Here is a 1,153,433-nt window from a genome sequence, read left to right as displayed (position 1 = left end):
TGCTTGTGACCACTTCAGCTGATAACAGTTTTTTCTCGACAAATTCACACCTTCTGCAACCTTATGGTACTCTTTAGGTTCAGATAAGATAAATAGGTAAATAGATAACATGGCGGGATCACTATAAGAAGAGAATTGGGTACTCGTATGGACCACTTTCCCATGTAAATGTGCCGAGGCTAAAATATGGTCTTTAGTAGACTTGTGGGTACTCCTTCTAAAAGTGGACCCTTGCCCTCCCTCTTCTGATACATTTATTAAGGACAAGTACCACCCTATAACTAATTATTCAAAACCTCACCATACTCATTGTGTGTGAAGTGTGAAAAGAGGTTGTTGTAGGAGTCCTGTCCTCCACATGCCCTAGTGCCATTAAACTTATAAAGATGAACATTAAAATCTTCCACCCATACAAGATTTGCAATACCCCCATTTTTCCCATGGTACAATTTCTCAATCTCTAATGCTAGTGCATCTGCCACTTGCCTCGAGTTCCTCCCAAACTCATTATTGTAAAAATTTACAATTGTCCAGATGCCCTGTTTCCTACTACCCAACTCAAACATCTGAAAGTGAGTATGCTAAGGGCAAACTTCTTTGATTTGAAGGGGTATAGTATTTGAGAATAGAGTAAGTAAACCCCCCTTTGCCCTTCCAGAGACTGACGGACCAGCTGTGGAATGGAAGGTGCAAAAACCAGAGAAAAAAATTGATCTATAGCCCAGGTCTCTTGAAAAAATGCTACCTCCATGGATTTCCACCTATTTATCCATTCGGGATTGGCTATTTTGGAAGCTAAACCTGCCATGTTCCAAGATATCATATTAGGTCTGGTTCCCTTAATATAAGTCATACAGGTTGGCAAGGGGTGCTCATGTTCCTGAACCCAGGGTGCTAGATTTGCAGCTCTAGTGGCTTCCTCAGAGGATCGTGTAATCAGTGGCAGCCCCAATGGTGTAACCTCTACAAGGGCAGCAGTAGTTGCCCTACTCAGTCATTTGGGCGGTGATGTAGGTATTCAATCGCATTCCTCCAAGTTCGACAGGGGTACAAATCTATTATATACAGTAATCCCAGGATTTAAAAGGGGTTCCTCATTCGTACCAGAGGGCATTTTTAGTTATCTACCCCTCTATACCCCTCCCATGGTTACACCCTGGGCATTATAAAAGAATTCCAGGGGTAAAGGTATTATCTGGGAGTTCCTTTGGGAAAAGCTATGGGAGTTATCTAAAGAGAGGCACCGGGGGGCCGTGGCCAACCAACAAGGCCGATCGAACCTGAATCCGATCGGCTCCTTCCTAGGCCATGCTGTACGTGTGAAATAGGGCACCTTACAAGGTCATACTAATACCGACCAGTGCAGCCGAGGATGCAGTGAAGACCGGGCGCTATCTTGGCAATACGGGGACCCCCGGAGTGGAGGTGGAGAGGCACTGATGAGCAGTGAGATGCGCCTGTGGTGGGGGAAATGGCGGACACCCAGGCGCCGAGCACCACGCTGCTAAGCGGTTGAGAACTTGAGCCCCTTCCTCTGAGTTGTCCTGAAGAATCCAGCGATTCTGCTTGCTGCTGTGTTTCCCTCAAATAAGCGGCTCCCTTTCTGCCCCCTGGGAAGATTCGGATGACAGCATGGGGCTGTGCTGGTCCGAGATCAGCGCCATACAAAATGGAGGACTGCCGACGGGGAGCAGTTGTGACCCGCCCGAGGGAGAGGCCTTGAGTCTGGCGGCCTCCATTCTACAAAGAGAGCTGCCCCATCTGCCTCGTGGAAGCCCCAACAGCGGACAGTCGGTTGGAGACTGTAATCTGCCTCTGGTCCCTCTCCGGCAGGTTCGATATGAGCTTGGTTAGCGCACGAGCCTCTTGTGACTCGGGGGGGGGGCCTGACCCGAATATGGCCGCCATGGTGAATTCCCTATGAGTATACAGCCAACACGAGGCGATTCCCCAGAGGGATTTGGCACTGCTCAGAAGGCCCAACAGAGAGCTTAGTTGTCCAGCAGTAATTATTCACTGGCACCATTTGGGCTACTGGCTTTTCACTCTGCTCTTCGTGCAACGGAAGGCTGGGTGCCTGGAGCGAACTGGCCTGCCTAGGCGCTTGGAGGATAGAGTGGCCCCTGGAACGGCAGAGTGCAGAAGGTGGGTCCCTGCACACTGGTACGGGGTGCGCACTGGTTCTATATGAGAAAGGGAGTGGCCGGGCACTGACCAGGTAGCGCGTCCCCCTATGCCACCCAAATAGACCCCCAACAATAAGGTCTCCAACTATTTTGCATCTGCTGGAGCAGGGTCGATAGAGGAAGAGGCGACGCCGTGACCAGTAGCCACGGCGCTGACTAGGGAAGACCTCTTGTCTTCCTCCCAAGAGGTCAAACAGGAGCGACGAGCAGACATTAAAGCAGACATGGAGGCCTCCTTCTAAACATTCCGCACTGAGACAAGAGAGAAACTGGTATATGTACAGGCGGATGTGGATTCGGTGGGTACGCGTACCCTAGATCTCGATGCGAAGCAGCAGGAGGTGACCGATAAGATTAAGTCCCTGGAAGACGGCGCTGCTGAACTGCGTGGCCAGATGTGGGCTAGTGCGAGGACTTGGAAAATGGCTCCCGCCATGACAACATAAGAGTCCGAGGTCTGGCGGAGGACTGTGAAGGTCCGGTCCTGGATGCGTTCATGGTTGGCCTCTTCTTCTCTGCTCTAGGGGAGGTCAGTCCAGAGGTCCAGTTGGAGAGAGTACACAGAGACGGACTGCGACTGCCGGGGGAGAACCGACGCTCACGAGGCATCCTGGCGATGTTCAGCTCATTTAAGATCAGCTATTTGATAAACATAGCTATTATAAGGGTTTCAATCCAATTGTTAATGGTTATTGGTTGTAAATTTCACGCAACATAGGCCTTAATTTCTGCTAAAATAAGGGCTGGGGGAAAGGAAATTGTGAAGTTCCTCGAAGGTATCTTGGTACTGGGATTCCCTTCTAGGAGGGGGATTTTACAGACTTGTTTTAAGTATTTATTCGGGTTTATTAATTTAGTTTGATGTCATGGTGCCTTTTTCTCTATTGTTTATGGGCTCAGAGGGCTGGGGGTGGTGGGGGGGTCCAAAGTGGTTTTTAGGCAGAGCCCTTCGCCGGGGGAGCAACACTCACTTTTAGATGACAATGGCGGTTAGAACTATCACTTGGAATGCTCAAGTTTTGAATTCTCCTAACAAGCGCCAGCGCTTTTGGAAATACCTGTTAGATCACAATGTCCAAGTGGCGGCTCTTCAAGAGACGCACCTCAGAAAGTCTGAGGAACACCAGCTGTGCCATAAAGCCTATCCCCTCATATTTAGATCTTCACCTTCCTCAAAACAAAATGGGGTGGCGCTGTTGTTCCATTTAGGGGTCCCCTTCCAAGCTCAGGTTACTAAAACAGATAAAAGCGGGAGGTTCCTCATTCTTCGGGGGGGACCTTAGAGGCCGCCAATGCACGTTCGCAGTCCTTTATGCACCTAACACTGGCCAACATGATTTCATTCTCTTCTTCCTTATGACTTTGGAAAATTTTGCACAGGGGGACATTCTGTTCTTGGTAGACACTAACCTTGTCTGGGATCAGGGTATGGACACAACACAATCACAGAGAGCAACGGCAGGGACTTTTGGCAAGGCGCTTTGGTCACACCTTCCGCTCATGAGGTTAAAGGATGTATGGAGGGATGCTAATCCCACGCTACGTGATTACTCGTTCTTCTCTCATTCCCACAGATATTACCCCAGTATTGATCACATCTTTATCAGCCAATCCCTGCTCCCCTCGATGCGAGAAACGCAGTTTCACCCAAATTTCCTGTCGGATCATGCCCCCCTAGAGATAACGATTACTTGGCCAAACCCACACCCAAAACATGCACGTTGGTACTTCCCCAATTTCCTCTGCAGGGATAGACTTCTCGTGACAACCTCAGAAAGACCATTAGGGGATTCCTTGAGCTCAATGACCCTGAAAATACGTCCCATGCATCTACCTGGGAATCAGTGGTCCGCAGTAAGTGCATTGAGATGGCCACTACATTTAGAACTCAGCAACAAGAGGAGCTTTTAAAGCTAGAACAAGAGTTAGTGACTGCAGAACAGGCCCATAAGGCCAGCCTCTCGGCTCAGGCACTGCAGAGGGGAAATGACAGGTTATTTATGCTAACAGAGCAGAAAAAAACATCTTGTGCTTACAAACAAGGGGGTACAAGAACGGGAACAAGGCCGGGTCCTTGCTGGCACGTCAACTACGAGCTAAGCCAGAAAGAGAGTATATCACACGTATTAGTGACTAGGAGGGTGTTTCGTACAAGACAGAAGAGAGGAAGGTGCAGGCCTTTGAGAAATTCTACAGAACGCTTTACACTAGAATACCAGAGGGTGCAGGTCCAATCGGGGCATCTGGACTCCAAGGACCTCACCCAAGTAGGGGCTAAATCTAACGAGGACTTGGCGCAACCCATAACCGCTGAGGAAGTCCAGAAGGCGATCGATTCCCTTAAACTGCAGAAAGCTCCAGGACGGCATGGCTTCTCTGCCCACTTCTATCGTACCATCACTCCTGAACTCGTGCCCTTTTTAGTTATTATATTTAATGTAAGTGCCTCTACACAATGAGTCACTCTCTCCAAAGGTGAAGCGATAGTGGCAGCTATCCCTAAGCCTGGTAAGGATCCCACAGCTTGCTCTTCTTACCGCCCGATTGCTCTCCTAAAGCTAGATCCTAAATTTACTCTAAAATCCTGGCTACTCGTCTCCAATCAATACTTCCCGGTCTTATAGATCCAGACCAATCCAGATTTATTAAGGGGTGACCGACCCTTGAAAACCTGCGAGGCAACATCCATATCATTGAAAAGGCATGCAAGAAAAATATTCCAGCAGATGCAGAGAAAGCATTTGATCGCGTGGAATGGACTTTTTTGTTTAGGGTGCTTCAACGCTTCGGCTTCAACAAGACGTTTATAGGGATGATTCAAGCTAACTATCACTCTCCCAGCTCTCGGGTCCTTGTTAATGGAGTAGCTTCTTCCGCCTTTGGCCTGGCTCATGGGACAAAGCAGGGTTGCCCTTTATCCCTTCTCCTTTTCGCCTTGAGCATAGAACCCCTAGCCCACAGGGTTAGAGGAAACCGAGAAATTCAGGGGATACGTTTCGGCACAGACGACCATAAGATTTCACTATTTGCTGATGATGTGCTTCGCCTGGTCTCAGATCCTTCTATCTATCTACCAGCTATCCATGACAAGTTAGTGGCATTTGAACGGGTGGCAGGATTTAAGGTTAATTTGGCCAAGTCCTTCTTACTGAATCTAACAATATCAAAAGAAGAGTGGCGGCGGGTAGAAGGAGCGTCACCTTTTCACTGCACTACAAAAGAGATCACCTACCTAGGCGTTAAGCTCACCCCGCGTGTATGTGATCTATATAAGGCTAACTTCCCACCCCTTCTTCGACAATTGAAGATTGATCTGGGCAAATGGAGTGTGGATTACATTACCTGGTTGGGCAGGATTAATGCCATCAAGATGATTATTCTACCCCACTTCCTTTACCCTTTTCAAGGGTTGCCTATTCCAGTGGAGGGAGGGCTTTTTAGGGAGCTGCGGCACATGATTACCAAATTTATTTGGCTGGGGAAGAGGACACGACTTCCCTATAATTTACTCACAAAACTGCACAAAGAGGGCGGCTTACAATTACCGGACTTTCACTCCTATTATCGAGCGGCACAACTGCGGGTAATCACAGAATGGCCAATGCTGGCTTCAGAGAAGCATTGGCTTCATATAGACAGACAGACAACAGGGAGCACAATTTGGGATCTCCTATGGAAACCAAACCAGGACAGACCACTCAAAGCTTACTTTAGCACCTAAAGGTCTGGAATATACTTTCTAAGAGACTGCACCTCATGACCTTCCCCTCTTCCTATACACCTATACATTTTAATGCTGCGTTCAACCCGGCACTACAAGAGGGCCCCTTTGAGGCCTGGAGGGTGGAAGGCTGTCTCATGATCTCTCACCTGTTCAACATAGGAGAGATCTTCACTTTTCAGGAATGCAAGAAGCAATTCGCAGTTACAGCTAAGGAAGAATACCACTAAATACAGCTGAAACATTAGGTGCAGCAGCCCCTGGTGTGGCTGGCCGCCACCAGGGAGTTGCTCCTTATCGAGAGGTTTTCTCAGTCCGGGTCCACTTTCAAAGGCTGTATTTCCTTCTTGTATGCTCTTCTACAAGTACTGAGCCCCAGATCGACCCCGCGTTTTAAACATTTTTGCAATACTATTTTAGCTACCCCTTAGAAGATAAACATTGGGAACATTTAGGTAGAGATATAGTGAAATACAACCGCTCCATGTACCTCAGGGAGGCACACTATAACATTATGCAAGATTGGTACTTATACCCCCAGAAACTTCACAAGATTTTTCCCAACTCGTCAGACAGGTGCTGGCGGGGTTGTGGTATAGTAGGCGACGTCCGACATATATGGTGGGACTGCCCCTCCATACAGCCTTTCTGAAAGGAAATCTTATCCCAAATTAAGCTTATACTGGGCTATCCTATCCTCAGCTTGCTGGAACATGTTCTGTTGGGGGTAAGGGACCCAAATTTTAAACGGCAAAATAGAGTGACAAATCTGTTCTGTGGCTTTGTTTAGGGGCAGCCAAGATGGCAGTTGCTGCTGCGTAGAAAAAACAAGAAGCTCCATCATTAACTCACTGGCATGCGAGATCGTGGAGGGCTGTGGCGCTGGAGCACATGGCTGACATAGTGGAGGATACCAGGAAAAGCTTCGACTACATTTGATCTCCGCTGATAAGGTAACTATCGGAGGGACTCCCTTTGGCTTAGGGCTCTCAAATTATTCCACATCTAATCACACTACTGCCGCTGGGGCGCTGAGCAGCACGTCAGCCACCAGAGCGGAAGCCCCAGTTATCCAATCCTCATGCTCACTTTATTCTAATTTGCACCATGACATCAAAGGGTATGTTTAAGTTTCCTTTCTTGGTTACTCTCTTGGGAGGGTAGACTGATGCTCAGACTCATTGGACTGAAAACAACATGTATTGATGTATTGATGATACTATTTTATTCGCCACGGACCTTGTGGATAAGCTGTTACCTTCATGTAAGAAATGTAACTCTGGGCTGAATTTTCTTATGACTGATGTTGCCTTTGTAATACTTTATGACTCACTCTGAGAGAAAAACTTCAATAAACAGATTTTGAAATAAAAGAGAGGCGCCTGTGTACGCATTGTTAAAATTAATTACCACACAATCGCCACCAAACGATTTTCTTGAACCCCCCCACCCAGCCCACTCTCCTGGCCATAACTTCATTAGCCACTTGCCTCCTTCCCCCCTCGGTCATATGGACATTACTTATTAACCAATGAGGACATTTGTACATTAATTGTCTTGTGGTTTCGCTTCGATCTTCTCGAAGGGGAGGGACATTTGCCAAAACTAGGGCCAGTGGTACAGCGGCAGGGGGGGATGGAGAGTTTGTTGTGGCTGGTGCTTAAGTGTTCCAGTGAGGTTCTCAGATAGCCCTGCCTGATGCTTAACTCCTTTAGCTTCCGTCCTAGGTAGTAGTGGCTGGCTAGCTAGGTCCCCTTCATTTAGCCCTTGGCCAGGCTGAGTAACCCTTGTTACATTCGTATTAGGAAGTGGGTTTAAGGTCTGTGCTACAGGATTGGAGGTGCCTCCAGGGAGCATAGGCGATGTCAATGTCATTATTGAAGATGGTGGCGCCCCTCGTACTTCTATCGATGGTGCTGATTCAGTATTCCTGGGTGCTATCGTAGAAGCAACATTCAACAGGGGCTTACAAGCAAGTATTGATCAGTTCTGTGATTTCAATTCCCCCAGCTGAGTTTCAATTAGAGACAATTTGGTTTGGATGGGAGCCATTATATTGTTCAGCCTTGTAGAGACTTCTGTCCAGATAAAGTCTGGTTGCAGTGCCTGAAGTGATGGTGGGTTGAGGGGCACTGGAGTACCGGTGTTTTGGAATTCGTAATCTGCACTTTTGTTTGGACAGTTCTGGGCACAGGAGTGGTTTTGCTTTTATTCCACTAACAACTCCCTCTGCTCTGGTCCACTTAGCCAGTGGAATAGGTGGAGAATCCAATAATGAGCCATTCAATGGTGAGTGCTCTGTACCTCTACTTGATGTGCTCTCAGTATTCAAGTTAGAGAGCAAAGGCCCATGTTGGTTTTGTGTAAAGGCTGGAGTATTTAGGGGCAATGGTGTTTCTATCAATTGCATGTCTGGAAAAATATCACTTACAAGGGCTGAGGGCGCGCCCTGTGTTAAAGGGAACAGCTCCATAGAGAGAAGCCTTTTGGTCAGCTCGATCTCATGTGAGAGGATGCTGGCTGCTCTTACTAGAAAAGAGTCCAAAGTGACTCCGACCCCTCCTCCCAACTTCTCTTTCGTTCCCTTTACTTTCGCCATCTGGGCCTAGCGGTGGGCCTTCCTTGGCTTCTGCCCCGCTACCCCTCTCCTCTGCGGTCTCCGTCCCCTCTTTTGGTTCCCCTCTCCTTGGCTGTCTGGGGGTTGCACGGTTGTCTATTGGGGTACTTGGTCTGCCCGGCCACATCATTTCTGTGATGCAGGCCTCTCGTAGGCCGGCTACTTTGTCTTCCTACTCAGAGCACTAGTCTTCTTTCTCGAGGTGGTGTTCCTCTTCTGGTTTGTCTCCTACCTCTTGCCCTGTGTCTTCTGTCCTTCAGTTTTTTCTGGTTGGCTTTCAGAAGCGCTTTGCTGTATCTACCTGTGGGGCCAGTGGGTGGCTATCCGGGCCTTCCGGGACCCGGATTCTTTTCCGTTCCTCTCGGGAGCTGGTTCTTCCTTCTTTGTGTCCTTCTCCTCCTTCTCCTTCTGTGCTGTTGCTTCCTTCTTTGGACCTGAGGCATGCCTTGTCCATTTATGTGGCTCGTTCTGGGGAGTTTCGCTCTTCGGACTCTCTCTTTGTCACCTTTGGTTTGGCTGGTATGGGTGAGGCTGCTTCTGGGCTCACCTTGGGTCACTGGATTGAGGCTGTCTTCACTCTTGCCTATCGTGGTGCTGGTTTGCCTTTTCCGGCGGGTGTTCAGGCGCGTTCCACTCGGGGTGTGTCTGTCTCCTGGGCTGCTTTCCGTGGTGTGTCTCTTGATGAGATTTGTCAGGCTGGGACCTGGGCCTCTGAGTCCACGTTTGTGCGGCACTACAGGTTCTATGTGCCCTGTCTGACCGGACCATTTTTGGTCGTGGGGTGTTGCGAGCTGTGGGGGTTCCCCCTCCACTCTGAGTTCTGTTTTGTATATTTAACCTTTTCGCTTGCTGCACTCCTTTGTGTCTGGTCTGTGTTTTGCTGTGTTTGGGTTGCCAAAGGCCTGTTTGGGCGTTGCTTTGGTATGCCTCATGAGTAATGACTGGGTCGAGGACAAGGGACGTAGAGGTAATGCTATGATTACCTATGGTAATCCCCATTACTCTTAGTCCTACTCGTCCTCGACCCAGTCATACTTCCCACCCTCCCTCCCTGTCCAGGCCTTTGTTGCTTGGTGTGTCAGGATGTGCTTCTAGTGGTTTGGTCTGATATAGCACCTGGCAGGAGGTGGGGGTGGAGCCTAAAAGCGTTTCCTGTCTGTGGAATACCTCATGAGTGATGACTGGGTCGAGGACGAGTAGGACTAAGAGTAATGGGGATTACCATACGTAATCATAGCATTCATAACCAAGCTACGTAGATTGCAAAGTTTCAGGCAGGAACATATTTACTTGAAGCTAAACGAAAGCCCACGCTTTTCCATGCTATCACATTTATGAAACTGTGGCAGACACCTTTACTGTCTTGTGTAATTAATGAAGTCCCTTAACTAAAAAAAACATGTGATAATTGTATTATAATGGTTGTTGATATACTTTGTATTGAAGTAATACTCCAACAATTTTCAAAATTACCACACGGAGGCTAGAGTTTAAAATTGGAATTCTTAATGCTGTGGAATGACAGTTGGGTCTTCTTGTTTTCGAGTGTCCCTGTTGAGGGTGTTGACGTGTGCTTTTGCGTGTGTCAGCGGGTGTCATGTGTGCACACGCCTGTATGTGTTATAGATATTTTCCATCAAAATAAATGCAAAGCCTGGAAAGGTGTTTTTTTTCCACCTAAACGAAATATCAGCATCATCATGCAAATTTAAATAATAACAAACAAGATAGCCAGAGACGATGACTTAATAATCTAGATCCCTCCAAAAATGCAAACCGCGAGAAGGAGCGCTGTGTGTCCTGCTAAAGACAGCCGGGCCCATTTTAAATCAAAAGTGTAAAAAATCAGTAATCTTAGCTGACGTGTATAACCCACAAACGGCACCTTTGATTTACATACTGTGCCCCCCCCAAACCCCTCCCATGTTTATCCACCTCAAGGAGACTGGTGATCGCTTACCTCACCTGCACCCATGTCATCACCCCTCCCCGCCCCACACACACACACCACATCTTTACTCCAATTCCCCTGCTTTTCTTACCCACAAACTCGTGATATCAGGAGGAGCCAGAAACTCCCGATATGCCAAAGACCTATTGCTGCAACCAGCCACCTTCTGGGAGAAAAAAATTACAATCGGGCCTTCTCTGGGGCCGCTCCAAGAATCTGGAAATCCCTCCCACCCTCCATCAGAAGACTTCCGTCCTTGGAACATTTCAAAAAGGAGACCAACACCTTCTTAATGGGCAAATTCCTCGTCTTATGATTAGATCTCAATCACCTTTCCACCCTCACTGCACTCCTGGGCGCCCCACCCAAGAGTTGAGACTGCGTGCCTTTTTTATAAGTGTCTACCTATTTTTAACGTTTTATCCCTCTTGTAGCCGGGACCTTAGACAGTGTGCTTTTTCTTGTATAATGTATAATGTATCCCCCATCTTCCCCAATTGTTCCCTCCCTTCCTAACACTTTGTATACCACCCTTGAACCTGTAAAGGCGCTATGATACCCTCACGGGTCTGGTTCATGCTCTATAAAACTTTAAAATTAACACCTTCGCTGCTAAGGCAATTCCCCTCCTGTGCTGGAGATTGTTCTATTTCATTGTTTTATGACGAGCTGGGCTCGTCATCAGCACACGACCACTGTGCACCATGACGAGCCCAGCTCGTCATCAGCATCGAAAGGGTTAAATAAAAATAATAACATGTGTCAACGCGTGTTCACATACCTTCTCTCCCGGGATGCTTGTACGCCATGGAGGCTGTGATGTCTCCCCCATGGATGGGGACGTGATGAGCCAGCGGGCTGCTTGGGGACTGCAAAAGGTGCCCCAGGGGCACGTAACCCCAGCCCAGATCCCCGTACACCCTGCACTGGTTGGCGGATGTGTAGGCGCAGGCTGGGGCGAAGCCACTGATGGCGGACAGGCCGGAGGCGGGCTGTGGAGAAAAATAGAGAGAGATTTCACACCGCGTAAATGCACATTTTATTTTTTTAAACCTTTATTTGGAATCATAAAATTACATTTGCGAGCCTACAACCACGCGGGCCGGCCGTCGCCAAAGCAGACAGTAGCATGGTATTATACAGTTACACAGCACTTCAGCCGGCAACCCGGGGGTCCGGCGGTGGATGAACGCAGGCATCATGAAACTTTACGTTAAAACGCAGGATAAATGAAGGTTTTTTCCTTTTTTTAATGTATAAGCAAAAATGAAAAGAAAACTGAAAACCATAAGAAGAGGCAAAACAGGAAATTTTTGTGAGGTGCCCCATCCGGGAGGGGGAGAGCCGCATCTGGCAAATTGTATGCAAATCAATTAATGAAGGAATGAAAAGGAGGGGGTGAGGGGGGAAGAGAGTAAGCAAGCATGGTAGCAACAAAACTCAACATGGCAGAAGGAATGTCAGGCTATGGGGATTGCAGCGTCTCCGGGATATCTACAAGAGGTGGAGTACAGATCTCTCCACGATATTGGTTCCACTGGTGCTATATTCTGCCCCACTTCCTGGGCCTACCACGTTCAACATACACGTTTTTTTCCCGAAATATGCACCAGTCCATGTTCTCTGTCCAGGATGAGACCCTAGGCGCCCTCTGGGACCCCCATAGCTGCGCAATATCCCTTTTGGCCACCATATTACCCAGAGTGACCCATTTTGTCTGCTCCATATTGTAATCATTAGGTTCCCACATATTCAGCAAACACCGTCTAGCCTCAGGCAACAACGCAACTCCCGTAACTTCATTCATGACTGCATGCACACGGTTCCAAAACATTACGACTTCGGGACACTCCCATAGCATATGGAGAAAGGTACCAATCATACCACACCCTCGCTTACACAACCCATCCACCGAAAAACCTAAACGCAACAGTCTGGGGCCTGTCATGTAGATGCAGTGTAAGATCTTTAATTGCACCAGTCGAAGACGGGCCGGGATCGCAACCTCCTTGGGAGAGGATATCGCAGCCTGCCAATCCTCATCATCCAGCTCCAATCCATCGCCGGTCCAAGCCTCTCGTAGTTGCAGAAGGAGATCCGTTCGATCATTAACGAGTTTTTTATATATCAGGGAAATGGTGCTATCCGGGGCATGCTCATCAAGCACTCTATCTTCAAGAGGGGAAGATTCCGGGATTAAGGTTCCGGTCGGGAAGACCGAACCAATAGCGTGCCGGATCTGCATGTATCGGAAATACTCCCTATCGTTTAGCGCATATTCAATTTTCAGTTCTTCGAAAGTCTTTATCCTGTTCTTGGCCCAGAGATCCCCAACCTTACTGATACCAATGAGGTCCCACTTATCGAAGCCCTTGGTGGTCCATAGACTGCCTAGTTTCTCGGCGACATAGAGCGGGGTCGCTCGGGTTAATTTGTCCGACCAACCCATAGCTGCATTTGCACTATGCCAGATCCGCACCGCAACTCTGGTGGGCCCCGTTAATGTCCGATCAATCAATTTGGAGTTTAGTGCCATGTTGTAATCCCCTCCCGGGAGCTGCCATTTGTCCATCTCAAATGCTGGGTTGGACGCAGGGCCATACATGGCATGATTGATCGCACTCAATTGGGAAGCCCAATAATAACGTTTGATGTCCGGCAACGCAATGCCCCCGTCATACCAGGGCAGTGTTAACTTTGCTAAAGCAATGTGGGGGCGCCCGCCCCATAGTAGCCGCCTCTGAAGGCATTCAATCTCACGAAAATAACTGGTAGGCACGAGGTCGAGTGTGTTTTGAAGGGCGTATAGGAATCTAGGTAGGGACATCATCTTGAATAGGGCAGCCCTTCCGACCAGAGATAAAGGCAATCCACACCAGGCCGCTACGTCAGATTTTAGCCGAAGAAGCGGAGGGAGCAAATTGTTCTGATACCGAACCGCTGGGTCAAGCGAGACATATATCCCTAAGTATTTAAAGCTGGTATGCGATATTTGTATCGGGCAGTTACGCGGCACGAGAGGTACCTCGCCCTTAAGCGAGTAAACACAGGATTTAGCCCAGTTGATCACCAGGCCGGAATTCTTCCCGAAGGAGCAAAAAACATCGAACAGGACCCCCAACGACTTCCGGGGGGAAGTGAGATACAAGAGGATATCGTCCGCATATAAAGATATGCGGTCCTCGAAGTCAGGGGTCCATCTAATGCCCTTAAGCGATGATTCCCACCGCAGCCATGCCGCAAGGGGTTCCAAGGCGAGCGCAAACAGTAGCGGAGACAGGGGGCATCCCTGCCGCGTGCCTCTCCCGAGAGGAAAGGACTCCGATACCCTACCATTGACCACCACCTGGGCCAGCGGATTCTCATAGAGGAGTTTAACCCAACCGATAAACCCTGGGCCGAATCCGAACTTCGCAAGGGCCGCCCATAGATACAGCCATTCCACGGTGTCGAAGGCCATAGTGGCATCTAAGGATACCAAAATGGCCGGTTCACGCGACGTTTCCGCCCTCGCGAGGACACCATGAAGACGACGTAAATTCTGTGCAGTGTTACGAGTAGGAATGAATCCAGACTGATCCGGGTGTATCAGGTCCCCAATCACTTTAATTAATCTATTTGCTAAGAGTTTTGCCAGGATCTTAGGTTCGGCATTCAAGAGTGATATAGGTCTATAAGATGCACACAGATCTCGGGGTTTCCCCTCTTTATGGATCACAACAATGGAGGCCAGTCTCTGGTCTCGGTGGAGTGACCCAACCTCGCGCGACTCCAGAAACATCGCACGGAGATACGGCGCCATTTTGTCGGGACATAGCTTGTATAGTTCGATGGGGATGCCGTTAGGGCCTGTGGCTTTTCCCGAGCGGATGGAGCAAATAGCAAGCGCTATTTCATCATTGGAAAATTCCGCCTCCATAAGCTCTCTATCAGAATCAGACAAGCTAGGCAATGCGATGTCTCTGAGCAATAGATGCGAGTCCTCCTCAGGCCTGTCTGAGACCGGCACGTGCACCGTTTGAAAGTGACATGCAAAGCCCTCCACTATCTCAATCGGATCAACCACTCGCACACCATCCGCTCTTTCAACAACTGGCACAACTCGACTCAATCTTTCCTTTTTGTCCAGCCATGCGATCAACTTCCCCACTTTATCACCCACATCATACAGTCGTCCCTGTTGCTCGCGACTCATGGCCTTGGCAGTGTCTGTCACCAAGGCTCTGTAGTCGAACTGCTTGAGGTGCAAGACATGTAACTTATCCTGCGTAACCTCGGATACCAGTTCCACCTCCAGGGTAGTGATTTCAGACTCCAGATGCGCAACCTCCTCATTCTTACGCCTTTTAGCACAAGCAATCAACAACAGTGTCTGGCCTCGAATCACAGTCTTAAAAGCCTCCCACAGCGAAATAGATGAGGACTCTGACCCCACATTTTCAACAAAGTCTTGACAACACCCGCCCAGGTTTCAGGGTTTCGGAGATGCCAGGGATTGATCGGGGCGACCCGACCCCCGGCTCCCAGCTGGATATCAATGAGAAGCCATAGTGGGGAGTGGTCCGAAATGCATCTGGCCAAGTGTCGGAGCTCTCTCACCGATGCGGCCTGTGCCGCTGGCATGAGGACGTAATCGAGCCTCGCGAGGCTCCCATGTGCACCCGAGTAGAAGGTATATTGCGCCTTTCCGGGATGCAACATTCTCCAACAGTCAACAAGACCCAGCGTCTCCAGGAAACTGCCAAGCCAGGTTTGCGCTCTTGTAAGATCCCTGGGGGGGTAACGATCTTCTCTACCACAAACAACAGAGTTGAAGTCTCCACCCACAATTAAGATCCCTTCGGGGAGCCCCAAGACCATCCTTCCCAAGTCAGCGAATGCCGTGGTTTGTAGACCGGGTGGAACATACACAGATAGCAGTGAAATTGTTTTCCCCTCCCATCTACCAGTAGTAGCGCCATACCGTCCCCTATCGTCTAGGATGGTATCGTCAACTTCCAAGGGGAGGGAGTTCCTGACAAGAACACCAGTCCCTCTCGATCCGGAGGTGAACTCCGAGTGTGCGATCAGCCGATAACCACGCCTATTCATTGGGTGACATGTGTTCCCCACTAGGTGCGTTTCCTGTAATAACACAACATCGGGGGAAAGGCGTTTCAAGTACTGCAGTACTATACCCTGCTTTATCCTGTCTCCCAAGCCATTGACATTCCAACTTAATACTCTCAACCCCCTACCCCCCATCCCCAGAACGCTGGCAGAATCCCCCAAACAGTGAGAAGGACTCAAAAGTCAAATTGTACAATGATATGTCGCCTCTGTAGCAAAACAAAAAAAGAAAGAAGAACCCCCCACCCCCCAAAAACCCCCCAGAGCCCACATCCCTCCTCCCTGCACCCCTGCGTTAATCCAAAAAAACACCCCAACTGCAGTGTGCCTGTCGCCCTACCCCAAATCTAATCTACAAGAAGAAAGAGGAACACCCCGGGAGGAGAAAGAGTCCCAGTCACCCTGTCGCCTCTGGGTGTATAATCATTATATTTACATTAACCCAAAATTTCAATGAACCACTGCTGCAATGTCCATGAATTATACACGCCGATCCCGCTCACTCCTCCTGTTCCATCGGGCCACCTTCCGCACCACCGGATTGTTCCGTGCGATCTCGATGCTTCAATAAAGTGTCTAGCCAGTCACTAATTACCTCAGGCCGATCAAAAAAGAGCACATGTTCGTTGTGTTCAACCCGTAGCCGGGCAGGGAAGAGCATGGCGTTCTTCAAGCCCAAGTCTCTCAGTCTCCGTTTCACTCCGGTGAATCCCATTCTCTGCTTCTATACTGTTTGGGTGACGTCCGGGTAAAAACTGATAGACGCGTTCTCAAATTTTGTGGGGCCGTTAGTTCTCGAGGCCTGCAGGATGGCATCCCTGTCTCTGAAATGAAAGATTCTGGCAACTATGGGCCTCAGTGGGGCGCCTGGTTTGTGTCTTCCGCCCGGAACCCTGTGGGCACGCTCCACTGCAAAGAAGTTGCTGAGGCCCTTGGGGGCGAGATGATTTAATATCAGATCTTCCACAAGAAGATCTGTCGTTTGTTCAGCAGGCTTCTCCGGAACTCCGATAATGCGTACGTTGTTGCGCCTCGCACGGCTTTCGAAGTCATCAAGTCGGCGGGCGAATTGATTGTTCCAGGTTCTCAAGTTCCGGACCTCAGTCTGGAGATCAGACACGTCGGTTGTAAGACTGGCAGTCTTGATGTCCAACGACTTGACCCGTTCATTGATTTTAGCCAAGTCCGTCCTGATCAAATTGACATCAATTGCCACTGTGTCGATCTTGGAGGCCAGTGTCTCATATTGCTGGCTCATGGAAGTTTTCATGCTCGCAATGGCGCCCATGATGTCACGCAGTGTCAACTCTTCCGCTTCAGGGGTGCCACCTCCAAGGTCCTCCGGTGTTTTGCCAGTACCGCTGGGGGAACCTTTAGGGCGAGTGTATCGGTCCATATTGTTGGATTGGGTGTCGCCTCCTCGGGACGTGATCTTGACTGTCCGTCCTTCGCTGTCAGGCTTGCTCGCCATGTTGAGTTGTGCGCCCCAAAGGGACTTTTGGGACCCGGTATGAATGGCTCCTCGTGGACAAAGCATTAAAAAGTCAAAAATACAGGGTGCCCTGTAGGAGCGGGCAATCAGGTTGGACCATGGGCTGACAAGAACCAAGGGCAGCCGTCTTTCGGTAGACAAGAGCAGAGAAAACGAAACCGAAAGTACACCAGGGGTACCAGTCGCCTTCCACAAGCCGTTGCTGTTCAACTGCCCCCTGGGTATATCGGAGGCTCGAGTCCCGGGCTCTTTCTCGATGTAGGCCTTCAGGCTTCTGAAAACAGAGTAATTCTGGTTCTCGGCATCCAATTCGATTTTTGAAAAGAGCATTTGAACCTGTCGTTCATATCAGGATCCGTGACAGGATATATGTAGGAGGCGGCGAGGGTCTCGGGAGCTCTTTGCTCACGCGACCATCTTGGATGCGTGCTAAGCTCCTCCCAGGTGTGCTTGTTTAACGTGAGGTGGGAACGGCCTGGGCAGTGGCGTGCTCGTTTAAAGTGAGGTGGGATCGGCCTGGGCAGTGACAGCTCTGCACCCCTGCACTCTGAGGAGAGGACTGGAAGGCCCTGGACAGCTAATGGATGCCGGCTGTTAACATGTCATTGTCCCGCAGAGCTGCAGGAGCGGATTACAAAGTGTGGCATCTGAGCATCACTGGCAGAAGGGTGGCTTCTGCTGGTGAGGAGGCCAAAATGAATAGGTCAAACTCATTTGCCAAAGAAAGGACTTGGGGCACCAAGAAGTTACAGTGTGTATGTATATATATAAAAACAGCATTGCCCCCGGGACTTGGCCCACGCCGGGGCTTTCAAAAACGAAGCACGGGAGGCCGCGCTTTGTTTTTTTTGTTTTTCTCGGCTGGATTTGTGCACCCTTGCGGGACCCCCTGGGCAGGCCTTGGGGGTCAGGGTGTTTCTACCCTGTCCCCTTTTCTTCATTTTTCACTTTTTCCCCCTTTTTCTTGTAACTTAGTTACAGAGTCACAAGATGGCTGCCAACAGATTCTGCTTTGGAGTGTTGGCGGCCAATCAGAATTGAGCTATTGCTCCCTTGGTGCTCAGATATCAATATTTTTATTCATTGAATTTCTCAGCAACTACTGAACAGATTTACACCATTTAAAAAGGGCACTTTCTGAACCAAGAGCTACCTTTCTGCCAAATTTGGTTTAATTCCGTTCAGCAGTTCAGGCTGTAGCCTGCTCCAATTTTTTCAATGGAAATCATCATGGGGAAAACGTGTTTTGGAACCACTCTTTTATCTCGGCCCCCTCTTGGTGAATCACCCCGAAACATTAAAGACATGAGCTGACCGGAGCGGGCCATTAGTTAAAAATTTTTTTTTAAGATTCGTCAAACGACGCCAAAGATATTGGCAAAAGAAAAAAGCTTTTTGAATAGAAACAAGATCATAACTACCTACTGGCGACATATATATATATGTGTGTGTGTGTATGTACGTAAATATCTTTATTTCGGCTACCAAGCCATGAAGGTTTTGCAGTCACATAAAATCAGATATAATCAATGTTATAAACGCTTTTCCTATTCACACAAGTTAAAACTATACATACAATTAGGAAGACAATTGATCTAATATCAGTGCATATCAACCTATAATATAGCTTTAACTTGAGATAAATTTCACAACAAGTGCAAGTATCGATAAATAAAATCCTTTGTAAAGTTTGATTAATTAAATAATAGACCAATCATTAATGCACTAAGATCCTTATGACGGTAGTAATACCATCCAAATATTATTAAAATGGGTCCTTTCTAGAATGTTAATAATCAAAGCTTGGGGTTAATTAAAGCCTTGTTTCTTTTATTCCATGCACAATAGAGGTACCCAAATACCGCAAAAACTATTTATTCTCTTAAGTCACTTTTCAATAGCCTTGCAGCTTCCTTATAGTGCCTAACTCCATAAGGTCTGCAGATGGCAGTTATCCATTTCTTGAGTGCTATCTTGTAGTTAGGGCAAAAAACAAATGGTGCACTTCCGTCTCAACAGTTTGTCAGCAGCTTGGGCAGAATTTTGAGTTGGGAGATATAATACACCACTTTGAAGTATGAACTTTCAGCTGGAGAAGACCACATTTGTATTGCACATATAGGCATTTGGCCTGGAAAGGATGAATCATATCCATGTTGGGCCCCAACCTTGGTAAACATTTGTGATTCAGGAACTGACCGGATATGCTACCCCCATTGTGGACTCTCCATGTTTGCTGCAGCACTTCCTCCCAATACAGGTACTTTGCTTTCTGTGCATCTGCTTTAGCAATGCTGGTGACATCCACAATTTACCCATTCCCATTCTATTTGATATTTTCCTTATTACATTCAGCCAAGGGGTGCTCACATCCTTATCAAGAGCTAGCAATTCCTTTACAGAATTCCTATAAATTGCTAACTCTTGGGTAGACCAAAGTCTAATCCAATACATGATGGGATTAAGCAAAATGGCTAGGTGTAATGGGTTTATAGCTAGATCTTGTTTCAATCGTGTAATGGGTGAGCTTGGGGGGAGTTTACAGAGAGACCTAATAAACTTGTTCTCAACTTTAGTTAAGGTTTCTGATTTGGCATATCCCCATATCTCTGCTCCATAGACTGCCACTGTTAAAGCTCAAGCTCTATATACAGTAATAGCAGGAAACACTGCACCCCCACCGGCTGCCTTATATTTACTCACTATTTCAGAGGCCTTCGGGTGCAGAATCACTTTACTTTGTCAAGCTGAGCTCCCCAAGTTAAGTTGTCTGTTAGTCAGACACCCAAATAATCGAAATGTGAAACCCTCTCGAGGGGCACCCCGTCTATTGTCACATTCCCTCTGTTTCGATTAATGGGATTTATAGTCATGAATTTAGATTTAGTTGCGCTCAGTTCTAAGCCCTTTTCCTCACAAAAAGCAACAAAGACATTTAGCTATGATTGGAGCCATATTGGTGTTCTTGATATTAGCAGAGTGACATTCGCAAACATTAAGATCGGGATATGCACTCCTGCTAATTTATTGGTGTCATGCCTACATTCAACCAGCTTTTTTACAGCTCCATTGATATATAAGCTAAAAAGTGGGGGGTGGAAACGCAACCTTGTCTCACCCCTCGCTTAATATCGATTCTTTCTGTCAAATCTCCTGTCCTATTCCATCTCCTGATTTTGCATGGAGTGCCGTCGGTATCCATAGTAAGTCTCTAGGGATTCCATAACTGCCTTCCCATTTGATTTCCCTCAGTACCAGGTCAAAAGCCTCTCTCAGGTTAATGAAAGTGACATAAAGATGGTCTTGCCTCAAGGTGACATATTTCCAAGATACCACCTTGAAGTGAAGGACCTGGTCCAAGGTACTGATCTTATTTCTAAAACCTGCTTGTGCATTTTCGAGAATATTATTCTCTTCTACCCAGTCGTGGAGCCTACATACCACCTGCCTGCAAAAAATCTGTGGTGTCTTAGCCAACAGGCTTACAGGCCTGTAGTTTGAGGGGTTATCTTTCTCCCTTTTCATATATGGGGATAATGACAGCTCCATGCCATGTGGATTAACTAAAATACTGTAACATACTGCATTTAAGTATGGGGAGTAAAGTGTAACTGAGCTACAGTGGGAATGGGTACTCTGTTTTCTCCATGGGTGAGATTCTCCTCAGTCCCATCCATTTTTCCTGCTGAAGACCTATTAGAGGTTTTCACATGATCCAGTCCCTTGAACAAGCTTCCAAAATGGGTTACCCATATGTCTGGTGTTATTACTGGTTCTTGGTGATTGACAGTTTGTGAGTTAACTGCTATTCATTTCCAAAGGGCTTTTGATCCCCCTTTGTAGAGCTTCTTTAATTACCATCCATTGTTCCGCTTCCAATTCCCCTTTAGCTCTAGATATAGAAATCCTGCACCTATTCCTTGCCTTGGCAATGTCTAATCTGTTGCCCTTTTTTATGGATCTTGAAAGATTGAGTTTCTCTAAGCGGTAGGTTTTTGTACACCAAGAAGGCTTTGTTTTTTTCCGACAAGCAACTCTCCTCTGCTCCTTCATAAAACATGGTCTTAATAAGTCCATTAATTTACAGTGGATACTAGGAAAATGAGCATTCTGGATGTTTATGAGATCAACCTGAGAGCATTTTTGCACAAATAGATCATATAGATGTGTCAAGTCCTCAGTGTTTGTTGCAAACGCTGCCGATTTTATGTTTCTTAGGGTATTGGTCGTTTCTAGAGAATCCTTTATTATGACAGGAGCCACGTTTGCATCTCTAAATGGGCCCCTAAAAAGTAGTCACATTTAATACCTGATGGTTGCTATCAGATCTTAAAATTACCTTCATGTCATATAGATCAGGCCATATATTGTTATCCACCAATATGTAATCTATTCTCGAGAGGTAAATAAACTTCTTTTAAAAGTTGGACAATGTGGACCATCAGGTTGTGTATTGCCATTTACAATTTTCAGGCCATGATCTATAATTAGGTCTACAATCTGAATTTCTACCATTGATGTTTTCTTATTACCAGATGGAGCTGCCCTAGATGTTTTTGTTACTACCAGGGCAGTAACGAAGCACTCAACCTGATCTCATTTATCGTCAGAGTACAAGAAGAACTATCCACCATCCTTTACAGTCAGTCAGTCAAAAATACTTTTATTGATTCTTTAAAAATCGTAAAAGGATTGCAAACCATCATAAAAAACAGAAAATTAAATGAACATATATATAATATATATATATATTTTTTTTTTAAACCTAAGAATGGAGGAAAAAAGCCTTGGAGTCAATACCACAGTTAAACGGCTAACAAGAAGTGCAGTATATTTATGAAAAGTCAGCAGGCAGGTTGTTTATTGGCTGCTTAGCTTAGTTCAAGGTTTCCAGTTCCTTTGATGCTATTTTCCAGAATTTAATGGCTTTACAGGAGAAGGAAATATGTAGCCCTCCAAGACATCTGGGGCCATATGTAGGTAAATGGCATTTACCGAATCGTAAATACCGAATTTTACCGATTCGGTATTTACAATTCGGTAAATGCCATGTAGGTAATAATTCTTTAAATATTACCGAATCGGTAATATTCGTAATTACCGAATCGGTATTTACCGATTTGGTAATTGCCATTGTTTCCTATGGGCCTTGAGGCCCATAGGAATCAATGGCAATTACCGAATCGGTAAATACCGATTCGGTAATTTTACCGATTTGTGAAGGGGGACAGGGTGCCACTTTGACACCCTGTTGCACCCCTGATTCTGGCTTGTGTGCCACATGGCATAGGTGTACATGCAGAGATGTGCATGTACACAGAAATTCGTTATTTACCATGCCATTGTATTTCATGGTAAATAACGAATTTCTAAGGGCCTGTGGCACTGTTCCCAGTGCCACCTACATCCCAAATTACCGATTCTGTACATTTACCGATTCGGTAATTTACCGATTCGGTAAAATTACCGATTCGGTAAATATACAGAATCGGTAATTTTCCGGCCCCCTACATCTGGAATTACAAATACCGGTCGGTAACGACCAAAATCGGCGTTACTGACCGGTATTTTGCCACCTACATATGGCCCCTGATGACTGCACTTCTACATGATCTTATCTGTTCATTCCTTAAAATCTCCCGAAGAATGGATTTACTGGTTTTCAGTAAAAAGGGACATATACACAGTAGATGTAGTAGTGACTCCTCACCTTGGCAACAGAGCCGGCATTCCTTAGAAGGCCATATAAAGGCCATATAAATTTCCATTTTGGGGTCAATTCCTTTGAGGGGAATGATCCCATTCGTAGCAACATAAGGTAATGCTTTTTGTGGTAGGAAAAGTGATCATTCAAATACTGTTGCGGTTTTAGCCTCTGGTAGGCCTGTATCACAGCCCAGGCATGATGTTTTTTTGCAAAAATCATTTTATCAGTTGACAAAGAGATCCGCTTGGTTGTGGCGTTCACCACGCTTTTGAATCCAGAATACGTTACTGGTGTAGACCAGGCCACCTCTAGCTGTAATGCCGGCAGAGATTCCTTCAGGATTGTCGTGGTCGAGTTAGCTTGTCTTCCTTGATTTTCAATCTCAACCCAACAGCGGTGAGCTAAAGTGTGATCTTCTGCCTCCCTCATCCTCCAATAGAACTTTACTAAGGCGCCTTGTCTGGCCATAATCTGTTTTTTAGTCCAAATTCTAAACAAATTTGTTCTTGTGAGGTGTGTAACGGTAATAAAAACAGCCTTTTGAAGAATATCGATTGTGCTGTATTTAGTATTGTGGCATCTTTGATATTCAGGATTTCGGAGCCATACGAGATAGAAGGTAGAAATTTTGCGGCGATCACTTTTAACAGATGACCGGTAGAGCAGCCTATGAGCTTTTTCTTCAAAGTTTTGAAGGCGAATAACACTTGCTTTGCTTTTATGCGTCCTTGCTTCATCTGTTCCTTAAAGTTAAGTTTGCAATCTAGCAGAAAGCTAGATATTTATAGGCATCTACACAGGCCAGTGGTTGTTCACCCAATTTCCAGGAAAAGGTGCGCTTATTCAATGTTTTCTTGTGCTTGGAAAAACGCATGACTTTAGTCTTTTGGTGCGTGATCGTGAGTTGGTTAGAAGTGATATAGGTTCCTAATCCCGTAATCTATTTCTGCAGACAAACTGGTGTTTGTGCTAACAGCACAATATCATCTGCATATTGTAGGCACGGAGTCGATATTTTACCCAATTTATCCTTGGCAGGTTTGCGGAACTGTTCAAAGGCATCGGATGCCTCAAAAGTAAAGAAGTAAAACTACACATTGATCTCTCCATTCAGCCAATAGCTCAGTGACATTGGCAAATTGCTTTCCATCTGCGCCAAAGGTGGAAAAAGAACTGTAAAAGTTGGAACGTGCAGGCATAATCGAGAAGATAACAGGCCCAACTCCGTGGGTCTCACCCATCGTCATCACGAAGAAGCAGAAACAGCCGGGCAAGGTCTGCCTCTGTGTGGATATGCACCCCCAGTATTTCGCCATCAAAAGAGAACGCCATCCAACTCCCACAGTAGATGACATCCTAGGGAAACTTAATGTAGTGAAGTGGTTCTATAAGACTGACTTCCTCTCCGGGGACTATCAGCTGCCACTCCACCCAGAGTCAAGGTATATCACTACATTTTCTACTCATTTCAGTGTACGAAGATATCACCACCTCAACTTCCGCATATCGAGTACCGCTAAAGTTTTCCAGAACACTTTCAAGAAGTGTTCAGGGGCCTACCTGGAGTCATCAATGTCAGTGATGACATTCTCATACATGCCAAGCCAGTGGCAAAACACCACTGACACCTCCGCGGGGTCCTCCAAAGATCAAAGATTCCAGCCTCACTCTCCAGCAATAGAAGTATGAGTTTCTGAAACAACTTATCATCTTTTTCGAATACATGTTCTCAACAGAAGATGTGACACCAAACTCAGAGTAAGTCTGAGTTGAAAAAGAGGCCCTGCACCCACCAACATCTCAGAAGTACGAAGCTTCCTTTATATGGCAAAATACTGTGGGAGGTTCATTCAAGACCACACATGCCTCACCCAATCTTCCGCCGGACAAAAGCAGCCTGTCCATGGAGACCAACTTGTCCTACTTTGGACTCGGGGCTGTAATAGCCCAACAACAACTGGACCAAAGTTGGACTTAAGTTGCGTATGCAAGCCAATTACTCACAGAGACAGAACACCAATGCTCCCAAATAGAGAGAGAATCCATTGCCATCCACTGGGCATGCAAACACTTCCACATCTATGTGTTTGGGCACCCATTTGTGGTCACAACAGACCATAAAACCCTGGTGCCCCCGTTCCAAGGATCTGTTTCAAAGCTGCCACCTTGCATCAAAAAGTGAATGCTACAGTAATATGAGTGTAGAGCTGAGTACCAACCAGGTATCACCAATCTGACTGATTATCTCTCACTCCACCCTTGTGTTGCAACCCCCAAAGAGGCCGAAGAGACAGAGGAGTATGTCCGCTACTTTGCAGAATGGTCCCGGCCACTTCCTCTGCCACTGGACACCATCAAGCAAGTCACCCAAGAAGATTAGTGTCTCTAACTGGCTCTCACTGCAGTCTGACGCAGAGATTGGAAACCCTCAAGACACTCCTGACACAAACAACTCCAGCAGCCAAGAGGGTCCTCAACCCTCCATTTAATGTTCATCAGGAACTCTCTACAGATGCAAGCAGGTGCCAACTCAGAGAACCGCATTTGGTGATACCAAGCAGGCTTACGGGACAAATAGTACAACTCGCCCAACAAGGTCACCAAGGAATTGTTAAGATCAAAAATAGACTTCGCACCAAAGTATGGTTCACAGGTATTGACGAAATGGTGATAGAAGCAGTAAGATCCTGCTTGTGGGGCCAAGTCTCTAGATCTCCAGTAGCTCCCACACCAGTAATCACAGAGGAAGGTCCTCAGCAACTTTGGGAGTGTACCAGCTTGGATTTTGGTCATCTACTGAATGGAAGACATGCTCTCGTCATGATTGATGACGTTACCAAATACCCTAAACTCAAGCTCATCAGGTCACAGACTGCCTATGAAGTCACAGTGAAAATAGAAAATATAATTGCCAGTCATGGTCTCATGCAAGAGATGCTGACTGATAATGGTCCTCCTTTCCAAAACCTGGAATTTGCAGAATAACTTTGCTCCTGCGGCATCAAACATCACAAGATTACACTGAGATGGTCACAAGCCAACAGAGAAGTGGAGAGGCCCATGCAGGCTTTAAATAATGTAATCTGCATTGCCAATGCTGACCACCAACCCCCGGAGAGAGCGATTTATGTGTTCCTACTAGAATGTATGTAAATGCTACACTCCACCACTGGGCAGGCTCCAGGGCATGCATGCATGGGGCGTGTCCACAGGTACACTATCTCTGATCACCCAGCATTGACCCAGAACCCAACAATGAAAAGAGTCCTCAGCGGAAACGTTGTGACCAATCAGCAAGCCAGTGACAAGCAGACAGCTCAGTGCTCAGACATTCAGCCCCGAGATTCGGTGTTAGTCAAGGATAGGGACCAGGGAGCAAATTCGTGTTACCATTTGAGTGCCAATGACGGTCAGTAATGAGGTGCCATAGTACCATGAAATCTTCTCAAAGAGGTGATGAAAAAAATCACCTGCCATGTTTCATTCTTTAAGAAAGTCAACACAACTCCTCCAGAAACTACAGAGGCCTCCTCAGACACTGAACATGGGGTGGAGCCACAGGACAGGTTACCTTCCCTGTTGGCAGTCCCGTTCCCAGGAGGAACTCCTCCAGCTTTGGATGTTACTCACTCGGACGCCTCCCAGAGAGGTTCAGAGGTGCCAGGTTCAGAGAAGAGCAGCTAACACGGAGCTCTTCAACACGCGTTTTAATACTTTGATACTTTTAACTATTGCACTTTGTTTGCCTACTATTGAGGAGATTGTGAGAGGCTGCCTGTTACAGTGCTACAGTTTTGGGGCATTTAAACTGTTGTCCGCATATATCGAGTCTGCTTGCATAGCCGTTCGCCGCATTCCGGTCACTTCTCCCCAGTCCACCGCAGCTTGAAATGCTGTTTGTGTAGAGGGAGTGTAGGGTGATGGTTGCGGATGCGTTCCAACTTCCAGTGGCACAGGCCACGCCGCCATCTTGGTTAGCGCTCTAGTTTCTGCTGCGGCTGCCATAAAAACAGATGATGGAGCCGACGCGCAGCTTAGAGAAGAGCAGCTAACACGGAGCTCTTCAACACAGGTTTTAATACTTTGATACTTTTAACTATTGCACTTTGTTTGCCTACTATTGAGGGGATTGTGAGAGGCTGCCTGTCACACTGCTACAGTTTTGGAGCATTTAAACTGTTGTCCGCATATATCGAGTCTGCTTACCTAGCCCTTTGCCGCATTCCGGTCACTTCTTACCGGTCCACCGCAGCTTGAAGTGCTGTTAGTGTGGAGGGAGTGTAGGGTGAAGGTTGCGTTCCAACTTCCCGTGGCACAGGCCACACCACCATCTTGGTTAGCGCTCTAGTTTCTGCCGCGGCTGCCATAAAAACAGCTGATAGAGCTTACACGCAGCGGACAAAGGCAAGCCCGTCTGCGCCCGTCCGCGCCTGGCTGGGACCAAGGGCCAGAACCCCTACCCGGGCACTTATGTATGCGCCTGAGACATTATGGGCACTTAAATCGGATAACTGTGTGCTAGAGGACAGTGTGCACGCAAAGTTGCAAGTGGAATCCCTACTGGAGACCAACAACACTGAGGGGGAGGGGGCCCGGAGGACTCTGAGGCAGCCCGAGTCCCTATAGGAAATGGTCTGAAAGTAGCGGTCCTTAATACTCGCTCCTTGCAGAAACATCACCTCGAAGTATTTACCCTATTACAAGAGGGTAACATTGATGTCTTGGCACTCGCAGAAACGTGGCTGTGGGATACCTCTACCCCAGACATGGTGGCAGCCTTGCCAATGGACTTTGACGCAGTCTGGCACAATAGGCCAGGAGATTTCAGGGGAGGGGGAGTAGCGGTCCTGTTCAAAAAGAGCCTTATGGTCACTAAAATACTTGCAGAAAATTGTGATAGTGCTGATATTTTGGTGATAAAAATCTTCTTGAAATCCTCCTGCTTTATATTGATGGTAGCATATCGCCCCCCCTAGATCCACCCCTGACTTCAATGAGGGTTTTTTGGAACTTATGTCTGACCTATGTTCCAGAAACACCTCTTAGAAGTGGAGGATTTCAACTATCACTGGGACAAGACACAAAGAGAACCTGCAGAATCTCTATTTGAGTCAAACATGAGCTCTATGGAAATGGTGCAACTGGTAAATGGCCCTACCCACAACAAAGGGTATACATTAGACCTTATTTGGTCTTCTAAACTGCAGGCACAGATCACCGATATCAGTCCCTGTGCCAGGTCGGACCAAGTGCTGTTGAGATGCTGGGTCCCCATGGATTGCCAACTCCTGCGGCCTCCACCTTTGTGGAGGAAGGTTAGACTGTGGAAAAATGTCGAGGCAGACTCCTTAGTCACTCTACTCCACTCTATCCCTGTCTCTGTGGGAAGCTGAGGATAACCTGGACCACAAATGCGTAGCCCTTTTTTCCCGATTACAACAGGCCATTGACTCACTGGCACCTGAACAGAAAGAAAGGGTGAGAGACAAAGGGAAAGGAGCCCCTTGGTACGACGAGACTCTAAGGGAAAAAAAAGCAACTTCTCCGACAAGCCGAGAGGAGATGGAGACTTAAGTATGACCCAATAGATTAAAAAACCTATAAAGCCCTCCTTGGCACGTATAAATCAGCTATCCTAGGTAAGAAGGCGGCATTCTATGAAGCTAGGATTAGCTCGGTGGAAAACAAACAAAAAGAGATCTTTTCAATACTGAAGGAACTGAGCCAAAAGGGGACAAAAACACCATGGGAGCCCTGCCGACCTGTGATAGTTTTTAGGGGTTTTTCCTCCAAAAGGTTCTGGACATTGTCTCAGAAATTACTACAAACCCCGTTGATCCCAGTCTCCTGGAGCAGATCACCCATCCCTGCCCTAGTAGCCAGCTGGTTAGTTTCCCAAAGCTTGACCCTGCCACCCTGGCTGCAGTAGCTAAACAGATTAAATCAGGCTCTCGAATGAACCCTTGCCCGCCGGGCCTTTTTCAAATGGCCCTGCCGGGTTTTGAAAGGCAGCCCTGGGATTACTCAACGAGTCTTTAGATCTGGGCTATCTACCAGCGAAGCTGAAGGAAGCAAGGGTTAGTCCCCTATTGAAAAAAACAGGGGCAGATACGACAGCCTTAAAAAACTATAGTCCCATCTCACAGCTCCCCTTTCTCGCTAAATTATTGGAACAACACGTCTTGAAATCCCTTGCAAAATACTTAGATGACCACATCTGCTCCATTCTAGACAGGCGGGTTTTAGGGCCCATCATAGCACAGAGCTGGTGATGGTGTCAGTACTGGACGAGCTTAGAATTAGAGCCGATAATAAACATCCGAGTGCTCTGATTTTATTAAATCTGTCAGCGGCATTCGACACGGTCAGCCACAACATCCTCCTGAGCCGTTTGTTGAATCTGGGCATAAAGGGGCAAGCACTTCAGTGGCTAAGATCTCTCCTGACTGACTGCACCCAGAGAGTCCAAATGTGGGAGCAGGTGTCGACCTTGAGCCCCCTGTCCTGTGGAGTCCCCCATGGTTCTGCTTTGTCTCCACTTCTCTTTAATATCTATTTGCAGCCCTTGGTGGAGGCGCTCACAGGCCAGGTATTTAACTACGCTGATGACACCCAACTCCTGGTTCGATTTAACAATACCAGCCAGGCACAAGAATCAGTGAAAAATCTACTCAGGTTTACTGTTAACTAGATGGCAGCCAATTCACTGGAAATCAACCCGGATAAAACCGAGGTGCTGATTATTCCAGCTCAAAATAGCCCTTGGTGTGAACTTTTCTGGCCGTTAGAATTAGGTGTGGCGCCAATCCCAATGCCAGTAGTAAAGAGCCTAGGCTTGAAAATCGATTTGGATCTGTCTGTCTGGCCATGTGTCTTCGGTGGTAGGCATCTGTACGGCTTCCTTAAGCAATTACGGAGACTTGTCCCTCTCCTCTCCACCTCTGTCTTACAATCAAGTGTCTCAGCCACGGTCATTTCGCGGCTGGACTATGGGAATGCCCTTTATCTGGGCATCCCACAGAAGCTTCTGAGGAGACTGCAGGTTGTAAAAAATGATGTGGCCAGGTTAATTTTTAGTCTCCCTAGATGCACGCAAGCAACCCCCCCTACTTCACAAATTGCACTGGCTGCCTATTGAACAGCGTGTGCAATTTAAGAGCCTGTGTATAGCCCACAAGGCTATGTATGGGGATGCACCAAAATATATAAAAGACAGAGTTCAAAAGTACGTGCCTGGACGGGTTCTACGTTCTTCTGAGGCCTGTAGGCTAGCCTCTTCCAGGTACAACCTTAAGACTAAAGGGGGCAGAGCGTTCTCGGTACTCCTTCCATGGATCTGGAATGATTTACCAGAGAGCCTGCACAAGGAATCGGCCCTGCTCCCCTTTAGAAAGCTGTTAAAAACTCACCTGTTCAGAGAGACATTGACATTTGTCTAATGCTCCGTACTTGCAGACATGCAGTGACCTGCTCCTTCTCTAAAACGCTTAGAGACCAGTGGTGATTTGCGCTATATAAAAATAAAATAACATAACATAACAAGTTCCAACACTCCAAGATCCTCACAACAAGGTGACTACAGGAGGTGCCACCAGTGAGCATCCCAAAGGCCATCCACCTGCCTGAGAGAGTTCCTGGTCTGATGACCTGGTTGCGCCTCAAGATGCACCTGACGTAGATGATAATAAAAGATGTTGGATTTGGCTTGTGTTAGTTACAGGCCAGCCAGTAATAAATAGCAGCTGGTCTCCGAGCCTTATTGCATTCACGACTAGGCCCCTCCAGTCACTATACTGTGCAAACAGTACACCCACCACTCCACTACGCATTCACAGAACCACTGATTTCACACAAAGGCCAAAGACTGTTTGCACCTACCTTCAAACACCTACAGAGAAAGTACTGTCTCAGCCACATAAACACAAAGTCATGGAAATGCTTTCCTCTCTCTCACACAAGCAAAGACCCTTGGGCGGACCCACTAACGATCTTCCCAAGCCAAAACAGACTAGTAGGGTCCTTCTCCTCTCCTATATTAACAGACTGAGAGATCTAACCTCTCCCTCCACTACACAAAACACACTTTCTGTCACCTTGTATATTAAAAGATAGACACTTATGTCTTACTCATTGCTCCTCCACACAAGCAATACAATAATGCAATTTTGGAACGCTCTTCCCTACAGCAAAAGAGAAGTATGACAGCTGAGTTTGCGGCAAGTGCAGTTTCTACAAGCTTATCATCAACCAGTGGTAATGCACATGTGAGGGATCCTAAATGGTGTTTATCTGTGTGTAAGAAAGGATGTGGTAAATAGGTTTACTCTGAGTCCAGAATTATTTACTTTGCTGCAGAACTGCTTGGGCATTTGCTAGTAGAGGAAGGTTTTAAGGGATCTCTGTGGAAGATTTGTATGGAGCCTTTCTTCATTAGAGACAGGGTATGAAGTTTGCAGACAAGCTGGCAGTGAATGAACCTGCAGGGCCCAACATGTGCCTGGACATGATGAAGGCCTTAGCTTAGTAAATCCTCCAAGAGTGCCAACTAGACCCTTTTGACCCTAAGGGAAAGACTGATTAGCATAAGCTTAGGTCCATTTCTCAGGGGGATAGATTCCACAGGGGCATCCCAGTCACAAAGTTATTCTTTAACAGGTGAAGAGCAGGAGAAGGAAAGGTGATGCACTGTAGGTCACCACCGATAAACCTATGAACCCCAATGGGTGTGATAAGATAGGTAAAATTACATTATTGCAGAGTAGGTGATGGCCTGTACTCAAGCATGAGCCCTCAACCAGGTATGTGCTAATTTCCCAGAATGATCTTTAAAGCACAACCCAACCCTAGATGGGCCCATATCTGACTTAGGAGAATTGGACACTGAGCTTAGTCCAACCCCTTGAGTACACCTCTTCACTTCTGATACTCCTGGCATTTTGGTGAACTGATGTCCCTTAATTAGACCTAAGGTTGATAGTACTATGTGAGAGAGGCATTATTGTCTCTAGGACCAAATATTTTGACCACATAACTTGTGTCCTCATCTCACTGTGTTGGTGCCTGAGAAATCCTCAAAATGGCCCGCATTGTATATAAAATCCTCTTCTCGTACATTCCTGAAGTACATAACTGAAAGACTTGTGATGTATGCAAGCCTCAGACTATTTGTGCTTAGATACTCCTCCGTAAAGAAAAAAACCAACGTTTGACCAGTACATTTTTTAATGTACCACAAAGATCTGGAACCATTCCTCTTGAGCTTCGTCAAACCATATCTTACACGTTCTTCAAAAAGAACCTGAACTGACTTGTGTTTAACTGATGCATTTCTACCTATATCATATCTTGTCTCCATATTGTCATATTCTCTCTCCCTGTGTACATAGGTTCTGGAACTAGTGGTGTTGGAGGTGCTGCAGCACACAAAACGTACAAATGAAGAAATAAATGAGCAATAAAAATGCCTTTAAATGTTGTTTTCATTGTGACATTGGAGGTGAGGTGAAAGACAGAGTTCAAATGTCAGGCTATGCCTTCTGATAAATTGTTTCTTATTCTTCAACTTGGAGACTGGTCTTCAGTTCTCTTTCCCTAACTGCAAAGATAACATTTTTATAAAAGTAAACTATCTGACAATATCCCTGGGGTACTGAGAGTGAAAAGAAAGGCTGTAGGATGTCGGATTTATTTTACCCAGAACAGCATTAAAATATCTATAAATGGACTGTGGAACTGTTTCAAAATACATCAGCAGTTAGGAAAGCACACGTTTTGTCATTTTAAAGTGTGATGCAAAGAAAGATTTTAATAGGATCAAAGCAAATCAAGACTTTTTACTTGGAGATGTACAAATTGCAAATATTTGCTGATTCCTGATTTCCACACACTATTATTTGTGCTTTAAATAGTTTTATCAAAAACAACAAGTGATGGACCGAATGTGGATCAATGTCACACATTCCCCCAGTCAAAAGATCTGGGCCCAAATCCATCGTTCTGGGAAGGACATGGCTTTTGTAGTTCGGACTGGACTGTTCCCATGGGTCACAGGGTCAGAGCTGATTTGCATATCGCCATTGTCTAACCCAGGGTGGTGTGGAGTGCAAAAAAACGATGGATTTGGGCCCAGATCTTTGGACTGGGGTGAATGTGTGACATTGATCCACATTCTGTCCATCACCTGTTTTGTTTGCAATTGCCGCCATAAGTGCGCTGGGGATGCTCAGACGTGGGTCCCAGGCACTCCACACCACTGGAGTCAAGCTAGCCGGGCTGATGAGAGGTGTTACCTCGAATCCGGTCCGGTCCTCGGATGCTTGATTCCGTTCTGGGAAGGACATGGCTTTTGTAGTTCGGACTGGACTGTTCCCATGGGGCACAGGGTCAGAGCTGATTTGCATATCACCATTGTCTAACCCAGGGTGGTGTGGAGTGCAAAAAAACGATGGATTTGGGCCCAGATCTTTGGACTGGGGTGAATGTGTGACATTGATCCACATTCTGTCCATCACCTGTTTTGTTTGCAATTGCCGCCATAAGTGCGCTGGGGATGCTCAGACGTGGGTCCCAGGCACTCCACACCACTGGAGTCAAGCTAGCCGGGCTGATGAGAGGTGTTACCTCGAAACCGGTCCGGTCCTCGGATGCTTGATTCCGTTCTGGGAAGGACATGGCTTTTGTAGTTCGGACTGGACTGTTCCCATGGGGCACAGGGTCAGAGCTGATTTGCATATCGCCATTGTCTAACCCAGGGTGGTGTGGAGTGCAAAAAAACGATGGATTTGGGCCCAGATCTTTGGACTGGGGTGAATGTGTGACATTGATCCACATTCTGTCCATCACCTGTTTTGTTTGCAATTGCCGCCATAAGTGCGCTGGGGATGCTCAGACGTGGGTCCCAGGCACTCCACACCACTGGAGTCAAGCTAGCCGGGCTGATGAGAGGTGTTACCTCGAAACCGGTCCGGTCCTCGGATGCTTGATTCCGTTCTGGGAAGGACATGTCTTTTGTAGTTCGGACTGGACTGTTCCCATGGGGCAAAGGGTCAGAGCTGATTTGCATATCGCCATTGTCTAACCCAGGGTGGTGTGGAGTGCAAAAAAACGATGGATTTGGGCCCAGATCTTTGGACTGGGGTGAATGTGTGACATTGATCCACATTCTGTCCATCACCTGTTTTGTTTTAAATAGTTTTATCAGCAAAACTTTTTGATTTGGGTGGCCATTTCAATGGAAAATTTGCTGTCTATAAACAACAGTGTGCTATCACTTGATGCTTTAGTAATATGTTTGTTACTTCAAAATGCACTACTGGACATATATCATACCTCTACTATGCTCCTGCTGGTCTGTCTCATTTGTTATACTTGTTCTTTATGTGACGCTTGGATTTTTCACCCTCTCCCCAGGACTTCAGCAACGTAACATTGATAGCAGCACGCCCACTCTGAATATTGTTCTAGCACTCTTCCCTTGTATACTGATTCCCTCTACTGTTTAACTCCAATCCATTTCACCTCTCTATCATCAAAGCACCACTCACAGTCATTTCTAGTTTGCTGTAATGATGAATCTTGCTACTGACCTCATGGCTTATTTAACCCAATGTTTGTTGTAATTTTGCATTCATCTTAGACCTCTTGTATTCTAACTGTGGCACTGTGTGCCTTTCTTTATGTCTCTTTCTCTTTACTTTGTTGTATGTTTTTATATTCATTGCACCTGTCTTCACTGTTGGTATTACCCATTGAATTATTTACCGATATTTCTAGTACAGTACACAATGCCTGTTGGGTCTGATTCACACTATGTGAAAACCTGAATAAATAAATTGTCAAATATCATAAAGTTTAGGAGGAAACTCGGTCTATTTTTGTGGCAGTAAAGTTAATGAAACATTTACTCACCCCAAAAAAACATTTCTTAAAGAAACATGCACAATACCAATAAAAATATGTAAACAGAAAATTGGTGTGGGAGCACACTGCTTCCCCTCCCAGCAGGGTCTCCCCTAAGCATCATGGTAGATGCAGTCCGACAAGCGAGTACACTTGCAAAGTCTTTAGAGTATTTCACCAGGTGGGTGCATATTAGTGCTGGCCATCTCTGGACACGTGTTTCTAGATTATTATCTGTCATCAGCAGAGATTAGGCATTATTTGGGGTTGCTGAGCAGGCTGCCGTATCCTTGGAACGTAGTATCTCTCCAGGCGCGCAGGTGCCTCTCCACGAGCTCGTCAGCCCACAGCAGCTCGAGGGAGCCTTGAATTGAAAATTGGAGTGGGAGCACACTGCTTCACCTCCCAGCAGGGTCGCCCCTAAGCATCATGGTAGATGCAGTCCGACAAGCGAGTACACTTGCAAAGTCTTTAGAGTATTTCACCAAGTGGGTGCAGATTAGTGCTGGCGATCTCTGGACACGTGTTTCTAGATTATTATCTGTCATCAGCAGAGATTAGGCATTATTTGGGGTTGCTGAGCAAGCTGCATTATCCTTGGAATGTAGTATCTCTCCCGGCGCGCAGGTGCCTCTCCACAAGTTTGTCAGCCCACAGCGGCTCGAGGGAGCCTTCAAGTAGAAAATTGGTGTGGGAGCACACTGCTTCACCTCCCAGCAGGGTCGCCCCTAAGCATCATGGTGGATGCAGTCCGACAAGCGCGTACACTTGCAAAGTCTTTGGAGTATTTCACTAGGTGGGTGCAGATTAGTGCTGGCCATCTCTGGACACGTGTTTCTAGATTATAATCTGTCATCAGCAGAGATTAGGCATTATTTGGGGTTGCTGAGCAGGCTGCCGTATCCTTGGAACGTAGTATCTCTCCAGGCGCGCAGGTGCCTCTCCACGAGCTCGTCAGCCCACAGCGGCTCGAGGGAGCCTTCAAGTAGAAAATTGGTGTGGGAGCACACTGCTTCACCTCCCAGCAGGGTCGCCCCTAAGCATCATGGTAGATGCAGTCCGACAAGCGAGTACACTTGCAAAGTCTTTAGAGTATTTCACCAGGTGGGTGCAGATTAGTGCTGGCCATCTCTGGACACGTGTTCCTAGATTATTATCTGTCATCAGCAGAGATTGGGCATTATTTGGGGTTGCTGAGCAGGCTGCCGTATCCTTGAAACGTAGTATCTCTCCAGGCGCGCAGGTGCCTCTCCACGAGCTCGTCAGCCCACAGCGACTCGAGGGAGCCTTCAAGTAGAAAATTGGTGTGGGAGCACACTGCTTCACCTCCCAGCAGTGTCGCCCCTAAGCATCATGGTAGATGCAGTCCGACAAGCGAGTACACTTGCAAAGTCTTTAGAGTATTTCACCAGGTGGGTGCAGATTAGTGCTGGCCATCTCTGGACACGTGTTCCTAGATTATTATCTGTCAGCAGCAGAGATTGGGCATTATTTGTGGTTGCTGAGCAGGCTGCCGTATCCTTGAAACGTAGTATCTCTCCAGGCGCGCAGGTGCCTCTCCACGAGCTCGTCAGCCCACAGCGACTCGAGGGAGCCTTCAAGTAGAAAATTGGTGTGGGAGCACACTGCTTCACCTTCCAGCAGGGTCGCCCCCTAAGCATCATGGTAGATGCAGTCCGAAAAGCGAGTACACTTGCAAAGTCTTTAGAGTATTTCACGAGATGGGTGCAGATTAGTGCTGGCCATCTCTGGACACGTGTTTCTTTATTATTATCTGTCATCAGCAGAGATTAGGCATTATTTGGGGTTGCTGAGCAGGCTGCTGTATCCTTGGAATGTAGTATCTCTCCAGGCGCGCAGGTGCCTCTGCACGAGCTCGTCAGCCCACAGCTGCTCGAGGGAGCCTTCAAGTAGAAAACTGGTGTGGGAGCACACTGCTTCACCTTCCAGCAGGGTCGCCCCCTAAGCATCATGGTAGATGCAGTCCGACAAGCGAGTACACTTGCAAAGTCTTTAGAGTATTTCACCAGGTGAGTGCAGATTAGTGCTGGCCATCTCTGGACACGTGTTCCTAGATTATTATCTGTCAGCAGCAGAGATTGGGCATTATTTGTGGTTGCTGAGCAGGCTGCCGTATCCTTGAAACGTAGTATCTCTCCAGGCGCGCAGGTGCCTCTCCACGAGCTCGTCAGCCCACAGCGACTCGAGGGAGCCTTCAAGTAGAAAATTGGTGTGGGAGCACACTGCTTCACCTTCCAGCAGGGTCGCCCCCTAAGCATCATGGTAGATGCAGTCCGAAAAGCGAGTACACTTGCAAAGTCTTTAGAGTATTTCACGAGATGGGTGCAGATTAGTGCTGGCCATCTCTGGACACGTGTTTCTTTATTATTATCTGTCATCAGCAGAGATTAGGCATTATTTGGGGTTGCTGAGCAGGCTGCTGTATCCTTGGAACGTAGTATCTCTCCAGGCGCGCAGGTGCCTCTGCACGAGCTCGTCAGCCCACAGCTGCTCGAGGGAGCCTTCAAGTAGAAAATTGGTGTGGGAGCACACTGCTTCACCTTCCAGCAGGGTCGCCCCCTAAGCATCATGGTAGATGCAGTCCGACAAGCGAGTACACTTGCAAAGTCTTTAGAGTATTTCACCAGGTGAGTGCAGATTAGTGCTGGCCATCTCTGGACACGTGTTTCTAGATTATTATCTGTCATCAGCAGAGATTAGGCATTATTTGGGGTTGCTGAGCAGGCTGCCGTATCCTTGGAACGTAGTATCTCCCCAGGCACGCAGGTGCCTCTCCACGAGCTTGTCATCCCAGAGCGACTCGAGGGAGCCTTCACGTAGAAAATTGGTGTGGGAACACACTGCTTCACCTCCCAGCAGGGTCGCCCCTAAGCATCATGGCAGATGCAGTCCGACAAGCGAGTACACTTGCAAAGTCTTTAGAGTATTTCACCAGGTGGGTGCAGATTAGTGCTGGCCATCTCTGGAAACGTGTTTCTGGATTATTATCTTTCATCAGCAGAGATTAGGCATTATTTGGGGTTGCTGAGCAGGCTGCCGTATCCTTGGAACATAGTATCTCTCCAGGCACACAGGTGCCTCTCCACGAGCTCGTCAGCCCACAGCGGCTCGAGGGAGCCTTCAAGTAGAAAATTGGTGTGGGAGCACACTGCTTCACCTCCCAGCAGGGTCGCCCCTAAGCATCGTCTTAGATGCAGTCCGACAAGCAAATACACTTGCAATGTCTTTAGAGTATTTCACCAGGTGGGTGCAGATTAGTGCTGGCCATCTCTGGACACGTGTTTCTAGATTAATATCTGTCATCAGCAGAGATTAGGCATTATTTGGGGTTGCTGAGCAGGCTGCCGTATCCTTGGAACGTAGTATCTCTCTAGGTGCGCAGGTGCCTCTCCACGAGCTCGTCAGCCCACAGCGGCTCGTGGGAGCCTTCAAGTAGAAAATTGGTGTGGGAGCACACTGCTTCACCTCCCAGCAGGGTTGCCCCTAAGCATCATGGTAGATGCAGTCTGACAAGCGAGTACACTTGCAAAGTCTTTAGAGTATTTCACCAGGTGGGTGCAGATTAGTGCTGGCCATCTCTGGACATGTGTTTCTAGATTATTATCTGTCATCAGCGGAGATTAGGCATTATTTGGGGTTGCTGAGCAGGCTGCGGTATCCTTGGAACGTAGTATCTCTCCAGGCGCGCAGGTGCCTCTCCACGAGCTCGTCAGCCCACAGCGGCTCGAGGGAGCCTTCAAGTAGAAAATTGGTGTGGGAGCACACTGCTTCACCTCCCAGCAGGGCCGCCCCTAAGCATAATGGTAGATGCAGTCCGTCAAGCGAGTACACTTGCAAAGTCTTTAGAGTATTTGACCAGGTGGGTGCAGATTAGTGCTGGCCATCTCTGGAGACATGTTTCTAGATTATTATCTTTCATCAGCAGAGATTAGGCATTATTTGGGGTTGCTGAGCAGGCTGCCGTATCCTTGGAACATAGTATCTCTCCAGGCACACAGGTGCCTCTCCACGAGCTCGTCAGCCCACAGCGGCTCGAGGGAGCCTTCAAGTACAAAATTGGTGTGGGAGCACACTGCTTCACCTCCCAGCAGGGTCGCCCCTAAGCATCATGGTAGATGCAGTCCGACAAGCAAATACACTTGCAAAGTCTTTAGAGTATTTCACCAGGTGGGTGCAGATTAGTGCTGGCCATCTCTGGACATGTGTTTCTAGATTAATATCTGTCATCAGCAGAGATTAGGCATTATTTGGGGTTGCTGAGCAGGCTGCCGTATCCTTGGAACGTAGTATCTCTCTAGGCGCGCAGGTGCCTCTCCACGAGCTCGTCAGCCCACAGCGGCTCGAGGGAGCCTTCAAGTAGAAAATTGGTGTGGGAGCACACTGCTTCACCTCCCAGCAGGGTTGCCCCTAAGCATCATGGTAGATGCAGTCCGACAAGCGAGTACACTTGCAAAGTCTTTAGAGTATTTCACCAGGTGGGTGCAGATTAGTGCTGGCCATCTCTGGACATGTGTTTCTAGATTATTATCTGTCATCAGCGGAGATTAGGCATTATTTGGGGTTGCTGAGCAGGCTGCGGTATCCTTGGAACGTAGTATCTCTCCAGGCGCGCAGGTGCCTCTCCACGAGCTCGTCAGCCCACAGCGGCTCGAGGGAGCCTTCAAGTAGAAAATTGGTGTGGGAGCACACTGCTTCACCTCCCAGCAGGGCCGCCCCTAAGCATAATGGTAGATGCAGTCCGACAAGCGAGTACACTTGCAAAGTCTTTAGAGTATTTCACCAGGTGGGTGCAGATTAGTGCTGGCCATCTCTGAACACTTGTTTCTAGAATATTATCTGTCATTAGCAGAGATAAGGCATTATTTGGGGTTGCTGAGCAGGCTGCCCTATCTTTGGAACGTAATATCTCTCCAGGCGCGCAGGTGCCTCTCCACGAGCTCGTCAGTCCACAGCGGCTCGAGAGAGCCTTCAAGTAGAAAATTGGTGTGGGAGCACACTGCTTCACCTCCCAGCAGGGTCGCCCATAAGCATCATGGTAGATGCAGTCGGACAAGCGAGTACACTTGCAAAGTCTTTAGAGTATTTCACCAGGTGAGTGCAGATTAGTGCTGGCCATCTCTGGACACGTGTTTCTAGATTATTATCTGTCATCAGCAGAGATTAGGCATTATTTGGGGTTGCTGAGCAGGCTGCCGTATCCTTGGAACCTAGTATCTCTCCACGCACGCAGGTGCCTCTCCACGAGCTCGTCAGCCCACAGCGGCTCGAGGGAGCCTTCAAGTAGAAAATTGGTGTGGGAGCACACTGCTTCACCTCCCAGCAGGGTCGCCCCTAAGCATCATGGTAGATGCAGTCCGACAAGCACATACACTTGCAAAGTCTTTAGAGTATTTCACGAGATGGGTGCAGATTAGTGCTGGCCATCTCTGGAAACGTGTTTCTAGATTATTATCTGTCATCAGCAGAGATTAGGCATTATTTGGGGTTGCTGAGCAGGCTGCCGTATCCTTGGAACGTAGTATCTCTCCAGGCACACAGGTGCCTCTCCACGAGCTCGTCAGCCCACAGCGGCTCGAGGGAGCCTTCAAGTAGAAAATTGGTGTGGGAGCACACTGCTTCACCTACCAGCAGGGTCGCCCCTAAGCATCATGGTAGATGCAGTCTGGCAAGCAAATACACTTGCAAAGTCTTTAGAGTATTTCACCAGGTGGGTGCAGATTAGTGCTGGCCATCTCTGGACACATGTTTCTAGATTATTATCTGTCATCAGCAGAGATTAGGCATTATTTGGGGTTGCTGAGCAGGCTGCCCTATCTTTGGAACGTAGTATCTCTCCAGGCGCGCAGGTGCCTCTCCATGAGCTCGTCAGCCCACAGCGGCTTGAGAGAGCCTTCAAGTAAAAAATTGGTGTGGGAGCACCCTGGTTCACCTCCTAGCAGGGTCGCCCCTAAGCATCATGGTAGATGCAGTCCGACAAGCGAGTACACTTGCAAAGTCTTTGGAGTATTTCACCAGGTGGGTGCAGATTAGTGCTGGCCATCTCTGGACACGTGTTTCTAAATTATTATCTGTTATTAGCAGAGATTAGGCATTATTTGGGGTTGCTGAGCAGGCTGCTGTATCCTTGGAACGTAGTATCTCTCCAGGCGCGCAGGTGCCTCTCCACAAGCTCGTCAGCCCACAGCGGCTCGAGGGATCCTTGAAGTAGAAAATTGGTGTGGGAGCACACTGCTTCACCTCCCAGCAGGGTCGCCCCTAAGCATCATGGTAGATGCAGTCCGACAAGCGAGTACACTTGCAAAGTCTTTAGAGTATTTCACCAGGTGGGTGCAGATTAGTGCTGGCCATCTCTGGACATGTGTTTCTAGATTATTATCTGTCATCAGCGGAGATTAGGCATTATTTGGGGTTGCTGAGCAGGCTGCGGTATCCTTGGAACGTAGTATCTCTCCAGGCCCGCAGGTGCCTCTCCACGAGCTCGTCAGCCCACAGCGGTTTGAGGGAGCCTTCAATAGAAAATTGGTGTGGGAGCACACTGCTTCACCTCCCAGCAGGGTCGCCCCTAAGCATCATGATAGATGCAGTCCGACAAGCGAGTACACTTGCAAAGTCTTTAGAGTATTTCACCAGGTGGGTGCAGATTAGTGCTGGCCATCTCTGGACATGTGTTTCTAGATTATTATCTGTCATCAGCGGAGATTAGGCATTATTTGGGGTTGCTGAGCAGGCTGCGGTATCCTTGGGACGTAGTATCTCTCCAGGCGCGCAGGTGCCTCTCCACGAGCTCGTCAGCCCACAGCGGCTCGAGGGAGCCTTCCAGTAGAAAATTGGTGTGAGAGCACACTGCTTCACCTCCCAGCAGGGCCGCCCCTAAGCATAATGGTAGATGCAGTCCGACAAGCGAGTACACTTGCAAAGTCTTTAGAGTATTTCACCAGGTGGGTGCAGATTAGTGCTGGCCATCTCTGGACACGTGTTTCTAGAATATTATCTGTCATTAGCAGAGATAAGGCATTATTTGGGGTTGCTGAGCAGGCTGCCCTATCTTTGGAACGTAGTATCTCTCCAGGCGCGCAGGTGCCTCTCCATGAGCTCGTCAGCCCACAGCGGCTTGAGAGAGCCTTCAAGTAAAAAATTGGTGTGGGAGCACCCTGGTTAAACCTCCTAGCAGGGTCGCCCCTAAGCATCATGGTAGATGCAGTCCGACAAGCGAGTACACTTGCAAAGTCTTTGGAGTATTTCACCAGGTGGGTGCAGATTAGTGCTGGCCATCTCTGGACACGTGTTTCTAAATTATTATCTGTTATTAGCAGAGATTAGGCATTATTTGGGGTTGCTGAGCAGGCTGCTGTATCCTTGGAACATAGTATCTCTCCAGGCGCGCAGGTGCCTCTCCACGAGCTCGTCAGCCCACAGCGGCTCGAGGTAGCCTTCAAGTAGAAAATTGGTGTGGGAGCACACTGCTTCACCTCCCAGCAGGGTCGCCCCTAAGCATCATGGTAGATGCAGTCCGACAATCAAATACACTTGCAAAGTCTTTAGAGTATTTCACGAGATGGGTGCAGATTAGTGCTGGCCATCTCTGGACACGTGTTTCTAGATGATTATCTGTCATCAGCAGAGATTAGGCATTATTTGGGGTTGCTGAGCAGGCTGCCGTATCCTTGGAACGTAGTATCTCTCCACACACGCAGGTGCCTCTCCACAAGCTCGTCAGCCCACAGCGACTCGAGGGAGACTTCAAGTAGAAAATTGGTGTGGGAGCACACTGCTTCACCTCCCAGCAGGGTCCCCCCTAAGCATCATGGTAGATGCAGTCCGACAAGCAAAAACACTTGCAAAGTCTTTAGAGTATTTCACGAGATGGGTGCAGATTAGTGCTGGCCATCTCTGGACACGTGTTTCTTTATTATTATCTGTCATCAGCAGAGATTAGGCATTATTTGGGGTTGCTGAACAGGCTGCTGTATCCTTGGAACGTAGTATCTCTCCAGGCGCGCAGGTGCCTCTCCACGAGCTCGTCAGCCCACAGCTGCTCGAGGGAGCCTTCATGTAGAAAATTGGTGTGGGAGCACACTGCTTCACCTTCCAGCAGGGTCGCCCCCTAAGCATCATGGTAGATGCAGTCTGACAAGCAAATACACTTGCAAAGTCTTTGGAGTATTTCACCAGGTGAGTGCAGATTAGTGCTGGCCATCTCTGGACACGTGTTTCTAGATTATTATCTGTCATCAGCTGAGATTAGGCATTATTTGGGGTTGCCGGGCAGGCTGCCGTATCCTTGGAACGTAGTATCTCTCCAGGCGCGCAGGTGCCTCTCCACGAGCTCGTCATCCCACAGCGACTCGAGGGAGCCTTCAAGTAGAAAATTGGTGTGGGAGCACACTGCTTCACCTCCTAGCAGGGTCGCCCCTAAGCATCATGGTAGATACAGTCCGACAAGCGAGTACACTTGCAAAGTCTTTGGAGTATTTCACCAGGTGGGTGCAGATTAGTGATGGCCATCTCTGGAAACGTGTTTCTACATTATTATCTGTCATCAGCAGTGATTAGGCATTATTTGGGGTTGCTGAGCAGGCTGCCGTATCCTTGGAACGTAGTATCTCTCCAGGTACTCAGGTGCCTCTCCACGAGCTCGTCAGCCCGCAGCTGCTCGAGGGAGCCTTCAAGTAAAAAACTTGGTGTGGGAGCACACTGCTTCACCTCCCAGCAGGGTCGCCCCTAAGCATCATGGTAGATGCAGTCCGACAAGCAAATACACTTGCAAAGTCTTTAGAGTATTTCACCAGGTGGGTGCAGATTAGTGCTGGCCATCTCTGGACACGTGTTTCTAAATTATTATCTGTTATCAGCAGAGATTAGGCATTATTTGGGGTTGCTGAGCTGGCCGCTGTATCCTTGGAACGTAGTATCTCTCCAGGCGCGCAGGTGCCTCTCCACGAGCTCGTCAGCCCACAGCGGCTCGAGGGAGCCTTCAAGTAGAAAATTGGTGTGGGAGCACACTGCTTCACCTCCCAGCAGGGCCGCCCCTAAGCATAATGGTAGATGCAGTCCGACAAGCGAGTACACTTGCAAAGTCTTTAGAGTATTTCACCAGGTGGGTGCAGATTAGTGCTGGCTATCTCTGGACACGTGTTTCTAGATTATTATCTGTCATCAGCAGAGATAAGGCATTATTTGGGGTTGCTGAGCAGGCTGCCGTATATTTGGAACGTAGTATCTCTCCAGGCGCGCAGGTGCCTCTCCACGAGCTCGTCAGCCCACAGCGGCTCGAGGGAGCCTTCAAGTAGAAAATTGGTGTGGGAGCACACTGCTTCATCTCCCAGCAGGGTCTCCCCTAACCATCATGGTAGATGCAGTCCGACAAGCGAGTACACTTGCAAAGTCTTTAGAGTATTTCACCAGGTGAGTGCAGATTAGTGCTGGCCATCTCTGGACATGTGTTTCTAGATTATTATCTGTCATCAGCAGAGATTAGGCATTATTTGGGGTTGCCGAGCAGGCTGCCGTATCCTTGGAAGGTAGTATCTCTCCAGGCGCGCAGGTGCCTCTCCACGAGCTCGTCATCCCACAGCGACTCGAGGGAGCCTTCAAGTAGAAAATTGGTGTGAGAGCACCCTGGTTCACCTCCGAGCAGGGTCGCCCCTAAGCATCATGGTAGATGCAGTCCGACAAGCGAGTACACTTGCAAAGTCTTTGGAGTATTTCACCAGGTGGGTGCAGATTAGTGCTGGCCATCTCTGGACACGTGTTTCTAAATTATTATCTGTTATTAGCAGAGATTAGGCATTATTTGGGGTTGCTGAGCAGGCTGCTGTATCCTTGGAACGTAGTATCTCTCCAGGCGCGCAGGTGCCTCTCCACAAGCTCGTCAGCCCACAGCGGCTCGAGGGATCCTTGAAGTAGAAAATTGGTGTGGGAGCACACTGCTTCACCTCCCAGCAGGGTCGCCCCTAAGCATCATGGTAGATGCAGTCCGACAAGCGAGTACACTTGCAAAGTCTTTAGAGTATTTCACCAGGTGGGTGCAGATTAGTGCTGGCCATCTCTGGACATGTGTTTCTAGATTATTATCAGTCATCAGCGGAGATTAGGCATTATTTGGGGTTGCTGAGCAGGCTGCGGTATCCTTGGAACGTAGTATCTCTCCAGGCCCGCAGGTGCCTCTCCACGAGCTCGTCAGCCCACAGCGGTTTGAGGGAGCCTTCAATAGAAAATTGGTGTGGGAGCACACTGCTTCACCTCCCAGCAGGGTCGCCCCTAAGCATCATGATAGATGCAGTCCGACAAGCGAGTACACTTGCAAAGTCTTTAGAGTATTTCACCAGGTGGGTGCAGATTAGTGCTGGCCATCTCTGGATACGTGTTTCTAGATTATTATCTGTCATCAGCAGAGATTAGGCATTATTTGGGGTTGCTCAGCAGGCTGCCGTCTCCTTGAAACGTAGTATCTCTCCAGGCGAGCAGGTGCCTCTCCACGAGCTCGTCAGCCCACAGCAGCTCGAGGAAACCTTCAAGTAGAAAATTGGTGTGGGAGCACACTGCTTCACCTCCCAGCAGGGTCACCCCTAAGCATCATGGTAGATGCAGTCCGACAAGCAAAAACACTTGCAAAGTCTTTAGAGTATTTCACGAGATGGGTGCAGATTAGTGCTGGCCATCTCTGGACACGTGTTTCTTTATTATTATCTGTCATCAGCAGAGATTAGGCATTATTTGGGGTTGCTGAACAGGCTGCTGTATCCTTGGAACGTAGTATCTCTCCAGGCGCGCAGGTGCCTCTCCACGAGCTCGTCAGCCCACAGCGGCTCGAGGGAGCCTTCAAGTAGAAAATTGGTGTGGGAGCACACTGCTTCACCTCCCAGCAGGGTTGCCTCTTAGCATCATGGTAGATGCAGTCCGACAATCAAATACACTTGCAAAGTCTTTAGAGTATTTCACGAGATGGGTGCAGATTAGTGCTGGCCATCTCTGGACACGTGTTTCTTTATTATTATCTGTCATCAGCAGAGATTAGGCATTATTTGGGGTTGCTGAACAGGCTGCTGTATCCTTGGAACGTAGTATCTCTCCAGGCGCGCAGGTGCCTCTCCACCGGCTCGTCAGCCCACAGCGGCTCGAGGGAGCCTTCAAGTAAAAAATTGGTGTGGGAGCACACTGCTTCACCTCCCAGCAGGGTCGCCCCTAACCATCATGGTAGATGCAGTCCGACAAGCGAGTACACTTGCAAAGTCTTTAGAGTATTTCACCAGGTGAGTGCAGATTAGTGCTGGCCATCTCTGGACACGTGTTTCTAGATTATTATCTGTCATCAGCAGAGATTAGGCATTATTTGGGGTTGCTGAGCAGGCTGCCGTCTCCTTGGAACATAGTATCTCTCCAGGCGCGCAGGTGCCTCTCCACGAGCTCGTCAGCCCACAGCGGCTCGAGGGAGCCTTCAAGTAGAAAATTGGTGTGGGAGCACACTGCTTCACCTCCCAGCAGGGTCGCCCCTAAGCATCATGGTAGATGCAGTCCGACAAGCGAGTACACTTGCAAAGTCTTTAGAGTATTTCACCAGGTGGGTGCAGATTAGTGCTGGCCATCTCTGGACACGTGTTTATAGATTATCATATGTCATCTGCAGAGATTATTCATTATTTGGGGTTGCTGAGCAGGCTGCCGTATCCTTGGAACGTAGTATCTCTCTAGGCGCGCAGGTGCCTCTCCACGAGCTCGTCAGCCCACAGCGGCTCGAGGGAGCCTTCAAGTAGAAAATTGGTGTGGGAGCACACTGCTTCACCTCCCAGCAGGGTTGCCTCTTAGCATCATGGTAGATGCAGTCCGACAATCAAATACACTTGCAAAGTCTTTAGAGTATTTCACGAGATGGGTGCAGATTAGTGCTGGCCATCTCTGGACACGTGTTTCTAGATGATTATCTGTCATCAGCAGAGATTAGGCATTATTTGGGGTTGCTGAGCAGGCTGCCGTATCCTTGGAACGTAGTATCTCTCCACACACGCAGGTGCCTCTCCACAAGCTCGTCAGCCCACAGCGACTCGAGGGAGACTTCAAGTAGAAAATTGGTGTGGGAGCACACTGCTTCACCTCCCAGCAGGGTCCCCCCTAAGCATCATGGTAGATGCAGTCCGACAAGCAAAAACACTTGCAAAGTCTTTAGAGTATTTCACGAGATGGGTGCAGATTAGTGCTGGCCATCTCTGGACACGTGTTTCTTTATTATTATCTGTCATCAGCAGAGATTAGGCATTATTTGGGGTTGCTGAACAGGCTGCTGTATCCTTGGAACGTAGTATCTCTCCAGGCGCGCAGGTGCCTCTCCACGAGCTCGTCAGCCCACAGCTGCTGGAGGGAGCCTTCATGTAGAAAATTGGTGTGGGAGCACACTGCTTCACCTTCCAGCAGGGTCGCCCCCTAAGCATCATGGTAGATGCAGTCTGACAAGCAAATACACTTGCAAAGTCTTTGGAGTATTTCACCAGGTGAGTGCAGATTAGTGCTGGCCATCTCTGGACACGTGTTTCTAGATTATTATCTGTCATCAGCTGAGATTAGGCATTATTTGGGGTTGCCGGGCAGGCTGCCGTATCCTTGGAACGTAGTATCTCTCCAGGCGCGCAGGTGCCTCTCCACGAGCTCGTCATCCCACAGCGACTCGAGGGAGCCTTCAAGTAGAAAATTGGTGTGGGAGCACACTGCTTCACCTCCTAGCAGGGTCGCCCCTAAGCATCATGGTAGATACCGTCCGACAAGCGAGTACACTTGCAAAGTCTTTGGAGTATTTCACCAGGTGGGTGCAGATTAGTGATGGCCATCTCTGGAAACGTGTTTCTACATTATTATCTGTCATCAGCAGTGATTAGGCATTATTTGGGGTTGCTGAGCAGGCTGCCGTATCCTTGGAACGTAGTATCTCTCCAGGTACTCAGGTGCCTCTCCACGAGCTCGTCAGCCCACAGCGGCTCGAGGGAGCCTTCAAGTAAAAAACTTGGTGTGGGAGCACACTGCTTCACCTCCCAGCAGGGTCGCCCCTAAGCATCATGGTAGATGCAGTCCGACAAGCAAATACACTTGCAAAGTCTTCAGAGTATTTCACCAGGTGGGTGCAGATTAGTGCTGGCCATCTCTGGACACGTGTTTCTAAATTATTATCTGTTATCAGCAGAGATTAGGCATTATTTGGGGTTGCTGAGCTGGCCGCTGTATCCTTGGAACGTAGTATCTCTCCAGGCGCGCAGGTGCCTCTCCACGAGCTCGTCAGCCCACAGCGGCTCGAGGGAGCCTTCAAGTAGAAAATTGGTGTGGGAGCACACTGCTTCACCTCCCAGCAGGGCCGCCCCTAAGCATAATGGTAGATGCAGTCCGACAAGCGAGTACACTTGCAAAGTCTTTAGAGTATTTCACCAGGTGGGTGCAGATTAGTGCTGGCTATCTCTGGACACGTGTTTCTAGATTATTATCTGTCATCAGCAGAGATAAGGCATTATTTGGGGTTGCTGAGCAGGCTGCCGTATATTTGGAACGTAGTATCTCTCCAGGCGCGCAGGTGCCTCTCCACGAGCTCGTCAGCCCACAGCGGCTCGAGGGAGCCTTCAAGTAGAAAATTGGTGTGGGAGCACACTGCTTCATCTCCCAGCAGGGTCTCCCCTAACCATCATGGTAGATGCAGTCCGACAAGCGAGTACACTTGCAAAGTCTTTAGAGTATTTCACCAGGTGAGTGCAGATTAGTGCTGGCCATCTCTGGACATGTGTTTCTAGATTATTATCTGTCATCAGCAGAGATTAGGCATTATTTGGGGTTGCCGAGCAGGCTGCCGTATCCTTGGAACGTAGTATCTCTCCAGGCGCGCAGGTGCCTCTCCACGAGCTCGTCATCCCACAGCGACTCGAGGGAGCCTTCAAGTAGAAAATTGGTGTGGGAGCACCCTGGTTCACCTCCGAGCAGGGTCGCCCCTAAGCATCATGGTAGATGCAGTCCGACAAGCGAGTACACTTGCAAAGTCTTTGGAGTATTTCACCAGGTGGGTGCAGATTAGTGCTGGCCATCTCTGGACACGTGTTTCTAAATTATTATCTGTTATTAGCAGAGATTAGGCATTATTTGGGGTTGCTGAGCAGGCTGCTGTATCCTTGGAACGTAGTATCTCTCCAGGCGCGCAGGTGCCTCTCCACAAGCTCGTCAGCCCACAGCGGCTCGAGGGATCCTTGAAGTAGAAAATTGGTGTGGGAGCACACTGCTTCACCTCCCAGCAGGGTCGCCCCTAAGCATCATGGTAGATGCAGTCCGACAAGCGAGTACACTTGCAAAGTCTTTAGAGTATTTCACCAGGTGGGTGCAGATTAGTGCTGGCCATCTCTGGACATGTGTTTCTAGATTATTATCTGTCATCAGCGGAGATTAGGCATTATTTGGGGTTGCTGAGCAGGCTGCGGTATCCTTGGAACGTAGTATCTCTCCAGGCCCGCAGGTGCCTCTCCACGAGCTCGTCAGCCCACAGCGGTTTGAGGGAGCCTTCAATAGAAAATTGGTGTGGGAGCACACTGCTTCACCTCCCAGCAGGGTCGCCCCTAAGCATCATGATAGATGCAGTCCGACAAGCGAGTACACTTGCAAAGTCTTTAGAGTATTTCACCAGGTGGGTGCAGATTAGTGCTGGCCATCTCTGGATACGTGTTTCTAGATTATTATCTGTCATCAGCAGAGATTAGGCATTATTTGGGGTTGCTCAGCAGGCTGCCGTCTCCTTGAAACGTAGTATCTCTCCAGGCGAGCAGGTGCCTCTCCACGAGCTCGTCAGCCCACAGCAGCTCGAGGAAACCTTCAAGTAGAAAATTGGTGTGGGAGCACACTGCTTCACCTCCCAGCAGGGTCACCCCTAAGCATCATGGTAGATGCAGTCCGACAAGCGAGTACACTTGCAAAGTCTTTAGAGTATTTCACCAGGTGGGTGCAGTTTAGTGCTGGCCATCTCTGGACACGTGTTTATAGATTATCATATGTCATCCGCAGAGATTAGGCATTATTTGGGGTGGCTGAGCAGGCTGCCGTATCCTTGGAACGTAGTATCTCTCCAGGCGCGCAGGTGCCTCTCCACGAGCTCGTCATCCGACAGCGACTCGAGGGAGCCTTCAAGTAGAAAATTGGTGTGGGAGCACACTACTTCACCTCCCAGCAGGGTCGCCTCTAGGCACCATGGTAGATGCAGTCCGACAAGCAAATACACTTGCAAAGTCTTTAGAGTATTTCACCAGGTGGGTGCAGATTAGTGCTGGCCATCTCTGGACACGTGTTTCTAGATTATTATCTGTCATCAGCAGAGATTAGGCATTATTTGGGGTTGCTGAGCAGGCTACCGTATCCTTGGAACGAAGTATCTCTCCAGGAGCGCAGGTGCCTCTCCACAAGCTCGTCAGCCCACAGTGGCTCGAGGGAGCCTTCAAGTAGAAAATTGGTGTGGGAGCACACTGCTTCACCTCCCAGCAGGGCCGCCCCTAAGCATAATGGTAGATGCAGTCCGACAAGCGAGTACACTTGCAAAGTCTTTAGAGTATTTCACCAGGTGGGTGCAGATTAGTGCTGGCCATCTCTGGACACGTGTTTCTAGATTATTATCTGTCATCAGCAGAGATAAGGCATTATTTTGGGTTGCTGAGCAGGCTGCCGTATCTTTGGAACGTAGTATCTCTCCAGGCGTGAAGGTGCCTCTCCACAAGCTCGTCAGCCCACAGCGGCTCGAGGGAGCCTTCAAATAGAAAATTGGTGTGGGAGCACACTGCTTCACCTTCCAGCAGGGTCGCCCCCTAAGCATCATGGTAGATGCAGTCTGACAAGCGAGTACACTTGCAAAGTCTTTAGAGTATTTCACCAGGTGAGTGCAGATTAGTGCTGGCCATCTCTGGACACGTGTTTCTAGATCATTATCTGTCATCAGCAGAGATTAGGCATTATTTGGGCTTGCTGAGCAGGCTGCCGTATCTTTGGAATGTAGTATCTCTCCAGGCACGTAGGTGCCTCTCCACGAGCTCGTCAGCCCACAGCGGCTCGAGGGAGCCTTCAAGTAGAAAATTGGTGTGGGAGCACACTGCTTCACCTCCCAGCAGGGTCTCCCCTAAGCATCATGGTAGATGCAGTCCGACAAGCGAGTACACTTGCAAAGTCTTTAAAGTATTTCACCAGGTGGGTGCAGATTAGTGCTGGCCATCTCTGGACACGTGTTTATAGATTATCATATGTCATCCGCAGAGATTAGGCATTATTTGGGGGTGCTGAGCAGGCTGCTGTATCCTTGGAACGTAGTATCTCTCCAGGCGTGAAGGTGCCTCTCCACGAGCTCGTCAGCCCACAGCTGCTCAAGGGAGCCTTCAAGTAGAAAATTGGTGTGGGAGCACACTGCTTCACCTTCCAGCAGGGTCGCCCCCTAAGCATCCTGGTAGATGCAGTCCGACAAGCGAGTACACTTGCAAAATCTTTAGAGTATTTCACCAGGTGAGTGCAGATTAGTGCTGGCCATCTCTGGACATGTGTTTCTAGATTATTATCTGTCATCAGCAGAGATAAGGCATTATTTTGGGTTGCTGAGCAGGCTGCCGTATCTTTGGAACGTAGTATCTCTCCAGGCACGCAGGTGCCTCTCCACGAGCTCGTCAGCCCACAGCGGCTCGAGGGAGCCTTCAAGTAGAAAATTGGTGTGGGAGCACACTGCTTCACCTCCCAGCAGGGTCTCCCCTAAGCATCATGGTAGATGCAGTCCGACAAGCGAGTACACTTGCAAAGTCTTTAGAGTATTTCACCAGGTGGGTGCAGATTAGTGCTGGCCATCTCTGGACAGGTGTTTATAGATTATCATATGTCATCCGCAGAGATTAGGCATTATTTGGGGTTGCTGAGCAGGCTGCTGTATCCTTGGAACGTAGTATCTCTCCAGGCGTGAAGGTGCCTCTCCACGAGCTCGTCAGCCCACAGCTGCTCAAGGGAGCCTTCAAGTAGAAAATTGGTGTGGGAGCACACTGCTTCACCTTCCAGCAGGGTCGCCCCCTAAGCATCATGGTAGATGCAGTCTGACAAGCGAGTACACTTGCAAAGTCTTTAGAGTATTTCACCAGGTGAGTGCAGATTAGTGCTGGCCATCTCTGGACACGTGTTTCTAGATTATTATCTGTCATCAGCAGAGATTAGGCATTATTTGGATTTGCTGAGCAGGCTGCCGTATCTTTGGAACGTAGTATCTCTCCAGGCACGCAGGTGCCTCTCCACGAGCTCGTCAGCCCACAGCGGCTCGGGGGAGCCTTCAAGTAGAAAATTGGTGTGGGAGCACACTGCTTCACCTCCCAGCAGGGTCTCCCCTAAGCATCATGGTAGATGCAGTCCGACAAGCGAGTGCACTTGCAAAGTCTTTAAAGTATTTCACCAGGTGGTTGCAGATTAGTGCTGGCCATCTCTGGACACGTGTTTATAGATTATCATATGTCATCCGCAGAGATTAGGCATTATTTGGGGGTGCTGAGCAGGCTGCTGTATCCTTGGAACGTAGTATCTCTCCAGGCGTGAAGGTGCCTCTCCACGAGCTCGTCAGCCCACAGCTGCTCAAGGGAGCCTTCAAGTAGAAAATTGGTGTGGGAGCACACTGCTTCACCTTCCAGCAGGGTCGCCCCCTAAGCATCCTGGTAGATGCAGTCCGACAAGCGAGTACACTTGCAAAGTCTTTAGAGTATTTCACCAGGTGAGTGCAGATTAGTGCTGGCCATCTCTGGACACGTGTTTCTAGATTATTATCTGTCATCAGCAGAGATTAGGCATTATTTGGGCTTGCTTAGCAGGCTTCCGTATCCTTGGAACGTAGTATCTCTCCAGGCGCGCAGGTGCCTCTCCACGAGCTCGTCATCCCACAGCGACTCGAGGGAGCCTTCAAGTAGAAATTTGGGGTGGGAGCACACTGCTTCACCTCCCAGCAGGGTCGCCCCTAAGCATCATGGTAGATGCAGTCCGACAAGCAAATACACTTGCAAAGTCTTTAGAGTATTTCACGAGATGGGTGCAGATTAGTGCTGGCCATCTCTGGACATGTGTTTCTTTATTATTATCTGTCATCAGCAGAGATTAGGAATTATTTGGGGTTGCTGAGCAGGCTGCCGTATACTTGGAACGTAGTATCTCTCCAGGCGTGCAGGTGCCTCTCCACGAGCTTGTCAGCCCACAGCGGCTCGAGGGAGCCTTCAAGTAGAAAATTGGTGTGGGAGCACACTGCTTCACCTCCCAGCAGGGTCACCCCTAAGCATCATGGTAGATGCAGTCCAACAAGCGAGTACACTTGCAAAGTCTTTAGAGTAATTCACCAGGTGAGTGCAGATTAGTGCTGGCTATCTCTGGACATGTGTTTCTAGATTATTATCAGTCATCAGCGGAGATTAGGCATTATTTGGGGTTTCTGAGCAGGCTGCGGTATCCTTGGAATGTAGTATCTCTCCAGGCGCGCAAGTGCCTCTCCACGAGCTCGTCAGCCCACAGCGGCTCGAGGGAGCGTTCAATAGAAAATTGGTTTGGGAGCACACTGCTTCTCCTCCCAGCAGGGCCGACCCTAAGCATAATGGTAGATGCAGTCCGACAAGCGAGTACAATTGCAAAGTCTCTAGAGTATTTCACCAGGTGGGTGCAGATAAGTGCTGGCCATCTCTGGACACGTGTTTCTAGATTATTATTTGTCATCAGCAGAGATAAGGCATTATTTGGGGTTGCTGAGCAGGCTTCCGTATCTTGGGAATGTAGTATCTCTCCAGGCGCGCAGGTGCCTCTCCACAAGCTCGTCAGCCCACAGCGGCTCGAGGGAGTCTTCAAGTAGAAAAATTGGTGTGGGAGCACACTGCTTCACCTCCCAGCAGGGTCGCCCCTAAGCATCATGGTAGATGTAGTCCGACAAGCGAGTACACTTGCAAAGTCTTTAGAGTATTTCACCAGGAGAGTGCAGATTAGTGCTGGCCATCTCTGGACACATGTTTCTAGATTATTATCTGTCATCAGCAGAGATTAGGCATTATTTGGGGTTGCTGAGCAGGCTGCCGTCTCCTTGAAGCATAGTATCTCTCCAGGCGCGCAGGTGCCACTCCACGAGCTCGTCAGCCCACAGCGGCTCAAGGGAGCCTTCAAGTAGAAAATTGGTGTGGGAGCACACTGCTTCACCTCCCAGCAGGTTCACCCCTAAGCATCATGGTAGATGCAGTCCGACAAGCGAGTACACTTGCAAAGTCTTTCAAGTATTTCACCAGGTGGGTGCAGATTAGTGCTGGCCATCTCTGGACACATGTTTATAGATTATCATATGTCATCCGCAGAGATTAGGCATTATTTGTGGTTGCTGAGCAGGCTGCCGTTTCCTTGGAACGTAGTATCTCTCTAGGCGCGCAGTTGCCTCTCCACGAGCTTGTCAGCCCACAGCGGCTCGAGGGAGCCTTCAAGTAGAAAATTGGTGTGGGAGCACACTGCTTCACCTCCCAGCAGGGTCACCCCTAAGCATCATGGTAGATGCAGTCCGACAAGCAAATACACTAGCAAAGTCTTTAGAGTATTTCACGAGATGGGTGCAGATTAGTGCTGGCCATCTCTGGACACGTGTTTCTTTATTATTATCTGTCATCAGCAGAGATTAGGCATTATTTGGGGTTGCTGAGCAGGCTGCTGTATCCTTGGAACGTAGTATCTCTCCAGGCGCGAAGGTGCCTCTCCACGAGCTCGTCAGCCCACAGCTGCTCGAGGGAGCCTTCAAGTAGAAAATTGGTGTGGGAGCACACTGCTTCACCTTCCAGCAGGGTCGCCCCCTAAGCATCATGGTAGATGCAGTCCGACAAGCGAGTACACTTGCAAAGTCTTTAGAGTATTTCACCAGGTGAGTTCAGATTAGTGCTGGCCATCTCTGGACACGTGTTTCTAGATTATTATCTGTCATCAGCAGAGATTAGGCATTATTTGGGCTTGCTGAGCAGGCTGCCATATCCTTGGAATGTAGTATCTCTCCAGGCGCGCAAGTGCCTCTCCACAAGCTCGTCATCCCACAGCGACTCGAGGGAGCCTTCAAGTAGAAAATTGGTGTGGGAGCACACTGCTTCACCTCCCAGCAGGGTCGCCCCTAAGCATCATGGTAGATGCAGTCCGACAAGCAAATACACTTGCAAAGTCTTTAGAGTATTTCACGAGATGGGTGCAGATTAGTGCTGGCCATCTCTGGACATGTGTTTCTTTATTATTATCTGTCATCAGCAGAGATTAGGAATTATTTGGGGTTGCTGAGCAGGCTGCCGTATCCTTGGAACGTAGTATCTCTCCAGGCGTGCAGGTGCCTCTCCACGAGCTTGTCAGCCCACAGCGGCTCGAGGCAGCCTTCAAGTAGAAAATTGGTGTGGGAGCACACTGCTTCACCTCCCAGCAGGGTCACCCCTAAGCATCATGGTAGATGCAGTCCAACAAGCGAGTACACTTGCAAAGTCTTTAGAGTAATTCACCAGGTGAGTGCAGATTAGTGCTGGCTATCTCTGGACATGTGTTTCTAGATTATTATCAGTCATCAGCGGAGATTAGGCATTATTTGGGGTTTCTGAGCAGGCTGCGGTATCCTTGGAATGTAGTATCTCTCCAGGCGCGCAAGTGCCTCTCCACGAGCTCGTCAGCCCACAGCGGCTCGAGGGAGCGTTCAATAGAAAATTGGTTTGGGAGCACACTGCTTCTCCTCCCAGCAGGGCCGACCCTAAGCATAATGGTAGATGCAGTCCGACAAGCGAGTACAATTGCAAAGTCTCTAGAGTATTTCACCAGGTGGGTGCAGATAAGTGCTGGCCATCTCTGGACACGTGTTTCTAGATTATTATTTGTCATCAGCAGAGATAAGGCATTATTTGGGGTTGCTGAGCAGGCTTCCGTATCTTGGGAATGTAGTATCTCTCCAGGCGCGCAGGTGCCTCTCCACAAGCTCGTCAGCCCACAGCGGCTCGAGGGAGTCTTCAAGTAGAAAAATTGGTGTGGGAGCACACTGCTTCACCTCCCAGCAGGGTCGCCCCTAAGCATCATGGTAGATGTAGTCCGACAAGCGAGTACACTTGCAAAGTCTTTAGAGTATTTCACCAGGAGAGTGCAGATTAGTGCTGGCCATCTCTGGACACATGTTTCTAGATTATTATCTGTCATCAGCAGAGATTAGGCATTATTTGGGGTTGCTGAGCAGGCTGCCGTCTCCTTGAAGCATAGTATCTCTCCAGGCGCGCAGGTGCCACTCCACGAGCTCGTCAGCCCACAGCGGCTCGAGGGAGCCTTCAAGTAGAAAATTGGTGTGGGAGCACACTGCTTCACCTCCCAGCAGGTTCACCCCTAAGCATCATGGTAGATGCAGTCCGACAAGCGAGTACACTTGCAAAGTCTTTCAAGTATTTCACCAGGTGGGTGCAGATTAGTGCTGGCCATCTCTGGACACATGTTTATAGATTATCATATGTCATCCGCAGAGATTAGGCATTATTTGTGGTTGCTGAGCAGGCTGCCGTTTCCTTGGAACGTAGTATCTCTCTAGGCGCGCAGTTGCCTCTCCACGAGCTTGTCAGCCCACAGCGGCTCGAGGGAGCCTTCAAGTAGAAAATTGGTGTGGGAGCACACTGCTTCACCTCCCAGCAGGGTCACCCCTAAGCATCATGGTAGATGCAGTCCGACAAGCAAATACACTAGCAAAGTCTTTAGAGTATTTCACGAGATGGGTGCAGATTAGTGCTGGCCATCTCTGGACACGTGTTTCTTTATTATTATCTGTCATCAGCAGAGATTAGGCATTATTTGGGGTTGCTGAGCAGGCTGCTGTATCCTTGGAACGTAGTATCTCTCCAGGCGCGAAGGTGCCTCTCCACGAGCTCGTCAGCCCACAGCTGCTCGAGGGAGCCTTCAAGTAGAAAATTGGTGTGGGAGCACACTGCTTCACCTTCCAGCAGGGTCGCCCCCTAAGCATCATGGTAGATGCAGTCCGACAAGCGAGTACACTTGCAAAGTCTTTAGAGTATTTCACCAGGTGAGTTCAGATTAGTGCTGGCCATCTCTGGACACGTGTTTCTAGATTATTATCTGTCATCAGCAGAGATTAGGCATTATTTGGGCTTGCTGAGCAGGCTGCCATATCCTTGGAATGTAGTATCTCTCCAGGCGCGCAAGTGCCTCTCCACAAGCTCGTCATCCCACAGCGACTCGAGGGAGCCTTCAAGTAGAAAATTGGTGTGGGAGCACACTGCTTCACCTCCCAGCAGGGTCGCCCCTAAGCATCATGGTAGATGCAGTCCGACAAGCAAATGCACTTGCAAAGTCTTTAGAGTATTTCACCAGGTGGGTGCAGATTAGTGCTGGACATCTCTGGACACGTGTTTCTAGATTATTATCTGTCATCAGCAGAGATTAGGCATTATTTGGGGTTGCTGAGCAGGCTGCCGTATCCTTGGAACGTAGTATCTCTCCAGGCGTGCAGGTGCCTCTCCATGAGCTCGTCAGCCCACAGCGGCTCGAGGGAGCCTTCAAGTAGAAAATTGGTGTGGGAGCACACTGCTTCACCTCCCAGCAGGGCCGCCCCTAAGCATAATGGTAGATGCAGTCCGACAAGCGAGTACACTTGCAAAGTCTTTAGAGTATTTCACCAGGTGGGTGCAGATTAGGGCTGGCCATCTCTAGACACGTGTTTCTAGATTATTATCTGTCATCAGCAGAGATAAGGCATTATTTGGGGTTGCTGAGCAGGCTGCGGTATCTTTGGAACGCAGTATCTCTCCAGGCGCGCAGGTGCCTCTCCACAAGCTCGTCAGCCCACAGCGGCTCGAGGGAGCCTTCAAGTAGAAAAATTGGTGTGGGAGCACACTGCTTCACCTCCCAGCAGGGTCGCCCCTAAGCATCATGGTAGATGTAGTCCGACAAGCGAGTACACTTGCAAAGTCTTTAGAGTATTTCTCCAGGTGAGTGCAGATTAGTGCTGGCCATCTCTAGACACGTGTTTCTAGATTATTTTCTGTCATCAGCAGAGACTAGGCATTATTTGGGGTTGCTGAGCAGGCGGCCGTCTCCTTGAAACTTAGTATCTCTCCAGGCGCGCAGGTGCCTCTCCACAAGCTCGTCAGCCAACAGCGGCTCAAGGGAGCCTTCAAGTAGAAAATTGGTGTGGGAGCACACTGCTTCACCTCCAAGCAGGGTCGCCCCTAAGCATCATGGTAGATGCAGTCCGACAAGCAAATACACCTGCAAAGTCTTTAGAGTATTTCACCAGGTGGGTGCAGATTAGTGCTGGCCATCTCTGGACACGTGTTTCTAGATTATTATCTGTCACCAGCAGAGATTAGGCATTATTTGGGGTTGCTGAGCAGGCTGCCGTATCCTTGGAACGTAGTATCTCTCCAGGCGTGCAGGTGCCTCTCCACGAGCTCGTCAGCCCACAGCGGCTTGAGGGAGCCTTCAAGTAGAAAATTGGTGTGCGAGCACACTGCTTCACCTCCCAGCAGGGTCGCCCCTAAGCATCATGGCAGATGCAGTCCGACAAGCGAGTACACTTGCAAAGTCTTTAGAGTATTTCATCAGGTGGGTGCAGATTAGTGCTGGCCATCTCTGGACACTTGTTTCTAGATTATTATCTGTCATCAGCAGAGATTAGGCATTATTTGGGGATGCTGAGCAGGCTGCCGTATCCTTGGAACGTGGTATCTCTCCAGGCGCGCAGGTGTCTCCACAAGCTCGTCAGCCCACAGCGGCTCGAGGGAGCCTTCAATAGAAAATTGGTGTGGGAGCACACTGCTTCACCTCCCAGCAGGGTCCCCCCTAAGCATCATGGTAGATGCAGTCCGACAAGCGAGTACACTTGCAAAGTCTTTAGATTATTTCACCAGGTGGGTGCAGATTAGTGCTGGCCATCTCTGGAAACGTGTTTCTAGATTATTATCTGTGATCAGCAGAGATTAGGCATTATTTGGGGTTGCTGAGCAGGCTGCCGTATCCTTGAAACTTAGTATCTCTCCAGGCGCGCAGGTGCCTCTCCACAAGCTCGTCAGCCAACAGCGGCTCAAGGGAGCCTTCAAGTAGAAAATTGGTGTGGGAGCACACTGCTTCACCTCCAAGCAGGGTCGCCCCTAAGCATCATGGTAGATGCAGTCCGACAAGCAAATACACCTGCAAAGTCTTTAGAGTATTTCATCAGGTGGGTGCAGATTAGTGCTGGCCATCTCTGGACACGTGTTTCTAGATTATTATCTGTCATCAGCAGAGATTAGGCATTATTTGGGGTTGCTGAGCAGGCTGCCGTATCCTTGGAACGTAGTATCTCTCCAGGCATGCAGGTGCCTCTCCACGAGCTCGTCAGCCCACAGCGGCTTGAGGGAGCCTTCAAGTAGAAAATTGGTGTGGGAGCACACTGCTTCACCTCCCAGCAGGGTCGCCCCTAAGCATCATGGCAGATGCAGTCCGACAAGCGAGTACACTTGCAAAGTCTTTAGAGTATTTCATCAGGTGGGTGCAGATTAGTGCTGGCCATCTCTGGACACTTGTTTCTAGATTATTATCTGTCATCAGCAGAGATTAGGCATTATTTGGGGATGCTGAGCAGGCTGCCGTATCCTTGGAACGTGGTATGTCTCCAGGCGCGCAGGTGCCTCTCCACAAGCTCGTCAGCCCACAGCGGCTCAAGGGAGCCTTCAATAGAAAATTGGTGTGGGAGCACACTGCTTCACCTCCCAGCAGGGTCCCCCCTAAGCATCATGGTAGATGCAGTCCGACAAGCGAGTACACTTGCAAAGTCTTTAGATTATTTCACCAGGTGGGTGCAGATTAGTGCTGGCCATCTCTGGAAACGTGTTTCTAGATTATTATCTGTCATCAGCAGAGATTAGGCATTATTTGGGGTTGCTGAGCAGGCTGCCGTATCCTTGGAACTTAGTATCTCTCCAGGCGCGCAGGTACCTCTCCACGAGCTCGTCAGCCCACAGCGGCTCGAGGGAGGCTTTACGTAGAAAATTGGTGTGGGAGCACACTGCTTCACCTCCCAGCAGGGAAGCACGTAAGCACCATGGTAGATGAGGTCCGACAAGCGAGTATACTTGCAAAGTCTTTAGAGTATTTCACCAGGTGGGTGCAGATTAGTGCTGGCCATCTCTGGACATGTGTTTCTAGATTATTATCTGTCATCAGCGGAGATTAGGCATTATTTGGGGTTGCTGAGCAGGCTGCGGTATCCTTGGAACGTAGTATCTCTCCAGGCCCGCAGGTGCCTCTCCACGAGCTCGTCAGCCCACAGCGGTTTGAGGGAGCCTTCAATAGAAAATTGGTGTGGGAGCACACTGCTTCACCTCCCAGCAGGGTCGCCCCTAAGCATCATGATAGATGCAGTCCAACAAGCGAGTACACTTGCAAAGTCTTTAGAGTATTTCACCAGGTGGGTGCAGATTAGTGCTGGCCATCTCTGGATACGTGTTTCTAGATTATTATCTGTCATCAGCAGAGATTAGGCATTATTTGGGGTTGCTCAGCAGGCTGCCGTCTCCTTGAAACGTAGTATCTCTCCAGGCGAGCAGGTGCCTCTCCACGAGCTCGTCAGCCCACAGCAGCTCGAGGAAACCTTCAAGTAGAAAATTGGTGTGGGAGCACACTGCTTCACCTCCCAGCAGGGTCACCCCTAAGCATCATGGTAGATGCAGTCCGACAAGCGAGTACACTTGCAAAGTCTTTAGAGTATTTCACCAGGTGGGTGCAGTTTAGTGCTGGCCATCTCTGGACACGTGTTTATAGATTATCATATGTCATCCGCAGAGATTAGGCATTATTTGGGGTGGCTGAGCAGGCTGCCGTATCCTTGGAACGTAGTATCTCTCCAGGCGCGCAGGTGCCTCTCCACGATCTCGTCATCCGACAGCGACTCGAGGGAGCCTTCAAGTAGAAAATTGGTGTGGGAGCACACTACTTCACCTCCCAGCAGGGTCGCCCCTAGGCACCATGGTAGATGCAGTCGGACAAGCAAATACACTTGCAAAGTCTTTAGAGTATTTCACCAGGTGGGTGCAGATTAGTGCAGGCCATCTCTGGACACGTGTTTCTAGATTATTATCTGTCATCAGCAGAGATTAGGCATTATTTGGGGTTGCTGAGCAGGCTACCGTATCCTTGGAACGTAGTATCTCTCCAGGAGCGCAGGTGCCTCTCCACAAGCTCGTCAGCCCACAGCGGCTCGAGGGAGCCTTCAAGTAGAAAATTGGTGTGGGAGCACACTGCTTCACCTCCCAGCAGGGCCGCCCCTAAGCATAATGGTAGATGCAGTCCGACAAGCGAGTACACTTGCAAAGTCTTTAGAGTATTTCACCAGGTGGGTGCAGATTAGTGCTGGCCATCTCTGGACACGTGTTTCTAGATTATTATCTGTCATCAGCAGAGATAAGGCATTATTTTGGGTTGCTGAGCAGGCTGCCGTATCTTTGGAACGTAGTATCTCTCCAGGCGCGCAGGTGCCTCTCCACAAGCTCGTCAGCCCACAGCGGCTCGAGGGAGCCTTCAAGTAGAAAATTGGTGTGGGAGCACACTGCTTCACCTCCCAGCAGGGTCTTCCCTAAGCATCATGGTAGATGCAGTCCGACAAGCGAGTACACTTGCAAAGTCTTTAGAGTATTTCACCAGGTGAGTGCAGATTAGTGCTGGCCATCTCTGGACACGTGTTTCTAGATTATTATCTGTCATCAGCAGAGATTAGGCATTATTTGGGGTTGCTGAGCAGGCTGCCGTCTCCTTAAAACGTAGTATCTCTCCAGGCGCGCAGGTGCCTCTCCACGAGCTCGTCAGCCCACAGCGGCTCGAGGGAGTCTTCAAGTAGAAAATTGGTGTGGGAGCACACTGCTTCACCTCCCAGCAGGGTCACCCCTAAGCATCATGGTAGATGCAGTCCGACAAGCGAGTACACTTGCAAAGTCTTCAGAGTATTTCACCAGGTGAGTGCAGATTAGTGCTGGCCATCTCTAGACATGTGTTTATAGATTATCATATGTCATCCGCAGAGATTAGGCATTATTTGGGGTTGCTGAGCAGGCTGCTGTATCCTTGGAACGTAGTATCTCTCCAGGCGTGAAGGTGCCTCTCCACGAGCTCGTCAGCCCACAGCTGCTCAAGGGAGCCTTCAAGTAGAAAATTGGTGTGGGAGCACACTGCTTCACCTTCCAGCAGGGTCGCCCCCTAAGCATCATGGTAGATGCAGTCTGACAAGCGAGTACACTTGCAAAGTCTTTAGAGTATTTCACCAGGTGAGTGCAGATTAGTGCTGGCCATCTCTGGACACGTGTTTCTAGATTATTATCTGTCATCAGCAGAGATTAGGCATTATTTGGGCTTGCTGAGCAGGCTGCTGTATCTTTGGAACGTAGTATCTCTCCAGGCACGTAGGTGCCTCTCCACGAGCTCGTCAGCCCACAGCGGCTCGAGGGAGCCTTCAAGTAGAAAATTGGTGTGGGAGCACACTGCTTCACCTCCCAGCAGGGTCTCCCCTAAGCATCATGGTAGATGCAGTCCGACAAGCGAGTACACTTGCAAAGTCTTTAAAGTATTTCACCAGGTGGGTGCAGATTAGTGCTGGCCATCTCTGGACACGTGTTTATAGATTATCATATGTCATCCGCAGAGATTAGGCATTATTTGGGGGTGCTGAGCAGGCTGCTGTATCCTTGGAACGTAGTATCTCTCCAGGCGTGAAGGTGCCTCTCCACGAGCTCGTCAGCCCACAGCTGCTCAAGGGAGCCTTCAAGTAGAAAATTGGTGTGGGAGCACACTGCTTCACCTTCCAGCAGGGTCGCCCCCTAAGCATCCTGGTAGATGCAGTCCGACAAGCGAGTACACTTGCAAAATCTTTAGAGTATTTCACCAGGTGAGTGCAGATTAGTGCTGGCCATCTCTGGACATGTGTTTCTAGATTATTATCTGTCATCAGCAGAGATAAGGCATTATTTTGGGTTGCTGAGCAGGCTGCCGTATCTTTGCAACGTAGTATCTCTCCAGGCACGCAGGTGCCTCTCCACGAGCTCGTCTGCCCACAGCGGCTCGAGGGAGCCTTCAAGTAGAAAATTGGTGTGGGAGCACACTGCTTCACCTCCCAGCAGGGTCTCCCCTAAGCATCATGGTAGATGCAGTCCGACAAGCAAGTACACTTGCAAAGTCTTTAGAGTATTTCACCAGGTGGGTGCAGATTAGTGCTGGCCGTCTCTGGACACGTGTTTATAGATTATCATATGTCATCCGCAGAGATTAGGCATTATTTGGGGTTGCTGAGCAGGCTGCTGTATCCTTGGAACGTAGTATCTCTCCAGGCGTGAAGGTGCCTCTCCACGAGCTCGTCAGCCCACAGCTGCTCAAGGGAGCCTTCAAGTAGAAAATTGGTGTGGGAGCACACTGCTTCACCTTCCAGCAGGGTCGCCCCCTAAGCATCATGGTAGATGCAGTCTGACAAGCGAGTACACTTGCAAAGTCTTTAGAGTATTTCACCAGGTGAGTGCAGATTAGTGCTGGCCATCTCTGGACACGTGTTTCTAGATTATTATCTGTCATCAGCAGAGATTAGGCATTATTTGGGCTTGCTGAGCAGGCTGCCGTATCTTTGGAACGTAGTATCTCTCCAGGCACGCAGGTGCCTCTCCACGAGCTCGTCAGCCCACAGCGGCTCGAGGGAGCCTTCAAGTAGAAAATTGGTGTGGGAGCACACTGCTTCACCTCCCAGCAGGGTCTCCCCTAAGCATCATGGTAGATGCAGTCCGACAAGCGAGTACACTTGCAAAGTCTTTAAAGTATTTCACCAGGTGAGTGCAGATTAGTGCTGGCCATCTCTGGACACGTGTTTCTAGATTATTATCTGTCATCAGCAGAGATTAGGCATTATTTGGGGTTGCTGAGCAGGCTGCCGTCTCCTTAAAACGTAGTATCTCTCCAGGCGCGCAGGTGCCTCTCCACGAGCTCGTCAGCCCACAGCGGCTCGAGGGAGTCTTCAAGTAGAAAATTGGTGTGGGAGCACACTGCTTCACCTCCCAGCAGGGTCACCCCTAAGCATCATGGTAGATGCAGTCCGACAAGCGAGTACACTTGCAAAGTCTTCAGAGTATTTCACCAGGTGAGTGCAGATTAGTGCTGGCCATCTCTGGACATGTGTTTATAGATTATCATATGTCATCCGCAGAGATTAGGCATTATTTGGGGTTGCTGAGCAGGCTGCTGTATCCTTGGAACGTAGTATCTCTCCAGGCGTGAAGGTGCCTCTCCACGAGCTCGTCAGCCCACAGCTGCTCAAGGGAGCCTTCAAGTAGAAAATTGGTGTGGGAGCACACTGCTTCACCTTCCAGCAGGGTCGCCCCCTAAGCATCATGGTAGATGCAGTCTGACAAGCGAGTACACTTGCAAAGTCTTTAGAGTATTTCACCAGGTGAGTGCAGATTAGTGCTGGCCATCTCTGGACACGTGTTTCTAGATTATTATCTGTCATCAGCAGAGATTAGGCATTATTTGGGCTTGCTGAGCAGGCTGCCGTATCTTTGGAACGTAGTATCTCTCCAGGCACGTAGGTGCCTCTCCACGAGCTCGTCAGCCCACAGCGGCTCGAGGGAGCCTTCAAGTAGAAAACTGGTGTGGGAGCACACTGCTTCACCTCCCAGCAGGGTCTCCCCTAAGCATCATGGTAGATGCAGTCCGTCAAGCGAGTACACTTGCAAAGTCTTTAAAGTATTTCACCAGGTGGGTGCAGATTAGTGCTAGCCATCTCTGGACACGTGTTTATAGATTATCATATGTCATCCGCAGAGATTAGGCATTATTTGGGGGTGCTGAGCAGGCTGCTGTATCCTTGGAACGTAGTATCTCTCCAGGCGTGAAGGTGCCTCTCCACGAGCTCGTCAGCCCACAGCTGCTCAAGGGAGCCTTCAAGTAGAAAATTGGTGTGGGAGCACACTGCTTCACCTTCCAGCAGGGTCGCCCCCTAAGCATCCTGGTAGATGCAGTCCGACAAGCGAGTACACTTGCAAAATCTTTAGAGTATTTCACCAGGTGAGTGCAGATTAGTGCTGGCCATCTCTGGACATGTGTTTCTAGATTATTATCTGTCATCAGCAGAGATAAGGCATTATTTTGGGTTGCTGAGCAGGCTGCCGTATCTTTGCAACGTAGTATCTCTCCAGGCACGCAGGTGCCTCTCCACGAGCTCGTCTGCCCACAGCGGCTCGAGGGAGCCTTCAAGTAGAAAATTGGTGTGGGAGCACACTGCTTCACCTCCCAGCAGGGTCTCCCCTAAGCATCATGGTAGATGCAGTCCGACAAGCGAGTACACTTGCAAAGTCTTTAGAGTATTTCACCAGGTGGGTGCAGATTAGTGCTGGCCATCTCTGGACACGTGTTTATAGATTATCATATGTCATCCGCAGAGATTAGGCATTATTTGGGGTTGCTGAGCAGGCTGCTGTATCCTTGGAACGTAGTATCTCTCCAGGCGTGAAGGTGCCTCTCCACGAGCTCGTCAGCCCACAGCTGCTCAAGGGAGCCTTCAAGTAGAAAATTGGTGTGGGAGCACACTGCTTCACCTTCCAGCAGGGTCGCCCCCTAAGCATCATGGTAGATGCAGTCTGACAAGCGAGTACACTTGCAAAGTCTTTAGAGTATTTCACCAGGTGAGTGCAGATTAGTGCTGGCCATCTCTGGACACGTGTTTCTAGATTATTATCTGTCATCAGCAGAGATTAGGCATTATTTGGGCTTGCTGAGCAGGCTGCCGTATCTTTGGAACGTAGTATCTCTCCAGGCACGCAGGTGCCTCTCCACGAGCTCGTCAGCCCACAGCGGCTCGAGGGAGCCTTCAAGTAGAAAATTGGTGTGGGAGCACACTGCTTCACCTCCCAGCAGGGTCTCCCCTAAGCATCATGGTAGATGCAGTCCGACAAGCGAGTACACTTGCAAAGTCTTTAAAGTATTTCACCAGGTGGGTGCAGATTAGTGCTGGCCATCTCTGGACACGTGTTTATAGATTATCATATGTCATCCGCAGAGATTAGGCATTATTTGGGGGTGCTGAGCAGGCTGCTGTATCCTTGGAACGTAGTATCTCTCCAGGCGTGAAGGTGCCTCTCCACGAGCTCGTCAGCCCACAGCTGCTCAAGGGAGCCTTCAAGTAGAAAATTGGTGTGGGAGCACACTGCTTCACCTTCCAGCAGGGTCGCCCCCTAAGCATCCTGGTAGATGCAGTCCGACAAGCGAGTACACTTGCAAAATCTTTAGAGTATTTCACCAGGTGAGTGCAGATTAGTGCTGGCCATCTCTGGACATGTGTTTCTAGATTATTATCTGTCATCAGCAGAGATAAGGCATTATTTTGGGTTGCTGAGCAGGCTGCCGTATCTTTGCAACGTAGTATCTCTCCAGGCACGCAGGTGCCTCTCCACGAGCTCGTCTGCCCACAGCGGCTCGAGGGAGCCTTCAAGTAGAAAATTGGTGTGGGAGCACACTGCTTCACCTCCCAGCAGGGTCTCCCCTAAGCATCATGGTAGATGCAGTCCGACAAGCGAGTACACTTGCAAAGTCTTTAGAGTATTTCACCAGGTGGGTGCAGATTAGTGCTGGCCATCTCTGGACACGTGTTTATAGATTATCATATGTCATCCGCAGAGATTAGGCATTATTTGGGGTTGCTGAGCAGGCTGCTGTATCCTTGGAACGTAGTATCTCTCCAGGCGTGAAGGTGCCTCTCCACGAGCTCGTCAGCCCACAGCTGCTCAAGGGAGCCTTCAAGTAGAAAATTGGTGTGGGAGCACACTGCTTCACCTTCCAGCAGGGTCGCCCCCTAAGCATCATGGTAGATGCAGTCTGACAAGCGAGTACACTTGCAAAGTCTTTGGAGTATTTCACCAGGTGAGTGCAGATTAGTGCTGGCCATCTCTGGACACGTGTTTCTAGATTATTATCTGTCATCAGCAGAGATTAGGCATTATTTGGGCTTGCTTAGCAGGCTTCCGTATCCTTGGAACGTAGTATCTCTCCAGGCGCGCAGGTGCCTCTCCACGAGCTCGTCATCCCACAGCGACTCGAGGGAGCCTTCAAGTAGAAATTTGGGGTGGGAGCACACTGCTTCACCTCCCAGCAGGGTCGCCCCTAAGCATCACGGTAGATGCAGTCCGACAAGCAAATACACTTGCAAAGTCTTTAGAGTATTTCACGAGATGGGTGCAGATTAGTGCTGGCCATCTCTGGACATGTGTTTCTTTATTATTATCTGTCATCAGCAGAGATTAGGAATTATTTGGGGTTGCTGAGCAGGCTGCCGTATCCTTGGAACGTAGTATCTCTCCAGGCGTGCAGGTGCCTCTCCACGAGCTTGTCAGCCCACAGCGGCTCGAGGGAGCCTTCAAGTAGAAAATTGGTGTGGGAGCACACTGCTTCACCTCCCAGCAGGGTCACCCCTAAGCATCATGGTAGATGCAGTCCAACAAGCGAGTACACTTGCAAAGTCTTTAGAGTAATTCACCAGGTGAGTGCAGATTAGTGCTGGCCATATCTGGACATGTGTTTCTAGATTATTATCAGTCATCAGCGGAGATTAGGCATTATTTGGGGTTTCTGAGCAGGCTGCGGTATCCTTGGAACGTAGTATCTCTCCAGGCGCGCAAGTGCCTCTCCACGAGCTCGTCAGCCCACAGCGGCTCGAGGGAGCGTTCAATAGAAAATTGGTTTGGGAGCACACTGCTTCTCCTCCCAGCAGGGCCGACCCTAAGCATAATGGTAGATGCAGTCCGACAAGCGAGTACAATTGCAAAGTCTCTAGAGTATTTCACCAGGTGGGTGCAGATAAGTGCTGGCCATCTCTGGACACGTGTTTCTAGATTATTATTTGTCATCAGCAGAGATAAGGCATTATTTGGGGTTGCTGAGCAGGCTTCCGTATCTTGGGAATGTAGTATCTCTCCAGGCGCGCAGGTGCCTCTCCACAAGCTCGTCAGCCCACAGCGGCTCGAGGGAGTCTTCAAGTAGAAAAATTGGTGTGGGAGCACACTGCTTCACCTCCCAGCAGGGTCGCCCCTAAGCATCATGGTAGATGTAGTCCGACAAGCGAGTACACTTGCAAAGTCTTTAGAGTATTTCACCAGGAGAGTGCAGATTAGTGCTGGCCATCTCTGGACACATGTTTCTAGATTATTATCTGTCATCAGCAGAGATTAGGCATTATTTGGGGTTGCTGAGCAGGCTGCCGTCTCCTTGAAGCATAGTATCTCTCCAGGCGCGCAGGTGCCACTCCACGAGCTCGTCAGCCCACAGCGGCTCGAGGGAGCCTTCAAGTAGAAAATTGGTGTGGGAGCACACTGCTTCACCTCCCAGCAGGTTCACCCCTAAGCATCATGGTAGATGCAGTCCGACAAGCGAGTACACTTGCAAAGTCTTTAAAGTATTTCACCAGGTGGGTGCAGATTAGTGCTGGCCATCTCTGGACACATGTTTATAGATTATCATATGTCATCCGCAGAGATTAGGCATTATTTGTGGTTGCTGAGCAGGCTGCCGTTTCCTTGGAACGTAGTATCTCTCTAGGCGCGCAGTTGCCTCTCCACGAGCTCGTCAGCCCACAGCGGCTCGAGGGAGCCTTCAAGTAGAAAATTGGTGTGGGAGCACACTGCTTCACCTCCCAGCAGGGTCACCCCTAAGCATCATGGTAGATGCAGTCTGACAAGCAAATACACTAGCAAAGTCTTTAGAGTATTTCACGAGATGGGTGCAGATTAGTGCTGGCCATCTCTGGACACGTGTTTCTTTATTATTATCTGTCATCAGCAGAGATTAGGCATTATTTGGGGTTGCTGAGCAGGCTGCTGTATCCTTGGAACGTAGTATCTCTCCAGGCGCGAAGGTGCCTCTCCACGAGCTCGTCAGCCCACAGCTGCTCGAGGGAGCCTTCAAGTAGAAAATTGGTGTGGGAGCACACTGCTTCACCTTCCAGCAGGGTCGCCCCCTAAGCATCATGGTAGATGCAGTCCGACAAGCGAGTACACTTGCAAATTCTTTAGAGTATTTCACCAGGTGAGTTCAGATTAGTGCTGGCCATCTCTGGACACGTGTTTCTAGATTATTATCTGTCATCAGCAGAGATTAGGCATTATTTGGGCTTGCTGAGCAGGCTGCCGTATCCTTGGAATGTAGTATCTCTCCAGGCGCGCAAGTGCCTCTCCACAAGCTCGTCATCCCACAGCGACTCGAGGGAGCCTTCAAGTAGAAAATTGGTGTGGGAGCACACTGCTTCACCTCCCAGCAGGGTCGCCCCTAAGCATCATGGTAGATGCAGTCCGACAAGCAAATGCACTTGCAAAGTCTTTAGAGTATTTCACCAGGTGGGTGCAGATTAGTGCTGGACATCTCTGGACACGTGTTTCTAGATTATTATCTGTCATCAGCAGAGATTAGGCATTATTTGGGGTTGCTGAGCAGGCTGCCGTATCCTTGGAACGTAGTATCTCTCCAGGCGTGCAGGTGCCTCTCCATGAGCTCGTCAGCCCACAGCGGCTCGAGGGAGCCTTCAAGTAGAAAATTGGTGTGGGAGCACACTGCTTCACCTCCCAGCAGGGCCACCCCTAAGCATAATGGTAGATGCAGTCCGACAAGCGAGTACACTTGCAAAGTCTTTAGAGTATTTCACCAGGTGGGTGCAGATTAGTGCTGGCCATCTCTAGACACGTGTTTCTAGATTATTATCTGTCATCAGCAGAGATAAGGCATTATTTGGGGTTGCTGAGCAGGCTGCGGTATCTTTGGAACGCAGTATCTCTCCAGGCGCGCAGGTGCCTCTCCACAAGCTCGTCAGCCCACAGCGGCTCGAGGGAGCCTTCAAGTAGAAAAATTGGTGTGGGAGCACACTGCTTCACCTCCCAGCAGGGTCGCCCCTAAGCATCATGGTAGATGTAGTCCGACAAGCGAGTACACTTGCAAAGTCTTTAGAGTATTTCTCCAGGTGAGTGCAGATTAGTGCTGGCCATCTCTAGACACGTGTTTCTAGATTATTTTCTGTCATCAGCAGAGACTAGGCATTATTTGGGGTTGCTGAGCAGGCGGCCGTCTCCTTAAAACTTAGTATCTCTCCAGGCGCGCAGGTGCCTCTCCACAAGCTCGTCAGCCAACAGCGGCTCAAGGGAGCCTTCAAGTAGAAAATTGGTGTGGGAGCACACTGCTTCACCTCCAAGCAGGGTCGCCCCTAAGCATCATGGTAGATGCAGTCCGACAAGCAAATACACCTGCAAAGTCTTTAGAGTATTTCACCAGGTGGGTGCAGATTAGTGCTGGCCATCTCTGGACACGTGTTTCTAGATTATTATCTGTCACCAGCAGAGATTAGGCATTATTTGGGGTTGCTGAGCAGGCTGCCGTATCCTTGGAACGTAGTATCTCTCCAGGCGTGCAGGTGCCTCTCCACGAGCTCGTCAGCCCACAGCGGCTTGAGGGAGCCTTCAAGTAGAAAATTGGTGTGGGAGCACACTGCTTCACCTCCCAGCAGGGTCGCCCCTAAGCATCATGGCAGATGCAGTCCGACAAGCGAGTACACTTGCAAAGTCTTTAGAGTATTTCATCAGGTGAGTGCAGATTAGTGCTGGCCATCTCTGGACATGTGTTTCTAGATTATTATCAGTCATCAGCGGAGATTAGGCATTATTTGGGGTTTCTGAGCAGGCTGCGGTATCCTTGGAACGTAGTATCTCTCCAGGCGCGCAAGTGCCTCTCCACGAGCTCGTCAGCCCACAGCGGCTCGAGGGAGCGTTCAATAGAAAATTGGTTTGGGAGCACACTGCTTCTCCTCCCAGCAGGGCCGACCCTAAGCATAATGGTAGATGCAGTCCGACAAGCGAGTACAATTGCAAAGTCTCTAGAGTATTTCACCAGGTGGGTGCAGATAAGTGCTGGCCATCTCTGGACACGTGTTTCTAGATTATTATTTGTCATCAGCAGAGATAAGGCATTATTTGGGGTTGCTGAGCAGGCTTCCGTATCTTGGGAATGTAGTATCTCTCCAGGCGCGCAGGTGCCTCTCCACAAGCTCGTCAGCCCACAGCGGCTCGAGGGAGTCTTCAAGTAGAAAAATTGGTGTGGGAGCACACTGCTTCACCTCCCAGCAGGGTCGCCCCTAAGCATCATGGTAGATGTAGTCCGACAAGCGAGTACACTTGCAAAGTCTTTAGAGTATTTCACCAGGAGAGTGCAGATTAGTGCTGGCCATCTCTGGACACATGTTTCTAGATTATTATCTGTCATCAGCAGCGGCTCGAGGGAGCCTTCAAGTAGAAAATTGGTGTGGGAGCACACTGCTTCACCTCCCAGCAGGGCCACCCCTAAGCATAATGGTAGATGCAGTCCGACAAGCGAGTACACTTGCAAAGTCTTTAGAGTATTTCACCAGGTGGGTGCAGATTAGTGCTGGCCATCTCTAGACACGTGTTTCTAGATTATTATCTGTCATCAGCAGAGATAAGGCATTATTTGGGGTTGCTGAGCAGGCTGCGGTATCTTTGGAACGCAGTATCTCTCCAGGCGCGCAGGTGCCTCTCCACAAGCTCGTCAGCCCACAGCGGCTCGAGGGAGCCTTCAAGTAGAAAAATTGGTGTGGGAGCACACTGCTTCACCTCCCAGCAGGGTCGCCCCTAAGCATCATGGTAGATGTAGTCCGACAAGCGAGTACACTTGCAAAGTCTTTAGAGTATTTCTCCAGGTGAGTGCAGATTAGTGCTGGCCATCTCTAGACACGTGTTTCTAGATTATTTTCTGTCATCAGCAGAGACTAGGCATTATTTGGGGTTGCTGAGCAGGCGGCCGTCTCCTTAAAACTTAGTATCTCTCCAGGCGCGCAGGTGCCTCTCCACAAGCTCGTCAGCCAACAGCGGCTCAAGGGAGCCTTCAAGTAGAAAATTGGTGTGGGAGCACACTGCTTCACCTCCCAGCAGGTTCACCCCTAAGCATCATGGTAGATGCAGTCCGACAAGCGAGTACACTTGCAAAGTCTTTAAAGTATTTCACCAGGTGGGTGCAGATTAGTGCTGGCCATCTCTGGACACATGTTTATAGATTATCATATGTCATCCGCAGAGATTAGGCATTATTTGTGGTTGCTGAGCAGGCTGCCGTTTCCTTGGAACGTAGTATCTCTCTAGGCGCGCAGTTGCCTCTCCACGAGCTCGTCAGCCCACAGCGGCTCGAGGGAGCCTTCAAGTAGAAAATTGGTGTGGGAGCACACTGCTTCACCTCCCAGCAGGGTCACCCCTAAGCATCATGGTAGATGCAGTCTGACAAGCAAATACACTAGCAAAGTCTTTAGAGTATTTCACGAGATGGGTGCAGATTAGTGCTGGCCATCTCTGGACACGTGTTTCTTTATTATTATCTGTCATCAGCAGAGATTAGGCATTATTTGGGGTTGCTGAGCAGGCTGCTGTATCCTTGGAACGTAGTATCTCTCCAGGCGCGAAGGTGCCTCTCCACGAGCTCGTCAGCCCACAGCTGCTCGAGGGAGCCTTCAAGTAGAAAATTGGTGTGGGAGCACACTGCTTCACCTTCCAGCAGGGTCGCCCCCTAAGCATCATGGTAGATGCAGTCCGACAAGCGAGTACACTTGCAAAGTCTTTAGAGTATTTCACCAGGTGAGTTCAGATTAGTGCTGGCCATCTCTGGACACGTGTTTCTAGATTATTATCTGTCATCAGCAGAGATTAGGCATTATTTGGGCTTGCTGAGCAGGCTGCCGTATCCTTGGAATGTAGTATCTCTCCAGGCGCGCAAGTGCCTCTCCACAAGCTCGTCATCCCACAGCGACTCGAGGGAGCCTTCAAGTAGAAAATTGGTGTGGGAGCACACTGCTTCACCTCCCAGCAGGGTCGCCCCTAAGCATCATGGTAGATGCAGTCCGACAAGCAAATGCACTTGCAAAGTCTTTAGAGTATTTCACCAGGTGGGTGCAGATTAGTGCTGGACATCTCTGGACACGTGTTTCTAGATTATTATCTGTCATCAGCAGAGATTAGGCATTATTTGGGGTTGCTGAGCAGGCTGCCGTATCCTTGGAACGTAGTATCTCTCCAGGCGTGCAGGTGCCTCTCCATGAGCTCGTCAGCCCACAGCGGCTCGAGGGAGCCTTCAAGTAGAAAATTGGTGTGGGAGCACACTGCTTCACCTCCCAGCAGGGCCACCCCTAAGCATAATGGTAGATGCAGTCCGACAAGCGAGTACACTTGCAAAGTCTTTAGAGTATTTCACCAGGTGGGTGCAGATTAGTGCTGGCCATCTCTAGACACGTGTTTCTAGATTATTATCTGTCATCAGCAGAGATAAGGCATTATTTGGGGTTGCTGAGCAGGCTGCGGTATCTTTGGAACGCAGTATCTCTCCAGGCGCGCAGGTGCCTCTCCACAAGCTCGTCAGCCCACAGCGGCTCGAGGGAGCCTTCAAGTAGAAAAATTGGTGTGGGAGCACACTGCTTCACCTCCCAGCAGGGTCGCCCCTAAGCATCATGGTAGATGTAGTCCGACAAGCGAGTACACTTGCAAAGTCTTTAGAGTATTTCTCCAGGTGAGTGCAGATTAGTGCTGGCCATCTCTAGACACGTGTTTCTAGATTATTTTCTGTCATCAGCAGAGACTAGGCATTATTTGGGGTTGCTGAGCAGGCGGCCGTCTCCTTAAAACTTAGTATCTCTCCAGGCGCGCAGGTGCCTCTCCACAAGCTCGTCAGCCAACAGCGGCTCAAGGGAGCCTTCAAGTAGAAAATTGGTGTGGGAGCACACTGCTTCACCTCCCAGCAGGTTCACCCCTAAGCATCATGGTAGATGCAGTCCGACAAGCGAGTACACTTGCAAAGTCTTTAAAGTATTTCACCAGGTGGGTGCAGATTAGTGCTGGCCATCTCTGGACACATGTTTATAGATTATCATATGTCATCCGCAGAGATTAGGCATTATTTGTGGTTGCTGAGCAGGCTGCCGTTTCCTTGGAACGTAGTATCTCTCTAGGCGCGCAGTTGCCTCTCCACGAGCTCGTCAGCCCACAGCGGCTCGAGGGAGCCTTCAAGTAGAAAATTGGTGTGGGAGCACACTGCTTCACCTCCCAGCAGGGTCACCCCTAAGCATCATGGTAGATGCAGTCTGACAAGCAAATACACTAGCAAAGTCTTTAGAGTATTTCACGAGATGGGTGCAGATTAGTGCTGGCCATCTCTGGACACGTGTTTCTTTATTATTATCTGTCATCAGCAGAGATTAGGCATTATTTGGGGTTGCTGAGCAGGCTGCTGTATCCTTGGAACGTAGTATCTCTCCAGGCGCGAAGGTGCCTCTCCACGAGCTCGTCAGCCCACAGCTGCTCGAGGGAGCCTTCAAGTAGAAAATTGGTGTGGGAGCACACTGCTTCACCTTCCAGCAGGGTCGCCCCCTAAGCATCATGGTAGATGCAGTCCGACAAGCGAGTACACTTGCAAAGTCTTTAGAGTATTTCACCAGGTGAGTTCAGATTAGTGCTGGCCATCTCTGGACACGTGTTTCTAGATTATTATCTGTCATCAGCAGAGATTAGGCATTATTTGGGCTTGCTGAGCAGGCTGCCGTATCCTTGGAATGTAGTATCTCTCCAGGCGCGCAAGTGCCTCTCCACAAGCTCGTCATCCCACAGCGACTCGAGGGAGCCTTCAAGTAGAAAATTGGTGTGGGAGCACACTGCTTCACCTCCCAGCAGGGTCGCCCCTAAGCATCATGGTAGATGCAGTCCGACAAGCAAATGCACTTGCAAAGTCTTTAGAGTATTTCACCAGGTGGGTGCAGATTAGTGCTGGACATCTCTGGACACGTGTTTCTAGATTATTATCTGTCATCAGCAGAGATTAGGCATTATTTGGGGTTGCTGAGCAGGCTGCCGTATCCTTGGAACGTAGTATCTCTCCAGGCGTGCAGGTGCCTCTCCATGAGCTCGTCAGCCCACAGCGGCTCGAGGGAGCCTTCAAGTAGAAAATTGGTGTGGGAGCACACTGCTTCACCTCCCAGCAGGGCCACCCCTAAGCATAATGGTAGATGCAGTCCGACAAGCGAGTACACTTGCAAAGTCTTTAGAGTATTTCACCAGGTGGGTGCAGATTAGTGCTGGCCATCTCTAGACACGTGTTTCTAGATTATTATCTGTCATCAGCAGAGATAAGGCATTATTTGGGGTTGCTGAGCAGGCTGCGGTATCTTTGGAACGCAGTATCTCTCCAGGCGCGCAGGTGCCTCTCCACAAGCTCGTCAGCCCACAGCGGCTCGAGGGAGCCTTCAAGTAGAAAAATTGGTGTGGGAGCACACTGCTTCACCTCCCAGCAGGGTCGCCCCTAAGCATCATGGTAGATGTAGTCCGACAAGCGAGTACACTTGCAAAGTCTTTAGAGTATTTCTCCAGGTGAGTGCAGATTAGTGCTGGCCATCTCTAGACACGTGTTTCTAGATTATTTTCTGTCATCAGCAGAGACTAGGCATTATTTGGGGTTGCTGAGCAGGCTGCCGTCTCCTTGAAGCATAGTATCTCTCCAGGCGCGCAGGTGCCTCTCCACAAGCTCGTCAGCCAACAGCGGCTCAAGGGAGCCTTCAAGTAGAAAATTGGTGTGGGAGCACACTGCTTCACCTCCCAGCAGGTTCACCCCTAAGCATCATGGTAGATGCAGTCCGACAAGCGAGTACACTTGCAAAGTCTTTAAAGTATTTCACCAGGTGGGTGCAGATTAGTGCTGGCCATCTCTGGACACATGTTTATAGATTATCATATGTCATCCGCAGAGATTAGGCATTATTTGTGGTTGCTGAGCAGGCTGCCGTTTCCTTGGAACGTAGTATCTCTCTAGGCGCGCAGTTGCCTCTCCACGAGCTCGTCAGCCCACAGCGGCTCGAGGGAGCCTTCAAGTAGAAAATTGGTGTGGGAGCACACTGCTTCACCTCCCAGCAGGGTCACCCCTAAGCATCATGGTAGATGCAGTCTGACAAGCAAATACACTAGCAAAGTCTTTAGAGTATTTCACGAGATGGGTGCAGATTAGTGCTGGCCATCTCTGGACACGTGTTTCTTTATTATTATCTGTCATCAGCAGAGATTAGGCATTATTTGGGGTTGCTGAGCAGGCTGCTGTATCCTTGGAACGTAGTATCTCTCCAGGCGCGAAGGTGCCTCTCCACGAGCTCGTCAGCCCACAGCTGCTCGAGGGAGCCTTCAAGTAGAAAATTGGTGTGGGAGCACACTGCTTCACCTTCCAGCAGGGTCGCCCCCTAAGCATCATGGTAGATGCAGTCCGACAAGCGAGTACACTTGCAAAGTCTTTAGAGTATTTCACCAGGTGAGTTCAGATTAGTGCTGGCCATCTCTGGACACGTGTTTCTAGATTATTATCTGTCATCAGCAGAGATTAGGCATTATTTGGGCTTGCTGAGCAGGCTGCCGTATCCTTGGAATGTAGTATCTCTCCAGGCGCGCAAGTGCCTCTCCACAAGCTCGTCATCCCACAGCGACTCGAGGGAGCCTTCAAGTAGAAAATTGGTGTGGGAGCACACTGCTTCACCTCCCAGCAGGGTCGCCCCTAAGCATCATGGTAGATGCAGTCCGACAAGCAAATGCACTTGCAAAGTCTTTAGAGTATTTCACCAGGTGGGTGCAGATTAGTGCTGGACATCTCTGGACACGTGTTTCTAGATTATTATCTGTCATCAGCAGAGATTAGGCATTATTTGGGGTTGCTGAGCAGGCTGCCGTATCCTTGGAACGTAGTATCTCTCCAGGCGTGCAGGTGCCTCTCCATGAGCTCGTCAGCCCACAGCGGCTCGAGGGAGCCTTCAAGTAGAAAATTGGTGTGGGAGCACACTGCTTCACCTCCCAGCAGGGCCACCCCTAAGCATAATGGTAGATGCAGTCCGACAAGCGAGTACACTTGCAAAGTCTTTAGAGTATTTCACCAGGTGGGTGCAGATTAGTGCTGGCCATCTCTAGACACGTGTTTCTAGATTATTATCTGTCATCAGCAGAGATTAGGCATTATTTGGGGTTGCTGAGCAGGCTGCCGTATCCTTGGAACGTAGTATCTCTCCAGGCGTGCAGGTGCCTCTCCATGAGCTCGTCAGCCCACAGCGGCTCGAGGGAGCCTTCAAGTAGAAAAATTGGTGTGGGAGCACACTGCTTCACCTCCCAGCAGGGTCGCCCCTAAGCATCATGGTAGATGTAGTCCGACAAGCGAGTACACTTGCAAAGTCTTTAGAGTATTTCTCCAGGTGAGTGCAGATTAGTGCTGGCCATCTCTAGACACGTGTTTCTAGATTATTTTCTGTCATCAGCAGAGACTAGGCATTATTTGGGGTTGCTGAGCAGGCGGCCGTCTCCTTAAAACTTAGTATCTCTCCAGGCGCGCAGGTGCCTCTCCACAAGCTCGTCAGCCAACAGCGGCTCAAGGGAGCCTTCAAGTAGAAAATTGGTGTGGGAGCACACTGCTTCACCTCCAAGCAGGGTCGCCCCTAAGCATCATGGTAGATGCAGTCCGACAAGCAAATACACCTGCAAAGTCTTTAGAGTATTTCACCAGGTGGGTGCAGATTAGTGCTGGCCATCTCTGGACACGTGTTTCTAGATTATTATCTGTCACCAGCAGAGATTAGGCATTATTTGGGGTTGCTGAGCAGGCTGCCGTATCCTTGGAACGTAGTATCTCTCCAGGCGTGCAGGTGCCTCTCCACGAGCTCGTCAGCCCACAGCGGCTTGAGGGAGCCTTCAAGTAGAAAATTGGTGTGGGAGCACACTGCTTCACCTCCCAGCAGGGTCGCCCCTAAGCATCATGGCAGATGCAGTCCGACAAGCGAGTACACTTGCAAAGTCTTTAGAGTATTTCATCAGGTGAGTGCAGATTAGTGCTGGCCATCTCTGGACATGTGTTTCTAGATTATTATCAGTCATCAGCGGAGATTAGGCATTATTTGGGGTTTCTGAGCAGGCTGCGGTATCCTTGGAACGTAGTATCTCTCCAGGCGCGCAAGTGCCTCTCCACGAGCTCGTCAGCCCACAGCGGCTCGAGGGAGCGTTCAATAGAAAATTGGTTTGGGAGCACACTGCTTCTCCTCCCAGCAGGGCCGACCCTAAGCATAATGGTAGATGCAGTCCGACAAGCGAGTACAATTGCAAAGTCTCTAGAGTATTTCACCAGGTGGGTGCAGATAAGTGCTGGCCATCTCTGGACACGTGTTTCTAGATTATTATTTGTCATCAGCAGAGATAAGGCATTATTTGGGGTTGCTGAGCAGGCTTCCGTATCTTGGGAATGTAGTATCTCTCCAGGCGCGCAGGTGCCTCTCCACAAGCTCGTCAGCCCACAGCGGCTCGAGGGAGTCTTCAAGTAGAAAAATTGGTGTGGGAGCACACTGCTTCACCTCCCAGCAGGGTCGCCCCTAAGCATCATGGTAGATGTAGTCCGACAAGCGAGTACACTTGCAAAGTCTTTAGAGTATTTCACCAGGAGAGTGCAGATTAGTGCTGGCCATCTCTGGACACATGTTTCTAGATTATTATCTGTCATCAGCAGAGATTAGGCATTATTTGGGGTTGCTGAGCAGGCTGCCGTCTCCTTGAAGCATAGTATCTCTCCAGGCGCGCAGGTGCCACTCCACGAGCTCGTCAGCCCACAGCGGCTCGAGGGAGCCTTCAAGTAGAAAATTGGTGTGGGAGCACACTGCTTCACCTCCCAGCAGGTTCACCCCTAAGCATCATGGTAGATGCAGTCCGACAAGCGAGTACACTTGCAAAGTCTTTAAAGTATTTCACCAGGTGGGTGCAGATTAGTGCTGGCCATCTCTGGACACATGTTTATAGATTATCATATGTCATCCGCAGAGATTAGGCATTATTTGTGGTTGCTGAGCAGGCTGCCGTTTCCTTGGAACGTAGTATCTCTCTAGGCGCGCAGTTGCCTCTCCACGAGCTCGTCAGCCCACAGCGGCTCGAGGGAGCCTTCAAGTAGAAAATTGGTGTGGGAGCACACTGCTTCACCTCCCAGCAGGGTCACCCCTAAGCATCATGGTAGATGCAGTCTGACAAGCAAATACACTAGCAAAGTCTTTAGAGTATTTCACGAGATGGGTGCAGATTAGTGCTGGCCATCTCTGGACACGTGTTTCTTTATTATTATCTGTCATCAGCAGAGATTAGGCATTATTTGGGGTTGCTGAGCAGGCTGCTGTATCCTTGGAACGTAGTATCTCTCCAGGCGCGAAGGTGCCTCTCCACGAGCTCGTCAGCCCACAGCTGCTCGAGGGAGCCTTCAAGTAGAAAATTGGTGTGGGAGCACACTGCTTCACCTTCCAGCAGGGTCGCCCCCTAAGCATCATGGTAGATGCAGTCCGACAAGCGAGTACACTTGCAAAGTCTTTAGAGTATTTCACCAGGTGAGTTCAGATTAGTGCTGGCCATCTCTGGACACGTGTTTCTAGATTATTATCTGTCATCAGCAGAGATTAGGCATTATTTGGGCTTGCTGAGCAGGCTGCCGTATCCTTGGAATGTAGTATCTCTCCAGGCGCGCAAGTGCCTCTCCACAAGCTCGTCATCCCACAGCGACTCGAGGGAGCCTTCAAGTAGAAAATTGGTGTGGGAGCACACTGCTTCACCTCCCAGCAGGGTCGCCCCTAAGCATCATGGTAGATGCAGTCCGACAAGCAAATGCACTTGCAAAGTCTTTAGAGTATTTCACCAGGTGGGTGCAGATTAGTGCTGGACATCTCTGGACACGTGTTTCTAGATTATTATCTGTCATCAGCAGAGATTAGGCATTATTTGGGGTTGCTGAGCAGGCTGCCGTATCCTTGGAACGTAGTATCTCTCCAGGCGTGCAGGTGCCTCTCCATGAGCTCGTCAGCCCACAGCGGCTCGAGGGAGCCTTCAAGTAGAAAATTGGTGTGGGAGCACACTGCTTCACCTCCCAGCAGGGCCACCCCTAAGCATAATGGTAGATGCAGTCCGACAAGCGAGTACACTTGCAAAGTCTTTAGAGTATTTCACCAGGTGGGTGCAGATTAGTGCTGGCCATCTCTAGACACGTGTTTCTAGATTATTATCTGTCATCAGCAGAGATTAGGCATTATTTGGGGTTGCTGAGCAGGCTGCCGTATCCTTGGAACGTAGTATCTCTCCAGGCGTGCAGGTGCCTCTCCATGAGCTCGTCAGCCCACAGCGGCTCGAGGGAGCCTTCAAGTAGAAAAATTGGTGTGGGAGCACACTGCTTCACCTCCCAGCAGGGTCGCCCCTAAGCATCATGGTAGATGTAGTCCGACAAGCGAGTACACTTGCAAAGTCTTTAGAGTATTTCTCCAGGTGAGTGCAGATTAGTGCTGGCCATCTCTAGACACGTGTTTCTAGATTATTTTCTGTCATCAGCAGAGACTAGGCATTATTTGGGGTTGCTGAGCAGGCGGCCGTCTCCTTAAAACTTAGTATCTCTCCAGGCGCGCAGGTGCCTCTCCACAAGCTCGTCAGCCAACAGCGGCTCAAGGGAGCCTTCAAGTAGAAAATTGGTGTGGGAGCACACTGCTTCACCTCCAAGCAGGGTCGCCCCTAAGCATCATGGTAGATGCAGTCCGACAAGCAAATACACCTGCAAAGTCTTTAGAGTATTTCACCAGGTGGGTGCAGATTAGTGCTGGCCATCTCTGGACACGTGTTTCTAGATTATTATCTGTCACCAGCAGAGATTAGGCATTATTTGGGGTTGCTGAGCAGGCTGCCGTATCCTTGGAACGTAGTATCTCTCCAGGCGTGCAGGTGCCTCTCCACGAGCTCGTCAGCCCACAGCGGCTTGAGGGAGCCTTCAAGTAGAAAATTGGTGTGGGAGCACACTGCTTCACCTCCCAGCAGGGTCGCCCCTAAGCATCATGGCAGATGCAGTCCGACAAGCGAGTACACTTGCAAAGTCTTTAGAGTATTTCATCAGGTGAGTGCAGATTAGTGCTGGCCATCTCTGGACATGTGTTTCTAGATTATTATCAGTCATCAGCGGAGATTAGGCATTATTTGGGGTTTCTGAGCAGGCTGCGGTATCCTTGGAACGTAGTATCTCTCCAGGCGCGCAAGTGCCTCTCCACGAGCTCGTCAGCCCACAGCGGCTCGAGGGAGCGTTCAATAGAAAATTGGTTTGGGAGCACACTGCTTCTCCTCCCAGCAGGGCCGACCCTAAGCATAATGGTAGATGCAGTCCGACAAGCGAGTACAATTGCAAAGTCTCTAGAGTATTTCACCAGGTGGGTGCAGATAAGTGCTGGCCATCTCTGGACACGTGTTTCTAGATTATTATTTGTCATCAGCAGAGATAAGGCATTATTTGGGGTTGCTGAGCAGGCTTCCGTATCTTGGGAATGTAGTATCTCTCCAGGCGCGCAGGTGCCTCTCCACAAGCTCGTCAGCCCACAGCGGCTCGAGGGAGTCTTCAAGTAGAAAAATTGGTGTGGGAGCACACTGCTTCACCTCCCAGCAGGGTCGCCCCTAAGCATCATGGTAGATGTAGTCCGACAAGCGAGTACACTTGCAAAGTCTTTAGAGTATTTCACCAGGAGAGTGCAGATTAGTGCTGGCCATCTCTGGACACATGTTTCTAGATTATTATCTGTCATCAGCAGAGATTAGGCATTATTTGGGGTTGCTGAGCAGGCTGCCGTCTCCTTGAAGCATAGTATCTCTCCAGGCGCGCAGGTGCCACTCCACGAGCTCGTCAGCCCACAGCGGCTCGAGGGAGCCTTCAAGTAGAAAATTGGTGTGGGAGCACACTGCTTCACCTCCCAGCAGGTTCACCCCTAAGCATCATGGTAGATGCAGTCCGACAAGCGAGTACACTTGCAAAGTCTTTAAAGTATTTCACCAGGTGGGTGCAGATTAGTGCTGGCCATCTCTGGACACATGTTTATAGATTATCATATGTCATCCGCAGAGATTAGGCATTATTTGTGGTTGCTGAGCAGGCTGCCGTTTCCTTGGAACGTAGTATCTCTCTAGGCGCGCAGTTGCCTCTCCACGAGCTCGTCAGCCCACAGCGGCTCGAGGGAGCCTTCAAGTAGAAAATTGGTGTGGGAGCACACTGCTTCACCTCCCAGCAGGGTCACCCCTAAGCATCATGGTAGATGCAGTCTGACAAGCAAATACACTAGCAAAGTCTTTAGAGTATTTCACGAGATGGGTGCAGATTAGTGCTGGCCATCTCTGGACACGTGTTTCTTTATTATTATCTGTCATCAGCAGAGATTAGGCATTATTTGGGGTTGCTGAGCAGGCTGCTGTATCCTTGGAACGTAGTATCTCTCCAGGCGCGAAGGTGCCTCTCCACGAGCTCGTCAGCCCACAGCTGCTCGAGGGAGCCTTCAAGTAGAAAATTGGTGTGGGAGCACACTGCTTCACCTTCCAGCAGGGTCGCCCCCTAAGCATCATGGTAGATGCAGTCCGACAAGCGAGTACACTTGCAAAGTCTTTAGAGTATTTCACCAGGTGAGTTCAGATTAGTGCTGGCCATCTCTGGACACGTGTTTCTAGATTATTATCTGTCATCAGCAGAGATTAGGCATTATTTGGGCTTGCTGAGCAGGCTGCCGTATCCTTGGAATGTAGTATCTCTCCAGGCGCGCAAGTGCCTCTCCACAAGCTCGTCATCCCACAGCGACTCGAGGGAGCCTTCAAGTAGAAAATTGGTGTGGGAGCACACTGCTTCACCTCCCAGCAGGGTCGCCCCTAAGCATCATGGTAGATGCAGTCCGACAAGCAAATGCACTTGCAAAGTCTTTAGAGTATTTCACCAGGTGGGTGCAGATTAGTGCTGGACATCTCTGGACACATGTTTCTAGATTATTATCTGTCATCAGCAGAGATTAGGCATTATTTGGGGTTGCTGAGCAGGCTGCCGTATCCTTGGAACGTAGTATCTCTCCAGGCGTGCAGGTGCCTCTCCATGAGCTCGTCAGCCCACAGCGGCTCGAGGGAGCCTTCAAGTAGAAAATTGGTGTGGGAGCACACTGCTTCACCTCCCAGCAGGGCCTCCCCTAAGCATAATGGTAGATGCAGTCCGACAAGCGAGTACACTTGCAAAGTCTTTAGAGTATTTCACCAGGTGGGTGCAGATTAGTGCTGGCCATCTCTAGACACGTGTTTCTAGATTATTATCTGTCATCAGCAGAGATAAGGCATTATTTGGGGTTGCTGAGCAGGCTGCGGTATCTTTGTAACACAGTATCTCTCCAGGCGCGCAGGTGCCTCTCCACAAGCTCGTCAGCCCACAGCGGCTCGAGGGAGCCTTCAAGTAGAAAAATTGGTGTGGGAGCACACTGCTTCACCTCCCAGCAGGGTCGCCCCTAAGCATCATGGTAGATGTAGTCCGACAAGCGAGTACACTTGCAAAGTCTTTAGAGTATTTCTCCAGGTGAGTGCAGATTAGTGCTGGCCATCTCTAGACACGTGTTTCTAGATTATTTTCTGTCATCAGCAGAGACTAGGCATTATTTGGGGTTGCTGAGCAGGCGGCCGTCTCCTTAAAACTTAGTATCTCTCCAGGCGCGCAGGTGCCTCTCCACAAGCTCGTCAGCCAACAGCGGCTCAAGGGAGCCTTCAAGTAGAAAATTGGTGTGGGAGCACACTGCTTCACCTCCCAGCAGGGTCGCCCCTAAGCATCATGGTAGATGCAGTCCGACAAGCGAGTACACTTGACTTGCAAAGTCTTTAGAGTATTTCACCAGGTGGGTGCAGATTAGTGCTGGCCATCTCTGGACACGTGTTTCTAGATTATTATCTGTCACCAGCAGAGATTAGGCATTATTTGGGGTTGCTGAGCAGGCTGCCGTATCTCCCATACAGAGATCTCCAGCACTTATCTGCACCCTCCTGGTGAAACACTCAAGAGACTATCCAAGTGTTCTCGCTTGGCGAACTGAACTGCATCTACCATGATGCCTAGGGCTACTCTGCTGGGAGGTGAAGCACTGTGCTCCCACACCAGTTTCCAAAATATGTAAACACACAGGAGTCCGAAAACACATATGTATATATATTCACTGAAAAAACCATGGGTTTCAGGCCTGATATAGTTAGGAATTAGCATTTAAAAACCTTGGAAATTCACTGAAAAAAATGTAGGTTTTAGGGGTGTTATAGTTAGCTGGACATTTCACTCGTACAAAACCATTGAAATTCCTCCAATATAGTTGGTTATACTAACGACATCACTGATGACATCTCAAATGACATCACTGATGACATCATCCAGTGAATGTGGTTTGCTTTGTTATTTAAATATGTATTATATATATAGCAATTTGCATTGAAGAATGAGCAAATATATACATATCTGGATGGAGGATTTAGTAGCAGTGTGATTGACTGTTTACTTGACTAATATAAAGTGTCTCACTAAATATATTGGATAGTGACTAAACTATGTGAACATCTGTATCACTTTGTCAGTTGTTGTGTAAACTGCTTCTCCAATTGGTTACTAGCTATTTGAAAGTCTATATTAGTTATTGATTAGTTAACTGAGCATTTGTATGGTAAGTGAATGAGTGTGTGGTTCGGTGAGGGGTGTGTGACTGCCAAAAGATGTGTGAATAGTTGTTTCAGTAGGTATATGAAGTTAAAACTACATGTAATAACAGTTGTTTGGGTGAGTGAATATCTTTATGGGTGTGGTGATGAGCAAATATCTCTCTCAATGGTACATGTCCAACAAAGTAGAAAAATAAAAGGCAGTATATGTGTCAGTAGTTGTTTATAAATAAGTATACATAAGACTCAGTGATTGTATGCTTGACTGTACGGATAACTGTATACTTGTAATAGTGACCCTTCACCTCAGAGGATTAATATTCCGGCTCTGTCTAAAGCACTGTCATCAGTTCCCCCCGGGAGAAGCCCATGATCTTGACGGAGCAGCGGAGAGCTTTTCCGCCTGGATTAGCCAGGGGGTTAACTCTTTACCTAAGCCCTCCCCCAGATGTCAACCGTGTGGCTCTCCCTCTAAACCTTGGTTCACAGATTCCCTAAAAAAACTTAAGCTAGGGTGTAAAAATGATCTTGACAAGTGCTGGCGACGCGGTTTTTGCAGAAAGAATTTCCAGAGCTAATAACAACAGCAAAGAAATTTTCTCCATTGTCCGTAGCTTTCTGTCACCGCTTGCAGAACAAACTACCCTCCCTGTCTCCTCTCAATGGTGTGAAGATCTTTCTACTTTTTTTTACTGCTAAGATCCAAAGTATCCAAGATAGTTTAGTTACCGTCTCCCATGAACAGAGTTCTCTGTTTTTGCCCTCTCCCCCTAGCTCTATAGCACCTAGCCAGCTCTTTTCGCAGTTTAGGCCGGCGGAGGGGAGGGATGTCTTAGCCATCCTTAAATCTCTGAAATCAGGTTCCCCTTCGGACCCTTGCCCGGACAGAGTTCTGGGCGGGGTGGCTGAGTCAGTTTTTCTTGAGACGGCAGCTCTTGTTAACGGCTCACTTCAATCAGGCATATTCCCCCAGCAATGGAAGCATGCTAAACTCCTTCCTCTCCTCAAGAAGCCTTCTGCTGATCCCTCCATCCTCTCCAATTATCGCCCCATCTCCCTTTTACCGGCCTTGGCTAAGGTCTGTGAAAAGGTGGCTTTTGGGAAACTGGAGGACTTTGTGGAGGGTTCTGGGGTTCTCCACCCGGCTCAATCAGGGTTTAGGACATCCTACAGCACTGAGACAGCGCTGGTGGAGATAACTGAGGCTATTAGGGAGTGCCTGGATGCAGGCGGCAGGGCGGCTCTGATTGTATTGGACCTCTCTGCCACCTTCGACACGGTACCCCACCACCAACTCCTTTCCCAATTGTCTGCCATCGGCATTACGGGCTTGACCTGGGATTGGGTCAAATCCTTTCTTGATAACCGCACCCAACAGGTGTGGATGCCGCTGTTTTTATCTTCAGTTAGTAAACTGTCTACGGGGGTCCCTCAGGAGTCTACTCTAAACCCTTTACTTTTTAATATTTATCTGACACCCCTGATCTATTTGGCAGAGTAGCTGGGTGCCAAAATAATGGCTATTGCCGACGACACTCAGCTCCTATTCACTTTGGAAGGGCTCTGATCTTCAAACTGACACTGCCCATCAGTGCTTGTCTTCAGTATTCTCCTGGCTGGCTCTGGCCAGCCTCAAATGTAATGAAGACAAGCCTGAGGTGCTCCTCTATGGCCAGTTTCCCCCCACTTTTAGAAAATCTCTCTGGCCACCTGATTATCCGTTCCCTAAGTCTGAAGGTGGCCCTGCTAAGAACCTAGGAATATGGTTTGGGGAAGATCTGGGTTTCCACAAGCAAATCAATAAACTCACAGGGGTCTCTTTTGGCTCGCCCAAAGCCTTGAGGATATTTTTTCCTCTGTTGCCCCGCACCGCTAGGGAAACGGTTACCTGGGCGCTCATTCTTTCCCGCCTCAACTCTGCTAATGCTCTCTACATTGGCATACCTGGGTACCTTCTAGGAAAACCTCAGGTTATACAAAATGCAACAGCCAGGCTCCTTTCAATATCCAGAGGAGATCGAGTGTCCGACAGCAGCTGAGGCACCTTCATTGGCTTCCCGTTGCCCAGCGAGTACGTTTTAAAGCGTTGACCATGATTCATAAGGCACTACACAACTCTGGCCCTGTTTACATTAGAACGCGGTTCGCATTCTATCTACCCAGGCGCCCTCTACGTTCCGCTCTCCAACGTCGGCTGGTGGTCCCTAGGTTCGGCCGGTCGTGGATTGGGGGTCAGTCCTTTGCGCTATAAGCAGCCACGCTGTGGAATGCTCTTCCAGCTGACCTCCAGCATACCCAGGAGCTTCCTATCTTTAAAAAACTTCTCAAAACTTTCCTGTTCAAACAGTTGATTTAATTTTACTGTACACGTATGCCACTGTTCACCTACGCGCTAGGACACTCCAGAGTATTAGTGCGCGGTATAAATCTTTTATAACATAACATAACATTTTATAACATAATATAACACACTAAGTATAAGTTACTATCTATATGAATAGATAACGTGGTGTTTGTATAAGTGTATAGCTAAGTAAATGTAAGTATGATCCATTGTTTGCATAAGTGAATAGGATGACTTCATAAGTGAATAGGATGTGTGCTGGTATGTAATGTCGATATAGGTGTATAAGTATATTTGATAGTGTTCTATTGATCATTGACTGCATGTATGAGTGAATCTGTAGGTAAGTGATTAGATGTGTGTATAGATCTAGGAATCACTGAGTGGGTTTTTAGAAACTTGTATTGGTGTGTCAATGGATTCAAATATGGTACTCTGTATTTTACAGTGAGTGATGAAAGGTTATACTAGTGCATGGTGAGGTGTATCTGATTGTCACGTGGATGATGTCATCAGTGATGTCATTTGAGATGTCATCAATGATGTGACTGACCATGTCATGAATGATGTAATATGTGACATCATCAGCAGTGGATTGCGGGCGCGCGAGATATAGTTAGTACAACTAACTATATCGAGGAATTTCAATGGTTTTGCACTAGTGAAATGTCCAGCTAACTATAACACCCCTAAAAAGTACGTTTTTTTCAGTGAATTTCTAAGGTTTTTTAAATGCTAATTCCTAACTATATCAGGCCTGAAACCAATTGGAGAAGCAGTTTACACAACAACTGACAAAGTGATACATATGTTCACATAGTTTAGTCACTATCCAATATATTTAGTGAGATACTTTAAATAAGTCAAGTAAACAGTCAATCACACTGCTACTAAATCCTCCATCCAGATATGTATATATTCGCTCATTCTTCAATGCATGTTGCTATATATATAATACATATTTAAATACCAAAGCAAACCACATTCACTGGATGATGTCATCAGTGATGTCATTTGAGATGTCATCAGTGATGTCACTGACCATCTCATGAATGATGTAATATATGACATCATCAGCAGTGGATTGCGGGCGCGCGAGATATAGTTAGTACAACTAACTATATTGAGGAATTTCAATGGTTTTGTACGAGTGAAATGTACAGCTAACTATAACACCCCTAAAAGTACGTTTTTTTCAGTGAATTTCTAAGGTTTTTTAAATGCTAATTCCTAACTATATCAGGCCTGAAACCTATGGTTTTTTTCAGTGAATTTCAAAGGTTTTTTAAATGCTAATTCCTAACTATATCAGGCATGAAACCTATGGTTTTTCCAGTGAATTTCGAAGGTTTTGTAAATGACAATTTTTAAATGTGTTAATTGTTATATTGTTTTATACTGATTTACTACATTTTTTAAACTATTTATTTTTAGATATTTTATTTTTTAAATTACATTATAATTACATTATACATTATATTAGAAATATACTTTCTCAGAATGGATTACTTTAGTTTAAATACTTTGCAAATAGGCAATAAGCTTTTAAGTACAGTAGTTACAGTTGTTGCAATGGGCAACACAATTTCAAACACAATGCAACATTGACCTCAATGTGAATTTCTAGTTAAATGCAATTAGTTACTTTATTAATTACTTTTCTAACCACAGGACTGAATCCTAGATTCATTCATTGGACATCTCCTGTAAACTGTTGAGTAAAAGTGTTTTAGTTACAGTAGTGATTTTTAAGGAATTTTATTGTATTTTAAAAGTTGACAGAATTTCTTTCACATAGAATCACCAATGTTATCCTATAGCAGGAAATTCCTTTAGCAGGTAAGTAGTGCTATCGTCACTTTTTCTTACTCAGTGGTGGATCCTGGATCCAGCACTGGTGCATCTTTTGTAAACAGTTGAAAGAATGCGTTTAAGTCATACAGACGATTTTTTAGGAATATTTTTAGTTTGTGAAAATAGACATTTAGAAACTTTTCTGGTGAAAACCAGACAATGGATTCCTATGGAAGGAAATACAAGTTACTGGTAAGTATGGTTAGAATTACTTTTTAGGGTCAGTGCTGGGCTAAAAGATGCAGCACTGGGTTCTCTCCTGATAACAGGTGAGTAAATCGGAATTCGTTGTTCGGATGATTTTAGGTGAATATTTAAAAGTTCCAAAACTCTACACTTGAAAGAATTTCCAAGTGAAACCAGTCAATGTTAGCCTAGGGAAGGAAATTCAAGTTACTGGTAAGTATGGTTAGAATTACTTTTGAGGATCAGTACTGGGCTCAAAGAAGCAACACTGAGGTCTCTCCTGATAACAGGTGAGTAAATCGGAATTCATAGTTCTACTAATTTTATAAGAATATTTTAACACCTTGGCTGCTAGGTGTTTTCCCGTCCTGTGCTGCAGGCTACTGTTTCCCATTGTTCATGACGAGCTCAGCTCGTCATCAGCACAGCTCAACCGTGCATCATGACGAGCTGAGCTCGTCATCAGCATCGAAAGGGTTAAAGTTCCAAAACTCCACACTTAGAAGAATTTCCAAGTAAAACCACTCAATGTTACCCTATAAAAAGGAAATTCACTTAGCAGGTAAGTAGTGTTATCATTACTTTTTCTTACTCAGTGGTGGATCCTGGATCCAGCACTGGTGCATCTCCTGTAAACAGTTGAAAGAATGTGTTTAAGTCATATAGGCGATTCGATGGCCTATCATGCTCACTGGCCTCTTTCTTGGCGGGTCCTGTGATTCTGGGAGGGGATTTTAACTCGATCACTGATGTGGCATTGGATAGGTCGCACCCACCACTGGCTGATTCCCCAGTACGTAGACTAGCTGCACACAGGAAGGATTGGCAGGAAAGGTGGGGACTGCTGGATGTATGGCGGGAGCAACATCAGGATAGTAGGGATTATTCCTTTTTCTCGGCCCTCCATGCTCTACACGTCAGGATCGATTCGGTCCTGTGCAGTGGTTGTCTGGCTGCAATGGTCACCCATACGGAGTAACTGACCAGGACCATCTCGGATCATAATCCTTTGTTGGTGCACGTACAATGGCAACGTGCGAGATCCGCGATTCCAACATGGCGGCTTCGGCCCGACACCTTGGAAGATTCGGTGTTTAGTGACGCGGTCCAACAAGGCATTGACCAATACTTTGGGGAAAATGAGGGTACAGCTAATAGTAGATCCACTGAATGGGATGCGATGAAAGTGGTGGTGAGAGGAGTGTGTATGGGTAGGTTCTCGAATGCCCGAACTTCGGTGTTGAATGCGCTTGCCAAAGCGGAAGAGAAGTTGAGGGGTCTGGAACAGCGTAGACCATACCGACCGGACTTACAAGCCCGGTTATTGGAAGCCAAGGAGGTAGTGGCGACTGAAACGGAACGGCTACGGAGCTACAATTATAGGCAATATGCCATCAAAGCACATGCTGAAAGGGATAAGGTAGGCACGCTCCTGGCCAGGCTTGCTAATCCTGAAATCAGAGGCTGCCCAATCTTGAGCATAAAAACTGCATCGGGGAGATGGTTTATTCGCAGACAGCGGTGATGGAGTGTTTTCGGACCTATTATGCGGAGTTAGATGAGTGCCAACTGGGGGTGGAGGCCCGGGAGATCAGTGATTACTTGGAATCGATGCAGCTTCCGGTGCTGGATGACGACGATGCGAAGGACTTGGGAGGGCCTATCACGGTCGCCGAGATCAGGGCGGCCATTAAACATATGGCGAGGAACAAAACGCCCGGGGTGGATGGCTTGCCGATTGAATTTTATCAGAAGTATGTAGATAGTTTGGCGCCTAGATTACTGGTGGTGTACGGGGAAGCTAGCAGGTTGGGGTGTCTGCCCAGATCGATGAGGGAAGCGTTGATAGTACCATTGCTTAAGAGCTGGCAGAGAGGCATCAGATGTAAGGTCATATAGGCCGTTGTCCATGTTGACGGTGGACTACAAGATATTGAGCCGTATTCTAGCCACCAGGTTGGCTCCACATATGACCAGATTGGTGCACAGGGACCAAGCAGGGTTTATCCCTACGAGGAACACGACGCTTAATATTCGTCGTCTAATTGGGATATTGGACGGCACGGCGGACGCAGACGGTGACCCGGTAGTGTTATCTGTGGATATTGAGAAAGCCTTTGATAGCCTGGAATGGGTCTACTTAGAAGAAGTCCTGGTGAAGTTTGGCCTTGGCGAGGGGTTTCGTAGATGGACGAAGGTGTTGTATTCTTCGGCCACAGCGAGGGTACGCCTGGGCACTCTTGTATCCGCGGATTATCCAGTTAGTAGAGGGACGAGACAGGGGTGTTCGCTATCCCCATTGCTGTTTGCACTAGCGATGGAACCATTAGCAGCACGAGCCAGGTCAGGAGTCATGTACGCGGGGATCGAAAGAGGTGAGCAATCGCACTATATATCTTTATATGCAGATGACTTGCTGCTGTATATGGCGGATGCAGAGCAGGCTCTGGAGGGGGCGATGGATATGTTATCCGTGTTTGGTCGGTTGTCGGGCCTCATGGTTAATTGGACGAAGGCTTGCATCTTTCCGCTTAGAGCGGACACACCGTGCCCACCTCTTGCTATAGGGGTGGTCTGGGAGCCATCTTGCTTCACTTATTTAGGAGTCCGCATCTACCATGAGGTCGCGAATCTGTTGGAGGGTAATGTTGGGCGATGTATAAGAGCACTGAGAGGCTGTATATCCTTTTGGGCCTCCCTCCCCTTGTCGGTATTGGGTAGAGTAGCTCTATTGAAGATGGTGGCGCTCCCAAGATTACTTTATTATTTCAGCACGCTACCCATTTGGATTCCTCAGAGGATCTTTAAGGACCTGCGGACGATGATAATTGACTTCCTCTGGGGGCACGGACGACGTAGAGTAGCATTGAACACCTTGCTTTGACCCAAGCTTGAGGAGGGGATGGCAGTCCCCGATTTTGAGTTGTACTATTTGGCTGCGCAGCTTCAGGTTCTCACGCAGCACGTAGCTAGGGTATTCAGAGGGCCGGAAAACGAACGAGGGAATGGTATACAACGTCATGTCCTGGCTTACATTATCATGCAGCAGAAACTAGAGTTACGAGGCCTCACTATGGAGGAAAAGACGCTCAGGTTGTGTTGGCATAGGAGTTTGAGGAGAGCGAAGGCGTCCCGACCTTATGCACCGGAGATACCGTTGGGAATGTTGACCGCGCTGCCGCATGGTGGCGATTGGTCTCCGCTGCTGGAATGGGAGGAGCTGGGATTGCAGATGGTGGGTGATCTGTATATCGATGGAACGTTGATCCCCTTCCAGACGCTGCAGGAACAGTTTGGGCTGCCGGAGGGGAGCTTCCTCTTGCATGCGGCTGTGGTGGCGGCAATGCAGAAACACTGGAAAGGGGGGCTCCTTGAACCGGAAACGACTATGGCTTGTCAGTATGTCGTGATGGCCGCAGGTACATTTGAGCGGTGACCTGCCTCCATAATAGGATGTTGCATGAGGGGTTGGATCCGCTCCTAGGCCTGAAATTGAAATGGGAACTTAGCATAGGTAGGCCCATTCCGGATACGGTGTGGGGACATATCCTGAAGCGCACATGGAGGGGAACAAGGAATGCACGCTTTCAACAGGTACACTTTTACGTCCTGCATAGGTCTTACCTGACCCTGGAGAAGATTAAACGGTATTTCGGGGTGCAGGAGGCACGATGCCCGAGGTGCCTGGCACTGGAGGTTGATATAGATCACTTGTTGTGGGGCTGTCCAAAGCTGGGGACTTACTGGGTAGAGGTTGGGGAACTCCTAAATGCAGTGACTGATCGGGAGGTGGATTTTGACATGGCGGCATGTTTGTTGCTCTGGTTCCCACACACGAAGAATACAAAGGTGACGAGTAAATTCATTGATCTGGGGCTTATACTGGCGCAGAGGGAAATCACTTGGCTTCGGAAGTCCAGGGAGGGACCGTCAGTGAGGAGATGGGTGAATGAACTGTTGAGATGGTCTGAATGTGAGAGTGTGCTCCGTATGAGACAGGCAGTCAAGATTGACAATGAAAAGAGCCTAGAAATGGCGAGAGCGTGGGAGATGATAGTCCAGGCGATGCGTGATTCCATGGTGGAGGACGAAGACTGAGCTATTTGTGCATACGGACTCCATGAAGCTTATGAGTATAACGGTATCAATCGATCTGTAGCGAGACCCATTGTAGAGATAGGAACATGGCCCACATCGTTAGCGGTTGCAGGGGGGGGGAAGGGGGGTGTTTTGGGGGTTGTTGGGGGTGGGGTTAGGCACCGAGGCCCAGGTCGAGAGGCAGCAGTTATTTCCGGGGTTGGACGTGTCCCCAGCGGGTCAGGAGGGCCCAGATAGGCAGTGGGGAAGGGACAGGGACACATGAGACTGACATGATAGGGGCTCACCATTGGATGGGCTGGGGTCCAGGATTACGAGTATCGCTTGCATAACTGGAATGCTAGTGACTGCTGGATGGTGTTGGGGGAGGGTTAGGAGTTTAGGGGGGTAAAACGCAGACACACAAAGCTGTTATTGACCAATTATCCCTCAGGGATGCTCACTATGATGTTCTTGCTGGAAGTATGGATTACCACGCCGCCCGGCCTCCGGGATACGGGCTGAATGGCTGTGTACGATCTATGGTTTATTTTATCCATGCGTGGGGACACCATGAGTGTGCTGGTTGATTTATTATATGCAATGGTTTCTAACTCTGCAATAAAAACAAATTAAAAAAAAAAAGTCATACAGGCGATTTTTATGGAATATTTTTAGTTTGTGAAAATAGACACTTAGAAACTTTTCTGGCGAAAACCAGACAATGGATTCCTATGGAAGGAAATACAAGTTACTGGTAAGTACGGTTAGTATTACTTTCCAGGGTCAGTGCTGGGCTAAAAGATGGAGCACTGAGTTCTCTCCTGATAACACGTGAGTAAATCGGAATTTGTTGTTCGGATGATTTTAGGTGAATATTTTAAAGTTACAAAACTCCACATTTAGAAGAATTTCTAAGGGAAACCTGTCAATGTTAGCCTATGGAAGACATTTCAAGTTACTAGTAAGTATGGTTAGAATTACTTTTGAGGGATCAGTACTTGGCTAAAAGATGCAGCACTGAGGTCTCTCCTGATAATAGGTGAGTAAATTGGAATTCGTAGTACATCCAGTAAGCGCCACAGAGCTGCGTAGCAGAGAGATGTAAAAAGGGGCACGGCATGCACCACCTCCCTGCAACACAGCGCAGTGGTGCTTCCTGGAAGCACCTGGTGGACTACTTGGTCCCCATGGTCCCTCAGGTTTGAAGTAGAATTTTTTCCCCAACTTAAAAAGCGCCACAGGGTGTGTTTGCACACATCACGTCAGGCCACGTCCCCTCCCTTCACCACTGTGTAAACGCGCCCTGTCACCGTTCTAAGTTGGGAGATTAAGTCCCCTTCAATCCTAAGGATACCTAGGGTCAAACTAGCCCACTAGGTACCTCCAGTAAGCACCCCAGAGCTGCGTTGCAGAGAGTTGTAAAAAGGAACATGGTCTCTAAACACCTGTCTGCAACGCTGCTCCCTGGCCATACTGGAGATACCTGTTGGGCTATTTGGCTCTCCGAGACCCACAGTATTGAAAGAGAATTAATTCCCCAACTTAAAACGCACCACGGGACGCGTTTTCACACTGATGAAGGAAGGGGGCGTGGCCTGAGGTGACATGTCTGCAAACACACCCTGTGGCGCGTTTTAAGTTAGAGAATTAATTCCTCCTCAATCCTGTGTGTCCTTGGGGGCCAAGTAGCCCACCAGATACCTCCAGTATGCATCCGGGGGCTGCGTTGCAGAGAGGTGTTCAGAGGCCACACTCCTTTTTACAAGACTCTGCAACGCAGCTCCATGGCGCTTACTCAAGGTACCTGGTGAGCTAGTTGGCCCCCAGGGACCCTCAGGATTAACAAGGAATTAATTCCCCAACTTAAACCGTGCCACAGGGCGTGTTTGCATACAGGTGAACTCAGGCCCCGCCCCCTACCTTCACCACTGTGCAAACGCGCCTGTGGCGCGTTTTAAGTTGGGGATTAACTCCCCTTGAATCCTGAGGGGGCTTCGGGTGCAACTAGCCCACCAGCTACCTCTAGTAAGTGCCACAGAGCTGTGTTGCAGAGAGGTGTTTTAGTTCCCCTGCTTGACGAATCACCCCGAAACTTTCAGGATAGGAGCGGAGCGCCCCATCTTCTTGGAGAATTTCGCAAAGATTCGTCAACCGGCGCCAAAGTTATTCCAAATAGAATGTTGAGGATTTCCTATGGGAACTATGCCCTAACTATATCTACCTACTGGCGACCGCCAGTAGGTAATATATATATATAAAAATGTGCAACATGTAGGGCTTGCAAATTTGGCTGCAATATGACGCACTATTCAACCCCGTTTAGTGAAACACCAATTCCTATCCAAGGCAATTACAACTGCAAGACCGAATATGCTGTGTATGTTTTGACGTGCACTTGCGGCCTTCACTACATTGGTAGTACGAAGTTGCAGGTGCACGGCAGAATTTTTCAGCATTAAGGGCCATTCTCCACAGTGACCCGGCAAATCCTGTGGCACGACATTTTAAACAAACTCATGGTAATGATATTAATTGCCTCTCTTACTATGTCATCAATGCCGTCCCTAAAAGTAGAAGAGGAGGAAACAGGGAACGCAAATTGAGGCAATTGGATACCAAAATTATTCTAGAGTTCGATAGTAAATGGCCAAATGGATTAAACAATACAAAAGACATGCACAACTTTTTATGATTATGAGGAAGTAGGTCGTATTATTTTGCATACTTGTCTCCGTAGTATCTTGAATGCATCAAATCCTGTGAATGTTTTTCCTTTTCCCTTTCTTTGTAGATGTGATTTTAGTATAATGAAGAAACCTTTTTTTTATGCAAACAAATGCTTTTTATATGTTTTTTAAACAGTGTTTTTTCCCTTGTTGAAAATTGTACTGTTATTAATATAGCTTTTAGATAATTGCATTGGTGGTATACCATAATAGATCTATTTATACATATTTTATATTGCAATTTTGCACCCATTTTGCACAAGGATTAATTTATGAACTTAGGGTAATTTATTGTACAGGTATAGTTTATCACACGGCATGATATTGGATTTATCCCATGAAATATTGTAGGATGAGAGGATGCATTCAGTGGATTTATCCAGTTATATGTTTACATCTCTGAAGAAAAATATACATCCAAAGTGATTGGCTCCCACCACAATGACAGCGGCGGCAGCAAAGAAGGAGGCACAAACCCCACAGGACGTCAGACAAGTTGTTTTTTATTTTTCAACCGCACACACAACGCGTTTCGAGCAGAATGACCTTGTTCACGTGTAGTCCTAGTCTTACGCCATTGCATTTTTTATATCTATAGTGACCACTCCCTTCACCATCACGTATCACATGGTCATGGTCAAAGAAAGCAGACTACCATTGTGTGGAGAATTCATTTAAAAAAACTCGGGGTACATACATAAATACATGTTTAAAAAAGGAAGCATGCTTAAAACACATAAATATATTATGAATATGTGCAAAATATAACTAGCTTTCTTTAAAAAAACTGAAATGAAGAATATATTTTTCTTCAGAGATGTAAACATATAACTGGATAAATCCACTGAATGCATCCTATGGTAGTCATATATCATCCTACAATAATTTCATGGGATAAATCCAATATCATGCCGTGTGATAAACTATACCTGTGCAATAAATTACCCCAAGTTCATAAATTAATCCTTGTGCAAAATAGGTGAAAAAGTGCAATATAAAATATGTATATATTCTTCATTTCAGTTTTTTTAAAGAAAGCTAGTTATATTTTGCACATATTCATAATATATTTCTGTGTTTTAAGCATGCTTCTTTTTTTAAACATGTATTTATGTTATATTATATATTTTTTTTATTTACAATGGAAAAATGTTGGTGTTCGCGGACGTACAATCACGAGTTGCATGTTGATTGGCTGTCAACGCTTCAAAGTAGGACGTGTTAGCAGGCATGTTTTATTAAGTTTGGCCGAGGGGGCGTAAATGCCCAGGGGTCGGCCACCTTCCTGGGGCAGTAATCTTTAAAATAGGGTGACCGTGAGGGGACGGACCTCCTAGCTCCGGGAGTTACCACTTTTTGGGGCTTTTTAATGTTGGGAGGGGGTAGTGCTGATTCCGTCCTGGAGCTCTTGATTGTTCTGGGGATGACCATGTCTCAGGGCCGACTCCTGCAGTGTCCCAGGGTGTGTACCCCCGGGACACTGCTGTTTGGTATGGTAGGGCGGGAGCCTCGCCGCTTCCAATTTAGCACAGCAAACCGGTTTCCTATTTGAAAGGGAGAGCAAGTTGAGCTGCTGTGTCATTCAAGTAGGAATTACATTGCATTTCATTAGAGAGCAGCATATAATCTGCGCTCTCCGAGAAAGCAATGCCGGCTCTGGAAGGATGCGGGAGACGGCTGGGGCAGTGTGGGCATTGGTGTTCCCCACACGGTTCCTAATTATATTTTTTTAATCCCAGGGAATGGGTTCATTTGCAGCTCCTTAAACATTTGTTCATATAGTTTTTGCTAAATTCTTTTTTGTGTTGGGGAACAGAGTATTAGTCCAGTGACTTTGTCATGCATGTATGTTCTTTTCTTTTTCTTTACTTGTATTACGTTTCATTTAGAGTATGTTTCTACGTCTCTTCAGAATGAGTTCCACAGCGTAGCATCTGTGGCAGTGTTGTTTTTGTTTGCCTCCCTCCACCCTAATTGACAATGTAATGGGGGCACTGATGTTGTCTCTGTTTTTATTTTGCAAAAAGTAGGTGGGATAAATAAAGCACTTGACACAATGTTGAGTGACAGTATTTATTGTATTTAATTTCTCAATGTTTTTCAAATAGAATATACTCACGTACAACATATTGTTTTATTTGAAAAATAAATATTTAATATAATTTTTTTTAATCACCACATGAGCTGATATTATAGTGAAGATAAAAAGAAGTGTTTATGTGCAAGGAGCTACAACAGAAGAAATTTAGTATGGAAAATCAACAACAGAATTTGAACACATTTTCAAAATTAATAACAGTGTCATAGAGGAGCTGAACATACTTTTAACAAGTAGCAAGAATGAAGAGGAAGATATAAATGCTGGAGATATTAGCTGTGATTTCCTAGATTAAAGGTTAGATGTTGATTTTCTGGAAGAATTACATGACATCGAGTATGATCATATGAGTTTTGAAATTGATAATGAAGTATATGAAATACATGATGAATTTATTTTAGGTCTACTAAGTTATGAGATGTTATACGAATACATTTATTAAAATGGCTGCAAGTGTGCAAATTACCCAGTGCCTTTAGCCGGGGAAGTAGTTTCAACAAAAAGGCTTGATGCAGGGCCTTGACGTTCAATCAGAATGTGATATTGAAGAATAATTGATAATACCAGTCAAGAAAGGCAGAAAGTGTGCAATTTAAGCACTGCTTTCGGCTGAGGTAGTTCATACTAATTAGAAGATAATGTGAAGAAAGTAATGTTGAGCATAGTGATGCTCCTGATTCATGCATTTTATTAGGTTGATAGACTGTTCCTCGTGAGAGTAAACGTATTCACAATAAATGCATAGAATGTTAATTTTACCGACATGGGGATTCATTTGTGGGTGTGGATTGCTTGCTGAATATGCTAGTGCAGCAATTGGTGTGCTTGGTGCAGCAGTAGGTGGGTTCTCTTTGTAAATGGAAAGGAGGACATTTTTCTGTGTTAGGCTCCATACGAATAATAGCCTGAAATGGATGGACACATTTAATGAGAATAGACTCATAGGTATTTAAATCCATCAGTTCAGAAGGAATTATTACGAAGTCTACATTATTATGCACAGCACTAGGAGACATTTTGTTCTTATCTAATTTGTTATAAAAATATTTAGAAATATGCTGATTAGAATGCAATTCAAAACAATTCTGTGACAAATACGTTGCGAAATGTTTTGTCATTATTTTCCTTTTTAAATACAGATGAACAGTACTGGTTTGATTTTTATAACGAGTTTGTTGAAAACAAATGGAAGAATAATTTGGTGTTTTGGTGTTAGTGAAATCACCTACAACTTTGTAGTATGTTGCTCACAATTATCTACAGCACAACATTGTACATTCTCTTCCACATTTTCTTCTATTAATATCTCAGTTTCTGCACGGTTTTCCTGAGGACCAAAGTAACTAAGCTGAATTTCTTTAGAGACATTTGTTACATCTGATACAGATGCATGGAAAAGAGTACTGTTCAATTTTTTTAACATTAGTGCTGGAATTTTTGCGTAATACAATGTTCTGATTAATTTTCTGATTTGAGTATGATGAACTGGTAACATTCTGAATTGGTGAAAAACCCTTTGGCATACTTTTTTAGAAAGACAAGGTAGGGAATGACTTTGTAAACCAGTATTTTCTCTCACTCTGCAAGAGTCTAGTGCATGCCACATCTTAATCTTTTGTTTAACATTTCTGTTATTATATTTAGGTAAAAAGTTGCATTAAAAAAATTAATAGATTCTTAACTTACAGTATAAATACTACTACAATTGAAAGTGTTCACAGGAGTTTTAGAACGTTTCCCTAAAAGTTCCTCAGGTAACACTTATTTTGCATTTCTAGGAACAATTTTGTGTTTTACAATAGCACCACCATTTCTAACCTCATAGGTACGAATACTAGTGTAATCTGTATGCAAATCATTACTCTGAAGATAACTTGTCATTAAAAAAGGCTTAGAACTTGATCTATTGTTCCATTCTGCTAAGAAAAATGTCTGAAAAATGTGTTAGTTTCTCTTTTCAATTTACTTTTGGCCTTCATTAAAGGGATCGATGAATTAAATTTTGTCACAGTTAAGAGAATGTGTGGACACAGTACAATTGTCTGTCTTAAATAAAGCAAAGCTACATTCAATGTTGTCCTTAGTGTAGATGGAAAGGTGAATTGAAGTTGTTAATCCTCTTGTCCGTTGTGTAGGTCCAAGGCAGTAGTTGACACAGAAATGGAGGAATGCTTTTTGTCTCTTTTTTAATACAAAATCTGAAGACATAAAGTAGAAACATCTATAATTTTAAGAAATGAAGGCTGAATTTCCTAAAGTACAAACTGTAAGGAGATGTGATGACATTGCGAAATTATCTGTTTTAAATAAATCAAGATTGTATTGAATGTTTTCTGTACTACTGGCGGTATTGGTATCTAGTTGTGAACTCTAGTGAGTGCAGAATTTATTGAAGGCTCTTCTTTGTAGACATAAGAGAAATTTACATGCAAAAGTGAATTGAAATTGCGTGCCCTGCTGTTCGTAATGTACATCGAAGGTACTAATTGATAAAAATATTGATGAATGCTATTTTGTACAGTTAACAGAATGTAAGGACATAGTACAATTCTCTCTGCCTTAAGGAAAGCAAGGCTGAATACAATGCTGTCCTTAATGTAGAAGGAAAGTTGAATGAAAGTTGTGTACCCTGTTGTCTGCAGGTTAGATTGAAGGTAGTTGTTGATACAAAGATTGAAGAATGCTATTCAGTTGCAGATAACAGAATTTGAGGTCACAGCAGAATTGTGTTTGGGTTAAGGAAAGCAAGGTTGAATACAATGCTGTCCTTAATGTAGAAGGAAAGCTCAATTGAAGTTGTGAACTGAGCTGTCCGTAGTGTAGATTGAAGGTAGTTGTTGACACAAGGGTCGATGAATGTCATTTAGTCACAGATAATAGAATCTAAGGATATAGTATAATTGTGTGTGCCTTAAGGAAAGCAAGGCTAAATGCATTGCTGTTCTTAATGTAGAAGGAAAGTTGAATTGAAGTTGTGAACCCTGCTGTCTTAAGTGTAGATTGAAGGCAGTTGTTGACACAAAGATTGAAGAATGCTATTTAGTTACAGATAACAGAATGTGAGGACTGAGTAGAATTGTATCTGTGATAAGAAAAACAATGTTAAATGTCATGTGGTCCTTAATGTAGAAGGAAAGCTCAATTGAAGTTGCGAACCCTGCTGTCTGCAGTGTAGATTGAAGGCAGTTGTTGAGACAAATATTGAAGAATGCTATTTAGTTACAGATAACAGAATCTGAGTACATAGAATTGTATTTGTGATAAGGAAAACAGTGTTGAATGTAATGTGGTCCTTAATGTAGAAGGAAAGCTCAATTGAAGTTGTGAACTCTGCTGTCTGCAGTGTAGATTGAAGGCAGTTATTGAGACAAAGATTAAAGAATGCTATTTAGTTAGTGATAACAGAATCCAAGGAGAGTAGAATTGTATGTGTGATAAGGAAAACAGTGTTGAATGTAATGCAGTCCTTAATGTAGAAGGAAAGCTCAATTGAAGTTGCGAACTCTGTTGTCTGCAGTGTAGATTGAAGGCAGTTGTTGAGACAAAGATTGAAGAATGATATTTAGTTACTGATAACTGAATCTGAGGAGAGTAGAATTGTATGTGTGATAAGGGAAACAGTGTTGAATGTAATGCGGTCCTTAATGTAGAAGGAAAGGTGAATTGAAGTTGTGAACCCTGCTGTCTGCAGTGTAGATCGAAGGTAGTTGTTGACAGAAAGATAAGTCAATGCAAGTTGTCAACCCAGTTGTCCGCAGTGTAGATTGAAGGTAGTTGTTGACAGAAAGATTAAAAAATGCTATTTAGTTACAGATAACAGAATCTGACTACATAGAATTGTATTTGTGATAAGGAAAACTATGATAATGTAATACGGTCCTTAATGTAGAAGGAAAGCTCAATTGAAGTTGTGAACTCTGCTGTCTGCAGTGTATATTGAAGGCAGTTGTTGAGACAAAGATTGAAGATTGCTATTTAGTTACTGATAACAGAATCTGAGGAGAGTAGAATTGTATGTGTGATAATGAAAACAGTGTTGAATGTAATGCGGTCCTTAATGTAGAAGGAAAGGTGAATTGAAGTTGTGAACCCTGCTGTCTGCAGTGTAGATCGAAGGTAGTTTTTGACCGAAAGATCGGTCAATGCAAGTTGTCAACCCAGTTGTCCGCAGTGTAGATTGAAGGTAGTTGTTGACAGAAAGATTGAAGAATGCTATTTAGTTACAGATAACAGAATCTGACGACATAGAATTGTATTTGTGATAAGGAAAACAGTGTTGAATATAATGCAGTCCTTAATGTAGAAGGAAAGCTCAATTTTAAGTTGTGAACTCTGCTGTCTGCAGTGTAGATTGAAGGCAGTTGTTGACAGTTTCTGATTTAATTTGTACAAAAATGTCAACATAATTTAAAATTTCCATCAAAGCTTTCGTCTTCAAAATCACAATTCATGTGTGCAGCAGTAATTTCTCCTTCTTCACTCTCATTGCCTGTGACAGATACGATTAGTTCTTCAAATATATTCAAAGTAATATCCAAAATCTCATGAGTATGAGGTTCATTAGAGGGCCTGTAGTTTGAATTTCAATAAGAAACAGAAGATTTGATAACTATAGACTATACTGGCTCTTTTTTAATATTGTTAGAATTTTAAGCTGAACGTCGGGAAGTGCGCAAATTACCCACTGCCATTCACGAGTAATAGTTACCAAGAAGGCTCAATAAAGGGCCTGCACTTTGAAGAAGGACAATTGACAACCCCAGCCAAGAAAGGCAGCAAGTGTGCAAATTTCTCACTACCTTTGGATGGGATAGTTCTTCGAATAAAAAAGCTTGATAAATGGGTAGTGAGTGATGTTGAGGAGAGTGATGTTTTATTTTTTATTTTTGATGAGGTTGATAGAGTATTTGACGTAACAGAAAAGTTCATTGCAATAAATGCATAGAAATTTAAGTTTACCAAAATCAAGATCAATATGTGAGTATGGACTGCTTGCCGAAGATGCTGTTGCAGCAGTTAATGTGGTTGGTGCAGCAGCAAGTGGGTTGTAATGCAATCTCTGTGTTGCAGCTCAAGTGAAGTTGTTTGGGCGCAAGTTTTTACATGTTGCACCATAGTTGGTGTGCCATAGGAGTATTTTTTGGATGGATCATCCCTTGAAAGAGTTGATTGCTAAATTTTACAGATTAGTTTAGGAGTATTAACCTTCTTCTGGGGTAGTAGAAATTAGAAAAAGGTTCGATAAAGGGTCTCGACGTTCAATTAGAATATGAAACTGGGGAATAATTGATAATCCCAGCCAAGAAAGGAAGCAAGTGTGCATCTAAAGCAAGAAAGTTGTGTGGAGTGTGTGATGATGTGTGGTGCAAGCAGCACGGATTGGTAGAAAAATCTTTAAAATCAAGTTTTCTAATAAATATTGGTTGTCCATTCACAGAAGTAAGTTGAAGTATATTTTAAAAAAGTATGATGTATTTTTTTCTAAATAAGTAATCTCATTCAATACGGTGACATGGTGATGATTTGTGGTGCACTGACTTATTAATACCTTTGGCGCTGAGCTTGAATTTCCCCTGTGATGATGTGTGGTCGGGTGAGGTACAGTAATTGAAGTAATGTCTTTTGTTGCTTGAATTCTGCATCAATTCCATGTAAAAGGGACAGTATGTCTCACTGTGACATAAAAGTGTTCAGTCTTGTTTGTGATTATTCATGGTGTGCTGAGTAAGTAGTTTCTTTGGCGGTGAGCTTGTATGTTCCTTGTGCAGTGTGGATTGAAGGCAGTTGTTAACAGACATAGATTAATGTTTTTGTCACTTATTTAAACAAAATGTGAAACACATATAGTAGAATTTTGTATGCATTAAATTAATGAAGGCTGAATTTCCTAGTGTTTAAAGTTTAAGAAAATGTGAGGATATTGTGCAATGGTCTGTGTTTTAAGTAAATCAAGATTGTATTTAATGTTTTCTGTAGTGATGGCGCTCTTGGTATCTAGTTGTGAAGTCTACTGAGCACAGAATTGATTGAAGGCAGCTCTCAGCACACACAGTGAAGAGAAATTTACATGGAAAACTGAATTGAAGTTGTGAACCCTGCTGTTTGTAATGTAGATTGAAGGTACTAATCTATAGAAACATTGATGAATGGTATTTTGTACAGTTAACAGAATCTTAGGACAGAGTAGAATTGTAACTGCGTTAAGGAAAACAATATTGAATGTAATGCTGTCCTTAATGTAGAAGGAAAGCTACATTAAAGGTCTGAACGCAGCTGTCCGCAGTGTAGATTGAAGGCAGTTGTTGACACAAAGATCGATGAAAGCTATTTTGTCACTGTTTGCATAACCTGAGGACACAGGATAATTGTCTCTACCTTAAGGAAAGCAAGGCTGAATACAATGCTGTCCTTAATGTAGAAGGAAAGCTGAATTGAAGTTGTGAACCCAGCTGTCCGCAGTGTAGATTGAAGGTAGTTGTTGACAGAAAGATCTCCAATGCAAGTTCTACAAGTTAACAGTATCTGTGGACACAGTATAATTGTGTCTGTCTTAAGGAAAGTGAAGCTCAATGCAATGGTGTCCTTAATGTAGAAGGAAAGCTGAATTCAAGTTGTGAACCCAGCTGTCTGTAGTGTTGATTGAAGGCAGTTGTTGACACTAAGATTGATGAATGTCATTTAATCACAGATAATAGAATCTCAGGATACAGTATAATTGTCTCTGCCTTAAGGAAAGGAAGGAAGAATACAATGCTGTCCTCAATGTAGTTGGTAAGCTGAATTGAAGTTGTGAACCCAGCTGTCCGCAGTGTAGATTGAAGGTAGTTGTTGAAGGAAAGATCTGTCAAGGCAAGTTGTGAAAGTAAACAATATCTGTGGATGCAGTATAATTGTGTCTGTCTTAAGAAAAGTAAACCTCAATACAATGGTGTTTAATGTAGAAGGAAAGCTGAATTGAAGTTGTGAACTGAGCTGTCCTTAGTGTAGATTGAAAGTTTTTGTGAGCAGTTATAGATGAATATTATGGTGACATTGTTTTACAAAAACGGAAGACATAAAATCCATTAGTCTCTACCTTAAATAAAGAGAGGCTGAATTCAATGTTTTCTGTAGTAGTGGAGCTCTTTATATGAAGTTTTAATTTTTACTGACAGCAGAATATATTGAAAGTTGTTGTAAGGACAGATATTGAAGATAATTTTAGTTTTAAAGCGGAGTTGAAGTTGTGAACTCTTTTGTCCGCAGTGTAGATTGAAGGCAGTTGTTGACACAAAGGTCGAAGAATGCCATTTCATCAGAGATAATAGAATCTCAGGATACAGTATAATTGTGTCTGCCTTAAGGAAAGCAAGCAAGAATACAATGCTGTCCTCAATGTAGAAGGAAAGCTGACTTCAAGTTGTTAACTCAGCTGTCCGCAGTGTAGATTGAAGGCAGTTGTTGAGACAAAGATCGAAGAATGCTATTTAGTCACAGATAAAAGAAACTGAGGACACAGTATAATAGTCTCTGCCTTAAGGAAAGCAAGGAAGAATACAATCCTGACCTTAATTTAGAAGGAAAGCTGAATTGAAGTTGTGAACGCAGCTGCCCGCAGTGTAGATTGACAGCAGTTGTTGACACAAAGATCGATGAATGCTATTTAGTCACAGATAACAGAATCTGAAGAGGCAGTATAATTGTCTCCGTCTTAAGTAAAGCAAGGCTGGATTCAATGATATCATTAATGTAGAAGGAAAGCTGAAGTGAAGTTGTGAACCCTGATTTCTGCAATGTATATTGAAGGAGCTACCCGACACAAACATTGATGAATGTTATTTTGTACAGTTAACAGAATCTGAGGACATAGTACAATTGTCTGTGTCTTAAAAAAATTGAGACTAATATGTTATACTCTGTTTTAAGAGTTTGCAGCATTCTTAAATGCACAAAGGCAAGCATTAAGGTTGATAGCATGTGTATGTGATCAATAATGAGAAGTTTCATTTTCTTCAAGAGTCTTCCCAACAAGCTTGTCCAGATATCTTGTGGTATTGTAATGTGTTGTTATACTCCATATGTAGTATAAGTAAATGATGTAATGTAGCATTAGTAATGTTAACATTTGGTTATATTTTTAATATAAGGGAGTTATTACAAACATGCAATAAGGAAATGATGCTGAATATGGAAATATTCTATAAGAAATAAGAATTGGAGAAATGACTGAACATGTCAAACAAGTTTTACAGAGACGATTATTTTGAAATTTGTTTCCAAAAGAAAATATTGTTGCTAAGTTTGTAGGTTTTTTAAAAATAATTGAGAACCCCGGTGAAGAAAAGCAGCAAGTGTGAAAATATCCTACTTTGTTCGGCCGGTGTATTAGCTACAATAAAAAGATTCGATAAAGGTCCTTGACTTTGAATCAGAAAATGAAATTGAACAATAATTGATATCCCCTAGCCAAGAAAGGTAGTTAGTGTGTACATTTTTACTGCCTTCGGTCGTAGTCGTAGGTACAACAAAAAGCCTCAATAAAGGGCCATGAGTTTGTATAAGAATATGAAATTGATGAACACTTCATAACTGCAGCCAAGACAGGCAGCAAGTGTGCAATTTTTTACTGCCTTTGGCTGGGGTACTTGTTACCACAAAAAGGCTCGATAAAGGGCCTGTAGTTTGAATACGGATATGAAATAGAAGGATCACTGAAATAATATCGAGGGACAAAATATCGACTTGCCAAAATATTGTGGACAAAATATCGACAGTCAAAATATCGAGTTTGTATCTACAAACAGGTAAGTACAAAAATATCGAGTACAAAATATCGTTAACAATAATATAGATGTAAAAAATATCGACTTTATTAAAAACAGTGTTAAATTAAATTAATATTAAATTTTAATTACTAAAATATACTTAAAATTACTTAAATTAAATTATAATAATTAAATAATAAATGAAAATAATAAAAATAATTTTTTACAATCTTATTTGTTGACCCTGAACCCTAAAATATACCCCTTTACCCAAAAACCCAAAACTGACCCTGAACCCTAAAAATACCCCTTTACCCAAAAACTAAAAACTGACCCTGAACCCTAAAAATGCCCCTTTACCCAAAAACTGAAAACTGACCCTGAACCCTAAAAATGCCCCTTTACCCAAAAACTGAAAACTGACTTTGAACCCTAAAAATGCCCCTTTACCCAAAAACTGAAAACTGACCCTGAACCCTAAAAATGCCCCTTTACCCAAAAACTAAAAACTGACCCTGAACCCTAAAAATGCCCCTTTACCCAAAAACTGAAAACTGACCCTGAACCCTAAAAATGCCCCTTTACCCAAAAACTAAAAACTGACCCTGAACCCTAAAAATACTCCTTTACCCAAAATGTATCAATATTATTTAATTACCAAATAATTATTAATTAACAATAACAATAAAGTAAATATATTAGCACATTAGCTGTAATTATTTTAATAATTGATATTATTTTGTTCCCAATTAATTACTTAACAATAACACAAAATTATATATATTAAAATGTACTCTAATTAATGTAATTAACTAATTACAATTAATTAATTACCAATTAATTACTAATACAAAATATGTACAAAATTATATTAATTAATTAACTAATTATTATTAATTAATTATCAATTAATTATTAATTATAAATATTTACAAACATATATTAATTAATTAATTATTATTAAATTACTTCCCACCCTATTCCCCTATAAACCCACAACCCGCTACAGAATTACATTACGCAATTATTAAAAAAACTAAATTCATTTAATAAAATATTTTATAACATTAATACACACTTTTCACACATATTATTACATAAAAATACACTATAAAATATTATATATTATTAAAAATTCGATATTTTTGCTATCTATATTTTATACAGTCGATATTACTTCACTTACCTGAAAAACGATATTTTTGTAGTCGATATTATGTCCAGTCGATATTTTGTCCAGTCTATATTTAAAACTCGATATTATGTCCAGTCGATATTTTGGAGTCGATATTTTGTCTGTGCACCGAAATAGAATAGTTGATAACCATAGTCAAGAAAGGCAGCAAGTAGGTGTGTGTGCGTGTAGATAATGTGTTGATTGAGTGGAACTTGAATCATTTAAAAACTAAGAAAGGCTGTAAGTGTGCAAATTAGCCACTGCTATTCACGGGTAGTAGTTTGCAAGAAGGCTCAGTAAAGGGCCTGCACTTTGAACTAGAATAAAAAAGAGCAGATTTGATAACCATAGACTAAACTGGCTCTTTTTTAATATTAGTAGACTTTTGTTAAGCTTTTTTTCATACATGAATGGCAGGAAGAGCGCAAATTACCCACTGCCATTTACAAGTAATAGTTACAAAGAAGGCTCAATAAAGGGCCTGCACTTTGAATTTGTATTAGAAGAAGGATAATTGATAACCTTGGCCAAGGAAGGCAGCAAGTGTTCAAATTTCCCACTTCCTTCGGCCGTGGTAGTTGATTGAAGAAAAAGGGCTCGATAAGGGGCCTGCAATTTGAATAGGAATATGAAATTGAACAATAGTTCATAACCCTTGTGATGAAATGCAGTAAGTGTGCAAATTTCCCAGTTCCTCTGGCAGTGCAGTATCTATATGAAAAAGGCTCGATAAAGGGCTCGCACTTTGAATACAGATATGAAATAGAAGAATGGTTGATAACCATAGCCAAGAAAGGCAGCAAGTAGGTGTGTGTACGTGTAGGTCATGTATTCGTTGAGTGGTAGATGAATAATGTAAAAAATATGAAAGGCTGAAAGTGTCCAAATTACCCACTGCCATTCACGAGTAGTAGTTAGCAAGAGGGCTCAATAAAGGGCCTGTACTTCGAATTACAATAACAAACAGAAGATTTGATAACCATTGACTATACTGGCTCTTTTTTAATATAGACTTTTAAGCTTTTGTTTATACATGAATGGCAGGAAGTGCGCACATTACCCACTGCCATTCACGAGTAATAGTTACCAAGAAGGCTCAATAAAGGGCTTGCACTTTGAATTTGTATTACAAGAAGGATAATTGATAACCGCAGCTAAGAAAGGCAGCAGGAGCTCATATTTCCTACTGCCTTCTGCCGGGGTAGTTGATTGAATAAAAAGGGCTTGATAAAGGGACAGCAGTTTGAATAGGAATATGAAATTGAACAATAGTTCATAACCCCTGCGAGGAAATGCAGCAAGTGTACAAACTTCCCACTGCCTTCTGCGAGTGCAGTATCTATATGAAAAGGCTTGATAAAGGGCCTTGACTTTGAATCAGAATATGAAATTGAACAATAATTGATAATCCCAGTCAAGAAAGGCTGTAAGTGTCTAAATTTGCCACTGCCTTGGACTGGGGTATTAGCTACAACAAAAAGGCTGAATAAAGGGCCACGAGTTTGAATCAGAATATGAAATTGAAAAAGAATTGATAACTGCAGCCAAAAAAGGTAGCAAGTTGGTGTGTGTTATGTGTAGATGATGTGTTGATTGAGTGGAAAATAAAAAAGGTGAAAAATTAGAAAGACTGCAGACGTGCAAACTATCCACTGCGTTGTTAGGGAAGTGGATCTTTGGATTTCTAAGTCATTATATGGATAGGGCATCGAATTTTGCAGTGGGAAAATAAGAAAGGGCTACGATATCGAAGGAAGCAATGTAAGTGCATTAAGTTACCATTGTGCAGGGTAGGGCTGAAAAATTACAACACCGGGCCCATTTCAGGGACTCTATTTTGAATTAGAATAATATTTGGGAAAGGCTGAAAGAAAGTTAGGAGATATTTGTGTTTTAGGTAGTGGATGCAGAATAAGGTGAAAAGGAAGAAAGGTAGCAGATGTGGAAACAATCCCCTGCCTTGTAAAGGAAATGGGTGTTTGGTTTTCCAGTCCATTACAGACTGTGAGTTGGATTCCGCAGTGGGAGCCTGAGAAATGGGTATCTCATCTAATGAGTTATGCAAGTGCACAAAGTACACACAATGTGCTGTAGAAAGGACGCAAGTGTGCAAATTACCCACTGCCAATATTGAGTAATAGTTACCAAGAAGGCTGAATAAAGGGCCTGCACTTTGAATTTGTATTAGAAGAAGGATAATTGATAAGCACAGCCAAGAAAGGCAGAAAGTAGGTGTGTGTACGTGTAGATGATGTGTTGATTGAGTGGTCAATGAATTATGTGAAAATTGAGAAAGGCTGCAAGTGTGCAAATTATCTACTGCCATTCACGGGTAGTAGTTACCAAAAAGGCTCAATAAAGGGTCTGTACTTTGAATTACGATAACAGAAGATTTGATAACCAAAGACTATACTGGCTCTTTTTTATTACTGGTCGACTTTTGTTAAACTTTTTTTTTAGATAAGAATGGGAGAAAGTGCGCAAATTACCCACTGCCATTCACGAGTAATAATTACCAAAAAGGCTCAATAAAGGGCCTGCACTTTGAATTTGTATTAGAAGAAGGATAATTGATAACCCTGGCCAGGGAAGGCAGCAAGTGTTCAAATGTCCCACTGCCTTCGGCCGTGGTAGTATATATCAAGTGGCTACTTCCATCGAGGGCTCAACCTATGCGTTGGGATATTTTGCGGCATGAGCCCAGCCGCGGGGAGCAAGCAAGCCGCTTCAGTGCGGACCCATGATGGCGCCAACCGGTGCTATCTCTACACCGGAGGTGGGTATCCAAAAGCAGTTGAATTACGACATCAGGACACCCAGCATAACAGCACATCAGCCCACTGGGGTTTTAAGGAATATATTTTAATTTGCTGCCACATTGAAAAACTCACTTGAGGAAATTTTTTGAAGTCATGCACCACAAGATCCACAATGCCATTTTTTGCGGACATGCCCACTGGGGCAGGCTCTTAATAATGGAGTGCATGAAGAAACTTTCACTGTGTGCAGAAGCCATTGAGGAAGGCACAAGTATCCCGAAACTGGTCTGGCATGAGAAACAAGATGACTGTTCCCCCTGCGTCTCCTGTTGCAACTGCTCTGAAAATGAAATGGATGCAAATTTTCCGATCAAGTGGCTACTTCCATCGAGGGCTCAACCTCTGCGTTGGGATAAATATATATATATATATATATAGGCTGTGGGGTTTTAGGTTTAAACCTATAATAACTGATAAAACCCCACTGAAAGAAAAATAGCCCTCACCGGTGAAAACATATAAACACTGAAAAAACACCTGGACAACCACAAACTAAATGCCATTATAAATAAGGAAAAAGAGTGAAAGAGTCATTTTGTTCTTCCTGAAGGGGTCAATAAAATGTAACTTTGTTATACAAGCTAGCAGAAAGAAAGACTGGTAAACGTTATTCTGCTTGAGTTTTGTTCTTTAGGGATGCCACTAAAATATAGTTTCTTCTTCCTTTTACTTTTTTCAGTTTTGTGTCCTTTGGTCTAAAGATGCAGGGTTTAGTTTCATGTTTTAAGTCTAGTGTAATTATTTTATAAACTATAAAGAATCAGGAAATATCAAACTCATATTTGATATTTTGGCTGCATTTGATTCTTTCACTGATAGGCAAAATGGCTGATTTCATATAAATCTTTCCTAATATGTGATGTGTCAACACATTTACTTACAGAGAATGGGTAAAAACCCTTAACATCATCTTACCATAGTTTCTAGTGGGTCAGTATTTATAGTATGTGAATTGCCAACACCTCAGGCTTTAAACATTCAATGCAAGGTATAATGACAAGTGTATATATCACTAAGCATCTGGGATAGTGGTGAAAACATGACACCAGACTTTTAGAAAACATGGAACACAGTGTCACTTGTAATGCTCTGCAAAAAAGGTTCTTCACAAGTTCAACAAAGATTGGAGTGATATTGTGGAAAAGTGTGGCTCAATGGTTAGAGCGGCAGACCCTGATGCAGAAATCTAGCCCGGGACCAGGGTTCAATTCCCCGCCTTGGCGGGTCTTGGGCTCCAAATTTCCACGGACCTGATAATTCTTACCTCAGTGCATATTCCAATCATGGAGTCCCACTCTGCAACTCTGGGCAATAGCTTGCTTAATCTCCACAACGGCCCCCACAACGCTAAGGATGCCTGGCCTCCACCTTGGGGGTGCCCAGGAGTGGACGCCTCACAGGGAAAGCCAGTATGGGTTCCACAGCGGTATTCGTACAAGCGCCTTGAGACCCTTGCGGGCGAGTAGTGCGCTATACAAGTATCAATTTACATTACATTTACATATTGTTTGTACTTGCAGTGATTCAGCTACGTATATAAAAAAGTTGTGTGATGTCCTGTCAAATTGGATACCCGAGCTGAAGGGAGTCCCTGTAGGCGATCCTTGCCACTTGTTAGATGGTATGCTGAACGCATCTTTACAATCTTCAGAGTTAATGAGGGATGCTATTGACTTTTTAGTCCATTCTGGTGCACTGTTTTCCTATGCACAGGAACTAAAACACAAATAGTTATCATTTTGTGCTTTATGTGGCATCAAAGAAAGAGTCCTCCCAACTGTCTCCCTTAGCTGATGGTTCTCAGCCCATGAGCTATGAATGCTGAGAGGGCCTTTTCACAGAAGTTTACATGGGAAGGAAAGAGTAAGCACACATGACCCAAAGACTCACTGAAGAAGTATTGTATGGTGTACTACAATAAGATTAATTTGCAAAAATCTATTTGGACCTCATATACACTATAAGTACACTGTCTAAATACTAAGTTCTTTCAGTGCAGAAAAAAAGCAATAATAAAAGCTAAATGTTCCATAAACACTGGAAAAACGCCTTTTCTGTTATTTTTAGTGGCGCGAAAATGTGTAACCACTGATAACAACTGTTTTTTAAGATATTGAAAACACTGAAAAAACCCCACCAGAATTTAGCAAAAATAGAAACTGAAAACAGGAAAGCCTATTTATATATATATATATATATATATATATATATATATATATATATATATATATATATATATATATATATATATATATATATATATATATATATATATATATATATATATATGTATATGTATATATGTGTATATATATATATATATAAATATATGAAAAAAAGGGGTTCGCAGACACCGCCTCCACGCCAGCAAAGATGAGGACCGGACCAACAAAGTCAGCAATAATGATGTTTTTATTCTACAGAACCAGCGACGCATTTCGAGCGAAAAGCCCTTGTTCACGCTACAACATGTTTGGAATAATTATGCTTTTTTATATACTTGCAGTGATATTGACACCGCCCCCTGGTGGTGTCCACCATAATCAGGTGATTTACAATAAACAGTGAAGAAACACTATCGCTGGTGTCCTATTGCGTTTGCTGACAAAATATGGCATATGATTTATATATATATATATATATATATATTCACTGAAAAAAACATAGCTTTTAGGGGTGTTATACTTAGCTGGACATTTCACTCATACAAAACCATTGAAATTCCTCCGTTATAGTTAGTTGTACTAACTGTAACTCTTGCGCTCGCAATCCACTGGTGATGATGTGATGATGTCACATATTACATCATTCATGACATGGTCAGTGACATTACTGATGACAATCCAAATGACATCACTGATGACATCAGCCACTTGACAATCAGATACACCTCATCACACACTACTATAATCTTTCATACTCACTGAAAAATACAGAGTACCATATTGGAATGCATTGACACACCAATACAAGTATCTAAATACCCACTCAGTCGTTCCTAGATCTACACAAACATAATCAATTACCTATAGATTCACTCATACATGCTGTCAATGATCAATAGAACACTATCAAATATACTTATACACCTCTATTGACATTACACACCAGCACACATTCTTTTTACTTATGCAGTCATCCTACTCACTTATGCAAACAATGGATCATACTTATATTTACTCAGCTACACACTTATACAAACACCCCTTCTTTTATTCATATAGATAGTACCTCATACTTAGTGTGTTATAAAATCACTATTGCAAGTATACAGATATCCATACAGTCACTCATGCAATCACTGAGTCTTATGTATACTTATTTATATAGAACAAATGTCACATACACTGCCTTTTATCATTCTAGCTTGTTAGACATGTACCATTGAGAGATATATTTGCTCATCAGCACATCTATATACATATTCATTCACCCAAACAATTATTATAACATGTAGTCTTAATGTCATATAGCTACTGAATCAACTATTGACATATCTTTGGGCAGTCACACACCTGCCACCGAACCATACACACATTCACTCTCCCATACAAATAATCAGTTAACTAATCAATAACTAATATACACTTTCACATAGCTAGTAACTTAATGGTGCAGCAGTTTAAACACCAACTATGAAAATAATATAGATATTCACACAGTTTATTCACTATCCAATATATTTAGGGAGACACTATAAATTAGTCAAGTAAACAGTTAATCACACTGCTACTAAATCCTCCATCCAGACACTTATACATCCGCTCATTCTTTGATTGGTATATATATAATACACATTGACATATGGAACAAAACCACATTCACTGGATGATGTCATCAGTGATGTCATCAGTGATGTCATTTAAGATGTCATCAGTGAATTCACTGACCATGTAAATGTAAATGTATAGGCATTTATATAGCGCACTACTTACCCGGAGGGTCCCAAGGCGCTTCGACCGCTGCAAAACCCTTCCTGGCTTCCCTGAGAGATGGTCCCTTAATGGGTATCTCCAGGGTGAGACCAGGCATCCCCGGCGGTCTGGTGGGGCCGTTAGTGAAGATGAGGCAAGCTAATGCCCAGAGTTGCCGAGTGTGATCACTGATCAGAGTGGGCACCGAGGCGAGAGAATTATCGAGTCTGCTGACCCTGGTCCAGAAACCTGCCGCGCCGGGAATCGAACCCTGGTCCCGGGCAGTCCTCTGCTCTCGGGTCTGCCGCCTCTAACCAGTGAGCCACACTACTTCACCATGTCATGAATGATGTAATATGTGACATCATTACCAGTGGATTGCGGGCTGGAGAGTTACAGTTAGTACAACTAACTATAACGAAGGAATTTCAATGGTTTTGTATGAGTGAAATGTCCAGTGAATTTCAAAGGTTTTTTAAATGCTAATTCCTAACTATAACCTGCCTGAAACCTATGGTTTTTTCAGTGAATTTTGAAGGTTTTTTAAATGACAATTCCTACTTATAATGTTGACCACTTCCCCATATTTTCAACAAGTAACCAAATCTGCAATGCTACCTAGAAAATCAGACAATAGTTCCACTTACCATTAACAAATTAACATCAACATTTAAGTACTGTAAGAACGTCGAATATGTACTGTGTGAATTACATTCAACGCACACCCATGTTTAAAGAGCAATATGTGATAGAGTTTCTAATTATACACTTCCCACACCCAACAAAATCACAATACCCAGCGCCACGATCACCACAATCTTCCCCGTGGACCCTTCCCCCCTACTACCTCAGAGGCAGCGCAAAACAGGACAACGGACCCTTCCAAAATAATATATCCCATCAACAGTACGCTAGCTCAATCTACAGCTATGTGGCAACCAAGTATGTATAAGGGAAAGAACTCGAACATCAACAATAATGTACACAATGCTAAGACTACCGGTGAAATACTATACACAATTCACTATAGACATCAAAAACTTTTCAGTGTGTACATATACCATTGATACATGTACTGTACTGAATAGTGGACGCAACCATATTGTCTGAGACACTGGGGAATATTTTGGTCATGTAGCTGTGTTCACCCCTCCTTTCAAACAGAAACAAAGTGGGCTAGTCCAACGTAAACAACGTCAACGTAAGACTATAAATAATTAGTCTACACCTTGGGCGTGGTTCACTTCTGCAAAGAGAACAGACTGCGCCACAGCAAAGGTCCACACCCTTCCATGTGGCTTCCGCCAGGATCGCGTGCCTCCTCGATACAGGCCCATTCCAAACTCAGCGCCACAGCACCGCAGACTTATGTCTGTATCGACTAGTGGTTTAATCGACACTGCGGACAACAGGGTTCACAGCTTGAATTCAACTTTGGATCTAAATTTGTCATTGGTATCTGTGCTGAGAACTGCCTTCAATCTATTCTGCGGTCAGTAGAGTTGGCAACTTGATACCAGTTGCGCATCAGCACTACAGAAAACATTGAATTCAGTCTTGATTTATTTAAAACAGAGACAATTGCACTATGTCCTCAGATTTTGTTAAAGTTTGAACAGTAGGAAATTCAGCCTTCATTGATTTAATACATAGACAATTACGGACAGCATGCAAGTTAGCCTTGATTTATGAGAGGCAGAGTCAATTTTGTTAATCAATGCCACAAACAATGTTCATCTATGTCTGTACTAAGTACTGCCTTCAAGTGTACACTGCGATCAACAGAGTTTACCACTTGATACCAGAAGCGGTGAAGCACTACAGTCAACATTGAATTTATTCTCGATTTAATGAAGGCAGAGACAATGCTACTGTGTCGTCAGATTTTGTTAACGTATTTGACAAAAAAGCATTCGTCGATGTTTCTGTGGACTACGGACAAAATTTACTCTGCCGATAGCAGGGTTCACAACTTGAATTCAACTTTCCATCTACGCTACGAACAGTAGGAAATTCAGCCTTGATTTATGTAATGTGGAGACAATTCTACTGTATGTGTTCAGATTTATTTTACATAAGTCACAAAAATCATTTGTTGATATCTGTGCTGACAACTGCCTTAGATCTACATTATGAGGGCTCACGATTCAGGTGGAATGGCGATTGCACATGACGCATTCCAATAACCAAGAGACATTGTACCAGTGCGACCCGCCCGAACCACGAATCATCGCAGGATGAGCACACGCTGAGTTCTTCAGGTACCACTAACTCACTGCACCACAAATGAGCTCCCTGTAGCCTTATTAAGACAGAATTCACTAGGCAAAAACATTAGTCCCAGTGCGGCCTGCCCGGACTACGCATCATGGCAGGTTACGTACACGCTCAGTGCCAAAGGTACCAGTAACTCACTGCACCCTAATTCATCGCCACATGGCTGTATTCAAGCAGGATTCAATAGAGAAAAGACATTGGTCAGAATGCGGCCCCCCCTTTACCACTCATTATCGCAGGGTACGTACAAGCTCAGCGCCAAAGGTACTACTAATTCAGTGCACCAAAAATCATTGCCACATGACCGTATTGAGTGAGATGTCTTATTTAGAAGAAAATATATCATAGTTTTTGGAGATATACTTTAACTTACTTCTGTGAATGGACAACCAATATTTATTAGAAAACTTTATTTTGCTACCAGTGCCTCCTGCTCGGAGCACGCATCATCGCAGGCTCCACAGAACTTTGTTGCTTCAGGTGCCACTAACTCTTTGCACCACTTATCATCGCTGCCTAGAAACACACAAAATTACCAGTACTGTGCAGCACTAATCAATGTCACGTAGTCGTGGGCTCTTGCTAACCGCTGCCTCCTGTCTACACTGCGGTCATCAGAGCTCACAATTAATTACACTGTTGATTTATTATTTGCAGACTACAATACCAAACTAAGTATAACATTCATCAAAACCTATACAATATCCCTTTATTATGCTTCCTTTAACTTTTTTTATATCACATATAGATTTTCTTTAATAATATATTTCACGCTGCAAGTGCAAAGGTACACTTAATGATAGTCTACACTGTGCATTGCATAGATCACAATTTGAACCTCACTTTTTCTTCATTGGAAACCTGAATTTATTTTTTGGAGACAAAAATGGCTACACCACTGGAAGAATCATCTCATTCTGATAATTTTGTTGCTGAAGAATTTGTAACCATCAATACCACTTTTTCCCCCCTCAAAGTACATACAATCCAGCATGCAACATTCAATTCTTTATATAATCACCACGAAAATTTATTAAGGCAAAATTCTGTAGTCAAAAAAATGTATCCCCAGTACGGCCTATCCGCACCACGCATCATCGCAGGTTACGTATACGCTCAGTCCCAAAGGTACTACTAACTCAGTGCACAATAATTCATCACCACATGGCTGTATTCAGGCAGAATTTAACTGATTCTTCATCATTATGTATACAGTGCAGTACCAAATAAAGTAACCTCCCTCAAACCTACACAAAATCGCAACTTGCTCTTACTAAGCCAGAATTCACAAGACAAAAGACATTACTATCAGTACGTCCTGCCCAGTCCACACATCATCGCAGACTCCACAGAACCTTGTTATTTCGGGTACCACTAATTCAGTGGAAACTAAAATAAGTATAACAACTATCACACCCTACACAATAACCCTTTAGTATGCTTCCTGCAAATATTTTTTATATCACTTATAGATTTAGTTGAATAATGAAATGCACGCTGCATACATGTTCAATCTTCCACTTCCACTATGATTGCTGATGATGCACTCCACCCTAAGATGTACACTGCGGACAGCAGGGTTTACAACTTCAATTCACCTTTGCATCTACACTATAGACAGTACGAATTTCAACCTTTATTTATTTAATGCATAAACACATATACTGTATGTATTCAGATTTTGTTAAAAAAAAGTTAAAAAAAAGCATTGTTCTATAACTGTTCTGACTACAGGCTTCCATATACACTGTGCACAGTAGGGTTCACAACTTGAATTTACCTTTTCATCGACACTACAGACAGCATTAAATTCATCCTCGATTAATTTAAAGCAGAGAAAAAAATAGTGTTGTTGCACTGCAAGTATGCGCAAGAACCTTCAATCATTGCATTCTGTGAACTATGATAACAAAGAATGTAGACAATTGCGACAAAATGTACCTCCACCACCGGCAATACCAAGTACCTCTGGGACATCACCTTCAACATCACCACCAGACATACGTCCCCATTATGAGAAAGTTACAATGCACTGCGTGAAGAGGAATCATTTAATTTGATATGGGGAGCAATCAGTACACTTAGTTTGCACAGCAATTGATAACCATTGATGCTAGTTTTTTTTCCCCCCCTCAAAGTTCATTTAGACCAGTATGCAACAGTGAATTATTTCAGTACAGCCCGCTCAGACCACGCCTCATCACAGGGTGAGCATATGATAAAGACCACACGTACCACTAACTCAGTACACCGTAAATAATCGCCACATGCCCTTGTTAAGGCAAAATTCAATAGTCAAAACACATTTTTACCAGCGCGCTCTGCCTGAACCACGCATCATCGCAGGCTCCACACAAACCGCACCTACTTCAGTGCACCACAACACATGAACTCTTTATGAGAGAATCTTTTATGTATTATTTCACATACAATGCTCCTACCTTTGTACAGAAGAAGTCATAAACCGTTATGATTAAATATCTGTATATTATATCATGTTTTCTATTCTACTTGTTACCAACAACAACGTAATAAAATGGAGTCGAGCACACATGCCCGTACCCACTTCAACTATCTATCTGTGTCTGTGTATTTATTGTGTTTGTAAAATGCTGCTCTTCCGCCCTACCACATTATATTATGCTGTAAATAGCGTATGCAACCAACTTACCTGTGACAGTCAGTGTGGGCTATTCCTCTTTTTTCTTTTTTGAACGTATATTTATATAGCGGAAAATCAACCCAAAACTATACCAGCTATTTACATGAGCATCGTATTTACAATACATTTTCAGGCACACGTACATTACATCATTACTCTACAATAACAGAATGTGCCACAACTCCGAGACTCAAACACTGATTTCCAGCATCAGGTTGTACAGTGTACCTGAATGACCACATACATATATATATTAGCTGCCCTTCATGTGCCAAAAACTACAACTTAAACCTTTCACAGCCCTGTATTACTACAGCTACAACACTCCACTGAATGTATAATAAACATTCATAATCGCAGAAATACGTCATGTCTACCATAACAGTGAACGAATATAGAGTCAGTGATACTCTGTACCTTCCATGTTGGCCAAGTTGTGGAACTTTACAGATATAATTACACATTTGCTTTTAAGACCCGGGTGACGTCAGCACTACAAAACGGACACCCGAATAACTTAATTTCTCATATAGCTCACAACGGGACCACGCCCATAGCTCCGGAATCATGCTTCAGAGCCTCGCGCAGCACTAGCATACATCAGCCCAGCCCACTCCACTTACGCTACCAGGAAAACACAAAAACGAAACATGGCCCAGATTTCCATTGTAGTGATTTCTTAGTTCCAGGTTTAGTTGTCAGACCTTACAAAACACTAGAACAGGGGTATCGGGCCAAGAAAGCTGCACTTTATCCAATGTATTGTGGTATGGTGAATTTGTTGTGGGTGCTAAGAACCTGAAGTCATATACCCCTAGACTCCCAACATAATTCAAAAACAGCACAGTGGTTCAGCACCCCACACAATGTACAGTTGACAATGATAGTCAAAACAGTAATCCGGAAGAAAACAATTCAGTAGGACTTAAAGTTTTCTTTCTTGCTTTTATTGAAAGTCTTCAAGTAAAAAACGTAACCAACGCGTTTCGTCCGTAGGGCTTCTTCAGGGCGAAAGGTATTCATACGTTTTTTCAAAGGTTTTCTCTCAGGACTTTTTATGTTATATATTTTCAAAGTTTCAGCTGTAAATGGCATTAACGGCCTTATTGTGTAGAGCTGTAATCAAATCCTTTTTTTCAAAACTTTGTGGTCTGAACTTCAGATGTGCAAGGCATAAATGGCCTTTTTATGAAGGATAGCAGTCAATTCCTTCTATGCATCATGATCAAAGGGCCATCAGAAACGTTTTTTTCATTGTTCACAACCCATCTGTTTTCGATCACGAGCAGCGTGTGCTTTCTCCCTCGGTTCCAGTCTCGAGTTTGTAGTTCGAGTTGTCAGACCGGCACACACACTCCCTCATGGCTGGTATACACCCACACCACACCCATCCAACACATCCATCACTACACACGTGACCGTACCTATAAAAAAAGACGGGGCGCACGTGCTGTACGCCATTTTAGAGTTGCTCCCATCGCAAGCGCTGTGATGGCCCGTGCTGGTGGTTCAGATGCCTCATCTAGGCACGAACCACTGAACAGTGGGCCCACCCCCAAGTGCGTGGACTCTTTGGTCAATGAGTTAGTGATACCGGAAGGACTGAGCGGTGAAGAACCTGCGATGATGAAGATGGGAGCACGAGTATGTCTTTAGCCATAGAGATATCAAGACTCAGCAACATATGTGAGACTTCTTAGTGGCAGATCGGGACTACATGATGTAGAAGGTGTCCTGTCCACGAAAAGGTGAGCAGTGAGGCCTGCATGCGCATCCGAGGGAGTCGAAGGGCTGTACAAGACTGAATACAAAAAAACAACGCAGCGATTTAGACGAACGCAGTCCTATATAGTGTATCAAATTGCATGTTTTTTTTTTACAATAGCAGGAACGTTTTTATAATCAGTTAAACGTCCAGAATATAAACTGTACAAATAGTTCTTTTAAATGTGAGAGGGAACATGTGTGAAAGGGTGATGTTATTCAACTCCACATTAAGATAGTAACAATTACCAATCATAACATCTTTCTTTTACTATCTTTTAGATGTAGAGCTTCAGGTTGCATTATGTCCCGGCACGTGGTGAAAATCACACTGGTGACAGAAAGGTGAGCTGCGAATATTCTTTGCAGTCACTCTCTGACTTCCTCTCTCCTTTGATAAAAAAAATTACACACAATGTTAACTTCCCTTTTATCTTACAGGTTGTGTTTCACAAATTGGCGTCCCCTCCAAAACCTCTCAAACTCAACGTTCGAGGATTCTGCGATGATGCGTGGCCATCGTAACAACTTCTGAGAAGGCTGCTTCGACACGTAGTGCACCCTCTTTGAATCAGGCCAATGGCACAAGGTGAGCAAAGAAGCTTGTTTCCGAAACAATGACAAGTCATCTGTGAATGGAGAGAGTGGGTAGTGCGCAGCAGCTTGACTGCGTAGGAATGTACAATTACCTCCAGCCAGTGAGAATAGATAGTTTACAACAGTTTGAAGGGCAGATGCATGAGCCCCTAGCGCCAATTATGTGTCACTTTTAACATGGGAAAAGTGGCACAAGGAGCTTCTAAATCTGCCTCTGACTTCCCAAGAAAAACACTCACCTCTGGACTCTGCGAGTCAATGGGGTGCAACAGTCTGGATACCCAATATTGAGAACTCACCACTATGCAGTGGGAAAGCATGGGATATTGTACCTTGGGAAAAAACAGCGCACAGACACCTCCTTACAGTGGAATATAGTATCCTGAGTGTACAAATAAATAAACCAAAAACAAATGTGTGCATTTGTATGTACTATGCTTTCACTAACTCTATATACTATCTTTCAGAACACTAAACTGGAGGGTGCAGTATGAAGCAGCTCGTCCTTGGACACACAACGGCAAAGACAAAAGGTGAGCTACGAGTATTTTCTCCAGTATTAACTGCTCCATCTATAACTTTCTCTCTCTCACACTTATAATGTTTTTTCTCTCTTTCTCTCGCTCACTTTCTCTCACATCGTTTCTCTTTCTCTTTTAAAGTTATGGCTGCTGCTGTCCACTCTGACGTGTAGAACCAAAGCTGAGTTCAAGTTGTGAACTATGTTGGTCACAGTGTTTACACAAGGTAAGCAGAGTGGCCTAGATATACAATCCCTTTGATTAAATGCATTAGAATTTAAAAGACCTTATTTACAAGCACCTTGTGCCACTTTTGCGTCACTTTCAACATGGGAAAAGTAACACAAAAGTGGCGCAAGAGTCTTGTAAATAAGCCCTAAAGAATATTGTCCTGCATAATGACTTGATCTCTCACCTAATTCTGTCTCATCTCTGAATCATCTTAAAGACCTGTTGATCTGTAATGTAAATCTGACTCAGTAGGCACTTCCATACAGACACCGCTTGAACGCAGGCCTATAAGACAAGTGAAATGTATCAGGCACACTGCACACGTAGAAATAGGGAAATATCGTCAAGTGCCACCTTGACTTGTAATGTTTGACCTCATTTAGTCACATTGATCTAACTTTAAACACTAATTTTCTCTTTTGTTTTGCAGATTACCTACCGTACTTCTTTTGGAGTCCATATCAAATTTTGTTTATTATATTGTTTTGTTAAAGTTATGTTTCTAGTTATTTATTGTATTGTTATCTTTAAGTTATGTTTCAAGTTATTTATTGTTGTTTTAATAAAAGTTAATAACAAAAAGTATATACGTCTTTTTTTGGGGGGGATGCGGTCCCCAATAGAAATTATATTTATAATTTAAAGTATAATTCTGAGGCTAACTCTTTACCAGATCTTTACCAGAGTCTATAGCTACGACTAACGGTTCCTATGGAAACGTTTTAAAACTCCAGCACAGTAACTTTTTCCATTAGCAACATAGTGTGGTGAACTTCTAACTTCTGTGCTCAGGTAAGTGTTCCATGAACTGTTACTATGGTAACAGGCAGAAAGCCGTTTGGAGGTAGCGTTGAAAGGTACTGGCTGTACATAAAACGTTATATTTACCCTGGATCCTCTATAAGACAGAAAGGAAAGCAAAGTAAAACAAAACACTGTTTACCAGATTTACAAGCCCCTTGCACCACTTTCGCGTCCAAGCTCCCCCCTACAAAATTAGAAGTGTGTGGGCCTCAACGACGCCCCTCAAGCCCCGGGAACCACCACCCCCGGGGATTTGTGTATTGTGGGAGGCAGGCTGCGTGGCCCTCCGCCTGGTGACCTCGTGGGCACTAGGGACCGCCACGCCCAGGGCCGGTTCCTACAGTGCCTACCCCCGGGACACTGCTGTTTGCTATGAAAGGGTGAGAGTCTTGCGCCTTCCACCCTCCCATAGCAAACTTAGTTTGCATTTTTGAAAGACAGAGCAGTGAAACCGGTTCTCACTTTCAAAATCCAAAGCAGATTGCATTTCCACATACAAGTTAGCATCTCCCCTTTGTTGAAAAGCGATGCCAGCTCCCGAAGGACGCAGGAAGCCGGCGAGACCATGAGGGCATTGTGGCTCCCCTCACGGTCCCCAACATTTTTTATATGACCCGGGGATACGATCCCCAGGAATATTAGAAAGTACTGATAGGGGCTATTTTTTAATGGAAAAAGTAAAAGTTGCGCACCCAGCGCTGCGCTCAGTGCGGCCCCCCTGGTGTGCACGCGCTGGATGCACGACTCATAATCTGTAGGCTGCGCAGCTCCAGCTCCTTTGCTGCAAAACTTCTACACGTTTGGGAGCTGGCATTACTTTTCCACATCAGGAGCTACTAACATGCAGCTCCCCATGTGGAAAAGCAATCTGATTTAGATTTTGAAATAGAGAACAGGTTTCCCGATGCCCGGTTCAGTCAATGTCCTTGCCAAGAACCTAGGGGTCTGGTTCGGGGAAGACCTCCGATTTTGAGGGGCATATCAAGAAGCTGGCAGGAGGCTGTTTCGGGACCCTTAAGGCGTTGCGGATGCTTTTTCCCTATTTGCCTGCCTCAGCAAGAGAGTCAGTTGCTAGAGCTTTAATTCTCTCGCGACTTGACTATGCCAATGGCCTGCTGAGTGGATCCCCGGCTTATATGGTGAGACGTCTCCAGGTGATCCAAAACGCAACCGTCAGACTGTTGGGTAATATCCCCAGTCGGGTCAGCGCTAGGAATCACCTGCAGAGCCTGCACTGGCTGCCAGTCTCCCAGAGGATTACTTTTAAAATTTTGACCCTGGCCCACAAAGCTATCTATGGACAAGGCCCCGCCTACCTGATGAAACGATTTAGGCGCTACTCTCCTAAGCGACCTTTGCGTTCTGCCGCTCAACATCTGCTTCAGGTCCCGCTCTTCCGGCTTTCTCGGCTGGGAGGGCAATCAGTGGCGGTGAAGGCCGCCTTGGCTTGGAATGAGCTCCCTCTATCCTTGCGAGCTACGGTGAACTTTATTTCTTTTAAAAAAGGGCTGAAAACCCATTTGGTTCGGCTAGCTTTTTAGTTTTTGTGCTGTGTAGGGTAGGCTGCATATTCTGTCTTTTCTTCTTCGCGCCAGGATACTCCGGCAGTAATGGAGCGCGTTATAAAACAGCATAATAATAATAATAATAATTTCCAATGGGAGGCCGGGATGGGCACCCCGGGACACTGCAAGAGCCGGCCCTCCCATAATACATAAAGCCCCGGAGAGTGGTAGTCCCCGGGGCTTTGGAGACCTTACAGCCCCCCTCCCCAGCCATGATTTTTTTTTTTAGCCCGGGGGGTAACAGGGCCCTCAAGTGCTCCAGGAGGGGACCACGTACTCCCCCTCCCACAATGCATAAAGCCCCAAGGGGTGATGGTCCCCATGGGTTTGAGGACCTTTGACCCCTCCCCCCACCATTTTTTTCTTTTTAGCCCCGGGGAGTGGTGGTCCCCGAGACTGGGGGGCCCTCTGGGCTCCACATAAAATGTAAAAATTTTGCCCCGGTATTTGATCCCCTCAGATTTATTTTATTTATTTTATTTATTTTACATCACAGTCCACGCACCCGAAACGCACCTGCTAGTTTTTTTTTTTTAATGTGGGCCCTGGGGGTCCTTCTGGGACCCCCTAAGCAGGTATAGATGGTAAAATTATTTCTACCCTGCCCCCTTTCTCCGTTTTGCACACATATTCCACTGTCTCCCTCAGCCTCGCTTCTACCGACGCACAAAAGGGCTGTCAAAAGTTCCTGGTTTCAAATGTTTACAACCACTTGACAGCCAATAAGCATTCAGCGTGTGATCGGGATGGTGCGCTTATGGTACGATGACAATCCTCGCATCCTCCGTGGATCCACCGCGCCTATAGATATATAAATGACTTTAACTATAATTTTCTCAGGAACTACTGAACAGATTGACACCATATAAGCAAAAGGCACAAGTCTGAACTGTGGACTACCTCTTTGCCAGATTTGGCGTATTCCGTTCAACCGTTCAAGCTGTAGGTGTGGCTAGAAGTCATATGGTAAAACACGTTTTGGGACCCCTCCTTTTTTCTCAGCCCCCACTTGACGAATCACCCCCAAACTTTCAGGGAAGGAGCGGAACTGAGCTTGCCAAAAGTTTGGAACATTTTGAAAAGATTCATCAATCGGCGAATAGAATGTTGTGGATTTCCTATGCATAATAGGTCCTAACTATAACTACCTACTGGCGACCGCCAGTAGGTTTTATATATATATATATATATATGGAAAAGCAAATTGCGCAAGCGCTTTGGAGAAGGCTCACCGCAGCCTCCAACCATCCGGCTTGCATGTGGCTCCCAAGCAAATACTGCAGGCTCTCTCTTAGGTTGCTTGAATGTCCGACGCGTTTCGGGGCCAAAAACCCGCCCCTTATTCATGGACTGCCAAAGAAACACCATGCTCGGTTTGTGCTTTCTGAATCCATTTTATTCAAAAAGAGGGTGTCGTCCGCCATAAGTGGGTGGAGTTTCGGCACCAGGACTCCTGGAGCTTGTAGTTCCTGGAGTTTTGTAGTCCTGCAAATCGAGTGGGTTATGCAATCTTGAGTAGACTGGTGTTGCTTGGCATGTAGTAATGTCATTAGAGTCCTTTAGTAGGACGCGAGGGAGGCTTCAGTCTTTGCTTCATTCTTCTCTGGAGACTGTGCTGAATGACGATGATCGTTTGCATCGTCTCAGGCTCCAATACGTGGATATTTGTTCCTGTATTGAGGCGGAGCTCCTCTCCGCGACCAAGGCAGGCCGCTGGACAATGGAAAAGCAAATTGCGCAAGCGCTTTGGAGAAGGCTCACCGCAGCCTCCAACCATCCGGCTTGCATGTGGCTCCCAAGCAAATACTGCAGGCTCTCTCTTAGGTTGCTTGAATGTCCGACGCGTTTCGGGGCCAAAAACCCGCCCCTTATTCATGGACTGCCAAAGAAACACCATGCTCGGTTTGTGCTTTCTGAATCCATTTTATTCAAAAAGAGGGTGTCGTCCGCCATAAGTGGGTGGAGTTTCGGCACCAGGACTCCTGGAGCTTGTAGTTCCTGGAGTTTTGTAGTCCTGCAAATCGAGTGGGTTATGCAATCTTGAGTAGACTGGTGTTGCTTGGCATGTAGTAATGTCATTAGAGTCCTTTAGTAGGACGCGAGGGAGGCTTCAGTCTTTGCTTCATTCTTCTCTGGAGACTGTGCTGAATGACGATGATCGTTTGCATCGTCTCAGGCTCCAATACGTGGATAATTGTTCCTGTATTGAGGCGGAGCTCCTCTCCGCGACCAAGGCAGGCCGCTGGACAATGGAAAAGCAAATTGCGCAAGCGCTTTGGAGAAGGCTCACCACAGCCTCCAACCATCCGGCTTGCATGTGGCTCCCAAGCAAATACTGCAGGCTCTCTCTTAGGTTGCTTGAATGTCCGACGCGTTTCGGGGCCAAAAACCCGCCCCTTATTCATGGACTGCCAAAGAAACACCATGCTCGGTTTGTGCTTTCTGAATCCATTTTATTCAAAAAGAGGGTGTCGTCCGCCATAAGTGGGTGGAGTTTCGGCACCAGGACTCCTGGAGCTTGTAGTTCCTGGAGTTTTGTAGTCCTGCAAATCGAGTGGGTTATGCAATCTTGAGTAGACTGGTGTTGCTTGGCATGTAGTAATGTCATTAGAGTCCTTTAGTAGGACGCGAGGGAGGCTTCAGTCTTTGCTTCATTCTTCTCTGGAGACTGTGCTGAATGACGATGATCGTTTGCATCGTCTCAGGCTCCAATACGTGGATAATTGTTCCTGTATTGAGGCGGAGCTCCTCTCCGCGACCAAGGCAGGCCGCTGGACAATGGAAAAGCAAATTGCGCAAGCGCTTTGGAGAAGGCTCACCGCAGCCTCCAACCATCCGGCTGGCATGTGGCTCCCAAGCAAATACTGCAGGCTCTCTCTTAGGTTGCTTGAATGTCCGACGCGTTTCGGGGCCAAAAACCCGCCCCTTATTCATGGACTGCCAAAGAAACACCATGCTCGGTTTGTGCTTTCTGAATCCATTTTATTCAAAAAGAGGGTGTCGTCCGCCATAAGTGGGTGGAGTTTCGGCACCAGGACTCCTGGAGCTTGTAGTTCCTGGAGTTTTGTAGTCCTGCAAATCGAGTGGGTTATGCAATCTTGAGTAGACTGGTGTTGCTTGGCATGTAGTAATGTCATTAGAGTCCTTTAGTAGGACGCGAGGGAGGCTTCAGTCTTTGCTTCATTCTTCTCTGGAGACTGTGCTGAATGACGATGATCGTTTGCATCGTCTCAGGCTCCAATACGTGGATAATTGTTCCTGTATTGAGGCGGAGCTCCTCTCCGCGACCAAGGCAGGCCGCTGGACAATGGAAAAGCAAATTGCGCAAGCGCTTTGGAGAAGGCTCACCGCAGCCTCCAACCATCCGGCTTGCATGTGGCTCCCAAGCAAATACTGCAGGCTCTCTCTTAGGTTGCTTGAATGTCCGACGCGTTTCGGGGCCAAAAACCCGCCCCTTATTCATGGACTGCCAAAGAAACACCATGCTCGGTTTGTCCTTTCTGAATCCATTTTATTCAAAAAGAGGGTGTCGTCCGCCATAAGTGGGTGGTGTTTCTTTGGCAGTCCATGAATAAGGGGCGGGTTTTTGGCCCCGAAACGCGTCGGACATTCAAGCAACCTAAGGGAGAGCCTGCAGTATTTGCTTGGGAGCCACATGCAAGCCGGATGGTTGGAGGCTGCGGTGAGCCTTCTCCAAAGCGCTTGCGCAATTTGCTTTTCCATTGTCCAGCGGCCTGCCTTGGTCGCGGAGAGGAGCTCCGCCTCAATACAGGAACAATTATCCACGTATTGGAGCCTGAGACGATGCAAACGATCATCGTCATTCAGCACAGTCTCCAGAGAAGAATGAAGCAAAGACTGAAGCCTCCCTCGCGTCCTACTAAAGGACTCTAATGACATTACTACATGCCAAGCAACACCAGTCTACTCAAGATTGCATAACCCACTCGATTTGCAGGACTACAAAACTCCAGGAACTACAAGCTCCAGGAGTCCTGGTGCCGAAACTCCACCCACTTATGGCGGACGACACCCTCTTTTTGAATAAAATGGATTCAGAAAGCACAAACCGAGCATGGTGTTTCTTTGGCAGTCCATGAATAAGGGGCGGGTTTTTGGCCCCGAAACGCGTCGGACATTCAAGCAACCTAAGAGAGAGCCTGCAGTATTTGCTTGGGAGCCACATGCAAGCCGGATGGTTGGAGGCTGCGGTGAGCCTTCTCCAAAGCGCTTGCGCAATTTGCTTTTCCATTGTCCAGCGGCCTGCCTTGGTCGCGGAGAGGAGCTCCGCCTCAATACAGGAACAATTATCCACGTATTGGAGCCTGAGACGATGCAAACGATCATCGTCATTCAGCACAGTCTCCAGAGAAGAATGAAGCAAAGACTGAAGCCTCCCTCGCGTCCTACTAAAGGACTCTAATGACATTACTACATGCCAAGCAACACCAGTCTACTCAAGATTGCATAACCCACTCGATTTGCAGGACTACAAAACTCCAGGAACTACAAGCTCCAGGAGTCCTGGTGCCGAAACTCCACCCACTTATGGCGGACGACACCCTCTTTTTGAATAAAATGGATTCAGAAAGCACAAACCGAGCATGGTGTTTCTTTGGCAGTCCATGAATAAGGGGCGGGTTTTTGGCCCCGAAACGCGTCGGACATTCAAGCAACCTAAGAGAGAGCCTGCAGTATTTGCTTGGGAGCCACATGCAAGCCGGATGGTTGGAGGCTGCGGTGAGCCTTCTCCAAAGCGCTTGCGCAATTTGCTTTTCCATTGTCCAGCGGCCTGCCTTGGTCGCAGAGAGGAGCTCCGCCTCAATACAGGAACAATTATCCACGTATTGGAGCCTGAGACGATGCAAACGATCATCGTCATTCAGCACAGTCTCCAGAGAAGAATGAAGCAAAGACTGAAGCCTCCCTCGCGTCCTACTAAAGGACTCTAATGACATTACTACATGCCAAGCAACACCAGTCTACTCAAGATTGCATAACCCACTCGATTTGCAGGACTACAAAACTCCAGGAACTACAAGCTCCAGGAGTCCTGGTGCCGAAACTCCACCCACTTATGGCGGACGACACCCTCTTTTTGAATAAAATGGATTCAGAAAGCACAAACCGAGCATGGTGTTTCTTTGGCAGTCCATGAATAAGGGGCGGGTTTTTGGCCCCGAAACGCGTCGGACATTCAAGCAACCTAAGAGAGAGCCTGCAGTATTTGCTTGGGAGCCACATGCAAGCCGGATGGTTGGAGGCTGCGGTGAGCCTTCTCCAAAGCGCTTGCGCAATTTGCTTTTCCATATATATATATATATATATATTTTTTTTTCACTGAAAAAACCATAGGTTATAGACCATATATAATTAGGAATTAGCATTTACAAAACCTTATTTTACTCACACAAAACCATTGAAATTCGCATATATAGTTAGCTGCACTAACTATTTATCGCGCACCCGCAATCCACTGCTGATGATGTCACATATTACATCATTCATGACATGGTCAGTGACATCACTGATGACATCATCCAGTAATTGTATGTTTCTCTAAAGTTAAAATATGTCTTACATATTGAAGAATGAGTGGATGTATAAGTGTCTGGATGAAGGATTTAGTAGGTGCATGACTGACTGTATGAGAGAGTGATTAAATGTGTCTCACTGAGTGCATTGGTTAGTGACTAAACTGTCTTAATTTGTGCATCATTATAACTGTTGTCCTGTAAACTGCTGCATGTGTTGATCAGTAGCTATATGAGTAACTATATGGGTTATTGATTGGTTGCCCAAGTATTTGTATGGGAGAGTGAGTGTGTGTGTGTGGGTGGCTAGGAGGTGTGTGACTCTGTGCATAGATGTGTGAACAGTTGATTCACTAGATGTATGGGTTCAAAACTGCATGTGGAAACAGATGTATGGGTGGTTGACTGTGTGCATGAGTGTATTGGTGAGTGAATGGATATCTCAGTGCTACATGTCAAAGTAAGTACATTTGTAAAACACAGTACATGTGAGAGTTGACATATATAAATTACTGTGTATAAAAGCCAGTGAATGTGTGAGTGGCTGCATGGATCATTAAAAACTTGTATCAGTGATTGTATAAGAGAGTTAATATGTGTTAGAATATGTTTGAATAAGTAAGGTGTGTATAACTGTATAGTTGAGGAAATGGAGGTGTGATTGATTCTTTGCATGACTGACTAGGTGTATGAGTAACTCCATGGATGAGTGACAGTCTGTGAGTGTCTGTTTACACTGAGTGTATCTAAGGTTATATTAGAGTCTGAAGAGGTTCATCGTATTATCACACGAATGATGTCATCAGTGATGTTAGCAGTGATGTCATTTGAGTTGTCATCAGTCATATCATCAGTGATGTCACTGACCATGTCATGAATGATGTAATATGTGACATCATCAGCAGTGGATTGCGGGTGCGCGATATATAGTTAGTGCAACTAACTATATAAGCGAATTTCAATGGTTTTGTGTGAGTAAAATAAGGTTTTGTAAATGCTAATTCCTAACTATATATGGTCTATAACCTATGATTTTTTCAGTGAATTTTCAAGGTTTTGTAAATGCTAATTCCTAACTATATATGGTCTGTAACCTATGGTTTTTTCAGTGAATTTCAATGGTTTTTTAATAGCAAATATCAAAAGCTGTAAAATGTATTCTTCTTTTAAAGGAAAAATATATTTTATATGTATTTAATATAATTTTTTTATGCATTGCCAAACCCTGACCTCTTAATAGTGCACTGTGGTGGAAATGATTTGTGCACTATGACTGGGGTTGGTCTGGAAATGCTTTTAAAGGACACCTTTCATCAATTGATGACACTTTTTCATCAAACTGCCTTGGTATATTCCAATATATGCCAAAGACAGAAATGGAACTGGTCCAACCAATTTTGTCCACAATTTGAGAAAGCACGGAAACATGTGAATAAATCTGTTTCTGCTTACATGAGAGACTTTAGAATGGGTTCAATATACAACAACAACTTGCGTTACAACATGCAAGACATCTACAGAGGAGATAGTGTGCACTTCTCAGATGAGGGGAATAGAATATTCCTCCTGAATTTAAGACTGTGCATTGAAACCTACTTGTAGGTAAATAAATCAGCAAAAGAACCCAAAGGCTCTTTTCAGAGCTACCCTACCTCTGATCATTCAAAACGTTTATCTTTTTCTAACTTTTTTCACTATCTTTCACCAAAGTACGCTCCCCGGTATGCTTACCGGTGCGCATACCGGGCGCTCCCCAAGTGATTTTATTTATTTATTTATTTTTTATTTTTTTGCCTATGTGAGCGTCCTAAGCCCTCCTCAGAAAACCTAGAGGGTCAGGAAGTGTCTACCGTGCCCCCTTCTACCCATTCTTCTACCCATTCCGAACATTGTTTGCCCTCCATCTTGTGTCTCAATTCTACCAAAACACAAAATGGAGGACTCTCGTAACGCTGCCGATACGCGTACCGGGGCGCGCACCGGTAAGCGCTCGCTAAAAAAAGGTGGGAAAGTAATTTACAGAAAAACCACTGGAGACACTTTCATCAAATATAGAATAGGCCCTACTACATAGCAGTCACTACCAATTACCCAAATTTGGTGGTATTCCATTGAGCCATTTGGGCTGTAGCCCTGTCTAAATATCCTGAGGTAAATTACATGACAAAAACACATATGAAAGTGTTAGAATTTTTAACCAATTAAAATGTTACTTACATATTGTACTTTTATGTGCTGACATTTGATTGGTTAAGTACATGAATATATATAAAAAATGAGAGGGAAACACAGCCATTTTGACTAACACTACCTAAGGTACATTTGGAAAAGAATTTGACAGAAAACTTCAACTAATTTTGTAAAACGTTTTCAGATAGTTATATACTGTCCCTCTACAAGAGTTAGACATTGAGAAAGGCTTATTTATTTAAATTATTGATTGAGTTAGGCTTCTGTGGTATAATTATGAATTTACTTAGACTTCATCACAGGCACTTTTTAATAGTTCTACTTCCTGCCTGAAACCATACACTGCCCAAAGATAACTTCACTGTTAAAAACTCACAAGTACCTGTCTGAACTTAAACCCAACAGTGCCCTATATCTAATGATATATTTATTTTTTATGCAATTTACAGCAAGAAAATGGAAGCACAACACAATGAAAATAATATTTCATTTCAAATTAATATGGAAAACAATCCTAAGGAAGACAAAGAAGAAATAGACTTTTTGGATGACACTGTAGACCAAGACTTAATTAAATGTGTTGAAGAAATTGAATCATGGAATGAAAAGGAGGACATACCAGATAAATTAATGTTGCAAATTCTTTTAGATTTTGAAAAATCAGAACAATAAATTTAAATTTTAAAAGTTAAAATTGTTTGAGACATTATTCTTTTTTATATGAAAATTATGAAATAGTACCCAAAAAGATATATTATAAAGTGAGACTTAAAATATACTGTGCAACTTTTTTGTGTTACATAGTAAGTTTGCTAATAGTTACTTCCTTTCTCCAACTATATTATCTCCAATATTTAGTTAACATCTCTTTATCATCTCCTACCTCCATATTGTTTCAGCTTTCCTGACAGACTATGGTATGAATTCAATATACCACAATAACTTCTGAAACAACATGCAAGATATCTACAAAGGAGACGGTGTATATTAAATTTTCGACTCAGCATTGGTACCTACATGTTGCTACTTAAATAAAAAATAAAAAAATAAAAAATAAAAGAACAATCAATAAATATACAATATTTGAAAAGTCTATCATTCTTTTTTCCCCATACTACGCTTCCCGGACCGCTTCCCGGTGCCCGTACCGCGCGCTCCCCCGCAAAAAAAACGAAATTTTTTTTGCCCCGCAGGGCCCTTTTAAAGCCCCCACATCAAACCTAGGGGATCAGGGGGGTCTACCCTGCCCCCTTATGGTCATTTCCCCCTCTGTTTTGGCCACCTCTTGTGTCTCAATCCTACAGAGACACAAGATGGCGGCCGCTCCGGACTGTTTAGAATGTTTACAGACACCCGAGAGCCAATCAGCCTTCCGCGCGCAAGTCGCGTAGCGTGCCCGGAGCGCTCCCCGGTGTGCGTACCGGGGCGCGCTTACAGATATGTATATTTTTTTTAACCTAAATTACTCAAAATCCACTAGAGCACATATCTTGAGACCTAGCAAAGGCACATCGGACTACCAGTCCCTACAATTTTGCCAAGTTTCATAGAAATCCATTCAGCCGTTCGAGCTAAAAGTGAGTCCAACCGCCCTATGGAAAACTCAATGTTAAAAACACGTTTTGGGACCCCCCTTTTTTCTCGGACCCCACTTCACGAAACCCCCCCACCCTTTCAGGGGACGCTCAGAAACAAAATGTGCCATTTTCCTGAAAATTTCAACCAATACCGTCCATCAACGCCAAAGTTATTCAACATAGAATTTGCAAAAATCCCTATTCAAAAAAATCCTAACTATATATACCTACTGACGACCGCCAGTAGGTAATATGTATATATATATATATATATATATATATATATATATATATATATATATATATATATATATATATATATATACAGCTCCAAGATGTGTCCATCAGTTGAGTATCACTCAGCCAACAGCAGCTCTCTTTTCATGGTATGGACGGATACCGCTACAGTCATTCACAGCCTCTGTGAAGGTATGCCTGTCGCGTTTCAAAAGCTCCCCAGCTTTCTCTTCAGAGGCTTCCACGGAGAGGATGCGTGTATATGACGTACCCATTTAAATACTGCACTCCCTCCAATGGGACTCTGTGCATTTTGGGAACTGTGGTTTGAAATCTTCATCCCCCAAATAGATACACGCATTATATTCTGTGTGAGCGGACCCTTCCTAAATCCTCTGCTGTTGACCAACATTGTCGATTTGGTAAACACCTTGTCGAGTGGCCCCCTGTTTTCGGGGGGTTGGTGCAGACTCCGCGGCAGGACGGCCGCGAATACATACAGCTCCAAGATGTGTCCATCAGTTTAGTCTCACTCGGCCAACAGCAGCTCTCTTTTCATGGTATGGACGGATACCGCTACAGTCATTCACAGCCTCCGTCTAGGTATGCCTGACGCGTTTTGAAAGCTCCTCAGCTTTCCCTTCAGAGGCTTCCACGGAGAGGATGCGTGTATATGACGTACCCATTTAAATACTGCGCTCCCTCTAATGGGACTCTGTGCATTGTGGGAACTGTGGCTCGAAATCTTCATCCCCCAAATAGATACATGCATTATATTCTGTGTGAGCGGACCCGTTTCTAAATCCTCTGCTGTTGACCAACATTGTTGATTTGATAAATACCCTGTCGAGTGGCCCCCTGTTTTCGCGGGGTTGGTGCAGACTCCGCGGCAGGACGGCCGCGGGTACATACAGCTCCAAGATGTGTCCATCAGTTGAGTCTCACTCGGCCAACAGCAGCTCTCTTTTCATGGTATGGACGGATACCGCTACAGTCATTCACAGCCTCCGCGTACGTATGCCTGACGCGTTTCGAAAGCTCACCAGCTTTCTCTTCAGAGGCTTCCACGGAGAGGATGCATGTATATGACGTACCCATTTAAATACTGCACTCCCTCCAATGGGACTCTGTGCATTGTGGGAACTGTAGTTCGTAATCTTCATCCCCCAAATGTATGCATGCATTATATTCTGTGTGAGCGGACCCGTCCTAAATCCTCTGCTGTTGACCCACATTGTCGATTTGGTAAATACCTTGTCGAGGGGCCCCCTGTTTTCACGGGGTTGGTGCAGACTCCGCGGCAGAACGGCCGCGAATACATACAGCTCCAAGATGTGTCCATCAGTTGAGTCTCACTCGGCCAACAGCAGCTCCCTTTTCATGGTATGGACTGATTCCGCTACAGTCATTCACAGCCTCCGTGTAGGTATGCCTGACGCGTTTCGAAAGCTCATCAGCTTTCTCTTCAGAGGCTTCCACGGAGAGGATGCGTGTATATGACGTACCCATTTAAATACTGCACTCCCTCCAATTGGACTCTGTGCATTGTGTACTGTGGTTTGAAATATTCATCCCCCAAATAGATACACGCATTATATTCTATGTGAGCGGACCCTTCCTTAATCCTCTGCTGTTGACCAACATTGTCGATTTGGTAAATACCTTGTCGAGTGGCCCCCTGTTTTCGCGGGGTTGGTGCAGACTCCGCGGCAGGACAGCCGCGAGTACATACAGCTCCAAGATGTGTCCATCAGTTGAGTCTCACTCGGCCAACAGCAGCTCTCTTTTCATGGTATGGACGGATACCGCTACAGTCATTCACAGCCTCCGTGTAGGTATGCCTGACGCGTTTCGAAAGCTCCTCAGCTTTCCCTTCAGAGGCTTCCATGGAGAGGATGCGTGTATGTGACGTACCCATTTAAATACTGCACTCCCTCCTATGGGACTCTGTGCATTGTGGGATCTGTGGCTCGAAATCTTCATCCCCCAAATAGATACACGCATTATATTCTGTGTGAGCGGACCCGTCCTAAATCCTCTGCTGTTGACCAACATTGTCCATTCGGTAAATACCTTGTCGAGTGGCCCCCTGTTTTCGCCGCGTTGGTGCAGACTCCACGGCAGGACAGCCGCGGGTACATACAGCTCCAAGATGTGTCCATCAGTTGAGTCTCACTCGGCCAACAGCAGCTCTCTTTTCATGGTATGGACTGATACCGCTACAGTCATTCACAGCCTCCGTGTAGGTATGCCTGATGCGTTTCGAAAGCTCCTCAGCTTTCTCTTCAGAGGCTTCCACGGAGAGGATGCATGTATATGACGTACCCATTTAAATACTGCACTCCCTCCAATGGGACTCTGTGCATTGTGGGAACTGTGGTTCGTAATCTTCATCCCCCAAATGGATACATGCATTATATTCTGTGTGAGCGGACCCGTCCTAAATCCTCTGCTGTTGACCCACATTGTCGATTTGGTAAATACCTTGTCGAGTGGCCCCCTGTTTTCACGGGGTTGGTGCAGACTCCGCGGCAGAACGGCCGCGAATACATACAGCCCCAAGATGTGTCCATCAGTTGAGTCTCATGCGGCCAACAGCAGCTCCCTTTTCATGGTATGGGCGGATACCGCTACAGTCATTCACAGCCTCCGTGTAGGTATGCCTGACGCGTTTCGAAAGCTCATCAGCTTTCTCTTCAGAGGCTTCCACGGAGAGGATGCGTGCATATGACGTACCCATTTAAATACTGCACTCCCTCCAATGGGACTCTGTGCATTGTGGGAACTGTGGTTCGTAATCTTCATCCCCCAAAAGGATACACACATTATATTCTATATATATTTCAATGTGTATTGAAGAATGAGGGGATGTATGAGTGTCTGTATGGATGATTTAGTGGGTGCGTGACTGACTGTATAAGTTAGTGATTATACATGTCTCATTTTGTCCCGGTGGTTTAGCCTATACTTGAAGCACTATCCATAAGGCCAAAGTATGGATCCTAGAGCATTTACATGCAATAAAAAACTTGGACAAAGCCTACCCCATAGCCCGCCATTTTCAAAGTCACCAAGAACAGAACACCAATTTATTGAGTTTTGCAGTATTGGATTTTGTTACGGCAGATATACGGGGAGGCAACAGATTAAAAGAACTCCGCAGATTAGAGTCTAAGCTCATCATACAATATAGGACTCTTACCCCTTCAGGCTACAACTGTGATGAGGAGTTAGCCGTTCATTTAGGGTAATCAGTCTATTTGTGACAAATGTTAATTCAGCTGTATGTAAGTACCTTCCAGAGAATGCCCAGAACTTTTAAATGCCGCAGAGCAAACTGTGATTTTAACTGCTTTGATCGTACTGTGCTTTATTATTTAGGTTACTTTTTTTGTATATGGGTGACACATTGTTATTATGATTTTTTGTTCATTTTCAGATCTGACTTGCATAAGTTGAAGAAATTAAATGTAGTAATGAGCTGTGTGCATCATGCCGCAAAATGGAAAGTTGATGCTTAGGCCACTGAGGTTGGTCTGGATTATTTATTAGCCCACTGGGGCTCAATCAACAGGCAACACACGGAGACTTTTGTATCCGTGCAACAAAGAAATGCGATGTGCTGCCTACATGGGCACTGACTGTAATGTGGTTGATTTGTTGTTCACATTTACTGAGAATTGATACTCATGTGATTTGGCAATCTAAAGAAGAGATCAGTCCTATGTAATTGGTTACTTTATGCAACACTGTTTCTTTAAGCTACAGCTTTATTGTGTGCAATGAGCACGAACAAACACTGTTCAATTACTAGCGGCAGCACAAGGTAGATTTATGCTTTCACTTATGCTTGCATTTAGGTTTTCTTTTATTTACGTTTAAGAATCAGGCATTTTCACATTTATGCTTACTTTGGCTTTGTATGTAAGACGTACTCTGACAGGAAACAAACGGCATGATGCATTTCGGCATAGCGTGCCTTCTTCAGATGCCTAATGTTTGTAGAATTCACCTGCACACAACGGGTTCCACTGAGGGGAAGATGAATTTCAACCCGCAGCTACGAGTTGATTGGCTGCAGACACACTAGCGGAAGTCCTTGCCCCAGTGGGCGGTGTCCGCAGCTCTCCCAGGATTGTGGTCATTGTAGTGTGAGGGGGTCATCTGTCTTTATCTACACCCTACCAACAATACTAACAGCGCACCAGTGTCACTTCCCTTAGTAGGCAGCGGTGACGCGATGCAGTCATCTCCCAATGTTAATGGCCTGTCGATGCGCTGTCAGCTGCGGTGGCTCGGCGTCTTCCCAAGAGCATTGAGACTTTCAATGTGTATTGAAGAATGAGTGGATGTATGAGTGTCTGTATGGATGATTTAGTGGGTGTGCGACTGACTGTATAAGTTAGTGATTATACATGTCTCCGTGAATGTATGGGTGAGTGACTAATCTGTGTTAATGTATGTATCAGTCTGTCAGTGGTGTGTAAGTGGCTGCATGGGTTGGTAAGTAGTTACATGAGAGTCTATATGGGCTATTGATTGGTTGTATGAGTACCTGTATGGGGTTCATCCCCACTTTTTATTTGATCCCTAAAATTCATAAGGACTCCACAAATCCCCCGGGGAGACCTATTATTTCGGCCATAAATAGTTCATTGGAAAATGTATCCACATATATTGACTTTTTCCTTCAGGATTTGGTTAGAGGACTGCAATCTTATGTTCAGGACACCTCAGATTTTATTCGGAAGATTGACTTTGTAAAATGGGGCCCTGAAATGCTTTTAATGACTTTGGATGTGTCGGACCTTTACATTTCTATCGGACATTATGATGGACTGAAGGCCATAGAACATTTTCTTGACAAACGTCCAATGCATTTAGCAGCCCACAATAAGATGTTACTGTCCATGATAAGAATGTGCTTGGAGCAAAACTATTTTTTATTTAACAACCAGATTTTCCAACAGACCAGGGGTGTTGCGATGGGGACCTGTTTCTCCCCCAGTTACGCATGTTTACACATGGGACTGTGGGAGGAACAGGTCCTATTGCAGCAACTCAGAGGCACTATGGAGCAGAACATCATTGTGTACCTCCGCTATATGGATGATTTGTTCTTTGTCTGGCGGGGGACAGAAACAGCAGCTAAGGAATTTGTCAGGGAACTCAACAACAACAGTCTGAATCTAGAATTTACATCTCACCTTCATGCAACCTCCATCTGTTTCCTAGACATGCAATTTTATGTGGACAATAACATCTTAGCCACTAAACTTTACAGGAAACCCACGGCTGGTAACACGATCCTGCATGCCACAAGTAACCTCCGCACCACCTTATCCGCAGCGTCCCCTAAGGGACGCTGCGGATAAGATGCAGGTTGAGTGTGAAAAGACTCGACCTAATCTCACACATCAACTCCATGGCCAAGAGCGCATGTTATCAACTGCGCCTTTTATGGGAGATTTGTTGGTTCTTCCCGGAGAATGACCTAAAACCTTGGTCCAATCGCTAGTTCTCTCTAGACTGGATTATTGTAATTCTTTTATGACTGGCCTTCCCAAATCTCACCTCTCCCCCCTCAAATCCATCCTCCATTCAGCAGCTCGCTTCATTACAGGGTCCAAACGTAATGACCACATCACTCCTATCCTGTCTTCTCTCCGATGGCTTCCCATCGAGGCTAGAGCTATCTACAAAACAGTGTGCATCACCCACAAAGCTTTGCACTCTTCCTCCGCTTGCTATCTGGTGAATAAACTCAAACTGTCTGGAGGCTGAAGACCTTCTCGGAATGCGGAAAAGTTCCTTCTTGAACCCCCCTCCTTCAAAAGGGAAAAATTGTTGGCCCAATCGTTCTTAGGTAATGCGGTGAGATTCTGGAACTCGCTTCCTCCTTCTCTCCGTGCCATCACCTCCATCCAGATCTTCAAAGCGGACCTCAAATCTCTTTTATTCCAAAGACACTTTCAGAACTAATTCCCTCCTTCTCAGACCCCACCAGGCAGGAAGTTCTTATGTCATTGTAAATATGTCACAAATATTTGTATTTTTGTTTGTACATCCTGTGCTTGCTGCATTTGATATTGGGTTCCTTTTGCCTGCGTTGTTTTGATTCTATGGCCTGCTATTGTTCGCCAGGAAGTTCTTTAGTCATTGTATAATTTGTCATATTTATTCTTATTTTTGCTTGTACAGTCTGTTCATGCTGTGATTGAGATTGTGTGCCTTTTGCCTGCGTCGCTCCAATTCTATGGCCTGCTATTTTTGTATGTTTTATTCCTGCAACAGTTCTCTCATGTAACGTAACTGGTTCTATTGCACAGTGCTCTGACACTTTCGGGTAAAGTCTGCGCTTTATAAAAATGCATTAAATAAAATATTACGCGGACTTAACAGATGCCCCGTGATGTAGCCTTAACACCTAAGTCTCAGGATACACTCATTGCCACACAGGATGGAGGTATTCATTCTCGCATGATTTTGTCATTTAGTAGTCAACACTCTGACATTGGGAGGATTTTCTATCGTAATTGGAATCTTATTAAGGGGGATCCAATCATAGGTCAGAGGGTTCCTGATAAACCATTGCTTACTTTTAGGAAATGTCCTTCTATGGCCAAAGCTTTAGTAAAAAATACTTTGGAACCTCAGATGTCCGGTACTTGGCTGGCCCTCAGCAAGGGTTTTAAAAAGTGTACTCAGTGCAAGGCCTGCCGGTATGGATGTAACAAAAATAGTTACATCAGCCCTTTCAAACAAAATCCGCTGGAAATCACTAAAAGACTCACATGTAAAACGGATTTCGCGGTTTATGTGCTGGAGTGTCCGTGTGGGCTGAGGTACGTGGGAAGTACCAGGCTACCGGCCCACAAACGGATACTTCAGCATATAAGGGCAATTTTAGGAAAAGATCAAGCCTACCCGGTGGCTAGACACTTTGAGGAAGCTCTCGAAGCAAATCCAGTCCATCTCCAGTATTGCGTAATCGACACTGTCTGGCCTCTTAAACGAGGCGGTGACAGAGAGGCGAGGCTTCGTCTACTCGAAACAAGGTATTTACTGGAACTAGATAGTAAAAACCCTAATGGGCTGAATGCGAATGAGGACTTGTACACTTGTTTATGAGGGGTCTTTGCTTTGTGGTCATTTCCATAAGTCTGTCTTTTTAACGTCTAATGTGGGGGTCCAGTAAACAACTGGGTGGTCAATTAATTTACTGTATCAAACAATGTGAATTGCGGATGATATTAGACAATATGGTTTTTAGAGTCTTGCGTTTAACTCAGGTTATTTTAATGGTGGGGTTTTTTTAGTATTTACTTGATAATGTATAGGTTTGCACTTGCACATGCACTTTACAAATTTATTTGCACATATTGACTCCCGGTGACCAGTAAGATAGAAATTGGATTTATTGTCAGAGCTGTGTATTTGTTAGTTTGATTTAAGCCCACTTGGGCAGTATTATCAAACAGGATGGACACGTTGTTGAAAATCCTAATTTAAGTAGCTATTTTTGAATAAGTTTGTGCAGTGATTTTGTACTGTTTAGGGCTGTAGCATTGGACTGAATTTTGCACTTGCGAATTTTGTATCCTTGCTGGTTCTTTTAAAAATCTCAGATGTGATTTTTATGTAATTGAAACATTATTATGAATTTTGAATGATTTTATTATATTTATTCATTATTTATCAGCCCGTTTGACCTTAGACATTATGAAGGTCACTTATAGCTACAAAGAAGTATTTCTTCTATGTTGTCGACTGTTTAGCTCTGTTTAAAATTTGCACTAGCACTTCAAATACTGGTCCTTGCTAAACACAACTTTCCATGTGATCAAGCTTCAGTGGAAGCGAAACGTGTATTGGCGGCTGGCTGGCTGAAAATAAAACACTTTGATTAATGCACAGATTTTTGGGTCTGCCCTTCGTCATTTACAAAAGGCAGGAGCCTTGTCCTGGTGATGACCTACTTACGTATATATATATATATATATATATATATATATATATATATATATATATATATATATATATATATATATTGCTTTACAAAGGTCTCCGGTTCGGCAGTGCACACAATAGCAGTGCATTGTGAGCTCGTCAGCTTCCTGGTTTCGCTAATTTTTCAAGCCTTACGCGTTTCAGTGCTTCCTTGCACCTTGATCACAGGCAATTGATTCTCTCTGCAGGTAAGAAAAAGACACGAGTGAGCCAGCATGTTTTTGTAAGAGTACTTCCCCTCAGTGGGCGTTACCATTCGTTTTAATTAGCATTGCATGTTGAGCTTTGTAGTCTCTTCATTATTTATTAAGATACCTTCAGTAGGTCCCGCAGCAGAAAATGATTGTCAATATTGTCACAGCCCCCAGTGGGCCCTTAAAACACAGTTCGCTGACCATTGCAGGCTTTCACTTCGCTATTCCTTTACAGCGTTCGCTTACTGCGTGCTGACGTTCCCTCCTTTACCAGGGATGGTGCTGCTCCCACGGCTCGACAGCCGTTAAGTAATTTTGCTTTACAAAGGTCTCCGGTTCGGCAACGCACACAATAGCAGTGCATTGTGAGCTGGTCAGCTTCCTGGTTTCTCGAATTTTTCAAGCCTTACGCGTTTCAGTGCTTCCTTGCACCTTGATCACAGGCAATTGATTCTCTCTGCAGGTAAGAAAAAGACATGAGTGAGCCAGCATGTTTTTGTAAGAGTACTTCCCCTCAGTGGGCGTTACCATTCGTTTTAATTAGCATTGCATGTTGAGCTTTGTAGTCTCTTCATTATTTATTAAGATACCTTCAGTAGGTCCCGCAGCAGAAAATGATTGTCAATATTGTCACAGCCCCCAGTGGGCCCTTAAAACACAGTTCGCTGACCATTGCAGGCTTTCACTTCGCTATTCCTTTACAGCGTTCGCTTACTGCGTGCTGACGTTCCCTCCTTAACCAGGGATGGTGCTGCTCCCACGGCTCGACAGCCGTTAAGTAATTTTGCTTTACAAAGGTCTCCGGTTCGGCAACGCACACAATAGCAGTGCATTGTGAGCTGGTCAGCTTCCAGGTTTCTCGAATTTGTCAAGCCTTACGTGTTTCAGTGCTTCCTTGCACCTTGATCACAGGCAATTGATTCTCTATGCAGGTAAGAAAAAGACATGAGTGAGCCAGCATGTTTTTGTAAGAGTACTTCCCCTCAGTTGGCGTTACCATTCGTTTTAATTAGCATTGCATGTTGGGCTTTGTAGTCTCTTCATTATTTATTAAGATACCTTCAGTAGGTCCCGCAGCAGAAAATGATTGTCAATATTGCCACAGCCCCCAGTGGGCCCTTAAAACACAGTTTGCTGACCATATATATATTCCAATGTGAATTGAAGAATGAGTGGATGTATGAGTGTCTGTATGGATGATTTAGTGGGTGCATGACTGACTGTATAAGTGAGTGATTAAACATGTCTCAGTGAATGTATGGGTGAGTGACTAATCTGTGTGAATGTATGTATCAGTCTGTCAGTTGGTGTGTAAGTGGCTGCATGGGTTGGTGAGTAGCTACATGAGAATCTATATGGGCTATTGATTGTTGTATGAGTACCTGTATGGGTGCTTGAGTGTCTGTGTGGGTGTGTGGGGATGTGTGGACTCCCCGCATAGAGGTGAGAATGAGTCATTCACTGGGTGCAAGGGTTCATGAGTGCATCTAGGAGAGGCTGTATGGGTGAGTGAGTGTATGTTTAGCCGTGTCAGTAAGTGAATGGATGTCTCAGTGGTATATGGATGAGTAACTGCACATGTGAAAGGCAGTATATAGGTGACTGTATGTGAGAGGGAGTGATGGTGAGACTGGCTGTATAGATTAGTGTGTGTTTGTATTAGAGATTGTATAAGAGAGTAAGTATATGTTATTGGGAGTATGGATAAGTGAGGTGATGTGTGTATAACTGTATAGGTGAGTAAATGGCAGTGTGATTGACTCTTTGGTGATGGATTAGGAGTGTGAGTAACTCTATGGGTGAGTGGCAGCGTGTGAGTGTCTGTATGAGTGTGTAAGTGGATATCTCAGTGGCTGTATTGGTGAGTGACTGGGAGTATGAGTAGCTGCATGGGTGAGTGGACAGATGTGTGTGTAGACTTATAAATCAGTGAGTGGGCATGTACTTACTGCTATTGGTGTGTATATGGTTTTGAGAAAGGTAGTCTGAAATTTGGAGTGGGTGTATGAAAGATAACATTTGGGTGTGAGTAGGCGCATCAGAGATCATGAGTATGATGTCATCAGCGGTGTCACTTGCCCATGTTATGAGTGATGTAATATGTGACATCATCAGCAGTCCATTGCAAGGGTGCGAGTTATAGTTAGCTCAGCTGAATTTCCCAGGCTTTTGTACGAGTGAAATGTCAGCCTAACTATAACGTTCCTGTAACCTGTGTTTTTTCTGTGAATTTCTAAGGTTTTTTGAATGCTAATTCCTAACTATAATGTCCTTGAAACCTGTGGGTTTTTTCAATAAATTTCTATGGTTTTTTAAATGCTAATTCTTAACTATAACGTCACTGAAACCTGTGTTTTTTTTCATTGAATTTCTAGGGTTTTTTCAATGCTAATTCCTGACTATTGCGTCCCTGTAACCTTTGCTTTTTTCTGTGAATTTTGAAGTTTTGTGTAAGTATTAGTCGCATTTGCAGAGTGGTGGAGAAAGGGGGCTGGGCATCCGACCAGCTGTCAGGAATTCCGTTACGTAGGACGTACAGGAGATACCAGGAGGGCTTCTTGGACCTTATCCCCCAACCAGTAGTTCACCAGGAGGCACGTTTACAGAGTGGTGGAGAAAGGGGGCATGACCTCCAACATCCTCTTAGCAATCCACTGTGTGGGACTTACTGGAGGTAACAAGAGGGTTAGTGGCACCATGGATGTCCTTGTGGCCAACTACTTCTCCTGTTACCTCCAGTAATTCCCACACAGCAGGATTGCTGAGTTCTGATAGCAGACCATGCCCCCTTCCTCTACCAGTTTGCAAACACGCCTCCTGGCGTACTCTTGGTTGGGTGATGAAGTCCCCTTTCACTGCTGGGGGTCATTAGAGCCCAACCAGCCTACCTGTTACCTCCAGTAAGCCCCACACAGTGAGATTGCTGAGAGGAGGTCCCAGACCACACCCCCTTCTCCACCACTCTGCAATCGCACCTCCTGATGCACTCTTGGTTGGGTTATGAAGTTCATAACAAGAGGAGCTTAGAGGGAAAGTTTACGGGTATTAATGGGAAAGGCCCTCCACTCATAGAATACAATCCAAAAGAATTCCCAAAACCCGGGACTATAGTTAGTAATTATCTAGCAGGCATGCGACTCTAATCCGCCTAGATTCTCAGAAAGTAGAATCTCGGAGAACACCCGATATTATTTCTGTATTAAGGTGTTCGTTGTCTCTAATGCCCTACTATCCTAGAACAGACAATCTAGTCTGTCATTATTACTGATTGTGGGGGGTTCCATATATTTTCAACTCGGCGCAACCAAAAAAAAAAAAAAAAAAAATGTCAGCCCTGCATAGGGCCATACACAGACCCACACATACACCAAAGTAATAAAGGAAAAAATGTGTGGCGGAGAGGAAGGCACCTCACGGGCGAACACCCTCGGGGCAATCTGGTCAGATGTTTACCAGAGACTTGGCCCCTTTCTCATCATAGGTGGCCATTCCTATTCCAGAATTTGGTGAATAAGTGAGAAAAAAGGGTAAAGAAAAGGTGCAAAGCAAGGAGTTTTAGAGCGTGACTCCTTAAACAAACAGAACAGAGTGAAAGATAAAATCAACAGCCACACCACTTGAACTACTTTTATTTATGAATAGGGTGTGCGAAGTTGAAATAAAAAGGCTGGTAGCTTAAAGTTGAATACCACTACCTGTGACCGACATGTTTCACTGCCCAGAAACCTTTATGGCAGATTCATCAGGGTCAATACTCTGTTACTGCACCCACTTCCAACATCTTTTGAACAGGAAGCTGCCGAGTTGAAAAATAAAATAAAATAAAATAAAATCACAACCAGTTCATAATCTAGACAACCCAAATGTTTGTACTTTTCGTAGCAAAAATTATTCAATGTTAGTTTACCCTTATTCAGCTATGCTCCCTCGTACCAGCTGAACAAAGGGTACTCCGCCAAGCAGTCGGTTGTCGCATCAACCTGTGGGGTATCATATGTAATCAGTATCATATGTATACGTTAGCCTGCTCTTTGAATTGCCCTTGCATGCGTGGGCTGCCACCCCATTCATGCAAATGCGTCAACCCAATACACATATACCCCAAAAGAGCATCAACAGAGAATAGTGGAACCCTCTCTATTGTGCCATGTCAATGCATATAGTCTGACCCAATGGTGCCATTCATTGGTATCTATGCTAAAGGTAACTAGCTCACTGTGTTTTAAAAAAAATATACATATGGCTAAAGTCAAAGTGGAGCGCTCGCATAACATACGTGTTTCCTCTGGCCCCATATTAAACAATATATGCAGGACAACCTGATTGCTGTTGCTAGAAAGACCATTCGGAACCAACCATTTGCATGAATGGGGTGGCAGCCCACGCATGCAAGGGCAATTCAAAGAGCAGGCTAACGTATACATATGATACTGATTACATATAATACCCCACAGGTTAATGCGACAACCGACTGCTTGGCGGAGTACCCTTTGTTCAGCAGGTACGAGGGAGCATAGCTGAATAAGGGTAAACTAACATTGAATAATTTTTGCTACGAAAAGTACAAACATTTGGGTTGTCTAGATTATGAAATAGTCGTGATTTTTATTTATTTGTTTTTTATTTTTCAACTCGGCAGCTTCCTGTTCAAAAGATGTTGGAAGTGGGTGCAGTAACAGAGTATTGACCCTGATGAATCTGCCATAGAGGTTTCTGGGCAGTGAAACATGTCGGTCACAGGTAGTGGTATGCAACTTTAAGCTACCAGCCTTTTTATTTCAACTTCGCACACCCTATTCATAAATAAAAGTAGTTCAAGTGGTGTGGCTGTTGATTTTATCTTTCACTCTGTTCTGTTTGTTTAAGGAGTCACACTCTAAAACTCCTTGCTTTGCACCTTTTCTTTACCCTTTTTTCTCACTTATTCACCAAATTCTGGAATAGGAATGGCCACCTATGATGAGAAAGGGGCCAAGTCTCTAGTAAACATCTGACCAGATTGCCCCGAGGGTGTTCGCCCGTGAGGTGCCTTCCTCTCCGCCACACATTTTTTCCTTTATTACTTTGGTGTATGTGTGGGTCTGTGTATGGTCCTATGCAGGGCTGACATTTTTTTGGTTGCGCCGAGTTGAAAATATATGGAACCCCCCACAATCAGTAATAATGACAGACTAGATTGTCTGTTCTAGGATAGTAGGGTATTAGAGACAACGAACGCCTTAATACAGAAATAATATCGGGTGTTCTCCGAGATTCTACTTTCTGAGAATCTAGGCGGATTAGAGTCGCATGCCTGTTAGATAATTACTAACTATAGTCCCGGGTTTTGGGAATTCTTTTGGATTGTATTCAATGAGTGGAGGGCCTTTCCCATTAATACCCGTAAACTTTCCCTCTAAGCTCCTCTTGTTATTGAATGTCGTGTACGGCAGCTCAGCCGTGAGAGTTTTTTTAAATGGTAATGTAGGGTTCATTTTAATGAGTTTGTCTTTTTTCACGACTAAGTCTAGACACCACCCTTCTGAATAGTGGTTTCTTGTATAGTGACAGCAAGATTACCGTTACATCTTTGGTACTCTGAACATTTTATTAAAATTTGGGGTAGGACATTCCCCTTGTATAGACTCCCGGAAAGGAGATTTTTTCTAGATGGATAAGAATTGTCTTGCCTTCACCAACGACCAGATAGCCGCAATTTTATCAGGGCCATCATTACACTCGGGTGCCCCACTCAGGGGCAATACATCTGCCCGAGAAGAATGGGAGAAATTATCCAATCTTAAGAAAAAACAAGTAAGGATTACACTGCATGGTGCGCTGATGACTGAATTCTACACAGCAGGTGCAGCACCCCCCAGCCTATTAGTTAAAATCGAGCCAAGGATTTTCTTAGACGACGATAAATTCCGCAAGGATTGGAGTTTCATCGCTAACAAATGTACTAGGGACTGGCTCATTTTAATAATCAGTACCGCCCAACGTTTGAGCGAGGAACTTCTGAAAGAAATTATTGAGTTGGAGGAAACCATATCCAAGGACACGACCCTCTTGAATAGCAAAGAGCATCTACAGAGAATTCAGGACGATTTGGCAGACTATAAAAATTATATGGTCAATCAAAAAATTAAAGGGCTAACCAAAAACTTAGAAAGGTACTCACATGAGTGGGCTTTTCCATATGTAAAGGAAGAGTACTACCAACAGACAACAGATCAGCAAAGTGCAGGTACACGGCAGAGAGGCAGAGGTGGTAGACAGCAGTTCAGACGAACTCCTAACAACTGGACGTTTGACAACACCTCTGGTGAAGAGGAAGAGGAACCCCAACAGGGCAATAGGGTTAGGTTTAACCAACAGAACCGCCAGGACGAAGATTTGGGGGCCCTACTACGCTCTTTTTTAGGGCAAGGTCAGGGAACCAATCACAACAGGGGGAGGGGGAACCCAGGAAGAGGCAGAGGGAGAGGCAACTCAGTACCCCAATGGCAGACCCACTCACCCAGGGTGACTCGCAGCAGAGGTCGCACACAGAACTAGAAGAAAGCATTGTTGTGAACTTGTCAGACTACACTCTAACACCTGATGAAGAGAGTCTTGAACAAAGGTTTAGGATTCGTCCCAACACCCAGACATGATGCCTTTAAATGTCGTACAGAATTCCATGAAACAATGAGGAGGATCAAACTAAAAAAGTTTTTTGCTAATAAAGAAAAAGATACTGACTCGTTTCGAGGGACTAACCTAAAAAAACCTTCTATCTTTTGTCCTCCTATGGCGACTATGGGTCCGGAGGTGGCTGTTTTCGAGGAAAGAGTCTTACAAGACATAGAAAATTTTGAAAAATCCCAGGAACATCTTAGACACTCAAACATGACTAAAGATGATTGGAACACAGTAAGATCACTTGAAGAGAATAGTCTGCAGATAAGGGAGGTGCGGTTGTTGTACTAAATACGAAATATTACGATGCAGAGGTACAACGTCTACTGAGTGTACGTACGAACTACCGCCCTCTCAACAAGGACCCTGTCGAGGAGCTATCCGAAATGATCAATGAAATGGTAAGCAGGTGTCGCGATCTCCCTCGCCATCACAGCGAGGAAAGGAAAGAAAGGCATAATACCGCGATCTCTCCAAACGGACTACATGTCCCAGAAGGCCAAGCGGCTCTGGAGATCCGGAAAGAAGGCTGAGCCTATATAAGCTCCTCCTCGGCAACAGGACGGCGCTTGACAATTGTTATGGTGGTTAAGGTATTGGCGGATGGTGTTTTCCCCGCCGGATGTATACCGAGAAGAAACCCAGCGCAGACGAAGAACCTGCGTGTTCAGAGTCAAGACAAGCCTACGCCGAAGAAGAGCCTGCGTGTTCAGATTCAAGACAAGCCTACGCCGAAGAAGAGCCTGCGTGTTCAGAGTGAAACCAAGTCTACGCCGAAGAAGAGCCTGCGTGGTCAGAGGAGTGGAGTCAACTTCCGACATATCGCAAGTATCACTAAAGAAGAACGAGATCGTTCTTCTTCCCCTGTATGTTTTCTTTCTTCCTAAGTTCCCGCATTCTAAGTATTTTGAGTTCGCTTACTTTCCCCCAGAAGAGATTACGTTCAGAGTCACAAGAGTAATTCCTCTTTAATGATTCAGGATAATCGTATCTTGCAACAGATTTACTGTTCTCAAGAAGTATTGAGAACAAGTCTAGAGAGAAACTATCTCTACACGGTCCAAGAGAAGCCAAGCCCCTTCGGATTCCTAGCCGTTAAGAAAGTGACGATAACTTTCTTGGCAAGTATCCGGGATCTCGGATTGAGGAACTGCTTGTTAGCATATAAAGACGAGAGAGTTGTGTCTCTGGTAAGTGTCATCCTTTGGGACCAGGGGAGGGAAGAGGCATTGAAGAGACCAGGCGCTTATACCTGTTCTTTGTCTCTCCACGCTGCAGCCCGCCCCTCAACCGAGTACTGCGGATTACCCCGACCCGAAGGCAACCGCCCAAGCGCTTCTATCAAAACCTCCTTACCTCCCGGCTTCTCGCAATACTCCCTCAGAAGGTGATTCCAACGTCACCTCTGGGGGTTGTGTTTAGACAAGTCGAGGGGACTTTCAGCTCATCGTTCCTGCTGGCCAGATTCCTCAGGTTAGTGGCGCGCGACTGTATTTGCGCCGCTTGCAATCCCGACAGATTGTCAAGCCCACGAATACTCACCAGCCCGAACGATGGACGTCGATGCTACTCTCGCTTCCCTAATGGAAAGCTTCACAGAACTCCGTCAGGAGGTCCTTACGTCCTGAGCCGAGAACCAAACCTTATACCAAGAAGTTACACAGATGCGCAAAGAGTTTTCGGACTTAGCAATTAGAGACCAGGTGGTCAAACCCCTCCTCAAACCTGCCACATTACCCCCTCCTGCTTCCACCCGGACCGGGGGTTATTTTTTGCCTTTATCTACTCCTACCCCGACCACCGATGCCTTACCAACGGTTCAGATCATTCAGAATACGGGGATACCTCTCGCCCCACCGGAGAGGTTTTACGGGGATTCTCGTAAATTCGAGACTTTTCTAAATCAGTGCCGTCTTCATTTTTTGTGTAAACCCGCTGTCTTCCAGGAGGAAGCGACAAAAACGGCATTATTGATGTCCTACATGGGAGGGAATGCATCTAGTTGGACCATCCCCTTGTTGGAACGTAACGACCCTGTGTTACACAACTTTTCTGATTTCTGTCTCGAGTTACGGAAATTATTCGATAGAAAATCCCACATGTTAACTCTCGATAGGGAAATCATGACATTGCGACAGGGGTCGCAGGATCTGCTATCGTACATTACCACCTTCAATCGCCTGCTAGTAGAAACAGATTGGCCGGTGGAAAAAAGAATTTCCCTCTTTTATCAGGGATTAAGAGGGGAATTAAAAGATGTGTTGGCCCAAGTGGTGCAATTACCCACGACGGTATCAGAATTTATTGACCTCACGGTCCAGTTAGATCACCGTCTGCTAGAAAGAAAGGGAGAAAGACCCCGAGGAGACAATCGCTTCTATTATCCGGTTTCCCGACCACGAACAGGAGGCGAGGAGAGAACTAAGGTGTCTGATGAGTCTGAGCCCATGCAGATCGGAGGCATCCGAGGCCCTCTTACTTCTGAAGAAAAAGATAAACGCAGACGTCTGAAACTTTGCCTTTATTGCGGCAAAGGTGGACATTTTATTAAGGAATGTCGAGCCCGGAATTACGTTCCCGGACGCTCTGCCTTTCCCCGAGTACAAGCTACTATGAAGAACGCGGAGCCGTCGGAAAACTGAAGATCTCAAATCAGACGGAGGTCTCTGACTTGAGATGCCCACTTCCCATGATCTCCCCCGTTCTTGCTAACACCCTTCATCCTGCCGTGGCCCACATGAATATCAGTGTGTCTCTCTGGATATCCTCTCATCAGAAGCTACAAATTGATGCACTCCTTGACTCCGGTGCTACCGGTAATTACATCGACCAGGAATTCGCCTTAAGGATGGGCATCCCGTGCGAAAAGAAGCCAAGACCCGAAATGGTAAAAGCAGTGGACGGCACCATTCTTTCCTCTGGGCCAGTGGTGTTTAACACTCTTTCCCTCTTGATGGAGTTTGGGGAAGACCATCAAGAACACATACAATTTGACCTGATCGATGCCCCGCAATTCCGACTCATCCTGGGCATGCCTTGGCTCACGTTGCACGATCCTTTTGTGAGTTGGTCATCCCGTTCCGTTAATATGACCTCTTCCTATTGTAAAGAACATTGTAGGAAGCATGAACTACAGTCCGCATTCACCGAACCCTCACCTGCCACCTTTTTGGCGAACGCCTGCACGATTGAGAAGTTCTGTTTTGCCACTGTACTTCCCGTAGAATACCAGGAATTCAAGGCCTTGTTCGACAAACAACAAGCAGCTCAGTTACCACCCCATAGGGTCTATGACTGTCGAGTTGACTTGGTACCGGGGGCGGATATCCCTTGCAGTCGGGTGTATGCCTTGACGGAAAAAGAGACCCAATACCTCAAGAATTATATTGAGGATAATTTGGCTACTGGATTTATCCGACACTCAACCTCCCCTGCATCTTCACCGATGTTTTTCATTGCCAAAAAGGACTGCGACGAGCTAAGACCTTGTATTGATTACAGAGCGATCAACAAGGTAACGATAAAAAACCGCTATCCTCTCCCCTTGATTCCAGTCCTGATGGATCAGCTGAAGGGAGCCCGATATTTCACAAAGCTCGATCTTCGAGGGGCCTACCATCTGGTGCGGGTGAAAAAAGGCGATGAGTGGAAGACAGCCTTCAGGACCAAATTCGGGCTGTTCGAATACCAGGTAATGCCCTTTGGTCTCTGCAACGCCCCCGCAGCCTTCCAATTCTTCATGGATGAGGTGCTGAGAGGATGTCTGGAATCATACTGTGTAGTCTACATTGACGATATATTGATTTATTCAACCACAATGTCCGATCACGTCGTCCATGTCAAAACAGTCCTGCGGAAGCTACAACAGAATTCGTTGTATGCTAAGTTGGAGAAATGTCTTTTCCATGTACAAGAGGTAGCCTTCTTAGGGTACATTATCGACGCCCAAGGTTTCCGAATGGATCTAAGCAAAGTTGAGGTGATCCTCAACTGGAAAACTCCACATAATGTGAAGGCAGTGCAGAGTTTTCTTGGCTTTGCCAACTATTATCGACGCTTTATTCAGGACTTCTCTAAGACTATCCACCCCATCACATCCCTCCTCCGAAAGAACGTGCCGTTTGTATGGGGAACAGAAGCAGAACAGTCTTTTCAACACCTCAAAGACAGGTTCACCCAGGCACCGATTCTCAGGCATCCGGATCCGCATCGGCCGTATATCCTCGAAACCGACGCCTCCCAATACGCCCTCGGAGGAATCTTGTCGCAAAGACATCCGGACACGGGGCAGTTACATCCAGTGGCGTACTACTCAAGAAAACTTACACCCTGTGAGATAAATTACTCTATCACAGATAAGGAACTCCTTGCCATCAAAAGGGCGTGCGAGGAGTGGAGACATTACCTCCTTGGTGCTCTACACACTGTGGAGATCATCACGGATCACCGAAACTTGTTGTTCCTCAAAACGGCTAAGGCCCTGACCCCGAGGCAGCTACGCTGGACATTGTTTTTCTCCGATTATGATTTCGTAATCAAGTACAGGCCGGGGTCACGCAATGGCAAAGCAGATGCATTATCCCGCCTGGGCGAGGAGGAACCTGTGACACCTGAGGAGTCTCCATATATCCTGCAAGAAGCAGAAGGCTCCAGTCACTTGTTGGCCCTGGTCACGTCCGAGGACTTCTTGGACGACCTGAAAGTGGCCCTCGCTGATTATGACATCGCCACATGGATACAAGAAGAGCCAGAGCATAGACACATGGAAAACGATCTGGCATACCATTTCCATGCGTTGTACATACCCCAGACAGCGTTGCAACAACAAGTGTTAAAGTGGGCTCATGATTCGGTACTCAGTGGACACATGGGTATCTACAAAACCTCAGCTAATGTGGAGCGGTCCTTTTGGTGGAAGAATGTTCGAGGGGATGTGAAAGAATACGTTAAGTCATGTGCGATTTGTGCTCAAGGCAAATCCATCCATACTAAACCGTCGGGCTTCCTCCGTCCTTTGCCAATTCCACCTAAACCTTGGCATACCGTATCCATGGACTTTATAGTCGAGATGCCTCCTTGCAGTAATCAAACTGTTATCCTGGTGGTGGTAGACCATCTCACAAAAATGGGACACTTCATTTCCTTACCGGGCTTACCCACATCTGTCGAGTTGGCAAAAGTGTTCCTCCAGCACGTAGTGAGGGCACATGGATTGCCCAGTGTGCTGATCACTGATCGCGGCACACAATTCACGTCGCATTTTTGGAAAGCCCTCTGTGCCATTTTGCAAATTGATGCCAGACTATCCTCTAGTTACCATCCCCAGACGGATGGCAAAACTGAACGCCTCAATCAGACGCTAGAGCAATACCTCCGCTGCTTTACAATGCAGAATGCCACGGATTGGACCACACTTTTGTGGTTGGCGGAGTTCGCATATAACAATGCTGCCCATACCACCTTGGGGTGTTCTCCTTTCTTTTGCCTGTACGGTTTTCATCCGAACATGCTCCCGTTCGATTGGCCTGCGGAATCTTTGGTTCCTTCCATACATGAGCATCATGCTCATCTCAGGGCCATCCTCATAGATGCTCGTAACTGTTTAGAGACGGCGCAAACGGCCTTGAAAGTGTTTGCGGACAGGAGAAGATCCGAGGAGCCGGCTTACAAGGTGGGGGACAAAGTGTGGCTTTCCACACGTAACCTTCATCTGAAAGGGGTTAATAAACTGAAGCCTAAGTATGTCGGACCATACAGCATCTGTGAGGTTGTGAATCCAGTGGCCATGAAACTGTCTCTACCTCTTTCCTGGGCGATCCATCCTGTGTTCCATGTATCGCTCCTCCAGCCGTGTCCCTTGAATATGCGGGTGCCTGAGCGCCCCCCTGCTCTGGAGGTGGAAGGCCAGGAGGAGTATGAAGTGTTACGGGTACTGGATTCTCGTATGGTGCGTGGCCGGATCCAGTATCTGGTCGACTGGAAAGGGTATGGACCAGAAGACCGCACATGGGAACCGGTGGACCATCTGCATTGCCCGGATCTGGTTGCTGAATTTCACGATCGATTCCCTGGGAAGCCGGGCCGACCGCCGGGACGGCAGTCCTCGAGAGGGGGTTCTGTCGCGATCTCCCTCGCCATCACAGCGGGGAAAGGAAAGAAAGGCATAATACCGCGATCTCTCCAAACGGACTACATGTCCCAGAAGGCCAAGCGGCTCTGGAGATCCGGAAAGAAGGCTGAGCCTATATAAGCTCCTCCTCGGCAACAGGACGGCGCTTGACAATTGTTATGGTGGTTAAGGTATTGGCGGATGGTGTTTTCCCCGCCGGATGTATACCGAGAAGAAACCCAGCGCAGACGAAGAGCCTGCGTGTTCAGAGTCAAGACAAGCCTACGCCGAAGAAGAGCCTGCGTGTTCAGATTCAAGACAAGCCTACGCCGAAGAAGAGCCTGCGTGTTCAGAGTGAAACCAAGTCTACGCCGAAGAAGAGCCTGCGTGGTCAGAGGAGTGGAGTCAACTTCCGACATATCGCAAGTATCACTAAAGAAGAACGGGATCGTTCTTCTTCCCCTGTATGTTTTCTTTCTTCCTAAATTCCCGCATTCTAAGTATTTTGAGTTCGCTTACTTTCCCCCAGAAGAGATTACGTTCAGAGTCACAAGAGTAATTCCTCTTTAATGATTCAGGATAATCGTATCTTGCAACAGATTTACTGTTCTCAAGAAGTATTGAGAACAAGTCTAGAGAGAAACTATCTCTACACGGTCCAAGAGAAGCCAAGCCCCTTCGGATTCCTAGCCGTTAAGAAAGTGACGATAACTTTCTTGGCAAGTATCCGGGATCTCGGATTGAGGAACTGCTTGTTAGCATATAAAGACGAGAGAGTTGTGTCTCTGGTAAGTGTCATCCTTTGGGACCAGGGGAGGGAAGAGGCATTGAAGAGACCAGGCGCTTATACCTGTTCTTTGTCTCTCCACGCTGCAGCCCGCCCCTCAACCGAGTACTGCGGATTACCCCGACCCGAAGGCAACCGCCCAAGCGCTTCTATCAAAACCTCCTTACCTCCCGGCTTCTCGCAATACTCCCTCAGAAGGTGATTCCAACGTCACCTCTGGGGGTTGTGTTTAGACAAGTCGAGGGGACTTTCAGCTCATCGTTCCTGCTGGCCAGATTCCTCAGGTTAGTGGTGCGCGACTGTATTTGCGCCGCTTGCAATCCCGACAGCAGGGCTAAGACTAACAAATGGATCTCGGTAAAAGAAGCAGAGTTTCTGGTTAATGACACCCCCAGGACTCCAGCTCTATATATCTTACCGAAGATACACAAGCCTACTCGCCCACCCCCCGGCAGGCCTATCGTGTCGGGGATATAATCAATCCTTGAGCCTCTTTCGCAATATGCGGATTCTTTTTTGCGCCAGGCAGTGGTGAATCAACCATCCTTCATAAAGGACACCACTGACATTCTGAACATCTTGGAGAGTGTTCCCTTCGATTCGGATGTACAATGGTTGGTAACCATTGATGTTGAATCTCTGTACACGAGCATCCCTCAGGACGCTACGCTGGTGGCAGCAGCACACGCCCTGAGGGACCTCGAGTGGTTCTATGATGTTCCACAATCATTCGTCATGGAATGCGTTGAAGTGGCTCTGACTCGTAACTACTTCATGTACAAGAACCAACTGTACTTACAGACCTCTGGGACCTCCATGGGGGCCACAATGGCCCCCAGCCTGACATGTATATACGTTGGCCAGTTTGAGGAGCACATCGTCTATCCAGATACCAACCCCTTCCAGAGGCAGATTTGCCTCTGGAAGAGATATATAGACGATGTGCTCTGCATCTGGTCCGGCTCAGAGGAGTCGCTACTTGAATTCTGCACTTGGTTAAACTCACAGGACCAGAGTCTTAAATTCACTTGGTCATACAGTCACACTAAGGCCACCTACCTAGATCTGGATATTGAGGCCAATGATGTCGGTACTTTGAGTACTCGGGTCCACCAAAAACTCACTGACAGAAATTCCCTCCTACTGTACAATTCACACCACCCGAGGGCCCTGCGTGACAATCTTCCAGTGGGCCAATTTCTTCGATATCGGAGAAATTGTTCTGAGACCAAAACTTTTGTTGAACAGTCCATTGACCTTACAAAAAAACTAGAACAGCGTAACTATCCACGCAAGGTTGTGAAGAATGCAAGAAAGAGGGCGCTCAACACTCCTCGTGATACTTTACTTGAGCATAACACCAGGGTTAAAAAAGACTGCTTACCAGTGGTTATGACTTTTGAGCCTATGGCCACGAAGATTAAGCAGTCAATCAGAAAACACTGGGGTTTATTTAGTAATAAAGATTTCTTGATGCCCCCCCCCAAGATTTGCCTTCAAAAGGTCAGGGAATCTAAAGGACAGACTTGTCCACACTCAGGACCGAGTACCGCTGAGAAGTGATACCACGACGATACCTAAGGGACATTACCCATGTGGCACATGTTCAGTGTGTCCACTAACCAGCAAATGCAGTAGTGTAATGTTATCTATTGGAAGAGAATGGTTCTTAAACCAATTTAGCAACTGTAATACCACCAATGTGGTTTATAGGCTACTGTGCAGCTGTGGTCTACAATACATTGGACTCACCACGAGGAGAGTAAAGGTTCGCATACAGGAACACCTAAGTACCATCAGGGCTGGGAAATTGACAACCAAATTGGTCCAACACTGTTATAAAGAGAAACACAGCTTCACATGGACAGTGTTGGAAACAGTTAAGGGAAACCCCACCAATGTGGAGTCAATCCTGATCACAAAGGAAGCGAAATGGATTTTCAGAGAGAGCAGTGATAAGCAGGGCCTTAATGAGATTATAGAGTGGAACAAGGTAAAATAACTTGTCAACCGCCTTTAATGTTCTGCCTTTTGAGTTGGCGCTTCATAGCCAGTTAAGAAATTATTATTATTAATTTCTTTGGGGCTATACATCCTGCCACTAGTATTGGACATCAACAGTATCCATCATTTTGATTCCACTAAGGTGGCTACTCTTTTACTACCTGTGCAACACTCTATAGACATAACATGCTTTAGTCCTATTGGTTTACTCTAAGTGATCGTCATATGTACAACACCGTTTATTTTGTTTTCAGGTTTACTCAGACACAATCCTAAAATGTCCTCACCACTCCATAATGGTGCCCACATTGGTTGTCGATTTCCCTTTACTCCTATGAGTGTGCACACATATTGGAGGTATCGATGTATGAGGGTGAGGAGACTGATAAACATGAGGAGGGCTCTTTATTTTAGTCCTTAATCAAGTTCTCCAAGAATTGATATTTTCCTAACTCTTTAAACAATCCACTTGATTTCACCCATGTCGGTGTTTTAGTAATTCCACAATGGCGCCCGTTTTGCTGAGTGAAGTCTTGCACTCTCTTTCAGGCCTCATCACGTGACAGGGGTTTCCTCCGATCACGTGGTTTTGGTGCGCGATGCTTGATTACCTGGCCCGGGAGGTTTAAATGGTGCACTTCTGCTCCCGCTTGCTGTTCCTGGGATGATACAACGCCCCAGAACCTCGTGCGTACGGTAAGGAGAGGGCTCCGGGTTTCGGGCGCCGCCGGCAGCCCGATTTTGCATATCTGCTCCGTGGACTGAGCAGACAACCGAAACCGGCATAAACAGTGTGCACTATCGTACAGAACTCGTCTACGGGTTGTGATGATGCCACTAAACACGCTGATAGCAAGCTTGGTAGGCGTTTTGCCAGTTGTTTTTTTACATCCCTACTCGCAGGGTAAGAATGCACAGTCCCCTAGTTATGTGAGTTGGTTCCGAATGGTCTTTCTATCAACAGCAATCATGTTGCCCTGCATATATTGTTTAATATGGGGCCAGAGGAAACACGTATGTTATGCGAGCGCTCCACTTTGACTTTAGCCATATGTATATTTTTATAAAAACACAGTGAGCTAGTTACCTTTAGCATAGATACCAATGAATGGCACCATTGGGTCAGACTATATGCATTGACATGGCACAATAGAGAGGGTTCCACTATTCTCTGTTGATGCTCTTTTGGGGTATATGTGTATTGGGTTGACGCATTTGCATGAATGGGGTGGCAGCCCACGCATGCAAGGGCAATTCAAAGAGCAGGCTAACGTATACATATGATACTGATTACATATAATACCCCACAGGTTGATGCGACAAACGACTGCTTGGCGGAGTACCCTTTGTTCAGCTGGTACGAGGGAGCATAGCTGAATAAGGGTAAGCTAACATTGAATAATTTTTGCTACGGAAAGTACAAACATTTGGGTTGTCTAGATTATGAACTGGTCGTGATTTTATTTTATTTTTCAACTCGGCAGCTTCCTGTTCAAAAGATGTTGGAAGTGGGTGCAGTAACAGAGTATTGACCCTGATGAATCTGCCATAAAGGTTTCTGGGCAGTGAAACATGTCGGTCACAGGTAGTGGTATGCAACTTTAAGCTACCAGCCTTTTTATTTCAACTTCGCACACCCTATTCATAAATAAAAGTAGTTCAAGTGGTGTGGCTGTTGATTTTATCTTTCACTCTGTTCTGTTTGTTTAAGGAGTCACGCTCTAAAACTCCTTGCTTTGCACCTTTTCTTTACCCTTTTTTCTCACTTATTCACCAAATTCTGGAATAGGAATGGCCACCTATGATGAGAAAGGGGCCAAGTCTCTGGTAAACATCTGACCAGATTGCCCCGAGGGTGTTCGCCCGTGAGGTGCCTTCCTCTCCGCCACACATTTTTTCCTTTATTACTTTGGTGTATGTGTGGGTCTGTGTATGGTCCTATGCAGGGCTGACATTTTTTTTTTTTTTGTTTTGTTTTTTTTGGTTGCGCCGAGTTGAAAATATATGGAACCCCCCACAATCAGTAATAATGACAGACTAGATTGTCTGTTCTAGGATAGTAGGGCATTAGAGACAACGAACACCTTAATACAGAAATAATATCGGGTGTTCTCCGAGATTCTACTTTCTGAGAATCTAGGCGGATTAGAGTCGCATGCCTGTTAGATAATTACTAACTATAGTCCCGGGTTTTGGGAATTCTTTTGGGTTATGAAGTCCCCTTGTCTGGGGGTCATCTATCCCTACTTTTACCTCTAGTAAACCCCACACAGCTGGATTGCTGGAAGGTGATAATAGTCCACACCTATTTTCTCCACCACTCTTCAAATGCACCTCCTGGTGCACTGCTGCTTCGGGGATGAAGTCTACTTTACTCCTGATGCCCTCAGGAGGCAAGGAGATCTCCTCACCCACCAACATTGCGCCGAGTGACGCGTTTGCAGAGTGCTGAAAAAAGGGGCATGTCCTTCGATCAATTCTTTGCAATCCTACTGTGTGGGGCTTACTGGAGGTAACAGGTAGGCTAGTTGGCCCCTAAGGACGCTCAGCATTGAAGGAGACTTCATCCACCAACCTAGAGCATGCCAGGAGGTGCTTTTGCGGAGTAGTGGGAAAAGGTGGCAGGCCTCTGGTGAGTTTCCGGCTTCTGTTTTTTTTATTTTAGGAAGGGGGTGTTGTGTAGCCCCCTTTCCTTTACCCTTTTGGTCATGCACCCTCCATCCGAGGCTGATTTCTACCCCGGGACCCCATATCCCGGGGCTGGGCCTTTGCTATTTTTTTTTCAAGCCGTCCCCTGGGGACTGGCCATTTAATTTTTTTTTAAAGAAGGTGGGCATGTGGCCCCCCTTTTCTGGGCCAATTTTGGCCCGGGGACCTCATCCCCTGGGGTCAGCCCTGTATTTTATTTTTACATTTTTGGAAGGGGCCGTGTGGCTTTTCTGAGGTAAATTTTTCCCCTGGGGAGCCCATCCCCTGGGGCTAGGCCTTATGCTTTAAAAAAAATGGGTAGGGGTCTACGCGGCCCCCCTAACCAGGCTGATATTGCCCCAGGGGCCACAGTCTTGGCTCCTGGGTCAGTATACATTAGTTTGATCTAGGCTATATGGGGTAGGCCAATTCCCACCTTAAATAGCTGCGAGGGTCATTGTACCTCGCCCATGCTTTCACGCAATCCAGCCCTGGAGGACCACAACACCCGGGAGGCTTGGCGCACGGAGGCGCTATTAAAGGAGATCGCCGGCCCGCGGCGTCTATATCTGCTCTTAACTTCGGGGGTCGTTGTACCTCACCCACGCTTTCCCGCAATCCGGCCCTGGAGTACCATAACGCACAGGAGGCTTAGCGCATGGAAGCGCTATAAAAGGAGTTCGCCAGCCCGCTGCGCCTGTAGCTGCTCCTCACTGTAGGGTAGTTGTACCTGGCCCTCGCTTTCCCGCAATACGGCCCTGGAGGACCACAACACCAAGGAGGCTTAGTGCACGGATGCGCTATTAAAGGAGGTCACCCGCCCATGGCGCCTGTAGCTGCTCTTCACTGCGGGTTTTGTTATACCTCACTCAAGCTTTCCCACAATTTGGCCCTGGAGGACCACTGCACCGAGGAGACTTAGAGCACGGAAGCACTATTAAAAGAGGTTCCTGGACTGTGGCGCGGGACGCTCCAGGGCTAAGCCTGCACTGGGGTTGGGCCCGTCTGAGCTCAGAAGAGACTGGGCTCAGCCCCCCTCCAACGTCTTGTCTCATACCTAAGGTACTTTACTTTCTTTCAGTATTTTTGTATTGGTAATTTGACATCATGGGGAGACGGAAGGTCCCGGTGGAGAAAACAGGGGGCGAGAAGGTAGCCACACTTGATCCTTTCCTGTCAAGAGCAGTGAGCGTTCTCTCACACAAAATCGAACTGACAGCGCTTATCCATGAAACCACTTTTTCTTTCCAATAGGTCACCCTTAAGGAGCACCTCAGTAACTGCCCCACATACTTCATTAACACAAGTGGCCTCATCTGATGACCTTCCAGCTGGCTAATGGGAGCCTGCACCTACCAATCAAACGTCTCCAATTTCAATAGGAGAATCGCTGTTTTACCATCCCTCACCAACTTTGCAGTTGACCCCACAGCAAAGCGATGCAGGGGCCGTGGGGTTGACAAGTTAAAACCACTTAAGCAACTAAAGCCCGGCTCCTCGCGCTAAGACAGTCACTTCAAATATTCCTGCATAATCGATGCCTTTAACCTCTAATGCCTCACCTCGTGAACCAGTTTTCGATAAAGCTTTCTGGGCTGAAGTAACTAAATTTATGTCCACCTTATTCAATCCCATCATGCTGAAGATAAATAAAATTGAAGAGAGACTAGCTGGCTTAGAGGCCCAAAAAACATCCGTCCCTCTTTTAATCGCGACCCACTCTGTGGACCTCCCATCTGCAGCTATGGAGAAGCCTGAATCTGATGCGTTCGCCGGTCAGGGCATTAATCCCTCACTGTCCATGGGCACTTTAACACGGTCATCTATGCGGGGACTGGGTGAACCAAGATTGGGACCCTACCCAGCAGGAATTCAAGACCCCTGTGGCAATGGGGGCAAACCACCTACTGCAAGTTTTCCTTCTTCCACCGGCTTCTTCCCCCCTTGTGTTGGTCCTGGCAAATGTTCCTCCTCTGAGGGACCAGCAGTACAAATCCACCACACAGTCTTATGGACTGGGGCATGGCGAGTCATCAGCTAGCTAATAAGAATATCATGGCGAGGAGAGTGGGATGGGTTGGTAGCTCTACTAAATCCCTCACAGGAGACTGCTTGGTAATTTTTAATAAATCTTTTTATTTAACAGTCATTGACATAGAACAAGTCATACGATACAATCAAGGTCACTGCAGGCTAGACGGACTTATACAGTCATCATTTACAGTATACATCATTGGGATAAATCACAGGGAAGGTAGATCATCCAATCCACTATTGAGAGGAGGAGGGCATTTATCCTCACAATAGGAATTCCACCTCCCAAATCCGTGACCATTTTTTGAGGCAACCACAGGCCGCGTAGACTGTCTTCTCCCGGAACATGCACCAGTCTAGGTTTGTTTCCCATGTTCCCACTATGGGTGGTGTTGTTGCTCCCCAGGCCTGAGCGATATTTCTTTTAGCTATCATCGACCCCAATGTAGCCCATTCTGTCTGGTGTGCATTCAAATCGGTAGGTTCCCAACTGTTTAGGAGACATCGGCAAGTCTCCGGGTGTAGAACCGTTTCCAACACAGTACTTATAACTCTGTGCACTTCCCTCCAATATGTCTGAATGTGTGTGCAGTCCCATACAATGTGCATGAAGGTACCCGGCTGTCCACATCCTTTCCGACAATCTCCTTTGGATGCTCTACCCATCTGCATCAAACGGGGTCCCGTGATATATGTTCTATGTAGGATTTTGAGCTGCAATAGCGTGAGCCTTGCCAGGATAGCTACCATTTTAAGGGATGACACTGTGTCTTGCCACTTCTCATCATCCATTTCTATACCCTCTGCCACCCATCTATTTCTGAGACCTAAAAGGGGCTCTTCCATAGTGTATATTAATTTTTTTTTATATATAAGGAGATGGTTTTCTCATGGAGGTGGCTGTCCAGTAATCTATCTTCTAGTGGAGAGGCCTCTTGAGGGGAGGAACTCCTTGGAAGGAGAGAGTGCAACTCGTGACAAACTTGGGTGTAGCGAAAAAATTCAGTGGCAGCTAGTTCGTGTTGACTCTGGAGGGCTGCGAAAGTTTTAACATCCCCCTTTTCCCACAGGTCTGTAATCCGGGAAATTCCAATCAAGTCCTAATTACTAAATCTCTTTGATTTCCACAATTCACCCAGTTGCTCCGAGTCCCACAGGGGGGTTGCATGCGTCAGTTTGTTCTCCCACCCGAGGGATTTAGTAGCTGTATCCCACACCTTTACGGAATGGTCAGTGAGTTTTCCGGATTACCGTATGTGCCTAGGTTAATAGCTGCCAAGTGTGCAGCCCAATAAATTTCTTTATATCAGGGAGACTGATGCCTCTGTCATACCAGTTTAAGGTGAGTTTGTTGAGGGCAATACGGGGTGTTCCATGCCGTAGCAATTCCCTCTGGAGACTTTCAATATCTTTAAAATATTTCGTCGGGACTGGGTCAAGTGTGTTTTGTAAAATATAGAGGAAACAGGGCAGGGACATCATTTTGAAAAGGGCAGCTTTGCGCAAGGAGGGAGAGGGGAAGTGTCTTCCAGCTGGCTATATCTCGTTTCAGCATCAGTAATGGAGGGAGCCGATTTCTGCTGTATCGGAGTGTAGGATCTAAGGAGAGAAATATACCCAAATATTTGAATCCCATAGTACTGATTTGAATCTGAGAGTTTTGGGGCAGGGCAGTAGTGTCTCCCTGAAGGACATAAAGATGAGACTTTGTCCAATCGATCTTGAATCCAGAATACCTGCCAAATATCGCTAAGATGTCTAAGACTGCGATTAGGGATTTCTAGGGGAGGTCAGGTAAAACAAAACCTTGTCCGCATAAAGTGATATACGGTCCTCCCATTCGAGGGACCATCGTAGACCCCATATAACCGGGTCCCTACGGATCCATGCCGCAAGCAGTTCCAATGCTAGGGCAAACAAGAGAGAAGAGAGCGGGCATCCCTGACGTGGTTTATGACTAAGGTTAAAAGTGCCCGATTTTTTTATGTTAACCACCAACTGAGCTAATGCCATAGTATACAGCAGACGTACCCGTTTAATAAAGTTTTGACCAAACCCCCTTTTTTGGAGCACAGCCATTAGATACGGCCACTCGATAGTTTCAAATGCCATGGTAGCGTCCGAGGATACCAGAACAGCTGGCTCCAGTATTGTTGCTGCTCTATTCAAAACACCATGAACTCTGCGCAGGTTCAACACCGTGTTACAGTGGGGTATAAAGCCGGATTGGTCCAGATGTATGAGGCTGGATATGATTTTAGTCCGAAGTCTATTCAAAATAGTGTTCCTTAATGTATGGACACTACATATCTCAAGTGCTCGAAAAATAGAGTACAAAAGACAAACAGAAAGGGTTTAAATAGAAACCAGAGTCAAGATGCAGAATGAAAGGCCATCACTTGGATGACCTAGAAGAAAACAGAAAAACTCCATAAGGGATCATTGGTGTTCCATCATTACACATTACGTGCCTAGTGTCCTCATCTGGGATACCAAACAACTATCCTTCGCCCTACCTCTATCCAGGAGGGGGATAGAAGTAAATAGTTGTATCCTCTTGTAGAGTTCTATACAGGAGAATAGTGTAAGAGGGAAAGACTCTCTTATGTGAATAGTGCAGTGCAAGAAACCAAAAGCAAAATGTGAATTAAAAAAGGATACACAACGGAGATTCAGAGTGTCAATGACTCTCTTAGATCTGATCTCGCAGATGTATTCCTATCTAAAAACAGTGAGAAAAATAAACCAAGAGCAGTTGAAGTACAGCACTGCTCTTCTGGTCGACATGTTTCAGCTTACAGGGAAAAACGCCCTAGCTTTCTTCAGGACCTTTATGCTTCTAACAAAAAGAAGCTTTGTCACTGCCAACAAATAATGTCCATACATTAAGGAACACTCTTTTGAATAGACTTCGGACTACTTTGTGATTGATATATTGAATTAGGGGGATTTGGTCAGAGAGTCTTTAATTGATACCTTTGGGCCTTCCTTTCATTTTTTGGATATGATTTTAACCAGTCGATTGGCCAAAACCTTATTGAAAATCTTGGCGTTAAGAGGCGAAATCGGCCTATATGAGGAACAGGCCGTTTTGGGTTTACCTTCCTTATTGATAGTCACAATAGTAGCCACCCGTTGGTCAGTCGGTAGTTCCCTCCTCTCCATGCTCTCCTCAAACATAGCTTTCATATAGGTGGCCAAATTTGTTCGGCTTAAGTTTATATAGTTCGATAGGGATGCCGTTAGGACCCAAGGCCTTCGCCGAATTCAATTATCGGATTGCCTGCGCTATTTCGTCTGCTGTCAAAGCGCTATCTAGAAGTTGTTGATCTACAGTGGACAGGGCGGGAAGCGCTATGTCTCGCAGCATCTCGGAAGATTCTTCCTCTGTGTATGACGCCACTGCAGTATATACCTCTGCAAAGTGCAGAGCAAAACAATTAGCAATTTCCTGGGGATCCACTATACATGCGCCTTAGGTGTCCCGCAACATTGGAACCAGTCTGTTTGCCCATTCTTTTTTATCAAGCCAGGCTTTTAATTTCCCTGCCTTGTCACCCAGGTCATATAATGTACCAAGTTTTTCCTACCCAGAGCCTTAGCTCTATCAGTCACCAGCGCCCTATATTCATCCTCTTTAAGCTGCAGCAAGTGGAGTGATTCCAGAGTGGTCCTCCTCTCTAGTTCCCCCTCCAGGCGATACATCCCGTCCTTGACATCTAAAACCTCTTGTTGTTGGTCTTTCTTTTGTCCTGAAATTAATGAGAGAGCCTCACCCCTTTAAAGGCTTCCCAAAGTGTCTGGGAGGATTCCACTGAGCCCCCATTCTCAGAAAAATAGTTATCTATCACTTTGACGAGGATCTTCCGAATTTTGAGGTTACGAAAATACCAGGGATTAATGGGGACGGTCCTACCCATTCTTATCTGGTCTAGGCATATGTGGACCCATACCGGTGAATGATCAGAAAAGCCCCTAGCTAAATGTTTGACTTCGTGGATCTGTGTGATTTGGGCGCAGGGTACTAAAACGTAGTCCAACCTGGACAAGCTGTGGTGTGCCCCGGAGAGAATGGTGTGTTGTATTGTCTCAGAGTGATAAGTACGCTAGGTATCTACCAAACCCAGGGCCTCAAGGAAGTCTGGCAGCTGTCTCATGGAAGGTCTCATATCTCGCAGGGGATGGCGGTCATACGTACCCGAGACCACTGAATTGAAATCTCCCCCGTACCAACAATCCATCTGGCGCTGACAACAGAACTGTGCGTAAGTCTTCGAATGTAGCACATTGTAGGCCAGGGAGTACATAGATAAAAACAAAGTTATGATACGCCCCTCCCACGTCCCCATTACACCAACATAGAGACCCTTATCATCAGTCCAGGTGGAACTCACACTAATAGGAAACGTCTTTTTCACCATAATCCCCACTCCTCTTGAGCTCGTGGTAAACCCTGCATGAGCTATTCATTTATATCCCCACCTACACATAGCTTTACATGAGTGCCCCATTAGGTGCGTCTCCTAGAGAAGGACGTCAGGGGGCTGTTTCTTAATATATTGGAGTACTATACTACGCTTGACTTTGTTGCCGAGCCCGTTGACATTCCAACTCAGAATTCTGGCACTCTTATCCTACTTTGTATGCATTAAAACAAAGTAAAAGCTTCATGGTCTTAGTTACGTCACTTTCATTGGTTGTCGATGAAAAAACTACAATGAAAAACAATCAAATCAAATTCCTGGTCCAGCAACCCCCCTTCCTGCTTCCCTGCTATCCGGGCCTCAAACTGCCCATGAATAACTAGCAGAGTGCCTGTCACCCTAACTGTTACTAAAAGAAAAACCTTGAGGGGGTAGCACGCCCCGCCTCCCCAACCCCATCAATAGCAGTAAAATGGACCCCCAGATAACAACCCGCCCTATTGTGAATACGACAGCAACAAGAGTGTATCTCCCCCCGATAGTCCCAGTGGGAGTGTCCAAAACCATACTTTCAACGTTACCAAAGGGGCATCCAGCCCACCAGGGTGACCTCACGCTGCTAGTACAGTCACTGTCTGTTCTGAGGGGAGAAGTTCCTGCCAGCATCCCCGTCCTGAACATGTTGACGCAATCGGTGCTCCAGCCAGTCTGATGCCAACTCTGGTTGCTCGAAAACCCAGGCTCTTCCATCAGCCTCCACGTGAAGTTTCGCCGGGAAAAGCATTGTGTATTTGTATCTACCTTTTAGCAGTTTCCTCTTAACTTTTAAGAACGTCCATCTCCTCTTCTGCACTCCTTGCGTGAAATCTGGGAAAATGGTTATTTCATCGTTGTCATAGCGAAGTGGAGGACCTCGTCGTGCATTTTGAAGGATAACATCCTGATCTCGGAAGTTGAGGACTTTCGAAGCATCGCTCGTGGGGGGGGGCCCAGGCTTCGGGCGACCACCCAGTACTCAATGCGCCCGTTCTGCTACAAAGAATTTACTAAGACCTTTAGGCTGCAGGTGTTCCAGGATAAGGTCTTCCACAAAAAAGTCTGGGGTAAGTCCTTCCGCTTTCTCCGGTACTCCTAGGATGCGTACGTTATTGCGTCGAAGACATCCTTCATAATCGTCCAGCTTTAGTTCCATCAACTTGGGGGAGGATTGTAGTACACCCACATCCCGTTGCAGCTGAGTGACATCCCCCAGAAGGGTAGAGGTTGTGAATTCTACTTGTTTGACCTACCCGTTGATCTTGGAAAGATCTGCGCAAATGAGATTCATATCAATTGAGAGAGAGTCCATTTTGTGTTCCATCATTGTTTTGATACCAGATATGGCGTTCATTACGTCTTTTGAGGTCAGTTCAGGGCTCTCTTCATCAGGATAAACTGTGGTCTTGGTTTAAGACTGTAGGTCCTGCAGGGCGTCTTTAGAGATGGTGTAGCGGTCCAATCTATTAGACTAGATTGTCTTGGGTCCTCTGGCACTGGTAGATTTAGGTTTATCCATAGTGAACCCTGGAGAGTACAGTTCGCCGCAGCTCAGGTCTTCTCAATATTTAGGGGGCGGCTGTGGCACACACACATGGGGCGTACTCTCGGCGGGTCAATAATATGCAGAGGCAACAGAGGGGAGGGCTCTCCACCCCACAGCTGCAGATGACGCACTCCTCGCTGCAAGGACCAGCTGGCAGCATCTACGGTGCCTCCCAACTCATAGACTGCCAGTCTCCATCGTGCCCGCACCCACAACGCAGGGGTGGCGTTCAACCCCCAGTGTGATCCTGGCTTGGCTGCGGGGGACCTGGCCGCAGAGAACTGGGGCACTCAGTCCAGGCACAATGACTACTGTCTACTGCCACCCAGCAGGGTTAACCACGGGCACCAGGATGCCGGGGGATGGGAACAGAGAAGCAGCTGTAAAGTCCTCAGTGTGGGCATATAGGGTGGGAAAACAGCTGTCTCTGCCCCTGCTCCTTAAGGCACTCCACTGCTGGGCAGCCAAATCGCCGTTTCAGTCTCTTTCTATGCTCCTTTCCGATGCCAGCCCTGTGCCTTCAATGCTCCCCCCGCTGCTCACTCACATTCGGCGGCAGAAGCAGCTCCTTTCAGGTCCCAGCGCCACTCGTTCATCTCCCGCGGGCAAAACCAGGACTCGGGTCAGTCGCCGCTGCACTCTCCAGGAGCCCACAACGTCCATTTTGCGCAGTCCGGAGCTCCGGGTGTAACAGGATCAGAGCTGCTCATCTTCTACAGCATTACACTTAATTAGGGTTCGGATCAATGAGGCGGATATATGAGTTAGGGGGAAAGGGGTGGCAGAGCTGAAAACTTAGGTGGCCATTGGTCCTTTTAGCGCGTCTGACTGTAGCGCTACGCTGTGCCCCCCCCTCCGCCTCCATTTTGTTTGTTGTTGTCCTCGTGTGCCCGCCCCGCCTCCCAGCTGTGACGCCCTCCCACAGAATAGAAAGAGTGCTCCTCTCCTTACATTCGCCGTGACTCACTCCTCGCCTACAAGCTGAGTGGTCGCTCCCAGTGTCTCTTGCAGGCATCTGGTTTTACCGCGCTGCATTGCCACCACATTGATTTAAAAGCGCCCCTCATTTGGTTCATATCGCCTGCTGCATTAACCTGTTGTTAGCGCTGCCTTGTTTAAATTGTTTAAATTGTTTAAATTGATCTGTTACATTCCGCCTACTGCATTTATAGCGCTGCCTTGCCTGAACTGCTTATTTGTATTATCCTCATCCGCTGTGTTGATTATTGCCGCTTTGCCTCACGAGCGCATTAATAGTAGTTTTTCACACCGCCTTCAGTCCTTTTAGCGCGTCTGACTGTAGCGCTACGCTGTGCCCCCCCCTCCGCCTCCATTTTGTTTGTTGTTGTCCTCGTGTGCCCGCCCCGCCTCCCAGCTGTGACGCCCTCGCCCCTCCCCCCCCACCATCCATATATGACAGTAGTTCCCGCGCGCAGCGTCTACGCGCAGCGTCCGCGCCCAATCCGCGCCGAAGGTGCGCCAAAGGTAAGCCCGTCTACGCTCGTCCGCGCCTGGACCGCGCCCAGCGCCAAACCCCCTGCCCCTCGCGCTGCCCTTCCCTCCCGCATTACTTACGATGCTGCCACCCTCCTAGCCCTTAACCCCGGTCGCGCCCCCAGCTGCGTCCAAGCCGCTCCTGGACGCACCCATGGCCCGTTCTCCTGCCTCTCCTGCAGATTCATCGGCACCAACAACATCTCCGCTGCGACCACAACACCGACTCCCGACCCCAACCACCTAGAATGCATCCTTCTCAACACCCGCTCGGTCCACAGGCACGCCATTGACCTTTGGAACCTACTAGACACCATCTCCCCTGACGTCGCCTTCCTAACGGAAACATGGATGAACGCTTCCTCCGCCCCTGACATCGCCATTGCCATACCTGATGGATATAAGATCACACACAAGGACCGCACTGACCATACAGGAGGTGGAATCGCTATCGTCCATAAGAAATCAATCCGCATCTCAACTAGCTCTGACGCCAACCTCGCCAACTCCGAACACCTTCACTTCCAGATCCACATCGACCCCAAGACCACACTCAGAGGCACCCTCCTCTACAGACCACCAGGACCCCGCGCAAAATTCAGTGAAGACATCACGGACTTCATCACCCCACACGCGCTCCCCTCCAAAGACTACATCCTTCTGGGAGACCTCAACTTCCACCTTGAAAAGAGCAACGACCACAACACCGCCACCCTCCTGGACAACCTAGCCAACCTCGGACTTAAACAATTGGTCACTTCCCCCACCCACATCGCAGGTCACACACTCGACCCCATCTTCACCTCCAGCAATCATGTCTCCTTCAGCCACACTACGGATCTCCTCTGGACCGACCACAGCTGCGTGCACTTCAGCTACAACAAACCGAAACCCATCGTCCACCTCCAACCAACTCTACAAAGAAACTGGAACAAAATCACCACGGAGCAGATCTCCACATCACTCCTTCAAACCTCCCCAGCCCTCTCTTCTAACGCCAACGAAGCCGCATCTAACCTCACCCTCTGGCTATCCAATACCGCCGACACCTTAGCACCAATGAAAAAACGTCAACACACACTTGGCATCAAGAAGGCCTCATGGTTCAACGATGACCTCAAGAAGTCCAAGAAACTGTGCCGCTCACTTGAAAAGGCCTGGAAAAAAGACCCATCCACCATCAACAAGGACGCCTTCAAAAGCGCCATCCGTACTCACCACCAACTGATCCGAAAAGCCAAGAAAACAGCATTCAAAGATCGACTTGACAACAACGCCCACAACAGCAAGGAACTTTTCAACATCGTCAAGGAATTTTCCAACCCCTCGGCCAACGCCAACGACATCTCCCCCTCTCAAACCCTCTGCGATTCCCTAGCCTCTTTCTTCCACAACAAGATTGCTGACATCCACAACAGCTTTGACAACCAACCCGGAAGCCAACCCACCCTACCTTCAGCTGACCATCTTCCCCCCGTTAACACCCTTAACGCCTGGAACCCTATCTCCACTGAGGACACCATCCGCCTAATGAATTTCATCCACTCTGGATCCCCCACAGACCCATGCCCTCACCACATCTTCAACAAAGCAGACTCCGTCATAGCTCCTCACCTCCGAGACGTCATCAATTGCTCCTTCAACTCCGCTACCTTCCCAGAAGACTGGAAACACGCTGAACTCACCGCCCTTCTGAAAAAACCAACAGCAGACCCCACCGAACTCAAAAACTACCGCCCCATCTCGCTTCTTCCATTCCCGGCCAAAGTCATCGAGAAAGCTGTCAACAACCAACTCGCCGCCTTCCTCGAAGCCAACAATTCACTCGACCCCTCACAATCGGGCTTCCGAGCCAAACACAGTACTGAGACCGCCCTCATCGCAGCAACAGACGACATCCGAACTTTACTGGACAATGGAGACACAGTCGCCCTCATCCTCCTCGACCTTTCTGCAGCCTTCGACACAGTCTGCCACAGCACCCTTTTACACCGCCTCAGAAACATCGGAATCCAAGGAAAGGCACTGGAATGGATCACCTCGTTCCTCACCGGAAGAACCCAGAGAGTCCGCCTCCCACCATTCAAGTCCGAGGCCTCTGAAATCATCTGCGGCGTACCACAAGGATCCTCACTCAGTCCCACCCTCTTCAACGTATACATGAGCCCCCTCGCGGCCATTGCCCGCCAACACAACCTCAACATCATCTCTTACGCGGATGAAACTGATCCTATCTCTCACCAAAGACCCCAGCACCGCCAAAACTAACCTTCACGAAGGAATGAAAGAAGTCGCCGAATGGATGAAACAAAGCCGACTGAAACTGAATTCAGACAAAACAGAAGTCCTCATCTTAGGTAAATCCCCCTCTGCATGGGACAACTCCTGGTGGCCGGAAGCCCTCGGAAATGCACCCATCCCGACAGACCACGCACGGAACCTTGGCGTCATCCTGGATTCCTCACTATCAAGTCAGCGCCGTATCCTCTTCCTGCTTTAACATTCTTCGCATGCTCAGAAAAACATTTCGCTGGATCCCCACCGAAACAAGGAAAACAGTCACCCATGCTCTGGTCACGAGCCGACTGGACTACGGAAACACCCTCTACGCAGGTACCACCGCTAAACTCCAGAAGAAACTTCAACGAATCCAAAACGCCTCAGCCAGGCTCATATTAGACATCCCACGCAACGAACACATCTCTGGTCACCTTAAAGACCTCCACTGGCTACCCGTCAATAAGAGGATCACTTTCCGACTGCTCACCCACGCACACAAATCACTCTACGACATCGGACCAGATTGCCTCAACTCTCGTCTGTCCTTCTACTCCCCCTCCCGCCAACTCCGCTCTTCCAGCCAAGCCCTCGCCACTGTACCTCGCATCAACAAGACTACCATGGGAGGCAGATCCTTCTCTTACCTGGCTGCCAAAACATGGAACTCACTCCCCGCCTACCTTCGCCTAACCCAGAATCACCTAGCGTTCAGAAAGCAGCTTAAAACGTGGATATTTGACAAATAATCCACCTCCCCTTCCTAAGCGCCTTGAAACCCTCTGGGTATGTAGTGCGCTATATAAATTTCTTGACTTGACTTGACTTGACAGCTTGGCCACGCCCCCTATATATTTTAATAAACCCCACTTTGGCACTGCTCTTTTTAAAAATCTCCACAGAACACCCCTTAGCAGTACGCAGATTATTCCCTTAGAACTCGAGTTCTTTTATAAGCAGGGTCCCCAACCAGGAATTGACCAGGGGGTGGGCTAAGGCCAGCCACACACATGCCACAACACTTGGATTGCACAAGCACTACCTCGGGGTTGGGTTATCTAATAGATTTACTCCCCTCTCAGACCTGAAAGCTTGTTATTGACCTCCAATATCCACCTCCTCTCCAGTTAATTTACCAGCCAACTTAGCCCCCAGCTCGCAGGTGTCCCCCATGTCCCCCCAAACCCAGGGATTAGCAGTCAGAAACAAGATCAGTCTGGCATCATGGAATGTGGCAGGGATTGCCTCCAAGGCAGGATATGCTGAGTGGCAGAACTACTGGCTAAGGTTGGATATTATCTGCCTCCAAGAAACATGGGCTAAGGACCCAGTGTTTTTGCAGGGTACCGTACATTTCATACACCAGCGATACCCTCAGTGTAAGGTAGAGCCAAAGGGGGACTATTAACCCTAATCTCTAATACCTTACCTTTTCAAGTAAAGCAGGTAGGTGTCCAGAATTACTACTTCCAAATTCTTCAATTCAAGCCATAAATGACATAAATGACAGCCTCTGGATTTTAATTAATTTTTATAATAATGAATTTGGGGGGGAAATTAAACGAGTAGCCGATGACTTACACAATGAGTTAGGTTTGCTTAATTCACATTCACACTAGGGCCAATAGGCCTAATCTGGATATGGGACTTTAATACACACTTGTGTAAGTATGATGAGGCAAGGGTGTGTGGGCTGGACTATCCCCAGGGCAACCCCCTCCTCCATTTAACACACAATGAATATGGTGATATCCTCAACAGATTACTTTATTTGAGGTTTCTGAGTGTAATTATTGGTTCGAACACTGACCAGATAGAGAGAACCACTCAGTGGACCACTCAGCCAATCTGTTCACATGCTACAGAAATCATGCAATCCTATATATCCATCTAAGTCTCCCTCATAAAAATGGAAAGATCCCAACAGGTAGTGGATGATATTGTATTATCCAGGAACAACGGATACTAATTAAAGTGGGCACAGGTCGTGAAGCAGAACTTTGCTACCGCAATAATATCCCGGCCCAGAGACTCAGCTTTGGTAAGATCACTGAGAAATGCATACAAGCAGGCCAGAAACAAACGAGTTAAGGATATAAGGGAGAAGGCCTGGGATGACCTCGAACAAACCGGCAGTTCAGGAAATAGTAGGGAGTTTTGGAAAGTTAGAAATGCCCCTTATTTTAAAGACACAAAAGACCCATCCCTGGACATGCACGTAGGGGAAGAGGCATGGGTGGAGCACTTTGAAGGTATTTTCGGTCGACAATCCATCCTGGAGCCTCCACAATCTGTTTCATCACCCCCTCTTCATAGAACCCTGACATTCATGCTACATGAAGTCAGAATAGGGTTGGAAGCATGTATCGCGGGAAAGGCCCCAGGAACCTATGTGATTCCAATTGACCTTTCTCAGGCCAATTGTAATATGTGTGTTCCCATATTAACAAATATCTTCAACAGCATAGCAGTAGAGGCCTCCCCCGCCCCCTATCCTGGAAACACAATGTCATAGTCCCAATCTTCAAGAAGGGAGACAGGGGCAGTCCGAAGAACTATAGACCCATCTCCCTTCTGGACACAACTGCCAAATTGATGGGCTGACTGGTATTTGCCAGGCTGAAGGACTGGGGACTGGAACGAAACATCTTAATGCAGGCGTAATATGGCTTTCAGAAAGGGAAGGGGACAGTGGACCAATGTCTCAACCTCTCACTCTGCATACATAAATACATGACGGCTAAAGATGCGAAGTTATACATGGCCTTTTTGGACTTGTTAGCCACCTTCCATTGTGTGTCCCACCAGAAGTTATGGCTCATGATGGAGGAAATGGAGATTGATCCCCTGGTCATTCACTTCATCCGTCAGCTGTATGCTAATGCTACTGCCTGTGTGAGGCACGGCTTAAATAGGGGATGCACACGCTCGTTTAAAATCGAGAAAGGGGTCAGGGATGTGTCCTCGCCCGGTTCTTTTTTCCATCTACACTAACGGGGTGGAGGCAGACCTGGCTCGACCCCGGACATGCCTATATTTGACAACACCCCCCTTCTAATACTGGCTTACGCTGATGATGCAGTGTTAATTACCAGGACAGGGGTAGCTCTCCAGAGACTCATAACAGCAAATACTCATTCATGGCTTCCTTAGACCTTCGAGTTAATAAAACCTAATCTTTTATCATCATAGCTGGAGCTCCCAGACAAGCAAAATCCCCTTACTTCCATCTGGCCTCAAAGAAAATTGAAGTGGTTGACTCTTTCGCATACCTTGGAGTTCTGTTCGACAGTAAACAAACTTGGTGGCAGCAAGAGACCTGGGCATGGAAAGAAGCCTACAAGCTATAAAAGGTTTCACTAAGAAGCTGGGAGCCAGTCCTTTAGAAACGATTTAAAACATTTACCAAGCTAAAACCAAGGTGGCGGCAACCTAGGGGCGGGTTTCTGGGGCATGGCCCACATTGAACAACTGCAGAGAATGGAAGACTCCTTTTTCAAGTCCAGGGTTTCATTACCACCCTTATCCTCCAATTATATTTTACATCTTGAACTAGGGCTTCCCTATTCGTCTGACTCTATTAGACTGGCGCCGATCCTGCTGTGGCTCTCTATTTGGCGAAGGTTAATGGTTAGTTTAACTCAAAGTATAATTGGTGACTGCCTGAAGTTGGAGGGCCGTAGCAGGATTGGATTGCTCAGATACGTTGAAGCAGAACTAACTGCTACTGGGCAGGAAGATTTGTTCAGGGACCCTGCCTTTTGGTCCCTAAACAGAAAATCATTGAGCTATATATGCAGAGGGCCAGCTTTGCTTGCAGGGAAAAGAATCATCAGCAAAAAGTGCATACTGCTTATGCCCTCATTTCGCCAAGATCTGGGGAAGATTATTCTTACCTCTCACGCATTACTATAGTCCAGCATAGATTTATTTTGTTACGTTTCCGCTTGACCTTCATTCCTTCACAGATGGATATACAAATGTCGTTCTATCCTCATCCATGGGGCGACATGGCAATCTTCATATCCACAACATTGCTAATCTATACTCACATTGAAGGATGCCTTTTATTATAAATATTCAGCATCTCATCAGATTAAGAGAGGAGGCACTTCAGCTGACACCGAGGGATCTCTGATTGCTGATACTTCACCATGCAGTGGTCTGACATCTCCGTTAGGGGGGTCCTGTTTGTGATCAAGACGGGGTCCTACATTCTCTCCCACCAGGTAATATTACTTGCAGCACAGACAAATAGAACATACAGATAAGAGCATGAAGGACCATAGTTAAGCAGAACTGAATGGATTTTATAGTTTGAATTGTTAGACAATGTACCTAAGGCCACAGATTAAACACTTTTACCCCAGATTATCAAACAATTGCCCCCAACTGTCAGTTTACTCAGAGCCTGGTGCGGGGACAAAGGCCACTCTGCACTAAGGCTGGGAAGGCTCTTTGGGTGCACCCACAGTTCAGAAGAGCCTTGCTTTCTACTGGTAAAGCAAACAAAGCAACCGGGCATATCTTGAGCAGACAATTAGTTTGTGGGACCACAGGATAAAAATGACATGCTCAGCCAGAAAGTTGGAAATGGCAGAAGGAAGTGAACACTCCCATTTGGTTATCTTTTTCAGTCTAATTCTTTTTTTTACATGTTTTTTTAGGGGAAAGTCCAGGCATTGTCTGCATTGTCTTTTTCTTTTACTACCTTGCATGGGTGGACAGCCAAAAGTAGTGCGTTGCTCTGTTTAACTTTGTTCATATTCTCTCTTTGCATACAAGGTGATCATGCACTAACAAGTTCAAGAGGGCAGACCCTTGTATGATTTTGTCAATCAACCCTGTGGTGGATGGTAGGTGTTATAATCTGATATTTCTTAATATATTTATACATTCATTGGTATGTTTTATCTTTGAACAGTGGTGGCTGGTGACCTTCAAAAGTGGTGAGGTGTGTGGTGACTGCCCACATGCTGGATAAATGATGGTACAGACACATCGTGTAAGGTACTGTAACTGGCCCAGGGCACGTGCGCCCGCCCCCTTTTATTAACAGGGTCACCTGACTGGTGACTAGGCCTGGGCAGTAAATTCTGTTTCACTCGCGAAATTCGGGTAATTTTGAGTTCCGTGGAGAACGCAGAATTGCAAAAAATTCTGCGATCCGCGGCTTTGCAGAATTTTTGGCTTGTTTGCAATTTCAAAATGCGTGTCAACAAGATATTTCCCCCCGAGCATGCAAACAGCGTTTGTGAACAGGAAAAAAGCACGTTCGAAGAATTTCTGCTAGCTCGCGGATATTTTTTACCGTTTCGCGGAGCATTGCGCAGTGCGACTACGCAAATTCTGCCTGCCCCTAGACTGGTGACGCCTGTATTGGGGGGGTGTTAGTGTGTGTTTAACAGGGTGAAACACTAGAACGTGCCCAGCTGGACACTACATCCCTCCCAAACTTTAATTTAAAAAAAAACCAAAAGTCCAACCAGTAGGAAAACAAATACACAACGCATAGCACCAAATGAGTCTCTTCAGGCCGTCAGCCAGGATGCGCTTGAGCTTCTGACCACATGGTCAGGATGCTTTAGTCCACCTTGGTGATGTATTTCAGACCGGCCTGGTCTCGCGTTGTTGTAATCTTTTTACAAAGTTCAAGTATCAGTGCCTCTGGAGCGGTTATGGAGTCCACTTTGGAGATCTTGCAGGCGCTCAGGTTATGTTATGTTATGTTATGTTATGTTATTTTTATTTGTACCGCGCACAGCTGCCCCAGCAAAGGGGCGTCCTGGCGCTTTGAGAAGGTAAACACAACACAGCATTAAAAGGGGGCAGAAAGGAGAAGAGACACAACAGATGAGCTAAACAAATAAAAAGGTCTTGACCGGTGGATGACAAACCTACAGCTGTTGGGGAGGATCTCGGTGTATGAGGCCTTCCCGTGGAGGTGACGTGCTTGATGGTCTTTCCAGCTCCTGACAGCCGAGCAACTTCAGACTTGCCTCTCTTGCCTGGACTCTTCTCTCACTGAAGCCTCCTGGAGGGTCTTCCTGCCGGGCTGCGATGGGACTGTGTGGACGGTGCGGGCTTCATGTGGACAGTGCTAAAGCATCCCTGAGGAACTTCCAACCGGACCACCGCCAAGTCGCTCATGTAGCCGCAGAGGGTGGTGTCTCAGTTTGGGTGTTCTCTCCGTCAGGACTCAGGTTCTTTGCCTTCCTCTGATGGTCTTTGGGTGACCAGTCTTCGACTGTGACCTCCATGCTTTCTTTGCCTGCGTGGAGCTGCTACCGACGATTCTCACCTATTCGGATTCCCCTCTCACAGGAACTCTGTCAAGGCCCTTGCCCCTGGATTGCCACATGACCACATGGGCTGTGCCGGCCTTTCATAGGCCACGCTGGGGGGTCGCTGCAGAACTCCCAACAGGGCCACGACCAAGCCTCGTGTAACACCAAGGGTGGATTTTCCAATGGTCGGGTATGCTCTACTTCGGCAGGCTTCAGGTTGACAGGGGTACACAGAAGGTTCCTGGGTGGCTAGCCTCATTAAACTCTGGTTAGCTAGAGTGTTGGGATCCACTCTGGTGTTGCGATGACGTCCTAGCTGATAATGCACCAAGATGACGATAACAAACAGTGATTTTCCTTCAGTTGGGCAACAGGTGGCAATCTCTTGCCTTGGGCGACCTTGTGAAATGAGGAGGGTTACAGGGGCTTCTTGGTCACTTGCAGTTGTCTTCCAGCAGGTGCACTTGCTAGACGTGGTGCTATCGATACCAAGCAGCTGTTGGCAGGTGAGAGGACGGTCTTACTGTGAAGCGCGGGGCCTGGACGCAGATCGCGCTTGCTACCGGCTTACGATTGGTCCTCCCAAGAAGCTGTCTCCAGTGACATCTCCGCACCTCGGTGGCTGGCTTGAGCTGATAAACACCCTCCCCAGTGCTGGAATGAGTCCTCTGTCTTGTCGCTCTTCTCCGTTCCTCCTTGCATGTCTGTGTTGGTTGTCTGCCCTGTGGCGTTGTGCCACTGTTCTTTTTTTTTTGAGGAGTGGCTTCCTGCCACTCTTTTCCCTCCTTCCGACCAGGTCCTCACCTGGATGTGGCATCCTGCCCCATGTCTCATGTTTACACCACATGGACATCTCGCTGGTCACGTCCATTTCTTAGGGATGGTCTTCACTTCTCTGCGGACCTGTCACAGGTCTGTACTATCAGTAGGACTTGTTTCTTCCTATTGGGGACCTTTCACGGGCACCATACTCTCCTCAGGGATTTTGCGGTGCTCCTCTTCACTTCACTCAAGGGCATTGTGCTTGTGCCTTGAGGCTGCGCCGTTGTGGCGTTTGATCCTGCCTCCCTTCGGGCATTCTTGGTGGAGTTGGTCACTGCGAGTGACGTGCTCCTGCTTGCTGTGCTACAGTGGCATCGGGCCACGTTTCGCATAATGTCAGAATGTCTGTTCTGGTGGCAGCCTGCCAACTTGGGTATGCGATTCTCTTCTTGCCTGTCTTGGGTCATCGGCAACTCCGTCATGAGGCATTGTGAGGGAGGACACTCTGCTATCTTCAGTCCGCTGCGGGGATTTGCTGGTGCAGTAGCGATTTAGATGCTCTCCGTGCTGCGTTCAGCATTACCTCTCTGTGGAGAGGTCTCTATCCCTCCTGGGCATTTGCCCGTGCTAAACGATTCTGTGTGCATGCGCCACTCACCTCGAAGTTCGGGCGCTTGATCCTTCTTCAAAGTGCTCTTTCCTGGCACTTGGAGTGCTTGTTTTCTTGCTGTGGGATCCGTTTACCACTGAGGGTAGGTGGCGCAGTCTTCTTGCTTAGGCGCTAACCGGTCACTGGGGGTTTGTGCATGCTGTGCCCAGTGGTCCTTGTGGCTTACTCGCTGTGTAGGCGGACTAGAGCTCTTTAGCTGTGCTGCTTGGGTGTAGCTGGACTCATGGCAGCTTTGCTGTTGGGGCAGCTTCCCGTGGCTGTCTGAAGGGTTCCTGGTTCTTTTCCCCTTTTGGGCAAATAAACAGACACCAGAGGGTGGGTGGATCTCCATTGGCCAGTATCTGTGGAAGTGGAACTTGCTGGCTTTAACAGTCGCTGCTGAAGTGTTATTCCCTTCTGGGGGACGAGTCAACAGTCTTGACGTTGTGGGCTATGCACTACTGATGTGGGAGCTGACGGATGATGTTGACTCAAACAACTGGTGTGTTGGGTGCATTACTGGCTCACTCCCGATGCAAGACTGCTTTAATTTATGAGTACATGTTCACTTTGATGGGTCTCTATTGTTGGAGCCATTTACTTGTTTTCCAGGCCAGGGCTGACATACACTAGAACATATTTCAGAGAACAGGGGTCCTAAGGGTTTACAATAAGACAGGAGAATAATAATATAGACTACAATCAGTGCTATATTTTTTGAACGCCCAGCCGGCCGTGAGTTTATTTAAAGGATAATGTAGAATCGTGTTGACCCAGAGAGGGGCCAAGATAAACAACAAGATAGGGTACAGTCCTGTACCTATCCCAGAAAGGTTTAGAGAAAACAAATCAAAGTCAGAGAGATGGAAGAAAGGAAGAAGTTTTTCAGGCAAAAGACAAATTATTGAGCCAAAGGGTGACTTGTACTTTCAATGAATAACTACACCAAATTCACCCTGCAGTGTAAACAATTACAATTATACATATTAAATCATATGTTACACTGCATAGTGCGTCGACGTTTCGATCCCTAAGGGCTCATAATACACTGGGATCATCATCAGGACAATTTTAAAATTAATGCCTGCAAAGCCTGTAAAGAAAGAAGGGGGGAAAAATAAACACAGTTTTTAGTCATCCGACTAGACCCAGAAAGTTTTTTTTTTTTTAAATGGAAAGTCAATACTCGACATGGCACAAGTACAAATTTAAGGGCCATTCTACCATTCGTACTCGCAGGTGTTTGACTAATGTGACCGTGATTTTGGTATTTAAAGACCGGTATTTACTCTGGATCCGGAGTGAAGGAAAGACTCTGAAGTGGAAATAACGGCGCAGTGACATAACAAAACAGTGTCATACATTGACAATTGTGCCAAAATACTTAGTTTGTCCGTGAGGGTTAGGGAAAGCCTTTGTTGCGTGGTGCGTGCTCAGTGATGAGGTGATACGGCGAGTGCAGTGGTTCCGTATTTTATTGTGATGAGTGAGCGTGACCCTATCTAGGGGCAGTCAACAGTCAGTTAAAAACAAGGGGGCATATTATCAAGCCTGTGCGCTAAAATTATCGCCGCTTTATCGGCCGAAAACGGCCGATAAAGCGGCGATAATGGGCTTGTTAATATGCTTTATGGAATTCCAATCGAAGCACATGTTAGATGTGAAGACATCTAACATGGGCTTCGATTGGAATTCCACAGAGCATATTATCAAGCCCATTATCGCCGCTTTATCGGCCGTTTTCGGCCGAAAAAGCGGCGATAATTTTAGCGCACAGGCTTGATAATATGCCCCAAGGTTTTACATATCAGGGCTCAGGCTCAGGATTATTTCCACCCATTAACTGGAGCTTGAGGTTGTTAGGTAAAATGGAAATGCCATTTAGCAAACCTGCCGCTAGTGTGCAGAATCAGGCTGGGGGGTGCATTAGGTGGTCGGGGCTTACCTGGCGCTAAAGCGTGTAGTCGCCTGGAGTAAGCACTGCTTCCTATGACCGGCGGAGGGGAAATTCTTGCCGGTTCAGTAAACAGGAGGCTGTTTAATATATGATTATTGCCATTAGACTGAGGCTCAGAGTGAGTGGCTAGTAATGATGCACGGGCGGAGAAGGGCTTACCTGGCTACGTTTAATGTAGCCGTTTGGAGGGTGTATTATTCCTTCGTTTTGGCGAAATTATCCGTGTTGTAGGAGCAGGGTGTCTCCTTTCAGTTCTGACACTCGAGGTTGCTGGGGATCACAAAATTAATCATGAAGATGAGGACTCCATGAATAACGGACTACTCGAGTTTTAGCAGCGTTTTTAAAAAAGGGGGCTTACCTTGCTTCTTAATGAAAGCGGCAGCGGGGCGGGTTTTGGTAGAAATGTCCGTGACCAAGGAGAAGGATGTCTCCTTTCAGTTAATTACACACAAGGTTGCTAAGGATCAAAAAATATGGAAATAAGTGGAAATAAGTGGACTCAATAATGGACGGGGTACTCGAGTTTTGGCAGCGTGTCTAGGGAGGGCTTAGACACGCTGCCAAAACTCGAGTACCCCGTCCATTATTGAGTCCACTTATTTCCACTTATTTCCATATTTTTTGATCCTTAGCCCCCTTTTTTTAAAAACGCCGCTAAAACTCGAGTAGTCCGTTATTCATGGAGTCCTCATCTTCATGATTAATTTTGTGATCCCCAGCAACCTCGAGTGTCAGAACTGAAAGGAGACACCCCACTCCTACAACACGGATAATTTCGCCAAAACGAAGGAATAATACACCCTCCAAACGGCTACATTAAACGTAGCCAGGTAAGCCCTTCTCCGCCCGTGCATCATTACTAGCCACTCACTCTGAGCCTCAGTCTAATGGCAATAATCATATATTAAACAGCCTCCTGTTTACTGAACCGGCAAGAATTTCCCCTCCGCCGGTCATAGGAAGCAGTGCTTACTCCAGGCGACTACACGCTTTAGCGCCAGGTAAGCCCCGACCCCCTAATGCACCCCCCAGCCTGATTCTGCACACTAGCGGCAGGTTTGCTAAATGGCATTTCCATTTTACCTAACAACCTCAAGCTCCAGTTAACGGGTGGAAATAATCCTGAGCCTGAGCCCTGATATGTAAAACCTTGTTTTTAACTGACTGTTGACTGCCCCTAGATAGGGTCACGCTCACTCATCACAATAAAATACGGAACCACTGCACTCGCCGTATCACCTCATTACTGAGCACGCACCACGCAACAAAGGCTTTCCCTAACCCTCACGGACAAACTAAGTATTTTGGCACAATTGTCAATGTATGACACTGTTTTGTTATGTCACTGCGCCGTTATTTCCACTTCAGAGTCTTTCCTTCACTCCGGATCCAGAGTAAATACCGGTCTTTAAATACCAAAATCACGGTCACATTAGTCAAACACCTGCGAGTACGAATGGTAGAATGGCCCTTAAATTTGTACTTGTGCCATGTCGAGTATTGACTTTCCATTTAAAAAAAAAAAACTTTCTGGGTCTAGTCGGATGACTAAAAACTGTGTTTATTTTTCCCCCCTTCTTTCTTTACAGGCTTTGCAGGCATTAATTTTAAAATTGTCCTGATGATGATCCCAGTGTATTATGAACCCTTAGGGATCGAAATGTCGACGCACTATGCAGTGTAACATATGATTTAATATGTATAATTGTAATTGTTTACACTGCAGGGTGAATTTGGTGTAATTATTTATTGAAAGTACAAGTCACCCTTTGGCTCAATAATTTGTCTTTTGCCTGAAAAACTTCTTCCTTTCTTCCATCTCTCTGACTTTGATTTGTTTTCTCTAAACCTTTCTGGGATAGGTACAGGACTGTACCCTATCTTGTTGTTTATCTTGGCCCCTCTCTGGGTCAACACAATTCTACATTATCCTTTAAATAAACTCACGTCCGGCTGGGCGTTCAAAAAATATAGCACTGATTGTAGTCTATATTATTATTCTCCTGTCTTATTGTAAACCCTTAGGACCCCTGTTCTCTGAAATAAGTTAAACTAACCCATGGTCCGAAGGCCTTATATTGGGTTCCCTTGTGTTCCAAAATGATACACTAGAACATGTCACCAACAGGTGGTGCTGCAGTCTCTTGTCCTTGGACTTCTTTCTCGTATCGGTACTGGGGCTCTGGAGGGGGTGAAAATTTGTTGGTGCAGCGCCTCATTTCAGGTGAGTTGCAGGGCCTTGGCTTCCCCATGCTTTGTGAGGGACATTTGGGTACTTTTGTTTGTGGCGGAGGCTTCTTGGGCCTAAAAGTGGCAGCAGGCTCTTCCAGGCTAATAGAGGCTTTACTGGGTTGCTGACTTGCCGTCAACTCCTCTCCTCTCTTACCCTGCTGTACGAAGTCACGGGCCGTACTGTGGTGGCATATCAGGTGGGACCAGATGTTTCTTGGCAGTCAGAGGGTTGCACGCCCATCTCCAGACCATGTTAAGCGCATGCTGAAGGTAGTGGGGGCAGTGGGTGATATGCAGGTGGGTGGCTGTCCATCGAAGGAAGTCAGTGCCGGCCGACACATCACATAGTTAAGAAGCCGTGCTGCCACTTCACCTATAGACCACAGCAGCCTTCCCAGCACAGCAGGCCATGCTTACTGTCGTAGGCGCTGTCATCATCGCTGCCTGGGAGTCTTACTTCTACTCTTGGGCTGACCATGCACCTCTCGTGGTTAGGATCAGGGCACTATATACATGGCACAATTGCCGCTTGTCTTTATTGTCCGCAGCAGCTTCCTGTGGATACTGGAAATGTCGGAGCGGGGGAGAGGGTACGTCTTGGTGCGCTCACATTACTTCTATGCATGGCACCCTGTCTCGAGACGGATCACTGTGCTCTGCTACCCTCCCTGCTTCACGCTACCAGACGTTTTCCCTGGCACAATTTCTGGCAGGTTTCTGATATGTAGGAGCTGCTCTGGCATGCAGGGTGCCGTCCGTCCGCATCGTTGGGGAGGGTGCTTGTTGTGAGGTTATTGCACGCTCTTCTTCTTCCTTTGCTCCTTCCTCCTGTTCAGCCTAGTTGCCTATAGAATGTGATGACTGCATAGAATGTTGGGTGCAGGGGGTTAGGCAGTTGGTGTCAGCAGGCTGAGCAGTAAGGATATACTGCTCCTGGTGGGGCGTACTTTGTAGTCTATTTACCATCTTGGCTCACCTTAAGCTTCCTGTAACTTCCTACAAATAAAGTTACTACTTGGAATCAACTACCTGACTTCCTGAAGATTCTTACTTTGTAACATTGGTATATCCTTACTGCTCAGCCTGCTGACACCAACTGCCTAACCCCCTGCACCCAACATTCTCTGCAGTCATCACATTCTATAGGCAACTAGGCTGAACAGGAGGAAAGAGCAAAGGAAGAAGAAGAGCGTGAAATAACCTCACAACAGTGCTCCTCCTTTGTTTCTTCACTGGGTTCTGCTTACTATTGCAACATTATGTGGAGGACATAGCAGTTTGTGGGCGCGTCGTACTTCTATTGGTAGTGGTGTGCCTACTTCATCAGCGTCCCGCTGACAGCACTTTACGGGTTAATTCGAACTCCTCACCAGCTCGCTCAGCTTTGCAGCAGGTGGATGGCAGCTGGGCATCTGACTGCAGGGGCCGAACAGTCTCTTCTCTTCCACTACAGGGTCAGTAAGAACGGCGGGCGGCTGCAGGACACCAACAACAAATGATGCCACCAGATTTGCTGTCTGGACCCTCATGCCCTGTCCTGCCTCGTGTTGGTGCGTTCTGGCAGCAGGTATGGAGGTGTTGCATACTCTGGCTCGTCTTCCCACGATGAACATGAGAGCGGCTGCCAGCAAACACACAGGGTCAGAACCCTTGTGGCCAATGTGGTGACTGATGCCCTAGGCCCACATGCTGGATAAATAATGGTACAGACACATCGTGCAGGGTACTGTAACTGGCCCAGGGCACGTGCGCCCGGTCCCTTTTATTAACAGGGTCACCTGACTGGTGACGCCTGTGATGGGTGGGTGTTAGTGTGTGTTTAGCAGTGTGAAACACCAGAACATGTCCAGCCGGACACTACAGGGTGTAATCCTTGGCTCGAATTCCACTGAGCGAGATGGACTTCTTCTTGGTGGTTTTAGGGTAGCATTTGCTTACTCTTACTCACTATCATTCAATCTCATTCATATACTCTGATTTGCATTTTTACTCACTTTTACTCTTTCAGACTCACTCAGTCTCAGTCTGTGTCAATGACGTGTGCAGTCTTTCTCATTCTCACTCTGACCCACTCATTCCCACTGAACCCCATTCAGTCTCACTGAATTACGCAGTCTCACTCACTCCTGTCATGACCCACTGAGCTCCAGTTTGACTCACTCAGTCCGACTCTGACCCACTCAGTTTCACTGACTGACCCGGTCTCACTCATGCCCACTCTGACCCACTCAGTCCCACCCTGACCCCCTCAGTCTCAATGATTTACACAATCTCACTCTTTCTCACTCTGACCATTCAATTCCACTCTAAACCACTGAGTCTCAGTGCCTTACACAGTCTCACTCATTCCCACTCTGACCCACTCAGTCCCACTCTGACCCCCTCAGTCTCAATGATTTACGCAATCTCACTCTTTCTCACTCTGGCCATTCAATTCCACTCTAAACCACTGAGTCTCAGTGCCTTACACAGTCTCACTCATTCCCACTCTGACCCACTCAGTCCCACTCTGACCCCCTCAGTCTCAATGATTTACGCAATCTCACTCTTTCTCACTCTGACCATTCAATTTCACTCTAAACCACTGAGTCTCAGTGACTTACACAGTCTCACTCATTCTCACTCTGACCCACTCAGTCCCACTCTCACCTATTCAGTCCAACTCGTTTACTGTAAACAGCACAGTGTGTTCAAAGAATGTGTCTGTCCAATGAGAACATATGCTTCTTACCACATGGGGAATGTGTGTCGGCAGAGTTGGAAAACAGCCATGCCAAGTGTCAAGCATCTTGTGTTAGAAAAACAAATTTGCAGTAAATTTCCCTCATAAACGCAATGCCTTAAATTGTCACGCAAAATAAAGGTGTCCTGTAGTGGGATACAACTGTGTAGTTCCAGTTTCACTCTTTGCTGGGAGAGACACATAAAAGCAATTTTTCAAAGGCCACAAGATGGCACTAGTGTACACTGGGAGGAATAGAAATCTCAATATATTATGACATGGAAATATCCTGCTATCACAGAAACTCATATGCAAGCCAAATAACCTTCAGAGATTTGAAGACCAAAATACAAACCCACACACCTACATAATTAATGTAAATAAAAAAGCACCCCCTGCTCAAACCATAATATCAAACAGATGAGGTTGTCCAGCCGCAAAATGAAGCTTCTGCATACATGCCAAAAACTGGTCGGTCTAAACTGCAGTAAAAGATGGGCCTAATTGGAGAACTGTACAGGGAAAAGATCCCCACTGGGGGCCCTTTCACATCCCGTAGTCGACAGAGAGCCTGGACAGACGCTGTCAATTGATCATGATCTGATCTTGCCATTAATGTGATTGGTTACTAGCCAGCGAGGCACAACCTAGCTAAGGCAAGGAATCTCTGTTTAATTTATTGTTTCTCTGCTGCTCCACCTGGCAACAGGTGTCCTACCTTGGCTGTGGGCTGTGCCATGGTACTACTAAGTGGGGGTGACATTATACTGTTAGCGAGAAAGTGTCACTCATAGGGCCATATGTATCTTAGTTCCGTTTTCCGATTCCTAAATAGCGATTTTTAAGGAATCGCTATTTAGGAATCGCAAAATGGTATGTATGAAGAAAATCGTTTTTTTTAGCGATTCCTTAAGCTTCCTTAATTGCAAATTAAATTACATGTGTGTGCATATGGCGCACATACATGCCCAATGGGCATGTATGTGCGTCATATGCCACCCTCACAAATGCACAATTGTGCATATTTACAAGAAATCGCAAATTACCACCAACTACAAGTTGGTGGTAATTTGCGATTTCTAAACCTGAAATCGCAATTCTAAAAAGCTTCATACATAGCATTTAAGGAATCGCAAAATTGCGATTCCTTAAATGCTATGGCAAATTAAGGAATCGCAAGTATTTGCAATTCCTTAAGATGCGATTGTTTCATACATATCAATTCATGCAAAATAGCTTTTTGCGATTCGCAAAGACCGAAATTCGGCGAATTTCGGCCTTTGCAACTCACAAAAGGCTTGATACATATGGCCCATAGTCATTGAATGTCACTCATAATTAGACTGAAATTATGAAAATGTCCTACATAAGCAATCTGAAACCTTAGCAGTTTTGGGTAAGTGATTGCATCTGAATTTTAAGACGAACTTCAACATGAAGAGGTTAGCTGCTGTCTGCCTTGTTCTTGCAATGCAGGGTTGATTGTCTGGGCTGCAGATATCTCTCTGAGACAACACAGAGACAGTGAGTTATTTTGCCTTAATCTGTAAACCAAGCCTTGCAGTAGGCGAGGATCAGCAGTCCCCAAACAAGGGTAAATATGAGTGCTTTATCTTAACCACCCGGAGGTTCTTTGAGATGTACAGTTGATTCAAGAAATCCTCCATCAGATTTAAACGCAAAATATTCAGCAACTTCGACTGATGAATGAAGCAGCATGCTAGGTAAACAGCTTTTCCTTAGTTTGCAAATTGTGTGACTGCCACTCAGAAAAGACAAGCATAATTCCCTAAGTAGATAATGTTTGGGTGCACTTTAGCTTATTTAAACATTGGTTGATGCAAAGACACACTAATGAAAATATTCTTCTTGGAAAAGCTGATTAAGACGTCTTTTTCTCTGAGTAGTGCATAGTAAAGTTGTGTTTTGCATAGTTCTATTTTGTCAGTATATCCGTATTTAATTAAAATGTATTGCTGGTGCATTATGTCAACCTTGTAAATCATTTTTTTATCAATGGAGTTTTTCAGGCAATTGCTACTCATGCTTTCTGACAAAAATGGTGTAGGTTAAGTTTGTTTAATAAAACGTGATTTGTTTTGCAACGCTTATGTTGAAGCAACTTCACCTACACGATTATTGTCCTGAAACTTGCGAATGGTAAAGTTATTAAAAATGGAATTGATAGCAAGCTGTATTGTTCTCTTGACACTCTTCAGATAAACAGTTTAGTTTAATGTAGAAGTGATTTAAAGATCACTTAGTGAGTTATAAAACTTACGAGAATAGTGTTGAACAGAACCTCTCTTTGGCTTGTGTTTTTAAAACTGTCTTAGGGCATAAATATCCTCAAACCCACTAATGGAAATTGGGCTTGATCTCTATGCTCACTGTCTGATGTTGTGGAGGGATTTGTAGGCGTGGGTGAGTACTTTAAAAGTTACTCTCTTCTCGACAGGAAGCCAGTGGAGGTCTCGCAGGTGTTGGGTCATGTGCTTAAGTCGTAGGGTGGTGAGGAGGAGTTTGGCTACGGTGTTCTGGATGGTCTGGAGTTTGTATAGCAGGGATTTGTTGATTCCTGCATAGAGGGCGTTTCTGTAGTCCAGTCTGCTGGTAATGAGTGCATGGGTGACAGTATTTCTGGCTTGGGGGGGGGGGTCGACTTGACAGTCTTGCAGAGGATGCAGAGGGAGTTGAAACAGGTGGAGGCGACAGTGTTGATCTGGTGAGTCATGGTGAGGATGGAGTTGAGAATGATGTTGAGGTTTTGGGCATGGTCCGTCAGGGTGGGTGGGTTTCCGAGGACAAAGGGCCACCAGCAGGCCACCAAGGGGTGGAGGAGGGTCCAAGGTAGAGGGCCTCCGTCTTCTCCAAGTTCAGTTTTAGGCAGCTGTTGCTCATCCAGGCTGCAACGTCTTTCATTCCTTCCTGGAAGCTGAGTCTGGTGTAATCAGGGTTCTTTATGAGAGAGAGGATGAGCTGGGTGTCATCTGTGTAAGATACTAAGCTGAGCTCATGCTGTCTGATGATGGGAGCGAGGGGGACCATGTAGATGTTGAAGAGCGTGGGGCTGAGCAATGACCCTTGGGGTACTCTGCAGTTGATCTCTGTGGGTTCGGAGATGAAGGGTGGAAGTCTGATTCTATTGGTTCTGCTGGCGAGAAAGGAGCAGATCTAGTCGAGGGCTGATCTCTGCATGCCAGCGTCATGGAGTCTGGATGCAAGAGTATGGTGGGAGGCGGTGTCGAAGGCTGCAGAGAGGTCTAGCCGGATAAGGGCCACTGTGTGCCTGGTCGAGTAGTACGCATATGTCGTCGGTGGCAGCGAGGAGGGTGGTCTTGGTGCTGTGGTAGTTGTGGAATCTGGTCTTGGAGGCATTGAGAAAGGCGTTCTCTTCGATGAAGGCGGTCAGTTGTGGGTTGACGAATTTCTCAGTGACTTTGGCTGTGAAGGGAAGGACAGAGATGGGCTTGTAGTTTTTCAGGTCTGTCTGGTCAGCCGAAGCTTTCTTGAGGAGGGGCTTGACCTCAGCCCACTTCCAGTTGTCGGGGAAGATGCCGGATTCGAAGGTGGTATTGATGGTGTGGCGTAGTTTGGATGCATTGGTGGATCTGTGGAAGATGTGAGGCGGGCAGGGGTCCATGGGGGCTTTTCATGGTTGTGCTGCTGTCTTCGGTGATGACCAGTGTTCAGCTGGTGATGGTGGGGTGGCTGTCATTGCTGGAAGGGGGCGGTTTCTGGGGTCTGTTTGCTGAAGTTTTTGTAGAGGGCCTTGATTTTCACTTGGGGATCCAGACCTTTTCCTAAGACCCTGGGACTCTTACTGTGCCAAAGTATACTCCTAACATCATGAAACCTAGGACGCGTCTCGAACCTACGATGCTTTGCGATCCCTGTGCCCGACTTCAGGTGCCGCATTTATGTTTGTAATTGGCCGCTGCACATATTGGAAGTGCTACTTTAAGAACGGCCCCAATTTACCTAATTTGGAATCTCGCCCAATTCGTAGCGAGGTACTCACACTGTGGAGGAAATATAACTCCCTATTTTTCCCTAGGTGTGAATCTACACCTTTTTGGTCACTATTTCGACCATTTCAAGTACTTTCCATCAGATTAGCGAGAAATCTTGGCGCTTATCTGCACCAAATTGGATTGTACAACGAACCTCTGACGGTTGATCTCGTGAGGAACTCTAACTCAGTACCCTCAGGATCTTTTTAAAGCACTATTCTATTGGGACATCTATTACCAGGACGGATCCTTTTCCTGTAATCTTGACGATCGATTTTGCAACACATATTTTTGCCCTGACGAAGTTTCTGTGGCACAAGGGGAACGAAACGCGTTGGCTGTGCCTTTGCTGATTGAAAATTATGATTTCCGAATAAAGAAGATACATTTTTAAAATCAGCTTTTCGCTCTATTGACTTCATTGGAGTGCACCTTCCTTTTGTTTTTGTATACTAGTTCTTTTTAAACATCCTTAAACAGCGGATGTTGGAAGTGGTTGCACCACCTGATTTTGTGAACACACGGAACTAATGTGCTTGACCTTGGTCTGCTGTTTGTGCTCTTTAGTGTTGAATCGTTTGTGGGGATTTTAATATTAATGGGCTGGGGGTGCATTGGGGCATCCCAGGAAGTAGATATCCTGGTAGGAAAAGAAAGGTCGTTGTAGCTTTAACAAATTGAATTATTAATAGCAGTTTAATGGACGCATGGGCATATATGAAACCTACAGACCTTGGCAGCACTTTTTTTTCTGCACCACAGAAAGCTATTTCCCGACTAGATAATTTTTTTATATCTCATCAGTTTGCTTCTGACTCTAGAATCGAGAAGTATCCTCAGATACTCTGGGTTCATAATACATTAGTTCTTACAGTTAGCCTCTCTGGGGGTTTCAAGCAAATTCAGGGTTGGACTTCTGAACGGAGGCTTTTACATGATCCAGATTATGTGTCTCATATGAAGGGGTGGATCAAGGATTTTAATCGGGGGAGCACAAATGTAGGGATAGTTTGGGACACTTTCAAAGTGGGGGTCAGAGGGGAAACCACTAGCTATAGCTTGTACCGTCAAAAGAAGGAGGCACAGCATGAGGAGGTGTTCAGAGATTAGCTAATTAAGCTAGAAGAGGCGCTGGCCTCGGCTGTTCATATGGGTAGGCCAACCGAAGATATAATGCTTCAGCTGGCCATAAACAAGGCTGAAGCTGGAGAACGTATAGCCATCAAAGCTGCAGAAACTTATTTGGCAAAAAGAGAGCACTGCCACGAGTATAGTGAGAGGGTGGGGCATACTCTGGCTGTGAGATTAATACAAAAAAACTGCTGCAGGAGAGATATCGGAAATCTTTGATGCTAATAGGAGTGTAATAGCTGACTCCCCAGGGATTCGAGAGACGTTCCGGCAATTCTATCAACAGCTCTATAGCAAAGAATCTTTAGGGACGCCAATGGCAACACAAGAGTATTTAGATAAGATACCCCTGCAGCAGGTAGATCTATGAGACAGGGCAGCACTCAAGATGGTTTTAACACAAGAAGAAATAATGAGTGTTCTACAGGACTTACCATCTAGCAAGGCTGCTGGCCCTGATCAGATCCCTTTAGAGTTCTATAAAACTTTTGTAGATACAATAGGACCTGATTTGATTGAGGTTATTCAGCAAGCTCAAGAGGGGGACAAGCACCGGTGTCTTGGGCCTGGGCGGATATAGTGGTCTTCTTTAAAAAGGATAAAACACTGAGGGAGCCAGGCTCTTACCAGCCTATAACCTTGTTAAACAGCGATTTTAAAATCTTTTCAAAGACTATGGCCACAAGGCTAAATAATATCATGTGGAAAACAATCCACCCCTGCCAACATGGGTTTATAATCGGCCGGGGAACAACGCAGCATGTGCGCCGAGTGATAACACTCTTCGATGCAACAGAGATCTCAGGAGACCCTATGTCTGCTTTGCTATTGGATGCTGAGAAAGCATTTGATAGGGACTCCTGGGATTTCCTGTGGGAAACAATGAAATGGTTTGGTCTGGGGGAGGGTTTTATCAAAGCCATTCAGGTACTATATAAGGCACCCACAGCTCGTTTAAGGTTGAATGGTGGCTATACATCTCCTTTTATTATTCAGTGGGGGACATGGCAGGGGTGTCCATGTTCACCTCTGCTATTTGCTATATACATTGACCATCTAATAAGTTTATTCAAGGTTAACAATGGAATTCTCCCTATCATCTGTCAGGGCTTGGAATCCAAAGTTTTTGCCTACGCGGACGATGTTGCTATTGTTACGTCAAATCCTTCTTCCGCAGTGACGGTGGTGGAGTCAGTAGCCCAAGATTTTGGCAGATTTTCAGAGTACGCTCTAAATAGAGCTAAAACACAAGTTATAAAGAACAGGCATGCTATTATTGTTGATCCTCGAGTCACAGAATCAGCAGTGTATTTGGGAATAATGATTAAGCCAGATCTGGGGAATCTGGTAGCGAGGAACATCGAGCCAGTAATAAGGAGGGTGAGACCTGATTTTGATAGAATCAATAATTTACATCTATCATTAGTGGGCCGCTGTAATGTGGTGAAGTTGATGTTTTTACCAAAAATTATTTATTTGTTCAGGGCAAAAGCAATGGCATTTGAGAAACATTGGTTTGTAACTTTGGAGGGTATAGTAAACCGATTTATCTGGGTGCATGGAAAAACTAGGTGGGCCCTCAGGTTTATGTCATTACCATAGGAGCGAGGTGGGTTTACTGTTCCTGATTTCAGAATTTATTATTGGGCTAAAGAACTCCAATATATGAGCATATTATTTGGTTCACCTTCTGGAGACGTGGAATGGGAAATAGGGCTTTCCGATGTATATCAGTTGTTGTTGGGGGATCATGCTGAGAATTGTTTTATGAAATTTACGGAGCCCAGTTATTATAAAAGGACAAAATGTAAGACTCGCGTGGCTGCCTTTAAAATCTGGGCGGCACTGAAACAAAAGACCAGTCTGGGGAGGCTTAACCATTACACCCAGCTTTATAAAAACCCCACACTTCCTGAATTTTTTTCAGATGAGATTATGGCAGCTTGGTCAGAGAAGGGGGTCCGGAAGGCTGGGGATCTAATACAGATTGAAGGCTTCCACCAGTTTGGGGATATTCAGTCTGAGTTCGGACTGGATAGAGGTAATTTTTTTTAATGTTTACAGTTGCACAGTTTTTTTTGTAAGAAGGTGGGGGGGGGTTTAACGGGTTTAGCATAATTAAAGCTATAGATAATATCAGGGGCAGCATGAAGAGCGTTATCAGGCTATTGTATGCCAAACTGGTAGCATTAAAGCAAGATGATCTGGCTAAGCATGTGGGAAAATGGATGGAACGAGTGGGTGTCGTACCAGAGAGGTTTTCTGAGTCTCTAGAATTAGGTTAGAAGGTTCTGTGCTCGTCCGGGCTCCAAGCACAGCACTTTAAGACTGTCTTTGCGTTTTACCATACCGCTGCGAGAATAGCACAGTGGAGCAGGTCAGCAGTGACTACCTGCCCACGGTGTGGTGCACCGGCTGCTGACCTTGTACACATGTTCGCATCTTGCCCATGCCTTGAAAATCTGCTAGATTCCATCAAGACATTCCTAGATTTGTCTCTCGGGTTGAAGGTTACACTAACTCCTGCTTTGATCCTGCTTGGAGTTAGAAGCAGTGTATTGCAAGATCCGGCTTATCGATTTCTCTTTTTTGCCATGGCTGTATCGCTGATGAGTATCGCTTCCGCCTGGCTGGATTTGCTACCCCCTATTTTTCAACAGTGGCTCTCGAGGTTACTTTCATTGTTTACAATGGAAAGACCTATCTACCAGAGGAAGGGGAAAAAGGCGAGACTGTTAGACGGCGCATCTGGGCTCCTCTAGCAAGGTGGAAGGATCTGTAGGAAGTTAAATAACTTTGGTTTATAAGCTAAGTTGGACTGGAGAAAATATCCAGTGGGAATTTTAGGTCAAATGTTTCTAAACCTTGGTGGTCTCTTTTTGCAGGATAGATGGGATTGCATTGTCTAAATTCAACTTCTGGATTATAATTGGGGTGGAACTGTCATAGGTTATGATTGTATTTGTGTATATTTGATTGGTAAGGGGATCTGGAGGATGAATCGCTCATTCCTTTAAAGATGTTATGCTCATTAAGAAATTTGGTTTTAACCTCTTTGTATAAATTTCCTTTTGTATTTGTGCTGATCTTTGGAATAATGTAAAAAAACTGAATAAAAAGTTAAAAAATAAAAGAAATAAAGTCTTTGAACTGAATTGATAGGGAAACAACTTTATTCGATTTTCACAACTGTTAGTTCTACTCTCATGTACAATAACATGGGGTAGCCGTATTACCTTTAATATGTGCTAACGTTTGATTGGGAACAGGTAAAGATTTCATGTTTGGTGTCTGAGAAATTGCAATAAAAATCATCTTTGATGGTGAAGTCAGGTTTTAAGTTACAATTTTGAAAATGTCACTTTTAGAAAGTTCTAACACCACACAAATGCCAATACTGGCTGTGCTTTTGCACACCTTTGGTTTCCTTCCTGACCACTGTATTCAATAGCAGTGATCACCATTTATTCTTTCAATTAATTAATCATAGCGTTTTTTTTAATAGAAATTTTCATAGCCTAAGAAGGCTGGAGTCCTTCGCCGCTCCATGCGTGAGGCACAGATTGTCATGCTCCCCAGGCCTGACAGAGACCCTGAGGACCCTGCAGCATACAGGCCCTTGTCCATGCTGGGAGTGGACGCCAACTTGCTGGCCATAGTTCTGGCTCTTAGACTGCGGAGAGTGGTGAGCTCATTGGTGCATGAGAACCAATACAGGTTCATACCTGGGAGAGGAACACACATGAACCTACGAAGAATGTCTCATGTCTAGAGATGTGGACAACATTCCCTTTTGAACCTGGAGAGTCTTGCATGTTGGTAACGTTGCTAGACGAGGGCTCTAGTCAAGGGCTCATTTCCCACATATATAAGACATTAAAGGAGGACCGGGGGTCAAATCTAGATAGGATTAGGACTTTGCAGAATGGGAGCAGGGAATACATGGCCTGCTTCAGGTCAACAGATGCCTTTTGACAGCTAACTGTCCACTGAACTTTTTTTGGCATTCTCTTGGAAGTTGTCATTCAGGGGAGTCACTATCGATCCATACCCCTTGACAAATCTTCTTAGCAGCCAGTCAGGCCCAAGAGAGCTCTGACCTGAGTCTGGGTGGTTGGAGCAACCCAGTGCATGATGGTATGGATTTTGCTCTGCAATAGTTGAACCTGGCCTCCACCCACAAGGTGGCTCAGGTACACAACCTGACTCTGCCCTATCTGGCACTTAGTAGCCTTGATAGTTAGGCCTGCTTTCTGCAGGGCCTCCAAAACATTTCTCAGATGGACCAGGTGATCCTCCCAGGTGGAGCTAAAGGCAGCAATATCGTCTAGATATAATGCACTATAGTCTTCAAGGCCTGTTAGGACTTTATTCACCAACCTTTGAAAATGGCAGGTGCATTCTTCAAACCAAAGGGCATCACCACAAATTGGTAATGCTCACTTGGGGTAGTAAATGCTGTATTTGACTTTGCATCATCAGCTAGTCTGATCTGCCAGTAGCCAGCTGTCAAGTCAAATTTGCTCCGAAACTTGGCTGAACTCATCTGCCCTTGGTATTGGATGGGAATCAGTCCTAGTGACTGCATTGAGACCCCTGTAGTCTACACAAAAAACCCCATCTATTTCTTACCACCCTGGGTGTAAGGTTTGGGCACCAAGACTACTGGACTAGCCCAAGGGCTATCTGAGGGTTCAATAACTCCCAAATCCAACATCTTCTGGATTTCAGTCCTGATACAGTCCCTGGCATGGTCAGGTTGGCTGTAAATATTATTTTTAACACGCAGACTGTCCCCAGTGGTCACTTCATGAATGCACCAGGTAGTCTGACTTGGAGTCAGAGAGAACATATGTCTATATTGATTGATCACCTGTCTGCAATCAGCTTGCTGCTGGTCAGTGAGGCTGCCTGCCAAGGCTACACCATTCACTGACCCATTATAAGGGTTCTGTGAGAGCAGGTCAGGGAGTGGATCACTCTCTTCCTCCAGTCCCTCATTAGTAGCCATGAGCAAGCCCATGTCTGCCTTGTCAACATATGGTTTCAGTCTGTTGACATGGAGTACCCTATGGGGGCCCCTGGGAGTTCAAAGGTCTATCAAGTATGTAACCTCTCCCTTCTGTTCAACAATTGTATGGGGGCCATTCCACTTGTCCTGGAGGGTTGCTGGGGCCACAGGCTCCAACACCCACACGTTCTGTCCTGGCTGGTAAACAGTCAACACAGCCTTTTGGTCATGCCAATCCTTTTTCAATTCCTGGCTAGCCTCAAGGTTTTTGGTGGCCTTCTTCAAATACTCTGCCATCCTAGAGTGGAGACCAAGTACATAGTCCACAATGTCCTGTTATGGAGGTTTGAGAGGTTAATTCCATCCCTCCTTCACTAGACACAATGGACTCCTTACAGGATTGTTAAAGATTGCAGGGATGTGTTAGCATGAGCTGAAAGCCAATATGTATTGGGCAGCCATTTTAGGTAGCCATGTGCTCGCCATGTGCTGTTTCCCTCTTCGGAGCCTTGCAAATGCTCAGAGAGGCCTAGCTAGTAGACTGCACCTGCTCCGCTTACAGAACTGTCAGGCTATTCTTGCTGATATATGGAGAATTAACTCTCCTCCCACTTTGATGAGCAAGCAGATCTTGGATACCCATATTAGTCATTTTGCATGCTTACATGAGCCCGGACCACCCCTTCGTTTTATGCTAACAATGTAACCCTAAGCATATATAAGGCCCCTGTTTTCTGTACTCCTTAGACTGCCTCATACAGTTTCTAAGGGTACTGTCTGACGTAGTCTCCCTCATCTGAGGTTATTAAAGATGTTACTTTTGTATTACAGCTTCTGTGCCAATCTCTTCTTTGTTGGTTTAAAGGGACCAGGTTTATCAGTGAGACCCATGAAAATGTTTCTATTTTTTACAGGATGTTCAAGCAGAAGATCAAAAGGGCTGTAACCAACCCCCTTCTAAGGAACCTCCCTGTAGGCAAATAGAAGGCAGGGCAAAAGGATGTCCCATCTGCGCGTAAGCTTTTCTCGGAGACTTTTAATCATGCCCTTTAAGGTTTTGTTGACTCTTTCAACTAAACCATTGCATTGTGGGTGATAGGGTGCGGTGAATATGTAATTCACTCCACACTCCTTCCACATAGCAGTCAAGTAACTAGACATGAAGTTTGCATCCCTTAGGGAAACCCACTCTGGAAAATACTCCCAGAAGGGATCTTACCACCACAGGAGCTGTAGTGGTCCTAAGTGGAATGGCTTCTGGGTACCTAGTGGCATGGTCCACCACCACTAGGATACATCTGCCCAAAGGCTGTCTGAGGATCCATGGAACCAACTATATCAATTCCCACCCTCTCAAAGGGAACCCCCACCACAGGTAGTGGTATCAGGGGGGCCTTTTTGGTACCACCTGCCTTTCCACTGGCTTGACATGTGACACAGGAGCGACAAAACTCCTTGGTGTCTTCAGACAGATGGGGCCAATGAAAGTGAGGGACAATCCTGTCCCAAGTCTTGTTTTGGCCCAGTGACCTGCTAAGGGAATATCATGGGCTAGTGTTAATAGTAAGCCCCTAAACTTTGGAGGTATAACCAACCTCCTCGCTGCACCAGGCTTGGGGTCTCTACTCTCTGAGTATAGGAGTCCATCATCCCAATATATCCTATGGGTTCCACTAGCATTCACAGCAGCCTCAGCAGAAGCGTGCTGCCTGAGGGGTTCAAGAGAGGGGCAGCTCAGCTGCTCCTGGCTCAGATCTGCCCTGGAAGACCCCCCTGTCCCCAAGAACTCAACCTGATCAGGCTCAAGCTCATCTGGGACAGTTCATTCTTCAGGACTAAGATCATCTCCCTCAAGAGACTGATCTGTACTCTGAGTCAGGAGGAAGGCACTGCCTTAACCTTACTGCTCCTCCTCTTGGAAGGCACCTGGTCCATTCTTCCAGAATTCAGGCCTGTTCAGTTTCAGACATTTTGGCCTGTGACCTGGTCACAGCAAACACATGTGCAGGGATTCCTAGCATTTCTGAATGGGTCCTGAGCTGCACTTCAGCCCAAGCTGAAGTTTCAAAATCATTGCCAAGCAAGCATTCAACAGGGAGGTCTGCACTTACCACAACCTTCTTGAGGCCAGTTACCCCTCCCCAGGAGAAAATAACAACTGCCAAGGAATGGTCAGCAGTGTTCACTTGGTAGATTTCACCAAGAATGATCTGTTCAGGAGCCACAAGATCTTGTATCACCATGGTGGCACTTGCTCCTGTGTCCCTGAATGCCAAAGCCTCTTTTCCAATAATCAACGGATGCTGTCTGTATTTGCCCAGATTACGGGGACTGACGAAGTGGGACATATCCATGCCCCCATCACAGATCAATACAGCCTGAGTTGGAACTCTGACTAGGCCAGAGTCCATCTCAGAACCGAGGGTTAACCCTACTATCCCCTTATTCTGAGTACCACCACTTGGAGCTGAACTAGGGGGAACCGTTGCCTTAGGGGCAATGGTGGCTGGAGTGGAGTCTTTGGACTTGGTACAATCACTAATCCAATGGGTTTTCTGATTACAGATTTTACACCATGGTTTCTTTTGTCCCTTTCCTTTGTTAGATTGGGACTCCCCACCGGATGCAGATTTTGGGGGGCATTGAGAAGACTTCTGGTCTTTACAATTTTCCCCACCCTTGTCAGAGTTCTTAGAGTCTTGCTTCTTAGGGTCACCTTGGTTCTGAACCTTCTGCCTCACCCTGGTTCGGACCCATTTGTCTGCCTTCTGACCTTGGGGAGAGGTCAGATCAGAGTCCAACAGGTACTAATGCAACAGCTGATTTTGACAATTGTTAAGGATCTGCTCCCTCATAATTAGGTTGTGCAATCCTTTAAAATCACATACCTACTGCCAAGTAACCAGCCCTCCAGAGCCTTAGTAGCACAATCTGTGTCTTTTGGGTGTCTCTGAACTTATTCCTGTATTGTTCAGTGGTTAAGCCAAACCCATGAATCAGAGCACTCTTCAAGACTTTGTAATTATCAGCATCATCTTCTCCTACAGTGAGGAGCTTGTCTCTACCTTTGTCTGCAAAGGAGAGTCACAGGATTACTGCCCCCTGCTCCTGAGGGACCCTCTGTAATTTACAGGTCCTCTCAAGTGCAGTTACCCACTTGTGGATGCCATCCCCACTCTGGTAGGGAGGGACAATCTTGTTCAGGTTCCTATGGTCATGAGTATGTTCTCGACCTCTAGGAACACTGATGCTGCCACCATGTGACTCTAGTCCCAACTTTTTAGAAGCTCTTTGGAGCTCCAGGGATTCCCTGTCTAAATCCAACTGCTCTTTCCTGATTCTGAGTTTTTCTTCCTCAAATACAAGCAGTCTGCAATTTCTTTCATGGGAGGACTCTCTCCTGTAGAAGGCTGAGATCCTTTGAGAGACAGAGGTACCTACCGATGTATCAGAGTGATCAGACTCCTGAGAAGGAGATCTAGACCTTCTAGGTACACTGTTAACTTCATCTGGAGGGTTGAAGAGGGGACCACTGGGGTTCCTTTCTTCATCCACAGGAGGAATTTGGTTATTCAGGTTAGAATCATTCTGATCCTCCTGGTCAGCATCAAGGTCCAGGTCTTTGATGTTTTCACCTCCTTGCGTGTCCTCTTCTGCTGTCCCACCCACTCTGCCTGCCTCATCAGCCCTGGGGTCTTTCTGAGATAATCTAAAAGCAAGGCCTCTATGAGGCGTTGAGTGTCTGGGTGTCTCCCTGCCTTCAATTTCCTAGATGTACACATGGTCCTCAATTCTGGAAATGGGACATGGTAATACTTAGTTATTCTGGAGCCACTGGCTTCAGCCCTTGAAGACATACTAGTGTGGTGTGGTGTCTGCACCTACCTACTCTAGTGGGACTACTAAACTTTCTCTCGAGTTGTAAAAAGGGTGTGCTAGACCCTTGACACACAACTCTAGGTTCAGTTGAACCCACCTTATTCTAAACTTGATTTATATGTACCTATAGTGGTTTTCAGTTAGTCACTCAAAGAGATTATCTGGTAAAGCAATAGCAAGCTTGAATCCCACCGCTGCCACCAATGTGAGAAATTGGCCTGTTATATGCTGTCCACTAGTTATAGTGGGCACCTTGCACCAGTCCAAACAATCCTTATTGATGATAGGTTTAAACACAACCTTTATTGAAAGCTACCCTAGTGGGAGCTAAGGAGAGCAGCATTCAGGCTAAGTCTTGAAGGAGTGTAAAGCAGCTTGGTTTACCAGATTATAACCTCATGAATGTCTAAATGAAAGGAGAATCACACAAGGTATATATATAAAATATATGTATTTATTACTAAACACTCTCTAGTAATCTCTTTTTGAGATTACAGAGCAAGGTACACAATTTAAATGCAATAGCACTTCAGTAAATAGCACAATATATACCCGGGGGGACCAAACCATATATTAAGAAAGCGGTATAGGAACCACATCTTGACTAGACACAAGCCTAGAGCCTGTAGAATCGCTGGGACCCCAAGGAACCACACAAGGTAGTGACACAGGGGACCCACAGGGAACGCGTGCAGTGTGAGAACACAGCTGCAAGCGCTGTTAGCTTCTATGGGGAAAGTTGCGGTTGGAATTTTACAGATAAAGGACACTTAGGAGAGGACTTTGAGCAAACCCCTTTAGACTTAAGGGGTTCTTGGGCCAACACCCACGGGAGCACCGGAGTTCTTGAGTTACCTCACCCAGGGAAGCTGGGTGCATAGGTGTCAAATTGTGTTGAGAATCGTCGTTGATTTAAATGGCGATCTACTGCAAAGTGCTGCTTCCCTGAAGAAGAACATTTTAATAGAGCTCTTTTTTCCTTTTCCACAACTTTTTCATGCACTGCTTTCAGTTACTAACACTAGTTCCTTTTGCCCCTTATCCTATAGAACTAGCCATTCCCATCCAGTACTAAGTGAGGTGGCAACAACAAAGATTCTTCACTTTGGGAAGTGGTTCAAATGATGAAAGGGCGGCATAGGAAGAGTAACTGATGGATATCTTCCCACACAGTGTGATATCCTGTTGTGTGCTCTACTAACACACTTAGAGCACACATCAAGTCATCTTGACACACATAGACTCATTGTAGACCCACAGTTATTCTTTTTGTAGTGCAAGTCTGGAAATCTACCTCCTGTGTTGCAAATTCTTCGGAGTCCAGTGGGAGCTTCAGAGATGCAAACCGGTCTGTTTCGTCTTTGGTGCCTGCCACGCAGTGGAGTAACTCCTTTACTCCAAGTGAGATTCTTCAGTCATCCAGCGTCGTGCAGATCATCAAAGTTCCAGGATTCAGCATCAGCATTTCCTCCAGGTAAATCTAGAGTCCTGTTGCCAGGGGTTCCTATCTTATACCGAAGGAAGGGGTGGAACAAACTCTGGGGACCCAACTATGGGAGGGTTTGGAAAGAGGGGTGGCTACACCCATTTCCTTTGTCCAGTTTCGCACCAGAGCAAAGGCTGGTAGTCTTGCAACTGGTTTGAACTGGGCTATGCACAGGGACACCAAATGTGCCTCAGTGTAGACTTCAAAGCACTCTTGGAGTGTACCCACCCAGCCCCAATACACTAAAGCCTGTCTGGGAGGTGGTGACACCTCCCTGTGACAGGAAAACTATTGTCCAGGCCTTCCCTGGCAGAGTTTTGTCCAGCAGCAGGAGGCGAGACTCGTGTCTGTGGCATCCATTTTGTGATGCCAGGGTTCTTTTCAGCTGGTACCGGGTGTACCAGTGTGGTTGTGTTTCTTCCTCTAGAAGGGTGGAAACATACCCCTGCTGCCAGGACTGGCGGGGGGGGGTATGATTCAAAAGTGTTTGACTGACACCAAACACAACATGTTTCCTTGCAGCCATTCCAAAGTTAGCATTTACTGCGAGGTTATAATGCACTTAAGAGTATATGCTCTGGCTGCATCACAGAACAACCCCAGAGAATAGATTCTGAAGGCTGCAGAGGGGCCGTGCTCATGCATGGGCACCCTCTCACACAAAACCCAGCACCCTGCCTTCAGGATTGATAAGGCCTGCCATAGGGGTGACTGATAGGTTTATATGTTCAGTGATTTAAGGAAGATATAGGGAACCTATATCTAAGTAAGGGGTGCATACACCACCTTACACAGGCTGCTGTAGCGTCATTTTGGAAGACTGCCCATGGGTGGCATAATACATGCTTCAGCCCCTGGTTGGCCTCTGGGGTACCTATGCCCTTGGTTCCTAGTGTACCATTTACTAGGGACTCATAAGGGTACCCCAGTAACCAAACTAGAGTGTACCTCAAGTACATTGAATCATTTTAGAGAGGAAGTAGCTAGGTCAGGGGTCCTGGATAGCAGGGCCCAAGCCAGACTAATGTTGAAAAACAGTGGAATATCAGCAAGAAGTGGGGGTAACTATAAGAAGCAGATCCTACTCTCCTACATTAGGCATTTATAATCCGCATTTACGGTCCGTTATCATAGCAGCACAATTAAACAGTAAAGATTACTTTTTGAAAAGGACCAAGAATTCATCATGAAAATACTTTAAAATTAGCCTAAAAATCAGTGAATAGTATCAAAAGACAGTAGTCCACACAAAATCGTTCAAATTACACAATACAGTTAAGTGAGACCCTTTAATGAGGTAACAGCCTAAGTACTATCAAGGGAACACTTGGCACATCTGATCCACATTGCCATTAGAAATTTGGCTGTTCAGAAAACAGTTTTACGAGATGTGTCAGACTGGATTATTCTGTACGCCTCCTTGTACCATCTCACTCCCAAGTTTCTACAAAGTGGGGCTATCCATTTTATTTGTGACTGACTATACAAGGGGCAAAAAAATAAAACCTGCTCGATTGACTCTGATTGCTCTTGGCAGCAGGTACAGTTTTCAATACCCTGTTTCCTACTTTACACCACTTCCTTTTAAAGGATTTACCAGGTAGGCAGCCATACCTAAACTGTAGGTACAGTTTCCTTGCTACAGAAGTTACAATTTCCTCTACAGTATCCTCAAAAGACGGTGTCAGTTTAAAATCAGCCGAGAGCGATCCTTTACAATTTATTATGAGTTCAGTCTCAGCAAAACCCCAGTAAACCGCTTTAAGGCTTGTTTGCTAATCTGACACAGAGTTTCTGGTTGGTCCCAATATGCACCTAGACTTAACCTCTGTAACATATTCTTGATGGTAATCGGCCACAGGTTCTTACTCACACATGTTGGTGTAATCAGTTCGCGGAGGCCCACTCTATAAGACTCAGGTGCTGCAGTCGTCCATAACCGATGCCAGAACGTAAGCTCAATTTTGTGAGTAATTATTTTCTGGGCCAGATCTAAAGAGAGTCAGGACATTTAAAATTTTGAAGAACATGTCCCACCTTTTAATTAGAAGGCACCTTGCCCTATGGGCTATCCAGGGCCAACCTTTGGGGCACTTCTACGTGATGAAAGTAGAGTTTAAGGCTTGGTTACAGGGTTATTTTGCAAAGTCAAATTTGCAGGTTAAAACTGTACCTATGTTGCAATCGCAGACCTTGGATATGTTTTATGGGGCTATTCAAGTGAGTGGCACAATATATGCTATAAGCCCCCTAGTTGCACTTAATTTACAAGTCCTGGGTAAATGGTATACAACTTTACAATGGATTGATAAGTAAATTACCTATGCCAATCATGTATGCTTTTTACCACATTTTAGTGAGTGAGCACAAGCACTTTAGCACTGGTTAGCGGTTAGAAAGAGCACAGAGTGCTAAGGCCAATAAAAATGAATTCAGAAAAAAGGAAAGGAGAAGGCAACATTTTGGGGACAACCTATCAGAGAGGGCCAACTCTAAGACCCGATAAGTGGGTCAGGCTCTGGAGTTGTTCAAAAACAACTTCTGGCCCTGGGCAGGCCAAATAGTGCCATTGAAGTAACCATTTTAGAGGCACTCGCTTGCTAGCAGTTAAGGGCCAGAGGGTGACACAGGAGGTTTAACTGCCTGGCCTCTGTGCATGTCTAGACACCACAGGCTTGATGCTTTTATGCACGTGGGCTGGAACATGTCAGATCTAAATCAAAAGGGTAAAGAATGCTTTGTATAATTTTCAGCAGCAAATGTTTCAAACTGGAACTGTTGAGAACTGTGAGATGTTAGATGAATGAATAAAGGGTATTGGCCAATCAAATTTGTTGCTCCAATCAAGAGCTCACATAATTTATTTTTGTGTGTTTTAATAAAATGCTTCCATGCCACCTTGTGCGCTTTTGAGTGCTCGTGACAACAGATATATAGGAACGTATACAAGTAATTAGGGTCTAACTTGGTGTGGGTATCATTAATCGATCAGTCAGTCACTGTCATGTTCGCAGAAAGTTGTATGTGCCAAGTCCTGCATGTAGGCCTGACCTTTGCACCAGTTAAATTGTTTGCACACAAACACTTGAACCTATTCGTGATTTTGCTGGAAGTAATTTGAGTTAATCTAAATTAGGGTTCACAAGGACTCTCCTTCCTTGTTTAAGGCTTTGCTTGCCTTTAGGATTCTCTACTCTATGCAATCAGTCTTTAGGTGTCTTGAGTATACTTGTGTAACATATGTTACAGTAGTCAAGGCAGTCTATTGATTTGAGTGGCCGACTCAGTGGTGTGTTTAAAGAAGAGGGAATATTTACTGAAGTGTTGCTAGTTGACACCATTAACCACTGTATTTATTTTTACGGCACAGTATTTATTTTATGGACTGTGGTTGGAGGTTGCTCAACCCACATGTTCATGAAATGGGATAGATTAAGGTGTGTTGCCACACACTCAGAAAAATGTTTTGCACTCAGTTTGCAGAATAATCACTCTTTCGGCATTGCTAGACGCTTTTATGGCACCAGAGCATATTTGATTGATTACCAGAATCATTTTCTAAACTGTTGAAAATATGTGAGCTGTATAATTTCAAAATACAACTGATACTTCCCCAAGAGTCAACGTGAGCATTTGAATATTAAACAGTGGTGGTAAAGGGAAGAGACATGCGATGTACTTTGAGTCACCTTATGACTGGATGATACAAGAGGTCCAATGTATGTGTTAACTTTGATCAGTGAAGAAGAGTGAGTTGTGTCCTAGCCCACAGCATTGTGTCCCACAAAAGAACAAGGATTTTTAGGGTAGCTAGTTTGCCATCATCCAGGGGGGTATGGTGTTCATTTTAAATGTTTCTCACGGTGGTATTAGAAGTCCACCTGACACTTGACAATTCAACATTGAGAATGGCATTTGAATTGTTCTAGCAGGTTTCTGGTCTCTTCTTTTAAAAATATTTCTGTCACATCAAGGGCAACTCACCCAAATTCCCACGACTTCTGCGGATGCAAAGATCTTCCAGCACTAAGGCCAATCCTTAGTATCAGAGGAGATGACTGACACAAATGACTGACCCTTGGAGAATGGGTGGTTGAGAGAGGGAGAGAGAGAGAACTGTGGTTCTGATGTACCTGGAGCTCCTGTGTAAAGAATGATGGGTGTGTGTTGATACTTTTGAACAGGACCCTTCAAGTTTTAGTGGGATGGCACACTCCTTCTAACAGCAGAGGTACATTTTTCAAAAGAACACAATAACTTTAGGCAATTGTAAGAAAATGGGTCTCTGGTTGGCAGAGGTATGCATCCTAGTCAAGGTAAGCTAGAGATACACAGATAACCAGTGCTCACCCTTTGCTAGCTTCACACATATCAGTCAGGTTTATTTAAAGAGTATTTGTGCAACAAACACACACAGTTACACAATCAAAACACCACAATAATACTCCACACGGATTTAGAAAAATAGAGAATAATTTTATAAGTAAAACAAGGCCAAAATGACAAACATCTAATAAGTTGAACCAGATTTATGAATTTTTAAAGAATAAACCAAAAATAGTGCTTAAAGTCAATAGTGCTAAGGGATTACTTGAGGTTGCGCTAGACTCGAGAAAATCCAAATGTTCAGGACAACCACGATGGAGGGCAGATCTGCTACAGGGCCTATGTAGGGCTTGCTGAACAAGTACCTTGAATGGAGCAAGTGTCAGCCTCGAAGACTCAATGCATTGGTTCCGATGCACGTAGTCAGGTCGACCAGTCAGCGTCGGGTCTTGCACTCGGGACCAGCATTGGCATCAAACCTCTTACGATGTAGGTGCAGCATTGTCGTCGAACCTCGCAGTAGGATCCTGAGTCCTTGTCGAGCCAAGCAGGGATGTTCTTGGATTGGTACTGTGCCGGAGCGCACTGCATCGGTTTCAATCAGAGCAAAGTCATCATTTCTCTGAATATAAAGCAAAATAGCTGCAGAACTCGCTTCCAGGGCCCAGGACTGGATTTTCACCTGAGGCAGGGTAGGACTCACCAGTGGCAGATCCAGCAGTAGAGTTGCAGGAAGTCTTTGATGGTCCTGAGACATACGAAACAGGGGTCAAGCACTTGGAGTCACTCTGGATTCAAGAGAGATGGGTCCAGTTCTTGTCCTCAACAGGGCGGGATCAGCAGGCAGCAGGGCAGCTCAGCAAAGCAGAAAGCAGTTCCTTCAGAGCAGCTCTAAGGCAACATGATAATCCTTGCAGCACAGCAGGCTTCATTCCTGGCAGAGTTCTTCACAGGTCCAGTAGTGTACTGTCTTGGTAGGATCAGATTACCAGTACTAATACCCAAATGTGCCTTTGAAGTGGGGGTGACTTCAAAGCAGTACTTTGAAGTGCATAGGTCCACTTTCATCCCAGCCCTGTTTGCCAGGATATTTGTGTGGGCGGTGGGGTAATCAGTCCTTTGTGTGGACACACGGACACTACGTATTCAGATGTAAGTGTCAGTTCTCCCTCCCTCTTCCTGCCCAGGAAGAGCTAACAGAATGAAGATGAATGCAGATAAGTTCTCTGTCATATCCACACTTCCTCTGTTTGTGGCTGTCTAGCAGGAATGCACAAAGTGTAGCTGTCACACACCCTAGATGGGTATTGGAGACAGGCAGCAAGGTACACGGAGCAGTCAGAGCTGATAAATGTCCACTTTCTAAAAGTCTTCTTGTAAATATGACTTACAACTAGTATTTACAAATGATTTGATTTAAGTACAGTCTGTGGGCTGTCCTTTGTTTCTGTCCAAAGTGTTGATCTGTGGCTTAAATGTGTGTTTAAATGTCTATGTGGTTTGTGGTTTTCACTTTAGTGATACTTCTGTAAGTAAATAGCGATTGCATTTTTTGTGTAAGGATTGCTAGCCTTAAGCGTGCTGTATTGTGTGTCCTGAGTGTTTTACCCCTTTCTGTATATGTCTGGAAGGAGCTCAATGTGTGTGTTTGTGTTTTCTTGCTGTCATCAGCAGTGTTCCCTCTAACCCGCGCGGCTGGGTGCCCGCGCAGCTTTAAGGCACCGAGCGCGCAGTGCCTCTTGTGAAGCGCGCACACGTTCTGGCCGCCGCCCGCTTTCAGAACGCGAGCGGCGAAAAACGGCAATTTACTGGTTGCCTGAGGCCTTACAAATGCCCTCATTCAGTCCACAGCCTCTCTCTATTCAGAAAAGCCACGCATCAATTCCAAAAGCATTACGTGTGCTTTACACGTCATGCTTTTGGACTTGCTGCATTTCTTTTTTAAATAGAGCGCAGCTGGGTGCTGATTGCGGGCCGTTGTGAAAGTATTGCTGTTAAATGCAGCACATGAGAGTGCTGCATTTAACAGCAATACTTTCACAACGGCCCGCAATCAGCACCCAGCTGCGCTCTATTTAAAAAAGAAATGCAGCAAGTCCAAAAGCATGACGTGTAAAGCACACGTAATGCTTTTGGAATTGATGCGTGGCTTTTCTGAATAGAGAGAGGCTGTGGACTGAATGAGGGCATTTGTAAAGTAGGGGGGCACTTGAGGGCAGCAAGGCCCGGTTCACCGGCCTGGAGCATCGGGGAGAGAGGGGCTGAGGACCCCCGGTACCGCAGCTGTGTTGACAGTGGCGGTTGGTGGGGTTTGTGAGAGGGGGGGCAGGCATGCAGGAAAATAGGAGACATGGATCTCATGCAGGGAAATTAAGGGATGCAAAGTAGCAAGAACAGAGCTAGTGCTCTAGCTTGTACACCTGTCTCATCCAGCCATGCTTCTCTTTTTCCGTGTATCTCACTGTCCCTGCCGCTTTCTTTTGTACCTATTGCTGCTTAGTACCTCTCTGCTGTAACTGGCACCGGTCCCTACCTCTCATTACCCCGTGCCTGTGGCCGTTTACCTCTCCTTTTCTGCTGAAAATCTGAGCAATATACACACTATGCACGGATTGTTCTCGTCCCGAATTTGAATTCAGCGCTGAAAACGAAGTAGCAGGCACGGCCACTTGGCGCTGTGTAATATCTCTGGCTACTTCATTTTCAACACAGTGCCAGGTGTTGCCACGCAGTTGAATGCCCTTTGCAAAAGTTGACAGGCCCGCTTTAAGTTGTTCATTGCTGCATTTGCGTGTTCAACTGGTCCAAACGAAGTGAGACCTTTGCCCAGCCTGGCTGAGAAACAGAAAGGTGAAAGGGGGAACAAAACCCTTTGAGCCGTATGGGTGTTGCGCGCCTGCTCCTAATTTTCTCATTATCCCTCCTCTATACCCCCAGTGCACCTTCTCTGGGCCAAACGCGCTGCTCGAAAATAATAAAATTATATTTTGAATTTAAACCATGTTTATTGGCTTTTCCGTTTCGGTTCTTGTGCTGCTTTCGGACAGAGTAGGAAACCCCGGGAACCACTCTGACCTAGGCAAGGAGATGGTTCCATTGACCCAGCAGGGGAGAGAGACAGGGGTAAGACTGACTGCACCGCCTCACTGGTTTCAGTCCACGCCCGGGCTCAGCACCACTCAGCACACTACAATGGACCACATCGAGGACACGACTCTGATTGGGAAACGGTAACCGCAGGCAGTGGGACGCATAATCACACACACATACACAACATACAAAATTCAGTGAATAAGAAATGTATTCAATTTCACACACGCATACACACAAACACATCCATTCACGACAACACTCTCCACCAAACATTCATGCATACACGCACGCACGCACGCACAAAACACTTTAAAAGAAAAGAAAAACACACACACACTCTTACCTTGCTGCCGGCTCCGGTCCGCGCCACCTCTGGGATCTGCTCTGCTCCCCTCACGTCACGTCACAGGCTCACAGCCCCTCTAGGCCAATCCTGGTGCCAGTTGGGGCACAGGCCTTCTCGCCCGCAGCACGCCCATTAGGAGGCCGAAGGGCTCCTAATGGGCATGCGCAACCAAGCAAAAACACAAATGCGCATGAGTGGACACGGTGCGAAAATTCGCCCTCCGTCCCCACTCATGCGCACTTGTGGTGCTGCATGTCCCCTGGCCTGGTGACGTCTGACAAAGGACGGCAGACCGCCCACCCCCTTCATGGCAGTCTGGCGTCATGCAGACAGTTGAGTCCTTCTTCTCCGAGCCCTCAGCGTCTTTGAACTGATTCACTTCAAAGACAGGCTGAGCGGGGAGGGGGGCAACGCCCCAACGCCCATAATGGACGGACCGCCACTGTGTGTTGAGGAGATGCATGGAGCAGTAACGCTACAGCCCCCACACACATAAACACACCCTACGGCTGGACGGGCTCCAGCTGCAGCCCAAACCCCCTTCTGACCACCCACACCCTTCCAAACTCGGGGACACAGGAGCAGCCTCGTCACACCAACTGGAACACGCAGGAACAACCCCGCCCTACGGTGCCACCCGTCGTCACACCTGGGAACTGTTTGGATTGACACGCAAAACAAAGTGAAACAAGGCATGATGTGTAGGAATCTGCAGCCTGCCATCAGACGTCGGCGAGCATCCAGTACGGTTACAACAAGCGTATAAATATGAAAGCCCACACATGAGACTTCGAGGAGTTTGCAGAGAAGGACAACCATTGCACAAGATCTAGGATGACTCCTGTCTAAATCTCCAAACAGGTCCAGCAATACATCGAACAACATGTGTACAGGACAGGTGATGCCAGGCCTTTCCTCGCACTTTGGAACGTGGCGCTTCAGCAACCATGAAGAAGTTAAAGAGACTTCTAGGCAGTACCAATTTACAAACCTAGCGTACACAGACAGGAGTGCAACATTTTAATCTATGCTAGATGAACACTTCTGAGTTCCCATGCTACCATTTTGTTTGCTGGAGGCTTTTCTCCAAAAGGGGATTGGGCATTGGGGAAGGCAAAATAACTCAGTTTTCTGCTGCAGCACACAAGCACCAAGCACGTTTTCACATCATGACCAGCCCAAAGCGGTCCCAGACTGATAGAGCAGTTGCAAGTGTTGCACAGGCTATTGGTGCAGATGTATCTTCCAAAGCCCGCTCCGATGATTTTTATGAGACGTTTCAGGTCACAGAATGGCACTTTTAGAGTCTTCAGCAATGTCTCCTTTTGGGCCGCCATGTAGTGAAAGTTCCCATCATATTTTTGCCACTCCCGGTGTTCCTAAGAAGGGAGTTCGGGCCAGGATTGCTGACTGGCCACCTCGAAATAAGTAAATGCAAGCCGTAAGGCAGTCATTTGCAGAAATTTCTTTGTCATCCCCATGAAGGCTAAGAATCGTTCTGCCGTTAGACATGTTACCAAATTACATTGGCAGAGAAGCTGTCCTTTCAAATTGAATTACTATCGGCAGTTTCCCTTTATGTGAAACATTTTATTTGTACTGTATTGTTTTCTCTTGAAAAGTATTTCATCTCTTGGTATCAGAGTACTTAAGAAACATGTTTTATATTTATTTGTAAAAGACAGTATATCCCATTAACAAATTCTAGAGGCAAAGCTCATCATACTCAAAGATAGCGGTATTTGTCATACTCCAAGTAATTCTAGTAATTATTTTGAAAGAAGATGCAGCAGTTATTATCAAAAATGTAACAAAAGTAGTCCAGGGTGAAACTTTATTGAGACCAGCCAAAATGTCTGAAGTTTTTTCATCCAACATTGTGCAACATTTACTAAGGTTTTCAAAATGTTATATTATTCAAGTTTAGGTAAGTTATGCATGCAGGGAGAAATCACTTGCGCTGTGCTCGCTGGTCTCTCACATAATTTTTTTATGCTAGTAAGCCCTCGAGTGAAAAAGTAATGAGAGATACTTAGGAGTATATTTATGAAGGGGTTTGGGGTCTTGTTTGCACCACTCAACATGGAGAAAAGAAATGCAGCAAGTTTTTATATAGTGCGAACTCAACCGAAAAAGTATTGCAGCGCTTTACATGATTTATTATTATATATTTTTTTGTCTGCATGGGGAGATTAATTTATTTGCCCAGAATCACAGGATTTTAGGCTGACCTGAGACTAAAAACCCATCTCCAAAATCGACAGCTCAAGCATTAAGCCACAACCCCAACCACAAGAGCGGAAGCATTTTCATTAATATATACAACTTGATTAAAAAAACAACTATTGATAAAGCCAATTGTCTTGGCCAGGGCTCGAGACGGGGTACCACGCGGGTGGACGGCATCCCCCCACTTATTTTGCCGGGAGCTCGATAACTGGAGCAAATGGAGCCACACATTCACTCTTTGGCCTCTCTGGGGTGAGATCGGAGCCCATTCAGAACGCTGCTCACGCGCTGGCTTCTCTGATGCAATTGCATCCAAGGGGTGAGTGAGCGGAGGCAATGACAGAAGCAGCAAAATATCAGTAGGGTGGCACACTATATGATGCACTCACTTTTAGCTTAATTGCTTTGAAGCCACACCCTTAATTGCATTGGTTACGCCCCTTTGAAAGAACCCCGAGTATTTTCATCCCACTCAAAGCCCTGGTCTACAAGCGCGGTCAGGTTCTTGGCGCACATAGCCTTGGCTGCAGCGCACAGAGACCTTACTCTGCCGCACACAGAGGAAAATAATTAGAGGGAACATTGGTCATCAGTCTGTTATGCAAAATGTCATTTAATTGATATAAAATAAAAATGAAATAAAAATCCAGAAATTAACCGTATGGTATGCTAAATAACTGTATGTTGTTATTAACCCCTTCAGTGCTAATGACAAGGTCAACTCGTCATGGGTTTTGCCTGGGCTGTGCTTATGACGAGTTGACCTTGTCATGAATAATGGAGATTTGCCATATTCAGCACCCAGCGGGAATTGCCTGTAGCATCCAAGGTGTTAAATTGATAAGAGTAAGCAACCATGCGCATGTACAAATTGCCAATGCTTAAAAGATAAAATTAGAATTCATATTGAATAGGAATAAAATAGGCCTAAAAATAAAAAAATGTGGGTTTTTCAATATATAAACAATAAGATGTTAAACCATTTTCCTTAGATACATTGTATTAGATTTTAACAGGCAAACACATCATCTGAGTAAATTGGATTTTGTTGAACTAAACACATATTATAGACCATGCATTGAAATGCCTCCGTTTTAAATAGACTGCCACCGTGCTTCCATTTCAACACTAAAAAAAGCTTTACAACATCTGTGTTTTAACTGCCGCTTAGCAGCAGCTGTTGTTTTGATTGTAAGCCACGGAGATACAGGAATGTTGACTCAGCCAGGATTTTGTCAGTTAAACACGGGGCACAATCCTGCATTTCAGACTGCTGTTTTAAAAAGTTACAAAAATCAGGTTCAACATTTTAGATACCAGAAAAACATTTAAAGTAGGGATTTCCTTTCTTAAAGCTTTTTTTATAAGCATATTTATGGTTCTGATGTTAAATAATAACTGTCCTTTCAAAAAAGTGGCGCAAAAATTTGTCATGTTTCAAGTTAGGCTTCTGTGCTTAGGTTTGTGAATGAATGTGTCTAAACATGATAGGCAAGAAATGAAGCTTGCTTTTCCTATGTGGAATTATCAAAATGATTGGTTTTATTAAATAAATAAAATATTATAATAATTATGATTTTTTTAAAATTTATAAAGCTTAATACTCATACTGTGACCTCCTAGCATCAAAATTTAATTTAAGTTGTGTTGTATCACATAATGGGGAAATTTGCATATGAAATATCACTCTGCGCAGGTGTAGTAAACTCATTTTTATAAGGGTATATATGATTATTTTTGATTTCTTACTCCTGAGCTATCCAGAGAACATTCTGAGGATGACTATTATGAAAAAAAATTATAGGATATTCATTTTTAAGTGCCCCAAATATCAAAGTCGAAATTGAGTAAAATTCACTATTTAAACAGCATTTTTTCAATTCTGAGCAGATTTTAAAGTGCCTTAGGCTTCAGTAAATGCATACATTTAGGTATACTAGAAATAGCTGACTTCTATATTGTTAGACAAGTATATTACACACTGCTTACAATTGAAAATATGCATAAAAAACCAGCAGAAGTTATTAAACTGACAAAGAGGGGAATGGGTCTGATTTCTGTTTTCAGGGTGATTTTAAATAGGGTAAGATGCATGGAAAATTTGCACACAGAATAGGACAGCTGGGAAGAGTTAAAAGTCAGTTCTATATTTAAAAGCCTGGCAGGGCTACCAGAGCAAGGTCTGCTTTGACATTTTGATATCTGAAACTTTTTGAAAGACAAGATGGCAGCGCGGGGAAAGAAGGAGGAGTTGTGCTTATTTTTTGTTGTTTTTATGCACTCATATGAATATACCACAATACAATTGTATATGTGCTCTTTGCCATATACACAGCACTAATGCTTTTAGTTTGGTGCTTACTAGGGCTGAGCCAATATGATTTAGTTTGAATTAATTCGCCCTTATGCTAAAAGGTTTGGGGTTTAGGTATTCATGTTTTTTTTTTAGTTCTCCTCAAAAGTGCTATGTACCTCCTATAACTTTGTTTATGCCCAGTTGCTACAAATAGGGGTTGATAGTGTTGACAGAAGTGAAACCTGTTTCAGGTTTATAACTGTCAAAATGGGGGAAGGAAGCTAGCTCCTCTACAAATTAAGGCTAGGAAATATGTATGTTGCTCTCTCCTTTTCTCAATTTTTTTTAGCCTGTCTAAGCTGTCTGTGAAATAGCAATGAGACACTTAATTGGCTATTTAGTAATACTCAAAATTGTTAGCATTAATAAAATAAATAAAAATATATGTTATGTTACTGCCCTTCCTGTTTGATGAAATGATGACAGAATCAGTAGTCTAGATTGTGGTTCCCTTATTTGACCATTAAGGGGAGCTAGTTGTGGGTAGTTTTTGTTCTAAAATTCTTAGGTGATAACACCGTTATTGTATGTTATTCCATGCTACATAGTTTTGCAAGGGCATTGCTAGTTTTGTATTAGCTAGTCCATGTAAATAAACTGACAGTCCTTAATAGAGCTGATGTTGCATCGTCTGGATCATGAAAAGTAGAACGCAGGGAAGATGGCCATGTGATTCTTAGCAAAAAAAAATGTTTTGAAGAAAATGTTTTATTGATAAGAAACCCTGTTAAATTAGCAGTTTTAGATTTTCATGCTGCTCCTATAACATGGGAGCATGGTCCTAAGCCTACAATGTAGGTATGTAGGTGCTTTTATTAAGAAGAATCATTCTAGAAGTGTCTGCAGTCCTGTACAAGTAATGTAAAATCTATGGGCAAAAGTGTAGAACATTTCCTTTTTTTTAGGGTTTTCAGATTAATACACAGGAATACACCAATGTAAGGATTTAGGGTATGTCTGTGTTGTTTTTCTCTTTTCCTCTGAGTTTAGAAAATTAATAGACTTCCTTGGCTGCTTGGAATTGGGTGATGTTCCTTTTATACTTGCCAATAGGTCCAGGCTGTTAGTCAGTCAAGTTTCTTTATTTGATTAATCAAAATCAAAAAAGGTGGACACATAATACATTTCATCATTACAAGCACAGTACATTGTTCTATTAGTTACAAGTTTTTAAAAAAGTAGGAAATTCATACAGTCATATTTCAGAAAATTAATACATATGGGTGGTATCTAAAAGCTATAAAAAGTAATAAAAAGTAATAAAAACATCATATGTACAAAAAATGATCAAGTGTTAGTTGGTATAGACTTTGAGTTTAGACGATTCTTGGTAATGCGAACACCTGCAACTAAAAAATTTGCTAAGGATTATATGATTTAATGATATCTCCTTATTGAGCCAGGTTTTTAGCCAGAAAGTAACTGGGGCTAACTTTAATGCATCTGTTACATATCCCAAGCCCAATTCCGCGTGTAGTGAATATATAGGGGTGGAATTAGGAACAGAAAGCAACGATCTCAGAAATTTATTTTCCACCTTTTGAATCTTGTCGTGGTTCACATGACCCCAGATGGCGGAGCCATAATAGGCTATAGACAAGCATTTTGCTTTATATACTTTTATAATAGCCTCCATGGGGCGTGCTCCCAGCTTTTTCTTCGTAAATCCAAGCAAAGCTGCAGCCGCTCTAGCTACAGTGTTACTTTTTGAAAGTTGCTAAGGGCCCCAGGTTCCTCTATCATCAAATAGGACCCCTAAGTATGGAAAGGATGGGACTCTCTTTAACTCCTGCCCAGTACAGAAAAAAGTTTTAGTTTTCCTTTTTCTACCTGCAACTCCAGTGATCATGATCTGCGATTTCTGAGTTTTAATTTTCAGGTCTAGGGAGGCCATAAAATTACCAAAAGAGTCCAATAGACGGCTAAGGGCCACCCCAGAGCGTGCCAAAAGGACGGCGTCATCCGCGTACAGGAGGACCGGGATCTTTGTCTCTCCTGCACGCGGGATGTCCAAGGATGCGTCCGCCAAAGCTGGCTCAAGGGCGTTAATATAAAGTGTGATTTAAAATGACAGGTGCACCTGCCCTCCTTGGTGATTCTCATTTATAAGGAGTTCAAGGTTAAGACACTGATCCAGTGTGCTCCTGTTTGCCCTGAAGCCATATTGTGCATTTGACATGATCTCTTTCCCATCAAGCCAAGTGGTCAGTCACCTCAGTAACACTCTACCCAGGATTTTTACACTATTAGCGAGATCGGCCTATAACATACTGGAAATCCCCTCAGAACTTTTTAAAAAATTGGGATAATTATAGATTTTGCCCAAGACTCAGGAAAGTTATGGTCTCTTGTAGCGTTAAAAATTTTACTAAGAATTTTGGCCCAAAAAGTCGGTGCGCACTTGAAGAGGCCAGCAGGTACCCCATCTGGGCCCGGTGCTTTATTCTTTAGTGTGTCATTTATGGCTTTCTCCACTTCCTCAGCCCTGAAGGCCGGCACCATTACTACATTTCCCGGGTGCGTTATCTCATGTGCAGTGGTGTAGGCTGGATGACTATATATGTTTCCAAAATGGGCCACCCACTGTTCATCCGGGATAATACATCCCACACCATGATTTTCTATACCCGAGAAGTAGGGATGGTTTATAATTGACCAAAATTTGGAGCTATCCCGCTGTGCTTCAACCAATAATAAATCATTCCAGGCCTTGTCTTTGATCTTTAGTTTACGGGCCTGGATGGCTTGTTTATATTGTTTTCTAAGGGTTGCAATAAGTGCTCTGTCCCTTGGTTTTTCCTTTAACGCTGTAAGGAGGACTAAGTGAGCTTTTGTACAATTGGAGTCAAACCATTTTGGCCCCGAACTCAAACCTGGTTTTATTTTAACCGTTACCTCAGAATTAACTTGATGGCATGTCACGTTAAAAGCCTCAATTAGTGTTGCATTCGGGTCGATATTATCCAGGCAAATGCTCACCTCTACCTCAACCTTAGCCAGGGTGTCTTGTAGGAAGGTCATAGGGATTACTTTGTCCCATTTTAGCCTCCGATTCTGGTCTTTAGGGACCAGCTCAGTGGCACAAGGAACCTGCGTCTCAATGCATCCCAATGGACCCCATCTGGCAACCTCCAGGATTATGGGATTATGGTCGCTAAAAACAGAGTGTTCTACCCTATAGTTTATGGCCTGCGATAAAACATAAGTGGATATGAAAATAAAGTCAATGACCGTGCCTGTGTTATTTCCTACATTTCAACCTATACCCAGTTTCGCAGCACCCGGATTCATTGAGGTTCATTGATGCCAGGAGATGCTCCAGGGCCTCCCCCTGTTTTGTATGTTCAAAGTACGTCGGGAGTGAGTGGGGAGGGCCCTCGCTACCTTCCAGTAAGCACTCAGAACTACATGGGTGAATATTAAAGTCTCTCATAAGTATGACCTCAAATACTGGACTCCCTATACTTGTTCAAAAACTCTCCTAGGGAGTCTAGGAGCTCAATTGGGGTATGACTGACTGGAGAATTATAAAAGTTTATCAGTAATAGGGTGGGGGAGTTAATTATCTTTAGTTCTACAACTAAGCAATTTCTAGAGCCAGAATCAATCTGTTTAGCTCTACCTTTAATGTTTAATGAGATGAGTGTGGCTAATCCTCCCTTCGCTCTGCCAGCCGAACTAGGTTCAGCTGGGATACTAAAGTGGGTATAGCCATCCACAGCCAGGCTATTTCTCGTGTCCCATGTTTCTTGCAATGCTATAATTTCATGGGCTCTAATCATGCCTAGCCAACTTTCATCCTTGCTTTTGGATCTGGAACCGGCTATGTGCCAGCTCAGAATACTACATATGTTTTTTGGGAGTGATGTAGCAGCGATCACATCTTTTTTGCCACATTGGTTTAGTTGTCAATCAATGTCATCCATCCCAACAAGTGGCAGAAAACGGTTTGAAAGAGGTATACCCCCACATGATGTGTTGACCTTATTCTTGGGGTCCTTTGATGATGTGATATTTTGCAGAGGTGAGATACAGCATGCCCTCGGTCTGGAAGGTCCATCGTGAGCAAGTGTTCCCGATTGGGGTTGACTGTGGGATAATGATGCAAACCGCCTACTGTTCTGGGCATTTAAAGGTGGATAAAAAAACCCAAAGGAAAAGGTCTGACCCCCGTTTGTGGTGATCTCGGAACCGTCCCAAAACAATCTATCAGCGGCACTTTTTCTCACCAAAATTCACGACGATGCAGTCCCCTGGTATTGACTTAGGGCCTTTGCCTACCCACCCCACTCTCCTAAACATGCTGATGGATGCAGGTAAGTCATGATCCCAGCTAGAGTAGTGTCTACACCACTCTCTAGTTTTGCTTAGAAGTTCCACTGTAGATTCAGTGACCTCATGTGCTAGGGGTGGAATCCCAGTTAATACTGCTACAAAAGGAGTGGCATCGGGGGGGAGATGCAGCCTAAAATTACTAACTTTATGAGTATTTGTAGTAATATTTGACTGGGATGTGGTATGTTTCTGGGTGATGGAATTACTAGCAAATGTACCGGTGAGGGTGTTTTCTTTACTATGGGTCAGGTTTATAGGATCACCACTGTGTTTAACATTCGTTTTTGCTCGTGTGTCGGGTGTGATTGTACTTGAACCTGAACATTCCATTGCCTCCAAAACTAGGGGGGGTGCAAGCTTAGGGATGATGTTCCCCTTCCGAGAGTGCGATAGATAGTCTTTTATAAAAACGTCTATGTTTTCGCACCTTTTTAATAAGCCGGCTACACAGGTGTTTAGTGAATCCACAATATCTTTAGCAATGCTCACGAGTAGTGGTTCTATTCGTGAGTTAATCAATTCCTCCAGTTTGTCCCCCAAAAATGCGTTCATGATTTGTCCTTGATCTTGATCCACTTGCAAATGTTTCGTTTTGCGGGCGCATTTTTTGGGTTTTAACTGTTCCGGATTTGGAGGCTTCCTGCGGCTGAACTCCTCCTCCGTTAATGGTGTACTTGTATTAGTGACAATGTCTTGTGGTATATCAGAAACAGGGATTGTGTGCTCACGTGGGGATTCTGACAGAATAGGAGGGGTAGAGGACTTTTTGGTAGTTCCCTTTGTCCTTTCTAGTTCCAAAACCTTTTCGGCGTTTGCATTTTTTTCGTTTATAGCCCCCACTGCAGAGGTTAGATAGGAGATGATGGTGTCAGCCTTACGTGGGACTTTAGCGTTTTTAGTACCAGCTCCCTCCGCACCCATCAGTTTTTGCTTACCCATGCTAGCAGGTTAGAGGGGTGGCCCGGCCAGGCCTCCTCTGGCCCCGGACGGCCACAGACGCCCGCCCTCTGCCAGGGCTCCGCCAGTCGCCGCCCTCGCGCGTCCCCGACGTGGAGGGAGCGTCCGTTGTTTAAGCGCCTCTGGGCGCATTGCAGGGCGGAAGTGGGCAGTGCAATGTTGATGCCTGGGAGCTGTAGTCTCTCCCTGCAGCGGCCGATCTGCGGTGTTCGAGATGGTGGCAGGGAGACCAACAGCGTGTGCAGCCCAGGAAATGGAACCAGCAGGTAAGGAGTGCTCCGCTAGCTGCCCCGTGAAGATATGGCCTTGTTTTTTTTACTCTCACATAGATAGATGGAAGTGGTTCTTGGGTGCCTTGCTAATATATGGGGCGTCCCAATGTCGTAAATTGACGGTGATCGGGTTAGCGTTAAGCTTTGCTACACGTACTTCTCCCTTATCTTGACTATAGTTGTCGGACGCCTTATTGTATGTATCGGTGGCCATTTTATAGAATGCGTTGCCTCGTGGTCGGCATGCCCTTTGTCCTTCCTCTGTACCACTGACCACTCGAGTTTGCCCAGCAACAGGCTATTTTTAGTAATGGTCAAGCTCACACATGCGCAGTTTAGATTGACCAGTCATCACTTAGGAATGTTTCGCCAAACTGACCAGTGGTATTGTAGCTCCTCCCACGAGTTGGCTGTGTTCCAAAAATGACCATATATGTACCTAAAACTCTGTAACTGTGTACCGCCTATGTTTTTATTACTGTAAAACTGTATAAAAGAAAGCATTTGCACCGATGTTCGGTGTGATACTTCTTGCATTACCGAAGGGTGCTGTAGGAATGTACCACCACCCCATGGGGTCTTAATAAACTAGTCTTTTGCATTTTCTAGTTTCCGTGCCAACAGTTCTTATGGAGTAGAGGGTATTCTGTGGGATATGTAGGCCTGGAGAACCCAATACCACAAATTGGCGACCACGAAGGGACTCATTGGCGACTCGGATGCCCGAAGGAGAGGTTGTGACGAAGGATTGGAAACTCGCCATGGACGCGTACGCTGCCTCTGAGTGACCCGAGTCTCGGCACCCACTGTGTTTTCTTCCTTTCCTTCTGATCTGACCTTCCAGGTGGCGCCGGTCCCCGACTGAGATCCTGCTCGTTCGAGTTGTCGTACAGTGCCGATTTGGCTGATTTGATCACAGACCTTGGCAGTTGGAATTTGGATATCTGAGATTTTGGTAAGCTTGTGATTGGTAAGGTAGTCTGCGGACGCTTTCTGTGGTTCTATGAATATGTTTTGAGTTAGCTAACATTTGATCCTATGATTTGAACTATATGTGCAGTGCACTTCACATAGGCAGGCATGTAGAGATATTTCTCTGAATTTGTTTGTGTTTGAACGGCACATTTGTGTGAAGTATAGTAAGTGCCATATTTGTGGTATCGCGTTTCCGTGATACTTTTTGAACATGCCTGTTTTAAGCACACTCCGAGGAATGTGCTGTCTTGGAAATGGTACCACTTATCGATTAAATGAATCTCAGCCGGCTCCCCCAGAGGGGACTCCCAATCGAGAGATGTACATAAAATTAGGCCTTCCCCCTATATTATACAGTAAATTATGGAATAAGTACACCAGATCTGATCCCGAATTGCAATGGCCACTACATGGGTCGTTTGATTTACGAAAGGTTCAGTTTGTGGAGGAATGTTTGTTTCAGCGCAGGTCTAGACAAGATATGTTTGATTGTGTACGAATGTGGGAGAAAGCAGTGCGGGAACGAATGAAGCGTGAGATAGCCTTGGCGGAGAAAGAGCAGTGTAAGGCTGCTCGGGACAAGGCTTTACAGCTGGAGGAGAAGGAGTTGCAGGAAAAGAAAGAGAAGGAGCCACGGCAACGTAATTTGCAAACGAGCGGTCAATTTCCTATTTGGCGTCCGCTTTATCCTGTCCTTACTAATGAAGTTGATGATTTTTCATTACTAGATCGGTGCCCGCCTCTGTACGTTTCGCCTAGGGCCCCGGACGAGGACTCGGATAATGAGGAGTACGGGAGTAAGAGTATGAGGTTAACTGCTGGTGAAGCTGCGGAGTTGCGCAGTTTTGCTCGCAAACTTAATTTGAATAAAATAACTATGTCAGAGATTAAAAATGAAATGAATAAGTGGTCAGAGCGAGAACAGTTGTATTTTTTAAGTGCTCTCGGAGATGAAGTTGTAGAACGATTTAGGAAAAATTCAACTGATTTAGAGCCTAAGGATATATCAGTTCATCGTGAGAATATGAGTAAAGGCTTATTTGTTATTGCAGATGCGGATGAATTTTTCCGACGGTTGGTCCACCTACGGGATGAGGCGTCCAGATTGCGTGAAGCACGAAAAGCAGCAGACGTGCCTGCGCCGGGGTCGACGGAGTCATCCAAACAGTGTTCTATGTTTGGAGCAGATAAGCGTTCTAAAGTTCATGTTATGCCCATGCGTGAAGCTGCACCTTTGTATGTTCCCCCCAAAGGGCAAGGTACCAGTGATGATAAATTGTCCGGGGATGCAAAAGGGTATTTCATATATAATTGGGTCTATACGCCTTGGAATAGGGCAGATGTTATGGCATTGAAAAATGCTTTACCCGATCCCCGTAAAAATCCGGCAGCTTTCTATGAAGGAGTGGAGGGGGCTATTTCTTCATGTGTTATGACGTTAGTTGATATTGACCTTTTCTTTGGGTTAATACTACCCCCTGATATGTGGAGAGCGATTCGTAAGTTTGATGACCAAGCGATTTTGGGAGCAGATTGGAAAGCTATAGCCCAAGCTGATTTAGATAGGGAGCCTGCATGCAAGCCCTGCCAATTAATTCTAGACCTCCCAACAGCTAATTTGAATAAATTAAAAACGCTTGTTCCCCCTAAAAAGATTGATTGGACTATGTTAGCCTCTTGCAAACAGAAACAGGACGAATCAGTATCTGACTTCTTTTCACGTTTCGAAGAAGCGTTTCATGATTACAGTGGGCAATTATTAATGGATGATACGGGTAGGCATTTGTTCGTTGACAAGTATGTGGCTAATCTCCTGCCGGAGATTGCAAAACGTTTGAAAACTAATGAAAGTTCCTGGACCACGGCGACCCCTGCGTCCTTGTTAACCATGGCTCAGTATTATGAGCGACAGGAATTAGAGGCTAAAGAAAGTACGGATAAGAAAGCGAAGGAGTTAAAGACGAAGGTGATGTTGGCTCAGGTTCGTGCTACGCAGCCGAGAGGGAACGATAGAGGCAGGCGAGGAGGGTATGGTACGTCTTATGGTCGTACCGATATTGCTGAGGATCAATGTGCATACTGTAAAGAGTTTGGGCATTGGGCTGAAGATTGTCCGGTGCTTCGTGAGCAACGTAATCAGCGTGGTCGAGGAGGTGGAAGGACACGGAATAGTTATTCGGGGGTGAGAGGTGGAGCAAGTGATCGTGGTAGGTTTGAGGCGAGGGGTCGTGGTCAGGATGATCGTAATACTTTTGATAGACAGAATCAGTACCAGATATCGAAGGGTGAGGATGTGGAGTCTCAGGATTATGTGCACACATAGGATTGCGTAGGATGGGGTGTGGAATCGGTTGAAGTGCCAGTAGATCAAAGAGGTCCATATGTATCAGCGGGCGTTTTGGGTTCTACTGATCAGTTTTTGGTTGATACAGGAGCTACTCGCAGTGCTCTGTCTAAAAACTTGGTTCCAAGGGCTCCCCTGTCTGGCGAAACGATTACATGCATAGGGTTCGATGGAACACCCTCTCCAAGCCCACTGTCACAACCTCTTACGTTTTACATTGACAGATTCTTTGGCCTGTGCCCATTCTTATTGTCGCCGCATACCCCAGACAATATTATGGGCATAGATTTGCTTAAATATTTTCGAGCAACAATACGCTGCGCTCCTGAAGGAGTGCAGGTTATTTTGAATGACAATTATCCGGATGTAGAAAGACTATGTACTATGCAAGAAATTGAAGCATTAGCCTCTCTCCCACACACGTTATGGTCTACATCAGACACGGATGTGGGACAGATGCTCATTCCGCCTATTCGAATAACTGTTAAGGAGGGAGTGTCTTTGCCACGTGTACCCCAGTATAAAATATCTAGGGAAGGTGAAATTGCCCTGCCGCACATCGTTCAGGATTTGATTATTGCAGGAGTCGTGGAAGAAGTTCCCTACAATGTTTGTAACAGTCCGATTCTTCCGATCCTAAAGAAAGACACTGATGACAAAGTCTATCGATTTATTATTGATTTGAGGGAAATCAACAAAATTGCCTGATATCACCACCTTACTTACTTTGGTCCCCCCCACTGCTACCACGTTTTCTGTAATTGACCTTAAAAATGCCTTCTTTTCCATTCCCATCCATCCCGATAGCAGATATCTATTTGGCTTCACGTTAAATAATAAATCGTATAGATTTTGTCGAGTTCCTCAAGGCTATACAGAAAGTCCTAGCATCTATAGCCAGGCTTTAAAAAGACAGCTCGATTCCTTTGATTTGCAGTCTGGAGTAGCACTCATCCAGTATATTGATGATATTTTACTAGCTGCAGACACATATGCACAGTGTGAGGAGAATACTCTTGCTTTGCTCTCTTTTCTTGCTCAGAATAATCACAAAGTGTCTAGGAAAAAGTTACAATATTGTAGACCAAAGGTGACCTACCTCGGTCATCTTTTGTCTAAAGAGGGACGTGCATTAACATCTGATCGAATTCAAGCAATTTTAGATACACTGGTTCCCCGTACTCAGAGAGATGTGCGTGCCTTTATAGGTTTAACGTCCTTTTGTAGACAGTGGATAATGGGGTTTTCACACATTATAAAACCTTTGTTAGCATTATTGTCCAAAACTACACCAATGCCTCTTGAATGGACGGATGAATGTCAGATTGCTTCCGAACAATTGAGACAAGCCCTCTGTTCTGCACCAGTGTTAGGTACACCAGATTACACCAGATTACACAAAGATTTTCACGTTGTACGTACACGAGAAAGAGGGTTGCATTGTCGGTGCTAGTGCAGACACACAGGGATAAGCAGAGGCCCTGTGCATACTTTTCGGCAATACTTGATCCTGTGGCACGAGGATTACCTGGGTGTTTCCGAGCAGTTGCAGCAACGGCAGTGGCTATACGGCAGAGTGAGGGAATAGTTTTGTCACACAAATTGTTGGTGTTAGTTCCCCATGCGGTAGATGCTTTGTTAAATCAAACGAAGACCCAGTATCTCACGAGTGCACGTTTAACAGGATATGAGCTCACACTGTTGGCGCCACACATCACACTAAAGAGATGTGCCACTCTGAACCCTGCCACTTTATTGCCGTATCCGGTTGCTGAGGGCCAAGAGGAAGAGCACCATGATTGTGTTTTCCTGACCGAAGAACAAACAAAGGGTCGTGTCGACTTACAGGATACGCCACTTCCAGATGTGGATGGGGAACTGTGGGTTGATGGATCGTGTTTAAGGCTGCCAGATGGCACAACTTCTGCAGCATATGCGATCACGACACTTAAGACAGTGGTAGAAACAGCGCGAATGCCACAGAAATCGGCTCAAGCAGCGGAGCTAATAGCCTTGACAAGAGCCTGAGAATTGAGTGCTGGCTTATGTGTGAACATCTACACAGACAGCCGGAGTAGCGCATGACTTTGGCCTACTCTGGAGAGAGCGTGGGTTTTTGACTTCGCATGGAGTACACATCATGCACGGAGAACTAGTGCGTGATCTTTTGAATGCGTTACTTTGTCCAAAGAAAGTGGCTATAATCAAATGCAGTGCACATAAAAAGGTCACTAACAAAGTGGGACAAGGTAACGCTTTTGCAGACAGTATAGCAAGACAAACGGCTATGTTACGAAACGACTCACCGATGTATGTAGTGAAATCACAGGCTGAGCGATGGCACGATGCTAGAGAGGAGATACTAGATATCCAGAAATCAGCGTCTGAAGCAGAACTCACAACCTGGGCAGTTTAGGGAGTGCTGGATGATGAGGGTTGCTGGCGAGGCAAAGATATGGAAAGATGAAAATTGCCTGCAGCTTACTTGCAAGCGATGGTTCAAATGACACATGGATTGGCACATGTTGGAGCTCTTGCAATTACTCGATTGCTAACGCGAGTTTGGGAGCATCCTGAGATTGCCAATACGGCCAAGAGAGTAGTGCAGACCTGTCTGATATGTTTACAGCACAATCCTGCAAAAGGGACGCACACTCCGAAAGGAGGGTTTGTTCCACCTACTGCACCGTTTGAAGTGCTGTAAATGGATTACATCCAGCTTGAACGTTGTAATAACCTTAAGTATGTCTTAGTGGTGGTGTGTGCTTTCAGAAAATGGATTGAGGCCTTCCCCACGAAGGATAATACAGCATTGACAACAGCTAAGGTTTTGCTCAAAGAGTACTTCCCTCGATACGGCGTTTGTAAATTTTTGTGGAGCGATAACGGTCCTCATTTTGTTGGGAAAATTGTGGAATACGTGATGAAGGGATTGGGAATTCAGCAGAAATTTCATGCTGGGTTCCATCCTCAGTCAGCAGGTTTTGTTGAACGGTATAACGCTACTCTGAAATTAAAGCTAGCAAAGATTGTGGCATCCACGTCTTTGAAATGGCCGGATGCCCTGCCATTGGCATTACTATCTATCAGATCAGTGCCCCATTCCCGAACTGGTCTTACACCTTATGAAGTGGTGTTTGGAAGGCCTATGAATATATGGGGAGTTCCTAAGCCTCGATTGTTACATGATGTGCCTTGTATAATGATGAACGATTATTTGGCACGATTAACAAATGATTTACTTTCCATTCATCAACAGGTTCGAGAAGCGCTCCCCGACAATTCTATTGGAGAGGCTCATAATCTTCGTCCTGGGGATCATGTCATGATCCGTTCCTTCGAGAGAACAAGCAGCCTGGAACTGAGGTGGCGTGGCTCCGAGCAGGTATTGCTTGCAACTCGTACGGCTGTACGAGTCACCAACAGGAAGCGGTGGGTGCACTCTACTCACTGCTGTCGTGTCTCTCCGGATCTGGTGAGCCCAACTGTGCTGTCTGATTATTGAGACATCTTGGACGAGGAGAAGAGCCCAGCTGTAACGCCTGCCGAATCGGAGGGAGCCTTCCCGGACCACACTGTTTCTGAAAGAGAGAGATACAACTTACGACCACGATAAGCAGTTTTTTTGTGCGAGACTGGTTGAGTTAGCGCTCTGGGGTTTGTGAAACGGAAGCCGGGAATATCAAGGGGGGGGATCTGTTCTGCCAAGTGTAGCGACACCCGTCTTGAATCTCGGAGAAGAAACCAACAGCTACCTCGGAGCTCAGCACTCATATTTTTATTTTTTAGTTGTTTTTGAGACATTTTTGAACTTTGAACAATGGCATCTTCTGCAGCACGAGACAAGAGAATTCTTGGCGCAGTACTATTTGTTCTGACAATTGTTGTGATAGCTGTGATAGCCTGGGTAGTAGAACTTGTGGTGCCGGTATGAGAACATTTGTTGCCAACTACCCCGATTCCATCAGAACATTTCCATTTTACTCTGCCTTATCATGAGGAGCGACACCGACAAACTTATTTGAACAACAGTTTTATTCAGATTCTGCATCACACCCACAATATGACTAACACTTCGAACTGCTGGGTATGTGGGATGTTGCCTGGACATCAAAAGAAAGAGGGCACACCACTTATCCCACTCCCGTTTTGCCATAATGGCTCTTGCAATGCCTGGTATACACTCTTATTTACTTTGCGATGGCCAACGAAAGGGGGGCTGCTTTTTCGACTCAACAAAATATGCTACAATGATCGAGATGGTTATCCGCAGGCTGAAGGAACTAAGTTTGAATGGGAGGAGTACCGCCCTGACAACGTGTCAGCACCACGAGTTTACAATAACCAAAGGAGTATTAATATGTCTAGTTCACATGTAATTACTGTTATTGATACCAAAGCTGATCTTTGTGTTCGTAATAAAGGTACAATCCCAGTTGGCAGAAGTGAACGTAACACCACTCTTACTTTCGATACTCCAAATGGCATTTCATTTGTGGCCTCCCGAAATACGTATTTTATATGTGGAAATAAAGGCTATCATCGTCTCCCTATAGGATGGTTAGGAACATGTTATATATCCTTAGTATTGCCCCCAGTGTTTATTGCCCCACCTATGTATCATAATAACTATATTCTCTATCACGAGTTCATATTGAATAGGGTGAAGAGAGCGTTAGTCCTTGAAGACATTGACCAAACTGACACTGCGTTGCAACAATATGTCGATTTTAATTTGGGTCTCTTTTCATTTATTGGAGCTGCTTTGAATAGTCGAAAAATAAGACGGCTAGCTCGTGTTGTAGAAGCTGTTGCTAATGATACTGCTTTTGCTCTAGGAAACCTAACTGAGGAACTTCAAATTACTAGAATTGTAATGCTCCAGAACAGAATGGTATTAGATGTAGTATTAGCTGATCGTGGAGGAGCTTGCTGCATTATCGGAAGTAGTTGTTGTGTATATGTGCCAGATAATTCACCCTCTGTGTATGATGCCATATCCAAATTGCATAAAATTGCTGCTGAGATACATCCTGATAATGGTACATGGACATTTTCGGGGTGGTTTTGGTCAATACTTAGTACCTGGGGTTGGAAGTTGTTGACAATTCTATGTGGAATAATTGGGATATTATTCTTTTTATGCCTTTGTATCCAGTATGGCCCTGTTTTATGCTCCATGTGCCTTTCTGCTTGTATTCCATCCAAATGAGCCTTTGCTAAACATGAACAAATGATTCATAAAGAAGTAGCACAAATCATGTCCATTGATATTGAAGATGAGTACCCCGATTACGTTCACTATGAGGTAGCTTCAGCTAAACGCTAAAAGGGTCGTCTGTCGTAATTTGGCGGTGATCGGGTTAGCGTTAAGCTTTGCTACACGTACTTCTCCCTTATCTTGACTATAGTTGTCGGACGCCTTTTTGTATGTATCGGCTGCCATTTTATAGAATGCGTTGCCTCGTGGTCAGCATGCCCTTTGTCCTTCCTCTGTACCACTGACCACTCGAGTTTGCCCAGCAACAGGCTATTTTTAGTAATGGTCAAGCTCACACATGCGCAGTTTAGATTGACCAGTCATCACTTAGGAATGTTTCGCCAAACTGACCAGTGGTGTTGTAGCTCCTCCCACGAGTTGGCTGTGTTCCAAAAATGACCATATATGTACCTAAAACTCTGTAACTGTGTACCGCCTATGTTTTTATTACTGTAAAACTGTATAAAAGAAGGCATTTGCACCGATGTTCGGTGTGATACTTCTTGCATTACCGAAGGGTGCTGTAGGAATGTACCACCACCCCATGGGGTCTTAATAAACTTGTCTTTTGCATTTTCTAGTTTCCGTGCCAACAGTTCTTATGGAGTAGAGGGTATTCTGCGGGATATGTAGGCCTGGAGAACCCAATACCACACCAAGACTAGGTAATATTTTGAGACTATCCTCTATGCTGATAGACTGTTTCTGTGCCTTGTCTAAATACCTTTTGTTCTGTTCACCAATAGATATTTGCTGCCTTACAACCATTGCCAGAGGGGCCCAGACATCAGATTCAGCCTGGAGAGTCAGCGTCCGCACCAGTCCAGCTTGAAGCCAAAGTGAAGGTAACCAGCACAGGCATTGCTGGCAACTAGGACCTCAGTGAAGGCAGAAGCCCTGAAATGAATTGTGTACTCCTGTCACTGTCTTGGGCGAAAGTCGGGGTCACAAATCAGAAAGGAGAAATATTTGATGCCCAGCTGAGAGTCACAGATCGACCAGAATTGAGAGGAGGCTTTGCTTGAGGTGACCCCTTTTGAAACAAGGGTTGCTTCAGAGATCCTAGCATCAGGCCTCTGAATCTTGGTCCTAAAGTGAATGCAAGTTTGCTCCTTTGTTTGTTGGTCAAGAGATACCTGGGTACACTGGATGTAATGTGTGGCCCCAACGAATGAGCAGTGCGCCAGCAGAGCAATACAGGAGTTAGGGAAGGACTTGAGATTAGGGTACAGGTGCTGTGTCTCTGGTGCCTGTTACATTGAAGTGAAGAAAACTGGTGCACTGCCTGAGACACTGGACAGGATAACTAAGAGCATATGCCTGGAGGGTGACTGCTCTATCCTGAAAGAAGAGACTTTTTTTCCTTGAAACTGGGCTGTGATTCTTGAGTTGCGAGTTGTGCAGCTCCACCGTGGAAACAACAAGAGCCTCCCTGTGAGGCTCAAACGGACACAGCGAGAAGACTCCCCTCTGGCTTGGTTGTACAGCAGCTTCAATTTCCCCAGTAACTTCTTCTTTTTGTCAATAATGTACCCCTTTAGTCGTCCAATTTTTGAGGAGGAGCAGCCCTTTGCAGCTCTTCGTCCTAATTCATATGGCCCTGTGTGGTCCTCCTGGTTCCATATATGATTGATGTTCTAGCCCTCATAAAAGGAAAATGTAACAGTCAATTGGAAAATGATGTCATTAGATATGTGCTGTTGGCTATTCTGAAATTTAAAATGAATAGCCAGTGAAATGCATAGGAGTCCTGAAAATGTTTTCTAGATGGTTTTAGGATTTGTTTTTGCTTAGGACTAACAAATGATAATTCTGTTTGTGATAGTGGTCATTACTCTCTCCTACTGTCTGTTTGTTAATTATGACCTAATGCTTTGTTCCCTTTGTATTCCTGCTTATGCTTATATATAACCGCTTAATGAAATGTTGAAAATGGAAAATGCCCACCTAGCAATGAATTAGGATATTGATAAATGTATGAAAATTAATGTGCACATATTTTCTATGTTCCTACTGGATCATAGGAATGTCTTTAGCTCATGCTAAAAGGACCATCTGTTAAATATTGGACGGATTTGTTAGCATGAGCTGAGAGCTATTTTGTATTTCTTGCAGCCTTTTAGTTGGCTATGTGCTGCCACGTGCTCGCCATGTGCTCTGTCCTCCCTCAGTGTTGACAGCTCTTGTAATCTGCCTAGCAACAAACTATATTCAGCATCTTCCACCTTCGCACATGCTCATTTGAGCTTGTAGCTGTCCTTGCAACTGTTCCTAGTCTTTAAATGTCAGGATGTGTTCACCAGAATTAGCAACTGGTAGCTCCTCCCACTTTGTTGAGCAAGCAGATCTTGCATGTCCATATTAGTCATTTTGCATGCTTACATGAGCCAGGACTACCCCTTGGTCTTATGCTGACTATGTAACCCTAAGCATATATAAGGCCCCTGTTTTCTGTACCCTTAGACTGCCTCATTCAGTTGCTAAGGCTTCTGTGTGACGTAGTCTCACTCATTGAGGTTAATAAAGATGTTACTTTTATATTTCAGCTTCTGTGCCAATTTCTTCTTTGTTGGTTTAAAAGGATCAAGTATCAGTGGGACCCCTGAAAAGGTTTCTATTTTCTACAGTACCCGTCGCCCCATGGCCCCCTACCCACCGTCCCCGAGCCTGCAGCCTTTGTTCCCTTTTCAAGATCCTCATTGGATAACATTGAGCGCCCGGTGGCTCAAAAGCACCCTGCAGCCAGCTGCCCGAGTTCCCCTGGCAGAGCAACCTGTACCCTATTCTACTTCCCCATTTGCCCTGAGCAAGTGACCAGGAGCCCAGCTTCCACAGCCGCGTGGCCTGCTAGCCAGCAGTGTGAGAAGTTGGCCTGGTATATGATGATCACTATTCTAGTGAGCACCTTGCACCAGTCCAAATGACCCTTATGGTGATTGGTTGTCGGTCAACCTTATAGACCAGCTATCCTAGTGGTAGCATGGACGAAAGCAGTCTTAGGCTAAACTCAAGAGGGCATGTGAAGCCAGCTGTTTTACCATATGCAATCCTTTAAATACCAAATGAAAGGACACCACACAAGTTATATATTACAAAATATATGTATTTATTTCTAGAATAATCCCCTATACTCTTTATGAGCACAGAAGCACAAGCGTTAAACAAAGAACTCCATATAACATACAATAAACTGCACAATTATGGATAGGCCAGGTGGCCACTCAAACCATCTATTAAAAAAGTGGTATAAGTACCACGTCACGAAAAATGGTACGGCCTACGGCCTTGGGAATCGCTGGGCCTACACTGGACTAATGAAGGTTAGGACATCGGAGGCCCACAGGATGTGGGTGCAGTGTCTATAGGCAACCGTGTTTACCATACAAGTCAATAGTGCGTAAAAATCAGAAAGTTATAGATTTAGGAGACTTCCGACTGGACTAGAACTTAGCCACTTGAAACTAGGACACTAGGGATCTAAATCACTACAGGGGCACCGGAGTACCCTCGTTACCTCAACCACAGGAAGCGGGTGCATAGGTGCCAAAGTCCATCGGGTTTCTTCGTGAAGTTCTATCGAGTCTGGAGGAAAAGATGCTGCAGGCGGCCAGGAGAGAAGAGTCTGGTTGGATCCAACGGTGGGTCGAAGATGTAGAGTGCCTGAAAGCAGAGGGGACAGAGTCTAGGTCACTAGCCAGTGACCAGGATGGAACCAGGACAGAACCAGGCAATGTTGGGTTGCAATCAGGTGCTGTCTAATAGTTTGTCTCCAATGCCACGTGGACCAGGAAGGATCGAGGATGACCAGCTGGTGAACACAAGCTGTCCCACGAAGGGTGTTGCTGTCGGCGGTGTTGGTTCTCGAATCGGAGTCACCAAGCCTTGGCAAATGCAACCCATGCAGGACTCAAAGATGCCTTCTGGATCGGACCGGGAAGGTCAGATCGGTGGCTCCTTTTCAGAGGAGCTAGGGCCAGTCTGGAGTAACTAGACCAGCAGTTCAAAATTGTAAGTTCGTTGTCTCAAAGGCCACTAGCCAATGGGCAAGTTACCGGACAATGCGTTGAGCAGGAAAAGTGCAAAAAGGCCCCACGCAGCACTCGTTGAGTGTGGAGAGGTGATCTTCAGTGCACAGGCTGCTCGGGGCTGGGGCTTCTCAAACCTCAAAGTACAGCATCGAGGGTGCCTCGGGAGCTGCACGGAAAGCACTTCGTTGACTTTTCAAGATGGACAGTCAAACGTCTCGTGTCGCATCCACGGGTCTCAGCTTTGCTGGGGCTGTGGATCGGGCTGTCAGATGTCTGGGAGTCTGGGTCTTGTCGATCTTTGTCGCTCGAGCTCCAGTGGGAGCAACGACAAAAAAAGTCTTGGTGCGCTGATGGTGCCTGCTTACACAGAGTGGCCACTCCTTGACCACAAGGGAGATTCTTCAGTTTTCTACGTTCAGTAGGATGTCGAAGGGCCCTGAGTTTAATTTCAAAGTTTCAGTCAGGATGATCTGATGTGCATTGGCACAGCTCCCACCTTTATTCCAAATCAAGGGGCTGGATCACCTGCTAGGTCCCTCCTATGGGTGGGACCCAGGAAGGGGGTGGTACACCCCTTTCCCTTTGTCCAGTTTCACGCCAGAGCTGGGGCTGGAGTGCCCCAGCACCGGTTTGAACAGGACTTTGCATGGGACACCTTGTGTGCCCCAGGCAGTGTCTAGTTTCTTTCAGCCCTCCCTGCCCCAATCCACTATCTCCTGTCTGGGGAGGTGTAACACCTCCCTGTGACAGGAAACCTATTGTCCAGGCCTCCCCTGCAGGAGTTTCGGTCAGCAGCAGGAGGCCAGACTTGTGTCTGTGGCAGCAGCATCCATTTTGTGATGCTGACGCTCTGGTTAGATTTAACCGCGTTTAAGGAAAGTAACATGTCTTCTCCCTCTAGAAGGGTGGAATGCTACCCCCATCACCAGGACTGGCGAGGGAGTAGTATTCCAAAGCGTATGACACCTTACACGACATGTTTTGATAAAACCAAACCAAAGATAGCATTTAACCGCGAGGTTCATAATGCACTTAACAGTATATGGTATGGCAATATCCCAGAACAGCTAAGGGACATGGTTCCGAAAGCTGCAGACAGGCTCAGCTCATGCTAGAGCACCATCTCACATAAAACCAAGCACTCTGCCTCCAGGATTGTTAAGGCCTGCCATAGGAGTGACTTATAGGTGTATATGTGTCCAGATATAGGTTTAGACATAGGTATACCATATCTAAGCAAGGGGTGATTACACCACCTTGCCCCAGCTGAGTGATCAGCCAGTTGTGTCAGATTCGATGGCCAGCCAGGGGTGGCAAAAGATATGCTGCAACCCCTGGTAGGCCTTGGATGCACCTATGCCCTCGGTACCTACAGTACACTGTACAGGGGCTGATAAGGTGACCCAATATCCAATTGAGGATGTACCTAGGGTACCTGGAGTCCATTTTAGAGAGAGAGCAGATAGCCTGGGGCTCTGATTAGTAGGATCCCAGGCCAACTAAGTCGAAAACCAGCTAAACACTAGGCAAAAAATCTGGGGTAACCATAGTCAGGTATCCACCTTCCTACAAGCAGCCACCAACCGAAGGCCCCCTGCCTCTCATTGTATAACATAGAGCCTAACTACCTCTGCACCCGGCCGCCCCTGTGCCGCTGAGGGTGTACTAACTGTACCTACCTGACCCTGGGTCTATGCCCAGAACCTTAACTTCATGAGTCGAGTACTCACCTGAAAACCAATGACTCACTTTCCTGCCATAGGATAACATTGACTGGTTTGACTCGAAAAATCTTTTAAGTGTGAAGTTTTGAAACTTTAAAATATTCATTTAAAATCAGCCGAATAACAAATTTCTAATTACTCACATGTGATCAGGAGAGAAGCCAGTACTGTACCTTGTAGCCCAGTACTGAACCGCAAAAGTAATCACAACCGTGTTTGCTAGTAATCAAAACTTCTGCCATAGGAAACCGTTGACTGCTTTTGTGTGAACTTTCTTCCAAGTGTGAAGTTTTGGAATGTTAAAATATTCACCTAAAATCAGCCGAATATCGAAATCCGAAGTACCCACCTGTAATCAGCAGAGAAGCCAGTACTGTACCTTGCAGCCCAGTACTGGACCTCAAAAGTAATCACAACCGTGTGTGCTAGTAATCTAAATTTCTGCCATAGGAAACCATTGATTGTTTTTCTATGAAATTTCTTCTAAGTGTGAAGTTTTTGAAAACTGAAAATCTTCATATAAAATCAGCCGAATTCCGAATTCCGAAATACTCATCAGTGATCAGGGGGAAGTCAATATTGTACCTTTCAGCCAAGTACTGAACCATAAAAGTAATCCATACCAGGTTTACTAGTAATCTGTATTTTCTCCATAGGAACCCATTGTCTGCTTTTCTATGAAATTTCTTCTGTCTACTTTTGAAAACTTGAAATATTCTTTAAAAATCATACGAAATACTGAAACGCAGTTACCTACCTGTTTTAAGTTAAGACCCCAGTGCTGACCCTAGGAGACCAGTGCTGGATTACAAAAGTAACACCATCGTACTTTACCTGCAACCTGAATTTTCTCCGATTGAATAACATTGTCAGATTTACATTGAAACGTTTCTAAGTGTGAACTTTTGAAACAGCTTTATACCCATGAAAATTCACTACAGTAACTAAAACGTTTTTGCTAATCTGGTTTCAGCTTAGACTCCAGGACTGAATCTATGATCTGGTCCTGAGTCTACTAAAGTAATCTGTATAGTAATCAACTGTACTTACATGTGGAAAACTCATTGAGCTCAATGCTATAGTGTGTTTTAGGATTGTGTTGCTTACTGTCAATACTGTTTTAATTGTGTGCACAAACGTTATTGCTCCTTTGCAAAGTAATTACATGAGAGTACTCATAACGAGAAAAGTATATTTTTATAACTGTTGGTTCTAAAAATAAAACAACTATATCTGTGGATATAAAAACAATTGGCCTGGAGTTCAGTCCTTGAGTGTGTGAAACCTTTTGCTGACTGAGTGTGTACAACAAATGCTTTACACGGTCCTCTGGTACTGCCTTACTGCTCTACCAAGCTACCACTTTGGAGAGTAAGGTCAGTTCTGACTTTTGCCTCTGTTATACCTCTGGGGTTGGTGGACTCTATACACACTGTACTAGTCCAGTATATATAGAGCCACTTTCTCACAACCCGCTGTTGCTTTGGAGACGGCTTTGGTCAACCCCAGAGTTAACTCATTACTACTGCACTCCAGGATGTAATTAAGTCAGACCATTTTCAAATGATTCATTGGCTTAATCATATTAAGCAGTCATTTGCTTCCTTAGGACTGACTGAGCTATGGGAGAACCTTCAGGAGTGCCTTATTCTTTCTAAAGAAACTATGAAGATGCTTCACTAGGAAAAAACGCTGTCTGATGAGGGTCACAAAGCTGGCATTTATACCTTGATTAGTGAATTTCTTGATTTTAAATCTTCCTGGGTTTACGAGCAGGTTTGGGACATTATCACAGGCCATCAGATGGAAAATTGTATTCTCAATTCAGAGCGGGCACCCTACCACTAAAACAGGGCACTTGCAAATGGGCAGTTGCAGAAACTTCGACTTGCCCTGGATGTAACTTCTGTAAGGAATCTATAGAACATGTTTTTTTTCTGTGTCCTGCGTATACACACGCACATGCTAATTGGCTCTTGCGCATTTGTAAAGAGCTAGGGACTAGAAGCCACCGCACTGCCCTTAATATTCTTAAACGGACTCTCAGCCATCATTTGCTTGTGCTGTTGCTAAATTTGTGGATGCCATATGGCTTGTGGGTAGGAGGGCTCATTGTCCGCATATATGATTGCTCCTTACCACATTTTTTTAACTATCTCCCCTCTACTGATAGTTTTGTGTTTCATGTATTTTAAAAGGTTTTTAAATGAATTGTGTTTTAACCTTTTATATTACTTAATGTGTTTTATGTATTTAAATTTGGTTTATTCTGTGTTTTGCAAATATGTTTATAGCTTTTGATAGCCAAAATAAAGTTCTTTTGAAATTGATCTAAGTGTAAAAAAAGGGGAGTTTAAGGCTTGACAAGTGGTGTTATATGCCAAGTCGAAGTGGCAGTAAACTGCAAACAGAGGCCTTGCAAATATAGGCCTGAGGCAGGTTTGAATGGCTACTTGTGTTGGCGACAAAACCAGTGCTGCAGGCCCACTAGTAACATTTAGATCACAGACCATGGGTGTATAGTACACCACTTTACAAGTGACTTACAAGTAAACTAAATATGTCAATTGTGTGTTTATTAATGTTGCTATTTTGAGGGAAAAGAGCACATGCACGTTTGCACTTGTTTGCAGTGGGAAGGTGATCAGAGTCCTATGGCCAATGAAAAGAATTCAGCAAAAGGAGGAGGAGGAAGGCAAAAAGTTTGGGTTGAGCTTTTAGAGAGGGGCATTTTCCAACAGCAACCATACATGAATGCTTTACAATCAGCTTGAGTATGATTTTCTTGCTCCCCTTCCATTTTTTTGTAGCTTACCTCCATAATCCCTAAACCCACTTGCGGAGACCACCATCGAGTTTGCCATTCTCCTCTCAGCAACGTAAAATTAGACTTAGGTGAATAATTGCTCTTTTTCAAAAAAGGTTAATTTAGAGAGTTTCCTGGGAGCAAGTACTTGTAAATATATCAAATAGGAATAACTGAAAGAAATATTTTTCCTTTTGTTAAAATGTTGTCATTTAAACTCAAACTGTAAGAGTGTCCTGGAAGAGAGGAGAAACCAAAAGTGAAAGGTGCCTGCTAGTGCCCTAATCTGAAGTCCATGTATTGGGCTGAAGTAGCTGTAGTGTTGAGCTGCAGTGAGAGCATGATGGCTTTAGTCAAGGTGTGGAAGGATTGACCGTTTCACCTGTATGATCAGGTTCCAGGGTTCAAGGTTGTATGAAGACATCTTGAAGAGATGGGATTCTGAGAGGTTGCAAGCCCCAACTTACAGGTGACAGTGTCCTTGTTGCTTTTGTCGCAGGCATCTGGGCACTGAGCCCATGGGGAGTACTGGTGGGATACAGAGCTCACTAAACAGGCAGATTATCAAAGTCAAGCAGATGGCCACAATTTGAATATGGCATTTGTAGCCTGACATGCATGTGGAATGTGCTGCCTGCAAATCAAATAGAGTCTCCAACAGGAAACAGGGGCAGGGGCAGGAAACAGAGACCCTTGATTAGTCAGCAGTTATTTTACAAATGAAAACAAAATGTCAGACACCCTTGCTGGAAATGGAGGTGTTTAACTGCTCAGCAGTGTATAATTAATCAGATGCCCAGGACAAACAAAAACCACACACTCTGGTGGGAAACAAGGGCAGCAGGAAATGATGATCTTTAATAGATTGCTCAGCAGTGCATGTTTTTTCAACAAAAATACCAGGCACTGGTACTTAACCCCTCCCATGCTGGTGACGGAACCGCTCCATCACCAGCCTCTGTCGCGCTGTGCTGGTGACGGAGCGGTTCCGTAAGAGCCCGCTCGGCGCGCCTGCGCGGTGCTGATTTCGCGCCTACACTGGATGTTCCATTGAGCAGGTGGGGCTGTGACGGAACCGCTCCATCACAAGCACAGCACGCCCGAGGCTCATGACGGAGCATGGGAGCGACGCGCGGCCCCCTCCCCCCTAGTGATGCAGCGGAATTGCCGCTGCAGCGAAGGGGTTAATTCAACAGACCTCTACAGTACATAAACACTAAATTGCATATCATGCCTTTTAAATTAATCAGTCATGCAGAGCATGTAAAATAGCAGAGCACGTGGCAACTGTCTAATTAGAAAGAAACTGAAAACTTGTGGTGTGAAGGATCACCTTCACACAAAGGCACGCGCACATTTTTCCTTTTGAAACTCACGAGTGTCTTCACTTTTTTGAATCCTGAATGTTCAAATCAACTTTTCACAAATGTTTTCAAACAAATCCGTCCTTTGTGAAATGATATTTTATTCAATCATATTTTCAGTTTATAATCACTGACTTCTTATGAATTCATTCTCAATAACGTTATTCTTGAACTTTCAATACCCAATGCATTTCGGGTCATATGTCTTGACCCTTCGTCAGGGGTCTGTGAAAGAAAAGTATAATACAGGACCAATTAAAACACCCATACGTTGAATTGCTGCATATTTACAGTCATAAACAATGAAATTGTCAGAAACGAGTAAACATACTATCATGCAAAACTAATAAAGAACGTGACATCTTTCAATAGTTGTGCTGCATGTAAAAAATATTCGAAGCGTGAACATATTACCCAAAATCTGTAAATTAACTGTTGCAGTGCACTGTTTCAATCAGAGGTAACGATAAGAAGAGATAACATGATCGAGTTTTGCTTCCAAGGCTCGCAGTGTAAAATACACGCATATCCTAATGATCACTCCAATCTTTAGTATGTATAATTAACGAAAAAGTATGTCAGTGGGGGTTAGTCAGCGAGATTAAAATAGTATCTTCACTGTCGGGGGTTGGTAACCAAACATTTAGACACGTAGCTCTAACATCGATTACAAGATCCTGATTAAACAATTGGTGACTATAATGCTTGATGGATATACAGATGGGTTGTGTGCAGATCTTAAACACATTCTGCTGAAAAGCAGTAATGACTTCTATAAAGAAATTTCACAGACTTACGATGAGTGAAAGTTCATAGTGACTCGAACGGCGGTCAGGTAGTCTCGCGTCTAGTATGAATGTGGATTTAGCCAATGTTAACCATGGTGCCTCGTCACGTGACGTGTGTGTATTGGCTTCAAGGAAGTGTAAGTGTGAGCCTTGATCATGTGATCTGAGTACGTGTGTTTCACGGAAACGGGAGCTGCGTGTGTTATCTCAAGATGATGTGTCAATAAAGATATCGACACTAACATGGCTGAAAAAGTAACTGTAGTGCCAAAAATATGTCGAAATGGTATAATATAAATATGCTACTGACGTGACTGAATGTGTATCTCAATATGCTACTGCAGAGTAGTCTCTGGAATGGATGTAAGTAGTGGAGATGGTGTGCGTGTGTACAGAATGTTCGATGACGTCAAATTGATAATCAATGTTAGCAAACAAACATAAATAGTTCATCGCAATAAAAAAATTAAATAAATTAATACAAATTGTTTTAAGGCCTCTGTCGATCCAGGCAGATTAGAAGAGTCCGTAAGCCAATGTTCACAAGTTAAATACATTAATAAATGGACATTTATAGGAAACAGGAATATTCGATTCTGTCATTCATCCCTACGGGCTGTAGGGAATTGAGTTTCTTGATCTGGTAAAATTCCGCTTTCAATCTTTGTTTTGTGGGGTCCATGTCGCAGCGCTGTTTTACTACCTCCAAAATGATGAATTTGAGTTGGGATATTTGGTGTTGAGCGTGTTTCCAATGGCTGGCTACAGTTGATTTCATATTCTGTACACGGATATTCCTTTTGTGTTCTGTTATTCGAACTTTGATTTTTCGCTCAGTTTGTCCAACATAAAGTTTTCCACATGGGCATTTTATTGCGCAAATGGTGTTCTTAGTATCACATGTACTTGAATGTTGTAACTTAATTGAATAACCTTTGGTTGGATGTGTTATTACATCACTTACCATGACATTATTGCAATGAACGCAGTTTTGACATTTGGACATGCCTTTGTGAAGTGTTTTTTTGGTAGAAGTTAAAATTTCTTTCAAATTTTTTGATCTCCTAAATGCGAAGGTGATGTGATCGCTGTATAATCCTTGTAAATCAGGTTCCATCTTTATGAGTGACCAATGGTTATTGATTATTCTTTAGATTTTCAATGCTTCCGTTGAATATTTCAATACACATACTGTTTTTTTCTCACTTTCCTTATGTTTTGGTGTTAATAATGTTTCTCTGGATATGCCAGTGACTTTTTTCTTGATTCGTCAAGAATCTCTTGTGGATATCCTCTTAGGCGATATTTATTCATTTGATCAGTGAAAGCTCCTTGTAAATCCGTAGTGTCAGAAGTAATCCTTTTTAATCTAATGAATTGAGAGGTAGGTAAATGTTTCTTTAGAGTATCTGGGTGAAAACTTTGAAACAATAAGCTTGAGTTTCTGTCTGTTGTTTTTATGTGAACTTTGGTGCTCAATTTGTAGTCTGTTATCCTGACCTTAACATCCAGAAATGCTATAGATTGGTTGTCTATGTTATGGGTGAATTGTATTATCTCATTGTAAGTATTCATGGTTTGGATGCTGCTTTCTAATTGATTTTTTTCACCCTTCCAGATGAGAAATATATCGTCAATATATTTAATTGGGCAATTAAAGCAAGGGAAGGCGGCCGGCCTGGATGGTATACACCTGTTACAACGCAACTTTTACAACTACCTACTATTACAACGCAACTTTTACAACGCATACCATTACAACGCATTGCGCTGGGGGGCGCTCTAGGATAGGGAATAAGTATAATTTACTATCCAACACCTTCCCTAGTGTCCACGGGGACTGGAGTTAGAATAGTAAATTATACTTACCACTATCCAGCACCTCAAAGCGCTATGCGTTGTAATGGTATGCGTTGTAATGGTCGCGTTGTAATAGTAGGTAGTTGTAATGGTATGCGTTGTAACATGGTACATCCGGCCTGGATTGCCTGCCAGGAGAGTTATACCGAGTCCTAGGCGCCGCAGTAGTTCCTATATTGCGACCCTCTTCAATGGAATATTAAGGAAGGGGGAAGCCCCCCCAAAATCATGGGGGAGGCGACTAATATTTTAATTCCCAAGTCAGGGAAGGATTTAACGGACTGCGGATCTTATAGACCAATCTCGCTTTTAAATAGTGACTACAAGATGTTTGCGTCCATCATGTCTGCGAGATTGGGGGCCATTATTGGAGAAATTGTACAACAAGATCAAAAGGGGTTTATCAAAGGGAGTCAGCTTTCTGACCTAACATATGACTTGGTAGGGTCAATTGACATTGCCTCGACCTTTTCTCTCCCTTTGGCCACTCTCTCCTTAGACGCGACAAAGGCCTTTGACAGGGTCAATTGGCTTTATTTGGAGGCGGTGTTGAAAAAGTTTGACTTTGGCGAGGGTTTTTGTCGTGTCATCTCTCTGATGATTAGCGCTCCATCGGCAGGGCTTATGATAAATGGAGTCCTGACAGAACCTTTTAAAATCTCGAGGGGAACGAGGCAGGGATGCCCGCTTTCTCCCCTTCTCTTCGATTTGTACATCGAGCCATTTGCTCAGACTTTGCGGGTGTGAAAATATCCCACTGGTTAAATTTGGAGAGTGGGAGGGGCGGGTCGCACTGTATGCGGACGACATTTTCGTTTTTACGTCAGACCCAGTTAAAGCATTTCCCGTGATAATCAAGCTGGCGGAGGAGTTTGGGCATATATCGGGGTACGCATACGAGATCAACGTCAGCAAAACTGAGATCATGGCATGGAATATCCCCAACTTACATCTCGGGGTGAAAACATCTATGAGATACCTCGGTATATGGGTGGTTCAAGAAATAGGGGACATTGCCCAAGTCAATTTGGAGCGGATACACAATGAGTGTAAGAAGCTAATGAAATCATGGACTCACCTCCCATGAACAATCTTGGGCAGGGTTAACCTAATCAAGATGTCTATCCTGCCTAAATTTACTTTCATTTCCACTGGCCTTTGATGTTAAATTACTGGATAATAGTCAGCGAGAAATCAACTCCTTTGTATGGAATTATAGGTCCACCCGGCTAGCTTGAAAAAAGTTGAGGAGGAGGAGGCAGAAAGGGGGGATTGCCTTGCCGGACCTGCAGTACTATGCAGGGGCTTTTCAGCTGTCCCACACAAGAATGCTCTTAAAAACACCAGTGTGTACATCTTCTGGGACGATGCTTAAAGCCATGCTGATTGGAGCGGACCTGTCAATGGACGGGTTCTTATTTAAATTTGGGGACCAGAAATTTTTTGAAAAGATCAAACTAAAAATATTAGCATCCCTGGGGACAGTCTGGTCTCAGATTAGGAAGAGAATAGGGCTGACCTATTATTCTAACTATGCACCGGTATGGGACTCCCCTGGGTTACCATTATGCTTACAAGATAGATTATCTATTCCGGTGAGAGACGCCGGGGTGGTAAGATGGGGGGAGCTTGTGGCTGAAGGGGGGTTGAGGGCCTGGGAGGATTTACGGGAGTTGGTAGGCCCGGGCTTTTCTAGATTTAAATATCTACAGTTAGAAAGTTGGGCCAAGGTGTTGACCAGGAAGGGGTTTCCTTTGGGAAAGATATCCAGCTTGGAACAGCAGCTGGTAGAGCTGTCAGGGGGGGGGGGCAAGGAGGTAGCCCTATGGTATTGGAGTATGTTGGAGGAGGCTGATGGGGACCTAGCTCTCCCTGATGAATTGTGGAAGGAAGAGATGGGGTTCCCTTGTGAGGAGATATGGTTAAAATCTTTTACCCTCCTTTATAAAATCGTGAAACCAGCCTGGCTCAGGCGAAATCATCTGTTCACGCTGCATCGGGCCTATCTTTCGCCCCTGAGATTGTCAAAATTCCTCCCAGGAAAGAAATGTAATAAATGTAACTACAGCGAAGCATCCGCTGTCCATATGTTCATGGACTGTCCCCACATCGCCAGATTCTGGGATGAAGTAATAAGGTCTCTAAACTCTATCTTAAACATCTCGCTGTCTCTCACACTGCCTCTAATCATCTTTGGCTTTGAGGCAGGCATAACTGGCCTGGCTAGGTCTTTTTTGTTCTCTGTGATTCTCCAGGCCAGGAGGCAAATTTGTAAAGTTTGGATGGAGAATACGGCTCCTTTACACTCTGGTTGGTTAACATCGTTATACGAAACATCTAAAGTGGATCTCGACAGACCTGGCAATAAAAGAAATTTGGCCTTTTGGGACTCGTTGGTTCAGTGGAGATGATGGCACCGGGTTTTTTTTTCCCCCCCCGGTCCAATGATTATGCCTAGTTTGACTCCATGGACCTAGGACAAGGGCCCCCTTCAAAATACTGTTGGTCCAGCAGGTTGAAAAACACTGAGATGGAGTTGGAGTCATAGCATGCTTGTACTCTATCCTCCTCCCTTCATACTTTTGGGATGCTCCTTCTGGCAGTAATATTAATTTGTGTCTTGAAACAGGAGAAGGCAAAGATCCAAAGTCTTCTGGCAGGTGATATGCAAGGTGTTTGGCGATTCTGAAGGGAAGGCAAGGCAAATGGGGACAAAAAAACCCCAAAAAACAATCTGACTTACACAGATGGGGCAGTATAGCATGCAGTGCTCCTGGGGCACAAAGGGTGAGTGAACCATTTTCTCTACCCGTGGGGAACTGTAGTTTTATAGAAGGGATCTCAGATGCTTTTGTGGCCACATCTGTAATGCGTATAGCGCATGCAAACATATAGCATTGGTGATATATTATGATGACGTTTCTTCATTTCCTTGGGGGAGGTAGACTCAAGCAAATGAGGGAAACACTTTGCCTTTGCACCCACACTGTATTATGGATGTGGGAGCAAAGAGGCTGCCAGAAGGTCCATAAAGTATGTGCCATAAAGAAGTGGTGCTCAGTCATTGGCCTTACCCCACACTTCCCATGAAGGCATCCTGTGAAATGAGGTCACAAAAACATCCCTCTGCAGGCGGGTTCAGTCACTGACTCTTTTTCCCTGTTTTGTAGTTCACGTCTGGTGCCGAATGCACAGATTGAGTGATCTTATTCACCTTCCACAAATGCACTGTCCACAGGTCAGGCACACATTTGTAGATGTCCTAGGGCACCCAGTCCCTGTATGCAGCCGGTGCACCCTGTTAAAGGTGTGCCATGGCACAAACAGGGACTTTGCTCCTTTAGTATAATTTGGCCCCTGGTCTTACATTCCATTTGAGGGGTTCTGGTGAGATCATAAATCACAAGGGGAGCCGCAGCGCTTGATTTGGGAAGATACAGACTCGGACACTGTTGCCTAAGAGACTCCAGGTCCCAGAGGCTTGAGGACACGCCCGCACCAGAGCACAATTACTGCCTGCCTGCCTATTTAGCGCCTCGCCGCTCCCGTTTCGCGGGAGCCGCATTGCTTGATTTGAAAAGATATGAACACGGACGCTGTTGCCTAAGAGACTCCAAGTCGTAGAGGGCTTGAGGACACGCCCGCACCTGAGCACAATCATTGCCTGCCTGCCTGCCTATTTAGAGCCTCGCCGCTCCCGGTTTGCGGGAGCCGCAGCGCTTGATTTGGGAAGATACGGACACGGACACTGTTGCCTAAGAGACTCCAAGTTCCAGGGGGCTTAAGGACACGCCCACACCTTAGCACAATCACTGCCTGCCTGCCTGCCTATTTAGCGTGTTGCCGCTCCTGCTTCGCGGGAGCCGCAGCGCTAGATTTGGGAAGATACGGACACAGACGCTGTTGCCTAAGAGGCTCCAAGTCCCAGAGGCTTGAGGACACGCCCCCACCAGAGCACAATTACTGCCTGCCTGCCTATTTAGTGCCTCGCCACTTCCGCTTTGCAGAACGCGCGCGGGCCAAAGGCGGGCCCGTTTGAGCCCGTTCAAGACTGGAAGAGGCTGGGCTGGGCCACCTCTCTTAGCTGCCCGGGCTTTGAAGGTTAGTTTCCATTACGTTATATGATAGTTGGGCTGGTGCAACACGCGCAATTAGCTGCTGAACTTTACTAACGATGAACTCGCGGGAGGGGATGAGGCGGACTGCCGTCACGGTGGAAGTGTTGTTGGGACTTTGGACCAATTTATTGTAAGAGCTACCTCGGTACTAGCTCATGAAATTGCCATGACTGAACGGCGGCTATTGCTTGATCCCCAGCAAAATAAACGGTCATCCATGGGTGGCCTAATGCTTGTTCGCTTGCCTGAAGGCTGCATGACCATAGGCTCAGACGCATTGTACTCTGTAGGGGGTTGCAGCCAAACTCCTTCACTACCGCTGGATCGTCCAACAACAGCGGACCCATCGACTAGTTCCACCCCATGTGACCAGGCACTATTGAGTTCAACAATCCCCACTATGCAAGGAGTGATGACGGGGTCTGTCCCACAACCTAAAGCCCAAGTACTGGGAATTCTACCAGACCCAGACTCAAAGAGGAAGCGGAGAGGTGGGCCCAAAAGGCAAAAGAATGCCAAAATGCCAAAGGTGTCTAAAACTGGTGAGCTGGCGCCATTACCATCTCCAACTCCTCCTGAGCTTCAGCCTATCAAGCGTACAGCAGGCACCCAGAACGTGACCATGACTGGAAACCTGCTGGTTGAAAACGATGAGAGACTATGGGCCAGAATGGGGGCCCTAATATCGGCATCTTTCTCTCCAATCCTTGATATGTTGACTGTAATAGAGGAGAAAGTAACTAATCTTGAACTTTTAGTTGTGTCCAATCATGCATCAGCCATGGTACTATTGGGGAGGGGGTGGGGAATTGGATCTATTGAGATGGTGTCTAAAGCAACAAGTAACCCCACAATTCCAAATTTGCTATCTGACATCCCACAAATCTCTAATTCACTACCTACTGCACAAACTAGAAATAGGGGGGAGGCAATCACTTCTAATGAGGGTATTGTGGTCCAGGAAGGTGGAGGAAGTGAGGTAGGTAACACATCTGGGGAATCTGCCCAGCTCATTCTGAGCACGCAGAGGGAGGAGGGAGACGGGCCCAATGGTAGGACCGTTAGGAGCATGGTAGGCATGCACGGCATGCTAGGTTTAGACAATCAACCAATCCATGCCCCTGGGGCTATTAGTCATAACTTTACTGCAACACATCATGGGCAGGGAAATAGCAAATCTTGAAATGATCCCAGGGTATTAAATCTTCCTCCTGCTGCAGCATCACTGATCGCAGTCCTGAGGGATGTACCTATTTTATAAGAAGGCCAAGTAGAATCCACCAAACAGTTAATGGCTAAAATAATGCATTGGCTGAACACACACCTGAAAGAAGTGGGGGTTTGGGGCTGGGACATTTGTAACCACCTTATAATGGCCAGACGCTGTTCTTGGGTAGGTTATTCTGTGGAGAATGGAGGGGGTGATTATGTGGTGGCGAACTTCAATAATGTGTGTATAGTCAGGCTCTTACTTGAATGCCTAGGAAATAGGCATCAAGGGATCTGTGCTTCCCCTAGGGTTTTTTATAGCCCCCACTATAATTCTCTACCAGGAGCGAGGCCCAAAAGTGATTACCGCAGTAACAACTATGGGGTTATAGCGCACCTTTTGAATCAAATCTCTTAAACCGATATGCCATATTGTCTGACTGTCACCGGCTGATACGTCCGAGATGGAAGAGACAACTAAGGTTTTTTGGCACTCCCCAACGGGCGGATTTAAATTTAAATTTTCAACTAACAGATCCAAATGGGACTCAGGGCACTGAGGACTTGGCTATCCTAGGACAAAAGATCGGTTTAGCCGAGAAGTCATATAAAATATTTTCCTGGAACATTGCTGGGGTGCTTACTAAGACAAGATCAGAGGACTGGTCAAGTTTCATTGAGTTGGGTGACATGGCTGCGTTCCAAGAAACTTGGGCTCTGAGTACGATTTTTTGGCCAGGTTTTCTGACATTTGGTAAGCCTGCAACTTCTGGTAGTAAAGGGTGTCCTTCTGGTGGCTTATTAATATGGATGAGACAACAGGCTGGTTTTCAGGTAAAAGAGATAGCGATTGATAATCCAGATATTCAGGTCATTAGGATAACCCCCGAGCATGCGTCTTGGTGTTTATTTATAAATGTCTGTGCCAGAGGGCAGGTAGGCGGAAAGGCTTCACCGACCATCTCCAGTCTGGTTTCCTTTCTGAAAACGCTAAATGGGTCTTGTAACAAGGTCATTGCAGGGGTCATTGCAGTGTGAACCAATTGGGCTAGAAGACGGGAACCTCACTAGTGATGAAAATGCTGTTTGGGGTGTACCGTCACTAATGCTCGCCCCAGTCAACAAATGGTCTGAAGCTGTGCTCCAGCTTAAAAGTCTAACAATGGAGTGTGGGCTCCGTGCAGTCAATGGAAGATCTAGTAATGGGATAGGGAAAAGTAGGATTGATTATTTCCTCATCAATCTAGAACTCTGGCAAAGGATGAGGGATATGGAGGTCGAGAATAGACCAGAGACCGACCATGACCCTCTTCTCCTAACATAAGATGTGCTTCAAAGCACCATCAGATGAGATTGTGTCCAACAAATCCTGCAGGCTAAAATGGGTCAGGTTGCCGTGGATGAGCCACGGTATCTCAGATCAAGAACACCCCCTTGCAGCCCTTTCACAACTAGATCCTAATGAGGATACCTTATTAGCCCTTATAGTTCACCACGAGGCCCTGTTTACTAAGCTTAGAACTTACTTGTTAAACCTGGAGTGCGAAGCATTAGGGGCACAGGGCACAAGGCAGCAAAATGGTACGATGGGGCATTTAGGAACGCCTACAGGGCTTTGTCCAGTGCAATAAGGGCAGGCTCTGCTCAAGAGGTAAGGAGTAGGAGATCTGAATACAAGGTTATCCAACAACGAGCAAAAAAGGCCCACGACGAAGATAGATGGAAGGAGTTGCTAGCTGCATGTAATGGAAAAAACTGGTGCAGATTTTGGCATTTAATCGAGTGGGGAAGTGACCAACCCAGTCCACAATCTGCCAATAACGTTCCACCAGAAGCTTGGAACACGTATTTTCCAGACACAATTTTCCTCTAGCACATACGACCCAGGACAGTTCCAGCGTGTAGATTCAGAGGCAATAATAACTTTTACCCCTTTAGAAATAGAATGTGCACTTGACGGGGTGGCTACAGGTAGAGCCCCGGGGCCGGATGGCAGCCCAGCAGATATATTTAAATCTGATCCGGAGAATTAGCTGAAAAATATCCTTATTCTTGCCAGTGGCTTAGCTAGAGGCGCCCCCATCCCAGAATCGTGGCACGGGCGAAGATAATCCCAATATATAAAAAAGGGGACCGAGCCTCCCCATCCAACTACCGGCCAATCAGTCCTATTGACACTATGCAGAAGTTGGTGGCCAGATTAGTGTTAAGCAGGGTAAATGGGTGGATTGATGATAATGAGATATTATCCACCTATCAAGCAGGATTCCGCTCCCATGTCAGTACTACTGACCAAGTCTTTAGATTTATGATGTTGTATTTGAACACCGTGGTTTTAGCTGGGGGTACATGCAGCCTTCATAGATCTTAAGTCTGCATTTGATTTATTGCCCAGCAACAAACTTTGGAACACTCTCAATAAAGCATGGGATGCCTGCAGAGATCCTTTCATTTATCATCAAACTATATAAGTCTACCTATGCCCAAGTTAGGTGGGGACAACAGGGGAGACAACAGAACTTTTTTTGGTAAACAAGGGAGTACGACAGGGGTGTGTCCTAGCCCCTACCCTTTTCTCCCTTTTCATCAATAAAGTGGTCTCTGATTACTCTGGCTATCCTACGGATGCTCCTAATCTCGCTGGTTCGAGGGTGCCTTTAATAATGTTTACAGACGATACTTTAATCTTGTCCAAAACAAAAGTGGGTCTGCAAAGAGCCCTCAACCAATTTACTCTTTTCTGTGACGCTCATGAGCTTGCAGTCAATGTTGATAAGACCAAGTTATTTATCTATTATTATTTAAGAGTTTTAAACAGCGCTAGCTAGACCCGAGGATCACACTTGAGGCTTTTGGTTAAGTAACAATTCGGCTAGGTGCCAGGTTACCGGGGATAAAGCCAGATTGGTCAGGGAGGGCAATGGTGGGCATCAATAAAAGAAGACGGGAAGCGATCAGTTTGGCAAAAATGTTATTGTCTATGTTAATGAGGGAGAGGGGGCGGTAGGAATCACACCGGTCAGCAGGTTTGTATGGTTTAAGAAGCAGGGTCAAGGAGGCTTTGCAAAGAGATGGTGGGAGCACGCCTGTGTTGAATGATTCGTTAAACATGGCCGCCAGATGTGGAACAAGGGTGGAGGCGAAAGTTTTATAAAAGGAGGCAGGGAGATCGTCAAGGTCCGGCGCTTTATCACTCGGTAGGCTGCTTATTGACGCTAATATTTCCTCCTTCGAAAATGGTTCGTCAAGAAATTTGTGGTGGTAGTCGGCAAGCCAGACGAGAGCAATGGAATCGAAATACTGGTCGAAATCCTCCTGAAAAAGAGGTGGGCCAGCGTAGTAGAGTTGAGAGTAGAAAGCAAAGAAGCGGGAAGTGATCTCGTCCGAAGATGTGGTGCGGTCAGGCCCACCATAACTGAGGGCTATAATATAAGAAGTGGCGCGTGGTGGGCGCAGGAGGTTGGCAAGGGTACGCCCGGGGTGGTCCCCTTCCCCAAAACTGTGGGCCCGGCCCTCCCTCCCCAAGAAGTACAGCTCGCGACCGGCCTCTTCCGAGAAATCCGAGTGTTTCTGCCGCAGACGCGCCAACGCGTCAGGACCGGCGCTGCTTGCAAGGGCGGCGTCCAGGTCTCGGATCGCCCCCTCCAACTTAGCCAGTGTGGACCGAATAGAACGCAAAACACCGGCTTGCTTAGAGATGCATTCGCCCCGAATAAATACTTTAAACCCTTCCCAGAGGGTAGAGGCAGAGTCAACAGATCCTGCGTTGAGTTCGAAATAGTTAGTGATGGCGGTCTGGATTTCAGCACAGAAGACGGAATCCCAAAGGGCATTAAGAGATAGGCGCCAGGTGAAGGCACGACGCTGAGAATTGGGAGGACGAATGAGAAGACGGACCGGTGCGTGATCAGAGAGAGTGAGGGCCATATGGGTAGCATCAATAGTCCAGGACAAGATGTCTGGCGAGGTGATCCATAGGTCAATCCTTGACCAGCAACCCCTCGCACCAGTGACGCAAGTTCCCTCCCGGGCACCAGGGCAGAGGTGCCGCCAAACATCAAAAAGCAAATTGTCCAATAGAATAGAGGAGAGCGCAGTTGCGGCACGTGGGTGGGAACGGTAAGAACCCAAGCGGTCCAAATCTGCGGAAAGGGTAACATCAAAACCCCCACCCCAGATCACGGACGCAGGGCCCCAGGAGGAGATCAGGTGCCAGACGTGGTGGAAGAACCCCGGGTCATCAGAGTTCGGGCCGTAAATGGCTGCAATGGTGACAGACTGGGCAAGCAATAAACCATGCAGGATGACATACCTACCATCCGGGTCGATAAGGGTGCGAAAGGTCTGCCAAGGGAGGCCGCGACGCAGCAAAATGGAGACTCCTCTGGCATTGGATGAGTAAGTGGATGAGTAGGCCTCCCCCCAGTAGCGCGCGCTGAGCCTAGACGTTGAGCTGGGGAGCAAATTAATCTCCTGTAAAAGACAAATATCTACGGAGTGGCGCTGAAGATGTGCATGTGTCAAACGAGCTTTGCGCTGGTCATTCAGACCGCAGATATTCCATGTCCAGCAGGTCAAATTAGCCCTTGGAAAGGAGGGAGCGGACAGCGCGACCTAGAACGCACAGCAGGGGAATGCAATCAGTGCCAGAACCTTCTGACAAAAGAGGAGACAAAATACCTAAGGAGGAGCGCTGGTATGGGGACAGCCCCGGTAAGAATGACCCACCCAGAGGGGACGCCAGTGTGCGAAGGAGATGGAGAGGACTGAAGGAGCCACATGTAGGTCGGAGTGACGCAAATGGTAACCTTTAAAATGAAAAACGCCCCTGCAGTGGGCCAAGAACTAGACATGGAACATGGCACCTTACATCAAGTACAGAAATACATAATCGCAAGCAGAGCACAGTATTTGCAATGGAACGGGCAGTGTCAAAAGATAGCAACAGAAATACAGCACAACAAAACCACAACCTCGCTAGAGGAACAGAACCACCCACTCACCCCCCACAAATCGCAGACCAGGGACTGCGCAAAACATGCCAATCAAAATGTCCTCCGATGTTCAACCACCCCCACCCACTCCAACCCCCCAATCAGGCTGAGAGGACACCCCACCCCACCCCAGGGACCCAGAACTTGGACTGGGGAACCAAGCAATAGAAGCGGGAATCATCCCAGGTGGGGCATGGCAGGACTCGGCGGACACCCCTGCGGCAAGGCAGGGTGGCCAAGCTCGAACAGATGGCAGCATTGTTAAAAAAAGGGGAATAACTAAAACAGTATGTCCAGACTGCATGAAAGCCATGGAAATGAGCGATGACAGAGACCAGCTATGGAGAGGAGAGAAAATTACAAAAGGAGCCTAGAGAGGATCAGGAAAAGATCACAGTCACTTGTGTACAATACCCAGTGATTGGGGCCCCCGCAGATGGTAGAAAGGGGAATAAACCAAGCGTGCACAGAGTTCGTGGCCAGCATCCAAGAACAAGGGCATCACAACAGTGTATAAACAGACAAATCAATCATTGTCACTTAGGTGATTGGCGGCTTTAATGCGTAGAGCTGGAGGGGGAATTTCTGGATTCCTTGTCTAGGCACTTGGCAAAAGCAAGTGCCTCCCTCGGATCGGGAGAGGCCAGTGTCTTGGAGCCCTGGTGGACCCTCGGCTTCGCCGGATAGGCCAGGGAGTAGGATACCTCATGCTTCTGAAGGATTCGCTTGGCAGGTAGAAACTCCCTCCTGGCAGCCTGAACAGTCATGGTGTAATCTGGATAAAATGAGAGGGTATTGCCCTGATGTGTGATGGTGCCCATGTCCCGCGCGGCCCGGAGGATGGCGTCACGGTCGCGGAAGTTCAATATCTTTGCAACTATGGGACGTGGAGGCAAACCAGGGCGGGGCCGCGGGCCAAGAGAACAATTAGCTCGCTCCACGACGAAGAAAGGAGAGAGTACGTCTCCAAACAGCTCCCGGATGAGGTTTTCAATGAAGTCTTCAATTTTAGATATGTTGGTGGATTCAGGAAGGCCCGTAAGGCGGAGGTTGCTCCGATGGGAGCGAGCCTCAAAGTCCTCATTTTTCTCGGCGATGATGGCAAGGATTTTATCCCTTTGGAGCAGTTTCTGTCTGTCCTGGGTAGCCGCATCCTCTGCATCAGAAACCCTAGTTTCGACATGGAGGAGCCTATTGTCATGGGAGTCCAACCGGGCCTTCACGGAGTCAAGACATGCGGAAAGTTGTTCCGGTTGAGAGGCCAGTTACTGTCGATTTCACCTCCAACATGATCGCCTTAAGGTCATCTCGACCTGGAAGAGGTATGCACCTGTTACAACGCATTTTTTACAACGCACTACTGTTACAACGCATCTATTACAACGCAGATACTGTTACAACTCATGTTTTTACAACGCATTTTTTTACAACGCAGGTACCTTTACAATGCATACCATTACAACATAAGTATTGGTAAGTATATAATTATATTTTAAATGTTATATGTTTGGGGTAAAGGGGTATTTTTAGGGGTTAGGGTCAGTTTTGGGTTTTAGTGTAAAGGGGTATTTTTAGGGTTCAGGGTCAGTTTTCAGTTTTTGGGTAAAGGGGTATTTTTAGGGTTCAGGGTCAGTTTTGGGTTTTGGGGTAAAGGGGTATTTTTAGGGTTCAGGGTCAGTTTTCAGTTTTTGGGTAAAGGGGTATTTTTAGGGTTCAGGGTCAGTTTTCAGTTTTTGGGTAAAGGGGTATTTTTAGGGTTCAGGGTCAGTTTTCAGTTTTTGGGTAAAGGGGTATTTTTAGGGTTCAGGGTCAGTTTTCAGTTTTTGGGTAAAGGGGTATTTTTAGGGTTCAGGGTCAGTTTTCAGTTTTTGTGTAAAGGGGTATTTTTAGGGTTCAGGGTCAGTTTTTAGTTTTTGGGGTACAGGGGTATTTTTAGGGTTCAGGGTCAGTTTTTAGTTTTTGGGTAAAGGGGTATTTTTAGGGTCCAGGGTCAGTTTTCAGTTTTTGGGTAAAGGGGTATTTTTAGGGTTCAGGGTCAGTTTTTAGTTTTTGGGGTACAGGGGTATTTTTAGGGTTCAGGGTCAGTTATTAGTTTTTGGGTAAAGGGGTATTTTTAGGGTTCAGGGTCAGTTTTTAGTTTTTGGGGTTCAGGGGTACAGGGTAAAAATAAATTAAAATTAATTTTAAATTAAATTAATTAATTGAAAATAAATTAAATTAAATTACATTAATTTATTTTTGGGGTTGAGGGTCAGTTTTGAGTTTCTGGGGTACAGGGGTACAGGGTAAAAATAAAGTAAAATTAATTTTAAATTAATTTATTTAATGGAAATTAAATTAAATTAAATTACATTAAATTATATTTTTGTAAATTAATTTACGATTATAATATTAATATTAATATATACTTACCAATACTTACGTTGTAATGGTATGCGTTGTGAAGGTACCTGCGTTGTAAAAAAATGCGTTGTAAAAACATGAGTTGTAACAGTATTCGCGTTGTAAAAGATGCGTTGTAACGGTATGCGTTGTTACAGTCCGCGTTGTAACATCATATATCCCCTGGAAGAGTGTCCGGCAGCGGCAGATTTCGTCCCCTCCGAGCCCGCACCGTCTTGACGTGAAGACCTGCGTAGTTCAAACACGATCTTGGGCTGTTTAGGGTCCGACTTCCCCATAGTGGAGCCAGGCGCCACAGGACCACCAGGCACCGAGGGGAGGACAAGGCCCCAGATGAAAGGCAGATCATGGGAGGCAGCTGCCGGAGATGTAAAGGTAAGGGCGTTGAGAGCACCAGCGGAGTCATAACCCTCGCAGTGTGGAACGGCAATGCAGGTAAGTGGGAGGTGCACTAGCTCAGCGGAGTTGCCCACATCCAGCCATCAGCTTCAGGGGAGCACTCACAGTGCCGAGACCCCCGGGTCAGGCCAGCAGGTAAGGATAGAGGGCCCAGTGCCCGTCCGTCTGTGAGTGGAAAGATGACCCAGGCTAAAGGCACCGCCGGCCTCATGTGGCTCCAGCATTCAGGGCGCCGCCCCCCTGACCCGGCCAGGCCTCAGCAGGAGAGCACCAGAGTCGATGGCCGGAGGAGGAAATGTAAAGGGAGAGCTCCCAAAGGCGATTCGGCCACCAGCCTCAAGAGGAGCAAACACGAAGGAGAGTCAGAGGCATAGGGTGCCGGAGGAGCCGTCCACACCCGACCACCATCAACAGATGAAAATAGCCACAGCAGCAAGGCCCCCGGTAACGGGCTGAGGTAGGAGCTGCACTGAAGAGGGAGAACCAGGCAGCAAGAGATGTCACATTTTTCAACGGGGTAGGGAGTCGCAGCACACAGTCCAGGCCGCAGCAGGAAATCACCGGGTCGAGCCAGACTGCGGGCAGCCTACATCAGAGGTGCCAGGCCTAGTCCCGGCCCGTAGCCAGCCCAAGACGTCCAATGCCCGTCCCCCCAAGGCAGGAGCAACAGGAGGGAGGGCGAAGGTAGGAGCGGCCCAGCGCCGCGCACCGCAGCCAGAATGAAGATTCTCAGCAAGATGGAGGTCCACCACAGCAAGGCTGGGAACCCCTCCAGACCGGGCAGTACAGCGGCAGGAATCGCAACACGGCCTCAGCCAACACCACGCCGGAGGCCCCCACCGCGGTTTCAGCCCGATGGGGGGCACCCCAGCGCAACCTGGCAGAGGCTTAAGGGATGAGAGAGCAGCACCCACAGAGGGGGAACTCAATCAGGGGAGGGCAAAAGGAAACCGCCACACCGCCACCCCAATCACAGCGGACCCGGGGCCTCAGCGGGACCCAGCCAGAACCCAAGGCCTTGGCAGAGGTGGGCACCTAGCCGCAACTCCGTAGGACCGGGCCAGGGAGCAAGCGGCCCCCGACTCCCTCGGCGAACCCCCCCGCAGGGCGCGACTCACCGTGATTCAGTTGGCGATCCGCTGCAGCCGGCCCCACAGCACCTTGGTCCCCCACCGGCAGCTCCAAGAGGCTAATGCAGGCAGGCCTGGGGCGTGAGGCCCAGCACCAGCCTCGGGGATCGTATCACCACGCCAGCTGTGTCCAGAGCCGCCGGAAAGATCACAGGTGGATCCCCGCTCTCCAGCCAGTCGAAGGAAGGTAATTTAGTGATGTAAGGAAGGCGATTGCTGCAGGATTATCCCGGATAGAGAGCTTGGCCGGCAAAGCCCACTCAGAGTGAGGTCATCTTGCAGCCGGTCAAGCCACGCCCCCCTTCTTTCGGATTTAATGTATGTGTTGAACCCTGATCTTGATGGTATGTTCCTGACTCTTTCTAGTTTCAGGGGGGCTATTTGGTCCATAATGGAGGACATGGTAGAGTTATAGTGGGAGGCGAGTTCTGTTGTTGAGAGCTCACCTTTGTGGTTGGGGAGAGGGGAGTTTAATCTTTCCTCCAGGTCTTCAAGGGGAATCTGACTTAGATTTCTTTCCCATCGGGGGGGGTCTTGCGTGCAGGACTGACACTGGGTCTTTTGGTTGACGTGGAAGTGAGTGATATGGTGATCAGACCAGTCGACGGGCAAGGTGTGGTCAATTGAAACTAAATCAGGTTGTGCGATAATGGCATCCAGGATTGAGCTCTATTGTGAGTTTTCTCAGTGCAGTGTTGGGTGAGGTTGTAGGTGATAAGGAGATCGTTTAGGGTTTTGATTAGCGTGTTGTTTTGTTCATTCCAGTGTATATTGAGGTCGCCAAGAAATAAGTTGTTGGAGTCACGGAGTGAGCAGTGAGTTATCAGGTCAGAGAGGTGTTCTCCGAATGAGACAGTGTTTCCTGGCGAATGGTAGAGGACATGGCAGAGTAATGGACTGTTGTTGCTTGTCTTGATGGAGGCAGTGAGACATTCGAAGGAGTTGTATTCTGGGGCATCGGTTTCCGTCACAGGGATGTCTTTCTTGTGTATGATTGCTTTACCTCCTCCACGTTGGTTAATTCTGTCTTTGTGGATGATTGTGAAACCAGGGGCGACAAGCATGTCCATGGTTGGGGGAGAGATCTCATTTAGCCATGTTTCAGTGATGAACGTGATGTCTATGTCGTGGGTGAGGATGGTCTCAGCTAGTTCTGTGGCATGTTTGATGGCTGGTCTGCAGTTAACGAGCATGCAGTTTGTGGAGGTTCCCTCTGTTACAGGGTTTCCCTTAGAGGGGGCTCTGGGGATATTGGTGAGGAAGACTGGTGGTCTTGGGGGTCTGGGTGGGAGCGGTCTCTTCTGAATCCAGTGATGACCTGGATCTTGGAGTTGGAGTTGGCAGTGGTGGATGTGTTATATGACGAGGCTAGATTTATCGCTTCACTCGGGGCTCTTGCTCTTTTGGGTCTTAGCGTCTGGTTTAAGAGGGGGGTTGTGGTCCAGCTGAGCCATTTGGTCTTTTGAGGCCTTGTGTGATTGGGGTTGAAGAGTGGGGGTTTTGAAGATGGGAGTTTGTTCGGCTTTTGTGGTGTGGTGAGGTTCCATAAGGTTTCGGTGAGGCCCAATATTACCGTTTGTAGCTGGCTTTCCAGCAATGAAAGTCGCTGGGTCGTCTCTGTGTGGAAGGGGGTGGGGGCGTCCAGGGAGGTCATTGTGACGCTGGATCTTTTGGGTCTTTGAGTCTGGTTCCAGATGGGGGTGTTATTCTGGTTCCAGAATGGGGTGTTGGACAATCTGGGTCGTTGAGTCTTGGGTGGTCTTGCATGATTGGTGTCGGAGGGTGGACATCGGGTGTGGGTGTTGGGTGGGCTCTTGGGGGTGGCTTTTGGTGTTGAAATTGTTCAAGATGTCCCTATTGATAGTCCTGGGTGTGGGGAGTGGGAGATCACCTTGTGTTTGCGAGTGAGATTTGGGAGTCATTGACTTCGGACAGGGTTCGCTGGTTGTTAGTTGGGGATGGGGGTTTAAGGAAGGAGGCGGTGAGTGTTGTTCAGTGGAGGGCTGGCGAGGGGGTATGTGTTGTTCAGTGGAGTGCTGGAGAGCCTCATCGGTGATGTGGTTTTGGCTGCTTGAGGAGGGGGGAGAGAAATGAGAGCTATCTGAGGGGGGTGTCTTTCATTAGGGGGTTGCAGAGCCTCATCGGAGATGGGGCTCTGACTGCTAGAGGTAGGGGGTTGCAGAGCCTCATCAGAGATGGGACTCTGACTGCTAGAGGATGGGGGGAGAGAATTGAGAGCTATCAGGTGGGAAAAGGTGGGATGGTGGGTAGTGTCTGGAAGGGGGAGGTTGGCTTTCAAGGCAGGAAATTTGAGGTTGCTTTGTGTGATCTGCAGGATGGGCGGCCTGTCACGGGATAGGGAGTTGGACAGGTGGGGGCTGTGTAGAAGCGATGGGGCGCTGCAGAGCGAGGGGAAAAGGGAGTCGAAAGCTTCTAGGTTGTCATTGTTGGCTTGGATCATGACTGTGCCATTGGTGTAGATGGTCACGGATGTGTAGCCGCTGTGTGTAGGGCAATTAGGGAGTGTGATCGTTAGTTTGGAGCTGTGGGGGTGTTAGTTGTTTTAAATATGTGCAGATTTTATTTAAGGGTAATGTTCCAAATAGCAGGTCTCATGGTATGGAATAGGAGGTCCATTTTTAACTGGCCTTTGGAGGAGCAGTGGTATATGTCCGATAAAAGAATTTCCTGGTGTTGTTTCATTAGTTTGTGTTTGAGGTTTCATTTTGCTTTTGGTGTGTGGTTGGGTGGGAAATTGATGGAAAAGGAATTTGGGCCGTAAGGTTTCTGTCCTTAGGGTGTGGGGTGGTGGTGGGGGGAGGTGGTCGGAGGAGACATTTTTAGAATTTGGTTTTGGGGGTTGGCCAGAGATTGTGTTCAGTCTGTTGGTCGGAGAGGATGTGCTTGTAAGGAGAAGGAGTTGGTACCCTTCTCTGTTGCTAGGTTTTATTGCCCCTTCTGATCGTAGGAGCTCAGTCTTAGAGTCTTCGGCGTGGGTTAGATGTGAAATTGAGGAGTGGGTGATTACTCTATTTCTTATCTCTTTAGGCTGTGCTAGGGGTGGAGGTGTGTAGTGGGTTTTCTGGAGAGGTGATGAAGGGCGGTGGTCAGCGGGTCAGATTGGACAACAAATTCAGATTGTCATTACAAATTTTGATTAGACCTAGGTTAACAGTTATGTCCACAAAGGGTTTGTCTTCGTCTGCAGTGTTGGAGAGTGTTCCAGTGAAGTAGAGAGATCGAGGGTGTGCTTCACCTCCTGTTTCGGCTTTCTGCATTGCTTGTTATATCTTTAGTAGTTCTAGTTGTTTCCCACATTTGATGATGCTCTGTAATTACATTCAATCCACATTGGTTGCAGGTTTAACGGTGCAGTGGAGAAATTAGGGGTAGGCACCAGGTTATAGTGGAGTGAGGGTGTGCTGCTCAGCTTTCTGCGTTGCTTGATTCTTTCATTAGTAGTTCAGGATTATTTCCCACATTTGGTGATCTTTCGTGCTTACATTCAGACCACATTGGTTATAGAAAGTTTACCGGTGTAGTGGAGACATAAGGGGCGGGTGGCCGCCATCTTATGGACAGGCCCCGGATAGTGGAGGAGTGAGGATGTGCTGCACCTCCCGTCGGGGTTTGGAGTTGTTGGTGTCTGGATCGGGGAGAGGAGAGGAGAGGAAGAGTCTAGAGGAGGTGAGAGTTGTTTTCGGGAGGTAGTTTAGAGGTGGGAGTCCAATTCGGGAATTGGTGCTGCCATTTTAGGGTCAGGCATAGGAAGTGCACCTCACGTCTCATGTTATTAGGATTTGCACAATCGCTAGGGTTGCTTGGGTGAAAGTTGAGGCATTTGTTAGCGGTCTTGCGTCTTCCGTTGCTGGGATTGCGTGGCCGCCCAGGATATTTCAGCAATAAATAAATAAATAAGTCGGGTGGTTCTGGTGAGCAAACCCTCTAGGGCTCGCCTCTCGGGCACTCACCGGAGTAGTCAGTTATGAGCTGCTTCACTGTTCATGACGTGTCCCTGCATGCACAGCGTCGTTTCTGATTTTCCATCCCTTTCAAGTTTGGCTGGTCTGGGTCAAACTGCTGTGGAGTCCACCAGCTTCTCCTACCTCCCCGAGGTCTGGGCAGCCTGTATGCAGTCTAGGCGGAGGATCCACAGTGCGATTCCGGGTTGCCTGCTTGCTGGTCGGATTCCGGTGAGCAGTCTTTGCAGTGGTGGTGGGTCGGGGCCGGGGAGGGGCAACAAGGAAAAGTTAGTTTTGATATTCCTTGGACCCCGGAGCTCAGGTTACAACCTATGTGCCCCTTGAACAAACTGATTATTTTACATATTTAGGGGTTACAATAGGCAAAAGACTAAATTGGAAGCCACAGATGGATTTATTGGTGGTAAAGCACAACCAACTAGCGGGGGCCCTTTTGGAACTACATCAAGTTGACTAAATTCTAATTTCTAATTTAAAACATTTATAAAGCGCAGCGTGCACCGAACGGTTTCTTGGCGCTAGTGGAGGGTATTGGCTACAGAGACAAAAGTAAGAACCGGTGGTAGAGCCGGGAAGGGGGTTTACTCAGGGAATGCCTGTCTAAAAAGAAACGTTTTTAGTTCCTTACGGAAGGATACATAATGGGTAGCCGCACAAAGGTGGTCTGGAAGGGAGTTCCAGAAAGTGGGGGCCAAGGTGGAAAAGTTGGACCCACCCCACTTTTTGCGTCTGAAGCGCGGGATTTGAAGGAGGGACTTGGTGGATGAACGAAGTTCTCTGGGGGGAGCATATTCTTTTATTAATGAGGACATGAAGGCGGGGGCGGTGCCTTGACGGGCCTGGAAAACCATGCAGGCGGTTTTAAACAGAGAACATTCCTTAACAGGGAGCCAGTGAAGCTCCCTGAGGAGGGGTGTGGAGTGGTGATAGCGTGGGAGACCGAAAACCAGCCGGGCAGCTTGGTTTTGGACCAGCTGTAGCCTCCTGAGACTGTATGCTGGTATGCCATTGTAGAGAGCGTTGGCATAATCCAGCCGTGATATCACTAGAGCGGCCATGATCATTTTGAGTGCCAGGGGGGAGAAGAAACGAGCGACAGTGCGGATAGTTCGGAGGGTGAGGAAGCAGGAGGAGACTACAGAACTGATTTGAGAGTGAAGGGTGAGTTGATCATTCATTTTAACCCCCAGTGTTTTAACCATGGTGGAAGGAGTGGGGGCGGGACCAAGGGTTGGGGTCCAGAAGAGAGAGTTCCAGGGACTGGAAGAACCTCCGGTAAGAACCAACTCGGTTTTATCCGGATTCAATTTGAGATGGTTGTGGTTCATCCAGTCCCTGATGAATGTCATGGTGTGCTGGAAGCTGGAGACAGAGAGGGGAGAAGAGGATAGGTCAAAGATGAGCTGGAGGTCATCCGCGTAATTAAAAACGGTGACCTCCAGCTGCTGGAGAGCGAAGATGAGGGGAAAGATATAAAGATTGAATAGTAGGGGAGACAAGGAAGAACCCTGGGGGACACCACACGTGACGGGGAGTGGGGTGGTTGTGAAGTCTCCTAGCCGGACCGCCTGGGTGCGGTCCCTCAGGAAGGAGGAAAGCCACACCAGGGCTGATCCCTCAATTCCAGCCGCCTTGACACGGGACAGTAAGATGGTATGGTCTACCGTGTCAAATGCGGCGGAAAGATCGAGGGGTACCAGCGCCTGGTGTTTGTTGTGATCCATACCCTTCCTGAGGTTGTCCAGGACTGACACCACGACTGATTCAGTCGAGTGCCTAGGTCGAAAGCCAGCCTGGCGAGAAGCCAGTCCCCCATTGGCCTCTACGTGTGTGCTGAATACCGCGGTGACATAGTGCTCCAGCACCTTGCCCAGATAGGGCAGCAGGGAAATGGGGCGGTAGTTGGCTGAGATGGATGGGTCAGCGCCAGGCTTCTTTAGAATGGGCACAATGGTGGCTGATTTAAGCGTAGGGGTCACTACTCCCTGCGCTAGGGAGCTGTTGAGGAAGGTAATGGGGGGTTCAGGACAAGAGGAGTAGATTTGTTGGAGGATTCGCGCCGGACAGATGTCTGCCGGGGAACCTGATTTTACTTTGGGGAGTATCTCCAGGAATACCTCTTCAGTGAGGGGGGGGGTGGAGGTGAGAAGGTTTTGAATAGTAGGAGGAGAAGGGTCAACAAAGGCAGGCGAGGGGGGGGATGTTGGCCTTAATGGTGGCGATCTTGTCAAGAAAGTAGGTGTTTAGTTGGTTGCATAGAGGCTGGGATGGGGGGATTTGAGGTGAAGCCCTATCGGAGTAAGCCAGGTCCTGCACTATGCCGAAGATCTCCCTAGGTTTGTTTTCAGCAGACATTATTTTTGTCGAGAAATAAGAGGTTTTGGCGGCAAGGATTGCGGTCTTGTAGTCGGCGAGTGATGTCAGGTAGAGGGTTTTAAGTGAGGGACAGTAATTTTTCCTCCAGTGCCTTTCTGCCTGACGAATGGACAGTTTTAGTTCTTTTAGGTGGTCATTAAACCACCTATTAGATTCCTTGGGTCGCCGAACGGAGATGCAACGCAGGGGAGCCACTGAGTCACAACCTCTAGCCAACCAGGTATTGATAGCGTTGGCTTGAGAGTCGGACGGAAGACCAGAGAGGGACGGGGTAGAATTCCGAAGGTGAGACGTCAGGGTGGGAAAGTCAACTCTGTTCCAATTCCGCGCCCAGGTATTTTTGGCATGGGGGACTTTGGATACCGGGTTGAGAGAGATGGAGAAGGAAATAAGGGCATGGTCGGACCAAGGACAGGGGGAAACCGTCACCGGGGAGACTGGAAGATTAAGGGACCAGACCTGGTCCAGTATGTGACCATGAGAGTGAGTGGGAACAGAAATGTGCGACATAAAGTTTAAAGATGTGAGAGACTCAGTGAATTCTTTCGAGGCTGTGCACTCAGAAGGGTCCGAGGGCCAGTAATTGAAATCCCCTAGTACCAAGACCGATGCATAGTTGACCACCATGTTGGCCAGTAGGTCTTGAAAAGCGGCAAAAACAGAGGCGAAGACTGGGGAGGACGGTACATAAGAAGACAGGTGATGGGGGGGGAGAAGGCGAGGGAGCGAACTGTAAGGAATTCAGTGGAAGGAATGGGGGGAGAGGGGATAGTTTGAAAATTTAGTTCCGACCGAGCGATTATTGCCACTCCGCCGCCAGCCCTACCCGCCGGACGATCAGCGCGTAAGGCCACGTAGGAGGGGGGGAGGGTGGCCAAGAGAACGGGAAGGGAGGAATCGCAAAACCAGGTTTCGGTCAAGAGCAGTAAGTCAGGCTTCTCAGAATCGAGCAAGACGAAGAGCTCATGATGGTGCTTGACCGCTGATCTGGTGTTAAGTAAGAGAATGGATATTGATGGAGTAGGAGGGAGAGGGTCGGGTGGGAGAGGGCATTGTGGGGGAGAGGCGGGGGGAGAGAACGGCAGAGTAGGAGTGGAAGAAGGTACAAGTCCTAGTGAAATAATGTGCCTGCGGACAGAATCCGAGAGTGGCCAATGGCCTTGGAGGGTGGTAAGCTCCTCAGAGGAGTAGGAGATGAAATTGGCATGGAGTTGTGCCCCTAGCCCCGTCCGGCCGCGGAAGGGCGCAGACGGGCTTGCCTTAGGCGCGCCTTCAGCGCGCAAGCGGCGCGCCCGCTGCGCACGTCCGCTGCGCGTTCTGTGGATGCACATTTGATATAGGAGGCCTCGAGGGCGGGAAGGGGGCATGGCCTAGCGGTGGGCGTGGCCAGCGGCGAAGGACGCCGGTGTGAGGGGTCACGTGAGCGCTAGATCCGCTACGTGATGCTCTAAAGTGCAAGAGTGCTTTACAAAGTTAAAATACAGTTTTCAAAGTAAGCAAGTCTTAAAAAATGGCAGCAACAGCGTCTACTCCCAGCTTTTCGCCTCAGGAGACAACCCAACCGAGCGCTCGTAGGTCGGCGCTTATGTAGGGCGGGAAGGGGGCGTGGCCTAGCGGTGGGCATGGCCAGCGGCGAAGGACGCCGGTGTGAGGGGTCACGTGAGCGCTAGATCCGCTCCGTGATGCCCTAAAGTGCAAGAGTGCTTTACAAAGTTAAAATACAGTTTTCAAAGTAAGCAAGTCTTAAAAAATGGCAGCAACAGCGTCTACTCCCGGCTTTTCGCCTCAGGAGACAACCCAACCGAGCGCTCGTAGGTCGGCGCTTATGTAGGGTGGGAAGGGGGCGTGGCCTAGCGGTGGGCGTGCCCAGCGGCGAAGGACGCCGGTGTGAGGGGTCACGTGAGCGCTAGATCCGCTCCGTGATGCCCTAAAGTGCAAGAGTGCTTTACAAAGTTAAAATACAGTTTTCAAAGTAAGCAAGTCTTAAAAAATGGCAGCAACAGCGTCTACTCCCGGCTTTTCGCCTCAGGAGACAACCCAACCGAGCGCTCGTAGGTCGGTGCTTATGTAGATCCGGAAGGGGGCGAGGCCTAGCGGTGGGCGTGGCCAGCGGCGAAGGACGCCGGTGTGAGGGGTCACGTGAGCGATAGATCCGCTCCGTGATGCCCTAAAGTGCAAGAGTGCTTTACAAAGTTAAAATACAGTTTTCAAAGTAAGCAAGTCTTAAAAAATGGCAGCAACAGCGTCTACTCCCGGCTTTTCGCCTCAGGAGACAACCCAACCGAGCGCTCGTAGGTCGGCGCTTATGTAGGGCGGGAAGGGGGCATGGCCTAGCTTTTCGCCTCAGGAGACAACCCACTAAAATGTGATGTATAGCAGTGATGTAATTCTGTCATAATAGACAATAATGTCGTGATGCAAATATTGGATGATGGATGTAGTTGTACAACGGTCTGTAAATTATATACTTGTTGGGCACTGTATGTCTTTTCAAAATGATAATAAATACAATATAAAATTAAAAATAACTAGCGGGGGCCCTCCTAAAAGAACATCTTCTATTACTAACCAAACCAGTCGCTCCGGTCATGGCTTTTTATCAAAGGAAGGTTAAAGCCTCAATAATCTACGGAGCTGAACTCTGGGGTTTCGAAAATTTATCAGATTTAGTCCAAGCACAGAATACGTTTTTAAGGGCAATGACTGGTCTCCCGCAGTCCTCTCCATTAAGGCTGCTATTGATGGATCTGGGGTGTACTTCTTTTGAAGAGGCAGCGGGTTTTAGACCTCTTGCCTATTGGCGATGGCTTTGGACTACCCAGGAGTTGGCTCCTTACACGCAGGCACTTAAGTATAAGTATATCAGAGAAGCCGATAAATCCAACAAAATCCCATGGCTACATAAGATTAAGGTTACTTTGTCGGACATGGTGCTTAACCACCTATGGCTGGAGCCTGAAGGGAATTCTTTCCCCTCAAAATTGGAGTTCAAAGCCCTATACAGGGAGCGGGTTTGACAGAAGTCCTTTTCCCTGGTGAATGGAGATTCCTGAACAGGCCTCTTTATGGATCACAAAATGGAATATAGATTGGAGGCCTATTGGGACACCACCAGTTTTAGGACAGGAAGCTCTACCGCCAATTTAGAGTGGGAAGCCTCCCTATAAAATCGTTCACCAAAAACTGAGGGACGGACATAGATCTATATTGCCATACTTGCCCATGTGTGGAGAGAGGCTTTAGCCAGTTTGTGCACAAATGGGAACACGATCTTCTCAACTGTCTTTGCGTATTCTAAAGTCTGACACCAGCGAAGTCATAGTTGTTGCTATGGCAAAATTCTGGAGCTGGACTTGGGCCATAAGAACGATTAGGATGCAGGGCATCACATAACCATACATGTATTTGAATACCTTTTTGCTATCTTGTAACAGGTCTCTCTGAGCTCTGGTCTCTTTCTCCAACTTAAATATGTTAATATAGGCCTATATTCTCGTGACTGATTTTCCCACATCTAATTGAGGTTTCCGTCTTTTAGTACGATTTAGTATGATTTTATATATTTCTGATTATAAAATTCTCCCTATATGTATTTGGAACTAGACAAGTAAATGGATTTGAATGAGTTTTATTTTTTGATATTATTATATGTTTTATTAAGACAAATTAGTTTTTTTAATGCTGTTTATACATGTGCCTTTTATGATTGTTCATAATCGAATAAAGACTAATTGAACGATAAATCACAAGGCTAAAGTCTAAGTGGTTTATAAATGTCACTATATGCCCTATAGGGCAGTATAGGACATTGATCTATGTTTGTGTCTTTTTGTAGTACATGTTTTTTATGCACTGTTAGCATTGAAATTTGTTCTTTCTTTCAACCGAAAATATTTATTAAACAGTGGACTATGCTGGAAAAACAAAAGATAAGAAAAAGTGTACTTACGCTTAATGAATGTAGGATCTTAGAAAAACACCTTTGCTTTGTTTAAACATTTTCTGTGTGCACTTCAGTGATTTGTAAACCGTGCGTCTTATAACTTTCAAAATGCAAAATCACACTTTTCTTTAGGCCTTATGCTATTTCCATGCTAGACACAAACGTTGTCTCTCAGTAACTCCATGCCGTATATGACCATAGTGTTATCAGTTATGTCATTTAGTATGTCATGAGTTATGTAATATGTGAGGTCATAAGCAGTGCATGGAGGTTGCTGAAGTGAATTTTTTTGTTTTCTTGCTTTATAAACATCAGTTTTATCTTCATTCAACACTTATATCGTCCCTTTAACCTTTGTTTCTTTCAATTAATTTCTAGTCTTCTTTTAACATAAGCGACCCTAACTAACTAAAACCTTTGTGTTTTTCATTGAATTGCTGTTATTTCCTAACTTAAGGGAAGATGATATTACCATAATTATCTATAATGTAACTTTACATTGTGTGTTTTTTCAGTGAATTTCAGTTTTTAAATCATATTCAGCCAACTTTTCCGTGCATCGAGTCATGCACAACATGGGGTTGGCCGCAGGACCTGGACCCCGGCCAGGCCCTGCACCAACCCCGCAGGCAGAATACTCTCCATTGGGCATTGCCTTTGACCAGTGGACAGACTCTGCAGCCATCTCTGCCGCTGGAAGACAACCCCCAATTATGCAAGATCTTTGGCTGGAAGCCAGGCTCTGCAGCTAATTCTGCTGTGGTCAGTCAACCTCCAGTATGAACGTCCTTTGACCTTATGCAGTTTAAGATTGGCCACAGAGTCTAGCCTGGCAACACCCCAAGGAAGCTTGCAAAGTACTACAGTACTATGGTGGTAAAACTTGAGTGGTGGATCCCACAGGATTACCGCATTGAAGGGACATGCTCGGTCTCACAGGTGTACAACAGGACCCGCTGCACACATTTTTTTTACATTTCAGTGGTGGGTGTACCCCCACGTGTTGGAGGTCAGGGTGTCCCTACCCTGTCCTTTTATACCCTTTTTCATTTTACATTTTCAGAACACGGGAACCGAGTACCAATTTCTATAATGGTGGCAACAACAATTTTCTCTGGGTTGCAGCCACCCAATCAAATCATTTTGTACTGTAGGATCAGTACTGGGTCCACATTACTAAAAGGGCTGATGAGATTAAAAGGTCATTTGGTCTATCCGAGTACTCTATTTATTAAATTTATGTTACTGAGGGAAAACTGCTGAACCATCCATCCAGATATACCTACATTTTTTAACCTTTCAAGCACAGCCTGAGCATCTCTGTACCATGAATTTCTCAAAAATGGCTCAACAGTTTCACACCAAATCACAAAAAGCATGTTTTCTGAGTAAAGTTCAAACTTTTGCCAAATTTGGTGTAACTCTCTACAGCTATTTGTCACTCTGTTCGAGTGCAAGGTTTCCTATGGAAATTAACATGATACATCAGCTTTTTTGGATCACCTATTTTGTTTTCCCATGATTGCTGGATTGGCACAAAACATTCCAGAGAGAACTTTTTTCTGGAATGTTTCAAGCTAAATTGCAGGATTCTCTGCTTCAACACATTTTAGATCTAAATAATCATCTTTTATTCAGGGAAAGTCTGAATACGTGGCTCTTCTCTGGTTAAGATTGCTTCCAGATCTCTCTGATATTTATGTTTTTCTGATACTTATTTTTTCTAAACCTTCATCTGAGTAGATTATTGGTTCTCAGCGCCTTGACGTCTTAGAGCATTTGCGCGCTTTATATATTGTAATTCATTCTTGAAGATTCATCTCCACTGTATAGTTACAGTTTGTACATAATTTCTATAGAAAGAACTTTTTTATTTTACTAATAACTTTGGTGCCAATTCCTGCAAGAAACATTCCAAACCAAAATATTCTGAATGATTCATCAAGTGGGGTTAAAACAAAAAAACGGTAGTCCCAAAATGTTGATTTCTCATGTTAATTTCCATGGGAGAGTTTTGTCACTGATACAGTAAAAGCAGCTCAATGAAATTACACCAAATTTAGCAAAATGTTAGAACTTTTCTTATATGGTCATTTTAAAGGGGACTAGTCAATGCTGTTTGTCTGGCCACAATATGTTGCAGGACTAAGTGATTTGATCCCTGAGTCCTGGAAATCAAGAAAGAAAAATATATGAGGGGAAGGGTGAACAAGCTATGACATCAAGGGGCATATGGTCCTACCCCAGAAGTGGAAACATACAGTCTGTCTGCCTCCCGGGAGGCATATTGTAAGATAATCCCCAATCTGGGGGGATAGAAATTCTGGAGACATCAGGGAGATATATTTATTCTGGGTGTCTTCACATCATTGATCAGATGGTGTGGAAATGTTATGTAAGGCTCAAAGCGAGCTTGGTTGTCGTTAGATTGACTCCTATTAGTTCCTGTTTGATCCGGTTAACTTCCACAGGGAGTAATTATGAACTAAACATTGAAGGATCTTTTAAAAGCATTTGAGTTGAATATTTATATCAATTTTAAAGTCTATATATTTATTTATGGTCTTTTATAATTATTCAGTATGCTGCTAAAATATCCCAATGAATTGTGTTTATAATATGCTCTGTACAACATTGTATTTTACAATTATTTATTCTGTCTGCATTGTGTAGATACCCATTTCCCTACAGTTAAAAAGGCCATAGTATGTCTTTTATGTTTATGTAATGACATCATGCATGCTTTCACTTTAAAAATAGCACACCGCCTTCTCAGTGTTGTCATGTTATCAAGGCCCTTCGCAGGCTGAAACGCGTAATGGCGGTTTTGGTGTTGGGCACGAAATAACTAATTTGCACCACTTACGGGTTCGCCTCATCTTGTTCTATGTACTTAGAAGACGTCTATCTATATATATATATATATATATATATTACCTACTGGCGGTCGCCAGTAGGTAGTTATAGTTAGGATTTTTTTCAATGTTAAATCTGAAAATTCTATTTGGAATAACTTTGGCGCCGGTTGACGAATCTGCCTGAAAATTTCCTCAAAATGGCCTCGCGGCGTTCCGGTCCTTCCCTGAAAGTTTGGGGGGGATTCGTCAAGCGGGGGCCGAGATAAAAGGGGGGTCCCAAAACGCGTTTTCCCCATGTTAATTTCCATAGGGCGGTCGATTTCACTTTTAGCCCGAACGGCTGAATGGATTTCCACCAAACTTGGCAAAATTGTAGGGACTGGTAGCCCGATGTGCCTTTGCTATGTCTCAAGATATGTGCTCCAGTGGATTTTGAGTAATTAAGGTTCAAAAAAATATATATATCTATAGCCGCGCTCCGGTACGCGCACCGGTACGCGCACCGGGCGCTTACCGCGACTTGCGCGCAGAAAGCTGATTGGCTCTGGGGTGTCTGTAAACATTCTAAACAGTCCGGAGCGGCCGCCATCTTGTGTCTCGGTAGGATCGAGACACGAGAGGTGGCCAAAACAAAGAGGGAAATGACCATAAGGGGGCAGAGTAGACCCCCCTTGACCCCCTAGGTTTGATGTGGGGGCCATAAAAGGGCCCCGCGGAGCAAAAAAAAAATAAAAAATTTTTTTGATTTTCGCGGGGTGAGCGCCCGGTACGCGCACCGGTACGCGCACCGGTAAGCGTACCGGGGAGTGTACCATGGGGAAAAAGAATGACAGTTTTAAAAGTAGCTGTTTAAAAAAAAAAATGTTTTGTTGTTTTTTTTATACATACACATACATATATATATATAAATGCATATGCATATATATATATGCATATATGTGTATATGTGTGCGTGTAGAGAGAGGTAGAGAGGTAGAGGTGTAGAGGTAGAGAGGTAGAGAGGTAGCGGTAGAGAGGTAGAGATTAGTCGAGAGAGAAGAAGAGAGAGGTAGAGAGTAGAGAGTGAGTAATAGAGAGTAGAGAGTGAGTAGTAGAGAGTAGTAGAGAGCAGTAGAGAGAGTAGCAGAGAGTGAGTAGTAGAGAGTAGTAGAGTGAATAGTAGAGTGAGTAGTAGAGAGTAGTAGAGAGTGAGTAGTAGAGAGTGAGTAGTAGACAGTAGTAGAGAGTAAGTAGTAGAGTGAGTAGTAGAGAGCAGTAGAAAGTGAGTAGTAGAGAGTAGTAAAGAGTGAGTAGTAGAGAGTGAGTAGTAGAGAGTGAGTAGTAGAGAGTAGTAGAGAATGAGTAGCAGAGAGAATAGTAGTGAGTAGTAGAGAGTGAGTAGTAGAGTGAGTAGTAGAGACTAGTAGAGAGAGAGTAGTAGAGAGTGAGTAGTAGACAGTAGTAGAGAGTGAGAAGTAGAGAGTGAGTAGTAGAGAGTAGTAGTGAGTAGTAAAGAGTGAGTAGTAGAGAGAGAGTAGTAGAGAGTGAGTAGTAGAGAGTAGTAGATAGTGAGTAGTAGGGAGTAGTGAGTAGCGAGTAGTAGGGAGTGAGTAGTAGAGAGAGAGTAGTAGAGAGTAGTAGAGTAGTAGAGAATGAGTAGTAGACAGTGAGTATTTGAGAGTAGTGGAGTAGGAGAGAGTAAGTAGTAGAGAGTAGTGGAGAATATTCCAAAGCATGAATCGCTGAATCTTGGTGTATATTCAAATGCTTTTATTTTCCTTAAGTTTATGTACCACAGCCAGCCGAAAGGTTTCGTTCTGTACAACAGAACTTCTTCAGGGCGTTCTTATTTCCTTCAAGTTATGTCGGTATCCAGTTGTCATATAACTAGATATTTCTTCCAAATGTTAGACGAGACATAAGTATATTCTTATTCAAAGTGACTAGGTATCAATTTTACCCACACAATTCGGGCAGACTTGAGTAATTTATAGCATCCTCAAAGTCAGTCTTTCAAAAATTCCAAAGTATAGGACATGATAATCCAAATCAAAATGTTTCTCAAGAAAAGTAATTTACAATCGTTCGGAATATCGGTGTTTGGGCAGATATGATCCAGGGACCCCCAGTATGCAAGGGGAATTAGTCCCCCCTCTACAAACGCGCCAGTGGCGTGCATTGCAGAGAGGTGTAACAAGGGTGTGGCCTCATTACACTTCTCTGCAATGCAGCTCCCTCGCGCATACTGGAGGCTCCTGGTGGACCAGTTGACCCCAGGGACCCCCAGTATGCAAGGGGAATTAGTTCCCCCTCTGCAAACGCGGCAGTGGGCTGCGTTGCAGAGAGGTGTAACAAGGGGCATAGTCTCATTACACCTCTGCAAAGCAGCCCCTGGCGCATTCTGGAGGTTCCAGGTGGGCTAATTGGCCCCCAGGGGCCCCCAGTATGCAAGGGGAATTAGTTCCCCCTCTTCAAACATGCACGGGGGCTGCGTTGCAGAGAGGTGTAAAAAGGGTTGTGGCTTCATTACACCTCTCTGCAATGCAGTCCCCTGGCGCATACTGGAGATTCCTGGTGGGCTTTCAGGTGTTATATAGTTAGGAATTAGCATTAAACAAACCTTTGAAATTCACTGAAAAAACCATAGGTTTCACACCAGTTATAGTTAGGAATTAGCATTTAAAAAACCTTTGAAATTCACTGAAAAAACCATAGGTTTAACACCAGTTATAGTTAGGAATTAGCATTTAAAAAACCTATTAAATTCACTGACAAAACCATAGATTTCACACCATTTATAGTTAGCTGGAAATTTTACTGACATAAAACCATTGAAATTCCCACGTTATAGTTAGTTGGACTCACTATAACTTGCGCGCCTGTAATGCACTGCTGATGACGTCACATATTACATCACTCATGACATGGTCAGTGACATCACTCATGACATCACTGATGACACCATCCTTGTGACAGAGTGACAGACCTAATTTCAGTGTAATGTAACGCTTGAAACACATATTCAAAAATAGAAACAAACATTTTCAAAAAAATGGAGATACCCAAACCAGTAACAACAACCAATTCAGTAATTCCACCATCTATATACACATCCACTCATTCACCAACAGTTCTATATAGTCACTCATATATATACTCACTCATCATATGTAGTGATACACCTATACATCCTGTTACACATCAGCAGTCATCCAAAAGTTACTCACACACATACTCACACATGCAAATAAACTATTGAACATCCATTTATTTGCATATACATTTATACACACACTACCACCTTACTTCTAAGGAAACTTACCCATACTTACTCTCTTAAACAATCACTTATAGAAACACATACTTATTTAAACAGGAACTCCTACAATCTCTCACTATATATACTATACTCACTTATATACATCAATACTCACATATACTATATTAAAACATATGTCGTTACTAATGAAGACACTAGTGAGACAGTCATTCACTCACTAACACACACATATACACACTCATCCACCCATACAGTCCTGCACATATGCTGTCTTCAAAACACATACAAACAGTGAGTCAGTCACCAACCCCTGCAGCCACTTATACACAAAGAGAAACACTGATACAAACATTTAAATATTTAAACAATACTCGCTAATATATGTATTCACTAAGATACACGTAATAAGCCAGTTACCCAACCAATTTTTTTTTTAAAAAACATCCATTTACACACTTATTTAAACATTTATTCTTCCATCGACCTTTACAAATACATATATAAAACAAATTTATTTTTCAGAAAGACACACTTTCACTGGATGGTGTCATCAGTGATGTCATGAGTGATGTCACTGACCATGTCATGAGTGATGTAATATGTGACGTCATCAGCAGTGCATTACAGGCGCGCAAGTTATAGTGAGTCCAACTAACTATAACGTGGGAATTTCAATGGTTTTATGTCAGTAAAATTTCCAGCTAACTATAAATGGTGTGAAATCTATGGTTTTGTCAGTGAATTTAATAGGTTTTTTAAATGCTAATTCCTAACTATAACTGGTGTTAAACCTATGGTTTTTTCAGTGAATATATATATATATATATATATATATATATATATATATATATATATATATATATATATATATATATATATTACCTACTGGCGGTCGCCAGTAGGTAGTTATAGTTAAAACCTAGTTTCCATAGGAAATCCGCAGTATTCTATTTGGAATAACTTTGGCGTAGGTGGACGAATCTTCGCGAATTTCTCCAAGAAAATGGCCTGCTCCACTCCGCTCTTTCCCTAAATGTTTTGGGATGATTCGTGCAGCAGGGGCTGAGAAAAAAGGGGGGTCCCAAAACATGTTTTCCCCATGCAATTTCCCGTAGGACCTTTAGCTAAGGCTACAGCCCGAACGGCTGAACGGAATTACACCAAATTTGGCAATAAGGTAGAGTTCTGTTTGCAGATCACGCTTTTTGTTGAATGGTGTAAATCCGTTTAGTAGTTCCTGAGTAAATCAAAAGTAAAATAATAAGTATATTTTGGAGGTGTTACGGTAAGCTTACTGTAAGCTTACTGTACTATGTACCTTTCTGAGCACGAGCTGCATGCTGATTGAATGTCAACTGTCTGTCAACACTCCAAACCAGGAAGTGTTGGCAGTAATCTTGTGGTAGAACCGAGGCACAAGAAAGCTGAAAACAAACGCGCAAAACACGCAAAGGGCGCAGGGTAGACACACTCTGACCCCCTAGGCCTGCTCAGGGGTCCCACAAGGACCCCCAAGGCCCCCCCCCAAAAATTTTAATCCCGGGGTAGGCGTACGTACGCGTACCCCGTGAAAAAAAAACCCGGTGTGTTTTTTTTTAAATTAGCCCCCGGGGGGACCAAATCCCGGGGGCATATGTAAAAAAAAATGTGGGGCCCCCCCTACACTGCCCTGGGGACTGACAACCCCCGGGGCAAAGTTATTATGGTAGCGGGGGCACATGGCCCCTCGCAGCCCCGGGGAATGCCACCCCCGGGGCTTTATTTTTAATAAAAAAACCTGTGTGGGGGGCCCTAATATGCAAATAGGGGGGTCTGTGATGGACTCCCCAGCCCCGGGGATTTGTTGATGTTGGGAGAGGGGCCCTCCTCCTGGAGCCCTTGATGGCCCAGGGGACCGCCACCCCCCAGGGCCGGCTCCTGCAGTGTCCCGGGTGCCTACCCCCGGGACACTGCTGTTTGCTGTGGTAGGGCTGGAGCCTCGCTACTCCCGCCCTACCACAGAAAACTGCTTTGATTTTTGAAAGAGAGAGAAGGAAACCTCCTCTCTCTTTCAAAAATCAAAGCTGATTGATTTTCCGTACGGGAGCAGCATGTTAGCTGCTCCCCATACAGAAAAGCAATGCCAGCTCCCGCAGGATGCAGGGAGCCAGCAGGGACTGTGGGGGGCTTGGGGGCCCCCACGGCCCCCAACGAGGAGGGCCAGGCCCCAGGGGATGGGGTCCCGGGGCCAGAAGTGGCCCGGGAGGGGGGCCACACGGCCCCCCTCCCTCAAAAAAAAACATTTAAAAAAAGTAAGGCCCTGGGGATGGGGTTGCCAGGGCCTAAAGGGGGCATAGGAGGGGGGCTGCAGCCCCCTGCAGTATAAAAATTAAATAAATAAAAATGAAGTTGGCCATGCCCCGGGCAATGGGTCCCGGAGGCTGGAATTAGCCACGGGAGGGGTGCCACGCAGGCCACGCGGCCCCCTTCCATTCAAAATGTTAAAAAATAAGATTTGGGGGCAGGCCCTGGGGGATGGGGTCCCCAGGGACAAAAAAAGAAAAAGAAGGGGGGCTACACAGCGCCCCTTCTTAAAATTGAAAATAAAAAAATAAAAACGGGATTGGTAGGAGGCCACGCCCCCTCCTTGCACCTCTCTGCAAACGCGCCCCCTGGTGTGTTTGCAGAGGGGGAAGTAAATCCCGTCGCATACTTGGGGTCCCTGGTGGCCAACCTGCCCACCTGGAGCCTCCTGTATGGGCCAGGGGGCTCCCTTGCAGAGACGTGTAAAGAGACCATGCCCCTTTTTATACTTCTCTGCAATGGAGGCCCCTGGTGCATACTGGACGTTACTGGTGGGCTAGTTGGCCACCAGGGACCCCCAGTATGCGAGGGGAATTACTTCCCCCTCTGAAAAAGCACCAGGGGGCTGCGTTGAAGAGAGGTGTAAAAAGGGGCATGGCCTCATTACACCTCTCTGCAACGCAGCTCCCTGGCGCATACTGGAGGTTCCTGGTGGGCTAGTTGGCCCCCAGGGACCCCCAGTATGCAAGGGGAGTTAGTTCCCCCTCTGCAAACGCGCCAGGGGGCTGAGTTGCAGAGAGGTGAAAAAAGGGGCGTGGTCTCATTACACCTCTCTGCAACGCAGCCCCCTGGCGCATACTGGAGGTTCCTGGTGGGCTACTTGGCCCCAGGGACCCCCAGAATGCAAGGGGAATTAGTTCCCCCTCTGAAAAAGCACCAGGGGGATGCGTTGCAGAGAGGTGTAAAAAGGGGCATGGCCTCATTACACCTCTCTGCAACGCAGCCCCCTGGTGCATACTGGAGTTTCCTGGTGGGCTAGTTGGCCCCCAGAGACCTCTAATATGCAAAGGGAATTAGTTCCCCCTCTGCAAACGCGCCAGGGGGCTGCGTTGCAGAGAGGTGTAATGAGGCAATGCCCCTTTTTACACCTCTCTGCAACCCAGCACCCTGGGGCACACTGGAGGTTCCTGGTGGGCTAGTTGCAAGGGGAATTAATACCCCAACTTAGAACGCATTACGGGTCATGTTTAGAAAGTGGTGAAGGTAGGGGACGGGGCTTGAGGTGACAAGTGTGCAAACACGCCCTGTGGCGCGTTTTAGCTTGGGGAATATATTCCTCTTCAATCCAGAGGTCCCCTAGGGGCCAACTAGTCCAACGGCTACCTCTAGTAAGTGCCTGTGTGCTGCGTTGCAGAGTGTTGTAAAAAGGGGGCGTGCCCTCTGAACTCCTCTCTGCAACGCAGCTTCCTGGTGCAAATTGGAGGCACATGATGGGCTAGTTGGCTCACAGATCACCTCAGGATTGAAGAGGAATATATTCCCCAACCTAAAACGCACCACAGGGCGTGTTTGCACACATGTCTCCTCAGGCCCCAACCCCTTCTTTCACTATTGAGCGAAATATTCCTCTAAAATCAGCCGAAGTACAAATTCTGATTTACTCACCTGTTATCAGGAGAGACCTCATTTCTGCGTCTTTCAGCCCACTATTCATCCTGAAAAGTAACTTTAATCGTAGTTACAGTAACTTGAATATCCTTTCTTAGGCTAACATTGACATGTTTTACTTGGAAATTCTTCTAAGTGTGGAGTTTTGGAACTTTAAAAAATTCCTCAAAAATCAGCCGAACTGCGAATTCCGATTTACTCACCTGTTATCAGGAGAGACCTCATTGCTGCATCTTTTAGCCCACTACTGATCCTGAAAAGTAATTGTAACCATACTTGCAGTAACTTGAATTTCCTTCCATAGGATATAATTGCCTGCTATATAAAATATATATAAATAAAAAAAATATAAAAATATTACAATTTCACATTTTTTTTCAAATATTTATTTTTAAATTTATATAAAAAATATGTAATGTAATGTAAAAAATAAAATATCTAAAAATAAATAATTTAAAATAATGTAGTAAATCAGTATAAAAAATAATAATTAATACATTTTAAAATTATCATTTACAAAACCTTTGAAATTCACTGAAAAAACCATAGGTGTCACACATGTTATAGGTAAAAATTAGCATTTGAAAAACCTTTGAAATTCACTGAAACAACCATAGGTTTCACACACGTTATAGTTAACAATTAGCATTTAAAAAGCCTTTGAAATTCACTGAAAAAACCATAGGTTTCACACACGTTATAGTTAAAAATTAGCATTTAAAAAACCTTTGAAATTCACTGAAAAACCATAGGTTTCACCCATGTTATAGTTAGCTGGACATTTCACTCATACAAAACCATTGAAATTCCCCCGTTATAGTTAACTATAACTTGCGCGCCCGCAATGCACTGCTGATGACGTCACATATTACATCACTCCTGACATGGTCAGTGACATCATCCTTGTGAAAGAGTGGCAGACCTCCTCCCAGCGTTATCTAACCTTTGATACACACATTCAAAAATAGAAAGTAAAATTTTCAACAAAAAAAAGGAGATACCAAGAGGGCGTGTGACACGGCGGTCAAGATGGCCGCTCCCCCGCTGACCTCCGCAATTTCGGCGACGCTTCTCCTACGAAGGTCCCGTTTCCAGGCAGCGAATTTGGCTGCAAACGGATGATTCCAGCGGCGGAAATGCTGCTCCCAGCCTGGGTATGCTTCTCTTCATTTGCGCAGCTTTTTTCTCCTGAAAAATGGGAATAAGCTGACTTCTTTATTACGGCCTCCATTTTGTTTTTTCATTCCACCCGTTTTTTAGTCAAACTCGACCTTTCATGCCTGACTTTGGTCCTTTGGACTTCTTTTTTCTGTGTTTTGCCTCTTTTGATGGATCCTGGAGGCTTTTCTGCGCCTGTGACATGGAAACTTCTTGAATTTGCCTTTTTTTTACCTCAGTTTAACTTTTCAAGGGCCTCACTGATTTTTGAGGTACATCCTTCCACTCAGCATTGTGCGCACTTTCTTCGCTGTTAGTGCCTGCCTTTTCAAGCCTCATATCTTTCATTACGAATCTTTCTGCTTCAACGCTGTGACTTTTTGAGGCATTTCTTCAACTTTATATTTTGCATGTTGCCTCCTTCCTTGTTTTTTATTGCTTCTCTCAACATCTGTCAAGATGAGGCACCCAAAGGCATCTTACTCAGCTTCTAATACGCGCAAGGACTCTGCTGCCCCTGGTAAGCGCCTTAAAAAGGATCCTCCCTCACCAACTAAATCTCCAATTCCTGTCACTCTTGAGGATATCATGGAGGAATTACGCCTTATACGCCCCTTTATGGCCGACACCACTACCACTCTTCAGAGACTGGATGATAAATGGTCTAATCTGGATAAGAGGGTAACGGACGTTGAACAACAGATTAGTGATGTTCAAGATGTTGCTGCCAAAGTTGTTAGCCTTACTAAGGAAGTCAAATTTCTCAAGAAAACCTCTGAGGATTTGGAAAATCGAAATAGGTGCAATAACCTACGCATTTATGGTGTTCCGGAGAATTCAGAGGGGTCTGACATTATCCAATTTTTGAAAACACAACTGCTACATATCACTGGACTGCTAAAACACCTTGATGTGAACATTCAGAGGGCGCATCGTCTTGGTCATAAATCGTCTTCCAACTCTTCGAAACCTAGGGGTATCATTGCGTATTTTCTCCTTTACTCTGACCTCATGACCAGCCTTCATTCTGCTAAGCAACATAAGCAGCTTCTTTGGTCTGGTCACAAACTTTTTTTCACTCAGGATGTTTCCAAACTGACCGCTGCTCAACGCAAGGAATTTTTGGATTGGAGACCCACGCTTCGTTCCATGAATGCAAGATATGGCCTCATACATCCGTGCTTTTTCAAGGTTACTTATAAAGAAAGAACTTTTAGCTTCGACGACCCAGCGGACCTTCGGAAATTCATTGATACCCACAAAGAAGATTCCATGGAACATAGCAGTTCTTAATATTTTAATGTCTTTTCTGGTTGTATGTATGACTTTTGGTCTTTCTGTTCCTCAATATAATGTGCTTTTGTTTTCCCATCTTGTTTTTCAGGTCTCTTTTCCAAGTGTTTTGGTCTTGTTCGCGTTCCTTACTGTACCGTGCTGTTGTTCGTCTTATTCGTTCCAGTTTGCTGCCCTTCCCTTCAGATATGTTTGGTAAGGTTTCCTTCATTTGTTTTTTTTTCATCATGTTTGGTCTCCCTCTCTCATTGTATTATTTCTTTTTTTATTTCCTTATTAAGTGTTCTTGAGACCACGCCTCTGGCGTCTTATTTTATTATGTGGTCGTCTTTTCCTGTTGCTCCCGCTCTCACTCTATTGCTCTTCACGTTATCTATTCTGTATGGCTGAAGCCCTTCTGGTTTCCCGCCATCCTTCTCCTCTCTTTTTTTCTCAGGGGAGCTGTGTTCTCCCACTCTCACTTCTCTTCTCCTCTACTGTCTCTTCTCCTTTCTCTTTCCTTTTCTTCAAGGCATCTTTTTTGTGCTCATTCTTCATTGTCTCCATTCTCTATTATTTTCTTCTCTTTTTACATTGCGCTATGGGATTTTGTGTCTTTCCTGGTGTTATGTTATTCATTCTTATCTCTCCTTTTTATTTTTAAATGAATGGTTTTCGAGTCATTTCTTGGAATGTGAAAGGCCTTCGTAACCCGATTAAAAAACAACGGGTTTTATAACATTTAGCCAGACTGAAATGCCAAGTTGCTCTATTGCAAGAAACCCACCTATCACAAAAAGATCTTTCCTCTTTACGCAGACAATCACAGATTAATCGTGTTCTCACTTATTTCCTTTAGAATAACGGCAAACCCAGGTTATCCCTCTCCCGCCTCCAACAGCCAAAGCATCTAGGTGGTTTAAATTTTCCCAACATTGTTCGCTTTCATTCTTCCTTCACTTTAAAACAAATCTGGCCCTTTCTTGCAGATTCGCCTCCCCTTTTTCCCACTGCCTGGAGTGCTTTAGAGCAAGCCCAATTATCGCCTTTCCCTTTTTCTGCTGCTATTCATTTGTCTCAACCCCCTAAACGTTTTCTTTCTCCCATCTTCAAGCTCTCTAGGGCACTTTCTCTATCACTGTTTCGCTATACATTTTCTCAGATGCACTTACACACCCTTACCCCATTATGGTATAATTACTCCCGAAAGATTAATAACAAGGCCCTCTTCTGGAAGGAATGGATTGACAAGTGCATTATGTATTTTGACGATCTCCTTGTCGATGGTTCTATACCGGATTTACCCACTCTTTGCACTTCATTTCATATTTCTAACACTCATTCTTCTCAATTTTCTGACCTCACCATAGCTTTAACTACACTTTCTTCATTTCATACCACCTTATCTATTTGGAGTGTTCCACGCAATGTTCACAACTTTATAGATTTGTTTATAGCTATTTCTTTGCAGATTATCACTTCTAACTGGAAAGACACTTCAAAGATCTCTTCTACTGCCTGGTGGAATTTACTATGTCATCATCACAGACTTGATCGTGCATATGCTACAACAACCTCCCTTTTAATCAAAATAGATCTGTTATGGTTACCCTTAACTGACTTTCTTTCCAGACACTTACCCTAATATGCCTCTTCTCCTTTTTCTACTTTTCCTCCCTTCTTTCTATCCTCCAACTTTCTCTCCCCTTTTCTTATTGCCTTTCTTTCACTCCTTTTTCCTTTTCTTTCCTTTTCCTTTTCCCCTTTCTCTTTCCTGTTCCATTTCCATACAATTTCAAAAAATGCTTTTTCCCTTAGTGTATTGTTTATATTCCCCCTTTGGGGGTTTTGCTCCTTTTATATTTCACTTTCTTATTATATAATGCCTTTTTCCTTTATTGATTGTGACTCTGTAATGATGTTTTACTTGGTTTATCTTGCTCAATAAGGCTTTCTAAAGTAAAAAAAAGGAGATACCAATACCAGTTACAACAACCAATTCAGTAATTTCACCATCTACATACACATACACTCATTCAGCAACAGTTCTATATAGTCACTCATAGAAGTACTCACTCATCATATGTACTCATACACCTATATATACTGTTACACACCGACACTCATCCATAGAGTTACTCACACACATAGGTACACATGCAAATAAACTATCAAACTTTCATTTACTTGCATATACAGCTATACACACACCACTACACTAACTTCTACAGAAACCTACACATACTTACTCTCTTAAACAATCACTTATAGAAACACATACTTATTTATACAGGAACTCTTCCAATCTCTCACTCTCACATATACTCACTTATATACATCAATACTCACATATATTAGTTTAAAACATATGCAGTTACTCATACAGATACTATTGAGACAGTCATTCACTCACTAACACACCCATACACACACTCATCTACCCATGCAGTCCTGCACACATTCTGTCTTCAAAACATACAAACAGTGAGTCAGTCATTCATGCATCTGTGCGCTAAGTAATAGCCCCCACCAAACCATACAGACACTCATTCTGATACTCAAAAAAAACTAATAACCCATATAGACACTCATGTAGCTACTCACCAACCCATGCAGTCACTTATAAACAAAGTGAGACACTGATACATAAATTTACATATTTAAACATTGCTCGCTAATACATGTATTCACTAAGATATACTTAATAAGTCAGTTATACAATCAATTTTACACTTATCCATTTAGATACTTATTCACCCATTTATTCTTCCATCAACCTTTAGATATACATTTATAAAAAATATTTATTTTTCAGAAAGACACACATTCCCTGGATGATGTCATCAGTGATGCCATTTGAGATGTCATGAGTGATGTCATGAGTGATGTCACTGACTATGTCATGAGTGATGTAATATGTGACGTCATCAGCAGTGCTTTGCGGGCACGTGAGTTATAGTTAGCTGAACTAACTATAACAGGGGAATTTCAATGGTTTTGTATGAGTGAAATATCCAGCTAACTATAACGTGTGTGAAACCTATGGTTTTTTCAGTGAATAAATATATATATATATATATATATATATATATATATATATATATATATATATATATATATATATATATATATATATATATATATATATATATATATATATAAGTAGACGGCACTCCAAGTCTGTGTTTCACCAAGAAAGATTTGTTGGCAGAGCCCCCTGCCCCCCTCGACAAACGCATATATATATAATTTTTTTAATGGTGGGTCTAGGCCCACCCAGGCCAGGGTGGTGGTTTCCATCATGGCATAGGGCCATCCCCCACCCCAAAAATCGGTAATGCAGTTTTTGGTCCCCTGGGGAGAAGATTGGGGTGATTGCCCCCAATCTGCCACCCAGTGGGGAGTGTAAATCCCACTAGTCAGTAGGGATTGTTTTTAATAGAGAAAGGGGTGGGGTAGCCCACCATGGCATAGGGCCATACCCCCACCCTAAATAAAGGGGGCAATATAGTCTTTCTGCCCCCTGGGGAGAAGAAAAGCCCACAATACACTAGGGATTTTCGATTGATCTCTAAACAAAAGGGTAGGGGCAGCCCACCTGGCATCATTCTACACCCCGACTTCTGCAGGGGCAGTAAGTCTTTCAGTCAGCTGGTAGGGCAGATTGGAGGTTTGCGTCTATTGGGGAATTGCCCGTAATCTGACTTCCAGGAAGGTTGAAAGCTCATTAGTCACAGCTGGCCCAAAGGAAAGGGGTGGGGTCGGCCCACCATAGCGTTAGGCCATACACCAACACAGACGAGTCAATGAAGCCTTTCTGCCCCCTGGAGGGCGGATGGGGGTATAGCCCACTTTGCTCCCACTTGGAGTCAGAGATCTCACTAGGTGCCAGGGATTTCAAAATGGCACCAAAGAACACAAAAGGATGGGGTCCACCCACCCTGGATACGGGCCATACCCCAACTCAGACGGGTAATAGAGTTTTTCTGTCATCTTGGAGTGGAGTACCATTTTCATTGAGACAAGTGTGGGAATGCTGGGTGGCAGGAATGTTGTAGATCCCTGCAGATTCCAGAAGTTTCCCTCACAGAAATGTGAGGAAAATGTCTGATTCTAGGCAAAATTTTAAGGTTTGCATTGCTCTGTGGGTAAGAAATCTTCATGGCATCCATGCAAGATCCACCACCATGGACTCCCCCAAGAGTCTAGTATTACAAAATGTCTGGATTTAGTAGGTTACCATGGGTGGCAGCTGGGCCAATGCCCAAATTCCACAGCCATGCACATTGCAAAATAGATTTGGTTTAGGGGGAGATCAGAAAGAGTTTGGAAGGAAAGTCTGAGGATCTGCAACGGAAGTTCAAACTGATATTGGAGGAGAAAGTACAACAGCAGTGGGAGTTGAGTAAGTTGAGGAATCATGAGCAGAGTGAAAGCTGTGGGAAGCTGCTGGCATGAAAGGCCATAATGGATAGAACGCAAAACTATGCCAGGAAGATTAGGAGTGGCGAGGGGGATAGGGTGGTGGAGAATTCAGAAGGGATCGAACAGGCGCTTCATGAGGTCTATCAGGATTTGTATGCAGAAACACTCGAAGTAGACGAGTTGGAGGTGGATAATTGGCTATTGGGAAAGGACTTACCAAGTCTTTCTTTTGAGCAGCAGCAACTTTTGAATAGTGAAATTACGTGGAATTAAATCCTAACAGTAGTTCCAAAATTAAAAAGAGGAAAAGCTGAGGGCCCGGATGGAATCCTGAATGAGTTTTACATACTAATGCCAGAGGTAGTGATCTCAGTCTGGCTTGAAGTATTTAATGCAGTATTTCTGCGGGGCTGTCCTCTACCAGAGTTTTGGGATGAGACAGTTATTTTGTTTATTCTAAAACTGGGTAAACACCTCATGCAGATGTCAATCATACTGATTTTGCTGCACATCGATTATAAAATCTTTACGAGTATCTAGGTTTAATAGATCTTGCCACAACTCAAGGACGGCAATAGCTACGCTTGATGTGGCCAAAGACATTGACTGTGTCAACTGGAAATTTCTGGCAGGCACATTAAAGAGTTTTGGGGTGGGTGGGGAGATCAGCAATGTGCTTAGCAAAATGTGTAAGGCATCACGAGCTCAGGTTCCTGGTCCATGGTGGTCTTACACCTCCAGTCAAGATAGGTAGGGGTATCAAACAGGATTTCCCATTGTTTCCCAACCTCTTTAACTTATATAGTAAACCCCTGGCATATAGTTTGAGGTTAAATAGTGAAATCAAGCCATTTAGGGTGGGTGCCTTTTCCAGAAAGTTAGCCTTATATGCAGATGATCTGATTTTGTACACCGCAAACATAGAAAGAGCTTTACATGATCTGATGGCAGAGAAGGAAGTCTTTGGAAAGCTGTTCAATTATAAAATAAGCAACAGCAAAACTGAGCTAATGGTTTGGAACCAGGACTTCCAGTTGACTTGTATATCAATCGAACTGAGATACTTGGGGTTAACAATACTGCATGATTTGGAAAAGGTTCCTGCTGTAAAGTTGGAGAGAGTTTCTAAAGAAGTGGATACAACATTAAAAAGGTGACATAATCTCCCCTGACTCTGTATAGCAGAGTAAATGTAATGTAATGGTACTCGTATAGTGCACGAATCACCATGAGGCATCTTGGCGCTTGTACAAATACTGTTGAGGAACCCTTCCTGGCCTTTCCCTGTGAAGCGCCCACTCCTGGGCACCCCCAGGGTGAAGCCAGGCATCCTAGTGTTGTTGGGGCCGTTGTGGAGGTTAAGCAAGCTATTGCCCAGTGTTGCAGAGTGGGACCCATGATTAGAATAGGCACCGAGGCGAGAATTATCAGGTCCGGGGAAATTGAGCCCAAGAGCCGCCGAGGCGGGAATTGAACCCTGGTACCGGGCCAGACCTCTGCATCAGGGTCTGCCGCTCTAACCATTGAGCCACACTTCTCCAAATATGGTCACGGTGTCTATACTACACACGTTTTCATATCTATTTGATAACAGACCTTTAGATTTTGACAAGAAGGCTCTTATGAAGATACAGGGGAGAATGATATCTTTCATTTGGGCCAATAATGAGATCAGACTCTCCTGGAAGAAGCAAAGAAGAAGAAATGGGAGTAAAGGGTTAGGGCTTCTGGATATGCAACTGTATTCTGGGTACATCAAATGAAAAACTGCAAGATGCTTATGCTCTGCCCAGTTAGTTCATCAGTGGGTTGCAATGTATAGAGCAATGTTGAATGATCTGCCAGAGATGGGCTTTATGTACATGTTCAGGGCTCCCAAATTCTTCAAGAAAGTGTGGTTGAAGTGCTTGAAGGCAGGAGTAAAAATGTGGCATTGGGTTCGGTCCCTCATGGAGATTCTGTACTATAGTAAATAGTCACCAGTGTAGGACTCACTGGGTACTCCTGAATGCTTGCTGGATGGTTTACTGAGACCCCTGAGGGGAGCCAGTGTATTGTACTGGGGACAGATGGAGGAAATGGGCAATGTTCGCCATTGGGAAACCTGGCATGAATTGACCAATGGAACATTGCCAAGGTTTACGTTCTACCAGATTACTGCTTGGTTTAAAAGTCAGGGGTGATTTGAAGTTGAGGAAAACTCTATGGAAAAGGATCTTCAGGATCTGAAACCAAGAAAGAAGGAGGTTTCATGCTGGTATAGAGACATGGTGGCAGCAGCAGAAGAAGCCATTCGACCTCCTGTTGGGTTTGGGAAGGATACTTGTCAAGTGAGGAGATGGAAGAACTGCGGCAAGTATCCATAAGCATGCTTGATACTGTGATAAAATCTGCTGCACAAAGGAGAAACCACTTCTTCACTTTGCATAGAGTCTACTGGACCCCAGAAAAGCTGGTGTTGATAACAGGAGATGAGGAATCTAGATGTAAGCATTGTGGAGCCCACGAAGCGGCTGTTATTCATATGTTCGCCAGCTGTCCCACCCTGGCAGAATTCTGGAAGACCATGGGTAAGACAATTTCTGACATTTTGGGATGGGATGTGGAGTTAAACCCCACATTGGTCATGTTCGGTGTGGTTCAGCAAGATCCTTGTTTTGAGAGCCTATCGCAACTTCAAAGCCTGGTAATATTTTGGATGTACCATGTTACAACGCATACCATTACAACTACCTACTATTACAACGCAACCATTACAACGCATACCATTACAACGCATAGCGCTTTGAGGTGCTGGATAGTGGTAAGTATAATTTACTATTCTAACTCCAGTCCCCGTGGACACTAGGGAAGGTGTTGGATAGTAAATTATACTTATTCCCTATCCTAGAGCGCCCCCCAGCGCAATGCGTTGTAATGGTATGCGTTGTAAAAGTTGCGTTGTAACAGTAGGTAGTTGTAAAAGTTGCGTTGTAACAGGTGTATACCAATATTTTATTTGATTCTTGTGGCAAGGAGGGAGATATATAAGCAGAGGTGTCAGTCTCTACCTCCAACTGGGTGGGGTTGGTGCAACTCAGTGAGATATTTTGGGGAGTTAAAGAGTAAGGCCAGTCAGAATAGGTATAAGACAGAACCTGGGTCAGTCTGGAAATTGTTGGAATTGGATTGTTGTTTATGACATGCAATGATTCTACATCTTGGTTAGTCTCAGGTGCACTGTGTTGGGTGGTGCCTCTGCCCCGACATTGCCTGAAAATTACCCTAATATGAGCAATGGAGCGGATGGATCAAGAGGGTGCTTGCTAACTCAAGGTGATATAAGGACAAAAAAAAGTTTTATATTAAATTCCCTGAGATTAATATGTGATTGATAACGCGTCACACCTATGAAGGTCGATATATATTTTGCTGGATATTAGAGCAAAAATCGCTTGCGAATCTAAGGTTAGCAGAACAAAGTACAGCATTTAGAGCTTCTCCATATGGTGAGCATAAATTGAGTTTGCACTTCTCCCCCCCATGTCATCTTCAAAACCAAAAACCGATCTTTGAATCATGGTTATGTAGGTGATCGATAAAATCCCCGCCCAATATGTTACGATTAATTTGGACAGCTTGTCTCCCCATTAGCTACCTTCAAGGCACTTAACACATCCACATTGCTTTTATCAAAATTACTGTTGTAATAGTTTATAAGTATTAAATCAAAACCTGAAGAATTTCCTAGACAAAGCAAGGAAATATGGGGAATGTTAGAAATGGGATTTCTGGTTGGCTAGGGCATGCCCCTAAGCCAGGCAGAAACCACCACTGTAAATATTGTATTGATAAATCCAGCACAAGATGTGTATAGTGTATATAATAGGTTGTAAAATATGTATATAATTGTTTAGTTTCTATGAATATATGTATATAAGTGGGGATACGATGGCACCTAACCAGGCAGGGCCGACTTATGGCAATGGGTAAATCACAACAAAATTGGCAGACAAAATCATTGATATAGATAAAAGGATGGAAGTAATTACCTAGACGTTGAGAATGAATATCATGTTGTAAAAAAGTAAATACTAAAATATTGTCTTTCATTACTATAGCTACTGTTGATAAAAAAGAAAATGCAGAATTCCTGAGGAAGGCGAACGGCCGAAACGCGTTGAAGGGAATATATTCTGTGTTTCAAATATTTTAAGGATTATTTAATGTGAAATAATTGTCATGTATTATATGTAAAAAGTCTTTGTACAAAAATAACAAAAATGTGTTGATATATGTATAACAAACAGAAATGAAATAAGAGTTAAAAAAGAAAACAATAGAAAGAAGAAATATAAATAAAAATGCTTAACAGAAGCTATTTGGTGGAATATTGATTTATCTAAACACAACGTCTAGTTTACTCAAAAAGTACAAGTGCACATAACCCGACCAACTCTTTACAAAAAGAAACCACCACTCTAGTCAGGACCAGGGTGTTGCACGCTGAAGATAACCCCTGCTCACCCCCTTGGTAGCTTGGCACGAGCAGTCAGTCTTATCCAAGAGGCAATGTGTAAAGCGTTTTCACAACACGCACTCACAGCAGCAACACACTAGGCACACTACAAAAGAAACACCACAAAAGGTTAAAAAAAAGCCTTTGTATAATCACAAACATATTAGAATCATAATCACAAATGTACACTTATGCCACTTGGCACTAGGGAATACTTCACAGGGGATTATATACATGACCGAGCCACGGTCGGAACCATTAGAAAGCACAAGTAATAACACAACCAGTACCTACTGGTAAAATAATGAACTCAGCATTATCACAAGCAACATAAACACATTATGGCTGTATCACATTAGGCATAAATACATTATACATTACATTAATAAACACATTATTCAATAGCATTAGGCATCACCATGGGGCCTTACGCCCTGCCAACACCATAAAAAGGACAAATGCCCTCTGTCCCAAAAGTCAGGGCGCTAAATCCTAGGACCTTCCAACTTGCAGCAGAAACGATGTTTCATATTTTATTTTATGAATTTTAGCCATCAATTTTGACAAAACATATCTATCTGCTTCCCTCAAAACTAACAATGGCATACCCAGATATTAAAAGCAAAGATGTTTACCCCCTTTATCCAACCATTTAAAAGGCTACATACCACACGCATCTGTGATGAAGTACTTTAAGCTTCCAATCTTTTTAATTTGGCTAGCTATAGATTCTTTTCCAAAATATGTAAATGTCGAAAAGGCCTTTCCTCACGCATCACGTTGTGTGATTGTCTATTCAAAATACATAAACCCATCAGTTTTCAAGCTGCTGAATATCAAAATAGCGCATTTAACGTCAATGGCCCAGCGATGAACAAACGGGGAATAATTGCAAGTGGCACTTTCAGGGCTCCCCCGAGGAAAGCGAAATCCGGTCGAAGTATCGCTTTGGACAGCAGACAAATTACAGAGAGAGCGGAGCTGCCTGCTCGTCCAACCACACCGAAGCCTCTGGGGAGAGCAGAGACATCGATCACCTTACACGAGGCTGCATCTGTTACACAACCCTTCGTTACCAGGCGACAGGATGCCAAAGGGCGAGGGGCCATTTTGCACCATATCTTCTTAGATGCTATTGTATGATACAGGGGAGGGCACATTCTACAAGTGCTGCACTAATAGGCACAGCTTTCGTTTTGTGAGCCTTCCTGCAGACTGCTGCGGCAGCACAGGCGCTTCTAACATGGGAGAGTGACTGGAAGCGTGCCAGTTCTGACTCATGGATTTGGAGCACCGTTACCCATGAACATAACTAAATGTATGAACATAAGTGACACGATTGCAAACTCAGGTGGCAGGGTAGGGCATTAACTATCAGCTGATTAATTATTCCATCGGCGGAGTGGCGGAATTTATTAGTAATTCCAAGTTACATGAGTAAAGCGGAATTACAGAATTCCTTTAATTCCGCGGGCGTAATTAAAAATCCCACTTACCCCTACTTTTGAATGTGCTCCTCTGCAGAGCCTTCACTTTCTTCTTTGGTCATTTAAGTGATGGAGCAGGGATTTGAATCTACATGTACCAGTTGCAGACTGCTTTGCATTGATTTTAGTCACACGTGGTATGCACAGTTTGACGTACCGTTGCAAACTGAGCAGCCTTGTTTTCTTTAATAACAATAGCAAAAAATGTCCCTAAAGGAATCATTCGTATGAGAGTTTTGATGTTTGTTAGTGTCATATCCATGAACACTTAATTCATAACAATCACAGGAGCTTAATGACAACAACAGTTTATCAAAAAGATCTGATTTTTTAATACATACATTTTTTGACAATTATTTTTTGGCAACAAAGACTACCAGTCATTTCAAAAAATATTGTGTGGTAGGACATAGAACACCTTTCGCATTATACATGGATTTTATAATTAACCATGTTCAGATGGTTATTGCACAGACTCAATAGGTCTACAAAACAAATTAAATTATTTGAGCAAAAACGGTGTTCATACGTCTTGTTTTCTTTAACCTCTTCGCTGCTGATGACGAGCTCAGCTCATCATCAGCTACGGCGCTCGTATGCTGATGACGAGCTGAGCTCGTCATGTAACGCCGCTTTTTGAAAATTGCCGCACACAGCGGGAAAAGCTGTTGCAGCAATGCGGTTAAAGCACATATCCCCAACTCATGGGAGCATACAGATTGTATTGTATTATATTGTAATTGTATTTATATAGCGCTTATTACCCCTAAAGAGGCGTTGAAGCGTTTTTTCAGCGAGTAGAACGCTACACCGGAACCCATAAAGGATTAGTGTTGAATTAGTATAGTGAAATATGAAAGTGATTTAAGTGGTGGATAGGTTAGTCAAATATTTGGGTTCACAAGGATAGCAGAAGGATAGAAGAGGGAAAAAAGGTTTGTATTTACATAGAGCTTTTACCCCTGATGTGATGTTGAAACGCTTTTTTGGCGAGTAGCACGCTACTCCGGAACCCATAAAGGATTAGTGTTGAAAATTAGTATAGTGAAATATGAAAGTAATTTGAGTGGTGGATATGTTATTCAGTAATTTGGATAGAGAAGGGTAGCAGTGGGATAGAAGAGGGAAAAGAGGTTTGCTTTTCATGTTTGCATTTTATGATGTCATTGATGTCAAAATACCAGTGCAGGCTCCGGTTGTTTCTTCTCTCGAATATGAAATAGTTCCCCTCAATGGCCTTCCCAAACTCTTGCATCTCTCGAATGCATTCTACATTTGGCAGTCAAAGTAGTTACATATGCTTTAGAAAAATGTCCACATACAGGGCCGGACTGGGAACCAGAACCGGCCCTGGCAAAGTGCTCGGCCGGCCCCCCTCCCCCCTCCGGGAGGAGAGGGGAGGGGGGAGAGGTGCGACCGCGCTCTGTGACAGGGCCGGTTTATCCCCATACTTTGCTCTCTTAAAGGGCTGCCTATCGAAGTACTTGCAATATCACATGTATCACTTTTAAAGACTTGTACACAAAATTACATATATATATATATATATATATATATATATATATATATATATATATATATATATATATATATAGAGAGAGAGAGAGAGAGAGAGAGAGAGAGAGAGAGAGAGAGCTAGAGATAGTGAGAGAGAGATAAATTATATATTTACATTCAGAATTACATTCAGAAATTTATGTATAGTAAATATACAGATTTATATATCTGTGAACACACATGCATATATATGTATATCAGATGACACTACTGAACTGCGTGGCAAAGGCATACTTTGCATTACATGTTGTAAAGGTCAACACGTTGTATTAACCCCATGGCAAGCACTGAGTGGTATTGACACGTGGTAACGTCTTCGTGTCATGTGAAAAGGCATTCTGCCTTTAAAACTAGATGTCAGTGGCATTTTATTAAGGTTTCAGTATTTTCAGGCCTTATTCTCCGCACCATAAAAGGATATTGTGGAAGTAGCAAAATGTGTGAATGCAAAGGGTTGAGCTACAAGTAAAGAATGATTAATTATGTCACACAGAGGGTTAGTTAAACACATTGTTATTCTTCTGACTACATTCCCGCACTGCACATTATCTCATACTCAACTTTGGCCACATCGTAACTCCTCCCCAGATATGATGTAGTTCATGTTCAGAGTCTGCCCCAGAACCATAAGTGTCAAGGTGCGTATAATATCAATACCCTACACTGCACAGGCTAGGGCTCCAATACAACACTGATAAGGACATTTAGTTTGCACCCATCCCACTGTGCTAAGGAGGCCACCTGCTTGCTGCAGCACAGCAGTTTCTCCTGACAGTGAGCACATCCACTGAATGTCAAGGCCAGGGAGTAGCAGCCTCACAGCTTCGCCAGGTCCTGCCAAGGAAACTGACTGTGGCAATCATAATCTCTATATATTGGTTTTATCGAAAAAAGAGTTATCTTTTCAAAAGTTAAAACACCATAAAAAATGAAAGCTTAACACCTTATTTTGAAAAAACAAGCAAGATAAAGACAAATTCTATAGATACATTTTATTTTCAACCCTGTGTCCTCATTGGCACCTGTTAATTTTCAAACCCAGAAGGAGATGAAATAAAAGCACAAATTATCCACAGGTGCCACTCGTCTCTACTGTGCAAAAATATCTTGTGACAAGCCAAGCTGCGCTCTATACAGGCATGGTAACACTGGGCTACTCCCTTAAGTTGGCATATACCAAGTAGTACAGACACAAATAACCCTGAAACATTAAACACAATGCAGGTACTGTGGCAACTCACAATATCAACCAATCAATCAAGATTTAAAAAGTGTCGTTAATCACCAGATAGGCTATCCAGGCGTTTGCAGGTCCCAGAGGCTAATTTCAACAGCCAGGTCTTAAGGGCCATTCAGAATTCTGGAAGTGAGGTGATGGTCTAGAGTTGCATGGGGAGGCTTTTCCAGGTCTTTGCTGTGATGTGCGAGAAAGAGCATCCTACACTTCTGCTTCAATAGATGTGGGAAGTATGAGCAAGTGAGAGGAAGGCAGGGTGCAGTCATCATGATGGTTGGTAGAAGTTCAGGCAGTGGTTAATGTACGGAGGCCCTTGGTTGTGTAGAGCCTTGTGTGCTTGCATATTAGCTTGAATTGGCAACTCTTCTGTACGGGAATCCAGTGGAGTTGCCTGAGGTGGGGTGTGATGTGGGTTTGTCGGGGAAGGCCGGTGATGAGTCTGACTGTGGTGTTCTGTATGGTCTGAATTCTCTGTAGGAGGTGTGAGATGATTCCTATGTAGATGGCATTGCTGTAGTCCAGTTGGCTGGTGATGAAGGCCTGTGTCACTGCCGTCTTGTGTGTAGGGGTAGCCACTTGAAGGTCTTACGTAGCATGCGCAGAGTGAGGAAGCAGGTGAAGGAGACAGCGTGGACCTGTTATTTCATGGTGAGCTTGTCATCAATAATGATTCCGAGGTTTCTGGAGTGGTTGGAGAGTGTGGTTGTGGGTGCTAGGTCTGATGGTCACCAAGAGTCTTTTGTCATAGATCAATGCTTACGTATTGTCTGTGTTCAACTGCAAGCAGTTCTTCATCTACTTGCAGTACTTGTCATGCATCTGTGGAAGTTGGTTCTGGTGCTGGTAAGGTCGTCGGTGAGTGAGAGGATGAATTTGGTGTTGTCTGCGTATGAAATTTTGTTGGGACTGTGGTATCTGAAAAAGTTAGCCAGCGGAGTCATGTATGCATTTAAGAGTGTGGTGATGGAGGTGTTGAGCAGGGTGGCGAGTTCCTGGCTGATCCTTTGGTTTCCAAGGCTGAAGTTGTGGTGCGGGCATGGGTCTGTTGGAGCTCCAGAGTGGATGGATTTCATGGTGGAGATGGTTTCCTGGCAGAAAGGAGGTTCCAGGTGGTCAGTCTGTGGTTTGTATATGTTGCAGTGGTGGTGTATCTGTAGAGGAAGTCTATAGGTGTGTGACGGGGTTTGAAGTTTCTGTATATGTTTGTGATCTTGTTATGGAAGCAGTTAGCAAGGTTCTTGTACAACTCCTGTGATGTTGTTTTTGATGGGATCCGGGTTGGAGAATTCCTAAATGATGTTGAAAAGTTCCTTAGTGTTGTTTGCTCTGGTTTTGATGCAGGTGTCTAGGGCTGTCTTCTTTGTTGCCTTCAGCAGGCGGTGGTAGAGGTTGAGGGAGATCTTGAAGGCTGCCCTGTCAGAGGTGTCCTTACTGGTTTGCCATCTCCTCTCCAGCTGTTTACTGTCTCGTTTCACTGTTCTGAGTTCTTTAGTGTACCAGCTGACCTTTTTGGGGTATTTTCTCTGGATGATGCTCTTTAGGGGGATGCCTCTGCTGGCGTAATTGGTGATCCAGGCGTAAAAGTTCTTCACTCCCTGTTTGAGGTTGGTGGCAGTAGCAGGCTTGAGGTGTTGAGAGCATCGACAGCTGGTCTCTGAGATTTCTTTTAACCTCTGGTGGGGGGTAGTGGTTGGCTTCGGGGTGGACGTGGGTCCGCTGGAGCTGCTGGTGAGTACAATTGAGTGATTGGTCCATGTGAGTTATATGACATGGCTGCATTTGACGTGGATGTTGAAGGTGAAAATGGAGTCCAGCCTGTGTCCCGTGGTGTGTGTAGGGTCGTTGAAGATCCAAGTCAATTCGAGGCTGCTCATACTGTTGAGGAGGTGTGTGGTGTTGTTGTCGCTGGGATGCTTGATGTGGAAATTTAGGTAGCCGAGGAAAATGTAGTCCTTGGAGTCTAAGGCTAGGGGCGCAATGAAGTCTGCAATGGTGTTGCAGAAGTTGGATCATGGGCCTGTGGGTCATTGTGCAAGGGTGCCTCTGAGGGTTTTCCTGTCATCCATGTGAAGCTTCAAGCTGAGCTGTTCCATGAGGATGGTGGCATTGTTGGTGGTTGTGCACTGTATGCTGTCTTTGTGGATGATGGCTATTCCTCCTCCTGGCTAATTGGTGTGGTCCTGGTGAATGACTTTTTTACCATCAGGGATCGCTGTGGCAATGTCGAGGGCAGATGTGGGGTTGAGCCAGGTCTTTGTGACGAAGACAATGCTGCATGTGAGGGTAGCAATGACGTTTCATAATTCGGTGGAATGCTGGCATAGTGAGCATGTGTTGAGTAGGACGCATGTGAGTTGGTGTTTTTGTTCAGGTGGTGTTTGAAACTGCAGTATCGTCATAAAACGTATGCATATAGTATCAGCTGTAGATGACCAGCTAAAAAGGAAAAGCAAGATCACAACCTTAATGTGACCTTCTAATACAAAAGCACAAGATAGACAGCCTAATTAATAAAGGTGCAACCAAGTGTGTCATGCCTAAGGTGGATTACTGTAAAATACAAGCATTGGCAATGCCAATAATTCTGGTTTGAAGGAATGTGCATTGGTAATGTGAGGCATTCCAAGTAAATAGCATGAAAATACATATGTATTTGCTTGCAAGCAAAGAACTGTAGAATAATATTGGTGTAGGTTAAAAAGTCTGGTGACAATTTTACTGTCGAGCCAGACCTAAAAATCAATTTAGGTAATGACTGTCCTCCTCCCATCTGTGTTGCTGCCAAAAAAAGCAACATACATTATCCAGTTATCTGAGACATGTTTATAGCATTCCACTTTCATATGTGCACCTAAGGTTTAAACGTGGGCAGCTGGATATATAAACAAAATGATCACAGCTAGGTGAATGACATGCACTTTTTGTGGAACCAAATAGCTCTGCCCAATACACAACATGTACTCCTGTCTCCCAACATGTGGACAGAGCCGAAGCCCCCCTCTAGTTATACTCATATAATTGTCTAGTGACAGCTGCACTGTCAAGCCAAACTATAAACACTGACCATGACCCAAGTCTATGCTTACAGCAGCTTATCTCCTCCTAAACTGTCTGGCATATTTGTCACCACAGTGACCTAAAGAGATTGCTCCATAACCGTTAGGTTCTTTATAAATAAATGTAATGTAATGTAATGTAAGGATTTATTTGTACCGCGCAACTATCGCTCCAAAGAGCATCTTGGCGATAAAGCAGATGGTATGACACTCATCAGCTACCAGATATTTCCCATAATTTGGTTCCCGCCTACCGAGCTGATTTCAATTCCTGTCTTTCAGAGGAAGAGTCTGTGCAGGGTATCATTAAGTCTTTTTTAAATCTTTAGAGGTTTATTAAAACAGCACTTTTTAAAGTAGGTGCGCCCTCTGCAACCCATGAAGTAAGATGGTTCGATAAAAGGCGCTCTAAAGCTCATAGGGATCTATGGAATCTCCTGCATAATACACCCCGGTGCCAGGAGAGGTTTAAAAGAGCTAGGGCTGCTTATAGATTGGCCTGCAAGGACTGATGATGATGGACGGAATGTTGCACAATGGCAAAACATTCAACCCAGTCACAGATCTGGGTTTAATCCATCGTTATTTTGCTCACCAAGCCACCCGAGTTCAGACATGGCCATATGCAAATCAGTCTTGACCCTGTGCCTCATGGGAACCATCCAGCCCGAACTGCCAAGCCATGTCTTCCCTGGACCAGAATCAAGCATCCTAGGACCGGTTTCTGGCTATCAGTTATCTTCAGCAAGGATAGCTTGACTCCAGTGGCTTAGTGAGCACGGGACCCATGTCTGGGCATACCCTTCCCATATAGGGTGAACAGCAAAACACGCAAGTTGATGGACGGAATGTTGCACAATGGCAAAACATTCACCCCCAGTCACATATCTGGGTTTAATCCATCGTTAATTTGCTCACCAAGACACCCCAGTTCAGACATGGCCATATGCAAATCAGTCTTGACCCTGTGCCTCATGGGAACAGTCCAGCTCGAACTTCCAAGCCATGTCTTCCCTGGATAGGAATCAAGCATCCTAGGACCGGTTTCTGGCTGTCAGCTCTCTTCAGCCAGGATAGCTTGACTCCAGTGGCTTAGTGAGCACAGGACCCACGTCTGGGCATACCCTTCCCACGTAGGGTGAACAGCAAAACACACAAGATGATGGATGGAATGTTGCACAATGGCAAAACATTCACCCCCAGTCACAGATCTGGGTTTAATCCATCGTTATTTTGCCCCTCCAAGCCACCCCAGTTCAGACATGGCCATATGCAAATCAGTCTTGACCCTGTGCCTCATGGGAACAGTCCAGCCTGAATTGCAAAGCCTTGTCTTCCCTGGACCGGAATCAAGCATCCTAGGACAGGTATATGGCTATCGGCCGTCTTCAGCCAGGATGGCTTGACTCCAGTGGCTTAGTGAGCACGGGACCCATGTCTGGGCATACCCTTTCCACATGGGGTGAACAGCAAAACACACAAGATGATGGACGGAATGTTGCACAATGGCAAAACATTCACCCCCAGTCACATATCTGGGTTTAATCCATAGTTATTTTGCTCACCAAGCCACCCCAGTTCAGACATGGCCATATGCAAATCAGTCTTGACCATGTGCCTCATGGGAACAGTCCAGCCCGAACTGCCAAGCCATGTCTTCCCTGGACCGGAATCAAGCATCCTAGGACCGGTTTCACTTAAGCACATGGTTTGGGGCAGACTATGTTCCAGTGCTTGCACATGAAAGGATTACAAATGAATTAACGTCATAAAGAAAAATGGATGAAACGGCGTGCGCACTGTCACCTTCTTTTTGTAATATATCTTTGACTGCCTCCTTCAACATGTTGCACCCATTGATTACAGCAAAGAACTTCAGAAAGACTTAACAATTACGACGTTGTCACAAGAGAGACCACTGAGAAGAACATTTTCCTTAGAAACGATTCTGACAAACTACGTTTGAAACATGATGGTAGACTGTGGTTTGCTTATGCATTATTCAAGCAGTTGTAATGTACGAGTTAGCAAATCTACTGTTAACTTAGACAGATAAATTATGAAAATCACTAAACGCAGGACATATACACAATTGACGTTATGGATGACATATAGGGGTGGGCGGGGAACTTAAGTCCGATACTAATGAGATTAAATGAACATCGTTTTGGGTAATGACATATAAAAAAGGTTAGTTGTACTTTACATTGAGGCGTGAAATAAGGGAAACTAAGTTAGGTATGGGATTCGTAGTACTGCAGATCGTAGTAGCTTATGTGAATGGATGACCTTAAAGGGCGGTGCTAAATGAAACGTGGAAAGTGAGTGTTATATAGAACAACAGTACCTAGTTTTCAACATGCAGGAATTTCTAGTAAGGGAGCTCATGTAAAGATTTGATTCAGGGTTCTTGTATAAAGTAGGAAACGTGTTTGTAGACGCAGCGCGTAATGAAAGAAACATGGTAGTTAGCAATCAGCGGAGAAAGGGTTACAGACATGGGTGGAAAACATCTAAGGCCTTGAAAACACAGCACATAAAAAGAAAGTAGCATTTGGATGGTGTAAAGACCTACTTTTCTGTATGTTTTGGTGCTTCTGTCAGTCACCAGGCCATTACTTTAGTATTTCACAATACTTACCCAAGAAAGGAATAAACACTGACAACATAAAAGACCATTGCCAAGGAGCTCGCAATTAACAACAAGTCACAACACCTCCCCATCCGAGAGGGTAAGCAGCAAATCACAACACCTCCCCATCTGAGAGGGTACACAGTGCATGCTCCTCCTAGCAATGTATTGGATAGAATAATTAGAATTTAGACATCCCTGCTGGGAGCCGATTTCCCTTCCATATCAACAACTACCCATTAGAGGGGAATCGCCCACCCTTCTGTAAGTACTTGGTAAAAAAGGGGCCTGACCTTCCTTCACAAGGAATAAAGACAAATGATATGCTTCAAGGGTTCTTTATTACATGATAATAGGATGACAAAAGAAAGAAATAACTAAACATCACAGTAAACATTAGCAGCAATCATCAACACATACATAGTGCCCGAAAATAAAAAACATAGTTAGATATAATAAGAACACATGGAACACCTCACCATAATCTTAGGCATCTTTGCATCTGAAGAAGGGTCCGTCTCTATTTCCCTCTCTGGTTGGGTCAGGACTCTCTGTTCCACAAACACGACTGCACGTCTGCACCGTGATGTATCATCAGACCGCCAAACCACCAGCCCAACATCTCACCCTTTCTCGGACCCCCTTTCTCTAATATAGAATGCAGCTCTCCATCGAAGTTTCTAGAAAACTCCGCCTACAGTTCTCACTGGATTCCTGTACCACCTTGTACCAAGAGAACACAACAAGCAGCTAGCCAAGCGTTTTGCTATGATTCCGGCATCGAGTGAGCACATTCCTCCGACAAGAACCGGTCCTCTCTGGTTCACTACTGGTGAACAACACATGGAAACTAAAATATAACCTCTCACCTACAGAGGCTCAGAGGATGGCTCCAGTTTAGAATATGGAGTTGCTCAAGAATAGGCCTCTACTACTGCAAGGAGCCAAAATTAGTCATAAAATCATGCCAAAGCCAATAGGCAAGCCCTGCCATTAAGCAAGATGAAGTCACAAACAGGCCTAAATATCACTAAATTAGGCTAAAATATACTGAGATGGTAGTGGGCAATGGTCATACTCAAGCCACTTATCCATAAAAATAGCTCAGTCAATACAGATGGTTATTAGCTTGGCGAGAAGGTGACTTCCGCAATGGATTTTGAAGGTACTGGAGTGAAAATGACGATTCTTTGTTTGGTAACAACCAGAGTAGACAGATGGTTTTCGTACATATGATTAAGGGGATTGAGTAGTGAGGTCAAACATGAGGGAGCAAGTAACATAGGAAAGGATGTTTTGGAAAAGGTGGGGCTTGAGTATCGTCTTAGCATTAGCGAAACGCTATGTTCTTAGCAGGAATACGCCGATTGCAGGGTGAACTGTTTGGTTTAAAAACGGCTTTTTTATATTTAAGTGTAGTAATCTATATACTCAAGTGGTTCATATACACAGCCTAACAGCAATGCTTTGAATTTATAGAGTACCCCTGACGAAGGGAAGGAAAAGGCCCGAAATGCATTGGTTGTTAAGGATGAATTAATGAGGAATACATATGTTTACTCAATCCTTCGGAATGCCCCGATTACTTACTGGTAATCTTCATTACTCCGAGTTAGTCTTCCTCGCCACATGATATACAAAGTGAGCTTCAGCTCCACACCAGAACCCTCCAAAGAAAAAAAAGAGTCAGCCTCCCATGCCTCCCATCCCTTCCCAAGATAGCCGACCCATTACCACCTGACCTCTATAAGAGGCGGGCCGGCCCAACCCATCAGCCTGAAACTACCAAGCACAACATGAAGCCGATAGCCAGACAGGGAGGGAGGGATGGGGACTCATGTGGCAAGGAAGACTAACTCGGAGTAATGAAGATTACCGGTAAGTAATCGGGGCATTACCTCCTCGTTAGTCTTCCTCGCCACATGATATACAAAGTGAGCACATACCAAAGCCAAGCGGCTTCATGGAACCTCACAAAAGACCAACGGGCCAGAAGGGGACGCCCAGAAACAAAGGGCAAACCCACAGAACAGACGAGTGGCAGGGCCACCCAAGAGAGGCAACCACGAGCAGCAAAACCAGCGCGGGACAGAAAAATACCGGGAAGCCCGGAAAAAAACGGACCCCCGAGAGACGAAGTGACGGCCGAAAAAAGAGAACGCCCCGGCCAAAAGGCCGAAGGAAGACAGAGAAGGCACGGAACCAGACTGCACGGAGCCAACAGCATCAGCCAACAGGCCCCAGAGAGACAGTCGAAGGCCGGTCAAGGAAAACACACCAAGACCGCCCACAGAGAGCCAAAGGCGAGAGGGGAGCAGTACAACACCGCCTGGGTGACCCACCCAGAAGGAAGCAACACCTACCACAAGAAATCAGGCAGGCACAGGGCAAAAAACAGCCCAGGTCCGCCTACCCACCGAAGGGCGGAAGGGACCAGGCCCAAGGCCAAGTCAGCAGACGGAAGGAAAAAATGCACTGAAGGAAACCCCAAACAAGAGCAACCGAGAAGCGCAGTGACCCAAGACTGCCCACAGACCCAGGGCTGGGCGGCCAGCATCCCCGGGCACCCACAAGGGGAAGCCGGGGCAGAAAAGAAAACCTGCACCCATGGAGGCAGAACAAGAGCCGATCTGGCCGGAGCCAGGAGAAAACAACTCAAGGAGAAAAAATAATAATAATGTTCACCCCACAAAAATGAATAAAGGCACCACATAGGACACCCTCGAAAATACAGGCAGGCCAACGGCCAGTGTAAGCCGGAACTACCAGAGGTACAAGACAAACCAATGAGCCACAGCACAGCGGAGGAAGGACAGCACAACAGCGCCAAGACAACCCGGGCGAACCCCGCAAGCACCCCAGAGAAAGACAGCCCAGGAGGGCAACAGAAAGCCCCCACAGGGTCGGAGCCAAGGAACGTGTGACAGCAACGCGAACAACCAAGCCAAGCCGATGGAAGGGAAGGTCCCCAGGAACCGGGAAGGGGGAAGAACAGAAAAAACCACAGGGGCAAGAAGGAAATGCGAAGCACAAGACACGGATCCCACCAGAAAGACACCCCTCAAGGTGCAAACCAGTCCAGATCCGGCAACCACCCAGAGCAGATGAGAACAGAGGCACACATAGCAAGAACGGCCATGGGGCCCCGGAATACCAAGAGAAATCCGGAGAGCAGAACTCCGCCCATGTAGCCCGACGGACGACCGAGCCAAACCCCATGGTGGCACGAGGCCAAACAGGAAGGCGCAGAACAAAGAAAAATAGGGCAGCAGCCGCCACCCAGAAGAAAAAAATACACCAAAACCACCGCCAAAGCCGGAAAGGCCAGACCGGCCCAAAGGCCAGAGACCTGCCGGCGGAGGAAAATGGCCAGAATAGGCAAGCACCCAACCAGGCACCAACCAGGCCCGACCATGTAGTGTAGTATCCAAGGGCCCACCCGGAACCCCCAGAGGATGCCAGTCCAGGACAGACGCAGCAACACCACGGAGAGCCTCCCACAGGACAAACACCAAGAACCCAGAAGGGAAGGGAAGGAAACGAAACAGGGACAAAGACAGCAAGCACAAGGAAGCCATGGCCCAGCGACACAACCCACAACAGGACAGGAAGATAAATCTCAGCCCAAAAAGGACGAAAACCAAGCCCATCTTAAAATGGAACGCTTCACGAATTTGCATGTCATCCTTGTGCAGGGGCCATGCTAATCCTCTCTGTATCGTTCCAATATTTGTATATGTGCTGCCGAAGCGAGCACCCGCACCAAGATGGTCAATGAGGCAGAGCTGGCAACGAAATATACCAACAACCACACGTAAAGCGCACAACCACCCGGAAGGGAGTCAAGGCGCAGGGGGCCGTCACGGAAACTGAGCAAGTCACATAGGCAAAAAAAAATTAAACAGTACAGGACACCCCGACAGGATGCAAACCCATTGTCGACGGAGAGCCGGTAACCCCAGAATCAACACAGAGTCAAATGCCTACGGACACTGGAAGCACACAGCGAACCAGTGGAAAAAAAAACAGACACAAGGAACAACAGATGCCTATTGCCACCCAACGTAACACAGCACATGGAAGCCAACAACTCCCATCCAGGGACCAACCAGGACCATGTGCAACTACTGAGATAGGACAAAATCAGGTGCCTACAGGGAGGTATGGCCGCAGGCCCATTGACCCAGAAAAGGACGATGGAGCCGCCGAGTGCAAAATCAGGGAACATTCACAGAGTGCCGGAGTGGACACAATAATCCAGTGAGCCATCAAGCAAGAGCATAAGCATAACGAGCCAGAGCATGCGTCCGGAAGACCAGGAGCGAACCAGTTCAGAGGGAAACCCGAACAGCTGGAAGAGGAGCGCCGATGACCCATAACAATACAAGGGAGACCGTCCAAAGAAAGGCAACCTGCGAAAACATGGAGGGAAACCGGGATGCCAAACCGGGAGCCAAATATAAAACCTGAACATCCGAACTCCACATGGTAGCCGTACGCTCCCAGAAATGTCACCATGCTAATAAACAACACAGGATATAACGACGGCACGGGACGGCCCTCGTAGGAATCGTCGTACTGTGAGAGCCTATGCCACCCGAGGCTCAAGACTTACCAGAGTGCCACAGCACCTTGGACCCTGCCAAAAAACACAAGACACACCACAGAGCAACAGCTACATGGAGAGTGAATAAAGCACAGGACAGACATAAATAAATGTCGAACACCCCGGAAATGGTGCCGGAAGAAAACCAGACCCGAAGCCCCCACAGAATCACGGGTATACAGGCAAGCACCCACCTTCACCTGTAACAGACCCTCGACGAGCCTGGAAGGTACAAGACGGAAGATGTCAAATGAGAAACAAAGAATATCTGCAGGAGAAACAAGCCATAAAGCGGGAAGGCAAGGGGATACCTGGCAGAGCCCATAACTGCACCCAACAAAGCAGGCCATTGAAAATGACCGTGCTAACCTGCTGAATAAACAGTAAAAGCGAAATGAATCACCAAAATCGTGTCAGCCGGGGTCCGAACAGTGAAACCTGCAGCCCGGAACCAGGCACCCCAGCCACTGAGCCACAACCATTCCACCGCAGATGCAGATCCAAGAGAGAGGCTGAATAAAGCACCGGACAGTGGAGAACATGGCACAGTCACGAACGCCGAACGCGAATCAGCATTGACCACACGAGGCGTAGTGAAACAAAATAAAAAAATCAGGGCATATGTGCATTACATGAACTTGCAATGACACCCGCGTGTAAAAATGTACTACAGCCGATTCCAAGACCTAATTTGTCAGAAGCATGGAACCTCACAACTGTGCCGAAACCTAGGATTGAACCCGGGACCATTTGAACTACAGCCCAACGCTCTCCCAACTGAGCTATTTCACCCCGCTTCCGACAGCAGAGGCCAGACACTGAAAGTAGAGTGAGCCCTCAGGAGAAACAGCAAACCAGCCAAGCAAAAAGGAGGACAGAATCCCTAGCAAGGGCTGTAATTACACAGAGTAGAAACACTGACACGTATAGAAAAGGAACCATGAAAAAAAACTCAGCAGCCCCAGGCGAGGTAGAAACACACTCACGGGAGTACACTGACCAACCGCAACCCGCCCGGGCAACGGCAGCAACCAGCTGGAGGAAGCCGACCCGGCCAAACCCGAAGGAAGCCGAAGGCATCTGGCCCCGCCCCCGGACCGGGGCGAGGGAAGCATGGGGAAACGGAGGACGAAGCAGCACCCGGCCGCGCCCCTGACCCCCAAACACCAAAAGAAACAGACGGGAGAAGAAATGAGCCCGGCCTCCCCAACGGAACGCAGCCGGAGGCAGTTCCAAGGAAAAAACGCCAACCCCCGCCCCCCAGGCAGCGCCGAGGATGGCAGGAAGTGAGTTAAACACACCCCGAGGGCAAGCAAGTACAACTCCCGGCGCCGGTGAGGGAACCGCACTCCACGGACTTGCCAAGACACACCATAGACGGCAAAGCACGCACATAGCCGCGCCTCCAACCCCTATGAAGGATCCCCAGAAGCGGGCGTGCCGACAAACATAAGCCCAGCCTAGAGTGCGGCACTTGCACATTAAAAAGACACGCTAAACGTATGGCAGGCACTGGGGAGAACAAGTAATATCAACACAGGATGAGCCGTTATCAAAGACGGCAGCTCCGACCGCCATGCCAATCCGTCTCCTACAATGTTCCAGCCAAGCCAACAATGTAGGGACACAGGGATCCAAACCCGCAAACACGAGGCAAACATCCCCTCAGCGGATGGAAACAATCCACAGCATGACAGTGCAAGGCGAGGGGAGAAGGGCACAAGCAGAGACCCAAACCCTGCCCGCCCCCCCTATTGACCCCTGGCCCGCTAAAGCAGAGTCTAACCGGGCCCAAAATGAGACGGGGGGAAGGAAGGGGGGGAGTCCAAAAGCACCAGAGTCCGCTAGCGCAGGACCACCAGCCAAGGACCCAAGCTCCTGCTACAGCAGAAACCACTTACCTGAAGACGCATCTGTAGAGAATGATGCGCAGAACTAAAAAAACAGGCTGATGGGTTGGGCCGGCCCGCCTCTTATAGAGGTCAGGTGGTAATGGGTCGGCCATCTTGGGAAGGGATGGGAGGCATGGGAGGCTGACTCTTTTTTTGCTTTGGAGGGTTCTGGTGTGGAGCTGAAGCTCACTTTGTATATCATGTGGCGAGGAAGACTAAGGAGGAGGTAATAAGGCCTTATGGCATTCCCCCTGCATTAAGGATATTGACAATATGATGCCTCTCAAGTGACAAAAGGATGAACATTGTATAATTATCAACGAAAAAACTTTGGAGTACATGAGAATAAAGACTGATAAAAATTGGCATAACCTTGTGGTATCTGTGTTAAAATACGCAGGAATACGCTGTGCATCCGGCATTGGGGTGAAATGTCGCCCCAATTTATTGAATGTGTTCACTTGGGGCAGACCATGTTCCCAGGCTTGCACGCGAAAGGATTAAAAATGAATTAACGTCTTAAACAAAAAAGGATGAAAAGACGTGTGCAGTCACCTTCTTTTTGGAATATATCATTGACTGCCTCCTTGGACAAGTTGCACCCATTGATTACAGCAAAGAACTTCAGAAAGTCTTAACAATTACGACGTTGTCAAAAGAGACCATTGAGAAGAACATTTTCCTTAGAAACGATTTTGACGATCTACGTTTGAAACACGATGGTAGACTGTGGTTTACTTGATGCATTATTCAAGCATTTGTAATTTACGAGTTAGCAAATCCACTATTAACTTAGTCAGATAAATTGTGAAAATCACTAAATGCAGGCCAATTGAAGTTATGGATGACATCTAGGGGTGGGCGGGGAACTTAATTACGATACTAATGAGATTAGATGAACATCGTTTTGGGTAATGACATATAAAAAAGGTTTGCTTTACTTTACATTGAAGCGTGAAATAAGGGAAACGAAGTGGGTTATGGGATTCGTAGTACTACAGATCGAAGTAGTTTATGCAAATGGGTGACCTTAAAGGGCGGTGCTAAATGAAACGTGGTAAGTGAGTGTTACATAGAACAACAGTATTTAGTTTTCAACACGCAGAAATTTCTAATAAGGGAGCTCATGTAAAGATTTGATTCAAGGTACTAGTATAAAGTAGGAAACATGTTTGTAGACGCAGCGCGTAGTGAAAGAAACATGGGCCTTATTTATGAAGGACTTGCGCCACTTTTACGTGACTTTTAAAATGGGAAAAAGACACGCACGGGTGGCGCAAGGCCTTCATAAATAAGGCCCCTGGTATTTGGCAATCAGCAGAGAAAGGTTACAGACATGGGTGGGAAAACATCTAAGGCCTTGAAAACACAGCACATAAAAAGAATGTAGCATTTGGATGGTTATTAGCTTGGCAGGAAGGTGACTTCCACAATGGATTTTGAAGCTACTGGAGTGAAAATGACGATTCTTTGTTTGGTAACAACCAGAGTTGACAGTGGGTTTTCGTACATATGATAAAGGGAATTGAGTAGTGAGGTTAAACATGAGGGAGCAAGTAACATAGGAAAGGATGTTTTGGAAAAGGTGGGGCGCGAGTATCGTCTTAGCAGTAGCGAAACGCTACGTTCTTAGCAGGAATAGGCTGATTGCAGGGTGAACTGTTTGGTTTAAAAATGGCTTTTTGATATTTAAGTGCAGTAATCTGTATAATTAAGCAGTTAAAATACACAGCCTAACAGCAATGTTTTGAATTTATAGAGTACCCCTGACGAAGGGCCAGGAAAAGGCCCGAAATGCATTGGGTATTAAGGATGAACCAATGAGGAATACGTATGTTTACTCCATGCTTCGGAATAAGTCCTGATGGCATTTCCCCTGCATTCAGGATATTGACAATTTATGAGGCCTCTCAAGTGACAAAAGGATGAACATTTTATAATGATCAATGAAAAAACTTTGGATTACATGAGAATAAAGACTGATAAAAATTGGCAAAATCTTGTGGTATCTGTGTTAAAAAACGCAGGAATATGCTGTGCGTCCGGCATTGGGGCGAGATGTCGGCCCATTTTTATTAATGTGTTCACTCAACTCCAAACGCCTTAAATATCAGAGTGTGTTCTATACAGATGGTTGTACAATGGTACAATGCTGGTAAATACATTGCATGCCTTTGCCTCTCACTTTTTAACACGCATGTTTTTATGGCGATTATGAATTTACATTGCATGCCAATACCAGGCAATGTTTTTAGATTTAAAAACAACACATTTTAGGGGGGGAGAACCCCCAAATTACCTTAAGTGCGTGGTATTGGCATGCAATGTAAGTGCATAATCACGGTAAAAATATGCGTGCCACAAAATCTGAGGTAAAGGCATGTGATGTATTTACCTCGCTTTAAAGGCTGTTTCCCTATACAGACGTCTCTGCTAATAAAGTGGTAGGAACAAGATATAAGTACTCTGCAGCCTGCATGGCAGTGCAAGGTGTAGTGAAAGATGGTGATTTCCATCTTCAGCACATGCACACTAAAATCTTAGTTGAAAGCACTATGCAACATGCAGTAATTCATGACCTGATACTTGCGTTAAAGAAGGCTTATCAGTCAGTTCCCAAAATACTTGTGTCTGATCCATCCTTCTGTATGCAAGGATACAATGTAGATTTGAAACATTGGCATCTGAATGGATTCAAAGGGGAAAATGATTAAGAATAAACCGCTCTGGGGAAAGGTAGTTTCTTACAAGATAAGCTTTCATTGGTTCCTGTGACGCACACTTTGGGTCATCAGTGTGATGGGTTTCATGTCAAAGGAAACTATGTAGCTGACTTAGCTGCCAAGGCTGCAATACCGACTGCCCGAGTAACAGTCCTAACCAGATCTCAGATGAAGATTGACACATATATATTAACAGCAATTCTGGCAACCAAGAATGGTAGGAAACCTCTCGCTGGCTTTCCCCCTAAGTATACTTAGACCGTTAGTTCAGATAACACTCCTGTGGATACTATACCAAGAGTGGGAGACAGGATAATTTCAAATAGGCTGCCCATATGTATCTTAATCAGAGCAGCACTTGAAGGACTGGCATCTGCAAATACTGGCATTAATGCAACTGTAGCAATGCTACAGCAGCTCTACTGATTGCCCTGTTTACATAAACAGACTAGAGATTATATTAGACAATGCATTATTGGTCAACAGATCAAACCTTCTACTGTTAGAAGATCCCCACTATCATCCTTCACAGTCTCTAATATTCCATTCAGGTTGATTTATTTAGACCATATTGGTCCAATAAATTCTGTTAACCAGTGTAAGTACATATTAGCAGCAATTGATCCTGGTTCTTGATTCTTATGCATGTGGGCACAGAGAAATGCTAGTGCTCGAGCAGTCATCAAGGATTTGAGTATCTGGTAGCAATGGGAACAGTTCATTCAAAAATTCAGATAATGGTCCTGTGCTTGCCTCCAAGGCTTTCAGGGATACTATTTAGTCAGAAGAAAAATTCCGCTCAGTTTGTAAACATAGACTTAAACACAATCAACACTCTCATTCCGGTTTCCTTTCATATATCATGTGCACCCCCGATAGCATTAAGATACAGGCTCCACACATATATTTTTCATATAAAATTATCTTCACCCTTTATTTCTACATCAAATTTCATTTAAAATCAAGCATAAGATCATTTGTCATAACATAATAGTAAAAAAATTAATAAAACTCATTTCTTCTAAATACATTCCAAAAAGGAGGGGCCCTGCTTTACAATAGAAAAGAATACATCTAAGAAACATATAACATATAGGTGTAAATTGGGAGAATACAGTCACCAATCTTCTTGGGTCATTGTTCGCAACACATATCCATTGTATTCTTTTCTCAATGACTTCCAGATTTGGTATCAAACAATGAACCATCGCGTTTCAGTGGAAACCCAGATCATTAGGCCACCTTCATCAGGACAAGTTCATTCCTCCCACATGTTTACTAAAAGTACATTCGCCTAAACCATAAACCATAGAATCATGATTAATTCCTTCAAATTAATTCACATTTTTTACAATTCAATTAATAAACACAAGAGGGAATTATCCAAGCATTATTACATTATCCTCTAACAAACCCCATATGTTCTAACTTTATAATTTGTGTAGGAGAACTATCTTAATGCTTCGAGAATATCTAAACGTTCACTACTCTTCCATCACATTCACCAATTCATATGTTATGTCTGGAAGTATGACATTACAACGCATGCTTTTACCACGCATGCTGTTACAACACAGTTTTTACAACGCATGCTGTTACAACGCATAGCGCTTTGGGGTGCTGGATAGTGAATAGTTTAATTTACTATTCCAACTCCAGTCTCCGTGCATAGTAGGGAAGGTGTTGGATAGTAAATTAAAACTATTCCCTATCCTAGAGCGCCCCCCACTGCAATGCGTTGTAATGGTTTTCGTTGTAAAACCTGTGTTGTAAAAGCACTGCGTTGTAAAAGTTTTGTTGTAAAGGATGTTCCCATTATGTTTGTATTGATGTTATAATTTCATTGAGAGTTAACTGAGTTCCTAGAACCCAATTCATGATTTGCAGGGTTGTCCCCAGCCTCCCCGTATATATCATATTCTGGGTAGGTCATAGATATTTCCATAATTAAACTCAGTCCTACCCCTTTTACAGGATTGCTGCTAATTCGTGCCAGCATAACCTCTTCATAAATATTTGGAAGCGATTTGACTAGTCCCTCTCGCATCATGCAGCATTAGGAAATTGACTGCTAATGGTGAAGTTTAAGTACATTTGTTTAGTTAACGTTCTGTTCATGCTGCATTTACCAGCATACACTTCTTTTAAAGTATTTCAAGATCGGATGTCAGTACATGAGACGTCTCATGCTGTTATTACCTGAACACCTCATGTCTATGATTGTCATACATAGAATGTTGAATGTGCACTCCATGATACAAAGCAGTCCAGAGATCCAGCTGAAACGGAACAGTGAGAAATCTTGGTAAAGATGGAGAAGTAGGAGGTTCTCGATAATTTGCTGAGCAGTACCCCCTTAAGAGTGCTAGGAACCCAGACTAAGATTGTGGCAAAAACCATCCCTAGAGAAATACAGATGATATTAAATGTATTGAACCTGTCACCTACCATGATTCATGAAATAATCTGGAAGGCAAATAAACCTTTCCCCATACCAAAAAAATCAAAAATGGGTAGAGGAGTTGTGTTAGTAGTAGTGGAGTCGAATAGTTGGAGGGATAGGAGTTTGTGAGAGGCAATCCTAAATAAAAAACAATATCTGCTAGTGGAAAAGCATTTTTGTCCAAAGCTTTGCCTACCACTACCCTCACAGGAAGAGGGCCCTACTAGAGGTTCTATGAGAAATGACGTCAAGAGAGTTTACAGCTGCAGGGGGTTTTACTGTCTGTCTCAGGATTGACCACGGGGGAAAGAGGTTTACCTTCTCACAGGTTAACTCTCTAAAGGCATTTTAAGGGAGTTTAGGGTCAGGGTCATGACTTTATGTGCCTCACTACAAGCGAACATTGTGGTTCTGGTCCGAATACATTGGATGTGCTTTGAAGTTCTGAATGTGCCCTACGTTTGGAGTGTTACTTGGTCCTGCCAAAAGCCTGGAGATGCGTCTTAGAGGGATGAGAGAGGGCACCTGGCGAACTTCAGCTTTGCTTTTCTGTTTCTTATCGCTCTGCTCTACCTTTCACTTGAAGAGGCTTGAGTGAGCCACACTGAATACTATGGTGATCGGTGTTCCTGAGACTTATTCGCTTAGAACTACCTTGTATGTGCCTAATTTGTTATCCTTTATTTTGTTGGACTTGAGTTTTGGCATTGAATTTGGTATGTCCGGAAATGGGCCACTGTGACCCGTGGGTTTGTTTTTTACATGCAAATACATGCATTAAAATATGTATTTGTTTGGAATGCCCAACAGTCACATTTAATTTGGGGTGACATATAGAGCAAATTAAGACCTTCAAGGGGATAGTGTAGGGTAAGTTTCACCTTAGAGTGTCAAGGATTTTACACTCAAGTTGTACATATCAAGGCAATGAACTGGGGGTTTTGTTTGTATCCTAGAGTGTGTGGATGTGATTCAGTTTCCATATGCGCTATACAAAAAGACAATTAAATGTTTTTTGGAATGACCCAACCAATCAGACCTACATCATCACCACTAGCTGCTACTATGAGAAATAATGATAACAGACAGATTACCAATGCCAGGAGTAGGCAGATCCACTCGTGTAGACAAGCCTAACGTGTGCCGTATGAGAGGAGGGATGATGGAAAGCATCTGCTAAAAAAGTTTTTTTTTGTTCTCTACTACAATACAAAATAGTCCCTGGAACTAGATCTAAAAGCCCTGTGCCTCTCTCTGTGATGGTCAGCCCTCGCCTGTGTACGCATATGTGCCTCCCCCCTAGAAAAAAAAACTTGCAGGTAAAAAATTGGAGCCTTCATGTGTTCAATGCTACTTTAGAAAAAATAAGGTTTTTCTCAGTAAAAGAGCCCATATCAAATAAATATGCATATAAGATATGTGAGTGTAGTGAAAAAAAGACTTTGGTGTTTTGGACCATGTCTTACTTTTAAATTTTCAGCCATGTTTTTGTGTAATGCATTTTGATGTGTTACACATATAAATGCAATTTCAAAACATAAAACATTTTGTGCACTTTCTTACTTTTTCTTTAAAGAGAAAAATCCTTCTAACATGCTTCTGTTCTAAACTCTGTGTCCCTCTTCTAATTAAATTCTAAGAAGATCTTGTCTTTTGTTACAGTCCCTAATGCATATTTGTGACTGAGTCGGGAAAGTGATCACATCCCTTTCATTCCTGGCTATTCTTCAACCTTACATGGAGAGCCCAAGATTCTTATGGCCCTTTTGTAACTGAAAAAGTATATATATTCTGTCTGGCAAATGTATTCACCCAATTCCACATTCATCATACCTTCAGTCATGCTCAAATTTAACCCCACATATATGTATGTGTCTGTATATATATCTGTATTCACTGAAAAAACATAGGTTTTAAGGAAAGTTATAGTTAGGTGGACATTTCACTCTTTCAAAACCAACAAAATTCCCCTAGTTCAGCTAACTATAACTCGCACCCCCGCAATGCACTGCTGATGACGTCACTTATTACATCACTAATGACATGGTCAGTGACATCACTGATGACATCTCAAATGACATCACTGATGACATCATTCAGCGACTGTGTGTTTCAGTAATGTTTAAATATGTTTCACAAATATAGGCCAAGGTGTATTAAAAAATTAGTGGGTGTTTAAGTGTCTGAATGGATGATTTAGTAGGTGCGTGACTGACTCTTTAGGTGAGTGATTAAAAGTATATTACTGAATGCATGGGTTAGTGACTAAACTGTGTGAATGTCTGTATCCATCTGTCTGTTGGTGTGTAAGCAGCTACATGGGTTTGTGAATAGCTACATGAGTGTCTATATGGGTTATTGATTGGTTGTCTGAGTATCTGTATGGGTGCCTGAATGTTTGTGTGGGTGGGGTGTGTGTGACTCTGTGCATAGATTTGGGAGTGGGTGATTCACTGGGTGCATGGTTTAAAGAGTGCATCTGTGATGGACTGTATGGGTGGGTGAGTGTGTGTATGGGTGTATTAGTGAGTGAATGTATATCTCATGTATATCTCAGTAGTACACGTGTGAGTAACTACATATGTGAAAGGCAGTATATATGTGTGTTGGAGTATATAAATGGCTATAAGTGAGAGTGTGTGATGGTTACAGTGGCTGTATGGATGAGTGTGTGCTTGTATCAGTAATTGTATAAGAGTCTAAAATTGTGCTAGTATTTGTAGGAGTGATTGAGCTGGTGTGTATATAACAGTATAGGTGAGTAAATGGCAGTGTGATTAATTATTTCATGACTGACTAGGTGTGTGAGTACCTCTATTGATGAGTGGTGGTGTGTGAGTGTCTATATAGGTGTCTGAGTGCATATGATAGTCCTGTACTGAGTGACCATAAGTATAAGTGACAATACGGTTGAGTGAGTGGATGTGTGTGTAAACCTAAGCATCAGTGAGTGTGTATGTAGTTATTGGTGTTGGAGTGCCTATGGTTTTGAGAATGGCACTCTGAAATTTAGAGTGGGTGTATCAAAGGTTATATTAGGTTGTGAGAAGATGCACCAAATTATCATATGGATGATGTCATCAGTGATGTCATTTGAGATGTCATCAGTGATGTCACTGACCATGTCATCAGTGATGTAATATGTGACGTCATCAGTAGTGCATTGCGGGGGTGTGAGTTATAGTTAGCTGAACTAACTATAATGGGAGAATTTCTATGGTTTTGTATGAGTGAAATGTCCAACTAACTATAACTTTCCCTAAAACCTATGGTTTTATCAGTGAATTTCTAAGGTTTTTTAAATACTAATTTCTAACTATAACGTGCCTGAAACCTATGTTTTTTTCCAGTGAATTTCAAAAGTTTTTTAAATGCTAATTTCAACTATAACGTGCCTTAAACCTATGGTTTTTTCAGTGAATTTCAAAGATGTTTCAAATGCTAGTTTCTAACTATGCCTACAGAGGTAGGACATGTGAAGAAAGAAAAAAAACGCACAGAAAGAAGCAAAAGAAATGCAGAAAGAAGCAACAGAAGTCCACAAAGACGAATAAAAGTGCAGGAAGAAGCAAGACATGTGCAGAAAGATCCAACAGAGGAACAGAAAGAGGCCTTGTTGCAAAATCATCCTGTGCCCACAACTTTTTTCAGACGGCTACTGGTGGTAACTGACTCTGACTAACCAGGCCTAGAGCCAATGCTATGCTAAAAGACACTTAGAATACAGTAAAAACACCTACATACACTAGGGAACACTATGCGTTGGAGTATGCCAGTGATTAGCATGACCTCCTCTGTAAGGCCCTAGTACATATTAGGGCAGGGGGATTAAAACTACCACTAAGTCAGTGGTGCAGAAAGGCCCTGCCCCCTCCCTTCACCACTGTGCAAATGCACCATGTGGCCCGTTTTAAGTTGGGGGATTAAGTCCCCTTGAATCCTGAGGGTCCCTGGGGTCCAACTAGCTCACCAGGTTCCTCCAGTAAGCGACACACAGCTGCGTTGCAGAGATGTGTAAAACGGTGCTAGGCCTGGACCACCTCTCTGCAACGCAGGCCTCTGGCAGTTACTAGAGGTACCAGGTGGGCTAGTTGGCCCCCAGGAGCCCTCAGGATTGAAGGGGAATTAATTCCCCAACTTAAAATGCCCACAGTGCGTGTTTGCACACATGTCACCTTAGGCCCCATCCCTCTTTACCACTGTGCAAGCATGCCCCGTGGCACATTTTAAGGCGGGGATTAAGTCCCCTTCAATCCTGAGGGTCCCTGCGGTCCAACTAACCCACCAGGTGCCTCCAGTAAGCCCCACAGAGCTGCATTGCAGAGAGGTGTAAAAAAGGGGTGTGGCCTGGACCACCTCTCTGCAACGCAGGCCTCTGGTGCTTTTTGGAGGTACCTGATGGGCTAGTTGGCCCCTAGAAGCCCTCAGGATTGAAGGGGAATTCATTCCCCAACTTAAAATGCCCACAGGGCGTGTTTGCACACATGTCACCTCAGGCCCCACCCCCTCCCTTAACCACTATGCAAACATGCCCCGTGGCACGTTTTAAGGCGGGGGATAAAGTCCCCTTCAATTCTGAGGGTCCCTTCGGTCCAACTAGCCCACCAGGTACCTCCAGTAAGCCCCACAGAGCTGCATTGCAGAGAGGTGTAAAAAGGGATGTGGCCTGGACCACCTCTCTGCAACGCAGGCCTCTGGCAGTTACTAGAGGTACCTGGTGGGCTAGTTGGCCCCCAGGTGCACTCAGGATTGAAGGGGAATTAATTCCCCAACTTAAAATGTGCCACAGGGCCTGTTTGCACACATGTCACCTCAGGTCTCTCCCCCTCCCTTCACCACTATGCAAACGCGCCTCGTGGCGCGTTTTAAGTTGGGAAATTGAGTCCCATTGAATCCTGAGGGACCCTGGGGTCCAACTAACCCACTAGATACCTCCAGTAAGGGCCAGAGAGCTGCATTACAGAGAGGTGTAAAAAGGGGCGTGGCCTGGACCACCTCCCTGCAACGCAGGCCTCTGACGCTTTTTGAAGGTACCTGATGGGCTAGTTTGCCCCCAGGCGCCCTCCGCATTGAAGGTGAATTAATTCCCCAATTTAAAATGCACCACAGGGCGTGTTTGCACACATGTCACTTCAGGTCCCGTCCCCTCCCTTCACCACTGTGCAAACTCGCCCCGTGGCACGTTTTAAGATGGGGTTAATGTCCCCTTGAATCCTAAGGGTCCCTGGGGTCCAACTATGCCACCAGGTACCTCCAGTAAGGGCCGCAGAGCTGCGTTGCAGAGAGGTCTAAAAAGGGGCGTGGCCTGGACCACCCCTCTGCAACGCAGGCCTCTGGCGCTTTCTGGAGGTACCTGATGGGCTAGTTGGTCCACAGGGACCCCCAGTATTGACAGGGAATTAATTCCCCAACTTAAAATGCGCCACAGGGCGCGTTTGCAGAGTGTTGCTTGGAGGGGCTGGCCTATGCACAATCACGTTTATTTATTTATTTTATTTTTTTGCAAGGGGGGCTGTGTGGCCCCCTTCTTTTTACTTTTTTGGGGCCCTGGAGACCCCATCCCCCAGGGCCTGACCCCCAATTTTAAACAACAAGAAAATGTATTAACGGGAAGGGGGCCGCGTGGGCCTCGGGACCCCATGCCCCGGGCATGGCCATATTTTTTTTTATTACTATGGAGGGGGCTGCGTGGACCCCCCTCCTCGGGCCATTTATGGACCCGGGGACCCCATCCCCCGGGGCCGGCCTTTGCGTTATTTTTAAAAAAAATGATTATTGGGGAGGTGGGCTGCGTGGCCCCCCTCTCTGGCCACTTCTGGCACCGGGGACTCCATCCCCCGGGGCCTGGTCACCTTGTTGGGGACCGTGCGGGGAGCCTCAATTCCCCCACAGTCCTTGCCGGCTCCCCGCATCCTGCGGGAGCCGGCATTGCTTTTCCACACGGGGAGCTGCTGACATGCAGCTCCCCTTGTCGAAAAGCAATCTGGTTTGGTTTTTGGAAGAGAGAGCAGGAAACCTGCTCTCTCTTCCAAAATCCAAACCAGAGTTTCCAATGACAGGGCCGGAGCAGCGAGGCTCCCACCCTGTCATTGCAAACAGCAGTGTTCCGGGTGTGGGCACCCCGGGACACTGCAGGAGCCGGCCCTGGGGGATGGTGGTCCCCGGTCCATCACATGCTCCAGGAGGGGGACAGCGCGCCCCCCCTCCCATTACATTGTCTAAGCCCCGGGGAGGTGGTGGTCCCCGTGGCTCGGGGGTCCATAACGTACCCTCGAATTTACATAATTAGTGCCCTGGGGAGGTGGCAGTCTCCAGGGCATGTGGAGGGCTCGAGCCCCCCACACAGGAATATGCATATATTTTTTTAAAGCCCAGGGAGTGGTGGTCCCCGGGGAAGTGGGGGGCCCTAACCCACCCTGCCAAATAATTAATAAAAGCTACAGGGTGCCAGTCCCACATATAAAAAATAAAGCCCTTGTGTGGCGGTCTATGGGGCTGCGGGGGGACGTGAGCCCTGCAGATATTTACTGAATGCCCCAGGGGTGTGGCTGCGGAGGCCTGCCTGGGCCCCGCAATTTCAATTTTACATGCCCCCGGGACTTGGCGAACCCGGGGGCTAAATAATCCTGTGCTTCCTTTTTTTAAATTTTCATCTGAAAATCGCGCTGGGTACGCAAATCTCAACAATTTCTTTTTTTTTAAATGCTTTTTTTGTCCCTGGGGATCCTTGTGGGACCCCCTGAGCTGGCCTAGGGGGTCAGGGTGTTTCTACCCTGCCCCCTTTTCTTGTTTTACCCCTTTGTTTTTCTGTTTTCTTGTGGCTCTGTTCTACCGAGGCAAAAGATGGCTGCCAACACTTCCTGGTTTGAAGTGTTGACAGCCAATTAGCATGAAGTTGGTGATCGAGAGAGTGTGCGGATCCACCGCGCCTCTATATATCGGTTTTTTTAAATGTATTTCCTTGGCAACTACTGAACGCTTTTACACCATTTAAGAAAAAGAGTTCTTTCTCAGGCAAGGGCTACCTTCATGTCAAATTTGGTGTAATTCCGTTGAGCAGTTTGAGCTGTAGCCATGTCTAAAGTTTGCTATAGGAAATGCATTTTTTGACCACTTTTTAAAAAATTTCTCAGGAACTACTTAACGGATTTACACCATTTAACAGAAAGAGTTCTTTCTGAACCAAGGGCTACCTTTTTGCCAAATTTGGTGTAATTCTGTTCAGCAGTTCGGGCTATAGCCATGTCTAAAGTTTCCTATGGGAATTAACATGGAGAAAACATGTTTTTCGGCCCCCGCTTGCCGAATCACCCCAAAACTTTCAAGATGTGAGCGGACCAGAGCGGGCCATCGGTTTGAAAAATTTGTGAAGATTCTTCAACCAGCGCCAAAGTAATTGGGAAAAGAAAAAATTTGTTTCCTATAGATAATAGGTCCTAACTATAACTACTTAATGGCGATAGCCAGTAGGGAATTTTTATATCAAGGCAGGACAGGGATCGTCGAAACGCATTTGGTTTGCACGAGCACAGCCATGCACTTTTGAAATCTGAAAAAATAAAAAAAGACCTGCAACTGAAGTAATCTGAGAGTCAGTTTCTCCGTGGTATAGCTGATCAGCTGTGTGGAGTTTGGAATTGGAGATATGGTTTTGTACGAGTGAAATGCCCAGCTAACTATAACACCCCTAAAACCTATGGTTTTTTCAGTGAATTTCTAAGGTTTTTAAATGCTAATTCCTAACTATAACATGTCTGAAACCTATGTTTTTTTCTGTGAATTTCATAGGTTTTTTAAATGCTAATTCCTAACTATAACATGTCTGAAACCTATGTTTTTTTCAGTGAATTTCAAAGCTATTTTCAATGACAATTTTTAAATGTATGAAATGTTATATTTATTTTTTTGATACTGATTTACTACATTTTTTTAAACTATTTATTTTTAGATATTTTATTTTTTTAATTACATTTCATATTTTTATTATAAATTGAAAAAAAATGTTTTAAAAAATATTGAAATTCTAATATTTTTTATTTTTATTTTATATTTTTTAAAATATATTTATATTATTTTCTTTATTGTTATATTTCTTTCTATTATTTTTTGGGAATCACGCACCCATAGCATACCTTTCTCGATCACTGCGCGAAACCTATCTGACATATTAGGATTGTTGTGTAGGATCCGCGTAGGGTGTGCGATGGGCACGTCATCTAATGTAAGTCGATGTAAAGACTTGCGTTGTAATGGCACAGCGTGGTTACATCGTGGTCGTTTTAACGACCGCGATGTAACAGCATTGCGGTGTACTGACCGCGTTGTTAAGGATGTTTCCCACAGTGTGTTATGATCATGACCTTTGTTTTCTTAATGTTTATTTCCATCAGAGTTGCTTTGGAGAAATCAGCTAGCTCATGGATTAGACGTTGCAGTCCTATTCTTGTCTGACTAAGAAAAACAACATCATCTGCATAAGACAGGTGTGTTAAAGGCAATGTGCCTAGCCGTGGCGGGTGTGCGTTGACCCCGTCTAGCCTTGGTGTCAAATCAGCCATGAATAGATTAAACAGGTGCAGGGCCAGGACACAGCCTTGCTTTAACCCTTCATTAGTTGGAATCTTCCTTGTGAGTCTTTCGTCATTGTCAATCTTAACCTGCATCCAGGTATTGGTGTAAAGGTCCATGATTCGATATTAAATTGTATCCGGTAAACCCTGTAGTTTTAATTTCCCAGCTGGAAGTATGCCACAATAGCGGACCAAATTATGCGGAAGGGCTTGTCGAATTTTGTGTCGAGAAGAAGCAAATTATGCAGAGTAATGCAGCACATTCTGTGGCATTATTACTTCACTATGTCGTCATTGTAACAGATACTGCTATGGTCTGTGCAAATGTTTCACCTCTTTGCCGCCACTTTAAGACCTGAATACCTCAATACACAATTAAAATACGCCAAATTAACTTTTATATAGGTCTACCACTCTGCGCGACAAACGTGCTTTTTTAGTAGCTTTTGACCCATTTGAGCTTCACACATTTTTGGGTTGAAATCTGCAAACTGTTTGCAACTCTAGTAAAGCACCTAAAGTGCACAGTAGGTGTTCATCAGCACCATCTGGTCAAAAGCAAAACAAGCTGCTGATCTTGCCTCTGAATAGAATGAAGCAAGTGTGAATTAATCTCTTCAATTAGCACTAGTACCACCTGTCAAGTGCATATTATAAAACAGGATTATTACAGTATTGGTCACCGGTGCAATTATTTACTCTCTGCCTTTTCTTGCTCCTAAAATTGCCCATGTTTATTAGCTGCTCATAACCAGACACCTTCATGGTGGAACTCGATCAGCCAAAACTCAGATTACAGGTTACGAACCACAGCCAGCCCCTCGATCAGGGGAGGGGAGGTGATCCCTTCTGCTGTATCTAAAAGCAATTGTTTCAAGCGGCGATCAAACTACGGGTTTCCTGGCAGTGCCTCTCTGCGATACCACATTAACGCTACACAAAACATTACCCAACAAACATGTCTGAAAAATGCGCGGGAACTGGGAGCTCTGACATGGTCATCTGTTTGTCTTCCAACGTGAGGTATATGGCATCACTTTAAAACGGCTACCCGACTTACATCGGCGTTTAAAATAAAGGAAGTTAAAGCGGTCAGTTAATTGTATTATCTCTCTTCAGAACGAAGGACTGAATGCCCAATAAGAGACGTTCTGCATTCACTGCTCACTGCCCTGTAACCATCAAAATAATTCAGTGTCCAGAGGGCCCAATTCCAACTATACACCACCACCGACATAAGTACCTCAACTCACTTCATGGAGTAGAGCTCAGACCCCAGGTGTCTACGAGCAGGCGCTTTTAATCCCTCCATCCATTAGAATTGTCAACACGTGACTAAGGTCTGTAGTTAGAAGTGGATTTGAAGTGCTGCCTCGCTTAACGGACCCTTTACCTTGCAACTGCCAAACTAACCTCAATTATCACATCTGTAAATGGAAATCACGTAAATGTTTAAAAGTGGTAGGCTGTTCATACTCAAGAAGGGCTACTTAACAAGTCATGCAAACGGGAAGTGGCACAACAGCAATCACTTACAGTTTTACAAAAATATATTTCAATACATATGAAAAGGAAACAAAATGAATTTCATTTTTTCAGCAGTCATATAATGGCAACAGTTTAGAATAAAGTAACGTAAGAATATTTCAATGAGTTTCAACTCCTATAACTATCTGATGTTGACATTGATTCATTCAAAACGACTATGTATGCAGTAAGCATTATACCTTAACATATAAGTATATTTGACAGCTTTTTAAAAAACCTCAATTTATGTAATGCCTCTTTATCACCTTGTGTGCACTCTGTTTAAGTTGCAGCATGACATGGGAGTTTATTTAAGCCTGGGAATGTGGAATTAAAGAGATCTGTGTCTTTTTAAGCTGCGGAGAGATATCGACTTTCCACGTGCTTATAATGGTCGCCTTTGCCTCTCATGTTCACTGCCTATAGCATCCGCTCTCTGGCTATGCCGCCGTGTGTGTGCCCTCTCCCAGCTCCCACGGCTGCATGTCCACTGGTCTCACAGCTTGTACCCCTCACTGAACCTGTCCCTTTCCTCTTTCTGCTTGAACCTCTCACTGTCCCCATTTTGCTCCATTCTCTCACTGTCCTATTTCTGCTCGAACCTCTCATTGCCCCTGTTCTGCCCGAATCTCACACTTTCACTTTTCTTCCAGAACCTGTCATGTTCCCCTTTCTGTTTCAACCTCTCATTGTCCCCGCTGTCCCCACAATACCCCAACAATCACAGAATAACAATTCATGAGAACTGAGTCGTATGATAAGCGTGACATGTAGAAGTAGTACAGACGTGTGAATTAGAATCCTGCTACACACACATAAATTGTGTTAAATGTTGAACAATGTGTGTTCGTAAGCATAGCCAATAGGTCTCAGCTTTGGGACTTTATAAGTGTTTAGCCTTGCAGCCCATTTTTCTGGCTTAAACTTACGTAAATGCGAGAACTATTGCATTGATACTAATGAATGATACCAAAACGCAACAGTATCTCCCCAAAAACTACAGTTTTATCTTGCCACTGCTCCCTCTCTGCTGTTGACGTACATCCTTTTGCACGTCAGTCACCTCTTGTATTTAGCATCATCGGAAAGCTGCAACGCTACACACTTATAAGGTCCCAAAGGCGAGACCTATTGGCTATGCCAATGCTTGTTCTTTTTGCTTGCAATCACAACATTATCTTGTTTTTTTTCCTTCTCTGTACCTTCACTACATATATTCTCATACCTTCTTTTTCGACCTACCGCGCGCTTTTCAAATACAGGATATTGACCTAAATTGGGTGCATACGCTCTTCTTAACCTATTATGCTCCTTTACACAGTTTGCATCTGCAGTAACATTTGTGTTATCAAAATCAATCAAAAACAAACAAGATAAAGTTCTGACTCGGGACAAAGCAACATATGCCATACCCTCTTTAAACACGGTGCTTCCAATGTTCACCAAAGCACTGTCTACACTTAAACCTCGAGATTTATGAATAGTCACTGCATATGCCAGAGAAAGTGGAAACTGTTTTCTACGGACATATAAATCTTTAACAAGCAAAAAACGAACTGAACAACGACCAATTTGTTTTACTTCTTCAATCTGATCAAATTTAATTTTTTTAAATTCAATTTCATCTTTATTCTGATAATTAACAAAATCCACAACTTTGCCCATTGCTCCATTAGCTAAACCTTTTTCTACATCCAAATTACGCCTTAAAATGACCCAACAGTTTATACATCCATATAGATTTTTTTCTAAACCAGCAGTTTTAGATATCGATTTTTCTAAAGAATCCAATTTTGTTTTCAACTTTTCTATCAAAATAAAAGTGATTCCTTCATGCTCTATTTCATCAATGGCTTCCATTTTTATTATTACTTCATTTTACAGCTTAAAAAGTTGTTCATTGAATACAGAACACTCACACAGTGTTGGCATCAAGCAGATTACAGATTTGTTTTCTGCAATTTTCATATATATTTTCTCAGCAACTATATTTTCATTTGGAAACAAATTTGAAAGTAATCGACTCTTCAAAGCTTGTTTGCCAAGTTCAGTCAGTATTCCATTTCTTATATCTTGAAGAATAATTCCATAATCAACATCATTTGCCTGTCGCATATTTGTAATGAGTTCTTTGTATTCAAAATATGACCAAATGTTAACATTTCCAACGCTACCCAAAGACTTTCTAGTGTATTCATGCGCAAGTGTTTTAAATACTGGTTGTCCTTTTACTGGAGTAAGTTGCAGTAGATCTCCAAAAACAATGACATGTTTGCCTCCAAATAAGACATCGTACTCTGTTTTAAGAATTTGCTGCATTCTTAAATGCACAAAAGCCAGCATTAAGTTTGAGACCATGCTTTCCTCATCAATAATCAGAAGTTTCATTTTGTTTAGCACTCTTGAAACTTCATAACATGCTTCTCCAGATAGCTTGTGATATTCCAATTTATTTCATGCTCCACAGGTAGCATAAGTAAACAATGCACTGTAATTCCTTTAATGTTGTGTACTGCCAACCCAGTTAGAGCAGTTACAACACAAGACAAATGTGAGTCCGTTGTTTTCTGTAGATAACTGGTGATTACTTTAATTAAGAAACTTTTTCCTGTTCCAGTTTGTCCACTTACATACATTCCAATAGGTTTAAAGAATGTGCATGTGCATTTTTTCTTTTCATGAAGTAATCCATGGTCAATCTGTTGTCTCACTTGCTGATATATTTCTTTCTGTTCAACATTTAGTTGTTCTTCCAAGTTTGTTAAGTCCATAATATCTTCTTGAGCTTGATGCATTGCTGTTTCCACCTCATTCATGGCGATTGTTGCTTCATTTTCAACAATTGGTTGACCTAGTGGATCCTGACTCAGTGGAGCAGAACTTTGACTGTCTTGTGAACTGCCTCTATCAATCTCAGCTGCAATAGTAGCTTCTTGATCAATTTCATCGTTCAACATTTTCACATAATTTGCAAAAACAGTAAATTCTATGGTATCTTTACAAGCATTAAAGGAATCTTCCTAGCTCTGAAAATCTCCAAGTAATTCCAATTCTGAACGCCACGGTTTGAAGAGTTGCAAAAGTGCTAAATTATAAAATTCTCTTTTATCAGCAGTGTCGCAACTCAGTTTCCTGTGATTAATTAAATTTCCTTTCCTTTGTTTCACCAAACATCCTTCGGAACCAATCACTGCATATTTTCCATCACTGATGTTTTCTGTAGTATTCCGTTTAAAAGTGTAGTTTTGCAACACTTCACACAGACATATGTTCTCAAGATGATGACTTCTATTTGGACAACATGTGTCCAACATGTTTGTTTTCACAATATCTGTACTTTCCGGATCTTTTTCTGCTAAATATTCGATTTCTTTTACAGATTTAAGTACTCGATTTCTCGTTGCAGCAAGACCTAGACTCACTCAAATGATTCTTCTAGATTTAGAGTATAGACTTGCAGATGATAACCGATCTGAGCACTCATACGCTCCGATTTCTCGATGGGATAACATTGTCAAACTGAAACTGTATAATTTCTTACTTAGTCTTCTCGTGAGAAATCCCTTCCCACATTTCTTTCAATTATGTCTTTTCAGATTTTGTAATGTAGGACGTTACATATCGAGCAACAGCAATGGAATTGTCCCCAACGTACTGACTATCCATGTTAGCATTCCACTTGGACAGAATAACCGGATTTAATCATTTATATATTTTGACTCTTCGCTTCTTCTCAAATTGTAGGTATTTTTTGGAGACTTTCTTGTGATGGTATGTCGCCGCATAGCAGACATAAAACTGTTTACTTTTCCTTTGGATATTACAGTACGTGGAAATCCAAAACGACATTTGATATAAAACTTTTCCGTAGACTTATACTTTCAGCGACAGAATTTTCCACATCAATGGCTTTGGAATCGTAAGACTTGTTGTCTTAAGTTGTTTTCTTCTGTGCTTTTGGGTACAACACATGTGGCATATTCTTCAATAAAAGACAAAACAGTATCATCCGAATCTGTTCCATATTTGGGGGCATCCTTGATCCATATTAGCATATGTATATGAGGAGCACCTCCTGCTTGATACTCCTTTCTCCAAAAGAAATCCACAACTTCTCCAAGAGGAGCATTTTGTTCACTGCAGATAAAAGACATCATAGTTTCAAATCTATGATTGAAATACCTGCATACATTAACAGGATCCAAAGAGCAAAATTCTCCAGGTGTCTTGCATTCAATATTTTTTATATTCAAATTTGCCTCTTGAAGAAATTCAAGTAAATCATCCCAAGCGTATTCAGCACAGCTTCGGGTAAGAAACCATGTAGGAGTACCTAAGTTCCTTAGCATGCATTTAAGTTCTCCATGATAAAGGTACCAATACTCATTAGTGCCACACTGACATCTTATCAGATTAATCAGCTGAGATTCTAAATGATCATCTCTCTGGTGTACTTTATCCATAAATTCCTTTGCAGAAATATTTTGCAAATGTACTCTTATTTTCAGTATGTGATTGACTGCATATGACAGTCCAGACAAGTCACTCTCAAATAAAAGATGAAATATATATGGAATATATTGTCGAAATCTTGGATCTTCTGCACACAATCTTGTTGTCCGATATTCAGATGCAGGAATCTGCACAGGTCGTTCAACATATCATCCTCCTTTTCCTGTTGGGAACAACTGCGGAAAACAACGAGCTTCCAAGCTTTCTTCCCTTACACTCATGGGACTTCCCTTTGCTTTTTTCATTTGGAATAACTCAATAGTATTCCTCATCACTTCTTTTGAATGAAGTGGATGTACACTGTAATGTTCATAGATTTCTTCACTTCTGGATATGTCCACTTTTTCAATTTGTACAATTGACGATTCAGTATCTTCTGCTAAAAGTATTTCTTCTTCTCCCACATACACATTTCTATAGTACTCATTGTTTTTTATTAGATATAATGTTGCCTTTTGCACTTTCCTAACATCCACTAATTCTTTCCAGATTGTCTTACTCTTAGTAGGAACGCCATTAACTAGAATAACTAGTGGTTCATTTTCTACACTCTCTAAACCAATAGTTTAAATATTTTTTTTTAAATCTAGAGGTAAATATATAACTCTTCCTTTTAATCCTCCGTAAATCTGAAGGATGAACTATAGCCTGAAGCGGGTACACACATTGAATGAGAATAGACTCATAGGTATTTGAATCTATCCGTTCTGAGGGAATAGTTACCAACTGTAGATTATCATGGACAGCTCTAGCGGGCATTTTATTCTCATCTAATTTATTATAACAATATTTACAAATACGCTGATCAGAACCCAAATCAAAACAATTCTATACCAACAAATAAGTTGCAAATTCCTTCCACTTATCATTATTTTCTCTTTCACTTTTTAAATATAGATCAAAAGTCCTAGTCTAATTTTTATAGTGAGTTCGTTGGCAACAAATACAAGAATAACATACCCTTTCACCTGAAATCACCTTAAACTTTGTAATTTGTTGTTCAACATTTTTTGTACTACTATGTTGCACATTCTCTTCAACATTTTCTTCTGTTAATGTATCAGTTTCTGCACTCTCTTGTTCAGAACCAAAGTAACAAAACACATTTCATCACAAACCTTCTTCACATCTGATACTGATCCACGCAAAAAGGCACTGTTCAACTCATTTAACATTAGTGCTGGACTTTCTGACTAATTTCCGCATTTGAGAATGATGTACTGCTAACATCCTGAAATGGGGAAAAACACTTTGACATACTTTTCTAGAAAGACAAGCCAGAGAATGACCTTGCAAACCAGTATTTTTTTCTCACTCAGCAAGGGTCTAGTCCTTGCAATATCTTAATCTTTTGTTTAACACTTTTTTTAGTGCATGCTCGTAAGAAATTGCGTAAAATATCAATAGATTCTTGTCGTAGACTACAAATACTACTGCAATCCCAAGTGTACACTGGGGCTTTAGGACGTCTGCCTAGAACTTCATCAGCTAACACTTCTTCTGCATTTCTGGGAACCATTTTCTCTTTCTCAATTGGACAACCATTTCTAACCTCATAAGCTCGACCACTGGTATCAACTGCACGCAATAAATCATTGGTCTGAAAATAACTCTCTTCATTAAAGAAAAGCTCTGAATTTGAACTGTGTTTCCTTCACCCAAAAAAATCACAAAAATGAGTTCTGTTAATTACTCTTTTCCTTTTACTTTTAACCTTCATTAAATGGATGGGTTTATCTAGTGATCGAAATCTGTTTAAAACTAAAATGAATAGTTTCCTTTTTACTTCAAAAGCCTTTTGAATAATGTATTCAATATGCTTATTTTTACATAATAGTGCTCTTTTTCTATATTTTTTCATATCTTTGAGAAATTTAAGAACCACACTATTATAACAATATTTTTACTGATTTCTTTATACGGATTTTGCCTTCTTTTACCATAATTCGAATCTTTTGCATGTACATTTTCTTTTTTTCCTTTCCTGTTATTCATATTCTTTTGTCTGGTCGAACCATTCTCAATAGTTTGCACATTCTGCACACTGTTTCTAGGCTTTGAAAGTTTTTTAATACATTCCTTTGATGTTTTACCGGAAGACTTCTTTTTACCCACGCGATGTTGGTCATCCAATACTTGTTGTTGAATTTTCTTCAAATAATTGTCCTTTGGCTGTCCTTTTCTCTTTCTTTATTTTACAGGCATGATAACATTATTTTAATGATGATAAACATTATCTGTAAAAAATAAACATAAATAAAGGTATTTTAATAAATGTATAAATTATACTTTTCTATTACTATACAAAGACATTCTATATAAAAACCATTTAACCACTTTCTTTTGTCATCACTAATTGAAATTGTAATTCAAGGTGTATACATAACTGTAAAGGAATGCAAGGGGAATAACAGGGTGTTTGCAGCAGTGTATGGATACTGACTGGGGAATTGTAGGCCTGAAACACTAGTGTGTAGGTGGTTATATGACTACATGCATAGGAGTTTGTACCAGTCCAAGTGCTAAGGCCCTGGATCACTGCATAAGTACTTATGTATTTATTTATTCATTTTTTGTTTTATAGAGCGCGAACTTGACCTGTTAGGGTATCAGAGCACTTTACAGAGTCATAGAGTTGTACAAGATGCATGGGATCACAAGAGTATAACATAAATTAGGGAGGGTTGGGGGGTGCTGAGTACAAGAGGGATATAAGTATACAAAGTACAATTAATATTACAGTTGCTGAGGACAGGCCCCAGGTTTCTTGGTAGGGTGAAAGGTCGACGGAGGGAGGCAATAGTCTCTGTGGTGGTTGAGGGACGGGGTTTAGCCAAGGAATTTACCCGTGAGGAAGGATTTGGCTTCCTTTTCGAAACGTGCAAGAGAGGGGATTCTTCTGATGGTGGGTGGGAAGGAGTTCCATATTCTTGGTGCAGCCCCAGTGAACGCCAGATTATAGTTTTTTTTTTTTCTGAAAGCGTGCAGGCTGGAGTAGGAGGTCAGTGGCAGACCGTGAGTTTCTGATTGCTCTGGATACGACATGTTTCTGTGCAAGATATGCAGAGGACTTTGAGTGTAGGGCCTTGTGTGTGATGCATGCCAGCTTAAGTTGTATTCTGGCCTCGAGAGGAAGTCAGTTCAGCGCTTTCAGATGAGGAGAGATGTGATCAAATTTCCTTGTGCCGGTAAGTAGTCTGGCGGCTGTGTCGAGGCAGGCTTTTAAAGGTGGTAGGGAGATCTTGGGTAAACCAGTGGGGTTGGAACAGCCATATTCCAGTCTAGAAAGGACTAGTGATTGGACTCCCAGTTTTAGGTCAGCAGCGTCAAGGAACGGTTTAAGTTTCCACAGGTAGCTCTGGTGGAATCTGGCAGATTTGGCCATTGAGTTGATATTGTCTCGCATGTTCAATTTGCAATCCAAGGTTATTCTCAGAGATTTGGCTGAGTCCACAATAGTCGGTGGACATTTAAGGCTGTGATGGCTTTAATCCATGTCTGGATCTCAGGGTTGGTTTCAGGAGGGGAAATTAGAAGAAATTCTGTTTTCTTTGCATTGAGTTTGAGTTGGTTGGATGAGAGCCATTGGACGGTCAGCTTCAGGGCCTCATTCAGGGAGAGAATCTCCTCAAGAGATAAGATTTTTATGTAGATCTGAGTGTTGTCAGCATACATATGGGAGGAGATATTTGGCGTGCGAAGGACTTCGGCAAGGGGTTCTAAATAAAGATTGAAGAGGGAGGGGGACAGCGTTGATCCTTGAGGGACTCCAACCATGACCAAGGAGGAAGCCGACAGGTTGCCGTTGATTAGGAATCTCTGAGATCGGTTTTGGAGGAAGGATCTAAACCAGTCAAGGACAGGGCCTTCTAATCCCATCCTAAATTTTAAGCGTTCAAGTAGCTTCCCATGGTTGACCGTGTTGAAGGCCGAGGATAGATCTAGGAGGATTAGGAGACAGGTTTTGCCTTGGTCAAGGGCTTGGAGGGATCATCGACGATGTGGAGCATGGTGGTTTCAGTGCTGTGTCCAGGTCGGAATCCAGATTGGCAGTCATCGAGTAGATGGAAGTTGTTGATGTGATGACTTAGCTTCAGTTGCACACACTTCTCCAGCACTTTAGCTAAGGAAAGGAATGTTGGAAATAGGTCTGAAATTGTCTGGGGAGGCTGTATCCAGCGACGGCTTTTTCAGAATGGGGAAGACTTGGCCTGCTTTCAGAGAGTCGGGGATTGATCCCTGCCGGAGAGAGGCGTTAATTATCGCAGTCCAGCTAGGAATAATAGATTAAGTGGCGGCAGCTAGACAGTTAGAGGGGAGCGTGTCGTTGAAATGGTTGTTCGGGTTTAAGGTGTAAAGCATTTTGCGAACAGAGTTTTTGTCGGAGAGTGTGAAGTTGGTCCAGTGTGCTTGATTCTTAGATGAGGACTGTTGAGGCAGCGTGGGTGGAGGAGGCAGGTCAGGGGGCGGTAGAGAGTATGAGGCAGAACTAACTTCATTACCTAAGGTTTTGATTTTGTCCATAAAAAATGAAGAGAATTCCTCGGATGAAATTAGAGACTTGGGGTTTTCTTTCGATGTTTTGGCCACTTTGTTGGATTGGTATTTGACCAGCTCAAAGAGTTTGCGGGGTCTGTTCTGGGCGTTACCTAGTTCCGATCTGAAGAATTATTTTTTTTGAGTTGAGGATGTTTCTGTTGTATGTATTTCTGGCCTGGCGGAGACGTTTTAGGTGAGCGGCAGAGGGGTGCTGTCTCCAGATTCTTTTGGATTGTCGGAGGGATCTCCTCTCATTGTTGAGGGATCCAGTGAACCATGGGTTTCTATCTTTGACTTGAGTTCTTTTTAGTTTTCAGAGGGGCTAGGTCATCCAGAATGTTAGACATAGTTGCAGAGTAGTGATCGTTGAGGTCACGGACCGATGTGATATGCGGGGGGGGTCAGATTTGCAGCTAACCTCAAGTTCCTTGTGGTCCAGGTTCTTGGTGTCTCAGACCCTGTGTTTAGGAAGCACCGGTTGTGGTGCCCTTGTCTTGTGAGTGCCAGGTAGAAGGGAGGAAATGGCGTGGTGGTCAGACCAGTCACAGGGTCTATAGAGGTAAACTTGACGGTTTCTTCCTTAGAGATGATCCAGTCAAGAGTGGCCCCTTTTGAGTGAGTTGGGAGTGAACCAGCTTGGGTCAGGGCTTGATCGGCCAGGAGGTCTTTAATGGCGTTGACATGAGGATCCTTGGGATTGTTCCAGTGCAGGTTGAAATCACCGAGGAAAATGTCTTTGGCGTTGGAGGAACTCTTTGCTGTGAGAATTTCCATGAGGTGGTCAGTGAAGGAGTTGTTCATGCCTGGGGGTGTTAAAAGATGTGCAGGTTGTACAGTTCGGTGGTGTTACTGCCAATTGAGAGGGCGAGGTATTAGCAGGAGTCAGTGGTATCCGCCAGAAGCTCTGTGACAAGAAGGTTTGAGCGATAGATGCAGGCTATGCCACCACCTTTCTTGCTATGTTGTCTGTCTAGCTTAGCAATGTTATAGTTGGGGGAGTCTAAGAGGTCCAGGCATGGGGATGAGGAATCATTAAGCCATGATTCTGTTAGAATTGCTAAGTCAAAGTTATTGTTCAAGATGAGAGCAGCGACATCTGCAGTATTCTTTCCTGCCAATCGGCAGTTAATTAAGAGACCAGTCTGCGAGGGGTCAGAAGGGGTGTCGGTACTCGGTACTACAAGGACAGACACTGGGTGAATTTATAATTGGTTGTATTTTACTGCAGTGAATGGATTAGTACATGGTGCTGAAAGGGTCACTAAAGGAGTGCAAGAGGAGTAACAGAGTGATTGCAGGATTTATGGATACTGACTAGGGAACTGTAAGCCCGAAACACAAGTGTGTAGGTGGTTAGAGCACTACATGCATAGTGCATAGGAGTTTAAAGCAGTCCATGTGCTAAGGCCTTGCTCGCTATATGAGTACTTGGATACTGACTGAATGATTAGAGTAGTACAAGGAGAGACACTGCGTGAATTTATAATTGGTTAAATTTTACATCAGTGAAAGGATTAGTACATGGTGCTGAAAGGGTCACCAGAGGAGTGCATGGGGAGAAACAGGGTGTTTCAAGCAGTGTATGGATACTGACTGGGGAATTGTAGGCCTGAAACACAAGTGTGTAGGTGGGTAGATGACTAAATGCATAGTGCATAGGAGTTTGAAGCAGTCCATGTGCTAAGACCTGGCTTGCTGCATGAGTACTTGAATACTGACTGAATGATTAGAGTACTACAAGGAGAGATACTGGGTGAATTTATAATTGGTTGTGTTTTACTGCAGTGAATGGATTACTACATGGTGCTGAAAGAGTCACTAGAGGAGCGCAAAGGAAGTAACAAAGTGTTTGCAGGAGGGTATGCATACTGGCTAAAGAATTGAAGGCCTGAAAGACAAGTGTATAGGTGATTACAGGACTACAAGCATAGTGTATAGGAGTTTGTAGCAGTCCATGTGATAAGGCCCTGGATCGCTGCATGAGTACTTGCATATTGACTGAATACTTTTTTTGGCCCTGGGTGTCCCAAATGCACACTGACTCACGGTGTGATTCTAGACAATCAACACTATCTGTTGGACTTTACCAAAACACATTTACTAGTCTGGAAGAGGTAAGGTGACTGCACACATTCCACATATTTTAGTACAGCACTTTAGTATTGAAGCCTGACTCATTTTGCAAATACATAAGCAATGACTGCTTTCTAATTCTACCACAACTTGACAACAGGATGGGTTTTTAAGCAGTTATGTGTCTGCAAACACATGAAGTACCCGAATGATTCTGTCACAATGGTTCCCAAATGAACACAGACTCACAGTGTGATTCTAGACAAGCAACACTATCCCTTGGACTTTACCAAAACACATTTACTACTCTAGAAGAGGTAAGGTGACTGCACACATTCCACATATTTTACTGCACTTTACTGTGGAAGCCTGACTCATTTTGCAAATACATAAGCAATCCCTGGCTTGTAATACTACTAAAACTTGACAACATGACAAGTTTTAAAGCAATTATCTATCAGCAAACACATGAAGTTACCAATTGCTTCTCTCATAATGGTTGCCCAAATGCAGACAGACTCACAATGTGATTTTAGACTAGCAAGACTACTGCCTGTACTTTAGCAGGAAAAACACATTACTCTTATTAAAAACAAATGCACCACTTACATCCCCTCACAATTTATAACTCACCTTTCAAATTGATTTGTAGATTAAGAAGTATGTCAGTCACATACCAGATTTCCTTATACAGAATCTCTGTACTGTACTGCTCTTAGCAAAACAAAAGAATTGCAAACTTTCCCTCTCATTTTGCACACATATACATGTTAATATCAAATCACAATGCTTCCCACATTAGTTCAAAAGCTAACACATATTTCTTTTGGTTACACATTTCAACCCTTTCCAATTTACATAAGTTTGAACCCTACCCCCAATCTGCTTACTGCCTGTTACTATAGTAACAGTTCATGGAACACTCAACTGAGCACACAGGTCACAAGTTCAGCACACAATGTTGCTAATTCAAACAGCAAGTATGCTTGACTTTTCAAAATATCACCATATCCTATGTGATGTGCTTTTCAAACAGTTTTTGTTAACCAATAAGAAACATGCTTTTAAAAAACAGAAGCATGCACCCTACTTTTCAGTCTAGAATGTTCTGAAAGAGCTAATCATTTATATTCATTTTTCAAAACTGCATCTTATCCACCATTTTAGAAAAATCTTAGTTCTCAAACTGCCATTTCACATACAGATACCTTCTGAGTGCATCCAGACCTCCATTCAAGATGCTTAAAGTGTGGATTGTGGGACACAGCTATATTATCTGGAGCAAACGGTATGCAGAAAACAAAGGCATTGACAAAGACCTAGCTTTGCCAAATGTAGACATTAAATGGATTGGACAGAGAGGATTAAAGTGGCACCAATTGATGCAATTGGTATAATCCTTTTTGCATCTCCAACACCCTGACCTCATCATTGTGCACGGTGGTGGCAATGACCTAGGCACTTTGACTGGGGTAGGTCTGGAAATGCTTATGAAGGACACCTTTGGAGGATTGATGTCACTTTTCCCCCAAGCTGCCTTTGTCTATTCTAACATATGCCAAAGGCAGAAATGGAACTGGTCCAATCAGTTTTGTCCAGAGATTGAGAAAGCTAGGAAACATGTCAATAAATCTGTTTCTGCTTTTCTCCGAGATTATAGGATGGGGTCCATTTACCACAACAATCTGTGTTTCAATATGAACTGCATCTATAGGAAAGATGGTGTATATTTTACAGATGAGGGTAACAGAGTCTTCCTCATCAACTTCATAAGTAGAGCCCCAGTTGAGTTTACAACTCGCAGTTCTTGACACATTTTGTGCTTAGACTGAGGGGTCTTTTGTACATTATGATCATGCAAAACTTCTTGTTTGTATGTTTTGTTGTTTTCCCCTCTGCTTTTGAGAGAGTTGAGCTCTGATTTAAACTATCAAGATTTGGAATTTTATCCCAAAGTGCTGGGACATTTGATGAAGTTGCATTCTAATACACAACTCCACATTATGTTCAATGCCTAAGGATATATTCTAACAAGATCTCAATTGTAAAATGCCTGAAACAAGGCTGTTCACTGGCTATTTTTTAATTTTATACATTTTGTGGAACCTCCCTCACTGTCCTTTGTCACCAGAAGCTTGGGACTGCAAAATCTGCATATCTCTCAGCCAGTTTTGACATATACAGATGACCTTGTTCTGTTGTCACAGCCCTAGGGGGGGGGGTAAAATAACGTAGTGCTGCCCTATCTAGTTTTTCCTCACTCAAAAGATATAGAAGATTAATTTTAAAAGGACTGTGGTTATGAAATTCATCGTTTACCCTCTTAAGAGTAAATCAGATCTAAAAGGACAACTGCTAGGGAAGGTCCACATATGTAATTACATAGAAATCATATAGGGGCCGCCAAGGGTCTCAACAACAACAGGTGTCTTGTTTCTTGTGGCCCTTGGCCGCAGAGGTTGCAAAAACAGTGCCAGGAACAGAAGTTAAACAGAGTTCCGAATGAGAACACTATACTTGCTGCAGCTTCCACTAGGAGAGTACAGTTTTGTAAAATAAATAAATTCAGACATTTAATGCTCACTCTTTAGAAAACAAATATTAAGTAAATTAAAAAAACTTATTTTTTCCACTTGTTTCCTCAAACCATTATTCTGATTACATGAAAATTATGTGCTGTGATAGTTCTTGCATTTTTGAAAATTATAAGAAGTAATTTATACCAATAAGGTAGTTAATATGGAATGTGTGGTCCCTGCGAATATATTACCACTGAGTCTGCCAATTATTTTTTCCTAAATGTCTTTTGTGTGCATCTCTGTGAGATTTAGCAATACATTTTCTCTGAGGTAAAATGCTGTATTATATCAATGATTGGGTTGTCATTCGATCATGGCTTCAATTCCTGGTATTCAGCGCCAAAGTGTAATCAAATGATGTTGCTTCCTGTGATGTCACTGAGGTCAAAGGGTGTGTGGTTTCACTTTCGCTATCCCTGGCATTTTGGTAAATCCACATTCTTGTTTAATTACCTGGGCATGCTATTTACTGGCAGAGGAAGTTGGGTGCCGCACATAAAGCACCAATGTTTTAGAGCAGTGGGCATATCTTATCAGTACTAAAATAGTATTGTACATATTGCAAAAGCTCACATACTTCCATGATGATACTTAATTTGGGTAAGATATACACACTGGCCTGATTTGAAGCATAAGTATTAGGGGGCAGACATGGGAATAGCCCGTTCTATATATGGCTGACAGCCTAACAGGTGACAGCAAACATTCTGTCATTCAGTCTTGAATTTAGGCAACAGCAACCTGGTATCTGCAATGCGTTAAAATCGTTAGGACTGATTTAAAGTGTGGCAGTTGGGTAATGATAAATACTATTGCACATATAATATATCATAAATCAGACTTTTGGTTGTTGGAGATTAAAAGGCTGCAAATGCAGCAGTTAGCTTTTGGCTAAAAAAAGGTGTTCTACCACAAACCAAAGTTCTCTGGTGTGTCTTCACTTTGGACAATTATGGCTCTCAGAAGACGATCATGGCCTTCTGTGGAGGCTATTTGGGGAGGGCATTAAAGCAGGAGTTCACAGTTATAATGAAACTAAATATGGCCATCTTTCATAGGTGTACAGAAATGTAAAAGCTCCCTCTCGAAAGAATTAGCAAAATTAAAATGCGAACTGAAAAAACATAGTGGTTGTGAGGGCTTTGAAAGCTGCAAAACACATACAAACATTTCTCTAGGGCCCTGGGTGAATGTGATAAAGAAACTTCCTTGGCTGAGCGCAGGGCAGAGCGTCGTCGCTCTATTGAAAACATGAAAAATAGGCCTTTTACCGACACCACTCCTCATCTTGTCGCACAGGAGGGAGGCTCACCAAACATTAGTGAGGATCCATTATCTCAGGATGGCGTCCCTCTTTTATTGCGGAATTGTACTCCCAATCCCTGTTTGCCCTCCGACCAGGTTGCAAGTGCCTCCCCCCTCCCCAGTCCCAGTTGTACGGCTGTTGATCTAATCACCCAGATCCCCACTGCAGTAAAGCCAAGGAAGACGAAGCCGAAACAGGTAGTTGTGGTAGAGATGCATGGCCCACCTCCAAGTAAGAGAAGAAGGAAGCTGAGGGGAGGGCAGGGTAAAGCCAAAATTCCCCACTCCGATTTTGGGAAAGTTTCAAAGCCCCCTACCATCCCTGATATGGTAACAGTGGAGGTGCCAGAATCTCATCCAATTCTGCCAATACCGCTAGTAGTGGCTCCTTCGATCTCGGGTATCAACACCACAGACCATGACAGTACTCCGGGGGACCCACTACCGAATGCATTACCCCTGTTACGTCGTTAGGGAATTTGGAATTCTTACTTAGGTCCCTGCTCCTGCCCATTAGTGAGAGCATAAAGAAATTTGAGATTAGACTCACCATCTTGGAGACCGCCATAAGTAGTATGGTTACCTTAGCCAAGGCCCAGGTGACTGGGGCTGCTCTGCCCGCCACCACCTTAAGGCTACCCGCTACCAACGCTCCAATAGCTCCAACCCAGCCCCCCAAGACGAAGTCACAGCCCCCTGGTAGGGCCGACCTTGTACACCAAAGACCGCCCCCTCTAAAGCCTCCAAACATCCCAGTAGCAGGACGCCAGTGGGTGATTCCCAGAGGGGATCGATATTGGCCCCCACAGGAAATATGCGGGAGGAACAGGGAAGCGCCAGACACATCAGAGTTCCAGCGACCAAAAGGCCACAAGTGGAGATACCTCCACAAGCGGTGCCTTATGTGGCCGTCTTGACATGGGTCGCGCCGTTATTAGATAACAAGAGAGAGGGCTATGCTCAATTGAAAAACAAAATAATGCACTGGTTGCGTACTTATAGGCCCATTTCACAAAACATCGACGGGGAGATAGTGCATGTCAGGCTGCTCAACTGGTTGGGTAGCAGATGTAAAGATATTGAGGGCGACCTGGTGGTGGTCAATTTTAGAGACCCGCGTGCAGTGGATTACATATTAAATTGGCCCACTGGAAGCGGGGATAATTGTATCACCCCACGGGCTCTGACATATTTTTACACTAGATCTGTGGTGCTTCCCCCATCTTTTATAAACGGGATGTACCCTCCCCATGCTAACCCTCCGCCACTATATAGCAATAGGTATACCCCTTACGGCCAGTATCCCGTCCAGGCGGCTGACCCTTTTGCCTGGATCACGGCACCCCAGAGAAACAACAGAAATACCAATAGTAGAATGGAGCACCTGAGGCCCTTTACCCCTCTGGAGACAGGCAACAGATTCTCATTGCTATCCGGTATGGAAGACTGCGACTGATATTCACAGATTATGGGGGAGAGGGGTGACCAGCCAAGTATGGCTAACCCAAAGGGCACTGATCTCGTGGCACCAAGGGTGGCAAGAGGAAATGATAATAGACAAGACAGGTCCCTTGGTAGCCCAAAGCTCGGATAGTAGCATCATTAGAGCCACTACGGATGTACCGTGTATAGACACCATAGTTGGTAGCATTGAATCCCCCAAGCCATCTACCTATGTGGACGCCATTCCCATGCTTAAGGAGGGGGGAAGGAGTGGGAGCAAGGGGGCCCCTGGTTTGGCTCCTATAGGTCACTGGGTTATACACCTGTTATCCTGGAATGTGGCAGGGTTAAAAAGGAAGATGGCTCTACCCGAATGGCACACATTCATCGAGAAGTTTGATGTTTGCCTATTCCAGGAGACCTGGAGCCTGCTCCCACTACACAAATCAGGCTATTCTACACATTTTTCCCCCGCAGTAAGTAGTGGGAAGGGTAGACCCGCGGGAGGACTATTGGTTTGGATCAAAATTGATCTGAATTGGGATGTTGTTATTCATGATTCAGCGTGTAGGGATATCCTATACCTTTCTTTCAGGGGATACGCTGAGGGGAGTAGGCTTGAATTATTTAATGTTTATGCTAGAGGGGCACCGAGGGACACATCCCCAGCAACCTTAACAAGTTTAGATTTAGCAATAGCTAAGTGTTCCCCTTCTGCTAAAATTATAGTGGGTGGGGATTTTAACTGCACGTTTGAACCTCTTAGCGGGGATGATCCCTTGGGTACTGAGGGGGAAGATTCTAGATGGTCTATCCCAGCTTTGTCACTACCCCCTATTCGAAAATGGTCAGCAAGGGCAATACAAATTAATGCCCTCACCAGGGAATACAACATAAGAGCACTCAACGGTAGGACTATGTCAGACAGGACTGGTGCAATGACATTCAATAGGCTTAATGGTCCGTCTAGAATTGATTATAACTTACTGGACGTTAGACTGTGGAAAGACCTAATAGATATGGAGGTGGAGGCTACACAGGTTAGTGACCACAACCCCCTCTGCACCAAATTTAGGTGGGGTAAACCAAAGGGCGGGGGGATGAGTGCTCCATTGAGGTCAACCAAAGAGGTTGTCCCTTACAATAGTAACCGTAGGTTGAAATGGGACAAGGCACAATTAAAGGAAGATCAACTTGGGAGTATAAAATCTCTTGTGGTAGATCTGACCTTGGACTTGGCAGCACGGCAACAGGGGATGGGACGTGCCCCGGAGCCGCCCATTGCTTTTGATACAGCCTACAAAAATACAATAGAGCAGGTGAGCCAATATTTCTCATCTAAAGGGAAAAGCCGTAGAGCTAATAATAGACCTCCCATTTCTAGTAACCCCTGGTAATCGGCCCAGTGTAAGGGGAAAAGGCAAGAGTTAACAGCTGCCCTACTTATAAAAGATCCCTCACTAGTTAGAGCGGCTAGGAAGGACTATTTAAGGGTAGTGGCACAGGCCAAACGAGAGTGGGAGGAACAATATTGGCAGGACTTAAACTGTGCTGTCAGCATGAGGAATTCAAGGTTTTTCTGGGACCTTATTAATAAAGCTAGGCAACAGAGCGCACAGCCACTAGCCACCCACATAACAAGTCAGCAATGGGTAGACCATTTTTGGCACTATATGGTGGAACTGAAGTCGCCCCTTGTTTAACGGCAGCCAGGGGTAGAGAAGGGGAACTTATAAGGGAGCTCGAGGATCCATTCTTGCCCTCGGAGGTAGTAGTGGCTATCAGACATCTGACCCCGAAGAAGGCGGCCGGCCCGGATGGGATAACGGGGGACCTTTTGATAAAGGAACCTAGGGCTTGGGCCGGACTAATTGCCCTTATAATGAACCTCATCGTCAGTTGTCACCCCGTGCCAGATTCATGGAAGGGCGCCGAGGTGGTTACTGTGTTTAAAAAGGGGGCTAGAGAGGACCCTGCCAATTACAGATCCATCAGTCTGATAGACGTGATTCAGAAAGTGGTTGGCAGGGTCATTATCTCAAGGGTTGGAGCTTGGATGGAAGAAGAACAAATCCTCTCCCACCTTCAAGCAGGATTCCGCCAGAAGGTGGGCACGATGGACCAGGTCTTTCGCTTTTTTGGGATCTATTGGAAGTCAGTCACCATCAAAAGGGGTAGCCTTTATATGGCTTTCATAGATCTCAAGACAGCTTTCGACCTGGTCCCTCGAGCAAGGCTGTGGGAAACATTGGAGAAGATGGGTTTCCCCGGGTCTCTTTTGAGTTTCATTGTAAGGCTCCACGAGGGGAATTATGCGAGGATAAGATGGGGCACCCAGGGCCAGTTGACAGACAGGGTGCCAGTGAGGAGGGGAGTACGTCAGGGATGCGTTTTGGCACCGACCCTCTTCTCTCTGTTTGTGAATGGAGTGGTGGATCATCTGAGAGAGGAAGAGGTGGACGCACCATCCCTGGCGGGGGAAAGAATCCCCACTCTTTTCTTCGTGGATGACACCATACTGATCTCCAAATCCCCGGTGGGACTCCAAAGGCTCCTACACCGATTCAGCACCTTTTGTACAGATAGAGGACTCACCATTAACACCTCGAAAACTAAGCTCATGGCTCTCTCACCCTCCAAAAGATTTAGAAATAATTTTTCGCTCAATGGGGCCCCCTTGGAGTTGGTAGATTCATTCGACTATTTGGGGGTTCGGGTAAATAGTCGGATGAACTGGAAGAACCACCTGGCTAAAATGTTACTCAGCCATAAAAGAGTGCCAGGGGTGACTCTGAGAGAGCATCGGGAGTCAACGAGTAAACCCGTGGCACCGGTCATGGCAATCTATGAGGGTCAGATCCTCCCAGCTGCACTATACGGCTCAGAGCTGTGGGGGTTCGAAAATGTTGCAGAGCTAGTTACAGCGGAAAACAAGTTTCTGAGGGACTTGGTGGCTCTTCCTGTTTCTACCCCGCTAATTCCTTTGCGGCTAGATCTAGGCAGGCGATCCTTTAAAGATCTAGTGGGCTGCGCCCCCTACTGTTTTGGGTTCGGCTGCGAAGGAACAGGGAACTCGCCAACTATGCTGCTGTGCTGGATGAACTAATTTTGCTGGACATCGATAATAAGATCGGGTGGTTGAGCAATGTGAGGCAGCTGGTGGTGCAATTGGGCCTGAGGGATGCGTGGGTGAGCCAAATGCCACCTCCTAAACCAGTGGTTAAGAAGATATACTGGGACTGGGTTCAGGCAGAGGCAACACGCAGTGGGGTTGGGGGTGTACTCACAGAGCGGTTCTTAGAGTTTAAATGGTCTAGGAAGTTGGAACCCTTCCTCGATCTCATAGCCAAGCCCCTGGATAGAGCCCTTTATTTAAAACTCAGGTATGGGACCCTCCCGGTGCACGAGTTCACATCGGGGTGGTCTAACGCTGGTGGTTCTCCGCGCTCCTGCCCCGGGTGTGCGGCTCCAAAGGAGTCTGTGGCGCATTTACTTTTTGCCTGCCCCGCTTATAAAGTTGCTAGGAAGGTTTGGTTGAAACCAGTATGCATAGGGTTGGGTTTGAGGTGCCATAGAATGGCCCTACGAGTTCTCACCACTGACCCGTCCTCCTCTGCCATGGTATGCGGGGTGGCCAAATTTCTGAGCAGTGCATGGTTGACTCGTATTAGGAGGATGAAGCAACACTCTCCCCCGCCAAACAGCTAGCTGGCCCCTATTGGCTGGACGATATGTTGAGATTAGTACGGCTTTTGAAGTCATTCCAACTATTATGCAACAGTGTACTGATGTGAATGTTTGGTTGGGGCCTCATAAAAATCACCCAACTCACTGTATAATGTGCAGGTTTCACTCTTTTTAACAAGGGAATTTTATTGTGCTAGGTTTTATCTAATGTTCTTTATTTCCCTTTCTTTTAACTAAAAGTAATGTATAATTGTATAAAATGTTTTCTTTTATGGTGAAATTTTTTACCGATTAAAGATTTATACTACTACTACATACAAACACACACTGCTTAAAATGTTTAAACCTGATTTCATATGTACGTATGCATGTATATCTATATATGTATACATACGAAGTCAGATTTAAACGTTTTAAGCAAACAATCCTTCTTCGCAATGACAGGAAGTGGGGCAGATTAATTTGTGTGGCAAGATGCTGAGTATGTTTTTTTCGGTATCACTTCCTGGCACTCTGTTAAGCTATGGGGATGGGGCACAAAGGGGGAGGGTACGTTGAGGACAAATATAGCGGTGATACTGGTCCTATCTGCCTTTCGCCCCCTCAACTCCCACTGTGTGGGTGCCTGGCAATGTTTGCAAAGTAAATTGTTCTCTTGTGTTTCTTTAGTGAACTACGTAACAAATCTAATGAATTTCTCTACAAATGTTCATATGAACCAACACTTTGAGATAACTAGAATGTCATTGCATTAAGGACTCCAGTACTAATGTAGAAAGGTTAGGCTTCTTACTGTATCTAAGGCTGTGAACAATATATCAGACGCTGTTCAACTATTTTTAAGGCCAGCATATTATTTATATTTGTGTAATAGTCCAGGTACATTTTGTAGATGTATCGCTTGATAGAGTTAGTTTTATTTAAGATGAGAGAGGTACACTCCAGTGAGCACTGTTGAGCTACGTCCATAAAGTGTAACTACATGTCTAGCTTTAATGCATTTATGCCTGCTGAGTTATGATGTGTGTTGGACTTGGCTCTTTTTGCAGGGTTATCCCCAAAGTTTTTGCTTCTTCCTCCCATTTTTTCCTGACCTGTTGTTGTTGGCTTTAGAACTCTGGGCACTTAACCACTGCTAATCAGTGATAAAGTGTTTATGCTCTCTGTGTAAATTGTGTTTATAGACTGGTATTTCCATGATTGGCTATTTGATTTACTGGTAAGTCCCTAGTAAAGTGCACTGAGTTTGCCAGGGTCTGTAAATCAAATGCTAGTAGTGGACCTGCAGCACTGATTGTGCCAACCACATGAGTAGCCCTGAAAAGGTATCTCAGACCTGCAACTGCAGTGCCTGCTCATAGTTTTAAACTGCCATGTCGACCTGGCAAGTACACCCACATGTTAGACCCTAACCTTCTCCTTTATTACATGTAACCACGGCTATATAAACAATCACCGTTTCGCCTTGATTCTCCTGAAAAAAAGGAGCGCAACATAAACCGAAGACTGGTCGACTGAGAGGCCGGATTGTTCTTTAAAGATTTGGTTCTTTCCTTTGCATGGTCCTGACAGGGCTCACCAGGGAGTACATCGGAATATTATTCCTGATCCTTCCCTCTATCTACCCTGCTTTTTTTGGTTATGTTCACGGTGAAGGCACGGTCTACACTTTAAGTTACCTTTTCCCTAACAGGACAGCCGTCTTAACCGCCCGTTTCTCTTTTGTCTACCTCGCTTGATTTTCCGTTTGTCCCTCTCACATGTTCTTTGTTGTGTTTTCACTATATTACTGTGTGTTTTGAGTAAAAATACTTTACACATTGCCTTTGGGATACGTCTGCTGCACGTGCCATGCTACCTAGGTGGTGAGCAGGGGTTACATAAAGTGAGTATCTCCCTTACACTGACTAGAAGCACGGGTCCCTATTTGGATAAAGGTACCTACCTCTGCACACTAGAGACCCCCATTTCTAACAATATGCATGTGCAATAATGCTGAACTGTATAATGAATTTACATATTTTGTGATTTCATTCAGTAGTTCTTCTTTTTGCAGGGACACTACACGAGTCTCTGTTTTCCCTTTCACAATTCTCCCAACAGCGCCCTGCAAACTCACTTTGTTCATGCAAGCAGTAGTTACCTTTCCACATGGGCCACTGGGTACATTCCCACCAGCAGAAAGATGGAGGCAAAACATAGCAGACTGCCCTGTTGCACTCACTTCTGCTTCTGAGATCTGGGCATGTTCACATAGACAAACTTTATCTGAGAGCGGGCACATTTGATGTTATGTCAGACCTGTTTACAGTGTATGACGAATGCGTGCAAGCGCAGGAAAGGTGTAAAAACAACAGGGGCCTGCTGCCAAAACCAGCGATTTTACCATGACAAAGGAAACGTAAAGCCCTGCCTGAGACAGGGTTTGAACTTAGCCCCAAGGCTTCCCTCTCCTTCTCTCAGTGCCTTCCATGGACTTAGCCAATGAAAGGAGGAGTTGGATGTGGCTGAATAGTAAGCATCAGCACCTGCCAAAGATTCCCTCACCATTGCCTCCTGCCTTTCATCTTTCACCAACGCTTCGCCTGTCTCAAACTGTCCTTATAGACACTGGTTCTGCACCTCAGAATGTAGAGAGCAGCAGGCTGTAACTCTGTCTCTTGATGCTTGAAGAGCTCTTGCAGAGCTCTCTGTGATTCGCCGGGTCAAAACAGACAACCCAAGCCCTGCTAGGACTAGATTATATTCATTGGTGTTTTCATTAAGTCTGGGCGGTGAACTAAACTCCGCTCGCATAGTTTGCAGAGTTTTCTGCACTCCGCGCTATGTGGAGCTCATAGAGTTAAAAAAAACTCCACTTCACGTTGCGGAGTTTTCCTCTCTTGCGTTCGTCAATGTCAGTTGGCGAGTGCGAGGGAGGAAAATCCACCTCCAGGCGAGATTTTACCTCGCTCTCAGTCGCCAACGTCAAGTTTGCGAGCGTGGAAAATCAACCTCCCATCGAGATTTCTCAATGCGGACGGTCAGATTTCTCATTGCAAGAGATCACATATGGTCAGGACTGCTCGCATTAAGAAACCATCTGTTCACGTTGAGAAAGCTGCAGCTCAAGTAAAAATCTACTCAAGAGGCAGAAAGGAAGCAGCGCCCGCTTGTGCTGTCCATGGTGCTGATTGCGATGATTGCACAGTGCAGACAAGCACCTGGCACTGAAAGTCACTGCAAACCGCATTTATCTAATGCATTCAGCTGCTCGCGGAGCTCCACGTAGCGTGGCAGAGGTTTTTGTGCACTTTATGGAGTTCCCCATAGCAAAACTCTGCGAACTACACACAGGCTTAGTGTTCATGTCAAGGGAAAGCTACAAAATCACCTGACGCGGCAGTAGTTCACAGCCAATTTGGGAACTAGGGAGGCCGATGTGTTTTTATGTCAAAACTTTGATGGTCCGGACCCACACCTGTCTGCCTGTGTGAGTATGGATGTCTTTTCCTCCCTGCCAGCATGGCGGTCCTGTTATATTGTGCTTTAACTTGGCATCTACTGCAGGCTACATGTTTTATAATGGTGCCCATGGCAAATTGTGACCCTTCTTGGCATCCTTGTGCCTATCCAGGGATAATAGCGGCCGAGGCTTATTGTTAACATTCTTGCCATATTATAGATTTTCTGTGGCATTATGGTACTCCAAAGATAAAGGTGGCTCTGGCACATTGTGGGCATTATTGGCATTATGGATGCCATCCCCGGTATGATGGTGCCTATCTCATGACTAAAGATAGCCATAATTAAGGGCATCTGAGGCAAAATGGTGGTTATCCCTGCAAAAGGAGCGACCATTCTTGAAATATTTAGGGTCCTGGCTTAAGGGGGGTGCATTGGCATATTGTGGCTGCCTTTGTATTATCGACGCCATCCTGGTCTTTGGCACACAATTTGCCCTGCCATGTTATCGGCATCCTTGATAGAATGGTTGCTATCCATGGCAGGATGACATGTTGATTGTCACCCATTCAACACTAACATAAGAGGCGGGACTTGGAGCTAGTTTAAAGAATGTGGTACCAAGCGTCTTGTGGAGACATTGACAAGTGACTCACAACCATAGTTCGGTTGCAGAGTACGTGTCCTTTTTTCCTTTAGGAACTGTCACCACTATGTTATAAATTGTCACTCATTGCCATTCAGGCCTACTGGTAGTTAAAATTGCTATAGTTGTGGTCATCTCTGCATACTTCTGCTGTTTGCTTATTATGTGCTTCCTTGGCCTATGTGGCATCCTTGGCATATATGTTCATAACGAGCGGAGGGGGTGGCTATACTTGGCACAGTGATGGCTCTAGCATAATGGTGTCAAGTCTTGACAAATGGTGGCCATCTGTGGCTTCCGATGGGAATTCCTGACATCTAGTGGCTACCCCTAGCTTATGATAGACATTCCTGCCATGTGATGCTGATACATCAGCATTGGGGAAGAAGCTGTCTGTGCAAGCCAGTGGTGTATGTGAAAATGACAAGCTAATCTTTGGATCCCAAACGTGTATTTAACAACCTCTGTAGATGGTGTTTGGGGACAATAACTGGTATTTACAGTCATTGAAAAGTGTTTGTGTTAAGGAAGTTTAACCGTGTATTAAAAATATGAGGCTGGTATTTGGGAGCGAAATACAGTGGTGTTTGAGGGAAATTGAGTTCTTTAGCAAAAAGATACATAAAATACGAGGTTAAAATCTATGTTTTTAAAGAAAATGGCCTGCTTATGTGCTTTCAGAAATATTGCATTTCCATAAAATACAAAGTTAATAAGTGATAATTCATGCTGCACATGGTACACTTATTGGCACCTCTATGTACTCTTTTCTTTGGGAGTTATATACATCTTTACTCACATGCAAGCATTTGCGTACTATGTAGCGTCTTAACACATATTCATGCTGTTGTCCTTGGCGGGAGTCCTCAAGATTGGTGTAATTTGGAGGATTTTTTCTGTAAGGTCACTAAATCGTCAGTAGTGTCTGAGCTTGTGCAATCTGTTCAAGGTTAAGGGTCCTACTGCTGAGCACTCCCTGAGATTGTGAGATGTATGCACCTTTTCATTGAATACAACTTCAAACCGACTTGGAAGGTGGAGGACAGTGTCATATGGTTATTACGTTTCTATATATTGTGTTAAGTTAGCATGTGCTTATTAAATGTTTAAACGCCATATTTTCTTTCTGCTTCGGTTTGCACACGACACCTAGTTGTTATTACAGCTTTTAACCTAGACGAAAGATGTGATTTATTTGAGAATAATATGTTATTGCACTGGTATCAGTCGTGCCTGGAACACTTGGTACAACTGTCTGCACACTGAGAACTGCACACTCTCCGAATAACCTAACACAAGGTTGCTGCAGGCCTGATCCTCGCACCACGTTAGTCATAACACAAATAATGTTTGTGCCAACATTTGGCTCTACGTGAGTTTAAGATACAATTACAGGGAATGAATCAACACACTTGATGCTGAACATGCTGAGAGCTGGTAGCTGTTGATGTGATCTCCTCCTACTGAGAATTAGAGGTATGGGTCCGCCCTGCTAAGAACCCAGATGAGACCTTCTTAGATATAATATAATATGCTAATTAGGGTGCGCGAAATATAGGTGATACAGAATTCTATAGATTTTTGCATCATAACATGTTATCACCTTTTGCTTACTATGGATTAGTGACTATGCTGCTGACTCTGATTTTTATAATATGTATGTTGATATTATACAAGATACTGCGTTTGAGAATGCTGCATTGAAAAATAAACATTTCAAACTTGCACGTGTTTTCATTGCCTCCCAGTTTCGGTTTGGAATGATTATATAACGAAAGAGTGTTCATGTGTTCCACGATACCTGAGGTATTCTAAGTTCATGTTCTGGATTGTCTAAGTCATTGGGAAGTATTTACTGCCGATGCGACACTGTAGCTAGCTTGGTAAGGGGATTTCTGAAACAAAGGTGAGTTGTGGGTCACCCTAACTCACCCAGGTTCTAGGTCTCTGTGCACAGTTCTGTGAGAGAACGGAAACCCTGCGACATGGCGCCCATACGTTGGTTGGCCTTATAACATGACACTCGAGTAGTATATCATTCAAACCTTAACGCCTACATTCCCGTTTCCGGAAAACGGCAGTGTCGGAAAAACCTACCTATTTTTGAAATAGGTCCTTTTCAAGCTTGATTCTATCTAAAACGGTTTCTTTGAATTACTACCCAGTTGTGCTACAAAGTATAATTTGTTTTTTCTCGTTCCTGTGCTAACATGGCTCAAGCCGTGGACATCCCGCAGCATAGTCGCATTGCGGTGCGTGACCATTTGCGGATGTATGATGTTCCTGTGGAAGGCTTGGCTGTGGTTCTGGTGGTGAGTGCGGAACATGCTTACCCGTACAAATTGTTTTATTCGTGGGTGACATTTCCGCCGGTGGACGCTAATTCTGGTGTGTTCCACTCATACACTGCTTCAGATGTACCGGCTGCGTACGCTCCGTACAGAGCACTGGAGGTTCCTATTGACGCTTGGCAGCATGGAGTTTGGTTTGGTGGCGCCCTACCGCACGCTTTAACCGCTCCGAGGTTAGGTCCTTTGTCCATTCCGGGCACTCCTTGGCCTGCTTTGGCTGGATTTACTCCTCACCCTCAACGTGCCACATCTAACGTGGCTGATCTGCGGCGGCTTCATGAAGTCGCGGTGGGAGTGATTAGAGCACTTGTTCATTACACTAGCCGTAATGTTCAGGACGCGGCCCCTAGAGGCGCACAGCTTCGAGCAGAACATGCTGGTCTGAAAATCAATCCGGTCATGGTTAATTCCGTGATGGGTAAAAAGCCCCAGGAAAAGGACGATTTTCCGTTCTGGCTTGCTGAAAAGTTCGGCCAGCTGGAAGCTGTGTTTCCCAATATGAGTCCGGGTGATAAACACCGGATTCTTACACTAAGTTTGCCGAAAGATCTGGCTCCTGACCTTGCTGACTGTGAGACCTGGGGAAAAACTTTTGCAGCGTTCTATTCGAGGTGCTATGGCTCCCCGTCTGTGACCAATCTAGGTGGGGTCCTTAAACGTGTTCAAGACGAACACGGACCGGAGGCGGCTGTTGAATTGGGCATGCGCTTGTGTGGCTCCTTTGATGTGGTTTGCGATATGATCCTTGCGAATGTCAAGGGGGATGCAGTGAACTTTCAAGTTGCTAACGCATTAGCGTTGGTTCCCGAGGCCGACTGACCCCGACAATTGGCAAAGATTATTGTGACTGCTTACAGAATGGTGGGTCGCAATGCAAAGGGGGTTAAATCTTTTCCTGAAAAGGAGAAGAAACAGCCCCAGGGTCAGACATCGGAAACTAGTGGTCAACAAAAGTCCAAAAAGCAAAATTGGCCTAAAAAGCAGAATCAGGGTAAGCAACAACAACAACAAACACAGGTTTCTGCTCCTGCGTCTCCATTGCCTGTGCAGTCAGATCGTGTTTATGATTTGCGCGACCGCGCGATGATTAAATCGCCTGAGAGGTTTCAGGCTTCTGACCAACGCTCTCCTCGTTCCTTTCAGGACTCATCGGCTCCGTCAACCGGTGGTGGAGGGGGCGGCAGGGGCCGGGGTGGCCAGCAACGACGTGGTCAGCCCTGCCCGCGTGCCAGTGGTGATCAGCACAAGAGACCACAGTTTACCACGAAGAAAGTCGCTGCCCTGACCGCGCATCGTTATGCCGAAGATAGTGAGAACGCGGCTTCGGAATCTGACGTGGGCTCTGACCTTGCTAGACAGCGCAGCAGAGATTACCATAGTGAGGGAGGCCCTCCGTCCACTGTTGAAGGTGACAGCGACTGATTCTTATGTTGTGATTGAAACAGCTGATACGCATGTTGCTCCCCCTGAACGACTTTTTGAAATTGTCCTGTTAATTGAAGGTGACATGCAGCGAACTGTAAAAGGGGTATTTTGGGAAAATCTCTCGCCTACGTATGACATTTTGCTTTCGGAGGCTGACTGGCCCCCACCTTTTGTTCTCGCAGCTCCGCGAGGGGAGGAGGTAATCCTACCCAGCTTCGCGCACACAGTGCCGAGGGTGGAGGCGCTGCATTTTGCAGAAGAGTGGGCTCTGGCGCTTGCGCCGGCTGTGTACCGCAATCAATGTGGCTGGGATAAATTGTCACCAAGCCATGAGATTCCTTTACGGTCACAGCCACAGCCTCAACCTCAATATCCCATACGGCGTGAAGCGAAAGCTTCAGTCGCAGATATCCTTGAACAATTGGAATATCAAGGTGTAATTGAAACGTGTGTGTCACCGATGAATAACCCCCTTTTTACTGTGAACAAGCCGGACGGCTCATATCGTTTGGTTTTGGATTATAGGCATTTGAACTCGCATTGCCGTAACTGTGCAGTACAGAATACGCACGGCTCTGCGTTAGTGAATAGTCTTGAGCGTAAACGGTTCAAAACCACGCTTGACATTTCCAATGGTTTTTATGCCCATATATTAGACGGTCTAAGTTCCCAATGGACCAGTTTTACATGCGCCGGTGTGCAAAAAATGTTTAAACGACTCCCAATGGGCTACAAGAACAGTCCCAGAGTTTTTTCCGCACGCATTGTCTCTCTTTTGGAGAGCTTCGACCCAGTTGCTTGTTCGTATGTGGATGACATTTATCTCACAGACGACGATCTTTGGGAGCATCTGTGTCGAGTAAATAGCATAATTTGTAACTTTGCTGACATGGGTTACAAGTTTAACTTTGCAAAGTCGCATATTGCAGAGTACACTGTGTTGTTTCTAGGTTACGAGCTTAACCATGAAGGGAAGGGTTTAGCACCCCATTTCCTGGAGAAATGCGCACAATGGTGCTCTCCGACAACACTGAAAAAATTACAATCTCTTCTGGGCTTTCTGAATTTCGGGAGGACATACATTCCGGAATATGCCCAGCGTATCAAGCCTTTGTATGCTTTGATACAACCATCTTTTTCCAAATCATGCTGGCTGCCTGAGCATTCGGCCATTCTGCAGTCTTTGCAGGCTGATTTGCTCGCTTCTGAATACTTACAGACTCGTGATAACCAGACCAACATGGTGATAAGAATTATCCCTGGGGCGGTGGGTTTCACGTACCTGACTTTTAATGAAGGAGATACAGTACCTATTGCTTACAAGTCACACTTGTACACTTCGGCTGAACTGCGTTTTTCCACTGTGGAGAAAGTTTTGACGGCTGTGCAGATGGCGATTCTTAAGGAACGTGCCCTGTCACAAGGAAAGCGCATGTTGGTTGTTACCCCGTGTCCTGCCTTAGAGGCGGTTACGAAAGCCAGTGTACCTAATTCCAAAGCTTTGCACCCTCGGTGGATTCAATGGGCTGCATCCTTGACGTCCCAGGATGTCACGTTTATTTTTGACGCCACTTTACGGTCACAGGAGTATTTACAGTATGAATTTGTTCATCCTGCTCCATTAGCAATGCGGCCGTTGGAGGATTTCCATTGCATCATTTACACTGATGGTTCGGCGCAGGTTGCGCATGGCTCTAAACATGCCTACGTTTCCGCTTGCGCCATTGTGGTCGGTGCCATGGTGAACGACGAGTTTGAGTCCAGTGTCGTGCACACGCAGACGCTTGGAGACTGCACCGCACAATTAGCAGAGCTTCGTGCTCTGATGCTTGCATTAGAGTACACAGATCCTAGTGTGACGACTTTGATCGTAAGTGATTCTTACTACTGTGTCCAGTCTTACAATGAAAACTTGTTCTTTTGGATTCAGAATGATTTTCGTGACTCCAAAGGTAGCACAATAAAACATAAAACGATCTGGGTCCGAGTGGCGGAACTTAAAGAGAAGTTGCCACTCGTCTTTGTGATTCATACTCTCGGTCATCAGCGCGTGGGGGTCCACGCTGTTGGCAACTCACTTGCTGATGAAGCAGCGAAGTCAGCGGTATCGAAATACTTAGTTGCAGCAGTCACGAGGTCCAAAAGCAAAATAGATGATGACATCTTGGCAGCTATTGCTGCAACGGAGAAGGGAAGTAAATATCCTGCGGGGTTCCCTTCTAAATACACATACCACTTAATTCCCGATAAGGTTCCTTATGTGAAAATCCCTGAAGTCGGCGAACGTCTAGTTCCCAACTCGGATCGCAGAGCTGCTTTGATTACAGCGGCGCATGAAGGTGTGGCGTCTGCGCATGCGGGCGTCTCGGCCACTGTAACTCAGCTACAACAGAGATTCTGGTGGCGGGGACTGTACAAACAGACGCGTGAATATGTTCTTCAATGTGACATTTGCCAGCAGATTAAGCCTTCGACTGCTGCGCGTCCGCCTCAGACACAGTTGTACATCTCGAATAAACCACTTGGATGTGTTTATTTGGATCACTGCGGTCCATTTTCTTCTGATACTGCGTATAAGTACATCTTAGTCGCAGTTGATTCATGCACACGCTTTGTGTGGGTATGGCCGCATCAGAGCGCTGATTCACGTACTGTCATTAAGGATTTGCGAGTCTTTGTGGGAATTTTTGCCTGTGGTACCTTCCATTCGGATCAGGGTCCGGCGTTTGCCTCTAAGGCGTATAAGGATGCTATGGTTTCGATGGGGGTCCAAGTCAAATTTTCGAGTCCCTACAGACCCGAGGGTAACAGTGTAGTTGAACGAATGAACCGCGACTTAAAGCAATCTTTGACAGCTCGAGTTATAGGCACTGGCAGTAACTGGTTAGCCCACCTCATAGGCGTGCAGCGTGCGCTTAATAATCTCCCTAGAAGGTCTCTGGGTGGGCGGACCCCATACGAAATGCTCTTTGGAATCAAGATGTATGTACCTGACCTTGATGGGCTGGACTACAAGGCCCAGGCCATGGCCTTTGACGTAGATGAACATTGCAATGTTTTACAGAATCTACAAAAGACCAGAGACAGTCTTGCAAAGGAACATTTGCCCTCCACATCGGATGATGCGCTGCAGATCCCCGTAGTTGGCTGGCTACCCCAAGTTGGAGAACTGGTTCGAGAGAAGATCGATAACAAGAAAGAGTTTGGTCCCTCATATCGAGCACCGGTTCGAGTCCTTGGAGTGAAGGGCACAAGAACAGTCATTTTACCACCACTTCCAGGTCGTAAGGAAAACAGATTTATTTCTATTGACAATGTCAAGAAACACAGGGTGGCCGATTCTTCATAGCATGACACCCACCGGCTGTCTCCTGTCCTTCCATGGTGAGGCACTCTGTGCTGGCTATTACATCTGGTGCAGAACAGGAGGTGTCCCTCGAGATGCCTGCCATATCCAGTCCTTTATTAAATACTGTTCCTGATACTAACATTGATGAGCTAAACTACACTTATCCTGCTGATTTATCGATGCCTGATTTACAGACCCGTGTGGCAGGCCAGTCCAGATTCTCTTTTGACTCTGTTTCGGAAACTTCAAAGAAACCCACAAACATTGCAAGATATGCCACGTTGTTTAAAAAACATTTTTTAATTCTGCCTTGGACATACATTTGGTTGATCCTATTTTCATTCTATCTTTTTATGTCAATTGGTTTTGTGTTTTATTTTTTCCGCCTGATTGATGGTCACTACGTTAAAGAAAGAACAGGAATTCGGTACCTTAATGGAACATTGGCCCCTCTTTCCTCTTCACATTCTGCGCACAGACTGAAACGAAACTTAAATACAGTTAACATTACTGCTTGGCCTGTCCTTGATGGGATTGTGTGGGATGCGGTTAGGTTTCAGATACATGGGCCTACTGAAGTGATTAATGTTCCAAATGTGCTTAGAGTAAACATGGGAGATGTAATTAAACAGAATATACGCTCTGATGATTGGGATATTCAGGCCGTAGAAGCATTATTCTCTGATTTAAAGTATTATGCTGCCTTCGATGCTGAGGATCTGTACACAGATTCTATTAATTATGGTGATTTGCTTTGTTTTCAACACTATGGTAATCATTTTTTACATAAGACAAATTCCAGGAGGGTTGCTGTAAATTATACACAATGGGAACATTGCCCTACTCCAATTGGGGGCAGTTCCAATACGTTTCTGAAAAAATACACCTATTTTACAGACTTTAATCAATCTAATCCCGAGTCATTTTATTTTAGAATGACACAAAAGTCCATGTCCTAAGTTAGACTTACCGATACAAAATTGCTGTATTCGAAGTCCTTTCTAGACAGTTTGGCTGTAGATGGCTACGAGTTTTGGAAAGGAACAATTGACCTTAAATCGATTTGGGGTACCAAAGATTGGCAGGTACAAGGCACTGAGGCTTTGCGCCGTGCATGTCTCATCCCGAATCACATGTTGTTTTTAAATTCATCCATTTTCCAGACAACATGCTTTGGATTGGCTACTTCCAAAAAATTGAATACACCGACCATCCCAGATTTAGAGGAATATACAGGTTGGGGTAATTTTACTGATTTATCCATTCAGGAGTTGCAAACTCTTCTACGCAATTCGTCCTTTAACATTTCCAGTTCGAATTCCAAGGGTTGGCTGGTATGGCATAGGAGTGCTGATTCTTGCCAACGCCGTTTTCTGGGTTTGGCTGAGGGGTTCACAAAACTCAGGCCCGATCCACGTTTTGAAGAAGATTATACTGTCACAACCTATTCTGTGGGGAAACTGTGTCAAAATTGGTTACAACATTCCACGTTAACTGCAGTTAAACTACATCTGTCTCAATTAAATGATAATGTGGATTTGAACGATTTTATAAAAGGCCCGGCTAAAGGTAGATCTAAACGATGGCTGTATGCAATTTACAATGAAATTTGGAAAGTTAACCAGGTTGAGGCTGCTAAACGCCTGAGAGCTATTGATCAAGCAAATTTAGAAAAGGTTCTTGCAGTTGTTGATAACAGTATTAACACGCTTTCTTCCCGAATTTACACATTAAATAACATTGTGTCTTCTGTTGTTGACATTGTGCATGATGAAGTGTCCGTTTTATATCATGGTCAAAATCAATTACGTTCTGTGATGCAGTTTGCTTGGACACTACAGACTCTAAAGGGTGGTCGAGTGCCGTGGAATTTTATGAATGTATCATCACTATTTGCCCCATTTAATCTGACTGAAAAACAGCGCATGTTGTCAATGAGAGATGCAACATTTTCTATGTTACATATTGAAAAATTAGAATCCCTGCCATTTTCAGTGGCTGAAGTGACTGCAGCAACATGGCTTATTCATGGTGTTATAACGTTACCTTTTGCTTTGTATAAATTTACAAATTGTATGAAATATATAGCCATTGGGCGATATGAACCATTAGGCAGCGCTTTCCTCCATGAGACATGGTCTTTACCATACACTTACAGATGCCTTAAGGAGGGAAATTAAGTGAATCTGAATGGTGAAGAATGTACACAGTTGCCTGACCGCTCACTAATTTGCAGACACATCCAGTTGCATGGTTCTTGTAATCAGGACAAACCTAATTTGGCCTGTGTTTTGAAAGGGACACGAGTTCCTGCAATAGTTCCCACGTTCACGTTGTTGTCCAACGGTAGTTATTTACTTTTGAATAACGAGTTTTGTTGTGGGTTAGAGGCTGGTATCGCTTATGTGGTTACCGTGTCAGAAAGGGTGGTTTGCTGCAAGAATGTGTTGTATCCACCCACGCATGGGAATTCAGAAGTTTTAATGTGGCCAAGAATACCAACCTTGAAAGCTGAGTTCAATGGTTTAGGCCGTATAAGAGCCCTTTTGTCTCAAAAACAGGTGGCCCTGAGCTCTGCCCGCGAAACTTATGTCCTTCACATAGCAAACACACGCACAGAGGTACAAGCACTTTTAAGTACTGATTTGCCATTTCATTTTTGCGAGCTGGTTCATAAAATCTTCAATGCCTCCTCCACAACGAGCCTGGCTCATTTTTTTAAAATGGTTAGCAGTGGTCTCGTGACTACATTTGAAAAAGTATTTGGTATTATCCCTGCGTTCTTTCATTCTATATTCGCTAGCCTGTTTGGCGGATTTCCTGTTTTGCTGGCTTTGGCTGCAGGCGTTCTGGTGATATTTTATTTTATAAAACATGGATGCCCATCCTGCGCAAGGAAACGCACAGCCCCTACTGATGCAGTTTCGCAACCGGATGCTTGATTATTATGGATCCCTGCCGCTTGCGACTTTAAGCACGGCTTTTGGATTATCCTTCAGATTTTCCTATTTCACCTGTGTCCAGCCTGTGTTTCATTGCCTGAGCTGTGATTTCGACTGGGCCATTGATTTGTGTCTCTGTTTACCGACTTCTCCTGACGTCAACTTTGATCAGCTGATGTACCCCGTAGTGGCTCACGAGTTGGTCTGTTCTGGCGAAAGGGTTATGGCTGTGGCAGCGATGCATGGACTAATGGGTCAGTGGGACATATTCGCAGCGGCGCATGACTTTCTGGCACAGAGCGTTCTCGAGAACCCACTGAGTTGTCCTCTGATGTTGCTAGAGGATTCGGTGTTGGAAGAGCACGTATGTTCTTTCCCATTGCTTAATTGGATGGCTGAACTGTTTTCGGATGATGGCAGTGATTTCATGTTGGAAGCTGTTGCTACCTATTTTGCATATTCATTCAACGAGGAATGACTCTGAATACTTCCATCATTATGGCACGTGACTTTTTAGTAATTCTGAATGGTGCCAGTTTCAATACGAACATTCGATTTTTTCATATGTTCTAGGCCTGTTAATTATAGTTAGGCCTCAAAGTTCGACTTTTTATATTTTGTGTGGCCACTTTAGGCATTCATACATATTTTTTTGTGTGTTTTTGAGTTTTACATACATTTAGCTTGGCTCAATATCATTGAACTCTGCTTTCATGTCTTGCCTCTCATAGAGTATTGGCTTATATTTTTGTCTTTTGACCGTCCTCGGATCATTGGGGGGGTGTCATATGGTTATTACGTTTCTATATATTGTGTTAAGTTAGTGTTGTAATCCCATCTTGTTAAAGTGCGCTAAGATATGTGTTATTATTCTTATTAGACATTACCAATGGTATGTTCCTTTCCCCCCCTTCCTCCCACTACCGCTATTGTTTGTCCCATTGGAATGTTGGCAGGGCGTTTGACATAGAACGTTCACTGAGGTGAGCGCAGTGCGAGAGACCAGACGTTAATAAACTCAGCTCTCCTGAATCATCGTGTGGCTGGTTATTATCTAACAAATTGGCGACGGGGCTGCGCGGGGGGCAGTTCTGGTCTTCCCCCGTTTATTCAGCACTGCTGTGAACCACGACGCCGAGGTCAAGTAACCGTGAGTCTTCTGTGACATGCGAACTGTGTTTGCTGACGAGTCATTTATGGAGCCCAGCGTCCTTTTCCTTTCCGTGAGGCTCTTTACTCGTTCATGAAGAGGTTACGCTTTTATAAGTTCCTGGCGTTTAATGACTTTTGGCTGGCGTTCTGAAACCTAATCTGAAATTAGCCAAGTTGTCATTGCATTCCGCTGTGCTTTGCTTCTCATCTCCACGGCGCAGTTGGTACCTTTCAGTCAGCTGCTGCTCGTAGCTTCCCTGGTGACAAAACTTTTAGCAGAGCGCTATTTTGATTTGTGGGGAGTTGCCAGCCCGGCTTTCACTGTGGTATTCGAGTTTGATGTGGAGCCTACAGTCTGGAAGGTGCTGACACAAGATTTAGTGTATGAAGAACACCAAGGCACTTGTGCATTTGTGGCAATTCAGTGGGGAAGCCAAGGTTAACGACAACCGAGAGTTGGAAGCATAGTTGTCGAGCCTGTTCCTGTACTTTTGAGTTGATATTTCCTCACGCTACATGCACAGCTTTACATCCTTGTCAGAGGGTGCTGTCTCCGTCTGATGCTGTTAAAGATTTTCATTGTCACAGGGCACTTACTTCAGGAGCTTGTTGTGCGTTCACGCTGACAGGCACAGCATTCATCTCGTCATTATTTTGTGCGTGTCACGCTGACGGGCACAGCTCATTGAGACTAAAATTGTCTTTTGATTACTTCAGGAGCTTGTTGTGCGTTCACGCTGACAGGCACAGCATTCATGTCGTCATTATTTGGTGCGTGTCACGCTGATGGACACAGCTCATTGAGACTATAATTGTCTTTTGACATTGTTGGTACCATTTTTTTTTGTCATATATATTGCCTAGAGCTATTTAAAAGTGCACTGCGTAGTGAGGAGATAGCATTGTATTGCCTTTATTGCATATTTTTTTTATAATCTCAAGGTGGTATAGTGTGTATTAGGTTCTAATGGCTACTGCAATGTCGATGTCACAACCCCCTCCATTTCTCAATGATGATGGAGAACCTATCACTCCATGGAAGAATTGGGAGAAAGTTTTTGAATCTTACCTGATAGCTATAGGTGGCAACAGATTTTCATCAGAAAGGAAGTTGCACATTTTATTGCACAATTTGGGTAAGCATGCTAGAGAAATGTATGATAATCTACCCGAAGTTGAGTTGGAAAATAGAGGTGGAGAAGGAGAAGGGGATGTCCCACCTGATGTTTACCGTATTGCTTTGAAAAAATTGGAAGTCCAGTTTGGAAAAAAAATTAATGTGGTATTGGAGCGACACAAATTTTTTTCAAGGAATCAAGGCAAACAAGAAAGGGTGGTGAATTACATAGCTGTCCTCAGAGGGTTGTCTTCCACCTGTGATTTTGGTAATCTCACAGACTCGCTTATCAGAGACCAATTGGTCAGGTGCACTTCTGATAGGAAAATAAAAGAAAAGTTACTTGCTGATGCCCCTGAATTAAAGCAAGCTATCGACATAGCTAAAAGCATTGAACACACAGCTTTCTGTATGAATGAGATGAAAGAGGCGGTTGAGGTGAAACAAGTATGTGAGGATGAAATCCTTAAGGTGTCCAACAAATATGACAAGAGCAAATTGACGCATAAAAGTAGCACTGTCTTAAAAGAAGAGTCTCAAAAGATGAAATGTTTCCGTTGTGGTAATCCTAATCACCTGGCGAATAGTATAAAATGTCCAGCAAGGGGTGCCATATGCAGAAAATGCAACAAGAGGGGACACTTCACCAAGGTGTGTCATGATATAAAGAAAGAAATGACCCATATGATTTGGGATGATGAGGAACCAAGGGAGGATATTGTGTTTATGGTTAATGAATTGTTGGAAAATACTGGATGTAGCTATCCAGAATGTGAAATATTGCTTGATGGTGTGGCGTATAGAGTTTATGCGGATTCTTGTTCACCGTACACCCTTATAGATGAAACCACGTTCAAGACCAAGTCTGTTGACAAAGTTTATGAAGTCTTGCCCACTGACATCAACCCGGGTGGTTATAACCATGACACCATACCTGTGGTAGGTATGATCATTATGCACATCAGATTTAAAGATAGAGCTACTGTGGGTAAAGTGTATCTAACCAAGAAAGGTTCGTGCTTATTGGGATGGAGACATCAAAAGGACCTAGGCATAAGATTAGACCCCAACGCCTCAGAACCTGTCTATTTGATTGAGCAACCCAATATCGGTAATGAGGTGTGTGAGGAGTTCCCTGAAGTATTCTCCAGTGAGTTAGGCTTGTTAAAGGGATTCCTTCATAAAATAAAACTTAAAAAACATTGCAAGCCCACGGTACACAGAGCCAGATCTGTGCCATTGGTGGTGAGAGATTCCCTGAAAAAGGAGTTGGAGAAATTGGAGTCCTTGGGGGTGATTGAAAAAATTGAGAGTTCTGAGTGGTTAGCCCCCATTGTGGTCGCTTCCAAAGGTGGTGGCAAAGGGATTCGTTTGTGTGTGGATCTTAGGGATCTCAACGCCAACATCTGGGTAGAGAGGCATCCTCTCCCTAGAATAAATGAGATGCTCAGTGTCATAAAGGGTGCCAAATTTTTCAGTGTATTGGATCTCTCGGCGGCATACCACCAGGTTGCCCTCCATCCGGAGTCCAAGAACCTTACCTCTTTCATTACGCCATTCGGAGCATACCAGTATAATCGTATGCCTTTCGGGTTGGCGTCCGCGGTGGCGGTTTTCCAACGCATAATGCAGCACATCCTGGAAGACCTCAGTAAGGTTCTGTGTTTCCAGGACGATATATTGATTTATGGGGACTCTGAGTGCGAGCATAACTCTATATTAAGAGTAGTTTTATGTAAATTGAGTAAAGCTGGTTTTACTACACAAAAGGACAAATGTAAGATAGGAGTCAAAACTGTGACCTACCTTGGGCATACCATATCCGGTGAAGGGATAAAACCAAAAACCAGTTTGGTAGATGCTGTATCCCTTGCTCCCTCTCCGTCTACTAAAGAGGAGGTCAGATCCTTCCTGGGTTTGGTTGAGTACATGAGCAAGTTTGTGGAGAATTTCTCTAGTCACACAAGCAACATGAGAGAACTCCTAAAGAAAAATTGCACTTTTAAGTGGTGTGAGGAGTGCGAGAAGGAATTCAAGTACATTAAGGCAGCCATCGCAAGAGCACCCACTTTGGGGATGTTCGATCCTAATGAAAAGACCACTCTTACTACAGATGCTAGCAGCAAGGGCCTAGGGGCGTCCCTTACCCAAACCAATGGTGGATGCGAAAGGGTCATTGCGTTCGCTTCCAGAACACTTAAGGACCCTGAATCCAATTACTCCACCATTGAGAGGGAAGCCTTAGCGTGTTACTGGGCTATAATCCATTTTAAATTCTTCCTGTGGGGTATCCCTTTCACACTAAGGTCTGACCATAAACCATTGATTCCCCTATTCTCAACTAAGAATTTGGAGAGAGCCACTCCACGTATCGCCAAATGGGTACTGGCATTACAAGGGTACAATTTCACAATGTGTTACGTGGCTGGTGAGGGAACAGTTAATTAAGGAGCACCGCTGTGCTTTGCTTCTCATCTCCACGGCGACAATGTAAGTGAGCCACCAGATGAAACTATACTTGCGGTGGAACTTCCAGCCATCGGTAAAGAGGAATGGAAGAATGATTCCCAAAATGACCCAGAATTAAAGGATCTTATGAAGTTTGTTGAGAAAGGGTGGCCTGAGCACAATAGAGAGTTAACTGAGAACCTCAAACCTTATTGGTCTGTGAAGGATGAAATATCCAGCATGAATGGTCAGCTGTGGAGAGGGAACAAGGTCATTCCCCCTGTTGGAATGAGAAACAGGATCAGTGTGCTTGCACATGAGGGTCATCCAGGAAGGAGTATGACAAAGAGTAAAGTGAGACAACACTATTGGTTCCCAGGTATGGATGGGTTGGTAGAAAGCATGGTCAAAGATTGTGAAGCGTGTGGCAGAAGTGACAAATCAAAAGTTGTACACAAAGCCCCCCTTATTCCTATAGAGGTTCCCAGTAAACCATGGGACAAGTTGGGACTTGACATAATTGGGCCCATGAATTTCCTCAGAGCCAACCAGAGATTCATGTTTGTGATTATAGACTACCATTCACATTGGATCAGCACCAAGTTTGTCCACTCTATAACCACTCAGGATATGATAGAATTCCTGAAGGAAATATTCGCTACAGAAGGTATCCCCAGTTCCCTAGTGACAGACAATGGGGTCCAATTTACGTCAGAAGTCATGAAAAAGTTTTTGTCTGACTTAGCCATCTCACACATAAGAACACCTCTTTACTGTCCCAAGGCTAACGGTATGGTGGAGAGGGCGAACAGGATGGTGAAGAGTTCTATTCAAATGGCTGTTACTATGTGTGAACCAGTAGAGGAGGCAGTGAGGAAAACACTGTGGTCATATCATTCTGCCCCTAATGCAGTGACAGGGGTGTCTCCATTTGTGTCCCTCAAAGGGAGAAACCCTGGGTCCAAGCTTAACCCTAATTGGTTGAATGGGAACAGTCCTGTGTGGGTGGACAGGCAGTCTGTGAAAGACAAGGTGGAACTACATCAAAAGGAGTACAAAACCAGGTACGACCAGAAATGGGGAACATCATCCAAGAAGTTCTATGTGGGCCAATGGGTGGTGGTCAAAAGACCTGTTGTGGGTCGAGCTAAAGTCTCCTCCTTCTCTAAACCTGCAAGGATACAGAGAGTGAATAATAACTCGCTGGTGCTGGAGGATGGAAGTACATGGAGTATAGACAATGTGTGTGCTTGCCAGATGTGTGCGTACCAACGGCTGTTGGTGAGCAAACCCCAGACGATGATTCATCGGACATGCAGGAAACCAGAGTGACCAGGATGCGTCAGCCACCTAGTTGGCAAAAGGACTATGTAACTTAAGCGATGTAACCTTTCCTCCCCGAGGACCTTTCACTTGAGTTGTCCATGTACAAGGGGAGATGTGTTGTAATCCCATCTTGTTAAAGTGCGCTAAGATATGTGTTATTATTCTTATTAGACATTACCAATGGTATGTTCCTTTCCCCCCCTTCCTCCCACTACCGCTATTGTTTGTCCCATTGGAATGTTGGCAGGGCGTTTGACATAGAACGTTCACTGAGGTGAGCGCAGCGCGAGAGACCAGACGTTAATAAACTCAGCTCTCCTGAATCATCGTGTGGCTGGTTATTATCTAACAGTTAGCATGTGCTTATTAAATGTTTAAACGCCATATTTTCTTTCTGCTTCGGTTTGCACACGACACCTAGTTGTTATTACAGCTTTTAACCTAGACGAAAGATGTGATTTATTTGAGAATAATATGTTATTGCACTGGTATCAGTCGTGCCTGGAACACTTGGTACAACTGTCTGCACACTGAGAACTGCACACTCTCCGAATAACCTAACACAAGGTTGCTGCAGGTCTGATCCTCGCACCACGTTAGTCATAACACAAATAATGTTTGTGCCAACATTTGGCTCTACGTGAGTTTAAGATACAATTACAGGGAATGAATCAACACACTTGATGCTGAACATGCTGAGAGCTGGTAGCTGTTGATGTGATCTCCTCCTACTGAGAATTAGAGGTATGGGTCCGCCCTGCTAAGAACCCAGATGAGACCTTCTTAGATATAATATAATATGCTAATTAGGGTGCGCGAAATATAGGTGATACAGAATTCTATAGATTTTTGCATCATAACATGTTATCACCTTTTGCTTACTATGGATTAGTGACTATGCTGCTGACTCTGATTTTTATAATATGTATGTTGATATTATACAAGATACTGCGTTTGAGAATGCTGCATTGAAAAATAAACATTTCAAACTTGCACGTGTTTTCATTGCCTCCCAGTTTCGGTTTGGAATGATTATATAACGAAAGAGTGTTCATGTGTTCCACGATACCTGAGGTATTCTAAGTTCATGTTCTGGATTGTCTAAGTCATTGGGAAGTATTTACTGCCGATGCGACACTGTAGCTAGCTTGGTAAGGGGATTTCTGAAACAAAGGTGAGTTGTGGGTCACCCTAACTCACCCAGGTTCTAGGTCTCTGTGCACAGTTCTGTGAGAGAACGGAAACCCTGCGACAACAGAGTCCAGCAAGGCATACGATTGCAAATAAAAAATGTAGTTAACCTATCTAAGAAATCAGTACATTAACATATTCCCTAAATAACGGAAGTTAAAGTTCACAATTATATATTAACAATGATTTGCCATAAAATTTTAAACGTAAGGAATTTATAATTTAAGTTGCTTCCTTCACATTGTGACCCAACCTAGATGTGCTTTTAAATCCAACCCTCTAAATACTTCAGAAAGAATGAAATTAGATTTGTGTCAGAGAGTAAATGGATGCTTTACGAAGAGAAATTCAGATTTACGATTGTCTTAAAACTAAAAAAGCACTTACATTTTTCCTTTTTTTATTTTAGGGAAATCACAGTGTTGTATGATTGTTTGAAAATTCTTGAAAATGAGCTTATGAAATGCGCAATCTTCAGGGTAATGGTAATGTCGGGGACCGGACAATCCCCGGGGAGGCTTGAAGGGCGGGGCTGGATTTGTTGCTGCGGCCTCAAGTAACAAAATCGGATTGGTGTCAGTACAACGCGATGTTTTACAACGCGTTCCGTTACAACGCGATTTTTACATCGCAAATACCATTACAATGCATGCCATTACAACGCATGGCATTACATAGCAGATGGTATTACAACGCATACCATTACATCGTAAGTATTGGTAAGTATATCTTTTTTTTAAAAAATGTAATAAAGTTAATTAAATTAATTTAAAATAATAAAAATAATATAACATTTTTAAAACAGTAATTAATTTAATTATAGTAATTTAAAATAATATAATTAATGATATATAAAAAATTTATAAATAGAAAATAATATAATGTAATTAATTACAATAAATATAATTATAATTTAATTAAGTTATAAATAATACATAATATAATTATAAATAATAAAATTAAAAGAATTTAATTAATTAAACATTTTTAAATAATATAATTTAATTATAATCGTTTATTAATACAATTAAATTAATAATATATTAATTTAATATATTTAAAATAATATAATTAATGATATATAAAAAATTTATAAATAGAAAATAATATAATGTAATTAATTACAATAAATATAATTATAATTTAATTAAGTTATAAATAATACATAATATAATTATAATTAATAAAATTAAAAGAATTTAATTAATTAAACATTTTTAAATAATATAATTTAATTATAATCGTTTATTAATACAATTAAATTAATAATATATTAATTTAATATATTTAAAATAATATAATTAATGATATATAAAAAATTTATAAATAGAAAATAATATAAAGCAATTAATTACAATAAATATAATTATAATTTAATTAAGTTATAAATAATACATAATATAATTATATTTAATAAAATTAAAAGAATTTAATTAATTAAACTTTTTTAAATAATATAATTTAATTGTAATCGTAAATTAATACAATTAAATTAATATTTGTAAATATTGTTATTAATTTAATTAAATTAAATACAATTAATTTAATTAATTTAATTTATATAAAGTCGTAATACCCCTGTACCCCAAAACCCAAACCCTGCCCTAAAACCTAAAAACACCCCTGTACCCCAAAACCCAAACCCTGCCCTAAAACCTAAAAACACCCCTGTACCCCAAAACCCAAACCCTGCCCTAAAACCTAAAAACACCCCTGTACCCCAAAACCCAAACACTGCCCTAAAACCTAAAAACACCCCTGTACCCCAAAACCCAAACCCTACCCTAAAACCTAAAAACACCCCTGTACCCCAAAACCCAAACCCTACCCTAAAACCTAAAAACACCCCTGTACCCCAAAACCCAAACACTGCCCTAAAACCTAAAAACACCCCTGTACCCCAAAACCCAAACCCTGCCCTAAAACCTAAAAACACCCCTGTACCCCAAAACCCAAACCCTGCCCTAAAACCTAAAAACACCCCTGTACCCCAAAACCCAAACCCTACCCTAAAACCTAAAAACACCCCTGTACCCCAAAACCCAAACACTGCCCTAAAACCTAAAAACACCCCTGTACCCCAAAACCCAAACCCTGCCCTAAAACCTAAAAACACCCCTGTACCCCAAAACCCAAACCCTGCCCTAAAACCTAAAAACACCCCTGTACCCCAAAACCCAAACCCTACCCTAAAACCTAAAAACACCCCTGTACCCCAAAACCCAAACCCTGCCCTAAAACCTAAAAACACCCCTGTACCCCAAAACCCAAACCCTACCCTAAAACCTAAAAACACCCCTGTACCCCAAAACCCAAACCCTACCCTAAAACCTAAAAACACCCCTGTACCCCAAAACCCAAACCCTACCCTAAAACCTAAAAACACCCCTGTACCCCAAAACCCAAACCCTGCCCTAAAACCTAAAAACACCCCTGTACCCCAAAACCCAAACACTGCCCTAAAACCTAAAAATACCCAAACACCCCAAAACATATACATCAGTACCCCAAAACATATACTCCTATACTCATACTTATTTTAAAAAATACTTAAATTAATATATTTAATTTATAATATTTAAAAACGAAATAAATATTTTTTTATAATTAATAATAATTAAATCAATAATAACATATTAAATAAAAAAAAAAAAAATTAAATACTTACCAATACTTACGATGTAATGGTATGCGTTGTAATACCATCTGCTATGTAATGCCATGCGTTGTAATGGCATGCATTGTAATGGTATTTGCGATGTAATAGCTGCGTTGTAACAGCATTACGTTGTAAAAGATGCGTTGTAGCGGTAACACACCAACAAAATCATAAGGCCACTGTGACAGTCTGCACTCTGCAGTCTGCACCAAACCCATGAGGCTGCCAGCCGCCCCTCCCGGCCGGCGCCAGCAACAGGCACTGGCTCAGCGCGCGCACGCTTCACACTTGCTAAAGCCTGCACGGCTACGGATGGCACTACAAATTTGACTGCCTTGGGGGTGATTGATCTTCCCCCGCCCCCACAGCCCCTGGCCTCCCCGTCACCCTGGCACGCATTTGCATATTATTTATTGCGCAGGCTCTGTGCACGTAACACTAGCATTAAATAATATACTGTCCTGCTTTCCCTGCCTCACTGTCATTCTGGCACGTTTTTACATATTGTATAATATTTATGCTCCGTGTGGCATGGAGCATAGGCTTTAAATAATATGCAAATGCATGCCTGGACTCCCCAGTACTTCCTCTGCAATGCGCAGGAGCCCCTCTCTCCCACCCCCTCTGTTCTGTCTTCCCCAATGTACCCTCCTGAGCCTCGCTGAGAACAGCCTTAATTACCAGTCACACCTGGGGGAGTCAGAAGAAGAGAAGGGGGTGTTAGTGATCTGCTGGACACGGTCTAGTGTTCCAACGTCTACCATATGTGACCAGCCACTCCTCAGGACAATAATCCACTCTTTATTCAGTTCTGGCAAACCCATGACAGGTGAGTTGGAGGGACTCCCTAATATCTTTTTAGGTCGCCCGAGCCAGCGCCCATGCATTGCTCTGCGAGGTTTATTGTAAGGACTTCCAACTTGGACTTCCAACTCCCAGAGCTTTATCTCGTTTTTTATTTTTTCACGGCCATGCATTTAATTGGCCATTGCATAAGGCTTCCAAAAAAGAAAGCATGCAAATTGCCAAAGGCTCGGGTATATCCCGCCTTATCTTTAAGTGTCCCCTCTCAGAGCCTATGTGTCTCGGGAGCGAGGGCAGTCATCAGCGGCGCGCAGTGTGCCAGCTGCATGGCAGGCTGCATTCCTGTATCAGGTTACTTGTTTGGGAAAGGTTTACTCCCTGAGCGTTTTGCTCTCAAGAGCCACGAGTGGCGCGCAGGGGCCATCTGTCTTTAATTAGCATGGCCGCGGGCGGTCGCGTTTGTTATTCTTTGCCAGGTGATTTCAATGGCTGCAACCATGCGCGTGCGCGTGTCGAGTTTTACGCTTTGCTGGATTTTGCATACCACATTCCAGTTGTAGTTAAGCAAGGACTACCCATACTGCCATACCATAATAATGCGATACGATTGTGGTCCATCCACCCTATAAAACATTATATTTGAAATAACGTACACCACCAATCCCACGACCCGCTGTAGAGTCCCCTGAGTCCTTGGTTCATGGCCATGCCTCTTAACTGCATTTATTGGTAAGCGCGAGGAACGAAGTCATGGGTCATAGAGAGCACCGCGCTGACATGGATGCCGGGAAATACTGCACTCGTCTAATTGAAAAGGACACCTACTGCGAGGGGGGGCGGCTCCGAGGTCAATGATAACCTGGGGAGCGGATGCTCCCTGCCCCCCATGCCCACCCACAAACACACAGAGAGATACTGTTTCCAGTTTGTAGAGAATCCGAGTAGGTGGGTCTTGTCTTCGACCAGCTTGGAAAGCAGTCAAGACAGGGGGTACCGCATTCGGGATGCAGGAGGAGGAGGGGTCCTGGACACAAGATCGGAGTAACTGACTAATGGGGTGCTTGAATGCTGATGGAAAAAGTGAGGGAGAAGCAGGTGGGAAGGAGCGATCAACCAGTCACCTTTGACCCCCCTAGGAGTGAGTAAGTAAGTAATTCTTTATTGCTCAGTTAATTAAAACCATTGCAATCAGCTACGTGAGCTAATACATATAAACAAACTTAAAATACAAATGTATCTAGTACAACCCTTTTTATGAATGAAATTTGTTAAAATTGCTTTGGAACAGTGCAAACATTTCATGAGGCTAAAAAGTACATATAAAATGTTGGCATTATTAGCGCTTTCAATAAACTGAAATAAAAAATGAGTCGTTATATGGCCCTAAATGTCTATATTAAAATCCATACGACTGCAGGTCATGGGGCAATTTTGAGCAGCACCGTGAGGTGGACGTGACAGTCAAGAGGTAGACCTTCGGGAGAGCGTATTGGCTGGCTGCAAACAGCTTCTGCAATTTCGTAACATTGTGACCGATCCATAGTGACGGAAGTGTACAGGCTTGTTAAAAAAAGGAAGAATGTAATATTTTGTAATTAAGATGGGCGCAGCCAGGATGTCTAGGGGAGCTGCTTATAATATATAATGACGGATGCCGTTTTCTTGAGCCTCCTTTGTGCCAGCAAAAACATTAGAAGAGTCCTAGTTTTTTACATATGCAAGGTTTTGACATTGAGGTGGTTATTCCTTATCGTTGCCAAGTGGGACAGTTGGACTTAAAGGCCATATGAGTTTGCTTTATCCAATCTCTCCCTTCTGGCTTTCTGCTTTTTTTCTGCTTTTTCTAAAAATTTGACAAGATGACTTGCTAATTGGATGCTTTTTGCCGTCAAAGCATGCTTTGACCGCCTGCCGGCATGTTCTTATTCCCAGGTTCTTTAGGGTTGGTTTTAAATGATATCTGCGCTCCTTTGCAAATGCATAGTAAGTGAAGGATGTCCTCTTTTGGGTCCGCACAAAAACGGCAATTTGTTATCGTTTGGGGCCGTTTCCACAAGGGAAGATGGTATTGTGATGGAATCGTGTAACTTCTCCTTCGTAGTCCCTGTGTAACCGACTCCTAGGTAGCCTTGACAGGAGCTGCTGGTATAACTTTGGATGACGGTCCAGCCGTGGGCCCTGTTGGCTAATGTAGCTTTGTCCTCTACTAGGAGTGTGCAAATATGGGTCTCTGCCCAGGGTCATGAAAGACTCCTGTAGCCCTTTCCCCCTAAAGAAGACAATGCCTGCTCATAACTTCTCCGAGGGTCTCGGCTTCACAAGACCACTCCACGCCACTTCCCCTCTACTCTGCATAGCCCTCCAACCTTCCTCCGCCGTGCAGCTCTCCATCACTTTCCCCACCATGCCCTGAACTGGTTGGCACTTTTCTTCGCTCCACCGTGCTGTTTTACGTCTCTCCTTTGCACCCCTCCTTTTGACCTTTCCTTTACTATCAATGCCTTGAATCTTCGCAGTGAGTGCTAACAAATTTGGGGGGGTGCCGGTCACACTGAAACCAAGGGAGAAGAAGAACCTTTCCGGGTGAGTGACACAGATGTGCTGAAAGGTTAAATGAGGGACATGTTGAATTCTCCAGAGAGTTGTGACGTGATTGGAGAGTGGAGAATGTAACCCGAGGATGGTGGGGCGGGGTACCCCTAAAACCCGGAGTGATCATCAGCTATCTTCTTGTTCCATCTCACATGCTTCAGACTCTACCCCGCTCCACTTCCCCTTTCTGATGGCTGCCTTCCTCACTTTCTTCTTGTTTTCCCCTCCCTCTCTCCATACCTTCCTCTCTCCCTCCCTCTCTCGTTCCCTCCCTCTCTCCATCCCTACCTCTCTTCATCCCTTCCTCTCTCCCTCCCTCCCGCTCTCACCACTTCTCTCTCACTCCATTTCTCCCTCTCTCTCTCCCTCTTTTCCTCCTTTCCTCTCTCCCTTCCTTCGTCTCTCTCCCTTTGTCTCTCTCCCCCTCTCTTCCACCCTCTCTCCATTCCTTCCTCTCTCCCTCATTTCCTCTGTCTGTCCCTTCCTCGCTCCATCCCTTACTCTCTCCCTCCCTCCCTCTCTCCTTCTCTTCCTCTCTCCATCTCTTCCTCTTTCCCTCCTTTCCTCTCTCCCTCCCTTCTTGCTTCTAACATTCAACTGCCTCGGATCATGTGTTAAATATTTATAAGGTGAAAACACGCACAAGTTGCAATAAAGCGCGCCTTCTCCATTGATTGACATCTTATAAGAGGTTTCCTCATGCCCTCTTCTCGTTTGATTGAACTGCAGGTACTGCATGTATCAACGAGGTATGGGATCCCTTTATGTTAAATTGCATCTCTTACCAAACTTCCAAACACCTCCGGCAAAACACTTATAAGGTCCCTGAGGCGAGACTTTTTAGCTAAGCTAATGCTTGTTTAATATGCCTTGGAAAAGCATGGATTCAACCACAGGAGTAATTCAGGCGATTGCCTCAGAGGAAAGATTATATTGGGATATTCTGGGATACTCTGCATTTGGTTTTATAGTTTTTCTTACTGTTTTACCATCTCTGATATGAGCAATCTCATTGCCCGTAAAATCCAAGACTTCTTCTTTTACCCAATATTTTAAATCGGAAGGTAAGTATTCCCTTGTCAGCACTGGGAACAATCCAACGGTTGATACTGGAATCCTCAGTATAAAGTCTTCATCTTAATCATGTGTCTGAAGGTCAACACCATCTGGTCTACAATAGATCACTAAGTTCATCTTGCAAAGTAAATCCCTGCTCAATAGATTAACTGGCCTACAATCACTTTTTACAATCTAACGGTCCTTCTCAAAAGGCTGTATCTTCATGGGGTCTTTTGCTGACACTGTGTTGTTTCGTGGAAATACCTACAACTTGGACTTTTTTCAATACAGGTATAGGTTTTGACCTCTACTGTTTACAGTAGAGCAGGTAGTCCCTGTATTGATCATGAATAATATGTGGTAGCCATTCACCTCTCTATCTACGCATGGCCCATTCTGGTCTAACTCTAGAACTGCGCCAAGCACGCAATCCTCTTCCCTTTTCAGTTACTGGCAATGTGATTGATCAGAATACAGTTCACTTGAACTGACAAAAGCTGTGATCTGTTGGAAACGTTCAGGTTCATGGAAGGATTTTGCGGAAACTTTGGGTTTGGACTTTTATTTATTTATGGAGTTTTATATAGTGCGAAATTGACCCGAAGGTATCGGGTATCAGAACGCTTTACACGATCACCAGTTGCGTTACATGAGGACACATTAATTTCTGTTAGACCCTCGGAGATTAAGTGATTTGCCCAGAATCACAGGATGTTGCATGCCCTTGCCGAGACTCAAACCCAGTTCCCTAGATGTGAGGTTGACCGCCCTAGCTCTTAGGCCAACTCCTCTCCTGTATTAAACCTTGGGTTAGCCATATTTTGTTGCATTAGTGGAGCTTGATGCGAATGGGAATTATGAGCACTTTGCATTTGCATATTTTGCCTTGGCATTTCAACATCATTTTGCATTTGGTTCAGCTTCAGCCTACATTTGCATTTCCAGTGACCCACCTTGAAACAAATATGTAACGGAGGTGTCTTCTTCAACATGGCTATGCTCATCCCCAAGTTCTGATCAACAGCAATCCCTCGACCTCTTTCTTGTGGAACAAAGTTCCTGTTCTGCTTCATCTAACTCAGTGCTTAATTTTTAAACAAATAAATGCCAGGACTCTCGTCAGGAGGCCAGTGCAGCTTGCACTACGCATCACCCCTGCCACGCTGCTAATGATAGCAACAACACAATTACTAACCATAACACACTTACAAGTGTGACAATTCAGATTACTTCAGGTCCCTAAAGCTACAAGAATGGCTTGGTTGGCAGTCAATTGTCATTTTTACCGTATTTTGAATTAATAATTAGCTGTTCTTGGGATCATCTCTAATTCAGCCAGACAATGCCACCTTGAGGCAGACTGTCATAAGCACCGGTGTTGACATTTAAGTGCCGGTGCTGAGCACCAGAAACCACTGGATCAAATTAAATACTGATCTAACCACTGCCTTGAAAATCAACTCCTTGCATTCCTGCACCAGCACTGGGACCAGAACTATTTCCTGAATTTGGCACATTCTGGCAAGTTTGACACCCTTTCTGTGCCAGTTTAGTTTGTGTCAACATGAATGTCTCCTTCACCTTCCCAGGTCTTACTTCCAAATCATCAATAAACGCAATACTCTGCGTCCCTCAAAATCCCTTTAGGGAGTTTGCGGCCAATAAACCACGTTCCACTGAATAGGGAAACTAATCCCAGGATGCAAACCAAGAAAGAACTGGAATCGAAAATAACCGGGGTTTTCACTTTCTGGACATCAACAACACTATGCTGTCTTAAAACTTGAATAAACCATTCATAATAAGAATACACAGACTCTTTGGACTCTTGGGTAGGTCTGGTTATTTTGACCCATTCATCCTCTTTCTGCAGCACCTTTATTTTCAAAAAGGTAATCACATGGTTATATTTGCCCATAGCCGTGGGAGAAGGAGCATTCATCCAAGCATCTCTTGTTTAGTAGCTGGCCAAGCCACAGCCACTTTAAATTCTACCCATAAATCTTTTGTGACTACAATACCAATGAAACTATTTAGATCTTCCGACAGTAATTTCAAAATATCCACAAACCTCTCCACTTTTGTGAACCACAAGCCAGGATGTACTTTCAAATTCAAAAACAGATTTGCAAGTGTGTAAAAAGGATCACCATGACTCCAAGGTACATGTACATATCCACTACCACGTGCCTCTCTCAATGGGCACCCCTTGACCCCCCCCCTATTGCCTGCACTAGTTTCTCCCTTTATTTCCCCTGTGTCAGCCTTCTTTTTCTGTTTCCTTTCCTTCCTAGACCATTGGTCCTTGTGCCTTTGAGTGTCATTCTACTTCTGCATACTACTAATCATTTTTTTCAAATGTAATTTCACACTTGAAGTTCTCATATTTTTAATAGTATCCTCATGTATACAAATGCTGCTGAAATTCTTCCTTAACTCCTGACTGTTAGAAAGTTCAACACAATACTCTATGGCTAACCCCTCCAACTTTTCGTGGGTTTCACAGGCAAGTCTTTCAGCTTCTTTACTGAAAAATCATAGGTTTTTCCTTATTATATTCGTCCACAAACCCTTGTTTAACATTCTCCTTGAATTCTGCCTCTAACCTCAAAATATCCAGGCCCCTAGAAGGGGTCTCTCTTTCATGGGTTTGTGACTTGGAATCTTCCTCATCTTCAATGACAGGCCCCTTTACAAGGGAAGCTCCTCCTCTTTAGGGTCGTGCTCCAAAATCAAGGGTATTACCAATACCAGATTTACCGGAGGATGTTGTCGTGGGGATGAGCTGTACATTTAAACAGTGTTAAGTTGGCATGGGCTTATTATAAGTTTAAACACCATTTTTGTTTTCCTGCTCTGCTTTGCACATGACACGCACTCGCGCTATTGTTTAGAGAAGGCTTGTTATTTTGGTTCACATGAGAATAACTTGTTTTGCTGCATTTCTGAACTGCCTCGTTGGTTTAGTCAGTATAATGAGTGCCAAGACAGTCAAGGTTATCTTAGACACTGTAGCTGTTGTTCTAACTGATCAGCGCATGTTCTAGCCAGTCAGTCAGAAATACTTTATTCGGTTCATAACAAAAACCACAAAAGTATACAAAGTCCCAAAGAAAAGAAGGGCTGAGATACCAAATTACAATATGGTTAACAGACAGCAAAAAAATATATATTAAAAAGATAAAAACTATACAGAATATATACCAAATTCATGTGCAAATGTAAAAAGCATACACAGATAATCTAATTTGCTTAAAATTCATTATTTATAAACTCTAAAAACAGACCCTGCAAGACTTATCTAAAACTATCTAGTTTTTTCCTTATTCTCATGGCTATGGTTAAAAATGTAGCAACATTAATGATTTCCCACGTATTGGACAGTAGCTGAAGATACAATAGGGCCGGTTTCAATTGTTTAAACCCTTTGTCCTTTAGTAGGGGTACAATGAATTTTTTCCGAATGTCCGTGAAATAACCATAAAAGAACATGAAGTGAGCAGTGTCCATTATCAAGAATCCATCACAGGTACACAATTCTAATTCTGATGCCTTTGTCCAACATGGGCGCACAGAGAGAAGTAGATGAAATTTATTCAGCCTAAACTTAGTTAGTAAATATCTGTGATTAGCATTATTAACAACTTTCAGATATGGTTCTAGGTCATGGTCTGTTGTTACGACTAACTGATGTGCTCTCACTGTTGACTTAGTCAACTCATAGCCTTCTCTATCCATCCCTTTATGCAGCCTAAATGCGTTCTTGACCCATTTCGTATCTCCCTTAAATAGTTTGGACGGCTCATCAAACAATTCTGGCCGACCTAGTAAGGCTGCTAGTTTTTTAACATATTTTAGCCATGGAATGGATTCCCAATGTTCTAAAGTAAGACAGTCCTTCAGGATCTCATGGTTCACCTCCAATTCCGGGTTCATCCAAACCGCAATCCACTTTAATAGGGGTGCGATGGCAATCCGGTCTTCTAGATATTCCACCCCACATCCTTGATGCACTATGAAACCTGAGGTTGATTGTGGTACTGATAGAATGAAGTTCAAAACTTGTCCTCTGTCACCTGTAACAACTTAACGTTCTTAAAACCCCATAGATCTGCGCCATACATGGCTATGGAAACACATTTAGCAGCATAAATCTTTAACACTGCCTGTAACGGTTTTACCCCCAATTTACGGGAAAAACCCAGAACTGCAAAAATAGACCGGACAAAGGCATTTCTTTTCTCAGACAATTGGGGAAGCCAGGTGGAACTTTCATCAAAAACCACCCCCAGATATGGGAATCTAGTTACCCTCGATAACTTGTTCCCATTACAGTGGAGTGTCATCAGCTTCCTATGCCTGCCCTTTGTACCCACGGCCATGACATGAGATTTCGTATAATTAACGCTAAGATCCAAGGAGGACATAAACTCATAAAATGAATTTAAAAGACTTTGTAACCCTACTGACCAGCGCTAAAAGGGCGGCATCATCCGCATATAATAATGCGGGAATGGGGAACTTGCCTTCCCTCGGGATATCCTTACAAGCTGCTCCTAACACACTGGCCAACTCGTTGATATATAAAGTGAATAATAAGGGGGCTAAAATACAGCCTTGCCTGACCCCGTTGGTTATACCTATCTTACCCGTACAATTCCCCTTACGATCGTATCTCACTGTCGCTGTGAGGTCCCTATGGAGATCGGCTAAAAAATATACTATATTTTCATTGATACCCATCTTTAGGAGCAAACCCCATAGCTTGGGCCTGTTCACTCGGTCAAAGGCCGAGGACAGGTCCATAAATGCTATATACAAGCAACCTTGCTTCGCTATGGTATACTTCCCAATCAGCAATTGGAGGTTGAGGCTTTGGTCTATCGTACTGCGCCCCTTTCTAAACCCTTACTGTAATGCTGACAGAGAGTTTGTTTCCTCAAGTCTATCTGTTAATTTACACAGAACCACTCTGCCTAGGACCTTCACTGCAGAATCTATAAGGGAAATTGGGCGGTAATCACCCGGGTCACCTCTGTTACCTTTTTTAAAGATAGGTACAATGACCGATTGCGACCAGGTCGTTGGAATACCGAATTTACAAATTCTATTAAATACATTAGATAAGACTTAAGACCATATTGCTATATTGGATTTAAAAAGATCGCCTGGTACGCCATCAGGGCCAGGGGCCTTATTGCTTGTCATTTTACTGATGGCTTCAGCCACCTCAACCTCATTCACCACTAAAGTATAAGGATGACTATTCAGCGAGGTTGAGACATCAACCGCTGTAGTCACCTGTTCCTAAACTGACTTAAAATGGGTGAGCCACTTGTCTTCCTGAATGCCACAGTCTAGGATATTGTTGCTTGAGTCAACAAAGTAAGGTTGATTGACCACTGCCCAGAATTTGGTACTATTTTTTAATACGGCTATGGAGGTCAATTCTGCCCAGGCATCTTCCCTGATCTCCAGTCTCCTCTGTTCTACTGCTGCTTTATTTGCTTTCCTTAAGAGGGCCACACATTGTTTGTCGACTGGCTTGCATTTCAGAGCCTCCTTCAGTTTACGATTGGCTACTGAACAGTTATGGTCAAACCAGCCGACTTCCCCCGAACCTTTAGCTCTACCGGAACGCATCAAATCAGACATAACCTGGTGGCAGACCTTTTGATATGCCTCCACTACCCCTTTGCCCCCAGCTTCCTCATCCATACATATACACAACTCCTCCCCTCTAATGTTGGAGAGGTTACTTAAGAAGTCCTCAGGGACAATTTTACACCATTTGATCCTACGTGCCTGGTCTGTTGCCCGTATATCTTGTTTATCAACCCTGTTCAATGAGCTCTTAGATGTGCTAAGGACACCTCTAACACATAGAAAGACAGGGTGATGATTGCTAAAATGAGACCAGACAGGAGAATAGCCTGCTATGTTACTCCTCAGGGTTAAGCTTATAAAGATAAAATCTATAGTTGACCCGCTGCCATTTCCCTTAAAAGTGGGTATATCCACCTCATCCCCCGTGAGTAACATTAAATCATTTTCAGCCAAGATGTTCTCTAATAGGATCCCCTGATCCGTATGCTCAAAATGAATATCACCTTGTTCAATGGGGGCAAATAGGTCAGTGGACAAACATTTATCTGGGCATCCATGAATATTAAAGTCCCCCAGTAATATTATAAAGCATTGAGACTCATTCAACTCCTTATATTCTGCTAAGAAGGATTTTAACACTGTCAGGTTGCTAGTTGAGGTGGCTCTATCAAAAGAGTTATACAAATGTACAATTAAAACATTATATGCCCCTTTGCAGGCAATTTGGACTGCCAAACAGTAAGGGGAACCTGTGGCAATCACCGTATGTGTTCCAAGAATATTAGCTGCCACTAGGGTAACCAACCCCCCGCTAGCTCTTCCTCTAGTGGTAGTAACTGCTGGGAGAGAGTAGGTGATATAGCCATCCAAAGTAAGTATATTCTTTGTGTCCTAAGTCTCCTGTAGGCCAATGATGTCGGCAGTACCTATAAATTCCCTCCAAATAGGATCATCAACTTTGTTCCTTAGCCCAGCAATATTCCAAGTTACCACCTTTATGTCTCTATTGCCTCTGGTGGCTTCCCTACCACCCGATTGACTATTAATACTAATTACTAGATCCCTGCCCTCACCAAGCTCCTGAGCAACTGGAGCTGATACCCTTGTATCCACACTAGGGACCCCAATCTCTGGGGCCACTTTTGCAGGTGAAACGGGTATGATCCTGTTTCCTTTAGCATTTCCTGACACTATGCTCACCAGTTGTCAATCCACCCAACCTAAGTCGGACAGGCAGTCATACTGGTTTGCCATTGGGATATTGAAGAGATTATCTAGTACATGGGGAACTTGGGTATAATTATTTGAGTGACCAATAATCATACTGTTACCCCTAAAACTATCTGCACGGTATCTATTGCCATGGTTATGCCTTCCTCCTCTTCTCTGAACTAGATTCCACCCCTCCTCCCTGCCCCCACCCCAACTATAGGAATTCATGTCCCTAGGCAGCTCTTGCCTCCTCCCTCCCCTGTGATGATTGGGGTCCTTTAGCCAACTCCATCTATTGTCCCATTGCTCAATAGGCATATAAAAATAGGACAAAGGCCTGGCCGTGACTAAGGTACCATTATTTCGAGGATTCCCCCGGCAAATATATTCCACAATTCGGGAATCTTCAAAAGTCACTACTATACAGTCCCCCTGTATTCTTTTCCTATTATGTCCCACCCAAGGCGTTCTCTCAACGATTAAGATATTGCCACAAAAATTTGAAGGTAAGGGATAGTTATTAGCTAGCCAGTGGCATACCTTATTTTTAAGCGCCTGGAAAGTTTCTGAATTTGGAGGGGCTAGTTCCGTGACCCCTGTCAAAATGATCACATAGGGACAAGCATCCGGCGGTAGGTGAATGCTTCGCCGTGTCATGATTTTTTCAAGGGGGGCTGAGTCGGGCTTTGGGGTAAAGGTAACAGGTCCTTTTGGATTACCTTGGTCAGTGGGCTTATTTAATATAGGGGTTTGAGTACTCTCTTTATTGCTCACAGGGTTAGGGAGATTCAGCAGCGGATTCTTGGGTGTCTTATTTTTAACCACTACTGAGCTTTTACTCACAGGCCGGGGTTTGCTAGCTAGAGCGGTTGCATGAGTTGCCCTATTGGCATAAAGGCTATCCTGAAACCTTATGTCCTTGTGTATATCATGAAGCAGTTTTTCAATACCATGAAGCCTAGCTTCTAAGGGAGCAAGTAGTGTTTTAATAATTTTTGTTATAGTACAGCCTATGGGCTCATCCTCCCCATCAGTAACTCCTATTCTGTCTACTCCCGACCGGTCGGCTATGGTGCTGTCTTCAAGGATATCGGCCAGGGGGTTATCCAGCATGGTATCGTCAAGGATGTTCAAGGATAATCTTGCAGTCTCAGATTGAGCTACTTCCGCCCCAGTTTTCTGCCCAACAGATTCCCTACTGGGTTCCCTCAGCTCTTCTATTCTACCCCTCTCAATAGAATCAATATTGGTGTTCCCGGCTGTTATTGCACTGACTTTCTTAGCTCCAGGGATGTTGGTATTGGGATGCTTACGTTTAGGAATGGCCCCCTCCCGCTTCCCCCTCTTCTGGTCATTTGGGGTCGCTACCTGAGAGTCTACCTGAAGATCTGCAAGGTTAGACTCCAAACTAGTCCCTGTGAGGTTGTAAGCCTGGGCCTGGGGATTAAGGAGTAATGAGTCTCGTAGGCCAGGCTGAACGCAGTTAACATTATGAACATCAACAAGAGTCTGCACAGGGTTAGGTATGCATAACGAGGTATCAGGGGTACGTACAGAACCAATGAGAAACAAAGACGATCCTTTAGCTAATGCGAGTTCCTGGGAAACTCTTCTTTTCATGAGTACGATACCTTGATCGATCAAGGAATTGGTACGCACATTAAAATCATCTAATGTGCCGGTCAACTTTTTACCACCCGCCGCCGCCATACTTCTAGTTTCGCGGCACTCCATCTTCCTCACCGAGAACAGAGAGAGGAAACAGAATGAACCGCGAATACTAGACTCACGTAGGATGTACAGATGAGTGGCAGGTGATCAGCTAAATGGGCACCAACAACTAACATAAAAGCAAAAGCAGCCTAAGTAAGCTTACAAAGCAATTCTGTGCTCCACAATCTCGGGTGAACAACCAAGATCTATGGCCCAGTCCAGTCTCTTCTGGCCTCTGACGGCCACAGAAGGCCCCGCCCTTGTCCCGGGCTTCTCCTGGGAGGCTCCCGCGCAGCGGGGAGAATATCCTATTGATATAAGAGAGTTGGTTGGTGGGGGCGGGGCAAGCAGGGAGAGCGGCCCAGGTGTCTCGGGTTATGCTCACAGGGAGTCCTGGGAGATGAAGTCCCTGGTCCTACCGCTCGCAGCTCTGCTGCAACACTACGCACCCCACAGCAGCAGTCTCTAAGGTCCCAACACTTCCTTAGGTGCAGAGTCCACGGATAGCGCACACAGCGAAGCGGGACCCGCGAAGAGGGTTCCGCGAGCTGCAGCGCTGGAAGAGGACACACAAGCAGCAACAAGGGACCGAGGTTCAGTGTCCCGACAGGTAAGCAGATTTAGAGTCCCATAGGAGTTTAGGAAACAACATTTTTTAGCGTTGTTGGTGGGGGCGGGGCAAGCAGGGAGAGGGCCCAGGTGTCTCGGGTTATGCTCACAGGGACTCCTGGGAGATGAAGTCCCTGGTCCTACCGCTCGCAGCCCTGCTGCAACACTACGCACCCCACAGCAGCAGATTCTAAGGTCCCAACACTTCCTTTGGTGCAGAGCACACAAGCAGCAACAAGGGACCGAGGTTCAGCGTCCCGACAGGTAAGCAGATTCAGAGTCCCTAGCCATAACACATATGCAGCTGTGGCCACCTCTGATATTGGCGGGTTTAATAATGCACTGCGTAGGCATGATCACACACACTTGGAGAACATTCGTATGCTGAGAGCTTGTGCAGAATTTGTTGTGATTCACTTCTGCTAATACCAGAGGTATGGGGCCGCCTATGTAAGCCTAAAGAGACCTTCTGTAGGTATAAAATAACCTACTAGCAAGGGAGGGTGAAATATAGGTATATTTTAAACCTGTTTCCATTTAGCATTATAACATGCTTTCTCCCTTTGTATTCTATGGAATAGTAACTATGCTGACAATCTTGTTTCTAATAATATGTCTGCTTGTATTAGCTAAGGAGCTGCACATGAGAACACGGCATTAGAAATAAATATTTCAAACTTGCTCGTGTCTCCTTTTACTCCATGTTTTGGACTGGCATGAGAGTATAACGAAAGAGTATTCTTGTTTTCCACATTGCCTGAGGTAACCTAAGTCGCATATTCTGGGTTGTCTAATCATTGGTATTTTTGTTATAGGATGAAGAGCCAATGTGACACTGATGCTAGTCTGGTAGGGGATGTTGGGTACTAAGGTGAGTTTTGGCACACCCTAATTCACTAAGGTCCCAAGGGGCACATGCATCATTGTAGGATTTTGCATTTCCTAAATAGCGAAAATTAAGGAATCGCTATTTAGGAATTGCAAAATCCTATGCATCAAGAAATCCAAATTTTTTTTAGGATTTCTTAAATTTCGGAATTTGCGATTCCTTAATTGCGAATCGCAATTAAGGAATGGCATTACATTGATTCCTATGGGCCCATAGGAAGCAATGCCGTTTTGCATTTCTTTTTTTAGGAAATCGCAATTTGTTGATGCATTGCAAGGGTGCAGAGGGGGGTCCAAAGGACCCCCCCTGCACGCCTGAAATGTATTTTAAAGTGCATGTTTCACACACACATGTCCTAAGGACATGTGTGTCGGTAACATGACACTTTTCAAAATGCATTTTTGTGCTTTTTGAAACAATTTCGCAAATTAACACGAGGGTCAACCTCGTGTTAATTTGCACTTCCTATTTCAAAATTCGCATTTTCTTTAAAAATGATGCGTTGCATTTAAGGAATCGCACAAATGCGATTCCTTAAATGCATTCTCATTTTTAGGAAATGCAAAAAAAAAAGCGAATTTTGAAAAATTGTTTCATGCATTCCAAAAACGTATTTAGGAAGCGCAAACGGCCGAATTTACCGATTCGCACCGTTTGCACTTCCTAAATAGGTTGATGCTTGTGCCCCCAAGTCTCTATGCACAGTTCTGTGTAGGAGCAGAATCCCTGCAACAATGAAGTATCAATGAGTGTACCCAGGGGTTCTCTCCATTCCTGCTGCTCTGCGTCTCACTTAGTTTCCATCAATTTTTGGACCTTATTTCTTGCTTGAGTCTGATAATTCCTTTTCTCTTTCATGTGTGGTGGATGCTCCCATAAATTCAAAACCTCATATTGATCAGGTCTTGTTGGGAGTTTCATCTCCTACATCACTCGCCTCAAATTCTCAATTACTCTCAAGCTAAAAGTGCCATGTGGGGAAAATTGCTAATGGCCTTCATTTGACGTGACTTATTCCATTGTTCAACCCAAATACACATGTAAGCGGACAGTGGTCTCTTTGGATCTTGCTAGCAAATTCTTTGTTATATTGATGGTTTGTATGATTATTGTGGTTGCTTTCCCTATATTCTATCTCTAGGGTCACTTCCCGCAAGAAAAGAGGACTTGTTGTTCCCGTTCAAGATAGTTTCTAGGCTTGTTGACCATTCATTGTTTTGCTTACAATGTAACTTCACTTTGTAATTGTTTCCCAAGGACTCGTGAGAAAGTAATTCTTCATTATCTTGGCTGCTATTTAAATAAATCAAAGAAAGAATGCATAATATTTGCCTCCGTGGCAAGACTTTCTGTTACTAATGCTAGGAAATCTTCATTCTCTGTCACTTGTGAAGTATGAAGCAAGGTACTCTGAGTCATAGAACGTTGCAAATTCAAAGTGGGAGAGCACATGGGCCCTTTGAGTAAATGCTGGTATATGAATATGCGGTGCAGACATCAAATGTGAAAGCTTAATTTGGACATTTGATTTACTTGTGATATTATCAACAGGTTGGAGTCCACAACCACCCCTAAATTCTTCACTTGGGTTGAGTGGTTTGATGGTGCACCTAGTTATTGTCATCATATTGTTAAAATAGATTGTTTAATCCATTTAAATCATGCAAGTATTTAGTGTTGTTATTATTTTATTTATCATTACAGGATACTTGACATATTCAGCAAATATGCATTTGAAACTAATACACCAAAAGTCGAACACACAACCATAAAAACACTCCTGATTCAACTGGTTGCTACAGCTGTGTATGCAACGAACAGGTATGTCAGATTCAGATTCAAAGTACTTTATTCGGTTAAAAACAGAGAATAACCATAAAAGTAGCATGAAAAAGTACAATTTACAATGGGTCAGGTGATCATTATTTCAAATCTCAGCAAAAGAACATGTAAGAAAACAACAAGAATAAATACATATATACAGCATAAAAGACTAATTCATTTGGATGGATTTACGGCACTTAAAAACTGACTTAAAATATTCAGCAAGTGATGCTACCATAAAAACAGTTTCCATTTTCTGACACTCGAAAAACGCTAAGCGACATCTATATACATTTAAGTCTTTGAGAATGGGAATAATACGTTTTCTTCGAAAAAAAGTGTAAAATTTACAAAAGAATAAAATATGAATATCAGATTGTGGGGACACATCATCACATGGGCATGGACATAAGTCTTTCGACCAACAATTCATCACAGGAAAAGATAATAACCTAAAAACAATGTTAAATCTAAACCGGGTTAAAAGGAAACGTTCATGATTGGGCATATATAATGATAAGTATGGCTGTAGTTTCTCTCCACATAAAATTGCCTGATGAGCAGAAACAGTCTTTTTTTTCACCTCCTCCATTTGTCTTTTGTCCCTGAGGTGGGCAATACACAGATTTTTCAGACCTCTTCTTGATATATGTACCATTGATGACGGGTCCTCAAAGTATTGAGGACAACTTAGTTCTTCAAGAAAGTTATCCATTTGAAATTGTTAATATTGTCCAGTGCTAGAATGTCCTTTAAAATAGCCCAGTTAACCACACATTCATCATTTGTCCAAACCCTGTGCCAAAGAAGGATTGGCTGAATCTTGATTGTATCAGTGACAAACACCACACCCAATTCAGCATGGCATATAAGGGCCGCAGTGCTTTCAGGGACGGACAGAATGTGGCGTAAGAACTTATTTTCCATGGTTTGAATTGTATTGACATTTGAGTATCCCCACAATCCTGAACCATAAGTAGCTACAGCTATACAGGTAGCATTATAAATAGTTAAAATTTCCTTTATGGGTTTTTTTCCTAGCTTTTTTATAAAACACAGTAAAGCCATAATAGTTTTGGAAAATAGCAGGTTCTGGCATTAATTGCAGTGGTCCATGAGCCACTTTCATGAAACAAAATGCCCAGGTATGGGAAGGTAGAGGTCTTCTCTAAGGGATTGGAATTTATATAAATTGGCTTCAAATGCCTGCTTGTTCTTGTCCCACAGTTCATAGACAGTGTTTTGGTGCAGTTAATTTTCAAGTCCAAGCTAAGCATGAAACTATTAAAAGATGTAACCAAAGTTTGAAGTGCCATTGGGGTGCGTGCCATCAGGACTGCATCGTCAGCGTACAGCAGGGCAGGGACAGGCCTCCCACTCACCATAGGCATGTCCCTGCCCTCCTGCACGAGACGATGCTCCAGACCATTTGTATATAACAAAAATAAAAAGGGAGCTAAAACGCACCCTTGGCGTACGCCGCGACCAATCCCGAAGTGTCTGCTACAAACTCCCTCTTTCCCATACCGGACAGTTGCAGTAGCCCCAGAATATAAATCTCTCAGGAAGCATATAATAGCGTTGTCTACCCCCAATTCGGCCATAATTGCCCACAGTTTGTTGTGTGACACGCAGTCAAAGGCAGACGATAAGTCAACAAAAGTGAGGTATAAACGTTGTTTTTTTACCCTTATATACTTCTGTTGCAAGATAAACAAATTTAGTCCTTGCTCTATAGTCCCTAAACCCCTTTGGAACCCATATTGAAAATCACTTAACACCCCATTCTCTTCTGCCCAGCTTTGCAACTTAACTAAAACCACTCTCCCAAGAATTTTTATTGAGGAGTCCAATAAAGTAATTGGCCTATAGCATGTGCAGTTCTGCCTGTCACCTTTCTTAAAGATCGGGACTATAATTGATGTAAACCAGGTAGGGATTAGACCTTTTGCCAGAGCAACATTGAAAAGCTGGACTAGCATTGGCCCCCATAAATCAGTGTTGGCCTTATAGAGGTCGGCTGGTATGCCGTCCGGACCGGCCGCCTTACCTCCCTTAGTTGCCTTCAGGCTCGCAAGAACTTCAGGAAGAATTACAACCAGGGCTTTAGGTAGATCTAGATTTACCATCGTGGAGTCATAACCTGTATCGGGCACTGATTCAGCAGTCCTATAAAGGGAGGAAAAGTGAGCCACCGACTCATCTTCTGTAACGGCGATTTCCATGCGTGCTTTTAATCATACAGGAGCGGAGTATTTATAACCCTCCAGAAAGCAGCCGGATCCTTTGATTGTGACGCTGAACATAAATCATCCCATGCATCCCTTTTAATCAGGTCCTTCCTATCCTTCAGTACTGTGTTGTAATCCCTCCTCAATTCTCTAATTAGAGTTACATCCCGCGGACTTTTGTGAATTGCGTGACTAAGCTTTGTTAAGGCTTTAGTGCACTTCTTGTCAAACCATTTCCTGTTAGGCTTTAGGGAATTTTTTCTTGTAACCCACAGAACCTCCTTAATTGTGGTAGCAATATTATTAAAATGTGATAAAATTTCGTTACTCTCAGCATATTCATTCAGACAGATCAAAAAGCTATTCATACACTTTTTCAACAATTTGGACAAAAAGTCATCCGGGACCACTTTACTCCATTTGAGAGTATAACCATTTTGAGAACCTAACTTCACATCTTGCGCCATATACTTAGAACTTACTACATTATCGGATGGGACAAATAGGTTCTCCATTTTTACTACCTGTGGAAAGTGGTCACTCAGAGGTAGGTCCATTATGCTAGAGCTAATCAATCTTCCAGCAGAACTATTTGTACACAAACTGAAATCAATAGTAGTCGAGGCCCCCGACCCACAAACGTTGGGACAAATGACATTGTGTGGGTGGCTAACTCATTTGTAAACCCAAAATCAAAATTAAAAATCATCTCATTTAATGAATCACCAAGTAGGGTATGTTCAAAGTGCGTCAAATTAATATCCTGTTCCAACATCAGGCCGCATATACCCTTATGACCCTTTTTACACAATGTACAGTTAAAATCACCCCCCATAATATCATGACTTCGCCCCTTTTTTTTAAATCAATTTCAGACTGCATATCTACAGTTATTGCGACAAGTACTTCCTTAATCATGCTACTTAAAAAATTATTATAGAAATTTAACAGGACAATCCTTGGACCCTTCCTTGTATCTATCACTATTTTCTGATAGTAACTGGATCCTAGAAAAAAGGAAATCTTATCATAAACTAGCAGGTTAGATATATACATAGTCAAACCACCCTTGGGTCTTCCATGTGAACCCCCCACCGTAGGAGTAAAATAGGTTTTATAACCATTTAGGTGTATGGTTGCGGTGGCCCTTGTTTCTTGTAGAGCTAGTATGCCTACACCAGTAATTACATCATCCCAAGATGGATTGAGAATTTTTTGTTTTAAACCTGCCACATTCCAAAATACCACCTTATAGAATTCTTCTATGGGTAACGCTTCTACAGTGACCCCTGCTTGGCCACCCTGACTCCTTTGTGTTATCTCGGCCACCGCTCGAGTTTCATGTGTCACTTCATGCCCTGGTGGATTAATCATCCCCAAGTTTGCAAGCATAGATGCCTTAGGAACCTCTATTGTCTCGGGGAGTCAATCCACCATTTCCAGGCAGTCAAACCGGTTATAACACGGAGTAATCGGAGGAAATTGCTGGTTATCAAACCATCCTGGGTCATACCTTTGCGGGAGAAAGTGAGGAGTCCCCCCCCTATATTTCACTACATTCCACCCATCTTCATTCCCCCCTCCCCATTGTGTGTTATACTGACTCCTATCAAAATCCGCACCATTTCCGCCTCTTTGATGTCGGTTGTCCCTAGTCCAACTCCATCTGTTGTCCGGATGTTCCCCATCAGGGTAGAAGTAAGATAAAGCCTTGGCCACAATGGACAGGCCATGATTTCTTGGGGCCCTCATTGTAATATATTCGGCAGTGCGTGGGTTCTCAAAGGTTATCACCACACAGTCGCCCTGTACCCTTTTTTTATTATACCCAATCCATGGTACCCTTTCAACCATCAGAATATTACTTCTGATGGCTGGCTGGAGAGGGTAATTATTATTCAACCAATGGATAGTCTTATTTACAAGTGCCCCATTATTTTCAATTGATTGTGCATCTAGTTCAGGCACTCCAGTGAGAACCACAACATACGGTGAAGCTTTTGGTGGTAAGTTTATACTTCTACGCACTTCCCTTTTAGCTGGTTGGTCTTTGTCCTGTAGTAAGTTAGGAATATGTGGAACTGGAGCTACTTTGTCAGTTGGAGCAGGAGTTTTAGGTATTGATACAGTTTTTGACGGTTGATTATTAGGGAGTTTTCCTTTATCCGGATTAGTTGTACTTAAAGAAGTACTATTTGGGAGACTCTTTGTCAGTGTAGGACCGGGTTTATTTAGTGTTGTTGCAGTAACTTTAGGCTTGAGCGCACTAACAGTGACTATTTGTTTAGCCAGATTCTCCAACTGGGTTTTTGTGTCTTTTTTCAGGGCCTGTATTTGTTTCTCCAGCTCCTTCAAAAGTTCTATCACCGGGGTTAATAGAGTTTTCATTGAGGTTTCCAGCAGATATAACATTGTACTGTTTCTTACCCTGCTAGCATTAAGGCTATCCTCAGCAGAGCTATTCCCAGAGGTATTGGAGATTAAATCGGCCATCGAGTCATCCAGGATGGTATCATCAGGGATGGGTAAACACACAGTGTTAGGGGGCAGGGGATCTTCTCCTTGTGTATCATTGCCATAAACAAAAAGTGCATTACTTGTGTCTATTAGTGGATCTTTACCACCTGCATTGGAGGGCATATTTTGATTAGTCCTCTTTTTGGGTATTGCCCCTTCCTTTATCCCCTGTAACACAACATTTTTATCTTTAGGGGTCGCTGCTGTATGTATCAAAACACTAGTGGATGCCTGGGTAGATGGTAAGGTTGGGACTAGGGGAGCCTGAGTAAGAATAGATGTTTCAGGAGGAGTTTGCAAAACCGCTATACTAGTCCCATCCAAAGGTGGTATATTATTCTCTCCTCTAATTGGGCTCCGTACATTAGCGAAATGGCCCATAGAAGACCTTTTCGCATGTTCCAGATCCTGCTATACCCTTCTTTCCATCCGAGAAATCCCCTCATCAATCAGTATATGGGTTCTGACAATAAAATCATCTAGGGTGCCTGTTAATTTCTTCCCCCCTGCTGCTGCCCTACTTCTGGTCTCACGCATCTCCACGCTATTATTAGAGATACTTTTGAAAATGTCCGTGTGACAGAGAACCCTGGTCTATAAATGCAGTAAATGTACAGAAAGAGATATATTAGGCGTCTTACCACACTACACGGAGATTTTTTGTCAAATAGATGGCCAAATGTCGGAAGTAGATAACCCAACAGTTTTTAGGGCAGAATGACTGGCCCGGACCGGCCTCCTCTGGCCAATGAGGGCCGTAGAGGGCCCGCCCTTTGCCCGGGCTCCGTCCGCGCGTGTCCCGCGATGCGCGGGTCCAGATGCGATTAAATGCACCTGGAGCTCTGTGCTGGGCGTGGTGGGTGGGTGTCTCAGCGCCGCAGAGCCTTTCGGGACCAGTAGTCCTTTCACCGGATCTCCACACCTGCTGTTGGTCCCAGCGAGCATTTCCCGCGGAGCGGGAAACGTGAGAAGTAATGTCGTTGCCTGCCGGTGTCTCCAAGGGGTTCTTGATTCAGCCCCAGTCCGTTTCACACACTGGAGCAATTCCGATTAACACACAAGCTCCTCCACAATGATTTCCCGCGATGCGCGGGTCCAGATGCGATTAAATGCACCTGAAGCTCTGTGCTGGGCGTGGCGGGTGGGTGTCTCAGCGCCGCAGAGCCTTTTGGGACCAGTAGTCCTTTCACCGGATCTCCACACCTGCTGTTCGTCCCTGCGAGCGTTTCCCACGGAGCGGGAAACGCGAGAAGTAATATCGTTGCCTGCCGGTGTCTCCAAGGGGTTCTTGATTCAGCCCCAGTCCGTTTCACACACTGGAGCAATTCCGATTAACACACAAGCTGCTCCACAATGATGACAGGTATGTCAACAATACAATCAATGTATCATGACTCCCTCAGAATGTATTCTACTGATATTGTGGCTAAATAATATCAAGACCCTTCAACAAGGCATATAATGCAGGGAGCCCAGCTATCTCTGAGTCGTGACATCTAAGAAACTTCTATAACATGTCCATCCACTAGATCATGGCATGTAGTAAGTTCATGTAGCCAATCTCTAATGCTCAATTCACTTTACCTGACCCACTGAAAAGCAATACACCCATGTGAGAATGCCAGGGAAACCAGACGCCTAGATCTCGTTGGGAAACTAGGACTGCCCACAGAATGCGTGGAGATCGAAACCCGAGTATACCCTGACCTTCATGACAATCTTGTCTAAAAACAGTATCACTTGAGCATTTATATGTTTGTTTTGAGGTGGTTCAATTGCATTGCTTTATTCAATTAAACATGAATTGAGGTCTGAAAGATTTTCAGGTTTAGTTCTGATTTGACACTTGTTATAGAAGTTGAGTTTGAAGCAGAAGCAAAGGTCCGATAGATGCCCTAAGTGTGAAAGACGAGAGGTGCTATATCAAAGCTTGAGGGTCACTATCTTTGGACCTGAATGGAGATGAGGTGAAGAAAAAAAAATGAGGTGATGAAGGAACCGGTCAGTTAGGATGTAGGTGGGGCATTTTCAGTACAGTGCCTCTTACACTCCAATGCAATTGAGTCTTCTCAAGCCCGCTGAGACCTGGGAAGCTCAGTCCTGTATGACATCACATGGTTAGACACCTTTTGTCCTTCCTATGGACACAGAGCCCTTTGATCTACCATGATACCTTCATTCAACTCAGGAGGGCTATGGGCAGGATGTGGGAGGCATTCAGGGGGGAAACAAACAGCACCAGCTTGCACTCTCATGTTCTGCCTTTGTTTTCTCAAACACGTCAAGAGGCCTCTTGGAAAGTCCTTGGAGTAGTTTGTAGGAACAGTACAATTAATAATTACTATGGCAATATTAAGGGTAAATGTTGTGAAAGAATTCAATGAAGAAATATGTTAAAGCATAGTGCTTACTATTAATACTAACAGTAATAAATGTAATGGGCCTCTTGAAATTGTACATATTGGCAAAATTGAGTTGAATATCATGGAAGATTCTGGTTTGCCAATTACTATTTTAGCCGACTGTACATTTGACCAGTTTTGGGAGTGAGTTACTTCTTTGAAGTCAGCTGCCAATTCGAAAGCATTTGGCGAATTTGACATCAGTATGAGAGGATATTTCAAATATACCCTTAAATTTTAAGGTTGTACAGTTGACACAAAAATGTAGGTAACTGAAAGAGGGAGAAACATTCTATAACATCAAGAATTAGGAAATTAGGTGTTAATCTTAACCCTGATTCTTCGGATCCTTTTGTTTTAGGCAATGCACCCATTTTAGGTGTTAAGAATGAACAAAACAAAAGAAGTTTTTGCAGCAAACATTGGGTTTTGACCATCATATCAAATTGAAAGAAAATGCTATACCTATTATTCATAACCTGTACCCTGGACCATTGTCTGTTAGGAATGAATTGAAAAAAACTATTGAATACTCTTTTTATGGATAGTATAATCGAACCCACTCATTCATTAGAGTGGGTTTCAGCTGCGGGCATTACAAAGATACATTCTGGTGAGATTAGATTATGTGCAGATATGAAATCATTTTTAAAAAATGTTGTCGTAAACTGTCATCCTCTTCCCAAAATCCAAGAAATGCTATCGGCAATAAGTGGATCTAAATATTTTTCAATAATTGCTCTCAAACCTGCATACCATCAGGTATAATTATCAGTGCATTTTAAGGATTATGGCACTTTTGTGATGCTTTTTGCTGCATTAAAGATTGTGGGTTCACCTTTTGCCGTAGAAGTGTTTCCCAAAAACAAATTGATATTTTATTTGATGCATTTCAGGGTGTCCAAATATTTCAGGATGGCATATTAATTCATGCTGAAACCATTCATGAGCATAATGTCATTTTGAACAAAACTCTGGGAACACTCCGTGATAGAGGTATGACAGTAAGCAAATCTAAGTGTAATTTTCTGCAAACAAGAGTTGAGCATTTAGGTTATACTTTTTCCTCTGATGGAATAACACCAAAGAGGATTTAGTTCAAGATATCAGACACCCCAAACCCCAAGGACAAATATCTTTTAAGATTGTATATGATGGATGGATGTTGTAGGGACACTGCTAAAGCCTCTTCAAGATTGGTATGGTTGATCTCAAGATGTCAAGACTATAACTTTGGAGTGAAATATATTGCAGGAGGGTTGAATGAAAGAGCTGATTGCTAGTCAATCTGTCTAGTCTCTAAGGCTAGGGAAGCGCTTAATTAGCTCCCTATAAAAAAGAGAGTTGCCTACAAAAACCTTTTGTTTAGCACACAAAACACTTTTGCAAAAAGGCTCGGACTTCCTGAAAACTCCTGGTTCATGCCAAAAAACACAGCTCCGATCAATCACAGCCAAGAATGTGTCAGTTCGGCCTATTCATAAGGATACAGGGGAGGGAGAAGCTTCACCAATGTTGCTTCTCGCTTATGGAATCAAATGCCTTGGACATTGTGAAACCAATGCGACTATATGGCCTTTAGAAAATTACTTAAAATCTAGCTGTTTACTTCTTCACTTTAAATCAGCCTATTTAGATTCCAATTTTCAAAAAAAGCAGCACCAAGACACCCATGAGCATTAGTGGCGCTCTATAAAAATCAAATCAAATCTCAAATCATCAAGGTTACTACTTAAAGAGGCCAGTGATTCTACTGAAGATAATGAGCTTAAGTGTGCTGTGTCTGAGGTTGATGCAACAGGGCACTGGGATAGAGTTATTTCGGAGAAGGAATGGGAGAATGCCTCTAAAGAAGATGTTGTCCTGCAACAAGTCATGTGTTATGTGACTGATGGCTGGCCACCAGTTAGAAATGTAGACACATCATTGAAAAGTTTTTTTCAAGTGGCAGATGAATCAACTATTGAGGAAGGACTTCTTATGAGGTATGATTTATTCGTACCACCATTGGTATTGAGAAATACGTTGATGAAATTGGCTCATAAAGGTCATCCAGGAAAAACAGCTACCTAGAAGTTATTACGAAACTATTATTGGTGGCTTGGTCTAGATTGAGATGTTGATGTGTTTGTTGATAAATGTATTGAATACATTAGGTCTGATAAGCATTGGAAGAGTTGGAAAGAGGGCATGCATTTAGTTGAAATTCCTAATGGACCTTGGATCAAGTTGGCAATAGAGTTTTCTGTTCTTTTTACTTTGCTCGATGAGATAATGCGCTACTTAGTGGTCCGCACTGATTATTATTAAAAGTGGATTCATTGTGAATTCATTGCTAGTCTCACTACTAGTGTGGTCATTGAGTTTTTGGCAATTTTTTTTTCAATTGAAAGATTACCAAATGTTTTGGTATCTGATAATGGTACACAACTGGTTTCACAGAAAATGTCTGTATTTTTTAGAAAATGTGGTGTTAACCTGGAAAAAAACACTACTCTACAAAAGTTCTTTGAATGGTATGGTGGGGTGTGCTAACAGATTTATGGAGCAGGGGAGTCAAACGACTTCGCTATCCAATTTGCCAGTGTATGAATTGCATGAGTGAAAGTGTGTAGTTGTATAAATTCTTTATTTCGGCCAAAGGTCATAAAAGATTTCTTTATAAAACATCACTCATAAAATAATCTAAAATGTATCCAGCTAAATATTACATGATTTCAATAAAATAATCCGCGATCGCAATAAAACAATTTCATTCAATAAAACTTTTTTAAATATACAAGGGGTAGATGTCTAAGTATTCATACAGTCCAAGGTAAATTCCACAATCAGATATCTTAATCTTTGGTATATCACAGTTTTAACCCCAATCTCTTCCTTATTAAACCCACTAGAAATAAATATCTTGATAACGCAAATATAATGTGTGGTAGGGTACTTATTGTCAATACCCTCAGAGCCTCTTGGTGTTTTCTAAATCCCAGCAAATTACATAGTGGTGAAATCCATTCACTCCTTGCCCTATCATACGCAGGGCAGAAAAACAAAATATGTGCAATGTTTTCAGTGTTATTTGTAGGCCTTAAAGTGCTTCTAGTGCATAGAGTGCAGGCAAGATCTCCCCCCCCCCACTTTGCAGTATGGCTCTTGATCTGCAGTATGTTTATCTTAGCTTTAGGTACAGAGTTCTTGCTAAAAACGGTTGTACCTGATCAAGAAAAACCTCGCGATTTGGATTTGGCTTGATAGAAAGGAATTCAGTTATTAGCCTTCCTAATCTTGGATCGCAATGAAGTGTATTCAATGTATGTTGCCAGTAAATACCTTTCAGATTGCCTTTGCAGCTTGGCGTTAAACTATGCTGGTTAGTCCAACACTCTGAACTGGAGGACGCGCTGCGGTCACCTCTGGAAAAAACTTCACTGTTCGGATTTATTATATTCCGATTGGGGTACTTTACCCACCACACTTAACCATAGACGATGTGCTGCTGGAGCTTACATCCTTAAAGATTAATGGATAGTTCTGAATATTATTGCAAGCAGTAACATTGAGTCTCTGGATCCATAGTTTCTACTCTCCATCACACATTTGTGAACCTGTGGTTACATTGACCAGATACACTCACTAGGAAGCCTTGATCTTAATCAATTGGATCATTTGTCGCGCTCTCTGCGGTTCTAATCCTTTAGAGCCACTACTTACTATCGTCACTTGAAACTTCTCTTTACTTATATAAGCCCTGAAGAAGTCCCTTTTTTCGGGACGAAACGCGTCGGCTGTATGGTGCTTCATTCCCCTTGTGTTGAAATAAAGAAATGAATTGAGGAACTCCATCTTCCGTGATTTATTGAAATTTGTGAACTAAATGCCAAAGATTGTGGTGCATCTGTGCCGTTGTAATTAATCCATTTAGTTCCATAGGGAACTAGCACTGTTACAGTGGGTGCTTCTCAGTGTGCAATCACACCCATTTTTAAATACTGGGTGTATCAATTATCAAATTGGGGTTACTTTTGGTTAGGTGCTGTGTCTAAGAAGGTCCCACTGTTAGGTTTCTTTGACTCATATCCACAATCAGAGATATCTTAATCTTTGGTATATCACAGTTTTAACCCCAATCTCTTCCTTATTAAACCCACTATAAATAAATATCTTGATAACGCAAATATAGTGTGTGGTAGGGTACTTGTTGTCAATACCCTCAGCGCCTCGGTGTTTTCTAAATCCCAGCAAATTACATAGTGTTGGAATCCATTTACTCCTTGCCCTATCATACGCCGGGCTAAAAAACAATATATGTGCAATGTTTTCAGTGTTATTTGTAGGCCTTAAAGTGCTTCTAGTGCATAGAGTGCAGGCAAGATCTCCCCCCCCCCACTTTGCAGTATGGCTCTTGATCTGCAGTATGTTATATCTTAGCTTTAGGTACAGAGTTCTTGCTAAAAATGGTTGTACCTGATCAAGGAAATCCTTGCGATTTGGATTTGGCTTGATAGAAAGGAATTCAGTTATTAGCCTTCCTAATCTTGGATCGCTATGAAGTGCATTCAATGTATGTTGCCAGTAAATACCTTTCAGATTGCCTTTGCAGCTTGGCGTTAAACTATGCTGGTTAGTCCAATACGATTAAAGGCCTAACTCTATCAGCCATTTCTGGACAAATCTTAACCATGGGAAGGTAAGACATATATCAATATCCAATAATTCACGTACGCCTTCTCTATATGCTAGTAATTCCGGCGTTGTCCATAGCCGTATCCAATAGAGCAGTGGGTGTAGGATTGCGAGATGTCCTATTCGCTTCAGATTTAGGTAATGGAACATTGGGACGAGTGGTGCTGATTGGGGTAATCCTAATATTCTCCTCGCAAATTTATTTTTCCCAGTTGTTAATTGTCTGGTATCACTTGTGCCCAATAATTCTGATCCATAGAATGCTGCAGCCTGGACCTTACTTTTGTGTATCTCGCGGGCGGGTATCACAGCTTTGCTTGTAGTTGAACTAAACTTCTCAAAGATTGCCCCTGAACATTGGGCTAACCTTAGGCTGAGTGACTAATTTGCTGATTCCAGGTTAGTTTTGTATCCAGTAATATACCTAAGTAAGTAAATTTGGTGGTATATTTTCTGATTACTCAGCACAAGGTTCTTTTTTAAGGACCTTTTGTGGGTTTATGGCCATGTACTTAGTTTTCTTTGCATTTTTTCTAAACCCATTTCTGTGCAATATCTGTTAAAACCGATCAACATATTTTGTAGCCCCTTCATGGTATGTGATATCAGAATGGTGTATTCTACGAAGAGCAGCGCCGGCACCAAATTCCCATTTAGCCTTAGTGGATCATTAACTTGATCTTGTGGGTGATCTAACAAATCGTTAGTATAAAGTGAAAACAGGATGGGAGAAGTATGCAACCCTGACTCACTCATCTCTCTATTGGGATTGGCTTTGTTAGTTCCCCATTCATACCCCAGCGAACTCTAGCGTAGTTCCCATTGTGTAAACTTTTTAACTGCATGACCAAATTAGGGGGGGGCACCTTGTTTTTCAAGTGACTGCCATAATAGGCTTTTGGGTACGAGGTCAAATGCTGCCCTCAGATCAATGAATGCCACATAGATGTGCCCCTTCCTGATTTTAACATATTTTCAGATATTAAACAGGAGTCTGAAGACTTGATCTATGGTACTAGTACAAGATCTAAATCCTGCCTGATATAGAGACAGTATGCTATTAGTCTCTATCCAGTTGTTAAGCCGGTTCAGCATCTGCCTGGCATACATTTTTTAGAGTACATCTATCAGGCTAATTGGTCTCAGTGGCCTAACGAAACTCGAGGGGGCCCCCCTGTAAAGTACATGGATGGCCTCCCTTCCAGCTCACTCAGGAGGTCTTAGGAGGCTCTAGACCTTCACGCAATGCCGAGAATCTACTGCTTGAACCTCCCACTTTCAAAAAGGAAAGAACAATGGCCCAATCCTTTTCAGGCAACGCAGTGAGAATCTGGAACTCGTTTCCGCCTGAGCTCCGGACCACCGCCTCCTCCCAGGCCTTCAAAAGGGACCTCAAAGTTCTCCTCCTCCAGAGACACCTCCAAAAGTAATTCACGTCCTCTTGCTATTCGGAGGAAGACTTCCCACTACTGATATTTTCTACTTTCCATGACTATGGGAGTGCCTTCCCAGTGTTTTCCTGTGGTGGGAGTGTCTGCCTTTTTGCAGTATTCTCCATGTACTTGTGTTCAGTGCCCTTTTGTAACGTGCACATAACACTTTGCCCTTATAACACACGGTTGCTACCTATCACATGTTTTTCACTTATTGCAGTATTATACCTCAAATTATACTCTGTTTTCTCTTTTAACTGCACTCTTGTCACTTTTCCTCTTATGCACTTTTGACTACCTCATGTATTTTTTTGTTGTTCACAATTTTTACTACCTCAAGTATTTTGTTTGCTCACGATTGTCATTATTACCTTTACTACCTCATGTATTTTTGGTTGCTCACAATTTTTTACTACCTCATGTTTTTGTTTGCTCACAATTGTCACTATTACCTTATGTAACGTAACGTATGCTTTTGTAATCTGCTCTTTTATAATGTTTCTCATTATGTTTCATTTCTGTTCCTAATGTGAAGCGCTCTGACGCCCTCGGGTAAAGTCCGCGCTATATAAAAATGCATAAATAAATAAATAAAATAAATAAATAGGCCAGTATACCTTGCAGAGGGGGCCCCCTGGAGCTCAGGGCCCCCACAGTGCGGGGTCTGCGGGGGCCTCTGTTACAGCCCTGATTGGTCTATAGTTCTCGGGTTTGTGTTTGCAGCCATTTTTGTGGATGGGGACAATTTCAGCCCCTTTCCACGTTCCTGGTATTGGGGCACCAGCTGATATTGCATTGCTCAAAGCATTAACATATGGGACCCATACCTTTTTATCGTGTTTAAATAAGTTACCAGGGAGTCTATCTAGTCCCGGTGCTTTTCCCGGTTTAATGGAGTCTAGCGTACTCTGTTCCTTGCAATCAGAAGATGATCACCTTACTATCTCCCTCTGTTTAAATAGCCCATCTTTCTCCGCTCGACGTTACCATCGGCCTAAAACTTGAGTACAAATCAGTAAAGTGGTTGGTCCAAGTCACCGAATCCAGATAATGCTCTGTTCTTTGTACTTGGTCCTTCCCACCCCGTGCCATAATTTTCCAAACCTCTTCCTGGTTATTTGTTTTTTCTACCTCCAAAAGATCCAGCTAGCTATTTTCTTCCCAATTCCACTTGGCAGTGGCCAGAGCTTTCTGGTGTTTATCCCTGGCACTACTCACTGAATTTGCATTCCCCGTTTTATTGATTCAAGTAACGCTGACTTAGATTTTCTACATTCAGTTGTGTACCATGGGTTTACCTTTAGCCCTGACCTAGGATTGGGTTTCAAATTCTTCCAATTGTTTTTGGTAAGCAGGAGCTCTAGCTTTGAGACCAGGGCAGCATGCATAGACGTTATAGACAGATCGCTTGACTCTACGTGTGCACCCACTATTTCTATAAAATTATTATAGAAATTAGTCATAATTTGCGGGCTACCTGTGATCTTCGGCCACCCGATATATCTTCGGTTATTCCCTACTAAGGGCTGTACATCATATAAATCAGTGTTTCGTTAGTTATCCTGCTCTATATGGCCTATTACTTCCAAGCACAATGGTCGGTGATCACTGTCATCCCTCATTTCTATTTTAAAGCTCACTATTCTGCTCAACTATGGATGCTGTGCATTATATAGTCGATTCTTGACTGTGTGCTGCAGTGGTTGAAAGTATTGAGAGAGGCAGTTTCATCCCCATTATTGAGTAACCTTCCATTGCATGCCCTTAGGTGGTATTCTACCGTTAACTGTACAATCTGTAGCGCTGCATTAGTGCAAGGTTTAGAGGGCCCAGCCACCAGTTGTGGAAGGCCTAAGGCTGTATATTCTTCTTCAATGGCACATTCTAATCCAGTTAGTGGCTCATGGGCACAGTTAAAATCACCCCATACAATTACAGTGTCACTAGGGTATACAAGATCCAAGGTATTATTTAGTGTGCTGATAATCTTGAAATGTAATGTTTGCCTTGTTGCTCTATTATTGTATGTTGAACAAGTACAGATTTTCATTATTATCTTATAAATATATTGCCAGCAGGTCAGGGTAATCTATACTAAGGTTTATGGATCGAGTCCCCAATGTAATTTTAATCCATATTACTAGGCCCCCCGATGGTCTCCTCCTCTGCGTGGGAATTGCATTCTTATAAAGTGTTTTATATCCCTGCTTATGTGGAGGTGTCAATAGCCGTGTATCTTGTAAAAGACAGCTATCAAATCTGTCTGTGTATCTATGCCAATCAGGATCTTCAAGATTTCATTTTAAGCCTGCTATATTCCAGGATACTATAGCTATATTTTCTTGACCTATCACAATACTTTTAGTTGTTTGGATATTAGAATCTGTGATTGAATACACACCCTCGCATCTTGAAGTCCCCTCCAGCTTGTTTGAGTCATTTCGATCATTAACTATACTCTTTCAGCCTGATTCATCAACGACCCGTTTTGCGAGTCTATAATAGCGATTCATAAGGAATCGCTATTACAGGCTCGCAAAACGGGATTCATGTAGGAATCGCAAAAGAAAATGTGATTCCTACATATTCCTTATTTGCGATTAGCAAATTGCTAATCGCAAATAAGGAATAACTCCCCATTCATTCCTATGGGCCAAAAGGCCCATAGGAATGAATGGGGAGTATTCCTTATTTGCGATTAGCAATTTGCTAATCGCAAATAAGATAGCGATTTAAAGGGTGCCAGGGGTGTCCAAAGGACACCCTGTAGCACCCCTTAAATGCAAATTTAAACAGGTGTTGCGCACACACATGTCCAAAGGACATGTGTGTGTGCAACATGCAACTTAGAAAAATGCTTTTAAAAGCATTTTTCCAAGTTTTCGCTATTTACCACGAGGTTTGACCTCCCGGTAAATAGCGGGCCGAAATTGCGAATTCGCTATTTAAAAATGGATGATGAATTGCATTTAAGGAATCTCAAATAGAGATTCCTTAAATGTAATTCCTCGCAAAATAGCGAAATCGCTATTACCGAATAATGCATTTGGGATGATGAATCCCAAATGCAAAAATCGCACTCGCAAAGGGCCAGATTCTCAGAATCTGGCCCTTTGCGAGCGCAATTCAGCTTGATGAATCAGGCTGTTTGTCTCTATAGCCATTTGAGAGCCACTAGCATGTAGTTTGGGCACTATACATTGGAGTTCTTATTCAGTCTGGTATCACTCTGAGTTAGTGAAGGGGGCTGAAATCTAGTGCATCACTGAATTTCTTCCAGGAGTCAATCATTTATGTCTAAGCTAGAACTACTAGGTCTTTTATCTTGAGCTAGTAGTGGCTGGGCAGACCTATGGGGGATGGAGTGTCTAAATTGGATCAACAAGGAGTCTAGAGAGAAGGTGGGGATTCTAGAGTGAGCAAGTGGTCTACCAATTCTGACCCTATTAGTGTCAACTCTATACAGTCTACTGTTTGCCCTGGTAATATACACCTGTGCGCCCCGATAATATCCTCTTGGATTATCGAGCGACAACCCCTGACATGGCGAATGCAATGGATCGCTTTGTTAATCAAGGAGTCTTCCCCCTCTGGTCCCTGCCTTGCGCTTAGTTTTGGAACATTTGCCCTAATGATTTTATTTGCTGGCAACAATCGGGTGCAGTGTGTATGTACTGGATAGTTCTTACTGTACTGGGGGGCAACGGAGTATGTAGTTACCATAACACACCATAATCAGTCACTGGTTACTCGCTGTTTTATTTATTAAGGAGGAAGAGCACTTACATTTGGTAAATATAAAAACACACAGAGCATAGTGGAATAAATAAATGAGGACAAGTTGCATGTTAAAGAAAATATTGTAGAGGAACAAATGAGAAACAACGTTTATTGTGATCAAGTTCATAAAACAAAGTCTAAACTGTTTAAGGTCGGAGATTAGGTTATTGTAAAGAAACCTGTGAGACCACAAAAAGGAGAATTCGTTTATTCTTCACGTGTACATGTGTTGAAAGTATCAAACAGTGCTTTACTTTTAAATGACAAAGGGTGGTGGAACAAAGGGGCAGTTGTTTCACTTAAACCAAGTCAAGAGATGTTGACCAATAAATATTTAAAACAATATGTGGTGAGGAAAATATGTTTTATGAATCGTCCAGCAACAGTGATTCAGTTAAAACAAATGAATGAACAGATCATGATAACGAGCATGATGAACATAGATTTAATGATACAAGAAGTAGTTCCACTAATGTTGATCAGCAAAGAACTGAGTTAGACATGGGGGGGGAGGGGGGCAAGAGGAGAACAGTAATGTTATATCTCGATTTGCAACCTATGAAAATGTTTCAGGTAATAGAAGAAGTGCAAGGCTCCCTGGAATGTACACAGATGTTATTATGTACTGGTTTGTTTTATTTAAAAAGTGTGGTGTTGTATATACAGTCTTTAACGTATATGTTGTTGGATTTATTTACGTATTGAGTTAAGTCGTTGTTTATACCCAAGAAGTGTAATAGTGTAATTGTTAGAAGGTGGGATGTAGAAATGCTACATAATGTGGTGGAATAGAATGTTGGGACATTGGGATAGCAGATTTCATTTGGGACGCTTCTGTTATGTATCTGCGCTGTTTTTAATTGTGGGCCTTCTTGGGTGTTATTAATCGAATAAACGAAAGGTTTCATTATATATTTTCGAATGTTGTAATCTTTCGCTACAACATTTTACAGTCCTGCTGTTTTTGTGAAGAATTTGTTGACCGATTGATAAAACATGAACTGTTCCGGATTGTGCAGAGGGGATGTGCTGCGGCTCTGCCTGTGAACAGCCCCTCCCCCACCCGCGGTACCCAGGGATGCTGCTGACTGTGCACGAAACGCCTCGCAGGGGAAGGGGCCGTGGCGGTCACAGCCAGCAGTGAATCCGAATGCGGAGCTTTAATCTGAAGTGAAGTGATTTTGGTTCAGCTGCTGCTCGCGTGGGCGGGGGCCCTGTGGGGGACCATGTGACCTGCAGTGGTTTAGCCTGGACGGTGCCCTCTGATGCGGTGTGTCTGATGTGAGGGACCTGCGCCCAGCAGCAGCACGGACAGCACGATGCCTACCATCTCCGTATTCTGCAAGGGAGCTTTCCTCATCAGCAGGTACGTGGTGGGCAGATGTGGGTGTCGATGGAGCAGCAAGGGTATGGTGGGCAGCATGCGGGAGCATGGTGGTAGATATATGAACTCGGAAGCGGAGATGCGTATCGTGTGCTTGGGGGTGGGGGAACTTTGTTGTGATACACCGGGATGGACGCTTGCGTGCCCAGGACGTACTTCACCTAGTGATAGCTGGTTTTTCCTCTCCATTAATCTCCCTCTCCGCTCTGTTAAGCGTCTGCTCTCTCTCACACACACACACCTCCAACCTCCTTCCCACTTTCGGTTTTGTTGCGCCTATGCTGTTTTTTCGAGCTCTATGAGTGGGATACCTTGGTTGACGAGGTCGGTTTTATTCCTGTGCAGGTGCGTCCGAGGTGGTGCGGTACTGCTCTCAGGCTAACTCTCTTCCCCCCTCTATCCCCGACGCCTCTCACTTTGCCTCATTGTACTGGCTTGCCCTATCCCATCGCTATCAGTTTGTAGTGTCTCACTGCTGTTGCCTCTTAAATGTGAAGTGATTGTTATTCCGTGTGTTGGGCTTCGATGCCCAGTCTGTCCGAAAACAGCGTGCATTTAATTGTATGTCATAATTTATAGGTCGTTCTGCTAACATCAAACATGCACATGAACACATGATAAAACACAAAAAGAGCAAATTGGGAAAATGTATCGCGACATACTCGTAGCTGTATCCAATCGACCCTCTCACGGTGTTCCTGATGTCTCTAACTGATATGTGCTTTCTGCTCCCCATAGGGCAGTGTCGAGGTATCTATTGTTAATTTGTGCTTTGCGCTCCTCTTACGCAGTGTTGGGGTGTCTGTGGCTCATTTGCGCATTGTCTTCCTCTCTTATCTTGGATCTAAGCTTTGCCTTTCTTTTGGGGTATCTATGATTGATAACAGATCTCTTTTAACATTAATTACTCTTCTTCTCCCAGTCAAAAAATATACAGACTTTCTCGTTTTCTCTCTCACTTTCTGTCACACTCTCTCTTTTCTCTATCACACACACATTTTCTCTCATACTCTCTGTTGGACATGGCCCTTATTAGGGGATTTCCCTAAAACTTTTTGCTTTTGGTCCTCCTGGTTTTTTGATGACTCTCTGTTTGTGACCTTAGGACTCTGGGCCCTTTCCCACTGTAATTCAATGGAAATGCGAATGTGCCCTTCCTACACATGCCAGGAAGGGGTGCCTACTTGATTGGCTTAGGTGTTGTACCTGTGAGTGCCCTGTACAGAAGGGAAGCCAAAGTAGCCCTGACAATATTTTAGATAAACTCCTTCTTGAACCGGAAGACTGGAAACGCTTGCTTGCTGCTTTTGTTACTGGGGCCCGATGTTGCAGCACACCGGCCTCCAGTTTCAAAAACAGCCCCCACTGCTGCAAAACCACCCTATCCCTTCTAGCAGGGCTGGTCTGGGAACCAAAACCGGCCCTGGCAAAGTGCTTGGGTGGCCCCCCCGGGGGAGTTGTGGGGGTGGCCGAGCCGTTTGCCAGGGCTGGATAAGGCGGATTTTGTTACAGGGCCGATATTGCAGCTATACTGCAAAAATGTCCCTGTAACAAAAACGGAACCCCAGGGGCCCAAAACCGCCCGCCAGCCCTGGTAGCCCACCGGGGGAATGCCCGGTGTCAGCAACAGTCAGTCCAGCCCTGCCTTCTAGCCTCCTGGGGAAATGCCCAATGCACTGCCCTGCCTATAAAAAGGTACACCACATACCCATACACCACGTACATGGGAGAGGATGTGGTCTGACGGCTAGAGCTGCTGACTTTGGTGCTGGAAAACAGGGTTCGAGCCTCGGGGGTCGCGTCCACATCTAATTCAATTGAATGTTTTTTGCGGAGTTTGTCGAGAGTAACCGAGAGTAACCGAGCAGCTAAGAGCCGGCCGAGCAGAGGCGAGAGAGAGTGGGCAGCCGCGGATGACGTGACTTCTGCGACCCGCAAATAGAGCTGCAGAAAACCACTGGTCTAGAGGCTAGAGGCGGGGGCAGAGGCGAGAGAGACTGGGCAGCCGCGGGTGCCGCGAGAGCCACCGGAAAGGACTGCATTGTGCACTGAGGAGTTTGTTTCCATCTGCTTTGGCAACCTGGCAGCCTCTGCTGGATTCTCTCTGGATTTCTGAGTGGGCGGGGCAGAGTGCGGAGAGTGGAGTGCAGAGCGAAGCATAGGGAGGAAGCCCAAGGGGGGAGATGCTCGAGCTCGCAGCCTGAAAGCCCTCAGCCCTCAGCCCTTAGCCCTCTGCCTGTACCTCTAACTCAGTCATCTCCCTTGCCCCTGCAGCCAAGGCTGAGGATAAAAGCTCAAGGTTTGAACCAGAGCCGCAGCCGCCTGCCTGCTCTGTCTGCCTTCCCCGCCCTGCCCTTCCCTGTTGCGGTTGTTCTCGCTTTGTGCTGCTTCATACCAGGTGGCCAAGGTGGACGCAGTTCAGGGAGGTGGTGAACGAGAGTGAAAGGCAAAACGCAGGGTAACCATGAGACTCGCTAAGGCTTTCCAAGGCCACAAGGAGATGGGGGCACAAGAGCACAAGAGCTAAGGCTGAACTAAAGATGAAGGATAGCTCAGTGGAGCCGGGCTGTACTGAGGCACTGTCTCTGAAGCCGTGCGGAGCAGAAGTTGCAGGTGAGCGGCTGGGGGCGGGGGCGTAGGAGCACGGACACCCTTATGGGTGGCTGCTAAGTGAAGAGCCCAGGTAAGCACGCAGAAAGCGAACCAACTAGGTTGGGGTCGGCCTGTGGCTTCCAGTGCGCCCTGCTCTCCACCCCACTCTCTCTATATTTCCCTCTCTTCTTCTTCCATCCATCTCTCCACCTTGCATTCATCCCCCCTCCTCTACTGGGCTGTTCAGCCTAGTTTGGCTGCCATTGCGCCTCTGCCTACCGCCCACAGCCCCCACCAAAGAGAGACAACAACGTATTCAACAAAGCCCCCCACCAGTCCAGGGACGCCTACCCCTGCCTCACTTCCTCAGGAGTGGAGAACAGACAAGCAGGACCTACTACCGGTCTATTACCGGTCCATCGGAAACCAGGAAGCGGATAATCAGCTGACAAGCGTGGCAAGCCTGTGATCACCATTGCTGCATATTCTCACTGCTTGCTTGCTTGCTCGCTGTTACCAGCAAATACCTCCACTGGCGATCAATTACTAAGTATTAATTAGGTACTCACCAACGTTCACCAGGGATCTTTTTTGTACCACCACTGTACCAGCTACAAGGAACTTTAATTAGCTCCAAGCAGCTCCAACTTACTCCAACTCATTCCAAACAGTTCCAACCCATACTCCTGACTCTCTCCCACTGACACCCAGCGCACCGCTAAATCTGGACAAAACTGTTAACTGGTAACTTGTAACTGATGCCACAGAACAGACTGGAAAGAGGGGTAGGAGTAAAGGAGCAAAGGAGTGAAAGCGGCAAAGGACGAGGACGAGGACAAGGGTCAAACGAGAGAGAGAGAGAGAGCATAAAGAGATGATTAGGAGGATCAAGAAGGAGCAAGAAGGCCAAGGCCAATTAAGGAATGAAGCAATGAGGTTGGGAAAGTCAAGGGACCAACCACCATCTGTTACACCAATTAAAAGAACAAGGAGAATAAAAAAGAAACTTAAAGACCTTATGAAGCCCAACGAGGATGACTCATGGAGGAAAGGGGAGGATCAAAAGGAAGAAAAACTTGATCTCCTTGACCCCCGGACCCCTCTACTCACAAGTTCACAGCCTTCACCAAACAGCAAAGTGAGAGGAGAAGCAAGTGTACCTAACCCGCCCAAGCCCGGCTATCAACCGAAAATCTATACGAAGTTCTCATTTATCAAAGATGTCAGTACAGTCATGTGTCTGAACAGTCGTAATGTAAGCAGCCTGCCATCTCCGCTGGAACCTAGCAGGGCTCTTCCCCCAAAGCAGCAAAGGTATCTGGGGAAGGAGTTGGATGCTAAAAAAGAATTAGCCGAAGTTGTAGAAGAGGGGAGCCATATGGAAGAGGCAGTCCACAGAAGCATAGCAGAGCCTAATAGGGGATCAGACCTAGTTCGGAAAAGAAAAAACACCAGATGATGAGTCCCCCTGGCCTAGCAAGGCACGGGGTAGCTGAATCGCTGGATGTTGAAGAGGGACCGCCGGACAATACTGAAGGGCTTGTGGAATCAGCCTTCAACACGCCAAGGAATTGTAATACGCCAAATGAGGGTGACATAAAAACCAAAGGATATGGTAATCTGACTCCTCACGTTGAGTCAGGGCACTACAAGCACACATTCCCAACGTTTGACTGCATTGTGACACGGCAAGAGGACATTAAGGGAAAGAAAGATGTCATTATATCGGCTGACACACCAGAGAGAAGGCCTCCTCATATACCAATTCCATCACAATCTACAGTGCAAGACCTGCCTGTACCTCATTCTTTTGACCATCAATTCGACCAAAAACTCGAAGAACTCAAGAGAAGCTACGTGCCCAGCCAAACTCAAATTCAAATCCTGTGCCCAGCCACCTCACCTATCAAATCACTGCAGACTACGGATTTTTAATCCTCGTACCTCACTCAAGAAGAGTGGGAAGAACTGGTAGCCTCCTACTCTGCAGCCCCACAGGATGAACCCCCAGGCATGAACAAGAATGCACCAAACCCTAAACCAGGTAAGGAAACTTCACAAACAAAAGAAGACATTTGGGCATCTCTTTTGCACACAATGCAAATGTTCGTAAAGGCCATCCAATATCAATCAGATAAGATGGATCTCAAACTGTCTGTCCTTAACTCGCATTCCATCTCCGTGGCAAATATTGACTGTAAGCTAGCAGAGCTCAATAATTTGGTAAGAAGGGCGCAAGCAGAGACACAACTAAAACAAACCAACTGCTCATGTATAATAATCACAGATGATCAATTTTTACATTTTCCCCATGATAATTATGGAGAAGCTATAAATTCCATCATCTACAAATATGATTAGTAATTTTGGATTTAAAGGCTGTAGATGAACAATCGCCTGCCCTTACAGATATGTACGCAAGATCATCCTCGGCCATAGACCATTTTATTGTAACAGCACAACATAGGGGTTTGGTGGGTTCCTTTATAGTTTGTTCATGTTTATTTAGTGATCATTACCCCCTAGTGTTGACCCTAAAGATAAATACATCTAGTACTAAAAGAGGGCAGATAGTCGATGAAAATATATCGATTAAAGGTAATATTGGGGTCTCTTTAAAATGGTCCCTCCCTGTTTATGGAAAATCTCATAGGAAAAAGACAATGTGATATAGACACCTGTCTAGATAGTACATCAACTAACTTAGATATTATTGGTGCTTTCTCTAATATCATTACTAAAATAGCTGATGATTTGAAAATAAAAGAGAAGAACAAAGCCCACAATTCTGAACCAAGATGGTTCAATCAGGAATGTTCAAGGCTAAATAGGGAACTGAAAACTTTAAAAAAAATTTAAACCTAGGAAAAATATAGAAAAAAGAGATTTATGGAGAAAGTATAACTTAGCTCTGAACGCTCGGAAAATTGAGATCCGAGAAGAGGCCTGGGACAAACTAACCCAAGCTGCTGCAACTCGAGATACTACTCTTTTTTTGGAAAATAATTAATCATCCATTTTTTAGAGATAGCACTGCACTAAAAATAGATGTCCTAGGGCCATATGTATCAAGCCAAATTGAATTTGCAAAAGGCATTTGCGAATGCAATTTGGACGAATGGTATGCATCAAGGAAATCTTCTTTCAAAATAAGCAATGGCAAAAAATGTGATTCCTTATCTTGCGATTGCATTTAAGGAATCGCAAATTTTGCTATTCCTTAAATGCAATGTAAGAAGCCAAAAAAAATAGCAAATTGGCCTTAAGGAATCGCAATTTACCACCAACTTCTAGTTGGTGGTAAGTTGCAAATTCCTTTCAAAATGCATATTTTATCTATTTTCCAAATGCCATGTTACGCACATACATGCCCTTAGGGCATGTATGTGCGCTACATGTCCACCCATGCCGATTTCAGGGGTGCAACAGGGTGTCCTTTGGACACCCCTGCACCCTTGAAAATATTCACAATTTGCGATTAGCAAATTTCGATTCGCAAATTTCCCCTCCTGGCCCATAGAAATGAATGGGAAATTATTTCTTAATTGCGATTAGCAATTTGCTAATCGCAATTAAGAAATTTTAAGAAATCGCTAAAAAGAAGCTAATTTCTACATACATACCATTTTGCGATTTCTAAAGAGCGAATCCTAAAAAATCGCTATTTAGGAATCGCAAAACGGAATGTTGATACATATGGCCCCTAGTGAGATGGAGGAGTGGATAAGTCATTTTGGAAGTATCTTTAATCTAGGAGGGATAAATACCTCTCAAAGGGAGAGGAATAATGTTATAACAGTTGAACCCGTAGGGCTATCCCCGATCACTCTAGAAGAAATTAAAGGAGCGCTTGAGAAAAGCGCCAGTGGTAAAGCCGCTGGCCCCGATGGGGTCCCAATTGTCGTACTTAAGCACAACACTGAATTCTGGTCACCTAATCTTTTGAATTTTTTTCATGCAACTCTTGATGGAAAATTACCTAAATCTTGGCCCAGCATTATAGTGCCAATATTCAAACAAGCTTTGGCATAGCCAATAGGTCTCGCCTTTGGGACCTTATAAGTATTTAATTTTGCAGCACAATATCCTTGGTGCAACATCAACTGTTGCATGGCTAAACACTTATAATGTCCCAAAGGCGAGACCTATTGGCTATGCCAATGTTTGTTCATTTTTTTCGCTCTGTCCTGGTCTACATCTTAGCTTTAAATGTCTACCATTTATTTGACTATTCAGAGGCCTTGATGCACGCTCAAAATTTGCACGACCCCTGTGCGATGCAGCATGCCTTCAACAGGTACAGTGCATTTAGAAGGTGGTGCAGACTGAGCATTGCCAAATGTCATCAAGTACTGAAAGCTTCAAATCCAGGACATCTGGTCTTGCAATGCATAGTTGTGTGCTGTGGGAGGTGGTGATATTCATAGTGTTTGATGGCTCGAGTTTGAAGTCCCTCGCATATGTGAATGTTCACACAGAGGACATACTTGTCCTTTTGCTTTAAAATCATTCATTTTGTCTTCTCTGAACAATTCAGTGGTGATCCAGCAAGTTGGGTTTCGGTTCCACTTTGGCTGTATTTAGTAAGGAAAGTTATTCAGTGATTCCTGTATACATTTGTTTGGCATGTTCTTGCCTCATCTTTTCAGAAACCAACAAGCTATATTGAAGCTGATTTGTTTATATATCCAATGTGTAAATGTAGTGATGTTGCACTCGCATGATCGTGTAGGAATATCTTCATCACCACAAGTGTTTAAAAAGCACACCAGCACCCTGCTCACTACAGCTGTAGGAATTTGCCAGAACATCACCATTCCCACTTTCGTTTCTCTAGCAATGCTTTGCATTCAAGCATACATTTTGAAAAACTGGAATCCGTACGATTCACAGTGCATTTCCAACAAAAACACTTTAAAAAACTGTTCTGCAAATCTCATCACAACACCCTTATACTATGGCATCCTGGACAAAAGACCATTCTCCTCAGTTATTTGCTTGTTCTTTTGACCATGGAAGGAGACAGATTGTCAAAGCCTATCCATATACAAGCATAACATGCTCAAGCAGGTCTTCTCTCAGAGTAATCATAGGACTCCTTAGCACCCACCTTGAGCAAAAATATATGAGTGCATTAGCGTGGATTTTATGTTGGAACTGCCACATTTGCAGCTCTGTTTCTTTGAATCCACGTGTCCTGGGTTCACAGTGGCGGCGAATGCCCACAGTACTTGGGGCATGGTCTCAGATAAACCCAGACCTCAGTGACTTGAAGTTGAAATCAATATATATATATATATATATTCAACTGATTTAGATGCAGTACGCAGTTATGGACTCCGTGTGGGTTTCAGACCTTTCTCGGCATGGAGATGGAACCGGGGTGTTGTCAAAACTCCAAGAGCCAAATAGAGACAGGCTCTGGGTTTCTCCTAGGTGACGCAGACGGATGTAGGCATTTTCCCTGCATCTTGGTGACGTTGTGTCCTGAAGTGGCACAGCCAGGTCCTCACGCAGCTAGGCTGTTCAGATATTCCCAGCCAGGCTCTTCTGTAGGATGTAGTCCAACAAACCCCTTCAGCAACAGACCTGTTCTTCTCCTTGAAAGGCTTCCAACTGGATTCTTGTTTCTTACTCCGTCCACAGTCTGGCAGGAAGGCGGTAGCCAAGGAGACCCTAACCTTGAATCACAGTTCACATACTATTCCAGAAATCCTAGTATGTAAATAACTGCTTAAGGGGAATTTACTAAAATGTTGATATGGAGCAGACCCTCTCCCTAACTGAAGAAAACGATCAAAAGGCCTGTGCCTTTAGTAATAATCATGCTGTTACTACTACCCATCCCACAAAGCCCAGACAAAGAGTGATTTCCCAACTTTAGAGCAATGCTCTGTGGTCTAAATCTATGCAACATAGAGGTGCACCAGTGACCTTGACAGATTGTTGGCCTCAGTGGGGGAAAATTAAAAAAACACAGAGACCCTAATGGGAAAAACAATGAGGGCAGAGCAGCACCCTATTAGCCATGTAAGGGACTTTTTTGTATAGCATGGACTTTCCATCTTTAGAGGCTTTAACAAAACAAGAATATTTATCAATCTGTTCACACCAAAAGACTGGGATGTTGCCTCTCCTGTTCCCTAATGGGCCCCTAAGGCCCACATACGAGTGATGCCAACCAATTTCCTATGATGGCCACATTTTACTTGTATATGGGCCTCGTACACCCAGGTAAAAGTGGTGTCTTGATTTTCCTGAGACGGCACCTGCGGCTCCTCTATGGACCCAACCGATACTGGATTTCCTAGGGTTGCTGCACCTCCACTCCTCTGTGTGCCACTAAGGCTTCTATAAGAAAAGTGTCTCTTGATTTTCAATCTCCAGCCTTGGGTGGATCCCATAAACCCATATGTGAATCAGATGGTTTGAACGACTTGCATAAGAGAATCCCCACAGATGCTGACCGGGGGAGAGGAGGGCTAAAACCCTCTCAGCCCAATGGATGCTGCACGCTTGGTGTGAATACAGCATTACATGTGGACTGCCGTATTGGGGGCGTATTCACGATTGTGAATAAGGTGTGGGCCTTCTGCAAACAGTGATGCAGCTAGTTTACAGTACATGTCAGAAGCCTGCCCATTTGGGTTTAAATTCTGTGAGAGACTTCGTGCCAAGGCCTGCATTAAAGGAGCGTTTCTGACCTGTTAAACAGCTGTTCTCGATTTATCTATCATTCATAGATTCACGTTCTTTGTCGCTGTGAGGTTTTATTTATTAAATTGTTGTGTCTAGAGCAGACTGTGCTGGGAGGGAGCTTTACAGAGAACAAGAAAAGGTGAGGAGAGAGCGAGAACACACACCCTGGTTTAAAAAGAAAGATTATAGAATCCAAAACTGTGTGCTTACAATGAAGCGGCGCACAATCGAAAAATGGTAAGGAGGGAGTGAGGAGAGCTGTAACTCGTCTGTATGAATAGGCGGTCGTCTAGTGGATGATAGCTTTAAACGGTGAGAGGAGTCGTCTTTTTCTAAATATAGTGGGCCTCATTTATGAAAAGTGACGCATCGCTGCGTGGAAACAGCTATGCGTCACTTTTCACTGCGCACTCCTTACGACATTCCTGATGCGTCATATTTAATGTATGATGCATCATGTCGCAAGGAGTTACAGATACGTCAGTATTTCTGACGTATCTGTAAGCGCAAAAGTGACGCATTGCTGGAGTGTGTCAAAAAAGTGACGCAACTCCAGCAATGCGTCCTTTCACATGGGGAAAGCCCCATGTGAAAGGGCTTGCATCAGTCTTACGCCTGCTGTGAGGCAGGCACAAGATTTTGACGCAACAGCGTCCTAAAAGTGACGCAGTGAAATCTCATAGATTTCACTGCGTCACTATTTACGAGGCTTTTTGCGGGGGAACGCCCCCTCTGCATACATTATACCTGACACAGGTATAATGTGGCGCAGGGGTTTAAAAAGTGACGCATCTACCTAGATGCGTCACTTTTTAAATATGGCGCAACGAGGCGCATTTTTTACACCGCTGGTGCGTCACAAAAAGTGACGCACCGGCGGCGCAAAACTGACGAAGGCCTTCATAAATAAGGCCCTGTGTGTTCTGAAGGTCGGAAGGGTAGGTTTGCGGCGCTGTGTCATTTTAGATTGAAAGGGCTGAGACAGAGGAGGCTTGAAATAGTGCCTATTTTATGTGGAGCTTTGGACTGCCAGTCAGAACGGATAACCTCATCTTCTGTTCACCCCTAATTATTGTGACTGTATTTTATCAAGGGAGATAGGCTCCCAGAAAATACCAATATCGCCAGGTGGTATTACACATTATTCTGACTTCCATACCTGGGACTTGGAGCGTCAAGATTTTCAAGTTTCTCTGTTACAAGGTGTGAAAATAATTAATGTTGTTTTATTTGCTGCGTGAAATCAAAATACGCCATGTTGGAATTAGTGAAGAAACTCCTGCGAGTCCAAAATACACTAGCTGCTGTAATGTTTGCACGCCTTCAAATCCTGATTTGGGTGCACGTTCATGTTTCAACCCAAGTGGAGACTCCGCAACTCTTGGAGTAAGGCGTGGGACCCTGGGATTGTCGGTCGCATTCAAAATTAGACTGCAGTGTAATATTTGGCTTTGCCCTCTAGAGGGAGTCAGTGGTTTACTTTTAAGATGGAATTTAAGTTGTCTCTCTGTGTTAGTGTGAAAGCCTGGTGTCTGCTGAACTTTTAGAGGCTCAAATGTGCTTGCAGGGAGACCAGACTCAATTGCCTTTCTGCGTCGCTGTAAGGAAATAATAATGCCCGCCGGTCACACATTGTGTTATTAAAACTGTACACACATCGCTTATTTTGTGCGCAAGTCACGCTACAGAAGGAGGCAGCAGGGAGAGGGGAGACAGGAGGGGGCCTGCGCATGTTTCCCTTGTAAGGTAATTACAAACATATGTTGTCCCCGCTCGCTCCCGCCAGGGAATAGCAAGAAGTGCACGCGTTGCCATTGAAGGCAATGGAACGCATGCATGGTTTGGCCTGAAAAGGCGCATCGGTGGCTTAAGGTCTCTCTCCTATGCAACACATGCGAGTTGCGTAGGACGAGACCTCAAAAGGAGATAGAAGAAATGCCAAGTGTTATCGCCCCATATCACTCCTTGACTCTTCATCGAAACTAATGGAAATATTAGAGACCTGGGCTTCTGAGAATAATATTCTCTCAGAGGCCCAGTATGGGTTTAGGAGAAGCATAGGGACAATAGAACAATGTGTAAATCTGGATCTTCTGGTGGGAAAATACACCCTAGACAGGGGGGGGGGGGTTTACACCGTTGTTTTGTGGACCTTACTAGTGCCTTTGACCTTGTAAACCATGAAAAATAGTGGCAAACACTGGTCGAGATAGGTGCCCCCAAGGATATTGTTTATTTTTCCCAGATTTACACTTTTTTGTTGACCAGAGTTAGTTTCGGTCTTAAAGGAGAATGCACGCCAGATTTTAGGGTAACCCGTGGGATGAGACAGGGGTGCGTTTTAGCACCCCTCTTATTCTCACTATATATAAATAATGTTGATTGTTGCCTACAAAATCTTAAAGCTGATGCATTGAAACTAGGTACCCGGCTAACACCAGTGCTTCTTTATGCAGTCGATGCCGTGCTTATTTCAAGGACGGCAAGCGGTGTGCAATGCTTGATTGAAAAGTTTGCTCATTTTATGAACGAAAAGGATTTTAAACTAAATTTAGCAAAAACTTTCGTCATGACTTGTGGCAATATTCGAAAAGGGATAAAAAAGCATTCTGTGGATGGTATTGTGATCGAGAAAGTTTAAAGTTTTACCTAGTTGGGGTTATTATTTAATGAATAGGGTACATGGGGCGCACATATAAACGTATCAAATTTAAAGTTCTCACATTGTATAGAGGGAATTTTAAGATTCGCAAAAAAATCGTAAAGAAACCAGTAAGGGAAATGCTCACCCTCTATAGAAGCAAAGCGATTTCTACTGCATGTTATGGTGTAGCATTATGGGGCAGGGCTAATACTGCCACTCTACAAAAGCAAAAGAATACATTTTTAAAACGTCTTCCAGCAGTCCCAGGCTCTACATCAAACTGTTTAGTTCACAGAGAACTGTCTGACCCATATTTTTGTGATTTTATAAAAACAGCTGGGTTAACATTATGGCATGGGATTTGGACGGTTTGCAGCCATTATCCCACTTTTTTTTATCCCGAGGACTTTCAGGCCGCCTACCATTGCAGAAGGCCCACACCTTATTCACAATCGTGAATACGCCCCCAATACGGCAGTCCACATGTAATGCTGTATTCACACCAAGCGTGCAGCATCCATTGGGCTGAGAGGGTTTTAGCCCTCCTCTCCCCCGGTCAGCATCTGTGGGGATTCTCTTATGCAAGTCGTTCAAACCATCTGATTCACATATGGGTTTATGGGATCCACCCAAGGTTGGAGATTGAAAATCAAGAGACACTTTTCTTATAGAAGCCTTAGTGGCACACAGAGGAGTGGAGGCAGCAACCCTAGGAAAGGTCATTGACCTCGCATACCATTATGACACATTTTTTCAAAACGCATGTGCATTTATCACGCATGCCTTTACAACGAATTACGTTGTAAAGGCATTTCCATCTTTAGAGGCTTTAACAAAACAAGAATATTTATCAATCTGTTCACACCAAAAGACTGGGATGTAGCCTCTCCTGTTCCCTAATGGGCCCCTAAGGCCCACATACGAGTGATGCCAACCAATTTCCTATGATGGCCACATTTTACTTGTATATGGGCCTCGTACACCCAGGTAAAAGTGGTGTCTTGATTTTCCTGAGACGGCACCTGCGGCTCCTCTATGGACCCAACCGATACTGGATTTCCTAGGGTTGCTGCACCTCCACTCCTCTGTGTGCCACTAAGGCTTCTATAAGAAAAGTGTCTCTTGATTTTCAATCTCCAACCTTGGGTGGATCCCATAAACCCATATGTGAATCAGATGGTTTGAACGACTTGCATAAGAGAATCCCCACAGATGCTGACCGGGGGAGAGGAGGGCTAAAACCCTCTCAGCCCAATGGATGCTGCACGCTTGGTGTGAATACAGCATTACATGTGGACTGCCGTATTGGGGGCGTATTCACGATTGTGAATAAGGTGTGGGCCTTCTGCAAACAGTGATGCAGCTAGTTTACAGTACATGTCAGAAGCCTGCCCATTTGGGTTTAAATTCTGTGAGAGACTTCGTGCCAAGGCCTGCATTAAAGGAGCGTTTCTGACCTGTTAAACAGCTGTTCTCGATTTATCTATCATTCATAGATTCACGTTCTTTGTCGCTGTGAGGTTTTATTTATTAAATTGTTGTGTCTAGAGCAGACTGTGCTGGGAGGGAGCTTTACAGAGAACAAGAAAAGATGAGGAGAGAGCGAGAACACACACCCTGGTTTAAAAAGAAAGATTATAGAATCCAAAACTGTGTGCTTACAATGAAGCGGCGCACAATCGAAAAATGGTAAGGAGGGAGTGAGGAGAGCTGTAACTCGTCTGTATGAATAGGCGGTCGTCTAGTGGATGATAGCTTTAAACGGTGAGAGGAGTCGTCTTTTTCTAAATATTGTGGGCCTCATTTATGAAAAGTGACGCATCGCTGCGTGAAAACAGCTATGCGTCACTTTTCACTGCGCACTCCTTACGACATTCCTGATGCGTCATATTTAATGTATGACGCATCATGTCGCAAGGAGTTACAGATACGTCAGTATTTCTGACGTATCTGTAAGCGCAAAAGTGACGCATTGCTGGAGTGTGTCAAAAAAGTGACGCAACTCCAGCAATGCGTCCTTTCACATGGGGAAAGCCCCATGTGAAAGGGCTTGCATCAGTCTTACGCCTGCTGTGAGGCAGGCGCAAGATTTTGACGCAACAGCGTCCTAAAAGTGACACAGTGAAATCTCATAGATTTCACTGCGTCACTATTTACGAGGCTTTTTGCGGGGGAACGCCCCCTCTGCATACATTATACCTGACGCAGGTATAATGTGGCGCAGGGGTTTAAAAAGTGACGCATCTACCTAGATGCGTCACTTTTTAAATATGGCGCAACGAGGCGCATTTTTTACACCGCTGGTGCGTCACAAAAAGTGACGCACCGGCGGCGCAAAACTGACGAAGGCCTTCATAAATAAGGCCCTGTGTGTTCTGAAGGTCGGAAGGGTAGGTTTGCGGCGCTGTGTCATTTTAGATTGAAAGGGCTGAGACAGAGGAGGCTTGAAATAGTGCCTATTTTATGTGGGGCTTTGGACTGCCAGTCAGAACGGATAACCTCATCTTCTGTTCACCCCTAATTATTGTGACTGTATTTTATCAAGGGAGATAGGCTCCCAGAAAATACCAAAATCGCCAGGTGGTATTACACATTATTCTGACTTCCATACCTGGGACTTGGAGCGTCAAGATTTTCAAGTTTCTCTGTTACAAGGTGTGAAAATAATTAATGTTGTTTTATTTGCTGCGTGAAATCAAAATACGCCATGTTGGAATTAGTGAAGAAACTCCTGCGAGTCCAAAATACACTAGCTGCTGTAATGTTTGCACGCCTTCAAATCCTGATTTGGGTGCACGTTCATGTTTTAATCCAAGTGGAGACTCCGCAACTCTTGGAGTGAGGCGTGGGACCCTGGGATTGTCGGTCGCATTCAAAATTAGACTGCAGTGTAATATTTGGCTTTGCCCTCTAGAGGGAGTCAGTGGTTTACTTTTAAGATGGAATTTAAGTTGTCTCTCTGTGTTAGTGTGAAAGCCTGGTGTCTGCTGAACTTTTAGAGGCTCAAATGTGCTTGCAGGGAGACCAGACTCAATTGCCTTTCTGCGTCGCTGTAAGGAAATAATAATGCCCGCCGGTCACACATTGTGTTCTTAAAACTGTACACACATCGCTTATTTTGTGCGCAAGTCACGCTACAGAAGGAGGCAGCAGGGAGAGGGGAGACAGGAGGGGGCCTGCGCATGTTTCCCTTGTAAGGTAATTACAAACATATGTTGTCCCCGCTCGCTCCCGCCAGGGAATAGCAAGAAGTGCACGCGTTGCCATTGAAGGCAATGGAACGCATGCATGGTTTGGCCTGAAAAGGCGCATCGGTGGCTTAAGGTCTCTCTCCTATGCAACACATGCGAGTTGCGTAGGACGAGACCTCAAAAGGAGATAGAAGAAATGCCAAGTGTTATCGCCCCATATCACTCCTTGACTCTTCATCGAAACTAATGGAAATATTAGAGACCTGGGCTTCTGAGAATAATATTCTCTCAGAGGCCCAGTATGGGTTTAGGAGAAGCATAGGGACAATAGAACAATGTGTAAATCTGGATCTTCTGGTGGGAAAATACACCCTAGACAGGGGGGGGGGGTTTACACCGTTGTTTTGTGGACCTTACTAGTGCCTTTGACCTTGTAAACCATGAAAAATAGTGGCAAACACTGGTCGAGATAGGTGCCCCCAAGGATATTGTTTATTTTTCCCAGATTTACACTTTTTTGTTGACCAGAGTTAGTTTTGGTCTTAAAGGAGAATGCACGCCAGATTTTAGGGTAACCCGTGGGATGAGACAGGGGTGCGTTTTAGCACCCCTCTTATTCTCACTATATATAAATAATGTTGATTGTTGCCTACAAAATCTTAAAGCTGATGCATTGAAACTAGGTACCCGGCTAACACCAGTGCTTCTTTATGCAGTCGATGCCGTGCTTATTTCAAGGACGGCAAGCGGTGTGCAATGCTTGATTGAAAAGTTTGCTCATTTTATGAACGAAAAGGATTTTAAACTAAATTTAGCAAAAACTTTTGTCATGACTTGTGGCAATATTCGAAAAGGGATAAAAAAGCAATCTGTGGATGGTATTGTGATCGAGAAAGTTTCAAGTTTTACCTAGTTGGGGTTATTATTTAATGAATAGGGTACATGGGGCGCACATATAAACGTATCAAATTTAAAGTTCTCACATTGTATAGAGGGAATTTTAAGATTCGCAAAAAAATCGTAAAGAAACCAGTAAGGGAAATGCTCACCCTCTATAGAAGCAAAGCGATTTCTACTGCATGTTATGGTGTAGCATTATGGGGCAGGGCTAATACTGCCACTCTACAAAAGCAAAAGAATACATTTTTAAAACGTCTTCCAGCAGTCCCAGGCTCTACATCAAACTGTTTAGTTCACAGAGAACTGTCTGACCCATATTTTTGTGATTTTATAAAAACAGCTGGGTTAACATTATGGCATGGGATTTGGACGGTTTGCAGCCATTATCCCACTTTTTTTTTATCCCGAGGACTTTCAGGCCGCCTACCATTTACCTGCAAGGTCATTGACCTCGCATACCATTATGACACATTTTTTCAAAACGCATGTGCATTTATCACGCATGCCTTTACAACGAATTACGTTGTAAAGGCATGTATGGTAAATGCATTTGCGTTTTGAAAACCAAGATGACGAGAGAGGTAAGGGGGTTTGGGTTATTTTTTTAGGGGTGGGGGTTGTGCTGGGGTATTTATTGTGTAGTGTAGTGTTGTGTTAGTGTAGTGTAGAGTTGTGGTGGTTGTTTAGTGTAGGGTCGTGCTGGGGGAAGTGTTATAGGGGTTAGGGTAGTGTTGTAGTGTTTCTGTAGTGTAGGGTCATGCTGGGGGTAGTGTTTTAGGGTTTAGGGGTTTGGGTAGTATTGTAGTGTAGGGTCATGCTGGGAGAAGTGTTATAGGGTTTAGGGTAGTGTTGTAGTGTTTGTGTAGTGTAGGGTTATGCTGGGGGTAGAGTTTTAGGGTTTAGGGTAGTGTTGTAGTGTTTGTGTAGTGTAGGGTCATGCAGGGGTAGTGTTTTAGGGTTTAGGGTAGTGTTGTAGTGTTTGTGTAGTGTAGGGTCATGCTGTGGGTAGTGTTTTAGGGTTTAGGGAAGTGTTGTAGTGTTTGTGTAGTGTAGGGTCATGTTGGGGTTAGTGTTTTAGGGTTTAGGGTAGTGTTGTAGTGTTTGTGTAGTGTAGGGTTATGCTGGGGGTAGTGGTTTAGGGTTTAGGGTAGTGTTGTAGTGTTTGTGTAGTGTAGGTTCATGCTGGGGGTAGGGTTTTATGGTTTTGGGTAGTGTTGTAGTGTTTGTGTAGTGTAGGGTCATGCTGGGGTGTAGTGTTTTAGGGTTTAGGGTAGTGTTGTAGTGTTTGTGTAGTGTAGGGTCATGCTGGGGTGTAGTGGTTTAGGGTAGTATTGTAGTGTTTGTGTAGGGTCATGCTGGGAGTAGTGTATTAAGGTAGTGTTGTAGTGTATGCGTAGGGAAGTAAAGTGCTTTATGGTAGTGTTGAGGGGTCATGCTGGGTTGTGTAAATGTAGGATAAGGACTGTGTGTCAAGGGTGGGTGGTTCAGGGGTACTACATTACAGTGTAGTGTAGGGTTGGGTAGGGTACTCTTACTTACCTTAACTACTTTAACAAAGAGTATACCTTTAATATGCATGCCTTTTCGTTGTAAAGGCATGCATGTTAAAGGCATATTCGTTTTAAAAGTATTTGTTCTCTTTATTTGCGGCCTAATAGTACTTGGGGGATCAAATTTGCGGTATGATGTATGCGGGAGGTTTGTCTGCGGTCTCACATCATATATTCGATTTGGACACGTGAAGAAGCAGGGATCACCAAGAGCATAATACTTGATTGTTTGGCTCTAGATAATAGTAGGAAAATTTTGTGGCTTGAATATATACAAACTCTATTAAAAAGCTGCAATTTAAATCTAGACCCAAAAGAACCTATGTCCATTCAAGATTATGGTAGGAAAGAACTGAAAACAAGGTTTATTACTGCTATGGATGCAATATGGGAGGGTGAATACAGACAAAGCAAAGTATTATCTCTTATTATGAACGCCCATTTTTTCTGGGCATACAACCCTACCTTACTACAGTCAGAAACGTCCAGCACAGGTTCTTTCTGTCTAGTTTAAGACTTGGTACCCTCCATTATCTAGTCACGTTTCCCAAGACGAGGAAAAAGTACAATTTATTACCAAATTGTCCATGTGATGGAAAATTTCCCCAAACCACGCTGCATTGTTTATTATTTTATGTATTTTTAGGATTATTCGCAAATTCACGTTGAAACCCCTTTTTAAAGTAAATACACATAATCATTATAAACAAGCTTTTAATATTATATATAGCGTGGAGGATGAAAAAATTATGACTGCAGCCTGTACTTTTTTTCAAATGTCTATTAGCAATAGAAAGACCTATTCTCACTTGGAGGCACTAAATTTTGAAAACTATGAGACTGAAATAATGGGAAAATATATTGCACATTTTTGAATATTTGTGATTTGGACAATTGAATGCACTTTAATGTACCATTTGAGATGATTTTTAAGATTTATGAATTATATGTTTTTAATGAATTAATTGCCCTCTTGGATCCCTATCTGTATGGACTGTATTTGCAAAGTAATAGTGAGTGTGCAAATATTATAAAATTCCTTTTATACATGTTTTTAGCATGCTTTTATGGTCATATGAAATGTACTGATTAAAGCTTTTTTGAATTGATTTTGATTTGATTTGTATAACAATCATAGACAAACTGGCTACACTCCCAACGGCAATGGGTGATCTCCTCTCAGACATCAGGGAAGCTACTAAAAATTCCCCACCAAAGGGTCTGGACCAGCTAAAAAACAAAGCGGGCCAATACAGAGCTCAGGCTCCCGGGCACCAAGTCTAGGGACTGCAAAGCAGACTCAAGAAGCGCAGCAGGAGGAGGAAGCCGCAGACTTTACAAAGAAGGACTAGACAGGATTTTAAGGGACAGTGGATATCAACGGCCACCACTTAATAATATAACGCTACTGGGTGAAATCCCTCAAAATAAAGAGTCATCGGAATACCTACAATCAACAAAACAGGGGAGATTGCAGAGAAGGAAGGGCCGCAACCAAAAGAAAAAATCCCCTTAATATCTAGTGAAAAAAATAACAGTGCGGGGGTTTGACATCGGAACCAGTAAGAGATACGTCAGTGGAGAACTGCAAAGAAATAGGCACGGATCACGATTTAAGAGAAAACCAGACTCAAGAAGAGAGACAAAAGACCAAAAAGAACTTGAGTTTTAATAGAAAAACTGCCACTAGCGTCACTCACAAAAAAGAAGTAGGGCATGTTCAGAGGAGCAATGAAAAAGATATGGTCTATGCTCTCAGGGAAAGCTCAGACCCAGAAAGAGACATGTCAGCCGAGCATTGTAATGAAATAGATACGGATCCCGACTTGAGAGAAAACTTGATTCAAGAAGAGAGGCAAAAGTCCAAAAAAGAAACTACATTTATCAGAAAAACAGCAACTAGCGCCATTCATGAAAAAGAAGCAGGTCATGCTCAGAGGAGCAATGAAAAAGATTTGGTCCATGATCTCAGGGACAGTTCGATTCAGGAAGAGATGCAAAAAGAAAATTATACCACTCGAAACAGCAGATTTGTCTAGAGCCCCATTCATAGAAACGAAACGGGTCACCCACAAGGGGCCATAACAACATTAGCAATTATAGGCAACCTAGTGTCAACACAGGCGCAGGGTCTAGGAACTCTGAGCGAGGAACATCATGGCTCAGGGGATGTTCTTCCCCGAGTATAAATCAAAGGGCCCATTTGACATCTTAAATAGGAGAAACATACTCTGCTTACTGAATTCCATAATAAGCCTAAAAAATATTTCCACCAATGATTTGGAGTCAGCCGAGTTCATAGAAATACTGGATCGCCCAGGGGCCGAAGCAAGAAAAACAGTTTAGTCAACCGTAGAAGTGGCTCAGAGAGTACTAAAAGAAAAAGCCAAGTTCAACACCTGGGGTATAAAGCTCCAACCATTCTCAAAACCAAAATACCCCGATCCACTGGCACCAGACAGCGAGCAACAGAAAGAAAACGGTCAATCCGATCCAAATCTACGATTACTTTCGGTACTGCGTGGGGCTTGCAGCAACACCCCTGAAATCCCAGACCTTAGAGAGCGACGCAATAAAAGATTGTTCGCCACTAAATGCGCTGCAGATCAAGAGTGGAGCTGGCTCTCGAGGACTATAAATGTCAAAACAGCAAATCAATGACGAAATAAATATAATGACAAGGACTCTTCCAACACTCTTAACCTGTGCTCTTGGAATATTAATGGCCTAGGTGATAAGTTGACTGATACAGAACTTTATAACTATCTGAAAAGATTCGATATTATTGAATTGCAAGAAACGTGGTCCGATCATCGCCAGCACTTCCCGGCTATAATCTGAACTTCATTCTGCCCACGCAAAATGCACGGTTTGGCCATAAAAAGGACGGCCTTGCCATATATAGGGGGTCATTAGGATTGCGGTTTTTCCGCATCCACGGGGCCGGCGGAAGCCACCGCCGGCCCTGAGGATGCGGAAAAACCGCAGCGGACTGACCAAGGACCCACCGCCACATTAGGATGGCTGGTGGGTCCTGGTTTCCGTCCGCAGCTTTTCCGCCGCAGTCGGCTTACAACGCGGCGGAAAAGCTCTGATATGGTGACGGTGTCTCTCAGACACCGTCCGCCATATCAGGATGGGATTTTAAAAGTGCTTTTCTGTGGCGGGTTTTCCGCCGTGGAAAAGCATACGGATCTTCACCTAGGGGGCCCGTTGCGGGCCCCCTAGGTGAAAGGGGGGTGGGGGGTGCACATGGGGGGTACCAATGGTACCCCCCTGCATTTGCATGCAGAAAGCGGCAGGCACCGCGCGGTGCCTGCCTCTTTCTGCATGCAAATGCAATGCGTACATTTTTAACATTGCCGCGGGTGCAGCTTGAAGCTGCACCCGCGGCAATGTTAAAAATAGAGGATGTGACCGCCAGGGTGGCGGTCACATCCTAATCGCTCAGGAGGGGACTCCGCAGCCCATGCGGACGTCCCCTCCTCCTCAATGATCGCGGACGGACTTCATAATCGGCCCCATAGTTTTATAGGGAGCATTTATGCAGTAGTGCCCCTCGCACATAAACTGACCCTGCCAAATGCAATGCAAGTGCTACGAATTTCAATTAGGCGGAGGCCCAAAATGGAAGAATTAATTTTAATAAACCTCTGTCTACATCCCCGATAAAAAAACAGCGGAGCGCAACAGCTGAAGGAAGATTTCACAAAATTGCTAGATGGTGAGGGTACAAATAGTTGGATTATTAGTGGTGACTTCAATCTAAATATGCTCTGCAACCCAACTATTGATATTACCCATGAGGAGGATCCATTCGCTTAGAAACCAAATTCTCAAGACAACACCTCAGGAGGCACAAGCTCGAAAACAGCACGGAGACTGCTTTCATCTCTAGAAGAACTGGGCTTCCAAGCACTTAATGGCAGAATCTCAGGGACCGCCCTCAAGCAGAAACCTTTCACAGCACAATAGCCAGTTCTACAATTGACTTTACATCCCTTTCAAGCAGTCTGTATCAAAGGGCAAGGAATTTCCACATCGGTTCACAAGACTACAGCAACCATTTGCCCCAGGAAGTTATGATTGACGCCATCTCAATACTTAACCCACCTACAGCTGACGCACACAGCCTGGAATACACTGCGAATGAGAGACGGGTAAAATGCAGAACGTATGACCCATAAAGTCTCCTATTTCACGCTAAACAGGTTTTAGGCGAAGTACAAACAGGAACAACTGACTTGATTGACAGCTGGGAGGTGTTTACAAGAACATTACAAAATAAAATAGGAGCTAGGAAGGGCAATGGCCACGCTGAAGGGACTGTCAAAGTTATGAGGCACAAGAGCAATTTAAATTTAAATTTCAGAAATAACACTCATATAAAAAAGCTCAACACCTCGATCAATCAAATACTTCAAAGACTGAGGCCAGACCCTGCCGCTAAACAAGAACTGAGACGTTTAAAGGGTGACCGCAGGAAGCTGATTTGGCGACTTAGGCAAGACGCAGAAGAAACTCTGTGGGACAAACTATTACATGATATTAAAACAGGCAACAGTGCACAGTTTTGCAGAAGATCAATAATCTGACAAGCGAAGGGAGTAAGGGTATTGAATCTTATGCCACAGAAGAAGCCTGGGCAGCTTTTCTTGGCTTATACTTTAATGAAACTCAAGAAACCAGGCAAGGGTCACATAATTCCTCACATAATTCTAAAGTTTGGCTACAACAATCCAATGAAATCCAGGCATCTGAACAGGACATTTCAATTATGACTGCTCTGATCTGTAAAAGAATTTCAAAGGGAAGATGAGAGGGTGCACCAGCGCCAAATGGGATTCCCCCCATTTTGTTTAAACAAGACCCCGAATTCTGGGTCGCCGTACTCAAACCAATATTTTACAAGCTATTAGAAATGTCACTAATTCCAACAACCTGGTGGGGGGCCATTATCTCCCCAATCTATAAAAAAGGAAATAGAAATGACCCGAGAAGTTACCGGCTAGTATCCTTATTTGCCAATGAGGCCAAATACTTTGCAGGCCTACTACTCCAGGAATTAACATCATGGGCAACAGCAGTTACTGCAATTCCATACAATCAAACCGGCTTCTGCAAAAATACAGGGATGACTACCAATATTCTAGCTCTATCCCTCATGATTGACACTGCTTTTGCAGCAAAACAACCACCATACCTGTACTACATCGATTACAGCTCTGCATTCAACCGGGTCGATAGAAACCTTTTGTGGCAAAAACTAAGAAAGTTGAACATCCTGTCACTGCTCCTAAATCAACTAATCCTCCTGCATAGCGACACGTGGGTGCAAATTAAACTAGGTAATGGTGAATATCTATTGAGGAAGATCCCAACAAGCACAGGGGTTAAACAAGGCTGTGTGCTAGCCCCAACACTTTTCAATCTTTTTATGGGAGAGCTATCAACTTTGCTTAATGATAGCAACTTGCACGCACCCAAGCTAGGGGGCATCCAGTTGTCCAACCTTTTCAATGCAGACGACCTGGTACTCATTAGTCAAACCCGGTAGGTTTACAGCGGCTGTTGGACATAACATCATGATATTCTGTAACAAATATGCTCAGCATTAACCAAGAGAAATCCAAAGTCATGTGCATTAACATCCACAAAAAGAGAATAACAAACAACTGGTTCTTGGCATCAATGAAGCTGGATATCGTCTGTGAATTTAGATATTTGGGGGTCATCGTAGACGACAAGGCACAGTATGCCGCCATAAAAAAGAAAGGTCTAATGACTGCGGTAGCTTTAAGAAACTTAAAAAACAAGATCACCGGTCCAAGCCTCCTTCCTCTTATAAAGGTGATCCAAGCAAAACTAATTCCAGCAATCACTTATGGCAGCGAGGCTATGAGATGGAGGGATGCTGCTACAGTTGATGGCACCGTAGCAAGAGCACTGCGCATGATCTTCGGCTTGCCAAGTTCCCGCACAGATGAGACTTGAATTTGGCCTCCAAAGAGAAGAGCTGGCATGCAAAGGATCATATATAAAAAGCTGGCAAAAAATAAGCAGGGGAGAATCAAATACGCTAAATGCTCTACTGTGGCAAGAGCTACAAACCAAAGAAAACTGCCCTGCAAGGCTCTATTTGGAGGCTGCCATCAACCAACTGGGACTACGACAGCTATGGGAACTCCCAGGGGCCCTGGCAGGCTACAAAAAATCAGTAAACAAGACTATCAGGAAAGATTCACTCTTGCAGGATAAAGCATCCCTAGTAGAGCGTGCACACAGCTGGCTTACAATACAATCCTACATTAAACTCTTGCCTCAAGGTTACCTCTAGACTGGCTTTTCAAAAAAACCAAAAGAGACATTTTTAAAGCTGCGCCTAGGGCTGCTACCCTCGGCAAATCATCTACCCCCTTGGTTACGGGCCCAGACACCAGTAAAGTGTCGTCGTTGCGGCGGAGGTGAGGTAAACATGGTGCATCTGATAACCATTTGCAGGGAACTATTAAAAGATCGACGGGCCCTCCTGAGACCGCTCTTTAACAGAAAACGGATTCTGACTTGCAGGGAAGCGGTGCTGGAATGCTTTAGTGGCTATGATATCCAATTAAGCTGCCGGATGGTAAAATTCTTAGCAGCGACCGAAGCTCAACTCAAAAACAAATAGAGCCTCATGGAGCCAGGAGTACGGATGCAGAGAAGAACACACTCTCATGACTTACTTAAAGAAAAGCTCCTGAATATCCCAGCGAAGAAAAAGGAACAACAGCATTGGCATTTGGACCTTATTGATCCAAGACACTACATCTGAAGGGGCGACGATTTTTATTTATTTATTAATGTTTTTCAGCATAAACTTAAATCATGCCCTGGTAACCTCGCATTTATAGATCTGGCTAATTGCTCTCAAGACCAGAACAGCCTCATATGTGCACTGAGCAACAAAATCATTCCAACGGCCCCCAGGTCGCCTTATTAAGGCGTTTAATAAGCCATACGAATGGTACTCTATTCCCTTCCCAACATCCTCTGTAGTAGAAAGGGTTCTAACAAGGGAATTTCTGGGCTAGCCTTTATGTTTATTTGAGGATCAGAAATTATTAACCTCATATTTTATAGTTTTTATCTTGTATTCTGAACAAAAAGCTTTTTTAGCGTTGAACTATTATTGTAATGTGCTGTCCTCTCTTTTTTAGCTTGAAACTGCGTAAAAATGGAAATTGTTTGTAATAGTTTTAATTAACTGTACAATAAAGTTCATTACTCTAATGCGTCCACATCTGTGATTCTGGGAAAATCACATAATCTCCTCGTGCCTACTTAAATAAATAAATGTATCCTTGTGTAATGTAACCAGTGCTCATGTGAAGCGCTCCAATACCTTCGGGTCAAGTTTGCACTATATAAATCGGCAAAAAAAATAAAAAATACCAGGGCGGGCACTGCACTGGCTAGTAGTTGGATGCACCACTGATTATGCCACCCACCAGAATAGCCTATCAAACATGTATCAGGCCTGCCATTGCAGGCATGCGGGCACTTGGGCTCAGGTTGGCATTTCTTACTCATTAGCCAACACTGAGTGGGCCTTTCGCTACTACCAGAACACCCCTAGGAATAGTCCTGAGGGGTAAAGCACATGGTAGGTGAGCAGTCGGGTAGGTGCACATGCGTGTTCTCTGCCTGGGTAGTGAAGAACCCCTTTGTGGGTTTTACCTACCTAGGTGTTCGGCTCTTCCCATGGAACACCTCCTTGGTTTTGCTGATTCTCTTGTTGTGGCCTTTGGGCCCTGAACACTTTCCCACTGTAAATGCAGTGTGAAGGGTGTGCACCCTTCCTGCCCATGTTAGGAGGTGGCACTCACTTGATGTTTGTAAAACTTGTCACCAGCCGGTGTTTGCAGGCTGGTGCGTGCGCACTTACTATAACAACAAAAAGTAGCAGTGGGTCAGTGATTAGTTAACTCAAGTATGTGTCTGGAACAAAGGGTACTTAAAGGTAGAACTCAACTATGTGTACCTAATACTAATTAATGGTAAGCATCTTTCCTGTGTGGAAAAATACCCATCAGTTGTCGATCCTGGACGCCCTATTCATCATTTGGGTTTCCTTCACACCGGGAAGGTAGGTTTCAAACAATGCAAATGATGAAGCAGGATAGTAGAAACCTTTAGATGTTCTCATATGTCAGGGTGTGGATAGACAACTGTAGAGCAGTGCATGTGCAAAGTGAAAAAAGAGTGAGCTGTGATACAATCAGATAAAATTGGGTAGTAGAAAGGATAGACAACTTTATTAAACACCTTTATACTCCCAAAATAATAAAATGCGTGCGATAATAGTGGTTTTACCAAATAGCCACTAATTCCTATATACGGTCAACATGTTTCTGCAGACTGAATTTGGAGCCTAAAAGGTATCCTGCTGCTTTCTTCAGGACCATAATCGTGACTGCTCAATAAAAATGTGAAAAAATGAAAAGCTATCACCTGGGTATTTTAGTAGTTCATCATTCTCCTTTCAAATTTATAGGAGAGAAACGCTCCACCCCACCTCGCCACTGCTCAGGTAAATGGAGCCCCACACGCCCGGTCGGTACTCCAGACGTCCCGCCTAAGGTGGTTTTAAATGTGTCGACTGCCATTGCAAGCCCGTGTCTGAGCACTGGAACGTATACTCAGACTGGCTATGCTAAATTACTAGTCATCCTGCAGGGACCTTTCACTATCACTAGAGCACCCTTAGGGTAAGTGCTGAAGGGCGAAGCAAGTGGTAGGTGAAAGGCAGGGTAGGTCCATATGTGTGTACCCTGCCCACGGAGTGAAGAATACCCATGTGTGTTTTCACTACCCATGAGGATTGTGCTTCCCATAGGTTAACACAGGGAAATGGTTACTTCAAGCTGCAATAGAGGCTTACAGTAGAGCAGCCTCATAGTGCTTCCTGTCATTGGATTCACAATGACAAACCCTGTCCTGTGGTAAAGAGGGATTTATCATTAATAGCTTAGAAATGCCACTTCTAGGAAGGGAAGAAAAGAAGTTGGAGCCTTGTCAGGTCTCCAGACCCAGGATGTACTGCAAAGATGCGAATTCATCAACAAATCAATTTGGATCCATATTTATTTTTGCTCAAATTTAGTCCATAATCATTTATTAGCAATGAGTATTCACTTGAGAATTCCAACAACAAGTTCAACATATGCCCATCAAGGCTATTTCTTCCAACATGTAGGGACTCACCGTACCTCATAGCACAACGTGATGAATATGACCCAATGCATTTCGGGCAACAGACTGCCCTTCCTCAGAGGTAACTACAATAAAACAAATCAAATTTAAAATATGACCCAACAAAGTCCAACAAATGAACATATTCAGTATAGTTACTCGGTGTGAAACACCGCTAATGTATTTTAGCATCCGCCACTTTGCCTACAGTAAATACAATAAAGATAATCAAACATATCTATGTGAATCCAACAGAAAAGGAAACATGCCCCAAGGGTGGAAGAAAAAAAATACTAATGGAAGAAATGATTATGGACCAAAATAGAAGCAAAATAAATATTGATTAAAAATGGATTAAGTTTTCCAAATTGATACGTTGATGAATTTGCATCTTTGCAGTGCATGGAGACCTGACGAGGCTCCAACTTCTTTTCTTCACAATCTATGCATGGACTGAGCACGTTACAGGGTTGCTCGCTTCAATCCGTATAAAAGCTGTTGAGCAAAACGGAACTTTGGTGTGCATCTACCATCTTTGTTGAATTTATGTACTTCTAGGAAGTGAACATTTCTCTGTTCTAAAACTCTGTTTGTACCTTTTAGTTTAACTCCAGCCCACACTGGAGGCTGGGGGAGCACATTTGTGCATTCCCAATAGACAGCTATAAACTTAGGCATGCAACAGGAACTACAAGCATCTGCTTTTTGAGGGCCTGGCTGGATAGATTAGAGGGAGAGGTTTTGGCCCTTGGCCTCCAGGGGCCAGATTATTGCCCAACTAAAGATGAAGATCTGGATTACACAGCTCATGGCAGACAGGACTGAAATTTAGTGGTGACATCTGTGGTTCAAAGGGAAACCCACTGAACCACCCCCAACTTCAAAGGCACACCAAAGTATAACTACTGGTGTCAAACTTCAGATGGGAAAAGATTAACTTGTGGGGACATGGGTCCAGAGAACATGGAACTGCATGGTGCACACTGCCAGAGGAATCTGCTGTGCACAAGGAGCATTGTAATGGACCGTGCACCCTTCCTGAATAGTGGCTGGCCTGGGCTGACTACCTGTTGCTGTGTGGCACCATGATGAGTACTCTCCAAGGGCTTGTTGCCTTGCCCTTTGTTTTCTTGTTGAGGTCTCAGGCATATCAAACACCTCCTGATAGGGAACCACATCATCTACCTGTGAAATCTAGAGAGCGGTGCCCTATTAAGTGCCAACATTGTCTGCTGGATCCCAACTGACAGCACGGCAAGAGCGTGGAACTAAGAATTGTGCCTGTCGACTGGATTGCCTTGTGCAACGCCCAAAAAGTATTGCCCGCATTTAAGAGGGGGGGCCCCTGCATAGTGGAGACCTAAATATGCAAAAGCCTCTTGTTGGTGGTGAACGGATTCACCAGTTGCGGGATTCAGCGTGGTCCAATTAGTTGATCATGCTGCATCTCTCTCATGAACACGCTGACCACATGCTCATTGCATGTGTTGTCTGATTCTCAGGTTGCAACCCCCTGGAGGTGAAGGCAGAACCAGAGTAGTTCCTCATTCTACCTCATGTGGGATTGCTTAACTTGCACCTGTCTGCGACTGGAATAGCCTGGTGCAACCAGTAACAATGCGCACCAGATATTGTGCCTCATTTAAAGGGAGATACAGGCTGTGCACCTCTCAGTTGTGCGTGACTGGTTTTGTCTAGTGCGACCAGTATCAATGCGCACCAGATGTTGTGCCTCATTTCCAGGGAGGTACAGAATTTTTCAGCTCTTTTTTGTGTGTGATTGGAACAGTCTGGTACGACTCTGAGCAACGTGCGATCGGTCCTGGGTAGTGAGAGTGACTGACTGGCCTGAAGGAATGCATTCAAGAGCAATCAGAAGCAGGTCAAGAGACTGAGTGACCCCCAGTGCTTCTCAGAACTGGGCTGGTGCCGAAAGGCACATCGAGCAATATGTAGAAATCAATTAAGTCTGGTAGACAGCCCTTGTAGTTGTAGTTTATTCTTCAAGTTACAGCTTAGTAAATGCCAATGTAAGTCTTATTATAAGCCCCACCAGGAGCAGCCTCCTGGCTGCTCAGCCCATCTTCTCCAACAGCTCCACCTTCAAGTACCAACATCCATAACATTCCAAATGACATCATATAGCTAGAGCATCAGGCAGAGAATCAGGGCAAGGGAGATGCGTTACATAAGAAGCAGAGTACTACACATCTTCTCCTTTATAACATTTAACAAAATGAAATAGTGTACACATATATAAACATAGGAAGAGAAGATAAACATTCCAACAGTGAACGTAAAAGAACACCATAATAACATGAGCAAACTCTCCTTAAGTAATAATAATAATAATGTAAAAGCAATGCAATAATGAGAAAACAGTATTGTAAGTAATAAAATAGCCTTCCCTATGTAATACTTTTAAAAACGATGCAATAGTAATAATGAAAGTAATGAAATAGCCTTCCCTATGTAATAATAATAACGATGCAATGGTAATAATGTAAGTATTAAACAGTAAAAGAGCAATCTCTATGTAATAATAATGATAATAATGATAATACCATAGTAAATGTAGTAATATAAGTAATAAAGTAGTAATATAGAAGTCGTAAACTTAAACAAATGGGAGGACCAAGGAATACCATACGCCCTCTACTGCACACACTATAACATACCGTCCAGTTACCAAGAACACCCTCTACTGCATACTATTGCAGGACCAGGGAAATTTATATATCCTCTAATGCACATACTATAATGTTCCGTCTGCATACTAGTGCAGGACCACACACGCATTAATACACAGTAACCTCCCAATAAGAGAACACATACCTCTTCGTAAAGGCGGAATTCACCTCCCTATAAACCACACAAAACTGCACACTCGCAGTAACCTCCCAAATAATTGTAAAGGGGGAATCCACCTCCCTATAAACCACACACTGGCAGTAACCTCCCAAATAGTTGTAAAGGGGGAAATCCATCTCCCTATAAACCACACACTTGCACTAACCTCCCAAATAATTGTAAAGGGGGATTCCACCTCCCTATAATAATACTATAAAATGAAAATACGCATTGAGTATCAATTTAGAATATGACACATTGCAAATCAAAATCAGATGTACATTACATTGGCATATATCACCAAATTCAATTCAGTGTCACTAAGTGACTTAGCCGTCATCACATGCACCACAACAAACGAGTGAGTGACTTAATACCTAACAATCATCTCACACAGTACAGTTCTGGGTTTCCTATTTCCTTTGACCCACACTCTAACTCCCTATAGCAATATTTCATTACTGTTCCAGTTTTGAATCCTCCTTTCTCTCAGAGTGAACCAGTTAATTTCTTTTCTTGGTGCCATTTCACTTCATAGCCAGAAGATGGCACTGTTGCACTAGTTCTAAGTTTTCCAAAGCGACATTCTCAGTAATATGTAGTTTTCAATTAGTGTAAATTACAGTACCTGTGACGATCTTCAAGCACCAATGTTCATGGTAACCCTCACATTAAAATCCTCTTCATTACCAGTACTTGACTTACGACAATGTAGAAATCAATGAAGTCTGGTAGACAGCCCCTGTAGTTGTAGTTTATTCTTCAAGTTACTGCTTAGTAAATTCCAATGTAAGTCTTAATATAAGCCCCACCAGGAGCAGTCTCCTGGCTGCTCAGCCCATCTTCTCCAACAGCTCCACCTTCAAGTACCAACATCCATAACATTCCAAATGACATCATATAGCTAGAGCATCAGGCAGAGAATCAGGGCAAGGGAGATGCATTACATAAGAAGATTACTACACAATCCTTTTGAGTGACCGACTATTGCCCTCAGCCCGCCTCTGCTCTGCATTGTGTGGGTGAACTTCCGGGGTGGTGGCCAAATCCCCATTTGACGTCTGCCTCCTATTTAGTCCTGCTACCCACCCCCACCTTCTTCCCACAGACCATGACTAAGTGTGACTTCGGCCGCAAGCAGCTTAGTATTTGGAGGAAGGACCGCTTATCTCCAATCAGTGGGTGTAGGATAGTCTGGTGAGTTGGAGGGAAGCTTGGGCCACAGGGTTGGCCCTGTGCTATCCATTGACCTGCCAGATATTGATTGCACCGCATTATGGTGCTGTATGCGTATGTGTGCGATTGCTTTCCATACAAACCTGCCTGATAGCCATTGCACTGCATATCGGTGTTTAGTGAGTGATTACCTTCGGACTTGCCAGGATTCATTAAACCGCTCACCAGTGTTGCTTTACACGTTGATTCCTTGCCATCAGAATACTATGTTTGACAATTGTTTTACCCGTACGGCTTGGCCCATGGTGCTGCTTAAAAGTGTTGTAATTCTGTGTATGTACATGTTTTTGATATTGTTGCGATCTGGGGTGCACCCTATAACTATGTGGAATGGAATTATAATGATTGCCAGGATAGGGCTTAGGTTTGACATGTTTTGTACAGCACAAGGGGCTGGGGGGTAAAATAGGCTCTTTCCCAAATGTGCGTACTACTGATGTTATTTTAACATGGTTGGGCCTAGTACTGCTAGTAATTTTTCCAAGTGTGATTTATGCCTAGAAATGCATGATATTCATGTTGTGTTAATGTGTTTGACGAATATAAACTTTATTTACATGCATCAAGTGTGAAGTCTCTTTAGTGACGCTCAATGTATTTATTGTTTGGAAGTGCTGTCCCAATGCTTTACACATTGCTTCTGTGATAAGCCTGGCTACTCAGTGCCATGCTACCCAAGGGTGAGCGCAGGATATACAGAAAGTGCATTCACCCACCCCTGGCTGGAGTGCTAGGTTCTGTCTGACTAGGGCCTTGCCTAATCCAAGCCGAACGCGCCAGTTCCAACACTATTTTTCTCTGTCCCTCTCACCCTGACCCCTTTTGACCTCTCCAATTTCCTTCCGCTTTCACACTTTCTGTCTCACCCTCTTTTTCGTACTTCAAATGTATTTGGATTAAAAACCCATAAACCGATTACACCAATCCAACATCATTGGTTAAAAAACCAGTAGAACTATAATCTGGGGCCATGTGCTGTGGAGGTGCCTGCTAATCCAAACTTTCGGCTAATAATTGGGTACCTTTTGAAGAAGACTGTGGCCCCCCACTGACCTCATCTCCATATAGAGGTCCTTGAAATAATGGCTTAGGATGGGGGGCACTCGCGGCACAGGGTCACTAGTAGGGTTAAGTTTCTTCCTGGTGGCGTGACCACCTCCCACCAAGTCATTAGTGACACTGTTTCCAGTCTGGAACGTTGCTTTGATAGCCTATTGTATTCTGGTTATTGTAGTCTTGTTTCGGTTCCATTGAACCAATTAGATTCAAACACCTAAAATCAATGATTTGTAAGCGGAACATTTCAGGAGTAAATACAGTGTCCTCAATGACCTGGAGTCGGGTGTTGACCTTACTTTCTGGTCAAAGGGGATCTCACCCGCTTCTCGTGAACTAACACAGCCTTACCACTTCAGGCCTGAGTGAGGCAGATGCGTTACTGCTCTTAGATGGAGGGGGGCATTTACCATGCAGAATCGTTTCCAGCAGAGCACCGTAGGTTCTGCCCCAGGAAGCAATCTTCGTAATCAGTAGGATGGGTGATGTGCGTCTTGGGCAGGAGAGCAGGTGTGTAGTCTGCATTACATTTACTGTCACGAACTGCACATGTTATGATTATTTAAGTGTGGTCTAACTACAACGAGACCTTTTACACTGCTGATGCTCTAAAAAATTATTAAGGTTCGTTGAAAACGAGCAAGGAAAAGTCATTTAAGCCGCACACACAGTGTAAGATAGATAAATAAAACAACTTAGAAAATACAAATGTAACTACATCAACTTTACAACTTTTGAAATTTCGATCTTTTCTGTCAAGCTGAGGTTAGAAACTGCATATGAAAAGTAAAAAATACAGCTGATGAGCACAGTCCAAAGGCCTTCCCTATGGATCTTACCTTAAAAGACATAAACTCTGGTAATATCAATTTTTTGCATATTCTTACAAGGTATAACATTCAGTGAGGGGCCCACCCTCCCGCCGATTACCTCTGGACAATGCCGCGAGTAGCGCTGCTAAATAAAGGCACACACACACGGAGGTATACTTTAGGCGCGGACTGCCATCGCAGCTCCACCCGTCTTTATTTAAAGGCGCGCTCACGCCAACCAGCTTGAGTGCAGTGGCGGGGAACGGCTGGCGTGCACTAGCAGCAAACGCTAGTGCGCTAACTGTCACATCCCATCTCAACTCAGTCCTTGACTGGATTCCTTGCATCTTGGGTTCCACTTACTTGACAGGCAAAGTCTCTCAGGCGGGTGCTTGGCGGAGTTTATTCTCTCAAGGCATATCTGGACATCCCCAGGCTGGAGATAGAGGCAGGAGTCGGGGTGTTCAGGTCTGTAGGCAGGTCGGGCATCTCACGGGTGGCCTCTGGGCTTGCCGGCTCAGCAGTCGCTCCTGGTTGGTGTTCGTTAGCCATTTGGGGCTCCTCATGGCTGACCTCCGTCTCCTCCGCATGGGTCGTGATGTCAGCGGGGGGAGCTGGCCTAACCACTTGTTTGAACCACGAGATGTTGTAGGATACTGTTTCCCCTCCTTCTTGACAGTCACTAGGCTTCCTTGTCTGTTGACCATGGTCCAGTTTCCTGGCTCGTACCGAGACCGGAACTTCCCTCCGGGCCTTCGGTCCTTCATGATGAACGTATCTCCTTGCTGTAGTTGGCGGGATACTGCTCGCCAGGTCTGGCTGGGGGTGTTATTGTGTTTCTCTCTCCTTCTGAATGCACACATTTCATCATAAGGGGGAGAGGACCATCCTGGTGCAGTGGGAAGTCTGTCTCACCGGGCCCCGTTGAACATCAGTGCCCTGGGTGCCTGTCGAGTTGAGCAGTGTGGCATGCTCCGATACTCCCGCAGGAATATCTGCAGCTCTTGCTCCGTGTCACTTTGTTCCGTTACTGTGATGCGAAGCTTCTTGTTGATTGTTCTCATGAGGCGTTCAATCTCTCAGTTGGCTTGAGGCCACTGCGGGGTGATACGCCGGTGCTTGATGCCATGGTGGTGCATGAATTCGCGAAATTCAAGTCCTTGGAATGGGGGCCTATTGTCACTGCGGAGCTCTTCTGGGCATCCGAACATTCCAAACATTTTCTTTAGGGCCGGGCTGACATGCAGAAAGGCCGTTGAGTTCACCACTTCTACCACTGGGTACTTGGAGTAGCTGTCTTAGAGTGGATGAGGATGAGGATGTTTACGATGCCGGGAAGTCCAACCAGTATCTCTTTAACGGCGTTCTGGAATATCTCTGTGGCGGATGATATGCCGAATTGGAGACGCTTTTATCTCCTGAGGCCTAGGTGGGTGCTCAACGTCATTATATACCGGCTGTCTTTGGCAAAGGCTAGTTGGTGATAGCCCGCATTTAGTATTAAATCTTTTTTATTAGATATACTCGAAAACAGTGGACAGAGACCAAGAGGTGCCTACAACCCAACGGGCCGGCTCAGTAATACGATTCTGTGCAATCAAATCGATGCATCACGGTGGGTCACCAGATATTTAACACAGCAAGCCGCCTACAACCCAAACGGGCTGGCCGCGTCTTAAAGCAGAGGAAATAGAGAAGAAGGGGGAGGGGAAGGGGGGAGTGTGTGCTCAGGGCGCTGTGCCTCCGTTGCAATGGACGCTAGTAGTTAAATGGGCACCAGCCACAATGCAACCCCTCATCGTCCGCCGCCCCCAATCTCCATGCCTTGAGCTGTGTGTTAAATAACGGGACGGGCTCAGGACCGCTAGTCCCAATGCCCCAAGGCCGCTCTGCATGCCCCACCAAGGGCCCCCGAATCATGAGTCGTCTAGGTGTCCCTCTAATGTAGATTGACCGAATAAGCAATGCCACCATATAGGCCTCGTTGTCGGACAAGATAGCCCGCATTTAGATCCAGCTTCGAGAACCACCTGGATCCGTTCAGGTCGACCACGATGTCATCCATGGTCGGCGTTATGTGGCGTTCTCGCCGGATGGGTTTATTCGGGAGGCGCATATCAATGCAGAGTCTGATCTTCCCTGGTTGGCGAGGCTTTTCTGCGATTTCCATAGGTGACACCCATTGTGTGGGTCCAGGTACTTTCTCTATTACTTCTTGGTTTTCGAGCTTTTGTAGTTCCTCCTCTATTAGAGGCGGAGATGAAACAGGATTCTCCGATGTATTAGCGCTGTTGGCGGGATGGCGGGGTCTACATGGAGTCGTATGGGGGCTCCCTTTATCTTCCGCAGACCTTTAAACAAATCTCCGAACTGGCTCAGTAATTCTTCCATCTGGTCTGCCTGTACTGTTCTGGCAAACGTCACCAGTCCTAAGTCCTCAGCTACATGACTGCTGATCAGCGTGTCTACTTCCTGGTTGATGATGTGGATGTCAATGGTGATCTCAACACCTCCTGACCGCATCGGCACGGTCATTTTGCCTCGGAGGGGTAATTGCGAGTCACAGCCATACGCCAAGATCTGTGCTTTCGATGGCCTGAGTTCCGGCTTGGGTCTTAGTTTGTTGTACTGCTGGATCCCCATTATGGTCACCGATGCACCTGTGTCGATCACTGCATTTACCTCTGATCCTGCAATTTGTACTGTGCAGTTTGTGTTGGGTCTGTCTTCTGCTCTTTAGGGCTTGGGTGAAGGAGACTAGGTATGTCTCCCCTTCGTCTTCCGATGTGGAATCGCCCTCTTGGTAGACTGTCTGCTCTCTTTTCTTCCCTACTTGTTGAGATGTGAGAGAGATGTGCGATAGTTGGCGAACCATCCTCTGCAATTGTCAGGATCGACCCCCTTCCTTCCGCTGTGTCTTCCTTCTGCACACTGACGCAAAGTGGTTCGCAATGCCGCAATTAGTGCAGGTTTTTCCTTGTGCCAAGCAGGACTGCGTGGGGTGTTTCTCATACCCACAGTATCCACACTGGTTCTTCGGGGTTTGCAGCTGTCGGTCACGTGGCCTGTTGGGCTTGTCTCTCGTCCTGATGGCGTCTGTTCTTTATGTCTTGACAGCGATGCTCTTTTACACCCCACGTACCAATGCCATGTCCATTTCCTCTGCTTGTGCTGCCGAAAAGTCATGCGATCGCGCTAGGACCAGAATGTCATTCATGGGTATGTTCGGTTGCCTGAGTATGCGGCCCCAAAGGACTTTGCTGCATATCCCTAGAATGAGCTGGGCCCTGATCTCTTCCGCTGCTCGGTCTCCCACAAGTTGAGTGTCGGCTAGCTCCCTGAGCCTTCCGTGGAAGGCATCCACTGACTCACCTTTCCTTTGCTTGGCTTGCTTCAATTTGAAGTGTTCGAAATCTGGGTTCATTTGGGGGTCGAAATGAGCGTTTAACACGGTAATCGCTGCTGAGTAGTAATCGGGAGGGCCTGTGTTCGGTAGATGCTTGAAAAGCAGGTAAATCTCCTCACCTGCATAGTGGAGCAACAGCGACCGTTTCACCGCCCCATCCTTCTCCCTCGTGACAATGAAATAGTTCTCCAATCGGCCGATCAAGGTCTGCCACCTAGGCGCTGCTGTGGTGGGGTCCGCCGATTCGCCAAATGGAGATAGAACTCCTGAGGGGGTGTGGTGTGGAGGTGCAGGTGCGGGGACCTGGACGTCTTGATCCCCCATGGAGGTGGTCGCGCGAGCAGAGAGGTGACTGCTCGGAGCGCTGTTCACTAGCGAGTGGCCCAGTCACGCCAGGAGGTGGTGCACAACTGCTGGGCGTAGCGTGGGCCATTGTGCGCCTAGACACGTGGCACGTGGCTGGTCCTAACCTGGAGTAAGGTGCGCTGTGAGGGTCTCCTCTGCGGCTGGCTGTACTCACCCAGGTTGTGAGGCTCCAAGTGTCTTGCCCAATGGTTGCTGAGGAGGGAGGGCAGCGTTGAGTACTGCTGCCTGATGCCAGCTGCTGGGGCTAGGGTCGCGGTGTGACAGGGACAATGGCAGCATGTGCAGGCAAGGTTGCAGTCAGTGGGTACTGCCCTCGTGGTACTGGCCTGCTGAGGAGTCCTTGCGTCAGGTGGGAGCAGGCGTGAATTGCCTCCGCTCCTCGTCGCCAATGTAACATTTAGGGAGGGGCCCACCCTCCCGCTGATTACCTCAGGACAAGGCCGTAAGCAGCGCTGCTAAATAAAGGCACACACACATGGAGGTATACTTTAGGCGTGGAATGCCGTCGCAGTTCCGCCCGTCTCTATTTAAAGGCACGCTCATGCCAGCCGGCGTGAGCTCACGGGCGGTGGAGAGCCTCGCGCGCAATAGCGGCAAACGCTAGTGCGCTAACTGTCACACAAGGAACAGAATAGTAACAGGTGTAGGCTCGACTCAATCACACCATCCTTACTTAAGTAGGCTCCAGATCGGGGTGTAACATCACTCGGTTTTCTGGTCACATCAGCAGCTGGCAGAACCCCTGCTTTGAATCTGACCGAAAATGTTAGAATGCAGCGAGGGTGTACATACTCTCACTATAAGGCTCACAGCCCAAAACGCCAATGACCAAGATAAATATTGCCTCTTGGTGTCGACAGATTCCAAGTTACAATTCTCACTCAGTTCCTAGAACTAGTCCTGGACTGGGCTAAAGCTCTGCCCCTGGTCCGTGATGTACCAGGGCAGAGTCACATTTGAGGGAGCTCCAAATAATAGCACACATAGTTTGTGTTAAAATACCACAGCACTAAGATGGCCTCCCAGATAAAAGATCACTCAAAGGGGCAGATTTATGTTAACTGGCACATCCCTCGGGATGCGCCAGTTAACGTGAGCCACAGCTACGCCACCCATGGTGCGCCGCATTTATAATGCGGCGCACCATGGTGCAAAAACGGCACAGATGCGTGACGCATCTGTGCCGGAAATGTGGCGCATTGCTGGAGTTGCGTCGCAAGCGCGACGCAGCTCCAGCAAGGCTCGGGTGTGCCCCATCTGCACAATGCTGCGTCAAGACCTACGCCTGCTTCAAGCAGGCGCAGGGTTTTGACGCAGCATTGGCCAGAAAGTGACTGAGTGAAATCTCATAGATTTCACTCAGCCACTTTCAGGAGGCGTTCCTGCGCAGGAACGCCCCCCCCTGCGCAGGAACGCCTCCTTATGGCGCAGGGCTTTACAATGTGACGCATCTCCTAGATGCGTCACGTTGTAAATAGGGTGCATTGTTTGCGCCGCAGTTGCGTCAAATAAAGTGACGCAATTGCGTCGCAAGGGCATCATAAATCTGCCCCATAGTATCTCTGAAAACAGCACCGTTAGGTTTGTACGGAGCCGAATTCAGAGCAGTAGAGATGGAAGCAAGCACAGCAACAGATGCTTAAAATGTCCAACTCTTTGCGGGGGAGTAAGGTGGAAGTAACTTGAGGAAGTGACAATAAGATTTAGAAACCTTTTTTTCCAACAGTGGCTCGACAGTTCACTTTGGACTGGCCAAAAGGTTCCTCCCCATGTAGTGCACTAAGGCACCTGGCGTTCTACCCTATGAAGGCAGCTGAAAAGGTACATGCTGCCAGCTCACAAGTGCAGAGCCTAAAGTCAGCCACTGTTGATCTGAAAATATTATAGTCTGTTCTCAGCCCGCCTCTGGAGCCACTGCAAGATGGGTCTCCAAAAGACTTTACAAAGAGAGCATAGGAACGATATTGCGAGGTAGTTTTCTGGGACCCAGGTTTCGTCTGTTTCATAAATAGGAACCATTTAATCTCTCCACCAGGAACCTCGTGTGTGACCAGACGTATTTTGTGGGCTCGTTTCAGAATACAGCTAGAACAAAATGCTGAATCATTACTTGAAAAATCCTCTGGCGACTTATCGGGGCAAGAGATTTCAACTGATTCAGGGAATCTGAAAAGACTATCTAAATCTGAGGTGATTATGGTGTCTGTCAATCTATCCGAATCATGCTGAAACTTAAAATCTAAAGTGTATAAGAAAGTAATGGAAGTGCTTGAATTAATCTCGACCACTGGTAATTACACGGGCCACATCCCAGGATGTCGTTATTTTGCACACCTTGCCACCTCAGTTTGAACCTAGCCTTTGCAAATCTGGAATACACAGAGGCCAACGGCCAGGCTGTTCACATCATGCGGTGCAGGACACAGGCAGCAGGCACAAGATGGTGAGGTCACAAACATTGGATATTTCTAAAAAGTATACAAAAAGTGATGGATGGAATGCTTGAATTAATCTCAGCCACTGGTAATTTCTCAGGGCCGCATTCCAGTCCATTGTTATTTTACACACCATGTCACCTCAGTTTGGAATCAGCCATATGCTAATCATTCCTCACTGCTCCAGTAGGAACAGTCACCCTGTACTGCCTGGCCACTTCCTCCCCGTACCAGAACATAAACAACCCAAGACCGGTTTCACCCTGAATGGGGCTCTTCGGTAGGGTGTAGCTTGGCTCCAGGGGGTTTGCTTGTGTTCCAGTTTGAGGCCTTCATGTAGTCCCACCCATCGTAGAATGCATTAATAAACGACCCAGATAGAAACCTGAAGTACTTCTTCAACAAGCTACATACATGGATGCCATCACCATTCAAGTGGTGAGAGAGAGAGACACAGACACTCTCGATTTAGACTTTATTCGGCATATGTAAACAGCTATAAAAGTGGATACAATAATAAAAAAACTAACACGGTCAATTAAAATTCATAAAAGCAGGTATAAGCAGTTAAAACCTATAAAAACAAACCTATACAGTACTTAAAAATGAATAATTAACATAATCCTTATTCACAGAATACAGTTATAAAACGTCAATTATGTATATAATGGTACAGTCCTTAATTATTAAAAAAAATACTTTTACGCATGTTAATTGCTTTCAAGATAAAAAGTGCAACATTAAAACAAACCCCACTATAATTCAGATCAAGCGAAAATTTCAGGGCGGCAATATGTGATCTAATATTTTGTGCTACCAAATGGGGTTTTAAGTAATAGCACCTATAATTTGAATACAAATCTCATAATATCATAAAGTGAATGGTGCTTTGTTTACTCAGCCCATCACAGCGGCAAGGGATGGTATCTACAGGGCAAGATCTCATAGTAGGGAAGGCTACCAGATGTTGGACGGTCCCAAATCGAAATCTAGTTAGAACAAAACAATGTGATAAATTAGTAACCTGAGATAAATAGCTTTGGCAGCCTTCTTCCAACAGTAGTGACGTATAAAATATAACAGTTGACTTCCCCCCCTTCTGACCTCATGCGAGATACCCTTCTATCATTAATAAAGGTTTCTTTAATAAACTGTTTGGTTACTGTGGTCACCTGGGAGGGATTATACCATATTGGCATCTTAAACAAACTAATAAAGATGGAGTTAATGTAGCCAAGCCAAGGGATGCACAAAGCTTTGTCCAAGGACAAACAATCTCGGATTATTGAATTGGTGAAGCTTGTCTCATCTTTAACCCATATAGCATGCCAAAGCAGCAGGGGGCATAGTGTGATCAAGTCCTCTAGATACTGTCTCCCAACCTCCCTGTGAACAATCTCCGTAGAGGCTGTAATGGGTAAACATAATAAACGCTTTAGCAAACAATTTTCCTCAACTTGCAATGGTTTATTATTGAAAACAACCCACACACCCATTCCATGGGGAACAATAGCAACTACTCTAGCCTTATATCGCTAACATATCTCTAGTTGAGTGACTACCCAATTTAGCTGAAAACCTAAATATCACATGGGCACTTCTGCTAATTTTGGCTCTAACATAGGATACATTGTGAGACCATGACCCATTACTTGCAAATATAATGCCCAGGTAGCAAAATATGTTAACAGTGGCTACTCAGGTATTATCAATATAAAAAGATCTACATTTTTTTGGCTTGTCCCCGCAAATCATAGTATAAGTTTCGTGAGGCGACTAAGCAAGTATCAAGCGAGGATTCATATGTTGAATGGGTGTCTAAAAGAATCAGATGAGTATCCATCTTCTTATCCCTCGATACGGCAACATTATTCATAAGAGGTCTAAACCTGAAGCATTAGACGTATTACCGGCAGCATTATATACAAATTGGGTGTTACATAGGTGCCTGTTAAAGAAACCCAGGGACTGAAAGAACCTACTCGAATCCATATGAAAAAGAGGAATGGCCCTAGCTAGAGCTACCCTCGCCCAGTTAGGATCCCTGAAATGAATACTAATACAGTCGCCTTTGAGGCTCTTCCTCAAAGGACCAACCATCCCACTCTCCTGGTTAGTAAAGTTGGTCTGCTCTCTCCACTGAGTATTGGCAATGCCTATGGAGCCAGTGTATCACTCTATTTTTCAAGGATTCATGGGTTTCTATTTGACCTAGCCGCAAGGGGGGGCATTAACTAGAACAGCCACATAGGGGCAACACGTTGGAGGTAAATTGATAATGGCATGGTCCTCTACCGAATATACAACATTGTCCCCGGCTGGATAGTAATTTGTAGATTGAGACTCAGTATGATGTATATTGTTTAATGTTGAATGTGCCTTGATCACTGTGCCTGACAAGGGAGTAGACCGTGTTTTATCCTCTGATGCAAATACACTTGCAGCGTCCCTCCGAATTCACCCAGGAACATGGCTAGTCCTAGGGAACTTTCCCATAGGATGATGGGTTGCCCTGGAATTAGTTTCTGGCAAAGAGGGTACTATGGCTTGTGGTGAAGGCTTATCTGTATTATCCACCCTCATATTGCCACAAGGAATATTTTGTCAGAAAGATCAACTTCTCCAATCAGACATTCCAACTTTTCTCTGATTGAGGATAATAGATCTAGTTGTGATTCTTATCATAAATGGTGCCCAGTGTGTCTCATCAAATGAGACTGGGCCATTAACAGCCTCAGGACACAATGATGAGGTGACAGACACATGAGCACACATTCCACCAATCACCGCTACAGCCTTCTTAAACCTTTTTAGGTTGAGCCTAGCGCAGCGCGCATGCAATGCTCTATGTGGAGGCCTCTTGGAATCACTTCAGACTTTCTCGAAATGGTGGTTTATCAACTTCCACACATTCTTGGCCTTTGCGTGTGGCTTTCAAAAATGAAAGCAGGCAATTGGCCAAAGGCGGGTGCATGTCCCACCTTTTCTCTAAATGTTCACACCCAAGGCATCCAGCTGTCGGGAGCGAGCAGCGACACGCATTGTGCCACCTGCATTCCTTCTCTTATCTAGCAGATGGCAAGTCAACAATAGACAGTAACATCAGTTGGCTGCCCCCTCCCCTACTCCCCACACCCAACCTCTTCTAAACATACACAATAATAACTGTTTTGCACATTTATACAATGCAGCTGCTTAAACCAGTTTGCTGCAAGGCTGCTGTGCCTTAATAATAATATTAATACCAAAAAATCTCTTCTGTTAAATCTGAAGCGGCATAATGTTAAGCAAAGCTAAAGCCAGCCCGAGCACAGCTGCAAACGGGTAAAAACACCCTGTGCTCCCCCTCGTAGGGCCTTTGAAGTGAGGGGACAGTAATTAGCAGGGAAAGGCCAGGTCGCTGGCTCCCTTTGTGCTGTTGAAGGAGAAGGCCACCAATTCACAGGGCTGGGGCTGCTGGGCATAGAAATCATGTCATGGGTATTTCCGTTAATTTTTTTTGTATGTTTTAAAAGACAGCAGTAGGAAGGTGTGAACATAGCTTAATTCGAGAAGTTAGAGACAGACATGCTAAATGCACCACGTTTACTTTAGGTATTTACCACATAGTTGGTCATTATAGTTGCGCAGCAGATTTTCCACAGCACTATTTTATTTACTACTTCAAAGCAAAGGTAAACCATACACATTTAGACATGAAAATGCATACATACAATGCTTATATTAGCTTTGTGATGATATAGCCTCATCTCCTCATTATAAAAACCAGAACCGGAACAGTCTGTTATATTTACTTACAGTACATGATTTTTTGCCTACGTTACAAAGATACTGGTGATCCCATTGATCTGGGGATAATGCAATGTTAACCATGCAGATTATCACCAACATTAAAGCGGGGCTGCTATCTGCACACACAGTGTGCAGAAGCGCTCTCTACTGGCTCCTGGCGCCTCTAACCGCTGTGCCTGTCGATGTGACCATCAGCACCCTCTGTCAAGGCCTCTCTCTCCTGTGGCCTCTACTTGTCCCTGTGTCTTTCTGTGTCTGCACATCAGTCTCATGGTTTCTATGACTTTGTCAGTTTATCTGTCTCGTGCCATGTTCCTCCTCAGCATCTGTCTGTCTTTCACCGTGTCTCAGTTTCTTTGTCTCTGTCTATAAGTCTGCCTTTCACTGTCTCTGTACACTTATCTGTATATAGTATTAACAAAAGAGGAGTATCACCACAAGGACCTTGAAAACGGTTCCAAATGGGATGTCAGAAAACAAAAGTGATAGTATCCTTTTGTTAAAAACCCCTCACTCACCAACCTGGTTGGTGACATGCTTCATCATCGGGGTCTCTCCCTGACGGCCGAATGCCATCAGGGTGTGCTGCGACACCTGACTACAGTGGAGCTGGTTTCTTGAGTGAATAGTGCAAAAAGTGATGTTAAAAATTGTCCTGGTATGACTTTTTGAAAAAAACTTTATTCATAAGCTACTGGACAATGTTAAAAACAGAGTGGAGATACTAAGTGGTGATAATGACCGTGAGTATCTGTGTGAAAGTAATTAGAAAGGTCTACATTTTTCAACATGTAAACGGTAAATTCCAGGTTTTCGTCAGGACCAGAAAAAAGGAAAATGGATGGTCTACACACACTAACCTGTATCCAGTCCTAGATTCCTGTGGCCTTACTGCAAAAATCTGCAGTAGGCAACCTCAAAAACCTAAAGTAGGGGAGGAAAAAATAGGGACCTGTGGGAGGAAAAAAGAGAATCAGTCACAAACAAACAGATTACGTGCCTGTAATGTAGTGTAGGCTCTCACGTGTCTGCATGCTTCATGCGGATCTCATTCAGAGTGAATAACAAACATATATCGTGCCTGGCGTGAACACATGCTTGTATTATGGAGATACAGTGCTGGTTGGCCGTATTTTCATTGTCAAGTGGTGCTATATTATAGCCATCTTCATGAGCTCACTCAGTCACACTGATCAATAATGGTGTGAATGGTGGCTGCGGTCATATTTTAAATGAGTCACTCGGACAAAAGTTATTGGCTGGGTGACTACCAAAGCTCACAAACGGTATAGTGAGTGGAACATAAATGCATGCATTTACAATTATAACATAAAACAAAACAAACTGTCACGGGGAGAGATCTTACTCCTATTGCGGGTCTCAAGCACTTATCTGTATAGCCTGTCTCACCGACCTTGTCTCGCCCTGTCTCTGTCTATCCCTGTCTATGCTTGCGTATCTATCTATGCCTGTCCCTGTCTCACTGTCCGTGTCTTTCGGTCTCTCTGTCTCTATAAACAATTTTCTATGTTACTTATCTGTGTTTGCTTGTCCTAATGTTTTTCCCTCTCCATGTCTTTCTGTCTCTCTGCCAGTGGTTATGCAGTTTTCTGTAAACAGAAAGAGCGAAGGTTATTTCTGAAGCAGTTTATGCACAAAGCATGTATACAGTGATTCCCAGGCGTTTGGGCTTATGGAAGATATGGAAGATATATATATATTTCCTCTCAAATGCCCTGAGCTTTACAGAGGTCACACGATGCAGCTCCTACCATCCGGTCTGGAAGCCTCGAGGCTGCTTGCAGCTTTTTGCATCCATTTCATTTTTCGATTCCCTTCTTGATTCCCGACGCGTTTCGAGGCCAACGCCTCTTCCTCATGGGCTGCTACACAGGGGGAATGACTGACTCACCAGTGTTGTCTCTGTGGTTGCTTTATTGAGAACACCACCCACATTGGGCGTTACACACAAGAGTTGCACAATAGCATGCTGGTTCATGTAGTCTCTGAGGTGAGTCCTGTGTTAAATATTTTTTGAAAAGTTCATTGTCTCTGTCTAATTATTAGAGACACAGAGACAATGAACTTTGGATCCCCACCGAAACAAGAAAGACGGTCACCCATGCACTGGTCACTAGCCGATTGGACTACGGAAACACCCTTTACGCCGGAACAACAGCCAAACTACAGAAGAAGCTCCAACGCATCCAAAACGCCTCAGCCAGACTCATCCTACACATCCCCCGCCAAGCTCACATTTCCGGTCACCTGAAAGACCTCCACTGGCTCCCCTTCAACAAGAGAATAACATTCCGCCTCCTCACCCACGCACACAAAGCCCTCTACGACCTAGGACCCGAATACCTCAACTCGGGCCTGTCCTTTTACACCCCCACCCGCCAACTTCGATCGTCCAATCAAGCCCTCGCCGCAATTCCACGCATCCAAAGATCCACCATGGGAGGAAGATCCTTCTCCTACTTAGCGACCAAGACCTGGAATTCTCTCCCCACCCACCTCCGCCTTACACAGAACCACCTCTCGTTCAGAAAACAACTAAAAACTTGGATATTTGATAAATAAAGCTCCCCCTCCCTCAAGCGCCTTGAGACCCTCTGGGTGAGTAGTGCGCTATACAAATTTATACTTGACTTGACTTGACTAAGCGCGCCCCGGTACGCGCACCGGGGCGCGTACCAGCGCGCTATGCGAGTTTGCGAGCGGAAAGCTGATTGGCTCTCGGGTGTCTGTCAACATTCCAAACAGTCCGGAGCGGCCGCCATCGTGTGTCTCGGTAGGATCGAGACACAAGAGGTGGCAAAAACAAAGGGGGAAATGACCAAAAGGGGGCAGGGTAGACCCCCCTGACCACCTAGGTTTGATGTGGGGGCCATAAATTTGCACGGGGGAGCTCCCGGTACGCGCACCGGGGAGCGTACCGGGGAGAATACCATGGGGAAAAAAGAATGACAGATTTTTTTTTAAATGTAGCATTTTTAATAAATTGGAGGTAGTTCTAAAAAGAACTGTTTTTTTTTATTCTTTTTGTTGTTTTATATTTTTTTATTGTTTTTTGGAACATTTTTTACTTTTTTGGCTTTTATGAACAATTTTATATTTTTTTTGTTATTTTTATGGTAACAAACAAAAAACAGGGAATTGTAAACGGCTCAACTGGAGCAAAAAAAATTAGGAAAAAATTAATGTTTTTTTGGGCACTTGTGGTTGTCACCAGCACGGTTGATGAGTTTAATGCTTTACTCACCATAGGAAATTGTCCTTCCTCAAAATTTGCAAACAATTTTGAAATCTCCAAACTGGGTTTGGATGTTTGGACCCATCTCCCTTGTCTCTGGACCCGATGGAGTGGGTTGCTTACTTTGGTAGGTTCTGGGAGAAGATTGGGGAGGGTTTCTGGTCAGTTCTCTGACCTCTGCCGCAGCATAGTTGTTTGGGTGCCGGCGTTGCATGTGGCGAATCATGGTGTTGTTGCCAAAAGAATACTTTTTGGCAGGGTTCCCCCTGGAAAGTACAGTGCCACAGATCATACAAGTAACCTTTGGCGCATTAACTTTTTTGAGGCCCCTTGGGATTTTAAAAAACTCCTAGACTATGTGCTCCTTTGGCTTATAGGTGGTAGTATCTTTAGGCAGGTACCGCCTCTCCTCCTCCTCCTCCTCCTCCTCTTCCTCTTCTCCACCACTGTGGTGTTGTGGTGGTCCTTGTGGTGGTGGTGGTGGTGGTGGTGGTTGAGAGGCTCCTGCTGCTGCTGCTACTGTAGCCATTTCTCAGTACAAATAGGTACAAATAGGTCTGCAAACAGGTCTTCCTCACTCAAAGTACAAAGTGAGAATGAGGAAAAAAGGTGGGGGCTTTCATTATTTGGAAAACAAAACTGTCCTGAACCAATGAAAAGTGTTATTTTCAGGTCACATGACCCGGGCTTTCATCACTTGGAAACCAAAACTGTCTTGAGCCAATGAAAAGTGTTATTTTCAGGTCACATGACCCGACGCGCTTACGCTACGCGCCCCGGGGCGCTTACGTAGCGCGATCGTATGCGCTCGAGTGCTTCCGGGTGCCCTTACGCCGTGCATATCACGCGGACACGGCTACGCGATGCGTCACGATGATGTTTTCGTTCGCGGAAATAGCGCAAACGGGACGCTCACCGGTACGCGCACCGGGAGCGCTCCAGGGCAAAAAAAAAAACCATCAACAATATACATTAAATAAATAGTATTACATAAATATACAATATAGGATTAATTATAAAAAAATATTATATTTCATAGCTATAGAAATTTGCTATTAAAAAACCTTTGGAATTCACTGAATAAAACGTAGGTTTGAGGCCCTATATATAGTTAGGAATTAGCATATAAAAAACCTATGAAATTCACTGAAAAAACCATAGGTTTCACACCAGTTATAGTTAGGAATTAGCATTTAAAAAACCTATTAAATTCACTGAAAAAACCATAGGTTTCACACCAGTTATAGTTAGCTGGAAATTTTACTGACATAAAACCATTGAAATTCCCACGTTCTAGTTAGTTGGACTCACTATAACTTGCGCACCTGCAATGCACTGCTGATGACGTCACATATTACATCACTCATGACATGGTCATTTCAGTGAATATATATAATTGCACGCCAGTCTATACAACTAAAACACTTGGGGTCGTGCATACAAACTGAAATTTCAAATTGTGCACTAATGAATTCAATCAGATTCTTATAGATTTTTTAATCATATATATATATATATATATATATATATATATATATATATATATATATATATATATATATATATATATTTATATATTTATTTAGATAACCATTTATCTTGTATAAAAGTCTAGCCGCCCAACCCGCCCTTTATGTTTTACTCTTTTTTATGTACAATTGGCACATAGTGTGATGTGTAGCACAAGTCACTTTTTTCACTTATTTTAGATATATTAACAAAAATGTACAGGCAACAGAAAGAGGAAGAGTCGCCACAGCTTTATAAAATAAAGGAATTTTATACTTAAACAATATTTGTTTTAGTACTTAGACATGTATTTATGAGTGGTTCAGGTTTTTAAACCAGGACTACAATCAGCAAGGCAATATGATCTGTTTTAATATTTATTGCAAAAATAGAGGATATATATTTATATATTTATTTATTGATATATTTATTTATATAACTTGCTGCTTTTCAAAAAAATGCATTTATGCACATATCAATGTTGATGATGTACTGGACTTGAAACAACAAACATTCGGTCAAGGAGTGTCAATAATTGCCGTTTATACATTGGAAGGCAACTACTCTTATACTTTTGTATGTCTGCTGCTTGTATAAAAATGCACAGGTCACTTTAAAGAATTAGTCACATGGTTTAATAGAAAAAAGTGAAACATACCTAAAGAATTATCATGGCTAAAAGCTCGTCATGTGATCAAGTCCCCTGTGAGGGACGAAAAGTGGCATGGCTGCTGCTTCTGTTTGGGAGTTTAAATAAAGATGCAGCTGATGAACTGCGGTGGTCCGCGCTTTCTCTTTGCGCCCTGGAAAGAATAGCCAAGTGAGAAGGAGTCAGCTCGGATATATATATATATATATATATTCACTGAAAAAAACATAGGTTATAGACCATATATAGTTAGACATTAGCATTTACCAAACCTTATTTTACTCACACAAAACCATTGAAATTCGCATATATAGTTAGTTGCACTAACTATATATAGCGCACCCGCAATCCACTGCTGATGATGTCACATATTACATCATTCATGACATGGTCAGTGACATCACTGATGACATCACTGATGACATCTCAAATGACATCACTGATGACATCACTGATGACAACTCAAATGACATCACAGACAACATCACTGATGACATCAATCATGTGATAATACGATCAACCTCTTCAGACTCTAATATAACCTTAGATACACTCAGAGTAAACAGACACTCACAGATTGTCACTCATCCATGGAGTTACTCATACACCTAGTCAGTCATGCAAAGAATCAATCACACCTCCATTTCCTCAACTATACAGTTATACACACCTTACTTATTCAAACATATTCTAACACATATTTGCTCTCTTATACAATCACTGATACAAGTTTTCAATGATCCATGCAGCCACTCACACATTCACTAGCTCTTATACACAGTAATTTATATATGTGAACTCTCACATGTACTGTGTTTTACATATGTACTTACTTTGACATGTAGCACTGAGATATCCATTCACTCACAAATACACTCATGCACACAGTCAACCACACATACAGCTGTTTCCACATGCAGTTTTGAACCCATACATCTAGTGAATCAACTGCTCACACATCTATGCACAGAGTCACACACCTCCCAGACACCCACACACACACACTCACTCTCCCATACAAATACTTGGGCAACCAACCAATAACCCATATAGTTGCTCATATAGCTACTGATCAACACATGCAGCAGTTTACAGAACAACAGATATAATGATGCACAAATTAAGACAGTTTAGTCACTAACCCATGCACTCAGTGAGACACATTTAATCACTCACTCATACAGTCAGTCATGCACCTACTAAATCCTTCATCCAGACACTAATACATGCACTCATTCTTCAATATGTAAGACATATTTTAACTTTACAGAAACATAGTCACTGGATGATGTCATCGGTGATGTCACTGACCATGTCATGAATGATGTAATATGTGACATAATCAGCAGTGGATTGCGGGTGCGCGATATATAGTTAGTGCAACTAACTATATATGCAAATTTCAATGGTTTTGTGTGAGTAAAATAAGGTTTGGTAAATGCTAATCCCTAACTATATATGGTCTATAACCTATGGTTTTTTCAGTGAATTTTCAAGGTTTTGTAAATGCTAATTCCTAACTATATATGGTCTATAACCTATGGTTTTTTCAGTGAATTTCAATGGTTTTTTAATAGCAAATATCAAAAGCTGTAAAATGTATTCTTCTTTTAAATGACACTTTTTCCCCAAACTGCCTTGGTATATTCCAATATATATCAAAGACAAAAATGTAAGTGGTCAAATGAATTTTTTTCCACAATTTGAGAAAGCACAGAAACATGTGAATAAATCTGTTTCTGCTTACATGAGAGACTATGGAATGGGTTTAATATACAACAATAACTTGCGTTCCAACATTCAACACATCTACAGAAGAGATGGTGTACACTTCTCCGATGAAGGGAATAGAATATTCGTCCTTTATTTAAAAGTGTGCATTGGAACCTACTTGTAGGTACCTAAATAGCCACAGAGCACAATAGCTCTTTTCAGAGCTACCCTACCTCTAATCATTCAAAACGTTTTTTTTTTTTTATTTCTTCACCAAAGTACGCTCCTCGGTTAGCTTACCGGTGCGCGTACCGGGCGCTCTCCCCGCGAAAATTTTTAAAATTTAATTTTTTTACTTTTGCATATATCAGCGTCCTAATCCCCCCTCAGAAAACCTAGAGGGTCACAAAGTGTCTACCGTGCCCCCTTCTACCCATTCCGTACATTCTTTGTCCTCCATCTTATGACTCAATTCTACCAATACAGAAAATGGAGGACTCCCGTAACGCTGCCGGTTCGCGTACCGGGGAGCGCACCGGTAAGCGCTCGATAAAAAAAGGTGGGAAAGTAATTTACAGAAAAACTACTACAGACACTTTCATCAAATATAGAATAGGGCCTACTACTTAGCAGTCCCTACCATTTACCCAAATTTGATGGAATTCCATTGAGAAAATTATGCTGTAAGCCTGACTAAATATCCTGAGGTAAATTACCTAACAAAAACACTTATGAAGTGTTAGAATTGACAACCAATCAAAATGCTACTTTCAATATCTTCTATTATTTTATGACATTTGATTGGTTATGTACCTGAATATATATAAAGAAAGAGAGAGAAACACAGCCATTTTGACTACTACTTCCTGAAGTACATATCAAGTGCATTTCAATTGAGAACTTAAACTTCTTTTTGATTGGTAAGATGATATTTTAAAAACTGAAGTATGTTCTGCACTTTAAGTTAAGTAGGAAAACATTTTCTGATAGTTATATACTATCCCTCTGTAATAGTTATAGAATAAGATAGACATCTCTGTTTTAGTTATGGATGGAGTTAGGCTTGTCTTGTATAATTAAGAATTAACTTAGGCTTTATCACATACATTTTTTTATATTTCTACTTCCAGTCTGATACCATACACTGCCCAAAGATAAAATCACTGTTTAAAAAAACAAACTACCTGTCTGTACTTAAACCCAACAGTGCCCTATCTGTGCTGATATATTTTTTAAAAATTCGTTTTACAGCACAAAAATGGAAGGAGAGAACAAAACTAACTTGGAAATTGTTGCAAGAAGCAACACAGTTACAGAAATTGACTCAGAATTCTATGATGAATCACGAGACTTTGAACTTCTGCAATGTGTGGAATCAGTAGATTTCCTAATTGAAAATGAAAAAGAATCTGACAATGAATTATTAGAAGTTCTTTTTAATTTTGAAAACGAATCAGAAAAATAAATTTTTATTTAATAATTCAAAAATTGTTCATTTTTATATGTATTTGGTAAACTAGTAGCAAATTGATTATAATGTAAAATCAGACTTTAAAAATACTGTGCAACTTTTTTGTGTTACATAATAAGTTTGCTCATAGTTACTTCCTTTCTCCCACTATATTATCTCCAATGTGTATTTAACATCTCTTTATCATCTCCTACCTCCATGGTGTTTCTGCTTTCCTGACAGACTACGCTATGAATTCCATATGCCACAATAACTTCTGAAACAACATGCAAGATATTTACAAAGAAAACGGTGTTTTTTTATTTTTAGACTCTGCATTGGTACCTACATCTTGGTACTTAAATAAAATAAAATAAAAAAATAAAAAAGAACAATCACATACAATATTTGAACATTCTTTCATCCCATTTTCCCAATATTACGCTTCCCAGTCCGCTTCCCGGTGCGCGTACCGAGCGCACCCCCCGCAAAAAAACAATAATAATTTTTTTTTCTTTGACCCGCGGGGCCCTTTTAAAGCCCCCTCATCAAACCTAGGGGGTCACGGAGGATGTACTCTGCCCCCATATGCTCATTTCCCACTTTGTTTTTTCCACCTCTTGTCTCTCGATCCTACCGAGAGACAAGATGGCGGCCGTTCCGGACTGTTTAGAATGTTGACAGACACCGGAGAGCCAATCAGCTTCGCTTCGCGAAGTTCCGTTACGCGTCAGGTACGCGAACCGGAGCGCTAACCGGAGCGCTGTCACAGATATATCTGTTTATAAAAACGATCATTTCTCAAAATCCACTGGAGCACATATATTGAGACATAGCAAAGGCATGTCGGGCAAACCATATCTACAATTTTGCCAAGTTTCGTGTAAATCCATTCAGTTGTTCGAGCTAAAAGTGATTCCAACCGCCCTATGGAAAACTCAATGTTAAAAACACGTTTTGGGACCCCCTTTTTTCTCAGCTACCCCTTAACGAACCCCCCCCAAATTTTCAGGGGCTGCTCAGAAACAAAATGTGCCATTTTCCTGAATATTTCAGCCAATTCCGTCCACAAACGCCAAAGTTATTCGACATAGAATTTTCAGAAATCTCATAGGAAAAAAATCCTAACTATATATACCTACTGGCGACCGCCAGTAGGTAATATATATATATATATATATATATATATATATATATATATATATACGTTATTTGGAGTCTGTGGTTCATCCTTTGGCAGGGCGCCGGCCGGGTCTTGCAGAGAGGAGTGAAGGCATCTATATATATATATATATATATATATATATATATATATATATATATATATATATATATATATATATATATATATATATACATATATATATATATATATATATATATATATATATATATATATATATATATATATATATATATATATATATATATATATAAGAATCCACAATCCTGAAGTGCCGAGAACCACAAGCGGACACAAAGCAGGTACAGACCACAAGGCAAGGAATTAAGGATAAATGGTGTGCTTTAATCCATCAATGGGAACGACAGCATTAATATATATATATATATTCCCAAAAGTCACACCCACGTCCTTTAGATGAAGGGACAGTGCGAAGTACGGACACAAAATAGCGTGTTCCAAAGTTTCTTTATTCAGCAATGGCAAACAGAAACAATGTCACTCCGACGCGTTTCGGGGCTCCTCCCCTTGGTCACGAGTAGTTGAAAAAGCGATAGGTGCAAACATAATATAGTTTCAATCACATGGTGTGCCACATCAATAAACATAAGAAAATACTATCGCGTTCACAGACGCGAAAATAATAACAACATCAATAGGGAACGGTGTAATTATCATACAAAGTTAAATGTAATCATGGGAGCAATATACCGTATTTGTGACTTTTAAGAATACAATTTACATAATTTGAGCCATAATATTATTCTTCCGTGAAAACCACATTAAGGTCATCAAAATAAATGACGGACTTAGGATTCCATATACATGAAGGAAATCAGTGTCCTGAACAGAAATAATGACGGTTTTACAATGATTTGCACTTGTAGTAATGGTCACTGCCCAAGTGGGCAACAAAATCAATAACACTGGCACAATAAGAGTCAATACTCAATTTCTTCCAAGTGGAAAGTGTTAAACCATGACGAGGTCTCTGCAAATAATAGGGAACTCACTCAGTTCATTGCCCATGTGGGCTTGTGTGCAAAAACAGCTCCAAGGCTAAGGTAACCAGTCCAGCCCCAGTGGGCTAATAATTTCATTCATACGTGCTAATCATTATATGAAATGTTCAGTTCCAATTCAAATCAATATTTATGCTGGTACTCCCATTCAGTCAAAAAAAAAGGAATTCATTCAGGCCGTCCCTAAAAAAAGAAGAAAAGAAATAATGACCAGTGATTCATGATAAAAATTCTTAAACCTTTCACAACTCATGTAAAAGGACACTAGAAGTTAAAAACAAATTAGGGCAATACATATTTTTCATTCACCAAACAGAGCTCTCATTAGACAGAAACTACGGGCAGCTCAATAAAACTTGTAATATTCTATTTGTGCTCTATCATTCTAGATGTACTTCCATCTCTTCGTTGCAGTTATGTCCACCTGGGACCATGGTTTTGTGCTGAATAATCATTCTTGACTCTACTCTACGCAAGTTCTGTACACGATTGCCACCTCTCTCATCAAATTTCACAGTACACAACACACAGAAGCTCAATAAGTTCACATTTTGGTTGTGATGACTATGAAAGTGACGCGCTATAAGATATGACTTGTCCATGTTGGTAATAGCACGTACGTGCTCAAGCACCCTGTGTTTGGCTGGCTTAATTGTGCTGCCTATATAGGCTTTGTTGCACGGACAGAATAGGGCATAGACCCCATGGTCACTGGTGCACGAAGTGTGTTCCTTGATTACAAAAATTTCAGATGTGGGTGAGAGTCGTACTTTTTTTAAATTTTGGCTATTTTTACAGGCTTTACAGTTCCTGCAGGTAAAAAAACCTTCCACACCCGTGGCTTTAGGTTTTTTAGGAATTACTGCACTGCATAACTGATCTTTAAGGGACTTCGCTCTCCTAAAGGAAATTTGGGGCGAGTCATTAACGTATTCAGCTAAATCAGAATCATTTAACAGTAAGGGCCAAAATGTATTGAGGCTCTTTCTAAGCAGACCTGCTTGGCTACTGTAGGTAGTAATGAAACGTGTCTTGTTATCATTCTCCTTTGGTAAGTCATTTATTATAGGTAGTAGTAACGACTCCCTTGAGCGTTTCTCTACTGCTTTTTGGGCATCAGAGATTATCTTACTGGAGTAGCCTCGCTCAGAAAATCTTTTGATCATATTTTGTTGTTCAAGCACAAAAGCTTCTTTTGTGCTGCAATTACGCTTAGCTCTTAAGAGTTCACCCATTGGAATACTCCTAATCAAGGAGTTAGGGTGGCATCTGCGCGCATGGAGAATGCTGTTCCCTGCGGTCTTTTTTCTGAACAGATGTGTTTCCAATTTCTTATTCTCCACTTTGACACATAGATCCAGAAATTCTAAGCTGTCTTTGGACCAATTACTGGTAAAGTTTAAATTGAAATCATTGACATTAAGTTCATTCACAAAACTACTTGCCTCTTCCTCCGTCCCTTCCCATACTACCATCACGTCATCTATGTACCGCATCCACTCGATAACGTGTTTGCGGTACATAGATGATCTGTATGTCACTGTTTCCTCCCAGTACCCCATATAGAGACCCGCAAAGCTCGGAGCAAAGCAAGTCCCCATAGAGGTACCAAGGGTCTGCTTGTAGATCTTGTTATCAAACAAAAAATAATTTTGTTTGAGACACAGTTCCATCATCGTAATTAACATTTTGGTGTGGTGTAAGTATGATACAGATCTTTTGGACAGAAAATGCATGCATGCATCAAGTCCCAATTGATGAGGATTCGAAGTATACAAACCTGTCACATCAAGTGAGAGAAGAGAATAGTCTTCCTCCCATTGCAAAGTCTCAATCTTTTTCAAAAAATCACCCGAGTCTTTAACATAAGATGGTAATTGGTGAACAAAGGTCTGCAAAAAATAGTCCACGTATTGGGAGGTACATTCATAACAGTTACCATTGGAGGAGACAATGGGTCTCCCTGGGGGATTTGTCATACTCTTATGTATCTTGGGGAGGAGGTACAAAGCTGGCAATTTGGGAAATTTACAAAATAAAAACCTGTATTCCTCCTCCTCCAATATACCTTTAGTTCTCCATTCAGTAAGTTGTGTATGGAACAGTTTGATCGAATTTTCGTATTCCATACGATTACTTCTACAATAGCTGTTTGTGTCAGACAATTGTCTCATGCCTTCTGCTATGTAATTCTCCCTAGATTGAATCACTATGTTCCCGCCTTTGTCACTATTTTTGATTACAATGGTATGATCTTTTCTTAGGTTTTCAAGTGATTTTAATTGTATTTGAGTGACATTCCTCCATCTTTGGTGATATTTCTTGTTCTCAATCTTAGTCAATTCATTAGTCATGCATTTTTCAAAAACCTCAATAGTATCATTACGAATTTGAGGTAAAAATATAGATTTCGGCTTAAAGTTAGTGTTAGAACTCAATTCCAACGATACATTGGCTGTAATTAGATCTTGATAAGGGTCATGGCTCTCATCCCATTCCTTGCTTAATACATTGAGGGAGTGTGCCAGATTGACCTCCGCAATGCTTAAATGATGCGGTTGATCTGTAACTGTAGCATTTTCTTTTCCTGCTTTAGTAGCATACCATTTTCTTATTTTTAATTTTCTTGTAAAGAAAAATAAATCAATCTTACTCTGGGTATGGTTAAAAATCTTGGACGGACAAAATGTCAATCCTAAAGATAACAACTCTACCTCTTTGTTGGTCAGAATCCGCTCCGACAGATTAATCACCGTTTTCTTCTCCATCATTTTGTTTTCAGTTGGCCCCTTGTACGCCTTCCCACCGGGCTTCCTAGATTTCCTAATGAAGATGTATTTTTGCCTTTTCCTCCTCTGTTGCCTCTTCCACGCCCTTGATACCCTTGTTGGTTGCCGCCTTGTTTGTCTTGCATCACCATTGAAAATTCCATCAAAACATTGGTTTTTACTCCTGAGAAGTTGGTTCCAGTGGAAATATCACTACCACTGGTGATTGATTGCAAACTATCTTCAGATATATTTTCGGACGTGCTGGCCAGTTCTTCTGTCTGTTCCACGGGCTTAGATTGTGATTGCATCGCCGCTCTCATCTTATCATACTTTTTAGCAAATGTTAATATTTGCCCTCGCTGGTAATCTACCAGGTCTCTCTGGAATTTTCTTTGCTTTCTGTTCCTGATGTCAGTTTCAATTTTATTTAAATTTGCTTCAATTTTATCCATCTCTGATTTAAATTCATCGCCAGAGCACATATCTTTGAGTTCTTTGGTTAGTGCTTCAATCTCCAAATTTAATCTGTCCATGTCCTTAGAGGCAAATTTAACTAACATCCACAGCATATTGAGCGAGCATTTGTGGTTGTTGGCCGCCCACTCCGTAATCAACTCAGGGTCAGGGTTTTGGAAAGTTGGAGTTACGAGAATCCGTAGCCCTCGTGGGATTCTTGATACGTCCACATATTTCTGCAAAGTGGTTGCCTCCCACCACTTATTTTGTTCAAGTTTTAGAGCCCTCCACAGTTTGTCCCATAAGAATCTCTTTGGGGATTTTGAAGAATTGGCACTCGCCGTGCCTGATGTCACCGTAACTTTACTGCAGTCTTGGAACATATCGTTGGCTGCTTTTGCCCATTTTTCTCTCCTTTCCACACGTCATGCGAATAACGTCACAGAACCTCTTCAGGGAAGAATCGACGCCTAACCCCAGTGACGGAACATCTTCAACGAAACAGAATACACAATGAACACCTAGAAATAACTGATATGGAGAAGGCTACCCCTTCCATACCCCAAAGTACTTCATCACAAAGGTCAGCTACATCCACTCGAACTGTATATTCCACAAAAATTATACTAGGAACACAAAGCATAGATAGCGCATCCAACACGGCAAATAATGGTGGAATAGATAACCAATCTAATGGCAAACAGAAAAAGACCCAGACAAAGAGTTCAGAACGAAAACAGGGGAACAAAAAACGTGAATCTCGAAATAAGCGGGTGAGCAATCCTAATACGTCACCCCAGATGCTGAGAAAAATCAAAGAGCTCCAAACACAAATAGGCAACTTGTCTCATGACTTACTAAGCACTCTTCAAGGGATATAAAAACTATGTGATATTACAGAAAACACTCACACCAAAGTCGAGCACATCCAAGAACTAATATATAATTCTCAAAGTAAGAGCAATAAGATAGACAAAATCGACCTGATAGGAATCAGAAATATTTAACGGAAGAAGAAACCCTATCCCTACTCCGGGAATTTGAGCCTACTGACCGCAGTAGAGGGGAGGAAATCAAAACAGTCCTGATAGATGCCAACAGAATATCCAGACTGAATGAGAGGAAACACAATCTCAACAACCTACAACAAGTCCAGCTAATCACCGACTCGCAAAATCTGAACCCAGGTAGAACAGAGAAAACACTGAAATTCCTACTGCTCAACTGTCGGTCGGTCGGCAGCTAAACATGCTTCTGACATAGCCGATATCATCATTAACCAGGAAATAGACATAACAATCCTTACTGAAACATGGCTATCAGAATCCTCATCCCCAGTCATGGATCTTCTGGTGCCCCCTCATTATAATATTGTGTGACTTGATAGGCAAAAAAAGAAAGGGGGTGGTATTGCCTGCATTCACCGATCGGGCTTAGAAGTTGACCAAATAAAATCCGACCCTCTAGAATCATGTAAATACCTAGGTCTCAATATAAGATCCGCTAACAATCAAAGATGCTACCTGCATGCCCTTTATCACCACCAGGTAATAATATGACCTTCATAGACCAGCTAATGGAGATTATCACGGCTAACACCAACACTGACGCTAATTACATTTTTTTAGGGGATTTTAATCAACACTGGAACGACAAGCAGGTCTATGCTCTTAAAGACTTTTTATTTTAACTAAACCTCTTCCAATCATGCACACAACCAACACACTCGAAAGGAGCCACGTTGGACTGGATAGTTTTAAAAAATGATAATACCTCAATCCTCTCAATAGAGCTGTGCGACTGGTCAGATCACCATGCCAAAACCTTTCTGATACCCACATGGAAGAAGATAAAGACCACACAACCTATTAAAATCAAAAGATGGATGCGAGATACCAGAGACTCATATGGAACTACTAATTGAAAGCTTCGAGAAAGACCTAAATCTACCTTACAACTTGCAGAATGTGAATGATCTAACGAACCACTACACTACTTCAGTAACTAATATAGTCAACGCCACCATACCGTTAAAACTGATAAGAGTTCCAGAGAAGGTTAAAAACCCATGGTTCAATGGGACATTGAATGAAGACAGGCATAAACTGAGACTTACAGAAAGAAAATGGAGACAACACCCATCATCCCCTGAATTGAAATCCCTCAGAAAAATCAGAAACGAATACAACAAAAAAATCCTCAACTCCAAAAAGGAATGTATTAGATCAGAAGTGGATAACCCTAAAAACAGACCACTGAAACTATTTGAGATCATATAACCACAATCAAATAAGCTGGCCAAATCTGCCCAAGAAGACACAAAAACATAACTAAGTTGCAAAGAATCCTCAATCTTTTTCACCGACAAAGCCAACACGCTGGAAAGAGAACTCAGGAATGCAGCAGACAACCTTGACTACTATACACCATCATTGTACAATACCACTTCGTAAAGTGTGGATAATTTGAAAAAAAACAAGGCACAATGGGACACCTTCAAACTATTGGACCAGAATAACATTGTCAAACAGACATCAAACCTAACAATCACTATAACGACCCACTACCATCAAAATGCCTGAAAGAAATCAGCCATGTCGTGATTCCAATATGGAAAGAAATTATAAACGCCTCTCTATCCCAGGGGAGCCTTCCAGAATGCCTAAAAACAGGTCAAGTAGTCCCGATCATCAAAAAACCTAGAGTGGCCCCACAGATCCAAATAACTATCGCCCAGTGACCAACATCCCTCTTCTTGCCAAACTAATAGAGAAATGTGTGCAAAATAAGCTGAGTCAACACATCAACTATTTCTCACTATTGGATGACTGCCAATCGGGATTTAGAACAGGACACAGCACGGAAACGGCAATCTTACACATTGTCGATGATGCACTTCAGGCACTAGATTACAATCGAACTTGTCTGCTTATCCTCCTTTACCTGTCATCTGCATTTGATATGGTAAATAATGAAAAATTACTGAACAGGCTCCATGACAGGATGGGAATATCTGGTAAGGTGCTGAAGTGGTTTGAATCCTTCCTACAGAATGGAACGCAAAGATTCCTGGTCAACCAATCACTCTCACCTTCATGTCCCAACCAATTGGAGTCCCTCAAGGATCTACATTATCTCCCTCACTGTTTAACTTGTATATCGAACCCCTTACAGAACTTCTCAAAAATTCCAAAATATCTTACCACATGTATGCGGATGACACGCAGATATACATCAAGATCGCGTGCCTGGAAGACATCAACTTAATGAATGAGGCCCTAAAAAGGACGCTAAAATGGTTAACTATCAATAATCTGAAGCTAAATGCACATAAAACAGAATTCCTACTAATATCACCACAAAAGAATCACTCAGGAGTGAAGGAATGGTCCAAAATGATCACGGCGTTGAAATGCACCCCCACTCTAGTTGACTCTGCTAAATCACTAGGAATCACACTGGATGAGAACCTAGACATGAAAGCCCACATCAAATCAATGGCTAAAAGCGCCCGTTTTCATCTGAACTACTTACGAAAAATGAAACCATTTTTAACTGAGAGGGATCTAAAACTAGCAGTGCAATTACTGGTTATTTCGAGGATTGAATATGGATGAATATGGATGTACAACGTTAGCAGGTCTACCAACATTTTCCACGGCACCATTAAAAGCATTCCTCAATGCAGCGGCAAGACTTATCACAGGAACAAGGAAATTCGACCATATCTCCCCGCACCTGAAAGCATTAAACTGGCTACCCTACAAAGCCAGAATTCAGCAAAAAATGGTATGTATTACCCACAAAGCGCTTCATTGAAATACACCTGGATACCTTGCCCAAAAATTGAAATATCTGGAGGAAATAGACCAGCCAGGAGTGCCAAGGAACTGGTGCTGAGACCACCCATCTTCAGGAAGAAAAAAAACTATGATAGAGCGTACTCAGGAGCGGCCCCCAGAATCTGGAACTCACTTCCCCTGATTATTAGAACAATTCCAAACACAGCAACGGATGTATGTCAGTACAACGCGATCATTTTGATCGCTGTACTTGACATCGCAGATTTTACAATGCAAGTCATTACAACGACTTGCGTTGGAGGGCGCGGACTTAGGAATACTATAATTTTATATTCCAACACCAGTGCACGTAACAGTAGGGAAGGTGTTGGAATATAAAATTACAATATTCCTTAACCAACAGCGCCATCCAGCGCAAGTCGTTGTAATGACTTGCCTTGTAATGACAGCGTGGTAAAGGTCGTGCGGTGTAAACACCGCGTTGTAAACGATGTTTACCCATAGCAACATTCAAGAGGGAAACTAAGATCTTTCTAATGAGTAAGTTCCTTCCATAGGCAAGACAGTTCGTCACCAAATCCTTGACATAGAGGTGAACAAGATATAATAACAAGGAAAGTAAAGAGGATACCAATGGTCGGTACGATACTAACCCTTGTACTGGAGAATATAGAAGGCACAGGAAAAGACACTAAAAACAATCATATACGGGAAGAGCTCGTACACCATATATAATTATTCCCTAACCTACATTGTATATTCGTTTTTAACCTTGCACTGCATTTTTATTTATTTTTATCTTACTTTATTTTCCCTCTTTAACCCTTTGTGGAAGGATATCTAACAAAATTCTTTACTATGATCTCGGTATATTTTACAAGACTTGTTTCTAATCTACCTCATGTAATGTTAAGCGCTCTGATACCCAAGGGTCTTGTTCGCGCTATAGAAAACTTTTCAATAAATAAATAAATTCTTGGCCCCCAAACTCCCTCAGGACTAAATTGGACTTCATCCCCCATCCCGTAGTCTGCCACGAGGCATGTTTGCAGAGTGGTAGAGAAAGGGGGCTATGGCCTCCGAAGACGTCTTAGCAATCCCACTGTGTGGGACTTACTGGAGGTAACAAGAGGGGTAGTTGGTCCCAATGACATCCTTGGGGGCCAACTTCCTAAACTATTACCTCCAGTCAGTCCCTCACAGCACCACTGGTATGTACTCGTACCAGGCAATGCCCACTTTGCCCAACACTCTACAAATGTGCTCCCTGGCATGCTATTGGATGGGAATTGAAGCCTCTTCACTGCTGGGGGTCCTTTAGGGGCCAACTAGCCTACCTTTTACCTCCAGTAAGCCCCACGCAGTGGGATTGGTGAGAGGTAGACAAATGCCATGCCTCCTTTCTCCACCACACTGCAAACGCGCCCCCTGGCACGTTGTAAGTTGGGGGATTAAGTCCCCTTGAATCCTGAGGGTCCCTGGAGTCGAACTAGCCTACCAGGTACCTCCAGGAAGCGCCACAGAGCTGCATTGCAGAGAGGTGTAAAAAGGAGCGTGGCCTGGCCCACCTCTCTGCAACGCAGCGCAGCGCAGTGGCGCTTACTGGAGGTACCTGGTGGGGTTGTTGGCCGCCAGTGACCCTCAGTATTGAAGAGGAATTAATTCTCCAACTTAAAACTCCTCCCACCCCCACTCTCACACACATATTTCCCCTTTCAGAGGCACCTGCCTGAAATGGCACTGACACTTCTGTAGCCCAGACACCTCCCCGAGGACTGGCTGTCACTGTTTAGCTTTCTCCCAGAACTGCAGGCCGTGCACTGGCCTGCAGAAGTGTCACTTCTGTGTTATCACCCAAGTCACTTGTGTAGGAAGGTGGATACCTGACTATGGTTACCCCAGATTTTTTGCCTAGTGTTTAGCTGGTTTTCGACTTAGTTGGCCTGGGATCCTGCTAATCAGGGCCCCAGGCTATCTGCTCTCCCTGTAAAATGGACTCCATGTACTTTAGGTACATCTCCAATTGGACATCGGGTCACCTTATGAGCCCCTGTACAGTGTACTATAGGTACCCAGGGCATAGGTGCATCCAAGGCCTACCAGGGTCTGCAGCAGAATCCTCGCGGTTGAATGCTAACTTTGGTTTGGCTTTATCAAAACATGTCGTTTAAGGTGTCATACACTTTGGAATACTACCCCCTCACCAGTTCTGGTGACGGGGGTAGCATTCCACCCTTCTAGAGGGAGAAGACATGTTGTTCCTAGTAAACCCGGTTAAAGTTAACCAGAGCCTTAGCATCACAAAACGGATGCTGCTGCCACAGACACAAGTCTGACCTCCTGCTGCTGGGAGTCCTTCCAGCGAGGGAGGCTTGGACAATAGGTTTCCTGTCCTGGGTGGTGCTAGCACCACCCCGGACAGGCCATAGTGTATTGGGCCAGGGAGGGCTGAATGAAATGAGACACAGCCTGGGCCACACAAGGTGTCCCATGCATAGTCCGGTCGAAACCAGTTGCTGGGGCACTCCAGCCCCAGCTCTGGCGTGAAACTGGACAAAGGGAAAGGGGTGTAACCACCACCTTCCCTGGTCCCACCCATAGGAGGGACCTAGCAGGTAATCCAGCCCACCAGATTAGTATATAGGTAGGAGCTGAGTCAAGAGACTTTAGATTTATCCTGAACTGAAACTTGAAATGAAACTCTGGACCTTCGACATTCTAATCAACATAGAAGACTGAAGAATCTCCCTTGTGGTCAAGGAGTGACCACCCTATGCAAGCAGGCACCATCAAGTGATCAACGGTTTGCTTTGTCGACGCTCCCGCCAGAGCCCGAGCACAGAGCCTGACAAGACCCAGACTTCCAGACTTCCTTCAGCCCGATCCGCAGCCACAGCAAAGCTGAGACCCGTGGAGGCGACAAGAGACGTGGGACTGGCCATCTTGGAAAGCCTGCGAATTGCTTTCCGTGCAACTTTTGAGGCATCCTCGAAGTTGTGCATTGGGTACTAAGAAGCCCCAGCCTGGAGCATCATCTGCCCCGAAGATCAGCCCTCCACACTCCACGAGTGCCGCGTGGGGCCCTTCTGCATTTTCCTGCTTGACAAGTCTGTCCGGTCACTTGCCTGTTGGCTAGTGGCCTCTGTGACAACGAACCTTTACATTTCCACCACTGGCCTGGTTGCTCCAGGGTAGCCCTTGCTTTCCTGAAAAGGAGAAGCCCCTCAGACCTTGCTGGTCTGATCCAGAAGCCATCTTCGATTCCTGCATGGGTTGCCTTTTCCAAGGCTTGTTGACTCCAATCCGGAAGCCGACACCGCCGACAGCAAGATCCTTTGTGGGACCGTCCGTGCCCGGCTCCTGGTTGTCGTCGACACCTCCTGGTCCACGTGGCTGCAGAGACAAGCTTCACAACATCACCCGATTGCTTCGCGACATCGCCTGGCTAGTGACCCAGACTCTGTCCCCTCTACTTTCAGGTACTCTTCATCCTCATCCTCGATCTGCCCTTGGATCCAACCGGACACGTCTCTCCTGGTCGCTTGCAGCATCTTTCTTCAAGGCTCCATAGGATTCAGTGACGAAACCTGACACACTTTGACACCTATGCACCCGCTTCCTGTGGGTGAGGTAACGTGAGTACTCTGGTGCTCCTGTGGGTATTAACTATCCTAGTGTCCTAGTTTTCAGTAGCTTTCTCCTAGTTCATCCGGAAGTGCCCCAAAAGAACTAGTTTCCATTTCTTTAGTTCCCATTCTAACTCTATGGTAACTCGCGTGTGTATAAAGACACTACACACGCCTCCCGTGGGCCTCCTGCTTCCTATCCTTTGGTAGTACAGTGTAGCCCCAGCGATTCCCTAGGCCCTAGGCTTATCCTTTGTTCGTGACGTGGTTCTTATACCACTATTTTAGTATATGGTTTGACGTGCCCCTAGGGTGCTACTGTATATTGTTCAACTTATTGTTTGATAATTAAGTAACTTGTTATGTGCTTGTGCCTCTGACCTCATAAAGAGTTCAGAGGGGTTGTGTTAGTAATAAATAAATATATATTTTATATATAACCTGTGTGGTGTCCTTTCACTTGGTATTAAAGGGGTTACATATGGTAAAACAGCTGGCTTTACATGCCCACTTGAGTTTAGCCTAAGACTGCTTTTGTCCATGCTACCACTAGGATAGCTGGTCTATAAGGTTGACTTTATAAACATCACCATAAGGGTTGTTTGGACTGATACAGGGTGCCCACTAACATAGTGGACATCACATATCAGGCCAACTTCTCACAACTAGTTCTCATTTTATAATTTTTAGTAGGATGAACGGCTGAGTCAGTCACCCCAGGTGTTGCGCCAGCAGCAAACATGTGCCTGGAAATGCTTCATTATCTGATCCCTACACTGCACTCCGTAATTACTGGGACGAGGAATGCAGGATGGAGGGGGGCAGGGGTAATGTGCCACGCTATCAGCCAGCCCAGTGTGCTAATTCTATTGGCCTCAGAAGAATGAATGGCTGAATCCAGCAAGACACAGGACTGCTTGTGTCTAAGCTGTGCCTAGGTCTCGGATGTCATGTGCCCCAGTCAGTTATAAGAAGGGCCACTGAAAATATGGGATTGTGCGGCTGTGGTGTTTTCGCACACTTGTATATTTGCTTCATTTGCCACACAATTCATCGCCTGCTCCATAATCAGCTTAGTTTAACAAAAAAAAGTGTCTATCTCAAACAATCCAAAAGTTACTGAAAAAGCAGCAAAACGTCTCACGTGTTGCCGGAAAGTGGAAGGCCTGATGTAAAGGTTTACTGTCACCTTTCTGTTGCTTATTGCTGCATTGGGATGTCAAACTGGTACTAATGAGGTGTAAACAATACCAAGGCATTGTAAAAATGATGGAATAATGAAGTAATACTTTCACAAAATTTGCCACATTGCGCCACATAATTTACTCAAATCTGCTGCATAATTTGTGCCTCTCCCCTACCTCATATTGCCAGTCGCCCTGGTTATAAGTGACTAATAATACACAACCCTGCTTGCCTTGTATAGATGCCAGACGTGCACGTTACTAACTACTGAGCCCTACTGTCATTCCTAATGCAGGAAGTTCACATGTAACCGACCGAACCCCAGCCTTACCGGCCTTTCTACGTCCCCAGATTTAAATGTGGCCTGATCGACCCCAGTCCTACTGGCCTCTCCGAGGTGCTAGATGTACATGTGACTGACTCCCCTCCAGCCCCACATCCAGAGCTTACCTTGTTGATGAAGGAGACAAACTGGTTGATGAGGCCTTTAATCTGCTCCTTCTCCATGGAGCGGATCTGGTGCAGCTGGGGGTCGATCTCCAGGGTGGGCATGGACGAGAACAGGAAGCCTGGGGTGGCCCCGGTGAGCCCCGGGCCGTTCCTGGCCAGGGTCAGGGCGCTGGTGGACCGCTGGAGCCCGGGCTGGTAGCCCACCACCCCGCCACTGGACCAAGGGCGGCTGGACAGGGACAGGGAGCCCTGGGAGCTGCTGCTGAAGCCACTGCATGTCCCCATAGCGGCTGCCGTACAGAATCATCTCAGGCACAGGATGGGCTGGGGCACTGTCATGCAGAGTGGGAGCTCTTTAAAGTGAGGGGCACTTGTGGGGGTGTTTGTGGAGCTCCTAGAAGTGGCGCACGGGGTGCTGTGCGACAAACTGCCGGAGTACCACCTAGGGGTGCGGGTACCAGCTAAGAGCTCCTAAGAGGGGGGCACCTGTCAGGTGTGGGAGAACGTCCTCAGAGTGGGGGCATCTACCAAGGGTGGTAGCAGGGCTGCGGTTTAGGGGCACCTGCCAGGTATGGTAGATTGTTCTCAGAGTGGGGGCATCTGCCAAGGGTTGGAGCAGGGCTGCGGGGTGGGGCACCAGCCGGGTGTGGGTGAAGCTCCTCAGACAAGGCGTCTCTCAGAAGTAGAGACGGCAGAGCAGCTCCAACTGCTGGACTGCTGCAGGTGGGGGTGTAATAAGAGAGGGGGGAGCACCCTGTATCCTCGGGGTGTGGTAGGGTACACCTGCAACCAGCACCCGTCCAATCAGGTAGTACCAAGACAGGCTCACCTGGGCAGATTTGCATAGGCCACGCCCCTGGAATACTCATCTTGTGACACCTGCCCTTCCACCCTCCCTCAGTGGGTCAGTCAGACCACCTGTGCTTGCGCACCTCTAAAGGGGTCCTTACCTCACTCATGAACAAGGATACCGTGAAGGACTGGAGGGGATTTGTGAGACGCGGAAGACAGGAACGACAGGCGGCGGGAAGCAGTGGTAGAAGTGGGCGGGATCGGCAGGGCACGGCGTGCCCTTACTTCTCTAATTTCACTGATTCCGTTCCCCTACTTTCTTATTTTAAACATGCCTCCCAGCAGGGTCGGATTGCAGGGCGGGCAATTCTGCCTGAGGGGCCTGTGGCAAAGGCAAGCGTGTGGCCGATTTTCTTAGTCCTGTGGCTCAAGCAACTTTGTATAACTGGGTTCAATTTTCCAACCTTTTTCCAGTGTCAGGGTAATTTGAGCAGGCCATTCATTGTTACTTGTGGAATGGCAATACAGCATCAGGAAGACTTGCATCATGTAGTGCACCTCTCTCCATCCTGGGTCCACGGAAGGTGTCAGTGAGCCTTCGAGAGAGGTGTGTCTTTGGAGCAGCGCAATTAACAAGTCGCCAGTGTGAGGAGGAAGCTTTTGTCCTCCACAGCAGGTCACAAGGATCAGACAGACAATCCTCATGTCCATCAGACAGACAAGCCTCCGGTGCCTGCTGCCAGTTTTCTCACATTGAGGTTAGGAGTTTAATTGAAATACTGTGCAATGAAGAAATGGAATGAGAGCCGAGATGAAGAAACACAAAAGTTTTTATTAACTTTGCAATTTAAAAACAAATCTTACTCGAAACGGATGCCTTTTTTTTTTGGCATGAAGGTTTGCAAACTGCAATTGTGGACCACTTTTTTTCGGGGTGCCCCGCCAATTTTTTATCCCAATCCGACCCTGCCTCCCGGATGCCAGAAATTGCCAAGGCCGATAGTTAAGCCTCGGCTTTTGAGGGCGGGCGGAATGGGCAGAGAAGGAAAAAGACTCTGTCTTTTCCTTCGTGCCCACAGAAGACAAGGACAGTGTCCAGTTCTCCTGCTGCTCGCAGCAACTCCACCCCCTCTTTGGTTCCCCTCCTCCCTCTCTTTCTGTCTCGCTTCTCATCAGGTAGTGAAAACCGAGACTTCAAGAAACGAGTTTTACCCTCTCTTTCCTCCTTTTGTTTAATTGCTCCCCTTTGAAATGGATCCCAAAAAAATATTTTTGCTGGAAACATTGTGTTTTACTCACATTTTTCAAAATCTAAGTATAGTCTCGGAGTGTAGAGAAATATGACATCCCAACTATGAAAAATAGATAACTACCTAATTAAAGCAAGACAGAGTGGTTGCAAGGTGGCCAGATTGATGTATTCCCACCTAAACACATTAGCGCCACTTTACAGTGTTTGCCAGTGTAGCGCTACTTTTGTTTTCTCCTCACTCTTTCAACAACGTTGTTTTCCCTGGGTGGGAAAGTGCACCTTTCCTGGAGGTACTGAAATACCTGCTTGATGGGTGAATTGGAAATCAAAATGTGTACAACAGCTGTGTGTTCACAAATGTGTTTTTTTAAAACCATACTGCCTATGTTTTGAAAAGATATACGTAATGGGCACTGAAACGGGCCCTGCAGTCATGACCTTAACTTCTCATGTAAAAGCACTCACTGATTTCTGAATAATGAGTGGAAAAGGAAAAAGGTAACCATGTTGTTCCTGCTTACATTTCACATGTTTACTTAATCTTGCATTCCCAATGAGTGTTTTCTTTTTCTAAGATGTTGTTCATTTTTTTAGGCAGCATACTGCTCTTGTCTAGTGCGCAATTTGAATGGAGTCACATCAGTTGTTTGTAGCGGGTCAGTGCAGTGCAAGTGTCTCTCAGTGGGGCAGTATGGTGTCAGTGGGGGAGAGGATGTGGCACTATGGTCAGAGCTGCTGTATTTGGAACTGGGGATCCAGGTTCAGCCTTAATAACCAGTCCACCAGACCACTCTACTGAGAAAGCACATTTCCATGCTAGACCTTAGAAGGCTTCGCAAGACCTTAGAAGACCTGGTGTCTTAGCACCAGCAGGTGTACCCTGGCGGTGGCAAGTGTGTTATAACCTTGAAGGCCTGTCCACCACAATCCATGAAGTTCACCTCCAGTCTTGGGGACAGACCTAAGAAGCAGCACATCATAGAGTGACAGTGACTCTGTCACTGAGTTCACAGGACCCTTAAGCAGGGTGGCTCTAGGGCTGTGCGACCACGCCGGGGGCTAACTTCGGGTGGGGGCATCGTGTATGTAAATATAATACGGTTTTAAAAGTACTTGCTGCCACCTTCCTGGCCCTACGACAATTTTCAGCAAAAATAAAAATGTCAGATAACTCCAGTGATTAATGTTCTTAGCAGAGAGAGATAGTGTTTTGTCAAGTGGAAGTTTTGACTCATGAAAAGGAACGGTAGAGGTTTAATGTGCCTGCTGCTAAGAACATTTACCATGCAGATCACAAAGTGCACATAATGTGAATAGGTCAGTGCGTTACTGCTTTTGTCACAGAGACCCTATTGTTACTTGCAGGTAATAAGTTAAAATCCTAACATAGAACAGTGAGCTATTAACTGTCATATTAAAGCTGCATGCAGACTCCAAGGTATAAATCAGAGCGTTATGGTGTTTTCCCCAGTCTTCGATTATCCCAATGTTGCAAAAAAGGGTTCATTTCGGTAGAAATCAATTCTGATTATTAAAGAGAACCCCCAACCATGGTATTACGTTTAAAATTCTGAGTTTGTATTTCTCCAGACCAATCACTATTAAACTATGCTGCCTACTAGTATGGTTGTCATGTGACTCCTCCACCTTGTAGTCCTTTGTCTGATGTAACATTTCCTAAACAGTGATTTACACACGTATAATTGATTGTCTCTGTGTAATATGTGTGATATAAAGTGCTCTGACACCCTACACTGGTATTAGTGGTGCTGTACATTTTCTGATACTTTATTATTTTGAAATTTTTACACAAAGCTAACAGTCTCTGCAAAGATTTTTCCTTATTAGTACTAGTGGAACATACAACTGTAGCAGTGAGAAAGGTGACCAGTCAACCTTTGCAAAGGGCCATCCACTTCACAGCAGCACAAGTCAAATTTTTTTAGTAACTTTTGATCAGTTTGAGCTATAAACAATTTATTAGTTAAAATCATCAGATTATGAAGTGGATGATGTATTATGTGGCAAATATGGCAAAGCCATAGCTATGTGGAAAATATTTTGCAAACTAGGATATTTTGCCATTCATTTTTGAACTGCTCTTGTGGAAAAAGGGAGGGGAAGTGCTGATGACAGAAACTCCATGGCTAGGAGACAAATGGCATGCGATTCCATTTTTAAGGATATATGGGACATTCTGTGATTGAAAACGTATCCCACTTTGTGAATGTATTTTAATGTCAATAACTCATATTAAACCTTAAATAAACATGTGTATCTATTGGTTAAATTAAATAACGTAATAAGCTGTAACCGGTTAGTGAAAGGGGAAAAAAAGACTAAAAAGTGGGATATTTGCTCTTTCTGCCACACCTCTGACTCCGCCCACTGACCCAATCCAATGGTTATTTCCACCCTCTGATTCTCCGCCCACAGTTCCCCTACTTCCCCCCCCCCCCCCCCCCCCCCCCCCCCACTTCGACCACTGCCGGGAGGGGATTGCGGAAGAGCGAACGAGAAAGGAAAGAGGCACTGGAGGTGGGGGTGACTGGAGGAGGAAGAATGGAGCAAAAGAAAGTGGGCGAATGGAGCGACGTCTGGTGAAGATAACAGAAAGAACGGTAGTATTCAGAGAGAGGGGCGAAGGAAGAGAAATAAAGTAAAGTAGAAGGAAGCGAGAAAAAAAAGGGGAGAGGTAAGGAAGGGGGAAAACGAAGTACCGAGAGGAACAGGGATGGAGGAAGAAGTGGGGCAGAAGATGAAACATGGAGAGAATGAAGAAAGGAGGTAGGTAAGGAGAGAATGAGGAAAAAGAGAAGTGGGGATGGGGGTGCAGAGAGAAGGGCTGCTGGGCAGAGATGAGAGCAGTATTAGAGAAAAGCGAGCCAAGATGCCAGAGAGATAGAGACACAATATAGAAAGTGAAAAGCAATCGAAAAAAACCCAGAAAGGGTGAAGGAAGCGACGACGAGGGTCAGCGACTCTCTGAGTGTCATTCCAGTGGTTACCGTTGCCTCGGACTCCTCCAACGACCCCCTACCCTACACCAACACACACACTCCCCTCTGCTTCAGTGCACAGCAAGAACCCGCCCGGCAATAGGTTCCCTCTCCAGGCAAACAAAGGTATTGTGTTCCACCGACAATACCTGGCTGTCCCCTCCCGGAAACGAGAGCCTGGGAAGGTGTCTTTTACAAGGCTAGCACCTACGGCTAGCGCCAACACCTCACATTTAGTCGCTTTCCCACCAGGAGGCTGTTTGTCGGTGAACATGCTGCTGGCTAATGCACCTGCTGTGTTGATCCGTGTGTAACATGCACTTCACATATTCTAATCACAGAGGGGCTTTTGCTAGGCTGGACGGGTGCACGGGAGGGGTCGTAGCTCAGTCAAGCGCCTCGAAGGCTCTTGGGAGAGTCTGGAAAGGGGCACGGGAGGGGGCATGGCTCCGGCTAGTGGCTTGAAAGCTAGGGGAGGTGCTGCCGATGCAACAAAGCAGTATCCAAGGCTCGTGAGATGCAGTTCAGGTGCACAGGAGCGTTGTAGCTCAGGGTAGTGCCTCGAAGTCTCTGGGCAGTCTCTACAGATTTTTGGGTGTTCGACGTGGACGGGATGGCCAAGGCCAGCCAGATATGCATTATTCAGTGGCTTGGATGAAGCCGTACAGGCGCATGAGGGTGGAGACAGACAAGACTGGCTGCTGATTGGGCGATGACTTTACTCATGACGATGGTAGCTCACCTGGGTGCCGCCTCCCCTCATATAGCGCTGCACGTACCAGAGGAGACAGATCCGTTCAGAGTCCTGCAGACACCCCGGAGATGTCTTACCAGGTGTCCGTGCGGCAGAAGCCGGACCCACTGCTGGGTCTGAACGAGCGACTGACCAGCTTCGTGGAGAGGGTGAGGGGTTTGGAGATGGCTACACCGGTTTATTTATTATTTAAAAAGAAGCCCCGGGGGGTGGTGGTCCCCAGGGCTGCGGGAGGGCAGTGTGCCCCCTCAAATAAATAATGAAAGCCCCTGGGCTTCGTGGGCCTTGGAGGCCCCCAACTTTTAAAAAACAGGTCCCGGGGGTGACGGTCCCGGAACCTGCAGGGGGGCCATCTGCCCCGCAAATATTTTATCAAAGCCCCGGGGGGTGGCGGTCACTGGGGCTGCGGGGTTCCCCCTGGGCCCCGCAATTTTATTACAGCATGCCCCCGGGGCTCGGCCCATCTGGAGCCTAAATAATAACAAAGCACGGGAGGCCACGCTTCGTTTTTTTCCATTTTCTGCCGGATTCATGCACCCAGCGCGAATTTGGGCAATTTTCTTTTTAAAAAAAGGCTTGTTTGGGCCCTGGGGGTCCTTGTGGGACCCCCTGAGCAGGTCTAGGGGTTCAGGGTGTTTCTACCCTGCCCCTTTCTTGTTTTTTGCGTTTGCTCTTCTCTTTTCTTGTGCCTCGGTTACCGAGTCACAAGATGGCTGCCAACACTTCCTGATTTGTGTTGACAGCCAATTAGAATAAAGCTTGTGATCAGGAGGGTGCGCAGATCCTCCATGCCTCTAAATGTCGAACATGTAATTTTTGCTTTTCTCAGCAACTACTGAACAGATATACACCATTTAAAAAAAAGGATGCTTTCTGAAGCAAGCACTGCCTTTTTGCTGAATTTGATGTAATTCCGGTCAGCAGTTCAAGCTGTAGCCGTGTCTAAAGTTTCCTATGAGAAATGCATTGTTCAACCTCTTTTTTAGGTTTTGACTAGCAATGCATGCGCATGAAGTACGCATGCGCTAGGAAAAAATCTTATGAGCTGTGTTTGGAGTCGGGTAACAGCCCCCTCCTCCGATTGGCTAGCTCCATAAATGGAGGCTAACCATTGGGAGTTGGCTCTGTCCGTCAATCCCGGACCAGATTCCGGGGCGTTCCCGAGAATTTTTGGCTTTTGGCGACGTCACGCTACGTCAGCCAAAAGCCCTCGAAAACGCCCCCGAATCTGGTCCGGCATTGACGGCACCCGGAAGAAGTCCAGGTGAGTGCTTGCTTTTATTTGGCTGTTCCCACCCCGTCTCCTGCTCGCAGCGTCTCCGGACCCCGTTCCCTCCCCCCTCCCGCTCTCCGTGTCTCCGGCCCCCGTTCCTGCTCTACAATGCCCGTTCCCGCCCCCCTCCCGCCCCCCTCCCGCTCCCCTCCCCCCTCCCGCTCTCCGTGTCTCCGGCCCCCGTTCCTGCTCTACAATGCCCGTTCCCGCCCCCCTCCCGCCCCCCTCCCCCTCTCGTTCCCGCCCCCCTCCCGCTCTCCGTGTCTCCGGCCCCCGATTCCCGCCCCCCTCCCGCTGGTGCCCGTGCATAGCTGACATATAAAACCCTACAATGCCATGAACCGGTGCTCGTTATTCTATAAAAGCTAAAGATCAGTAAGAATCTTTCTTGAGCACTTATTAACTGCTGTTACCATCAAGCGCTTTAAGTCATTATTCCACAAGACTATTCAGCACAAACACAAGAAATCACCTGTAACCAAATACACATCTTAACACAGTCCATATTGCTAACTGTGCTTGTGTAGTGAAACACCGACGGCTAGACTACTTTGTGTTTGCATTAAATGACAAAGATCTTTCGTTCCTCTGTGCTTTTGGGAGTGCTCAGGTTTTCAGTGGTGGGCGCTTCTGTTTCTATTTAAAGTATATTCCTTGTGATTCGTTGTGTTATGCACGGCTCGGCGGTTTGATGCTGGTGGAGCTCTCCCACTTAGGTTGGTGGGAACGTGGGTGGTTGGCTGCACAGAGCAAGATAGATTTACAGTGAGTGGTTTGTGAAGGAGTGTGGCTCACTGGTTAGAGGCGGCAGACCAGAGAGCAGAGGACGGCCTGGGACCAGGGTTCGATTCCTGGCGCGGCAGGTTTCTGGACCAGGGTCAGCGGACTCGATAATTCTCTCGCCTCGGTGCCCACTCTGATCAGCGATCACACTCGGCAACTCTGGGCATTAGCTTGCCTCATCTTCACTAATGGCCCCACCAGACCGCCGGGGATGCCTGGTCTCACCCTGGAGATACCCATTAAGGGACCATCTCTCAGGGAAGCCAGGAAGGGTTTCGCAGCGGTCGAAGCGCCTTGGGACCCTACGGGTAAGTAGTGCGCTATATAAATGCCAATACATTTACATTTACATTTGTTTGACAAAACCTTCTCTGCTCTGCGTCGCCTAATGTGTGGTTTATACGGGAATTCCCTGCTAGTCGGGAACACATATCCTGTGTGTATATTTGTGTCTTTCTGTACTGCTGCCTGAGATGTACATGTACCTGTTTATTCCTGTGGAATGTTGTGCTGCTTTTGCCGGGCTGTGGCGCTTTGTGTGAGGAAAAACCCGCACCACTACTGCCTGTGCTTCGTGCGTTCTGAGGAAACCCGCCCTGCTAATGCCACCGTTTTCCATGTATTACTGACGCTTGAGAAACCCAAAACCTTATTATTATATAAAACCCCGAAGCATTGTCTGCTCGGTTGCATTGTGCCTTCCCTTTCTTCTTTTGTATTGGGAATGGTTGTGGTGGGTGGGGGCTGCGGGTAGTTCTGTGTAAGCACCTTTTGTCATGGCCTCCATGTTTAATGATGCTATCTCTCGTGGTGTGAAAGGGCGCCTAGCCCCTCAGCGTTGAGGTGTGGTCTGACAATACTGGCAGCGGGTGGTGCCCGGCTCTGCACACTGAGGGGCTGGGACTCCGGCCTTGCATTTGAGCCCCTCTCCTGCAGTCTCAGCGCACCCTATTGATGTGATGGCTGGTCTGGGTTTAGCCCCCCTGTATGTAATGTTTGTCCCCCAGAGAGGTGTCGGAGGGACTCCTCCCTCCCCATCCGTCCTTCGTCTTGAGGGGAAGCTGGCAACTCAGTCTTGCTTATTGTGCCCTGCCGTGAGGTATCCGGCAGGCGTGTCCGCAGTGAAAGTGGGTGCCGTGTGTCGCACGCCGGGACCTGTCTTGCCCAGAGGTGGCACATGGCGCAGGAATGCTCCCCCGATGACAGGCTCCTGCCACTGGGCCTGTCTGGACCCATTTTCTGCTGGTCGATGTGAACGGCAGCTCTCGGTATCGGTCCGGCCCTCCTCGGCGTGTCTGACTCTGCCTGGTCCGGTATGTGGCGGAGCCGGATAGAGGGAATCACACCAGGACTTACGTTTCTGCGCTGTGCCTTAACGGAGGTGTTTCTGTAGCTCGGATGTAGAATGTATGGACGCGGTACAGCTGAGCATTCCTACCCCTGGCTGCCAGTCCTTCCCTCTCTGCTGTTCCGCTGGCACGCACGCCCCCCTCCCCACCTGGCCCTCTGCCTCCATCTGTCACCGGGGAGCTCTTCCCATGTGAGGTTGGATTCCCTGGCCCGTATCGGAGTAGGCCTCCACCGTGCAGCAGTGGTGCTGCCATTAATATTCCGTTACTAAAGTCTCAGCGATTGTGAAAAATCCAAGCATCCTACCAAAAACGTCTAGCAAACTTACCGGGACGATTCAGCAGGAGAGCGGCAAAGGGGTGTCGTGTGTAGCTGCTGATGCATTTTGAAAACAGTTGTGGTTGCACACCTTCACTCACAGACCGCATATTTCCCATTGAAATGGGTATTAAATCTGCATAGACACGCGGTTTTACTAGTAAACTGCATAGAAAATATAATCGGCGGATATTTGTCATGTGCGTCTGCCACCAAGTAAACTGCCTTGATTTATTTTAATCCTATTAAAATATTTGTTTTCATCACACTTCAGAATTGCAAAAAAAAGTGTGCTTTGTTTGCTCTGTCCTAATTGCTGAGCTATTTTGAATCCTATGTATAGTCTTTTTACATGATTTAAACGTTGTTGTGTGTTTGAAGGGAAACGCGGAAGGATATCCGTTTTTTAAGCTTGTGTACCCTAGCAAGATTGTCCTCTAAGTCACTTTTACAAATATCCTCTTTCTTTAAGTCAGAGAATTATATGTGAATACCAGTTTCTGAATTAGCAGAAGTTCGTCAGTAGTCATAGCATGACATTTGACCTTTGTTTTTAAACGCACAGCAACTGTGACCAGAAAAACAGAAATCTTGCTCCTTTACCTTCTGGACTCCAACATGATTATTTTTGGGCTGCTGCAGCACCCTTACTTCCAGTGCCCTGCTGTGCAGTGGTCCTGCCGAAGGTTGGTGGTTCTCACCTGGTCTAATACCTGTCCCTAATCTTCTGCCTGGCCTATGGCCGGTTGGGTGTGGAGGAATGCCAAGCCCTGATTCAGAATTCTCCCCCCCCCCCACAGAATAGGGGTGTGCTGGGCTAATGTACCACCCTCCCCCTAGGGTTTCAACTGGCCTAGTATCTCTCACAGTTTATGTTCGCCCACCTGCAGCAGTACAGGCACGCGCAGCTCGCCCACGAGCTCATAGACAGCAGATTGCTTTCGCTGCCCCATGTACTGTGGTTTTGCTGGTTTCATTTTCCGTATCCATTAGCTGTCGTCAAATATCGTGAGCGTTCAGTATCGCAGGTGGATGAAGAGATCTGGTTGTGCTCCGACTTTAGGGTGAGAGCCCACGGCCCGTTAAGAGGCAGCTTGCACACCGCCCATAAATTAACACCTTTCATTCATTTATCCATCCATCCTGTCCTTTCTGATTTGTACGTTCGTGCAGGTAAAGGCGGCTTGGACTCCCTCCGGACTCTGAAGTACACTGCCTCTTGTCATGTTGTGGCTTTATTCAAAGCTTACCACAAGGTGGACAATAGTTTGAGAATGCGGCTTCTCTTTGGGGTATCTACGTGGCTGCGTTGCCTGGCTCCGCTTTGGGTTAGCAGTTGAGGCCCCGAGCGACTCTTAGTTGCGACATTAGTGTAGAGCCTCTGCCCCTGTTTCAGGTGCCGAGCGCATGGGTCATATCAGCAAGCCATTTTTTTCTGTTGGCAAATCACTGGCGATGCCTTAGAACTGGTCAGGTTGCTTTCTTGGCTTTCCTCTGTCTATGGCTGCCTGGATCTAGGTCGAGGTCTGTACCCCATACATGACCTGGTTTGTGGCTGTTTTGCTGTGGCCAGCAGCGGTCTTCTGTTTGTCTGCACTCTGGCTAGCAGTGGCTTCGAGTGATTTCTGGTTTCCTGCGGTGTGGGTACCGGGGGCCCGTGCCTGGCCCTTGCCGTCCACACTAGTATGTGCTGTGCTCAGCCGGTATCCCTCGACTGTACTGTCATCCATACTAGACTCTGCATGGTAAGGGTAGCAAGACTCCCTTTGTTTTGACTCTGCTGGTTGCTGTGGTCGAGCAGTTGAGACTTGTTCAGAGGAGGTGTTTTTTCCAGATACAGAATAACACTTAAGATACTGTTGTTATTCTTTGTATCTTGCTGCGGTTTTGGTAGGTTCTTGGTTGTATGTACAGACTGTCCCCTCCCTGCCCTCTCCCAGCCTGTCCCCTCCCTTCCCTCTCCCAGCCTGTCCCCTCCCTGCTCTCTCCTAGCCTGTCCTCTCCCTGCCTGTTGTCGTGTCCCGGCGGCAGCAGGCAGCAGCGTGCACTGCGTCCCCGAAGTAACAGCCCTAAAGCAAGCAAGAAGTACGCCCCCCTCCCACCAATCCCTGTTAGGTAGTGGAAACTGTCCAAACTGGGGTGCAGACAGCCCCTCTCACCTTTCGGCCTGGTACCACTGCACCAGCCGCACTACTTCCCGAACTGACCGTTCTCCACTTCAGCCCCGTCTAAATTACAATTCATGCTTGTGACCCTTTTGCCTGCTTGTGCTTGTTTTCATGACCCTGTTACCTGCTTGTGCCTCCGTGTGACCCTGTTGCCTGCTTGGGCCTCCGTGTGCCCCTGTTGCCTGCTTGTGCCTCCGAGTGCCCCTGTTGCCTGCTTGTGCCTCCGTGTGCCCCTGTTGCCTGCTTGTGCCTCTGTGTGCCCCTGTTGCCTGCTTGTGCCTCCGTGTGCCCCTGTTGCCTGCTTGTGCTGTGTGGGTGTGTGTGGAGGGCTCTGTGTGGCTGTGTGTGTAGGAAGCTTTGTGTGGCTGTGTGTGTGGGGGGGCTCTGTGTGGCTGTGTGTGTGGGGGGCTCTGTGTGGGTGTGTGTGTGGTGGGGGGCTCTGTGTGTGTTTGTGTGTGTCATTTGCGAGAGATAAAGCTAGTGGCATTGTAAATGACAATGCCATTTATTTATGTTAAAAAAAAACATAAATAAAAATAATGTCAAGAGCAATGCCAATAGCTCTAACTTTAACAAAGGCAAAACCATTGCATTGTAAATGCTTGTTTTTTATTTCTCAGGAACTACTGAACGGATTTTCACCATTTAACAAAAAGAGTTCTTTCTTAAAACAAGGGCTACCTTTTTGCCAAATTTGGTGAAATTCTGTTCAGCAGTTCGGGCTGTGGCCTTTTTTCTCTGCCCCGCTTGCCGAATCACCCCGAAACTTCCAGGATAGGAGCTGACAAGAGCACCCCACTAGCTTTGTATTTTTCGCGACGATTCGTCAACCGGCGCCACAGTTATTGGGAAAAGAAAAAATGCTTTTTGAATAGAAAATTATGCCAGAGTTTTCATACGGTAAAGACAAAGGAATGCTTTACAGGGGGAGCTTTATGTTTGGGTTTAGTTTCACTCCCGGGAACGACCCCTAATGGTTGTGGGCTCCTGTCTTGCTTGTGTTTATCAGCAAATTTCGACAAGGAAAGCGAGAGACATCAGATTTTAGGCGAAATCCATTACTAATACAGAATGCGAGGGGCAAAATAGCAGCAAGAAACTTGCTTTTAACGCTATGGTAGGCTATTCATCTATATAACCAGTAGTACCATACAAATTTGGAAATAATAGGACTAATGTTAGTCCCTTATTTATAGATCCAGAATTAAGGACCTTAGATGAGTGAAGGGCTATCTCTGGATAAACCCATTTTTAAACTGTATGAGAGTTGGAGAACACAATAAAGAATTGGGACAGGTAAAGACTTAGATAGGTCAAGGGAGGTCACTAAAATAATAAACTGTCAGCATTTCTATATCGGAGAATATATAGGAATAATATTAGTCCCTTATCCCTAGATCCAAGTCCTAGGATTTTTTAATGTGGAGCACCAGTGACAAAAACTGTGTTGTCCAGTAACTAACCAGCAGAACCCAACCGTTGTTTTTATGAGGTGAGAACCAGGCCAATGTTGCAAAGATAATTTGATTTATCCCTGCAATAAAAATGTCTAGGCATTTATCGCCTATATATATTTTTTATATACACATTTTATAGACTTCTCGGATTAAGGGACAAGAACATGCCTATAAAATCAAATGAACCAAGGCTCCAATGATATGAAATAAGGTAAAATTAATTAATTCTTTTTTTGTCACAATTAAATGACTAGTTCACTAAGGAGGTGGGTCAGGGTTCGTTTTCTCCTAATCCGTTACACAAGGAAAGGAGGTCCCAAGGAGGGAAGAGGCACATATCATAATAAGCCCACTAAATAGAATAAAATAGGGCCAATGTGTATGGTGGGATAAAAAGGTGTATGAAAAATTGCATTGCTAAAAGAATAATGTCTGCAATATGTAAAAATGTAATGTAATGTAATGGTGTCTTGTAAAGCGCATGTATCACCCCGCCATGGGATATCTCAGCGCTGTAGACCGCTGGGGAACCCGTCCTGGCTTTCCCTGTGAGATGGTCCCTGCTGGGTATCTCCAAGGTGAAACCAGGCATCCCCGGCATATGTGGGGGGCCGTTGTGGAGATAAGGCAAGCTAATGCCCAGAGGTGCTGAGTCTGATCCCTGGTTAGAGTAGGCACCGAGGCGAGAATTATCCGCTGACCCTGGTCCACGACCCTGCCGCATCAGGAATTGAACCCTGGTCCCAGGCTGTCCTCTGCTCCCGGGTCTGCCGCCTCTAACCAGTGAGCCACACCACATATGATGAAGTGATTTGGTAAACTGTCCATATAAGTGGGTACTGAAATGGAAGGATAAATTGCAATTGATGTACAACATAGTATGGCAAATGTGAGAGTTATTAACTGCCTAACTATATGAAAACTAACACACTGTGTCTGCCCACAGGATTGAAATTTAACGGCAACCAATCAGTGCAAAAAAAGAGAGACGTATAGTTGGTCTTGATAAAGATGGAATATTAAATAGAACCATCAAAACGTGTCGACGCTGCACCCAACACAATCCGTGGGAACAGCTTATCCTATAGATAGAAAATGATAAAATTGTATCTAGGACTAGCTATTAAATTGTTGAACCCGGATGTGTGACATAGGGCCCGATGTAGGTGGCAAATTCCGGTCGGAAACGGCCGAAATCGGCCGTTTCCGACCGGTATTTGGCACTTTGAGATGTAGGGGGCCAGTATTTACCTATTCGGTATAGTTACCGAATCGGTAAATTTACAGAATCTGTAAAATACCAAATCGGTATTTTTACCGATTCGGTATCTTCCAGATGTAGGTGGGACTCTTCTGAGTCCCACAGGCCTTTCAGATTCGGTATTTTAACACCCAATCCAATTGGGTGTTAAAATACCGAATCCAGGTGTGCATGCACATGTGTGCATGCACACCTATGCCATGTGACAGACAGACATGCCCTTAGGGCATGTCTGTGTGCCACATGGCACACAAGCCAGTATTGGGGGTGCTAGAGGGTGTCAAAGTGACACCCCCTGCACCCTTGCTGGAATCGGTATTTACCGATTCGGTAAATACCGAATCGGTAATGCCCATTGATTCCTATGGGCTTCAAGGCCCATAGGAATCAATGGGGGATACCGAATCGGTATTTACAGAATCGGTAAATACCGAATCTTACAGATTCGGTATTTACCGAATCTGAAATACCTACATCTCCCCCCCTCTAATTTACCACTTCATAAATACCGAATCGGTATGATTCGGTATTTATGAAGTGGTAAATATAGATTTACCTACATCGGGCCCTTAATGACAAAATGTCCTGTCTGTATGTGTCTCTCTGTTAACTGTTTGTTGGTACATTCAATCTACGTATAGGCTTTTTCTTTTAATTTGTACTGGAATTAGGTATAAATGTTTTTGTAATCATTGTCTTTAAGTGAAATAAGGTGTCCTTCAAGTGTATGTGAAACATATGTGTTCATGGTATATGAATTTGTTTTATAAGTGTGATTATAGACAATTCTATATGGATTTTAATTGCAACAATTGTTGAGTTTTAATAAAAATATTTTTAATACATACTCTACATTTGGTATGGTCATATTTACTTTTTTTTTTTAATTATATATTTTTTTCTATTATGTCCTCATAACCACCAAATATACAAAGTACCAAAAGGAATTAACAGAGAATAGCTGTCTCAGTTTGTCTGAAAAACTGGAAGGGACACGAGTCTTATGGGGGCCAACTATCCCTCAGCTTTCGACTGAATTCCAGGAAGGCACAGAGTCTATGATTTACCAATCTGCGGCAAACCTTGGGGTAGTTTTAGCAGCCAAGTGGGGCCGGGCATGAACCGGATAATGGCTGTTCCAGTGGTACAAAATATCAAAGCACCACAGGAGATCAATCATTGGACCCCGGGAAAAAAAAACCTGGATGAGTCAATGAAGCCAAGAAAGTATATACCAGAAGGCCCTTTTACTGTGATTACCAGATCTGGCCAGATCTGTACATGAGGTCTGCAAGACTGAGTTTTGCCAATCTCTAAAAGTAGGAGGTGAAGGGTCTTTCCATTTCCTGCAGATTTCCCTTCTTGCAAGCAGGATAGCATAAAAGACTGGACATCTGGTTGGATTTTGTACGCCTTCAAGGACACCAAATACTATTAGGGGACAAATCTATGGTGACAAGTCTTCCCAATGATTCTGTGAGGGAATTACTGATATCCTCCCAAAATGTGATTAATAGTGGGCATTCAAAAAACATGTGTGTATCTGATGCAGCAATCAAACCGCATTTAGCACAAGACACTGACTGACCTCCAGCAAATTTAGATAGTCTAAGAGGGGAATAGTGTGCCCTATGCAGGGTAAAGATATGATTTCTGCGAAGCCAGGGTGGCTTAACAATGTTCCACAGAACATCGAAAGCAGTCATCCAAAGATTTTGTAAATTCTGGTCTGTCAGAACAGAGCCCCATAATGACTCCGGCAGAACAAAGTCCCCATCCGACTCCTCCAAAAGAAAATTATACCATTTAGATATTTCTTTTTTAGCTGGACCACTGCTTAGTAGATCAGAGATAAATGGGCTATGCCCTCTGAGTTTAAATTTATTCCTGTTGGCGGGAGATGTTTTATAGGTGACAGTCCAGTGATGGATCTGAATATATTTCAAACGTGAAAGATTGGGGCCAACCTTATGCTTGCAGATGTTCCCACGAGAGTAAATCCCCCTCATAAAAGAGGTCACCCCACACTTCCAGGCCTGCCTCTCTCAAAGGGATTGCTAGAGTGTCATCAAGCCAGGCAGGATTTTCAGGCAAGCCCCACAGCGGAGTTTTTTCACAAAAGTAATTTAATTTTATGGATTTCATGACTTCAGCCCAGGTTCTGGTAAGACCTTGTAGGGTCTTCAGTTTAATTATTTTTTTTAAACTTAGGATTACCAAACTTAAAAAGAAAACCAGAATTATTAATTTGTTCCCCATCCAACATAGCTGCATACATAGGCCCCACCCCCGAGACTACGGGACCCTTCAACAACATTCGTGAGTGGGATAATTGAAAGGCCCAAGCATAGATTTTTAGGTCTGGAGCCGCCAAGCCCCCCTTATCACGTCGCCGTCTTAGTTTTTTCCAAGCGATCCGTGGAGGATGATTATTCCAGATAAAGGATGAGATATTAGATTGGAACTTGGCTAAAGTAGTTTGATCAAAGTATAAAGGAATGGTGTTAAATAAAAAGGAAATTTTAGGAAGGATAGACATTTTGATAAGGTTGGTTCTACCTAGTAATGAAAGAGGCAAGTGTGACCATGATTGGAGAAGCTTACGGCAATCTTTAAGAACTGTAGATAAATTAACTTGGACAAGTTTATTAATGTCCTTCACTATTGTCAAGCCTAGGTATCACATTGAACTGCCTGCTTGGAGTTCTGTTACAGAGTTCTCATCATTCCAAACAAGCATTTCAGTCTTGGCTGCATTAATTTCATATCCCGACACTTGTCCAAAAGCGTGAGCCAATTTCAAGATAGCCGGAAGAGCAGTAGTGACTTCTGATGTTAAGATAAGCACGTCGTCGGCATATAATGCTATCTTCCTCATCCAACCTTGATAATAAAAAGGTTTGATGGAGACCTCCTCCCTTAGATATTGCGCAAAAGGCTCAATGTAAAAATCAAAAAGCAAGGGAGAGAGCGGGCATCCCTGTCGGGTTCCCCTAGTGATGGAAAAAGGGCTCGAGAGGTCACCATTGACGAGAAGGGATGCAGAGGGATTGCTGTACAACAGGCCTATAACCCTACGGAACCTTTCCCCGACACCAAATTTGGCCAAGGCTTCCAACAGGTACACCCAGTTAACCCTGCCGAAAGCCTTGGTTGCGTCCAGCGTAAGGGCGGCCAATCGGAGATTTTTGGTTGTTGCGATATCTATGGCACCAATTAAATCATAGGTTAATTCATATAGTTGTCTGCCATTCAGGAACCCCTTTTGATCAGAATGAAGGACAGAAGGCGCGATATAGGCCAATCTAGAGGATGGAACTGTGGTGAAGATTTTATAATCCACGTTCAGAATGGAGATTGGCCTATACGACCCACAAGCCTCCTTAGGTTTACCCGGTTTTAAAATAAGGGTGATAGAGGCATTATCCCAAGATGTCAGAGGGGGCATTCCTTCTCAAAGTATTTTATTAAACAAATTGGTGAGGAAGGGAGCGATCTCTGAGTCTAAGATTTTATATAACTCAGCTGGCAGCCCATCAGGTCCGGACGCCTTCCCCTTCTTACCCTTCCTAATGGCAGATCTCTCCTCATTCTCTGTGATGGGATTATCCAAATGTTGAGATTGTTCAAAAGAAAAAGAGGGTGAAGTGATATTGTTCAACCAGCTCTTAATAGACTCAGCCGAGATTACCTTGTCTTCTTGATATATTTCTTGGAAGAATTCCCTAAATGCCCTCCTAATTTCATCGTCTGAAGAAAAGTTGTTGTTTCCTACTTTTATAGATGCAATGTTGTTCCGGACCTGATCTACTTTGGTCTTTCAAGCCAGTAGTTTACCAGCGCCTTCACTATATTCAAAGTGCGCCAACTTACTGGCTTCCCATCTCTGTTGAACACTCAGATTTAAAATCAAAGCCAGGCTTCCTTTCAAAATCAGCAATTGATTGTGAAGAGGATCTAAAATAGACCCTGAAGCTGTGCTGTTAATGTCGATCTCAAGTTGAACACAAGCCATATCTGATTCAATGGAAGAAATCTTTTTGTTATAATTCTTCCTCCGAAAGGCAATTTTAGCAACAATCAGCCCTCTCAAAGTTGCCTTAAACGAGTCCCAAATAATTCTATTTGAGGCAGAACCATTGTTTAATAAAAAAGAAGTTCTGAGTCTCCGACTTGAGATATGAGATATCCTCCTCATTAGTAAGGAGAGAGCGATCAAAGGACCACGTAGTCGGGGTTTTTTTACTACGGAGACCTAACACCAGTATAACCGCAGAATGGTCTGAAAGATGCGAGGGAAAGTAATCTATTGTTTTAACGGAATCAACCAGTCTTTGAGTAATTAAAATAAAGTCGATCCTTGACTTGTGATGGTATTTAAGATTCCGAAAAGAAACCCCTTGTTGTTTTCCTGACCTTTGTCGCCAGACATCCACAAACCCATACTGTCTCATAGCGTCTAATAGGAAGGATCTAGTCTTAGACAAAACCAAAGATCGATTATTAGGGGGCTTGTCCAAGATGGGGTCCAACACGATGTTAAAATCGCCGGCTGGAATTATAGGTCCTGAAACGGAAAGTAACTGCGAGAAAACTGTTATCAGAAAAGAAGGGTCATCCTGGTTCGGACCATAATAGCCGACGATTGTAAGTGAAAACCCAGCCATAAGGACTGAGGCTATGGCCCTTCTACCGGAAGAATCTACAGCCTGTGATATCAACTTAGCTTTAACTCCTTTTTTAAAAATAATCGCAACCCCCCTAGTATGAGAAGTTTGAGTGGTAGAGACCGCAAAATCAATCCATCTATTCTTCTTGGTAAGTGCAATCAGTTCTGAATGAGTTAAATGGGTCTCCTGCAACACCACGACCTGCGCATCCAAGTCCTTCAGATATTGTAGGATTCTATTGGCTCGGGGCTTGGTGCGGGGGCCGTTGACGTTCCAGGAGAGAAAACCAAAACTACTCATCTCTCATCCAGTAGACTAAGATGATCAAAAATACTGTACCAAAGAGAATATTTATGATCACGTTCATGACTTGCTTACAATAATTGTGTGTAATGTGTGAGTTACCATTCCAAAAACTACTATTTAGGTTATTGAGGACTTTTTTATATTTTTGCTACCCCTTAGCGCTCACCCCCTCAGGGTGAGAGCCCCTCCCCCGTGAAGAACCCTTGCATTATCTAACCGGAACAGTGTCCAGTAGATAGTGCCCCACCGGTTGACCCCCAGCAAGAAAGATCACCCGCCTACTATTCAAGTGACTGATAAAGAGTGCAAAAATGAAAAAAATTCAAGAAAAAAGAGATGAATTAACTAAGACTGTAAGCATATTGACTAGTGCATATAAGTAGGTACGTCTGCATCTTGATTTTCCAGATCAAAAATGGAGGATTAAATGGAAGGTCCTCTTAAGTAGTTGAGGTGTAGTAATGGGCGCCTAATGTTAAACCTTACGAGCCCCTTTGCCCAGATCCATTAGTAGCTCATCAACTGCGTGTACAGACCTGATGTTAAACATCTTGTTATTGTACATTACTTTAAGGGCTGCCGGAAACATGAGCTGAGCTGTTGCACCTAATTTTCTAAAGGCATTCAGGCGCCTCCCAAATTCCCATTGCTTTTCAAGTGTGATTCTGGAAAGGTCCGATCTTATCAAAAAAGTAAAACCTTTCCCAGACAAAGACTTTTGTTTCAAAGCCATATTTAGGATGCGTTCCTTTAAAACGTAAGTGTGAAAATTAACTAAGATTTTACGAGGTTTAGACCTCTGAGGATTCACTTTAAAGGGATCCCTGTGAACCCTCTGAATGTCAGCCGACAGTTCGGCGAGAGTATGCTCTAAATTCAGTGAGTCCTTCAGTAAGGACACGATGTATTGTTTGATATCTGACCCTTCAGATCCTTCCGGAACATTCAAAATACGGATGTTCCCCCGTCTCGCGTTATTTTCAAGAGTCTCCATCCTCTCGCTGAGAGCCACATCTTCCCTTGTGAGTTTCTGAATGTCCTCTTTCGCTTGGTCCAAATAAATTGAATGGGCACCAACCGTTTCTTCTAGCACTCCAGTTCTTATAGTGAGCCCTTCAATTTTATTATCAAGCGTTTCACAGTAGTTTTTAAACTCTAATTGATTAGCAGATGATTTCGCGAATCCTTTTCTTATCTCCAGGGTCAGAGCTGAAAACATCACCAGAATGGAGGCTGCCGTCATCGGAGGAGAAGAAGAGGAAGGGACCAATAAAGAGTTGGGGTCAAGTAGGGCAGGGACAGCAGAGTTATCCATATCTACACCCCCAGATGCGCCTCCTAACTCAGTAAAATCTAATTCTTCAGCCTCCTTGGAAAGTACTGTAGTACGAGCTTGGGGTAAGCTCTGCTCTACCATAGGTGAATATTGTGGCGGGAATTGCGCTAACAGAGCAGACTGCATGGGCTGCGCAGGCTGTTGCTCTATCTCTGGATCATGCGCTCCTTGCAGGCTCGCTACAAGATCAGCAGTTACAGCTTTTTCCATAGCTTGACTAGAGTTCTTCTCAACTAGGTCCTCCAACCCACATGATTTTTTTTTTTGTAAACAATTTTTATTGCAGAACCAATCACAGTATAATCAATCACATTTGGATCAACATCGTGAGATCCCCCCTCACATTTTAAGGATCCGATCAAGTGTACACAGCCGTTCTGCCCATAACCCGGAGGTTGGGCGGCAAAATCCCAGAGCTATGCAATCTTCGCTGTTCAAGGGCATCGTACAACGTTTGTGGGGGGTTCCGTTGTCTGCTTTTAATTTTTTCTCCCCCAAACACCCCTCTCCCTGTAGTGCCTATAACTGAAATCCAGACTACACTGCTTTAAGGGAGTCCCTCCCTGTTCCTTGGATCCCCCCCCCCTCCCCCCATGTGTCATCAGTCGCTCTCGGTCAGGAATTGAAGGTAAATAATCGCAAGCAATGGGTCTTAAGTAACTGTCGTGTGTGTGTGCCACTGGTGTCGATGAAAGCCTCCCCTGGTCGCAGGCAGTGTCAGCTTACTCTTCTGGCTCATCCTCCTCCTCTTCTAATGTACTATCGCGCAGCGCTTGTACTAAGATCTCCCATTCCATAGCCGCCTCCAGAGCTCGCTCATCTGCTCGTCTGCGCGCTAGTTGGTACCTAATTGTGCTCTCACTCGCCGCCCATTTCAAAAATTCAGCGAGCCACCTCCGATGAGTCGGGCTTGTTTTCGCTTTCCATCCCCTCGTCAATTCCCGCTTAGCCAAAAGGAGGCCCATATCTATGAACTTGCTCGACATCCTATTTTTGGGTGTGTGCGGGAACCAATGTAAGACGCTGACTGCCGTGGTGTACTGGAGGTCCCTGTCCGTGGCTTCGTTCAGAGTGTCGCCGACTTCACGCCAGTAATCCTGTAGGTGGGGGCATTCTCTGAGCTTGTGAGTCAGATCCGCCCCTAGTGCATTACAGCGTGGGCAAGCGGCCTCCTCTGCACCAAAATATTTTTGAATGTTGCCCGGGGTAAGGTAAGCTCTGTGGAGAATATAAAAATGGATAAGCTGAAATCGTGCGTTCCTCGTGCTCTTCCTAGCCCTTCCTACCAGTTGCATCCACGTGGTGTCCGGGATCTCCAACTGCAAATCCAGTTCCCACTTAGCTTTCAACGTAGTCAATGGTTGCAGCGGTTCCCTCAGCATTCTCGAGTACAGGCACGTAACCGCCTTATGGGTGCCCGCCGACATCATGACGTATTGGCAGGCCTGAGCAGTCGGCGGCTCTGCTAGCCCCATTCCCCAATGGCCCTGTATGGTGCGCACTATCACCGCGTGTGATAAGTAGTCGCCACGTGGGAGGTCAAAGCGTTCTTGCAGCGCCTGATATGGGACCAGCGCTCCATCCTCGTACAAATCTCCCATTACCTGCAGTCCCGCTTCCTCCCATCCCTGCAGGTGTGACCAGTCGCCCCCGTGCGGAAGCGCCGTTATCATACCGAGGGGAATCTCGGGTGCATAAGGGCAGCGAATCTTCGCCCGTTTCGCCGAGCGGTTCCAGCAGAGGCGGAGAGTTCTTTCCTCTAAAGATAGGTCTCTCAATGGCAGTTTTTGCCGTAGGGCAATAAAGGCCAGCACATGCCGGGGGATGCCGCTGTCTCGGTCGTGCTCCGGCCCGCGATAAACTCTAGCAATTTCCTGCGTAAGGGTCTGGAGCTGAGCTGCCAAATAATAAAGCTCAAAGTCTGGGACAGCTAGGCCTCCCTCGTCTTTCGGGCGGGTAAGGGTGGACAGTGCCACTCTTCGCCTGCCCGTGCCCAATAGAAAGGAAATAATCAGTGACCGCAGTAGTCGGAAAGTCGCGGCTGGGACCCAAACAGGCAAGGTCCGGAAATAATACAGCAAGCGGGGCAATGCTATCATTTTTAGCAGCGATATGCGGCCCGTTACCGATAATGGAAGAGTGGCCCAGAAGGACATATTGCCCTTCAAGGCTCGGATACAGCGTCCAACGTTCCCATCTAATAAGTCTGCCTCATCATGGTAAACATGTACTCCCAGGTAGTCCAGGCAGTTGGGCTCCCACCTGAGGAGAGGTCGGAGAAGAGGCTGAGTCTCATGTTTACGTAGGGGGAATAAGCAAGTCTTTGCCCAGTTAACCTTCAGGCCAGATATCTCTCCAAAGCACCTCAGGAGTCTTTCGGCTCCTGTCAGTGCCTCCTCGGCGTTCTCCAAGAAGAGCAGGAGGTCATCTGCGTATAATGAGATAAAATGATGTGTCCCGCTATGAGTTAGACCCTCGTAGTAGGTTCCCTTCCTAGCCATCACCGCCAGAGGTTCTACTGCTAGGGCAAATAGTAGTGGAGATAATGCGCAGCCCTGCCTGGTGCCGCGTAGTACCTCAAATTGGTCCGATATCAGGGTACCTACCTTCACCCGTGCCTTCGCTTCAGCATATAGTACCTTCGTCCAGTGTATGTAGCCCTCTCCGAGCACAAAGCTCCGCAGCACACTATAGAGGTAGCCCCATTCTAGGCTGTCAAAAGCCTTTTCTATGTCCACCGCCAATACCAGGGGGGTCCTCGCCTCCGGTGATGGGTTAGATAACAAACGGGTCAACCTCCTAATGTTGTGGCTGGTATTACGCTTGGGAATAAACCCGGATTGGTCTCTATGGACTAGGGTCTGCATATGCTGTAGCAACCTGTTCGCTAGTACCGTACTCAGGATTTTATAATCCGTGGTCAACATTGACAACGGCCTATAAGATGCCGTGTCAGTACTCTCTCTTCGCGGTTTCAGTAGGGGGATCATCAACGCTTCGCGCATCGAGCTTGGTAGCCGCCCCCTACGCTTAGCCTCTGCGTAGACAAGCTGCAGGCGGGGGCCCAGCTGATCCAGGTATCGCCCATAAAACTCAATTGGCAATCCGTCGAGGCCGGGGGTCTTGTTCCGGGCCATCTTCTTGACCGCTCCTCTGATTTCCATTAGACCTATCGGGTCTCCCAAGGCTTTCGCCTGGTCACGGTCTAGTTGCGGTAACTGTAGGTCTCCTAGGAAGGCCGCTATATCCTGATCCTTATCTCCGAGCGCGCTTCTATATAAGTGCTCATAGTAGGTCCTGAAACTGCCCAGGATCTCCGGTTGCGTGGTTCGGACGTCGCCATCCTCCCCTGATATGGCCAGTATCGGGTGGCTTCGTCTGGCGGGGTTGGCAAGCCAAGCCAGCAGGGTCCCCGCCTTGTCCCCTTCAGCGTGCGTTCTCACCAGATATGTCCGGTAATCATAGCTGCGAAGGCGTTCTAGTTCTATCGCTACCGCCTTCCTCGCCGCACAGAGATCTCGCTGAACGTCCGGTCGTTCCGGGCGCGACCGCTCGATCTCGCGCAAATTGCGTTCCGCCCTGTCCAAGTCGTCTAGCAACGTCTTGCGGGCACCCGCAAATTTTCCGATACAATGCCCGCGGATTACAACTTTTAGTGCGTCCCATTCCGTGGCCCTAGAGGCGGTGGACCTGTCGTTTTCGGCAAAATAATGTTCAATCCTGTCCTTTAACGCCTCGCGGAACGGCGGGTCATCCAAAGTGTCTGGATGGAGCTGCCACGTTGGGACCTTGGAGATTTCAACCATCCAATCAAGCGATAGCAACAGGGGGTTGTGGTCCGAGATCGTGCGCGCTAGATATTCAGTGCGGACGATTGCAGGGAGCACAAGCGGAGAGCACAAGAAGGCATCGATACGAACGTGGAGGTCGTGGAGGCTAGAGTGGAATGAGTAGTCTTGTTCTGTTGGGTGCTGCGCGCGCCAAGCATCCGTCAACCCCCATTGTCCCTGCCAGTCTAGTCTGCACTTCGCCACTCTGCGCACTGGGGACGAGTGTAATGGAGGGTGCGATCTGTCTAGGTCTACGTCCAGCACTGAGCTAAGGTCTCCCCCCAGTAGGACAGGGCCTGCAAGGTAACTGGCTAGTTCCCCGGAGAGTCGCGCATAATACGCAGCTTGGTCTACATTAGGTGCATACGCGCTGCAAAGCACTATGTGGCGCCCCCTAAGGGTTCCCTCCACCGCTACGAACCTTCCCTCTGGATCCACCACCTGACGAGTAACTTGGAATGGGGTAACCGCTCTTATCCAGATCAAAGCTCCCCTGGCGAAGGCCGAATAGGTAGTGGTAAACAAGTGGCCCCTCCATCTACGCTGCAGCGCTATTCCCTCATGTTTTGTTAAATGCGTCTCCTGCAGTAGCGCAATATGAACCCCTCTCCGAACCAAGTGGGCATGTATTTTGTGCCGCCTGGACATAGTATGCAGTCCCCGCACATTCCAGGTTACACACTTTATTATTCCGTCATTAGCCATTGTTCCATGCAGCCTGGAATTGTTCGCAATATTTGCACACCCGATCACTCATGATGACACAGTCCCTCCCTTCCACAATAACATCCCCCCCCCCCCCACTCATAACTGCGCCCCGGGCTCCCCCAACTGCCTCGGGCTCCCCACCCTCCCCCAGAACAGGACCCAACTGTGCTAGAGTCGCTCCCATCCAAACCATACGCGGGCAACTGTGCCCTTGTCCCCACCTAATCCGCAGTCTGCACCGCGGAGGCCTTATGGGCCCTAAGAGGCACGAGTTGGCTGCTGGGGCGGATCACAGTCTCCTTCCCCCCGCCCACCTAATAGTGATACTCACAGCATTAGTGTCCCAAGAACTGCCTGCTCCGGTCAGTAGGTTAATCAGAGTCCATCAACATAGGGTGCAACTGGGCCGGCAGAGCCCCCCTATCCCTCAACAATCTCCCCCGAAGTTTGCGGTGTGACCTCTGGGCCCTTCAAGCCACCAAATTCCGACAGTTCAGTTTCAGATTCCGTTGCTCGGGTCTCTGATCCCGAGGCCCGCTCCGACTGGGTCAGGACAGCACCCGATAAGTCAATTACTGCCTGTAGTGCGGCCTTTCGTTCGCTCTCCGTCTGTGAGACCGTAGGTTTGCCAGTTTTCCGCTTACGACTCCGCGTCCTCCGAGACCTTCGCAGGGGCAGTTGCAGTCTCTCCTCCTCCTCTCTCATGCGCGCACCATCTGTTCCAGCTTTGTACATGTCCCACCAGGCCCATGCGTCCGCCGACGTAGAGAAGAACAGGGACTTTTCATCCACTACCACTCGCAGCCTGGCCGGGAAGAGGAGCGAGTACTGTAGGCCCTCTGTCCTGAGTTCTTTTTTGATTGATAAGAAAGAGGCCCGTAACTTCTGGGTCTCGAAGGTGTAGTCCGGGAACAGTGTTACTTTGCAATTATCCACTTGGAACGGGCCCGCCGTTCTCGCCCGCTGTAGCAGCCAGTCTCTATCTTTGTAGTGTAGCAGTTTGATGACGATCGGGCGAGGCAGTTGACCCGGGCTAGGTGGTTTGGCAGGTACCCGGTGAGCCCTTTCAATGGTAAAGAAGGGAGAGAGACCTTCAGGCGCTACCTCCGTCTGTAGCCAAGTGGTCAGATAGTCCACAATGTCAGAGCCCTCGCTTTTTCCGGAAGGCCCACAAGGCGTACGTTGTTTCGTCTGCTGCGGTTCTCTGCGTCCTCAGCTCGACGCTCAAGGGCCTGTATTCGGTCCAGAGCCTCCGTTAACCGACTTTCCGTGGATCTGTGTGCAGGAATTAGTTCCGCCAGGGTCGATTCCGTAGTTTTAACCCTGTCCGATAATTTCCCATGGTCCGCCCGCAGGAGGCCAAGGCTCGTGGCCACTTGTGCTATGTCTTGATGGAGGGCATCTTTCGTGGCGGCGATAGCCTCTAGGATTCGATCTTGCATCTGCTGAAGATCCGGAGGGGCCGCCATTGTGTCGTCAGGAGCCTCCGAGCTAGCGCCTCCCTCCCCCTTCGGGCCTCGTGGTTTCCCCATAGTGACAGTCCAATATCCCGAACCGGGACAATGCACCTCTGACAGTTATGGCTAATGTTCGTCCCAGCTCGTTAATGACAGGGGCCGGCAGGCCGCTAAAGTCAGTGATAGCAGCAGGGTTAAGTCCACAGGACACAGCGCAGCTCCCAGACAGGCGGGACCTCACTTCTAGCCACCTACTGCCGGGCAGGCCCCAGCGCCGATTTACGATAAGCCGCCGGTTCCACCGCTCTCCCCCCAGGAAGGTGTTCTCAGAGAGGCGTCCGTGGGGGCCAGGACGAAGTCCGGGCGTATGCGTCCCTGCTCACCCCACCTCCCGGCGGTCTCTGCGGTCCAGATCCGAGGATAAGAGCCAGGGGGGCGTCTCCAGTGCGACGCCTAGCAGCCCCGAGACCTCGCAAGTCCAACCGAGGAGGCCCGGGTCTCTTAATGATGGTCAGGGGGTGGGGGGGAGGATGGCGGTCGCGGAGTCACCGGCTGTCCCCAGGCATGGTGTTCGCGGCAGGGCCAATTCCCAGAGACCGTTCAGGCGTTCCCTCTGGCAATCCGCAGACAGGTCACTTTCCTCGGAATTCCCACAATGGGGCTCTAGGCCAGATCATGCAGACGTGTGACCGGTGGTCCCAGCTGTCCCAGCCCCCAGCAATGTCAGTGGGCTGAAGGTCGCCTTCCCCCGCAGGTCCCAGGCTCAGGGGGTCGCACAGGCAGTGTCCGCTATGGAGGCAGTTGAGCGTGCTCGCGCGGTTCCCCCTCGAGGCAGCTGAATTATAGCTGAGGAGAAGGCACTGTGTACCGAGCGCCGCTGTAAAAGGGACCGCTGGTCGGGGCCTCTGTACCTGGGGTTCCAGCCGTCCGGCGCCCTCTGGCGGGCCGGGGAAGGTGGAGGGAGCAGCGCCGCCCGGGGTCTCCTACCTTCAGTCGTCACAGGCCGTCGGATCCGGGGAATCGATTTGGCCGGTTCCGGGCTGGGGGAGGGGCCACTCCACGGCCGCGAAGCGATGTCAAACTCCGCACCGGGTCCCAAAATCCAAATCAACCACTGTTGCTTCCTCTTCGAGGCAGCGCCTCGCACCGGATCAGTTCGTGCAGGCGGGGAGCAGGGGTGGGCGAATCGGCCTGAGGGTTAGAGGTGCATCGCCGATCGCGGGGACGCCGCAGATCTCCGGATCGATGCTCTTCCGCCAGTTTTCTCCCTCAGTGATCGGAGGATCAGGTCAGTTCTTTGACCGGAGCAGGCACAGGAGTATTCCTCGGGTGCTCCCGGAGCCGTGACAGGATTAATGGCCGGATTAGCAGGCAGGGGGTCGGGAGCCTTGTTAGGCTGCGGCCATCTTCGCCAGCTGCAAGCCCCGCCTCCTCCAACCCACATGATGATGTATCTGCTGGCACAGAGGGTTGGCAATAAGATGAGGAACTGGCCTCTGGGGTTGATGCCATACCTGTATCGTCAATCACTTCAGGGAGATGTAAAATCTGAGGAACAACATTGAAATAGGAGCGAAGTGAAGGAGTAATTTTTGAGCCAGTTGGGAGGACTGTTTTAGAATCCTTAGTCTTCACCTTAGTTTTACTCTTCACATTTGTATTTTTCGACTTAAGTTCTATGTTCAAAAAGGAAGATGATTACTTCTTAAATGGTGTATTGACTCCTTTTCCAACCTCTATTCCCCCTTCTGGGACTCGGACTTTGCTTACTCCGGGTTTCTTTTTACGTCCGCGACCTCAACCTAGTTTAAGCTCGCCTTTGGGAGTATTAGGTGAGCTACCAATAGTCTTTGAGGTGTTGGGAATATTAGGAGTATTTTTACTAGGAGAAGCCTGTAAATTGTCCTCAACACCGGTAGTGCAGTCTGGAGGAGTAGGAATGGTTTCTACATATGACAGGTCTGTGAGATTCCCACCGCCCGGTTCATGTACCAAGGACCCCTCCACTGCGTTAAAAGGACCGGAGTACTGTATATGTCGCAGCTGATCTTGTGATCCTTCTTTGGAGTTTGAGGCTATAATTATGTGTGTTGGATTCTCTAAATCTAATGAACCTCGAGGGGAGATCAGGTTTCTTAATTTTTTACCTCTCCTTAACTCCAGCGCGGCAGCACAGATCCTCGGGCTGGGTACAGGAGTGACTGGTAGTACTGGAAGGCTTTTCAGAAAGGGAGAGGAGGAGGCTAAACATCTGCTCTCTAAACACACTGGTGAGCCCTTCAATAGCTGATTTCCCACACCTATACCAGCACCCTGAAAAAAACAATTGCCCAAGCTCCACTTGCCTGCACCGAAGAGCTCCACTCAAGACCCCCCACAACACCCACTACCTCGGCGTCCTCCGTGGCCGTCCTCGGCACCGCCCTCACTTCGGCCCTGGCACCATGGAGACAGAGAGAGGACTCTGCAGCAGCGCCAGCCGTACTGCGAGGAACACCGCATCCGTGCGGGGAAAGGAGCCCGACAATGAAGAAATAATGTCGCCAACAGACTGAATAAAACTCCAGAGGATCCCGGAGGCCATTACTCGCAGATTCAGGTTTGAAAAGACACTCTTTCACATAGTGGGAGACGATCCTGCCGGGAGGTCATCCTGGAGCACCGCGGCGAGCTAGCTTGCGGCCGCCATATTCTTCAGTTCTTCTAAAAACGGTCATATTTACTATTGTATATGTCCTAACACATAGGCTTTAATTTCCGTTGCTGGGAACTTAGAGACCCAGCATAAATTCAACTTTCCACCAAGGGAATTTCACTTCTACCTGTCAGATGTCCCTATTCCCCATGTCTGGTACAAGGAGCCCCTCTCATCTTTTTGTCATTTTGATGTCAACCGAAATACCATTTTAACCACCGATGCCAGCCTCAAGGGGTTGAGGGCAGTACTCTCCCAAGTTGTGGTTGGGGAGAAGTGGGCAGTCGCTTTTGCCTCCAGGGCTCTCAGGGATGTGGAAGCCAATTACTCATGTATTGAGAGAGAGGCCTTGAGTGTGTTTTGGTTGGTGCAGCACTTTAAGTTTTATCTCTGGGGTATCCCATTTTTGGTTAGGACAGATCAATGCCCCTTACTCTAGATCTTTTCATGCCGCCACAGTGAACACATTATACCCAGATTCAGGCGGTGGAGTGAAGGTCTCTAGGAATATAACTTTCATGTACAATATATACCTGGCCCAAGCAACAAGTCCACCGATTGTCTGTCTTGTTTGCCTGTTGAGGGCGATCAGAATGATGGTGAAATCGAGAGTGTGTGTTGGGTTTCTGAACCAGCCCTGTCCAGTGGAGAATGGTTGGATGGTGTAAAGAAGGACAGAAATCTTTCTTCTCCCAAGATGTGGGCGAGCCAGGGGTGGACTGACTACAAGGCTTTGGGTCAAGAAATGAAGGGATATTGGTCTGTGAGAGATGATTTGTCTTTTTTTGCGGCAATCTCATGAGGGGAGACAGACTGATTCCTCCATTGAATTCAGGGACAGGATAATTACCCTGGCTCATGAGGGTCACTTTGGGTGAAGTCTCACACAAGCTCCCATGAGGGAAAGATACTGGTGGCCCGTATGGACCACATGACTGAAAATGTTGTTAAGGACTGTGTGTCTTGTGCCTCCAATGTTAAGTCTTGTATTCCCAATCATGCGCCCCCTATCTCCTGTAGAGGTCCCAGATGTTGTGTAATCAAAATTGGGCCTGGATATTACTGCTCCTTTTGAACTCTTGCCCTCCTATGAATGGTTTGTCTTCTTGCTGGTGGATTGCACCTTCAAGTGGGTAGTCACAAAGTGTGTGTCCACTGTGAACACTAAAACTGTTATCTACTTCCTTGGAGATGTATTTGTGTCTGAGGGTGGGCTTAAATGTTTGGTCACGGAAAATGGGGTACAATTTGTGTCTCAAGAAATGTGTAAGTTCCTAAAGGACCTCAACATAATTCACCAGAAAACGGCCCTGGATGCACCGTAGGCCAATGGTTTGACCGAGAGGATGAACCGGGTTGTCAAAGGTTGTGCTCAGTGTGCTCTTGAGAGATACATGGTGGGCACACCACACTACTCCTAATATGTCACTCAGAGGTCTCCTTTCGAGGCCTTGAGGGGAAGGAAGGCTTTTTCGAAGTTAAACCCATCTTGGTTGCCTGCATGTGGTGATGTGGGTATCTCTGTTGGAACAAGGTGTTCCAGAATTGCAGATTATCAGCAAACATACAAGTTGAGTTATGACTCCAAGATGCGTGTGAGAAGCAAGAAGTGGTGTCCCGGTGACCAGGTTATGGTGAAAAATCTAACGCTTACTCCTAAAGGGAATTATGCCTTCATGGGTCCCTTCACCATTGTTGCCATCAGAAAAAATGTTGTGAAGGTTGACATGGGTTGCATGTGGTGCATGTCTAGGCTGGTAAGATATACTGGGAAAGTTCCTAATATGCATGCACCACATGAGAGTAACTTCTCTGATGGTTATGATTCCTTGAGTGAGGATACTTGCAACAGGAAAGCTGATACTTCCTCTGGAAGGTATAGAAATCTGCCTGTGAAGTTGAGGGATTCGGTCTTATATTGATGCAATGCTTCTCTAATACAATGTTTGCCTTTCGCTGGATTTTTTTACTTTTGTCTTGTTTCTTTTTACTACATTTTTATATATTTTGTTTCTCTGTTTCTCCTGTTTATTTACTTTTCTCCCTTATTAGAAGGGGAAAGTGTTGTAATCTTAGTTGTATGGAACCCTGCCCATGTCTTGGAATGTTGTGATGCGTGGCATCTCATGAATCACTCATTCCAGAGCTGGGCATCCTGCTGTACAGTTGGTGCTGTGCTGTTATGCTGTGTTCCTGAATAAATCCTTTAACTTCAAACCAGCATCACAACTTCATTAATCCAACAAATAACCTTCAGTTCGGTGGCATTTTGGAGCATATACTTTACTACCATAGCTCAGAGCTTTTGCTTTGCCTGTTCTTAAATTTTCTGCTGTCTCTGTACCAACCTAATGTAGTCAGGAAAGATGAGGATTCTTGCGACTCATGTTTTAATTTACTTGACACACTAGCCATTTGATGATAAGGTTCCTGTCTTTGTAGTTGAGATGATAGGTCTTGGTGGGTCCCCAGAATGAGTCTTCTGTGTGAGTGTCATGTGGGCTTGCCCAATAAAAAAGCAGGGTGAAATCTGGCCCAGAGGCAGGAAGGTTTGAAGCCATGTTTCAAAAACTGCTCAAGCCAAGCTCCCTCAGTCCCTTCAGGGAGCCATAAGAAGTAAAGATTGGGTACCACGACCATCCCTTGCATATTTAGGTCTCACCTAGATTGTGCTTGCACTGTCTCTTTGAGACATGCTGTATACTGGATATGTTTAAATAAAACGAGGATACCTGGCTACCATTTTTACCATGCTGCTATTTATTTCAGCAGAATAAGGGCCAATGCATATAGTCTTTGGTCCTGGCTTAATCATTTCGCCATAGTTAATATATTTAGAAAACACTTTTTGAGAACATTTCAATCATGTCTGAGATATTGAGGGATACAAATTTCAGTACAAGATGAAAACACAATTACATACAAAATGAGAAAGCAAATATGCGTTAAGCAAACACGTGCAAAAAACAAAACTAACTGTGAAAACATCAATTTCAATACATTACAAACATATTTCAAAAGATTATGTGAGAAACTACACCAGAACGTTTTTTTAACACACTAATTCAAACAGTGAGCACGCCTATAAAGCCTTATATTTAGCTTATTTTGGAGAGGTGCTCTCCATGGGGGAGGAATTAATGTCTGTGGGGAACAATCATTATACATAGTCCCTCTCCAGAATCTACGTTCAATTAAATAAACACCCTCATGGATGTGAGGAAATGCCAACGCGTTTCCAATTCCCGTTGCACCTGAGGAATTTTCGTCAGGGCCGAGACACGGTGTAATCTGAAAGTGATAGAGGGGAGAAAACACCTTCAGTGTAATAAAAACCCTTTCTATCTAACATAATATTATCTGTTATTGTGAAATAATTATACCTGAGGTATGTGATACAGACTTCCTAATTATGTGGTGCTGTATCTTCGCACTAGCGGTTTGCAATAGTGTTGAATCTGAAAAAGCGGCCATAATTTTGTGGGGTTAAGGTTATCTAGAAATGACGATTAAGACGTTTCAGAGCATTGGATTTCAGGACAGAATCGATTACTTTTTTCTGAGAAATTAGTCCCTTGAAGTTGAGCAAGGAACGTGTGTGACCGCCCTTATTCCATTATGGGCTTGATTAAGCATGAATTTCCATCGTTCAAATTTCTGTAAAAAGAGATACAAAGTGTCAGAAATACTTTTCTAAAGCTGGTACTGGTGTATTCGTTTCAAATGCAATGAAGCAAGCCTCGAAGATTTACATTATATCATGTTTGTTCCTGACTCCAAAAACAGAGAAAAGCAGTCACAGACACGTTCAGCCTTTACAATCTGCAACAGGGAAAAGCCTCCATTCATCTTTTTGGCTTTGTACTGATTATATGGAATCACTTCCACATCTAGGAAGGTTAGACACGTCTTGCTTTTGGTGATACTTGATATCCTGGTGCCTCATGTTTAGCCATCTATGGAAATCTTGAAATCGTACCTCTGTGCCATTCCAAAGGCACCAGACATCATTCATGTAACAATACCATTGCAAGATATGTTCTCTGTATGGGTTGTGATTCATGATGTACTTGTTCTCGAATGAAGCCATAAACAGCACAGCCATTTCGAGGGCGAAGGCACATCCCATTGCGGTCCCTTTGGTCCTCGAACTTGAAATAGTTTTTCTTCAAAGATATTCCGGCTAGATCCAATATAAACTCTGTGGGGACTCAATGAGGCCTTTGTTGTGTTTCCCAAAAATATTCCATTGTTTCAGGTGCTTCAAGGGATCTGAGTATATAGTGAAACTACGTCCAATGAAACCATCCACTGTTGTTTGGGGTCAAATGATTGGCCTTCAATCTTATTGATGTAGTCGGTCATGTCTCTCAAGTAAGATGGTACTTGATCTAAAAACGGTTTCAGGAAGACGTCCACATATTAAGCAATAGGCTCTAATATTGAGTCGCAACCGGAGACAATTGGTCTTTCAGGGGAATGTGTTAGGCTTTTGTGAAATTTAGGGAGAAAGTAGATAACAGAATCCTTGGATGTGTTTTGTTAAGGAACTCGAATTCCTTAAGAACTAAAATTCCTTGTTGCAATCCTCATTTACAAAAACCACAGGTGATGGACAGAATGCAGAACAATGTCATACATTCACCCCAGTACAGAGATCTGGGCCTAAATCCATCGTTTTTTTGCACCCCACACCACCCCAGTTCAGATATGGCCATATGCAAATCAGTCTGACCCTGTGCCTCATGGGAACAGTCCAGCCCGAACTGCCAAGCCATGCCTCCCCTGGACCGGAAACAAGCTTCCGAGGACCGGTTTCTGGCATTCCAGTCGTCTTCAGCCCGGCTTGCTTGAATCCAGTGGTGTGGAGTGCATGGGACTCACGTCTGAGAATACCCATCCCACTCGTGGTGACAAAAGCAAAAACCACAGGGGATGGACAGAATGCAGAACAATGTCATACATTCACCCCAGTACAGAGATCTGGGCCTAAATCCATCGGTTTTTGCACCCCACACCACCCCAGTTCAGACATGGCCATATGCAAATCAGTCCGACCCTGTGCCTCATGGGAACTGTCCAGCTCGAACTGCCAAGCCATGCCTTCCCTGGACCGGAAACAAGCTTCCGAGGACCGGTTTCTGGCATTCCAGCCTTCTTCAGCCCGGCTTGCTTGAATCCAGTGGTCAATGCATATAGTCTTTGGTCCTGGTATTCAGGATGTTGGCATAAAGCTCAGCCCACTTTCTTCCCATATTTTTAATTGGCTCCTGTACCTGTCCTTTGTAAATGGTGGCTTTTTTATTGGCCAATAGGCTTAGTAGACCCTCCTTAGTACCGTCTTGTCTCTTGTAACCTCCCATAAGGACATCTCCTGGTACATGTGTTGTTAATCCCTAGGTTTTAATTACAACCTCAGAGCACTATTTTATGAAAGGACTTCAGGCAGGACACACACCTGATCCTAAGCAAGGCTGGCAGGGGTTACTTTACTCACTGTCACATCTCATATTTATATGAGACCTTCTATAAATTTCCCTTCATCAGCTCCACACAGAGTACAACCTAATGCAAAATCATATCATATTTTTTTTCACATTTTAAAGCTACTAACTGTATATATGGATCTAGCTATTTGAATGTACCTTTGGTACTGTCTTGCATGCAATGTATTATGGGTAGGGTGGATTTACAATATCTTCTGGTGGATACAGTACCATATGTGACCAAAAGAGGTCTTTTTCGGCCACATATGGTACTGCACCTTGCAACATGGCTAGGTAAAAAACAATGCCATTTATAATTCCAATAACTCCAACTTTGCAGGTACAGTACTATATGTGGCCAAAGAGGTCCTCCTCATTTGGCCTCATATAATACTGCACCCTGCATCATGGCAAGGTATAAAACATGCCAATAACAACAACTCCAACAAATGCGAGACCAATTGCATTTCCAATGCAATAGGTCTCACATTTGTGCAAGTTAGAGCTGTTGGTGTTGAAAATGACTTTTGCTTTGCATGTGAGATCTGATAAGATAGGCAGCTTTGGCGAAATCATGGCAATGGTGAGACTTGGCCATGGGTGGCTTTTTTTTGCACAAACGTTAGAGCATGATTCTTTTTTTTTGTGTCAAACTGTTTATAGATAAGCTCTTGTTTGAGAAAGTGAGTAGACACAGATGAGTATTCCTACTAGATGACCTTGAGAGTTGGGAGTTGAAGCTGGTTGATCTGCAAGAAAGGTGATTTTTTAAGTTTTGTAAGTTTCTTGATCAGAGGCTCAATTATGCACCCATATATGATCATCATAGAGAATTCCTTGCACCTTAAATAATCTAACCAGAAAGCACACATTAGGCAAGTCTTCCTCTTCTTGAAATGCTCAGCATCTCTGTAAGTAAGTAATATTTATTTATATTGCACAGTTACTTAAAACCATTTACAATACATCTTAAAAAGAAAGGCAATCCTAATAAATGCATTTGTATACGAAACTTTCAAAATCAGTATATAAAAAAACAAAAAAAACAATATATGTATTAATATTTGCATCTGTACATTCGTAAATAAAAACAGCAAGCATATACCAGTGTGTCCACATTAGTAAGTTGCTTGCATAAGTTAAGATATTATAGTTATTAAAATAATGTCTTATCCGTCTGGTTAGTGAGGCAAGTTGGCTTATTGGTCTAAAGTGACTTTCATCATGTCTGACCCTTCATTTTCCGTAAGCCTGTTTCGAAGCTTGGCCATGTATTTCCCAAACTTGGCCAGGTCTGATGGAAGAGTGCAGGAGAAAAGTACCGAAACAGCTTATTTTACTGTTCGAACCCCGTGTCGTAGCCAGATTTGTTTTAAAAAGATCCGTTGGGGCAAGAGCATCTCAGGGCAGCAGCAAATCATGTGTAACAGAGATTCGTTTTTGTAGTTGCAGAGTCTGCATCTTGTTTTGTGTTCCAGGGACCTCCACCCAGGGTTTAGCTCTTCATTAGTTATGTCATCAGATGGCCGCCTGGTAGGAGCTCCTGTGAAGAGCTCCCAGTGCTGGGGATCCCATACCGGGGTTTATCCCTGTTAGCACCCACCAGCTCGTCGGAACGAAAGCAGGAAAAGTAACTGGAGTAAGAGTAACTGGAACCTCAAGTAACTGGATTGCCCAGGCGGCTCGTTGACCTGTTTCACGGAGGATGGAGCCTGAAGCTGCGGGAGCCTGCTGAGCCGCCACTGGACACTCTCCTTCATGCACCCACATCGCACCGCCGAGACCGAGACGGAGCGGTTCCACAAGCACCCGATTGCCCGGATTGCCCACTGACCTGAGTGGAGGAGGTTGGAGTCTGAGGATCCGGGAGCCTGCTGAGCCGGCACTCTTTGTCGGTGACTGACGCCTGCGGAGCCCCGCAACCTGCCACTGGATCCGTGTCTTCAGACACCCCCATCGAGGTACAGTGGCTGGGCAGCTGAAGCTCCGGGTGCCTGCTGAGCCGGCACCACGGATTGTCCTGAGTTCGGCCCGCACCACGGCAGAGGATTCACGGCGGCATCGGGGGCTGAGTGAGGCCCCCCCCGGCAGAGACGCGGGCTGCACTGGTTGTTGCGGCCAGCAGTGAATAGCAGAGGAGCAGATCCGCCGGCTCCACAGCAGTGAGTCACGGTGGCATCGGAGGGCAGAGAGAGCCCCCCCCTGCCCGCTCCACGGCAGAAACGAGGGCTGCTGTTACGGTTGCTGCGACCAGCCCACATCATGCCGCGGCCATGACAACAGACTCCCCCCCCCCTCCCGCTAGCTCTGCAGCAGTTGTGTGGCACCGCTGCTCAGAAGACTGAAAGCTGAGGCTAACGGGACCGGGAGGGACCAGGAGGGACGCCAGATCAATGGAGGCTGGAGGTGACAGCGACATCTGAGGGCTGAGAGAGGCCCCCATCCAGACCTGTACACGCTTTGATTAAGGGCTACAACTACAAAACTTTTACACGCTTTGATTAAGGACTACAACTGCAAAACTTTGCTGGCAAACTCAACAGGCTCACGGTGCAGCTTGCACATAAGGTATTTATTTCACCCCACCAGCCTGCTCACATTTTCTAAGCTATCTCCTTTGTTCAAAATGGCTGGGGCCATAAAACTGTAGCAATAAATCCCCCTCATGCCTCTGATGTCCACGAGGCTCCCAGCTCAACTCCTCCACACAAGACTACCAGAAGTAGAGATAAGCCTCCTTCCCATCATGCTATGAACAGTGCTTGCTCTAATGGAAAGTGAAACTGCCCTTCCCTATGCTCAAAGTAATAGCAGCAGACAGAGGACTAACTCCCCTATCTCTCATATCGGTTCGGCCATCTTAGACTGTCTATCCTGGGCGACCATCATGGACTAGTCATTCCTCAGGACTGAGTGTCTGCCTTTCTACAGTGGTATTATATGTTACTATACTATATGTTATTATATTATATGTTTACAGTGGTATTTTATTTACGACCATCATGGACTAGTCATTCCTCAGGACTGAGTGTCTGCCTTTCTATAGTGGTATTATATGTTACTATACTATATGTTATTATATTATATGTTTACAGTGGTATTTTATCTACAGGGACATTATATTCCTAGTTGGATCTTGCACATCTCACTCTTTCCTCACCTGTAATGCACCGATGTTACCCCATATATTTACATCATATGTTTACAAGCCAGACGAAGATAGGGTGTCTGCCTTTTACAGTGGTTTTATATGTCTATATTCCTAATTGTTTCCTGCACATTCCACTTTTTCTTCACCTGTATGCACCGATTGCTACCTCATATATTTTGGCTGCTCACTAGGGTCACTTTTGGTCTCATATGTCTATATTCCTAATTGTATCCTGCACATTCCACTTCTTCTTCACCTGTAGGCACCGATTGCTACCTCATATATTTTGGCTGCTCACTAGGGGCACTTCTGGCCTCATATAATTTTTGGTTGCAACTGTATTTTGGCTATTGACTCATGTACCTCATTTGTTATTGACTACTCACTTTTTGACTACTATTTGACACTATTTGACTACTCAGTATTTTGGCTACGGACTCATGTACCTCATTTATTACTGACTACTCACTATGTTATGCAACATATAACTTATGCTGCAGCTCTATCTTGTTACTGATCCATGTACCTCATCGATTTTTGACCACTCTTTTTTGGACTAATTACTATTGTCACTTTTGATTCAGGTATTTTACTGTCTGCATCGGTCATTCATGCTAGTATATCGTCAGTACTATAACTACATTGTACTCTGTACACGTTTGCTACCGACACCGACTTCACTTTTTACTCCTGTAATGCACTGACTAATTGCTCACATAGAACCCGTTACATTTATGTAACCTGCTCCCATTCCTAGTTTTATTCCTGTATGCACCAACTACTACCTCATATACTCTGGTTGCTCACTAGTGTCATTGTTGGTCCATGCAGCTGGTTTTTAGTGTAGGCGCCTATACTGTGCTCCCGTATATCATTTTTGTGCACCCTACATCTGTGCAACCCGCACCCACCACACTACAACTGTCGATTACTGAGCGCCCGCCCACACCTACCTATTCCGTCATCCCAACATGGAGCTCATCGGCAAGCACACATATAGAATCAAGTACCCACTCACACTCACCAAAAAAGCCGCTAAACGCTTTAAACACAATTTACTGAGGTCTCACCCTGAGACTCCCTTTGCAGACACCTACTTCTCACCGGTCAATGGTGCTGTAAACATTGATATGATATTCCACACCACATGCAGAGCCCAATGGAGAAAAACGTTCCTCTCTTTACTCACCATCTCCAACTCCAGGAAATCCGCTCACGGCTGAACACTCTCCATCACTCCATCCCAACTCTTCTCGGGCAGAACCACCATCACCATCTATAACAACAGGATTGTCCTAATCCAATCCACAGACAGAAACCTGGAACTACTAGACAACCTGTTCCCCACTTTCATACAGCACCTCTCCAATCCGCGGACCCCCATTCATAGCACTCTCAGTCCGATCACCCGTGACTCCACAGACTACAACAATAACCACTCCATCCTAGCCCTGCCCCAAAACGACACACACCTCTCCTCCACCCCCGGCACCGTCGTCACCCACCCATCTACCGCAGCCACCTCACACTCATCAATCACAGACTTAGAACACTCCCTCACACTCACCAGCCGCACCCCCTCCCCCCTCCAACACCCTGACCTTCATTCATACCACTCCCATTCCTTTCACCCTTGACACCACAGCCCCCAACCACAACGCCTCTAACCCAGCTCAGCCACAAAACGAGGCGCACCTCTCCGCTACCACAGGCACCTTAGTCATGCACCCATCTACTGTTGCTAACCCATCCCCTCAGTCACAGGCATAGATCTGTCCCCCACATACACCAGCCGCACCCCCTTCCCCCGTACACCAGCCCACACTCCCATTCGTCTCACCCATGACACCACAACTCCCACCCACAATCCGCCTAACCTAGTTCAGCACCAGATCGACACGCACACAGACAACCCCCACCCTTTATCCCCCCCATTCTCAGCCCCCACTTCCACCCATTGACTAAGCACACAGATCAAGCCGCCTCTTTCAACTCAACCCCGCCTCATCAAAAAAGAACCATATACAACATTTCCCCCCATTCTCACCCCCCACTACCCTACATGCGCCCCCATTACCACTAACACACACCCATCCTCCAACATACACCCTCCGCCTACCACCAATACCCTCTTCAATACCACCAACCTCCCCCCTAGGTCATCCGCCCCCAACCCTCCCACCCCCACCGCCAACACAAATCCCACACCAGACTACGTTATGGCCTCCCTCCTCCAGCTCAAAGAAGACATTCACATCATCAAACAACTACTCTGCACGCATGCCAGTCACTCCGCACCCACCACCCTCCTCAAGCTCAAAGAAGACATTCACATCATTAAACAATTACTCGGCACACACTCCACCAGCACCACCCATCCCAACAGGACCTCCACCCGATCGGCTGTCGCTCCCACTCAACGCCCCCCGCGCTGGACCTCAATCCCTGTTCGCAATCGTGAAAACCATCCCCATCGCTCCTGCAACCCACTATCGGACCTCGACACAGTCACCCTCCTCCGATCCTACGACCCAGCTCCCCATAGCAACCTACCCACCACCTTCCGCGCCATTCCAACAATTCATCCAAATCCCCTTAGACCCCCCACTCTAAACAATAGAATTTCTATCCTTAGTAATCTGAGAAAAGCCCCCTTCTCCCTAGAACCCCCTTCCACCCTCGACACACCCCGTCTCAAATGCACCCATATCAACTGCAGATCGGCCTCTAGGCACTCCTCCGCAATCGCTGATCTCATCTTAACACTGGACCTTGACCCAATCATCATGACTGAAACCTGGCTAACTGAATCCTCTACACCTATAATGGACATACTGGTTCCCCCCAACTACCACATCACTAGACTAGACAGGGTTGGTCATAAAGGTAGTGGAATTGCATGTATACACAGGAGTAACCTCTCTGTCCTGAAAGTAACCCCTCCCTCCCTACCCTCCCCAACCTCCTATGAATACATCTGCCTCAATATTATCAGTGGGGGGAAACCGATATGCTCTCTGCACGGCATTTACCACCCACCAGGGGACAACCTTACCTTCTCGCAACAAATCATGGATTTGAGCACAACCAATTCCGGGCCACAACTCACACAAATATACCTTGGTGACTTCAACCTCCACTGGAACGATCATAATGACGCGGTGGTAAATAGTCTTAAAAATGTCCTCGACGCCCTGGACCTCACCCAAATATGCAACAGCCCGACACACGAGAAAGGCTCTATCCTTGACCTTATCATCTCCAAAGAGGACTCTATTCAACTCGAATCTATCCAACCCTGTGACTGGTCAGATCATCATATTGTCACATTCTTCATCAATGAAAAAGTCAATTTTAGCCCGGCTCAATCCTTCAAGCCCAAAGTCTGGAAAAGAGACTTGAAAAAACTCAACTCAAATTCTCTACCCCCTAACAGCTACAACCTTCTACTTCCTCCTACCGGCGCTACGGATGTCCAATCCTTGACGGATCACTATCTCAACGCTATGACCTCTATAGTTAATGAAGCTGCACCCATGCAGCTAAAAAGAGCCTCCACAAAAATGTCCAATCCTTGGTACGACGAGAGTCTCAATGACGATAGACGGGCCATGCGAGTGGCAGAGCGCACCTGGAGATCAGCCCCCTCCGCACTGCATTTAAAAACGCTGAAGAAAAAGAGAAATGCTTACTTCAGGAAAATAAAACGCTCAAAGTCAGACTTCTTCAGCCGTCAGCTCGACCAAGCCAAAAATCGTCCAAGAAAGCTGTTTGAGCTAATCAGAACACAGTCCAAGGAACAACCTCAACCACTCAGCACTTTGGGCGAAGCACCCACGTGTGAAGACTTCGCCTCTTTCTTTACCCAAAAAACCGACAACATAAAGAACGATCTCCTCATTGACGTAAGTCTTTACCCCAAACTCCACTGCACAGCTCCCTCTGAACCAAAAAACAATGCTACATGGTCATCCTTTGTCACCTATTCGGAAGATGAAATTGGTAGACTGCTCAGCACTGTGAAACCAGCCAATCACCTCTCGGACCCCCTTCCTGCCAACGCTGTCAAAGACCTTACCCCGTCGCTCCTCCCACTCTGGACTAAAATCATCAACAGCTCACTTCAACAAGGGACCATCCCCGACTCCCTCAAAGTTGGACAAGTCACACCTCTACTAAAGAAACCTACAGCTGACCCCTCTGATCTAAATAATTACCGCCCGTTACCAATATTCCGACTCTTGCCAAACTGTTGGAAAAATGTGCACAAATACAATTGACTAAACACATCAATCAGTTTGATCTACTCAACCCTCATCAATCAGGCTTCAGAGCAGGCCACAGTACAGCAACTGCTATGACTCACATAATTGACGACGCCCTCCAAATCCTAGATCAAAACGATACCTGCCTCGTCATCCTTCTTGATCTCTCTTCTGCATTCGACACCGTCAAACATGAGAATCTACTCGATCTATTAAACACAAGAATGGGTCTATCTGGAACTGTGCTCAAGTGGTTCACGTCCTTTCTAAACAACAGGTCGCAGAAATTCAAGAGTAACAACTTGATGTCTTCGCCAATACCTGTATCGCTAGGCGTCCCACAAGGATCCTCCCTATCCCCTACCTTGTTTAACCTAGTTATGGAGCCGCTCACCACCTTGCTACAAGCATCCAATGTTCACTTCCACATGTACGCCGATGACACCCAACTTTATCTCAAACTACAATCACCCAAAGACATTATGCTCTTGAATTCAACGATCAGAAGCACCCAATCATGGCTGGCCGCTAATCATCTCAAACTCAATGCCCTTAAAACAGAGTTCCTCCTGATCTCACCTCCCGCGAAAATCACTACCGCCCAAATTTGGCTTAAACACCTAACGGCACTCAATGTTCATCCTACCATCGTGGACTCAGCAAAATCTTTAGGCATAACACTTGACACCAACCTCAACATGCAGGAACACATCAACAAAGCAACTAAGGGTGCGAACTACCAGATCAATACCTTAAGGAAACTCAAACCCTTCCTTCCAGCCAAAGATTTCCATACTGCGGTACAAGCACTAGTCATCCCTCGAATAGACTACGGCAGCATCGCCCTCTGCGGTCTCCCCCTAACTACTACGGCACCCATAAGAGCTTCTCTAAACGCCGCAGCGAGACTCATCACTGGATCAAAAAAACATTCACACATTTCCCCTTATCTGAAATCCCTAAACTGGCTGCCTTTTGAAGCCAGAATACATCTGAAAATCGCCTGCATGACGCACAAGGCTGTCCACCTGAGCTCACCTGGATACCTCGCTCAGAAGCTGACGATTTCTGGAGGCTCCAGAAACACTAGAGGCACAAACAATCTCTTGCTAAAGCCCCAAAGATTTCGCAAGGAAAAAACCTATAAACGCTCCTTCTCAGGAATGGCACCCAGGATCTGGAACTCACTCCCCCCTGAAACCAGGCTCATCCCCTCCACCATACTTTTTAAGAAATCCTCATGGCTAAATACACTTGAATTATTACTGGGTATGATATTTACAGTCGCTGTACCATTCAGTTCTACTGATCTTTTTGTATTTTTTTGTATTATTGACCTTCCTGATTGATTACGCTATTACTTATTTGTACTTGTATCATTATTGATGTATCTGTCTGATCTGACTATGCTGTTGAGTCTGACCATGCTCCCACATGTACCTTCCCCACCCCAATTGTTATGTACTCACATGCTATAACCTTCGTCTGTAAAGCGCTCTGATATCTGCAAAGATCTTGTTCGCGCTATATAAAACTTTCAAAATAAATAAATAAATAATTTGGAGGGGCACTAGTCTGGCCCATATGATGTTTTTGAGTGCTTTCCTTCCTAGTGCTTGGCTGAGGTAGGGCTGTGTTTTGTGCCCTATATATGATGTTGCCAACCCAGGTGGTCCTCTTCCTGTTACAAATTCTGCTAGGTCATTTGTATTTGACGAATAAAAACATTGTTTGTTTATTGCATTTTTGATCGCCAGGTAGTTTGTTGGTGCATCTTTCCAGTTTTCAATTGCCAGCCCCAACGTTTCCACTGCTTTTTCCTTGTAGCTATGCCACGGGTTACCATTTTCTCTGTAAATTGGCTTAAGCATACTTTTTAAAATTCCAGCTGGGGCTGTTAAAACTTGGTAAAAGTATTTAGCATGTGTTCCCAAGCATTCCTTTGGCCAAACTCCAAACGAATTAGACTGTGGCGAGTGTGTTTGGGAAGTTTAAAAATACGTTTGTAGGCCTGGCATTGTACTTTATCCAACGTTGCCTCCATTTTGCCTGGGAATGCCTGTTGTGCATAGCCTGTGGTTGCCCTGATATTGGCTTGTTGTACCTTTCTAATGGGAGCTGACGTTGGGCTCTGCATTAGCTCATTTAATTTGCATGTCGAAAAAATTGTTGCCTGTGCTCTGGCCCTCATTTTGTGCGTATGCAATGTAGCTTTGCCAGTTTCACTTAGCCAGCTCATCTCTGAAACTGTATTTCTCTGAATGTATGTACAGCATAACAAAAACAAGAACTGGCAAAGACACTAGGTCTGGTGTTGGCCATCATGAATCAGAAAAAAAATCATTTTCTAAAAGCAAAAATATTTTTGGGGCGTCAAAAAGCACTCATTGCCAAAGTAGTCCTTGGCACTTACGAGAGCTACTTCGTGAGTGGATGTACTACTTGTAAAGGGCAGAATGTTGAGGTTAGCCAGTGGCTCAAGTAGACTGACCCTTCGGCCCATGCTGTTTACTGAAGTGATAGGGCAAAACGTGAATGACACAATAATACCCCAATGGAGAAAGAGGGCTGTCTACGGGCCCTATAAGTATGTACATCATACCTATAATTTTTGTACATTCAAAGCGTTTTGGCTAACACCAGAACTGAAAATCTGCTTGTGTGTCGAAGAGCTAAATATTGAGATGTCTTTGAAAGGCTGTTTAGTTATCAGATTCCCTCCTCAGATGCCCAGAAGAAAAGGACTTCAAAAGGTGGATTATGTGCTGTTCAGCAAAAAGCCTCTTCTCGGGTAACTTCCTAAATGAGTGAACATTACCCAACATCATTATTTTCTATACCTAACAGTGACATGTAAAGGATGTTGGGACTCAGGCAAGACACGTTTTGGAATTTTGTCTTCGGACCATCTTCGGATTTACTATCTATTTTAAGAACAGCCAAAAGCTGAAGCTGCTGGTGTCCACCCATCAAAATCAACTAAGGAAATCTTAACAATGATTTATAAGGGAATTCAATGTCGAACTATCTGCTCCCATCGCAGGGAAGGCACAGTTAAGGGGGTAATCCAATAACCCAGACTAGAGGATAGCATGTAATAGAATGCAGTCACATATCACTTGCAATCTTAGCTGTAATTGCCAGATCACTGTAATACAAATCCATTCTCCCTTCACAATCGGCATTCTCATTGCATTTTCGAAAAACAAATCACTGCACTAAGGATTTTTGCCATTCCATCTGGAGAAATATATACATTTTTGCCTTAATTCTTGCCCCCTGCTATGTCCCTCCTCTCCTCCTGTTTGCATACTCCCCTCTCGGCGGAGCCACTGTTCTGATGAGTGAGAGCATGAGACAGAAAGACAGAGGGGTAAGGGGAGTGGGATCGTGAGAGATGTGAAGTACGGGAAGAAGGGATCCAGAGGCAGAAATGAGGTATGAAGACAGGGGGGGTCTGTTGAGATGTAAGGCGACACTAGAAAGACAAGAACGCCAGAAAGAAAGATGCGGAGACGTAGAAGAGGCCGAGGGAGAGGTATGTGGAGAAAGAAGGAAAACATTAGGTATGGAGTTAGACAGAGGATAGAGAGCGGGAAAGGGATGAGCTACACTGTGGGTGAGGTAGAGGGAGAGATAAGGTAGAATGAGAGGTGAGTTATAGAGAGGTTGAGGCAGAGAGAAGTGGAGGTGAAGAGGCAGGTAGGCGAGGCAACGAGAAAAGTGTAGGAGGTGCAAGATAACATGGACAAGGTGAGGGTTATATAGAAATAAGACAGAAGAAAAGGTGAGGTGAGGTGAGGCAGACAGTGGGGCGGCAGAACTGACAGAGGTAGAACAAGGTGAGGTATAGAGAAATGGGTGAACAAGACGGAGGAGAGATACAGGGAGGTGATAAGGAAACAGAGCTGCCAAGTGAAGAGAGAGAGGTGTGGTAAAGAGATCTGAGGTGGAGGGAAGGGTTAGTGTGGTAGAGATGCTATGGAAAAGACAGAGAGACGGGATTAATTGTGAGAGAAGTACTGAGGTAGAAAGAGGTGCATTGAAAGAGCGAAGTACACAAAAGTGAGGTAGAGAGGGTAGAAATAGTGCAGTAGAGGAAGAGAGGTAAAGAGATAGGTGAGGGGCAGAAGAGGTGATGTGAAATAAAGAGAAAGGTCTAACACAGAAAGCTGATGTGGCAGAGAAAGAGAAGTTGGGGGTGCAGGAGGTCAAATAGATGCTGTCAGGAGGGGAAGGCAGAAAATAAGTTAGAAAGAACTGCAAATATGTAATAATTGCTGAAGTGGAGAAAGAATAGATACAGTAAGAGAGACTGGTAGAGAGAGAGAGAAAGAGAAATGACAGAGAAAGACAGTGCAGAAAGAGAGTGGAGATTTTAGAGACAAAAAGGGAAGGTAAAAAGGTAACAGTAATCTTAAGGGAGGAAGAGAAGTATCGAGAGGGGCGAGCAAGATCGAAAGAAAGAGACAGACTATAAAGCGAGCAACAGGTACAATAGGAAGAGACAGAACTCGATACAGTAGTGAGGTAGAGAGAGAGAGAGAGAGAGGTAAAGCCAGGAAAGTGGGGGGAGAAGTTGAGATAAAGAAGTAGACACAGGGAAGAGACAATATTTTACTGTTGTTCACTTTATCAGGATATCATGTGGAAGATTTAAGCCGTGGCAAATCGCCCAGTTGTCCACCGCCTTGAAGCTGCCTCTGAATGTAAAACGCCTAGTAAGTGAGATTGAGGCAGCACATCAATACTCTTGTTCCATCATTTCAACATGAATTGGCCGATGGCATTCAGAGTTCATAAGGCTAAACTTTCACCCTGCAGTCATTTAAAACTAGTAGCGTGGCCATCCACAAAATTATGTAAAATAGAATTGAGACTTCATGGCCTCAATGATTAGGACACAATAAACAATTGGAAATAGGGCAGTGAGGCTCTCATGCCTCACTGCTGGCTGCTTTGGATGTTTTTATTTGTATCTATTAATGCAAATGATTTATCAAACATACAGTCATCAAAAACATGCTGAATAATAAAGTAGCAAGTTAAAGGATCAATAATATTCAAAGGTGCTTGTTTCATCTAAAAAAGTTAAGGGTGAAGAAGCTTTAATTATATAAATAAACAAGCATTAACAGAGCCAGTAAGTCTTGACCTTGAAACACCTTGGCTTTGCCAGTACATTTTTTAATCCTGAATAGCTGAAGGAAATATGGGCCCGTCATTTGAGAATTTGAGAATGAGATTGTTAAAATGTTACAAATGCAATCCAAGAAGGCTGCCATTGTATGAGCGTGCATCTTTAGCAGTCATCTTTGAATGTATTTCGTGTTATGTATCAACAAATCATCTTTCAAAGATGGCCACCATGAATGTGGCACATCTGCGAGGGGGGCGTGGTTTGGACGCCGACCGGGATGGCTGTGTGAGCGTGCAGCTCCGCGCCTAGTCCCGATATTAATCCTGAAAACCCTGCCGTTGGTGCTCCCGGAGGTGCGGTTTTACCGCACGAGGTGTTGCAGGAGCAGAGGGGAGAGTCTGGGAGCCAACTGGACCTCGGAGACAGTGCGGGGGTCCGATCCCGGAGTTCGGAGGAGCCGGACCAAGAACAAAGGAAAATGGCGGCACAGGGGAACTGACGGACTGCCCACGGGACGGATCAAACCCGAACTGAGCCGGAGTACCAGCGGCTGCCTCGCAAAGCAAGTGGAGCGGGGGCTCGACGGAGGGAATCTCCGGCGCTGCACTGAAAAAGCGCGAAGACCTCGCCGCCCCAGAGATCGGTGAGTGCAACGCCCATCTTCCCCCGCTCCCCGACATGGTGGCCGAGTGAATAGCGGACTGCTCTCGGGAGGCGACACCTGCAGTCAGCGGCTGCTGGAATCTCCGAGGCACCAGCCGAGATTCTTTGGAGGGGGCCATGTAAGGAGGCAGATTCAGCCGCCTGCACGAGGGACATTACACACCGGCAAAGGGCTCCCATGCAGCTGCAAGAGCGGACCCGGTGCGTGAACGTTTCCGGATCCTGAGCGCTGAGGAGTGCTGCGGATACCGGGGGGGTCTAGGACCGGTCTTGGACGTGCCCTGAAAATCGGCAGGAGCCATAATAGGCGGTGAATCCCACCCAACTGGAAAGCTCACGGCATGGTGGTAGAACTGAATCAGAGCGGGGCTTAGGACCGCGACATAAGCATCACACGGCGCAATACCCATGGGCAGCCGGCGCAGACGTCCGCCTGCTCTTTTGGAATCGCGTTGCTGGTTCACCGTGGCTGGTTTGGACGCTCCCTTGGTCTGAGGTGGAGGTATGGTGGAACTACATAGCAAACGGCCACAGACCATATGAGGAGGCCCATGGGTCGAGTGTGCTCTGAGGGTGCAGGGGAAAGAAGGAGAGGGCATGAACGATCCTTTGGTTGCGGGTACTGAGCCCTTGTACTAACAAAAACTGAGCACTGCGGAGAGGCGTCGGTGGGTGGTGTGCCTGTACCAGGGGACCTAGGAACTGACGTGGCCCTTGGAGGTGGCCCTAGGGCGGCACCTGACGCGATCGAGATGGCCGCTACCGGCGGTGTCTCGAGCGGGCCACAAGATCGTGACGATGCGACCGCCTTGGTCCAAGATGGCGGAACCCATGCCCCACCGGATACATCGACACAGGAACAAAGGCTGAACCTGCGTCTCGACAACATACTAGAGGCGATAACCGCGACGAAGGAATCGCTGCACCAAGACATAGCGCAGGTCGCAACGGGGCTGGGTCTCCTGAAGGCGGACCATGCCAAGCTCTCGGACAAAGTAAAGGAGAATGAACAACTGCTTCTGGAGCTTAAACCAGCGGTGGTGACCGCGGAACACAAACTGACGGATATCCTTGGCCGCCTGGCAACTCTGGAGCGACGGGCAGAAGATGCTGAAAGTCGCAACAGGAGGGATAACGTGAGGGTGGTGGGCCTTCCGGAAAAAATTGAAGGGGGTGACGCTGTGTCCTACATGGAGAACTGGTTTAAAACGGTTGTGGCGCCAGAGGATCTGTCTCCCTTCTTCTCCCTGGAGCGAGCACACAGGGTTCCGGCCCGCCCACCTCTACAGGGCCGACCACCTAGGCCGATGGTGGTAAAACTATTGCACTACAAGGATCGCGATCTGCTGATACAGAGAGCACGTTCTCAGGGCCCCTTCCAAGTGGACAATAACAAAGTTACGGTCTTCCCGGATTACACACAGGAAGTCCAGAAAAACAGAGCGTCCTTCTTATCCGTGAAAAAAGAACTGAGGGAAGAGGGGATTCAATACTCCTTGCTCTTCCTGGCCAAGTTACGGGTGATCCTCGATGAAAAGACCCACTTCTTCCAGACCCCGGATGAGGCATGGTCGTGGCTTGAATTGTACAGTGCTGGAACGGATCGCACAAACAAAAGCGGGAGGGAAAGACAAAAACCAATCCAGATAAGGAAATCGCAGCGCATTCGCAAACGGAATAAACTCAAAAGAGCCATGCAGGAGGTTCAGATGGCGGCAGACAGGAAAGGAGCATTGGCTGCGACGGCGATCATCACGGGGTCGCAGCAAGAGAGGACATCGGGGGGGTCGGACTCGGAGGAGGAGGGGGAGAAATCTGGCGGAGACGAGTCAGAAACAGGGAGCGCGAAGGGACCAGCGGTCACCCCACAGACTTCGGATGGACTATTTAATGAGTGACGTTTCAGAGAACTGAGCAATTCCGATATCCCTATTGGGGCAGACTCTCCAGATATTTGGTGGACTATCAGGTATGGAGCTGTGAATGAGGCATGGGATTGAGGGCGCGGGGTGGGAGCTCTGCCTGCCCTGGATCGGCGCTCAATCACCCTCTTGTGGCCCTTAAGGCCTTCTGTGGTGACGACCACAGATTAGTGTAATGTGTGCTGTGTTGACGGTTTGGAACGGGGCTGAAGCTGGGTTATTAGGTCCTGTCCTGGGGAGAGGGGTTTGGGGAGTTTTGCGGGGTGTTTTGAAGGGGGGGTACAACTGCTGCGATGTGGGGGAACAACTGTTTGTTACTGATACTGTGCAGAGACGACTATTATGGGGACGTTACCTAATTTAAAATGCATTACATGGAATGTCCGTGGACTTCGAACAATGGTGAGACGTCATAAGGTGCATGCCCATTTGGTGAGGCGTGACGTCCAGATAGCAATGTTACAGGAAACTCATTTGACCAAGAAGGAATGCAATGCCCTACAGAGGAGGTGGCGTGGTCAGGTGTTTGGCACCACATGCTCAGCATTTGCCAGAGGGGTGCTAATATGGGTAAGGGCGGGGACACCATTCCAAGTCACGAAACAGCAGGTAGACCCTGAGGGAAGATATGTGGCGGTGGAGGGAAGACTATACGGTAGAGAGGTGGTCCTGTGTAGTGTATATGCCCCCAATGCTGATCAGGCCCGCTTTTTTGATAGTTTAACAAGCTCGCTGGCCTGTTTCCTGGCGGGCCCCGTCATATTAGGGGGTGACTTTAACTCGATCACTGATGTGATACTGGAAAGATCGCATCCACCTTTGGCCGACTCGCCGGTGCGCAGGCTAGCAGCTCACAGGAAGGATTGGCAGGAGAGGTGGGGTCTGATAGATGTATGGAGGAAGCAGCACCCTGAGATTAGGGACTATTCCTACTTTTCAACAATACACGCATTGCATGTTAGGCTAGACTCGGTGCTGTGTAGTGGCCCCTTGGCTTGTGTTAACTCATACGGAATATCTGACCAGGACCATCTCGGATCATAATCCCTTATTGGTGTCAGTGCAGTGGCAGCAGGCGAGGTCGGCGGTTCCAACATGGCGGCTGCGGCCTGATACACTAGAAGAACTGGTGTTTAGTGACAAGGTCCGACAGGGCATTGAACACTATTTTGAGGTGAATGAGGGCTCAGCCACAACGAGATCGGTAGAATGGGATGCGATGAAAGTGGTGGTGAGAGGCGTGTGCTTGGGCAGATTCTCGAATGCAAGGACGGCAGTCTTGAATGATCTAGCGAAAGCGGAAGAGGTATTACGGGGATTGGAACAGCGAAGGCCTGAGCGACCGGACCTACAGGAGCGATTGCTAGAGGCTAAGGAGGTGGTGGCGACCAAAACTGAACGGCTGCGGTGCTATGATTATAAGTTGTACACCATTAAGGTGCACGCGGAACGGGACAAAGTGGGTACACTCCTTGCCAAGCTCGCCGACCCAGAGCCTAGAGGGTGCCCGGTCATGAGTATAAGGACAGAGAAGGGGGATATAGTCTACTCGCAATCAGCAGTTCTGGCGTGCTTTCAATCTTATTACACGGGTTTATATGAATGCCAACTAGAGGCGGAGGTATCTGAGATAGGTGAATACTTGGAATTGGTCCCACTGCCGGTACTGGATGGCGAGGATGCGAAAGACCTAGGAGGACCCATAACAATGGAGGAGATTAGGGTAGCTATTAAACAGATGGCCAGAAATAAAACACCAGGGGTAGATGGATTACCGATTGAATTTTATGCCAAATTTATTGACATCTTAGCACCCAAACTATTGGTGGTGTACTCGGAAGCAGGGCAGTTGGGATGCTTGCCTGAGTCAATGAGGGAGGCGCTAGTGGTACCACTGTTGAAACCAGGCAGAATCATTGGATGTGACGTCTTACCGACCCTTGTCTATGCTGACAGTGGATTATAAGATCTTGAGTCGCATCCTGGCCACCAGATTACTGCCGCACATGACCACACTAGTGCATAGGGACCAAGCGGGATTTATCCCAACTAGGAATACATCAATGAATATACGCCGACTGGTCCGGATTTTAGACAGTGCCAGGGCCTCATCTCATGACCCCGCGGTGTTATCAGTTGATGTCGAAAAAGCTTTCGACAGCCTAGAGTGGGGGTACCTAGATGAGGTGTTGGTGAAATTCGGGATCAGAGAAGGAGGTAGACAAAGGTTCTCTACTCATCGGCGACGGCAAGGGTACGGCTGGGGCCGATTATATCTTCGGCTTACCCTGTATGTAGGGGGACGAGGCAGGGCTGCTCACTGTCCCCCTTGTTGTTCGCATTGGTGATGGAGCAGCTGGCGGCACAGGCAAGGTCAGGTACAGTATACAGAGGGATCGCGCAAGGGGTAGAGTTGCATTATATATCATTATATGCAGATGATCTGCTATTATACCTAGCGGACACCGGACGATCCCTAGAGGGAGCAGTGGATATGCTGGCTAGATTCGGGCAGCTGTCAAGCCTTCAGGTGAATTGGACTAAAACCTGTGTGTTTCCATTGCGGGCGGGCACACCCTGCCCCCCCTTGCGAAGGAGGTGGTGTGGAAGCCCTCCTGCTTCACTTACTTGGGTGTGCGCATCTACCATGAAGCCACGGACCTATTGGAAGGTAACGTAGGACGTTGCGTGCACGCGCTGAAGGGTTGCATGGCTTTTTGGGCCTCCCTCCCTCTGTCGGTGTTAGGACGAGTAGCATTACTGAAGATGGTGGCACTTCCGCGGCTGCTTTACTATTTCCGGACACTGCCTATATGGATCCCACAGCGGGTCTTTAACACCTTGGCTGCTAGGTGTTTTCCCCTGCTGTGCTGCAGGCACCCACTTTCCCATTGTTTCATGACGAGCTCAGCTCGTCATCAGCACAGCTCAACCGTGCATCATGACGAGCTGAGCTCGTCATCAGCATCGAAAGGGTTAAAGAACTGAAGATGTTGGTAAGTGGCTTCCTTTGGGGTCATGGACGGCGTAGGGTGGCATTGGGTACCCTGACTAGGCCCAAGCTCGAAGGGGAGATGGCAGTCCCCGATTTTGAATTATATTACCTGGCGGCACAACTGCAGATATTAACGCAACACATTGCCAGAGTATTCAGGGGTCCTTAACACGAGCGTGGGACTGGTATCCAGAGGCATGTCTTGTCATACATAGTCATGCAACAGAAACTAGATATGAGGGACCTCGCGATGGAGGAAAGAACACTCAAAATATGTTGGCACAGGAGTCTGAAGAGAGCGAAAAGAGCCCCGCCGTATGCACCGGAGATACTGCTGGGGATGCTGACTGCGCTGCCGCATGGGGGCGATTGGTCCCCGTTGTTAGAATGGGAGGAGTTGGCTTGCCGATGGTGGGGGATTTATACATAGATAGGGTATTGGTCCCCTATCAGACTTTGCAGGAGCAATTTGGCCTGCCAGACGGGAATTTTCTACTGCACGCAGCAGTGATTGCAGCGATGCAGAGACACTGGAAGGGAGGGCTGGGCGAGCCGGAAGCGACCATGGCATGCAAATACGTGGTGATGGCTGCGGGCACTGCCAAAGCGGTAACTTGCCTCCACACTAGAATGTTAAATGAGGGACTGGTACCTCTGCTGGCACTGAAGACGCGATAGGAGGATAGTATAGGCAAGCCCATACCGGACACAGTCTGGAGCCATGTTATGAGACGGACATGGAAGGGCACAAAGAACGCACGTATCCAGCAGGTACATTTCTTCATCATCCATAGGGCCTACCTGACCCCGGAGAGGATCAAGCGGTACTTTCGGGTGCATGACGCAATGTGCCTGAGATGCTTGGCGCCTGAGGTTGATCTGGATCACCTGTTGTGGGGCTGTCCGAGGCTAGGGACGTACTGGCCTGAAGTGGGGGAACTCCTGAATGTGGTTACGGATAGGGAAGTGGACTTTGACATGGCGGCATGTCTACTGCTTTGGTTCCCTCATACAAAGAGGACGAAAATCACGAGTAAATTTATTGACCTGGGACTCATGTTGGCTCAGAGGGAGATTACTTGGCACTGGAAATCTAAAGAAGGCCCGTCAGTGAGGAGGTGGATGAATGAGCTGTTGAAATGGTCCGGATGTGAAAGTGTTCTCAGATTGCGACAAGCTACTAGGACTGGCAACGAGAAAAGCTTAGAAATGCCGAGAGCATGGGAAATGGTAGTCCAAGCATTGCGTGACTACATGATAGAGGATGTAGATGAGGCGCATTGAATGAACAGGGCTCCATGTAGCTTAAGTGACCGAAAGCAACTCCCGATGAGTGGCGTGCTCCAGTGTTGGTACGGATTACATGCGCCCGCATCAGCAGCAGTTGGGGGGGGTGGAGGGGGGGGATGATTTAAGAGGGGTAGTTAGGCACTGCGACACAGTTTAGGAGGGTACCAGCAGCTGGGACATAGGGCTGGATTATGGTAAGGGGGGCTCCCGAGGACCACAGGCAGCTACCCAGGAAGTGATAATAGTGGGACCCTGGAGGAGGTCTCTAAGAGACATTGGCGGGACTGCATTGGAGCGGGTGTTCACTATTGATGTTGTCCCCGCGGGACATCTGTGTCTGTTTGACGGTGCATGGGGGGTGGGATTTTAGGGGGGTAAAAGCAGATACTGAATGGTGAAGTTGACCAAACGCCCAGGAGTGGTGAACACTGTGGCATCTTCTTGAAAACGAAAGTCTTGGCACGCCGCCCAGCCTCCGGGATGTGGGCTAAATGGCTGTGTACGACTTCCACGTCGTTTATATGTTTTGTGATGCCATAAGTGTACTGGTTGGCCTCTTCTGAGATCTTGTTTCTAATTCTGCAATAAAAAAAAAAAATTTTTTAAATGAATGTGGCACATCTGCGATGGCCATGTTCGAATGGGATTTGTGGGTGCATGTGAAGCATTAATCTTGGAATGGGATTACTTAACATGTAACAAAATACATTCTATGAAGGCCACCGTAGAGGAGCGTGCAATATCAGAAGTCATCTATGAGTGTATTTTGTTAGATTTTAACAACTCCTGTTCAAAGGTAACGTTTGTAGTTGCTTGAGAATTCCTGGTGACCATTTTTAAAGTCCCTTAAAAAATGGCTGCAGTGGATGTGGCACACTCGTATCTCCATCTTTGAATGGGATTTGTGACAATAAAACAAAGTGAAAAATAAAAAAATAAAAGCTTTACAATTTGACTATAGCAAATTCAAGGAGATGATAGATGGAGAGCCGAAACTTTTCAGACACTCACCCCCAGTCACAGATCTGGGTTGAATCCATCATCATTCTTTTGCTCACTACGCCACCTCAGTTCAGACCCAGGTATATGCAAATCTGTCTTGACCCTGTGCCTCATGTGAACAGTCCTGGACTTTTCCCATGAGGTACAGTCTAGACTGATTTGCATACAAAGCAAACATATAGTGTTTGCTTTGTTCGCCCTAAGTTGGCAGGGTATGCCCAGACGTGGGTCCCTTGCTCACTTTGCCACTGGATTCAAGCTAGCCTGGCTGATGAAGCGTGTTACCCAGAAACCGGCCCCAGGATATTTGTTTCTGGTTCAGGAGAGACCTGGCTTGGTTGTTCGGGCTGGACAGTTCTCATGAGCTACATGGTCAAGACTGATTTGCATATAGCTGGGTCTGAACTGAGGTGGCTAAGTTAGCTAAAGAATGACGATGGATTCAACCCAGATCTGTGACTGGGGGTGAGTGTGTGAAAAGTTTTGGCTCTCCCTCCATCATCTCCTTGTGTTTGCTTTACAATGTGACTGGCAGAAAAAAATGAAGGGGATGGGGCAAGAAGATGGTTTGGTGTAAATGTGGTTTTAGGGGATTCAAGTAAGTAAAGGGAGTGAGAAGAAGAGAAACTAGTCTCTCATTCATTACAAAGTAAGATCTGACTTGAGCACTGGAAGGATACATCATCCAGTCAAAATAGTGTGGGACCGAAATACTTGTAGGTGGGGACAGACAAACAAATATGGGGAAAAGCCTCAAATCAGATGTAGGAACTTGAGTTAAACAACAAAACTATCCAATCATGAGCAAGGATCTGTCCCAAAGTTCAATCTATTTATATGTAATGTATTGGAAACAATTGATTGTCAACAGATAGCTAAAGATGTCTGTCGCCAAAACCTAAAAAGGAATGAGTTGTGCTAATGCAGATAATCTTCCAAACTAGCTACGTGAACCATACAACAAAAAATAGAATAGTATTCTTTGACAGGGCTTGACAAAGTTGTTGGATTACTTTGATTATTTTTAATTACATCAGCTTTATTCTTAAAATGTCAATAAGGCCAGTTATTCTGGAAAAGTTGGTTTAATATTTTGTTTAGATTGTAGAAACATTGTTCTTTTTAAGTTGTAAAGGTCTAGTTATGTGGCTGCATTTAAATACACAAAATACATAAGGAATAATGTTTCTACATAAGGAATAAAGGCTCAACAGTCAACACCACCCCGTGGACGGGTAAGAGAAACGCATGCTGTTGAACCAGATAAGACCTTACGTCCCAGATTGCCAAGCTTCCATAACGTGATGGAGCTGCAAGAAGTATGGTCTCAAATCTCTGCTGGGGCTGGCAATTCAAGCATTAACTTCCTTCAAAACCCTACAAAGTGCCCGTTGTTTGTTCTACGGATCTTTTTCAGATTTCATCAATTTCCCCTTGGCCTGATACATACTAAATAGACCTCTGTGGTCTCGGCAACTTTCTTGAATTCCCTTTTGAAATTCCTCTATTTTGTAAAGCTTGTTTAGGTGGACTCTCATGTTCAGTACCGGTCCCATCCCCTGGAACTCTCTGCTGCTAGCTCTAAGATCCATTACTGTCCATTTCTGATTCAGGAAACAGCTAAACATGTTTCTACTTGACAAGGCTTGTGCAGAACCACTTTTCTGCCATCTATTTCTAAACTGTTCTGCTTTAAGCAGGAAGAAAAATGTCTGGGTGCTTGAACGCTCTGTAAATGATCTATAGCATAATTTGGAGTAAGGCTCTATTAGGGTGAGGTATTTCTGGAGCCTAAATGAGCATACTACAGAATAACCAGATCATCTGCACATAACATATAATGTATCTCTGTGTATCCTGTTGATGTATCCTTGGATATGGGAACTTTCCTAATGAGAGGGCTGGCGTTACAACATGCGACTCATATTTATTTCTTGGGGACCTGTTCGTATGTTGTTGATTTTCTTCAAGCAGTTGTTGGACTGCTAGCACTGAAATCCTCCTCCTCCTCCTCAAAATCTGGTCAATGGTTCTTGTTAAGCAGCATGAGAGGTTAGGAACTTAAACAGCTCGTTATACTCCAAGACAAACATTTCTCGATAAACTCAAGTCCTCAACTGGGTTCTCATTAGTCCATTTATTGCAAATTTCGAAACAAATGTAGGTATATCATCAACCTCAGCATAATAGAATAAAAAAAGTACAATGAAAATAGGATGAATCCAAATCTCTTTAACCGATTCGCCTTATACAATAAAGAGAAGACCACTAGTACAGTTATTGCTACATAGATTATCAGAAGACAAAAATGTAAATTCGATTGCACCAGGCTCCTTTAAGAAACCCCTGAATTCCCTAACTATCCCTACACTACTTAAAGGGAAGTGCTAATCTGGCAATGTTCGAAAGGAAAACATAAAAGGTGTCAGCTGTCTGAGTCTTCCTAGGAAGAAACTCCAACCAGAGCCATGTAGGATAAAGCCACAATCACCTCAAGGAGTCCCAACAAAGAGTGTGAACTGTCACTAACTACGTCAAAACATAAGCAGCCATCAAGTACAAGCACATCCTACAAACGTCCGGTAAATTTCTAACAGCCCGATTCATGAAACAAAATTGCGCTCGCAAAGGGCCAGATTCTGAGAATCTGGCCCTTTGCGAGTGCAATTATTGCATTTGGGATTCAACATCCCAAATGCAAAATTCGCTATTTAAGAACTCACAAATTTGCGAGGAATAGCATTTAAGGAATCTCTATTAGAGATTCCTTAAATGCTGTTCTTGAAACATTTAAGAATTGCGAAATCGCAATTTAGAACCGCTATTTACCACGAAGTCAAACCTTGTGGTAAATAGCGAAAACTTAGAAAAATGCATTTTTCTAAGTTGCATGTTACACACACACATGTCCTTTAGACATGTGTGTGTGTAACATCTGTGTGAATTTACATTTCAGGGGTGTTACAGGGTGTCCTTTGGACACCCCTGCACCCTTGAAATCTCAATCTCATTTGCGATTAGCTAATGGCTAATCGCAAATAAGGAATGACTCCCCATTCATTCCTATGGGCCTTTAGGCATAAGGAATGACTCCCTATTCATTCCTATGGGCCGGCCCATAGGAATGAATGGGGAGTTATTCCTTATTTGCGATTAGCAATTAGCTAATCGCAAATAAGGAACCTGTAGGAATCGCAAAAAATATTGCGATTCCTACATGAATCCCGTTTTGCGAGTCTGGAATAGCGATTCCTTATTAATCGCTATTTCAGACTCGCAAAACTTCACAATGATGAATCGGGCTGTATAATCCCAGCGTCCTCCAATGTCTTCTTCTGCGCCTCCTGCTTCACACGGCAAAACATCCCACATGTCCTTGGTGTCATCGCTGTCTCCCATGAGAACTCCTCTCTCCTTATTTATCGCATTCCTTCCCATGCCTTTCTGTCTGCTAAAACAATAGACTCTTTTCTGAACTAATGAAGCTTTGTTCACCTACAGTGGGAACACAAAATACATGCAACATTTCATGGTACAAGCAGAAATGCAAAGTAAACGCTAGTCAGGGAAGTGAATTAGAAATATATTTCAGGCCTATAGTTAGGCTAAATTAGCATTACACAGCCTCCTCGGTAATTCCCAAACCATACATTATGGTATACATCTTATCATTATTGAGCGACAAATTCTATCATATTACTATCACCATTTAAACATTTAATCATTTTTTCAAACATGTAAATGACATTCTGTACTTAGGTGTCAGTGTGAAATTCTAATTTGTCAGTTAATTCTCTAACACACATGGATGATTGGTTTAATTAGGAAATTACTTTGACATCTCGAAACTTTAACCCTTTTTAGTCCTACATTAGTCACATAGAATATATGTAAGTGCGACCACCCATGACTATGATGCAATCCTCTCATTTAAAGGCGGGAGTTAAACCACGCTCCTCCAGACATGCATACATTTTTAATGACAGGGGTTTCCCACTTCTTCCAGTTTGCAAGAGTTAGTATTTCAGGCCAAAATGACAAATAATCAGGACAGGCAAATATTTCCTACCGTTGCTCGTGTTAACGAGTTTTATTGAATAATGCATGTAACTTGAAGATGTGGTCCGTGGTGCGGTGCTTGGGGAGAAACCCAATCTGACATTTGTGCCCACGAGTCTGTTTTCAGAAAGTGCACTGTCATATTACACTGCGGCAAGGGAGCGCGCGCAAGCCGCTGCCGACACGGAACCCATGATCATTTCTGCGAAGAAGCTCGTCTCTTTTCTAGGTCTGGCTAGCGCAAGATTCAGCGTTCCAAGTGTTGGAGGGAAGGATGTAGAGTGTGTTTGGAATGCCAGTGACGGGGAGCGAACACCACTCATGTTCATAGTGACATGAGGCCATTTTTCGTTGCACAGCACTAGCCTTCATTAGAAGTTGAATGCAGTGTGCTTTCCTAAAGACACTTTGTGCATTCCACACTCTGCCAGGGAAGATGAAGAGAAGGGTGGTGACAAATATACAATTGTAATCGGCAGCGAAGGAGTTGCTCAATGACTGCTCTTACCTCTTCAAGATGTTTCACAAGCTGTTCCATAGGAGAAAGGATAACTTAACCTGTGATCTGTTAGAAGTGTGAATATTCAGTTGTATCTGACAGAGCTGACTAATACTCTTCCTTCACACCCATCAGGCAACATGTGGAACCCGACAACAGGCCTAAAGTAAATAGGCGTGAGCTTTAAACTTGCCCCTGGGAACCCTCTGACTGCTATATGCAGTTTAGAATGCTAAATTAGTATAATAAAATGTCCAAACCATCCATATATGGAGGGAGAGAGTGCCCTATCTACAGATGATTGGCCAGGGGTTCTTGTGCCAGCAGTTCTTATAGTCTGACCTATACTTTTTGTTTCCTCTTGCTGACAAGCAGGCATAAATAATGTCACCCTCCTCCAGCTCACCTTATATGTACATTACAGGGTCTGGTTTGGTATGCAGGATCTAAGTTCTCTACACAGATCACAATGGTTGCCTCAGTCAATTCAATTCAATTCAATTCAATAATAACTTTATTCCGTAGTTTAAAAAAAAAACACCATAAAAGTTCACAATAAGCAAGTTACAGAATTTACAAAGATTAAAACCAATATATAAAAATACATTTGTTAGAGAGAACATTTTAAAAAAAAGAACAACGTCTCAGTTTATGTAATTTTTGACCTTGTCATAAGATACAGCTTTCCTATTGTCTGGCGTTCTTTCATTTATGCAGAGGTAATATGTGGCTCAACTCAGAGATTCGTGCGATGACGTATGCAAAATTTGAGAAAGCATACAATCGCTTTAGCATAGTTTTCATTTTCGAGATACTGAAGTGCCAAATATGCAGGGCGGCACTGTCGAAGTCCCCAGATTTTCAGAATAGGCAATATCCAGCGGTTACGGGGTTCAGTAAAAAACGTACAAAATAACATTGTATGTATCGTTGTTTGTGGGGACACTAGGTCACATGGACACATAGAAAATGTGGATGTCCAGACGTCTTGCTTTGGAAATACAACCAGTAAATGGAACAAATCAAATCTAAAACGGGTGAGCAACATTTTTTCATACTGTGTTAGGGTAAAGTTCAAGTAGGGTTCAATGGTAAACACAGTCTGCGCTAATAAAGAGTGTTGAACAGATGGTTTATGAATCTCAGATAGCAATCGTAACTGACGCAGGTGTATAAGACACTCTCTTTTTAGATCCTTTTTTGAGATTTCATTTATCAGTAACGGGTGATCAAAAAACTTCCTGTAACCTAAATCTGTTAATAGCGCTTTAACATATGATAACCATTTAATTTTCTTACAATGATCGAGTGTTAAAATGTCTTGAATAATCGCCCTAGTTAGTTGGCATTGCTCAGTGACCCATATTCGACGCCACAGCATTATTGGTTGCCTCAGTCAAAAGTGGTGACTACTTCTACTGCTACACTACTGTCGTGTGGGGTCATTTAAGCAGAATATGAAAGCAGTTCAAAGCAAACCTGTCAAAAATTATTGTGGGGCTCAGATTAAACAAGGATTTGCTATATCAACAGGTCACGCCTTTGTGACCTATTGGCCTTGCCAATGTTTTTAGCAACACACTGCATAGTATTCACCATGCTGTGCAACATGCTGTGTAGCATGGCTAAAGTGAAAGAAAGCAAGCAAAAGACTGTGATTTGGCCACCAGTTTCATGTTGTAGGCCGAGCACCACACTTGTGCACACCTACAAAATGATGCATGCCTTTTTTTCATTTTAGTTACCCATCTGAGTCGGATTAGTAACTGAAAAGAACATGTGTACACACGTGTTTTTTTAAGCATGCAGAGGTGGGGAGTGGAAGCAACTTCGGGGAGGGAGCAGGTCACATTCCGAAGCAACATGGGGGCGATGGGGGGACCGAAGGAAAATCAAAGAGGACGCAAATGAACAAGTGGAGGCTGGGGGTACAAAAGCAACAGTGGGAGGTCGGTAGCAAAAGAAATCTAGGGGTTTGGGGAAAACATAAGCAATAGAGCGAGTCGGGGGTGTACAATGGGGAGAAGCCCATGGGTGAGCACATGAAGGGGATGGGGAGAAGCAGCCAGACAACAGAGGGCAGCACAGAGTGCCGGTGAACAGAGGTGTAAGAGGAAGAGTGCTAGAAAACACACATACTCTAAGGGAGTGCTTCACACAATAAAACAAAGTACTGCATGAAAAGCAAGCAGTGGAATCAGCAATGCCACCCAATCAAAGAGGCAATGCTCCATGGGAGGGACCAGCACAAGATTAACAACCTGGGACACAAATAAGAAGCAGGCAAATTAATGTGACAAAAAAAGAAACCTATGGTAAACAATTGGTGGGCTCCATGCCCCTCAATGTTCTTGGTAATCCCAAAGTATCCTGCAACAGATAGTTCATGCATTGTCTAGTAGGTTTAGCCTAAAAACACACACATATGGGGCCTCACTTCGTACAACCAGTACAAATGCAGATAGCACTTAACAGTACCATTTTGATGTCAAGTTAATCCAAAATCACGGAGTTCAAAAATAATTCTGCTCAAGTGCCATCCAAGACAGCAGATGTTCACTTTCTTATACCTTTTCACTCTCTAGGACAGAGCCAATTCTATCTGCCTAAAGGAGAATTCCTGGGGCCTGATTACCATAGGGCCACCCTACTTGACTTGTTTTAGTGTGTACCATCATCAGGCGTCCATACTGTAGAAGAGGTCAGGCAGCCTATTTTTAAACAACCCCCACTCCCAGTCTGCATTACAATTACCATTCTCAGTGAGCCAGCACATGCACTGTAGACTGCGCAGCATGAAAGCATGGGGTAAGGCAGCTAGCTGCTCAATTTTCCTGTGCAGACGACTCCGCCGACCCTTGAGGTGAGCTCTGAACAGCAGCGGCCCATCTGTACGGGCAGAAGGGCTACACCCCCACCTTTTTCCAGGCAGGAAGAGTGTCTGGCAGGCTAAACCAAGGTCAGCCTGACGGACATTCTTCATGTTCAGGTCAGGCAGCCAGGAGCTAGACATGTGCTAAATGTGCAGGCTCATGGCTGCCTGGGCTGAACTTTGCCTGGCTGATGATTTCACAGCCCTGTGAGTGCGACCTCCTCAGCCTGGCAAGAGTGTCACAAGGCCTTCTCCCTTGTGGCAAGGGGGAGCATCATCAAATACCTCGGACCTGGGCACTTCAATTTTAAGCCCTGTCGTGCCCAGTCCATGCTGCGCTGGAACTTGCTTTGTCGTTCCCATTGCAGTGTCTCTTTATTAGGCACCACCATGGGAACGCCATAGGATCGTCCACCTGACAACGAGAAAACTCGTAATCTGGCCGGCTGTGTGTCTGGCCCAGTGGGAGCGGGCGTTGGCATGCCACTCACTTCCACACGCCAAACTCAGAATCAGGCCCATGATATTTTGTACTGGAAGGGAGCCCTTCCAGTATAAAACCTATGCCAGACTCATATACACACACCCTTGCACTATGACGCAAAGGTGTGTGCATGGCACTCAGCAGCAAAAGTCTGCGCTAGGGAGAGGGAAGCTGAGTGCTATATCTCTGTAGATACTGTGCTCCCCTGTGCTCTCCTTCTCACGCAGTGCAACATTTTCTACTGCTGCGCTGAGTTGTGTGAGTATTTAGTAAATCTACTCCCAGTGAACGTGCACCGGGAAGAATATGTGTTTCTTTTGAAAACTTTCAAAACATGTTGCATCTCTTATCTCCTAAGTTCTGCATGCCCTCCTCCATCTGATTTCTTTTGATAGCAATTTTATTGGATGCTGCCGATGTTATGAAGAGGATTTAGTGTGATGCATTTCCCATTACTGTCACTCCCCCACCCACACACCCTGTGGCAACTGCTCAAGGGATCTTCACGGAATCAAAGCCCAGAGTTTTTTGTTAGGATTCAAACCTGTCAGCTGAAGTTACTCACAAGCATCTGCAGCAACAGCATTTGCCTGCAGTGATTTATATATGCAGCCTACAGAGAGATCTCAGCAGCAGGAACACTCATGAGCTAAACTATCTCATGAGATTGAATTGCTGACCTTTGGGTTACAGATTGATCACTGTAGGAGCAGGTGATCTATTGGTCCACCATACTGAGATGACAACTTGCCGTATGGAGGTTATACATCAATCTCTCTTCAGTAGACACATTAAACTACCGAGCCATTCTTCATGCACTGGAAGTCAATGCCTTTCAGGTTACACAATGATCTATTTTTAGGTGCGTTAACCAGCGGATCTATCTTACATGGCTGGAACGTGTGACTTGCAGGTTACAAAATTATGCCAAAAGGAGACACAAGGAAGAGAATGAAGGTTGGAGCTGTGAAAAACCATAAAGGGAATCCCAGGTAGAGTCAATTTAAGAAAGCAGCTCAGGGAATATCAGTCATTTGGAGTAGGCTCTCAGAAAGAGCATATGGCCAACCTGGCACCCAGGCTCAATGACTGTTACATAAACACTAAAATTGAAGCTGTACACAACTGACACAACAGGCTGTAATGTCATGTTGAATATTCTTTTATTGAATAAGCAGAAAAAGTGTATATGGATATAATTTGCTTGTGAAGGAGCACTCTTCTTGAATTACCTATTACAGATTACTTTACCTTACACAAATGCATCCTTTTGGTTGGTGTTTTTATGGTTGGTGGTGAACTCTGCTCGGAGACCATCATTCCAGTGAATTTCTTCCAATGTAATTGCGTCCTTCAATTCTTCAATTTGTGGGGACTTAGCATTTTTAGCCCTACCCTCCTTACACGCTCTATTTTCTGCATAGTCCGAGATTGGGCTGGCATGCTGTAAAGGTTTTTGTAATATTGGAACATTTCTATATGTATTGAGTCTTGGCTATTGACTATATAACCCTCTTAATTTTTAGTGCTGTGATAGATTTTTCATTGGCGTGTGGTTTGTTCAGCAATGCTCATAACCTACCTTACGCCCACCTCTTCATGTTTACTAGCCATATATTTTCTTTTAGTTAAAGAGGCCTGAGCTATCTGTTTCTTTTTTTTATTGGCATTTTGAATCAACATAAGAATTATTGGCAAATCGAAGTAACTTTCCACACTGCCAGGCATCCCCCTGCCCCCTCCCCCTCCACCCATCCCAACATTATCCCGATCAGCTGTTTAACATTTTCTGTCTCTGTTCCACCAAGCGGCGGCTCGTCACATGTTCGGGTCTTCCAGGGAGGCCCCACAGGTCTCAGCCTCGTATCCAACCAGCCATGCATAAGGGACCTCATCCCAATCAGCGTGGTTATGAGTATGTCAATCACTTCCCAAGCCCCCATCCAGACTATGGTATTTCCTCCATTTCCCCCATATATTGCGGAACTTCCAAGGACAGCCTGTAGCTTTGTAAGCCACCCTCTCAGCCGCCATGTATAGATCCATTCCCTTCCTCCATTCTCACACCCTAGGGGGTGACGGTGCTCCCCATGCTCGTGCCAAATCTCTCTTCACCACCACTAAGGCCAGCAGGGCAAAAATCAGGTGTGGGCGGCTCAAATCCACCTCAGTTGATATTCCCAGCAGCACAAACTTGGGGTCATGGGTTAGTGTCACCTCCAAAATTTTACTCAGCTCTACCTTGATACACTTCAAGTAAGTGTTAATGGTAGGGCATTCCCATAGAGTGTGGAAGAAGATTCCCTGTGGGCGCACCTCAGACAGCAGGGATCGCTAGCACTGCCTATGTGGTGCATTCTGGCCCTGTCATAATAGACCCTATGCAATATTTTATACTGTATAAGACGTAGTCGGGTTTTGATCGCCACTTCTCTAGGGTGCATCAGTGCTGTGTCCCAGTCTACAGTGTCTAGGTTGCCCACATCCTGCTCCCATACTGCCCTCAGTTTCCCCAGGCCGTCTGGTACATTATTATTCAATGTTTTATATGTCAGGGACACCAATTTATTGGGAACATGGTCCTGTAGCAGGCGACCCTCCAGCGGTGCATATTCCGGCAATGGGGAGGGGGGGCGAGGGTCGTCTCCGCCTTCCAAGCATGTCGTACCTGCACGTATTTAAAGAACTGCGCTGGGGTCAACCCATACTCCGCCCCTAGAGATTTGTATGTCTTAAGCTCTCCTCTCTCCATTATATCCCCCAGCGTAGAGATCCCTATGGCATCCCACCCTCCTAATCCCATGAGTTTGTGCAGCTCTCTCAGCCACATGCATGTCCACAGCGGTGTCTGTTGGGTCAGTTTGTGTGTCCACTCCATCATCTTCGTCGCCCTGTCCCATACTTCTATGGTGATTTGTGTGGCCGGCAATAGCCGTCGCTTCCCAATGCCCCGTATAGATAGTGCATGCTAGTGCGGCGCTCCATAGTGGCCCTTTCTAGTCTATAAGTCGGGTGATCCGCAGGCGCATAGAGCCATTCATTTATTGGCGTAAGATGTTCGGCCCAATAGTAGGCCTCAATATCCGGTAGGGAGATCCCCCCATTATATTGATTCTGCTGGAGCGTAGTAAGGCTATCCTGGGTTGCTTTCCGAGCCACAAAAGGGCCCTGAGCTTTGCGTTTATCGACTGGAATGTCTGCCTAGGCAGGGGGAAATATTCGTTCTTCAGGGCATACAAGAAGTGGGGTAATGTAATAATTTTGAACAAGGGGAAGGGACTTCCACCGGTGGGCGTCCTCCGCAAAGTTCCTAATCACTCTGTGGACATTGTGTTGATATGAGAGTTGTTTGTCGATTGTCAGGTAGATCCCCAGGTACTTAAACCCTGACTGGGTAACCTGTAGGGCCCCCGGCAGAGGAGGCCAGTCTTCCTCTATGGGCGGACAATATAAAATGAATTTATGCCAGTTAATTTTGTAGCCAGAAAGGGAGCCATACCTGTATAGAAGGTCAAACAGCGCCGGTATAGTGGTCGCCGGCTGCCTCACATACAGGAGGATATTGTCTGCATACAGGGAGATCTTCTCCTCCTGTTGGTTAGCCTGAGTGATACGAAAGCCACGCACCTCTTCCGCCTGACGGATTGCACAGGCTACTATTTCGACCGTGAGGGCGAATTACAGCGGGGATAGGGGGCATCCCTGACGGGTCCCCCTCCTGACTGGGAAATCCCCCGAATATACTCCATTTACTCTGACCCGTGCCCTGGGGTCCGTATATAAAAGACTCAACCATCGTCTAAATTTGGGGCCAACCCCGAACTTGATCAGTGTAGCCTACAAGGAGGGCCAGTGGACCGTGTCAAACGCCTTCTCGGCGTCTAGGGAGAGGAACATATGTGGGTCTTCCCTCCATGAGCCAGTTATGGGTACGCCGAAGATTCCCGTTTGGTCTTGATGCTCCAATCCAGAGACCACCTGGCGTAGTCGGAGGGCCAGGAGCTTAGCCTCCACGTTGAGGAGGGATATTGGTCTATAAGACTCGCAGGCTTCAGGTGGTCTGCCTTGTTTATATATTGGGACAATAGTGGCCATCCTGAGGTCCGGCAGGGGGATGCCATCCTGGGTCGCGTCTCTGTAAAGCGCTAGAAGATGAGGTAACAATAGGTCTGCTCCTTTCTTGAAAAATTCCGCGGGGAGCCCGTTCGGGCCTGGAGTCTTCCAAGGTCGGAGCCTAGCCATTCCCTCCCTTAATTCAGTTACCGTTATGTCGGCCTCGAGGGTCTCAGTGTCGTCATCGGTTAAGACTGGGGTGTGAATCTCAGACAAGTAGGCTGCCATCTTTTCCGGGCCCCCCAAATCTCTGGCCGCATAAAAGTCTCGGTATTAAGCTGCAAAAGCCTGGGCAATTTGGGCATCTATCCTCTGCAGCTGTCCTTGGCTATCGGTCTCTCCCTCTACAAATTGAGCATCTCTCTCCCTACGACTCAGCCAGACCATGAGCTTACCAGACTTCTCCCCCACATCATACACCCTATGCAGGGTCGCAAGTGCCTGCGCTTTCGCCTCGTTTGTGGTCAAGTCCCTGTATTGCTTTTGGCAGTCTAGCAGACGTTGACGCACCTGTGGGTCCCTATCTATCAAGTGTTGCCGTTCAAGTTCTAGAATTTTATTTTCCAACATGCATAGTTCCTCTTGTGCTTTCTGATTTTCCCACGATATCCTAGTTTGGGCCCTATCACAAAGCACTGCCTTATAGGCTTCCCAAAAGGTCACTCCTGACTGTACGGAGTCCATATTTTCAGCAAAGTAGACCTTAGTGTCTGCCCGGAGGCCTTGTATTATCTTGGGGTTTTGCAGTTCCCATGGCGTCAGTCTCCAGTTCCCGTCTCGAGGTCGGGGCCTCCCCCCTAGTCGGACCATCAGAGGCGAGTGGTCTGAGATACCCCATGCCAGATATTCGGGTTCGTCATCAGCTCTAAGGGCATGTCGGGGAAGGAAGATATAGTCCAGGTGGGAATGTACTTTGTGTGCCCCTGAGAAAAAAGAATAACTCCTAACGTCCGGGTGAAACCATCTCCATACATCTGTCAATACTAGCGTTTCAATAGTCCTGGCCAGTGGCGTTGTCAGGGGACTGTCAGTTCGTGACCCATATCGGTCCAGGAGGGTGGACATAACAGCATTAAAGTCGCCGGTTATGATGTGTAGCGTACCCGACGTGTCCAGTAATACCTCTACTAACCCAGTCAGTGTTCTAGCCTGTAATTTCAGGGGGGGGCATATACCGAGACCAGAGTGACCTGCTGTCTTCCCCACGTTCCCTTCACCCCCACATAGGTTCCCTGTGGGTCTATCCAGGTCCGTGTCGCCGTAAAGGGTGGGGATTTATTAATTTGGATAGCCACCTCCCTCCACCCAGATGTGTATCCCCCATGTGCCAATACTTTGTAGGCACCTCTCTCTAGAAATCCACAATTTGTGCCCTTAAGATGGGTCTCCTGCAAGCAGACTATGTCCGGGTGCAACCGTTTGAAATGCGCCATCACCAGCCCACGCTTAATCTTGTTCCCCAGACCATTCACGTTCCAGGTGAGGATCTTACAGGGTCCCACCATCCATTCACCCCCACGGGCGTTATGTGTATTTACATTAGGCATGTTATGATAGCAGGCTGGTGTAAGCCATGGTCGGGTCTGACGGCACGTGTACCCAATAGTGCGGAACTGCTTGCCAAATGAACAAAATACAAAATGCATAACAACTTTCCCTCAACCAAAGGACCAGTGTACCCCCCTCCCACGCAACTCCCACCCCACCCTGCCACCCATCGACTCCCCCCCAGTACCATAACGGGGGAGGCGGAGGTCTGTCACCCTCCTGCTCCCAATTTAGTCCACAGGTTCCAACTCCTGCAGGTAACCAAGAATCATCCGGGTCAAGCCCTGGAAGGTTGTGATGTAAGAATTGAACCCCAGAAAGGAAGAATAGAAAGTCAGAAAAAAGAGGGGGATAGGCGAGTACTAGAAGAAAGGTAGGGCAAAGAAACAGAGCCGACAAGAGGGGGTGTCCAGCTTGCATGCACCAGGCAAGCTCAATCACTGGTAGGTCAGCCAGTACGGTCCCAGATTCACGAAGTAGAGTCCAGAGGGTCTCCTTGCGACGTCTCAGTGTTTTGTATACACTCATGTTCCAGTTCGTTGATTTCCACTGCCAGCGGATGCAGGGATTGCATGTCTGTCTTCTCCCCCTCAGAGGATGTGACTTGAGGATCTTCCTCGCCCTTGGAGCGTGGTCTACCCATCAGGCACTGAAAGCGGGATCGCAAAGGTTGGGTTGAGTCCAAGGAGGCGGCACTCCTTCGTCTTCGTCTTGCCAATCCAGCCGCTGGGTATGGGGTTCCGACCAGGGAACGGTCTCCCCGCCCTTGTTTTGAGCTCTGTAACTTTGGTGGCCCTCTAGGACCTCCCGTGGGTTTCTTTACCACAGTTGGTTTTGGGGCTCCAGACATCCGTCGCGTCAGAGTAGGTCGTTCATCCAGCCACTGCCACGCCTCCTCTGGGGTTTGGAAGAAATGGGCTTTGTCCTTATAAATAACTTTGAGTTTGTCTGGGAACAGTAACACATATGGGATTTGGAGGTCTCTCAGTTTGGAATTTATTGTGTCGTAAGAGCGCCTCTGTCTCTGCACTTCCTGGCTGTAGTCTGGAAAAATCATTATGTGAGCATTCTCAAGACGGATTTCCCCCAATTTTCTAGCTTCTCGTAGTATCATGTCCCTGTCTAAAAAATCAAGAAGCGAGCTATGACCGGCCTAGGTCTTGCTCCCGCCAGTGGTTTGGCCAGCAGACCCGATGAGCCCTTTCAATCACAAAACATGTCGAAAATGTGTCCTTAGGGAAGGTGCGTAATAGCCAGGCGTGCAAGAACTCCGCCATATTGGTACCCTCGATTCCTTTTCTAAATCCAACAAAGCAGAGGTTATTGCGTCTTGCCCTGTTTTCCGCGTCGTCCACCTTTCACAGCAGCTGTTTGTGAGAGGATTGGAGCTCCCCCAGACCTTTTTGCACTTCTTGGAGCATATCCTCAGCTTCGCCCAATCTCGTTTTGGATTCCGTCACTATGGCTGACAAGTTTCGGAGATCTTGTCTCAGAAGAGTAAGTTCCGAGCCCAGTGCTCCAATCTTGCTCTCCAGGGCTTCACAAGAGTTCTGTATGGCATTCATTAATAGAGCTGTATCCGAATGGGTAGTTGCAGGGTCCTCGTCCGACAGGGGGGTTTGTCAGTCACCGGGGCCTCCTCAATCCGCTCTCGTGGTTTTGCCCTGCAGCGGCGGCCCAGCCAGCAGGGCCACGATCCCGGCAGCAGCTTCACCGCTCTCCGCCAGTCCAGGCCAGATCTCCGGGGTCAAGCCAGTTCTCAGCCAGCGCTCTCCCTCCCAGTATGTGCCGCAGGGAAGCAGCGGTGCACCGCGGGGAGGTTCACAGCCACTCACCGGTCGCTGTGTCCTCGGCCGTCCCGTCTCACCTCACAGCCTTGCTGCGCCACGAACTTGGGAGATTCGCCAGGATCAACACCTCGGTCTCCTCCGCTGTGGATTACAGGCGAGCCGCCATCCAAACACGCCACTTTCTGTTGTTGAGACGATTATGGACCCCCTGGGCAACAGGTACGTTGTTTTTGGTAACCTAGGGCCACCAGTTTAATCATCGGATCAGTGTAGTTTGCCGGAGCAGTGCATACGCACGTCTTACACAGCCATGTTGCTAGCCACGCCCGAGCTATTTGTTTCTTGTCTCTAGGTCTGTTTCAGTTATCTTAGGTCCCTCTGCAATTCTGTGCTTTCCACCACTTTCATCACCATATCTTTTAAGACTGTTTCCAATTTCAGTCTATTTCTTAATGTAGCCCTGCCATCCTGTGTGCAGATAGACAAGTATTCCTTGCATATGATTCGAACGCATCCCATTTTAGCACTGATCCTTCATTTATTTCAAAGTATTGCATTATAGGTTTTCTTAGTGTGTGTTTATAGACTATACTGTCTAATAATGCAGCCTGTAATCTCCATGATGGCTTCTGTGATCTATAAAGCATTATTATTGATCAAAGTGCAGTCCATCTTTGAGGCCAAAACCACTTTCTTCATTTGTAAAATTAATCCTGCAAAGAATTGCTCCAATGAGCTTTTTAAAAGTTGTTAAATTACTTTCTAACTGCCCTCTCTGCAAATTTCTACCATCTCTCAATTTTTCTGTGGTGAATTGGCCAACTTTTTGTTGAGACAAGATTTTAGACATTTATTTGAAGTTTCATTATTCTAGCATTCAGGAGTTTTTATCCATGAGCTCCTTTCCTCCTCTCTGAAGCACTCACTGGTGCTATCGTTCTTTGCTCCTGTAACTGTACCAGAGTTTAAAGAACTCCTGATGGGCATTAAATCTGTCTTCCTTTTGAATCCTGCCCCCCCCTCAAATCCTACAACTTGCCCCAGATATAGTTGTGTAACATTTGATCCATCTCAGAGTGGGTTCAAGAGTGGCTATAGCACAGAGACCACGTTAGTGAGGTGGTAGACTGTATCAGAAGTCAGGTTGATCAAGGCGGAGCTGCAATTATGGTCATGCTGGACTTGTCTGGGCTCCCATTTGAAATCTATAAAAATCAAACCACGATCATGACAGCCCCTATGCTAGGGATGCTCAATGAGGCGCGAGAGTGCGGGAGATCAAAGAGAGGCCATGATAGTGGTGATTCACAAGACCAGAAAGCCGGCGGACCAATGTGCCTCGTACCGGCCGATTTCTTTTCTAAACGTGGAAGCCAAGGTTCTCCCCAAGGTCCTGGCGGATCGACTGCTATCGGTGGTTACAGATTTGGTCCATGTTGACCAATCCGGAGTTATGCCCCGCAGAAGCACTCGTCATAATCTTAGGCATCTCTATGGGGTTCTCTACATGACTGAAGATGTTGGAGAAACTCAGACGGCATTGAAGGCGCTGGACGCCTTGATGGCCTTCAATAGCATAGAATGGCCATATTTGTTCATGGTACTTCAGAGGTTGGGCTTCAGACCTGATGAAAAGCAGTGAGACTCTCAAGACCATCGATGCCGCTCGGTGCAAACCACCTCTAATTCACCTTAGGATTAGCTATTAAATAACGAGGCAGGCGCTGGACTGGAAGGCGGAGAACAGGTTTATTTCTCCGGAGAACACATCACTTCAGACATCGGGACATCGTCAGGAGGTGCTCTAACTGCATCTCAGTGGTTCGGTCTTTTATACACATTTGCGTCAGTTTATTGCATGGTCAAACATTCTTGGCATCAGTTTATTGCATGGTTAAACATCCTTGGAATCCCCGCCTCAGGCTAGTTCCCACACAAACCCAGCAGCAATCGTCCTCCCAACCAGATCTAACAGATGATTGCTATCTCGCTGCTGGGCATTCCGACAGGATCTAAAAGTACGTGGGATCGGTCAGATCTAAGGGTTCGTGTCTTTGATTAAATCAGGCCCCTTTGTTGGTGAAACAAGTCCTGCCGTGTGTGGGTAATAAACTATGTCCACAGGGGTTGGTTAGTGCCTGGGACCGGATTGAGTGGCCAGGTGCAGGGAAGGAGGTTATCAAAGGGGCTTGCCCGTGCGTGGAGGATGAAAGGACGAGCGGGTTGGGTGCGGGGCATTGTCCTGCTGACAAGGTTTTACAACTCCTGTACATGTGTTCAGGCTTAATCAGAGCGCGGGGGATGATAGCGAGGTTGGGGTGACACACAGGTGACCAGCAGTGTATGAAATGGCCATAATATCTAAGATGATTGCCGCTTATGTGCATGCAGAGGCCCTCGCTAAGCAAGATGACGCTGACAATGTTCATGTTTATCGTTTTTACTTCTACAGTCGCCCCTTTGAACATATCCTAGCCAGCTTGTCAGTTCACTTCAATGTCCATAATGTCCTGTATCTCTCTGTCATACATTACTTTCATTTAATCAAATCGAGTGTCCACAGTCTTAGGGCGCAAAGAGTTCAGACAAAGAGAACACAAGGGCAGCATACAGTGTATTCCCCAAACAGCAGCCACATATTGCACATATTGGAACCAAGAGGATCATCATTATTCTCCAACCCCATTCTTTCAAATGCCCCAAAACCAAGTGTCCAAGTCTCTGTTTCCTGATGGATTTCAGATGCCAGTTTGTGGAAGTGTTCAATTGCCTTGTAAACAGAAGGTGAGTTGTCAGGGACATACGTACAGCAACTGGCTCCGATGATGTGGCATGCTCCTCCACGATCCGCTAGTACCACATCTAGAACAATGCGGTTCTGTAAAGCCACCAGGCGGACCGCCCGAAGCTCAGCTGTGTTGTTGGTGAGGATGCCAGCAGTGACGTTCAAGGCTGTTTCAACTGCTTGAGTTAGGTGCCGGATGGCTCGGCTGTTTGCCATCGGACCCCATAGTGGGATGAGTCCTTTTGCTGCATCGAGGAACTGTGATGCGGTAGAGTCTGCTTATTCAGTGTCTTTGGAGCGCCTTTCTCTTTGGTGGTCTGCAGGTGCTGTGTAGGTTGGAGGCAGAAAAAAGGCAATGTAGCATGTGCCCCCCCCAGCCTTTTGGGAGCCAGGTGTAGGCTTTGGTACAAAGATAAAGTACATGTTGGGTGATGCTACAAATGTGGGGGGGTCGGCAGTGCTCAGAGTCCTCATTATTTGACAAGTGCTGTGACCCACGATCTTAGTCCCGCGGCCTTCGATGCAGACAAGGCCTGAGACGTTCACGACAGATAGGGCCACTGTCAGAGTTGCAGCAGTTCTCTTCTTTAGATAGGAAAAGGTTGGTCTGACTGGGTTGTTAAACACTTGCATTTCAACTCGTTCTTTGGCGGGGATGTTCACTGGGAAAGTTGCATTTGAAGTGAGAGGGCAAAAAGGAGCGGCCGATCTTCCTGTTTCGTTCAGCCAGAACTCATTGTAGAATTGCTTAACTGTCCCATCGGATGTGGCATTGTCTTTGTAGCTCTCTTGCAGGAGCATTAACCAGGGGAGGCAAGATCCATGAACAGAAAAGGGTGAAGGGATGAAAGGAATGGAATGTTCAGTGGCATGAGGTAGCAACCCATAGAACCAACAGTTTGTGGCATTTTCGGCAATATTGTGCTCGTGCAATTACTGTACGAAAGAATTATTCCAGAATTCTTTGCGTCGTTCTCGGAGGCGTGGTGACAGTGATACCAGATAGTGTTCTTTCTTGGTGGTGGGTTGCATGGTGGGTGACATTGTCCTGTAAGCGGGAGCACTCTCTTCAATGATCCAAACTGTGACCATTAGCAAGAGGCAGGTGAGAGATGCTTACACAAGTGCAATTGTCTATGTGCTGTGCAACTTGGCAATTTTGGAGTCTTTGCGGTGGTTCTTCGGTCGTCCGGGTTCTTCCATCACCTTCAAGAGGCTCGACCACTGCAGGACCACATACTTTCGTCTAGCGTTTCTCCTGGTAGCATTTGTAGTGTCAGCTACCGATCTGAGACTTTTTACTCAGTTAGTTGCCGGCTTGTCGGAGCACCCTCCTTTTGTTGATCTCAAGTTGTACCCTTTCTTGGTTGGTACCGTGGGGTCGGGAAACTCTGCCAGTTCAAGTGTCTCTGTCTGTGGGTAGCAACTCAGGGCTGGTCGATCTTTCGTCAGGAGCTCTTCTTGAATGTTTACTTCTTTGTAGGTTGTCAGTGTCGTGACATTTTCCTACAGTGGTGTGCATTAAGTCAGTTTCTTTTTCCTTCCACTCGAAGTGCAGTTTGGGTGGTGATCAAGACTTGCCAGGGGCCCATCCACCTAGGTTCCAGACTCTTTGTCCTCTGAAAATTTCGCGTCAGCGTGAAGTCTCCAGGCTTGATATCATGTCCTGGGCCCCTGGATACGTCTGGTATTGCTTGCTGCACCTGTTGGTGGATAAGTGTTAGTTCGTTCGTCAATTTGTACAAATAGTCGGACATTAGTATGTCCGGGACATCATTAATGGATGTTGGTTTCGGTGCCGCCCAAATGTTTATAGGCCTGCCGAAGACTACTTCGTAAGGGGTCAGTCGGTGTTTGGTTGGGGTGGAGCGCATTGATAGCAATGCCAGTGGGAGGGCGCGGGCCATTTCAACCCAGTTGTGGCGACTATTTTTGCTAGCTTCAGTTTTAGTGTGGAGTTGTGTCTTTCTACCAGGCTCTCTGACTGGGGGTGGAAAACGGTGTGGAACTTTTGCTTTATCCCCAACCCTTTCAGTATATTTTGTATTACTTCTGCTACTTAGTGGGGCCATTGTCGCTCCATAAAATTCTACAAAGGCCATATCGGGGGAAGAACTCCTTCAGTAATACCTTCGCAGTAGCTAAGGCGGGGTTGTCACGGGTGGGGTAGGCCTCCACCCATTTGCTAAAGACGCACACGATCACTAGAACGTATTTTAGATCATGGCACCTCTCTAGCTGGATGTAATCCATCTGGAGGACTTCGAAGGGGTGATCAGGGACTCCAAACCCTCCCTGTGGTACTACGGTCCCTTTCCCTGGGTTGTGTTGCAGGTATACTATGCATTGCTGTACTAGGCGCTTTGCAGATTCTGTTATCTTGCTGTTATGCCATACTCTGGTGATCAGTTCGGTCATGGGGGCAGATCCTATGTGTGCTGTTAAATGTGCCATGGTCAATATGGGGATCAGATAGGCATTAGGCAGCAGCCATTTGTTTCCGTCTTTTGTCCTCCAGTAGCCTTCCTCGTCTTTTAGTCCCACCCGAGCCCATTCAGTCAGTTCGTCTTGTGTGCCTGTCGTTTGTATGATGTCCCTTACAGTGGTTCTAGCGTCAGTCCATTGTTCAGCTTGTGACCTGGTCACGTACATTCACGTTGTGGTTCTGTCCTTGGCTGTGGCTCGGGCAGTAATGTTGGCTAGTGCATTTCCCTGTCCAATGAGATCTGTCACTTTCTTATGTGCTTGGCATTTAATTACTGCTAGCTCCTTGGGGAGGAGGACTGGTTCTGTCAATGCGCAGACTAGATCTCCATGTAGGATGGCTGTGCCGTGTGAAGTCAGGAACCCTTTTTCTCTCCACAGGAGCCCAAAATGGTGAACCACCCCGAAGGCGTACTGGCTATCGGTGTATATGTTTACTGTCATACCAGCTGCTAAAATACATGCTCGTGTGAGGGCGATGAGCTCTGCTGCTTGGGCGGATCGTTCGGCAATGCGGGCTGTCTCTAGGATGGTTCGGGCTGTGGTGACAGCATATGCGGCTGAGGTGGTGCCATCAGGAAGTTTGATGCACAAGCCGCCTACCCATAGTTCCCCATCTGGTTCTGAAAAGGCAGTGCCTCTGAGATCCACTCTACTCTTTGTTTGTTTTTCAGTGAGGGTCACACAATCGTGCAGTGGAGTCACACCAGGGTCATTTTCGGGTAGGGGTAGCAATGTGGCTGGATTGAGAGTGGTGCATCGCTTCAGAGTGATGTGTGGTGCTAGCAGGGTCAACTCGTATCCTGTCAGTCGTGCGCTAGTTAAGTGTTGGGTTTTGGTCTTGTTCAGTAGTGTGTCAACTGCATGGGGCACTAACACAGTGATTGGATTGGAGAGCACTATGCCTTCGCTCTGGCGTATGGATACTGCTGTAGCTGCCACAGTGCGCAAAAACGCTGGCAACGCTCTAGCTACTGGGTTGAGGGTGGCAGAGAAATATGGACAGGGACGATGTTTGTGACCAATTGATTGTGCTAAGACGGACAATGCACATCCCTCCCTTTCATGTGTGTAGAGGAAGAATGGTTTGGAGTAGTCTGGAGTCCCTAGAGCAGGTGCCGAACAAAGGGCATCTCGTAATTCTTTGAATGTTGACTGGGATTTGGGTGTCCAGGGGAAAGGTGAGGGGATGTTTTTGGCTAGGAGGGAGAGAAGGGGTTTGACAATGAGGCTAAAGTTCGGCAACCACTGTCGGCAGAATGAGGTGAGCCCTATTAAAGAGCAGATTTGCTTCTGATTCTTGGGAACGGGAGTGTCTAGAATTGCCTGGATCCTGTCGGGTGTGAGTTTCCTGCCTTCTTTCGATAAGAGGTGACCTAAATATGTTACCTGTGATCTGCAGAACTGCAATTTCTTGAGACTTTGTAGCCATTTTCTGCAAGGAAGTGTAGGAGTTGGATGGTGGCTGTGATGGCTAGTGGAGTGGTGTCTGCTGCTAGAAGGATATCGTCTACATACTGTATCAACACCACCCTGTCTGGTAACTGTACGGCATCTAACTGTCTTTTGAGCGCCTGGCTATAGATGCTCGGTTTCTCGGTGTACCCCTGGGGTGCTCGGCAAAATCCATATGAGCGGGATCTTAGGGTAAATCCGAAAAGATAGCGACTGTCTTGGTGAATAGGTATTGAGAAGAAGGCATTTTTTAGATCGATAACGGTAAAGGTGGTAGCAGTGGACGGAATTAGGGTCAGGACGGTGGTGATGTCGGACACTACTGGGTACTGTGGTACTATTATTTTGTTTATCTCCCGCAGGTCGATGATAAAGCGGTAGGCTTTTCCATCTCCCTCTCCCTGTCTTGTTATGATCGGTAAAATAGGACTGTTACAAACATTGCTCACTACCTCTTCTACCACCCCTGCCTTTACAAGTGAGTGTATAATTTTGGTCAGTGCTTTCTCACCCTCTGGTGATATCTTGTATTGCGGTACTTTCGGTAAGGTTGCATCTTGTCGTATTGTCACGTGTACTGGGTCAATCATCATTCGTCCTACGTCTGAATCAGCCCTAGCGCACAGATGCGATGGTAAAGTGTTTAGTAGGGATGTATCGATCTCAGAAATGGGATACATGTGTTGGGAAGGATTATCTCTCGGGTGTTGGTGGTTGTCATATAAGATGACCCATACCTCGTCTGGTGAACATCTGATAGTTGCACGAAAATGCTTCAACAGATCGAGACCCATAATGGCGTCTGAGGTGTTGAAGGAGAGAAAGAATGTTGTGTCGATAACGTTGTTTTCAAGTTTGAAAGGGATCGGTCTGGACATAGGGTTGGTGGAGGGCGTACCGTCAAATCCTATTGATGTAAGCCTGACAAGGGTGCTCTTGGAATCAGTCGTTTGGATAGTGCACTACGTGTTGCTCCTGTGTCCACCAAAAATGGCGACTCCGTGCCCAGGACCTTTGCGGTAACGTAAGGGCCTTGCTGATCAACATAGAGCTCGGCTGGATCCCTCCCTTTCCCTTGGCTGTCTTACGCAAAGTCGTACGTGTCGTCGTAATCTGACTGCTGGTACTGATTCTGTCTGGGATGATCCAATGTGTTTGCTCTGCCTGGCCTTTCTTCGTTAGCTTCATTCACGTACCCTCTCCCACGTCCGCTTCCTTTAAGTCCGCTTACTATTTCCCTCGCCTCTCTGCCCCTACCGAATCCTAGCAGAATCGGGCATAGGGATTTCCAGTGTCCGTACTCCTTACAAAATGCGCATTGATCCTGTCCCAAGTCTTGTCATCCTGTATATGGCGTCGACGAATTACTTCTAGGCGGTTGCGCCCTAGGGGTATTCTGTTGGTATGCTCCCTTATATTGCTCTCTTCCTGTATTCACCTCTTGGAGCTGCGCTATCATTACTCTTTCTTTCAAATCTTTCTTCTTCTTTTCTGTAGCCCTATCAATTTCATTTTTCTGGTGTTCATAGTACTGGGCCATCTGGAGGATGGCCGCTGGTTTAGAGGCTGCCCCGCTGCTTTCGCTGGTCTGCAGTTTTTTGCGATACTTCCGATAGCAGTCCCTTAACATAATTCTGGACAAACAAGTGGTGTCCAGTTGCGGTTGACATATCTTGTCCGCTGTAATCAGAGAACACTGTTTCGAATCTGGAGAAATACTTCGAGACATCCTCGTGTGGTTTCTGGCGGCATGCGGTTACAATGGACCAATCAATCGTTTTTACTTTCTGTACTATCTTGTCGGGGAGATCTAATATAGCTTTTACTGGTTTCTGTCCGGGGTTTTGCTGTTTATCTAAAACACCAAGTTGTTCCCAGGTATGGCCGAGCAGCTCTGTGTGGTCTACTTTCCTAATTTGTTTCCACACGTCCGCTGGCAGACATAGCCCAAAGAATAAGTCGATGTCGGCGAGTGTCATGATGGTTGATCCCAGAGCGGTACCAAATTCTGTGTAAAATGCAGTGGGATTCTTACTTAAATCCGGTAAAGATTTACGGAACGTTAGGATGTCTTGTCTGTCCCATGGCTGATATACCCAATTGTAGACCACCCTCCCTTTAGCATCCTGGTGGTTTATGTCATCATTGTTCTCTTGTCCTCTAGGGGGGACCCAATAAGGGGCAGCTTCTTTTATTGGCATCATGGTATCCGGGTTTTCTACAGGGGGCCCTGTCATTGTAGATGTATTATCCTTAACTACCCGTCCTTGTTCTATGAGATGGCGGAATACCTCTAGTGTGTACGAGAAGAGTTCCGCTTCATCACAGTCGTTTTCATCTCCCGTATCTACCTTTCTATAAAGAGCCATTAGTCGTTCGGGCCCTACATCTCTGTACTTTTCCTCGTAAGCAGTGAGTGTGTGATAACAGAGGCGTACAATGAAGTGTCGCTTGTGGTTTTCGACATAGGAGTTGCATATGTCGGTTATATACTCTTCGGTCTCTTTCCTATCTACGAGCGTTGTAACTATTTTATCGATACCTTCTCGTTCGTCTTTACTTAATCGTGGGATCCTCGGCAACCCTTTCTCTTTTGATTCAGCTTCTACTGACGTGCCTTTTGATAAGGGAATTAGGCACAAGAGACTCTGTTGGTGCTGAGGCTATGTGAGTCAAGGCAATTGTGCTGCCTTCAACTATGCTTTGGGATTCCTGACATTGTACTACAGGATGAGTGGGGGAATAAGGAGGTGGCATGTAGATGATCGGAGGGCCTAATAACAAATCATCATCTACTTTCTGTTTAGTTGGTAACTCAGTGTAAACAGTCGAGGGACTTCTAACAGGATATTGACCTGAAATCTTTGACTCTTGTTCTTTTCTATCAGTCTCTCTTTCTTTTATATCTTCTTCTAACTTTTTACAAGCTTGGTGAGCTTCTTTTTGCATCTCATTATCTAGTGTAGCTTTGTTTCTTTTCTTTCGTTGGGTTGCTTCTTTCTGCCACAGACCAAAGCTGTCAAGCATTTCTGGCGTAGTTCTCTTTTCGCAAAGGGCTATTCCTAGCGATTCTATTTTATCGGGGTCGAACGATCCCGTCAGTGGCCACTGATTTTCCTGATCCTTCCTAGTGCGTTTATGCCATAGTTTACTATAAGCTACAGCTGTCAATCCGCATTTTACATACATGTCCTTATTAGCGGTGCCCTCTGGTGGTGCCGGATGACTTACCTCTAATAAACGGTCCGGCCAAAAACAATCATGAGAAGACAGGCATGACGTAACAAAGGCCAATATGAATATATCAAATCAAATTTAGGCAAAAAGCCCGCATTACGTGTCCTTCATTGTTTGCAAAGAAAGAGAGGATTCCTAATCTCTGTTTGTTTGCACACAGGGAATGTCTCAACTAAGGGGAATACTAGTATTTGGTCAAACGCATTCGACAAGTCAATCAATCAATAATAAGTAAGAATTGATTTTTCACGACCTTACCGGGACCGTATGGACAGTTTCTTCATCATCCCCTGTCCTCACACTCCAACAATGCGGCGTTCCTGTAAGGTCCCAGTCAGGACCGTAGGTCACTCGAGAGAGGTCCGTTCGGAACCGGTGAAGTTCAGTTGATCTGCAGCTAGACGAGGGTCTCTTTCAGGCAGGTGCTCTCCAATCGTTTAGATGTTCACTTCGTCGTTAGGACCTCTCTACTGGACCCAGGTGTCGCTGATGGGCCCCGACGTTGGTGCGCGAATTGATGAAAAGCAGCGAGACTCTCAAGACCATCGATGCCGCTCGGTGCAAACCACCTCTAATTCACCTTAGGATTAGCTATTAAATACCGAGGCAGGCGTTGGAAACTGGAAGGCGGAGAACAGGTTTATTACTCTGGACGAGAACACATCACTTCAGACATCTGGACATCGTCAGGAGGTGGTCTAACTGTATCTCCGTGGTTCGGTATTTTATACACATTTGCGTCAGTTTATTGCATGGTCAAACATTCTTTGCATCAGTTTATTGCATGGTCAAACATCCTTGGAATCCCCGCCTCAGGCTAGTTCCCACACAAACTCAGCAGCAATCGTCCCCCCACCCAGATCTAACAGATGATCGCTATCTCGCAGCTGGACATTCTGACAGGATCTAAAAGTACGTGGGATCGGTCAGATTTAAGGGTTTGTGTCTTTGATTAAATCAGGCCCCTTTGTTGGTGAAACAAGTCCTGCCGTGTGTGGGTAATAAACTATGTCCACAGGGGTCAGTTAGTGCCTGGGACCGGATTGAGTGGCCAGGTGCAGGGAAGGAGGTTATCAAAGGGGCTTGCCCGTGCGTGGAGGATGAAAGGACGAGCGGGATGGGTGCGGGAAGTGACTCTGGGGCATTGTCATGCTGACAAGGTTTTACGACCCCAGTACATGTGTTCAGGCTTAGTCAGAGCGCGGGGGGATGATAGCGAGGTTGGGGTGACACACAGGTGACCAGCAGTGTACGAAATGGCCATGATATCTGTTAGACTCGGCGGTCTCTAGTTGGCAGAGGCATACACTTCTGACAAATAGGGACTCACCTCCTCTAGTCAGGGCAAGGGGATCACACACTTAGATAACCCCTGCTCACCCCCTCGGTAGCTTGGCAAAGCAGATAGGCTTATCTCAGAGGCAGTGCGTTAAGCATTTACGACCACGTATACTAATAAAGTGAAGACACTACAAATGGACACGACACAGTAGTATTATAAAAATACGAATGTTTATATAAGGCTTAGCACAAGACCAAATAACGACAAAAATATACCACAATCTTAATAAATACTCTTGGAAGGAAAAGTAATAGTTCAAGCGTAGTTTCTTCTTAGCACAAAGTCTTTAGTAACAAAAGCAACTCTTCTTCTTTAGGTCACAGTTCTTGGCAACAATGTAACCCACACAGGAGTCACACGACGTTGAGGCAAAGTTAATCCAAAGGTTCTGAGTCGACCGCGAGGAGCGCTACGTCGAGCCCGGAGTCACACGGACCCCAAACAACACAGTACCTTAGGAAAATGAAGCACACAGTGATCAGCGGCGTCGAGTAATCCGGCGTCGCGTCTTCGGTGTCGATCAGGCCTTAGTAGTCGTCGATGTCGATGATGGGGTTGCAAGCGTGAGCAGCGCTCACGGCGTCGAGAGGGCTCGAAGTCGATGCGATCAGCAGCGGTGCAGACACGAGGTCACTTGGAGCTGGAGCCGAACTCACTACTCACTGGCGTTGCTGCTGGAGTCGATCGGGCCCGGCGGCCGGCGTCGAGGAAGCGGGACACTGGAGCCGTTACTCACGATGTCGAGTTGGATTTGGCGACGTCCGTCGGCGTCGAGATTGCTGGGTTCTTTCAGAGGTGCTGGACCTTCAGGTTCCAGCAACAAGCACTTTCAGCAAACGTTCCACAATCTTCACTCACGTCCTAGTTCACTGTGTACGCCGTCCCTGCAACCCGGCGGACGCAGGATGCCGCCGGGTTGCAGGGACGGCATACACAGTGAACTAGGACATGTGTGAAGATTGTGGAACGTAGCATGGCTCCACAACCATAACCTGAACTGAGAAAAACTGATATCACAATTGGAAGAATAAATAGTATCCTGCATCAGCATTCATGATTGCTCTCAAGATTGGTTGAACAAACATACATGAATTGCATCCTCAAAACATAAAATCACTTATCGGAATTGAAAGTTTTTTCTACAATTTACAAAGCCTTGAAAAAGCCCATAGGGGGCGAAACGCGCGTCGGCTGTGGACCACTAAGTTTGGAAAAATAAAGACTTGAATCCGGTACAACGTCTGGTGTGATGAAATTGACTTTTTGACCAAGGATATGAATTCCAGATGAAACGCTAAATAAGCTAAGGGATCAAAGAGACTTTCTTGGAGGTGCACAGGTGTGTTTTCTCTTATTGTAAGGACTTCCATTCCAAATGAACTTTGGGAAGGGTGTCGTAGGTTGATGCCCGAGGTGGATGTGCATCCAACGCCAAGTAGCACTCCATGTTGAACAGTGTGGATATTGTACTTTGTCTTTTGACTATTAAAAACTAAGGTTGATGCGCAAATCAAAATAGCAAATCCACCATTTTTTTGTATGCACTTTCAGCAAACGGTGAAGTCCTTTAGCCCTGTGACTTCAACAGGAGGCTGGCACTCTTCCACCCCTTGGAGATTTCCTTAGCAAAGTTCGAGAGTACACACTCAGTTCCTCTCTCCCGGTTCCTTGGCAAAAATAAAGAAGCAACTGCAGGATTCCCCCCAGCAAACAGCACACTGGCAGAAGGGGGAGGCAAGTCCTTGGATCAGCAGGCTTCTTGTCCTTGGTTCAGGGTTCCTTGTCAGAATTGATCTAAAGTCTTGGTTCAGGGGTCCTTCTCTTATACCCCTTTTCGGCTTTGATCCCTTTGTCCATGCAGGGGAACTCCCCCCCATTCTGGGTCTGTGGTGGGTGTAGCCAGGTGGTGACACCTGGCCGATTCACGGTGCCGGGCCGGGTCCTCAGACGCCCAGCAGGAGGTGGAGCCAGTGTTGTTACTGGCAGGAGCAGAGCTATCCGTTGCTCGGCAGGAGGTGGAGCCAACATTGTATCGGGCAGGGCCAGCTATCAAGAGCTACTCTTCCTCTACTCTCAAGGCAAATGCACCACTCACCCCACACTGACTTATTCAGAACTCTGGAGCCACCCAGCTCCTGTCACACACACACCAAACCAGCAGAAGCCAGAAATAGTTAGACAAGAAAATAGTCACTTTCTAAAAGTGCTATTTTCAAACCCAGAGTCCAAAAACCATCCACCCAAACAGATGCATTATCAAACCCTGAGTTCAGGGATACCAAACTCGACATTGCACCATGCTCCCTGAGCCAGCTAGGATCATACCATTAATAATCCCGGCAGCTCATGCTAACTAATGGAGAGCAGGCGACCTTACGATAGTGAAGTACGAAGATGGCGGTAGTTCTCTATTAGGACATGCCGACTTCGTCAGGCTTGTCCTACCTTATACTTTCAATGCACCCTGCCCTCGGGCCTACCATAGAGGTGACTAATATGAAGTTAAGGGAAGGTTTGGAGGACTGGCAAGTAGGCGTACTTGCGCAGCCCGCGTGACAGTACGAGACTGCACGTAGTTCTTGCAATGACAGACCTGTAGACATACTTTTACTAGGCCGCTCGTGTGGGTGGCACAACACGTGCTGCAAGCCCACTAGCGGCATTTGTATTTACAAGCCCCGGCACTCCGCATGCACTAGACTAGGGACTGACAGTAAACCAAATAAGCCAAACATGGAATTCAATCAATACAGTAATTTAACATAGGGAGCACTTGCGCCGCGGCACTGATCAGCAGTGGGACAGCGCCCAGAGCGATATACCAGCAAAAACATCGTAAACATGGGAGGGAGGCAGAAAAAATGGAGGAGAGACTCAAGCCAATGTTGTCAGGTCTAACACGTGTCCCCTCCAGCTGAAATGTGGGGAGAACTACCCTTAACCTAGGGAGTCCTCATCACTAAGGCGGAAAAATCTGGACAGATCATCAGCATTGGCGTGATGTGTACCAGGGCGGTGTTCCACCGTAAAGTCCATCCCCTGTAGGGAAATGGACCACCTCAACAGTTTCGGATTCTCACCCCTCATCTGCATTAACCAATAGGAGGGGCCTGTGGTCTGTCTGAACCCGGAAGTGAGTCCCAAAAAGGTAGGGTCTTAGCTTCTTCAGCGCCCAGACCACAGCAAATGCTTCACGCTCTATCGCACTTCACCTCTGTTCCCTGGGATTTAACCTCCTACTGATGAAGGCTACAGGTAAGTCTCGGCCCTCTTCATTCACCTGAGCTAGAACAGCTCCCACGCCATGCTCTGAAGCGTCCGTCTGGACAACAAATTCTTTAGAAAAGTCGGGTGCCTGGAGTATGGGTGCCGTACACATTGCAGTTTTCAGGGTGTCAAAGGCCGTTTGACAGGCGTCAGTCCAAATCAAATTTCCCGGCTGCTTCCTGGAAGTCAGCGACGTCAAGGGGTGCATAATGTTACCGTAATCCTTGACGAACCTCCTGTAGTTACCCGTGAGTCCTTAAAGGGCTCTCACCTGCGTTTGGGTTTTGGGCGGTGCCCAAGCCAGGATGGTATCGATCTTGGGTTGCAGGGGGGCCACTTTGCCGCTCCCTACTTGGTGCCCCAAGTACACCACGGAACCCTGCCCAATCTGGCACTTACTGGCTTTGATTGTGAGGCCTGCCTTGCGCGGGTCCGACAACACTTCCTGGAGGTGGCGCAAGTGTTCCTCCCAACTGGCGCTGAACACTGCGATGTCGTCCAGTCCAGCTAAGACCTGCTTGACCAACCTCTGGAAGGTGGCAGGGGCATTCTTCATCCCAAAGGGCATCACCCGGAACTGGTAGAGCCCATCTGGTGTGGAGAATGCTGACCTCTCTTTTGCCCCATCAGTTAAGGCGATCTGCCAGTACCAAGACGTTAGATCAAACGTACTAAGGTACCGGGCACCCCCCAACCGATCTATGAGCTCATCAGCTCTGGGGATGGGCTGCGCGTCAGTCTTCGTGACCGAATTGTGTCCTCGGTAATCCACGCAGAACCGGAGTTCGAGTGAAGCACCAGGCGCCGCAGCCTTCGGGACCAAGACCACTGGGCTGGCCCAAGGACTACTAGAGGACTCAACCACCCCTAAGGCAAACATTTTGGAGACCTCCTACTTAATGTAAGCTCTGACCTTGTCAGTCACCCTGTAAGCCTTGTGCTTCACAGGAGGGCTGTCCCCGGTGTCGACGTCATGGACACACCAGTGAGTGACACCAGGAATCAAGGAGAACAGATCAGGGAATTGTCCCAACAGTTGGCGACAATCTTGCTGCTGTTCAAGGGTCAGTGTGTCAGAGAGGACCACACCATCCACTGACCCGTCTTGCTCTTTTGCGTACAGGAGGTCAGGAAGAGGCTCGCTCTCCTCTTCCATTCCGGCATCTGTAGCGAGAAGCATGCCCACTTCGGACCTTTCTAAGTGGGGCTTTAACCGGTTGACATGCAGGACCCTCAAGGGGTTCCTGGGAGATTTCAAGTCCACCATGTAGGTGACATCGCTCTTCTTCTCCACAACCTTAAATGGTCCAGTCCACCTGTCCTTGAGCGCACAAGGTTCCACAGGGGACATGACCCAAACTTCTTGACCAGGCTGAAGTTCGACCTAAGTGGCATTCCGGTCGTACCACCGCTTCATCTCTTCCTGGCTGGCCTCCAGATTTGCCTGAGCAAGATCTCTGAAGCGCCTAGTCTGGTTCCTAAAGGCCAGTATGTAACTGTATACATCCTGGGGAGGTTTCCTGGGAGAATGCTCCCAGCCTTCTTTGACCAGACTCAAAGGTCCTCTTACCGGGTGACCATACAAAAGCTCAAAGGGGCTGAACCCTCTAGACTTCTGCGGCACCTCTCAGTAAGCAAACAGCAGGCATGGCAAGAGGACGTCCCATTTACGCCTCATTGGTTCTTCAAGACCCATGATCATGCCTTTAAGGGTCCGGTTGAATCTCTCAACCAGCCCATTACCTTGGGGTGGTAAGGAGTGGTGAACTTGTAGGTTACCCCACACTCCTTCCACAGAGACTTCATATAATTAGAAATGAAGTTGGTGCCCCGGTCTGACACCACCTCTCTGGGGAACCCCATGCGGGAAGAAGCACCCATCAGCGCCCGTCCCACCACGGGGGCCGTCACTGTTCGGTGAGGGATGGCTTCCGGGTACCGTGTGGCATGGTCCACCAAGACCAGGATGAACCTGTTGCCCAGGGCTGTCTTGGGGTCCAGGGGCCCAACAATGTCAATTCCCACCCGGTCAAAGGGGGTACTGACAACCGGAAAAGGTTGGAGGGGAGCCTTCTGCTTCCTTCCGCTTTTCCCACTTGCCTGACAAGTGTGACAGGTTTTACAATGGATGTCTACATCCCTTCTCATCTTAGGCCAATAAGAATGGGTGACAAGCCTGTCATAGGTCTTGTCCTGCCCCAGATGTCCAGCTAACGGAACATCATGAGCCAAACCCAGTAGGAAGGCTCTGAAGCGCTGGGGTACCACCAGCACACAGGCTGACCCAGGCTCAGCAGCCTTAGGCTCGCTTTACAGGAGGTCGTTCTCCCAGTAGAAAAAATGCAATCCTGACTGATCACCTGCGATGTGGGCTGAGGCCTGCTGCCTCATACCCACAAGAGAAGGGCACACTTTCTGTTCTGCACAAAATTCTTCCCTGGAGGGACCCCCATCCTGCTGCCAATGGGTCAGCTCGGGCAGGTCTCCCAGTTCAGCAACTTGTTCCCCTGTGAGCTCCAGGGCATCCCCCTCAGGGTCTACCTCCTCCTGGACCACGGGAACGGTGGGGGCCGGTTTCCCGCGCCTCCTGCCTCTTCTCTTTCCAGCTGGGTCCTGGGCCATAGTTTCAGGCTCCGGGACCCCATCAACACCCTTTCCTCGCGGTCATCGATCGAGTGGTCGCGCACCCCCACTCTGGCACTCCCAACATTTTCAAATGCGATGCTCGCTCCACCTTAGCCCAAGGGGAGTCTTCCAAATCATTGCCCAGGAGACAATAAACAGGCATGGCGGGCCTCACAGCAACCTGAAGAGTACCTGAAACTCCCCCCCATTCAAAGGAAACTTGAGCTACCTCACACTCTTTCTGGGAGTTGTCGGCAGCTATCACGGGGTAGAATGCGTGGGGAACCACCTGCTCTCTGGACACCAAGTGACACTTGACAGCTGTCACACTCGCTCCGGTGTCTCTGAGAGCCTCCACTCTATGGCCATTAATGGTCACCCACTGCCTATATTTATTAGTGTTACTAGGCAGCGGGGGTGGCGGGACCATTTCCATATCTCCTAGCGAGACCAGGGACATCTCTGCGGGACCCCCCCCACCATGGGCAACCATCTCCCCCCCTCCCAGGGCTACACTCACCAACTGACGGGGGGTGCATGTGGTGGTGCATCCGAGTCCCTCATGGGACACTGGGGGTCGTAAAAACGATTTCCTACCTGCTTACACACATAGCAGGTCATTGGGCCCCTATGAACAGGTTTACCTGTCGGGGCTCCGGGTTTCTTCACAGGGGGAGGCTGGGAACCCTTTCCTTGGTTCCCATGGGGATTACTTTGGGGCCCTTTCTGGGACTCCTTCTGTTTACCCTTGTCCCCCCCACTCTTCTGCTGGGGGCCCTGACCACATTTGGCTGAGTCTCCCACTGGACCCTTGTGGACCCTGGTACTGACCCAGCGGTCCGCCTCCTCAGCAAGTTTTCTAGGATTAGATATCTTGCTATCAATAAGGTGCTGGCGCAGCTCTGGAAAACAGTTATTCGACAAGTGCTCCCAAGCAAACGAATCATAAAGAGCTTCGTAACTTTCCACTTTGCTGCCCTTTACCCAACCATCCATGGCTCTGCAAAAATATGACACATACTCCACCCACGTCGTACCAGGCAACTTCTTACATTCTCTAAAAGCTTGTCTGTACTTTTCTGGGGTTAGGCCATACCTTAACAATAAAACATCTTTCATATGAGCATAAGACATCCTATCCTCAACAGGCATGTCTAACAGGGTATCTCTCCCCTCATTCACAAAGCGACCCCACAACCCCGCTCCCCAATCTTTCTCAGGGACCCGGTGGGCCAACAATGCTAACTCATATGCTTTAAACCATTGACCAATATCTTCGTTCTTATGATAATCTTTGATCACATCTTTAGGAAAATAAAACCTACTTTCTGCAGGCACAGATGGGATGCTGCCACCAGAGGGATTCAATTCTAAGGTTTTAGCTTGGAGCTCTATCTCCCTCAACCTTGTGTCATGCTCCAAAGCTAACTTTTCTCTTTCAAACTCCAACCTTTTGATCTCCATATCAGTTTCTCTCCTACCTCTTGCATTTTCTATCTCCAACTGCCCATTTATCTTAAGTTTGGCCATTTCCATGTTGTATGCACGCTCTTTCGCCCTTTCTTCTCTTTCTTCAGGGGGAAAGACCTTTAGAGGAAACACTGCTACCGGGAGAGGACACATCCCTAATTCACTGGCACCTCCTCTTCACCTTCCACTGTCGGTACCACCACCGGATCAGTGGGATCTCTGGACTCTAACCAGGCCTCCAAAGACTTGAGAACTTCCCCTTTGTTTTTGCAGCCTTTAGTAGGAACTTTCAACAGCTTGCAATAATGATCCAATTGCTTTCTGCTGTAGTCTTTGATCTTATTTCTATCAAATTCCTCCACAACAACAGGGGTAGTGCTGTCGGCATCACTCATGGTCAAAACTGGCAGTGTTCAAAAAATCAAGCTTCAGAAAAGCAGAGAACAAAAATAGAATCCAACCAAAAATAGATTGTGGCAGCGCTATGGTCTGCTTTCACTATGTAGCGTACACCAATCACTGCACATGAGTCGTAAACGCAAAGTTCAAATCCCACCGCTGACCCACCAATGTTAGACTCGGCGGTCTCTAGTTGGTAGAGGCATACACTTCTGACAAATAGGGACTCACCTCCTCTAGTCAGGGCAAGGGGATCACACACTTAGATAACCCCTGCTCACCCCCTCGGTAGCTTGGCAAAGCAGATAGGCTTATCTCAGAGGCAGTGCGTTAAGCATTTACGACCACGTATAGTAATAAAGTGAAGACACTACAAATGGACACGACACAGTTGTATTATAAAAATACGAATGTTTATATAAGGCTTAGCACAAGACCAATTAACGACAAAAATATACCACAATCTTAATAAATACTCTTGGAAGGAAAAGTAATAGTTCAAGCGTAGTTTCTTCTTAGCACAAAGTCTTTAGTAACAAAAGCAACTCTTCTTCTTTAGGTCACAGTTCTTGGCAACAATGTAACCCACACAGGAGTCACACGACGTTGAGGCTAAGTTAATCCAAAGGTTCGGCGTCGACCGCGAGGAGCGCTACGTTGAGCCCGGAGTCACACGGACCCCCAACAACACAGTACCTTAGGAAAATGAAGCACACGGTGATCAGCGGCGTCGAGTAATCCGGCGTCGCGTCTTCGGTGTCGATCAGGCCTTAGTAGTCGTCGATGTCGATGATGGGGTTGCAAGCGTGAGCAGCGCTCACGGCGTCGAGAGGGCTCGAAGTCGATGCGATCAGCAGCGGTGCAGACACGAGGTCACTTGGAGCTGGAGCTAAACTCCCTACTCACTGGCTTAGTTGCTGGCGTCGATCGGGCCCGGCGGCCGGCGTCGAGGAAGCGGGACACTGGAGCCGTTACTCACGATGTCGAGCTGGATTCAACGATGTCTGTCGGCGTCGAGATTGCTGGGTTCTTTCAGAGGTGCTGGACCTTCAGGTTCCAGCAACAAGCACTTTCAGCAAACGGTGAAGTCCTTTAGCCCTGTGACTTCAACAGGAGGCTGGCACTCTTCCAGCCCTTGGAGATTTCCTTAGCAAAGTTCGAGAGTACACACTCAGTTCCTCTCTCCTGGTTCCTTGGCAAAAATAAAGAAGCAACTGCAGGATTCCCCCCAGCAAACAGCACACTGGCAGAAGGGGGAGGCAAGACCTTGGATCAGCAGGCTTCTTGTCCTTGGTTCAGGGTTCCTTGTCAGAATTGATCTATAGTCTTGGTTCAGGGGTCCTTCTCTTATACCCCTTTTCGGCTTTGATCCCTTTGTCCATGCAGGGGAACTCCCCCTCATTCCGGGTCTGTGGTGGGTGTAGCCAGGTGGTGACACCTGGCCGATTCACGGTGCCGGGCCGGGTCCATAGACGCCCGCCCAGCAGGAGGTGGAGCCAGTATTGTTACTGGCAGGAGCAGAGCTATCCGTTGCTCGGCAGGAGGTGGAGCCAACATTGTATCGGGCAGGGCCAGCTATCAAGAGCTACTCTTCCCCTACTCTCAAGGCAAATGCACCACTCACCCCACACTGACTTATTCAGAACTCTGGAGCCACCCAGCTCCTGTCACACACACACCAAACCAGCAGAAACCAGAAATAGTTAGACAAGAAAATAGTCACTTTCTAAAAGTGCTATTTTCAAACCCAAAGTCCAAAAACCATCCACCCAAACGGATGCGTTATCAAACCCCGAGTTCAGGGATACCAAACTCGACATTGCACCATGCTCCCCGAGCCAGCTAGGATCATACCATTAATAATCCCGGCAGCTCATGCTAACTAATGGAGAGCAGGCGACCTTACGATGGTGAAGTACGAAGATGGCGGTAGTTCACTATTAGGACATGCCGACTTCGTCAGGCTTGTCCTACCTTATACTTACAATGCACCCTGCCCTCGGGCCTACCATAGGGGTGACTAATATGAAGTTAAGGGAAGGTTTGGAGGACTGGCAAGTAGGCGTACTTGCGCAGCCCACGTGACAGTACGAGACTGCACGTAGGTCTCGCAATGACAGACCCGTAGACATACGTTTACTAGGCCGCTTGTGTGGGTGGCACAACACGTGCTGCAAGCCCACTAGCGGCATTTGTATTTACAAGCCCCGGCCCTCCGCGTGCACTAGACTAGGGACTGACAGTAAACCAAATAAGCCAAACATGGAATTCAATCAATACAGTAATTTAACATAGGGAGCACAGCGCCCAGAGCAATATACCAGCAAAAACATCGTAAACATGGGAGGCAGACAGAAAAAATGGAGGAGAGACTCAAGCCAATGTTGTCAGGTCCAACAATATCTAAGATAGTTGCCGCTTACACGCACACAGAGGCCCTCGCTAAGCAAGATGGCACCGGCAATTTTCATGTTTATCGTTTTTACTTCTACAGACGATCTTCTGTTGCTGGGTACGGCTCCTGTACGAACGTCCAATGGCTCGAGTGTGTGCCAACGGGGCTGTATCTAGGGCCTTTTCCCTGCAGAGGGGGACACAACAGGGATGTCCCCTCTCCCCTTTGCCCTAGCGCTGGAGCCCCTAGCCCAATGGATCAGAAGGGACCCCTCAATTTGGGGACTGGCGGCGACTGACGAATGGGAAGAGCGTATATCCCTTTACGCCGATGACATCATCCTCTATCTGTCTAGACCATATTACTCAATTGCCCAACTTATTTGAGTTATTTGGCAGGTACTCCGGCTATACCATTAATTGGTCGAAATCTGTGATTTTTTTCTCTGTCGGGCTCTCCCCCTCAGGTCCGGTCCCGGTGTGATTCAAATATCTAGGGGTGTACGATAGGAAGGAGTTTTTTTAGAGAAATCTCGGGCCCCAGCTGGTTTGCCTGAAAGCCGACGTGGCCCACTGGCACACTCTCCCGCTCTCTCTCATGGGTAGGGCGGCCCTGTTCAAGATGCTCACACTGCCGAGACTTCTGTACGTTCTGCAGAAAACTCCATATCCGGTCCCCACCAGCGCATTCAAATGGATCTCAGAGGAGGTGCGGACCTTGTTATGGGCCAGAAGGTCCCCCAGGATAGCGTTACACAAATTACACAGGGGTGTATGCGACGGGGGTAGGCAATCCCAGATGTTAAATTATATTATTGGGCCTCACAATTGCAGGTGGTCAACGATTGGGTGTACACAGACAGGGACGAACCCGCCTATAGGGTGGACAGAATGGTTATGCTAAAGGGCACTTGTGAAACTCTTATTTATGCCTGCAGACCTCAGAGGTCATGGCCTGAGCACACTAAGGTAGTTTTACACTGTTGGCAGGAGGCTAAATCGGCTCCTGGGTTGGGCTGGCAAGTTAACCGGGAGAACTCCACTCTGGGGGGGGGGGGGGGGGGGTGAGCTGTTGAGGGAGGTGACGACTCTAACGGGGTTCAAGGGGTGGCAACAGATTGGCATTGACTCTCTAGGGGATGTCTGGAAGGGGGATGCTCTCCGTACTTTCGAATATCTTCAGGAGTACAGTTTACATCACTCACAGAGATATCAGTACATATGGCTCCAGCATGCATTACGCTCCCATATACAGAGTGGTACATTATTTCCGGATTACTCCCCGATGGAGGATCGATTGTTACTCGACCCCATTGCGGAGAAACCCACATCCACAATTTAATAAATAATATACCTGATCTCTTGGTTAAACTCAGAGCGGCCTGGGCCCGGGACCTTGGGAGCCTAGATGAGGAAGACTGGCAAGACGCACTCCAGGGTCCCAGAGAGATCGCTATCCGCTCTAGGTTTAGGCTCGTTCAGTTTAAAATCCTTCATTTTACCTTCTATCCCCGCACTCACCTCTATGCATGGGGAAGGAGTCAGTCGGCGTCCTGTGTGAGGGGTTGTCAACAAGAGGGCACCTTCTTTCATATCCTATGGGAGTGTCCAGTGATCATCCCATTCTGGACGATGGTTACGAATACCATGTCTAAGGTAGTGGGGCGTCAGTCCCGATGGACCCGAAGTGGCTTCTATTGTTAATTAAAGAGGACACTGATAGGTCAAGATATGTGGAAGTTTGGCTGGCCCTGGCAGCAGGGGTTGCAAAACGGAACATTGCCAAGGGATAGGGGGTGCAGGCGCCACCGCTCTGGGAGGATTGGCAGCGCGACCTGGATTGGTGCCAAAGAGGGGAAGAAAAATGGAAGACAGTATGGGCTAGTCAAATTGCAATGCTGGATGACACTTGTGTTTCCATAATGTGTAATTTCCAGATAACATCAGTATTATCTTCCACTGTGCTATTCAAACATGGTATTGCATTGTATGGTTTTACGAGCACTGTTAATAAAAAAATAGTTTTAAAAATAAATACAAATTTAGGGGTCTTTTTAGACAACTCTCTGACCTTCAAACTACAGGTTAACCGTACCACAAGCGCTTGCTTTTACTTCATCAGATCTCTGAAAAGGTCTTCCCGTTTATGCTGCCAGAGCTCCATAAATTGTTGGCTGTGGCTTCGGTTTACCGTTGCTTGATTTATTGTAAAGCTCTCTAGTTGAATGTCAATAGTTCCTCTCTTAACAAGCTCCAGGTCATTCAAAACATGACGGGGTGGGAATGTGATGGAGCGCAGACACAGAGGACAAAATATCATTATATGCCGACGACATCCTTATATATCCCCCAGAACGTCCATTAACAGTTTGCTTAACGTTATTACTCATTTTGGTAAATGTGCGGGGTACACTATTAAATGGTTCAAATCCATATTGTACGTATTGCACTGTCCCCGCCTCGTCTACCCCGTGGCTACACAATAGAACTGGTGTCTGGAGGCTTTAAATACCTGGGTATTTTCGTCAACCCAGATCCTAAATTGTTTTATGAGATTCATCTGGTGGGCCCCCTTAACCGGCTAAAGGAAGATGTTAAGCTCTGAAGATTGCTGCCCCTATCCCTCCTGGGTAGGGCGGCCCTATTTAAAATGCTATCGCTCCCCAGATTCTTATATGTACTCCAAAACTGCCCATACCCTATAGCTGACAATTATTTCAACACCATAGAAGGAGAGCTCATGGTCTTGTTGTGGGATGGGGGGCACCTCGTATCGCTCTTCAGAGGCTCACAAAGGAGTGGTACGACGGGGGGATTGCTCTTCCAGATCTACGCCTTTACTACTGGGCTTCACAGCTGGTGGCCGTTAATCACTGGATCTATGGATCCCCAATGAACCCAGCCTTCCACCTAGAACACTACCAGACAGGACGAGAGGTTACCTGGGTGCTCTCTACAGCAAGTTTAGAAAAGACCGCTACATAGGGCCTATGGCACAGACCATAGCTATTTGGCACAAGGTAACCAAACGCCTGGGGTGGGCGGACAAATTAACAAAAGCCACGCTGTTGTAGTTGACTCAGCAGTGGGGCTCGCTCTGCTTCCATACAGGATTTGACAAATGGGATACCATTGGCATTACTAGCCTCGGAGATCTGGTCAGCAAAGGGCAACTTCTCACCTTTAAAGAATAACAAAATAAATATGCACTTACACAAGGAGAGGTTTTCCGATACCTACAGATCCAACATGCTCTTCCCACACAAGTTCCAGACCTCTCTTCCTTGCCAGACTCCTCCCCCTAGAGGACCGTTTGCTCACTGAACCACTCATAACAAAAGCCATATTGTGTATCTACCGTAAACTTTGCAATAACCTCCCTGACTCTTTTCAAAAGCTGCGTGATCATTGGCAGGCTGACGTAGCAATATTGGATGACGAAGATTGGCAGACGGCATTAATGTCCCTTCAGGAAATAGGAATAAACCATTGCTTCCGCCTGATACAATTAAAAATACTTCACAGGTCCTATTTCTCCGGAGTGCTCTTGGCAAAAATAGGTAGCCTTGCGGATGCGCTGTACCTTAGAAGCTGCGGCCAGGATGGTACTTTTTACCATGTTCTGTGGGAGTGTCCCAAATACGGCCCCTGTGGGACAGGGCAACCAAAAAAATGACTGACACACTGGATAAACATATTCAACTGTCACCAAAACTGGGAATCCTCAACATATGGGAGGCCACAGACTCAACAGAAATCGAGCAGCAATGGATGGCATTGGGATATTTGCTAGTGAAGCGGGCTGTAGCTATGCAGTGGGGATCCACCATGACCCCGTCAACGATTGGATGGGTTGCAGAGATGGATAGATGCATGATTGCAGAGAAGGAAGTCTATAAACAAAGGAGATGCCCCAAGAAAGGGGACAAAAATTGGGGAGGGTGGAATGCTTTTAGAGGTGAAATATGTACTTCTCCCACTGAAGATATGGCAATGAGGAGACCCGGACCTAATATCCTTTAATCATTAAGATTTACATTGTGCCAAAGCTAATGGACTGTATTGTATGACCCTTAAACTTTATTGTGATACTGTAATGATGACTTTGTGCTTTATCTTAATAAAAATTGTTATAAAAAATAAAAGTCCTAAAGCCTTCAAAGAAAATAAAAACATGACGGGGCATTGTTGGACAGGCCACATGAGAGGCTTGCTCCCTCCCCGCACGACAGGGCCCGAGCCTCGGCTCTCCAGGCGTTACCCACAGAAGCAACCCGCACCCCGTCTCATACGGGACTCCTGCCCCCGGACATCTCTATATCCTTGGGCCGGGCCACTGTCAGCTCCATTGCCCGGCCCGGCCGCCATCTTGGACACTGCACCACGAGGCCGCGTGGCCTCGGATCGACCCTAACCCTGGGCCTGGCCAGGCCCCAACATCCCGGCACCACTATCCACCCAGGAGATGAACGGCCCATTCGGCAGGTCAATGGGAGAAAGAAGTGTCGATGGCTCTCCCCCGCCAGGTGCCGATCTCCCCCCAGCTCCCCCGGGCGCTGGCTCCACCCCCCTGCTGGGTGTCTGGACTCCCTCATCCCGGACCTCCCGACCTCCAAGTGCGAGGGTCCGGACATCAAAGGGCGCCAGACCTATAACTGGGGCAGCTCCAGAGCAGGAAGGCAGTTGTATCCTGGAGTCGAGAGACACCGCGACGAACTCATCCTTGACGGACTACTGGCGCTGCTGTAGCCCTGCCTTGTGAACTATTGTCCTGCCTGCTGGCGCTGCCGCAACCTTCTGAATCCTTCAACCTCGTCGGGACCTGCTGGCACTGCCGCGGACCGTTGTAACCATCATCTTCACCGGGACCTGCTGGCACCGCCGCGGACCGTCGTCACCTTCGATCATCTCGGGACCTGCTGGCTCCGCCGCGGCCCGACCATCTAGAACGCCGAGCTCGAGGATTGTGAGCTATCCATCGTACCATCACCTCTACCAGATTGGTAACAAGACTGTCCGCTACCCTATTCCCATCCAAGAGACTAAACTCGAGGGGACCCCTGAGTCCAGACCTCCTTGTACCATCTACCGTACTTTATGATTGCATATAAAGAACGTTAAACCTTATCTTTGTGTGGTGCGCCTCTGTGGGGGGGAAGTTCCTCGTCTGTACGATCGCTGGAGACGGCTCTCCCCGGAGACCTCTCCCCTTGTCCTCGGCCGACCCTCCCGGTCCGTCTAACATTGGTGGCCAGCGGCGCGATCCGAATCAACGCGTAATCGTACAGAGAGTAGCTCACCCCACGACGAAACCACAATGACAACCAAAGAAAGCGGATCCACCGAGAAATTCCAGATGGAGAAATTGGAAGAATACAGCCATCGGGAGTTGAAACAGTTCTGCATTGAACTAGGCATTGCTACCACCGGTCTGAGTACTAAATACGATTTCAAGCACGCCATTGAGTCGTGGGCAGAAACCGGGGCCGCCAGACCCCCGGACCAAAATGTTGCAGCATCAGAGAGGAACACCACGGCTCCCGAGGAGCGAAGAACGGGTCTCTCGCAGGAAGAGATCCAAGAGAGAGAAAAAAACAGACTACATGAGTTAGAAATGGCCCGGCTCAAAATGGACGGTGAACTCAAATTAGCCGAACAAAAGCTGAACCTAGAACATCTGCGGCTTCGAGAAGAACGGGAAGAAAAACAAAGACAAAGAGAACTCGAAGAAAAGAGACTAGCGTATGAACACGAGCGCAAGCTAGCAGAAATAGACTTACGAAAGCAGAACAAAGAACTGGGGGTGCCCGAGCAACCGCGCACCCCAGGAGCGACAGAAAAGAAAGTACACATCCCCAAGGATGTCGTTCGAGAGTATTTCCGTGATGACGACATACAACAGTGGTTCAAGGCCTACGAGATTGCCATGACCTCCCACCGGATCGATCGAAGTGACTGGGGAGCCGGTCTATGGGGAAGGTTGGTCAATGAGGGCCGCGATGCCCTGTTACAGCTCCCAGACCATCTGATGACCTCCTATGACCACATGAAGGCTGCCCTCCTCACCCGATATGGGCTCACACCCGAAATGTACCGCCAGAGGTTCCGAGACTGCACCCGGATCCCGGGTACAACTTGGGTGGAGTATGTAAACTATTTCAGCCGAGCCTTCGAGGGTTGGATCAAGGGAAGCCATGTAACGACCTACGAGCAACTTTTTAATCTCATGGTGTGGGAGCACCTCTCTAACAACTGCTTCGTCGAGCTCAGGCAGCACCTCCTCGACAGTAAATTGACTCATCCACGGCAGCTCGCCGCCGAAACTGACCGGTGGGAGATCACCCGAGTAGGCCGGCATGGGCCGCACGAACAGAACCGGAACAACCAAGGTCAGCACCGTCCCCGAGGAGGAGGAGGAGGCCAGGGACGAGGGAGAGACACCGCCCCGGCCGCTCCCGCTGCCAGCACCCCGCCCCCGGCCGACCGGGGCAACACCCCGGTGCGCCCGGGGTACAGAGCCAATGTCACGTGTAACCGATGCCAGCGAGTCGGCCACTACGCAAATGACCCGAACTGTCCACAGAACCAGACTCCGAGACCCCGCCAGGTAGCTGCCGCCGCCCTGGGGGGAGAACAAATCTCCGAAGAGCCAGAGGAATGCGAGCAAGAACAACAAGAGTGGGAACCTGCCGCCATGGTTCTAGCGTGCCTAGGGGGAAGAGACATGGTCCCGCGGGCTCCCCTACCCGCCAACACCCGAAAATACAGTCAGTGGGTGAACATTAATGGACGCAGGGCCGAAGCCCTACGTGACACCGGGGCCAGTGTGACAGCCGTCCGCTGTCACCTGGTGACCCCAGAACAGATCCTGCCGAACATTCTCTGCCCTGTATGTTCAGCCGACAACTCGGAGAGTCTATGTCGGATGGCCTGCGTCCCCTTCGAATGGGGAGGAGTCTCCGGCATGTTAAAGGTGACGGTCCGAGATGATGCCCCCGTGGACTGCCTCCTGGGGAATGATCTTGAGAGTTCCCCGTGGGCCGCCGTCGAGAGAAGAGAGCACCTGGGGATGTTGGGCCTACCGGACTGGGCGTGCGTAACCACCCGGTCCATGGCTGCCCGTACCATCCACCGACCCGAAGAACCTGAATGGCCGGCACCTCCTCCCCTGGTCGCTCCAGTAGAAGACACCGACCATGCCGACCCCCCAGAGCAAACACCCGAAGGGCTCGCTCAGCTCCAGGACCTTCCCGTCCTGGCTCAGTGGCGTCAGGAAGGGGGGCCCACCCAGGAACAGTTCCGTCAGGAGCAGAAGACCTGTCCCTCCCTCGAGGGACTCCGCCAGCAAGCCCTCACCCAGAGCGCAGGAGACACCTCCGGAGCCCATTGGATCTATTGGGACAACGACCTGTTGTACAGTGAACAGAGAATCGCGGAGTTAGGGGCCAGTCGAGTGCTAGTGGTGCCCCTCCGCTTTAGAGACTTCTTGCTAAACTTGGCCCACGATGTCCCCCTGGCTGGTCACCTGGGTCAAGACAAAACCTACAGTCGCCTGGTGACCCACTTTTACTGGCCCAAGATGAGAAACGACGTCCTCAACCACTGCCGGTCCTGCCCCACGTGCCAGGCCAGCGGGAAGAGCGGCCGCAAACTTAAAGCACCTCTGCAACCCTTCCCAGTTGTCACCACCCTGTTCGAAAGGGTAGGAATAGACATTGTGGGGCCCCTGGACCCCCGTACAGCACAGGGACATCGGTTCATCCTGGTACTGGTAGACCACGCCACCCGCTACCCCGAGGCTGTTCCCCTGCGAACTGTGACAGCCCCGGTGGTCGGCCGGGCCTTGATGGGGATCTTCTTCCGGGTGGGCTTTCCCCGAGAAGTCGTCAGCGACCGAGGCACAAACTTTATTTCAAAATATATGAAATCCCTCTGGCAACAGTGCGGGGTCACCTATCGATTCACGACCCCCTATCACCCTCAAGGAAACGGACTGGTCGAGCGGTTCAACCGCACGCTCAAAGGGATGATTGGGGGGTTGGAAGAGCCCCTCCGTCGACAGTGGGATGTGCTACTGCCGTGCCTCCTCTTCGCATATCGAGAAGTCCCCCAGAAGTCCCTCGGCTTCAGCCCGTTCGAACTCTTATACGGACACCCTGTGCGAGGGCCGCTCAGCCTAGTCAAAGAAGGTTGGGAGATGCCCCCCCTAAAGACCCCTCCAGATGTCTTCAAGTACCTCCTGACCCTATGCAATCAGACCAGGCGATTCAGAGAAATGGCAAAAGCGAACCTTGAGGCCAGTCAGGAGGACATGAAGAAGTGGTACGATCAAAATGCCTCCTCCATCGAGTTCGAACCTGGCCAACAAGTGTGGGTGATGTCCCCCACCGAACCATGTGCCTTACAGGACAAGTGGACAGGGCCCTTCAAAGTGGTCGAGCGCAAGAGCCCCGTCACCTTTCTCATCGATATGGAATCCTCACGGAACCCCCTCCGGGTCCTCCATGCCAATAGACTCAAACCCCACTTTGTGCGCTCGGAGCTCAGCCTCCTGATGGCTACAGACAGCGGAGCCGAAGAAGACTCCGAGCCCCTCCCTGATCTCCTAGGGGCCCGGGAGAAAGGTGGTTCTGTGGACGGGGTCCGGCTCTCAGAGGCCCTCACCCTGGAACAGCGACAAGGCTGCCGGGACCTCCTGCTGCAGTTTGCAACTCTGTTTTCCCTCACCCCAGGGGTCACCCCCTGGTGCTTGCACGACGTGGACACTGGGGACAGTCCCCCTATCCGACATCGGGCATACCGCGTACCAGATCGGGTACGGGCCTGCATCCAAGAGGAGGTGTCCAAGATGCTCACGCTCGGGGTCATCGAGCCCTCAGACAGCCCCTGGGCCAGCCCAGTGGTACTGGTCCCCAAAGCTGCCGCCCCCGGCACCACTCCCGAGCTCCGATTCTGCGTCGACTACCGGGGCTTGAACGCTGTCACCAGAACCGACGCCCATCCCATCCCCCGAGCGGATGAACTGATCGACCGCATGGGAGCTGCCCGCTACCTCAGCATCTTCGACCTGACAGCGGGCTACTGGCAGATCGGTCTCACACCCCGGGCCCAAGAACGATCCGCCTTTTCCACCCCTGATGGCCACTACCACTTCAAGGTCATGCCATTCGGCATGAAGAATGCCCCAGCTACTTTTCAGCGACTAGTGAACCAGGTCTTGGCGGGACTCGAGGAATTCAGCGCCGCCTACCTGGACGATATCGATGTGTACAGCCGCCACTGGTCCGACCACCTCCACCACCTCCGAGAGGTCCTGCAGGCCCTCCAACGGGCCGGCCTCACGATCAAGGCCAGCAAATGCCAAATTGGTCAGGGGTCCGTGACCTATCTCGGACACCAGGTGGGAAGCGGCCTGGTGGCCCCTCTTCAACTCAAGATCGCTGCCATCCAGTCCTGGCAGCCCCCCATCACACAGACCGAGGTCCGCGCCTTCTTGGGGCTCACAGGCTACTACCGGCGGTTCGTGAGGGACTATGGCAGCATTGTGGGGCCCCTCACGGAACTCACATCCATAAATCCCCCAAAGAAGGTCAACTGGACCCCAGACTGTCAAGCGGCCTTCGAGAAGCTGAAGGCCGCCATGTGCTCTGCCCCTGTGCTCCAGGCCCCCGACTACAGTCGGGAATTCATCGTCCAAACGGATGCCTCCGACCATGGCATTGGGGCAGTCCTCTCCCAGTTGAACCCCGAAGGACTTGACCAACCAGTAGCCTTCATCAGCAGACGTCTCCTGGCCCGAGAACAACGCTGGAGCACCATCGAGAGGGAGGCCTTCGCAGTGGTGTGGGCCCTCAAAAAGCTCCGGCCTTATCTCTTCGGTACCCACTTCCGGGTACAGACAGATCATCGCCCCCTGCAGTGGCTAATGCAGATGCGGGGGGAAAACCCAAAACTATTGCGTTGGTCCATCTCCCTGCAGGGGATGGACTTCACTGTGGAACATCGACCTGGCCAAGACCACGCCAACGCAGATGGCCTGTCCCGCTTTTTCCTCCTCGACGAAGAGAGTCCCCAAGAGGATGGGTGACTCTCCCCGCCTTCAGCTGGGGGGGACGCATGTTGGACAGGCCACATGAGAGGCTTGCTCCCTCCCCGCACGACAGGGCCCGAGCCCCGGCTCTCCAGGCGTTACCCACAGAAGCAACCCGCACCCCGTCTCATACGGGACTCCTGCCCCTGGACATCTCTATATCCTTGGGCCGGGCCACTGTCAGCTCCATTGCCTGGCCCGGCCGCCATCTTGGACACTGCACCACGAGGCCGCGTGGCCTCGGATCGACCCTAACCCTGGGCCTGGCCAGGCCCCAACATCCCGGCACCACTATCCACCCAGGAGATGAACGGCCCACTTGGCAGGTCAATGGGAGAAAGAAGTGTCGATGGCTCTCCCCCGCCAGGTGCCGATCGCCCCCAGCTCCCCCGGGCGCTGGCTCCACCCCCCTGCTGGGTGTCTGGACTCCCTCATCCCGGACCTCCCGACCTCCAAGTGCGAGGGTCCGGACATCAAAGGGCGCCAGACCTATAACTGGGGCAGCTCCAGAGCAGGAAGGCAGTTGTATCCTGGAGTCGAGAGACACCGCGACGAACTCATCCTTGACGGACTACTGGCGCTGCCATAGCCCTGCCTTGCGAACTATTGTCCTGCCTGCTGGCGCTGCCGCAACCTTCTAAATCCTTCAACCTCGTCGGGACCTGCTGGCACTGCCGCGGACCGTTGTAATCATCATCTTCACCGGGACCTGCTGGCACCGCCGCGGACCGTCGTCACCTTCGATCATCTCGGGACCTGCTGGCTCGGCCGTGGCCCGACCATCTAGAACGCCGAGCTCAAGGATTGTGAGCTATCCATCGTACCATCACCTCTACCAGATTGGTAACAAGACTGTCCCGCTACCCCATTCCCATCCAAGAGATTAAACTCGAGGGGACCCCTGAGTCCAGACCTCCTTGTACCATCTACCGTACTTTAAGATTGCATATAAAGAACGTTAAACCTTATCTTTGTGTGGTGCGCCTCTGTGGGGGGGAAGTTCCTCGTCTGTACGATCGCTGGAGACGGCTCTCCCCGGAGACCTCTCCCCTTGTCCTCGGCCGACCCTCCCGGTCCGTCTAACAGGCATCTTATCATAGGCATTCCTAAACATCTTTCAGTGGCCAAGGGTCTTTGGCCTTTTTCTGGCTTCCAGTCAGGAAGTAAGTGATAGTCAAAGTGCCATGCATGGCCTTTTTTGTCCAACACTTCAGTAATATGTGCTTAATAGGCCACTCTGCTCCACCTAGTGAAGAAAGGTGACAGTTCACAAGATTCGCAGAAACAGATGGGGTGTTGGCCCTTTCTCTTATGCTGTGGCCAAACAGTGGAGCACCTTACCTCTGCTTATCACGGGATCCGAAAAGATCTATCTTTATCAAAAACGTGTGAAAACCTGATTTTTTTTATCTTAGCCCGTGGTGCATAGCAGGCTGTTTTATTCACCTTGACACCTTCGGGTATAGTCACACTTTAGAAATCTTCTTTTCCTTTCATTTAATTTCATTTCTGTAGTCCCCATTTTTGATGTATTAGTAACAAACAGTGGCTTGATAACGTTTTAGCTTAATACTCAGTGTGTATCATGTGGTCATTTAGATGAAATGAATGGAGGAATGCACCTAGTCTTATATGGAGTTTGTGCACAGGAAATAGTGAGAGGGTTCCACAGCTTCCAGGTGCATAACCCTCTATTTATCAGTCAACTACCATTGATCTACACATTTTGTAAACAAGTTCACTAGGGACATAGTGCCCGTGTTCCTCAGTGGTAGGAAAGACCTGTCAATGATTACAACCATCACTGTGTTGAAATCCACTCACTTAGAAAGCCGGAATTTGTATTTGCGCTATCAAATTTGGTTGCAGAGAAAAATGGAGAATTACATTTTTAGGTCTCGCCTGTCGATGTGCATGCGCATCGAGCAAGGCGAGAGTATTGGGACTTATCTACTCTTTATCCACACTGCAAGGAATCGTGGCGATTCCTTGCAGTGCCCGTGACTTTTAAGCTCAATGCGCATGCGCATTGAGCTTAAAAGCGCGTGCACATGCCCCAGCCGCCTGCCTTGCCTACTCTCCCGCCCCCTCACCTCTTGATTGCACGGCCGCTAGGCCGTGCCTCCCCTACTCCTCCTCCTACTCTCCTCCCCTCCCGTCTGTTCCCGCACTCCTCCCACACCCCCGCTCCGCCCCCTCACTCTCTCTGCCCGCCCGCTCTCCACTCTATCAGGCAGCCCTGCTGCTTAACACCCTCTCCCCCGCTCCGCCCCCTCCCCGCCTTCTTTACGCTACCGTGGCTACCAATAAACTGAACTTCACTTCCGGTTTTTCAAACACAATGCTGATTAAGGTATGTGTTGTACATAAATTAAGTAGGCAGCATGCTCATTCAGGTTTCATTTTTTTTATCATCCACGGGTGCATTTCACCCGTCCGCCTACTTTAATCTGCAACATGATGGCGAAAAGCTCTAATGTCCTGTTGTCTTTGCCAATGCTTCTTCAGATTGGCAAGCCTTCTCCCCCATGGGTGTGATGTTTTACTCTCATCATCATAGCCCGTCTGCTTTCGAAGGCTGGTGTCCGGTGTCATGACGTCACAGCCGCGCATTCACAGACGCTCTCTCACATTTTCCGCTCTCTAATGACTGCTGTGACGCAGCCCGCCCGGGGGTGGATTCATCTCATTAACATGTTCTGTGTTCGCCATTAAACGCATTCTTCGGACGCGCCTGCAGTCTCCAGGGAAGGCGCATTCTTTCTCCGGTGTCAGAGTCTCGGAGCCGGCCTGGTCCTTTAAACCAGCAGGAGTCCCGTCACCTGGGCCCGCTGTCCAAAGGCGCCATTGAACGATTCATAATCTATTGGTAATTTGGGGCAGGTCGCGGTGTTTTTACCCTCGCTGATGGCCCAACTTGTTTCTTGGCGGGCAGATTTTAAAGATATCCGTTATTAAGAATGGAGTCGGTGCATTTAATGGACGCACGCCTGCTCTGGGGCCTCGGGGCTTATGTATGTCCCAGCTGGGTGTGGCGGCTGCCTTTAGGCAGAACTGCCCTCCCCACATGCCACATATTGTTATATCAAGTTGGGGGAATAATGATAATTACTATATTTGGGGTAAATTGAAGTCACACTGGCGTAATTCGTCTCATTTCTGGAATTTCGCATTATGCTTGTTTCCCGGATATTCGAAATGACGCCACAGCACCATGTCATGTAGTTACGCTACCTTTGAAGAAAAAGTTATAGGGGGCGGGAACCAAGAAAATCACCAGCACACAAGCGGTTGTTGTCTGCGTCAATTGTCTTATTCGCTCTATTTTTGTGTCAAAAATTGATATTGGGGATGCATTTCGCGCTGAAATATAGTACTAAAGGATTTGATCACGTATAATTGCCACAAAAATTCGCGTAATTACGTAAAAGCAAATAACACAAATTTCGCACATTCTTACAATTACTCACGCGTCTAGAGGCAAATCAGTTAATGCGGGTGCTACATAAAAATCTTCAATAGTAAGGTCATACTCCTAAAGGTAGGCAGAATATATCTTGCAAACATTGTCTAGTACAGTGAAACCATCAACCTCCACCCCTCTCTCACCCTCAATTTCACTCACCCTCACTCACCCTCAACCCCTCCCCCACCCTCACTCACCCTCAACCCCTCACCCTCACCCTCAAACCTTCACCCTCATCCCCTCACTCACCCTCACTCTCCCTCACTCAGCCTCAACTACTCCCCCTCACCCTCACTCACCCTCAACCCCTCACCCTAACTCACCCTCAGCACCTCACTCGCCCTCACCCTCACTCACCCTCAACACCTCACCCTCAACCTCAAACCCTTACCCTCACTCACCCTCACTCACCCTCACCCTCACTCACCCTCACTCACCCTCACTCTCACTCACCCTCAACCCCTCACCCTCACTCACCCTCAACCCCTCACCCTCACTCACTCACCCTCACTCACCCTCAACCCCTCACTCACCCTCACTCATCCTCACTCACCCTCAACCCCTCACCCACCCTCAACCCCTCACCCTAACTCACACTCACCCTCACTCACCCTCACCCTCACTCACCCTCACTCTCACTCACCCTCAACCCCTCACTCACCCTCACTCACCCTCACTCACCCTCACTCACCCTCACCCACCCTCTCCCTCACTCACCCTCAACCCCTCACCCTCACACAGTGCAATAGGTCTCGGAGCATTTGAGTTAGAGCTTTTAGAATTGTTTATGGCTTTTTTTATTTGTAATTCTTTAGCATTGGCTACAGGAAACAAAAATGCTAAAGATTTACAAAAAAAACCCATAAACAATTCTAAAAGCACTAACTCTAATGCTGCGAGACCTATTGCATTTCCAATGCTTGTTGGAGTATTGATTGTGTTTGTGGAGGAGAATGCTGATGGTTTCCATCAAGCTGCTCTTCTTCTATCCCATAGTGACCCTGTGGGTCCACTGGGGTTTTATATATCATGAAAAGGACACCAGTTCAAAGCCATATTAGGGCCCACCTGTTGTATGCTGATAATATAGTATGAAATAGCAGTACCTTTCAGCTGTTATTCAATTTAGGGCAACACGTACGAACAGTAGTAATAGCGATTACCAAATAGTAATTTTTTGCGGATTGCTATTTAGTCATCACTATTACTAATGCAGAAAGGTGTTATCTAGCCTCTATTCCCTAAATAGCAATTCATAGTGGGTCGCAAATAGACCTATCTCATGAATATTAATAAGTTAGGTCACAATTTGTGACCCACTAGGATTCACTGCCATCACATTTATTCTTTAAGAGTAACCAGTGGTCCATGCGACCATTGCCTGGTCTTAAATTTGTTTTAAAAAGCATTCTCAAAGGGGTTCTGATTTGCAAATGTGCTACCACCAACGTTGAGGTGGTGGTAAAGTGTGAATGCTTTGAGACTGCATATTGGTCACAAAACATTCATAGATCCCATGCTGACTCGGTATTTGAAAGAGACGCCCTAAACACGCCCCTTCTAAATACTGAATCAGTATGTATTTGAAGTTCCTAATTGTGATTCGGTAACAATGATGCAGAAAAATGACTAGTTTTACATTTCACTTATTTTCTCTGCAGACCTACAGGCAAAGTCTCATAAAAGGGTCTAATTGAAAAGTGGTGCATGCTACTGAAAGAGAAAGAAAATTAGCTGATGAAAATATTTCAAAAGAAAAGAGAAAGCATAAAATGGAGCTAGTGGGCGAAAGATAAGAGAGAAAAATATGATATTAGATAAGGAAAAAATTATGATAGAAACTGGAAAAGAAAAAGGAAAGGGAGGAAGAGTGAAAATAATAAAGCAAGGGTGGAAGAATAAAGGCTGGATAGAAGGATAAAAGAATCAATTTGTTAAGGGGTGGAAGGAAAGGTGAATGAAAGGCTGTAAGAATACATTAATGAAAGTGTGAAAGGAAGGATAGATTAATATGTGTGAACAAACTGGCCAGTGGAGAGATGGAATAAATGGTAGATGGGCAGATGGAGAGAAAGGTGGAAGTGGATGGATGAATAAGTGGACTGATGCATAACAGAATGTGAAAGGATTGTTGGAATAATGAAATGATGGGGTGAATGATCAAAGAATGCATGGATATAGATTCGGAGGATGTACAGGTGAAAAGAACAAACCCAGGAAGTGCCAGGCTTACTTACTTAACTCACTCCATTTCATAAGAGGTTTGCTTTAAAGTGTGTTTTCCTTTTCTGCTATAATTTTAAGTTTTGCCAGTTAGTTTCGGTCCTAATTCCTTTAGACCACTCTTAACTGGGAGGAATGAGTTGTGTTGGCTTTGGACATTTTCTGTAAAGTTTGAGCGTAGTAGTGGATTCATGTTTTCACCTTGCTATGGATCATGCTTTCTTGCCAATTTTAACAGGTGGGCTTCAGCCTGTTAATTCAAGAGACATGCTGTCGTTTGGCGAGGGGAAGCTCTCGGTATGGAAGGGCCTGTCAGTAAACTATGAGCTTTTTCTATCGTGAAGCATATGGACAGCCTTTTTGATGCAACTTGGGTGGTTAACCAATATTCCAGATATAAATCTGTGGTTGGTCCTTATACTAGCTCCAGAAGCTCGGTGATTTGTATATTATTCCTGTATTATTTTACTTCTATATGCTCTGCTGTAGAGAACTCAAATGATCTATAGTGTTTCTTATTATTCTGAAACTCCAGTACTCTCCAATGAAGGGTTGCTAGGGTGGGCTCATTTGTGACTTTATCCTACAACCTAGTCCAATCTGCTCTCAGCAGATCCAGATTTAGGCCCACGGGGTTTATTTTGAGTTTTAAGGCATCCCTTGTGGTATTTATGCTTTCAGTGTTGCAACTGGTTTGCCGATCTACGGTTGCTGGCACTGTCGTTCTATCCATTTTTTACGTCACTTTGGTATGTTGCTTTCCTCTGCTGTTATCTGGCTTAGTTGCTGCTAGCTGTACTATCTTAGGGCTTCCCATGTTGCCTACCCTTTTGTGGAGTGTCTACTTTAAGACTGGTGCTTCGAGTCAGGACCAGGTATATTCCTGGTGCCCTTTTGGTCATTCCTGTGGCCCCTTAGGTCCATACTCTTGTTTAGGTATCATGTTAATATGTTTGCCTGGCACAACAGTGCCACATTGTCTCATTACTATTCACTTACTGCAGGCATTGCAGAGAGCAGTGTCTCCGTGTCCCACGAAGTCCTTTTGGTGCATCTTTTAATATTATATTTTGAGGATTGCTCAGACTTCACAAATTAGACCCATACTTTCTGTTTATCCTTTTCTTTCCAGGTTATAGTTGTCAGCTCTAGGGCCTTAGCCTGTTTGTTGTTTTGTACGCTCTTGTCAGGAGTGTCGCTGACTTACCCAAGGGGCTCTGGCCGGCACTTGAGTGGGTTTCTAGGGGTATAGGGCTTCATCACTCATTCTCTCAATGGATGTGGGTAGGTTGTAAAGGGGTTGAGAAGGGGGTGATTCTCAGATTCCGCCATGGCTTCTGGTAAGCGGCCATCTTACCTCTTCTTCATTGTGCCGCTCACTTTGATTACTGTTCAATCAGGCCACTGTCTCAGTGGCATGTATTCTGACTGTTGATACTCTGTGCTGATTCTGCCATCAAGGCCATCTCTCAGCGCTCCCATTGCCTGCATCTGCAGGGGTGCTGCAGGTCCTTCCTCCTGGTTCTGTGACAGCTTTTCTCCGTTTAATTTCTTTCCACTTCAGATGTCGGCTAGTTGGGTAGGGGAGAGTATGAGAAGGGTGGGATAAGTCCCCTGCCTCTCTTTGCAGCAAATACCTCAAGCCTTTCAAGCCTCCCTCATTGGGGTTGGGCCATATTCTCCATATTCTCCAGGCCTGCACACACTGAATCCCCGGTGGCACTCTCATAGCTTATCTGTGTACTGCTAGTCATCTCTTATGTTATCTTCTGAAAGGGCTGCTCAATTTGTTCTGGAACTTTTCATTAATGCGCAGTCAATTTAGAGACACAACTTCCTGATACATAATAACAAAAGGACAATGTAGGAAGGGTACTTTGATTCATTACAAAGCCAAAAATGACTGAACGTAGACACACCTGGCCCACGAGGGTTTAGAAATACATGGTAAACAGCATAAAGACAAACCTACGAACCCAATACAGACGGTGCAACATGAACAGAACTATTGAGAAGGAGGATACAGATAATCAAGAAGCAAAAGTCTAAATTTCCCTGCATCGAGGATTGGTGAATGAGGAGTATTTTCCCTATCTCTAATCTACCACTAAGGTGACATCCCTACACTCTTGAATAATAATTTCGAATCAGGAGGAAAGGTGTCAGTCGAGAAGTCTACTTAAGAAGTCTCGCCACCACTGAGATGGTTCAGGCAACATCAAGCCAATAAGAGAAAGAGCTTGTACTAATATGCTCACTCTCCAAGAACAAGGCAGATGTGGGCACTATCCCTAATTCCAACAACCAGTTACCCACAGGTAAAATTCCCCTGATGCACCTCTCACACCTACTCCACAATGGGTACAGTCATCAGTGTACTTTTCCACAGTGTTCTCCATGTACATGGTTCTAGTGTGGAACTGACTTTTCCCCTTATCGTCTCCAAGCCATGTAATTGTAACATCTTGTCTCCTTGTTCACCTGCTAAATCAAAGGCCTAAAAGAATGCTTTTCCACCTGTAATACAAAGTTTGAGAAAGAACAGCTTCCACAGTGCACATGAAGTGCAAAACATTAATTCTAATGCAAGAGTTTGTCGGAGGTTTGCATTTCAGGCCTACAGCTTTGGCTAACATAAGAACATACTTAAGCTTTACAAGTTCATAACTATATTGCATTTCAACTAACACATTTACCAAATTACAGAAAGTATTATTATTATTATTATTATTAAACACATGTATTACATGAGTAGTGTCAAAACTTCACAACACAGTTTCTTCATGTTAGCGTTTTCTGCTAGTTACATTTAGTTCCTACGTCAACTCCTCATATTACTTGTCAGTAAACAAAAATATATCACGTAGACACGTTAACACTATTTGCAATTCTAACACATTTGCACAAGCCAGGATTATTTGCGGGCGCCCTCAACACATGATTGTGATGTATCCCTACAAATGAGTAAAATGCAGATATGAAGTTCCACTCTATGGGGCGTGGCTACGGAGCCGAAGGGAATGGCGGCGTGAGCTCGGAGCTCCGCGCCTGATCCCCGCAATTATCCTGTTCTAAAGAGCGATGGCGCCCGCAAGAGCCTCTACAAGCAGACCGGAGACAATAAGAATGAAGCCTGCACCTTCGGACAAGTAGAGGTGCGGAATATCGGCCTGCCAGTGAGGTGCAGGACCATCGCGGGCCGGGATGTGAAGGAGCACAAAATGGCGGATGACTCTGCTGGCGGACACGACCGAGCAGCACAATTGGCGTAGAGAAGCCTCTTACTCGGCTGAATGAATGGGGGACGTGCTCTACCTACAGGGCGGAAAACTTGGTGGCGATGCAGCACACCCTGAGCAGGCTAAATAGACTGCTGAGGTCAGGCTTGGGCCGGGCTGGGACTCCGGCGCCGGGAGGACAGAGAAGGGTACTGCGGGGTGCCGAGGAGTGGAGACGGCGGCAGCCCCTTCCGACCCCTGCCCGGCTGGGGTTTCATTGAAGAGTCGACTCCCCCCCACGCAGCTGAAGGTGGGGTGAGGGACCCCTGAGTGACAGTGGGACTACTGGCTCTCCCAGAGTGAGAAGGAGTGATACGGCAAGCCGATCCCGGCTAGGAGAAATGCCAGGTGGCTTTGTCCGCACGACAGACAGAGCGAGGGAACGCCCCGCTGCAACGGGGCACAGGGCGGTAGGAGAGGAGACCGCTGTCCGCATCAGGGAGGAAGGAGCCCAGTGGGACAAAAGTGAGGCTTCCCCCTACATCACCGCCCCTGGGGGATGTCGAAGGCTCTCCGGCGGCCCAGCGGGCACGGGTGAGTCGTGGCGGAGCGAGCGGGCGGCTGAGTAGACCAACAGCGTGGGCCCTGCACCCGGGCCATAGAAATACAAGCGGAGACAAGATCCCGTTACTCGGAGGCCTCCAAGGCTGACATACAGGACACAGCGGGGGAGGGACCTGAGGCCTTGGATCCCGGCGGCGGCTCGCCACCCCTGGCCTGCGCCTCAGATAGGCGGGAGGTCGCAAGTATCGACGAGCAAGGACGGGGCTGCCTGGAGAGGGGTGGTTCTACTGAGAGAGCAGTGTGGTACCGGAGAAGGGAGTCGGACTGGCCAGACTAAGCTGGGGTCGGTGGCGGTGCGGCCTCTGCCCTGTGGCGCGACCCTGAGGAGGAGCTGGAGTTGGATGAACAGAGGGCCGCCCTGTTGCGGAGACGCCATCGGGGAGCCGGCCTCCTGGCACGACGGACATGAGGCCTGGACCCTGAGGGTCTGTGCTAAATCGGCCGAGCTGGAAGGTTGACCTGTGCTTTGCTGGCAGATGGAACACCGCACCTCTGGGGAGAGTCACATGGAGGGGTGGCCTTGAGAAGGGCACACAGGAGCTAACACTCCAGCGGGCACAGCAACAAAGGGCAGAAGTGGTCGAGATAACCACGGAACTGTCTCTGAGCTAATAAAGGGGGATGACCCCCTCTGATGGCGTACCGGCTGCTGGGGAGGAAAGGAAGAGAGATAGTGTGCTCTGAAACACCCTAGGGCAACCCACGATCACCGGAGCGCATATTGCCATCGCGCCATAGGGAAAACCAAAGGCAAAACCGAGGGGGCTGCGGCCACTGAGTCCGTGGAGGGGGGCACGGCGGACCATCGGACTTACAGCAGCTTCAGGACTGCATCCTTGAGGCTATTGCAGCAACCAGAGATGCCTTGCAACAAGACATTGCGCAGGTGGTGACGGAACTGGGGCTCCTGGGAGCTGACCACGATAAACTCAAGGATAGAGTTAAAGAAACGGAAGAGACTTTGGAGGTTCTAGCCCCGGCCCACAAAACCATGGAAGCGCGGCTTTCGGATGCTTTGGAGAGGATACAAACGCTGGAGAGGAGGGCCGAGGATGCCGAAAATAGAAGTCGACGCAGTAATGTGCGAATAGTGGGTCTGCCGGAAAAAACAGAGGGAGAAGATATGATAGGATATCTGGTTGACTGGCTAAAGACTCAAGTAGCACCGGAAGGCCTGTCACCATTCTTCACCCTGGAACGTGCTCACCGGGTCCTGGTTAGGCCCCCCAAACCAGGCTTGCCTCCGAGGCCTGTAGTGGCCAAACTACTACACTACAAGGACAGGGACCTCTTGCTCCAGCGTGCCCGAGAAGTTGGGCCGTTCCAAGTGGCAAACAGTAAAGTAACCTTATTTCCGGACTACACATTCAAGACGCAGAAGCTGCAAGCCTCCTTTTTATCCATAAAACGGGAACTGCGAAATGAGGGAATTTGATACTCCCTGCTCTTCCCGGCTAAATTGAGAGTTGTACTGGATGACAAGACACACTTCTTCCCTACGTCGGCGGATGCCTGGGACTGGTGGGAGACGTATAAAGCGGGCACGGATGGCGCCAGAGTTCGAGAGGAACGGGAGAGAGCGAAGACACAAACGCGGAAATCTCAAAGACTGGGGTGGCGGCGACAAGGCTCGAAAAAACCTTCGGTGTCTCAGACGGAGGCGGAGAGACAGGCTGCGCTACAGGCGGTCGAAGCGCTGTCCAATGCTGATGCCTCCCCATCGCAGAGGGGTTCACACTCGGAGACCAAAGATACAGGATCAGAGTCGGAGGCATCAGAGACAGGCAGTGCCAAGGGCCCGTCGGTGACTCTACAAACCTCGGGGGAGATCCTGAACATTTGATGTGATGCGGACATTAGAAGGCAACTCCTACAGAGGACAGCAATTGTGAAATGTAAGGTATTGCTATGGAGGGGGCTCAAGCTGGGCGCTCAGACCGCTGCTACTTATTGGGGGCGGGGAGGGCGGTTGTTACCACTTTCGACCTAGCCACAACCCGATTGCCCTTAAGGCGCCCACGGTTACGACCGTGAATTAGTCTGGCAGTTGAGGGGATTGACCTAGTTTGGATGGGAACTGATAGTTTGACATTTGGGCCTATTCTGGGGGGGGGGTGGCAATGGGTATTGTTGGGGTTGATATGGCTTATGAGCAAAGAATAACACAGAACCAGAGGGGACACACTAAGCCAGACGTTTTAAAGGTTTGTTGGGGAGAGTCCACCACTCATGATACTGCAGAACTGAGACAGGAACTGAATCACGAACTATGGGACAATGGCTAATACAAACGAAATGAGATGTATAACCTGGAATGTGCAGGGGCTACACACAATCGCACAGAGACATAAAGTTCACGCCTATCTGGTCCGTCGAGGGGTACACATTGCACTGCTGCAGGAGACTCACATAACTAAGACAGAAGGGATAGCGCTACAAAAGAGATGGCGGGGACAGATATTCAACACCACTTACTCAGCGTTTGCCAGAGGGGCCTTAATATGGATCAGGGCAGGTGTCCCGTTCCAGGCGACCAGGCACATGGTAGACCCTGAGGGACGCTATGTAGCGGTGGAGGGTAGGTTGAAAGGGAGGGATATTACACTGTGTAGCATCTATGCACCAAACACTGACCAGGTGTCCTTTTTCACTAGACTATCGGGGTCACTGGCGCACTTCCTAACAGGCCCGATTCTAATTGGGGGGGACTTCAATTCAGTAGCGAACACAACTCTAGATAGATCCCACCCCCCATTGGCAGATTCTCCCGTACAACGCCTCACGAAAGGTAGACTAGATTGGCAGGAACGTTGGGGCCTGGCGGACGTGTGGCGCATACAACACCCTGCGGAGAGGGATTACTCGTTCTTCTCGAGTCTCCACGACCTACATGTCCGAATTGACGCAATGTTATGCTCCCGGGAGGTCGTGCAGACAGTGATAAGAACCGAGTATCTAACCAGAACTATCTCGGACCACAATCCATTGTTGATTGGAATGGGCTGGGTCTGGGAGGTATCGCGGGTCCCGACCTGGAGACTGCGCCCGAGACATTGGAAGATCCACCTTTCCGAGAGGAACTAGAGGGGGGGATTAGCCGATACTTCGTGGAAAACGAGGGGTCCACAGCATCCAGGGCAATGGAGTGGAACGCTTTTAAGGTGGTGGTTAGGGGCCAGTGCATAGGACAACACGCGGGTGCGAGGAGGGTCCTGATGGAAGATTTACGAAAGGCGGACTCCACACTCAGGGACGCTGAACGGGCTAGGCCGGGGCGCCCCGACTTGCAGGAAGAGGTGACTTCAGCTAAGGAGGCAGTGGCAGTAGAGGTGGAACGCCTTTGTAGCTTCGATCATAGGGCATATATGCTTCGGGCGCATGTTGAGGGGGATAAGGCGGGAGCACTACTTGCATGGCTAGCAAACCCTACCAGGCGTAGCTCTCCGATACTAGCGATCCAAGGGGCGGAGGAACAAATGCACTACTCACAGATGAAGAAACTGGACTGCTTTCAGAGCTATTACACGACCCTATATAGCAGTGCACTGGCGGGGCGGGAGGTTGACATACACGCCTTTCTGGGGGATCTTCAGTTACCACACCTGGAGGAGGAACATGCGACCGCATTGGGAAGGGATATAGAACTAGGCAAGATTCGAGGGGCAATTAAACGAATGGCTCGTAACAAAACACCGGGCCTAGATGGCCTACCCATCGAATTTTATAGTACATATATAGACTTATTGGCGCCTAGACTACAGAGGTGTATAATGAGGCTAAGAAGACCGGACAACTGCCCCAATCCATGCAAGAGGCATTAGTGATCCCACTATTAAAACCAGGAATAGCAGGAGAACACCCGGCCTCTTATAGGCCGCTGTCAATGTTGACCACGGATTACAAAATATTAAGTTCCATACTGGCCAAGAGGCTCCTACAACACATGCCCGACCTGGTCCATGAGGACCAATCGGGATTTATACCTGCTCGGAGCACGACAATAAACATAAGGAGAATTTCACGGTTGGTGGATAGCCCACACATGGAAGCCCAGACACCCCTGGTCTTATCCATAGATATAGAGAAGGCATTTGATAGCCTAGAGTGGATTTATATAGGGCCATGGAGCATTTTGGACTGGGGGAAGGATATATCAAATGGACGCAGGTATTGTATACAGCAGCGGTAGCTAGAGTGAGGATAGGGCCCGTGTCTCACACCAGTATCTGGTGGAACGAGGCACTCGGCAGGGCTGCTCCCTGTCCCCCCTTTTGTTTGCCCTGGCGATCGAGCCCCTTGCAGCTGAAGCCCGCACGGGCAAGCACTTTCAGGGAATAGATAGCAGAAGAGGGCAGCAATTCATCTCCTTATACGCGGATGACCTGCTGTTATTTCTGGAAAACGGGACGGAAGCATTGAAAGGAGCGGAACGCTTACTGGAGCGATTCGGAGAACTTTCAGGACTGAAGGTCAACTGGTTGAAAACTTGTTTGTTCCCCCTGCGGCGGAACACAGCACGGCCTGACCACCGATTGGAGCTTAGATGGAAGCCGGTTTGCTGAATATTTAGGGGTATATATCTACCACAAGGCATCGGACGTACTGGAGGGCAACATAGGCAGATGCATGCGAGCGCTGAAGGGCTGTATGGCCTTTTGGGCCAAGCTGCCACTGACAGTCACGGGACGCATCTCATTATTGAAAATGGTCGCCCTGCCGCGCCTACTCTATTTCTTTCGTACCCTCCCTGTTTGGATTCCGCGATCCCTGTTTTCTCAACTGAAATCCCAGATGACCTCCTTCAGATGGGGGACGGGCAGGCGTAGGATTGCACTGGCGACTCTCACCCGCCCGAAAGATGAGGGCGTTCTAGCGGCACCCGATTTTGAACTCTACTACTTGGCTGCACAACTGCAGATCTTTACGCAGGAGGTAGCGAGAGTATTTTGCGGTCCGGAAGGTGAGAGGGATAGGGGCACCCCACGCCACATTCTAGCTTATATAACTCTACAGCAGAGATTAGCACGAGGAGATCTGACATGCGAAGAATGAACGTTCAAGCTTTGTTGGGATCGCTCTCGGCGTCGGGCGGGAGTACAACACCCATACGCCACGGAGATACCCTTGGGTATGCTAACAGCACTCCCACACGGTGGGGACTGGTCCCAACTGCAGAGCTGGGAAGAAGCAGGAGTACAAGTGGTGGGAGACCTCTACGAGGATGGGGCACTGGTCTGGTACCAGGAATTGCAAGAAAAAGATGAGCTACCGAGGGGGGGCTATCTGTTGCACGCCGCGGTAATTAGGGCCATTCAAGCGCATTGGAAGGAAAGACTTGTAGAGCCAGTGACAACTATGGCCTGCCAATATACCATGATGGCAGCCGGAACCTATAAAGCGGTGACTTGTTTGTACTCGAGAATGCTCCGGGAAAATTTGCCACCGTTGTCGGCGCTGAAGGCCAAGTGGGAAGCGGACCTGGATAGAGAGATCCCGGAAACGGTTTGGGCAGGTTTAGTGAGGCGAGCCAGGAACAGCACGAGGAATGCGCGCTTTCAGCAGATCCATTTTTATGTGCTGCACAGGGCGTATTTTACACCGGGGAAAATTAAGAAATACTTCGGAACGGATAATGCAGTATGCCCGAGATGTGCTCTCGAGGGAGCGGAGCTGGCACACCTGTTATGGTCCTGCCCTGGTCTCCGAGAATACTGGCAGGAGGTGGGCGACACTCTGTCGGAGGTGACGGAGAGAACAATCCAATATGATATAGCAGTTTGTTTATTGCACTGGTTCCCCCACACGCCTAAAAACAAAACAACGAGCAAATTTATTGACATGGGCTTATTGATAGCCAAAAGGGAAATTACAAGAAACTGGAAGGCGAGAGTAGGTCCCACACACAGAATATGGGCCACTGAATTCTTGAAATGGGCCGCTTGTGATAGTACACACAGATATCAGATGGCTCGCCGTAAACCAACTGATAGGGCACTGGACACGGCGGCGGCTTGGGAGACAATGGTCCAAGCCTTGAGAAAAAGTGCGCAACAGGGGGAAGGGGCAGAATTGGAAGACACAGAAGAAGGCCCTAGCACAGGACCGGGGACATCGCAACACTAGGTTACATTGGGAAGGTGACTCCTGATAGCACTCATAGAAAAGGAAGAGCTGAATACTCCTGAGTGGGTGGTGGACACGTGGGGAGGGAGAGGGAGGGAGTTGGGGGTATTTTCAGGGGGTGGGGAGTTTATAGAGTAGAACTTCAGAAAAGCAGACGAGTTCATACTTCAGAGGGAGGGTTACACTGAAGACATAGCACTGGACAATGGGAAGTCTCCTGTTTATCGCCGCCCGACCTCTGGGTTGTGGGCCGAAAGGCTGTGTAAAGATGTGGATGGAAACGGACAGAGGCAAGAAATGAGCGAAGTAACCCAATGTGACAAATATGATACTGTAAATCTGCAATAAAAATTATGTTTAAAAAAAAATGAAGTTCCACTCTATCAGTTCATCCTTCTGATTACGTTGAGTCACTACAATAGCCTTCTAAACAGATGTAGTAGCCAACCTTCTCAGCCTAAAGTCCTCCATTCGCTTCAAATTCCCATGGTAACTGTCTTGCAGTCTTTCCATTCTTCTTTCCCTTTCCCTCAAGGAGTTTTGTAATCGCCTCGCTTTATGCCATTTATATGCCCATATCATTCCAATGAAAACTATGATACAGATCATAATAATCAGTATCGATTTTAGGATGGATCCAAAGATTCCACTTCCCAAATTGGTAAACCACCTTCCAACTGGGCCAAATCCTTTTTTTTATCTTATCCTGAACTCCTTCAGCTGCCAAATCCTCTATTTCATGATATATATCAGTGATATTACTAATATATCCAACAGATATTTACTATTGTAAGGGATATAAGTACTATACTGTTGGACCCTTAGCATCCAACAGACGCCGCCCTCTTTTGCAAGTAGAACATCTACCCATCAATGAGTAGCAAAGACTTAGCTGTGTTAACAGATAGCCTATCCACTATTGTAGTCTTCTAATTTTGATATCATTAAGTACTACTCCCAAACAAGGTATTATTGCTCCAGAAAATGTCTCCCACAATCGCTCCAGCACTCATTCCACATTTTTACCTGCTTCTTGGCATTCCTTCAGGACTCTCCAAATCATCCACACGTATCATACCACTTGCTCGGCAAATGTACATATGCATTCTTCCCACATAAAGAACGTTCTTGGTACCATGCAAACTCACAATTGCAAAAACATCTTCCAAGGGTGCTATTGATAAAAATATTTGATTGCATACACTCTGTCTTACAAATAGGGAATTGTAACTACTCTTAGCTTGTTGTTTGCAAAGCTTTCCTCGCGGTTGGCAATCTAGAGCTATCAGACCAGAACATCCTTTAGCCTTATGAGCCAATTCCTGCTTGGTCCAATCGGAATCCTTATCCTTGTTATCAACGTTGTAAACTAATCCCCAATGTCTAACTTCTAACTGGTCTATACATTTCTTTTCTATAACTGTTAGTGTGCAAGTTAAATTAAATCTATGCGCATAAACAGTGTCTAATATTACAATCAGTGCAAAATAATTTTCCATTCTTTCTCTTCCTTTTGGGCATCATACTTATTCAAATGCTTATATACAGGTGTTCCTGAGAGTAGCACATCATAATTAGAGATGTAGTACTCATAATAAACTTTTCCAAAGAACATACTGAAGAGTAAGCTACCAATAATGCCGTTAGTCAAAGGCAAGTATTGGTAAGTGATTTCCTCTTGTACTGATTTGGGTAATTGCATGCACACATAATAATCACTAACTTCCATAGTGTCTACATATTCGTACAGCAACCTAGTGTAGGCATTCAACAAATAATCCCCATTAGACAGGTCTACATGAAGGAAGCAGGTAATTTGCTCTATTAAGCCTTTCTCCGTTCCTAGCGTCGCTACTTTTGTGACAGCAGGAGTAGGTGTGGATGTCTCAGGTACCCCAACCCCAAGCTCCTCGCTTTGGGGTGAGCCTAATATGTACTCTATATTGACTACAGTAGGGGTCTCCAACCTTTTCTGTATTTAGAACTACTTCTGATCAGTGAAAATCATTGTGCGCTACAGAAGGCTGAGGAACTCGTCTATTGCTGGATAGCCAAATGACCAGCTTTATTGACTTTAAGCCTAATATCAATAAAGCCATATGCTAAGGTTTGAACAAAATACTTTGACTAGGGACACCATGACATGACTGCCATGTGTGTCAGTAAGAGCGTGGTCTTTGGGGATGTATGACCATGTGTGAGTGTGAATGAGATATTTATGTATGGGGGACTGGGAGCCTGTGTCATGTGTACTTGTGGCACATGACATACCTTTCGTCACCGTTGGCACTCTTACATGTATAACATAAACATACAACCATTTTCAAAATGGGAAAAATGTTCAGTAAACGTTTTCATATTATAGAGCATTTTTTCTGCACTTTAAATATCCCCACTTAAAATAATGGCTGTATTTTCCAGTTACAAATATTGCGCCATGTCTACCAGCCACTGGAAGCAAGATGCCTGCTGTGTGTAAAAATGACACTTTGAAATGGGAGAAAATTAAACTGAAGAGTTAACTTTGTTTGTATAGATTCCATAAAATGTATAATTTAATGTTTCTCCCATTTTTAAGTGTCACGTTTACAAACACTAGGCATCTTGCTCCCAGTGGTCTGTATACATGGTGCCATATTTATACCAGAAACAACACAGCCATTTGTTTGCATGGGAGGAATTTGAAGTGAAGATACATGCTTCATTAAACATTAAGGTAGTAGTAATCAACAACAACAGGAGTATAACCCGCAGACCAGGTTGAGAACCGGGTAAGTAAGCAAAAAATAACAAGAATGTCTCAACTAGATTCAATGAGAAAGGCAAGTATTCAGCATGTACAATACATTGCAAAGGAAAGAAGGGGAGACTACTGATAGTTTTTATGAAGGTGCTCATGGCATCATGTATTTTAGAAACCACAGTTTATCCATTACAGTTTCAACAGGGGAGGGTGTGGATGTTTCCTTCACCACTTTACCCACATGCTGCATTCCCACACGCAGTTCCTAGTTGATCCAATTATTGCTGCTTGCCTACACCCTACAGGTAGGCTCTACCACCACCCTACTTACCCATACATCTGTGCCCCACTCCACTGGTACCTCCCCTGATTTTCTTTTCACCTCCTCCCAACACTTCCTTAAATTGGGCAATATGGTCCTGATGATGGTCCTGAAGGAATAGAATCGAAACGCCGTCGACCTCTGCCTCAGCGCAACTCACAGTGTATCCCTTTGCTTTGGTTTTTCCAGAATTAAGACATTTTGTACAGTCATTGTATAACTACCCGTGTTGAACCTTTGATTACTGTGTATAGCTTTTTGCTGCCTTGTCACTTTGCGCCGCCCGCTGTGTTCTACACTAGTCACTTGCACCGTAATTCTTCTTGCCACGAGCACAACATGCATTTTGCCACCTTGATTGCCACTACTATTTATGCTCACAGTGCTGTTAAAACTGTTATAAGTAAACAGAGGTTTCTAAAATACATGATGCCATGAGCAACTTCATACAAACGATCAAGAGTCTCCCCTTCCTCCCTTTGCAATGTCTTGTACATGCTTGAATCCAGTTGAGACATTGTTGTTATTTTTTGTTTTTTTTCATTAAACATTAAGACATAACTGACTTAAGTGAAAGTGGGGAAATACATACCGACTTAATATTTAATAGAAATATTTTTTCACTTTAAAAAAATGACTTTTCTTTTCAGTTATACATACTGCACAATGTCTACTGGCCACTGGAAACAAGAGGCCTGCTGTTTGACACTTTTAAATGGAAGACAATTAAAATGAAGAGTTAACTTAATCATTAAAGTAACTTTTCATTTGGATTTTCTCCCTTTTAAATGCATTCAGAAACATCATTTTGTCCCCAGCTCAAATATTGAGCTGACAAGGACTTTTATTTAAGAGTTAAATACCTTAGTGCTTTCAGTTGTTCACCTCTGTCCAGCTTGGTTATAAATCTGACTGAGCACTGCTCATTATCAGGGCTATATTCAGCCTAATGCTAATAATGTAAAATAAATGCAGCCTTCCCTAGGTTTAGGAGAGAAAATGTTACCCTGTGCTCATTAAACCAAAAAATATGTTCCTGGAAAGTAAGCAGAATCTCAGTCTCTTCAAATGGAGTGTAAGCCGCTGAAACTTCTTCGTATGTGTAGTAATGAAAAGCATTTGTAACAGCATCTGCATCTGCTTCTGGGAATGTAACCCATGAGTAGAATACCTCTGTTTTCAAATCTTCATGTGCCTCTATCACGAATATTTACCACGTTGGGCAAACCATGTTTGACACGTTGTGTGCCATTAGACCATGTTGGATGCCATATAGTGTAGTCCCAAAAAACATATACTGTGGGTCTGGTGGCAGACTGAATCTGTGTACACCCCCACCGCATATATTAGCCTATGGTTCGCATTAGCTAGCTCGCAGTGCCACTAGAATCTCCTGTTATCGGAGAGATTAGTTTGTGCAACTTTAGAACACAATAACCTCAGACTCGTGGAAACAATATATTACTTTTCACCCAGTCAATTGTGCTTGCTTGTTTTTACTCTCAGAGAGATACAGAGAAGAAACCGTTGAACGTGTTTACAATAAGAATTTATTGTACAGTAGTTCTTCTCATGAAGAATAAGTGCGCTTTTACGACTGTAACACAGTAACAGAGATACAGAGCCAGCAGTACAGTGACTAAGAAGGAAAAGTATTGTTCTACCATTTTGCAACGGTCATGAACCTATACATGAATATAGAATGCATTTATAAAATAAAGTGTGTACTCCTAAGATGCCTGACTAGATGTACCTAAGTGTACCTAACATGTGAGTAGGTGCGAAAAAGCTAATGAGCCTAAGAGCCTAAGAGCCTAGAATCCAAGAGCCAAGAATCCCACTAGGATTTAGTCCGACCCCCATACCTGAATAGTGAGAGTGTGGGACTCCGTCCTGGACCTGAGTTGGGCATCCCGCAAGGGATGGTTAGACCACTGTCAGCTAGAGCTATGTCATGCCGGAGCGCAGCGTCTCTGGTCAGTGTGTCGGCTTTGAAGTCTCAGTTCCCTCCTGCTTACTGATAGAAAGAGATGCTGTATTTATACCGTCTATGTACGTGTGCTACCCATTGTTCAGTATGAGGATGACGTGTGGGGATTAAACCTTGTGCGTTGATGGGAGAGGTGAAGTGTACCTCTTGGAGAGTGTACTCATTAAATATTCATATGTGCTAACTATGACATCTTAGCAGTATCGATTAGGCAGAACCCACCCTCGTCATGAACTAGGTGAAAGGTATAGTCCATAAAAGGCTGCAGACGTTATAAGGCGTTATGACCATACAAGGCAATCTTTCCTTATTTGTAGTTATGTCCTTATTAGGCTCGTTCATATGAAATGATGGGAGCTGATGTAGGGTAAGTGTACGATGTTCCCTGGACCTATATTAGGGTACCGATATCAAATATAACAGAACTCTCAGCAATATCTTGACAACCAGCAACGAGATCAGCATTGGCGACTAGATAAGTCCATTCAGGAGAAGAATACCTCCGACAAGGCATTCCACACGTTCTAGACCTCCTTGCAACTTCTGTATCCTATTCAGTCTCACTCAGATTTGACTTTGAAGTCTCACTTATTGGTGCAAGTTCTCTTTCCATGCAAGTCTGAGGTTCTCCCTCCTCTGCCTCACCGGCCAGGTCTCATCTGCAGCATCTTTCTTCCTAGACTGCACAAAACGTCTTGTCACACCAGTCTCTTCCACTGAGTCAGACTCTCTATCACTCACAACTGTACCATCTCCCTCAGAGTCTATGCCAGGTTCTTATGTAGCTTGATTACCATCAAATCAACCTAGTGTGCGACCAGCCTCTTCAGGTAACTCTACAACTTGGCTGCCCCCTCCTGTGACCTTCTGGTGATGGCTGGAAATTTTCCTGGTAGAGGAGCTGTTTCATCAGGGGGACCTAAAACTTGACATGTGTGAGAGGCATGGACCCAATTTGGCACTCTGCCACACTTCACAGCAGTCGTAGTCACCGGTATCACTTGGTATGGGCCACGTCGTGGTAGCTCAAGACAGTTTTTCCTCATGTTTCTTTTGATGAGAACCCAATCCCCTGGGTTCAGGTTGTGACAGAGATACCTTGATGTCTGTGCAGTCTGTGCATCAACCTGATGAGACTCAGAACAAACCAAGTCAGCCAATCCTTTACAGTAGTCAAGGACCAAATAATCTGAAATGTTCAGAAGCATATTAGAATACACGGCAGGCAAACTAATCGCTCTCCCCATGAGTATTTTGTGGGACAACAACCTTGTTCTCCTGTCAGGGATGCTGTGTAGACTCATTAGTACTAGAGGTAGATCATTAGGCCATTTCAAAGATGTCGAAGCACACCCTTTAGCCAACCTCGATTTCAGGATACCATTGATCTACTCCACCATTCCAGATGCCTCTGGCCTGTATCTACAATGTAGTTTCTGATCCACATTCAGAGTTGTACACAGTATCTTAATGACTTCATTATGGAAATGCGTGCCTCTATCCGACTCCATTGTAGTTGGAAACCTGAACCTAGGAATGAGCTCTCTTAGAAATAACTTAGCCTTTTTGAGCCTATCAGGTAAGCCTCTACTCATCGGGAACAGATGCGTACGACTAACCAGAATTTACCTCAAACCATTACACACAAGCATCTCAACAAAATCCATTTGGATCCAATTAAAGGGACCCCCTGACTTGCCACTGTTGTTCAAGGCAACAACAGTTTTTTCCCAGCATTCATTTGTTTGCACGTGGCACACCAATGTCATACAGCTTTAGCAATCACTTTTAACTTCAGATTGAACCAATTCTGCCTGAACAATCTTACCATCGTATCCCTTCATATGTGAGCTGCTCCATAAAATTGCCTCGCCATTGGGTGCAACAAACAATCCGGTAATTCTGCCCTGCCATCAGCTGACACCCAAATGTCATCCTTCCCCTTCTCACAGCCTGCTCTGACCTAAGGCGCTTGTTCTTCCTCTGTGACTTCCATTTACAAATGCCTCACTTCATACCATGTGCCAGCAACTGCTAGCATCATGTTAAATTTGGGTCTTCTCTGCACTCTTCCTAGTGTATTTTCCATGAAAGATACATGCATTAAAGGCACAGTAGCATGCAACTTCATCAGCATACCGATTTCCAGTAGTTACAAAACCATTCCCTTTTCCATGGGCTGCGCAGTTGACAACAGCCACTTCCCTTGACAATTGTAATGCTTCCAACAGGTGTCTCACATACTCCTCATTTCTTAAAGGAGAACCAGATTATGTAAAGAATACTCTCTGTGACCTGAGCTGTCCGAAATCATGAACCACACCGAAACCATATTGACTATCAGTATAGATTATGATTCTGACTTTTTGAGAGACACAACATGTGCGTGTCAAGGCAATGATTTTGGCCACTTGTGTGGAATATACTTCCTGTAACCAAGCAACTTCCACCACTCCATAAATGTTACAGACAGCAAACGCTGCTGTCAGATTTCCTTAATTGTCTCTTAAGCACAAGCCATCAACAAAGCGGACTTGACCAGGATCAGACAATGGCTCATTGACAATGTCAGACCTTGGTTTTCATACACAGTTTAGTGACATCAAGACAGTCATGGTCTTCACATTCGTCCCCATCAGCACTTGGAATGGGTAACAAGGTAGCAGGATTTAACACAGAACATCCCTTTAGGGTTAGAATCTCAGCAGCGAAAAGAACCTGCTCGTACCTTGTCAATCTGTTATTTGTCAAGTTCTGTGTCTTGGTTCTCATTATCAGAAGCTCAACTGAGTGTGGTAAATACACTGTAAGAGGATGAGCAATCACAATGCTCTCACATCGTTCAAGCTGACACCTGTTGCAGAAACAGATTTGAAATATCTGGGCAATATTGAAGCTACATGATCTTGAGTAGCTGAGAAATAGGCCACTGGTCCACGATCACCTCTGTGTGTCTGCGTGAGTACAGATAGAGCACATCCTTCCCTTTCATGACAGAATAGTGAAAACTCTTTGTTGCAATCAGGCATTCCTAAAGCTGGAGTACGACACAGGCCCTCTCTCAATCAATCATAACATTTGTATAGCGTGCTACTCACTCGGAAGGGTCTCAAGGCGCTGGGGGGAGGGGGGGGGATGTCTGCTACTGCTCGAAGAGCCAGGTCTTGAGTTGCTTCCTGAAGGAAAGGTGGTCCTGGGTTAGCCGGAGGTGGATGGGGACGGAGTTCCACGTCTTGGCCGCCAGGTAGGAGAAGGATCTTCCTCCGGTGGTGGCTCTGCGGATGCGTGGAACCGTGGCGAGGGCGAGGCTGGTGGAACGTAGCTGGCGGGTGGGAGCGTAGAAGGTCAGGCGGTTGTTGAGGTACTTGGGTCCCAGGTCGTGGAGGGCCTTGTGTGCGTGGGGGAGGAGTCTGAACGTGATCCTCTTGCTGACGGGGAGCCAGTGCAGGTCTCTCAGGTGTCCGGAGATGTGGCTGTGTTGGGGGATGTCCTGGATGAGTCGTGCGGAGGCGTTCTGGATGCGTTGGAGTCGTTTCTGAAGTTTGACTGTTGTTCCGGCGTAGAGGGTGTTTCCGTAGTCCAGTTGGATGGTGACAAGTGCCTGGGTGACCGTCTTCCTGGTTTCGGTGGGGATCCACAGGAAGATCTTTCGGAGCATACGCAGGGTTTTGAAGCACGATGATGAGACAGCGTTGACTTGTCTTGTCATCGAGAGGGAGGAGTCCAGGATGAAGCCCAGGTTGCGTGTGTGGTCCGTTGGCTTGGGAGCGGTGCCCAGGGTGGGGGGCCTCCAGGAGTCGTCCCAGGCGGAGGGTGATGATCCCAGGATGAGGACTTCCGTCTTGTCTGAGTTCAGTTTCAGGCGGCTGTTCTTCATCCACTCCGCGACGTCTTTCATCCCTTCGTGTAGGTTGGTTCTGGAGGTGGCTAGGTCGTTGGTGAGGGAGAGGGTCAGCTGGGTGTCGTCGGCGTAGGAGATGATGTTGAGGTTGTGTTGGCGTGCGATGGCTGCGAGGGTACTCATGTAGACATTGAAGAGGGTGGGGCTGAGTGATGATCCTTGTGGTACGCCGCAGATGACTTCGGAGGCCCTGGATCTGAACAGGGGGAGGCGGACTCTCTGCATTCTTCCGGAGAGTTACAAGATGATCCATTCCAGTGCCTTCTCTTGGATTCCGATGTTGCTGAGGCGCTGTACTAGGGTGTGGTGGCAGACAGTGTCAAACGCTGCGGAGAGGTCCAGGAGGATGAGGGCCGCCGTTTCCCTGTTGTCGAGCAGGGATCTGATGTCGTCTGTGGCTGCGATGAGGGCGGTCTCAGTGCTGTGGTTGGCTTGGAAGCCGGGCTGCGAGTGGTCGAGGGATCCGTTCATCTCGAGGAAGGCGGCAAGCTATCTGTTGACGGTCGTCTCAATGACCCTGGCAGGAAAAGGGAGGAGCGAGATGGGACGGTAGTTCTTGAGGTTGGTTTCTTCAGGAGGGCGCTGAGTTTGGCGGGCTTCCAGCTCTCTGGGAAAGTGGCGGTGTGAAAGGAGGTCTTGATGATGTCCCGGAGTTGGGGTGCGATGATGGAGTTGGCTTTGTTGAAGACGTGGTGGGGGCAGGAGTCGGTTGGTGATCCGGAGTGGATGGTGTTCATCATGCAGGTGGTGTCTTCGGTGCTGACCGGTGTCCAGGCGGGGAGGGTGGTGGTGGGGAGCGTTGGTACGGCGGTTGGGTGCGTGGTCTGTGCGACTAAGCTGTTGTGCATGTCGGCGATCTTGCTGTGAAAGAACGAGGCGAGTGAGTCGCAGAGGTCTTGCGAGGGGGTGATGTTGTTTCCGGCGCTGGGGTTGGAGACATCTTTGACGATGCTGAAGAGTTCCTTGCTGTTGTGGGCGTTGTTGTCTAGTCATTCCTTGAATGCTGTCTTCTTGGTGGTGCGGATCATCTGGTGGTGTCTGCGGGTGGCGTGCTTGAGGGCAATCATGTTGGTCTGGTTGTTGCTCCAGGCTTTCTTGAGGGTACGGCAGTTCTTGGAGTTCTTGAGTTCGTCGGTGAACCAGGAGGCTTTCTTGCTGTTTTGTCTGCTGGGAGGGGTCTTCAGTGGTGCGAGGTCGTCTGCGCAGTTGGTGATCCACTGTGTGAGGTTGCTGGCTGCTTCATTGGGGTCCGTTGTGCTGTCGGGAGGGTTCTGGCTGAGGGAGGTGGTGAGCTGGTTGGCGGTGATCTTGCTCCAGTTCCTGCAGGGCACCGGGTCGTGGTTCTTCTGAAGCTGAAGTGGACGCAGCTGTGGTCCATCCAATGGAGTCTGGTGGAGTGGCTGAAGGAGATGTGCTTGCTGGAGCTGAAGACAGGGTCCAGCGTGTGGCCGGCGTAGTGGGTTGGGGTGCTCACTAGTTGCTTGAGTCCGAGGTTGGCGAGGTTATCCAGCAGGGTGGTGGTGTTGATATCATTGTTCTCCAGGTGGAAGTTGAAGTCCCCTAGGAGGATGAAGTCAGCGGAGGGGAGGGCGTGCGGGCTGATGAAGTCTGTGATGTCTTCACTGAATCATGTGCGAGGTCCCGGGGGTCTGTAGATGAGGGTGCCTCTGAGGGTCGTCTTGGGGTCGGTGTGTATCTGGAAGTGGAGGTGTTCGGCGGCGGTGAGGGTGTCGTCGGAGTTGGTCGTGATGCGGATGGTGTTCTTGTGTACGATGGCGATGCCTCCTCCGGTCTGGTTGACGCGGGCCCTCCTGGTGATCTTGTACCCGTCCAGGATGGCGATGGCGATGTCGGGGGCCGAGGAGGCGTTCATCCAGGTTTCCGTGAGGAAGGCGACATCTGGTGATGTAGTGTCGAGCAGGTTCGAGAGTTCAACGGCGTGTCTGTGGACGGAGCGGGTGTTGAGCAGGATGCACTTGAGGTGGTTGTTGTTGGTGCTCGGCTTGGCAGGCGCGGTGCAGGTTCGGAGGCAGGTGAACTTGCATGCTTGGCAGGTGAAGGGTCCGTGGGTGCGTTTTGGGGTGGCTCGGTAGCAAGCAGGGTTCCGGCCGGCGTTGAGGGTGGCGGCATCGTAGGTCCGACGGGTGGTCTTGCATCGGCGGGGGCCCGGGGTTCTGGCGCTGGGCGCGGTCCAGGCGCGGACGGGCGTAGACGGGCTTGCCTTTGGAGGGCCTTCGGCGCACAATCGGCGCGCCCGCTGCGCGTGTCCGCTGCGCGTACGTGTGGGCGTCATAAGTAAGGAGCCAGGAGGGAGGAGCAGCTGGATGGCGGGAGCGGGGCGGCGAATGGGCTGGAGGGGGGCGGGGCCGCAGAGAGGCAGCGGCGGGAAAGTTGGCGGCTCAGAGGCGGCTGGGGCATCCGGCGACTGAGGCAGCAAGCGAGGCAGGAGTGGCAGAATCGATGCAGGAAGCAGCGGTATGTGGGGGGCGACCTCGCCTGGTAACAGGCTCAGCGGTTGCTCACCTTCATGATGGCAAGTAGGCAATTGTTACACCAAGGCACTGGATCACACACATCCTTGTGGGTCAGCATCTGCAAAGGTTTTGCTATCAGGGAAAAGTTGAGAATCCACTGTCGACAATAGCCAACCATTTCCAGAATCAATCTGACCTCCTTATGGGTGCTAGGTAGATTCCTTTTCATGATCGCCTCTACTCTTCCCAATGACACCTTCCTCTTGCCCTTTTCAATCCAATGGCCCAAGTACTGTACTTCATTTAAACAGTACTGAGGCTTACCCGGGGACACCTTTATCCCCATTCTCTGTCACGTGGTTCAGTGAGGCAATGGTATCGTCCCTGCAATGATCACATGTCTTGGAGGCAATGAGAAGGTCATCTATTTATTGGACCAGTACTGAGTTTCGGGCCTGAATCAGACTTTCAAAGTTCCTTTTCAAGATCTAGTTGAAGATGGATGGACTTTCAGTATACCCTTGAGGGTTACAACACCAAGTAAAGACACAGCTTTCCAGATGGGATGCAAATAAAAATTGCACCTCCTCGTGCAATGGAGTAGAGAAAAATGCTTGACAGAGTATAATCACCATAAACCAGAGGTCTTCAAACTGTGGGGCGCGCCCCCTGGAGGGGCATGGATGGGTTCCCTGGGGGCGCAAATGCCTCTGGAAACACATGTAAATGAAGATGGCCTGGAAGTTCATTGTGTATTTGCTGCATTTCCAGGCTATCTTCATTTACTCAGTGCCCTTGAAGTCAAAACTGTGATCAGAGTGCCTTGGGGTCAGAGGTCAGTAAGTGTGCTGGCAGGATCAAAGATGTTGCTAAAAACAAAGTCTTACTTTTGTGTATTCACAGTAATTTAAGCACGTTATTGCTATATGTGGGTATTAAACTGGCACTTATGAAAGGAAATATGCCAGGACAGTGTTAGCAATTGTAAAAATAGCAAAATAATTCAGTAAAGCTATTACAAAATGTTCAGCATTATTTAGCACAACTCACCCTTGCTTCCTGCAAAATGTTAACCGTGCTGCATAATTTGGCCTTCTCCTGCCACATAATTCCAGTGGGCCTGGTTACAGTGCTATGAGGTACCAGCCTGTGACAGAAAGCACTGTAAATATGTAAGTCATTATTTTAAAATAGAATTTCACAAAGTCTAAGCTAGGCTGCTGCAAATTGATGCAGTGTTTGAGATAAAACAAGTTTTATACACCATATAGTTTTTAGTAATAAGTATTCAGACTGTATCTAATGTAGACAGTTTTATGTGTCTCTATTATTCCAGAACTCTGCTGATAACACCCCAACATTACACCTCAAACAGAATATATATTGCCACCATGAAGTTTTAAGCAGAGCTACTGGAATTATTCAGCAGGAGAAGACCACATTATGCGTCAGGGTTGAATAAATCATGCAGCAAGAAAAGATAAATTATGCGGCACAATGCAGCTCATTTTGTGGTTGGCATTACTTCCTTATTTTTACATTTTAACTCATGGTTAGGCGCAATATTTCACCTCATTATTTCCAGTTTAACATCGACATACAGCAATAGGCAGCTACAAGATTACCAGTCAATCTTTGCAAAAGGCCTTCCACTGCTCCTGAACACTTTGTCATGTTTTAACCTGTTCGGTGCTGCGGACGGCCTCTGGCCGTCCCACGTGACTGTGGGCATGTGTGGAAGACGGCCGGTGGCCGTCCGAACCCTGCCCACTGATTAAATTGCCCGCACCGCGGCTGTATTCGCTCCGCGGTCAACGGGTTAAGTAACTTTTGTTCCATTTGAGCTGGAATCAATTTCGTCTTGGCTAAATTCTGCAGATTATGCAGCAGATGATAGATTATGTACCAAATGTGGTAAACTCAAAATTATATGGAAAACGTAACTGCTGCAGAAACTCATAATTCTTGTGACCCTGGATTTCAGTGACTATTCAATTTAGGCTAGTTTCTTCTTTACCTTTCTGCACTACCACCACACACTTCACTTTAAGGCAGAGGCACCTCAAAGTCAACATTAAGTGCTCAGGGACAGTTTTTATTGTGATAGCTACGTCAATGAGGAGACAGGTAGATCAGCTGGGTTGCATTAAGATGCAGAGCCTTTATCCTCTCGACCCCTGGGGTCTCAGAGTAATAGTCCAGGAGAAAAAGGAAATGAGCGATATTCATGGATGTTGTCAAATAGATGGCCCAGAATAGAGAGCACTGTATGGGACTAATGTTTTTGTTTACAAATGGCCAGAGACAGCTTCTTAAGAGCAATACCCCAAAGTAGGGGACAATATAACTGGCCTTTTTTTTTTTTTAAAGGGCCATTCATCAGTGCAGCAGGTACTGCTGCCAGGTGTGTAAGTGGCCCCTGTTGGTTATCATTAATGGAGCAGATGCAGCAGGGCTGGAGCCCAGGAATTGAAGGGGCCCATTGCTTCATAATTATGACTATGTACCTTTTAAAAAGGGGATAGGAGATTATTTTCTTTTCAAGCATTACGACCGAGGGCACCCTTCCAGAAAAAAAGGATAGAACATGGGAGCTCTTTTTTTCTAACGGGACAGAGAGCCTGTTTCAAGAGTTGAGTGATGGTCAGGCATGATGGGGCAGAGGTGAAAGATGCAGAGGAGATAGCCTGCTACTCAGGACTGCAGTTATCATTGGTACAGTAGGTGTTGTTGAATTGCGGTCCAAGGCTGTGACGGGCTCACAAACATATCCAATTCTTTGGAGAAGTATTTGCCGGACAATACATGGTTTTGTTTGATGCATTTGCTGTTTTTTAAGTCTCATATTTAGTGTGGTTTATGAACTAAAGAAAAAGTACTCCTGAAATCATCTCATAAGCCTCGCCTCCTGCACGCAGCCATTTCCATCCTACTCTCCCAATCTTTGCCATAAAGGTTTGGAGGGGGGCCCGTTCTCAAAACATTTTGCTTAGGGGGGGTCAGAGCAAAAAAGTTTGAAGAACTCTGCCATAAATCATGCAGGTTCACAGGGAATCTGGAATAGGATCACAGATTTATTTGGTACCACGGACAACATGAAATCACTATGCTGTTAATTTTCCTGATGTCTTCGACAATGCAATATTTCCCTCTAAGTTTCTGTAAATCCTTAATAGGAGAGTTCCACAGACTTCCCATGATCTCTTTTAGGATGCCTTGCACAATCATGGACTCAGTTATAGGTGTAATCCCTCTCACTATTTCTGGGGTCATGTTATACTGAGGTGTTCTCAGAAATTCTGCATTTGGCTTGATCTGAATGAGGTCTGGCTTGACTCCTCGAATCAGTCTAATTTCCTCTCCTGAGTCGTTTCACATCACTGCAGAGACTGTGTCTCTGAGATCTAGTGGCATGTCTTACACAACTCAAATCTCATTTCGAATCAGGAGAAAGGTGTCAGTCGTGGAGTCTTCCTAAGAAGTCTCTCCATCATTGAGACGGAACAAGCAACATAAAACCACTTTCATAAGAGAAAGAGCTAGTTCGAAGATGCTACCACCCTAAAAGCAAGGAAGTTGTGGGCACTGTCCCTAATTCCAACAACCACAGGTAGAATTCCCATGAGGCACCTCTTGCACGTACTCCACAATGGGTACAGTCATGAGCGTACTTTTCCATGTACATCCTTTGCAACGATTCATCCTTGGTTCCTGTGTGGAACCGACTTGTCCCCTTTTCGTCTCCAAGCCATGTAATTGTAACTTCTTCTCTCCTTGCCAACCTGCTAAAAAAGGCATTCATTTGCCTAAAAGAATGCTTCTCCACCTGCAATGAAAAATATGAGAAAGAACAGCTTCCACAGTGCACATGAAATTTACAATATTAATTCTAAAGCGAGAGTTTGTCAGCATTTTGCATTTCAGGCCTACAGCTTTGGCAAACATAAGAACATATCTCTTAAGCATTACAAGTTCATAACTATATTGCATTTCAACTAATACATTTACAAAATTACAGAAAGTGTTAATTTTAAACACATTTAGTACATGAACAGTGTCAAAACGTCACAACGCGGTCTCTTCATGTTACCGTTTTATGCTAATTACATCTATTTCCTATGTTAACTCCTCATACTTCTTGTCAGTAAACAAAAATATGTCACGTAGACACATTAACACTATTCACAATTCTAACACTCAAATTTGCACAAGACAGGATTATATGTGGGTGCGCTCTACACGTGATTATGAGGCACACCTACAAATGAGTAAAATGCAGATAAGAATTTCCACTCCATCACTACCAATGCAATTAGTTATGCAATTCTATTTGCATTTTTCAGTTCAATGTTATGCTTCTTGGCTGTGGAGTACAACAGCTGGGGTTATTCTACTAGTCACTGTGAGTCTTATTGGCCTAGTCTTCAGCAGGATTCCACACCAAAGTGAGCCACCTGGCCCACTTTGCATGACCCCGGCCCGAGACGCTGCGCGCAAGCCTTTGGCTGGCCACAGTAATGGGATATAAATAAACGTGAGTAAGACCACTCAAGCCCTTCCCAGATTTCGCTATGAGTCAGTATATGGTCATTTGCTGTGAATCATTAAGATAGGAATGTGCTGCCCAAAGGCCTGTGGCTCCTTCTGCACTGACGATAAAGGCGGAAACTACTGCTTCCTGGCTCTGCATGCACCATGCCTACTCCTTGCCGCTGCTACAATCCATGGCTAAGTGCCATGCGAAGGACAGAGCAGTGCACAATCATCAAGACTTCACACAGCCTACTCAAAGCATCAGCGTGCATTTTCCCCTCCTGCCTCGGACGCTGACCTGCCCACAGAAGGACCGAAGTCTGCTTCGGGCCCTCATTGCCCATTTAACCCCTCAACAGATGTTGCCGTTTGGCCATGTGGGAGTACATGCAACGTCCTTCTGGAACGTTCGGTGTACATTTTGTTTTCTCGTTGTGACGTTCTCAGCTTTTCCCTGCAAACTGCTACAAAACAATTTTCCTTCCAACGGCTTCTCCTTACCTGTTCAATGGCAGGACCTTTTCATTCATGTGGAAACAAAAATACACATCTGAAGCACAATTTCTTTTCCTTTAGAGACATCTTTTTGTGTACTTCAGCTTTATATTTCTGCTTACTTTTCATGACTGATTTATTCTGGGCACCTCGGCTTCCATGTCAGCAGCTTGTCGATCAGCACGTTCCTCAGCTCTGGCAGCCATGAGAACTCGCTCCAGACTAAGGGGCACATGCATCATTCATACATTTTGCATTTCTTAATTTGCAAAAAATACCGAATCGCAAATTAAGAATTGCAAAATGGTATGCATCATTTTTTTGGCTTTTCATTTGGGATTCGGTAAAAATCGCAATTTTTACTGAATTCCAAATAAGTAGCGAATTCCTAAGTGCATTTTCGCAATTCCCATTGATTCCTATGGGCCAAAAGGCCCATAGGAGTCAATGGGAAGGCATTTCCAAATAAGCAATTTGTTGATGCATTCCAAGGGTGCAGGGGGGTCCAAAGGACGCCCCCCTGCACCCCTGAAATGCATTTGAAAGTGCATGTTTCACACACACATTTCCAAAGGACATGTGTGTCTGTAACATGACAGTGTAAAAAATGAATTTTTTTGCATTTTGAAACATTTTCGCAAATTACCACGAGGGTCAACCTCGTGTTAATTTGCACTTCCAATTTCAGAATTCGCATTTTTTAAAAAATTGATGCATTGCATTTAAGGAATCGAACAAATGCGATTCCTTAAATGCATTCGCATTTTTTAGAAATGCAAAAAAATGCGAATTCTGAAAAATAGTTTGATGCATCCCAAAAACGTATTTAGGAAGTGCAAATGGCCGAATTTACCGATTCGCACCGTTTGCACTTCCTAAATAGGTTGATTCATGTGCCATTAAGGGTTTCTCTCAGCATTCGTCATCTAAATGAATCTGACAGACGTCCTTTGATAACTCAGAGACGTATAGCTGCTTCATCATTGAACTTACAAAGTTGTATCAAGTCTCTCAACAAATTAGTCGATTGTTTCACCAGCTTTCATTCCTGACTGAAAATATATCTTTCCTAATAAACATTAGTCATCCGATTTAACTTGAGATTTAATGCGTCTTTGATTTGACATTGTGTGACTTTGTCAGTTTACAGTAATTTCCTGTTTACCTCTTTTAATCTTTAACTGGCAAGATTTTTTAGATATTTCACAATCTTTTTGTTATCTGTTTCTTCTAGTGCATCAATGAAATCATCAAATGTTTCTATCCAGGCCGTCCATCTGTCACCAATATTCTACTTAATAGCAGTGTCTAATGGAAGTGATGGTTTAACACCTTGGGTGCTAAGGTGTTTTCCCGTCCGGTGCTGCATTCTTGAGATGCCCATTGTTCATGACAAAGCCAGCTCGTCATAAGCACAGCGCAGGTAAAACCCATGACGAGCTGGCTTTGTCATCAGCACTGAAGGGGTTAAGGAAGGCAGTGGCTGTATAAACAGTTGTGAAACTTACTGATGTTGAAAGTCTGTGCCCCCCCTGACTTGCACCATTCATCTGCAAGTCCTTGTGACATGCTGGCTTCCTCCGATTTTGTGCAGTAACAAGGTTCAAACATGCATTGTTTTATGATTTATGATTTTTTATTATCATTCACGTCATATTACATGTTATACTGTTTTCATTATTCTCTTTATATCATAGGTAGTAGCGTTTTCACGCTTGAAGCTAGTGATTATCACTATGAAGTGTTACTTGGCTTCACGATGTTTTCCCTTTTTTAAAATGTCCGTTTCTTTGTTATACATCCTGCACAGTGTTTCACTTTTTTCACCGAGTCCTTTTTTCTTTTCTGACAAGCCTCCACCTCACTGCATTAACGCCAGTCCCACCTTTAGTCACCCGTAACCTAGCAACCACAACCCTTAAACTGCTTCCGGGATTTAGCTAACGTTCTGACCCGGCAGATGACTGCGGTATCTTTGTGAATCCTGTCCGTGCACGCCACGGTAAGCTTTTTATCCACTCCGGCTCATTTACTTTTCTCCACGCAATAGCGGCATGTTGTCCTTTCTGTGTTCCAATTAGTTTAGACCCGATTTTTTCACTCGTATATTTCACCCGCGTTTATATCACCTAACGGCTATCACTTCACAACCGTACTTTTAGATAGTCACGAACCCGTTCACTGATTATTAGGCACCCGCATCTTTAAATTGAACCTTGCACCATCTTTTCACCGATATTTTTTTCACCAGCACTCCCTCATTGATTTTCCATTTCCCTACCACTTCTTTGTAACGCACTAGATACCGACTATCGTTTTCTTACATGCACCCCGTTTTTCTTCTTCATTGACAGATATTTATCCCCTGGAAGAAGGCATTCACGTTATGCCGAAATGCATTGGGATTTCTATGAGTGCATTTTGCAAAAATGAAAGATTCATGTGAATAAAAGATTTTCTTGTGAACACAACAAGATGGAATGATTAATAAAAAGACAAGCATTTTCAAAGCAACAATTCTCATATTGTTTATATTGGTGAAACCTTCATACAAGGACTATTAAGGAGCCCGGGGGACACTTCTCATTACACGAGTAGTGCTACCTTTAGCTTTCATTATTATCAAATGCTTCTCAGTGTCTGTAGTGGCGCTTTGTCTTCACATACGCCAAGCATCGATCTTCCCTTCAACTGAGGCACATGTGACACGCACGAGAAGTAACTGGATCACGCCAAACTCTCTCAGAGAGCACTGACGCTCTTCGGGTTCTGTGTTCCTTATCTCGTTGACAGTTGTAGTATCCTCCCTAATCTGGGTACATGAAAATGCTACACACTGAGCTTAGTATTACACATATTTATTACTCAGCATGTAACTGGGACCTCAGAGTTCTAAACATGAATTATATTCGCTACACATGAACACTTACCTCATAGTTCTACAGAGTCCATCAGGAACCAAAAGGGTCCCTCCATTGCTAACTCACACGACAGCCTGCTGTCATGCCCTGCTGAAGATTTTGGACTTCCATTTTTTAGACTAAGACCCAAAGCAAAACTTATGATGAGTTTGAACCTGTTTACTGTTACAGAAACACAGTACTTTGTCATTGGCCTTAAACTGCACCTGGGTTGCGGTCTACTGTGAAATGTTGACTGACGCTTAACAATTTTTGGTGCCATTTTTATTTAAAACTTTAGCTATTCATATTTCTGGTTCCCCTTATTGGATTTTTTTAAGTTATTAAAATGTATTTAAGTTTTCTAAATTGTCTTTGGATTTTTCCTCTCTTGTGTTTTGACTTTATTACACTTTAGGTACTGCATTAATACTTTGCACATTGCTTCTAAGTTAAGTCTCTCTGCTCTTTTCTATAGTTAACAGGGGATTGAGATGAGGTAAATATAGAGACTTTAGTGGGTCACCCTGGCAAGGGCTGTGTTTTATTACTTAAGGTGGGTGCTCAATCTCACTCTGCTTAACTAATAACCCATTTCTGTATGTATTAGTTTCAATGCGTTTGAACTATCCAAACAAATTTCGACCAGAGTTCTTTGGTTTGTTAAGAATGTTCATTTCAAAGATGGTCTTATGTATGTTCTGACAGGGTGTTAAAAAGGGTCTAGGCAACCGATATTGTTGTCACGAGTAATTTTATCATTCACTCCTTAAACCAGTCAAAGCAATGACTAGAAAAGGAATCAGGTGAAAATGTGGTATGGAACTTCTCTTTTTCGTTCGAGGTTCACTGCTGGATTTCTTGTTTCTTGCATCGTTGGAGAATCTCCTGCTTTTGCCTCAGACAATTGCCGACCAGGGTTGCCAGGAATATTGCCCTGAGAACAATTAAGGGTGTATCAGGGGCTTCATAGACAAGTCCCTTATGATTTCATAAAGAGGAAAGAAGTAATGGATGGTAATTGTGGTTCCCATGAATATAGATCTCAGTACTTTAGTCTTTCTGGAATTTTTCCCTCTGCATTATGAACCTCGGACTGCATTCCGTCCCTTGCACAGCAGCTTTTGGGGATGCAGAGCCTGGGGGGAAGTGTAGTCTCTGGTCATGAACTCTTTCATTTCTTCCTCTCCCCTTTCCAGACTGCCTTGTTCCTACTCTTTAGGTTTCTATCAAGGTATTTGCACGTGGCTCTGTATCCTCTGATTTTTTCCCCTCTTTGGCCATTAATATGGGTTAGCTTATTGGGTTTTTTCGCATGAGGATCCTTGGACACCACATATTTTAGGTACAATTCTTTGGATCTTTTGCATACGTTCGCAGTGCTGGTCTTAACCCCATGGATCAAGTGTCTGACTTATTATACTCACAGACTTACACTCAAGATTTGTTGTTTCCCTGTCTTTCTTGAAAGATTAGAGATAAAGTGTTCTTCAAGCAGGATCTAGTTTGTATCATTGGCTTGCTGGGTAGTGGCATGATAGTCTCTTTACTGGATCCTAACACTAGTCGAGGGTGCCTCTGTAATGCATTTCTGCATGTTTCGGTTTCATTTCCTCACATTTTAAACTGATTAGATCTTTGTTGAGACTTGAGTGACAGTATTTCTTCTGGGTCTATGTTTTATTTCATTCCTGGGTGCTTACTTGTTTCATGTAGCAGAGATATTTTGCATAGGGGGCAAGGATTTAGTCTAGTGAGGAATCTGTCTTTACATGCAAACAAGTTGAATGGAGAGAGAAACTAAAGTCCATTTCACACAGCTTCAAGTGTCTCTTGGGACAGTTGTGGCTGCTACTGGATTGATTCAGACCAGTGGCGGGTTAATTCTTGTAGCAACCTATCCAAGCCAATGTAAGGAAGGGCTTAGACCAGGAGAGGAAGTTAACTTTAGCTAACATCTTGGAAGATTACACTAACATCTTGGGAGATTACAAAGTCCAATGTAAGGCTGCATAGTGACTTCACACCCTGTGGGCTACTTGTTCTTGAGGAGCGGGGTGGCTTGTGTTTTCTTCTTGTTTTCCTTCCTCAAATCAGACATACCCATGACCGTTAATCTGCTAAACGAAAACTGGCATGGGAGCATATCAACTGAAGAACTCATCTAGGACAGATGTGTTGTATCCTGAATGATAGTACATGATATCAAGGGTTGAGAGTCATTTGATGTGAAACAGTACTTGATGTTATTCCTCATGCAGGAATGACCTATGTAGTGACCACTCCACTGTTCATCTTGTCTGTTATGTTGTCTAAAAGAATCACATGTCTCTTAGGGTCTAGTCTATCCAGAATAGTTGTTGAGTGATTGGTGAATCCCCTCATGGGGATGCAGAGGAGGTTGAACTTGAAATCACAATCTTTGATTGGAACATGAATGACTAGGAACCAATTCTGTTCAAAGAGTAGGTTAACTAGATAGAGTCTCAAAGAAGAACTGCGAGGGTCATTTATATTGAGCCTTTTATTGCCAAGATCATGTCGCTTTTTGGGGCTTTGGAGTGAGTGTCCAGGGTGTACTAGGGTGAATTAGCAAAACCAGTTCTCTATCTCCCATCCTCTTGCTTAATCTCTTTAGTGGTGCCTTTCCATGTTACTCACATTTCTAGCTAATATAGTCATACTTCCTTTTCCACTTTCCTCTTCCGCTCCCAACCACATTAAATCTGTCTATTTCACTCTCCTCAAAGGATCTGTTCAAAATTGGACCTGTGGCTCACCATGAGACCTGAAACATATCACTTTCCTCATACAGTGCAGCAGATGTCTCTCTACAATTTACTCAGATAAGTAGCGAAGCAGCTGTAGAATGCCACATAGTGCACCATGGTAAATGGTTCCTTTCAAGCCAAATATTGAGGTCAGGATTCCATATTTAGTAACTACCTGCTGCAATTCACCATCCTGTCTGCAACACCCGCTTGTCGCCATGCCTAGGTGGAAGCTGGGACCATGGCACTGGCAGTGTTGCTAAGATGCTGGCCCTCTTGCAGTAATATCTGCCTACTTGGCCCACTTAGGCCTTTCTTCTACTAAACAGCATATACATACACCTAAGGGACCAGGAAGAAGATCACAGAAGACTGAATCCTCTATTAGTCTGGCCTGGCCACGCCGGTAATAGCAATCTGACAGCCCACTCTAGTTCTTAAGGTCAGGAATACACATTTCACACGAGGTCGTTATTGCTATTACTGTCTGTGTTTGTGTTTGGTCACACAATCATAGATCTTTAATATTAACATTATTTTATATATAATACATATCACAAACAAAATGTCCTCTTGGCGCTGCAGTAATGGATGGTATTGTTACCCATGCTTGGGCTCATGTTGGGCATATATTGATATTGGGCTGCTTGCTCCTTGACATTGCTCTCCTTTCATCTTTTTTTACATTCTTATTTTTGATGAGTGTCTGGCAGCTGTACTATGCTGCCAGGCCTCTCGCTCCTTCATTTTGGTGCTTGTGCACTTTCGTTGTTTGGCCACTTAATTTACCATTTGCAAATGACTGTCAGCCAAGTATGAATGGTAATTTAAATTAAAAAAACGAAAATACCCTTGCTTAATGGAGACTGTTGAATACACTTTTTACTTGACATCATGATGCATGCGTGTGCCATAGCAACCATGGTGGAATGGTGTAAACACATTCTTAAATGCCTGCTCATGCGTTTATATGCATAGTGATGTCCCAATGCAAGCATGCAACACAGCAGCTAACGTGGAATGGTGTCTTCTTTCATAAAACACATCGGTAGATGGCCACCAATACAAAAGTATGTGTTGTGATAAATCGATAGCCATTTTCAGATTTTTCTTTGCGCCAAATCAAACAGGCATTGACAAATATAATGGCTCAATTGCATTTCAAAGGTGATTGGTTTTGGCAATGCTTGTTTTCGTTCTTACTAAGCACTCAATGGAAGTCATGTGTGTCTCTGTTTTCGTAAAATGAAATCCAAATGTTATGGGAGATACCCTTCTTAGGAGAAGGGATGGGTTTGCTACAACAAAACTTCGAATGAGAACTTCTTGACACGTGTCCGGGGGGCGGCCGACACAGCGGTTAGAAGAACGGCAGGCACGAGTGCGGTTTGAAGCCACCAAATCGTGTTTGCAACAGACGGTGACCAATAATGGGAAGATGATGATAGTAATATAAATTTTAAAACAAAGCTTGATTGGAAGTATTCCCAAGCACCTATAATCTCATGGTACTCGCCCCGTGGAGACAAGAAGATATTAAATGTTTTTTTTAAAAAAAAGATGGTTTCTTGTAAAGGGTCCATTTCGATAATTGGATTCCATCGTGAACAGTGCTCTGCTGTTTATTGAAAATTGAGAATCAAGTAGAAAGTACAACCTAGTTCCGTTAGTGCATGAGTCCCCTGGGAAACGAAAGTTTATATCTGACAAGGTCCTGAGGAAGATGGTCATCTCCAACGAAACGCGCGTCGACCTAGTCCGGAATCTCATGTCATCATTGAGATTCAATTTTGGGCAGAGATTTTTTCTTTGTCATACAGAACTCGTCCATGTACAGATATAGAGTGAATGTATTTTGATGAGAGTATGGTTGGATGGTATGATTGTTGAGTGATTGTTTTGTATCCAGGGGTATTTTTTGTAGATTGTTTTTGCTTCCTACTGTGCATTCGATTTAAATTATGCATTTTTGAATGTGGCAAAATGAGAAAAGAAATACCTTTTTGATATAGATAAAGAATGAAATAAATGTCTTTAAAAAAGTTTTTCTACAAAAAAAGAAATAAGTCTTGAGAAAATGAAAAGTATAATGTACTGTTTTTTGATTGTCACAAATGTACTTTAATAACTGACTTTGAAGAATATTTTTTGAAGCACTATGGTCAATGAGGGAAATTCCATATTTCTTTGCTACAACAAAAAACAAGACTCCCCTTTCCTTACTTTATAAGGCAAATTGTAGGAAGACCATGCGCTCAAAGCCTACTCTGTTACCAAACGGTGCAATAAATGTGGGGTAGAGTCAAGACAAGTTAACAAATTTACATGAAGAATTTTTACCACTTTCACATCTAATCTTATACCACCCTCTAATGATAAGATTAGCAAGACAATAATGGCAAAATGCAAAGGAATGAAATATATATGTTTTATTTATCCAACGGTTTTTGTCCTTTCATTATTCATACTTGGTGATAAAAAAACATCATATTTATAAAAAAAAATACATAATAAAACAAATTTATCTTATAAGAAGAAAAATACTTTTTTATTATGATGTATTTTTCCATGTGCCTAGCAGCTGCAAGGTGATACCATTTTTGCACTTTTTGTGTGCCTCTTCTTTACTTTTTTTACATTTTAATTTACTATTGTACCATGGCTGTCTACCAGCTTGAAATGGTAAATTAAAAACTGCTGCCCTCTGTCACAACACATGTGCAAGCATACGTCAGAGCACTAGTGTGCAGAGGTGTCCCTAAATATGCATGTGCATACATTAAAATACATTCATGTGTATGCGTCATAACACAATCATGTGGTCTGTTGGCCGTCTTGGAATGGGTTTACTTAGAAAACCCATTCAAACATTGCCAGATATGTGCGCAAGCGTTTTGATGCATGCATGTATAGGCCAGAGCTACTGGCAAAGGCAGTACCACGGCCTTGGATAGCTGAGATTATTGTCTTTGCTAATACTTGTTTCATATCTGCCTCTTATAGTTGTGAGCAATCCCAAACATTTTTTTTCATGGTTACAAAGGATTCTTTTTACAACGCTTATTTCCATATCTGTTAGTTGGAAGCAAACGGTTGTACGGGCATCTCCTAAGTCTGTTGGGCACATTCTCCTCTGCAGCAGCGATCATGCTTATACATATGTACCGTTATGTCCTACTCCATGTCCGGCGGTCTGGCATTTGTTCTTCGTGTGTCTTGTACGGGCAGTCTAGCACATATGTAAATGTATGTGTCTTGTAAAGCGCACTGCTGCCCTGAGGCGTTGTGGCGCTGTAGACTGCTGGGGAACCCGTCCTGGCTATCCCTGTGAGATGGTCCCTACTGGGTATCTCCAAGGTGAAACCAGGCATCCCCGGCGAATGTGGGGGGCCGTTGTAGAGATGAGGCAAGCTAATTGCCAGAGTTGCCGAGTGTGATCCCTGGTTAGAGTAGGCACCGAGGCGAGAATTATCGAGTCTGCTGACTCTGGTCCACGACCCTGCCACGTCGGGAATTGAACCCTGGGCCCGAGCCGTTCTCTGTTTCCAGGTCTGCCGCCTCTAACCAGTGAGCCACACCACTCCACTCCATATGACATATATCTGTCTGGTTGCGTGTGTGTTTGTAAGTATGTTTGCCTGTGTGTGTCTTAGCACGTGTTTGAGCCTCTGCCTTTCATCTGCTAATCTTGTATGCATTTCTGCTGTGTTTCAGGACACTGATGGGTCCTTACGGCATGGATCGTACCGTCTACTGCATCGAGTTCACTGGCTGCGGCAACGGACTAGGTAAGAACAGTCAGCTCTGTTAATATAGGCTATCCCTAAAACTCGCTGCTTTTGAGCACAGTGTAACAGGATGGATGAACCCATCCCCAAGTGCATGTAGCACAGCAGTTGTATTATTATCTATGTATAATAAGTTTTAGTGTCTGGCTTAACTCTTCATCCTTAGGTTCACCAAAGCCCTGAATGTCTAAAGTGGCTAAGTTGCTGCTGACTCTTAAGCCTGAAAGCTTCAGGTTTTTTTCCTGTAGTTCTATTTAGTGAGAACTTGACCCCAAGGTATCAGGTATCAGAGCGCTTTACACAAGCACCAGTTGCGTTACTCAAGGACGCATTCATTTTAGTTAGGCACAGGGAGATTACGTGATTTGCCCGGAATCAGAGGAGGTTGAGCGTCATTGCGAGACTCGAATCTGGTTCCTTAGATTTGATATCCACCGCCCTAGCCGTTAGGCTGCATCCTCTCCCCAAATTCAAATTCAGACTTCAGGATCCGACTAAAGAAATCATTTTCTTCCCGCCAAATAGCTTATTCTGCTTCAAACTATAAATATATGTAATGCAAATTTGCAAAAGCCCCATGTTCCCATCTTTCCCCATCTAACCTTGGTTTCTGTGATCTAGTCCTAACCTAACCCAGCCATTAAATTGTTCGAGTGCAACTCCTTCTAGAGATGCCCCTGATACAATAAAACCTGTCTCTAAAGCTCTCCATTTAGCCTTAAAGCCAAATCCAGTCTTTGTATCAAATTCATAAAAACATCTATTTGATCACAGTTCTATAGTCAAGTGCAGCATGTCACAATTACACAGGTTAAGTACAACGCCACGCGCCCCTTATCCGCTGTAAACATTATTTGGACACTTAGGATGAAAACAGGAAATGGCGTCTTACTCTCTCGATCTTACGAGGCTATGTCAACCAGAATTATTTAAAATGTACATGTATGGAGCCTCAGCACTACAATAAATACAGAACAATGCATGCAGATGACCATCATTTGTAATGATGGTTATCATTATCATATGGAGTATTATCAGTATCTGTCAGACATTCCAGGTGCTAGTCAAGAATGCTAAAACATTCCTACATATTTTATGATTACCAACATTGTAGCTCACATGAATCAGTTTCTACACAAGAGCTTGGATGTAAACAATTCTATTTAGTTCAGCCAGTAAGAAAGCTTTATTTGGCACAAATTGTCACAAGCGTAAAGGCACAAAATATTACAATAAATTATTACAGTGTTATTAAAAACATAAGTCTCATAAAACCAAAATTCACATGGTACCAAAACAGTTAATCATAACCATAAAACATGAATACAATAGAACTATATTCAGACGTCATGCATAAATACACCAAATCAAATAATAACCAAATGGTTAAAATCGAGTTATACTGACACTGTTTACATTAAACCATGAAGACCTAATGGTATCACCAATAAAACAAAGCAAGGAATAACATTTGAACATGAACTCTTAATAAGTTTGCAGGTTTCTTAAATCTTCTAAAGAAGCTCTAAATAATCTAAGAAAGCTCTAATGCAGATTACTCCGGAAGGAATCAGGGCAACCCTATAGTATACCTTTGCATCCCTTAGTACGTAAAGAGGTTTAAAAGCGCCTGATGATAAATCATTTTCTCTTGTAAAAATAATTGTTTAAGAAGAGATTTCCTGGGGATCAGGTAATATTTACAGGAAAGTGCTATGTGCTGAGTAAACTGTTCTTATCAGTTATCACAGGGCCACTTTCTGGTAATTTTGCTCCAGCTCTAATTTTTTGGGAATGTAGTCAAAGAATGGAAAATGAGAAGGTGAAAGAGAGTTAAAAGATGAATTGTTAACTATCGTAAGGTACAGTTTACATCCAGACTGCTCATTCCATACTCTGAACATCTCACTGTAACTTTAGGAAAGCCTACTTGTTCCCTGTTCCCATGGCAGGCCCCCAGCACATGCTCTCCAAATTCTTTTTTGAATACCTTAACATATCTTCTGGATGAGACCACAAATTCCTCTCCACCTGGTCTAAGCCCAACAGAGCCTATTTTATATTCCGTAACCACAGGATTCTATTCATAAACTGGCACATGCATCAACGTAGGCTTTTGCGATTCCCAAATAGCGATTTTTAAGGAATCGCTATTTAGGAATCGCAAAAGCCTATGCATGTAGGAATCGCTATAAAAATAGCGATTCCTAAACATTCCTTAATTGCGACTCGCTAATTGCTAGTCCCAATTAAGGAATGCTGTCCCATTCATTCCTATGGGCCTACAGGCCCATAGGGATGAAGTGGAGATTGCATGAGCAATTTGCGAGTAGCAGTAGGTTTTCGCAAATTGCTCATGAAATTTCAAGGGTGCAAGGGTGTCAAGATGACACCCGGTTGCACCCCTGAAATTGACCTCTGCACATATGTTGCACACACACATGTCCTAGGGGCATGTGTGTGCGCAACATGAAACTTTGAAAAATGCACAAAAGTGCATTTTTCAAAGTTTTAGCAAATTACCATGAAGTTCAACTTCATGGTAATTTGCTACTCCTATTAGCGAAATCGCAAACTTTTTATCTTTCATGCATTGCATTTAAGGAATCTCATTTTGGGATTCCTTAAATGCAATCGCAGTTTAAGGAATCGCAATTTAGAGATTCCTTAAATTGCGATTTTTGTATTTGGGGTGATGCATCCCAAATGCAAAAATACCGGTGGCAAATGGGCGGATTCTGAGAATCTGCCCGTTTGCGACCGGCATTTGGTTTGATGCATGGGGCCCTATGTGAACAAAGTTTCTTGTTTGGACCAAACTGATCACCACAATAGTAGGGGTTTAGTTTCAAGGCTATCCAAGAGGAAATCAACACCCAACTCACAATGAACAATAGATGCCAGGGTAGAGCGGGTACTGACAGCAGTCTCCTTAAAAAGGTATTTTCTGTAGTATTTAAAACACTCTTCTGTTCTATAGCCCAGATTCTTCACAATACACTGCAGTTGAAATTGTTTTAGTGTTATAAAGGGTGAGCATCTGGCCAATTGGTTTATTGCCTAACTTAGCCCCTTCGCGTCGTGCAAATTCTCCTGCTGTGTGGGAAAATTAATGAGTGGGCGTGTTTCGGACAGCATCCGGCCGTCCTCCGCACATGCCCACTGTGACGTTGGATGGCCGGGGGCTGTCCTGAGCACCAAAGAGGTTAGAGGCAAACCTCATCAGCCCATCATTAATCTTGATCAAGTTGGGAATGCAAATCTCTCTTTGGACCTGCGAGTCCAGTTTAGAAGAAAACTGGATCTCCAGGTAACTAAAAGTGTTGGTGTTTTGTAACTTACTATATTTATTTATGAACCTCTTAACTATGTACAATATGACTGCCAATCTGATTATTATTAAATCACACATTTTACCTTTGTCACTAAATTCCTTTAGAAGATCTTATGAAAAAGTACGAAGACTGTCCAGTGATCCATGTTGTTTTACCAAAATTACACTTTTTCTCCCATCCATCACTTCTGTAATTAACAATTCTTTATCGGCGTACATCAAGCCATACCTTTCAGCATAGAATACTTTGTCCAAGGGGACTTTAGGTTAACATCAAGATTGCTGTGGAACTGCCCTTCACCCTGATCTGCATTTAAATTCTCCCTTTAAATGAATGAAGTGGAATTTGCCAATATCTGCAGACAGTGACAGAATTAGTGTTCCTTTTGAAAGAAATTTCCCTTATGGACTATGCATATTCCATGCTAGCCCTATCCCTGAGGACAATGGGAGACTCTGTTCATAGCATCTTTTTTCCTTGGGCAGGCATTAATGAAACTGAACAAATCTCCGCCCGTGGCTATACTGAGGTACTCAGAAGGGAGCAAACTGTCAACAACATCCTTACTCTCACATAAACTGCTCTACCAATGTTGCTATCTGTAGGGACGTTTGAGGATAAGATCTTTATCAGTTGAAGAATTGTGGCAGAATATTTATGCAGTATACCAGAGGTCCAAACTTCTTTAACCAATAAATTATCTCTAATCCTATATTGACAATGTGAACCATGGCATACGCCACCACAACTGGGACCTCTGGGGCACAGAACTTGAGAAAACCCTAAATAAAGGTGGATATGTCTTTTATTTATTTATTTATATATTCTTATACCACACTACTACCCAAGGGCGTCTAGGCGCTTGTAGAGGTAGCCCACAAAGCAGCTGCATGATGTAAAGAACTAGTGCTTACAAAATTACAGAGTATAAAGCCAGGTCTTCAGTCCTTTCCTAAAGGGCAAGAGATCAGCAGAGTTCTTCAATTGAAAAGGTAGCTTGTTCCACCATCTAGTGGTGATATTGAAAAAGCTTTTTCCACCCCATCTCTGAAGACAGGAGGATGGCACTGCCACTGGAAGCGTTTTACCAGGTAGGTGGGACCTGAGTTCTGTAGGGCCTTAAATACGATACACAATGCCTTAAATCTAATGTGCTTCTCAATAGGCAGCCAATAATTATTATTATTATTAATTAAATTTGTAAGGTGCAACAGCAACCCAAAAAGGGTTTCCCGGCGCTGGCTACACCAAAGAATAGATAGCAGCTCAATGCCAATGCAAGATGTTCAAGGCGTTTGGCTGATGAATATTTGGGCAGACCAAAGAGCAATCTGGTGGTGGAATTCTGTAGTACCTGCAATTTTGCTATTACTGATTTATTCGCTCCAACCAGTAGTCCATTGCATTGTCCGCCTTTCATTCAGAGTAACGTCTGAACTATTAAATATTGTAGTCCAGTTGTTTAACCACTACCCAGCTGGCAAATATGTACCTCATCTATTTATTTTGCTTTGTTTTGGTGCGTCTTGACAAGAGCATCATGGTATATGGGGCTGGTTCAAGTTTCTGAGGCTTGACTGGAGACTCTTTGTACAGTATTCACCCAGTTGGTAAGAAATTGGATCTTCCATAATGGTACTTTTATCTATTTAAAACACATATTTAACTGATAGGATGACATTTAACGTGTAATAGTGTTTGGCATCTCTGCTTCTCAGATTCATTATGGAAACCTGAAAGTTTCAGTACATGCTGAAGTGATGTTTCTCTCTTAGGTTTCCTGTAAATGGCCTCCAACACAGTAACATTTGATCTCCAAAGCATGTGAAACAGCTGTAATACCCTTGCCAATGCTTCTCAATGACAGACTTAAAATCAGCTCTGTTTCCTCAGAGTGTTAATGTGTCTGGGTGGTAATGCCGAGGAGTAATCACTAGTTTTAATAATCAGATGGATTTTATGCTGGAGGTGGGTGGGGATAAAAGAGGATTTGTGGATATTAAACCATTACTCAAATTGCACCAGTGGTGAAGACAGCAGGGCGCTGGCACTTACTGTTTGTTTCCTTTCCCAATGTAATATAGATTATAATTGACTCTTTTTTGGCAGACACCCACGCTTCGTCTCATAGAAGGACTACAAGAAGGTCAGTGCACGAGCTCCTAATCCTGCACGAGCCCAACATCATAATAAATTGAGGGCACTGAGAGTTCTCGTCTATGGAAGGAATATACATCCATTTTAATCAATCAGGAACAGTTTTCCAAGTAGTAACAGTTTTTTTTATCATCACTCAATTTCACCCTGTACTTACTTTACCTTTCCAGACAGTATCTTAGTTTGTTTGCTATTGTTTGCACAAAAAAATGCTATCCATACCATTTCCCTCTCCTCTGACCTCATGTTGAAGCCCAGTTAGTACTTGTGAGATAGCCTTGCTCAGGAAAAGTAATTCTCCAAAGCCCAGCACCATATCACCTATCGTTAAGGCAACCATAATATATAAAGGATTGGATATCAGCTGGTACACAGTGTAAAGAACATATATTGGTATGAATCAACTGCGCCAATAATTCAGATTTTTTTTGGTTTCACCCGCACAGCTCGTGCTGTGCTTGTGAAATCTACTGTATTTGATATATCTTAAAAGGGGCATATATCGCGCCTTAACTTCTTCTTTGTCCGTGGGCTTGTAACTTCAGGTTTCCTCTGTTTCTGTTGGTTGAGCATTGTTTTTCCTTTACCAATGCTTGCTTTTTTGGTGTGCTTCTCTTATTAGCTTCTGGAGGCCTGATCACTCATTTTAATTCGCCTCTCGTTGGCTTTGATGGCTAGAACTACTTTCGCCAATGCATCTGAAGATTTTTTTGTGGCAACATCAGGGCACAAGTCCTAAAAAAAGATGTGGGGGGACACTGACATCACAACAGGAAGTAACGTCACGAAAGGTGGCTTGCACCATCAGACTCATTGCCTCCCCTCGCTCACCCCTTAGATGCGATTGCATCAGAGAAGCCAGCGCGTGAGCAGCGTTCTGAATGAGCTCCGATCTCGCCCCCGAGAGGCCAAAGAATGAACGTGTGGCTCCATTTGCTCCAGTAATCGAGCTCCTAGTAAAATAAGTGGGGGGACGCCGTCCACCCGCGTGGTACCCCGACTCGAGCCCATGGCAACATGTCTGCCCACATTTCTCCTACATTTTAATTTTTGACTTAACTTTCCTTGGTTGCACACTAAACTTTGCCAAGCTTCAACGCCCGGTACTCCATTCTGCTTTTTCTACAATACATTTACCAATTGCTTGGTGAAAATGATTGCATTTAGCAATGCTTGTTTTTTTGTTGTGGGTAGAAAGGACGTGGCCCCTTTCAGGGGCGTAGCTAGAGCTTGTGGCGCCCGGGGCTATCCCTCAGATTGTCGCCCAGGGGGGATGAGGGGCGGTGATGCTGGGGAAAAAGGATGGCGAGCACTTGAAAGAGGTCCGAGAGTCACGCAGTATTGACACTAATAGTTACCTCGATCATGCAGTAACATGCACATACATGACACGGTCCAAGGCTACACAGTTGAATACACCGGTGACTGGCAGTAGAAAAGAGAACACACAGATGCATGTTCTATTTAGGGACTCAGAAAAACTGCATGTTACATCCATCAGAGAGCTGTGTGAACAATTACCTGGTAATCTTTTCACCACAATGCAAACATGCACATACACGACACTGTTCAGGGATCCATCAATCTGACAGAATGTTTAACAGTCAACAGTCATTCAGACAATAACATATGCAGATTTTCGTAGTTGTTTAAAGATTTAATACAGCTGCCATTACACATCACAGATTTTGAATAGTTCACAAATCTTGTTCCCTGTACTTTTTCCATGGTCTATTGGTTAGAGAATAACATTTGACGGTGTTAGTATCTCGAGCAGACAAGGGTTCCACGTTGGATATGCGGAGTAAAGACATCAAATGCAAATATCTCATTGAAGTAGGGCAGAAAATCCAGTCTTGGACTCGAACAATCTGAATACACAATAAATTGGCTTGCCAGCTTCACCAGCTCGGACACCACCTCTTGTGGTATGCGCTCTAGTCTACGTGCGTATACGCGATGACGCGTTACGCCGTAGGCTAGAGCGGCAAGGCGTGCATGCGCACAGTGACTAAAGCGGAAGGCGCGAACAGGAGAAACGGCAGTTGGCGACCGGAGCGCTTTGCATTTAGACGCTCGGCGCCCTTAGCTCCAAATTACTTTGTTGTACAAGAATAAACGAGAGTGCTTAATATACAAGTCTCTGAGTATCCTGTGGGGGGAGAAGAAACAACATTACAGTGGCGACGAGGGTGGGATCTGGACACCACAAGGTGCAGTGTACCGGAAAGAAAATAAGAATAAACCCCCAGCAAGAACACAGATCCTACAAGGAGGAGCAAGGGCGTGGCAGCAGCGCAGCAGCACAGCAAGGAACAGAACCCCAGCCTCTTAAGGCAGGTTAGTGCGACCCAAGACCCCAGGAGCCCCCAGGCAGCAACCTGGCAACCAAGGGAGACACCCCCAAGCTAGAGGAAGGGGGGAAGGCAGCTCAGACAGCACCCACTACGAGGGACAATACCCCAGGTAGCCCCAGGGGCCAAGGTGACACGGCAGAGAACGCAGGAGCGTCCGGTGAGCCTACCCAAAGGGCCCAGGAAGGAGGACCTAGAGGCGAAGCCAGAATGGCGAATCAAGCGTCAGCCCTAATGGCGCCCGTCCCGTTTCTAACCAGACCAGGTGAACCCCAACTAAAATGGGAAGACTGGAAAGAATATTTCCTCAATTACATTGAGGCCCTTGAAGATGAGAGTGAAGGAGAATACAAACCCGAAAGGAAGAAGAGACTGTTGCTCCACAACTTAGGCCCAGAAGGGGTAAGAGTGTTCAAGAACCTGGTGCCCAAAGACAGGGGTGCAGCGGAGACGGATGTCTTTGTGAATGCATTGGACGACCTGGACAGCCATTACTGCCCAGCAGTTTGCGTCTCGATAGACCGCTATAACTTCCAACAGAGAAAACAAGAGGCAGGAGAATCCATCGACGACTATGTGGCAGCTCTTCGCCGGCTTGCAATCACGTGTAGGTATGGGAACCTGCAGGATGAATACATCAAGGACCAAATTGTAATGCACACCACCAGCAGAGCAGTCCAAGACAAGCTATGGGCAATGAATGAGACAACCCTTAAAGAAGTAGTGGCGATGGTCAAGAAGGCGGAAATGTCGAAGAGAGGCGCAGACGCGGCAAAAAGGGAAAGCGGGCCGAGACAAATGATCAACAAGATCGATGAGGCACCACAATCCAGCAAACCCAAAGCCGCTTATGGAGACCCGAGGAAGGACACAAGAGGGTCTGGGAAGCAGATGTCTCGTCCCAACCAGGGGGCGAAATTCGCGTGCTACAGATGTGGCAGTGCGGCACACACGGCCCAGGACAGGCGTTGCCCCGCGTTTCGCGCCAGGTGCTCATTCTGTGGGTTGACCGGTCACTTCGAGAAGGTCTGTCGGAAGAAAGGGTCGAAATCCACGGTCAAGTGCATCGACGCAGCCACGGCCAACGTGAGTGAGGAAGAAGACCCAGAGGAGGATGACCTGGTGCTGTGCATAGAGGATCAAGTCCTGGATGTATCCGGGAAGCGAAGGGATAAGCCCCGCACCGACATGCTCATCGGGGGCGTCAAAGTACATGTAGCCGTGGATTCAGGGTCCCCCTGGACCATCGTGCAAAAGTCGATATGGGAAGAGGACTTTGCGCCAGTCATAGGACCCGACCTGTGGCCGCCGGACATCAGACCCATCTCGTATACCGAGAATTCCATCCCACTGGTGGGATGCAGGGACTTGGAGTTCGAATTCAGAGGACGGGTGGCCACGTGCACCCTGTATGTAGCGGAGAAGGGCCCATCGGTACTCGGATGGAGAGACGCAGGTGATCTCGGCATCATACTCAATCCCGGAGGGAAAGAACAGATCTTGCTAACGGACGAATGGCCCCTCTCGAAGGAGGAAGACTGGAAGGCAGCATACCCCAAGGTTTTCGAGAGCACGGTAGGCAAACTAGACAAGTTCGTGCATAAAATGGTCCTGAAGGAGGGAGCAGTACCAGTAGTGCATAAGGTACGGAACATACCGATATCCACGAGTGAGGCAGTGCGCCAGGAACTACGAAAGTTGGAAGAGCTAAATATCATCGAGCCAGTGGACAGTGCGGAATGGCTATCGCCCTTGGTGGTAGTTAAAAAGCCCAATGGAAAGGTCAGGCTCTGCGTGGACCTGAGGGAGCTCAACAAAAACCTCATCGTGGAAAGGTTCCCGCTCCCCAGGATAGAGGAGATGCTAGCAAGAACTAAAGGCATCAACCATTTTTCTACCATAGACCTCACGTCTGCATACTACCAAATAGAGTTGCACCCGTCGAGCAGGAAGTACACAGCATTCATAACGCCCTTTGGGTGCTTCCAATTCAAGAGAATGCCCTTTGGCCTGGCATCCGCTGCGGCCGTTTTCCAGAAGTTGATGCACAGGTTGTTTAAAGACATATCGGGAGTGCAATATTTCCAAGACGACATCCTAGTGATGGGCTCCGACAAAGGTGAGCACGACAAGAAACTACATCAAGTGCTAGGAATACTGCAAAGCAAAAGAATGACGGCGGAGTGGAGCAAGTGCAGAATTGGGTCTCGCTCAGTGACCTACCTAGGGCACGAGATAGGAACGCATGGCATATCGCCGAAGGAGCAAAACGTGAAGGCGATAAAAGATGCCAAGGCCCCAACAACCAAAGAGGAAGTGCGGTCATTCCTTGGAATGGCCGAGTATTATAGCAAGTTTGTCAGACATTTTGCCACAAGAACGTACAGGATGAGAGAACTAATCAGGCACAATACAAAATTCGAATGGGACAGGGAGGCCCAGTCCGAATTTGAGTCCATTAAAGCCTGTATCAGCCATGCCATCCCATTGCAGGGGTACGTCCCCATGGGCAAGACTATTGTGACAACCGATGCGAGCGACAAGGGCTTGGGGGCTGTATTAGCGCAGGAAAGGGAGGACGGAACCAAAGAAACCATCAGCTTCGCATCCCGGGCGCTGTCCCCGACGGAACAAAGGTACAGTGTAATCGAAAAGGAGATGCTGGCAGTCATGTGGGCGTTGAACAAATTTCGTCAGTTCTTATGGGGCACGAGATTCAGACTCCAAACGGACCACAAGCCACTCATCAAAGTGTTGACGTCATCGGGCCATGACACGGCCACCCCGAGAATAGCGAAAATGACTCTGAAGCTGCTCGATTATACGTACGATGTAGAATATCTACCTGGCACGCAGAACAAGGTAGCTGACTACCTCAGCCGGGCATCAGCCATGGAAGAAGCACCCGGAGAGACCCCGGACACGGAAGAGATGGTCGCCAGTATGGAGGATCACGAAACATCGATCAGTGCGCAGGAATGGCAGGCGGCTTACGAGCTCGATGAGGAGAAGAAGGAAGTAAGGAAACATCTCACGTTGGGGTGGCCGGACAAGAAGAAGCTAACGGAGGGTGTCCGACGTTTTTATGAGATAAGAGAAGAATTGTCCCTAAGTGACTCGGGGATATTCTTGCACAGAGGAGAGAAAGTGGTTCCCCCAGTGACAATGATACCCAGACTGCTGAAGTTGCTTCATGAGGGGCATCTGGGCATAGTAAAAACCAAGGCGTTGGTCAAACAGACGTATTGGTGGCCAGGTATGGATGCCCACATCGAGAGACAAGTGCGGGAGTGCGGACAATGCCAAGGAGCGGACAAGGTGCTCCGCCCACTCCGACCAGCACTGGGGAAGTTCGACACCCCGCAGGGCCCATGGGAGGATGTGGCCATCGACATTCTGGGGCCCGTTCTGGACAGTCGAGGGGTGAATAAGTACATTTGTGTATTAATAGACAAGTATTCCAAGTGGCCAGAAGTGGACATACAAGAGTCAATGGACACGGACACGATTTTGAAGTTCCTAACCTCGGTGTTCCTCAGAGAGGGAATACCCAAAACCATCCTCAGCGATAATGGACCGCAGTTTGTGTCGGACAAGTGGGGGAGATACATGAAGAGAAATGGAATCGTAGGGAAACACACTGCCGTGTATCACCCATCTTGCAACGGCCAGGTCGAAAGGTTCAACAGGGTGCTCATGGGCTCCATCCAGGCAGCCATATCGCAAGGAAAGGACTGGGAGGTGGAAGTAATGAACATGCTATGGGCCTATCGGATAACACCCTCTGTGGTGGGGTATAGTCCGTTCCAAGTGCTGAGAGGACGGCATCCCTTCACTCGGGACAACGTAGCATGGAGGGAGAAGACCATCACCAGCAAGTGGTCCCCAGCGGTGGTGCAGCACAATCTAGAGAAGGCCCAGAAGATCTATGCCGCGCACTATGACAAGCGACGTAGCACGAAAGAAACAGCGCTGGAAGAAGGGGAGTGGGTTAGGATCAAACTCCCCACTCTACAAAAGAAGGGCGAAAGCAAATTCAGCCAGCCGCTACAAGTTAGGGAAGTGCGTGGCAGAGCGGCCCTCCTCAGTGATGGCAAGGTCTGGTCACAAGAGCGCATGGCCAGAGTAAATAAAATACTAGTCTGGCCCAAAGCCGAAGGAGTCGGAAGAGACATGGATCACCCGGAGGTTACACCCCATTCAGATCATGGCATAGACAACCAAGGAGAAGGCGCAGGCGAAGACAATGAAACGATTGTACTGGGAGCCAGGCCGACCGACGGAGGAGGAGTGCAAGCGAATGCAGAGCTGAGAACAGAAGTGAGAGAAGCTGGGGTGTCCCAAGAAGAGACAGAGGCGAGAGAGAACATGCCGGTAAGACACACCCGCAGCGGAAGGGCAGTTGTAGCGCCCTCTCGCTATAATGACTTTGTGATGGATGGACACTAGCTTGGTGCCGTCTCCCCGGTGCCCCACATAGACATTGTTCACGGCTGGAGGACACTTACCTGAGGGGAGAAATGTTATAACTTTGTTTTCGTTAAAGGGGGGAGATATGTGGTATGCGCTCTAGTCTACGGGCGTATACGCGATGACGCGTTACGCCGTAGGCTAGAGCGGCAAGGCGCGCATGCGCACAGTGACTAAAGCGGAAGGCGCGAACAGGAGAAACGGCAGTTGGCGACCGGAGCGCTTTGCATTTAGACGCTCGGCGCCCTTAGCTCCAAATTACTTTGTTGTACAAGAATAAACGAGAGTGCTTAATATACAAGTCTCTGAGTATCCTGTGGGGGGAGAAGAAACAACATTACACCTCTTAGTCTCATCTTTTCAACAAGGCTACTGCCAGCCCAACTCGCTCAACCTGCCAGCAGTTCTGTTTGACTAGTCACTAGCCCAACGCATCAGGCTACTGTCAGCCCGAGTACCTGGTCCTTGCTGTCGCAGCCGGAGTCCTCGACCTCTTTCCCGCGGTTTCAATGGACCACCGCCTCTCATGCAGCCCCAGCAGAACACCTTCGTCTAGAACAGATCACATGGTTCAAATGGGCTTTCATCTACACTACTTGGCTCGCATTTAGCCATTCTTACCGATGTGCTCTCACCGAGCACGCACTACCTTTAAACTAGCATGGTGTATCATACCATGTACCACCTGGGTACTAGCCCTCCCACCTCACATTCCCACTGGAACTCTAAAGCTTCTATAATGCCTCTCCTCAGGTACACATCCCCTTTGGATATGTGTACGTAGGAGTACCGCAATCTTATATTTCTGGACCATCATTTGGCATTTCACGTCTAATACAAAGAGTTCTCTACCACAATGTCTTTAGCACCTGCCGTGGGCCTGCAGGTACCCTCCTATGCCTTCCCTGTGTCAGGATGTTGATTTTGGGCACACTAACACAATTATATTCACTAACATGGACTTAAACAATTACTTACCGGAGATACTGTGCGCACAGCAGGCTCATCCTCCTGTGGGCTACGGACTCTGCTCACGCTCCGCTTGCACTTTTAAACTGGGCCGCGGACGCGGCGCTGGTTGGCCGTTGCGACCGCGGCGGCCTTTCTAATTTATTTGGGGACACTGTGTTCCCAAAAAATTCATAAAGTGGTAAGACGACGTTGCTTGTTTTCCATGCTGCCCATGCCTAGACCCCCCTCAACTAAACCCTCCCGGGTAGAACGGGGCACTGCAGTATGTTTTATGGCCAGTACCAATTGAAACACAGAGGGCCACACCTCACCGTTCCCCTGTTGGTAGTGATAATGGTCACAGAGGGCCACACTACACTTGTGTCAGTAGACAGCATGGTCAGAGCATCACCACTGTCAGTAGGGATCACAGGCAGAGGGCACAGAGTGGTCCATCACTACACCAGTGTTCGTAGCCGTGATGGGCAAAGAGGGGCACACCTCTCAGAAAGCATACAGAGTGAGAAAGCATAAGAGCAAGCTTCTGTATCCCTCACCTACTTAGTCTATTCACAGAGATGTATGCTCTACTAGCAAAGTAAGCCTAGTGGGCATAAAGACCCAGAACACAAGACTACCACAAAACCACAATTGTCACCAGAGTACGACACGCAGCCGCATCAACCTCAAATAACAAAACAGCACACCTCATTATCGTCCCGTACAACAGTGCATACTTTGTAGTAATAATAATAACAACATGCAGGGTTCCCAAAGTTTTTGTTTGGAGCCAGCAAAATTCGAGAATGTGTAGTCTTGATTTCTTCTCATGTCTTTCTTCCATGTCCCCTCACTCCCTGCCTCTTTATCTCGGTCTCGGGTTCTTTGTGATCCCTTTCATTTCTCTTCTGCCTTTCTCTTCCAACCTATTTTCTTTTTTTCTTCCTTTTTGTACGTTGTTCTGGATCAAATCCTAACACTACAAAATAAGCCCCAGTCCCATGAAATGAGCGTTGGTACCCACCATCTGCAACCACAGGCACACATTAAGTACTGCTGAACAGAGCATAGTGCGAAGCTGCACAACACCAACATCACACCAATACCAAAAATTCTCATCGGACAAAGAGCTGCACAGACCCCAGATTAACACACAGTCACCAAAATCGGCACCATTAGCTGTACTGTACAGAGCATGGCACAGAGCTGCCCAGAACATACCACCACCAAAATATGCAGCATTAGCATCCATTTCAGAGCATGGCATAAAGCAGCATATTCCCTAGAACACACAAACACCCCACACAACAAGCAATAACACCATCTCACACAGAGGGGGGCGACCCAAAAGCTCCATTTCAAAACAGGAGAAGTAGCATACTGTAGCATGCATGGCACAGATGTTCACACCCATTAGAATCCTATTCAGGGCACTGCCCAGTGTTGTACCGCACCTAGGTCACACCACTACCAAAACACACATCAGTGGAATCATGTGCGGAGCTAGCATCAAGGTGCACTGACCCTTGTACCTCCCCCACACAAAACATGCAGAAATAGCTTCCTGTACATATTGATTAATTTTTTTAGTTATTTATTCTGAAGTTTTATATAGCGCTGGCCAGACCCGAGGGTATCGGAGCGCTTTGCAACAGTCGTACTGCAAAAGATCATGAAATACATTAATAGTATAGAACATGGACGGAGAGTTTCAGTAGGTTGTGAAACCAAGGGGCATTGAAGACTTGGAATGCCTTCAACAAGTGTCATAGACTTGGGCCGCCCTCCCCTTCCAGGGAGTAATGACATCAGCGCTTCTGCAGCTCGGGTCCCTTCGCTAGGGAATGATCTAAGAAAAGATTTTTGAGCTGTCCTTTGAATATTGCAAAGGAGGGGATAGTTCTGATGTGGGAGGGAATAGAGTTCCATATTTTGAGCGCGTTACCCGCGAAGGACCGGGCCTCGGTCTTTTGTTTGCGTGATTTCAGCGGGATGAGTAGTAGTGTGTTTTAGCTCCTGCGGGTCCTGGTCTGACCGGCTTTTTTTGAGTTTGGAGGCCAGGTATTCAGGTTTGCCTGTGTGAATAGCTGTGTGCGTGAGGCAAGCTGTTTTGAAACTGGCATGCATTTCAACTGGGAGCCATTGTAGTTCTCTGAGTGCGGGTGAGATGCAGTCGAATTTCTTCACTCCTGTGACCATTCTGGCTGCTGCGTTGAGAGTTGTTTTGAAGGGAGCATGGTAAGACTTTGATGTACCTGAGAGGGCTGCGATCCCATAGTCTAATCTAGATAGCACCAATCATGGCACGTGACCACCCCTCAACACAACTTAGACTTCCCCTTAACGCCTCCCTCTCAGTATACCTGTTCAGACTCTCCAAATCTGACAAATGTCGCTTCTGTCTTGGTACCTATCTCTCCTAACATTTCGAATCTTCCAGACTCTCCCAATCTGACAAATATCGCCCCAGTCTTGGTGCCTAGCTCCCCTGACACTTCTATTACAGGTATACATGGGTCCCCTGGAACATGTGTGTTTGGTTTGCTCTCAGCCCCTATCATCAGTGGGACTGACCCCTCCAATAATCACCGCCAACTAGTCCATCTGTCTGAAATCACTCCTGATCCCTTCAGACCAGAAGATTCACACATGGTCCTTGATGTCGATCACTCCACTTCAATATTATCCAGACCACCCTCGGTGGATATCTCAAAATTGGATATCTCCATTATTGTCCCCCTCCCCCCTCCCTCTCACACAGGGGTTAGCCTAGTCCCCACTCACCTATTATCCGCTGCAGCATCTGAAGGAACTCTGACATCTGCTACATTCATTTCGCCTATACAATCACACATAGAGGATGGTCTAGACTCCACTCACCTACTACCTACCACAATATCTGAAGGAACCGACAGTGGCTATACTCATCTCGCCTATACCATCATTGAACTCAATGCCCCTTCCCCAACCTCAAGTGGGGAGCTACTATACCACTCCGGCAATAGACATGCACATTGATACCACGGACATTTCGCCTCCCCAAACAGCGCATACACCAACACCTATTACTTACTCTACCATCTCTGTCCTGGTCGACCAAATTAATGTGTTAGCATCCAGCATATCTCATCTTAAGGATGATATGCTTGAAAGGTAAGCGCTGCGGTTCCTAAGGATAATTTGCATATTTTAAAAAACGCTGCTTAACGCTTGATCTGCGCAACCTGGTCGCGCTTTTATTTTACATTTGACCATTTTAATTTCTCGGCTTTTCAGCCGCTTTAATTCCGCTGCGTCTATGTGGGGGTAAACGGGGCATGTTAGGACATTGCTAGCACAATAATTATTGAATCTCACCGCTGTTACAGCGGCCCTTTAGCTGCTTCTGCTTGTGAGGGGACATCTTGGGTGAGGTAGTGCCGGCTGCGGCAGACATTTTTGTTAGCAGGCTAGCTGCTGCCTGACGCGATAGGCTCACAGGAGGCCATTTAAACCTGCCACATGCAAGCGCCCAGCGTACGCTCGCAGCGGGCGCGCCTTGGGCACGCCGGAGGCTCGCCAGAGGCGAGCCCATCTCTGCCCATCTCTGCCCAACTCTGCCCATCCGTAACCAGACGGGACCTGGGGCCAGGACCCCTGGCTCGCGCATCATCTATGATAGAGGTGAGCTATTGGAAGTTAACCTGAGTAATACATCTCTCGAGGAGCGGAGTGCAGCCCTACTTCGACAGGAAGGGTTGTGGAGGGTTCCGGAGAAAGGGTCTGGATGGCCTCATGCTCATAAAGCCAGGGTCTTGCACTACGGGCTGTTAAACACCCGTTCCCTCCAAAAAAACAATGGAGGGGTGTTTTCATTACTGGAGGACGGGGAGCTCGACGTGTTAGGAGTCACGGAGACGTGGCTGGAGGACTCCTCGCTGCCGGATCTTGTGGCTGCTCTACCGGCAAATTTTTCGGTTCTATATTGTAATAGAGCGGGTGAGAAGAGAGGCGGAGGGGTGGCACTTTTCTTTGCAGATAGTATGCGAGGAGAAACAATCTTGGCAGAAAATTTGGGAGGGACGGAGGTGCTTGGTGTTAAACTGAGGTTGGGGATAGACTGCCTGACAGTCCTGGTGGTGTATCGTCCTTCATGGGCCATGCCGGAGTTTCCAGACCTGTTTTTGAAGCTAGTGCAGGATTTGTGCTCGAGGTATGATAATATGGTTATATTGGGAGACTTTAACTACCACTGGGAAACTACCCCGAAAGAAGGGCAGTCTAGCCAGATTGATGAGGCTCTATCATCACTAGGGCTAGTCCAACAAGTAAAGGGGCCGACACATGTGAAAGGTCACACGCTTGATCTGGTGTGGACGTCACTTCCGGTACAGGGATTGACGATTACGTTGCCTTGTGTCTGGTCGGATCACCATCTGGTGAAGGGAGATCTCCTGATGAACTTACAAAAAATGAAACCAGTAGAACGGTGGTGAGGAAATGGAAAAATATTAATGGAGACAAAATGGTAGCACATCTCCTAGCGAATCCACCCCAGAATTTTCTGGATGAGAATCCGGAGGCTCTTTGCAGTAGGGGGGCCGATTACGTGGCGCCAGCACGAAGGGTCAACTTAGTAAATAGAGGCTCGGGATCCCCTTGGTATAGGGAGAAGAAGAGGGCTTTACGCAAGGCGGAGAGAGCTTGGCGCAGAGCCTATGACACTAATGCGTGAAGTCTCTATATGCTAGAACTAGCGACCTATAAACGGGCAATAACAGCCAGGAAGCTGGTGGACAGTCCTTTGGACACTCTACCCTTGATTGCGAAGGATGGACTGTCATTGCTTATGGGGCGAGTTAAGTCTGGCTCTCAGGCCGATCCTTGCCCTCCTGAAGTATTCAAATTGGCTATGCCAGGAATAGAGGAAGAGGTCTTGGCTCTCCTGAATTCATCCTTAGTATTAGGCAAGGTTCCGTTAGCCTTCAAGGAAGCACGACTGATCCCTTTGCTAAAAAAACCAGGGGCAGACGTGAAATGCCTGAAAAATTTCAGGCCTATCTCCCAGATTCCTTTCCTGGCCAAAGTGCTAGAACAGCATGTTTTGTCTGACCTCTCCGACCATCTGGAAAGAATTGGTTTGTTGGAACCAAATCAATCGGGGTTACGTGCGAATCACAGCATGGAGCTGGTCATGCTGTCTATCTTAGATGAGCTCAGGAATAGGGCAGATAGGAAGATACCTGGTGCCCTGGTGTTGTTAGACCTCTCCGCGGCGTCTGACACCGTGTGTCATAAACAACTTCTGTCGCGGTTGAGGGATTTCGGCATTCAGGGCACAGCTCATGCCTGGTTTGCCTCTTTCCTACAAGGGAGGACGCAAAGAATACAGCTGGGAGAATTGCTCTCCACTGCAACACCACTTTCATGTAGAGTGCCGCAGGGGTCTGCTCTGTCGCCCCTTTTATTTAATATATATCTACAACCGTTGATTTCACTCCTCAATCAAATGGATTGTCTGGTGTATAATTACGCTGACAACACCCAAATCATCATCCAAATGGATGATGCTCCTGGGGCGTTAGCAAGGCTGCAAAATATCCTCAAGCATACAGCCAACTGGATGTCTTTGAACTCCTTAAAAATCAACCCTGACAAGACGGAGGTTTTACCAATCACCATTGCTGGTAACCCATGGCACGACGGGTTTTGGCCAAGAGAACTTGGGCCACCCCCAGAACCTGCAGTGGTGGTAAAAAGCCTAGGCATCCATGTGGATGATAAACTATCCATGCGGAAGCAAGTCACCACGGTGTTAGGAACCTGTGTCGGTCTTCTCCGACAACGTAGGAAAATTGCGCCATTATTGTCCTTCTCCACCTTTAGACGGGCGGTATCCGCAATGATATTATCAAGGTTGGACTATGGCAATTCGCTTTATTTAGGACTGCCCCAAACACTTCTGGACAAACTTCAAGTGGTGATGAATGATGCCGCCAGGCTCATTTTTAAGAAACCAAGGAGCTCGCATGCGTCCCCACTTATGCGCGAGCTACACTGGCTGCCAGTAAGGCAGAGGGTGCTCTTTAAAGGGCTCTGCATCGCACACAAATCGCTCTATGGAAAGGCGCCAAGATATATCAAGACCCGTTTGACTCCATACAAACCGGGTAGGTCGTTAAGATCTGCTGAAGCAACCCTTCTTACCCAACCACGCTTCAGATTGGCCACAGTGGGTGGCCGCGCCATTTCCAATACCCTCCCAGCAGTCTGGAAAAGTCTGTCGGCGGATTTGCGGAAGGAATCCAATTTGATGTCCTTCCGGAAGAAGTTGAAAACTGTTCTTTTTCAGAAGGCCTGGGTTGGGCTATAACTCCTGGTAGGGTTTTTTAGGAATTTCTGCTGTGCGTACCTGACAAAGCGCTTAGACACCCCTGGGTTATAACGCGCTATATAAATCGAATAAAATAAATAAATACTTACTCTTTCAACCATCACAAAAGATCTTCTTACCCTACATAGAGCCACCAATGACACAGTGAATCTGATCAGTCTCCAAACGAGAAACTATTGCCCCACTGATGCTCCCAATGACAATTCTATTCAACACAACCAAAACTATGCCCAACCTAGTATAACTACACCCTACGTCTCCCTCCCGATCAACACCATTCATGATAGCCTATTATTATTATTATTATTATTATGAGTTTTGTATAGCGCCTGGTTACCAAGTAGGCATCCCAGCGCTTACCAGAGCATAACACTACTGAAAGAATGCAGGGATTAAACGGAGAACAAAAAAGTTTTAAAAAGTTTACGGAACCGAAGAAGACTAGCTTCCGAGCGCAGTTGTAGGGGCAATGAGTTCCACAAGGAGGCCACATTTATTGAAAACCTTCTGCCACCGGTTCTTGCCTTTTTCACCCTGCCAACCTGAAGGAGATGTTGATGGTCAGAGCGAAGAGAACAAGGGGCCTTGTAAGGCTGGACCATCTCCTCCAGAATAGGTGGACCTACCCCGTGCAGAACTTTGTGGGCGATACAAAGTGACTTGAATTTCACCCTGTCCCTCACAGGGAGCCAGTGCAGTGCCCTCAACGCCGGGCGGGCAAATTGACGCCTGGGGAGACCCGTCAAAAGCCTGGCAGCCGCGTTCTGCACTTGCTGCAGTTTGTTCAGGGTGGATTCGGGTGCGCCCAGGAAAAGCGCATTGCTGAAATCCAGCCGCGAGATGATTATTCCCTGGATGAGAAGCCTTCGAGTGGACACTGGGAGTAGAGGCAGAATCTTCTGGGCTGAACGGAGCAGGCCAAAGCACACGCCAGCAGTCTTTTTGGCATGGGTTTTAAACGATAGATCCTGCTCCAGCCATACCCCCAGGCTCTTGATCTCCTGCTTGGGGGGAGGTACCGGTCCCAGACAGTCTGGCCAGCTGCTGGGGGACAGAGATGGAGAAGAGTTCCCCAGCAGCATCAATTCCGTCTTGGAGCCATTTAACTTTAGGGCTGAGCTGCACATCCACGTGTAGATCTTCTCAAGACACGTGTGCAGCCCGTCGGGATGGTGCGCCGACTGGGAGAGGCCTACCACCAGCTGAGTATCATCAGCATAACTGATGATTTTAATACCCAGCGGCAGTACCACACTCTCCAGGGGGGCCATGTAAACGTTGAATAAGGTAGGGCTCAATGAAGAGCCCTGTGGTACACCACACTGGAGAGGGGTTGAAGATGATTTTTCCTGGCCTTCCCACACCTCAAATGTACGACCTTCAAGGAAGGAAGCGAACCATTTGAGGGCCAGACCCGTGACCCCCACCCCCGACAGCCGTTGGAGAAGCACCTGATGGTCCACGGTGTCAAAAGCAGCGCTGAGGTCCAGGAGGATCACTGCCACTGATCCCCCCCGAATCCAGCATGCTCCTTGCATTCTCCACGACCGCCAGCAGGGCGGTGTCAGTCCCCTGACCGGGGCGAAAACCCGTTTGGGAGTCGCCCAGGAGGGAATTGGCTTCCAAGAAGTCCGAGAGGCGGCTGTTCACCAGCTTCTCGGCCACCTTACTGATACCCGGCAGCAAGGAGATAGGCCGAAAGTTGGCGAGATCGGCGGGATCGAGGTTAGGTTTTTTCAAAAGGGCCTTAACCACCGCCCCTTTCCAACTGGGGGGGACTACCCCATGGGCGAGAGATAGGTTTATCAGGTCCGTCACAGGGCCGCCAATTGTAGATGACACCTGTTTGAGATATTTAATAGGTGCTGGGTCTTTCGGGGAGCCGCTCTTCATAGACCTCAGAACCGCCAAAACTTCCTCCTTAGTGACCGGACCAAGGGAGGCCAGCTCCACCGATTGCAACTTAAGTTGAGAGCTGGAATTATCATCCAAGGAAGAGACCTCGCCTAGCCGAGGAAGGGAAGCCAGTATGATGTCAATTTTGCTTTTGAAAAACGAGGCCAGTTCTGTGCATTTTTTGCGAGGGTCCTCGTGGAAAACCTGAGGTTCGGGGGCATTCAGTAGCTCCTTAATGACCCTGAATGACTCTTTAGAAGAGTTGGCCGCAGAGCCTATGCGCTCTTCAAAGAATCCTGATTTTGCCACCCGAATAGCGGATTAATACCTGCTCCGAGCCGCGCGATATTCTTTACGACTCGCCTCACTCCAGTCTCTCCTCCAGGACCGCTCTAGCCTCTTGCATCCCTTCCTCAGGGTTCTCAATTCCGACGAATACCAAGGTGCAGAGCCCACTCTCTTCCCCCTCGTAAGTTGTTTCTTTTTGGGTAGGAGAGTGTCCAGAGAATCCACAAGCCAGGTATGTAGATTCGCATCAGCAACTATCGGGTTAGCTTCCTGAGGGGGCTGCGTAGCCTCCAGGTGTGCTGCCCAAGTGTCAACTGGGAGCCTCGACCAGGCTCTCTCCAGGGTGTGAACCCTTGGGACCACCGCAGCTGGGCTGTCGAATTGCCATGTCGCGGACACCAAAAAATGGTCTGTCCAAGGCAGGGCAAGAGCCGGAGATGGAATAAGATGGTCCAAGTTAGAGAGTATGGGATCAAGCAGGTGGCCCTTCTCATGGGTCACGCCCGAATTGGCCAAATTGATTCCGAAAGATTTGAGATCATCGAGCAAATCGACTCCCACAGCATTAGTGGGATCCTCAAGATGGATATTAAAATCCCCGAGAACAACAAAGTTGGCAGTTGAAGAGGCAAGAAGTGCAGTCATTTCTAAGAGAGAGTTAGGGAAGCTACCCAAGGGTCCAGGAGGGCGGTAGATCAACAAGCCTACCAAAGACACTGTAGGTGACAACCGAAGGGAGAACTGTAAGCTCTCACAATCAGTCACCCTCCATTCTGAATTTTACAAGCGAGCGTGTCTCTGTAAAGAACAGCAATTCCTCCTCCCCTCCCTTTCGGTCTATCAAGGTGGAGTATGTGAAAGCCTGGGGGGAGTGCCCTGACCATGTCAGGGCCAGAGCTGGGGGAGAGCCAGGTCTCAGTAAGAAACAGCACATCAAGCTCGTGGTCCAGGATAAGTGAGTTAATTTCAATGGCATGGCTCGGCAAGGACCGGCAATTTAGTAAAGCCATAGAAAGAACGGATTTCACAGCCACTGAATTGTGGCCGGAAAAACAGGCTCTACACGGTAAAAATGGAAAGGTTCCCATCTGTGCAAAGCTACAAATAGTAGGGTGGGGCGGACGTAAAGCGATAAGGGCGTCCCTCCCATATCGGAACCTGGAAGTAGAGGACGCCAAAGAGTCGGGCATGGTGGCAGGCCCTGGGCCCGTCTGGGCCCGGACGGGCACAGACGGGCTGAACTCTGGCGTAACTCCGGCGCTAATCCGGCGCGTCCGCAGTACGCTGCCGCTACGAGGAGGAAGGGGAGAGCTTTTTATGGCGCTACTAGAGCGCGAGGGCGGAGAGTCCTACCCCCAAGATGGCGGCCGCAAATAGATCCCAGCCCTCGGCGTCAATACTCAGCCGAGGGTGGTCTACAGTCCCAAGCAAGGGAGAGGGAGCAGGGCGAAGCGCTTACAAGCGCTGGGAAGTCAAAGACAGGCAGCGCTAGGCTAAAGCACGCTTCTAACACAAGCGCGAGCGCAACCTGTACAAACAAAAAAATAAAATTGACCAGCATGAAAGTCAACACACAAGGTTAAAAAATGCCAAAGAATAGTGAAGAGACCTCCCGGCTTCCGCCTCAAGAGGGAAAAGGTAGGTAGCAGTTGGTAATCACTTGCAGAATGTTCAGGTTCCCTTTTATGGCGCTACTAGAGCGCGAGGGCGGAGAATCCTACCCCCAAGATGGCGGCCGCAAATAGATCCCAGCCCTCGGCGTCAATACTCAGCCAAGGGCGGTCTACAGTCCCGTCTCTGGGTCAAAGAGACCAAGCGATCATCTCTCCGACAGCGACATTGATGACCTTCTTATATCCTATGCCCTGGATTCTGACAATAGGAAGTCTCATTGCAGCGCAATTCAATCCATTGTAACCAAGCGCAATTTAATCCATTGTAACCAACCCCCCTCAGAGAACCTCCACTTAACAACAGAGCTGTTAACAGAGATAACCTCACAAAATCAATTTAGGACTGACTGCCTCAATCCCCTCGTTCAACAAGCTGAAGTGTGGGCTTTTAAATTGTAGATCTGCCAGCAAACATGCTACTGATATCTTCAATCTCATTTTAGATGACAACTTAGACATTCTGGTCCTCACAGAAACTTGGCTAAATAGCTCCTCATCTCCCATTCTCGACCTACTGGTTCCTCCCTCCCATGACCTAATTCGACTTGATAGGATTGGGAAAATTGGTGGAGGGGTAGCCTGCATTTATCGTAACTCACTATCAGTCAAACAAGCAGACTCAATTGAACTGTCTTCGTGCGATTATCTTTGCATCATTATCTCAGACTCTAAGTGCATCACTTGTAAGTTTCACATATTTTACCACCCCCCAGGTGATAATTTAACTTGTATTGATGAGATTATGGAGATCATGGCATCCAACTCCAGCTCCCTAGTTCCTCATATTTTCTTAGGTGATTTCAACCTCCATTGGAAAAATGCAAGTGATCATATTGTAGGCTGTTTTAAAGAATTTCTATCAGAGTAGGAATTATCCAAATTCTGTGACAGCCCAACGCATAACAAGGGAGAGACTTTGGATCTCATCATTGCAAAATCTAACATCATCCTAATGGAATCCATCACTCCCTGCGATTGGTCTGATCATTACTGCATCCTCTTCTCCATCAATACAGAAGTTATGCATAAAAGGGGACAACCCTCAAAGTTAAAGCAATGGAAACGGAATCTACAAAATATCAATCCCGTCTCCCTAGTAAACCAGTGCAACCCCGCTCTGACCCTCATGACGGACATAACTGATGTACATGAGCTTACAACCTTCTACAACAACAAGATAGTTGAAACTCTGGACTCAACAGCGCCGCTACAGGAAAAAAAATGTTTCCACTAAGAGGTCCAAGCCTTGGTTCAATGAAGACCTGAACTTGGAGCTTAGACAGCTAAGAGCTGCTGAACGTCTTTGGAAATCGGCTCCTAACACTCTCAACCTGGATCATCTTAGAAAATTAAGGAATTCTTACAATAGGAAGATTCTTAAGGCAAAGGCAGACTTTTTCCGAACTCAGCTGAACCTAGCGAGCAACCGACCAAAAAAACTCTTTGAAATCATCAAGCAACAATCTTGCAATACAACTAACTACAGTGAGTTAAATGACCTGGCCACTCCTACATGTGACGTGCTTGCCAATTTCTTCCATGAAAAGACTAGAACTATTGAGCTAGACATCCAATCAAAGTTGGCCACAGGCCAACCTACGGCACTAGATCCCAAATTGTATGGTTTATCTGAAGACCATTTGAATTATATTAACCCAAGGGAAGTTCCAAAAAACAATGCCTCCTGGCACACCTTCTCGCGATTCTCTCAACAAACTATCTACAACACTCTACAAGCAATCAACCCTTCCGATCATTTCTTGGATCCCTTGCCAACTGCCCTCTTCAAGATTTTAAAAACCTCTATACTACCATTATGGTCTAAAATTGTAAACTCTTCCCTGACTCAAGGTGTCATTCCGGACTGTCTTAAAATAGGACAGGTTACTCCTATACTAAAGAATATTGAGTTACAATGGGGTATACCCTAAGAACTCTCTGACCTGGGTCAGTAAAAGTAGGTACAATAGTAATGGTCAGAGTCTATAGATTCAATAACACAACCAATGTAATATATGCATACAATTACGTAGGAAGCAAAAGATTGCTCAGTCCAAAGTGTGCTTCACTTTTTATTCGTTATTTAAGCACATTATTGCTTAAGTACCCAATTCAAGTCATTGAGTACCCGGATTGTATTGAGTGTCTCTTAATTCAAACATCAAAAATACAGTATTCAATTGCTTCATTGAATCACACAGTTGCCTTGAAGCATAATTCACATTTGCTAATGTGGAATTTATCAGAAGAGAGCAGCACAGTAAATTTCAAATCATCGTATTTCAACGCGCTCAAAGTGATGGAAAAGGGAAAGTTAGATGGGATAGGTGTGATGGGAAAGAAGTGAGGACTAGGTAAAGGTGGTTGTGACTTTAAAACAATCACAGTGCTATAAAATACATCCTTTACAGTCTAAATTAAGATCTGCAGTTCCAATATACTCTTAAGCATAGGGTCCGTTTTGCTCTGTTAATTATTCCTATGCGTAGAGAACATGTAAAGTCTGGTCAGACTTTACATGTTCTCTACGCATAGGAATAATTAACAGAGCAAAACGGACCCTATGCTTAAGAGTATATTGGAACTGCAGATCTTAATTTAGACTGTAAAGGATGTATTTTATAGCACTGTGATTGTTTTAAAGTCACAACCACCTTTACCTAGTCCTCACTTCTTTCCCATCACACCTATCCCATCTAACTTTCCCTTTTCCATCACTTTGAGCGCGTTGAAATACGATGATTTGAAATTTACTGTGCTGCTCTCTTCTGATAAATTCCACATTCGCAAATGTGAATTATGCTTCAAGGCAACTGTGTGATTCAATGAAGCAATTGAATACTGTATTTTTGATGTTTGAATTAAGAGACACTCAATACAATCCGGGTACTCAATGACTTGAATTGGGTACTTAAGCAATAATGTGCTTAAATAACGAATAAAAAGTGAAGCACACTTTGGACTGAGCAATCTTTTGCTTCCTACGTAATTGTATGCATATATTACATTGGTTGTGTTATTGAATCTATAGACTCTGACCATTACTATTGTACCTATACTAAAGAAGGCTGACGCCTCTCCAGCTGATCCTAACAACTACCGTCCTATAACCAATATCCCCACCTTGGCTAAACTATTGGAGAAATGTGTTCAAATTCAATTATGTAATCACATTGAGATCTTCAACCTCTTAGACAGTCACCAATCGGGCTTCCGACGTGGGCACAGCACAGAATCTGTACTCACGCACATTATGGATGATATACTAATCATGCTTGATCTAAATGAATCATGCTTTTGATACTTCACTTAAACCTTCCCTAAGGATATTCCTCTTCAAGAAAAAAAAAACATTTTCTCTCCAACAAATTCCTCTCACTGAGGACTTGACCACGCCCGCTCTCTTTTAGATCTCGCCCCCATCTGCCTGCAGCCTCCTGCCACTCCGTAATTTACCTGAGTCCCGCACTTATGTTACTCTAAGTCCCGCACTTATGTTACACTACACTCCTCACGCAAATCTATGCATAACAACCTTGGGGAAAACTGTGCTCTGACTCTCCCCATCCTTACATCTACCTTCCTCAACTACAGCAGAACTTTTATGTACTCTATCATGTGTATTCTTTTATAACGTATTATCGCTATGTACTTTCACGCACACTTTATATTACTCTGGTCCTGGCTTCCTCTTGCTTACATACCCCACTGTATTTCGTCCACTCCTTTCTTCATGTTAAGACTTATTTTTCTTTGCTCTCTTTCTACCTCAAGTGTCTGCTGTTGTGCTGACTTTGTAAAGTGCTAGTCTCATGATCTTAGGTGCTATGTTGCTATGCTCATTCACTACCTCGGTGAAATACTATGCACCTACTCTCCCTACCATTGCAACTCCCTACTATATCTACCTCAGAAGTTCACATCTTCTAGCACTCTTTCTATCGGATTCTTCTTTTATATAATGTTGATATATATTGTTATTTACGCTTTATGTAACTCTGGCACTTGCTGTACTTTGCTTACATATCCCATTGAATACCGTTTGCCATTTTAACAGTTACTATATATATTTATTTATGCTTGTAGCTCATTTAATTGTTGTTGTGTAAAGCACTTTGATACCTTAGTGCAGTGGTTCCCAAACGTTTTTGACCCGTGGCTCCCTTGACCTAATTGGCAGTTGGCCATGGCTCCCCCACCGGTGGAAGGGTGAGTGGGGATGTAAGCCCGACCTCGGGTGTACTTCCTGTTGCACTCTGACTGCCCCCTCTTTCCATGACTGCCCCTTCTGTGCATGCCTCCTTATATCGTGACCTCCGACTACCCCTCCTGTCCATGCCATCTCCATACGAGCCTTCTGACTCCCCCTTCTATCCATGCCTGCTGCCTTCGTGACCTTAGACTGCCCCTTCCCTCCATGCCTTCTCCCTTCATGCCCTGAGACTGCCCCTTTCCTCCATGCCTTCTCCCTTCATGCCCTGAGACTGCCCCTTTTCTTGCTCCCTTCGTGCCCTGAGACTGCCCCTTTCCTCCATGCTTGCTCCCTTCGTGCCCTGAGACTGCCCCTTCCCTCCATGCCTTCTCCCTTTGATTTTGATTTTGATTAAGGATTTCTAGAGCGCGTAGCTACCCTCGGGCGTCCCAGCGCTAACGTAACAGCTTGACAGTACTCTTGGGGATGGATTATTGGGGGAACAACCAGGTTTTCAGCAGTCTACGGAATGAGAGTAGATTGTTTTCTTTGCGGATGTTGAGGGGGAGGCTGTTCCAGAGCTTGGGAGCGTTATAAGAAAAGCGGCGGCCACCAGTGCGAGCTTTCCTTATTCTGGGGACGCTTGCAAGAAAAAGGGTGTCCGACCTGAACTGTCGGGTTGATTTGTGAGGCTTGTTGAGATGTCTCAGAATTGGTGGACCTTTGCCTTGTAAGATTTTATGGGAGATGCACAAGGCTTTGAAGGAGATGCGTTCTTGGATGGGAAGCCAGTGAAGCGCCTTGAGGGAGGGTTTGGCTGAGCATCTAGATTTCATTCCCGTCAGTAGTCTTGCTGCAGCGTTCTGGGCGTGCTGAAGTTTTTTTATGACAGCTACAGGTGCGCCTAGGTATAGGGCGTTTCCGTAGTCTAATCTTGATATGACGAGGCCCTGAATCAGAATTTTCCTAGACTGGGGGGGATAAGCGGAAGGATCTTACGGGCTGCTCGCATGAGCCCAAAGCAGGTGCCGGCTGTCTTTCTTGCTTGGGCTCTGAAGCTGAGGTCCTGGTCTAGCCAAAAGCTGAGGTCCTGGTCTAGCCAAAAGCCCAGGCTTTTGATTTCTTGTCCCTTCGTGCCCTGAGACTGCCTGAGACTGCCCCTTTCCTCCATGCCTTCTCCCTTCGTGCCCTGAGACTGCCCCTTCCCTCCATGCCTTCTCCCTTTGTTAGAGGCCCGATCTCGGGAGGGGACAGATTTCGCACCTGACCACCCTGTGACCCACCTCTCTTAGGAATACAGCCGAGCACTGGCGGAAGACCCTCAGGTTGAGGATCTCGAATGTAGAATCGTACGCGCTGCGCTAGCACTACTTCAACATTGAAACACCACACTGAAGATTTTAAGAGAACGTATTCTTTATCTCTTCAAATAAAAATGGATCTTTATGATCCGCAGATTCTCAGTACAGGCAAGCCGGGGCTCGAAGAGTCTTGGTCGGGATAGGGTGGCGGGACAGTCTCAAAAGTTCAAGGTATCCGGCGCACAGCTCTCAATCCTCGAGCTGGGGTATACGGAGTGATCTTGGGTCCAGCCGGACCAGAGTAGTCTCTCGAGCCGCAATCAAATCAGCAGGGCTCAAGGTAGCAGGGGAGCCGCGACAGCGTCAGCAGTGTTCTTCTCGGTTGCAAAGGAGCCGCGAACGAATCAGCAGGGCTCAAGAGTCCTTAAGGTAGCGATGGAGCCGCGACAGCGTCAGCAGGGCTCGGTGATCTTCTCGGTTGCCAAGGAGCCGCAAACGAATCAGCAGGGCTCAAGAGTTTCTTCGGATAGTAGTAGAGCCGCGACGAGTCAGCAGGGCTCGGGGTCTCGTTGGTTGCAAAGGGGGAGCCGCGACCAGGTCAGCAGGGCTCTCGTAGTCCAGGATACCACTGCCTGATCGTCCCAGAGTCACCCTTGATATAGGACTCCCTTCTTTTGATGTCCGGAGTCCTCGCAGGCGGAGGTCTTAGCACCTGGGGGCTGGTTGTTGGGGGTTCCGCCTCGGCGGCTCCTTTCATCCTTTCAAGTTGGGTCTGGAGGGATCCCAGACACTCAGCAGGCCTGGAGCCAGCCCTCGGGGAGGCCGGATGGGTGATCAAAACTCATCTCTCGAGGGGAGGTGGAAGGTGTGACCAAGCTACTCCTCCCTCTCTCGCTCACAGGGAGCGCTCTTCCCCCTGGCTGGGGATGGCGCCGTCGGCCGAGGTCGGGCCGGGGCGGCCATTTTAGGTGCAGGGACATGGGCCTCGGCCTCGGATGTCAGGAAAATGGGAGACAAGGACAGGAAGCCCAGGGTCGGGGATGTGTATCATGGCGGGAAGGGTCGGGTGGTTCAGGGTCTTGGGAAGCTGTCTGGTTCAGGGGTGACCACGCCACGAGGCCGGGTCCGACACCCTTCGTGCCCTGAGACTGCCTGAGACTGCCCCTTTCCTCCATGCCTGCTCCCTTCGTGCCCTGAGACTGCCCCTTTCCCCATTGCCTTCTCCCTTCGTGCCCTGAGACTGCCTGAGACTGCCCCTTTCCTCCATGCCTGCTCACTTCATGCCCTGAGACTGCCCCTTCCCTCCATGCCTTCTCCCTTCGTGCCCTGAGACTGCCTGAGACTGCCCCTTTCCTCCATGCCTGCTCCCTTCATGCCCTGAGACTGCCCTTTTCCCCTATGCCCCCATGCCTTCTCCCTTCGTGCCCTGAGAATGCCCATGCCTGCTCCCTTCGTGCCCTGAGACTGCCCCTTTCCTCCATGCCTGCTCCCTTCGTGCCCTTAGACTGCCCCTTTCCTCCATGCCTTCTCCCTTCGTGCCCTGAGACTGCCCCTTTCCTCCATGCCTTCTCCCTTCGTGCCCTGAGACTGCCCCTTCCCTCCATGCCTTCTCCCTTTGTGCTCTGAGACTGCCCCTTTCCTCCATGCCTTCTCCCTTCGTGCCCTGAGACTGCCCCTTTCCTCCATGCCTTCTCCCTTCGTGCCCTCAAACTGCCCCTTCCCTCCATGCCTTTTCCCTTCGTGCCCTGAGACTGCCTGAGACTGCCCCTTTCCTCCATGCCTGCTCCCTTCGTGCCCTGAGACTGCCCCTTTCCTCCATGCCTTCTCCCTTCGTGTCCTGAGACTGCCCCTTTCTTCAATGCCTGCTTCCTTCGTGCCCTGAGATTGCCCCTTTCCCGCATGCCTTCTCCCTTCGTGCCCTGAGACTGCCCCTTCCCTCCATGCCTTATCCCTTCGTGCCCTGAGACTGCCCCTTTCCTCCATGCCTTCTCCCTTCGTGCCCTGAGACTGCCCCTTTCCTCCATGCCTTCTCCCTTCGTGCCCTGAGACTGCCCCTTTCCTCCATGCCTTCTCCCTTCGTGCCCTGAGACTGCCCCTTCCCTCCATGCCTTCTCCCTTTGTGCTCTGAGACTGCCTGAGACTGCCCCTTTCCTCCATGTCTGCTCCCTTTGTGCCCGGAGACAGCACCTTTCCTCCATCCCTGCTCCCTTCCTGCCCTGAGACTGCCCTTTTCCTCCATGCCTGATCCCTTCGTGCTCTGAGACTGCCCCTTTCCTCCATGCCTTCTCCCTTCGTGCCTTGAGACTGCCTGAGACTGCACCTTTCCTCCATGCCTTCTCCCTTCATGCCCTGAAACTGCCCCTTCCCTCCATGCCTTCTCCCTTCGTGCCCTGAGACTGCCCCTTTCCTCCATGCCTTTTCCCTTCATGCCCTGAGACTGTCCCTTCCCTCCATGCCTTCTCCCTTCGTGCCCTGAGACTGCCTGAGACTGCCCCTTTCCTGCTCCGTTCATGCCCTGAGACTGCCCTTTCCTCCATGCCTTCTCCCTTCGTGCCCTGCCCCTTTCCTCCATGCCTGCTCCCATCGTGCCCTGAGACTGCCCCTTTCCTCCATGCCAGCTCCCTTCGTGCCCTGAGACTGCCCCTTTCCTCCATGCCTTCTCCCGTCGTGCCCTGAGACTGCCCCTTTCCTCCATGCCTTCTCCCTTCGTGCCCTGAGACTGCCCCTTTCCTCCATGCCTGCTCCCTTCGTGCCCTGAGACTGCCCCTTTCCTCCATGCCTGCCCCCTTCGTGCCCTGAGACTGCCCCTTTCCTCCCCTGAGACTGCCCCTTTCCTCCATGGCTGCCTCCTTCATGCCCTGAGACTGCCCCTTTCCTCCCCTGAGACTGCCCCTTTCCTCCATGCCTGCTCCCTTCGTGCCCTAAATCTGCCCCTTTCCTACATGCCTTCTCTCTTCGTGCCCTGAGACTGCCCCTTCCCTCCATGCCTTCTCCCTTCGTGCCCTGAGACTGCCCCTTTCCTCCATGTCTGCTCCCTTCATGCCCTGAGACTGCCCCTTGCCTCCATGCCTTCTCCCTTCGTGCCCTGAGATTGCCTGAGACTGCCCCTTTCCTTTATACCTTCTCCCTTCGTGCCCTGAGACTGCCCTTTCCCTCCATTCCTTTTCCCTTCGTGCCCCTAGACTGCCTGAGACTGCCCCTTTCCTCCATGCCTGCTCCCTTCGTGCCCTGAGACTGCCCCTTTCCTCCATGCCTTCTCCCTTCGTGCCCTGAGACTGCCCCTTCCCTCCATTCCTTCTCCCTTCGTGCCCTAAATCTGCCCCTTTCCTACATGCCTTCTCTCTTCATGCCCTGAGACTGCCCCTTCCCTCCATGCCTTCTCCCTTCGTGCCCTGAGACTGCCTGAGACTGCCCCTTTCCTCCATGTCTGCTCCCTTCATGCCCTGAGACTGCCCCTTGCCTCCATGCCTTCTCCCTTCGTGCCCTGAGATTGCCTGAGACTGCCCCTTTCCTTTATACCTTCTCCCTTCGTGCCCTGAGACTGCCCTTTCCCTCCATTCCTTTTCCCTTCGTGCCCCTAGACTGCCTGAGACTGCCCCTTTCCTCCATGCCTGCTCCCTTCGTGCCCTGAGACTGCCCCTTTCCTCCATGCCTTCTCCCTTCGTGCCCCGAGACTGCCCCTTCCCTCCATGCCTTCTCCCTTCGTTCTCTGAGACTGCCCCTTTCCTCCATGTCTTCTCCCTTCATGCCCTGAGACTGCCCCTTCCCTCCATGCCTTCTTCCTTCGTGTCCTGAGACTGCCTGAGACTGCCTCTTCCCTCCATGCCTTCTCCCTTCGTGCCCTGAGACTGCCCCTTCCCTCCATGCCTTTTCCCTTCGTGCCCTAAGACTGCCTGAGACTGCCCCTTTCCTCCATGCCTGCTCCCTTCGTGCCCTGAGACTGCCCCTTTCCTCCATGCCTTCTCCCTTCGTGCCCTGAGACTGCCTGAGACTGCCCCTTTCCTCATGCCTGCTCCCTTTGTGCCCTGAGACTGCCCCTTTCCTCCATGCCTGCTCCCTTCGTGCCCTGAGACTGCCCCTTTCCTCCATGCCTTCTCCCTTAGTGCCCTGAGACTGCCCCTTTCCTCCATGCTTTCTCCCTTCGTGCCCTGAGACTGCCCTTTTCCTCCATGCCTTCTCCCTTTGTGCCCTAAGACTGCCTGAGACTGCCCCTTTCTTCCATGCCTGCTCCCTTCGAGACCTGAGACTGCCCCTTTCCTCCATGCCTTCTCCCTTCGTGCCCTGAGACTGCCCCTTCCCTCCATGCTGTCTCCCTTCGTGCCCTGAGACTGCCCCTTTCCTCCATGTCTGCTCCCTTCGTGCCCTGAGACAGCACCTTTCCTTCATGCCTGCTCCTTTCATGCCCTGAGACTGCCCCTTTCCTCCATGCCTGCTCCCTTCGTGCCCTGAGACTGCCCCTTCCCTCCATGCTGTCTCCCTCGTGCCCTGAGACTGCCCCTTTCCTCCATGTCTGCTCCCTTCGTGCCCTGAGACAGCACCTTTCCTTCATGCCTGCTCCTTTCATGCCCTGAGACTGCCCCTTTCCTCCATGCCTGCTCCCTTCGTGCCCTGAGACTGCCCCTTCCCTCCATGCTGTCTCCCTTCGTGCCCTGAGACTGCCCCTTTCCTCCATGTCTGCTCCCTTCGTGCCCTGAGACAGCACCTTTCCTTCATGCCTGCTCCTTTCATGCCCTGAGACTGCCCCTTTCCTCCATGCCTGCTCCCTTCGTGCCCTGAGACTGCCCCTTCCCTCCATGCTGTCTCCCTTCGTGCCCTGAGACTGCCCCTTTCCTCCATGTCTGCTCCCTTCGTGCCCTGAGACAGCGCCTTTCCTCCATGCCTGCTCCCTTCGTGCCCTGAGACTGCCCCTTTCCTCCATGCCTGCTCCCTTCATGCCCCGAGACTGCCCCTTTCCTTCATATCAGCCCCATTCGTGCCCTGAGACTGCCCCTTTCCTCCATGCCTGCTTCCTTCGTGCCCTAAAACTGCCCCTTTCCTCCATGCCTTCTCCGTTCGTGCCCTGAGACTGCCTGGGACTGCCCCTTTCCTCCATGCCTTCTCCCTTCGTGCCCTGACACTGTCCCTTCCCTCCATGCCTTCTCTCTTCGTGCCCTGAGACTGCCTGAGACTGCCCCTTTCCTCAATGTCTGCTCCCTTCGTGCCCTGAGACTGCCCCTTTCCTCCATGCCTGCTCCCTTCGTGCCCTAAAAATGCCCCTTTCCTCCATGCCTTCTCCGTTCGTGCCCTGAGACTGCCTGGGACTGCCCCTTTCCTCCATGCCTTCTCCCTTCGTGCCCTGACACTGCCCCTTCCCTCCATGCCTTCTCTCTTCGTGCCCTGAGACTGCCTGAGACTGCCCCTTTCCTCAATGTCTGCTCCCTTCGTGCCCTGAGACAGCACCTTTCCTCCATGCCTGCTCCTTTCATGCCCTGAGACTGCCCCATTCCTGCTTGCCTTCTCCCTTCGTTCCCTGAGACTGCCCCTTTCCTCCATGCCTGCTTCCTTCGTGCCCTGAGACTGCCCCTTTCCTCCATGCCTGCTCCCTTCATGCCCTGAGACTGCCCCTTTCCTCCATGCCTGCCCCCTTCGTGCCCTGAGACTGCCCCTTTCCTCCATGCCTGCTCCCTTTGTGCCCTAAAACTGCCCCTTTCCTCCATGCCTTCTCCCTTCGTGCCCTGAGACTGCCTGAGACTGCCCCTTTCCTCCATGCCTTCTCCCTTCGTGCCCTGAGACTGCCCCTTCCCTCCATGCCTTCTCTCTTCGTGCCCTGAGACTGCCTGAGACTGCCCCTTTCCTCCATGTCTGCTCCCTTCATGCCCTGAGACAGCACCTTTCCTCCATGCCTGCTCCTTTCATGCCTTGAGACTGCCCTTTTCCTCCATGCCTGCTCCCTTTGTGCCCTGAAACTGCCCCATTCCTCCTTGCCTTCTCCCTTCGTTACATGAGACTGCCCCTTTCCTCCATGCCTGCCCCCTTCGTGTTCTGAGACTGCCCCTTTCCTCCATGCCTGCTCCCTTCGTGCCCTGAGACTGTCCCTTTCCTCCATGCCTGCTCCCTTCGTGCCCTGAGACTGCCCCTTTCATCCATGCCTTCTCCCTTCGTGCCCTGAGACTGCCCCTTTCCTCCATGCCTTCTCCCTTCGTGCCCTGAGACTGCCCCTTCCCTCCATGCCTTCTACTTTCATGCCCTGAGACTGCCCCTTTCCTCAATGTCTGCTCCCTTTGTGCCCTCTATCCATTATCTCCAAACCTGTTCTCTTTGTGCCCTCAGACTCAGGCGCGCAATACCCACTGAACTCAAAGGGCTTCAGCCCCCCCCCCCCCCCCCCCCCCAAGTCCCCTTCCCCATTTTTGTGTGGCAGCCTGTGGATAAGATCTCCTGGGCACACAAGCAGCCGCACCCGAGCACTTCATAGGTCTTTTAAACACCATGGTCTTTTAAACACCATTTGCATGTTAATGAGGCCTTGCTGTCCTCGCTTAGACTAATGCAATGCCCTCTACCTTGGCATAAGCAAAAAGCTCATCTGGCTCCGGGATTAGGAAAAACCTTCACTGGCTGCCTGTACAGGCCAGGATTAATTTTAAGGTTCTTGTCCTTACCTACCATGCTCTACACGGCCTGGGTGCTGAGGACATCGGGTCTCTTGTGTCCTTCTATACCCCGGGCAGGGCCCTGCGATCGGCCCACAAAAACCTTCTGTCTATCCCCCGAACCATCAAGGCTAGGTGGGGAGGAAGGCCTTTTTCTCCCTTGCCCCTAAACTGTGGAACACGCTTCCAGCTGACCTTAAGGGCCAGCCGTCCCTCGCCCTTTTTCGTAAAGGTCTAAAAACCTGGTTTTTCGCAGAATCCTACCTGTAATCCCCCTCTTTCGGGTGTCACTGGTCACTCAGCTGTTTCCATCAGATGCGCCTTGATGCCTCCGGGTTAAGTCGCGCAATACAAATCCCAAATTCATTCATTCATTCATTCTGTTGTTTCCCCCCTTCCAAGAGCTCCTGCAGCTCCACTCTGCATTTTGCTTACAGATCAGACTACCCTTTCTTTATATTCCTGTTTCCTTAAAGTGGCGGAGTTATAACGATTATGCAGATGTCATTTCTAAATGTCTAGCGCTGCCACTGTAATTTCCCACATCGTGCCGCAGCGCCCCTGGCAACGCATAACGGCGCACCGGGGTGCCGCGGCGCACAGTTTGGGAACCACGGCCTTAGTGTCTAGTTCGTGCTATATAAAACTCACAAATAAATAAATGTTAAGTATCATTCTCACCACCAGCCACAATAATATTGTGACATCTCAGCGTCAACAACTTTACACGTTTTTAGCTGAACACATTGTGCATGATTGCGGCTGTTGTAGTCCTTGTGTCCAGTACTTCTGGCGCACACAAAAGAGCCAGGCTACCCAAACACTTGTAAGACATAGAGCCCAAGGTGAGACTGTGAGTGAGGAAGGACCTGAATAAGGAAGTAACAGTGAAACTGACTGAGTGACCGGTGAGAGCAGTCTAATTCGGTTCCAAACACCTGTCAACATTACATGCTCAGGGAACAGAAAACACCTTGAGGGAGAGTAGGATCTGCTTCCTATGGTCACCCCCACTTTTTGCTGTGATTTTCTGTTTTTTGGACTTTAGTGTGGCCGTGGGCCTGCTAATCAGACCCACAGCCCAGCTGTTCCCTCTCTAAATTGATACCATGTACTTTAGGTACATACCAGATTGGGTATTGGCTCACCCTTGTGAGCCCCTGTATAGTGTACCATAGGTACCCAGGGCATATGTGCATCCAAGGCCTACCAGGGGCTGCAGCATGTATTATGCCACCCCTGGCTGGCCCTTCAAACTGACACCACAGGCTGATCACTCAGCTTGGGTAAGGTGGTGTAATCACCCCTTACTTAGATATAGCATACCTATATCTACCTTCTACATAGACACATATGCACCTATAAGACACTCCTATGGTAGGCCTCGACAATCCTGGGACCAGAGTGCTTGGTTTTATGTGAGAGAGTGCCCTAGCATGGGCTGAGCTCCTCTGCAGCTTTCGGAACCATCTCCTTATAGCTGTTCTATGATATAGCCATACCATATACTCTTAAGTGCATTATAATCCTCGCGGTTAATGCTAACTTTGGTTTGGCTTCATCAAAACATGTCGTTTTAGCTTCCTTTAGACTCTCTGTTCGCCACCTACCTGCACTGCTGCAGAGCGCCTCGGACCCGGCGCTCTGACCCTCCTGGCTGCCCTCTCCTGCACGCGACCAGACCGCCACCGCTGATCGCCCCCTCCTCGCCTGACTCTCGGAGGGGGACGGGCGGCTCCACCATCGTGGGCGGGTCTGGCCTCGGCGCTGCAGCTCTTTGGCTCCTCCACCCCCTGCCACGCCCCCTTGACCCTCCTTCCTCATGTGTCGTCCCTATATAACAGCCCCTGTCTTACGGCGGCGCAGCGGGCGGGCGCAGCGGGCGCGACTAAGGCGCGCCGAAGTTGCGCCTAAGTTAAGCCCGTCTGCGCCCGTCCGCGACGGGCCGGGACCAGGGGCCACATACCCTGCTTCTCACTTGGTTTATACCTCCTCCCAACTCATAGCACTCTCTGCTTTTTCCTTCCCCCTCCCCTTATATCAGCTACAGCAGCTACACTCACTTGGTATTCTTTCGCTCCCTCCTTTGTCTCCCTCGCACCACCTGATGCCGAATTCTCTTAATCCCCCCCCTATTAATTCTTCGTCGGTTTCACGTCCCCCCCCCCTGCTCTCACTGTGGCCTCTGCCTGCTTACTTAACACCCGGTCTGCAGTTAAACATCAGACAGCACTTTTTAATCTCTTGACCACTGATTCCCCTGACTTTTTATTTTTGACCGAAACTTGGTTTTCTGCTGACTCTCTCCCTGATCTTTTAGCCATCCTCCCCGACACCCACTACGCCTTCCGAGCTGATCGCTCGGATGGTAGGGCCGGTGGAGGGGTGGCGATGATCATCAGGTCGGCACTTAAATTTCAACTTCTCCCCCACTCCCCCATACTCAACGTGGACTACCTCGTGGCCCGTTCCCTTAATCTTCCCTCCCCTCTCACTGTTGTCCTTGTCTATCGCCCCCCTCAATCGATGCCCTCTTTTGTAGCCTCCATCCAGGACCTTTTGGCCACCCTGGTGGTTAACAATTCCTCCGTTCTACTTCTTGGAGATTTCAATTTCTGGCCAGGAGATCCCAAGGAAGATCTTGCTTCCAAAGATTTTTCTGCCACTCTTCACTGCTTGAACTTTACACCCTATGTCACAGCGCCTACCCACGCTCAAGGTCATATCCTTGATCAAATCTGGTCTTCCTGCCCCCTCGCCTCACTTCCCTCTATCTCCCCATGTGTTTGGTCGTACCACTATACCATCTCCTTCTCTATTCACTTGGGTGTGGTTGACAAGCCCTCTTTCCCCAAAAACCTTATGGTCCGCAATTGGAATCAGACCGACCTCGACTCTCTCTCACTTTCTCTGGCTTCTTCTGTTCCCGATCTTACCAACCTCCCTCTTGAGTCTCAGGTCAATGCTATCAGTACATGGCTTTCCTCTCCGTGTGATCGAGTGGCCCCGCTAAAAAAGATCAAGGCGGTTCGCCCTTACGATGCGCACAGATGGTTTTCTCCAGAGCTCAAAGCTTTAAAACTCGACCTCAGGCGGTCGGAACGTCTCTGGAGACGGCAATACTCTCCCTCTCTGCGCGCTAAATACAAATCACTCCTCACTAACTACAAAAAAGCTATCCTTGCGGCAAAAACCTCCTATTTCACTGAGAGAGTAGCTCTCTCCGCAAACAAATCTCGTGAAATCTTCTCTCTAGTTCACAATCTTGCTACTTCCGATCGCTCTTCTCCTTGTCTGGTCCCTTCTCAGTCCCTCTGCTTGTCACTTAATGACTTTTTTATAGACAAGATTGTGAAGATTAAAGCTAACATTCCGACGGTGCCCCAACCCATTCCCACCTGCCCAGTTACTCCTTCTCCCTCTTCTTTCTTCACTTTTCCCCCCATCTCTCCTGACCAATTTCACAACTACCTGCTCAAGGTTAAATCTGGTTCTCCTATGGACTGCGCACCGGCGCGCATTCTTAAAACTCTTCTCACCAACTGTCCTGCTCCCCCGCTCGCTTTGCTTAATTCTTCTTTGGCCTCCGGTTCCGTTCCTTTATCATTTAAATCCGCCGTTGTCCTCCCCATTCTCAAAAAACCCGGTCTAGATCCTTCCCTCCCTGCTCATTTCCGTCCCATTTCCCTCCTCCCCTACCTAGCTAAGATCCTCGAGACCCATGTCACTTCTTGCCTCTCCTCGTATATCGAGGACAACGGCCTTTTAGCCTCCCATCAAGCAGGCTTTCGCCCAGGCCACTCTACGGAGGCAGTGGTTCTCGCGGTTCTAGATGAACTTAAGGGGAAGGCAGATTCCAACCTCCCCCAAGCCCTGGTCCTTCTTGATTTGTCCGCTGCGTTTGACACGGTTGACCACTCCATTCTTCTCAACCGTGTCAGCGCAGCGGGCATCCGGGGCGCGGCCTTCTCCTGGCTAGCGTCCTTTCTTCAAGATAGGTACCAGGAGGTTCATCTTTCTGGCTTCTCTGCCCCCCCCCGTCCGGTCACCTGTGGTGTTCCCCAGGGCTCCTCTCTTTCCCCTCTTCTCTTTAACCTTTACATCTCTCCCCTTGTCACTTCTCTTCTTGAGCTGGGGGTCTCGGTGTATAACTACGCAGATGACCTCCAGCTCGTCTTTGATCTTTCCTCTTCTGCTGATTCTCTCCCTAAATTCAGTTCCACCTTAATTTTCATTTCCGAGTGGATGAGCGCCAACCATCTTAAGCTCAACCCCGATAAGACGGAACTTGTCCTCACGGGTGGTCCATCTAACCCTTGGTCCCCAGCACACTGGCCCCTTTCTTTTGGTCCCCCTCCCACACCTTCCTCCTCTGTTCGCACTCTTGGCATCAAAGTTAGTTCTGACCTAACAATGCACAGTCAGATTAGCTCTGTTGTGTCGTCCTGCTTCCTGTCCCTCCGCCTCATCCGGAAAATCTCACGTTTTTTCACTACTGATGCACTCAAAACCATAGTCCTGGCCTTAGTCATCTCCCGACTTGACTATGGGAATGGCCTGTACGTGGGCATTCCAGCCTACGAGTCCCGACGTCTACAGGCCATTCAAAATCAAGCTGCTCGTCTCATTCTCTCCCTTCCTAAATCCTCCCATATCACTCCTGTTCTCAAATCTCTGCACTGGCTCCCTATTCGCTTCAGATCTCTCTTTAAGTTAGCCTGCTTTGCCTTTCGAGCTCATTCCCGCTCTGCCCCTATCTACATCTCCTCCCTAATTACATCTCACGCCCCCAGCCGCATCCTTCGCTCTTCCTCTCTCTCTCTCTTGCACATCCCCCGCTTCCGCAAATCCAGAACTGGTGGCACCCGCCTCTCTGTTTTGGCCCCCCAGTTCTGGAACAGCCTCCCACTTCACATTCGTTCCATCCCCATCTACACCCATTTCCGAAAAGCCCTTAAAACCTTTCTTTTCACCCAGGCCTTTCCTTCTTAGGTTCCCCAGATCCCCTCTGTGAGCCCTGACCAGGTCCCCAGCGCCAGGAAGCCGCTTGGCCGCAGTGCGCTTTATTAAATATTTTTTTCATTCATTCATTCATTTCATTCAGTCGTGTAAGGTGTCAAACACTTTGGAATATTACCCCCCTGCCAATTCCGGCGGCGGGGGTAGCATTGCACCCTTCTAGAGGGAAAAGACATGTATGTTACTGCTTTACCCGGTTAAAGTTAAACAGAGCTCCAGCATCACAAAATGGATGCTGCTGCCACAGACGCAAGTCTGGCCTCCTGCTGCTGGAGGAAACTCCGACAGGGGAGGCCTGGACAATAGGTTTCCTGTCCAGGGAGGTGCCAGCACTTTCCCAGACAGGCAGATGTGTATTGGGACAGGGAGGGCTGCATTAGCAGATGCTTTTTGAGACACTGCTTGGAGCTCACAAGATGCTCCATGCATAGCCCGGTTCAAACCAGTTGCCGGGGCACTCCAACCCCAGCTCTGGCACGAAACTGGACAAAGGGAAAGGGGTGTAACCACCCCCTTCTCAGGTCCACCCATCAGAGGGACCTAGGCAGATATTCCAGCCCCTTATCTTAGTATCAGTATAGGAGCTGTGTCCCCAGGACTTCAGATTATCCTGGAAAGAAACTTTGATACTGATCTCTTGGACCTTCGACATTCTATTCTGACTAGAAGACGGAAGACATCTCCCTTGTGGTAAAGGAGTGACCACCCTGTGCAAACAGGCACCACCAGTAACTTGCCGGTCTGCTTTGTCGACGCTCCCGCCAGAACCTAAAGACTCAGCAACACAGGAACTAGACTTTCAGATTTCTCTAACTCCTACCCACATCCACAGCAAAGCTGAGACCCGTGTCGGACACAAGAGACGTGGGACCGGACACCCTGGACATCCTGCATTTTGCTAACAGCTCGACTACCGAGGTACCCTCGCAGTTGTGCATTGGGGTACGAGAAACCCCAGACGCGAGCGCCATTTGCACCAAAGCTCAGCCCTCCACACTCCACGAGTGCCGTGTGGGGCCTGCTCTTGCATTTCAGCTCGATGCGTCTTCCCGGTTCCTTGCATGTTGGCTAGTGAGCCCCCTGAAGACTTTCCTTTTGAACTAAACTGCTTTCCTGGTTGCTCCAGGCTTGCTTCAGCTTCCCTTCAAAGGAGAAGCGCCACAGACCTTGCTGGTCTGCAACAGAGCCAATCTCGACATCCTGCGTGGGTTGCGGTTGCCAATGCTTGTTGGGTCCAATCCAGATACCGACACCGCAGTCAACTAAATCCTTTGTGGGACAGCTCGAATCCAGCGCCTTGTCATCGTCGATGCCTCCTGGACCTCGTGGCTGAAGAGACAATCTCACCTTCTTCACCTTCAAGCACGCAACATCGCCTGGTTCCTTCCTGGTCACTGGCTAGTGACCCAGACTCTGTCCCCTCTGCTTTCAGGTTCTTCACATCGTCGATCCACCCTTGGATCCACCCGGACACTTTTCCTCTGGTCGCCTGCAGCACTTCTTTGCAGATCTCCATAGAAAACGACGACGAAACCTGACATCAAAAGGCACCCGGCTTCCCTGGGTGAGGTAACACGAGTACTCCGGTGCTCCTGTGGGTCTTGACTCCCTAAGTGTCCTAGTCTAAAGGGGTTTTATTGTAGTCCATCCGGAAGTGTCCTAAAACAGTAACTTTGTAACTTCTTTGTTTCCCATTATAAGTCGAAGGTAACTCGCGACTGTGTTTAGACATTGCACACGTCTCCCGTGGGCCTCCTACTTCCTAACCTTTGGTCGTTTAGTGTAGTCCCAGCAATTCTACAGGCCCTAGGCCTGCTATCTAACTCTCACGTGGTTCTTTTACCACTTCTTTAGTATATGGCAGGGATGTGGAATTCCTATAGCCCGACGCCCGAGACATATTGTTTGAGGTCAAGGGCAACAAGTTTTAATGTGCATTTTGTCCTTTGGACAAGAAGGCCCAAGCCCCTGCAGCACAAACACATTGGCTACCAGTTCACAGTACCACATTGTGGCTCAGGGAAGGGCTTTCTCTACAATTAAGGTAAAGTGTGTGTTATATGTAATATGTGTGTTAATGCAGTTCAAACTTGTATATATGGTTCATTAACGCAAAGCCTTTATTATTAGGGTGAGCACTAAAAGTAAATGTTTTAAGCTCAGCCTGAACTACTGACAGTGGTTCCAGTATAAAAGTGTACCCACATTTCCAAAGTTTAATAATATGAGGCTCTGTAAAATGCACCCAGAATGCTCTTTGATTATATGCAAATATTTGCAGAAGCTTGAAATCAAGAGTAATGATTATTTGCTTTCAAAATAAAATGTTCACAAAAAAATGCATGTAAGAAAAGAAAACATTTAGCTAAACTACTGTAAGGTTTTAGGTACTGTATCTTTGCAGCATCACTTAGTAACATGTTGATGTATGTTAGTATTTCCCAAAAATATTCAGAATGGAATATCAGTGTAACCAGTTTAAATAGGAATATGGAAAACAAGAACAAACAAGCATTGGCAAAGCTAGAGGGTCTGAAATTGGTGGTCAGCCTTTTTGGTTTTGTCAAGGCGTGACTTGTTTAGGCATGGTTTTTGTAAAACCTTAACAGTGTGGGAGCTGCTAGGTCCTCACCATTCTAACAAGCATTGGCAAAAGCAAAACAAAAAAATGTTGGTCTCAGCACACGTTGCCACAGCGGTTCTGGGCACTGAACAAAACTACTTTCTGTGCCAATATGCTTCTTCTAAAAGAGCATAATACTGTCACTTACAGGGAGGCCAGCTGATAGACAGACACAGAGAGACAGAATAAAAAACAAAACAAAAGGTCATGGTTAACGCCAGGCCTAATTAGAGGCCCAATTATTAAAGAAAGTCTCAAATGTGCATCCATTGTTTATATCCTTGCATTAAGTGCATATGTACAGTTTCCATGAATTCACAAGAATTTACAGAAATAGGCCAAGAAATAGTACTCCCTGAAAATATTTGTGAACTGCATTTTAGCATGAGCAAATACGCAGGTGTAGATTTGCTTATGTGAAAATCTCAATGTTATCAAGTTCACTTTTCCTCCTACCACTATATCAGAACTCTTATATAATGAGATTGCTGCGTAATTTGTTGCCGCATTACATGGCAAAAAGGGGACAAGTGGATTTTGTTACAGGACAAGTAGATTTATTAAGCAGCCTGCCCCATGGACAAGTAGATATTTAATTAAATTCCACACCCCTGTATGGTCTGTGAGGCCCCTAGGGCATAACTGTATTTGTGCAACTTATCGTATGCTAAGTGAGTAACTTGTGATGTACTTCCACCTCTGACCTCCTAAAGGGTGCAGAGGGGTTGTGTTTAGAATAAATACATATATATTTGATATATACCTTGTGTGGTGTCCTTTCATTTGGTATTCAAGGGATTATAATTGGTAAAACAGCTTGCTTCACATGCTCTCTGAAGTCTTAGCCTAAGACTGCTGGTCCATACTACCACTAGGATAGCTTATCTATAAAGTTGACTTTACAACCACCATCAATAAGGGTCGATTAGACTGGTGCAAGGTTCCCACTAGAATAGTGGACACCATATGCCAGGCTAACTTCTCTACTGAAGTTGATCACAGGGGGTAAGTTTGTTTTTAGTTAAAGAGGAAGGTTTTTAATTGTTTGCGAAAGGTTGGTAGGTTGGAGTTGGACCTTAGATGTAGGGGGAGAGAGTTCCACAGTTTGGATGCATTGTAGGAGAAAGATCGACCTCCTGCTCTGGATCTTCGTATCTGCGGGACAACGGCTAGGAAGGCTTGAGAGGAGCGAAGCTCTTTCTTGGGGTGGTAGGGAGTGACCAGGGAGTGGTTGATGGTTGGGAGTGGTTGATTACAGGGCCGGATTTCCAAAAGGCTTGGTGGGTGATGTACATGGCCTTGAACTTAATTCCTTCCCTGACAGGGAGCCAGTGCAGAGTTTTTAATCCCGGCCCTATCGGGGTTCTGCGGGGGATTCCAAGAAGTGTACGGGCTGCACGGTTTTGGATCCGCTGTAGTTTGTTCAGGCAGTATTAAGGTGCCCCTAAATACAGGGCGTTGCTAAAGTCAATACGGGACTGAATCAGGCCCTGGATAACTACCTGTTTGGCCTCGAAAGGAAGAAGTGGGAGGATTTTTTTCATCATCCTGATGAGACCAAAGCATGTTGCTGATAGTTTGGTGACTTGTGTATTGAATGTTAGGGATTTGTCTAGCCATATTCCAAGACTTTTTATGTTATCTCTGGGTGTAGGGGGGGCACCTAGGCTGGGGGGCCACAATAGCTCTAAGGTGGAGGGGGCAGATGGACCGAGTAGCATGAGCTCGGTTTTATCCCCATTGAGCTTTAAGCATGACTTTGTCATCCAGCTCTTTACCTGCTCCAGACAGGGAATCAAGCTGGTCTGTGCTTGCTGACTGTTCCCACGCAACCACCACAACCATCACAGTCTACATCACCTGATGAAGATACCGCCTTGCTAAAGGGTGATAACTCCCCAACCGTCATTGCTACTCAAGTCAGATTGTATGGTAGATACAGCCTCATGGTCATCATCTGCTAAAGGAACCGCACAAGGTATCATTTAAGGATAGAGCTTCATAAAGCAACCGTACCTACTCCAGGAACGGGATCTTGCACTCAACGACACCCAGACAGGGTGGAATGGTCGCTCTTTACAAGTCAGCATCACTAAGACAACACCCCACCCAGCCATGCTTTTCCTGGAGAGTACGGCACCGCCAAGTCACCCAATGATGGGACGCTGCCTCATAAACAAAAATTTCTGATGAGAATGCTTTTCATCATCAGTCACTTTCAGAGAGGGGATCACTCCACACGACCACATACCTGACCTTTCCAGGGATCAAAAGTCTCCAGTGTCATGCCTCTAGTTTTCATGAGAGGTGACATGCCCTCAATAAATGTGCCGTACCTTGAACGGCCCAAGAATCTCCCACTAGTGCCTCCTCTGTGACGTGAATCTCTTTCACACTTGGAACCAATATGGTCCCACCTAACTTTCAAAATAGAACTGTTAGTGTCCTTCCATTTTTGGTGCTTTGAAGCAGTTTTAAGATTGTTGCTCAAATGGGTGTAATTTTTGATATTTATATGTTTCTGTAATATCTTCATGTTATGTTTATAGTGTTCCCCTTTACCTTGTAACTAGTTGCTCAGCCAGCGTGAGTGTTCTGTGTGGAATGTTGACATGAGTAGAATGCTTCAGTGCCTGGGTGTGTGTGAGACATTTTGGAACAGGGGCTGAGCAGCTAGCAGGCTGCTCCTGGTGGGGCTGCTCTACCTGCTATCCTTGTTACCTTTGATGTAAAGGACTTGAATAAATAAGTTGAAAGACAAAACCTTGCTACGTCTGCTGTGTCACCTCAACGCATGGATTTCGGTTGATCCTGTGGCATATGCTAGAGTCTGCCCGTTTTGTGTTGGCCTAGTTCAGTGGTTCCCAAACTTTTTGGACCCGTGGCTCCCTTGACCTAATTGGCAGATGGCCGTGTCTCCCCACCGATTTTTTTTTTTTTGGTGGGCAGGTTATTGGCCCTTATCTGACTTGCGGCCTAAGCGCCAGGCATGGGTAAATGAAAACGGTAAAAGACGTTTACTTGTCAATAGAGTTATTAGCCATACCTATTGTCAGTTGTTATATTGGCACACAGAACCATCTGGGTAGACTTCTAGACATCGTCCCTTACACTTTCTGTAAGGATACAGCCTCTGCTGAGGGCATTTATCAGGTTGTTATGGACTGAATTTCAAGGAACGTAATTAAACAGACAGCATCCTCATACTGCACAGGACGCGAGGGAGCACAGCTGGTATCAAGAGGCACAAGGTTCAGGATTGAAGAAAAGATGACAAATTTGCTCATTTGAAATTCTAAGACACTGAGACACGAATTTAAAAAGGCTTTGTGCCAGTGATTGTGTGAAGGGACGCTTTACAAATCAGCATATGCGTTTTATTATCCTAGGCAAAATACAATGAAGCATGATAAAAAAGGTAAAATGAATCAAGTGACCTCATCACATTCACCGCAGCAAAGACGCACAGACAAATGACAACACTGAACCAAGAAAGCACACCTGTGTAAAACACACAGAAATACTAACCCCAGGGCAGTGTGCACGATGCCCTTCATCTCTAAATTACATACTTGGGGCCGCATGAGCAAAAAGTATGGATGTTTTTTGTCAAAACGGAGCATGTTATAAATGAACACCAACTGCCCTTTTAACTTACCTTAAGTGGGAAGACTGCAAGCTGCAGAGAATGGCGGGCACAGAAGACGGCACAAGTAACTACCCCTGCAATGGCCAGAGCTGCGTATGGCAATCGTATACCAGTAATGGAGACTACCTCCGATGCCTGTAAAGAGCACGTAAGCATATACGTACGCGCGTATGGCAGAAATGGCAGCAGTGCGTCCTTGGGACAAACCATTTCCCCGGTTTTTGCAGGTGGGATGTGTTCTGGCGGAGGCTGCTTCACTTTTCTCCATTGTGGTCGCGGCGCCCCTGGCTCCTCGTTACGGCGCACCGGGGCGCCGCGGCGCACAGTTTGGGAACCACGGGCCTAGTTAATGGCGATTTTTTTGTGTGTGGCTTTTCAAGCAGTTTAACCGCCGCACATCATTTAAACAAGAATTAGTGATTTGTAAGTTAATAATGAGAACGTGTAAACCGGTGTTACCATCTCTTAAGTGACAATCTATGCCTGGAATGCAAATAAATGTTACTCAATTTGAACTGCAGTGTAGTTCGCCGAGTGCCCGAAGAGATCGTGTTTAGCACTCATTACAGGGCAAAGAACAGTGTGGGCACAGCAATTGATGAGTTAGCTTCTATCACCGAAACCATGCTGCTGAGGAATGCATGAGGTGTGACCGTCTGCAGCCAAAGGGGAGGGGGGAAGAGAGTGAAACCAGAGCAGCCACTACAGGAGTGCACTAACGCCCACCGTGCATCCCTTTCAAGGAGCACAAGAGCCCATGATTTCACATAACTAACTGATCTACATACCAATTCAACCAATATTTTGTGTAGTTTTATATAGCTCGAACATGACCCGAAGGTATTGGAGCGTTCTCCATGAGCAATGGTCATCAAATAAGGTCACTTTCTTTTCTTCTTTTGGGGGTGGGGGTATAGTTGGGGGAGGCACAGTTTTAAGTGATTTGCCCAAAACAGGGGACGCCAAGACTCTAACCTGGTTAGCCAGTTCCAGAGTTGGTGGGGGATGGGAGGATATATTGCTTCATAGTTAAAAATGTTTTTTTGCCAGCTGAAGAAGGGAGCCGCTGACCACGGAGAAAACTTCACCCCAGCGAGCAAGTACTATGTTGTGGGGCGGGATCAGGCACGCTGCTGAGTTGGGGGGGCGGGCAGTTCTGAGTCCGTTGAGCAGGGGGGCAGGGAGGGGGGGAGTTGGGGGTAGGAGGGGGTTTCGGTTTTTAGTTTCTACACAGGGGCAGGATAGCTACAATGGGGCACACGAGTATAGGATGGTATTGTCACAATGCAACACACAGGGGCACTGCACGGACCTCATGGTCGTCCCCAAGCGTAAATTCACAGGACGTACACTCACACAGAATGGGGGAGGACACTAATGTAGGGCAGACGTCCCCGCTACTCCTCATGTCCTGGAACGTAAGGGGCCTGGGCGACAAGATTAAACGAGGGCTGGTCCTGCAGAGTATAAAGAGGCTGCACCCCGCCCTGGTCCTACTACAAGAGACGCACCTCACCGGCACAGCTACGAAGGCCCTAGACAGAAAAGGCTATAGCATGATAGTACACTCTGGATTCACAAAGGGGTCCCGGGGCTCCGGGATATTAATTCATCGCTCATCCAGGTTCATAGTCCAATCAACGGCAGCAGACACACAGGGGTGTTTTGCAGCGATACACGGCCAGTGGGAGGGGAAGCCACTGAATGTGGTCTCGGTCTACGTCCCACCAGCGCTACACAACATAGCTTTTCCGGAACTAGGGAAATTCCTGTTAGATCTTCCTGAAGGAGATCTTATTATGGGGGGGGATTTCAATGCAGTGGCACAAGACTCCCTAGACCGCCACCTGACGCGCATGCGTACACCAGGGCCCTCCAAATTGCATGACTTTATGGAAGCGCAGGGTTTAGTAGATGTGTGGAGGCGGCTACACCCAGATGATAGGCAATATACATACCATTCAACAGTCCATGACAGCCTGTCGCGGATAGACTATTTCCTGACGTTAGGGGGGGGGTCTCCTCACTTTCACTGACTCCCAAATTAGGCCGAGAGGGATCTCTGACCACTCCCCGCTTACACTGACACTGTCCAGTCAGAGAAAATCCCGCAGACGACTTTACCCTATTTACCCGGGTTACCTTAAAGAACCGGGTGTGTCCAGGGCCTTGAAGAAGTGTACACGGTCCTACCTTGCAGAGAACGTGGGGTCGGTGGAGTCGCCTACTGTTCTGTGGGAGGCCTACAAGACAGTCCTCCGCGGGCAGGCAATCTCGGTTATCGCACAGCACAGACGCACACAACGCCAGGAACTTACAGACCTAGAGGTACAACTAGATAAGGCAACACGAGAACACGAGGGGAACCCGACTGGAGACACCCAGCACACACTCCGACTGGCCCAGCAGAGTCACTCCGACTATCTGCGCCGCAGAGTGCGAGACAATATGTCTGCAACGGCGAGCAGGGTGTACGACATAGGCGACAAGGCTGGGAAGCTCCTGGCATGGTTGGAAAGGGCGCGGGGAGGCCAACGGGCGATATTGCAACTGAGGGACTCTCAGGGTGAAGTACATACCTGTCCGGCACAAATAGTGGAACTACTAGCTGACCATTTCCACTCCGTATACTCCCCTGACTATGAGGTCACACGGGAAATGGCAGAGAGCTCCCTTGTGGGAGTGCCGACCCGCACTCTCTCCCCAGACCAACGGGACGAGCTCGACTCCGATCTGACGGAGGAAGAACTACAGGCAGCCATAACAGCAATACACCCCGGGAAAGCACTGGGCCCCAATGGCGTGCCAATAGAATGGTACAAACTCATGTCCGAGACACTGTCCGCACCATTGCTCGATATGTTTCAGGAGTGCCGGGGACGGGGACGATTGCCCCCTGATCAGCGCACGGCCACAATAGTCGCAATACCTAAGCCTGGCAAACCCCCTGAGGAGTGCGAATCCTATCGCCCGATCTCCCTCCTTAACGCCGAGAGTAAAATCCTGGCGAAACTGTTGGCCACCAGGCTACTCCCCCATCTGGCGCACCTTATACACCCGGACCAATCGGGCTTTATGCCACACCGCAGTTTGGCGCTGAACTTGCGACGGCTGCATGGGGTATTAGCCCGAGCCCCGCAGTTGGAGGAAGCGGCAGCGGTACTGTCGCTGGATGCCAAAATGGCATTTGATATGGTGGAGTGGCGCTATCTCTTTGCAGTCCTGGAACACATTGGTATCGGCCCAACGTTCATATCGTGGGTCAGACTGCTATACGCCGAACCCATGGCTAGAGTAACCGCAAACGGACACATATCGAGGGAGTTTCCGTTGGCAAGGGGCACGAGACAGGGGTGCCCACTCTCGCCACTGCTGTTCGCCTTAGTGCTAGAACCCCTGGCCACGATCCTCAGAACCACCCAGCTGCTGAAAGGTATACAATGGGAAGGTGGAGGCGAGGATAGGGTTTCCCTATATGCCGACGACATGCTCGTCTACCTCACGGACCTCACGAACGGTATCCCGGTCTTACTAGCACTATGTGAAAGCCACGGTACGGCCTCGGGCTATAAGCTCAATTGGTCCAAATCCGTGATATATATGATAAAGGGCGACCTTCCAGCACTGCCCGAAGATTGCCAATTACTCGTGGAACGTGTCGCCTTCAAATACCTAGGGATACGGATTACAAGGGAGCACTCGACCTTCCTTGACCTGAATCTTAAGCCCCAGCTGGACAAACTGAAGACTGATGTGCGCCTTTGGAAAAATCTCCCCTTAACACTGCTGGGTAGAGCGGCACTCTTCAAGATGCTGGCGCTCCCTCGCTTCCTTTATGTTCTGGAAAACACGCCGGCAGTGGTTCCCGTGTCGTTCTTCCGCCACGTCTCGGCCCAACTGTCCACTCTTCTGTGGGGTGACAAACCGGCCCGGGTCGCACAGTTGAAACTAACCAGAGACTGGTACAGCGGTGGGATAGCCCTCCCCAACCTTGAACTATATTACTGGGCGGCTCACCTTAAGGTGATTAACCAATGGATCCACGCAGCGCAAGACGACCCAGCGTTCAGGGCGGATAGACACCAACTAGGCCTGTCCACCCTGCTAGCCCCACTCTATAACAAAGGGATGGTGAGGAAGTTAGAGGGGCCTACCAGACACACTGTGGCCTTATGGCACAAAGCTCAGAGACGGCTGGGATGGGAGGGAGTGATCACCGGGCTCACGCCACTATGGGACGCCAAGGCCCTCGGTAACCTGCGCAGCTCAAAGGGGTTCGACCAATGGGACACCATTGGGATCTCCACGGTGGGCGATCTGTGGACTAGGGAGGGTGTGCTCTCCTTCACGGCCCTAAGGGAACAATACCACCTTGCGGAGACCGAAACATACAGGTACATACAAATCAGGCACGCACTCCTGTCGGTGCTAGAAACTGGTGCGACGTTACCGGAGTCGGCTCCGTTAGAGGACCGACTGCTTACGGACTACATGGAGGCCGGGGCTACCTCCCTCACTTATCGGAAACTCATGAATAACCTGCCGGACCCCCTGGGGAAGCTAAAGGAGTACTGGGAGGACGAGATAGGGGACCTAGATGAAGCAGACTGGAACGCAGCCCTGGCCTCGCCCAGGGAGGCGGGTATTTCCACTCGATTCAGATTGATCCAGTTCAAAGTGCTACACAGGGTCTACTACACCCGCACGACACTGTATAAAATACATAGAGCAGAACACCCACACTGCCTGAGAAGCTGCGGGGAGGAGGGTACGCTATACCACACTATATGGACGTGTCCACGTATACAGGATTACTGGCGACGTGTCACGCGCACGATCGGTCAGGCCCTACAGAACCCGTTTGCACCAGACCCCAGGATCTGTCTCCTGAATGTGTGGGGCCCAACAGATCTTTCACTGCATGCGAAGAGGTGGGTGGTCATAGGTGTAATGTTGGCGAAACGTGACATCGCGAAAAACTGGGGGGCACAAGAAACGCCGACACTGGCGCAATGGTGCAGAAATATGGATATGATTATGCTGACCGAGCGGGCAGTATATCAGCAGAGACATAATCCTCGGAAATGGAACGGGATTTGGTCACCTTGGAACAAGTATAGGGGAGACCTCTGTGAGCCCCTGCCCGAGGAAGGGGATGGGGACAGCTCAGAGGATGACGAAGGTCTGGATTGATGGGTGGGAGGGGGAAGTGAAATGTGGAGACAATGAATGCTACAGAACCCTGGACACTTGCCCACAGATGAACATACTGAACTGTGTATCTGAACCGAGACCTGGTAGTTGCATTTGGGCACTCTGATGTTGATATAGACCATTACTAAGAATCGTGGAGTTACCCTGAAAGTAGCAAGTTGAAGTTGGGGGGGTAAAATACTAAAAAAAGAAAAGTTGCTCTAATGATTATGGCAGCTGAATGTTGACGCTGCGCCAAGATCTAATGTACGTTACTGTATAACATGTGACAGCAACAACAAAAATAAAACATTAAAAAAAAAAAAATGTTTTTTTGCAGTTCTATGTAGTGCAAACTTGACCCGAAGGTATTGGAGTGCCTTTACATGAGCACCAGTTACATTACGGGGAGATTAAGTAATTTGCACAGAAACACAGGATGTTGAGCCGTTGCCGAGACTCGAACCCGATTCCTCAGTTTCAAAGTCGGCAGCTCTGGTTATGCCACATCCTTAATTTAAATGTATTTATATTGTGCCTGTACACCACACACCAGTGCTAGACTGGGCCATGTGCAATTAATTAATGGTGAAAATTACCGCGTTTTTTGCACGAGGCATTTGGTTATCACTTTGGGGAATGTCAAAAAGGAGCACATACTCTTGCCGGCTCTGTGGTTGGGTGTGGGGGAGGCGAGGCGCACATGTGTCTCCTGGTGCACCGGGGCGGAGAAGAGCTGCGGCAGAGGGAAGGGGGGAGGCGAGAGCGGGAAGGAGAAGAGCTGCGGAGAGGAGAGCTGCGGGCAGAGGGAAGGGGGAAGGGGGGAGGCGAGAGCGGGACGGAGAAGAGCTGCGGGGAGGAGGGCTGCAGGCAGAGGGAAGGCGAGAGCGGGACGGAGAAGAGCTGCGGGGAGGAGAGCTGCGGGCAGAGGGAAGGGGGAGGCGAGAGCGGGACAGAGAAGAGCTGCGGGGAGGAGAGCTGCGGGCAGAGGGAAGTGGGGAGGCGAGAAGCGGGACGGAGGAGTGCTGCAGGAGAGGGGGGGAGGCGAGGCAAGAGCGGGAATGAGGAGGGCTGCGGGCAGAGGGAAGGGGGGAGGCGAGCGGAACCACAATCTCTGCAGGGCTCGAACAAAAAAGATTACGAAATGCTGCTTACCTGGGCGCAAATCAATCGGCAACAGAAATCGCGCAGCCCATCCGTGCAACAGACACGTTCCAAATGACAAAATCATGGCTTGAAAAAAACAAAAAAAAGCAAACGCCCACCGCCCCGTGATGGTAAAAAGGGGGCGGGGCTAAAAAAGAACACAGAAGCGCCCACGAATCTGCTCCGACAATGATTGGCATTATTCTCTTCCAATAGCTAGCCTCCATTTATGGAGCTAGCCAATGGAAGAGAGAGGGGCTACTGTTAAAACATAATTTCTCGAGCTGCGCGACACTGCGGCGCAGTGTATGCCAGTCGAGACCTAAAAAAACTGTGGCACGAGTCGCGGGAAGGGCTGGGACTCCTACCTGTATTGTTTCTGTCGCACTGAGACTTTCCTCAAGGTCTTCATAGCAAGGTTTTTGTTGCAGTGGCAATCTGGGACTCTGCTGAGGGTGTTTTGCTGCAAGAACGTGCTGAGAGCCATTCGGCACAATGTCAATTGCGAGCCTCCATCTTGTGTTTGGAGGCACCAACGATGCACCGGAACCACGCTGTGTTCTGTGGTTCACTGTTTTTTTTACAGCACAATCTCTGCCAACCACGCTCTGTGTTTGTTGATAAAGTTAATTCAAGATTTCATCTGGAACGGCAACGTCCCTCCGTCCTAATCTGCATCTTAGGTACTTTCTCTGTTTTGCTGTGTGTTAATCCTGAGGAGATGTTCGTATTGAAATCATCACATCTGTGAGGTCTTCTATTTACATGGGGTTTGAGGAGAATATCGTTGACGCAGCTTGTGGCTCTATTCTGGAGGTCAGTCGATCTGGGGCAAAATCTGGTACAGCTTTTAATATTTTGTAGTAAGCTGCACGCTGGCATCAGAGTTCACGTGCTCTGCAGTCTAAACTGGTGCTCTCTGTTGGAGTTTGCATTTTGTTTTCTGGCGTAAGTACTGTGTTTTTGGTGTACTTGTTTGTGCTTGATACTGTCATGGACCAACACCGTATGTATCAGTATCCTCCTGGACAGTGTCTCATTTCCTTCGTTAAGTTTGCACACAACTTTATATTTTGGAAGGTCTTGTTTTTTCTGTGTTTTCTTTGCTCACAGGTTGACATGCTGCTGAAAATAATTCTTACAGGCATTATTAATACTGGTGGGTCAGTTAACTGGGAAGTTGGGCACACTATACTAAATGTTCCTAAGGATGTGCAACTCGGATGAGAGGTCGCTCACCGGCGTGTGCTTTCTGTTTTAAAAAAAATGGTACTATTGTTTTAGGGGTTGGAGTTTGCATTGTCTTAGCGTTTATTTGGTTTCTAGCAAACTGTTTCTTGTTGCCACAGTTTTTGCATATGTATACCTTGGTGGTATGTCGATTTGGTGTGTGTCGCCTGTGCATCTCTTTGTGCTGTTGTGTTTATAGTCACTATGTGCTGTTCTTCTACTGTGTGTGATAGACACATTGTGCTTCATATTTAGTTATTTGGAATGGGTTATAGCCCCATTTCCACGTTGTATGTCACTTTTCCTTTACTTTAGGGGTGATTTCAAGGGGGGGGGTTTAATGGGTGTCAGTCCCATTTACATTCAGCTTTATGAGTTTTAGTCCCATTTTAGCATGCAAGGGTGCGGTCCACCCATAATAATTTGGTGTATGTACATGGGTGCAGTCCACCCATATTTCGGTGAATATACATGGGTGCTGTCCCCCCTTATTTTAGTCTGGTAACATGGGTGCAGTCCACCCAAAGTTTGGAGTATATACATGGGTGTGGTCCACCTATAGCTAGTAAGTACGTACATTGGTGCGGTCCATCCATAGTGTTTGTTATAATTGTATGGTGTACATACATGGGTGCGGTCCACTTGATGGAGCAAGGACTCGTAGAAAAGAGACTTGCTCGGAAGCAATCCTCTCATTTAACTTTTAATATTGTTTTAACCACGCATTGTGTAAATTAACACACACAACATTGAACATAAAAGACAGAGAAGCTTGCCTACGTGTTTTACTAATAAGTAACTCGAGAGAAATTCTAAAATGGCTGCTGACGGGAAATCTTTATTGCGCATGTGTCAACTGTACCTAAGCAGTATGACGAGCTGTCGCTTGGAGGGAATTTCTTGCTCCTGCACAGATGCTATTAAAGTGGCTGCTTGAGAACTCACATGCTTAGCATCTGCTTTGCTGAAAATAACACAAACTATTTTACTAATGCTAATGTGGGAAGAGCATTAATAAATGAATGGGATTAGAGTAGAGATAGGTGGTATACAGTGAAACCATTTTATTTTTAAATTAATATTTGTCTTTCTGACTTTCCCATTTGTATGCATTCGGGCCTCACGTATGAATCCAGAGTCTACAACCCACCTGACCTCCGCACATGCGTGGTGTGATTGAGCCAGAAGAAGTGATGTGACTTTTGAACGCAGTCCAAGGACGCAAAAGATACATACCCTGGGAACCAGCTCCAAAGTCCTCTGAATGAATGGGAGCACATGAAAAATATACTTTTGTGTCTAATAAGATGTGAATACGGGTGGGAATAAAGATTTATGAATAAGAATTAAGGGGTGGGATCTTTGAACAATAGACTGATAGACTTAAGATTAAAAATAAGCATGGTGTGATGATCCTCACCCCTTGCCGGTCCAGTCAGAGTTAGTAATTTTACGATATTAAAACATTAATAGGAGGTACATGAATATTGTAGGGTATAATTGAGGTAGTCTTGGTTAGAGAGGAAGACGTAGATGGCAATTTGCTGAATGCTGCAGAGCTCGGGATGCTGACGGAGTGACGAGAGATGCTGAAGAAGATTCGAATGCAGAACCACTTTATCTTAAATTGATTTACTTAGAAGAAGATTGCGGAAGAATCTTGAATGAGGAAGAGTGTATCAGAGAGGGGTGCTACGCAAGCTTCGGTGGTAGCGAGGTCATCTATCTTGTCCTGATTCCTGTCCTGAAGCCTTTGTTGCCTGATCTTTCCCGGGGGACCTTTTCCAGCTCCTTGGCCAGGGGGTGGTTTTCACACCATCCTAGGTAAATATATATATACATATATATTCTGTATGTGCCTATGTTCTTTTCTCTCTATCCTCTCCTTTCTGAGTATAAGTCATTGCAAGATTTAAAGTATGAGTTTGATGATTGATTAATTCAATCTTCCTTCCTATGAGTGACGGAGACTGTACTGTACTTTGTAAGTGGTTCACATGAAATTGATTAGATAAAGATTTAAAATATTTCCAGAGTTTGTGGTCATTTCATAAATGTAAGAAGATTATTTATGTCATTTCACCATCAACTAGTTCAACTAATGGTTCATTGACCAGAGATGAGAACTTTTTGATCAGTGATTGTTTTGTTGAGAATAAGAGGTGACTAATCTTGAAATTGTAGGAAATCATAAACTGTGGCTCCAGCAGTTATTGCCAGGTTGTGTGAGTGTGTTTAGGGGCCCAAGTGAGTATATGGTATTGGAGTACGTGTTGCTGTTGAGCCGCTGGATCAGTTTTCTGGTAGCAGAGCTATGGTTATTATTGACTAGTTTGGTGCTAAATATTGATTTTGATTATTGATTTATGTTTAACAAAAAGAGTAACTGTGTCTTGTTTTATGTGGTCCAGGGGAAATGAATAGTGGGTGGTGATAGAAGCCATACTGCAGTGAGGTTACTCGTCTGTTAGAATAGCACTGAGAAGCTACGCAGGGCTGGCAGTGTTAAACTAGGGACTATTTTGTATGTAAGTTGAGTTTGAATGATAGCCAAAAGGGTTCGCTGGTGAAACTTTGGTCTTTTATCAACTAGAAAGGGTAACACTGAAGGCTTAACAGGTTCTCTTGGGCTTGAACGGAGGGTAAACAGAAGGTTTTTCTCACAGTGTAGGAGGAGCAATTCTGAGTCTCCAGAATAAGTCGAAATCTATCCTTTGTTTAGTGGAACAGGCAGAGTAGCGAATGTTTTAACGTTGTTACTAATGGAATTTAGTTAAAGGAAGAGTAAAATAAATACGATTTCCTATTACCGTGTAAGGGAGGGTCAGTTGCCGGAGTTGCCCTAACGTCACAGATAGCTGTCCTGGGATAAGTTGAAACAGCAGGCGTGTGACTAACGCGAATTGTAAAGGAGGGGTCAGTAGTAAGGAGCAGAACTGACAACATTGAAAAGGCTGCGCTGGCATTGGTCAGATCACAAGCGTATGCCACAATCTGATTAGATGATTGAGTGAAAGCTGCTTTTAGATTGGTTTGTGAAAATTTGTATGCTTGATTGCCTTTTTGTGCGAGTCGCCCTGACAGAAAAGCTTGAGGATTTGCAGACTATTGTTTCATGTATTGAGTGTCTAGTATGTATGGAAAAAAGAGAACATTTTCATTAATAAAGAAAATTGAGAATTTCTTTAAGAAAGATAAACTTGTATTGACTAGAGAAGAAATTCCTATTCCACCGCCTAAAACGCCTGCTTCATTTATGATGATGGACAGAGGATATCACACATGTTTATGGGTGGAAAATTGGATGGAATACACAAAAGATGATGGTGTTTTAGCTTTTCCTGAGCATGGTACCTTTAATGGAAAAATTTTGCAGAATTTGAGGATGCAGATGAATGATTTAGATCTGAGACCTAGGTTAACGCAGTATGAGGCATTAGAAGAATGGGAGACTGAGTCAAATAAACAAGAGAACAATCAGAGTGGAAGATATATGGGTAATTTTCCTAGGTATTTGCGGGAGACACATGAAGGTCAGATGAAGCAATGGAAAAAAGAAATGGTATCAGAAGGTTTATACCCAGTATTAGTGACTGAGAAGTAGTCAGGGAGTAAGTGTAAAGAAAAATTGAAACACATGAACCTGACAGGATAGGGGAATCAGAAGATAAGTTGCTAGAGGACATTTTAACTAAAAAGAAAACCACTGTACCAAGAAGGACCAAATAGAGTTACCCCAAGTACACCTGTATTGGGAACACCCTTGATTCCACAAATTTTACATGACCTAACAGTTAATGGGGTACTCCAAGATAGGGAAAAAGAGGCATTAAATAAAAATAGAGAAGAATAATACAGAAAATACGTCAATTGAATTTGAACCCCCAAGCATTGACAATACCAGAAACTATAGGTCCTGTTGTTCCATTGTGTGGAGACAAAGCAAATTGCCTTAAACCACCAGCTGTAACAGCTCCCTTAAGTAACCCAAGTAAAGAAACTGTGATAATAGATGATCAAGTCAGTGAGTGCAATTCAGAAATTTCATGAATGTATTTACCGATAAGAGACTCAGTAAGTGAAACCCCAAAAAGAGTTACACCCAGTAGTTCAAAAGAAGGAATGTCAGTAGTGTCTTCTCGAACCAGAAGTGCAACAGCAGTAACTCCATTCCATTTCATTTGTAGAACGTACGGCTACCACCAACGGTGGTGTTCCGGCGCTAAGCAGCGGAAAAAAACCCCAGTGGAGAACAGAGAGAGGAAGACGGGCTAAGGCAAATCAAATAGCCAAGTGTTTAATGTCTTCCTAAATGCAGTCTCCGACTCGGCTTCACGAAGATGGTCAGGCATGGAATTCCAGAGGGTAGCAGTTCATACCGTGAAGGCACGCCCACCAATCCTGGTTTTGGAAAAGCAAGGAATCCAAATCAATTCCTGAGAACTGGATCGCAGGGTCCTAGTCTGGCTATACTTCTGGAGTCTCACCTTCAGGTATCCTGGGCCTCTGTCTCTAGAGGCTCTGAAGGCCAAAGACAGAGCCTTAAACTCTCTTCTTTTCCTAACTAGGAGCCAATGTTGGCCAAGCAGATGAGGGGAGATATGGTAATGTGGTGGCACGTTTCTAATAAGCCCAGCACCGGCATTCTGGATGGTTTGCAATTTTCTCATCAGATAGGCTGGACCAAGTCACTCTGTCATGAGGGAGGGAAGGGACAGCGTGGCTGGCACTGGCCGCAATCCGGACGCGGACGGGCACAGATGTGCTTGTCTTTGGTACGCCAGCAGCGAGCCCTATGCGCGCGTCCGCGACGCGGGTGCCATTAAGTAGGCAATGGGAATTAAGTCAAGCGGCAAACTAGACCGCTGACCAAAATGGCGCCCATAAATGTCCTACCCCAGTGGAAACTGCGAATGGCCGCCAAGTGCAAAGCCAGGCGTGGACTTGAGGCACCCCTGCAACACACAGCAATGCCCAAATGAACCACGAGTATCCCAGTAAGGCAGGTAAGTGCAGAAGCACAAAAATCAGCTCAAAATGAAAGTTAAAAAGACAGCTTAAAAAACACAGTATTTAAGAACAACTAAAATACAACTTCAAAAACTGGCAGCATGCATTCTGCAACAGACAGTAGAGGCGTAAATAGGACTAGCGTCTGCCTCTGTATCTTGCAAGGAGCCTCTGAAGATTATGAGAGGGGCACATGGAATGGAAAAACAGAGTACACCCCCTAATATAGTAGATATTTACAAACTGAAAGTAGAGTTTGAAGAGATGATAGCTGGAAATGTGGGACTAGAAAAATTGAATACTTATAATGAGGAAGAGTTGTTGTTCATTTGTAGAAGTATAAAAGAGGAATGCAAGACTATTTCATGAGAAGTTGACAGAACTTGCCTCTGAGATGGAGATTTAGATAGGGAGATCAAAAGTGCTATAGAAACCATATCAAGTGGAATTTACAAAGATTTAGAAAATATGAATATCTGGAAAGAAGTTACAGGTATAGGAGTTGTTGAATATCTTGAAAAAGTGGGGAGACATTGACAGGTGGAGAATGAGGTGGACAAGGAAAAAGGAGGAAGCATAGGCAAAGGAAGCGTCAACTGCATATCTGTTAATAGAGGCAGGAAAGGTAAAAAAATTGTGTCCTATGAGAGAGGTACCTGGTGGTGGATATGTTCATGTTCCATGGAGTCAACAAGATATTTTGTCATTTACAAACGATTTCCCTAAATTGAGAGAGAAACCAGTTGAATGTTACAAACAGGTTGCGAGGTTAGTGAAGGTTTCGAAGGTTTTATTGAAAGACTTGGATGGTCTTTTTGATATAGTGGTACCTGATGATTTATGGACAGAATGTAAGATCACAGTTGATTCGCCAAGTGAAGAGTATCCAAGAGATGAAAAAACAGGAGCACCTTCCGATGATGTGATGAAGAAATATCACCAAGTAATTACTTTCCTAAAAGGGAAAATTGCTCCTAAAGAAACAGATTGGGTAAAAATAAACGGAACTGTAGGAAGATGCAAGGAACCGCTGGAGACAGTTGAGGAGTGACGAGGTTTATTTAGTAGAGGCGTACAGGTTGAGCTCCAGTCAGAGAATGACTCAGTCACATCATCGCATAACAAACCCCCAACCTCCACCATTTCAAAGGATAACATTCTACCATAACACGAGACTGTCACGAGCTGTGACAGACAATCACCACGCTCGTGACAGCTCGTGTACAAAACAGTATCCAACAGGAACCACCCAAGAGTAAAATGAATTTGTCCGTGCATATTATGAACGACTGTTGCAGGTGTTTAAACAGTATAGTGATTTTGAGATCATTGGAGATCAGGATATGAGTCATTTTGTGTATCGGTTTATGTACGGGCTAAAGCCAGAAATTTGTCAGATGATTCAACAGCACATGTTGTGTTGGCAGGGAAAATCCATTGACGACATTCTAAAATATGTGAAATATTGTGGGGATGATATTGAGGCAAGGCATAAAAGTTAAAAGAGAAAATGATGTGGGCACAAGTTAAATTGGCAGAACAACAGGAGATTAAATAAAATAGTCAGGCAGATGGTCAGATAAAAGAACAGAGTCAGAGTGATTATGTGGTGAATGGTGGTAAATGAAGAGGACGAATGAATGGAGAGGATGCAAAAAAGTTGTTTACATGTCATGGGTGCGGAAAGCTTGGACATTGGAAAAACGAGTGTAAGAATATTCAGAATAATAATGGGCTAACCCAACATTTAAATCCACAGAGGCAGAATGAGGTGCTTATGAATCAGCCGCAGAAGGTAGTTATTCAGCAGTGTCAGGTGCCACCTGCCCCTGTGCCAAATTTTGTGAATCAGCCAAAGTAAAGTGCGGAAGCCGGATTTCAAAGAGGAAGTGGTAGGAGAAATTATGTGATTTCACAATACCTTTTACTGAATAATCATGAAAGTGAAGACGAGCAATGACGGTGCCGGAGGAGGGAGGAAGAGGAGTGCGTACTTGGCGCATCCTTGCCGGTAGATCAGTCAGGTCCATTTATTGATGGAATAGGCAATGATATCACTTTTCTGTTGGATACTGGTGCTACCCTTTCTACTGTGAGAACAGCAGACATCCCAAACCTACCCCTCTCAGGAGAAGCAATCCAAGTAGTTAGAGTTTCGAATCAACAGATTAGAACTCCAATTACCGAACCTATGGAGGTGCATATTGGAAATTTTGAACACATGCATAGAAACGTGGTCTGCGATTCTAGTCCAATTAATTTATTGGGAAGAGATTTACTGTGCAAAATGAACTTCACACTTTATTGTACACCGGATGGTGTTGCACTTCAAATCCCTGATGACGATATGGTATACAAGATAGTGTTAGCTAAACAAGGCTCAGAAATAGATGAGATGTATTCTTTGATGACAAAAGATGACCTACCAGAAAAGCTGAAAACAACTGTGAAACCAGAAGAATGGGATTTCACTGGAAAAGAAATAGGGCTAATGCCAAACGTAGACCTAGTGAAAGTGGCAGTGAAAGAAGGTGCAGTTTACCCCAACACCCGACAATAGAAAATGAGTCCAGGAGTGAAAGCAGGAGTGGCTTCTGAAATTGACCATATGATTAAACAGGGCATTTTAAAAGAAATATTGAGTAGTCCTTGTAATTTGCCGATAATAGGACTCAAAAAGCCTAGTGGAATGTATAGGATAGTCCAGGATTTGAGAAAAATATATAAAATTATAGTTCCTTGCTGTCCCGTGGTGCCAAATCAGCAGTGATTCTTAATCAGATCCCTTGGAACGCAGGCTGGTTTACTGTAATTGATTTGTGCGAAGCTTTTCTTCTCAATTCCATTACATCCAGACAGCCAGTATCTTTTTTCGTTTAAATTTGAAGATCGTATCTTGGCATGGAACCGAGTTCCTCAATTGTACACAGAAAGTCCCTCAATTTTTCATTAAATACTGAAAAAGTGTTTAGAGAAGTTCGTTATGCTCAGAGATTCAGTTTTAGTGCAGTATATTGATAACTTACTTGCAGCATCGAAATCCAGAGAAGACTGTTAATGATTCCATTGCATTACTAAATCATTTGGCTGAGGGAGGACAGAAAGTGTCCCCAGAAAAATTACAATTTTGCCGAACAGGAGTCAAATACTTGGGTCACCAGATAGAAAGGGGAGTGAGAATGGTGACCATTGAGAGAGATAAAATAATCAAGCAAATGCAGTTACCACAAAGACTAAGAGAAATCAGAATGTTTCTGGGAGTGGTGGGGTATTGTTGACAATGGATTGTAGATTTTTCAATACTAGCAAAACCATTGATTCACATGACACGGAAAAGAGTGAAGGATCCAATAGTTTGGGATGATGAAAGTGTGGAAGCATTTGTAAAATTGCGAAATTGTCTATGTGAGACCTCTGCATTAGGTGTGCCTGATTATTCGAAATAATTTGCACTGTTCTGTTGTGAAAGAGAAAGTTGCACACTCTCAGTTCTAACCCAAAGACATGGATTAAGCTAACGTCCAGTTGCATATTTTCTGCTACTTTGGATCTTGTGGCTTTCACTATTACCTGGCTGCTTAAAAGTAGTAGCTGCTACCTGTATGAGCCTAGAACAAAGTGAGTCAATTGCGATGGGACATCCAGTGAAAGTTTATGTTCCACATTCAGTCGAAATTCTGTTAACAAGAACTCGAACACAGCATCTTACTCCTAGTCTGATGACTAAGTATGAAAGAATAATTTTGGGAGCAGAAAATGTGACAGTAATCAGGTGGATTATGGTTAAGCCTGCTACTCTATTGCCAGGCTCACATTGTGAGAAAGTGAAAGATGAAGCAGAACATCATTGCTTAGATGTAACTAAAATGTGTACTAAACCCCACCCCGACATTCAGGAAGAGCCTCTGAAAGAGCCAGACCATGAACTGTTAGTTGATGGTTCTTGCTTAAGACTTGAAAGTGGAGGACTAAGTGCAGCTCACACTGTTAGCAAAATATCTGGGATCATTGAAGCATCCTGTTTACAGAGAGTCAAGCCTGCACAAGTAGCTGAATTGATAGCTATAATAAAAGCATGCAAATTGAGAATAATTGGAAATTTACCATATTTACTGATGGTCAATATGGTTACGTGCATGAATTTGGCCAGCTTTGGATGCAGAGGGGATTTCTGACTTCTTCAGAGTCCCCTATTCGAAATGGGAAATTTGTGAAAGAACTGTTGGAAGCAATACAGTTGCCAAAAGAAATAGCAATGGTTAAATGTGCAGCTCACCAGTCAGGAAATGACTATATAGCGGCTGGTAATAGATACTCTAACCAGGTTGCTCAATACTGTACAAGAAATAATATGTCGTTGAACAAGAAAATGGAAACAAGTGGAATCAGCTTCCAACTTATGCTATTCACAGCTTTCAAAACATGGGATGAGGTGAGACAGTTGCAGGATGAGGTAGAAGAGAGTAAAAAAGAAAAATGGATAAAATCAGGGTGTGAAAGAAGGGCAGAAGATGACGTGTGGGTGTACCCTGATGGAAGACCAGTCATTCCAGACTGTTTGCTCTCTCATTTGCAGAAATGTATCATGGAGACACGCATGTAGGCAGGGACTCTATAATCAGACTATTTAGACAATATTGGTATAACTCAAGGTTTAGGGTAGTCGCAGAGAGTCTTTGCCAGAGATGTTTAGTATGCCAACAAATAAACCCAGGTAGGAAGACAGTGGTCAGTTGGGGGTAAATCGGAAAGGCAGAAGGACCATTCATAAGATTGCAGCTTGACTTTATAGAGTTACCACCATGCAGGGGAATGAAGTATTTCCTTGTCATAGTGTGTTTGTTTTCACGATGGGTGAAGGCATACCCCAGTAGGAGAAATTACAGCATAACAGTTGCCAAATTGTTGTTGAGAGAGTTAATTCCTCGTTTTGGTTTTCCAGTAACTTTGGAATCAGATAGAGGACCTCATGTTAATAATTAAGTAATTTGATTAATCTGTGAAGCATTCAAAATTGAACAGAAACTGCACTGTGCATACCGCCCAGAGGCTTCTGGACTGGTAGAGCAATTGAATGGCATAATTAAGTCAAGACTGGCAAAGGTGTGTGCATCCACATCATTAGATTGGCAAGATGCATTGCCCCTTGTATTAATGGGACTCAGAAGTATTCCTGACAGAAATATAGGATTGAGTCCCCACAAAATTCTTATGGGAAGGGCATTGAGACAAGCATTTATACCAGGACATAAATTACTGAATATAACTGATGATCTGGTATTGGAATAGTGCAAAGGATTGGCTGACCTAGTGTATTCTGTCTCTCACCAGGTTGGAGAAGAAGCAGTTGCCAGGCAGCTGGCTCAGGCGCATGATTTGAAACCCGGGGACTGGGTGGTAGTGAAGAAGCACACCAGAAAGTCGTGCCTAACACCCAGGTGGGATGATCCACGGCAAGTCATACTGGTCACTACTACAGCAGTGAAGTGTGCAGGTTTGCCCACTTGGATCCATGCCAGCCACAGGGAAAGGGTTCCAGCCCCTGCTGAAAAGGGACCACAACTGACTAGAACAGTTGCAGCTGCTGAAGGTTATACAGTCAAAAAACCTAGAGGAACAGATTCTGAAGGGACTGACAAAGGACAACCAAGCACAAGTCAGGGGGACTGGATACCAGTGGTCGAGATAGTTATTTAAACAAGAAGTAGAACAAGATTATAAAGACAAGAAACTAGTGAGGATCAGATAGGCAAAGAAGATCACGCTCAGGAGAAAGAGAACAAAGCTACTGGAGACCCAGAGCAGGACCAGACAGGGACAGAAGAACATACTCAGGTAAATAAATCAGTCAAAAATCCTGAGCAGGGACAGACAGGTAAAGAAGAACATGTTCAGGCAGTAGAAGAACCAATTGTAGTAAAACCTGAACAGGATCAGTTAGAAGAAGAAGAACAAGTTCGGGTTGAAAAAGAACAGTCTGAAAGGGTACCCGAACAGGAACAGTTAGAGGAAGAAGAACAAGTTCAGGCAGAAAAAGCCACAATAACAAGACCTGAACAAGGGCAGATAGAGAGCGATACTGAGAAAAGGGAAAAAGAGATTGTGCGAGAATAAAACAGCTCTTGAGAAAGACAAAGAAGGCGAAAGTGCAGTGCAAGTTAAAAGGGTCAGAAAAGGTGATATTTGACCAGTTGGGGTCAAAAGGCTAAAATATCATTGAGAAAAGTAAATGAAAACCCAGAATAAGTGAATGAGGTTATCAGTCAACCTCAGACTAGACAGTCAATTGCCAAAAACATTCGAAGAAGTCCAATACTGAAAGTCTTGAACAATAAGTTCAAGGGTCCGGAATGGACCTATGTGATACTAGAAGAATTTGAGAGTCTAGATTTAAATGACGAGACAAATGAAGAAGTAATCGCAGAACAGATTGTCGCATTTAGTGGTTGTCCCTTAATTAGCGAGAGCAGTCTATCAAGCGCTAGCCCCAGCGTTACTCGGCTAATGTCTTACCTATCTTCTTGGTTTGTGAACTCCAAACTATGTATACAGGTTCATTCGCTCTCTAGCGCCGGTCGTCTCTCACCGCTAACGGTGTACACCAGGAAATGAGTTACCGGTATAGCGTTGCGTCATAGGTCACATGACCATAGGCATAAATGCCCGCAATTGCCGATCTGGGATAGCACCTTACTACACAGGAGGCAGCAGTCTCTCTTCACTGCCTATGGTCATGTGACCTATGACGCGACGCTATACCGGTAACTCATTTCCTGGTGTACACCGCTAGCGGTGAGAGACGACCGGCGCTAGAGAGCGAATGAACCTGTATACATAGTTTGGAGTTCACAAACCAAGAAGATAGGTAAGACATTAGCCGAGTAACGCTGGGGCTAGCGCTTGATAGACTGCTCTCGCTAATTAAGGGACAACCACTAAATGCGACCTATATTTTTTAACCTGCAGTGACTATACTGGCACTAAAGTGAAGTGCTCCCCATCGAGTTGGGAAGAAGTTTTGGGTACTCACGCCCTGAGGGAATTCCTAGCACTACTAGACAGTGCGAATTTACCTTCAATGCGAGTGGGTAAGTCTAAAAGGAGGGGCCTATTCTCAATATGTACTGAACTTATCAGGTTAAACCACCTTTTAACACCACACTATTGCACACAGATTAATTCTGACGACGCCACTAACTTATGGAAAATGGATACAAAAAACCCTGGGTCATTTACTGAGTGAACTCACCACCATTGAGAGTGGGTAAGTGTCAGTTAAATTAAGTGTGTAGAACGGACTGAACTATACCAAAAACACCTTTTAATCTCATACTATTGGTTATAGATTTATTCTCACGGCTCCTACTCTGAGATATGGATACATAGATCACTGGTCGATTATTGAGGACGACCACTTGATTCACCATTAGGGTAAGTCCAACCCTATATTCGAGACTAGAAAAGTATAAACTTCTTATAGACAGGCCCTGACACAATTTATGCTTAAATCCCCAGGTACTTTTATGCGTCAGGTACGAAGGGTGCTCCCTAGTCCTGAAGAAGACCCGCAAGCAGAGACTATCAGTTACCCCAAGGCATTAAGTCGGGTCGAAACGTCGACACCTCCTAAAAACTCCCTGGACCACTTAAAAATCTAGTGTTAGACGTGTTAAAAAATGGTTGAGATTCTGACACACTAGATTCTGAACTTTGGTAGTGGGCAGGCTTATACTATTTGAAAGTATTGAACCAGTATATTCACTTGTATAAATTGTCACCAATTCTTCCTTTTCCTTTCTTTCAATCACATGCGCCACCTTTTCGAGCACTAACTCTATGCACGTCTCTATGAGCACCCTGATATTCGTACCTTAAATAACATTGTAAATATTGTAAAAAACGAGAAAACTGATTTTGAACCTTTGAATCATGAATATATTGTTTCGTATAAATAAAATGTATTATACATATTTTTCTATAAATATGATATAGTTGTTGGGCTTTGTTTTGTATGAATAATTCTGGATTCGATCTGAAGAGCAAAATTCATTTGGGCTCCAAGTTAGGAAATTAAGGATTACTTTTGTGATAATATCACTGAATTAAATCAGGTCAAGGACCATTGTTTTTGTTAACGCATTGTACCCAGGTCCAGGACCGTTTTGGGATACCCCATTTTTGATAACGGATTTCAACATAGCCACCCCTGATGGCTATTATGTGACCCGATTAGATAGATCCTCCGGAAAAAGAGGAGGTGGTCTAGCTATCATACATCGTGCTAACTTAGCTCTAAAAACCGAGCCAATAATTCATGATTCTATGGAAGCCTTAGGTTTCACCTTTACTCTTTCTTCTACTCAAACCTTTAAAGGAACCTTACTTTACCGACCTCCCACTTCACGAACATCTTTTTTGGAAGCTCTTAATCCTCTATTAGAACCAGTAGCCGCCAACACAGAATATACAATACTGGGTGATTTTAACTTTCATCTAGAAAATCATGCTGACAAAGATTCCATTAAGATTATCTCTGATTTTCAGGCTGCGGGTTTAGAACAACGAGTCTCCTCAGCCACTCATCAAGCTGGTCATACCTTCGACGGACTATTCACAAACAACTCACTTATGAATCAACCTACTGTGATTCCACTCATCTGAACTGATCACTCGGCAGTGAAATTTTCTATACTAGTTAGGAAACGCAAAAACTGCGCGCCCTCTTTACGCTCACAGATCAAATGTCGTGACTGGAAAAATATTGACCACCATGTTTTTAATAATACACTCAAAACCACTAAACTCAAAGACTCAAATGACCCAGGTGAAGCATCCAATAACTATGTGCGCTGGTTGAATAATGCACTAGATTATGTGGCACCTGTCAAAAAACTGCAGCCTAACCGTAATAAACCTTCTGCTCCTTGGTTCTCCGAACTACTAAGGCTCGAGAGACAACGATGTCGTAACCTAGAGAGACGTTGGCGTAGGAATTACGACAATAACGATAGAGAAAGATACAAGACAGCCCTGCATAGCTACAAAAAACTAATCATTAAGGAAAAATGTAATTTCTATACCACACAAATAGAATCAGCTCAAAACTTGAGCAAACAGTTATTCCAGGTGGTAAAAAATGTATCTAATCCTACGGTTCCTGACTCCATAGAACCATCTCAAGCCTTCTGCAACGAAATTGCGGAATTTTTTAAAGGAAAGGTCACAGATATTTTTAACAATTTCACTAAAAAAACTTCTGATGCCATAGCTGGCCCAGTTGCTCCCCATATATCCACCAGGCCAACTCTGGAAGCGTTCTCCTCACTCTCTCAGGCGTCCATAGAGGAAATTATGAACACGGTCAAATCAGGATCACCCACGGACCCTTGCCCCCCACGCATCCTTAAACTAGTTTCTGATCAGATAGCCCTGGTGTTTACCCATATCTGCAATACGATGTTCCTGACAGGTGACTACCCTAAAGTCTGGAAGAAAGTCATCGTGAAGCCCCTTCTAAAAAAATCAACACTAAATCCAGCAGAGTTAAAAAGCTATCGACCCATCGCCTCGCTCCCATATCCATCTAAGGTTTTCGAGAAGGCAATTAATCTACAACTATCAAGCTTTATTGACAACAACAACCTACTAGATGACACCCAATTTGGGTTTAGAAAGGGTCACAGCACCGAGACCGCCTTGATAAAAGCAGCCGAAGAAGTTAGAATAATTTTGGACCAAGGCGGTACAGCGATCCTAATACTTTTAGATCTGTCGGCAGCTTTCGACGCGGTCGATTACAACATCTTGATCGACCGTGTCGATGCCATGGGCATCCAAGGCAAAGCTAAGACTCTTCTAGCATCCTTTCTATCAGACAGAGAACAGTCTGTGAAAATGGGGAGCTATTACTCGCCTGATTTCACTTTGCCTTGTGGAGTTCCTCAGGGCTCCTCGCTAAGTCCGACGCTTTTTAACATCTATGTGTCGGACTTGGCGAGGGTGATTAAGTCATTTGGCATTGGAATAACATCATACGCCGATGACACTCAATTAGTCCTGGCTATTCATAAAAACGGAGCCGCAGTGGCCGCTAACTTCCAGGAAGGAATGAGAGCGATCAGCACCTGGATGGACCAGAACTGCTTAAAACTAAACTCCGACAAGACGGAGGTCATGCTATTTGGTGAACTGACCCTGTCTTGGTCACCAGTCTGGTGGCCATCAGAGCTGGGAGATCCGCCCCTACCGGTGTCAAAAGTCAGGAATCTTGGAGTCCTATTCGACAATAGGCTAACCTTTCACAGCCATGCTAACGCAGTGGTTTCAGCGTCCTTTTACACCTTGAGAATGGTAAAGAAACTTCTTCCTTTCCTACCCCCAAACTCAGGTAAAACATTAATGTCCACGCTAGTCCTTTCAAAGGTTGACTATTGTAACGGCCTATTATTGAATGCACAGGAGCAAGTCATGAACAAACTACAGCTAGTGCAAAACGCTGCTGCAAGAATTCTAACCGGTACACCCAAATTTTCACCTATATCTCCCATCATTCGCCAACTTCATTGGCTGCCAATCAGAAGCCGCACAAAGTTCAAGGTCTTGTGCATCATTTACAAAACATTGAACAATACTGGACCGGACTTTTAAAAAAAATCCATTACTGTCTACAAACCCACTAGATCCTTACGCTCTGCGGCATCCCAGCTACTTGACATCCCACGCACTAAGAAAGCAACATGGGGCGATAAACGCTTCATAGTTGCTGCCTCCAAATTGTGGAACAAGCTCCCCCATCATATTAAATTAAGCTCATCCTTACTTATATTTCGGAAACACCTTAAAACGTGGCTCTTCAACCAGTAAGCCTTGTAGGAGCCCTCTGCAATCTTAATGAACTCTAGCGCCGAGACACCGGAAGGTATTTGTGCGCTCTAGAAATTTTATAAATAAATAAATAATAACAGACAAGTAGAATGACACAGACACTAATGAAAAGACAGTTACTTGGAGAAGAGATAGAGTAGAATTAGAAGCAATAGATGAGGTAGATTTAAATCACACAGTAACAGATAATGACACATCTTTAAATGTATTTACAAAAATTATTGTTTCAGTACGTAGACACAATGGAAATTAGTGATTATGTTTGTATGAAACTACCAGAAGGAGTCACATACCATCATGTACCTTTAACGTATGGTATTTCACATAGCATATTGTCAAGTGTATTTATAGAACAGGAAAACTTCAATATTATTAGTCAAATCTAGATGTAGTATTTACAGAAATTCCTATTAGAAAGAATATGATCCAGTGCTCCGTTGTCTAGATGCACAGTTTATGGGTGAATTTTTCTTAACAATGAAGTCATTAGATATAGTGAAGGCGCATAAGAATAACCTTACATGTTCATTACGTGAAGAAGAGAAAGTGTTTTTGAATTTAGTTGAAGAAAGGAGACAGGATTTCCAAAAAAAAAGCTGATGAACAGAAAACCCATGTACCACCGTGGGCTGAGAAAGAAGGAATTTATACAACTTGCAAAGCTCATGCTGCGATGTCCCTAGACTTTGTAAAGACAGGGAAAACCTGCCTCCATAGATTAGAGACAGACTATAACAATGTATTTATTGGTTCCAGTGAATGTGAACATAACTTCCTGATTTTGGGAGATTGGGGACTAAAAGGGGGAACAGATCCAGTATTTCCTGGAGTTTACTATGTGTGCGGGAATAAAGCTTAATATAGGCTGCCTGCACGGTGGTACAGGAGTTGCTACTTTGGAATAGTATTTCCAAAGATTTTTCATGTAAAACAAATCACTGGAAGCAATGTAAACAATAATGAAATAACACAAAGAAAGAGCTAGTTTTTCAGAAATAATAGGTGACGTATTTAGTGCATTGATACCTTCAGAGGGAGTCATTCAAAATTCACATAGAATCTATCAATTGTCAACAGTAGTTGATCGTCTTACAACCGATGCTGATGGAGGTTTCTTGATGATTAATACAGAAATGGTTGCAATTAGGTCTATGGTTTTGCAGAATCGACTTGCACTTGATATATTATTGGCAAAATAAGGAGGAGTCTGTAAATTGTTGAAAGTGCAACATTGTTGCACTTACAAAGATACCCGATAAAAGTAAAGAAATTAGAGGATATATTAGGAATATTACAAAACTTCAAGAAAAATTTAAACCACTGAAGGTTGAAAATGTATGGGAGAGACTAACAAAGAGCATTTCCTCAATAGGGAATTGGTTTGCTAATCTTGTGTAGGTATAATAGGTCAAGTAATCTTACTATTAGTTGGTTTAACAATAAAAGTTCTAACAATAGTAATTTGATGTAAGTGTTGCACAAATAAATGGAGAAGAAGAAGATATGAAATAAATGGAAAAGGAAAGAAAAGAAAATATAAACAAATACAATTAGAGGAAATAAAGGGGAAACTATACGAATGAAAGACTTGAAGAATAAAGATGAGAACAAGAACAAAAAAGGGAAAGAAAGTGAGATATGTTGAAGTTTGGCTTCTGATTGGGATGGAAGATTTTGTGATGGTTCAAAAATGCCATCAGAGAGGGGATTGATGGAGCAAGGACTCGTAGAAAAGAGACTTGCTCGGAAGCAATCCTCTCATTAAACTTTTAATATTGTTTTTTTATCTTTAAATTTTATTAGCCATCAGTATGATACCTTAAACATATATAGCACAGAATAACAACGCACATAGCTAGCTTCAGAACACACCAAAAAAAGGAAAAGAGCACAGAAAGAAAAAAAAATGCATTAACAATATGTTTTTTTAAAAGGTCGAATGATTGCAGACTGTAACATAGAAATACATATCGTGGACAATGAATCTTCTAGTCCCACTGAAAGCTCGACCACACCCTTTTGAATGTTGCCTTTAGGTGTGGACCCCTAGCTTTAACTAAGGCCAATTCCATTTCATAAATCCCGCTCAGTAATACCCCAAATTGAGTAATATTTGGACTCAGCATTTGAATCTATGCCCTGGCAATGCATAAACGAGCACAAACTATAATAATCGAAAGTAGAGATTTCATTAGATTACCCTAATCTGATACTAACTCCAATAACATTTCTTTCTCAGTTAGTTGAATATCATAGCCTGATAGTTTAACCAGCTCGCGGGTTACATCAACCCAAAATGTATTTAGCTTTGGACAAGTAACAAACATCTGACGGGAGATCACGGCAAATTCTTGACACTTCGGGCAGCGTGACTTTACAGAAGCGTGGGTCATGGTCCACTTTGTGATGATCTCTGGGGTATAGTACAACATAAACATATTCCGGTGTTGCTGTAACTTTAAGTTAACTGAGGTAACTGCAGTATTTATCATAGCCAATGATTTGTACAGTTCCTGATTTGTAATATTAATTTTAAAAATCAGACTCAATTTAGCTACAATCTGTATGCCATCACCAATAGCGGCCGCTAAAAATGACTGATAGATTTTTCCTATACAGGCCCGGCCTGAAATCTGAAACATTGCAAATAATACCTCAGTTGAGCTGGGTAGGGCTAATAAGCCCTCTCCATGAGTAAATAATCCCTGACTTGTAAGTACTTGAAGACCGAATTATATGAAACCCCAAATTGTTCTTTCAGTGATGCAAATGATCTAAAACCTTGCTCATCATACAGCTGCCCAAGCTTTGTTATACCACAGCGTTGCCACCCTCTCCCCACAGAGTCGAAAAATATTTCACTCAACCTCGGATTCCCCCAAAGAATTGTATATTCGTGCAATTCAGGCAGTGTATAGGCCTTGCATATGTCTTGCCAAATGCGGGCAATATGTCTGACTACCTTGAATCGAACCCTCTTGTAATAATTAGGGTTGGTCATCTTGTATAGTAAACTCCCCATGTTTGGGCCACAGGCCAGCTGATATGCAAACCAAATCCTACCCGGACCAGGCCCCTAGATTAGGTTCTGGATCTGACTTACAAAAGCAACCCAGAAGTAAGATTTAAAGTCTGGGAGTTTGAAACCACCTTGTTCGTATGTTAACTTAATATACCTTAGAGGTCTCCTTGCCTTCCTATACCCCATATTAAACTGCCTACAGCACTCTCAAGCCGCTTAAAGAAATACAGGGGAACCCTCAATTGAATAGTGCAAAACAGGTACAAGAACTTCAGAAGGATGTTCAGTTTTACTGCATTACACCTCCCAATAATGCTAAGTGGTAACTTATGCCAGCTACGCATATTTGCAACAACCTTTTTGAGCAGTGTCTCATAATTTAGAGCAATGACATCATCAGTGTGACAACTAAGATAGACTTCAAGATATGTAGCGGTTCTGGTAATTCCTAAAGAGAGTGGAGCTGATTCAAGTTGAAAATTTAAAATTGACTGTCCTGTTTAAGTTATAGCCCGAGAAAAAAACGAAGTGCTGAGCTTCTTGAGTTATCACAGCTATAGTTTCCACTGGTCTCATAGTGTGTACAGCTATATCGTCTGCGTACGCAGTTACCTTTAAAACCATACCATTGAGGGACACTGGAATAATAAGAGCATTATGGAGCAAATGCTTAATAAAGGGCTCCATGTAAAGAGCAAATAATAGTGGGGATAGCGGGCATCCCTGCAGCGTACCTCTTTGGATACTAAAGAAGGTAGGAGCAAGACCATTAAGCCTGATAGCAGCAGTTGGTTTATAATATAGTTTCTGTACCGCCAAGATAAACCTCCGAACGAGACCTAGAGATGACATCGTGTACCATGAAGACCCCCATGATACTCGTTCGAAGGCTTCCTCGGTGTCCAACATCAGCATCCCTATCTGCTGGTTCAAGTGGCTGGAGACGTCGAATGCAGCAATAGCTGTGTTTATGTGATCATCTGTGTCTCGACCCGGTACAAAACCATGTTGTTGTTCAGATAATAAAAGATGGATCATAGGAGCTAGACGGGAGGCAAGAATTTTTGAATTTTTTTTAGCGTCCGCATTGATTTTAAGATATTGGACGATATGAGCTCCTCTCCTCTACAGGTTTCCCCTTTTTAGGAAAAACAATAATGTTAGTTATATTCCAAGAAGAGGGTGCATCCCCACCTTGCATTATTTTATTAACCAGATCAAGCAGGACCGGGACCAATATATCCTTAAAAGTTTTATAAAACTCAAGAGGAATAGTATCCTCGCCTACCGCTTTACCTGAAGGTAGTACACTTATTGCTGCGTTTATTTCTATAAGATCAGCATTTTTGTGCAATTGCTCGGATTTAAGTGGATCCAAAACAGGCATTGCGTGCTTTTTTGTATGTAATCCATAGCTATTTGCTGATTAAAGCATGCTGAATCGCTATAAAGCTCAGCATAGAATAACGTAAATTGTTCTATTATATCTTGGGATTTAGTATAAACTAAACCATCTGCTCCTTTAATTTGCTTAATATGTGATTTGGCCCTCTGATCGGCTAACTGATAGGCCAAAACACGTCCAACCCTTTCTCGGTGTTCGTATTTGTCTGGTTTTAAACTTATGCAAGCTGTTAGCTACTCTGTCCCTTAGTCTTCTCCTGAGCTTTGCTCTTAATTCGATAAGCTGATAATAAATCAATGATTCCCCAGTGTCCTTCAAGGCAATAGCTCTAGCATGTAGCTGCTCTAAATCAAAATACTGCCTATGCTCATTTTCTACCAAGCTTGCATTTATCCGATTCTGTTTGATAATATATTGTAATGTTGCCGTTCTCATATATGCCTTCATACAGTCCCAAACTATAGCACAAGATGCAGTATGTTGGTTATTCTCTGTGTATTCCCTAAGCGTTCCTTGCATGAAATTTACATAGTCAGGGTTAATGAGGAGGCGCCTGGAAAACAAAAATTCCTTTGCTGGCTCTTTCCCCCCCAAGCTGAAGCTGAACAGTCAGCATAACAGGCTTATGGTCCAATGTGACTTTCGGGAAAACCTCCATGGAAAAGTTTTTTAACAAAGCTTTATTAGTAAAAATCATATGCTCGATTCGAAAAAAAAGTATAGCCTGGTATTGTAGGAAATAATTTTCTCCAAGCGTCCTCCAATTGATGTATATGAAGTAGATCAAATAGAGCTGCCCTTGTCAGAACCATTCGGACTCGTGCTACAGTATTTGTGGTGTCAATTTTTCTTATCTAAAGTACAATTAAAGGTCCCATAACTATAAGTTTCCCTGCCCATTCCAACAATTCAGAACACAAAAAAGAGATGATCTCCGGGCAGACAATATTAGACCCGTGAACCATACATATCGTAATCTTACGCCCAAAAATCCAAAGTTGGTCAATTGTCTATCTTCCTTTAGAGTCGGCCATAGTATGTAACAGGAAAGGAAGATGGCGGATTGACTCCACTCCAGGAGGAAGCCTACTACTACCCTTTCCTCGGAGCTTGGCTGAGCCGCCGCTATTCCCGTTTGCCGCAGTCACCAATGGTGCCATGAGAAACGATGAGGTTGTAGCACTTGGAGAAATTGACAAAAGCAATCTTTAAAGCAATCTGTTAAACTGGAAAAAAGACAACGCCCGGGGCTGCATTTGGCCGCTGTTGGTGTTCTGGATGTGCCGGATCGTGCAATCAAGCGTAGCGGTGTACGGCGTCCGAGCAACAAAGTGGTTTTCCACTCGACTACTATCGCTGCCGCTACCGCCCCCACAGCCGCAACCGCTGAGTGCTGGTTGTAACCGGTGCAACGGGTGGACGTGAAGCAGCTGTAGGGGAGTATTTACGCGTCTGGGTGCCGACTTGGAGAAGGGAATGGCTCCGCCACGAACCACCCGATGAGGACGAGCGGAGGTCCTGATGGAAGCTGGGGATGCCATGGAAGCTATGGATGCCCCAGATGTACAGGAGGGCGTCAGAGATTACAGTAACTACTTAGCACCACCGGGAGAAGAGTCGGTAAGCAAGACAACACTTGGGGGCACATGTAACTTAGGCAAATTGGGCTCTGGCATTGCAGCTGGCCCCCTGTTGGAGGAGCCAACTTTGAAACTTTTGCGCTCTGGGAGGGCAACTGCGCTTCTCCGATATTGTGGTTCAGAGACTGCCATTCCGGTTCTTCAAATGGCTGAAGTTCTGAATGCTGCTGTACATGAGGGCTGAAGGATTGTGGAAGATCCTGCTATGTCCATAACGCCCACAGTCTCTCTCAATCAAAATCTTGGCAGTAGCACTGCACCCCTAGCAAAAGTCCCAGAATTTATTGCGGCAGAACCTGTTTACGAGAAAGTGCGTGATCCAGCTTCTGCCTTGTTGACACTGTTATGGTTATTATAGGTCAGACTTCAGAGCCCAATGGGTCGACTATAAGGGGCTCTATGGTAAATTTGAAGCAGTTGAATGGCAACTCATTGAGCACTGGCTTCGGCATGGTGGGGGAGAATGGCGAGAATTGCCAGAAAGGCATTTACAAGGAGCTGACCAGTGTTCCAAACGGCAATGGGATCAATAATGCTTTAAAACTGGACAGCCCGAATCCTCAGATCATCCCTTCAATGCTGTTGCACAGGGGCATAATATGTCTAGTTCCAATAGTGAAGTAGGGGTTCCTAACAGTCAAAAAAACAGTACCCCGAGGGGGGGGAGCGCTGCCAAAGGACAAAGTCTCAAAACAGTCCGGGCAGGCAAAGGTGGTAAAGGCCGGGGTGCTGGAGCCAAGACACAGCTGCCAGAGGTGCTGGGACGTCTTAAGGGAACAGCAAGTTCTGCAAAGGCCGGTTCAGGGGTGAGCCCACTGCGGAAATGGGTTTCTTCGAAAGACAAAGTAAAATCCATTATTTCTCGGCTATCTAATCCGGGGAATCCTGGTAATATTCTAACTGTTACAACAGACAATGAACGCCTAGAACCGACAGCAAATATCTCTGATGCTCCTTTAGTTGCTTGGATGTGCGCTGAGGACCTGGATGGACAGGGCAGTTTACAAAACGGGTTTAATGATGGGGGTCAAGGTTCTTTCCAAATGTCAACAGTTACGGAGACAGCACAAGCTACGTAGACCACATCTCCTTTTTTTACTATCTCTCCTTCACTTTCTCCCACCATACCCTCGACAGTATTTCCCTCATCAATGCCTGTAAAAGAAACAGGATGTGCAAGCAACACCAATCTTACCCATCACGCTGCAAGAGATTACAAGGATGAGGAACCCTCACTTTCCAGAATTATGCAGGCGCTCGCCATTCAGAGAGACGAAGCTCAAGACTATTATCAACAGGCCAAAGTTGACAGTATTGAGATCAAGCAAGCTCTGTCAGAAGTGACCGTCAAAGTCTCTCAGCTATCTTCTGAGGTTTCTGATCTTCAATAACGGGTGGCAGCCATAGAGGTTGTCAATACCCATACTGTGAACATGGTAAAATCGCAAGACTCCCAAATGTCTACGATGCATCTAAAGATTGAAGATCTTGAAAACCGGCAGCGGCATCACAACTTGAGGATTTTTGGAATCCCGGAAGGCAGGGAAGGTTCTGACCCATGGGCATTCATCATAAATTTTTTACAGAAAGCTTTCCCCAATCTAGCAGACTGGGATATGGACACAGGTTCAGCTAGCGCATAAATTGCCTTTATTTCTCTCACAAAGTAGCCACGCTAAATGTAATTTTGCAAAGGCCTATACTTGTGTAACTTCCTGCTTCGCCAAGTAATTTACGTTAAGGCGCGCCCATCAGCTCCTGTCAAAGTGGAAACTATGTCTATCTTTGTGCACTCAGACCTGTGCAAATTGACTATGAACAAGCGATGGCAGCTTCGTCAACTTATGGATCCCTTGAAAGCAGCGTGCTCACGGGGTTTCTTACAGGAGCCGGCCCACTTTAAAATTATTAATGATGGTCGTTCACATTTTTTTTCAACGAGCAGGAGGCTAAACAGGCACTCTTTTAGTGGCAGCCTACCGCCAAAGATTGACTTGATGTTTATTGGTGGTAAAAATTATTATGAGATAATTAACAAACAGCTCCAAACTATGTCTGTCTAAGCTTTCTCGCTTTTTGCTTTTCATAGTACTGTTAAGATTTGTAGTTATCTTGGCTTTTTCTTTCTCTCCTTTTTTTTGTCATGCTCATTCTGGGGTGGCGTGGCCGGGATGCGGTGGGCTCACAATAGCTTTTGGGGGTGGGGATAAGGGTGGTGTCTTCTGTATGCTGTCTCTTCAGGACAGCAAGGAAGGGGGCGATTCCTTTTCTTAGACACAGGGTGGGGGGTTGGAAGGGTGAGGGATGAGTGGAAATTGTTGCATGGCAAATCTTGGTCATTTTTCTGGGTCAGTAGGTGGGTGGGTTGCCAGGGAGGGAGGGGGATAAATAGCCAAAGCATAGTAAAAAATGCACAGATAGAGCACAGGAGTAAGGAACCTTTATTTTGGGGGATGGAGACTGGTCTGAACTTACAAATGTTGCACAATGCTGTGTGTTAAATTTATGTGCTGGAATATATCCGGGCTCAATCAGGCCAGTTAAAGACGATTGGTTGCAGAAAAACTTAAGATATTTAAATCTCAAATAGTTGGCCTTGCTGAAACACACGTGGCCTTTATGGACAGAATCCTCTTTGTGTGCACCTCACAATCAGTGTCTATTCAAGGGGTGGCCCTATTGAAGTCTAAACAATGCACAGTAACTTTTAATATTGTATTAGCCACGTCTTATGTAAATTAACACACATGCCATTAAACATAAAAGACAGAGAAGCTTGCCTACGTGTTTTACTAATAAGTAACTCGAGAGAATTTCTAAAATGGCTGCTAACGGGAAATCTTTATTGCGCATGCGTCAACTGTACTTATGCACTATGACGAGCTGTTGCTTGTAGAGAATTTCTTGCACCTTCGCAGATGATATTAAAATGGCTGCTTGAGAACTCGCATGCTTAGCATCTGCTTTGCTGAAACTAACACGAGCTATTTTACTAATGCTAATGTGGGAAGAGCATTAATAAATTAATGGGATTAGAGTAGAGATAGGTGGTATACATTGAAACCATTTTATTTTGAAATTAATATTTGTCTTTCTGATGTTCCTATTAGTATGCATTTGGCCCTCTCGTACGTATCCAGAGTCTATAACCCACCTTTCCTCCGCACATGCGTGTTGTGATTGAGCCAGAATAAGTGATGTGACTTTTGAACACAGTCCAAGGACGCAAAAGATACATACCCTGGGAACCAGCTCCAAAGTCCTCTGAATGAATGGGAACACATGAATATTATACTTTTGTGTCTAATAAGATGTAAATCTGGGTGGGAATAAATATGCACCAGCGTTTTGACACATGACATGACCAGGCAGTGTGCACAGCTGTTCCATGCTCACCCGATTGCTTCATTTGACTTGACAGAGTTTAATTCAAGGCCTTCCAGATATTCATGCAGACCACCCGGGCCTTCTCTTGGATCAGAGGTATTATACCCACCTCCCTTTGCACTTATACTGTCCTTGGTGAGGGGCACTAACCTCACGTCAGCCATATCCTACGTCAGCATGGCTAGGATCATTCCTGAGCGAAAGGACTTTTCAAGTCTTCGACGGAGACGCTATCTCCGCAAGCAAACCACTGGACTGTGGGGTAGCGCATCACTAAGCCCCACACTGTTCAATGTGTACATGAGGCCGCTAGCTGAGATCGTGCGTCCATATGGCAATAAGATCGTTACATATGCCGACGACACTCAGCTGGTGGTCTCTCTTGCACAGAAGAACAGTGAACCGGCGCAGGCCAACCTAACGACCTGTATGGAAGAGATCAGGAGTTGGATGACAGCATCCTCCCTCAAACTCAGAGGTGACAAAACCGAACTCATGCTGCTCGGCCCCCCCAGCTTTGTCCAACATCGACCGACTATGGCCCAGTAGTCTGGGCACACCCCTATCCCAAAAGACAGCATCAAAAGTTTCGGGGTCTGACTGGACAAATCTCTAACCCTCAACACCCAAGCAACAAAAACATCGGCAACCTGTTTCGGGATTATCAGGATGCTGAAGAAAATCCTACCACTCCTCCCCTTTGAAGCCAGACAAATCGTCATACAAGGTCTAATCCAATCCCGATTGGACTTCAACAATGCGCTCTATCTAGGGGCACCAGAATATGTGCTGCAAAAACTCCAACAGACCCAGAATTGCGCTGCACGCCCGCTGCTCCAGATTCCACGCAGAGAATCAGTGGCACCTGGATTGAGGACCCTACACTGGCTCCCTGTCAGGGAGAGAAGAAAATTCAAAGCCATGTGCATATCCCACCAAGCATTCTGGAGAACCGGCCCCAAAATCAACCACTCCCTGCTATGCCCTGGCAAACAACTCCGATCCACTAACACATTCCTATCAGTAACCCCCAGCATCAAGAGGTCAAGAGCAGGAGGAAGGTCCTTCACGCTCAACGCCGCTAGGATGTGGAACTCCCTCCCCCTAAACCTCAGATCGAACCCCAACCTAGCATCCTTTCGCAAGGATCTTAAAACCTTCCATTTCAGCAACTAACCTACCCCAGCTCCCCTCCTCATAGCACTCTCCGTTACAATAGCGCTTGGACGCCCAAGGGCAGCAGTCGCGCTTTACAAAACCCCTTTCATTTCATTTCATCCCACTCCCACCATTGTGTCTGCCACATTCCAATGGCACCTGACAGTTTGCTTGCCTCCAGTATGTTTCGAGCACCAATAAAACTGTCAAGAAAACTCTGGTTACTAATGGATCCGCTCGGGATTGGTCAAGGTTTGTCTAGTGGAAACTTTACACCGAAGGTTAATGTGCCTGCTCTAAAGCACGAGCATCATGCAGCTCACAGAAGTGCATATAATGCAAATAGGTTATTTGGTTACTGCTTTTGTCGGAGAGATCCTTTTAATAGTTGCAATTTACAAATGAAAATCTCCCCCGATCTTTCATTATCCTAATGTTGCAAAACGGGTTCAGTTGGGTAGAAATCAGTTGTTATTAGTATTGACAACCCTAAACTACGGTGGGACATTTTTAATTCTGAGTTTGTGCTTCTTCAGATCAAGCACCCTTAAACTATACCCAGTATGAATGACGTATGACTCCTTTCCTATGCCTCTTTTACAACATTTTATATACACTGCTTTACACATGTATGATTTATTGTCTCCATGTTTGATGTACAGCTTCTGACACCCTAAAATTGTACAAGTAGCTCTAAAAAGCAAACCAAAGCATGTGAGAGAGAGTGGTTATGGAGACTTAACTGTTAAAGGGTGGTGAATCTCAATGGTCATTGCTGGATTTTGCTGGCGAGAGTGTGCCACTCTTAGTTGTTGAACTGTCACTCATAATTACACTGAAATTATGAAAATGTCACCCATAGCAATCTGACTCCTTGGCCGCTATGTGGCAGTGTTTGCTACCTATTGACCCTTAATTCGCCTTTACCAATCTGCGGCCAGATGCCTTTTTCTCAACAATATCGAGGTCGTGTTTCTATCCATCATCTATGATTTTGAAATCTTTAAACATCATGATATAATCCTCTTATGCTGATATATTTCCTAAATATGATTGGCCACTAATAGTCTGGTCACTGGAGCATCCATATAGCGAGGTTAGCTTTGTTTTTTATCAGGTATAAACTTCTTTGAGAGGAAGCCAACAACATGCATTCCAAACCTATAAATCCCACCTTTAATAGCAGTGTATTTTCCTTTCAGCTTGTGCCTAATAAACAAACAATAGATAACTCTGTATTCACTCTGTACCATTACTACTTATTGTGCTATCAAAGGCAAACCCCACCCTCGTAAAAGGTGCAGTGATTATTTAGGACCTATTTCAGGTCACAAAACAACTCCTCCCCTTGTCTGTGGTGCCTCCTTTAGCATATTGTGGGATCTGCTTGGCTTTTCCGTTCATATTTAATTTTCTGAAATCCATTATTTTTTCTAATTTTAGTACAACTTTATTTTTATTTTTTATGTGATTTCAATTTGTTTTTTTAAATTTTTGTTGTATCTACATTTCTTAAATAATTTATGCAATAAATGTATTCAACCTCACTCATTATTGAAAAGTTAAATATTTAAAAAACTATTTTTTATAAATTAAAAGTCAAACTGAAAGTTAACAAGCAAAACTCACTTTTTTAAATAATTAAATAATGTAATACTGATTGTAAGGAAACTGGGCTATTAGTTGTGCAGGGTGTGAGGCCTGCACAAGTACTTCCTCATTGGGAATCAAGCGCTCCATTGTAGCACTTGATCTGCCCCTGGAAGCGATACAAAGCAGTCCGAGGCCTACTCATGAGAGGTGATTTGGGCTTGTAATCACCATTCCAGGTACAAAACAATAACACTCAATAAATGATTGTCCAGTCTGTGTTTCTTTAGAAAAGGAAAAGGACATGTATTACACGCACACTACTCAATACTACACAGTAACTTGCAAATATTTACATAAGGCAGGTGGAAACACCTTGGTGACTCTCTGAAATCGTATTTGACCCATAAAGGGTCAAGACTGCCAAAATTCACAGTACCCCACTACCATATAGCACATTATCATATATGAGGGGGTCACTTTGAATAAGGCTGCCTATTGGCTTTGATCAGGGTTATCACTTTCAAAGACCAGAATCATATGTTAAATAAAACATATGTTCCTCACTCGCATCAATACCCATGTTTAATCTGCAATTATTTTTATTAATAAAGCATTACACATTTATGAAAAATTACTGTCAGCAATATATTTTTTAAATATAACAATATGAAACAACGTTATACATGCCAGTGTCTTCCTTTAACCACTTTAGTCCCGAAACATGCAGCCATTGGACCAGCCACTAGAGGTCCTGCATTCTCAGGCTATAAAACAAAGGTTCCAGCCTTGTGAGTGCTTAAACCTTAGGCTGAAAGTCTAGGGGAGAGGAGGGGAGTTATAATTTTCCTAAACCTGCAGACAAAGGGTCAATTTAGAAATTATTTTAGCGGAGTTGTTGCACTTCCGCAGCCTGCACAACTCCTCTTGATGATGTTGGTGGTGCCTCTGCCATCCTGGGGCCACCAAAAATAAGGAAAAATAGGCAGAATTAGCCTCACAGGGCATTATAGGGTGCTCTCTCGACACAGCGGTGAATAGGTAATGAGTGGCCTTGACAGGGCTATCCTTTGGTGATGCTCAGGGTTTTGCGCCCCACGTCTTCTTTTTATTTTTGGCTTTTTTATTTTAGTGGGGTGCCTGTTCCCAACCAGACACCCTGACTTGCATTTCCTGTGAGGCAACATGGGGAGCCCACCCCAAGCTGCCATCGCCGGCTCCCCGCACAACTGCTCTTCCTTCACTGCTGGAGCAGAAGCCGACAACTAGATTCTCCCTGTCCTTTCCATGTGGACAGTGTGTTTGGATTGCATTGCAGTGGCTGCCCGCTCCCCCCAGACATGGGCACAAGGAGAGGCATGACAGTACTTCCCCTCCGCCTTTGCTTGTTAGAGGCCTGGGTTCCAGGGCACCTTCCTCTAGAGGTAGGTAGGGTGTGACAATGCTGCCCATTCTCTTTCCATTGTAAGGTGCCCTGGGAACGGTTCCCAGTCTTCTCCATATGCAGACCAGTGGGGGGGAGGGTGTCTCGGGACCTACAGAGCTCTGTGGAGTGGGCCCATGCACGCTCCCTCCCTGAGCCATTTAATAAATATTTGGGCTTGCATCTATCCCTGGGCACTGGCTCATCCTGGGGGTATACTAAAGATTTGTAGTGGAGCCCCACATGCTCTGTCGCTAGCTGGGGTGTTCAAAGGTTAAATATTTTCGCCTTCAATATCTCTGGCTCTGTTGGGCCAATTTCCTTGATTTTGGGCTCATTCCAATCCTAGTGGCAAGCTCTAGGCCTTTTCAGCTGGCCTTTCGGCCTCTGAGGTGGCACACCTTGCAGGGAGCTGGACCCACTGGCTCCATGTGCCAGCCTTTCTGCCTATCTTAGTCTCTGGACCTCTTCTTCTCCTGCAGGGGCTCAAAAGTCCGGGGGCACAAACGTCCTGACCTTCCCCCAACTAGCCATAAAGGGTGTAAGGAATCCAGCCTCACTTGTCTGAGAGAGACCTTTTGGTACTGGAGTCAGCTTTGGGCAGAGTTCTTAGTCCATTAGGGTATCATGGGGCATGGCTGCACAGCATGCTGGGATAATTCAAGATGGCGCCGTCAAGTGTCCTCTGTTCACATTTCATCTGGGGACCTTAGCTCTGCCCCTAGCTGATATCACTGCCAGAGACTTTCCCTCCAAAACTTCGAAGGGGTCTTTGCCTTCCTCTGTTGGCTCCAGAGGTCTGGGTTTTCTTTTTTGTTCAGTGGGCCTGGGCTTCCCCAACCCAGCTACAGTGAGACAACTAATCAACAGATTACAATTTTCTTCCCAATCCCTTCCTTCTCAGGAGCTGAGTGAAACACTGTTAGTTACTCCGTTTGTTAGGGGAGGCCTTTGTTCCCTCTGCTTGGCAGCAGAGTAATTAACCTGGCTCAGAAGGGTGATAAAAGGCCTGGAACCTGATCCTGAGCTAAGTTAAAGAAATATGAAATTTCCGTATAACCTTAAGGTGTACATGTAGACTCTTGGGACTTGCATATTCAAATTTGGTGTACATGTTTCACCCCAGTGCAGTGTAATACCTTACTGGACTTTGTAGGCCTGAGGGAAGCACAATGCACTCTAAGGTAGATATGTCTATATAAAACAGTGACACTGCAGATAAACCAGTAAAACCTACTGGCCTTACTTATGAGTGTTCACTAATCTTATAATATAAGTAGAAAAAAGCTCCTTGAGGAATTATTTCAAATGCTTCAAATAATTTCTGTTATGTCTTTTTCAAGTACACCATTTAGGGAAGGAACATAAGAAACGTGGTAACTCAAATCATTTTTATATATTATTTGCTCAATGATTCTTTTGGCATATCACAAAATTAGAAAAGTACATATACTAGGCAACAAAACAACACTACAATACTCAATACATTATATCAGTAGCGTAATATACCGTTGGTACAATATGTATTATACATATATATACATAGAATGCTCCTGTTACAATAGTCAGCTAATCCATTAGTTTTTTATACAAATCCTTTCATTGATGAATGTAAACCAAATGGTATAAGAGCGTCGATGTTTCGGTCTTTAACGTATAGTTTTCACCAAGACCATCCTCAGGACTATGTGTTGCACAAGATATAGAACAAGTCTACCTGTCTCCAAAATTCAATCGACCACCGTTTCACAAGGAAAACCAAAGAATACTCCTCCACAGTAATTTCGAAAGAGTATCTGATATAAAGGGCAGGGCTCCGCTTCAAAATAGATCGCATACAATACAATTAGTATGTTCAGCCATAGACGAGAACGCTCTTCGTCAATCTCAGTTGGCGTTTGTTCCAACGCCAGATACTCTTTCGAAATTACTGTGTATATTACGCTACTGATATAATGTATTGAGTATTGTAGTGTTGTTTTGTTGCCTAGTATATGTACTTTTCTAATTTTGTGATACGCCAAAATAATCATTGAGCAAATAATATATAAAAATGATTTGAGTTACCACGTTTCTTATGTTCCTTCCCTAAATAGTGTACCTGAAAAAGACTTAACAGAAATTATTTGAAGCATTTGAAATAATTCCTCAAGGAGCTTTTTTCTACTTAACTTATGTTACCCAGTTCCTTGGGGATTACTGGGTTGCCCTATTTCTTGTGATTCACTAATCTTATAAGGCCTACCTAGGTCAACATCAAGCCTTGCAGAGTCCACTCTGTGGCAGGCTACCTGTACACAGTTACTGGGCTGTGCATACCAGCAGCCCGCACACACGTTCACATGTGAACAGCCAAGTGCCCCTTCGTTTAGCGGCATTGAAGCAGCCTTATCATAAAATGGAAAACACTGATGGTCAACATGCTAAGTCCATTTATCATGTTATTACCCTGGGTGAGGCACATGTGATCAGACTCTTCAACAGTAAAAGGTCCAAAACTGGGTGATCAGAGTGAAAAATTGGGCTAATTAAATAGATGAATATAGCATGTTATAACACATGCTTTTACTCCGAAGTATGTAACAATGCGGTTGTTACAACGACCGCGTTGTTACAACGCGATGCCATTACTACGCAAGTCCTTACATCAACTTGCAGTAGATGGCGCCGTAACATTAGGAATGTATCATTTACTATTCAAACTCCAGCCTGCACAACAGTAGGGAAGGTGTTGGAATAGTAAATTATCCTATTCCTCCTGTTAGAGCGCCATCTACTGCAAGTCGATGTAATGGCTTGCGTAATAATGGCATTGCGAAGTAACAACGCGCCGTTGTAACAACCTCATTGTAAAGTAATCACGGTCTAATGACTGTGATGTAAAGGTTGTTTCCTGGCTAAAATATATACAATTTTATACACTACCCACCCAATCACTTTCTAAACCTCACTATCACTCTCATGATTTTTAAAAAATGTCAACAAATTCTATTAAATATATTTTGAATTAATATTTACTATACTTAATATTTAATTATACATTCATGAAATTTTATTTAAAATGTATTGAAAATGTTTTATGATATAACATACTACCAACGCTACTCTATCCTTGCAGCACGTAGGGAGATATGTAGACACTGGAAAGACGCTTTACCACCTACTGCGCATGAATGGCGAACATCACTCCTCCAAATTTCTAAACTTGACTTAGCCAGGGTAGGAAACCTGAACACTATAGCATACTGGGCAATGCTTGGTTAGTCGCGACCTTCACCTGGGGTTTTTTTTTTTTCCCCAGGTCCTATGATTAATGTGAGCATTGCCTACCTTGGCTATCAAGACTATTAGTCTAAATTTCAAGGGGGTCTCGATGACTCGGGCTCTATCAACTGAGGTATCATCTTAAGCGAGTCTAAGAGTGGTCGCTGTATTTAGTGCCAAATGGGAACTGGCCGTACCCCTCGATAGATAAATCCCTCACCAGCTATATTGCTGAGTTGGCACAGCACATGACCTTCTGGCTATTCGCTCTGTGGTGGTTTTTTTTTTTTTTTCTCGGTTTTGATAGATTGGAGCTATGCACACAAATGAGGATAAAAAAAGAAAAAAAAAGAAAAAAAAGAAAAAAAAAACATACTACCAACTCATTTCTCTCAAAATTCAAACACTAAAAAAATGGTTAACAATACATGTAATATATAAATATTAATTTAAATTCAGCAAAACAATTCACATAAATTAAAAGAATGAATTCCCCTACAAATTCTACAGTCCAACAAAATATTGACAAGCAATCATATATGTGTATATATAATCGGATCATACTTCTATGTTTAGTATGTTGTTTATTTGCATGCTATTTGTCTAAAAGTTTTCTTTAATCTTTATTTTTATTTGTTGTTTTCTTAACATATTTATTATCCATGCATTGCACATTAAACTTTATTTATTGTTATTTCCAGGGAAGACCCCTAACTAGTGCTTTTATGAAATTCTGAGATTTCAATTAGCTTTTGATATCATTGGACTCGTATTTTGGGGGTAGGATGCCTATCCAAGTTTTTGGGAATTGTGTTCCTTTGATACTTCTAGAGCATTTACGGAGTTAAATAGATTTTTGAAGATTCCAAAATGGAGACCTATCTTGTCTTCCATATTATGAGCAGTGCTTTTAAATACCTCAGCTGCTTGGAAGAGGGGGTGATGGGTGTGGTTATCTATACCAAAGGGCTTCCTTCAGTGACATTTTGAGCCAGCCTTGGGCATCCTGCAGAGGAAACACAGGTCCAACACTTTTTACCCATGTTCTGTTTTTAGTTAAGTTGCTTTGATGGTGATACTGGATGTGCATTTAGGAAGACCAGACGTGTTGCTGGAGCTACACATCGGTTGTCTTCTCTTCATGAACATTGCCATGGAAATCCCAGCAGGCTACAAGATTGTGCGACAGGACCACAATCAAGGCCCAGGTGGGAGACCCACGGTTATCTACAAAGACGCCATCAGCTGCTGAACAATCACAGAGAACCCCACTCCGTTCATGGAACATCTGCACTTCAAGATTCAAATCTCCAAAAATGTCATCCTTAGACCTCGTTTACCGAACCCCGGGACTGCGGGCCACCTTCACCAACCTCATCATGACTTCATCACCCCCTCACCATCGACACCAAAGCCTTCATACTTCTCATAGAACTTAACTTCCAGTTCGAAGACAGAACTGACCTGCAGTTATGTTATATTTTGTTACATTGCTTTGTATAAAGGGTATTCAGGTGCTTGGGCAGGTATGTAGGTGTGTGGTCCCCAAGGTGCTTATACGAAGATCCATGTCTTCAGATTCTTGCGAAACTCAGTAAGTGAGGAGAAGGCTCTGATGTGTTGAGCGAGGTTGTTCCATGTCTTGGGTGCAAGAATGAGCTACCTCTAGTTTGGTTTTGCATATGCCGGAAATATGTGAATTAGTGAAAGTGTATGCAGCTATTCAGGTATTCTGGTTTTGTGTTATGTAGGGCTTTGTATATGTGCATGAGAAGTTTGAATTGGCTGTGCTTGTGAATGGGGAGTCAGTGCAAATTCTTGAGGTGCAGTGTGATGTGGGTGCCGTATGAAAGTCGAGTATGAGCCTTACAGCGGTGTTCTGGTAGACTGGAGCCTTTGTAGGAGTTATTTAAGATTCTGGCGTAGAGAGTGTTGCTATAGTCCAGCGCACTGGTGATGAGTTTTTGTGTGATGGTCGGTCTGATGTTCTAAGGCAACCATTGAAGGTCTTTCGTAGCAGGAGTATGATGTGGAAGCAGGAGGTGAACACTGCATTAACTTCATTCATCATGTTGAACTTGTTGTGTAGTAAGATCCCGAGATTCCTTGCGTTGACTCTGGGTGTAGGTGTTGGTCCTAGCTCTAACAGCCACCAGCTGGTGAAGTTGGTTCTGGTGGTGGTTGTCTTGTCTGTCAGGGAAAGGATGAGTTGTGTATCATCATCGTAGGAGATGGAGGTTATGGCTTGTGATCTCCGCATATCAATTCCTTGGTCTCTGATGTGAAGAGCGGTATCCTGACCCTTTGGGTTCTTCTCATGAGGAAATCACAGATCCATTCAAGAGCAAATCCTTGTATGTCAATCTTGTGGAGTCTTCTGATGAGGGTGTTATGGGAGACAGTGTCAAAGGCCGTGGAGAGATCAAGCAAAATGAGGGCTGCTGTTTCTCATCGGCCCAGGATGATTTGTATATGCTCGGGACCGCAGTGAGTGCTGTTTCAGTGCTGTGGTTCTTTCTGAATCCTGATTGAGCATTGTCTAGAAGATGGTGGCGTTCGAGGAGGGTTGTGAGTTGCTTGTGGATGGCCTACTCATTCACTTTGGCTGGATAGGGGAGCAGGGAGATGGGTTGGAAGTTGCTCGATTGAGGTAAGCTGTAGACTTCTTGAGGAAGGCGTCAAATTTTGCAAGTTTCCATTCATCTGGGAAAGTGGCCGACATGATGGATGTGTTGATGATGTGGGTCAGAGTGGTGTTGATTTGTGATGTTCTGAGGTTGTAGATGTAGTGGGGGCATGGGTCCATTGGGGCCCCTGATTCAATGGTCTGCATTACTGCCTATGTGTCATTTCTAGTCAGGGTTTTCCATTCAGTCAGATGGCCATCTAGGTTGGTGGTGGGTAGCTAAGCAACACGTTGTCTGGGGTTGGGTTGGTGTGTTAAGTTGCTGTAGGTATTTGCGATTTTGCTGTGGAAGAAGATGGATAGGTTGTTGCAGAGTTGTTAGGAGGCAGCAATGTTGTTTACAGTGGCTGAGGGGGAGGTGAAATCCTTAATGATTGAGAAGATCTCTTTGCCGGTGTCGGATCTTTCTTTGATGTGGTCCACTAGTGCTTATTTCTTGGTGTCTCTTATCTGCTCGTGATAGCGGCTGAGTGCAGCCTTGTAGGTAGTTCTGTTGGTGGTGTTGTGGCTGGCTCTCCATTCCCTCTCTAGCTATGTCATTTGGTGTCTTGAATGTCTTCTGTGTACCAGCTGGCCTGCTTTTTCAGGGCAACTCCTCCGCTAAGGAGGAGGAACGTCATCCCACTGCACAGAGGTAAACGAAAAATAAAATGACCTTAGTGCAGATCATTTTATTTTTCACCCTGTGGCTGTCTTGGAGGTGGGGGCGGGGCCGAAGCACTGCAGCAGGGCGAGAAAAAGTGGTGGGCCCTGCTGTCTGTGCACATGACAGCTTGGCTGGCCGTCTCAGGCACTGACATCTCTCCAACCCAGCTGTATTGCTGGGTGGAGAGATCACGGTACAATAGACAAATGGTCACAGTAGCAACAATTTAAACAATACACAAGAAATAACGGCATTCACAACTCCAATTTTGCATGATCTGCAGCGAATGCGGTTTATTTTGAAAGCATGAATCACCTTAGTTAGGCAACGCAGTTGCTCTTGCATCTGGAATCATGAGTATATTTATAACAAGGTGCCATCGGAAGGAAGGCTGGAGGTGTCTTGGATCAAAGTGAGTAAGTGAGGGTAATGGACAAGGGAGAGGTAATGTGACATATATACATCAAATTCCCTAGTGAGACCTTTCCGGACTATCACAGGTCAACAGTTCCACTAGATACACATAGCATAAGGAGACATTGATAATTAATTTCAGTTGTCGGGGCTTGTCTAATAGTAGTAGTAGTCAACGTTTCGACCCCTAAGATGTTCATGGTGATTTGGTCCTTAGAGTTGGGTCTTCAGCAGGACTGTGTAATAGAAGCACCTGAAACCAATAGGATACTCTGTGTTAGGGGAGATTTGTCCTGGCAGGTTGTGAATGCTCATAATGAAGGGTGGTGATTACCTAGTCTGGCCAACAGCACATGGAATCAGGCTGTGCAGTCAGAGTGAGTGGGCTCAACGGAGCTCCTAAATGCAGAGAGGACACAAGATCAGATTGCGAGCTACTCAGACATCCTGGGACATCGAATATCAATAATGGCCCTGGGCCATCACTTACTAATTTACAGGAACTAGTACGGGCAAGAGTGCACACATGACCATCCGTAGTAAAATTGTGGGTCGTAAGATCCCTCTCAGTAATAAGACAAATCTTTCCAGCAAAAGAAAAGACAGTGCTGAGGTGTTGGTGGTAAGGTCAGATGTCTGGTTCTAATATATACCACTAAATGAAAGAGAAGAATTTCTATAATAGGGGAGGGAGTTACAAAGAAAAGCAGGATGGCTATCTACGTATGTATTCTAGCGTTCGTGGGGGGATTCTCCTAAGATTGCCTTCACTGTGGAGGGTGACTATTAGAGAACCTGTACACATTGCGCTTGCATCTTAAATTTTCGCATTATGGACCGTGATAGGGTGCAGCATCATCGTGAAAAGGCACACATTCTGACTGCGTGCACTTCCTCTGTACCTGTTACAACCATCTAGTGGGTGAGTGCCATTGCTGGCCCTAAATGTGCAGGATGGTGACACAATGCTGTAAAGAAAGCACATCGTCCTGTAGGATCGTGTTCGATTTCTAATTATCTAATTCCACCTAGGTTAATTAGGGCTTGTCATCTTTACTATGGCAGGGTACTAGTCCCACAGTAGCGATGTCCCTCCATACACTCCCCTACTCCCAAGCAGAAATAATCAACATGTGATCAAATAGCGGAGGGGGCCGTGAAGGTGGTAATTATGCTGCCACGTTAGTAACAAACTAGGACTACGTAAACACCGACTCTACCAATAGATCGTTGTGCCCACCGTTAAGGATGATGGTTTCATTACACATGCCCTCTTCAAAGTGCACTGACGTGATGGCACATACCTCAATATCCGACCTTCCGTTTGTTGCTGTTGCTGTTGCTTGTGGTGGAGATGGGGTCCAGTGTGTGTCCTGCAGTGATGGTTGGTTCTGGGACAAGCTGGATGAGTCCGATGTTGTTCAAGCTTTCGAGCTGGGGTGGTTTTTGGTTTTGGTTTGTAGGCTCTGGGTTGATGGTTAGTGGAGCGACAAAGTTGATGAGGAGGTTAGTAAAGCTGGCTTGTGGTGCTAGTGGTCATTAGGCAAGGGCTCCATCCATTCAGGGTGAAGTTTTTGGGGATTTGCAGCTAGAAGTGGAGGTATTCCATGGGTTGGCATTTGATAGATTCCTTGTAGATGATAGCCAGTCTGCCTTCTGGCTTGTGAAGGCAGTTCTGTCGAGTAATTTTGTAGTCTGATAGATTGCTGTGGCGATGTCAGGAGCCAATGAGGACCACTGGATTCAAGTTAGCCTGGCTGATGACGGGTGATTAGCCAGAAACCGGTCCCAGGATGCTTGTTTCCGGTCCAGGGCAGACATGGCTTGGCAGTTCGGGCTGGACTGTTCCCATGAGGCAGAGGGTCAGACTGATTTGCATATGGCCATGTATGAACTTGGGTGGTGTGGAGTGCAAAAAAACGATGGATTTAGGCCCAGATGTGTGAGGCACAGCAGCAGTTGCAGGAAAGGCGTCTGGGGTCTAGAGACCTAAGGATTGCTGCGGATTATCACTGAGCTGTGATCGGACCAGAGTTCCTTGCGCTGGGGATTGTCCATGTGCTGATGGGTGCAGAGGGCTTGCCTTTCCTCAGTACTACTAGAAAGCATGAACAACAACAGACTAACCCAACTCATCACAGAACTCAGAAACTTCACCGGCCACACACTGGAACCCATCTTCACTACCACCATCAACTTTGAGTTCAACACCACCTCACCCCTAACATTGACTAACCACACCATCATCCACTTCCAAATCAAGCAGCTATCAACATCTTCCGACCCAGTATAGCTAGAGCAAAATCTTGGAAGCAGACTGGCTCAATGCCCTCCACACATATCCACCCAACCTCACAGACAACATCAGCAGGGACATCAACAACTTTAACATATGGAACTGCACAAATTCCCTTTCACCCATCAAGCTCAACAAAGAGAGAAGATCCAAAAAGCAAGGTAGCTCACAAACACAAGACCTCTGGGATTTTAAAAGGCACTACTAATAACTAAAGAGAAAGTGGGGAGCCAGCCACAATAACCCTGACATAACTGCCTTCATATCTGCACTCCGACTATAACACCATAATTTTAGAGAAACCAAGGAAAGAGCACTAGCTGAACGCATCAAAGGGAGTTCGAAGAGCACCAAAGAAATCATCTTGATCATCAAAAACTTCACCACACCACCAGCCTCCATCAACAGCATCACCCCCTTTCAAGAAATCTGCGACAACCTACCCAACTTCTTCCTAAGCAAAATCACGGACATATAAAGCAACTTCACAACCCAACCAGATCCCAGCGAACCCATCACCAACCTGCCCATCACCAATCAGGACAACCACCAGATCAGATGGAAGTCCTTCACCATGAAGAATCAGCTGCAATCATGCAGACTATCCACTCCAGAGCCCCTCTGAGCTGTGCCGCCACCACATCTATAACCTCTGCCATCACCAATCAGCACAGCTCTCACCCACATTATGACCACCTCCAACACCTCCGCCACTTCCCAAAAGTCTAGAAACACACAGCAGTTAAGGCCATCCTCAAATAAACCTTTTTGACTACCCCAGACTCCTGGTTAACTTCCAACCTACCTCCTTGCTTTCCTATTCAGTGATAATAATTGAAAGGGCCATCAACAAACTACCCACAAGCCACCTCAAGCTCCACCTCCTACTGGACAACTCTCAATCAGAATTCAGAAAGAATCATAGCACAGAAACAGCACTCGTCACAGCCGCCATCAGTACCATCCTTCGCGAGTAGGAAACATTCTCTCATCCTGCTCAGCCTCCCTGCAGCTTTTGACACAGTCTCCCACCACACACTCATCAGAAGATTCCGCAATTGCAATATCCAAAAGCAAGCAATCAACTGGATCTTCTACTTACTCACAGGGAGAACCCAAAGGATCAGACTGCCAATCTTTGCATCCGAGGACAAGAAACTTGTATATGGAGTCCCCAGGGTTCATCTCTCAGCCTGACCCAAATCAATTTCTACATGGCACCACTTGCCAACATAATCAGGTCTCAAGGCACCAGCATTGTCTCCTATTCAAATGACACCCAACTCATCATCTCCCCAAAGGACAAGATGCTCACCACCAAAACCCACTGCATGACCTTGGTAGTGGAATGTATGAAAACCAACAGCTTGAAACTGAATTCTGAGTAGACAGAAGTGCTAGTCTTTGGAAACAAGAACTCCCTGTGGGATGCCACCGGGTGGCTGACTGAACTAGAACCCACATCAACACCCACCAACCACACCAGAAATCTGGCTATCATCTTGGAAAACAAGTTGAATATGACAGCACAAGTCAACACAGTGAGCTCCGTGTGCTTCGACATCCTACGAATGTTGCTGCCACAGAACACCTTACAAACTGTTACACAAGCACTCATCACAAGCTCACTAGACTTTGGCAATGCGCAGTACGCCAGAATGTCCAAGCAACTCCTGAACAGACTTCAGAACGCATCCATGAGACTCACACTCAACCTACATCACCACAACACATCTCTCCACACCTCAGGGTGCTACTTTGTCTCCCCATTCGCAAATGCTGCCAATTCGAACTCCTCTTGCACACCTACAAGCCTTACACAACACAGAACCTGCATACCTCAACAGCCACATGCGCTTCCACAATCCAATCAGACATCTAAACTCATCCTCACTCACACACACCCCCACACTCCCCCAATTCATAGATGCACAGGAGGTAGTCGCTTGTTCTGTTATATTGCATCCAAAGCATAGAACAACCTCCTGCAACAAAGCAGAGACTCCTCCTCGCTACTTGAGCTTCACAAAAAGTTGAGGACCTGGGTCTTCGAATAATTCTGAAGGGACTACATGCCTGCACATCTTCTCAAGTGCCTGGATACCCTCGCGGGTGATTAGTGTGCTCTACAAATCGACATCATATAACATAACATAACATATAACATAACAGGGTACGGCAACAGGGCAGCTGGGCGGTTGTGCGGCAGGTGGACCTCACACTGAAGGGCTGGGTGCATGTGAACGGACGAAACTGGACAGCACACAGCGATCTGCTGACATCTGGCCCTAAGCAGCCCAAACTGCATTTCGAGAACAAACGCAGAACACAAGCAAATGAAGCTATGGGGGATCAGCCCGGATCGCCCGGATCGCAAGACACTGCGGGGACAAGCGACGGCACGGGGGATGACACCAGAACCATCCTTTTGGAATTGCGCGCCGGCATGAAGTCAATTGATAGCAAAATTGATGCACTGGCGACTGGACTGGACGTTGTAAAAAAAAAAGTGGATACGCATGAGCACAGGCTTGATGTTTTGGAAAACAGACTGTCCGAGGTGCAGGATTCATGGGCTGAGTCTATAACTCAAATTTTGCAGATGGAGAAGGTACTGGATGTTATACGAGCAAAGAATGAAGATTTGGAGGCGCGCGCTCGGCGCAACAATCTACGCATTATTGGCCTGCCCCAAGACAAGCTTTGTCTCCAAAATGGAGACCTTCATTCACGGGATGCTACAGGACCTGTTTGGTTCGGTATTGTCTACAGTGATGATAGTGGAGAGGGCGCACTGCTCTCTGGGCTCTAGACCTAAGCCGGGTGCGCAGCCTCGCCCGATAATTGCACGTTTTCTGAACTATGCTGACAGGGACGCTATCCTGAGGAAGGCTAGGGCTAGGGCCCCGGTTACTTATAAGGGAGACAGGCTGTCCTTTTTCCCACAATACACCCCAGTGTTGCAGGCAGCTAGGAGGGAGTTTGTATCAGAGAAAAAATGATTACATGCCACCTCAGTCTCCTACGCTATGTTGTACCCGGCCAAACTGAAAATAACGCATGAAGGGCAGGCGCACTTCTTCATTGACCCAAAGTCGGCCCTGAAATTCACAAAACATATCTGTAAGAATGGGACTTGGCAGGGCGGATCAGAGAGCACGGCACTGACATCGGGATTAGAAGAAGCGGATTGAATCTGATTAATCTCTACAGTGCTTGAAAGAAATGACCGAGCTTTTTCTATTTTAGAGCTTATATTAATTGGTGGATTATTCCTGTGCGTTAAGCTTGTGGCGGGTGGGTGTCACCTCCTTGGGCTTGCATTACTCGTTTCATGGGCCTATAATTATATTGCGTTGATCAGAGGATAGGGTCTTGATCACAGTATATATTTGTTCTTGTATCACTGTGCACAGGTGAATCACATTGCCTTACTCTGGTGACCACACCTTGGGGTGAGCAAGCGCTGCCGATCCTCTTCCCCTAGTGGGTATTCCCCAATTGTTGAGTTGTATGGTTAACCGGGGTGATGTGTGGGTGGGGGGCAGGAATCGATCTCAACCTAATTGGGCGGATGAAGTGGGTGGGGGGTAGAGGACAGGTGAAAGGGGGTGTGTATTGTGTTGGTGTATTTTTTGTTTTTTTTCTGCCCATGTTGAATTGAAGTCAGATGCAGTGAGATGTGTGAAATGTGATAGATAACCACTAATATTCCTGTGGTACTCACAATGGGGTTTTTTAATAATGTCCGAAAGGTGTTGTTGCGGCTGGTCTGGGGAGGTAAAAACGCTTGGTTGAAGTGGTCAACTCTCACCAATGGCTATGACAGGGAAGGGTTCGGAGCGCCAGACTTTTACACCTACTATCTGAGTGCGCAGGCACAATACGTATATTATTGTCTGAGACCACATGAATGTATACCGCATGTTGTGGTGGAGGAAGGGGATGCTTCCCCAATTCCGCTGCACAGCATGATTACTCACTAGACGCGCGGCTAACCGAAAATGGAAATAAATGCAGTCGATACAACTATAGTAGCCTGGCAGGCAATAGGGCGTCTGACGCAGAAGCTATTGCTATATGCACCAGCCATGTATATAACACACCACGCCGCAGTGTCGGTGACTAGTGAAGCACCGTCGATGCGTTTACTCCAAGAGGCTGGCTTCCAACAGATGCAGGATATATATTCAGACAGGACATTTGTCACACTGGACACTCTTCTGTATATGAGTAATCAGACACTGCTGTTCAGGTTTGCGATGCACAGGTTGCGCAACGCGGCCAAAGTGCACTATACTACTTACCCGCTGGAGCCTCCTGCTCTGTTATCATTGCAGTTTGACCTCACCACTCCCACTAACAAGAAATTGATTTCCAGATTATATAAGATGATTAAAGATGAATGCATGGCTGAACCGCACAGGAGTTGGGAGAGATGGAATGCCTGTCTACCTAAGCCGATCATGGAGTGGGATTGGAAGCATATCTGCGAGTTGACAGGGACGCTTAGCATGAATGGTAATTTACGCATCATACAGTTTAAATATATACACCATGTATAATACACACCTGCACAGCTACATAGGTTAGGGTTGTGCAAGTCTGATTGCTGTATGCGTTGCGGTCAAGGAGGAGCGGATTTTCTGCACTTAGCTTGGGGCTGTAGAAAGGTGTATGAGTTCTGGGAACTGGTGGTGCGATATTTAACGACTATGGTAGCAGTAGAAATCCGGTGAACACCGCTTGTTTGTTTACTTTGCTGTGTGCCGCACATCAGAGGACTGCCTGGGAAGTTTGTACAACTGTCCTTGTTGATGGCATTGTGAAGAGTGGCAGTTGTATGGGGGGAGGCGTATCTGGAAGCAGAGCATTGGCTAAAAGATTTTGTTTACTGCAAAGAAAATCTGGAAGCTTACGCAGAGGAGATGCCAACAACTTCGAGGCCGAGAGATATTTGGGAGCCGCTGCCTGTATTTCTATTGAATAGAACAGATGCTGTTGAGTAAATGGGCATGCATGTATATGGGATCGAGAGGATAACGCCGAGAGGGCAGGGGGAGGAAGCTGGCCTATTGACGGGGTACTGTCGCATTATTCAACTTTAACTATGTAATGCATGACTTGGATAAATGGGCAGATGTGTTTTGTTTTTCGTATTGTTTGTATTTTCATTTTGGCATCAGTTGGTTTATTGTAGAAGATATGACTATATTGATGTAACTGAGACTTTCCTTTCTTTGTTTGGTATGGGACGAATGTATCTTTTGTTTGAGGGGGATGTATTGTAATGTCATTTGTTTGCTTTGTGGAAAAATATATATATATATATATGCCGATATGAAGGTTGCTCACCTAGAGAGACACACACGAGACCAACAGCGAGAGGTTACCATCCTTTATAATCAGTACAGGCTTGCAAAAGTTCATGGGCAGATTAAAAACAGCTTTCCACATTGCCTGACGCGTTTCAAGTTTCCCCTTTTTCAAAGGCTTGTGGGAAGTTCGTGCTTGGGCGACGCCCAACTCCTGATTACTTGCACATTTTTACGCATTGAATTCTGGGAGTTGCAGTGTCCTTTTGTCCCTACTCAGATTAAGAGTGCACTTGCTGGCTGCTGACGATAAAGCTCCCACTGAGCCCCCACCAACCGCATGCCTTCAATCCACTGCTGTTGCTCCACATACGAGGGCAGTGAATCTTTCCTCATGGCCTCCTGATGATTCTGGAGTGGTGCAATCTCGGCGGAAGAGCCGTCCGCCTGATATTTGCCGATATGAAGGTTGCTCACCTAGAGAGACACACACGAGACCAACAGCGAAAGGTTACCATCCTTTATAATCAGTACAGGCTTGCAAAAGTTCATGGGCAGATTAAAAACAGCTTTCCACATTGCCTGACGCGTTTCAAGTTTCCCCTTTTTCAAAGGCTTGTGGGAAGTTCGTGCTCGGGCGACGCCCAACTCCTGATTACTTGCACATTTTTACGCATTGAATTCTGGGAGTTGCAGTGTCCTTTTGTCCCTACTCAGATTAAGAGTGCACTTGCTGGCTGCTGACGATAAAGCTCCCATTGAGCCCCCACCAACCGCATGCCTTCAATCCACTGCTGTTGCTCCACATACGAGGGCAGTGAATCTTTCCTCATGGCCTCCTGATGATTCTGGAGTGGTGCAATCTCGGCGGAAGAGCCGTCCGCCTGATATTTGCCGATATGAAGGTTGCTCACCTAGAGAGACACACACGAGACCAACAGCGAAAGGTTACCATCCTTTATAATCAGTACAGGCTTGCAAAAGTTCATGGGCAGATTAAAAACAGCTTTCCACATTGCCTGACGCGTTTCAAGTTTCCCCTTTTTCAAAGGCTTGTGGGAAGTTCGTGCTCGGGCGACGCCCAACTCCTGATTACTTGCACATTTTTACGCATTGAATTCTGGGAGTTGCAGTGTCCTTTTGTCCCTACTCAGATTAAGAGTGCACTTGCTGGCTGCTGACGATAAAGCTCCCACTGAGCCCCCACCAACCGCATGCCTTCAATCCACTGCTGTTGCTCCACATACGAGGGCAGTGAATCTTTCCTCATGGCCTCCTGATGATTCTGGAGTGGTGCAATCTCGGCGGAAGAGCCGTCCGCCTGATATTTGCCGATATGAAGGTTGCTCACCTAGAGAGACACACACGAGACCAACAGCGAAAGGTTACCATCCTTTATAATCAGTACAGGCTTGCAAAAGTTCATGGGCAGATTAAAAACAGCTTTCCACATTGCCTGACGCGTTTCAAGTTTCCCCTTTTTCAAAGGCTTGTGGGAAGTTCGTGCTCGGGCGACGCCCAACTCCTGATTACTTGCACATTTTTACGCATTGAATTCTGGGAGTTGCAGTGTCCTTTTGTCCCTACTCAGATTAAGAGTGCACTTGCTGGCTGCTGACGATAAAGCTCCCACTGAGCCCCCACCAACCGCATGCCTTCAATCCACTGCTGTTGCTCCACATACGAGGGCAGTGAATCTTTCCTCATGGCCTCCTGATGATTCTGGAGTGGTGCAATCTCGGCGGAAGAGCCGTCCGCCTGATATTTGCCGATATGAAGGTTGCTCACCTAGAGAGACACACACGAGACCAACAGCGAAAGGTTACCATCCTTTATAATCAGTACAGGCTTGCAAAAGTTCATGGGCAGATTAAAAACAGCTTTCCACATTGCCTGACGTGTTTCAAGTTTCCCCTTTTTCAAAGGCTTGTGGGAAGTTCGTGCTCGGGCGACGCCCAACTCCTGATTACTTGCACATTTTTACGCATTGAATTCTGGGAGTTGCAGTGTCCTTTTGTCCCTACTCAGATTAAGAGTGCACTTGCTGGCTGCTGACGATAAAGCTCCCACTGAGCCCCCACCAACCGCATGCCTTCAATCCACTGCTGTTGCTCCACATACGAGGGCAGTGAATCTTTCCTCATGGCCTCCTGATGATTCTGGAGTGGTGCAATCTCGGCGGAAGAGCCGTCCGCCTGATATTTGCCGATATGAAGGTTGCTCACCTAGAGAGACACACACGAGACCAACAGCGAAAGGTTACCATCCTTTATAGTCAGTACAGGCTTGCAAAAGTTCATGGGCAGATTAAAAACAGCTTTCCACATTGCCTGACGCGTTTCAAGTTTCCCCTTTTTCAAAGGCTTGTGGGAAGTTCGTGCTCGGGCGACGCCCAACTCCTGATTACTTGCACATTTTTACGCATTGAATTCTGGGAGTTGCAGTGTCCTTTTGTCCCTACTCAGATTAAGAGTGCACTTGCTGGCTGCTGACGATAAAGCTCCCACTGAGCCCCCACCAACCGCATGCCTTCAATCCACTGCTGTTGCTCCACATACGAGGGCAGTGAATCTTTCCTCATGGCCTCCTGATGATTCTGGAGTGGTGCAATCTCGGCGGAAGAGCCGTCCGCCTGATATTTGCCGATATGAAGGTTGCTCACCTAGAGAGACACACACGAGACCAACAGCGAAAGGTTACCATCCTTTATAATCAGTACAGGCTTGCAAAAGTTCATGGGCAGATTAAAAACAGCTTTCCACATTGCCTGACGTGTTTCAAGTTTCCCCTTTTTCAAAGGCTTGTGGGAAGTTCGTGCTCGGGCGACGCCCAACTCCTGATTACTTGCACATTTTTACGCATTGAATTCTGGGAGTTGCAGTGTCCTTTTGTCCCTACTCAGATTAAGAGTGCACTTGCTGGCTGCTGACGATAAAGCTCCCACTGAGCCCCCACCAACCGCATGCCTTCAATCCACTGCTGTTGCTCCACATACGAGGGCAGTGAATCTTTCCTCATGGCCTCCTGATGATTCTGGAGTGGTGCAATCTCGGCGGAAGAGCCGTCCGCCTGATATTTGCCGATATGAAGGTTGCTCACCTAGAGAGACACACACGAGACCAACAGCGAAAGGTTACCATCCTTTATAGTCAGTACAGGCTTGCAAAAGTTCATGGGCAGATTAAAAACAGCTTTCCACATTGCCTGACGCGTTTCAAGTTTCCCCTTTTTCAAAGGCTTGTGGGAAGTTCGTGCTCGGGCGACGCCCAACTCCTGATTACTTGCACATTTTTACGCATTGAATTCTGGGAGTTGCAGTGTCCTTTTGTCCCTACTCAGATTAAGAGTGCACTTGCTGGCTGCTGACGATAAAGCTCCCACTGAGCCCCCACCAACCGCATGCCTTCAATCCACTGCTGTTGCTCCACATACGAGGGCAGTGAATCTTTCCTCATGGCCTCCTGATGATTCTGGAGTGGTGCAATCTCGGCGGAAGAGCCGTCCGCCTGATATTTGCCGATATGAAGGTTGCTCACCTAGAGAGACACACACGAGACCAACAGCGAAAGGTTACCATCCTTTATAATCAGTACAGGCTTGCAAAAGTTCATGGGCAGATTAAAAACAGCTTTCCACATTGCCTGACGCGTTTCAAGTTTCCCCTTTTTCAAAGGCTTGTGGGAAGTTCGTGCTCGGGCGACGCCCAACTCCTGATTACTTGCACATTTTTACGCATTGAATTCTGGGAGTTGCAGTGTCCTTTTGTCCCTACTCAGATTAAGAGTGCACTTGCTGGCTGCTGACGATAAAGCTCCCACTGAGCCCCCACCAACATATATATATATAACATATAACATAACAGGGTGCAACCTTAGCAACTAACAATGTTTTCTCCATCGTCAGGGCTAAGGTAACTTCCCTAGTTTAACAACAGAAGAAGAAATAGTGCTCTCTAGTGGACCAAATTAGTGAAGGTTTCCAGATCCTATGGCAGTAGCTTGAAAAGACTTGCTTTCTTTTGCATTGCTTTTCTGAAGTTTTGAATATAAACTTTGCAGATTATTGTGTTCTTGAGTTGGGTATGCCTTGAATGTGATAAGTTTTTCTGGCATATTGGTAGTCCTTTGGTTGCTATGACCTTTTATGTGGTGACCTTGTCTTGAAGACAAATAAGACTGTAGCGTTAGCTGCTGTAAATTCTTTTGGGTGAGATGATATTGTCAAATTTTTATTTACTGAGGGTGGCTGTTCCATTTAGGGCATTGTTAATTGAATGAGTGTTGACCTAGTGATGTTGATGGGATGGGCATTGCCACCATCAAGGTGGCAGAGGGCTTGGGCTGGAAAAGTTGTTATAAAAATAGCTTCTGGTAAGGGATGTTTTGTTTTATATAAAAGTGATAAATGCCATGTTGGCTCCGGGTTTGAAGGGCGAGGTTGATATCTTTGTTAAAGCCCAAGAACTTTATTTAAATTGCAGTTCATACTGCAAAATATTTCTGCCTATAACAACTTCATAATTTCTGGAATTTGGTGTCGTAATAATTTTCTTTTTCTTGTTGCCGTTTATGTTTCTGTGGCAGAATGTACCCACATTTTCCAGTTTTATCATTCATAAAGCAGTCAAAATGTAGGTATTGCTCAAAGCAATATAGTTGACGATTGAGCTGTAAAGTTATTATTAGTAGTAAAGATCAGGCTTATTATGACAATTTACTTAATAAAAATACATATTCTAAAAACAAAATTAAGTGTCACAAGCATCCTAAAATATATATATATATGTAAATAATATATTACATGCAACAAAAACATTATAAAATACACTTGTCATAAAATCTTCATTTAATATAATTCCAGGCAGTGATTGTAACTTGCGGATTGTCACCTGAACCGCACCATGTATGTTGCTCTCTTTCAATAGTCTGCAGAGGTATTTCTTTCATTCATTCAAGCATGTAGGACAAACAAGCAAAACAGTGGTAGCTCATCGGGTGCTCTCTACCTACACTCACAATTTATTAGTGCCTCAAAAGACAGTGAATCTACCTCCAACTTCAAAGGAACACTAACTGCCCCATACACCACAGCATAATTCTTCTGCACATCCTAGGACAGGATCTGAGCAATAACGTTGGAAGTATCCAGTTTACTTTTCATCTTGTAGAGGCATTTCAGATATTTCTTAACTGATTTATAAACTATATCAACTTCAAATTACATCTGAGTTTAGATTTCTTTTGAAGCCCTTTCCCTTAAATGATGGATTTCAACTATACTTTCCTTAATTCCATTGAAAATAACATACTTCTTTTACTTGTTTAACCTATAGCTCAAACACACTTTCATTCTCAACTACTGGGGCTTTTCAGATTTAACTAATTTTCTGAGGCACTGATGAGCTGTAGGTAAAGTTTCTTCATTTAATATTACTATATTACAATTAATACCTTAATTTTCAACAATATTATGAAGAAAACAGAACCGACAAAGGCATAGAAAGTTACTTCTTGATTATTTTCCTTTCAGTTCCTTTAATGGAAACTTTAGATTCTAGGAATAATTTGGGAACTACATATAAAACTATAAACCAATCTTTTGTAAATAAACATTTACTGCAGTCTTTAGAATGAGTTGAAAAGCAAAGGTTACAAGCCTATCAGACAGTGCAGCTGTTTTCTTTGCTAACAACATCTTGGGGACATTCTGAAAGCTTCCCTAGAAATGCATCCAGCCCATTGCTTACCATTGGCTTTATGGCTCGTAGCTAACATTTGCTTGCTTTCTATTTGGTGGCTTTGTTTATTACAGGCTATTCAGCTTGTGTCACCCCCTCTCCGCGGAGCATGGTCTATTTACTGCATTCTTCCACAGGTGCTTGCTTTCTGTAAACAGCCATTTAAAACTTGTTCTGATCTTGTTACATTTGCTGTGCATTCAAAGACAGAGGTCAAATGTCAGGTTATGTTTTCTGAGGGAGCTTGATGTTTACTTATCTTTCTCTGACTTTAAAGTGAGAGAATTTATGTGACAATCTTGCTACGAAAGGAAAGGTTTTTAGTACACACAACAACATTTTAATGTCTGTAAATGAACTGTGCAGATATTTCATAATATATCAGAATTAGGAAACCACAAATGAAGCACATTCTTATTTATAATTCTGTAGTGCGATGGAAACAAATATTTTAATATGATCAAAACAAATCGACACACTAGGTCCTGACATTTCCACTTTTATAATCCACAATATACTTTTATCATTAAAAGTGTCTGTTCCTGCAAATGTAATGGCCATTTCAATAAACAATGTGTTGTCTGTAATAGCAGTGCACTACCACACTATGCATGATCCCACTACGCTACTCCATTCTACACACTTCCATTCTACAACACTCTACTCCACTCAATACCCCTCCACTCTACAGCACTCTACCACACACCACTCCATTGTGCAACACTCCACTCTGTGCCACTCCACTCTATTAATTTATTTGGAGATTTGTAATGCACACAACTACCCGAAGGGGTTTTCCAGTACAGGATAGAAGCAGATAGGGGTGCCCAGGACAAGCATCTAGAAAAGCCAAGTCTTAAAATGTTTGTAAAAGGCAAGTAATGAATTGCAGTTTGTAAGGTCAGCAGGCAGAGAATTTCCCAATTTAGGACCAAGGTAGGCATAAGAGCGGCCCTTCATGCGGGTAAGATGGAACCTTGGAACTGAAAATAACGCATGACTCGAAGATCTGAAGGATCAAAAAGGCAGATAAGGAGTTACCAATTCCTGAATGTAACAGGGAGCTAATCCATGCTTGAACATATAGCACAGGGCCTTAAACTCAATAGGCTTAGAGACCTTGAGACAATGCAGTTCCTGAAACAGATAGGAGACTGCAGCATATTTTTGTAATCAAAAGAGCAGCCGAGCTGCAGCATTTTGGACAATCTGCAAGCAGTGGATCAAAGTCTTATCCGCAGACAGTTTCAATGCATTGCCATAATCAAATATGGATATGAGTAATGCCTGAAGAGCAGTACTCTGAGCCGCTAAGGGAATTGATAAAAAAATCTTTTTCAGCCGTTTGAGGACTGAAAAATAGGTGGCAGTAACCCCAGTCACCTGTGGTTTCAAGGAGAGTTTATCATCGATAATAAAGCCCAGATTTTTAACCTTAGTAGCCAGGGTGGGCAGAGGCCCTAAGGATTCCAGCCAGTGTCTTTGGCCCTAAAGAGTGGTGATGTTACTCAGGACCATGACCTCAGTCTTGTCACCATTAACGCCGAGTGTGTTTTTATTCATCCATAAGGAAATTTCCTCAGGTCCAGCAAAGACGGGTCATGGTTCTGAGCTGATGATATAGAGAAAATAATCAGTGTGTAATCGGCGTATGAAAAAAGGGTAAGCCCACAATTCTCTATTACGTCCACCAAAGGACAGACATAGATGTTAAAAAGCAAGCGGCTCACAATGGAACCCTGTGGAACGCCTGAAGTCCGGGCGAGAGGCTTGGATATCATATTAGCCAAAAAGACATGAAAACTAAAGTCTTTTAGGAAAGAGACAAGCCACCTCAAAGCCAAACTTTTGAGGCCTTAAGCCGCTAGTCTTCCAGCCAGGATAGAATGAGACATTGTGTCAAAAACTGCACTCAAATCAAGTAGAATGAGCGCAGCAATGCCTCCTATATCCAGGTGCTGTCTGAGATATTCTGTTACACCGTGAAGGGCGGGCTCAGTGCAGTACGCAGCCCTGAAGCCAGACTGCGAGGGATGAAGAAAAAGATGGGTCTCAGTGAATGCAGTGAGTGGCATTAACATGCTTTTCCAGGATTTTGGAAATGACTGGTAGGAGGGAGATAGGGTGAAAATGCGACAAGCGAGAGGGATCCAAATGGGCTTTTAAAAAGAGGATGAACCAAGCATGCCTCCACTTCTGATGCACGATCCCATCCCTCAATGATGAATTAAGGAGCTCCAGAATCACAGTTAAGACAGAAGTGTTCAAAAGTGTGAGCTTAACTGGGGAAAGAGGATCGAATGGAGAACCAGACTTTATAGAATGTAAGGCAGTCAGGAAAGATGCAAGATCCGCTGGAGACCATGCACTGATTTCAGTGGCACCCTGAGTCTGTTTGCCAGGTGAGTAGCTTCCATAAGAAACATATGAGAGGTGTCTGTGTTTTTGAGCTGGGATCTGTGTTAACAGATGCTGTATCTAGTTATAAGTGAATCTTGTCCACTTTTTGCATGACAAAACTAGACAACTCATCACAATGGCTTTGTAAAAGAAAGGGCTAAGGCAAGATGTTACTTGCATCTGAAAGTTCTTTCAACACCTTAAAAAGTGTATTCTGGCAGTGTTGGGCATTACCCATTTATTCTGTATACTATGTAGTGTGAGCAGACTTGCAGAGAGCATGATAACAGTTAAATGCCTCCCTGTACTCCGACTCGGCCTCATCATCATACTGCTTCCTCCAGTATCTTTCTAACATTTTACATTGCTTTCTTTCTAGTCTGAGTGTTTCAGTGAACCAGAGACCCTGAGGTTGAGTTCTGCCCATGTATTTAATGGTTGGTGGTGGGATGATGTCAATAGCCTCATTGAGCTAGTGATGTATTGAAGTTTGGTCAAAATCAAGATATGGTAAAAGAATAGGCTTTGTGCTAAGAAGTTACTCATTTAGTGCTCAGATGTTAAGTTTGGACCAGTTCCTTGGCTGTAGATTTCAGGGCAGGCTGCACTATGAGAAAAAGGGAAGAGACCCTAGCCTTAAATGGCACAGCAAAATGGTCACACCAGCAGAGCTGAAGAGGGGGTCTAATATCAGGTCTTTTATATTGGAGTAAATAGGGTCCAAAACATGCCTGCAGCATGAGTAGGTGATGAGTTTAAAAGTGCTAAGTTGAGAATACCCAGATCTTCAATAAGAACTGAAGTCCGGTTGCTATTTTGATCCTCAAGATGGAGATTTGTATCACAAAGCAGAGTGAAATTAGCAGTGTGCAAAATATGGGAGGCCAATACGTCACAGAGGGTAGTGGACCACTTACTGGGATACCCAGGGGGAAGATAGATCAGAGCAGTGACGGCCGACACAGGTAATAGTGGTGAGCAGGGTGGATTGAGGATCGGGGAAGTGACAAATAACTGGATAAGTAATATTAAATTTAAAAAATAGATAAAACCACTTACTTTACGCTCGCTGCATTGCAGAGTCGGCAATCCAGCGAGCGCAAGGTAAAAGATTTTATTAATTTTTGTATTTAATTTTACTTATCCCGTCGTTTGTCGACTTCGCCGACCCCCATCCCGACCAGCCACTCACCGCTTCCCGCTCTTACCTGTGCTGGCCACCACTATATCAGAGCACCTGAAAACGTAAATTTAGCAGTGAAGGAAAGTGTAAATAGCAAAGCTTCACAAACAGGGATCAGATGTTCATTGATTTTCCATTTGCAATCTTTTATTAAAAATAATGGCAATTACCCACCAGTTCTGTGTGGTCTGGCTATCCCAATCAAGGAGAAATTAGCAGGAAGCACTGCAATGTCATGTTGCAGAAAATCTGCATGTAACTAGGTTTCAGTGAAGAATACAGTATCTGGGTTAGAATCACAAAGGAAATTATTAATGTTTAGGAGGTGTGCAATATTTCAGACTAAAACAATGAAAGGACTGAGTAAAATAGTGCCCCAAAGGATGTCCCACACCTGGAAAGTCAGACCGATCTGCTGCCATTACATGCTTCGAAGGTAGGTGATGAACCATATGAGCATTAATGGAAATAATATAGATTGAGTAAGCAAAGTTGCAGAGATTTCACCCCCCGGGCTAATGGCCTGCTTTAGGTATCGGTTGCAAGTAGTTCAAAAACATTGCAGTGCAAGACCTCACCTCTGGGTTAAAAGGACAAAAGTTCCTGGCCCCAGTCGGACACAAGCGGGCGCCGACGAGCTTGCCTTAGGCAAACCTGCTGCACGCGTCCACTATCCGTCTGTTCAGCCATTTGTTTTTTAAGGGAGTTCCCCTCTAGCAACTGGACCGCTTAAAGAGCCGGAAGTGAGGGAAAATTCGAGCTCCTCTTCCCTCCGCACAATCGGCTCAGAAGCTGCAGTGGAACATGGAAGGAGGACAAGAGTGACAGGTAAGTTTTAATGGAAACATGATAATAAAATAGATTTAAAAGGCAGGATAAAACAGAGTAAAGTGCACAATAAGCTTTTAAATGTGGGTGGGCAGGTAACTAGTGGATCAGCGTACCTACTGTCTATCCACTGCATGTCCTCTCAGCCATTTGTTTTAAGGGCCTTCCCTCCGAGCAACTGGAAGGGCTTCAAGAGCCGGAAGTGAGTGGAAATTCACACTCCTCTTCCCTCCACACGATCAGCACAGAAGCTGCGGTGGAACAGGGATGGAGCAATAGAGTGACAGGTAAGTTCAAAGGAAGAGTTATGATAAAATAGATTTGAAAGCTGGATAAAACAGAGAAAAGTGCACAATAAGCTTTAAAACGCAGATTGGCAAATGCCTACTTTCTATCTGCACCTCTCCATGCCAATCCATTCTGCGCCACACCACTCTACACCACTCTATGACATGTCACTCCAGTCTGACATGCCATTCCAATCTGTGCCACTCCACTCTAAACCCCTCCTCTCTAAGGCACACTACAACATTGCATTCTGACACTCCACTCTACGCTACTCCACTCTACTCTATGCCACTCCAGTCTACGCTATTGTATTGTATGGCAAGACACTCTATGACACAACACTCTACAACACAACACTGTACTCCACTCTGTCGCACTCCACTCTATGACACTCCACTGTACGACACACGAGTAGACACCTAAACACCTAGCTTGACCCGTGCCTTTGGCCTCAAGTTCCTGCTTGTTCCAGACTGGTTTAGTGACACTGCAGCTTCCCAGGTTTTCACGCTCACTGTTCTTCCCCTCAACAGAAGCACCACCCACCCCAGTATCTACTTAGGTCAGGCCGCAGCGGGTGCACCGCTGTCACGCCAAAGACTTGCCAATCTGTGCTTGTCCATGCTGAGACCAGGCCCTCCGGCCCCCCGAAAATACACCATCGCTGAACGCAGCACCTTCAACCCTGGACACCGTAACAAATACTGCCACTGACCCGATCCATGCTCCGTTGTAGAACCTTTGACCTCCGCCAATTGCCAGGTCACCTGCCACTGCACACACACCAGCCCACTGACCAGCCTAACCCGAACACAATACAGGCATCACCTGAACAAAACACCAACTTGCATGTGCCCTTCTCAACACACGCTCACTATGTAAGCATTGCTCTGAATTATGAGACCTCATTGCGACACTCATACCTGTCATCATCTTCCTCACTGAAACCTGGCTCAACTCCACATCCACCTAGACTACACTAACAAGCCGGGAGGAGGAACAGCCATCATCCACAAAGAGACCATACAATGTCCCACCACCAACACCACTACCCCCATGGAACATCTCAACTTCCAGCTTCACACGGAGGACAAGACAGCCATCAAAGACACCGTCGCATATCAATCTCCAGGCACGCGCTCCAGCTACTGCAACACCACTGCAGACTTCATTGAACCCCTAGCCTTAAACTCCCAGGACTACATCTTCCTTGGTGACCTACATTTCCACATCTACAACCCCAACAACAAAAACACTGCACACTTCCTTGACAGTATAAGCAGCTTCAGATTGCCCCAGATAGTCCACAACCCTACACACACCGCAGGACAAATGTTGGACCTAATTTCCACCTCCAGCTACTGCTTCAAATACAGCCATGTTACAGAATTCACAACGACCCATTACTCCATAGTCCACTTCAGGTTGTCCAGCCTTCTCACCCCCACCCCCAAGATGACCAACGCCCCGACTGGAGGTGGAACAAATCAGCTGGGTGAAAGCCCTCAATAGCACCCATTCTGCTACCACCACCAACCTTGAACAGGGAGTGAAAAACTTCAACGCCTTCAACCAATTTAGCAGACAGTATCATCCCCACCAGGAGCAACATCCAGAGAAAATCCTCCAAAAAGACCAGCTGGTACACCCAAGAACTCAGAACAGTGAAACAAGACAGCAAACAGTTGGAGAATAAAGAGCGCACCAGCTAGAACACCTCCAACAGGACACTCTTCAAGACCGCCTCAACCTCTACCACCACCGGCAACAAATAGACAGACCTTGCCACACACACTAAAACCAGCACCTACAACACCAAGGAACCTTTCAACATTGTTATGGAGTTCTCTAGCCCAGCTGCCAATGAAAACTTTATCACCCCTTCACAGGATCTGTTCCACAACCTCTCCCACTTCCACGACAAGATGGCAACTATGTACAAAAACTTCAAACCCCAACCCACACCTACGGACTTTCCCGACAGATACGCCACAACTGTAACTGACATGAATCATACACACTGATTACCTGGAACATTCTCTCCACCCAGAACACTACCTCCACCACATCCTCAACCTCAGAAACCAAAGAATCATCCAGGAACTCACCACCCTACTCAACACCTCGATCACATTTCCACTACCCAAGAAAACCTCAGCAAACTCAAAAACTACCGACCAATCTCCCTGCTCCCATTCCCAGAGAAGGTAATGGAAAAGATCATCATCAATGTTCTGCACCTTTTATACTGTTTCTAGAATGTTTTTTATTATCCCCATTCTCAAAAAAGCGGGTTTTAGGAGGGTGAGACCAGCTTTTATCTTTTTACAACTTCTATCTAAGGAAACTGATTTGTACACCCTTAACTTTTTATGGGTCTTTGTCAGACTTAGGGCAAGCTGTAATTACGTTTTTGGAATGTATTTCAATACTTTTATCTTGTGTTCTGTCAATATGGAATGCATTTGAATTGTTATTCTGTAATTGGGAAGCTGTTTTATTGATGTCTGTATGACTTTAATGGTTTTATGTATAAAACCGAATACAATTTATTTGATGATGATCATCATCAACAATCAACTCATGGCACACCTGGAGCAGAACCAGCTACTCAAAGCTTCCCAATCTGGCTTCCCCCCAGCAATCACAGAACCAAAACTAGCCTGGTCACAGCAACCAACCACATCCAAACTCTCCTCAACCCAGGAGAAATAGCAGCTTTGATCCTCCTTGACCTCTCGACACCCTTTGACTGTGTATCTCACCTCACACTGATTGAAAGACTTCACCTCATTGGCATCCAAGGGACGTGCTCAGACAGATCACTTCCTTCCTCACTGGAAGAACCCAGAGAATCCACCTCCCACCTTTTACATCTGAACCCAAGGAGATCACCTGTGGTGTCCCCCAGGGCTCATCCCTCAGCCCCACACTCTTTAGTGCATATAGGACCCCGCTGGCCCATGATCTCAACATAATTTCCTAGCAGATGACACCCAAATCATCCTCTCACTTACCGACGACCCCACCACCAGAACCAACTTCCACAGATGCATGACATATGCCGCGGGCTAGATGAAGAACAACTGCCTGCAGCTGAACACAGAAAAGACGGAATACTGATCTTTGGCAACAGCAGCTACACATGGAACAACTTCTGGTAGCCATCAGACCTAGGACCCATACCTATTCCCTCCACCCACTCCAGAAACATCAGAATCATCATTGACAACAAGCTCACCATGAAATCACAGATCAATGCCATCTCCTCCGCCTGCTTCCTCACTCAGTGCATGCTATGTAAGATCTTCAAGTGGCTACACCTTCACGCGAGACGCACAGTGACACAAGCTATCTTCACCAGCCAACTGGTTTATGGCAACACCCTCTGTAGAAATCGCCACACACCTCTTACAGAGACTTCAGACCATGCATGCGAAGCAAAAATGGAGGATGCTCCTTCTCCCACATTGCAGTACAGTAATTGTACCCTTTCTCAGTTGATCCCTGCTTGGGGATCACGGCAGGAGTGAGATCCCCAAGCAGGGTTCCACCCACTTGACACCGGGGAGGGGGGTGCGGCCCCTTGGGCAAGGGCCTTGGCTCCCCCTATGTAAATTTGGTCAAAATCATTCTTTCTACCTCCCTGGGGCTGTAGCCCCCAATTTGCCCCCGGGGTGGGGAAGAAAGCCCACTAGACACCAGGGATTATTGATTGTGTGAAAATGTAGGGGCTGAGGCTGCTCTAAATGGGCATTATAATGCCCCCACCCCTTCCAAAAATGTGCACAGTCTTTTTACCCCCCCCTCCGAGGGAGCAGATGGGGCATTAACCCCTGATCTGCCCGTCCAGGAGGCCAGAAAGCCTACTAGGCACTAGGGATTATTGTTTTTTTTCTAATAGAGGAGTGGGGCTGCCCTCAATGGGTGCGACAATGCCCCAACCCCAACACAAAAAAGGGTCATTCTTTCTGCACCCGGAAGGTAAATGGGGGTTATTACCCCCGAACTGACCACAGGGGGCAGAAAGCCCACTAGACACCAGGGATTATCGTTATGAAAGAAGGATGGGGCTGGCCACAATGGGCAATGCCATGCCCCCCACAATTATCAAAACAAACGTCTTTCTGCCTTCCCTGGGTAGCAGATGAGGGTACAAGCACCCGATCCACTCCTCTGGGAGGTAGAAAGCCCACTAGGCTCCAGGTATTTTTTGTATTGAATCTGTAGGGGTGGGGGCTACCAGAAATAGGCATGCCAATGCCCCCACCTCCCCAATTTAAAAAAACACAGTCTTTTAGCTCACCTTGGGGGGCAGATAAGGGTAATTACCCAGATCTGTCCCCAGGGGGCAGAAAGCCCACTTGACATCAGGGATTTTTTTTTAAATAAAAGAGGCATGTGGGCTTCTCATAATGGGTGATGCCAATGCCCCCCTCACCCAAAAAATAGCCCCAGTCTTTCTGCCCCCCCCCCCGCCCCGGTGGACAGAAAGTCATCTAGGCACCAGAGCTATGTTTATGGGCATGTTAGGGAGTAGCCCCTTAGGCAAGGGTTGCTCCCCTTTTTTTGTGAACACATTTTGGCTGCTTCTGCCCTCCCACAGGGGGCAGATCAGCAATATTTTTAGGCTCCTGGGCCAGAAAACATCTAGACACTAGCTAATTTTTCCGTGTGTGTGAACTGGAGTTTGGCTGATAAAAAAGTGGGCTGCTCCAGAATGATTTGGCGCACAAACACTTTCCTCTTCATCCCCCCCTTATTCAAAAAGAAAACCTCTCAATTCCACTCCTCTGGAAACGAGCAGACTGCCTGGAATGCCCTCCCAAAGGAATTGCGCTGCAACCCCTCCTACAGTGCCTTCAAAAAAGACCTTAAACTGCACCTCCTCGACATACTGAGGTCCTTAATCAGCCCTCTGACCTCCTCTGACCCTATCTTCCTCCACGTCACTCCCTCCCCTTCACCTCTCCCCTCCCCCAGTCTAACTCCCCCACCCTACTCACACTTCTTTTCCTTCCTCCCTCTTAAAACCCCGCCCAGATGACCATCCCCCTCCAACAACCCGTTTTCCCCCGCCTATCCTTTTTAAAAATCTCTATCTCACCCTCAGCTCATCCCTAAATCTTCCTCCGCCCCAGCCCCAGTTAATTTATTTGCTCATGCTATGTCTCTGTTTTTTTAGACAACTATGGAACGTTTATCCTATTGTTTGGTTATGCTGTGTTTTTTTAGCGACTCCTGTAATCTTGTTCTTGTTTTCTTTTTGCACATGTAAAGCGCTCTGATACCCCAGGGTCTAGCCAGCGCTATATAAAACCTTTCAAATAAACAAATAAATAAATAAATTATCTGTATGAACTTGCGCTTAGCTGGCAGTGTGTGTGGACTAGCTCTTGGCTGGCAGTGTGCATCAACTGTTGCTTGGCTAGCAGTGTGCATGGATGGCATTTGGCTGGCGTGCATGGAGGATGCTTGGCTGCCGGTGTAGCTTGTGTGGATCATCCAGCGTTTTATTACCATGAATTACATTTAGCTAAAAAGTCACACTTTCCTCACATATCTGTGTGGAATAGTTGTGGGATCACCACACCAGCACACATTACCCACCTCGCAGTGCTCCTCTTGGTCTCCTGATAAAAATTATACCTCACTTGTGTGGGAGCCCAAAACAGAGAACCTAAAAATCTATACAATAAAAAACTGAGGAGGAACCAAAGTGGGTCCAAAAGGGCAGTTTTTTTATTTTATACGTTTTTAGGTTGACTCTGCTTTGTGCACCCACACAAGTAAGGTATCATTTTTATTGGGAGACTGAGGGAAAAACTTGGTGATGGGAAATTTTTCCGGCACAGTGATCGCACAACCTTGCCACACAGAATTGTGAGGAAAATGCAACTTTTTAGCTAAATGTAATGCTTGCAAGGGAAACTGGATAAGAAAACTTTGGGAGATCCACTCAAGCCACACATCCCTGAACTCCCCCGGGAGTCTAGTCTTCAGAAGTCTCGGGGCTCAGTAGATTTCCCTAGATGGCCCCCGAGCCGGGACCAAAAACCCTGGTACCCCCAATATATCACAAAACAACCTATTTGCAAAGGGGGCACCTGCGTTTTTGGTCCTAACTCTGTGGCTATCTAGGGAAACCTACTAAACTCAGACTTTACTGAGAACTAGACATCCGGAGCAGCCTGGGACGTGTGGCTTCCATGTATCCGCCAATGTTTTTCTACCCATAATTCCACACAAACCCTAATTTTAGCTAAAAAAAGTCATTTTCCTCACATTTCTGTGTGGTAAAGTTATGGGATCACCAGGCCCACACACTTTCCCACCACCCATCATTCCCCCAAGGTCCCCTAATAAAAACCCTACCTTGCTTGTGTGGGTGGGCAAAGTGCCTGCAACCACAATATGGTGAAGGTCTCAAAATTATCGATTACAAAAAGACCTTGTTTAACAAGGGGGTCACCTGCATTTTTGGCCACGGGGGTCGGTGGCCATGTAGGGAAGCCTACCAAACCCAGCTATTTCTTACAACTAGACACCCGGGGGAATTCAGGGAGGTGTGGCTTGCACAGATGCCCAACCCAGAATCCCTTGTAAATTCACACTTTGCTAAAAAAAAAAAAATGTCCTCCCATTTCTGTGTGGATAGGTTGTGGGATCACCGGGCCGACACACATTTCCAAACACCCAGAGTTCCCCCAGGTCTCCCAATAAAAATTGGTACCTCACTTGTGTGTGTGGACTAAGTGCCTGCTGCAGGGAAGGGCCCAAAACGTATTTTGGAGACATCAAAATGATCTATCAAAAAAAACCCTGGTTTTGCAATGGGGGCACCTGCGTTTTCGGTTCCGGGCTCTGTGACAACCTAGGGAAATCTACCAAACCCAGACATTTATGAAAACTACACACCCGGGAGAGTCCAATGATGTGTGGCTTGCATGAATCACCCAACATGTTTTAACCCAGAATCCCCTGCAAACCACAAATTTAGCTAAAAAAATAAATGTTCCTTACATTTCTGTCAGGGATCACTGCGCTGCCACAAATTTCCTACCACCCAGCATTCCCCTTGGTCTCTCGATAAAATCGGTACCCCACTTGTATGGGTATCCTATGCAGAGTCAGCCTTAAAACCAATATAAAAAGAAAATATTGCTTACAATTCGCTGTGCTATTCCCTTTTGTGGAAAAATGTTGTGTCCATGTTGTGCTTTGGCCCATTTCATGTCACGGGTGATAAGCCTAACCACACAATTGAGGTACAATTTTTATCTGGAGACTTAAGGGAATGCTGGGTGGATCGAATTGTGTGGCTCCACATAGATTCCAACGCTGTCCATCACAGAAATGTGAGGAAAACGTGTTTCTTTCTCAAATGTTGACGTTTGCAAAGGATTCTGGGTAACATAACCAGTTGAGAGCCACACAAGTGGCCCTATCTTGGATTCCCTTGGGTGTCTAGCTTTCAAAAATTTACAGGTTTTCTAGGCTTCTCTAGGTGCCAGCTGAACTAGGGCTCAAAATCCACAGCTAGGCACATAGCAAAAAAAGGGGTCAGTTTTCTGTAGAACAATGTCATGGATCCATGTTGCATTTTGGGCCTTTCCTTGTCGCAGGTGCCAGGCCTACCCACACAATTGAGCTACCATTATTATCTGAAGATATAATGCGAGGAAAATGCTTTTTATCTTTTTTTTTTTACAAAGTTTGAGGTGTGCAAGAGATTCTATGAAGGCATTAAGAAATTTCAGCCCTGGGAAAGAATTGTGTAGATTTAGCATCTGACATATATATATTCAATAACGTAAACTGATATAACTTTTTAAAAAACTTTATACTGCAAACTATCGCAGTTAGTCAAACTCAATAAAAACATATTTACCTTAAGATTAAGCTCATATCTTACTCATGAAAATGAGTCCACATTTGAACAGTGCTTATTTGAACGGCTGTTAAAAAGCCCTAAAGATGTTCCTCACCTTTCATGCTGGGAAGCACCTATCATGCCTTGCTGTGGGAACATACTTAACCCCATATTTAAAATGCGAATAAACACAAATATGGTGGATCAAATGACAGGTATGGTGTCGGCCAAAGATCATGGGGTACAATTATGTGGAGGCTTTAGAGGCATGCAAAAGATTGTGTGGAAAGGCCCCTGGGCCCGTCCCTGGTCGTGATGACGCGCGAATAAATGTTTTGATCAAATATGTGGGAGAGCGGTAAGGAGGCTGATGTTAGAGTAAAGGCTGGGGAAGAAGGGGGAAGGGAAGGTTGGAAGACGGAAGTGCAGCAGGCAGGTCCTGTGCAGCAGAATATAACTGTATGCATCCGCCGCTTTATGCCGGCGCTAACTTCACTTGTTTAAAAGAATCTTGAACTGAGTAAATTCCCACTGCAGTCTGGTCGGCATATACCTGCCACTGGCATACTCTTTGTAAATTGTCTATGATAGACTCTGGTAATTTGGAAACGGTCTCCCGGACAGCACCCAGACAGACTCTTGTAATCATGAATCACGTACCTGTAAATAGCTCAATTTTTAGAACTTTGTATTGGTGAAAATGGTACCTTGTTCAGCCCTCTGATATCCTGGGTTCTTGTTTGTGCTTTAGAAACCGCTCTCATTTAGATAAAAAAAACAAGCATTTGCAATGCAATAGGTCTCGCATTTGCGAGAGATTAAGCTATTGGCATTGTGAATGACAATGCCTTTTATTTATATTTTAAAAATAAAAGGCATTGTCATCTACAATGACACTTGCACAAATTCGGGCAAATACGGGACCTATTGCATTGCAAATGCTTGTTTTCATTGCTGGAGATGTCGAAGGATGATGGGGCAGAGGGGGGAAAGAGCTTTTTACTTCAGTTGAGGGAAGCTTTTGCCTGCTCCTTACATAGTGCTGTATGCAGGAGGACGTGCTGGGGCAAGGCATGCCAACTGCATTAGACTCCTGATCTGGTTTATCAGATCTAGACTGGATAGTTCCAGGACCAGAGAAACCTCAAACCTTGTGTGTATTTCTCTCTTGGCAACTCGTTACAAGGGCCAAAGTAAGCTACTGTACACAAGACATCACAGGGAGTGAAACATTCCTAGCACACGACTCAAGGATGGTTAATACACCCGCTGTGCAGAAACTGAAAATCTCCTTCTTAATGCACCCGCTGTGCAGAAACTGAAAATCCCCTTCTTATATAGTACAACTGCTAGCGAGTGGCATTACCATGCTATAGTTCTGTATTGGGTAAAGCTTCCCACCGCTTAGGAGAAAGGTGCTGCAGACGACCAGGAGAGAAGTGTCCGGTTGGATCCAAGGGCGGATCGAGGATGAAGAGTACCTGAAAGCAGAGGGGACAGAGTCTGGGTCACTAGCCAGTGACCAGGAAGGAACCAGGAAGGAACCAAGGCGATGTTGTGAAGCAATCAGGTGATGTTGTGAAGCTTGTCTCTACAGCCACGTGGACCAGGAGGTGTCGATGATGACCAGGAGCTGGGCACGGACTGTCCCACGAAGGATCTCGCTGTCAGCGGTATCGGCTTCCGGATTGGAGTCAACAAGCCTTGGCAAAGGCGACCCACACAGGAATCGAAATGGCTTCTGATGCACACCAGCAAGGTCTGGGGGGCTTCTCCTTTTCAGGGAAGCAAGGGCCAGCCTGGAGCAACCAGGCCAGCGGTGTAGATTAGTAGGTTCGTTGTCACAGAGGCCACTCGCCAGCGGGCAAGTGACCGGACAGACGCGTCGAGCACAAAAACACTAGCAGGCCCCAAGCGGCACTCGTGGTTGTCGGCGGTGTCGGCTTCCGGATTGGAGTCAACAAGCCTTGGCAAAGGCAACCCACGCAGGAATCGAAGATGGCTTCTGATGCTGACCAGCAAGGTCTGGGGGCTTCTCCTTTTCAGGGAAGCAAGGGCCAGCCTGGAGCAACCAGGCCGGCAGTGTAGATTCGTAGGTTCGTCATCACAGAGGCCACTAGCCAGCGGGCAAGTGAACGTACAGACGCGTCGAGCACAAAAACACTAGTAGGCCCCACGCGGCACTCGTGGAGTGTGGAGGGCTGTGTGTCAGTGTAGAAGGTGCTCGGGCTGGGGCTTCTCAATCCCCAATGCACAGCTTTGAGGGTGCCTCGGGAGCTGCACAAGTAGCAAAGTGCAGGTTTTTCAAGATGACCGGTCCCACCTCTCTCGTCACCTCCACGGGTCTCAGCTTTGCTGTGGCTGTGGATCGGGCTCAAGGAAGTCTGGAAGTCTGGTTCTTGTCAGACTCTGTGATCAGCGGGAGCATTGACAAAGCAATCCGCAGAACGCTGGATGGTCCTGTTTGCACAGGGTGGACACTCCTTGACCACATGGGAGATTCTTCAGTCTTCTAGTTGCAATAGAATGTCGAAGGTCCAGAGTTTCTTTTCAAGTTTCAGTTCAGGATAAATCTAAAGTCTCTTGACTCCGCTCCTACCTATGTACCAATATGAGGGGCTGGATTACCTGCTAGGTCCCTCCTATGGGTGGGACCAGGGAAGAGTGTGGTTAAACCCCTTTCTCTTTGTCCAGTTTCGCGCCAGAGCTGGGGCTGGAGTGCCCCAGCAACTGGTTTCAACCGGACTATGCATGGGACACCTTGTGTGCCACAGGCAGTGTCTCATTTTATTCAGCCCTCCCTGCCCCAATACACTATGGCCTGTCTGGGGTGGTGCTAGCACCTCCCAAGACAGGAAACCTATTGTCCAAGCCTCCCTCGCTGAAAGGACTCCCAGCAGCAGGAGGTCAGACTTGTGTCTGTGGCAGCAGCATCCATTTTGTGATGCTGAGGCTCTGGTTAACTTTAACCGGATTTAACAGGAACAACATGTCTTCTCCCTCTAGAAGGGTGGAATGCTACACCCGTCTTCAGAACTGGCGAGAGGGTAGTATTCCAAAGCATATGACACCTTACACAACATGTTTTGATAAAGCCAAACCAAGTTAGCATTCAACCTGAGGATGATAATGCACTTAAGAGTATATGGTATGGCTAAATCATAGAACAGCTATAAGGACATGGTTCCGAAAGCTGCAGACAGGCTCAGCTCATGCTAGAGCCTCATCTCACATAAAACCAAGCACTTTGCCTCCAGGATTGTTAAGGCCTGCCATAGGAGTGACTTATAGGTATATATGTGTCTATATGTAAAGGTAGGTATAGGGATACTACACCTACGCAAGGGGTGATTACACAACCATGCCCCAGCTGAGTGATCAGCCAGTTGTGTCAATGTGAGTGGTCAGCCAGGGTGTCATAATACATGCTGCAGCCCCTGATAGGCCTTGGATGCACTTATGTCCGGGGTACCTATGGTACACTATACAGGGGCTCATAAGGTGACCCAATTCCCAATTGGTAATGTACCTAAAGTACATGGTATGAATTTAGAGAGAGAACAGCTGGGCTGTGGGTCTGATTAGCAGGCCCACAGCCACATTAAGTCGAAAACCAGTAAAGCAAAAAGTAAAAAGTGGGGTGACCATAGGAAAGCAGACCCTACTCTCCTACAGCGCCATGTTTTCATTTATGACTAAAAGAAACACTCGGGACACGGATATCTCATGGATGGGAAATAGGGGCGTGGCTTGGAAGCCGTTCGGACAGGCTGTATGAGCACTGAGCTCCGTGCAAATCCCTGAATTTATCCCGGCAAATATTGATTTCTCGATCCTCCTGCCGGCACCGAGTGTGCTAGGAGCGGCACGGAGCTTGGCTGGTGTGACCCCGAGGCTTTTGTAAGTGCCGATCGGGAGTTTTGGCCGTTTATTTAGACCGAGATGTCTGCAGGCGAGCGAGACAAAATGGTGGCGGCTCTGAATACCAACGCAGAGAAAAGTGGAGATCGGTACTGCTGACTGCGGGGCACAGACTTGGGTGGACTACCGTAGCCTGCGCAGCGGAGTTCTGATCGCGGTCCGGATCGGGACTGCACGAGAGGGGGACTGAGGACTGCGGCGTCCTTCTCAGAGGCAGCCCAGGCTGGAGTTTTCCAGCAGCGGGAGCGGCTCGGAAACTGGAGAAGCATGCCTGGAGGACTTAGCTTCCCTGGAGCAGCGGGGAGAGCTTGGACACAACGAGGCAGTGTGGGACTGCCGACCAAAGAGCGGACAGACGGCGACAACTGCTCAGGCCCGGGTGAGTGGGGAATGGCATGACCTGGAGCCCTGAGACGAGGAGGTGGCAGCGGAGCTCCCTGGAAAGACGTGGCATGCGAACTGGAGCGGGAATGGGGAAGCACACACGCTGCTAGAAGAAAAAGGAGGACACAAAGATTGTTGTGGCTTGGCTGGTGGCCTGTGAGGCGCACAGGCTGTGAGGCGCTGTGGGATCGGACCTGGGGCCCAGGAGATCGTAAACTGTTGAGTGAAGGGGCATGACAGAGCGCAGAAGAGTCCGGTGAAGGAGAGTTCTGCCCTCGAGGCGCAACAACTTGATGTGGCACTGGTGGTTGTTGTGCTCCGAAGGGCCGCAGTGGATAGGAGGCATGGATGTGGTTTAGACCAGGAATAGTTAATGGAGCAACAGGGTCTTGGTACTGTAGCGAGTTCGGAGGGAGAAACGCACCCTGAGTGGAGATAAAGGCGTGGAGGTGGCAAGCCTGGGCCTTCTCGGAGACCCTGACCAGGGGTTGCCTAGGCTGGCTGCAAGCACGACCATAAGTAAGCAGCTTTGGGATTGGTAATACCTAGGCGTGGCTGGGACCTTGCTCCTAATGTACTGGAATTGTAGTTTCTGAATAACAAGGGTGCACCGCGGGCTGGGTCGCACGAACTGCTCAGTAAGGGTATTCCTGGGGAGAGGGGCCACTGGCCTTGCTGTCTCACACTTGGGTCTTCTTTAGGTGATCCAGAAATGGGGGAGCGCCTATAATTACCGGAGCACGGGCTGGAGGACCAGATCATGGTGAAACCAAAGGGGAAGAAAGATGGAGCGCACCAGCTATCAGACACAGAGACTCCCACCCAGAATGAGCAGGGGGCCCTGGAAGTGCCTTAAGACCCTGGGATGCAACAACAGTTCGACCGCATTTTAGCGGCCATTGCGGACTCTCGTACCGCCCTACAACAGGACATTGCACAGGTGGCGACAGGCCTAGGCCTCTTGCGAGTGGATCACTCTAAGCTTGCAGACAGAGTAAAACAAGTGGAGCGCATACTCCAGGATGCAGCACCTGGCCAAACCGCGTTGGAGAGCAAAGTGACAGATGCCTTGGACCGTATCCAGGCGCTGGAGAGGCGAGCTGAGGATGCTGAAAGTAGAAATCGACGTAATAACATCCGCTTAGTGAGCCTGCCTGAAACGAAGAGGGGTCGGATGTGATGCAGTACATAGAGAACTGGCTGAAGACGGTGGTGGGTCCTGAGGGGTTGTCCTCTTTCTACATATTGGAACGAGCGCATAGGGTACCTGCGAGGCCGCCACTCCCGAGTTGTCCAACCCGCCCGGTGGTAGCCTGTCTGCTCCACTATAAAGAATGAGACTTCTTGCTCCAGAAGGCGCGCACCGAAGGTCCATATCAAATCGGAAAAGGCAAGGTAACACTATTCCCGGATTATACTTTGGATATACAGTGCCGCCGCGCGTCCTTTCTGTCGATCAAAAAGGAGCTAAGAATGGAGGGGCTCCAGTACTCCCTATTGGTCCCGCCAAACTGCGAATAATCTTGGATGGCCAGACTCCGTTCCATGACACCCCAGACGAGGCGTGGACATGGCTGGAGTCCTATAGGGCTGGGACGGATCGAGTGGGGCTCCAGGTCTCAGATCCTCCGAGAGACCACCAACTCCATCAATCACAACGGCTACGCCGCAGACGGCAGGGGCTGCGGAAACCACCGATGTCACAGACTGAGGTAGAGCAACGGGGGTGATGGAAGCGATATCGGCTCTATCGGGAGACCAGCTGACTCAATCGCCGGAGGGCACGGACTCGGAAAGGGACAAAGCGCAGTCATTCAACACAGGTAAGGGGAGAGGATCAACCGTATCTACAACTCTACCACCCGAACCCCCTAAGTCACATTCATACACACAAGAAGGGGTAAAGAGACGTGTAACACCACAAAACAGAGAAAATATAACAGTTTTTGAAATACTGCCCTCACTCACACACCAAAGTGTGTGACATGCTTCATCATCAGGTCTGCTTACAATATGCCCAGGTGTAGCCACACTCAGGACGGAGCATAAGGGAGGGGGTAAACATAAAAGACCAAAGGACATAAAACAATGCCAAACAACATATATGAATATATATATATATACACAAAAGAAAGTGATCAGTGAATGTCACCCTGTGACTAGAACTGGTGTGTGACAAGTGCAGTTAATGAGGAAGTGCTTTAAAACTGGTTTGAGGATACCAAACAAACCTTTATTAATAGGTTCCACAACCAGGATTAAAAAGAGAAGAAGGATGGGTAGTGTTTCAAAGAGAAAATTAGAGTTCTCAAAACAACCCTCCTAATACCGCTTGTGTCAACATGTTTCGACCGACTTACTGTGCCTTAAAGGTCACCCCGGTCTTCTTCAGGACGTATGTCGTTACCAGTCCTGAAGTTGGCCTAACCGTAGTTCAGTCAAAGTACCAAATGGCTGATTACACATGATTCCAATTGAATCACCACGTGTGGAGGGGATCCCAAATGCACGGGAAACAAAAACTGAAATAATAAATAATCCTACATGAGTATGTTGTAAATGGGTGCCAAAGAGTTACAAACGTATTCAAGCCACCCCATTGGTTATGAGAACAAGTACCCTTGAATTGGTCCACTATTACAGCCTGTGAGGATAATATATTCATCACCCCTGGCTACGGGTAAAAGAACTATGTACAATGTTACAAACAAACGAGTCTCTACATATCTCTAAGTCCAAAGCGTCTATCCAGCTGTTATATATACAAAAAGTATGTATGTCCCACACACATCATCACTGTGAGACATTTTATTGCTCCCATTCATGTGCTCACAGAGTTTATCCTAGTTGTAAACTCAACATGGAGCCCTGCAGGAAGGTGTCCCAAGAACACAACCTGTATCCCAGGGAACAAGACGAGTGTAAGAGTATCACTAAAATGCTCTTTTTTATCATACATGATCATTAAGTAAGCCCCTGCCACGGGCATCAGCAACAACATGTAAGTGAGCCTTGCATTGCGATGTAAGCCGAAGTAAGCCCGTGCAAGAGAGCCTACATGATTCAATAGCAGAATAAACAGCCCCCCTGTATCCTCCTTACTGTTCCGAGGGAGAAACCTTGCACAACTGCCTGCTTCCGGATCGCCTTGTAGTCAGAAGAGGCTCTGGAAGTTCTTTCAGATATCGTCTGACTCCAATGTTACCATTGGTTCCACGCGCCCCATGTGACAACGCTTCTGACGTAATTACGTCCGTAGTGATGCGCAAAGGAATCATGGGGGATTGAGTCCAGGTCGCGGCTCCGTGTAAATGCCTGACCCGCTGACCAAAACCCTCTGCCAATTTCTTCCCTGCATCCAGATACGGCGTATAGCGCGCCGCATCATAGTATAACAAAGGGCTCGGTCCCAATATACCCAACAATATAGGCACCCGGTGAACATCCCATACTCCTCCATGTAGATGAACAAAAGAGGGATGAACAGCAAACACAAAAGGTTGGATTAACCCACAACACAGATGAACTTACGGGGTCGCATCAGGCCACAAATACAGTGTGTTGCGCGCCGCATTTTGGCATCACAGCGAGCTCAGTACACCCAACGATAGTGGCACACGACAAACATCCTGTGCTCCTCCCTTTCAAATTGATACATATCAGAAGGGTGAACAGCAAACAATAAAGGGCTTGATTAACCCACAGCAAAGAAGAAATTATATAAAATTACGGGTTAGCATCAAGCCACCATAACTCCAAATACAGAGGATGGCACACAATACTATTCCTGAGTACAGGTGCCAGATGTACCACCACATAGCTTAGATTAGATGGCACCCAGCAGCAAGGTACAGGAGAAAGTAGTTTTTAGTTTTTGCAGGTAGCATGATAAAATATGGCATATGTGGCTATCCCAGATCACAATGGTGAAGCAGAAAATAGGAATCAACATCACCAGAGGATGCCCCAGTTATCTCTCCACGAACAGATGCAACACAAGTCTGATTATTGTGATGCCAAAATTGATCAAATGTTGCTATTCAAGCCCACCAATGTCAAATCATCTAATGTCTCCCCAGAGTTTGCCAAGAAATGCCATCGTTGAGACCAGTGATATGACCTCTGAGGCGATAAACCCATTTCTGTACCCTGAGAAGCAAAATACGCTTGCCATCTGCCATATGCCTTCCTAAGTTCAGTTTTTCAATGACAGTCCATCTTAGTTCATCAGCAGAGTGTCTCATTTCTAAAAAATATGCTGTCAGTTTGGTGTACTGCGGTGCTCTGTGATCCTTGTTCGCACCTTCCTACTCGTCATCCCCACGTAAAATGTATTACAAGGACATGTGATAAGGTAGATAACCCCCTGGGAATTGCAGTTAATGTGGGATCTCTGTTTCCAGGGGGTGGGAAGGCCCAAGTCAATGTGTTTGGTGTTAGACCTGAGGGTGCATACGCTACATGTGCCACATTTGGTGTGGCCCATCAGTCTGTGTAGACCCGCCACTGAGATGGTGTCCCTAGTCACATTAGTAACTCTAGGTCTCGTATGGACTAAAAGGTCCTTCAGGTTCTGATTCCGCCTGAACGAGAAAAGTGGCTTCTCCATGTACATACCCCCAGTGTTTAGAATTTTCCAGTTGCGCAAGACCAGACGTCTGATCTTCTGGGATGCAGTATTAAAAGTGGAAACAAAGACAGGTTTATTTGTCTTAGGTCTTTCTGTTATGGAAAGATGAGTCACGATCCGCATTCAATGTCCGTTTCCTAGCTCTCTTGATGGTATTCGGTGGGTACCCCCTGTGCTGTAGTTTCTGTGTTAGGGCGCCAGCCTCGGTGACAAAATCAGCACGGTCCGAACAGTTGCGGCGTATTCCAAAGAATTGGCCCACCGGTAAATTCTCCCGTAGGGACTTGGGATGGAAACTTTTGAATGCCAACAACGCGTTCTTGTCTGTAGGATTATGAAACACCCTTGTTTTCAATATACCCTCACTAGGTTCAAGCAATAGGTCCAAAAGCGCAGTCAGACACTGAGGTATCGGAAACGGACAGTCTACGTGTGCCGAATGTCACCCCGGCGACAGCGGATGGACTGTTAGATGAGTAATGGCTTGTAATTTGGGAGGTTGCTGTTGGAGTTCTGGGAGTCGCTGGTGAGCTTGTGGACACTGTTTTGGCTGCAGGATGTGGGGGTCTGGTTGCCCACGGGGGGCGTTCGGAGATCGCTCTGTGGTGCAGGGCCTGGACAATTATGGGGGCTCCACTGTTTCTGGAAAAGTGGGCGGGAGGGTAGAGGATTCTGTGTTTTAATGGGGGATCTAAGCGGGATGAGTCCTGGAGTTCGTGTGGTCGCCTTTTGGCACTGAGCACCCCCAACTGCCCATAAGGCATGCCCGCAGTGACTACTGGTGGGCTTAGATGTGTGTTGATTGTTGATAAGGTTTGGATGGGAACTGGCAGTTTTGTTCTAGGACCTGTTCTTGTGGGAGTGGGGGAATGGGGCTTTTGGGGTTCTGGTTGGGAAGTAGGGGCCACTGGGGTGTGTGAGCATGTGCAGGGCGAAAGATGGAAATTGTTCAGCTGCAATGGGGACGTTACCTGAATTGCGATGTGTTACTTGGAATGTGAGGGGTCTGCACACTATGACGAGGCGCCATAAAATCCATGCATATTTAGTCAGGAGAGGAGTACATATAGCGCTGTTACAGGAAACCCCTTTACCAAAGCAGAAGGTCAGGCGCTGCAACGCAGGTGGAGAGGCCAGGTTTTTAGCACATCATACTCTGCATTTGCACGGGGGCGTTGGTGTGGGTGAGTGCAGGGGTCCCTTTTCAGGCCACGAAACAGACAATAGATCCGGAGGTTAGATTTGTAGCGGTGTAGGGGCGATTACATGGTAGGGACATAATGTTGTGCAGTATATATGCGCCAAACATAGACCAAGCGCGCTTCTTTGATCGCATATCGGGCACATTAGCACATTATTTGGCAGGCCCAGTGGTGCTCCGGGGGTATTTTAACTCCATAGTAGATATAGCTCTGGACAGATCGCATCCCCCCTTAGCAGACTCCCCCATCCGTAGATTAGCCAAATGCAGATTGGACGGCAAAATAGATGGAACCTGGTAGATATATGGCGCAACCACCACCCGCGAGACTGGGACTACTCCTTCTTTTTAGCGATGCACGAACTCCACGTTAGGTTAGATGCAGTTTTATGCTCCGCATCGATAGTGCCCACCATAGCACGCTCGGAATACCTGACTAGGACACTGTCAGACCACAACTATTATTAATTACCATGCACTGGGCGATTGTGAAATCCGACATTCCCACTTGGAGACTGCGACCTGAGACGTTAGATGATCCGGTTTTCCACAGGGAAATTGGGGAGGGTATAGTGCACTGTTTTACAGAAAATTAAGGAGCGGCTTCTACTAGAGCAGTGGAGTGGGAAGCCTTTAAAGTGGTGATAAGGGGGCTCGGTATTAGCAAACATGTGGGAGTACGAAAGGTGTTGCTACAAGATGTGGACAAGGCGGAACGTAGGTGAGAGCAGCTGAACAGGCTAGACCGGAGCATCCAGAAGTACAAGCTGAAGTGGTAAAGGCGAAGGAAGCAGTTGCAGGGTAAATAGAAAGACTACGAAGCTTTGATTATAAGACTTATGACTCGAAGGCTCATGCTGAAGGGTGGCAAAGCAGGAACATTGTTGGCATGGTTAGCTAATCCTAATTCGAGAGGCTCTCCAAATATGGCGTTGAAGGCGCAGGATGGTTGTGAGATATACACCCAGCGTGAGATTCTGGCGCGGTTCCTGGACTATTATTAGGCATTGTATGAAAGTTCACTAGTGGCGGGAGAGACAGAAATCGAAGCCTACTTGGAGAGCGTGCCACTTCCGCAGATGGAAGAGGAACAAGCTGATTTTTTAGGCTTGGATATTATACTTGAGGAGGTCCGGAGCGCGATTAAGCATAGGGCTCGCAATAAAACTCTGGGTGTAGACGGACTACCCGTAGAATTCTACTCGCGATATGTGAATACACTAGCTCTGCGGTTGTTAGAGGTGTATAAAGAGGCAAGAGAACTGGGTTACCTTCCTATGTCCATGAGGGAGGCGCTCATTATCCCTTTATTAAAACCAGGGCGAGAGGGCACAGACATGACTGCTTACAGGCCGTTATCAATGTTAACTACGGATTATAATATCTTGAGTTGAGTATTGGCGTCCCGTCTCCTGCAGCATATGACTGGTTTAATACATGGAGATCAGGCTGGGTTCATCCCAACTAGGAACACAGCTATAAACGTGCAACGGTTGCTGAGGAATATGGGGGAAGATTGCCAGGGCTCGTCTGTGCCCATGATCCTATCAGTGGACATAGAAAAGGCCTTTGATAGTTTGGAATGGCTATACTTTTACAAAACATTGGGGCGATTTGGATTGGGTGATGCGTTTGTAAGCTGGACTAGGGTGTTATATACTTCTGCAGTGGCTAGAGTGCGAGTGGGGGCGTTGATTCACCCCGAAACGGAGTGGCACGAGGAACGAGACAGGGCTGTTTGCTATCTTCGCTTTTGTTTGCCCTGGCAATAGAGCCTTTGGTGGCTAGAACTAGGTTGGGGCGAGAGTTATGAGGGTTTACGGTTTAGAGGAGATCCGCAGTACATTTCGCTCTATGCGGATGACCTATTGATGTTTTTGGCAGACACGTTAGGAACGCTGAAGGGAGCTGCAGATTTGTTATCAAAGTTTAACGACATTTCAGGGCTGAGGGTGAATTGGAATAAGACGTGCCTGTTCCCGGTGAAGCCTGGCGGATTAACACCTGTGCTCTCTTGGGATGTACGCTGGGAGCCGATATGCTTGATATACTTAGGGGTTCGTATTTACCATCGGGTCGCTGATATGTTGTAGGGGAACATAGGGAGATGCGTGAGAGCTTTGAAGGGCAGCATGGCATTTTGGTCGACGCTTCCATTGTCTGTGATGGGACGGATAGCGTTATTGAAAATGGTGGCTCTGCCTAGGTTGTTGTATTTCTTTAGGGCATTGCCCATTTGGATCCTGGGTTAGGTGTTCAAATTACTGAAATCTATGATAGTGGGGTTCCTCTGGGAATCTGGCAGACGGAGGGTGGCCCAAACAACACTAGTGAGGCCAAAAGCTGAAGGTGGGCTGGCGGTTCCAGATTTCAAGCTTCATTATTTAGCAGCACAACTCCAGGTTTTGACACAGGCAGTTGCAATGGAATTTAGAGGCCCTGAACACTTGAGAGGTACAGGAATCCCAAGACACATACTGTCATTTATCGTCCTGCAGCAAAAGCTTAACCTTAGAGATCTCTCGTTAGAAGAGAAAATGTTGAGATTATGCTGGAACTTGCTTTACTGCAACGTGGGGCAAGATGGCGGTCTGTCCTTAGACCGGGTTAGCAGCACAGTGTGGGAGCTCCGCTTCGCTCCGCATAACTCCGCTTTTGGAGACCGACACACGGAAGGAAACTACCGCTGGTTAATGGATTGTGTTTAACCACGCTCAGCGCTCGGCATACGGAAAAGGAATCTAGACTTTTTGCTACTTTCCTCTACTCATGCTCACCTTTGAAGTATACGGAGATTTCGAGCGGCATATATCTCCTGTTGAGCCGGAAGCTTCACCTGGCTTCCTTGCAGCACCACGATCGCTCCTTCTGGCTCTCCCTCTCACAGCTCTCACAGCTGCCGTCTGCTCCTCGAGCGCGGAGCTGCAGGGCGGGGCTCTCACTCTCGCTCAGGGAGCAAGCTTGTCAACAGCGCGGCAACAAAGTATCAGCCCGGGCTGTGAACTTCAATTAAGCCCCGTAACAAGTTTTACACGCAGTGAAGGTGAAAGTGAAAGTGAGCAAGGAAAACTTGTTGGGCTTTCTCTGGTGCATTGTTTTAAACCACAGACGGCAAAGCAAAAGTATTTACCCTCAGTTAAAACAATGCCAGCTAAAACTTCAGCGTCAGCTGCAGCAACCAGAGCAAGGGTAGCTAAAGCTGCTAGAATTCTGCGCAAAGAAGCTGAACGACAACAACATGAGCAGCATGAACAGCTAGAAGAGCCCGATAGAAGATCACGTTCATTATCTAATGTGGAAAAAACTAAGACTAAGACTAGAAGCCAACAGGCATTATTAGACTCCACAGCAAGACAGGAACTCCATGCTGCCCGCAGGGAATTAAATTCAACAGGGGATACAGTTCTCGACCTATTCCTAAAAAAAGGACTCCTCAGCGGATCCAGCAAACCTGCTCAAAGAATGAGACCCTCCCTCTACCCCCTGCTCTCAATGTAGACGCTGAATCAGGACAACCAACTACGGAGACATGTAATACACCGGAACCGCAGCCCCCTGCTGTAAACTACGAAACTGTAAGTAACATTAACATCAATGAACAGACCCCTGCGCCAAGTGTTTCTGAGGCCCCGGTTGGTACAAATCATGACGCAGCGCCCACACGACAAAGCATGTCTTTTTCTGGAATAGGGGGGAATATTTTAGGGAGTCAGCTAGACTCAACTTCACTGTGTGACACAGCTCAAACTAGCCAAGCGACCCCTAGTGAACCTCTAACAGAGCATTTAAATATAGATATTCCCCCGATACCTCAACCAGTTGTCTCAGGGGGTTTAGAATTGGCAGAGGAAAGTCATGTATTGACCCAAACAATTACTAAAAAGACAGCAGGGAACGATATATCGAAGAGTCAGGCTTCTGAAGAGAAGGAAAAGGAGTCCTGTGAATTTTATTCATTCTCTGATGAAAATGGTCCAAATACATTGGCGGAATGGTCAGACGACACTGACTCTTATGAGGGTCTAGAGGATTCTGAACTTCAGATTAGCTCATATGATGAGAGCTCAGAAGAGCAGGATACTAATGTCAATACGGTTAGAGCCAAATCAAAAACTCTCACCAGAATACAGGGGAAAAACACCAAGGATGTACAAACAGCTCCTGATTTTTCTCAGCAAACAGCTACAGCATCTAATCCCCCAGTAAACCCAGAGATTTCACAGCCAGCTGTAGAGATTATTTTACAAGCCATAGCGGCTCATAGAGAAGAGGCTGCACAAGACAGTAAAAAATCGAGAGCTGCACTTCGGAAAATGCAAGGAGTGGTCCGAAAATTATCTAAATCCTGTAATCTAATAGGTGAAAGAGTTACCGAGATGGAAGCCAGGGTTATGTCTAATGAAAAAGAAACTATGTTGAACGCTGAACGTGTCAAGCTTCAAGATGCTGAATTAGTTGATATAAAATGGAAACTTGAGGAATTCGAAAACCGGCAACGCCGGAATAATCTCCGCATTCTAGGTGTCCCATAGAAACTTGAAGGGGGGGATACTAGAGCATTTGTGGTTAAATTACTAGAAGACTCTATCCCTGCACTGAAAGACTGGAATTTGAATGTAGAGGTTCAACGAGCACATCGGATGCCTTTTAATATTCCGACAAAACCCAGCATATACCCTAGAGCCATATTGGTTTATTTTGGTAACTTCCTAGTGAGACAGATTGTAGCTGAAAAGGCTAGGCCTGATCACAAGGTTCAATATAATGATTTTGCATATTTCACAAGACCGGACTTCTGTCATGTAACGGTGGAAAGACGCTGGCAACTAAGATCTCTGATTAAACCATTTCAGGACAAAGGCGCACAAGCATACCTTAATAATCCTGCAAAGCTAAAAATTGTATATGGTGGTCTTACCAAGTTTTTTGTGTCAGAGATCAAAGCAAAAACGTACTTAGATCAGATGTCATAATCTGTTTATTGGACTGTGAATGAAACGGGAAAAACTCTTTGGTTTAATGAATTACTGCATTAATAGTTTCATGCTCTCATCTACCTTTAAGCGACACGCATTATGTGTATCATTATTAATATGGGAGTATTCTAAGCTATATCTCAACTTCTAGATATTGTATTGTATTGTATTGATATAGACTAAACAGTTTTCTCCTTTCTTTTCCTGACATTTCCCTTTTCAACTTTTTTTTTTTTTTTCTCTTTTAGTTTTTTCTCCTCTTTATCTCTTTTCTATTTTTTCTTTTCCTTCCTATATAAAGTTTGTTTCGAAGCGGTTGCTCATACACGATGCTGCTATCACATCACTCAGACTCTGGTTGAGTCTGGTTGCCCACCAAATTGGGGGGGGGGGGCTTAAGAGGGAGGGGGGGTGGGCGGTTAAGGGTGGGTAAAAGCAAGGGTGGGTCACTTTGGGGGGTGAAAACATATAATAAAAAAAATGAACCAGTTATTTTTGCAGAGGATATTTGTAAAAAGAGTTTAAATAGCATTTTAGTTGAGTTGGAAATTTATTTGCTTGAGGCACTGAGACAATTTTTTTCTCTTAATAATGGGTAAGTTAAAAGTTTAGACTTGGAATGTCGGAGGTTTATTAACTGGAGATAAGTTAAGACGAATTACCGAATTGCTTAAACTGGCTCCAGTAGACATACTTTGTCTGCAAGAAACGCATCTGCCTTGGGATAAAAAATCATGGTTGAATATTAATGGGTATAATTTATTGGCGGTCTCCACACAGACTTCAAATATTAGGGGGGTGGCAATTCTTGGGAAAAAAAATTTGGGGCTAAGTGTACTAAATCTATCAGACCCCCATGGCAGATGGGCTATTGCTAAACTGGCTTGCGGTATAAACATCTGTACAGTTTATGGCTCAAATTTAGATGATCCCACAATTTTTGAAGAACTTGAAATTGAGCTGCCTATGTGGCAGGGCCCATTAATTCTCTGTGGAGATTTTAACATTTCATTAATACCACCACTGTCTAATATCCCCCCCAAAACAAAATACCAAGGACGCAAACCTAAAGTTTATAAAGCTCTCAATAGACTTATCAACAATCTGGGGCTAACAGACTTGTGGATACATAACAACTCAAAAGATCAAGGGTCTACCTATTTCTCTCATCCTCATCAAAAACAGGTCCGTATTGATTATATTTCTGTAACCACTGATCTTATCCCACTATCAATTATAAAAAAAAATGCCAAGAACAATTTCAGATCATAATGCCTTAATCTGTGTAATTACATTTAATCCTCTTACTACTCAATCTAGGTCCTGGTCATTTGACCGGAAGTTATTAACCAACTCTGAATTCATCTTGCATATTAAAAATTGGACCAAGGAATTTTTCAACATTAATCGGTTTGGTACCTCCAGAAATATAGTTTGGGATTCATATAAATCTGCTTTAAGAGGTGAGATCTCTAGCTTCCAACATGCAGCATGCCTTAAAGCTAGACAACTATACGAAACAAAGCTAAATGATTTAACCAAAGCTGAAATAGAACATACGCGCCTAATAGAAGAGAATAAAGAATCTCATAATCAATGGCTCCAGGTGGCGTTCCTGAAAACTGAACTTAACTCTGTATTGAGTCAAAAGGCTGCCCAAACTTACAGAGCTTATAGGAAGAAGGTTTACGAAACAGGTGAAAAAATTGGTAAACAATTGGCCTTGCGCACACGTCAAAAAAAGTGCATAATAATATTACTTCTATTGTAGAAGGTGGACATACTTATGTTCAGTCTACAGATATTATTGCCCAGTTTCAACAGTACTATCAAAAATTATATTCTGAAGAAGGGACTAATTCCGAACAAGATATAGATATGTTTTTGGCGGGCTTCCTTAACAACACGGCAACTACTAACCTACTGGATGATGAGATGAGAGAAATACTTGAAGCTGAGATTACTATTGATGAAGTTAGAGAAGCTTTATTACTTTTATCCTCGGGAAAAGCTGCGGGCCCTGATAAATTGCCAATTGAGATCTATAAGATTCTTAGCCCCCTACTAAGCCCTTTACTACTAGATTTATTTTTGGGTGTACAGTACAATGGCATTCCCCCACCTTCTTGGGATGAGGCTAGTATTATAGTATTTCCCAAGAAGGGAAAATCGCCCGAACAGCTAACATCGTACCGTCCCATTTCATTGATAAATTCGGACTCCAAACTATATGCCAAAGTGATGGCTCTCAGACTCAGCAGGGTCATTGGGCATCTGGTCTCTCCGTGGCAGCATGGTAAGGGGACAACGGATCATATTCGCCGCACCATCGCTCTGTTCGATGCCATGTCGGTCACGGGGGATCAGATGTCTATGATCCTGCTTGACGCTGAGAAAGCCTTCGACCGTGTCTCATGGAATTTTCTGTGGGCTGCCATGACACGTCTTAATTTCGGCCCCAAATCTCTTAAATCTATAAAATCTATGTACCACCAACCCAAAGCAAAAGTCTTAATTTCAGGATTGGAATCAGATTTTATTAATATAACAAGAGGCACAAGGCAAGGATGTCCCTGTTCTCCTTGTCTTTTCGCCCTTTATATTAATCCTCTTATTTTAAAACTATTAGAAAGTAACAAGATTAAGCCAATAGTATATAATCACCATGAGACCAAAGTTTTAGCATATGCTGATGACATCGCGGTACTAACATCCCACCCGATTGAAGCTATACACGAAATTGAATTACTCGCATTACAATACGGTAAATATTCGGGTTATTCTTTGAATAGGGGAAAGACCATTGTGCTGTGCACAGACAATACTATCTGCTCAGATTCGAGAAGAGCAAATAACGCGACATATCTGGGAGTGATATTATCTGCTGACATAAAGATATTAGTCAAAAATAATTTTGATCCATTAATAGAAAAAATTAAGACAGACTTGGATAGGGTAAACGGTTTACATCTTTCCATCATAGGCAGAGTGAACTATTTAAAGATGAATATATTACCGAAATGTTTGTATCTTTTTCGCTCCATTCCTTTATTTATAGATCCTAACATAATTAATTTAATTAATAAGCTTACTTCCAAATTTGTCTGGCAAAATGGGAAGATCAGACGATCTTTACTCTATCTATCCACTCCGCTTAACAGAGGTGGGCTTACTGCTCCAAATTTAATTCTATACTACTGGGCAGCCTTTTTAAAACATCTAAAACCCATGATTCTAGGAACACCCTTAGCCTCTGACACTTCTAACATCAATATACCAACAATCTATGAATTAATGCTAGGGCAAGAAGCGAAAGGCTTGTTATTAAGAAAAACTGAAAAAGCCTATTATAATAGAACTAAGAGTGAAATTATTAAAAGTGCCTGGCTGATCTGGAATAAGATACTTAAACATACACAGATTTTCAAATTCAACCGATATACGCCCATTTTCCATTCTACCATTACATCTGACCTTGACTTTGAACATACAGCTAAGAAATGGTATAGTCTAGGCATAAAAACAATTAACGAAGTGTGGATAAATGGGCCAGAAACTACATTTCATGATGTTAAACTAAGATTTGGTCTCCCAGAAGGTGATTTTCTTAAATTTGCACAATTACAGGCAAAACTAAAAGCTAAAAAAGATGTTATTAATCTTCAGAAGAACGATCTAATAGAAGCAAGTCATCTTGCAAAAACTAAGATTGGAACATTATACAATATTTTATTAACTAATGCCAACGATGATCTCGAGAAAACAGAAACTAAATGGATGGTAAAATTAAATAATCCCGACGTTGATATAGATAAATCATTGGAAATGAGTAGCAAATTATTTATGGCTAGTAATTTAAAGGCACAACTATACAAAACTATTTATGATTTATATTTTACCCCTGCTAAACTTTTTGCATGGGGGAAAGGGGAAAATGATCATTGCCCACGCTGTTCACAAGGCCCAGCGACTTTAATTCACCTCTTCAGTAGCTGCCCCGAGCTACGTATATTAAAAAACATGATTGCTACATTTTGGGAGAAAGTCTTCCATCGCAAACTTCCAGAGTCCGATACCTTATTTGTGTTGGGATATGATAGCTCGCTAAAGCTAAATAAATCTGAACAAAGACTGTTATTTATAGGTACAGCTGTATTGAGACTAATCTTGTCCACGCGCTGGAAGGATACTCTTCCTCCTACCTTTCAAATGTGGCTAGCTCGACTTCTCGCAGTTTATTCTTTCGAATCTGCAATATATGAAACTAGAGGAATTAAAGAAAAAATACGTGGTAAAGAATTGTGGTACCCTATATCACTATGGAAAGAAGAGCTTTGTCCCAGTGGAATTGGTTAATGGAAAGTTTTTCTGGCCTCATATGTTATCTCTGAAATGTGTTGCTTTTTTTTCTTTTCTTCTGAATTTAAATGTAAACAATCAATGTATCACATTAAGTTTGTAATTTGTATTACCCTCTGCTGAATGCTGCTTCAATAAAAATAAAAAAAATAAAAGAGATTATGCTGGAACTGTAGCCAGCCTAGAGCTGGAGTACTACATCCCTATGCTCCAGAAATCCCACTGGGGATGATAACGGCGTTGCCTCATGGTGGACACTGGACACCTCTGATGGAGTGGGAACAGGTAGGGATTAAGGTACTGGGTGACTTATACGGGGCGGGAGAGTTAATGCCATATCAGGTGCTACAGGAGAGATATGATCTATCTGGGGGAGGATTTTTGATACATGCTGCTCTGGTATCAGCAATTCGGAAACATTGGAGAGAGGGATCAGTAGAACCTAAAGCGACGATGGCATGTCAGTATGTAGTGATGGTGGCAGGGACCTTCAAGGCAGTTACATGCCTCTATTCAAGGATGCTAAATGAGGGACTAACACCACTAGATACCTTACGTCAAAAATGGGAGACAGGCATCGGGAAGCCCATACCGGAAACCGCATGGGGACATATCCTTCGCAGGGCCTGTAAAAGTAATAGGATTGCACGGTTCCAACTGGTGCACTTCTTTATACTACACATGGCATATTTAACACCGGGTAAGATCCAAAAATACTTTCAGGCAGAGGACGAAGCACGTCCTAGCTGTGCAAGAGGAGGGGTGGAGCTGGTGCACATGCTGTGGGAGTGTCCAAAGTTAGGAGGTTATTGAGAGGAAGTGGGAGACCAGTTAAATGCAGTCACCGAACGACAATTACATTTTGATATAGCTACATGCATGCTACATTGGTTCCCCCACACGTCCAAAACGAAGGTGACCAGTAAATTTGTAGATATGGGGTTACTACTAGCAAAAAGAGAAATAACGATGCACTGGAAGTCGAAAGATGGACCCAACAGTAAGAGATAGGGGGCGGAGCTAAGTAAATGGGCTAGTAGTGAGAGTGTTACCAGATTCCAAAAGGCGCGACGCTCTAACAATGAGAAAGCATTGGAGTCGGCGACGGCATGGGAAAAGCTGGTGCAATCGCCGACTGATCAGCAAACAGAGGAGGACTAGATAGAGAGCGTTGTTATTGCAGGAGGCCTTGTACACAGTTATCATGGGTACTCTTGAATTGCAATTGGGTCAAGAAAGGTGTTTTGTATGTTGTGCTCCATGTGATACACACCAGTGGTGGGGGGAGGTGGTGGGAATTAGCTGAGGTTAGAAGTAGCTTAGTAAGTAGGTTGAAGTATGTATAGGGAGATAGATTACAATGCCACTATTGAAATTGGAGAACTGATGCAATGAATGATTACTTTTAAAATGCTGTAACGTAAAGTTCTAGAACATGACTCGAAGAATTATGGCGGTGACCTGTACTGTATCTTGTAATTTGTCAACATGCAACCAATAAAATACGTTAAAAAAAAATGTATGGGAAACAAAAAGAACTGGTGTGCAAAATCGTGAGGAGTAAATGGTTTAAAGGAACAATGACTGCTGGAGGTAACTATAGAGTAAGGACTGGGTTACTTTTAAAACGTAAATTGAGAGGGTTGGTTTAAATGAAAAGGGTTGTAGGAATACTCCCATGTAAATTTAAAAACAAATACACACTTTGCATTTTAAATAACAAGTATTTGTAATACAGGGACAACTAAGAAAGGACGTGAGAGCAAACCAAATGAGTAGCCTGATAAGATTTATGGCCCGATGAGGGAGATACTATGGGGCCTGGGGATATTGTGAGGTCCGGCAGAGAGGGTCGCAGAGACTCCAGAGGCAAAGCTCTGCATAATTTAAGTGAATACGCTTGTCCTGTGCTGGCGCAGTGCTCAGGGAAACGGAGATAAACCCGTAGAAACATATTTAATACCTATAGAGAGACGATGTGGCATAACATGGAAAGTTGGGGACTGTGGAATTATGAACGTGGCTCAAGTCTCTGCACACTCTGCCTTCCTAAAAAAAAAACATTTTGTGTATTAATTTTTTTTAAGAACAATAGCGAAACCCTGCTATTTATTAGTGCTGTTGTCTGATTTAAAAGGGGACAGCAAGTGGATGCAATGGTGCGAGAATACTTAATGGCAAATGAAAACAAGTGGTTGTGTTTTCAGGCGATCCTCGTAAGTTGAAGCAATTAACGAGGATCAGCTGAAAACAAACGTGCAAATTAAACACACACACACACACTTTTTACCCCTATCTACAGCCATTATACTGGAATGACTACCTTACCCGAGCCCCAGGGATGTTCAGTGATGGATCCTTCCTTTTTCTCCTCTCCCTTGTCCATGTCCGGCTGCTAGGTGAAAGTGGCGAAGGCAGTCTTGGGAAGCTGCAGGTCTGGGAGAGGCATCGCTGAGGGTGAGGTGAGGGTGCACACTACACACACTGTTTTTATGTCTCACGTGGCATTGCAGCGCAAAGCACTACTCGCCTCGGCGAGATTTATTGTGAATGAGGAGTGTCAGTAGAGGGCTTGAAGCCCCGCCCCTCATTTCCATTGGCTGGCGTTACCATTTATGCTAAACGGTGGCCTGTCATTGGAAATGAAGGTTTTTGGTTGACGCCCTTTCGCCTCCGAGCCGGACTGGGTGGCCTGCTTTGTAATGTAATGTAATGTAAAAGGATATTTATAAAGCGCACGGCTACTCCACAGAGTGTCCCAGCGCTAAGAACCAACAAGACAGAGAAAGAACTGCTAAAAATCCAACCATGTTATGGAGAGCACCATCAGCTGTTATTGCTCAAACAACCAGGTCTTCAACTGTTTCCGAAAAGACAGCACATCCTGGACCTGCCTGAGCGGCAGAGGCAGATAATTCCATAAACGGGCGGCCAATACTTGAAAAGAGCGGCCGCCTAATCGTGAGCGGGAAAACGTAGGAATCGTCATGAGAAGCTGTTGTGAAGATCTGAGGAATCTTTGTGGCACATAATGCTGGATCCTATTTCTGATATAGAGGGCGCCAGTATCATGGAAGACCTTGAAAGCCATAATCAAAGCTTTAAATTGAATCCTTTTACGAATTGGCAACCAGTGCAGAGACTTCAAATGTGTAGGGGGGGGGGGCACTGGGAGTTCAGTGCCCTAAGAACGAATACCCGCTGCAGCTTTCGGCGCAAGACTGGAAATGTTGCAATCGGTGCGAAACAGGTGAGTTCACATAAAGTTGAGGACGTGTTGTATTCATTGTCTTTTTTATATCAGCTCTTTGTGTAGAGCTCCTCTGCCATTTCTGAACTTCACCTGCACTTGTTAGTTCACTAATTCAGCATTCAGCTCACTTAGCCATGATGCGATAGCTTGATTATGAATGCATCACTATTGGCAAATAACGAAATTGAGACAATATGAGAGATGAGCCACTTTGTCCAAGATCAGACAGTTGGTTTCCTCTGGTCCGATATTCTTACATCTGGCAGATCACGTTATGTTATGGCTTTTCTTTAGTGTGTTGTTGTACGCGGCCATTGCCCTCAAAAATGCATATTATTGTTATTTGATAACATTAGCACCCATTTTACAGGGCGGTAGGAAACAATTGTGTGTGTTTTGAAGAACCATAGAATAAACTGGTGTTATTGTTATTATATCCAATGCCTGTTGCCTCTGTAGAGTGTCTCAAAGTGTAAAGTTATCCACTGGATGTGTTCCGCTATTGTCACTGCTCTAGGTGTCCGAGTGACACGGCGGTAAAGTCAGTAAAATGTCCTTACAATTCAGACCCCGCAGAAAGGATCCTGAAAAGCCCGGTTTACCACTTGTTTTAGAACTAGACTGTGTTGTGACTATAGCGCCCCAATTATAACATAGCGCTTGATGACTCAGGCATAGATGCATCAAGCGATATTGCGATCACAATCGCAGCGAAACAGCGATTGCGATTGCGTTTCCCGCTCCCGCAATGCATCAAGTACAAAAGCAGCAAATAGCAAAATCGCAAAACAAAGAATCGCAAAACCATTTGGAAACCCCAATTGCGATTCCTTAACAGCGATTACCCACACATTTAGCGAAAGCAATAGTGAATTCGCAATCAAATTGCGAAATCGCTAATAAATCGCTATTCCCATTCATCATTAATTGCAAATTGCGAAAATACCATAAATCGCTAAATACGAGTCAAAATGTTAGGAGAAGCAAAACCAGGTGGTAACCATGAAGTCCAATTGGTGAAAAAAAAATGGCGAACAAGAAACAGGTGTTGGGTAAATCAAACACACTTAAGGAGACTCAGTAGGAGCACGAGGAAAGTCACAATGCCAGGTCTCTACATCGTGGCAAGGCGGCTGAGGCTCCAGGCTGCAGCCCAGACCGACGCAGGATCCAGGAGGGCATCTTCCGGCTGCAGATTACACTCCAGGGCCAGACTGAAGAGGAGATCTACTCCAAATACAGGCTCAATGGGGCAATGATAAAGAAGCTCATCAGAGACCTTGACCCCCTGATGCAGCACCCAACACGGAGGACCAATGCCGTGCCCACCCATGTTCAGGTCCTGTGCTGCCTGCACCTCCTGGCCTCCGGCAGCTTCCAGGGGATAGTTGCATATGCAGGGGGTATATCACAGAGTACACTGTCATGCTGCCTACAGACTTTCCTGGACACCATGCTGAGCCGGATACACCACTACATCACCTTCGCAACAACCCAACAGGACTAATGCAAACAAAGCTGGACTTCTATCACACCGCCCATTTCCCCCATGTAATTGGCTGCATCGACTGCACCCACATTCACATCTGTCCACCGCAGAGACCGAATACATGTACCAGAACCGCAAGTCATACCACTCCCTCAACATCCAGATGGTCTGCATTGTGAAGACCATCATCACAGACATTGTGGCACAATACCTGGGGAGCACGCATGATTTGTTCATCCTCCGGCACAGCGCCATACACACCCTCTTGGCCAGGGGTGAATTTGGCGAGGGGCATCTCCTAGGTAAGTACACATGTCCACATACAGTATGTTAAGACCATGTTGCTGCGCATAACAGGCACTGACCCTCTGCTCCTCCCTTCAGGTGACAGTGCCTATGGGAATACCTCCTCACCCCATACCTCAACCCTGCAACACCACAGGAACGGCGGTACAATGCTGCGCATATACACACCAGAAATGTGATAGAGCAGACATTTGGCATGTTAAAGAGTAGATTCTGCATCCTCCACAAGACTGGCGGGGCCCTCAAATACTGGCCTGAAGTCTGCTGCCGCATCGTGGCCGTGTGTGCCATACTCCACAATATTGCCACCAAGCGGAGGATACCTGTGGAGGTGTCTGGTAGTGAGTCGGAGGGCGACAACCTGCCAACTGCACATGTGCATCATGCACATGGGGAGAATCCTGCTGAAGGACACAGTCGCCGCACCAACATCACACTGAACTATTTCTAGTATACCCATACCCCTCACACAACACTGCACTCATGCATGTCACATGAATGATTGACCTGAGGAAGATTTGTGTTCAAAATAAATCTTTTGTTTATTTAACAAGCTCTCGATGTGCTTTAAACCTGCAAACATTTGTGCTATTGTATTGAGACATACAGGCTCTTGTATCCTGAGCAGGCGTGCATGGTTACCTCACCATGACACTTGCGGAAATGTACAGTCACTGGCGCCTCCTGCCGGACGCACCCTGTTGCCTCTCACCCTCCACGCTGGGAGTATTCTGCCGTGATGCAGCGTTGGGCCGGGAACTGCGGCGCCTTTCTCTTTGCACCGGCACAGACAGGCTGCTGAGGCTAGATGTCCCCTCACTGGCATCATCCCCCCCTTGCATGGCCATGGCCGGCCGTCTGTTGCTTCTCCACAGCGGTGGTGACCTGCTCCAGGGCCCTTGCAACATCTGCACAGCATTGGACCATCGGTACCTGCATGGCCAGTGACCTGTGCGACAGCTGTGAAGTGGCGTTCCCAATCAGGTGGTTTGGGCGTGTATAGGCTGATAGCCGTGTCAGCAGCTGCCTGTGGCGTCTGCGTGTGATGTCCTACTGCTCCACCATCAGTTGGTTGCTCTCTTTGACGGCTGCGGTCAGCTCCTGCAAACTCTCAGTGAGTTGACTAATGTTTCGTGCAGTTTTGTAGAGCTGCAGCTGCATTGCTGCCATGTGCTGTGCCTGTTTGCGGTGCACAGCAAGCATCCGAGCCTCAATACCAAGGCCTAAGTTATGTGCCTGTTGCTCCATGTCTGCTGTGGTGGCCACAGAGCGCAGCTGCCTCAACCTGCTGCTTGCTTGGGACCGCACAGTTGTTGTGCGTCATGTCTGACTCCTGGGTGGGGGTGGGATCTGCTCCACTGCCATGAGTGCCGACTCGTGAGGTTGTGCTCCACCTATGGCTGCAGGGGTGGCCCTGTGTCTTTGGGAAGGTGCTGGTCCAGGTGTTGGTGCTGGCTGGCTCTCTCCCTCCATCTCATCAGGAGTCTCCACAATGTGGAGTGTCTTGCTGTTAGACGTCTCAGCATCTACAGCACCTGTGATGTGAATGAGTGCATGATTATTGATATGATTCAGGCACCTGGGATGTAGCAACATGCATGCAGGCTTGCATTCCCTGACTGGCTTTAGGGGTATGTTTCACTTGACTATTCTGACTGTGTGTGGCTATCAGGGCACATTGTCACACTACAGGTCCCACAATGCCTTTGGGCGTTTGAGAGGTGCAGGAACTGGATTACTGGGGTTACAAATATGACTTGCTCTGGGGGCATGGGCATTGTTAGGGGACGGGGTCGCAGTTGCATGGCTCTTACCTTGTGATTGGTGTATGGCGCGGGAGGTGTCCAGTTGAGTGACCCCCAAGAAGGCTGCAGGGTTGATGGCATCCTCCACTAGGTCCTCCATTGGTGTGTTCTCGGGGACTGTGGAGTCTCCTCCTCCCATGGCCAGTCTCACAGCAATGCACTCCTTGGCACGGCCTCTGAGGTCGTACCACCTCTTTTTTAGGTCATCGATGGACTGGTGGGTAACACCCACCGTGCTGACCTTGGCCTAGATGCGCAGCCAGATGCGCCTCTTGGTAGCCTCGGGCACCTTCCGGGACAGCTTCCCAAACAGTTGGTCATGGTCCCTGCTGACTCCCTATATCAAGTACTCCAGTTCTTTTTCAGAGAACTTGATTTTGCGCTTCCTGGCTGTTTCACTTGGTCCTGCAGCTTCCTGGGACATTGTGATATCAATATGTATCCTGTATTGGGACTGCAGGGTGTGTCTCTGGGAGCTCAGCGCTCTGCCTCCTCCTCTATCCAGCTCTGTGATCCAAATGAAGCATGGAGCAGGCTACTTCCTGGTAGTGATGTCATCATTGTGCTCAAAATGCGACTTCACGTTTTTGCGATCTCGCAATCTGCGAGATCGCTATTTGCGATTTCGGTATTTGCGAATTCGCTATTTGGGGTTGGGAAACAGCTGATTCTACGATTTTATAGCGATTTTAGCAAATTTGCATATGGTGATCGCGGCCGGTTGCGATTCGCAGATATTTACCGATTTTGGTGATGCATCCCATTCTGCGAATTCTGAATAGCGATTCGGTGTTTTTCGCTATTTAGGATTTGCAGAGTGGGTGCTTCATGCATCTGGGGCCAGCCTCGTGGGTAGAATCGCAGAATAAATATGGTGGGTAGTTTATCACTGTGCTCGGTGGCTCCCGCCCTCGGACAGACGGAAGGCAGGGTAGCCTGTAGGGTACACACGGCTGTTGCAGCGGCACACATTCCCTGAACCATGTGAGAATCTCTTCTACCGCAGTGAGATGCGATCACATGAGCCAGGGCACGGCAAAGGCACTAGGGGGTTTGCCACAGTGAAAGGATGATTGTGAAAACAAGGCCCTGCTCTCAAAGGTCTTAACGCGAGCGGAGGTAGCCTTTTCAAAATTAAAAAAAATTTATACGAAGAAATAAAAAGATATATTTGGGCAATTGTTTGAAACCTCACTCTATGGGTAGTTAGTTTCTGGAAGAGAGGCTCGGACCTCAGTCCCGATTCTGCTGGTAAATGCACCAGAGTCAGGTAAACAATCACATTCAAATGTAGGGTTGTAGGAGACGCCTACTGGTCGACTCTCATTGAAGTGGCGGTAGGGGGCTTAAAATGTAAAGACCTGTACATGGTGCAAGCGGGGGCCGGTGTAAGGCAGCAGAAACGGGCAACATTTTATTTTGTACTGCATCCCAAACTCAATGTACATCCCAGGGAAGGCAACGCAGTGCACACAGGGCAGGCAGTGCACCACAATAGAACACAATACAATATCATATAAATTACAATGCACGCATACAATCCAGCAAACACACCCCATGCACGAACTACACTCATTATCATTATGGAAAACTCTACTATTATATGCAGTACACATTCCTAACAACAGGACGTGTTACTGTGCTTAGAATACAAGCAGGTGGAGCACACTCAGTGTGTGTACACAGCCAAGCACAGTATAACAGCGTAGAATGCTGCACTAGAGAACACAGCCTGTGTTACACAGTACACACAGCACTGTGAGTTCAAGGCCGGTACCATGGAAGTCGGGCGCTTGTGTTAGTGCTTGGCAGAGGGAGGAGCCTGGGCTGATCGGTGCTTCAGTACCGTCAGTGAAAGGCCGCTAGGCAGTCGCACATCACGGTTCATGCTCGAAAAAGAACATTCCAGGCTCTGTCAGTTTCCAGCGCCTAGAGGAATGTAGCGCCCTCTCTGGCGCTGATTTCATTCGCTTTCTACACATAAATACGGCACCATGTTTTTTTAAGGAAATAGAAGCCTGTCGTACCTTACATTACAAACCTGTTGTGCGTTATATTAACCCCAGTAATTCAGTGTGAAGAGATTTAAGTGCGGCGACAGACGAAGAATTAAAGGAGCAAACCTTTAAATAGACTTGTGAGTATCTTTAAGACACGCAGTCCAGGCCTTCAGACTGGAGGGCTGGACCCAGGCTGGCAGTCCCCGAGAGGGGCCAGTGACCAGAGCCCGTCTGGTCTGGGCATCATTTGTAGGCTGTTTAGAGGTGGTCCCGGTGTACCGTATACAAAGAAAGTAAAATTAGGTACCAGCTGTGGAGTAATATAGGCTCTCGCTGCCCCCGCGAGGGATGGCGTTGGGGGGGACAAGCTTTACACTTTAACACCGGGCAGTTGAATTTAACATGTCTCATTCAATTTGAAACCAGCATCTGCAAAGTAATAGGTCTCACAGAGTTTGATTTTGATAGGTGAGGTGTTAGGGTTGGGGCAGGGTCGGTCACATGTCTCTGAGAAGTGTAGTGGCAAGGGAAAGAGTACATATGTCTTTCCTTCTGAAAGGTAATAGGTCTGGGACGGAGTCAGTCACATGTTATTCTTTGCACCTGAGAGGGGGTAATGCCGGGGCAGAGCTGCCAGGTATCCCAAGTCAGCATGTGACTAGTTGGTCCAGCCCTAATTTTTCTTAGAATTCTGGGACATGTAGTCCTGGTTTTATACAGGGTCAAAAAAAAAACACAAGTCCCACAATTCTAAGAAAAAACCTGGCCTGGACTAAGTAGTCACATATGGACCTGTGAAAATTGGCAGCTATGTGCCAGTCTCTGCTTCTGAGAGGTGAAATGGCTGGGGAAGAGTCGTATCCTTTCCCTTAGAAAGGCCAAAGGTAGAGTCAATCACGTCTGTATTTGTACCCTAGAGATGATAGTGCTGGGGCAGAGTCAATCATGTTAGTCTTTGGACCTTACTGGCGACAGGAGTCAGTCGCATTGTATTGTAATTGCATTTATATAGCGCTTACTACCTCATACAAGGCATCAAAGCACTTTTTCGGCGATTAGAACGCTACACTGGGACCCATAGTTGATTAGTGTTGAATTAGTATAGTGAAACATGAAAGTAATTTTACGTGGTGGATAGGTTAGTCAGTTATCTGGATTCGGAAGGATAGAAGAAGAAACAAGCATTTGCAATGCAATCGGTCTCACAGTTACGCGAGTTTAAGCTATTGGCATTGTAAATAACAATGCCTTTAATTTCGGTTTTTAAAAAGAAAGCAAAAATAAAAGGCATTGTTATATGCAAAGTCAATAGCTCAAACTCAGGTAAATGCGAGACCTATTGCATTGCAAATGCTTGTTTAAATCAGCAACTGAATTATATGTTAATGTATCAGTTAAGCTGGGCAGAGACATGTTATACTTCGGCAAGGAAGGGGTATACCTGTTTCTATTTACAGCGCCTAGAAGCCAAGACAAGACATTAAGCCAATTAAGCCAATTCTTCGTCTGTCGCCGCACTTAATCTCTTCACACTGAATTACTGGGGTTAATATAACGCACAACAGGTTTATAATGTGAGGTACGTCGGGACACTTTGAGTAGCTGTGCGCTTTAGAAATCCCAGTATAACATAACATAACATAACATAACATAACATAACATAACATAACATAACATAACAAGAAGCACAAGTCACTATTATGTCCCCATCTGTATTTGTACACCTTCCCAGAACCTCCATCTCGGTCAGGCAGAGGGAGGGGGCTGGAATGCTGCTGTGGACAGAGGGCTGCTGTTGGGCGGAAGGTGAGGTGGAGTGTGTGGTGTGCAGAAGCACAGAGGACTCTTTATGCCCGCTCAGCCAGGGAGGTTTCCTGCAGCAGGGCCACCACGTCTGCAGGGTTACAGCCTGGGCCGTAAGGGGGGCGATTAAGGCAGGAGCAGCTGAACCCCCCCCCCCCCACTACTCATCTAAAGAAGTGGGCCTGGGAGCTGTTAAAGAGAAAGTGCAAAGGGGGCACTTTTCCAAAAAAAACCATGTATTTCTCTTGTTGACAAACATTGTTTCTTTTATGTAAAAGTGCCCTATTTGCGCTTTCACTTTAATAGCGCCCGTGCCCCTTTTGTTACACAAGCCGCGTCTAAAGAAAGGGGAACAACCGCAATTAACGGTAAAGCGCTGAATGGGGCGCTTGTAGAAAAAAATATAGATCCCTAAACAAAAAGTTAATAACAGCCTCCAACCTCCAGTGTAAGGAGACTGTAGTTGGCCAGTGCTCTTCCCCTACAAACGGAAGTGATGCATCGGGAGCACCAGCCAATAATGAGCCGGGAAACAAGCACCAAATAATTTTTACCTAATGGCAAGCAGCAGCTGTAATCACTCTCAGTAGAGTGATTACAGCAGGCTTGCAGATACCGCATGCGCTGACGCTCGAACTAAAAACAACTAAAAGGGACCAAGAACAGGTCATATTGTACCAGTAGGCACTTTCTTAAACTCTCCTTCCGTATGAGCATCCTCCAAAATAATTTTCCTTCATAAACACCACAGGAAGTTCTGCAAAATCAAGCAATAAATCTGGTGGCAGAGGGCCTGAATTCCAAACATTCTGCCTCAGCTTTTCATGACCCTTCGACCTGTCTTAAACAATCCTGTTCCTATTATTCCTTTCAGTGTCTGTACTGGTTGACTCTATTGTCTCTTGCTGGGGCGTCCATCTTTGAACTTTTTATTGATTCTCTACTGAATCTCCTGGATTTTGCAGTTGATCTTCCAGGTTACATTCCTCAAGTGGTCGTTTTTGCTTGTCTCTTCCTCCAAATGTGTCTAACCCTCTGGAAACCATCATGGCCACTTCTTTGTTAGGCCAGCCTTCTGCAATATAACCAGTTAGTCAGAATCAGTGCCACTTGTAGGTGGCACCCACATACTTGTTGGCTTCAGAAACCTCAAATTGTGAGAATATCCCTCATGGTGCCTTTGTGACTTTGCCAGAAGCGCTCCAGTCTATATCTCATAGATCCTTCACAGATGTAACCTCCATGTTCCAACCAATATCCATCATTTTGTATCCAGAATCCCTCACCAATTTCAAGATAGCTAAGAAATGAGTGCCTTCCTCCTGCTTCGCCGGTTCAGGTTACTCGAGTAGGGTTTCTTCATTGGCGGCTCATTGCCCCTCGCTCTGCCCAATGTCGGGCCAATGTCATTCAAAGCCAACTGTACACCTGCAGGTCCATTCTTGCCTCCTCAGAACAAGCGATGTGCCCGATTTGTGACCCAACCTACAGCTGGTCATCTCTTCATACAGTGAGTTGTTGTGAGGTAATTCACCTCCTCACATTCTTCTGAGGAATCCCTGGCAGTTATCTCAGCTGGAAAAGTGTCTGCTGCTAGATGTGTGTGGAAGTGCATGGGGTTGCCATTTCCCATTTATGGTTTTGTTTGCAAATATGGTGCAAGGTCAATGAGGGAGTTGGCATCTTGATCAAAATTGCATACACTTTCTCTTACGGAAACTCGCTTTCCGAAAAAGTTGGCCACTGTGGACTGTACATCTGCCAGAACGTCCTTAATCAGTAGCTTGCCGAAGACCCCTCTCCTGTGTTTATGACCAGGCCACACCCCCAAACAGCTTTATTTTATATTGCACTTCAACTATTGTGAAAGATATTATGCTTTTCGTAATCAGTTATTAAAAAAGACTGTTATAATGTGAACACTTCTTAATTTGCTCATAAAATTTTTTCTGTTCTGAATATCTCGAAAATCATGGTATCATCTATCAAAGAGCTGAGGGAGGCCCTTACCAAGTTTCTAGCACACTGAACATATGCAACCACTTTGCTGATTATTTTGACACCAAGGTCAGACAAGAACAAAGCAGTTAACACATTGCACTAAAGTTGCTAGAACCTGTAATTGTGAACTTTAAAAAGTATTGATCTAGCACCATTGTATGCACCAACAATTACAAACACAATGATCATTATTAGAAAAAAATGTAAGTTGCACACTGTATTTTATAGTCTGAGCATGGTCATCTGTGCTGTTTCCTGGGTGTGCATGAGACCGGACACAGAAAAGTTGTGTTGGAGGATGGACCATGGCAGAACTGAGAAACTGGGCTTCAGGCGAACACGTAAGCATGGAGCTCTGTTTGATTGAGTGGCATCACAGGAAGTGGCATCACAGTCCATGACCTCAAAGGAAGTGAGGTCAGAACTTAAGACCTCACATATGTTTAGCAGGTCTGTCATGAGTACATTTGAGTGCATTACAATAGTCAACAAATACGATTATTTTATTGGGGTTGTGCCAAAACATTGACGCAACCCCACTGCAAAATCTGGGGCTCAACTTACACATCTACTTTTCTTTTAAAACTCTGCCACAAAGAAATTGGGCAACAACGAGAAACGTTGCTGTGAATCTGCTCTGCTGAATTGGTTGCAAAGTTTGATTTTAAAATATCTTAAGAGGTTAGGGCACCTGCTGCGGAGATCTTTGTGTGCCAGATACATCTCAGGGAATAATAATAATGGTAAGATAACTCTGAGGATAACATATTTGCTGGAGAAATCTGTGTTTTGCTTAGTCCTCATTATAAATCAAAGTAGCATAGAGGGTTGATGTGTCTCCTGCAAAGCACATTATGTAACAGGCAAATGACAGATTTTTATTTTATGTAAATGGGTTTCTGCTTATAAGACAGGGATCCTTTTGTTACTTTCATTTCATAAATGGTCATCCTCCTAATATAGCACAGTGAGGTACGAAGGACATGTGGCTACTACACCTTGCACCCCTCACTGTCTTAGTAACACATCCTTTATATTGATGTGCACACATATAATGTATTGTTAATGTGTAATCTGCATGTGTGATGTAAAACGCTCTGTCACCCTGCATTGAGATGTGTAGTGGCACTAGTAGTATATAAGTTTTTATTGTCTACTGTCGTCCATGGCTCGTGTTGCCCCACCTTTTTGTGAGTAATAAAGTTAGTGCAGCAAATCTTCTTGTACTTGTTGAAATGCCATTCAGCAGCCCATTAAACATACTCTAGGCTTAGCATCCATGGGGAATTCCATCATAGTTGTTAGTGTCTCAATGGTCTTGCATCAATAAGCATGAATGCGACGGTTGGTCCATGCGAGATGTAGGTTTTGATATTAGTATGTAGTAGTCAATAGTATGTAGTAGTCAATGCGGTTGAGCTATGGCCCCCAACGTGCATTGATTGTGGGGTCAAATGGCCTTAGTTCAACTGGCAAATCTGTCTGTATTTGCTAGAAACTCTTAGGAATTTGTGTCCCATCAAAAGGTATCGTGTTCCAAGGCCATTTTCTCAAAGCCAGCTACATTGCTTGAAATGGCATGTGATTGTTACTATATATGAAATTAAAATCTTATTTACAGTTGTGTAAACGATTTAGAAAGAGTTTCCCAATAAACAGCTGCATTACGTGATCAAAGAGTATTAGAAAAAAGGTAAATTTTTTGTGATATGGAAAGGAAATACCTTATCCCTGCAATAATAGTAATATAATAGTAATAGTGTTATTTATATAGCGCAAACAGCTACCTCAAACAGAGGTGTCCCGGCACTAAGCGGTAATCAAGTAAGGAACTGAAACCTAAGAGCTAATCTTGTCTAAAGAGCAAGGTCTTCAAGATCTTTCTGAACTCGAGTTCTGTTTCCACCATGCGCATATACGATGGTAAGGAATTCTATAGTATGGAGGTCCTTACTGTGAAAGACCTTCCTCCCATTGGGGTTGTAGACAAATGAGGTACAGAAATTAGATGCTGGGCATTTGATCTGAACGTTCGTTTAGGTTGGAAAAGGCAAAGCCTCTGTCTGAGGTATCTCCGACCTTTGCTGCCCATGGCACTAAAAGCTAAGGTCAAGGACTTGAACTCTATTTGTTTTATTACCGGTAGCCAATTGAGGCGCCTAATATGTGGGGAGATGTGATAGTGGAATGACACCCGTCGGATGAGTCTCGCTGCCATATTTTGAACCATCTGAAGTCTATGTATTAGATACAATGGTAGCCCCAAGTGCAGCTGGGAGGTCACAGTAGCATCAACTACAACCCTGCGGCTCTCCTCTGGCAGGAGGTGAATTAATTTATTTAAGCTTTTCAGTTTCCTGAAACAGGACGAAGAAACGTGATGGATTTGAGCGTCAAAGGATAGGTCATAGTCCCTTCTGATGGCCAAATTCCTTGCCGTCTTTGCTGGAATTGGAGGTGATCCTTGCTCCAATGGTAATCATAGTCCAGTGGGCAGGGGATAGACCTAGCCAAAGAATAGGATCTCCGTCTTATCCGCATTCAGCTTGTTACTGTCCAGTAAGTAACCCTGGGCGTAGTACATGTAGTCGCGCTACGCGAAGCTACGCGAAGACGTTCTCGCTCTAGGCGAGCTTCGCGAGCGTGTGTAGTAGCTTGCTGGACCCGTTCGCGAGCGGTTTTTCTTGCTCGGGAGCGCGTAGTGCGTGTTCGGGGCGCTGTCTGCGTGTTCGGGGGATTGTAGCGTGCGACCTTACCCATGTGGTGGGCTATGGGCGCGGCCATCTTGTTTTTTTAATTGTCCCCCCGCTCACGTCCCCAATTTCCTCTTCCGGGTCGCGTATGACATGTTCGCGTGGTTCACGACTTGTTCGGGAACACAACTACTTGTTCACGCTGACAAAGTGCGTGTTCGCGTGGGCGCGGCCATCTTGTTTTTCACACTCTATGCTATGGTTCTGGCCTAGTTTTCTATCCACCTTTTATCTTTGCAATCTTTACCTATTTTCACAGTTTTCTTACTTTTTTTACTTATCATCTATCTCTCTCTGTCCCTAAGTTTACATTTTGCATTTTATTTCTACTTTTCCACCTTTTTTTAACTTTTCTACTGTTTTATTTTACTTCTTTATTTAAGCTCATACTAATTCCCTCTAACTTTTCTTTTCCACCTCCACCTCCACCCCAGAACCATGGCAAAGGGGAGCCGCAGAACCGTCTCGAAGGGCAAGGCGCCTGCTCCCAAGAGCCGGCTGCCTTACGGCAGAATGCGACCTTCAGGGGTGAAGGCCCGAAATCTTTTCGGGGAGGCGGAGGTGGCCGCCCTTGTTTTTTTTATCCAGCGCCACCTCCCCTTCACCATGGCAGCAGGCGGCAGGCCAGGCTCTGATTACCTCCCAGAGGAGCGTCACCGCCGGTGGGCAAAGGTGCGCCGGGCAGTCTACCGTCGCTCGGATATCCGGCGCACCCAACAGCAGCTGGCCCACCGGTGGACAGACATTCTGAACAGGGACCAGGACCTGTTGGAGCTGCTAGGTGTCAAGGTCGTAGGGCTTGGTGAGTAGCTAGTAATATTAATAATTTAATATATAATCTGGTAGTATAAGTATTGTGTATAATTCTTGGACGAATAAGTAACACGATTACTGGTGCTCTTAGTTTCATTGCAGATCAATTCAGTCTCAAAATCTTCTGTTATTGTATGGCACAGGTGCTGCTCGCCACTTCTCCTACTGGTTTGTAACTTTGAGCTAGCTTGGGCTGGTGATTATTGATGTTAGAGTTTTTAGAGAACTGAAGTTGGTTAATGCTATTGCTAGAGTCTAGTCCTTACATTGCCCTTTAGTGAAATAGTGGTGGATGGATAGTATTAGTTCATATTTTTTTAACGGTCTGCATGACGCCTCCTCTGTCACTGAATACTTAGTTAGTTCTTATTCATCCCACCCCTCCATAGAACCGGTTTGAAGTTTGTTTACTGAGTGGTAGGCTTAGCAGCAACAGCATGGTCACGTCAGTCAATAGCAGTTCATATGATGCAAGCAACCAACAATTCCGTGTATGCACAAATTTATGCATGTGTCCTCCATCTCATCTATGCATGTTTGCAGGCAAAAATAAAATGGAAATGCCGACTTACTGAACAATTGGCCCGTCTGGATTTTGGAATAGGTGGTGTAGGTCAGGTGGTACGGGCTTCGTTAGTATATTCTGCAATCAGAATGTTTATGGAACATTTGATTAGTGTTCTATAAGTAGACGGTCTGTGAATCCTGCATGCCGGTAGTCATTTATACTTCAAAGTCAATTTTATTGGAATTGTTGTTTCCTAAAATGTTTGAGAGGATTTTTTCAATGATGTCCTTGTTTCACAAAAGGGGGGTGGTGATAGACAGAGCATCTGAATCAAACACTCACACCCAGTCAAAAGATATGGGCTTAATCCATCACCGTTCTTTAGCCAACTCTGCCACCCCAGTTCAGACATGGCTATATGCAAATCAGTCTGACCCTGTGCCTCACACTTATGGTGGCCAAGAGCGGTACAAAAGGGGGGACATGTCTTGGCAGTTCAGGCTGGACTGTTCCCATGAGGCACAGTTCAGACTGATTTGCATACAGCCATGTCTGAACTGGGGTGGCAGAGTGGGCTAAAGAACGGTGATTGATTAAACCCAGATCTTTTGACTGGGTGTGAGTGTTTGATTGATTCAGATGCTCCGTCCATCACCACCCCCTTTTGTACCGCTTTTGGCCGCCATAAGTGTTGCTCAGACGTGAGTCCCTTACTCACTTTGCCACTGGATTCAAGCAAGCCGGGCTGAAGATGGCTGGAATGCCAGAAACCGGTCCTTGGAAGCTTGTTTCCGATCCAGGGAAGACATGGCTTGGCAGTTTGGGCTGGACTGTTCCCATGAGGCACAGGGTCAGACTGATTTGCATATAGCCATGTCTGAACTGGGGTGGCAGAGTGGGCTAAAGAACGGTGATTGATTAAACCCAGATCTTTTGACTGGGTGTGAGTGTTTGATTGATTCAGATGCTCCGTCCATCACCACCCCCTTTTGTATCGCTTTTGGCCGCCATAAGTGTGGCAGGGTATGCTCAGACGTGAGTCCCTTGCTCACTTTGCCACTGGATTCAAGCAAGCCGGGCTGAAGACGGCTGGAATGCCAGAAGCCGGTCCTCGGAAGCTTGTTTCCGGTCCAGGGAAGACATGGCTTGGCAGTTCGGGCTGGACTGTTCCCATGAGGCACAGGGTCAGACTGATTTGCATATAGCCATGTCTGAACTGGGGTGGCAGAGTGGGCTAAAGAACGGTGATGGATTAAACCCAGATCTTTTGACTGGGTGTGAGTGTTTGATTGATTCAGATGCTCCGTCCATCACCACCACCCCATTTTGTACCGTCCTTGTTTCACAGCACTCAATGTTTCTCTTTCTTTATTATTTCTTACATGATCAGCACCACCCAGGGGCAATAAGCCGGGGTCGGAGTCGGCGAGACAACCACAAGAGGAGCGCTCCTCTACCGAGGATCCTGCTGCTGGCCCCAGTAAGTCCTACCGTGCTTATATTATTAACAATTATATTTCCCTAACTTTTTAACACACCTTATTTGTTCCAACCTTTTAAGCCTCCTTCCTAATTCAATGTTAGCAAAACCTTTTTTGGTGTTCAATTGGTTTTCCAAATTGTGGGTATCCAATGCCATCCCTGATTTTCAGTTCCTTAAAACTGCCTCTGCCCTATGACTCTCTGTGCTACTACTATTAGACTGTGTGTAGCTAAGCTTGCCCTGTTGGCCACTCTTTAGTTAAGGTATTCTTTTGAATAAAGCTGTGATAGAATAGCTGTAGCCACTGGGTCCACTTTTGCGTTGTCCTCTGTAATCTCTAGTCTATGTCAATTCCCACCATCAAAATGCGCAACCAGATGTTTGCCTACTAATTTTTGTTTGGTTAGTATACTGCTACTACTGTTGTGGTTATTATTCTCTGCAGATACATAATTATGCACAAGAAAATAGGATGTTGGTGATAGGGAGGTTGGACCTTACTTCTTACACCTAACACCCTAGTCACAGAACTCAGTCAGAAGAACCCACAATCCAATGACCGTCTACCTACCTAAGTGTCTCAGTCATAGTCATTTGTCCCACTCCCGACCCCCATTTGAAGATAGTTAGATATATATACCCAGTGATTTTATCACACAACCCAGAACAGAGTTAAAGAACACCCTTTCGCTCACTCACTCGTTTCAGTCCACAACACCCCAGACACTAAAAAAATAACCACAGAGTATGCGCAAGTTCAAAAACGTAATTTTTTTAATAACAAGCTTTGTATTAGTGACTTGTAACTTGTAAGTATTTCCATGAAAACCATCCAGCTCCACCATGCAAAATGAAGATTAAGTACTATACATTTTGTACATCTAGTGCACGATAGAGAAATGTGTGAATTGTGTGAGACCCCTCACCGTTGAACGTATACTGGTTACACATGCATCTTTCGAAAGCTCTGCAAATCTCTGGTTCGTCGAAGGCAATCTTCTCATCTGCCTGTGAGAAAAATGTTGCACGTTAGACAGTGAATACAACTATGCCAGTTTTTAGCAGTCATGGCAAAAAGTGCAACATGGATAAGCAAAAGGGACTAACAATACTGGTTTGTCAACCTCTTTAGTTGTATGCAACACTCATGTGGCCTCATAGGTGTCTTTCTTACTGTGCAACAAGCTGCGAGGTAACATGGGCAAAGCAGAAGACCCGGATCTAAAATGGTTATATGGCTCAGGTTAACTTTCCAAAGACGAGATTAGGAGTAGAGATTAGATGACCCTAGGGACCATCTAATAAATTAAAACTAAACTCAGTCTAATGTGACTGCTGTACAGTAGGACGCAATTTGGACTAGTTACAACGATTTATGTTGTATGTAACTGTTTTTTCAATCTGCCTTCCTTGTGAAAAAAGTACAACTAGTAAAATAGGGGGAGGTGTGCAGGCATCTAAAACGGTGTACTTGCTTTTATAGGAGCACAATCACTACCAACCACCAGTGCTGACGGGGCCAGCGGCAATGCGATTGCCATCCAGGAGGGGACAGTGGCTGTGGCACCTGCAGGAGCATCAGTGGGGGAAGAAAGTTCAGCGGTGGGCGGTGGTAAGTTATATTCATTACTTTTTTGCATTACTAGGTGGAAGGGGAACATTTCCCTCACTGTGCTATGAGACTTAAGAAAGTATGAATTTGAAGTTGTACTCGACAATATACAATGGTTGAAGAAGACACCCTTTGCAGCATTACCAGTGTGAGTTGAGTAAACAAGGCCTCTTCTAGCAGACTCCAACTCAGCTGTGAAAGTTATGGAGAAGACTAAAAGTCAGATCAGATGACCTTGAGGGATGTGTTGAACAAAAAGGGAAAGAAGTGAACTAGGGTGGAAGGACTAAAGAGATGCAATAATATTAATAAGACTACCATAGAAGGATACTTTGGAAGGTTCATGCATGTGGCTGATATGAATCCGATGCATGGGTTGTTGAAGGATGGATAGAACTGGAAGGTGAAAGAAAATGCAGGCCTCGTTGGGCAAAACAACAATATGGGTGCATGGATATAGTGGATAGCAAGAATCATGAGCGGAGTTTGTGTCAATGAAACCCAAGCCAAGGAAGGAGTGGATGCATGGGTGGTTGCTGGTGAAAGTGAAACCAGCTAATGTGATAATAAAGAATGATAGACATTTACTTTTAATGGGTGGATGCCCCCTAAATGTATTGTATTCATCATAGGTGGAGACTGTCACTGGAAGCAGAGTCTTACTTTGAAAATATAAAAGGAGATACAAAAAAAGACTGGTGTTCTTCTGTAGTACTAAGGCAAGTATAATGCCGGAAAAAACTTCAACTAATGCTACAGGCAAGGGAAACAGGAGGATAGATTAGATAGGTACTAAAAGTTGACACCAATTGTATGTACTGCGCTTGGTAGTGCTACTATGCCACAATGTACTGTTGAATTAATTTTGAAGAGTTTCACTTACAATTCTGTTTCTTTTTTTATAGATACTCATACTCCTTCCCAAAAACCATCAAGGAAGGAGTTGGCAGCCAGGGCCCGGCAACGGAAACTGCAGGACATTGTGGAAGAGTACCGCCGGCTGGTGGCCGAGGAGGAGGAGGAGGAAGAGGCGGCGGCAGCAGCTGCTGCCTCTTTCACTGCGTCTGGCACCAGCAAGGCCCCACCTGCAGGAGTACGGCGCCGCGGCCAGGCAGCCGCTCACCGCCGGCATTTAACATCTGCCACCCCCTCACAGCATGGATGCAAATGTAGGTGCCGTGCATTTCGGCAACAACTTCTCCTCCGGGTGGCCAAGCTGGAGGACCAATTAGAGGAGCGCGTAAAGATCATTGTGGACGAACACCTCAAAGCCCGCCACTTGTAATGGACCCTGTTGATTTGCCCCTTTTTAAATAATTTTGTTGGTGGGTGGGATTTGGGTGTTGGGGTTATTTTTGTGGGACATTCTTTGGACTTGGACATTGGTTGGGGTTAGGGTGGGGATAGGGGTGGGATAGGAGGACTAGGATATTTTTTTACATGAATAAATGTTATTTATTTTTAACTTACACATATGATGTTGTTTTGTGATGGGGTTACTGTTGTACGTCACAAGGTTTACTCTAGATGCAGGGCATTGGCCAGTGTTTGATTGAAATACTTTATTAATTGACCACATATGTAACATGCAAACAGATAGATGCGGTAACCCTCACTCAGTTATAATTGTCCTATTAGTACTACTAACAGCCTGTCCTCCATTATACCTCCCAGCAAACTTCTCTTCTTCCCTGTGATTGATGATGATTAAGTTTGGCACCGCAAGGGCTGCATGGTTTCCCAAAACAACGGATAATAGGCCGTGGTTGTGTGATGGTAGTAGTAGACTAGACACTGGCACTAGCATTGGCAAACAAAAACAAAGACAGTCATTTGCCTGAGAGAGAATGTGGGAGAAGTAGAAAAATACAGTACATAAGACTGACAAAAAAATACAAACAATATTGCAACTGCTAAACGAACTCAAAGAAATCAATGGTGTCGGGGACTGCCAAGTACAAGAAGATAACTTTAGTTGTGTTGGAGTCAATAAAACACAATCCAATTCGTAAACTTAAATGCTCTAAAATTAAATTCAAACAATGACAGCAATTATTTAGATTTATTCATTGGGTCACTTTGGGAAATTAATTGCCTTGTACACTAGTACATAAAGTGAGCTTGGGTGGGCAAGCAGAAGATCCTCGCCCTGCCTCATTGACATTTGATTTAATTGGTGTTGCTTTCACCACATCTGCCCCAGCAAGCGCGTGATCAATTGTTGGTGTAGATTTAATGTAGTTACATCACACCTCAATATAAAACCACACAGCCCGGGGGAAGAGGGTTAGGGTTTGATGAATGGTTGGGAACGGGGGTTTGGGGAAAGGTTTGACAAAGAAAAACAGTACGCATGGACAACAAAAGCCAAACAATGAAGACGATGATTGATGATCCACTACTACCCAATAAATCTAAAGTTCAGAAAAACGAAATGCATGCATGATGAAGATAAGTTATAACTTGATGGTTACTAAAAAGTGATACTTGACTACTACTACACAATTCAAAGGAAGTATTTCTTATATATGATATGAATATGACTTTTGCCTAGGCTGTATGCCCTCTGAGAAACCGTAATACCTGCTGTAGCGGGCTGAAAGGTAGCAAAGAAAAGTAAGCAATAGTTTAAGTAAACAATCAATTAACAAACAAGTGTAAAATAAATGAAGAGGAAAAAGGAATCCAAAAAAATTACGAAAATGATACTAAAGTTAATGTATGGCATCATTCATTTCGTATACCTGTCTTTCTCTTCCTTGTGACTGTCAGATCACAGATGCAGCAGAGCCTTCTGAAAGTGATGACGAGTTTACTTTAATTTTGGAGCCCTGCTCAAGTTCTGACATTGAAGAGTTGTGTATGCCAGTGCAGACAGAGGTGGTAGCCTTAAGACAGTGATGCGTTTCAGATTGGAAACAAAACAGAAGATGGCTATAGTCAGTACGTTTCACTTGTAATGGAGGGACTGTTAGTGAGGTTCCGTAAATTCTGAACCCGTTTTATAAATATCATGGTTTTGTTACGAATTTGATAGTAGCGAACCGTAACTAGTGAGTGCGGCAAGTACGAGTGATTTCGTCATGTTAGACTGATGGATTCACTATATATTTGGGGATTTCGCTCCGAATCGTGGTTTCCATTTTGTGCATGGCAGCCATTTTGTGGTTGCCCTCACATAGGCCGATGACTGCGGCCGAACGAGTCTTTAGTACACGTAAGCTTGAGTTTGTGCTGACTTCTGGATGACCTGAGTGAACTGACCTCGTTGCCTGAAGCTGACCTTGTTAAGCCAGTTCCTTGCCCGGTAGCTGATCAAGATTGAGGATCAGAGCACAGGACATTGTGAAGTTTGGTATGCACACACACCCCTTATCCTGCTCCTTATCTGTTTCTGTTTCTTCCTTTATGGCCTCTTTATGATATGGGTTGTGGTCCTTTTATTATGGGTTTGTCCGACTTGTGCAAGAAGGAATGTTGGGCTTGTCTGTATAATTAATGGTGGGCCGGACAACTGAAAAGTGGGTTTGTCGTCATGCGATACCTTTTGTAATGATACCTATGATTGGACAAATTGGAAATAGTGGGTGTTTGTCCACAATGTGATTTTTGGCATAAAAGTGGATGACTTGCCTTACGAATTTGAGCAGTCTCCTACGAATATACCTGTGTTGTACTTCGTGGACTTCTGTTTCTGGCTGCAGCCAATAAAATCGATCTTTGACGCCACCAAGAAGTATCACGTGTCTCTGTATTCTAAGACAGGTGAACCCGAAGACTTTGGACGTGCCCCTGGCGCCGCTGGGTTCTAAAACCCGGTTCATCAGTTGGCGCCCAACGTTGGGCGACTTCAGCGGTACCGGTCCAAGCCTGAAGATCGCGAGGAGCTTCGTGAGGAAATTCTGGAAGAGGGCCCCCACTTCATCGACCCCGGCATGTCGAATGTGGACTGAAGGTTTTTGCTGCGAGGCTTCCCGCTTTCCGACGGCTACGAAGGACTGCTGCCCTGACTGTCGCCCTGTCTTGGACCCTTTGTAATGATTTGTATGGCGAGACGATAGACGGGTCTTCTGGTGACGTGACTGATACCTTAGTTAAGTATAAGTGGGTCGCTCCCAGTCCTTTGTTTTGGGTTTCTTTGGGTCTTTGATTTGGTACTTTCAATTACCAAAGCCGAGGGACTCGTATATTTACGAGAATATCGTTGTTTGATAATCCCTTGAAGTTTGAAGCTAGATTAGTGAGCGAAGATGCCTGGTCTTAGCAAAATTAGGAATTTGTTTTGTTGTAGTTGTAACAGGGATTCCCGATTGGAGGATTCGTGTCCGATACCACCGGTTGGAACTCCGACTTATGAGCTCTATTCTAAACATGGAGTGGGTCCCATTATGTATAATGAAGTATGGGTCTGCTATACAAGGAAAGATGGTGTCTTAAAATGGCCACATCATGGTAGTTTCGAATCAGATATCTTAGATAATTTGGAAGTTAAGCTATTTAGGAAGAAAGCCCGGCCGGCGATGTTTGACTCTTTCCGCCTCTGGCGTAAGGAAGCCAAACAGAGAGAATTTAAGCAAGCTAAAAGAGATAGGAAAGATAGGAATATGTTGATAATGCAAGCTGCTAGGCAGTTTAAAGAAGATGAAGAAGACCGTGAGATTGAGGTGTCAAATAGACAGCGTTGCATGGCTACTGATAAGTGTTATCCGGCTTTGCCACCTCCTGTCTCGAATGTGCCAAAGGATTCTGAAAAGGATCCTTTGATGTCACATTTGTTGAGTTCACCACCCCCTTATATGCAGAGTGCTATGGCACCTCCGCAACCCCCAGTTGTGCAACCTCCAGTTGTTGTGCCTCCTGCTGTTGTTCAGCCACCGGTTCTTCCACAGTTGGTTCTCCCACCTCCGGCGCAGCCTTCTCTAGGGCCGCCGGCTTTTCCTTTCACTTCTTTGCCTCCGACTCCTTTGCCTTCTACTCCTTTGCCTTTAACTTCTTTTCCTACTGACCCTATGTCTTCATTTTCTCAGAATACTTTGTCTCCTGTTCCCGTGTCGACTTCTCCTTCTACCGGACAAGGAATAGTTGAAGCTGTCACTAGCCTTTTGTCTCCTCTTTTTGGGTCACTTAATATGACCCCAGTTTTGGGGAGGACACAAACGCCTAGTCAGCTCCCGAGTTTCGAGGAGCGAGTAGTGTTAGATCTCCTTGCTCGTAGATGTGTTTTGAATGCTTCCAGGTATGATCTGCAAGCGGTTATGGATGTTTTTCTACAGTGGGAACCGCCGAAGCAAAGGTATGTTTTTGATGTTTTGTGTACTTTTCTTCGTGAAGAATGGGACGCTACTGAAATGGGTCCTATTCCGTCGAAGTTATTGAATGTAAGTCCGATTTTGCTAAAGGACGATAGTGGGTTCTGATGTTGAAGTAGCAGTAGAGACGCTTCTTGCGTTCAGGTGTAGACTTCCTTCTCAGCTGTTGTTTGAACCTGATTCTTCTGTCAGGAGAAAAGTGAAGCAGTACCCCATGAGAGAAGTTCCTCCGGTATTGAAAGAGGAAGTTGTGGCTAATCTTAATCAGGGTATTCAGGGTGTACCGGCTCATTTTCAGCGTGTCTAGGTGCATGTTCCTTGGAAGAGAGCTGAAGTTTTGGCTCTTAAGCAGACTCTACCTGACCGCCCGTAGGAATCCTGCAGGGTATTATAAGGAGTTGTCCCAGACAGTTGATGCGTGTGTGATGAATTTAGCTGACATAGATATGTTGTTGGGGAATGTAGTCCCTCAATCTTTGTGGGCGAAGATTCGTCATGAGAATCATGCGCAGGAGTTAGGTGATACATGGGCGAATATTGTTGCCGCAGATGGTCGTCAAGGTGGAGGGGCTAAACCTGACCATTTAGTTGCGGAACTTCCTGGTAGGATTATTACTTTTATGAAGACTTTGATGCCTGCTATGCGAGTGAATTCGGATAAGTTAGCAGCATGCAAGCAGAAGAAAGATGAAAGTGTGTCTGATTTCTTCACTAGGTTTGAAGAGACGTTTATCGATCACAGTGGTCAAGATATGAGTACGGAAGGTGGCCAAAGGTTGTTTGTGGATAAGTTTGTTCATAATTTGCTTCCCGAGTTGTGAAATAGGTTGAAGGATTCTGAGAGCTCATGGGCTGTTTCTTCTTCGGCCCAGATATTGGCTACTGCACAGTATTACGAGAATAGAGATAAAGATGAGAAGGATAAAGCAGAGAAAAAGACTAAGGAATTAAAGACGAAGGTTCTTTTGCAACAGGCGTATCCGCCTCGCTTTAATCAGCGCGAGTTTCAGCAACCTCAGCAGTTTCAGAGAATATCACAGAAGCCCGAGTCTTTTCAGCAGCGTGTTCCAGTAGGCCCTAATCAGTGTGCGTATTGTAAGGAAGAAGGCCACTTCAAGAATAGTTGTCCGATTTTGCTACAGCGTGTGAATGGTGTGTCTAGTGTGCGAGGTCGAGGTGTTCAGCAAGTACCTAGAGGTAGAGGACGTGGTATGTTCCCCCAGAATGAACGTTCCTTTCCTCCACAGAGTTCTATGAATTGTTTTGATCAGCAGAATGTTTCGACTTGCAGATCTACTCAATACTATGCTCATGATTATTATGTTGAGAGTGAGAATGCTGACTGTAATGATTGCTAGGACAGCCATGGACAAAGAGAGGGAGTAGTGTCAGTTCCAGTAGACCAGAGTGGTCCTTATGTTGCGGTAGTTACATCGGGTGTGGTAGAGCCTTTTCTTTTGGATACTGGTGCAGCGAAGAGTTCTATTATGCACTCTAAACTCCCAGGCGCACCTTTGTCTGGCTTAACGTATGTTTCGGTAGGATTCTCTGGCGCCCCAGTTCGTAATCCAGTTTCTAGTCCTTTGTCTCTTTCTATCGGGCCTTGTGAATTGGAAGCACCCCTCATTTTAACGACAGGCTGTGGTGAGAATTTGTTGGGTCTGGATTTGTTGAAGAGATTACATGCGACATTGCATTGTTCTCCTTCGGGAGTTCATCTTACATTGGGTAAGAGAGTGATCTCTCCGATGTATTTGTCTAAAGATCGGCTTCCACTGGAATTGCGTTCTCTCCCTGATACTCTTTGGGCTACTGGTCCTAATGATGTGGGTCTTTTGGAGATTCCACCTTATGTTGTGACGCTTAAAGCAAATGCTAGATTGCCACGTATTCCTCAGTATAGGATCTCTAGTGATGATGAAAGAGCGCTTTTAGCGATCATCTATGATCTTATTGAGAAAGGTGTGAATGAAGAAACGAGAGGTAATGTGTGTAACAGTCCTGTTTTGCCTGTCTTGAAGCGTACTGACTCTTCTCAGCCGCCTGTGTATAGGTTTGTGATAGACCTTTGAGAGGTTAATAAGATTGCTGTGCCACAGTTTCCAGTTGTTCCAGACATTACTGCTTTGCTGACTATGATCCCTGCATCAGCTGCCTGGTTTTCGGTTATAGATCTGAAGAATGCTTTCTTCAGTATCCCAATTGCCGAGGAGAGTAGAGATATTTTTGGCTTCTCTTTAGGAGGCCGAAGCTTCCGGTTTAAACGCGCTCCTCAAGGTTATTGTGAAAGTCCATTCATCTATAGTCAGGCTTTGAAAACACAGCTTGATACGATTTTCTTGCCTGCTGGTGCTGCTCTTATTCAGTATGTGGATGATTTGTTAGTTGCTGCTGATGATGAGAAAACTTTTAAAGAAGCTACTCTTTCTTTGTTGCGACATTTGTCTGACCTTCATCATAAAGTGTTACCTTCGAAGTTGCAGTATTGTCAACAAGAAGTGACCTACTTAGGTCATCTCTTATCGAAGGAGGGAAGAAGGTTGACCCCAGAACAAATTCAAGCGATTGCGCAGATGACTGTGCCAACCACACAGAGAGAAGTTTGTGCTTTCTTGGGTATCACCTCGTACTGTAGACAATGGATTCCGAACTTTTCGTTACTTGCGAAACCTCTGTTGGCACTTACTCTTGAGGATACTCCGAATCCTCTTCCTTGGTCTGATGAATGTCAGAAGAGTTTCTCTGAATTACGTGATGCATTGTGTTCTGCTCCGGTGTTGGGTACTCCCGACTACAGTAAGCCTTTTACACTTTATGTTCACGAGAGAGAGGGTTGTGCATTGTCAGTTTTGACGCAACATTTTGGTGACAAGCAGCGTCCATGTGCGTATTTCTCGTCGACTTTGGATCCGGTAGCCAGAGCGTTGCCGAGTTGTTTGAGAGCTACAGCGGCAGCGGCTGTTTCTATTCGACAGTCTGCCGGTTTGGTGATGGATAATACGTTGATTGTGATGGTTCCACATGCAGTGGATACTTTATTGAATAGAACAAAGACTCAGCATTTGACTAGTGCACGGTTGTCAGGTTATGAGTTGACGCTTTTGGCGAGTCATGTGCACATAAAGCGATGCAACACGTTGAATCCAGCTACGTTGTTGCAGATTTCTGTAGAGACAGATGTTCAGGAACAGCATGATTGCTTTCTCAGGACAGAGGAAGAAACGAAGGGTAGGATTGATCTGAAAGATACTCCTCTTTCGAATTTTGATGGTACTTTATAGGTGGATGGTTCATGCTTTAAGCTTCCGAATGGCAATACGACTGCAGTATATGCGGTTACAACTTTGCATACAATTGTTGAAGCTTTACGTATTCCGCAGAATTCAGCTCAAGCAGCAGAGTTGATTGCACTAACGAGAGCGTGTGTGTTGTCGAAAGGAAAGAGAGTGACTGTGTATACTGATAGTCAATATGCGTTTGGTGTTGCCCATAGCTTTGGTTGTTTGTGGAAGGAACGTGGATTCCTTACTTCCCATGGTAGGAAGATTCAGCATGGACAGTTGGTGAATTAACTTCATGAGTCACTTACGTTGCCGATGCAAGTTGCGATCGTGAAATGCAGTGCACATAAGAAGGTTACGGATGACGTTGGTCGTGGTAATGCGTTTGCGGATGAAGTAGCAAAAGAAACGACGAAAGATGTGACGAGTCGAATGTATGTTGCAGATCCAGCAAGATGGGTTCTGGATAGAGGAATGTGTGAAGATACTGTTGTGTGTTTATCTAGGTTCCTGATCGATACTGTGACCTTATGCCCCTATTCGGCTATAAATCCATTTATTCCCTATATTGGCATAACCGTTCAAGTGCGATTTTCAGAAAGTCATCTCTGGCCTCACACGAACAGAGCCACATTCCAGCATAGCTCTCTGCCACTTCCTTTGCGACCAATTAGTGAAATGACAGAGCAGGAGTCACTATCTGAGATTCCTAGATTAACACTCCGAGTTCTTCAACAAGATAAAAACTCAGCAAACCTGGAAATCCCCGCTTGCTGTGTTTTGATTAGTAATGGAACTCTAATGAGCAACTGATAGCTATCACTTCCTAGTGACATCTTTAATTGACGTCTTATGTCCAGCAAACTTGCGTCAAACCCGGCACCTGTCAGGTATAAATATTACCAACGTTGCCTTAAGCAATAGCTCGTTGCCTGTTGTTAGCTGTCTGCAAGACCCCGTGTTGGTGAAGCTAGCACCCTGTCGCTGCAGCCTGCTGTCCCTTGGTGGTGAAGCTACTGATACCATTATCGCTGCCAAAGCACGAACGATGGTGCAGTACGCTTAGGAGCTGAACAGCCGTCCCTCTGCGAAGACATCCAGCAGATTCCAGCTGCCCGTGGACGCTGTCCCCCCTCCTTCCTCGACGCGCTGAAGAGAGCCGCTGCCTTTCTCCTGCAGAGAAATCCAGCTCCAGCGTTTCCGGTCTGCCCTCGCGGATGACTGGGATATCGAGTGCCCCCTGAAGGAAATACCAGACTTCCATCATTCTATTCAGAGGTATGGTGTTGACTAAACCCTTAGACGAGAATTCTTGAAGCAAACCTTGGCAAAACCAACTTAACTTAAAGCTACTTACTTACTCCCCTCCCACGTGTTAGGCTTAGGTCAGGCACACTGGGGTAGGCTTAGTTAGAAGCACCAGTTGAGTATTTTAGCCTAATGTATATATGAATGTATATATGTTTTATTACTTTTAAACCATTGTATGGCTAAGAAACCATATCAATGCTTTTACAGTATTATTTCGCAATCCTTATCTTACTGTACGTACTTTTTATCATAACAAGTCTTGCAATTGTGGCAATACATTTCTCTTGTATGAGAAGAAAGACTGTTCAATAAATGTTAACCCTTTATTGACAAACGCCTGTCTCTCTATTCTCTACATCTCGTGAAAGTAAACTGCACTAACTTGACTGAGTGAAATACATGTCTATTGTTTCACACGACCCTAGAGATTGACTCTTAATCTGAGGAGCAAAAGTTGTCATGTTGCACGGTTGTTGGAAAGCTGAATCCCTTCTTGTCTGTGCCAAGGAAGCTGATCACTTCCTATGCAGAGAAGAAAGTTTCCAGTGACCTCTGAGCTAGTTGTTAACACACCCAATTAAGTTTAGCATAGTCAGTGGAGGCCTGGAATATCCGCAGTTCCACGTCGATACTACTGTTTATGTTATTCCAATGCGCAGGGCCTAGGGGGAAACTAGGAACTACACTACATGGCGCCCAAACGTTTGGTAAGGCGATAAACTAACGCAAGACGTTAGAGTAACTCAGTTGTGCATATTTCACACCCCTTTCTCCCGTAAATACTCCAATAGACGTCTGGAGTGGGTGAAAGGTTAAAATCCGCCCGACCTTAGTAGGAAGAGATTCCTATGTAAAGCTCTGGTTTATTCAACGTTGAAGGATACAGTGTTCCAAAATATTGTGCACCTAATCTTTGTCTCCTTGGAGACCTACTCTGCAAACCTCGCATTTTAACAATGCCAGGAGAAAATAACGGAACCACTGGGGCCGCAGTAAATGCGACTCCGCAGGATTCCGACGATATGGTACCGGGTGCAGTAATCATCCCGGCACATTTAAGAAAATCTATAACTTTAAAACTTATAGAAAACGGACTGACACCACAAGGTGGTACAGTAATTTTCGTGATAGAGGCTCACGAATATCGGCAGACAGAGGTATTCTATTCATGGATAAACTTTCCAGCGGTAAACGCTATAACAAAAGAGTTTCACTATTACAAAATAGAGAAACCTCCGGAAGAGTACGCTCCTTTCGAGGAGATTGAAATTCCACTTAAATTTCAAGAGCACCTGCTCTGGTTTAATGGCGCCCTAAAACATACTGATCACATTACCAGGCTCGGTCCACTAGGTAGACCAGGAGCAACGTGGCCGGTTCTAGCCAGCTACACACCACATCCTGACATTGTAAAAATGTCTAGAGAAGAGCTGTTAGTACAGCTAAACACATTAATAAAAATACATAGGCAATTAGTCCAATATGTAATGCGGACTGCAACAGTCCAACCAGCTGTAAATACACCACAGCTGACCCCTCATCAGGGGAACACTAATAAAATCACACCACAGAACATACAGTCATGTCTTGGTAAAACACCAGTAAAACGGCAACAAATTCCTTTCTGGTTAGCACAGAAAATCACTCAAATAGAGGCAGTATTTCCTGATACTACCCCTATAGAGAAACACAGAATCTTGACCATCTGCCTTCCAATGGGAATCGCACCACACGTGGAGGACTGCGACACTTGGGGTACAGTCTTTGCTTCCATTTACACAAAAACACACAGTGTTCCGTCTATGGCGGTAATACCAGAAGTGCTAAAACAGATTCAAAACGAATACGGTCCAGAGCCCGCTTCAAATCTAGGTATGAAATTACTGAAAGACTTCAAGCAGGTCTCGGCTATATTATTAGCCAACATAAAAGGAGAAGCAGCATCTGTGGCGATCCGGCAGAAGTTGAAGGAAACAGATATAAAAGATCCTGTTGAGCTTGCCAAAATCATAGAAAAATGCTATGAAGAATTAGGTAGAGACAGCTTGGGTGGGAAACCGGTAAAGCCCCAACTGCTCGAAAATCCTGAAAAATTATTTATTAAAAATAATTCAAACACTCCTAAAAAGAACGGGGATGGAAATAAACAATCCACTCCCAAGGAAAAAGTTTTCCAGTCCAGAGGAAGGTCTCCTCGACGGAGGGAAAGAACTCCGACTCAAGAACACCAGTCTCCCCAGAGGGAGCCCTCTGAGAAAAGATATAACCTTAGAAATAGGTATAATCTGAAAAAACCTGATAGATATCAAAGTATTGATACACGTCCCTCTCGATCTTTTCCACAGAATTCGGAAAGAAGAGGACGGTCAGACCCAGGAGAGCACACCAAGTCCAAAGACAAGGAACCTGCTCAGAGTAAAAAATCTCAATTTCAGAAAAAGAAGGTAGCCAGTATTAGAGTAATCAACCATGCCAGAATACTGAGGACACAGTTGAAAAACGGGGAGTGGGCATTGACAATGTTGGACAGTGCAGCAGAAATCAGTATAGCGCGCAAGATGAGTCATCTGGAGACAGTGGACACAAATTAATACATTCAGGTTGAAACTGCCGACACCAGACTTAGCGAGCCCCATAAAATATACGAAATAACATTGCGTATAGAGGGTGATGAGACTAGGAAAATTAGGGGTCTATTTTGGGATAAGCTCTCAAAAGGCTATGATATTCTGTTAGCTGAAAAAGATTGGCCCCCAGAGTTTGTCAGGGAGTGCCCTCGTGGCGAAGAAGTGATTATGCCTGCCTTCTCGAATCACATTCCGATTCATAAAAAATATACATATGCAAGGAAATGGGCAGTAGCCCAGGCACCTGCGTTATATAAAAATCATGTAGGATGGGATGAGGATTCACCTCCTCACAAAATCCAATTGAAAAGTGAACCAACTGCCCAATGGCAGTATCCCATAAAGCAAGAAGCTAAAAAACAGGTCAGGGAGATCTTAGATCAACTTGAATACCAGGGGGTGATTGAAACATGCACCTCTCAAATGAACAATCCTTTGTTTCCTGTCTCCAAGCCAGACAATTCATATTGTCTAGTTTTGGACTACAGACACCTTAATACATGTTGCAAAACTTTTGCAGTACAAAACTCGCATAGTGCAGCTCTAATGAATAACATAGTTAGGAAAAAATACAAAACGACATTAGACATATCTAATGGTTTCCTTTGTCAAAACATTGCACCAGAAAGCAGATATTTGACCGCTTTCTCTGCATTTGGGTCGCAGAAAAAATTCTGTCGACTCCCACAGGGGTTCAAGAACAGCCCAGGACTATTCTCAGCTAGGGTAACAGAGTTACTACAAATATATGATGATGAGGCATTATCTTACGTAGATGATATCTATCTCACAGACGACAACTTGGATACTCACTTGAAAAGAGTGAACACCATTATACTTGGGTTCGCAGCAGAGGGTTACAAATTCAACTTTAAAAAGTCTCGAATTGCCCATCTGACAGTACTATTTTTAGGGTACGAATTATCAAGTGAAGGAAAAAGCCTAGCGGACAACTTCTTAGAGAAGTGCGCTGTACTCCAAGCTCCAAAAACGCTGAGGAATTTACAATCCATTCTAGGTTTTCTGAATTTCGGAAGAACTTACATTCTAAATTACGCAGAGAGGGTTAAACCTCTCTACGAACTAATTAAACCTGATTTTAAACAAATCAATTGGACTCAAAAACACACAGAAATTTTGAGATCACTGCAAACAGACATGTTAGCAAAAATAAAGTTAGATACACGTGACAACACGATCGATCTTGTAATCCGAGTCATCCCAGGAAGATGCGGATTCACATACCTAACCTCTAATGAGGGAGAAAAGGTACCAATTTCAATTAAATCTCACTTGTACACACAAGCAGAAAAAGCATTCAGTCACACAGAAAGAACTGTGAAAGCAGTACAAATCGCATTAGCAAATGAACGAGAACTAGCACACGGCAAACGGATTAATATCCTTACAGCGGAATCCGCCTTCGAAGCGCTATTCAGCCCAGTAAACCTGCCTACAGTGTCACTGGATCCGAAATGGATACAGTGCATAGATTCTCTAGGAGCGGAAGACGTGAAATACTATTTTGCCCCGCAATTTGAAGAACTGAATGATTTAGAATATGAAGAAGAATATCCTCTGCCAATCGAAATTCTGCCTCTCCCACAATACGCCTTGATAATCTATACAGATAGCTTTGTACAGCATTTCAACGTAGAGAGAAAATCCTACGATGCAGCATGTGCGATCATTAAAGGTCGTTGGCTGTGCGGTAAATTCAGACCGAAAGTAACAAAAACTGAATCTGTAAGAAACTGTTCGGTTCAGAGAACTGAAATCAGATCTTTAAAGATGGCGCTCGAAAATGCAGAACGTGAATTCCTGACACTTATAGTGTGCGATTCTCATTTTTGCGTCAACTCTTACAACAATAAGCTGCAGAGTTGGATCGAAAACGACTACAAAGATGACACAGGTGCCACAATAAAGCATAAATTGCTCTGGAAACAGGTAGCTCTTTTACACAAAGAACTACAAAAGACTCACGTGATTCACGCACAGAGTCTTCAACGTGATGGCGTTCACGTTGCAGGGAATTCATTGGCTAATACAGCCACAGCGGAAGCAACTAAACCGGCTTCCGTAGCCACAAAAAAGCGTACAGATAAATACATAGAAGGGGAAACCATGCTGGCAGTAAAAACGACCGTAAAAGGCAACTGTGCAGCACTACCCGTAAACTATCCACTCAATTATGCATACATAATCGATGCAAACTCCGTTCCTTTTGCTCGAATCCCTGGAGTGGGGGACAGAGTAATTCCAAACATGAACAGGAGAATATTTTTAATAGCAGACGCACACATGGGATTGGGTCTGAGACACCAAACAATCAGGGACTCTCTGACTGAATTACAATCAGTATACTGGTGTCCGGGAATGAGTGTAGAACATCAAATATATGCAAACAACTGTGAAAACTGCAATAGGGATCGCAGTAGTGAACCATGCTACCGGCTACCGATCAGAAACAGCGTAACGCTGCCTGCACCCCAACCTGCGTCCTATTAATCAGTTAAGACTAAACACACTTAAAAAATGAGGCTTCCAGCGCTCGGCTGACGCTAGAACTGTTATAAAAGATTTGCGAGTCTTTATCGGCACATACGCAATTACCACGTTCCATTCTGACCAGGGTCCTGCTTTTAGCTCTCGAGCTTATAAGGAGGCCATGGCCAGCATGGGAATTGGGTTGCGGTATTTCTGTCCGTCGCACCCCGAAGGGAATAGTGTGGTAGAAAGAAAAAAACGTGACATAAAGCAATCTATAACAGCGAAGGTATTAGGTTCAGGCGCTGGGTGTGTCAAACATTTAATAAGTGTCCAGACTAGTCTTAATAACATGCCAAGAAATTCTCTAAAAGGTTTCAGCCCATACGAACTATTGTTCGGAATTAGAATGCGTATTCAGGACCTCGATAGTCAGATGTCAGTGGCACAAGAAAAAACAACAAACTTTGATATCAAAGATCGTTTGGCTGTTTTACAGGAACTGAATGAAACAAGAAAATCCTTAAGCAACATAAAGTTAAAGCAACAGCCAAGTACCACTGACGAGGCACCACCAGCAACAGCCCCAGCAAGGCCTGTCTGGATTCCAAAGATTGGGGATCTAGTCAGAGAAAAGATCGCGGTTAAGAAGGAATTTGGGCCTTCTTACAGAAAAGCAGTACCTGTCTTGGCAGTCACCGGAACAAGATCAGCTTTGCTACCGCCCCTTGCTGGTAAAAAGGAGAACAGAGTCGTGTCCATCGACCTGGTAAAACCACAAGCATGTGGCCTATAATCAACAGTAGGCCCAGTGGACTCCCAAGAAACAACAGAATACCCAAACTTGCAACAATCCAAGAGGTTCAAACTGAAAGACTAATCACATTCGATCAGCCTGCAGTGCACAATGAAGGACTATGCAATAATGCCATGGAACTCGTGCCTCTTGAGACACAGATTGAAACAGTTCGTCAAGAAACAGCACCAGTCTACAATAATGTGGCATCAGAAAATGCTACCGAAAGACAGATTGAAAGAACAATCCCATCAATTGACAGAACTGCCTCTGGTTATTTCATCAACTTCGACAACTTCTCTGAAGATCAAAACGACCCGAAGTGATGCCAGAAACAAAAATGTATTCTAAAGAAAATACAACAGGACTCTTTCAACAAATCAAAGAACTATATCTGGATTCACCGTTGATTGAGCATTGGATTATTTCAGGGGTATTCATACTCCTACTATGCCTAATTTTAGTTTTAATTTTAGGAAAGTTTATTACAATTGAATGGACACAGCAAGTCAGAACATCAACCTAGTCCTGAAACCACACAGATCATCCCACGTGAAGAAGAGAGAACTGTCAACAGTAAATGTCACAGCAATTCCAATACCTGGTGGGGTAGTATGGGAGAAAACAGACTATGAGATATATGGTCCGGTCGAAATCCTGAAGTATCCTCATCAACTAAAGGTTTCCTTAAGTGACTTTGTAAAACCAAGTACATTCTCTGATGATTGGGACTTTAACAGTATTAATGACATGATGTCTGATTTAGTAATGTCAGCTAGATTCACAGATCATGATTATTTACAAGGTTCATCTAGTTATGAGCAGTTATTCTGTTACACACACTATGGTGATCATTACTTGCATAAATCTGCACAGCCTAGAAATGTTTTTATGTATAATCAATGGGAACATTGTGCTACACCACCTAAAAGCAGTTCTAAAGCATTCTTTGAGAAATTCAAATACTTCTCAGGGTTTATCACCAGTAATGCAGAAACGTTTTATTACAAACTGTTAGATAAAACAGGAATGAAAACAATGGTGACAAATTCTAAGTTGATATATTCAGAAGCATTTTATGACAAAATGATGACATTTGGTTTTGATTATTGGAAAAATAATATTGAAACGAAAACAATTTGGGGTACAAAAGATTGGCAGGTGCAAGGCATTGAAGTACTATTTAGAACCTGCATGATACCAGAACAAATGTTGTTTTTAAATGACACAATACACCAAACATCCTGTCTTGGCCTAGCTAAGATCAAAGACCTTAAAACACCGTCTATACCAAAGCCAATACCAGAAAATATAACTGCAGATATTGAGTTAGACGTAACACAAATTTTACATTTCAACAGAACACATCCTGATTGGAAAAAGTGGTTAATCTGGCCTACTGACACAAACAGCTGTCAAGATAGATTCCTGAATAAAACACAGGGGTTAAAAATGACCAGATTAGACTCGAGATATTCCCAGAGACAACATCCAGGGATAATAACAACATAAAGTGTAGGGAAGCTCTGCCTTGAATGGCTAACATCATCCACACTGGCTGAAATGAAGCAACACTTGTCTTTACTAAAAGATGGTGCTGATTTGCGCGATTTCATTCTTGGACCACGCAAACAGCGTCAAAAGCGTTTCATAGGCGACCCGTATCTATGCTGCGTACAACGAGGCTTGGAAAGTCAAACAAATTGAAACTGCTGAAAAAATACGAGAAATTGATCGTATTAATTTGGAGAAATCACTTTCTGTAGTAGACAATGGGTTAATGACTCTGTCTTCCAGAATATATTCGTTGGACAATATTGTATCATCTGCTTTTGATGTGATAGACAGAGACTTGCTAATGTTACAACATGGCCAATCTCAATTACGCTCTATTATAGAATTAGGCTGGACGCTGCAAAATCTACGTTCAGGCTATGTGCCTTGGCGTTTAATCAACACAACGTCATTATTTTCCATTTTTAACCTTACTGATAAACAGATCAGTTTGGCACAGAAAGGAGCAGACTATACAATCCTGAGCATCGAAAAACTTGAGAGATTACCATTGACAATGTCAGAGAGTCCTGTCATTGAATGGATAATACACGGAATTATCACTATTCCGATAACAACTTTCCAATTTAAAAAGTGCCTTGAGTACATGCCTGCTGGCCAGTATGAACAATTGGGTAAAGGATATGTAAAATCTGAATGGAAATTACCATACACTCATTCTTGCTATAGTGACAGCGACAAAATGTATTTCTTAGTGTTGAGAACTGTAAACATTCACTAAGCGGTATACTTTTGTGTCAGGGTATTAATTTACACGGAGCATGTGATGGAAATTCTAACAACCTTTCATGCCACCAGCTAGTCACACCTGCAACTCAGATAGAGCCCTTCTTTATGCAACTTGCAAACGGGAGTTACATTCTTAGAACGGATCACAGATGTTGTGGCCTTGTGCCAGGGAAAAGTTATCTAGTAGGAGTAACATCCATGGTCAAATGCTGTATGCAAGCATTGTTCCCGAGTGGGCCTGCAGACACAGTGACTCCCATCTGGCCTCGTCTGAATCTCTATTCTATACGAATTGATACATTAGGCAAAATGAAATCTGTACTTTTACAGACAACAGTGCCTATAACGTCATCAAAAGAGACGTATGATCTTCTAGTTGCAAGGACAGCTACTGAAGTTCATGACCTTTTATCAACAAATTGCCCCGTGCATTTCGTAGAAATGTTGAGCCAACTCCTTAACATGTCTAGTGCCACAAGCATCCCAGGCATATTTAAGACAGTCTTTACGGGACTTCTAACACCCTTCCAGGCAATTTTGGGAATCGTTCCTAATTTTGTACACTATGTTTTTGGCGGCATACCATTATTTTTGGGACTTGTAGCAGGGATTTTATTTTTGACCCTCCTGCTTCGTTATGGCAAGCCGAAACTCAGACATAGCTCCCATGGGAATGGAAGAGACAATCCTAGCAATGCGCTACCGGGACAGGATAACTAACGTCCTTGGATTGGCCAGGCTGAGAGATCTAAACATGACCTGGTTCCTTTCATTCAGACCTATATGGCAGAACTGTATCTTACCGGTACTAAGATGTATGCTATGCGGAGATGAATGCGTGTTGGACATCTGTCTTTCACTTCCATCAGCAGTACCAACGGACGTCGATGCTTTGCTCAGTCCGATAACGGCTCACGCATTGTGTTGTCCCCAGCGGCTACCAATCCTGATGACAGCATTCATTGAGACTCCTGTACTACGACTAGGTGGTAACAGTGGAGCGAGTGACAAAAGCAACATCACCCAGGTACGGCCTTCTGTGAGCATTGCTGCTCCTGACTACGATGACAGCAATCATTCTCACACCTGCCAAGTTACAGCACTATCAAATTTGGTTGAACTGTCACCTGATTTTGTAGACCAATTCTTTGAGAGCCTGTCTGATACGATGTTCTCACCCGTACAGAAACAATAACTTTGGAGAAGCTTTCCGACTCACAGCGTTCCCATGAACTCTGAATTCGGCCTTCAGTTTTGATCAACAAAAACTGCAGAAAGTGTTGGAACTCTATTTCCCCGTTCAAGCATTAATTCTTTTGAATTGGATATTTTTAATATTGACCTTTTTTTGGCACGAACAGTTCTTTGCTTAAGGTAAAAACTATTCTTAGAGAACAGAAGCTTCAAACTTCTATTTCTAAACACATCTAGAGACATAACAACATTACATCAGCCTCTAGCACATGTTATTGCAATGCATTTATATGTGATGATTTATCTCGCCCTTCTTCTGTCAGAGATACTTCATGTGTAATTCTTTTTGCATAATCGTTCATTGATTTCATATGCAATAATTTTTGAATGATTTCTATGCTTCAAAAAACGTACAGTACCTAAATTTTCACGTATGACAAATACGCCTATTTCGAATGCATTTATGTATTTTGGGGTGGGCAATGTTACACATGCATCCTATTGCTCTAGTTTTAGTAATTTGATGGACATGAAAACGTGGAGTGGGTGTTGCGTGTTTATCTAGGTTCCTGATCGATACTGTGACCTTATGCCCCTATTCGGCTATAAATCTATTTATTCCCTATATTGGCATAACCGTTCAAGTGCGATTTTCAGAAAGTCATCTCTGGCCTCACACGAACAGAGCCACATTCCAGCATAGCTCTCTGCCACTTCCTTTGCGACCAATTAGTGCAATGACAGAGCAGGAGTCACTATCTGAGATTCCTAGATTAACACTCCGAGTTCTTCAACAAGATAAAAACTCAGCAAACCTGGAAATCCCCGCTTGCTGTGTTTTGATTAGTAATGGAACTCTAATGAGCAACTGATAGCTATCACTTCCTAGTGACATCTTTAATTGACGTCCTATGTCCAGCAAACTTGCGTCAAACCCGGCACCTGTCAGGTATAAATATTACCAACGTTGCCTTAAGCAATAGCTCGTTGCCTGTTGTTAGCTGTCTGCAAGACCCCGTGTTGGTGAAGCTAGCCCCCTGTCACTGCAGTCTGCTGTCCCTTGGTGGTGAAGCTACTGATACCATTATCGCTGCCAAAGCGCGAACGATGGTGCAGTACGCTTAGGAGCTGAACAGCCGTCCCTCTGCGAAGACATCCAGCAGATTCCAGCTGCCCGCGGACGCTGTCCCCCCTCCTTCCTCGACACGCTGAAGAGAGCCGCTGCCTTTCTCCTGCAGAGAAATCCAGCTCCAGCGTTTCCGGTCTGCCCTCGCGGGTGACTGGGATATCGAGTGCCCCCTGAAGGAAATACCAGACTTCCATCATTCTATTCAGAGGTATGGTGTTGACTAAACCCTTAGACGAGAATTCTTGAAGCAAACCTTGGCAAAACCAACTTAACTTAAAGCTACTTACTTACTCCCCTTCCACGTGTTAGGCTTAGGTCAGGCACACTGGGGTAGGCTTAGTTAGAAGCACCAGTTGAGTATTTTAGCCTAATGTATATATGAATGTATATATGCTTTATTACTTTTAAACCATTGTATGGCTAAGAAACCATATCAATGCTTTTACAGTATTATTTCGCAATCCTTATCATACTGTACGTACTTTTTATCATAACAAGTCTTGCAATTGTGGCAATACATTTCTCTTGTACGAGAAGAAAGACTGTTCAATAAATGTTAACCCTTTAGTGACAAACGCCTGTCTCTCTATTCTCTACATCTCGTGAAAGTAAACTGCACTAACCTGACTGAGTGAAATACATGTCTATTGTTTCACACAACCCTAGAGATTGACTCTTAATCTGAGGAGCAAAAGTTGTCATGCTGCACGGTTGTTGGAAAGCTGAATCCCTTCTTGTCTGTGCCAAGGAAGCTGATCACTTCCTATGCAGAGAAGAAAGTTTCCAGTGACCTTTGAGCTAGTTGGTAACACACCCAATTAAGTTTAGCATAGTCAGTGGAGGCCTGGAATATCCGCAGTTCCACGTCGATACTACTGTTTATGTTATTCCAATGCGCAGGGCCTAGTGGGAAACTAGGAACTACACTACAATACAATAGAGAGTGTGAAATCGATTCAGCTACTGAGAAAGAGTTGAGTGTGTGGAGAGAGAGTACGGGAATGTTGGATTCGACTGGTTGTTGGATTGAGTTGTCAGAACACCAGCGATAGTTGTTGCCTGACGCGTATGTGCTTCCAGTGGTTACAATGGCACATGGAATGGCTCACATCAGTGCGAAAGGGATTTGTAAGTTGTTGGCTCCAATATGGGAGAATGGTGGAATTCCTAAGTGTGCGGATAATCTGGTCAAGAATTGTATGGTTTGTCTGATGTATAATCCTGGCAAGGGAACCCCAACTCCAGCTGGTCACTTTGCGCCTCCGACGTATCCATTCGAGGGGCTGCAATTGGATTTTATCCACATGGAGAGATGTAACAATCTAAAATACGTCCTTGTGGTTGTCTGTGCCTTTTCAAGATGGGTAGAGGCTTACCCCCTAAAAGATAATACTGCCTTGTCCACAGCTAAAGTCTTGCTCAAGGAATTTTTCCCTAGGTTCGGTTTGCCAAGGATGGTGTGGAGTGATAACGGAAGTGAATTTGTGGGCCTAGTCATGAAGAGAGTGTGTGAGGGTTTGGGCATAAAGCAGAAATTCCATGCTGCGAATTACACCCAATCAGCTGGTTTAGTCGAATGCTATAAGGGCACCCTGAAGCTTAAGTTAGCCAAGATTCAGGCGAGTTCTGGTCTCCAATGGCCCGATGCGTTGCCGTTGGCACTTTTGTCAACTAGAACTACAGTACATTTTCGAATAGGACTTAGTCCGTATAAGATAGTGTTCGGTCGTCCGTCAAATGTGTGGGGAGTGCCAAGGCCAACAAAGTTTAGTGACATTGAATATCCTGTGTTGATTGACTATTTGTATGACCTGACGGCTAAATTGCGTGTCTTACATCAACAGGTTCATGATAACCTTCCACAAGCATCTGAAGATTCAGGACATACTATCAATCCTGGAAGCTGGGTTCTAGTTCGTAACTTTCAGTGGACCAAGACCGATCAACCCCGTTGGACAGGACCATACCAAGTACTTTTGTCAACGCGAACATCAGTGAGAGTTCACGGCAAGAAGAATTGGATCCACGGTGTACATTGTAAGAGGGTTCCTTTACCTCGGCCGTACGACCAGTGGATCCGTGAAGGTGTTGTTGATTCAGAGACAGAAAGAGTGCCAAAATTCGTGCCATTTAGTGACGCACATTTGGTGTGGACAAGGTCTGAGTGAGAGGACGATGATATTTTGCAAGGAGCTGTGCCTCCGTCTTCGAGATTGGACACCACTGAGCCTGAATTGTTGTTCCGAGATCAGACGGTGCCTGGTAAAGGCCGCTATAATTTGCGACCAAGAAACAATGGACCAATAAAGAAATAATTCCTTTTTGTTTTTGAAAACTGCACTCTCTCATCCAAAAAGCTGTTTTGTTCTATTTTTCTTTTTCGAACCGCCATCCAAGTTCAGCTGCAGGGTCGCAGTATCAAGACTTAGAGTGGCAAACCGTGTAGACGCAAGGTCTGCGGTTCTGGTTTGTTCTAGGTCGTTCCCTGGACTGACAGAAGCACACCTGAGCGAAGAAAACCAACTGCCGCGAACAGCACTGTTAGAGGATGTAAATTGATACTTGTATAGCGCACTACCTACCCGCAAGCGTCTCAAGGCGCTTGTAGGAATACCGCTGTGGAACCCATCCTGGCTTTCCCTGTGAGGCGTCCACTCCTGGGCACCCCCAAGGTGGAGGCCAGGCATCCTTAGCGTTGTGGGGGCCGTTGTGGAGATTAAGCAAGCTATTGCCCAGAGTTGCAGAGTGGGACTCCATGATTGGAGTAAGCACTGAGGCGAGAATTATCAGGTCCGTGGAATTTTTTAGCCCAAGACCCGCCGAGGCGGGGAATTGAACCCTGGTCCCGGTCTAGACCTCTGCATCAGGGTCTGCCGCTCTAATCATTAAGCCACACTTCTCCACAATGATGGAGTTTTTTTGAGATCGAGAGAGTTGTTGCAGAAATGAACTTTAAGATGAAAATGTGTAAATTAATTCGTACCAAATGTTTCTTAATAACGTGTCTTTTAGTGTTTCTAAGCATGACGTTGTCTTTGGTGGGCTGGATTGTTTTTGCTACCCAATTGAGTCTGCACCCACCTCCCAACCTATGTCTTTTCCTACTACTACTACTTCTTTGCATTCTTTTCATACTTTACCTGAACATGAACTGATTAGGAGGTCAGAGTTTATTAATACCTCCTTTGTACAGCTTTTGCATCAACATCAGTTGGTAGTGAACACCACTAATTGTTGGGTGTGTGGTCTTATGCCGCATACTACGGATAGAGGTATTCCTTATTTGGTTCTGCCATTCAGTTATAATGGGTCTGTATGGGCATATCAGACAATGTTTATTTATGCCCACGAAGTCTATCCCCTGCGTTCCATGGAAGATAACTCGAGTAATAGTGCCTTAGTGAAGGGAATAAAGGGTATGATCAGAGATATCGATACATATGAGACTATTCCTAAGGATGAGGCACTAGCTTATATCGGATGGAACGTGACTGGATATAGTGTTAGTCTGAGTGAAAAGCAGCGACGGAAAAAGTCACCTCTGATTTGGATCGTACCCCATCGTGGTCATCTTTGTCTGCAAGGTAATGGCAAGAATCCGAGAGCTCAGTTAGGAAAGAGTGTCTGTACTAGGACGTATGTTTTTGCGTCCCAGACTTCCCCACCGTTTTTCGCAGCTAAGGGCACGTATTTTGTTTGCTATGACAGAGCATATACATGGTTGCCCCCTGATTTTTCGGGAACTTGTTATGTTGCATTTTTGCTACCCCCTACGTATACTGCTGCTGCAGATTACCACAGAACGAGAGTTCTTAGAGGTGTCTTCAATCAGGAAGATACTGCGGGACAAGAATTGGGAGACTTTCTCAATGGTTTCCTGCCGTTTTGGGGACCTATGGCTAATAGTAGACACATACGCTAAATAACGAGAGTGGTTGATTCCACCATAAATGAAACTGCTGGTGCCCTTAATAATTTGATTGCAGAGCTTCAAGCGGATCGCCTTATGACATTACAGAATCGTATGATTTTAGATATCATACTTGCAGATCGAGGTGGAGTATGTAAATTGATCCAATCGAGCTGCTGCGTTTTCATACCAGACAATGCTCCTACAGAATACCAGGCCATTTCCAAGCTACATAAGATCTCAGAGTCTATACATGTGGACGAAGGAGATTGGTCGTTGACTGGATGGTTTTGGGGATTGTTATCCACTTGGGGATGGAAGATTTTGATGATCATTGGGATGGCTTTAATGATCCTTTTCTCGTGTTGTCTCTGTTTACAGTGTGGCCCTGCCATATGTGGCCTTTGTGCTACTACGTGTGTAAGGAGACCTGTCTCGAGAGAAGTACTGAGTAATAGGATGATGCTCCAGCAACACCTTGATGGTCTGATGAAGATTGATATAGACCTAGATTCAGATTGACGTGAGTTTAGGTTGTTGCCTATGTAAGGGCAAAAGGAGGGTCTGAGGTTCCGTGAATTCTGAACCCGTTTTATAAATGTCATGGTTTTGTTACGAATTTGATAGTAGCGAACCGTAACTAGTGAGTGCGGCAAGTACAAGTGATTTCGTCATGTTAGACCGATGGATTCACTATCTATTTGGGGATTTTGTTCCGAACCGTGGGTTCCATTTTGTGCATGGCAGCCATTTTGTGGTTGCCCTCACATAGGACGATGACTGCGGCCGAACGAGTCTTTAGTACACGTACACGTTAGCTTGAGTTTGTGCTGACTTCTGGATGACCTGAATGAACTGACCTCGTTGCCTGAAGCTGACCTTGTTAAGCCAGTTCCTTGCCCGGTAGCTGATCAAGATTGAGGATCAGAGCACAGGACATTGTAAAGTTTGGTATGCACACACACCCCTTATCCTGCTCCTTATCTGTTTCTGTTTCTTCCTTTATGGCCTCTTTATGATATGGGTTGTGGTCCTTTTATTATGGGTTTGTCCAGGCTTGTGCAAGAAGGAATGTTGGGCTTGTCTGTATAATTAATGGTGGGCCGGACAACTGAAAAGTGGGTTTGTCGTCATGCGATACCTTTTGTAATGATACCTATGATTGGACAAATTGTAAATAGTGGGTGTTTGTCCAGAATGTGATTTTTGGCATAAAAGTGGATGACTTGCCTTACGAATTTGAGCAGTCTCCTACGAATATACCTGTGTTGTACTTCGTGGACTTCTGTTTCTGGCTGCAGCCAATAAAATCGATCTTTGACGCCACCAAGAAGTATCCTGTGTCTCTGTATTCTAAGACAGGTGAACCCGAAGACTTTGGGCGTGCCCCTGGCGCCGCTGGGTTCTAAAACCTGGTTCTTCATTAGGCGCTACATTATTTTACTATTCTCCATCTCCATCCAATGTATGGCAAGATGGAAATGTATTTAGGGTGAGTCAGGAAGATGGAGCAGGACTGTGAGGAGTGAAGTACACAGTTAAATGCACAGATGTGCAACTCTAATAGGTAATTAAAAAAGTAAAAGGAAGGATGCTGTTGGTTTTGAAGTTTGAACAAGAAACTCAGATACACACAAATAAAGGAAGGGAGAATGTAACAATTTAACAGTCTAGTTGTCAGGGAAGAGGAGCTCGTCCTCAAACCCTGGTGGTTCTTCTGACAGAAGTAGGTCATGTAACCCAGTAGTTATGTCTTCCGACTCGCTCTCCTCTTCCAGGTGTGATTCACGTATTTTGAAGTCTGGTGGTATGAAGTGCTGATTCATTTTGATCATGGTTAACCTCTCCACGCTTTTGGGCGAGAGACTGGTCCTTTTCACAGTTACAATGGCACCAGCAGCACTGAAAACACGCTCTGAAGAGACACTTGCAACAGGGCAAGCCAGATACTTTATCGCCAGCCTGCTGAGCACTGACCAGTCGTTTCTTTTCCTATACCAATACACCAATGGGCTTTGCTCCATGAACACCTCTGTTGTGTCATCCAGATAGGCCTGGACCATCCGCTCAATGTTCAGTGGTGCTCCAGTTTGCTTGTCCTCTTTTTGCTTTGTGACAGCAATGGACTTACCCATCCCTTTCTGTAGAAACCAAGCAGCTATTTTTTTGGTTGTGTCTGATGAATCAGATCCTGTTGGTGCTGTTGTTATTGGTAGTGTTGGTGACTGCTGGGAAGCAAACGCACTGCTCTCATGCTGTGAAGAGGAACTTGACTCTGTAGGATGCTCAGTAGTACTTGCACTGTCCTGGGCTGGCACTGGCAGGCCTCTAATTGAGAGCCGTTCGTTTTCTAAATCACTGGCTTCCTCAGCTATTACAGTTTTGTACTTGGCAACATCCCCTTCTGAAAAAGGAATTACTGCATTACTGTTCACAAATAATTTGTACAGTGGATCCAAAATTGTGGCAGTAATGTAATGTAATCTTATTTTGAATCCTTGTATTCTCAGATAAGCGGCCGGCTAAGACCTTCGCCAAACAACATGCATCAACTTTTCCTTCAACACATTCGTATGTTTCAGACACCTCCTTCAGCTCTTGCTCTAGCATGTACAACAATGGGATAGCTTGGCCCATAGTACAGTCCTCCCTGCTGACTGCACGTGGGAAGACCTCAAAAGGAAGTAGCATCTCTGTCAGGCATTTAATGAGGTCCCATTGCCACATCTCAATGGTCATGGCTTTAACAGTAGGATCCCCTGATCTTCTTGTCATGACATAAGCATTAAGTGGTATGTACTGCTCAAACAGCCGATCAAGCATGTAATAAGTAGAGTTCCAACGTGTTGGGACCTCCTGGATGAGTGCTTTCACTGGCATTTTATGGTCATGTTGAATGACCCGTAGCTGCTTCCGGGCTTTAAAAGAATGGTTGAAATGCGTGCAGATTCTTCTGCAAATGGTCAGTAAGTTGCTAACTTTGCATTCATTTTTCAGAAAGTCCTGCACAACAATGTTAATGCAGTGTGACAAACACGGGACCCTGAAATAGTGACCATCTTGCATGGCCTTAACTACATTACTACCATTGTCGGTGGCAACAAAACCAATGTTAAGGCCTCTTGGTCGCAGCCATTCAAAGACCTTGGTGTGAAACTCAGCCAAAATGTTTGCAGCAGTATGCGATTTCTCCATAGCAAACATGGCCACAGTTGCATGTCTGCGAGTAGCTTTAAAAATCTCAGCAGTGTCAATGCCTGCAGATACCTTGTCTCTAACACCTGAAAAAGAGATCCAGTGTGCAGTGATGCACATGTAATCAGTGGCTTGGCAACTGGTCCACATGTCTGTTGTCAGGTGAATACTATGAACAGCACTCTGCTGCAAGGCTTTTCCAAGCAATTCTAGCACGTCGTGGTATAGTGCTGTAACAGCAACTCTGGCAAAATAGTAGCGGCTGGGAACATTCCATTTTGGGCAGAGGGTTGTCACAAATTCCAGGAAACCCACCCCTTCAGCAAAAGAAAAAGGGAGAAGGTCCAGTGCTAACATTTTAGCAAGCTTAGCATTGTACAAACGTGCTATTGAGTGGGTGCACTCGTACTTTCCCTCCTGCCTAAACATGCTAAGAATGGTACACTGCTTGGTATTTCCTTCAGTTATGCTCAATGCAGTACTTCGCGTCGCAGACTTCGCACCCGAACTCCTTGGTGTCTCCGGTTTACTCTTACTTTGGTGCCACAGAGATGTTGCTGATGCGGAGGATGTGAGCTCTACCACTGCAGTGCTGGGGACAGGGGTACTTTGTGTACCACTATCAGATAGAATGTCTCCCTCTTCTTCCTGTTCGACCGTGAGTGGACCTTTTACTACTTCCCCACTAACATTAATGGTTCCTGCTTTCATGCTACGTAGGTGGTCCTCCCACTGGATTGGGTGGTGTTTTTTCAAATGGGTCATTTGGCCTCCGGTACCATAATTTGTACCAAGCTTACCACGACTAACAGAGGAAGGACAAATGGAGCATATAGCAATGTTCTCCTCATTTGCGCTAACTGTAAAGAAGTCCCACACTGGGGAGCTTAACTTTTGTCTCCTGCTAGAGGTGCCACTTCCAATGCCGAATGAACTGGAGGTTGTGTGTTGAAATTCACTATGTGGCTGTGCAGTAGTACCACGACCTACTTCTGCTGAGGTGGAACTTGTGCTGGATGTAGGACGCTGCCGGCCCTGTGCAAATGTAAAAATGGAAGCTGGAGGTAGTGTTGCTTTTGGTGTGGCCTGTGTTGGAGGTATGCGTGCTACATCCCAACTAGTCGCAGCCATTCTCGCTAGAGTTAAAATGTTGGTCTCCATGTTCTCAGGCCCAGGAGTAATGCTTGTGATGACTGGGTCTGACTCGTCATCACCAACATTATCCGGCTGTTCAACATCGCACTCCATAAGTGTAAGGCTTCCTGGAACCTTCCTTTCCCTAGCCTGGTCTTCTTGGGATGTCTCTCCCTCTCATGCTCAGATTGTTGTGGCTCCCAATTGAGATCAAGATCATCAGAAGGGATGCTTGGCGAAGAACTCGATGGACTAACCCTCCTTTTCCTTGGTGGGGATTTGGAAAACAATAGATGTCCTGCATCAGGTGCTTCCTCTTCTTCTTGCTCTGCATCAGGCTCAATTTCCTGAACTGCCCCGACTTCGGGAGGAACAACAACTACTATTGCAGGCGGTGGTTGTGGTTGTTCTTTTCGTTGAGCATCTACTATTGCGGCCGGTGGTTGTTGAACAACTACTATTGCGGGCAGTGGCTCAGGGTGAACATCTACTATTCCGGGCAGTGGATGTGGATGCTGTTTTGGAACATCTACTATTGCGGGCGGTGGTTGTTGTTCACCACTTTTCTGCTGTGTTCCCTCTTGCATGGATTGTGCACTACTTTGAAATAGCGCTAAGTTTAGGTCAGGCTCAGTATCACTGCTTTCCACCAGTAGGTTGGCTACCTCTTCCCCACTCATCTGCTTGGGCCTGGGTTGGTGGCTTGGGCCCACTGATGCGGAGGTGCTGGCCCCAGCAAGGACCCCGGTCACCGCTGCTGCAGGCGTACTTTTTTTCCCAAAAAAGGTTTTCGGGTCAACACCAGACTTAAGTGTCACTTCCTTCTTCTGTTCTTCCTTCTTCTCAGCAGCTTTCTTGGTCTTGGAGGACCTGGTACCTGCTTTCTTTGGGCCCATCTTCAGATGTCAGCAGCAGCACTCAGTTGCACAAGTTGCTGAGAATGATGTCTGGTCAGGTGAGTCACACCACACGTGACGTAGTACAGAAGGACGTCCGTCTGGCAGTAGAACTGGCGATGAATGATGACGGACACCTCCTCTCAGTCTTCAGTCTTTTGTGCACCTACAAGCAAAGAAGTCAGAATAACATCAGTCGAATGTGGAATTTTTTTAGCTTTAATTTTAATTACTACTATAAGTACTAGCAGACTCAGTAAAAGTAAGAATAGAAAAAAGCAAATGTCGTGGAAGTGGAACTTGTTTATCTTCAATTTGTGCATCATTTAGGATGGATGCAGCATCAGTGACCTGCAGCTGATAGCAATGGGGATGTGAATAGTAGTAAGCCAACAGGAACAATGGCAAGACACAGGCCAATTTGTCAAAAACAAAACAGCACACTACCACCACAGCTCCCAGCCACATGGGCACATATCACATTCACAGGTACATGGGTAAAGGCCAGAAAACAATAAACTCAAGCAGGCCTATATGTATACCTATATGGCCAGAAAAAGGAGGATGCCTGTTACACATCACAGCTTAATGCACAAAAAAGAAAATCCTCATGGCTAAAAGGTTTGAAAGTTACACAACAACACAAACAACAAAGGCATTTACAGTTTTTTTACACATACCCAAACAGTTAACTACACCCCGAACACCACATTTGGGAATTCAATGTATTGCCATCCACGCCCTAAATGATGTTAAATTCAACAGACAAAATGGAAACTGCTACATCAAGCACCCCCGCTGCGCTTACTACCTCTGGGACTCTAGGCATACTGGCAGAAGAAATCACAAGTCTGCGACAAAACTGAAGCATGATGGAAGGTCACACAAAATGGCCGCCCCCACATGGCCTGGCCATCCCCAACAACATGAAAAGAAAGAGAAGACAGACAATACATGCCTACGGCAAAAGGACAATGCTTGGCTTCACAAAATGGCTGCCCCGCCACCCACATGGTCAGGCCACCCTCAAACAACAAAGTACATAGAGGACAGAAACAGTAAGTGGTCCATGCTCAAAAAACTACTACCAAATGACAACCTGAGGAGTTTCTTTAGCAAAATGAACGGCATCAACATTTTCGAGAAGGTTTTATGCAACTCGAGACATATTGCTCGCGAGATTGCAAAATCGGCGTGTTCGGCAGCGCGAATTGTACAAAACGTCGTTATCACATGCCCGAGCACGCACATTGAGCGGGCGAACAAGACAAAAACTGTAAGGTCGCGTTGGCACACTGTGCAAAGTTACCAAAACCATGCGACCTGAATTCTAGGGTTACCTAGTGCGCAGAAAAAGCCATAATATCAACACACACCCAAAACATGCAATTCAACACCAAACATACATTTTGCTAATCAACCCAAAGCCATCCATGACCTACATGATGTTACACTTACAACTTAAACACCACAATAACAGTTGAACAACTTTCATGCACCCATGATGATGACTCTAGTGGTACCCTTGGGCCTACTGGCAGAGTAGGCCACAAGCTTGGAGGTCTATGGCAAAAACACAGTGGCTACTAGCACCAGAAAATGGCCTCCACTACATGGGAGGTCACACAAAATGGCCGCCCCCACATGGCCTGGCCATCCCCAACAAAATGAAAAGAAAGAGAAGACAGACAATACATGCCTACGGCAAAAGGACAATGCTTGGCTTCACAAAATGGCCGCCATCCACATGGCCTGGCCATCCCCAACAAAATGAAAAGAAAGAGAAGACAGACAATACATGCCTACGGCAAAAGGACAATGCTTGGCTTCACAAAATGGCCGCCCCCACATGGCCTGGCCCTCCCCAACAACATGAAAATAAAGAGAAGACAGACAATACATGCCTACAGCAAAAGGACAATGCTTGGCTTCACAAAATGGCCGCCCGCCATCCACATGGTCAGGCCACCCTCAAACAACAAAGTACATAGAGGACAGAAACAGTAAGTGGTCCATGCTCCAAAAACTACAACCAAATGACAACCTGGGGAGTTTCTTTAGCAAAATGAACAGCATCAACATTTTTGAGAAGGTTTTATGCAACTCGAGACATATTGCTCGCGGGATTTCAAAATAGGCCTGTTTGGCAGCGCGAATTGTACGAAACGTCGTTATCGCGTGCCCGAGCACGCACATTGAGCGCACGAACAAAACAAAAACTGTAAGGTCGCGTTGTCACACTGTGCAAAGTTACCAAAACTATGCGAGCTGAATTCTAGGGTTACCTAGTGCACAGAAAAAGGCATATTATTCAACATACACCCAAAACCTGCAATTCAACACCAAACACACATTTTGCTAATCAATCCAAAGCCATCCATGACCTACATGATGTTACACTTACAACTTAAACACCACAATAACAGTTGAACAACTTTCATGCACCCAAGATGATGACTCTAGTAGTACCCTTGGGCATACTGGCAGAGTAGGCCACAAGCTTGGAGGCCTATGGCAAAAACACAGTGGCTTAACACAAAATGGCCACCACCACCTGGCCAAGCCACCCACAGAAAGTAAATGAACTCAAGCAGGCCTATACTAACTACATGAACTACTAGGGTTACCTAATTTTACTAAAAAAAAATTAAATTCCACTAAAACAGAGTTTGCAATTGAATCCAATGCCATCCATAATGTTTTACAGACACCACAGAAACATGGTTGGACCCGTGGGTACCTCTAGGCCTACTGGATGAAATTTCAAAGACATACAACTTGGCCCCTCATGAAAGTACAGGCCTCCCTCAATAATAATTTTTAAGAAAGATTGAGAAGCACAGAAAACTGTAGTTAAAAAAAACATTTACAGTACACCAATTCTCAAACTTACTTGTAAAAGAAAAGTTCAAATCCAAAAGTCCTCAATAAATCCAATCAAATGCTATGATGCAGCAGACATACACAAAGAGGGATCCTTCCAGCTCCAAATCCAAATGAAAGTGAACAGCACGGGGGGAGGAGCCTAGCCTGCAGCCGAGATGGCCGCCTAGTCTCTCGGCTCCGCCGACCCTTGTGCCCTTCTTCATTATCCTGCCGCACATCCTGTACCTCCATACGCCACGCTCACTCGAGAGGTGCTCCTGATCACGTAGATGTGACTCTCGGTGCAATCTGAGCGATACCGGCGGTGAGGAGTCCCTGTGTACTTCCCGGCCCTTCGAGGAATCGCAGCCGGGCCATTGCCTGTGGGGGACAGCCGGAAACGACCACAACAACAGCGGCCGCCGTGGTGGAGGAGGAGCCGGTCGGCTGGACCTGCAGTGTGGCGCTGGGCTTCTCGCCGCAGCGCTTCCCTCCGCTCGGCAACACTACGCGCCTGGAAACATTGTACCGGCGCTTACACATTGTATCCCTGCCCGGCTGGGAGGTGGTCTGGACTGCTTCTTTGTTGCTTCTCCTCCGTAGCGGACGCCATTTTCTGCATTGGGAACCCCGCGCCTGCCAGCGGAGTCCCCTGCTCATCTCGGGGGCTAATTGCTTGCCGGCATTCTCGCAGTTGGAGCCTCCTCACGATCAGCTGTCTTCATGTTTCTGCCCCAGCGGAGCCTCGCAGATCCTCTGCAGAATCGTCATGTGTTGACGCATGACAATGGCGACTTGCTTTCTGAAGTGCTCTGCTGCCGCTCGCCCTGGGCGGGGGTCAATGCTGCATCTTCCATTCTGGATACACCGCTGGGGCTCCGTGATACCCTGGATGCTTTGGAAGATCTACGGTTGGCCTTTCGTGACACTGCCAAGGGTCTGGGGGCCCGGCTTGATGAGATTTCTCCGGCCGGCTATGATGGTTCTTCAGCGCTGCACACTACGCCACATCCTCAATCTGTGTACGGTGACTTGTCTGCCCTGAATAATGTGGAGGCGACGGATGGGCGAGCCTCAGTTTCCGCTGCAGCACTCTCCGGATTTGCTTTGAAGGAGTTTGGCGATATTGATCCTTCGCGATGGCTGGTGCTTATGCTTCGGACGCCATGTTTTTCATCTCCTTTGTCCTCTGATGGCAAGCCTCTTTGCGTCTTTCTGGACTCGCTGTTCGCGCATCGGCCTGCTGCTACGCTGGAACTCTTGCCTCGTCTTACTCCCTACTGTACTCTTCTCGGACAGGCTGTGGTGGCTTCTTTTGACTTTTGTGGCCGATCTCCCAGCCAGGTTGATTCATCCCAAGCGCCTCGACTTCTGCAATGGATTCCACGGTTGCCTTCTCCGTCCATGTTGGCTGTTTTAGAACTGGGCTCCGTCGTCATGCCGGTTCGAAGGGGACAGCGCTGAGGATGTTTCTCCTTTTTGTTGCAACCTGCTGCGTGCATTGCTGGGGCTGTAAATGACAATTGTTGGAGGTACATGATGATTGGGTACTAGGTCGGGGTCCGGGGTCGGGTGGCCGCGGGCAAAAGTATTGATTGCTTTGGTTATTTCTCTGGCCCTCCTCCGGTCTTCTGTGATTCTCTTTTTCCTTCTTTTTCCTTTCTTCTGAATTTCGGGTTCTCTTTTGGGGCTACAGACACATTGCTAGGGGGGGGTAGGCCGTAGCCTCTGCATGCGTGTAGGGTGGGGGGGTATTTTCCTTGTTCGTTTCAGTTCCTATGGGCCTCTCTTTTTTTTTTTTTTTTTTCCTTTTTCTTCTTTCTGCTCTTCATCTTCTATTCTTTTCTTCTCTTATTTCCTTGGGTCAGGGGGTGGATTGGGAATTCGTGGGTAGCGGCTGGGGATTATTATGTTGTGTGTTCGTCCTCTATCCTGGCCTATTCGCTTCCAGCCGTTTGTTTTGTGATAATGCTTGGTGATTTCTCTGATGGCCGTTGCCCACTTCTGTCCTGATCGTATTGTTTGGACTCGGATCCTTCTTGACCTTTGTTGCTATGGACTCATTTAAAAACTTTAAAATTAAACCTTCATTATCCTACCTCTCGGCGGCGCAATTACGTACAGTGTAACTCGGATTAATAGTGCCTGCTCTGATATGCTGCTGAGTCGCCTAACTGCTTGCTGATGTGCCTTTTTATTGTCGAGGCCGGCCTGTGGGTTGTAGGCCCGTATCTGTTTGCACATATTGTCTAATAAAGGTTTTCCAAAAAAAAAAAAAAAAGAAAGTGAACAGCACATGGACATAGCACTGGGAGGAGCCTGGTGGACAGGAAGAGGAAGTTGGAGACTCAGGGGCACTTCCTTTCTCTTGAAAAAAAAGTAGAAACAAAAAGAGGACTCCTTGCCCAAAGAAATACAGCCAAATCACAATCTGAGGGTTTTTCCTGAGCAAAATGATCATTTTTGAAGGTTTTAACATGCTCGAGAGATATTCTGTGCCAGATTGCAGTTTCTGCGTGTTCGGAAACGCGATCTTACCTACATAGGGCTGTAAGGAAGATCGTGTGTCCTAATGATGTGTTCGCGCGTCCGAATTACGTTATCGCGTTCTCACAGTCGGGTTGGATTGTGCGGCCGGATTCCAAACATCGTAGCGAACGCAAACGGGAGAGAAAAGCGAGAAAGCAAACGCAGAACCACGGTAAGCCATTACTGCGCACGCGAGAATGCTATTGAGCGCGCGAGGAAGAAAAACTACTACGCTACGCTGTAGATTGTGAAGTAGTCGACAGCTTCGCTCTCGCAGCGAAGTGCGAAGTTGCCGAAAATTCGCAAACTCCGCGAACGGAGCGTAGTTCTCCGCCCAGGGTTACCAGTAAGCGATGCCCTTTAGACACCCCGTTAATCTAGCAAGTGAGTCCTTAGATTGGTCTTTGAATAAGAACACCATCTGGGTGTCATCTGCATAAGAAACTGCCTTCACTCTCCTGGTGGCAATGAGAGTGAAAAGTGGCACCAGGTAGGAGTTGAAGAGTAAGGGGCTTGGGGCCGAGCCTTGTGGAACACCACACTGCAGAGGCTTTGGGGCGGATTGATGCAATTGAAGAAAAACTTGTTGAGAGCGAACTGTGAGGGTGAACTACATTCTCTGTGGTAATCCTTATGATTGATCTTCTATAAATCAGTCAGTGTTTTGCACACCTACTGCTTTGGAATCCCACCTTGATTTTGCAGTGTGACTGATGTACTAATCAGTCGCAGTTCTCAATGCCAATTTACAGAGGAATGCAGAACCTACTGCCTCATTAATTTTAATGACACAGAGGGCCCAATGTTCAGCCGTCTTTAGTGGTCACAAATGTAAAATCGGGCCATTTGCAACCACTAAAAAGGGTTGTAGTAGGTACAAACCCTATTTTGTGAGTCGGTAATCTATTTCCAACTTCCAAAATAGGGTTTGCGAATCACGCTTATGAAGGAGCAAGTTAATGGCGTCCCTTCCTAATAGTAAGTTACACTGGTGTGTAAGATTGTTACAAATACGGTTGCAAAACAATCACAGTTGGTAAGCCAGTCGCAAACTTAAAGGGTCCCCAGGGGACCTTATCCTCTCTGTGAATGTATGCAAAAATATTTTTAAGAGCAGCCAGTGGTCCCACGAACCACTGCCTGCTCTTAAAAAAAAATGTTTTTCTTTTTTTTCTTTAAAACTCATCCTGTTTTCCTTTAAGGAAAACAGGCTGCATTTGGGAAAAAAGGTGATTTATTTAAAAAGCAAGCACAGACAAGCTGGTCTTTTATCCCAAGCAAGCCGCCATAGCTGTGTTCTTGCCCATTCCCATAGGGTTGAAATTTGCGACCTGCCTCATGAATATTTATGAGGCAGCTAATTTACAACCCCATTGGGAATAGCTAAATGTGCCTAAGACACATTAGTACATTCTGTTTTGCAAGTTGCAAATTGCGATTCTCCAAAAATCGCAATTTGCGGCTCGCAAAATGGAATGCTCGTATAGCTTACCCAGAATTCCTTTGGGGCTAGATATACAAACATAATAATAATAATAATAATGATACCGCCATTTATAGAGCGCAAAACAGCTACCTCCCAAAGAAGGTGTCCTGGCGCTACAAAGATCAGAATAGTGATGTCCCAATTGTGATTTTTTTCAAATCGCAATTAGGAAATCGCTATTTCGAATGTATGAAACTCTTTTGAGTCTCATTAGCAATTCATGGTGTGTTGCAAATAGACATACCTTGTGAATATTAATGATGAAGGTCGCAATTTGAGACACACTATGATCCACTACTATCACAGGGATGGTGCCCTACTGGTTCAGCAGACCACCATGTCTATGATTGCTTTTAAATAAAGATATCTTTTATTTTTTTTAAAGCAACTTGTTTTTCATTAAAGAAAAATGGGATGTGTTTAAAAAGAAAAAAATGAAACTTTGAAGTTTCATTTTTTAGGAGTAGGTAGTGGTCCGTGGGATCACTGCCTGCTCCTAAAAATACATTGCCAGTCATTCTCAAAGGGGGAGGGGTCCCTTAGGGACCCCTTCCCATTTGCAAATGAATTACCACCATTTTTCAAATGGCTGTAAATTATGAATGTTTTGTGACTGCACTTTGATTGGAAAGCATTGATACATACGGTATTAAGAAGGGACGCCCTGAACACGTCCCTTCCAAATACCAAATTGTAAAACCCAAATTCTGTTTCGGTAACAAGATACCGAATCACCATTTCGGCTTTGCATATCCCCAAAAGCATGTTTGGGGTCTCAAACAGCACGATTCTGTGTATCAGGCTGTTTGCCACAGCAAAAATGCTTCATACAGCTACCACTTAGTGACGCTCTGCAAATGTCTGCAAATGCCAGAATGAAGCCTGTGAGGGACTGAAGATCTCCTTTAATGCATTTGATCTTACTGCATGCTAAAGGTGTGTTTATTTAAAAGCAGCCTCTGTCTTTTAAAGGGACCAGGGATACTTTAGCAAATTTAAATTCAATGAGTTTCATACTGTTATGAAACTCATTGGTTCTCCTTTTCACCAGCCTCAGAATGAAGAAAGACTGAAAGATCCTATAAGAACACTTGGGGCCACATGAATCAATATTGGAAACAGCGATTACCTAATTGTGATTCTCTGCGAATCGCAATTAGGTACTTGCTATTCCTAATGTGTGAAACTCCATGAGTTTCATTTTACGATTCCTAGTGGGTCGCAATTCGACCTACCTTAAGACTATTATTGAAGTAGGTCACAATTTGTGACTCATTGGGAATCGCGAAAATCACGGGTATAGTGACCTGCTGGGGGTCTGCAGACTACTAGGTCTGTAATGGCTTTTAAATAAAGCAATCATTAGTTTTTTTAATGCAGCGTGTTTTCCTTAAAGAAAAACGTGTTGCATTTAAATAAGGAAAAATTTCAAGTTTTCTTTTTCATTTTTAAGAGCAGGCAGAAGTCTGTGGGACAACTACCTGCTCTGAAAAAATGTTTGTACTATCATTCACAAAGGGGAAGGGGTTCCTTGGGGAACCCCTTCTTACTGGCCTCCCCAAATCCCACTTGTCCCCCCTTAAATCTGTTCTCCATTCAGCAGCTCGTTTCATTTATGGGGCCAAAAGAAGCGACCACATCACACCGATGTTATCCACCCTCCGCTGGCTTCCCATCGAGGCAAGAGCTATCTACAAGACTGCCTGTATCACCCACAAAGCCTTGCACGCCTCTCCTCGCTACCTGGCGAATACATTGAAACTCTCTGGAGGCTCTAGACCATCACGTAATGCGGAAAATCTACTGCTTGAACCTCCCACTTTCAAGAAGGAAAGATCGATGGCCCAATCCTTTTTAGGCAACGCGGTGAGAATCTGGAACTCCCTTCCACCTCAGCTCCGGACCACCACCTCCTCCCAGGCCTTCAAAACGGACCTCGAAGTTCTCCTCCTCCAAAGACACCTCCAAAAGTAATTCACGTCCTCTCTATTATCTGAAGGAAGACCTTCCATTACTGAAAATTCTATTCTCCATGACTATGGAGGTGCCTTCCCAGTGTGTTCTTGTGGTTGGAGTGTTTGCCATTTATTGCAGTATTATCCTTGTACCTGTGTTTGGTACTCTTTTGTAACATGCACACACCACTTTTCTCTTGTAACACACTGTTTGCTACCTCTCACATTTTGTTTGACTTTGATACTTGCACAAGTGCCACCATTGCCTATGTAACGTTTGTTCATGTGCCTGAGTGTCTAGCATATATTGCAGTATTATACCTCTAATTGTACTTTGTTTGCTCTTGTAACCTGCACACTTGTCACTTTTTCCTCCTGTGCACTGTTTGCTACCTCATTTATTTTGTTTGCTCACAATTGTCACTTTTACCTCATGTAACTTAACGTCTGCTTTTGTAATCTGTTCACGTGTAATGTTGTCTTCATGAATCTGTTCTGTTCCTACTGTGAAGTGCTCTGACGCCTTCGGGTAAAGTCTGCGCTATATAAAAACGCATAAATAAACTAAAATAATAAATTGTGCAGGGTCACTACCAAGTTGCAGTTGGTGGTAAAATGCGAATATTTTGCAATTGCATTTTGGTCGTAAAACATTCTTTCATACGGCTGGGATTTGGAATTAGAAAGGGACACCCTAAATACAACCCTATTTGTGATTCGGTAATGGGTTACGGAATCGTATAAAGGGTATGGTACATCAGAGCAGAAATAAAGCTTCTTACATCTGGCCCTTGACGAGATAAATGCATTTTGACTGCCATCTGCAATGACCTGCTGGTTGTGAGTTCCATTATTTGCCTATCATTCTTCCCAGGGCAGCACATTGAGCACAGTAGCATGTAATGATAGTAACTGTTTACAGAGCTTAGAGAAAAGCTGCAATTGGGAGTGCAAAGCAATCCATCTGTGCGGAACTAAATATGATGCTAAGTGGGGGTTGGGCAGTTCAGAGTTGTGCGTAAGGCCTTTACGTAGGTGAGGTCCTGAAGCCAACGTCCGCTGCTCACGCCCAATATGTGGGTCATGGAGGAGGTAGGTCCAGGCGCTGGCTGCCAACCCTTGTTTTACACTATTAAAGACCATGCAGAATATGAATGGTTGTATTGGCAATAGATGCAGCATATCAATATAAGAACCCCAAACATTGCAAAACAAAATGTTAAGGATCAGTTAAAGTTTATTCTGCTGTCCTCACATTAGCATGTGTTTAAAAAAACTCAGTCATTCGCTCAATAAAGTAATTTTTATGAAAACTGTCGCGCCTGCATTCTGTGGTCGGAACTACATCCCCAAGCATGCTTAGGAGAGCCTGTGGTCTGGAGGAGGGGACTTTGCTAAATGCGCTCAAAAGCCCTCTGAGTGTCCCGCTCCATGGGAGTTGTTTCGCCTGCATTCTTTGGCCTCAACAGTCACCTCTGGGGTGGGACTACATGCCCCAGCAGGCTTTGGAGAGCCTGTGGCCTGGAAGAGGGGATTTGACTAAACATGCTCAAACGATCGCTTAGTGTTCCAACGTAGGATGCTCCCTGGCGAAGACCGCCTCCCAAAAGAGGCCGAAAGACCCTTCTTGATCCTGCTGCAAAATCGTCAGCGCCCAGCATTTGCTCTTAAGGTCGGCCTCAGTTTCTTTTTGCCATCCATTTTGACCTATGCTGCACCCCTAAAGTAGAGGAAATGCACTCCTTCCGCCTCTCAGTCCTCCATTGTAAACTACCTGGACAGTGTAATGGGTGTAATAACATCAGAAATGGAGAACGTAGGGGAAAGAATTGACGTGCAGCTGCAAGTCCAGAAGGCCCCTCTAGAGCCGGAGGTTATTATAGTAGATAAAAGGGAGTCTAAAACCAAGAACTCCTTGCGTCTAAAAGGTGGGGGTCTGCAGGGCGCCGGCGTGGGGTCAAAGCCAATGAGAGAGGTGAGGTCTGCCTCTTCAAATAGATCAGGCACTGTCTAAAGGAAGGTCAATGGCATCGATAATAGCAAGCTCCCCACCACCAGAAAAGATAAGGGGATGCTAAGGCCAGACATTTGAGGAAATCAATGGGGTTGATATGCCAAAGGGGGCCAAACTGTGGAATGGTCAGGATGGGATAATAAAAGACACCCACCATTCTGTCTTGGATATTTTAAACCAGTTTCAAACCAAAATTGAACCATTAATGAATGGCTTTTGCACCATGTTAGAATTCAAGATTAAGGTCCCTGTGAAACATTAGTTGGAGCAAGCACTCATGCACATCATTTCTTTAGAAAATCAAAGAGTCCATACCATTGCCAGACCTGAAGACGTGATTAACCTATTAACAACAGCACAAATGTCAACTAATGAGGGGTGAGTCCCCCATAAAGCAGATGAGAAAATCACCAAGGGTCTTACTGATCATGCAAGTCTTGCCGCAAATGACTGCCCACCAGGTGGTGTGGAGATCCAAAGGAGACCGGGGGGGATCGCAAAATTTGCTATGTATAAGAGACATTTATCATCAAAATCCAAACCCTAATCAAAATCACAACAACTGTATGCATATAGACACCTTGCAGCTCCTGCCTGACTTTACCCTTACATGATTGTGTTAATTTGTTTTATAGGCTGATATATTAAGAGATGGGAAGCGAACGGCGAGACGCACAATGCTTCTCTGGCCATCATTTTCAGGGACTTTTCAGTACCTGTGCCTTTTGTGGGTGGGCTTCGGGAGGGAGGGGGGGAGGGGGGCACCAGAGGGAGGGTGGGGTGGTATGCTGGTGGGGCAAGCAAGGGCAGATCTCTCAGTTGTAAGAGAGACAGTAACTCTAATGTTTTTTTCGATTCTCTTATCTGACTGAAATCCCATACCCGAAATTAGATAAAACTTCAGTTTTGTGTTATTGTCCATGCACTACTTAACATATTATAGGTAAATTCAGGGTTTGTTCCTGGAATGTTTGCGGACTTAATAATAGGAAGAAAAGAGGGATTTGCGCACAAATAATTCAGAGTATGAGGATAGACCTACTATGTCTACAGGAAACCAACCTGACATGGAATGACAGAGGCTGGCTTAATGATCTAGGTATGCAAGTACTGGGATGTACCTGTCAAAGTACTACTACAAATGTATGAAATCAGATCAGTATGGTCGGTGGGTAATAACCGAAATCTCTGTAGACGGTAATTCTCGGACCGTCTGTTCGATCTATGGTCCAAATTCAGACGACCCAGATGTTTTAAACCTGCTCAGCATAGAATTAGCTGGTTGGCCGGCTCCTCAAACACTCTGTGGAGATTTAAATATCCATCTGGAAGGAAACTTTGATATCCGGTCTGACTCGCGCTATATTGGATTAAAAAAAGACCTATAAAGCACTTCGAGGTTTAGTAACTGAATTTGGGTTATCTGATGCTGGTTTTCTTAAAAAAAACGACTCCTTTGGGTTATACTTTTTTCTCCGCGCCCCACCCAAAATGTGTCCGGCTGGACTACTTCTTTGTTCCCTCCTATCTTTTTACTAACATCAATCATTAGATTTTTCCTAGAATAATCTCCGACCATAACCCCATTGTGATAGAGATTAAAAAAGACTCTGGGTCTTTATTTAACGTATCTGCTTGGTCGTTTGAACGTAAACCTTTAGTAGATCCACTCTACATTGAGTATATGGGGAAATGGATCAAGGAATTTTTTTAGATTAATTGTGGTTCTGCTTCTACTCAAATTGTTTGGGACGCTTTTAAAGCAGGGGTATGTGGGGAGACTTTCTTTTTCAATTAACAAGCAAAGAAAGTATTGGGATAAGCTAGCTACTTATTATAAGGAAGTGCAGGAGTGGGAAAACTAGCCATAGCCATTACTACCTCACAGGACACCGAAAACATTAAAGTCGGCCTGTCCGTACATAAATCTAGGCTATATGAGATCTTTGCTTCTAAGCTTGCAGAGCAGGTGGCAGCTTTTAGATCACAACTTTATGAGGTTGGGGAAAATTCAGGGCGTCTTCTGGCTAAAAAAATCTGACAAAAAGAAGCAGTTAATTCTATAAATAAAATACAGGATGAGATGGGACAAATTCATGATCAACCTGATGAAATCGTGGAGGTTTTCCGATTCTACAGTAAATTATATACTGAGGAGGGCATATCTTATTCATCCGATTCCATCTTAAATTTTTGTGGTGATGATACTATCCTTAAGCTAACTCCTATACAGGCGGCTGTATAATATGAAGAAGTTACATGGGAAGAAATAGACCTGGCTATTCTTTCTCTAGCTGTCGGCTAGGCTATGGGACCGGATGGTATCCCTCTTGAGTTCTATAGAACATTCCGCCAGGTGCTAAAACAAGATTTACTTCTTACTTGTTTGGAAGCACAGAAAGGGTCAGCACCATCTTCCTGGCGACAATCGACCATTATGGCTTTCCTCAAAAAAGAGAAACCTCCTCTTCACCCAGCCTCGTATAGACCTATTTCGTTAATCAACGCTGACAGCAAGATTTTCTCAAAAATTTTAGCCTCTCGACTTTCAGGTACAATTTCTTCAATCATATCGCATTGGCAGCATGGCTTTATCCCCAATCGGGATACGGGCGATCATGTTAGACGGGTGATCGCGTTAATGGACTGGGCTCAAGGGTCCAATCACCCTGTTGGATGCCGAAAAGTCTCTGGGATCTGCTTCTGTTAAAGTTGCTTCGGTCCTAAGATGATAGTTGCTTTAAGAGCACTCTATGAGTCCCCATCCTCCTGTATTAAAATGGGACCAAAAAAATCTCTTCCTTTCAGTATTTACTGAGGCACCCGATAGGGATGCCGGTCCTCTCCACTTCGGTTTGCTCTATATATCGATATTTTTTTAAACAAACTGAATCCGGCAGAGGATATAGCACCAGTACAAGTTGCCGGTACCAGTTATAGAGCCCTCGCGTACGCGGACAACATAGTAGTCATGACAACAGATATCTAAGGGGCAATCCCAATAATAGAAGATCTAGCGGCTCAGTTTGGTGCCTTTTCCAGCTACAAATTAAATATACAGAAAACCCAAATTTTGTATGTAGGCCAGAATCCTCCACCACAATTAAATACAGTCTCAGTAGCGACCTATTTGGGTATCAAAATTACGGTCCCAGTCTCGGCTATCCCAGAACTCAATCTGAACCCAGCCCTGAAAAAAGCGAATTCCTCGTTAGAACGTATCGATCACTTTCATCTATCCTTTTTTGGTCGCGGTAACGTTTTAAAAATGATGATCCTGCCAAAGTTCCTATATATGTTTAGGACAATTCCACTAGAATTCCCTCTCACCTCTAGAAAGGATGGGAGCTAGATTCTTGTGGGGCTACAGACGTCAGCGCAGATCTTATAAGAAAATGATGCTCCCAAAGACCAGGGGCGGCTGGGGTATCCCGCACTTTCTGTATTATTATCTTGCGTCGTTACAGTTCATTACCCCGCTCATAATTGGCGTAAAGGCGCGAATTCCATTGAGTCATTCACCTTCAGTTTATGAATTTGCAATGGGGGTGGAGTGTTGAGGCGGCCGTTTAAAAATTATAGAGCCTAGCTATTTAAAAAAAAACAAAGTTTAAGATTCGAAAAGCTGCGCATGGGGTTTGGAGGATAATTAAGCGCCAAATGGGGATTGAGAAGATCTTGCTGTATACTCCTTTGTCTTCCTCTAGCATTTTTCCCTCAGTTTTTCAGGATCATGCTATGACCAGGTGGCATAATTGTGGAATTGTTTGTGTAGGTGACCTATGGCAGAATGATCAGTTAATCCCCTTTTTGGAGTTATCGAATAAGTATAATTTAACCGGCAATGATTTCTTCAAGTATATCCAGATACATCGCTTTTTTAATACCATACGCGCGCAGGATTGTTCTGGGCTCCGGAGGATTCCGCTTATCGACAGCATGTTTAGTAAAAAAAAGATAGGATATTAGTATAATTTATTCATATCTTCACTTCCAGACGATATTGAGAATCACCAAGGGAGGTGGAACGAAAAGTTGGGTAGTGATGACATTCAGTTACAGGAGTCTATTGTATTGGCCAACACTATATTAATTTACTGGTAGAGCCCGCACGCAGCACTACATGGCCTTGTTTGACTTATATTATACTCCTTCAAAAATCTGTAAATGGGGGACCACTGTGGGGACATCTTGCAGTAGATGTGGTCTGTTTGCAGGCGACGCACTACATATGTTCTTTTCCTGTTCCTGACTGTCTTCATTTTTATCTGCAATTCAGACCTTTCTTATATTACTGCGTGGCCCCACAATTGTTTTGACAGGGGAATTAGTGCATATTCACTTCCATGGCAAATTTGCGGGCATGTATCACCCGAAAATGGATCAATCCAGATCCCCTTCCTTTCTTACCTGGAGAGCCCGTCTCTTAGCCCCTTACAACATAGAAATGGCTATCTATAGGACTAAGGGCCAGAAAAAAAGAGTTTTGGGTGCAAAGATCTGGGCGCCTTTAGGGCAATGGATTCAGGGGACACTAATCTGATCCTGCGTAGGTTCCAGGGTAACTCTAATATTTCCTGCATGTAATGTCTTTGATCTCTGTCCTATGTTATTTTTACAGATGTAACCATGTAATGTCTGTTCTTTTTTTTATTGGACAATGACCTTTCTGTTCTTATTGGGTTCTGGATTTGTCTCTCCTTTATTTATTGATTTCATGGACTTTGTGTTATTTATGAGGTCTGCCCTGCTTGCATTAAATGTAAAAAAATTCAATAAAGAAATAAAAATAAAAAAATAAAATGTTCCCCCAGTTACCTGTGGGACAGGGTAGGAAAGCGCAGCTCTAAAACACAAGACTACTCACTGGTTACATTTTAAATGTAACCACTATGAGGACTTGCACAAAAAAAAATCATCAGCAGAAAAGGGTGGATTGACCGATTTAACAAAAAAATTAATTGGTGAATGCATTGTCATAAATTTCAGAGATTTAAAGCTTGTAAATTATCTTCTACATCATTTAAATCACCTGACTAATAATCAAGAGGGCATACAGTTTCACCCCTTATTTTCTTTATAGGCCTACTTTCCCGTTACCAAATAATAGTGAGCATAGGAATAGGAGCATGATTGTGTGTCATACTAGGCAGGGTTCTTATAATGTTTCAGTGACCAACCAATATGAAATCATGGAAGGGATGGAATTGATTGATTGACTCTCTTTGCAGGATAAGTCGACCTTGTTGGTGTGTCAAACTGTAGGGGATGTTGATTTAAAATCTTTGACACAAGGAATTTCCCAATCACTGGGTGAAGGAAAACTGTCTTCAGCACAAGATTTTGAATCTGAACCTCCACTACATGGAACTTACCAATTACAGGATGAAGCAGAGTTGCCCATAGTTCAAGACTCTTGTCCAGCACAAAATAATCTCCGTCTTATTTTTTGGAACATTGTGGGACCTCGCCCAAAAATTGCGAATCCTCATTGGGTTAAGCTTGGAAACGGCTCTTAACTTATTTGCTATCAAGAAATATGGATGACAGAAAGGTTTTTGATTGATGGGTATCACTTTTTTGTCCAGGCAGCCCTGCCTTCAAAGGAGGGAAGAGTAGAGGTAGCATTGCTACTTTCTCCTCAGTTCAAATTTCTGCATTTCAGGTTTGGAACTTTGGTCTTCTCCTCATTTTTTGATAACTCTTTTATCTTTCCCTGCTGACCTCGATATAATGTTAATTAATTTCTATGTTAATATCTTCAACCAGAACTTGAGTAATGCAATAGACAATTTAGAAGGGTTATAAGAAGACCTTTACTGGAAAAACAAATCGCATTGTTCACATAATATGGGTTGGGGATTTTAATACTACTTTTTCAACATGCTAGCAATCATCAGTGTGGTTTTATGAACCCACAGAATTACAATGTTACTCATATTAAGCATACAGTTTGTGGCAAGGCACTAAATGCCCTTATTTTGAAGCACAATTCCATTTTTTCCATCAACCTTTTTTGTGGGAATAATGCCTGTTTCCCCAACCTTGGGACACTATTCAGGGAGCAATACTATTATTTCTATTGTGGTATTGGCTGAGCTTTCTCTCCTACCTCTAGGTTTTAAAGTGGTCGGTAAATGTGCAAGCGACCATAATCCCCTTATTATCGCACTGAATTCCTACATTGACCCCAAAGACCTAAAAAATAAGTACAGCATATCTTATTCCAAAAATAAAGAATTAAGGATAAAATGGGAGAAGGTTGATCCCATCGTATTTAACCAAGACATCATGTTTGAGACCATTGACTCTATTTTAACTTGTCTATCTGAGAAGATAGGACCTAATATCATACATGTTGAGGTTAATAACATTTGTAGGTCTATATCGGATAATTTACTATCCACTAGGTCCCTCAGAGAGTACTCTCCCACTGATGGCTTACCACCGCCTGTTTGGCTGCCCATAAACAGTTGATGTTGGCCCTTAAATTTCACCCTCGCTCAATATAAGAGGCCAAGGATGCAGGAAGGTCTTATAAAACCACCTTGGAGTAGAGGAAAAGTGAAATTAGGAATAAAGCATGGGAAGACCTTGTAATGGCAGGGAGGGGTAGAGATAACACAAAGTTCTGAGAACTAGCAAATAGACTCTTCTTTTCAGAGCCAGATGCTCCAAAAGTTGATTCTCTAATGACAGATGATTCTTGGGCGTCCCACTTTTCAAAAATTGTTCAATCTGAAAATAAGACCATTAATACAGGAATGGGCCATTGTTTGATTCCCCAAAACCCACAAAGCCTCCCGATTGCAATCCATGAAGTGACTCTTGCCATTTGGAAATGGGTTCCCAGGCCCTGACGTTTTCCCAGCGGATATTTTTAAATCTAATACTAATATGTGGGCTACCTTGCTTACAAATGTTTCTGATGTGTCAGGCCCTATTCCAGACTCCTGGAGGACAGCTACTGTTGTCCCTATTTCTAAAAAGGGAGATTGATCCCTGCCGTCCTGTTACAGGCCAATTTTACTATTGGATTCTAGTGTTAAGATTCTGGGTCATGTACTTTTGTTCCGTCTGGAGAGGTGTTGAAAACAATATCCTAACGGCTTTTGGTTAGTTTGTTTATTGTAAAATTTGAAACAGATTCAAAAATATCACTCTTAGCATGATGGTATAAAATACAAAGAGAATAGGATGAAGCCAAATCTCCGGAACTGATTCACCCTATGCAACAAAAAGAAAACTACTAATTTGGTTATAGCCACATAGGTTATTAAAAGACAAAATGTAAGTTATTTAACTCTTTAAAAGGAAAAAATCCCAAAGTTCCCTAACTATCCCTACACTGTGTAAATAGGAAATCTAGAATAAGCGAGGTTCAAATGGAAAACATAAAAGGTGTCAACTGGCAGAGTCCTCCTAAGAGGAAGCTCTAACTATGGTCATGTAGACTAATGCTGCAATCACTGAGAGAGTTTTGTACCTCATAGTGTCTGCCAGAGAAGTGTCAGCTGTCTCCAACTTCATTAGTGCAAAAGCAACCATTCAATACAAGCGCCTCCTACAAACTTTGGGTAACCTTCCTTTATCCCAGCGGCCTTCATTGGCTCCTTTCTCCACCTCCTGCTTGACACGGTAATCTTCCCACACGTCCTTGCTGCCATCTCTGTTTTCAACAAGAATTCATCTCTTCTTTGTTATTGCATTCCTTCCCAGGCCTAGCTATCGACTAAACAATGGACTCCTCTAAACTAACGATCTGTTGTCCACCTGCAATGGGAAAACAAATACATGCAACATTTCACAGTACAAGCAAAGAGCAAAGCTAAACTCTAGTCAGGAATCAAATTAAACACAACCTCAGACCTACCATTAGTCTAACTTAACATCACATGAGTTTCAATACAGCTTCTCTTTGTCTCATAAAACACATTCTCTCAAAACTCTCAACATCATGAATAAGCAATTCTACTAAGTTATTATTACAAAGGTAATGTTAGATCAGTTCACAAACATGTTTCAAGGGACACTTTACAGTTTAGGTGTCAGTGTGAGATTCGAAATTGTCAGTTACATATATAATACACATGAAAAATACTGTAGAACAGAGAAATACTTTTACATCTTGAACATGAACTCTTTTAGTCCTAAATTAGTCACACAGAATGCACGTGAGTGCATACTACTCAGGATTATAATGTACTCCTATGGCACCTTTAAAAGAAAGTCTGAAGCAAAACATTACGCGTAAAATTACACTTCTCCACAGTAAAGTGTCTACAGCACCCTAAAAACTCTTTTGGGGAGGATGGTGTTTGCCTTCTGGTGCATGTCGTTGTCAGGAATCTAACAAAGCATAGCCAGGCTCACCAGGTATGGTAAGAGATTGATTGATGATATATTATTATTTATATGCAAGCCTTTTCTTAACAACCTCTTGTGAATTGCCATCCGTCCCATTTCTTGTCATATGAGGTTTCTTGATGATTTCCTTGTAATTCTGCAGCGATTCAAAAAATTCTGAAAATAGTGCCCCTGTTAGTTGTTGTTTTGACGCATATGTACACCCAAGGTGTTTCTAGTTGGCTCAGTGTCTGGAAGCCTTCATAGCACTGGAAAAGAAAAATACATTCAGGCTTCACCTCCTTGTTACTGAGAGAAGGTGGGCAGAAACCTGGTTTGATTTCCAAAGCTATGGGCATCTTGTACCACCCAGTAAACGCCCAGGGCCTGATTCACAAAGGGCTTCCGTGTTCGTGGTGGAGGCCATGCAGTCGTTGGGGAGACGTCACTCTCGGGGTAGAATCTTCACAATGAGATCATTGCTGAAATTCCATCCTGAGTGCGGAGACTCCCCGACGACTACAGGGCCTCCGTCGCGATTTGCAGGGGCCGTATGTGAATCAGACCCTCTGTCTGAACACCCAGTCCCTCTGGGTCTAAAAGTGCAAGACAACACAGTGCTGATTTATAAGGGTTTTGGATCAACTAGTGATATATTAAAATAGAAGATGTGAGTCACAAGAAGGAGATATAACATAAAGTCATACGGAATATTGAAATTAGCAGAAGTTGGGCCACTCTAAGGAGCAAGCCTTAAATCCAATGAGTGAGGTTTGCTGTGCCAGGCATCTACGAGTTAGTGTGGTTGGTATGACCCCTTATTGATCCTTGTATGCGGAATGAGGAGCATGTTACCATATTGTTTATGGATGCAAAGGTAGTGGTACATACCACATATTCATTGTAGATCATTGTGTTTTACAAACTGTGCAGTTCTCTATTGTGCACTTTAGGTAGAACATCCGACCTGTACTTGTGTGGGACGACACTGGCCACACCACCTTTGTTATACCTCCTCCTAGCATTGCTACCCTTTCTTCCCCTTGCTACTTCTTTCTTATAATTCCATATCCCTGACAGTTTTATTACCTCCTTTTCACAGGTATTAAAGTCATTGGCGGTATAAGGGAGTTCTGCGGAGAGGAGTATGGAGTGTATGTGAAGAGGATCATTCCGGGCGGGGTAGCGTACTCTGACGGTGAGTCTAGCACACAGACATAACTGTAAGAATGCTGGGCAGAAGGGGATGATTATAATGTCAGGATTCCTCAAGCACTGTTTGACTTGAGAATTTGAAATTTCTCCAGATGTACTCAGTCAAAGGCTATAGGGCACGGCCAGTTTGGGATTCCTACAGCATTGCTATGGCAATGTGACAGATGCATGAGCTTCCATCACAAGTTTCCTGCCATTGATATAGAACTCCAGAAATGCAAGCTTCCTTCAGCAATACTGAATCAGCGCTGTTCGACCTGAGGAGTATGGGTTTACTTCCAGGAGTGACCTCCCAGTTTTATCAGTCCTGAGTAGTGGAAGCTTCCTTCACCGCCACCCTCTTAGTGCAGTTATGTTGTATGTTTTTCTTCAATAGAGCTGCCCCACTAGTGCTAAGAGTGCTCCTTTACATCTATAGATTTGTTTTTGGTTCCTTTTGCTCACCACCCCCCTAGTGCTCACACTTTATGTGGGTTTTGTCAACCTGTAAAGAAAGTCTATGTACTAAAAAGGAAAGTAAAGTGCAGTTCAACCATTTCTAGGCACTAGTTTACTTGCTAACCGAGATGAAGAGAAATTCACTATGCATTGTAAAATTCATGCTTTTTCCTAATGGTAATATGAAATAGAATTTTGCAAGGTCTGCCCAGAAGCCAATTCCAGGTGGTCAGGGCTTTGACTGAGAAAACATCTTTGACTCTGAGTCATCTTCTTAATTTGTGACTTTTTAAACATTCATTTTTGCTTAATGTCATCTGTTGTCTGGGGTGAACCACTAACATTTTTGGTTAAGTCTGCTGGTGTTAAAAACTATTCCGCATATGCAGGTTTGGAGTCATGCAATGGACTGGTCAAAACATTTTAGGCATACAGGAGAGTAAATTACCTAATTCTAGGATTTGGTGGGTGGCAGAGTTGATGGGGGAGGATACACTTAGGTTGAAAATGATCTCATAAAATATTGCAGGTTTAAGGCAGAAGCTGGAAAATCCAGATTGGATAAGTCTAGTGGTGAACCATAATATCTTATGTTTTCATGAAACATGGAAAGCAGGTCCTATTTTCTTAGATGGCTACTGATTCTTCCAAACCCCAGCGATTCCCTATAAGGCGAGGCGAGCGAGAGGTGATATTTTAAACCTGATGGCCAATACACTTAGAATAAAGGTTTTAAAGTTTCAGAATGAATCCCCCTACTATCATATCTCAATGATTGGGACTGGATTTGAATTAACTTCTATAATAATAACTGTGAAGGTAATATGGCACTGATGGTCGGCTCATTGGTGATTGAGTCTATTTGTGCAGTTCATCCTAATTGATTTAATACACTAGTGGTAGGTGATTTCAATGCTCACTGTTGTGATAAGTTGTCCAGAACTGTATGCAGTTTATTTGACAGGGAGGGAAATGCCACTCCCCACTTTACCCACAGCAAATACGGAAATGTGCCTAATAAATTGACATTAATATTAGCTCATAAGCAGACAGACATACTGACCTGTTCAGATCCCAATCCCTACTCAGTACAGTTGATGAGAGCTTTTGATGAGATTCTGGGTTACACCAACAGTAACCTGGTGCGGGCTTGTTCCTCCAACCAGACACCAATTTTGCAATGGTTGATGCTGCTTATCCGCAGTCCTTAAAAAATCTACATGCAGCTCTCAGGATGAGCCCAAGAAATAAGAGTGTGGAGATGTCTTTTCTTACACATTTCACATTCCAGAACTGCCCCTCTGGAATGTGGAATGTGTGTGGGGTTTGGAGTTCTGGTGATGTTCTTCTTGTGTCAGTTGCTGCTGGACTGCGGACGTAGTGGCCAGTAAACTCAAGACTTAAGCATGGCACGTCTCCTGTCTCTTCATTGTGACTGTGTCAGTCACCACAAATTGGCGACAAATTGGCCACAGTGAGGAACCCACGCACTTCAGAGGCAGCCCAGGCCGTATTCTAGGCGGAATACAATCCAGTTGGAAACGTCGGGGAGGAAGAAAACGAAACGTGCAGGCCAGTGTTTGTCTGTGTGACTTTTCGTGCCCCCTCCTTTTTCCTGACTTTGGGTGAAACTTCCCAGAGATTTTCAAACTGAGGGTTTAGGGCTGTGTACTTGACGGCAAGTGGAATACATTCAAACAGAAATTGGGAGGTGTGACATTGCGTTCATCAGTGTCACGCGCCATACACTATGATGATCTGCGTGTGTTATTAGCCCTCCCCCACCGTTTCAGCAAGCTCGTGTTACCTTGTCCACGTGCCTCTCTCTTGGTGGAACACTCACCCTCTCAGTCAAAACGCTGGCCTCTCATACAGCATTCCAGCGTGTATTCCCCACCCTTTTCCTTTGTTGGTTGTCGTCACAAAGAAGGAAGAGTGCAGGCACACAGAGAACTCCAGCGTCAGAGTAGGAAAGTGTCACCACGCTCACCCTCTACCAACGTCAGTGGCCATATTGAATCGGGTTTGACACCAGTAAACTCAGGCACTATCACATTCTTCTTCTTCCAAGGTCAGCGGCCATTTTGGATTGAGGTCTACAGCATCTTCAAGTTTTCCACATCAGTAACCATACTGCTTTGGTTTTGAGCACAGTTTTTCGTTTTGTTTCTCTGGCTTGCCAGTTGGTTAAGCTTCTTTGGTATGCACACACTGTGGTGCGTAACAATGTGAGTGTTGTCGACATACGTCAACAGGACAAGCAGTGTCTGTGGTGCACACACGTTTGCTGCATTACACTTGGGGCACGCTGGGCATCTGTGATATGCGCACATTTCCAGTCAATGTTGGGAGCTTAGAATTGCACATCCGTGACACGCATATGCAGTCCAGTCTTTTCTTTATGGTATCTATGAATTTACGCATCATCTGTGGTTCACACACAAACTGTGTATGAATTGTGCTGACTAGTTTCCTGTATTTCTTTTATTGTTTTTTATGTAACTCAGCTCAAGTTCAAACTCATTATCCCCTTTTGTGTCAATTCTATCTCTCAAGGCCACTTTGCAGAATATCAATTCCCCTTTCTGCAATCACCTAGTGACCCACCCGTCCCTTGGTGGAATTGGTACAGAGCTTTCACCAGGGGCGTAGCTAGAGTTTGTGGCGCCCGGTTCTATCCCTCAGATTGCCGCCCCTTGGGGGGGGGGGGGAAGAGGACGTTGAGCACACTGGATACCACGCCCTCCTAGCTGTCCTGCCTGCAGATGCCTAGGACTCAACAAGCAATGGGGGACAAAGATTGGCCTGTCTTGTGAATTTTAAAATGATGTGTACTCCTATTCTCATCACATGCAAGTGAAAGGCCCTTTTTAGTATTTCGGGATATTTGGTCACACGGTGTTAAATGTTCCTGTAGTACTAAAGCAGCAACTTTTTAATGTAACTTATACCCTGACTTAAAGAAACCTTATAAGTTTAAAGTAAACATATCTAAAATGTCAGTAATAGTGTTTTAAACTTCATTCACACAACCCACTCTCCTGCAGTACGTCGTCTATCCCCTATCCCTGCCCGTAATTCGGTTATCCCTGCCCGTAATTCGGTTATCCCTGCCCGTAATTCGGTCAGAGCATATCGGGATGAGCTACACTGGCTTCCCATAGCCCGGCGTATTGATTTTAAAATCCTGATTCTTGCATTCCGGGCAATTCATGGAACTGGCCCGACCTATCTGAGCAAACGACTCAAGATATCATCTTCTGTAAGACACCTGAGATCTAACAGCCTTCGTCTACTGAACGTCACAAGATTCAGGCTCACCCAAAGTGGCGGCAGAACTTTCACCATCACAGCTGCCAAGCTCTGGAATAGCCTACCTCTTGACCTTAGGTTCATCGAATCTGAGCCAGTCTTTCGACGCAAACTAAAAACCTGGTTGTTTACTAAACGCTAATAAAATACTTCTGCGTCCCTTGATTTTCCTCTCAAATGGACTTGAACTAGGCAACCCTCTCTGGTGATATTCATGTAATCTTAGCGCCGGGACACCCCCGCCGGAGGTAGCCGCGCGCTCTACAAGCTTCTAAAATAAATAAATAAATAAATTTCCTTTACATGTTTTGCAGCCTATATAATAGATAACAGCCATCGGGGCACCACCACATTCACATAGCTGCCAAGGTTTCTGATTGCTATGTGTGACATTTTCATAGTTTCAATGCAATTATGAGTGACATTTCAAGAACTACGAGTGACACTTTCTCGCAAGTAAAATCAAGCAATGAAGATGAAGGAAACATACAAATATTAGCAATTACTTCCCACTGAGCAACGAAAAACTCTAAGAATATCTTAAAACTGCTGCAAAACACCAGAAATGGAAGGACACTAATGGAGACAGAATGCGTGACTGCAGTCCTCGGTAAAGGAGGGCAGTCAGTAGTTGTTTTAGTTAGGGGGTAGGTGCTCTGCTTTGTGGCTGGCATGGGCATAGCTGCCAGGTTTTCGGTTTGCTCCTGTGTGAGATTTATAGGCTTTCAGGGTATTTATGAGTAATGTTTCGCTGCCTCATATGTAATCCATCAAACGAATTAAAGACAGCTCTTTTATATCTTTTTTCATGCAAGTTTAATTTTTTCATAGCTTATTCAGCCTTTCTCATAAGCCATAGACTGCAATGCAAAGTGAGATCGCTTTTGACAATAGCTTTCACATATATTCCTTTTCGTTTACAGACCCAAAATGTGTAAACATTCTTAATGGCTGCAGAAGCAGTCACAAATTTATATCAGTGCGGCTCATTAAGACTATGAATATAACTTCATTCGGATAATAATATAATTAGAGGGAAATATTTGGTCAAAGGGCAAAAACTATACCTCAAAACAAATGCACAGTGCTACTGTTAATGGGACATGATTATTTTTTTACGCACATTTTCATTATTGCGGTGTCAGGATGGCAGATGCTCCCAGCTGCAGCAGGGCTCTCTTTTGCTGCTGGCAATGTAGTACAGAGGGCGGGCAAAGTTGAACAATTTAACCACATTTTTAACCATAAATGAAATCTGTAAGCAGTAAGTAGGTGTCGTGTCTGGCATATCTACTATGCTTGTCTAGTTATCCTGTGGAATGTTATCTTTCATGTGATGTCATGGAATGCTCCTGATTCCTACACCAACACTACAGTAGGATCCTTGAACAATAAGAAGAGCATCACAGACAGACAGTCATTATGTTGTCTGGGGGGCTGGGGAGGCCAGGAGCATGCAGCCATGTTAAAGAAATGCTCTCGCCTGACTTCCCCGTGTCCACAGCAAAAACAAAATCATCTAGATACTTCACCATTTTGCTACACAGGCCCGTCTGCGAGGCCTACAGCTCCAACTTATATGAGAGGACACGAGTTGCCCAGTTGCTGGCAGGCTGGGAAACCAGCTACGGCCAGGCGCCCTTGCACGTGACCCCATAAAAAACAAGATGCCAGCTCAGACTGCCTGATAGTTCCGAATGACGGCCGCGCTTTGTGAAGACACTGACTTGATACACGTTGTTGGGGGGCTGATCGGGAGGGTGGGGGGGACTGATCTCAAGAATTATGTTTTCCTCCCCACGTGTGGCTGGCAACGCTAAATATAACGAACTTGAACACATTAATAAAAAAAAGTGAAGGTGTGGGAGCGTGTATAATCTGCTTGCCTTTGTGTCACCAGGGCTACCCTGGGCTGGACACTGATTCATCCCACCTAGAGGCCCAAGTTAAACTGTAAGGTGCGCCATAATACGCAGGCAGTGTTGAATCCATCTGAAGTTTGTTTAATGAAATAACACAGATGCACGCAATAAAACAGATGCAAGACATTGCATGTGATTGCTGTATTTCTCCTACCTTCATCTGGTCGTCAGGCCCCACTTCAAAGATTGGCCTTTTCCCTGACCTTGCTGGATTTTGCGTAGTGGCGTCTAATCCCATGTCACAGAGGGTGGTTGGGTTTAATCCCATTTAGAGGAACCGCCCCTGCCGAGAGGAACAAACGCAGGATTTTGTTAAATCGCGCTGCAGCCTGCACTCCTTTTGACCTGCGTTGGTAACTGCTGCAGAGTGCACACAAACGCAGGACTTTGTTTTTGGCAAAATAATTGAAAACTAAATCCCGCGTTTGTGTGCACTCTGCAGCAGTTACCAACGCAGGTCAAAAGGAGTGCAGGCTGCAGCGCTGGTGGCTTTGCACTTAATTTTAAACTGGCCGCGGCACTGGAGGCTCGTTGCGGCCGTGGCCGCCTTTATAATTTATTTGGGGCCAAATAAATGATAAAGGCGGCCACGGCCACATCGAGCCACGCGGCCGCGGCCGCCTCAAAAATTGTGCCGCCTGGGGAGGACCGCCCCCCTCGCCCCCCCTAGCTACGCGGCTGGCTTTCACCAAGTATCTGGGAGCCATTGGGGGCAATAGGTATGGTTCAGAATGTAAAAAATACTTATTGGAACATAATCTGGGGTTTGAGTGTCAGTCTATTAATGAGCATTTGCCACCTTTCCAATTACAACAATATAGTGATGAGTTGGATGAGTATGAGTTGGCAGTGAAAAAACTAGAAAAAACATTCGATGTTCAACCTAGTTGGATTGTTAACAGACACAAATTCTTCACTAGGGAGCAGTTGCAGGATGACACATATGTAGCAGTTTTACGTATGTTAGCAGCAGAATGTGAATTCGAGAACTTTACATCTCAACTCTTCCGCAACCAGATAGTGGTAAGTTTCTGGGATAAAAAGTTCACAAGAAACTACTCACTATGAGAAATCCCATTTTGACAGAAACCATTGACGTGGTGAAAAGTATTGAAGTTTCATGCAAGGTTTGCAAGGAACTAACACAGATGTAGACTAGTAGTGTGTCAGTTGTAAACGATAATAGCACTACTGAGAAAAATAAGAAGACCACTAAGAGGAAATAATCCAAAGGGAGGTTCTTCAGCCAGAAAAACATTTGTTTCAGGTGTGGATATTCTAATCACAGTCCGAATGGTCGACCATGTCCAGCTAAGAATGTTAAAAGCAAGATCTGTGGCAAAATGATAAGGTCAACACTATACTTAACCCCTTCGACACTGATGACGAGCTCAGCTCGTCATGAAGTACACCTCTCATACGCTCATGACGAGCTGAGCTCGTCATGAACCGCGGGATTTTTAAAACTTCAGCGCACCGCGGGAAAATGCGCCGCACCGATAGTGTTAATGGTGAACTATGTAAGAGCTCTGAGGAAGAACAGACCATTGAGAGAGATTTTGTGATAGTGGTTCAGGGTGGCGAATTAAATTGCGTTGATCCTTACGAAGACATCATGGTTGATGGCAAGGTGTTGAGACTGCTCATTGACTCTGGTGCAAGGATGACAATGGCGAGTTGTTCCAGGAGGTTTGGGGTAACTGGGAATTACTCACTCCGGACAGGAATCCTGTCCGGAGGTTGGCAGGAAGATTGAACCGTCTAGGTATTTTGTGCCACTTGAGGTTTAAAACCCGCAAAATGTTTGGCAAAGTTTATGTTGCCAAGAAATGCTTGAACATTCTTGGTTGGTACCATCAGGGTCTATTCGGGATGACACTTAGGCCGGGTAGAAAGGTTCCGGTTTCTGTGGTCATACAGCCGGACACACCCTGGACGGGGTCTTTACCAATGACCCTAGGGTGCAGATTCCCCTCCCGCTCTCTTGGTCAGATCATATGACCATTCCCTTTGATTTTACGTATTCAAATTCCATCTTATCCCCGGCAGACTCCAGCAAGTGGGAACTCAAAAGAAATTTTAAAGGGATAAACTGTGACACACTAGCTCCCCCACTGTCCAACCACTGCCTGTCACCTGTAAGGAACACTCATAGTGCTGCGCTTGATTTGCACAACTCTATCTTGAAGGCAGTAGATATACTGGCCATAGTCAAGCCGCACTATTCTGCCAGAAAACGCCCCTCGGCGCCCTGGTTTTCTAACACCCTCAGGTCCCTTAGGCAGGGATGCAGAAGACAGGAGAGAGCCTGGAGGCTATATCTAGATCCAGAAGAAAAGCAAAAACATAAGATCTTACTTAAAGAATACAAATCTGCAGTGCTTGCGGAAAAGAAACAACACTTCTCTAAGAAGACTATTTCCCTTAGGTTCACCAGGGAGTTGTTTAAAATCGTTGACTTCCTATCAGCCCTGCAATCTCCAGACCCCACTGTGGCATCTCAGGAGCTTTGCGACCAGATATCCACTTTCTTCCATGTAAAGATAACCGATATCTATTCCAGTCTAGAAGCTTTCAATCAGGAACTAGAACCCCCGGCCACTCCTGTCCCTCCCTCCGTGGAAGAAGTTCCCGCTGAATTATCTTATGGCATTCTCAACAACTTCCCTCAGCTTACGCTAGAACAACTCAATCTGCACCTAGACAAGCTGAATTCAGGCTCTCCCCTCGACCCTTGCCCCTCAAGATTTTTAAGGAATGCAGAAATGTTCTTCTTCCTGCCTTCCTTGAAGTAATTAATCTTTCAATCCTGGAAGGGGCCTTTCCCACGCCCTGGAAAATGGCCATAGTTAAACCTCTTCTTAAAAAAGCCACATTGGACCCCGGTATCTTAAACAATTTTCGGCCTATTTCTTTGATTCCTGCCCCTGCAAAAATGTTAGAGGCCCATCTTAACATTCATCTTAGTGCCTTTTTGGAGAACGCTAGCCTTCTTGACCCCTCTCAACACGGTTTCCGCAGGGCTCATAGCACCGAGTCCGCTCTCACAGTTGTCACTAATAACATCCTTGCTAAGGTCGACAGTGGCCAGACCACTCTTCTGGTCCTGCTCGACCTTACAGCCGCATTTGACACCCTATCTCCCTCCATCTTAGTCAAACGACTCAAGGAGATAGGAGTGAACGGGCCGGCGCACAGCCTATTGAAATCTTTTTTGGATGACCGTGTACAAAGGGTCAAGTTGGGCGACTTTCTCTCACCAGCAAAACCGGTGCAGTGTGGGGTCCCTCAGGGGACATCCCTGAGCCCCACACTTTTTAACATTTATGTAACACCGCTCGCCAGACTTGTAAGATCTTTTGGGCTGGAAGTTTTATCCTATGCCGATGATACCCAGATCATGGTCTCCCTCTCACACTCCGCCGACATCACAGCCCGGAATTTCAGAAACTGCATGGAAGCAGTTGCTGGCTGGATGGTGAGGAATTTCCTCAAATTAAATGGGGAAAAAACAGAGGTGTTGATCTTCGGAGACAAGGAAGAGATATGGTCAATTGATTGGTGGCCTCCCGCTCCGGGGGTTTGTCCTAAGCCCTCCCAGTCTGCTCGAAATCTGGGTGTCATTTTTGACAATAAACTCTCTTTCGACAAACAGGTCAGCAAGACGATCTCCACCTGTTGTGGAGCCCTTAGAACCCTGAGGAAGTTGGTGTGCTATCTTTCACCTGAGGCCCGGAAAACTGTTAGAGTAGCACTAATCTCCTCTAGGTTAGATTATTGTAATGCACTGTACTTGGGTATCAATAAACAGCAGGTACAACGCCTGCAATTGGTACAAAATGCAGCTGCTCGGTTCGTCACTGATGCCCCCAGACTTTCATCAGCAACCTCCATTAGGAGGGACCTTCATTGGCTCCCTATGCAGGCCAGCATAGAGTTCAAGGCTCTTTGTCTTACCCACCGTGCCTTGTATGCCGGTGGTTTGGAAGATCTCAAATCCTTGCTAATACCCTATACCACTGGTAGGGCACTTCGATCTGCCAACAACATTTTTTTGGTGATCCCCTGAACCTATAAAGCCAGATGGGGGGAGGTCTTTCCACTCCCTTGTCCCCAAGATCTGGAATACCCTTCCGGCAGATATTAAAGGTTAGTCGGCTTACTCTCTCTTTCGAAAGGCCCTGAAGACTTCGTTCTTCAGGGAGACTTATCTGTAAATTCCTTCCCTCTACTGCACAGCCTATACCATCGTTAGCGCCTTGACGCCTATGGGCAAAGTCGCGCTGGACAAATTCCTTTTCAATTCAATTCAATTCAATTCAGCGATGGAATACCCACTGATTTTGTTCTTGATGCAACTGATCCCAGCACCAAGTGGACTGGTTTGTTTGGATTTTGCGTGAAAAGTTAGGCAAAATCGAAGGAGTCAAGAACAGGATAAAGGTCCAAAGTGATGTCACCCTAGTCACATGCTAAGAAATTTACCATTTGGTGTTCATGTGGAGTTAGCTGAAATACCTAAAAAAATGTGTGCGGATGGTGTGATTGAACCGATTGAGTTATCTTCGTGGTTATCCCCCTTGGTCATTGCAAGGCAAAAGAATGGCCAATTGAGGGTCTGCATAGACCTTAGGAAGCCTCGACAAAGTCATTTGGGTAGATTCACATCCCCTACCCCGCATTGATGACATCATCAGCACTTTTGCCGGGGCAAATTTTTTTTCAAAGATTGATCTGGCTTCCGCCTACCATTAGGTTGAGCATGATGAATCTTAACTTCACCTCAAAGCTTTTGTGTCGCCAGTCGGCATATTTTAATTCAGGAAGAACCTTTTGGTTTGGCGTCAGCAGCGTCTGTCCTCAATGTGTGTGCTTGAGAATGTTTTAACCCCTTCGATGCGGCCGCGATTTCTCCCGTGTGCGGCCGCCGGCCGAACACGGGCGGGCCATGACGAACCCCAGCCGTCATCAGCACACGAGCACTGTAGTGCATGACGGCTGGGGTTCGTCATCAGCATGGAAGGGGTTAAAAGGGATTGATGGGGTTATAACATTCCAGGATGATATACTTGTCGCTGGTGAACATATTACCAGTCACGATAGACGAATGCATGCTGTGTTGGAGAGTCTGCAAAAGTTCGGGGTTGTTGGTAACCTTAAAAAATGAGTATTTGCCAAGAAAAACATTGAGTATTTGGGACACATAATGTCTTAGAAGGGCGTTTAGCAAAGGCCTGGGTTAGTCAAAGCAATCACTAAGGCACCTACTCCCAAAAGTAAAAACATATGGCGTCGTTCCTAGGAATTCTACTTGAAGTTCATTAAAAATTTTCAGCAAAAGTTATCCATTTAAGAGAACTCTTAAAAAAAAACACATTTGAGTGTGGGGATTCGTGCTGGGACGAGTTTCAGGCATTGAAGAACAACATTGTCTCAGCATGTGTCCTAGCACCTTTTGACCCTTCCAAGAATGTATTATCACAGTAGATGCCAGCAATGACGGCTTAGGTGCCACCATTGCTCAGCAGAAGGGTTCATCCGAATTGACTGTTGGTTTTTCATCCAGATATTTGAGCGTAAACAAGAACGTTTATTTTCTGTCATTGAAAAAGAGCTTTTGTATTGTTGTTGGGCAGTAGAATGCTTCAAATGTTTCATTTGGGGGTGAAAGTTCACTTTCAGGACTGACCACAACCCTTTCGTCAGCATTCTTGGGGGTACTGTCATTAAAGATCATACATGAAAAATGTCAATGTGCAGTTCCTAATTGTGAAGGAGTGTTCAGGTCTGTTATAGGGTGCCCTCACACACCATGGAGGACATCATGCTTCATCATTGGGCCGGCTCCTCTTGGGGCCGGCGCCAGACTCTTACACTACCGCAATGCTGGTTCTGGATGTCACAATGTAACCAGTGTTGCTGTTTTTTACCAGGTTGATTGGCCTGGAGTCTGAGACCCTTGTACTCTGACATTGGAGATGACTGGGGTGTGTCAGCAGAGCACTTTGTTGCTCGTACCATAGGGTAGGGTGGCAACTACCTTTTGTCCTACCCTTGCTTCAGTCCCTCGACATCTCTGGTAGTGTAAGAGTAGAGATCACCTTCTCCTTTTTACCAAGGTCCTGATGAATTGCCACCAGACCAGCTGGGGGCTTTTTTAGGCAAGGATCATGTCGACCATTTGCACCAGATAGACACTGCAGGATCATTGTTTCCAGGCAGGGCTCACAGTTTTTTGCTAGGTTAGTGCACAAACAGAATAAAGTTAATGACAAGGGCAGTACTAGACCTATTTTAAACAACACTGCACACTCACCACACTACCTTGCCCACATACCCTCACACTTCATAAAAATAAAATCTCCGCTAAAGAGCCCCTTTGCGGGTGTCCGTCGGGCATTGCAGTGCTGGCCCGACGAGGAGCGGGCCCAGTTATGAAGCATGACATCCTCCAGGGTGTGTGATGGCAGTCTATAACAGACTTGAACACTCCTTCAGAATTAGGAAATGCATATTGACATTTTTCATATCTTATCTAGGAGTATATGTGCAGGACCTGGTTAAAAAAGCTCCTGGTTTCTTCTATTTAAGAAAATTAAAGATCATACACTAAGGTAGGCCAGATTAAGTAAAAAACTTTTGCAGTATAACTTCAGTGTAGAATACATCCCAGGTGAGAAGAACACAAGGGCGGACTATCTACCTCGCTGTCCTCTTAGCATCTCTGTTTATCCCGGGAATGTTAAGGAAGATGATGAAAAGTGTTTAATTGCTAGTATTGATCTTTGTCATGATACCTCTTTCACAGATTAGGTGTGGGTTGATGAATCCGTGAAAGATGAGGAACTCGAATGTGTCAGGAAGTTTGTTATTGGGGGTTGGCCCAAGAAGAAAGCTTTGCCCTATGGTTTGTGGGCTTACTTCAAGGTTGCTGATGAACTTTCCAACGAGAAAATAGGGATTCTGGAACAGGGTGACAAGCCTGTGTCCCCAGTTGGTCTGAGAGATCGTATCATTCTGTGTGGTCACAAAGGCCATTTAGGTCAGACCATCAGCAAGAGGAAGATTAGAGACAGTTATTGGTGGCCTGCCCTGGATGCTGCTATCATAGCCAGCATTCGTTGCATTCTTCATGTGTGCCACCAGCGATAAAAGGTCTAAAAACTGAAGCCGTCCCTCCCCGACCTGTTAGTCTGCCTGGGTGTGTGTGGTCAAAACTAGCTATTGACTTAATCGGCCGTTTGAGTGATTGCCACACAAATTCAAATTCGCCATTGTGGTTTTAGGCTACTGTAGCAAATGGTGTGAGGTTACGTTTGTCGAGGAACCCAACACTTCCGCTGTTGTCAAATGTCTCAAGAATCTGTTTTTTATTAGAATGGTGTCTGAAACAAATTGTCTCCGATAATGAAGTCCAGTTTGTATCGAGGGAAATGAAGGATTTTCTGGTCAGCAATGCCATAAGACACAAACACATTGCTCTGCATGACCCGAGGCCAACGGGCTCATAGAAGAAATTAACCTTGCCCTGGTGGAATGCATATAGTGGGTTCGGCAGAACAATGAGGATTTGTGCCAAGCTGTGGAGAACATGTTGTGGTTGCACAGGTCTTGTCCCAACACTGTTTCTGGTCTGTCTCCTTTTAAAATCATGCAGGGGTGTGTGCCTGCCTTTAGGTCATGTCCTGCATCTATGAGGGAGTGTCAAATCAAAAGTGATAAAGTGATCAGATACTTTGTGTAGATAAAATCGTAAGACTCAGATTTTATAAGTTTCAACCCAAAATGAAAAATTAGTTTGATGCAGTGCACAGGGTCAAACCCACTCGGTCAGACTTACTTGTAGGCAATTGGGTATGCGTGAAAGATCCTTCTCATGTTGTGAAAAGGAGATCAAAGTTCAAAGCACCTGCGAGAGTGGACGTTGTCACCAGGAATGCTGTCTGTATGGAGTGGGATGAATGGTGATGTCTTTTCTTACATATTCCAGAACTGCACTTGAATGTGTTGTGGGGTTTGAAGTTCTGGTGATGTTCTTCTTGTGTCAGTTGCTGCCGGACGGCGGACACTGTGGCCAATAAACTCAAGACTTAAGCACCGCACGTCTCCTGTCTCTTCATTGTGACCATGGCACCATAAAGGGTCTAGTGAAGAGTATGTGGATACAATATAAAGAAGCATGGAGTGCTAGTATAAGGTGTCTGCAGGAGAAGGCATGGGAGAGTTTGCAATAAGCAGCAGTTGAGAGAAATAGTTAGAATTTGGAGAAAGTGATAAATGCCCCCTTCCTCAAAAATGAAAGTGATCTGACCTTAGACCGACAGGTTGAAGAGGAAGCTTGGGTGGCTCACTTTATGAAAACATTTGGAGTATCTGGTGAGGGCGCTGTCCCCCAAGCAGTTTACAGCAGGTTGAATTAAGGGGCAGCTTAGCTTTTGAACTTGCAGAGGTGAGGCGTGGGATGACTCTGTGTAGCTCTGCAAAGGCCCCAGGCCCAGATGGGGCTCCCATAGAAATCTTTTTAGAGCACCAAGATCTGTGGGCGCCATTATTGATCGATATATTTAATGTTATAGGGAAGATGGGACCCCCAGAATTTAGGAAAAAAACAATAATAATCCCTGTACATAAAAAAGGAGATAAGGCTTTACCTCTCAATTTAGACCCATCTCATTGATAAACCGTACAGCAAAATTAACGGGCGTCTATTATTAAATAGGCTAGAGGAATGGGCCAGGCAATAGAATGTTTTGATAACAACACAGTATAGCTTTAAAAAAGGGGAAGGGACCATAGTCCAATGTCTTAATTTGAGTCTGATAATCACTAAATACACTGCCGTCAAGAATGGCCAAATATATATGGGCCTTTATGGATCTTTCAGCTGTGTCACACACTCTAAGCTATGGTCTGGTATGGAAGCCTTGGGCATTAACGAGACTATAATAACCTTTATATATCAGGTATATTCACAGGCGTCTGCCTGTGTTTGGTACAGAAGGGATGCGGAATGTACAAGGCCCTTCAAGATTCAGAGGGGCACCAGACAGAGATGCATACTTGCCCCGTTTTAGTTCTCACTTTATACTAATGAGGTGGAGGCCGGACTAATTGGATCTACTTCTAATGTCCCTTATATTAATTCCATTCCCCTGCCAATACTTTTATATGTAGACGATGCTGTGCTAATCCGCAGAACTGGGAAGGCACCGCAGACACTTATTGAGGCATAGACGGGTTTTATGAAAAACGTGGATCTTCGAGTTATTGAAGCAAAACCTTTGTACTTATGGCAGAGGGTCAACCAAAGAAACTGCCAGTATTCCACATAAAAACAAAACAGGAGGTAACCCTTAAACCCAGTCGAGACCCGGTGGATATATGTAACAATGCAACAATGTCTCAACTGGTAATCATTTAGTAGACAAATACATAAAGAAAACAAGTAAATTGTAGCGCAAAGGAGAGAAAGGGAGACCACAATAATTAAGAAGAAACAATTAAATTGGTCTGTATTTAAACAGTGTTGGTACATCAGCCCTAAATTACATTGTATGCAAGTGTAACCCAAACATTGGTGTACACAAACATGCTTGTGTAGAGGGTGACAAATAAAATAAAGTGAAGTAACAGCGAAAAACGGTGCAAAAGAAATTAATTTGAGGAATGGTTACAAAACAGTAAATAGATCATTCCTAAAAAGTTTAACTGTTTTTAAGAAACCAAAAGTATGCCCAAGGATGCGTTGAATGGTCGATGGTGTTTCAACCTGTAAGAAAGTCAGGTCATCATCAGGAACGGGTACAGAGAATCGGTCAGTGCTGTAAAGAAGAATAAAAGGGGAAAAGGGGAAAGAATAAGAATGGGGAAAACACGTGAATGGGAAGATGAAGATGGAGTTAAACTACTGCTTCTACCTGTAGTGGTGGTAGTGGGTAAAGCTTGTAGACAGGATAAAACAGTCAAGGATTGTGGTTGTTGGTATATGGTCAGATACACGGGGGAATGAAAGTAATTGCCACGCTGTACAGTGAGGCTGATGGATGGAGCCCAGAGAGGGTCGTTAGGTTCCATCAGCAAGTTTAAAAATGAAAATAAGGAGATGAAGGATCTAGCAATTAGAGCTTACCATGTCCAAACCAGGGCATGTGCATAAACGGAGGCACATGCGGATGCTGGTAGGCGCCTACGAAGGTTCTGGGGAGGAACCCTGGGGTAGGCGCTGTAAATACCAGAGCAAGGAAGCTGAGCGAAGCAGGACCACAGCTTGGAAGGAAAGGTAGGGGAAAGGGTGGTTAGGTGAGACCACCCGGGATGGGAAATGAGAGCTCGGGAATGAAGTGACAGATTCAGATCTTGTTTCGGAAGGTCCAACAATTATATTAAAGCTCTGAGAGAGGATCCGACTCGCCTCAGGAGTGAAGCTTGCGTGGGATGAACTGAGGAGAGTGAAGGGGCAGGAGAAAGGTAGAGAAAGGCGAGGGTTAAAAAAAAGAAAAGAAAATCTTTTGATTCATATGGACAATTGAAGTGTTTTACAAAAACATACTGACTTCATCCACACTAATATATGCATGCTGACCGAAGAAATTCCAAACCTTTTCCATAACAAAAAAGAACTAGATATACAATATTATATACAATGAAAATAATAAGTTTCAATAATGATATACATTTTGTGACAATTAAGGAAAAAAATACAGCTAATGGTCTATTATCTCTAGTCATATATATCGTATCGTCATCATTGTGTAGAGGCAAGGAGGGACCGAGTTGGTTCCTGATATGGTCGACGCTGGACAAGATTATGTCCTCCCTCCTCCAGCTCAAAGAAGACATTCACACCATCAAAGAAGATATTCACACCATCAAAGAACTACTCATCATACCCCCCAGACACAACTCACTCAACACCACCACCCCTCTCAACTTGCCCTACACCCGGCCTGATGACGCTTACAAGCTACACCCATCACACAGGACCACGATCCACCACCACAATCACAACAACCGCACCCGTCGCCCACACTGGACAGTGATCCCTGCCCACAATCGCAACAACCGCCCCCGTCGCACATGCGACCCTCTGTCGGATCTTGATACTCTCACCCTCCTCCGCTCCTACGACCCAGCTGCCCTAAACGACCCAACCACCTCGCACCTCCACATCCCCACGATTCACTCAAATCCCTGTAGACCCTCCACACTAAACAACAGAATCTCCGTCTCGAATAACCTTAGAAAAGTCCCCCTCTCTCTAGTACCCTCTACCTCCCCTGACACACCCCGTCTTAAATGCACTCTCCTAAACTGCAAATCGGCCTCTAGACACTCCTCCTCCATCGCCGACCTAATCCTAACATTGGACCTTGACCTAATCATCTTGATTGAAACCTGGCTAACCGAATCTTCTACACCCATAATGGACATTCTGGTTCCTCCCAACTACCACATCATTAGGCTTGACAGGTCCGGCAAGTTAGGTGGTGGAATCGCATGCATATACAGGAACAAGCTTTCTGTTCTGAAAGTCTCTGCATCGTCCCTACCCTCCCCAACTTCCTACGAATACATCTGCCTCAAGATTATCAGTGAGGGTAAACCGATATGCTCACTTCACGGCATTTACCACCCACCCAGAGACAACCTCTCCTTCGTCCAACAAATCATGGACATGATTTCAATCAACGCTGGACGACAGCTCACCCAAATATACCTTGGTGACTTCAACCTCCACTGGAACGATCTCAATGATGCGGTGGTAAATAGTCTTAAACTTCCTCGATGCCCTGAGCCTCACCCAAATATGCAACAGCCCGACCCACGAGAAAGGCTCTATCCTTGACCTTATCATTGCCAAAGAGGAAGCTATCCAACTTGAGTCTATCCAACCCTGCGACTGGTCAGATCATCATATTGTCACATTCTTCATCAATGAAACAGTCAAACTCAGCACGGGTCAATCCTCCAGACCTAAAGTCTGGAAAAGAGATCTGAAAAAACTCAACCCATACTCCCTACCCCCGAACAGCCGCGACCTCCTGCTCCCTCCTGCGGGCGCTACAGATGTCCAATCCTTGACTGACCACTATCTCAATGCCATGACCTCAATAATTAATGAGGTTGCTCCCTTACAGCTAAAAAGAGTCTCAGCTAAAATTTCCAATCCATGGTACGACGGGAGTCTCAATGAAGATAGACGAGCCATGCGAATGGCAGAGCGCACCTGGAGAGCAGCTCCCTCTGCACTGCACCTGAAAATCCTGAAGAAAAAGAGAAACGCCTACTTCAGGAAAATAAAGCGCGCAAAAGCAAACTTCTTCAGCCTCCAGCTCGACCAAGCAAAAAACCGCCCAAGAAAACTGTTTGAGCTAATCAGAACACAAGCCAAGGAACAACCCCAACCTCTAAGTACTTCATGCGAAGCTCCCTCCTGTGAAGACTTCGCAGCTTTCTTCACCCAAAAAACTGACATTATAAAGACTGCTCTCCGCACTGACGCAAGCCTCTTCGCCACACCCAATTGCATAACACCCTCCGAACCAAAAAACAATGCCACATGGTCTTCCTTCGACACCTACTCCGAAGAAGAAATAGGCAAACTGCTCAGCACCTTGAAACCTTCCAATCACCTCACGGATCCCCTCCCTGCTAATGCTGTCAAAGATTTCACCCCATTGCTCCTCCCACTCTGGACTAAAATTATCAACAGCTCCCTCCAACAAGGAATCATCCCAGACTCCCTCAAAGTTGCACAAGTCACTCCTTTACTAAAGAAAGCTACAGCCGACCCATCCGACCTGAACAACTACTGTCCCATTACCAATATTCCCACTCTCGCCAAACTATTGGAAAAATGCGCACAACTACAACTGACTAAACACATTGATCAGTTTGATCTCCTCAATCCGCATCAATCAGGCTTCCGAGCAGGACACAGTACGGCAACTGCTATGACCCACATAATTGACGACGCCCTTCAAATCCTAGATCAAAACGATACCTGCCTCCTCATCCTTCTTGATCTCTCTTCAGCATTCGACACTGTTAAACATAAAAATTTACTCGATCTTTTGAACACAAGAATGGGTATTTCTGGAACTGTTCTCAAGTGGTTCACCTCCTTTCTACACAACAGGTCACAGAAATTCAAGAGTAACAACCTGATGTCCTCACCAATACCTGTTTCGTTAGGCGTCCCCCAAGGATCCTCCCTATCACCAACCTTGTTCAACCTTGTTATGGAACCTCTCACCACCTTGCTACAAGCATCCAATGTACTTTTTCACATGTACGCAGATGACACCCAACTATATCTCAAATTACAATCCCCCAATGACTTTATACTCCTGAACTCAACGATCAGGAACATCCAATTCTGGCTGGCCAATAATCATCTCAAACTCAATGCTCTGAAAACAGAGTTTCTCCTGATCTCACCTCCTGCGAAGATCTCTACCACTCAAACCTGGCTTAAACAGCTAACTGCACTCAATGTCCAACCCACCATAGTGGACTCAGCAAAATCACTAGGCATAACTCTCGACTCCAATCTCAACATGCAGCATCATATCAGCAAGGCTACTAAGGGAGCGAACTTCCAAATCAACACCTTGAGGAATCTTAAACCCTTCCTGCCAGACAAAGACTTCCAAACTGCAGTACAAGCACTAGTAATCCCGCGAATTGAATATGGCAGCATCGCCCTGTGCGGTCTCCCGCTAACGACTACTGCACCCTTAAGAGCTTCTCTAAACGCTGCAGCGAGACTCATCACGGGATCAAAAAAACACTTGCATATCTCCCCTGACCTGAAATCCTTGAACTGGCTGCCGTTTGAAGCCAGAATACATCTGAAAATAGCCTGCATGACACACAAGGCTGTACACCTGAGCTCCCCCGGATACCTCACTCATGCTGACAATCTCTGGGGGCTCTAGAAACACTAGAGGCACAAACAATCTTCTGCTAAAACCTCGAAGATTCCGGAAGGAAAAAACTTATAAACACTCTTTCTCAGGAATGGCACCCAGGATCTGGAACTCACTCCCTCCTGAAACTAGACTCATCTGCTCCTTCACACTTTTTAAGAAAGAAGTAAAAGCTATTTTCATGGCCAAATACACTTGACCTATTAATGTTGATTTGTAAAGATTCTGACCGATCTGTATTATTCTGCTCTATCCCTATGACTATGTGTTTTACCTGTATTATTTTCTTATCTGATTATCCTTGCACACACTTATCTGTAATATTTGCTTTATTGCTGTACCTGTGTTACTTTACTCCCTAATGACCTGCTCTCATTCTCTTGTTGGTATCCCCTGCATTGTAAAGCGCTCTGATATCTGCAAAGATCTTGTTCGCGCTGTATAAAACTTTCAAAATAAAAATAAAAATAAATGATAGAGAAATCTTAGGTGGGTGGAATGTTGCACCAGAACAAGGGTCCCGTTTTTATCACTGAGGCAAATGATGTAGTGAAATGTACATTGGCTCTGGACTTATGTGTCATAGTATTTTTGAACCATGGAAAGCTGAGACAGATAAAGAGGGGAAGTGACTCAGTGGATGTCGATGGTGGTATTTCATTCCTCCAGTGTGTTCAATCCATGAATAACTGAGTCGCAATGTGCAATCCACCTACATTCACATTTATTCAAAAGCAGTTGTAGGTTGCCACCATGCAAAGGCAAAGTGGGTTGATCAATGACCTGCGAAAATAAGTCAGTTTCCAAGTGCCTCTTTTCCATGTAATGTGAGACTAAGGAGGCAGTGTTGACTTTACATCTGTTGCAACTCTTGTGTTGTATAATCTGTGCTTGATCATTTGGGTAGTTTGGCCAATCTTTATTAAGCTGCATGGGCAACGGATGGCATAAATTACATTAGTAGCGCAGCAGTTAGAAAATTGCTTTAGTTGATAAGTACGGTCCTTGAAGTTGAATTATTTTGTAGTGATAGTAAGGGGGCAGACCATTCAATTTGGGCACCTATAGTGTCCAACTATAGGGGGTAGACCCCATTGCCAAGGTAATGGATGTGGTGTTTTTGGTTTCCACAGGCCATGTCATGGCTTGTACCAGTTAGTCAGATAGGTTGTTCCCCCTCTTGTAGGGGAAAAGTGGGGTTGTTGAAAGATGGTATTTGTACAAAGGATACCCCAGTTCCTTTTTATGATTTAGTTGACTTTATTACTTATGGGGCTGTAGGTAAAGACAAACGGGATGCATGTACTCACCCCTTTTTCTCTTGGTGATAAAAGAATTTCTCTGTGGCAATACCATGCACGTTTACAGGCACCACGGGTAGCCACAATTTGTAAGTTTCTCAAATATCATTGCCGCCTCACGAAAATAATCCTTTTTCAATTTGCAGTTTCTTCTGATGCGAAGAAACTGACCTTATGGGAGACCATCGCGGAAGCCGCATGGATGGTAGCTTGTATAAAGTAAAAGTGTGTTGCGTTCCGTGGACTTATGGAATAATGAGGTGCCAAAAACACCTTTCTCAGCGTGAAGGGTGAGGTCCAAGAAAGGAAGATCATTTGTCCTAGAATCGGACGTAAATTTAAGCTGGGGCTGGCAGTTGTTGAGGCAATTGATAAAGAAAGGCAGATTATCGGCTGTGTCCTGCCAAATCAAGAGGATGTTGTCGATATATCTCCTGCAAAACACGAAGTGTCAGAGGGTCTGGGATAACAAGAACAAGAACGCCAGATGAGCGACTACAAAGGAGTCCAATACCATGTCGTGTATAAATTATTAAGACAAAGGTCACCCTTACATTGAAACCAACAAGTGATCATATAAGGATGCCCATCAGTCACCACACGGAACCGCCCTTCATCATTTGGGTTCCTTTTCTAAGACCACTGATGGTGTTATCTATTGGTTTTCTCATGAGGGGGCTATGATTGTAAAAACCATCCCATGATCAGATAGATTAACATGGTCTTGTTCATCAACTGGGACGATGTTACAAAGGGGGGACTGATGTCGTAGTGCGAAAATAGTGAAAAAACAGGAAAAAAGTGTGTGAGATAAAATTGGATGAGAGGGTGCTGAAAGTAGCTTTATTATGTTGCAACCCACTTTACCAATATTAAAAAGTAGACTAGGACAACCAAATTATTCTTGGGTCATCTGAATGTGTTTTAAGGGTCAACATGTTTCAGCAATAGTAGACACAAATTGTCATTGCTTTCGTCAGGACCACAATAATCTGTTTGCTACTACGAAATAGTGTTTGAAAAAAGACAAACGTGCTCAAAATAATAAATAAATATGAGAACCGATACTCAGATCACCTGTATCCACTAGATGTCTGTATCGGTGACTTCACCTTTCCAAGTAGGAGATTGCTGGAAATAGTGAAAACATGGAGATATTAGACTGAAGTCTTGGTAGAGAACATCGCATCCTTGTAAATGTATGAAAGTACTAGGTTGCAGCTATTCAATCCTAGTGCAAAATAACATGTATTTAGGCACACCCATAGACACATCTTATGTAGTGCAGGAATCTCAAACATTGGATGGAATTGTCACAGTAACCAAAGGAGATTAACATCTTACCCCACTTGGAGGATGTATGGACCTCACCCCACCTGGCCACGGCTCAGGGTAAAGGGGAAGCACCGCTCTAAAAGGGGCAAAAAACAGAAAAACTGAAAGTGCCACTTGTAACTCGTGTGTTCAAACAATCAGAACTAAGCGCCTGAAAGCGCCAAATATTGTTCCACTCAGACTGTGTAGCTACATTGATTTAATTAAATAAACGACCCACTGTTCTACTAGAGTGAGAGGACACAAATAGAGAATGTTCCACTAGGCGCTGCAAATTTGTAAAATGCGCCGCATATACATGCTTGTCCTCAGTGCTGTTAAGTATCAGGTGCCACACTCGCGGTATAAGTTGTAGCGCTGGGACTTGGTTTAGCAAGCATTCAAGGCATATATTCCTGCCCATCTGTCTATCAGCTAAAGATCATGTGTGTGACCTCCACCAGCTAGTTGGTTTAAGCGAGGCACCCTACCTGTCCGTCGATACTTCGTCTCGGCATCCGAGCCGATCGGGGAGGTGAGGGAGCCCGCCTACACCTCTGTATATGACGCTAAGCGTCATTTGTTGGGCGTCCGTCACGTGGGGTGAGTGCGCCGCATGCTATTGGTTGGATGTAAGGCCAATAGGGACAAAGGACTGATATTATCCAAAAAGTGTAAACAAACCGTACTGTCGTCGATCGGTGTCTAAACCCACTCTAAATGCGCACATGAGTTATTTCATATGGAATTAGAAACACTAGATGTAAAATGTTAAATCTACGGCCACACATCAATTACATAGAAACAGAGCAAAACCTTGTTGTAGAAGCTACGTGTCATTAGTTGGACAACAATCACATTGGGTAAATGCGCAAAGCGCTATTGGTTAGATGTAGGACCAATGTGAATAAAGGGCTGGAGTTGTCCAAACAGTATAAACAAACCGGGATGTTGTTATAGATCGGTATCTAAACACAATCTTAACCCCTTGTATGCTGGTGACGAACCCCAGCCGTCACGCTCCGCGGTGCTCGTGTGCTAATGACGGCTGGGGTTCGTCACGGCCCCGCCCTGTTCGTTTGTTTACCGCACAGCGGCGGAAACGGGCCAGCAGCGAAGGGGTTAATGCGCACATGAGTTATTTAATATGGACTAAGGAGCGCAACATTAAATGTAAAGTGTTGAGTCTAAAGCCATACACTAAATAAACAAGGGCAAAGCAAATCCTTATTATAGACACAGAAAAATATTTTTGTTATAGACACAGAAAAATATATCTCTCTGATAGGCAACAACAGCACAATTAAATCTATTAAATCAATGCCCCGTGTGGTGTTCTGGAGACAATGGCGTGCTGTACATTAAAAAATCCGAGAAATGTCTCAAGATGAAGATGTCAAAGAACGAGGATGGCATCAGTGAGGATGATATATATCCAGTGTACAGTATTTATACAGAATCAAAATCCTGATCCGTCTCAGCCAAAGTATTGTGAAATGCGCATATTTACTAGCTGGCATGAGACCCATGTTCGTGGAGATCATAAACTGCCCCATGGTATGTCATCATTGAGCCCGCCCCGATTCGTGCCCATTTTGAACACCCACTTTTGTTCTTTCAATAGGAGGAATCTACCTATATCAGTGATATGTGCCGGGATGTTTGGTTGTTCGATGACTGTCCACTGGAAGGCCGTAGATGGATGCCGTGCCTCCAGAAAATGATTTGTTAATTTGGTGGCTTGTCTCTTACACCTAATGGTGCTCTTGTGTTCAGATATTCTGACACGGATCTTGCGAGTGGTCATGCCCACGTATTTGAGACCACAGGGACATGTAATCAGATGTATTAGATTATCACTATTACAGTTCGTGAATTTGTTCTGGATCCATGGTCGCGTTGTGCCTATGTCTATTTCTGTGGATCTCTTTGTTTGTGGGCAAGAATGACATGACCCGCATGGATGGTGACCTGTTACTGGGGGAGATCCCATAACGTGCCCAGAGCCCTGGGTTCTTTCATGCGTGGTCTGGTATGCACCAGACGATCTCTGAGATTGGGACCTCTTTTAAAAGAGAAAAGAGGCACCTGTATGGTGGACTGGTCAGAATTTAGAATGGACCAATTACGTTTCACTAATTTCTGTATTCTGTTGGATAGCGTCCCAAAGGTGGTGACAAACGTTAACCTTTCCAGAGGGGGCTTTTGAATAGCTGGTTCTAATAGTGCCAACCGGTTATTGTTCTTCGCCCTTTTTAACGATCGTTGTACTAATCTCCTTGGGTATTTTCTGGAAATAAGTTGTTCTTTGAGAGCCATTGAATGGTTTTGAAAGGCCTCAACACTGGAGCAGTTTCTGTGAACCCTGAGAAACTGGCCATATGGCAAGTTCTCCCGAAGAGATTTGGGGTGATGACTATCTAAACATAATAGGGAATTTTTTGCTAGTGCTTTCCTATAGAGTTCTGAATGTAGGCCCTCTGGAGTGGATGTGATGAGTAAATCCAAGAAAGCCAATCTGTCTTTTCCTATTTCGATGGTGAAACGGAGGAATTCATTCCTACTGTTGAGCCATCCCAAAAACTTGAGACAGCTGTCGCTAGTGCTCCGCCACACCACAAGGACATCATCGATGTACCTTCTCCAGGTTCTGATGCATCGAAGAAACGGGTTGGTGTTGGCCAGTACATGTTGCTGTTCAAACCAATGAACGTAAAGATTTGCCAGGCTGGGAGCGTAAACGCTCCCCATGCTGGTGCCCGATACTTGAAGGTATGTCGTATCTTCAAATTTGAAAAAATTGCGTTTAAGAGCCAGAGTAGCACAAGCAATAATGAAGCTGACAGGAGTTATACTTTCAAGTGGCCTAGATTGTAAAAGATGCTCGATAACTTCCAGAGTTTCATCCTGGGGTATTGATGTATAGAGGGCCTCTACGTCAAATGAGACCAGGAGATCCTTCGTGAGGTCAAACTCTATTTCAGGTAGAAGACGTAGTACATCACCAGTGTCCTTCAAATACGTTGGCATTTCCTGTACCATTGGATGTAGAAAGAAATCAATGAATGTTGATAATGGTTCGAGGATAGAGCCGATGCCCGATATTATCGGGCGGCCAGGGGGCGGCCTCTGTTCCTTATGTACCTTTGGTAAGGCATAAAAGTAAGGAGTCACAGGGTGCGGAGTGCACAGGAAGACAGCCTCTTGGGATGTAATCCATCCTTCAGAAAGAGCTTCCTCTGTCATAGTGGATATGATAGTTCTTAGTTCCTCCGTCGGGTCAACATCAAGAGGACAATATGATTTCCTGTCACTCAATTGGCGGAGGCATTCAGCGCGGTAAGTGCTACTGTCCAAAAGGACAATAGCACCCCCTTTATCCGCTGGCTTTATTGTTAAGTCATTGCGTGCAGATAGTGCTCTTAACGCCTGTTCTTCTTCTCTGGGAAAGTTGTGGAAAACCTGTTCCTCTTGAGCAAACAGGTCCTCTATATTCTTCTCAAGAGCCTGCTCAAAAGCCAATACCTTAGGAGGCATGGCATGTGAGGGGGGAGTAAAAGTTGATTTTCTTTTTAATCCCGTGTTGGTAACACGTGCCTCCTCCACATCAGATCCTTGTTTGTTGGCAAAGAAAAAATGTAATCTCACTTTTCTCAGAAATTTGGTAAGTTCAAGACGTGTTTCGAAGTGATCATTAATATGTGTTGGAACAAAGCCCAGTCCTCTATTAAGGGCTTTCTCTTCCGCTGGTGTCAACACATGTTGGCTAAGATTGATCACGAGCCCGGTTCCAAATTGGTTGTTGTTGGGTCCTTGCTCTTCGTTGTTGTACTCCTCAAGAGCCTGGTCGAAGTTGTTGGAGGGCTGTAATGGACCTGTGGTTGCTGCTGTCCTCTCTTTCTGCCTCGCGACCGTCCTCGGCCTACGCCTAAAAAAGGCTGCCCTGAAAAATTATTCGGGAATTGAGGTGGAAAGGGTCCCATATGTGATTGGAATGGACCCATTTGTTGTGGTCCCATTTGAGGAGGGAAAGAAGGTCCACCATACTGCCATGCATTAGGGGGCCACCACATAGGTGTCTGATTGTGCTGATTACCCCTCCAGTTGTTGCGGTAGTTTCTCCTACCTCTACCTCTTGGTTTCTGACCTTGATTGGTAGACCCAGTGTCACTTCCTGAGCTGATCTCTTCAGAACTTGAAGTGCCATAATTGGACTTGGTTCTGCGTCCATTGGCTGTGAAGTCAGGAGGGACATATGTGTCACTTGTATATGGGTATACCTTATCAAACTTGAATTTGTCCAAATCCTTTCGAAATTTCTCAATTTTGACCGGCAGAGTGAATTCTTTAAACTCTCTGTTACTTTTGTTGGTCTCATCTTGATTTTTCTGAAAGGCTTTAGTGGAAAGAGTAGTTTTAATATGAGATTCTAATAGTTGAATCTCAACTAGTATCGTGTCCGCAATCCTTTTTGATGTCTGAATGATAAGTATCAGCCAGTCCCTCATGCATCGCCAAGCGATGAGGGACCAGCTCTTGAGGAACTCTTTATCCTTCAGGAATAATCTAGGACTGTTGGTAACAATGAGTCCAGTGGGAGCACAGGTGTTGCGCAAATATTGTGCCATCACTGTTCCATGTAGTGTGGTGCGTGTGTGAGATTTCTTGAGAGTAAGAATTTTGCCCCATTCGTCTTCGTTGTTAGTTATAGCTACAGGTGGTGTTTCTAATAGGTCAGGATGACTTGCCAGAGCAAGTTGCAAGTCATCCTCGTCAAAGGAAAGACCTTGATTTTCGGCCATATTAGAGGGAACAAATAAAAGCGCGAACGCACTCACTAGTGACGTCCAAACAACAGAGAGAGCTTAACGCATCAACAATTACGTTGAGCGTGACAGACCATGTATTGGTCCGTAATTTAGAAAGACCCGCAGCCCAGCGACTGCTCAAAGAGCAACAACAATAAACATGTAAGGAGGGTCAAAGGGGATTTAAAGACCACACTCTGATACGGCCCCAAACGTACTGCAAAACACGAAGTGTCAGAGGGTCTGGGATAACAAGGACAAGAACGCCATCTAACCAATAGCGCTTTGCGCATTTACCCAACGTGATTGATGTCCAACTAATGACACGTAGCTTTTACAACAAGATTTTGCTCTGTTTCTATTTAATTGGTGTGTGGCTGTAGATTTAACATTTTACATCTAGTGTTTCTAATTCCATATTAAATAACACATGTGCGCATTTAGAGTGTGTTTAGACACCGATCGACGACAGTACGGTTTGTTTACACTTTTTGGACAATATCAGTCCTTTGTCCCTATTGGCCTTACATCCAACCAATAGCATGTGGCGCACTCACCCCACGTGACGGACGCCCAACGAATGACGCTTAGCGTCATATACAGAGGCGTAGGCGGGCTCCCTCACCTCCCCAATCGGCTCGGATGCCGAGACGAAGTATCGACGGACAGGTAGGGAGCCTCGCTTAAACCAACTAGCTGGTGGAGGTCACGCACATGATCTTTAGCTGATAGACGGATGGGCAGGAATATATGCCTTGAATGCTTGCTAAACCAAGTCCCAGCGCTGCAACTTATACCGCGAGTGTGGCACCTGATACTTAACAGCACTGAGGACAAGCATGTATATGCGGCGCATTTTACAAATTTGCAGCGCCTAGTCGAACATTCTCTATTTGTGTCCTCTCACTCTAGTAGAACAGTGGGTCGTTTATTTAATTAAATCAATGTAGCTACACAGTCTGAGTGGAACAATATTTGGCGCTTTCAGGCGCTTAGTTATGATTGTTTGAACACACGAGCTACAAGTGGCACTTTCAGCTTTGCTGTTTTTTGCCCCTTTTAGAGCGGTGCTTCCCCTTTACCCTGAGCCGTGGCCAGGTGGGGTGAGGTCCATACATCCTCCAAGTGGGGTAAGATGTTAATCTCCTTTGGTTACTGTGACAATTCCATCCAATGTTTAAGATTCCTGCACTACATAAGATGTGTCTATGGGTGTGCCTAAATACATGTTATTTTGCACTAGGATTGAATAGCTGCAACCTAGTACTTTCATACATTTACAAGGATGCGATGTTCTCTACCAAGACTTCAGTCTAATATCTCCATGTTTTCACTATTTCCAGCAATCTCCTACTTGGAAAGGTGAAGTCAACGATATAGAGATCTAGTGGATACAGGTGATCTGAGTATCGGTTCTCATATTTATTTATTATTTTGAGCACGTTTGTCTTTTTTCAAACACTATTTCGTAGTAGCAAACAGATTATTGTGGTCCTGACGAAAGCAATGACAATTTGTGTCTACTATTGCTGAAACATGTTGACCCTTAAAACACATTCAGATGACCCAAGAATAATTTGGTTGTCCTAGTCTACTTTTTAATATTGGTAAAGTGGGTTGCAACAGAATAAAGTTACTTTCAGCACCCTCTCATCCAATTTTATCTCACACACTTTTTTCCTGTTTTTTCACTATTTTCGCACTACGACATCAATCCCCCCTTTGTAACATCGTCCCAGTTGATGAACAAGACCACGTTAATCTATCTGATCATGGGATGGTTTTTACAATCATAGCCCCCCATGAGAAAGACAATAGATAACACCATCAGTGGTCTTAGAAAAGGAACCCAAATGATGAAGGGCGGTTCCGTGTGGTGACTGATGGGCATCCTTATATGATCACTTGTTGGTTTCAATGTAAGGGTGACCTTTGTTTTTATAATTTATACACGACATGGTATTGGACTCCTTTGTAGTCGCTCATCTGGCGTTCTTGTTCTTGTTATCCCAGACCCTCTGACACTTCGTGTTTTACAGTACGTTTGGGGCCGTTTCAGAGTGTGGTCTTTAAATCCCCTTTGACTCTCCTTACATGTTTATTGTTGTTGTTGATATATCTCCACCAGAAGCCAACTTGATTGAAGAAAAGGTTTGTATGGGTAAGGATATGTGTAGTTTCCAAATTATGTACGTAGAGAGCTGTAAAATTCAGAGCGAAATAAGCACCCATGGAAAGTGAAGATGCGAATGGGTTTAGGACGATTATCGAGTAGATTCTGGATGATTTGTAAGCACTCATCATGTGGGATGTTCAAATAGAGCGACTCGATTTCTAAGGCAACCATCAGATCAGTCGCAGCATTAAAAAATGTCTATCTTCAATCAAGTTGATAAGGTCGGTACTGCCTCATATGAAAGTATCGGTAAGGGGTACAATTTCCTTTAAGATGACATCTATGTATTTACCTAGGAGTTCCAGAATAGATCCACACCCTGATACGATCGGGAGACCAGGGGGATCTGTAGCATTTTTGTCAGTTTTCAGGAAGAACATAAATGAGGTTTGGGTGATTGAGATAGATATATTGTCTAAAAGTAAGGCCTGGTTAGTAACGTCTTGTATTTGATTACTGATGTTTTGCAGTAGATCAGAGGAGAGGGCACGATAGTTGGCCTCATTGGAAAGTTGTTTCACAATTTCTGCGTCATACTTATCGATATCCATGATTACGATACCTCCACTTTTGCTGGTCGGTTTTATAATGATGTGGGGGTTGTCTCGAAGGCTATTCAGAGCAAGTCTTTGACCCAGGGGAAGATTGTAAGGGACAAGCTCAGATTGGTGTTGTATTTCCATTTTTTTTGTGAAGTACAAGCCGTTCAGGTAAGTATTTCAGGGGACATTGAGGCAGTTGGGGGTAGAAAGGTGGAAGGAAAGGGGAAGGGAGATTGGATAAAATTATCCCTTGAAGGTGTATCAGAAAATAATTGTTTTAATCTAGTGCATCTGAAGAAAAGTAGTAAGTCTTCCTGAAGATTGAAGAAGCTACTGCTGTCAAAGGTACAAAGGAGAGACCCTTATTGAGGAGAGAGATTTCCTCAGATGATAGGGTATGTTTGGAAAGGTTAAAAACAGGAATGGTGTGAGGTTTAGCCTGATGGGACGTATTGGGTGTAATGGTGGGAGAAGAAATCATGGCTGCGTCATGTATCGTTACTGCGGGGGTCCCCATTGGTAAAATTTACAGCAGGTCTGACGTTTGCCCGCATATTGGTACTGATAATCCAGTCTGGTTCTCCTTCTGCCGCATCTGCTGCTCCCTCCTCCTAAAAAAGCAGTAGGTAGGAGTGGAGGTGGTGGAGGTCTATTTTGATTCTTATCTTGGCTGGTGCCCTCCCCAGGGTTTGAGTGTTCGATGGAGGAATCTGAAAAGGTCGATTGTTCCTATATCTAGCCCAGTTCCTAGTTCTGGGTGGCTGGTAGGGAGTGTTGTAGAATTGATCAGGTAAGTAAGGGGAAGTTTTCTCTTTGTTTAAGCTCTTGATGTCTTTTTGTATTTTGTTTATTTTCTTATTTTGTTTGATAGTGTTAAAAGTGGCAGTGGTACTGTTGATTTTGTCAAGAAGGTTCTTGGCATCTGTGATAGTGGAATCTTCTAGAATGAGTTTCTCTAATTCAGCAATTTCTTCAAGCTCATTTTGGCTGTGCTGGATGGCAGTATCAATACCTAGGACCATCCAGTCTCTGGAACAGGTTGTCGCCAGGTGACTAAAGCCTGTCTGAAATGTAGGATCTTGTGTAAATATAGCTGCTGTGTTACGGATTTGGAACCCAAGGGGAATCACATCTGATTTTAATTATTCAGTTAGCATGTGTGCATGGAGATTAGTACGAATCTGTTTTTTCTTGAGGTTTTCAAGTTTGTCTATTAGAACCCGTGAGGTATTGGGTGCTGTAGGGAGGGTAGTGGAGGAATGGGAGAGAAGAGAGGAGTCACTCAACATTTGGTTGATGTTGTCATCTGAATAATTAGAGGTTTCCCTGGAGGACATAATGTGCAGTTTAGTTGCATTTAACATGTCAAATAAATTACTTGAGTCTGGAGCAAACTCTTGCAACCCAGCGGTTTCTCAATGTAACATGAAAACAAAACAGGAGGTAACCCTTAAACCCAGTTGAGACCTGGGTGGATATATTTAACAATACAACAATGTCTCAACTGTTAATCCTTTTGTACACAAATACATAAAGAAAACAAGTCAATTGTAGCGCAATCGAGAGAAAGGGGACCTCAGTAATTAAGAAGAAACAAGTGAATTGTTCTGTGTTTAGGCAGTTGTAGGTGTATCACCACTAAAATATATTGTATGCAAGTGTGTTAAGAACTCAGGACCAAACCCATCCTGGAAATAGAAAAAAGTATGTCAGACTAAAGCTATCTCCATTGCCATCTGTGGGGCAGGAGTTTGGGGAATGGCGGAAATAGGCTCATTGCAGGACATAGAGGATGGTATTTATAAAAGATTGTTAGCTCTCCCTCGTAGTTCCCCTAATTTTAATTGCCACTCTGAACTTGTCGCCCCATTTCTTTTTGATATCGTTCCTTTAGCACCCATCTTACCGAGGAGTCAATTTAGAGAAGGGAGAAGGTCAACCTGAACCACAGCATTTTGAGGTTTTGCTTAGACCTGGACTTTGCAAATAAAATCAGGTGGTTGCAATATGTAAAATGTTCATTGAGGTCTTTTGGGCTTACTGGAAATTTACGAGAAACCACACCGCTGTACATTAATTTCCAAGCTCTAGAAGTAAGGACATTTTCTTATTCAATGCTGCGAGAGAGAGAGAAGGGAGGCCAATTGTATGACATCTTCTGTGAAGCAATATCAAATGTCCCACTCCTTCAGACAGGATATGCGCTGATACCTAGCTACAGTGCCGAACTTCCAGCATCGGTTCATTTTAGTGAGGTTTCGCCTAAACTATTTACTGCTGATTTTGGGCTATCTCAGTAATGTTTATTCTGTAGGAGATTTGTCTTCATGCTGCTGTGATGGGACATCACCTCAAAGAGACTTACATATTTTATTTTTCGGTAGATTGTATAATGTGCAAAGAAAAATATTTCTTTTGCCACACTTGCTCACATATAATTTTAGGCAATGCCGGGTAGCGTTATTTTTTATTCAAAGGCTTGTTGATCCCTTTGTATGCCACTCTCTGGTGTCATTTCTATGGTCCTCCTGGAAGAGCAGGAGATCTAAAACTGACAGTAATTTTACATAATATAGCCATGTTCAATGTACTATTTTTATTATCAATTTTATAGAAATGGATTGATGTTTTTTAACATGTCTTTTTTATGCTGGATGGTTTTTAATGTAATAATTTATCATATTGTATTTTGTAACAAATCTTTTAGCCTTGCTTTACTGTTTTATTATATAATGTTTAATGTTGCATATATTCTATGTGCTTTATATGCTATACAAATATAGCGAAACAAAGAACTTTGACTGGCTGACTGACTGATTGCCTTTACTGCTCTGTTATCAGTAGCGTGCTTGTGTGTATAGTTTTTTCCTTTGTCATTAGTTCAGTGGTTCTGTGCTTAAGAGCATTCCCACAGCTATGAGATGAATGTCAATGTACTTCTTTTTTCACCCAAAAGAGAACGCCCTTTAGCACTTTTCTTTATCATGCAAAGTGTGCTGGAATTGCTCATGAGATTTGCATTTTTTTTTCAGGGCGTCTACAACCAGGAGACCAGATCCTCGAAGTAAATGGAGATAGCCTGCTGGGAGCAACCAATGAGCAGTAGGTCACAAGGAGGCAATGCGTTGGATTTCGTTTTAGCAATGATTGTTAGCAAATAACCAGTTAACAGAGAATTGTGTCTAGAAAGAGACTGCTGGGCTATAGCAATGTACAATGCAGGAAGAGAGTCGCCAGAAAATTAAAATACCCCACATTTTCAGTCACATCGCTAATGGCACCAGCACAAAGCGAGTGAACTAAGTGAGCTCAACCCTCCTTAAATGGTTCCCTTCATCCTTTGAACCTTTTGTCTATTCATCCATCTTTTCTCTCAGCCTCCTGTCTATCCATCTATCATTTCTCTCTTTCATGTATTCCTCACCCATCTGTATTTCTGTTCACCTTTCCATCCATCATCTATTCTAACCTATCTAGACATCATCCATCCACCCAATCCAGCCACATATCGATATATTCATCTTTCAGACAGGCATCCCGAAGGAGTATCTCTGCGCCCTACAGAACACCACAAGCACAATCAGGGGGTACACTTACAAAGAGTTAGTTTTGAAACAAGAAGGTTTTAAGCTGTTTCCTGAACAACAGATGCTCCGAGCATTGCCTGAGAGCTAAGGGGAGTTTATTCCATAATGTGGGCCCGGCCACCGACAGAGCTTTGCTACCGTGTCCGGCCTTCTTTGCACGGGGCACACACAATAGAAGCTGATTACTGGACCTGAGGGAGCGAGCAGGAGTATAAGGTACAAATCTGTCTATCAAATAAGAAGGACCTAGTCCATTTAGACTTTTGTGAATTAGACAACACGTCTTAAACTTAATCCTTTGGCAAACCGATAGCCAATGTAGCTTGTCCAAAAGAGGTTTGGACGTGGATCTAGGGGCAGCGTTCAAAACCAACCGGGCAGCAGTATTCTGCACCACTTGGAGTTTAGCTAATACACCCTCATTCGCCGATAACAGTAGCCCATTGCAGTAGTCAATGCAGCTAAGGACTAGAGCCTGTTCCAATGTTTTCCTGGTGGAATCAGGAAGCAGGGGAAACACTTTACGTAAGAGGCCTATCACGTGGAAGTATAAACCCACAGTGCGGTTGCCATGCTGCTTCAGCGAGAGCTCCTGATCCAGATGTACTCCCAGGTTCTTCACGACCCTGTTTAGGGTCGAGGACTGGCCCAAGATCTTGTGGCCACCAGTCCGGGATCCATAGGATTTTGACCTCCCCAAAGAGCATGACTTCGGTCTTCCCTACATTACACTGTAGGCAATTTGATGACATCCACTGGGCCACAGCCTTCATGCCTTCATGCCTTGTGCGAAGGCGGTTTTAACCTCAGTGGTTAGAGACTTAAAGGGGAAAAGGAGCTGGGTGTCATCCGCGTATGACATTGGGATGAAACTGAAAGCTCTCATGATTCTTGCTAGGGGGGCCACATAGATGTTAAAAAGAGTTGGGCTCAAACAAGAGCCCTGTAGCACCCCCTTAGTGATCTCTACCTCCACCGAGCGGAACGCACCCATGGTGACACATTGGGTGTGGTTGGCTAAAAAGCTCCTTAACCAGGCCTTTGCCTTTTTCTCAAGAACGATGTTTGCGAGTCGTCCAATCAAGATGTTATGGGACACAGTATCGAACGCTGCCGATAGGTCTAACAGTATCAGGATAACGGAATAACCCTTGTCCTGATACATATGCAGATCGTCCGTGACTGACAGTAGTGCTGATTCTGTACTGTGCTTCAGCCTAAAGCCGGATTGGGAAAAATCCAGACCATCTACTTGGTCGATAAAATTTGATAGATGTTGGTTCACATGTTTTTCTGTGAGTTTACCCAGAAAAGGAAGCAGAGATATCGGTCTAAGATTGGACAGGGCCGTCCATGGGATTGTAGAGTTTTTCCGAATAGGTCTTACCAGAGCCTTTTTCCACCCCCTAGGGACCTCGCCTTCAGCCAATGAAAGATTCACAAGTCGCTGGATCCCAGGACCCAACGCACTGCCAACCACAGGCATTATTCTGGCTGGGATGGTGTCCGATGGACAGCCGCTCTTGATCTGATTTATAAAAGATTCTACCTCTTCTAGAGAAATAGAGGGAAATGCAGCAAGGGTATGAGTAGCAGAGCAGAATTCTTCCACGACTTGTGGTCGAGTTGCATCTCTACTAAAAGACAAATCAGAGCTGATGATTTTTTCATATATCCTATCTACTTTAGTAGTAAAGAACTGAGAGATTTCATCACACAATTGCTGTGATGCTAGCTCAGAGCTCTCGCAAGACCCTTGGAGCATTACCAGCAGCTGCGAGTTGAGACGCAATGTAATTCTTGCGCGTCGCTCGAATTGCTTTATGATATATAGTGAGGGCCTTCCAATACCGGTTCTTGTCATCATCCAAATGGGAAGATCTCCATGTCTTTTCAAATTTTCTGGTGACTTGTTTCAAGGACCTTAAGTGTTCCGAGAACCATACTTCCTGCTTGTGTGCCGGACGTGGTTTGAACACTTTTAAGGGGGCAATAATATCTACTACAGTAGTGATTGCTCCTTCAAATTTAGTCAGAGCCACCTCAATGCCCTCCATAGGAGTAATGGTGGGTTCAACAAACCTCTCATTGAAATATTCACAAGTCATTTTATGCCATTGTCTCCTTTTAATAGGCAGAGCCACTGGACATGAGGGTGATATGCAAATATTAGGGATATAGAATTCCACAATAAAATGATCAGTCCAGTTAACCTGAGTCGGAGGTAGGCAGGTAATCATGGGGGAGTTGGACAAAATTAGGTCCAAGGTATGTCCTGCCTGATGCGTTGGACCACTATTCGCCTCTCTTAGGCCCAGTAAAGACAGACCGGTCAATAAAGACTGCACCTCTTTACACTTCTTTAGTTCACTGTGAACATTGAAATCCCCAAGAAGCTGGAAGTCACTGTCTGCATTGACATACGGGGCCAGCGCCTCCACTAGCGAGATGGAAAAATTGGCACATGGCCCCGGAGGGCGATATACCAATGCCCCTTTCCGGCTGACCTTGGATGAGATGTCAATTTTAAAGATCAGTAGTTCCATTTCTGGGGTACAATATTCGTCTAAAACAGAAATGTCTATTTCCTGTTTATGAACAATAGCTATCCCTCCCCCTATCTTGATGGGGCGATCTAGTCTAACTATTTTATAGCCATTCGGGATGCCCAAGGTGATGACAGGGACCGAGTGGGGTTTCATCCATGTTTCTGTTAGAAAACATAGGTCCGGTTCTACAGATAATATTAGTTCCCATACCTCAGTAAAGTGCTTTGGCAACGATCGAATATTGCAAAGCAAATTCTTACAACCCAGTAGCATATTAACTTTAATTCAAAAGGTGCTTTATTCGAGTATTACTCATAAAAGCAAGACAAACAAACATATAATTAAAAAACCAATTAAATTTACATACTCAATCAAACAAGCACATGCACATTTTAACAATTTAAAAACAATGCACATTTTAAAAAAAATTAAAAACAATGACACGTCATATGTACTGGTGCAAAAATCATTACCGTCGGAAAAAAGAGACCAGAGGGGTGATATTCATAATAACAATGTAAATATCCCCAGAAAATCATTACATTAAAAGAGAATTCATTACATTAAAAATCAACGTTCAAACCAATGACACATTGTATAAACAGAGAATAGACAAAAGTCTAGCAGTCTCCGGTCAACTAAAAAATTTACAGAGAATAAACATTAGTTTAGCAGTCTCTGGCTATTTACTAAGCAGTTACGGAGAATAGACAAATGTCTAGCAGTCTCTGATCGACTTGATGGCAGTATTTAACTTACCAACAGTCTCTGCCTTAAAACCCACGCCCATCCCAGGTACTTTGCAATTGCAATATTGATCCATTCTTCAGTAGTAGATTTTACTATGCGCAGTGCCACCATACTACTTTTTGTACCTAAATTCCTACACATAGGAGCCAACCAGGCTTGCCTTGGGGCAGAATATACTGGGCAACAAAACAGGAAATGACCTAGGGTTTCTTTTCCTACCCCACAGGCTGGACATAGTACTACCCCCCCTGATTTCCATTTAGCTGTTAAGTTACGGAGGGGGAGCGAACCTACCCTCATTTGAAATAACAATTTCCTGTCCAGGGGGTTCATTATGTAGTCCCAATACTTTTCATAAATGGGGAACATTTTAGCTTCTAGGTAGCCAGTGGTCATGGTCCCGCTGTTGGTATTAAGCAAGCTCCTATTAGCAACGTGTTCCCAGAATATGTCTTTTAAAACAGTCTTAGAGGGAAATAGAGCCCCAGCAGGATCTGTCCATAAGGCATGTAGTCCTAAATTAAATAGTGCAATCTTTAGTGTTTTAAACCATCTGATTTTATTGTAATGGTCAGCTTTGATGACATCAGAGAACCCTTCCGCGTAATGAGAGAGCTCTGGTGTTGTCCAAAGTCTACGCCAGAATAATATCGGGCGCAGTTTGGCCTTTTCCGTAAGTTCTCTTCTACCTAACTCGTAACGCAGGGGCAATAATGGGCTACTCTGTGGGGTACCCGTCAACGACCTCAGAAATTTATTTTCAGATAGTTGGAGTTCGTGGAGGTTTTCGTACCCCCATAACTCCGCACCATACAAAGCAGACCCAATTGCTTTTGCCTCATATATTATCAGGGGCGGTTTAATAGGTTTTGTCATTGACTTTCTATGCTCCTTAATTATAGTGCCAGATAGCTGCTTGTGCCTTAATGTAGCAATATTAAGGTGTTGCTGCCACTTATTGTCATTGGAGATCAGGATCCCCAAATAGGTGAAGGATTTTACAACTTCAAGAATGCGGCCACTCATGGTAATATTTGATTTAAAATTTCTATGTGGGTTAAATGCCATGAGTTTTGTCTTGGACGCATTCACCTCAAGACCGTGGTCGATACAGAACTCATCAAATATTGCCAATGCTTTTTGTAAACCACTGGGGGTTTTTGATAAAATTAAAGTGTCATCGGCGAACATTAAAATGGGGACTTTCTCCCCAGCGAGAGAAGGGGCATCCACGGCCCGAGATTGCATGCGGGAAACGACCCCATTAATAAAAACGGTAAACAAGGTGGGGGCCATTGAACATCCTTGCCGAACCCCGCGCTCAACAGGAAATTCGGCAGTGTCGTTCCCATATCCTCCCCATCGTATTTTGGCATAGTTGCCCTCATGCAGTCGCATAATTAAAATCAACAGATCCCCAGGGACCCCTAGTGTCTCAAGCACTTCCCACAGTTTCGCCCTCGGTACCAGGTCGAAGGCAGCCCGCAGATCAACAAATGCTGCATACAGGCTGCCTCCGCCTAGCACCACGGTCTTCCACTGTATCAGTTGGAAACGGAAGACTTGATCCACAGTGCTGGTTGCCCTGCGAAATCCGGCCTGAAAGGGGGATAAAATGTTGTGTTCATCAACCCAATCGAGCAACCTATTAACAATTACTCGTCCCACTATTTTCTGGATGGTGTCTATTAAACTAATGGGGCGATAGTTACCGGGCTGTGCCCGATCTCCTTTCTTGTATATAGGGATGATTACAGCACCCCTCCAGGTCACTGGAATATCAGCCCCCCTGGTAATCAAATTTATCAACAGATAGATATATTTGCACCATCTATCAGTGTCATTCAGGAAAACGTCTGCCGGCACCCCGTCAATACCAGGAGCCCGCCCACTTCGAACAGTTTTTAAGGCAGTGACTATTTCATTCTTAGTGAAGAGGTCATCCTCAGTTGGTAAACAGTGCATGCACCTTCTATCCACTGCCTGATCTCTAGAAGCATACTGTTCGCTAAAAAACTTAACCCAAGCATCCTGGGGGACATTATTAGTGCTTGCTTCTTCTATCCTGCAGTGTCCCCATTTGACTATATGCCAAAATAACCTGGAGTCCTTACGATCACTTGCATTTTTTAGATTGTTCCAGTGTGCCTCATCCCAATCTTTTTTCGCTGTTGCTATACACTGTTTGTAATGCTTCCTGGCAGATCTAATTGCCTCAAAATTCTTGTTTTTAATAGCATCACCCAAGGAGGTTCTTGCCATCCTACATTCATGATTGTACCATCGTGCTGGTCTGTGGGCATGGATCTTTTTATTTGCCGGTTTCAGAAAATGGCCTTTGATTTCATTAAAGAGAACTTCATGGACCTTGGTGACAGTATTTTTACTAGGAAGAAGCCCAGTTTCACCCTCAAGGGCCCTGATAGCCTTATCCGTTGCCATGCTTATTTTTTCCAGAACCAGCTGATCTGTTTTAACACTAGTCCACCTCAGCCTGCGTAAATCATTTGTAGGTACAATCAGCGGGGGTAAGGGGTCAATAGAAGTACTAGGGGCAATTACATCAGACAGCCACCATTTATGGAGAACGCAAAGAGGATTGTGGTCACTCTCAAGCCTTTCCTTAACCTCCATATCAATAATGGATGACCATAGGGTCATACTGTCAGAAGGTACCTGAAGATTCCGGCTCCGCTGGAGTATCAGACCCAAGGTGATGCTAACTCCCAATTCCCCTTCACCACTGTGCCGGATTTCTCTTGCTACAGTGATAACAGGGAAAGGGGAAGTGGATAACAAACAGAGAGACTGCTTACACAAATATCTTCTCCCGCTCAAGGAATGGTGTAGGTTATTCTGCAAAACATAAGGACAACATTACTAAGTTCTGACTTCTCTATACTCTAGTTCCCTAATACTCTCTCCTAGGAACCTAACCTCAATTACCTGTGTGTGTGTAAGCTTTAGCTGCTCTCTATAGGTCTTTATTTTCTCAGCTGTGTTGATGATGGTAGAAGCACTGACCAAATTGCACAGGAGAAGTTGAAGGTAGTAGAACTGACCAGTTGCACAGGAGAAGTTGATGGTACACAAGAATATATATATATATATATTTTTATTTACATGAAGATACAGTCTTTGAGTAATGAAGTTCCTGATTATCGCCAAACGCTCAAATGGGTTAGTTCCAAAGAGGTCAATGATAGTCTATAGCAGTCAGCTATTGTGCTAGTCTTCAAATAAGGCTCAATGAACTCTGTGAATCAGCCACAGTGAATACAGTTCAGGAATTAAATATATTGGTTCGAGCTCACCGACTTGAAGCTGCTTGCCGTTTCAGAAAGCTCTCCGAGAAACGGGTCACTGGAGTTCACTCAGCGCTCGAGGAACAGCTGTCAGGAAGATGAATGAGCCGCTCCAGCCGACCCGGTATGTGGAAACGAAGATCTTGGAATGGAGGAGAAGGGGCGGAGGGCTAGAAGCTAGGCAGAGGGAAAAGGAGAAGCCTTGATAATGTCCGAGAGGCTTGAGAGTAATAAATGGGAATTAACTGGTGCAGCTGGAAAAAAGCCGCCGGGCTCTATGAAATTCCTCAGGAAGGTGAAAGGACAATTGGAAAAACCAAACCTGACAGAAACTAACTCACTATGGCTAATAATACTAACTATGAGAGAGCGCGAAAGAAATACGTTCGCCTCTCGGGAAAATACCGTTGAAGTGCGCCGTTTATCGAACGCTCGCGCTCCAAGTCAAAGAGACCGCGTTCAAAGAAAAACACTAGAACGCTAACTGGCCCCACGACACTGGCAACACGGAAGTGACTGCTCCAAGGCAAAACGATAATTCGCCACTAGCAGTGTCCAGTTGAGGGAAGGGGGTGAGTACTTAATGATGGAGGAAACCTGCGAAGAACTGCCTACCATGGGTCCAATCCTGACAGTACCCCCCACCAAAACCCCCTTCCTAGGCTTGTGTGGATAAGTCTTGTGGAACTCCCTAACTAATCTGGTGGCGTGAACATTAGAGCTGGGTTCCCAAGATTGTTCTTCAGGACCAAAACCTTTCCAATCCACTAAATAGAAAAGTTGTCCCTTCCTGATCTTAGAGTCTAGTATTCTCTTTACTTCATATTCCTCCACTGAATCTATCTGTACTGGAGCGGGTGGAAGAACCTTACGAAGATTTGGTGGATTTTTTCGAATCAAAGATACATGGAATGTTGGATGAATTTTCAATGTTTTTGGCAAATGGAGTCTCACACTAACAGGATTTATCATTCTGTCCACCGAATAGGGTCCCACAAACCTAGGTTGAAACTTCCGATTTCCCCGCAAGCGCATATGGCGCGTGGAAACCCAAACCTGCTCCCCAGGCAGATAAACTGGATTAGCCTTGCGACCCTTATCTGCTTGCTGCTTAAAAGCTGCCTTAGCCTTGACCAAGTTTGCAGTTGCTGACTGCAGGGCAATCTGTAACTTATGGATAACTTCTTCAGCAGCTGGAACATCCCCTACAACTCTGCCCACCAACATATTGGGATGTCTACCTGAATTCAAGAAGAAAGGAGAAAACCCAGTGGCGGTATGCACCGAGTTATTATAGGCAAATTCTGCTGGAGCTAGTAAAGATGGCCAATCTCCTTCCTGATACAGCAGATACAGACGCAAGTACTGTTCTAAATCTTGATTTACTCTCTCAGTCTGTCCATCGATCTCGGGATGATAACCAGTGGATAAACGAGAATCCACCCCCAGACCTCTTAGGAAGGATCTCCAAAATCGGGACACAAACTGGGACCCCCTATCTGAAATCACTACTTTCGGAATTCCATGCAATTTGACTATGTGTTGAACAAACAGGATGGCCAAATCAGTGGCATTAGGAAGACCCTTGAGAGGAATGAAATGACTCATTTTAGAAAATTGGTCTACCACCACCCAAATGACTGACATCCCTTGGCTAGATGGTAACTCAACAATAAAGTCCATGGAGACTGTGTGCCAAGGATAAGGTGGTACTGGTAAAGGCATTAAAAGACCTTGTGGGGATTGCCTGAGACTTTTCCCTTTCAAACAAAGTTCACAAGTGGCAACATACTGTCGAACCTGAGCTTCCATACCTGGCCAAAGAAAATTTCGCTTTATCAGCTCCAACGTCTTCAAAACTCCCTTGTGGCCCGCCAAAGGCTGATCATGGAACCTTCGAATGGTCTCCTCTTGTAGTTTCTCTCCGGGGACAAACATTTTCCCTTGAAAATAAGGTTTCCCATCTTCCACTAGCCGATCTGGACCCTTATTCTCCCAATTCGAGTAATCATCTTTTTTGAATTCCAAGACGATCTTCTCTTCCAACTCGTCCTCTACAGTGACTGCCACGATCTTTTCAGCGGGGATGAGGAATTTCTCCATTTTTTCCTCTGAATTCTCTCCCACATTTAGTCGAGAGAGGGCATCAGCCTTTCCATTGGTTATACCTGGCTTGTACGTGAGAACAAAATCATAATCAGCAAAGAATAAAGACCATCGAAGCTGCCTCGGGGTCAAGGTTCGCGCGGATTTAAGGAACTGCAAATTCCTATGGTCTGTAAACACAGTTACCACATGCCTGGCTCCCAACAAATAATGTCGCCACTCAAGAAACGCCACCTTTACTGCCAGCAACTCCTTGTCGGCTATAGCATAGTTTATTTCAGCTGCAGTAAGTTTTCGAGAGTAAAAGGCGACCGGATGAAGTTGCCCCGTCTTCTTATGGCGTTGAGACAAAACTCCCCCAATGGCCAGATTGGAGGCGTCTGCCTCTACAAAAAATGGTTCCAACGGATCCGGGTGTTGCAAGATGGGTGCCGAGACAAAGGATTCTTTGAGGAATTGAAAAGCGCCTTCCGCCTCGGTTCCCCATAAAAACTTTTTGTTCTTCCGCAATAAACGAGTAATGGGGCTCACTTTTTATGAAAAATTCTGGATGAATCGCCGATAAAAATTGGCGAACCCTAAAAAACTCTGGATTTCTTTCACAGAACTTGGAGCTGGCCAATCTCGAATCGCCTTGAGTTTGGATTCATCCATGGAAACTCCCTCTGGGGAGAGTATGTACCCCAAAAACTCCACCTTGGTTGCATGAAACACACATTTCTCCAATTTCACAAAGAGTTGATTCTCCAACAGACACTCCAAAATGGTACGAACATGCTGGATATGTTCCTCAGTGTTCTTGGAAAAAATAAGAATATCGTCAATATAAACCACTGCGAAGCGATCCAGAAATTCACGAAGTATGTCGTTCACAAAATGTTGAAATGCCGCTGGCGCATTGCACAACCCAAAGGGCATGACCTGGTATTCGAAAAGCCCATAACGAGTTCTGAAAGCCGTTTTCCACTCGTCTCCTTCTGCCATCCGGACCAAATGGTAAGCCCCCCTCAAATCCAATTTAGTGTAGATCTGGGCCTCCTTCACCTGATCCAAAAGTTCTGAGATAAGCGGCAACGGGTATCGATTCTTCCGGGTCACCAAATTCAAGGCCCGATAGTCTATACAAGTGCTCAGGCTTTTGTCTTTCTTCGGAATAAAGAAAAGAGGAGAGGAAACTGGGGATTGAGAGGGCCTAATGAATCCGTTAGCCAAATTTTCGTCAAGGTATTCTTTCAAATGCAGATTTTCAGATTCCGAAAGAGCATATATGCGACTACAGGGGAGCGAGGCTCCTGGTTCCAACTCAATTTTGCTGTCATATTCCCGATGGGGAGGAAGTCTCTGCGCCCCTCGCTCATCAAAAACGGATTTTAAATCTTGATACTGTGCAGGAATTTCGGGGAGTTCCACCAAGCAGATTACTTGTGGTTGATTTGCCAAACAGTAAGTTTCACTCGACTCCGTCTTCACTGTATGGGAATGGAAACAGTGTTCCAGACAGAAATCGGAGGTCAAATCTACAGTTCTCCTTGTCCAGTCAATCTTCGGATTATGCTCTGTTAACCAAGGCAGACCCAAAATCAGTTGGAACTGAGGAGCATCAATTAAACTGAATCGAAGATAACTCTTATGTTCTCCAGGTCCAATCACTGAGATGGTTTCTGTATCAAAGGCTATCGGACCGGAAGATAAAGGGGTTCCATCCACAGCACGCACTGGCTCCGGCTTGTCCTTCCTAACAAAGTTAATGCCCAACCTTTTTGCAAACAGAATATCGCAAAAGTTTCCGGTAGCTCCAGAATCAATCATGATTGCTACATTTGCACTTTGTTCTTTTCCAAAAATTATTTGACAAGATAGGATGAGATGAGGTGCCGAAAACTGCATGGTGTTTGACAATGACTGAATTAAAGGAGTTGTCTTAGATTCGGCTTCCACCAGGGCAACCCCGTCTACTGGTGAAGCTTGTCTTTTACCCATGTCGATGTCTTAGGTCTGCGTGGACACTCCTTGACGAAATGCCCAGAACCTCCACAGTACATACATAACTTGCCTTGTCTTCTCTTTTCCCGTTCCTCAGTACTAAGCGGACCCCGGACTGTTCCAATTTGCATTGGTTCCTCTACCGTGACTCCCTCCTTGGGCTTAACACTCTCAGGTCGCATGCGATCAAATCTTGGAGGAAAGGTTCGAGTTTCCTTTCGCCGCTCCTGACGCCTCTCAGATTGCCTCTGGTCAATTTGGAGTACTAAGTCTATTAGTTCAGAGACGTCGGTGGGTCTCTTGGGAATCTGGGAGAGTCCATCCTTAAGTTCGTCACGTAGACCTCTGTAGAAAATTGCTGCTCTTTTTTCTGTAGGCCAGTTAGTCTCCACAATAAGCTTGTTGTACTGCGCTAAATATGCCACCAACTCACGATTTCCTTGCTTTAAATCCAGTAGCTCATTGTCTGTGGTTTGAGAGATTGCCCTTCGATCAAATATTCGTAAGAATTCTGTCTTGAATGCCTGAAAATTGTACAACACTGGATCATTAGTAGACACCAAAGGCAATGACCAAGAAGCGGCATCTCCACTCAGGTACGACAGCATGAACGCCACTTTGGATTGATCTTCTTTGAAAATTATTGGTTTACAGAGATAGTGCAAAGAACACTGAGTGACAAAAACCTGTGCCTTATTTGGGTCACCCAGAAATCTTTCGGGAGGGGCTAGTGGACTAGTGGGAGACATGGCATGCACTACCTGTGTGGAAAACTCACTAGTGGCTGACGAAGGGTTAAAGGTTTGTGACTTCGGACCCCCAAAATCAGGACTTGGACTAGTAGTGAGTTCATTTATCTTTTGACGAAGAAAACTAGTCTCCTGATTAGATTTCCTAACCTCCTCTCTAGTTTCTATCAACTGCTTTTGTAAATCTTCTAAAATGGATCCCAAGGCTTTGAGGTCAAGTCCTTCGGCCATGACACCCAAGCGGAAAATTCATCTGGCACTTCAATCTGTCAGAAGGTACCTGAAGATTCCGGCTCCGCTGGAGTATCAGACCCAAGGTGATGCTAACTCCCAATTCCCCTTCACCACTGTGCCGGATTTCTCTTGCTACAGTGATAACAGGGAAAGGGGAAGTGGATAACAAACAGAGAGACTGCTTACACAAATATCTTCTCCCGCTCAAGGAATGCTGTAGGTTATTCTGCAAAACATAAGGACAACATTACTAAGTTCTGACTTCTCTATACTCTAGTTCCCTAATACTCTCTCCTAGGAACCTAACCTCAATTACCTGTGTGTGTGTAAGCTTTAGCTGCTCTCTATAGGTCTTTATTTTCTCAGCTGTGTAGATGATGGTAGAAGAACTGACCAAATTGCACAGGAGAAGTTGAAGGTAGTAGAACTGACCAGTTGCACAGGAGAAGTTGATGGTACACAAGAATATATATATATATATATATTTTTATTTACATGAAGATACAGTCTTTGAGTAATGAAGTTCCTGATTATCGCCAAACGCTCAAATGGGTTAGTTCCAAAGAGGTCAATGATAGTCTATAGCAGTCAGCTATTGTGCTAGTCTTCAAATAAGGCTCAATGAACTCTGTGAATCAGCCACAGTGAATACAGTTCAGGAATTAAATATATTGGTTCGAGCTCACCGACTTGAAGCTGCTTGCCGTTTCAGAAAGCTCTCCGAGAAACGGGTCACTGGAGTTCACTCAGCGCTCGAGGAACAGCTGTCAGGAAGATGAATGAGCCGCTCCAGCCGACCCGGTATGTGGAAACGAAGATCTTGGAATGGAGGAGAAGGGGCGGAGGGCTGGAAGCTAGGCAGAGGGAAAAGGAGAAGCCTTGATAATGTCCGAGAGGCTTGAGAGTAATAAATGGGAATTAACTGGTGCAGCCGGAAAAAAGCCGCCGGGTTCTATGAAATTCCTCAGGAAGGTGAAAGGACAATTGGAAAAACCAAACCTGACAGAAACTAACTCACTATGGCTAATAATACTAACTATGAGAGAGCGCGAAAGAAATACGTTCGCCTCTCGGGAAAATACCGTTGAAGTGCGCCGTTTATCGAACGCTCGCGCTCCAAGTCAAAGAGACCGCGTTCAAAGAAAAACACTAGAACGCTAACTGGCCCCACGACACTGGCAACAGGGAAGTGACTGCTCCAAGGCGAAACAATAATTCGCCACTAGCAGTGTCCAGTTGAGGGAAGGGGGTGAGTACTTAATGATGGAGGAAACCTGCGAAGAACTGCCTACCATGGGTCCAATCCTGACACATACTGCATATAACATAGTCGATACGACTCTTAGATCTTCCATTATCAAAAGTCATGGCTGATACTCTGTCTGACTTAGTACGACCATTCAGGGCCCTTAACCCGTATTCAAGGCACATAGCATTCAGGCTTAGGATATCCTCGGTCCAGCGAGTTATTGGGGTTAAGTTAAGTGCAGGGATTTCCCAAATCTTGTCTTCCTCCGCACCTAAAAAAGCCTCACCGGTATCAAGAGGTTCAAAAGTACGGTTTAGGTCTCCTGCCAATATGATGTTATTCCCAGAAGAGTGAATATCTAGGTAACTGTACAGAGACGATAAAACCGCTGATTTACCAGCATTTCCCCCTCTAGCATATAAATTATAGATGTCAATGGAGGTGGAAGAGTCCCTCTCGAGTCTAATGAGCTGGATATCTTTGTGATTTAGCTCTAGATTTTTTACTAAGATCTTCAGGGACTGACGGACCCATATAGTGAGACCTCCCATTGGTCTCCCTTTGGGACCTTTGATAGCCGGTACATAATAATTCAAATACCCCAAAGCAAAAACAGGATCACAGGCCCATGTTTCTTGAAAAATGCAGACGTCATACTTGCTAACGAATTCAAACCATTCTCCACAGTCCATCTTGGAACATAGCCCTGCTACATTCCAAGATAGAAGGTTCCCAAAGGCATGCTCCACACATATTTCAGAACTGTGATCAGGCCCATTCAAATTTACATCCACATTAACATTGTCTTCTACTATTGTATATGTTAATCCTACTGAAACATCTGGATTACATAACTCGTTTAGTGAGCCCATAACTCGATTGTGCCCCCCTGTTGCACACATGGCTGGGGGTATTTGCAGCTGAGGCATACAATTAGTTATTTGTCAATCGCAAGCATCTAGATTGGAAAGAGCAGAAAATCTGTTTTCCAAACCTAGACTCAACTCAACGGAACCAAAATTCTTACTACCCCTTTTGGTTACAACGTTCCATTTTGTTCTTAAGGTACTTGGATTGGGGCCTCTGCCTTTCCGAGGGTAAAAGAAGTCAAGAGTCAATGGTACAATAGAAGTAGATCGTCTCTGTGGTGGAAAAATGTTAGGCAGTATGTTTGGTAATACATCAGGGTCAGAGAGATTAAGCACAACGCAATCACCCTTGAACTTTTTTTCCCTGTTCCCAATCCACTCCACTCTTCTTGCATTTACCAGTTCCTCGGCCAGTTGCTGTTTCCCCCATGGAGATATGGCCATGTTGTTGGTTAACCAAGATAGAGATTTGTTTAGAAGCGATGTTGTTGTTTCAACTTCACCGGAAGCCAGAGGGGGCACGTTTGCTAGTACAAGAACTAATGGCGAGGCTTCCACCACCAGCTCAAATGACCCTTTCGAGGTATTAGGTTCACCAATAAAATGGGCGGAGGGTGCAACACCAGAGCTATTTTCCGGTAGGTTTATCAGAGGAGCCACTGGGGGGTTTGGGGCAACAGTGGGTGGCAATTTAATTGCTAGAATGTCATTAACCAAAGGTTGTACATTGGACGTGATGACTTCAGGGAGTTTCCCCACTTCACCCAGAGTTTTACCAAGGAGACCTTCCAATTTAGTCACCTCAGCGGATAACTTATCAATTTTGCTTATCAAAGGTTTAACTATCCCTTTGATTTTTATGTCCATCAGAGTGCAAAATTTCTGAAATTGAATATTAGAGAAGGTCACATATGTTTCCCCCAAAGAATCATCCTCCTCCTCATCAGAGATTTTCCTTGGTGGTGTTGCAGTTTTATTTTTAGCTGACCTTAACCCCGGCCGTTTTTGTATAGCTTTTCTTTTAGCCCCTGTAACCCTCGGTGCTGGAATTGGAACAGTGGAATGGGTAATGGGCTCACAGATCATAGGGCTCAAAGTCACTACATCATTATCGCTATTGTCTTCAGTGCTGGCCACTGTGCCACTGGGTTGAATGATAACAGTGTCCTGTGCGGAAGCATGTGCTGCTCCAGAGAGGCTGGTGTTTATCAGGTCAAAAGAGTCCTCTGTCTCTTTGTCTACTAATGGGGATTGTGTAGATGAGTCCAAACCCAATGAGGACCTTCTATCGCTATTGATTTTCGCCACTACCTGGACTAAGTAGTTCTCCATGGTATTGGTTGCAGGTGTTAACTTTTTACCAGGCATACCAGGCATGTGTGCAGATGGCTTTGATTCAATAACAAGACGTAAAGCTTGAATGATTAAATAACGTTTTACCTGGCAGTCGATGGATTAGCAGGTCAATGATCGTCTGTTGGCCTGTAGGTGTTTGGGCAGAGTTCCTGGCCCAACCCAACCTTGTCCGACCTCGGACGGCCTCAGACGGCCCGCCCTTTGCCCGGGCTTCGCCCGGGCGTCCCGCTCGCGTCCCTCGTAGCTGGCCCTTCGGCGCTATTGTGCGCCTCCCCTGGCGCCCTCGCGGTGTCACTACGCGCGCCGCCGCGTAGGCTGCCGGGAATCGTAGTCCCGGAGCGGCGGCGCGACCAGACTGCAGAGAAAGTGACTCTCGGCGGTGGCGGCGTGGGCTGAGTGTCCTGGCGAGCTGCGGCGTGATGCAGGTAAGGTTTTCGGTTTCCCAAGGCTCCGCCGGCCCTTCGGCGCTTTTGTGCGCCTCCCCTGGCGCCCTCGCGGTGTCACTACGCGCGCCGCCGCGTAGGCTGCCGGGAATCGTATTCCCGGAGCGGCGGCGCGACCAGACTGCAGAGAAAGTGACTCTCGGCGGTGGCGGTGGCGGCGTGGGCTGAGTGTCCTGGCGAGCTGCGGCGTGATGCAGGTAAGGTTTTCGGTTTCCCAAGGCTCCGCCGGCCCTTCGGCGCTTTTGTGCGCCTCCCCTGGCGCCCTCGCGGTGTCACTACGCGTGCCGCCGCGTAGGCTGCCGGGAATCGTAGTCCCGGAGCGGCGGCGCGACCAGACTGCAGAGAAAGTGACTCTCGGCGGTGGCGGCGTGGGCTGAGTGTCCTGGCGAGCTGCGGCGTGATGCAGGTAAGGTTTTCGGTTTCCCCACCCCTCTTGTTGATACCTGATGAAAATCAGCAATATCATCAGATTGGGCCAGGAACTGAGTCTGACAATGGCGGCAGGAGAAAGGGACCTCCGGATAAGAGCCCGCCACCCTTGTGCAGCCCAACTGGAGAGGAGTTCGCACGCCTAAGAGTACTTGTGGGGAGTAACTCACCCGTATAATGCAATTACAACCTTGGTCAGCAGATGTAAGTGCCATGGGCCCTGGTCCCATCCAGTCGCGGACGGGCGCAGACGGGCTTGTCTTTGGCTTGTCTTAGGCACGTCCTTAGGCGCTCCCCTGCGCACGACTGCTGCTCCCACAGAGTGACGAGGGGGCTAAATAACCCTTCCTGTTGGAGAGCTAAAGCGCTAACCGCTCGTGTCAGCGGAATTGTCTGGCTCTTCCTGTCCCGCCCTCCGCTCAACGGTACTAGCTACCGAGTCGGACCGGGGCGGGCAGGCTGGAAGATCGAGTGCAGACTTCCCAGAGTTCGAATATGACCCAGATGCCCCTAGTAGCCCCGGGAATGAGCGTGAATAAACAATGAAGTAAGTGACTTTAAAATTAGCAATCAATTTTAAAATTCAGCAGGTATTAAAATTTCAGGTTACAACAACCAAAACACTTCAGTGCAAAGTCTTGCGCTCTAAATGTGCTTATTGGTGCCAAGCGGGTCGGGGGACACTCTGCCACCCTCCTCCCTTACCGCGATCAGCCGGCAGCTCCTCGTTGCCTAAATAGCCCTTCCTGTTGGAGAGCTAGAGGGCTAACTGCTCGTGTCAGCGGAAGTGTCCGGCTCTTCCTGTCCCGCCCTCCTCTCAACGGTACTAGCTACCGAGTTGGATCGGTGCGGGCACCTATGTGTCCACCTATCACTCCACTCCTTCATGAACCATCCTTTTACCAATCCATATTTTCATCCTTATGCCCTTTCTATCATCCATTCTTTCACCCTTGCATCCACCTTTCATTTGTTCTTCCATTCACCCTTCCTTCCTTTCAGTCTTCCTTCCCTTGACACTTCCTTCTGCTCACCATTTGTTTCATGCACCCTTCCTTACTCTTTCATTCTTTCTTTCTCCATTTTTCTCTCATAGATTACATTCTTACCATTACTTTCTTAACTTTCTGTCTCATATGGTTCTTTCTTCTCTCCCACCATTGCTTTTTCTTTGAACTCTGTCTCTCTCTGTCTTTTTCACCATTTTCATAATTTCTTCTTCTCTGTAATATAGTGAACAGTAGACCAAGTGTCAGAAAGGAATAAAAACACAGGATGGCCTTGTTTTTCTTACTTTCCGTGCCATAGTATTCCCTTAAGTGCCCTTTATGAGCCTTTTGTCTACAGACCTGCAGATAGAAGAGGCCCATAAACGGTAACCAGTTTTTTAGTGAGACCCAGTGTAAGTGACTCATTAATGTGTGTCAGTGTCCAGGTGTCAGCCACTCTGCGGCATGGCCCTGAAGACCGTAACTTCCCCCTAGTGCTCAGTGCCAGTAACATTCCACTCATAGATGCAGCCTCAGTGACTTCACTTCTTTGACTCAGTCAGTGACTTCATCTTTAGTGCACCACATTTGATGACTTCTAGCCAGTGCCCCGGTAACAGTGAGTGCAGGCAGTACCCTAGCTTCAGTGACTCCACCCAATGCCTCAGTGACTGTGACTTCATATCAGTGTCATACTGTCAGGGACTCAACAACAGTGTACCTGTGTCAAAACCTCAAAGTTGACGCCCCACTTTCAATAACTAAACCTCAGCAATGGCAGAGTTAGTGACTCAGAAGTGATTGCCCAGTAACAGTTACATACCTGCTTGTTTTCTCCATCTCCACAGGGCTGTGGATATCCTGCGAGCTGCCTCTGCCACCAGTCACATGCGCCTTCTCATTGCTCGGGACGATGATGCCAGGTGAGAGCGCTTACGCCTTTAATGGGTTGGGCACTGGTGGGTGAGCATCTGTAAAGGGCTGGTGTTGTATCCCTTTAACTAACGGTCGGAATTGGAATGCCTAGCGATGTTATGTTCTGTCTCCATGGTGCAGCTGTTGTCCCATCGCGAATCCTGCTTGATGACTCGACCGCACTACGGCTTCACCGGAGTGCTTCTAACTTCTTGGGTTTACCCTTGTACTTCGAATTTCAATAAACTTCTCTTCAACCAACTCCACGCTTCATACTAATGTTGTTAGAAATACAACTTTATTTTGGTGACGAGGATGGCTAAAAAAGGTGCAACATTGTAGGATAGGGTAACCTAGATAAAATGGACATCATGCTCAGACCAAGAAGTGATACTCCCATAATTTTAGGAGATATGCCCTTTTCTTCAGTTGATGTTTGTACAAATAGTAATTCACATGAATTGGATGCACTTCTTAATAGGTACAAAGAAGTTTTTGCTGACCTGTTAAGCATAAAGTTAGGATTTAACGACTTAGTGTTAGGAAGGATTTAAAAGATCTTTTGGATTGTTTATGCAAGGACAACATTATCAAACCTACTGATTCTTCGGATTGGTTTTTGGCTGTTGTTTTAGCACAAAAAAATAGTAGAAATTTGTGTCTGTGTGCAGACTTACGCTGATTGAACAGAAATATCTTTGTGGACTGTCATCCTTTGCCACTTATTCAAGAAATGTTAAAGGCAATCGGAAGGGTTACTCATTGTTTGCTTATTGACCTTAAGTCAGCGTATCACCAGGTTGCTCTGTCAGAAAGGTCACAAGATTTAACAACATTGATCACTCCCTTTGGCGCTTTCAAGTACATGAGGCTGCCTTTTGGATTAGCTTCCACAGCTAGCGTATTTCAGTAACTGATGGATTTATTATTTGGAAGCTTCAAAGGGGTGCAAGCCTTTGAAGATGACATCTTGATTTTCGGAAATGGTATTGATGAAGATATCACTACTTTGGAACAGGTTTAAAAATTTTACATGATAAAAGTATGACAGTATCTAAAGAAAAATTTTGTTTTCTTGTGAAAGAATTAGAGTGTTTGGGTAATTCCATTACCTGTGAAGGTATCAAACCAAAGAAAAACTTAATTGATGCTATTGTCAATGCTCCAGCACCAGTGGAAAAGGATTCTCTGAGGTCTTTTTTAGGACTCAGTGAAAATTATGCACGTTTTGTGCATGGTGATGCTCTATGTGTTGAGCCCCTGAGATGTTTAATCTGTAAAAGTGAAACATTTATTTGGAAGCAATGTCATGAAGATGCTTTTATTAATGTTAAGGACAGGATCAAAAATGCGCCCGCTTTGCAACCATTTTCAGGTGGTTTAAAATGTACTGTCACTGTGGATGCAAGTTCTGTTGAGGTAGAAGCTGTTCTTACTCAGTCACAGAAAGGGAAAGAATGTACCATTGCTTTTATTTCACAAACTTTGAGTAAAGCTAAATCTAATTACAGCATGATTGAAAGGGAAGCCCTTGATTCTACAAGGGCGGTCAAGAAATTCAAGATTTATCTGTAGGGTAATTCTTTTGATTTGTTGACGGATCACACGCCTTTAGTTTTCTTAATAAGGGGAAATGGTACAGCTTTGGCTTCTTCTAGAATAGACACGCTCATCTAAAAAAATGCAGGAATACAATTTCGAGATTAAAAACATATATTTGGTGGAGCAAATTTTAGAGCAGATTGTTCTTCTCGCTTACCTCTAAAAGAGAGCACAGATGATACTGAGTATTCTGATGATGAATGTGTTGTTTCACCAATTGATGCATCAGAGTGCACTGTTGGGGTAATTTCTGAGAAATATTGGGTTCAACATTATGATACGGATGAAGATCTCAACAAGGTCATAAGATACATTACCAATGGTTGGCCACCAGTTAGAAACTTAGAAAAGTGTTTGGTACCTTGTCAGCAGGTTTCTTCTGAATTAAGTGTTGAGAATAATGTAATCACTAGACATGGTTTGTTTGTTCCACCATTTAAATCAATTGAACCTTTGATCAAAGCTGCTCATGTTGGTCATCCAGGTATGTCTGGCACTGAGAAATTGCTACGTAAGTTTTTTTATTGGCCTGGTATTGACGCTTGTGTTGAGCAATATATGAATAGATGCCCTGAGTTCTTATTATCTGATAAGCATTGGAAAACTAGCAAAGTTCCAACCTGTGTTAATAATTTGCCTAATGAACCTTGGGAAAAATTAGCAATAGATTTTTTAGGACCTTATAATGTTCTTTGCTTTTTTTAAATTTTTTTATTTTATTGAGACCAGACATTAAACAACACAAATTCCTACAGCAGAATATTTATAATGTTCTTTGCAATGAAATTAAATATCTTATTGTTCTCACTGACTACCACTCTAAATGGGTTACGTATGATTTTGTTTCTTTTCCTACTACTGATTCTGTTATTGAATTCTTGGGAGAAAAGAAATTGCACTAAAGGTTTTCCAAGGAAATTAGTGTCCGATAATGGTACACACTTCACCTCAAAGAAAATGGTAGATTTCTTGAACAAATATTGTATTAAACATGAGAAAACACCTCTGTATTTTCCTGCAGCTAATGGTTTAGTTGAGAGGTCTAATACGTTTTTAAAGAGGGCATTCAAACAGCATTGGCATCGGGATTAGATGTGCATAAGTATTTAAAAGAGAAAGCTTGGAGTTATCTTAATACTGACTGTCCCATTGAATTTCGAAATAACGGATTTCCTGAACGGTGGCTTTCTGTAGTGGGATCTGGGAATGTATTACTCACAAAAGGTATTGGTAAGGTATTAACTTTTGGTTAAAAGGTGTACAGGTAAATATATATTTTCATGGTAGTTTAAGACCCGATCGGCAGCAAAGGATTGCCAGCTTATTGTATGAATGTTTTATGGGCCCAGGTGAGTATGGTGCTTTAGAAATAACCCAAGCTGGTAATCTCGCACCATCATTGGCGCTGAATAGCAGATGTTTGTTATTGAATATTGATGAACGAGTAACTTTTAAACACAATCAGTGTCAGATAGTTTCCAAACTAGTGCAAGACCACCCGAGTGGAAGATAAATGATAATTATGCTTTAAAGGACAGTAATGACCTGGAGACGGCGAGAAAATGACCGCAGCGCAAGGGTTATGATCACCAGAAGATTTTCTATAGTATCCCAAGAAACCAAATAATTCCAATGTCCATGAGAAAGGAACAAATAGTCGATCACTGAGTAGCACCCACAAGCCAAATATGATGAGCTTAGGTACCTGCTTCTCCATTCATGCACCAATGCAAGTAGAACTTCCTGACCTCTTGAATCACAGGGAACCAAAGGCAACCTATCAATATTTTGAGGGTCAGACTGAGTGAAAATTGTAATCCCATTCTGCAATTTAGCATTAAAATCTCTGCAAATAACCAAATGTGACTTGCATGCATGAGTACTATTTGTATTATACAATTCATCAACAAATTGAAATAGGGATTTGAAATTACCAATGTTTGATTGAGTAAAATCATTATTGTAAAAAGTTAAACCCAAAACCCCTAAATGTGCTGGGTATACTTATTTAAGACTTTATCCATAACATTCATCGAAAGCTTATTGTAAGATCGCTCATTAAAAGATTGCAGGAGGCAGTTGATAAGTTGAAGTATTCTTTAATAGGTTCCAGATAACAAAGACCCCATCCAACTCTCAGGACAGGCAGCTGGCAACTGACCAGATCCACAGATGAGCTTAGCAACATGAAGGTTCTACATTCCATCCATATTAAAAATACAACATCAGCTATGAATATCTTTACATTAAGACATTACATTATCTTCCCCCTAATAGACAACTTAATAGATAACACTTTAACAACTGATAATGAACAAAAGAAAAGCATGGTGCAGAAAAAGGTTCAACAAAACATTTTGCGAATACAAAAAAAACATAAGACTCTAGAATCAAATAAAATCTTGTAAACTAGAAGGGCGTCTGATTGCTCTACGAGGTCTTCCTCCTATCTCCACTGAAGGATTTGACGAGATTGAAGTGGAGGGACAAAATGAAGATGACACTTCCAAGGGAAGACACTTAGATACTCTATTGAGATTCCATACTCTGTGATCATTGGTCTTGACAGCATTCTTAAAGACTTTAATCACTTTAAATGGTTTGCTAAACTTGGAACATCCAGAAACCAGACAGGGAGATTTGATTTTTATCCAATCGCCCACAGAGACAATTGTTTCTTTTTTGGCATTACGGCCATCAAACCACACCTTTCACTTTTCTACTACTTTTCTCTCATTTTCTTTCCACCCTTCAATGCACCCAACATTCTCATCAATCAAGGTTCTTTTTGCTAAAACCCAAGAAGGGTAAACCTCAACATTTGGCACTCCTCCCTTGAAAAGTCTAAAGGGAGAAACCCCGTTGAAGAATGTGGTGTAAACCTATATTCCCTTACTTTCTTTTTCATTGCCTGTTCCCAGTTATTCCCTGACACAACAGCTTGCTGCAAACATTCTTTCAAGACCTTTACAAATCTCTCAACCAAACCATTGCATTCGGGATGATAGAGAGCAGCCCTTTTATGTTAAATACCTCTTTCAGAAAGAAAATCTTCAAAACTCTTTGAAGTAAACTGAAGTCCATTATCTGACAACAACGAAGAAGGAAACCCTTCCCTTTCAAACAATTCATCAAGGAATTCTATCACTAATTTAGATTCAACTGAGTTTATTATTTTAATCTCCGGCCACTGTACCAAAACATAGCGATCACTGGAATTCCTTCTCATAGGGCCCAAAATATCAATAGAGATATCACACCATGGCCCTTCAGACTGCTCCCTTTTTATCATAGGCTGAGTCCTGCATTTCAAGATCTTATCACTTCTAGCACAATCAGTGCAATTTCTGACAACTTTTTCAACATGTGCATCAACGCCAGGCCACCAATTGGCTTTTCTTATTCTCGCTTTCATCTTTACTATCCCCATATGACTGGAATGAGCACGCTCCAGCAAACCTTTCCAAAGTGCCTGTGGAGGAACCAACTTGCTACCGCTCAAGAGAATGCCATCTACCACTGCTAACTCTTCCTTAACCTGCCAGAACCCTTTAGTTTCATCACTGCAGTCTTTTTTATCGCACCAGTGACTCAAGACCATGGAAATGATTTTCTACAACACTTCATCTTTGCTTACAGACTCTTTCCAGTCTTTATCTGAAACTATCCCCTCACTAACTAGACAAACATCAACTTCTTCGTCAAGTTCTTCACCATCAAACCAATCACCTTCCCTCTGAACATTGGTATTAGTTACCTTATCACCCACATTTCCTTATCTAGATAGACTATCCGCTAACGTGTTGCTTGCTCCAGGGAGGTAATCAACAGAAAAATTAAACTCCTGTAAAGCCAATATCCATTTTCTAATCCGATGAGATACCAAGTCAATACCTTTCTTAGAAAAAACTTCCTTCAACGGTTTGTGATCTGTTAAAACAAAAAACTGGCAACCCCACAGAAACTTTCGTAACTTACGTATGGCCCAAAATATCGCCAGTGCTTCTCTCTCAATGACAGAATAATTGAACTCTGCATCTCTCAAAGGTCTTGACAAAAACAAAATAGTCTTGTCACTGTCCTTTCCTCCACTTTTCTGTAAAAGTACTGCACCAAGACCCTTTGAGCTAGCGTCAGTCATCAAGTAGGATGTCTTCTTAGGCTCAAAGCTGCTTAAATCAGGGGCTTTATTCAAAAGACCTTTAAGACCCCAAAATTCTTCATCACACTCTTTGCTCCAGACAAACTCACACCCCTTTTTTAACAGGTTTCTCAAATTCTCCGTGATGCTTGCAAAATTAGGAATAAACTTATGATAAAACTCTGTAATTCCAAGAAACTTGACCAATTCGTCTTTATCTTGGGGCGTTCTTAGATTGGAAATTGTGTCAACTAGATACGGTTTGGGCTTAATTCCATTGGGTGACAACAGATGCCCAAGGTACTCGATTTCCGCTACATCGAAACAACGTTTATCTGCTCTTAGTGTAAGACCTGCATCACGCAATTTTCTCAAAACAGCTCTCAACCTATTGTCATGCTCACTAATGTCCATTCCATACACCAGTACGTCGTCCTGGTAAATCCTGACACCCTCTACCCCTTTTAAAATGCACTCCATAACCCTCTAAAAGATAGAGGCAGCAGAAATAAGGTCAAACGGCATTCTCAAAAATTTAAATGTCCCAAAAGGTGTTACAAAAGCCGTGAGATCTTGGGAAAGAGGGTGTAATTTTACCTGGTGGTAGGCGGAGGTCAAATCAAGTGAGGAGAAGTGTTAGGCACCATTTAACGAGCAAAACATTTAGCTGATATTGGGCAGGGGATAATGATCCACAATCACAGCCTTATTTAACTCTTTCAAGCCCACACAAAGCCTGTCCTCTCCATTGGCCTTGCGGGCCATAACAATGGGAGAAAGCTATTCAGTGGCTTCAACTTCTTGTATAATGTCATTGGATACGAGCTTGTCCAGTTCCACTTTCATACTTTCCTTGGCCAGAAGGGGTACATTTCTAACTTTAGCTACTTTAAGTTGTGCATCGTGCTTAACTTTGATGTGATGGTAGTAGTTTTTGAGACATCCCAATTTTGCTTCAAAAACTTCAGGAAATTCTTTGACCCATGACATGCTTTCACCATCAACTTGGCTTACCGAAGGTAACTCCTTCAAGCATACTGAGGGATTTTTATTGGGATCTAAAATTACATGTAAGTCACGTTGGTGGAACTAGCTGATAAGGAAATCTCCCTTCATGGATACATATCTTTCCAGGCACAATTCTCCCCTTTAGATCGATGGTACCCCAAAAACAACCCAACAATCCAATGATTTCCCCACGGTATCCTCTCGGTCTGATGTCAGGTTTTGAAAGTTGACTTTTTTCGCTAGGTGATGTTCAAAAAATGACCTTGGGATTAAAGTCACCTTAGCTCAAATAACATTTTTACCGGGGCATCATTAATTAGAACAACCTCCATCGGGCCATCACCACGAGAAGTTTTGATTTGACGAATGGTTGTTATCTCAGAATCAGAATCTTTATCATAGAGATCTACTTCTCTTACTTTTTTTTAGATCTTTCCCCGATCTGCAGTACTTAATGAAGTTACCTTTTTGCCCACACAAACTACATGAGGCCTTTAATCCAGGGCACCCTTTGAAGTTTGCCATGTGACCTGGATTGCCACATCTAAAGCACTTGCCAGAGAAAGATTTCAATGCTGCTGGTTTGATCTCACTTATGGCATTAACCTTGGGTTTTACAGACTTATTTTTTTCAACAACTAGAACAGTATCACCATTGATCTTTTTGGAAGCATCATTTTTACGTATAGTGTCAACACATGCTTTGGAATGTTCATGAGTCTTGGCAATAGTTATAACCTCATGAAGAGACGGATTGTCTTTCTGCCACAAATTATCACAAGCTTTGTCATTAGTACAACCTAGCATAAATTGGTCTCGGAGACGTTCATCTAAGGATGAAGCAAAGTTACAAGTGGAAGCAAGTTTAGGTAGCTCGGTGATATATTGTTCCACTGATTCATCTTGCTTTTGCATCCTTTTCGGCAATGATACCTCTCAAGGACTGTACTGGTTTTTGGAAGATAGTGTAAATCCAATTTTTTAACGGAAATTTCAAATTCATTTAAATTTGCAGCTTCACTATCTGAGAGATCGGGGAGATGCTCAAAAACCTCCTGACCCTCAGAGCCTAAACAGTGCATTAAAAGGGAAGTTTTTCTTTCAGCACTGAGGGACGTGCCACAGACCCTCGCATAATGTGTAAAGACCTATGTCCATTTAAGCCATGGAAGAGCAGGATCCCCAGGAGACGATAAGAAAAATGGAGGTCCTGGCACATTTTGCATGTTTAAAATAACACAGTAAAGTTAAGGTTTCAATTAAAAGCAAAAAATGTTAGAACATGTGCAATGACTAACAATTCAAATAAAAGAAAACAAATGCAACCATTTAGTGTATGAGTTTAAGACCAATACTTACATTTCACTTCAAAATCAACATATATATTATTCTAATCAAAAGTGAGAATGAATCAGGCAAGAATTGAAAATTAAAACAATATGGATATCATGAGAAAACCACAGACCTGAAGGGACTATAAGCTGCGTGTTTCAGCGTTAAAACAATCAGAAACACATGAACCAACAGGAAAGCTGTGTGTATCAGTGCATTTAATCACAAATAATGCAGTGTGGATCAGCGCAGATGACACACATCAATGAAAGCTGTGTGTGTCAGCATTGATGCGACATGACACACGTAATACAAATGAAAGTTTTGCGTGTCAGCGTTGATGCGATGTGACACGCGTAATACCAATGAAAGTTGTGCGTGTCAACGAGTTTACTATTAAATAATACTGAGAATTTCAGCGTTGGCACACAAACACGTAACAAGAATAAAACTAAGCTGTGTGTGTCAACAAGTCCATTTGTATTAAAAGCACGCTTCGTAGGTAAAAATAGTTGCTTGACTCGCTCTGGAAGCAAGCGTGAATGTTGTATGAATCTCTAAGACTGATGAGTATTTTATCTAGAAAGTAACCCGTTTCAAGATGGCGGGGAGTAACTTAGGCTATGTAGCAAGAACAAAAATAACAGTTGATGGACAGAATGCAGAACAATGTCATACATTCACCCCAGTACAGAGATCTGGGCCTAAATCCATTGTTTTTTCGCACTCCACACCACCCCAGTTCAGACATGGCCATATGCAAATCAGCCTTGACCCTGTGCCTCATGGGAACAGTCCAGCCCGAACTGCCAAGCCATGTCTTTCCTGGACCGGAATCAAGAATCCTAGGACCGGTTTCTGGCTATCAGCCGTCTTCAGCCAGGATAGCTTGACTCCAGTGGTGTGGAGAGCATGGGACTCACGTCTGAGCATACCCATCCCACTCGGGGTGACAAATGCAAAAATAACAGTTGATGGACAGAATGCAGAACAATGTCATACATTCACCCCAGTACAGAGATCTGGGCTTGAATCCATTGTTTTTTTGTAACAAGACAGGCAGTTCTGCGACGTCACCAGTGTCCATTAACTCAAGGGAACTTCTCGTGGCAGAACAGAAGAGTGTTTAAAGCCAAACAGCACATCATCCACAGCAACTGGAAACTGAACAACGGTAGGATGTTGTTTACATTCAAGTACCGTCACGGACTGCAACTCTTTAAAAAGTATGATCACAAAAAGAAGTGGTGATTTATAAAAAAAATTCAGGCCTTTATCCACTGACATATGCGTATTCCAAATAATGCCGCAATCGTTACCATAGAACAGTTTGCTAAATAGCACAACCAGTATACCGCATATACAGTCTAGAACAGAAATAGGTTTTAGAGGAGAACGAAAGTCAAACAGTTTAAAATCATACAAGGGCAATAGGTGCGGACACTGTAGCTTAGGTTAGAGACCATGCAGACATAAAGAAATGGTCTAATACGCCTCACTTTGGTCCAGATGTAGGTAATTTGTATTTACCGATTCTTAAATACAGACTCATACCGAATCGGTAATTCAGAATTGGAAAATGGCATGTAGGTAAAAAATCGGTAAAAGTTACCGATTCGGAATTACTCGGTATCTGAATTCGGTATTTTCCAAATCTGTAAATTCCGAATCGGTAAAATCCGAATCGATAAAACCCATTCATACCTATGGGCCAGGAGGCCCATAGGAATGAATGGGTTTTACCGAATCGGATTTTACCGATTCTAAATTTACCGAATCGGAAAATACCGATTCGGTAAATACCGAAACGGCAGTTTGAAATTCAACATGTGAGCCTGCTAACCAATCAGGAACACCCTACACACCCCACAACCAAGGTCCAAAGAATCCAACCAATCAGAATGAAGCACCCCTTCCCAGTACCTGGGAGTGGCCACACCCATGCAGGTGCACAGCAACTGAACAAACAATTGAGCTGAGGTGAGAGGAGCTGAGCATCCAGAGCCAAGCAGTGCTACAGAATGGAGTCCCAGGAAGGGCAAAAGGATGGTGGGGAGCGCAAAAGAAAGATAAAGTTCAGCCCAGCAGAACTGCAGGTGGCTGTAGAAGAAATAGTAAGTCACTACAACCAAATATTTGGAAGACAGTCTCTGCATGTTGCAGAGTCTGTGAAGAGGAACATATGGTTTGCATACAGGGCAAAGTCAATGCCATTGGTGTGACGCACAGGGAGATCGAGGACATTAAAAAGCGATGGTATGACCTGCGCATCATAACCAAAAAGAAGATTGCTGCCCAAAAAAAAGGATGCTGGTGTGACAGGAGGTGGTAGGAGCAAGGCACCAAAACTTTCTGAGATGGAGGAGCTTGTTGAAACAACCCTGGAGCCAGAATGCATCCATGGGATTGGAGACCTGGACAGTACAGCCAGAGCATCAAAGAAACAAGGCAAGATGCATGTACCCTAATCCACAACCACTACCCTGAACCCGTACCCCACTGTGTAGAGTCATGACACTGCAGAACAGCTCCTACTTGGGGCCAGCAATGCATCATGGGAGACGTAGTCATGAGTACAAACATGCAATGCATACACCACGAGACTCAGCAAGGCATGCCACACACATCTCCATACACACAATGTACACTGGGCAAAGGTGTGTAAAGTATTTCTTTAAGAAGTACCCACAGGTGAACAACAACATTGATCCTATGTCAATTTCATTCCACAGGAGAGTCCTCACGCAGTTCAGCACCACCAAGGGAGGAGAGGGCACCAGCAACTAAGAGAAGTGAGAAGGAGAAACAAAGCACAGGTCATAGCGCTGTAGAAGGAGGCAACAACACAACCCAGGTAGCCTCAACACCAGAGAGAGCCTCAACACCTGTCCCGCTATCACCTCTATTGTTTGGCTCTCCTGAGGTGGAAAGCACACCACTTACACCCAAACCAACTTCCAGGTCGACCATGCAGGGAAGCATAAGTAGGGCAGATGTGCCCCCTCAGAGGATCCTGCTAACCTCTGATGAGGAGGATGATGATGTTGCAGATCAGACATTTGCACCTGTGGCTGACAAGGCCAGATCACAGATCACTGCTGGCACCGCGCGCACCAGTGTCCTTGGCAGGAGGGCACATGAGGCTGGCGATGGGCAGGAAGGTGGGAGCGTATTCTGTGGCCTGGAGGAAACAATGGTCAAAGTACAGTGAGTGCAGGCCAAGGCACTGATGCCTGTGCATAGGAAGGTGTGCAGCATGAACAACAAAATGACAAATATTGACAAGGGAATAGGCCACATTGCCTGTAGTTTGGAGGCAATTTCCAAAGGGATGTCGGACATCTCTACCTACATGGGTGTACTGTCAGATAAGTTGGACAGGGATCAACTAGAGCGTCGCAGGGAGCGGCAGTATATGCGGCAGCAGTCCAAAGCACTAAACAGATTTGCAACATCCACATCCCTACTGTGCCACCGCTCAATTTCCATGCAGGATGCAATTGTGCACTGCTGCACAGACTTGACAAGGGGCATGGGAAGAGTGACCTCTGCGATGGAGCAGATGCTCATAACACAAACAGCCAATGCTGGTGACACGGGTGTGGAGGAGACAGAGGGGTCCACCAGCAGGAGTGGCTCCAGCACACCTGTACCAGAGGTGCGTAGGAGCGGCAGGCGCAGCAATGCTGAGTCAGGCCCCAGCCGAGATTTGGAATCCCTGTCACGTCAATCCCGGAATGTAGTGCATGGGCATAAGCATTGAACATTGCCAGGAATGCACAGGACTGCTCACAGTCACGGCAACTGAGCACACGCAGTCGTGCAGATGGACATTTAAGGACAATGGCTTTCCTATTATGACTCAGTTGTAGTGAATATTAAACTACAATTGTCAAACACTATTCCTGTCTGTGTGTCATACATTACCTAGAAATATCTACGTGTAATCTCTGTCCGTATCAATCTTCCATCTGTCGCTGCTGCTCCTGCTGCTTGGGGGTCTACATGTTCTTGGTCATCATCAATGTCCTCGTGATGTGTCACCTCCACCTCTGTGCCTTCTTTGGTAGCAAGATTGTGCAACATGGCACAGGTCACTATAATCTTGCAACACATGATGGGGGTGTACTGTCGTGCTCCTCCACTCTTGTGGAGGCAGCGGCACCTGCTCTTGAGGAGTCCAAATGCGCGCTCCACTACGTTGCGAGTTGCCCTGTGTGCCACATTGTAACGCCTTTCGGCTCTGTTAGTTGGATTGAGGTATGGTGTGAGCACAAAGGAACGCAGGGCATATGCACTATCTCCTAGGAGAGAATGAGAGGTCCATGAGTTGCATACACATGACACATACATCTGCCATTCATATCAGGGTGTGTTACACTTATTTACCTAGCAGATATCCATCACCAAAATCTCCAGCAACAAGACGTGTGTATATTCCGCTGTTCTGGAATATGTAGGAGTCGTGCGTGCTCCCTGGATATTTGGCCACTATGTCAGTGATGATGTTGGCAGCATTGCATATCACCTGCACATTGATGGAGTGTGTCGACTTACGATTTCTGTAGATGTGTTCAGTGGCTGCAGGTGGGCATAGTGGAATGTGGGTGGCATCTATGCAGCCCATCACATGTGGGAAGAGTGCAGGTCCATAGAAGTCAGTTTTAGTTTTTGCAAGTTCCGCAGGTGTGTCAGGGAACCGGATGTAATGTTCCATTTTCTGCGTCATGGCATCCAGGAACTTCCTGAAGAAACGGGACAGGCAGCTCTGGGATACACCACCAACTGCAGTAATCACACTCTGGTAGCTCCCAGAGGCAAGCAGGTGTAGGCTACACAGCACCTGCACATGGGGTGGGATGGCGTGGGCCCTGGGTGTTGGGTGATCCAGGTTTGGGTGGAGGTCCCTAATTAAGTCCAGGATGGTTCTGGGGTGTAGCCTGTACCTCTGCAGTATCTCAGGCTCAGTCAGTTGGAATATGGTGATCCTCTGTCTGTAGACCTGATCCTCCCTTTGCCAGACCCTCTCTCCTGCTGCCTGTAGCCTTTGTCGCCTCGCAATCACATAGAATGCTGCCATTCTTGCAACACTGTTGCATTTTGGGCCCTTTTTTATAGTCTGCACCTGGTTACTACCTGCTTTCAGTCCATGGTAAATACCGACTCTAAAGTACCGAATTTCATGAAATTCGGTATTTTTGGGCTTTCCTACATCTCGATGGTCCTTTTTTACAGTTTCATAATTACCGATTTGGTAAATAAGGACTCGGTAAATACGGAATAGGTAAATACTGATTCGGTAAATATGGAATCGGTAAATACAGAATCGGATTTTTACCGATTCACATTTTACGATTCGGTACATTTTTGACACCTACATCTCATTTTCCAGATACCGGTCGGTAACGGCCGAAATTACCGATTTTCTGCCGTTACCGACCGGTATTGGGCGACCTACATCGGGCCCCAGATCTTTTGCTTGAAAAGAGATGTGTAGAGCCTTTAAACGAAGCTTGAAAATCCAGTCTTGGTTTATCCTTCTTTGTTGGTATTTAAAACAGACAGAAAGTTAAGGCTTTAGTAAAATTCTATTAGAAATGTGTTGAGGTCTCTTTGTAAAGGTTCTTCAATTCTTCAATTCTCCATAGTCGCCAAATGTAAGATAAGCCTAGCAACATGAAGGTTCTACATTCCACCCAGATGTAAAGTACAACATCAGCTATGAATAGCTTTACATTAAGACATTACACTTATACCAATCTGGCAAACCCATTTTAGCTGTCTGCAACATGAGGGTATAGCTAGAATAAAAAGACAATCAAAACCATTAAACAGTAGGTTCTAAACAGCCCATCTTTCTTGGAATAATACAATGTCATAACTGTCAATAAAGGCAACCCACTCTTTAGATTTCATTTTGGGTCCCATCCCTGCAGTGTTTCAGCACATACAGCTCATAGTAAGGATTGGCGTGTTTAATTTGTTAGCATGCATTTCGGTTGAGGAAGAGATGTGAGTTGAAGAAATAACAACATCCACTGACAATACAGCTGGTCAATCTAGGTTATTAAAGCCATGCAAGGGAGAGAATCTATTGTGTGCCTCCATGACAGACTCAATAGAAACCAACAAACTCCCTAGTGGTGCGACCTTCACTCTCTTGGGAGAAGTGCAAGGAGGCTTATGAAAATAGCCAAGGGGAAGGGTTCCAATGCATGAATTGTTCTTCTAAGACATTCTAGAATTGGCTAGAGCTGGAACATTTGCCAAGATAAGCACGTAGCTGGAGACTTCAGGGGAAATGCTTAACACCGGCAACCTACTGGAGCTTGAGCTAGAACCTGGTGGACTTGAGGAGAAAAACATCTGCTGTGACATAGAAGTAATACTGCCTGAATGCGCAGGAAGACCAGTATTAGGATTTATGGGAACTGGAACATTTATGGCATTTAAAGCATTCACATAGTTTACAACAAGTGTAATCAACACTGACTATAACTTGGGAGGAAGTAGTTCAATCCCTGGCATGCTATAGCGGAAACTCCTGAACCAGGTAAACATTCACCCGGGAGGGGTACCACCCCTTTGCTAATTGTGACTCAATCTTAGCCACCCTTGATGTTAAGGGAAACAAAAGCTCTTTAAGCAGGGAACTGAGCCTAGAACAAAGCTTGTTAATCAAAGATGTTTTTGATGAAATGGGGCTGGCTGAATCCAGACAAGCATTAACTCCTTTGTCCTGGAATCTGGGCTGGGAAGTTGCATTTTTTCTGCATTTGACTGTAGGATCAATCGTAGGAGACTCAGAGGTAATGGTTCATCCTCGCAATAGAATGAATGAATAATTTATTGTATGGTTACTCAAAACCATTACATTAAAACCAAAGTACAAAGCCTCCACGCAATAGACTTTTCTGCGCAACAACATAGGTATGGTTGATCATCTCTAGAGACATCGGGGGTGGCAGGGAAGGTTTCTCACCATCAAAGGAGAATCTTCTTTCAGCTGACTCCATCTCCTTTGATACCACCCGACTGCATGCCCAAGAAAATGATTCATAGTTTATCCCTTGGATGGTGCGTGTGTCGTACCTGATATCTTGTGCTGCTTACCCATGTCCAAAGCTGAAGGCAGTTGGAAGGTGGAGGTGAAAGGCGGTGGTCCCCGCCCAGCCTTCTCCAGTTGCGTCCTGCACCGTAGTCTTCTCCAGCTGCTTAAGAGTGTGCAAATAGTGCCTTTCAGGCAGGCCTTGAATTCAGTACACAGAGTTATGGGTGTTGGGGTCCTCGCCAACTGGACCCAAGACTCAGTGCGTAAATAGGTCAAATCTCACTAGACTCAAGAAAACCAGGATAACCCTCTCAGATCAGTAAAAACCTGTAGCGGTTTGGCTTCACAGCTATAATTTTTTTAGGACCTGGAAAATGGACAACCTACCAAAGAAAAAAAAAACGGGAAGTGTGGAAAAGCAATGAAGAAACTGTATGCAACACTGCAACAGCAGGAACCTTACAACTGAGGCTTTGCATGGGCATACTTTTAATACATTTTATACATCACTTTAAATAAGTTGTAATACATAATGATATTTTTGTTTACTTTAGTTGGGAATTGTTTTTATTTAAACTTCAAAAATTATTTCATTTTAAATTAAAATAAAAAGAATAGTGCTGTATAATGTATTTTAATTTTGTCTAAATTCAGACTAAATATACAAATGTATACATCACTTTCAATATTTTTTAATACATATTAACATTTTTTTTTACTTTAGGTGGGAATTGTTTTTATTTAAGCTTAAAAAATTATTTCATTTTAAATTAAAATAAAATGAACAGTGCAGTATCATTTATTTTAATTTGGTCTAAATTCAAACTAAATATACAAATTTTATTCATGTTAATATTTTAACACAAAATATATTTGCAGTTTTTGCACGTTTAATAAACATTTTTACTTTTCCATATACTGTTCCATTGGGAGATCAACATCACCATGATGGTGTCGAAATATATGAATTTAATTCAACATTATTTCGTATGTGGTTCTATTTTACGTCCCTGCCTCCATTATTTTCTATGGAAGGGTGTTGCGTTATCAGTGGTTGGCCATGTACGGCGCTGGACTTACTACTTCTCATTTTTGGCAGTAGTAACTTACACTTTTTAATTTGGCTCCTGTTTCACGGGGTGGAAAAATTTCAGTTCACTGTTTTGAGTACCTTGAGTAATAAGGTTACTCAAACGTATAAGAGTAAACATGCATGTTTAGCTTACTCCAAAGTGTAATTTATCATTGTAAATTGCCCCAAAAGTGTTTCAGAATCATTTGTTTTAATAATGATACCATGAAAATGCTTTGTCACAAGATGAAACCCCCTAGAATATAGTGCCAAGACAAACATACTTTATCAGAATGTACATGCCCCTTTGACTACTGTACCAGAGAATAATGCAAGTTTCGTCTCCAGTAGAAAAGCAGGATACTATGTGAGTAGTTGGCCTGGTATAGGATGTCCACTATTCTAGTGGACACCTTGCACCAGTCCAAACAACCCTTTTTGATGGTAGGTTGTAAAGTCAACCTTATAGAAAGCTATCCTAGTGGTAGCTGTGGAGAGCAGCCTTCAGGCTAAGCCTTAGAGGCGAGTTAAGCAAGTTGAAGTTGTTTCACCAATTATAATCTCTTGAATGATCAAATGAAAGCACACCACACAAGGTATGTATCAAATATATATGTATTTATTCTAAACACAACACCTCTGGACTCTTTATGAGGTCAGAGGTAAAAGTACAATACAAGGGACTTAATTAGCATACGATAAGTTGCACAGTATACGTTATGCCCAAGGTGCCTCACAAACCATATACTAAAATAGTGGTATAAGAACCACGTCTGGAATAGAAAGCAGGCCTAGGGCCTGTGGAATTGCTGGGGCTGCCTAGAACCACCAAAGGTTAGGATGTAGGAGGCCCACGGGAGACACATGCAGTGTTTAAACACAGCCGCGGGTTATCATTGACTTTCTATGGAGAACGAACAAGTTACAATTTTAAAGATAAAGGTCACAAGGAGGTGAACTACGCTGGAACCCTTTTAGACTACGACACTTGGAGAGTCAATACCCACGGGAGCCCCGGAGCACTCGTGTTACCTCACCCAGGGAAGCCGGGTGCTTAGGTGTCTTTTCGTGACGGGTTTCGTCGTCGATTCCAATGGAGAACTGCGAAGAAATGCTGCAGGCGACCAGAGGAAAAGTGTCCGGGTGGTTCCAAAGGTTGATCGGAGATGTGAAGAACCTGAAAGCCGAAGGGACAGAGTCTGGGTCACTGGCCAGTGACCAGGATGGTGGAAAGAAGATGCCAGCCGATGTTGGGTGATTTCAGGTGCAAGAGGTGAAGTTTGTCTCTTCAGCCACGAGGTCCAGGAGGTGTCGACAATGACCAGGAGCTGGATTCGAGCTGTCCCACAAAGGATCTAGTTGACTGCGGTGTCGATATCCGGAATGGACTCAACAAACCTTGGCAAACGTAATCCATGCAGAATGTCGAGATTGGCTTCGGTGCAGACCAGCAGGGTCTGAGGAACTCCTCCTTTGGAGAGGATTAGGAGCAAGCCTGGAGCAACCAGGAAAGCAAAGTAAATCAAAGATTGGCCATGGAGGGGGCTCACTAGCCAACGGACTAGGAACCTCAAAGGCACGTCAAGCTGCAATGCGCAAAGCAGGCCCACAGGACACTTGTGGAGTGTGGGCCTTCAGTGCAAAAGGTGGTGCTCGCGGCAAGGGCTTCAAATACCCCAATGCACAACTTCGGGATACCTCGGGAAGTAGGTGCAGGTTGCAAAATGCAGGGTGTCCAGGAGTTCCGGTCCCACGTCTCTCGTGTCCACTACAGGTCTCAGCTTTGTTGGGAGCGCAGGTCTGCATCAGAGATGTCTGGCAGTCCATGACCTGTGTCGCAGAGCCTCGGGATCCAGCTGGAGCCTCGACAACGCAGATCGGCAAAGATGCCGTTGGTGCCTGTTTGAACAGGGTGGTCACTCCTTGACCACAAGGGATATTTCATCCGTCTTCCTGTCGATATGGAATGTCGAAGGTCAAAGATATATGTTGCAGAGTTTCGTCCAGGGTAATCTAAAGTCCTAGGGAATGGGATACTATTCTAATAGCAAGATTAGGGGTTGGGCTAACTCTAATGTCCCTCCTACGGGTGGACCGGGGGAGGGGGTGGTTACACCCCTTCCCCTGTGTCCAGTTTTGCGCCAGAACTGGGGCTGAGTGCCCCCGCAACCGGTTTGAACTGGGAAATGCATGGAGCACCTTGTGTGCCCCAGGCTGTGTCTGAAAAGCATTCACTGAATGCAACCCACCCTGCCCGAATACACTAAAGCCTGTCTGGGGAGGTGCTGGCACCTCCCTGGACAGGAAACCTATTATCCAGGCCTCCCCTGCTGGAGTTTTGTCCAGCAGCAGGAGGGCAGACTTGTGTCTGTGGCAGCGGCATCCATTTTGTGATGCTGGGGCTCTGTTTAACTTTAACCGGGTTTACCAGTAACTACATGTCTTCTCCCTCTAGAAGGGTGGAATGATACCCCCACCGCCAGACCTGGAGCGGGGGTAGTATTCTAAAGTGTTTGACACCTTACATGACATGTTTTGATAAAGCCAAACCAAAGTTAGCATTAACTGCGAGGATTATAATGCACTTAAGAGTATATGGTATGGCTATATCATAGAACAGCTATAAGGAGATGGTTCTGAAAGCTGTAGAGGGGCTCATGCTAAGGCACCATCTCACACAAAACCAAGCACTCTGCCTCCAAGATTGTCAAGGCCTGCCATAGAAGTGACTTATAGGTTAATATGTGTCTATATATATATATATTTATATAGATATAGGTATACTATATCTAAGTAAAGGGTGATTACACCACCTTACCCAGGCTGCAAGTGCATACCTGTGGTGTCAGTTTGGAAGGCTAACCAGGGGTGGCACAATAAATACTGCAGCCCCCGGTAGCCCTAGGGTGCACCTATGTCCTGGGTACCTAGTGTGCCATATACAGGGGGTCACAAGGGTGACCCAGTAACCAATCTGGTATATACCTGAATTACATGGTATCACTTTAGAGAGAGAACAGCTCTGATGTGGGCCTGATTAGCAGGGCCACAGCCATACTAAAGTCATAAAACCACTGAAAAAGTGGGGGTAACCATAGTAAGCAGACCCTACTCTCCTACAACTATAAAATGGAAATAATTTCTTACACATGACTGTGCAATGAGAGTAGCATGCTGTTCAGAAGATTAATGTCCCATGGAAATATTTCCTATAAATGAAGGCTACTTGTCATGATGTGCCAGTCCTAAGCAGGAACCCCACTTTACCAATTGTCAGTCTATAGCCTTCAGTATCTACAATAGCTGGAATTCATGTACTAAGACACCTATACATGTCTCTTGGTCTCCAATCCATCGTTTCACGGATGCCAACAGATGGGACTCACCTAGAGTCTTGCTGCGTGCAAATAAGGGCCAGACTTGCTTCTGAGCAATTGAAACATTAACACACACAAATGAACTTGATAATGCGGCTCTCACATTGCCACAATCAATGTCAATCAAAACAGGCCAGAAAATAGCCACTTGAGTGTTCACAGATATCCAGAACAGACCTCTTTCCTTAACCTGCTCTAAAAAATCCAGGAGTCTCTGAGGATATTCAGTGGAGCCCCTGTCTCCTACTTAACCCACTCAAGGTCCTGGTCATACTTTAGAATCTCAATAGGAGGCAGCCCTTCCTTCTCCGACTCCTTGAGTCTTCGGATCACAGGGATAACAGGGGTAGTTAGAAATCCCTTTTATCAGCGTCTCACAGTGCACAAAGAGTCTTCATGATATCTTGGTCACTGTGACGTATCTGGAAAGTAATTTTCTCCCAGAACCTCTTCACACTCAGAGGCTTACAACATTTTCTAAGACTCAGGTCTTCAATTATTCAATGGAACTTTGGCATGCTTTCCAAGAGGATCCACAACTACTCTAGGCTGTTTTGGACAGCCATATGCCCAGTTCAGTACACAAAGGCTCACCTCTCAAAAGACTTTGCTGGTCAGACTCAGACAGAGTATAGAAACGGAATCTCTCTTACTGACCTATGCATTCCTAGGCGAGCCCATGGGAAATTCTTCTTGGACCTTATTGCGAGTGTGTAAGTGTAGGAGCTGTTCATTCTGAACCCCAAGAGCTAAATATACAGAAGCACCATTAAATCTGGGGGTGCAAAATTAACAGGGTTTTGGGTTGAACCCTGGGAATCCCCCGTAGATCTGAGGAATTACTAAGGGAAATCTGTGTCCAATACCCCATTTCAGTTGCTTTAATCAGCTTTAATTTCCGGGGGAAGGATGAGTGGTTTCTAGTAACACCTTGGTCCTTATAATTCCAATACAAATTGCAGGCCACCCATCTTGAGGGGGATAGTGCCTTTATTCTTGACAATTCACTTGTTTGGTTTATCATTTAGAGTAGTCGACTTCCTCTACACAGATGTAAATGTCCAACATTTGATGATTGCATTGATGAAAATGGAGTGTTCAGCCATTAGTGAAGGCTACAGCTTTAATTAGTAGGGACTTTCCCTACCTACCTCCTGAACCTTTGCTCCCTCTGTTCCCATGTGTACCCATGTGTATGAACATGGTTTGCTCCTTCCCTTGCATCAGAAAGCAGAACCTGTAAGAAGTGCACAAGAGATTGGGGTAAAACTATTCGCCGGGGCATAAGGCTACTTATAAAGTGGCCTGAGGAAACATCATGCTGCCATTAAAGTAGTGCAGACAACTTATTCTCAATTTTAAATCTGGCCTGCTACTAATGGGTTTGAAGAGATCTTTGAAATCATCAAAAACGTTTGGCATACAAGGACTGTAGGAGCGAGAACAGAGCTGGTGAGGTGAACGCCATCGGGCAGTGCCGTGAGGGAAACGGCATTGTGCTTTGCTGAGGAGGAGCGCCGGGAGACTCACTCCTGTAGAAAACCACATTTCCCAGCAGCCTTAGGGGCGCCCGTGACGCAAGGCCAGCGCACAGAGGCGCTTGAAAAGGCGACGCCCCCAGGAGCCCCTGGGGAGCGAGAACAGGGCTGGTGAGGTGAATGCCACCGGGCGGTGCCCTGAGGGAAACGGCGTTGTGCTTTGCTGAGGAGGAGCGCCGGGAGACTCACTCCTGTAGAAAACCACATTTCCCAGCAGCCTTAGGGGTGCCCGTGATGCGAGGCCAGCGCACGGAGGCGCTTGAAAAGCTGACGCGCCCAGGAGCCCCTGGTGAGCGAGAACAGAGCTGGTGAGGTGAACGCCATCGGGCGGTGCCGTGAGGGAAACGGCTTTGTGCTTTGCTGAGGAGGAGCGCTGGGTGACTCACTCCCGTAGAAAACCACATTTGCCAGCAGCCTTAGGGGCGCCCGTGACGCGAGGCCAGCGCACGGAGGTGCTTGAAAAGCCGACGCGCCCCGGAGCCCCTGGGGAGCGAGAACAGAGCTGGTGAGGTGAACGCCATCGGGCGGTGCCGTGAGGGAAACGGCATTGTGCTTTGCTGAGGAGGAGCACCGGGAGACTCACTCCCGTAGAAAACCACATGTCCCAGCAGCCTTAGGGGCGCCTGTGAAGCGAGGCCAGCGCACGGAGGCGCTTGAAAAGCCGATGCGCCCAGGAGCCCCTGGGGAGCGAGAACAGAGCTGGTGAGGTGAACGCCATCGGGCGGTGCCGTGAGGAAAACGGCGTTGTGCTTTGCTGAGGAGGAGCGCCAGGAGACTCACTCCCGTAGAAAACCACATTTCCCAGCAGCCTTAGGGGCACCCGTGACGCGAGGCCAGCGCACGGAGGCGCTTGAAAAGCCGACGCGCCCTCTCACCCCGCGAGTCGCGCACGGGAGGCTCCAGGGAGAAGCCCGGGACAAGGGCGGGGCCGTCTGTGGCCGTCTGTGGCCGTCAGTGGACATCAGCGGCCGGGCGGGCCATCCCTCTAACATTTCTACTGTGGTGAGTTAAAAACTTGTTTTAATGGAGTCAATGGATAAGATAGCTGCCCAGGATGACTTCCCATTTCCCCCTCCCACATTTGAGACATTACTTGAAAATGCTCTTAACTTGGTTACTAATGAAATCGCTGATACGGAAAGGAGAATGTCTTTGAGCTGTTCCAACACTTCTATACGGCCAACATCCTCGCAAATAAGCCCCAGAATTCCCTTATCCCCCACAGTTGTAATTTCCAAACCCGTCTCAGCACCAATACCTCCTGAGACTCTGTTGGTGGAGGCCGCTTCCGCAATAACAATTAATTCCCAGGCGGAGGTTATCGCTATCGGGACTTTGGAAGCCAATAATAAGCTGGGAGGGGAAAAGCGCAAAAGAGGTGCAGCCAAGCCCAGTGCAAACAAAAGAAAACAACCGTTAATCCACAAAAGTCAACCCACGCCACAGAGTCTGTGGAATAAACAAAAATCAACAGGGACATATATTATCTGCATTGATGATAAGGACTCAGCGGATACGGATGACATCTCTACTGCTATCACCAGCAATCCCACCGGAAATCAAAATACGATATGGACACAGACTGTCCCAGAGGGAGAAAATAATACCATATCGAAACAGAATGGGAATCTCATAGAGACTATAGTTGACACTATTTTTAATTGTTTAGAGAAGCAAATGATAAAACAGTTTAATAATGTTTTTAAAAGACTGGACAGACTAGAAAACCTGGTAAAAAATGAAGAGGTAAAAAGAAAGGGGACCGCCACCCTAGACCAAATCAGGGGTGACCGTCTATTGAAAGAGCTTGAGTCAGTTAGTAACACCTTATCTTGTGGGAAGCCTGATGTCTCACGTCATAGTCTTAAATCGGCCGGGGGTCCCAGTACCTCTGGACCTCAAGTGCCCATTGCACTACCCACCACCCAACCCATACGCAACAATGCCGGCAATAATAAGGCAGCAACTAATTTACCATCTAAACCCCCGCCCACACCCATAAATTCACTATTACCAGCTACTGTGAATCCTAGTACTGACAACCAGAACAGTGGTTCCACCCAGCCAACTACGGTGGTGGGGCCTACCCCTGCTGAAAACAGGGGTGCGGGGCGGTCTGGGCATAGCAGGCCATTTAAACACCAGGGGCCTGCTCTGCATTTACCCCCTAATGCCTGCCCATTTGTTCTGGTCTTAGCAGGTATACCACCATTGAGGGAGGGACAGGGGGAATCATGGGTTCAACTGCACAATAAATGCATTGATTGGCTAACCGAGCACAAAGGTGTTGGGTATGACATCTCTAGAGAAATCTTATCAGCCCGTAGGGTGTCATGGGTGGGGCCGTTATTTAAAGACATTGAAGGTGACTGTATAGTCCTTAACTTTAAAAAATCCAGGCACTTTAAGATTCTTGCTTAACAAAAATAACAACCGCTCTGGCATTTCCAATGTTGCAACCCTACTACCTCTAAGTTATTTCTATAGACCACCATTAAGGCAATTCCATCCAGCCCCCTTTCCCCTTAAAATGCAGAATAGGTTTGCACCCCTATCTGAATTGGATATGTTAGACTGACCACCAGCTATCAATTTGGCTATTATGAATGTGGATCATCCATCCCAGGTACCCAATCCTGATTTATTACCGGACATCTTACAGCCTCTTCCACTCACTGTAGCCAGTCAGCAATCTGCTAACCAAAGAACCATCACACAGGGCTCTGAACTATCTCTCGTGAGCTGGAATATAGCGGGTCTTAGATCGAAATTAAAAATTAAAGAGTGGTCAGATTGGGTTTACGCAAAGTGTGATATACTGATGCTACAGGAGACCTGGTGCACAGCCATGCCCATATTAGAGGGCTTCAGTTGCCATAACTTAATGGCATCTGCTTCATCTATGGGTCCTCCCAGTGGGGGCCTTTCTATTTGGGCTAAAATAAAAACCGGGGTACAAACTAAACTGATCCAGACACATGGAAAATGTTTTATGGCCATAAAATACACTAACAGGTTGAAATTATGTTTAATCAATTTTTATAATAATGATTTTGTGACCCACCCTAATAATAATTTCTTAATTTTATTTAACTTTATTGATGAAATCTTAGTGGGGCAGAAACATGGAACTTTTGACGGAATTTGCATTGGGGGAGACTTCAATGCCCATATGTACCGTAACAATCCCCCCTGTAGAAACGGTGAGGAACTGAGGGATTACCTAGCATCCCGCGACTTAGTGAATGCTATGGAAACCGCCGGTACAGGAGGGAATAACATGTTAACCCCCACCTACATTGGCCAGGGATGCGCTTCTACAATAGATTACATGTTTATTTCCCCCTCACTGAGCGATATTATTCTAAAGGCAGAGGTCACTTGCTCCACCCATAACGATCACTACCCAATTAGAGTATATTTAAATAATCCAGGGAATATAAAGGATGTAATGAGAGTAGAAATAGCGGCGCAAAACTTGGAAGCATCTACTCACAGACTAAGAGTGGTATGGAAAGGGGTCGACAACAAAGATATTTTAGCTAGAGTCATTAACAAACATCCAATATTAATTGAGAACTGCCTGTCCCTTGATAGATCAGGCCGAGACGTGGTTAGTTCCTTCAGTAATCTCTGTTCGGCTATTAAAAGAGAATCTTCGAAACCAGTTCGGGCTAATAAAGACCGTGGCCCCCGCTGGTTTGACTCTTCTTGCTCTAGGGACAACAGAGAACTGAGGGAGGCCCTAAAAACTAAACCAACGAATCTGTCACTTGTAAGAGACCTGAGAGCTAGGTATAAAACCATGCTACGCACTCGATCTGAGGCCCTAGTGATAGACCATTGGGAATCTCTTACCCGCACTGCGACACTGAAAGATACCACTGGATTTTGGAGAGAGGTCAACTCTTTAAGATCCTTTGGTTCTAATATCAAAGTTATTAATTGTAATATAACAGGAGATGTGTGGGTTGAGCATTTTTCTAAAATCTATGCTGTACCAGGGCCCCTCACAGATATTGTTCTCTCTGTTATGACTACTAGTCCCTTCTATATTACATTATCTGAGGTTGAGGATGCTATAGTTGAAAGTGCAAGCAATAAAGCACCCGGCCTAGACGGTCTCTCAATAGATCAAATTAAATCTGAAATTAACTTTTGGGCCCCTTTACTCTGCAATCTGTTTAACAACTTATCCGACAGCTCAATCCCAGAATCATGGTCAAATAGTGTTATTGTACCAATATTCAAAAAGGGTGACAGACTGGACCCCGCCTGTTACCGTCCGATATCACTAATTGACAACACACTGAAGGTTCTTGGGAGGGTAATTTTTAACAGGATTAGGAGCTTGGCAGAGGACAATAATGTCTTACATCACTGCCAGCTCGGTTTTAGAAGTCATGTGGGCACTGTTGAACAATGTTTGAATTTGAATCTGATAATGGCAAAGTAAACTATTGTAAAAAAAATCCCCTTTGCACCTTGGTTTTATGGATTTAAGTTCAGCCTTCGATTTCGTTAATCGCTCTAGTTTGTGGTCACTTTTGCTTAGTTATGGTTTGGATGATTCTTTGGTGTATTTTCTTTCTTATTTGCATAGGGACTTAAAGGCCAGAGTGCGCATTAATGCTGAGGGAGAAGTCTCGAATTATATTTTAATTGGCAGGGGTGTCAGACAAGGCTGCGTACTCGCCCCACTGCTTTTTATCTTATATATTAATGGGTTGCGCAGCAATTTGTGTACGATAACTAAGGACGTCCCAATTATAAACGGTAATCCAATCCCTGCTTTGTTGTACGCGGATGACGCAGTGCTAATGGGTCGTACAGCCAACGCCCTGCGAATTTTAATTTCTGGTTTTGTTGCTTTCCTGTTAGATTTGGGCCTTAATACCAATTTAAAAAAATCTTTTATCATGAATTGTGGGCCCAAAAAGTATAACATAACCTCAATTAAATCAGGTGAAAACATCCTAAAATGCACAAGCACTTTCCCTTATTTAGGACTATTATTTTCCAACACGGGTTCCTGCCAGCCACATGTCGCTTATGGGAGAAACAAAATTGGTAAATCCATCAACTCAATTCTCTCCCTACGGCAACCCAAACAAGCTGACGTTATCACTTCTTTGCTAAACATTTACCGTACTCAATGCCAACCTACGGGAACTTATGGAGCAGAAGTGTGGGGATATTCTAACTGTGTGCCCATTCAGACAGAGGAAAACAGATTTTGCAGAAAGGTCTTGGGGGGAGTTTTCTGCGCTCCAACATTCATCTGTCACAATGAGCTAAAGTTATTGTATATTGAGGACTTTATCCGATCAAGGCCCGCTCTCTTCTGGCTAAAAATCTGGCTAAACCCAGCGGCCCATTTAACTCGCAGCATAATATCTGACTGCCTACAAAGCGAAAGGTCTAACCTTGTACCATGGCTGAAAGCTGTCGAGAAAAGCCTGTCCAGTGTGGGCCAGGGCCTTTTGTTTAGCTCCCCAAATACTATTGCTCACGTACACAAGAACATAGTCAAACGGGCACTGTATGATTAATATGGGGAGGAACGGATAAGATCAGAATACCCCAAACACTCAGTTACTAAATATATTTCTTATGCTGAGCCCGATAATGGCATTTTAGCTACACCACAGAGGTATTTGTTAATCACATTAGGAAGATGGAACAGGAGCCTTCTGTTCCGATTACGGGATGGAAGCACTGTAAATCTATTAAGCTTTCCCCTTGGCTACAATAAGCATTTGGAGCAGCTGGATTGCCCTTGTTCCAAGGATGGTAAACAAAGTCTGATACATTATTTTTTCTTCTGTGGTTTTTATAAATTGTATACTTCTCAATATCTAATGCCATATTGTTGTAAATATGATTTAAGGGACTTTATTCAGGCAATGAGAATCTTTCAAATGATGCTCTCAGATGAGGTGATATTTACTGTGAGTTGCTTCCTTAAAGCTAGTGTGCGGTCACGGGCAACCATGGAACATGACTAATGAACATTTGAACATTTGTACTTTGCCTTTTTGCACATTTGCTTTTTGCACGTCTGATTATTGTGTACTAGTACATAGATATTCAGACGCTTGGGTTTAATGGAAACGATTTCTGTGGAAACTAATAAGTGAAATATCCACACACTGTGAATTCTTGTAACATTGCCATTTGCACAATTGATGTTCTGATATATAGCTGCTCTCTTATATTTGGAAAAGGTAATTTTTATGTAACAGTATAATCAATCTGTTTTTTATCAACATTTTTTATGTATTTTAACCTGTGTGTACTTTTATGGATGTATTAATTCCGAATAAAGATCATTTGACTTGACTGTAGGAGTCGCACCACACCCATTCAAAAACAGCCCTAAGAAGTCTAATTTGCTCGAGCTCCCAGTCTGCCTTGCCTCACACCTGAGTGCTGGTGCTTCCACTCACAAACAGGTGACTCTCTCTCACTTCAGCCTTATAACCTTGGAGGAGTTGCAGAAGGCCCTACTTGAGTGCAAGTCAGGCTCCCTAGTCGACCCATAGCCACCTTCTAATTGAAAGGAATTGAATTGAAATTGAAAGGAGATTTATAATGCGCAAGACAATAACCCGCAGGTATCAAGGCGCCTAGCAAAAAAGATCAGAGAATGATCAGGAAAAAGACATGAAACCCTACACATATGCTTGCTGAAAGAGAAGGGTTTTTAAGGCAGTGCGGAAGTTCTGTAAGGACGGGAGAGATCTCAGATCCAGAGGAAGTTCATTCTACCACTTAGGAGCAAGAGTGGAGAAGGCTCTGCCACCCCATTTGGCTCTTCGTACACGGGGGCTGCCAGAAGCAGTTTCCCCGAGGAACGCAAGTTCCTTCGGGGGACATAATGGGAGATGATGGATCCTATTCCGGTGTCGCTCTTTTTGGCGATGGCTCTGTAGGTCATACATAGGACCTTAAACCGGATTCGGTATTCTACCGGCAGCCAGTGCAGCGTTTTCCTGGCTGCAGTGGCCGAGGAGCGTCTGGGAATATCCAGGACAAATCTGGCTATGGCGTTTTGGACTACCTGTAAGCGCTGCAGCTGTCCTTTGTTAAGTCCAGCATACAGCGCATTACAGTAGTCCAGACGCGAGCCGATGAGAGCAACAGCTATTTGTTTTCTTGCCTGGAGGGAGAGGTATTTCCTGATCCTTCGTAGGGTGTGAATCAGGCCCCAACAGGTGGAAACGGTTCTGCTCACCTGGCTACCTAAGTCAAGGGCAGGGTCTATTAGCACCCCGAGATTTTTAGCAGAAGATGTGGGGGAAGGGCATGTTCCAAGTGAGTCGGGCCACCAATTGCCTGACCAGATGTTTTCTTTCCCCCCAAACACCATCACCTCCGTCTTCTCCCCATTCAGTTTCAGAGAGTTCTGGATCATCCATTGACCAACCGCCTCCATACAAGATCTAAACTTGGAGGCGATTAGTTCATCTGAATGGGGAAGAGAGACGAGGATTTGAGTGTCGTCTGCGTACGAGATTACCTCCATCCCGAACGATCTTATTAATTTGGCTAGTGGGGTAACATAGATATTAAAAAGGGTCGGGCTGAGTGCTGACCCTTGAGGAACCCCACATAGCACAGGTCGGGATGGAGATAGGAACTCCCCAAGCTTGACTCTTTGTTCCCTCCCCGTGAGGAAGGAGGTCAAAAGATCTAGAGCTGCGTTCTTCACCCCCACCTCCCTCAGCCGCGATGTAAGTACTGAGGGGGAGAGGGTATCAAAAGCCGCAGTTAGATCTAGCAGGACCAGGAGAGAGGTCTGGCCCTCATCTACTGTCGTGCGGATCTTGTCGAGCACGATGGTGAGGGCTGACTCGGTGCTGAATTCTCTCCTGAATCCATGCTGGGAGGAGTCTAAGCATCCTGAACTTTCTACAAAGATGGCGAGATGCTTGTTAAGATGTGTCTCAAGCATCTTCGCAGGAGCAGGGAGCAGGGAAATAGGCCGGAAGTTTTTTAGGACCCCCGGATCCAAAGAGGCCTTTTTCAACAGGGGTTTTACTACCGCCTTCTTCCACTCTACAGGGAAAATGCCATCTTTGATGGCTAGATTCATTACCTCTAGCAGCGGTGGTAAGAGGGTCTCCCTGCACTGCTTAATGACTTTCAGTGGGCAGGTATCCAGAGGGGAACCAGACTTAGTCTTGGCTAGCAGTAGCTCACGGTCTTGCAAGGCCAGCGGGGGAAAAGCGTCCAGAGTGCATGGTGGGGAGATTTCTGTGGTGATCGGGCTCATCTCTACCCTGGGTGTAGATGCACTGAGGACAGCTCTTTGTTCCTCGAGGGCCAGGTGGATATCCTGAATTTTAGAATGGAAGAAGGAGGCAATCTTATCACAAAGATCCTGCTTGTTTGTTGTTCTTGCAGCAGAGGTGGTCGACCTGGTCTAAGCAAAGCAGGCTAAGGTTGCCCTTTGATTTAAAAAAACAAACCTTCTGGGGGACCCTTCCAACTTTAGACCCATCTCTCTATTGCCTGCAGCCGCCTTGATGCTCGATAAACTTCTCAACACTCGGCCCACGAGTACCTGGAGCAACACAGGCTATTGTACACCAGCCTCTGGCTTTCGTCCCTGTCAGTCCGGCTTTCGTCGCTAACATAGCAGGGAGACAGCCCTGTTCGAAGTGGCAGATTACATGAAGTTGGCACACAACCATGGTAAGAATGCCACCTTGATTATATCCAACCTGTCTGCAACATTCCACAACAAATCCTACTCTATTCTATGCATTGCTTAGCTGATTTCAGGACCGTGAGCCTCTTCTGAATAGCTGGCACAATCCTTGTGGCTAGCCCCTTACTTATCAGATTTAACATCTTTTAACCATGGGGTGCCGCAGGGCTCTTCCTTGAGTCCCCCTCTTTATAATGTGTACATGGCTCCTCCTGCTCCCTCAGCTGAGTCAACATCATTTCACATGCAGATGATACTCAGCTGCTTCTCTCGGTGGAGCCTTGGAGCATTCTTTCAAAGCCTGCCTATATGCGGTCTTCTGCTGGGTGCAAAGGAGCCAGCTGAAGTGCAATCCAGAAGAGGTCGACATTCTGCTGTTTGGCTCATTCAGCTCCATGTGGTGGAAGTAAAGCTGATCAGAAACGCTACCATCTCCTCCTCCCTCTGCCGAAGAATCTAGGCTTTGAGGTCAAAAACAAGCCTTTTCAACCCCAGGTGTCTGCAATGGTTGGTTCTTGCTTCGGATTTCCCCGTTTCAATATGTTTTACCTCTACATTCTTGGAAGAGGCGGTAGAAAGATGCATTGATGACATCGCGTTGGAGCATGCTAATGCTTTCTCCCTCTCTTGCTCTGTCAGAGGGTCTAACCAGGAGACTGCGAAGGGTTCTGCATGCATGATTCTTGGATCACTTGGCGTGGGTCTATATCCTCTCAGCTGAGATCTCTTCACTAGCCCCAGTGAAGAAGAGGATTCGATGTAAGTGTTTGCTTCTGGTCCATCAGGCCCTCTGTATCTCACTGACAGATGTCATTCAGGTCTACTGTCGGAGTGGAGCTTAGGTCAGCATCCGCAGCCCTGGCACCGGTGCCTAGGCTCTGACGCATGAGAAAGGGGGCTGCTCCTTATCTAGCTGCAAAGGATTGCAACCAACTCCCTTTGGCTCTCTGTACTATTGGTTCTGAACCTTTGTTTAAAAAAAAATCTCAACCCATAGTTGTTTGCCTTGCCCTAATTGCCTGGGTCTCCATTTTGTTTCTTGACCTGTCAACCCACTCCAAGGAGTAGCCAATCGCTTTACAAAACCCTTAAACATGTTCACTAATGGAAGGGGCTAAACAAGGTGCCTTCGCTGGAGCTAGGTCATGGTTAACACATCTGGCAGCTGAGCCAACCAGATGTGGAAACTGCCCACCCGGTGTCACCCGAACTTTGTGAACTCCTGTGTGCACAGAGTCAATATTTGAGAAAGGCAACTTCTGCTACTGACTCAAGGGATCAGGGGTGAAGTGGGGTGTGTTGGCTACACTTGGGGAGTCTTGAACAATCTATAGTTTTTATCAATGTAAACACTGACATCCTGTGCTATGAGCTCTTTGGGAATGTGCATTGCACTGCCGTTCCTGCATAATGTCGCACTGGGTAACGCACAGTGTGCACAAAACAGACAAGTGAATTGTTCTCTGTTTCATTATGTATCACACCATATGCAATGCTATGTTATACTGTCAATAATCCGAGTGCTCCGAAGCCTAGTCCCTGACTGGTTCTGAAGATACTTACATGTTAATCTTGTTTGATTTGGCTGTAGGAGGGAATTCAGAGAGCTGCTGAAAAAGTTTGGCTGCCACAGTGACAGCGGGTCTTCACGGAGCTCCCCAACCATGTACAGCGGAGGTGAGATTTACTTCACTCTGGCACGATCAGATTTGACTTGTGTGTCACGTGACTAAATATGGAATAAAATATATAGTAAGAGTTTAGGAGATTGGTATATAAAATGTCCATGTGATTAATTGAGGGAGAGAGGTTTGCAGGTGTCATGGCTCAGAAATGCAGTTTTCATTTCAGGTGAAGTGACAGCAAGGCCCAGGATTCTGAGGGGCCCAGAGCACCCCACTTTGATCTGTCAGAAGAGAAATGGGCACAGTATTCCCTTTGCTTGTGGTACTTGCTATGCCATTGGTTCATGCAGATGGACCAAAGTGGCCTACTTGTAAATGCCATGGTGGAAATAAAGAAATGAAAACATTGGCTGTCAATGCTTTATATGTATGCTTATAGAAAAGAGACAACCATGGAATAGACATGCAGGCAGAATTGGATTAGTACCAGCAGCTAATCATCCATATAGGAATGTAATTAAATGGATGTGACGACTTGGGTATTCAATACACGAGTAGAAAGGGGTTGTCTAGGCAAAGGGCAAGGTTTGATGTGGCATTTACACCAATATTTCATTTACCTCGAGGCTAAGGATTACGCAGCTATGGAATTTGTATTGTTATATCTATCCATTCTCTTTCTGCGTGTTCGTCCTCTGCACTTCTCTGTATGTATGATTGTATGCTGTCTGTTTAGATTTGTGATGTGTTGGACTGTTTCTGCATCTGTTTGTTTGTTGCATGTTTGTCAGCTGATATGAGTTGGTTTGGCATGGTACTTAAGTCTCTCCAGCATTTCTTCTACAGTCTGCCATTCCAATCTCCATGTGAGCCTTTCTTACTCAGGGGCGGCTCTTCCATGAGAGCAGAGGAGCGTCACCCACCACTTTTTCACAGTGCAAGAAGCAGAAACACAAAATGGTATTTTAAATACCTTTTTATGTTTCTGCTCCTCGCGCTGAGAGAAAGCAGAACGGTATGCCTGGTGGGGGGCCGGCAGGTGGGCGGGTCGGTAGGAGTGGCTTGCCCAATGCTGTGGGTCCTGACTGTTTGGTCGGCCCTCTGGGGCAAACCAAACCAGTCATGCGCACTCTCCATTTTCTATCTGTAGGTTGCATGCAGCCTACATAGAGAAAATGGTCACCCTACAGGCGCCTGGCTGGGCACCGTCCTCACCAATCACATTGTTGCCATTGCAGCGTTGTGATTGGTTTAGGAGAGGGGAGGGAAGATGCCTGCTTCCTGATGTGGCACCCCGCCAGGAGCGGAGGCAGCGTGTGACCTTTTTACATTTATTTTTAAATCTTAAATCCCCCCCACCCACGAGTCTTGCGAGCTGCGACTGTTCTTACTTACACTTTGCCAACTAGACACCTAACGTTGACTACAAACTACAGCTCCATTTTGGGGATGATTTCATTCACAAGATTCCAGCTTGTTCCCTTTCTCTCATTCCCTCCCGTTCTTTTGTTCTGCTACATCTATCCCTTTGAGGTGGTGTTAGATATAAGATAAAGTACCTCATATTGTACATATAAAAAATAATATAGGTAACTCAGGGCACAGTCCTGAAAAAAGAATTGGGGGGACGCTGACGTCATGACAGGAAGTGACGTCACGAAAGGTGGCTTGCACCATCAGACTCATTGCCCCCCCTCGCTCACCCCTTAGATGTGTTTGCATCAGAGAAGCCAGCACAAGAGCAGCGTTCTGAATGGGCTCCGATCTCGCCCCAGAGAGGCCAAAGAGTGAACGTGTGGCTCCATTTGCTCCAGTTATCGAGCTCCCGGTAAAATAAGTGGGGGACGCCATCCACCCGCGTGGTACCCCGACTCGAGCCCTGAAGTAACTTGAGATCCTGCTTAAGGTCTTCGAACACCAAGGTGACCTAAAATATCCTTTGTAACAGGGGGCAAGGTTGAGGGGGTGTGGCCAACCGCCTAAGATGGCGGACACATAAGAGCAGAGCATCCGGGTCAAGCCATTTCATCCTGATTTATCCTCAAGTAGTGGCTTCATTCTGCCACTACACAAAGATGCCAGACCTATTTCCTGTCTCCGGGAGTGTCGAGCCTGGTTTGTAGGACGGACCTGTGGCTGCGTGTCCTGGCTTTGGAGGTATGTGGCGTCAAGCAATTCTGCTCATGCTGCTGCAGTGGTAACCCTGCTCCTACACTGACCGCTCCTACCGGAGGTGCTCTGTGGAAACACCGGCCGGAGGAGACAGTAGAGGAGGGGCTGGCCTGCGACTGAGCCTGCACTTAGGGCTGCGCTGGAAGGGTTGTTGCTGGAGGCAACTGCTTACCCTGAGGCGGCTGAGGCGGCTGCGGCGGCCTGCAGCAGAAGGATCGCTTTGGGAATCGTGGGTGTCATTGTGCCCAGGATTTAGTCGACTGCCTGGGACGACAAGAGACCTCCAGTCTGGTATGAGGCGGCGGCACCCATGAGGGCCTCTGGATCCTGTGCCGCCCCTGCCTTCTCCTGCGGGCTGTTGGGCCTAGACCAGGTGCAAATTGGGACGTCTATGGCCCTCCTAGAAGGGGGGGGGGGGTACCACTTAGCTGAAGGATGTTGCATCAACTGTATTACTTGATTACTACTAGCGGGTGAAGCTGCATGGTTCGGGAACCCCAGAACTAGGCCCCTGCCACTGAACAATATGAACAATATATCCCCCCCCAACTCTTTGAGCATACACTGACTCCCGCTGCCCCGGTACGACTGAAAGACAGTGGCGTAGGGGGCTCAGTGTGGTGGGTCCACTCCTTCTGACCGCACTGGCTCAGCAGAGAACTGCTGCAGGCAACCTGGACCATAAAGTAAAAAAAAATGACTCCAGTGGAGACCTGAGGTAATGTCACATTCCGCCACGGAGCTGTCTCACAGGCTTGTGGCAAGTGCAACTGGCACTGCACTGGCTAATAGTTCTGTGCATTTAACCGACGCGCCCCCACTGTTGACTGCCAGTCTGCAGGCCGTGGAATTTGTGTCCAGTCCCAGAACAACATTTCCCCTTTTAGAACTGTACCATTTCAGGTGCAAATAGAGCTGCAACACCACGGGCGAAGGCTGTGGCACCGTGATCACCTGTTGTTCCTTTTCCTTGTGGCCTGCTGTGGGACGCTCGAGGAGACTGCCTATCCCAGAACACCTATGAGTGTGCAAGTCCTAGTGAGTGGTGGCGATTCCAACCCCTTGGGGATGTAGTGAGACACCATGGGCCACATGAGGGGAAAGGTAATGGACCCTACGGAACACGGCCGCCAGCAGATAAGGGAAGCTGAGGGTTCCTCCACCGAACACACGGAGGAGTGCATGTCCCACGGTGATAAATTCACCAGCTGACGATCCCCGGGGCCACAACACACCCCATAGTGACCCTTATCCTCAGTTACAAAGACCAAGACGCTGTCCCCAGATGTGCACGAGAGAAAGCACCCCTACGCTATGATAATACACACATTTCTTTGTTCCCAGACTATACATTGTTGGTTCATCGTCAAAGGGCCTCTTACCAAGAGGTGAAAAAGCACCTTAGATCTCTAAAACTCAAGTACGCTATGCTCTACCCAGCCTGGCTAAAGATCCTTTATGATCAACAGTCTTTTCTTTGAAACGCAGAGTTCCGCCTGGGCATGGCTCGAGGATACATTCCCGGAGAGACCCTGTCCCAGGAGCAGGTGCAGGAGGGAAGACGGATAGCGATACAGTAGCCACAGCACTCCGGGACGCTGGGCTGCAGTCTGCTGAGGAGTCATCGGAAGACACCACGGTGCATTTGAACTTAGAGAACAGTCTAACCCTTTTTACTATTGTAGCTCCACAGATGTCACATAAGCTATTGGGATGCTGACTTATTTACCAGTTTTTATGTGGTGCATGATGGACGGTAAGGTCCATTTGATTGCATGACCTGTACTTTCATCAATTGCACACATGTAACGTAAGTAAACTAATGCATGTAAATGAACAGGTGTTGCCCCAATCACTAACACTTCCTTCTTTCATCACGACACTGTTTCTGAATTCTGATCACCAAAACTACTTCTTCAACTATTGCTAATCACTAGGTTGCAGGAGCGGCTCCATACCAATAAGAGACGGCGTACACACAATGGTTGCGCTGGAGGTCTCAATGCTTAATACTACTGGGAAGCATATATGTCCCAAAGATGGAGCAGGATAAGTTCCATGCACAACTTACCAAAGCACTCGCAGACTGGACTATGTACCCCTGAATAGTCGGTGTGCTGGATATATACTTGGACCGTCACACCCTTCTTTTTCCGGGGCACAGCTGCCATTCGACAGGCCAAGGTGCTTCACACATGGGTCTAAGGGTGGACTATTGCACATGCCTGGTGTAGTAAAAATGCTGGCATGCATGAATACTCCTTCCACTCCCCACCACACGGACTACATACACAACTAGACCATATCTTCTGTACCACCACCCCTTTATCCCAAATAAGGCACACCTCATATCTTGGGTAAACGATATTAGAACACAATCCCCTAGAACTTACTTATCCTGGGATCGGATTCCTACACCGGTCCCCATTTGGAGGCTTACCCTCTACTTGTTGGAGGATGGGGTGTTTCTTGACAGCTTATCCAGCACTATCAACAATTATTTTAGTGAAAACACCAACACAACCTCTTCTTGAATAACTGAGTGGTAAGCATTTAAGGTTGTCATCAGGGGCACTTCAATATGTGCCGTGGTGGGGGTACGTCAAACAGTCCATAACAAACTGAAGTCAGTAGAAGCGACACTGGGCAAACTGGAATGGGCAGCAGTGCTAGATGCACAAAATGCTGGAAGGCTCTAGGCTGCTCGCATCAATTATGCAGAGCTCCAAGCGGACGTAAACAAAATACACATGGAGGCTAATAGATCAGGCATACTACTTGCCCAGATGCTGAAACCCATCCCCCCATCGACCTCCTACTAGAAATAAATACTCCAGCACAGACCGAAGTTACTATGCAGTTAGAGATCAAAACTGCATTTTGTGACTATTGTGAGTCACTATATGGGTCTCCTCCCATTATAATGTCACATAAAATGGATGACTTCCTAGACAGTTTAACGCTCCCACGGGTCACTGCTGCAGACAGGAAGGCTTCGGCCGTGCCAATCACCTCTACAGAGATAAAGGAAGCCATGAGGGAACTAGCCCGAAATAAAACCCCAGTTCTGGATGGCTTACCTGTACAGTTTTATGCTACATTCACTACCCAGTTAGTCCCTCACTTAGAAGGGCTATATCAGGCAGCGCTGCAAAAAGGTGCCTTGCCCACCACTACAGGACAAGCCCTGGTGACCTCACTACGGAAACCCGGCAGAGACTCCGCAGATATTACAGCTTATCGGCCCTTATCGCTTATAAACACGGAATTTAAGATACAGAGCGAGGTGCTGGCCTGCGACTTCTTCCATTTTTCCAATACTTATACATACGGACCAGTGCGGATTTATACCAGGCCGGAGCATCTTCTTGAATATATACGGATTTGGTGCCACCCTCCTATGTGGCAGGATGTATTTCACTCGATCTATGTAAGGCGTTTGACTCCCTAAGCTGGGAATATATGTTGGCTGCCTTGAGTAACTATGACACCCCTCTGCTGGATTAAATTGATATATGCATCTCCATATAGCTAATGCATATTCAATACACAGGGACATGAGGCAGCGTTTACCAATAGCCCTAACATTGTTTGTCTTGGCGTTAGAGCCTCTTCTGAAGCATCTACTCCGGGGGACTCCTGGTTGGGGTATCCCATTAGACCCTACTAGACACACAGTGTCTGCATATGCTGACAATATAATATTGTATGACATTACCCTCACTGTTATCCTCCATGCAGTCGCTGATACCTTTTTATTATTTGAATGTATCACTGGTTTGGCAGTAAATGCAAACAAATTGCACGCCTTCTACTTTACAAGCGACCCTCAGCCCCAAACCGCTGAATTTGGAGACCAAATACTTACCATTGCGTCTAACACTTTCAAATATTTATGTACACAAATATACTGGACGGCCCATGACCTATTGGAGGGGAACCTTCTGAAAGTGATCGCCTCAGTGCCCTCACAGGTGTCCTTCTGGACAACCCTCTCACTCTCAATTGCTGCGCCCCTAGCGATCTCAAATATGGTGATGCTTCCGGGTGTGTTGTACTACTTTACCAACCTACCTACGGTGGTCCCGACACATTTCTTCACAGTGTTAAACACATTACTGATAGAGCTGGTCTGGGGAGCTGGCAGGCAGTGGGTGGGACTATCTAAACGCAGCTACTGTCTGGGGAGTGCCAGATTTGAAATCATATTGCGTGGCCGCCCAGTTGCAGCAGCTTCCGTATTGGTTAGCAGGCCAAAACCTGCATGACATTCTTTCACGCCCCAAATGGTCTCCCAAGGTGCCCTACACAATTCTCATTGAGGGAACCTCTATCTTTGGATATACCAAAGAGGGCCAGTTCAGCTGAGGGTGTTAGTGTTTTCCCTATTGCCTCCTCGATGTCTATGAGTATGGCCTTCCAGAAAGATTTCAATTGAGGACAAGAAAAAAAGGTATGGAACCAACCCCCCTGGCCGGCGGTTAGGCATCTAAAGCATTTATTCTCAACCTCTGGGAACCTTTTCTCGAGTGCTTACGGAGTCCAATTCGCTAGCCAACGGGACAAGAATGCCATCCTTTTAAAGTTAGCGGCACGTAGCGATTTATAGCCTAACAAACTTATAGTTTCCCATTCCTTGTGTGTTAAATTGCATTGGGTTTGGCTAAGTATTTTCTCAAGATGGCTATCCACCGTGTCTAAATGACCACCATAATGGAGCCTTTTGTACCAATTTCCTATGCCGGTAATTTTGGCCTCATAAAGGAATGTAACCGGCTCATCCATTGTGGGGAGATATCCACCAATAGTTTTTCTCAAAAAGTGAACGATTTGTAGATATTCAAAGAAAGTTGGTTGCATGGGAGTGGTTATTCTAGCCTGTACTTCTTGCCATAAAATAATTCTATTCTGGACAAAGAAGTGTCCTAACTCCCGAAATCCCAAATTCTCCCAATTTAGTATTCGGCTACTATTAATTTGGAGGCCCAAACAGAAACACTCACGTAAGCTTAAAAACTGAGAAGCTGAGGAGCTCAGATTTTTCTTGAAAAAGGACTGTAATCTTGATAGATGTTCTTTTATGGTCTTATATCTCGTCCTTTTGGGGAGTTTTGCGGTCTTTAAAAATACCTGGGTTTGAGAATCGGACTCTTGTAGCATTTTTACTAAGAAGAAGCTATCTCGTTTGTTTTTTAGACCTATCAGACCTGCCACCAAGTCCATAAAGGCTGCCTCATAATATGTTTTTATGTGTGGAAGAGCAAGTCCCCCCACGTCAACTGGGAGTTGAATCACGGATGGCTTTACTCTAGGAATTTCCCCCCCCCAAACAAAACTTCTGATCATAGATTTGATATCTTTAAAAAAAAAATAGAATTCAACTTAATAGGGATATTGCTAAACAAAAATATTAATAAGGGTAGAATCGACATCTTGATCAGAGATATCCTACCAATCAAGGAGAGAGGAATTAAAAGCCATTGGGAGAGAAGATTCTTAATTTTATTCTTCATTCTCACATAGTTAAGGAGATAAAGCTGATGGTGATCACAGGTCACATATATGCCTAAATATCTAGTAGGGTCTCGACTTACAGCCTGGACATGCAAGCAAGATGGAAGATGGCTAAGACTGGTGTTTAAGGCGAGGACCTCTGTTTTTTGTATTGATTTTGTAACCTCCTATTTGTTCATATGCTTTAAATTATTTTAATATGCTTTCAATATTCTCCTTGTTTGTCTTTGCGTAATGGATAATATCATCCGCGAATAGCTTAAGCTTCGCCATCTCGGTGTTAGGGGGAGGATGTCAGGATTGTTTCTAATTTTAATAACCAAGGGTTCAATAAAAAAAAGTAAAAAAGAAGGGGGATAAAGGGCAGCCCTGCCTGGTCCCACGGTTGACTTGGATTGAGCCAGCTTTTTCTGAGTTTATTATAATCTGAGCAGAGGCGCCTTGATAGACGTTCTGGAGCATCTTAATCACTAGTTCTGGGAACCCGAATTTGGTAAGAGAATGGAACAGGGTTGCCCAGTTAACTAGGTTGAACGCTTTTTCCGCGTCGACCATGAGGATACAGGCGGGGGTTGAATTAACATTAACATAGTCTAATGCCTGAATTAAGAATTCAGTGTTAGAAGCCATAACACGACCTGCTATGAATCCTGATTGATCGTTATCTATGACTCCTTGTGCCGCATACATAAAACGATGGGCCCAGATTTTCATAAAGATTTTATAGTCAGAATTCAGAAGGCTTATTGGCCTATAAGAATTGATATCTTCTGGACTTTTGTTTTTTTTTACAAAAGATATTATTATTGCTTCTTTAAAGGACGCGGGTACCATTCCTCCTAGTTTGATGTAATTAAATAGATTCATGAGGGGAGTAACTAGTTCTTTTATGAAGATTTTATAGAATTCAATTGGAACCCGTCTTGCCCGCAGGCTTTTGCCCTTGGTGTTGCCTTTATAGCATCAAGTATTTCCCCTGTATTAATTTCTAACCCTAGTTGTAAAGCCCGATTGGGCTTGATCTTTGGGATATCTAGGTTCATAAAGTAATCCTGAATCTGACCCTCCTCTACTTGATATTCAGTGGAGTAAATGCGATTAAAATGCTCCAGAAAAGCCCTTTGAATCGAACTATTGTCTACTATCTCTTGGTTATTTAATGGATTTCTGAGTTTAACTATCGCAGCAGATTCTTGTTTTTTCCTCACTGAGTTCGCCTAGAGCTTTCCTGCCAATTGGCTATCCTCACATATCCTTTGTTGGAAGGTTCTAGAACTATAAACTCTTCTAAAACAAAGAAATCCCTTAATTCTGCCTTTGCTTGCTCCAAGTGATTCGGGCAAAGGTGGAGCTGTAAAGCATATTCTTTATCTATGGCCTTTTGGAGCGTAGATATCTTTTGTCTCCTCTTTTTGACCTGGGCGGAAGTAAAAGATAATATCTGTCAACGTGCTGCCGCCTTGAATCCCTCCCAGACCGAGAATGGTTCTGCTGAATTATTGTTAATAGTAAAGTATTCTGAGATCCATTCTCCGAAACCAGCCACCCAGTCAGGGTTCTGGAGCAGGGTCCGATCCAACTGCCACCTGGACTGGTCCCTGCCCCAACCACCTAAATTAACTTCCAGCTCTATTTTCCCATGGTCGGAAAAGGGATTACAACCAATAGATGTAGTTAAAATCTGAATCGATCTTGATATCAAAAAGTAATCGATTCTTGACGCCGTCTGGAAGCGGTGTGAATAGCAAGTGAAGGATGCCCCTTCTGGGTTTATTGTATGCCATGGATCTATAAGCTGATATTCTAAGATAAGGGCGTCCACAACTTTTTTCGTTTTAGGCTTTAGTTGTTTCTTATTTTTATTAGAGGTGTCTTTTTTTAAATCTTGTATGTAATTGAAATCTCCTCCCATGATGATCTGTCCAGGGACTCCCCTAAGAAGGTCGTTGATTTCTAAAATACTAGACACCTCATCGGATATTTGCCCATAATGGTTTATGAAATTCATTACTTTCCCTTGGATTTTGGTTGCTACCCATAAACATCTCCCTTTGGAATCCCTTCTTATTTTTAAAATTTCTCCGGATAGTTTCCTTGAAAAATAAATTGCAACGCCCCTCTGTGCCACCCCAGCTGAAGCGAAAAACACATGGGAAAAATATTTCGGGATAAATAAATTGGGGGTGTTGGTTTTTAAATGGGTTTCTTGGAGAAATATCACATGGGGACTTAGAGAGACTGCCCATTTTATGAGAGCACCGTATTTTTATTTATTTAAAACACTATTGGCATTAACTGATAGGATATTACATTTGTTCATTTCCATAAAAGAGTTTTCGCTTCATAAAATCCTTCATTCAACTTTTGGTACACACCCTGCCTACAATTTCTGCGCTTTTTTACTGCTTTCAACCCACCCTCCCTCTCTCTCTCCCTCCCCAAGTGGACCCCCTCCCTCCCCTGGGAAGTGGCCCCTTCCATACCCCCCACGCTGACCACATTCCCCCCCATTCGGATGGACAGGGTGTCTTCTTGTTACACCCTTAGTGACCCTTTAAACCCGGTGCCCCCCTCGACAGCCAAAAAGTTTTATCCTATTCTATTTTGTTACTGAGAAAAACAAGTTTTTTTTGGGACAAATAGAAATTTTTCCTTTAAGTTCTACCATTATTGCTCAGTGGGCTGGTTTTAATTACTCAAACATTTGTTTCTGGAGTTATCTCTTTTAGTAGAGATTGAGCTTCTTCAAGATTGGAAAACATATAAAACTTTCCTTTTACGAGAACTTTTAACTTTGACTGCTGAGTGATTGAGGCTTGGGCGCTGTTCATTTTGAACAAATGGAGGATTTTAACAAATTCTTTCCTACGGCGTGCAGCTGCAGCAGTCATGTCTGAAAACATTCTACATTTAATTGTCTCAGTAACGGAAAATTGTCTTTGTTGAAATGCTTTTGATAAAATCTCTTCCTTTATCCTAAAAACAGCGAAGTTCATAAGGATAGTTCTAGGAAACGTTGAATTGGTGAACCTCTGGGGCGGGACCTGATGTGCTCTCATGATGGACAGATCACCTTCAAACTCTAGCAGTACTTTTTGAAGGATTAAAGAGTTGACCCACTGGAGCATATTTGAACCTTCCAGTCCTTCAGGAACCCCCACTATCCTGAGATTGGATCTTCGGGAATAGTTCTCAAGCTCCTCAAGCTTGTTTTCAAGTTTGCTTTCCATGAGTTTTTAGTTGCAGTCTTTTCGGCATCTATTCTTGCTTGATTGATGTGGTCCTCAAGAGCCGAGATTCTTTCCTCCGCCTCGTTCAATCTTGTGGGGATTCCTTGCATTGATTTATCACATTTTTCAAATCTGGAATGTAGAGCAGCTATCTCCATTTGCTGATTTGACTTTATCTCCTGGATTTCATCCAGAATTAGGTTTAACATCTCACGGATGTCCATTTGATAACTCACTTCCTTCTCGGGGCTGCCACTTTCCCCCTTTTGAAATAACTGGGACGCCGTGGTTGAGATTGCAGATGTTAAACCTTTTGGGTTCCCTACTTGATGCACTCCGACATATGAGCAAAAGGGAGATTGAAGAGCTGCAGCAGATGGTGAATTCTGCTCAGAAAGAGTGTCTAGATTAGGATCTTCACTAATCAGGATCGGACTTGCTCTTGTTTCATTTGCTATACTGCTTGATTGATGCTTTTCTGCCATCACAGGGCCGCTTGAGCTTGGCGGTGAGAGAGCTACACATGTCATTAGTGGGACAATCTCGGGCAGTTGTGTAAGAGAGTCATTCCCTACCACTGTTGCTGAAGATGAGGCTAAAATTCTAGTTCCCGTTTCTGGATTTTTTTCAAGCGGGACAGCTGAAGTTTGGGGAGTGCGCCCGTTTTTTTTTCAAATAAGGGAAAGTCTCTTTTCTTCTTCACTATGTTCATAATTTTCTCGCCAGGGGAAGACTCGACCCCGCTCCATTTTTAATTGATGCTCCATTTTTATTTGATACTGGAATATTTTCCGCCACATTCTCCATGAGGCTTTCTACCTCATCTTTTTCTCCTACTTCTCCTAATTCTCCTACCCTTCCATTAGGAGGAGAAGTTAGAGTAATATGAAGTTCATCTTCAGAGCTGTCAACCGCAGAATCCTTCCCCAAAATGGGCGAGGCTGAGCTTCCCTCTCCTTTCTTAGCCTTCTCCCTTTCTTTAGCAGCTAACTGTGCTGCTTTTCTAGCAAGGGCTAAGCGTGTTTTACTTTTGAGACGGGCAGTTAGCTCTATTTTCGCGTTTTTACTTGCTTCCTCACTGTCTTCGTTGTCTTTAGTTGCCTCCCCATGCCAGCCTGCGAGGTTCAAAATTATAATTTTTTTTTATATCAAGGCAGATACTGTGAATAGCGATGGTAAACAGCAAACAGCGAACAGCCACCAGTTTTTAGTTCAGTCTTAATGTACAGCCCTGATGTCTCCTTTTTTTTTAAGCTACCCCTCGCCTCACCTTTAACTTACAGAAGGTGTGGAGAACGTGATGCAGGTCGCGATGAACGGAGATGAAGAACAGCTGCCTCGCTGCTTTTCCCTCCAGTGGGAGAAAGCCTTCCTTCCTTCCTTTAAGCGGCTGTGTAGGAGTAACTCTTTTATCCTGCGCGGATGCAATCACAAATCTGACAATGGAGAACCGCAGCCTTAAGGCCCGGCGGCGCAGGGAACGCCTAAATCCCCGGGGTTCACCTGCCTTATCAAATACAGAGACACAGACTCTTCGTCTGGCGTAGAAGATGGTATTTATTAGCTGCAGCTAGTACAGTGGTCTTAGAAGTCGTCAGTGCAACGAGGTTCAAAAGAGACTGCCACTTAACTCCGTGGCGCACAGGGTTATATACGATACAATACAATGCAAAAAGGCAATCACACAAGAGCATGAGCTATAGACAAACGTTATAGAGAATGTTTTAAGACTGAGGCAACTCAAATTCCCTGTTCCGTTTGTCACTCGACCCCTTAAGTAATTTACAAAATGAATCCACATGACAGTCGTGAAACAAGAGAATGCATGAGACATGTAGCGAAGGACAGCTGATAAGATAACTTAAAGGAAACAATGGTGTGAACTAACATGTAGTCCGAACGGGGATTAATCAGCTCAGACAGGAATTAGTGTACTCGGCCAGACCCTGACACTCGTTAGTAAACATAAGCTGAGAAGCCACCTGACACGCAAAGGCAGAAACGACAAAAACATTGCGTTCGCCGAGCTGCCTGAGTGAGGGCAACATAAAATGGCGGCGATCACAAAATGGAGGCTGAGTACGAACAAATTCGTAATTTTTAGAACCTCAGACCCTCCTTTTGCCATTACTCAGGCAAAAACAAACCAACTCATGCTAATCTGAGTCGGAATCAACACTGATGTTCATAAAATATTCAAGCTGTTGCTGAACCATCATTCTAATATTCTCTGTCTTCTGAGTGGCGGATTGTGGAACACATAAAGTAGCCACCAGGCCACAAACTGCAGGACCACATTGCACACATACCCAACAAGAGAATATGATGGCCAAGATTGCTCCTAGAAATGTTAAGATCTTCCATCCCCAAGCTGACATTATTCCCCAAAACCATCCCATGAAAGACCAATGTAAATGTAAATGTACAGGAATTTATATAGCGCAAATCACCAACCGGTTTCTAAGCGCTTGCTTAGGGAACCCGTCCTGGTATTCCCCTGTGAGATAACCCCGGCAGGGTATCCGCAAAGTGAAAGCCAGGCATCCCGCCGCGAGGGGCCGTTGTGGAGATTTAGCAAGCTATTGCCCAGAGTCGGAGAGTGTGAACCCGTGAATCGAGTAGGCACCGGAGCGAGAATTGTCGAGTCCATGGACATTTTTGGACTCAAGACCCCGCCGAGCCGGGAATTGAACCCTGGTCCCGGGCTGACCTCTGCTTCCAGGTCTGCCTCCTCTAACCAGTGAGCCACACTTCTACACACCTCCTCGGTCTGCTAAGATCACATCTAACGTAATTCGATTCTGCAAAGTCATGAGACGGTCAGCCTGAAGTTCTGCGGTAATGTTACCTATCGCACCTGCAGTAACATTAATAGTGGTCTCAACCACTCGAACCAGTTGCCTGATTTGTCTGCTGTTAATCATCGGGCCCCAAAAGGGTGGAATCCTTTTACGGAAATCTCCTCCCTCTTGTTCTGCCGTGTCTTTGGCATCAATCACACCTGTGCTATGTCTAATTCTGTGATGGTCTGATGGCGCCGTATATGTAGAGGGAAGGAGGAAAGCTATATGACAAGTTCCAGAAAAGTTGGAAGGGAGCCAAGTATGAGCTCGGTCATTGCAGACGAAATATGTTCCTTGTGACGGAACCAACGGAGGAAAATCAAGAGACGAAAAGATGTATGTGTATGAACATTTCTGCTGCATGTCAGATTTCTTGCTATTCACTTGGAGACAAAAATTACCTTGATGGGGCACAGTCCATACTGGGGAAGACTCACCCTTCTTAGTTTTGTCATCAAGAATAGAGACATAGTGGGTAACATTCCATCAGTCGTAAGCTCTCTTCTGATCTAATGGAATCTTGTTCTTCTCTACGATCTTAGCCATTACTACTATACCTTCAATCAGAGAGCTATAACTGAAATCTAGTCCATTCCCAGAAGTTCTTACAGGGCTACTAAGTCTGTTGTGGTATGCACCTGAAAACATCGTCAGATAAGCCCAAGCTGAACCTTCGTATGAGAAGGGAAGAACCAGATATGGCATTCCCTTTTGCGCATTATGTGGCACAAGTTCGCACACCCAACAGTCAGTCATGTTAATAGCCAACTGATGTTGGTGCAACAATTGAATGAACGTATTATTCATATACTCGCCTTATCTGCTCATGAGGGGGTAGAGTATGCATTTTATGTGAAAAGACAGAAAGACGAGAAGGCAAAGAAGCTGTAGAATTAGCAACAGTTCTTGACCACAACTTACCAAAACTATGTGCAACGCCAAAGGCGTACTGACTATCCGTGTACAATTCACTCTCTTTCCCTTTGACAACACACATGCTCTAGTCAAGGCTATTAATTCAGCTGCTTGGGCTGAATTATATCCAATACGTGCCGTCTCAACAATTGTACATAAGGTGGTGACAGCATAGGCAGAAGTAGTTTCTCCATTTGGAAGCTTAAAAAAAGAACCGTCCACCCAAATGATCCCATCCGGGTCCTTGAGCGGAGTGTCCTTTAGATCAATCCTATCCTTCGTTTCTTCTTCTATTCGGAGAAAACAATCATGCTTTTCCTGATCATCTTTCTCATCTGGGAGTGGCAACAGTGTGTCAGCTCGTAACCAAACAAACGAACACTCGTAAGATGCTGCGTCTTAGTTCTGTTAAGCAAGGTATCCACTGCATGTGGAACCATAACAAGGAGTGTGTTATCCAATACTAATCCAGAAGACTGTCTAATAGAGATTGCGGCAGCTGCTGTAGCTCTGAGACAACTAGGCAAAGCTTTAGCTACTGAGTCTAATGTAGCGGAGAAATAGGCACATGGCCTTTGCTTATCCCTGAATTGCTGTGTCAGAACTGACAATGCGCAACCGTCTCTCTCGTGAACGTACAGTGTAAAGGACTTGCTATAATCTAGGGTACCCAAAACCGGAGCAGAACACAGGGCAGTACGTAAATCAACAAAACTTTTCTGACATTCATCCGTCCAAGGGAGCGGATGGGGCGTGTCTTTCAATGTTAGTGCCACCAATGGTTTCGCCAAAAGTGAAAAATTGGGAATCCATTGTCTACAGTAGGAAGTGATACCCAAAAAGGCACGCACTTCTCTCTGTGTAGTAGGTACAGACATCTGTGAAATAGCATGAATGCGTTCTGGGGTCAATCGCCTTCCCTCCTTCGACAAGAGATCAATCAATCAATCAGTGACACTTATAAAGCGCGCTACATACCCGTAGGGTCTCAAGGCGCTGGGGGGGGGGGGGGGTGCCGCTACTGCTCGAACAGCCAGGTCTTCAGCTTCTTCCTGAAGGAGAGGTGGTCTTGGGTCAGGCGCAGGTCGGTCGGGAGGGAGTTCCAGGTCTTGGCGGCCAGGTAGGAGAAGGACCTTCCTTCTGTAGTCGCTCTTCGGATGCGGGGGGCGGCGGCGAGGGCGTGGTTGGCTGATCGGAGGTGGCGTTTGGGAGCGTAGAAGTTGACTCGGCTGTTGAGGTAGCTCGGGCCTTGGTCGTGTAGGGCTTTGTGTGCATGGGTGAGGAGGCGGAAGGTGATTCTTTTGTTGACGGGGAGCCAGTGAAGGTCTCTCAGATGTCCGGAGATGTGGCTGGTTCGTGGGATGTCGAGGATGAGTCTGGCTGAGGCGTTCTGGATCCGCTGGAGTCTCTTCTGGAGCTTGGCGGTGGTACCGGCGTAGAGGGCGTTGCCGTAGTCCAGTCGGCTGGTGACGAGGGCCTGGGTGACGGTCTTCCTGGTCTCGGTGGGGATCCACCAGAAGATCTTCCGTAGCATGCGTAGGATGTTGAAGCACGCCGAGGAGACGTTGTTGACTTGCCTGGTCATGGAGAGGGAGGGGTCCAGGATGAAGCCCAGGTTGCGTGCATGGTCTGTCGGTTTGGGTGCGGTGCCCAGGGCGGGAGGCCACCAGGAGTCGTCCCAGGCGGAGGGTGAGGAGCCCAGGATGAGGACCTCCGTCTTGTCCGAGTTCAGTTTCAGGCGGCTGGTCGTCATCCACTCGGCTACCTCTTTCATCCCTTCGTGCAGGTTGGCTCTGGCGGCGGCGGGGTCGTTGGTCAGGGAGAGGATCAGCTGGGTGTCGTCGGCGTAGGAGATTATGCTGAGGTTGTGTTTGCGTACGATGGCCGCGAGGGGGCTCATGTAGACGTTGAAGAGGGTGGGGCTCAGAGATGATCCTTGGGGGACGCCGCAGATGACTTCGGAGGCCTCTGACTTGTACGGTGGTAGGCGGACTCTCTGTGTTCTTCCGTCGAGGAAGGAGATGATCCATTCCAGCGCCTTGTCCTGGATTCCGATGTTGCTGAGGCGCCGTACTAGGGTGCGGTGGCAGACCGTGTCGAATGCCGCGGAGAGGTCTAGGAGGATGAGGGCCGCTGTTTCTCCATTGTCCATCAGGGCTCGGATGTCATCGGTGGCGGCGATGAGGGCGGTCTCGGTGCTGTGGTTGGCTCGGAAGCCGGACTGTGAGGGGTCGAGGGATCCGTTCGTCTCGAGGAAGGCGGCCATCTGCTTGTTGACGGTCTTCTCGATGACTTTGGCTGGAAACGGGAGGAGCGAGATGGGGCGGTAATTCTTGAGGTCGGTGGGGTCCGCTGTTGGTTTCTTGAGTAGAGCGCTGAGTTCGGCGTGTTTCCAGCTCTCAGGGAAGATGGTGGTGTCGAAGGATGTGTTGATGATGTCTCGCAGGTGGGGTGCGATGACAGCGTCGGCCTTGTTGAAGACGTGGTGAGGGCAGGGGTCGGTCGGTGATCCGGAGTGGATGGAGTTCATCGTGCGGATGGTGTCTTCGGTGCTGATCGGGGTCCAGGCGTGGAGGGTGGTGGTGGGGGGTGGTTGCTCGGTCATGGTGTGCGTTGGTTGGTTGTTGAAGCTGTTGTGTATGTCCGCGATCTTGTTGTGGAAGTATGAAGCGAGGGAGTTGCAGAGGTCTTGCGATGGGGTGATGTCGTTGTTTCCTGCGCTGGGGTTGGAAAGCTCTTTCACGATGTTGAAGAGTTCCTTGCAGTTGTGTGCGTTGTTGTCCAACTGGTCCTTGAATGCTGTTTTCTTGGCGGCGCGGATCAGCTGGTGATGTTTCCGGGTGGCAAGTTTGAAGGAGGTCCTGTTGTCCGGTGTCGGTTCCCTTCTCCAGACTTTCTCGAGGGCTCGGCAGTTCTTCTTGGAGCTCTTGAGTTCGTCGGTGAACCATGGGGCCTTCTTGCTGCCGGGTCTGCTAGGCGGGGTCCTTAGTGGGGCGAGTTCGTCCGCGCAGTTGCTGATCCACTTCGTGAGGTTGTCGGCGGCCTGGCTGGGGTTCGCTGAGCTGGCAGGAGGGTGCTGGCTCAGGGAGGTGGCGAGCTGGTCTGCTGTGATCTTGTTCCAGCTTCTGCGGGCGGCCTGTTGCTGGTGTTGGTGGGTCGTCGTTCTCTTGAAGGTGAAGTGGACGCAGCTGTGGTCCGTCCATTGAAGCTCTGTGGCGTGGCTGAAGTCGATGTCTGTGCTGGAAGAGAAGACTGCGTCGAGTGTGTGTCCGGCGAGGTGGGTGGGGGTGGACACCAGTTGCTTGAGTCCCAGGTTGGCGAGGTTGTCGAGCAGGGTGCTGGTGTTGCGGTCGTTGTTGTTCTCCAGATGGAAGTTGAGGTCTCCCAGGAGGATGTAGTCAGCGGAGGGGAGGGCATGCGGGCTGACGAAGTCGGCGATGTCCTCGCTGAATTGCGTGCGTGGTCCAGGGGGTCGGTAGATCAGGGTGCCTCTGAGGGTGGTGTTCGGGTTGGTGTGGATCTGGAAATGCAGGTGTTCGGCGCTGGTCAGGGTGTTGTCGGTGCTGGTCGTGAGACGGATGGTGCTCCTGTGGATGATGGCGATGCCTCCTCCCATCTGGTTGGCGTTTCGGTCCCTCCGGACGATCTTGTAGCCCTCTGGGATGGCGATGGCGATGTCGGGAGCTGAAGAGGCGTTCATCCAGGTCTCCGTGAGGAAGGCAACGTCAGGGGCTGTGGTGTCTAGGAGGTTCCAGAGTTCGATGGCGTGTCTGTGGACGGAGCGGGTGTTGAGCAGGATGCACTTGAGGTGGGTGCTGCTGGTGTTCGACTTGGCGGGTGCTGGTGCGAGGCTGGTCCGGATGCAGGTGAACTTGCAGGCGTGGCAGCTGAAAGGTCCGTGGGTACGTCGTGGAGTGGCTTGATGGCATTCTGGGAGTCGGCCGGTGTTGAGAGCGGTGAGGGTGGCGGCGGAGTACGTCAGGCGGGTCGGTCGGGGTCCTCGTGGGCCAGGGGTCCTGGCGCTGGGCGCGGTCCGGTCGCGGACGGGCGCAGACGGGCTTACCTTTGGCGCGCCTTCGGCGCACAATCGGCGCGCCCGCTGCGCGTTCGCACGGTCGCCATTTAAGGCGAAGTGCGCGGGTGGGCGGAGCAGCTGGGAGGCGGGAGCGGGGAGGGTACAGAATAGAAAAAGGGGCGGGGAAAAGCGGCGGTGGCGGCAAGGGAGGGCGGAGGGCGGCGAGGTAGGCGGACAACAAGGAAGGAAAACCAAAACACGGGGAAAATGAAATAAAACAAAACAGGCACAAATTATCGACAAAACAAGGGCAAAATGAAAATAAAACAAAACAGGCACAAATTATCGACAAAACAAGGGCAAAAACAACCGCAGCGGAGGCAGCCGGCAACCGGCAAACGAGGCAGCAGCGAGGCAGAGGGCAGGCAAGGGGCACACGCAGCAGCTGGTGGCCGTGCGGCGCGGGGGTGTCCCACAAGTGGGTCACACTCACCTGCGTCGTACGGTCGCCATTTAAGGCCAAGTGCGCGGGTGGGCGGAGCAGCTGGGAGGCGGGAGCGGGGAGGGTACAGAATAGAAAAAGGGGCGGGGAAAAGCGGCGGTGGCGGGAAGGGAGGGCGGAGGGCGGCGAGGCGGCGAGATGACCTAAAGAGGCCACTTCTTGGCGGGCATATTGCAGCTTAGAGGGTGAAACCTTATGATTTAAAGCAGACAAATGACGCAACAATGCAATAGTCACACTCTTACACACATCTGCCGTATAGGCTGCCACCAGTAAATCATCCGCATACTGAATAAGCGTAGCACCCGGAGGCAAAGAAAAAGCATCAAGCTGGGACTTAAGAGCTTTACTGTAAATAGAAGGACTTTCACAATAGCCTTGAGGAGCTCTCTTAAAGCGGAAACTTCGCCACCTAAAGAGAAACCAAAGATGTCCCTACTTTCTTCAGCAATAGGAATGCTAAAGAAAGCATTTTTTAGATCAATCACAGAAAACCAAACTGCAGAAGCAGGGATCATTGTTAACAAAGCTGTAATGTCCGGAACAACAGGGAACTGTGGCACCACTATTTTATTGACCTCCCTAAGGTCGATAACAAATCGAATAACAGGAGGCTGTGAAGGATCCGTTCTCTTAAGGATCGGAAGAACAGGGCTGTTACAAACATTTCCTCTCGTTTCTTCGACCACACCTTTCCGAATAAAATCATCAAGAATAGTCAATAATGCTCTTTCTCCATCACTAGAAATACGATATTGGGGAATACGTGGCATCCTAACATTATCTTTAATTGTGACAACGTATGGCGGGATAGCAAGGCGACCCACGTCATTTGGGCCCGTGGCCCAAAGGCTTTCCGGAAGAGAGAGCAACTCAAGTGGAAACTGATCTCGGGACAAGCACATAGAAGACATCAATTTCTTTCCCAATGTAAGATGCACACCAGAAGGAGAACAATACAATGTTGCATGCAGTCTTTTTAACAAATCAAGACCCAGCAAATTCTCACCACAACCAATTGTCAGGATAAGGGAAGGTTCCAAATCATAAGGACCAATCGAGACAGGCAAGGGGTAAGAAACCGAATTACGGACTGGGGCGCCAGAAAATCCCACAGAGGTATTCATTAAGCCAGACAAAGGTGCCCTAGGTAGTTTAGAATGCATGATAGAACTTCTCATCGCACCAGTATCCAAAAGAAACGGTTCTAAAACGCCCATAGTATTGACAGTGACATATGGCCCATTTTGATCTACTGGAATCAACACAGCTCCCTTACTTTGTCCATGGCTGTCCTATTCAATCTGAAAATCGTCGACCCTATTCTCAACGTGATAATCATCATTGTAATATTGTGTGGACGGAACTGCCTGTTGGTCAAAGTAATTCGAAGTAGATGAATAAAAAGAACGTTGCTCCTGGGAGGACGCACCCCGTCCTCTACCTCTAGATCCTGTCTGAATATTACCATGACCTCGGGGAGCAGATATCCCATTATTACGCTGTAATAGGAACGGGCAACTATTCTTGAAATGCCCTTCTTCCCTACAATATGCACATTGATTAGGACCCAACAAAGGTCCCGGCGTGTAATACTCGGGCTTCTGCAACAATCTCTGAAACTGTGGGGGCTGCTGAAACTTGGAAGGTTGCTGATGCTGATTCGAACGAGGCGGACACGCCTGTTGTTAAAGAACCTTTGTTTTCAAATCTCTGTTTTTCTTCTCTTGCTTCTCCTTTTCCTCCTTATCTCTGTTGTCATAATACTGTGCAGTAGCCAATATTTTAGCAGGAGAAGAGACAGCCCATGCACTTTCAGAACTCTTTAATTCATTCGATAACTCGGGAAGCAAATTGTATACAAACTTGTCCACAAATAACCGTTGACCACCCTCTACACTCAAATCCTGACCACTGTGGTCAATAAACGTCTCTTCAAAACGAGTGAAGAAATCCGAGACACTTTCATCTTTCTTTTGCTTGCACGCAGCCAGCTTATCCAAATTTACTCGCACCGCAGGCATCATTGTCTTCATCAGTTCAATTATTCTACCTGCTAGAGCCGTAATCAAATCCTCAGGTTTCGCACCGGCCACCTGATTCGCATCCGCGGCTCTAATAGCAGCCCAATCACCACCTAATTCAGCTAAGTGATTTTCCTTACGAATCCGCGCCCATATACCTTGCGGAACCACATTTCCAAATAACATATCAATGTCAGCCAAATTCATAATACAAGCATCGACTGTTTGGGACAATTCTTTGTGATATCCAGCAGGATTTTTACGGGGGTCCGGAAGAGTGTTCTTAAGCGCCAACACTTCAGACCTCTTCCAGGGTTCATGGACCCATATGCTCTGGAAATGAGCAGGGACTTGAGGTGAACCAAGCACCTCTTCTCTCCATACAGGAGGAACTTCACGCATCGGATAATTCTTACTACCTTGTTTATTGCTGGTATTAGTCTCGGAAACAGACAAGGACAAAAACATTGTGCAAAACGCAATGAGTCTATTCACTGCCTCTTCAACCCTGTGTCCTAAAATAATGCCTTTATTGAAGTCAGCCTGTAACTTCAGCAATTCCAAGGGAACTGTATCTGACTCCATATCTTCCCAACCTCTAATAAGGGTTTGACACATAACGTTGAAAACATATCTCTGCGTGGGCTCTGGCCATTGATAAAGGTTACTCATAATATCTTCAGCACTATATTCTAATCCATGCTCAATCCATTTACGAGCAAGAGAACCCCAAACTACTTTCTCGTCTGTAAGAGGAAGTTGACAACAAGATTGTCGTCTAGAGAAAGCTGGAGACAGATTAAAAGACCCAAGAAGAGGAGAAAAAAAAACTCGAAACAGCATCCGCTATCCTCCTCTGAGAAGTAGGAGAATCCCTTAAGAGAATAGGAGGTATTACAGATGTAGAAGGCAGCAGAGACTGAAACATAGCAGGCTGAAGAGTAGGAGCAGGAGAAGGCGGAGGCTGAATTACAGACTGTGAGGATGGAGCAGAAGCAGGCAAAGAAATATTAATAGACTGAGCCTGTTGCTGAACAATCGGCAACTGAGCAACCATTTGCTGAGCAACAAGAGGGGGTAACGGAGGTGCGGTAGCATTTTGGACATAGGGCGGAGGGGAATTCAATAAACAAGACATTAGGGCATCTTCTTCTAATTCCTTATTTTTGTCTGAAGAGGAAGTAGGCAGCATCGGATAGCAACTATCTCTCGCCATACGATGTTGTCTCTCTAATACCTCCTTTGCACCATCTACTTCATTATCTTTAAACTGTTGGGCAGCCTGAAAAATCAATATTGTCTTGTGCTTTCTTATCCTTTTTCGCTTGTTTAATTTTGTTCTGTTTGGCTTCTTTACGCCAAAGGCGAAAGGAGTCAAACGTAACCGGCCGGGCTTTTCTTTTAAACAAAATCGTTTCTAAATTGTCTAATATAGTGGGATCATAACTACCATTCTGGGGCCATCTTAAAACTCCACTATTTTTCGTATATCGGACCCATGTCTCGTTAAAGGTAATGGGACTAATACCGTGTTTCGAATAGAGCTCAAAAGTGGGAGTTCCAACTAGTGGGATCGGACACGATTCCTCTAACTGGGAATCCCTCGTACAACCTAAACAACAAAATCTCTTAAACTTACTCAGCCCAGGCATCGTCACTTCTCTAGACTGCTCACAAACAACAAGGGGTAAAGATCAGTGAAACAGTACAATCGTACTCACCCCTTGGCTTCAGCTATTGCAATACCTGAATGTACCAAAAACAAAACAAAACAAAACAAAGATCTGTGGCAACGACCCACCAAATACTTAACTAAGGATCGTTCTACACCAGCGACGGTCCGTCTATCGTCTCGCTTTACCAAACGTCATCAGAAGGGTCCAAGGCAGGGCGACAGTCAGGGCAGAAGTCGTCGGCAGCCGTCGGAGAGGAGTAGCCGCGCTGTCAAAGACCTTTGGTCCACTTCCGACATACAGGGGTCGATCAGGTGGTGCGCTTCCTCCGGAGTTTTCTTGCGGGGCTCCTCACAACCCTCGGGCTCAACCGCTACCGCGGAAGTCGCCCCACGTTGGGCGCCAGTTGGAGAACCGCAGCCTTAAGGCCCGGCGGCGCAGGGTACGCCTAAATCCCCGGGGTTCACCTGCCTTATCAAAGTCAGAGACACGGACTCTTCGTCTGGCGTAGAAGATGGTATTTATTAGCTGCAGCTAGTACAGTGGTCTTAGAAGTCGTCAGTGCAACGAGGTTCCGCACAGGTTTATATACAATACAATACAATGCAAAAAGGCAATCACACAAGAGCATGAGCTATAGACAAACGTTATAGACAATGTTTTAGGACTAAGGCAACTCAAATTCCCTGTTCCGTTTGTCACTTGACCCCTTAAGTAAATTACAAAATGAATCCACATTATTCGATTTACAAGCAGAGAAAACACAGCTGTGTGTCGTAGAAGGACAGTCGTGAAACAAGAGAATGCATGAGACATGTAGTGAAGGACAGCAGATAAGATAACTTAAAGGAAACAATGGTGTGAACTAACATGTAGTCCGAACGGGGATTAATCAGCTCAGACAGGAATTAGTGTACTCGGCCAGACCCTGACACTCGTTAGTAAACATAAGCAGAGAAGCCACCTGACACGCAAAGGCAGAAACAACAAAAACATTGTGTTCGCCGAGCTGCCTGAGTGAGAGCAACATAAAATGGCGGCGATCACAAAATGGAGGCTGAGTACGAACGAAATCATAATTTTCAGAACCTCAACAAGTCTCCTCGCAGTCTCCACATGGAGCAACCAGGGGCGGTGGGTGGGTGAAGTGAGGGGGGCGCTTCTCCTTGCCAATAATTCCTTACAGACTCCAGGAAGCTCCAGCTCAAAAGGATAATGAGCTGCGGTTTTCTCGCTGCTCCGCACTTTCAGAAACGCCCAAAACGCAAAAACGCCATTACCTGCAGAGGTGGGCGGGGCCAAGGGTCGTGACGGCTATCCGGAGGCGTGGAACTCCGGAGACATCCTCGTTCTCGAACTCCCTCGTTCTCGATTTTTGTTTATTTCTTGTACAGTTGCTCGTTCCCTAATACTCCAAAATTGGAAATCTAAGGAACCTCCATCCCATCTAAAATGGTTTAACAAAATGAGGAGGTCCCGGAATTTCGAAAAAGCATATGCCTGTAGAGTGGGAGCAGTCAGAAGTTTTGAAAGGAAATGGAAGTATTTCGAGAATCTGGAGGCAATAAAAGGGGGGTTAAGTTAAAAATTAGATTGAATACTAAAACTAAATCAAAATGATTTTAAAAGCAGTCATGAAATGTTGCTAGACTAAATTAAATAAGCAAACTTCCTTGCTCAAGTACTTTATTCCAGGTTGGATTGCACTATTTTGCACTTGCACTTTACACTCAAGTTTGCGGATGTTGCACATTGACTGTATTAGGTTGGATTGTACAGTACTGCACTTGCACTTTATGATCAAAGTTTGCAGTCGTTGCACATTGTTTGTTCTTGAAAATTAATTAATATGTTGTGAAATAAGGAGTACAACAATGCCTGCTTTCGAGTTTTATGTATTTTAAATTTCTCCCCTTTTTTTAACCTGCTCCTTAATCATGTTTTACTCTTGAGTGACTCTATTTGAAGAAGAAGCGTTTTTCTAATCTTGTTTCCATTTCCATTGCTCAAATTCTTTATTCATGAATTGTATTTTAACCTCTTTCTGCTCAATGAAAAATTTGAAGAAAAAAAAGGTGCCCTACACAAGCTGCTATGCCCCAAGGCTTGGGCTCCCGCTACGGTACACGTACTATTTAAAATCGCCCCTGAATACTGGTAACAGGCTCTGAGATATGAAGACCAGACTGTTCCTTATGCTCCTAACATACCCCCGCTGGGACTCCCTTCTCCAACAGGCACGTTGACACAGACTATGTTCTTGGGAACACACGTGTGTAACAATGATACAGGAGCTGTTTTGGGATGGTATGCTGTTGAATCATGCTGACTTTATACGGGGACTGCCGGATTCACTGTTTCTTACCTATGCAAAAATTATACAGTACATAAAGTCACACTGGGCCCCGGACGGAGCAGAAACCACAACTGCGGGAGAGGTGGTATCGAGATCTGGGGAAGTGCCTACAGGACACGGAATGGACGGCCAAACTTGAATTCCCAAAGAAAGTATCGCATTACTCAGGGTTCAAATTCATACAATTTAGGAAACTGCTCAGGGCCTAACTCACACTGCACCGATTGCATGCCATGTTCCCGACGGTGCTTGAAACATGTCCAAAATGCCCGGAGCAAGACGTGGACCTCATCCACATGCAATGAGCATTTCCTTTGCTCACTTTTTACTGGTCACAAGTAGGCTCAGCACTGCAAGGAACGTTTGGGAGGAACAACTGGAGACTAGCTGAGGGGGTGTCTGTTAGGTCTGTACCCCGACAAAAAAGGAGGACATTGGGCAGACACAATTTGCTTATTTAGCACTTCTTTTAGTGAAGCCCTTATGATGAGAAATGATGAAAATCTGCTGCCCCTCCAAATATAACATCATGGAGGGAGGACGTAGTGCAGTGGGGCTGGGCAGAGGGAGGATCACTTTGCAGAGAAGAGTATTGGGGCTTAAGGAAAGTACCAATTGCAATAGTGTGGGACACCCCCCTAGAGACCTTTAAAACTCTTGGTACCCCAGATACAGCTACACCAATTGCATAAATCCTAGCTTGAGTAAGTCTCATGGGCTTTTTGGAACGATTGCTGTAAACATTCTTCTGCCTGCATATGGCCGGCCTAACACTGAGCACACATTCTTACATGTTCCATTGCACCCTGGACATTTCATCATAAAATAATATACTTTACTTAATTGCATGAAGGCACTTGTAACTTTTGAGTTACCAATGGTCCTTAAGATGTCAGCATTGTATATTTCTACCTGCCAGGAAGTGGGAAAGGGGGCAGGGAGAGGAGAACATTTTGTAATATTAGTCCTTAGTGTCACATGACATGATCCACTTGGCCATGTATATGTATTTGTTTCACAATTAACTTATCGATATTATTCGCTTATATATGTATCATAATTGTGAGCCTTGTATACACCATCTAAAAACCTAATTAAGTTTGTGCAAAGAAAAACAGGGGGCATGGTTGAATGACGATTGAGCAGGATGTTTCTACTTGATCTCCTTGCTAGGCCTTGGTGCCCATTTAAAAATCCTTAGTCGTCCGCATCGGCAGGCAGCCCTAAATTAACACAATGGAGGTACAGCTACAGTGAAGCAGTTATATGTAGGGGTGGGCGGCCAGCTACGCTCCGTGCACGGAGTGTGCGTAGTGCCGCCTACTCCGCATTTTGCGGAGCTGGCGGAGCCAGGCGGCACTACGCACGCTCCGCAGACGGAGCGTAGCTGGCCACCACCCGCCTCCCTCCCGCCTCCCTAAATACTTTAAAATAAAGAAATGCAATAATTTTAAGAGCACTTACCTTGCCGCCGCTGGCCGCCGCGTTCCCCGGGGCTCGTTATCTTCCGTCTTCCGTCTTTTTCAGTAATGCGCATGCGCGGGCGGCCGCGCATGAGCATTTTCACGAGAAAATGCGCATGCGCGGCCGCCTGCGCATTACTGAAGAAGACGGAAGATAGCGAGCCCTGGGGACGCGGCGGGCAGCGGCGGCAAGGTAAGTGCTTTTTAAATTATTGCATTCCTTTATTTTAAAGTATTTAGGGAGGGCGGGAGGGAGGCGGGTGGCGGGGCTGGCGGCCAGTGGTTTTGCGGAGTGGGGCTACGCGGAGTGCGGAGGTGGGCGTAGTTTCTCGCCCACTTCGCGTAGCTCCGCGAAGCCCCACTCCGCCAACTCCGCCCAGGGCTAGTTATATGCATGTAGCACTTGATGTTAGGAACGGATGCAGTATAAATCACCAAACAGCATTTTAAAAAACATTATTTAGTCCTCATATAACATCAATAATCGTATTTTGACTTGGTTAGGCAGTTTAAGCAGGCAATTCAGAGGACTTTATCAGTACGTTCGATTCCTCCACTGATCGTTCTCTGACGTAGTTTTTTCCACGCAATCCTTACCCCTTTATCTGCCCAAATAAAACGGCACAACATCCCTTGTAGTTTTTAACAATGTCCATGTTGAACTCCAAAGTGATTGTATCGAAAATAAATGTAAACTTAGGTACAATGGACATTTTCTATCAACTTGATCTACCTAGAAAGGATAAAGGGAGACTTGTCCAAGTTCTCAGTAGCTTTATAGTTTCTATTTTTGCCTTTAAGAGATTTATCTGAGCCAGGTCACTAAGATTCTGTATCACCTGAGTACCAAAGTATCTAATCTCTTGTTTCACCAAGGGGCTATGGCCCACATGCATCAAAGTCCGATTTAGCGATTCCTAATTTGCGATTTTTACCGAATCGCAAATAAGGAATCGCAAAACGGGATGCATGAATGAAAGTGCATAATATTTGCGATTCCGAATTGCAAATATTATGCGAATTCCAATTTGCGATTTCGAAATTCCCATTGATTCTTATGGGCCAAAAGGCCCATAGGAATCAATGAGAATTGCGAATTCGCAAATTGGAATTCGCAAAATGTTAATGCATTCCATGGGTGCAGGGGGGGGGGTCCAAAGGACCCCCCCTGCACCCCTGAAATGTATTTTTAAATGGATGTTTCACACACACATGTCCTAAGGACATGTGTGTCTGTAACATGACAGTGTTTAAAATGCTAATTTGAGCATTTTAAACCTTTTTCGCAAATTACCACGAGGATCACCCTCGTGGTAATTTGCCCCCCCCTAAATGCGAATTCGCAATTTTTAAATTAATCATGCATTGCTTTTAAGGAATCGCAAATTTGCGATTCCTTAAGAGCAATCGCATTTTTGGAATTCGCGAAAAATGGCGATTTTTCCAAAAATGCTTGATGCATACTAAAAAGGTATTTAGGAATCGCAAACGGCCAATTTTAGCGAATCACACCGTTTGAGATTCCTAAACAGCTTGATGCATGTGGCCCTAAGACCTTTATTGTTCAACTCCATTATTTCAGTTTTTTGCTGATACTTTACCAAATTCCTGTAACGCTTTAACAATCTCTAAGCAGGATGTTTCCATCTCACTGGTATAAATCATCTGCATAAAGACCCACCTTCTTTTCCCAGCTTCTATATTTAAAAGGTCAAATATTTAAATTTGCTCTTATTTTTGTTGCCAAGGTGACAAAGGTTATCCCTGACGTGTCCCATGTTTGATTTTTATCTGATTCGTGAGATTTCCATTTACCAGAACTCTGGCAGTGGATTATAATATATCGCTGGCACTGCCCTTGAAAATGTCTCCCCTAAATCATGTTGCCCAATTAACCAATGTAGAAAGGGTCAACTGACCCTATCAAATTCTTTGGCAGCGTCGAAAGTAAGGATTGTCAGAGGGGTTTTACTTGTTATGGCTAGGTCTATTGTTCCAATCAATTCCTGGGTCAAATCATGCAGATATCTCCCCTTTATAAAACCCTTTTGGTCAGGATATATTAGTTGGCCAATAACACTCTCTAGTTGTTTTGCCAAGATTTGTGTATATATTTAATAATCTGAGTTTAAAAGAGAAATTGGCCTGTATGATTCGCATAGTTTGGGATTTTTATTTGGTTTTAGTATAATGCTAATTGTTGCTTCTTCCCAGGTGTGTGATAATTCTTTTCCTTCGAAAAATGCACTGTTTATCAATTTCTTAAACCATTCGGGCCAGTTCCTCTTCAATAACTTTATATAGCTCATTGGGGAGACTGTCTGGGTCTGCTGCTTTCCCTTTTCCCATTCTTCCCATTCCTAGTATGACTTCTTCTAAACTTATCTCTGCACTTAGGAGTTCTGTTGAGGCGGGAGTCAACCGTGGGATATCTGTCCTCTCAAAATGGCTCTGTAATTGATCTTTAGATACAACTAAGTCTTCGTTGTACAAGTAAAGAACCATGCAAAGGCCTCTACCAATCTTTGTCTTCCTTAAACAATTTTGCTTTTACGATTTAGGATCTTAACTTTCAGCAATATTATTCTTACTCACTTCCAATTTAGTTTTCCACGCCAGAAACTTCCTACAGCCCTCTCCGTATTTGTAGTGGGAAATCTTACTAGCCTCCCATTTCTTTTTTATTTCTTCTACAAAAAAATTGGATAATCTGAGTTTCTCTTCCTGTAGATTACCCCGTATTAGAGTCTGGGCTTGTAGTGGGAAATCTTACTAGCCTCCCATTTCTTTTTAATTTCTTCTACTAGAAAATTGTATAATCTAAGTTACGATTCCTGTATATTACCCTGTATTAGGGTCTGGGCTTGTGTGTTCAAGGGGTTCTCTAACTCCTTAGACCACCTAGGGCCAGATGTAGGTAAATGCATGTCTCCGATTCCTTAATAGCGAATTTTAGGGAATCGCTATTAAGGAATCGCAAAATGCCATGTAAGTAGGAATCGCAATATTGCGATTCGCAATTAAGGAATATCTTCCCATTCATGCCTATGGGCCAAGAGGCCCATAGGAATGAATAGGAATTGCTCCCGCAATTTGTGAGTCACCAAGAGGCACTCGCAAATTGCGAGAGCAATTTCAAGGGTGCCAGGGTTCCAAACGGACACCCTGTTGCACCCCTGAAATGTGCATGTGTGCACATGTGACACACATACATGTCCTAAGGGCATGAATGTGCACCACATGGCACTTAAAAAAAAGCAAAACAGTGTATTTTTTAATGGAAACCGCTAATTACCACCAACTTGAAGTTGGTGGTAATTAGTGATTCCTTAAGACTAAAGTGCACTTTCTTATGTGCTGCTTACATTGCATTTAAGGAATCGCAATTTGCGATTCCTTAAATGCAAGAGCAAAATAAGGAATCGCAATTTTGCGATTCCTTATTTTGCTAGTAGGTTTCAACCTACCTACATTGCTCGCTGTCAAATAGCGATTGCAAACTCTGAAATTCCACGAATTGTAGCGTTAGCGCTCGTTAATTGGCCATCTACATCTGGCCCCTAGCGCTCGTTAATTGGCGATCTACATATGGCCCCTAGTTATATTATATTCTAATTTCTTGATTTTGACTTTCCTCTCCCTAATGTAATTTATTTAGAGACTGATTAAACATCCCCTTATAAAAGCTTTATATGTGTCCCAAACTATGTGCATCAGAGCTGAGAGTCTGTTAAACTGAAAAAATTCCTTTGTGTCTTTCTTTGAAATTTGGACTACGTTGGTATTCATTAATAGTACATGATTAACGTCCATCTCTTTTGGTTCAGGGGTTGATTGAGTATAAGTGCCAAACTGACCGCTGAATGAACTGATAAATGCTCTACTATATGTTTTATGTTGGAAACTTTATTGCCAATTCTGCTAGCAACTAAAAAAATAGATTCTTCAAAAGTGCCCATATTTTTTGTTATTAAACGTCTATCTCTTATCCTTGCTTCCCTTTTCCCTCCAAATATCTATTAAACCCAGGTTTTCCATCATGAATTTTGAAGTGTTAACTGTATTCCTGGGGGACGATTTATCAAGGATTGCGGTCAATCAGAACATTAACGTCCCCCCAATATAATTGGGACATTTACATCTAGGATGGAGTCATATAGGTCCTAAAGTGGTGATGGGTCTTCGGTATTGGGGTCATAGTATCCTACAACTACAATCCAGTTTTATTTGTTTGTATTTTTTTATTTTGATTTTTCCCAAAACAAGCCCCCGAAGAGGGGTGATACATTACATGAATATCAATTTTCACACATTTGGGGGGTGCAGAGCAATTAAAGGAGTTACAAAACAGTTTTCTTCTGTTACAGTCATTCCGGACCTCAGCTAGTTGTCCGATATCCGGGGGCCCATGGACTTATAAAATGGGGAGTGGGGTGCACGATTGCAAAGTGTTTGGTATCCTGGTCATGGGAGTGCGTGGAGGTGCAGGTGACTGTATATATTGTCCCCGTGTGTGTTATTGCAGATGTGCGACCTTGTGATGGCTACCAACTAGGGAATGTGCGCCGGTTTTGGAACTTCCGGCTAGTAACTAAAACCTTGGAACCGTAAGGGAAATTTTTCCTGGTGTGGCGAGATATTCTAATTGTGTATGGCGCGAGCACGGAGCTCTGTTTGTGGATGGTGTCGTGGCCGGTGGGCTTAAGATCGGAGCCAAACGGGGGGGGGGGGGAGGCCTCCTGGGCGGAGGAGGGAAGCGGGGGGGGCGCAACCCGTCAAGGGTGGCGGGCATTAGATTCCAGAGGGGCTAATGGTCAAACTGGTTCGCCTAGCGCTTGGGGGGCTTATGTGTCAGGGGGTTGAGTGGGGTGTCGCGGAACTAGAATCCAGTTATCATACAATTTAACTTTAGCTATGGCCCATCTCCCCCTTTTATCTACCATAGATTCCACCAGGTGTGCCTTAATAGGTTTTTTAAATAGAATCACCACCCCTTTTGTGCAGCACTCCTGATCTGTGCACACATAGTGTTCAATCCATTTTTGTTTTTTTGTAATTTTACTCCATTCTCCTTTCAACAGATCTGTCTCTTGTATTATTAGTATCTCGCTATTGGACAGCTTCCTGTATTACAGACTGTTTTTCCGCCTTCTAGCAACCCTTAGACCGTTAACATTTCAAGTTAAAATGTTCACCGCCTTGTCTTTAAATACCCCTATCATTTCCTGTCTTAGTGTATACAACTAAGAGGTATAGAGTCCCTGTCTCAGAGGAATCTGACGCTTTTGCGTCAATGAGGACCTTCTTTATTATTTTTTCCCCCCATTCTCCACCACCCTATGCTAAACATAACAAAAAGACTTTCTACGTGCCCTTCCCCCTATCCCTCCCTGGGGAACCCTCCCTTTTATCTTAAAGTGTCCATTTTAGGGATACTTTTTTCTGGAGTCCTTTCAACATTCCGGGATTAATTAAACAAAGTTGTTATTTATTTTTTGGTGTGCTTTGATCTGATCAATCAACATTTCGGCTTTGGCTCTTTGATATTATGCACCTTATTACTCCACATTACCTTTATGTGGCTGGAAAACACATTTGAACAGTGGCACCCAAAAATCGAAGTTCTGGCATAGATTTGCCCAACTCCCATTGGCTATCCTGGATTGTCCTAGAAATATCTGATCTAGTTCTAAAAGTCCATTCTCCCCTGGTATATGAACCTGCTTTGATGGCTTCTAGTAAGATTGTCTCCTTGAGCGTGTATGTTTTAAAGTTTACTAAAATCTTCCTTGGTGTCTTCCTGGCTGCAGATTTACAGAAAGGATCTCAGTGAATGAGCTGTATATCTTCTTCTAGTGTGTCAATATTGAGATGTGGGATAAAATCCTTTAGTAAACCTATCACATCGTTTTATGTCGTCCCTTCAAAGCCTTCTGGTACATTTAAGATCCTTTTGTTCTTTCTCCTCGTGTTTTTCTCCAGGATCTCAATCTTGTCTCTTAGATCCTTTTCACTAACCCTGAGAGAAGAAATGTCTTTTTGGTTTATTCCAACCTCCTTATTTATGTTTTCCAGTCTCTCCACTAAAGAGTTCACCTTACATTCCAAACTTTCACAAACCTCATGTATCCATTCTGATTCTTTTCTGATATAGCAAACCGTTCTTTTATTTCACTGAAGAGAGATGCTATCATTTATTCCACCTCTGCATGTGCCCCCATTTCTATTTGCATGTGCTGTTCTAAGTATACAGGATTCTCAACAGGTGGAGTTGGGCTGTTTTCCTGCGGCATTTCCTCTATGCCCTTATCCGCCAATACTTGATATCTATTTGTTATCTGTAATCTCATGGAGTTTCCATAACATTATCATTACTGGTAGGTTTGTTCCTCGTTGCCTCTGCCTTATCTGCCATACATGCTTGATGTTGATTTTTACTGAGTGTGTCTAATGTTGGAGTCTGAATTGGTGACCCCTTTCCTTGAGTTTGAACTTTAAAGTAAGACTGCAAGGAAGGGGTTATTTTAACAGGTGCAAGGGATTTTGGTCCCTTTCTCCCTCCTTATTTTCCTGTTCTATGCCCCTCCAACCATTTGTCAAGCTCATTTAAGTCTGGATGAAGGTTGTAGCATCCAGTGGAGCCTGTGTATTTAAAGGTAGTTCTGATGTAACATGATTTGCTAAAATGTGCTTATTTCTCAGGGCTTATCTGTTGACCTGCCCCTCTGGACCCCCCGCCAGTCTCAGTGTTAATATTTATACTTGAGCTATCCACCTTCTTCCCTGGTACTGGAGGGGTGCTGAAAACTCCTGCTGGTCTCCTACCGCTTTTTTTGTTGTTGTCATAAATATGGACTCATTACTTTGCATAGGGAACTGGCTCCTTTGCCGTACTTCCTCCCTTGTTTCTCTCGGTTTATATACCTTCTGTGCTACACCTGCTGGGACTCCTCAATAGCAGATTCTACTTGAGGCTAGCCGGTCCCAGGAAAGCCCTGCGGCAGCATTCACCCACACTCCTACACCACACTGGGGGGGAAGTGCCCGCAGCTGTCCCGGCTATCCCAGCTGGTTCTCGTCTCAGCATCCTTAACCGCCGCATGCATGCTATGCGGAAGCTAAATGAAGCCAAATTAACGTTCTCTGGTTACTCTGCGCCCTCAGACACACTCTGCGCCGACCAGCTTCCCACAATGCGCTGCACACTGCTGTACGCTGCTGCAATCTTCCTGGAAGGTGAGAGAGCTGGCGACCTGCCGACCTGCCTAACCGCCGGCCGCCATAACCCCCACCACCAAGCGGCTTTTGACGTGAAGAGCCCGAGACAGGAAAAGATAGCAGCTGGCTCTGAAGATTGATAGAGCCAGGGAGAACACCGAGGAGAATGCCTCTGGTGGAGCAGGGGTTTGAGAAAAAAAACCTATTCGAATTAATACACCCATAACATGTACTAGCAGTAAGTAGTAAATAAAAAAGAACGTGCACCTTACACAAAAATGAGGGAAATAGCTTTGCTCATAAATGCACTAACGTGTAATATTATGTGTAAGAACTAAAAAACGTATCTTCAGTATGCTATGAAGAAAACGAAAAATAATGCATGACTAGGCCGCATGTGCATTTCGTAGTTGCATGTTGCATCCTGCATTCAAACAATAAGTAATGCTGCTTTCCGCATTAAGCTATGCTAGGAAACCCCCTAACAGGGAATAGTGCAAGGGAGGGGGGTACACAGTGAAAACTACATTGTCATATAATTAATAAAATGTTCATTTTACATTTTTTCGATGAAAACGCCATTTTTCTTAAATTGTCCGAAGAGGGAGGGGTGAACTAAAGAGTGAATCTGATCTGTCAGAGGGAAGACAGATGCGCTGTGCACAGCAGGAGAGACATACAGGTTGAAGGCCAATGTGGCGAATGTCTGCCGAGTGATGGAATCAACCATGGGACCAGAGTTTTATTCTGCGGACGTTGTCAAAATTATGAATTAAGTTGTTTAAATGTATCATGTGTAGAAAACGTAAGAACAAGCCGAGAACCAAACTGTGAGAAAGGATGGCGAACAATAAAGTCACTAAGTTGTACGTGAAGTCACCATGGTGTGACAGAGCCACCCACTAGACCCTCCAATTATCAGTTTAGTTTCAAGAATTGTTTCAAATAATGTGGGACGAACGTGTAGGTTTTAGGGTATAATTGGGGTGACTTTAGGGGTGTGGTTTAGATTTGCTGGGAGGAAGAGAAATCAGAGGAATGTGTCGTTGATCGTTGGTTTGCAGAGAGGCCTAGCTGTATTCCATCCTTGTCCTGCTCCTGAGTTCTGAAATCTTTGTTCCCTGATCCTATTTCAGGGACACCCACCATCACCTAGGCGGAGGGGGTGGTTTTCCCACAGACCATTAGGTTTGTATGTTTATGATTCATACATGCAAATTACTTGCAAATGTAGTTTGTCTCCAAAACTTATGTCTCTTTTCACCTATCCACTCAGTCATAGACACATTAAACGTATTATTTAGATCAAACTTTTGTCTCCTCATCTATCCTCTCTGTTAGGTTTATTTTGTTTCACAATGGATTATGCTGAAAATGTTGTCTCTTAATCTATCCACTCCTCTTTTCATAATGTCTTTGCTTATATGATGAGTTTGAATTCATTTTAAAGTTGCTGATGTTTTTCTCTCCCCTCTGAATTACATTATTTGCATTTTTGTGACCGTATGCAGTGAGCATTCACCACGTTATTTTATGGGATAAAGTTTTATTAACTTTACAGAGAGTCTGTGATTATTTAACTGACTGAAAGTTAGTTAGACAGTAATATCATTATCATCAACTATTCAACTAATTGGTCCATCGACCAAGTAGAAGGAAAGTTGATACATAAAATAGATAGGTATATTGAAAATTCACACATAGATTTTAGAAGGCAAAATATTGATTGTATGTAAATTGACACCAGCACATCAGGGATTTGGGTGAATGTGTATGGGCCATTGTTCTGTGATATTATTGAGTATTGATTCCTGATCAGGTATTGGCCTCTCGCTCAATCACCTCAGATCACAAACCAGTGAAGATTGTACAGATGCATAGCCAAGGGTTGATACAGAGATGGCGGGGTCTAACACTGTGTCAGCAGAAGGAACCGACAGTGGAACTGAGTAGTACGTCGTTACGGGACTTGATTTTGCTGCAGCACTTTGGAAGTGCCAATATGAAAAACTCAAATGTTGCCTTGAACAGCAAAGCAGTGACATGGGGACTTGTGTCATAGTCACATCCAGAGCTGATGAGAGGAATACACCTGGATGGGCTTTGCAGATGGCCTTATGCGGGAGGCAAAGGGTGAGACAAAGGAGAATGTCTCTGGCCCTTTAGCGGACTTTGTTACTTGAATCCCCATACTTGGATTTGGATCTTAAATGAGGATATGCACCCACTGCTCTCAGCATAAAAGGTAATGAAAAACTGAATAATTATGGAAAAGCCTATAAAGAGCGCTTGAATAGCCAAATAAGGGACTGACCAGTTGCTTTGATTGAAGCATGCCTCTCCAGAAAAATGTGACAGTGTATCCTGAATCAGAGTTGGAACAGGGCGGGACATCAGCAAACAGCCTGTCAAAGGTGAAGCTGACATTGTAAAAACAGGACATGACAAACATTCATGAGGAACGGGTGTAAGTCAAAGGAGATCACCATCTGATCGGTAGTTAAGTTACTCCAAGAACTGCAATTGAACTCTGGTGCGTAATGGATTAACGTAAAGGCTGAAATATGAAATGATGACGTGTGACGAAAAAATCGGATGATTACCTATCAAGTAAAACTGATATGTTAACCTCAGACATAAAAGAAAACATCCTGAATAGTAATGTGTTGAAATGGCTCTTCCGAACTCACCAGCTTTGAAGTAATGGTAATAATATCATATGATGGATCAATTCAGATATGAACAGGCTTCACAAAAACAATGACAATACAATTCTATATAAGAAAGGAAAATTAGATGTGTTCTGAATAACTGAGAGCAACTTTTGGAATGACAAGACCAGAAGCATTATGCCATGATGGCTTATGCTTTCCGGTTATTGTGAATGCGGGATGATAGCAGACATCTTGCACGCAGCAGGTCGCCAGCTGTCACAAAAGAGGAAGCCATGCTGAAGCTCATATAAGAAAGGTGACAGGAACGCCGCAATAACGTAAAGAGCAGAGCACGACAGAACTAATGGCTACGGTGGTGTCCATGATGGATGTAATGTGTATGAGGATAGACAAAAATGTAAGAAACCGGACGAGGGGTCCCATGTGCATGAAAGTGGAAGCCAGATGACATTACCCAAAATCCTTATAGGGACGCTCAACAGCAAACATATGGCTCATTTGGTAAAATACAGTAATGTGGCGAGGGTCGGGAGCAGAACAGCTCAGCTGCAGAAGGAACATAGAGAATTGCCTAGCAGAAATGAATCAGTATAAAAATATTGAACAAGGGCAGTAATCCGCAGGGGTTGTGAAAACAGGTAACTATACCTACACAATAAAGTAAGAAATGAGAGACCTACTGGTTAGGTTAAAGACACAATGTTGGCCCCCGGTGGAAGCAGGGTCTCAAACCAGTCTTCCCCCGGGGATCTTTGTGCTGCCACAGAAGGACAAGGTGAGGGGAGGTCAAGGGGGTGGGGTGTGGGGTGGGCCGTTGGTGTCTCTAAAGGTGCTAGGGTTGGTGGTTCCAGCCTCTTTCCTAGCACTTCGCACCACCAGGTTAGGGAGGGGTTTAGCAGGTTTAGTTTGATTAGCTTAGGCAGGGTAGGCTTAGGCCGGTTGGTGATAGTGGCATTTCCTGGGGGTTAGGCTAGCGTGTTCTGTAGTTCAGCCCATGGGTCACAGCGGTACCTGGGCAGGACTGTGTCCATGGCAGGCCCTGATCATTAAGTGGTGCGGGAAGCACTGTGTATCCTTGGGCACAAGGGCCTGGTGGACAGCCTCCGTCCCGGCGTGCTGGAGGAAACGTGGGGCGGCATGGAGCAGCCACGCATATGGCTTCAGCGGCGTGTGTCGAGGAGGCGCTGACCGCCAAACAACCCTCTGGGGCCAGGGGGCAGGGCCCGGAAAAGCCAAAGCACGGTAGCAGGAGGCAGAGCCTGCCCGCGCGTCTGCCAGAAGTTGAGATGAAAGATGAGAGGGAAGGGAGGGGGAGGGCAGAGCGAGCATGCACTGATCCGGCACCGCTGAGCTCGGGTGCTGGAATGGCGACAGAGGGGAGGGAGGACCAGTCTGAAGAGAGCATGCCGTTGGACCTTTCAGTCAGGTCTGCAACGGCCCAGGTGGGAAGGGAGGAAACTAGCACGCTGGGCCCTGCAGTAAAGAAGGCCAAATAGGCAGGGCATCAGAGTATGGGCTCTATGGTGGCCACGTGCTCCAGGGACCTGGGAAATGAGGACAATAGTGCAAATTGAGACAGGGTTGTGAATGCAAACCCCCCACTATTGCCACGCTGGGCACGGTAATCCTTGGAAGAAAAGATTAAAGAACAGAGGCGCTTGATCAAAGAAACAGAGGACAGGAGGCCTAGAAACTCGCACGTAACCCCACTGCTTCAGAAGCTGCACTGGCTCCCAGTGAAATTCCGAGTGCAGTTCAAATGTCTCTGTGTGGCCCATAAGGCACTCTTTGGGAAAGCCCCAGAGTACATTAAGCAACGTCTAAAGAGGTACATTCCCGGGAGGCCATTGCGCTCAGGAACAACCTCCAACCTGTTTCAACCTAGGTTCAAATTAAAGACCAAAGGAGGCAGGGCCTTGTCTGTATTCCTTCCACAACTGTGGAACGAGCTCCCACCTACCTTGAAAGAGGAATCGCAGCTTCTACCTTTCAGAAAGAAACTAAAAATGTATCTGTTCGGAAAGGCCTTTATGACATCATAGGAGGTGAAACAACTGAGGTTCTAGGGTCATTAGTGTGTTATGTTCTTTCTGGTAAGCGCTTAGAGACCGGCGGTGATAGGCGCTATACAAGTAATCCCTAACATAACATAACATAATAATGTACGAAGCCAGGGAGAGGGTGGGCCTGGGAGATCCCAAGTGGGAGTATGAGGGTGAAGGGGAGCTGGGGGAGGGAGCCCCAAAACAGGCCCAGGATCAGGGAACATCGGGGGTCAGTGGGTGTGGGTCCCTGCTGAGCGGCAGTCAGGTGAGGGGACTGGGACAGCCTGCACAGGGGTGAGGCCCAGTGGTGCTGGGGACCCTCCAGGTTGGAGCAGCCTGGGGGGGTCACACCTGGCGACTAAAGCCAGGAAAGGGAGGATAATGCCGGTGGGGTGCAACACGGCTCAGGTACGCCGGTTGGGAGTAGCAGGGGGGTCCACAGCGGCCAGCCTGCCACAGAGGGAGTGAGCAAAACAGGCAGTGGGGGGGAAGTGTGCCAAGAAGAATGATGGTGTGGTGCATGAGCAAAAGCGAAGGTCACAGGAGAGAGTAAACGAGCAATTGGTGAATGAAGCAGAGTTAGTTTTGGACTATCAGGAGGAGAGTGATAAGTGGGAGGAGGGGGATCTGCGTGATTAAGAGGAGGGAGTTAAAGACCTCCCCGGGGGGGGGGGCAAACAAGAAAATTGAAGTTTTGCAGGAGAAGACTACGAGCAAGGGGAAGGTGGTGCACCAGAAAAAGACCAGCTGCCGGGTCAGCGACAAGGAGACACTGGGAGAACCCTCAGGTACGGGGGAGTGGTGGTCCACCTGGGGGGATGGTACTATCCTACCGGTTGGTAGGTGTGGGAGAAAGAAAGGTACAGGATACAGAAGGAGCACGAAGCAAATGGGGGACAATCACGCTTGGTGGGGGCTGGTGTCCAGACGGACAAAATGGAGGGTGCGGACGACAAAGAGGACAAGAATGGGGACAAACATCAGAAAAAAATGCCATATATGGTGTTAGCGTTGCCCTAAGACCCGTGCCAGGATATGGAAGCACGAATATGTCTTCAAATTGTTACACCGGGAGATAAAGAGGGTTCAAAAGAGGAGGAATGGGAATTGACAAGACGGCCAAGGGGGCCAATCACTATGGAAAACTGGACCTCAGCGTTTCTGATTTTTGCCAGTATATGCTGCAAAAAATACCTGGACAGAGCAATTGCTCTGCTGAAATACATGAACATAATCAGAAAATCTCTGATGCATTTCGGGGGCCCTGCATGGCCTAGCTATGACAAGAGGTTTCGGGCATGAGTTAGCCTCAATCCTGATAAGCCCTGGGGGGAGGTGGATCAAGAATTGTGGATGCAGTGGATGTCATCCACTCAATCAACAACATCTACCCATACGTGAGCGATCAGCCAGTGACCTATCTGTCTTTTCAACTGTGTCCCACCCAACACAGGGTGGGTGGGAGTAACGTGGAAGCAGGGAGTACCAGTGGGCCGTCCTAACCACCAGGGGCAACAACAGGTGCCTCTTGGAATTTTAACAAAGGGTTCTTGTAAATTTAAGTGCGAATGCTCCAAGTATGGGGGCAGATACCCACTTGTTCAATGTTTCACCTTGGTCACACCAAGAGAGCAGTGGCGGGCAATAAAAGGAAGGGGGCAAGCTGGAATAAAAGGTCCCTACTCCAACTAAGCTGGACGCCATGTGCCTATGACTCTCGGTCTATCCCGACAGGGAGGCGACTCTGCGCTTACAATGGGGTTTCCAGGAAGGTTTTCGAGTGGGGTATCAAGGTCCTAGAGTTAGGCGAATGGCATATAATTTGAAATCAGCCAAAGAACTACCCAAAGTAATAGCAGCAAAATTGGGAAAGGAAGTGTAGGAAGGGAGGTTGGCGGGTCCCTTTACGGACTGGCCATGTGAGGACTTGATCGTGTCACCGTTGGGGGTGGTGCTCAAAAAAGACCCGGGGGAGTTTCAAATGATTCATCACCTCTCATGGCCAGAGGGGGAATAAGTCAATGATTTCATCGTGGAGGATGACTCTAGGGTGCTGTATGCATCAGTGGATGACACAATCTGTCTTGTGAGAGTTTGTGGGGAGTGAGCAGAAATGGCCATGTGTGATGTCAAGTCTGCTTTCTGCCTGTTGCCAATTCATCCGATGGATTTCCCACTGCTGGGGATGCAGTTTGACGGGGCCATTTATGTGGACAAGGTCTTGCCCATGGGGCGTGCCATATCCTGTGCGCTGCTTGAGATGTTCAGTACATTTCTACAATAGGTGTTCATCAAGAAGAGCGGTCACAGGGAGGTGTCACACTACCTGGACGATTTCTTGTTTGTGGGCAAAGGGGGTTTGGGAGACTGTGAAAGAGCTCTACAGCAGCTTGAGGATTTGACAAAGACTTTCAGAGTGCCACTAGCACCTGAAAAGACAGCTGGGCCCAGCTGTAAGCTGACATTCCTTTGCATTGAGCTGGACTCGGTGCAATGGTTGGCACGTTTGCCCCAAGACAAAGTAGCTGACATGCTGGTTTTCCTGGCAGGCAAAAGAAGATCGAATTGAGGGCAGTGCAGAAGTTGCTGGGCTTCCTGAATTTTTCATGCAGGGTGGTGAGAGCTTGGCTGTGTCGGGTGCGGTGTTGCCACATCGCAAGGTCCAGATCTCAATGGGGGTCAAGGCTGATCTGGGAGTGTGGCAAATGTTCTTGAAGGATTTCAATGGTGTTTTGTTGGATTTTGTGGAAGAAAGCAGTCAGGCAAGTGCAGATATTTTCTGATGCCACTGGTGCTTCGGGTTTCGGCCTATTTTGGGATGGGCGTTGGTGTGCTGAGAAGTGGCTGGCTCATTGGTTAACCCAAGGTCGGAGCTCTGCCTTTCTGGAGTTCTTTCCATTGTTGGTGGCGTTGGTGGTGTGTGGTGCAGGGAGCTGCAAAACCAGACTGTACTTTTCCACATGGATAACCCCAGGGTGGTGGACATGGTAAACGGACAGGAAGCGAGGGATTTTGAGAGTTTTGAGACTGTTACGTAGGTTCATGTTGAATTGTTTACGCTTGAATTTTGTTTTTTGTGCCAAGCACGTGCCTAGGGCAAGCAATGATGTGGCGGATGCTTTGTCTCGTTTCCAGTGGCAGTGGTTTTGGACTTGGCAACGGGAGCAGAGCAGTGCAAGACGCAGTTGCTGGACAACATCTGGGCCTGGGGGGAATAAGGCTAATAGGTCTGGTTGAGAAATTGTCGGCAGTCTCAACGCGGTGGAGTTACAGGCTGGCCTGGTCTGAGTTTGGAGAATCTTTGGGTCCAGGAATGGCGTCCTGGAAGATCCCTCATCAAGAGGCGGAGCAGGGAGTCCTGAATTTTGTGTTGAGTTGTATTGATAGGGGGCGTTTGCAGATAACCATAGCTGGGAAGTTAGCAGGGATATCCTACTACAGTAAATTCTATCTGGGTTTTGATCCTGCAAAAGAAGAACTGCTGAGCAGGGCATTGAAGGTTTGGGGGAGGGAGCAAGGGACGAGGGGCTGTGAGGGGAGCCATTACTTATGAATTGTTGAGGGAATTGTTGGGGGTTTTACTGGTTTACTGTTACATGAAGTTGAGGTGCATTTATTTAGGCTGTGCATGATCTGGATGTTTTTTGGAGCCTTCCGAATATCTGAACTGTTGGCTTTCCCAAGGCGGACTGGTTTGTTACATGGGGAGGTGAACTTGGCTCACAGGAATCTGGGAATCTGGCTGAGGCAATCAAAAACGGATCAGGCGGGGAGGGGTAGATGGGTATGGTTGAAAGAAAGTGGAGCCAGTGACGTGTACCCGGGGCCTGAATGGCAGGGTTACGAATCAAAGGGTCAGCAGGATGGTGCGGAAATATTTTGCCATGCCTCTGGGGAGAGAGTCACGTCTTTTCAGTTGTTGGCGGTATTGCGCAGGACATTCCAGAGGGTGGAGAGGGAGCCGGCTGACTATTGGAGGCATTCCTTCAGAATAGACGCAGCTACCTCGGCGGCGCAACTAGGGTGGTCATGGGGTCAGATTCGCTGGATTGGACGTTGGCGCTCACGCTGTTGTGAGAGATATGTGAGAAAGTAAAGGGAGGGAGTGAGGGTATATACCACGGAGGGAGGAAAAGAGGTTTTCTGATGCAGGGCTTGTTTTCCAGGAGTTGGTTCAGATTTTTTTATGTCGTAGGATGTGTGAGAGGACCGGGGACGAAGACGGTCACCTGGATCGTGGGACACTCGTTTGTTCACTGGGCAGCCAAGTATTTGGACCAGCAGCTGTACGGACGAAATTTGGGCCTGAGAAGCCGTCATCATTAAGTTAGCTGGTGGGGTAAAGTGGGAATGCAGCGGGGTGCGCAGCTGCCTTGGCTAACTAAGATGGTTACTCAGAGGGGCTGCCCAGACATGCTAGTTATTCACCTGGGAAATAACAAATTGGTGCGGATGTCAGGCCTGGCATTGCTGCAGGACATGCAAAGGGACTTGGAGGTTTTGCAGGAAAACCTGTCAGGAACATGGCTGGAAGAGCTGGTCCTATTCAGGGATGATGGGGTGCACCTTTCGAGAATGGGTAATGCATATTATATGATGGAGGTTTAGGATACAATCAGCAAGCTTTGGAATGAGACCATCTGGTGTCGCAGGAACGAGTGAGTTTCAAAAGGTGCACAAGAAGAAAATTGTAGTAGGGTTGTAATCAATGTATTGTGATTTTTGGACTGGTTTTTAATTGTCATTTTGGATGTTTATTTGTGAATTGTAGTAAATGTCACTGTTTCACTTCTATTCACTTAATCACGTGTAAGCCAATTGTATGTTTTTGTTGATTTTTGTTTAGGACAACCCCTTAAGTATATGTACATCAGTGTCGTTTATATAACTAATGATTTATAAAATAATGAATATACAGGATTGAATCCAAAAATGGTGTGTTCGCTTAGTTTTTAATTGGATATTTGTAATTCCAAAATAACACTGCACATATCATCTGTCTTAAGGACAAACAAAGCAATTGTTTTTCTCCCCAACAGAACCATTGTTCTATATATATACTTAGAACCCATGTTCTGAGGGTCACAGGGCCACCCCATTATTACTAATGATTCTTTTCGTTGTCATGTTCAAAAAGTGCCTGTTTGCACAGATAATCTGGCGAATCTGATCATTGAGAGTAGAGTGTCTTGTGACACAAATTAATTTAGGTCTGTACTGCACTGTTACTTATGCAAGAGATAGTCTCTATCATAGAAACTGGCGATATATAAGCTTCATGGACTAATCTTCTTGGCTATCCTCGCACAATGAATTTAGTTTTCATCTCAATGGCTCAAAGATCAAGGTCTGCTAAGATTGTGCACTTCCGTTGCAAACAGAGGTAGGTTTGAGGAAGGGGGCCGAGCCATAGTGAATTGAAGAGGGAAGCTCGAATTTCCCTTACTGCTGGGGATGGGATGAGAACCACAAGCATCACCCAACATTATTGAGACCCTTATTAGAAATTCAGGTATTGCCCCATTAAAGTATTACCAATGTTCTTGCCCTCCAATTGAAAGTCCCTTTAAAGTGGCAGCCATTTCTGCCTCCTTAGAAGTGAATGTATTGTATGTTTTACAAACAACCTAGGGTGCTTCAATGTTTGGGGAGGGGCATGCTTATCTTGGTTCACTGCTGTGCCTCACTAGTATGGAGAAAGTCCAAACAGTGTAAGTGTTCCCATACAGCTTACATTTTCTTTACAAAATATTAATTGTTAATTAGTAGGAATGATTAGTCAACAACTCTATTTCAATTTCACCAATAACATGCTTGATTTTCAAACTGATTAAGGCTAAAAGTGGAACACTTTCCCGTTATACACTGGTCCTAACACAAAACAATTCCCTAGCTCCGACATCCCGGACAATGCACTTACCAATGCTTGGTTTCGTGTTACCGGTAGAAAGGATGTGGTCCTTTTTTATTGCTATTTCTTCGCCTTTCAACTCAATCTATGCCTGCCTCTAGGGTTGTGTGAGAGGCTGGCTCAGTATATGATGTACACTTATCTAAGTGGGCACCTTGCACTAATCCAGACAACCCTTATGGTGATTTTAGTGGTCTTAGACAATCTTAGAAAGCTCTCTAAGTGGTGGCTGTGGAGAGCAGCCTTCAGGCTTAGTCCAGAAGGAGTGCAAAGAAGCTTGTTTTACCAGGACATAATCTTATAGATCTAGATTAAGTGAAAAAGAACCACACAGTGTATTTATAAAAATATGTATGTATTATTCGACACTCACTAACACATACATATATCTCCTAACTGGATATATACACAATGCACACAATACTATGCAATAGAAAGAAGTAAGTAGCACAGAATACAGTGGTCCCCAGGGGGAGACCAAACCATACACTAAAATAGTGGTATGCAAACCACGACTCGAGTCAAGACAATGCTTAGAGGACGAACAAGTGTCAGGGACCCAAGGAACCACCCAAGGTGAGTATCTAGGAGCCCTGTGTGCTGGGTAGGAACACAACTGCGGTGTCCGTACAACTCAATGTGTAAGTGGCGTTTGCAATTTCAAAGAGAGAGGACCCTTCCCAGTGGACACTGAAGAAACCCAGTGGAAGACAAGAGGTTGGAGAGCCACCCACCTTTGGATACCTTAGGAACCAGGATACCTGCACCAAGGGAAGCTGGGAATAGGTGTGAAGTGGCGTCGGAAACTACTGTCAAATCCAATGGAGGACTTCAGAAAGATGCTGCTGCTGGAGAAGGTGAAAATGTCCTGTGGAACCCAAAGGTGGATTAAAAATGGGAAGAACCTGCAAGCTGAGGTGACAGAGTCTATGTCACTCAGGAGTGACCAGGAGGCACGGAAGAAAAATGCCCACCGATGTCGGGTGTTGCAGGAGAGCTGACGGGGACTTTGGAGCCACAGCTGTGTGGACCAGGCAACGCTGTGGAAACTGCAACAAATGTAGAAGTTGAAGAAGGTGTAATGTTGGGACCATCAAGGTCCAGGAGACTCACCACCGGCAGAGGAATCAGGCCAAGTAGGCCACGAGAAATGAGGGGAGCCCAAAGAATCCAAATGTGACCCTCAACAGGACCCACAGTCGCAAGAGGACCTTGAGCAGCTTACCAAAGAAGCCGGTCCACTGTGCAAGCAATGTGGTGTGATTGATGATTTTAGTCACTGGAGATGCTTGAGGTTGGGGCTACCTTGAGCCCGAAGATCATGATGGAAGGAAGCCAACAAGCCTTTGCAACAGCAAGTAAACGCGGTGTACCGGGGTTCTGTTCCTGCTGCTCCGACAAGGGATACTGGCCTCGAACTTGGTGAGAGGACAGGGCAGGCCTCGAGGGATGTGGCTAACCACAACTTGTGTTGCTGAGCCTTTCGGAGTCCATGGGAGCCCAGGATCAGCAGACCGGTCAGCTTAGTTGTGGTGCCTGCAGATGCAGGGTAGTGACTCCTTAACTTCAAGGGAGAATCCTTTGGGTGTCTTGGATGATGCAGAGACAGAATATCGAGTAAAAGAGATTGAGATGTGCAAATATTGAATCATTAATATCATGGTTCAGAAATATCGACAGCAAGAATATCGTGGTCAAGAATATCGACTTAAGGTAAGTAATATCGAATTTAAAAATATCGAAGTGTTTAATATCGTTTGCAAATATATAGTTGTTAAAAATATTTTTTTATTAATGTTATGTATTTTAATAGGTTGTACATGTTTGTGATGTATTTTGTTTGTATAAGAATTATTTGTATTTTTAATATATGTTTAACATTTTTAGTCGTTATAAACAAAACACATCTTTGAAATTTGCATTTTTAGTTCTGGAGCGAGTTGTGGGTTTATTGGGGAATATTGTGGGAAGTAATTTAATTATATTAAATGTATTGATTATTTTTTTATTCATTAATATTTGTTTTATTGAGATGTTATAGTGTAAAATTTGTAAAATAATTTCTTATTAATTCATTAATTATTGGTTGTTAATCAGATTCAATGAATTAATCGGTAATTAATTATGGTAATTGTGTAATTAACTTTAGGTGTGTGTTGTGGTGTTTACAGGTGTAGAGGGTTGGAAGTAATTTATTTTTAAATGTATGAATTAATAGTTGGTTGTTAATTAATTTTAATTAATTGGTAATTAATTATGGTAATTGTGTAATTAATTTCAGGTGTGTTGTGGTGTTTATAGGTGTAAAGGGTGGGAGGTAAGTTATTTGTAATTGATGAATTAATAATTGGATATGAATTAATTTTAATTAATTAATTGGTAATCAATTATGGTAATTGTGTAGTTAATTTTAGGTGTGTAGCGTGGAGTTTATAGGAGTAAAGGGCGGGAAGTCATTTGTATTTAATTAATATATAGTTGTTAAGTATTGTTAATAATTTATATTTATTTTGGGTATTGTAATTGTTTTGTGTTTTTACTTTTAAAGGGGTAAAGGGTGAGTTTTAGATACATTTCAATTACTTTATAATTAGTTGTTACTAGTAATCGTTTTTAATTTAAAAGTATGCTTAATTGTGTTTTATTATTTAATAGTTTAATATAGGTGTGAGGATATTATAGTGTTTAAGTGTGTGTAGTCAATTAATGATTATTATATTTTCTTTAATTAATTAGATATGTTTAATTGATTATTAATTATGTTAATTATGGAAGAAAGTTTACATTTATGTACTAATTATTTTTTGTTTGTAAATATTTTCTAGTTTAAAAGAATTCTTTTTTTAATGAATTTATTTATTTGATTTGATATATTATTTGTAGGTTTTTTGTTCTATGTAATTAATATTATAATATATTTTCTTTTTTATATATTTAATGTATTTGATTTTCCCTTTTTAAATATTGTTTATTTATTTGTATCATTTTTTATTTTAATATTTTTTTTTCTAACTGTTTGAATGTGAATAGTAATTTTTTTGTTTCCGCTATCCAGCACTATCCCTACTGTTGCACTCACTGGAGTTGGAATAGTAATTTTTTCCTATCCGCTATCTAACACTTTCCCTACTGTTGCACTCAGTAGAGTTGGAATAGTAATTTTTACCCCTCTACTATCCAACACTTTCTCTACTGTTGCACTCAGTGGAGTGGGAATAGTATGTTTTACCCCTCGGCTATCCAACACTTTCCCTACTGTTGCACTTAAGGCAAGTCAAAAATACTTTATTCGGCTAATGAAAGCCATCAAAGCACACCAACACCTTGGGTGCTAAGGCTTTTTTCCCCTCCTGCGCTGAAAGTTCAGAATACTATAGGTTCATGACAAGGTAATCTCGTCATAAGCACAGCGCAGGTAACACCCATGACGAGCTGACCTTGTCATGAGCATCGAAGAGGTTAAAACATTTGAACACCTTTCAAAGGACAAACGATACATTAAAAAAGAGAGTGTAATATACATGTCCGTTAGAAGTGTCCTCATCATACACATATTACATATACAATAATTAATCACCTTGGTCCAATTAAAAAAGAACACATTATATAATAACATCCAAATATCAATACATTTAAATACTTTCAGCAAATAAAATACTATAGTAAAAGATGCTTGACAAATATCCCCATGATAAAGTAAAAGAGGTGCTTAAGAAATATTTAATATTATAGACAGATTTGAGATGGTTATTTTGCAGCTACTCCAGGGACATCTTCTTCCTGAATCTCATTGCTCCTAGCAGAAAGCTTGCTACCCCAAAGCACATTACAGAAGAAGGGTAGCATTTGTGAAAATAACATAGCAGGCCTTACTTGAACAAAGTTTTCCTCTCTCAGTAGCAGTATTATAAATTTCTTGCGAAGGGGGTATAAAATTCACAAAAAAAAGTTAAAATGCAAAGTGTCCTGTTCCGAAAAATTGTCACAGGAGCAATGTTCTATAGTACCTGGCTGTGAGAAACCTTTTAGAAAGGCTAAGAACCTGGGTACCTGGTTCAGCTGGAATCTAGTTAAAACAAAACAATGTTGTTGTATGTTTGTTACTAGTGACAGACAGGGCTGTAGATTTGGGGCTAATTCTAGGCCCTCCCTGGTCACCTGCCACCTGCCTAAAAACTTTATTTTAATATCCTTGATCGCTGCCTGTCCTAACGATCTTGGTTTACTATACATATCTGGGCAACCCAGCAATGTCAATTGCCCCCTGATATATTTTAACCATGGAATTTGTAGAGCCCCGTCAAGGGCAATACAATAAATGATGACCATCTGATTCAAGGTGGGAGTAATACTTGACCAGATCCTCATCCAACACATCAGTCGTGCAGCAGCAATATAGTCCGAGATGTAACCCAGGCCAAGTTCCTCATGTAAAATAAAGGCAAGGTACTAGAGAGGAGAGCTAGGAGGCCCCACATGAATTTAGTCTAGACCCCCTGAATATCCCTCACATCCTTATAACCCCATACATCGCACCCATATGTCGCCATAGGGATACATTTCTCTTTCTCTTCCAGGGGATCCTCATCAATAGTCATAAGCATTAGAATATTCCCGCCCATGTGCGGGACCCCGGAAACACTATATTATATGTGCCCCACATGTATATACACATATATATATATATAAATAATATATATATAAAAAACAAGCAATAGCAGCCAAATCACATTAGAGCTGAAATATGCTGTGCAGAATTTCCACCATACATGAATAATAAGCATTAGAAACATGAGAAACAACACCAAAGATTGTTTAGAAATTGTTTTAATGCTCAGAAAGCAGTAGAAATTCTCATAACTCACTGGAAGCATAGGAAGCTCCCAGGCTGCATTGCAAACACACAGTCTAAGAAGACTGAAAAGCTAACCTGTAGCTGAATAGCAAAAAACTGACACTGTGCCTTTAAGGCACTCATGACCCCCTGTATCCCATCATGCCCGAGGGGTGGCAGTTAGGTCAGTTGTTCTTTCCGGCTCCTTCAGTGAAGGACCCTGGTTACACAGCTCCACTATTTTTCTGGTTTTTGACAGAAAAATTGCTTCTTTCTGACAACTTTTGCGCTTACTTCGACGTTTTACATCTAGTCGAGTAAGATACTGCTTGTTTTCAGCAGTTTGGTGAGCTTTTTCCTCTGAAAATGCCTTCACTCTTTGATAAATGCCCTTCTTGTGGCAACAAGAAGGCCAAATCAGACAGCCACGACGTCTGTATCCTTTGCCTGCCTGAAGATCATGATCCAGGCACCTGTCCTCATTGTGAGAACCTGTCAGGAAGGACTCTCAAGGACAGGGAGAGAATTCGAATTTATGGCCTGGCTCACAGAGCTTCGAGAGGGAGATCTCCTGTGAAGAAGGGCTCCAAGAAGACTCATGCCTCTTCAAAAAAGAAGTCTTCACACCCTTCAACTTCAGCGTCGAGCTCAGCGCTGAGAAAAGATCCACAGGTGGAGTTTTCCTCTTCGAAACTACCGTCGACGGCGGGCTCGCCGTCGAGAAGAAGACCAGGTACATCGACGACGTCGAAAGCACCAGCTCCGTCGTCAAAATCCCCTCCGCCGTCGTCAACCGGGGGGCGATCGGCGTCGAGGAAAACTACTCCGCCGCCGTCAACCGGGCGACGGTCGGCGTCGAGATCCATTACCCCTCCGCCGTCGTCAACCAGGCGGCGACCGGCGTCGAGGGAGGTCACTTCGCCGTCGTCAACCAGGCGACGACCGGCGCCGAGAAGTGTGACCCCTCCGCCGTCGTCCAAGAAGCGGCGATCGGCGTCGAGGACCAAGACCCCAAGGCCGTCGACAGTGGCTCGTCGATCGGCGTCGAGGACGCAGTCTCCGTCAGTGCAGCATCAGCACTCGGCGTCGAGGGTGCCCAATACCCCTCCGCCGTCGTCGCACAGGCATTCGACGTCGAGGCAGCGATCTCCGTCGACGGCCGGCCATCTCCGTTCGACGTCGAGGCAGAAAGCTCCGTCGACGACAGGACGAGGTCGCTCGCCGTCGAGAGAAAAGCTTCCGTCGGCGACAGGACATCGTCGGTCGACGTCGAGGCAGAGGTCTCCGTCGACGGCCGGACACCGCCGTTCGACGTCGAAGCAGAGGATTCCGTCGACGGCTATTCATCGCCGCTCGACGTCGAGAGACTACAGAACCTCTCATGGACATTCGAGGTCGAGATTGTTTGATCCTCCGACTCCTCGAAGGCGTTCGACTGCGCGAAAGGAACGCTCGACGTCGAGACACTCGGATACGATCATGGTGACAGAATCTGCTTCTCACCATTCATCTTATCGGTCCTCTGGCTCCTCTACTGAGCATTCACGGTCCAGAAGCCCTATACACAGAACTCCGGAGCGTCGTCCAGATCCCTCGGCGGGGCGCATCAGGCTGTCACCTAGATGGTACAGATCCTTGGACCATTGGCGAGACGATGGGCCTACCAAGCGTATGCAGGAGTATGCCAGCCCAGACCACAGGTCTCCTCTCCAAGACCTGGTGGAGGAGATGGACAAGCGTAGCCCTCCCAGGCGCACATCCCCTGTGACGCTACCCTCCAAGGTGCCACGAAGATCCCGTTCTCCTACAAGGGAACCTAGACTGGAAGGTCGGAGAAGGTCTCGATCTCCTGCAAGGGAACCTAGACTAGAAGGTCGGAAAAGGTCTCGATCTACTCGGGGCAGATCTCCCATGCGATCGCCAGCCAGATCCCCCAGGGCATCCCGATCTCCTAGGAGGGAACATCGGACAAGAGATCGGGTCAGATCTCACTCCCCTAGACGTGAGGAGTGTTCAAGCAGGTTGCGGGAGCGAAGACTTAGTACTCACCATAGACATAGACGTACTCCGTCTACTTCCTCAACTTCTTCTACCAGATCGTCCAAGAGGGACTACTCCCCGACTTTGACGGACAGTCCTACGTCCAGGACCTCCCCAGTGGATGATATTGGCACATATCTGGATGTTCTACAGAGAGGTGCGCTTAAACTGAACATCGAAATGTCTGTCCCTCAAGTAACGACGACAGTCATTTTTGAAACCTTACACAAGAAGGCCATCTCCAGACCTCTGCTGCCTTTGGTTCCGGGGATTATGGACCCTGTCAAGGAGGTTTTCCTAACCCCAGCAGTACTCAGAGCAGTCCCGGCACACATTCAGAAGAAGTACAAACCGGCGCCTTCTGACCCGGTGTTTGTGAAATCTGACCCTCCAGCAAACTCTGTCATCGTGGCAGCGGCGAGGAAGACACATGCGGTTGCTGGTTCATCTTCAGTCCCGCCAGATAAGGACAGCAAAACCCAAGACTCCTGGGGTCGGAAGGTTTGCAACTCTGCTGCTTCCACTCTTAAGGTTGCCAGTGCAGCTGCGCTCCTGGGTCGGTATGACAGAGCCTTATGAGACTCGATGGAAAGATTCAAAGCCAAGCTACTGAAAGAGGACCAGCAAGACTTTGAAGAAACTGTTACGGAGGGGTGTCTGGTGGCAAACCAGATGATAAGCACGGCCGCGGATGGGGTGGTGCTTTCGGCTCATTCCTATTCCCATGGAGTTTGAGCCAGAAGATCGGCCTGGTTGCGCCTTACAGGTCTGAAACCGGATGCTCAGCATCGGATTCTAAATCTTCCCTTTTCGGGTTCCGCTCTCTTCGGTGAACATGCGGACGAAGAGATGACCCGAATGAAGACTGAGCTGGACACGGTGAAGGCTGTGGGCTTGGAGAAGAAAAAGGAATTCAAGCGCCGCTTCAAGCCCAACAGGGGGAGAGGGGCTCAACAGAGGGTTCAAACCCCTCAGTGGTCCCAAAACAAAACTCAAGGGAAACCCCAGTATCGTGGCAAGCCCAGCAGGGGAAGGGGAGGTCACCAACAGTCCTCCAACGCCACAAGAGGAGGAAAGGCCTGAACAGTGGCTTCCTCTGACGCCGTTGCCTACTCCAGTGGGAGGAAGTGCTTCACAACACCTGGCAGAGTGGGTCAGCATCACAAGAGATCAGTTGGTGCTGAATATGCTGCGCAATGGATACAGGATACGTTTCCGTGCTCTTCCAAAGAGCGTCCCTCCGAAGAGCTCTTGCCCTCACCAACTAAGCTTGTTCCGACGAGAGGTAAAAATCCTGCTGCAAAAAAGAGCTATAGAGGAAGTTCCTCTCGCTCTAAGAGGAACAGGAGTTTACTCCAGATATTTCCTTGTCCCCAAGAAAGATCAGGAGGACAAGTTCAGACCCATACTCGACCTACGACTGCTAAACAAGGTTATCGTCAAGGAAAAGTTCCGCATGTTGGCTCTTCACCAAATATGTCCTCATCTACAAGCCGGAGATTGGATGTGTTCGGTGGATCTACAAGATGCGTACTTTCACATCCCAATTGCGCAGCAACATCGCAAGTACCTAAGGTTTGTTGTGGGAAACAAACACTACCAGTACAAGGTGTTACCCTTCGGTCTCAAGTCCGCACCACGAGTCTTCACCAAATGCATGGCAGTGGTGGCGGCTTTTCTTCACAAGAAGGGTCTCTTCATTTACCCATATCTGGACGACTGGCTCCTAAAGGGTCCATCTCCGGTACGGGTAACGCAAGATCTGCATCTGTGCCTGCACCAGCTTCACAGGCTCGGCCTCCATGTGAACCTGGAGAAGTCAGTCCAGCGGCCTACGCAATCCATCCACTACCTAGGCTCCGTTCTGGACACAAGCGTGGGAAAAGCGTTTCCTTCGGAGGAGAGACTTTCTTCCATGAACCAGAAATGTGGGATTCTGCTAGAGTCTCGGCCTCCAACAGCACGACAAGTAGCGTCTCTACTGGGTTCCATGGCGTCCTGCATCTTTCTCATCCCAAACGCCAGGCTGAGAATGCGTCATCTGCAACAGGCTCTGGAGGATCAGTGGGACCAGGCAACTGGACGTTGGGAGGACCAAATCCATCTCTCCCAGGCGACAAAAGAGTCCGTCAGATGGTGGACTCGGAGACACAATGTGATGGTGGGAGTGCCGTTTCACCAGCCCATTCTGTCCCAATCTATAGTGACAGATGCCTCCCTGCAAGGCTGGGGAGCACACATGGGTCCGCTTCAGATTCAAGGCCAGTGGTCTGCGCAGGAGCAGACATACCACATCAACATGCTGGAACTCAGGGCGGTATTCCTGGCTCTCAAAGCTTTCCTGCCAGCGATCACATCCATTCAGTTCTGGTTCAGACGGACAATACGACAACCATGTTCTATCTGAACAAGCAAGGAGGCACAAAATCTCGCCCACTGTCTCGAGAGGCTCAGGCAATATGGCATTGGCTTCTCGCTCGAGATCTCACAGTAGTGGCGGTGCATCTTCCGGGTGAGTTGAACGTCAAAGCAGACGCACTCAGCAGGCACTTCGAAGATCAGCCAGACTGGGTGCTAAGCGACGAAGTAGTAAAAGAGCTTTTTCGTTGCTGGGGACGTCCATCCATAGACTTGTTTGCAGACGACGAAAACACCAAGTGCCACGCCTTCGCTTCCAGGTTCCACAGACCAGGGACGCAGTGGAACGCTCTTCTGTTGGATTGGGCAGGGAGGTTCGCATACGCGTTTCCTCCCCTGGCTCTGATTCCGAGAGTGGTTTCCAAGCTCCTCAGGACGAACATGGAAATGATCCTGATTGCTCCAGACTGGCCTCGGCAGTGGTGGTATCCGGACCTTCTACATCTGTCTGTGTGTCCACACAAACGACTCCCTTGCAGACCGGACCTGTTGAGCAAAATGAACGGGAGGATAATGCATCCCAACCTCCCATCATTGAACCTAACAGCATGGCTCCTGAGGTCCTGCAATACGGACATTTGAACCTGCCTCCAGAATGCATGAACATTTTAAAGGAGGCTAAGAGACCGTCCACGAGAGCATCCTACGCCTTCAAGTGGAAAAGGTTTTACTTGTGGTGTAGGGATCATCATTTGGATCCGATTAAGGGGCAGGAGGACGTCATCTTACATATACCTCCTTTCCCTCGCAACAGCTGGTTTAAAGTATGCTTCCATTAGAGTGCATTTGTCAGCTATTGTGGCTTACAGCAAGTCACCTGACCAGGTGTCTTTCTTTCAGGTTCCAGTGGTCAAGGATTTCCTCCAGGGATTGAAGAAAGTGTATCCCCCTGTGCGAAATCCTTCTCCTCCGTGGGAGTTAAACCTAGTTCTATCAAGGTTAATGTCTCCACCTTTCGAGCCCATCCACAAGGCTTCCTTACAACATCTCTCTTGGAAGGCAGCTTTTTTGGTGGCAATTACCTCTGCGCGCAGAGTCAGTGAGATACAAGCGCTCTGTGCAAAGGAACCTTATACTGTATTCCACCATAACAGAGTAGTCCTCAGGGCTCACCCATCCTTCTTGCCTAAGGTCATCTCTGATTTTCATATAAATCAGTCTATTTCCCTCCCTTCCTTTTTTCCAAATCCTGCGACCCCGGCCGAGCGGTCACTTCACTCCTTAGATCTTAAAAGAGTGCTTAAGTTTTATTTGGAAAAGACTAAAGGGATTAGGAAAATGGACCAACTGTTTGTGAACTATGGTGCAATGAGAACTTGCTTTCCAGCAGCAAAGAGGTCCATTTCCAGGTGGATTGTCTCTTGCATTAAGTTGGCCTATCAACTAGCAGGAAAACCTTTGTTGATGTCTCCGAAAGCGCATTCCACTAGAGGGAAGGCGGCTACAGTGGCTTTCTTGCATGACGTTCCCATGTCGGAAATATGCAAGGCTGCAACCTGGAAATCAGTGCATAGCTTTACGAGGCATTACTGCCTCGAATCTGATTCCAGGACCGATGCTCAAGTGGGACAAGCCTCCTTGAGGAATCTGTTTGGGTAGTCTGTTTGTCTACTCAGGCTTATTGATGAGATTTCTGACTTATCTTTCCTTTGCCCGCAGGGATGAGGAGAGGCTCGCTATTCTATTCTAATGCTTATGACTATTGATGAGGATCCCCTGGAAGAGAAGGATTAGTTACTTACCTGTAATCCTAGTTCTCTTCCAGGGGTATCCTCATCAAAGTCATAAGTAACCCTCCCGCCTCCCCGGGCAAAGGATACTCTTTAATAAGGAGATATTCTTAACCTATTTGTTATTGGGTTTGTTTTTCAGTCTCCGAAAAGAACAACTGACCTAACTGCCACCCCTCGGGCATGATGGGATACAGGGGGTCATGAGTGCCTTAAAGGCACAGTGTCAGTTTTTTGCTATTCAGCTACAGGTTAGCTTTTCAGTCTTCTTAGACTGTGTGTTTGCAATGCAGCCTGGGAGCTTCCTATGCTTCCAGTGAGTTATGAGAATTTCTACTGCTTTCTGAGCATTAAAACAATTTCTAAACAATCTTTGGTGTTGTTTCTCATGTTTCTAATGCTTATTATTCATGTATGGTGGAAATTCTGCACAGCATATTTCAGCTCTAATGTGATTTGGCTGCTATTGCTTGTTTTTTATATATATATTATTTATTTATATGTGTATATATATATATATATGTGGGGCACATATAATATAGTGTTTCCGGGGTCCCGCACATGGGCGGGAATATTCTAATGCTTATGACTTTGATGAGGATACCCCTGGAAGAGAACTAGGATTACAGGTAAGTAACTAATCCTTATAAACTTCAGTATGGCAGCTATTGGTTTCAACCCCAATCTTTGGCAAAATCCCATACAGCCCCAACTGTTCTAGCCAAGTGTTCTTTTCTAATTGCCTTTGTGCAGCCCAGGTCCCTTTATCATCAAATAACACTCCCTGATATGTTAAAGTGGGCACTTTCGCCAATTTCATCCCCTTGCAGAAAAACGTTGTCCTAGCTACCTTCTTGCTGCCCATTGTCATAGTATGTGACTTGTAAAATTGGTAGCTAGATTTAATGAGTCCATAAAATCAATAAAAACATTTAAAAGATTTTGGAGACCTATGGCAGTCCTAGCAAACAAGACAGCATCATCTGCGTACAGTAATGCTGGCACCAATTTGGATCCAGCTCTTGGGATATCTTGAGTACTGCCTATAAGCTGCTCTCCCAGTTTATTTATGTAGAGTGTAAACAGTAGGGGTACCATAATGCACCCTTGTTATACCCCTAGTTTCACCTCCTAGGGGTCCATTAAGCTACCGTCATTCTTGAATCTTACTGCTGCCATTGTATTATTGTGGGCATAGTGTAAAACGAATACCAGACTCGGTTCCATGCCCAAATTCCCCAGTCTCCACCACAGTTTTAAATGATTTACTCGATCATAAGCTGAAGTTAGATCCATAAATCCCATGTGCAGTATGACCCTCTGTGCTATGGTATACTTCCTGATCACCAGGCTTACATTTCTACATTGATTTAGTGTGCCTCTCCCATGCCTGACCCCATACTACAAGTCGCTAATGACATTAAAATGTTCTAACCATGATGAAAGCCGCGTCAGGGTGAACTTACCCTTAATTTTGACAGCAGAGTCAAAAAGTGACATAGGTCTGTAACAGGCAGGATCATCCCTAGCACCCTTTTTAAACATTGGGATGATAATGGCCTTTGCCCATGATGGGGGAAAATCCCAAGTAGTAGCAGCATTAAAACCTTCTCCAGTATTACAGCCCATACCAAGGGATCTGCCTTATACAGATCAGCAGCTACCCCATCAGGGCCAGATGCCTTTCCCCCTGCCCGAACCTCAGCAGCATTAAAATGAAGTGATTCTAGAGGCAGGATAGGCTCCAGCTGTGGCTCCAACTTCTCCAACTCACTGTCACTATACATTCCCCCACTCACCGGAGTGGGAATGCAAATTTTTACCCCTCCACTATCCAACATTTTCTCTACTGTTGCACTCTTTGGAGTGGGAATAGTCATTTTTGCCCCACTCCTATCCAACACTTTCCCTACTGTTGCACTCACTGGAGTGGGAATAGTAATGTTTACCCCTCCGCTATCCAGTACTTTCCTACTGTTGCACTCACTGGAGTGGGAATAGTAATATTTACCCCTCCGCTATCTAAAACTTATCCTACTGTTGCACTCACTGGAGCGTGCATAGTAATTTTTTCCCCTACACTATCCAACAATTTCCCTACCGTTGCACTCAGTGGAGTGGGAATAGTTATTTTTTACCCGTTTGCTATCCAACACTTTTCCTACTGTTGTACTGATTGTATTGTGAAATTTAAGTTTGAATAGTTTATTAATAGTTTAATGTTTTAATTTATTAGAGATTTTTTTAAATCATTAACATTTATTATTTTGTATCTTAGTTTAAACCTTTAAGATAAATTAAAAATAATAGTTTATTAATTGTTTTAAAGTAAATATATGTATACATAATTATGTTTGTGTCTTTATATTTTTATTAAATGTATTTGTTATATTTCATTAAAATGTATTTTACATTTATTTTATTTTGTTAAAATTATATATATTATTAAATATGTTATATATATTGTTTTATGTTATATTGATATAAAGTCGATATTTTATACATCTATATTTTTCACGTCGATATTTTTTAGTCAATATTTTTGTACTTACCTGTTTAAGTATAGGAGTCGATTTTTTTTTGTTTATATTTTTTACATCGATGTAGTGCCAGTGAACCGTCTTAGATGCCCACAGGCCTCCTGTATGGAGCACAGGCATGGACATTGCAGCAGACAAGCAGTGCGAAGAGATCAGGAGCAGCAGGAGTTTCCCAGGTTGCAGCCTTGATGCCCAGAGTGAAATCCAGCAAAGTCCAGAGTGTCCAGCCAGTCGAAGTTAAAGTGGTGTCTGAATTGAATTGTGTCCATAACGAATCTAGAGACCCACCATCAGGTAAGCCCTTAAGTACCCCAAGGAAAGGGTTGGGATGATTTGTGGTTCCCTCCCAGGGGAGCGGTTGGACAGTGGGAAGGATACTCCCTTGTCCTTTGTCCAGTTTCGGGCCAGAGCGGGAGCTATGCAAGGAGGGCACTAAATGTGCCCCTCATGAAGACTGAGTGGCACTGGCAAGCGCTCCAACCCTGCCCTCATACATTAAACCCTGTCTGGGAGGTGGTCACACCTCCCTGTGACAGGATACTTATTGTTCTGCTTTCCCCTGCTTGAACTTGGCTCAGCAGTAGGAGGGCACGATCATGTCTCTAGTTGGCAGCAGCCATTTTGTTCTGTCTGTGTCTAGAAAACTGCTACCGGGAGCACGGAGGACCTAACAGAGGGCCTTTACAGTGTTTGGAATCATACCTCCTACACCGCTTATGGTGTGGGAGGTATGATTCCAACATGTTTGACACCAAACATGACAAGGTTCGTTAGAGCCAGTTTCTTGATGGTCATCGGGTAATGCTGCGGTGCCCCTCTATATGTTATATGGTGTCTCACTTACAACCCGGGAGAATGGACTCCGAAGGCTGTAGGGTAGTCCTGCCCATGAAGGGGCACCCTCACACTTAGAACCAAGCACCCTGCCTTCATGATTGTAAAGGCTTACATTACGGGTGACCTATAGGTTTTAAGTGCAGTGACGTTAGATATAGGGAAATCTATATCTTTCATAAGTGGTGCTAGCACTAGCTTACATATTAGGTTGGCTTCACCCGGCCAGGTACGCATTGGGCAGTGCACACACCCTCTGTGGCATACATTTCAACCCAGACCAGTTCCTACTGATGCTGTATAGCCTTGACGGAGAGGTAAAAATGTTATTTCACTCACTTAAATTAGGGCAGGGGGGGTGCTTCTCACCAGCAGTGGTAGGTCTTTCTAGATCAGATTCTCAATCTATTCAAGGAAAGGCTGGGGCCGGGCTGCGCCCGCGGGGCCAGGCCACAGAGCACACACGCCAGGCCCAGTGCATACAGGCCGGTCTCTGAGTCTGACAGACACTGCGTGAGCATGACTAGTATTACTCCATTCCGTCGGTCCATCCAGAGAGTGAGACTCCGTTCTGGAGTCTCAAAGCGGGAGCTCAGAGGAAATAACAGGACAGGACTGTGTGGTGGCAGTAATCAATTCACCAAGGCACCAGAGCAGCCGACACACACCGTCTGTCCCCCGCGCGCCAAGAGAGAGGATGATGCCAGTCACCGTCACTAGCTGCTACAGAAAAAGCACCCCTCGGGGACTGGCCAAAATTGATGCCTAGGACCATCATTGGTAGCTCTTTCCTGCGCTAAAAGATTGACGGCCCTGGGGATCCACAGTATCGCTGGCCTGTTCCACACACCACTATGCTAGGGTGCCTTGCGCACTGGGCAGCATGTACAAGCAGGTGCTCTTGAACTGACATACATACATAGGCGGCCGCCTAGTCTTGCGGAATGGTAGAAAGTAACGGCCCTCCTGGGTAGGTGGAATTGGTTCCCTGTTATAATCTTTTTATACATCGTCTGGGTCGTGAGTATGGGTACAGTCTCTATCATTTTGGTGACTGTGCCCCCCCCCCCCCCGATGTAACTGCCTATGTCATGCATGAGCTTGTGAGCTTTATCACTCGCCTAATTGTTACAATCAGCCAATAAGTTCTCCTTTTTACACTGCCAACCCAATGAATTTCACACCTCTTGTTCCACCTTATTTTTGACGCTCTTCTATAGAACACATATCTGATGCTGCCCCTTCTAGTCCGCTGCCTGGGACTGTAGACAAGTAAACAGCAATGGTGGAATGCAGCGGGCTCGGTGCCTGCTGAGTCCTAACTGTAGTCCAAGGATGATGTGCTTGGCTGTAGGACTGACTGCTGCTAAATGATGCTTCCATCAAAAGCTACAAATTAGATCCTGTCTTATAGAAAGACCTACCACACCTGGGGTGCACCCCGAAGTCGAGAGCAAGGGCACCCTTTTTTCAGAGCTCGGAAAGGGAGCGATCAAACTGGAGCTCCGTTGGTTGACAGCGTGTGTGTGTTTGATGTTTGATTTGGGTGGTTAGAGATTTTGTTCATGTTTAGTCTTGGAGAAAGGGGGAGGCGGCTTTTAGTTAAGCCATGGTCACCAGAACCCATGCATTTTAGGTGTTGAGGTGTCCTTTCAACATTAATAATATAAGCAAACCATGTGTTGCAGGGAACATTTTTTCTTATAGCAGAAGCTACCCAAGCTTCAGGTTTTGTACATAGAACAGCCTGGTGTATGCTGCCTGATTGAGAGCAAATCACAAATACAGGATGTGGTGGGCGTGGTGGGGTCATTGCTGGCACACATTGCGGTGTCATTCTTTTGAGGCACTGTGAGGTAAACTTGCCAGAATTGCTTGCATTTATTTTGTTAAACGATTACCTAGCCACAGTTTATTTGGGGATACCTTAGGTATCTGAAGAGAGCATATCTCTGAACCCCAACCCATGCTGCCCTGTTTGACACTTTGAATTTGTCAGCCATGTTTTATTTGCTTTTTGTTCGACTGTACAAAGACAGCTGGCAGTAAACTGCCCTCTTTAAATGTAAATATCCATTTTCTGAAGAGGAATTTGAGACTGTGGTGATTTTAATTGCTCTTGATTTGGGAAGATCAGGAACATCACTTGCCCAAGATCACACAGTTTGGTCAAGTGGAGATTGCGGAATTTGACTACTTATCACCTCCTTTCTCAGTCAAAATATATTCAGATTCCACACCTTTCACCTGCTGCTTTTGTGAGGCATGGTTACCCAGACACACAGCTTAAAATCGCCTGAACCCAAGATGCCCCTAGTCTTGGCTGGGGCAGCTGTCCCATGTGAGCGGCCCTGCATTCATTCACAGCGTGACCAACGGCAATTTTTGCATGCAGTAAGTGGCGCTGACACCCCTCATCACCAGACCTCTTTGAACATAAGAAACGGGGGCAGGGAATTGTCATATGGGGTCGGTACTTGTGTGGCGAGGGCCTGGCTTCAGTTCATCTCGAGGGCATTGTTGTTTTTAAAGCCACACGGAGACGGAGGAGAGCTGACATTTGAGGATTCTTAAAGTTTAATGCAACGTTGACAGGGCTGACAGCCCTGCTCTGCCCTGGGTTGGAGCAGACTTGTGTACAGACAGACACTAACACCAGTTATTTGTGGTGTTTAGAAATCATGCTGGTGGCACTAAGTGCTTGTTCTAGCAAACTTTGACCAAACTGCATGTTTGGCACATTTTTTGAAGAATTATTTTTAAGCACTTTTGTTCCGATAATTCTTAAATTAGAATCAAAACTGCCTGGGCAAGGGTGCCTCAAAACATGGAAGCTACCAGGCGCCAAGATTGGGTAACTTTACACCCCAGCAGAACTAAACAAATGGCTATGTCCTTCAGCGCACACGCCCGTGCACATAATGATGCATACGGACCCATAAAGGGGTCAGCCAAGACTGGCTAATGGCAAAAACATGGCAGAATGCCTGCCTACATTTCTCCCCGTTAACAACAACACTCAAATACACGTATGACAAGGAACAGCGCGGGGGTAATCGGCGCTGTAAGGAAACAAATATTTTTCACAGAAGCTAATTGAATGGCAACTTGTATATATTAACTGCATGATAGATTGCCTTATGCTTCCTTTGAGCTGCTTCAAAGCGCTAGTGCGCCAGCCACTTAATCTCCCTGTGCCCCCACCTGATAATTGCTATTCCCTGTATTGTATAATTCAAAATCAGGACAACCGGTTTTAAGCCCGGCTTCACCATTTTCACATACTGCTCCCTGGTCCAATCTTTATATTTCACAACTTCTCACCAAATGTAATCTTTAAAACATATATATATATATATATATATGAGGAACTATATGTGCACTTATGATTGGTAAATTGATATATGAGAAAATTAATTCATACCTGTATTGGTAGGAGGTTGTTAGATATAAAGGGTTATGAAATCATTCCCAATTTTATCATGGTTAAAACAAACTTAAGATCCATAAAAAATTGCACCTGGTATTTAATATTTAATATTTGAAGTGGTAATGAGTCCCTAAAAAGGAGGACAGAGATAAGAATAACGAATTGATACCATCTAGTTAGGCCCACTAGAGGGCTCGATCCGAATCTAAAAACTTTATTTAATTTCAATTAACACCTTGGCTGGTAGAGGTTTTTCCCCGCGGCGCTGCATTCTCTGATTTCCGATTGTTCATGACGAGCTCAGCTCGTCATGAGCACACGACCAGTGTACTGCATGACGAGCTGAGCTCGTCATGAGCTGCGAAGGGGTTAAATTAAAATAAAATTAAATCCAATTAAAAGAAATTCCATCACGAACAACGTGTGGGTGACAAATGAGATAGTGGAATATCTGTCCTCTTCTCTGATAGGGTACAAATAAACAGAGCGCACTGCTTTTCTGCCAATTGCGGCAAAATAATGAAAAATACCCAAAAAGATCTTTAAATGTGTACTCATCTACCACACCAATCTTAATGGGCCGAGTGACATGAATAAGTATTAAAACCTTTGTAGAATTGGAAGTAATATCCTGAAATATATGTAAATACCACAACTCCCAATATAAATAGGCACTTAAAATATAAAGAATTACTACATCTCCCATAATACATCAGGTATGGAGTTTTGCTTGGTCAGTAATCACATGATGTGGGAAACTGTTTTTATTGTCTAAAATTGTTTGCAACCATGTAACCGTGATCAAGCTATCTAGCATAGCGAAACGCGTCGGTTGTCTCTAGATACCTTATGAATTAAAAAACTGAATAATTGGGAACTTGACAATTTGTGAGTGCGTTTCACTTTATCTTGAATTTAACATGAATTCTTACACCTCGAGTAAGAGAAGACGCCGAGCCCCAATTTCTTTGGTGAAGCAGTTTTATTCTATATATATATATATTTAGGCAAAGCCTAATACATTTGCCAGTGCTTGTTTTTTATCTCAAGCTCCTCCATTGCTCTTGTGCCCCTCACTGCTGCCCTTATCATTCTTGCTTCTCTCTGCAGTATTAACTTGCTGAACACTGACAACAAAGAGAAGTGCTGGAATGCCAATACTGACATGATGAACAAGCAACTGCCTGCGATCGGAGACAGGGAAGGGGGCATATATTTTAGCCCCAAGCTTTTCTGCATAAATATAGCCTTGTCACTTTGGCTAATATATTGATTTTTGATGCCTCGATCAGTTTTATCTCCATGTCAGAGTACCATGCTTTCCTGTGTGGGACGCACAAGTAATAATCGGGTTGGAGCAAGGCCCTGCAGTCAAAACTAGTGCCAAGGTGCCTACTGGCTATTCAGACTTGAATGTCTCAAGTCTCCCCAACATTGAGTGATAATAAGACCAAGCTTTTATAGGTAGGTTAATACCAAGAAAGATGGGACGGGGATCTCTCGCCAATTGAACTTGGTCAAGCAATCTCTCCTAAACTAAATGTGACTTCCCTGGGGGTTTCCTTGAATTTTCAATTATCAATGCATTTCCAGATAAATACACTTACTCCCTAATCTTTTTTTACCAATTAAAGACTTTGGAAAAAGCTTTTGGTTTCCTTCCAAAATAATCTGCATACCTCATGTATTCATTCAAAAATTGATTGTTGTGATCTTTTGTATACAGGGTTCCCAGATTTGACTCTCAAACAATTGCAACAGGTTCAAAACTATGCAGTAAGAATTATTTTGGGGCTCAGGAAAAGAGCATCTATCTGAGTAGCATGTACGGCCCTACATTGGATACCAAATAAACATCAAATTGAATTTAATACTTTATGCCTTATTCATGTTTTTTTATGATCTGGAATTGTTCCATAGCCACTTGATTTTCACGTTAAAGATCTCAATTAAAACTTCAACCCAAAAAGACTCTTAACATTCGTCATCCAAAGGTTTTATAAATCTAGGATCGGAGGCGTGCCTGATATGTTTTCACAGGAACACAGGATTTATCAGGATATGGCTTTACACATGCTCAGCTTGAAGTACCAACATTTGGGCTTCTGTGAGTCCAATACAAATCTTCTAATAATATCAAATTATGCAGTGTTACTCTATTTCTTTGTTCTCTTAAGTGAGGCATATCGAATAGATGCTCAAGAATCACAGATGCCTAAAATGGGTTTTGGCCTCATTATCTCGAAATAACCAATTAAAGATTTTGGAAAAAGCTTTCGTTTCCTTACAAAATAATTTGCATAAACGGGTCATAACCTCATGTATTTATTCAAAAATTGATTGTTGTGATCTTTTGTATACAGGGTTCCCAGATTTGACTCTTAAACAATTGCAACAGGTTCAAAACTATGCAGTAAGAGTTATTTTGGGGCTCAGAAAAAGGACATCTATCTAAGTAGCATGTACGACCCTACATTGGATACCAATTAAACATCAAATTGAATTTAATACATTATGCCTTATTCATGGTTTTTTATGATCTGGAATTGTTCCCATAGCCACTTGATTTTCACGTTAACGATCTCAATTAAAACTTCAACCCAAAAACACTCTCAACATTCGTCATCCAAAGGTTTTATAAATCTAGGATCGGAGGCGTGCCTGATATGTTTTCACAGGAACACGTGATTTATCAGGGTATGGCTTTACACATTCTCAGTGTGAAGTACCCACATTTGGGCTTCTGTGAGTCCAGTACAAATCTTATGATAATATCAAATTATGCATTGTTACTCTATTTCTTTGTTCTCTTAAGTGAGGCATATCGAATAGATGCTCAAGAATCACAGACGCCTAAAATGGGTTTTGGCCTCATTACTTCGAAATAACTCCCAAGCATAAATCTCCTTTTATGCGTGTTTGCTTGCACATCAATGCATGAGTATGTGTGTGTGTGTGTACGTGTGCGTGTGTATAGTTATATTGTTATAGTTAGCTTCTGAGTACTTTGAGAGAATCTGATTTTCCCTGTCGATCTCTCCTTTAGGTAGATACCTGGAAAGCACCTCTTCCGAGTCGTCTTCTCGTTCTCAGAGCCCTCAACTCTTGAGCCCAGCCAGCTCCTTTGGCCCATTCCCAGGCAGTTCTGGATTTTCTCCGCAATCCAGCTGCACAAAGTAAGTAACATTCAGAGACATGGGAGATTGAGTCTCAGAATCCATGTTGCCTAGGATTGCAACTGTGACTACTAAATTGTTTAGCCTTCTTCGCCTCTTGTCCCTTTGTCAAATAATGCTCCTGTTTATTATTGTCCATCTTCTTTCTACAAGTGTACCTTATAAGTTAATTGTCTGCCATTAGCAGCATTTTTATTCTTTGTTTACTTCTAGTTGCTGTCACCATATTTCACTGTTAATGCTCATTACCTCATACAGGGACACGTCTTTTGATCCAATACATTATATATTGGCTGCTGTTTCTGCATTTATATAATGGTCGATCGCAACATCCTACCAGATTTTATTCCTATAAACATTTTGTGACTGTTTTTCATAAAGTTATATTTTGGAGACCTGCAGAGAGCATTGTTTTATCTAATATTAATACCTATTTTGTCCCATGTCATATTTTTTCCATTCCAAAGAATATTCATTCATATTTAGTAAAATATATATATCAAAGTCGGCGCTGTGTCTCTAAATAGTCAGTGTGGAAAGAGCCTACTATGCAATTTAATGAGGGAATGATATGTCTGAGTGTGTAGACATGAGGAACTCCTTACTGACAGCTCAAGGAATTAATGGGGTATGTTGAAAAAATCAATAAGGTTGAGATGGGTAACTGTTTTTTGTAAGTCTGCCCCTAACACAGAATAGTTTGTTGACAATGTCAGGTGTAGATGTGGTTGTAATCTTATGGTCACCCTACACCACTGTCATGATTAATTTGATAGAGCAGGACCAGTTATGTTAAATATGACAAAACTGGGGAGGAAGCATTTGAAAGCTGAATATTCCAATTGATGTTGGAGGAAAAATCATTTGAGGAAGGTTGCATGATGTCTAGCAATGTACTCCACCCTGCGGAAATATAGTCCTATCCATATTGTCACTACTCTAATTCAAGTTATTTGGAGGGTCAATGTATAGAATGGGGAGTGTCTGAGTCTTCATAAGACCCTTTGATTTTTCATAACTCTTAGTCCAAATTCAAATAATAATTAAAATAATTTGAAGGTTAAACCTTATTGGTTTAATTTAACATTAAAATTGTTACAGAGACAACTAGTACTTAGTTAGTAAATTATGAATTAGCTTAATCAAATTAGTCATAGTCATCATCTGTGAAAGGGCTAGCACAACACCAGTCTTTAAAGTAAGTCAATAACAAGAACCAGGTTTAAGCAAAATAAACAGACTGACATAGTGAAAAGTCTAAGTATAAAATGAATTAACAGACTAGTGCAGAGTCTGCTCAATTTAGAAGCCCAAGTAAGTCCAAGTATAAATCAACAGACACACTGACATAGAGCCAGCATTCAAAGCCAGTGCAAACATGTCTGGCGCATCTCCCAAAAACGTGATCTTTCATAGGGTTTTAGATAGAAAAGCCACACAAATTTAAATACTTCTAATGGTCAGACAGGGTGGTCTAGCAGTCTATCGTGCCATTAGTCAATATCCATTCTAGTACATGGGAACACCTACTTGACTGCATATTATTGAATGGGGTACACATAGAAAATAAAGGCAATATCATCATCTTTATATAATACACAAATATAATAGACAGTTTAGTTAATGAATGGTCCACAAAAAAAGTATTGAGAAAGAGTCCTGAATCCTACATAGACAAGAACATTCTGAGCATGGCTTCATCATGAAGAAAGAACATTAATACAATTGTGCTAGGTTGTACCAGGCAAAAAGTGTAGCAATTGGCAGCTATGGCAGTGAGCTATGGGGATATACAGCAGTGAAGGGCATCCAGGTGGCAGAGAATAATATTTTTAAACAATTATTGGGAGTACCATAGGGAACCTCAAATGTATTCGTTCATGAAGAAACTGGACTCCCATTCATCAGCGACACGTTAGCTATCCACCCTCTGCTTTTTTGGTTAAAATGCTGGTTAAATAAAGATCTTACCCTAAATCACCAGCTACTTAATGAGGCCCTGACTCTGGATAACATGCTTAAAATTCCCTGGCTACAATATTTGAAATCCTGTTTTAACGACCTTGGACGACTGGATCTCTTTTTAAACCCTGAAACGATTACCATTGAGGATGTGGTCTATGTTAATAAAACCTTTTCCCTATGGCAAAAATTTAACAGAGAAGGTGCAGAACTGGTTAAACCTAGTGTTCGTAACTTCATGTTACTTAAAACCGCCCCCTCGCTGGAACCTTATCTAACATGGCCTATTTCATCTCATGAGCGGTTTCTGTTAACCAGATTCAGGTTTAACCTTTATCACCTTCTACTTGCTGTCCCAAAGGGAAGTCATAAAGAGCAGGTCTTGCCGCCCTGTGGCTGCGATGTTTCATCTCCACAGGACCTAATGCACTTTATGTTCTTTTGCCATTATTATGATGTTCCCTGTAGACTCTTTTTAAAACCTGTTTTAAAAAAAATTAATTTCACCCAGGTTCGTCCGGCTCTTTGCTTCCTGCAAATGTTGAGCCCAGAAAGCACTTTATTTGTGGTTTGTTTTTTTAAAAAATACATTGAGACTGAGAAAAAGCCTCCCAAGCTAATGGAACCTTGTACCGTAGTCATGGTATCAACTACATTTTAGACTTATGTTTGCACTTCTGGGATGCAAGATTTTTAACTTGTTTTGTATTAATATACAAAGGAACTGTTTTATTACTTGCACAAGTTTAACATACATATTTTTAATCATATAATTGTCCTTTTTATTGTTGAAATATCACTTTTATGGTTTGCTATTTGTAAAACCGAATAAAGTATTTTGACTATGACTATGAATGCAATTATATCATGCACATCACACAGCCCCATTAATGAAACTTCCATTTTGCAAATTGTGTGAAGTTGAAAAGCGCACAGAACATATGCACTTGTAAAAAACTTGTTCACATCAAGTAAACTGCACAATTATTTCCCCAAACATGAAAAGATGTCAATGCAGGACTACTTTGGCCTAGTCAAGCTCACTTAAGCACATTAAAATTAGGCATTCTTTTTCTAATTCATAAAAATACTTCTACAACAGGAATGAGTTAGATTACTGTTACCCACGCACAATACACCCCAACTATCATCTACTGTGAATGTTCTAATAAGACTTTGTCAGTTTAATTCGTACCAGCAGAAAGCCCAGGGTTGTGATTCACAAAAGCCTTGACAAGTATGTGTAGTACTACTCCTCTGGTACTCCTACTCCTGTAGTATTTATTAAGCATGGGCGAATTTTGCAAATTCGCAATCCGTGAATTTGCGGATTTGCGAATTTGCAAAATTCGCGAATTCACGCAAATTTGCAGATTTTTTTATTTTTGCGTGTTCGCAAGGTGCTTTACGTGTTCACGGGTGTTCGTGAGGCGCTTTGCGTTTTTGCAGGTTTTTTTTTTGCTTGGTTAATCACTGCCACCCTCTCGTTTTTTATGCCCATCTGCCCTCTGTACCACTCGTTTCTGTGCCCTTCTGCCCTCTGCCCCACTTATTTTTTGTCCCCTTCTGCCCTCTGTCCCACTTTTGTGCCCTTCTGCCCTCAGCCCCACTTAGAATGGCGCCGGCAAGCTGCCAGCGCCATTCTAAAATAGCTAGAAATAGCTTCAACAGGAAGCACTAATAGATAAAGTAAAGCAGGTGCTCCAGTTGAAGGTCAAATTAAGTTACACAATCATTAATCACCCCAAGTTTGGGGTGATTAATGATTGTGTAACTGAATTTGAGTAGCACCTGCTTTACTTTATCTATTAGAGCTTCCTGTTGAAGCTGACTTTTGTAACTATTTTAGAATGGCTCTGGCAGCTTGCCGGCGCCATTCTAAAAGAGTTACAAAAGTCAGCTTGAACTTTTGACCCAATCCGTTCCGCTTGCGGATTTTGCGGGAAATTCGCGAATCTCGCGGATTGCGAATTAACCGAAAATCCGCAAAATCCGCGAGCGGAACGGATTTTCCGCCCATGCTTAGTATTTATTACTTCACATACTCACAAAAACAGTTCTCAAAGGTATTGATGTAGATCTACACACTAGCTGGCCCAGTATTCTAAGTGTGTACTTCTGCACTGGGAGTGTTTACAACTGTGTATATATAGTTCAAGATTTTAGATGTAACCTTGGGGAAAAGAAATCAAAGGAAAAAATAGACATATGACTTTAGACCATGCAGACACCTATACCAATTTTTTTTTAAAATGTTTCAAAAAGTAGTAAAACATAAAATAAAGAAATGTAATATAAAAATGGTCATGTGAATTTAGATTTTCAGACACTAAAACAAATCACATTACAAAAATGTAGAATAACAGATGCACACACTTAAAAAAATTGCAAACAGGTAACGTATTAATCAATGTTTTATAACAAATGACTCATCTGACATCTAACCATACTCTATACACACCCGAAGACACATCATAACTTATTGCATATCTGAAAACACATAAATGCACAGACACACACAACAATACAACTATACCTGATGGTTGGCTCCACAACATCTCGTAGCCCAGGCTTTAGGATTTTTGCACCCCCAGCTGTGATGTTTGTTAAGGGGTGTATTATTTTCCTCAAATGATACCTGTTCCCTGTTATTTTAATTTACAGTCCTACAAAACATGGGTGGAGATCTCCGTCTACAGCATTTAGAACTACATTTGACCGATTTGTGCCAAAAATATTCACCTAAATGTACTTATAGACATTTTACAGTTGTTTTTTGAGTTGCACGTAGCCCCCACCTCCTCATATACCGGCCTGGGGACAGCTACACCTACTACTAGGAGTACATCTCAGCATTAATTCCGTTTATGAAATATTTATACACAGGTGAAGGAGTAAAAGTAGGTGTAAATCTCAAACTTTGTGAATCGAGCCCCAGAGCTTTCAGAGAACCATCTTTTCTTATTACACATTTTGCTCAATGAAATGAGTCATGCACACAGCTTAAAAAACATTTAAAATCATTATGAAGAGACTGGGTCTCCCATTGAAAAAGTCAAATGGTATGTAAATTGCCCTTATTTAGAGGTATTACTGAACGCAAGCCCCTAAAGACAAAGGGGGGAGTCGAGAGACTAGTCAGTTTTGCTGAATGAATCATTTTAGATTCACAGTCTATTATAATTTTCCCACCTAGAGGTTGGTCGGAAATGTGTATCTATCAATATCAATATTTGTTTATTCAATTATTAATTAATAATCCTAAAAGTATAAACAAAAAGTTTTAAACAATATCATTTTCATCCTAAAAACATCCATATTACAAATTCAAAAAATTAAATAGAGGTGCAAAAGATTACATCTGGCATTTTCATTAAAACCAGAATGTACAAGAAGCAGCATACTTTGGCTTTGGGGGAAAAAGCAATTAGGCATGTATAGCAGCATTCATTTTTAAGGCACACTTTATGAAAGACACTGCAGCTATAAAACTGTTGAATCTGATAGTAATTGTAAGTACAAAAAAGCTGGTCTATATAGGTAAAAGCCTCTAGATTTTAAAATAGGAAAGATATATTTTTCGCTGGAAGTAATATGTCGGACAAAAATCAACTAAGTGGACCAAGGTTTGTTGCAAGGTTCCGTCACAAGGACACTTTAAAATGGAATTGCTATCATATTGACCAGGAGGGAGCAGGGACTGCACCGTATTGAGCCCAATCGAAACCTTGTGAGAAGGGATCTCTCCAATGGATTGTTAACCAAAGTAAGCTAGGGCTCTGAGCCTGGAGTGGTTTGTATTATCTAACAGGCTCTTGCTATCGTTCTATCCATGGTCCTAGATTCCCTTATTTCCATAGTTTGTCTCATATATATCTCCTTTATCCTCTCCTCATCCGCTTTAACAATAGATTGAAGAGCGTTATACAGGTCAGTATGACCGATTTCAGCAGACAGTTTTTTTTATATATGCCAGCCATCGTATCTTATCCCCCAGATCACAGAGAAGACAGTCATTCATTACTCCTCTCTTAAAAGCAGTGTGATCCCCACTCCAGACAGAGACCCAGAGGAGTAAAGAGCTATTTTTACAGGATCTTCCACAAATCCCAATCCCAACTCATCATGCATGAAGGTACTAGGACTTAGGGGACCAGCTCCAAGTAGTTTTCAACAAAATCTATTCCCCTCTCACTGTAATTTTAAACCATTATGATAGCCCCAGATGGCTACCCCATACTTAAGGACTGTCAGGCATTTAATCCTGTAAAAGGGGAACTATAGGTTTGTTTCCTATTGAGGAGGCAAAAAACTTAAAAACAGCACAACAACCTTTATTAAAATGTTGGCTTCTGTCAGCCATACATAGGCTCCAGTTTCTTTGTTGGTCAAAAAGGGACACCCAGGTATGGAGAAGAACTTATTGGCGATATTATTTTACCCTTAATACATATGGGCCAAACTTTTGAGGTGATTTTCCCGCAAATCATAATATGGGTCTTGGGAATATTGGTATCTAGATCAAGATCATCCATAACATTTACAAACGTACCTACCAAATCCCTTAGACCATTAGATGTGCAGGATAATAAAACTGCATCATCTGCATACCCCAGAGATGGGACAAAAGCAAATTGTATCCTGGGCATATCCTTGCCGTTTTCTATTGAAAATATATTCAAGCCTTTAATGTATAATAGGAACAGGAGGGGGGCATTACACAACCTTACCTAACACCTCTAGGTATGTTAAAGGAATCCTTGCACTCCCCCTTATGGCCAAATCTAACAGTTGCTGTTATCTCTGAGAGCATAGCTGGCTGAAAACCCAGCCGAGTTTGTGACAATCCCATGTCAAATAAAAATGGACTATAGCTTTGATCTGTTAACTCAGTCGAAAGCGCTGCTTAGTTCCATGAACGCTAAATGGATGGTACTTTTCTTTGCCACCACATATTTACCTATCATTATCTCTGGATTTATGCATTGCTCCTTAGTTCCCTTACCCTGCCTGAAGCCATACTGTACTAGACTCAGGATATTACTACTATGAGCCCTTTCCTCCAACCTCCCCAAAAAAACTTGTCCGGTCACCTTTAAAATCGAAATTAGGAAAAGAAATTGGTCGGTAGTAACAAGGGTTCTGGCGGTCCAGTTTTTTAAAAGAATGGTGTCAATAGTGGCACACTTCCTTTAGTATTCCTCTAGCTGCAGTTCCAGTAAGGATATTTGTTGTCAGAGGGGCCCAAAATGTAATATTTTGTTTATATAAATCCATTGGGATTCCTTCCAGGCCCGGAGCCTTATTGGTTGGGTTAGTCCTAATTGCCTCTCTTAATCCCTCTAAGTTGAATGTTAGAGGTATGGGAAGCTCATGTATATCTCCAGCACCTTCATTGGGTCTACTTATGACCTCCGAATAAATACTTAGTGTTGTGGGCATTGTCCTGCAGAGATATTATTACTTATATCATTGTCAGCATGTGAGGGCAAATCTTTACCCCTAATTATGTGCCAGAATCCCCTAGAATCTCTCTTGACGCAGGCTGTCATTAATCTGTCCCATGATTCCTCCCTTAGTGTTTCTTCCAATGTTGTAAAGCCTCCTTGTCTCTTGATCGTGCCAGTATAACTTCTGATTTGTGTATTGGCCTGGTGTTCACTCTCGATCAAACCACTCAGATCTGATTAGCCTCACTGGGGCGGAGAGGCTTTTCATGATCTCCTTAATAGATTTAGTGAGGGTTCCAAAAGTTTCCAAGACCTTCTCAGGAGGAGGATCAATCCCAAGCTGTGGGTTCATAAGTAGGTCTATATTAGCCACAACAAGGGACTTAAGTAACTTGGGGGTCTGAGTAGTATGCCACCTAACTCTATGCCCCTTATCTACAGTTTCCATCCCAGTTAAACCAGGGTTAGTGATACTTGCTTCACTTATCGGTATTGGAAGTCCGAACACTATAGTGTTGTGATCACTATAACTGGTGGATATGATATTGCTTGATCTAACCCATTCTGCCATTGGCCTTGAAAAAAAGTATAGTCAATGGTTGTTCTCTTACCCCACCCTATAAAGGTTGGTTTGCCACTAAAATTCTGTCCTACAAGCGAACCTAAGTCCATGGTGTCAGTGCGACCTAAGGCTCTTATCATCCGCTGGCCTCTATCATCTGCACCAGCTATAAAGCTATGCTGCACTTTCTTTGTAAAAGGATTGTCATCTAAGTTAAGTTGGCCTATCTTAGCGTTATAACCCCCCTTAATACAAGATTAAAACACTGTAGCCTTTGAAGGGCTCTAGTTTTAAGAGTATTCAATACCTTGAATAGGTTGGAGGTTTGGCAGCCCAAGGTTATCACTTCATTGTAGAAATTAACCAAGAAAAAATTCAAATTCCGACTTGCCACTCCCCATATAACCTGAAACCCAGTGTGCTTGACGGGGATAACTATAATTTTGAATAATTTAGATATATGGATCAGGATAGATAGGCCAACTTGTGCTCTACAACCTTCCCCCCTATTGCAGGGATGTGGAAGGATTCATATCCATCCACAAAAAAGGGTTTGCATGCCCAGGTTTCTTGGAGTGAATCACGTCATATTAGTTAACCAGGCATAGCCATTTCGGTCCATCACTTTAGTAGTTGCACCTGCGACATTCCAACAAAGAAAGCTACGAATTTGGGAACTATTTTCAAGTGATTTCAGGATACTGTTCTTATTTTCTTGGGCAAATGTTGGTAGCATATTCCCCTTATTACATTCAGGTCAAAGTACAGGATTTCCACATAGTCAATCGTTACTATTCAGACCTGTCAGTGGAAGGTATCGATTGGTAGTAGTCAATGTTTCTCTGATTGGTCTGGATGTGCTCATTTGGTGTCCTCAGGTGGGTCTGGGTATAATTGTTTGTTGGCCTCAAATGGCCATAAAAAAGCATAGGCATTTGAGGGTGATTCCCTCATTTGTCAACTGTTGGGAGCTTTAGCTAAAAAATGTACCTCCTTGTCAATGATGGGTCTCTGCAATTGACCACAATGCAGTCCCCTCTACATTGTTTTCTTCCCGGTACCACCTACTTTACCCTTCTAACAAAAAAAATAACATGTACCCTCTTTTTTTCTTTTATAAAGTTTTGTATAGGGCAAACGTGACCCTTACAGGTATCAGAGCGCTTCACAATTTTGTGTAAGAGGGATACAATATTGGGAGGAAAAATAAGCTTTACATAATTATGCAAGACGCTTGAAGGACTCCTGTAGGTATCGGAACTCATTACTAAAAACAGGCATTTAACAGAGCCAATGACAGACCTTGTTTGGTAACTGCATATTAGATTTACTAGAGGATGAAGATATCTCAGGGACCCCTGTCATTGCTAAAATATATGGGTCACATTCAGGGGGGAGGTTTAATATAGGCAGATTATCCTTCTCTTGTGGATAGGAGCCTAAGCCTTCCTTATCGTTCCTGTTGTTCATTACTGCGTCAGCTGTACCCCCTTCTTTCGGGCTTGAATTCGTATTTGACAGTCAAGCTTGCTTTGGGACCGACCCTAGAGCGTTAGCAACCCCACTCCTCTGAGCATGGGTACTTGTTTTTGCATTTGAACAGAGGTTAACCTCATCTATTTTGGCCCTTACATGAGTGGCCTCACGTCCCCTCTCAGATATATTGTTGCTTTGAGCACCAAATGTTTGATCAATTTTAGAGGTTTAAGCTTCCACCATGAATTCAATCTTGTGCATCTTTTCATATAGAGGAGCAAAACACATATCTATTATTTGTTTAAAATTATCATTATTCAGTTCCCAGTTAATATTGTTCGTTGCCTTATCCAACTCATTTCCAATGGCCTTGGGCAGCTACTTTTTCTTGGAGCCCATGTGCTTGATTTCACCATTATTAGGCATTTATTTTTACATTACACACTATCATCTGGGAGTTCAGTCGCCCCAATAGCTGTCCAATCAGCATCCTGTACATCAGATGTGGAGGGGAAAATTGTTAGTGCTGCAGTAATTAAGCAGTTATTACTTTGATTGTTTGTGAGTTGTTTGGGCAGTTCGGACTGCCCCCAACCTCCCGCAAACTCAGACGTCGTTCGGCTAAATCAATTTCTCTTGATATTTCCCCCAGCCCTCTTGCTAAATAATTGTCCAATGTGGCCATTGACCGGGGCTTAATGGGGCTTCCCTTTCCCTTCCCCAAGGCATGTTTCCGTTTACCCATTATTCTATCTTCCTAAGCTGGGTCCATGTTGAAAAGAGCGGAAAAGTCACAAAGAATTGCCCAGCCCAGCCCAGCCTCTTCCGGGCTTTGACTGGCCTACTCTTGGCCCGGTCTACACATGGGCATGCACCTGGTTGCCTCCCGCAAAGCAGGATTTAGAGACGCACCTCTGGGCGTGGGCTGCAAGGCGGTTGGAGTGACGTCTGCCGCAGGCATTTCTGGGGCGTGTGGTCCTGCCCCAATCTGCACCAGAGGTACGGGCGTCCCCGAAGCGGGAGCCCCAGACAAAGAAAAATAGACTTCTAGTGTGGGCAGCAATGCATCAGTGGCAGCAACTGCCCCTGCGGTCTCTGGGGCTTGTGGTCCTGCTCCAATCTGCACCAGAGCAACGGGTGTCTATCTAATTTAATGTACAAACTTTTTACCAATTGGGGAAATTCAAAATGGGCTAGCCCGTCTTTAATGAGACCTATGATGAGGGCAGTGCTCCACAAAATTATATATGATGGCATTTTTTGGTTTGTATGGTCTAGAGAGACAGCTTTAGCTGTTTCGAAAGCCTCATGTTTTACTAATCATTCATAATGAAATACAGAGAGCCATTGGCTGTCCTACATTCAAGCAATGTTTTTTTTGTCTGAGCACATATGTCTAAAAAGTAGCCTTGTTCAGTGCCAAGGCAGGTTGCACAATCTTTTCTTTCATTTTTGCTGTCATGTCATTTTTTCATTGATTATTGCACCGGACTTTTTTACTTATTTCCTTTGTAAATGTAAGCACACACTTCAGACTGCAGCATTGTCACTTTTCATTACTTTTGATGCCTAAGTCAGTCAAGTCAAGTCAATAAATTTATATAGCGCGCTACATACCCAGAGGGTCTCAAGGCGCTTGAAGAAGGGTGGGGAATTACTTGTCAAATATCCACGTTTTAAGTTGCTTTCTGAATGCTAGGTGGTTCTGAGTAAGGCGAAGGTGAGTGGGAAGTGAGTTCCAGGTTTTAGCTGCCAGGTAGGAGAAGGATCTACCTCCCATGGTGGTTTTGTTGATGCGGGGTACAGTGGCAAGGGCTTGGTTGGAGGATCGTAGCTGGCGGGAGGGGGTGTAGAAGGACAGTCGTGTGTTGAGGCATTCGGGTCCGATTTCGTAGAGTGCTTTGTGTGCGTGGGTCAGGAGCCGGAAAGTAATCCTCTTATTGATGGGGAGCCAGTGGAGGTTTTTCAGGTGACCAGAGATGTGTTCTTTACGCGGGATGTCTAATATGAGCCTGGCTGAGGCGTTCTGGATTCGTTGGAGTTTTTTCTGGAGTTTCCAAGAAAATAAAGAAGTTTAAAAAAAGTGCAGGCTTGCTAAGGAAGACCTACTTGATTTGCCAATGCTTGCTTTTCCTCTCATTTGGGTCATTCTCAGGGGATAAACCCTCAGGATCTTTGGCATATATAAAGATTGAAAGCAAGGTTTTAACATCGTGATTTGTGACCATTTTTGGGGAGAATAATAAATATGGTCTTTTAAGAATTCCAGCTTGTTAAACTAGGGTTCCACATGTGTATTTGTTGCTGGTGCATAGAACACATATCATTGACGTTCTGCCTGTTACTTCAAGAACACTGAGATTTTCTTGAGACTTTAATCACTGAATAGACATAGAGAAGGCAGTGTCTCAGCTGGCCCTGGGAAATCTTCAGGCCCAGATCAGCTACCACTGGAAATAGACAAAACCTCATCCAAGGTCTTCAATAATTATATGGATACTAACAGTAAATGGGCGCTCCACAGTGGATATCAAGGGATAGTAAACTCTAATGCAAAATCAAAAGTTGGTGCTTCTAGAGGGAGGGCGCGCATCCAACACCCAAAACTTCTGTAAATACAGAAACCAAAATGTGTTAACTCCCCCTGAGCACACAAATAGTGTAATCAATATAAGTTCCAACAGTATTGTAGTTACACAAATTATAAATGACTGGCAAGCCACAGTGTATCAAGTGAATTCAAGTCCATTCATCAGTAGTTGTAGTCACTTTGAATCTTCAAAATGTATTCAGATCAAATATTTCTGTACATTCGGTACATCAGTCTTCGTGTATAGATGGTACATCAGCCAACACGTGTTTTGTCGTGTATTTATACAACACTTAGACTTCCTCAGGGCTGTAATCAAAAAAATAAACAATGCCCATATTTAAAATAAAATCTCTATATGTTTAAGAAATGAAGGGAAATTATAGTAGCCTCCACCTGGAAAAAATATCATGCATAGCTAGTGATAGTGTGGTGCTTCTCGTGCGAAAGAAAGAAAATAGATGACCCAGTTGAAATTAACAAAAAGTTTACGCTCAACAAATCCATGAATACCTTATAACCCAGAAACAATTAGACATCTTGTTAATAAGGAATATTCACCTCGAAAAAAATCATGTTTCCTGGAATTTTAGCTTCCTTGTCTTATTTCCAGGTTAACCTCTGAATAACAAAATGAACGTAAACTTAGGTCACCAAACACGTCTTCCATATAACTGACAACACACTATCTCAGTAACCATTGAGATACTTTATCAGAAGTCTAACAACCATAATTTGGATACATTTACATCAACGATCATTATATCTTATTCCAGAAGATTGTCCTGTGACTATCATAGGTTTATGGCAACATTATTCGTTATTCAATACGATATATACAAGTAAATCCCCTAGTAACTGCTGAGCCAAATTGGTACGCACACTACTGGTTGGTATTCATATCATCATGTGTAGAGTAACACTCACCAACATAATCAAAAACACGAGTCAAAGATCTTCACAATGAATCCAATCACTCCTTAATAATACCTATAACGACAAGACAGTTTATGAACCCTATTCCTTCTTGTTTCCTATTCTCTATTTAAGCACTGGTTATTAAAAACCCGCTCACCTTATTATAAAGGATCACACGAAGTGCGGTTCCTTTGGTGCAGTAGGTGATAAATTCCTATAGTTACTAAAAACGCAGAATAAGCGTTAGCAACTTATATCATGAGCGTGACAATAATGCAACATACGATGAATAGCATAACTTACCACACTACCTGGTTGCAAGTATATTTTGAGGACATACGCTGTAAAGTGAGAAATTGTTTACATTTTAATTTCTAATCATCAACTCAGCTATAAATCAAAAGCTTGCCTGTCTATTTAATAGTCCAAAATCTTACCCAGTATATGTATCACTCTGATATTGTCCTCAATCAATTCATCAGTTCACAATGCAGGATATTGTTCCCAAGTGTTATCATAATAGATCTGGAGGGCTATATCGTCAAAAAGTCTCTGTAACAGTCAGAAACAAGTAATCACTATTATAGTTCTCAAAACGAAGTCCGCAAAAACCTATTATTATCAACTAACTTACCCAATGTCTGTATCATTGAGTCACGACGCTCTTCCACCAAAACGTCCCCCTCCTGTTAAAAGAGGAGACGAATAAAAGTATACAAACCAATCTATATGACATCGTCAAAAAAACGGGCCACAAGTAACAATCCACACCCGCATATCTTCGGATCGGCAGCAAATATCCACGCTCCTTTTTGGCGTTCTGCGTAGGCGCCATATTAGAATAGGCTTTCTAATATGGCGCCTACGCAGAACGCCAAAGAGCAGCGTGGATATTTGCTGCCGATCCGAAGGTATGCGTGTGTGGATTGTTACTTGTGGCCCGTTTTTTTGACGATGTCATATAGATTGGTTTGTATAATTTTATTCGTCTCCTCTTTTAACAGGAGGGGGACGTTATGGTGGAAGAGCGTCATGACTCAATGATACAGACATTGGGTAAGTTAGTTGATAATAATAGGTTTTTGCGGACTTCGTTTTGAGAACTATAATAGTGATTACTTGTTTCTGACTGTTACAGAGACTTTTTGACGATATAGCCCTCCAGATCTATTATGATAACACTTGGGAACAATATCCCGCATTGACCTAAGTTGGCAGGGTATACTCAGACGTGAGTCTCTTGCTCACTTGGCCACTGGATTCAAAATAGCCTGACTGATGAGGATTATCAATCCTAAACCGGTCCCAGGATGCTTGTTTCCGGTCAAGGGAAGACATGGCTTGGCAGTTCGGTCTGGACTGTTCCATTGAGGCACAGGGTCAGACTGATTTGCATATGGCTATGTCAGAACTGGGGTGGCTGAGTGAGCTAAAGAATGGCGATGGAATAAACCCAGATCAGTTGACCGGGGGTGAGTGTTTGATTTGCTCAAACGCTCCGTCCATCCTCCCCTTTTGTAGCGCTTTGTTCGCCCTAAGTTGGCAGGGTATGCTCAGACTTGAGTCCCTTGCTCACTTGGCCACTGGATTCAAGATAGCCTGGCTGATGTGGATTATGAATCCGAAACCGGTCGCAGGATGTTTGATTCCGGTCCAGGAAAGACATTGTTTGGTAGTTTGTGCTGGACTGTTCCCATGAGGCACAGGGTCAGACTGATTTGCATATGGGCATGTTCAAACTGATGTGGCTGAGTGAGCTAAAGAATGGTTATGAATTAAACCCAGATCAGTTGACTGGGAGTGAGTGTTTGATTTGCTCAAACGCTCCGTCCATCATCCCCTTTTGTATCGATATATATTTCATAGCAATCACACTGGCAAGACTAGATCTTGCACAGCAATGGCTGCAGAAGGACCCACTTGCCCCTCTGCATGGTAGTCTGAGTCTTAGATTTTGCACAGCAATGGCTGCGGAAGGACCCCCCTCACCCCTCGGTATGGTAGTCTGAGTCTTAAATCTTGCACAGCAATGACTCAAGGGTAACCATCGCGGGACCATAATTCCATCGGACAATCTTATCGGTATCCATGTGGATGTGTATACCGAAATCCTGTGTCGAATCAGAGCACCAGTCAAGCGGAAACTCGCAATCCCATTTCTTTGTGCAGGGAGTGATGGGGAAAAGTACTGATTTACCCCAGTTGATGCCCAGGCTGGAATATCCTACAAATCGAATGATCTCCCTGATAAGAGGTTCAAGATTCTCTTCAGGAGACCCCACATAAAGGATATTGTCATTCGCATAGAGGAAAATGAGTAGAGTGCCCGTCTTGAACTGAAGTCCTCTATGTAAATGGCATTCTTGAAAATGTCTTAATCCGGGGGTTCATTGCTAGGATAAAGAGCAATGGAGAAAGCAGACACCCCTGTCTAGTTCCACGAAAGAGGCAAAATAACTGCAATATTGTACCATTCAGACGAAGTCTGGCAGTGGGGCTATGATATAGTAACACGGTAAGGGCGATGAATCAGTTTGGCAAGCCTATTCTATTCTGCGCATTACTGCCAAAAGGAAAGGCCATTCCAATGAATGGAATGCTTTTTCAGTTTCAAGCAGCACTGCGGCTGCCGACACCTCCAGCGATATTCTGTGTATGACAGCAAACAATATCCTCAAATTAAGAGTGGTCGACCTATGAGGAATAAAGCCCCATTGGGCCGGGGAAATTATCCAATCCAATAGTAGGGCTAGCCGCTTCGCTATCATTTTTGCCAATATTTTATAATTGAGATTCATTAGTGAAAGAGGTCTAAATGACCCGCAAGCTATCAGTTTTTCCAGGTTTGGGAAGCAATACAATCACCACTTCACGCAATATAGGGGGCAACTCTCCACACTCTAGTGCCTTGCTATAGACCTCAAGTAAGCGCGGATCTAACAGATACTTATATGCCTTCTAGAAGTCCCCCGTAAAATTGTCTAGTGGGGCCATGGACCCATTTATGGAGTCTATCCCACTTGAGATCTCTTCCGCTGAAACGGGTTCCGCAAGGACTTCTTGCATGCATTTTTCTAGCCAGACCAAGGCAATCTCTGATAAGTACTTCCCATGGTCTGAACTATTGTTGTTCCCCCAAGATGTGTACAGGTTGGAGTAGTATGACAAGAATTCGTCACATATGTCCAGGTTGCTCATAAGTATCTGGCCTGCAGAAGAACGTATCTCAGTGATGTAAGCATGTCCTCACGGGCATTTCAAGAGTCGGGTCAACGTCTGTCCCGGTCAGTCACCCTCCCCATAGCGGCCGGCGCTGCTATACTTGGTTAAAAAAAAGAGTTTCCCACTCTGTGGCCTACCTAAATTCTGTCATTAAGGACAGTTTGTATGGTGTATCTAACTGAATCGGGTCGTACAATCTGTTCTATGTCTAATGCATCCAATTTCTGTTCAATGCCAACTATTGTGGCTCTTAGATCCTTCAGTACCCTGCATGTTTAGAAATGCAGACACCGCGCATGTAGGCCTTTAAGGTTCAAATGTCATAACGGACTGCATAGTGAGAGTAGGTGGGGTCGGTCGGGTGTCGTTGACGCCAGACATCGATCAACCCAGTGGAGTCGCATAGGTCTGACAGAGCCTGATGTGTTTGTTGCTTAGTATCTGATGACCTGGAAGAGCTATCTAATGCTGGGTCCATTTAGAGATTAAAATCCCCCCCCATGCAAATAAACTCGGCCTCTAACTGCATGTACATCGTGGAAATACTCTGGAGTCAGTATTAGGAGCATATATATTCACCAAAGCTATGCAGTGACCCATTAGCTTCCCTGTTACCATTGTGTAGCGTCCCTCTTTGTCATTGTGTACTTTATGTAATTGAAATGGTAGACGTTTGTGTATTAAAATTGTGGTATCTCTTGCGTATGTACTGTACCCAGCGAAATATCTGTGAGGACCCCAAATGGCAATATCAATCCCATGTCTCTATCAATAGTGTAATATATTCCTCCCTTTCTTAGCATTATTTAGTCCTCTGACATTCCAGGTGATGAGCGAAAGGTTGGAAAAAGTGGACAAGTTATCCAAAACTGGCATTTGTGATATAGAGCAGTGATGTCTGATGCGTATTTACACTAGTGATGCTCAATGCACAGCAAGCGGACTGAATAGGCAATGAATGGAACCATAGATTGAGAAACACCCCTCCCATCCCTGCTCAACCCCATGCAGGGAACAACCTCATTGAGTATACAATTACAGCCCCCATGCAAACTATTCATCATGAATATATGTAGAAACTAAAACATTCTATGAACATCTTACACACTTTATGTGCTAAACACATGGGGGAATGGCAACGCTACTCCGGAGACCCAACTTAATGATTATCTGACTAGACCAATGTACACCCATCGTTGTTCACAGCGAGGTGATAATTGTGAGAAATAATTGAGTCAAAATCTTGCTTGAGCGTTATTCAGAAGAAAAAAGCTCCACACTGGCCACAGAGCCACTGAGCGTGGGAGAAGAGCTGCCTGCATCCTTGCTTTTCTAGCTGTCGTTGCCTTTGTACCCTCTACAGAATTCCTAGACTACCGTGTGGGGATTCGAAGAGTCAGGATCTGCCCTCAACATCTACACAAAGTCATGCTGGGTACAACATCCCATATCTGAGCCCCAGATTGCGTAGCGTAGCCTTGATACCGTTATATTTGCGCCTCTGGAATGAAAGATTAAAAAAACCGTTCCATGAGGTAAAGAGTGAAAATCAAATTCCGTCAAGCTGGCAAGGCTCAGTAATCTCACCTCTCTTCAAAGGTGGATACAGAATAGCTCCAGAAAGCTACTGGCTGATAGAACTTTTGGATGTAGAAGCAAAGTATTATGCATCACTACTCCTTGAAGATCTGACTAGCTGGTCCGATTGTACAAAACAAATTCCGCCTAATCAAACAGGCTTCAGGAAAGGGTGTGGGACAGTGACAAACATCTTATCACTCTCACTTTTAGTCCATAAATATATACGAAGGAAACAGCAGCTGCATCTCTGTTTCATCGACTTAAAGGTGGCCTTAGACAGGGTAGACCGCAATATTCTATGGGGGAAACTGCGTAGCTGGACTGTCCCAGATAAAATACTCAAGAGGAATACTGCTCTTATACTCCAACACATGGATGGAAGTAAAACTGGGAGATGGAGCATGGCTATCAAGAAAGATTAAAACCAGCAAAGGTCTTAAGCAGGGCTGTGTCATGACCCCTCACCTCTTCAATCTTCTCATGGCAGACCTAGCGCCAAGGCTCAACAAGATCATATCTTATCCACCCAAATTAGGCACTTTACCTCTAACCCATTTATCCTACGCGGTTGACGTCGTACTGATGAGTCTAACCAAGATTGGTCTACAAAGGTCACTTGTGGGATTGTCGGAATTCATAGCCAATAATAACTTGGAGATAAATACCACAAAAAGTAAAACAATGCTCATCACCAGACGCCAGATGGTCAACCAACATATCCAATTGGAGGGTAAAAAGTTAGAAGCAGTGCCTAACTACAAGGATTTGGGATTTTACTTTGATAATTGGCACAATCACCAGCAGCAAAAAGCCTACATCTCCCAGAGAGCAAACGCTTCATCGTTCGCCTTCAGGTCTCCATCAAAAAAGCTTAAGGGGCCATCACTCAAACTTCTACTGGCAACAATAAAAGCCAAAATGCTACCTGCGCTATCATATGGCAGAACAGCTCTCCATGGGAAAGATGCAGACCTGCTTAACAAAGTACAGATGGCAATCTACAAATAATTCTTCCAAATCGATCAGGGAGCTTCACCAGCGCAGACCAGATTAGAATTTGGAGTGACAAATAAAATGCTGGGAAGGAAGTATGCAACCATCAAGCATTGGTATAGCTTGAAACAAAACATAGCAGCCTCAGAACTGAATAAGGCCTTGTGGGACGAAATAGAAAATCATGCAAAGTCCCATACAAACAATTCCTAAAAAAAGCCTTAACAGACACCTGCACAAGAGAACTCTGGGAAACCAATCTGCCTTACCCGGCTTTTAAGCAAGCCATAAACAAATCAGCAAAATCCCACTCGCTCCTAGCAGACAAAAACACTTTTAGCACGAGAAAACATGCTTGGATGGTAATATCCAATTACAAATCACTTACTACAGCTCCATACTTAACAATTACATTCCCAGTCCACAGAAAAAGACAGCTAATGGCCCTACGTCCGGGTAAATTCCCATCCAATCTGGACCAGCCAATTTGGGTCCATGATGGGCCCAAAGACTGCAGACTATGTCGGAGTAGCAAGGAGGACTTCATCCATCTTGTCTGCATTTGTCCGAACTTATCCCAAGCATGAGGCATCTTTCTAAAAAAAAGCCATGAACACAGAGGCATAGGAAAGTGCAGATTGGCAATTATAGCGACCTTAGATCCAACTGACACTCCATTGAATTGCCAACTAATAAAGTTCGTCTAAGCTCATACACATGCACTAAACTGTAATCTTGTGCCCTGCTCACAAAAAGGAAACAGGACGGCCAACTCTGAAGTAGAGTGTACTCCTGAATCCAACACAGCACAACACTAGAACATTGGGAGGAACAATTCACATGGATTAACAAATGCTGCCAATCCTTTTTTAAATAGTACATTGTGTATGTTAAAATGACTATATTTTAAAAATAATTGCACTTGAAACAAAAAGTTTTATGGTTTAGAAAAACTAAAAGTAGGAAAACACTAAAGGTTTTATTCGTAGTGTCTGATTTTACAAAATGTATTGTTATGGTTTTAATTAACTGAAACAATAAACTTTTTCTATTCTTAATTCTTTCTTATATTTGCGCCTCACTTCTTGTACCATAGCTGTAAAAGCAGGGTACAGGGACAGCATAGATCCCTGCCAGTTAATAGTGCCTTTTTCTCTCTCAAGGCGCAATGCCGTGTCCCGAACCTTTAAGAGGCGCGCATTTATGGGCCTCGGAAGGCGAGGACCTAGCGAACGAAGAGCACGTTCAATGAGAAATCCTGAAGTGAATGCCTCTCTTCCAAATATGTCAGTTAGCAGAGTCTCTACAACATGGTCCTTGCGACCAGTGTTGGCCAATTCAGGCATCCCTAGTATACGGAGGTTGTTGCGCTTGCTACGCTTCTAAAGCTTCATTATTTATTGCCACTTCTTTGAGGAGCTTTTCAACTCGGCCCAGACATCAGACTGATTGAGCAGATCCGTCCTCCAAGTCTGACACCCTCCCCTCCACTGTGTCCAGGCGTCTGAATGTATGCCCAGTTTGGCACCCAAGTTATCTAATCGCTTGTCTAAGGTGTTGAAGCGGCAGTCCAGGGCCCTAAACCCCGCCCGCAACTCTTACAATAGAAAACTTGAGTCTGCCAGTGGGTCTACTGTAAGACCTGTGTCAGAACCCCCCTGAGCCATGTCTCCAGCTGTTTCTGGGCCTTTCTCAGTAGCCTTATAAACTGCAGGAGTTGCTGTTTGGGGTCCTTATAAGCCATGCCATCTCAGCCTCATCTACTGAAAAACTATCTCTCGTGCAATTGGTATATAGACAGACAGGGGACCGGAAAGGGAAGAGCTGGGGGCTCAGTGATATTTGTCAACACAGTTAGCACATCAGTATTGTTGCTGGCGAGGCGCGATACCCATCGAACAAATCAACCAAGCAGCCCACACTAAGGCTTTTGTGCACTCTATGCTGCTGTGTACATCTTGATCCCCCGTGCCAGCCAGGCACACTTCTCTGCATGTTGTGCGGTCGTCGGGAGACTTAAAGGGTCAAACATGCCGCTGAGCACTATCCAGTGGTGTCTTTGATGGATCCAACTGGAAAACTGGGATTTAAGGGCTCATTCCCATGCATGCACCGCTCTGCAGCCCAGTGTATGCAGTCATCTGTGGCAGCTGTGGTGAGGGATCAAAGGTAGTGATAGCCCCCCCCCCGCAGCCCGCCCATCCGCCCGGTCAGATGAGTGTGTCCCAAGTCCACACGCGGCCCCTATCACCACGGGTGGGCTTGGGAATCAAAAACAGGCAGGCCGCAATGGCACTGGTGTTATGTCCCAATGCGGTGGATGGCAGATGTTGCAGCTGGTGGAGGGGGGTACAGGACATGCTCCCTCTCACCTCGCCTGTTGCACCCCGGGGTAGTGAGTTCCTGCAGCCACCGCATGGAGTCGAATTCACCGCTCGAAGACCACGGCTTGCACGGCAGACATTTAGGCCTCGATCCGAGGCCTAGTGTCTTCTCCGGGATTGGCTCCGCCGCCTTGGTTCGGGATGATTTCCTCAGGTTTGGCCTCACATCCTGGGGCCACCTGATCGCCGATTCTTTAAATGTGAAGAATACACCACTGCAGCAGCTTTTGGGGCACAATCTGTCTCGATCTATGGAGTTTGTCTGGGTGTACTAGCGAGACTTCAGGGCTACGCAGCCATCTTGATCAGCAGCCTGGCCATGCCCCCATGGTAAAAAAAAGCAATTGATGGACGGAATGCTGAGCAATGCAAACATTCACCCCCAGTCACAACGATCTGGGTTTAATCCATCATTCTTTTTCTCCCCACACCACCCCAGTTTGGACCCAGCCATATGCAAATCAGTCTTGACCATGTTCCTTATGGGAATAATCCAGCCTGAACTGCCAAGCCAGGTCCTCTCTGGAACCGAAACAAGCATCCTGGGACCGGTTTCAGGGTATCACCCTTCATCAGCCAGGCTAGCTTGAATCCAGTGGTGTAGTGAGCACGGGATCCATGTCTTGGCATACCCTTCCCACTTAGGGTGACATACGCAAAAGAAACAATTGATGGACAGAATGCTGGGCAATGCAGACATTCATCCCCAGTCACAAAGATCCGGGTTTAATCCATCATTCTTTTGCTCACCACACCACCCCAGTTTGGACCCAGCCATATTCAAATCAGTCTTGACTTGACTTAGGAATAGTCCAGCCCAAACTGCCAAGCCAGGCCACCATGGACCCCCCTCGCCACTCTGTATGGTAGTCTGAATCTTAGATCTTGCACAGTAATGGCTGCACAAGGACCCACCTCACCCCTCTGTATGGTAGTCTGAGTCATAGGTCTTGCACAACAATGTCTGCAGAAGGACCCACCTGGCCCCTCTGTATGGTAGTCTGAGTCTTAGATCTTGAACAGCAATGTCTGCAGAAGGACCCCCCTCGCCCCGTGGTATGGTGGTCTGAGTCTAAGATCCTGCGCAGCAATGGCTGCAGAAGACTCCCCTCGCTCCGTGGTTTGGTAGTCTGAGTCGTAGATCTTGCACAGCAATGGCTGCAGAAGGACCCCTTCACCCCGTGGTATGGTAGTCTGAGTTGTAGATCTTGCACAGCAATGGCTGCAGAAGGATACTGCTCACCCCTCTGTATGGTAGTCTGAGTCGTGGATCTTGCACAGCAATGGCTGCAGAATGACACCCCTCACCCCATCGGTATGGTAGTCTGAGTCTTAGATCTTGCACAGCAATGGCTGCAAAAGGACCCTCCTCGCCCCGTGGTATGGTAGTCTGAGTCGTAGATCTTGCATAGCAATGGCTGCAGATGGACATTGCTCACGCCTCTGTATGGTAGTCTGAGTCATAGATCTTGCACAGCAATGACTGCAGAAGGACCACCCTCGCCCTGATGTATGGTAGTCTGAGTCATAGATCTTGCACAGCAATGACTGCAGAAGGACCCCTCTCACCCCTCTGTATGGTAGTCTGAGTCTTCGATCTTGCACAACAATGGCTGCAGAAGGACCCCCTCACCCCTCTGTATGGTAGTCTGGGTCATAGATCTTGCACAGCAATGGCTGCAGAAGGAATCTCCTCGCCCCTCGGTATGGTAGTCTGAATCTTAGATCTTGCACAGCAATGGCTGTAGAAATACCCCGCTCATCTCTCTGTCTGGTAGTCTGAGTCTCCTATCTTGCACAGCAATGGCTGTAGAAGGACCCCCCTCACCCCTCTGTATGGTAGTCTGAGTCTTCGATCTTGCACAGCAATGGCTGCAGAAGGACCCCCCTCACCCATCTTTATGGTAGTCTGGGTCATAGAACTTGCACAGCAATTGCTGCTGAATGACACTCCTCACCCCATTGGTATGGTAGTCTGAGTCTTAGATCTTGCACAGCAATGGCTGCAGAAGGACCCTCCTCGCCCCGTGGTATGGTAGTCTGAGTCGTAGATCTTGCACAGCAATGGCTGCAGGAGGACATTGCTGACCCCTCTGTATGGTAGTCTGAGTCATAGATCTTGCACAGCAATGGCTGCAGAAGGACCCCCTCACCCCTCTGTATGGTAGTCTGAGTCATACATCTTGCACAGCAATGGCTGTAGAAGGACCCCCCTCACCCCTCTGTATGGTTGACTGGATCATAGATCTTGCACAGCAATGACTGCAGAAGGAATCTCCTCGCCCCTCGGTATGGTAGTCTGAGTCTTAGATCTTGCACAGCAATGTCTGCAGAAGGAATCTCCTCGCCCCTCTGTATGGTAGTCTAAGTCTTAGATCTTGCACAGCAATGGCTGCAGAAGGACACTGCTCACCCCTCTGTATGGTAGTCTGAGTCGTAGATCTTGCACAGTAATGGCTGCAGAACGACCCCCCTCGCCCCGATGTATGGTAGTCTGAGTCTTAGATCTTGCACAGCAATGGCTGCAGAAGGACCCCCCTCACCTCTCTGTATGGTAGTCTGAGTCATACATCTTGCACAGCAATGGCTGTAGAAGGACCCCCCCTCACCCCTCTGTATGGTAGTCTGATTCATCGATTTTGCACAGCAATGGCTGCAGAAGGACTCCCCTCGCCCGGATGTATGGTAGTCTGAGTCTTAGATCTTTCACAGCAATGGCTGCAGAAGGACCCCCCTCACCCCTCTGTATGGTAGTCTGAGTCATACATCTTGGCCAGCAATGGCTGTAGAAGGACCCCCCCTCACCCCTCTGTATGGTAGTCTGATTCAAGATTTTGCACAGCAATAGCTGCAGAAGGACCCCCCTCGCCCGGATGTATGGTAGTCTGAGTCATACATCTTGCACAGCAATGGCTGTAGAAGGACCCCCTCAGCCCTCTGTATTGTAGTCTGATTCATAGATCTTGCACAGCAATGGCTGCAGAAGGACCCCCCTCGCCCTGATGTATGGTAGTCTGAGTCTTAGATCTTGCACAGCAATTGCTGCAGAAGGACCCCCCTCGCCCCGATGTATGGTAGTCTGAGTCTTAGATCTTGCACAGCAATAGCTGCAGAAGGATACTGCTCACCCCCTCGGTATGGTAGTCTGATTCTGTTGCCCTTAGCGGTGTAGAAATGTTGATTCTACAAAATGATGTACTCAGAATAAGCTTCTGCGTATATGGGATCCATTTCAAGCTTGATTGTACCTGCCTCTCTCTGGATGCGATCCACGGTTTGATGGTTACTGGGCTTCCCAGGGGTTAAAGTGCTATCATTTATGGCAGGAGATGTTCATGTGCTTCCATTTTTGCTACCATTCAGAATCATAACTGGTTGTCACCTTAGAATTAGGTAGATTATTGCTTGTGATCTCAAACTATTTTTTATTTTCTGATGCACACTTTCCTTTAAAACATATATCCCTCTCTATCGCTTTTCTGTATTTATATGTTACGTGTTGATATTCTAAAAGAAACGACTTTTAGCCCGGTATAGTTGCCAGGCATTTCTGTAGGCAGACAAGCACTGGATTTATAACCAGTATTTGCCTCATGGCTCAAGGCTTGCAGAACATTTCAACCCAAAGTATTTTAGCTGCAAACACTGAAATGTTGCACGGTGTCTGCAATGGTCTCTTTCAGGGCTTCAGAACTGGGAGCTGTAAAAGAGACTACCTGGTGGTATTGCTCCCTAGCCACAGTTACATCACTAATTTATTTCCTGTAAACTTGATTGGGTATGAAAATGCGCGCAGTGCTTTGAGAACACATGATGTATCTATGGGTGTCGCAGGGATTCCTTGCTCATACAGAACTGTGCATAGAGGCTTGGAACCTCAGTGAATTAGGGTGTGCACAAACTCACCTTAGTACCCAAAATCCCCTACCAGACTAGCTACAGTGTCTCATTGGTTATCACAAACTCCCAATGCTTAGATAAACCAGAACATGGACTTAGTACACCTCAGGTAACGTGGAACACAGGAACACTCTTTCGTTATGCAATCATTTCAATCCAGAACAAGGAGTAAAAGAGGACACGTGCATATTTGAAAGTTTATTCACTTATGCAGTGTTCTCAAACGCAGTATCTTAGCTAATACAAGCAAACATATTATAAGAAACAAAGTAATCAGCATAGTCACTAGTCCATAGAACACAAACGGTGAAAGCAAGGTATTATGCTAAAAATGAATAGGGTTTAACAAAACCTAATTCTCACCCTCCCTAGCTAGTATATTATATTATATCTAAGAAGGTCTCTTTGGGTTTTAGCAGGGCGGCCCCATACCTCAAGATCCTAGTGGTAAGGGATCACATCATCTTCCACCAGCTCTCTGCATGCGAAGCACCATCAAGTGTGTTTGTATGCTCTTGTGCAAAGCAATATAAAACGCGCCTAAAGCCAGAACTTGGCCGCAGCTGCATGTATGTTATGTCTAGGAACGTGCGAAGATCAGTGCTCACAACAACCACTGTGTTGAGATATCCTTGAAGGTTTCTGCACTCACTGTACAGACACAGCTCGCCAAGCAAGGCTGATATCAGAGTAACAACATATTATTCTCGCATGAAAACATTTTACTAGGCTCAAAGCTAAAGCAACAGCTATGTGTCGTGTGCAAAAGCAGCAGAAAGGTAAAATGGCGTTTAAACTCCTAAAAAGCTCATGCTAACTTAACACAGCATACAGGCTATATATATCTATATGACACCCTCCCTTGATCCGAGCACGGATAAGATAAGATAAGATAAGGGACTCAATGTTGAAAGCAGAGTTCAATAAAGTATTCAGTTCAAATTCAGTTCAAATTCGAGTAGGTGAGGAAAAATAATTTAGTCCGCCCAAAAATCCAAAATCTCACCAGCATGACAATGTATTGTCCACTGTTATTAAAGCCAATAGGTTTGATATAAAAAAATTGTCCATCATAATTTCGGAAAAAAAATGTTTGAGAGAGAAAAGAAAAAAATCATGTTATCAAAGGCCTCAATAGGAGTCAGCCTAAAACTGAGTATGCGAAATAAGCAGCAACAGCTTCCAAAAGGAAGTCACTGTTATCATCCGAAAATTACTCAGCCATCCAATTCAATAGTGAGAAAGAACATACATGCTCTAGTACCATCTGAGGACAACTTGGTGGGTTTACAATGAAGCTGTGTGCCAAGAAATCTTGCACCGCTGCGAATATATTCCAACGACCCAGTACTCCATGCATCGCTGCAAAGGCCATAATCCATCCGTCAGAACAAAGCAATTCATGAGTAACTAAGGGACTCATGAGATTATTAAAATCCACTTCAGGAGACACCAAATTGCAGGGACACAAATCCAGGGCCCAGTCGAAATCGCAGCTCAGGCTATGATAAACAGGCTGGACACAGGTGAAATAGGAAAATCGAAACGATAATCCATATTCTGCACTTAAAGTGGCGAGTGGCAGCTCACCATAGTATTCAAGCATCCTGTTGCGAAACAGAGCTAACTGCGACTGCTCGTCTGCGAACACAGGACGGGCATCCATTTTGAATAAAACAAAACAGCACTAAAAAGCTAGCAGCCAGCGCCAGTAAAACTGGAAATCCAACAAATAGGCTGGAAAAGATCGAATGGAAGTAAGCAGGAATGACTCCAAATATTTTTGGGAAAGAAGTCCCTAGACCAGTGCTCACTACCTTAAAAAAATGAGCCAGCCCCGAAGTGGAGGACGCGTTAAAGATTGTATGAATCAGCTCCCCGAAATGTAAAGGCAGGTCAGTGTTTAATAAAGCATGCACTTCTGTGCGGGTGTTAGCTACGTGAAGGACAAATGTTTCACGAGCAGATGTCAGGGCAACTTCTTTTTGTGACAATAAGGCTCTTATTCGGCTCATCTTATTGAACTCTGACTTCAAGGTCGGAATCCTCGGCCAGATGGAAACATCCAGGTTCCCATGCGTGGGTGGATACAACACATTTTTACAGCAAACCACACGCTCACTCACTGTTACAACATAAGCTATGCCTTTCAATAACCCACAGCAATCCTCATTATTTAAAAGTAAATAACTACCGTTTGCTAAAACAGTAAAAGTCGGGACAATAGCGGGCACGGGTGTACCTTTTAAAACACACGCTAAATGAGGCCCCTCCTGATTACAAGAGCCATGCAATTGTTTGAGCGTCTACACATTAATGAGTGATCCGGTGTTTCAGTGCACTCCTCCCCTTTCAGATAAACGTCCTTACAGTCCCTAAGGCATCTGTAAGTGAAAGGGAGTGACCAGGCTTCATGTAAATAGGAGCTACCAAGAGTCTCGTACCTACCAATGGCAAAATATTTCATGCAAGTTGTAAACTGGAAAAGCGCAAATGGTAAAGTTATTAACCCGTGGATAAGCCACGTAGCAGCAGTGGCCTCTGCCACTGAAAAGGGTAAAGACTCCAAGCGCTCAAGGTGTAACATGGAAAAAGAAGCATCTTTCATTGAAAGCAAACATTGTTTTTCAGTCAAATTAAAAGGGGCAAATAGAGATGAGACAATAATGTAATTCCAAGGCATTTTTCCATTTTTCAGTGTCTGCAGGGTCCATGCAAACTGAATAATAGAACGCAATTGATTTTGACCACGGTACAAAACAGACACTTCATCCTGTACAATTTCAACAACAGATGACACAATATTATCCAACGTGTAAATGCGGGAGGAAAGTGTGTTAATGCTGTTATCCACTACTGCAAGCACTTTTTCCAAATTAGCTTGATCAATAGCCCTAAGGCGGGTAGCCGCTTCAATCTGTGATGTTTTCCAAAGTTCATTATAAACGGCATAGATCCATCTTTTAGATCTACCCCTAAGCGGGCCTTTTATGAAATCATTCAAATCAACCTCGTCAGTCAGTTTAGACAAATGCAGTTTGACCGACGCCAATGTAGAGTGTTTGAGCCAATTCTGACACAATTTGCCTACTGAATAAGTGGTTACAGAATGGTCACTCTAAAAACGGGGATCTACCTTGACCTGTGTAAAACCCTCATCCACACCCAAAAAACGATGTTGGCACGAATCTGCACTTCTGTGCCACATCAACCAACCCTTGGGATCCAAACTGGATATGTTAAAGGATGAATTTAGCAATCGGGTCTGTAACTCTCTAATCGAAAATTTAGTTGAATTTTCCCAACCCGAATATTCTTCCAAATCAGGGAAGGAAGGAGCATTTAATTTTTTAGAAGTAGCCAATCAAAAGCATGTTGTCTGTGAGATGGTAGAATTTAAAAACAACATATGATTTGGGATGAGACATGCACAGTGCAAAGCCTCAGTGCCTTGTACCTGCCAACTTTTAGAACCCCAAACTGATTTAAGGTCTATAGTTTCCTTCCACAACTCGTAGCCACCAACAGCTAGCTGGTCTAGAAAGGACTTCGAATACAATAACTTAGTATCGGTAAGTCTAACTTGGGATATGGATTTATCCGTCATTTTAAAATAAAATGAAGCAGGATTGGACTGATTAAAGTCAGTAAAATAAGTGTACTTTTTCAAAAACGTATTCAAGCTTCCTCTTAAAGGAGCTGGGCAATGTTCCCACTGGGTATAATTACCAGTACTTCTCCTAGAATTAGTTTTATGTAAGTAGTGATTGCCAAAATGTTGGAAGCAAAACAAATCACCATAATTAGCAGATTCTAAATATAAATCCTCAGCATCAAAGGCAGCATAATATTTCAAATCAGCAAACAAAGCCTCTAGGGCCTGAACATCCCAATCATCAGAACGTATGTTTTGTTGAACAACATCCCCCATGTTAACTCTAAGCACATTAGGAACATTAATAACTTCAGTCGGGCCATGGATTTGAAATATAACTGCATCCCAGACTATCCCATCCAGGACAGGCCACGCAGTGATGTTAACAAAAGCCAAGTCTCTCTTCAATCTGTGGGCAGAATGTAATGAGGAGTGGGGAGCCAATGTTCAATTTAGATGTCTAATGCATGCTCTTTCCTCGACATAATGTCCATTGATGAATCGAAAAAAATAAAACACAAAACCAATTGACATAAAAAGGTAAAGCTAAAAAAGCCCCAACCAGATGTAAGTCCAAGGGCGAATCAAGAAATGTTTTTTAAACAAAGTCGCATAGGCCCTAAGCCTTGTGGGCTTCCCTGAAGTTTGTGAAAAAGTGTCAAATGAAAATCTGGATTCTGTGGCTAAACGACTTTGCAAATCAGGCATCGATAAGTCAGTTGGGTAGGTGTAGTCTGTATCCTCAAGGCGAGTACCAAGTAAAGCACTCAATAAAGGACTTGAAACTGCAGGCATCTCAAGGGCCACCTCCGGTGCATGATCCAAAGCAGAGGCAAATACAGAATTTCTCACCATCGAAGGACATGAGACTGCCGGTGTCATGCTAAGAAGAATCGGCCACTCTGTGTATTTTGACATTGTCAATGGAGATATACCTGTTCTCTTTATGACCTGGAAGTGGTGGTAAAATGACTGTTCTTGTGCCCTTCACACCAAGCACGGGAACCGGAGCACGGTATGAGGGACCAAATTCCTTTTTGTTATCGATCTTCTCCCGAACCAGTTCTCCAACTTGGGGTAGCCAGCCAACTACCGGGATCTGCAACGCATCATTCGAAGTGGAGGGCAAATGTTCGTTTGCAAGACTGTCTCTCGTCTCTTGTAGAGTCTGTAAAACATTGCAATGTTCATCTTCGTCAAAGGAGGCAGCCGTACTAACCTTGTCTAGACGGTCAAGGTCCAGGACATACATCTTTATACCAAAGAGCATTTCGTATGGGGTCCGCTCACCCAGAGACCTTCTAGGGAGATTATTAAGAGCACACTGTACACCATTAAGATGGAAGAACAAAAAATAGGGGGGAGAGGGAGGTTAAACCAAACTAGGTCGGCCTCCAGTCAGTATACGAAATACAGGAACCCCCTGTGTAGGGTTCAGAGACCTAGTTGGTGTTTTATGGTTACTGCTAATTAAGTCAGTGTGTACCAAAATGTGAGAAAGAAAAATTTCTTTCTAGAGTCTCCTCACTCACCGGGGTTGCCCCACGGTGACATGCTTCATCATTGGGGCCATCCCAGTTCTCTACGAAAGGAGAACTTGTTTGTGAAATGGCTATGTGTGGTGTAAAGTGTAGTGATGGTGGAGTGGGTGTGTAATTAAAAATACCGTGCTAGTGGGCCTCAACAATTTATTTTGCTCTTAGTGTGGTATAATTTAAAAAGGGGTAACACTGTGTTCTAACTTTAAAATTGAGCTAGATCAGTGTTATGGTCGACATGTTTCAAGCTCCCCCAAGCTTTTCATCAGGACCATACAGGGTCCAGCCCTGTATTTCCACTCCTATATTCTAATAAATAAGTTGTTTAAAAAATAGATAGTAGTTGTTATGCTATACGCTGTTAATAATAAAACATGCGTGTTTCATATACATACGATTTGTATTCTACTCGTATTTATATATGAGTGTTAAGTTACACTCCATAGTCTCAGGCGAGGGCAGGATCGCCTCGTGGAAACGTTGTTCCTATCGGCAAACCCGCTCGGTACTACCTGTTCAGTCCTCACCCGACCGCATACTCAGAGTACACTCATATATAAATACGAGTAGAATACAAATCGTATGTATATGAAAAACGCATGTTTTATTATTAACAGCACGGTATTTTTAATTACACACCCACTCCACCATCACTACACTTTACACCACACATAGCCATTTCACAAACAAGTGCTCCTGCGTAGTCCGCTTGTCGCAGCACGCCCCTTTGCGTAGAGAACTGGGATGGCCCCAATGATGAAGCATGTCACCGTGGGGCAACCCCGGTGAGTGAGGGGACTCTAGAAAGAAAATTTTCTTTCTCACATTTTGGTACACACTGACTTAATTAGCAGTAACCATAAAACACCAACTAGGTCTCTGAACCCCACCATTAAGATGGGCCAGCCAGATTCTGTCAGTGCCTATAACTCAAGCTGTCAGTGATTGCTTTAAGTCACGGTTCATTCGTTCTACAACACCATTACCCTCAGGTCGGTATGGAGACGAAAACTTGACTTGGACCCCCATCAAAGCCATGGCATCACTATGCGCCTTAGAGGCGAAAGCAGGACCCTGATCCGAATGGAAGGTACCACAGGCAAAAATCTCTACAAAGACACACAAATCCCTGATGACAGTCCGTGAATCAGCGCTGCGATGAGGCCAGACCCATACAAAGCGTGTGCATGATGCAACTGCTACTAAGATGTACTTATACGCAGTATCAGAAGAAAAAGGACCGCAGTGATCTAAATAAACACAACCTAATGGTTTATTAGAAATGAACAACTGTGTTTGGGGTGGACGCGAAGCAGTTGAAGGCTTAATCTGCTGGCAAATGTCACATTGAAGGACATAGTCACGCGTCTGTTTGTACAGCCCCCGCTATCAAAAACGCTGTTGTAATTGACTCACAGTAGCTGAAACGCCCACATGCGCAGACGCAACACCCTCATGGGCTGCTGTGATCAGTGTAATTCTGCGATCCAAGTTGGGAATCAATCTCTCCCCAACTTCAGGAATTTTCACATAAGGAACCTTATCGGGACTTAAGTAGTATGTGTACTTCGAAGGGAACCCCGTAGGATATTTACCTCCCTTCTCAGTGGCTGCAACGGCCGCCAAGATATCATCATCAATCTTACTTTTGTACCGTGTGACTGCTGCAACTAAATATGTTGATACTGCTGATTTCGCTGCTTCATCAGCAAGCGAGTTGCCAACAGCGTGGACTCCAACGCACTGGTGACCGAGAGTATGAATTACAAACACGAGTGGCAACTGCTCTTTAAGCTCAGCCACTCGGACCCAGATCATTTTATGTTTTATTGTGCTACCCATGGAATCACGAAAATCATTCTGAATCCAAAAGAACAAGTTCTCATTGTAAGACTGGACACAGTAGTAAGAATCACTTACGATAAGTGTTGTCACACTAGGATCGATTTACAAAAGGGGGGTGGTGATGAACAGAGTGTCTGAATTGAGCAGACCACTCTTACCCAGTCCAAAGATCAGGGCTTGATCCATCACCGTTATTTATCTCACTGCCCCATCCCAGCTCAGAACCTGGCTATATGCAAATCAGTCTGTCCCTGGCCCAGTGCATCATGGGAACAGGGCAGACTAAACTACCAAGCCAATTCTTTACCAGAAAGGAGACAAGCTACCGGGGACCGGTTTCTGGCATTTCAGCCTCTTCGGCCCGGCTTGCTTGAATCCTGATGGAGCAGTGAGAAAGGGACTCATGTCTGAGTATACCCTGCCACACCTATAGTGGCCAAAATCGATTTACAAAAGGGGGGTGGTGATGAACAGAGTGTCTGAATTGAGCAGACCACTCTTACCCAGTCCAAAGATCAGGGCTTGATCCATCACCGTTATTTATCTCACTGCCCCATCCCAGCTCAGAACCTGGCTATATGCAAATCAGTCTGTCCCTGGCCCAGTGCATCATGGGAACAGGGCAGACTAAACTACCAAGCCAATTCTTTACCAGAAAGGAGACAAGCTACCGGGGACCGGTTTCTGGCATTTCAGCCTCTTCGGCCCGGCTTGCTTGAATCCTGATGGAGCAGTGAGAAAGGGACTCATGTCTGAGTATACCCTGCCACACCTATAGTGGCCAAAATCGATTTACAAAAGGGGGGTGGTGATGAACAGAGTGTCTGAATTGAGCAGACCACTCTTACCCAGTCCAAAGATCAGGGCTTGATCCATCACCGTTATTTATCTCACTGCCCCATCCCAGCTCAGAACCTGGCTATATGCAAATCAGTCTGTCCCTGGCCCAGTGCATCATGGGAACAGGGCAGACTAAACTACCAAGCCAATTCTTTACCAGAAAGGAGACAAGCTACCGGGGACCGGTTTCTGGCATTTCAGCCTCTTCGGCCCGGCTTGCTTGAATCCTGATGGAGCAGTGAGAAAGGGACTCATGTCTGAGTATACCCTGCCACACCTATAGTGGCCAAAATCGATTTACAAAAGGGGGGTGGTGATGAACAGAGTGTCTGAATTGAGCAGACCACTCTTACCCAGTCCAAAGATCAGGGCTTGATCCATCACCGTTATTTATCTCACTGCCCCATCCCAGCTCAGAACCTGGCTATATGCAAATCAGTCTGTCCCTGGCCCAGTGCATCATGGGAACAGGGCAGACTAAACCACCAAGCCAATTCTTTACCAGAAAGGAGACAAGCTACCGGGGACCGGTTTCTGGCATTTCAGCCTCTTCGGCCCGGCTTGCTTGAATCCTGATGGAGCAGTGAGAAAGGGACTCATGTCTGAGTATACCCTGCCACACCTATAGTGGCCAAAATCGATTTACAAAAGGGGGGGTGGTGATGAACAGAGTGTCTGAATTGAGCAGACCACTCTTACCCAGTCCAAAGATCAGGGCTTGATCCATCACCGTTATTTATCTCACTGCCCCATCCCAGCTCAGAACCTGGCTATATGCAAATCAGTCTGTCCCTGGCCCGGTGCATCATGGGAACAGGGCAGACTAAACTACCAAGCCAATTCTTTACCAGAAAGGAGACAAGCTACCGGGGACCGGTTTCTGGCATTTCAGCCTCTTCGGCCCGGCTTGCTTGAATCCTGATGGAGCAGTGAGAAAGGGACTCATGTCTGAGTATACCCTGCCACACCTATAGTGGCCAAAATCGATTTACAAAAGGGGGGTGGTGATGAACAGAGTGTCTGAATTGAGCAGACCACTCTTACCCAGTCCAAAGATCAGGGCTTGATCCATCACCGTTATTTATCTCACTGCCCCATCCCAGCTCAGAACCTGGCTATATGCAAATCAGTCTGTCCCTGGCCCAGTGCATCATGGGAACAGGGCAGACTAAACTACCAAGCCAATTCTTTACCAGAAAGGAGACAAGCTACCGGGGACCGGTTTCTGGCATTTCAGCCTCTTCGGCCCGGCTTGCTTGAATCCTGATGGAGCAGTGAGAAAGGGACTCATGTCTGAGTATACCCTGCCACACCTATAGTGGCCAAAATCGATTTACAAAAGGGGGGTGGTGATGAACAGAGTGTCTGAATTGAGCAGACCACTCTTACCCAGTCCAAAGATCAGGGCTTGATCCATCACCGTTATTTATCTCACTGCCCCATCCCAGCTCAGAACCTGGCTATATGCAAATCAGTCTGTCCCTGGCGCAGTGCATCGTGGGAACAGGGCAGACTAAACTACCAAGCCAATTCTTTACCAGAAAGGAGACAAGCTACCGGGGACCGGTTTCTGGCATTTCAGCCTCTTCGGCCCGGCTTGCTTGAATCCTGATGGAGCAGTGAGAAAGGGACTCATGTCTGAGTATACCCTGCCACACCTATAGTGGCCAAAATCGATTTACAAAAGGGGGGTGGTGATGAACAGAGTGTCTGAATTGAGCAGACCACTCTTACCCAGTCCAAAGATCAGGGCTTGATCCATCACCGTTATTTATCTCACTGCCCCATCCCAGCTCAGAACCTGGCTATATGCAAATCAGTCTGTCCCTGGCCCAGTGCATCATTGGAACAGGGCAGACTAAACTACCAAGCCAATTCTTTACCAGAAAGGAGACAAGCTACCGGGGACCGGTTTCTGGCATTTCAGCCTCTTCGGCCCGGCTTGCTTGAATCCTGATGGAGCAGTGAGAAAGGGACTCATGTCTGAGTATACCCTGCCACACCTATAGTGGCCAAAATCGATTTACAAAAGGGGGGTGGTGATGAACAGAGTGTCTGAATTGAGCAGACCACTCTTACCCAGTCCAAAGATCAGGGCTTGATCCATCACCGTTATTTATCTCACTGCCCCATCCCAGCTCAGAACCTGGCTATATGCAAATCAGTCTGTCCCTGGCCCAGTGCATCATGGGAACAGGGCAGACTAAACTACCAAGCCAATTCTTTACCAGAAAGGAGACAAGCTACCGGGGACCGGTTTCTGGCATTTCAGCCTCTTCGGCCCGGCTTGCTTGAATCCTGATGGAGCAGTGAGAAAGGGACTCATGTCTGAGTATACCCTGCCACACCTATAGTGGCCAAAATCGATTTACAAAAGGGGGGTGGTGATGAACAGAGTGTCTGAATTGAGCAGACCACTCTTACCCAGTCCAAAGATCAGGGCTTGATCCATCACCGTTATTTATCTCACTGCCCCATCCCAGCTCAGAACCTGGCTATATGCAAATCAGTCTGTCCCTGGCCCAGTGCATCATGGGAACAGGGCAGACTAAACTACCAAGCCAATTCTTTACCAGAAAGGAGACAAGCTACCGGGGACCGGTTTCTGGCATTTCAGCCTCTTCGGCCCGGCTTGCTTGAATCCTGATGGAGCAGTGAGAAAGGGACTCATGTCTGAGTATACCCTGCCACACCTATAGTGGCCAAAATCGATTTACAAAAGGGGGGTGGTGATGAACAGAGTGTCTGAATTGAGCAGACCACTCTTACCCAGTCCAAAGATCAGGGCTTGATCCATCACCGTTATTTATCTCACTGCCCCATCCCAGCTCAGAACCTGGCTATATGCAAATCAGTCTGTCCCTGGCCCAGTGCATCATGGGAACAGGGCAGACTAAACTACCAAGCCAATTCTTTACCAGAAAGGAGACAAGCTACCGGGGACCGGTTTCTGGCATTTCAGCCTCTTCGGCCCGGCTTGCTTGAATCCTGATGGAGCAGTGAGAAAGGGACTCATGTCTGAGTATACCCTGCCACACCTATAGTGGCCAAAATCAATTTACAAAAGGGGGGTGGTGATGAACAGAGTGTCTGAATTGAGCAGACCACTCTTACCCAGTCCAAAGATCAGGGCTTGATCCATCACCGTTATTTATCTCACTGCCCCATCCCAGCTCAGAACCTGGCTATATGCAAATCAGTCTGTCCCTGGCCCAGTGCATCATGGGAACAGGGCAGACTAAACTACCAAGCCAATTCTTTACCAGAAAGGAGACAAGCTACCGGGGACCGGTTTCTGGCATTTCAGCCTCTTCGGCCCGGCTTGCTTGAATCCTGATGGAGCAGTGAGAAAGGGACTCATGTCTGAGTATACCCTGCCACACCTATAGTGGCCAAAATCGATTTACAAAAGGGGGGTGGTGATGAACAGAGTGTCTGAATTGAGCAGACCACTCTTACCCAGTCCAAAGATCAGGGCTTGATCCATCACCGTTATTTATCTCACTGCCCCATCCCAGCTCAGAACCTGGCTATATGCAAATCAGTCTGTCCCTGGCCCAGTGCATCATGGGAACAGGGCAGACTAAACTACCAAGCCAATTCTTTACCAGAAAGGAGACAAGCTACCGGGGACCGGTTTCTGGCATTTCAGCCTCTTCGGCCCGGCTTGCTTGAATCCTGATGGAGCAGTGAGAAAGTCCCTCACCACCCCTTGTTGTAAATATTTTTGTCCACCCTAAGCGTGGAAGGGTATACTCAGATGTGAGTCCCTTGCTCATTGCACCATCAGGATTCAAGCAAGCCGGGCCGAAGAGGCTGAAATGCCAGAAACCGGTCCCCGGTAGCTTGTTTCCTTCCCAGTGTAAGAATTGGCTTTTGTAGTTTGGTTTGCCCTGTTCCCATCATGCACTGGGACAGGAACAGACTAATTTGCATACAGCCAGGTTCTGAAACTGGGATGGTGCAGTGAGCTAAAAAACGGTGTTGGATCTAGCCCTGATCTCTTGACTGGGTGAGAGTATTCTGTTTAATTCAGAGACTCTGTCCCTCACCACCCCTTGTTGTAAATATTTTTGTCCACCCTAAGCGTGGAAGGGTATACTCAGATGTGAGTCCCTTGCTCATTGCACCATCAGGATTCAAGCAAGCCGGGCCGAAGAGGCTGAAATGCCAGAAACCGGTCCCCGGTAGCTTGTTTCCTTCCCAGTGTAAGAATTGGCTTTTGTAGTTTGGTTTGCCCTGTTCCCATCATGCACTGGGACAGGAACAGACTTATTTGCATACAGCCAGGTTCTGAAACTGGGATGGTGCAGTGAGCTAAAAAACGGTGTTGGATCTAGCCCTGATCTCTTGACTGGGTGAGAGTATTCTGTTTAATTCAGAGACTCTGTCCCTCACCACCCCTTGTTGTAAATATTTTTGTCCACCCTAAGCGTGGAAGGGTATACTCAGATGTGAGTCCCTTGCTCATTGCACCATCAGGATTCAAGCAAGCCGGGCCGAAGAGGCTGAAATGCCAGAAACCGGTCCCCGGTAGCTTGTTTCCTTCCCAGTGTAAGAATTGGCTTTTGTAGTTTGGTTTGCCCTGTTCCCATCATGCACTGGGACAGGAACAGACTAATTTGCATACAGCCAGGTTCTGAAACTGGGATGGTGCAGTGAGCTAAAAAACGGTGTTGGATCTAGCCCTGATCTCTTGACTGGGTGAGAGTATTCTGTTTAATTCAGAGACTCTGTCCCTCACCACCCCTTGTTGTAAATATTTTTGTCCACCCTAAGCGTGGAAGGGTATACTCAGATGTGAGTCCCTTGCTCATTGCACCATCAGGATTCAAGCAAGCCGGGCCGAAGAGGCTGAAATGCCAGAAACCGGTCCCCGGTAGCTTGTTTCCTTCCCAGTGTAAGAATTGGCTTTTGTAGTTTGGTTTGCCCTGTTCCCATCATGCACTGGGACAGGAACAGACTAATTTGCATACAGCCAGGTTCTGAAACTGGGATGGTGCAGTGAGCTAAAAAACGGTGTTGGATCTAGCCCTGATCTCTTGACTGGGTGAGAGTATTCTGTTTAATTCAGAGACTCTGTCCCTCACCACCCCTTGTTGTAAATATTTTTGTCCACCCTAAGCGTGGAAGGGTATACTCAGATGTGAGTCCCTTGCTCATTGCACCATCAGGATTCAGGCAAGCCGGGCCGAAGAGGCTGAAATGCCAGAAACCGGTCCCCGGTAGCTTGTTTCCTTCCCAGTGTAAGAATTGGCTTTTGTAGTTTGGTTTGCCCTGTTCCCATCATGCACTGGGACAGGAACAGACTAATTTGCATACAGCCAGGTTCTGAAACTGGGATGGTGCAGTGAGCTAAAAAACGGTGTTGGATCTAGCCCTGATCTCTTGACTGGGTGAGAGTATTCTGTTTAATTCAGAGACTCTGTCCCTCACCACCCCTTGTTGTAAATATTTTTGTCCACCCTAAGCGTGGAAGGGTATACTCAGATGTGAGTCCCTTGCTCATTGCACCATCAGGATTCAAGCAAGCCGGGCCGAAGAGGCTGAAATGCCAGAAACCGGTCCCCGGTAGCTTGTTTCCTTCCCAGTGTAAGAATTTGCTTTTGTAGTTTGGTTTGCCCTGTTCCCATCATGCACTGGGACAGGAACAGACTAATTTGCATACAGCCAGGTTCTGAAACTGGGATGGTGCAGTGAGCTAAAAAACGGTGTTGGATCTAGCCCTGATCTCTTGACTGGGTGAGAGTATTCTGTTTAATTCAGAGACTCTGTCCCTCACCACCCCTTGTTGTAAATATTTTTGTCCACCCTAAGCGTGGAAGGGTATACTCAGATGTGAGTCCCTTGCTCATTGCACCATCAGGATTCAAGCAAGCCGGGCCGAAGAGGCTGAAATGCCAGAAACCGGTCCCCGGTAGCTTGTTTCCTTCCCAGTGTAAGAATTGGCTTTTGTAGTTTGGTTTGCCCTGTTCCCATCATGCACTGGGACAGGAACAGACTAATTTGCATACAGCCAGGTTCTGAAACTGGGATGGTGCAGTGAGCTAAAAAACGGTGTTGGATCTAGCCCTGTTCTCTTGACTGGGTGAGAGTATTCTGTTTAATTCAGAGACTCTGTCCCTCACCACCCCTTGTTGTAAATATGTCACACTAGGATCAGCGTACTCCAATGCAAGCATCAGAGCACGAAGCTCCGCCAATTGTGCGGTGCAGTCCCCTAGAGTCTGCGTGTGCACGACCCTGGACTTGAACTCATCGTTCACCATGGCACCTACCACAATGGCGCATGCGGAAACGTAGGCGTGTTTAGAACCATGCGCAACCTGCGCCGAACCATCAGTGTATATGATGCAATGGAAATCCTCCAAAGGCTGCATAGCCAAAGGTGCAGGATGAACAAACTCATACTGTAAAAACTCCTGCGACCGTAAGGAGGCATCAAAAATGAACGTGACATCCGGAGACGTCAATGATGCTGCCCATTGTATCCACCGAGGGTGCAAAGCTTTAGAATTAGGTACACTGGCTTTCGTGACTGCCTCCAAAGCAGGACACGGGGTAACCAACAACATACGTTTTCCCTGTGACAGAGCGCGTTCCTTCAGAATCGCCATTTGTACAGCCGTCAAAACTTTCTCCACAATGGAAAATCGCATTTCAGCCGAAGTGTAGAAGTGTGACTTGTAAGCAATAGGTACTGTGCCTCCTTCGTTAAAAGTAAGGTATGTGAAACCCACCGTCCCAGGGATGATTCTTATCACCAGGTCGGTGTGATTATCATGAGTCAATAAGTATTTAGAAGCGAGCAGATCAGCCTGCAAAGATTGCAGTATAGCCGAGTGCTCAGGCAGCCAGTTTGATTTTGTAAAATTTGGTTGTATCAAAGCATACAAGGGCTTGATATGCTGGGCATATTCAGGTATGTATGTCCTCCCAAAATTCAAAAATCCCAGCAAAGACTGTAATTTCTTCAGAGTTGTCGGAGCGTGCAATTGTGCACATTTCTCCAAGAAGTGAGAAGCTAATCCTCAACCTTCATTGTTGAGCTCTTAGCCCAAAACAACACTGTGTACTCTGCAATGTGCGATTTTGCAAAGTTGAATTTGTAACCGAAGTCCGCAAAGCTACAAATTAAGCGGTCAACTCGACACAGATGCTCCCACAGTTCATCATCCCTGAGGTAAATGTCATCCACATACGAACAAGCATCCGGGTCCACTCTCTCTAAGAGAGATACTATGCGGGCAGCAAACACTCCAGGACTATTTTTGTAGCCCATCGGTAAATGTTTGAAATGTTTTTAGACACCGCTGCAAGTAAAGGAGGTCCATTGGGAACTCAGACCATCCAAATGGTGGACATAAAAACTGTTGGAAATGTCAAGTGTGGTTTTAAACCGCTTACGCACAAGACTATCCACTAAAGCAGAGCCTTGAGTATTCTGTACTGCACAGGTACGGCAATGCGAGTTTAAATGCCGGTAATCCAATACCAAACTATATGAACCGTCAGGCTTGGTTACAGTAAAAAGAGGGTTATTCATTGGTGACACACAAGTTTCAATCACACCTTGATATTCCAATTGTTCACGGATTTCCGCAACGGAAGCCTTCGCTTAGCGCTTTATGGGATATTGAGGTTGAGGCTGAGGCATAGACCACAAAGGAATTTCGTGGTGCGGGGAAAATATATCCCAGCCACAGTGCGTACGGTACAGAGCCGGCGCAAGGGCCTTAGTCCAGTCTTCTGCAAAATTCAGCGCATGCTCCTTCGAGACAGTGTGCACGAAAGTAGGGAGGATTACCTCCCCTCTTGGAGCAGCGAGCACAAAAGATGCGGGCCAGTCAGCCTCCGCTAACAAAATGTCATAAGTAGTCGTAAGATTCTCCCAAAATACCCCCTCTATGGTACGTTGAATGTCACCTTCAATGAATAAGACAATTTCATAGAGTCTGTCAGGGGGAGCTACCCTAGTGTCAGCTGTCTCCACAACAACATAACGGTCAGTCACTGTCACCTTCAGTAGTGGACGCAGGGCCTCTCACACTATGGTAATCTACGCCGGGCTGTCCAGCAAGGTCAGAGCCCATGTCAGATCCCGAAGCTGGGTTCTCACTATCTGTGGCATATCTGTGTGCTGTTAAAGCAGTGACTTTCTTTTTCTGAAACTGGGGTCTCTTCGGTGTAGAATCATCCTGCTTGCCTTTACCGTCTTTTGAGCGGGGCTGGTCACGTCCTTGCTGACCACCCGACCCCTGCCGCCTCCTCCACCACCGGTCTAAAAGACCGATGACTCCTGGAAAGAACGAGGAGAGCGTTGGTTAGAAACCTGAAAACGATCAGGTGATTTTATCATCGCGCGATCACGCAGGTCATAAATACGTTCTGTGGGCGTGGCAATGGAGACGCAGGACAAGACTCCTGTTTTGTTGTTGTTGTTGCTTTCCCTGTTTTTGTTTTTTAGGTCAATTTAGTTTTTTGGTCTTGGGCTGGTCGTCGGTTTCCGACTTCTGCCCTTGGGGTTGTTTTTTCTCTTTAGTAGAAAAAGGTTTGAGACCCTACTATTGCGGCCCACGGTTTTATAAGGCATCGGGAATCGCCTGCAAAGCATTGGCAACCTGAAAGTTCACCGCATCCCCCTTGACATTAGCAAGAATGAGATCGGAAACCACATCAAAGGTGCCACAGAGACGCATATCCAATTCAACCGCAGCCTCTGGTCTGTGTTCATCTTGAACACGTTTAAGGACCATCAGCAGGACAGTCATAGACGGAGTGCCGTAACACCTCGTGTAGACCACCGCAAATGTCTTACCCCAGGTCTCACAGTCACCGACTTCGGGGGTCAAGTCTTTCGGTAAGCAAATTGTCAGAATCCTGTGTTTCTCACCAGGAGACTTGTTAGGAAATACTGCTTCCAGCTGGTCAAACCTTTCGGCAAGCCAGAAAGGAAAATCATCCTTTTCTTGGGGGTGCTTGCCCATTACAGCGTTGACCATAACAGGACTGAGCTTCATTCCGCCCTGTCCGGCACGAAGCGCCGCACCACCCGGGGCCCCACCCGGGAGATTACGGGTTAAGTATTGCACTAACGACCTAATCACGCTAATTGCGACCACATGTAGTCGTCTTAACTCAGCCATGTTACATGCTCCGTGCTGAGGATGAGGCATAAATCCAGCCAAAATAGGCCAAGTTGCACCTGGAATGGACAAAGGACCTAACCTCGGAGCTGATAAAGTATGGGGTAGGGTGCCATTAAACCAAACTCGATGCTGCCAAGTATCTATAGGAATCTCCTGTGCCCTATATGGTGCATATTCTGCTGGCACAGCCGTGGGAGTGTACGTGTCCAACACACGAGTATCTGCATTCATAGCTGGGAAGATCACCCATGAGTAGAAAATCTCATACGGGTAAGCCAACTCTGCACTCACTACCATGATCACGGCCATGCCATCTTCGGGGACATTATAATTCTGCAAATGATTGCGCACCGCAATGCGGATATGTTGCGCTATGTCCACCGTAGCCATAGTGACACAGAAAGAAAAAGGTACAAAGCAAACTTTTTAGCACAACTGGGTAGTAACTCAATGAAACCGTTTTAGAAAGATTCAAGCTAGAAAGGACCTATACGAATACAAGTAGGTTTGTCCGACACCACCGTTAACCGTAAACAACAGTGAAGGGGTTAAGGACTGAATGATGTACTACTCAAGTATCATGCAATAAGACCACCAACGATTGGGCGCCATGTCGCAGGGATTCCTTGCTCATACAGAAATGTGCATAGAGGCTTGGAACCTCAGTGAATTAGGGTGTGCCAAAACTCACCTTAGTACCCAAAAATCCCCTACCAGACTAGCTACATTGTCTCATTGGTTATCACAAACTCCCAATGCTTAGACAAACCAGAACATGGACTTAGTACACCTCAGGTAACGTGGAACACATGAACACTCTTTTGTTATACAATCATTTCAATCCAGAACAAGGAGTAAAAGAGGACATGTGCATATTTGAAATGTTTATTCACTAATGCAGTGTTCTCAAATGCAGTATCTTAGCTAATACAAGCAAACATGTTATAAGAAACAAAGTAATCAGCATAGTCACCAGTCCATAGAACACAAACGGTGAAAGCATGGTATTATGCTAAAATGAATAGGGTTTAACAAAACCTAATTCTCACTCTCCCTAGCTAGTATATTATATTATATCTAAGAAGGTCTCTTTGGGTTTTAGCAGGGCAACCCCATACCTCAAGATCCTAGTGGTAATGGATCACATCATCTTCCACCAGCTCTCTGCATGCAAAGCACCATCAAGTGTGTTTGTATGCTCTTGTGCAAAGCAATATAAAACGCGCCTAAAGCCAGAACTTGGCCGCAGCTGCATGTATGTTATGTCTAGGAGTGTGCGAAGATCAGTGCTCACAACAACCACTGTGTTGAGATATCCTAAAGGTTTCTGCACTCACTGTACAGACACAGCTCGCAAAGCAAGGCTGATATCAGAGTAACAACATATTATTCTCGCATGAATCAAAAACATTCTACTAGGTTCAAAGCTAAAGCAACAGCTATGTGTTGTGTGCAAAAGCAGCAGAAAGGTAAAATGGCGAGTAAACTCCTAAAAAGCTCATGCTAATTTAACACAGCATACAGGCTATATATATCTATATGACATGGGGAGACCGTAGGGGGTGGTGGGTTTCCTTCATTGTTGAATGAGAGGTGCGCACCAGTGTACATCTTGCTGCCCAATTATGTTACATTAGTCACAAACAGAATGCACTGGTCGTTTCGATGGCAGAATCAGGCAAGCCCGTATTAAGCATGCTTCAAGGTTTTCTGAGTATGCCTAAGATACCATAGACATGTTCTTCAGAAAAACGCTCTTAAGAACTGAAGATGCATCCAAGAACAAATTTGTCCCCAAAGGGTGGATAGCAAGGGCAATGATGCAGAGAGATCTGGAAATGACACTGTAAGATGCCTTAAAATGTGTGTCCCACATTTAAAAGCCTGGTAACAAGAGGTGGTTGGAGAAAGCACTCAAATAAAACCACTTGGCTTAAAAGGATTGGTGTCGGGTTGTACTAGATCCAAAATGCTCCCTAGATTACCATCACAGGAATAGGAGGGTGATGCTTACTCGTCTGTGAAATATACTGATTATGGATAAAATTAAAACATCTGTGAAAATTATAGCATAAAATATACTTGGGAGACAAAACATCGTCTGCCACAATTTCTCCAACCAAATTTCTTTTTCGAGTGCCCTATAAAGGAGTACTAAATATTTGCACATAAAATAAGTAGAGAAAGCTTTACTCATCAACAACAAACCTATACCACATTGTTGCCTATGCCAAGGCAATCTATCAAGGTTAAGGTTTGTGCATGAAAGTAACCACATCTTAATTTGATAATGCCAGAATAGAAACAAAATATAGGCCTACACTCAGTAACCAATGTAAGTTAGGGAGATTCATGAATCTGACTTCATTGTTTCTACCATAAACTTCGATATTCCACCGCCTGACATGAAGAGCAAAAGATAGTCTGTATTTCCTGTTGATTTACACAGTATCAACACATTGACATTTACAAATAAGTGATAGGTGGAGTGCTAGAATTAATTTCAGCTACTGGTAATAAATCGTGCTGTGTCCCAGTCCATCATTATTTTCCACACAAACCTAAGTTTGGACCTTGCCATATGCAAATCAGTCTTAATCCTGCTCCAATAGAAACTTTCAGGTCAGGTCCTCCCTAACTGGTATACACAAGCAACCCAAGGCTTATTTTGCCCTTTTAGGGGGCTCATCAGTTGGGTATTGCTTAGCTCTAGTGATACAGTGTGCACAGGAACCTTGTATGAACCATTATACCTTTCCCACTTTGTTCGACGCACTGAAGGATACAAAAAGTGATGGATGAAATGCTTAAATTAATCTCAGCCACTGATAATTACTTAAGGCCGCATTCCGGTCCATCATTATTTTGTACACCATGCCACCTCAGTTTAGACCTTTTTTTCTATATATATTTTATTTTTCTATACAGAGGGTACATCAAATAGGTAAGCTATAGCAAATAGTTGGAAGCATATATCAAATAATCATTTCAAACTAGAGGAAAAAGTTGAAAGTAACTATACATGTCTGGGGTATCACACCAATCACAAAATAAATTTCCATATGCGGTTAAACTTTTGCACTGAGCGTATAGTTCTAGTTTTAGCCAGTGCCCGCTCCTTCTCATGTATGTCTTTTATGAGAGCCACCCATTCAAAAAAGATTGGCGGATTAGTCATAATCCATACTCTGGCTATACACAGACGGGCAGCAACTAGTGCAATAGATACAAAGCTTCTCATGGCATGATTCTCACTCTCCTCAGAGCATGATCTCTTTGTTAGCAAGCGAAAAATCAGAACCCAAGCATTGAGCAATGTATTGTGTGACTTTCTCCCACAAATCAGACAACATAGGACAGGTGCAGAACATATGAAGAATATTAGCTGCCATAAGGTTACATTTAGGACCACATGATTCATCTGCCCCATCACCCACCCCTCTGTACTTTTTGCTGCCATTTACTAATCCTTTCAGGGGTATAATAGAGCATACAAATAGTTCTACATTGTTGCAACTTTAAGCTTATAGAATGAGTAGAACTATCTAAAGTATCTGAAGCAGAGACTATCTCAGAAGCGTCCGCAGAAGTATCTAACGTCTGGCTCCATTTGGAAGCCAGGCGACTAGTATCATCGTCTCTGAAACTACGAGTTGGAGGTATATTGTGCTTATTGTAGCTTTTAGCGAAAGATTTAAAAAATATGTCAATAGTTCATGAGAATAAGGGAGCAACACCCGTTGTCATTTTAAGAAATAATCTCTCATTTGTAAATAGTTTAAAAAAGATTGTTGTAGGAGATCAAAAGTAGATTGTAATGATACAAAAGTGCGGAAACCATTAGCATCGTAAAGCTGGCTGAGACGTTTAATACCACACCTTCCCCATATGCAAGCAGTAAGATCCTGAAATATGCTTGGGAGAAATGGATTATTCCATAATCTAAAATATTCATGCTGTGTTAGATCTTTAGGTGAAAGTGAGCAGTAATAGAGAATGTCATGCCATATGCGGACCATATCTCCAATGGTCTTAAAGCGGACTCTTTTGTAATAGTTAGAATCGTTAATTCTATACAAAAACATTTTGCTGTCTGTACCCAATGCCAGAGAGAGGCCGGATTGTATATCTGTTAGCAAGCTTTGCAGGCGCCCGGTAAATGCTGCCCAAAAATAAAGTTTTAATTTAGGAAGTTGTAATCCGCTCAGTTTATAGGGAAGTTTGAGAGAGCGTATCGCACGGCGTGCTTGCTTATAGACCCAAATGAAGCTACTGAATTCATCTCCAATTTTTAAAATAGTAGTTGGGGACACGTATAGGGATGGCTCAGAACAAATAAAGAAACTTGAGTAGAATTGACATCTTTATTAGGTTAGTCCTACCGATAATAGTTATTAGAAGTTAATTCCAGTTCTTACATTTTTGTGTAACCGAGTGAAGTAATGGGTCGTAATTAAGTCTCTAAATTTGTTCAATAGTAGCAGATATCCGAACCTCCAAGTAAGTTACAACAGCACATCCTCCAATTAAAGGGATAGACAAATCCAAGTTGAGAAGAATTTGAGTTTCATTGGAGTTAAGTGTATAACTGGAAAAGTAACCAAAAGTTATTGCTTCTTCCTGAATTACACTCAGTGCTGATACTGGGTCAGATGTAAATACCGCAATATCATCGGCATATGCGATAGCCTTAAGTTGACACATCCCATTACTAAATGGAATAATGCGAGTATTCCGGTTTAATGCATTAACAAATGGCTCTATATATAAAGCGAACAGCAGGGGGGAGAGTGGGCACCCCTGCCAAGTACCACGACATATCGAAAAAGAGGCCGAATGCAGGTTTGTATATAGAAGTTTAGCCTGTGGGTTGATGTATAGTGAACGGATCCACCTCAAAAAGTGACCTGGTAGCCCATTGTTAATCAATATTGCCCATAGTGCATCCCACACAACACCGTCAAATGCTTTCTCTGAAAGGACCATCCATAAATGACTAGAGGTTTTATTAGCACTATCAAAACGTTCTTAATGCTGTATTTACATGAGAAGTATTATCTCTAACCATTATTAACCCATGCTGTTGGTCATATTAGCAAAACACACAAGTCATGGCTTCCCTGTTCTGGAATCAAGCATTCTAGGACCGGTTTCTGGCTATCAGCCGTTATCAGCCAGGATAGCCTGACTCCAGTGAAGTAGTGAGCACGGGACCTACGTATGGGCATACCCTTCCCACATAGGGCGAACAGCAAAACACACAAGATGATGGACGGAATGTTGCACATTGGCAAAACTTTCACCCCCAGTCACATATCTATGTTTAATCCATCATTATTTTGCTCACCACGCCGCCCCAGTTCAGACATGGCCATATACAAATCAGTCTTGACCCTGTGCCTCATGGGAACAGTCCAGCCCGAACTGCCAAGACATGTCTTCCCTGAAACGGAATCAAGTATCCTAGGACCGGTTTCTGGCTATCAGCCGTCATCAGCCAGGATAGCTTGACTCCAGTGGAGTAGTAAGCAAAGGACCCATGTCTGGGCATACCCTTCCCACATAGGGTGAACAGCAAAACACACAAGATGATGGATGGCATGTTGCACATTGGCAAAACATTCACCCCCAGTCACAGATCTGGGCTTATTCCATTGTTATTTTGCTCACCACGCCACCCCAGTTCAGACATGGCCATATGCAAATCAGTCTTGAGCCTATTCCTCATGGGAACAGTCCAGCCTGAACTGCCAAGCCATGTCTTCCCTGGACTGGAATAAAGCATCCTAGAACTGATTTCTGGCTATCAGCCGTCATCAGTCAGGATAGCTTGACTCCAGTGGAGTAGTGAGCACAGGACCCACATCTCGGCATACCCTTCCCAAATAGGGCGAACAGCAAAACACACAAGATGATGGTCAAAATGTTGCACATTGGAAAAACATTCACCCCCAGTCACAGATCTGGGTTTAATGCATCGTTATTTTGCTCACCACGCCACCCCAGTTCAGACATGGCCATATGCAAATCGGTCTTGACCCTGTGCCTCATGGGAACAGTCCAGCCCGAACTGCCAAGCTATTTCTTCCCTGGACCAGAATCAAGCATCCCAAGACCGGTTTCTGGCTATCAGCCGTCATAAGCCAGGATAGCTTGACTCATGTGGAGTAGTGAGCACGGGACCCACGTCTGGGCATACTCTTCCCACATAGGGCAAACAGCAAAACACACAAATGATGGACGGAATGTTGCACATTGGCAAAACATTCACCCCCAGTCACAGATCTGGGTTTAATCCATCGTTATTTTGCTCACCACACCACCCAGTTCAGACATGGCCAAATGCAAATCAGTCTTGACCCTGTGCCTCATGGACATAGTCCAGCCCAAACTGCCAAGCCATTTCTTCCCTGGACCGGAAACAAGCATCCTAGGACCGGTTTCTGGCTATCAGCCAGGATAGCTTGACTCCAGTGGAGTAGTGAGCACGTGACCCACGTCTGGGCATACTCTTCCCTCATAGGGCAAACAGCAAAACACACAAGATGATGGACAGAATGTTGCACATTGGCAAAACATTCACCCCCAATCACAGATCCGGGTTTAATCCATCGTTATTTTGCTCACCATGCCACCCCAGTTCAGACATGGCTATATGCAAATCAGGCTTGTCCCTTTGCCTCCAGGGAACAGTTCAGCCCGAACTGCTCAGCCATGTCTTCCCTGGACCGGAATCAAGCATCCTAGGATGGGTTTCTGGCTGTCAGTCATCATCAGCCAGGATAGCTTGACTCCAGGTGACTAGTGAGCACGGGACCCACGTCTGGGCATACACTTCCCACATAGGGTGAACAGTAAAATACACAAGGTGATGGATGGAATCAGATTAGGCCTGGGCAGAAAACTATGCTACGCTCGCGTAGTTTGCGCAACTACACACTACGCGAATTGCACGTAGCACAGGGCAAAAATGCGTAGCGGGCATTTTTTGCTTGCTTGCTGTCCTCAACGTCAAGTTGGTGACCGCGAGTGAGCAAAATGACATCCCGGCGAGACTTTTTCCTCATTTGCGATCAGCAACATCAAGTTTCCGATCGCGAGCGTGGAAAATAAACCTCCCGACGAGATTCTCAACGCGGGAAGGTCCAATTTCTCATTGCGAGTGGTCACGTATGCTCGCAACCGCTCGGGATGAGATACTACCAGTCTGCGTTGAGAAAACTGCAGCTCGAGTACAAATCTACTCGAGCTGCAGAAAACGACTGCTTGGACTGTGCAAAATGACGTTTGCAATGATTGCACAGTGTGGACAAGCATCCAGCACTGTGAAATCATTGCGAGCAGCATTATCATACCGCACTACGCAGTTCGCTTAGTGCTATGCATAGCTCCCATAGTGCGAAGTGCACTTCGCGTAGCTACGCATAGCGCTACTACGCGAACTACGCTCAGGGCTATATCAGATACAATGTCCAGCATGAAGGATGCTAACTGGTTAGCCTATATTTTGGAAAAAATGTTGGCATCAGAATTGATGAGGGATATTGGGCGGTTTCCCCTTTTTAGGAAAAAAAACAATATTCGTCATATCCCTGGACTTGTGAGCTTCCCCACCTTCCCCTATCTGATATATAACATCTTGAAGTAGCGAAAGAATAGAATTGTTAAAGGTTTTGTAAAAATCAATTGCAAAGTATCGTCACCTGCAGCCTTGCCAGAAGGCAGCGCGGCTATAGCAGATACTATTTCTTCATCAGCAATATCTTGTTGAAGACAGTCGGCTGCCTCTAGGCTCAAAGACAAGAGTTCCCCAAGTTGTAAGTATATGTCCAATTTGCTTTTATCAATATTACATTGGAGGGTATAGAGTTCCATATATAACTGAGTAAATCGTATCTAGATTAAGTAGGGAGTTGTGTATAGCCGGCCATCTCTACCTTTTATCCGATCTATCCCCATTTTAGAATTTTTATCCGCAATCTGGTATGCAATATCCTCCCAGCCTGGTCCCCATATTAATATTGATAAATTGATTTTTGTTAAAAGCAGCTGCTATCTTTCCCTTAAGCTTTCTGCTCAAACGTAAGCTTGTGTCAATTAAAGAGGAATATATTAAATCACTGTTTGGGCCGCCAGACTGAAGTTCCTCTGCATGCATAATTTCTAAGGGTGTTATTGCATGGCAGCTTAGTTTCAGATTGTTATGCTGATTTTATTTATTTGATAAATATACTGTGGAGAAGTACCCCATATATAAGCTTTCATTGTGTCCCATACTACGGCAGGAGACGAGGTATTAGTATTGGACCACAAGAACTCCGTAAAACTCAGTTGAGTATGTGCTATAAACTCTGGTCAGTCAATAAGAATCTAGGAAATGAGAAAGATTTTGATCAGAGGTTATTCGTGGGCAAATCTCTAATTGAGTACTTGTTACAATACTGTTATTAACAAAAGCCAGATCTATTCTTGAGTAGTGTCTGTGGGGTGCAGAATAATATGTATACCCTGGCAGAGTAGGATGCAGCATCCGCCATGCGTCTGTCAAACCATGAATTCAAGCTAATTCAAAAATTGGCTCATGAACCCTCCCCATTCTAGGGAAAGCAGACTATTAGTTGAATCAATGACATGGTTTAAAGTGCAATTAAAGTCCCTTGCAATAATTATTTCTCTTTGCCAATCAAACAAATCTAGCATTAATTTATTAAACAGGGTAGGATCGTCCAAGTTTGGACCATAAACCGCACAGAAGACATTTTTTTATTATAGACTTCAAATTGTGCCACAGCTCACCTACCACCTGAATTGGAAGCAGTTTTAATTTCTTTGCAGTCTAGCCTCTCATCCTTAAGGATCGCTACCCCTCTAATTGCAGCACCCTTTCAGGTACATACAAGTATTTCAAAGCTAGCTGTTTAAGCAAGCCTCTATCCTTATAGGCCAAGTGTGTCTCTTCAAGGATTACCAAATGAGGTTTAGAAAGTTTATTCTCCTCCCTGACCAGCTGATGTTTAGATGGAGAATTCAGCCCGCTACGTTCCAGCTAATACACTTGATTCTCTCCATTATAAGATGCATAAGAACTCATACTGTGCATGACTTTTGGCTTTCCCCAGACATTTATCCTTTAGGAATTTTAGAGAAAAAAAAGCCAAAATACAGGCATTAAAAAAAAGAAAAAATTGCTACATAAAGACATTGAACATCATGATTTATCAAATTGATTAGGTCTGATATAATCTGTATCCCCTGTACTTTAAAACTCTAATGCACTTCTATATATCACAGGTTAACCCCCAAAAAGAACACCCCAAACCATAAGGTTGGGAACCACCCCCACCCACCCACCCAGCTTTCAAGGAAAGGAATCATCCCCACTAACCTGCTGTCGACAGCCTCGAGGAGCAGCACGCTCGAGAGCCTCCCTACTATAATTAGTAGCATTATAATCCAGTAAAATATCGTAAAGCAGTAGATAAAGAAAAGAAATGTCAGATTTGCCAGAGAAAAAAAACAGAAACAAAGAACAGGAAGTGGCAAAGAAGAAACTCGAATAATTATTGTCTGTCTATTCCTGGCATTCTTTAAGATTCTGATGCATTCTTGAAAGTGCTAGTTTTGCCTCCTGATCTGAATAGTAGATCTGTGAGCGACCATCCTTTATAAACTTCAATCGGGCCGGTTCTTGGACATAGACCAGGGCACCAAGCGCCTTCCAAGAGTCAATGAGCTTTTGTATCCTCCATCTTTTGTCCATGTGGCGTACCACAAGGATCCTCACTCAGCCCCACCCTCTTCAACGTATACATGAGCCCCCTCGCGGCCATCGCCCGCCAACACAACCTCAACATCATCTCTTACGCGGATGACACTCAACTAATCCTCTCCCTCACCAATGACCCCAGCACCGCCAAAACTAACCTACACGAAGGAATGAAAGAAGTTGCCGAATGGATGAAACAAAGCCGTCTGAAACTAAACTCAGACAAAACAGAAGTCCTCATCTTAGGTACATCCCCCTCTGCATGGGACGACTCCTGGTGGCCGGAAGCCCTCGGAAAAGCACCCATCCCCACAGACCACGCACGGAACCTAGGCGTCATCCTTGATTCTTCACTCTCAATGAACAGACAAGTCAGCGTCGTATCCTCTTCCTGCTTCAACATTCTTCGCATGCTCAGAAAAACATTTCGCTGGATCCCCACCGAAACTAGGAAAACAGTCACCCATGCTCTAGTCACGAGCCGACTGGACTACGGAAACACCCTCTACGCAGGCACTACCGCTAAACTCCAGAAGAAACTCCAACGAATCCAAAACGCCTCAGCCAGGATCATATTAGACATCCCACGCAACGAACACATCTCTGGTCACCTTAAAGACCTCCACTGGCTACCCGTCAATAAGAGGATCACTTTCCGACTGCTAACCCACGCACACAAATCACTCTACGACATCGGACCAGAATGCCTCAACTCACGACTGTCCTTCTACACCCCCTCCCGCCAACTACGTTCTTCCAGCCAAGCCCTCGCCACTGTACCTCGCATCATACCTGGCTGCTAAAACATGGAACTCACTCCCCGCTTACCTTCGCCTTACCCAGAACCACCTAGCATTCAGAAAGCAACTTAAAACGTGGATATTTGACAAGTAATCCTCCTCCCCTTTCTAAGCGCCTTGAGACCCTCTGGGTATGTAGTGCGCTATATAAATTCTCTGACTTGACTTGACTTGACATAATAACTTTACATAGTTCTGATCTGGCCACAATAGAGAATGATTCAATTACAGCTGGTGTAGTAGGCTGGGCTTTGATAGCGATAGCCTGGCATAGTAGACAGTTACCTATATAAATGAGCATTAGTCGTGGGTGGGGTAAGTTTGACTGATCCAATTGATTAAGAAAAATCGGCAACCTGTTGAGCTCACTGGATTTGAGAGTCCCAGTCCCAATCGGCAAGATCAGGGAATGCCTTCTGAAATAACTGAACCATATATGCCCGCAGATTGGAGCCTTCTTTACCTTCCGGGACCCCAAATACCCTCAAATTGTTTCGGCTTTGTTGATTCTCCAAATCTTTGATTTTTCCTTGGAAAGCTGAGTTGACTGTCATGTTCATGAACTAAATTAGTAGAGTGTGAGATCGCATCCTCGTTGTCAGACAGTTGTTGCTGTAGTTTCCTCATCTCGCTGGTGAGTACAGCCACCTTACTAGTTACTGTAGTTGGTGACTGCTGGTTCAAAGCATTATCTGCCCTGAGCTGTATATAGTGCTCCTGTGCCTCTGTTCTATGGATTGATAGTACCTTCATAATTGAGCTTAGCAAGGGCTCTATCATTGGCCCTGGCGTTGTCGCCATCCCCAATACAGTTATGGCTGTACTCACTGCTAAACCACTACTCAAAGGCATAGAGAACTCCTTTATAGTTTGTGCAGGTTGTGTAGAGCAAATCGGGTAAGCAGTGGGAGGGCCCTCAATCAGAATAGCTTCTTTTAATGGATGCTGTGATGTAGCGTGGAGAGAAGTTTTTTGACCACTGTTAGGCATCAGGGCCGGCCCAGAACCAGATAGTCTCGAAATGATAGCCTCAACTTCTCCCTTCGAGGTCACCCATTTACGTAGAGGGCTATCCTGAGATTTTACTTTTGAGTCTACGAAAGCTGGTATGCTGCCTTACTGATGCATAGTTTTTATAGGTTCAGGAACCTTTCTGAAAGATCTAGCCTGTTTAATATTTTTAAAGTTACGTTTTTTCTTTTCAGTAGATGAGAGGTTAGCTGGGTCCGCAGATAGATAACCAGGTGAATCATCTGTATTTGTTGCAGGTGAGGAGGAGCTTTAGTGACTTGCTGTTCTGTGTGCTCAAGTGAGTGTTTGCCACAATCTGGAGTGAATGAGTCTGTCAGAGCTAAAGATTGCAGCAGCTCTAGCACAGGTGCAGCCCCCTGCTCTATAGTTTTGCCAGTTTCAGTGTCAGAGGCTGTTGACTCAGGTCCCGAACCTCTCCCGAGCTGTAACATAGTTTCCTTATTATCAGCTGTGTCAATCAGTTCACTTAGTGCACGACCACCTGTAGCCAAAAGCTGTGTAAATAAGTGTGCCTGCGACAGCGATGATGCATTTTCAGTTACATTTAAGTCTACAGAGCCGATAGAGGTAACACCGGCACCACTCACCTCCGTTTGGAGTGGCTGAGAAAGTTGCACACCCTCCGTTGCAAGCAGAACCATTGCATCAGTCTCAGGGTGAGACACAGCCAGACCCTCTGAAGAGGGCACTGAACCAGGATCATAGGCCAAGTCAAGCAGACCCCGAACCCGTGCTGTACCTCCTCCATCACCATTTCAGCCATGCCAACTTCTGGAGCAGTGACAAGGAAATCCGCTGCCTTCCCTGACTGTAGTAACCTCATTACTGTCTGCCAACTTTAGGCGCGCTCTTTTTGCTTGTGCCGGTGGCCAGATCGTTTGTAGAATTAGCCACAGCAGCAGTAGCAGCAGTGGCGTTTCGGTTCAAATGTCCACCGCGCGGAACGGGGACCTTCGGAGGAGCCTGGTGTGTGAGGCAGGAGGTAGACAAGGCCAATAGATCACAGTCCACCGCTGACTGGCCCATCGGTGAATGCAGCTCCGGGTGTTCCCGAAGTGGAGCAAAAGCCAGGTGTCACGCCGCAGCATCCGGGTAAGTAAATATCGAAAAAATATAAAGTTTTGTTTTGTTGTATTTTATTACAATTCCTGCATAAGTAGATAGAAAATAGTATCTTCTTTTTTACCGTGATTAGGATTCAGCATTCAGCTTTTGGCTTTTTGGCAGTAATTGTAGCGCTAGCGAGAAAAAAAAGCATTCGGGAGACCTCTCTGAAGCCTGCTACTCGCTGCGGACTCAATCCGCCATCTTCCCTCTCTTTGAAAATTCTGTGGTGTAATCATCACCACCTCAGTTTAGACCAAGTCATATTGCAAATAAGTATTGACCCAACTCCAGTAGAAACAGTCTGCCTGAACTTCCAGGCCAGGTTCTCCCTGAACCAGAACGCAAGCAACACAAGACAAGTTTCACCTTAATTAGGGCTCATTAGTCCGGGATAGCCTGGTTTCAGTGGCAAAGTGTGCACGGAGCCCACTTCTTCTCACCTAGGGCTTTGCATTGGAGAATGCAAAAAAGTGATAGAATGCTTGAACTATTACCAGCAACTGCGAATTGCTCTGGGTAACATCACAGTCTGTTGTTACTGTGCACACCATTCCCTATTAGTTTGGACTCAGGGTTGGGTCTGTTCTGCATAAAGGGGAGGCAGGCCATTTGTCTAGAGTGGCATGGTGGATGAAAAACGATGGATTGGTATGTGACTCAAGTGATTGCCATCGGCTGAGATTAATTAAAGCATTCCACCAATCACCTTGATGTTTTGCCGTTTTTACCATAAGTGCGATGAGTTTGCCTAGATGTGGGCCCGTGCTCACTGTGCCATAGGACTTATTCTCACTGATGAGAACTAAGTATGTTGAAACCAGTCTGGGGTTGCTTGTGGTCTGTTCTGGGGTGGGAGTCGCCTAGCAGTATGGAGCAGACTGTTCCCATGTGGAGCATAGTCAGTACTGATTTGCATAAGCCAGGTCTCTGCATGGTGCGTGAAAAACTATGACCTGGATTGCATCCCTGAGTGATTGTCAGTGGCTGAGAATCATTCAAGCATTCCCTCCATCATCATGTTTTTGTAGTTTAAACCCTAAGTGTGATCAGTATGCCCAGACGTGGGTCACCGTGATCACTGTGCCATAGGACTCAAGCTATAACTAGCTGATGAGACCTAGGTAGGTGGAAAGTGGTCTGAGGTTGTTTGGGGTACCTTCTGGAGGGGGACTTGCCTTGCAGTTTGGGACAGACTGTTTCCACGAGTAGCAGTGTTGCTATTGATTAGCGTAAGCCGATCCTTTGTCTAGAGTGGCAGCCCAAGCAATTGCCATGGCTGAAATTAATTCAAGAATTCCATCTGTCACCTTTTTGTTTTTGCAGTATAATCAAATGACACAGCAATAGCTAATGCAAAGCCACTGACGGTATGTTATGACAGAGCCCAGTGCAATGGGAGACAATAAATGATATGCTACTTCTAATGAGGACATCAAACGAATGCAAAAAAGAGTCAATGATAGGAAAGGTTGAACTGCAGACAGGCGCAGTGCATACTCGTTATCCCGGAGCTGCCTTCTCTTTGACAGTGGGGCACGGGTACCTGGCACAGGGGTGTAAAGCGGATGCTCCTCGCGGCGTCTAAGCACTATGTCTTGGATGTTTATGAGATAATTAATACTTGCGCTGAGGAACTCACCGGCTGCTGCCCAGAACGCCACTCTGCCCCTGCTATCCAGCTGGCCTCCCCGTATCCCAGGAGGGATTGTCCGCCCCGCCGCGTGGTAACAGCTTGCAGCACCCGCTTCGCGGGTGCCGCTGCGCGGCTTGAGGCGTGGGGTCGAGGCTGCTGGAGTGTGATCAGCTGCGGAAGGCGGAAGGAGGAGGAGGGAACATCGGAGCAAACTGAGGGCGCGAGCTGCAGGGACTCTCAAGACCAGGAGTCCCTGCGCTGCACAGGTGTGCACGGCCGCGCCCCCAGCAAGACACGCCCCCCGGCCGCAACGCTCGTTATAAAATCAATGGGCAACCGCTCAGCGGGACGCGAGCGGGACGCCGAGCGAAGCCCGAGCAAAGGGCGGGCAGTCTGTGGCAGTCAAGGCTGGGCTGGGCCACCCCTCTGACATCCGTCGCCTCCGGACAAGATCTCGGAGTCCTTCTGTGGGCCCCGAAGCCATTATGTCAACCCGCTCTGGTAAAGCTCTGAGGGGTGGCGGAGAAAGTGCCTCAGGGGGCACCGTTATCGGCACAATGGACAAATTTATCACCAGGGTGGCTGCCGTCATCGAAAAGGAGATTGCAATGACGGAACGCCGCCTCTCACAAGACTTCCTCCCCTCCAAACGCTCCTCTTTGGGAGCAGCGGCACATGCTCTGTCTCCATTCTCCTCCAACCCCACCGCATCCCTGCTTGGGTCCCTATCTGGGGAGCCACACATTGTAGCTATAGAGGCAGGAATTGATAGGATAGAAAATCTGATATCCGATTCTCTCCCTAACAGCCCCAGCACTGTCGTAATAGAGTCCTGCCCCGTTCCTCCCATAGCTAGCTCTCTTGGTCTTAACTCTCAATCCTGCTCTGACGTCCCTACAACAGGCCCAAAATCATTTCCCCAGACACGATCGACCCGGGTTTATAGGAAAAGGAAAAGGGCGACCAGTATCCGGAAGGGTTCCCACTCCACGCTTTATAAGCGTTCTAGGATACAGCCCCAAAGGGGTCCCATACATCCAGATTCTGGAGGGCTTGAACAATCTTGAAACCCCACCCCTCTACAGCTTGCTGCTGACACTCTGCAGCCTCATCCCCTGGTCCCGGCATTACTTGCTCCTGCCAACGAGGGTCCCACACTCGAGCCCCTCGAGAAACTGATAAAGTCTCTACTGGTACCACTCATCGACCAAGTCAAGAGTATGGGGGATAGGCTTGACAGATTCGAACAGGCTACTAGGGACAATTTCTTCTCCCTGAAAACCTTGCTTAAACTGCAGCTGAAGCTTAGTGAGGATAACGGAGACAGGAATGTTGGAAAGGGGGTTGCTGTGGGCCAATCTCAGGGCAACCAGTCGGCATTGCCTGCTAAGTCGCAAGCGACTGGGAATGTTCCCACACCGGCTTCCCTAGCCGGTGCAAAGCAGGAAAGGTCGACTGCTATTTCTCATGTCGCTCAAGTTCATGCTAGCCCCTCCCCAGTAGCGAAAATGCCTATGCCAAACCCTGCCCACAAGAAGCAACAAAAGGGAGGGGTTGGGTCAAATTCCAAACCCTTGGCTGCTCCGCATGCCAAAACTAGTGGAGTAGCCACAACCCTAAAGACTAACCCAACCACCTCCCCTCCTAAAAATCCCTCCCCAGCGGCCCCTCCACAAAAGGCGATACGCAAGTGCCCCCCAGTCAATCTCCCGCCCGAGTACCACCCATATGTTGTAGTCCTAGTTAAGGTTCCCCCCCTAAAAGAAACCCAGCAGGAAACCCATCAGGCGCTAAAGAATAAGGTCATCCACTGGCTGAAAACCAACAGACCCCTTCCTCTGGGCGTGGATGGCCTGATTCTCGGCGTACGCAGGGTGGGTTGGATTGGACATGGGAAAAAACCTTTTGAGGGTGATTGTGTGGTGGTCAACTTCCAAGACATAAGAGCTGCCCACTCAATATGTTGCCTAGGGCGAGCCGCGGCTGGCCCCGGAGTTGACGCAGTTGACCTATCATTCTTCTACCCGCGGTCGGCCTCGAATACCCCCATCATCCATCCCGGGCTCCCTTTCCAAAACAACGCTTATGGCCTACCCCACCCAGTGACAACTGTAGCGCAGTCGCATACAGTTTTACCACCACCGAATTGGGGCATCTGGGGCTGTTGACTCTGTGACGTCGCTGAGGAGGCTCTGGTGATTCGGAGTCCCGATGTCCAGTCCCCTCCTTCTGTTAAAAATAATACCCCTCTGACCACACCGGATGAACAGGCTATTACAGCGATGATAGGGGAACTAAGGGAGGAGAGGGTACCATTGACCCTACAGCTGGTTGCCCTACTGTGGGTGCCATGGACTTATCCGTCCCTATCGAGACCCGTAGCATTGCGGTTGTGGCGGACCCACCTATTAGGGTTCTCAGCTGGAAAGCAGCAGGGCTCGAAAGAAAGCTGGCACTGCCCGACTGGAACTCGCTTGTGGAGCAATACTCCATATGCTTGTTCCAGGAAACTTGGAGTAAGGAGCCCCTACACAAGGCAGGATACTCTACCCACCACTTACCAGCTGTCCACTCAGAAACTGGTAGGGGTCGCCCTTCGGGCGGCCTCCTCATCTGGGTGGCTTCTACACTAAATTGCAGGGTGGTGGAGCGGGATACCAAATGTCTGGACCGCCTTAACATCTCTCTGAAAAATCCCAAGGGACGTGTCATTTTAAACATCTTCAACATCTATGCCCGAGGTATGAAGGGGGGTAGAGAATCACCAGTTATAGCCTGCCTGGAAGCCCTACTACGATCGTCTCCTCACAAGCATTGTACCCTGGTTGCGGGTGATTTTAATTGCACCTTTGAGCCCCTTGGTCCCGAAATTGTACAAGACCAAGAGGAAAATGACAATAGGTGGGGGATATCAGCTTTAGAACTCAGCCCAATCAAAAAATGGACCGAAGTGGTCCTCCAGATTAACTCCCTAACAATGGAGTTTGTTCTGAGGGCCGCTAATGGCAGGACTGGTTATGATAAAGCAGGAGCCCATACTTACAATAGGCCTGGTCATACGTCAAGAATTGATTATTTTCTTCTTGACGTAAACCTGTGGAGCATGGTAAATGATATGGTGATTATACCTTCCGTCGAGAGTGACCACAATCTCCTCTCACTTACCCTGTCCCATAGGTGGTTAACTGGCACTGGGAGCGGAACCGCTCGCAATCTCGCCCCGGACATGTCATCAGTCTCCAATTGTGGACGACGGTTAAAGTGGGCGAAGGTGTCGCTCTCAGTTGAGAAAACTTCTACCATAAGGCAGCTACTTACCACAGCCTTAGACAACCCTGTATCCTTCGAGGACGGGCTGGTGGAGGTGACTGCTAGGTTCTGCACCCTAACTGAGGCCATTAGTGACCTCTTTGTTGTCCCAGCTAAGGCCAACAGGAGGAAACCCCGCCCATGGGCTTGACAAGGCTGGTTCAACTGGAAGTGTAGAGAGGCGAAGACACTCCTGTTGAAGCAGTCAAGTCCAAAATACACACCAGGACTAGGGAGGCAAGAAGGCAATATTCCCTCTGCCAAAAAAATGCTAAAAAGGAATGGGAGGACAGTTACTGGCAGGACCTCCTGGCTGCCAGCCAAGGGAAAGATGCTAAAGGCTTTTGGGATTTGGTGGGAAGCAGGAACCGTCCCGATGACACACTGAGGACCTGCAGCATTACTGCCCAGTCATGGCTTACCCACTTTCAGTCACTCTATTCCGCCATTGAAGGCCCACTTAACGTCCCCTTCATCCTTCCGTCATACACATTGGATAGAGATTTGGATTTGTTTTCTGAACGGGAAGTCACAAACCTGATCAAAACTCTGGTGCCATTAAAAGCTGCTGGCCCGGACGGGCTCCCAGGAGACGCTCTTCGAGCCTACCCAAAAGAATGGGGAGCATTGATCTCGGCCCTTCTTAATGCCATCATCGAGGGAGGACCTGTGCCTGATTCCTGGAAAGGGGCAGAGGTAGTCCCAATTTTTAAAAAGGGTTGCCGGGACCTACCTGGGAATTACAGGCCCATAAGCCTAATAGACTCGAGCCAGAAATTGGCGGGGAAAGCAATCCTGGGGAGTATTTTACAATAGGTGGATGACAACCACATACTGTCTGATATGCAAGCGGGGTTTCGTTCAGGAACCGGAACCATTGAACAAGTGTTCAGGCTCTTGTTATTGTACTGGAAGGTGGTGGAGCTAGGCAAAGGCAGTCTCTACTTGGCCTTCATAGATCTGAAGACTACCTTTGACCTGGTTCCCAGGGAGGAACTCTGGAGGGTGTTGTATGGCCTAGGGATGCCCCCATACATCTTAGACCTCCTTATCAAATTGCACAATACCAACTATGCCCAGGTCAGATGGGGGCTGAAGAAGACTGATAAGATCAGGGTCGAGAGGGGAGTGCGGCAGGGCTGCGTTCTAGCTCCCACCCTATTCTCCCTCTATGTTAATGGGGTGGTAGAGCACCTGCTCGGCGAACCAGCAGACGCCCCCACATTGGGAGGCGTAAAAATTCCAACTTTGCTCTTCGCCGATGACACCCTCCTCATCTCGAAAACTCCCCAAGGCCTCCAGAAACTCCTGAACCGCTTCCAGGACTTTTGCACTATCAGAGGACTAGTTATCAATGTGGACAAAACAAAGTATCTAATCATGCACCCGCCCCGCAAACTTGTCCGTCCGCCCATTTTGAATTCCACCCCCCTTGAAAGAGTGGCAGAATTCGACTACTTGGGAATCCGCCTGAGCGATACTATGAACTGGACCGCCCACATCAACAAAATGACAGTCGGTCATAAAAGGGTGGGGGGGGCCCTCCTCAAGGAATACAGCAATTCAACAAAACACTGTGTAGCCCCGTTAATAGACATTTATAAAGTCCGTGCTGTATCCGCGTCACTTTACGGAGCTGAACTGTGGGGCCTAGGCAATATGGAGTCTCTAAGTAAGGCAGAGAATACATTTATCAAGGACCTTCTCGCCATTCCGACGAGTACTCCGACAGTCCCGGTTTTAATGGATGTAGGCTGCAAAGAAATTAGGGACCAGACCCGCCTTCGCCCTCTCTTGCTTTGGGCTCGCTTGTGGAGGGTTCCGGAATGAAAATCCTATGCTGACGGGTTAGCCGAGGTGATGCGCTCGGATGGCTGTCAGAAGATCAAATGGCTTAGGGACATCAAACATCTGCTAGGGGACATAGGCTTGGGGTCCTGCTGGTCTAATCATTCAGCCCCCCCAAAGGAGTCCCTAAAAAAACTATACTTGGAATGGGTTTCCTTGAAGCGCATCAGTAATCAGCGTCACTGCAACGCCACCGCAGCATACTTGAAAATAAAAGACGTTGTTTCCTTTGAACCCTATATGGATCTTATCACCATCGCCATGGACCGGACTTTATACATCAAATTCCGACTAGGAACCCTACCCCTTGCTGACTTTTGCTCTAGGTGGAATAAGTCCCAGCCAGCATCACGTCATTGTGCTCTATGCTCTGACAAACCTGAAACTGTCACACTTTCTTTTTGAATGTCCGGACTATGTGCGCCCTAGGTCACGCTGGCTTAAACCAATCTGCAGAGAACTGGGCACTCGACAGTACTTGGTCGCCCTCCGGATTTTACTAACACAGCCCCTCCCATTGTCTGCGCCGTATCCAAGTTTTTAAAATGGGCTTGGTTGATTCGACTAAAAAGACTGTCTATATCAATTTAATTAATTTTTACTTCATTTATTCTGAGCAAGTGTGTTTTTATTCTTTTACTCCAAATGTACAGTCACATTTTTGATATGCTGTTTTATACTTTTTGTAATGCTTTTATGATATATGCATATCGAAATAAAGCAATCAACCAACCAACCAGAAAAAGAATTGACAAACAATACTATCAAGATGTTTTGCACTCATGTGGCTTGGAAACCCACACTGCAAGTGACACCACTATAGGAATTGTTAAACAAGGAGTGCTCACAGAAAAAAGGGGATTGGGATGGTCTAGTTTTTGTTCTGTGTGTAGTAAAACATTAAAAATGGTCAAATGTACAGATTGTCTCCTAGGGTAAGAAATTCACAATCCCCTTGTAACCCTCAAGAACAGTCAATCACCGACAAGTTGGGTAGCATAGCATGTCTAACAGCAAAAACAAAATTCCAATTCACCAAAATGTCAGGGGTAGCTAAAGTGAAATCAAATAGCAGTTTAACCCTTTTGGCATGACAGGGCCCCCTTTTGCCCCTTCGTTAGCCTCTTGGAAGCCTTTCATTTGCTGCTGAGGGCCTAGGGGAAGGATAGGTGGGAAAACCACAGAAAGGAAGCATGGGTTTTAGAGCCACTTCCTTTATGACTGCTGAAACTAGAAGTAGCATAGAATGCAGGGGGTACCAAAGGACACGATAAGGTTAGAACACGCTACCCCTGGCAAATCCTAATGGAAGTCCATGTAAAACAGAGATGGAATGTGACAGAGACATAGTTAAATTTAAATGAGCCAGAAGAACTACTAACATTAGGCGTGGCATTGAAGCATTGTCAGACGTACTCACAACATAGGATTTTAAAGATCAGTATAGAAAATACAAGGAATATCCATTCTTTCCATAAATGGTGACAAATATTCAGTCCAGCTATCTAAAGAGGCTCACAGAATATAACACACTCTGCATCAGAAAGAGGGATCACTCTGGTATGCAAGCCCGTCCTGGGAGTAGAAATCAATGTAGCTGAAGCGTTAAGTTACAACATGATATAGACGCAATCAATAAATAGATAAATACGATGTAAACAAAGGTTCAGTCACTGGGTCACAACAGACACAGATTATTTACATTTTAAAGATTCAGAAGATGCTGAAACTATGCACCCAAGTACAGACGAGATGAGTGTGCCTAAAGGAGAGGCCGACAAAAGATATCTGTGTCTTGCATTGCATTATTTCCTACGAAGCAAGACATGGTATTTTAGTTGCGGACACAATGATTCTGATTGCACCCACAGTGACATGACATAGTTCTTACTCCTTATGGATATATTCTTTAAATCATCCTGGAAGAAGCGAGAACTGCAGAAACAACAAGGTGTTGGAAGGAATTCTTGAGTTTGTTATAGACACTGGTGATCGCCATGGGCCCCATTGCAGACCATCAGATTGCTTGCAGTCCCCTTCTGGAGGTGCCTTTGCTTAGCATTTCTGGAAGGACTGTTTCCATCAGGGGTCGGTCAGATACTGATTTGCATAATGTGCGCCTTTGTCTAAAGTGTCACTGTGGGCAAAAAACGATGGACTGGAATGCTGACCTGAGCGATTATTTGTGACTGAGATTAATCTGCTATTCCATCCATCACCTTTTTGTTGCTAAATTTTACACCCTAAAATGCCTCTTTTTGCATGATCTCCCCCAAAGTTTTGACTGATGATGTTGGTTTTGCGACTTCGAAAGTGCACCGTGGCCTGATAACCAGACCTCAGAGCCAGTGTCCATAACCTTTACAAAGTGCATTTTGGATTGACTACCCCCAATTGGCATCAGTTAACTTACTTATAAGTCCCAAGTATATGGACCCAAGGGTACCTAAGGCGTGTCAGTTGAAGTATTCGCCCAGGGCAGCAGCACTAAATGTGCCACCCTGAGTGTGATGAAGCACAACATGGCTTTCAGTCTGCCACTGCAAACTGGAAGAGCAGTTTTAAACTAAACTACTAGCTTGACCTGCAATGAAACCTGTGAAAAGCCCCCACATTACTTAACAATATTTATAAGTCTCTGGTTAGAAAGACCTATCGAGCACTAAGACAGGGAGCTATATTTTATTAAGTAGTACATCTACTTCTATATGTCCTAACAGTAAAAGTCCTAAATTGTCATTTTCACTGTGGATAAACTGGTGGCCCATTTGGATAATACAGAATTACACACTGATCATTCAGCTGTGCTATCTTCTGAATGGGAGGTTGGAAATGGGTACTTCAAGGTTCAAAATTATTTGTGGCATGAAACATGACGTGATGCCCATGTCAAATTTAATGTCACTTATAAGTAAAGGCAACTTTTAGAAAGTTGCCACCCTTGCCTAGTTCTTCTGGTGGTAATTCACAGCTCCTGGCCTCCTGACGTCCTTCTGCCCTCCGGGGGAGACATGCAAATGACTCCTAAGTACATAAACAATAATTCAATACAATAATCTAACCATTTGAATATTATGGTAACTGCCTTGCTGAGACAGAGGACACGGAATGGAGTATCCCTTTGATGTAACTTGATTGGTACTGTGAAGCAATGGATCAACCCACACTTCCTTATTGTTACTGATAATTGTACTTTAGTCAAGGAATGTCACATTCAACTCTTTTTTGCAGATCTGAGCAGTGTGTTCAATCTTGTAAATCATGCCAAACTGGGGCAGACCTTGGTAAAAATGTGTGCTCCTGCAGACATTATTGCACATCTCTCACAGTTCTATGCTCCCCTGAATGCCTGAGTACAATACAAACAAACGAGGAATGTACAACAAGCTTCAGGGCAAAAAGAGGCACCAGGCAAGGGTGCGTTCTTGCTCTGTTTTTGTTATATATTAATGGGATGAAAAAGATATTGCAACAGGTGAACGCTGATGCCCAGAGAGTCGGCAAGCGACCAACCCCTGTCCTTCTATATGCCGATGATGCGGTGCTGCTATCTAGAACCACTAATGGTCTCCAGCTGCTGATTAACAACTTCATCGCAAATATGGACGAGAAAGATTTGAATTCTAAACCTAACAAAAAGTTTTATAATGGTATGTAGGAAGGGAAAACAAAAAATAAAGCCCGTTCTGCCAAAGGTCTTGAATTAGCAAAAACATTTCATTTGACATAATTGGGCATACACTTTTCGCATAGTGGACAATGGCACTTTCAGCTGAGAACTGCGTAACTGAAATTCAGAAGGTCAATAGAAGAGCGTTTAAGATGTGCGGAAAGAATAGGTAATAAACCCATAAGAGAAATGCTGCAAATGTTCAGAAGCAAATCCCTATCAGGTGCTACTTATGGGGCTTTCCATTGGGTAAGGCAAACATCACAATCCTACATACGCGGGGGAATCTCCTCCTCTGCAAACTCCTAGAAGTGTCACGCTCAACATCGACCTATATAGCTCACAATTAATTGGGTGTTCCTTACCTAGGAGATGTATTCCGATAAGCCTGGTCATTATCTGGCAGCCTCTGGAGTAAGACAGGCAGTACGTTCACCAAGGACATTTTGAAGATTGCCTAGCACGTGAGCACTTCAACAAAATGTCCTAGCTGGCATATGTGAACAGCTTGGTGAAGGAGACTGATGAAAATGTTAGTTTATAGGACCCCACTAGCATCTTGAAATACGCCGAAAAAGAATTGAAAATGCTCCTAAAGGGAAAAAGAAGCCAAAAGGAAAGAGAACTAAACCAACAGTCTGCAGATATTGCCCAGGACACAGGCCCTAAGGCACTCAAAGATACTTAATAGCTGTAACTAATGTACAGCGTAGATTCCATCTCACTAGACTACGGTTAGCAATTTTGATTTTCATGGAAGCTTTCCCCAAAATAGGGACTTGGGATAAAAAACGACCTAAATGCCCATGCAATGGGAAAACTACTCAATCTACATTGCAATTCATCTTATTCTGCAAGGTCTATAAAGATATAAAGAAACATTTTTTTCAGTTAATATTTCTGCCAATGAAATGTATTTACCATCAGGATGCTTTTAACTTTCTATGCAAACTGGGGGATGTTGTCATTTGTCAGGCAGTAACTCCATACATTTTAACTGGCATTAAGAGAAGGACGTCTTATTCACACCTACAGAGACTAACATGTGCGGTTGAATAATGAAGGCACTGTTCCTACATTTTTCATGTTTTATACCTGTCAGATATATGACTTATTTATTCCCTTATCCTTATATGTACTCTTCACTTTCCTAGTGCACCATTAACTGCTGTGATCTTGTATATTTGACAATTTGCACTATATTCCTCTTTTGCACAATCGAGACAGGTAAGGTTACTGTATGTGTACTATAAGCTGATGGTTCTGGAAACGTTTTTAATACTTTCTTTTATTCCAGTGAACATTGTCCTCTGGATTGTCCTATACAATCCTTTTTTATGCATTCTAGACCGATAATTGTATTTGTAATTGCATTGCATTTATATAGCACTTCCTACTGATGATGAGGCATCGACGCGCTTATTTCGGCGAGTAGCCCGCTACTCCGGAACCCATAAAGGATTAGTGTTGAATTAGTATAGTGAAATATGAAAGTAATTTCAGTGGTGGATGGGTTAGTCAGTTATTTGGATTTGGGAGGATAGCGGAGGGATAGAAGAGGGACAAGATTTACATTTATTTAGCGTTTGTTACCCCTGATGGGGTGTTGAAGCGCTTTTTTGTTGAGTAGCATGCTACTCCGGCACCTATAAAGGATTAGTGTTGAATTAGTATAGTGAAATATCGAAGTAATTTGAGTGGTGGATATATTATTCAGTTATTTGGATAAAGAAGGGTACAGAGGGACAGAAGAGGGTAAAAGGTGTGCATTTATATAGCGCTTCCTACCCCTGACGAGGCATTGAAGTGCTTTTTCAGCAAGAAGCACCCTACTCTGGAACCCATAAAGGATTAGTGTTGAATTCGTATAGTGAAATATGAAACTAATTTGAGTGGTGGATATTAGTCAGTTATTTGGATTGAGAAGGATAGTGGAGGGATACGAGAGGGAAAAAAGGTTTGCATTTATATAGCATTTGTTACCCCTGATTGGGTGTTGAGTCATTTTTTGGTGAGTAGCACGCTACTCTGAAACCCATAAAGGATTAGTATTGAAATAGTATAGTCAAATACGGAAGTAATTTGAGTAGTGGATATGTTATTCAGTTATTTGGATAGAGAAGGATACGGAGGGATAGAAGAGGGAAACAGATTTGCTTTGATATAGTGTTTGCTACCCCTCATGAGGCGTTAAAGTGCTTTTTCGGCAAGTAGCATAGCAGTAGGAGGAGGCTTGGGATGATTAAAAAGGGATGTGGAGTGGAAGAGTCAGAGGGATGAGTTTAGAAAGGCTTGTTTTTGGGATCAGTATAATAAAAGAGGTGTCAGATGATGCAAGGGGGTAGAGTAGAGGAGAATCTAGAAAGGGTTATTTTGGGGGTCATAGTAGTGGTATGGCATTTGGGATGAATCAGAGAGTAGATGTATAGGATATATTGATAAAGGGTTAGGGGAGAAATAGGGTAGTTCATTGGAAAGAGTAGTAGAAAGAGGTTTGAGATGAGTCGGAGATTTGAGGTAGAAGATATATTGAGAAATACATACTGTGAGAATTAGGGTAGTGCATTGGATATGCTGAATTAGAAGTAGTAATAAATATATAGAGCTATAAATACATGAAAGTATGTAGATGCATAAAGGAAATAATTATATATAGATTAAATATATTGATAGAAGTATAGGATGAGAAATAGGGTAGTGCATTGAATATGTTTTTTTAGGAGAAAAGTAATAAATATATAGATCCAAGGACATTGACGGTATATAGATGCATAAAGGAAGTAAGCATATGTAGATTAAGATGCATCAGATGAACTCTGCTTTTCAAGTGTTGTTGTACTTAAAAATATATATATCTTTTTTAAACATAATTATTCTGAATGTTTATACAAAGCAAAACACATATAAAGGTACATATCTATAGTACAAATAAATGCTTATATAGAGCAGGATATGCTATATATTTCTGTTTGCGTATGGAGCTTACTTGGGGAAGAGCAAATTCTTTTTTTTTAAACTCTTTTTATTAACATAGCTCAATAGACCATACATTACAATACGCATTTCCAACAGTGCACACGAAGGCAGGCACAGTACGTCATCAACAGTATGTTTGCAGGCTGCTATCAGGCAGTGGAGGCCTCCAATACCGCTCAGTCGCCCAAGCTCATTCCTCTGTACTTTCGCCAGGATGCCCATATCTTTTCCCACTTCTCAACACACACAGGTCCCGTCTGCAGTCCTCCACCGTCCGAGGCAGCGGCGCTCCCCATCCCCTGGCAATGTTTCACTTCGCTATTCCTGCAGCCAAAACCAACCATATTCCCTTCTGTCTGGGCCAGTACAAGTCACCTTTTACCATCAGAACCAACCATTTTGCATCTAGTGGACCCCCCCCCCCGAACCCTGGAAATAGTGTCCATTACTTTTAGCCAGTATCTAGCAATCTGTGGGCATTCCCACAGAAGGTGCATGAAGGTTCCCTTGCCCTGGCATCCCCACACACATAGCGCTGTAGGGGTCCTGCCCCATTTGTATAGGTGGGTCCTCGTGTAGTAGGTGCTATGTAGTACCTTAAGTTGCACTAGTCTAAATCTGGAGAGGACTGCTATTTCTCTTGGGCTCTGAATTGCTTCCTGCCACTCCTTGTCATCTATGGGTCCCAGGTCTTTTGCCCATGCGACTCGGAGGGCCCTCAAGTGATCGGACACATTATTTATCAGCTTGCAATAGACCGTAGAGGTCGGCTTCTCCTTGACTGGGCCCATTAGCAACTTATCCTCTAGTGGGGAGTATTCTGGAATAGAGGTGTCACTGTGAATGTGGGCACATAGTGCGTGTACTAGCCTCAGGTGTTGATATCTTTGAGTTTGGTGAAAGTTATATTCCTGCTGGAGTTTCTCAAAAGTATGGGGGAGACTCCCTTTCACACATCACCCAGGTATTAAACCCCTATCAGCTTCCACCCTTGAAACACCGATAGGGCCGCTACCTTCCTCAGGGGATCACCCACCCACAACAAGGTTTTACCAGTCAGCTTACCCGCCCAACCTAGTAGTTTATTGGCCTCTCTACAACACTGTATCACCACTTTGATGTGCTCCGGCCACTCTGCTTGTGCCTTTCAGGAGTATAGAAGAGGCTCACAGTTTTGTCCCGGCATGACGGCTCTATCTGATCTATAAGCTGGTTCGTCCATTTCTGCGTATATCCAATCATTGATGACCTGGAGCTGCGAGGCCCAATAGTATAGCCGAATGTCAGGAAGTGCCAATCTACGATCATACACCCCCTTCTGTAACTTGTGCAGCGCTATTCTGGGTGTGCCACCCTGCCACTGCAATGTTCTAACTTCCTGTGCTACCCGTTTAAAAACTGTCGGAGGGACTGGATATGGGGTGTTTTATAAGTACCTATATGAGCCGAGGTAGTGTCATCATTTTAAAAAGAGCCGCCCTACCCATGAGTGAAAGCGGAAGAGTGCGCCAATGACTGACATCTGCGCCAAGGCGGCTTATTTGGGGCCCGAGATTCCTGTCAAGGTACTCCATCTGATCCTGCATGACATAGATACCCAACTACTTAAAGCCCTCCAACACCATCGGAGCCGAACATTGCACTGGAACTGGGGGGGGTGGCGGGGGGGGGGGGGGGCTGGCAGTGAAAAAATCACTGACTTAGACCAGTTAATGGTATATCCAGAGTAGCTGTCAAAGAGATAAAAAATATGTGGAAGAGCAAATTCTTGAGTAGTTTTCTGAAGATAAGGTGGTTGTCTGTGGATCTTATGTTGGGGGATAAAGAGTTCCATAGTTTGCCTGCTTGAACAGAGAAGGTTGTGCCACCCATGGTTTTTTCTTGTATCTTGGGATTTTGAGACGAGGTGCCATTCTAGAGCAGAGGTTCCTTTGTTGAATGTGTTTGGTGATTTTATTCCTGATGAAGAGCGGTCCCATTCCATGTATCGCTTTGCGGTTGATATAAAGCAGCTTGAACTTGGTTCTTCTGGCAGCAGGTAACTAATGCAGGGCTTTCAAGTCAGGGGAGAAGTAGTCTCGAGGTTTGATGTGCAAGAGTAGTCTGGCAGCTGAGTTCTGAATCCGTTGTAGTCTTTTCATGGTTGTTAAAGCTGATCCGTGGCAGAGGCTATTTGTACAGAACAAGGGAGATGGTAGCATGGACCTTGTGTGGAAATCAAAAAAAAAGTTTTGTTGCAGAGTTTTTATAGTAACAAAGCTTTATCTTGCTACTTTGTCCACTTGGGCATTCATCGATAGCTTGGGGTCCATGGTCATTCCAAGGTTTCTTACTTCCTTCGATACTTTAGGTGGTGATCCCTGTTCATCAGGCCAGGCGGCAAGCGAGTCATAATGTTTCGAATTGCCACACATCAGTATTTCCGTTTTGGAAGCATTTCAATTTGAGATGGCTCCAAATCATCTATTGATCCATGGCTCTGAGACAACTGAAAAGTGTTGAATTTCCAATGTCTTTGGGGCATTCCAGTTGAAGGAGTATTTGTGTGTCATCTGCATAGTTATAGTACATGACGTGAAATTGATTATTCAGTACCGGTAATGACTTCATGTGGATGTTGAAAAGCATGGGCAGGATGATAGAACCTTGTGGGACCTCTGATTTTGTGGAGTATGGTTTGGATGAGAAAGGTGGGGTATGGATGACATTAGTTCTGTTTCAAAGGTAGGACGTAATCCAGTCTAGAGCATTCCCCTCTATGCCGGTTCTGTATAGTCTTTGTATGAGAGTGTCATGGTCAACCATGTCAAAGGCAGCCGAGAGGTTCAAGAGGAGTAGCGCAGCAACCCCGGTGAGGGAAACTGTGTTCTTCAGGTCATCCCAGATCGCAAGTAGATAAAGTTATTATGGGGTTATTATGGGGTAACCCAGTATCCCTCAGAACCTGGGCATTACAGTACGCTTTTCTTGTACAACAGGCCCTTCCCTAACTAGAAACTTACTATCCATAAAGCATGGACCTGTGTTTGACCCCTACTGGGACCTTATCTTAAAACCACGCGATAGGAAGCTCTATCACCAGTTTAGGGTAGGCTCCCTACCTACAAGAGCCTTCACCAGTAGATGGCTTAGGCCCTCAACAGACCTATGCCCATTGTGTCAGGCTTATCCTGAAACTATTCCCCACATGTTCCGGACTGCAGCCTCCCGAGAAAATGGCTCAAACCTATCTGTCTTGTCCTTGGCACAAGGGTTGGCATCGAAGCCCTGAGGATTTTACAGACAAGTCCTCAGGATGCCATTGTTATCGACATAGTTAAATTCCTAGGGTGGGCGTGGAGGATTCGGGCCAACAAACTCAGGGCTTAATGATTTGGTTAATCCATAGTGACCTTAGCGGTGGGGTAGCATGTACTGCTTTCACCTTTTTCTATCTGTATGAAGTGCTAGATGCTGTGTGTTTCTTAATTTTAACTATTCTTTGTGCATCAGCTACTGTTTTAAATCAAGAGTCTTGATCTATGGTTTAAAACTAATTGAAAAGGAATTTTGTGCATGTCTTAACTATTTATATGAATGTATTTTAAAGTAGTCACTTTTATTGCTCGTATCTGTCTTTTATGGTTTTACAATCCAAATAAAGACTCTATGATGATGATGATGATGATGATGATAGTCCATTTCCACAGCCAGTAATTAAACAGCCATTCATTGATTTCTACCGGGGCACAACTCTATTTTTAGGATTTTTTTAGTCACATTTCCAGACCATACTTGAACCTCCTTTTCTTTGCCTAAATTTGTCTTAAATTTTCATGACATACTTTTATTTTTATTGTTAGGGTTTAATTGCTGTGTATAGAAAATGTTCAAACATATTTTTTGTTTCTGGAAACACAAAAGGCGCAGGAAGTAAAAAGTGTTACATAAATTGTCAAGTGGCGTAAGCGATCTCCAGAATTTGGACAAGTTTCACTGAACTGTCTACCAAAATGCCTGTTCAACCTTCTCCACATGTCAGCCGCGAGTATTGAACTTTTGGGTGGTTGGGTTTTCTACTCTGGGATGTCAGACTGAGCCTCTTACTTAGGACTCTACATCCAAGGAATGCAATGGTGTTAGTTTTAGTTTCATTAGTATAGGTAGGTGTCTTCTCCATTAGTTATCAAATCAGTAACATACACTAGTGTGTGTAGCACTACTAAGAATGTCTCAGAAAGGTCTATCAGTTTGGTAGGGCCCCAGAGGGAGAGATCCTTGTGGTTTTTGTGCAGGCCTATTTCAAGAAAATTCAAATAAAAGTACTAGGCCTCTGAAATGTAAACATTCAATATGCCTTACTAAGAAACAGATACATGAGCAGATACATGACTTCTGGAGGCTATACCAAGAGGCACCCAGAGAAATAGACTCTGCGTTTCACCTTGAAGAGTTGCTCATTTAAGCAAATCCCTCATGCCTTAGGTTATTTAGGGGTACAAAAGGGGGTGGTGATAGACGGAGCATCTGAACCAATCAAACACTCACACCCAGTCAACAGATCTGGGTTTAATCTATCACCGTTCTTTAGCCCACTCTAACACCCCAGTTCAGACATGGCCATATGCAAATCAGTCTGACCCTGTGCGTCATGGGAACAGTCCAGCCCGAACTGCCAAGCCATGCCTTTCCTGGACCGGAAACAAGCCTCCGAGGACCGGTTTCTGGCATTACAGCCGTCTTCAGCCCTGCTTGCTTGAATCCAGTGGCAAAGTGAGCAAGGGACTCACGTCTGAGCATACCCTGCCAACTTATGGCGAACCAAGCGGTACAAAAGGGGGTGGTGATGGTCTGAACCAATCAAACACTCATACCCAGTCAACAGATTTGGGTTTAATCCATCAGCGTTCAGTTAAATACTATGGCAGGTGTGGTGGTGTATGTTTCCAAAACGTTGTAGAGCTGTAGAGGATGCATAAAAACCAAGTCCTACATTTATACTGCTAACAGAGAGCCAGCAGAAATCGTCCATGAAGAAAGTCATCTTTCCCAGGCTCTGGCCACCAAATAGATTAGCGTTTACAGGAGTTGTGCTGCTTTGCTTTGTTTTGTGCTTTATTGTTTATAGATCCCATTCATACCACTGGTGTGATCTAGGAAATGTTAGTGTCATGGGTAAAGGCTAGAAGGGTGATCAAACCATGCTGCTGCAGACCTGTTGCTGACCCACAATCATTGCCAGTGAAGCAGAAGTGTGTGAGATAGATAGTCGGGGTTGTTGGAACTCACCTCCAGTGGGCACTAGGTTTGTACACTGGGTGGAATGTTCTTAGTGGAGCCTCAGGCATAGATTATCTTGTTTGGATAGGAGATCAGCAGCTTGGAACTTCCAAACCTTTACAGCTCTCCAGAACTGCAGCGAAAGAATTGTTTCTAATTCCAATTTGGACAATGCCACGGAGGGAGGTAAGTCATTAGGGAACAGCCCACACTTTACAGATCTTTGGAATTCCAGTCATTTCAGAAGGTTTCTGACTCGTGTTGGAAAAGAGTTACATATTTTGGCTTTTTTACCAAAAAATGGTGGACATTTTTCCTCCTGATGTGGAACTTTACTTTCTAACACTAAAGATGGTAATCAGTGATACCAGGCAATATGTGGGTCCTTCTAAGCCACTAGGTTTAGAAAATAATTTTTGCAAAAAGATCATCTCTGTCCCATGGATGCCTCTATGATTGACTCTGACTATGTGAACAGCCTAAATCAGATGTAGCAGCTGCCTGGTGTCAGCATTTGAAGTGTGTTGTTGTACCTATTGGCAAAGGCTGGGCCATGAATGTATAATTATTTTTTATAGTCGTTACAGAGGAGTTCCAAGATGATAATAGCTTGTATCCTATGGGAAAGCCCAAGACAAGGGGAAATGAGTTGCAAGTACATTGTATCTAGAATGATGTTTCAGTAACCTGGTTTACTTGGAGCAGAAGAGAGATGTCAGTGTACATGATTTCCATAAGAGTCCTCACGTTGTTGGTGGCCGATGTGGGCAGTAAAAATTCCAAAGGCCTCTAGGAATTAGGGTGGTGCAGTAACCATTTTCACGAGGTGAGGATCACTGTTCTTAAAGCATTGAGCTGTGGGTGATTGTTTGTCATTTGTTGATCCATTGCAGATATTGGAGCCCTGGGCACAGATGTCTTGGTATGAATATTTTTTCCGGTTTGAGCATTACCTTGGTGTTATTTTATGCTGTGGCAGAAGATGTTAAAAAAAATTGGGATGCGAAAGAGAGGAATATGAAAGGCATTGAGAAGAAAGGGTGCAATGGTGGCACTTTCAGAGACTTAAAGAATGCCTGCGTCAGAGAGGAAACATATGTGCAGGAATGAAGGAAGGTAGATTATTTGAAATGTCTTTATGGGGTATGGTGATATTCAGTCCAGTGTAGGCAGCATATTCAAGGTCTTTGTATTACGGTAGGCTAATATACTGTATACAGTACCAAAGAAAGGTTCAGTAGTGGAAGAGCAGCAATTCAATTCTGCTTCACAGATGAGTTCTGGTTGGCGCAGATGACAATTAAATATAATTTTGTGGTCTGGCCAGAGGAGACAGAGCTGTGTGGTGGTTGGAAAGGGCTTTATTTTCTTAGAACAAATCAGTGGATTGAGTGATGGCTGCTCTCTAAATGAGTGCTTAAGAAGGGTTCTTTATACATCATTCTCATGTCTTAGGGTCTTTCATGTCAAGGTATTGTTTAGGGAATCTTGGAGTCGAAGAGGAAATTGCCCATGTTGAGAATGAAATTGAAAATGTCTCTGGATTGATGTGTAGAGGAGTGTGTCCTTGAACCTAGGTGGAGGGCAAGCATCCCACTCTACTCCCACCTCCCTTCCCTCCTCCCTCTTAAAACTCAGCCCAGATGATCATCCCCCCTCCCACAACCTGGTATCCCCACCTATCCTTTTTCAAAATCTCTATCTCACCCTCAGCTCAACCCATGATTCTTACCCCGCCCCAGCCACTGTATATGTTACTTTATTTGCTCATTCTATGTCTCTGTTTTTTAGAAAACTACGGCCTGGGTCTAGCTAGCGCTATACAAAACCTTTCAAATAAATAAATCCATAGGTAGCTTATATAACCTCTGATAAAATCTCTGAGGCTGTTGCTTTCTAGCAGGCAAAAAAGAAAAAAGAGAAATTACAAAGATAGCTGTGGAGAAAGTCTTTGAAGTGAGATCCAGGTCCCGTAAAATATTGGAGCAAATTATTCATGAGTTGGGTATCCTGGTATTCTGTGTACCTTGCAGGGCCAACAACGTGTAGATAGATTTTGGATGGATTAGACTAGGAGAAGTTCATTTTTGGATTCCTGAATTTAGCATTGAATTCTCAAGTCCTCTTTATAATTTGGTTTCTCTTTGCTGTTTGAGGGTAGCTTTGTCAAAATCTAAACTTGACCTTGGACAGACATTATACTAGGAGACCTAAACATTCACTTGAATGATGCAGAAGATATAAAAATTAAAGCTTTATTCACACTCCTTGAAGCTAACGATCTTACCCAACAATGCAATAAACAAACCCACACCAAAGGCTCTACCCTCGATGCAATTATTTCCAACCATAACACCATATCCCTCCAGTCCATACTTCCCACTGACTGGATCGATCACCAGCTAATTTTGTTCAATCTCAATGCCAACCAACATAAGCTCCAGACCCAAACTAAACGTCCTAAACACTGGGCAGGAAATATGTACCTAATTCCTCAGCCAAAGTTAGGATCTCTAATCACTTCCCAAATTATACCTTTTCCTGATATTTCAACCGCCGATGGCCTCACCTCTCACTATAACATGAAAATGTCAGAACTGTGTAGCATGATCCTCCCTTTAAAATTCAAAAAGTCAAGAAGTATCCCCTCCAGATCATGGTTCAATAAAGACCTCAACAATGAGAGATGACAACTTAGGCTGGCTGAAAGAACATGGAGACAACAAGCCTCGCTGATTCATCTCTCTCTCTCTCTCTCTCTCTCCTCCGAGCTGAATGCCTAAAACACAAAAAAAACATATCGACAGAGAGAAATCATCCTTCTTTCGCGATCAACTTGACCACTCCAAAAACAGACCTAAATACCTTTTCAACATCATATAACCCTAAACCTCCTTTTTTCCGCAACATCCACCAGATGACACTGTTAACCGACGTGGAGAGTTCACCAAATTCTTGTCTGAAAAAATAACTAGCATCAAACTCTCTCTGTACCCCCACACCTCCTCTCCCTGCAACAAAGATTCCTCACCTACCAAAGATGGCCTCCCTACTGTTACACTCTCAACCAATGACGATCCCCCAGGCTCTTCTCCTCATTGAACCAGAGCACGAACCACAATCATATACAACTGAAAAACCATGCATCCTGGACTAACTTTGATACTGTCTTGGAAGAAGGAGTCACCAAAATACTTGCATGTATCATATCAACCTCAAATCTCTCTGACTCTCTTCCCTCCTCGCTCGACAAACGTCTCAGGCACATCATTGCCCATACATGGACCAAAATGACCTTAATAAATACACACTTATAACTAACCACCCTCTCCTTTCCAAAACCATCGGAAAATGTGTGCTCTCACAACTCAACAACCACATTGAAAAATTCAACCTGCACCACACCTGTCAATCTAGATTCAGGAAAGACTGTAGTACGGGACTGCAATCCTTAACATCACTGATGACCTACACAGATCCCTGGACAAGGGGCAGGCAGGTAGCCTAATCCTCCTGGACCTCTTCACTGCCTTTGATACATTTAACTACAAAATTCTCCTTAACGCCCTTTCTCAACGTGCAGGCATCAACAGTACTGTGCTTCAGTCGTTCGCCTCATACCTGAACCAACAATCTCACTTAATCAACTGAATAATTCTACCTCACCAGCGATATCAGTGCCACAAGGAGCCCCCCAAAGATCAATCCTATCTCCTGCTCTGTTCAAACTCTATATGGAACTCTTAGCAGTGATCCAGAAACAAGCCAAAGTGGCCTTCCTAACAGAAACATGGATGAACGCTTCCTCCGCCCCAGACATCACCCTTGCCATCCCTGAAGAATATAAGATCACACGCAAGGACCGTACTGGCCACACAGGAGGAGGAATCGCTATCGTCCATAAAAAATCAATCCACATCTCAACCAGCTCTGACGTCAACCTCGCCAACTCTGAACACCTTCACTTCCAGATCCACATCGACCCCAAGACCACACTCAGAGGCACCCTCCTCTACAGACCACCAGGACCCCGCGCAAAATTCAGTGAAGACATCGCGGACTTCATCACTCCACACGCGCTCCCCTCCAAAGATTACATCCTTCTGGGAGACCTCAACTTTCACCTTGAAAAGAACAACAACCGCAACACCACCACCCTCTTGGACAACCTCGCCAACCTCGGACTTAAACAACTGGTCACTTCCCCCACCCACATCGCAGGTCACACACTCGACCCTATCTTCACCTCCAGCAATCATGTCTCCTTCAGCCACACTACGGATCTCCTCTGGACTGACCACAGCTGCGTTCACTTCACCTACAACAAGCCGAAACCCATCAACCACCCCCAACCAACTCTGCAAAGAAACTGGAACAAAATCACCATCGACCAGATCTCCTCATCGCTTCTTCTAAACACCCCAGCCCACTCTTCTAACCCAGACCAAGCCGCCACCAACTTCACCCTATGGTTATCCAACACCGCCGACATCCTAGCACCACTGAAAAAACGTCAACGCAAACCTGGCAACAAGAAGGTCTCCTGGTTCAACGATGACCTTAAGAAGTCCAAGAAACTCTGCCGCTCCCTTGAAAAGGCCTGGAAAAAAGACCCAACCACTAGCACCAAGGACGCCTTCAAAAACGCCACCCGCACACACCACCAACTAATCCGAAAGGCCAAGAAAACAGCATTCAAGGATCGACTAGACAACAACGCCCACAACAGCAAGGAACTCTTCAACATCGTCAAGGAATTCACCAATCCCTCGGCCAACTCCAATGACATCACCCCCTCTCAAGCCCTCTGCGACTCCCTGGCTTTATTCTTCCACAACAAAATTGCAGACATCCACAACAGCTTCGACAACCAACCCGGAGACCAACCCACCCAACCATATGCTGAACATTCTCCCCCCTTGAACACCCTTAACGACTGGAACCCAATCTCCACTGAGGACACCATCCGCCTGATGAACTCCATCCACTCAGGATCCCCCACAGACCCATGTCCTCACCACATCTTCAACAAAGCAGACTCCGCCATAGCACCGCACCTCCGAGACGTCATCAACTGCTCCTTCAACTCCGCCACCTTCCCGGAAAGCTGGAAACACGCTGAACTCACCGCCCTTCTGAAAAAACCCACAGCAGGCCCCACCGAACTCAAAAATTACCGCCCCATCTCGCTCCTTCCTTTCCCGGCCAAAGTCATCGAGAAAGCTGTCAACAACCAGCTTGCCGCCTTCCTCGAAGCCAACAAATCCCTCGACTCCTCACAGTCTGGCTTCCGAACAAAACACAGCACTGAGACCGCCCTCATCGCAGCAACAGACGACATTCGAACTCTACTGGACAATGGAGACACAGTCGCACTCATCCTCCTCGACCTCTCTGCAGCCTTCGACACAGTCTGCCACAGCACCCTTTTACAACGCCTCAGAAACATCGGAATACAAGGAAAAGCACTTGAATGGATCACCTCGTTCCTCACCGGAAGAACCCAGAGAGTCCGCCTTCCACCATTCAAGTCCAAGGCCACTGAAGTCATCTGTGGCGTTCCACAAGGATCCTCACTCAGTCCCACCCTCTTCAACGTATACATGAGCCCCCTCGCGGCCATCGCCCGCCAACACAACCTCAACATCATCTCTTACGCGGATGACACTCAACTGATCCTTTCTCTCACCAATGACCCCAGCACCGCCAAAACTAACCTACACGAAGGAATGAAAGAAGTTGCCGAATGGATGAAACACAGCCGTCTGAAACTGAACTCAGATAAAACAGAAGTCCTCATCTTAGGTACATCCCCCTCTGCATGGGACGACTCTTGGTGGCCGGAAGCCCTTGGAAAAGCACCCATCCCGACAGACCACGCACGGAACCTAGGCGTTATCCTGGATTCTTCACTTTCAATGAACAGACAAGTCAGCGCCGTATCCTCATCCTGCTTCAACATTCTTCGCATGCTCAAAAAAACATTTCGCTGGATCCCCACCGAAACCAGAAAAACAGTCACCCATGCTCTGGTCACGAGCCGACTGGACTACGGAAACACCCTCTACGCAGGTACTACCGCTAAACTCCAGAAGAAACTCCAACGAATCCAAAACGCCTCAGCCAGGATCATATTAGACATCCCGCGTAACGAACACATCTCTGGTCACCTGAAAGACCTCCACTGGCTACCCGTCAATAAGAGGATCACTTTCCGACTGCTAACCCACGCGCACAAATCACTCTACGACATCGGACCAGAATGCCTCAACTCACGACTGTCCTTCTACACCCCCTCCCGCCAACTACGTTCTTCCAGCCAAGCCCTCACCACTGTACCTCGCATCAACAAGACCACCATGGGAGGCAGATCCTTCTCATACCTGGCAGCTAAAACATGGAACTCACTCCCCACTTACCTTCGCCTTACCCAGAACCACCTAGCATTCAGAAAGCAACTTAAAACGTGGATATTTGACAAGTAATCCTCCTCCCCTCCCTAAGCGCCTTGAGACCCTCTGGGTATGTAGTGCGCTATATAAATTCTTTGACTTGACTTGACTTGACTATCAACTCTATGCAGATGACACCCAACTCTTCTTTAAAATCTCATCATCCAAAGACATCCACGAGCTAAATTATACTTTCTGCATGGTACAATCCTGGCTGACTAACAACCACTTAAAACTTACCCCCAACAAAACTGAACACCTCCTCATCCAACCTGAAGGGGGTGTCGCTTCCTGTCCACAATGGGCTGCTTGACAACCTAACTGCACAAACCTGTAAACTTTCTATCTCTAACTCTGTTAATCTCTTGGGATTACACTAGACAAAAACCTGAACATGAAAGATCACATCAATGCTGAAACACCTAAAAAATAAAAACCTTCATCCCCCCATAAGAGTTAAAGACTGTAGTGTAATCCCTATTCCTCTCCAAGATTGACTACTGTAATGCAACAATCACTAGTTCCCCAAAAAACTACCCTATCCCTATGAAATCTACACTCAATGCAGCGGCTAGACTCCTCTCCGGGGAAAGCCGCTTTGACCACAGCACTCCCACTCTTAATAAAACTCAGCTGGCTACCAATCGAAGTGATACGTATATTCAAAACAGCCTGCATAATCCATAAAAGGCTCTACAATGAAAATTCCTATCTACTTCTTAAACAAATTATTAAAAGCTGGCCGAAAGAGACCATTGCAAATATCAAACGCTCAACTCCTAATTCCACCCAAATTCAAGAAAGAAAAAACATTCACCCATTCGTTCTCAGGGAATGCACCTAGAATATCGACTACCCTGCCATAGGATCTTCGTACCACTCAATCTTTCCTACACTTCAAGAAAAACCTAAAGCTACTTCTCCTCAGCATATACCTGCACGCTACCTCCTAAAGCAGTGGACACCCTTGGATTAGAGTCTCTCCCAACTCCAATGAGCCTGACCATCACTACCTCTGGATAGCATTGTGCATTTACCCCTTACCCCCTATATGAACCAAGCATCATCACCTTCTGAACTCTTTCGCATGGCCACTACAACGCCTTTTGTACATTATATAGTGCCTCCTATTACCCTGTACTATTTGTAAATGCTGCAGCTCAAACTCTGTAAAGTGCTCTGATACCTTCGGGTCAAGTTTGTGCTATATAAAACTCGAAAATAAATTAATTACTAAATAGCTTTTGGTTCTTTTGCATAAATACACAGAGATGTTAATTGCTAAAGCAGGGACCATTTGTTATTTCTTCATAATGTATAATGCAATAATTACCTAATATAAATATATGATTATAATATGTCAGCTAGCTCACCAGATCCTCACCAAATGATAACCAAGAGATGCAGTTCCGGGAGTGATTTCTACATCCCATAATTGTCCTTCCCTTCTGTACTCATCCAAATACCAAGCAATCATTTTCCTTCTACACCAATCTCAGACAATTACATTTGACTGACAAATTCGATGTACACTCTATCCCCCGTGCAGGTGATGTAATGTGCACTTTGGGTCCTACATAATTGCTACCGACCCATTATCGTCCTGACTAAGAGGTAAAGGAAGATTATCTTCATGGGTATGGGTTATTAAAATAATCCATTGTATCATGCTGTGGAGTTTGTGTGAATTCAGTCATGCCTCAAATCATTCAGACGCAGGTGAATGAGACTCTTGAAGGTCAGGCTACACACTGGCATATCACTACATTATCACTGTTTAGAGGCACTCCTGGGAACCATAATTTGAATCAGATAATGTACTAAAATAAACCCAGTGGAAGAGTTAGTTTGAAGACAGGTAAAAGATTAATATTGCACTGAAAAACATATCTTGTTTTGATAAATGTAATTCTTGTCACTGGAACAACATCACAAGAGAGAGGTCAGTGTATGTTATGTTTCCTCAAAATAACAATATCTAAACATGTTGAGAACCGATAGCAAGAATACCTGAGGGTCCCAAGAAATTCTGTATTTCTGACATTATTTTAAAAAATGTTCTCTATCTTGCTCTTGCTCTTTATTAGATAAAGATTCCAGTTGTATTTATGCCTTTTCCGATAGATATGAATCCTTTAGAGACGTCCTTGCATCCAATCCGACACTTCTCTTGTATGTTAGTCATGTCCTACCTGAATGGAGGGAATCCTCCGTATGATACTGACATGCAGTCTTCTTGGTTGCAGTTTCTCTAATGACTCCGGCATCCAGAGCATCTCCATTCCTAAATCAGGGAGCCTTGGACTGATGGTCTGCGGAGGCTCGAACAGCCTGGAGGGACCCATGGTGTACGTACACGAGATCATGCCTGAGAGCGACTGTCACAGGGTGAGTTTGGGAACTAATAAGCCATAAGATGGGCTAGTTGATTCAGGAGAGCATAGTAAGGAGTGACTTGCACAAACTAATTCTAGTGACTAATGATGAGCAAGCTGGGTTTTTGCGTTCAGGAGATCATACGTGGGAGTGAGGACTGATGAGGCGAAGGCTGTGCGCTAAGAACGTCCTGTGCTCTCCAGTTTCCCAGCTACATGCATGAGTCACACGGCCAGTCTATGTTGTTTGTCTGTCTTTACATTCTAAGATTTGTACTTCTTCGAATCCCATTGTAAAACCAGGACTTCAAATCTCAGAATGCAAATATTGGACTGCATGAGCTGTTTCTGCATGGACCTGGAACCTTTGAGAGCTCGAGGCATCGCGTCTGAGTGATTGTTACTGGATGAGTCTTGAAAGTGATCCTGAAGAGATGATGTACATCTCACCTTACGTAAAAGCTGTTTCTTCACCGAGGCCCTGAGCCCTCAGCATCTCCCTTCAATGCTCATGTACCTTTATACTGCTCTCTGAAGTAAACAATATTTGATCGTGTTCGCAGTTGTTTAGGGCTTCTCAGAAAAAAGCATTACAAAATCACTTCTTTCACACAAATACACTGCAACCAAATAAATGTGTTTTTTATTTATAATAAGAAAAACCACGCAGAAAGTTATTCATAATGGAAATGTTTGGCGTGTGCTATGGTAGAAAACTTTTCAAATGACTTCTTAGGAAAAAAATCCACAATTTCAGTGTGTGTGTTTAGATTTTTAACATCTAGAAGATTGTTCAGTGTCATCTACACTCACTACAAGAGGAATAATACAATTCTGTTTCATCAAAAGAGGTTCCTATCTACCCCCCATCCTCTATTTACAGAGACCTAAACCTTCTGATACAGATTAAGCCAGGAAGGTGAACTCCGCTCCTTTCGTGGAGTTTGTCGAGTTTTCCGCACTCCACGTTATGCAGAGCTTGCAGAGTTCCGAAAAACTCTGCTCCGCGCAGTGGAGTGGAGTTTTTTTCGTCGCTCATGCTCATCAACATCAAGTTGACGAGCGCAAGCGAGAAAAATTCACCTCCCGGCAAGATTTTTCCTCATTTGCGCTCGTGAACGTCAAGTTGTTGAGCTCGAGCAAGGGAAATCAACCTCCTGCTTGTGACCCCTCGCATTGAGAATCTGTCAGTTTGCATTGAGAATGCTGCTGTTTTGAGGAGAAAATATACTCGAGCAGCAGAAAGGAAGCAGCGCCATGGCACTCATAATTATGATGTGTACTGTAAGAGCAGTTACCACAAATAGTGGAATTTTGGGGGGCACTCGCAGCCGAGGCCTACAGGTCACTGATGATCCACAATCTCTTTCATTCTATATATATATAGGAGAATTTGGTTTGGGAAACGATTTCTGATTGGGTTATGGGGAGGATAAAAAATTTACATGTATGGCACGGACAGGTGATCATACCTATGTGTGTTTGTAACAGGATGAGTTCTGCGACTGATGATGGATAGCTTGGGTAAGGTTATGGAAGTTATAAGGGGAAGGTTCTCAGATATCCTGAAAAAAGGACAGATTCTTCCATTGAGAGCTTGCTAGCTATCCTCCAATCAATCATCTATTGTCTCTCTGAGAAAGAAAATAAAAAGAACCATTGCTAATCAGCTCCATAATAAGATCAAGTCCAACACTCTCAAATAGGCTTAAGAGTCTGGCTCAGAATAAAATAACCTTTCACATGAAATAATTTTGGAGCACCGCCCTTCTGTGTTTCCATTTATTCTGTGAAAGAGATCCGAGCTGGTCTAGATGATGTCCTCTGAATCTGAGGCTACTCAACATCATGCAGTATCTATCAAGAATCCACCCGGAATCGTACTTTTATGCATGGGATCCTTGGGAGTTTTTTTGATGTCAGTATCCACTAATATATTTAAACAGCACCCAGTTTTACCTAAGGATCAAATTGGGTCACAATATCATGCACCCGAAATCTGCATTGTAACCACTTAAGTATGGACGTCTGTGACCTATTTCAGTGGACTTCAACTAAGGCCAACATTTTCCTCTGCAAGAATGCCAGCAACCAATAAGAGGTTTTGGCATCGTTGGATGAAATGAACCTAGAAGACTACACCACGCAAAACAATGAAAGCTCAATAGGCTTCCATATCAACACACACTGACAAAACCAAGACAGCCTGGCATCAGCTATTGTTACTTTAGAGAGTGAGGGTATTCCTTCAAGAACAAACCAGAGGAAGACTTTAGAATTACCTTAAGTGCACTAATCCTCTCTCACCTTGATGAAGGTATACCTCTCTTATTGAGATGCCAGTCACCTACATGGCATTCCTGAAGAGCATCATTTATACTGCAGCCTGACTCACAAAAGATCTGTGTAAATTGGACAAAGCAATGCGTACAATCAGATCCCTATAGGCCGCAACCGGCATCATCTTAAAATATTTATGCATTATACCGAGAGCAGTCAGTAAAATCACTGCATCATGTCTAACATTAAAAATCTAATCGTCTGGAGGAGCATCAAAAACCCAAATCAGTTACATTAGCAGATGTGAAATCAGAAAATGCGTGAAGCAGGAAAGTAAATGGAAATCCCCCCGCTGCCCTGCACTGAGGATAGAGAATGTCTTCCCAGTTGGATTCCATAACACAGCATCTACCCTCTGTTTAAAAAAAAAAAAACACAAGACTTTGCTTTTTAAACAGCACTTTGTCAACACATGACCTTTTTATCACTGGCAATTGAAGAATAGCAGACACTGCTCCAATCTATTCTTCTCTGGCTGTCAGATTCTATCTTATAGTAGACGTTTTAAATACTGAGGCTTGAGCCTCATCACTCCCTATTCTATTTCAGTTTTATTTTAGTCGTAGTTTTGTTTTCTTGTTGATCTGAGACACTTTTTCACAGGTGAGTTAATTTCACTTGGTCAGTGCTGTGGTGGGCCACAGGTAATGGAAAAAAGGATTCACAGAAATGTCATCAAGTTTCTTGATCTGCAGGTTTTCCTTTTGATGAAGTATAATTTGTTGTTGAGTTTTCAGAGGTGGTTGTCCAACATTTCAATGCCTCTAACTCTATATTAGCCCTGTGCATGCCTAATGTTCTTATGAAACAAGGAGCACCTGCTGTTATCCGTAGGATCATGATTTTGGAGTTTTTGCAGAGATTTTCAATGTTTGCCTGGTAACCACTCCACACCAGGGAAGAATGTGACATTGTGGGTTGGGTAATGTCTTTGATTGCATACACCTTACTCCACATAGGCATTTACTTCATTCTCAGTAGAAGGGGTCATGCTGCTAGTTTGGTTGATGCCTTCTGCTAAGTCTTCTCAATGTGCTTTCCCGAGTTGAGTTTAGAGTTGAGTTAGAGTAGGAGCAGCTAAACTTCTACTCAAGGTAGGAGTTTAGCAGCTCCTACCTTGAGTATCACCTCAAGGTAGGAGCTGCTGTTTTCCAACTTTATTGCCTTTCTATTGAAGTCCATTAAGTAAGATCTATGGATGCTCTTTAATCTTTCTTGTGAATAAAGGTCCTCGGTTTTGCATGTGTTGACGTTTATCTGTCAGTCACTTTACTAGCCAGAGAGTTTGCTGACCTATGTTTCAAGGTTCTTAGCTACTTTTATCAAAGACAAAGGGACAGAATGATCATTGGCTAAGAGTCCAAGGGGCATATCAGCAACGATTTGCGATAACTATCGCAAAGCGTGTTTAGTGCTCCTTTCCCTAACGCCCGCTATCGCAGGTTTTTATCGCGGGGATACCACGTTATTAGCAATGCATACCTCCAAGGCGTTAAAAATTCCTGCGATAGCGGGGAAATCGCCGTTTTGCAGGGAACATCGCTGGTTTTCCAGTGATGCTCCCTGCAAAACGGAGATAACCTTGCTGATACGACCCTGTGGTCGTATCAGCAGAATCCACCCCCTATGTTAGGGGTGGCTAAGTCAAGAATTTAGCAGACGTTTTCATTAATTCCTTACTGAAAGCTGAGTCTGGTGGTGTGGGAATCCTTCATAAGGGAGAGGATGAGATGGGTGTCGTCTGTGTAGGATACTATGCTGAGTCCATGCTGTCTGATGATGGTGGCGAGGGGGGCCATGTAGATGTTAAAGAGCGCGGGGGTGAACGATAATCCTAGGGGTACTCTGCAGTTGATTTAGGTGGGGTCGGAGAGGATGAGCAGAAGTCTCATTCTTTGGGTTCTGCCGGTGAGGAAGGAGCGGAGCCAGTCGAGGGCGGTTCCCTGTATGCCATCGTAGTGGAGTCTGGTGGTAAGAGGCTGGTGGGAGACAGTGTTGAAGACTACAGAGAGATCTAGTAGGATGAGGGCCGCAGTGTGGCCTTGGTTGAGGAGAGTACGGATGTTGTTTGTGGTGGCAAGGAGGGCGGTCTTGGTGCTGTGGTTACTATGGAATCCAGATTGGGAAGGGTCGGGATGGAGTTCTCTTCAATGAAGTTTGTTAGCTGGACGTTGACATTCTTCTCAGTGACTTTGGCCGGGAAGGGGAGCTTCTTGAGAAGGGGCTTGACTTCTGCACGTTTCCAGTCATTGAGGACAGTGCTGGATTCGAAAGTGGCATTGATGGTGTGTCGTAGCTCAGGTGCTATGGTGGCTGCGGCTCTGTGGAAGATGTGCAAGGGGCATGGGATCCAAGGGAGCTACTGAATGCTTTTTACGATTGTGGCAGTGTCCTAGTTGGTGACCTGGGTTCCAGGCAGATATGTTTGGCTGGCTGTCGTTGCTAGAGGAAGGAGTGGTTTCGGTGTCTGGTGTCTGTTCGTTGAAGTTGTTGTAGAGGGACTTGATTTTCAGATGGAAGTAGGAGCCGAGTTTGTTGCAGAGGTCCTGGGAGTGTGTGATGTCCGTTGCTTTGCTAGGGGGTTTGGTGAATTCCTGAATGATGCTGAAGAGTTATTTTGCGTTGCTTGAGTTGGCAAGGATTTTGTTTTGGATGAAGGTCCTTTTGGTGGCTCTGATGAATTGGTGGTATTCTGTCATGGCGTTCTTGTAAGTGGTTCAATCTTCTGCTGTTTTGCTGTTCTTCCATAGCTTCTTGGGACGTCTGCAGGTGCGACTGGATTCTTGAAGGTCGGTGGTGAACCAGGTGGCCTTCCTGGGGTGCTGTCTGTCGGGATAGTGGAGGGTGGCGAGCTTGTCTGTGCAGTTGGTGATCCATCTGTGTAGTTCTTCGGCTGCAGAGTTAGCGTCGGTCGAGGTGGGAGGGGGATAGTGGTTGAGGGTGGAGTTGAGGTGCTCCTCGGTGACCTTCCTCCAGTTCCATCATAGAGGGCATGTGCTTGTTTGAAAGAATTGTATGCAGTGGTTGTCCGTGCGGGGGATTTGCGTGGTGTGGCTGAAGTGAATGTTGTTGCTTCCTGCGAAGATGGGGTTGAGGGTGTGTCCTGCCTTGTGGGTGGGGGTGGTTACGAGCTGTTTCAGACCGATGTTGGTGAGGTTGTAAAGGAGGGCGGAGGAGTTGGGGTTCCTAAGGTTGTGAAGGCGGAAGTTGAGGTCTCCGAGCTGTATGTAGTCCATGGAGGGAATGGCGTAGGGGGCAATGAGGTCACTGATGGTAGAGGTGAACGCGACTCCAGGTCCAGGAGGTCTCTAGGTGAGGATGCTGCGTAGGTTATTTCTGGGGCTGGTCTGGATCTGGAAATGGAGGTGTTCCGTGGGGGATGAGGGTTTGTTAATTGTGGAGGTGGTGAGTCGGAGGGAGTTCTTGCCTGTGATGGCGAGGAGTCCTCCTAGTTGGTTGGGGCGATCCTTCCTCTGGATCTTGTATTCGTCAGGGATGGCTGTTGCGATGTCCGGGACGGAGGTGGGGTTGGTCCAGGTTTCCATTAAGAAGGCGACATCTGGCGGTAGGGTGTCAAGGAGGTCCCATATTTCTACTGTGAGTCTGTGCAGGGTGCGCACGTTTCTGAGGATGCAGCTCAGGGCTACGTGTGTGCTGGCATTTGGCTGGAGGGCGGTGGCTGTTGGGGTGCGGGAGTTGGTGAATGTCTCGGCAGTGTCTGCAGGAGAATTGGCCGTGGGTGGTATTCAGTGTGGACAGCTGGCTGTTGTTGTTTCTTCAGGGGTTGAGCGCGTGGAGGGCAGCTTACACATAGCAGTGGGTGGTCGGAGGACCAGGGTCTCCGGCGCTTGTCGGGGTCGGGCACAGACAGGCTTGCCTTTGGTGCATCTTAGGCACGCCAGCGGCCACCATTAAATAGGGAATCAGGAGGGAAATGCAGCTGGGAGGAGGGAGCGGGAACCGGTAGGGGGAGGGGCCGCAAGTGCAGCAGAGGCAGGTAAGGGCAGCAAAAAAAAGTGGCACAATACAAATAAAGTGAGACAAAGGACACAGTGAGGCACAGTAATAAAAAAAACAGGCAAACAGGCACAATAACAGAACAAAAGACAGACAAATAAAGAAGGCTGGACGAGCGGATCAGCAGAAGAGCAAGGCTCTCCCACTGGACCAACAGGAATGAGGTGCAGGCAGGAGCCTGCGGGTGGAGGAGGGCCTCAAACACCTACCCGGCTGAGAGGTGTAGGAGGCAGCGGTGCAACGAAGGAGCTGCTGGAGTGGAGAGCAGAGTTCCCTGACCAGGAGGTCAGAGGTCTTGCTTGACCAGCAACTCAGTCTCAGATGTTTGACATGGTGATGGACTAGAGGGCCACGACGCGGCCTGCTCCTGTGGAAGGGGAGGCTGAGGAGTACGCCAGCGAGACCAGTCCTGTTGAGGGGGCAGGGAGCAGCACATCTCGATAGGGGTGGTATGTGCATCGTTCGGGCTCCATGGCAGTGACTGGTCTGGAGAGTGGTGAAGGCTGACACTGGACTGGGAACATTACAGCCGTCCTGCTGTGCAGAGCAAAATATTTGTATGACCGCCCACCAGAGAGGAGCTTGACTCCAGAAGTAGTGGCAGCAAGGCTAAGGGTAGTTGTGCTTGCCTGGAGTGCAGAATGCTTAGTCAACGCTGCCCCCGCTGGGATCCTGCCCGTGCACTATTGCTCTGTAGGGTGCCCCGAAGTAGAGACACCACTTCTACGTATGCAGACTTTGAGATGCTCTTTATGCCACCGAACAAACACCAAAGCGATAAGGTGTCCAGATATTTACCCCCACGGAGAATCAAAGCGGCCATAATTCCGCAGACCAGAGTGTCAACATGGCTCTTACAAAAAGAGATCTCCTCTCCTCCCTCCGTTACTTCGGGAGGAATTCAAAGCAGACATGGCCACCTCTCTGGAGACATTGAGAGCAGAGCAAAGTGGCAAAATGGTCTCACGACAACAAGACATAGCCTTTATGGGCAGTAGGGTGCTGGATGTGAAGGTGAAAACACTTGATCTAGATCATCGCTCAGAACAAATGAGACCTCACGCAAACTCTTCAAGCGCAGTTACAAAAATCCCTACTCAAGAGTGGGAATTTGGAAAACAGATCCCCGAAAGAGAATATTTGAATCAGGAACACGGAGGAGGGAGCGGAGCGGCCTGATCTGGTGGTCTTCATGGTGAGGCTCTTCTCTGAGGTCTTGGGAGCAGCGCCTCTGAAGGTCAAGATAGACAGAGTGCCCAGAATAGGAAAACCAATGGCTGGTAATAAGAGGTGCCCAAGAGATGTATTGGCTAAGTTGCACTCTTTCAAAACAATAGAAGCCATCCTCCAAGCAGTCAGGAGACTAGATGTTATTAGCTTTCTAGACATAGCCCCAGTGACAATGGCCTGTCATCAGCAGCTCAGTCCAGTCATTGACAAGCTCAGGCAAGAGAACATCAAATATTATTGAACCTACCCATTTGGGCTGGCCTTTGACTTGCAAAACAAAGCCCACCATATCACCGATGTCTTGGAGGCCATGGCACTTCTGAAGATACCCACGTCGGGGAAGCAACCAGCAGCGGATGGAACCAGCACTGCCGGGGCAGGGGTGCCAGAAGCTTGGAATGAGACTCTTTGGCTTTCCTAGCGTGCCCAAAGACAGCCATGAAAACATTAAATGGGCAGAGTCACGAGCCACCCTGGAGGGACCAACGCGTTGATGCACCACGGTCTGGGAAGCTATCTGGGAGGGGAGAGGAGAGATGATCTGAACTCCCAGGCACCTTATGTGATCACCGATAAATGTTTAAAGTTTGAACTTCTCTGTATCCTTTTAATATAAGCCACTCCACCTTCCTGTCTGGCTCAACATAAACTACTAGACTAGGGGCTCCTACCCCATTTCTATTTAGCTTCGCTGGAGCAATGGTGGTGATTTCAGTTAGAATCGCCTGTTATGACTTTCATAAACCGATTTTTTAGGTTAGATCAGGAACCAGTTGTCCCTATTGACTGGGTTTGGGGGTTTATTTTCTTTTTTTGTGTTTCAGGTACTAGGGGGTCACCTCAACAAATTGATGGTCACACACAGCCTCCCAGGCTAACGGAGGGACAGACGTGAGGGGATCTGGACATTGGGAGACAGGGGACATATACAGAAGGTTGCACCCTTTGAAGAAGAGATTCAAGGGAAGGGAAATAAAGGCCAAATTATATCATGGTAATCAAAACAATTGAATGGAATATACGAGGTTAAATATGCCAGCCTAGCAACTGTAGAAGTACCTACAAGACCAGCACAATGATATACTCGCTCTACAAGAAAGCCATCTTAAAAGGTTGGAGGATCACAGAATAAAAGATACGGCATATCCCCTGGCATATAAATACTCAGCCCCCCACAAGACATAATGGTGTGGCGTTGATTTTCCACTCCTCTCTGAAATTCCAACCAGAGGGTTACAAGACAGATAAGGAAGGGAAAATAGTGGTGGTGAAGGGGCAAATCTGGGGGAGACTCTGCACTATTTCAGCTGCATATGTACCAAATACGAACCAGGTGGCATTAATAACTTCTCTTTTAATGTTGATAGGGGGATTTGCAGAGGGGAAAATAATATTAATGGGGGGATTTCAACCTTACTTAGCACTCTGGCATTCATAGCACACATCACCCTAGGGAACCTACCTGAACCTTCACAGGAGGGCTGAAACAAACAGTACACGATCTGGGGCTCATTGACGGGGGGAGGGAGATTCATCCTGAAACGAGAGGCTATACTTTCTTCTCCCACGTTCACCGTACATATTCCCAGCTGGACTATATCTTCCTTAAAAAGGCACTATCCCACGACATAAGAGAGGTGACAATTCAATCTATCACAATCTCCGACCACGCCCCATTAGTTGTAGCTGTGGAATGAAAAAACCCCACAACTACATACAAACGCTGGTTCTTCATAAATGCCTTGATCCATGACAAAATGCTCCGGGATGACCCGCGGAAGGTCATTAGGGAACATTTCCAGTTGAATAAACCACAAGACACCACGCCCATTAATAACTGGGTGCATTCAACGCACTCCTGAGAGGCCATTAATATCCACAATTACTGAGCAAAGGATGAGGGAACAAGTAACGTTAGAAAGCGACCTGAAAACCCTAGAAAAGGCCTACAAAGTGGCTCCTACTTTGAGTGGCTCCTACTTTGACCCTTCATCAAAAAATCACACCTGTGAAGGGAAAACTGAATGCAATCTATACCAACAGTCACAGAATTGACTCTGCTCCGCCTTAAACAAACAGCTAATATACACATTAATAAAGTGGGGACACATCTGGTAAGTCAGCTCAGGGTGCACAGAGAAAGGGAGTATATTGGTGACATACGTAAACCCTCCAGAGAAGTGGCAACGGAGGATCATGACAAGGCCCAGACCTTTACACAATTTTATAAATCCATATACACAGCTGACCTTGCCAACTCCCAAGCGCAACTTGACTATTTACACACAGTAGTACTACCGCAAGTCACATGGGCTCAAACTGAACAACTAGGGCAACCCATTAATGAAGAGGAGGTACGACAGGTTATAGTAACTCTAAAACTACAAAATTCCCCCGGCCCAGGTGGGCTTACAGCTCAAGTCTATAAATTATTTAGCTCCTAACTAACCCCAAATCTGACTTCCCTCTTTAACCACATTGCTAACATCAGTGAGGTCACACCTACTATGAGCGAGGCCATGATCACAGTAATACTGAAACCAAGTAAGAACTTACAGACCTGTAGCTCATACTACTGACCCAAAGCACCACTCAATTTAGATGCAACACTATATTCAAGATTTTTGACTGTGAGGCTACGGTATCTAATGCCCGACCTGATCCATCCAGATCAGTCGGATTTTATCACAGGCCGGCAGACATAAAACAAAGTGAAGAGGGTGATTCACCTAATAGAGAAAGCTACTAAAAAACATCTAATGCTATTTTGCTCGGCTTCGAAGCGGAAAAAGCATTTGAATGGGTGGATTGACCCTTTCTCTTCTATACCTTACAGCGATTTTGCTCCTGTGACTCTTTTATAGCCATGATTTCTGCAACTGCGCTGCACCTTGCTCCAGGGTCCTGGTCAGTGCAGTGGGCTCAGACGCTGTGCCCTGGGAAGAGGGAGAAGGCAGAGTGTCTCTGTTACTCTTTGCTCTAAATGTAGAACCCCTAGCTGGAAAGATCAGGGTGACGCCCGCAATTCAGGATATCAATTTTGGATCAATGGAACACAAAATCTCCTTATTTGTGAACTATGGGGCATATTAGCAAGAACCTCAGTAAAATTATCGCTGTTTTAGCGGCAGGAAACTGCCACTAAAACAGCGATAATTGGCTTGCTAATATGCGTTATAGAATTCCAATAGAAGCCCAGGTTAGATGTCCTGCACATCTAACCTGGGCTTCTATTGAAATTCTATAATGCATATTAGCAAGCCCATTATCGCTGTTTTAGCAGCAGTTTACTGCCGCTAAAACAGCGATAATTTATCAAGGTTCTTTCTAATATATTATATTAACCCTCTCTGACCCATAACGCTCCCTGCAAACACTTCAGGATGAGTTACGACTCTTCTGGGAAGTAACAGGCCTACGTATTAATTTAACAAAATACTAACTTCTCAATCTAACATTTGCGATAACAGACATGTCTTCCATGGTGGCCTCGACCAATTTTCAATAGCTGAAGAAAGACCTCACATATCTCGGAGTCTAGATAACCCCCAGACTATCTAGTCTACACCAGGGTAACTTTCCTCCACTCTTGCATCAGTTGAGAGTTGATTTATAAAGGTGGTCTCCACTGTACTTATACTGGCTCAGCAGAATACATGCTATTAAGATGACAGTGCTGCCGAAATTTCCCCACCTCTTCCAGAGCCTTCCCATAGAGCTTGACAGGGCCTATTTACCGACAATCTAAACCATGATAACCCAATTCCTTTGGCAGAACAGGAGAGCCCACTTGCCCTTAAAATAAGTTCTGCAACCAAAAGACGAGGTGGGGTGGGGCTCGCAATCCCAAATTTCCAACTTGTACTGAGAGTCATTGCAGACTGGTCGATATAGGAATCGGACTCGACAAGCACTGGCTCCACATGGACAGGGCAATCGTAGGCAGGGTCATCTGGGGCGTCCTGTGGAGGCCAAGAGCGGATCACCCCAAAAATGCTTACTTGAGCACTCCCACAAGAGCAACTCATAAGACCTTGGATGAGGTAAAAAAAACTACACAATAGGACAACATACCTTTTTCCCTAAAGCCCGGCATTTCCTCTGGCTGTACAACCGGGCCCATTTGACCATGGAGGGAGGGGGGCTGTCTCACCCTCTCCAATATTTTTCATAATTGGGATATACTGACATTTGAGCAATGCCAGAGAGACTTCAATCTTCCAAGTACTGAAGACTTCCGCTACATACAGCTGAGACATTGAGCTTTACAGACGGACAAAATTAAAATAAACCTTTCCCACCACTTCAGACCTTTGTTGGAGAGGCTGCAGGCTTCTAGGCAGCATGCGTTACATTTGGCGTGATTGCCAGACAATCTAGTCCTTTTGGGCAGAGATTTTAGCGCAAATCAAAGATGTGCTGGGGTAACCAATCCCAAAAAACCCGGATTTTGATCTCCAGAGTCAACGGGCAGATATCATTATTGGAAAGGATGAGTGATATCTTTAGGGATGATTTAAAAAACTTTGGATATGTTTGTTGACCGCTGACTATCCAGGGGACTCCCTCTCATAACCTATCCCTCCAGGGTACGAGCGCTACACCTCTTCCAGTTCTGAACAGCAAAAGATCCACGCTCAAGGGTACTGATAACATGTACATTCACCCCTTAAGTACCTAATTTGTGTTTATATTCTTTTTTCTATTATTATTCCTCATGTGTTTATACTAAGTTCTATTAATAATGGTATAGGGAGGGACTAAGGACAGGGGAGGGCACTTATAAGAGAGGGAAACTTGACTTAGGTTATGTCCCGTCACAGGGGCTATACTGCAATAGGCCTCAGGCCTCAGGAAGCACCCTATTTACAGATAGAAGCTGTGTATAGTAATAGCTGTTAGAATGCATAATACAAGCTACTCAGTTCTATGTATTGCTGGAGATATGAAAAAAATCTACAAAGAAAAATTTGAGAAAAAAAGAATAGGTCTTTACCTGCAGTAGCCATGTTCATAAACTCTACAATCAGATTAGTGCTGTTTCATGCATTATTTTATATGTTGAACTTTTTGGTCGCATGCCTGGAGCTCGTTCATTGGATTAGTGCTTAATGTGCAAACTAGCAAGCAAGCAGGGTTCTCAACTTCCTTGTATTGGGAGACAACTGCCTGGACGCAGTCTGACTGTCACTATCAATATGAATCTGGATGAATGACGCATAAATTGGTGCAGCAGCGAAACCTAGCGGTCAGTTATCAGCCAAGGTGTGGTTAAGGCTTGCAAGATGATTTGGTGAGTTGATGCACATCACTGACATCAGCTCAGAAAATCCTAAATTTGAGACCTGCCAAGCCCGACACAGCCTTCCATCCTTACTTAGTTGGTAAACTGAATGATGAGAAATTGTTAAAAATTACCACCCATGGTCAGAGAAACTGGAATTATGCAATTTTGCAGCCTATGCGTCATTCGTATACTTATGGATTTACCACATCATCCATCATCTGCTGCATAATATGTAGATTTCATTTTTTTTTAAATGTTTCTAGCTCAACCTGATCAAAAGTTGCTAAAAATGCAGCCAACGTGTGTGGTCACGCAGGGGTAGGACCTTCGGAAAGGTTGACCTGACACTTCTCTGTGGTTTATTGCTATATATGGTTATTAAGAAGTGGAATCTTTACCCAGACAGTGTTCACTATTTTTTTTTTAACTTTATTTTTGAGTTATACAACAAGTATAAAAAACATACCCCCCTAGACATGGGCTCAAGTAACAAACTGTTGCATACAGATCGATGACCTCATTAAGACACTTAAGGGTACAGGTTAGTGCGGGGCGTCAGTAATCATGGGAAAAGAAAACAGCATAATAAAGCAGGAGATTAAGTATATGGACATAGAAGCAGGTGGAATCAGCAAAAAGATCTATCAAGGCTAATAGACACCTATCCCCTCCCCCTCCCCATCACTCCCCGATCCCTCCGGCGTGAACAGTTCCTCACTATTTCCCTCCGAATCGCTCAGGGCCAGTCCTGCACTACACATAGCCCTCCAGGCCAGCAGGTCGTCTTGCAACTTCACATCCCTACGTGTGCACTGCATATGGGTCTCCTCCGCCAGTGACCACTCACGGACATCCCTTAGCCATGTGGAGATTTCCGGTGCCCGCCGCCCCATTCAAGTAATGGCCACCCTACGCCGCGCCAGGACCAACATGAGCTGTAGTAACTTGTAGGATAGGTTCCTCTTTTTAGGCTTGGGAACCAACGCTAGGAGACAGTGGACCAGTGTCATGTCTATCCGAAGGCCGGTAGTTGCGGTTATACGTGTCCCTACATCTGTCCAGAAGCATTTCACCAAGGTGCATTCCCAGGCCAAGTGTAAGAACCCAGCCCTCTCCGCCCCACATCAGGGACATGTGTCCTCCCTGTCGCCTGAAATGCTCTGCAATGACACCGGGGTCAAAAATATACTGTGCATGAAGTTAAAATGTGTAAGCTTAAACTGTGCATTGCACAACACTTTACACGGGAGGTTTCCTACGCGCTTGCACTGTCTCTGGTCTAGGGGCTTGCCCAGATCTACCTCCCAGGCTCCCCACGCGGACTGGTCCGGTGGAACTGAATCTTGACGCATGGCGGAGTAAAGCAAGGTGATCAATCTACTACCCCTGCCGCAGGAGAGAATGATGTTCAGGGTATGGGAAGTCGGTGGCGTCTCGGGAAACTGGGGCAAGGCCGCCTTCACCACCTCCTGAAGGCCACGGTAGTGCAAGTGCTGTCCCCCGCCCAACCCGAAGGTCTCCTCGGCCTCTTCAAAGGACAGAAATGAGTCACCCGGGTAGAGGTCAGCCTGGGTTGTGCAGCCTCCCGCCCTCCAATCCCTAAAGGACATGTGTTCTTCCATAGGGACTAACGGCGCCATGATCCAAACCAGCAATTCCCTATGAAAGGGTGCCTGTCTCAATACCCTGTCTACAAACCTCTGCCAGATGGCGGTCGTGTGCCGCACCACGTACGGTAGGGACATATCCGCTCCCCTCCACTTCATCAATGCGATCTGTAGTGACCGCTCAGTAGCCCTCCCGGCCAAGAGTTGCATCTCCCAACTGTCCGCTTTCGCAAACCATCTGGCAGCCGGCAGCCGTTGAGTCGCGTAGAAATGCAGGTCAAATCTCGGAGCCTCCAGCCCGCCTTCTTCCCAGCTCCGGACCACAGTGTGTAGTGCAACCATACTACGACGTCCCGCCCAAAGCAGAGACGTGAGCAGTGAGTTGAGTTTGCGGAATATACGTGGGGGAATAGGGCAGAACAAGTTCTGAATGACATAAAGCATCCTGGGGAGCATGACCATCTTTGCGACCGCCAGCCACCCCATGAGGGAGAGCGGTAAGGTGTTCCAAAATGTCACCGAGCGCTGTAGGGATGCGAGCATCCCATCCACGTTTCGGGCCAGGACCTGTGCATCGGTCGAGCCACCTGGATCCCGAGGTACCGGAACGTCTCCCGCTCCCATCTCAGCCCCAGATCCGGCAGGTCTGGTAACTGTCCCTCACCGAATCCCGCCAGGGGAACAATCAAGGACTTGTCACGTTTAATTCTCAGTCCGGAGGCCTCCCCAAAGCGGTTGAGGTGCTGCAATAATATAGGCAAGGAGTTTCGCGGGCCGTTAAATAAAAGAGGGCGTCATCCGTGTATAAGGACACCACGTTGCGGGTGTCCCCTACCTGAATCCCCCAATGCGCCACTCCTCTGAGCGTCCCGCTCCCAACTTCACTCTGGCACAGGGGTCCGCATACAATATACGGACCCAACAGCAACAGTTGGGGCCCATCCCCACCGCTTGGAGGACCTCCAAGAGGTACCCCCAGTCCAGGGGTGTCAAACGCCTTCGCTATATCAATGGACACTATAACCAAGTGCTCTTCCCTTTCCCAGACCTCATGGAGAATATGGTTCAATCTCCGCAGATTCATGGTGGTTTTCGCCCTGGGATAAATCCACACTGGTCCGGGTGTATCAAATGGACCATATGCGGGGATAGCCGGGCCGCTAAAAGTTTTGTCAAGATTTTCGTGTCTGTGTTGACCATAGTGATGGGGCTATAGGCCGCCAGATCATATTTATCGCCACCGGGCTTCAGTAGCATGCAAAATTCGCCCTGATTCATACTAGGCGGTAGGGCTCCAGTCTCAAAAGCCTCAACATATACCTGCAGCAGGAGATGGGCCAGGGGGTCCCCAAACGCCTGATAACTTTCTGGGGGGAAGCCATCACTCCCCGGTGATTTGGCCCTCGAGAGGCGGGCTATAGCAGCTCTGATCTCACCCAACGTCAGAGCTGCATCTAGGTCCTCCAAGGCTTCTTTCGACAGGGTCTGGAGGGACAAGTCCTGCAAGTATGGTCTGTACGTGCCCTCGGTGATCGCCATGTCTGAACTGGGGTGGCAGAGTGGGCTAAAGAACGGTGATGGATTAAACCCAGATCTTTTGACTGGGTTTGAGTGTTTGATTGATTCAGATGCTCCGTCCATCATCACCCCCTTTTGTACCACTTTTGGTTGCCATAAGTGTGGCAGGGTATGCTCAGATGTGAGTCCCTTGCTCACTTTGCCACTGGATTCATGCAAGCCGGGCTGAAGACGGCTGGAATGCCAGAAACCGGTCCTCGGAAGCTTGTTTCCGGTCCAGGGAAGACATGGCTTGGCAGTTCGGGCTGAACTGTTCCCATGAGGCACAGGGTCAGGCTGATTTGCATATAGCCATGTCTGAACTGGGGTGGCAGAGTGGGCTAAAGAACGGTGATGGATTAAACCCAGATCTTTTGACTGGGTGTGAGTGTTTGATTGATTCAGATACTCCGTCCATCGCCACCCCCTTTTGTACCGCTTTTGTCTGCCATAAGTGTGGCAGGTTATGCTCAGACGTGAGTCCCTTGCTCACTTTGCCACTGGATTCAAGCAAGCCAGGCTGAAGACGGCTGGAATGCCAGAAACCGGTCCTCGGAAGCTTGTTTCCGGTCCAGGGAAGACATGGCTTGGCAGTTCGGGCTGGACTGTTCCCATGAGGCACAGGGTCAGACTGATTTGCATATAGCCATGTCTGAACTGGGGTGGCAGAGTGGGCTAAAGAACGGTGATGGATTAAACCCAGATCTTTTAACTGGGTGTGAGTGTTTGATTGATTCAGATGCTCCGTCCATCACCACTCCCTTTTGTACCACTTTTGGCCGCCATACGTGTGGCATGGTATGCTCAGACGTGAGTCCCTTGCTCATTTTGCCACTGGATTCAAGCAAGCCGGGCTGAAGACGGCTGGAATGCCAGAAACCGGTCCTCGGAAGCTTGTTTCCGGTCCAGGGAAGACATGGCTTGGCAGTACGGGCTGGACTGTTCCCATGAGGCACAGGGTCAGACTGATTTGCATATAGCCAAGTCTGAACTGGGGTGGCAGAGTGGGCTAAAGAATGGTGATGGATTAAACCCAGATCTTTTGACTGGGTGTGAGTGTTTGATTGATTCCGATGCTCCATCCATCACCACCCCCTTTTGTACCGCTTTTGGCCACCATAAGTGTGGCAGGGTATGCTCAGACGTGAGTCCCTTGCTCACTTTGCCACTGGATTCAAGCAAGCCGGCTGAAGACGGTTGGAATGCCAGAAACCATCCTCGGAAGCTTGTTTCCGGTCCAGGGAAGACATGGCTTGGCAGTTCGGGCTGGACTGTTCCCATGAGGCACAGGGTCAGACTGATTTACATATAGCCATGTCTGAACTGGGGTGGCAGAGTGGGCTAAAGAACGGTGATGGATTAAACCCAGATCTTTTGACTGGGTGTGAGTGTTTGATTGATTCAGATGCTCCGTCCATCACCACCCCCTTTTGTACCGGTGATCGCGGGGTCGGCAGCGTAGGCCGACTCCAGGTGGGACCGGAGGACCCGGAGAATGCCCACCTAGGAGTGCACCACTCGCCCGTTAGGGACACTTAGCGCTACTATTCTGTCCGGGGCGGATTCCCGCCTAAGGATCCAGGCCAACATACGGCCTGACTTGTCACCTTCCCTGTGGAGTCTTTGCCTGTATTGAGTCAGTGTGTATTTGTCTAGCCTGCCTAAAATGTCACGCCCGTTCTGTCTCCTGTTGTGCGTCATCTGGGTCTGGCAATGTTTGCTGATGCAAGAAATTGCCTTCCGCCTCCTGCAGATCGCGAAGAAGCTGCCTCCTGACCCCATATGTTAGGGCCATACACTCACCCCGTATCACTGCCTTCAGGGCATCCCATTTAGTAGAGTAGGGGAGAGAAGTCTCCTCCCAGTTTGAATCTAAATAGTTAGTGAGTGCAGTTTGCACATGGTCTATCCCCACCGGATCCTGTAAGCGGTCTCCCGGCATCCTCCAGGTCCTAGGACGGGAGGGCCGACCCTCCCAGGTCAACGTGCACACCTCCGGGGAATGGTCTGACAAGAAGCGAGCCTGATGAGTGACTGCCAACAAGACGGAAGCATCTACATTTGCGTCCAAAACCCTATCCAATCTACTATGTGTGTTGTGAGTCGGGGAAAAGCAAGGGTACAATTTTTGGGTGGGGTGACGTTGACGTCAGACATCAGTAATCCCTAAGTTCAGCATTACCTCATGGAGTTGCTTCGTCATTTGCGGCTTCATGCCTGCGCGAGGCGGGAATCTATCCATGACCGGGTCTAATACATAGTTAAAGTCTCCTAACCAGAATAATGGGGTTTACATAACCGGTATAAGGATCTCCTGTAAGGTCAGAAAGAACTCGGGGTCATCCACATTGGGCGCATAGGAGTTCAATATTGTAATGTCCCGGCCATCAAGTTTTGCCCGCAGTAGCAGGTATCTACCATTGATGTCCGCTTCCATGTACTGAATGGCTAATGGGGCCCCAGTTGCCACCCAGACAAGGACCCCTCTAGCAGCTGTAGAAAAGGACGAATGGAACAACTGGCCCCGCCATTTTTTCCCTAATTTACGAGCACCTTCATCATCTAGGTGGGTCTCCTGCAGACATGCAATGGATAACCCGTGTCTACGGAGGAAGGAAAAAACTTTATGGGCCAGATGTAGGTCGCCAATTACCGGTCGGTATCGGCCGATTTCGGCCGTTACCGACCGGTAATTAGTTTTTGACATGTAGGGGCCATTATTTTACAGAATCGGTAAATTTACAGATTCGGTAAATTTACAGATTCTGTAAAATACCGAATCGGTAATTTTACCGATTCGGTAAAACCCAGATGTAGGTAGCACTGTTGACAGTGCTACAGGCCTTCAGAATTTGGTATTTTAGCACCCAATCCAATTGGGTGGTAAAATACCGAATTCAGGTGTACATGCACATCTGTGCATTTACACCTGTGCCATGTGACGCACAGACATGCCCTTAGGGCATGTATGTGTGCCACATGGCACACAAGCCTGTACTTGGGGTGCTAAAGGTTGTCAAAGTGACACCCCCTGCACCCTTGCAGGATTCGGTATTTACCAATCGGTATTTCCCATTGATTCCTATGGGCTTCTAGGCCCATAGGAATCAATAGGCAATACCGATTCGGTATTTACCGAATCAGTAAATACCGAATCATACAGATTCGGTAATTCTCAAATTAGAATTACCTTACATCTGCCCCCTTCCGATTTACCGACTCTTAAATACCGAATCGGTATGATTCGGTATTTAAGAGTCGGTAAATCGGAATTACCTACATCTGGCCCTCTGTCTCTTAACGCATGTTCCCAGCCCCCTCACATTCCAACTTAAGAGCTTATATCCCATGACGTGTCACCAGGCCCATTCCAGTCCTCTGTTCTACATCTCGCAACCCCACACCCTGTGCCCGATCTGCAATACAACTAATGTCCAGAAACCCCCCCCCCAACAATCCCCCCCAAGGTTCCCACCTCCCCCCACCCACGAGCAATATCTCTGCAACAACTAAACATGCTGAAATGCCCTTCCCCTGCTGGTGCCAGGACGTACACAGCAACCCCATGTACCCAAGTATAGCAAGCACCCCAAACATAACAGGAAACCCCCCCCCCCCATCCCCCACTATCAGTCCCCAGCACAGCCAGCCACTTCAATATATTATGTATATATGTAATGTAATATATACGATTCAGACTCATAAATGTTTAAGATCAGTGTCCGCCAGAGACTTCAGTCCTGCAGAAGACCCCCCCTCCCAACATAGCCACCCATCCCCCCGCATGACTCCTAACACCCCCTGTGAAAACATGACCAAGGGGCACAGCTCTCAAAACAAGGATACTCCTTCAGGACCAGGGCTCAGCCGTAGGCGATGATTCTCCAAGTGTCTCTGGGATCATGTCGACCGGGGGCGGGATAGCGTCTAGAGGGGGCGGCAGGGTTTCCGGGATCAGCACATCTTCCTGTGGGTGGTTCGACTGAGCCCCTGGAGGGTCCCCGGCCGCTGTAGGTTCCAAGTGAAGGGCTCCATCCTCTCCCACCATGACTCTCCGTCTCTCTGCGCTGCCAGCGACTCCTGTTGAGTGCCTGCGTCGGGATCTTCGTTTCCTCGCAGGTTGTGACCCCCACTGACTTCGGGACCGACCCCGTTCCTCTGGCGAGAGTGCGTCCCCCCTAATCTCCAGCCACTCCCACACCTCCTCGGGTCCCTCGAAAAAGTGAGCCTTGCCCTGAGAGAGGACCTTGAGTTTTGCAGGATATAATAACATGTCATGCAGGTTCATTTCTCGAAGCTTTTGCTTCACTGCTAGAAATGATTTGCGTTGTTCCTGAACCTGACGGGTGTAGTCTGGGTATACAGACACCCTGGAGTTTTCATACGTGAGGTCCGCTGTTTCCCTTGCCGCCCTGAGGATGCAGTTCCTGTCCCGGTAGTTCAAGATCTTTGCGATGAGGGCCCGCGGCGGAGCACCAGGCCGCGGTGGGGGGATCAGGACCCTATGAGCGAGCTTGATCACAAACACATCGGAGAGCCCAGTAAGGCAAAGCGTGGTGCGGATCCAGTGTTCCAGAAAGCGCTCCGCATTCCCCATCTCCACCCGTTCCGGTATCTCAAGGATTCTAATGTTGCTGCGGTGCGCCCTCCCTTCAGCATCCTCTGTCCTGCGTTCCAGCTCCCCAGTCGAGGCCGTGAGCCGCATCACCGTTTGTTGGAGGGATGCAACCTCCTCCTGTAGCTGGACAATGTTCCCTTCCGCCGCATTGACTTTGTCCGTGACTTTGCAGGAATCCGCCCTTAGCAGATTCACATCAATTGAGACCGTCTCAATCTGCCGTTCAAGAGCAGTATGGGAGCCCTGAATGGCCTTTAGCAGCTCCGCCCTGGATGGTTCGCCGGGACCAGCGGTTGCGTTTCCCCCCTCCTCTTGACCGGTTTGGTGCGTGATGCGCTGGGAAGAGAGAGGCGGCATAGTGTACTGAGTGATGGTGTTAGGCTGCGAGGCTCGGGCCATCCTGTCCTTGCGCATGATCCAAGTCCATGGGACGCCCTTCCAGGTGCTCCAGTTATCGGCGTGCCCGCGAGCCAGCTCTGGTCCGCAGGGGGCCCCTAGCAATCTCCCAGGGCGCACTCCGCCAGTGCCCTAGGACACGCCGGGTCACGCTCCCCGCCGCGCCAGGTATATGCTGTTCGTCTCAAGATAAGGGCCTTGCCTCCCAAGCCCGGGTCTCAGGTCAACGGCGCTCGGTGAAGACCGGTCCGCGGATTATCCAGTTCTCCTACCATTCAGCCGTGGTGGCTTTGCAACCAAGTACAGACCAGCGGGCAATGTCCTCTCGGAGGTCTATTTATTCCTCTCCCCCTGGCGGCAGAGATCCCCTTAGGCATCCATTGCATATCCACTGATCCCAAGTAGATGCGTGCGGGGCCCAGGTCCAAGTAGGTGTGCAGCGGATTTACAGTCCTCCCCAAAGCGCCAGCCGGCAGATCACACACCGTTAGGGCTCCCCCTCAGGCCAGTGAACTCTCTTTGGTCGCCCGGGATGCAGGGCCCGCAAGTATAGCCGGAGCCGCTGCCACTGCCTGGGCCCCGCCAAGGAGGGCCCTGAACCAGGATTAGGCCCCCTAGCTGCACCACTTCTCTTCCCTTGCGGTTCCGGCGCTCCGATGGATTCCGGCGGGTCAGGGGGAACAGGCACAGCCCTCCAACACTCCTCACCTTCCCTCTCATCAGGTTGCTCGAGGGAGCCTCTCTATCGTCCCGCCATTCATGCGCTGTGACCCAGGCGTCGCAGGACGTCCCCGATGACCGCCGGAGCCCTGACAGTCCCGGTACTCACAGGCCAGGCCCCGCGCCCCTGGTCCGGCAGCGCCAAGCCCCTCCTCCGCCAAGTCTCTTCCGCGCGGCGGGGCCCCTTCAGACCCAGGACTCCGGGTAGCACCCCGCAATATGATCCCCAAGGCCAGGTGTTGGGAAAGGCGAGAGTCGCTGCGGCGCCCCAGACTGCTGATCCCGGGTAGGCCGCAGCACCGGCCTCATATAGCAGGCGCTGCGGGCGGCCGCATGCAGGTCTCAGTACTCGGTCCTCCGTCGTCAGACGCCGCACTCTTCGGTGTCGTACAAAGCCTTAGGCGTTCCGATCGCGTAGTCTGTGTCTTTAGTGGTCGATAGGCGCCAGGATCTGCTTTATTTCAGGATTTGTAGGTCAGGCTGGCCGGGAGCTGCGGGAGCCTACGTCCTGACGGCCATGTTGCTTGGCCACGCCCCCGTCAGTGTTAACGAGTGTTACAAGCATTGGCAAAACCTGGATAAATAAAGCAAATGATCACAGCTGTGTAAAGGCCAAGGACGTTTTTGTGGAGACACACAACTTCTGCCCAATCAGAGCATGCACTTCTGGCTCCCAACACGTGAGTGGAGTGAAAAAACTCTCTCTAGTGATGCTCACATAATTTTCTGGTGACAGCTCTGCTGTCAGGTCAGACCATAAAAATTACAAAACAATGAATACTATCACAAAGTTTGCCCCATAACTCTCTTTAATCTGCCTTTAGTTGCCACATAATCTAGTCAACCCTGCCATACAACATGGGCCTTCCCTACTGCATGCCGGCTCTAGGGCCATGCAACCGGTGCAGCCTCACATGGCGCTGACCTTGGGGCTGCTGTGTTTAGAATTAACACAGATTTAAAATGCACCTGTTGCAGAGTTCTTTACCTGTCCAGCAGTTTCAAGCAACAATAAAAATGTCATGATAACTCTGGTGAATTATGTTCTAATTGGAGACAGATTGGAGTTTTGTCTAATGGCAGTTACAACTCACAGTAAAGTAGTGCTGAGGTTTAATATGCCTGCTACAAAGAATGTGTATCACGCAAATCAACAAACTGTATTTGATGTGGATCGATCAGTGGGTTACTGCTTTTGTCACAGAAACCCTTATAGGACAGTGAAATATGAACTGCTATCAAAGGCTCCATGCAAACTGCATGGTATTGGTGAGAAGATTATGTTTTTCCCCACTCTTTCATTATCCCAATGTTGCTAAAAAGGTTTCATTTCGGTAGAAATGCTTTCTTATTAGTAAAGTAAACCTCTGTGGTTCAATTTAAATCCTGAGTTTGTGCTTCTCCAGACCAAACACTCATTTACACATGTATGATTCATTAGCTCTGTATAATATGTGTGATTTAAAGTGCTCTGTACTCTACACTTATATGAGTAGCGCTATAAAACTGGTGGAGCGGGGTAATGAGTGAATTCAACGAGAAAGAGGCTTTTGTTAACTGGGGGTAGGGGCACCAACAAAGATTACCACACTGGACGCCACAAGCCGTGCCCTGACATACTTCCAGTGGCCCTGCCTACGGTACAGATCACATCCTTTAGGTACGACAGTGTGCTAACACAGGGCAATGAGCAACTTTATTAAATTCTGCCACATGCTCCGGTTATCCAAAGTGGACACTCTAAACAGACTCTGCTGGGACGAAGTAAGGTCACAGAACGAGCAAGAAACCCCAAACTCTTGGGGGAATTACCTGAGTACATCTTTGGCCACTTTGGAACTCCAATCAGCATGGGACAACAAGATGGATCGAGCGTCCTTTAACAAAACTGTGAATGTCGCAAGTAAAAAGAAATCTTCATTGGAAGATAAATTTGCACTCACAAAGGGACGGCATGGATGGACAGTCATGAACTCATAAAAGTCTTCGAAGCCACAAGCCTACTTATCTGCCCATTTTAGTTCCTATTTGAAGATGTGCTTTCTAAAGTTCAGGATGGGGGTGCATGTCTCCAAGGATTTATCCCCTTCTTGGTTGACAGTTTTTAACTCAGTGTTTCGTCGTGTACAGTATAACACACTGACTTCTTCAGGGCTCTATATCCACAGTTTCTCAACATCAGAAGTAGTCCATAAATCAAGTTTAATTATATTTCTCTATTAACTCCCGATCTCAAATATCACTAACAAATTCTCTTCTGATTCTTCAAATATTCTTATATCAACGTATGTCCAAATAAACATTACCCACAATTACTACACGCACTACGTATGGCGAGTGATAGAAGGTAAGTGAGTACTAGCCACCTTCTCATTTGTATAGTAGCCTGCTTAGTGTATAGTTTTTAAGGAAAAGAAAGAACATAGTAATGCCACTCCATTAGGACTTCTCACCCATATTTTGTGAGTAAAGTCAAGGTCCCAAAACCAAGAAATTAAATACAAAGTTGTGTACAAAAGATAGTATAACCTAATTAAATATTCACCTCTATATTTACAGTTTCTCCACATCAGAAGTAGTCCATAAATCAAGTTAAATTATATTTCTGTAAAGAGAAACCTAAATGTCAGCATATTATCCCATAACAATCTGAAAAGCATAATAAATAAGTGTAGAAGTATCTAAGAGAAAATCCTCCTCTGATTCCAGACAAAAGAGTACGCCATCAGCTTAATTTCCTAACCTCACCAAATTAAATTTTCCGATAAAAAAGGGAAAATTTACCTCTATTAACTACCGATCTCAAATATCACTAACAAATTCTCTTGGCCACTAGTGCACCTATAATGCGAATGTGAATAACAATACTACAGAGATTGAATTTATAATGATTGTTATCTATTTGATATTATATGCACAAGACCTGAATTTTGTCTATTACATGTGTACTTAGATGGTGAATATGTTTATATCTCAGATTGAGACTGTTCAGAATTGATTCTAACGATAATACTTAGCCCTGAATTATAGAATGTTGCAAGTGCACTTGGATGAGGACTGTGGGAACTTTACTTTTCACCTCTTACTCTTGGTAAACTGGCTAACATTGGCACTCTTTACTCTCTTACTTTACCTCACCAAAATTACCAATGGAACCCTTATTTGTTTTATGTTGCATGTAACCTTATTCTACCAGATTTAACAACGTTTGTAAGTACTATATTTACTTACTACTAACAGCGCTTATACAAGATTTTCTAAGGTAAGTAGTGAGAATTTGAGCCAGAATCTTAAAACGTTAATTATAATCTTGCTATGGGTGTCTCCATGCACTGCGTATGATTAAAGGCTGATCAATAGAATTTATTTGAGAGAGATTACAAACTCTTGAATTATACAGCGTTTCATTGTGGATTACTATAGATAAGGTATAGGTTGCTGTACGCTGAGAATAGTGGGAGATACGGTAAAATATGAACATGTTACAAGATGGCACTCATGGCCAATGAATTTAAAAAGACACTACAAGATGGCGCTGATGCGAGACGCCGAAAGGGAATAGCGAGTACAGTTGCTGCCCCGTACCGAGGTAGACGATAAACCTTGTGCCATGGAGAAATCCCAGCTTTGTAATATTTTATCCGATAGAGTGGATTTCTAAACACTGCTTTTACATTTGAATAGGAGGAGTTGGAGGTCACGATGCAATTGTGAAGACGGATTTCTGGTGAGCAGTATCGTAACAAAATTTAGTTACTCGTGATTATAAATGAGGTGTAACTGATCAATGTTACTACCTTTGTTATTCTTATAGCCGATACTTGATACTAAGAGATAGTAGCGACCCCAAGCCGTAGTTGTTGTATTCTGACCGTGGGTGAGTGTATACAATCCTTTTTTACAATAAATTGCATATGGAGAGGATAGAGGTTGTGAGTGACGTTTTCATGTACTGTTATAGAGAGAGAACGACTTGAAAAAACTTTTGAAGGAGGGAACACGTAAGACAAGAGAATCACCGAGTAGGTGAGCTATTCGATATACGAGTATGAACTTAGTTTGAAACAAGAAAATGTAGAATTGTTAAACATGTATTTTGCTTCCAAATAGGAACTTTACCCTATAATTGGGAGAACTTACGACCCCCCCAAGCGTAGTGTATATGGATAGTGAGTTGTGTTCACTCTACTCACGGTAGTTAGACTGAGTCATATAGAATTTTTGAAAGTGAGTAATATGTACTACTTATCGTTGTAGTTATGATGTGAAGAAGTGAAGTAATGATGAAGGCAATATCATGAACCCAGCCTTTTAGTACTGGGTAAGTGTTTTTGTAGTGAGCTATAGGAATATTACACTACAGACACTTGACAATGGATTTAGCGATATGCATATTTGTATTTTCAGACATACGTTGATATAAGAATATTTGAAGAATCAGAAGAGAATTTTTTAGTGATATTTGAGATCGGGAGTTAATAGAGGTAAATTTTCCCTTTTTTATCGGAAAATATAATTTGATGAGGTTGGGAAATTAAGCTGATGGCGTACTCTTTTGTCTGGAATCAGAGGAGGATTTTCTATTAGATACTTCTAAACTTATTTATTGTGCTTTTCAGATTGTTATTGGATGATTTGCTGACATTTAGGTTTCTCTTTACAGAAATATAATTTAACTTGATTTATGGACTACTTCTGATGTTGAGAAACTGTGGATATAGATGTGAATATTTAATTAGGTTATACTATCTTATGTACACAACTTTCTTATTTAATGTTTTGGTTTTGGGACCTTGACTTTTCTCACAAAATATGGGTGAAAAGTCCTAATGGAGTGGCATTACTATTTTCTTTCTTTTCCTTAAAAACTATACACTAAGCAGGCTACTATACAAGTGAAAAGGTGGCTAGTACTCGCTTACCTTCTATCATTAGCCATACGTAGTGCGTGTAGTAATTGTGGGTAATGTTTATTTGGACATACGTTGATATAAGAATATTTGAAGAATCAGAAGAGAATTTGTTAGTGATATTTGAGATCGGGAGTTAATAGAGAAATATAATTTAACTTGATTTATGGACTACTTCTGATGTTGAGAAACTGTGGATATAGAGCCCTGAAGAAGTCAGTGTGTTATACTGTACACGACGAAACACGTGTTGACTGTTGTACCATCATTGTTGAACATTGAAGAAAAAAGAAAATAAACAACAAGGAACACCAATCTATGATTCATTCACTTTTAATTCACAATTTTCATTCTTTAATAGAAGTGACTCTTGCCTGATATTTGTTTCTAATTACAAACAGGAATGGACTTTGATCTAAACATAGTTTTAGAATGATTTTATAATAACAGATTTTTACACATTTGAAATGTATGGGAGACAGAGCACAGATGTACATTTGTATATATGACACTTCTAGCTGTTTGAGTAGATGAAACTCACTTATTTTATGTAGGGGGGTATTGTGATGATTTTAATTAATCAAGCAATAAACATTAAACTTGAACTTGAAACTTGAAACTTGACAGTGTGCTATGAAGCGCTAAATTGTATTATTTCTGGATGTGGTCTTGGGGGGGCTGGGGGAAGACATACTGGAGTAATCTATGCTTGTTTAAGAACCTTTATTACGGGTGGAACTCTTATGTGTCAAGGTTCTAGTTTGAGTTCCAGGGCCGGCAGTTGGAGTTACCTGTTGACCACTGCGCTGCCGCTGCTCTGCTGGTCCAGAATTTCTAATAAAAGAAACTTCTATGTACGTGGTTACGATTGTCATTTCACTACACTTTTGATGGCGACGAAGAGACTGCTGGGCCATTATCTCGAATTCGTATAGTGTATCCTGCCATCCTCATATCCCAAGTTGTTACGCTGCCTATTGCCAGAAGGCGACGAAGTCTGCAGTAGTGTCGGTGTTCGTGACACGGAACAAGGCAGTGATTTACGGTGAAAACGTGAGCAGAGCGAAGCGGGGTGTAAAACTGCAAGGTCAGTTCGACTGCATGTGTTAGTGAAATGCATTGCTGAAATGCATCGGAGAAATGAAAGTTAAGACGTGGAATGCATAAAGGGTTTGCATTGCACCAACGAGTGCGAGATCACCCAGTCTAACAATTGTGAATTGCACGTAACCTTACATGAAACTGTTGAAACGCAATGAAAGGAAGGCCGTGGATTGTTGGGATTGCATTGTTTAATAGTTGCGGAACGCACGTAATTGAAAACGTGAAAGAAGTGGAACCTACTCAAAGAAAAACTGTGGAATTCATTAAAGTCTACGGTCATTGTTATCTTAGCGACAAGTGTGTTGCTTAGTAACGGCAAGCCGCAGAGTATATTGAAAGAAACTTTGAATGTCGGCAAGCCGTGGAGCATAGATTAGAGACATTGAATGCCAGTATATCATATTGGAGTTCATAAAAAAACAAATATTCTATTAAACACCAAGAAAACAAGATAATTGTTGCACAACGCTAAGCTATCCTATTGGAGTTCATAAAAAAATATTCTATTAAGCAACTAGAAAACAAGAGAATTGTGGCACAACGCTAAGCAAAAATGTTTTAAAAATTTATTTTCTTTGTTTATTTGGTACAACTCTAAATGGTTATTCTTTTAGATACCTTGAATAATGCAGTTTGGTGGGAGGATTTCAAATAATTCTTTCCAATTCAGGGTTGTTAAGCCATATGTAGAACAGAGTGCACAACTTATAAATGCTTACAGTTTAAACTGTTTTGTACAGAAGGTTATGTACAACCAATTTGGCACTGTGCTCTTTTACATTTTGTAAGTCAGTTTTCTTTGTCATTTTCTAAGCACTAATTGTTAACCATGCAAGCTGTTACACCACCACCACCATTTTTGGGAACACCAGGGGATCCACCTATCAAATGGAGGCAATGATTTGATGGTTTCGAAACCTACTTAGGTGCAATAGGTGCAAGCAGGTTTAGAGCAGAACGTAGAAAATATTTACTACTCCGTTCTTTGGGTTTCGAAGGAAGGGACATTTTGAAACATCTTTCTCCACCTGCGATTGTTGATGAGTACATTTTAGATGAATACCAAGACATGGTAAAAAGGTTACAAACAAGGTTTTTGATGTTCAACCAAGTATTGTCGTTCTTCGCCATATTTTTTTTTACATGCACAAAATACCAGTGAGGATGTAGACAGTTACATCACAGCTTTAAGGAGACCGATATCAGAGTGTCAGTTTGAAAACTTTACAGACCAATTGGTTTGTGACCAATTTATTTGTCATTTTTCTGATAAATTCATAAAGCAAAAGGTTCTTTCATTGGGTAATCCCAGTCTGGAAGAAACAATAAGAGTTGCAAAGAGTATTGAAACATCACAAATTTCAGCTAAGGAACTAGATGCAAAAAGTAATGAACCAGTATCTGCTGTTAAAGTAAAAGATAATACGGACAAAGACAAAAAAAAAATACAGAGAAAACTCTCAATAACATAAATGACAAACAAAAGTCTGGATCTGGTGAAAGACAGAGTAATTTTTTTCACAAAGTAATATTTGTTTTAGATGTGGTTTCAAATCACATTTTGGGAATGGTAAATGTCCAGCTAAGTTTGTTACATCCAGAATCTGTAATAGAGTCGGACATTTTGCAAAAGTGTGTCAAATGAATAAGAACAAGTCTTTTCCTCAATCTTTTATAGTTAAATGTGTGGCGGACAGTAAAAGATACAATGATGATTAAGAATTTATCACTAAAGAACTTAGTGAAATGGTCTCAGTTGTACAAGACAGTGGGGTGGTAGTTGGAAATCCTGAAATGTGTGTTGATCCATATGTTGAGATCATGGTTGGAGATAAGATCTTGAAACTTTTAGTTGATTCTGGTGCTCATATTTCCATGATCATTTAAGTTTTATATGACCAAACTTTGCCTACAAGACCCCTTATTCCTCGAGATCGTAAAGCTGTTTCAAATGAAGGGCGTGAGATTAATCTCTCTGGGTATATTGAAGACATTATGAAATTTAACGGTAGAAAGATATATGCAAAAGTATATGTTGCACAAAGAGGGTTGAACGTTTTGGGATGGTTCCACCAGGGATTATTTGGAATGATACTTAGACCTGGGTCTTCTGAACAAGTTCTAGTGGTGAGGGATAATCCTGATTTAGAAGATTTGACAAATACATTTCCAAGTGTGTTTTCCGGGGAACTTGACAATATTAGAGACTTTCAACACAAGATTATAGTAAAAGATGGTGCCATCCCTGTAAAACATAAGTTGAAAAATGTTCCTTGTAGTGTAAGACATGATTTGCAGAGTGAACGCAATTCTCTCTGTGAAAAGGGCATAATTGAACCAATTGAATCCTCACTTTGGTTATCTCCACTAGTGGTTGCCCGATAGCAATATGGCGAATTGAGAGTATGTGTGGACAGTTGCTGCCTTAACAAAGAAATCTGTGTGGATTCTAACCCATTGCATAACATCAATGAGCTTTTGGCGGGTCTCAAAGAGGCTAAGATTTTTACAAAGTTGGATTTAGCTTCAGCCTACCATCAGGTTGAGTTAGCACCCGAATCAATACATCTTAAAGCATTTGTGTCTCCTTATGGAACCTACAAGTATGTTCGTATGCCCTTTTGGTTTGGAGTTAGCCGCGTCAGTTTTTCAGCGATTATTGAATAATATGCTGAAAGGAATTGGTGGCCTATCAATTTTTCAAGATGATGTTTTGATTTTTGCTCCCAATACTAATACTCATGATGCAATTCTTTCTGAAGTTTTGTCTAGATTCCAGAAATCTGGGGTGGTTTTACGGAGAGACAAATGTGTTTTTAGGTCCAGGGAAGTTGAGTACCTAGGGCATTTTGTAAATGAAAATGGCATTCATCTAAAAAACAGTTTGATGATTCTGTTGTTAAGTTGAAAGCTCTATCTGACAAACCTCGCCTAAAATCTTTTTTAGGATTGTGTGAATTTTAGTCTTGCTTTATACAAGATTTTGCAAGTAAGTTGAGACCTTTATCACGCAGGCTTATGAAAGGAGTTACATTTGATTGGAATGATGAATGTCAAGAGGTTTTTGAGTGGGTGAAGAAACAGTTGGTTTCTCCAACATTTTTAAAGCATTATGATCTCTCTCTTACTTGTACCCTTAAGGTGGATGTCAGCAGTATTGGTGTGGGTGCTGTGTTGGGTCAAGAAAAAGATGAGGTATTGAGAACTATTGGTTTTGCATCAAGAGTGTTATCTGTTTGGGAAAAAGGTGATTCTGTGATTGAGAAAGAATTACTGGCGTGCTGGTGGGCGGTAATGACATTTAGAAATTTCATTTGGTGGTGGAAATTTCATCTCCGTACTGACCACAAACTTTTAGTTTTTATCCTCAGTGGCAAACATTCTAGAAGTTTCACTCCCAGAATAGCACACTTGTCTTCGAAGCTTCTCCAATTTGATTTTTGTGCAGAATGCATTCCTGGAGGAAAAAATGGGTGTGCTGATTTCCTCTCACATTCCTCTACCATTATAGAAAGTGAATCTGTCACGAGTGAAGATGATAAAGAAGAGTTTATAGTTGCTGCAGTGGATCTCCCACAGTTGTGTGCAGTTTCAAAAAGCTGTTGGCACCATGCCCTTAATAATGATGTATCTTTGGATTTGGTGATGTCATTTATTGAAAATGGTTGCCTAAGGAGAGGAATCTAAATTTTAAGTACAAAACTTATCTTCAGGTTGCAGACGAGTTAATAATTGAGGATGGTTTGGTGATGCGTGGGGACAAGTTGGTTCCTCTTAGCTTAAGGTTAGACTTGATCAAGCGTGCTCATGAAGGGCATTTGGGAGCTACTATGACAAAGAAAAGAGTTTGTCTTTCCTTTTGGTGACCTCTATGGACAGAGAGGTAGATGAAGTTGTAAAGTCTTGTGTTATCTGTTCAAGTTGTGACAAAACAGCTAAATTACGCACTCCTCCTCTTTCCCCAGTTGATTTACCATCTGCACTATGGGTTAAATGGGACTCGACAATGTGGGTCCTTTTAATGCTCTTGATCCTTCATTTAAATTTGCGTTGGTCATGATGGATTATTACTCCAAATGGCCAGAGGTCAGGTTCGTGTGAGAAGTGAACTCTAAGGCAGTGATTGAATTCCTCAATGACATTTTTATGAAAGAAGGTTATCCTGAATTTTTAGTGACGGATAATGGTACTCAATTTGTTGCTTCTGATGTAGAAGATTTTCTGAAGGCTGGTGGAGTCAAACATCTAAAAAGCTCTCTGTACCATCCTCAGACAAATGGTTTAGTTGAGCGTATGAACAGTGTTTTGGGTGAATCCATAAGGTGGGCTATTGCCAGTACGTGTCTGGTTTTGAATTCTGTGAAGAGTATGTTGTGGTTCTATCGGACTACTCCCCATTCCACCACTGGAGTATCACTGTTTGAATTGTTAGGTGGCAGGAGACCTACGACCACTTTTAGCCCTGGTTGGATGAGCAAGTGGGTGAAGGGAAAACAATGGTCTGTGTAAGAAGTTGTGTGAGAATGACTCAGTGCAAACAGAAAGACTATTTCGATTCCACAAAAAAAGTGAAGGATGTGGAGATTTTTTGGGTGATTATGTTCGAGTGAAGAAACCATTCCATATGAAGAAGGGTTTGCCTAAGTTTGGTCCTTCTTTTAGAATGATCACGGTGAAGGGTAGTTCTGTGAAACTGGAGAATGGACAGTGGTGGAATATGTGTTCATTGATGAAAGATAAGGTTAGGTTTGCAAGAAACCAGAATAACTTTGAAAGGGTTATTCGTGATCAAAGTAGTTCAGAAGAGGACAACCTTCTGTTCTGAGGCGCAGTGTCAGAGTTAAGAATCTTCCTGTTCGTTATAGAGATTAGTATCTCAATAGTTATGGTTTAACTTGGTTTTACATGTACATGTGTTGGTCAGTCAGAATGTGGCATTAGTAGGCACACCAGCACTGCACTAATCCCAAGCATTGAGACCGAACGTGACACTGGCAAAGATTCAGGAAGAAGCACAAACACAGATCCAGCAATGACAACTAGTGGCCATTCTGAACGTCTTTTCCTACATTGCTTCTAAAAAAATTATATTGAATGGTACAAAACAAGAAAACCTGTCTGTGTATATGGATGAGGCAACATTCTGCAGCGAGCACGCAGGATGCTGCATTAACATCTAGTGGCTTTGGAACAGATGATCTAGTTGTAAGTTAACATTTTCAATTTCTGTTGTATTGTCTAAGAATATTATCTTAATTGTGTCTTGTGATCAATCCTTTGTTGATTGTTACTGTTAAGACTTTTAGTATTTGAGAATACAAGAACTTGCATTTTGGTGGTTTAGAATGTGACACTACCTGAGATCAGGGTGAAAGGACTATCAGTCAAACATTGCACACCAACACAAGCTCAGATCTTTCACTCAGACACCCAGGGTTCAGGAAAACAGTCATCTGTGGAAGATCTTTCACACAAATAGACCCAAAAGCGCTGTATGCACAGAATATATGTATTTCAGTTAGGAGATAACATAGATCTGTTTTTAATGCACTTTAGGAGACAGTTATCCCTTCCCTAAAAACTATTTGTTGGGTGTCTGCATTGTGATTTCCTTCCTAGGTAAGTAAACATAACTTGCTTTTTCACTTCTTATAAGGGCTGGAGGTATATGTAAGCCCTGCCATTGCATGGATAGCCCCAGGGTCAGTAGTACACATTTTGCGGGTGGTGGCTAGGTGGTAAAGTGTTTTCAGTGTTCCGGTAAGCGAAGGTAATAGGCTGTAGCTTGGATGTGGTGTTTCTGTGCGCTAGAGAGGCAGGTGCCTGAATGATCGCAGCTTTTTGGTGCTTGTTGTGTTCTCATGTTATCCTATAAATGTGTTTAACAGGGAATTCTAGATTATATGAGAATTTGTACCTGCAGTAAAAGTCGGCTAAATTAGCAAAAAAATGCAATTGCAGATTGTCTGTTTCAAGTTTGCTCGAACTTTGTTTTAATTTTTGGGCCTCAAGCAGTGAAAATTGGGAGGCACTAATCACGCTGCAACTATTTTTACTTTATTGGAAATTGTTGGTGGTAATTATCCAGCCTAGTGTTTCTGAAGAGTGGTCTCCGTTAGGAACCTTCGTAGGTAATTATCAAGCCTTGTGTTTCTGAAGAATAGTCTCCGACCTTCTGAGGCAATTATCCAGCCTTGTTTTTCTGAAGTGTGGTCTCTGTTAGGAACCTTTAGGTTTAAAGTATTTTATTAGGAAGGTACAGCTGCAAAAGAAAACAATCATACAAGGAGTCAGTGCTTACGCCAGGGGGCGTCCAGGAATATAGTTCGAATGTCCCAGCCTTGTAAAGGCTGCCCTAGTATCCGGCGCCGTGCGTGGAGATGTGCAAAAGAGTCTAAGGAACAACTCACCAACTTTTCGTACCCTTCTTTGAATAAACAATTCCCCCCAACAACCCCCCCTCCTCCCCCCCTGTCCAGTGCTGTGTAGTATAGAGCGTAGGTACTGTCCCATCTATCCTCTCCCCCCCCTCACGTTGCTCGTAGAGTCACTTTCATGTCCCCCCCATGTGGACTGTATATCACAACGGCGGCGTGAGCCTCAGCAGTCTCAGGTATCTCTGGCATGTAATTTCCTTGAATTCTGTGGCTAGTAGTGTGTGAAAAGGCTGCCACAGCTCCCCAAAGCGGTCCACCTCCCCAGCTAGTGTGAGCGATAGCTTTTCCATCCCCAGAACATGCCACAGCCTGTAAAGCCAACCCGTGAAAGAAAGGGTGGTCGGTGTGCGCCAGTGTATTAGGATGTTTTGAACTGCTGAGCCCAACATGATAGCTATCTGCCTTCCCCTTCGGGATTTCAACGGGTACATTAAGCCATTGGGGAGACCCAGCAGGGCGTACGCTGGAAATCGGGGCAGTTCAATATCAAAGCATGCATCAATTTCATCAATCACCTCTGTCCAGTATGCCTGTAGTACTGGGCAGTCCCATAGGACGTGTGTCAATGTGCCTACCTGCCCACAATTGCGCCAGCACCTATCATCTATCATCTATGAGCCTGTTCATCTCGTGTAGTCATTCCGGGGTGTGATACCAATAAGTGGAGACCTTGGTGAAGGTTTCGGTAAGACCTACATGGTAAGCTGAATGTCTTGCCCGGTACGAGATCTGTTCCCATTCCTTGTGGCTAAGTGTTCTCCCTAGTTCTCTGTTCCAGCGTTCCCTACCTGGAATATGGAAATGTGAGGGTGGGAGCTGTAGCATCTTATAGAGATCAGTTATGAGTTTTGTGTCTGAAGTGCGTGTCACCAGCCATCTTTCATACAGCTACAGCTTCCTGTCAGCCGACTCTCTAACTTGTGGTTGCAGGGCCCAGTGTCGGACCTGCCAGTATCTCATGCGGTCTGTTTCAGCCATCTGATAACTGTCTTTAAAGCTCTGAAATGGGATGATCCCCTCCTCTGTGTACATGTGAAAAAGCGCTCTGCAGCCCTTCACCCTCCAGTGCGAGAAGGCCCCAGGTTCTGTCCCCGGCATGAAATCTGGATTGTCCACAATAGGTGTGAACGGAGAAGGGAACGTGGTGAGATCGAATGTTCGGTTGGTGGCGTCCCACACTCTAAGCGGGACCCTCGTTATGTAAGAAGCATAGAGATTCGGGGGGCGGTGTAATCTACGGAGAAACGGTATTTCCTGTAAGGGACACCCCGCTACCGCCTGATCTTGAAATAGCCAGTGTTTGTCTGACTCCCACCTACTCCATTCCACCAGGTACCGCAATTGTGATGCCTGGAAGTATTTGCGCAGGTCCGGGACCCCCAGTCCTCCCGACTCCGGCGCCAAAGTTGTAAGGGGGCGGCGCATTCGGGGATTGCGGCTCTGCCAAACTAAACGGGACACTTCAGTTTGCATCTGTTGAATCCATCCTCTAGGGGGTTGTAGGGGCAATGCTCGGAATAAGTACAGAATTTGGGGTAAAACTGTCATTTTAATCGCCGCTATCCTGCCAAGCCAGGATATCGTTCCTTTGTTCCACCTCCCCATTTCTTCCTTAACTTTCTTACTCATCGCCTCATAGTTGATGGATATCATCGCCTGTAACGTTGGTGCCAGCGCAATCCCCAAATATTGCATTTGGTCCCGCAACCAGCGCAGTGGAAAGAGCCCTTGCAGTTCGTGTCTCGTTGCGGACGTCAGGGAGAAATCCAGTACTGTGGACTTCACCACGTTCATCCTAAAGCCGGCCACACCTTCGAAAGCCTTAAGCTCGGCCATACAAGCGGGCAAAGCCCACCTCGGGTTCTCCAGCGTGAAAATTACATTGTCTGCATAAAGGCTGATCGTGTGGGTGTAACCGCCCATTCTTATTCCAGTCACGTCTGGATTCTGTCACACCCGTTGAGCAAAGGGCTCCATGTAGAGCGCAAAAAGGAGAGGGGTGAGGGGACATCCCTGTCTCGTTCCGCGTTCAATATTGAATCGTTTTGAACCGCAGCCGCTCACTCGCACTACCGCCGAAGGGAATTTATAGCAGTTAAACACCATGCGTCGAAATTTCTCCCCCATACCCAGCCGTGCCAACACTCGCTCAAGGTAAGGCCAATGCACTCGATCAAACGCTTTCTCAGCGTCAACCGAGAGCAGCATCCTCTCCCCTGGAATACGCGAGGCCTTTTCCAAAACGTGCACTATTCTCTTAGTGTTATCCACAGTTTGTCTCCCAGGTACAAAGCCGGATTGGTCCGGTTCAATTAAACCGGGGAGGTACTGCGCTAGTCTTGCTGCTAGGATCCCTGTATAAATTTTAAGATCTACATTTAGGAGGGAGATCGGTCTATACGAGCTGCACTGAGTCCTGTCCTTCCCGGGTTTGGGTATAACCGACACCGTTGCCTGTAGGAGGTCCGGGGGGATAGCTCCAGGGTCGGAGAAGAAGTTAAACAGCCTGGTCAAGATTGGCGCTAGTGTCGAGCTAAACGTTCTATAAAAGAGGGAAGTGTAACCATCTGGGCCTGGGGCCTTTCCATGCCTAAGTCTGGAAATTGCTACAACAACTTCCTCAATCCGTATTTCTCTTTCCAAATAGTTAGCTTGCTCTGGGGTCAGGGACGAGAGAGGCACCGAATCCAAATAAGCCTCCGGCTCCTCCATCCGCGAATCCCCTTCCGCATACAGTTCTGCGTAGAACCGGCTGAAGGTATCAGCTACTTCGGCGTCATCTGTAATCTGCTGCCCCGCATCCCCCTCTATCTCTCGTACCTGACGACTCTGGTGCGCAGCTCTTAGTTTGGCTGCCAGTAGACGGCCACATCGATCCCCTTCTGTGTAATAGGCATGTTTTAGACGCAGTGCGGCATATTCAGCTCTAACTAAATCTAATGACGACAGGAGTTTCCTTGCCGCTTTCAGCTGCCTCCAAACCCTAGGGGCCCCAGTGCGGCATTGTACCTGTTCAAGTTCCCTGACCTTCTGTGTGAGCTCATCCCGTTTTAGTTTTCTGTCTCGGTTGTCTGCTGTCGAGATCGCTATGAATTCTCCCCGCAATACAGCCTTGAGAGCGCCCCATTGAGTCGCCAATAGAGTATCTGAGTTAGAGTTGTGCAGCTGAAAGTGTCCGATCCGCAGCCCCCTCCCCTTCCCCCAAGCCAGCAATTGCAGTGATGCCATGGTGAACTCCCCCCGGAGCACTTTCAAGTGGTCAGTGCTACTTCCTCTGTTACTCCCAGCTCCCCAGAGGCGATCCGGACAGCTTCCTCCATTTCGGCCCTGATAGTCGGGGTTCCCAGCCTCCTGGAAACCCCCGGTGTCCTTCTCCGTGCAACTCTTTGCCATCCTCCGTTGGCTGCGCGTCTTCTCCGTGGTGTGTGGGAGTCCTCTTCCTCCGTGGTGATGCCCAGTACCTCGCAGGTGTCTTGCAGGGATCGCAATTGGTGTGTCTCTCCTTGCCACTTGAAGATAATACGGAAAGGGTGACCCCAGGAGTAGGGCGTCTCATGTTGCTTGAGGAAGTCCGTCACTATCTTAAATGCCTTACGCTTTTGAAGCGTGATCGTGGAGAGGTCCTGGTACAGTGCAACTGGGTGACCGCGGAATGTGAGTGAGTGTTCCTTCCGTGCCTCCGCCATTATTCGTTCCTTCAGTGGGAAGTCCGGGAGGAATGCCAGGATGTCCGGCGGGGGGCCATTCGCTCGTCTAGGGGGTCCCACCCTGTGTGCTCTGTCAATCCTAATGGGAAAGTCAGCTCCTTCTCCCAGGACAGCCTGGAAGAGTTCCTGCAGGTACCTGACTATATCCAGGCTTTCTTTCGAAGATGGTACACCCCGGACCCTTATGTTATTTCTTCGTGACCTATTCTCCAAATCTTCGATATGCAATTGGAGGTCTAGTTGTTGTTCCCTAAGTGTCAATACCTCCTGTTGCAGAAAAGTGATTTCTTCATCCTGTCGTTGCGTGGAGCTCTCAACTGTGGCCACCCTCTCGCCTAATCCGTCCACGTCCCTGCGTATTTCTCGCACTTCACCCGCCACCTCCTGTTTCAGGGCCTGGAAGTCTTCCCTCAGTGTGCCAAAGAGGGATTCCAAAAAAGATCTGGTAACCAGGGGCTCCGTCGTAGCACCAGAGTGCGAGCCTCCAGCCGCTCCGGGTGAGGTCTGGGTCTTATCCCCCTTGCTCTGAGATCTACTGAGCATCTCTGGCAGCGTGCAATCGTTGCGTTTAACACCCATATTGCTGTAGCTTCCACAGTTCTGTGTGCCTTTCGCTGCTTTGGGCTGTCCTGATCGGCACCTCGCCAAGTGTCTGCGCCCAGTCCAGGGTGAATGCCGTTCTGTGCCACCCCCAGAGGCTGTCTTTGATCTAGCCTACCCGCCGCACTCCAGGTTGAGGCGGGTGGTCTGCGGCCTACTTCCTAGAGGTTCCCCAAACGCCGTGCCCCCGGGGCGGTTAGCAGTGCAGAGCCCTTCGCTCTGTCCCGGCCTCCCGGTTTAGTCTCTTGCCGGATCCCAGGGTCAAGGCAAGAATCCCACCTGCGGGCCCCCCCGCGGTGCCCCGCGCCGATTCCTCAGTGGGCCTCTAGCTGTCCCCCCGCTCCGATCAATGCCAGACACTCTCCGCGGTTACTCTGGGTGAGGGCCACAGTTCGGGGTTCCGCCTCCCCCCTCCGACTGCTCCGATGTACCTGTGGGGTTGAGGTGTTGCGGAGGGGTTCCTTCTGCACCGCCGCGGCCGTGTCCTGCCCTTTGCGTGGCCTGGCCTGCTCAGGCCCCGCTGGTGAGGCCGTACGAAGTGTAGCCGGTGCCGGGGGTTGTAGGCGCCACCGGTCGGGTCGGTATCGGGGGTTTCCCGGCCTCGACCGGCGTGTGGGCGCTCCGTTTCCCCGCAGCTCGCTGACCCTGGTCTCCCGCAGGTCCGGTAGAGGGCCCCCAAGCCGGGCACTCGCGTGTCTCCGACACCGGCCGAGGCCGAGCTCCGGGGCGGAGCAATCCCCGGCTCCAGCAATCGGTCCTGCCGCTTCAGGCTCCTCGCCCGCTCCGCTGCTGAGGGCTCCAATCGGATTCCAGTGGTCGGCCGCTCCAGTCTGCTCACCCACGGTTCGGGCCTCGTGCTCTCCTCAGGTCTGGGCAAAAACCTCGGCCTCAGCTTGCCGCCATCTTGGTCTACAGGGGGTGGGATGGGAGCTCCTTGGACGCAGCGCGGGGCCGGAGAACCACAACCGGCACCCTGGACCGCTGCCGCCGACCTGAACTGCCCACTCCGGCCAGCTGGACTCTCGCCTCTCTGCCGCTCCGCGAATAACTGCCTCGTCCGGCTCGAGGTGCCGCACCGGCTCGGTCGGCCCCGATCACACACTCGGCCTTCCGGACTCGGTGAGTACGTGCTCTGCGGGGCCCTATCGGTGGCGGTCAACGAACCTCCGCTTCCCCTGCTGTCTCAGCTCCACACCGTGGCTCCGGGGGGAGAATTAGCATAGAGTAGGGCTTGGGGCCTTGGATGGGAATGGGAGCTCCGGAGAACACGTCCTCCTACTCCGCCATCTTGGCCACGCCCCTGTTAGGAACCTTTAAAGGCAATTATCCAGCCTCGTGTTTCTGTAGAGTAGTCTCCATTAGAAACCTTCGAAGGCAATTATTCAGCATCGTGCAGCCTCGTGTTTCTGAAGAGTGGGCTCTGTTAGGAACCTTCGGAGGCAATTATCCAGCCTTGTGTCTCTGTTAATAACCTTCAGAGGCAATTATCCAGACTTGTGTCTTTATTAGAAACCTTCGGAGGCAATTATCCAGCCTCGTGTTTCTGAAGAGTAGACTCTGTTAGGAACCTTCCGAGGCAATTATCCAGCCTCGTGTTTCTGAAGAGTTGTCTCTGTTAGGAACCTTTGGAGGCAATTTTTCAGCCTTGTGTCTCTGTTAGAAACCTTCAGAGGCAATTATCCTGACTTGTGTCTCTGTTAGAAACCTTCGGAGGCAATTATCCAGCCTCGTGTTTCTGAAGAGTGGTCTCTGTTAGGAACCTTCGTAGGCAATTCTCCAGCCTTGTGTCTCTGTTAGAAACCTTCAGAGGCAATTATCCAGACTTTTGTCTCTGTTAGAAACCTTCGGAGGCAATTATCCAGCCTCGTGTTTCTGAAGAGTGGTCTCCGTTAGGAACCTTCGGAGGCAATTATCCAGCCTCGTGTTTCCGAAGAGTGGTCTCTGTTAGGAACCTTCAGAGGCAATTATCCAGCCTTGTGTCTCTGTTAGAAACCTTCAGAGTCAATTATCCAGGCTTGTTTCTCTGTTAGAAACCTTCAGAGGCAATTATCCAGACTTGTGTCTTTGTTAGAAACCTTCGGAAGCAATTATCCAGCCTTGTGTTTCTGAAGAGTGGTCTCTGTTAGAAACCTTCGGAAGCAATTATCCAGCCTCGTGTTTCTCAAGTGTGGTCTCCGTTAGAAACCTTCGGAGGCAATTATCCAGCCTCATGTTTCTGAAGAGTGGTCTCCGTTAGGAACCTTCGGAGGCAATTATCCAGCCTCGTGTTTCTGAAGAGTGGTCTCTGTTAGGAACCTTCAGAGGCAATTATCCAGCCTTGTGTCTCTGTTAGAAACCTTCAGAGGCAATTATCCAGACTTGTGTCTCTGTTAGAAACCTTCAGAGGCAATTATCCAGACTTGTGTCTTTGTTAGAAACCTTCGGAAGCAATTATCCAGCCTTGTGTTTCTGAAGAGTGGTCTCTGTTAGAAACCTTCGGAAGCAATTATCCAGCCTCGTGTTTCTCAAGTGTGGTCTCCGTTAGAAACCTTCGGAGGCAATTATCCAGCCTCGTGTTTCAGAAGAGTGGTCTCTGTTGGAAACCTTCGGAGGCAATTATCCAGCCTTGTGTTTCAGAAGAGTGGTCTCCTTTAGGAACCTTCGAGGGGCAATTATCCAGCCTCGTGTTTCTAATGAGTGGTCTCCGTTAGGAACCTTCGAAGGCAAATATCCATCCAGCCTTGTGTTTCTGAAGAGTGGTCTCTGTTAGGAACCTTGGGAGGCAATTATCCAGCCTTGTGTCTCTGTTAGAAACCTTTGGAGGCAATTATCCAGCCTTATGTCTCAGAAGAGTGGTCTCCGTTAGAAACCTACGGACGCAATTATACAGCCTTGTGTTTCTGAAGAGTGGTCTCTGTTAGGAACCTTCGGAGGCAATTATCCAGCCTTGTGTTTCTGAAGAGCGGTCTCAGTTAGGAACCCTCTAAGGCAATTATCCAGCCTCGTGTTTCTGAAGAGTGGTCTCTATTAGGAACCTTCAGAGGCAATTATCCAGCCTTGGGTCTCTGTTAGAAACCTTCAGAGGCAATTATCCAGATTTGTGTCTCTGTTAGAAACCTTCGGAGGCAATTATCCAGCCTCCTGTTTCTGAAGAGTGGTCTCCGTTAGAAACCTTTGGAGCCAATTATCCAGCCTCGTGTTTCTGAAGAGTGGTCTCTGTTAGGAATCTTCGGAGGCAATTATCCAGCCTTGTGTCTCTGTCAGAAACCTTCAGAGGCAATTATTCAGACTTGTGTCTCTTTTAGAAACCTTCGGTGGCAATTACCCAGACTTGTGTCTTTGTTAGAAACCTTCTGAGGCAATTATCCAGCCTTGTGTTTCTTAAGAGTGGTCTCTGTTAGAAACCTTCGGAGGCAATTATCCAGCCTTGTGTTTCTGAAGCGTGGTCTCTGTCTGAAACCTTCGGAGGCAATTATCCAGACGGGTGTTTCAGAAGAGTGGTCTCCTTTGGGAATCTTCGGAGGCAATTATCCAGCCTCGTGTTTCTGAAGAGTGGTCTCCGTTAGGAACCTTCGGAGGCAATTATCCAGCCTTGTGTCTCTGTTATAAACTTTCAGAGGCAATTATTCAGACTTGTGTCTCTGTTAGAAACCTTTGGAGGCAATTATCCAGCCTTGTGTCTCTGTTAGAAACCTTTGGAGACAATTATCCATCCTTTTGACTCAGAAGAGTGGTCTCTGTTAGGAACCTTCGGAGGCAATTATCCAGCCTTGTGTCTCTGTTAGAAACCTTTGGAGGCAATTATCCAGCCTTGTCTCTCTGTTAGAAACCTTCGGAGGCAATTATCCAGCCTTGTGTTTCTAAGCGTGTTCTCCATGATATTGAATATTTCCTTGTTTTGGCCATTGGAGGCAAGCAGTGAGCAGTTTGCGCTGCCATACCGCCCTTGGTTTTATTTGAATCCGGTGCGTTCTAGCTTCAAAAACCTTCTTCTTTGTCAATCTTTTGGTGACGTGGCCAGGTAATTAGGATTGTGAATGCAATGGGCATTACTGAGACGGTGCAAGCTTCTGTCTCCTAGCAACAGTATCTCCTGTAATGACAAAGTTGATGCGTTGCTCTTCACGTCTCCTAGTAACTACAATTGTTGTTGAGGTGCTTCGTCGCAATTTGTTTCCATCCCACTTTGGTGTGCAGTGCTCGCTTTGAGAGATCACTGACACACACAGCTTTCCAGGAAGCATTTCATTTACATGCATTAAAGCATGCAGCGAGTATTCTAAACTTTACTGATGTGCTCAGCCTATATTGGAAAGCTGAGCTCTAGAGTGTCAGTGACTTTGGTAAAGTTCACTGATGCGCACAGCCTGTATTGGAAAGCTGAAAGCAAGAGTAGAAGCGACTTTGGTAAAGTTCGCTGATGCGCACAGCCTGTATTGGAAAACTGTGTAGGAGCTTGTCTGCCTTTCTGGTGAGGAATCGTTGATGCACACAGCTGGTTATTAAGACTCTTAAAATACTTTACAATTGCACAGATTGCTACTTCTTGATTCACTGATATGCACAGCTGTCAGTAATTATTAGAGTGTGCTATATTCTAATAGTAGCATAAATAAATTACCTTTATTTTTATCTGCCCTGTAGGCTGCTCTGTTGAGTAGTTTTCACTGTTGGGTGGTGAGTGTAGGCATAACAATGAGTACCTAGAATTATTTGTTGACCCATACCCAAGCATTTTGGCCTGCTGGGGGGAACTGTGTATAAAATGAATTGACTGGAAGTCGTATATCAAAAATTACCTAGACACTATTAATCTTGCTATTAATCTTGATGGGAAAATGAAAGCAGAAAAAAACGTATATTATTACCAATGGGTTTGAAAGTATATGAGCATTTTCCAAATACTTTGGGTGTTGATGATATTGCGGGGAATGAGATTTTAATATCTTTTATGATCAATTTGATAACTTATCTCATTCGTTATTTTTGGATCGATTGTTATCTGTCATTGAGTAAAAGACAACCCCTACTTAGGTTAGATAAACCCCATAAACTGACGCAACTCTGAAGAACCACTTACGACTGATAAAGTTCAAAAGTTTTAATATAAAATTAAGAAAAGTTGCAAATACAATCCTCTCAGGATAAGGTTCAGCAAATATACAGGAACTAGAAGGAACATATATTCCCTAAAGAACCTCAGTCTACAAACGAATACAATTAAAGTCAGTTCCAGAATCAACAAATTAAAAAGCATAGATATGATGTGGTTCCGTTGCGTCATCTACAAAAGAAAGAATACAAGTTAAATCTGTCCCTACTCTATACTAAGTGACATCCCTACTTCGCAAGTTTCTAGTACCCTAAAAAGGTGTCAGCAGTTTGACTCCCTAAGAAGTTCAAACTCTCTTAGCCTCTAAAGGTAACTTAAGTTTAAGAAGCAGTACCCTTTCTGCCTACCCATCCGCTCTCTAAGGGTCCTCGGCCTACTGCTTTCTTGCGCTCTGATCTTTCTCTCAGCCTTTGCCTCAGGCCATCTGCGCTAACTTCTTCGCTCTTGCTTGCTGTTCCCGCTAATCGCCCTCTTCTCCCCGGGGTGCTGTCCCTAAAATACACAATCACAGTGTGGGTGGAACGCCCCTTCGACGCCCACCACGGACTTTCCCCCATGATGTCATTTTCTAGGTCTTTCCATAGCTTCGTCTCTTCGCGTCGTCCGTTAAGTTGACCTTTCTCCTTAGACGCCATCTTCGTCTTCTTGCTGGTGACTTCATTGAAGTTACATTTGACACTTTCGGAGCAAAGTCTATCACCTCATCAGAACTTTACTTTTTATGGCTGTAAATGTAACCTTTCTTGGTCTTGTGAATGGTCATTTCAAAACAAGACTCAAATTCCAAGCGTCTCCTCTCACGTTTAGGCAATAAACTTCGTCCAGCATTGTCACCTTAAATCTAACAAGAACTAGACTCCTTGGCTCGCACGTTCACATCAAGGCTATTCACGACTCCTGTGAGCCCACTAAATTACCAACAGCGGACTACACTCCTGCGAACCCTTGGTCAGTCAGGTTAAAATCACACATGACCTAAAACTCTTCTAACATTCCTACAAACTTCTTCTACACAGTATAACCTTTAACACAATTATATATGATCGCATTTAGCAATTCGTTTACTTATAAGTGAATACATTTTACATAGAATATAAATCTTGATACATAGAATATAATTTTATATTCTCATTTGTTACATCGTTATATATGATCTCTGCACATTTCTCCATGTTACATTTCTCGCCGTTTCTGCATTTAAAGTTACACGCGTACATGAATTCTACTTTGCACTTTCTTCTGTTCGTAAGCATTTCTACATTAGCCCACTACGTATACGGGCCTTCTAAATCTGATACATGTTCAAGAGTAAATACAGTTACATTTCCTATATTACTTTGATCACATCTGTTAACTTTATGCTATAAGCATCAACTTCACGTTCGATATACACTTCATTCCTACGTTTATACAATATGCTTCTAAATATGGTTCGGATATACGTTTTATTCAAATTGCGCTCTCTCAGTTCCCCCCTTTGATGACTTTTAGGAGTCATCACTAAATGCAATTTGAATAGCACCTTTACACAGAACTAGTTACATCATTCCCTCTTTTCATCATTTCAAGTGCTCTCAAACTTTTATACTGTTGATCTTGTAAAGCAGCTAATCTCTTTTCTTGTTCTCTCATAGATCTGTGTAACCGGTTCGTCCTATACCATTTATATAGTTTCACAATTCCTAACAATGTGATTATACAAATTAATACTATTAATACAGGTTTTAATATATACATACAATACTTTTACCAAGGTTGGCAAACCAACTTCCAACCTTTCCTACTCCATGACCTACTTTTTCCCAAACATTTATTTTTGTTAAATCTTCGATTTCTTTATGTATCTCTGTAATGTTTCTTATGACCTTCTCAAGTGGTTTTGAATTATCAGGAATATAAGTACAACATTCCTGGACCTTCAAAGCCTTGCAAACTCCGCCTTCTTTTGCTAATAGTACATCAAGAGCAAGTCGATTCTGAAGAACCATTGCTCTGATCGATTGCATCTCACCCTCTATTAACATTAATGACCTTGCAGTACTTGCAGACAATCTATCTACGACTGTAGCTAGTCTCCTGATCTTAACATCGTTAAGTATTAAACCTAACATAGGAAACATCGCTCCAAATACGTCTCCTACTACTTCTGCATCTCCTACTTCTCTTTTCGTTCTTGTCGAAGCCTTTCCTTCTATGATCGCTAAATCCTTTGCATGATATATTTTGGGGAAGACAATTGCCAAGTAACACGAACCATACCAATTGTCAGGCAGTTTTACATAGGCATTTCTTCCGCATACAAAATATACATTAGGAATCACCTGCATCTCCTTCATGAAATCTTTCGTGTAGTATTCTAATCGAAAGGCATGTTCGCAATTGACTTCACCTACAAATACATTCTCATAATATGTCTTGCTTCGAGTTAAACATAACTTTCCTTTCTGCGTTCTATCCAAAGCTATTGGACCATTGCTCCCTTTCCTTTTATGTGCCTTTTCTTCTCCGGTCCAATCTGTTTTCCACTGTCCTGACATTTTTAGAATCTTCTGCCTTCTGTATCGGTCATCTACTTGTCCTATGAACTTTTTCTCAATCTCTGACACCTTGCAAGTCAGATTATTTCTGCGTGCGTATGATGTATCTAATGTATCCCAAGGAAGGAAGAATTTGGCTAGTCTATCCTCCTTTTTGTAATAGTCCCACTTATTCATTTGTTTATAATTCGGAACTTCAGGCAGTACCGAATCATAATTTGAAAAGTAGTACTCAAATCCTTCTCTACCATAAAATATACTAAGCAGTAAACTACATGTTATCCCATAAGTCAGTGGGAGATGATGATATCTAATGCCTTCGTCTACAGAAGCCGGTAATTGCATACATACATAGCAATCTTTGGCCTCCATGGCATCGATATACTCGTACAATAACTTGGCATATGCATTTGACCTAAAGTTTCCCTGTGACTCGTCTACATGTAATCTACGAGCTTCATTTGCCAGTAACGCTTTTTCACGAATAACATTGCTCTCCTCCTTCTTCCCATCAAAAGCAGGTTTCAAAGTCGTTACAGGCTTTACATCTGTTATTTCTTTATCAGTTTCATGTCCTATTATGTATGATATGGTCACTACTATAATTATGAGAAAAATTACTACTGCTATTAGTGTACCTACTATACAGTTAGCTTTACGGTTTGGGTTGCCGTTCTCCATGTTGTCAAACGGCGTAACTCTCTCTTTTGCGAAAAAGTTTTTCTTTCTCAGTCTGTAAAGTGCTCTTTATCAACAAAGTCTCTTTTCGCAACAATGTCTCTTTATCTTGAACAACAGACAACCCTAACCCTTCTCCGTCCTCTAAATGTAATCCCTAATTTTATTCTTCTTTCCACTCGGCGCTAGGTTATCTTCTTCTTTATAACTTATATACAAAAGTCTTTATACATCAACAATTATTCTCGTACCTGCAGCTTTCACAACAAGTTCCAATAATTCAAAACTAATGACTTTTTCTTCTTCTTCCGGAATTTGATGACCAAAAGTCGGAAACTGTAATCGATTTAGCACTAGTTCTTTGATCCGACTCAAGTATGGGGGTATGGGAAGTGTGAAAGTCAGTAATCCCTCAGTCTCGAGTCCAGGAGTCAACATCCATATCTCCACTGCCACAAATGGATCGAGATTGACTACTTTCACTTCTCTCACTCTCCCAGATTTCTATCCCCAAGACATCTGCTAGATAAGTCCACTCTGGGGTGGCGTACCTTCTGCAGGGCACACGTACCCTCCTCGATCTTCTTGGACTCTCAGTGCCTGAGTCTGTAGTTTCCTCTTCTTGATCCGACTCTTCAGAGATTGGGACAAGAGTTTTCTCCTGTTGTGCCTTTAGGCTTGGCCTTCTCCTTCTCTCTGGCCAACTGGCTTCGTCACTCCTTGTCCTCCTGCTCCTTGTTCTTGGACTTGTCTCTTGGTCACTCTCAGTTTGTTCAGTATCTGATTCAATCTCCCAGTTACTTTCTTCTCCTGATGCGACTTCGATCTCACTGGTATCCTGACCCTCGTCGACCTGTTCCGACACAGGTTCAGCCTCTTCAATCACCTCTACGGCTTGGCTTTCCCCCTCTGTGACTTCTCCGCTTTCCGCTGGATTCTCATCCGAGAGAGGAGCTGTTTCTCCTAGAGGTGTTGGCACTCTTCGAGTGTGTGAGGCATGTATCCAATTTGGCAGGCCTCCACACTTCACTGCAGTGTTCGTAACAAGTATGACTTGAAATGGTCCTCGCCAGCGCACGTCTAAGCAGTTCTTCCTGACATGCTTTTTCACCAAAACCCAGTCCCCCGGACTCAGGTCATGGCACAAGTCTTGTGCTGATGGAACCTCTGCAGCCTGGACCTGGAGGGACACAGAATTAATGGCATCAGATAGTCCCTTGCAGTAGTCCAAGATCAAGTCGTCTGTGATGTTCAATAACGCTGCAGTCGGAACCGATGGCAATCTCATAGCTCTCCCCATTAGCACTTCATGTGGAGAGAGACCTGTTTTTCTATCTGGTGTGCTACGTATGCTCATAAGAACCACTGGTAGTGCGTCTGGCCAACTCAGGGATGTTGATGAACAAACTTTGGCAAGTCTGGATTTTATTGTGCTATTGATTTGTTCTACTATCCCTGAAGCTTCTGGTCGATAACTGCAATGGAGCTTCTGATCGATACTCAAAGCTGAACATAGCATCTTCACTATTTCGCTGTTGAAATGAGTTCCTCTGTCCGATTCCAAAGAGGATGGCACCCCAAACCTCGGTATCAACTCTCTAAGTAACAGTTTTGCTACTGTAAGTGGATCGCATCTACGTGTAGGGTAAGCTTCAACCCATCTAGAAAATATACAGACAATCACTAAAACGTATCTGAGTCTATTGCATTTTGGCATTTCTATGAAATCAAGCTGCATCCTATTGAAAGGCCCCCCAGACCTCCCAATGTGACTCAATGTGACTGGTGTTCTCTTTCCTACGTTTAGTTGCTGACAGATCGCACATCGCTGACATACTGCTTCTGCCGCTACTCTAAACTTAGGGTTAAACCACGTTTGTCTGAATACTCTCACCATGGCATCTCTACCTATGTGTGCTGATCCATGCAATTTCCTTGCCATTGGACTAACAAGTTCATTTGGTAAAACTGCTCTCCCATCTGCAGAAATCCAGAAATTCATTTCGCTTCTGGTACACCCAGCTGTTTCCCAGCCCTTTTTCTCATCATCTGGTGCATTCGCCTGAACACTCCTTAGCTCATCCCACGTATCTACAGTGTCTAACAACATTGTCAATTCTGTTCTTTCTTGGATTCCCCCCACTTTCACATCAGTGTGAGAATATCCTTGTTCGGCGCAGTAACGCGCTACCTCGTCGGCATAGCGATTGCCCTGCGACACAAAGTCTACATTCTTCGTGTGCGCAGCACATTTGACAACCGCAATAGCTGATGGTCCTTGCAATGCATCTAACAATAGTCTCACGAATTCTCCATTCCTAATAGGAGAACCCGAGGAGGTCATATAACCTCTTTGAGACCATAACTGCCCGTAATCATGAACTACCCCGAAACCATACTGGCTATCGGTGTATATGGTGACTCGAATTTTGTTACCTGCTAAACAGGCACGCGTCAAAGCAATAATTTCAGCTACCTGAGCGGAGTGTACTCCTTCCAGGCAAGCGGCTTCTACGACTCTGGTGATTGTACAAACTGCATAAGCTGCTCTCAGCTGACCGATATCGTCTCTTACGCATGAACCATCGACAAAGAATATTTCATCGGGGTCAGTCAATGGCTCATCTACGATATCTGGTCTCGGTTTGGTGCATAGTTCAGTCACATCAAGGCAGTCATGATCTGTACAAATTTCATCATCCACATCATTTGGAAGTGGCATCAAAGTTGCAGGATTTAAGACGGAGCATCTTTTTAGGGTCACATTCTCGGCAGCCAATATGACCTGCTCATAGCGTGTGAGCCTGCTATTCGTCAGATGCTGAGTCTTAGTCCTGGTCATTAACAATTCCACAGAATGCGGTACGTACACCACTAACTGATGTCCCATTACCACGCTTTCACATCGTTCAATGCTGACACCCGTTGCAGCTACGGATTTGAGACATCCGGGCAACGCTGCGGCTACTGGATCTAATGTAGCCGAAAAATACGCAACTGGCCTACGCGCATCTCCATGTATCTGGGCCAAAACTGCTAAAGCGCATCCCTCTCCTTCGCAGCAGTAAAGCAAAAATGATTTTGTGTAATCAGGCATTCCTAAAGCCGGGGCACGACACAAGTCCTCCCTCAGCTGCAAAAACGCCATCAAACAATCTTCGTCCCATGGTACCGGATCACTCACTCCTTTGTGCGTCAGCTGTAATAACGGCTTTGCCTTCAGTGAGAAGTTGGCTATCCACTGCCGACAATAACCGACCATGCCTAAAAACATCCTGACTTCTCTCTGTGTTTTAGGCGCGTTCATTTTCATAATCGCCTCTATTCTGTCTGGAGACACCTTCCGTTTTCCCTTTTCAATCCTATGGCCCAAGTATTGCACTTCAGTAAGACAATATTGCAATTTACTTGGAGACACCTTATGTCCGTTCTCGGCCAAATGATTTAGTAAGGTGATGGTGTCTACCCTGCAAGCTTCCTCAGTTTCTGACGCAACTAGGAGGTCGTCTATGTACTGGACCGGAACTGAATTCTTGGGCAGTACTAGACTCTCAAGATTTTTCTTCAACAGCTGGTTAAAAATCGATGGGCTTTCTGTATACCCCTGAGGGATACGACACCATGTTAAAACGCGATTTTCCAGCTTAAAAGCGAAAAGATACTGGCTATCTTCATCTAATGGAATCGAAAAGAAAGCCTGGCACAAATCTCTCACGGTAAACCATTCAGCTTGGAACGGTATCTGAAACAATATCACTGATGGATTCGGTACCACTGGACAACATGAGACAACGATATTATTAATCTTTCGAAGGTCCTGCACTATTCTGTATTTTCCACTAGGCTTCTGTAAACCCATAATCGGGGAGTTACATGGACTACCCACGATCTCCTTCAGTATTCCCTGTTTAATCATGGATTCGATCACAGGCTTTATTCCTGCAATCGTCTCCGGTGTCAACTTATATTGTGGTGTTCTTGGGTACTCGGCATTGGGTCTTACCATGATCTTTACTGGTTCTACCCCTTTGATCAATCCTATTTCTTCTCCAGTAAAATCCCACACCTCAGCTGACACTTTCTCCCTCAAGTCCTGTGGAAGCTCCTCCACTGTTAAGGTAGGGTATAGTTCCACGCATTCCTGCGAGTTTACAACCTTGAAATCGGCATCTTCATCGTTGGTCTGCACTTCTACTCCTTCAGGTGTGCAATGTATTGTGCAATTCAGTTTACACAACAGATCTCTTCCTAGCAAACACACCGGGCTAGAATCACAGACCACAAACTGATGTTCGTCACTGTAATTCCCTATCTTCACTGACACTGGTTCCGTCAGAGGATTCGTCATCCTCTTGTTTGCGACTCCTACCACCTGAATCATCTCTCCTGATATCGGCAGACCTGGGACTACCGCTGATCTCAACGTGGATCTAGTGGCCCCTGTATCCACCAAAAAGGTCGTAGGACATCCAGCTACTTCAGCCTCTACGTATGGTCCTCTCTGATCTACTTCCAGGGCTGCTCCTAAAGTACAGTCTTCTTCCCTATTCACTCGTTGCCCTGTAAGAGGATCAACGTAGTGGCATTCTTCTCCTCCTACGAACAATGGCATTTGTTTATAAGTTTTCCCTCCATTTGCAATGCGAGGCGGTTGAGGAAACGGGGCTCGAGGAGTCTGAGTCCCACCTTTGATAAACCTTCCCTTCGGGACTGTTGCTCCCTTAACCACGTTGTTCTGTACCTCTTCCTCCTCCTGTTCTAATTCGCCTGTCTCGACATTGTAAGGACACTCGCGTCTCCAATGTCCCACCTCGTTACACTGATGACACCTGGTTGTCCTTTTCAGTGTTGCGATATCTATTCTCGGTCTCGGTCTTTCTTCCTCATCTCTGCTCTGATTATTCTGTTTCTTTGCTGGCGTTCCTGTTCCCTGTTGCCGCTGTCCACCCTTTCCAGCTGATTGCATCTGTACTAACATCAGCTTTTCCTTAAGCTTCTTTGCCTTCGAATCTATCTCATCGCTACAGTACCTTGCATACCTCAGAATCTCATCCAAAGGTTTGTTTTGCCAAACGATCAGATGCTGTTGAATCATCAGGCTTATGTCCAGTCTCAATCCGAGAACAAACTTCGACACAAACTGTCCTATGTCTTTAGGATCCATTACGTCCAAACCACTGTACTGTTTAAATGCTTTCAGTAATCTCTCATAGAACCCGTGAACGGTCTCTTTAGGCTCCTGAGTTGTTCGATCTATCTTAACCCAGTCTATATCCTGCACCGGCACTTTCTCTTTTAGCCATGCTATTACTCTCTCGTATTTTTCCATGACTCTATCTGATGGACCGTTTGTCCGGGCATCTCTCGGAGGCTCACAAGTGGGCCATTCAATGCTAAGTTTGCATGCCGTCCACAAATCTCCGGGTACTACGATATCAAAGAAAGTTGTGTTCAAATCGATCCACAGTACCTTAGAGATTTTCACGAATCTCTCTACCTGCTTGTACCACTCCACGGGGTTTTCTCTAAGCTTTGGGAAAGAATTGGTAAATGCTGCTAAATCCCCCCTACTCCAGGGTACATGAACGTAGTTTCCGTTCGCGATTTCTCACAAAGGGAAAGCTTCCATTCGCATTAGGTCTGTATCCTGGGACTTCACAAGTGCACTCCTTCTGACAGATCCCCTCTTGGACCATTTTTCCTCCCATCTATCCAGATCTCTCCATATTCTGATACACATGATTAGTTCCCTTATGTGTACTCTTAGCCCAATCGTTCTACGTTCATCTAGATCCTGATCTGTGCAATTTAGTCTATGATTGGCCTGTAAAGCTTTAGTTCGTGACATGTCTATCATATACTTTTCTGCTAATTCAGATAACTTTTCATGAGCTGACCTTGCTTTCCGAGTAACATCCTTAGATAAAAACAGTATTTCATCTGGTTCATACAGCTCTAACCTTTCTATCGCCACTGTGCCATCAATTATTTCATCCAAGTCTGATTTTAAACTCATTACATCTATGCGTCTTGCTTTTATTTCAGCTCTCAGTACGTCAGTCCTAGGTTGTTCTCTTACATCCCTCTCACCTCCACTATGCGCCCTACGCCTAAGCACAGGTGAGTTATGAGGAATTTTTCTTCCATCTTTTTGTTCCCACCTCTCTAGATCCCAAGCTTTTCCATCTTCCCTTGGGGTGTGGTGGAACATTGCTCCATTCCCCATCCCTACATTTCGTCTTTTCGGCTCGGTTTCTCCAGATATGAGATAGGATCCTCCGTGCTGTTCTAAACCTCTGCAACTCGCTTGCTGTCTGGTGTCGCTCAACAAACGATAAGGTCCTTCATGGCCCTCCATGCTCCCGCGATCTCGTTCGTGATCACCGGATGTATGGCGAGACGTTTCGCGACTCCCTATATTCTCATGACTTCGTTCTTGATCACCGGACGCATGGCGAGACCCTTCACGACTCTCCATGTTCCTGTGATTCCAATGTTGCACATTCTCATCCGGGGTATGGTGTGTGCATCTGAAAGTGTTTCGGTACTCCTGCGTCCTTCGTTCTCCCTCACTAAAGGTGACGCGAGGCACTTCCCCACACCCTGCACTCCTGTCGTTGCACATTTGCCTATTGCCACTGGTAGTAGGGCAAGTATCTCCCCTGCTTCCTTGACTCCCTCACTCCCACTCCGGGCTGCTTTCGCCAGCTCCACAATGAGAGAGGATCTTGTTATCCTGGTCTCTCCATTCTGCTCCTGTTTCTAAACTTTTATTCCGAGCCTCTTCGGCAGTATCCCATTCTTTCAGATATTCCCTTAATTCCTTATAGGATTTCGGTTTCGGTCCCCTCAAATCCATTGATCCTCTTTGACCCCATTGTTCTATCCAGGGACCCGTTGCGGAATCTAGTGGGGTACTCCGACTCACTGGTGCTAGTATCTGCCTCTGTGGATTCATCGTGTTATTCCTATTCTCCATCTCTGCCCTTTCCCTGTCCCATCGTGCCTGTTCCTCCTGCTGGACCCCCTCTGGGTTGTATATTGACACTATAGGGCCTATGGTAACAGGTACTTGTAGAGCGTCTGGCATTTGATATGACCTTGCATGCTCCGTTTCTGGCGCCTTCTGGACCACGAATCTTCCCACTGCTCTCTGTTCGGAACTAGATTGAAGTACTTCCTCACCTTTCTTGGTATCCCACTCTGTTACTGAGAGCGGTTTATATTCCCCCCATCTAGCTCCGTCCCCTTGCTGTAGTACGGGACTTTCGGTTTCACTGTTGTACGGAGGTGGTCTATCTGTTAATAGTCTTTCTATCAGATCCTCCTCTGTCTCGCTATCCTCATCTTCTTCTAGAGGTTTCTTTTCTCCCGTAGCTTCTATCATGGTGAACAGTTTGTCTGCTTCTATCTTTTGCACTCTCCACTTCTTAGCTTCATCGTCCCATTTTGCATCCTGCACTGCCTTTACCGATCGTCTCACTCTTTCTTGACGTCTCTTTAAGCTTTTTTCGTGTGCTGCTCTAAACCATGCACTAAGTGCTTCGAACTGTGTTGGCCTCTGTAGAGGTCTCGTTGCGAGCATTACTGCTTTCAGTTGGTTCAACACTTCTAACTTAAACGTTCCGAATCTCGGAAACGTCAGTTCCTTATTCCCTTCTGTTAACCTATTCCACTCGGAGATCCACATTATCGAGTGTAAGCCTACATTTACTGCCACATGATAAGCTGGTGTGCCTTCTGGTGGAGCTTCTTCTCCAGCATATAAGTTTCTTCTATTTCTCTTAAAGATTGCCCTTAAACTCTTAAAACACTTCATTTTTGATAATCTACGATTTTCCTTTATTAATTCTCTTCCTTATTTACGTCCCGATGACAACTTCCACCAATCCCTGTGCGACTCTCGCTAGTCAGCCTATCCCAGCGCGGTTCTACGCTAACCGACCAATCTCAGCGCGGCTCTACGCTGACGTCACTTGTCCCCTCTGCAGCAGTTCCCCTCCTTTCTCAACTCGTCTCGCGGTCTTACATGCGTTTCATTCATACGCCGAAAAATGACTACTTCCATCCAAGCGATCACTTTTCTCTGACTGTACGGCCACAGTCTAACTGTAATTGTCACCTCAACTGGCGAGACGTCTTCCTCTTACGGTCAGACGCTCGCCTTAACTGATAGGTTACTTACACACAGTAAACGTACGACCAGCGTCCGTTACTCATACACTCACTCAAACGCTCCCCCTATCATCGGTCTGCGGGCGATCAATGGTACCTCATGACTCCCTTTAAATGGTAGACAAATTACTCTGGGTGTTCGATACACCTGAACCACTTAAGTCCTCTCTGGACATAAGATTTTATCCGGTTGCGCGCACTCACAACCTTCCCTCAATCACACTACAGGCATTCAACTCCGCTTGACATTACAACACAGGTACAACATAAAACACCGCAATCTTACAACGCATGACCCTTATACTCACTCTCGACCGACTCTGCTGCTTTTCTCTCGACGCACCGTCAGCACCGTCTTCGGCAGGGATTCTTCTTCTGGTCGTCGATGACTAGGGACCTTGGGGTAAACTAAACCTGACCTAGGTTGTCTTCCTCAAGAAGAAAACCATCTTTCTCTGCTACCAACTGCGGGGAATGAGATTTTAATATCTTTTATGATCAATTTGATAACTTATCTCATTCGTTATTTTTGGATCGATTGTTATCTGTCATTGAGTAAAAGACAACCCCTACTTAGGTTAGATAAACCCCATAAACTGACGCAACTCTGAAGAACCACTTACGACTGATAAAGTTCAAAAGTTTTAATATAAAATTAAGAAAAGTTGCAAATACAATCCTCTCAGGATAAGGTTCAGCAAATATACAGGAACTAGAAGGAACATATATTCCCTAAAGAACCTCAGTCTACAAACGAATACAATTAAAGTCAGTTCCAGAATCAACAAATTAAAAAGCATAGATATGATGTGGTTCCGTTGCGTCATCTACAAAAGAAAGAATACAAGTTAAATCTGTCCCTACTCTATACTAAGTGACATCCCTACTTCGCAAGTTTCTAGTACCCTAAAAAGGTGTCAGCAGTTTGACTCCCTAAGAAGTTCAAACTCTCTTAGCCTCTAAAGGTAACTTAAGTTTAAGAAGCAGTACCCTTTCTGCCTACCCATCCGCTCTCTAAGGGTCCTCGGCCTACTGCTTTCTTGCGCTCTGATCTTTCTCTCAGCCTTTGCCTCAGGCCATCTGCGCTAACTTCTTCGCTCTTGCTTGCTGTTCCCGCTAATCGCCCTCTTCTCCCCGGGGTGCTGTCCCTAAAATACACAATCACAGTGTGGGTGGAACGCCCCTTCGACGCCCACCACGGACTTTCCCCCATGATGTCATTTTCTAGGTCTTTCCATAGCTTCGTCTCTTCGCGTCGTCCGTTAAGTTGACCTTTCTCCTTAGACGCCATCTTCGTCTTCTTGCTGGTGACTTCATTGAAGTTACATTTGACACTTTCGGAGCAAAGTCTATCACCTCATCAGAACTTTACTTTTTATGGCTGTATATGTAACCTTTCTTGGTCTTGTGAATGGTCATTTCAAAACAAGACTCAAATTCCAAGCGTCTCCTCTCACGTTTAGGCAATAAACTTCGTCCAGCATTGTCACCTTAAATCTAACAAGAACTAGACTCCTTGGCTCGCACGTTCACATCAAGGCTATTCACGACTCCTGTGAGCCCACTAAATTACCAACAGCGGACTACACTCCTGCGAACCCTTGGTCAGTCAGGTTAAAATCACACATGACCTAAAACTCTTCTAACATTCCTACAAACTTCTTCTACACAGTATAACCTTTAACACAATTATATATGATCGCATTTAGCAATTCGTTTACTTATAAGTGAATACATTTTACATAGAATATAAATCTTGATACATAGAATATAATTTTATATTCTCATTTGTTACATCGTTATATATGATCTCTGCACATTTCTCCATGTTACATTTCTCGCCGTTTCTGCATTTAAAGTTACACGCGTACATGAATTCTACTTTGCACTTTCTTCTGTTCGTAAGCATTTCTACATTAGCCCACTACGTATACGGGCCTTCTAAATCTGATACATGTTCAAGAGTAAATACAGTTACATTTCCTATATTACTTTGATCACATCTGTTAACTTTATGCTATAAGCATCAACTTCACGTTCGATATACACTTCATTCCTACGTTTATACAATATGCTTCTAAATATGGTTCGGATATACGTTTTATTCAAATTGCGCTCTCTCAATATCAATGTCTTTGATACAGCCATGGCTGCATTTGATAAGTATTTTGCACTTAATGTGTGTATCTGCATTATCAGAAACAAATTCTTCAAAAGGAAGCAAGGTGTGAATGAGAGTGTGGATGATTATGTGGCAGCTTTGCACAAGTTTTCACTTGAATGTAAATTTCAAGGTCTACAAGAGCAAATAATTTGTGATCAAGTTGTAATGCATCCTAAAGACACTGCAATCCGAGAATGGCTATGGATTAACGGTGTGCAGAATTGCAGGACAATTTGGCCATTGTAATGAAAGCAGAGATGTCTAGCCCTAGTATCAAGGAAGTCAAGGGTGAAATTGGGATAGACAGGATGAGGTAGTAAACAAAATCAAGGGTAAAGAAAGAAATAGTATGTCAGAAAGAACCAGTGATAGGGGAAAAAATAGGTTTTGGGAAAAATTGCAACTATCTGCGAAACAAAAGAAAAGAAGTTTCAAAGTGCTATCGCTGTAACAGCAAGTAGCATTTGGCGTACAGTAAATCGTGCCAAGCACTCTAAGTGAAAGTTGACGATTATGAAAAATCAGTCTAATCCAAGTCCAATCCAAGTGTACACATTAAATAATAAGTAAACATTCTTTAAAAAGAGATTGAATAAAAATCAGCAATTTAGAAGACCCACAACAGCCCTTGCACCGTGCCCTTCAATTTAAACAATACACAGAAATTTAAAATTTGATGTTGGTGCTATATACTGTAAATGCAATAGTCAATCATGCGACAATAATCCTCCACCCAACTAATAATTAAGTAACAAATAGATAAAAATTAATAAAAAGTGATATGTCTACATTGCAGGATAGGATGGCTAGTGCATATATTTTGTCATGGTGAGTCTAAATCACATGAATTTTTCCACATTACCATTGTAAGCTCAGGTAAGTAAATGGCTTAGTTTTGCACATGTATCCCCTATAGAAGACGTCTCATACACAAACAGGTCCAAAAAAAAAAGGCTACGCAGAGACAGACATAAGGGTAATGGAACTTCTTCAAGGATAGCAAGGCAATACGACATTGATTAAGATTGCTGCCTCAAAAGTGGTAAAAGATATCTAGCTCTCTGTTTTTATAAACTTTACAAAAGGAAAGAAGATAAAGTTCACATTGCACTGATAAATTGTCACATGGACGTGGAATCAGGTCATTTAGGCAGTGCTTTTATGCTGGAAAGCTAAACATCAGAGGGATTAAATTGGTGCGAAATCTTAGAGGGACAAACCTATGCTGTACATTTCTTACAACCTCCAAATGCAAATATTCACCCTCCGTTACGGGGAGGATGTGATAGTACAATTTCACTGATGTTTTTGCATGATGAATTTCTTCCCTGACATTAGCTGCCTTAGCTAGATATAATGTTTTAAGTTTCTTTTTAGGGAATTTGGTACAGGAACTCAGGTTTGTAAACAGTTCTGGTACGCCTAGCGACTGCAACGTTGATTTGACATATTGTAACCAAGCAATTTTATGTGCCTTGCCTAATAATAAACAATCTTGTGTTATAGCCTGGTTAGGATCCACTGTGTTTCTTTTCCTGAGTGTCACAGCATGATCAGGGCAAGTCTCACTGTGTCCATTATATAAGGTAAACCCAATTCCAGGGGGCAGACATAATTAGAAAACGAGACAGGAAGAGAGGTGATCCTCTTTAAAAAGCCGTCATCTATCTACTGGAGGAATCTACTGGAGCTATTCCCCAAAGCCCTGCCCTATATGTTGCGGTTGAAATAGTTAGCATTATAACTCTTATTTATCCTCGCTATAGGTTTGGTTCCAAGTTTCTTAATGAAACTAGAAACTGCAACCAAAGTTCTTTCCATTGTTGGTGCCCTTCAACCCACCATGTGCAACCAAGTTTGTTTACTTTCAAATAAAACTCCAAAGTAGGAGGAAGTCTCCTCTACTACTAATTTCCTAGTCCAATGTGAAAAGATGGAATCCTTGGGAGGGAGCGCTCCTGACACCATGACAAATGATTTGGGCTCATTAACCTTTTTTTAAAGAATTTTATATAACTCAAACTAGACAAAAGACATCGGGTATCAGAGCGCTTTACATGAGCACCAGTTTCGTTACAGACGGACACATTCATTTTTGTTAGGCACGAGAAGATTACGTGATTTGCCCAGAATCACAAGATGTTGGGCGTCGTTGCCAAGACTCAAACCCGGTTCCCCAGCTTCGAGGTCGACAGCTCTAACCTCAAGGCTACATCCTCTCCCGTAAAAAACCAGGGATGACATGTAACCCACATAGGCGTTAATTAGGCGTTGAAGTGCTACTCCTATCCTGCCTATTAGGACCGCATCATCTGCATTGGCCAGGATCGGAAGTAGTGCTGGAGGGTAGGATGGAACATCTACCCCAGATCCTGTTAGGGCGGCTTCTACTCATTTGTGTATAACGAAAACAAAAATGGGGCAAGGATACAGCCAAGGGTCTAGTGCATTCACCATCCCTTCCATAACGGACACATGTCGTTGCCTGCGAGTACATTTTACGAATTAGATTGATTAACTGGGGATCAATGCCCATCTCAAACATTATGGACCATAACTTCACATGGCTTACACAGTCGAAAGCTGTCTTTAAGTCCATAAAAGCCATGTAAGTGTGCCCTCCCTTTGCTACGGTATACTTGGCGATGTCAAGCTTAGGTTCAGGCATTGATCAATAGTGCCTTCACCCTACTGAAAATATTTTTTCTCTCGCCCAGTCCTCTAGTCTATTTAATAGGGCACAATCCAACAATTTACCATTACAGCCTAGAAGAGAAATTGGGCGATAATTTTGAGGATTAGATTTGTCACCCTTTGTATGTTTGGGGACAATAATACCTGATTTCCAAGATGAGAGCCGTCCCTTCTTAGAAATATCATTAAATATAGTATTTATCAATGGGGCCCTCAACTCTTGGTGTTCTAGAAAGAAATCAATATGGACCTCATCTGGGCCTGGAGCTTTAGCATGACTACACTTGGCCAGTGTAATTTTCACCTCATCAAAATTAAAAAAGTAAAGGGTTGCTTGAAGTTCTATAAGGTCAAGCGAGCCGCCACTCGAGACAATCTTACTGCCAAAAATGCCTTCAAAATGCACAGCCCATGTGTCTTCATTTATGTGATTATCCAAGGTTTTGTCTGTGTTTTTCTCAAAGTAAGGAGCATTTACAACTTTCCACAATTCCCTGCTATTGTTGGAAGATGCTGCATTGGTCATCTCTTCTTCTCAGGCTACCTTGATAATCTCTACTTCCCTGTCCTTCCTAGTTTTTTATAGATCTTACATACATCTTTAATCAGGTGCTGATCTCTGGAGGATGCTTTCAGAGCCCTGCGTAGATCTTCTAAAGCCTGGTTACAGGCCTCATCAAACGAACCAGTTTTCCGCCTCTCCTTACTGGAGTTAGGCCGATGCAGGGACAGTTTAGTTTCCTCAAGTAATTCTAGGGAATTTGGGATCAGGGTGTCTGATACTGCGTTGGGATCTAAACAATTCATAAACACATCCAACTTGTTGGCTACAACCTGGTGGATAGTTCTTTTCTTGTCTATATTGTCACATTTCAGCTGATACCCATTCTGTCTTGCTAGAATTGGTTTTGTTACCTTTTCTGTCTGCCGAAGATAAACTCAGACTCCAGATATTTCAAAGAACAGTATTGCTTTGTCGCTAAAGTTGAAAGGCATGGTATCAGTATGGACAATGTTTCCATGAGAATGGGCGGAGACAACTATAAAGTCGATTTCGACTCATAATTACCTTGGAAAAAAGTGTTTTCATTTCCGCCTACCTCTGTGTCTATTTTATTACTGACTTCTAGGTTCCAGGACATTAGCAGCCTATTTTGAGTATTCCCATGGTCATTGTGCATAATGTGCACCACGGGGTCCCCCTCAGTGTCTACTACCCGGCAAACAGGTTCCGATGAGTGGAAGCAAGGTTGGGCATTAAAGTCCCCTACCCACAGAATGTTAATTTCCTTTGATCGTAATACTCTTATGAGTTTTAACAAATCCCTCTCCAGCAAATCTACAGTTGAGGCCATACTCCCACCGAAATTATTATTATAATAATTAATCATTAACCATATTTGCGCACTTTCTCCTCTAAAGGATAAAAAATGAAAATTGGGGGAAGAGTGTTCAAAATTTAGAATCTTAATATTTAAGGTGTTGGAAATTAAAGTGAGCAAGCCCCCTTTAGCTCTACCAGATGTGGAAGAAACTGCGGTGGATTGATAAGATCGATGGCCATTAATGAATGTTGGGTCCATGGCCAATGTCTCCTAGAAATGTATAATATCTCTGCTCTGCCATGCCAATGTTCCTTCCTGTAAGGACTGCTTAGTAGCAATACCCGCACAATTCCATGTGGCTATCTGCACCACTCGCTTATGATGGCCCTTCCCACCCACAGAGGGCAGTGCACTGAAATTGCTAAGCTGCTCATGGACACAGGTTACATTACTAATACCACCCCCTTAGGGAATTGTGCTTGGCTCATACGCGCCATTAGTTTCTGGGTTATTGCTATCCCCTTTGCGCTAGACTTATCCTCAACATCCCTCGCCACAGCCACATATCTACCCACCTGAGAAACCTGCACTGGCTCCCCTTCAGCAAGAGGATCATGTTCAGGATGCTCACCCATGCACACAAAGCGCTCCACAACACAGGCCCGAATACCTCAACAACCGCCTCACATTCTACAGTCCCACCCGCCAGCTCCGCTCCACCAGCCTCACCCTCGCCACCATCCCTCGGATTCGCAGAACCACCACCGGAGGAAGATCGTTCTCCTACCTGGCAGCCAAGACATGGAACTCCCTCCCCGCACACCTAGGACTGACCCAGAACCATCTCACCTTCAGGAAACACCTCAAGAACTGTCTATTTAAGCTGTAGCAGCACCCCTCCCCCCCCCCCCTCAGCGCCTTGAGACTCTCACAGGTGAGTAGCGCGCTTTATAAATTGATTGATTGATTGATTGATTGCTACTTGTAGCACCAATTTCGCGCCAATTGAGTAGTCAATCACAAGACTCTAATTCAACCAAGGGGCCGTAGCGATTCGATAACTCATACATTATCTCCTCTCTATGATGGCTTGTAAGGTCATGTATCACAGGCATGGGAGGGCATAATGATAGGATTGGGTCTCTTATATTATAAAGTTGCAGGTGCAATCGTGTAGAGGGTCTATAGAATTTTTCTAATGGAAAGACAGTAATCTGTGTGTTAAACAAGGGAGAAGTTGTAAAAGCCCCCAGCAAATCTCTTACCACAAACTGATTGTTAAAATTGACAACCACACAATCACCCTTTGTTGCTTCAGCCGAGGGGCCCACCCATCCTACCCTTGATGCCATAATGATGTGCGCATCCAATCTGATGCCCCATGGGCCAAAACCCTTAGCATGGGTACTGAACCAGTGCAGGACGTTTGCCATTAATTGGTACTTGGATTCCCTCTGGCCCCTGGCCAATGAGGGTACACTAACTAAAACCAAAACATGTGGGAGAGCTGCTGGGGGGGAGATCTAAAATGTGAGAATGCTTTATGCCAGCTATCGAGGGCTCTAGGCTCTGTGTGGTGTCTGCCACCTGTCTCTCTCTTGGGCCTATTGTTTGTGGGTTACCCTGTGTTCACTGTGTTCTCTGCACTCCCTGTGTTCCGTTGGAGGTAGTACTAGTGTTACCCTGAATGCTACTATTTTCCTGCACCAGCGTAGTAATAGGTGGTATGGGGGTATGATTGGAGGTGTTTAATGGCATCGGGGGCCTAAGAGGTTGATGTGATTTCTTCTGTTTGACTCCTTCTTGTTCCCCCTATCCACAATCATCAGTGTCCCTGGAATCTGTTCAGATACAGGAAGCTGGCCCACCCTCAGCAAATCCCATTCAATAAGGCACCCTTTGATAAGAAAATCTAGTTTCTCCTCAATTCCCCCCATTCTGTTATTCAGTGGTTCAAACAGACTATGGACTACATTCTCCAGTTTTGCAAATAATATCCCCACTAAGACCCTCTTTGGAGTGTTTTCCCAGGTGTGAAGGTACTGCAAGCATAGGTTCTTGAACAGTTTTATTCACTCTTGATGCCCTCAGGAACTTTGGTTTATTTTTCCCTCCAGTCTTCTTTCTTTTGACAACCGGTTCAACTGCAGTGTCATTAGATGCTGGAGAGTCAGATTGGGGTAGTAAATTGAGTGATGCAGGCACAGACACAATGGGATTGGGGGTGGCACATGACTCAACACCCTCAGGTTCTATCGGTTGTGCAGATGACAGGGATTGCAACTGGGGGCCATTTCTCCTTTCTTCTTCCAGGGAAAGATGTGTCCCGTGACTTCCATTTCCATGGATAGAACGTTTGCATCTCTAGCCAGGAAGCAGTCTAGGGTGTTTACTATCTCCCCCTGTTAATTACGCTGCAGCTTTATGCTTACCCATTATGTTAATGTCTGCTGTCTCGGGAGTATAGCTGGTCTTTCAGAGTCTTCGTCCCAGGATTGCACCTGACTGCATTCAACTCGGCTTAGAAGGGGGGCCGAGGCCAGCCTGTAGCAGGCTCCAACGGGCATGGATGGGCCCGACTTTGGCCCAGGCTTGTCCCGGGCGGGTCCCTGTGCGCGCCCCATGCCGCGGGAACATGGTGCGATTTTGAGTGCGCGAGGCACCAGAGGGAGTCGGGAGTTGTACTCCTCCCCAGCGGAAAGTGTCTTGGCTTCTCCCCAGCTACACACAACCCCCAGCAGGTTTCTGGCGAGTTGCTAGATGTCACTTGAGCAGTGCTTATGAGATAAATTATGATTTGGAGACAGGTTTTTGACTTTCACAAAATTGACCTTTGATGTGCAAAACGTGAGCCCGGCTAAAGGTTATGCCATGACAAAATAAGTCATTATACTAAAGTTTGTGTGTAGGGCACAGGGAGGACTCAGAGGTAGAAGAGTGTGTCAATAGGATGTTTAGCACAAAAGATTTATTGGTATTGAATGTGAAAGATGATGATAAATTGTGAAAGAAACATATTTGCTTAATGAGAATTGGAGGGGTGGAAATCCATATGTACTCTGATTCGGGTTCTCCTTATTCTATTGTTAGAGAGGATGTATGGAAAACCAAATTTGTGAACCACATTGGAGAGAAACTACTTCCAAAATGTTAGACTGGAAGCTTTTCTGGTAAAAGGATTGAGATGTTAGGGTACAGGTCATTACTCTTCAGATTTAAGAATAGGGAAAGTCAAGGGAAATTGTATATTTCTAGGAGACGACCATTTGTATTGGGATGGCATGATCAGGGCAACCATGGAATTATGTTAAAACCCAATTTTTCGGAACCTGTAATGGTGGTAGATGATGGATGAGAAATAGGCAAGGCTTTGTTGAAGAAATTTAAAAATGTGTTTTCCGGACAAATTGGGAATCAAATTCATTTTGAACATCGCAATGCTCTTAAAGAGATGTCACAATCTGAAATTAAACACAGCAAGGAATATTCCTGTATTGTTAAGAGATGAAGTAGAAAAAGAACTTGACAAATTATTAAATGAGGGTATCATAAATGAAATAGAGGCATCTGAATGGTAGTCTCTGGTTGTGATCGCCAGAAGCAGCAATTGGAAGATTAGGCTATGCATCGACTTATGCTATCTCAACATCATTATTGTAATAGACAAATTTCCATTGCCTACAATCTCTGCGATGCTTGCCTTGTGGATGGTGAGGTTGGTTTACATCTTCTCAATCTGCAGCATACCATCAAATTTCCATACAAAAGGACAGTATATAATACCCTGCATTCATCATGCCATTGGATGTTTTTAGTAGAAAAGAATGCTCTTTGGGTTGGCCTCTGTTGCTGCCGTTTTTCAGAGATTAATGCATCAACTTCTAGGCAAGGTGAAAATGTAAAATGCTTCCAAGATGACATTTTGGTATATGAAAAATCTAAACATGACCTTGAATAGTGTGTTAGAGATTCTTAATGACAGTAATCTTACTGTTTAATTTTCGAAATGCAAAGTCGCGAAGAGTTCCAGTTCATATCTAGCCATGTTTTGAGTGAGAAGTGAATCTCCCCCAATCCAGAATTAATTGAGGCCATTAGTAAAGCACGAGCACTTTCTAGCAAAAAGGGATTAAGATCATTTAAAGGGTCTAATGCAGTTTTATGCCAAGTTTGTAAAAGGGTTTTCCAGCAGAATTTACAATAAGATGCAATTATTAAAAAACAAGGGTAAATGTTGTTGGACTCCAGTGTGCCAACGAGAATTTGAGGCAATTAAAAGTTTTACTGCTATTGCTCCAGCCCTCAAAAATTTTGATCCGGATCTTGAGAATGTTGTTACTGTTGATGCAAGTAACAAAGGGCTGGGGGGATAGTTGCCAAAAAGGGATGCCAAGGTACAAGAAGAAATCATTTCTTTTGCCTCAAGAGTCTTGTCATCTATTAAAGAAAGGTTTTCTGTTATAGAAATGGAAACATAGGTATGGGTATGAGCATTGAAATATTTTTGACCTTTCATATGGGGTAAAGGATGTATTGTCAGGACTGATCACAAACCCATCATTAAATTGTGGACCACCGAGGGCATGTTCAGAGCTTCAGTGAAAATCGCAAGACTGTCAATGAGGCTCCAGGCAAAAGTTATTTTACAGATGATTTTTTTTGTCTATGATGCCATTGGTCATAAAGGAATGCGAAGACTCTGACTGGAAGGATTTTGAGATAGATTACATTTTAGATCAAAGATTATCTTGAATTAAGAAAGTAGAATGGATTGAGGAATACATTAGTGATCCCGTATTGCTGAAATTGGTGGAGGACACTAGATCAGGTTAGCCAAATAAATGTGAACTAACTTCAAATCTGAGACATTATTGGGAAGTGAAAGGTGAACTGGCCGTCGAAGATAACATAGTAAGACGATGAGAAAAAGTAGTTCTTTCAAATAGCTTAAAGAAAAAACTGGTCAATCTGTGTCATGAAGCACACGGTGGAACTGTTAAGACTAAACAAAAAGTATAAAAGTGGTTTTGGTGGCCTTGATTAGACTTGTTTGTGAAAAGAAGTGTGAGGTATTGTTTTGCCTGTGCCAATGCTAATAAATCCGTAAGAACATTAAACCGAGGCTATAGATATCATGGGTCACATAGGAGAGAGGCGAAAGTATTTGATTGCCTTGATTGATACATTTTCGAGATGACTGCCAGATGACTGCCAGCCCAAACACCAGCACGTCACTCCCCTCCTCCGCAGTCTGCATTGGCTTCCTGTCTCCAAACGCTGTACCTTCAAACTGGCATGCACTACCTTTAAGGCCCTATCGGATGCAGCCCCCAGGTTCATCTCTTCGGCCTTGTCCCGTCACATTCCTCCCAGAGCCCTTCGTTCAGCATCACTAAACCTCCTTGAGGTTCCACGATTCAAAAGAAAAAAGCACGGAGGTCTGAGCTTTTCTGTCCTGGCTCCCTCCACCTGGAACGCCCTACCTTCCTCCCTTCGTCTCTGTCCATCGTACGAATGTTTCCGTACTCTTCTAAAAACCCTTCTCTTTCAAGCTGCCTATGATTAATCCCTCACCCTGGATCATCGCTATATGTCATTGAGCGCCAAGAAACCGATGGTGATAGTGCGCGTAATAAATAATTTTAATAGAATAATAATAGAATAGACTTACCATTAAAATGTGGAAATGGTTGATTCTCATGTTATTTTGAGGATTTTAGAGGAGGTTTTCCTTAATGAGGGCCTTCCCAGACAATGAATACGTGACAATGGTGTGCAATTCATGTCTGGTAAGGCACAGGATTATTTTGCCAAGGTGGGATTTAAGCAATAAACCACATCTTTATATAATCTCAATGGTAACGGAATGATAGAACGCTTCAATAGGGTAATTAAAATCGTGGTGTAATTGGCTGTGAAGAACAAGGAAGACTGGGAAGTTCAAGTGGTGGAAACTGTTTGGGCATACAGCACAGTTATTCATGAGGCTTTGGGTGTTTCACATTTTGAAGTTATGAGAGGTAGGGACGCAAAGACGAAAGCTAAATTTGAAGGGCTTTTGCGTTCTGTCAAATCTGATATATCCATGGAGGACATCAGAAGGAAAGTAGAGGATGCTCATTTAAAATATAAGGAGCAATACTATTTGAAGACAAACACTAAGGATACCAATGTGGAAGTTGGCATAATGGTCAAGGGGAGGAAACTTTGGAAGGTTAAGACGGATCAGAGCCGATTTACGGAACTTTTGAGAGTTGTTAAAGTGTTGCGTAATGCCCTCATGTTAAGTTTGGAATTTAAAAAGGATTGCTGTTAGTAACCATGAAATAGAAAGAAAAGAAGAATCTGATAATCAAGGATTAAGCGTAGACTGGGATGATGGGGAAGGAAGTGTAAAAGTAAGTAAGGACGGTAATGATGGAGATGTGAGTGCAGAAGGAGGACGTGCAGGAGAAGGAAGTGCTGACATGCAAGGTGTGGAAGAAAGTATGGAAGAAAGTGTAAGTAACAGCAGTACTGAGGAAAAGTGTGTGAAATCCACTGAGGTTAATGTTGAAACTTCGAAAAGTGGGAAACGAGTGAGGAGCAAACCTAAATGGTTATCTGATTATGAATATGATGAAGTAAGTGAATAGATTATTTTTTGCATTTCATTGTTTTTTGAGTTATATATATTGTGTATTTGCTATATTTGCTATATTTGCTATATTGCTATATATATATATATATATATATATATATATATATATATATATATATATATATATATATAGTGTTATATATATATATACATAGTATAGTATAGTATAGTGTTATATATATATATACATATATAGTGTTATATATATATATATATATATATATATATAGTGTTATATATATATTTTCTGTAAACTTGTATTCTTAATGTGTAATTTAAGAACCCTGCAATTTCTATTCTTCTATTTGTATTTATTCCTAAAGGGGCAAGATGTGTTACGTTCTAATGTCATCCTTTAAATATGTTTGCTCGTACCACTCCTTCGCAACAGGGAATTCTAGATTGTTAAACAGAGAGCTACTGAGGAGCCGAACAAGAGGCAGCAGAAGGTGTGCTGCTTTGTGCCTTCTTATTCGTGTTCCAGTGAGGATTAGGAGTGTTTTACTTTACAGTACTGACATCCTTTTTTCTGTTATACTCCAGGATGGACGCCTGCGCCCCGGCGACCAGCTTATTGCCATCAACCGGGAGTCTCTGGTGGGCAGTACCAATGAGGAGGCCAAACGAGTCCTGGCAAAGAACCGGTTCCGGTAAGGAGTGTGTAACCATAAAGGGACTTTGAGTGGGGCACTGTAGAGGTGTGTAGTTGCACAAAATGGATGGTCATCTCCATGGAAACCTTAGCCATTCTGAACACATCCCTGTGGCCTGCAGATAGTGATGTCATAATATGCTGCATTGGTAAGGGCATGCGTTTGCAATGTTATATATTTTGTTATCACTGCACACTAACATTTTGCTTGAAAGATAAACTGTGTCTATATTATAGCAAGATCACTTGAACGAGGTTCAGCCAGTTGAAGCTTAGTGTTTGGTAATGTGTTAAGGTAAAGGGTTTCAAATGTTAGAACATGCACCCCTCCCTGGGCCCTGGCCTGCCGTGTGCTTTCCCCGGACTTCATCCTTTACTTGCCTGGATATGCTCAGGGGTGACAAGCAGCATTCTACTATGTCACCTTACATTAAATTATTTGGCTAACGCTGAAGATGTATTGCTACCAGGTAAAACACAGCTTCAATGTTTTCACAAGATGACGGAGTTCCTCTGGATGGTCAGTGACCTCACAGTTAACATCCCTTGGTGACATCCGAGTAGGTGCTTATTTGACATTTCCGCTTCGAATTTACCACTGGACTAAAAAGTAACATGGTATTTAAAAGAAACAGTTAGTTATAGATTCCTTACCTTAGAATTAATCCCAAGTGTTAGATTGGAACCGGAAAGTTTTTTGTCAGCAGTACACCTGCGCGTCGGAAGGTGGCGCTGGTCGACTCTGCATTTGTCATTGGCGTCGTGGTTGCCGGAATTACGTTCCAGTAGCTACATAGACGACACCCTCGCGCACTGACGTCAGTTCTTTCTTTTTCTGCGCCAGCAAGCACAGATCCGGAGAGAGCAATACCACCAGTCATTTTTTGAATTACTTTTTCTCTACATCATTTTTGAGTCCATCGACTCCTGGTGCACGAGGGTTTGCAGTTACTGTAGCTGATTGATGTCAGTGACAGATCCGCACCACGTGTCCCTATTCTGCCTGGAGCGCGACCACGACTCCAAGTCATGCTCCGACTGCCGGACCATGAATCCAAAGCCTTTGCGGGAGCGGTCCCGAAAGTTTCTCGAGGCCCGGCAGTCGGCTACCCGGACCTCAATGTCCCAATCGCATAGGAGGTCGAGGGACCTTTCGCGGAGCTAACATCATTCTTCTTCCAAGTCTTCCCACTCGGGGTCAGGTAAGTCGAAGCACAATAAGAAGTCGAAGAAGCATTGTCGCTCTTCGACTTCTCCCCATCCTTTGGCCAACACGATGAGGGATGCAGGTGGTGCCGCTCCTGCAGCTCCACATGTGTGCCCAGCCAACATCGACCCCGGCCTCCACCTCGATGTAAACACTGAGCCAGACTGGTGCCGACGGGTACTTTTGTGCCCCTGTTCTACCCTAGCTCTTTGAGACCAGATTGGCAGCCAGAGGAGGGTGAAGGGGACTGGGAGGGGTATGGGGACTCTTTAAGTGACCAGTTAGGTTATGAACTGGACTTGCGAGAGGAACTGGGGGAAGCCAGTTGTCGGGGGTTCAATGGTTCCTCGGGAGCGAAGATGAATGATCCACACCCTTCCAGAAAATAACACTTGGAGGACCAACTTTACGAAGTACTCACAAGTAATTATTCCCCAAAAGTGTGGGGAAAATAAAAGAGTTTCCACCACTCTTCCCCAGATGGTGTGGTAAAGATGTTTTCGGGAATGAACAGGTCAGGAGGGTCTTGCACTGCAAAAAAGAAATATCCTGCATGTAATACTATACAATAGGGACTGTAGCACACTGATGACCAAAAGATAGAGTCTCACTCACCTTAGAGATTCTCAAGAAGTCCTCCAAGAAAATAACTTCTCCTTGCAGCACCCCAACAAGACGGGGTAACAAACTATAAGGGAAGCTTTATGGACTAGAACAGCAAGCCCAAGTTCACTCCAAAGGAGCAGGGTGGACTCAGAAAGAGGAGGCAGGATAAGGAGGCACTATAGGTGGTCGAAGATGGCAAAGCACCGAGGGACTGACTGGCGCTATGGCCCGAAACGTGAAACAAAAGAAAACAGCAACTCAGCCAAGGGATACTCACATCACAACACAGTGCTCCTAAACAATTAAGGGGGTTAAGAGAATACAGTTTGGCTACAAGATTAAATAGCGGAACCGTGGGAACGTGATGTCCGACTTCGGGAACAAAAAGCGGAACAAACACAGACTCCTCAGGGCATGAGGGGAAAGGGAAATCAGTCCGGCTATGTGGATCAATAGCGGAACCGCGGAGACGTGATGTCCGGCTTCGGGAACAAAAAGCGTAACATACACGCACTCCAGGGAAGGGGAACCAGTCCAATGGTCACAGCAAGCAGCGGGGGAAAAGGAATGAAAACTGCTAACCGACCTGCTGACTGAAAAGCCGCGAACGCGGCGTGCTGCTCTCTGAATGTGCTCGCTAGACAGATGCGAGCGGAAAACAAAACAACACTAGAAGGGAAATGTCCGTAGTGAAGGACTCGGACCCGGCAGCAGTTTCACATATGCCCAAAACACAGGAACAGGAAATGAAGCAAGAAAGGGGGTGCGGTGATTCAGGAATAGGGGCGTGGACTTCTCCAAGGGATCAGTAAACCAAGCAAAGACGTAGTGGTGTAGGGGGGTATTAAACGTGTAAGGGAGCATCTCAAATTAACACTGTAAAGAAAGGGTCAAGAGGCCAAGGGAGTATCCACAAAGTACAGGTACAACTAAAAGAGAGGAGACTCTATTTTACGTATCAGGGCTAGTCTCGTTGACACTAAATCCGTGTCTAAATCCGTGTCCTAACACCAGTGGTCTGATTACCTCACCAGTCCTTGGCATGTTGTCTCCTCCTACCATGGGTCCAAAGGGAGGGAGCGTCTTTTGCAATGATGTTGGGTAGAGCAGGAAAGGCTCTCAGCCTTGAGCTACCTACAGTGACAGACTTGACTAACCTCCAGACAGAGGTGCTTCAACCAGCAGCGAGCTCTTCGGAGCCCTGCTCCTGTTTAATGAAGCCCTAACAGACATCCTTTTGGGCACCTGGTCCAGGCCTAAAACAGGGGCTCCTGTGGATAGGATGATTGCCTGACGCAACAGCCGGGCCCCTTCCAAGCCTCCACCTCCAAGGGCTCTTTCCCTATCGCTCCACCTGATAGGGAATCCAAAAAGATGTTATCTTCCTCCACCTTGGGACTGTGGTCGGTAAACACTGCATGTATGTCTGTTACACCGACTCCGTGTGGGCTATGGTTGCGCAAGTGCCGCTTCAGACCCGGGCCGTACTCTCTCGGGCAGTTGCTAAAGGGAGAGACGCAGCGAAGTTCACCATCCGCTGTGGGCTGGATACCTCCGACTCACTAGGCAGGACGATTTCCACGTCGGTAGCCCATCGATGCTATACCTGGTTGAGGTCGACTGGTTTCTCAGGGGATGTCCAATCCACCCATATGGACAAGCCCTTTGATGGCCTTCGCCTATTCGGTGACAAAGCAGACAATGCGCTAGAGTGCTTTGAGGACTCTCGGGCTACAGCCAGGTCCTTGGACCTCTCCACCAACCGCCCTGCTCAGTCTGCTTTTTGTACCTTTCTTGGCTATGGAAGGGGTGCCCCACCACATCCCACCCAAAGCCACAGGCCAGCACAAGCTGATCAGCCCATGTACGGCCGGGGCGTGGGTTCCGCCACCGTGGATCTGGGGGCCAGCGGGTGGGCCAGTCCACCACAGCCCCATCTGCAGCAGCCTCAAATCTCTCCTAGTCTGACCTTTCAGGGCCACCAATCGCCAGTGGGTGGCAGGATTCGCCATCACCTGCCCCACTGGCGCACCATCAGGTCAGAAAGGTGAGTTTTGCAAATAGTCCAAAGGGGCTACTCCCTCCCCTTCAAGACTTTCCCTCCATCCATTCCACCTCAGTACCATCGCATTTCAGAGGATCATCTGGCCCTTCTCCAACAGGAAGTTTTGGCACTCTTGGCCAAGGGAGCCATCGAGCGCGTTCCTGTCCCAGAAGTAGGTCCCTGTTGCTATTCCCACTACTTTCTGGTGCCCAAGAAGGACAAAGGCCTGCATCCTTTCTTGGATCTCAGGGACGTCAACTACTTCCTCCAGAAGGAGAAGTTCAAAATGTTGACGCTTGCTCGGGTCCTGTCTGCCCTCGACCCTGGAGACTGGATGGTAGCGTTGGACTTGCAGTACGCTTATTTTCACATTCCCATCCAGCATGCCCACTGGAGTTACCTGCGGTTCACGGTAGGCCACAAGCATTTTCAGTTTACTGTGCTCCCCTTTGGCCATACCAGCGCCCCTCGGGTGTTCACGAAAGTGATGGCGGTGGTCGCAGCTCATCTGCGCAGATCAGGGGTTTCAGTTTTCTCCTATTTTGCCGACTGGCTGTTGAAGACAGGCTTGTCCTAGGCTGTCGTCTCCCACCTCCAGACTATGGCCGACCTCCTGTATTCGCTGGGGTTCTCCATCAATGTGCCGAAGTCACACCCGAGTCCCTCTCAGAAGCTCCTCTTCATTGTAGCGGTTCTGGACACAAGACAGTTTCAGGTCTATCCTCCCAAACACTGAGTCTGGGATATTCGGGCTATGATTCCGATCTTTCAGCCTTTATCCTGGGTTTCAGTCAGGATAACCCTCAGGCTACTGGGCCTAATGGTCTCCTGCATCCTGCTGGTGGGCCATGCCTGATGGCATATGTGGTATATGAAAGAAGGGTCCCAGTAGAAGTTGATACATTTGCTTGAATTTATTTGCAAAAATTAATTGATTAAAACAAGCAATGTCAATTGATCACAGTGCATGAGCTATCTCATTTAGTAAATAAAAGTGCCCCAGAAAGGGAAGGAAAGTGGGATAGCGTGATGCTGTGAAGGAAGGATAGTGAGGGAATAGAGTTGGTGACAAATCATCTATTGCAAAATTATTTCAAAATGCAATAAAGTTTCGTGGCTTCAGGTTTCTGAGCCTAGAAATATGGGGATTATCATATATCCCAAAGCAATTAAATTGTTTCTGTTGACAATGAGGTATTCAAAATCATAGGGGAAAGCCAACAAAACAAATTATGAAAGTAGCCGTCAATGGCATATGTGGGCTCTGCATTGGGACCTGAAGTTCCAGTGGGCACAACATCAGGGGAACCTGTATGATTGCCTCCAGATCTCGGAGGGCACTGCACATCAATTGCAGTGGTGGCTAATGAACTAGGATTGGGTCAATGGCAGATTTCTCTCCCTTCCCCAACCAAAATTCACAGTGGTGACTGATGCATCACATGGGGAGGTGGAGATCAGAGGCCACTGGTCTTGGGTGGAGTCTGGGCTCCACATCAACCTTCTGAGGCTTCGGGCGATTTGTCATGCACTCAAAGAATTCCTTGCCTCTGTCCGGGGAGGAGTAGTACAGCTGTTCGCGGCCAACACCACTGCCATTTGGTACTCCAACAAACAAGGCGGGTGGGGTTGTGGACGCTATGTCAGGAGGCCCTCTGCCTCTGTACATGGCTGTAACATCAGGGCATATCCCTGGTGGTTCAACACGTAGCAGGTTCCTTAAACGCCAGGGCAGACAAACTCAGCTGCAGGAGCATGATTGATTGTGAAGGGCGTCTTCACTCGGAGGTGGTGCAAGTTCTCTTTCGACAGTGGGGAGAGCCTTGGCTAGATCTATTTACCACTGAAGAGAAAATGCATTCAGCAATTCTACGCGTTGGAATTTCTAAGGCAGCACTCGCTAGGAGACGCTTTTTGTCGCGAGTAGAGTTGTGGTATTCTATATGGTAGGAACTTCTGTTGCAGCAGCTGGGGACAGTCCTCCCCCGAACCTGTCCAGCCTCCACCTCCATGTGTGGAGATTAAGCGGCAGCAGTTGACGTCATTTAGCCTGCCTCCAGAAGTCTGTGATGTTATCTTGGCAGCGGGGGGTCCTCCACTAAGACCGTATATACCTACATATGGAACAAATTTGTGGCATGGTGCACAGCGAGCCCCCTGTTGGATATTATTTTCTTGAAGGCATTACTCATCTTTTTCCTCCTGTTCCCTTCATAATGCCCCTGTGGTCCTTGAACTTGGTTCTTACATATCTTATGCGCGCTCCCTTTGAGCCGCTACATAACTGTCCTTTCAGGCTTCTATCTTTGAAAACTGCCTTTCTGGTGCCATCACCTCTACGCTCAGGGTGAGTGAGCTACAAGCTCTTTCTTCAAAGCCTCCCTTTCAGGCTATTCATTCGGACAAGGTTGTCCTCAGAACTAAACCTTCATTACTTTCCAAGGTGGTTACTTCTTTACACATTGGCCAAACCATCACTTTGTCCTCCTTCTTTCTGCCTCCACATCCTTTAAAAGAGGAACAGAGGCTCCACCAACTGGATCCAAAACTGCGCTTTCCTTCTACTTGGTTCGCACCAAACAAGTGCGGGTGGACGACTAGCTCTTTGTTGGTTACGTGGGCGCCAAGAAAGGTCTTGCTGTGCACAAACAGACCATCTCCATGGGTCGTTCTGTGCATCAAAGCTTGCTATTCTTTGGCAAAGAAGGAGCATCCAGTGGGACTGAGCGCCCATTCGACCTGAGCGACGGCAGTCACCACTGCTTTGGGACGAGGAGTAGCCCTTACTGACATCTGTCAGGCAGCTACATGGGGGAAACTCTTGCCGCACTTAAACTTTTAAACCTGCCATATCAACTGACTCTGGGACAGCCCTTGGGATTTACCTGCTTGCACGCCGTCTGGCCGCTGGAATGTCCTGCCTGCCTCCCGCCGCCCACTCGCTGCCTGTATCCTTCTAGTGTTGCAGCCGAGCGGAGAACGGGACAGGGAACTGCTAATCCCATCAGCCCATGCGGGCTGTGACACAGGAAACCGCGCCAGGAGGCACATAAAAACAGCGTCCGCCCCTGCTGAGGGGGGAAACTCTTGCCACACTGAAACTTTTAAACCTGCCATATCGACTGACTCTGGGACAGCCCTTGGGATTTACCTGCTTGCACGCCGTCTGGCCGCTGGAGTGTCCTGCCTGCCTCCCGCCGCCCACTCGCTGCCTGCATCCTTTGAGTGTTGCCGCCGAGCATTGAGCGGGACAGGGAACTGCTAATCCCATCAGCCCATGCGGACTGTGACACAGGAATCCGCGCCAGGAGGCGCATAAAAACAGCGTCAGCCCCTGCTGAGGGGGGAAACTCTTGCCGCACTGAAACATTTAAACCTGCTACATCGACTGACTCTGGGACAGCCCTTGGGATTTACCTGCTTGCACGCCGTCTGGCCGCTGGAGTGTCCTGCCTGCCTCCCGCCACCCACTCGCTGCCTGCATCCTTCGAGTGTTGCCGCTGAACGGAGAGCGGGACAGGGAACTGCTAATCCCATCAGCCCATGCGGGCTGTGACACAGGAAACCGCGCCAGGAGGCGCATAAAAACAGCATCAGCCCCGCCTCGCGGGACGCCGGGCGAAGCCCGGGCAAAGAGCCACCCCCCTTTGATTTATAGTCCCACTTGCTTCAGCCTGCGGCCTGCACATTTGTAACTATCGCTTTTTAATTATTACACTTTTTTATGTTGTATTATCCTTATTCTTTTATTTTTGATGCAATCCCTGTAATATGTACTTTTAGTGTAATAATATAGTGAAAATCGCTTACTGTGCTATCTTTCTAAATAAATTTAGATCTACTATTAAAAGACATGGGGAAAAATACCCCCACTCATATAACTGGGAAAACAAAAGTTGCTGCTAACCCCCCCTATCTACTCTGACAGCAATAGATCGAATGCTAGAGCAGACGATTGGGGTGGTCGCCTCTGCTACTGAAAGCACAGAAAGACGTCTTTCTCTGCCACCCGGCTTCCTTCCCCCTTTACCTAATTCAAATATGTCCATGTTAACTACTAACTCCCAGGATTCCTTACTAGCCCCTTGTACCGACCAGATTTTTCGGACCAGATGGAACAAGCTCCTAGGAGCTCCTCTAACCCAGCCGGAACGTAAACAACTCCCTCCTTAGAACGTATTTACAATGGATATGGATATATGTATGTACATCTCGTACATAAGGATGGGGAAAGTAGCAATAAACATGCATTGGTTTTCTACAATATCCTATTCACACCTATTAGTCTCGCGGCCACGTAGGCCCAGACTAGTCTACCCTAGGGCAGGTCTGATAATGTACCATTACGCACTGATCACTATCAGTGTTCACTCGACACGCAATCCGGCGCGCCTACACACATGGGCCTGCAGTCCCAGAGTCCTCATTTATACCCGGTCTGCAATCCGGCAGACCTACACACCCCTCTATCTTGGGTGCTCTCACTTACACACAGCCCACAATCCGGCAGGCCTCCACACCGTGTCCCTCCGGTGCTCTCATTCACACACGGTCCACAATCCGGCGGACCTACACACCATCTACCTTAGGTGCTCTCATTAACGCCGTATACCAACGACGATCACTTTCCTATGAACACTTAGGGATGAAGTCTGTGGTTATCTATTCAGGATAGAACTACGATAATAGAAATTGGTATGGTTTTCCGAATTACAATATGTACCTTCTGCTCTTGGCATCAAATGTTCCCTATCTCCCTATTTATTCAGTCACTCCTTACCTGATCGGGATTCACATCCGTTCATGCAAACAACGTCTGACTAGAAGATTTAGATTACCCTGATTGAACAAGAATACAAGGCACATGTCGGTTCACTAAGAACTGGGGTATTTATTACAATAAAAATAAACACAATACTACACAATATATATATATATGCTGCAAAGAAAAGTAAAGGTTAAGATGCGCGCTTCACAAGGAAAGGGCAGAGGTCACCTTGTTAATATGAAGTCGGGGCTCGGCAGTCATCTAGGTTCCCGTCTCGTCTCTGTGTCTTGGCTCGTCTCGGACTCACACCTCAGCAGTCACGGGTACACGTCTGCACCGCTATGCTCAATCTCCTCTGCTTCCCTCCAAGTTACTGGAACCTTGCTGGCTATTAGCTACCGTCTCTCTCTCTCTCTCAGTCTCTGTGCGCTCCGCACTATTTCTCCTTCAGTCTTTCTCAGAGAGTCTCGGTTTCGGAATCTTTCTCGGACTTCAAAATGGCGATTGTCTGCCTTGAAAATAATTAATGGCATAGATGCTAACGGCTAGCTGCTGCCTACAGACTGACTGACTCATTGCCTAACACTTTCGCTAATATGGAAGCTGTCCCTTCATGGAAAGTTACGGCCAGTAACCTGCCGCCCACCAAATTCTTGTACCTCCCCGTACCAAGGACACGTTCCCAGCCGGCCGGCCTGAAGTTGTGTCTTCGGAGTGGAGAAAAATACAGTCTTTCGATAAGGGCCAGCCTGAACCGGTTCTCTCCAAGCGAACAACACCTTAAAACTAAAACATTACACTTGACCTAGAAAGCCTCTCAAGCTACCAGGCAGAGGGCAAGATGGAGTCTGTCCCGTTTAAGGCCTACAAGGCCCAAAATATGCATAACTCCATAGAAGATATACTAATACTCTTGCAAAAGGACGGATCATCACTAATACTTATATATCTATCCCCTAGCTTAAGTTTATAAGCCCTGATCTAAGGAAAAGGGTACGAAAATGCACTACTGTGCCTTATGGATAGGTCCTACTTATAGTCCTAATCCCTATACTGCAAGGGTAATAGGCTGGAGTCATCTTCCATCATCCTCCCTCTAAAAGAGGGTCGAAAAAGTCGGCTATTACATTTCACCCTTGACTCCAGTCTATTAGCCATGTCTTATATAGAACTAACATCAGTGGAAGAATAATAAGAAACAAAATTAACTGACCTACTCTTTCTACCAAATCTACAAAATTGTAATAAAGAAGGAATGCATTGAATAAAGCAGCAAATAGCTACTAAAATACAAATAGAGATAATAACACCCCCTAAAATCTGTCGTAAAGAATGTAAGTCAGGTAACCAATTAAAGAGCCAGTCGAACCAGCCCTGGTCGATATGTTTTCTAACTTCTGCAGTCAAGTCGTGAAGTTTGTCAATATGGGCTTGAATCGATTTAGAATGGTCAGAGAGGTTAAAACAACAAAGACCCTCAAAGTCAGAACAGTCATGACCATGTTTTAACAGGAGATAATCAATCGCTGCGCGGTTTTGGAGAATAGTTCGACGTTCACCCTGGGCATCTAATAACAGGTCAGATAAAACAGTAGAAGTCTGATTAATGGATTTAACCATCCAGCAGGCCATCTTGCCAATTGTTTTCGCATTATAAACGGCTAATGCCGGGACACCAATAATAGAAAAAGCTAAACTAAGGTACTCAGATTTAGAGTAAAGGTGTACAGAGGAATCACAGTCTTCATTTAACATCATAGAGTCTCGTACTACACGGGAATGGGAACCAGGGTGTGAGGAAAACATTAACAAACTTAATCTAGTGATAGCGCATGGACCTCCAGAAATATTAGCGGGATTATAGGGCCAAGAGGTATTCCCGCACGAGAAAAGCCATCCAGTAGGCAATAACATTGGACGGTAATAACTAGGAACAACTAATAAACCTTTACATGTCATATTGTTCTTAACGGAAATACATGAACTTGGAAGTCTTCGTAAACACAGCAATCGTTGATGAGCTGAAAAAGAAGTGGCAGCCCGCAACTTTAATTTTATACATTCAGAAATGGCCTTTGGATCACATGTAAAAATAAAGCATAAATCACCTTGCGTAATGTTATATGTAGTAATTTAGGAATGAATCTGGGGAGCAGAGTCAGAAAGGGCAGAACACAAAGGGCAAAATTCGTGAGCCGCAAAATCTCCCAGAATAACATTTGGTCGGGCACTCGAAATATTAAAAATGTGCCGCAATGTTTCAGTGGAGGCAGGGACAGCAACCAAGCAGGTCGCTAGGATATCAGTCACAGACCTCATAGGAGTGAGGCAAAAATGCGGGGAGTTTGTAACCCGTTTAGCAAGGGTAATACAAAAGTTCGAAGAAGAGTCCCATGCAGCGAAGGAACGCGGAACTCGGGTTCTCCAATCAACCGAAGTCGGTGGGTTCTCTCCTCTCCCGGCGTAGCAGACCAAAAGGAGTCCAACGCCGGCACATCCTGCAGCAGCAGTCCAGAGAATGATCTGAAAGAATACAAACACAGGCCTTAATCATTCTCGTAAATAACATTTGTCAGCTGGGACAGCTTCCCAGCTATCTTTCCCTGGCTTCATCACCAAAATGGTGTTGTCATGACCGGTCGCAATAACTTCAGCCTGTTCAGGGGGATGTTTAGACGATTGCACCCAAATTTTCGCACCGGGATTATCGGTGGATCCGAAGCCTTTTTGGCCACGTATTGTTAGTAAGGTCGGGGCAGTGCCTTTCTTAATCTCACCACTGAAAACAGGCATAATCAGCAACTGAGCAACACGGTCAGATTTTTTGATCGATAAATCAATCTCGCTGCTATTAAGCAGAAGAACCTTAATCTCACCCTGATAATCGCTGTCAATTACTCCTCCGAGAACTTGAATACCTTTCAAGGCAAGGCCCGATCTAGGGGCAATCAGTCCAAAGCTACCGGCAGGTATACAGACACCAATGCCAGTCTCAACAATGATTCGGTCTCTACTTTTCAGAAGTGTATCATTCATAGCATGCAGGTCCAAACCTGCGGAACCTGGGGTCGCTCTGCATGGAGCCAAAGCTCTGGGGGTAATTTCCCAGTACATAACAGTATTGGACATGGAATTAGGTTTTGCATCAACAGTTGGAGGAAACAAACGCATTAAAGGAGATTCAGCAGGCAACAAAGGGCGGTTATTTAATATCAACAATGCTTGGAGCAAAAAGTCTCTCCAGTTTTTGTAATGCTCATCAGTCAATTTACGCAGCTGTTCTTTCAGCAAGCCATTCATGCGTTCAATGAGGCCCGAGGCCTGCGGATAATATGGAATATGAAAAATCCATTTAATGTTATTTTCCACACAGAATTCCTGCACCAATCTTCCACGGAAATGGGATGCGTTATCAGATTGAATTTGGAATGGGACACCATAATACAATATGAGTAATTCAAGAGTCTTAATGGTATTGACTTGGGTAGCTTGTTTACAAGGGAAAGCGACCAATAGGCCACTATAAGTATCAACAGCTGTGCAAACATACTGGCAATTTTTGCTCATAGGGAGCGGGCCAATATAATCAATCTGCCAAATTTGAGCGGGCATTTTTCCTCGATGTAAATGGCCTTTAACAATATGAGGCACCTTTCTTTTTCTAGCATGCTGACAGATAGGACAATGCAGAATGACATCTTTAATCAAATTTAAAGGAATATGAATTCCTCGATCGGAAGCCCACCTGCTAGTGGCTCTTTCTCCAAAGTGTCCTGCTTTTTGGTGGGCCCATTTCGCCAATCCCGCCAAATCAGAATCCTGCATGTCCACCACTGCCTCAGAAATTTTAGACTTTTCATCTGCAATGTTATGAAAGAATTTGTCAAGGGAGTCAATCGGGGTATGAGCATCCACATGAAAGATTGTAACAGTACTCTGTGGGAGTAATTCCCAAATTTCTTGCCATAATTCTTTTCCCCACAGTTCTTTTGAATGCAATTCCCAATTATGAGAATGCCAAGTTGGTAACCATATCGCCAGTCCATTAGCAGTGGACCAGGAATCAGTGAAAATATGACATGTGCCAGGTAGTTCTTGTTTCAAAACTTGGTAAACTGCATATAATTCAGCATATTGACTACTCTTTCCATCACCAGTTGTACTCAATAATTTTTGTGTGATCGGGTTATATGATACTGCTTTCCAATGCCGTTTCTCACCAATGAATTTCGCTGAACCATCTGTAAACCACACATGTTTTCTGTCCTCCGCGGACAAATCGTCAAATGGCTTACCCCACCTGACAGGAGATTCCTGAACTACAGGCACAGAGCAATTATTTCCAGTCTCATTCGAGGGCGCCTGCGCCACTCGTTCATGCAACACAGCCACACCTTTCGGACCCACACGCGCTCTGTCCTGAATGTACCATTTCCATTTAATCACACTAGCCTCTTGAGCATGTCCAATTCGATGGGATTTCGGCGAACTCAAAACCCACTGCATGATAGGAATTTCAGGTCTCAAAATCACAGTATGACCCAGGGTCAATTGCTCGGTATCCACCAGAGCCCAATAACATGCAAGCAGTTGTTTTTCAAATGGTGTATAACGCTCACCAGCCTCAGGTAATTTCTTGGTCCAAAAACCTAACAGCACTTTCTGTCTGCCTTGCTTTTGCCATAAACTCCAATTGGCATACACACCATCCACAGAAACATTCAAATCAACATCACCCACGCCCACAGGCCACAAATCCAAGGCATACTGAATGGCTTCTTTCGCCAAATTAAAAGCATTTTGTTGTGGTTCACCCCATTCAAACGCATTCTTTTTACGGGTGACTCGATACAATGGAGCTAAAATCTGACTCAAATGGGGAATATGCTGACGCCAAAAACCAAACAGGCCAATGAAGCTTTGAGCCTCTTTTCTGTTTCTCGGAACAGCAAAATCCTAAATTTTCTGCTTCACCTGCGGGATCACTCCTCTGTGACCTTCATGCCAATTAATTCCTAAAGATTTAACATTCTGGGAAGGGCCTTGCAATTTATCGGCATTAATTTCCCAACCTTTAGCACGTAAACAGTCAAGAATCTGATCTAAATGGGATTGGACCTGGTCTTGCGTCTCACCTTGAATCAAAATGTCATCAATATAGTGACACACCTGAATTTGGGGATGTACGGGCACTTCAGATAAATGCTCCGCCACCAGCCGGTGACAGATCGTAGGACTATGTACATAACCTTGAGGAAGACTCCTAAACGTCATTTGACGTCCATTCCATGTAAAAACTGAATTGTTCCTGACACTCGGGGGCAATTGGGATTGAAAAGAAAGCATTAGCAATATCAATGGATGCATACCATGTACCTGGATGCTTCTGAATTCTCTGAATCAAAGTAACCATGTCTGGCACTGCAACAGCTAAACGTGGAGTGTGTTTGTTCAATTCTCGATAATCAACAGTCATGCGCCAAGAATTATCACTTTTGCGCACAGGCCACACGGGATTATTCCAAGCAGAAGTAATTGGAGTATAACTCCAACATCAACCAAATCCTGAATTGTGGCACTAATTTCCTCATGACCACCAGGAATACGATATTGCTTTTGAGAAACCACTTTCGTAGCTTGGGGAATTTTAATGGGGGGCATTCGCAAACGACAAACCCGTACGGGTCTGGACGAAATATAATGCTTTGTTCCAAATTGATAGCAACCATCATCTAAATGCAAAGTCATTCCTTTTAAAATGTCAATTCCAATTATGTATTCCAGGAGTGGCACAACTAACACAGAATATCCTTTGCGGGGAATTCTGCCAATTTTCATCTCAAGTGTAGTTTGCACTGCGGGGGTCTCTTTACCACCTAAACCAGTAATTGTGAAAAATTGTCCTTTAAATTTCTTTGATTTACCATGAATTAAAGTGGCCTCCGCCCCAGTATCTACCAATGCTCGGGCCCTTTGGATATTACGATGTTTCCAAAAAATTTCAATATCTACATAGGGTCTATTGTCTTTGTGAGCCCACCTACGTACCGGAGCTTGACCTATTTCCTAGTCATTTTTACCGTGGTCAGTCAACCAGGACAAATCAGGATAAATGTTTTCAACTTTCTTTGGGATCAGAACATCTTGTTCATATCCATCTCTATTACGAAATGGATTATTGTCATGTTCAAAGAATTGTGAATTGCGGTCAGAAAGCTTGTGACGATCCTCCCGTCGTCTAATGTCAGGGGAATAACTCCTCTCATCTCTGCGTCTATTAGAGACACGATCATCTCTCCTTCTGTCTCTCTCTCCCTCTCTCACCCTTGTGTTATCACGGCGGGGGGAAACATCACGTTCATAGCGCCGGTCATCACGGCGATCAGCATCCACACAACGTCTCTCATCACCACTGTCATCGGACCCACGATCACAATCATTCTTTCGTACACGACGGGCACCCTCCTTCCGATCTAAACCACGCTTACGAAATATTTCCCACAAGCGATTATTAGGTTCACGGTCAATGTCCTCCCTTTTCACACCATCAGCCAAAAGTGCAAGAAACATATCACGTCTAGAGAATTTATAATCCCCAGCGGTACGACCCTCGGGTCGAGATTGCCTCTCAGGTTTAAACCATTCACCCAACTCACCAAGCTGACGAACAGATTCAAGCACCATAGACAAAGGATTGCCAGTTTGATTGATCAACAAAGTCATCATAACCTGCTTATAAGCAACAGGCGAAGAACGGATAATGCGATTACGCACAGAAGATGTTAAAAGACCATCCAACAATCTGTCAGAAGTACTGAGAAAAATCGCAGTTTTCATCACTTCCTCTTTCAAATGTTGCGACGCATCGCGCAAAGTGTACCATGGCTTGTCATTGACAGGCCAATCAGATTCAGTAGGGTATTTATGGTTACAGCCATCATTCGCAAGCTGGAGCAAAGTAATTTGGCCAGCACCATTATAATTCCGAAAATGATCTTGTACAGTAGAATCGGAACTCAAAGAGCAAAAACGTAAACAATCACCAGCATCAAGCATAATACCGGCAGCACCTAGTTCATAAAGGCGCACCATCCATGTAAGCAAAGTTTCACCGGGCCGTTGACGAAATCGTTGTAAAATGTCACTAACCTCCTGTTGAGTAAAATCTTCAATACTATCCATTTGAATACCATTTGGCATACCAGGAGTCTGTTGTAATTTGCGTCGAAACACAGGGTGAGCAGAAACCTCCGGAAGAGCTTCCGAGGAAGCCCGATCCTTAGATTTAGAGGAACAATCAGAACGTAACACGTCATCAGAATGGGTAGAGCGACCACGGTCGCCCGAAATGTTATCTTTGTCACAAGAAGCAGATTTACAATCACGTCCGGAGCGAGAAGACTCGCGCTTATCACTCTCCTCAGCCGAGGAGCCAGAATCATTCGAATCCCAGATATTACCATCCCACTCGTCGGGGTTCCAATCCAGTCCGGCTTTCGCCACGACCAGACGCACTTTCCGTGTAGATACACGACCACGACGGTGCCTGTATTTATATTTCGCAATGCGTACTGCAGCCCTTTCGGCTATAGTTTGATAAGTCTCAAGTTTGTCGGCAAGCAATTTATTTTGACATCGCAAAAGAGTATGCGCATTCTGCACTTCAACAAACTTTTCTTCCATATCAACAAACCGCTTCTGCAATTTAGTGAACCTGTCATGTAGCACTCTGTACGCAGTCAGCACAATCCAACCTCTGCGTCCTAAAATAGGAAGCTCATCACCCTTCACTACTGGCGCTTTTTGCAAGCAAGAAACCATATTAGCGGGCTCCGCCTGCTCCAAACAAGAAGTCCAATTCTCACTCAAACCAGTAGAATCGGCCCACTCACGGGCCAAAGCCTCGTAAGGCGTTGATTCCCAGCCGGGAATATCAACAGGCAATTTGAAAGTAGATTTCGACTTACGCGAGAACATTTTGAAACACAAAAAATATATACACAATTATCAACAAAGAAAATACGTACGAGCCGAGCGCAAACCAACAAGATGAAAACAATACAGCGCACACAGGCTTCGTAAACAGTTTGTGACGCCAGATGTACCGACCAGATTTTTCGGACCAGATGGAACCAGCTCCTAGGAGCTCCTCTAACCCAGCCGGAACGTAAACAACTCCCTCCTTAGAACGTATTTACAATGGATATGGATATATGTATGTACATCTCGTACCTAAGGATGGGGAAAGTAGCAATAAACAGGCATTGGTTTTCTACAATATCCTATTCACACCTATTAGTCTCGCGGCCACGTAGGCCCAGACTAGTCTACCCTAGGGCAGGTCTGATAATGTACCATTACGCACTGATCACTATCAGTGTTCACTCGACACACAATCCGGCGCGCCTACACACATGGGCCTGCAGTCCCAGTGTCCTCATTTATACCCGGTCTGCAATCCGGCAGACCTACACACCCCTCTATCTTGGGTGCTCTCACTTACACACGGCCCACAATCCGGCAGGCCTCCACACCGTGTCCCTCCGGTGCTCTCATTCACACACGGTCCACAATCCGGCGGACCTACACACCATCTACCTTAGGTGCTCTCATTAACGCCGTATACCAACGACGATCACTTTCCTATGAACACTTAGGGATGAAGTCTGTGGTTATCTATTCAGGATAGAACTACGACAATAGAAATTGGTATGGTTTTCCGAATTACAATATGTACCTTCTGCTCTTGGCATCAAATGTTCCCTATCTCCCTATTTATTCAGTCACTCCTTACCTGATTGGGATTCACATCCGTTCATGCAAACAACGTCTGACTAGAAGATTTAGATTACCCTGATTGAACAAGAATACAAGGCACATGTCGGTTCACTAAGAACTGGGGTATTTATTACAATAAAAATAAACACAATACTACACAATATATATATATGCTGCAAAGAAAAGTAAAGGTTAAGATGCGCGCTTCACAAGGAAAGGGCAGAGGTCACCTTGTTAATATGAAGTCGGGGCTCGGCAGTCATCTAGGTTCCCGTCTCGTCTCTGTGTCTTGGCTCGTCTCGGACTCACACCTCAGCAGTCACGGGTACACGTCTGCACCGCTATGCTCAATCTCCTCTGCTTCCCTCCAAGTCACTGGAACCTTGCTCGCTATTAGCTACCGTCTCTCTCTCTCTCAGTCTCTGTGCGCTCCGCACTATTTCTCCTTCAGTCTTTCTCAGAGAGTCTCGGATTCGGAATCTTTCTCGGACTTCAAAATGGCGATTGTCTGCCTTAATTAATGGCATAGATGCTAACGGCTAGCTGCCGCCTACAGACTGACTGACTCATTGCCTAACACTTTCGCTAATATGGAAGCTGTCCCTTCATGGAAAGTTACGGCCAGTAACCTGCCGCCCACCAAATTCTTGTACCTCCCCGTACCAAGGACACGTTCCCAGCCGGCCGGCCTGAAGTTGTGTCTTCGGAGTGGAGAAAAATACAGTCTTTCGATAAGGGCAAGCCTGAACCGGTTCTCTCCAAGCGAACAACACCTTAAAACTAAAACATTACACTTGACCTAGAAAGCCTCTCAAGCTACCAGGCAGAGGGCAAGATGGAGTCTGTCCCGTTTAAGGCCTACAAGGCCCAAAATATGCATAAATCCATAGAAGATATACTAATACTCTTGCAAAAGGACGGATCATCACTAATACTTATATATCTATCCCCTAGCTTAAGTTTATAAGCCCTGATCTAAGGAAAAGGGTACGAAAATGCACTACTGTGCCTTATGGATAGGTCCTACTTATAGTCCTAATCCCTATACTGCAAGGGTAATAGGCTGGAGTCATCTTCCATCATCCTCCCTCTAAAAGAGGGTCGAAAAAGTCGGCTATTACACCCCTTCATTTGTTGCTCTACCCAGAAGAAATAGTATAAACCAATAAATGAGACGGATGTAAATGATTTATTGCCCCTAACTGCACGGTTGTCTGTGACTCCCTCTTTATGTCCCAGCAATCAGAATGATGATCCCACTCCTCCAATTGAGGACGACCCAGACAAAGAGGGACAAGATATCTTAAGGAGTCCAATCCCTATTCTAAATATTAGTGATAGCCCCTGTGTGAGAACCAGAGGACAGTTGGCCAGATCCAAGCAAAAACATACTGCTAGAGAAAGGCAATCCAGCAAAACTAATAAAACTAGTTAAAGGAATAATAAATCTAAAGAGAATAAAGTCCTGGAAAATCTAAATGGAGGCAGAGGGAGCGAGGAGAATGGTCAGTTAGAGACTGTCCCTCTTCCAATTACTAATGGGGACTTAAAAGGTGATTCATTTTGGGAAAGAATGGAAACCCTTTTAATGACTTTCTTAGAACCGATTACTTTAAAGGTCAAAAATATAGAATTAAGGCTAACTAACATCGAGGGTAAGCTTGACAAGCAGCTGTCTCCAGGTGAGGCTAAGACTTTACCTCACCCCAGTGCTACTTGTTCTAAAACTGGCCCATTGGCTTCTGCTAAAGTGTCAGTTCCCCCTAAAGTGGCAGCTCCTGTTAAAACATCAGCTCCATCCAAAGCACCAGCTAAATCCAAACATTTTAATCCAAAGCTTACTGATCGGCCTGATCACAGTAGCCTAAGAGGAGACACTGTAACTCATGATAAGGGGCCCGTTGATTCACCTTCTGTAGCCCTGAATGTGTCCTCGTGTGTACCATCTCAACAAGACAGAACATTAGAGGATCAATTAGAGCACAGCTTTCCAAACTGTGTGGCGCAACACGTTACTCTGTCGCGCCCCATGCGTAGGTGTGTCGCGCAATGCGATGCACTGACGTCAAGGGCTATGAACTGGGTCCGTGCGCTCGAGTCTCACAGACACACTTTCAGTGAGCTAAATCACAATCATAAAGCAGATTTGCTAGGAGACTGTACCTCAGACATAACATCACTCGAGAGCCCCGCTTCTGATAAAGGTCACTTTTTTGCCTCGGTTAATGTAGGAGTTGTTTGTCTCGTACAGGGCAGAACCTACTTTATTACAAATCCCCTGTAGAAGCATTACAGGGCCAGCAGCTTCTTCTGTTGATGCATGTGGCAGTTGGTCCCTTAACTGTGCCCTCAATTTAATGATTTCTGCAAGTCTTTATAAGCCAGTAATTTTCTTGGTGTCTGACTTTTGTAGGCACGACAACAGCACAGAAGTGTCCTTTATCCCAGGTCGAGGGCAGCTCCCAAGCACCCCTACCCACAACAACCTGCACTCAACATCGCAAAGGCCCCTTGGAAATGGACTTGGTCCCTGCAGGCTGAAGGTCCATGTACGGTCTCCTGAGGTAAGTCGTGCTGGCATTCATCTCACCAAAATGGATATTCTTCATTTAGTGTGATTTCAGTGTTTATAGTGGTATTCATGTACTATTAAAATGCAGTATTCATTTAGTATGCATGAAGACTATGTAGTATGCCCAAAAGCCAAAATAGGCAAATGAGGGAATACTAGTTCTGCTCAAATACATGATGAACACTTCAATTGATTGCTAAAAGAGGACAAGTAGTATTCCAGGAGAATAGTATTTAATGCTTAGTAATATCTGCAAGAGTTCAGTTGCAGCACTAGGGTGCAATTTCAAAAGCAAAATTAAGGCTAGTCTCATTGATTGTGACCACTAATTAAAGACCAGTGGTATTCTTTGTGAGAAATATCTGTGGACTAACGGCAAGGATAGTGAACAGTTAAGTGGGATTACCAGATTTCAAAGTGAATTTTAAATGAACACTATTCCCATTCATTCTGATTAATTTATAGTAATTGTATTTATTTGACTGCTTCAACAAGGCTTCTTTAAATGATGGCTTTTGGACGACATTTTATATGTAAATTATCTTGGGAATCAATAATTATAATCTGCCTGTTACAAACTCATTAGTCATACATTCAGTAAGCATTTTATGATTGTGGTATGTGGAATGTACGTTTGTTTTCGGATTACCCAAAAGGAACAATTGTGCAAAAATTAATTAGTCGTCAGATAAAAAAGTAATTGTTCTAATTCCTACTGTGCCAATTGTCCACCAGACTCTACTAATGTTCTATCTTGGAAAAACAATACGCAAAACACATTTGTACAAGGCGAATATGGCACTGACTTCTAAAATGTTTTTAAGAAAATGCAGTTGGACATAAAAGTGTGTGATAAGGCATTTTAATGATATTCTTAGAAGCTTGCAAATTGGTAGAACATAGAATGTGACAATTGTAAACCACATTATTAGTAAAAATGTCATATTCAAATTATCAGAACTGATTTTAGAGAACGGGACAGATATTAGCAGTATATATCGATATCATGCATCTGAACGAGTAGATATATTGATATGCAAACAATCAAAGCTTATAAAGTTTTTTTTTTTTTAAATGTTTGTCTTGCATAAGTTCATTGGTTGTTAAATATCTTTTGGTCACTATTTGGGACTTTGAAGTGGAGCTCCTTGCAAGGTGCCAAAACAAATTCTCTAAAATAAAACCTAAAAGTATGTATATTAAATACATATATTAACAGGTGGGAACAGTAATTTCTAGTGATTTCTGTCCTGTTCATATCCTTCAGTCAGCGTTATCCTAGTTCCATTTATCACCTTACCCCATGGACCCAAAATACTCCAGAAGAGTAAACCTTTGAGTTCCCCCCAATCCCTCCTCAGTGGCGGGGGTTCTTGTCGAGTACACATAGGACTTTGCTTTTGGCAATCAATGCTTGAATGAAAAAGAAGAAATACAATAAGGTTATCTAACTACATATAAAATACATCCAAACATACCACTGCAAGCAGAAACTCTCTCTTCGTCCAGACCTCTATCCTTTGATTGCTTTCCTTGACCTGTTCCTTTGCTGTTTGCCAATTCCTGATTGTTGAATACCATTGATATGACTCACTTTAGTACAAATGGATCAGGATCACTTGAAGATGGTGCTCTTTAATGTTGGCCAGCATCTATAAAGATATTGTTGAATAAAGAGGATTTTTGGGCCCTTAATGAGTTGTATCAGTCGGCCTTGTCTGCACGCTGCAAAGGCTGTTTCTTTCTGCATTGAAAGAATGGATATTTGAGATGCAAACACATAAAATTGATCTAATTAACAGGAGTAATACAAAACCTCAGTAGGTTGCAACAGCTCTTGTCTAATGCACTAAGTGAAGTTTCCATAAACTGTCATTTTGGACAGTCTTACTCAATTGATGATTTACCTTTGGAGTGATATGCTCTATAATGCAATGGTTCAGAGAGACAGATATACAGATATATATGTGTACATACATATATAGATAGATAGATAGATAGATAGATAGATAGATAGATAGATAGATAGATAGATAGATAGATAGATAGATAGATAGATAGATAGATAGATAGATAGGTAGATAGATAGATAGATAGATAGATAGATAGATAGGTAGAGAGAGCGAGAGAGAATTGAGATAACGAGAGAGAAAGAGAGAGAGATGGTGAGAAAGGTATATAGAGATAGCAAGAGAGAGATAGAGACAACAAGAGATACATATATATATAGAGAGAGAGCTAGCGAGAGAGAAAGAGATATATAGAGATAGAGAGAGAGAGAGAGATATATAGAGATAGCAAGAGAGCGTGAGAGCGATAGAGTGATAGACAGATAAAGAAAGCGAGAGCTAGAGGGCTAGATAGAGAGAGAGAGAGAGAGAGAGAGAGAGAGATGGTTTTTGCTAAACTGTTTCTGAGTGGCATCCTTAAGCTTAAGGGCAACTCGTAAACATATCTTCGCACAGCAGGCCAGCCGTGAAGGATTGCACCGCCATTAGGAAATAAATATGGGTCTGCAAGGTTGGAATTGGTCCAAAACATGTCTTCAGCAGGAGAGATTCATCATTGGAAACCGGCCCGACCTTATGAGACCCACTGAAGGGCTTGGATATAAACAATAAATTAACACTTTTGAAGTATAGAGCTAGCAGTTAAACTGACCCCATTGATGGGAGAGACTTGGCGCAGCACAAGAATTACAACTCCCACCTTGCAGTAAGTATTTACTCACCTGTGAGTACGAGGCCTACTAAAGGGCTAATTAATTGTAAGGCATGTAAAAGGAGTGAATGTGTGCTGTGCAGAATCTATGACTGGCAGTTTGTATTTCCCTATGAAGAAGAAGCAGGAGCTTTGAAAGGCGTCAGGGATGTAATTTTATTGAAAAACAATAGCCGGTTTCAGCAATCAATGGTTTTTGCTAAACTGTATCTAGTGAAGTGACAACTCGTCTATATATAAACAACAGCTCACAATATCCACCGCGTACACGCTCATATATATATGAAGAGAGAGAGAGAGAGATATTGAGAAAGGTATATAGAGATAGTGAGAGAGAGAGAGGAGATATATATATATATATATATATATATATATATATATATATATATATATATATATCACCACACTCCTCCAAAGAAAAAGCAGAGGCCGCATTAGGGGATATCACGGAGGCATCTTTATTCAGCAATACACTACTTGGTGAATGCATTTCGACATAAGTTTAGCCTTCTTCAGTGCCTGGAGTGTTTCAGGAGATGTTGGCGCAATCGTAGCTTAAAAATGTTCTGCCGCACACCGATAGGTTGTAATCTGCTCTGCCCCCAAAGCTGATACCTTGGCTCACCTGCTGCTGAACACCTGATGCGTGGAGGCTACAGGTCCTAGAATGCTGTTTCATAGCACAGTGAGTAATGCGGGGGTAATCTGTTACTTCTGCGGGCTGACGGGCATCACGATATCGCTCGCACCAATATCCTATGTGCCGCCCGAACTCTGGTGTCTCCTTGAATCCCCAGACAGAATCAACCTCTGAGGCACAGGAATCCGAATGGTGGGGGAGAGTCTGGTAATTCAGCTCGCCCAACGTGGAGTAAAATTTCTCCAACACCACTCTGTCTTCTCCCGACCCAGGAGGTGGGCCTGGGAACATCCAGTCCCCTGGAAATGCGAGAAGAACGCTGCACCAGATTCAGCAAGTCCCAAGCCAACTTAGCGATGCGGGGGCATCTGTAGTTTGTCGCTGGCTCACGCGCACAATTTCTCACCACACTCCTCCAAATATATATATATATATATATATATATATATATATATATGGATTGTGTGGGTTGTGTTTGCCAAGGCTTGTTGGGTCCAATCCAGATACCGACACCGCAGTCAATTAGATCCTTTATGGTACAGCTCGAATCCAGATCCTAGTCATCGTCAACACTTCCTGGACCTCGTGGCTAAAGAGACAAACTTCACCTTTAAACCTGAAATCACCCGACATCTGGTGGCATCTTCCTATCGCCGTCCTGGTCACTGGCTAGTGGCCCAGACTATGTCTCCTCTGCTTTCAGGTGCTTTACATCTCCGATCCACCCTTGGATCCACCCGGACACTTTTCCTCTGGTCGCCTGCAGCACTTCTTCGCCGCTCCCCATTGGAATCGACGACAAAACCCGACACAAAAAGACACCTATGCACCCGGCTTCCTTGGGTGAGGTAACATGAGTACACCGGTGCTCCCATGGGTATTGACTCTCCAAGTGTCCTAGTCTAAAAGGGTTCCATCGCAGTTCACCTCCTTGTACCCTTAATCTTTAAAATTGTAACTTGTTCGTTTCCCATAGAAAGTCAATGGTAACCCGCGGCTGTGCTTAGACAATGCACACGTCTCCCGTGGGCCTGCTACATCCCAGCTTTTGGCTGTTCTGTGTAGCCCCAGCGATTCCACAGGCCCTAGGTCTGCTTTTTAATTCTCACATGGTTCTTATACCACTATTTTAGTATATGGTTTATGAGGCACCTAGGGCAAAACGTATACTGTGCAACTTATCGTATGCTAATTAAGTTCCTTGTATTGTACTTTTACCTCTGACCTCATAAAGAGTGCAGAGGGGTTGTATTTATAATAAATACATGTATATATATATTTTTTGTAAGACCTTTATTACAAAAATAATATCTGTACACAGCCTGGAGCCTACAACCCTGGGGCTAGTCATGTGTTAATTATTACCATACTGTAATGATGAAGTTACACAGCCCTTCAGCCGACAACATGATGTCCGGCGGCGTGTTGTACATAAACTTGTCTTACCTTTTTGGTTTTTGGTGATGCCTAATGACATGCGTATAACAACAATTTATGAACCTAAAACAGACCATTACCATCCATCAGTCAAATTATCAACATCTGTACATACCGCTGTATAAGCGTGCAGATAGAGTCACAAAACACACAACCACTGCGGTGTTAGTCCATCCTTGGCGGTTCGCTACCATAGGTTACTCATCCGAGGTTACCTCCAATGTTCTCAAATAGTCAGTGAGGTAACACCAGAAATCCTTGGGCCTAGACTTTGCCGGTAGTTCTTCCTCATATGTCTGAAGTTTATCCCTACAGCTGGACAGATCTCGTAGCCACCTAGATGTTAGTGGCACCTGTGTACTGTGCCAGCATTGTGCAATTTGCCTCTTAGCCAGCAACAGTGAGATAACACAACATTTTCTTTTAGTGGCTTTGAGGAGTGGTGTTATACCAAGTAAGCAAGTACGTATCGTGCACTCTACCTCCACCCCCATCATAATGGAAATCTTTGCAGTTACCTCCCCCGGTACCCCTGAACCTTTGGGCAAGACCAAACTAAGGGGGTCATTATGATTGCGGATTTTCCGCATCCTCGGGGCCGGCGGAAGCCACCGCCGACCCCGAGGATGTGGAAAATCCGCAGCGGACTGACCAAAGACCCACCGCCAGATTAGGATGGCTGGTGGGTCCTGGTTTCCGTCCGCAGCTTTTCCGCCGCGGTCGGATTACAACCGCGGCGGAAAAGCTCTAATATGGTGACGGTGTCTTCCAGACACCGTCCACCATATTAGGATGGCCAGTAAAGTATGCTTTTCCGCGGCGGGTTTTCCGCCGTGGAAAAGCATACGGAACTTCACTGCGGGGGCCCGTTGCGGGCCCCCTAGGTGAAGGGGGCGTGGGGGGTGCACATGGGGGGTACCTATGGTACCCCCCTGCATTTGCATGCAGAAAGCGGCAGGCACCGCGCGGTGCCTGCCTCTTTCTGCATGCAAATGCAATGCGTGCATTTTTAACATTGCCGCGGGTGCAGCTTGAAGCTGCACCCGCGGCAATGTTAAAAATAGAGGATGTGACCGCCAGGGTGGCGGTCACATCCTAATTGCACAGGAGGGAACTCCGCATGCCATGCGGAGGTTCCCTCCTGCTCTGGGGTCGCGGACGGACGCAAGTCCGTCCGCGATCCTAATCGACCCCATAGTGTGTGAAATTCGCACCCTCTGCTCCACGCCTTTTACATCTGTCCTCAGCTTATAGACCATATTTACACATTCGTGCAGGTGTATAGTATGCCTGGTGAAGAAACTTGTAATGTATAATTCTGAGATCACCCTTAGGAGTGAGAATTTGGATTAATGCGCACGTCTGTTGCCATTCCTGCTCCGTCAGTGGCTCCTCTAATACCGTGTCCCATCTCGATTTAGCCTTCTCTGTGGTGTGTGGTATTTCTGCCTGTGCCGTGGTGTATAGCCTCGATACCAGATATGACAGATCTTGGGTATTGATTATGAGCTGCAGTGCATTAAGACTTTCCGGTTTGCTGGGGAAGGTGGGATAGTGTTCTCGCAATGCACATTTCAATCTGTAATGCGTGAAGCAAAACAATTGCGACTTGTTTTGAATGTACGTTAGATCCCCAATGTTTATGAATTTGCCCTCGCGAAATAGGTCACCCATCTTTTCTATGCCAACCTGGTGCAATAATGACATGCCCACTTGGTCCCCCGTTACCGACAACGCCTGATGATGATGTAGGGGCATATCAGGTGCGTATAGGGGGGATTTATGCGCCAACCATCCTAATTTCCACCACGCTTTGACTGTGGTGTCGATCGTGTTTATATCTTGAGCATGTAGGGGTTGTCTCTCATGCGTCAGAATAGCTGTCAACGGTATGGGTGTCGCGTCCCCTTCTTCTATAGCAGTGTGGGTGAGGTACGGTACCTCATGGTACCAATAAACAGCGTATTGGGCCTGCGCACATAAATAATATAGCAGGAAATCCGGCACTCCGAAACCGCCCCTGGCATATGGGAGTGTCAGTGTCTGCAGATCTATGCGAACTTGTTTACCCGCCCATATGAGCTGCAGTACGAGTGTTTTTATGCGGCGGAAAACTTCCCCGGGTGGCGTGATAGGTATATTGTTGAAGAGGTATAAGAATTTGGGTAGTACGTTCATTTTCACGATCGCAATGCGATCAGCCAAAGACAATGGTAATTGTATCCATCATCGTATTTTGTCTTCCAATTTAGATATCGTCGTCCCATAATTGGAACGGATCACCACCTCCGGATATCTATGATACATAACCCCCAAGTACCGTATTGGGTCTGTTTGCCATTCTAAGGGGTACTCAGTGTCTAGGGGAGCAGTCGTATCTGTCAGGGGAATGATAGAAGATTTAGACCAGTTTATGGCCAAACCTGAGTGTCCGCCGAATTTGATATATTCTCTCAGCAGCTGATTCAGGTGTTCAGCGGGATCTCGGACGTATAGCAGCATATCGTCTGCATATAGTGAAATATGAAGAGGCCTCGATGGGAATTGTAGGGCAGGCGATTTGTATTTCTGACGGATCAGGCAAGCCAGTGGTTTCAGGGCCAGAGCGAACAGCAGGGGCGATAGTGGGCATCCCTGCCTGGTACCACGTTCAATAGTAAAGACGTCAGAGACGTACCTGCTCACCCTGACTCTGGCACACGGATTGGTGTGGATCAGGGACACCCACTGCACAAACCGCTTCGGGAAACCCATCCTGTGCAAAATGGTAATCAGATAGCTCCATTCTATAGAATCGAATGCCTTGGCGGCATCCAACAACACCGCCATCACCTTCATAGAAGGCCTGGGTCGGGTTGGCTTTGACGGATGCAAATTCCTTCCTAGGCCATAGGTTGGCGCCTGGTGGTGGACGAGGCGCGAGGGATCTATGCGCCCTTTCTACAATGAAGATCGACGAAAGTGCATCTGCTCCGAACAGATCCGTACACAACTTCTCAATGTATAGTTCCATGCGCCCAGTGTTTGTTGTCTCAGGTAAGCCTGTGACGCGTATATTGTTGTATCTGGACCGTGCTTCCAATTCCTCCTCCTTTGCTCTTATCACCTCCAGTACACGTTCCATGCCGGTGCATTTGGTGGATGTAGTGTTCGACAAATCCTCAACTGCCGATATTCGCGCCTCAGCCGTCTCCAGGCGTCCGCCACGCTTTCCTATTTTGGCAGTCATCCCATCCATCCTACATGTCAAATTATCCAGCTTGCCGTTAATGTCTTGCAGGTTCGCTTGTATAGCCAATAGTATTTTCTCCATGTTGTTGTTGGGCGGCAATTCAGTTGGTACGTCGCACTCTGCCATAGTCTCCGAGTTTTCGGGTGTTTTTTTTACCTCAAACGAGATTTTCTGTTGTTGTTTGTCGGGCTTTACCATTGTACCTGGCAGTGTTGTTTTTGGTTTTGCGTCCTGAAGTGCGGACCTGGTTTTCCTGATTGATGTCGCCGTCTTGGCTCTCGAATCTGCCGTTAGGTTGAAAGTGCTGTGTCCTAGAGAGTGGCGTCGTCGTCCTAACTGTCGTAAATTCCTTTCTGCTGGAATTGATCACCTACTGGGTGAGGCTGCTTGCTGTTTTGTGTTGTGGGTAATATTCAGCGAACGCGACCCGCAAGTGTCACATTCCTTATCACGATGCCTGGCAATGAACAGCCTGTGAGCATTACAAATTTGAGCGTACCTGGGGGCACTCTGCTTAGCACAGCATTAATACCGATACTCTGCATAGACACAGCGCCGCAGCCTCCATTGGTTCGTCGCAGTTCATGCGCCCTCAGCAGTAGCTCGTTAAGGGATCCGGTAGCCTGGGACCCTTCTCAGTTCTTGATCCTGGGTCGGCACCTTTCGCGCCCTTTTCAATTGCGCCTAACGTTTGTATATCTCCGGATGCACAGCACACTTTCAGTACGTGTATGACGACCCTGCCGCCAGTATTTCCAGGTGCAGACGCATATCGCTTATGTCAGCCGTATTCCTAGCCCCACATTGACACAGCACACATTAGATCCCCTCGCAGATCTCCGGTTACTTGGGCTCCGCCATATTGTGTCAGCGCAGCCCCGGACAAGCCACTTATGCACTTAGCGATAAATTCGGGCTCATAGGAAGTCAATTTAGCATAGCGCCTCACACCGCCTACTCGATCCGACCACTGCTTTCAATGCTGGTGGAGATGCAGAACATTGCGTTACTCACTGCCGTGTTACATGAGCTCCTCCGTTGGTATCTGCGGCGGCCGCCATCTTAATTGCCGCAGTGGTTCGGTCTCCGATTTTCGCCGTTATCATCCGCCCTCATGAGCTTTCACCACTTTTTCTCCCGCCCTCTGGTTCCTGATACTATCACATGTCAGGGATCACTTTTTGTCGGCGTTTTTGGGCGTCGGAGCGAGCGTAGACCATTTCGTTAACGGTCGTCGGGCGGAGCTGTGGTCTCACCCAGCCATCCCGCTGTGCGCCCCCTAGCGCCTCATAAATACATATATTTTTGATACCTTGTGTGGTGTGCTTTCATTAGGTACTCAAGAGATTATAAATGGTAAAACAACTTGCTTAACTCGTCTCGAAGTCTTAGCCTGAAGACTGCTCTCCACAGCTACCACGAGGATAGCTTTCTATAAGGTTGTCTTTATAACTTACCATCAATAAGGGTCGATAAGACTGTTGCAAGGTGCTCACTAGAATAGTGCACATCATATACCAGGCTAACTTCTCACAGAGACCATATTCTACAGCAGGGCTGCCAAAAGGGAGGATTAAAAATTGACAATAATGCAGTTATGATCTTTCCAGTTTTCTCCAGAGAAGTCCAGTGCAATGGAGTATCCTTTTTAGCAGTTAGAGAGAAGCTACGACACATGGAGCATCCATACGCAATACTTTTTCTTGCGCGGCTCAGAGTGGTAGACCTTGCAGGGCCACGGTTCTTCAGCACTCCCCAGTGGAATCACCTTACAATAGTCCTGGCAGCAGCAAGTCGAGGCCCAGAGTCCCATCTCCCAGACAGCTTAGCCTGGAGTGGCGGAGAGTGTTGCAGGAAGTTGTTAAACATAGCCACTACAGCTCCAGCCCTACATCCATTAAAAGTGGAATGGACAGAGAACGATCAGAAGGGTCACAGGCTCTCAGTGAAAATTATGCCTTTGATGCCAAACTTCCAAGACTAACGCCTCAAACGGCAGATGATATTGTTTGAGTATCCAGACCTGAATGTCCAGTCGACAAACTCCTGGAGCATGGCAAGACACCCACCCGGGGGACAAAGAACTGTCCCCGGCTGAAAGCAGCATGGAAGCTAGAGACTTCAGAACGCTGGTCTGGGTTGATTTCGTTGGTACAGGTATGGGGGGGTCATGGGTACGGGACAGGAACAGTCAGCTGATCACCCCTCTAACCACTAGTGGATGTTCATACAGTTAGATTACTTTAGGATAGGGGGCTAGTTTGCAATTCCTGTCCTTGGGAGGGGGAGTTATGGGTTCTATCTGGTTCTAAGGGTATGTTGGGGCAGGCGTGCCACTAGGGCGGACTTTCAGGGGGCAAAGGCATTACTACTCCAATGGGATCCTCGCTAGACCTAAAATGTGTCTCTTGGAATGTCAGAGGAATGCACACCATGGTGCGAAGGCATAAAATCCATGCATACCTATTTCACATTGGGGTTCAGATTGTGCTACTCCAAGAGACCCACATCATGGCGAAGGAGGGAATTGCTGTGCAACGAAGATGGCGAGGGCAGGCGTTCTATACCAATTACTCAGCGTTTGCGCATGAAGTCCAGATCTGGGTGAGGACGGGAGTTCCTTTCAAGTGCACACAACAAATCATAGACCCCGATGGTAGATAGATATGTAATAGTTTCTGGGAGGCTAGATGGAAGGGACAGAGTTCTGGGAATTATTTATGCACCCAACTCAGATCAGGCCAATTTCTTCTCACACCTGTCTAGGAAGCTAGCCTCTGAACTCACAGGTTTGGTTTTACTGGGAGGAGACTTTAATTGCATCTCGGATGTAACCCTTGACAAATCCCACCCTCCGCTCCCTGATGCGCACACACATAAAATAGCAGACATGCGGCGGAATTGGCAGCAGAAATGGGGATTTGTGGATACTTAGAGCGCTCAGCATCCTGGCACTTGGGATTACTCCTTCTTCTCAGCGATACACAAATTGCACGTGCGTTTAGAAGCCATTCTGTGTTCCCCTATTGTACACCAAGGAGTATACAGCAGTGAATACCTCACTCAGACAATCTCCGACCATAATCCGGAGTTGATATGTTTAAATTGGTCCCAAGCAAAGCCCAAAATTCCCATGTGGCGGTTGCGCCCTTAGGCCCTAGAAGATCAAGTGTTCCATGCCACAATAGGTACGGCTATAGACCAATACTTACACGAAAACGCTAATACAGCTACGGACCCATTGGTAGAATGGGATGCGTTCAAAATGGTCATCAGGGGGATATGTATATCAGAAATGGTGGGGACTCGGAAGGTTGTCCTCCAGGATGTGCAAACGGGGGGACCACCACCTAAGGGAGCTGGAATAGGAAATGCCAGAGAATGTAGACAACCATTAATGAAAAATGGGGTGGCCCAGTCAGTCCAGGAGAATGTAGACAAGCAGGGAGAACTACTGGAGGCTAGGGAAGAGGTAGCAGTGCAGATGGAATGCCTTTGTTGCTTTCACTATGAACAATACCCGACGTGGACCCACTCTGAGAGGGATAATTTGGAAGTTCCAATGGCCTGGTTGACCAACCCAGCCAGAAGTGGTACGATCATTTTAGAAATCAGAGACAAAGCTGGTGAGACGAGATATGGCCAACAAGGCATTAATGATCTGTTCCTAGAATACTACACTGAGTTGTATAGGAATAGAGTGACCCTAGGGGATGAGGGCATAGATAGATTCATGGGAGATCTAGAGCTACCGGGTCTGGATGAGGAATTAGCAGCTGGACTGGGCGGCGATGTGGAAATGGGGGAAGTGCGAGGGCTTCCATTGAGACCTTAACAAGAAACAAAACCTCAGGGACAGATGGTCTCCTTATTGAAATAGGCAGATGCACCATATTGCAATATATGCAGATGATCTCCTGATGTTCCTGGCAGACACAGGAGAGGCGCTTCGGGGAGTGAAAGCATTACTCCAGGACCTGGGGTAAGTGGCGGGGTTACAAGTGAACTGGGCAAAATCCTGTCTGTTCCCGACGAAGGACGGCAGAGAGGGCTTACTAGACAGAGAGGAAGTAAGATGTGAAAACAGATGCCTCACATACCTGGGCACCCAAATATATCTTAAGGAGATATAGATCTTCTGGAGGTCAATGTAGGTAGGGTCATAATGGGAACAAAGGGTAACTTTGAATTTTGGGATAGTTTACCACTTTCAGTGGCCAGCAGGGTGGCCCTCCTTAAGATGGTGACCCTGCAGAGGCTACTATATTAATTTGGCACCCTACCAATCTGGATACTGCCACGATATTTCACCCAACTCAGATCCTTGATTACGGAGTTTCTATGGAGAACAGGCAGGCGGAGAGTGGTGCTTAACGTACTAATGAGACCGAGAGCAGAGGGGGTTGGGCGGTGCCTGACTTTGAGGCTTATTACCTATCAGCCCAATTTCAATGGCTTACAAAATGGGTGGCAGGGTGCTTAAGAGGAACGGGGGAAATGGGTGAAGAATGGATGACCCTGAGATTATAATCCCAGATCACAATAAGGCTCCCGATCCAGAATCAGTTCCTTTCTATGGATGTGGCTACAGTTAGGAGATGCTGGCACCGATATCTGAGGCGACTCAGAATCAGGAGTCCTTATGCCCCAGAAATCCCGTTGCTCATGTGCGAGTATTGCCGCATGGGGGTAACTGGCAGCGGTTGGCGGACTGGGCGGACCAAGGTTCAGTCACAATGGGAGACTTATATGAGGAAGGAGCAATGATCCCCTTCAACGATCTGCGGGACCGGGATGACCTACCCAGGGGAGACTTTTTATTGCACTCTGCCCTCACCGCAGCCATACGAAACCACTGAGGAGGAGGACTTACTGAACCACCAACGTCACTGGGATGCCAATATGTGGTGATGGCGTCTGGCACCGTTAAAGCAGTCACCTGTCTGTACAGACGTGTCACAAGGGAGGCCTTACCCCCCTTGTAGGAGCTGTGCCTCAAATGGGAGGCGTACCTGGGAGAATAAATCCCAGAGAAAGCCTGGGGAGAGCTAGTGGAAACGGCTTGGAAAAGCACCAGGAATGCGAGAATCCAACTGGTACATTTTTACATACTACACAGGGCTTACCTCGCGCCGGAAAAAACTAATAAGTATTTTGCGACTCACACAGCGGCCTGCCCCTGGTGTAATCAAGTAAATGTGGACACATGTACTGGGATTGCCAACACTTGGGTAGCTTCTGGGAGGAGGTGATAGCGGTGCTAGCCGACACCACCAACAGGGAAGGTGAGACATCCTTTAAACACTGCTTGCTGCATTGATTCCCGCACACATCCAAAAACAAAGTCACTAGCAAAATCCTAGACATTGGGTTACCTCTAGCCAAAAGGGATATTACCATGCGCTGGAAAGCCAAACAAGGTCCAAGCCTACCCAGATGGAAGAAAGAACTCATTAAGTGTGCAGAGTGTGAGGGAATAATCAGGTTGCAAATAGCTAAAAGAACGGGAAGTGAGAAGGCGTTAGATACAGCGAGAGCATGGGAAGCATTAGTTGCGACACTCAAGGACCCAGCTGCTGACGAGGAGGAGGTACTAATAGCAGAGCCCCCAGCAGGAATAGGCTAGAATCCAGATAACGGAGCTACAAGGCATGACATAAAGGAGGGTATCCCTAGTGAAGCCCCGGCCTTGCCTTCACTAGTCGAGGGATCATATACTAATACTTTAGAACTTCTATGTGACTAAACCCTGGCAGGCAACAAGATGCCTACTCTCCTGTTTGCTGACGACACGCTACTGATCTCAAAGACACCAGCAGGTCTTCAGAAGCTTTTGAACAGGTTTCACCTTTTTTGTAGTACTTGGGGTCTTGTTATAAATACTTCTAAAACCAAGTTCATGACCCTTAATTCTCACAAATCTTTTAAGAGTAACATCACTCTCGATGGGATCTGTCTTGAGAGAGTCAAATCCTTTGACTATCTTGGGATACGCCTCTCTGACAAAGCCCAATGGAAATTCCATCTGGCTAAAATGCTTCTGTCTCACAAGCGTGCGGCTGGCGCGATAAGTAAAGAACATCGCCTGTCATATAGCAGGCCCTTTGCGCCAGCCCTCGCTGTGTTCGAAGCCAAGGCAGTCAGTTCGGCCCTCTATGGAGCCGAACTATGGGGCTTTAATAATCTTGAACTTGGTAGCTCGGAAAATAAGTTCTTTAGAGATCTCCTTAGGCTGCCCCAGGGGACACCTTTAATACCCTTGTTATATGACTTGGGTAGGCGACACATCAAAGACCTGGCCAAACTTCGCCCTTTATTGTACTGGGCACGCCTTAGGCGCACTAAAGAACTTCCAAATTTTGCAAAACAATTTACTGAGGTAATGGCACTAGACACTAGCAAAAACATAAAATAGATTTCCAATGTCAAGGATTCGCTGGTAGCCCTGGGGTTTAAAGAGTCATGGGCCTCCCAAAACCCTCCGTCAAAAGCTGATCTCAAACATGCTTATTGGGTTTGGGTAGATGCTAGAGATCCCAGTAATCCAAACCTAGGTAGGCTCACAGAAGAGTTTTTTCATCATAAACCATCTAGAGCATTTGAACCGTACCTAGATGTGATCCAGACCCCCAGAGACGGGACCTTATACATTCAATTCAGATTAGGCACAATTCCAGTTGCCAAATTCACTATGAAGTGGCGCTCTGGTAATCAGACCACTAAAGAATGTCCGTCCTGTGGGAATACCAGTGAGAGCATCGCACACCTTATGTATGACTGCCCTGCTTATTCCCGTATTAGATCGAGTTGGCTAGTGCCGATTTGCAAGCAGCTAGGCACTTCTAATCATTCTGATGCTCTCCGTATATTGGGAACAGATCCTAGAACCTTGTATGTCTGTGCTGATGCTAAGTTTCTGGAACGAGCCTGGACAATTAGGCACAGGGCTACACGAAGGGCTCCCTAAAACTGACTTGGCGCCAAAATGCATGCGCACTGTAAGATTAAGTTGACATGCTGCCTTTTGATTTACATAATGAATTTCTTCATTTTTTACTGACCCCCCTGTTTTAAATTGTCTCTTTTAACCATATTGCCACAAGCTTTAAATTTTATTGATTCAGTGAGAATTGTGTTCCATGTTTTTATCTATTTGACAATTTTGTTTTAACATGCTCCAAATTTAACTGAGAAGATAGATCTCTGTTATACCCTTTTATCTATTTATGTATCTCTGGGTCTACACTGAATTTATTACTGCTTTTATGATATTTCTATCGAAATAAAGCTTGAATGATTGATTGATTGTAACTAAAGTTGGAGACGTAACGGATTGCAAATTGGAGTTCAGTATTCTAGTGGCCACCTGGGGGAGGGTAGGGAAGGGGGATTGTTTTAACTCCTTCCATGCTCATGACAAGGTCAGCTCGTCATGCAGTACACTGGAGCTGTGCTTATGACGAGCTGACCTTGTCATGAACAATGGTGATTGAGTAAATGCAGCACAGGACGGGAATTACCTTAGCATTCAAGGTGTTAAGTAGATGGTCTCAATCAAGATTAAGGACAAATACAGAGGATCCAAATAGAACACTAATAAAGGCAGGGGCGGGGAGAGGAATAAGATAGCGGACATTACCCTCTTCTCCTGCTACTGTCTTTTTTTTATTTTTTTTTATTTTTTTATTGAACAAGGCAGTAGGAAATCATTGGTACAGAATTGAAAAAAAAAAGAAAGTTCAAGTTTAAAATTTGTATAGCGCACTACTCACCCAGAGGGTCTCAAGGTGCTTGAGGGAGGGAAGGTAGATTACTTATCGAATATCCAAGTTTTTAGTTGTTTTCTGAAGGAGAGGTGGTTCTGTGTGAGGCGGAGGTGGATCGGGAGAGAATTCCAGGTCTTGGCCGCTAAGTAGGAGAAGGATCTTCCCCCCATGGTGGATCTTTGGATGCGTGGAATTGCGGCGAGGGCTTGGTTGGAAGATCGTAGTTGGCGGGTAGGGGTGTAAAATGACAGGCACGTGTTGAGGTATTCGGGTCCTAGGTCGTAGAGGGCTTTGTGTGCGTGGGTGAGGAGACGGAACGTTATTCTCTTATTGACGGGGAGCCAGTGGAGGTCTTTCAGGTGACTGGAAATGTGAGCTTGGCGGGGGATGTCTAGGATGAGTCTGGCTGAGGCGTTTTGGATGCGTTGGAGTTTTTTCTGTAGTTTGGCTGTGGTTCCGGTGTAGAGGGTGTTTCCGTAGTCCAGTCGGCTTGTGACCAATGCATGGGTGACCGTCTTTCTTGTTTCGGTGGGGATCCAACTGAAGGTTTTTTTGAGCATACGTAGGATGTTGGAGCATGATGATGAGACAGCGTTGACTTGTCTGGTCATCGAGAGGGAGGAGTCCAGGATGAAGCCCAGGTTACGTGCGTGGTCCGTTGGTTTGGGTGCGTTTCCCAGGGCCAATGGCCACCATGAGTCGTCTCAGGCGGAGGGGGATGATCCTAAGATGAGGATTTTCGTTTTGTCCGAGTTCAGTTTTAAATAGCTGTTCTTCATCCACTAGGCCACTTCTTTCATTCCATCGTGTAGGTTGGTTTGGCGGTGTTTGGGTCTTTGGTGAGGGAGAGGATCAGCTGGGTGTCGTCTGCGTAGGAGATGATGTTGAGGTTGTGTTGGCGCGCGATAGATGCGAGGGGACTCATGTAAACGTTGAAGAGGGTGGGACTGAGTGATGATCCTTGTGGTACGCCGCAGATGACTTCGGTAGCCTCTGATCTGAAAGGGGGGAGGCGGACTCTCTAGGTTCTTCCTGCGAGGAACGAGATGATCCAGTCCAATGCTTTTCCTTGTATTCCAACGATGCTGAGGCGTTGTATATGGGTGCTATGACAGACAGTGTCGAAGGCTGCGGAGAGGTCAAGTAGGATGAGGGCAGCTCTTTCTCCGTTGTCCAGTAGAGTTCGAATGTCGTCTGTTGCTGCGATGAGGGCGGTCTCGGTACTATGTTTGGCTTGGAATCCGGACTGTGAAGCGTCGAGGGATTTGTTGGATTCGAGGAAGGCGGCGAGTTGACTGTTGACGGCTTTCTCAATGACTTTGGCAGGGAATGGGAGGAGCGAAATGGGGCGGTAGTTCTTAATTTCAGTGGGGTCTGCTGTGGGTTTCTTCAGGAGGGCGCTGAGTTTGGCATGTTTCCAGCTTTCCGGGAAGGTAGCGGAGTTGAGGGAGCAGTTGATTACGTCTCAGAGATGGGGTGCGATAATGGAGTCTGCTTTGTTAAAAATGTGGTGAGGACATGGGTCGGTTGGCGATCCTGAGTGGATGGAGTTCATCAGGGGGATGGTGTCTTCAGTGGTGATTGGGTTCCAGGCACAAAGGTTGTTGGAGGAGGGTTTTAGCTCAGAGGTGGGTGGGGTGGACTGGTCTCCGGACTGGTCTCCAAAGCAGTTATGTATGTCAGCGATTTTGTTGTGGAAGAATGTGGCTAGAGAGTCGCAGAGGTCTTGGGCGGGAGTGATGTCGTTGGTGCCGGCGGTGGGGTTGGTAAACTCTTTGACGATGTTGAATAGTTCCTTGCTGTTGTGGGCGTTGTTGTCGAGTCGATCCTTGAATGCTGATTCCTTGGTGGATCGGATCAGTTGGTGGTGTTTGCGGGTGGCATACTTGAAGGTAGCTAGGTGGTCAGTGGTTGGGTTTTTTCGCCAGGCTTTCTCGAGGGTGCGACATATCTTCTTGGATTTCTTAAGGTCATCATTGAACCAGGGGGCTTTTTTGCTACCTTGTTTGATTTGGTGGTTTTTCAAGGGTGCTAATTCATCAGCGCTGTGGGTGATCCCTTGTGTGAGGTTGGTGGCTGCTTGGTTTGGGTTCGAAGATTTGGCAGGAGGGTTTTGGTGAAGCGATATGAAGAGTTGGTCGGTGTTGATTTTGTTCCAGTTTCTGCGGGTAATTGGTTGAGGGTGGTTGTGGGTTGTAGCCTTTTTGTAGTTGAAGTGAACGCAGCTGTGGTCCGTCCAATGGAGAGTTGTGGTGTGGTTGAAGGAGATGTGCTTGCTGGAGGTGAAGATTGGGTCGAGCGTGTGCCCGGCATAGTGGGTGGGGGTGTCGACAAGTTGTTTGAGTCCGAGATTTGCAAGGTTGTCCAGAAGGGAGGTGGTGTTGCTGTCGTTGTTCTTTTCAAGGTGGAAGTTGAGGTCTCCCAATAGAATGTAGTCTTCGGAGGGGAGGGCGTGTGGGCTGATGAAGTCAGTGATGTCTTCGCTGAATTGTGTGCGGGGTCCTGGTGGCCTGTAGATGAGGGTGCCTCTGAGTGTGGTCTTGGGGGTCGGTGTGGATCTGGAAGTGAAGGTGTTCGGCGGCTGCGAGGTGGTCGTCGGAACTGGTTGTGATGCGGATGGTGTTCTTATGAACAATGGCGATGCCTCCTCCTGTTTGGTTGACGCGGTCCTTTCGGATGATCTTGTAGCCTTCAGGGATGGCTATGGCAATGTCGGGCGTTGATGAGGCATTCATCCATGTTTCTGTAAGAAAGGCGACGTCCGGCGATGTGGTGTCGAGTAGGTTCCAAAGTTCAATGGCGTGACTGTGGACCGAGCGGGTGTTGAGCAGGATGCACTTCAGGTGGTTAGTGTCGGAGCTCTGTTTGGAGTTTGTGGATTTGATGTGGGTCCTGATGCAGTCGAACTTGCAGGAGTGGCAGGTGAAGGGTCCATGGGTGTGTCCTGGGGCGGCTTGATAGCAGTTTGGTGCTCGGCCGGGGTTAAGGGCTGAGAGGGTTGCGGCGTTGTACGTTATGCGGGTGGAGTGGATTTGGCGGGGGCCAGGGGGTATGGCACTGGGCGTGGTCCATGCGCGGACGGGCGTAGATGGGCTTACCTTTGGCGCACCTTCGGTGCGCATGGGGCGCGTCCGCAGCGCGTGAACGCTGCGCTCAAGTGTGACTGACATAAGTGGATAGTGGGGGGGGCGGAGCGAGGGAGGAGCAGCTGGGAGGTGGGAGGGGGGTGGAGAGGATGGGCTCCGAGGCACAACAAACAAAATGGCAGCAAAGCAAAGCCGAAACAGGCTGGGGCACAAAGTGTGATTACGCTGTGGGCAGTGGCACCGGCAACAATCAGGCACTTTTAATTAATTAGTATTATGCAATGCGAGTGTCACGGGACAAACTGAACAAACGAGCAATCCACAAATTAGCAACACAGCGCAATGAAATCAAAGCAGCACAAATGAGCACTATAGCGCTATAAAATTCAAGCAGCACAAATGGGCAATAGAGCGCTATGAGCGCTATGAGATCCAAGCAGGCACCAATTCTTTAAGGGCACAAAGCAATGCGAGCGAAGGCACAACGATACCCAATGGAGACCAGGGAACGTGGGGAACGACCTCTTCTGATGTAGTCAGGACGGTCACAGCGCTTCTGGAGACGGAGTAAGCCTTATCAGTCAGTGGGAGGGAGGAGCAGCTGGGAGGCAGGAGCGGGGTGGAGAGGGTGGGCTCCGAGACACAACAAACAAAATGGCAGCAAAGCAAAGCCGAAACAGGCTGGGGCACAAAGTGTGATTACGCTGTGGGCAGTGGCACCGGCAACAATCAGGCACTTTTAATTAATTAGTATTATGCAATGCGAGTGCCACGGGACAAACTGAACAAACGAGCAATGCACAAATTAGCAACACAGCGCAATGAAATCTAAGCAGCACAAATGAGCATGATAGCGCTATGAAATTCAAGCAGCACAAATGGGCAATAGAGCGCTATGAGCGCTATGAGATCCAAGCAGGCACCAATTCTTTAAGGGCACGAAGCAATGCGAGCGAAGGCACAACGATACCCAATGGAGACCAGGGAGCGTGGGGAGCGACCGCTTCTGATGGAGTCAGGACGGTCCCAGCGCTTCTGGAGATGGAGTAACCCTTATCAGTCAGTGGGAGGGCGGAGCAGCTGGGAGGCGGGAGTGGGTGGAGAGGACGGGCTCCGAGGCACAACAAACAAAATGGCATCAAGCAAAGCTGAAACAGGCTGGGGCACAAAGTGTGATTATGCTTTGGGCAGTGGCACCGGCAACAATCAGGCACTTTTAATTATTAGTATTATGCAAAGCGAGCGCCACGGGACAAACTGAACAAACGAGCAATGCACAAATTAGCAACACAGCGCAATGAAATCTAAGCAGCACAAATGAGCACTATAGCGCTATGAAATTTAAGCAGCACAAATGGGCAATAGAGCGCTATGAGCACTATGAGATCCAAGCAGGCACCAATTCTTTAAGGGCAC

At 45.4% G+C, this 1,153,433-nt stretch overlaps 1 protein-coding gene and 1 non-coding gene across 2 annotated transcripts; one reads left to right on the top strand and one right to left on the bottom strand.

The window, feature by feature from the left end:
- Positions 1-301,215: 301,215 nt before the first annotated feature.
- LOC147685427 (U6 spliceosomal RNA) lies at positions 301,216-301,322 on the bottom strand. The gene has a single exon (XR_015300787.1). It is a non-coding gene; the product is annotated as a U6 spliceosomal RNA (small nuclear RNA).
- A 306,504-nt stretch (positions 301,323-607,826) lies between these two features.
- On the top strand, positions 607,827-1,140,242 carry LOC147685426 (partitioning defective 3 homolog). Its single transcript, XM_086939787.1, has 10 exons — positions 607,827-607,890; positions 813,992-814,087; positions 846,881-846,950; positions 865,295-865,369; positions 896,790-896,875; positions 962,252-962,381; positions 1,044,545-1,044,686; positions 1,113,052-1,113,158; positions 1,132,977-1,133,127; positions 1,140,186-1,140,242. Exons 1-10 carry the CDS (start codon positions 607,839-607,841, stop codon positions 1,140,240-1,140,242), a joined length of 966 nt encoding a protein of 321 aa, XP_086795913.1. The 5' UTR covers positions 607,827-607,838.
- The last annotated feature ends 13,191 nt before the right edge of the window (positions 1,140,243-1,153,433 follow it).

Source organism: Lissotriton vulgaris, chromosome 10 (assembly GCF_964263255.1).
Source record: "Lissotriton vulgaris chromosome 10, aLisVul1.2, whole genome shotgun sequence".
NCBI lineage: Eukaryota > Metazoa > Chordata > Amphibia > Caudata > Salamandridae > Lissotriton > Lissotriton vulgaris.
This window is presented reverse-complemented; position numbering and strand designations above follow the sequence as displayed.

What these genes read in the sequence shown, in the direction of transcription:
- LOC147685426 (XM_086939787.1), top strand. Translation starts at nt 607,839, where the DNA reads ATGGATCGTACCGTCTACTGCATCGAGTTCACTGGCTGCGGCAACGGA. An exon ending in TGGCTGCGGCAACGGACTAG is followed by an intron (nt 607,891 to 813,991) that starts GTAAGAACAGTC and finishes TCCTTTTCACAG; the next exon opens with GTATTAAAGTCATTGGCGGT. An exon ending in CTGGCAAAGAACCGGTTCCG is followed by an intron (nt 1,113,159 to 1,132,976) that starts GTAAGGAGTGTG and finishes TGACTTTTGTAG; the next exon opens with GCACGACAACAGCACAGAAG.